Source organism: Pongo abelii, chromosome 2 (assembly GCF_028885655.2).
Source record: "Pongo abelii isolate AG06213 chromosome 2, NHGRI_mPonAbe1-v2.0_pri, whole genome shotgun sequence".
In the NCBI taxonomy this organism is placed as follows: Eukaryota; Metazoa; Chordata; class Mammalia; order Primates; family Hominidae; genus Pongo; species Pongo abelii.
The window spans coordinates 22,959,275-24,022,710 of NC_085928.1; the positions used below are offsets into that span (position 1 = coordinate 22,959,275).

General features: G+C 37.0%; 4 protein-coding genes and 2 pseudogenes across 38 annotated transcripts; 4 read left to right on the top strand and 2 right to left on the bottom strand.

The window, feature by feature from the left end:
• Nucleotides 1-19,644: 19,644 nt before the first annotated feature.
• Nucleotides 19,645-861,475, top strand: ZBTB20 (zinc finger and BTB domain containing 20). Of its 33 annotated transcripts, XM_063721762.1 has the most exons (14): nt 19,771-19,843; nt 22,136-22,230; nt 141,464-141,582; nt 167,837-167,904; nt 193,824-193,874; nt 275,901-275,939; nt 374,948-375,021; nt 481,642-481,689; nt 674,351-674,390; nt 786,491-786,591; nt 794,681-794,844; nt 795,220-795,407; nt 823,813-825,417; nt 836,252-861,475. In XM_063721762.1, the coding sequence occupies exons 11-14, from the start codon at nt 794,834-794,836 to the stop codon at nt 836,671-836,673; spliced, it is 2,226 nt and encodes a 741-aa protein (XP_063577832.1). In that variant the 5' UTR covers nt 19,771-19,843; nt 22,136-22,230; nt 141,464-141,582; nt 167,837-167,904; nt 193,824-193,874; nt 275,901-275,939; nt 374,948-375,021; nt 481,642-481,689; nt 674,351-674,390; nt 786,491-786,591; nt 794,681-794,833; the 3' UTR covers nt 836,674-861,475. The 33 variants fall into 33 exon arrangements, 31 of the variants coding, with proteins under 31 accessions (XP_024100040.1, XP_054407456.1, XP_054407460.1 ...); XM_054551487.2 differs by lacking the exon at nt 22,136-22,230 and having other exon boundaries at nt 19,822-19,843; XM_054551481.2 differs by lacking the exons at nt 22,136-22,230; nt 141,464-141,582; nt 167,837-167,904 and adding an exon at nt 591,985-592,137 and having other exon boundaries at nt 19,739-19,843.
• Nucleotides 237,100-241,563, bottom strand: LOC100450674 (Y-box-binding protein 1-like; annotated as a pseudogene).
• A 6,184-nt stretch (nt 861,476-867,659) lies between the features above and the next one.
• On the bottom strand, nt 867,660-881,907 carry TIGIT (T cell immunoreceptor with Ig and ITIM domains). Its single transcript, XM_009238512.4, has 4 exons — nt 881,546-881,907; nt 879,791-880,120; nt 875,999-876,105; nt 867,660-868,057 (listed from the first exon to the last, which is right to left on the bottom strand). The coding sequence occupies exons 1-4, from the start codon at nt 881,805-881,807 to the stop codon at nt 867,821-867,823; spliced, it is 936 nt and encodes a 311-aa protein (XP_009236787.3). The 5' UTR covers nt 881,808-881,907; the 3' UTR covers nt 867,660-867,820.
• Nucleotides 881,908-929,648: 47,741 nt separating this feature from the next.
• Nucleotides 929,649-930,585, top strand: ZNF80 (zinc finger protein 80). Its single transcript, XM_009238513.4, is given in 2 exon segments — nt 929,649-930,023; nt 930,026-930,585. Coding segments are annotated over 2 exon segments (819 nt in total). The 5' UTR covers nt 929,649-929,764.
• A 3,146-nt stretch (nt 930,586-933,731) lies between these two features.
• LOC100454026 (atos homolog protein B-like) lies at nt 933,732-935,428 on the top strand (annotated as a pseudogene).
• Nucleotides 935,429-987,637: 52,209 nt separating this feature from the next.
• On the top strand, nt 987,638-1,038,589 carry DRD3 (dopamine receptor D3). Of its 3 annotated transcripts, none has more exons than XM_009238514.3 (8): nt 987,638-988,086; nt 994,395-994,699; nt 1,006,576-1,006,688; nt 1,018,938-1,019,080; nt 1,026,776-1,026,972; nt 1,034,555-1,034,690; nt 1,034,790-1,034,837; nt 1,037,248-1,038,589. In XM_009238514.3, the coding sequence occupies exons 2-8, from the start codon at nt 994,430-994,432 to the stop codon at nt 1,037,442-1,037,444; spliced, it is 1,104 nt and encodes a 367-aa protein (XP_009236789.1). In that variant the 5' UTR covers nt 987,638-988,086; nt 994,395-994,429; the 3' UTR covers nt 1,037,445-1,038,589. The 3 variants fall into 3 exon arrangements, with proteins under 3 accessions (XP_009236789.1, XP_054407099.1, XP_063578713.1); XM_063722643.1 differs by adding an exon at nt 990,695-990,962 and having other exon boundaries at nt 987,967-988,086; nt 1,034,555-1,034,837; nt 1,037,248-1,037,508; XM_054551124.2 differs by having other exon boundaries at nt 1,034,555-1,034,837.
• Nucleotides 1,038,590-1,063,436: the final 24,847 nt, after the last annotated feature.

Here is a 1,063,436-nt window from a genome sequence, read left to right on the forward strand (position 1 = left end):
AGTTGTCCTGTTGGTGGAGATAATTTTGCATCATGTGTTTTAGTTGGTAGTAAAAGGAAGCCCAAATAGTTGATCCATAAGCTCTCTATGGTCACATCCTCACCAGATTGACCAAATTTATAGGCAGAATAGCAGCAGACCCAAGTTTCTGTATTTATATTTCTTACTTGAACTTCATGATGAAAAACATAAAACTGTTCTGAGTTATTTTAACATTAAACACATTCATCCTTGGAATTGGAAAATGCTAATGCTTTCCTACGCCCATATGCTGAATAAAATTGAAAGTAAACAGAGCTAGCATATTTTGGGAATTGCTACTATAGTCATCAAAGCAATTAAAAACTCATTTCAAGGTGGTTATTATAGTAGTATTTGTTGTTATTTATATGTCTCAAGTAGGGACACTTCTGTAGTTGTATTTTATACCACATATATTATCAGTATAAAAACCAAGAAAACTTATCCATTTCATAAATACCAGGATTAGTCCTTAAGGCCTAAAATTTTCAGCTCCAACATCTTAAGGATGAAGTCCTTCCTATACTATCACAAGTTTAATATTTTGAAATAAAATTGCATTTATGGTCATAAAAGTATAATAGAGTAAGAATAATAATGTTTGATTATTTGACTCATACCTACATGAATTTCCATTTATGTGATTAGATTGCCATAACCTTCTCATAAATTAAAAGTCTTTTAAAGAATTAATAGTATAATTTGTCCCGGACTATAACATTGCTTACTCTATCTGATATATTTGTTTACCAATGTACAAAGAGGAAAAAAATAAACTCTGTTGTAAGAACCTTATTTCCATTATGCTAAATATTATCTTAAAATTCTTAATAGAATAAGACTTTGCAATAAAGTTCCTCAGTAGGTCAATATTTTTCCCATACTTATATAATTGTTTTTATATGAGAATTTATCTCTTCAACCACAGGGTAAACACATGGAGGACAGAGAAAAAATGTTGTACAGTGTTATTTATACCTCTAGGTATCATACACTTTTGTAGGTCTGAGCTATACTTTATGCCTGGGAAAATCTCATTCTATATCTCAAGGAGCTTTATGTGTACTCCTCTCTTTTCCTTGCAAACATGTGATCCATAGAGTGCCAAAAGAAAGTGCTATTTACATAAAATTAAGCCAAAATTGAACAGCTTGTGATAGGCAAATCACAAAAGTGGCTGTCATCCTCACAAATGCCCTAAGCATCTTCGTGGTGACCATTCATTTCCTGTGAAAGAATGAAAGTCTCTGTGTAGTCTAAACCTACTCCAGGAAACTATAACAGCTACACTGACATTTCCAACCAACCTCATAAGGCCAAGATTCTTCCCCAAAAGGAGTCCTGATCTTGGATTCTGGGTTTTGACCTAGGTCATACCTTATAGTCTGTGTGTATTTCCTGATTCTGTCAAATAGATGTTTTGTCCTACATTTCCCACAGCTTTCCATGAGTGCTGCCTGATATTATGGAAACACATTAGGAGGTCTCGGCTACCAGTAAATAGACTTGCCCTTCTAATAGATGCTTGGGCTCCTTTCCTTGTGGTTTTAACCCCTGGTTTTCTATTTCATTGGATTTATCAGCTAAACTCAGAGTCTAGAGCAACAGGGATTGAAATTTCTGTATGTGTACTTACGTAAGAAGATACCATCTTCATCAGAGGTTTTGGTTTGATGAGTCTTGTGGGTTGTTTACAGTCTGTCTTGGGCTTTAAAGAAGTCACCTGTTTGCTGGAGTGAAGTCTGTGGCAGCTTGGGGGCTTGTTATGTCCACATCCCCATTCTGGTTAAAGTTAACAAATCTACAGAGTCATTTTGAGCAAATCTGCCTATGTCAGTTAACTCCTGCTATGTGACAAAGGACCCCTAAATCTCAGTGGTATTTATTGAGCCCATACATCAGTTGGTTCACTAGAGGTTAGCTGATCTATGGTGGGCCCATAGGGGTGATCCAGCTGAAACACTTACGTATACCCTACATGTCTTTCATTCTTTTCTGGCCCAGAAAGCTGGTATAGGCCTGTTTTTCCCTTGAAAATGGCAGAAATGCACAAAGATAAGAAGAAACACACAAGTCCTCTTCACTGAGACTCTGGCATGTGTCATTCTTTTGGCCAAAATAAGTCACATGACCAAGCACAAAATTTAATCAAATAATGAGAAAATATATTCTGCCTCTTCAGCAGGAGGAATGCAAAGTCCCATGGCAAATGGCACAGATACAGAATGAGTAAATAACTCCATTAATGCAAATTACCACACTGCCACAGCTTTTCCTTGCTGTGAACCACAGAATCACACTCCTTCATACCATTGACTGAGTCAGGAATCAGCATCTGATCCAAGAGCAACCTTCTACAGTGGCTATCAACTTATGAGGTAGCCCAATACAAGAGTTCTGTCCAATAAGAGAACTTGGTTTCCACCTAGGTGCTTAGAATAACCATACTATGGAAGTGCAAAGCTGTTGGTGAATATGGCTTCTACCAGTGGACGGAGAAGCAAAGGAAATTAATATGTACCTTTCCTGGAGTGGTAAGAAACTATATTTCTTAACTCTGTCTCTTTGCTAGGGAGCTTCCTGTCTAATTTCTGTGAGGCAGGAAGTGGCCAAAAGTCAGCTTATATTAATCTCTACCCTGAGACATATCTTTGTGTAAAGACCCACTCAGTGGTGAGAAAAAAACTGCTCTTGGCCTCACCTCCAGAACCAGAAAATTAGTCCTAATCAGACTAATTAAATGCTATGAGTGTTTTTGGGCTCCCAGTCAAATTTTTTAAAGTTATATTAAAAAATGGGTAAAGATAAGGCCTGCTTATAGTTATTATCCAGGCCAATACTTTTATATTAGATTCTCTCCTCCCTACTCTTTTAAATTAGATTATTGTTGATCATTCAGGACATGGTGCCAATCCTTCCTTGACATGGAGTCTCATTAGGTTATCAATTGCACATCAAATACTTTCTTCTTTGATCTCCCAGAGAATTTACTAGCTACATGCTTACTCCAGTTTTTGTGTTGGTTATGGGGCTTCTGTCACACACTAACACACAGTACTGTGGAAGGGGCATCCCAAGGGAGCTGTGTCCTTCATCAGAGATCACACTCCCCATCCCCAACTCTGAGAAACACCCCTGGCCACAGATAAGGAAGTCAGGAACGGCCACCTGACACAACACCAGCTAATCCACCCATTAGCCAATGGCTGGGTGAGAAAGCTCAGCCTAAATGAGATTTGAATAATTAGCTATGTCAAACAGATTTAGTCTCAGAAATTTGAACCTGAACTCTAGAACGGGAGTAGGGGGTAGAAGACAGAGAGAAAAATAACCTCAGAGAGTAGCCACAGTATGTCAATGGTAGACCACTGGTGCAGGGATCCTTCAAGCTCCCTTGAATCTAGAACAAGCCTCCAGCTCCTATCTTCCTATTCATGTGTGGCATGAACTTTTACCCTGGAGCTCCATGACATCCCATCTCTCTTATCACTAAATGAATTCTAATAAAAACCCCCAGTAAGTCCATGACTAGAAATTAAAATAACTAACAAAACAGCCATTGATTACATGCTCTATTTTGTCTTTTGTTGCATGTTGTATGCCTGTCTTCCTATCTAGTGAGACTATTAGCTCCTTAACAGCAGAAATATATATCTTCTCCAGGAAGCTAACACAGATATCTAACATATTGAGATCCTCAGAAAGAACATAAATTGGATTGACAGCAGTCCCAAAATTCTCTCTAAAATCAATTTTAAAATTATACCAAAATGTATTTGTTATGTGCTATTTTCAAAAATTACAGCTGAATTCTTTCTTTCAGGTGTGGGATGTCCTACAAGATGGCTTCCTTGACAGCAGAAAGAACAGAATAATTTAACTAATCTATTATTTTCTCCAGCATTTGACTTACCTCCACTAGAGCAGAGACTAGGCCAGTAACTTCCTTAGACCACTTCTATGTGTTCACAACACCAAATATCTGCTGGCAAAACTTTTCATCCCTCAGTTCTTTGCACAAATAAAAATCATACCTGGAGGTGAAATGAACAACAACAACAAAAACACCTACAAAGAGTCATTGTGAGAAATGAGGGTGAGCCAGAAAATATGGGGCAAGCATATTGTCAGCTGTATGAACTCCCCTCCACTAACCACACGCACTCTGGGAAGCTGAAGCAGAGGAGGTGGGATATTATCCCTCAGCTTTCTTCTGCACACTGCATTCTGCCAGCACACTAGAGGCTTATTATAGGTAAGTATACAGAGTAACTCTACAAGGCTTAAATTTTTCTCAAGTCTATGCTATTTTGACATTTCAAGCTATAAATCTTTAATAGAAAAGATAAATCAAAGGCAGGTTACCTTGGAAGTATTTTATTTAGCAATATTCTTAAATTACATCTTATAACTTTGATCCTTCTCTTTGTCTATACTTGAATCTGAAACATTTACAAACTTTTAAAATTCAACTTTAACTTAAAAAATATTCAATGCAGAAACAAGAAAGGCAACAATATGTTTTAAAAATGTATTCAGGATCAAAATAATTGCTATTTTTTCTAATTAAAAATTTTGCCTAATTATTCTTCCTAATCTCAGAGACTTTCCTGCGTGTCCTTTCTTATTAGATTGAAGTCCATATATCAGTCACCACTGCATTTCTGTCCTTTGAAAGCCATGCTAAATCTTACATCTTATGAAACAATTGAGAGAAACTTTTTCTACCAATTTCTTTCAAAACATGATTAATTCTCTTGTACCTTTCATTTCCAGAAAAACATACTGTTTCATTCTAAGAAATGCTACTTCTAGAAATATCCAATTTTCCCTTCCATTAGAAAATATTATCTAATCATTTCATATTCTAAATAAAAATTCAGCTGTTACTGTTCAAGAATTCTGAAATGTAATTTTTCTAGTCTCTGTGTCCATGGCAGTAGACAAGATTTATTTTCACCAAGGATATAACATAGGGCAAGTGGAGATGTGGTCTACAAGCATATTATCACACACAAATATTGTTTGGCTTGATCCCAATACTACTTTCTGCCTATGGAGACTCACTCACCCTACTTTTAGTTCAATTGGACCTAGATGAGCTTGAGGCTTGAATCAACCAGTGGGAACTTCCCCAATGGGAAGCGCCTCCAGGACTTTTGCTGAAACAATAGAGAAATATGCATTCTATCTTTCTGGGATCATGAATATTACATTATCCAGTATCCACCTCACTTGTCACTCATCATATGGCAGCCATTTGACTTTAGTAGAACAGACACAACCCTCAAGTCCAGAGGTGGCTTATCCTGTTTAGTATAAGCCAATTAGTCAAGAGAGCTCTTATCCCTCTTTCCCTAGATATTGAGTCCAGGATGGGCAATGACCTAAATTGGTCCCCACAGAATGAAATACAGGACTTCTGTCAATAAACTGAGAGGAAAGATTTGTTTCTTGGTCTGATTGATGTAGTGTGCATCTGTGAGGACTAGAACCATTACAGCTACAGCTGACACATAAAGAAGAGCTAAGAGAATCCCAGAGAGTTTGATCAAACCATATCCAAAGCTTCACTACATCTGGATTTTTAGCTGTTATGTGAACCAATACATTTATTATTTAAAGCAGTTTGTGATGAAGATCATGTAATATATGCCTAAAGTTTTCATTAACATCTTTGCCATTACATGGCGAGCACTCACTGGAGAATAAAGTCGAAGTGAAGCAAAGCAGCACTGGGAAAGAACGCAGGATAGATTGATTGCTGGTGACATCACTGGAGGTCCCTTCTTCATTGTAAATTAATGCAGTATCCTTTCTTATTTAAATTAATCTGAGTTGGGTTTCTTCTACTTGCAAATGTGGAGTCCTGACTAATTCAGTAGTGTTTCTGGTTTGTACAATTTAGTGGCTCTGAAATGATTATCTGATTATTTTCTCAGTAAAAGGGGACCACCATGGGAACTAGATTTGAAAATAAAACAAAGAAATAAATATAATGGTCTTTCAGAACTAAATTGCGTATAATATAGCCACTGGTCAGAAAAACTAAATTTAAGTTATTATTCAGCCCAAATCACCAATTCACTACTTTAAATGTAGTACTGACTAAAAAAATACAGAGAAAGTTTGAAAACGGCTTAAATAAATTAATTCTGTCACCCTTAATACCTGGTTAATGCCTATTCTATATGCTCCCATAGGATGATTATTATTTGTACTACATTGCAGGCTTCAAAGGAGGCTTGAGGCTTCCTCTTTCACCAAAACCATGAAATGAAGAAAGAGTATGTAGATCAAGATTAAAAGCATTGCTGGGTTCCAATGTTAAGGGCTAAAACTTCCAATATGGCAAAGGGGTTTGGCATCCCTGTGGCTTCATTTTTTACCTTGTAGTTATTGTTTTAAGAAATCTCCTCTCTTTGCTTTCTTCATGGGAGGATCCTACTTTAGGCTTTTCTTTTCTTCCATGCATCTATTATTGTTACAGGAACTTTAGCTCCTGTTTTCTTAGAGTTTTCTTACCCTCTCCACACCTCGCTTGGCCTCTGCTGCTGCCACTCTCAGGCCCTAACGAATGGGCAGCACATTGTATCAAGGGAGTCAGACAAGCAGACCACAGTGTGATGATTAAAACTGAAATTGAAACAGAGATTAGCTATATTAGGTGATATTTCAACCAGCCTATGGAAACCAATCTCATGAGTTAATTCCATCCCACAATAAAGGATACCTCTACCATAATCTAAATGTCAGTCATAGTAAATTATTTGACATTACTCAAATTCTCTATGCTTTTAATCTCTCTAAGCCTCAGTTTCTCATTTGCATTAATGGAGACAGTAATTGTATCTAACTCATAAAGTAATTGTAAGAATTACTTGTATATGTAGAACCTAGGCACTGAGTAAGCATTCAATAAATGTTAGGTATTAAAACATACCTCCATCATGGCCCTTATTAGACTATAATAGAATTATCACATTTCTTTCAGTAGACCATGTGATCCATAAGGGCGAGCACCCTGACTAATTTGTCATTATACACTAAATATTTAGTGAAATTAAGAAATTCCCAGTCAGGCACGGTGGCTCATGCCTGTAATCCCAGCACTTTGGGAGGCCAAGGTGGGCAGATCACGGGGTCAGGAGATCGAGACCATCCTGGCCAACATGGTGAAACCCTGTCTCTACTAAAAATACAAAAATTAGCTGGGTGTGGTGATGCATACTTGTAATCCGAGCTACTCCGGAGGCTTAGGCAGGAGAATCACTTGAACCCAGGAGGCGGAGGTTGCAATGAGCTGAGATAGTGCCACTGCACTCCAGCCTGGCGACATAGCAAGACTCCATCTCAAAAAAAAAAAAGAAGAAAAAGAAATTCCCAGTAAATATTTGTTCAATACATAAATAACTTAAGGTTACAGTTCAGACTTCTATTGGCCATAAGGTGGAATAGAAAAAAGACTTTTTTGAAAAAATATTTATACCATATAAAAATCATACTTAAGTCATCTTATATAAATGCAAAAAATAATATATTGAAGTGAAAATTTTAAGATATGTGCTCTGCATTCTCACCAAATCAAAATGTTATATTACATTATAGTATAAACAAAAAAGCAAGCACCCATCCACTATGTATACATCAAAGTAAATCAAGGTGCTGATAATGAGAATCAGGAATTGGGTCTCCGGTCTTTCATCACTTTCCTTTGGTCTTCTATCTCTAAGGAGGAAATCAAATTTACTTCTGGCATATGTATGTTCTAGATCTCTTAAACCAGTAGTCCCCAACATTTTCGGCACCAGGGACCAGTTTTGTGGAAGACAGTTTTTTCATGGACAGGGAGAGGGGTGGGAGGATGGTTCCAGGATGAAGCTGTTCCACCTCAGATCATCAGGCATTAGATTTTCATAAGGAGCAGGCAAACTTGATCTCTTGCATGTGCAGTTCACAATAGGGTTCATGCTTCTATGAGAATCTAAGGTTGCTGCTAATCTGAAAGAAGGTGGAGCTCAGAGGTAATGTGCAATCACCCACTGTTCACCTCCTGCTTGTGCAGCCCAGTTCCTAACAGGTCATGGACCAGTACCAGTCCTCAGCCCAGGGGTTGGGGACCCTTTCACACTGCAATGAAGAAATATCCAAGACTAGGTAATTTATAAAGAAGACAGGTTTAATTGACTCACAGTTCCACATGGCTGGGAAGGCCTCAAGAAACTTACAATCGTGGTGGAAGGCACCTCTTCACAGGGCAGCAAGAGAGAGAAGTGCCAAGTGAAGGGGGAAGAGCCTATTATAAAACCATCAGATCTCGTGAAAACTCATTCAGTATCATGAGAACAGCATGGGAGTAACCGCACCCCCCCCCCTCATGATTCAATTACCTCCCACTGGATCACTCCCATGACACGTGGGGATTACGGGAACTATAATTCTAGATGAGATTTGGGTGGGGACGCATCCAAACCATATCATTCCACCCCTGGCTCCTCCCAAATCTGATATCCTCACATTTCAAAATACAGTCATGCTTTTCCAACAGTCCCCACAAAGTCTTAGCTTATTCCGGTATTAACCAAAAAATTCAAGTCCAAAGTCTCATCTGAGACAAGGTAAGTCCCTTCCGCCTATGAGCCTGGAAAATTGAAAGCAAGTTAGTTACTTCCTACATAGAATGAGGGTATAGGCACTGAGTAAATACACCTGTTCCAAATGGGAGAAATTGGCCAAAACAAAGCAGCTACAGGCCCTATGCAAGTCAGAAATCCAATAGGGCAGTCATTAAACCTTAAAGTTTTAAAATGATCTCCTTTCACTCCATGTCTCACATCCAGATGATGCTGATGCAAGAGGTGGTCTCCCATGGCCTGGCCTTGGGCAGCTCTGCCCCTGTGGCTTTGCAGGGTACAGCCCCGCTCCTGGCTGCTTTTACAGGCTGGCATTGAGTGTCTGTGGCTTTTCCAGGCACATGGTGAAATCTGTCAGTGGATCTACTACTCTGGGGTCTGAAGGATAGTGGCCCTCTTCTCACAGCTCCACTAGGCAGTGCCTCAGTGGGGACTCTGTGTGGTGGCTCCCACCCTACATTTCCCTTCTGCACTGCCCTAGCAGAGGTTCTCCATGAAGGCTCCACCCCTGCAGCATACCTCTGCCTGGACATCCAGTTATTTCCATGCATCCTCTGAAATCTAGGTGGAGGTTCCCCAACCTAATTCTTGACTTCTGTGCACCTGTGGGCCCAACACCATGTGTAAGCTGCCAAGGCTTGAGGCTTGTACCCTCTGAAGCAATGGCCTGAGGTATACCTTGGTCCCTTATAGCCACAGATGGAGCCGAAGCAGCTGGGATGCAGGGCACCATGTCTGGAGGCTGCACAGAGCAGGGGGACTCTGGGCCTGGCCCAGGAAGCCACATTTCTCTCCTAGGCTTCCAGGCCTGTCATGGAAGGGGCTACCACAAAGGTCTCTGACTTGACCTGGAGACATTTTCCCCATTATCTTGGTGATTAACATTCAGATCCTCATTACTTATGGAAATTTATGCAGCCAGCTTGAATTTCTCACCAGAAAGTGAGTTTTTCTTTTCTATCACATCATCAGCTGCAAATTTTCCAAACTTTTATGGTCTGCTTCCTCTTGAACACTTTGCCACTTAGAAATTTCTTCTGCCAGATACCCTAAATCATCTCTCTCAAGTTCAAAGTTCCACAGATCTCTAGGGTGAGGGCAAAAGGCCACCAGTCTCTTTGCTAAAGCATAGCAAGAGTCACCTTCCTCCAGTTCCCAACAAGTTCCTCATCTCCATCTGAGACCACCTCAGCCTGGACTTCATTGTCTGTATCACTATCAGCATTTTGGTTAAAGCCATTTAACAAGTCTCTAGGAAATTCCAAACTTTCCCACATCTTCTTGTCTTCTGAACCCTCTAAGTCTCTAGGAAGTTCCAAACTTTCCCACATTTTCCTGTCTTCTGAGCCCTCCAAACTGTTCCAACCTCTGCCTGTTACCCAGTTTCAAAGTCACTTCCACATTTTTGGGTATCTATATAGCAGCGCCCCATTACCTTGGTACAAATTTACTGTATTCATTCATTCTCATGCTGCTCATAAAGACATACCATGACTGGGGAATTTATAAAGGAAAGAGGTTGACACACAGTTCCATGTGGCTAGGGAGGCCTGAGGTAACTCAGAATCATGGCAAAAGGCACCTCTTCACAGGGCAGCAGAGGCGTGAAGTGCCAACCAAAGGGGGAAGAGCCCCTTATAAAACCAACAGATCTCATGAGAACTCACTATCACAAGAACAGCATGGGGATAACCAGCCCAATGATTCAGTTACCTCCCACTGGGTCCCTCCCATGACATAAGGGGTTTATGGGAACTAAAATTCAAGATGAGATTTAGGAGGGGACACAGCCAAACCATATCACCTGTCTTACGCTACTGATGGGGGGGACACTAAAATGTCTGAGGATTGAAAAGAAGTAGAAGAGGCAGGAAGGGCTCTGATTATTTATATACTCCTGAATCTGTTTTTTGTAAGGAACCACTCCTTTGCTTGTCCCTCAGATCAAAATCATCACAATTTTCTAAAAATATAACTCTCAGAAGCTTTTGAACCAGAGCAGCTCCATCTTGAATCGGGGCTGGGTACAATGAAGCTGAGACGGGCTGGGCTGCATTTCCAGCAGGTTAGGCATTCTTAGTCACAGGATGAGATAGGAGGCCGGCACATGATACAGGTCACAAAGACCGCACTGATAAAACGGGATGCGGTAAAGAAGCCAGCCAAAACCTGCCAAATCCCAGATGATAATGAAAGTGACCTCCGGTCATCCTCACTGCTCATTATGTTAATTATAATGTATTAGCATGCTAAAAGACACTCTGGCCAGCACCATGACACTTTACAAATGTCATGGTAATGTCTGAAAGATATCATATATGTTCTAACCCTCAGTTCCAGGAAATCCCTGCCCCTTTCCTGTGAAACTCATAAATAATCCACCCCTTGTTTAGCATATAATAAAGAAATAACCATAAAAATGGCCACCAGTAGCCCCTGGGGGATATTCTATGAAGCAGCAGCCCTTCTTTTATTCCTTTATTTTCTTAATACACTTGCTTTCACTTTATTCTGTGAACTCACCTGAATTCTTTCTTGCATAAAATCCCATAACCCTCTCTTGGGTCTGGATCAGGACACCTTTCTAGTAAAGTAACCAGTACAAGTGCTTACTTCTCACATACTTTCTTACTTACTTACATACTTATTACTTCTTATATACTTTCAATAATATTAGTTTTTCAATAAAATCCTTGGACATTTTTAAAACTCTGGGCTCCAAAACCAGTCTTCCGACTTATAATTTATCAGTACTGGCCAAAATAACAAACGTGTATGGATCCAGTGAATATTTTCCATTCAAAATGACAGCGCTGCAGCCTCACAATTTTGAATATTATTTGCAAAGAGTATAACCTATGAAGGCTTGGAGGAAATAGTAAAATTAGAAGGCAAGGAAAATATTTTTCATGGTGACCTTGTTTTAAAACTGGAAGGATACCTTTTTTCAATTTTTGGGGGTTTATGATCTCTCTAAATATGCCAATAAAACCAAGTTAAACATAATATATTTGTATATTCTTAAACCAACAAATTTATTGTATACCTGCAAAAGGTGTTATAAATAGTCATCATATATATTTTCTCAAAATGTCCAATCCTCAAACTTAAAAGTTTATTACTATTTTCCTTTGTAGCTTCAGTATTTTCCAAAGATTTTTATGAGGATTGTTATTTAAATTTGGATCTCAGGAAGGCAACCTGTTTTGAAACTTTCAGTGTCCTTGGCATTTAGAATATCATTCACTCAGGTGCATTTCACAAACCTGGAAACATTGAAATTCTAAGATGTTGAAAAAACATTGGAGTTACTAAAAGAGATTTTAAACAAATCTTCTCTGGAGGTTTAACACAGAGCAGATTAATTTTCTGCACACATCATCTTGGGTATACAATTTGCAAAAAGGAACTAGTCTCTTAAATTTCCTTTATGTTTTCCCCTACCAGGTGGTGATGTTTAGTATTTCTTTAACTAGAGGCATGATCTGCTTTTGACATGGCTTGGAAAGTTAGTGACCTCTGTCATAATGTAGATCCACATTCTTAAAAACAAAACAAGTTAGCAAAGGGCTTTTTGCTCCTTTCTGTCAATTACAAATAGACAAAAATAAATAAATCAATAAAATAGCTCTTTGTTAGAGAAAGGGCTTACTGCAGGGAGACAAAGAAGGACCTTGGTGGAGTTCATTGCTTTTCCTCTAACCCTAGCTTCCTGGCTGAAATTTTTGACCAGAATTTTCCATTCATGTGTGAGAAATATGTAATAAATCTTTGATAAATGGAGCTCTTTCCACACTGAAACTTGTAGCATGACTTTGAAAAATTGTGGCCTGCTTTCTTAAAAGCATATAGTAATGTACAAATACTATTTGCCATCCCTGCTTCATCCACACCAACCCTCAAAGACGTACACATTAAGAAAAAGTCCAGAAATCCTTCAGTTACAGAAATTCAGTAGTTCAGTCCTTGGGTTATAGAATTGCAATATAAGAAAGATACACCCAAGGATTGTTGTTAAGACGTAGGGACTTGTGTCTAGAAAATTAAGTCCAATTTAAAAAATGATGGCCCGGTATTCCTTGGGCTTTTTGAGAGTGTAATAATAAGAGTGGTAACAGGCCTTCTGTGGTATGCCGAATAATTGCCCTCTCCGTCAAAAGATGTCAACATTTGAATCCTTGGAACCTGTGAATGTGTTACATGCTAAAAGGAACTGTGCAGATGTGAATAAGTTAAGGATCTTGAAATGGGAAAAATATCCTGGATTATCCAGGTGGGCCTAATGTAATCACAAGGATCTTCATAACAGGGAAGCAGGAAGATTAGAGTCAAAGAAATTGATGAACTAACACACCAGACAGAGAAGCGCTTTTCCTGGGTAAGCTGAATTTTTCAACTACTTTTTTCCCTGCGGGAGTATCTGTTGAGTCTGTGCAGGGACTGAGGGTAAGGCTTGCCATAAACAGAGGGACTCCAATAGCATAAAGAGGAACAAGTGAAACTTTTGATGCTTGTGTGATCTGGAACAAAGGCTCAAATTCATAAGTGGCAAGAGTAGAAGCACCACTCAGCTGAACCTAGCCCAAACTACTAACTTAGATAATCAGGAACATATAACATGGCTGTTGTTTTGGAGTGGTTTGCAGTGCAGCAATAGGTAAGGTACAAAATTTGAAAATTCCCCAAACGTAGGAAGAGGATTCAGATGCATGTAGCTAAAACATCAAAAGCCGAACAACACAAAATTGTTGCAAATACAATTATATAAACAAGTACAAAAATAAAATAATCTGCTCACAAGGAAATATAGTACTGTTATAGACATCAATTATGGTCACTTTTAAAAAGTGATTTAAAACTAAAATAATACTATGCAAATTTTATATAAATAAATTTGACAATCTAGAAAAAAAGGAATATGTTTTTAAGAAAAATTAAATGATTAAAAGGACTCAGAAAGAGACTGAAAATTACGGTGACCAAAAACTATAGAATTGAGAAGACAAGATGTATCTTAAAAAAAAAAAAAGAAAAGAAAGCCCATTGGCCAAGATGGTTTTACAGATGAACTTTATCATCTCGAGAGCACTGTACATGACAAAATTCTCCTGACTAATTCTATGAAGCTAGCCTAATACAAATCCCAAAACTGGATGAAGATTGCACAGGTCCATCCCACTTAGGAATCTCAATCTCACTTATAAAGTCAGCAAATTCCAAAATAAAAATATTAGTAAATTAAACACATACTCATTAAAATAGTAATAAAACTAAAACTAAAGAGTTTTATCTAGGAATGGAAGGATGGTTCATCAGTAAATCTATCATTATAATTCAGTTTATTAACAGAATAAATAATAATTATGTTTATTTTATACATTTAGAAAAAGTATTTGATAAAATTTAATATTTATTGGTAATTTTTAAAATACAATGCAAGCTGTGAATATACAGAAACTTTTAATCAAATTTTCAGCAAAAAACTACTTAGAGATGTGATATCAAAAATTCAGAAATAAGACAAAGATGCATACTCCCATAAGTACTAGTCAATACTCTGCAGTTCTGTGCAACTGTATTAGTCCGTTTCCGTGCTGCTGATAAAGACATACCCAAGACTGTGCAATTTACAAAAGAAAAAGGTTTAATGAGACTTACAGTTCCACATGGCTGGGGAGGCCTCACAATCATGGTGGAAGGCAAGGAGGAGTAAGTAACATCTTACATGGATGGCAGTAGGCAAAGAGAGAGCTTGTGCAGAGAAACTCCCATTTTTGAAACCATCGGATCTCGTGAGACCCATTCACTATCATGAGAACAGCAGGGAAAAGACCCGCCCCAATGATTCAATCATTTCCCACTGGGTACCTCCCATAACAAGTGGGAAGTATGGGAGTTACCAGATGAGATTCGAGTGGGGACAGACAGCCAAACAATATCACCAACAAAATAAGAAAAAAAACAATAGGTAACAAACACTGAAAAGAGAGAAAAAAACTATCACTATTAGGAGACAAAATGGATGTCAACAACCAAGAGAATCAACTAACAAATGATAAGTAATAAAAGTTCATAAAGATGTATGGATACAAAATTTTTATGTAAAAATAAGTAGTTTTCTCATACAGGAGCAGTAAGAGAAAATGTAATGGAAAAAATCTCCTTTTTACAATTGTGTAAAAAAACTGTAAAACATTTATAATGATTTTGAAACACTGTACATCTATGTAAATAAAACTGTACAATTATTTATAGACATCAACTAAGACTTATAAATGTCAAATTCCAAGTGATACAAACCCAATTCAAACAATCCTAACCAACTGAAAGAAATGTCATTGGCTTGTGGTAATAGGAATGACAGGGGTTACAGCTGGTCTTAGGCACAGCTGGGTCTTAAGAAAGTCCCTGGGCCTTTGTTACGCTGGACATTTGTTTTATTTATCCTGTGCTCCTTTCACGGACTGCTCCTCCCCAAATCCACTTATGTAATTCCAGTAGAACTAGTAATTACAGTTCCTACCTTCTATTTACAGATTGAACACATAATCTAGTTCCTAAAGTACCTAAAATTGATTTGTGTGTGCTGTATAAACTAAAGATCCAAGTTCTTTGTTCTTCCATTTCCCCAATACCACGTATTGAATAGTCTCTTTTCTCCCGGTAATCTGTGTTGCCAATCTGTAACATAATCAAATTGACATTTATGCATGAACTGATTTCTGGGTTCTGTTCTGTTTCCATGTTCAGTTCATCTAATCGGTATACTCCACTATTAATAAATTTCATCTTTTCTTTTTCCTTTTCTCCTATTCTCCTTTCTATAACATCCCATTCTTCAGTTAATTCCATTATATTCTCATTATGTGAGTGAGGGTTTGTTTGAAACTGATCTTGGTTCTAAAGTGAATTTCCCATATAAATCAATGGCTTGGTGTAGAAGAGAAAACTGAATGGAAATGAAAATGTGGGTGTACAGAAAACCAGGAAAACATAAGCCCCTGCAAATCCAGTGAAATAAGGAACTCAGATTTCTACCATAATGTGGATTTGGAGGTTAAAGGCAAATTTTATATGAGTTTCCAGGTGCAGAATAACTTGTCTCACATCTGAATTACACAAGGATTTATAGAAACCTCTTTTAAGTTTCTTTGGATGTAAACTGTCTAATCTTAATTTTTTGCACATTTTTCTGACAAATTTTGAGGTCTAATTCAATTTTCTTTCATTACGAAGAAAGACTCTTTCCTTTAATATTGTTTTATTGGCTGTTATCTGCTCAGGTTATTAATGAGCTCATGTACAGAAAAGTAGTACCTGTCTTTAGGCAAATGGCAAAAAATATGAAGTGACATGTATTTCATACGTGGTTGTGTGTGTGTATGGATGGAAAATTGTCTAACAGATACTGAAAAAAAATCTCAAAAGTTACTGCTTCCCTGATTTTGTACTTCCACTCCTCAAGGTGTACTGTTTATTCTATTATTCTTTCCATTTGGCTAGTGTATATATATGTGTGTGTATATATGTCTAATTAGTGCCCTTATTAAAATCTAAGTCCCTGGGGAGCAAGACCTGATTTGATTAACTTTTGAATTCAGTATAGTGATCAGTTCAGGGTGTTACAAATATTTTCAGCTGCTTAAGAGTTAGGCATTCTTTGCTATGTATTCCTGTGCTGTATATGCCATATGTATATACAGCATAATTCATCCCTTTATTACTCTCTTCCAAGACACAGTCAAGTCTTTGGAGAAAAATGCCAATTCTTATGCTTAGTTTCTAACTTCCTGGCATCTTAAATGTCCAATAATTATAGTTAGTATGAAGATACACACTTAGCACTTGTTGAATGAGTAAATAGTATAGTGGAAAGAGGCAGACAGACTTGAGTTTGAAAACAAGCTCTGCTACTTGTGACGCTGGATAAAGTATTCGAAGTCTGTGTCCTCATTAGTAACATAAGTAGATTACATTTGCTACTAGTTTGGCCTCTTTTGAAGCCTTGGGAACTGTAAACCATAATCTGTGAAGGCAATAGATAGACTAATGGACTAAAAGAAGTATAAAAGTCTTAAAATTCTTCTCTAAGCAGTCACTTGTATTTTCATTTTATATCAATCTTGCCTTCTTCATCATCTTCCCTTCCTGTGTTTTTGAGACGGAGTCTCGCTCTGTTGACAGGCTGGAGGCAGTGGCACAATCTGGGCTCACTGCAACCTCCAGTTCCCGGGTTCAAGAGATCCTCCTGCTTCAGCCTACCAAGTAGCTTGGACTACAGGCGCGCGCCACCACACCTAGCTATTTTTTTTGTATTATCTTCCCTTCCTTTCTTACCACATCTTGCTTATTTTATTCTTTTTCTCAATTCTGCTATTTGCTAACCAAGAAAACATCTCTCTTGACCCTTGACATAATTATGGAATTCTTGGTACATCTTTTGGGGTGTTTGTATCTGTGAGTGTGATCAAGGTATGTAGATGTGTAATGTAAATATGAAAATTGAGGGATTTCTTAGAGGCAGAAAGATTCTAATTCCAGTTTCTAATATCACAAGAACAGGACATAACTACTACCTTAAATAGGGGCAGTAATACCTAGGGCTTCACCTTATCATTATTATTTGAATTAGAATATTTTGCACTGCTTTCCTAGTGTGCCCTATCATAATCTTAACTCTCATGCCAATAGGTTGAATAATACCTTTAAAATTTTGTTGAAAACAACAAGTTTTAAGAATGACTTGGAAGGAGTGGTCATTGCTCCTTGGAGAAGTTATAGGAGTAACTGAGTGAACGCCAATGTTAAATTTTACTGATTTTTCTCATGTGCTGCTGATTGTTCTGTATGGAATACTTATTATTCTTACTAAATCACTTTTTTTCTTTTTTTTTTTTTTTTTTTGAGACAGGGTCTTGCTCTGTCACCAGGCTGGAGTACAGCGGCGCGATCTCGGCTCACTGCAAGCTCTGCCTCGAGTTCCAGCGATTTTTCCTGCCTCAGTCTCCCTAGTGGCTAGGATTACAGGTGTGCACCACCACATCCGGCTAATTTTTGTATTTTTTAGTAGAGACGGGGTTTCACCAGGTTGGCCACGCTACTCTCAAATTCCTGACCTCAAGTGATCCGCCTGTCTTGGCCTCCTAAAGTGTTGGGATTACAGGTGTGAGCCGCTGCACCCAGTCAATATCACTTTTTAGCTAAAATTTATATGTAAGTTTAAAAGTGTTTTGGCTTCCAAACTCACTAGCAATTCCCAGACTTCAAATTTGACACCACACACAATAATTTTCTGGATTCTCAAAGCCTCATATATATAATCCTCACAAGATAGCTTTAATATTATTAATGAGGTCAAGGCCCTTACATTTTTTTTTCACCAGGGCCAATTTATTTTGCTTAGTTTCTGTCAAAGACCTCTAACCAGGCATCTTATGTGAAAGCATGCTGTACGTTCCAAAGAAGCCTGGGTCAAAATCCAGATGACTTAAGTCTATTGGAAACTATACATCAAATCCATGTCCTAGAAACAATGTAATTTTCAAATCCCAAGTACAGTATATTCTTTGCATGCATGGTATTTTTGATAAAGTTCCTTATCTTGTGACAAACTATTGCTATATCAGCTGCCTAAAACAGTGCAACTTAGTTTGGCAGTATTTTTTTTTCTTTGTATAGTGAAAAGCGATTTCCCCAATCCTCCCATCTTGGCCCTTGTAAGAAATCCTTTTTAGGAATCTATCCTGGGCTTCCTGCTGGACTTCAGCCTCATTTTTTTCTCCAATGCCTGAGTACTGGACCAATATTTGGTAAGAATTTGGCTCTGGGGAGTGCTATGTTGAGTGACAAATGGTTGAGGACGAAGATTTTATTGAAGCATTTGAACCACACTTAATTTTCTGTGTTGCTTTATTTGTTCCTTCTACCACCCAGGATATTGAATTCTCTGGGCTCTGGTTGGGTCGTTGGTACTTCAGGCGTTCAGTAATAAGAAACATAATCTGCTTTTTCTGGCATGATAATAAATCTCATTTACATTAAGGGAGGCTTACTCCAAACTGTTTTACATAGTATTTTTCTAAATCTTCTGCATGAACAAATTCTTCCTTGAGCCCTAGCACTGGGGACCCAGTCTGGCAACCTGCGCCCCATTCCGCGGGAATCAAGCGTGACCCGGTGCGGCCCTGCGCGCTGCCGCCAGCCAAACCCTCCCTCCGGCTTTCCCACCCACCGCCCGGGATCTAGCCTCCATCCCGCTGCCTCAGCTGTCCACGACAGCGACACCCCCCTCTCCGCTCCCGCGGCTCCCCCGGCGCAGCTCGCCGCGCCAGACAGCGGGTAACCGCCGCCTCCGCTGGGGCATCCCGGCTCCATAGGCCCGGCGCGCTCCAGACACCTGCCTCTCACTGGCCACCGCCGCTGCCCCTCACCCCGCAGCCCTCTCGGCAATTGGCCCCAGGCCGCCGCTCGTCATCCTCAGCCTTCTCCTAGAGTACCGCCTCCGTCGCCGGGTCATTTAAGTTTATCACAAATAAATAAATAAAGGAGGAAATAGAAATGCGTAGAAAGTAAAAGCAGTAGGGGGTGGGAGAGAGGGGGCGTGGAGGAAAAGGAGGGAGGAGCGGAGGAGTAAGCAACCTAACTTGATTGCGCCTGTGTCGACCAATCACGGCTCACTCCAGTCCGGTCTGACGGGCTCCCTGAACCAATAGCCTTCCACCTCCCGGATCACTGAACAACGAGATACGATTGACCTCTTCAGAGTGGGTGAAGGTGCGGCGGGGGGGAGGGGGTTGTGGGGGTGGGCGAAGTGGAAGGACCGTCCACCAATCGCCTGTTAATACTTCTCTGAGCGAAGTTTCCGCGTCCCAATGGATGTTTGAGATAGCGGATTGGGCCTCTTTTAGCCCAATCGAAGGTGACGGAGATGAGGGAAGAGGAAGAAAGGGGCGGGGACGGGGGGGCGGAGGGGAGAAGGAAGAGTGCATTTTGTTTATGGGCGGCAACCTCACGAGGGGCGTCCCATTCTCATTGGCTCACTGAAGCCAAGAGTGGCGTGCGAGCAATCCTATAGCGGGGAGAGATAGAGGGTTCGCGGAGTGAAGCGTCCAATGTGGGCCTTCTGCCGAAGAAGTAGGGGCGGGGGGAAGTTTAGGAGTTGAGGAAAGAAGATTAAAGAGCGCGAGGAGGTAATGCCAAAAACTCTAATTTGTTGTGGGACGGGCGGGAGAGAGGGAGTGTGTGCGTGCCGAGGGGGATGAGGCGTCTGCGAGGCGCCTGGAGTTGGGGGGCGGCGGGACTGGGAAGGAGGGGAGCGGGGTGGGGTTAGGGGAGCGAGTTACAGAGCGGCGAGCCAGCGGGCCCTGAGCTGGATGAGCGCGCGCGCCCCCGCGCCCCGCCCCGCCCGCGCACCCTCCCCCGGCGCCCTTCTTAGCGCCCGGCGGCTGCGTCGCCCGACCCGGCGGGGAGGCGGGAGGGAGGAGCGGGAGGGTCGGCGGGTGGCGGGGCGGGTGGGACGTCCCGCAGCTGGAAACGTGTCTTCTGCCTTCTTCTCTCTACTCCCTGCGCCTGGAGCCGCTGCTTCCAAGAAGAGGAGCTGAGGGGGCTAGCCGGGGCTCAGGAGCTGCTAGAGGCGCCCGCTTGTCTTCTGCCCCCTCCCTCCTGGCCCTCCCCCGCTTGCCGTGGCTCTCGCGGTCTCTGGAGCGTCTTCAGAGAACTGGGGGGCAGGAGGTGTCCTGGCCCCACAGCCGCTGGATGCCTTTCCAGACGCCGGAGCTCCCGGCCCGCGCCTGCTTCGCTTCTACGACTAGAGAGGAGGGGGCTTGGGAAGGGAAGACACACCTTTCCTTCTTTCTCTTCTCCTTTGGGCCACTTTGGAAACATTAAAACATGTTAACACTTTTTGATTCCTCATATAAAAATGGTTGGAAGGTTCTTGAAAGTTTAAAACAAATGCCGTCTCTCGTACATTGTTTAATGCATTCGTGTCTGTGTGGCTTTTGGGTCCTCCCCCCAGCCCCCGCCCCCAGCTGTTATCCTTTTTAAGGATGCTGAAGAGGCAGGAGGCAGGGATTTTCTAAAAGTTCTATTGATAAACACACTTGCACAAACATATGCTAGGCACACACACAAACTAAACATTAGCGAAAAACACAATATGGCGTACAGCTACGGTACCTAGCGCGGTAATCCGCTGATCTGTCACTCCGAACCGGGTTGGATGAGGTCAGTAGCAGGATGACAGCTCTCCAGTAAAAATCTGAATGAATCAGGAAGTAGTTTGGAAGCTTGCGGGTGTAGTAATGTCCTCAGAATCAGCATTGGCCAAACCTAAGTTGAACATGTTACCTTTCTAGACATGTGAAAATCTTCTCCACTGTTTTTTCTATTAAAAATACCAAAATGGTGCTAAAGTCAAGTTTCCTCGCTGCGTGGCGGTGTATACATTTCAGATAAAAAAAATTATACAGGCCATTCACCCAGTGTTTTCAAGTGAACGCTATTCTGAAGTTACTGTTGTAACTTGTTGCCATTGAAAGTTTTAAAACACAATTACCATTTTATAAATAAATAGCTGTAGACACTAAATTTAAGTGATAACCAGTCATCCTTAAATTTATAATGGTTTGTTTTCATTTCTGTTCATGCTCCCAATCCCAAGTACGTTTTGCTATCTTGTGAAAATATTTATATAGATCCCCCTCCACTCCCAGTCACATACAGTCAGCCCTTCCTGTGCCTGGGTTCTGCATCTGTGGATTTAACCAACTGCAGATCAAAAATATTTTGGGTGTGGGGGAATAGATGGAATAGAATATATATAGTTTTTTTCTTGCCACAGTTCCCTAAACAATACAGTATAACAACGATTTGTTAATATATAGCGTTTACTTGTATTAGGTATTATAAATAACCTAGAGACGATTTAAAGTATATGGGAGAATGTGCTTAGGTTAAATGCAAATACTACACTATTTTATGTAAGGGACTTGAGCATCTGTGGATTTTGGTTTCCTAGAGAGGTCCCAGAACCGATCTCCCATGGATACTGAGGGTCAACTGTAAGTTTGTCCAGTCAAGATGTGGCTACTTTTTGCGTTTTTGCTTTAAAATGAAGAATCTGTATTTTTCTAGTGAAAGAAAAAAATTACATTGATTTTCATGCCTTTGTTCTTTGTGATTCTTAGAATATATCAAAGTTGTTGCACACATAGTGCATGGTGATATCCCTGTGCCATCTTTCCAGTAGTCTCCCAGGAAAGCTTTTGAAATTGCCCTTGGGGAATTGCTGATGTAACTGTTCAGTACTCAAGGCTTAATTTTCAAGATTGGGGTTGTGATTTTTATGGAGCTCAATTCTTAGGTTTGGGCACACATGGTGTTGAAGTAAACAGGTGAGAAGAAGAAAAGTGAGATTTCTAGAACTATATTAGCTGCTCAGTGAGTTGGGCAATTGGATATTTTTGGTTTTATGATTTCAGATTTTATAGACCAGTGGAATACAGGCCTTGTGCATATGAAGATCAGGTGACAAGTTTGCTGGCTACCAGCCTCCACAGCAATATGCCCTTTCACGGTGAGGTCCTAATTTTAACAAGCTAAAGAAAGTATCAGATTAAAAATTGTCAAATTTTATCCATTTCCAGGAAGAAGTCTTCATGCTTACCCATCTAGGCCCGTGTTTTAAGATTACTACAAAACCAAGAAAATGCACATATAGGTCATGTGTACATTGACTAGCTACTAAAAGAAAATATGAGATTAAATGGAATACTAGAGGAAAGAGAAACTTTCATGTGAGGGCTATAATTGGGGAAGGGGGTGTTTAGTACTACCAGTTGATGTGATGCCAGTTTCTTATATAATTGGATCAGAAAGTTTTTGAGACCCGCAAATATCTAATTCCTCTTGTTGTCCTGTTAATAAGAGTTTGACTACTTGGTACAGGAAGAAAATCTAAGGAAAAAATATTCTAAGCGAATTATTTTTGTTGCATTAGTGAAAGTTTTCAGAAGACTTTTTAGACAAATTGGACTTTCTAGTAAAAAGGCTAGTCTGAATAATTAGGTAAATTGGACTTTCTAGAAAAAAAGGCCAGTCTGAATAATTAGGTCGTTTTAGAAGGGCAATAAAAGCTACAGCTAAGTTCCTGCGATCTATAATTTATAAAATAATTACATATTATTTTGAATAACTTCACAGAATCAGTGGCAAGCAGAGACTTCTTCGAAACATTTGGAATACGGAAGTAGAGATTGATGGGCTTTGCTTTAGTCTCTGAAATAATCATATTTTTCTGAAATGGATGGTTAAATTTATCATATTGTTCTAGACACTTGGATTGTAATAATGAACAAGAGAGAAAATTGCCTGTGCTTGTGGAGCTTACATTCTAATGTCACACACATTTTGTGCATTTTAGATTGTTAGGGGAGGAGATTTTTTAATGAAACTTTGAAACCTAGCTGCTTTCTTGTTTTAGGAACTACAGTTTGAAAGAGCTTACAGAAGTTTGAGAAGGAGGAAGGTGTTTACCAGTTGGCAGTGATAGGAAAGGAAGATCTTAGTTTATTTCTTATTTGTACCTTTTGTTATTGTCATGAAACTTTCTCCATATATTTCAGTTGGTAATTTTAACAGATAGGGATTTTTTTCATGATTTTAATAATGTCTTTGAAATAAATAAAATGTTGCTTTATATTAAAAAAATCTTGTGTCTTGAAATTTACTATAAAATTCCTACATAGTATTATCTTGTTAGCAAAGTATGGTAAAACAAAAGCTAGAATATCTGTTAATTTTTGGTTAGGATTTGTTTTTAGGAACATATCTGAAAAATCAAGTACCTAAATCTTTTTCAGTTCTGGGTTTCTTTTTTGTTTTTTGAAATGGGAATCTCCTTTTATTGCCCAGGCTGTACTTTAACTCCTGAGCTCAAGTGATCCGCCCTCCTGCCTCAGCCTCCTAGTAGCTGGGACTACAGGTGCATGCCACCATGCCTAGTTTCAGTTGTGATTTTATCAAGAGAAGGTGAAAATTTATTGTAATTAGTTTATAGGTGACATTAAAGAGGAGAGACCTGCAAAAAATGCTTTGTTATTTAAACCATTTTTTCAAAAGCATTTGATTGACACTTTTCTGCTTTAATAGACTTATTTGTAATGCAAGAGGAACATTACAGAAGATTTTAGCAATACTTCAATCATTTAGTCTGTAGGTGTAAAAATCCTGGGTTTCTAACAGAAGGAAAGTTGGTACCTGGTTAAATGAGTATATGATTTAATGCTGAGTTTGTGACTTCAAGTAGTGGGTGTCTCACCTTTCCAAAACCTAGTTCATAGTTCTCAAATAACAGTTTTTCCTTTCTAATTTTTTTTCCCATCTGTCATGGTGAGTCTTACTTTGTTAGCAAAATACAAGTTTAGTTCTTAAGTGGAATAACTTTTTTAAATACAATCCTCCCTCCCCCAGTCCTCCCATCCTGTGCTGTGGAGGGTTTGTCACGCTTATACCTACATTAGATCTCTATTTATGCTAATTTGGAACATAATCAGCCTCTTCCAGGAAGGGTACATATTAATGCACTTTAGAGCAGTTTGTGATTGCCTCTGGCTATTTGTATACGGACTTGCCAGCATCTGAAAGCTATAAATAGGAAGATTTAGGAGGAAACAGACTTTATAACTAATGAATACATTGTTTCAGTTGAATTTTTATTTATTTTTTTATTTTTTTATTTTTTTGATGGAGTCTTGCTCTGTCGCCAGGCTGGAGTGTAGTGGCACAATCTTGGCTCACTGCAGCCTCGCCTCGCGATTCAAGCAATTCTCCTGCCTCAGTCTCCTGAGTAGCTGGGACTACAGGCGCGCACAGCCACGTCCTGCTAATTTTTTTGTTATTTTTAATAGAGACAGGGTTTCACCATGTTGGCCAGGATGGTCTTGATCTCCTGACCTCGTGATCTGCCTGCCTCGGCCTCCCAAAGAGCTGGGATTACAGGTGTGAGCCACCGCGCCCAGCCTGAGTTGAATTTTTTTTAAAGAGCAAAATGGAAGAATGGCTAATAGAATGTTAAAAAGTAAGATCATTTCCTGTTTTCTGGTAAGGATGGTTGATCGATGTGTGTTTGCATGTGTGTGTGAGTATATATTTATAAATGAGCAATTTTTGAATAAAGACATACCAATACTGGATAAATAATTCCAGTCCTGCCTGTGGTCCTTGACATGGAGTGTATTCAGGGTTCCCTGGTGATTTTGTTTAAGCCACTTTGTTACCACAACTTTCCTATGGATAGCATAGAAACACAAGCTAATTAAATTTCTGTAAATTTTTAAATATTTTTGGGATGAAATGTTATTTTGGAAGTATTTTTTTAAGCATGATTACCAGCCAACCTGTGAAATGAATGAAATCTGAAGTGCAGAGTTCATAGAACCTTATATCCACCTAAGATAGTTGAGTTTCAAGAAGGTATTTTTAATGGCAGAAGATGAAATCTTGACATCTGTCAAATTTTTATAGTAATAAAGTAAGCATGACTAAGTTTATTAATATTCATATTTGTAAGGTAAGTCTAAGCATGTGTACAGTGCATTTTAAGTCAAAATTTGGGGTGTTATTGGCGAGACACAGTCATTTCTTTGCCAGAGATACTAGGCTGTGTGAAGGCTAACCATCTGTCAAGTGATAGAGACAAAGAAAGGTTTTAATATACTAGTCTAAAATTTCCACAAACTTGTTTTGAATTGTATTGTCATTTTCTTTTGGCCTTCATACTCTGTGTTGAATATGCACTGGGTCAGTCACCCTACTTTGTTTTATGAACAAACTATTCAAGGTCCAGATAAGGTTATTGTCACAGCTGATGTGATCTAGAGGCAAGATAAAATATGTTTTGATTTTGCTTTCATATAGTCAAAAACTCACAGTGGGCCACCCACTAGTAGTTACACAAATGGTTTCAAGTGTACTTGTTTTCACCCACCCATTCTGAATTTTGGGTGTCTTAATTATTTTGCTTTATGTATTCAAGCCTTGTATTTCAAACCCATTCCTGAGCTGTTTGGGGGAAGAAAAAGTAGCAACAGGAATCCAGATTGCCTGTTTTAGGTACAATATGGTGTGATGTGAAATTGAAACAGCAGATTGGTGAGAAACTTTAGTTTCAAACAAATATAAACTAGTTTGTTTAGTGAAGTCATACACAAAACAGTAGTCTCTATTGACAGGGCAATGTTTTTTTCAGTGATTCCCATATCATGAGGTCACTTTTGTTCTTTGGGCCAACAGTCTGTTTTCAAGGTGTCATATAAGAAAAAGAAGCACTAAATACTGCTCATTGTAATGATATACTTACATATGGCAGCACAAGAAATTATTTATAGCAGTGCTAATTATATCAATAAAAATAGCAATATTAATACTGTGTCAAAATCCATTCTTGACAGTATGAGGTAAACAGAACTATAGTCAAACAAAGCAGCCAGCCTTTCTTTACTGTCAGCTCATGGATATGCACTTTAAGAAAAATATACACACAGTTTAGAGAGTTGAGTGTACCAATTTAATCTCTTTTCAATTACTTTTGGCTTTTAAAAAGATGTTCTAATTCAACATAATATTAAAAAGATTTTGATTTTTAATTTTGAAACTCTTGGTACCCATTTTCTTACTGTCAGTAAGTTTCTAGAAATTTATTTGTATTTCACTGCTTTATAAATTATCAGAAATTCATTTTAGTGTGCCCTCATTTTGGAGCACAGATTACCATTACAAAAGGAAACTATTAATAGAACAATCTCTAACAATTTACAAAACAAAACAAAACAAAGACCCCTACCACCACCACACACACATACACACTCTGTCTCACTCACACACATTTTCAGTAAATCTCTGGCTTCCTTTAGAAAATGGCCTTTTCCATGGTTTTGATTTAAGATAAAGCATACATTTTGTTTGTAGTTTTCATTACTTCTAACCAGTTTTTACAATTTTATGATATTTTGAATGTGTTGTCTTAGGAATATAAAATTAAGTAAGTAGAAGTAATTACATCCAAAGATTTTTAACTTGGCGGCAATATCTACCTTTTCAATCTCTCATATATTAAATTTAACTCTTACTTTATTATACATTGTCAAAAATCTCAGATGTGGAGTTAGTAGAGGTTGTTCTAGGTCTACTGCTGCCACTAATTAGTTATATGATCTATGGCATGTTGCATAATCTATGCAGATCTCCACCTTAGCACCTTAGATTTTTCATTTTTAGGGTCATTTTCAGTTCTAATCATCTGAGTTTGTTTCCTTCAACAATTGAATTGTTATTTTAGCTTCTGGTAGTGTTACTGAAACTGATGCTTAGGACACCTAGAAACAGTATATATATAAAATACTTGACTTTGCTTTCCACTTTTAGTCTTTCATAAAAGTTTAATTTTAATGATACTTGCTTTCTAACATAGCACACTAGTAAAGTATAGATATATGATATTAAGTACTTATAATCTTTCATAGTGGGCAAGTATAATAAATCTACTAGTTTACATAAATACTTTGCCAACTCATCTTAACTCAGGAAGGTGTATTGGTAATAGAATTTGTAAACTTAACTCTGCATTTCATGCAACATAAAGTTGTTAAATTGAGGATGCCGGTAACAACAGAATGAATCAACTCACATTTTTCTATTTCTATAAAATCTATAGATAGATACATTTATTCAGAGATAAAAGATAAATTTGGTTTTGTGATTCTCTTCTCTAAGCAAAACATAGGTATACATTGAGTAATCAGGAACCACCTCCATGCATATCTTATAAAATTGGTAATTTTTAACTACTGCATTTAGTTTTTGATCTTATATTATATCCATGCACAGATAGATTTACATAGGAAGGAAAATAAGGTAGGCAAAGAAATCTGACTATTTTGATGTTTCACAGAGGAAAGAATCTATTAGAAAAGACTTTGCAAATATTGTCCTGTTGTATATTGAAAGAAACAACTATATACAATTTGTATATACCTACTTGATAGATCTTTAATGATAATCTCAAAGTTCTAATTTAAAATTTTACTCTCAGTTTCTGTTTAATTGACTCATCCTTTTTGCTAGTATGAATGGTAGTGAAAGGCCTAAAGCTATCTAACATTATCTTAGATGGAAACAGCAATCTGCAGGAAGCTATGCTATCCTGAATCCTCTCATTTCCTCACATCCACCCACAGCTCCAGATGTTCCTGGTACTGATCATATAATATTTTATAAATCACCTCATAGCCAAAATATACTGTCTGTTAGATGACGCTAAGCTATTTTAGCTTACCAAACATCTAGCTAATCAGGAGAAATTGTAAGAATAATTTTAGATCAATTGTTGGACCCAAAATGTGGTATGAATGCTTCAATGCATGCAAATAATGGAAAAGATATTCTAAATGTGCTTAAGGGAAGCTGGTTTTAGTGTTAACTGAAACCCAGTATATGTATTGAAGAATCACTAACTCGTCTAAAGCCGTGAGTACCAAAAAGACTAGCAAAATTATTAGTGGGAAGCACAGTGAAAAGTAAATGCATTCTATCCTTGTTTTAAACAGTAATACTAATCACACCACCACCACCAATAGTAGCCAACATTTACTGAGATCTTACTTTGTTGCAGTCATTGGTTATATCTGCATTTTTTCAGTTAATTCCACAATCCTGTGAGACAAGTACCTTTATTATCCCAATTTTAAAGATATGTGAAGGCTCAGAAAGGGTACGTATCTTGTTCAGAGTCACACAGCTAAGTATAAAACACATGGGAAATTAAACTCAAGTACAGCTCTGGAGAACCTAAGCTCTTAATCACCACCCCATCAGACCTCTATTCTGGGACAGTTTTAACTCAGTGCTTGCCCAGATTAATAATGGCAATTTTATTTCAGAAAGGCATAGATTTGGAGAAGGTTCTAGAGAAGGGTACAAGGTGAAAGAGTTGTAAGTAGGAACAATGGTTGCTGTGATAGAATCTTTTAAAAATGTAACTCTTCAGTCTAGAATTAAAAATGATCATAGAGAATTTGTCTAAAGGTTGTACAGTGAATGGACTCTAACTGCTGCCTGATTTAGTTCTATTTGCAACAGTGGAGCTGGGTACCATGTTAAAGCAGGCCTTGGAAATCATGGGTAGGAGCAGGACAAAGGAAGTATTACTGGAAGTTCTGGGAAGGTAGAGGTCAAAAAGGAAAACTAAATCAAACCCGACTGAATAACCAAGAACCAGGTATCATACAGAAATAGGGGTGAGGGAGACTAGAAACAATGTATTCAAAGGGTAGCAAATCCTATGAGTTTGGCAGGCTTTTGTGTTTGTTTGTTCTTTGTGCCCTTAACATTTGTTTCAGAAACCAATAGCTGGCTTAAATATGGGTCACCGAGAGTTTCGAAAACAAAGACTGCTATGCTTTTGGCACAAAAACATGATCATCAGTCCTAACCTAGAGTTAGGCAGTAAGTTTAAGTGCATGACAAAGATATGCAATGTAGCACAATCTGTGTGGTAAGCCATTTATTGAATGCCTACTGTGTGCCACCCAATTTGGAAATCACTGTTCTAGGAACATTTATAATTTACATTGTTGTTTGCTGTCCAATTTTCAAAAACAAGAAAACATCTGTTAACTTTCTTGAGGATGTGATGGATATGAGGAGTAAAATATTATATACCTTAATTTTGTTTTATTTATTATGGAATTTAGCTTTTGTCTCCTCCTTCCCATATTCATGGAATTTTAAAACAGCCTCTACTATGCTTTGAGTGGAATACAGTCTAGACTTTTATTATGTACTTTAACTTTTCCTTGATTTGTCACTATACTGAAAGAAAGATTTAATTTTATCTGATAGTATAAATGCATTTCTATCAGAGTAGTAGTCTCAAATCAGTTCAGGTAAAGTCAGTGTACATGACTTTGGATTATATTTAGTATAGTCAGCATACATGAATTAAAAGGAATTATAGTAACCTTTAAAGTGAATTTTTATTTCAGATAATTTAAATGACCTCCAACCAAGTACGTGTGTCATGTATACATACGTACTCATATACCCTTTGTATACAAGGTACTAAAAAAAAGTTTTCAAAAGATAATGTTCACTGTTAAGCTATATTACAAATATAAGCTGTATCATCTGAATGCAGTCAAAGAATAATGAAATTGCTATACCATCCCTTATGTGTCTTCACTGTTCCTTATGAGAATATCTGATATTTTCTTCATTCTTTTATTTTTAGTGCATTAAGAAGTATAGTATAATAATTATTTTATATAATTCAAATGATACATCACTGAAAAATGTATTTTAAAGTTAGAAAAATTATCAACATTCAGTTTGTGCATGGCACCTTTCTCCTCACGTTCATCATTGGTGGTACTCTATTGTTCTTGTAATTTTGATAGCCTATGGGACCTAGTGTTCTTAACAGCTATGTTGTTTGTATCTCACTGTCCTTTATACATCTGACCCTCAGAGAAATACCTTGAACACTCATGCTTTTAATAATCTTTCTTGTTTTAGAAAGGGGTTGAGAGCAAGGCAATACTGTGTTAAAGGGGTCATTTGAGCTGAAAAGCAGTATGGGAAAAATGAACAAAATTCTAGGTTCTTCTGATTCAAATATTCTGCATTACAGTCTCAACATTTGTTGTTAAGTGAATTACCAAAGTGTATAAGAGCCAAAAATAAATGGTGGTTTCTGTCATTTGGGGTATGCATTACTCTGTTTCTGTCTTATATGTGTAATGATGAGTTTTATAATGCACAAATGCGTGCATCTGGTGTAAAGTGAATTTGATTCAGTGTGATGTTTTATATGCAGTTTAGCTTATAACTTAAATTCTTTGACATTCATCACTTAGGAAAGGTAACATTTAGAATTATAGTACACTTAACTGCAGTTCCTTAACAACAGGTACCATGCTTTATTTATCTTTATAGCTTTAGTGCTTAGCCTAATATCTGGCACACAGGAGGGATTCAATGTTGATCAGGCTTTTTTGTACTTATCCTAGGAAAATTATTTTTCCTTACTAGACTATCCATTTACTTATTGGAGTTCAAATTTAGCATTGTTAAAATTATTACCTATTATAGACTTTCCCTGTACTTTTCCAAGACCCAACGTGTTTGTACATGCTCACAGTTTTCTATCCTTTTAGGTACTTAATGAAATTCTATCATGGCAGAAATTCCAATAAAATTACATTTACCGTGATTCAGAAAAGAAATATGTCAGGTATCTCCCATCAGTGGTAAAGCAAATCTACTACAATCAATTCAGGATATTGTGTTGAATAGAGTACACAGAATTATATTATCTGCTGATTTAAGGATGAAACCCATATTTCATATCCTATATGATTCCTATCTGGATAGAGGGACAAACAAAGCACACTATGCTTTGTAATTCATAGATTGCAATTGAGATTTTGAACTTTTTATATGAGCTTTCTAATTCTTAAGGAATGTTCATAAAATTTCACACAATTAAAAAATAGGTTTAATTATTTTACCTAATTATCTGAGTTATTTAGAAGTCTTATCCAGTTAAACACTGTAATATTAGTGATAATATAATATAATTACTTAGCTCTTCTAGAAAGCAAAAAAGGTAATTGAGTTGTGAACAATATAGAGGGTAACATCGTGTAAACCACATGTGGGACACATGTAATTCCTATATAAATAGCTGACATACTTTTTCATATTTATAAAACTTGTTAGACATTGGCAAACTTGATTGGCTAAAGTCATAATTTGTCTTTTTAACTGAAACTACAGCAAATTGATTTGAAGTTGTTTTCAAAACAAAAGATAATTAAGTCCTGGAATAATTAAAACTGGGATTGCATTAAAGCTTACTTAAAGTGATTAATAGCTGGAGTGTATTTCACGATCTCTATCTAAGAGCATGCAGAAGAACATATTGTCATTTTATATATTCAGGAATATGCTTTCTGAGGAAACTATTGATTCTTAGGAATAGGTGTAATGAAGTCCAGACATACCTCACACCCACATACTCCACTCCACCCCAGGCTTTTTTAAAATTAAAGACTTTGAAAACAAAGTAGCTATATATAGTTATCTTCTTCACTTCCAATTCCAAGCTGCCTGCCTTTCTGAAGCAAATGGCTGCTGTGACCTATAAACAACTGTCATGACACCTTGGGCAGAGAAACACTGCTTTGAAACTTCTGCCTTCAGTTGGGCAAGCAACTGGAGAATGGTGCTGGAGTCCGTGGGTAAATATGGGAAAGCAACAGACATTGGGAGGAAGAGCTTGGGCTTTAGAGGTTTGTGAACTCCTGTAGGAGAAGATCAGTATTTATCCATTTTAAGTACCAAAGTGTTGCCAGCTGCTAAAAAGCTAAAGTAGCTGAATGTCCTGGTGGAGTCCTCTCTGTCTTTGGAGGCTAAAAAGAAATAGAGATAGGACAACAGAGCTCTTTCTCCATGTGCCTTTGCAGGGAACTGACAGGCTGTTTACCTTTGCTTTTCACCACCTGTGATATTTCTGCCATTTAGGATAATCTGGCAACCAGACCTGAGCTCCAGTGAGTTAGCGAAAAATAGCAATTCATTAAAGGAGACCCATAGCAAGTGAGAGAGGAAAATCAGAGTACACACTCCAGGTAACTAGGACTACTGGCAAAAACATGAAAACTGAATTTGAAAACAAAAATTGGGAGCACTTAAGGAAATTCAAAGAACAGAAAATAATTTCAGATATTAAATATATCTCATTTGAACAACTCAGGATTTGTGGGAGAGCATAGTCACTGTTGAAACATGAATTAGTGAATGAAAAGACCAAATGCAAGAAATGTATCCAAGCATATAAAAAAACCCATGATGAAATATTGAATCAAAAAGATGAGATTTAGAGGATAGATCTAGAAATCAAAACGTGAATAATAGGAATTACAGTGGGAAAAATTAGTATAGATAATGAAGAGGTAAAATTTTATTTATTTATTTTTGAGACGGAGTCTCACTTTGTCGCCCAGGCTGGAGTGCAGTGGCACGATCTCTGTTCACTGTAACCTCCGCCTTCCAGCTTCAAGCTATTCTCCTGCTTCAGCCTCCCGAGTAGCTGGGACTACAAGTGCATGCCACCATGCCCAGCTTTTTGTATTTTCAGTAGAGATGGGATTTCACCATGTTAGCCAGGATGATCTCGATATCCTGACCTTGTGATCCACCCACCTTGGCCTCACAAAGTAAAAATTTTAAAAAACTAGCAAAATTGATCAGATACTAAGAAAGACTGGAGTCTGTGGATTAAAAGGGTTTACTGATTTATTGTCTTGATTGAAAGAAAAGACACATTTAAGTATATCCTAATAAAAGTTCTGAAATCAATTAATTGAGACATAAACTCTCAAGTAGAAAAAAACAAATTCCTATAAAGGGGAAAATATCAAAGTATCATAGGACTTATTTGCATATCTGTAACACTGGAAGTTACAAGATAGTGGAATGATATTTGCAGACTGCTGAAAGAAAATGACTATAATTCAGGAATCTCCATGCCCAGAAAGTTATTTGCAAGCCAAGGTGAGAAAGAAATACATTTAAGAATATGCAAGAATTCTTTGTATGTAGTGATTATATCCCCTCTGAGAAAATGCCAGAATCTAGATTATAAGCAAACAACAAATGAACTAGAATAAAGACTTTAAGATGAGGAAGATGAAGAGGAAAGAAAATGGTAGGAATAACGAGCATTCATATATAACTCCGTGTGTGTGTGTGTATAATTTTATCTAACAGAGATAACTGGCTAGCAATATGAAATACAATAGGTAATTTGAGGCTCTTGAAATAAAAGGATAGTTCTTTAGGAAATTTTAAAATGTACTAAGCTGTCTCTTTGGAACATGGGAGATAGAGAAGGTGGGCAGCTGGCAAGTAAAAGAGGAGGAAAATCGGTGGTGGGAGATGAGAGGAAAGGAGGAAGAGAAGAGGGACGGAAGTGAATATATTCTAAAGATCTCATTTATTTAGGAAAAGAGGAAAGGGGGAATAGAATTTCTTGATGGTGGGGGGAAGTGTCTTTTACATATATTAATCTGTTTATTAGAGTATAGAAAGGGAAGATAATCTTTAATGCAATGAAATAGCACTTAGAACTTACATATTAACAAGGAGACAATAGACTGCATAGCCACTTGATGAAGCAAAATAGAGAAGGGAATAAGGAAACAATAATATAAAATAAGAATATAAAGTAACTGAAAAATATACCATTAAGCACATCAATTACTACATTTAGTGTATATGGACTAAATTCTCCCATTAAAAGACAGTTAATATCAGACTACACTAAAAAACATAAGCCACCTAAATTATATTACAAGAAAAATAAGACCGAGTTATGAAGAAGAGTTATTTGTAAAATGAGGGGCATAAAGATATCAGGCAAATGCAAACAAAAGAAAAATAGCAAAATATGAATGACAACATTGATATTAAATAAGATAGAATTCAAGGTTAAAAGTATTAAAAGAGAAAGAAGGGGTACTATAATAAAAGGCACAGTTTATGAAGAAAATAACCACATAAAATCTGTATACGGCAGGTTTGTTTATAGTAATTACATAGAGTACAAATTATTGGAAAGGTCTAGACAGTTCTGTAAACACAAACGATGACTAAGATAAATGGGGTAATTCATAAACTTGATCTGATATACATGTAGAATCTGACATTCTTTAAATATTTTTGAACGTCTTTGCACTTGGCTGCTAAGAAAACTGAGTTTTAGAGAGCAGAGATTTTGCAGGCACTTTCTCTGACTATAAGCTAACATATATCAAATTTTAAGTTTTTCTAAAAAGTTAAAAAAATCTACATAGAAATTAAAACATTCCCAGATATCTTTTGGATAAAGAGGAAATCACCTAGAAAGCAATGAAAAGGAAAATATTTTCTGTAAAAGCCAATGAAAATTAGCTAAAACAGTTGTCAGAGGAAAACTGATGGCCTTAAAGGCCTTTGTTATTAAGGAAGATGGAAGATAAAGATAACCTAATGTTAAGAAGTTAGTATAAAGAATAATACAAGACAGAAGATGAGGGGATTGTTAGAAAGATGAAAGTAATGAAACAGAAAAACCATATAGTAAAACCCAAAATAAATCTAAAGGCTGGTTCTTTGGAAAGATCAATGTGGTACATAAACTCCTTGTGAAGATGATAAAGCAAAAAAGAAAATGAGCCTATCAATTCCACTCTGAGGTATATACTCAAGAGAAGTGATAGCATATGTTCACATAAAATTTATACTCATATATTCATGGCAGCATTATTCATAGTAGCCAAAAAGCAGAAGCAACTCATATCCATCAACTGCTGAATGAAGGAATAAAAATTATTCATCTATGATATATCTATACAATATAATATTAGCCATAAAAAATAATGAAGTATTGATACATACTATAACATGGATGAACCTTGAAAACATGCTAAGTGAAAGAGGCCACACTCAAAAGGCTACATATTGTGTGATTTCATTTATATGAAGTGTCCAGAGTAGGCATATAGGTGGAAACAGAAAGGAGATTAGTGGTTGCCAGGGTCTGGGAGAAGGAAAAATGGGGAATGACTGCTTAATGAGTATAGGGTGTCCTTTTGGAGTGATGAGAATGTTCTGGAGGTAGTTGGTGATATTTATACAACCTTGCGAATGTCACTGAATTATATACTTCAATACAGTTAAAATGGTGAGTTTATGTTATATGAATTTTAATTCACTAATAAAGCTTTAGGAAAAAGAATGACAAAAGTACACAATTAGAAATGAAAAAGAAGAAAAAACTGGAAGATGAAAAGAATGTTAAATAAGAATGTAGCTATGTGACAAATTTAAAACCCTTGAGAAATAAAAGGACTTTTAGTCAAATACAGATGATAAAAATTGACCTAAGAAGAAGTAGAAAGCAGATACTACTTAGCATAGAAAAGATTAGAAATTTGACCAGATGTTGTCACTTAAACATAAGGAATAGATAATTTTGATGTAATTTAAATCATTCTAGGCCATGGAAAAATATTAAAATATTCCATAATTTAATATCTAATTCTGTTAAAGATTATATAGTAAAAAATGTATAATTTCACTTATGAAGTAAATTTAAAAATTCTAAGGAAAATATTATAAAATATTAACAGTGAATCAAAATAATAACTCACTAGTAGCTTTTTAAAATATGTTTTTAAGTAGGAATGTAAGCATGATTCAATAATAGGAAATATACCAATTTAATTTATTACATCATCAAATTAAAGGAGAAAAATCATGTTTATCTCAATAAATGGCAAAAAGTATTCTAAATTTTGGGGTTTTTTTTTGTCTTTTATTTTGAGACAGGGTCTCACTTTGTCACCCAGGCTGGAGTGCAGTGGCACGATCAGGGATCACTGCAGCCTCGACCTCCTGGGTTCAACTGATCATGCCACCTCAGCCTCCACCCAAAGTGCTGGGATTACAGGCGTGAGCCACTGCACATGGCCTAAATTGTTAAATCCTAAAAACATTTTAATTGACAACAGAAACTAGACAAGGAACCATCACAATTATTTAACATTATTTTACAGGTTTTATCATATACGGTTGGTAAATGATATAACATTAACATTTGTAGAGAAGAATGTCAGGTGTCTCTTGCTGATGATATGTGATCTAAAAATTATAGAAACTTGAATTTTAAAATCTAGAAAAATGAGTAAGAAAAATTGATAAGGTAGTTGGATAAAAGATAAAATGAAAACAACTCTACTCTGGAGGAATTTGGGCATCTACAAGACTTTTTTTCCCAATGGGAAAATATTATTCCATTTTCCATAGAAACACAAATTACAAAATGCCTATTAATAAGTTTTTCAAGAAAGGTACAGGAACTATATGAAAACAAAGCTATTAAAATGCATAAAACAGGATCTGATTAAGAGAAGGACAAACTGGTTTAGGATGGGAAAACAATAAAAATATTATTTCAAAGTTAATTATATAATGCAATTCCAATTAGAATCTTGGGGGATTTTTTTTTCTTTTTTGAAGTCAACAGTGTTATTTTATAACTACTTGGAAAATTAAATGATAACGAAAGGCAAGCAAATATGAAAAAGCAATGAGGAGGGACTTGTATTACACATACTAGAACATATTACAAAGTCAGCTAATTAAAACAACATGGTGATGGCCTAGGCATACATAATAGATCAGTGGAAATGATTGGCAAATTCTGAAAAAGATGACAACTTAGTTGGAAAATGATCGATTTTTTAAATTAATGGGACTGGCATAACTGATGATCTCCATGTAAAAAAATGAAAGTATATTCCCATTTTGCACCTTAACAGTATTTGTTACTGGTGGAAATGTGATATATTCTACCTGTTATAAAATGCAGTCTTGTAAGACTAACAAAAACCTATTAAAATTATAATTTGCATATAATTTGCAAATACTTTAACCTGGCAGTCTCATTTTTGGGAATGTATTCCATAGAAATATAGGTAGCAATATTTAAGAACATGTGTATTTTTTGGTTTCCAGGTTGTTGTAACTTTATTGTAGTGGTAAAACTGCAGAAAATAGTAACCCCATTAACAAGGTAATGCTAGTAAATAATGGAAACTCAACCATGGGATATTATGCTGTCATTAAATGATGTGAAATAAAGCTATCTCAGATCTTCTGAAAGAATTTCCAGGAGTTTCTTATGAGTGAGAAGAGCAAGGTATAGAAAAGTGTGTATAATATTCAACCTTTAAAAAATAATGACAAAAATCCTTGAATATGTATATTTATAGGTAATATCTGCATATGTATATATCTACCTTATAGTAGGGTTATTTTTAAAGGAAGAAGAATGTAGCAGTATGCATACTAAGTTATAAAAATGGATAACTATTTATGAGAGGAAATATGAAAGGAGAGGAGCAGATAGCCAAGAAATAAAGGAAAAGAAAAATTGTGCTAAAAATATGTTCAAAACCCCACTTATGTATTTTATTAAAATTAGGTATATTTGAATACAAATGCATAAATAAAAATAATTGGCTGGGCACGGTGTCTCACTCCTGTAATCCCAGAAATTTGGAAGGCCGAGTCAGGTGTATCACCTGAGGTCGGGAGTTCAAGACCAGCCTGACTAACATGGAGAAACCCCGTCTCTACTAAAAATTCAAAATTAGCCGGGCATGGTGGTGCATGCCTGTAATCCCAGCTACTTGGGAGGCTGAGGCAGTAGAATCACTTGAACCTGGGAGGCGCAGGTTGTGGTGAGCCGAGATGGTGCCATTGCACTCCAGCCTGGGCAACAAGAGCGAAACTCCGTCTCAAAAAACAAACAAAAAAAAAATTAAAATAATTTAAAATATTATGGCTAGTTTTGGTAGTAATGAGTTCATATTTCTGAATCTTGGCACCCAAGGAGATTGTTTTTTTTCCTTTATATTTGCATTTTCTTTAAGTTAATTTTGGACCATGTGCTACCAGAATTTTCTACATGTTCTCTTAAATCTTTAGATGTTCTTCTAGCATTTCAGGCCAAATAAACATCTGCAAATGATTTGTAGTTTGTGATTAAATCAGACTCTATTGGTCATGCCCACATCATAGCTGACATGCAGTTGATATCCCTTGATAAAACTTAGAGGGTATGTTTCACTTTGTTCAGTGTTCAGTTTCTTTAGTTGGTACCTTTTGTGTCAGTTGTTAAATAATTTTAATATTACCCCTGTTGATGTCACAAATAAGTTAATAATGCCAATTACACATGAATTGAGTCCTTGCACATAGAAGTTGATTGATAAATATTTGCTGATTTGACCTAATAGATCACAGGTACAATAATGATTTCAACAAAGTAACAGAATGCAGAAATGAAAGAATTTAAAGATATTAGATGAAAAAAATCCCTAGAAGTCAGCACAGAATATGATTGTAGGCAGATCACTTGACTTTTGTATCTCAGGATCTTTATCTTTAAAATAGATATATTTTCCTCAGTTACACAATCTTTGTGAGAGTCAAGTAAAATAATAAATGTTGAAGTGCTTTAAAAAGCATGATGTGTTGTGGATACAGTGATGATAATGAAAATCTGAAGGCATTTTTTACACTTAGTGGACATTTATATATATATATTTGAAGCTGCATGTGTGATATTAAGCCTTTTGATATGTCAGCAATAGAACATATTACTGGTGAAGCTATATAAACCTCCAGCAGATAAAAGAGTGGAATGCATGGAAGGTGTGACTACATTTAATTGTTGAAAGTCTAAGATAGGTCTCTAAAATTTCTTCGTTTATTTTTCTGGTCATTGAGGGGAGATTTTATTCAGGTACTTCTGATGATGTCTTATTCTAATATAGAGATAGGAATATTTTGTGGGAAGTCTGGGCCTTTGTCACATCTGGACGTAATGATAATGCTGCATTATGTTTTGACTTACTAAATGGCCACAGACAACTTAATACAGCTTTGTAATCTGTTGTTATATTTCATTGGAAATTATCTCCTTGTAATTTATAGCTGTAGTTAAAAGTGACTCTAGCATAAATGCTTTGAAATAGTAAAATCTTTATGATCTTTCAGTTACCAGACACCTAATTTGCCATTGGCCATTTTTTTGGTTGTGAGAGTATTAGGAAATACGTACATTAGTTGGTTGATAACACCACTATAAAAGGCTAAAAACTTAGACGTTCTTTTATAATAAGAAATGTAAGTATCATCTTAATACACTAGAGTCTGTACCGTATGGTACTATTAAAGATACCTAGTTTCTGGTTTGGAGAAAATTGAATGGACGAATGTGTCTAAGTCTAAATATATTATACCAGACTCTTTTTCCAAAGTATGTCTCCATTTTAAAATTTTCTTTCCCTAATCATTTGACTTACTTTTTTCATAAATATTCTTAAAAAATATGTTTAACTACTTTAATCTTCTTCAGTTTCTCTATTCTTCCAGTAGTAGACATGATGTTATGAGAAAGCTGAAAAGAGAGATCTTTTTTTTTTTTTTTTGAGACGGAGTCTCGCTTTGTCGCCCAGGCTGCAGTGCAGTGGTGCAATCTCGGCTCACTGCAAGCTCTGCCTCCCGGGTTCACGCCATTCTCCTGCCTCAGCCTCCCGAATAGCTGGAACTACAGGCGCCCGCCACCACGCCAGGCTAATTTTTTGTATTTTTAGTAGAGACGGGGTTTCACCGTATTAGCCAGGATGGTCTCAATCTCCTGACCTCGTGATCTGCCTGCCTGGGCCTCCCAAAGTGCTGGGATTACAGGCGTGAGCCACCGCGCCCTGCCAAAGGTAGATCTTAAAAGGAACAACAGTCTTTGCTCTTTCTCCCTTCCCACCCCTTCCCTCCCCTCTCCTCCCCTCCCCTTCCCTTCCCTTTTCTTTCTTTTTTTTTTTTTTTTTTTGAGACAGAATCTTGCATGTTGCCCAGGCTGGAGTGCAGTGGTGTGATCTTGGTTCACTGCAACCTCCGCCTCCTGGGTTCAAGCGATTCTCATGCTTCAGCCTCCCGAGTAGCTAGGATTACAGGCATGTGCCACCACGCCCAGCTAATTTTTGTGTTTTTAGTAGAGACGAGCTTTCACCATGTTGGCCAGGCTGATCTTGAACTCCTGACCTCAGAAGATCCACCTGCTTCAGCCTCCCAAAGTGTTAGGATTACAGGCATGAGTCACTACATGCAGGCAATCTTTGCTTTTCATTTCTGTAAATGGACTTTAGGCAAGGCTAGTAGAAACAACTACCTCAATTGATTCTCTTTGATAATATATCTTTCACATAATGAAACCATTGTAATAAATCAAACCCATTTTCACCTTCTACTTGTGTATTGATTATCTTTATTAAATGTGAAATTAATAGCAATTGAGATAGACATTTTTAAATATATTTCTTCACTGTTTCTCAATAATACTAATGTTACTCGAGTAGTAGGACCTATTAATATATGTTGTGTGCATTCTTGGATGCATATGTCATCGCCAGTCATCTCTTAATTTTGTTTTTTTCTTTCTCTGTTCAAGAAAATTTCTAACCACCAGTGATCACTGTCCCAATTGCTAGTTGCAGTTTTGTAGAGAACACCAAGGAAATGGGAAATTAAAGTGATCTGTTTATTTTAATCCTCAAGAAACCAAAGCGATCGTCTCTTAATTCTTATTATTTCAGTTTCTTATAATTTAGGAAAGAAGTGTCTTTCATTTCAACATAAACTCCGAATTCTGGTGTCTTCTATCAAGACCTGCTTCTCTTTGGAATAGACAGAAATCAAATAATTATTTCTTAGCATTGTAATAAACATTCCAAAATATGACACCTGTTATCTTATTCAGCCGTCAGTTCAGTTTATTTGATTTCTCCTTCAAGTCTCTGAATTTCTTGAATCACTGATGCTCAGTCTTAAAACAATGGAGGTGATTTTGCTTTTTTCTTTTCCTTTTTAAAATTTATTTATTTTTATTTTCTTATTTTTTGAGACAGAGTTTTGCTTTATTGCCCAGGCTGGAGTGCAGTGGCATGATCTCAGCTTACTGCAATCCCCGCCTTCCAGGTTCAAGTGATTTTTGTGCAGCCTCCCCAGTAGCTGGGATTATAGGCGTATGCCATCGTGCCTGGCTAATTTGTGTATTTTTAGTACAGACATGGTTTCGTCATGTTGGCCAGGATGTTCTCGAATTCTTAACCTAAAGTGATCTGCCTGCCTTAGCCTCCCAAAGTGCTGAGATTACAAATGTGAGCTACCACACCTGAACTGTTCCTTTTCTTAAAGACTAAGATTTAAGTTGACTGAATAAAAATGCTTACTTGTTTAAACTTTTGCATTAACAAGGCTTGACGTTTATTGTTGCCTTGAATGTCTCAGTCAATCTTTTTAGCTTCCCCAGCACCTCATATTTGGAAATGACTAGATAGATAACATAGATTCTTTTGGACTGGCAGCATTTATGCCACCTACAAGCTTAAAATGCAGAATCTCAAACTCCACTTCAGACCTAAAGAATCATTATATTCATTTTAACAAGACTCCAAGTCATTCATATGTACAGAAAGTGTGAGAAGTACTACTAAATCATTTGTCATTTAAGAGAATTGGACTTTAAGCACACAGAATTGGTGAATCATAACATAGTTCATAGTCATTTTTCCATGCGTTCTCCTTTTTTCTTTCATTCATTCATTCGTTATTTTAAATCAAAAGAAATACCTATGAGTCCAAGACCTAACCAAAGTATTAGAACATCAAAACTCACATTTCCTACTTACACCTATATTCCCTTAACCAGAAGTAACCACTATCCTAAAATTTGTGCTTATTGTTCCATTTTTTCATAAATAATATATATAGCTTTACTACTTATAAACTTTTAATATTACTCCTGCAGATGGTCACAAATAATACCAATTATTAACTTATTAGCTGTAGCTCAATAACTCATTAATAGCCTGCTGTACTTATCTCCTAGAATTTGCTTTTTTTTCAACATTAAGTTATTAAGATTCACCCATGTTGTGTGTAATTGTAACTTATAGAGTTCCTTTTCACTTCTATATAGTATTTGTGACTATACCACAGTATAATTTATCCTTTCTTCTAATGGACATTTGAGTTGTTTCCCTTTTATTGTGGCTGTGAATGGTGCTAGAATAAACATTCTTGCACATGTTTCTTGGTGACATTTGGAAGACACTCTTTTAGGTATATTCTGAGATTGGAATCGCTATGTCATAGATGTATAAATGGTCTACTTTGCAGGAGATTGTCAAATTGTTTTCCTAAAATGATATTAGCCATTTACACTCCCACCAGCATTGTATAAAATATCCCTGTTGACCCATATTCTCTTTAACATATGGTATTGTCAGACTTCTTAATTTTTGCCACCTGAGTAAATAAAAAATATCTTACAGTAGTCTTGATGTAAACTTTCTTGCTTCTCAAGAAACAAGGCTGTGAACATGTATATGTGTCTTTTCCTACATGTGTCTTTTCCTTCTGTGAAATGGTGGTTCTTTTACCTATTTTTCTTCTTTTAAAAAATTTGTATGATTCTTTTTCTATTGTTTGCCTGAGTTCTTTATATTATAGATACTAATTCTCTCTCTTCTGCCTTGTAGCTTGTCTTTTCACTTCTTTTAGGGCATTCTTTTTGTATGTATGTGTGTATTATTTTAAAAAATGATTATTAGCTTTATTTTCTACATGTAAAAATTTAACTTATTTTTAATTGACAACAATTATGTACATTAACGTACAACATTATTTTAGAATACATTTACATTATGAAATGGCTAAATCAAGTTTATTAACATGCATTACCTTACATTTTTGTGATGAAAACACTTAAAATCTATTCTCTTAGCAATTTTCAAGCAAACAATACATTGTTATTAACTATAGTCACCATACTGTACATCTCTTGAACTTATTCATTCTGTATAACTGAAATTTTATATCCTTAAACCAACATCTCTCCCATCTCCCCACCCACCATCTCCTGGTAGTCACTATTCTCTCTGCTTCTATGAGTTTCATTGTTTTAGCTCCCACATGAGTGAGAACATGTGTTTGTCTTTCCGTGCCTGGATTATTTCACTTGGTATAGTGTCTTTCAGGTTCATTGATGTCACAATGACAGAATTTTCTTCTTTTTAATGCAGAATAGTATTCCATTGTGTATGTATGTCACATTTTCTTTCTTTCTTTTTTTTTTTATTTGAGGCAGGGTCTTGCTCTGTTGCCCAGGCTGCAGTGCAGTGACACAATCATGGTTCACTCCTGTCTTGACCTCCTGGGCTCAGGGGATCATCCTGTCTCAACCTCCTGAGTAGCTGGGAATACAGGCGCATGCCACCATGCTCAGTTAATTTTTTAATTTTTTTGGAGAGGTGGGGTCTTACTGTGTTGCCCAGGCTGGTCTCAGACTCTTACCTCAAGCAGTCCTTCTGCCTTGGTCTTCCAAAGTGCTGGGATTAGAGGCATGAGCCAGCATGGCTGGCCTGTATATCACATTTTCCTTTTTTTTTTTTAAAAAAACTTTAAGTTCGGGGTACATGTGCAGGTTTGTTTATAGGTAAACTTGTGTCACAGAGTTTGTTTATAGGTAAACTCGTGTCACAGGGTTTGTTGTGCAGATTATTTTGTCATCTTTAGGGTATTCTAATAAACATAAAAATCTTAATTTTTATGTGCTCATACAGATTTTCTTTAATGGTTCATGCTTTTTAATTTTCTTAAATCATTCACTTGAGTTGATTTTTGTATATTATTTATACATAAAAGTTTAAATTATTTTCTATAGAGAAACACGATTTTCCAGTTATGTTTACTGTATGTTCTTGTGTTTCCTCAGTGATTTGCCATGCCAGCTCTTGTCTGTCAGGGGTCTGTATCTGCAAGGGCCTGTTTATAGGCTCTGTTTTGTGTCTCTTGGTTGATTGGACTATCTCTATACCAGTAACACATTTTACTAATTAGTACAGCTTTACAGTAAGTCCTTATATGTGGTTGGGCAAGTATCCCACAATTTATTTCTTGAGTTTTATCTTTTTCTTAAAGGTCAGACACTCCTCCCCAAGCTAAATTTTAATTTAGAAAAAACATGCTTCATTTTTTATATATACAACCTAGTTATCAATGCATATGTATTTTTTAAAATGTCTTTAGGTTTATTTAAAGCATTTCTTACAGTAACTACTTTGCTTGGCTTACATTTGTTGATGATGTCAACCTGTGGGATAAAAAGGAAAAAAGCACCAACAAAATGTAATGGCAACCTTATAATATTCAAACTAATTCAATTGGAATACTACTACAAGTTCAGTATATTTAAGACTCTAAGTTGATATCATAATTTCTTAATTTAACAAAGTATAAAACATATACTATTCACTTACATTACTTTTTAGCAACTTTGTATAAATCTAAATTACTCAATGAAATAACATCCATTCAGGTATTATTAATACCATTTTTAGCTCTTTAATATCGCTACATGCCAGACAACATTTAAGAGCTTAACATATTTTAACTCATTTGTTCCTTTCAACACTATGAGGTAGTTAACATTATTATCCTCATTTTATTGATGAGGAAACAAAGGCCAAGAGTAGTCAGGTGGCTTGGTAGCTTGTTTATATGGGGTTTATTTGTGTAGTGCTAAGGAATGCTGCTTTGTGAAATCTTTACTGAGTTATCCTTAAACAGAACTAACATTTTGATTGTTTAGAAACCCCAGCCTCTCCTCAGTCCTGTACTAGTGCCACGTATTTTTATTGAGGAGAATGAAGTCAAACATTAGCATCAAAGCCAGTCTTGGAATAAAGAATATAAGGTACATAACCACTGAGAAATATGTACAGGTGCCTTGGAAATGATGGATTGGATGTGTGTTTACTGGTTTTGAGCAGTAAGTTGATTGTGTATGTGACATATGTCAGGTCTTAGGTCATATTTAGCTTTGGCTGGAGGAACTTCCCTCAGTCATTGCCATTTTCTCTTCTCAGGTGTCCAGAGCTTATAAAGTGGTATATTTGTCAGAGAATTGACAAGCATTCTACTTAGTGTTTCTAGTAAAGCAACACTTTTTGACAGTTTAATCTGCCTCCATTCTTAATTCTTTTGTGTTTCTAGAATGCTTACTTCTTTTGTTTTCTATTCTCTGTGTCTATTTTGATTTCTAAAATAAATTATATGATCAGATAGGTAAATAATTGTTTTAGTAATAATTCATACATTAGAACATCTTCAACTATTAATGTGCTATTCTAGATATTGTTAAATTATGTGAAGGGAAAATGGCATAGGGAAAGAAGTTTTTCTGGGATGGAATGAAAATAGGTGCCCACAAAAATATTAAGAGATAATGGCAAAGTGCTAATGTTTAATGAGAGTCCTAATATTTCTCACCTTTGCTGACCAAATATCTTAGGGGAATGTAAATTTGAGAAAATAGAAGAATCTTCACTGACCTCGAGTGGATGCCATAGAAAGAAGTGTATTGTAGCACGGCACACAGAACTAGCCTATGACAGATCATTTGAAAAAAAGAGCAATAATTAGACCTTTATGAAAAATCATGCGTGTTTTTCACAGTGATTGGAGTTTCCAGGTAATTTACTGGGTTCTGACCTTTTGATTAATACGTGTTTGCCTCAAGAATGGGTGTTTGACCCTGAAAATTAGTCTGTAGACAAGGCAGAACTTGGAGGAGTGAGCAGTAGTTGGTAAATGATCTAGCTATGTCAATGTAGGCTTGTGGAAAGTTGATTGTCAGTAGGTGATGAAGATAGGTGGACACTGAGGTACTTAAAATGGGTAATCTATAATGCATAGAAATGTATTAATCAGAATGTATAGCCATTTTAGGAATGTATGGTCAGAAAGATGAAGAATAGGATTAATATATAGAAAGTCTTCATAGACAAATGTTCAATGGAAAGGCAGAGCTTAGATTTTATGGAGAGGCAGGACAAATAAAGGCACTGAGGGACTGTGACACATTTTGACTGAATTAAAATCCATGGAGAACCAAGGATCTCCTCAGAGATATAGGATTGTATGGAGACATAATTTGACTTGATTTATATGAAATGTAGGAAGTAATATTTTTGGTTGAGGAACTTTTTTACATTTAAGGGAGAATGGGAAGCAAGAGACAGCTATATGCTAACATTTTGCTAAGGAAGATAAGAGAAGAGAATTAGACAGTCGCTGTCCATTGGTCTTGCAATCAAAAGTCAATAGGGAGGAACCAAATATGAAAAAAAAATCTTGGTATTTAGATTCATGCTTTAAAACCTTAGTTGGGCCTCACTAGTTATTTCAGTTTTAACTCCTCTTCCCCCATTAGAAATTCATCTCTCATCTTTACTTGCCAAGTTTTGCCCTTTGTTTCATGACAAAAATTAAGACGGTTCAGCATGACATTATCCACATTTTCTTTTCGATCAAGATGGTTTTGATATGCTTGTATTTGCCGCATTGCCCGCTTCTCATAGTCTCTGGCTAAAGTGTTTAGTCTGGAAACTGCAGTATGATTCTAAATGCTCAGAAGAATCCTTCAAGGTCCAGAAATATGTAATTTTATTAATATTACTTAAAAAAGACCACTGAACTTGACCAAAGTCACTTTAAATTCTAATTTAAAATTTCCAAATTTAAAAATGGGGAGATCTTTCTCAAGTACATAAAAACACAGACTTCAAGGGAAATAAAAATGAACTTTGAGCTTTAAGAATAAACTAAGACTTGATTATGTTGAAATTTTATGAATAGTGCAAACTTTTCTTCCTATAGGTGCTTAGTGGAATATGGTAAGTTAGTGATTATATGAATTTAAACATGATGTGATTAATCATTATGTTCCTTGAAGATAAGCCCATCTCTATAAACTATAATATCAATAAAGCTTTACAACATTCTCTGCCATTCTTCTTTGGTCAAACTTAAATTATTGGAAAATAATTTGTTAAAATCTCCTCCCCCATAGACAATAGTTCCATTTATTTTGAAGTAATGCATCTAGACCATCTCACTAATAGACTTTAACTTCATTATTCTTGACTTCTTGACTCTTGTCTTTTTTTTCTTTTTGCCTCATAATTTGGAATCTTTTTGGCTAGAGTCTCAATGAATAACAGATTGAAAATATTCCTTTCATCGTTTATTTTTCCTTCTTCATCTTAAATTAGTTCAGCTACTCCAGAAAAAAAAAAAAGATGGTAGTGGCAATAGGTAAAATTTGAAAGGCAAAATGTGACTTACTGAAATTGAATGATGGGTACAAGAGAATCATTTATTATGTACTCTTTTTGTATGTTTGAAAGTTTCCACAATAAAAAAAGATTTTAAATGCACCCAGAAAATAAAGTAAAATAAATCAGCCCAATGAACAGATGAATTTATTGCCCATTTATAATCAGATTTGAACTCAGGAAATTTTAGGCACAGTTTATAAAACTGACCGTAGCTCAACGGGTTATAATTTTGTTATTTAGTGTGGTGGTCAGTCCAGGCATTAAAGCACTTTGAATTATTACCTTAATGACAAAAGTTCAGGCCTGAAACTACCAAATAGGGAAGTCTGTCATCACTTCCTGTTGATTCTTGAAATTTAATTCCTTTTCAAATCTCATCTCTTTCTTTTTTCCTGGTTAAAGTCATTTAGAAATTGTGGCTATTTTTTTTGCCATACCAGCTGTAATACTTGGGTCTGAATCAAAGACTTTACATTTTATCACTTTTTTCTTATCTTTTTCTTCAGTGTACTTAATTTACTGCCTTGAGTCAAACATGTTCTATGGTGCCAATCTGTTATAGTGGAAAGAACACTGGATTGAGAGGCATGAGTTTCTAGTTCCAGCTTTCTCGTGAACTAGTTTGGTGACTTTGGACAATTATTTCACTTTTTAAAACCTTCTAACCTGAAATTCTCTTCAATTTCTTATTTAGTGAATTATTAACCATTTGGTATCATTTTTAGAAATTTACCTTTCCTAGGTTAAGGCACATTGACATTCTGTAATTTGCCCCCGTCTGGCTTACATTCATCCTGATGGTTTCAATCCCCTCAAGTCTTTACTTTGTGTTTTATTCCCAAAATAACTCCTACTGACTCAAAAAATTTTTCTCTGTCGATTTTTAACTTAAGTTGCTTGTGCTTAGAGAGTTAGTATGATGTTAATTCTTTGATATTTGTTGAGACTTTATACAAGATCTACTACATGATAAATTTTTTAATAGACTTGATTTTTTTTTTAGAGCAATTGTAGGTTCACAGCAAATTCGAGCATAAGATACGGAGATTTTCTAAACACATCTTAACACCACATACATAGCCTCCACCATTAGTAACGTTTTCCAGCATAGCGGTACATTTGTTACAATTGATGAACTACGTTTCTACATCTTTGTCACCCAGAGTCATAGTTTATGTTAGGATTCACTTTTGGCGTTATAATTTTATGGGTTTGAATAAACGCATAATAATATGTACCCACCATTATAAGAATCATACAGAGTAATTTCTCTGCCTTAAAAATTATCTGTCCACCACCTATTCATCCCTCTCTCCCCCAGCCCCTGGCAACCACTGATTTTTTTTTAAACTGTCTCCATAGTTTTACCTTTTCCAGAATATCATATAGTTGTAATCATACAGTATGTAGCCTTTTAGATTGGCTTCTTTCATTTAGTAATATGCATTAAAGACTCCTCCATCTATTGACTTTTATTAGCTAAGTGTCATATAAGTAATTCACAGTATTACACTCTTGCTTGTGTGCTTGCTTTCTCTATCTCTGTTTTAGAACAATGGGGTTGGATAGGGTAAAAGCAAGGAATCGGAATCGTGAAATTGAATATTTGAGAACTACTTTATTCAATTTAGAACTTTCTTTTTTTTTCTTTTTATTATTATTATTATTATACTTTAGGCTCTATGGTACATGTGTGCAACGTGCAGGTAAGTTACATATGTATACATGTGCCATGCTGGTGCAGTGCACCCACCAACTCGTCATCTAGCATTAGGTATATCTCCCAATGCTATCCCTCCCCCCCTCCCCCCACCCTACAACAGTCCCCGAAGTGTGATGTTCCCCTTCCTGTGTCCATGTGTTCTCATTGTTCAATTCCCACCTATGAGTGAGAATATGCGGTGTTTGGTTTTTTGTTCTTGCGATAGTTTACTGAGAATGATGATTTCCAATTTCATCCATGTCCCTACAAAGGACGTGAACTCATCATTTTTTATGGCTGCATAGTATTCCATGGTGTATATGTGCCACATTTTCTTAATCCAGAACTTTCAAATAAATGGGCATTTAGATAAAATAGAAATAAACACAAGCTAAAATTTATTGAATGCTTTCTATGTGCCAGGCATTGAGCTTGCCATATACCTAGCATCTAAGTGTTTGTACTGTAGGATTAGTGTGCTGTATTTAAATCATGGTTCTGGTGTATGAGTTGTGGCACCTTGGATCTCACATTTCTCATCTATAAGATATATTATACAGGGTTTTGTGAATATTAGATGAAATAATATGTCTAAAATATTTAGCATAGTGTCTGAATATGGTAAAATGCCTGATAAATTTTAGCAACTTTTATTACCAGTACTTGAATTATCTTATTTAATCATCACAAAAACTCTATAATATAGGTCCTTTTATTTCCCTCATTTTAGTGATGAGTACAAAAGGGTTAATAATGTTAAGGAATTCATTTAAAAGTAAAGCCAAGATTTGAACTTAAGCAATATGAATCCAGAACCCACATACCTTTAACTTTTATACTCTGTTTCCTTCTAATTAGTAAGAAACATATTCAAGAGAAGGTAAGGGATCAATAAATGATTTTTAAATTGTGGTCTTGAGAGGTGGCCCTAGGATAATCTAAGTGATTAACCAGCTATTCTCTCAGAGGTGGTTAGGTTAAGTGGGGATCTTGTTTTGATGGACCACCCAATATTTTAGACATTATCTATTTTTTCAATATCGTTTTCAAAGAAATTATACTGAGGAAATTTAATGTGTTACTAAAGAATAGAAAATATACTAAATTTTATTTGAGGGTCATTCCCTTTCTAAAATAATCATAATAGCTATTAAAAGTTTTCATGTGAGCATATTTTCTTAAATTTGTTTCATAAGCTATTTTGTAGGAAAGTGTTACAAAAACGTTTGTACTTGGCGTGAGCCCAGAAGGCGGAGCTTGCAGTGAGTGGAGATCGCGCTACTGCACTCCATCCAGCCCGGGCGACAGAGCGAGACTCCGTCTCAAAAAAAAAAAAAAAAAAAAAAAAATTTTGTACCAGGTAAAGTTTTAGGTCCTAGAACCACTAGTGATATTTATGTGAATATGTCCTTATTTGGACCTAGCCAAATAGTTTAATAATATTTATTATCATTAGATGTCACTTTCTTAGTGTAAAACGGTTAGTTGTGGTGAGGACTTTTTTTTAAAATAGGGGAGCAGGCTTGATGGAATGTTGAGTGCGCTGGTTGACCTAGGTTAAAGTCTGATTACAGAGTGACAGTGAGGATTTAATTCAACAGTTTATGTGAAGAAATTTTATAACTTATGTGATAGAGAAGTATCAATTATTGATGTGAATCATTAGTAGTTAGAAGAGATCTATAATAATACAAACCAGGAACAGTAGCACACACATGTAGTTCCAGCCACTCTGCAGAGGCTGAGGTGGGAGGGTTGCTTGAGCACAGGAGTTTGAGTCTGCGGTAAGCTATTACCACACAACTGCACTCTAGCCTGGGCAACAGAGTGAGACTCCATCTCTAAAAAATAAAAATTAAAAAAGAAGAGATCTACAATACAACAAAATTTGAGAATTTCTGGTTTGGGAAGAAAGGTAGGAATTGGATTACTATGTAATGAATATTTCCTAAGGGTTAAACACTTTATATATGTTCTCATTTAATACTTTTGCCTTCTCTTTGCTATGAGGAAACTGAAATTCTGGAAAAATAGTAAGTTGTTTAAGGTCACAAGTAGTGAATGTGGAAGCTTCTTTCAAATCCAGGCTTTGACTTTAAAGCCCACGTTCTTTCTACCGAAGCACTCTGCTTCCCATACACCTAGAGATAGAGTGTATGGCCCATGAATAATTAAGAGTAAGATGAAAAGCTAATCTTTCAGTTTCTCATTGAGACACAGTGATGCCTTGCATTTATTATTCCTCCTTTTACTATATTTAAGCATTTCACAATAATTTATTTATCTTTTAAAAAAATAAGAGCACTATAAATTTGACAGGAAAACTTGTGAGATATCAGATGGATTACATAACTAAATATTGTATATCACAAGCTAGTTTTTCTCTACCTCTGGTTTCTTAACTGAAAAAAAAAAGAGTTGTGGAGGACATTAATGGTTTGTAATACACAAAGGAATAAAATAATTTATTAAAAATAAAAATTCCTAATTTTGAAGCAGATGACATATTTTATATTTCTGTTGATTGTTTTTTAATAATACCTAGGCAAACTTGATTTCAGATTTATTGATGAGAACTCCCTGTTTTATACGGAAAATATTCCTGTAGAAACCAACATTTAGATAATCTGATAAGGTCTGGGAAAAGGTGAGTTCTATGTAGTTGGAGTAATCAAAGTGGTATAGGTTACACAGAAGTGTTAAGGAAAAAGATAAGAGAAACTAATTTGTGTTAAACTTTTTTCTAAGTCAGCTTTTCATACTCTTGTTGTTCAAAGTACATTCATTCTTATAGAATATTAGGTATGCCAATGCTTAGATATAAATATGAAAACACATTTCAAAATCCAAACAAATTATTTTTGGATTATCCATACCTTATGTCCCATCTGTTAGTACAAATAATCAAAGAGTACTGTATTTTCAAAAGCTCTGGAGAGTGTTACCCTTTCTGCAACAGTATAATAGAATTTGGCAAAAACAGTAGCATGTTTTGCAATGGTTGTGCAGTTAATTGAACATCCTGTCACTGCTGGATTTGCTGTAATTTTTACAGATAATAAACAGCAAGCTATGGTGTCACCCTATGTATATTCACTTAACAATATTTATTTAATTGTTGAGCACATAACATATTCAGATCTTTGTGCTTTGAATACAGATACATGATGACTACAGCATGATTAGGAGCCTTGAGGTTTTGTGGAAGAGATAGGCATGTAAACAACCAACTTTATTTGCCCTAATAAATATTGCTTATTTTGAACAGTTAATCTCTCTTTCTCTTGCTCTCTTTTTCTTTCTCTCTGTCTCTGTCTCTCTCTCTCTCTCTTTCCTGGGGAAGAAAACTAATATTTATCAAATGCTCATTGTGTGTAGACACCGTACTCAAGAATTAATAAATTTCGTGTGCTTTGACTAGAGCCTTGCACTTTGTATGTTCACAAAAATGTTATCTCTTATTATCAATCTAATGTAGTTATCAAACAGTTCTGTGATATAGTTATTCTTATTTTATAGATAAGCTATATGAGACTCATGGATAAGTAACCTGCTTAAGTATACATAGCCAATAAATATTTTTAAAATCTGAGTCCAAAGCCCATACTATAGAATAGTGGCCTCAAAAATAAAGTCCGTGCATTCCAAGAAATATGCAAGATGATGCATTAGGGTTTGAGAAGAAATAAAAATTGTTATTTGTGTTTTTTATTTAAAAAATCTAAGAAGTTAAAGTTACCAGCAGTTAATATGCCCAGATAGAGCTGGGCAATATCATAGCATTATTTACATGCATTGCAACTTAAACAGAACATCCTGATGGGAGAGAGTGGAGTTTGTTAAAGAGTTGGAGCTACTAAATGTTGTCTGTGCCTTGTTATGTGGAGTCACAGATTAGTGACAGATTAGTTTAACTAAAACTAACTCTTAAAAAACAGACAACTGACTGAAAAAAAGCATAGAAAAGATGATACTAATAATCCAAGCCCATTTGAACAAGAACATCCCTGAAACATATTATGAACACTTAGAAGACTTTTGGGGATTTAAAAAAACTTGATATTAAAATACAAACATATTTACCATTGGAAACACTGTTCTTCAAGAGCAATAATGGCTGAAATAATGTATGAAAAATAATATGGCAACAAACAATATCACATTTGTCAGCAAATACTGCTAGAATATGTACAGAAAACATTGCTGAAGATTTACAAAAACAAGTATTGAACAAATTATGCAGTGTGGAATGTTTATAGTTAAATGAAAGTACCAATATTTCTAACATTTCATCCAATGATATTTGCTAGGCTCAATTGAAATAATTCGAAGAACTATGTTGTTGTAAATCACCAAAATAATCACTGGAGAAGATTGTGGCTAAACAGCAAAATACTGCCCTACACTAAAACAGTGTGTTCTTGAAAATCTATGTTATCTATAGTTACATAGTTTTAGAATATTGGAGTGGTTGGTTTGAATGGAATAGAAAAAAGCTTGCTGAGGCAGGTTACAGAACTACTTCTACACATGAAATCCCTTCAGTCTTACAGACAAGCTATTTTAACAAATAAATTGAAGTCATAAGTACACACAAGTGCTGTAGGACATCATTGATGTAGTCACTTTGTTTTTGTTTTTTAAGTTAAAGCTTTAAAATGTAGTCAAAAATACGTTACCAAATGTGAAAGAATCTTAAAATTTTAGTGGACTCTTTATGATACTTTGTAATAAGACGGAGAATGGGCCATGAATATCATTTGCACCACTTGAGGTTCACTGGTTATCCAGTGGTAGAGTATTGAGAAGTAATAAGAAATTTATGGCAATTATGCATTTTTCTTTTACAGAATGACAAGGGTTCTAATTTTGCTCACCTTTTCTGTTATGACAGATGACTGTCAATACTATGCTCTCTAATGTATATTTTTGAAAAATAACATATTCGATCTGTCTTTTTAAAGTAGTAGTACTAATAATGAGTGAGAAAGTAACTGCTTTTTGAAGGACCTGTGGTTATGGAGAAAACATTTCATAGTGAATGTTTGTAATTCTTTTCATTACAATGTGATTTTCTTGCCAAAAACCAATGTAATTGTAAAACTAGTTTCTATATACATTGAAAATTGTACAAAAATGTATTGGCATATTTTTTAAAACTTGGAACATAATGTTATAACTTATTTTAAGATCTTTCAAATGTAATCTTTAAATTGATTTTAAAATCCTTTTGTTAAAAAATAAAATGCTACACCTCTTAGTTTATAGGAATGACTTATTACATCTGTGAAGATGGAAATTTACTAGCTAAATTTCAACAAAGTATTTTACATAATTGGCCATTAGTATTAAAAATTGATTATTTTGATGTAGTAATCACAGCCATTGATACTTTTCTTCCATTTGAATTTACTATTTTGTGAGGCTTTCTCCCTCAACTTACCACCACCCCTCCTCTGCACCCATCGCAACCATTATATCTAAGTAACCTGAAAATAGTACTGTATTTTCAGATGACTGTTTTGCAAAGTGTAAAACCAAGCCAAGACATAGAGAAACACATATTTACTCAAATTTTTGTTTTAATGTTTTTCAGTAAGAGCATCAAGAGCAGTTTGCTCTTCGGTAAGAGCAAAATGTTTTAAAATTGTTGATAAATAGAGCCCCAAATTTAGAATGTTTACTTCTTGTTTACCTCAGTCTTTTAAAATATCTATTGCTGCATGTTCTGTAATGTATGTATTGTAGTAATGTATGTATATTATAAATAATTATGCATATATTGGAGTATGGGCTTATATTAATCAATGCCCAGACAAACAGAAATGACTCAGAAAAGAGGAACTTCAATCCAGGGAACTGATTACAAAAGTGTTGGAAAGTCTGGTGGAGCAAATAGAAGGCGGCAATATTATTTAGTAACAAATTCCTTCAGAAAGCAAGGGAAAGTTTTGTTATCCAGAGCTTATAAGTATTATGCTGCCGCTGCTGCTGCTGCTTCCACATTTTGCTGTGGCTGTTGGAATCACCAATCTCACTGCATTGTAGGAAGCCAGGTGTCCGCACTCCTATGGACACTTCAAGAATCCAGGATAATATGTAATTTCTTGAATTCTGTTGTGCTTGTCACAGCTGCTGGAGCTTCCAGTCACTTGTGGTGGCTGCTGTTGTTCTGCACTTGCATTGTTCTGCACTTGCATAACCAGTGTTGCAATCAGCAGTCCAGAGCCTAGATACCAAGAGTTCTGTGCTGCAGAGCCTGTTGGAGCACCATTGCTGAGATTTTCAGTGCCAAAAGCAGGAGGCAGGAAGAAGTCTGTCTTTGCCTTTGATCTTATACCAATGCTTCGTATTCTGGCAAAGCCATCTAAGAATTGTAGTTTTTAACTTCTACCACAGAAAGAGTGCCTAGAAGAGGAATTCACCCATCATTTATATGCAAACTATTTTAGTGAATAAATCGAAGTCAATAGACACATAACTGCTGTAGGATGTCATTGTTGTTGTTGTTTTTTAAAATTAAACCTTTTAAACACAGCAGAAAATATTTGCAAACTATTCTTCTGACAAGGGACTAATAACCAGAATATATAACGAACTCAAACAACTCAACAGTAAAAACAATTAATTGCATTAAAAAGTGGGCAAAGGACATGAATAGACATTTCTCAGAAGAAGACATACAAATGGCCAATAGGTATAGGAAAAATGCTCAACATCACTAATCATCAAAGAAATGCAAATCAAAACCCACAATGAGATAACATCTTACACTGGTCAGAATGGCTATTATTAAAAAGACAGAAAATAACAGATGCTGGTAAGGATGTAGAGAAAAGGGAACTCTTATACACTGTTGATGGGAATGTATATTAGTACAGCCACTATGAAAAACAGTATGGACATTTTTCAAAAAATGAAAAACAGATCATCTTGCAATCTCTCTATTGAGTATCCCCCTCAAAAAGAAATCAGTATATCAAAGGAACACCTGCACTCCCATGTTTATTGCAGCGCTATTCATAGTAGCAAAGATATGAAATTAAACCTAAGTGTCCATCAGTGGACAAATGGATAAAGAAAATGTGGCATATATACACACAATGAAATACTATTTGGCCATAAGACAGAAGGAAATGTCATTTGCAGCAACGTGAATGGAGCTGGAGGTCATTATGTTAAGTGAAATAAGCCAAGCACAGAAATACAAATATCTCGTGTTCTCACTCATGTGGGAGCTAAAATGTTGATCTCAAGGAGGCAGAAAGTAGAATGATAGATAATAGAGGCTGGGAGGATTGAGTGGGTTGGGAGAGGATGAAGAGAGGTTGGTTAATGGGTACAAATGTTCAATTAGATAAAAGAAGTTCTAATGTTCAATAGCAGAGTAGGGTGACTGTAGTTAATAAGAATATTCTATATTGCAAAATAGCTAGAAGAGAGTACTCAAAAAAAAAAAAAAAAAGAAAACCACATAGAAATTATAAATACTCAGGGTGATGGATAACCTAAATACCCCGACTTTGTCATTACACATTTTATGCATGTAACAAAATATCACATGTACCCCATAAATATGTATAAATACTATATGTCAATTAAAAAATAAAAGGTAAATCTAAGCACAAAAAATGTAATAGAACATACACACCCAAATATGGAAGAGCCTTAAAATTTTAGTAATAATCTAAAGTTTAGTTAGGAATGGAGTTGAGAACTAACAGTGATCTGTGCAGAGTTTTAAATATTTTTACTGATGGAGCATACACTTTTTAATAATTGGAGAATCAATTTCTTGAGAGTAGGGGAAGGAACTCAGTGGTAAAACTACATATTACTTCACTTTTCTTGATTTGCTTTAAGAGATGGATTTTGATTTGACACCTAAATTAGGGTTGATATTCAGGGAATACCCACTGTATTTACAGCCAGCATCTGTTTTGATTAGTCATGGTAACATTTCTTCTGTGCCCATTCCTTATGAGCTATAAATATTTTGACTGCCACTCACCACTACCTAAAACTTCTCTAATTTATTATTTATTTCTATACACTTATTAAGGTAACTTAAAATGATAGTAATAGTAAAAATATAGTGCCTGGAAAACTTCAGAATTTAATTATCGAATTATTTTATGTTATCAAATATTCTGTAATATCTATTGTTTTATTGTAAATATGTATTTTTAAACATCTGATTAAACTGCTAAAGTGCAAATTAATTATTGAGTGGGTATTAAGTGCATTTATTGGTGGAAAAATATTAGGGAGAGAATTTTAATTACTTTAGACAAAAGTTACATGAATTTTATTAAGATATTAGCTTACAGTGGTTTGCAGTTTATTTCCGTTTGTGACCTTCAGATAAAACATCATAAGAGGTATGTATTGGGAGTCCCAGACCATTTAATTTTTAAAATAAAATCCATAATAATGATTTATTTCTTTCATAACTCTTTTTGCAATTAATACAGATTTCATTATGGGCAGTGTTCTTTTGTTGATTACTAATAAAATTGTTTTCTCAACTGGTGAGATACTGTTTGATATTCAAATTTCACATAGGTTTAAATGACGTTGGGAGTATTATTTGTGTTATGGAAGATCCAGTTATCACATTTTCAGTGGTAAAGTGCCATCAGTTTGAAATAGAGTAGTACATCATATTTAGTGATAAGTAAATTCAATCCATTCAAATGTGTGGACATTTAACATGAAGGAGGATTTGTTTTATTTATTTTTATTTATTTATTTTTTATTTTTATTTTTTTGAGATAGAGTCTCACTCTGTTGCCCAAGCTCGAGTGTAGTGGCGCAAGCTTGGCTCACTGCAGCCTCTGCTTCCCAGGTTCCAGTGATTTTTCCTGTCTCAGCCTCTTGGGTAGGTGGGATTACGGGCACATGCCACCTAGCCCGGATAATTTTTGTATTTTTAGTAGAGATGGCATTTTACCATGTTGGCCAGGCTGGTCTCAAACTCCCAACCTTAGGTGATTTACCTGCCTTGGCCTGCCAAGGTGCTGGGATTACAGCCGTGAGCCACCACACCCGGCCGGATTTGTTTTATATACAGTTCTCTTCACTGAGATATAAACTGATAAACTAGTCAAAATTAAGTAAATGACAATTTTGAAATACCCAATATAAGTGTAAAATAAAATTTAATGTAATTCATTTCAAATTTTTGTTTTACAAGAATCCTACCAAACATATCGGACATACATTCTGAATGTATATACTGTAAAGTAATTTTTTGTATTTAATACAAATGAAGAAGATAGATATTTTATGTAGATTATGTTATAAAAACTTTTGATCTGACCTTATACATTTTTTAAAAAGTTATGGCTATAAGCCTACAGCTTATTGGGGTTAAGTGATTTTTCTTAAAAATAAAAGATACCATTTCTACCCATTTTGAATCATCCCTATGGCCTGTTGCCTCAGAGGACTTAGCAGGCTGCTATCATGCTGACTCCGTTATTAATAACTGGCTTCAAAATTGCTGGACAGATTGTTATTAATATTTCCAACTCTTTTTTTTTCTTTTTTTCTAAGACAGAGTCCCTCTCTGTCGCCCAGGCTGGAGTGCAGTGGCGTGATCTCTGCTCACTGCAACCTCCGCCTCCTGGATTCAAGTGATTCTCTTGCCTCAGCCTCCCGAGTAGCTGGGATTACAGGCATGTGCCACTATGCCCAGCTAATTTTTTTGTATTTTTAGTAGAGACGGAGTTTCGCCATGTTGGCCAGGCTGGTCGCGAACTCTTGACCTCAGGTGATCTGCCCGCCTCGGCCTCCCAAAGTGCTGGGATTACAGGCGTGAGCCACGGTGCCCCGCCTAATGTTTCCAACTCTTTAATCAAACTGGTTCATGGTATGTTTCTTTCGTCGCTTTTGAAAGTTATTTTTTAATATACTAGTCTTTTCCATTATCCTTTCTTTAAATTTTACTTTAAGATACTTAATATACTTTTCCTCAAACAAATATAAAATTTAAGTTTTGAAATTATCTAGGGAACATATATCCTTTCAAATCTGTTCCCCATCATTAGTCTTCTTTTTCTACCTAATATCACCAGTCTATTATTCTAGATAATTTTTGGAGTAATTTTATAAAGCCCCTCCTTCTATTCCTTACACATTCCATTTGGATAGATGTTAGGCCTGACGTTTGCTACTTATTAGGTCTGTGTCTTTGGGCCTCTTTTTGTTTGTGTATAATCTGAAAATGAGATTTCTTTTCTTTTAATGCTGTTGGGGGATTAAATGAGAAAGTGTATGTTGGGCTGAGTTTCTGACACATGTAGTAGAGATAACTTTTAATAAAGCATTCTTATTAATAGTAGCAACTTTGGTATGTTGGAAAGATATGAAGACTATTGAGTTTTTGAGTATAGCCTCACCAGGTCAGACAGTAAGGATCTCACCAACCTGCTTGACAAACATCTATGGCAATTAAGATGTATCTTTTATATCTTCTCTGTGACTTTTATTTTTCCTATAGAATGCACTCTGTAGTTTCTCTTTCCTTTCCTTTTGTATTAAATATAAACTGTACATATAAGTAAATTATGTAGATGTGGAAACTTCTAAGATAGTTGCTGGCATTGTTGTAGATTGTTTAGTAGAGAGGATTGACCAGGCAGCAGGAAGAGTTCATATAGTATATGTGTCTAATACGTTGTTCTGGAGCCAGGGAGATATTACAAATAACATTTTTATGTTTTGTAATCCATTGATTTAGCATTTATTGATTGTGTCACAAAAGTACCCTCTTCTAAATTTCTAAAGATAATATCATTTAAGATCAGCTTATAGGAGTAGTAACAACAGCTATAATAGCATAATATCATTCAGATACTAAACTCCATGCCACTTTTCCCCATGGTCATATTTCTCCTTTACAATTGTGGAAAATGACTCATATATAGATATGAGTCATTCTGTATTAAAGATACTTTTGATTTTCTACTCTTTGCTATTTACTATTCACTGGCCACTGTTCACTCTACCAATGGTCACTCCGAGGAACTCCGGGAATATTTTCTGTCTTATTAGGAAACTGCCGTGATTATAAAGGCTACAGTATATTTGTGAATGTGAGGCAATAACTTCATTTTTTTCATTATTTGATTCTTCATTCTACTACTATATAAGACTGTAGAATATACATTATCCTTTCCTGAAAGTTTGGAGAGAAGGAGAATATTTGCATCACAAAACATAAACTTCATAGAATTTATTATTAGGCATTACTTAAAAAAATCTGGCCACGTTTACATTGGGAAATTCCCACTACTCCTCTTCTTCCTCCCTCTCATCTCTGTGCTCCCATAACTTCAAATTGTTACTCATTTTTTATGTAGTACAGTTTAACCCCACAAGAATTATTTATGCCTCAGTCTCTGACTCCAGCACCTTATCAAGATGTTTTCCTCAAGGAGGACAATTCCATTCCTATGAAGTACTCTGAAGCCAACTTCAGCCTTTTACAAACACTTATGTTATAGATGTGAAAGAAATAATAGATAAATGAAATGTGAAGGCAAGCTGAATTTTCTTTTCAGAAATGATGTTTATTGAAATTCTGATAGTTGTATGGGAATATCTTTTTTTTTTTTTAAGTTCCAGGATACATGCGCAGAACCTCTACATTTGTTACATAGGTATATGTGTGCCACCGTGGTTTGCTGCACCTATCAACCCGTCATCTAGGTTTTAAGCCCCGCATGCATTAGCTGTTTGTCCTGATGCTCTCCCTCCTCTCACCCCCCACCCTCCGACAGGCCCTGGTGTATGTCGTTCCCCTCCCTGTGTCCATGTGTTCTCATTGTTCAGCTCCCACATATGAGTGAGAACATGCGGTGTTTCCTATTCCTGTGTTAGTTTGCTGAGGATGATGTCTTCCAGATTCATCTATGTCCATGCAAAGGACATGATCTCATTCCTTTTATGGCTGCATAGTATTCCATGGTGTATATGTACAACATTTTCTTTATCCAGTCTGTTATTGATGGGCATTTTGGTTGGTTCCATGTCTGCTATTGTAAATAGTGCTGCAGTAAACATACGTGTGCATGTATCTTTATAGTAGAATGATTTATATTCCTTTGGGTATATACCCAGTAATGGGATTGTGGGGTCAGATGGCATTTCTGGTTCTAGATCCTTGAGGAATCACCACACTGTCTTCCACAATGGTTGAACATTCCCACCAACAGTGTAAAAGCGTTCATATTTCTCTGCAGCCTTGCCAGCATCTATTGTTTCTTGACTTTTTAATAATCCCCATTCTGACTGGTGTGAGATATGAATACTTTTTTTAACAAACTTTTTTTTTTTTTTGACACAGTCTCACTCTGTCACCTAGGTTGGAGTGCAGTGGTGGAACCATAGCTCACTGCTGCTTTGACTTCCTGGGCTCAAGAAATCCTCTCACCTCAGCCTCCCAAGTAGCTAGGACTACAGGTGCATGCCATCACACAAGGCTGATTTTTTTATAGACATGCGGTCTCAGTATTTTGTCCAGGCTGGTCTCTAACTCCTAGATTCAAGTGACCCTCCTACCTTGGCCTCCCAAAGTGCTGAGATTACAGGCATGAGCCACTGCATGCAGCCTTATCCAAATTTTTATTGTGAAATTCTTTCAAACATACAGCAAAGTTGAAGATTACTTTTTCTATTTTTGTTTGTCACAAGATCTTAAGATAAGGATATGTTTAATATGTGACTTAATACATTTTTCGAAATGCTATTTACTTGTTTATATCATCCTTATAGCTCAAATTTATTTAAGTTTTTAATTAACCAAGGTTTATAAACCCTATGTACTGTTGTTTGTTTAGTCATTCATTCTTTCAGGAAAACTTTTTTGAGCTTCAGATATATTACAAGTGTACTGCCAGATGCTAGAACAACAAAGCTTAATAAGTAGGGTCTCTGCTCTGGGGGGCAGAGGGGAAGAAGGTGGCGATGGTGGGGAGGGAGTCTCCTAGTCTTGTAGGGAGGGGAGGCATATAAAATCCTCCGGCCATAATAAATGTACTTCCAATGACTTAGTTTACATGTAATACTTTATTTTAGTTTTAAATTTAAACATTTGTTGATTAGAATTTAAATTAGATATGCAACTCTTCCCATTTAAGGATGGTACTCCTGGCCTACTATTGTCCTTGGGCTCGATGGGATACAATTTTAAAATAGATGACTAGGGTTAGGAATTATTGCCTAATTGGCCAGGCGCAGTGGCTCATGCCTGTAATCCCAGTACTTTGGGAGGCTGAGGCGGGCGGAACACAAGGTCAGGAGATCGAGACCATCCTGGCTAACACGTTGAAACCCTGTTTCTACTAAAAATACAAAAAATTAGCTGGGCATGGTGGCCGGCACCTGTAGTCCCAGCTACTCGGGAGGCTGAGGCAGGAGAATGGTGTGAACCCGGGAGGCAGAGCTTGCAGCGAGCTAAGATGGGGCCACTTCACTACAGCCTGGGCGACAGAGTGAGACTCCGTCTCAAAAAAAAAAAAAAAAAAGAATTATTATCTAATTACGCCACTTACAATTAACTTTATGGTGGTGTCCTCAATGGCAAAGTCATTTACTTAGTGTAGCAATTACTCATTTTGACCCACTAATCCCAGACTTTTCTTGTCCGGGCATGGTGGCTCACGCCTGTAATCCCAGCACTTTGGGAGGCTGAAGCGGGCGGATCATGAGGTCAGGAATTTGAGACCAGCCTGACCAACATGGTGAAATCCTGTCTCTACTAAAAATACAAAAATTAGCCAGGCATGGTGGCACGCGCCTGTAATCCCAGCTAGTCAGGAGGCTGAGGCAGGAGAATCGCTTGAACTGGGGAGGCGAAGGTTGCAGTGAGCCGAGATTGCACCACTGCACTCCAGCCTGGGCGACGGAGCTGTCTCAAAAAACAAACAAACAAACAAACAAAACCCCAAAAATACACAAATCCTTTACAATTGAATTCTTGCTTTTTTATTCCTTTCTCAGGCTATAGAAAATAGGAAATGTTTTATTGTGTTTATTATTTAGTTCTTTAAACAATTATTTGCATTACTATTAGATATTTGAATCTTGAACTATGCAACCTTTAAGAATGCATGATAGAGTATGTACTTTAGATGGAGTTGCTGGGTACCATTAAATCAAACGTATTGAGAGCTATGGGTATTGAACAGCAAATTTTCACTATTCTGTGTTAGTAAGCAAGATAGGGTAAGAAATCATCAGGACTTACTAGATTTGACTCACAACCACAGAATCTTATGGCTGGATGGGGCCTTAACTATCTTTAGGTATTGGGTAAAACAGTATGGTGTAGAGATTAAACACATAAACTTTAAGCTAGACAGGCTGGGTTCAAATCCTATCATTATTATTATGCTATGTGATCTCAGGCAAGTCACTTAATCTCTCTTTTTCTTCATCTGGAAAATGAGACTAAAAATAATTCCTACATCATAGGGTAATTGTTAGGCTTTAAAGAGTTAAGAAATAAAAAGTACTTAGAACAGTTCCTGACACATAGTAAGCACTTAAGCATTGGCTATAATAACTATTATTATGATATGCTGTTCAATTCCGTCCTTTTAAATTTATTATTTTTAGCATAGGAAGAAACTGAAACTCAGGATGGTTGCATGACTTGCCCAGGGTGTGCAAGCTATTTGTGGCAATGCTGGGACCAGAACCAATTTTCTTTTAATTTATTGTTTAATACACTTTTTTTTTTTGAGTAATTTTAGTTTCATAGTAAAATTGATGGGGAGGTACAGAGATTTCTTGTATACCCCCTGCCTTCACACATGCGCAGCCTCCCCTATCATCAGTATCCCCCATCAGAGTCATATATTTGTTACATATGATAAGCCAACTTTGACATATTGTTATTACTCCAGGCCCATAGTTTACATTAAGGTTCACTCTTGGTGTTGTGCCTTCTGTGGGTCTGAACAAATGTATAATGACGTCTATCTGTCACTATTGTATTATACAAAGTAGTTTCACTGCCTTGAAAATCCTGTGTTCTTCCTGTTCATCCCTCTCTCTACCCTAAACTCTTGCAAACAATGAGTTTTTGCTGTCTCCATGGTTTTGCCTTTTCAGAATGTCATATAGTTGGAATCATATAGTGTACAGATACGTACAGTGGATAGAAGGCAATCTTTTCAGATTGGCTTCTTTTGCTTAGTAATATGCATTTAAGTTTCCTACATGTCTTTTCATGGCTTGATATCTCATTTCGTTTTAGCACTAAATAATATTTCACTGCCTGGATGTACCATAATTTATCCATTCATCTACTAATGGGCATATTAATTTCTTCCAAGTATTGGCAATTATGAATAAAGTTACCATAAACATCTGTGTGTAGGTTTTTGTGTGGGCATAAGTTTTCAATTCCTTTGCATAAATACCAACCAGAGAAATTGCTGGATCGTATATGTGTTTAGTTTTGTAAGAAACTGCCAAACTGTCTTCCAAAGTGGCTGTACCATTTTTCATTCCTACCAACAATGAATGAGAGTTCCTGTTGCTCCACATCCTTATCATCATTTGGTGCTGTCAGTGCTGTGAGTTTAGGCCATTCTATTACATGTGTAGTGGTATGTCATTGTTATTTTTAATGTGCATTTCCCCAATGACATATAATATGGAGCCCCTTTCATATGCTTATTTGCCATCTGTATATCTTCTTTGGTGAGGTGCCTGTTAAAGTCTTCCGCCCGTTTTTAATCAGGTTATAATATTTTCTTATTGTTGAGTTTTAAGAATTCTTTGCATGTTTTAGATAACAGTCCTTTATGAGATACATCTTTTGCAAATATTTTCTTCCAGTCTGTGGCTTGTCTTTTCATTACCTTTACACTGTCTTTTGCAGAGTAGAACTTTTTAATTTGAATTAAATCCAGCTTATCAATTATTTCTTTCATGGATTATGTCTTTGGTGTTGTATCTAAAATAGTCATTGTGAAACCCAGAGTTATCCAGATTTTTTCCTATTTAGGAGTCTTAGAGTTTTGCATTTTACATTTAGGTTTATGATCCATCCATTTTGAGTTAATTTATGTGAAGAGTGTAAAGTCTGCGTCTGGATTTATTTTTTTGCATATAGATGTCCAGTCGTTCTGTCACCACTTGTTGGAAATACTGTCTTTGCTCCATTGTATTGCTTTTCCTTTTAAGTCAAAGATAAGTTGACTATACATATGTGGGCCTTCTCCTGGGCTGTCTATTTTGTTCCATTGATCTGCTGTGTCTATTCTTTTGCCAGTATCATGCATTCTTGATTACTGTAGCTTTATAGTAAGTCCTGAAGTCTGGTAGTTTCATTTGTCCAACTTTGTTCTTCTCTTTCAATATTATGTTGGTTATTTTGAGTCTTTTGCCTCTCCATATAAATTTTAGAATCATTTAGTTCATATCCACAAAATAACTTTCTGGGATTTTGATTGGGATTGAATTGAATCTATAGATTAATTTGGGACAGAACCAGCTTTTAACTTCCACTTTAGGGTCTTTCTACAGAACCAAATTGCCCCATGACATATCAACACATGAAGCAAATTAATTAAATAACTTTATAACTTCCATAGTATGGTAGCCAATTACAATGATTTCTTCAGACCTTATTGTCTCCAGTCCCAACTAGGGAAAGTATATGTTGAATTCCAGTAAGTACTAACAATGTACCACTTATTGTGCTTTGAATCTAGTAAAATGTACAGATATGGGAAAAGTTTTGAGATGTTGTACATTCTTCTTCTTCTTCAACTTTTTTTTTTTTTTAATTTGAGATGGAGTCTTGCTCTGTTGCCCAGGCTGGAGTGCAGTGGTGTGATCTTGGCTCACTGCAGCCTCCAACTCCTGGGTTCAAGTGATTCTCCTGCCTCAGCCTCCTGAACAGCTGGGACTAGAGGCATGCACCACCACCCCCAGCTAATTTTTGTATTTTTAGTCGAGACGGGGTTTCACCATGTTGGCCAGTCTGGTCTCGAACTCCTGACCTTGTGATCCTCCTGCCTCGGCCTCCCAAAGTGCTGGGATTATGGTGTGAGCCACTGTGCCCAGTCTCATTTTTCACTAAGCCAAAAGATTTGTTTTCCTTTTAAATTTAGCTCTCAGGTTGTTTTTTAGAAAAGAGCCTTCATGGTCCTTTATATTCCTTTTGATTCCTGCTGGTAGAAACCAAATACTGTCTTCTCCTTGAATAAAAACAAAATGAAACAAAATAAAATACCTAGAACCTTATTTTAAAAATTCAGAAAATACAAATATCTAATTCAAATCCATCTGTCAAACTCTGAGGTTTATGTGTTTTTTTAATTGACATTTTTCTTAATACATTTTAATAAAGCTTCGGAGAAGCAATAGGGCAATAGTAGAAAAGCAGAGCTGCCAGGCCAAATAGTGAGGAGGAGATACATGCTGGTACCTTGGGCACACTAAATATATTTTGGAAAAGTTTCTCTACAGACAAGTGACCTGAAGTAGGAGACTGTTAAATCATTTTTAGTGTGTGTCTGTCTCCTCTTAATCATCCACCCTTGGGAGGGTGATATACTACTGCAGCACTAGAGAGGTTGAATTGGTGGATTACAATGAGACTAGAGTGGTCTGGACTCTTGGTTTCTTACTAGAAATTTTCCCAGGATAGTTTGTATAATGTATAGGTAGATATTACATTGTAATGTCTATGCTGTAGGTTAGCCACCCTGAAAATAGCTAAAGCAATATTGATCTGTATTCTAAACATGACCCAAAATTTATTTGACATTCTTAAGGATTTTTGTGAATAAGGTGAAGATTCAGTTGATCTATAAGTTATATGTTGAAAGTTATTTAATTTTTTAATTGAAAACTGATTTTTTTTAAACAAAAGAATTGAAGCTGTTGTTTCAAGGTAGTTTTGTTTATGCAGAGGGACATATTCTAATTTTTGAAGCATGTTAATACACAAAACCACATAAAAAGGATGATTTTTACAATTAATATACTTAGGATTATTGTTGCCCAAACGCAGGGTTTGAATAAGTCAAATGCACTTATATTTTTTATTTGTGTGTAAATATTTTTTAGAAAATTTTACCTCTATTATAATGTTCTTAAGTCCCATCTAAATGACACATAGCCAAACTGTATAGAAATATATTAAGGAAGGTGGCTGTCTAGATAGATAATAGTGCTAGAAGGAGATATGACTCGTCAAGCAGAGTCTAGTTTTTAAAAATTGGGGGACGAGGAGAGTGGCTTAAAACTATTTCTGTTTTCTGATGTTTGTAATTCTATAGCTGCAAATATATCACTTACAGGAGAAAGGGCACCTAGGAGTGGGGAAAGTGGGTGGGAAGCATGTGATGGGGTGAGGAGTATAATAACATCATAATTTTGGAACTAGAATATAGAAAAAATCTGGTTAGAAGTATCAGACAAAGAAAAACTGTTTTTTTTCTCTTTTAAGGCAAGTTTATTTAGAAGCATTGATTATTTTTATTTTTCCCTCCTAATAAAAGATTAAGGGTAATTGCTGTAGTTTCAGTCCCATATTCTATGAAATCTCATCCTGATTGTGATGGTAGCTTCTTATAGGATTTATTTCTGTCGTTGTACCACTATGTACTATACGCATTGCACCTGTTCACACAGAGTACATTGCATTGTGATGTTTGTACAGCTAGATGCTTTAAATGAGAAGCCAATCTCCCTTCTTCTAGGTTCCTAGCCTATTAGTTACTTAATTAAGCTTAATTCTGTTTTGGTCTGTAATTTTGTAAGTCTGCAATTTTGTATATGGTCTCGATTTATTAACTGAGCAATGATTTCTTCTTTGCAGTTATCAGTTTTGTCTGAGATCAGTTTTCCTATTGTATGGAGTCTGTTTCTTACAGAGCCTCCTTTAAGACTGCTCTGACTTTAAAATCATTACTAGGCTTTTGTCAGAGCTGATTTGTTCACATTCTTCTCACATTAAAAAATACATTTAAAAGATTGCACAAATAAGCTATGCATTTCACTATTTCCTGCTTATATGCAAAAAATGTATTTATGATAATTACATGTACTGCCAGAACTGAAACAATACATTCCTCATAATGGAGCATAAATAAAGAAGGTGGAGCCAGCTGCTCTTAAACTGTTTATTTGCAAGCAATAATGATACAGAGACTATACCTTTTTCACTCTGTTAGTCTGGCAATACTGAACCTGTTGCTGCATTAGACGAGTTGCATTTTGCTGGATAGGGGAAGGAGAGCTGTCTGCTGTCTGGTAGGAGGGCTTTGTCTGTGCCTTTCTCTCTGTTTCTTTCTGTTTTTCTTTCTCTCTCTCTCTCTCCTCTTCTCTCTCTCTTACTCGCTTGCTCTGTCTCTGTCTCTCTCTCCCTCTCTTCCCCCCTCCCTCCTCTCTCTTGCTCTCTCTCTCTCTTCCCGTCTCTGTGGTTTGTAAGGTAGGTTGCAGTGTGTGTATATACACAACATCAAGAGCAGGAAAATGGACTCATTAGGGAGGCAGGCAGTCATTACCACTCACACTGTACTTCCAGGGAGACACCGATTATAAGAAGAGAAACTCAGCGCTGGGGAAGAAGGTAGGGCAGACAACTTTCTTAAAAAAAAAAAAAATCCTGCTTCCTCAATGCCCCCTCTGTCATCTCCTTTAGCCCCCAATGCCTTTATTCTTTCCTGCTTGAATTTTAATTTCCAGATTTAAGTTTGACAGAGCTAGTGCTAGCTTAAAATTTAGAACATCTGTAGGAGGCCTACCCTTTACTAATTTTCTTCCTACTTACTTAGGGGTGTGCCCTTGTGATTCAGTTTTGTTACTTTAAAAATAATTACAAACAAATCTATTTTTCTCACTAAAGTACCAAATAAATCAGAATCTTTCACTCTTTTAAAACAGACCCTTCCGTATGTTTGTCTCTTTGCTTTTCTTGTCTGTTTATGCAATTCCATCTGTCTGTCTATATATCATATTGTCCTTATTTATTGCTAACTCGGTTTTGTTAGTTATTTGCCAATGAGTTTTAGCTGCAGTGCCAGTGTGGGTATTACTAAAGTGAGACTCTTGTTCTTTGTTTTATGTTGAAGTTTAAAGTCCATATTTACAGTTTAAATCCTTGAAGCAGGTTGAATACTTTTTGCCAGCATGTTTATTTAATGCCATTGGACATAAGGTGAGGGGTAGTTGCTGAGGGTGGGTAAGAATCGAGTAATTATTTTTGTCATCACACACATAGAAACATTGCATCTGGGGGATGTATTTTTAAACAAATAAGGTATTCTGTTTTCTAACTTTTATTTTGCAGATGGGCTTTTACATTTATAGGAATATCACTTTGGTTAGTAAGAATGCGAACTTTCTTAACAAGCAGTTTTTATCCTAGGACAGTTTCCTTTTAGTATGTTACTGTTTATGCTTGGGGAGGGTGGAGTGAGGGGCTGGCCATCTTTTTACAAAGTGGAAGCTATGAAGTGTATCAGGCCATCTTGCACAACAACTGTAAGTATTCATTTAACATTTTGGGGAGCATAAATAATACATTTTTTATTTCAAATTCAGTTTTGTGGTGCTTTCTTTTCCTTTATTTCTTTTTTTTCTTTTTTATAGTGGGAAAAGTTACATTTCAAACTAGCAGACATTGTTGAAGAGTTTTCCCAGAATAGTGTTCTTCAAAATTGAAAGGATTATTTTAATAAGGGCCATTTGAAATGGACTTCTTAATGGAATTTTATTTCAGATTTGTCAAAGTAAAACTGCTCTTCATTTGATAAAATTTAAATCACATAGACACGCAAATGTTTCGGCATATACAGAGCAATGTTAGAAAATGGATGCTGATCTGTAGAGATCTTTGATAATAACAGTCATCTTTTTGTAATAAATTATTTATTTAATAGAAGTGGCAGACTTTTTTCCCCCTTAATTCCATTAGGCTTCTCTGACAACACAAAGAAGTCCATAAAGCAATATTCTTAACCCACCTGGGACGCTAGAGCAGATTCCCAAACACATTCTCAAGGTTCAAACCTAGTAAAATGTTTATTAAAAATCCATTATTTCAGGAAGGTGATGAACTTTTGCTGCTAAAAGACTTTTTTACCTCTTCTTTTAAAAAATTAATTCTGAGACTTTCAATTTGCTTGTCTTGCCTGAACAGTTTTTTTTAAACTGGATAGGCTGGCTTTGACCAAGAGTAGTACAAATACTAAGTACGCTCAATCAGGTCCCGTCAGAGATTTTTTTCCCTAAGGTCTAACGGGAACTTTAGGAGAGTATTTTATGTTAATATGGTACACAATAATTTTGTTTTTCAAATACAATTTTATATATACTTTATGCCATTTCTGACGGTGACCCAAAAATTTGTTTCAAAACTAATACTGTATGTCAAAAGTGTGCATGTCTCATGCACCTGTCATTTTCTGTGTTAGCCTTGTGAGGACCATCTAAAATTCTACTGTTTTTATCAATAGAAATCTTTCATCTATGTCTTGATCAGTCATTCTCTTTTTCTGTACACACATATAGTGGTGATATCTGTGCATACATGTGCATATATGATACGAAGTCATACATGTATGGATAAATACATCACAGCTTCTTTTCAGATACAATATTTTTAAAAATTTCACTTTATGTATGTTTATGTTAACCACAAGCAAACAAAAAATGGAGAGAGTTTCAAGAGAAAATGAAAATTTCCTTTAACCTTCTAGCAAGAATAAAAGCAAGTAATAATGTAGTCATTTTTATGTTTGGTTTAATTTTTAGAATGTGTATATGTTTTCTTTTGCATTATAATTCTTAACCTTCAGTAGATCTAAAATATTTTTAGTATGAGAAATAATCTTGGCCTTTTCTGGGAGGGACTGTCACAATCTAAATACAGAAGGACATTATAAAATGTGCATAAATAAACTTAAAACCACTGTACTCTGCTGTATAGGGATTTGGAAAGCTGGAAAGGCTTGCGTCACAGGAGCGCTACAGAATACCAGAAAAATTCATTAATCAGCCTTATTGGTTATAGTGGGCTTTTCCTATCAGCACATGAGATCTGCCTGTTTAGATCCCCAAAGTCTTGGTCAGGTCACAGTGTGTTTCATTTTAATGTTGGAGCAGACAGTTATCTAACACACCCACATGAGGAAGTGCTCTAAGAAGTTACTTCATGCTTTGCCATGCCCTGTAGCTAAAACAATTTGGTACTGAGTGATGTGTGTGTGCTTTTTAACTCCTATCTGATGAAAATCAGCTTTGGCTCTTTGAAAAGGACCAAACACTAGATTTAAAAAAAAAAAAATAGGGCACTTTGGGAGGGCAAGGCGGGCAGATCACGGGGTCGGGAGATCGAGACTATCCTGGCCAACATGGTGAAACCCCATCTCTACTAAAAAAAAAATACAAAAACTACCTGGGCGTGGTGGCACATGCCTGTAGTCTCAGCTACTCGGGAGGCTGAGGTAGGAGAATCCCTTGAACCCGGGAGGTGGAGGTTGTAGTGAGCCGAGATCGTGCCACTGCACTGCAGCCTGGTGACAGAGCGAGACTGCATCTCAAAATAAATAAATAAATAAAATAAAATAAAATGGAATGCCAGACCATATAATTCAAATGCTAAGCATATGCCAGTTTAAACTTTTTCTTCTTTTTTAACTTAAGAGGAGAATCACTATGATTATTTTTAATGTAAAGACTATATAGTGATTTATTGGATTTTACTCATTAGGGTTTCAAAAATTGCAGATACTTTTTATTCTGCACACTTTTATCTCCAGAAGCCTATATTCATCAAAAGGATAGCAGCTGCATACTTTCCCCATGAAATGTTAACAAATAAATGGCATTCCTGTTTATTTATCTATTTTTGAATTTTAATGATTAGTCCTTGTGCTAATTAACAAATTCTCGTATTCATAAAATCTGGCACTACATAAATATCTAATTGTGTGATTATCTACACATGTTCTGGCTTTCTATAAATATAGAAATTATCAGTGGATGTGTTCATGGACTTGCCCAACTCTCAGCAGTGGCCGGTCATGCCGCCACATAGGAAGCCAAATTCAGGCCCTGAGCAAACGTGTTACCCCAACATCTGGCAAGGTATGTTGAAGCAGCAGCACCTGGCTAATATTGCTAACTAGCGATCTTTTCTGGCAAAAGAATAACTGGTGTTGATATTCTTTGAATGCTGCTAGCTCCTGAGTTCTTCAGCCTCAAGGGTGGTCTCTGAAGTCTAAATGTTGAAAATGGACATTAAAGCTGGCTTATCTTGGAGGTCACTTTATAAATATATTTTAGCAAACTACATTTTTGGTGGGAAACATGTTTTACTGTACAACATAAGTAAAATAGTATCCTCATCCCTTACTTTCTTAACCAGTGAAGATCTAAGTTACCATGAGAAGTCACAAAGTACTGAAAAGAACCTCTAAATATTTTCATTTGCACGGCTATGTAACTATTTCAGGGACATTATAGAAATCAGTTATTACCTACATAGAAACAGTTTACCCTCCATCAAGGACAATAAACACTAGCAATCGGACAAGTGTATACCTGCCAGAGTTATCATTAAATTAGAAACCAAATCTTTAAAATAATTTGTTTCATACTGTGTAAGCCATTTTTGTTATTTTATACAATTACTATGAATTATTTATAATGCTAATACAGTCAGCATTTACATTTGATACTTTACACCAAGCTTTCAAGTCATGTATAGGTGTGTAGGTATTTTACAAAACTTGAAACTTGTAATTTTCTTGAAAAACCCATTTCATACATTTCCATTGCTTAAATAAATTCTAGCATTTTGCAAAATCTCCAGGAACTATAGCCAATGTCAAATAAACTAGCAAGATCAACTTTATTCTTTACCAAAAGCCTGAAGGCAGTATACCTATTCTAGATATTCTAGAGAATGCCTGAATTCATGTTTTCCTATTACGTAGATATTATACATTAATCATCGAATAATGTTGATGACAATTATGTTTAATGTATCAAAATATCCTTGAGCTCCCCTAGTTCTAATTCAGCATGGGCAAGCTGATGAGGCTATGGGAAGAAATATGCTATCTATGATTACTATAATGTATGTAGTAACCACTACAGCCGATGTTAGAAACAGCATTCAAGGGCTTATAAGAAAAAGGGCTTTTTTTTTTTTTTTTTTTTTGCCACTGTAGCTGTTCAACTGTAATAATGAATAAGTGGCATGCTATTTCTGTACCAAACTGTGGAAAAATTATGCTTGACTTTGGCTTCATAACCTCTCTTATACTCCAGGATCAAGCCTTTTGGTAATTCTATAGTTCGTTTGAAAGTAATCAGCTTGAGGACATGGAGCTTGCCTTTCTGGAATCTTTTGACACTCAGCTGAAACTCTAGCCTTGGTGTTTTGTAATTCAGTTAACCAGTGCAACCTTTGTAATTGTCTTAACTTGGGGAAAGCTGGCTACTGACTTTCAAGTGAGAATACTGAGACAAGGAACAAGGACTATGAGTTCATTGATTCATCTAGTTTCCAGAGGGAAGAAGAACATATTTTTTATTAATTCTGAATATTCAGTCTTACCTTTGAAACTCTGATAGAAAATGTGGTAATTATAGCATAATATGTTTACCTTCTTGATATTGGAAGTAATTTTGGCACTGAATACTTCTGTGTCTTGAGATATGATGAATTTAATGTTCATATCATGCATTTAAAAGGTCAATCTATTTGAAAGTTTTTATATTACATTACTAATGTAAGGATTTACATTCAACAAATATAAAATTATGGTATTAGGTTGGGGTTTTGGGATATCGAAAAGATGCCCAATTGGTTGTAACTAAAAATGTAGAAATGGCAATAATTATGAATCTTACACATAGTAGTACTATTTTTGTTATTGGGAAAATTCTTAATTTAAACTTTTTAAAATCAAACATTTAAAATTATTTAAATTTTGATTTTCTCTAATTTTTAGAAGGCTTTACATTTTTGTTTTTTACTGAATTAGCTTAGATATTTGCCATTTTTACCTTTTCAAAAATTTTCTGTGAATTACTGTTGTAATTAAATTGTGATTTGTTGTTGCAATTCCTTTTATAGTATGAACTTCTTTCCTGTAAATGGAATGTAATTGAGAGAAAATTAATGTTGTCAGTTTGTTCAGGTAGCAACTTAAAACTTAGTTTAAAAAAAAAAAAAAGCTATTACTAGCAGAAAACTAGAAATGTTCCAGGCTATGTAATTTTTCTAGTTGATATATATGTGTATGTGAAAACTATGTGTCTTCATTTTAAATAAACAAAAATATCTTATTTAGGCACCAAGACATTTAAACAGTGAGAAAATGTTCCTCTCTTTTATTATTTAAATAGACTAGGCAAATACTTTGTAAGGGTGACTTTATAAATTTTTTGTTTTTTTTCTTCTTAAATACTGGACACATTAAAATTCTTCTTGGCCCAATAAATATACTCTGGTTCTGAACATATTTACTAATTTCTCCACTTCTTGGTGACTTGTACCTATTACCTTAGCTTTAGGTAAGGCAAAAATAACTTACTTTTTATATTAGTCCTTACTTTCTCTAGTTCTCCAAATCAACAGTGATCTTTATCCCCTCACCTCATTTCTAGAAGGGAGACGACTAGAGATGATTAAGAAACAAGTAGAGATAAGTTGAGATAATGTAAAGGGATAAAGCTGAGGGTACAGGGGTAAAGCTGAGGGTGGCTGAGGGGTTGGTGCTTTTGAAGCTTCTAAACTTAGAAGTATAATGAAATAAAAAGACTTCTTCCCTAACTCCCGTTAAAAGGCATTTGACTTATCTGTACAGCATTAGTTTTTGCATCTCTCTAAAGCAGATCTATCTAAATTCCCTCTGCACTGCAAGACAGATTCCAGTGGTACCACCAAAGAAGATCATAGAAGAAAAAGTCAAAACATCTCACATTTCTAGAACATCCACTGCCAGGTTTCCTTCATACCTTTTGCCCTTTAATTCTTGGGTTCGGAGTTGTGAGCAGATTTTTATAGTTGGTGGACAGATTTCGTTTGTTTTGATAAGAAGCTTTACCAACAACGCATTCCCAAAACATGCCCCCAAACAGCATCACGTGCTGAATTAAAATAGATGAAGTGATTAGCTGGATAAATGTGTTTCCTTTTTAAAAACAAAATAAAGTCAAATAATTTATATGAAACAAAACAAAAAACAACTTTTCTAACAGTCTGAATGAATTCAGGTTGTTTCACATAATGGCTTTCTGAAACCATTTTTTGTATAGTAATTTTGACCAGCACATCCACCTATTCCCTACCCCACTTGCTTTTTTGCTTTCTAAATGTTGAATGACTGTAATTCCTTAATATAAAAATAATTGTGTTCTTATAACACATTCAAAATATACCTATGGATATGAAGATGTGGTAGGGCCTATACACAATAGTTTCACTCATATCACCTTAGCCTGAAAATATATGAATAAAAAACATTTTTAGAAATTATTTTTCTGGTATGTTGAAAGAAACTTTATGGTGTGGTACAAAAAGCATTTCCTGGGGAATCAGGAGGTATTAATCAATACCAAAAAGGATTTAAAGTGGTTAAACCTGGAGGTCTGGTTTTTGAGTACATCATGATCTCTCTGTCCCTCAGCTTCCTTCCTGTAAAATGAGGGGAAAGCTTTTTAAAATATTTTTTCATTTTAAAGACTGTGTGATTTTAAGTAGCTATATATGTAGATAATCTTGCTTGCATTTTCTATCTAAAAGTCACAAATAAATGGAGAAAAGTTAGGTAATAAGGGAAGAATAACGGACATTTATGTGGCTTGGGAGAGTACAGGCACTTTAATTTTGTGATGATGATTTTTCTTAGCTTAACTACATATCATAATGTATTATTGAGTCTGTTTAATGATTGAACAAATGCCATAAAGCAAAAATTGTCATTTGTCAGACAAACTGACTTAATTGCCTATGGGTGATTTGGTAAAAGGGCTGTTTTTAATGAAATGAAGTGCAACATGGTTACTATGGCTCCAGTCCTCTCCACTGGCCACTAGATGGAGAGGCGATCCGTGTCCACTGCCTTGCCAATAGCAAGCAGTTCACTTCTGACTTCCTAATGGCAAAGCTGCACTCTATGTCTTTGGACATTTCTATGAATACACACATGACATTTTGGAGAAGTCATCAGAGAATATGTCCTATTTCTATATAGGCGTGATATGATATTCATGAAATGCAAAATACTCCTCTTTAGGCCAGTGTTAATGTTGGTAGACCCAGTCGGCCAGTATTACAACTGTGGTGTTAGTTGTCACAATAGGGTCTATTCTGCCTCTTACAAATTTGTCCATTTAGAAAGGACCCTGAAATGAATGTCAGCACGACAGTGCCACCTTGTGTCTCTGTTGCTGTGCAAGTAACTGATGCATGAGTTAGTGAAAAAAACAAACAACAACAAAAAAACAGGACATTTGCAAAAAATTGGCAAATTGTTTCAGGCCCTGATTTCGTAGTAGCCGTACCAAAATTCCATAATATGTTTTAGTCTTTGAAATTTCTTATTACCCAAGAAAAAGTTAGGATGTGTGCACTTTACTACTTTTCTCCTACCAGGGTATATAAAAAATTCTTTAACAATTCTAGGCATAAACAGGGATGTATTTAGTGTAGAATTGGAAATGGAGAAGACAGGGATTGTCAGAGATACTCACTTAAGCTCAGTCATTTCAGGCATTGAGGTGCTCCTTCTTTCACATTCCCACAGCAACTTTTATATGCATAACTTGGCAATATCACCTCTCACATTGTATTGCCATTGTTTGTAAGCACATCTTCCAACTAAACCTTGAGCTTCTTGAGCTTCTTATTCATCTTCCAGAACCTTCTATTGGCATTCAGCACAGAGCTATACAAATATTTGAGGTCTAAACAAATGATTATGTCTAGCTGGTTTATAACATTCTCGTGTATATATATAGAGAGAGAGGTATTATATATATGTGTGTTATATATATATATATATATATAAAAAAAATACACATTTCTTTGTTGTAGATAAGTTTGGAGCCTTTTTACTTTGGAAAAACAGCTTCTGATACCACTTCCTGCCTAAACATCCCTTTATAAATTACCTTCTTCCTTTTATATTAAAATGACCATTTTCTCTTTTTGATTATGAAAACAAGGCATTGCCTATTCACAATTGTAATTGACTTTGATGTAAAGATAATTTTTAATTCTAGCTTTACAACAAATTTGCTATTATTTGGGGTAACATACTTAAGTTTTTTTAGGTCTACTTCCTACGTATCAAATGAGTGGACTGGACTAGTTGATTTGACAGGATTTTTGTAGGGATTGGGCAAATGTTAGTATTATTCTAGCTGTATATTTAGTTGTACTTTTTAAAGTATCATCATAGTTGAAAATGAAATTGCTAGCCTTTGAAAGTGCTATTTGATATTTCATGTTTTAGAAGAGGAAACTGAGGCAAAGGGGCTTATAGGGGAATGAATTGCAAATAGGCAGGGTAAATAGTATTATAATGGATGAATATTCCATTTTTTATTTGTTTTTCACTTTTTTGTTCATTTGTTTTTGGTTAATTGAGCTCCACTCTCCTTCTATTCTTTAACCATATAATAAATAAAGTACAATGAACTTATATAGTAAGATGAACCCACAGGTTGGTAGAGGACTATGGCCTACTTGTAGTTCAGAGACTCTCATGCTATTTTGAGTTTGATTCATAGCACTTAAAAATGATTCCTAAGTTTTAAATTTCACACAGTTTTGCATGAAATTTACATCTAGAGGTTTCAGTCTACATATCACCATAAATACCAGCAAACTTATGACTGGGCAAGTTGCACAAACTTTTTAAGAGTTTTCTTATTGGCAGAAATGTGATAATATATATTACCTTTCCTATCTACCTCACAAGGTTATTGTAAGGATTAATTAAGTTAATATATATGAAGTTTCTTTATAAATAGTAAAGTAGTATACAAATATTATTTATTGGCATTACTGCTCTAATTAAAGAAGGAATGGATAATAAAAAACTAAGTCAAAGCAAAACACACAAATTTAAGAAACACTGAAACGCATGGTGTTTCCTAGGTGATATACTTTTCTGTGCTGGTAGACCCTCTGTAGATGACTTAAAATGTTATCTCTATTTCCTGTTTTGATTTTGACACCTATAATAATAATGATAATACTTACCCTAAAACTAATATTTTCTTTAGACAAAATTTTTACCCATCATTCATAAATTTTGACAGTAATGTTTATTTAAAAATAGAGGGAAAAAAGTTTAAATAACCAAATATGAAAAAAATTCTTTTCAATATTATCTTACTATATTCTAGTCCAGTGGTTCTCAAACTTTAGTTTACATAAGATATTCTTCGGATTTTTGTTAAAATTCAAATTTCTGAGCTCCATTATTAATGGGTATGGAATGGGAACTCAGGCATCCTGAGTTGTAGCTGGCCCACATACTTCAGAAAACTCAACTTTAGTTGATTATTATATGTCGTAATCAGCCAAGGGCTTTTAAAATACACAGATTCCTAGGTTCTACTCCCACATATCTAAAATTGGAGTCTCTAGACTGGTATTTGGGCAACTATGTTTTGCAAAAACTACACCAAAGATCCTAGTAATATTGCAAGGTTTGAGAATCATTACTCTTGTTTCTAGGGTATATTGTTAAAATATATTTACTGCCACACCTGAATTTATCCTCATCTCTCACATTATTCCTTAACTAAACATAATCTTACTTTATGTAGGAGGCCAGAGTTGATACTGCTATATAAGAAAAATTTAGGCTTGAAAACCGATTAGAACTCTTGTCCTATAATGCCAAAATTAAGGAAGCGAGATATTACTAAGCACCTTTCACACAAACTGTTTAATTTAATCTTTGCATACAACAACTTTGTTGCATACACTGGTTTTCTGCCTATGTTTTAGATGAAAAAACTGAAGCTTACAGAAAAAATTGCCAAATTCACACAGCTGCTAAGAGTCAAAGCCAAGATTTAGTCTCTGTTCTTTCTATTACATCCTATTATATTTTTTCCTCATTCAGTAAATCTTTACCAGGTTCCCATTGTGTTAAATGATAATGTCTAACTTTTGGCACCACATTAGCCCCTGACATGCTATCATAATTGTTGCTTAGACCATGTCAATTGAGTTTTGAAAAAATTTTTCTATTGAAAAATGGTTTTTAGCTGGATGTAGAATTCGTGGGTTCTCAATGGTCAGAAGGGGTCTAAATTGTAGTGATAATTATAGTTAATGAATTGTTAAGGAACTTTGCCTATGGGATCTCTTTTAACCACCATGCCTTTGCTATGAAGTATTTCTTAACCCTATTTAAAGATGAGGAAAGAAAGATTTAGAATGGTTAAGTGGTTTACCGAAGATTGCAGATCTAGTAAGTGGCAGAACTGGGATTGAATTCTGGTTCACTCTAATTTTCACAGCAAAGTTAACCAGTAGCATATACAATTTCTGACTCTGCTTTGCAGTTACTCTTCAGAATGAGGCTGTTCCTCCATTTGTTGAGCCACTAAATGCTAATTAAACTTTGTGGGATTTAAGTTTGTTTCCTTTGTAGGGAACAAACCAGTTTGCCACACTTAATCAGTACAGTAATTTCTTAAATCTTGTAAAGTTTGGAATTAATAATGCATAATCCTCTAGGGAAATCAGTTGAAGTGAATAATATTTTGTTTATATTTATGTTTGAGAGTTAAAACTCTTGGATGGGATGGATTACTTGAAGGAAAATTCCAATTTTACCTATTATGACATGCTGTGAAACAACAATTTCATGGCATATCCATTGTTATTGGTCTTAAAATATTTGGTTTGCATTTAAATTTCAATGAAAGTGTTAATAGCATCAATGCCTCAGTGCTTCATAAAATCTAAAAACTGACTCTTGAGCATTCCTGATGTTCTTGTCTGAAAAAAACAATGCCTCATAGTATAAACTGACAGCATGTGTCTGCAAACTTGTACAATTTCTCACTTATCCTGTATGGATAGCTAAAAATGTAATTTTTATATTTTTTTAATATTTAATAATATGCAAATTATTGATATGCAATAAAATGCAGTAAGGGCAGTCACAATTTAAAAGAGCTCTGAAATTGTCCTTTAGGTGTGAAAATAATCATGATTTTATAAATTTAGATATGTGTACACTTTTGGGATATTCTTAACACCTCTCTATGTATTAAAAGGTTCATTTTTTAAAAAAGAAGACCCACAAAATCACTAACTGGGGATATGGTCTTGTCTTTAGCAGACTTTCAAGTTTATTGGAAATTTGGGGTTATATTTCAATTTTCTTCCCTAAGAGTGGTCTTTTCTCAAATGGCATTCTTTTAGAATACTGTCAGAGAAGAGAGAAGAATGAAAACCCAAAGTGCAGAACTTTACCTATACTCCTTTTTCAGATGTAGAAATTAAAACATGATTTTGTAGAAAGTCCCATTTAGCAGCAGAGCATGAATTGGAAAATTTGGTCAGTGATTAATTTAGGCTCCACAGGAAAAATCCTGTAGGGCATTTTTTGAATATCCTAAATTTATTTTGATTTGAGACCAGCTTACAGGGCATGTCTATCTTAAAACAGTTCTCCATTTTCCTGAGAAAAATTCCAGTGGAGCTAGTTGTGGGAGGTAGTATCCCAACAATGAACCTTTTGGGGCCAAATAAGCACTTTAACACAACTTACTCCATCCCTTTCCTTAAACCAAAGTCTGTCTTGCCCACTGGGCATGTTTAACTTTGACTGCTAATTTTACTTCCCTGCAGAGGCAAAGGAGACAGGAAAAAGGAGGGAAAATAACTGATGGCATGTGGGTGAGGTTTTGGCCAGGAAATAATTTTTAAAAGATCCTAGCCAGTAGAGGGATGCAGGAAGCAGTTGGTGCCTGAAACTATATTACCCTTGCATCACAGATTAAGAAGTAGGAGCCAGTTGAAGTTAAATAACTTGCCTACAGTTACACAGCAGTTTTCAGTGTTGGAGTTGGTACTGGGAACTAGGTTATTCATTGCTCCAGTGAGGAAATTGGACAATCCAGCTTTTTTGCTGATAAAGATGCTCTCCTAATATCCCTACTCACGTTTTCTTTCCTTCTCTTCTTTGGCTACTGTCTTTTAACATCTAAAAAGTATTCTGCTGATAATCTCAGGTGTAGAGGCTAGTTATTAAATATACTTAGACTTTTAAAACCATTTAGAATTAGCTGAGCTGTAAGGACAGTGTCCATCATGTTAAGCCTTTTTTCTCTATTTTATTTGGATCGTGTAAGTAATGAAGATATAACTGGAAAAAGGAAATGTCATTGAATAAATAGTTCTGAGCTCATGGCAGAGCTCTAAACGTGAAAAATGTAATGGACACCTATTTAAAGGCAGGCCGTTTTTATTTTTACCTCCTAATTACAGTTAATCTGAGGTATTTGAAATGAACATAAGCTAAACTTTGATACCTTTTCCTCCTAAATTGATATCATTAGATGGATTTAGGTTGGAAAGGAGGTCCATGGTAGAATCACGAGTCAGAATTTTAGATTTCCATAAAGTTTATAACTGTCCCAGTTAGCCTCTGTGCTTGAACCCCAGGGGAAAGTTGCTATTTGGCCCTAGTATCACCCTGTCCAAGTTGTGAATATGTTTTGGATCAACTTCTCACTGATATGATAAATATTTGACTTAAAAATTACGAAAACTTTTTAATGTGGTATCTGTTGAATATTACCATTTACTCCTTAGTGTCCTTAGTAAGGTTCTAGATACCAAACAAGTTCTACTAGAATGTGAGTTTTACTTGGTTACCAGCAGCTAACTAACTGAATATGCAACAGAACTTAGAGGTGATGCCATCACATCGGACGTAGTACAAACACAGACTAGTGCACTACAGATCCTCTAAATTTTGATTTGGAAATATATGAATTATTCAGAGATCCAAAACCCCAGAGAAAATCAGGTAGAGGACCTTCATATAGACACACCCATAGCCTGTATTCCATTCTAAGAATTGCAGTTTGAACCAATAGAAGCCAGAAGCAGCTACACACATTTGATTTACAACTGTGTCCTGTCTACTTGCGAATAGCAGCTAGTTTCCTTTTAGGGTTGGCTGACAAGGCTGTTTTTTTAAAATATATTATTAAGAGTCAATAGCAGCAGCACATGCAGGCTAATTGTTAGAATATAAAGCTTTGTTGGAGGTGGAACATTGGGTTCTAGTAATACTCTTAAATTCACACCAATTGACACAAAATAAATACGGTTCTCTAAGAAATATAGAAGGCTTAAACTAGAAATGACTGAAAAATACCACTTTCACAAGCATTTAGCTATTTCCACCTCCAAAAAAGTAGTTTTTACTTTATCTATATCTTCATAAGCCTTTAAGGTGAAAGATGAATGACAGCAACAAAATGACAGTGACCTAAAAGCATAAAATTGTAGTTAGTTTAGGTAATCCTGGGGACAAATATAATCCAGGGTATTTATTAGTGAGATAAAAGGGGAAAGAAATTCTGTGCTTTCATCATACTGCAAATAAAATGCTTAATTAAAATGCCCTACCAAAGTAAACAACTTATTTCTAAGAAATTACTGCTGAAGAAATTAAGACTAAAAAAAGAGAAAGAAATACAACGCCCGTTTTTGTAAATTTTTCTTATATTTAGGTGCTTTTAAAAATTGTTTTTATGAACTCCTAAATTTGAGTGCAAGGGAGATGGGATTACATTAATTGCCATTTAAATACTCAGCTTCATGTTTGTAGGCATCTTTCTGAACCAGAACAAAAAGACCATAAAAAAATTTCTAGTGTGGAAATCATATTTCATGTGGTGAAATAAAAACTCAAGAAATTTCCTGATATGATAAGCTGAGAGTGATTACCAAAGAAACAAAAGTTTCTTATCACTCGGCCTGAGGCAAATGTGGCATATTAAGCTTAAAATGAATTCTCTTTTCCTGAATGCACACAACTCTTATTAATGTCTTAGAAATTATGCCCAAATAAGATTTTCTGGATACATTTGAAAAAGCATCCACTGGGGCGTAAGGACTATTTTATGTCTATGGACATTTTAGTGTTTAGCCACAACTTAGTTTTTGCTCTTTTACCTCTTTCTTAGGTTTAACTTTAGATGAAATGACTTGTTTTTATCTTAAAAGAGGCCTTTCCTTTAGTGAGAATTAGGTTCCCTGGTGGCCTGAAAGAGTTAATGCAGTTTCCAAGAGTGTCCAACTTACTTCCAGGGAGTAGTGTGTGCATGTGAGAGAGTCTGGCTCCAGGATATTTGTTCACATCCCAAAACCAATTTGGCACAACTTAAAATGTCTGCTGGGCAGAGGATTCAGTGTTGTTAGGCCACGCAATTAGTGCTTTATTTCATGAGCACCAAATTCACCCAGTAGTGTTTTGATTTAAGGAAGAGCTTGAAATTCACAATAACGGGTTTCATTTATCAGAGCCATATGGGACTCAACATCTTTGGATATATTTGTAAGGCTTTCACAAAGAAGACTTTTGAGACATCTCAGATTTCACCGATTGGAGGGCAATCTGGATGAATATCTTTTTTTGGAAAAAATGAACTATCGTTTTCACATGTAGTCTCCAATTTCAGTATTCCTTGAGAAGCTCAAAACAACAACAACAACAACAACAACAAAACAAAACAGGAAAGCGTTAAGTAAGTCTCAGCTTATTAGCTTTTACTGGAAAATAAAGACCATGATTCTTAGATCTGGTTCAAAATGCCAAGTGAATCTTTGATGTTGAAATTTGGCCACCTAATCTTTGCAGTTTGTGATGGGGCATTTATGAAAGAGAAGGTGGGTTCTAAGTCTCGACATATTTGTGCACTTTTTGCTAGTTCTATCTTGGTCATGTGTCAGTGGATTGTTGGGACGCTTTCTGCAGCATAGCTAACTGATTAACATGATGATACTTTTTATATTTACTTAAGATTATTTCTTTGTTCACTCCTGATTTTCCATAATTTTCTGATCATTAGGGATCTATCTTAATGCAATGTATTCTTGAAAATGTTAATATAAATTGAACTTTTTTAAAAAAAATCTCATATTTTTCCACTGATCTGTTAATTTAGATATTTAAAAAAACAGATTGACCTTCATTTAGCAATTGTTGTTAATACTTTAATTTTTGGTTCACAGATTTTCTTTAGTGGGCTATAAATGGCCTATAAACAAATATTTCAGTGTTTACTAATTAAAAATCAGTATTTTTTTTAAGCATAGAGTGCTATTGTGTTACGAGACAGGCAACCACTAATTCTGTTAGGTTTTCAACTTTTTATTTTCTTAGTTCTCTAGGCTTTTTTTTTTTTTTTTTTGGCACTCTTCATGCAGTATGGTAAGCCTGGTTAAGTCAGAATATTTACAAGTAGTAAATAGTACTGTGACAGTTGCTACTTACCTATACAAAGTCTATGTACACATCGTAAGGATGATAATTTTAATTTGTAAGTTGTTATGGTAAACTGGAAATCACTTGAAATAACTCTTGCTCATCTTTAAGTACCATTTTATTGCATCTAACATTATTTTACTATCCTTTATTTAAAAAACTTTTAACACTTTGTTAGCTAATAGTGCTTATATTAGCAAGTTTTAGTTTTCACGGACAATATCCACTAAACTTTGTTCAGTTATAAGCATGTTGAATAATACTAAATTAAAACAAAATACAGAATATTCTTGGTTACCATTTACATTTTATATGAATACCAATATCATATATTTTAATGCTATTTCAAAAATATTTAGAAACCCTCTCTCTGCTCCCTACCATTTCTTCTCCAATATATATCCTACTCTACAGAGAGAGCACTTAGGAATTTGTTATGTAGCCCATCTCTATGATGCATACCTATATTGCTATGGGTCATTGACCCCTATGCTATAGGCCAATGAGCCTGCTGGACAATAGGTAGAAAATTGGAGTTATAGCATGAGCTATTATTATAGCTTAACTGCTTAAATCAACTTAACATGAATTGTGCTGAATGGCTGAATATATCATATTCTTTCTATATTTATTTTGTAGTCAAATGTTCTAAAATAACTTACTATAATAAGTATAATACTCTTAGGTTTAAGTTTTATTATTCACCTTTGTTTACAAACATAGGTATTGTAATCCAATGAGGTTAAGTGTTTTCCTCACTGAAAATTTCATTATGGAATACAGACTTTTTTGGTATTTTCTTTGTGAAACAGTATAGTTTGATGGCAACAAAGAAATTAAAGATGTCAGAAAGACTATATAGATATAGTGGTATCTAATAGGACTTTGGATTTATAAACTCTAGGCTGTGAGGAGAAGATAGGCACATGGATTGAAAAAGAAAATGTGGATGCGATGATCAATAGTTATTCTTTAATAATATTCCTAATGAAGGACATATGATGAGGCAAAGAAGGATACAAACTGATGGAGTATATGTATGAATGATAAAATAGTTGTATGCTGAGAGAAGGAGATTGTGAAGCAAAGAGATAAGAATTATATGTAGCTTTGTGGCTATAATTGCCTTGGTTTTTGCATTTACCTTGAGTTTCCATTGTAGGTATTAATGGCTCCTGTATATAATGTTCTTAGTATAAGTAGAATCCATAAAGCATTTGTTTTGAGCAGGAATGTTTATTTGCTTTTGAGGATAGACCTGTTTGACTTTGAAATGTAGTGTGCTATTACCTTATGGTCAGAGTAAAGTTTATATTGTTTTTATTCAAATTACAATATGAGTATATTTAAGAGGAGCAGATATGTGTGTGTTTGTGCATGTGTGTGCATGTACACACATGTAAGGAAGGACATTTTCATTTCTGTATATTTCTCCTGTGTTTGCTGCTTTTTGCTTGCCAGTTTTTCTTTGTCTCTATCATTTTATCACTGAAACCATCTGTGTAGAAAATAGTATGCTTGGTTTTATCATTTTAAATTATTTTCTATTTTTGTTATTTTGTCCTCCCAACTTGTTTTCACCTTAAGAATTCAGGCTCAAGTATAAGGCATTTTAGTTTTCACATTCAAGAGGTATTTCTGCTTTCTTTCCCGTCCATTTGTCCATATGTTTACTGGTTTCTGATAGGCTGTGCAGTGAGACAGCAGTTTACTATCTGTGTGTGTGTGAAATTAGCTAATTGGTGTTAGCAGAAATATTTTCACATGTTTTATAAGCAAAGTGCAGCAAGGTATATAAATGTAGATATGATCCAGACACGCGCACACTCACGACTGTCACTGCTCATGCATAGGCGCTCAGAAGTAATTAATGTTAATAAGATTTTAATGTGCTTGTGAGATCATAATGAGGAGAAATGAATGCTCTGATTAGGAAAAGGTAACTGTGTGTGTGTTTTGGCTTAGAACAAGATTTCAATTTTTATAAACCGCAATTTTAGAACTTGTTTGTGATTGCATCAATTGGTTTTTATTTTCAAATTAGAGGTCTGTTTAGCCATTTGAATGATTAACCAAATAAATGGGTGAAACCCTGATCATAAGGAATAGTGCAGGTTTTTCATTTGCAAGGCAATGTTAGTATACAGCAAGGCTGTGATGTCTTTTGCCAGTGTGCCATTTTAATGTTGTTTTTTTAAAAGAAGCTTTTCCAGAAGCCACTTGTGAATATAGTATTTATTTTTATAAATGTAGATGCTACCTATATGTTCCAGAGACACCAATCAGACATTGTAACTATTGTGTCTGAGATACATTCCTGCCAGTCAGTGATGGTGTATTCCGTGTCTAAAGAATCTATATCATGCTTCTCAAAATGTTTATTTGGAAATGTAGCACTACCAATATTTTTATTCATAAATATAATCTTTACAAATTTTAGAAGCTTGATATATTTTATGGTGAAGTCAAACATTTCAAGGTAAGTAAAGATCTGTCTGATAATAGACTTGAAGGAAATGCAGTCAACAACTATATTATAGACTGGCTTAAATCCAGCTGGACACCAGGGGTCCTTCTCCACAACAAATTTTCTGAAAATATTGTTTACAGAGCTTTGACGTACATTTGCATTATTATTATTTTTTAATTATAGGATAAATCTAAATATCTATTAAGGGCCCTTGCCCTCTAGCACATAGAAATTACTTATGCATTTTTAAATATAAATTGTGGATTGAGATATTCAAGGATTGTAATCCTTCTTAAAAAGTAAGCATCATCATACTGAAATGCAAGGAAAAGTCTTAGATATGAATTGGATATAGGATAGTGTAGTTTATTTCCAACCAAACCCTACAGATGTGTGTTTTAGGCTCTTTTAGGTTTTGGTTATATTACTATGATCTTTCTGCTGCGGTTTAAAAATGATGACGAAGGAAGAGAAACTGTTAAAGTTTGTTCTACTCAACGATTTTGAGATTTATGTGATTCCCAGGGGTGTTTTAGATATTGCTTTATATAGAATCCAGAGACTGATGATTATTTGATAAAAAGAGGTATTTGCCTTTAATACGCAGTTGTTTAGTTGACTTTCTTGGATATTATCACATTGAAGCATAATTAGAAACAGTTTTCCCAATCTCAGTTTGTGAGGGAATTCATCAATGTTTCTTCTAGTACTTGCATGATATCCTATAGTAAGTTTTTCTATACAGTCAGATGTATTTCTATATTCTTCTATTCTGTGCCATTGACCTGTCTATGCATGTGACATTATCACACTATTTTAATTATAGAAGCTTTATAACTTGTTTTTATATCTGAAATGTTATCTTCCCTCCCTGCTCCTACCATTACTTTTTTTCAGTGTTTTCTGGCTTTTCTTGCATACCTGTTATTCTAAGTGAACTTTATAATCAACTAGCAGATCTTGAGGAAAAAGAAAATCCCTGATGGCATTTTTATTGAAATTATAAGGAATTTATGAATTAACATCACAACAATTAATGTTCTTATGAGGGCAAATCTTTTTATCCAAGAATCTGTTTTTTATTTCCATTCGCTCAGTAACTGTTGTATCTTGCTGAAATGTTCTAATTTTCCTTTTGGCTTTAGGTTTTAACATTTATTATTAAGTCTACCTTTTGGTATTGCATCCACTTATTTATTTACTTGCTTACTTTCTTACAGCCTTGCTATACTAAACAGGCTCTTTTCTTCTATATTTTCTAGCTGGCATTTGTTTCTATGTAGGAAGGCTGTTGATTTTTGTATGTTAACTTTATAGTCTCCTATTTTGCAAAATTTTCTTACTGTTTGTGGTAGCCCAAGGTGGATTTGAGTTCCCGTTCTAGTACAATGTTTGATCTTTGTAAGACCATGGACAGCTTATTCTGAGTGTCTTAGTCAATTTGGGCTGCTGTAACCTCACAGTTCTGGAGGCTGGAAGTCCAAGATCAGAGTGCCAGCACGGTTGAGTTCTGGTGAAGACCCTCTTCTGGGCTGCAGACTGCTAACTCTTCATTGTGTTTCTGGTAGAAAGAGATCAAGCTAGCTCTTGGGGGTCTCTTTTATAAGAGTACTAATCCCATAAACCTCATGACTTTATCTAATCCCCGTTACCTCTCAAAAGCCCCATCTGCTAGTGGCATCACATTGGGGATACAGTTTCAACATATAAATTTGGGCATGAACATTCAGTTTGTAACACTGAGCTATTTTCCTCATCTGTAAAATGCAGTTAAGAAAGCCAAACTAGAATGATGGAGAATAAATAAGATCATATCATAAAAACCTAATATTTTCCCCAGCACATAGTAGGCACTCTATTTCTAGTATCCATTAATAATGTAATGTAATGTAATGTAATGCGATATGTCACTTGAGCAATTATTTTTAAAGTATGGATAATATGCAATTGAATTATTGAAGGTTTAGCATATCAGAGTTTTTACGAAGAATGGAGTGAATTAAATTAATGAACAAAACTTAAACTTCTTGATAAACATTTGTGATTTAAGACTCTAGGGGCAGGGCGCAGTGGCTCACACTTGTAATCCCAGCACTTTGGGAGGCCGAGGTGGGTGGATCACTTGAGGTCAGGAGTTCGAGACCAGCCTGGACTGGACAACATGGTGAAACCCCGTCTCTACCAATAATACAAAAATTAGCTGGGCGTGGTGGCAGGTGACTGCAACTCCAGCTACTCAGGAGGCTGAGGCAGGATAATCGCTTGAACCCACGAGGCGGAGGATGCAGTGAGCTGAGATCGCACCACTGCACTCCAGCCTGGGTGACAGAGGGAGACTCTGTCTCTAAATAAATAAATAAATAAATAAATAAATGAGAAAGACTTGAGGAACTGAAGATTAATTCTGAGATTGTGATATTTTGTAGCTATGCGCACATATTTCCATTACTCCTGTTTTAATTATGATTATTGCATGAAATACTCATTAGCCCTGGAGAGTAGTGGAAACTTCTTGAACACCTAGAGTGATTATTCAAGGCAATTCATACAGTGTGTTGATTCTAGCACTTGTTATTGTGCCCTACCTCAAGAATCTGACAACTTTACCATATTTTCTTAGTGAACAGTGTACTAACTTGTAAATAAGTTTATGTGGAATAAATATTAATCATATGTGAACTCATGATGGTATCAGTATAAACAGAATAATAGTGATTGTCAGCCCTTTATATAACTTTTTTTATAAAGTTGGTGAAAACGCTAATTGAAAAAAATGTAGTTCATGTATTATAGCAGTCCAATAACTTTTAAGCTTCTACTCTAATAAAATGGTTATTCACTTTGCAAATACATTCTTTTAATTCACTTGATACAATCTATTGTTAAAGAAAAGGAATATCAAAATTTCAGGATTCAACTTATTTTTACCTCATGGTTGTTGTGATGACTAGGTGAGATGATTAACTTAAAAGACCTAAGAAGGTGCCTAGCTCTTGGTAGGTGTTTGAGAAAATATTAGTTGTTTTCATTTCTATTATCTTGTTATTACCATTGCTGGTTTCTTCATTCCCAACTACCTCAACCCCCATATTATCTACCCCACTCTCTCTCTCACTCTTCATATATATATATATATATACACACACACACACACACACACATTCTTACTGATAATGTTGTTCTATACTTAGACTAAAATGTATGAACTATGTGCCACAATGGTCATTAAGAATAGATATAAAATAATCGTCTGTAATTTTCCAATATTGAAGTTAGCTAAGAGTGAAGATCCTATCAGTGAAACATGTGAAAACTTTAGTTACTTGTGGATAAAATTTCTGAGGACTTGTGAGGATGAAGAATAATTTCTCCTAAAGAATTTTAGGCACACTTTATATGTAGTTTATGGTTTACCAGAGTTCTGGCTTAGCACTCAGTGTGATTATTCCTCCATAGCTTCATATTGCTCTTTTATTCATTCATTCATATCAAAAACAACATAGAATATCTATTAGCAATAACACATTGTTCTAGATAGTGTGAGATATACAAATAACAAGATTAGTTATACGAATTGTCTCTATATTTAAGAAGTCTATTAGGTGATTCAGATAGGGAAGCAATGAGGTTATGTGCATGGACTTTGGAGCCAGATTTTCTGTTTTGAATTCCTGCTCTGAAACTCACTAGTTATTTCACTTTAGGCAAGTTATTTAGCCTGGGTTTCAGTTTCCTTATCTACAAATTGAGGCTAAAAGTAGTACCTATTGGGTTGTCCTGAGGATTAAATGATTTGGTACAAGTGCAGCATTTAGAGAAATACCGTGGTAAGCTCTTTTCAAGATACTAATTTTAGTTGCTTTTGATAAATACCTAAAAGTGAGAATTCTGAATTGTATAGAAGTTCTATTTTTAATTTTTTGAGGAAACTTCTGACTGTCTTCCATAGTGCTTCACTGTTTTGCATTCCTACCAACAGTGTACAAGGATTCAAATTTCTCTACATCCTCGTCAACACTTGTCTTTTGTTTTATTAATAACAGCCCTGACAGGTGTGAGGCACTGCCTCATTGTGGTTGTAATTTGAATTACTCTGATGATGATAAGTGATGTTAAATATTTTTAAATATCTCTCTTGGCCGTTTGTATGTCTACTTCAAATAAATCTTTATTCAAGTCTCTCTTAGTCTGGGCTGCTTTAAGAAAATACAGGGTAATTTATGAACAACAGAAATTTATTACTCATAGTTCTGGAGGCTGGAAAGTCCAGGGTCAAGGCACTGGCAGTTTCTGTATCTGGTGAGGGCCTCTTCTTCATAGATGGTTGCTTCTGTGCCCACACATTGTGGAAGGGCAAACAGCTCATCATCTCTTTTTAAAATTACTAGTCCCATTCATGAGTGACCTGCCTTCATGATTTAATTACCTCCTAAAAGCCCTGCTTCTTAATACTACCACATTGCAATTAAGTTTCAACATATGAATTTGGGGGAGGGGTAATATTCAGACCTTAGTAAATTCCTTAGCGCATTGTTAAAAGTTGGGTTATTAGTTTTTTTTTTCTTTTTGCTCTTAAATTATAGGAGTTCTTTATGTATTTTGGATATTAACCCCTAATCAGATATATCAGGGTATTTCCCCCTGCTTGCTGCGCCCTGGGCTGCAGACCAATAATGGTCCCCGGCCTGTTAGGAACTGGACTGCCCCGCAGGAGGTGAGTGTCCGGCCAGTGAGCATTACTTCTGAGCTCTGCATCCTGTCAGATCAGCAGTGGCATTAGATTCTCATGGGAGTGTGAACCCTATTGCGAACTGTGCATGCAGTTCTAGATCTAGACTGTGCACTTCTTATAAGGCTGTAACTAATGCTTGAGGATCTGAGATGGAACAGTTTCATCCCAAAACCATCCTCCTGTCCTTGGAAAAATTATCTTCCACAAAACCAGTTCCTGGTGCCAAAAAGGTTGGGAATCACTGAGATATAAGGTTTGTAGATATTTTCTCCTATTCCATAGGTTGCCTTTTCACTATGTTGTTTGCTGTGCCATCAAGATGTATAGTCTTACCTGTTTATTTTTAGTTTTGGTGCCTGTACTTTTGATGTTACAGCCGTGAAATTATTACTATGATGAATGTTACGAAGCTTTTCCTGTATGTTTTATTCTAAAAGTTTTAGTTTCAGGTCTTACATTTAAGTCTTTAATCGATGTTGAGTTTATTTTTGTGTATGTTGTAAGATAAAGGTCCAGTTTTATTATTTTGCTGTTTTTCCCAGAATCATTTGTTGACGAGACTATCCTTTTCTCATTGTGTATTCTTGGCACCCTTGTAAAAAATTAGTTGACCATTTATGTGTAGATTTATTTCTTGGCTCTATATTTTGTTTCATTGGTCTATATATCTGTCTTTATGCCAGCACCATATTGTTTTGATTATTTTTGTTTTGTAATATATTTTGAAGCAATAAAATGTGATGCCTCAGTCTTTGTTTTTCTTTCTCAAGATGGATTTGGCTATTCATGGTATTTGTGGTTCTATGTGAATTACAGAAATGTAGAGTTGACTCTATAGATCACTTTGGGTATGGACATTTTAACAATATTAAAGTCTTCCAATCCATGAACACAGGATATCTTCCATCTTGAATTTCTTTCATCAATGTTTTATAGTTTTCAGTATATAATCTTTAATCTCCTTAATTGTCTTCCTAAGTATTTTATACTTCTTGGTGCTATTTTAGATGGGAATGTTTTTCCAATTTTTTTTCAGATGGTTCCTTGTTAATATATAGAAATGCAGCTGATTTTGTCTGTTGATTTTGTGTCCTACAACTCTATTGAACTCATTTATTAATTCTAACAGTTTTTTAATGGAGTCTTTAGGATTTTCTGTATATAAAAGCATAGACTCTACCAACTAGACAATTTTACTTTTTCCTTTACAATTTGAATGCCTTTTGTTTCTTTTTCTTTCCTAATTGCCCTGGCTAAGACTTCCAGTACTATGTAGAATAGAAGTGCCAAGAGTGAACATCCTTGCTGTGTTGCTGATTTTAGAGAAATAGCTTTCAGTTTTTTCCATTGAAAACTGATATGTAGCCTTTTCATTTATGTGCTTATCATGTTGATGTACTTTACTTCTATTGATACTTTGTTGTTTATCCAAAGGAATTGAAATCGGGATCTCAAAAAGATTAGCAATGACCAAGATGTGGAAACAACCTAAATGTCCTTCTATGGATGAATGGATAAGGAAAATGGTATATACACACAGTGGAATGTTATTCAGTCTTTAAAAACGAGGAAATACTGCAATGAGACAACATGGCTAAAACTTGAGGACACTGTGCTAATTGAAATGAGCCAGTCATAGAAAGACAGATACTACATGATTCCACTTATATGAAGTATCTAAAACAATTAAATTCATAGAATCAAGGAATAGAATGGTGGTGGTTGCCAAGGGCTGAAGGAAAGGGAAAATGGGAAGTTACTAATTAATGGACATAAAGTTTCGGTTAAGCAAGATGAATAAGTTCTAGAGATCTGCTGTATAGCATTGTACCTGTAGTCAACAATACTGCACACTTAAAAATATTGTACTATTAAAATTTGCTAAGAGGGTAGATCTCATTTTAAGTGTTCTTACCAACATAAAATAATGTAGTAAGGCTTCAATAAATGTTAGTTCACATTAAAATTATTATTAAATATAACAGGAAAGTTAATGTATGTAACAGTAAACACAACGTAATACAGTATTTAGAGGATGGTAATATTTTTACTGTGACTGGGGACAGTTGGGATCGGGGAGATTCACTGAATGAATTAGTATTTAAATTTTGAAGTATGATTTCTATAGTGTAAAAGAAAAAATAAAAAGATAGAGGTGAGTAAAAATTAAAACTTCTGGGGACTTTGCAGTCAGAAAGGTTCCTATCAGAGGCCCAGCTCCACTCCCCGCTATTAGTGTGGCCCTAGATAAAGCAGTCTCTGTTAGGATTCTACCTCCCTGAGTCGTGGTCTGATAACTCTCTGAAGATAGCATACTACAGCAATAGCGGGAATAACCTCGTTAATTTCCTTTTCTCAGCAATTGCTGTGCTGTGACTGTTGTGCAAGGTCTGCAAGCAAATATTTTATATATTTTGTTTAGATTTTTAGTTGTTTAAGGCAGGAGGTGTATGCTATTTCTGTTACTTCATCATTTTCAGAAGCAGAAAACCAACATATTTCTATTTTACTTTTCTCCTCAATGAGTTGGGACTTACTATCTAATTCTAGTAGCACAGTGTAGTTAGTTACCTTTTTTGTACTCACTAAATGGCATTACAAGTTTTAGTTTATTTACCTGCTTCCTTACTAAACTGGCTTCTTTGAGAATAGGTACTGTGTTGACCTCATCTTTGTCACCACTACCAACCCACCATCAAGTTTGGAGTCTGGAACCTATCAGGCAGTTAATGAATACCTTTTACATTTATTTAATTACTGTTAATTGTAGTTCTGTGCCACACTGTGAAACACTGAATGCTATGCTTAGAGGTACATTTTATTCTGTAAACAATTTAAGGTTTTTGAGGAGGTGAGGGAAATTCTTTGAGCCTTTCTTTTTTTTTTTGAGCCTTTCTTTTTAATAGAAGGTAATTCTTGAAGCATAAATATGGATGAAAGAGGTAAGAGGCTGAAAATAATTAGATTATTTAGGATTCTAGGCTATAATAGTGGAAATAAATAATTGACAGGATCTAGTGATTGATTGGATGGGCATTGCTGAAAGGAAAGGTGAGAAAAATGACTTAGATTTTCACTAATTATGGACCAATTAATTGTTTTAGAATGAAATAGTAGGGTTTTTTTGGTCTTTAGAACTTAAATGGAAGATTTTAGCATAAAATTTTGGGAGCAAACTTTCATAATGCAAAGAAGTAATTAATGGTAGGGATTTATTTAGTTTATTTACTAGAATTAAGTTTGAATTTAAAATATTTTATAATTCTTAGAGAAAGGTTTATTATGAGTTAAATTTTATTGTATAGGGTTAATTTTTAATTATATTACAAATATCTCTTTATATATAATTTTTTCTCATTGTAATCTCTTATCTTTGTTTATAGTTATAAATATTTTTAATTTCCCTGTGTTTTCTTTAGTCTTTAGAATTCATTGGTAATGAACTTAGGGCTAAAAGTTAATTTTGTGCCATTGAATGGTACAGCACTTGTAGCATGACCTAGGGTGAGAGTCATTTTTTTCTCAAATATATTTTAACGTTGCTTTTGTAGTATGAGTTTTCATTCAAATTATTTTCTCTTTTTGAGAGAGGTTAGAAGAGCTTCTGAGGAAGTGGATGGTAGGAGTCGGGAATAAGAAATATCGGAACAATTAGGGAAACCCTCCAATGCCAAAGATTTATCTATAAAACATCGTATAATAGTAGCCATTTGAAAAGTTAAAACACTTTTAACAAGAACTTGTTTACAGTAGTTTGAAGGAGATTAATTAGAACAAACAAGTTGAATACATGGAAAAGAAATATTTCTCCCAATTAGTTATTTTCACTTTGACATAACCTTTCGAGGAAGCAATGCTTTTCTTAAACTGTGTTCTAACCTGAAATAAATGACAGAATGTTTCAATCAATAATAGCATCCTGACAGGATAGGGGAATATTTTTGATACTGTGTTCCAGTTCTCATTTCAGTTTCTTACATGAACTATTTGTTACTCCTGTTGTAGAAAATGACACTGATAATGACTGACATTTATTGAATCACCCCTTGTGCTTATAACTAAACTGTGAGGTAAATATTATCTTATTATTCTTCACAACAATCTCATAAGACAGATATTATTTTCATTTGACCAATGAGGAATCTAAGGCTAAATGAGATTAAATAACTTCCACAAAGTCACGCATCTGGTTATGCAGAGTTCATATGAGTCAGTGATATAATTGGTAGAAATGATTGCCAAGTCTATTGTGTGTACCGTTAAGGGCAATGAAAAGAGCCTCTCACATTTATCCTGTAAACAGAAGAAGGTGAACTTTTTGGAACAGTAGTGGAGAAGGGCCAGGGAGGGAGAGCCAGTGTTCTTTTTAGACTGCTGTGAATGAGTGAACTTAATCAGAAAAGGCCGATGCCCCAGTGCAGCATTGTCTTTCAAAACTTTAGGTGCTGGTTTTGACCCTCTTTAAACATGGACATCCAAGGCAGCTTAAGAGTTGGATTATGCCTTGCTGTGACCAACTGAGGGGCCAAGAGCAATGGTAGCTGTACGGCAGGTTCTTATGACTCTTAATTCTATTTGGAGCACTTCCTGTGGGCAAACTCTTACCTGACACAGCTATTCGAGATCCTTAGAACCCATGAGACCTGATGCCATGCAATGAGTATCCCGTCAGTTTCATCACTGAGACCTCAAAGTCTGTGATCTTAACCAGCATGCTACTTTGTATAACAAGCATATTTATTATTCATTGTATCCACATCAATTACAGAAAAGCCCAATACCTATTCTTCCATACAGTTTTAAACTCTGGGGTGATATAGAGCTCCAACCCGGAGGAAAAAATAATCAATTTATCATATTATAAATGGGAAACCCTCAAAAATGTATAACCAATTAGAAATTATTCAAGTTTCTTTTACTCGCAAGAATGTTTAAATGTGGGTGAATTGCAGAGATAAAAGAAAATAAACCCTGATATTTCTCAAGTTCTGCCATAAAGAAGTCTAGTTTATTGCCTTAGTTTCAAAAGAATAGTTTTCTAAGTATTTCAAAATGTCCGGCTGGCTGCCCCTTCCATTCTCTTTGGAAGCTTTTTTGTCATCCTCGTGGCACATCCCTCTGGCATGCATGACCAGCTGCAAGCTAAACCCTGTGGAATAAGAATTCTTTCATCCTTTTGTGTGATGTGTTTCATTTTCAGAGTTTGGATGATCCTCTTCGGCAGCAGCAGCAGGCATTGTTAGTTTCAATAGGCGGCCTGGATGCACAAGAACAGTCATCATAGAGAGACAGGCTCTCAGGGTCCGTCCCTTCATGTCATGGTGCTGTGTTAGATCACTTTCCTCTGCTGGATTAATGGCCAGAGAAAAAGGGAAACAAACTGTACCCAAAGGAATCCAATTAAAGCACTTGAACTTCACTGACGTCTATCCTATTGTTTTCTTAACTTCCTAACCTATGGTTAATTATTCTGACCAGTGGAAAGAAACAGCATAAACACGGGAATTATCTTAAATTCCCTATTTTGTTTAGTTTGTAAAGGCATCAAAATTTTGCTGTGCAGGATGGAATACTAATTTGGTATAGTTGAAATTTTTTTTGGCTAATCTTTCTATTTCTTCTTTACTCTCCTCACCAAAGGCACTGCCAGGACTTAGTGTACAACACTCCTTGGCTTCTGGAATTTTATCTCTGCTCACAGTCTACATTACAGCATTAGTTCATTCTGGGCACTTTAGCTTCCTTGAATCTCCAGTTGATCTCACACCCATGCCTGTGATATTCTTTTCCTGGTTAATCAAGAATTCTCTATTTCTGCTCTGTCATCCATGCCACTGTAAGTAGGAAAGTAATTTAGGCTTTTGAATCACAGCCTTGTCATTTGTGAAATGACCTCCCTTGACTCTGAAATTCTCTGTCCAAAATATAAGCTAGGATTTCCAGTAATAACAATTTATATGTATAAGATGTTTGATAGTTTGCAGAGTGTCTTTATATATTTTATTTTATATAATTCTGACTACAGTTTTGTGAGAAGGAGAGAACCATTATTAATATCTTTTTTTTTTTTTTCAGAAAACGATACTATAGCTCAGAGAGGTAAATTTATTTACCCCATCAAATAAGTAGTAACTGCCCGAACCTGAACTTTAAATTCAGAGTTTTCCCCACCAAGAGGTGATGGTTTTCTCTAGTAGGGAGAAAGTTTCTTTCTTAAAACCTTAATTTCTTTATTAATTTTAAAAGTTTTTTTTTCTTTTTGTATGTGAGTATATATATTTATGCTTTGGGTAGGAGTCTTCTTATGCTAAATTGAGTTTGGGGTGGAATTTTGTGCTCTTAGTTTTTGTCAGTGAAGAAGTCTCCTACAATTTCTAATTAAAGAAAGATAAGAAGGAATGTATTACTTTTCTAGTGTAGAATTTTGGTATCATTGTGAACCTCTCTGCTAAATTTGTTTGTATTTTTCCATGGTAAATCCATTCTTCCAGAAAGCTAATATACCTATTAAATAGTATTATTTATAATTAGGAAATGGTAGGTATACAGTAGACTCCCTGTTAGGTTATTCCTGCTTCTGGCCAACAGAATACTCTGAAAAAATGGTGTGTTTCTGTTCATCTGTTTACCTGCTGCTATGCTTATCTACAGTCATTTGTGTTTGTTTTCAAATTTGTATATGCCAAATGAATGTGCAATTGTAATTTAATTATGCAAACTGATGAAATATGAGTTCAAAAATATAAAGAGTTGTTGATTTATTTTTATTATTATTATTATTATTATTATTATTATACTTTAGGCTCTATGGTACATGTGCGCAACGTGCAGGTAAGTTACATATGTATACATGTGCCATACTGGTGCGAAGAGTTGTTGATTTTATGAAATTTAAGTTGGTGCTTTGGAAAGACTTTTTAAAGGTGAGTTGCTATTACAAATTGCAGTTTAAATAGGTGTGGGCTAGACAACTGTGAAAGATTGCCTGAGGTAGGGGTGAAAAAATGTAAAAAGCTGGAAGGATCCCTCATTCAGTTTGCTTTCCAAGTACCTTTAAGCTGTCACTGAGTTTAAATAAACCAAAACAGGAAATCATAAGTGATACATCATGGTGTAGTTTAAGCAAGAAGAAAAACATGAAACTGTATATAGCAGATCAAGAGTCAGGGACAGCCATTGGTCCTACATCAAAGGGTTGGTAAATAATTTCATGTTTTAACTTTAAATAAGTTAAATATGTTAAAATCAATTTATTCAGTTTCTTTCTGTATCTCAATGTCATTTTGTGTAAAATGAAAATGAAAATAACTTTACCCAAGAAGATTTTTTTTTTTTTTTGTATATGAGGATTAAATGAGATGTATAGTACCTACAGCGATGCTTGGTACAAGTAATATACTAAAAAAAGTTAGCCATCATCATTATCAATGACAATCTGAGATCATCTGTTGTAGGGTTTATGTATATTTATATTACAAATATAATATTATGGATCATTGCTGCCAGCTATTGGAATATTTTAGCAGCAACGCATACCCGTTCTGTTTAGGTTAGCAGAGACATTCTGTCCATATTCTACCTCCATCCTACCCTTTTTTCTCAGGATTTATGAGAAGAGCAAGTTTGACGGTAACTACCTATGTCAGTATATGCTGAGACCTGAGATCATATGTGTGACATAAGTAAAAGTACTATGTGTAGTCTCAACTGAATCCTATCAGAAAGCTTGGGATATGGAGAGTTCGTGGCATATTAGTGGAGGTGTGTGGAATGCTTACACAGTACTCACCCACACTGAACCTAGATCTAGCCAATGTGTTTCTGACTTAAACGAACACTCAGCTTCACACAGTTCTCTCCCAGTTGAGAGGAAACAAAGGAAAAAGAAACAAAAGTCTTGACAAAAAAGACTGTTAGCTAAGCTAGAATAGTTGTGTGGTAGTAGAACACTGATTCTAATAGTTGGCATTGTACTGTATGCCTTCCATTCCTAAATGCTTCTGCTGACTGCTAGGTTGTAAGTTTTCATTAATGAATCCACATTTAGAAACGGCTTTTTTTGGAGGAGAATTAAGCTTTTACCTGCTTTCTTTCTGAATGCTGGGGCACGCATTTTTGTATAATTTCATATCCTGTTTTCCTCCCTAAGCATGTGCTCTTCGTAGAAAAGAGACTCACGCTTCAGAGTAGGAGACAGCATCAGTACTGCTGAAAGTTTCCTCTTGGTTTGAATGTTATAGTGGTTGATTCAGTGCTGGAGGCATAAGAATGAATGCACTATCAAACTATCAACTTTTTTTTTTTTCAAACAAGCAATGCAATACTATTTACAGTGATTTACATGACATTTCTCTAATTTTTTTAAAAATAAAGCAAGTAGGTAGCAAAGTGGAATTTGAAACATTTTCCCAAGTTGAAAAAAATTTAAATGGTATAATCTAAAGTTAAGTGCCCATTTGCTTTCTTAAATATTATAAGTATCACTATTGGTCACTTTCTGGGCCTATAATGGAAATTAGGTCTATTTGTTCTTCAGATTATAGTCTATCTTTACCTGTCATGAAGCTTTTGGATAAAAGAAATACAATCATTCTATATCATGCCTTATCATGGCATTGGAATTCCCACAGTTCATTCCTATCTATGATATTATTCAAGTTTCTTCTCTACTCTTTCTTGTGTTTTTATTTCAGTCATTACATATTCTATCAATTTCAACTGTCTTCAGCCTTTTGCCCTCAGATGTGTATTCTTCATATATTTTCTTTATTCTACTGTGTGTCATCATTTTGTTAACATGTATCCTTCTTTTTAACCTATACTGTTTATTCCTTAGTTTGTTGATTTAAATTTCACCCATTTTGTCTCTTTAGGTACACCATTTCCATACAGTTACTTTACATGAAGACAACAGTAAAACATAAAAAGTAGGCAGCAGCCCAGAAAATCACAGCCTTTATATACTATACAATACATACTATTTATATAATGGGTTAGGTATTCAGGCTTCTATCCAGTAGGGATCTACACATCATACTCTTTTGTTAAACCTGGTATTTTTAACGAGGTAAGATTTAAGAGGATTTCCTTCTTTATGTGACATACCTGTCAGTCAGGTACAGAACCCATTGTTAAGTACCTTTCTAGGCAGAGAAAAGAACCAGTTTCAGTTTGGATATGTTTGAAGTGCTGTGTTCTTGACTTGTATGCCTGGATTGGCCCAGCTCCTTACATTTTAAGTTGTGGATTAATGCATATCTATAACTGGTCCAGGATGTATTGCTAAACTTGAGGTGATGGGTTAATCCACCACCATTGTTTTGCTGCAACAATAAAATTGCGGCAGGCTAGCAAGTTAGCTTTAGTGCATATTAATGGCGAGTATATCATGGTACATGAAGTTGATACGATAGAAGAAGTGTACAATTCAAGTGCATGTGCATGTGCAATGTTTCTGTTCTATTTTACTTAGAAGGCAGTTTGAGTATCATTATAGTGGTATAAAAGGCAGTAACTTGATCAAAGTTCTAGGTAAGAAAGTTTTTATTTCTCTGTATCAGAGGGATGTGCTCTGGAGGACAATCTGAAGATAAGAATACCAACAATAGAATCATCTTTTTTTTTTTTTTTCACTGATTTTTCAAATAGCATGTGTCTTTCTGTTATGTTGAAAATTTTCACTGTGTTATCCATTGAGTGATTTATATGTCCAAATAAAGATTAGATTGATGTTCCATATAAAGATCTGCTGAAAAATGTGTGTATATATATAAATTTTTTAATAGGCACTCGTGACATTTGACTAAATCGATCAACTATAATAATAAATATCAATGAATTATTGGCCTCATCAAGTAGGCAAACAATTGCTTCCTGGGTTTGTGGGTGTGATATTATTTCTAATTTTATTTAATCATTTACTAATTCACTGTGTACCTATTATGTTGGGGATAGTATTTGGCATAGTAGGGAATGTAAAGATGATTAAGACACAGTCCTGTCTACTAAAAGTGTGCAGTCTGGTGGTATGGTATAGTACATTTCTTAGATTTGGCCCTTAATATAATAATGTGTTAATTCCTTAATTATTTCACATGATAAAAGTCTAATTATTATTGTTATGGTCACATATTTAATTTACATCTTCAGTGTTCTGAATAATAATTTAATGTACTACCAATATATTTAAACAGACTATAATCCCTAAAAGATAAAGATTAAATATTATAAATATAAATGTAAAATATTATGGTAAAAGCACTTTAATAATTTTAAATGGTTTTAACTTGTTTTTAGTCTTTTCACTCTCTTTTGTTGGATTCCTTTATTTGGGAGAAGATAGGGGAATGGACAGTTGACATTTGGTGTTGAAAATCCGGTGTGAATAGAAACCCGACAGGAGACTTTTGATTTTGTGATTTCTATTTCCATAACATGCAAGGTGAAGAGCCACAGGAGATGAAGATGAAGGGATAAGTAGGTGACTATCATGAAGTGCCTTATATATGCCATACTAAGAAGTCAGAAATGAGGTGGGATCTTCTGAAGGGTTTTAAGTGAGGAAATGACTTCTTAGTTCTATTGAGAAAAAGCACTTCAACAATTGAGTGTGGAAGAAGGGGTATGAAGAAAGCAGACCAGAGTCTGTGAGACTGTTAGAAGACAACTAATGGAAATCAGGGTGAAGTATAGTGAGGGCATGAACTGAAACAGTGACTGTGAAGCTATGAGGAACATAAGAGGAATGGATTCAAGAGATTTTTAGGAAGTAGAATTGATAAGATTTGGGTACTGTATCGGTGAAGGGGTGGAAGTTGGGTGCTGTTAAAGAAAAAGAAGTTTAGGATGACTCTCAAGATGTTTTTCTTGAGTACCTGGGTTGTGCCATTTGCAGAAAAAAAAAGGACTATTTTAGGAGTAGGAGGTTGGTGGCCAGCCAGAGGTCAGGAAGGAATTGAGAGTAGAAACTTCGGAAAGATATAAAAGATTCATTTGAATTTCAAACACAAATTTACCTTGCTTTGAGAAAATATGATGTGATTCTGTAACCTGAAAGAGTAAAAGTTAGGAAAAGTGTGTTATGCTGAAGCTGAATAAGGGGAATGAGTTTCATGGGAGAGTATTAATTAGGGAATTTCTACTAGTAGAAAATAGGATGTCCAGAGTCAAATATTTATTCTTGGAGACATTCCCAGATTTTCTTTAATGACAGCTTTCCTCCGTTTCATATCCAAAAGCTAGACTGGCTTATTCAAATGTGTTAACCTTAGGATGTGTCTGGGAGTCTTCGGTGAGTCACTACTTTAAGGGGATATCTATTTGAGGAGGCACTATGGTAATGAAAGCAAGTCAAATACCAAATGTATGGATTGCTATTTAAATAACCTTGCACAAACCACTTAACCTCTTTGGGTTTCCATTTTCTCACTTTTAAAATAAGAGGGTTGAATCAGATGATCTCTGATAACCTTTTTATTGTAAGAGCCCTATGATTTTATGACCCTGTGAATAGCATGATTATAGCTATAGGATTAACATCTTCAGGAAATTTAACAGCAGACTTCCAGTTAAACTTGGTGATTGAACACATGTTTTTCCATGGTCCTTCCTAGTAAGGGACTAAAAATTTGAGCAAAAGACTAAAAAATATATATATCCACAGGCATAAGGAAGAGGAAGCAACATATTAAAGAGACACAACTTTTGGAAGATGTAAAGGAGGAACTGGCAGATCTGGGAAAGCTGAATACATGTGACTGGAGAGTGTGTGTCAGTGAGAAACAAGACAGTTCATACTCCAGAACCTGTTTAAGAATTAGAGGCAGTATGTCCCGTGGAAAACAGTAGCTGAAGTAGAAATAAAGTATAATTAATATACTCAGAGAGATAGCAGAAGATACTGCTTCTATGAAACATGACAAGATTATATAAAAAGAATAACCAGAGAATAAGCACTCTTATAATAACTGAAATAATAGCTTTTATATGATTGAAATTTTCCTGAAAATAGAGCAAAAAAAAGTCAAATAAATGAAAATAGGAGAGAAAACATAAAATCAAACAAACGATCCAACAAGCTGAACATCTGGTTAATGGGAAGTTCAGAAGGCAGGCGATAGCAAAGAAAATGATAGGGAGGAAACTGTTATAAAAGTATATGGTAAAATTTTTCAGCTCTAAAGGACATGAGGTTCCAGTTTGGAAGGGTCTTCTGAGTGCCCATAAAAAATATGAAAGCAAATCCACACCAAGATACATAATTGGAAAATTTCAAAATAGCAGTAATAAATAGAAGATAATAGAAAGTTCCCGAGAGAAAATATAGGCCCCATACATTGGCTCAAGAACCAGAATGGTATCTGATTTCTTAGTGACAATATTCAAAGCTAGAAGATGTGGCTTTAAAATTCAGAGAGAAGGCTGGGCACGGTGGCTCACGCCTGTAATCCCAACACTTTGGGAGGCTGAGGCAGGTGGATCACCTGAGGTCAGGAGCTCGAGACCAGCCTGACCAACATGGTGAAACCCCATCTCTAAAAAATTTAAAACTAGCTGGGCATGGTGGCACATGCCTGTAATCCTAGCTACTTGGGAGGCTGAGGCAGGAGAATCACTTGAACCTGGGAGGCAGAGGTTGCAGTGAGCCAAGATTTTGCCATTGAACTCCAGCCTGGGAAACGATAGCGAAACTCCATCTCAAAAAAAAAAAAAAAAGAATTATGAGAGAAAATTACTTTTAACTTCGAATTCTACACCAAAACTACCAATTAGGTATAAGGGTAGAAAAAACATTTTTATTTTTAGACACATGGCTCTCCAAATGTACCCCCCACACTTGCTTTCTCAGGAATTGTTTCAAGGATATGCTACGTCCAAATGAGGAAAAACTGAGGAGAAAAGACCAAGATAGAGGGTTCAGGAAACAGGTGATTAAAATGAGATGAGAAAGGTGAAGGGAGGTTACTGGATAACTTCTGTGCATTGATCTTAAAAATAAGCAGTCTTTACTTGAGCTAGAAGATGGAAAACTCCCGAAAGGGATGTCTTCAGGGGAAAGAATTAGAATAGGCTTCTTCATGTGTAAGAGTGTGACATATTATATTTATAGAGGTTTTACATTTCTGTTGCAAACCTTGGGAATGGAGGGGCAAAGTGACAATATTAACAATAGGAAGGAAATATTGTTACTACTCAAGGTACCAAATGTATTCAAAAATATTACTTCACTGATTACTGGAAGGTTGGAAGAAAGGGAAATAAGGTAGTATCAAAGAACTAAGTCTTCTGCCATGATAGGAAGTTAATATATTATGTCTAAAATTTATAAATAAAATAACAATATAAGCATATTATTTAGAAATGAGGCAAACACTAGAATGAGTTTTGGCAGAGGGTCAAAGTTTTGGATACGGGATGCTGTATTTTGTATAAACTTTGTGGTACTATTTAACTGGTAAACTGTGTGTGTGTGTGTGTGTGTGTGTGTGTGTGTGTTGCTTTGACAATAATGAGAAATGATAACTAAAAATTCTTACAGATTTCTAAATACTATGAGCTGAATGTTTGTGTCACCTCAAAATTCATATATTGAAAACCTAATCCTTAATGTGATGGCATTTGTACATGGGGCCTTTGGTAGGTGATTAGGCCATGAAGGTGGGGCCCTCAAGATGGGAATAGTTCCCTTATAGAAGCTTGCTTCGACTCTGTCTCTTGGCCCTCCATCATGTGAAGACACAGTGAGAAGACTACTATATGCAAACCAGGACAAAGGCATTCATCAAAACCTGGTCATGCTGGCATTCTAATCTCAGACTTCTCAGCCTTCAGAACTGTGAGAAATACATTTTCATTGTTAAATTCTGTTGTTTAACCAAGTCTATGGCAATTTATTATTATTGCAGCCTGAACTCAGATACCAAGTATTTTGGACTTTGATTTTTCAGGTAGTAGATTAACTCATGATGAAGTGTATATATTTTTGTTATCTGCAGGAATTACGGTTATACCTTGACGTTATATTTGAAGGGGTTTTCACATGCTGTTTGAATGGTAAAAACTGATGAAGAATCTAAAAGTTGTTGCTAACAATTCTGAGACCGTAAATATATGTTACAAAATTTAAAAAGGCATTAACTATTGATGGCTAAGGAGAAATGGAAAAAGACAGATAAACTTTCATTTGGTTTGGTAGGTATAATCATAAGACAAATTAAACATAGTTGCTTTGTTAAACAAAGAATAGTTTCCCTTCATTCTAAGTAGTTTTTAAATACTTAATATATTTTTCCCTCAAAAACTTTGCATGGCTAGTGCATCTATTCTCACGGAATGTTTTTAACTGTTTGCTGACTCATTAGCTATTGATCTGTAGCTAATATGAGGCACTTTTGTTGTGGTTTACAAAAATATGGAGGTTATGTGATTTGGTGCATGCATTTCAGAATTTAGATTGTCTTTTAATAATCAAAAACATGCTTTGCCAAAAATCTAGTATGAGTGTGCTCAAAATATCAAGTGCCTTTTGAATTTTTAAAATAAAAACATTCCAACAATAAAAACCCAACAGCAAACAAACAAAAAACCCCAGAACTTGTCTTGTAAACAAAAGTGTTTAGCAGACATCCTTAAACCTCCTTGAGAGAATTTTTAGACATAAGAGAGGCAGAGGCAGAGACCAAGATAGAAAGGGGGGAAATTTCTCCTTGAATTTTTCTTTTAACCAAGGACATTTGGTTTTGGGAGGAAAAGAAGGAGAGAAGAAATGAAGAAAGAACATGATTTGTCTCAAAGATTTATTTTGTAATTGATTGTAGCTTATAAAGGTTTTCATTGATAGTGTATGGGAGAGAGAATTGTAAGTTTCAATGCTGACACTTTGAAGAGTTGCCCTGTTATTGCAGCTGCTTGGGCAGCCTTGCTCAAACATCAATGGTGCATTGTGGCAGTTTGCTCTGCTTCCCTGTTTCTGATGGACGTTCTCCAGGCAGTGAAGGGCAAAGGGGTTGGCAATGCTGGTAACTGGCATAATAGGAGTTGTTGGATCAGTTTTGAGTGTATGTGTGTGAACTGAACATTTAATGACAAATTCTGTGTTATGGTTAGTCTAAGCTGAGTATCAGAATGTACTTTATGTTCAATTAATGTAGATTGGATTATATTTTTATATTGTCATTTTATAGCATAGAGTGCATAATGTTTAGGGTGCATAATTTGTAGTGGTTGGTAAAAAGGACCAATGCTTGCAGCCTGAACAAAAAAAATTCAAGATATACTCAGATATAATCACACTGAAATATTTCTGTCATAAAATAAATAATTGACTTTTACTGTTCATAACATTTTATTGTTTTTAAGGATACCCATATTAAATAGTTTCAGCTGTTTGTGAAAATGTGTTCTGATTTTTTTTGGTCTCTTGTGTGTGTGTACAAGAACACTCTAATTTACTCTTTTAAAATCGTAAACTTTTAGAAGAGATTTGAAAAGTCACCTCAGACTGAATAGATAGAGGCATTACTTGGGAGAATATGACATAATGTTCAGAGATGACACAGAGAAGGCAGAGATGATGAACAAATATATTGCCTATGTTTTTCTTTGCCAAGAAGAATAATCTTCAAATTAGAAGAAATGAATGGAAATCAATACATTGGTTAATAGGAGACTATTTTGGCAAATTTACAATCAAAGTCCACAGAGTTTGGTAACTTTTATTCAAGAATGATAATGACCATAATTTTTAAAAAAAACTTGCATATTTATATAATGTGTGTTTTTCAAAGTATCACAATGTATGTATTCACTGAATCCTTAAGGGAATCCTGAAAAGTAAACAGGGATGACTATTTGCGTTTTACAGGTGAGGAAACCGAAAGGAAGCAACTAAAAAGTTTTAAGCAGTAGGCAGTGGGTCATACCTTTACACTTATTCTCATTTAATAATCACCATGCTCCAAGAAAATTGTATTATCTCCATTTATAGATGTGTTAACTGAAAGTAAATATATGTTTTTCAAGCGACATTGCTGTCTATCAGAGCAACTGGAATCCAAACCTAAGGATTTTTGCTCCAAAGTCTAAACATTTTTTTACTGAACATCATAACTTCCAGAAATGATCATATTTGGAGAATTGGAAGATATAAAATAATGGATACAAGCAAACGTATAAAATATTAAAGATAAAATAAAGATGAATTCTCTAACCTACAGAGTTAACTTTATCTCCTGCAAAATTCTGAAATATTGAATAGATTATTTGTGATCATGTAGAAACCAAGGTGTTATTTTACCGAGAACAAGTCATGTCATACTAATCTCATTTCTCCTTTTCTGATAAAATTAACTGGGTTGTTAGCTAAGAAAATTTGCAAACATATGTATCTTGGTGTAAACAAGGGATTTGATAAAATGATGGCAGTAGATGTAGGGAGATTCATAAGTTATTTGAAAAACTTCCCCCATATAGTCATGTTTAATTTTCTTTTCTGAGGCAAATATTTGTGAATAGCCTACTAAATACAAAGCAATTTACTATCCACTGTGGGATATCTTTTTGAAAAAATAGAGAGTAAAACATGGAAGCTCCTTTCAAGAACTTAATTGCTTAGTATAGAAGCTAAGAAGAAAAATATAAATCACATAAATGCCCTGTGATGAGTATCTAAAGAAAGAATCCTCTCAGCATGGATCCCGGGAAAGCCTTCCTGTAGAGGTGGCATTTTAACTGAAATGGAATTATGGATAGGGTTTGCATATAAAGAAATAGGGAAAAGGTTTGCAAGTGATAACATTAGCTCACATTCATTGACTGTATATTGTTTCTTTTATTCTTCATAATCATTTTGAGGTAGATTCTATATTATTATTTCTACATGGACATAATAATATGAAGTCAAAGATGCTTTAAGTATAACTTGCTTTATAAACTAGTTGGGTCAGGATTTGAACTTAGACAGTTTACCATAGATCTCATTCTCTTAAAAATAGAATCAAGAAAATGGGTGTTAAAAGAGGTTATTTGAGTAACGATACAAAGTTCAGCATGGCCAGAATATAGGTATGCCCAAAGGAAGATAGTAAGTGACCTTGTTTGATCTTGTTATCTTAAATAGTATTTTATATATCAGTGGTTTGGGTGAGAAGATAAGGAATTACTATACAATTTTCAGATTATTCAAAGATGAAACACTGAATAAATATAATTCCTGTATTTTATTTCAAAATATTAACAACATAACCAGATATCATATAAAAGACATGGTTCTTGAAAATAAACCCTGAAATTTGTATGACACAATAGGGAGAGGTATACACTTAAAAATAATATCTTCTTCTGTTGCATAGGAAAAATTTTATGCTTGGATGTACTTTCCTGATCATAATGTACAGAAGGGAAACCTCAACGGAGCACAGTGATCACACTGAGATCAGGAGATAGAAATTGAAATTCAGGGAGATGAGGCAGTAGAATTTGTAGGTAGAATACTGGAGGAAGGGAGATATGCAGACAAGGAACTTCAGAAATCTGCAAAAGGATTGCCTTGGGCCTGTTGAATGCTGAATATTAAACTGTGCACACGTTGGGTAAACCTCCAGAAGGCCGGCAAAGAACAACCAGAGAGCTGAAAAGGTGAACCACTCCTAGAGCTTTCGGGGATTAGAAGTGTTTGAGTTTTGTTCAGCCAAAGTGGAGACACTTTGTTAATAGCCAGGGAAATGAGATCCCAAAAAGGATAATTCTTTTTCAGTAGGGCCTAACAAGCCTGCCCTAATAGAGCTTAAGAATACGACTCAAAAGAACCAAACTGATCTGCAAGCTATTAACCAGCCTGCCAGAAAAATGTCTAATACTTTGTAAAGGAATTCAACAAAATTCAGCCGTCAAGAACAAAAAGTTTATGATGAATGACATCAAAATAAAATTTACGTTACATGAAAAAGCTGGAAAATGTGACATGTAACCGGGAAAAAAATTACCAATGAAAAAACATTCAGAAATGGCAGAGATGATGGAATTAGAAGAAAAATATTTTGTAACTGCTATTATAAATATGATCAAGGATTTAAAGGAAAACTTGACTATGATGAGGAGAGAAATGAGTGGCATAAAAGGGAACTAAATGGAACTTTTAGAGATGAAAAGTATATTTGGAATGAAAAAATTTACTACATTGGTATAACAGGATATTAGATACTACAGAAAAAGGATTAGTGAATGTGAAGACATAGCAATAGAAACTATCCAGTCTGAAGCACACACACAATCTGAGAAAAAAGATTGAAACAGACACACAAGTATAACCTCAGAGATTTATGGGTCACTATGAAGCAGTTTAACATGTATGTTAGTCCTAAAAAGGAGGTGGGGAAGGAAGGAAGAAAAATTACTTGGACAATGAAAGGCTGAAATAAATACATGTATATGGAGTCTTGCTCTGTTGCCCAGACTGGACTGCAGTGGCGCATTGCGGCTTACTGCAGCCTCTGCCTCCTGGGTTCAAGTGATTCTCCTGCCTCAGCCTCCTGAGTAGCTGGGACTACAAGCAACCCCCACCTTGCCTGGCTAATTTTTGTATTTTTAGTAGAGATGGGGTTTTGCCATGCTGGCCAGGCTAGTCTCAAACTCCTGACCTCAAGTGATCTGCCTGCCTCAGCCTCCCAAAATGCTGGGATTAGAGGCATGACCCACCATGCCTGGCCACTGAAAATATTTCAAATTTGACTAAAACTGTATTTACAAAGATCTAGAGATTTCAACTGTAAGTAAGAGGAGAAAAATGAAGGAAATGGCATCAAGACACATGATACTAAAATTGTTGAAAACAATTGATAACAAGAAAATCCCAAAAAGAGACAGGAAATGGAGGCATTACGTATAGGAGGAAGACACAAATATTAAATACTTCTTGTCAGAAACAATATAAACTAGAAGACTTAGAATTTCATTGATATGGTTTGGCTATGTCCCCACCCAAATCTCATCGGGAATTGTAGTTCCCATAATCCTCGTGTTGTGGGAGGGACCTGGTGGGAGGTAATTTAATCATGGGAGTGGTTACCTCATGCTGTTCTCATGATAATGAGTGAGTTCTCACAAGATCTGATGGTTTTATAAGGGGCTTTTCCCCCTTTTGCTCAGCACTTCTTGCTGCTGCCATGTGAAGAAGGATGTGTTTGCCTCCTCTTCCATCATGATTGTAAGTTTCCTGAGGCCACCCCAGCTGTGCTGAACTGTGAGTCAATTAAACTTCTTTCTTTTATAAATTACCCAGTCTTGAGTATGTCTTTATTAGCAGCGTGAGAACGGACAAATATAGACATCTTTAAAATGCTGAAAGATAAAAAGAGTCAATCTAGAATTCTATAAAATAAAGACTTTTGGGGACATAAAAGTTGAAAGAGAAATCATCATCCACAGACAAGCACTACAAGATGTGTTAATGGAGGTTCTTCAGGAAGAAGGAAAATGATACCAAATAAGATGGAAATTTATAATAACACAAAGTAAAGAGGAGTACCAGAAATGGTAAATATATGAGTAAATATAACACACTTTTTTCTTTTAAAATTTTATTTAAAAGGTAACACTTTGCAGCAAAATAATTAACAATGTATTGTGGGTTATATAGTAGTAAGATGTTTAACATAAATTACATAAATAATTGGAGCAGGGAAATAGAAGTGTGTTGTTGAAATGGTCTGATATTATATATGAAGTGGTATATTATTATTTCAAGGTAGCCTTGGTAAGTTAAAGTTACATATTGTAAACCCTACAATAATCATTACAAAATAAAGAGATATAACAATAAGGCCAAAATAGAGATAAAATGGAACATTGAATACTCAACTAATTCAAAAAAAGGCAGACAAAGAGAAAAAAATAAAGAACACATGGGACAGAAAAGAAGTACGAAGTTAAAGTTAATGGATTTAAACTTATATCAATAAATGCAATGACAAAAATTGCGGTCAATAATTGCAATGGCAGTTGCAATAGCAGCTCATCCACCAGAGGTGTTAGAGAAGACAGAAGGATGATGAAATGGTGTTAACTGTTTTGACTCTATAATAAATTTGAAAATTATGTTTAAGTAATTAGAGTATGTAGATTATTTTTATTCTCAACAGAGAATTTATACAAGCACATATATTCTGGAATAGATATGTGCTACAACAGAATGACTCCAACTCCTTGAGGCTCTCATTAGACACATACTTGTTATTGTTAAGTAACTACATCTCAATCCATATTTTCTGGTTAAATAAAAGAGAATACATTATTTCTTATTCTACTTCTTTGCTCTTCCTTTTATCATATTAAGCCCAAACACCCTATAATGAAATATGGATAACCACTTACGTAAATGGTATACCGTAAAATTGAGATGGTAAGATTTGACTATTAAAGAACTAGGTAGCTTTATGATTTATTATTTTCTGGATATAAATAGAAGATCCTCCTGATGCTATCCACATACCCTCAGGCAACCATTAATATAGTTCGGTATTTTTAAAATAACTTTTGAAGAGAAGACACTTTTTAAAACACAAAAATGGCAACATATAATACATATTATTCTGTAAGCTAATTTTTAAAATGCAAAAATATGAAACATGCTTGTTTTTCAAGTATTTATGTGTATCAGTGTCCATGACTCTTTGCAAATCATGTGTGACTTGTATGATTATTTATTTAGGATAAAATCATTGCCAGGTTGCAGGGGCATGAGGAAGCACATATAAGGTTATGATACATATTGCCAGAATACTCTTCAGGAATTCTTTACCTCTCACAGGGTTGTGCTAGTTTCTGTACCCTCTCATTGATACTAAACATTTTCAGTCTAAGCCAAGGTAAAAAGTGATACCCATGACTTTTTCATTTTGTATTTCCTTTATTTTTTGAGCATCTCTTTATATGTTTACTAGTCATTTGAACTACTGTGAAATTTCTATTCACTTACTTGCATGTTTTTGTTTTATTCTGCTGGAAAAGATGTTTTACACACTCCCATACATGCTTATATGTATCTCTCATTATTTTGTAAGACTGTATTTTAAAGATACTCACTTTTTGACAGATATAAAATATTTTCACCTTTTTGGCATTTGACTTCTAACTTTTATATGGAATTATTTACTCTAAAGATGTTTTCAATTTTTATGTAGTCATATCTCTCAACTTTTTGAGGGTCTTTACCTTGGATTATGCCAAGGAACATTTTTCTACCCCAAAGCTATGAAAATATTCTTAGTGTTTTCTTATAATATGTTTATTGTATTGTTTTCTATAATTGATTTCAATTCTCTGTATTTATTTTAGTGTATGAATTTCACTTGCTCAGCTAATGAACTAAACATGAGCCAGCAAAAGATTATGAAACATGGTAAACTTCTGAGACTGATAATGATAGAGTTATAATATTAATAGAAAAATAAAAAATGACATTCATTGAGCTTTTACTGTCTTCTAGGGACAGTGTTTTTTATGTTCCTTATCTTTACAACAATGCGATATGTTAGATATTCGTATCTCTATTATCTCATTGTAACGGTGAAGAAACAGATTCAGTAGCTAACCCGGATTTCTCATACTGGGTGTTTGCTATCTGTTGTCATATAACAAATTACCACAGACTTAGCAGCTTAAAACAACAAACATTTATCTCACTATTTCTGTGGATCAGGAATTTGGGACCTGCTTTACTGGGTGCTTCTAGCTCAGAGCCTCTTATAGTTTGCAGTGAAGATATTGGCCAGGTCAGTGGTCATCTAAGGAATAGAGAATCTGTTTCCAAAATGGATTAATCCTATGGTTCTTGGTAGGAAGTCTCAGTTTCTGACCACAAAGTCCTGTCTGTAGGGCTGCTTGAGTGTCCTTATGACATGACAGTAGGTTTCTTCCAAGGCTAGTGGTCAGTGAGAGAGAGAGAGAGAGAGAGAGAGAGAGAGAGATTACCAGGAGGGAGCAAAACATTGTAAGTTGGAGGGAGCAAAAGTTTGTAAGTTAAAATTACTCTATGGCTATATATATTAGTGATAATAGAAAGAAGTCCAACAAACTGGGACCTGCATCGTGTACATGGCTTTGTCTCAAGGAACCCCTGGAATGTTTGTCTGTTGTCAGGAACACATGGACTCCTATAAAAGTTTTGATTTCTATAAGAACTCAGACCTGAGGTTGAAGACCTTCTACATGGATTAGCAGGAGAATTGAGGCAAGTCCTAACACTTCTTATAATTAATTTCTGCATTTTCCTGATGCCTGTAAGTCACTATAAGAGTAAAATATTGAGTGTGAAAAGCATAAAGAGCTAAGAAAAATCAAAATTATTGCATTACTTTTATGAATACATGTAGGGATATTAATAATCCCTCTATGGGCCAACCTGGGAGCCATTCCTAGTTTTTTATTTGTTTTGTGATTTATAATAATAGAGTGTCAAATCAGTTGATTTTGTATTATCTAAGTAATTGTTGCTTGCATGATAATGGTTAACCTTAAATATTCCTCCTGTTTGGCAAATAATTAATTATGCATTATTAATTTTCACTTGAACTATGTAGTCTTAGCCTAGAGAGACTCAAAATAGAACATGCTGTAGTGTTCTAATGGAATACTTGACTGGGAAAAGATTTGAGTTTGGGTTCCAATGCTGCTACTGAGTAAGTGCAAAAATGTGAGATAATTCATACAATCTGTCTAAGCCTAAGTTCTTCATTTTTAATATTAAGACGTTGGTTGAGAAACTTACAAACTTGCTATGATTCAAATAGTTGAGCTTAAATTAAAAAAGTTTAAAGAATAATTAAACTGGATGACTATTGGTTATTTCAGCGCTTTCCTGGAAATACAAATGAAAAAGAACAACCTATGCTGAAAGTTGACAGGGTGCCTTTTATTGCTCCCTATAAACAGATCATTTGATGTTTTTATCACAATAAGAAGTATTTTTTCACAGCTGTTTCTCTATAGTTTGTTTCTTCATAAGTTTAGTCATAGGCTTTCTGTCTTGGGTATGTGAAAAGCATTGTATATTTCAATACCTCACATGTTAAAATTCAGAATATTTAATTTTACAAAGCAGAAATTGACTAATGGGAGACAATGGGCTACGATTATGCTTACAGAGTAAAGAACTAATTTAAACAATTTAATATGAAAGCCCAATTTAATTGGAATTACAATCAGTAGTAGTTTATGGAAGAGTTTTTTGCAGTGTAGTGATAAACCAACCACAAACAAAACCCAGTAAAACTTTGCAACATATCCTTATACCAATACATTCTGTTGTTTTCATCCTTTTTCCTCTTTATTTTTCTGGATATTATCATCTTAAGTCTCTTAGAAGTTTCATTCAGAATTTAAGTATCAGACAGGTTAATAGGGCATTCGGATAATATAAGCAGAGAACAAATTATTTGCAGGTTTCAATATGGAAATTCTTAAATTATAGAAATAATATGTATTCTAATGAAAGTTGGGATGAAATACAGTAAAATCTCATCAGTAAATGTGAGTTAATATACACATATTTAATTTACACAAATTTAACCAGATGCATTCATTTAAAAAAGAAATTTATATCAAATTATTGAGCAAGTACTCTCACTATTCCACTTAAATAAGCTCTTGCTGATTAGTGAACTCACCACCCTGAGTGAGATTGGAGTTATGGTTGGCTTCCATCCCTGTTTACTTCTCAGGATGTGAGCATCTTGCCATTCTGAATGATTCTAATATTTGATGACACCAAAAAATACATAGCTTTGACCTAAAACCAATTCAGTTACTTTATATGGTTCTGAACTGAAATAAAAACAAAACAAAGCAAAACAAACAGGAAACATTTCCAACGATGAAGGAAAAGAAAAGCTGTGTTGGATTTATAGGGAGGAGATTTATAGTCTCCAATGTGTTACATCTTTTAAAGGGATAGATCAAATGTTTTAAAGTTGTTATTTCTCATTTGGATTTCACAGGAAAACAACATAGGCTTTGTTCTGTACTTCTTTATCTGTGGTTAACAATATTTAGTTCAGGGTGAATTACTGTTCTTGAAAGGGGAGCTAAAATGGCTAAACCACAACAGAGATAGTTATAGGCAGTGATGTCAGCGTTCAGATTACCTTTACTGTGGATTTTACTGAAGAGTACAAAAAACTGAATGACCAGAGAGATTGATTAGCTATAAAGATTTTTTGAAATTAATTAAAAATTCAATTAAAGAATGAAAATTATTATTAATAAAAACAATTCAAACATCAAAATTTTTACAGTGCTCATTTTGCAGTGATGGGATTCTGAATAATTTTATCTTCTGAAATTTCTAGCTTTTTGCATTTTCTGAGTTTCCTATAATAGCATTTATAGTTTATAGTTAAAATTAGATATACCTCAAACATTGTAACAAAACTCTCAGTAATTTAAATTTATGACTTCTTAAATTAGCTCACTTTTGTGTGTGTGTGTGTGTTTGTAGGATAATCAGTGATAGGAATGAAAACTTGACAGGCTTCTTCCTGAACAAGATATTTGTCTTTTAGTTAAACTTTGCAGGAGGAAAGATGACGAATTTCCATTTATTAGTGCAATATAATTATAATCTCATCTCTTTAACTCTGTATTTCTTTAGTATACAAGATAGTACTGTGGTCTAGTCACTTTTTTTTTTTTTTTGTGAGAAAGCGTCTCACTCCGTTACCTAGGTTGGAGTGCACCGGTGCAATTTCGGCGCACTGCAACCTCTGACTCCCTGGTTCTAGCGATTCTCCTGCCTCAGCCTCCCGAGTAGCTGGGATTACAGGCATGCACCACCATGCCCAGCTAATTTTTGTATTTTTAGTAGAGACAGGGTTTCACCATGTTGGCCAGGATTGTCTGGATCTCCTGACCTCGTGATCTGCCCGCCTCTGCCTCCTAAAGTGTTGGGATTACAGGTGTGAGCCACCGTGCCTAACCGCACTTTTATCTTTAGAAAGTTTTATTATATCATTAAATTGTGGCTAAAGTCTTATCAATTAGGATTTCACTGATATGGTTTGGCTCTGTGTCCCCACCTAAATCTCATGTTGTATTTTAATCCCCAGTGTTGGGGGAGGGACTTGGTGGGAGGTGATCAGATCATGGGTGCAAATTTCCCCCTTGCTGTTCTCATGATAGTGAGTGAGTTCTCACTGAGATCTGGTTGGTTAAAAGTGTGTAGCACTTCCCTCTTCACTTTCTCTCTCCTGCTCCTCCATAGTAAGCCATGCTTGCTTCCCCTTCACCTTTAAGTTTTCTGAGGCCCCCCAGCCAAGCTTCCTGTACAGCCTGTGGAACTGTTAAGTCAATTAATCCTCTTTTCTTCATAAACTACCCAATCGGAGGTAGTTCTTTAGAGCAGTGTGAAACTGGATGAAGACAGAAAATATAATTCTAAATTTATGATAATTGGAAAAAGAACTTGCTGAAATTTGTCTTACAAAACATGGGTTTGTTAAACACAAAGATACTATGGCCAGCATTTCTAGAATGATTTCTCGCCAATTTCGGAAAACAAACTATTTTGAAGGTATTACTATAACAAAGTTAATTCCTGTCCCAACAATTTACTAATCAACAGCTCTTACCACCTATGAATACCTATGTATTCATTTAAAAAAGAACCTCTTAATATTAATCCTGGTCCCTATTAGCTTTAATTTGCTAGTCTCTAAAACTCCTACCCATCTATCATATCAGCTTAAACATCACTTTCTCAGTGAAATCTTCTTAAGCATGTCAATTTTTTTTCCTCAGATGCTATCATGGAATCTCATTTTTCTCTCCAAAATCTATTTATAGTTATATAATAATTTTATGATTATTGATTAATGTCTGGTTCCCACAAGGCATTAGTAATATGAAAACGGAATTATGTCTGCTTTTTTCTTCTCATTGTCACCATAGGAATTAACATACTACCCAAAATATAATAGGACTTTAATAGTCATTTAATTATTATCTAAATGTCTGAATGAATTATTGAATGAATGTACCTAGCAAAAAAATTTAGCCAAGATACCTTAAGCCTTAAGTTTTAGTATTATAAAATTTCTGTTAAATCATTAATAATTTAAATAACAGCATTTTGGAATTTCTGAGTATTGGAATTGAAGCTTATACCTGAAATTGAAGATTGTGCTAAAAAATGATAGATCATTATTTTAAAAACAATAGTTTGTAATTTTGTCCTCCTATGATTTTGGATTGACTTTGTTTTTCTATTTTTTTCTAATAGAGTTGTAAAGTAGCTTTCATCTTATTACCGTCCTTTTATTGTTACCCTTTTCTGTAGGGAAAACTACACAGTGATATTTTAACCATATGTCCATATCAGAGGACATATTGATCATAGCCTTTAATCAGAACTGTCATCTGCACATAAAAGTTTCGGTGAAAAGTTCCCTAAGTTTACATGCCAGTTATGCCTGTATGTGTGAGATGGTATGTGACTGAATATTTATGGTAGGGATTATAGAAAGTGAAATAAAAGTTAAGAAATCATTGAGGGATTCAGAGGACCCATAGGAATGCATATATTCTTAAAGTATCATAATTTGTAAAATGTATTAAAATTGTTTTTATATAAACAAACATAAAAGTGTTTGATAATATAATTCTAGTTTTGATTTCTAAGATGAAGAGAGCTTAATTCATTCACTTAATCATATATTTATCAAATGTCGTACATGCCCCCAAATAACTCTAAGTTAATGAATTTTATATTTTATCATTAAAAAAACCCTTTTGAAGGGAGCTTTAGATATGAGAGACAAATATTTACTTATAATTTCATAACATATACATAAGTATAACTAAAGTCATATAAAATAATATTTTAATTTAATAATGTTAATTTTCAATCCTAACTTTATGAACGTTTTATTCATATTCTTCACATACATTTATAAAATTAGTACCTTTTCAATGTTTTCTGAACCACATCATTTTTGGTTTTATCTAAGTTATTTTAGTTATAACATGTTTTAAATTCATCTTTGATACTGTCACTTAAAATTTCATCAGAAGACACAAATGCCATTTCCATAACACTAGGGGAATTTTTTTCAACACTTGTTCCTTAAGCATATATTTATGATCTGTACTATGTAATGATATAATCTTTTGGCTGTTTTATATGATGTTTGAAAGGCATATTTAAATCAGCATCTAACATTTGCAATTGTGAAAAAAATTCCAGAAATAAAAACTAAACTTGTATTACATTTTATTTTGCCTCTATTTTTAACTATTCTAGCAGATTGACCTCTAAAGCCATGACAAACCAATATCAATTGAGGTAATTTCTTGCTAATAAATCTTTCCTAAATACTGCTTTGTTGTTTATAAGAAAGTAATTGGAAGTGTGGCCCATAGTATGAGAGTCTTTCTTCTGAGAAATAACATTGACTAAACAGTTTGCCTTATACCAGTTGAGCATCCATAATCTGAAAATCTGAAATAAAATATTCCAAAGTCCAAAACTTTTTGAGCACTGCCGTGATGCCAGAAGTGGAAAATTTCACACCTAACTTCACTTGAGAGGTGCACAAAATTATTATAAAATATTGTACAAAATTACCTTAAGGCTACGTATATAAGGTATATGTGAAACATAAATTTTGTGTTTAGACTTGGGTTCTATTGTAAGAATATTTCATTATGTGTATGCAAATATTCTAAAATCTGAAAAAATCTGAAATATGAAACACTTTGGATAAGGAATACCCAACTTGTATTCTGAAATATGCTTTATTTAATCAATACTTGTTATTTCTCTAGATGCTAGAAATACAAAAGTAGCCACCAGATACTCCTTTTCTTTGAGAATGTATGGTATAGTGGGAGAGACAGGTTGGGCATTGGACATTTTCAATATCCTATAATAATTGCTGTTGAGTGATAATTCCTCTCTCTATATACCAGAGAGGTACAGAGTCACAAGAAGGGGTACTTAACCCAAGTCAGGGAAGACTTCCTACAGGACATGATGGCTAAGAGAGCACTGAAAAGGTGAGTAGGAATTAGCCAGAGTTACAAGTATTAAGGGTTTTATAAGAAGAGAAGCAGCTTATTAAAAAGTTTAGCATTTAAAAAAAGTATATGACAGGTTCACGGGTTTGCATATAGTTCACATAGTTCAGTATGAATGGAGTAAGTTTGGAGGTTCAAGTATGTGTACCTGTGAAAGGGTGAGGTTGTAGAAGTAAGCTAATACGTGCATGGATTGGTATAAATCCTTTTTTAGATAGAAGTCTTTAATAAGTACTCTTTTATATATCATCCAAAAATTACTGTTTTAAGACAAGTGCTAAATAAATGCTCAATTTAAATGTAAATAACAATTTAAAAATAGTCACATCTTTATAAACAAAGGGCAAATCGTTGGTTTCACTTCCTATTTGTGTGAGAAAAGACTAATGGATGACCTTTCACAATAGTCCTTAATACATAAACTCCGTGAGAGTAGCGATTGTGAATTTGATTCATTTTGTGAAGCTTATGGTTGCTTTCAAATGTACATAGTAATAATCACCTCAACATTTGTTTTAATTTAGTCAAGATTATTTATCTTACCTGAAATGACAGACATTTCTGTTGGGATATTATTATGATTATCATTATGATTTATCAATATAAATCATATAAACCCAAGGCCCTGACTTTGACATAGGATTTAAACTACATTAAATAGGCAGATCTTGAAATGGTCTCAAAATGAGTTGTTGTGGGAACTTTTCTGAGTCAAACCAATTCAGGAATATAAAGCTAACTGAACTGAGATAGAAATAGTAGATTTGTGTGTGTGTGAAGATGTGATACAATTAAGAAAAGATTTAGGATTTAATTTAGAAAATTTTGCTAGCTCTTTTTTTTTTTTTTTTTGAGACAGAATCTTGCTCTGTCGCCCAGGCTGGAGTGCAGTGGTGCGATTTCAGCTCACTGCAAGCTCTGCCTCCCGGGTTCACGCCATTCTCCTGCCTCAGCCTCCCAAGTAGCCGGGACCACAGGCGCCCGCCACCATGCCCGGCCAATTTTTTTTTATATTTTTAGTGGAGACGGTGTTTCACTGTGTTGGCCAGGATGGTCTCGATCTCCTGACCTCGTGTTCTGCCTGCCTCAGCCTCCCAAAGTGCTGGGATTACAGACGTGAGCCACCGCGCCTGGCCAGAAAATTTTCTTAGCTCTTAATAATTATTAGTTTTGTTTATTACCAAATCATGAATATAGCATCTCTGGGACTGAGGAACTGTCACAATTCCAGGTCATTGTGTGGAATGCAGGCCTTGTAAACAATTTCGTTATACATAAAGTTAACTTTACTACAGTGAAAGCTGTTCACCACCAATTAGATCCTGAAACTGATTTGCTTGTGTTTATCTCAACCAACAGGCATTTAACAGGATACAGTATATAATATGTCCGGGTTAATATGTTTTACATAACTTGCAGATTGTTTACATTTATTAAATTTTGCATTATTCATTGTTACTTTTCTATTATATTTCCAATTCACAGAAATACATCAGTAGTTTAAAGTAGATTCATTAAAATATAAAAATATGAAAATTCTAACAATAATGTATAATAATGATTATAAGTATAAATAGTGAATAGTTTTCTGGAGCAATAAAATGTACATTTAATAAGTGCTGGGAAAAGTGAACATGCAGGTGTGAGGATTTCGTACAATCAGCTTAAGAAGCACAAATAGCCCAGTGACAAATACCAGCAGTCCATTTTCTTCCTGGTTCCTCTGGTTCCAAGTATGTTGTCTTTTCTCAAACTTTGTCAAATAATCAAAGGGAGCTATTGAAACTTTTTGTTTTTGCCATTTTACTGTTTTCTGGTACAAAATAAATGACTTTTATTACTAAAGGTGAAAAGATCAAAACTACAAAGACTTCATTCAGAATTGTACTCCTCATAGCAAAAACAGTTACAAGTAATGCACAGGATTGCTTCAAAACCGGTAAATCAGCCTCAAAGATGATGACAAATATGTTCAGAGAGAAAGCAGAAGAAAGTATTGATAAAATTCCTTTATCATACCAAATTGTTGGATTTTGTATTATATCAACATATTACTATACTGTGGAAAAACAGATACCATCTAATGTATGTGGTAGCAGATAATTAAATTTTAAGTTGGAAGGTCTAAATCAGCTCTTGGCATTTGTTCTGTGAAATGTGAAGAAATGCTTGATGACTTTTGTTTTTCTTATCACTAAAAACCCATACTCTATAATAGATATTTGTGTTTCTTTTTAATGATTATTTCCTGAGCTGTGATGTTGACTGCGAAAGTGTCATTGTGACAGTATGGAGAACGAGACTTGCCCATAGCAAGGAGAGGGAGGTTTTTACATGAATGGAAATGTTGTTTTTTAAAGTTATTTCATAACCTACATTTTGCAACTATGAATGAAAAAATGAAAAACTATTTCTTCATACTTGTAAATCCTATAAAAACTATTCCTATAATTTCAAGTAGTCTTATTAAGTCATACATATCAATTCTTAAGTAGCCTTGACCTATTAATTTAAGGTCAACAAGATTTTTAGTTAAGGACAAGATAGCAGAATTTCTTTAGAATATTAATTTTGGTACATATGGCTCAACGATCACTGAGAACATCACTTTTACCCAACATTTGATGTGTTTACTCATTTTGGGGGAAAGGAATTGATGCCACATTATTAAGCCCATTTAAAAATAATTTCCAGGTGCAAAACATGAAGACTTTTTTTTTGTAACAACTTTATAGGACTGAGTGCTGTTAAAAGATGGATTAAGAATCCTTTTTTCTCCATCTTCCAGGTTAAAACCTTCAGCGTTTTAGGTTTGTGTGTAATATAATTTTTGACTTAGCATCTGTTACATATTGAAGGTAGTCTTCAGTGAGAAACCTTTTCGTAACCTCGGGTTGATGCTTATTGCAGATTATCTAGAACTACCTGACAGAGCCATCTCGAATTCAGTATTAATCCCAGTGACCTCTAAGTGTGTCATGATTTTTTGGTTCAGTACAAACAAAGAGGTTTTAAAATTATTTTTCTGGATAAAAATTTCACCTGATCTATGGCTCACACAATTTATCATTGAGCCAGTTAGAGATACCTTGATGAAAGATTGTAAACAATGGCATTCTTCCAGCTAAAACTGGTGGTCCACATGCTTGTTGAACCCTCATCAAGTGATCTAGCAGATGCCAACAGTTTGAGAACAATCTTAGAATCTTAAAATATGAGGAGAAAAAAGAAGTAGAGAAAAAGATTAGGATCAGAATCAGAATTTAGGGAAAGAATATGTCAGTAGTATAATGAAAGAAATAATCTATTCTGAAAATATTTTCTTTACTTTTTGAAAGGGAGGGCTAAATAATTTATTTATATTCTGTTTCTCTCTTATTTGATTTTTCCTTTCCTATTATAAAACTCTTCCATGTTAGTGCTGTTTTGAAGAACTTTATAACACCATGAATTTGACTGGATTGATTGCATTTTAGTTGTTTGCCATTTTTTTTTCTTTAAGGAGGCTTAAGGTCAGTGCAGACAATAACAATGCCAGTAAACAAACTTCTAATAAATTAATTGTAGAAAGGTGTAGTTTCTTTGTATTTTTAAATATATATGACTTTTTATTTGTTTAATTAAAATGGAATCAGCTATGTAATCTTACTTATAAAAATGATGTATGCTTATTGTAGGAAATTCGGCCACTACAGGAAAATTATATAGACAAAAAAATTACCTCTGTTTTTTAATGTTTCATATGTATGTAAAAATATGTATTTATGTTTACATGCAGATATAACTAGGAACATTTACTACTTTTTTTAGTTTATTGGCATTAGATATAGAGAAATTGAATAAGAATGTTCAATATGACTAACTTAATGAATGGGATTCACGAGTTATTATAGGAAATTGTATGTTGGGTCCCACAGAGGCTTTTGTGGTCCTGTGTATGGCATGAAGATACTTCATTAAGGTTAACATCTATCACAGGAATGCTAAGTATGATTTGCTGCTGTATTTCCTATGTCTCATGGGTATAGCACATTGCTGGCTGCGATTGATGTTTAAAGAGTGTTCTTCCTTTTCCTTACTCATAGGCATACCATTTCCTTTCTGTAACACCTATAGGTTTTACCAGTGCAGATCAACAGGAGCTCTAATAGCAATACCACCTACAAATGAGTGCATAGTGTGAGCCAGTCATTGTTCCGGATCCTTCTTAAGCATTATTTCATTTAATTCTCACAATATCCACATAGTGTAGTTATTCTGCCCATTTTGGGGATGAGGAAAATGAAGTTCAGATTGAAAGTAGCTTGTGTTCTCGATAACTTTGTTAAACAGTCTTAACAAAATGCTACCTCAGGTATGTTTTAAACTTGGCACTGCCAAATACGATTTAATTGGTGTAAGGCAGGGCTCTGGCATTGGTATGTTTTAAAAGGTTCCCAAGCAATTCTTCTGGTAGCCGCCATTGGAAATCACTGATATAGATAATAACCAATTTCATTTTTTGCAAAATTTTAATAAGTAGTCATTAAAGTTTACAAACCAACATCATCTGGTTTAGCTGTCTTTTATTTCTTCACTGTCATTTATTTTGCCTTTCAAATTAGCCAGGTAATAAGACTGAGCCACATTAGGCTTTGCCTTCTCATTGGAGGTCTGAAGCTTGGAAAAAAGTAAGCCTGATACCTATAAATAAAATGAATGTATCTGTAAATCAAAATCAGCTCTATGGATTTAGTTTTTTTTTTTTTTTTTTTCTCGCTGCAAAATAAAAGAGGGTGAACCTATGCTGGTTGGCTGGCAGTAAGAATACCAACATTTAGTCTTACGTGATTTGAAACTTCTTGGAGAGTGTATTAGGTCATTCTTGTATTGCCATAAAGAAATACCTGAAGCAGGTTAATTTATAAAGAAAAGAGGTTTAATTGGCTCATAGTTCTGCAGGCTGTACAGGAAGCATGGTGCTGGAATCTGCTTGGTTTCTGGGGAGGCCTAAGGAATCTTACAGTAATGGCAGAAGGCAAAGGAGGAGCAGGTACTTCACATGGCAAAAGCAGGAGCAAGGAGGTGAGGAGGTGCCACATGCATTTAAGCAACCAGATCTCATGTGTACTTAGAGTGAGAGCTCACTTATTACCAAGGAGATGGTGCCAAGCCATTCATGAGGTATCTACCCCCATGATCCAAACACCTCCCACTAGGCCCTCCTCCAACACTGGAGACCACATTTCAACATGAGATTTGGAGGGGACACATATTAAAACCATAATAGACAACAAATTCTGAAAATAAGGGCTTATGAATGCAAGGAATAGTGGGGAAATATTAGTGACAAAGAAAAAGTGGAGTAAAACTTTATATCTCAAAATTCTACTCCTATGTGTTAGATGATCTCTTTTTTTCTGGTTTCAACTACTTTTATTTATTTTATTATTTTATTTTATTTCTTTTTGAGAGCAGAGTCTTGTTGAGTGTCGCCTAGGCTGGAGTGTAGTGGTACAATCTCGGCTCAGTGCAACCTCTGCCTCCTCGGTTCAAGCGAGTCTCTTGCCTCAGCCTCCCGAGTAGCTGGGATTACAGGCGGCTACCACCACACCTGGCTAATTTTTTTTTTTTTTTAATTTTTATTAGAGATGGGGTTTCACCATGTTGGCCAGGCTGGTTTCAAACTCCTGACCTCAGGTGATCTGCCCACGTTGGCCTCCCAGAGTGCTGGGATTACAGGTGTGAGCCACCATGCCTGGCCTTCAACTACTTTTTAAACAAATTATTAAAGAAGTTGTAAACTCTTAGAATATATTTTCAGTGTTAAAACATGAAATAGACTCATTAATTCTGATATAGAAATTTTATAATTCAATATTTAAAGCATTATCAACATGACATTTTATGGGTAGAAGCAGTATTTTCAGAGCTAAGGCTAGGAAAAGGACATGCATTTCTAGAAAGATGCAACCGAAAACTGGAAAGGACAGACATTACAGAGATAGAAGTTAATGAAAATTTTTACTAATGACATCTTCAGTTAATTATTTTCTCCCTTTGTATTAATAAGGCCCCAAATCTTAGATTTAATTTAGGATCTCAACACTTAGATGATCAAAGATATTAGTCCCCTTTCTTCTTTGCATACAAAAAATGGGGTATGATCTTAAAGCATGGAAAAGATGTAGCTTATTGGTGAAGATCTCATGGACAATTTTCAAATTTGGAAGAAGTAAGTAAGTTTAGATTTATCTTTCTTGGTTTAATTGTGTCTTACCTAACAAATTAGCTCTCACTGTAAAATAAAATTTTAGTTTTTAATCCAAAAAGGGAAACCTGAAATGCATTTTGTGTGAGTGTGGGTATATATGCTGAATTTGACCAGTTTGTAAATCAGTGAGTGGTAATTCAAGGTCAAACGAAAACTATTCAGTTGGTGAAAAGGGTGGGGTAAGAGAATATTTAATTGTTTTGGAATGTACTCAATAAAAATATTTCTTTTTTTAACTCTAGGAAAATATACTGGATACTTTGTTTCTAAACTCATTGTTGCACAAATAAATAAAGATGTTTTAAAATGAGCTCTATTCTTTTTCAAGACCTAAATGGAAGTTTCCTCTGCGTTTGAGCAGACTTCAGCTACTAATTTGCAGATGAACTGATGTGTTGGAAAGATTTTACGTATGGACCTTAACATGTTTTACCTTTTATAAAAAAGTGAAAATAATGTTTTAAAATTGGCATTTTTCTTCACTGAGGGCATAGAGTATATTGTGATAGGGTTTTAAGTAGTTGGAACACTAAATTGAGCTTTGAAAGAGAATGCTTCTATCAGCTCCTCTTTTTTCAATTCCTCTGTACATCTCAAATTCCTGTATTGCTCTGCTGGTGACTTTTGCTTTCTTTCTTGTTTCATAATGCTAAAATGGCATGGTCTCAGTCTGGTTTAGTTTGTCTTGGTGGAGAGTATCAACAACAACAACAAAAACGATGACAGCTCTTAAGGGATTGGATTCTTAGCTGGGGATGGAGTGGCAAGAGAGGAAGGCAGAAATAAAAGTTACCTCCTATCTGTTAGAATAAACTCTTTAAAAAAGGAAAACCTTATTCTCATAATTCAAGCAGGCTCATTATAGCCTCTTTCCCTCAGGAAATAGACAGAGGGAGACCTTCCACACTACTAAATAAACAATTCTACTGTTGAGTATTCAAACTTTTGCGTCTAATTTTAAAGGCATGATGACATGGGGCAAACAGAGCTGGCTTCTCCATAGGGAATTTATAGTTATTTGGAATCTTTTACATCTTAAGTTACAAACTATTTTTGTGTTTCTTACTAATCATCTTGTTAACATATTATCAACCAAACATTAAAAATATATAGAGCTTCTCCAATGTAAATTCCTTGGTATAACTAAATATTGGTCATAATTTTCTTTGACATGTAAATTCTTCCAAAATAATTGTCAGAAACCATGGGCTTAATGAATATACAATCCAATTTACAATATTTGCTCTCTGTTTATCACAGAATGGCATTAGAATCATTTGGTTCTATCATTTCCTTGTCTTAATCTTGTCCTAGTTCTCAATTGTTTTTCAGTTGTGAAACATGACAAAGTGAACCAAAGACTAGATTTGTAATAAAAAAAACTAGAGTTTTGGTTTTGGTACTATTATTTATTAACTGTACCATATAAACTGGGAAAATAATTTACATGAGCCTCAGTTTTGTTCCTTGTAAAATGTGAATTGTAATGTTTGTCCATATGATAATGGTGGTAATTGAAGAAGAGGAGAGATGGTGAATATAAAATGACTTTATGAATTTTAAGTGTTTTACACATATATGTATTATTATTATTTAAAGACAAATGGAAACTTCTGCAAGAGAAATTTAAGATTCCATTGAACTCAAAGTTGTATTTTTAATTTTATCCAAATATTTTTATAATCCTCAACTTCCTTTTCCATCATGCACCAACATGGGCTTTACCTCTTTTAAAAAATGCATGTTTCCCTTACAGTAGTCTATTACTTCATGCCAATCAGTCTAAATAGTGCATATTCATTTAATGGGATTTTTGAATAAAGGAATTATTTAAGTCAAAAATACAGGCTTGGAAATAGTAACTGATATTATGAAGAATTGGGCACTCTATGCCGCCATCTAGTGCCCATTAATTTACCCTTGCTGGTGCCAGTAACTCGAGGATTCCACTCCCCCTGAAATGTTTCAAGGCAAAAACTAGTATTTATAGAAATGAGTTTCTCACACATGATGCACATATATTGTCTAAAATGCAAATGTGACCATATTACCTTTCTACTTGAAAACATTTCTTTTTGCCCAAGGTTAAACCCAAACACCTTATCATGGCTTATATTGACCCCAAATATTTGGTCATGATCTACTTTGTCAGTCTTATTTTCACTCTTTCCATACTTTATACCTCACATTTCAGCTTTAGTGAATTTCTTGCCTTTTTCACTAACCACACCATGTACTTTCATGCCTCTGAGTACATAATGCTTCTTCTGCCTGAAATATCATTCCATTCCCTTACTATCTAGTTAAATCCTATTAATCTTTTAAAGCCGAGCTCAAATATCACCTCCTCGGTGAAGTCTTCCTTGATTCTTCTGGAAAGGTAAATGCCATTCCAGTGTGCTTCCAGAGCACAGGCTTCTAGAATAAGATCTTAAACTTTGAAAATGATTATTTTTGGGTGTCTACTTACCCTGACATACTATAAGCATAGGCTTTGTCTTATTCTTTCTTTTTGTATGCCACTTTGCAGTCTTTGGCACATACCAGGCTCTGAATAAATGTCTGTTGAATGAATGACAATGATTCAATCAGTCACTGAGTCATTCAGCATTATATAAAGCCATACCACTTGAAATAAAAAAATTTATATATAACTTTATTATTATTTTTAATTGACAAATGAAATTGTATATATTTATGGTGAGCGAAGTGATGTTTTAACATATATACTCTGTGAAATAATAAATCAAGCTACTTAACATATCTATCATCTCACATACTTATCATTTGTGTGTGTGTGTGTATATGTGTGTGTATGGTGATAACATTTAAAATGTATTCTCAGCAATTTTCAGGTGTGTAGTGCATTATTTATTACCAACTATATGTTATCATGCTGTAAAATAGATCGCCATAATTTATATCTCCTGTCTAACCGAAATTTTGTACCCTTTGACCAACATGTCCCCATTCTCCCCACCACCCAAGCCCCAACCTTTGGTTACCACTATTCAAAAAATAACTTTTGAAAAGCAATGTCCAGTGCATAAACTTCTTAAATTGGGAAAATAAACAACTTTTTAATACTTTGCTAATAAAAATCAGACAATTGTAGGTTGATAACTGCAGATTCCAGGCCACACTGGAAAAACATCCACCACTCAGCATTATTAAATATTTTAATTCTGAGCTTTGAGAAGACTAATAGAATAATATTGTAAAACTGCTTTAAACACCTCCAGTCTCTGCTTGAAATATGTTCACTAATATTTCAAGCAACACATCATCTGTGAGCAATTCTGATGTTAAGAGGTTCTTATTTACTTTGAGTTGAAACCTATATCTAGTATTCTCAACCCATCATTTTGTTAATAGTATATCCCTTGGGAACATACAGAGTAATCTCATTTGAACTTTTCAAACATTTGAAACGTTTGCTATCCCGATTGTTTTCCTAATCGCATAGTCAACATGTAATACCCTTGATTCTTTCTACCATTCCAAATATGTTATGATTCTAGTCTTTCACCCTTCCTTTTCCCCCTTCTTAGAATATTATTGTGCTTCTGGGTCATGTATCACAGTATTGATCATGCCATCTGACCATTGCTGATGAGAGTGGGAATGTCATCTCCCTCATTCTAGATACTGTTATTCTGTCAAGTCAGTTTAAGATTTAATTGGATTTTTTCAGTACCCATATCACATGGTTGACTCATATTTGACCTTACTGGAGATGCTATCTCCTCTTATCCAAGGATACAGTAACAGGTCATTGAGATATTATCTAGTTATGATGTCAGAGAAGAAGGCAATAATCTCCGGTAAAGGGAGAGAGTGCAAAAAATAATAATAAAAGGGTAAAAAATTGTATAACTTTGATATAATGCAATGGCTAAAAGGTGAAAATATTATTTTAAAATGTTAAATCTTTAGACATTACCACTTTCATATTGCAGATGTGTAAAGCAAATGATAGTAGTAGAGTTTTTAGAATTAAAATATTAAAATTTTAATAATGTTAACATTTCCTTTGAATATAATGATGTTAATAGTTTACCAACAACAGATTTTTAAAAATTGATGATTTCTATAATGTTGGATGCATTGTTTATATTTAGGGACAAACTTGTTTAGGCAAAATTTAGCTTCGGTTTTATAATAAAAATTCAAGGAAAATTTATTCAGGAAACGTCACTGGGATGAGTTTAGTCTGTTCAACAAGTATTCTATATTATTTTCATTGCTTATTTTTTTGAGTATTTACTGCATAAGAGTATGAAGTATGTTTATCAATGTACTAATTGTATTTACATCTATTTATTGTGATATTTACGCTTTCTAGTTAGATTGTAAAACTGTATGGCCAAGTCAGTTTTCACCTTGTTTTGTATGTGCTTGTATAGAGTTCTATGATGTTATACATACAAAGGGACAAGCTTTGTCATTGAAAATTGTTAATTGGGTTTATGAGTATCTTCAAAATGAAGGGTGTGTAGTACTTGCCTTGTTCCTAACAAATGGATTTTGGATTAACCAGTATGTACTGGTTAACCCACCTTAGAGCTAACGTAGATTTTCCCTGTAGGTCTTTGACCCTGTGACATTTATCATCATGAATAGGCTTGAGATTGGAAGTTTAACCCAGAAAAGCTGTTATTTCTTTAAAAACCTGTGACTATAACTTTGTAATGTGTGACAATGTAGGAGGTGGCATCACCCATGTGAAACTTCATTGTTTGAATAGCTAAGTTTTCTATCGTAAGGATAATGGAGTTAATTATTTAATCATGTTTTAGACTTCATTTGTGGTATTTGGAAATTAAAATATTATTCTATGTACTAAAACCACAAAGAATAAATGTTTTCTAGCATATTTATTTATTTAAAAATAACAAGGCAAGATTTAAAGGAATAGCAACTTACAGGTACAGTTATGTGTTTTCTGATTTTTGTGCTCATCTTCACCTGTCAATTACTGCTTAAACCACATTCCTCCCCCTAGATTAATTCTTCCAATGTATTTATACTTCTCCTTATAGACTACTAACTTGTTTACAGCTCCAGTTGTGCTTTGGAACATTTTAGCTTTAGATATTCTTGCAAGAGGATTTTTATTTTAAATTACCAACTATGTCCCAGTTTTGAAAGTCCAAATTACCTAGTTAAAAATTCTTTACTTGGGGCCCACCATGGTGGCCACGCCTGTAATCCCAGCACTTTGGGAGGTTGAGGCTGGTGGATCATTTGAGGTCAGGAGTTTGAGACCAGCCTGGCCAATGTGTTGAAACCCTGCCTCTATTAAAAATCCAAAAATTCAGCTGGTCATGGTGACACAAGCCTGTAATCCCAGCTGCTCAGGAGGCTGAGGCAGGCGAATCACTTGAACCTGGGAGACGGAGGTTGGAGTGAGCTGAGATTGCACCACTGCACTCCAGCTTGGGTGACTTGAGTGAGACTCTGTTTCCACCTCCTCCCTCCGCCCCCCCAAAAAATTTCTTTACTTTGGATTCAGATAGATGTGGGTTTAACACCTTACTGTGCTTGTTACTTTGGTCAGTTTTCTTAATCTCATGATCTTTGTTTCTGAAATAGGTGGACCTTATCAGATTGTTAAGCAAAATGATTATGATAGTTAATGAAGAATGCTGAAGATTATCCTCACTATTAGTAAAAGCTTAATAAACAGTAGTGATCATAAATATATTATTATTTAATCAGATTTCTCTGTTATCCATTTGAATCAGCAAATCATTCTCCTGAACCTTAAAGACTGTCCTGAATGTAGCTCCAGTTTCATTGTCTCTATGATGAAACTAAATTATATTTTAGAATGCTTTCTGCTAATGCTAGGGGGAATGTTCTTGGTTTACTTTGTGGACATTCATCATAAGTTCTATATGGGTTCCTATGGATATATATATTTTTCAGTCTCAGGGCCAAATTAGAAAAAAGGTTAATGCTATCTCTTCAAGCCCAGTGATTACCATGAAGGGTTCCCTATCTATGTATTTTTTGGGTGAGGCAGGTCACATAAAAAAAAATCACAAAGTGGCCGGGCGCTGTGGTGTACACCTGTAATCCCAGCACTTTGGGAGGCCGAGGCGGGCAGATCACAAGGCCAAGAGATCGAGACCATCCTGGCCAACATGGTGAAACGCCGTCTCTACTAAAAATACCAAAACTAGCTGGGAGTGATGGCACGCGCCTGTAGTCCCAGCTACTCGGGAAGCTGAGGCAGGAGAATCGCTCGAACCTGGGAGGCGGAGGTTGCAGTGAGCCGAGATCGCACCACTGCACTCCAGCGTGGCGACAGAGCAAGACTGTAGTCCCAGCTAGTTGGGAGGCTGAGGCAGGAGAATCACTTGAACCCGGGAAGCGGAGGTCACAGTGAGCCGAGATCGCGACACTACACTTCAGCCTGGCGACAGAGCGAGACTCCGTCTGGGGAAAAAAAAAAAAGAAAGAAAAAAAATCACAAAGCTTTTCTCTCATTTTTTTTTCAACTTTTTTGTTGTAGTAAAATACACATAACATAAAATACACCACCTTATTCAATTTTAACTGTACAGTTTGGTGGCATTAAGTACATTCGTATTATTGTGAACCCATTACCACCAAGTATCTCCAGAATTATTTTCACCTTGCAAACTTAAAGCCTATACACATAAAAGAATAACTCCTCATTTTTCCTCCCCACCAGGAACCTGGCAACCACCGTTGTACTTTCTGTCTCTATGATTTAATTTCCCTAAGTACCTCATATGAATTGGATCATACAGTATTTGTCTTTTTGTGTTTGGCTTTATTTCATTTAGCATAATGTCCTCAAAGTTCACTGATGTTGTAGCATATGTCACAATTTCCTTACTTTTTAAGACTGAATAATATTCCATTGTGTATATATATCACAATTTGTGTATCCATTTATCCATCCAATAGACACTTGAATTGCTTCTATATTTTAGTAATTGTGAATATGGGTGTTGTGAATACGGCTGCTGTGAACATATGAACAAATATCTCTTCAAGACCCTGCTGTCAATTCTTTTGAATATATACCCAGAGGTGGAATTGCTCTGTCATATGGTAGTTCTATTTTTTACTTTTTGAGAAACTGCCATGCTGTTTTTTACATTTCTATCAAAGGTATAAAATGGTTCCAACTTCTCCATATCCTCACTAAAACTTGTTTTGTGTGTGTGTGTGTGTGTGTGTGTGTGTTTGATAGTAGCAATTCTAATTGGTGTGAGATTCCATTTCATTGTAGCTTTGATTTACATTTCCCAAATGATTAGTCATGTTGAACTTTTCATGTGCTTGTTTGCCATCTGTATATCTTTCTTGGAAATGTGTCTATTCAAGTTCTTTGCACAGTTTTGATTCAGATTTTTGTTGTTGTTGTGTTTTTAGGAGTTCTCTGTATATTTTCGATGTTAACCCCTTATCCAATATGAGACTTGCAAATATGTTCCCTCATTCAGTGGTTTGGCTTTTTACTCTGTTGATGGTGACTTTTGATGTGCATTTAATTTTTAATTTTTATGAAGCTCAATTTGTCTTTTTTGTTGTCATTGCCTATGACCTGTTGTCATACTCAAATAATTGCCAAATCCAGTATCATGAAGCTTTTGCCTCATGTTTTCTTCCAAGAGTTTTATAGTTTTAGATCTTATATTTAAAGCTTATATTTAGAATCTATTTTGAATTAATTTTATATATGGTGTTAGGTAAGGATTGAAGTTTATTCTTTTGCATGTGGATACCCACTTTTCCCAATCACTATGTATTGAAAAGACTGTCTATTCCCCATTGAATAATTTTAGCACCCTTTTCAAGGATCATTTAACCACACTGGTGAGGGTTTATTTCTGGACTCTATTTTATTTCTTAGTTTGTCTTTACTCCAGTACCATGCTGTTTTGATTACTGTAGCTTTGTAGTACGTTTTGAAACCAGGAAGTTTGAGTGCTTTGGCTTTGTTCTTCATTTTTAGTTTTGTTTTGGCTGTTTGGGGGTCCTCGGATATTTTGTGTGAATTTTGGGATGAGTTTTTCTATTTCTGCAAAAACATAATTTGGATTTTTATAGGGAATACATTATATCTTACTTTGGGCAGAACTGATATCTTGACAATGTTAAGCCTTCCAATTCGTGAACACAATTCTTTTCATTTATGTCTTCTTTAATTTCTTTCAGAAATGTTTTATAGATTTTATTGGTAAAAATTTTGTTTCTTTGGTTAATTTCTAAATAGTATTATTCTTCATGATACTACTGTATATGGAATTGTTTTCTTAGTTTTCTTTTTAGATTGTTCAGTGTTAGTGTAGCAATATGACTGATTTTTGCATGATGATTTTTTTATCCTGCTGCTTTGTTGGATTTATTTATTCTAACAGGGTTTTTTTTGGTGGAAATTGTGGAATATGTTTTTTACATATGAGATCATATGATATGTGAACAGAGATAATTTTACTTATTTCTTTCTGATTTGGGTGCCTTTCATTTCTTTTTTTCCTAATTAACTGCTCTGACTAGGACTTTCAGTATTATGTGGAATAGTACTTGCCTTGTTGCTGATCTCAGAGGAAGAGCTTTCAGTATTTTACCCTTGAGTGTTATTTTAGCTGTGAGTTTTTAATACATGGATTTTATCATGTTGAGGTTTTTTACTTTTATTCTTAGTTTTTGAGGATTTTTATTATAAAAGGATGTCAGATTTTGTCAAGTAGTTTTTCTGCATTAATCAAGATTATTGTTTTTTCCCTTTATTTTGTTAATGTGGTGTATTATGTTGATGGGTTTACATCTGTTAAAAATCGTTGCATTTCAACAACAAATCCTGCTTGGTCATAGGGTAAAATCCTTTTAATATGCTACTGAATTTGGTTTGCTATAATTTGTTAAGGATTTTCAATCCTTGTCAATGCTCATAAGAGTTATTGGTCTGTTGTTTTTATTTATTGTGTTTTTGTCTGGTTTTGGCATCAGGGTAATACAGGCCTCATAGAATCAATCAGGGAGTGTTTCCTTCTCTGATTTTTTTGGAAAAGTTTGAGAGAGATTCTTTTTTATTGCTGAATCGTACTTCATTATGTATATATGCCACATCTTCTTTATCTATTCATCTGTTGATGGACACTTCCAAATCTTAGCTATTGTAAACAGTGCTGCAACAAATATAAGAGTGCAGATATCTCTTTGATATACTGATTTCCTTTCTTTTGGGTATATACATACCCAGCAGTGGGATTGCTGGATCATGTAGTAGCTCAATTTTTTGTTTTTTGAGGAAACTCTAGTTGATATTATTCCTTTTAAAAATAATTGGTAGAACTCACCAGTGAAGTCATCAGGTCCAGGACTTTTCTTTACTGGGAGATTTTTGAATATTGATTCAATCTCCTTACAAGTTATAGGTCTATTCAGATTTTCTATTTCTTTGTGGTTCAGTTATGGTAGGTTTTGTTTTTCTATGAATTTCTACATTTCAACTAGGTTATCCAATTTGTTGGCCTAGCAATTGCTCATCGTACTCTTTTATAATCATTTTTATTTCTGTAGAATAGTAGTAGTGTTTCCTCTCTCACTTCTGATTTTTGTAATTTGAGTCTTCTCTTTTTTTCTTAGTATATATATCCAAAGGTTTGTCAATCTTATTAATATTTTTGAAGAACCAACTTTTGGTTTTATTGGTTTTATCTTATTTTTCTATTCTGTATTTTCCATCTGCTCTAATATGTATTTCTTTCCTTCTGCTAGCTGTGGGTTTAGTTTTTTTTTGTTTTTTGTTTTTTTTTTAGTTCCTTAGGTTGTAAAGTTAGGTTCTGATTTCAGGTCTTTTTTGTTGTTTAATGTAAGCATTTATAATTATAAACTTTCCCCTTAGCACTTCTTTTGCTGTGTTTCTTAAGTTTTGATATGGGATAATACTTTTTCATTCATCTCTAGGTGTTTTCTAATTTCTCTTGTGATTTCTTTTTTGATCCTTTGTTTAAGAGTATGTTGCCTAACTTTTCATTTTGTTACTGATTTCTAACTTTATCCCTTTGTGGTCAGAAAGGATACTTTGTATGATATTTGTCTATTTAAATTTATGGGAACTTAATTTGTGGCCTAATATGTGGTCTGTCCTGGACACTGGTAATTGCCTTATGTACACTTGAGAAGATTGCGTATTCTGTTGTTGTTGGGTGGAGTGTTCCCAGTATGTCTGTTTTATTGTTATTGTTTCTTGTATTACTAAGTAACAAATGAGTTTTACAATTTTCTGTACCTCGCAAACCCCCATTTCTGTTCCCAGAAAATATCTATAATATTTTATTCAATTTGTTCTTGTAGTGACTGTGTAATGTAACTTTTCCTGTCTCTTCTCCTTCCTGGTGTCTCCTGCAGCCACACACTTCTCTTTCCTCATTACTCAGGTTTAAAAACATAGGTTTCTTAAAAGATCAATAAAGTGGTTACTTCATTATATATAATCATATCACTCCCTAACACAATATAATTTATTGTGTGCTTACTGTCAAAGCCATTTTATAGAGAAAGCTCAATCTGGACCATATTACGTAAAATATGTGCTGTTATGTTGCCTTTCATTTCATGCCAAAAATTCTAGAAAAAAATATATTTTTAAAGGATTAGGACCACCAGATAAATCTAAGAAGTCATGGTTCTTACCACTGGCTAATTTAGCTCATTTAAACAATTTGAATTTTCCCACTTCCCTTGAAAGCCCAAAGGAAGACAGTTTTGTCATGATAGGATGACACTAACTTATCTTTTGATGAGGGTATTAAGAGCAAGCAGTCTGATGTACTCAGGGTTGAATAGCATGCCCCAATTTTTGTTGACTAGTGACCTCTAAAACTTATTACATTTGAGCCCACTTAATATCAAGTCACCTAATGGAAGCACATTTTTTTTCCACCAAATCATTTTGTACTAATTCAGTACAATTTTACCCATTTAATATCAATTGACACTAAACGATTTCCTGTGCAATGTCAATTGAAAATCACTGATTTCCTTCTAATACAGCACTTAGTGTCAATTTCTGTGTGTAGCAAAAGCATTTTTTCAATTAACTACACCATATAATTTTTTGTTTTTAGTTGTTTGCATGGACTGTCTGATAATAGTTTTATGAAACAAAGACATAAGAAGGAGAAAAAGATGACTTTCCTTTTTGGCATTAAATAATTTAAATCTCATGATTTTATTTTCAGTCTATAGGAGGTCAAATAGCTCCTTGGAAAACTTTGAATTATATCAAGCAATGTGGTGGTAAATTGCCATTAGCAGTAAATAGAATTCTGTATTTTGGCACGTTGCATATACTAAGCTATATATAGAAAATGTTTTGACTAATAAAAAACATCATAAGTTCCTCCTCTCATGATTTAGTTCAAGAAGATGTACTGTTGAATAATGATTAATGAAAATTATTCTTTCCTTTGTTAGAGGGATGAGCTCACTTAAATATCCTTATGCACTCTTACTAGAAAAGTGGTTTAACATTACCTCCACTAATTCATGAAAACTGGGAAAGCTGTGTGGACTAGCACAGCTAGGAGCAGCACAGCCGAAGCTGTTATTTTGATTAGATAATATCAGGTTTACTCAGCAAACACAAATATTTTCTTAATAATCTATACATCTCTTCATCATTCTGGATGATGATGGGTAATGAGGAAATTGGAGTAGATCCTGATTTTCTTAGAAAATTATGAAGGGATGTATGTAAATAAAAACAGAAAATTACTTAAAGCTGTATAGAAAATTTGTGCATATTGAATTTTTATTAAAGTACTAGGGTACTTAGCCAAACACTTTGTAGGATATCTGCCTAGATAAGGGCATGACCTCCTCACATAACAGATCAACATCTAATGAGAGAAGACTCATAAATGAGAAATCATTTAAAAACAATAAACTTTAAGTGATAAATTGTGGGACACGGTTTGTATATGGTACATATGTTTAGATTTTTAGGAATATCAATATATACCTAGAATACTCTAGTGTGACTCATTGAGCTGTACCCTGAAGGGAGCTTCTGGTTTAACGTGGAAATGAGGACAGAATGATCTCTCATTACGTTATATCTTTTTTTTCTTTCAGACTTCTTATACAGTTTGATGCCTCTTGTGTTGTTTGTCTCCCTATTGACGTTAGCTTCATTTTGGAATAATCTTAATTAGAAGATATTTTAGCAATAATTCAAACCAATATTTTCGAATGTGTACTAATTGACAGATATAATACTAGAAAATGAGCATGCAGAAAGAGGTAAAATATTACCCTTTCTCTTGAGGAACTTTAATCATAGGGGTGGAGTAATACATGTAAACAGATAATATTAAATAGCATTAATTTGATGGTGTGCAACAATGTACTATGGGCAAACAAAGGAAGGGCACATATTCCAGCCTGATAATTCAAAGAAGACTTCTTGTTGTCTAAAGGGATGTCGGAAATGATCCTTGAAAGATGAATAGGAGATGTATAGACAGGGAAGGAAGGAGGATCTCTTCAGTCAAAGGGGACTATATGTATAAAAGCATGGAAATTATAAACATGGTATATGTGGGAAGCCATTATACCCAAATGTAAGTGTATTTTACAAAGTTCCTATGATAATGTATGTACTGTTTTATAACAATTTCTCCGTTTAACACTATATGCTAGTTGTTTTTCTCAGGTCCTTAATTATTTTTCATAGGACATTATTTTCAGCTGCTATATGATACTCTGTCATATGTTGCAAATAGTTTTTTCTAAATTTATTGTTTGCCTTTTAGTTTTGTTTGTTTTTGCTGTACAGACCTTTCATTTTTATGTGTTCCAATATTCTATTTTAAAAACCATATTACATTTTTTATGGCTTCTGCCTTTGCTTTTATGCTTAGGAAGACCTTCTCCAACCCAAGATAAGATTAAAAATTCTTCTATATTTGCTTCTAGTTCTTTTATGGTTTTATTGTTTACATATAACTCTTCAAACCATCTGGAATTTTATTTTTGATATACAGTGTGAGATAGGCTCTAAATTTACTCTGTTCTAAATATTTAACCAGTTGTCTCAGCACCATCAATTGAAAAAAATCTATGTTTTTCCCACTGATTTAAAATGCATTATTTATCATATGCTAAATACTTAATTTGCAAATAGGCTTGTTTCTTGCCTTTCTGTTTGATTTCCAGCCTATTTTTTCTCTTAAGTTCTATCAGTTTCTATATGGTTTACTAGAACTATGCTATTTATTGTGGCTTTTACAATACAGTTTAAACCTGCTAATGAAAGTTTCTTTTTAGTATTTTTCATTTTAAAAGGTTAGTGGCTATTCTTAACCAATTTTTTATAAGAGATTTAGAATTATTTAATCAAGGCCTCTCTACCACTGCCCCCCCCCTTCAATTTTATTGGACTTCTGAGAGTGGTTGCATTAAATTTATGAACTGTTTTAGGGAGAATTGACATAGAGGTTTCTCATCTGGAAGATGTCTTAATTTATTCAAAATTTTTTAACATTACTTAGAAAAACATTTTTTCCATATAAGTCTGACATTTTTCTTGTAGTGTTAGTTTCTATGTAGTTTTTATTTTTTATCATTGGTAATAAGAGATTGTTCTTTCCTTTGCATTTTTAAATGGCTGTTTTTGGTGTGTGTGTGTGTGTGTGTGTGTATAGTAAACAAGCAGCTTACTGATTTATAAGTTCTAATTATTTCTTAATTTTTTTATTCTACTCCTTTCTCATATTTATAGTTCATGTTAGGTGGTATTGCTGGAGCTTCCAAATTATAATAATAAGTGCTAGCAAGAGTTTGTTTTTCTCTTGGCTTCACTGGGAATACCACTAATGTCTTCACCGTTAGTTAGGTGTAGTGTCAAACATTTTATAGGTAGATATTCTTCATTATATTAAAGAGTTTCATCATAGTTTATTAAGAGTTTTAAAATTAAGAATTGTGGTTGATTTTTATTACATGCATTTTCAGCACTATCAAAATTATTGTTTTTTAAATCATACTTATATTTATTATATAAATTTATCATGTGATATATTAGTAGATATTCTAATGGAAAACTATTTCAACTTTCTTGGTCATCACAAATTATTTTTAATATATTGTTATATTTAACTTGCTGAGAAGTTTTGTATCCTTATAAGCAAAATTATCTATATTAATACTAATAGGAATACAATGTGAGCCATATATGCAATTTAAAATTTTCTTGTGACTACATTTTTGAAAAGTAAAAAGAAACAGATGAAATTAATTTTAATAATGTATTTTATTTAAAATGATATAGCCAAGATATTACCATTTTAATATATAATATGAAAATGTTAGGTATTTTAGAGTTTTTTATAGTAAGTTCTATAAATCTGATGCTTTAGACTTGCATCCAATCCTAATTCAATGGAGTCAAATAACAGTGCTCAGTAGCCTCCTTTGCTGTACTGTGAAGTCACATTTTTAGGCTTTTGCTAGCTTCAGAAAATGAATTTGGAAATATTTTGTTTTTGTTACTATGTTATGGGTTTATTTTGATCCTTGAAAACTTAATGAAATTCAATTTTCTAATTAAAACTGGAGTTTAAGGAGATATTGGTCAAATGATATGACATTTCAATTAGGTGGAATAAGTTTAAGAGATCTATTGTACAACATGATGACTATAGTTAATAATACATGTATTCTTGAAAAATAATGAATGGATGTTTACTCAGAAATAACTATGTGAGGTAATACATGTGTTAATTAGCTAAATTTAATTGTTCTACAAGGTATATATGCTTAAAAACATCATGTTATACATGGAAAATACATAGAATTTTATCTATCAATTTTTGAAAAAGGAAATTAAATAGAATTTGCTCTTGAACCACCTGTTTCTGAAACCTTTCTTAATTAATTTTTAAATTTATTGGCCTGTTAAAATTTTCCATTTATAGAGTCAATTTTGAAAATATATATCTTCTTAGAAGGTTATGTCCTGAGATTTTCAATTTTATTAGTATATATCTGTAACAGTATTTTGACATATTTTAATGCTTTCTGAATATTTGTAGTACATTTCTTATTCTTTATTTTGTGTATTTATGCATTGTCTTCCATATGACTTGATTAACAAAATTGGGTAATTATTTACAGAATATTTTGTGAAGTAAGAATACTTTACTTTTATTAATGCAGAATCCAAAGGACTGCATGACACACCATAGGATATAGTCAAGAAGCCTTTGGACATGGGAGTTTCAAGCTCAAAGGAGAATTCATACCTGAAGAGAAATTTGGAAGCCATCAATACATTGGTAGTTGATAAGCTCATGAAAAGAGATTGCCAAAGGAAAATGTGTTGAATAGGAAGAGACAGAATATCCATCAGAGTGCCTGATTCAGTAGCATTGATTTCTTTTCTCTACTTGCCTTGTCAATAACACAATATTTTTAGTATAAATTTAAATGGACAAATTTCCCTTAATGAAAGAACAAAGACTTTAAGCTTGTGTCAGAAAGATAAAAGCTATTCACATTGTTTATTTTACTTTAGTCAATAATTTCCAATCTTGGAGATTATTTTGTAGAAATATTCAGAGATGTATGCAAAGATTTATCTGCAAGCATGTTTATCAGAACCATTTATAGTAGCAAAAATTTTTGACAATACCTAAATGTCTAAATGTAGGAATGAATAAATGAATTATATTTCATTCTTACTATAGGATATTATGCAGTCATTAAAATACTATTTTAACACTTTTTTTAGAAAAGGTAATGCTATATAAAATTTAATATTAAGCAAAAATACTGAGATTCAAAACTTCTGATGACAAGTTTATTGTATATAACTATATTACACCTGGGAAGAAATGCCTGTGGTTGACAACAGGTGATTTTTTTTATATTGTTACTGTTGCTTTTTATTCTATTTTCCTCCCGCAATGTTTTTCATATAAAATTACTTTGAATTGTTTTTTGTTTATTTAATCAATATACACAGGTGATGAAAGGAGGGAGAATTGTTGGTAAAAAGAGGCACAGAGTCAAGGTAATGTTAGAATACAAATGATTTACATGTTTTGAAAAATAAAGAGCCAGCAGAGAAGACATTGAAGTCAAGGAGAGAAAAATAATTGTATAGAAAAGTCCCAGAGACTTCAAGGATTACAAAACTTAGTACTTAGGTAAAGGGGTTGGTCTCAAGCAGAAGGCTAATGATAGTGGGTTGGTAGATACGTAAGTGAAGCTATGACATGCTTTGAGTCCATCTGATTGTCACAATAACTCTGTAATGTAGGTCTTACTGTTTTACAGACCAATAAATTGAGTTTTAAAGATGTTAGGTGAAGAACAATTAAATTCTAGAAAACTTTGTTGAGATGGGGTCCAGCATTTGTACAGTTGAAGCAAATAAGGTATTTATATGTTGTAGATGAAATGATTTCAAACTGCCAGGAGTAATTTGGAACAGATTGTCAGTAAGCGCAGTACAGTGAACATGCATGAATTTGCAGAAAGTAGATGAGGGGAAATTGCCAGAAATAATCCTAGTCAAAATGGACCTTACCTAACTTACTTCAGTTTTCTCTATTTCTTGTTTTGACCCCCAAATTGAACATTGGTTATTTATAAGCCTGTAAAAATACTCATTTCTGGGTCTTCAGTGTCTCTCATTAAATGTTTTTAGATATGTAGACATATACCTGACTTCACATTTGCATCAGTGTGTTTTTCTATTAATCCAATCTTTAATCCATCCAATCAGCCAGCTAAATTATGCTAAGGCAGTTACTTTGTGTTAGGCATTATTTTAGTACTATATTTTAGTATATTTAGTATTTTTTAATGTTTTATATATTTAGTATTTTAGTATATTTTATATATTTCTCTTGTATTTAGAAATATAAGAGAAATCCTTTATTTATGCAGACTGCTTAATTGTGATATTGTAGCAACTAAAATTTCATGTAGTAGGAAAATTGAGAAATATTTATGCAAATGATTCACATGTGTATTAAGCCTGGAAGCAAGAAAGTGGAGTTTATTCTTATTTAAACCCTTCATTTTACAGGGGAGGAATCCCAGGTCCACAGATATTAATTTTTTTCCTAAAGACATTATATTAAATAAGGCTTTCCTCAATTTGTATAATTTTTATTTTGTGATCCCATGAATCATTTTTTCTTGATATATGTAAATATTTATTATATTTTATTACTTTTATTGTGGGAATCATACTTTTCCAACTAGAAAACCATTCCTTGCTATTTCATGTGTCTGAAGTGAATCTTCATAATAATATCAAATAATATACCTAAAGGAATATAAATCATTCTATTATAAAAACACATGCATGTGTATGTTCATTGCAGCACTATTCACAATAGCAAAGACATGGATTCAACCTAAATGCCCATCAATGACAGACTGGTTAAAGAAAATGTAGTACATATACACCATGGAATACTATGCAGCCATAAAAAGAATGCGATCGTGTTCTTCTCAGGGACATGGATGGATAGGGCTGTAAGCCGTTATCCTTAGCAAACTAACAAAGGAACAGAAAACCAAATACCATATGTTCTCACTTATAAGTGGGAGCTAAATGATGAGAACACATGGACACATGGAGGGGAACAACACACACTGGGGCACATCAGAGGATGGAAGGTGGGAGGAGGGAGAGGATCAGGAAAAATAACTAATGGATACTTGGCTTAATACCTGGTTGATGAAATAATCTGTACAACAGACCCCCATGACACAAATGTACCTATGTAACAAACATGTACTTGTACCCCGGAACTTAAAATAAAAGTTAAAGAATAAGGCAAATTTTATAATTTTAAATCGATATATAATTTCTATTTTAGTAACAGTAGTTACTAGCAGTAACTACTACTACTAACAATAATTAAATTCAATGGTATTTTCTTAGTGAATATGTAGCTGCTATGTTGTTTAAATAGTAATAGTGTTAGGGCATCTAAAAGGAAGTTTTATGTGGTACAGTCAACTCCTGTCTGTTGTGATTGATGTGTATGAGGAAAGTCTTACTTTTCTAATGGCCTACTGTACAGTTCTTGAAATTCCCATCACTAGCAACCAGTTCTTTTCAAATGGAGTGACTTGTTAAAATGCAAGAGGGATGTGAGGTATATGCTTTACTCTTTTAATATCCAGTGTGAGTTAATTTGTGAGATTGTTTTCCCAAAGCACCTATCCAAAAGGGGTGCCTTAAGGGAAAATGGGATTCAATAACAGGTAAGTTTTAATGAGGAGGATAAAAAGGTAGGTTGCAAGTATGGGGAAAATCCAAGGAATAAAGTAGAGGTCTCTGAGTGCCAGATGTATAATGAGGATAGTAGCCTGTTCTTCGTCCCATTATGGGCCTTATCAATTTATATTGCAGTTATGTTTATCCCTCTCCACCTAGGTTGTAAGCTCTTCCATGTCAAAGAAGGCCTAATTCATCTATCAATAGCACTTACCATACTTCCTGGAAAATAGTTAGGATTCAGTAAATATTTATTGGATAAATAAAGGAAAAACTTGAATCTAGGAGTTCAAGGTTATTACAAGGAAGAAAAAGGGTGGGTCTAAAGAAAACAGTCAGTCCTATTTTTGGCCTTGACCAACTTTGCTTTCAGTCTTGCAAGAAGAGGTAAGCTACAAAAACTTTCCGTATGCTATACATTAGACCATGTAGTATAGTTATGAAATGAGATATAGATATCAAATATAAATGATCAGTCTCCAAAATTATACAGTAAAATACATTTAACTTTGAAGTACTAGTCATTTAATACTTGACTCAAAAAGAGATAAAGAGATATAAGTTGGAATAATTAAAATCTTAAATGAACTTTTGTGATTCAACTAGTTATGCTTGGAAGTACTGGTTAATAATATTCTGATTGTAAAGAACATTTTCTTTATTTTAGCATCATTTTTTCCTCTGAGTACACCAGTAGTGTAGTGTAAGAATCAAAAAGGAGAGAAAGAAAAGGGAAAAAAGTAGGGGAGGAGAATATAAAATTTGGACAGATTACAAGGAATTAAGTGAAAGGAAGGAAAAATTTGAAAAAGGAAAGAAGTACAAAGAGTAAGGATTTGTCGAAAACTCCATAGTGTAAGAGTTTACTCAAGTTTGGATTTGTCAGAGAGAAGTACAGTATATTTCAGTTCCCTATGACAATCAAGATGGAAAGATGACTATGAGAGGGGATAGCAGAGACAGGGAAAGGTGAGAAACAGATGTAGAAGAAAAGAAGGTGATGCAGAACTGAAAAAGACACAGACATGAGAGCTGAGAAAGAACACGTGGGGCACAGGCATAGAAAGATGGAATGAAAAACAAAACAAAAAAAGAGAGTTTATGGGATTCAACAGAATTGAATCTAGGCATATTGTGTAGTGCTGGCAAAGTTCAAACAAGCACAGTTTTACTGTGTAAGCTATGAATAGAAAGTAAACTGTCCATTTTTTAAAAAAAGATAGAAACCCTATTCTACATTGGACAACTTACTTCCTCCTCCTAGTTCTTTCTTCCATTTCTACCTGTTAAGGTTTCAATCTCTGTCCTTCTAGGCACAATTTAACTGTCATGCTTCAGTTAGGATGAATTCTTCCCTCTCTATTTATATAGTGCTTTCTAACTCCAAGAGAACACTTGAATCTGTCTCACAGTAGAGTCATTGAAGGTTGTCTCCTGACCTCACTATTTGTTCGTGAGTCAGGGCTGGTCTCATTGTTTCTTCATCTTCATATTTTGCCTCAGTATCTCGCACAGTGTTTTGCATAATATAGGTGCTCAATAAATACTGCACTGAATGGAAAATACATATCAGATATCCAAAAGTTAAACATCCAGATATCCTTATGATAGTGAAGGTAATATATTTATTCCAATGATTCTACCACTATCAAAGTTACTTACCTCTTTTGAAACTGCCTTTAGAAACTGCACAAAACCACCCAAGATAAATGGCTTTTATCATTTCCATAATATTTTTTAAATGATTGCCCATTTGGTGACTGAAAACAGATAGTTACAGCCTTAGAAAGATTAGTTTGAATGGAGTAGAGGAGGCAAAGGACAACAAATTGGAGTAGATTGTAGAGTTGGAGGTGAGGAAATGAAGATAAGGGATTTCTATAACTATACAGGCCAGGTTTTGCTATGGCAATAAACTTGGTTCTGTCGGGTAAACATGGCTTTAAGTTACTCTTGACTATTTCTAAAAAGCAACGAAAATTAAAGATCAGTTGTCAGTGAAAATATTCAAAAGGATATGTTGTTGGCACTGAAGGTCAACATTGTTTGCACATTGTGCAATATTTAGAGCAATAGCTATACTGTTTAAATAAAGAACTATCTTCCAAGGCAACTACTTTGCAAAGAATAATAATACTCATTTTGGTTGCATAAATTTTCATTATGTAATAGTTCCTTTTGTTTAAAAATATGTTTTAGAATATCAAGTTGAGTCTTTTTATATATATTAAATAACTAAATTTTGTAAAGAAATTATACTTTTAAAATTTTTATAAATAATACTTTTTCCATGTGGTAAACCATCGTTCCTTAATTTATCTGTTTTTACGAATCCTAAATTTTCAAAACTTAGAAATTTAAAAATGGAGATTGTCTGAACTATTATGTGAATAGATTCAAATCTTTTGAACAAATGTCGCAACTTTTTCTTCAAAATTGTTAATAAAGTGTCTTAAAGGCCAAAATATTGCTAGTATTCAGAATAATTTTTCAAAATGAAGTGATTCCTAAAATTATTATGCTACGGAGTAAATTAAATATTTATCCTACCTGGAATAGCCACTTTCAAAATGTCTCCATTCAAGTTTTTATTTTATTTTATTTATTTTTAACTAAGAAGAGCATTCTCAGTGGAAATGTATAAAATATTTTAACATAATATTTAGTTTGACAAATATACAAACATTTCCATTGTTAGACTACACATATTTTAAGTAATGATGACTTATTTTGAGTGTGGAAGAGAGTAGATTGTTTGAATTATAGAAGTAGAATTTCTTGGTAGCAGAAGAAAAAGGATCCTTTTTACAGAACTCAGTTTATATAGCATAACACATGCAAATATGTTCATTTGAGAAAATATTCATGTTTGAACAGTGACTCAAGTTTCATTCATTATATAAAAATTTTTAAATAAAACCTTTACAATGTAGGACATCATTGAAAAGAACAGCTTCATTACACATAAATGTTTAACAATATTTCTAATGTTGCATATGTGTAGTTTTTTTTACAAACTTTCTTAACTTTATGTGTATATGTGTACACACAGATACTATATATATGTATCTATGGAAATATACATACTACCCCAATCTTTACAGTAAGCTTGTTATAGAAAGACAATGCGTTTTCAGTAAGTAAGCTTGCTTTTGTTTTTGCTGCTGAACTTCATATGTTTAGGCCTGATTTCAGTGAAAAATCAAGTTGACTAAATCCAAAATTCAAACATAAAGTTCTTTGTATTCATGCAAGCTATTATTCAGGAAAAGAACAATTAAGACTTTTACTTAGAAAACACTCTAAATTAAAAATGGCATTCCAAAAATATGAGGAAAGACTCAAGTAATACATAAAATTAGACTAGATGAAACTTGTCCATTAATGTAAATTAAAAGTTAAAGAAGTAACTAAAGGACAAAAAACCTACAGTCCGTGGCTGTATCCTGCCTTTTACTCCATCTAACAGCCTGTAAAAATTTAAATTAACTTACACATCTAACCAGTAGGACATTCGATCATACAAAGTTATACCATAGCGATAATGTTCTGCCTCATAGTGGTATTAAAAGAAAATTCTGTTTAATAGAAGGGAAGTCTTTCATTTATAATAAAGCTATTCAATGTAAAGTCAATCCAACAAAAATATTTCCATAAATGTTTAAAAGACATACAATGTAAGCATAAATGGAAGAGAATAGGTATTATATGTGTGTGTATAGAGAGAGTATATGTACAATATGTTTATTTAAAGTAGAGATGAATAAACATGAAGAAGCAAACTAGATTTACATATGAGGCAGGGGAGAGAATATAATGAGTACAGTACAATAAAGTCTCTAGCTTTTATCTTTTATCATCCTCAAAAAAGACAATTAAATGTTTTAAAAAGGAAAAGAAAGAAAATGTTTCTTCCTTGAACTGCTTTAAGATTCCTTTACGTGAAGTTAAAAACTGTAGCTGCCATAACTAGTTGGGCCATTAGTTTATCTAAACCTGTCTAGACCTGACTCTAGTGTTTCCCACTATATGCCTCTGAATTAATTATCATTTGCAAAGATCTGAAACCTTTGTCACTGAAGCTACTTTCATGGGATTTAACAAAACATTTTGAACTGTTGTGAAAATACTGAGGCTAAACTGTTGGTTGGCTGCTATTGGTATTACATTTGGTAATTTATAGATGTAGCATAACCATGCTTACACATATATCAATTTTAAAATATGATTTGTCTTTTTGAATAAGCAATATAACACTAAAGCCTGTATTACATAAGAGCCTGGGTACTTCTAGTGGCTCAAGACATTTGGGTTTCAGCTTTTTGCTTGAAAATACATTTGAGGAAGTGCAACTAATCCTACACAGAGTTGTACTGCCCAGGAATGTCTTGTCCTTCCACTCTTAGAGGAAAGAGCAAATACTTCATTTCCAATCATGCTGTCTGCTTCTTGCATACACAGTTCAAAAATCCTTTTCTGTTAGCTGGACTCTTCTGCATTTATCTCCTGAATTTTTGTTGTTCTTATTTTTGTGGAAGCATTTTATTTCTTCTCTAATTATTTCTAACTCTTCTCTGCATTTGTCTTCCCTAGTTTGCTCAGTTTTTCCTTTTACTACCTCTTCGGAGTTCTCTGTCCAACCAAGATTTTCTTTGCAGTTTTATGTAACCACATTGGCTCTTAGTTTGGTTTTGGATGTCTGTACCTTAGGAAGAGACTTCTCTTTATTGTCATTAATGTTCCTCAGACATCTTCCACCTGCATTCAGTATATATCCAGACTTTATTTCACATTCTTTGAAATTCTCTTTCCACCCTCAGTCCATTAATTTTGTAATATAACTTTTATATGAAACAAATGTTCCTAGGTACAGCAAAGACTAAAAGAACGAATAAAGTACTCAGATGTCCGCTAATTTTTCATGAGTCTAATGTTAACATTGAGACCATTTCAGTATGTAGTAAGTCTGCAACTTCCTTTTTTATTGTATATACATAATATTTGCTGCTTGAAGCAGTAAAACATAGGACATGCACTAAATTCTTCAGGGAGCCCTGTATTACATAATTTTGTTCACTAAATCCCAGGTAATTATAAACCTCATTTTGTTTAAAATACCAAGATTTCACTTGGTATAATTCGTTCAATGCAGTTTTCCTTTTACCTCAAAACAACCCCTGAATATGGTCATAAATTATTTGTCAACAAATTATTTAGGTTCAAAATTAATCCATCTAAAATTTTTTCTCTGTCAAGATGAAGGGCAGATTTAAACTGCTATATAAATAGAGAGGGGTAACAACAACATCGGGAAAAATTAGATTTTTCTTTTCTTGTGGCAGCACTTACAAAATATTTAGTCAAGGTAGGTAAAGTATAACTGAGCAAATTGCTGAATTTCAAACTATAATTTCATGTCGGGTACAAAGGACAAAAAATCACACAATCTGGAGGGGAGAAAAGTTAACGCTGTATTAAAATTGTCAAGCAACTTCTAAAGTAGATGAACTGCCTTCATAATATTCTCAGAACAAAATGTTCTCCAAGAGCAGATCTGATATGAAGAGCCAAAAAAATGAAAAACATTCACTACTAATTTACTGCAGTCACCCATAAACTATTACAAGAACATTATGTATTAGGGTTCAAGCCAGCAAGCTATTAAAGCAGACTGCCCTGGTGTCTTTTCATTTTACTTTAATGCTACCGAAGCATTAATAACTCTTCAAGGAATTGTAGTTATGTTGAAATTATCTTATCATATAATCAATTTTTCAAATATTCCAAGTCTTTTAAGGTGAGCTCTGCTTTGTTTCTTGTTGGTCAGTGTTGTTCCACTTTCACAAATGCGATCATCATTTTTTGTTTGTCTAGTCCAATTCTTCCTTTCATCTTGGAAACATATCAGTCTAAATGGTGCTAATTGCCATAGTTAATGAATGTCAAGACTTCTAGCACCCTTGGCCCCATTGCCACTTTATGTGTCTCTGCTCATGTGGTGATCAAAGAACAAAAGATGGAAATAATCATATTTAAAAAATTAAGTAGATGTCACATATACACCTTTTTTGGTTTGTTGTTTTTTCAACTTTGGGAGAATAAATAATCCTGCTGAAATTACTTTCCTTTATAGTCTGTGGTTAATTTTATCTTGTTAAAAAATTTTCTAACTAAACCTTTTTTTTTTTTAATTTAAAGGATAGCAATGATACTATGGCAGAGCATGATTAACCCAATGATCTAACTCTTTAAACACACTAATCACTGTGTTTCCTTGGTAGCATAGATTCCAGGGAACTGAAGCATCTTTCAGTTTTCTTTACTAATGGAAAATATCAGCACATATAAACTTTGTACAAAATTAGAAGTCCTGGTAACTTCATGCATACAAATCAGCAGTGATTCAATGTGAAACTTTAAGAGATTAAAAAAACAACAACAAAAATCCTTAGGCATCAACAGGATTAAATTTGGAAGAAGTCATTGAAATGTAAATTTCAAGAAACTGGGTATTTCTTGCCAGCACAGAAATAACCACAATTTAGTAACATTATCTGAAAGTAAATATTCATATATTTGTGTGATTATTTAGTATGTGCATATGTGTTGTATATATGTATGTGTATTTGTATTTCTACCTCAATTAGACTGTAAGATCCATGAGTCATCCTTCATTTCATTACCATTATATCTCCAATTCCAGCACAGTGTTTGAAACATAGCATTTACTCAACACATATTTGATGAAGAAATTATAGCGATGATACAAATGAAATTGTACATAATTTAACTTTTTAAAATCCTTAATATGAAAGAAATTGTGAGAAAGCATTAATGATAACAGACTTCCTCAATAGGTAGTTCAATTCACATCTCTCTGTGACAGCATTTTTTTCTTGATCTATCTAAATAAAAATTGCCGTCTTTATTAATTTATACTATAAATTTTTCTTAAGAAGATTCACCAATGATGGTTTAATGGAAATAGCATTGAATCTATAAATTACTTGGGGCACTATGGTCATTTTTGTGATACGAATTCTTCCTATCCATGAACATGGAATGTTTTTCCTTTCGTTTGTGTCCTTTCTAGTTTCCATGAGGAGTGGTTTGTAGTTCTCCTTGAAGAGGTCCTTCACTTCACTTGTCAGCTGTATTGCTAGGTATCTCATTGTTTTTGTAGCAGTTGTGAATGGGAGTTCATTCATGATTTGGCTTTCTGCTTGCCTGTTGTTGGTGTATGGGAATGCTGGCAACTTTTGCACATTGATTATGTATCCTGAGACTGCTGAAGTTGCTTATCAGCTTAAGAAGGTTTTGGGCTGAGATGATGGGCTTTTCTAGACATAGGATCCTGTTATCTGCAAACAAAGATAATTTAACTTCCTCTCTCCCTATTTGAATATGTTTATTTCTTTCTCTTGCTTGATTGCCCTGGCCAGAACTTCCAATATTATATTGAGTAGGAGTGGTGAGAGAGGGCATCCTTGTCTTGTGCCAGTTTTAAAGGGGAATGCTCCCAGCTTTTGTCCATTCTATATGATATTGGCTGTGGGTTTGTCATATATAGCTCTTACTATTTTGAGGTATGTTCTTTCAATACCTAGTTTATTGAGAGTTTTTAACGTGAAGGGATGTTGAATTTTGAAATTCATACGGAACCCAAAAAGCACCCAAAAAGCAAAGACAGTCCTAAGCAAAAATAACAAAGCTGCAGGCATCATACTACTGGACTTCAAACTACACTACAAGGCTACAGTAACCAAAACAGCATGGTACTGGTACACAAACAGACACATAGACCCATGGAACAGAATAGAGAACTCAGAAATGAGACCACACGCCTACAACCATCTGATCTTCGACAAACCTGACAAAAACAAGCAATGGGGAAAGGATTCCCTCTAATAAATGGTACTGGGAGAACTGGATAGCCATATGGAGAAAATTGAAACTGAACTCCTTCTTTACACCTTATACAAAAATTAACCCAAGATGGATTAAGGAATTAAATGTAAAACCCCAAACTATAAAAACCCTAGAAGAAAATCTACACAATACCAGTCAAGATGTAGGCATGGGGAAGGATTTCATGACAAAAATGCTAAAAGCAATTGCAACAAAAGCAAAATGACAAATGGGATCTAATTAAACTAAAGAGCTTCTGCTCAGCAAAAGAAACTATCATCAGAGTGAACAGACAACCTACAGAATGAGAGAAAATTTTTGCATTCTACCCATCTGACAAAGGTCTAATATCCAGAGTCTACAAGGAACTTAAACAAATTTACAAGAAAAACCAAACAACCCCATTAAAAAGTGGGCAGAGCACATGAACAGACACTTCTGAAGGAAGACATTTATGCAGCCAACAAACGTGAAAAAAAGCTCAACATCAGTGATCCTTAGAGAATTGCAAATCAGAACCACAGTGAGATACCATCTCATGCCAGTCAGAATGGCAATTATTAAACAGTCCAGAAACAACAGATGCTGGTGAGGTTGCGGAGAAAAAGGAATGCTTTTGCACTGTTGGTGGGAGTGTAAATTAGTTCAACCATTGTGGAAGACAGTGTGGTGATTCTTCAGAGATCTAGAGGCAGAAATACCATTTGACCCAGCAATCCCATTAGTGGGTATATACCCAAAGGAATATAAATCATTTTATTATAAAGATACATGCACGTTTATGCCCATTGCAGCAGTATTCACAATAACAGAGACGTGGAATCAACCCAAAAGCCCATCAGTGATAAACTGGATAAAGAAAATGTGGTAAATATATATCATGGAATACTATGCAGCCATAAAAAGAAATGAGATCATGTCCTTTTCAGGGACATGGATGGAGCTGGAAGCCATTATCCTCAGCAAACTAATAGAGGAACAGAGAACCAAACACCACATATTCTCACTTATAAGTGGGAGCTGAACAATGAGAACACATGGACACATGGGGAGGGGGGACAACACATACTGGGGCCTCTCGGGGGTTTGGGTTGGGGGAAGTGAGAGCATCAGGAAGATTAGTTAATGGATGCTGGGTTTAATACCTAGGTGCTGGGCTGATCTGTGCAGCAAACCACCATGGCACACATTTACCCACGTAACAAACTTGCACATCCTGCACATGTACCCTGGAACTTTTGAAAGTTGAAAAAAATATTTATCAGTCCAAAATAACTTTATTTACGTATCTTATAGTAATGAAATAATATGTTTCTTTATTTGTGCACAAACATATTTTATATCATATTGCTTAATTAGCTGATCTAGAATATGTTTTTTGTATAACTATTACGTAGTAAGTCACATTCCAATCAAACTTACATTAAAATGATAAGCAATGATTTCTACTTGCATAGCATATAGGGCATCTGAGACCCATCACACAGCAGGTAAGACATCACAACTATTGCTAAACTTCTCACTCCTTCCATGATTGATTACCTCATAACAGAACTACAAATGTGATGTCATTAAAACAGCCAATAAGGTTTTCAACGAAATAGCTTTTCTTAGCCTTTTATAAAGTGACAGCCACTTTATAATTTTATGGGTGAGGCAATGCAGTGAAGAGCTTGTTTTGTTGTCTTTTGTATTGTCTTGCCGTACTCCTTGACATGTTGCTTAAGCTAGTGTTTTAATGAGAAAAGTACTCAAATGAAAAACAAACAATAAGGAAACAAAAAACAAAAAAGACACCGAGGATCATAGATGCTTCGATAAACAGACACTTTGAAATTTAGAGCAACCCTTCTACATTAACTAGTATACCCTAAGATCCATAAGAGCACTTTTTGGTTCATTGCTACATCTCTTAGCAGACTAAGAGCCTAGGAGATCATATAATTCACAGAAAAAAACTCAATAAAAAATATTTATTTATTATTTTTATTTTTTAATTTTTGTGGGTACTTAGTAGGTATATATATTTATGGGGTACATGAGATATTTTGATAGAGGCATGCAATGAGTAATAATCACATGAGCGTAAATGGAGTATTGAGTATCCACCACTTCAAGCATTTATCCTTTGTATTACAAACAATCCAATTGTACACTTTTAGTTTTTTTAAAATGTACAATTAAATTATTTTTGACTATAGCCATCCCATTGTGCTAGCAAATAGTAGGTATTATTTAATCTTTCTAACTATTTTTAACCCATTAACCATCCCCACTTCTCCCCCTACCCCAAACACCTATCTTTCCCAACCTCTGATAGCCATCCTTCTACTCTTTATCTCTATGGTTCAATTATTTTAATTTTTAGCTTCCACAAATAAGTTCAAACATGTCAAGTTTGTCTTTCTGTGCCTAGCTTATTTCACTTAACCTAATAATTTCCAGTTTATTGATGTTGTTTTAAATGACAGGATCTCATTCTGTTTTATGGCTGAATAGTACTGCATTCTGTTTAAGTACCGCATTTTCTTTATCTATCCATCTGTTGATGGATACTTAGGGTAAATATCACTGCAATAAACATGGGAGTGCAGATATATCTTCAATATACTGATTTCCTTTCTTTTTAGTGTACACACACACACATATATATTAGGGATTGCTGGATCTTATGGTAGATGTTTTTAGTTTTTTTGAGGAACTTCCAAACTGTTGTCCGTAGTGGTTGTACTAATATACATTTCCACCAGTAGTGTACAAGGGTTCCCTTTTCTCCATGTCCTCGCCAGCATTTGTTACTGTCTTTTGGATCAAAGCCATTTTGATCCAAAATGTGTCTTTGTTGTGCCTTTTTCTGATTGGAATATTAGGGTAATACTGTCAAACATAGAATGAGTTTGAGTGTATTTCCTCCTCCTCTGTTTTTCAGAGTATTTGAGTAGGATTGGTGTTCTTTAAAGGTTTGGTAAAATTCAGCAGTGAAGCCATCAGGTAGTGGGCTTTTATTTGCTAAGAGACTTCCTATTATGGTTTTGATGTCATTACTTGTTATTGGTCTGCTCAGGTTTTGGATATGTTCCTGGTTCAATTTTAGTAGCTTGCATGTGTCTAGCAATTTATCCATTTCTTCCAAATTTTTCTATTTCTTTCTATATAGCTATTTATAGTAGCCACTAATGATCCTTTAAATTCTGCAGTGTCAGTTGTGATGTCTCCTTTTACATCTGTGATTTTACTTATTTGGGTCTAAAAGTTTGTCAATTTTGTTTACCTTTTTTAAAAAATAACTTTTTGTTTAGCGATCTTTTGTATTATTTTCTTCATTTTATACTCATTTTTCTCTAATCTTTATTATTTATTTTCTTCCACTAATTTTGTGTTTGATTTGCTCTTGCTTTTGAAGTTCTTTAATATGCATCACTGGGTTGTTTATTTGAAGTTTTTCTGTTTTTTCATGTAAGTACTTAAAACTATAAACTTCACTCTTAGTACTGCTTTTGCCATGTCCCATAGATTTTGGTATGTTGTGTTTTTACTATCATTTGTTTCAATAAATCTTTAAATTTCCTTCTTAATTTACTCATTTACCACTTGTCATTCTGGAACATATTGTTTAATTTCCATGTGTTTGTATAGTTTCCAAAATTCCTCTTGGTATTCATTTCTGGCTTTATTCCACTCTGGTCAGAAAATGTGCTTGATAATATTTCAATTTTTTGAGTGTCTTAAGACTTGTTTTGTGACCCGACATATGGTCTATCCTTGAGTATGAACTATGTGCTGAGGAAAAGAATGTTTATTCTGCAGGTGTTGGATGAAATGTTCTGTAAATATCTATTAGATCCATTTGGTCTATAGCACAGATTAAATCTGATGTTTCTTTATTGATTTTCTGTCTGGAAGATCTGTCCAATGCTGAAAGTGGGGTGTTAAAGTCTCCAACTATTATAGTATTGGGGTCTATCTCTCTCTTTAGCTATAAAAATATTTGCTTTATAAATCTGGATACTCTAGTGTTGGGTACCTATATTACAATTGTTATATCCTTGTGCTCAATCAACCCCTTTATCATTATGTGGTGACCTTCTTTGTCTCTTCTTATAGTTTTCATCTTGGAATCTATTTTGCCTGGTGTAAGTTTAGCAACTTCTGCTTTTTTTTAGTTTCCATTGGCATGGAATATCTTTTCCCATCCTTTTATTTTCAGTCTGTGTGTGTCTTTATAGGTATTCTGTGTTCTTATAGGCAACAGATCATTGGATCTTTTTTGTTTGTTTGTTCATTCATCCACTTTGTGTCTTTTGATTGGAGAGTTTAGTTGATTTACATTCAATGTATTATTGATAAGTAAGAACTTACTCCCGCCATTTTGTTTTTTGTTTCCTGGTTGTTTTGTGGTCTTCTCTTCCTTCTTTCCTTTCTTCCTCTTTTCTTTTAGTGAAGATGATTTTTTCTGGTGATATGATTAATTTCTTGCTTTTTACTTTTTGTGTATCCATTGTATTTTTTTAAATTTTAAGTTACCACAAAGCTTGCAACTACTATCTTATAACCAATTATTTTAAGGTGACAACAACTTAACACTGTTTGCATGAACAAACAAACAAACAGGCAAATAGAAAACTAAGAAAAACTCTACACATTAACCTTGCCCACTAGCTTTTAAACTTTTTATTGTTTGTACTTATATCTTACTGTACTATGTCTCAAAAAGTTGTATTTATTGTTTTTTATCAGTTCATCATTTACTCTTTGTACTTAAGAGACAGCAGTTTATACACTACAGTTACAGTATTATAATGTTCTGTGTTGTTCTGTGTATTTACTATTACCAGTGAGTTTTGTACTGTTAGATGATTTTTTATTGCTCATTAACATCCTTTTTTATTTGATTGAAGTACTCCCTTTAGCATTTCTTGTAGAACAAGTCTGGTGTTGATGAAATCCCTCAGCTTTTGTTTGTCTGGGAAAGTCTTCATTTCTCCTTCATGTTTGAAGGATATTTTCACCAGATATGCTATTCTACGGTAAAAGATTTTTCCTTCAGTACTTTAAATATTACCTGCCACTTTCTCCTGGCCTATAAAGTTTCCAATGAAAAGTCTGCTGTCAGATGTGTTGGAGATCCATTGTATGTTATTTGTTACATTTCTTTTGGTGCTTTTAGGATCTTTTTTTATCCTTGATCTTTGGGAGTTTGATTATTAAATGCCCTGAGGTAGTCTTCTTTGGGTTAAATCTGCTTAGCATTCTATAACCTTCTCGTACTTGGAATATTGATATATTTCTCTAGGGTTGGGAAGTTCTCTGTTATTATTCCTTCGGATAAACTTTCTACCCCTGTCTCTTTCTCTACCTCCTCTTTAAGGCCAATAATCAGGTTTCCTGTTTGAAGCTATTTTTTAGATCCTGTAGGTGTGCTTCATTGTTTTTTATTCTTTTCTCTTTTGTCCCATCTGATTGTATATTTTCAAATAGCCTGTCTTCAGGCTTACTGATTCTTTCTTCTGCTTGATCCATTCTGCTGTTAAAGGACTCTGAGACATTCTTTACTAGGCCAATTGTATGTTAAAGCTCCAGAATTTCTGCTTGCCACTTTTTAGTTACTTTAATCTCTTTGTTAAATTTATCTGATAAAATTCTGAATTCCTTCTCTGTGTTATCTTGAAATTAATTGAGTTTCCTCAACACAGATATTTTGAATTCTCTGTCTGAAAGGTCACATATCTCTGCTTCTCCAGCATTGGTCCCTGGTGCCTTATTTAGTTCATTTGGGGATGTCATGTCGTTTTCCTGAGTGGTGTTGATGCTTATAGATGTTTGTCCAGGCATTGAAGAGTTATGTGTTTATTGTAGTCTTCACCTTCTGGGTTTATTTGTAGCCACCCTTCTTGGAAAGATGTTCCAGATATTTGAAAAGACCTGAGTGTTGTGATCTAAGAAATATCTACTTTAGGGGCATCCCAAGCCTAATAACACTGGTTCTTGCTGATTTATAGAGGTATCAGCTTTATGGTCTTGGCTAAGATCTGGGAGAATTCTCTTGATTACCAGACAGAGACTCTTGTTCTCTTTCCTTGTTTTCTTCCAAGAATACAGAGTCCTTCTTTCTCTGCTCTAAGCTACACAAAGCTCAGAGTGACCCAAGCTCCCTTGCAGGGTAGAGTGACCGAAGCTCCCTTGTGGCCATCACCACTATGACTGTGTTGGGTCAGACCTGAAGCCAGCACAGCAGTGGGTTTCACCTAAGGCCTGATGTAACCGCTCCCTGGCTACTGCCCATATTTGCTCAATGCCTGAGATTCTACAGTCAGTAAGTGGAAAAGCCAGGCAGGCCTGTGTACTTCTCTTCAGGACAGCAAGGACCCCCAGGTTCCACATGGGTCCAGAAGTACCATCTGTAGCAGTATTTTTACAAAGTAGTAGAAAACCTTCCATACTCCCTTACCAGAGAAAGGTAAAGGTCAATGCTAATTGTTTTGTTTTTTGCTTAGTGGGAGAAAAGTAGGAAAGGAAAGACAAAATTTTGATAATTAACCGAAGGTAATTACCTTTTCGAATAAGTCGGCACTTAGTAAAATGTAAAACAAAAGAAAAAATACATAATACTGTCTTAGTTTATTTTGTGTTGCCATAACAGAATACCACACACTGGGTAATGTATAAAGAAAAATTTATTGCTCACTGTTCTCGAGGCTGTGAAGTCCTATAAAAGGATGTTGGGCATCTGGTGAGGGCCTTTTTTTCTGTATCCCAACGTTCTAGAAGGCATCATATGGTGAAAGAGCTCATTAAATGAGGAGGAAGAAAGAGCCAAACTTGCTTTTATAGCAAAGCTACTGCTGTGATAACAACATTAATCCATTCAAGAAGGTGGAGCCCTCATGACCTAATCATCTCTCAAAAGTCCCACCTTTCAACACTGTTGCATTGGAGATTGAGTTTCCAACACATGAACTTTGAGGGATACATTCAAATCATAGTAAATACCCGGTCCTCTCAGGAAGAGGAAGCTGGTGTAGAGGCACATGAACATGCACATATGTAACCTCTAATTGCCAGCTCTGGACTAATATTGTGATAGAACCTAATTATTTTACTGGATTTATTCTCATTGCCTGAAAGGGGATGAGAAAGCATTGTTGGGAGAATAGGTATGTAGGAGAAACTGAGCACCTGGGCTTATTGGCTTTGTTAAAGCCAAATTTTAGTCCTAGAATAAAAGCTTAGAGGATAAGTCAATCTGAATTCAGATGGGGTGGGGAGAGTGGCAAAGAGTTTTTACTCACACAATTTTTAACCATGTAGATTAAGGGCTATATAGTGATTGTACATTTCAAATGAGATGACATAACTGTAAAAATAACACAGAACAAAAATATATAGCATTAAAAAAATCTGAAGAATACATTCCAGAAGAAAGCGTTATCCAAGAAACAGAAGAAAATTCAAGAACAAGAAATATAAATAACCCAATGGAAAATGTTCAAAGGATATAAAAACATAATTCATAAAAATATGTGTCCAATAACATATAAAAATATTTAATCTTACATACACACATACTAAGTTTCCTTATCAGATTGACAAGGTTTTACAAATTAGATAATATTCATGGTTTGTGAGCATATAGGAAATATACAGGATTGGTGGGAGCATAAATAGTGTAAGTTATTTAGAAAGAAGCTGAGAAATAACTCTCACTTTTTAAAATGTAGCTACATTCTACTAGCAGAAATTTGTATTACAGATATACTTCGTTTAAATCTTGCTTTCTATGCTTGTATGACCTGATTTATCTCCTACCAAGAAAAAATGTTTGCCATTACATAGATCAGGGACAGGGAGGAGTAAGTTACTTCTAATACCAAGGAAATACAAAAATTACAGAAGTGGATCTAGATTTTAGTCCACACTTTTTCATTAACTTACTTTTATATTGGACATTTATCTTTCCTCTCTAGGTCTGTTTTTTCATATGTAAAATTATGTTTAGAATTTTTAGATTGTTGAATGATCCTTCTACCTCTCAAACATTGTTCACGATTACTTACAAAAAGATGTTCTTTATGTTTTAGCTGCTTATTATCAGGAGCATTTTTATGGTTATTTTTCTAATACCAGTTGAATATTCATGATACATCTCATCTAATAGAAACATATTTTCTCCTAGCCCTGCCTTTAACCCTCAGCATACAGATTACAGGGCAACTGTAGGGAAACAAAGGAAAGGGCTTGAACTCAAGGTTCTTCCAAATCCCCTTGGTGGATGACAGTGCCATTAAAACAGACGGGAAGAACAGAAAAATACCACTTTGGAGTGAAGAATTTAAAACTGCAGTTTGATATGTCATAAGCTGAAGTATCTGTGGGGCATTCAGCTAAAGATACTCCATGGTCAGCAGTATGTATCCAACTGGAGAGATATAGAAGAGCTGTGATAAGGGCAGGAGCTACAGACCTAAGAGTCATCAAAATAAAGATGATGTTTGAAGTTGAAGATGTGAATATAATCACTCAAGGAAAAGGATGATGTGAGAGCAAGAGACCATTGGAAAGCAGAAGAAGAACTCATATATTGGGTCAAGAAGAAGCAGAAGAGCCTGCAAAGGAAGAGAGAAGGGCAGGAGAAAAGCCAAAAAGTATGAAGCCAGTGAGAGGACAGTGTTTTTGAAAGAAAGGAGTTGTCAAGAATGTCAAAACATCTGAGATATAAAGTAAAGTCAAGTCAAAATGTATTCGATTGGATTTGACCGTCTTTTGATTTGTGATCTTGGTGGGAATAATTAAATTATGTTTTAAGGGCAGAAGTCAGTTTTCAGTGGACTGTAAACAGGATGAGGGGTAAAGAAGTAAAAACTCTCTTCAAAGATTTGACTAGAAATAAGAGAGAAGAAAGTGGTAACAGAGCAAATCTTCAAAAAAGGATTTTCTTTCATTTCTATTGTATGCTTATTTTTGTGTATATTTGATGGGAGATAATCATGCATGTTTATATGCTAAGAAGAAAGAACTTATAAAGAAGAAAAAGTTGAGCATATAAGTGAGAAAAAGGGATAAGTAATAGAACACAGAGGAATTGTTAAATAAGTATTAATTGAACAGCTTATTATGAGTTAGTGAAGTCCTGAAGAATGAGTTTGATGACATTTAAAAAACACACAAAACACATTGTTTAAAATATTCTCTAATTTCCTTTTTTTTCTCTTTCTCTTTCTTTATTTCAGAAAATGGTATTTCCTCCTTATTCAAAAGGAGTAGATGTAATTGGCAAATTAAGTGATAAAATATATAGAGGACAAGTATTTCTAGAAGAAGTTGAAGTCATAAAGGATATTTCACTTGATTTTATCAAAACATATTTTTTAGAAGACTCAAGAAAAAGTAAACGAATCTCAGAATTTTACTTAAAACATACTGACTATAATGTAGTATACAGTGGCTTAATGAAAGAACAGACTTTGCACAATGAGAAGTAGAAAGAAATATAGATGCAACTATTTTGCAGAAAAATAACAAATACTCCTATTCTCATCATTAAGTTTACTAACAATCTGAAAGACCAAACTCAAAAGGGATTTTCTGGTACTGCTACATTAAATCAGAAAAGAAGTTACCTCGAGTTTTTTTTTAATAAAAATAAACAGCTAAATCAGGTTAAACTAAAAAGATTTCAAATGAATATCTAAGGGAACAAATAGTGAAAAGTCAGTAGACAGCAGAAACTTGAAATGTATTAGTACCAAAACGCTAAACATAAATATTAGGCTATTAAAACACACTAAGAATTAGATGTGTTGCCTTAAAAGGTACTTAGTTCCTCCAGCCTGGTATGTCTCAGTGGCCACTTGATGCTGTAGAAGAGGCTCAGGTGCCAGGTGCATGATAGGGGTAGGTGGGCTCTAAGGTGCCCTTCAGCTCCATTATGCTACGGTTATATGATTCTTTGAGATACTTTGATAAAACATAAAGGCACAATATATTTTTGCCAAGGAGGAAGATAATGTTCTGACCAAGAAATAATATTCAGGGGAAAAAAAAGAAGTGCCATCATTTCACATATTTCAAGCTTTACTAAAGACAAATGGTTATATATATATGTGTGTGTCTATATATATGTGTGTGTATATATATGTATGTGTATATATATGTATATATATATTTATTTTTATATAGCCAAGTGGATAAATTTTATGACTATATTTAATTAATATGAGCACATTTTAGAGTGGAGAAAACAAAGACTTCATTCATCTAGCAAATATTTATTCAGTACACGAAGTGCTAGAAACTATATGAAGGTAGTAAATAAAATAGTCCTACTATGGAGAGGGAATGGAGAGGGAGTGGAGGAATAGATGATAAACAAACAAACAAGCAAACTAGTTCATTGTACATAAAGAAGTTATTTTTCTCTGATAGTAACTAACAAAGGTCTGGGCAAGAATCAGAGGGTGATCGTTTTAAGAGGTGGTGTTTCTGTTGAGACTCAAATTATAAGAAGGATCCAGTGATGCAGAAATCCAGGGCAAGGAATAGGATGTTTGAAGCCTCCACAGAAGAAAAGCATTTTGTAGTAAATCAGGAAGCAATAACAAAAAAGAAAAAAGAAAAAAAAAATTGGCAATGTCTAGGAACAAAAAGGACATTAATGTGGGTAGAATGCTGTGAGCTAAAAAGAGAGTAGATTGAAATGAAGTTAAAGAGAAATGGAGAGAGACCTCGTAGAATTTTGCCCTAAATGAAATGGGAAGCCAGGGAAGTATGACACAGTACCATAATAAACCTGCTTCTGGTGCAGAATGGATTGGAATTATCAAGGCAGTTAGTGAGGAATCCAGTTAGAAGGTGAGTACAGTGGTCCAGTGGTCCAGGATGGAAATCACAGTGACCTCAACTAAGAAGGCAGCAGTAGAGGTAGAGAGAAGTTGATAATTTGTCAGTTAAGTCCTGAATCACCTTGATTGTTACCTACTCTCTCTCTTTGGTTCTTAATTTTGTCTTCTGTAAACTGGGGTTAATTATATTAATGCAAAGAGATGTTCAGAACATGATTTGAGACAAGACATGAGTTCCTGACATAAGGTAGGATGCAGTAAATCTCAGTTCTTTACAAATAACTTATTTAAAAATAAAGTCCATTCCAAGTTCAAAATAGTAATAGCAACTAAACATCTAGTCAGATACAAACTGTTTGGTTTTCAAATGTGTGTATAATTTCCTAGATAAAGGAAAACATTTAAATGTTTTCATGATATATTTGGGGTCATTAAAAATTTATACAGATAAATTTATACAAATAAATACAAATACAGATACAATAAATACAAATACAGATAAAATGTATACAGATAAACCCAATGACCAATTAATTACAACAAAAAAATAAAATCAAGAGGTAGGAATTTTTATTTAAATTAGGTTCAGCCACATTCTATTAAACCTTTTCTAAATGTATTAATTTAAAAGTGAAGAATTGAAAACAAATTTTCAGGGTAAAAATCCCTCTCCTTTGAAATGGGGTTGTTGGCTTGAATACAATGACTACCCACTTTCCCTCTGTCTCTGCTTCTCCTTCATAAACAGGCCCACACACACACATACACACACATAACTTTTAGCAACTCTGTTTAACATTTGGAAAGAAATGGCTGACATGTAGAAGAGGGATAAGTAAATAAGTTGCATGAACTGTATATAAATGAACTTACTTAAAATTCTTTAAACAGAAATTTCAGTACCATAGAGATCCTTGAAATGAAGACAGATAAATCTGACTAATTATAGCCAAATATCTCTTGCTAAAAATTTAGAGAAACTTTCTATGAAATGATTTGTAAATACAAATCTTAATCCAAAATTATATTATAAATATGTCTTCCTCAGCTAAAGAAATATTATGCCCTTTAAAATAGAGCAAAAGAAAAACTGGCTGAGCGTTCTGTGTGAGAATACGCTGAATATTCATCTATGAACAATGAGAGGAATGGCACCCAAGAAAGAGAACTGTGGAAAAATGAAAGACCCTCTTGTTTTTTGTCTTTCCTTTATACATGTATAAAACTGAACAAAGAAAAGAGGCACAAACCCTAGTGTGTGTTCTACTGAAGAAAAACTTGTTTCTGAGAGTTGTCCAGTTTTGCTAAGTCCCCAAATAGCTTATCCTCTAAGGAAAAAAAAATATTTTGTTTTAAAGGCAAAGACTCTTGGTTACAGAATACTTCTATGTAATGTAATGTTCAGTCTTGCATATACAGAGATTATAGGCAAGGCATCTTTTTGGTCATTTTAGACCGTAGCAGTGCAGATTTTATAGGTACCTTTCTGTACTCTTTTGAGGACAAAATGTGCATGTTTTCAAGGCAGGAAACCTTGAAAGCTGGGGGATAGTTTTGGGCAGTAGCACAGAGTTAATTTCTTTGCAGACCAACTAGAGATTGAAACCACGAGCAGATCTATTGAAATCCCAAGTTCTCATGACAATAGAGGCCCAAATTCTGCAGAGATCTCAAGTGCTAGAATAGTTGTTTGAAAAGTATCAGGGTTCCCTGCCTTCATCCTGACAGTAGCATTAATTTTAAAATGACTATATTCCTAGATAAAAACACACATTTTAAAAATTTTATAAATAACCTTAATCCTTTTGTTCTGACAATATAATAATGAAGACATAATATTAATAAATACAAGTTAATGTTTTTTGGAGTTTTTAAAAATCCATATTGATTTCCAAAACGTTTGTTTCTACTGTTGAAAAGAGAAATTCAAACCACCTGATTGTTCACAGTAAGTAAAATTCAGCTACATATTTATCTTTGATTTCACTAGACAGGTAATATTGAAAAAAATGAAACATGCCTGTCACCTGACACTTGAAAACATAATACTTGTTAAACTTAGTGTTTTTGTTGTTGTTGTTTTGTTTTGTTTTTTGTTTTTTAGTAGGGGCATGCTCACTATGTTTCCCAGGCTAACCTTAAACTTCTGAGCTCAAGCAGTTTTCCCACCTCAGCATCCCAAGTTGCTGGGATTATAGGCTCATATCAACACACTCAGCTTCTTAAACTTAGTTGTTTTATGTTTCCTGTTTTAAATTTTAGAAATAAATGGATTTAACTGAAACAATAGCCTTTAATTATTGTAGCAGTTTTAGGCTTACAAAAAACAAACAAACAAACAAACAAAAAAAGACCTGGGGAGAAAGTAGAGTTCCTATATGCCCATTCACCCTTCTCCTCCCCACTTTGCCCCATTATTAACTATGGTGGTACCTTTGCTACAACTAATGAACAAATATTGATACATTATTATAACTATAGTACATTAGGGTTCACTGGGTGTACATTTAATGGATTTTGACAAATGCATGATGTTATGTGCCCATCATCATAATATCATACAAATTACTTTCACTGCCATGAAAATCTTCTGTACTCTACCTGTTTATCTCTCCCCATTTCCAATCCCTGGCATCTTTTTTACTGTATCTATAGTTTTGCCTTTTCCAGAATGTCATATAGTTGGAATCATACAGGATATAGCTGTTTAGACTGGTTTATTTCATTTAGCAGTATGCACTTAAGGTTTCCCTGTATAGTTTCATGATTAATAGCTCACTTCTCTTTAGTGCTGAATAATCTTCCATTGTATGGATGTACAAGTTTGTTTATGCATTCACCTACTTAAAGACATCTTCGTTGCCTCCATTTTTTTTGCAATTATAAATTGGGCTGCTATAAACGTTTATGTGTAGGATTTTGTGGAACATAATTTTCAACAAAATACCAATGAGTATGATTGCTAGATCATATGGTGAGTGTATGTTTAATTTTTTAAGAAACTGACAAATAGCATTTTGCATTCCCACCAGCAATGAGTGAGAGTTTGTATTTCTCCACATCCTTGACAGCATTTGTTGTTGCCAGTGTTTTGAGTTTTAGCCATTCTAATAGGTGTTTAGTGATATCTCATTGTTTTAATTTGCAGTTCTCTAATGGCATATTATGTTGATCGTTTTCTATGCAGGTTTTTCATCTGCATTTCTTTGGTGAGATGTCTGTTCAGATCTTTTGCTCACATTTTAATCAAGTTGTTTTTCTTGTTGAGTTTTAAGACTTTTTGGTGTATTTTGGATAATGGTCGATTATCAGAAATGTGTTTAGCAAATATTTTCTCCTAGTCTGTGATTTGTCTTTCACAAAAATGGAAGTTTTAATTTTAATAAACTCTAACATCAGTTATTTCTTTCATAAATCTGGCTTGTGGTGTTATATCTGAGACCTTATTGCCAAACCCAAGATCAACTAGATGTTCTCCTATTTATCTTCTAAAAGTTTTACAGTTTTGCATTGTACATTTAGTTCTATGATTTATTTTGAGTTAAATTTTGTGAATTTAATGTCAGTGTCTAGATTTTTTTTCATGTGGATGTTCAGTTATTGGACTATTTGTTTAAAAGACTTTTGCTCCTTTGTATTGCCTTTACTTCTTTGTCAAAGAACAGTTGACTGTACTTATGTGGGTCAATTTCCAGCTTCTCTCTTCTGTTCCATTGATCTAGTTGTATGTTTGCAAATACCACACTACCTTGACTCATGTAGCTATATAGTAAGCCTTGGGGTTGGGTAGTGTCAGCATTCTGACTCTTTCTTCAATATTGTGTCTCCTATTCTAGATGTTTTGCCTCTCCATATAAACTTTAGAATCAGTTTGTGAATATCCACAAAATAACTTCGTGGAATTTTTATTGGGATTATGTTGAATCTAAAAATTAAATTGGGAAGAAGTAATATTTTGATAGTATTGAGTCTTACTATCCATGAACATGGAATATCTCTCAGTTTATTTAGTTCTTTTTTGATATCTTTGATCAGAGTTTTGTAGTTTTCTTCATATAGATCTTACACATTTTTTTGTTAGATTTTATGTGAAGAATTTATTTAATTTTTTGGTCTTAGTGTAGGTGTTGTGCTTTCAATTTTAAATTTCAATATTTAATTGGTAATATATTGAAACACAAATTTTGTATACCTTTAATGCCTGACTCCCAATTTCTCTTTAAAAAAAAAATCCCTAAACTTGTGTATGTATATTAAATTGCTCTTTGCTTCCACATGGTTCCCAATTCTTCTTTTTTAATATGTGATTTAAAAAAACTCCCCATTTTAAATTTATAATACTGCTATTGGTCAACAGCTCATATTTTTATTTGAAGTTTATTCTGGAATGTGTATTAAATGTGGTGTGATGTGTTTCCAACCATCTTATAAGTCTAATTCATGTATTCCATTGGATATAAAAGAGTAATCTGACTTTTTTATCTTGTAAGAGTATAGTGCTAGAATTTATCTTTTAATACTTATTTTTTCCTGTTTTTAAAGTGCTTATTTTAACAAACCTGGAAAACACTGAAGAGTATAATAAAATTGTTCAGAAGCCTACAATACAGGTAATAGTTTGAAATATAGACTCCTTTTTTTAACTTGTGAGAAATTTGTTTTTTTTTTTTGATTTGTGGGAAATTCATCAGGTTTAGAATATGCCACTTCAGATATAATTTTTTTCCTCATAATGATCAAGAATTTAGTACATATCAGATGAAAGATTTTGCTAGTTCACCTAAATGTAGACATAAGCATGTCCCTGCTAGTATTGATGGTATTCTGTTGTTGCAAGAAGTTGATAGTGTTTTCCTGTGCCAGAGCTTTTGGGACTGAAGTCACAGGACTTGTTATATATTCTCAGAATTCTCTGCTGACCTAGTAGTGGGGGCCACATTTTTCTTTAAAAATATGTAATGAGGTTTTTTGTTTGTTTGCTTTTGAAGAACAATTTATCCAGGGATATAGCATTTGGAACCTGCTAAATTACTTTTGGCAACGCGTTACTGAATAATACTGAGTTAAATTTTTTTGAGTCGCACGTAAGGTAAAGTAGCTATTTTCAAAGTGTTAAGTTCTCTTTGATCTTGTCCACAACATCAATACTGTGAGGTCCTGACAGGCCAATGTTTCTTTTGAATACAGCCAACCTATGGAGAGAAAAATCTGTTAAGTGTTTCTAGGGTTTGGGAAACGTGAAAGGATATTGGTGAGTTATGGTGAGCTGGACTCAAAATATTACTGGAAAAGAAAACAGGCCACAAAACTAATAGGAAAATGTTACTTTAAATCCTTTATTTTAAAATTATAATATTCCCCTTAAAGTTTATGTTTTAGGACTTCTAGCGGTGGGGTGGGAGAATACAAAATATTTAATTTTATAAAAGAAATAGTCTGCTAATTTACAAATAATTCAAAAATGAATTAGTCAATATTTAAAATATTAAATAATGTGCTGTAATCAACATTTAAAATCATCTACATTCAGATCTGTTATCCTAAAATTATCAGTAATATAATATGCCTTAGAAGAAAAACCAGAAGAATTTGCCTCTTATAAGCACTTTAGAGCAACTATTTGATAACTGTGCCTGCAAAGTTAAATATTAGATGGTATTGCCAGATGGATCTCATATGGTAAATAGCACTGTACGAGACGGCATTTTATTTTGCTATTTTTTTAAAAAAATGAAAGTCCAACACAAAATAGTCTAGGTCATTAAATGAATTCAGAGTTATGCCTTAAACAAATATAAGATTGCAACATAAATTAACAAAGGCCAATGAATTCAAAGTTAATGCTGACTTTTTCCGTTTTATTTAAATTATGCAATAGCTTCAGTTATCATTGAGAACTGTTTTATTATTTGTATTGTTGTTGCTAACATATCTTTTGACCAAAATATCTCCAAATATTTAGCTGAATATTGTATATTATAGAGGCAGTTAAAAAACAATGATAGCCGAAACGCTTGGAGAGGTGGTAGTATAAAGAAAACTTAAATGTAGCTTGGAGCTCTTTTTTCTTTATGGAAAAGAGAACACTTCATTCAACTATATTTTTCCTGACATAACAAATATATAGCACTGTTTTCAAGCTAGTTACCACAGTTCTTGGGCCAAGAAAGTAGAGATGTTTCATTTTAGAAAAAATATTGGGATCGAATATAAATATTTGAGGAAATTCCTTCTAAGAACAAAGAACTTTTCGAGGGAAAAACAGTAAGTAAAAAAAAAATGTAGGTTTAAAGAAAGAAAAGCTGATAAGTTTGCATTAAGTTTTATATAGTGCAAATTATATGTAATGAGTACATGATATTTGAAGTTTTTACATGTGCCCTCAATTTGTGCAAGTTCCTTCCTTCCTCTCTTCCATCCTTCTGTCCTTCCATTCTTTCTGTTTTGCCCTGAAAATTTCCCTCCCCCTTTCATTTCCCTCCCGTTCCTTTCCTTTCATTTCCCTCCTCCTTTCCTTTCCTTTCCTTCCTCCTTTCATTTCCCTCTCCCTTTCCCTCTCCCTCTCCCTCTCCCCCTTCCCCTTCCCCTTCCCCTTCCCTTCCCTTTCCCTCCTCCTTTCATTTCCCTGCTCCTCTCCCTTCCTCTGCTCTCCTATGCTCTCCTTTCCCCTCCTTTCCCCTCCTCTCCCCTCCCCTAACCTCCCCTCCTTTCCCCTCCTTTTCCCTCCACTATCATTCTTTTCTCTTGACTTCGATGATACCATATTCTGATTGATCTTACCCAATTTTCTGGCTTCAGTTACTATATATCGATTGATTACAGCCACATCTTTATCTTAAACAAGATCCTCTTCCTGAACCTCAGACTCCAATACCAAATTACCTTCTAGACATCTTCATTTGAATAACCCATAAGTAACTTAACATATAAAGAAATAAACTTAGCACATCCAAGCCACTTCCCTCATGTTTCACATCTCTGTGAGTGATATTACCACCAACCCAGATACCCAAGTCAGGTAAGCTCAACTTGATCCCTTCCTGACTACCACATTTAGTTAACTACCACATTCTTTTGAATCTACGTCTTTGAAATTATCCACTCTTCTGCATATCTAGAGTCACTATTCTATTCTACATCATCATGCTTTACCTTAGTTATTGAAATAATATTCTAATGCCTCTTCTTTCTTCAGTTATGCACCCCTGTTTTTCTTTGAGATAAAGGGAGACATGAAACAGTCTGCCATGTGACTTTATCACTTAATACTCTTCAGTAGTTTCCCATTACTCTCATGATTAAGTCTAGTTATTTTCGGAGGTTTCAGAAGGTCAGGCATATAAAGAGGTCACAAATTCTTTTGTGATGGCACAACAGCTCTGTATCTTGATTTTGTTGGTGGTTATATCAATATATATGATACAAAGACGTACAAAAAATGAGTGCATGCACAAACTGATGAAATCCAAATAAAATTTGTTGTTTATTTTATTGTGCTAGGTCAACTTCCTCATTTTCGTAATGTACATGGTTATGTAAGATGATACCAATGTGAAAAGCTGGGTAACGGGTAAATTTGACCTATCTATACCAATCTGCAACTTCATGTGTGTATATAATCACTTCAAAATAAAAAGATGTTAATTTGCTTGACTGTAGTAATCATTTCACTATTTATAGTTATATCAAACCATGCTGAACACCTTAAATATATCCTAAAAAAATAAATGATTTCAAAAATGAAATCTGTCCGTTTCTAGCTGGCTAATGTTGAACAGATTATTTACCCTTTCTACCTTTGCTCCTTTTTCTCCCCAGCAGACTACATTATCATCTAGTCAAAAAAAAAGTAGACACATCCATCTAAATACACGCTTAACATCCCAAGATAAAATCTGTAAATATCCTGGGTCAGCTGGGTGGGACTAGCTAGTGGTATCCTCTTTTCATGAAGTTTTATAAAAAGAAATTAACCTACCACTTAAAAAGACTAATCTGTTTACCTATGTTCTGAACACTAATTCTACTTTTTTAGAAATTTTGCACTAGTGATTAATTTTATCTTTCATATGTCTTCATGCTTTGTCTCTTTGTAAACTCCTTTGTTATCAACATTCAAACTTGTTCAAGCCCTTCACTATTTTTTTTTAAAGAAAATAAAAAGAAAACTCTTTCCTAACATTTCAATCTGTCTTGAAAAATTACTTTATTTCTTTGGAAACCATTGTTTTTATTGTTTGCTTTTTGACTTTTCATTTATTATTTGGATTATACTAGTCATGTTACTGAATCTGATGGACACTTAAAAATTTGTTTTACCCATACCATAAAATTTCACACATTTCAAGAATAGAGTTTAGCATATTCGCAAGGTTGTACAAACATCACCACTATCTAATTCCAGAACGTTTTAATCACCCTAAAGATTCTACACTGTGGATCTAGCAGTAATTCCTGGAGATCCATGCTCTTGTCTTCCAGTGATTTGTAACTACCTGATTGTCTCTCTGCATAATACTCTACCAAAAACATGGTGATACTGGAGATTTCTCTCTTTTTCTTCTGTTTTCCAAGTTAACCCTCTCTAGTTGCCTCAACTGCCCCTACTGTTTAAGATTTCTCACCATTCTTGAGGAATCGCCACACTGTCTTCCACAATGGTTGAACTAATTTACACTCCCACCAACAGGGTAAAAGCGTTCCTATTTCTCCACATCCTCTTCAGCATCTGTTATTTCCTGACTTTTTAATGATCACCATTCTAACTGGCATGAGATGGTATCTTATTGTGGTTTTAATTTGCATTTCTCTAATGACCAGTGATGACGAGCTTTTTTTTGCATGTTTGTTGGCTGCATAAATGTCTTCTTTTGAGAAGTGTCTGTTCATTTCCTTCACCCACTTTTTGATGGGGTTGTTTGTTTTTATCTTGTATCTAGAACTAGAAGTACCACTTGATCTAGGAATCCCATTACTGGGTATATACCCAAAGGATTATAAATCATTCTACTATAAAGACATATGTGTATGTTATAAAAAAAATACGTATGTTTATTGTGGCACTGTTCACAATAACAAGACTTGGAACCAACCCAAATGCCCATCAATGATAGACTGGATAAAGAAAATGTGGCACATATACACCATGGAATACTATGCAGCCATAAAAAGGGATAAGTTCATGTTCTTTGTAGGGACGTGGATGAAGCTGGAAACCATCATTCTTAGCAAACTAACACAAGAACAGAAAACCAGACACCACATGTTCTCACTCATAAGTGGGATTTGAACAATGAGAACACATGGACACAGGGAGGGGAACATCACACACCAGGGCCTTTTGGGGGGTGGGAGGCTAGGGGAGGGATAGCATTAGGAGAAATACCTCATGTAGATGACAGGTTGATGGGTGCAGCAAGCCACCATGGCATATGTATACCTATGTAACAAACCTGCATGTTCTACACATGTACCCCGGAGCTTAAAGCATAATGATAAAAAAAAGAAAAGAAAAAAAAAGATTTCTCACCATTCTACATGTTTTTCTCTTTAGGCTTTTTGATAAGGCAATGTCCTCATAATATAAGACACGTGCCATGATCTGGCCAGTTCAGAGTGAAGTGGGATAATTGCTATCTTCTTTACTTTATTATTGTAGCTCATGTTATTGTCGTGGAACTTCTTTGATCCTTGATTGATACATGGCACTTCTGACATTTGCTGACATCCCCTCTATAGTTTCCTGCTTCTAATGAATAATATTAATTTTATTTTAAAAAGTTGGGGTTGGGAGAAGGTAAAGGGGAGATGGATGTGAGGAACTGGGATACGTGACTAACACAAACTTAATGTACATCTGGCATAATCATCAGTTAATTCAATGTAGTTTCATTTTTGACTTGGTTAGTATCCTACAAAATAAATAGATTAATACTAAGTTTGAAAATGAGTATATTTCTTGCAATGGACCAGAGATTTGTGGGGTTTGTGATAGCACTAAATGAATACATGTTATGTTCTATCATACTATGGTATTATTTTCAATAACTGAAATGAGAAAATAAGTATATTTTGAAGAAGTGAATAGAAAGCACTTATATCTGATTTCTGCTGAGATTTTTTTCAAAGTTACTAAATAAAAGCGGCATTTGTGACTTAGGGTGAAGCTTAGGAAATAGGGGTCTTTATATGATTTTTGTTCTTTAAATGTTAAGACTACTCTGAATGGATAGTTTAATGATTCTAAATGGAAACTAGAAAGCAGGTCTAACAGTAACCAGATGTCCTGGGATTTAGAATGGCATGCTAAAAGTAGCAACCTATATGAAGCTTTTGAAAACTCACAATGCTTGTCATTTCTTATTTTCTTTTATGAACTATTTCTAAAGTATAATAAGGCACAAAATTAATGTAATAAATGCCAAATACCCATCACCCATATTTTAAAAAAATTAGCATTTGCCATATTTGCTTGAATTTTGTTTTTACAGAAATTAGTCATTGCAGAAATAGTTGAAGTTCCCTTGTGTTTACAGTTCCACCTTTTGTCCCTAGAGGTAACCACTCTTCTGAAGTTAATGCATATGCTTTCAGTTCATATTTTTACTATTTTTATATTTTCATTTCATTTCATGCATGCACATGTGTACACACTTATCCATGAACATTCGGTGCAGTTTTGTGTACTTAAAAATTTACATAAATAATTTCTCACCATAATGCCATGGTTTGCAATCTATGTTCCAAGGCATTCCTGTAGGGCCACAGTGAACTCACAGGTGGGCCATGAGCTATTTAAAATTTTTAAGAGAAACGTAGCAATATTCAACATCTGTCAGACACCAGGTCAGACACTACCCTGAATAGTTCAGTTTTAGCGTGGGATTTCAGTAAATTCATCCTGATGGTGTCACGTCTTTGTGAAACTTGGTTTTTGGTGGTTGCTGTCATAGAAAGCAAGTACTGCATGAAAATCAATATAGAACAGGAAATAAGTGTGGCAGTGTCCAATCAGATTTCAAGGTTTGAAAAGTTGTGCAGTGCCTGACAGGCACACACATACCAATAATAATAAACTTAAAGATGGCTATATAAGAATGAAGTAAAAATAATTTTTAAAAATTTGTGTTTATTATTTCTATATGGCTGTATTGCTGGGACAAAAACACTTATTGAGTTGTTTAGACCTAACTACTAAATTAATGGATCTGTTACATACTTTTAAGCTAAGTTTGTTGTGAAAATATTACTAAGACACTAAGTGCTCTGAGAAAAAAGTAAGAAGACAGTGAAGTTTGGATATTTATTTTTCTTTCTGTAATAGTTTATATCAGGCTACGATTATCCATTCCTTAAAGGCTTGGCAGGATTCAACTGCTAAACCATGTGAGATGTAACTTGTCAGGAGATTATTTTTTCTCTCAGTTACTGATCATAAATTTATTCAGGTTTTCTATTTCTAATTACATAGTTTTCTTATGTTTCGTGTTTCTAGGAAACTGCCTATTTCATTTGAGTTTGTAAATTGATTGCCATTTAGTTGTTTAGTATATTCTCAGGTTATTTTAAATCTTTCCTATATTGTTCGAGATACATTCTCTTTACTCCTAAAGTTTCTAATCAGTGCCTCTATTTTCTTTCTTAAATATTTAATGATTAATATTTTTTGATCAGCATAAGTTTTACTATGGGTTGAATACTGAAAAAATAATATGGTTTAGCCTAATATATTACACCTCTTCTTAAAGAACAAATTTTGGTTTTGCTGATGCTCTCTATTGTACATTTGTTTCATGTTATTAATTTTTGTTCTAATCATTATTGTTTCTTTCCTTCTCTTTTACATGGATTATTCTGCTATTATTTTTTAACTTGCTAAGTGAGATCCTTAACTAATTAATTTTACTTATTTAAAAAATCTAATATATGCATTTAAAGCCATACATTTTCCACTAAGAACCACTTTAGCTGCATCCCACAGGTTTTGATATGTAGTGCCTTTATTGTGTTCATTTTAAATAATTAATATTTCAATTATGATTTCTTCTTTGACTCATGGAATATTTATGAATTTTTCTTTAGTTTCTAAATATATACGGCTTTTTAATCTATCTTTTCATCTTAATTTCTTATTTTATTCCATTGTGGTCAGATACCTTATTTTGTAATACCAATTCTTTGGTATTTGTTAACACCTCTTTTTAGATCATAATGGTTGAATTTTATAAATATTACACATTAGTTGGAAAGAATGTACAATCTTCAAAAGGTGAAGTTTTTACACATCAGTTAGTTCAAAATGATGTAATTTAAATCTTCTATATCTTTACTAATTTTATTCTTTCCTGTTGATGTATCTTCTGCCTCATGACTCACTCCTTTACTTTGTTCAGGGTTCTGCTCAAATATCACCTTCTTAGAGTCTTTCTATAAATATTTTTTCTACATATCTGTTTCTCCATCTCTTCTTCTATTTTCTTTTGTACTGCTTTTCTCTTGTGGCATTTGTTAGTACTGAACATTATATTTTATATTTCTGCATTCATTGTCTTCCTCATGAGAGTATAAACAGGAATTATGTTTTATTCACTAATATATCTTCAGGGTCTAAAATAATATCTGCCTAAAAAAGCATTTAATAGATAGATGTTGAATTGAACAAAAGAGTATCAGTTTTTGATCCTATGGCTAGCTCATTCTCAGTTGAAGAAGGCTGTTTTCTCTGTGAGTTCTTTGGGTCCTTCCAAAGTAATTTAGTATTTCCTTCTATTCTGTGACCCATGATCTGTGCCTGTACTGGTCTACAGAAAACCTAATTGGTTTTGTGTTAATTTTTAGCTTTGAGTTTTCTGTCCCAAATAGTGCAATGCTGATTCCTAAGGCACCCGTGGCACGTATCTGGGTTTCGTTTTCTATGGTTTTGTTTTCCCCAGAACCCTAAGAAGATTTGTAGCTTTATTACTCTGTCTCTAGGCTAGTCTATAGACTTTTCTAGTCTAAATCTTACAGATGCATGAGGGGACATCCATTAATAAGCGGGAGTCTCAGTTTCTGTTCCACTCCTCTCACTGGCTTCAGGCTTTGTCTGTTTCCCCACACTGTGGACAAATATATGGATATATGTGGCTATGGTGCTCCAGGGGGACACCAAGAGTTCAGCCCCACCTTCTGCTCTGGCTTTGAGTTCTTTCTTTTTGGCTGACACCCAGAGATTTCCCTTTATAGCTTTCATTCTAACTTGTTTCACTTCTTAATTAGCAACATCATACTGAATATCTCTTTATATGAAAAGAAAGAGAGATACAACTATGTCAGCTGAATCTGCCTGTCTTGACTTTTAATAGTTTTTTTAGGATATTTATGCTAATCTTTATGATTGCTTATAGCCTAATAATTTTTCTATAGAAGTGCGTAGTATGTATATGATTAATATATTTAGCACTTGATTTGGATCATGTTGCCCTAATTTTTCAGTTGCTGACATATTTACTATTGTACTCTCACATCGATAATCATATGTGATTGATAAAATTACATCTCCTTTAAGTTAGCAGTTAGCATCATACAGTGAGTATTTATTTGTGAGAGAGAGTGTGTATGTCTAGTGGAGGGAGTAAAAAAGACAGAAAGAGAGAGAAGTTGAAAAGTTTAGGTGGAGAGAGAGATTATTACAAAAAAAAAAGATAGTTTAGGAGAGAAAGAGAGATAAGAACGTGCATAGACACACATAGGCTCAAAATAAAGGGATGGAGGAAGATCTACCAAGCAAATGGAAAACAAAAAAAGGCAGTGGTTGCAATCCTAGTCTCTGATAAAACAGACTTTACACCAACAAAGATCAAAAGAGACAAAGAAGGCCATTATATAATGGTAAAGGGATCAATTCAACAAGAAGAGCTAACTATCCTAAATATATATGCACCCAATACAGGAGCACTCAGATTCATAAAGCAAGTCCTTAGAGACCTACAGACTTAGATTCCCATTTAATAATAATGGGAAACTTTAACACCCCACTGTTAACATTAGACAGATCAACGAGACAAAGTTAAAAAGGATATCCAGGATTTGAACTCAGCTCTGCACCAAGCAGACCTAATAGACATCTACAGAACTCTCCACCCCAAATCAACAGAATATACTTTCTTCTCAGCACCACATCGCACTTATTCCAAAATTGACCACACAGTTGGAAGTAAAACACTCCTCAGCAAATGTAAAAGAACAGAAATTATAACAAACTGTCTCTCAGACCACAGTGCAATCAAACTAGAACTCGAGATTAAGAAACTCACTCAAAACCGCTCAGCTACATGGAAACTGAACAACCTGCTTCTGAATGACTACTGGGTACATAACGAAATGAATGCAGAAATAAAGATGTTCTGAAACCAATGAGAACAAAGACACAGCATACCAGAATCTCTGGGACACATTCAAAGCAGTGTGTAGAGGGAAATTTATAGCACTAAATGCCCACAAGAGAAAGCAGGAAAGATCTAAAATTGACACCCGAACATCACAATTAAAAGAACTAGAGAAGCAAGAGCAAAAGCATTCAAAAGCTAGCAGAAGGCAAGAAATCACTAAGATCAGAGCAGAACTGAATGAGATGGAGATACAAAAAACCCTTCAAAAATCAATGAATCCAGGAGCTGGTTTCTTGAAAAGATCAACAAAATTGGTAGACTGCTAGCAAGACTAATGAAGAAGAAAAGAGAAAAGAATCAAATAGACACAATAAAAAATGATAAAGGGGATATCACCACCAATTCCACAGAAATATAAACTACCATCAGGGAATACTATAAACACCTCTATGCAAATAAACTAGAAAATCTAGCAGAAATGGGTAAATTCCTGGACACACCCACCCTCCCAAGACTAAACTAGGAAGAAGTTGAATCCGTGAATAAACCGATAAGAGGCTCTGAATTGAGGCAATAATTAATAGCCTACTAACCAAAAAAAGTCCAGGACCAGATGGATCCACAGCCGAATTCTACCAGAGGTACAAGCAGGAGCTGGTAGCATTCCTTCTGGAACTATTCCAATCAATAGAAAAAGAGGGAATCCTCCCTAACTCATTTTATGAGGCCAGCAGCATCCTGATACCAAAGCCTGACAGAGACACAACAAAAAAAGAGAATTTTAGACCAATATCCCTGATGAAAACATCGACGCAAAAATCCTCAATAAAATACTGGCAAACCAAATCCAGCAGCACATCAAAAAGCTTATCCACCATGATCAAGTGGGCTTCATCCCTGAGATGCAAGGCTGGTTCAACATACACAAATCAATAAACGTAATCCAGCATATAAACAGAACCAAAGACAAAAACCACATGATTATCTCAATAGATGCAGAAAAGGCCTTTGACAAAATTCAACAACCTTCATGCTAAAAGCTCTCAATACATTAGGTATTGATGGGACGTATCTCAAAATAATGAGAGCTATTTATGACAAACCCACAGCCAATATCATATTGAATGGGCAAAAACTGGAAGCATTCCCTTTGAAAACTGGCACAAGACAGGGATGTCCTCTCTTACCACTCCTATTCAACATAGTGTTGGAAGTTCTGGCCAGGGCAGTCAGGCAGGAGAAAGAAATACAGGGTATTCAATTAGGAAAAGAGGAAGTCAAATTGTCCCTGTTTGCAGATGACATGATCGTATATTTAGAAAACCCCATTGTCTCAGCCCAAAATCTCCTTAAGCTGATTAGCAAATTCAGCAAAGTCTCAGGATACAAAATCAATGTGCAAAAATCGCAAACATTCTTATACACCAATAACAGACAAACAGAGAGCCAGATCATGAGTGAACTCCCATTCACAATTGCTTCAAAGAGAGTAAAATACCTAGGAATCCAACTTACAAGGGATGTGAAGGACCTCTTCAAGGAGAACTACAAACCACTGCTCAATGAAATAAAAGAGGATACAAACAAATGGAAGAACATTCTATGCTCATGGGTAGGAAGAATCAATATCATGAAAATGGCCATACTGCCCAAGGTAATTTATAGATTCAATGCCATCCCCATCAAGCTACCAATGACTTTCTTCACAGAATTGGAAAAAACTACTTTAAAGTTCATATGGAACCAAAAAAGGGCCCGCATTGCCAAGACAATCCTAAGCCAAAAGAACAAAGCTGGAGGCATCATGCTACCTGACTTCAAACTATACTACAAGGCTACAGTAACCAAAACAGTATGGTACTGGTACCAAAACAGAGATATAGACCAATGGAACAGAACAGAGCCCTCAGAAATAATACCACACATCTACAACCATCTGATCTTTGACAAACCTGACAAAAACAAGAAATGGGGAAAGGATTCCCTATTTAATAAATGGTGCTGGGAAAACTGGCTAGCCATATGTAGAAAGCTGAAACTGGATCCCTTCCTTACACCTTATACAAAAATCAATTCAAAATGGATTAAAGACTTAAATGTTAGACCTAAAACCATAAAAACCCTAGAAGAAAACCTAGGCAATACCATTCAGGGCATAGGCATGGGCAAGGACTTCATGTCTAAAACACCAAAAGCAATGATAACAAAAGCCAAAATTGACAAATGGGATCTAATTAAACTAAAGAGCTTCTGCACAGCAAAAGAAACTACCATCAGAGTGAACAGGCAACCTACAGAATGGGAGAAAATTTTTGCCATCTACTCTTCTGACAAAGGGCTAATATGCAGAATCTACAAAGAACTCAAACAAATTTACAAGAAAAAAAACAAACAACTCCATCAAAAAGTGGGCGAAGGATTTGAATAGACACTTCTTAAAAGAAGACATTTATGGAGCCAACAGACACATGAAAAAATGCTCATCATCACTGGCCATCACAGAAATGCAAATCAAAACCGCAATGAGATACCATCTCACACCAGTTAGAATGGCGATCATTAAAAAGTCAGGAAACAACAGGTGCTGGAGAGGATGTGGAGAAATAGGAACACTTTTACACTGTTGTTGGGACTGTAAACTAGTTCAACCATTGTGGAAGACAGTGTGGCGATTCCTCAAGGATCTAGAAGTAGAAATACCATTTGACCCAGCTATCACATTACTGGGTATATACCCAAAGGATTATAAATCATGCTGCTATAAAGACACATGCACATGTATGCTTATTGTGTCACTATTCACAATAGCAAAGACTTGGAATCAACCCAAATGTCCATCAATGATAGACTGGATTAAGAAAATGTGGCACATATACACCATGGAATACTATGCAGCCATAAAAAAGGATGAGTTCATGTCCTTTGTAGGAACATGGGTGAAGCTGGAAATGATCATTCTTCGCAAACTATCCCAAGGACAAAAAACCAAACACCGCATGTTCTCACTCATAGGTGGGAACTGAACAATGAGAACACTTGGACACTGGAAGGGGAACATCACACCCCAGGGCCTGTCATGGGGTTGGGGGAGGGGGGGGGAGGGATAGCATTAGGAGATATACCTAATATAAATGATGAGTTAATGGGTGCAGCACACCAACATGGTACATGTGTACATAAGTAACAAACCTGCACGTTGTGCACATGTACCCTGGAACTTAAAGCATAATAAAAAAAAAAAAAAGAAAATGGATACCATGACTTGCAATGTGAAAATAAATAAATAAATAAAAAGTTTCTTTCAAAAAAAAAAAGAAGATACGGAGTAGATGAGATGGCATTGATAAGACAGTTTGTACCTAGGCAAGACTTATCTTTGGCAAGGTTGGTTTAATTCTTTTCAGTGATGCAGATGAACCAGCAGAGGCAGATAAATTATTTCAATTCTAATCTTCCCTCCCTTTCAACATGTTGTACCTGACTTCTTTTACATGTAGCTAAACAGGTGCTTTTTGCTGATACCTGAGTGATGTTGAAGGTTTTGCACTTACACTCGACTTTTGGCACTTTATTATTTTTGCTGTATTCATGTCTACAGGGAGAAATTGGTCCCTCTGAGTACAGAGCAAGTGACTGTCAGCTTGATTGTGTTTGAAAGCTCCTATCCTATCATGTGATATTATCAGGAACCAAGGATTAGCAAACCTATGTTATTTTGGAAATACTTTTCTTCAGCATGCTGAACAAATAGCAAGAGCATAGGTAATAAAGCTATAGAAACCTCACAAGTGAGATGTGAGCACTTCATCCTCTTTTGAAAATATTGCAGTGTTTTGTGATTTCTCCTTCATATGAGGAAAGAGAAAGAATCTTTCCAATTATTTCTTTAATGAATCAGTTACTTTGTGGAGCTTTTGAAAATGTAATTTTTCAGATAGATTCAACAATCTTACCCCTATTGTGTAACTTAGTAGTAAGCTTTCTGCATTCATTGTACCTGGGAAGGTCAAGCATTTTATGACCTCAGAAGCCTGATTCTTGTTTCATACAGACAATTACCTAAAAGTTCCCATTATTTAAAATGGATATTTCAACCATCTCAAGGTTTACTTTTACTGGGATTCTCAAGTGGTTTTATTTATTGAATACTGAATCAAACTGAAGCAGACTTTATCATGTTATCTAAAATCTTACTTTATGTATTTTCTCATTTTATTTTAAAAATCATGGTTGTGTGACATGCTGATATAATTTAATGGTAAACTTTACATTTAGATTTTATAGTTTTAGCATTTTTGTCAAACCCTAGTTGAAGCTACAAAAATATTTTGACACTATAGACTTTAGAGATTTATGTAGCCAGAATAGATAAAGCAGAATTGGATGTCAGAAGCATAGAGTACAATTTATCGGTTATCATGATTAGAAGGGCTGATATCTTAATGAAAGCTGATTGGCAGTAGAATTTATTACAGAAACTATAAGATGGAGAGTAGAAAATGATAAAATTACTAATTAATATGTAATGTATCTTGTGACAGTGTGTTATCATTTAGAATCTTTACTAAATTTTAGTTTAATTGTGTGGCTGTTTTGGTGTTAAAACACAATTTTGAAAAACATATAATGCGTTTAAAATACCTTTTGAAAATAGCTATCAACCAGAAACAGGTAAAGGTGTATTTATTATACTTTGGATAAAGGTATATTACAATTGGGAAATTTAGAAGACCTAAAAGATTTTGAAGGAGAAAGAATTGTTATAATAGATGTAAATGTAATGTTAAATGGCTTACAGGGTATCTGACAACATTCTCATAAAACATTGTAAGAGAAATCAGTAAACATCTTGAAGACAAAGGAATCATGAGCGATGAAAAAAATGAGTTTATTATAAACAAATCTTGCCTGACAAAATTAATAGAATGCAGAATTAGCATGGTTAAAGGGAATGTATATTTTGAACTTCAACCAAGTGTTTCTTGTAGCTTTTCAAAAATAATTGTAAAATTACGATATAAATAATCTGATGGATAAAATATGCAGAGAAAGCTGATGAATCTATAGAAAGCCAAAATGTAATGCCAAGAACACCCTCAAATGGATTGCAGGATTAGGTGGCGGTGACAAGAGTGACCTGAGGGGTTCAGGTTTCCCGTAATCTTTTCCAACACCCCCATACACATATATTTCATATAAAAGCAAAATGTGTATCACAGAAAAGCAGATTCTAACACAAGTCCTCCTAACACACTTTCTGATCAAATTTTCTTGCTAAATCTCCCCATATATAAATTTTGGAGGCTTCACTGATGGGTCAGATCAGGGTTTGCCAAATGCATCCCACCCCGTTCTGTAAACGAAGTTTTATTGGAGTACAGCCATGGTCATTTGTTTATATGTTTATTGCTTATGACTGCTTTCAGACTATAGTAGCAGAGTTGAGTAGTTGAAACAGAAACTATATGACCTGCAAAGGCTAAAATATTTATTATTTGGCACTTTATAGATAAAGGTCCTGGTTTAAATGAATGAATGTTTTCACCTGTAGAGGCATTAGAACTGTTGTCAAGGCTAGGTATAGTCAGAATATTTGTACATTGCATGAATGTGGGAGGGAGTCAACATGTAAAGATTCAGGGTTTGGTCTCACCCTGAATCTTCCCATGTTTCGTCATTTTGACCCATCTATTTTGGCAGTAAAGGTCCCAAATTGTGTATGTGTCATTGTAACTACTTTCATTCAGTTCCATTCAATTGTTCTTGACGTCATAAAAGGACATAATGACATATCGAAAGTTTAATGAGGAAGTGTGAAGGAAACAATAGCTGAGAAGAACAATGTTGTTAGTCTTATCTATTAATACATTTTAGGTCTAATGTGGTAGGAATATATTTTGTTTAGAACTTTTTCAAAATAAGCTTCATCCACTTGATGTTGGACCCATCTCTCAAATGGACTTACTGTGCCTCATTAATGCTGAGAGACAGAGCATTTTTCAACCTAGGATTCAACTGAAAAAACTATCGCAAGGACAAAAAACCAAACACCGCATGTTCTCACTCATAGGTGGGAATTGAACAATGAGAACACATGGACACAGGAAGGGGAACATCACACTCCTGGGACTGTTGTGGGGTGGGGGGAGGGGGGAGGGATAGCATTCGGAGATATACCTAATGCTAAATGACGAGTTAATGGATGCAGCACACCAACCTGACACATGTATACGTATGTAACTAAACTGCGCATTGTGCACATGTACCCTAAAACTTAAAGTATAATAAAAAATATATATATAATCGATTTTTAACAAGAAAAAGAATAGGACTGGGAATGGGCCAGGCTCAATAACTGAAAAGAGACATCCTAAACACTATGATCCATCATCAATGCCAGCCTCACAGAAGAAAAAGAAGTTGTTGGTAGATGGACTGGACTATGATGTGGGAGGATGGCATGTTCCAATTAAACCAGGAACTGGAAGGAGTATGTATCATATCAATACACCTTTGGGGAGAAGAAAGAAAAAAGTAAATTCAGAGAGCAAAACTGGCTTTGGATAAGAAAGTCAACTGGGCAATAACATAGCAAAGGAAATAGTTTCATTTTAAAAAGCATTACTGTAATGCTTATTGAAGCAGTTGTGAAAAACCTGAAAACCACGAGTTTATGCAAAGAGACATTTTTGAAACTAGAAAATAACAAGAGGTCTATAACAAACGTATGGAAAATTTCTAAGCATTTAAAACCTATAATTGAAAATTCAGTTAATTTAGTTTAACAAATTACTTAAAATTTAAACTCTGCTGGCTGTATTTTGGCTTAAATGTAAAAATTCCTAGTGTATAGCTGCTAATATATTTTATATCACAGATAGGCAAAAATCTATGCCTTAATTGAAAGGATGAAGCCTTTCATATCAGTCTGAAGCCAAAAGTTATACACAAATTTCTTTTCATTTTTGACTTGCTTGGATCAGATACTGATCAGGTGCTTTGCCTGGGTACAGACTTGAGAGTTTTACTATTAGCTTTCATCAGCTTTTTCAACATTGACCTTTGACTATGAAATATGAAGACAAGAACGGCCTTGAGAAACAATGCTGCTCCGGTTCTAAATCTGGTTCCTCGGTGTAACTATATATCATACTTTAATTTCTCTAACTGGCGTTTCTCGAGTTAAAATTAATTTGAGTTCACTATGAATTTAACAGAAATTGACAGAGTAGACACGAGTACCTCATGCTGAACTATATAGGAAGGACATCGTGAAGGACAAGTTGAGGGCATAGGAAAAACCTGATATATACGTGAAAATATTTCAGCTACATGAACATTGCATGACACATTGTAGACCCAATAATTGTTTGCTGAAACAATGTATATTTATTTAAAATCTTATTTCGTTGGGTGAGACAGTATAATTTCTGCATTATTTGGAAGTGAGGATATATAATGGAACTAGATTATGGAGGAATTTGAAAACCAAGTATATAGGACTTGATACTGTAAATCATTAGGAATTATTATAGGAAATAACTAGATGATTTCCAAATATTTGTTTTATTATGGTGTGTAGGATGATACAGAGATAGATAGAGGCAAAGGATGATATTTTATTCCAGGCATACTTTTATATTAACCAGGTTCTCATTCCCAGCCTAGCTTGGCTGCATTGAAATGAATTTCTTCATAAAAGTCTATAGGTCTAATGTAAAAAAAAAAACTGCCTTAATTATCAAGCTTCTTCCTTATGTTATCTTGTATTTGTATTTCCATTTGCCTTGAGTTGTAGCTTCTTTTCTGTATATCTGACATTTAACCATATTTTAGGACTTTGAACATTCTGCTTTATTGTGCCCTTTTATACTTGGGTCTCACTGATACCTGCCTGTTTGCATTTATTTTAAGGAGTAATTCAATAAAAATTAAATGGAATGAATTTATAACTAAAACCTGTTCTGTGCAAACCATAAGGATGGGATTTATTTATTTTATTTATTTTTTAAGTCAGCCTTTGCTCTTCATGAAATTACTCAATGTATAAAGATTGGTACACTGAAAGCAAATCCTGCATTACAAATTGGTTGCTGTCTTTGGTAGCAATCTGCCAAGAGGATATTTCAAGAAAATAGTCATACTGCAAATTTGGCCCCTTGCTGGCCCTCACTAAGTATGCATTTTACTTTGACATGTTATGTCATAGAAATGATTTAGGACTAGAAATTAAAAGTTGTATCGACTGCTGTACCTCTCATCAGACGAATTAGGAATAGCAGACAATCCTGCCTTTGAGAAGTTATTATGATAATATTGCCCATTTATACTGTTGTCCTGGTTGCCTTTGGAATATAATCATTCACATATTTATCCCATGAAAACTATTTCCAAAAAGGAAATGAGAGGTCAGCTTTTATTGTATAATTCCACATTTACTAGCTGGTGGTACCTTATTTTTTCAATTTTTGGCATTGACTGGGAAATTTACTATGGTATAAAACTGCCAGCTGCACAGAGATGGGGCCAGTTTTGTCAGCATCTTATGAACAATTCACCAAATGAATTTTTCTGGGAAAACCAGTATGAAAGTTCCTTGCATGGTAGTGAAGAGGTAGACTTGTGTTAAATATAATAACACACAAGAAAAACCATCAACTCACGAAAGATTGAAGAACTCATGAAAGATTAAAGCTGGAAATGGAACATGGTCTGTAGGAATCCGAACTCTGCAACCAGATTGACGGGGGCATAAATCCTGGTTCTGCCACTCAGTAAAAGGGTGTCCTTTGGCAAATTACTTACTCCCTCTGTTCCTTAGTTTGCACATCGATAAAGTGGGTATAATGATATTATCTACCTCCTAGAGTTTTTGTTAGGTTTAAATAAGTAAATACAAATAAAAGCGCTTTGAATAGAACCTGAATATGGGGACTGCTCACGTATTTGCTATTATCTGTTAATCTTTAGAAGTAAAGATGAAAATTAAATAGCTTTCTCTTTGACTCTGCCTTCTATTGTTACAAAAATATAAGAAGAAAATTGTTGTCACTTCTAAAATGTGGAATGATTTTTAAAGCAGCACTATTTTGTTTCAAAGCTCAAATACCTTGTAATGCAATTGTCCTTAAAGGAAACATATTTAACCTTTAACCAAGACTAAATTAACCAGAATTGTTTTTACACAACCCTTTTAGAAGAAAGGATACAAATCATAACAAAATAGCTCATTATTAGGCCTGTCTTCAGAAGGAACTTCAAACATTCTCCTTTTGTCCTGGGGGTTACTGTATGAGTGCAATCTCCTATGTCTAATTATTTAGAATTCTGTAAAATTAGAAAGCAAGGAGTTTTTATGTGGGTCTCTGGACCCCTGGAAATTTCCTACAAAATTTTGTGATCATATGCACTTTTCTAGAGAAAAAAGATTCTTGGTTTTTTATCATCGTCCCAGAGGCCCTTCTGACTTCCCAAAAGTTCAAGAGCCATCCTCTAAGGCAACATAATTTTTCATTTTAAGTGAAAGATAAAATTATAATTCCCTATTTACTAAGGCAGAGAAATCTACTAAACATCTTATATTTTTAGTTAAAATGATCTAAAAACAAAAACACTTTTCCCCCTAGAACCCTTAGCTAACCAGAACATTTAACTAACCAACATTTCGGGTAATCAATGGTTACTTGCATCAAGCAGCAATTTTTCTTCAGTGATTAGCTATGCTGGTGAAAATAGTCCAGTCTTATCTGGATAAAATAGTGATTTTTGAATTTATTCACTTTTTTTCTTGAAGTTTCAAAATTATTAATATTTTATAGTTTCATAGTTATACATTTCTTATGGTATACTCAGGAATAAGAGTATTCTATAAATGCTTACTTCAAAACTATTATATCAATCTAATATAATTTAGTACTGAATATTTCTGCTCATGGTGGAGTGAAATATGTGACAGAAGACTAGGGAAAGCCGGAAGAAAAATAATTTTACTGACCTGTGAAATTTAAAAAAAGTCTTCTATTTTTTATGAACTTATGTAAATGTTTAAGTGCATATTTACTTTGGTATTTTAAAATTGCTTTTACTAAAATGGCTAAATAGAAGATTTTTAAATAATTCTTTTATGGATCCTTAGAAAGGATATACATTTTAAGCCCAAAAACTTTAAAGTTTTTAGTTGAAGGGGATTAAGTAAATAATTTAGAAGTGCATTGTGTTTACCTGTTAATAATTAAGCAGGTTAGATTGTGTACTTTTTATAGTCATTGAGTTTTAATTTATTTATTTGTTGGTGTGTTGGTTTTTAAGAATTTATTTAAGGCATTTTGCTCTTGGGAAATAAAAATAAACAGAGTGAAGCTTCACATAATAAAAGGAAGGGCTCGGGTTACTTTTAAACAGACAAGTAAAGAAAAAAATTGATTGTATTTTAGAGTTAAAAACAGTATTTAGTACCTAATCTTTCTGTACTTTTTCCCTCTATTTAGAAGCAAACCTGAAATACCTAAGAGCAAGTATAACTGACTCAGTGAATGGTCTTTTGTTGTTGCTCTCGAGCTCCAGCTCCATGGAATTTGACTTTATTTCAGATGGCTTTAGTATGGGGTTTAGCCAGACCAATCTTATGAAGGGTTCTTTGAGAATATACCATAGAACTTACCAGATTTCCCTGGTGTTTTAAAAATCTAATAATATATCCAAATCCAAAATGAATACCTCCACCTTAGGATGCATGATTACGGATGAACTGAAATTAAGGCTTTTCCAGTCTTTGAAGGAATGTATCCTTGTCTTCTTGACAATGGAACTGTACAGGTTCTTTATGATCTTTCAGGATGATCAGTTGGCTTTCATTTGCCTTTTAAAATAAAATACAACTAAACCTTATGTTTAAATTTTTATTTAATGAAGACTTGTTTGCTATAATTATTAATAGAGAATGGTCTTTAACAGTTTCTATTCATTTTGTACTCATTGGGAAGGCCTTATACAAAATAATGTCCATTGAAACAATTAGCCAGAAGTCATAGTTCATATGTTGTAGGGTCATATGTTTTGAATGACATGTTAAGGACTATGGATTGAAAAACATTTCTTATATGGGAATGAACAGCATGATTTTATAGCTACTTAAAATTTGCTTACTTTAAACTTTTACTTAATTGAAATTTATACTACTCCTACTTCCAAAACTGATTTGGAGCATCTTATGTTCTCATGGCATATTTTGTCTCTATACAGTAGTCCTATCATTGAAATCGATGAACATTTTATCTATTTTCTCTTGTAAAAGTATGTTCACCGTATAAATGTAACCTCCAACTTAAGTTTTATACATTCCAGGCTGTGCTTTTCTTTGAAAATTTAATTAGAGATGTTACCAGTTAAAATTTGGTTGCTAGGAACCTAATAGATACCATTATGAGTAGTTGCTGTTATCTTTATAAATCCTATTTTTCTTTCTTTGTTGTTCTCTTCGCTTCCTCACGACACCTGCCCTTTCTCCTTTCCTTCCTTACATTTTTTTTCTTTAAAAAAATCTATGCAGTTAAAAAGATTTCACCAAAAATGACAGATAGACATTTTCAAATGTCTTTCTTAACATTCAGGAATTCTAATAATATAACATTAAATTCTTCTTTCCTGGAACATAAACTAGGTGCCTTCTTTAGTGCTTTTTACGTTTATAAAAAGTAATTTGTTTTATTACAGAAAATTTGGAAATAAATTCTAAGAAGAAAAAAAACCTGTCATAATCTTAAGATAAATTCAAAGAATAATGTAGTTTAAGTTTTTTACAGTCACATACATACTTTTTCTAATACACACACAAGCACACACACACAAACACACACACACCTAGTACATACAGATCTATACTTACATATGCATATAACCAAAAGTTGTGCATAGTCTGTATTTATATTATATAGAGAAAAATTATTAAATATTGGTATATTATCATTATTACCATTTTATAACCTGTTTTCTAAGCTTAATGATGTATTATATATTTTCACTTGCCATGTCTAATGAACACTTAATATCCTATTACATATAATTTATCTAACCAGTTCACTATTCTAGAATATTTTAGTTTATTTAATTTGCATTTCTTTCATTGCTATTGCAGATTAATATTATTTCATGTGTATTTTAGCTTCTTATTTCACCTTATTACTTATAGGTATTATTTAGAATTAATAATATTATTTAATATTAATAAATAGTAATAAGTATTACTATTTTATATATAGTTTAAAATATATTTTATATATGTTTAAATATATTTATAAATGCATTCCATATTTTAGAAGAGAACTCACAGTTCTATTGTGAATTGCCTATTCATGTATTTTGCTCATTTTAAAAAGTAGAAAAATATGTTTATTTATTTATAAAGGCTCTTAATCCAATGAACATTATGCACTTTAAAAATATTTATTTTTTGTTGGCCTGTTAATTTTGAAATTTGTTAAAGATGTTTTTTGCCTTACACTATTTTTTTTTTTTTTTTGAGACTGGGTCTTGTTCTCTTGCCCGAACTGGAGTACAGTGGCAGGATCATGGCTCACTGTAGCCTTGACCTCTCCAGGCTCAGGTGATCCTCCCACCTCAGCCTCCTGAGTAGCTGGGACTACAGTTGTGCACCACCATGCCCAACTAATTTTTGTATTTTTTGTGGAGACAGGGTTTCCCCATGTTGCCCAGGCTAAAATTTTTAATTTTAAGTACTAAACATCATAAATCTTTATGCTTATATTATATACCACTGTGTATGTACTTTAAAAGTTCTTCCCACGTTGGAGTTCAGAAAATTATACATATGTATTTTTGTAGAGGTCCTTGATTGTTTTATATATTATACTGGGTTTTATTGACCTGATTTATATTTTAGTACTGATAAGAATTAGAGAACAGAATTTATTTTTCCACATGTAATCAGTCAGCTATCTTAACACTGTTCATGGAAATGTTACTTGTAACATTTACCCCATACCTGAGTTCCCCTGGCCTCTTCTACTGATCTATCTCTTCCAATGCCAATATCACACTGTCACTTATATTTCACTCTTTGGAAAGAACCTACCTTCTTCTCTGCTTCTTTGCTACAGGACTCAAACCTAATGCTTGATATTTTCTCTGTTTAAATTTGTTTTTTAAGTTTGTCAGTCCCCTGGTTTGTTGTTATTGTTTTGAGCTAGCTTTAAAGCATCAAAACTACTAAAAATCATTTTAGTTCATTTCAGTACGACAAAGATTTTTTTGATATTTGTTATATAACAAGGCTTGTGCTTGCATTAGGAATACATAAATGAATCAGGTATCTGTGTAGCAGTGTCCCTGCACTGGAAAAATGTGTTAATTTGATGGAGTCAGACAGCATGTAAATAGTAAAGAGAGTGGCCTAATGTTAATAACTTAATTTTCTTCTGATTCTTTCTCATTCTTTTGTTATCTATGACTTCTTGGCCCTAGCCATTTAATATATTTTCCCCTTTTTCTTTTTTTTTTTAATTTAGGAAAGGTGAAATATTATGTGAAATTGATTTAACAGAGTTAGATTGATTCAGGCATATGAAAGATGGTGACTTTTTCATATTCATGTAGTCTGTTTATTTTCTAATTAATGAACTGAAAATTGTGTCTTTCTATTTTTGTTCTCTAAATGTTTATTGAGCTCTTGCTAGGCACTATTTAAGGAACTTTAAGGAAAATAACAGTAAATGCCTTTGACAATGTAATCTAGTGGGGAAACTTACAATTTATAAAAATACTAGCAATATAATAAAAAGTATTGAGTGCATCTTTTGGCATATCCTGGCCATTATACTAGGCAAGGAAATATATATTATTTAATCCTAAAACAATTCAGATGGTCCTTCAGATTTTTTTTTTTTTTTTTTTTTTTGAGACGGAGTTTTGCTCTTGTCGCCCAGGCTGAAGTGCAGTGGCGCGATCTTGGCTCACTGCAACCTCCACCTCTTGGGGTCAAGCAATTTTCCTGCCTCAGCCTCCTGAGTAGCTGGGATTACAGGTGCCCGCCATCATGCCCGGCTAATTTTTTGTATTTTAATAGAGACGGGGTTTCGCCATGTCGAGCAGGCTGGTCTTGAACTCCTGACCTCAGGTGATCTGCCTGCCTCGGCCTCCCGAAGTGCTGGGATTACAGGCGTGAGCCACCTCACCCAGCCAGTCCTTCAGATTTTTTTTGTTTTGACTGTCTTCTTTACTTGATTCAGGTTTCTTCTTATTCTTACCTCCTTTGATTGATTCAGGTTTCTTATTATTCTTACCTCCTTTGAGAAGTTTCCCTGTCCAAATTTATCTAAAATATCAGGCCATGTAACTCTCAGTGCCATTATCTTGTTTTGTCTGACTTCATAGTACTAATTATATGACATTATAAGTCTAACAATTTATTTGTTTATTGCCTGTTTCTCCTGTTGCTAGAATGAATATTGAATGGAAGAATAAACAATGCATTGTAGGAGTTTGTAGTTGCAGAATGACAATTTAATTTGGTATACATGATGTAATTTCTTTAAGCCTAAATTTCTCATCTGTAAATAGATACAGATTTAGTGCCTATTTTATTGGTTAGGCTGTTCATTCATTCATTGAGTACATATTCATTGATATCCTAGTATATGGCAGGCACTATTCAAGAAAGTGGGGTTACAGTGAAAAAAACAAAGTGCCTGCCCTTATGTTACTTCCATTCTAGAGGAAGAGACAGATAATAAATTAATAAAAATAACTTTTGTAATATATCATGTAGTTGCCAAATTAATTTTCTCAAAGGTGTCCTCCACCTTATCTCTATGATTAGAACATTTTTTCTTTTCTGTTCCTAATCATCCTGTTTCTTCATCATTAATTGTTCTGGTCTCACTCCTCCTAGCAGTTACTAACTTTTAGCATCTCTCCTAGTTTGCAGATGCAGAATAACTGTAATAATGCTGATGCACCCCAAATATAACAGGACTGTCAGATTCCTTTTCTGGACCCTATTTGTCTATTAGTGCAACCAAACCTAATGTTTGTTTTGGTTTACTAGTGTGGTTTGTTGTTTGCAAAAATATTGTGCATGCATATTAATGATATAGTCAATTAAAATCCTCAGATTTTTAAAATTTTAATGGGCATTTTACTGTAGATGTACTAGATTATAGAATCAAGCATATGTTTATGTATTGCATTTCCATTATTAAAACTGGTTTTGAAACTTTGAATGGCTAAATCTCTGTGGAGATTATTAGTAAATGTGGCATCAAGGTCATCATTGAGATTTCGTAGCAAATTTAGAGAGATCATTTTCTAATGGGAACACAACATCAAATTCAATTTTTAATAGGAGAGCTGTTTTTAGTTAAATCTTTCTATAGTCAAAATCACCAAATTAGCTTTAAAGTAACCTCAACATCCTGCCTGTTCCCATCCAGCTTCAATTCTATACTAAAGAAATTTAGAAGCAACCCATCCATTTGTTTGGCATCCTTGCATCTAAATATGGGTAGGACCCTACTATTAGCCTTTCTGCTAAAACAGGAAATATTAAGCCATGTTTTAATGTCAATGCCTTAGGTACTAAGCTGTACTGAACATGTTACCCTTTGTATCTTTATTTCTTTCCACCCATTTTCTTTTTATTTTCTTTGGGTTTTCTGTGTTTATGCAAATATCTCTAACCTTACCTACTGTTTTGAGAATAGGGCTTGTGTTTTATCTTTGCATACTTTTGAACTCACCAGTGATGACCAGTACATTATACATCATAGAACTTTGCGAACTCTCTGTTAATAAGAATGAGCAAGTAAATAGGCTAAAAGCAATTTGGGATTTGATTTTCTTAAAAGAAAACATGAAAATAAAAATGCAAATATCCCTATGAGTTAAGATAACTTTTTATGATACTATAGCAAACACTGTGCTATGCCTCCTCAAAAATGTATATGCAGTGGTTTAGATTGTATATTTGGGCCACATTTTACTGAGTACTTGTACACACATGAATGTGTTAGCTTTCAGTTTTCTTTTTAAAACTATAGATGTTAGTTGGCATACACAAACTCAGCTACCTGGGTCATAAAGATATTATAGAAATGCAAATGTTTTCCTCGGCAGATTTCTAATTTTAAGTATTCCTTTTTTTACAGACAAATAAAAAGAAGTGTTAAGAATTGCCTTTGGGACTCTGAAGGCTGAAGGTAATGTCCAGTGATATTTTCCTGAATGGGCTTTATCTTCTTGAATTGTCTTATGATATTTAAGGTCTTGGATTTGCTACCTCAACTTTTCTTTTCTTTTATGGTTTTTCTTTTATTGTCCTTAAACACATTAAATATCTTTTTCTATGTATACCTAAAAATAATATGAAATTGTAAGTTAAAAAAGTAGAAATTTTATACTCTTTCTGAATATTTCAGCCTAATTAGGTGTTGCTATAACTCTTCTTCCTTCTATTTCTATTTCGTTATGTATTATGTCCCTCTGTCCTCCTTTTTTTTTTTTTTTTACTGGTTTGGAACTCATGATTTTAAACTGTGTTCTTTCGTTAAACAGAGATATTGGCTTAAAGTCAAAATGTCGGTAAAAATTTCTCCTGAGGAAGAGCTTTACAACTAACTATAAGAAATAAAATTGTATTTGTTGGGGACACTGAAACTCTTCAAATGAGATTTAGTGGCTACTGATAGTCAGAAGTCCAGAATTTCAGGCAAGAAGTTTACAATAGACTCATGTGGCTGCATTGTGTATAAAGAGTTCATAGGGATTGAAGGAGGCTTCTTAGACAAGAGGGGGCTGTAATTACTTTGCTTCTTACATGCATGGTTAGATTTTCCAGCGAGACTAACATGGTAGGGTAATTTATTATAGAAGAGTAAATCACAGATTACATTGGAGGGGGATGGGGTGGTACGATCCAACCATCAGTTTTGTGAATACATACACTTAAGCATGTGTGATAGCTTGTTTTTAATTTCTTTACACCAGTGCACACCTCAAACATTCTGTTTAGCAGTGGGATATGCAAATTGTTCCAAATGCAGCAGCAGTACTTTCACCTGAATGTCAAAACTGTCAGAGAGGTTTAAATCAAATCTTTATAACATTTTTTAAAAACCAGCCAGCCCCAAGATCGAGGCACCAAACTCACTGAAAAAAACTTCATTCTCATACTTCCAGAAAGCTCCTGTATGTCAACAGGGTAATGTCAAAGTTCTAATTCACCTGCTTTCTAATTTTAACCTTTTAAGGATTTTATTTTATTTGGCTTAATTACGATATTTTCTACAAATTAATGATAAATGCCTTGATTAATAAAACCAAATGTCAGAGAAAATGACAACTTGATGAAAAATTAATACTCGGCAATATTTTAAGGTACAGAAGTACTAAAGATGTACTCTTAAACCTCATATTTCATTAGCTCTTTCTGAAGGTAGTTAACTAGAATTCTCTTTGCACCTAAGTTTTCACAGCCACATGTACAGATACATTTTAGCAATATAATTTTCAGTAATTTTCTGCTGTTTTTTTATTATTAGCTATTATAGTTAGAGATATACTTCTAATTTTTATCCCTGCCTTGCCCCATAAGATTATTTATTTTTATTTACAAAATCAAGGTAAAGTATATTTTGGGATGGTTATGAGATTAAGTTACCATACTAAGAATCAAGTTAGCAACCTATCTGTGTGAATGTGTGTGTGTGTGTGTGTGTGTGTGTGTATGTGTCTGTGAGAGAGACAGAGAGAGAGAGAAAAATTAAAGAAACCTCATGGTGTAAAATTAATGTTTGGTGATTGGATATCTGCTAGACGATTTATTTGGTTATGAACATTTCAGCTTTTATATTTAAAATTATCTGAGAGGGAGAAAGAATATAGCTTTTCAAAGTGGAATAGATTTTAACATGATAATTTCCATTTTTGTTAAATATGTTTTTTTCCTGAGATTACATTAAAAGACCTGAAGACAAGTAAAGAGTGGTAACTTCCTTTTTTCTTGTATACTAATAATTTTTTGGCTAGCTCAAAAAACCAAATAATATGAAGTATGATTATTTTTCTACTTTTACTGGAGATCGTGAAGTTGAAAGTTAAAAATATCCCATGTATTTTTCCATCTTCACAAATATCAGGATTTCTGAATATGAATAAAATATTTGATTAAATCTTATGCAGAAATGGTACTATGCAGGTACCAATGGTACATGCAGGATTATAGTCCATGTTAGTTTTTTATTTTCATATTTTACAGATAAAGCTGCCAACCAAATGAGGGAAGTCACAATGACCTCTTGTGTATTTGTTTTGTTTTGTTGTTCAGAATAAAAAGACCCACAATATATACTGTCAATGAAATGGACTCACTTTAACCATCTGTTCATGTAATGACATGATGTTCATGCCTATCAACAAAAATTTCTGCCAACTAATGTTAGAATCTCCTTTTTCTGTAATATAATGAGAATTTCTAAGTAGGTATTTTAGGCATATTGCTCTGCATAGTAAGATAAATAAAGGTAAGTGTTGGTCAACATTCTATAACCACAGTGTATGCCAATCCCAAGGGAAAACATTCTTCAGTGTAGATTTCCAGTAATATTTAAAATTTGGAGATGGATTGCATTGACTCTCCCTTAGCTGGCTCTAGGTTTTATTGTTTTTGTGTCTTTCCTGGTTCCAGGAATCCAGTCTGTACTGGCAAAGCTGCTTGATGAGGAGGGGCCTCCAACATTGCTGCCCCAATTGTTTACATACCTGCCATAAATAAAAGCTTTGTCCACTAGTTAATCATTGCATTGTAACTGTCTCTGTTCCATCTTAGCTGATCACTGCCCAGAGGAGTTTAACTTCCATTGTAACACAAAGCTCCTATTGCCTTTCTGTACCTGCATTTATGTGCCTGTAAAAGCATCCATTCTTCTCATACACCAGTTAAATAAGACATGTCCCACTTTTTTTGACAGTTTCTAAATTACATATCTAAAAATGTGTCTTTTCCTCCTTGTTTATTCTGTTCATCCTTTCATCAGTTTACTTCTGCATATGAACTAGTGTTTTTTCATTAGTTACAAGATTCGATTAAGGAATTATTAACACCTATTTTACAATCCCCACTTTTATCTATTTTTTGTTGACATTTTAGTTATTTGGGGTAAGTGCCATAAGAAAATGTCATCCTTTCCCTAACATGTCTATGGACAAAGGAGAAGGACTGGAACCCCCAAAAATCTCTAAGAGACGTTTGTCTGGTCTTACATGGTTTGATCCTAGGAATGAGGGCATTGGCCCAACCTTACACAGAATCTTTAGTTTTAGGGAGTTGAGTTATGCTTATTTAAACTCAATGCTTGAATTAACACACATAACAATCAGCTGATACACTTTGAATAATCTGAATCTTCTGGAAAAATAAACAGCATTAGAATATCTCTCACCCAACAAAAGAAAAAAAGTAAATATGTTTTATGGTAGGCTTAAAATATATAAATTCCCAGTTTTGATACTCATAATTGTACCATATCTACTCTCTAAATGACTTGGTAGCACCTTTGGAAATTGCATTTTTTTTTTTTTTTTTGTGTGTGTGTGTGTGTGTGACAGAGTCTTGCTCTGTCGCCCAGGTTGGAGTGCAGTGGCATGATCTGGGCTCACTGCAAGCTCCGCCTCCCGGGTTCATGCTATTCTCCTGCCTTAGCCTCCTGAGTAGCTGGGACTACAGGCGCCTGCCACCACGCCCGGCTAATTTTTTGTATTTTTAGTAGACACGGGGTTTCACCACATTAGCCAGGATGGTCTCGATCTCCTGACCTTGTGATCTGCCCGCCTCAGCCTCCCAAAGTGCTGGGATTACAGGTGTGAGCCACTGTGCCGGGCTGCATTATTTCTTTTAAGCCTGTATTTTATTCTGCTATCTCAAGTAATTGACTGAGACCTTATTGGCTTGAAAAGATTAATGCAGCTTCCAGAGTTGACTAATGCATAACTTCCGTACCAGTAGAATGACAAGTTTTTGAAAATAGGAATCATTTACCTTATTTGCTTTTTTTGGAAACCTGTTTATTAATTGAATAAAATGTTTTCATAAAACACACTAATAAATGAAGCAATCAGAAGGTATTAAGAAAAAGCATGAACATTGTCCAAGATTTATAGGTGATTTGTGTTTCTTGCGTCAATGCTGCATTCATGCTTTCTCCCTGTCTACCGTTCCCTAAAATACCCAGGTCTCTTTCTGTATCCTTTAGTGATGATAAGATGTTTTTTATTCCTCTAATGAAGTGGGAAGTAAATTAACACACTTCTTTTTGGGAACTACATTACTCATTGTAGTACCACTCAACATACCTTTGTAATACTAACCCGTACCCACAACTAATTAGTGAATTTCAGAATTAAGGAAAATCTTAGTTGTGTGGTGGCTGTATATTTACCAGTGATCAAGGAAGTGTTACTAATACACTCGTCAGTATTAAAAAAGAATTAAGTACACAAAGGGCCAGATGGTCGAGCCCAGGACCTATCAAGAGCCCAGTATGTGTGGGCTGGCCCAACGGAATGACAGAAACACTTACCAGGCTAAGTGGAATCAGAGTTAAGGATTCACTTACAAGAAAGATAATGCTTTTCAAATGTGTTTTCTTATCATATTGTGATTTACATGTGCAAGTCTCATTTGTACTGATAACATTTGAGACCACTTATTTCCCTGTGTATCAAGAACTATGCATATTTACATGTATCAGAAAAATCTCTTGGTACATGAAGTATTGGGTTCATAGTTCAGCAGTTACCATGTAAGCATTTTTGCTGGTTCAGAGAATCCTACTTTTCTCTCCTACAAAAATCTATAATTTTACTGTTATAACATACATATTATACTTTCTTATAACTGAATATTTGTCTCATCCAATAGGTAGCCTGGCTCATGATATAAGGTACCTGGTTATAGAGTATTTGCCATAGTAATGGTTAGACAAGGATCCAGTAAATATTTGCTTAGTGTTTATAACACCATTATAATAGTAGTTATAATAAGGTTAAATTGGAGAAATTAAAAAGCAAATTCCTTCTCTTTCCTGTGATTTAACTGACTTTACCAGTATACATATAGAAATATCCTGTTCCCCACTATACTTTGTATCCGTTTAATTTTTCATCTGTTTTAATTTATTTTATTATATAATTGTGTACTTTTGGAAGCCATTTTAAATCTTTTTGGTTTCAAGGATCAATGTATCAGTGAATTGTTGGATGGGTAGATTGATTAAATACAGTGTACATTTTTAGGGATTTTTCTCTCCACAATTGCACAAATAATACTAAAGGAGATTAGCTAACTCAGGCCTCCCTCCTTTCTTCTGTCAACCCCTTCTTTCCATTTTCCAGCGAATATTTATGGAATGTCAGCTCTGTACCAGAAACTTTGTAGATATTATAGATAACTGTTGAACAACAGAGACTTAGTCTTTATTTATAGTCTAATAGGGAGATACAATAAGCACATAAATAAATATTAGAGACATAGATGTATTAATAAACGACTATTTTGCTAACCTTCTCAATTCTAGCTTGGGTTAGGGAATTGAGTCTACAGTGGAGAAAATTATCTTCAATGATCTGCCTTCTAATGGTGGATTACTTGTAGATTAAAAATTGTGGAGAGGCCAAAGTATTTCAGATTATGTTTTAAGGAGCAGGTGGCTTTGAGATGAAGCTAGGTGTGGTAATATTTGCATCCAAGATGAGTCGTAAACAGTTTTGTAAACCTGGCTTACTTTATTTGATATAGAAGATCTCCATAGACATTTGAAAATCTCAGATTGGAATATTATAGGAATTTCTAGTATTTTTAAATTATAAAAATCATTTCTTTTGATGATTATTTATCAATAGCCCAGAGTTCATTCGTGAATTGGGGTATAGTAATGATGAAAAAAGAGGAGGTGACGGAAGTGTGTTTTTTTTTCTCATTAGGCGTATATGTGGAGTATTTTTGTCTTCTGATCAGATAGTTCATTATGCTCCCTTTTGGATGTGTATACTGTTTCTCCTTCCAGCCTGCATGCTCATTCAAAGGCATTCCAAGTCATTATGCTGGACTTCAGCCTTGTTCAGTAAAAGGCCATTTCCTCCATCAGCTGTCCACTTGGACATACATTCTTCTTACTCTCAAAAATATTTTATATGCATTCAGTTATATTAGATGCATTTGTCAAATTACTCACAAATAATCAGTTTTTTAAAGTTATAATTTGAGCTATGACCTCTCAAACTATAAATTATAAGGTTTGACCTTTTTGGTTTACAGTTTGACCTAACAGCCATTAATTACAGTTTTTAAAGAACATTTTATTTCATTTAGAATTTGTATTTTGAAAACAGTTTAAGTATTTTCTCTCCAAGTTTTTGGAATACATGTGGAAATGTAAATGCATATGTATCTATAGATAATATATACATTCAAATATACTAAATAGATTGCATATATACGCATGCTATATTCAAATGTGTTTATGCATAGTACATTGGTATACATACATATAAAGATTTTTATATAATATCTTGTGAGTTAACACTAAGATCTTACTTATTTTATACAACTCTAGCATCAGGATGAGATCAACTTTTTTTTTTTTTTGAGACAGAGTCTCGCTGTGTCACCTAGGTTGGAGTGCAATGGCGTGATCTTGGCTCACTGCAACCTCCGCCTCCTGGGTTCAAGCAATTCTCGTGCCTCAGCCTCCTGAGTAGCTGGGATTATAGGTGCCCGCCACCACGCCTGGCTAATTTTTGTATTTTTAGTAGAGATGGGGTTTCACCACATTGGCCAGGCTGGTCTTGAACTCCTGACCTCGGGTGATCCACCCGCTTCGGCCTCCCAAAGTGTTGAGATTACAGGCGTGAGCCACTGCGACCAGCCGAGATCAACTTTTTAAATGTATTTATCAGGGTGAAAGAGACTTTATTACCATTGGAATCTAGGCTTTTCCTCTTTTTTTTTTTCCCTTGAGGAGGAATGCAAAAGTATGTGCCTACAAAATGCCCAGTGTCTGACAGTAATTTGAAAGTCTTGAAGACCATTTGAAGTAGCATGGTGTGGGAGAATGTAAACTGTTCAAATAGTTTTTGCAAATGTACACTGAAGATACTGAGATAGAAAGTACAGTACATACCAGAAAGGTCAGTTTAGGTAAACACAGAAAGATATCCAGATGTGTGAACACTTTGCTGATATCATCAGTATTTGAAATGGAGGAATTTAGTATGTTTTTTATTGGATAAAAATAAGATATTTATATAGCTGAAAATAACACCAAGTATATCGTTTTCTGCTGCTATTTAATAAAATCTATTAATATTTAGATGATTTCTTCACTTCTGAACAGGTTTCCTCATTTTGTGCTAAACTGTGTTCTTTGTTGCTAAATTCACAAAATTACATCTAAAATACTATGGAGAGATGAATACTTAAAAACATCTGAATAATTATCTTCAAGGTTACGCAACCACCTCTTTGTATTTTAAGTATTTTAGAAATGGTTAACTTGGTTTTGTTCAAATTATTCTGTAGGTTAAAACTAGCGTGATGTGTTTCATAACAGAAAGTTAATTTAGGCAACAGCACTGAAAGCAAAGAACTCTTCAGGAAAGTGACTCTTTTCTTATGGAATAGATAGTATTATCCTAAAATGTTTCCCATGAAAAATATTTTCCCAGTATGTTTGAGTGTACTTTTTAAAGATTTTTTAAAAAAATATTTAACTTTATGTAAATATTTTCATTTTAATTTCAGAATTATGTTACTACCTTAGTTAACTCTAGAGCTTTGAGTGGCTTATGTTTTTAACAGACTGATGTAATTTTGGAGTTCCTTATTGATGGGTATATGTGAACTTCTGTTTATTTAACCTGTATGTTTTGTACTTCCTATACTGGAAATACCATTTTATTTTCCATTGGATTTGAGATTCAGTCTTGGCTGAACTATTCATTAAAAGTTGGGCAAATTACTTTAGTTCTCTGGGTTTAAGCCTACACACCGATAAAAGAAAATGGAAAAAATAAGATCTGTCTCTTGGGGTTATAATTAGGATTGGAGATATTATTAATAAATTGATGAATTCAATGCCTAGCACATAGAAAGTGTTAAATAACTGATGATTATTTAAATTGGAGAAATGTTCACCATATTTAGAAAATATTAAAACTTTTTTAAACAATTTCCATCTTTCTGATAAATTTGCTACATTTTTCTTCATTCACCTCGTGTGCTTCTTTATTTTTTTGCATGTTCTCTGTTTTTATCTACCTAATTTCCCCAAGTTTATCTTTGAACCTGGAGTTACCATCTCACCAACACTATACTGGAAGGGAAAGAGATTATTCCTTAAAAGGAAATCAGTATACCGTTACAAAGAAGTACTTGATGTTCCAAAAAGAGGCAAGTATTTGTCATAGGCCATGTGTTTAGACATTTCTAAAATACTGTAAAAACAGGATCTAAGCTGTAGAAAGTCTTTTTCTGATTATGTAGTTTGGATGGCATTCTTTTCTTTTAAAACTCATTAGTTTATGGATTTTAAGGAAATGTTTGCCTCTTTTTTTTTATTTTTCTAAAAGCAAAAGTAAAAGCAAACACTTAACAGAGTAAAGACACAACCTAAGGAATGGAAGAATATGTTTTCAAAATGTACACCTGATAAGGGGTTAATATCCAAAATATATAAGGAATTCAAACAACTCAATAGTAAGAAAACAAATAACCTAATTGAAAAATAGGCAAGGGACCTGAATAGACATATCCCAAAGAAGACATACAAATGGTTAATGGGTATATGAAAAAATGCTCAACATCACTAATCATCAGAGAAATGCAAATTAAAACCACAGTGAGTATCACCTCACACCTGTCAGAATGGATATTATCATGTGACCATCAATGGAGGAATAGATAATAATATACATAAACATGATGCAATGTAAGTCATCTTTAAAAAAGAAAATGCTGTTATTTGTGACAACATGGATAGACCTGGAGGACGTTAAGTGAAATAAGCCAGGTACAGAAAGACAAATGCTGCATGATCTCACTTATATGTGGAATCTAAAAAAGTCAAGCTCATAGAAACAGAGAGTAGAATGTTGGTTACCAGAGGCTGGGATGGGAGACTGGGGAGCTGCTGGTCAAGGGGTACAAAATTTCACTTAGACAGGAGGAATAAGTTGAAAGATATGTTGTACATCATGTAAATAAAAATATACTCTACACTTAAAAATTGCTATGAGAGTATACCTTAAGTCTTCTCACTACAAAAATATGTGGAGTAACGCATGTGTTAAAATAGCATGTTGTATATCATAAATATATACAACTTTTAGTTGCCAATTAAAATTTAAAAAACAAAAACAATGTCATGACATATTAACTAAGGGAGAATTTTCAAAAGGCAGAAAATTTCTGAAATTAATTATAAGCAGATTTTTATATCACAAAGTACATTTAATTATTTGCAGATTTTTCAGGATTCCCTGGGGTATAAACCTAACAGCTTCTCTTTCTACTAGCTTCCATTAGTATGTTATCCCATCTTTCAGATAGACATATTTTAGGAATTTTTTCCACATGGCACAAACTAATTCTTTGATCTAAATGCAAGGGCTTCCAAATTACATTATGGGAGGTTTGAAATTTGAAAATGTTTTTCAAAGATCAGTAGGCTTAGAAGAATTCAGTTTAGTTTGAAAGAATTTTTTCAGACCTTATCCTTGTTTAGTAGTGTTATCTCTTTACCTTTTCCTATCCTTCATATTACATAAAAGCTAACACAAGATGACATTGAAAATTCTTAATTCGGTCTCAGTCCACTCTTTGAGCCCCTAACTTCCAAACTCCCATCTCTCTTCCCATCACCCCCTGCCTCCTCCACCCAGGCACATAGTTCTTTCCACACACACTTCACTGTTTGCTGTCTTTTAAATACACTGTGGATGTCATGCTTTCTGCCTTTACTCTTACTGTTCATTTAGCCTGCTATAGTCTGCACATGACCCAGAAAAAACTGCTATTTCACCAGCAGAGGCCTTATTTATCCTCTACAGGTCAACTGATCTTTTCTGTATCTCCTTAATACATGAGTATGATTTACCATATTGTAGCATAGTGTTTTTGGGTTTTGTTTGTTTGTTTGCTTTTTGAGACAAACTCGCACTCTGTTGCCCAGGCTGGAGTGCAGTGGCCCAATCTTGGCTCACTGCAACATCTGCCTCCCGGGTTCAAGCATTTCTCCTGCCTCATATTCCCAAGTAGCTGGAATTACAGGCATGCGCCACCACACCTGGCTAATTTTTGTATTTTTGGTAGAGACGGGGTTTCACCATGTTGATCAGGCTGGTTTTGAACTCCCGACCTCAGGTGATCCACCCACCTTGGCCTCCCAAAGTGCTGAGATTACAGGTGTAAGCCACTGCACCCAGCCTATTAAAGTTTTTAACTCATGCCTGGCTCATTTCTAGATGGTAAGCTTCTTGAGAGAAGGGAGTATGTCATGTTCAGTTTTGTGCTTAGCTCAAAGTATTTACTCAATAAATGTTTACTAAATTGATTAGACTATGAATGGACTTAAAGAAACTACATTGTCAGTTGTATACATAATTTATCCATAACAAAAATATAGGAAAAAGGGGTTCTTTAAAAATTTGTTTACCAAATTTCCCTCGGCTTACTATCTGATTTCCTTGAGGCCAAGGTGTTTGTTTTGATGCTTATTTTTATAGTTTCAGTAAGGAAACAAAAGTTTTGTCTTACACACAGCAACAAAGTTGAATATAATTTTAAGACAAAAGACATTTTCAAGGCAAAAAAACTACCTGTCAAAGTAGTTTTCAATTATAGTACTTGGAATGAAAACATTGAAAGATTAATACAGAAAGTCTTAGAAGTGTTTAATACTCCATAGTTTTAAAATACTCACCATTGATTATTGTACTTAGTTTGAAACATTTTTTAATATATATAGACTTAACCTAGGATCTTGAATTTAGGCAGCAATTAGCCTTTTACATGGACCTGTTTGGAAAGCATTATAAAATAACAGCACCCTTCCCAAAGAAAGATGTGGTTGCGGTAAAACTGCACTCATTTGTTTAATAATGTTTCAACTGAAACAGGTGCCTTACTTGCTTTGTTCTCCAGAAGCAGCTTTATAGATTTAAGCACTGAGTATACAGTACACAGTGGCACTATTAACAAATCAGAATGAGGCCAAGGGAAAATTCATCTAGGATCCACACACCTAAATGCAGTTAGTAAACAGAGACACCAACTCTCATTAAGCATAATTAAACCTAATATTGACTGTAAACTGTTACTTACCTTAAACTTCTCTATAGAGAGTGTGGAAAGGGATTAACCCAGCAGATTGGGACGTTAATTACTACCTCTTTCACATTAGAGTTACCATCAAGAAGGGCTATATTCATAAATAAAACATAGGAGGGATTGAGAGACTGAAAATATGTAAATTTATTTTATAAAAAGGAACGAAAAGTCTAAATTGAAAAAAAAAAGTGAGCTGTGAGTGATGCCAGCTCCAGCAAAATGGAGCTCTGGCTAATTACTACAAAAAAAATAGGCTTAAATAATTACAGAAATGTACCCTTGCCTTCTGACTGACAGAACCTGTTTCACAAGAGACTCCAGCTCAACTAAGTACACTCTTTTTCATGCATAGCTTCCTCCACTTTCTTAAACTAATAAGGAGTTTAAGAGAGGATGAAGGGACTTGGGAGAAATATAATTTTTCCCTTTTTTTCTCAGTCATTAATAGCCTTTTATTTATGAAATTGATTATAATGACTATATAAATGTTTTTTGGTTTGTCAACAAGAAGGCACAGTGCTGTTTTTTGTTCAGTTAAAATGGTCCACTAACTGGTCTCCTGCTACTATTTAATAATCTCCTTCTTGGGTGCAATCTAAAAAGTATGTTTTGAAGGATATAAAAATGTCAGCTAAATTTAAGATCGACTGTTAAGCTTTTATATTATACTGCTGCCCCAAGGGGGAATACCAGGGTCTAGGAGATAAGAATTTAAAGAGAAAAGCAAAATAATGACAATACAAACTTATCTACCAGCCTTAGAATTTCCTTCAAAATCTATCAGGCTGTCTGTCTGCAGTGAGTGTAGACTGTTATCTTATTACTTGTTTTCTATTTCCTTTCCAATAAGGGACCAGATACTCACATCTGGGTGGGGTTACTTATTACTCACCAGGGTGGGGTTCTAATTTTTGGAACCAAATCCTATATACAATTTTGTGTATGGTTGTTGTATTAAACCACAGTTTAGGTATAATATACTGGGCTCTTACCTAGATTTTAGTGCTATCATGCTAAATTTTATCTTTCATGTGCTCATGAGCACCAGAGGAATGTAGCAATTGTGCATGTGGAAAAGGGAGCTTAGAAAGTAAGCCTGGAGCATGTATTCATTTTTGTAGTGGAAGTGGAGTTCAATTTTAAAATAAAACCCCTAATTTTTCTCTGAATTTAATGCTCATTTCACAATTTATGAGATTAACGTACGCAATAGAAGTAATTAATAGACAAAAATCTATCCTTCATTTTTCCCATTGAACAGAAATTGGCAAACTGGTTGGATGACAGAGGATGAACGAAAACAGTAGGAGTAAGAGTACTTCTATCCTCTGTTCTTGTAACAATCGTGACATTACGAAATAACCATAACAATAGCATTCTTATTAATCAGACATATTTATACAGAATTAGTGTTGGCTTCTGCTCTATATTACCTTTAGTTTTATATGAACTTTTATTATCTGTGCATATCAAAAGAGACATGGTGAATGAACAAAGAAGCCCTGTTATGAGACAAGTATTATTTGACATTTTGGGAAGCTCTTATTATAGGGTTTCCTCTTAGGCAAGAACAACGGGAAGGTTGTCATTAGTTGCACTATTACAGATACTCTGGATTTTTAAAAACAGAAATGGAGCCCACTTTTTTCCTTGAAGAAGATTCATCAATTAGAACAATTAGAGTGATCTGAGACTTCCAACCACGACGTGTCCTCCTAATGTTCTTGTTTTATCATATGGAACAATGACCTCATAAGGCATCTTTTAAGATAATTGATTTTTCCTTGGATTACAGAGCTAGATAGCTGTATGGTACCCTTATTTTTCAAAGATGAATAATTATTTTTAGACTTCTGGAAAATCTCTGATTAAACCAAAATGCAGAAGTCTTGCAAGGTCTACAACTCTACTGCAAACCAGATGTCTTTTATTTTTTGTATTAAAGGAGGATTGTTCTAAGTTCTTTTGAGATCCTTTTCCTGGGCTTATGACATATTTGACTAGGAATTATGGTTAAAAAAAAAACAAGTATGATGGTGGGTAATACTGAATCTCCTCTTAAAACCATTGGGCCCACACTTTCAGAGATTGACCAGTTATGTATTTTTTTTTTTTTTACCTGTAGAAGGACACTCACATTTCTTCAAAGAAATGTTTCTACTCTCTATTTACGTTTCTTCACCAATCCATTCAGCAATTCACCTTGTCTGCTGCAGGGACCTCCATCACTTCTCCAAATTAGCTCTCACTGGGACCTCACTGAGCATTTGACCTTGCTGACCACTCCTTCCTTATTGCAATGCTTTCTTCCCTTATTTTTCATGGCGTCATGCTTTCTTGATTTTCTTCCTATGCTCCTTGTCATTTCCTCACTGTGTCCTTTGCAGGCATTTTTTTCCTGATATCCTCACTATGTCCTTTGCAGGCATGTTTTTCTGATAGCTATTAAATGTTGGATCTCCCTAAGACTGGATCCAAAGCACTTCTGATGATGTCTAGAATTTTGAATATCTTTGTAACCAGAACACATTGAAATGTTTTCAGGGAATGTATTATAATTCTTTTAAGGTTGTTGTTTAGGGACCATATTTTAAAGGCCATATTTATGTGAACAGTTTTGTATTCTTTATGACTAGTGAAATATAATACTCAACACATCCCCATAGGGGAGGTCATGTGGTACTTTTTGTTCAAGTTTGTAAATGTTATAAAATCTTCCTGATGTCTATATGTTTTAACCTTGGGCAATTATTAATCCTCTATGTCTCAGTTTCTTAATCTGTAGTACGTAGGGAGTCATCCCAGCTCTTTAGGATTCAGTGATGCTGTGGTTTGATATTTTACTATTTGAAAAGGATAGTGAAATATAAATACGTGCAGTTGACACTTTGAATTCCACAGTCAAAATTTATAAAAGCGTTCTCTCATCATTTCCACTTCACATTTTCTTCCTATATCTAACATAGTTTTGTGCTTGTGAAAATATGTATTTCTAATTCCATGTTTACCCAAAATTTATTTGCACAGTTTTTGCTATGAAACTTTCTCAAAAGCCTTTTGAAAATCTGAATAGATTATATATTCTAGTTACTGCATTTGCAGATGCTTATTTAATGCCACAAGAAACCTAGATAGAGAGGCTCAATTCACCAAGTGGGCAAAAGCTTTTTGTGTATCTTCCTGTTTTATACATATTCCCACTGTTTGCCTTTGGTTACAAAGGCTACTTCTAAACCCTTTTTTGGGGGGAATTTGGCCACATTGCCAATCTTTCAGTACTTTGTGAAAATGGCCATTTTAAGAACAAGTTAGTTTTTCTGAGCACAGTTTTACTTTTGATTGGTACCTATTTGATGCTAGTGACTTATCTGCAGCTAGCTTTTTAATTAAGAAAGACTTTTGTATTTGCCACTGTTTTAAATCTAGACTCTCTAAATTTGTATGCTTCAAAATATATTTGAGGCATGAGAGTCTCCAAGTGTGTGTGTGTGTGTGTGTGTATGTATGTATATAAATATAGATATGTGTGTGTGTGTGGTGTGTGTGTACATATATATCTTTTGTTTTTGACCTAGAACAACTACTGTTTGAATTTCCTTACTTGTTACTAGCTGACTGATTCTCTTTGGCATACAAACAAAACAACAAAAAACAAAAACCGCATTTGGTGTTGGTGTCCCTTGCAAATTTGTCATCATTTTTCTTATTTATTTATTTACTTACTTACCTTTCCAAATATCTAATGTCTTTTCTTTCTTCCTTTGGATATTTTTTAACTGAATACTCCAGTGGGCAATCCACCTGGATTTCCCCTTAGATATTCCACTATGTGATCTGCCTTCTCTCATTTGAGCAATCTTTTCATTTTAAAAATGGTGTTTTCTCTCATGTTTGTTCATTTTGTCATTTAAAAGTAAAGAAGGATATTCTTCATTTCAATTCTCTTTTCCCTTATGTCAATTTTTTTTGTTTATTAACATTTTATTGAGGAAAATGTTTGAAGATAAGCCTTAAACAACCTGTGTGGTATTTGGTTTTAAAAACACTCTTTTAAGTGTGTTTGAGGTTAGCTGTTCATCTCTAATTGTCATTAGTGCTCATTAGGGGAAGTGAGAAATCACTTCAGTTTTTCTTGGGTTTCTGGAAGGAAAGTAGTTGAGACATTCAGAGTATTTGTGAATTTTAATTTTTGGTCACCTTAAAACTTGGTTATATATAGTTTGGTCCCACGCTATCCAGGAATAGGAAAATTTATGTGTGAAATTCTAAGTACAGTGTTATCACTTCTGGGTAATTTATGAATTCTAGCTATTTCTCCTGAAGTCTTCAAAATGCCTATTATTACTTTCTTTTTCTTTTTCTTTCTTTCTTTTTTTTTTTTTTTTTTTTTTGAGACAGACTCTCACTCTATTGGCCAGGCTGGAGTGCAGTGGTGCAATCTCGGCTCATGGAAACTTCTTCCACTTCCTAGTTTCAAGTGATTCTCCTGCCTCAGCCTCCTGAGTAACTAGGATTACAGGTGTGTGCCACCACCCTGGCTAATTTTTTGTGTTTTTATTTTAGTAGAAATGGGGTTTCACCATGTTGGCCAGGCTGGTCTCAAACTCCGGACCTCAAGTGATCTGCCCGCCTTGGCCTCCCAAAGTGCTGGGATTACAGGCATGAGCCACTGCGCCCAGCCCAAAATGCCTATTATTTCAAGCTAGGGAAAGGTAACTAAGATTTTTAAATCCATAAGATAAAGACTGTATTCTGCTCTGAATAAGAAAAACTCACCCACTCCAGTGCAATTGTTAATTTTGTGCTCCAGTAGGAAGTCACCAGCTGATTTTTGTCTTCATTAAAAATTTTTTAAATGTTGAACTGTTACTAGATTTTATGGATGAGGATAGTAGATGGAGCATTATGAACTGTTTATTACTGTCACAGAAAGTAAGTTACAGGAATTAAGAAAAAATATTACAAAATAAATTGTTTAGACAGAAATCATGATTTCTCCTTATTGGATTTTGCCTGGAGAATAGCAGATCCACAAAAGAGTCAATAATCAACATAAATTGATAGTGAAAATTCCTGAAGTTTTTCCCTGAAAAGGGAGCTTGACAAAGCAAATGGCTTTACAGCTTTAAGGTAAATCTCACTTCTGAAATGCTATGTATTAATAAACACAGATATTTGTGTAGAGACACTCAAATGGAGATGAGTTCATTTTTAGTACAATGTGTGGGGAGTGACATGCATGGAATTCCATTAATAGCAATGTATGTTGTATTCTTTTCATTTCATTTTGCTAATGAATTTAGTATTAGATTGATGGGTGCTAGGAAAGGAAGACTTAATTTGCAGAATAAGTAGCTGAAACAGTGTACACATCCCAGATAAGAGCTATCAAAGCTGACCTCCATTCATCTTGGAGGACAAACTCTAGATACAAAAGCATACTTAGAAACACTTGCTTCTCATCAGATATGAGTTGAGCTAGCAACCTTTTGTCTGTGGATTCATATTTCTCTCTAGATGGTGATAACTCCTCCTAGGTAGCATTTAAAATGTGTGGTTGTCATGATGAAAAGGAAGCACTACTGGAATTCAGTGGATAGAGGAAAGATACGATGTTAAATCCTGCCATGAATAGCTGAAGTTACTTAGAAAAGAGATTTGCCCAGTCACAAAGCCAACAGTATTTCTGCAGAGAAATGCTATTAGGGCAATAAGATAGATGTTCGTTACGGGAGTGGTTTTCATACATTTTCCTAATAATCCACAGAGATAAATGCATTTAAATCATGACACAGTCTACATGCAGTCATATAATTAAAACAAAATTTCATAAGACAGTGTTTACCCTTCCTATGTGTTGCATTTTCCATTCTATCCTCTAGTATCTCATCCCATCCCATCCTATCCTACCTTATCCTATCCTATTTTATCTTATCCTAACTTTCCTTTAAAGTCTACAGCCCACTATCGTAATTTCAAGAGCACTGACAGTGTGACCTACAGTCTGAGAAACACTGTTTTAGAGCTCTTTAAATTTTCTGGTGAAGATAGGATAAAAGAGAAAATAACTAAAGAGTTGCCTGCAGTATGATTTGGTTTCCTTATAACCTAAGCAGAACACAACATTTTCATGTGTAACTATTGTCCAAATTTTGTTTTGGAAGAGGTGTGGACCTGTATGCCAGCAGTCCAGGCATAAAGCCTAACTGCCACCTTTGCCCTCTGTTGCCATGATAATGAGGGAAGTGAAACAGAAAACTCTAGCCCAGCTCACTCACAGAATTTGGATCCAAAGGCTCAAAGCTGCCTCTATGCTGCTGGAACAGTGTACATTGTTGCGTATTAAGAACCGTGTGGCATTATGTCAGTATGAACAGGGTTCACTGAGATGAGAGTGAAACACTTTGCTCTTCCTGCCAAAGTGAGTCATCCCTATGCTGTTCGATGATGATTTGGTATATTAGGCCTCTCCCTTACATGTTGTTGATTGAGGAAAATGCAGAGTCAAGTAGCCTGCATGTTTTGGTGTAGTGCCCAATTTATCATAGTTGTATAAAGTTAACCAAGATTCTTGGATCCTCAGGATATTTCCAGATATAGCTTGTCAAAATGTTTGTAAACGCATACTTGCTGATGGCAGGCCTGTCATTATACCTTAATTTTCTTCAGGTCATCCACCTACTTCAAACTGAAGTGATTATACAAATTAAATCTAATCTATGATTCCCAGCTGAGGGAAGGAAAGGTTATGTTGAAAAAAGCTTCCCTAGTGATTTCAGTATGTCTTCCTAGTTGAAGATTATTATTGGCCTATTTCCAGGATGTCTACCTTGCTGTCTTAAAGTCTGAGTCATCAGAAGACCAGCAGAACAGGGTTTGGTCACAAAGGGGTGAACTGAATGTGGGGGATTTTCTGCTGTCATCTTCCTTGTTTGTGGGTTATTGTCTTGAGTATTTGTCCACTTGTTTGACTGAAAAGGCCAGGGTTTAACTTTGTCCCCTGCTTTTGTTGTGTTGTCCCAGTGACAATTGGAAAATAACCTTGAGTAGTGAATTGGAAGTTTATTTTGGGGGAGCAAGATCATTCAATTCAGCTCCTGCTCCTATGAGCTGAGTTTGATTAGCATTTTTTGCATACTTTTGTCAATAGAGCATGTGTTTATCTTGTTGTTAGAGACCTTCGTATTATTTTCCGTAGTAGAACACATTTAGTACTAAATCTTTAGCATGATATATGGGTGTTTCAGATCTATCTATTAATTAAAACCAACACTATTTGGCACCAAACTTTAGATTAAACAATTATTAGACCTAGTATGTCACAAAATTTGCCTTTTCCTTGTCCATTTTCACTAAAACCTCCTGGTTATTTTCCACTTATATGGTCTATCTATGAAAAGAGGCAATTTCTTTAAAAACAAAACAGAATAAAGTACACCCCCCACCTCCATTTTTTTGTTTGTTGGTTGGTTGATTTAACTTTACCAGGAAGAACTGATTCCCTAGAAAGCCAAAGTCAGAGAGTGACAGTTGTTTTTCCTTTTCCTCTTTGGAGCTATCATTTCTATTTGAAGATGATGACTTACCAGTGCCCTAACTTTCCCTTACAATGAGAAATAGCTTGCATGGAAGACATCTCTGTGAATGATTTCAAGGTTGAGTACTAGAGCTAAGATGATGAGAACTTGGCCCACTTCAGTTGGGCAGTGTGAAAAGAAACTGATTTTTGTCAGTCTTTAGAGAGTGGTTGTCATTAAGTCGGTAAAGCAAGATCAGAAGACTTGTACAATAGTGCAACTAACAAGTGAATTCAATTCAGGGGTTAGGAATGATGCAAAACAATGTGGAGAGAAAAAGAAAGACAATTTTGTATGTGCTCTGTAAACAGAACTCAGACAACTGTATTTTGTTTATATTGATCCTCAACCACTTAGTGCATGGATAGATATATCTGACTTTTAGCTAGAATGTTCAGGTGTACAGCAGAAGGTGCAGCTATGCTGTCTCTGTCTACTGCCATTTAGTCACTTGTCTAAGAGTCTCTGGAGCTGGAGTTATCAGAATTATTTCATATTTATAGGAGGGATAATTGTGCTGGTTTACCCTGAGTTGGTGAAGGGCTCAAAGCTTGATCTCCAACTTTCGGGGAACCATAGTGGCAGTAGTGCCCTTCACCTCAGGATTCACCTGCTCTTTGTGGGGTAGTTGCTTGGGATGACACAGAACTTCAGACTTCTACTTGGCAGACAAGAAGTTTCCTTTAGAATTACTATTCACCACTCTGTGGGTAGATAAGCTTTGTCAGCAGCAACGGCAGCTGCAAGTGAAGACACCTTTGTTTACCTTTGTTTCTTGGTATCAGCAAGAGAAACATGGAATCTTTGTGGGGTAGTTGCATGGGATGACACAGAACTTCAGACTTCTACTTGGCAGACAAGAAATTTCCTTTAGAATTACTATTCACCACTCTGTGGGTAGATGAGCTTTGTCAGCAGCAATGGCAGCTGCAAGTGAAGACACCTTTGTTTACCTTTGTTCCAGCAAGAGAAACATGGAATCTACCTAGCTTCATAAGATGTTGTTCTAGCCAGAACTCAATGAAGTTTTATGTTCCTCTGATACTTCCCTTGGAAGACGAGTGGCCTCTAACAGTATTTGCAGTTGAGTGCACTTTAGGTGCCCCAAACCTTATCTTAGCTTAGAAGAAATCAGTGACAATTCAACTTTCACTTATTCTCAGTGTTCTCATTGAAGCATGCTGGCACTGGCCCTGACACTTAAACTCACACTGCTTAGTCAAATCCTTCTTAAAGTCAAAAACACTTCCTCAGATAATGCTATCTAAGGTAGGACTTTCTTACTAATCCATACCACAGTACCATGTTTACTTCCTATTTAGCATATTTTGCTATCTGTAAGAGTGTGTGTGTATGTGTGTGTGTGTGTGTGTGTGTGTGTGTGTGTAATTAAAATAGAAACAAGACGGACACATTAAACTTATTTCAGACTCATTACCTGATTTCTTTTAAGGATTAATATGTAATAAAAATCTGCATATTTTTATAGCTACCTACCTACCACCTTACTGATTTTACAAGAAAATATTGGTTTTCTGTTTGTTAAATCATTTCACATTATTAAAATGGCCTCTTTCTGATTTTTGATTATTTTCCTAAGCAAGAACCACCTACCTTTTATATAAGATTCTAAAGAATTGATAAATGGGGTTTAAAAACAAATATTTAAAGCAAATATTCAGCTTAATTGAAGTCAAAACTATTTGGATTACACAAATATTTAAACAAAGTAGCAAGCCTGTTTCATAAAAGTATGAAAACTGTTTGCACTTTCACAGTGAGATTAGCAGAAATTCATTTCTGTAAAACTTTATTTTCAGTTTACATCTTACAAAGATTTGACCTCTCCCATTCTCAGCCTTCTGCCTCTGCTGATATGACTTATCTCTGAAGAACTAACCATTACTCTTACCAAAACTGTAGTTGGCTATATCAAAAAACCTTACTCATGTTAACCTAAAAATTTGGTAAGGAATATAATCTCTTAAATGCTGTTAAGTTTTTGAATGATCATATGCTCTTTCTTATGAAGCTAATTTTTTCAGTTCTGTGTTTTTACTAATTATCTACTAGTCTGTTACTGAGAGAAGGGTGTTGATATCTCCAAATATAATTGTAGATTTTTCCATTTCACCTTTCAGTTCTGTCAGTTTTTATGTCTTCATGTATTTTGAAGCTCTGTTGTTAGGGCATACAGATTTAGAATTATTATATATTACTGGCTAATTAACTCTTTAACATTATATGATGTCCTTCGTATCACTGGCAGTTTTCTTCACTTTGAGATCTACTTTGTCCAATATTAATATAGCCATTCCAGCTTTATTATAATTGGAGTTTGCAGCACATATACTTTTCTTCAAACCTACCTTTTTCATTATATTTGAAGTAAATTTGTTGAAAACAGTGTATAATTGGGTCATTTAAAAAAATCCGTTCTGATAATCTCTGTCTTTAATTGGTATATTTATGCCATTTACATTTAATGTAATTATTGTTACATTTGAATTAATGTCTTTCATTTTATATTTTGTTTTCTGTTTGTTTCTTCTGTTTTCCTTTGTTTTTCATTTTCTGTTTTGTTTTGGGTTATTTGAACATTTTTTAGCATTCAATTCAAATTTATTGTTCTTCTGATGATATTTCTTTGTATAGTTGTTTTTAGAGGTTGTTCTAAAGTTGTTCAATATACATATCTTTTTATACTCTTCTTAGAATCAATATTTTAGAGATTTAAATAGAATGTAGAAATCTTACAGCCATATAAGTCCTTTTACTCTCCCAGTTTTACATTATTGTTTTGTCATATATTATATCTACATACATTGGAAGCCCCATCAGATAATGTTGTAATTTTGCATTAAATTGTCAAACATGTTTTAAAGAACCCAAGAGAATAATTATTTCTTATATTTACTCATAGGTTTATCACTTTTTTTCCTCTTCCTTCATTCCTAATGTTCAGTGTTTATATCAATGGCAATGTTGTATCATTTGCCTTCTGTCTGGAGAGCTTCCTTTTAGCAAATGTTTTAGAGCAGGTCTCTTTTATATGGGATATAGAATTCTCTGTGCTCTCTCAGTCCGTTAAAAAAAGGGTGCCATTTCCTTCAGGTTTTCATGGTTTCTGATGAGAATTCCACAGTCATTTGAATGGTGTTTCCCTACAGATAATGTGTGATTTTCTCTGGATGCCTTCAAGACAATTTTCCCTGTCTTCAGTTTCCAGCAGTTCTATTTTAATGTATCCAGAGATTGTTTTTGTTTTTGTTTTTTTCTGTTGGGGGTTTGCTGTACTTCTTGACTCTGTGGGTTTATGTGTTTCACAGAATTTGAGAATTTTCTAGCCATTATTTTGTCAAATGCCTTTTCAGAATTATAATCTTAGTCAATTTTCTGCTGCTATAAAAGAATACCACAAATTGGATAATTAATACAGAACAGACGTATTTGGCTCATAGTTCTAAAAGCTGAGAAGTCTAAGATCATCACACTAGCATCTGACAAGGGTGATCTCATGATAGAAGGCATCATGTGGCAAGAAAGCACGTGACAGAGAGGACACTGGACCAAACTATTCTTTTTATCAACAACACACTCCTGGGATAACTAATAAACTCCCACATTAATGACATTAGTCTATCTTACTTACCTCTTAAAGGTCCTGATACTCAACACTGTTACAATGGCAATTAAATTTCAACATGAGATTTGGAGGGGGCATTCAACACATAGCACACTCTTTCTTCGCTGCTTCTGTTAATATAATGACATGAATGCTAGACTTCTTGTTATTGTCCCACAGGTTTCTGAGCCACTTTTTTTCTTTATTGCTCATATTGGATAATTTCAGTTGATCTATCTTAAAGTTTATTGACTGTTTTCTGTATTATCTTTATTTTGTTGGAAACCATCCAGTGATATTTTGTTGTATTTTTTTTTAATTTTATTTTTGAGTTTTAAGCCTGTTTCTCATTGCTTGTTTCAGCATTTTTAGAATAGTAAATTTAAAGTTTTTGTCAAACAATTCCAACATCTGTGTCATTTTAGGTTTTATGTCCATTGATTATGTTTTCTCATGTGAGTTGACATGTTCCTAGTTCTTCTTGTGCCTGGTGATTTTGGATTATTTCTTAGATATTCTTAATATCATGTTATGAGATTCTGAGTCACATTGAAATTCTATGGGGAATGTTGACATTTTTGTTTTAACAGGCAATTGACCTGGTTAGGTTCAGGTTGTAAGATACAAGATTCCTTCTGTGGTTTCAATATCAGTTTTGTTTACAGTGCTTTTCAGGTCTGTCCTGTGTGTATACCAGTGAACAATCTTGGATGTAGGCATTGGTCTATCTGTTAATTTCATTCTCAATTTTATTCATATGCTGATTAAAATCAGATCCATGCATGTACACTAAAGATGAGCCCAGAATTTTGTAACCCTATAAGGTCACTTTCTGCAGCCCCTTTTCCTCTGTGCTCTCATTACTATTTTTTAGTTTTCCTGGAGCTCCCCTTTATGTCCTCCAGCCAGCAAGCTGGGGCTTTATTTACCTCATATGCACATTTCTGTGACTATGCCCATATTTAAGGCTAAGTAGCAGGAAAACAGAGGAAAAAAAATAAAAGCAATGGAAATTCTTATGGCCGCAACTGTTTTTAAAGATAATTTTTAAATGAAATATTTTAGTGCAGGAAAACTTAGTTACAAATTAAGAAATTATAAAAATATAGGTAACTGAATTTTCACAAAGTGAACATATCCATATAAGCAGCACCAGACCAATAAAAAAGCATTAGCAGACCACAAAGATCCCTTTATCTATCTTTCCAGTCTCTACTTCCTCAGGATAACCACTATCATGACTTCTAATATTAGTTTATTTTTGAAAAATATAGAAATAGAATCATGTGATTATATATTCTTCTGTATGTGGCTTCTTGTGCTCACATGTTTCTGAGATTCATTTATATTATGTTGCATTTACATGTGCTTGCAGATTTTAAAACTATTTTATTGCTTTATAATATTTCCATGTATTAATATAATCACAATTCTATTATTATTATTTTCAGCTCTTCTACTATAGATGGACATTTGGCTTATTTCCAGTTTGAAGCCATTATGAATTGTGGTGGCCACATGCATATTCTACTACATGTCTTGTTTTACATATTTAAGCATTCTTATTGGATATATGCTGAGAAGTGATATTGCTGGTATGCTTATGTTCAGCTTTAGTAGATAGTGCCAAATAACGTTCAATGTTATTATACCAATTTACATTATCAGTAGCAGCACAGTAATGCCCCTCCCACTTGATTCATGATTTCAGTTTCCACAGTTTCACTTATCCAGAGTCAACTGCAGCCCAAATTTTATCATCTCATATCATCACAAGAAGGGCTCACCCTTAAGTACAAAAAGATGTTTTGAGAGGGAAATAGTGAAGAGGTGGGAGGGAGACCACATTCTTATAACCAGTATAGTGCTAGAATTGTTCTGTTTTATGATTATGTTGTTAATCTCATACTGTTCCTAATTTATACATTAATGTTAAATAAATTATATCTTAAATAGGTATAAATACATTAAATCTTAAATAGGTATTTATGTATAGGAAAAAAACATAGTATATGTAGGATTGGGTACTATTTGCAGTTTCAAGCATTCACTAAGGGACTTGGAGTGTATTCCCCATGGATAAAGGGGGACTGCTGTATAAGAGAGATCCTATTGTTCTACTCGTTGAAAACACTTGGTCTTTTTTCATTTTAGTTTTTCAGGCATGTGTGACATGGTAGCCCGTGATGTGATGGCTTTGGTTTGCATTTCTCTAATGATTAGTGAAATTAAGCATCTTTTCATATGTTTATTTTCCACTTGGGTATCCTCTTTTGTGATGTGCATGTTGAAAGGTATTGTCCATTTTCCAATTGGGTTTGTTACTGTTTTTATTATTAAGTTACTGGGATTTCATTTTATATTCGGATATATACTTCTTTGTCAGATATACTTATTACAGATATCTACTTTTATTCTGAAGCTTATGTTTTTACTCTCTTATAATTGTCTTTTTTTTTTCTTTTTTGAGACAGAGTCTTACTCTGTCACCCAGGCTGGAGTGCAGTGGTGCAATCTTGGCTCACTGAAACTTTGCCTCCTGAGTTCAAGCGATTCTCCTGCCTCAGCTTCCCGAGTAGCTGGGATTACAGGCTCACGCCACCATGCCCAGTTAATTTTTGTATTTTTAGTAGAGATGGGGTTTCACCATGTTAGCCAGGCTGGTCTCAAACTCCTGACCTCAGGTGATCTGGCCGCCTTGGCCTCCCAAAGTGTTGGGATTACAGGCATGAGCCACCACGCCTGACCTTATAGTTGTCTTTTGGTTACAAAAGTTTTTTATTTTAATGCACTTCAGTGATCAATTTCTTCTTTTAGTGTTAGTATTTTCTATCCTGTTTAAAACAAAAAAATGGAAAAGCTTTTGCCTACCTCAATGTCATAAAGACATTTTCCTTTGTTATCTTCTAGAATCTTTATTGTTTGCCATTAAAATGTAGGTCTGCATTTTACCTGAAATTCATTTTTTTGTGTTAGGTGTGAGATGGGGGCAAGGATGGACAGGATTCATTTTTTCGCCATTTGTTGAAAAGGTTGTCCTTTCCCTCAGTACGTCAGCAATAACTTTATTATAAATGTACTGCCTACATATTCATGGATATATTTCTGGACTCTTATTCCATGAATCTGTTTATTTACCCTTGCATCAATGATGCATGACTAAATAGTGAACATTTAGAAGAAATCTTAATATCTGGTAGTGTAAATCTTTTAGCTATGCTCATCTTTTAGATTCTTTTAGTTAGTCTTGTTCCTTTTTATTTCCATAAAAATGTTAGAATCTGCTTGTTAATCTCTACAAAATGTAATTTGCTGGGATTTTGATTGAGATGGTATTTTGGGAATACTGATATCTAATCTATAAATGCATTATAATTCCTACTCATTTTATTCTTCTTTAATTTCTTCAGTAATATTTTATAGTTTTCTGCACAGTGGACTTACATACTTTTGTTAGATTCATTTCTACAATTAGATTTTGTAATTGGTATCATTTTAAGTTTTATTTTCTAAATGTGTATTGTTACTATATAAGAAAACAATTCATATCTATCTATCTATCTGTCTATCTATGACACAGAGAGAGAGAGAGCGAGAGACAGAAAGAGAGAGAGAGACAGAGAGAGAGAGAGAGAGAGAGATTCACCTTGGCCAGGAACCTTGCTAAATTTACTTATTAATTCTATTAGACTTTGTGGGTTCTCTTAAATTTTTTATAACACAGTGATGTTTTCTGTGAATAACTACAGTTTTATTTCTATCTTTTCATTCCATATAACTTTAATTTATAAGTATTTTTGACTTGTTGCACTAGCTAGGAACACTTGTGTGCACTAGCTAGGACCACTAGTATAACATTTGTTCTAGGTTTGGTTTTTGCTTTTTTGAAAATTGTAAATTTCCTTTATCCACTAGAGAATTTCTCTTCAACTCGTGAGTTTGCTGAGTTGGTGTTGTTGTTTTATATGTGTTTCTGTGTTGTCTGTTTTGTTTTTTTTAGAATCATAAGGAATATTCACATACATTTCTAGATCTATTGAGATCATAGGATTTTTGTTATTTAATTAATTTATTTTTGAATGTTAATCCACCCTTGCATTCTTAGAATAAACCCTACTTGATGTTATATTATCCTTTTCATAGAGAATTTGATTTTCTTAATATTTTCTTTAAGATATTTCTATTTGCATTCAAAAGAGAGATTAGCCTGTAATTTTACCTTCTCTTAATGTTCTTGTCAGGTTTTCTTTGCATAGTTATATTATTCTCATAAAATGAGTTGGGAGATATTCCCTCTATTTCTACCCTTGGAAGAGTTGTATATGATTGGTGCTATTTTTTTCATTAAATTTTTGAAATAATTTACCTGTGAAACTATTTGAGTCAGAAGGTTTTGTGGAAAGACTTTTGTATTTTATCTTTTATGTGTGTAAAATTATGGTGTGCAATTGTAATTTTGTTACATAGATATATTGCATAGTGGTGAATTCAGAGCTTTCAGTGTATTCATAACCTGAATAACACACATAGTACCCATTAAATAATTTCTCATATCCACCCGCTTCCTCCTCACCCTTCCCAGTCTCCATTGTTTATCATTCCACCCTCTATGTCAATGTGTACACATTAGGTAGCTCCCACTTATAAGTGAGAACATAGGACATTTGTCTCTGTTTCTGAGTTATTTCACTTACAATAGTTGCCTCCACTTCCATTCTTATTGCTGCAAAAGATGTGATTCCATTCTTTTTTATGGCTGGATAGTATCCTATTACATATATATTTCACATTTTTAATCCAATCATCCATTGATGGACGTTTAAGTTGGTTGCATATCTTTGCTATTGTGACTAGAGCTGTGATAAACATATGAGTGTAGGTATATTTTTGGTATAATAATTTCTTTTTGGGGGTATATACCCAATGGTGGGATTGTTGGGTTGAATAGTAGATCTGTTTTTGGTTCTTTGAGAAATCTCCATATTGTTTTCCATAGTGATTGTAGTAATTTATTTACTTTCCCACCAACAGTGTATAAGCGTTTCCATTTCTGCAGTTGCTTGCCAAGATCTGCTGTTTTTGGTCTTTTTAAGTAATAGCTGTTCTGACTAGTCTGAGATGATCTCTCATCATAATTTTAATTTACATTTCTTTGATTAGGGATGTTGAGCTTTTTTTTATATGTTTCTTAGCCATTTGTATGTCTTCTTTTGAAAAATGGCTATTCATGTCTTTTGCCCACATTTTGATAGGATTATTTGTTTTGTTGTTGTTGTTGAGTTAGTTTGAGTTCCTTGTAAGTTCTAGATATTAGTCCTCTGTCTGATTGATAGTTTGTACATATTTTCTCCCATTCTGCAGGTCATCTGATCACTCTTGATTATTTCTATTTCTGGGCAGAAGCTTTTTAGTTTAATTAAGTACCATTTGTCTGTTTTTGTTTCGGTTTCTTGTGCTTTTGGTGTCTTATTAATGAATTCTTTCTCTAGACCAGTGTCCAGAAGAGTTTTCCAAATCAAATATTCATGTCTTTTAAAAGACGTAGTACTATGAAGGATTTCCATTTCTTCTTGTGTCCATTTTGGTAATATGTGTTTTTCAAGGGATTTATACGTTTCATCAATTTTTTCAAGTTTATTGATGTAAACTTGTTCACCAGATCTTATTACCTTTGTACTATGTCTGTAGCATCTGTAAGAATACTCCATTTTTTCATTCCTGTTAAGGTTATTTGTCCTTTTCCATCTTTAAAATTTGTGTTTCTAGAGGACTACTGCTTATATTTGTCTTTCTTTACCAAAAGACACCAATTTTTGACTTTTATCAAGTTTATCTATTGCTTTATTTGAAAGTATTTGATGTATTTTATAATAACTATTTGTTATTAATTTTGAGCTTAATTCAATTATGGTCAGAGAAGATATTCTATATGATATAAATACTTTGAAAATTTATTGAGGCTTGCTATGTGACTCAGTTTAAGGATACTTTTGGTGCATGCTCTATGTGCACCTGTAAATATGTGTATTTTGTTGCTGTTGGCTGCAGGATTCTGTACATATAAATTAGATCAAATTTGCTAAATCTTGGTGTTCAAAACTTTTATTTACCTACCAACTTTTTACCAAGTTCTATCATTTACTGAGAGAAATATGTCAAAATTTTCTAACATGATTGTGTATTTGTTTATTTCACCTTTTAGTTTGGTCAATTTTTACATTTTAAGCTTATGTTATTGGTTTGTAGAAATTTGGAACTGTGATGTCTTCGTAGTAGATTAGCATTATTTAATGCTCTTCTTGTACTATTTCTTTTCATTCTACTTAGACTGATATTATAATGTATAGTGATATTAGCCTTCTTTTCGTTGGTGTTTGGTAAATTTTTTTTAGTACTTTTCCTTTCACATTTTCTGTATACTTACTTTTAAGGTATGTGTCTTGCAAATAGCATATTATTAATGGTGATTTTTAATTCAAAGTCTGACATTGTATTTCAATGCAACTTTTAAAATTTACATTGACTGCACTTACTAATATTTGTTGATTTAATTCTATCATCTTACTGTACTTTTCTATTTTTTCTACCACTTTTATGTTTCCCATTTCTTCTCTCTTAACTTTTTTTATTAATCAACCTTTTTATTTCATTTCCCCCTCTTTTAACTTGCTAATTACGTATTTTTAATTTTTCTTAGTGGTTACCCTAATGAGCTCTACCGTAACTTACACCTTTTGTCTCTTTTCAATGAATAATTATGTTTGTCCCTCTCTCATTTTTTGTCTTATCATTGTCCTGAATTATAATTCTTCAAGTGCTCTAATTCCTAAAACATTATTTTTATTATTTTTCTATATTTATACACATACTATCTTGTCTGTGTACTTTATTTTTTGCATTTCTATATCATTGTCTGAGATGCTTTTCCTTTTACTTGAAAGATGCCTATTAGTATTCTTTATAGTATGAATCTTTCGGTGAAATATTTCCACAGTTTTGTTTTTCTGAAAATATTTTTATTTTGACTTTTTAAAAGAATACTTTCATTGGTTAGAGAATTCTAGGTTGGTATTTACATTTTTGTGTATATATGTGTTTTGCTTTATTTTTATTTTACTTTTGATTGACAATTATATATATTTATGAGGTACAATGTGATGTTCAATATATGCTTACATTGTAGAATTAATAAATCAAGCTAATTAGCATCCATCACCTCAAATAATTATCATGTTTTTATGGTAAGAACATTTAAAGTATACTTTCAGCAGTTTCAAAATATATAATACACTATTATAGTGATCATGCTGTGCAATATATCTCTAAAACTTATTCCTCTTGTCTAGCTGAAACTTTGCACTTTTTGAATAACATCTCCTCTTTCTTCATCACCATCCAACACTCAGCCTCTAGTAACCACCATTTTACTCCCTGTATCTATGGCCCTTTTGGATTTCACACTTAAGTGAGATCATGCAGTATTTGTCTTTCTGTGTCTGGCTTATTTCACATAACATAATATCTTCCAGGTCCACGTATGTTGTTGTAAATGACAGGATTTCTTTATTTTCTAAGGCTGAATATTATTCTGTTGTGTGTATTTAACACATTTTCTTTATCTATTTTTATGCTGATGCCACTTAGGTTGCTTCCATATCTTAGCTATTGTGAATAATGCTATGATGAATGTGGGAGAGCAGATATCTCTTCAACATACTAATGTCAGTTCCTTAGGATATATATCCTGAAGTCAAATTACTGGATCATATGGTAATTATATTTGTAGTTTTTGAAGAATCTTCATATTGTTTTTCATAATGGCTGTACCAAATTTGCATTCCTACCAACAGTGTATGAGAGTTTCATTTTCTCCAAATTCTTGCCAACCCTTGCTGTCTTTTAACTTTTTGAAGGTAGCCTTTCTAACAGGTGCGAGGTGATCTCATTGTGGTTCTAATTTGCTTTTCCTTAATGATTAGTAACATTGAGCATTTTTCATATATCTGTTGGCCATTTTTATGTCTTCTTCTGAGAAATGTCTGTTCAGATCTTTTACTCATTTTTTAATCAGGTTATTTAGTTTTTTGCTGTTGTTTGGGTTTCTTAGGTTGGTAGTTACTTTTTAAAAGCATTTTAAAGATATCATGGTTTTGTTCTCTGGCTTCAATTGTTTTTCATTAGCAATCAGTTATCGGACTTACTAATCCTTACTAAGTAATGCATTTTTATTTTTCTGGCTATTTTGAGATTGCCTTTTTGATTATTGTTTATTTTTAAATAGTTTTACAAACAGGCTTTTTTTTTTTTTTTTTTTTTTTGTAGTTGGTTTCTTTGTGTTTATCCTGCTTGGGGTTCTTAGACATTCTTGAATTTGTGGCTTGATGCTTTTGCCAATTTTGGAAAATTCTTGGCCATTATTGCTTTGAATTTTGCTTCTGCCTATTCTCCTTACCCTTTCCTTCTGGGACTAGAGATATTTGAATGTTAAACATTTTTTAACCATCTTCTATATATCTCTAATGCTTCTTCTTTTATTATCATCCTTATTTCTCTCTTTGTTTTATTCTGGATATTTTCTATTAACCTATTTTCAAGTTCACAACTCGGATCTTCTGTTGTGTCTAACTGGCTGCGATTGAGTTATTAATTTTGTTTTATTTTTAGTTCTAGAATAATGTTTGGGTTTTTAATATAAATCTCAGTTCTCTGATTATTCTCAGTCTTTTCCTCTACCTCTGAAACCATATTTATCGTGGTTTTTAAAAGACTATATCTGATAATTCTTTAATCTGTATCAGTTTTGAATTCATGTTTTTGTCTATTATTTTTTCTCTTTGTTTTTGGTTCTTTGATCCTACTTCCTAGCATGCTTGATGATTTTTACATATTAAAAATTTAGAGTGTTTTGTATGGTATTATATTTTTCCATGGGGATTTAATTTTCTCCTCACAGATTATTAGAATAAAGGTAATTTACTTAATCTTATCAGGGAGTAAGACAATTTGAAGTTGGGTTTCCATCTTTGTGATGGCTACTCTAGTTATGGTTTTCCCTTAGTTTTATAAATAGTCATTTAGAGGTTCAAATAAAATTCTGGAGTGCTTTTCAAGTAGTCACTAAACTCCAGTTTTTGCTTCGTTGGTATAAGATCACTGAATATTCTTTTTAATATCCTAGTATTCAGGTTGCTGTTTTCTGCTTGTTTCTCTTTTGATTTTCTCACTCCAAGAAAGAGGAACTGGAAATGTTTTAGGGGTTAAAAGTGGAAAAAGAATACAGGCCTCACCTCCTTGCATTTACGTTTTATCCAGGATCTTGATTCTTTATGTCTTGGCTGTGTTGACAGCTCCAAAGTGTTATTTGTGCCTTCCTCTCTTTACAAGACTTCTTAATGTTCTAATCTGGAGCTATGTGCTCAGTCTCGCATTCTGTTCTACTTAGGATAACAGCAAATGCCTTGAATTTGAAAAGTAGTAAACAACATAGGGCTTACTTTAATGTGTTTACTTCCTTTATAGACTATTGAGTTTTAAATTGAAATTACTTTGGTTGGTGCCTGGTGCCTTCAAACAGTTTTTAAAATAAATTCATTTTATTCATCTTTAATAGTTTTTCTCAACGAGAGGGGTGATTTGATATGAGCTACTCTATCGTAGTAGAACTGGAGTTCTTCTTATGATGCTAATTTGATTGACATGATATTTGAGGGAGGGTGGTAGTTAACCACTATGTTTCTTTACAAAGTAACTTCTGCAGACATACCTCTTTTTCCATATGTATTTTATACTCTCCTCTATATGAATTTCTTACAAATTTTTGAATGTATATATTATTCTTTAAGTATTTAAGAGTACAAAAAGAAGTTTATTTGCCTTGTATAAATTGATTAATCTCTATTTGAATGCTTATAGTAATTTCCCTAGCCAAAACTATACTGTTCTGATATTGAAAAATCACCAAAAATAACATTATTTATAAAAGAAAGTTGGTTATCCCTGGTACAAAGGAAATTTTCTAATTTACATAATTTCATGCATTCTGAGAATCCAAATAATACTGATAGACTAGGAGGCTATAACTAAATTATTTATTAAACTGTGACTAATGCTTAACTGTGTCATAATGGTGCTACGTTCCTTTCACAATGGGTAAAGGAATTTATAAGGGGAAGTGAGTATTATTTAAAAACTCCGATTTACGTATATCTTGTGATAGTAGTGAATAACTAGGCATAGACAGTACTTTTGTACATGGGTATAAACAGTTTTCAAAGTTATTTTGATTTGTTAATTTTTTTCATGAAATATTGTCACCTCCCTGGGTAATGTGATAAAGCATGTGTTATGTAATATTTGGTTAGTAAAACAAGCATCAGCAGATAAATATCAGTGTTTGTCTTAGGAGATGCAATACTGGGAACCAGATAAAATGAAACAGTTTTAATAAAACTTGAACAGTGTGGACCTGGATAAACACACCTATTTGGACAATGTGGAGATTTATTTATTGTTACTAACAATCTATTCTATTTTACAGTGGTGGTAGTATCAAAAGTTAAACACTTTCTGAAACAACAAATGAAAAATAAAGAAAACTACCAATTTATTATTCCAGAAGCTATAGAGTCTTTAGATATCTTTTGACTTACATTCCCTTTTGCCCTGCTCATCAGAGGCATATCTTTTTTTCTAACATCTCAATTGTTTATCACATGCCCGCTTACCAGTTGTCTGTTATGGTTGGTGAAAATTTACGGTTCTAAGTGTGTTGTAACAGAATTTAGGAAAACATTGCAAATCATGAATTCTATTGATTTGAAAGCATTTTAAAAACCTGAAGTAGGAGTCTAGCTCCAGTTAAATGTTATTGTCAGGTCAGTCTCTTCTTTGTACTCTAATTTTCTCTTTCACAAAATGGAACTTGTAAAACATTTATGTTAGTTTCTCAAAGTCATTATAATAACTAAATGAAGAGAAGTATGTGAAAGTCTTTTCCCAAAGTAAAAACTGTTATGTAAATGTAGCAGATTATTATTGTTATCCCCATCATTATTAGTGCTGATGATAGCAGATGACTTTAGCCCTGCACAGATGCATAAAACAGTTTTGATGAGACTTTTCTCTAGTTTGCCAGGTGATAAATATGAGCTATGCCCTCCTGTCTGTAACTTACTGACATCCTTTGTATTTTTATTTTTTTATTTTATTTCTTTTTAAAAATGACACCAAATTGGCTCTATGGATTTTAGGAGATTAATCTGGTAACAGGCTTGGATTAATTCCTTCATGAGTAACAATGAGTTATAAATTCAGTGAATTTAACAAACTGGGAAAGGATTCCATCTTATTAAGAATAGGCCCCCTAAGGTCCCTGAATGCATTTCTTTCATTGTTGAGTAGAGGAGCAATAGGCTCCTTTGGAACAAACTTACTGAATTACAAAGAGGAAATGGTTTATCCTTGAACCATTATGAAATTCAGGCAATGGATGATATTTACCCAAGGCCAATATTGTAACATAAACAGAAAATACTAACTCCTTTAAAGCAATGTGCATTATTTTAATTCATGTAATCATTAAATTAATTACTTACAGATCACAGATTATTTATTGATGGATTTTAAAGGAAAAGAAATATGCATAAGCTGAATAAGAAGATTAAGAAGATAGGTATGCATTACATCAGAATGTCCTTCAAATAGACCTGGAAAACACATTTGTCTAATTAGGGTGCATGACAGCAATCTATGAAACTAGCTCTTTTAAGTAAATAGAGGTCTACCCCGAGGGGGTTTGGCAGACTATAGAAGGAATCAGGATACTTTCCATGGTCCAAAAAAAAAAAATCAGAAATGAATGAATAATTCCTCCTTTCTTAATTTCTATGAATTAATCAAATTGCAATTACATTGTCACTTATGTGCATAGTGAAGAGAGTCTGAAAAGGCAATGAAGTGCTCTGTATTTAATGGACAGGTATCTTTAGGACATGGGACATATGGGCTTAAATTATGCACTTTCTATAAACAGTTCTAGAATAGAGGGCCAAAACATACCCTTTCTCGTTTTACACTGTGACCTTTGATTTGCTTGCACAGTACGTGGCATATGGTGACTCTCAAACTGTTCAATCACATGTTGAAAAATGAATGCACTAATGAACACATACTTACATATACAGAAGATACTCCTTACAATGATGGTGAAACACCTATACTGAATAGTCATAGAAGAGCATATGAAACATCAATTTTCATTTAAAAACCCAATGCTACAATTAAAATAAAAACATTCCCTTTTCCTTTCCCATCTTTGGCTTTGTTCAGTGTTATGTTGGAGCCATGAAGCTGTTTTCCAGAATTTGTTTTTAGAGACTCGGTCTTGGTGTGTCACCCAGCCTGGAGTGCAGCAGCATGATAATCACTCACTACAGCCTTGAACTCTGGGCTCATCAAGTAATCCTCCTGCCTGGGCCTCCCAAAGTGCTGGTATTGTAGAAGTGAGCCACTACACCTAGTCCCAGAATTATTAAGCCAGTATTCTTCAGATATTTTTATTGTCTTCTTTGTTGTCTCTTCTATAGCTTCATATTTCCCCTGCTTACTTCAACTCTAAATCATTTTAACTATTTCGCTTTTTCGCCTTTTTATTTTGAATGCTTCCTTCCCTCAGCTAAAGGTCATAAATTTTAATAAAGAAAATTTGGAAAATTCAAAAATGCAAAAAAACTTCCTATTACTACCATTTTGGTTTACTTTCTGCCAGTCTTAAAATATGTATCTTTTCAAAGCTTTTAATTTTAAAAGTTATACCATATTTTATCTCTATTTTCAATTTTACTTAAAATATAAGTTTTCCATTGTAATAACCACAGCATTCTCGGTAAAGTAGACATACTATAGCTACTTAATCAATCCATATGCTTGGACATTTAAATTGTTTCTACCTTTCAATTATTTTTTAAAAGACTGCGATGAGCATCTTTGTTCACAAAGCTCTTTATCATTATTATTTTGGTATTTAGATTGCTTCCTTGAGATAGATTCCTAGAATGGGAATAAAGTCATATGTATGCAAGTGTCTTTCTCAGCTCTGTTTTCAAGAGGAGCTTTTGTAGAGAGCATAGATAATTGACAGCCTCCAGCTGCTATACCTGTGGATCCACCACAACATTTACACTGAAACCATCCTTCTTTGGGGCTGATTCCACCCAGTAACTGAACATGTCAGGAATACCAGAACCAGGACATTTCTGTCCAACACTAGATTCTTCTAATGGGTAACTCTGGTTCAGGGACTCCCTACCAACATGGCTGAGACTTTCTTTTTTGTATGGTTTAAGGAATAATGAGAAGGAAAAAAGTCTGTACATGTTCAGTACAGATGCAACTTCTTTTTCTAGAATATATTTTTTTATTATACTTTAAGTTCTGGGATACGTGTGCAGAATTTGCAAGTTTGTTACATAGGTATACACGTGCCATGGTGGTTTGCTGCACCCATCAACCTGTCATCTACATTAGGTATTTCTCCTAATGTTATCCCTCCCCTACCTCCTCACCACCCAACAGGCCCCAATGTGTGATGTTCCCCTCCCTGTGCCCATGTGTTCTTGTTGTTCAACTCCCACTTATGAGTGAGAACATGCGGTGTTTGGTTTTCTGTTCCTGTGTTAGTTCACTGAGAATGATGGTTTCCAGCTTCATCCATGTCCCTGCAAAGGAGATGAACTCATCCTTTTTATGGCTGCATAGTATTCCATGGTGTATATGTGCCACATTTTCTTTATCCAATCTATCATTGATGGGCATTAAAGACTTAACGTAAGACCTAAAACCATAAAAAACCCTAGAAGAAAACCTAGGTGATACCATTCAGGACATAGGCGTGGGCAAAGACTTCATGACTAAAACACCAAAAGCAATGGCAACAAAAGCCAAAATGACAAATGGGATCTAATTAAACTAAAGAGTTTCTGCACAGCAAAAGAAATTATCATCAGAGTGAACAGGCAACTTACAGAATGGGAGAAAATTTTTGCCATCTATCCATCTGACAAAGGGCTAATATCCAGAATCTATAAGGAACTTAAATATTTTATTTTATTTTTATTTTATTTTATTTTTTTTTGAGATGGAGTCTCGCTCTGTTGCCCAGGCTGGAGTATAGTGGCACGTTCTCGGCTCACTGCAAGCTCCGCCTCCTGGGTTCACGCCATTCTCCTGCCTCCACGCCATTCTCCTGCCTCCACGCCATTCTCCTGCCTCAGCCTCCAGAGTAGTCCGAGACTACAGGTGCCCACCACCACGGCCGGCCAATTTTTTTGTATTTTTAGTAGAGATGGGATTTCACTGTGTTAGCCAGGCTGGTCTTGATCTCCTGACCTTGTGATCCACCCGCCTCAGCCTCCCAAAGTGCTGAGATTATAGGCATGAGCCACCGTGCCCGGCCAGGAACTTAAACACGTTTACAAGAAGAAAACAACCCTATGAAAGCATGGCTGAAGGATATGAACAGACACTGCTCAAAGGAAGACATTTATAGCTGGCCGCAGTGGCTCACTCCTGTAATCCCAGCACTTTGGGAGGCCAACGCAGGCTGATCACGAGGTCAGGTGGTCCAGACCATCCTGGCTAACATGGTGAAACCCTGTCTTTACTAAAAATACAAAAAATTAACAGGGTGTGGTAGCATGCGCCTGTAGTCCCAGCTACTTGGGAAGCTGAGGGAGGAGAATCACTTGAACCCGGGAGCCGGAGGTTGCAGTTAGCCGAGATGGCGCCACTGCACTCCAGCATGGGCAACAGAGCGAGACTCCATCTAAAAAAAAAAAGAAGAAGACATTTATGTCACCAACAAACATATGAAAAAAAGCTCGTCATCACTGGTTATTAAAGAAATGCAAACCAAAACCACAGTGAGATACCATCTCAAGCCAGTTAGAATGACAACCATTAAAAAGTCAGAAAACAACAGATGCTGGAGAGGATGTGGAGAAATAGGAACGCTTTTACACTGTTAGTGGAGTGTAAATTAGTTCAACCATTGTGGAAGACAGTGTGGCGATTCCTCAAGGATCTAGAACCAGAACTACCATTTGACCCAGCAATCCCATTACTGGTTATATACCCAAGGGATTATAAATCCTTCTACTATAAAGACACATGCACACATATGTTTATTGCAGTGCTATTCACAATAGCAAAGACTTGGAACCAACCCTGGCTGAGACTTTCTCAGGACTTTCCTGCATGCAGATCTCTTCCTACCAAATGCTTCCTTGCCTTTCTCCTTTCAGAGATGTCAGAATTGCATCATAGTCTGAGTGCTCTCCTTACCTACACCTCTTCCCCTTTATCATGTATAGATTCTACCCCCAAATAGTTATCTCACATACCCAATTCACCTTGGCACAAGAGGACCCAAACTGGCACAGTACATAATCATGATTCAGGCCCTTGATACCTAGTGCTTAATGGTACTAATGTACACTCCCACGGCAGTGCCTCTTCCAACACTGAATTTTTCTTTTATTGACTTTAACTGATTTGATAGGTGAAAGACTAGTATCTCACTTTTAAGATTTCTGTTACCTTCATCACCAGTGAGATTGCACATGCTTTGTTTTCCATTTATATCTATTAAAATTTATTTGTTTTTACTAATTTATTCATTCATTAAAAAACTTTACTTATAATTAATAGTTATAATACTTCTTTTTGTGGCATTTTTGACAGTGTATTTGAATGAAGGTCTCATTCAATACTTACCTACCAGTGTTTATAGTAAAGTATGTATGTGGAACAAATGTAATGATTACTCATTTACTCAGGCTAAACTAAAACCATGGATGGTATTTATGATTTGCCAGCAGCAGTAGTGGTAGAATCCACATCTCCTGACTCTCAGGAAAGACAGATAAGTTTTAACATTTCTGTAATTATATTGCATATGTGTGTGTGCGCATGCATGTGTGCATGCATCAGTGTGTGTATGAGTTTGTAGTGTTTTTCCAATGAGAGGTAAAGCTTAAAATTCCTTAAGTTGTATTTTATTAATTTCTTTTAACAATCTTGTTTTTTTTCTTTTGTTTTTCCTCCACTATTGTTTTTCCACCTTTATTTCTAATGTGTCCTGATCATCTGATTCCTATCAGGTAGTTAAATTATGCAGGTGCCAGTCTCTGTGTCCTCAAACACACATAGCTAATCAAGAATAAAGCCATTTATTGTAAATTTACCTCTAGAATGAGCCCCCCTTTCTCTGATTTTGAGGATGGATAGATGCTCATTATGATCTGGTAGACGATTATAACATGCACATTTAGAGCGTAGGTGGATAGAAGAGTACTCTGTGTTAGGTGTTAAGACTTTTACTCATTTAAAGACAAAGATTTAAATGTGCTTGTTTAAATTCAACAAGCCCTTAGAGCCATGAGGCCTTGGGGGTAAGAGGTGCTTAAAACCAAATAGCACAGGAGCTGAAGAAGTAATTATATGCCAGATTGAAGATGGAGCTGAACAAAGACTGAGCTGATCTGGGAACAGGGGATGGCAAACTGAATTATGTCCCAGGTATCCACAGGCCGAGAAAGCAGACTGGAAAACATGCTTCTTCATACCAAAGTTTACAAAATGCAATGATTTTCAGATGGTTTACTAATCTTATTTACCCTTATTTTCTGCATTTTTGCTTTAATCTAATTTTTTTTTAAAAAAGAAAATCTTAATTGGAAGGATGTTTTGAGTCAAGAATACAACACTTCATAATGTAACATGTATTCTGGATTCAAGGTGGCAGGTAATAAAAAATAATTGGAGTGGAATTTCAATGTATTTATTTCCCTGAAGACCAGCCTTGAAGAGCTTCCTCAAGTGTGTCTCCTCTTCCTAAAGGTAACATGGTGGGGAAGGGAGAAGGTAGGAATTACTCTGACAAGATTTTAGTTATTCTAAATCAGTGTGATTAATTTTATCTTAAAGACTTAAAATGTCCCACATTCCCTAGTTGCCAAGAACATGGTAGGGAGGAGGCAAAGTACGCATTCTTTGTTTCAAAGTATTTTGCAGACAGTCTGGTCTATTAAGAACAAATTCTAGGACTGGGTAGTAGGGCTTAGAAATTACCATGACCCAAATTGATTTTCTCATTTCTCTTAAAGTTGATGGTTCATTTTTTGATGAAAGTAGAAATCATATCTATAAAAACCAATTTTGATAGGCCTATCAAATCTGACCATAAAACAGAAAGCTATTTTACATTCTACAAACATATTATTAAATAAGCTCACTGTGAGCATACAAGTACTGTATGCATTTTTACCTATGAAAATCTTTTTAAAACTGAAGAAATTTTGAAACTTTTGTGATGATAATTAACAATTATATGTTAAAAGCCAGTATGGAAGCCTATTTTGTCATAACATTATAACAAGGTAACAAGTTTTAACTGAACAATGGATTCCTGAGCTTCTAAGCAAATGCATTTTGACCTGTTATTTTTCACTATATGCAAATTTAGAAGAGACTCAGTTTATCATGACCTGTATGATACCTCTTAGAATGTTAAAAAGAAAAAAAAGGATAGAAAGAGGAAGGGCCACAGTACACATAAATCTTGCCTGCAGCTTCCACTAAAGTTACTCTGGAAAGTAACTTAAGGAAAAGAGATGATTAATTTATTTATTTAAATTTGGTGCTATTTGTTATTCCACAGCTGTGTTCTAGGCACAGATACTATGGTTCAAAAATATATAAGGCAAATACCTGATTTAGAGGAGCTTATTTTCAGTGGGAGGTAAAGAAGGAGGAAAAGGATATCAGAAAAAGGAATGAGCAATTTCAGAAAAGAGCAAAGTGCTGTGGCAGAGGTAAGCATAGATTTGAGGAATGGTGGGCAGCAAAGAAGCCTTTCCTGAAGAGGTTTCAGCTAAGTTGAGGTCTAAAAGATTAAGAGGACTCTGCCAGGGCAGAGTCTAGAAATGGGGAAAGTTGGGGAAGGTACATTTTAGGCAGTAGGAACAATGCTTGATGCAAAGATCCATAGGTGTAGGGTTTCAACAGATCAGTAACTCAATGAGATTCATGCATTAGGGACCTAAGAGAGACAGAAAAGGGCAAGTACATAAGGGGTTCTTGTATTCTAAGGTGGGGTATTCCAGGGATGGAGAGGTGCTGGATTAATGCTGCATTTACCTTGACCCTTTCCTGTGGTATTAGTAGGGAAGGAAGGAAGGATGGTTCTGAATGCAGTGCAACGGAGGTAGCAAAAAATTGATCTGATGACCTTTATTTTCTCATTGGGATAGAGAGCAGATTGCTTTGCTGATACTGAAGGGGGAGGGGTAGGTGGAATAGAAGATTTAATAAAAGTGGGAAATTTTGAAATAGATGTAAAATATACTAAACACATGATTAGGGAAGCTTGGAAGGATTATTAATTAACATTTGGGGCCCAGCTAAGTTTGGGAGCTGTAGATGTGTAGTGGTTATAATCCTGTAAGTGTATGTGACCCACTTTAGCTGTTGCAGTTCTGGGAGTGGAGAAAGCAGATAGCTGGACTGCTCTAGGCCTGGGTTTTCACCTATGTTGATGTTCTTCCTGTTTCCTTCCACCACTAACCTCTTGTCACAGAAGAGTGCTTATTCCTGATACTGTGACTGTCTGCCTGAAGGCATTTTTTGTGTGTGGCTGCTGAGCAGATTTGGCTCACAGTGTTGGGCAGGCTTAAAGTACCAAATAGTTACTGTCACTAGAAAAAGACTTAAGCAAATAACTGTTAGCAAGTGGGTAGATTACACTATCATACTTACCCTTCACATGGGATAACTGTGAAGCATGTTCTATACTGTTTTCCAGAGTATCCCAGAAGGACTAAACTCATTTCCCATAGCAGTAACTTGCTTAGTAATTGTACCCTTTTTTGGCTTTCTCCCTGTTTCATTTATGGCTGTTAACAAACTACCCCCAAATACAGGGACTTAAAACAACAAAGATTTGTTATTTTTTACAAATCTTTGGGGTGCCCAGGCTTAGATTAGTAATAGCTTGGGTCACTCATGTAGTTGCACTTGACTGGAAGCCTGTCTGGGTCAGGAATGACTATGATGGCTTTACTTACGGGTTTTAGGCCTCAGTGCAATGTATAGAATGGCTGGGGTCTGTCTGGGCCTGTCTCTCCCCATTGCTTCTCATCATTCACTAATCTAGTCTGAGCTTCTTTACATGGTATCTGCATCTAAGGAAAGCAAAAGAAGAGGCTGCCAGGACTCTTATAGCCTTGGCTTAGAACTAGCATAGCATCTCTTCTGCTGCAATCTATTGTTCAAAAAAGGGTGCAAGGTCAGTGCAGATTCTAGAGTGGGGGAAACAAACTCTGCCTCTTGTTGGGAAGAGCAGCATGCTAGAGCAAGGCTTTGAGGAACTATTGATGGTTATCTTTGCAAACATTCTATCTTATTTCCCTTTTCCACCTTCCATCCTTTCTCCCTTACCAGTGTTTCATGGGGTTGTTTCCCAAACAAATTATTTGTACTAAAATTCTCATCTTAGATCTGTACTGAGAGAGCTTGGTAAGTGAGATAGGAAAACCAAGAAGTGAACTGAAAGACTGAAAGTATTTCTAAGAAAATAGGGTGATGACTTACGTATGGGCTCTGTGCTGGGTGACAAAGACAATGTAAAAGGAGTTGCAAGAGCAGAAAGCTAGAGTCCTAGGGATTGATAATATCTGTGATATCAAACAATTGGATATGATAAGTTTGGCAGAGTGAGAAGGCTGGCAGGAAAGGAGACTATGATTCTAGGTCCAGCAGTGGCAGAATGTACCTTGGGAGACTCCAAGGAGCAGAAACCATGGATCAAAGACAAGATTTTGTTGATCACCTGTGGACAGGCTACTGCTATCACCTTAGTGAGGCTCACCATTTTTGAAATAAATTCTGTGGATTGGATATTAGGCAAACACTCCTTCAGCTTGTTGTACAGGTTACAGGTGATCCATAACCCTACATCTGAAGAGGAGGTGGCCATTAACACATTCAGTGCAAAGGTCCTGGCAAAGTCAAGTTGCTCAGAAACAGCTTCAGCAGAATTTCCTGCCTACCAGAGCTTTATTCCTAAAAAAATTATACTTTTAAAATCTAGGACTTCAACAAAAATAGGATGTCTGGGAATGAAGAAAAGCTTCAGAGTCAGATTGCAATCAAGTTGTGCTACCCGTTAGGTGACATGTGGCATCATAAAAGCATTGGGATTTTCGAACCTCACTTCTTTTTCATACTATATGGTGTTAACACTCCATTTGATTTAATTTAAAGCTTTCATATTATTTAAGACTTTTAATGGGTGCTTGCAGTTGGTTGACATTTTTGAAAAAATCAAGTTGTAAACTTTTATTACAAATTAATAATGAAGTGCTTAAAAATCTCAACTTGACATCTGAACCAATTTAAAAGCTTTTAAAGGCATGTTGAGAAAAGCCAAACTAAAAAAACACACACACAAAAACAACAACAAAAACCTTTGTTATTACCAAAAAGACATGTCTTTAGGTAAAAATAATTTTAAAAACCCCATGCTTCGTAGATAATGCAGGTAGTTCTGGTTATCTGATCAATGGGCAAAAAGCAAGCACTTAAGGTCTTCAGCATTTCTTTCCTGCATTTCTTATTGCTGTAATTTCATATTCATTTCTTATTCTTGGATGACTAAACTGGATGATGGTGGAGATGGTAAACCGGCATTTACTCAACCTTCTTCTGCCTCGGGTGCAGAATTCTTGACTGATGGACTGGCTGCTGTTGTCTCTTTGCCATGTTGTGGTTTAGGGTATTCTGGGCGTCTACATAGACAATTGGGGTTTTAGCAGCACCGATGTTGAGGTGGCTGCTGATATTGGATCTCATCTTGATTTTCTTTACTCTCTTCACTGCCGTCCTCTCTAGGCTGACTTTGGCGATGAGGTTCCCTGAGGAATCGTGGTCTATAAACCATACACATATCTTGCCTCACTGGCCTACCTTGTGCTCCTGCACCCCAGTTGTTAGCACCCTCCGTCGCTGCTCCCTGCAAGGGAGGTTAGAATATGGTGGTCAATTTCCGTAGGGTCTCTGCCTGTAGTAAGGCAGGAACCTTCGCCTGCAGCAGGGCCGGCATTGTTGGGCCGAGCCTAAGGGAGCACTCTCCCGTCCTTCGTTCTTTTCTCCACTCTTACTGTTCTGGTAATTCTGCTGGTAATTGCCTGAGGACCACATAGATAGCGTCAATGATGGTTAAGGTCAGCTGCATACTTGCTGCTATGAACTGGACTCCACAGGGGCCTATAACATTTGCTGCCTCCGCACCCTTTTCTGCTGCGACATCATCAAACTCCAGTCTCTCCGTGTCCTACACTGCTAAGGTACTTCCTGGGGTTACTCTTCTGTATAGCATTCTGCTGTACAACTGCATCTTCCTTGGTGCCATTCCCATAGATGAAACCATTTATTTCTTACATTGAACCATTTTACTGTTCCCAAAATCTTCCTTGCGGTGATCTTATCCGCACCAGCAGGTGCCGCCTGTGAGGTCGCCCTTGCCACTGCTCCCTGCGCCGCTGCAGGTGGTGCCGGCTTGGGGTTGGCTGCCTTGGTGTCTTTGCTCAGGGTTGTGGTTGCTGTAATAGTGATCTGCTGGCTGCAGGGTTGTGGCTCCTTCTGGGGTGACGGTAACTAGGCCGGGGGCGGTGGTGGGGCTGCTCAGGGCTCTCTGGGTTCCTCTCTCCGCTCCTGCTACCGATTGAACTCAAGTTTCAATTAAATAATAAAACATTGTCTAAGTGCCTAGCACAAAATAGGATATAACGGAATATTATTTCCCTTTCTTCCATTTTTTTCTCCTTTATAAAGTAAGATTTATAAACAAGATATTAGGTACATCGTCTTTCTGCTGTTGTAGCTTGTTTCTGAAGAAGCGCAGCACATGTTTTTCAGTGTACCGTGCCCTGGTGACCTAAAGTTCGCTCCGTTTCCCTTAGCTCTTACTCACTACTTAGTAGTCACTTAGTAGTGATTGCCCAATCTTAGGCAATGTGGTGTTTTGTTTGTTGTTTGTTTGTTTGTTTGTTTAAATGGAAGGCAGGATTTATTTGTGCTTGGAAGGTATTTGGCATTCATACGGATTTTGGCAAGAAACGAGCTTCATCTGAACTCTGTTGTACTCTTATTCATTTTGTTAAAACTGATATTCAAATGATTAGAGTTATATTCAAGTAAGAATAAGGGAAACTTCTACTATATAATTTATGTTTGTAGACTTTTGTGAATCGTAAATTAAACTTGGAAGCTCTTGGCTAAAGAATGTGTCTTTTCATTTCAAAGGAAGGAGTTAAAATTCTTATTCTTGTTATTAGCGTGATGATAGATTAATTCACTCATATTGCCTTTTCAAAACAAAATGAAGACCAGTGATACCCAATTCCAAACATTTCACATTTAAATAGAACGATTTAGAAAGCATGCAATTCAGTTTGCACATATGAACTATGTAAGTACCTCTTTATGTGATAGAAGTTGTAAGTAGGAACTGGAATATAATTTTGTCCTTATCTTCAGGTTTAATTTAGCCTGCCAGAATCTGTAGACTGGTAGAAATTATTACACTTTATAGTAATTTCCTTTTATATTGACATGATCATGAGATGGGAAACTAGAAGAAATTCAGAATTCCTTCATCTATAGTTATGCTCTTGCTGTGTTGTCATCTTGGAATTCCCTTCTTCCCACAACAGAATACTCACTTCCTTTCTCTCCTTTCTCACCTCCCCCGGTTGCACAGAATCATCCTTGGGTCCTGGCCTTCTGCCCAGTAGTTGGACCCTATTTTCCAGGTAGGCACATATTGACCTTCAACTGACTGCTAGTTTTCTAGGTCCACCTCTGCTTCTGTTTTTTCAGGCTCTCTTAACTATGTAGTAGTCTTTTCTTCCCTGGATAGCACTGATGCACTGCATGCTGTGTATTTGGCCACCTCCTGCAGTGTGATTCAAAATAGCTTCGTGCCCTGCACGGAGCAAAGCCTGAGGCACAGGACTTTCTGTGTCCCTCTATCATAGTACTTACCTCTTACTGCAAAGCATTATATTATTTATGTATATATGCCACTTAGTATGTATTTATTCTGGCATATTATAAACTCCCTAAAGCAGATACAAAATTCTTTTCTACGTGTGTGTGTTTCACAGAGGACAGTACACCTTGTACCAACTAAGTGCTTAATAAATGTTTATCTGAGTGAATGTAATTCCAGCAAGTTGGAAAGAGCATTGTATTGTTTATCCTGGTTTTTGTTTATTTCTTTGTTTCTAAGCGGAAGTTTTTATAAGAAGATAGATCTAAAGTTCTCAGAATCCTAAGCAATATTGCAGCATCTTTTTCTTGAAATTTACAGCACATTTCTTATTGCTTAATTCTCAAATTTGAAATTACTTTTAACATACCATTCACAAAATTATCTCACTCACCTGAAGTACAGATGTAAACAAGCTTCTTAACTCTGTAGGTAAGACAACATCAGATGTCAGTTGATGATTTGCTTGAGATTGTGTGTGGGAGTCTACATTTTTAATTTTTTTGCACTTGTGTGAAAGGCATAATGTATCTCTCCTGAAATATTTTCTTTGGGCCTGAGATCTGAGGAATTTGCCAAATCTATTTTTTAGAAATTATACAAGAATCTTTCCATCATTGAAAAACCTAGAAATAAAGTTATGTAGTTATAGAATTTTACACCTGGAAAGCAGAAACCATATGTTCTAGCCTTACATTTCACATGAGTAAACTGAAGCCTAGATAGGTGAAGGGACCTGTCCAAAGTCTCATAGTTGCTTAATGGTGGAACCATACTTTTTGAGAGTTAATTGAGGGCATTTTTCACTATAACCTAATAGTGTTACATCCAGGGGTATATCACAAGGAGAAAACAGTTTAATGAAATTATTTAAAATGATAGATTTCTTTACAGAGATTATATTCTTGCTGAGTTTTAAATAAGATTTTTTTCCTTGCTGTTTGAGGTCACCATGTCCTATAATGCATCAAGTCTGAAAATGCATTTATAAAATAGAGAGGTATGGACTCTATTTTTATCTATAAGGTGAATGTGCTTTAGCTTCAGGTTTTTAAAAAATTTTACATTTGGATGTGTGCTTATTTTTAATTTAGAAAATATAATTTGGTTGGAAACTTACTTATTGCCAGTTCTTGAGAGAGTTCTTCAATCTTGGAGATGTGGTATGCATTAGTGTAAATCTTGGTGTAACTGTGGACATAAATTCTTCAATTGTTTTTTCCTTCTTTGGTTCTGGGATCTGATGAAGAGTGTTGGTTTTGGAACTTTTGAGGCCAGGTATGGTGGCTCATGCCTGTTGTGAAACTAAAAAATCTGAGAGAGGTCTCAGTCAATATAGGAAGTTTATTTTGTCCAAGTGAAGGACGCATGCCCATGACACAGTATCAGGAGGTCTTGATAACATGTGCCCAAGATGGTCAGAGCATAACTTGGTTTTATACATTTTAGGGAGGCGTGAGACATCAATCAACATATATAAGATGAACATTGGTTCGGTTCGTAAAGGCAGGACAACTTGAAGCAAAAGCAGGACAACTCAAAGTGGGAGGGGGCTTCCAGGCCATTGGTAGATTAGAGGCAAATGGTTGCATTCTTGAGTTTCCGATTAACCTTGCCAAAGAGGCAATGAGATATGCATTTATCTTAGTGAGCAGAGGGATGACTTTGAATAGAATGGGAGGCAGGTTTGCCCTACGCAGTTCCCAGCTTGACTTTTCCCTTTAGCTTAGTGATTTTGGGCCCCAAGATTTATTTTCCTTTCACACTATAATCCCAGCACTTTGGGAGGCCAAGCAGGGAGGATTGATTGAGCTCCCAGAAGTTCAAGACCAGTCTGGGCAACATAGTGAGACTGTGTGTCTACAAAAAATAAAATAGAAAATTAGCCAGGTATAATGGTGTATGCCTGTAGTCCCAGATACTCGGGAGGGTAGCGTTTGAAATTGCAGTGAGCTATGATCATGTCACTGCATTCCAGCCTGGGTGAAAAAGCCTGGGTGACAGATTGATTGTTAGACGATATGAACTATTGACTAACATTTTTTCTACTTCCAAAACTTTTGGGTATTTGTTATATATAAATTTTACTTGCATTCTTACCTGTTTGATGGCACATATTTCTGTAAATGTACTTGTTACCTACTTTATTGCCTCTTCGTCTGCCTTTGTTCAGCCCTCTCCCAGAAGCAGGGGACATGTTTCTAGTTTTTTTTTGTTTTTTATTCAATTTTTATTTGTATCTCTTGGTACTTTTTTAAAGACTTCTGTTTTCTGTTTCTCTGTAACCTTCTGTTCTCAGGATTAGTAATAATACAAGAGTTTTGCTTCTTGTGTGGAGAAATAAACTTCCAATCAAACAACCAGCCTGCAGATAGTAGCTATAAACTCTGGACAAAAACAAAAAATAAAAGCAAAGCATAAGAAAACACAATTCAACTACATAAAGGTTTTGGAGAATGGATAAGACTAGAGAAATATTAGAGGAGGTTCAAACTTTGTATTAAGCAAATGTCATGAGATGAAGTGAGTTTCACATTTCTGAGGCTTTTTCTGAGGGCATCTCCAATTGCAGTGGCAACATGGGACAATTAAACTCCAAGAGAAAGCCCTTGCTTTCTCTGTAGGCTGTAGGAACTCTGGGAAGGAACAGGGATGTCAGAGAATGAGGAAAAACATACCAAAGTAAAGAGACAGAGATGGGAAATTGTGTGTATAAATTCTGTCTTAAGTCTTTGGCTGACCCCTGAACTTCACATGCACAGGGCAGACTGAAATCAATCCACACTGAGATCAAAAAAGCACAGATTTTTCAATGTGAGATTAGCCAAATTAATGTCCCATGAGAACAAAGATATTAGCACTCTTTGGCTCAATGTGACACAATCTGGAGTATCCACAATTAACATTGACGATGTCTAAGTTAAAACCCATAATTGGCCAGGCGCAGTGGCTCACGCCTGTAATCCCAGTACTTTGGGAGGCCAAGGCCGGCGGATCACAAGGTCAGGAGATTGAGACCACCCTGGTAAACATGGTGAAACCCCATCTCTACTAAAAATACAAAAATTTAGCCAGGTGTGGTGGCGGGCGCCTGTAGTCCCAGCTACCCGGGAGGCTGAGGCAGAAGAATTGCTTGAACCCAGGAGGCAGAGGTTGCAGTGAGCCGAGATTGCACCATTGCACTCCATCCTGGTGACAGAGCAAGACTTCATCTAAACAAAAAAAAAAAAAAAAAAAAAAAACACCAAATGGGAATTTTAAAACAGAGAAATGTATTATACTAAATAAATAAATTAGTAGGATTAACAGTATAATGGAGGAGGTGTTGAAGGAAAAGTCATTGAACTTAAAGATAGATCAATAGAAATTATCCAATCTAAAAAGGAGTAAGAAAAAAGAGTGGATAAAAAATAAGCAGAATCTCAAAAACCAGAAGTACAATTTTATTAATTTTTTATTTAAAAATATTTAATTGACAAAGATTGTATATAGTGAAAGTGTGCATTGTGATTGTTTTATGCATACATTTCTCAGTGATTATCACAATCAAGTTAATTCACACATTCTTCACCACCCATTCTGTACATTAGATCCCTGGAACTTGTTCAACTTATAACTGAAATGTTGTACCCTTTAATCAACATCTCCTTATTTTCTCCACCACCATCCCCTGGCAATCATCACTCTTTCTGTTGCAATGAGATTCACCTTTTTATATGATTTCATAGAAGTGAGATCACAGACTATTTGTCTTTCTATATCTTGCTTATTTTACTTAGTATAATGTCTTACAGGTTCATTCATGTTGTTCAAAATGACAGGTTTGATTACTTTTTATGGCAAAATAATATTTCATTGTGTATATGTACCACACTTTCTTTATTCATTTATCCAGTTTACCCATTGATGCATACTTAGGTAGTTTCCATCTTTTGGGTATTATGAATAATGCTGCAATAAGTATGAGGGTACAGATATCTCTTAAAGATACTGATTTCATTTCCTTTGGATATAAACCCAGAAGTGGGCTTGCTGGATCATATGATTACTCTATTTTGAATTTTTTTAGGAAACTCCATACTATTTTCCATAATGGCTATACCAATTTACATTCCCACCTACAGTGGACAAGTGTTTTCTTTTCTCCACATTCTTGCAGATATTTATCTCTTAGCCCTTCTGACAGGCATGAGGTGATATCTCACCATAGTTTTGATGTGCATTTCCCTGATGATTATTCATGTTGAGCACTTTTTAATATACTTCTCGCCCATTTGTATGCCTTTTTTGGAAAAATGTCTATTCAGGCCTTTTTCCCATTTTTAAATTGAGTTATTGTTATTATTAATTTTTTGCCATTGAGTTGTGTGAGTTCTACATACATTTTGAATATCAACCCTTCATCAGATGTATAGTTGCAAATGTTTTCTCCCATTCAGTAGGTTGCCTTCTCAGTTTTTGTTTCCTTTGCTATGCAAAAGGTTTTTAGTTTGTTGTAGTTCTACTTTTTTTTATTTTTGCTTTTGTTACCTGTGCTTTTCATGTCAATATCCAAAAACTCTTTGCCAAGACCAATGTCAAAGAGCTTTGTTTTACAGTTTTGGATCTTACATTTAAATCTTTAATTCATTTTGAGTTAATTTTTGTGTAAAGTACGAGACAAGGATCCAGTTTTATTCTTTTGTATTTGAGTATCCAGTTTCCCCAAAACCACTTATTGAAGATAATTTCCTTTCCTTATTGTGTATAGTTGGTGCCCTTGCCAAAGATTAGTTAACCATAGAAGTGTGCATTTATTTCTGGGCTCTCAATTCTATTCCATTGACCTAGGTGTCTGTTTTTCTGCTGGTACCAAACTATTTTGATTACTGTAGCTTCGTAAGACAAATTGAAATCATGGAGTGTGATGCCTCCAGCTTTGTTCCTTTTCAAGATTGCTACGGCTATCTGTGATCTTTTGTGGTTCCAAACAAATTTCAGTATGGTTCTGTCTATTTCTGTAAAAAATATCATTATAATATTGATAGATTGCATTGAATCTGAAAATGCTTTAGGTAGCATGGGCATTTTAAAAATAGCAATTCTTTCAATACATGAACGTACAATATTTTTACACTTGTTTTTGTTTTCAGTTTCTTTCATCAGTGTCTTAGAGTTTTCAGTGTACAAATTCTTCATCAACTTGGTTAAATTTATTTCTTAGTATTTTATTGTATTTGATAATATTGTAAGTGGAATCGTTTTATAATTTGGATATCTGTCCCCACAAACCTCATGTTGAAATTTGATCCCAATGTTAGCGGTCAGGCCTAATGGGAGGTGTTTGATCGTGGGGGTAGTTTCCTCATAAGTGATTTAATGTCCTTCTTGATGTATTGAGTGATTTCTTTCTCTATTGGTTCCCATGAGAGCCGATTATTAAAAAGAGCCTGGCAGCTCCCTCTTCTTTCTCTCTTGCCTTGTAATCTCCACACACTGGCTTCACTTTAACTTCTGCCATGAGTGGAAGCAGCTTGAGCTCTCACCAGGAGCTGGTGCCATGCTTCTTGTACATCTGGAAAAGCCATGAGCCAAATAAACTTTTCCTCTTTATAAATTACCCAGCCTTAGGTAATAAGCAATGCCCACAGACTAAGATGGATCGTTTTCTTAATTTCTTAGAGAGTTCTTTATTAATGTATGGAACTGCAACTAATTTTTATATGTTACATTGTATCCTGAAACTATTGGGTTCATATATCATTTCAACAGGTTTTTTTTTTCTTTTTTTGCTGGAGTCTTAGGGTTTTTCTACATATAAGATTAGGTCATCTATAAACAGAGACCATTGAACTTCTTCCTTTCCAATTTTTTTCTTGCCTAATTGCTCTGGCTAAGAATTCCAATACTATGTTTAATAGAAATAGTGAGAGTGAGTATACTTTTTCATTCCTAATCTTAGAGGAAATGCTTTCAGCTTTTCACCACTGAGTATGATGTTTTCTATGGGATTGCCATATATGATCTTTATTATGTTGAGGTACATTCCTTCTGTACCAAATTTGTTGAGGCTTTTTATCAAGAAAGCATTGATTTTTGTCAGGTGTTTTTCCCGCACTGTTGAAATGATCATCATATGATTTTTATCCTTCGTTTTGTTAATGTGGTGTATCACATTTATTGATTTGTGTATGTTGAACCATCCTTGCATCCCAGAGATAAATCCCACCTGATCATGGTGTATGATCCTTTTAATGTGCTGTTGAATTTGGTTTGGTGGTACTTTGTTGAAGACTTTTGTATCTATATTCATCTAAGATATTGCTCTGTAATTTTCTTTTCTTGTGGCACTCTTTATATATATATATGTATATATATATAAAATACTTTAAGTTCTAGGGTACATGTGCACAACATGCAGGTTTGTTACATATGTATACATGTGCCATGTTGGTGTGCTGCACCCATTAACTCATCATTTACATTAGGTATATCTCCTAATGCTATCCCTCCCCCCCTCCCCCCACCCCAAAACAGGCCCTGGTGTGTGATGTTCCCCTTCCTGTGTCCAAGTGTTCTCATTGTTCAATTCCCACCTATGAGTGAGGACATGCAATGTTTGGTTTTTTGTCCTTGCGATAGCTTGCTGATGGTATATATCCATAAAGCACTCTTATCCAGCTTTGGTATGAGGGCAATGCTGGCCTTGAAATGAGTTAGGAAGTGTGTCATTCTTGTAAACATTTTGGAACTGTTTGAGAGGGATGAGCATTAATTTTTTAAAGCTTGGTAGAATCCGCTCATCAAGACATCTGGTTCTTTTGCCAGGTACGGTGGCTCACGCCTGTAATCCCAGCAATTTGGGAGGCTGAGACACACAGATCACTTGAATTCTGGAGGTTGAGACCAGCGTGGCCAACACAGTGAAACCCCATCTCTACTAAAAATACAAAAACTAGCTGGGTGTAGTGGTGGGCGCCTGTAATCCCAGCTACTTGGGAAGCTGAAGCAGGAGAATCACTTGAACTCAGGAGATGGAGGTTGCAGTAAGCCAAGGTCACACCATTGCACTGCAGCCTGGGTGACAGAGCAAGACTTTGTTTCAAAAAATAAAAGACATCTAGTCCTGGGCTTTTCTTTGATGGGAGAATTTTTTATTACTGATTCAATCTCCTTACTTGTGATTGATCTGTTCAGAATTTTATTATTTGTGATGCAGTCTTTGCATCTTATATGTTTCTAGGAACTTATTTTTTACTAAGTTATCTAATCTGTTGGAATATAATTGTTTAATGTAGTCTTTTTATAATCCTGTGTGTTTCTTTTCTATCATTTTAATTGTCCATTTTCCATTATAAAATTTTAAATTCGAGTCTTCTTTCTTTTTTCTCTTGGGTAATCTAGCTAAAGATTTATCTGTCTTCAAAAAACGAACTCTTAGGTTTACTGATCTTTTCTATTATTTTTCTATTTTCTATTGCATTTATTTCTGGTCTAATTTTTAATATATCCTCATTACTGCTGACTTTGTGCACTTAGTTTGTTCTTTTTTTAATTTTTTGGGGTGTGGAGTTAAGTTGTTTGAGATTTTTCTTCTTTTATTAATGTAGGCATTCATTGTTATGTCCTTCCCTCTTGTTGTGTGCCCATTTTCATTTGTTTAGAGATATTCAAGATTTTGGTTTTGATTTCTTCTTTTACACATTGGCTGTTAAGAAGTGTATTATTTAATTGCCATGTTTGTGATTTTTTCACTTTTATTTTTTCATTTTTAATTTCTCCTTTTATTGATTTCTAATTTTATAATGTAGTCAGAAAAGATACTTGAGATAATTTTAGTTTTTTCTAAATTTGTTAAGATTTGTTCTGTGGCCCAACATCTGATCTATTTGGAGACAGTTCCATGTGCACTTGAGAAAAATGTATATTCTACTGCTGTTGGATGGAATGTTCTATATATGTCTGTAGGTCTATTTGGTCTGTAGTACTTTTAAAGACCACTGTTTCCCTAGTGATTTTCTGTCTATATGATCTATCCATTTTTGAAAGTGGGATATTGAAGTCTTTTACTATTATTGTACTGCTGTCTATTTTTCCCTTCTGTTCTGTTAACATTTAATTTATATATTTAGATTCTCTAATGTTGAGTGCCTGTATATGTGCAATTTTTTATATCCTCTTAATGAAATGACCACTTTATCATCATTTAATGACCTTCTTTGTGTCTTCTGATAGATTTTGACTGAAAGTCTATTTTGTCTGATATAACTATAACCACTCCTGTTCTCTTTTGGTTATCATTTGAATGGAATATCTTTTCTCATGTCTTCACTTTTTGGCTCTGTATCCTTTCGGCTAAAGTGAGCCTCTTATAGGCAGCATATTGTTGGATTTTACATATTTGTTTTCTGTTGAGCCACTTTTTGTATTTTGATTGGAGAATTTAATCCATTTACATTTACAGTAATTATTGACAAATAAGGACTTAGTATTGCCATTTGTTAATTGTTTACTGACTGTTTTGTAGTTTTGTTTTTTTTTTTTGAGATGGAGTCTTGCTTTGTCACCCAGGCTAGAGTGCAGTGATGCAATCTCGGCTCACTGCAAACTCTGCCTCCCGGGTTCAAGTGATTCTCCTGCCTCAGACTCCCGAGTAGCTGAGATTACAGGTACCTGCCACTGCACCCGGCTAATTTTGTATTTGTAGTAGAGACGGGGTTTCACCATCTTGGCCAGGATGGCCTCGAACTCCTGACCTCATGATCTACTCCCCTTGGGCTCCCAAAGTGCTGGGATTACAGGCATGAGCCACCATGCCTGGCCTGTTTTGTAGTTCTTTTGTTTCTTTCTTCCAATCTTGCTGTCTTCTTTTATATTTTATTCAATTTTTGCTTTGATTCATGTCTGTATTTTTTCTGTCTACTATAGGTTTTTTCCTTGTGGTTACCTTGAGGCATATATAACACATCTTGTAGTGACAACCATCAAATTTAAACTGATAACAACTTAATTTCCATTGCATACAAAAACTCTATACCTTGCTTTTCCCCCAGCCCCCCACTTTATTGATATAACAATACCTTTTTATATTGTGTATCCATTAACAAATATTCTAGCTATAGTTGTTTTTGATACTTTTTGTCTTTTATCTTTTATACTAGGCTTAAAAGTGATTTACAAGACAGAAATTGTCCATCCCAGTGGTTGGAACTCAGGTATCGACAAACTTCACCACTATGGGCTAAAATTCTCTGGGGTCCTAAATAAACTTTAAGGCAGTCTGAGCCACAAGGACTGCAACTCCTAGGCAAGTCCTAGTGCTCTGCTAGGCTTGGAGCCAGTGGATGCAGGGGTCATGTGAGCTAGTGAGACACCAGACAGGGTGGCCAAGGGAGGGCTTCTGCCACCCCTCCTCTGACGCCAAGCAATGCAATCGGTAGCTCTGAAAGAGACTCCTTTCTTCCACTTGAGGAGAGGAGTGAAGAGTAAACAGGACTTTGTCTTGCAACTTGGATCCCACTCAGCCACAAGTAGAGTAGGATAGGGCACCAAGTAGAGTCTTGAAGCACCCATTTTAGGCACTAGCTCCCAGATAACATTTCTAGATATACTCTGGGCTAGAAGGGAATGTGCTGCCTTGAAGAGAAGTACCCAGCCCTGGCAGGATTCATCACCTGCTGACTAAAGAGCCTTTGGGCCTTTCCTAATCAGCAGCAATATCCAGGCAGTACATGTCATGGCCATTGAGTGAGACTTTGAAACATGCTGGCTTCAGGTGTGATCCAGAACATTCCCAGCTGTGGTGGCTACAGGGAGAGACTACTTCTGCTTGAGAAAAACAGATGGGAAAGAAAAGGGGACTTTGTCTTGCAACTTAGATGCTAGCTTGGCCATAGTGTTGTAGAGCAGGAATTGGGCTCTTGGGGTTCTTGAAGCCAGGACTTGGTTCTTGAATGGCATTTGGGGAGTTTCCCTAGGCTAGAGGGGAGCTCACCACATGGAAGGATGAGTCCCAGGCCTGGCAGCATTCACCACAAGCTGACTGAAGAACCTTTGGGTCTTGAATGAACATTGACAGTAGCCTGTTAGTACTCCCTATGGGCCTGTGGCAGTGGTGTCCAAGGGAAGAGACTTCTGTGCTTGTGGAAAAGACTTGTCTTGTGGCTTGCATGCCAGCTCAGCTGCAGTAGAATGGAGTACCAGGTAGATTATTAAGGTTTCTTACTCCAGGCCCTGGATCTTAGAGGGCCTCTCTGGAACTGTCTGGGGCCGGGGGAATTCGGTGCCATGAAAAAAAGGACACAGGCGTGGCTGTTGTTGGTAACTGATAATTGTAGAACCCCAGGGCCTTGAGTGAATGTAGGTAGCAGCCAAATAGTGGTTATAGTGGGCCTTCTGCAAGACCCAGTGCTGTGCTGGCCTCAGGTCAGACCCAGCACAGTCTCAGTGGTGATGGCCACAGGAGAACTTGTATTATGTCTCCCCCAGCCCAGCACCAGGCAGCTAAGCACACACACAGAGAGAGACTATGTTTGGGAGAAAGTAATGGAAGAGAACAAAAGTCTCTGCCTAGTAATCCAGATAATTCTTCCAGATCTTGTACAAGACCACCAATACGGTAATTCTATGAGTCTGTAAGAGCCTCAGTGTAACTGACCCTGGAGTGCCCCCAATGTAGACACAGCTGCGTTGACCAAAAATTTAGTCACAATAAACAAGTCCCTTTGAATACCTAGAATGCTTCCCCAAGAAGGATGGGTACAAACAAGTCCAGACCGCCAAGACTACAATAAATACCTACTGCTTCAATGTCTACACATTAACAGACATCCACAAGCATCAAGACCATCCAGGAAGACATGGCCTCATCAAGCAATCTAAATAAGGCACCAAGGATCAATCTCAGAGACACAGAGATAATGTGATCTTTTAGACAGAATTATTGAGGAAACTCAATAAAATCCAAGATAACATAGAGAAGGAATTCAGAATCCTATCAGACAAATTTAACAAATAGATTGACACAAGTTTTAAGAATCAAACAGAAATTCTGGAGGTGAAAAATGCAGTTGACACCCTGAAGAATGCAGCAGCCTTTTAACAGGAGAATTGATCAAACAGAAGAAAGAATTAGTGAGCTCGAAGAAGGGCTGTTTGAAAACATATTTAGGAGACAAAAGGACAGAATAAAAAAGAATGAAGCATGCCTACAAGATACTCAAAAGGGCAACAGTTATTGGTCTTAAAATTGAGGTAAAGAGAGAGATAGAGGTAGAAAGTTTGTTCTGAGGACAATATTAGAGAACTTCACAAACCTAGAGAAAGATACAATTATTCAAGCACAAGAAAGTTAAAGAACACCAAGCAGATTTAACCTAAAGAAGACTATCTCAAAGCATTTAATAGTCAAATTCCCAAAAGGTCAAATATAAGGAAAAGGATTCTAAAAGTAGAAAGAGAAAAGAAACAAATAACATACAACAGAGCATCTGGCATCAGACTTTTCAGTGGAAACCTTACAGCCCAGGAAAAAGTAGCATGACATATTTAAAGTGCTGAAGGAATAAACTCTTACCCTATAATAGTATACCTGGTGAAAATATCCTTCAAACATGAGGGAGAAATAAATACTTTCCCAGACAAATAAAAGCTGAGGGATTTCATCAATATCAGACCTGTTCTACAAGAAATGCTAAAGGGAGTACTTCAATTAGAAAGAAAGGGATGTTAATGAGCAATAAGAAATCATCTGAAGGTACAAAACTTGCAGTAACAGTAATAATATTATTACTATTACATAGTACATAATAGTACTAGTACTAGGTACATAATATGTACATAGAAAAACAGAACATTATAATACTATAATCATATTTGTAAGTATACTTGGAATATACTGATATCATACAATACAGATTTCAAGACAAAAACTATAATAAGAGATAAAGAAGGTCACTATATAATTATAAAGGGGTCAGATTAGCAAGTGGATATAACAACTGTAAGTAAATATACACCCAACACTGGAGCACCCAGATATATAAAGCACATATTATCAGAGCTAAACAGAGAGATAGACCCCAGTACAGTAATAGCTGAAGACATCAACATCCCACTTTCAGCAATGAACAGATCATCCATACAGAAAATCAGCAAAGAAACATTGGACTTAATCTGCACTATAAACTGAATGAACCTAATAGATATTTACATAACATTTCATCCAACGGCTGCAAAATACGCATTTTTGTCATCAGCACATGGATCGTTCTCAAGGATACTTAAGACTACAAAACAAGCTTTAAAATACTCAAAAATTTGAAATAATATCAAATATCTTCTCTGATCACCATGGAATAAAACTAGAAATTAATAATGAAGAATTGTGGAAACTATACAGACACATGGAAATTAAACAGTGTACTCCTGAATGATCAGTTGGTCAATGAAGAAATTATGAAGGAAATTTTAAAAGTTTTTTGAAATAAATGATAATGGAAACAGAACATATCAAAACTAAGAGGGAAGTTTGTAGTGATAAGTGCCTACATCAAGAAAGTAGAAACACTTTCAATAAAAAACCCAACAATGCATCTTAGAGAACTAGAGAAGCAAGAGTAAACCAAACCCAAAATCAGCAGAATTAAAGAAATAATAAAGATCAGTACAGAAATAAATGCAATTGAAATGAAGAAAATAATACAAAAGATCAATGAAATGAAAAGTTGGTTTTTTGAAAAGATAAACAAAATTGACAGACATTTAGCAAGACTAAGAAAAAAAGATAGAAGACCCAAATAAATAAAATCAAAATTGAAAAAGGTTACCTTACAATTGATACTGCAGAAATTCAAAAGACCATTAGAAGCTACTATAAGCAACTATTAATACATGTAAATAAATTGGAAAACCTAGAAGAAATGAGTAAATTCCTAGACATATACAACCTACCAGGATTGAACCATGAATTCCAATACCTGAACAGACCAGTAATAAGTAATGAGATGGTAGCTGTAATAAAAAGTCCTTCAGCAAAGGAAACCCTGGGACCTGATGGCTTTACTGATGAATTTTACCAAACATTTAAAGAACTAATGCCAATTCTACTCAAACTATTCTGAAAAATAGAAGAGGAGGGAATGTGTCCACCGTCTGTGAGGCCACTATCATCCTAATACCAAAACCAAAGACACATTAAAAAAGAAAAGAAAAGAAAACAAAGAAAACCACAGGCCAATATCCCTGATGAACATTGATGTAAAAATCCACAAGAAAATACTAGTAACCCAAATTCAGCAACACATTAAAAAGATCTTCATGACCAAGTGGAATTTATCCCAGGCCTCAATGATTATTCAACACATGCAAATCAATCAATATAATACCACATATCAACAGAATGAAGGATAAGAACCATATGATTATTTCAGTTGATGCTGGAAAAAACATTTGTTAAGATTCAGTATCCCCTCATGATAAAAAAAAAAAAAAAACCCTCAAAAAACTGGATGTCGAAGTAACATATCTCAACATAATAAAAGCCACATACAACAGACCCACAGCTAGTATCATGCTGAGTGGGGAAAAACTGAAAGCCTTTACCCTAAAATCTGGAACATGACAAGGATGCTCACTTTCATCACTGTTATTCAGCATAAAACTAGAAGTCATAGTAGTGCAATTAGAGAAGAGAAAGAAATAATGCTCATCCAAATTGGAAAGCAATAAGTCAAATTTTCCTTGTTGGGAGATGAGATGATCTTATATTTGAAGACTTCACCAGAAAACTATTGGAACTGATCAATAAATTCAGTAAATTTGCAGGATACAAATTCAACATACAAAAATCAGTAACATTTTTATGTGCCAATGGTGAACAATCTGAAAAAGAAATTTAAAAAGTAATTCAATTTATAATAGCTACAGATAAAATTAAATACCTAGGAAATTACTTAACTGAAGAAGAGAAAGATCTCTACAATAAAAACTATAAAAGACTGTTGCAAGATATTGAAAGGGACACACAAAAAAATGGAAAGATATTCCATGTTCATGGATTGGAAGGATCAATATTGTTAAAATGCCCATACTACCCAAAGCAGTCTACAGATTCAATGTAATCTCTATCAAAATACCAATTACATTCTTCACAGAAATAGAAAACACAATTATAAAATTTATAGGAAACCACAAAAGACCCACAATAGCCAAAGCTATCCTGAGCAAAAAGAACAAAACTAGGAATATCACCTGAGTTCAAATTATACTACAGGGCTATAGTAACCAAAAGAGCATAGTACTGGCATATAAACAGTGTATATAGCAATGGAACAGAACAGAGAACCCAGAAGCAAATCATTCATTTACAGTGAACTCATTTTCAACACAGGTGGCAAGAACATACACTGGGGAAAGGGCAGTCTCTTCAATAAGTGGTGGTGGGAAAACTGAATACCCACATGCAGAAGACTGAAACTAGACCCTTCTCTCTCATTATATACAAAAATCAAATCAACATGAATTAAAGACTTAAGTCTAATACCTCAAACTGTGAAACTACTGAAAAAAAAAACACTGAGGAAACTTTCCAGTACATTTGACTGGGCAAATATTTCTTTTTTTTTTTTTTTCTTTTATTATTATTATTATTATTATTATACTTTAGGTTTTATGGTACATGTGCGCAATGTGCAGGTAAGTTACATATGTATACATGTGCCATGCTGGTGCGCTGCACCCACCAACTCGTCATCTAGCATTAGGTATATCTCTCAATGCTATCCCTCCCCCCTCCCCCCACCCCACAACAGTCCCCGAAGTGTGATGTTCCCTTTCCTGTGTCCATGTGTTCTCATTGTTCAATTCCCACCTATGAGTGAGAATATGCGGTGTTTGGTTTTTTGTTCTTGCGATAGTTTACTGAGAATGATGATTTCCAATTTCATCCATGTCCCTACAAAGGACATGAACTCATCATTTTTTATGGCTGCATAGTATTCCATGGTGTATATGTGCCACATTTTCTTAATCCAGTCTATCATTGTTGGACATTTGGATTGGTTCCAAGTCTTTGCTATTGTGAATAATGCGGCAATAAACATACGTGTGCATGTGTCTTTATAGCAGCATGATTTATAGTCCTTTGGGTATATACCCAGTAATGGGATGGCTGGGTCGAATGGAATTTCTAGTTCTAGATCCCTGAGGAATCGCCACACTGACTTCCACAAGGGTTGAACTAGTTTACAATCCCACCAACAGTGTAAAAGTGTTCCTATTTCTCCACATCCTCTCCAGCACCTGTTGTTTCCTGACTTTTTAATGATTGCCATTCTAACTGGTGTGAGAGGGTATCTCATTGTGGTTTTGATTTGCATTTCTCTGATGGCCAGTGATGGTGAGCATTTTTTCAAGTGTTTTTTGGCTGCATAAATGTCTTCTTTTGAGAAGTGTCTGTTCACGTCCTTCGCCCACTTTTTGATGGGGTTGTTTGTTTTTTTCTTGTAAATTTGTTGGAGTTCATTGTAGATTCTGGATATTAGCCCTTTGTCAGATGAGTAGGTTGCGAAAATTTTCTCCCATTTTGTAGGTTGCCTTTTCACTCTGATGGTAGTTTCTTTTGCTGTGCAGAAGCTCTTGAGTTTAATTAGATCCCATTTGTCAATTTTGGCTTTTGTTGCCATTGCTTTTGGTGTTGTAGACATGAAGTCCTTGCCCATGCCTATGTCCTGAATGGTAATGCCTAGGTTTTCTTCTAGGGTTTTTATGGTTTTAGGTCTAACATTTAAGTCTTTAATCCATCTTGAATTGATTTTTGTATAATGTGTAAGGAAGGGATCCAGTTTCAGCTTTCTACATATGGCTAGCCAGTTTTCCCAGCACCATTTATTAAATAGGGAATCCTTTCCCTATTTCTTGTTTTTGTCAGGTTTGTCAAAGATCAGATACTTGTAGATATGTGGCATTATTTCTGACGGCTCTGTTCTGTTCCATTGATCTATATCTCTGTTTTGGTACCAGTACCATGCTGTTTTGGTTACTGTAGCCTTGTAGTATAGTTTGAAGTCAGGTAGTGTGATGCCTCCAGCTTTGTTCTTTTGGCTTAGGATTGACTTGGCGATGCGGGCTCTTTTTTGGTTCCATATGAACTTTAAAGTAGTTTTTTCCAATTCTGTGAAGAAAGTCATTGGTAGCTTGATGGGGATGGCATTGAATCTGTAAATTACCTTGGGAAGGATGGCCATTTTCATGATATTGATTCTTCCTACCCATGAGCATGGAATGTTCTTCCATTTATTTGTATCCTCTTTTATTTCCTTGAGCAGTGGTTTGTAGTTCTCCTTGAAGAGGTCTTTCACATCCCTTGTAAGTTGGATTCCTAGGTATTTTATTCTCTTTGAAGCAATTGTGAATGGGAGTTCACTCATGATTTGGCTCTCTGTCTGTCTGTTATTGATGTATAAGAATGCTTGTGATTTTTGCACATTGATTTTGTATCCTGAGACTTTGCTGAAGTTGCTTATCAGCTTAAGGAGATTTTGGGCTGAGACAATGGGGTTTTCTAGATATACTGTCATGTCATCTGCAAACAGGGACAATTTGACTTCCTCTTTTCCTAATTGAATACCCTTGATTTCCTTCTCCTGCCTAATTGCCCTGGCCAGAACTTCCAACACTACGTTGAATAGAACTGGTGAGAGAGGGCATCCCTGTCTTGTGCCAGTTTTCAAAGGGAATGCTTCCAGTTTTTGCCCATTCAGTATGATATTGGCTGTGGGTTTGTCATAAATAGCTCTTATTATTTTGAGATACGTCCCATCAATTCCTAATTTATTGAGAGTTTTTAGCATGAAGGGTTGTTGAATTTTGTCAAAGGCCTTTTCTGCATCTATTGAGATAATCATGTGGTTTTTGTCTTTGGTTCTGTTTATATGCTGGATTACATTTATTGATTTGCGTATATTGAACCAGCCTTGCATCCCAGGGATGAAGCCCACTTGATCATGGTGGATAAGCTTTTTGATGTGCTGCTGGATTCTGTTTGCCAGTATTTTATTGAGGATTTTTGCATCAATGTTCATCAAGGATATTGGTCTAAAATTCTCTTTTTTTGTTGTGTCTCTGCCAGGCTTTGGTATCAGGATGATGCTGGCCTCATAAAATGAGTTAGGGAGGATTCCCTCTTTTTCTATTGATTGGAGTAGTTTCAGAAGGAATGGTACCAGCTCATCCTTGTACCTCTGGTAGAATTCGGCTGTGAACCCATCTGGTCCTGGACTTTTTTTGGTTGGTAAGCTATTGATTATTGCCACAATTTCAGCTCCTGTTATTGGTCTATTCAGAGATTCAACTTCTTCCTGGTTTAGTCTTGGGAGGGTGTATGTGTTGAGGAATTTATACATTTCTTCTAGATTTTCTTGTTTATTTGCATAGAGGTGTTTGTAATATTCTCTGATGGTAGTTTGTATTTCTGTGGGATCGGTGGTGATATCCCCTTTATCATTTTTTATTGCATCTATTTGATTCTTCTCTCTTTTTTTCTTTATTAATCTTGCTAGCGGTCTATCAATTTTGTTGATCCTTTCAAAAAACCAGCTCCTGGATTCATTTATTTTTTGAAGGGTTTTTTGTGTCTCTATTTCCTTCAGTTCTGCTCTGATTTTAGTTATTTCTTGCCTTCTGCTAGCTTTTGAATGTATTTGCTCTTGCTTTTCTAGTTCTTTTAATTGTGATGTTAGGGTGTCAGTTTTGGATCTTTCCTGCTTTCTCTTGTGGGCATTTAGTGCTATAAATTTCCCTCTACACACTGCTTTGAATGCATCCCAGAGATTCTGGTATGTTGTGTCTTTGTTCTCGTTGGTTTCAAAGAACATCTTTATTTCTGCCTTCATTTCGTTATGTACCCAGTAGTCATTCAGGAGCAGGTTGTTCAGTTTCCACGTAGTTGAGCGGTTTTGAGTGAGATTCTTAATCCTGAGTTCTAGCTTGATTGCACTGTGATCTGAGAGACAGTTTGTTACAATTTCTGTTCTTTTACATTTGTTGAGGAGAGCTTTACTTCCAAGTATATGGTCAATTTTGGAATAGGTGTGGTGTGGTGCTGAAAAAAATGTATATTCTGTTGATTTGGGGTGGAGAGTTCTGTAGATGTCTATTAGGTCCGCTTGGTGCAGAGCTGAGTTCAATTCCTGGGTATCCTTGTTGACTTTCTGTCTCGTCGATCTGTCTAATGTTGACAGTGGGGTGTTAAAGTCTCCCATTATTAATGTGTGGGAGTCTAAGTCTCTTTGTAGGTCACTCAGGACTTGCTTTATGAATCTGGGTGCTCCTGTAGTGGGTGCATATATATTTAGGATAGTTAGCTCTTCTTGTTGAATTAATCCCTTTACCATTATGTAATGGCCTTCTTTGTCTCTTTTGATCTTTGTTGGTTTAAAGTCTGTTTTATCAGAGACTAGGATTGCAACCCCTGCCTTTTTTTGTTTTTCATTTGCTTGGTAGATCTTCCTCCATCCTTTTATTTTGAGCCTATGTGTGTCTCTGCACGTGAGATGGGTTTCCTGAATACAGCACACTGATGGGTCTTGAGTCTTTATCCAGTTTGCCAGTCTGCGTCTTTTAATTGGAGCATTTAGTCCATTTACATTTAAAGTTAATATTGTTATGTGTGAATGTGATCCTGTCATTATGATGTTAGCTGGATATTTTGCTCGTTAGTTGATGCAGTCTCTTCCTAGTCTCGATGGTCTTTACATTTCAGTATGATTTTGCAGTGGCTGGTACCGGTTGTGCCTTTCCATGTTTAGCGCTTCTTTCAGGAGCTCTTTTAGGGCAGGCCTGGTGGTGACAAAATCTCTCAGCATTTGCTTGTCTGTAAAGTATTTTATTTCTCCTTCACTTATGAAGCTTAGTTTGGCAGGATATGAAATTCTGGGTTGAAAATTCTTTTCTTTAAGAATGTTGAATATTGGCCCCCACTCTCTTCTGGCTTGTAGGGTTTCTGCTGAGAGATCCGCTGTTAGTCTGATGGGTTTCCCTTTGATGGTAACCCGACCTTTCTCTCTGGCTGCCCTTAACATTTTTTCCTTCATTTCAACTTTGGTGAATCTGACAATTATGTGTCTTGGAGTTGCTCTTCTCGAGGAGTATCTTTGTGGCGTTCTCTGTATTTCCTGAATCTGAATGTTGGCCTGCCTTGCTAGATTGGGGAAGTTCTCCTGGATAATATCCTGCAGAGTGTTTTCCAACTTGTTTCCATTCTCCCCATCACTTTCAGGTACACCAATCAGACGTAGATTTGGTCTTTTCACATAGTCCCACATTTCTTGGAGGCTTTGCTCATTTCTTTTTATTCTTTTTTCTCTAAACTTCCCTTCTCGCTTCATTTCATTGATTTCATCTTCCAGGGCTGATACCCTTTCTTCCATTTGATCGCATCGGCTCCTGAGGCTTCTGCATTCTTCACGTAGTTCTCGAGCCTTGGTTTTCAGCTCCATCAGCTCCTTCAAGCACTTCTCTGTATTGGTTATTCTAGTTATACATTCTTCTAAATTTTTTTCAAAGTTTTCAACTTCTTTGCCTTTGGTTTGAATATCCTCCCGTAGCTCGGAGTAATTTGATCGTCTGAAGCCTTCTTCTCTCAGCTCGTCAAAGTCCTTCTCCGTCCAGCTTTGTTCCGTTGCTGGTGAGGAACTGCATTCCTTTGGAGGAGAAGAGGTACTCTGGTTTTTAGAGTTTCCAGTTTTTCTGCTCTGTTTTTTCCCCATCTTTGTGGTTTTATCTACTTTTGGTCTTTGATGATGGTGATGTACAGATGGGTTTTTGGTGTGGATGTCCTTTCTGTTAGTTTTCCTTCTAACAGACAGAACCCTCAGCTGCAGGTCTGTTGGAGTACCTGGCCGGCCGTGTGAGGTGTCAGTCTGCCCCTGCTGGGGGGTGCCTCCCAGTTAGGCTGCTCGGGGTTCAGGGGTCAGGGACCCACTTGAGGAGGCAGTCAGCCCGTTCTCAGATCTCCAGCTGCGTGCTGGGAGAACCACTGCTCTCCTCACAGCTGTCAGACAGGGACATTTAAGTCTGCAGAGGTTACTGCTGTCTTTTTGTTTGTCTGTGCCCTGCCCCCAGAGGTGGAGCCTACAGAGGCAGGCAGGCCTCCTTGAGCTGTGGTGGGCTCCACCCAGTTCAAGCTTCCAGGCTGCTTTGTTTACCTAAGCGAGCCTGGGCAATGGCGGGCGCCCCTCCCCCAGCCTTGCTGCCGACTTGCTGTTTGATCTCAGACTGCTGTGCTAGCAATCAGCGAGACTCCGTGGGCATAGGACCCTCTGAGCCAGGTGCAGGCTATACTCTCCTGGGGCACCGTTTCCTAAGCCCGTCGGAAAAGCACAGTATTCGGGTGGGAGTGGCCCGATTTTCCAGGTGCCGTCTGTCACCCCTGGAAGGGGAACTCCCTGACCCCTTGCGCTTCCCGAGTGAGGCAATGCCTCGCCCCTGCTTCGGCTGGCGCACGGTGCGCTCACCCACTGACCTGCGCCCACTGTCTGGCACTCCCTAGTGAGATGAACACGGTACCTCAGATGGAAATGCAGAAATCACCCGTCTTCTGCGTCGCTCGCGCTGGGAGCTGTAGACCGGAGCTGTTCCTATTCGGCCATCTTGGCTCCTCCTCGCAAATATTTCTTAATTAATACCCCATAAGCACAAGCAACCAAAGTAGAAATGGACATATGGGATCACATCAAACTAAAAAGCTTCTGCACAGCAAAGGAAACCATCAACAAAGTGAAGAGACAACCCACAGAATGAGAGAAAGTGTTTGCAAACTGTCCATCTGACAATGATTAACAACCAGAATATATAAGGAGTTCAGACAACTATATACAAAATAATCCAATAATCCAAATAAAAAATGGGGAAAATATTTGAATAGACTTTTCTCACAAGAAGACATACAAATCGCAAACTGGCATATGAAAAAGTGCTCAACATCATTGATCATCAGAGAAATGCAAATCAAAACTACAATGAGACATCATCTAACTTCCGTTAAAATGACTTACATCCAAAAGACAAGCAATAATGGGTGGTGGTGAGGATATGGAGAAAAGAGAATCTTTGTACACTGTTGGTGGAAATGTAAATGAGTATAAGTACTATGGAGAACAGCCTGGAGGTTCTTCAGAAAACTAAAAACAGATCTACCATATGGTCCAGCAGTCTGACTGCTAGGTATATACCCAAAACAAAGGAAATCAGTATATTGAAGATATATATGCATTTTCATGTTTATTGCAGCACTAGTTACAATAGCTAAGATTTGGTAGCAACCTAAGTGTCCATTAACAGAAGAATGGATAAGGAAAACATGGCCCATATATGCAATGGAGTATTATTCAGCCTTAAAAAAGAATGAGGTTCTGTCATTCTTTTTTGTGTGTCAGTGAGGCACAGAAAGACAAACTTAACATGTTGTCACATATTTCTGGGAGCTAAAAATTAAAACAATTGAGCTCACAGAGATAGAGAGTAGAATGACAGTTACCAGAGGTTGGGAAGGGTAACTGGGGAGTAGGAGCAGGGGAAGTGGGGATGGTTAATGAGTACAACACGATAGCTAGAAAGAATGAATAAGATCTAGTATTTGATCACCCAACAGTCTGACTAGTCAAAAATAATTTAATTGTATATTTTAAAATAACTAAAAGAGTGAGTGTAGTTGGATTCTTTGTAACACAAAGCATAAATGCTCGAGGTGATGGATACTCCATTTGCCTTTATGTGATTATTAGGCATTATGTGCCTATATCAAAATATCTCATGTACCCCATAAATATATATACTTACTATGTTCCAAAAATATTAAAATAAAAAGTTTGAAAGTATACCTAATAACAAATAATAAGGAGATGTATAACCCTATTAAAAAGTGATGTGCGTATTACCATTTCAGTATTAGAGTATTCTGAATTTGACTATATATTTATTTTTACCAGTAAGTTTTATTCTTTCATATAATTTTATTTTATCATCTAGTATCCTTTTATTTCCACTCCAAGAGTTTTTTTTAGCATTTCTTCTAAGTCTTGTGATGACCTCCCTCAGTTTTCCTTTGTCTGGTTATGTTATTATCCCTCCTTCATTTTTGAAGGACAGCTTTTGTGGATATACTGTTTTATTTGGCAGGTTTTTTTTTTTTTTCTTTTAGCACTTTGAATCTATTATTCCATTCCCTCCTGGCTTACAAGGTTTTTCTTGAGAAATCCACTGATTGTCTTTTGGATGTTCACTTATATGGAACAAGGCTCTTTTCTTTCACTACTTTCAAGATCTCTCTTTGTCTTTCACTTGTGACAATTTGGTTATAATATGTCTTAGAGCATTTCTGTTTGGGATCTCTCTTGGAAGCCTTTATGCTGCTTGAATCTGAATGTCCATATGCCTCCCAGGATTTGGGAACTTTTCTGCTAGTATTTCTTTATATTAGTTTTTGTCCTCTTACTCTGTCTCTCTTCTCTGGGAATTCCTAATTCATATGTTTGTACACTTGGTATTGTCCCATAGGTTCCTCATACTTTCATCACAATTCTACAGTCTTTTTCTTGTTGTTCCTCTAGGTGGGTAATTTCAAATTACCTGTCATCATGTTCACTAATTCTTTTTCTGTATGATTGAGTCTGCTGTTGAAGCCCTGTATTGAATTTTTCACTTCTGTCTTCATACTTTTCAGCTATAGGATATCTGTTTGGTCCTTTTTTTATGGAATATAATATTTAAACTAAACTAATTTTTAATGAATTGTTTTCCTAATTATGTTTTGTGGTTTATTTGTGTTTTCTACATCTCATTGGACTTATTGAAAATGATTATTTTGAATTCTTTTTCCCCGCGCTGGCAGGACTGCTCTGAGAGAGCAGCCAAGAGGAACTGGAACTAAGTGGGAGCTCCCTTTTAGGATCCTCAGCCAAGACAAATGACTGTCACCTGAGGCATTAGTGTGCATGACTTCTTCCAGGCCCCTTTGTCGATGTTTTTGATACAGGATGATGGAGCTACTTCCATGTCTGGAGCTGGGACCATCATTGGCAAGTCTGTCATGTGGGCTTGATGCTACCCTCTCAAAATGGCCTTCTTAGGTCTTGGGTGTCACTAGTGTTCACAACCCCCTACTTGAGTCCCGAAGTTTCAACTAGGGCACTTTTTTTTTTTGATAACTACAAAATTATTATTGCTGTGGGGGTATATGTCTGAGGGACCTCCTGTTCTCTCATGTAGGGTATTGAAGAACAAGAATAGGACAGAGAAAATATTTAAAGACTTTTGGAAGAAAGGTTAAAAATCCCCAAATTTTGTGAAAGACATGAAGCTTAGTGAACTCTAAACACAATAAATTTGAAGAAAACAATACTTGGGAACATCATAGTAAAGCTGCTAAAAACCAAAAATTATACTTTATTTAAAAGTGGGTGAAGTGTTAGGGAGACAGCCTAATGTCCTATATGAACATAATTAAGAAAGATGAGTAAATAGTACAAGGTAGTGTTTAAGTACATGGTCTTTAGAGTCTGCCTCTATCAACTGCTGCTACTTATTAATTTTGTGACTTTGAGCCCATTTATTTTTTGAACATCATTTTATTTCTTTATACAATTGTGATAATAATGAAAATAAAACTACTTATATGACTGATATACAGATTAAATAACCTATGCAAAACTCTTATCAAACACTCAGTAGTAGCTAAATAAATAATAGCTATTGTTACTTTTCTTTTTCTGAGTGTCTTTTGGCTAGCTTGTACCTCTTCTAAATCCTCACCATTGTAAATAATTTTTCTTTCTCATAATACCTTTATCTGGGTTTGATATCAGTGTTCAAGGGCCTTATACAAGAGTTGAGGTGCTTTCCTGTTTTCTGTGGTCCAATGTTTATAACATAGACCTCAACAGATTTTTAAAGGTTTATTAAATTTTATATTTAAATATATTTGGGCCTGGTAATGTGTGTGTGTGTGTGTGCGTGCATGTGTGTGTGTATGTTTATATAAATTTCTAACCACATATGTGATATCTTTATTTATAATTGTCAAATCAGAGTTTCTAGTTCTTCTCAGGCAAGTTATATTTTTCTACAAGATTGTTCATATTATTTCACTTGTAAAATAACTTGAACATTTAAGTCAAATTAGCATAAAGTATTTCATAGTATTCAGTAATCACTTTAAATGTCCAAATAGATTTTTCTTTTTAATTTTATTTATTTCTATCTTCTTTTTTATAACAAAAATTCCCAGAGATTTTTCTACTTTATTAGTCATTTAAAAAAAACAACACTTAATTTTGCTGACTGTCTTTACATTTTTGTTTTTCATTTCCCTTATGCTCAGTATTATTGTTACATTTCAGCTTTTACATTTTTTGATTTTACTTTTTTGTAACTTTTCTAACGTCTTGATAATTTTAGTCTTGTCTTTTCTTTTTAGCATATTAACTTAAAGTTGTACTTTGCTCCCTAAGACTGTTTAGCTGCATTGCATGAGTTTTGATATATAGTCATGCATCTCATAATGACAGGGATACATTCTGAGAAATGCATTGTTAGGTGATTTCATCATTGTGTGAGCATCACAGAGTGTACTTAGATAAACGTAGATTGTATGGCCTATTATACACCTATGCTGTATGGTATAGTCTTTTGCTCATAAGTTATAATTAATGCAGTGAATGGAGCTTGCAAGACTGGAAGTTGCTCTGAGAAAGTGAGTGAGTGAGTGGTTAATGAATGTGAAGGCCTAGGACATTACTGTATGCTACTGTAGACTTTATAAACATTGTACACTTAGGCTACACTAAATTTATAAAAGTTTCATATTTCTTCAATAATAAATTAACCCTAGCTTACTGTTAAGTGTTTTACTTTATAAACATATTTTTTAACTTTTTGAATTTTTTGTAATAACACTTAGCTTAAAGCTCACATAAATTGTATAGCTGTACAAAATATTTTTTCTTTACATCTTTATTCTATATTTTTTCCATTTAATTTTTTTTAACTTTTTAAACTTTGCTAAAAACTAACAAAAATGCGCACATTAGCCAAGGTCTACACAGGGTCAGGATCATCCGTATCACTGTCCTCCACCTCTACATCTTGTCCCATTGGAAGGTCTTCTGGCATAATAACATGCATGGAGCTGTCATCTCCTGTGATAAAAATTCCTTCTTCTGAAATATTCCCTGAAGGACCTACCTGATGCTGTTTTACAGTTATCTGAGGTTTTATCAGTTTTGGAAAAGATTCATCATCATTTCAGATATTGCGTTTTTGTCTTTATTTTTTTCATTCTCAAATACTTATTAGATGTGTTAGAGTTTTTTATTTTGTCATTTATATCTCCTAATCTTTTTAAAAAATATTTTCTATCTCTGTTTTATGGTAGGTAAATTCCTTGGAATTATTTTTCAGTTCAGTAATCCGCCCTTTAGCCCCATTTAATATGATACATTCTCACTTCAGATATTAATTTTAATGACAATTATATTTCTATAAATCTCTGTATATTTATCAAATCTGCCTTTTTCATAGTTTCTTTCTTTTTTTATTTTGGCCCTTAGATTAGTTCCCTAAGATTGTGCCGTATTTTGAACTTAATGCTTACATTTCATTTAAAATTTTTCATCTGCTGACTCATTTATGGATGAACCTTTCTTCGGGTTTGATATTTTTGATATATGAGCTCTTTTTCATTGGTGTTTGCTTTTTCTGTGAGACTCCCACGTGACCTGAGTTGTTGAAGGTATCCTGCTAAAGTGGATTTGTTTCTTCTACGTATTCCAGATCTAGTAGGAGGTTGCCATTCTCAGTGATTACAGTTATTGCAAACTTTATTTGTACCCCTAAATTTCTCAGGTTATTACTGAGCTGGATAATTCCCCTGGGAGGGTTGTGGTAGAATCATAGTAATGCCAAATACCCTAGCTCTGTCTTCTTGATTTCTAAATTCCTTTCTTATGAAACATTTTAAAACTTTTATGTATATGATGTTTATGTATTCATACAGAAATGTTTCTATAGGACCTTTATATTTTAATAGAAACATTTCTGTGTGAATATAGCCTGCCATTTTAAAGAAAACCCTTTCCTATTTCTTTGGCTTGAATGCCTTTCGTATACCTTTATATTTTAATAGAAACATTTCTATCTGAATATAGCCTGACATTTTAAAGGAAACTCTTTCCTATTCCTTTGCCTTTTCTCCAAGGCATTTCTGGCTAACTCCCTCCTTCATTTCTTTTGGGTCTTCACTTGAATGCGATCTTTCCATAATTTCTTTGCTGGTCCCCTATCTAAAATTTCAACCCCAACTCCCAATCCCATCATTTACTTTTCCCTTTCCCTGCTTTATTTTAATTCCTTAGCGCAGATAATTGTCTGTCATTCTATATATTTATTATCAGACATCCACAACAAATATATATAATCTCCATGAGATCAGAAATTTCCATCTATTTTGTTCACTCCTAAATTACCACCACTTGGAACAATGCCTGTCACATAGTAAGTACTCAATAAACATTTTAGAATAAATGAATGAAATATCCAATGGTTGTATATTGTGTGCCTTGTCCCGAACTAGGTGGTGATGACGAAAAAGAAAGAAAATAAACCAGATTCTAGCCCTCATGAAGACGATGGTCTTGTAGGGAACATAGACTATTGAAATCACAGTTTATCACCTGTGATTGACAAAGGCTATGAATTCAAATGAACTCTTGATGAGCTTATTGGTAACAGGTAGATATTCCCTGAGAAGTATGGGGATGGGGTGATTACTTTTGTTATGCAGTGCATCTCAGACTTGTTCTGTCTGAATATTGACCAAATAATACACATACACACATATATGTACACAGAAAAGATAATGATTTAGACAGAAAACAATTTTAATGAGGGAGCCGACATAAGTTTGACCAAATTAGTAAGAATACTGAAAGCAACTAAGTATGAAAATAGAATTTCCAATGAAGTATTTTTGGTACCAGTTTTTTCTTCCAGGGTTGGTAGCCACTGTCTGATGAGCACAAAATGCAAAAAATTGGCCTAACTCTACATTCTGCTGCCTTGTAGTTGTACCTAAAGAGCAAGAACACATTTGCCTTTTATACTTCTGCAAGTAGTACATAGAAAAGGATATGCTGTTACTTTATTATAGTAAATAATAAAGTTCATGGCTATATTTACAAAGGTTGAGTTTTCAGCTTGTGAAATGATGTGAAGAATGTTAAATCTCTAATATGTGTTTAATGTACATTTCAGTTGATTTTTCTCCAACTATAATAGTAGCAATTATTTTATTTATACGAGGGGAAGACTACGTCACCTAAGGGAAAAGCTAATAGATTTCTTGGCAGTTTTTGTATCATGCTGAAATCTTTTTCCATTTCTAACGGCTGTGAAATTCTCGCTACTCTGTCTTACACATTTTTTTTATTTATTAACCCTAACACCTACTTACTTTTTTCTGCATTTAAGCCCTTATTTCATCTATGTTTTCCTACCTAAAATGTATTATCCTGGTTACTTGATGAAGTTATAACTCGATCTTGGTGCAGGCACTGGCTGGCCAAGGTAAAGGAACTAACTGATAGTGAGCCCCTTCTCCTAAATGCTGTAGATAATGCTAATAGCTACTTGTATACATATAAGCTCATTAAGTCATCATAAAAACGTAAAATTTTATATAATATAAAGATTTTATATTATCTAAAATCCCCTCATTTTAAATATGATTAATCTGAATATTGGAGATGGTATGTAAGTTTACCTAGGACACATACCTAGTAAGCTTTAATTCAAACCCAAAACTTCTAATTGAAAGTGGTTGCTGTTGTTGTGATTCCATTGCTTTTTCTAGATACTATACCTTCATCCTACCTAGAATTGCTTTGAAGTTTTTCTACCTTGCCTTTGATTGAATGGAATTTACAATAAAAGATTTTCTACATCGTCAAGTCTTCCACAGAGTTCAAATGAAAACACCTTTTAGGGGTAGCTATTAGCTGCCTACTTTTATAGTCTCTTGATTGAAAGCTACTGCTCTAAATTTACTGCTCATATTTTTGAACTGATATTTGTCTTATACATCTGACAAATACTTATTAAGTGTTGACTGTGTGTCAGGCACTAAACTAGACCCTGGGTATAGAGTAGTGAATAAAGTAGTGTGGCCTCTGTGGAGTATACAATCTAGTGGGAAAGAAAGAGATAATAAACACATAAGCCAATAATCACACCAATAATTTAAACTGTCATATATGCCACAAAAGAATAAAATAGTGGAGGTATCTGTCTCAGGAACTATAGCTAGAAGAAGTTTTTTAGAGAAAGTATAAGAACCACATAATTGGTTAGGAACTGCAGAACTCTTTCAGTGAACTCTGTGTAACAGCTTCTTCCATACCGAGTATCTGTTAACAGGTAGGATTTGGATGACTCACTCTTGTCCAATGTGAGGCCAAACTAACGAGGCTTTCTAACCTGGTGTTAACATTTGAGACTCAAATTCTCATATTTTAAGTTTGTACTGATTAAGAGGAAAAATAGGTAGAAAAAGCACAAGAAAATAGATTGGAAGATTAGTCCTTAAAGACTGGAAATAACTTGTTTACGAATGTGATTCCTTAATTTTTTATGCAGTATGAATTTTCTTAATCATCAAGAATACAAGCTAACACAATTCATGCAACATTCCTTTAGCCAATATTTAAGGCCTACCTACCACACATTATGTACTGTGCTAAGTAAAAACTACAGATGTAATGGTGAATAAGATACAAATGCTTGTCCCCAAGTTTGCAGTCTTATGTAAAAGACAATTCCAGTGCAATAAAATGATTATTATGACAGGATTAGACACAGGATATCAGATTCTGGAGGAGATAATATCTAAACTAAGACCCCAGGGATGTATACAAGCAGGCCAGTAAAATTTTCACATTTTCTGAGAATAAATCATTGATTTCAATAGCCATAACTTCAAGTTAAGAATATTTTGAAAATATAATTTTTAATATTTTCTAAATTTTAGGTTCTTAAATACATTTTTAAATTAGCTCTTAAACTTTTATTTTAAAAGTTGTGAAGTTTAAGTTAAGTCATAAAAACCCAACAGCTATTTTCTCTAGAATATGCTGTGAAGTGTGGATTATAGGACAATTAGAATTATTAACACTTAGTGTATTGTAGATGAGGTTTCTACTTGAGAATTCAAATTCATCATGTTTATACATGAAATTTAGTATTAAATTCTTTCATTTTAAGTGGTAGCCATTAATACTAGACAATTCAAATTTTGCAGTTTTTGTAAATAAGGTTTAGTTTTTCATGGATTTTGTAGCTTTATTACAGCTTATCCAACCTAAGGTCTAGACAGATCAACTGTGCCCTTGGGTTAACGGTGTCTATCATATGATTTCCTTTTCCTTCCTTATTGCACTTTATCTGTTTCCAGTTCACAGTGTTGATTAATAGATAACTGTGCTCCTCATACTTCCTCTTTCTTATAGGCAGATAGCTTTTCAAAATGAAAGGCCAGACCTAGCTCAGTAATTTACAAAATAAGCATAAGTTTTTCAAGTCTACTTGACAATTTATAGTTCTTACTCTTCATAGGACTTTCTGTTCAGAGAAACCACAGAAGCCAGGCACCTCAATTTTCAAAAGTAAAATTGGCTTTATTGATGAGTAAAGTGTACATTTTATAATAACCATATAATAATGATACAACATCCAGCTCTGTAGTGGGTCTAGAAGGACTAAATACATATTAAATAAAATAAAATTATTTTGGATTACATAGTCTTCTCTCAAAATATCAAATTTAAATGTAAAGCATGTAAAATAGTCCTGTGGATGCTTCCTCAGTCATGGGTGAAATTCTTTTTGTTTAAATTTAGGTGTAGAGCTCTTTTATGGAGTCACTGTACCCACAGGCCCAGGTGAGATCCTTGTTAGTACTCTAAGTGAATTAGCAAGTAGATTTATTAATGGCTTAAGGGGCATCTCTAGCCAGGCCCAACTAGTATGAAGGGAAGATGAACTATTTCTGTATTCTGTAACATAGAATTGGACCTATCCCACTGGAGAACACAGCTGTGCCAACCTAGAAGTAAAAAGAACTTCAAACAAACAAACAAACAAACACTCTATAGTATATCTGCATCTGGAATGGTGCTAATAGTAACTTCACCCAATGCGAGTGAAACAACTCTAGCAATTACATGATCTTTGTGGGAATCTGAAGACACACCACTTAACAACTCAGGATCTGTGCTGTCCTTTAAATCAAAACACAAATAAGGACTAGAACAACATCAGTATGCATCCATTTCTGTCTACCCAGGCATAAGTAAAAAACTGACTCTAACGTTTTTTTTTACTTAGAGTTGCAAACCTCATATATAAGGCTCTGGTCATCCGCAGGATCTCCTTAGAATACATAAAAAGGTGATAAGTGCCTACGTGTAATTGCTAAGACCATTACATGGCACCTTGGTCCAATTCCAGTTGAGCAATTATATTCATTTTGTCGTTATTTTCCTTTTCCTGATTGTTTCAGTTAAATGTGGAAAGTGATCCTTCATTTTTCACCCAGAGAAGTTCAGCAGTATTGCTGCACGTATTATTTAGACTCTACTGCCTTTCTTTTCAGTCATAGGAATGGGGCCTAAAAGTGCTAGTTAGAATTGTTATTGTGGCTATTACTATCGTTGCAGTGTTTCCTGATTCAGAAGTGTTCTGTGAACATCAAGCACATGACTGGCTTTTGGATGAGCTGCTGGACTAGAGGGTGATGTCTTGAACAAGCCTTCTTTATCTCCTTACTCCTTGCCTAGCTTAGTCCCTTAGCTTAAAGGGACAGACATGCTTTCCCTTTTCATACAACTATGATAGTACTAATAGTTCCCTTTTATCAAATGCTTACTTCATGGCTGGCACTGTGCTAGTTCCTTTATATGGCTATAACATATAACCTGCATAGACAACCTCATAGGGTGAGTAACATGATCACCATTTTACAGACAGAAAATTTTTTTTTCTATTGTTTATTTTTATTTTTATTTTTATTTATTTATTTATTATTATTATTATACTTTAAGTTTTAGGGTACATGTGCACAATGTGCAGGTTAGTTACATATGTATACATGTGCCATGCTGGTGTGCTGCACTCATTAACTCATCATTTAGCATTAAGTATATCTCCTAATGCTACCCCTCCCTCCTCCCCCCACCCCACAACTGTCCCCAGAGTGTGATGTTCCCCTTCCTGTGTCCATGTGTTCTCATTGTTCAATTCCCATCTGTGAGTGAGAACATGCGGTGTTTGGTTTTTTGTCTTTGCGTTAGTCTACTAGAATGATGATTTCCAATTTCATCCATGTCCTTACAAAGGACATGAACTCATCATTTTTTATGGCTGCATAGTATTTCATGGTGTATATATGCCACATTTTCTTAATCCAGTCTATCATTGTTGGACATTTGGGTTGGTTCCAAGTCTTTGCTATTGTGAATAGTGCCACAATAAACATACATGTGCATGTGTCTTTATAACAGCATGATTTATAGTCCTTTGGGTATATACCCAGTAATGGGATGGCTGGGTCAAATGGTGTTTCTAGTTCTAGATCCTTGAGGAATCGCCACACTGACTTCCACATGGTTGAACTAGTTTACAGTCCCAACAACAGTGTAAAAGTGTTCCTATTTCTCCACATCCTCTCCAGCACCTGTTGTTTCCTGACTTTTTAATGATTGCCATTCTAACTGGTGTGAGAGGGTATCTCATTGTGGTTTTGATTTGCATTTCTGTGATGGCCAGTGATGATGAGCATTTTTTCATGTGTCTTTTGGCTACATAAATGTCTTCTTTTGAGAAGTGTCTGTTCATATCCTTTGCCCACTTTTTGATGGGATTGTTTGTTTTTTTCTTGTAAATTTGTTGGAGTTCATTGTAGATTCTGGATATTAGCCCTTTGTCAGATGAGTAGGTTGCGAAAATTTTCTCCCATTCTGTAGGTTGCCTGTTCACTCTGATGGTAGTTTCTTTTGCTGTGCAGAAGCTCTTGAGTTTAATTAGATCCCATTTGTCAATTTTGGCTTTTGTTGCCATTGCTTTTGGTGTTTTAGACTTGAAGTCCTTGCCCATGCCTATGTCCTGAATGGTAATGCCTAGGTTTCCTTCTAGGGTTTTTATGGTTTTAGGTCTAACATGTAAGTCTTTAATCCATCTTGAATTAATTTTTGTATAAGGTGTAAGGAAGAGATCCAGTTTCAGCTTTCTACATATGGCTAGCCAGTTTTCCCAGCACCGTTTATGAAATAGGGAATCCTTTCCCCATTTCTTGTTTTTGTCAGGTTTGTCAAAGATCAGATAGTTGTAGATATGCGGCGTTATTTCTGAGGGCTCTGTTCTGTTCCATTGATCTATATCTCTGTTTTGGTACCAGTACCATGCTGTTTTGGTTACTGTAGCCTTGTAGTATAGTTTGAAGTCAGGTAGCGTGATGCCTCCAGCTTTGTTCTTTTGGCTTAGGATTGACTTGGCGATGTGGGCTCTTTTTTGGTTCCATATGAACTTTAAGGTACTTTTTGCAATTCTGTGAAGAAAGTCATTGGTACCTTGATGGGGATGGCATTGAATCTATAAATTACCTTGGGCAGTATGGCCATTTTCACGATATTGATTCTTCCTACCCATGAGCATGGAATGTTCTTGCATTTGTTTGTATCCTCTTTTATTTCATTGAGCAGTGGTTTGTAGTTCTCCTTGAAGAGGTCCTTCACGTCCCTTGTAAGTTGGATTCCTAAGTATTTTATTCTCTTTGAAGCAATTGTGAATGGGAGTTCACTCATGATTTGGCTCTCTGTTTGTCTGTTGTTGGTGTATAAGAATGCTTGTGATTTTTGTACATTGGTTTTGTATCCTGAGACTTTGCTGAAGTTGCTTATCAGCTTAAGGAGATTTTGGGCTGTATCAGCTTAAGGAGATTTTGGGCTGAGACAATGGGGTTTTCTAGATATACAATCATGCATCATCCTGATACCAAAGCCGGGCAGAGACACAACCAAAAAAGAGAATTTTAGACCAATATCCTTGATGAACATTGATGCAAAAATCCTCAATAAACTACTGGCAAACTGAATCCAGCAGCACATCAAAAAGCTTATCCACCATGATCAAGTGGGCTTCATCCCTGGGATGCAAGGCTGGTTCAATATACACAAATCAATAAATGTAATCCAGCATATAAACAGAACCAAAGACAAAAACCACATGATTATCTCAATAGATGCAGAAAAGGCCTTTGACAAAATTCAACAACCCTTCATGCTAAAAACTGTCAATAAATTAGGTATTGATGGGACGTATCTCAAAATAATAAGAGCTATCTATGACAAACCCACAGCCAATATCCTACTGAATGGGCAAAAACTGGAAGCATTCCCTTTGAAAACTGGCACAAGACAGGAATGCCCTCTCTCACCACTCCTATTCAACATAGTGTTGGAAGTTGTGGCCAGGGCAATCAGGCAGGAGAAGGAAATAAAGGGTATTCAATTAGGAAAAGAGGAAGTCAAATTGTCCCTGTTTACAGACAGAAAATTTAAATTGCTTAGGATCACAAAACTAAAGACGGGGAGCCAGAATTTGATTCCAGGTTTGTCTGATGGCAAAAGCTAAGTGCTTAACTACCACCCTACCTCATAACTCTACTGCTTCCCAGAACTCTGAGCCCCAGTCTATGGAACATTGATCACACAAATAGCTTCTTACTTTCTCTTAGTGTTTGTCACCACTTCACACAGGTTGACCCTATTGACCTCACATTGGAATCATCCTGCAGCACTGGCCTCAGAAGGGCATTGCTGATTATGTTTACAGGCCAGCAGGAAACAGAACTGCTATTGAGAGAATCTCTATGCTGAATCATTTTATCTGCATAACAAAAGTGGTTTGCTCTATCTTCTTTTCTTTCCCTGGTGGTGTTGTCATAACAATGTCTTTTAGCAGGATTAACCAGTAACTAACTTATTTGCTTTGGTTTCCAATAAATAACTGCAGCCTGTTAATAATTGTGCATGTGTTTTATGTGGCCTCAGAAAAACTGAGGCCATCTTACACATCTGCATTCCAGATTGGGTCACTATTCCTTCATACTTAATCTCCTATTATGTAACTGTCCATTAACAAAAAATAGATCACATAAGGAAAAAGTTAAATACTTAATTTGCTAGTGCATTAATACGTGATACTAATACACATGACTTTTTATTGTTACCTAAAGATAGGTGTTTGCTCAGAAATATAAAAAATAAACCTAGTGTATGTTTTCTTGCTTTAAAATGTACCAAATCTGTCACAAATGCTTTGAACTGTATTGTGTTTACATCTTTATGTGAGCTGTGTCTAAACATTTTTTAGTGTTTTTAAATTGTTAGCTCAGTGAGGGTAAGGTGTGTCCTAATTTATCTGTTAGTACGTTGCAATAGCAAACACAGCACCATGCAGGCAGTAGATGCTCACTGAATGTGATTGAATTAGTGAATAAGTTAGGCTCTACTAGGTTGAAGAGATTTGCAGTCCTAAATTATTCTTGCCATCATTTCACTCTGCATAATAAGTAAAGAAGTTTTACTAAGATGATTAAAAATGTGTTATTGAATTACTTGTGTAGATTCCAAAGCATTGGGCTAAAAAAGACCCTGGCTATGCCCCTTTGAGGAAGCAGTGAAGGTGTTTCTCACTGTAGGCACAGTTACTGGGTTTTATTTGTGACTGAATTAATTTATTTCTCTTAGGAAGGTTACATTTATGAATTCCATATAGCATTTTATAACTTTTTCCTTTTACCCCTACCCTGCCTACTATTATTTTTTCCTATTATAAAAGTCATGCTTATTGTAGAGAATTAACTATATATGAAAGTAAAAAGAAAAAATTAAAATCATCCAGTCTTATTATCCAGATATAATCACTCTTAATTCTTTGTTTTGTTCTTTGTTTTTTCTTATTCACATAATTTCATACTGTCCATGTAATTGGTACTCTACATGTTTATATAATATTTTAGCATCATAATACTATAAATTTGCATTTTTCCATAAAATTTAAAATATTCTTTAAAGTACCTTGTTAAATTTTGCCAAATATTCCTTTATATAGATGTGCTATGCTTTATTTAATCATTTTTCTATTAGATATTTAGGTTGCTTATAGTTTTTTACTATCATAAAAATTATCTTTTTTACATAAATTTCTGTTGGTTTTCTGTTATGTTTGATTCCTGGGACTAAAATTACTGAGTAAAAATATTGAACTTTGAGTTCTTGATACGTAGTACTCAGTAGGTTTCTAGAAAGTCTTTTGTAATCCACATTCCCATCAGAAGTATATGAAGATGCTGCTTTATTGAGCCATCATCAAAATTATTACCTCTATATACTTTTAAGCACTATTATAAAGTAGACTTACTGACTATAATGTGTTGCTGTCATCAACTGTGCTCAGAAGAACTATATAAATTAAACATGTCAGTTTGCTTTCAAAAAGAATTGTTTTTTTTTTTTTGAGATGGAGCCTCTCTCTCGTCACCCAGGCTGGAGTGCAATAGCGTAATCTCGGGCTAGTCTGGAACTCCTGACCTCAGGTGATCAGCTGACCTCAGCCTCCCATAGTGCTGGGATTACAGGCATGAGCCACCACTCCTGACTAGAACTAGGAAATATTTTTAAGAGTACCAGTAGTTCCCAGGCTGTATGTACAATACAGTTTCCACCTAAATCCAAATGTTTTTCAGGTCTAATTGTAAACTGCTACTTTTGTTTAATGTGGACTTACATAGTCTTCTGTATCAATACCTACTTCGCTGGCAGTTTTGTCAAAGTGTGTTGGGTTGAGGCATTTTGCATTATATCCGATGTGGTGTTAGCATTCCTTCTTGTAGCAATCAATTTCATTTCTATTTGCTGTTGTAACTCAAAGTTAACGAACATTCAAAGTTTACTTTCATTTATTCATGCATTTTTTTGTGGACTGCTCCACAAAAGCACCTTTCTTCCTCAACAACATTCTATCCAAACTGAGTGCAGATGAATCTGAGTAGTTTCATTTTAGAGAGCAGCAGTCATATTTGTATTAGGAAGGCAATAGTCTTGGAAGAATACCAAAAAAAAAATCATTTTAAAGTGTTTGCCTCGTCCTCTAGTGAAAGCATTTTCGTTTCAGAGGCCATTGTGAGTCAGAGTCCCTTGCTAGTGCTTATGATACACTGCTAAGGGACTCTGTGTGTGTGTGTGTATGTATATGCATGTGTGTATATATATATATATATATATTCAGATATATGAAATATCCTATAGGGAAAATATTGATAAAAAATAATTTGCCTCTTTATGCACTGAAACTTTTCCTGCTTCTCTGCAGGAATTGTTGCAACATAAATACTGGTTCCAACTTAGTAAATTAATTTTACTTTTATGATATATTTCTTTTACATTTCAGAATTGATAAATTGCAAGTTTGTGCCCCATAGCTGCACAGGTATGTATATGAATTACCTATAACTATGTAAATCTATTTATTAACTAACAAGTTATAATATTTTTATGTATTAAAATTGCTTATAGATTTCATAATGTAAAAATGTTAATTATTGATTACTTACAGATATTGACAGCTTCAAAGGATAGTACATTTTATACATACATTTTATTTTATTCTATTGTAAGAATCAGGTAAACATTTCTAAGATTTGATAAGGCAAATAATTTTAATTATAAAGCATTCATCTGGTGAAGAGATTATTTTATGGAATTGTACTATTAAAGTGAATGGTGATGTCGAGTCAGACCATTGCAAAACCACAGTTTTGACATTATTGTTTTATTTAAACTTTTTTTTTTTTTTTTTTTTTTTTTGCTGCTTTTGAGTTTATTTTCTGTGATGGTTGCTTTAGGTATGGAGTGGTTGCAGATGTACTGTCTGCTCCACTGTCTCAAGCACTAGACGAATGGGAAAAAAAAAAAATGTTTGCACCTGTTTAAAATCTCAACCATGCAGTGTTGTGGTTCCTGGGCAACAGGCAGGAATTCTCAAAAGCTTGGTTGCACCTGCTCAATTGTTGCTTGCAGCTGTGCCATATGAGTGAGAGCACAGAGAAGCTTGTTAGCAGTGTGCTTGTGCTCTTACGTATTTTGTGTACTCTGACTCTGAAAGATTCTTACTTGATGTAGACCTTGAACTGTTACATTGGTTTATTCTAAAACTCACTGGTTTTAGCTTCTAAATATTTTCTTTAAATCCTCTGTTATGACTCAAATATTTTTTTTTAGTAGCTGTTGACTGCCCTAGATAATGTGTATGCCAACTTCTCAAAAGAATACCTGGGAGGGTAGATCTCTTCAGATAACTGGGTTGATAATAATTTTTGTCCTGGTAGAGACATTTTGTGTTTGGCTCAATTTCACCGTGTTGGCAGCCCCACTGTGTGAGGCTGGATGTAGTTATTGATCCATTTAGCTGAACAGATTTGAAAGCATTTGGCTATTAGTGGACACATGGGGCATATTCAGAAAATTTAAGTGTATATTGTAAGATAATTTCTTAATTTGTGCATGTGTTTCTGTTGCTGTTGGGGTAGAAGTGAGAGAGAAAAAAAGTGAAGATTAAATAGTAATTCTAAAAGAGGGGCTAAAATCCAGATGTAGATTTTATGGAATATTATTTTTTAATTTAACAAATGCTAGATGCTTGGTGTTTTTTCACAAATGTTACTGGTAATGATATTAAATTTATTTTGGTTATGGCTTTGTATGTTTTCTGAAAGATATCTATAGTTTTGATATAGACAAGCTATTATAGATTGCATATTTTACTAATAGGTAAAGTTCTATAAATGCAATAAAAAGCTGCAACTCAATATTAAAGATAACTAATTTATTCAGTAGGCTGAAATTTCTAATATTGAAAACATTCAAATGACTTGCATTACTCTCCTTAATGTATTTTAAATGCTGAGGAGTTTCCGTCGGTATTTAGTAACATAAATCTGAAGTCTTAGAGTTGGTGTATCTTTTCCTTTTATTGGCCCATTTGGAATCCTTTTTTGTATTTTTAACAAATAACTTTGGTATGAATTTAACCTCCTTGGAAGTAGGAAACACAGTACAAAGGTAAGTAGAGGATTGCCACAGCCTCTTATACAATGCCTTGTACATAGTAGTTGATCAGTAAATGTTGAATGAATGCATTTATGAATAAAACATTTTTGGAGTTGTATTAGAAATAGAGGGATTGTGTCCTAAAATCTTATTACTTGTTATACAGTTTAGGTGAGTCTTGATGAACTTACTTTAGTTCTCATACTGCCAGTTACATAGATATGAGAATACTGATAAATTCTGTCCTTAAAATGAGAAATTAATGTATAAGAATTGATCCTCTTTGACTATTTTAATGAAGAATTGAAATAACACTATTTGCAATATGCTTTAAACTAACTTTTACTTACTACAAGAAGTCTGTATGTTATTCCCATTATACACATAAGGCTGAGGCATTAATGGCTAAGTTACTTGTCACCTTGGAAATACTTTGCAGCATATAAATAAACAAATCTTCTATGTTATATGGTTAATGCCTCATCTTTCCTGAGCACTGACTTATGCTCTCTCCCTCCCTATCTCTATCTCACTAAAACACAAAAATAAAATGTGTGTTTAATTCCTTTGGGTCAGTTAAGATCAGAATATTAAAAAATCTGTAATTATTTTTCTAAGCAAAAGTAATGGGCCCTGTGTTTACTGTATACATATTTATAATTATGGTCTCTATGACTCACTAAATTTTAACTATAAATAGAGGTAAAGCCAAGCAAGAGTAGAGTCAAAATAGAGCAATTAAGACTTGCTTTAGATAGATCATTCTAATGTTCCGTTTTGTGTGGCATAAGCCTGTCACGTAAGATTGGCACAGTTTACATCATAAGCCAGTATCTATTGCATTAAAACCTTTTGTTTAGGCTTCTCAAATTTTAGTACCACTGGTTTATGACACATGTACTTTTAGGCATGGAACTACCTTTCCTCTGGGAACAGTTTTTCTTTTACCTCAGTTCACACCAGTGTGCAAGAGGCCAGTATCAAGGACATCAGTTTTTTCCAGTGAACCTTAGTGTGGTAGATTGAACTCTCTCTGTTAGTCTCAATATTAGAAATGAAGAGATGAGCCAAGAATATATATTTGCTAGAATATTAATCATTAAACTAGACAGATATTAGCAGCTTTTTGAGGGTTCTGTGTCAGGAATTAGCCTGGAATCTCCAAGAGGGAGGAATTCCTATGCCCTAGGATTCCTGAGCATTATTGCAGGTTCCCCTGCGATTTCAGGGTTAAGGAAATAAAGAAAGAAATTTTTGAGAACATAGCATGACTAGATATAATTTCTTTTTTCCCCCTTCTTTCCCTCTCTCCTTTCCTCATTTCCTTTTATTCTGCATGGTGAATGTATGTCTGCTGTTTGCTAGAAATTGTGCTAGGCTAGATGAATACAACAAAATCTTTGTTCTCAAGAGGATACAGGCTAGTGAGAGACAAAGATATATCAATAGAGTTCTTTTTGACTTCACCACTTATTATTAGTATGGTCTTAATCAAGTTACCTAATCTTTCTGTTCCCTTGTTTACTCATTTGTAAAACTGGGAAAATAATAGTATCTGTTGTCTGAGAGTTAATAACACACTACATGTAAGATTCTTAGTCCACTGGTAGGCACATAGCAAGTACTGAAGAAATCTTAGCTGTACTACTGTCATTTCTATCACTACCAGTTCCACCACCATCACCACTACTGCAGTTTAGACTCTGAAAAAAGAACATGTAATTGCCTGGGAGCAGGGATCCTGGTTGGGCATTATCACATAGATTGTACTCAAAGGTTCTATACAAAGTTACCTCTGCCTCCCTGGCCTTAGAAGATATTATAAAAATCATGAGGCAATGTACTGAATCTAAAAGACCTTCATGTGATATTTTTATTATTTTCCCCCAATTTTTGTATTCGGGAAAAATACACATAACATGAAGTTTACTATCTTAACTATTTTTTGGTATACAGTTCAATGGTATTAAATACATTTATAATGCTTGCACAGCCGTCACCACAATACATCTGTATATAACACTTTCATATTGTAAAACTAAAATACTATACCCATTAAAATATAACTTCCCATTTCCCTCTGCACTCCCACCCCCAGCCTCTGGCAGCCACCATTCTAGTGTCTGTCTCTGTCATTTTGACTTCTCTGTGTAGTCATATAAGTGGAATCATATAGTATTTCTTTTCTCATGTTTGGCTTATTTCACTTAGTGTAATGTCCTCAGCATTCATCCATGTGGTAGTACATGTCAGCATTTCGTTGTTTTTATGGCTGAATAATAATTAATTGCATGTATATACCACATTTTGCCTGTCCATTCATTCATCAGTGGACACTTGGATTGCTTCCATGTTTTAATTATTATGAACAATTTGGCTATGAATATAGGTGTACAACTATCTCTTTGAGAACCTGCTTTGAATGCTTTTGAGTATATACCCAGAAGTGGAATTGCTAGATTGTATGGTAATTCCATTTTCATGTGTTCTTATAATAAAGATTAATTTCATTTAAATTGAATAAAGCCTTTTAGGTTGTGTTTGTGAATAGCATTGATTTTCTCATAAGGAGAATAAGTTGAGTTAGGTTTAGCAAGAACACATCTACTGCTTATGTGAGTTCAAATGCTTTCAACACGCCTGTGAATACCTTAAATAAATCAGCATTTTGGAACCCAGTGATGCACTTAGGATATCTGGATTGTAAATCTCATGCTTGAGTTTGAATTTAGGAGCTTTGGATTCCCTCCCACTGACCTTTACCAAAAGTCTAGCTCCATTATTCAGTAGCTGTACTAAGCCTCAAGCTTTCCTATGTATAGTATGGTGGTAACAACACCTACCTTTTTAATGGTGGATATGTGGATTAAAGTAAATTAGGTATACAAAATACTTTATTTTGTGCACCACTACCACCTATGTATTATTGCATAGTAGTCTCTATGTATTATTTTTTCCTCTCTTCTCTTGACAAAATATAAAAATTTTTATAATGAGTAGTATAGGAATTTCAAGGAAGTGTGGGACACATACATTAAGAAAGTTAACTTTGGTCCAATTATGGCTCTTGTGATATCTGTTGCTTATCTCAGTTCAACATAATTAGACTCATAATTTCTAACTACACATGCTACATTTCTATAGAAGGCTAGGGCTGTTTAAAGAAAAACTTAAGATGGGGATGCTCACATTCACTTCAATGTCTGTTGATTATGGAGGTGTGTCTTGCAATAGAAAGCCTGTTGACACAACCCAGAGAACTCTCATCCCTCTTCTTGAGTCAGATACCCTTAAAAGCAGTCCCTTGCAAACGACGAAGAACGCATGCTTGATGAGTTACTTTCACATGCATCAAAATGACTTAAAAGTGGTCCTGTTGGTAATCTAAACCGCCTCAGGTTTAGTGAGCATAGTTGTCAGTGCATAAATCGCTATGTAAGGTTTTATTTTTTCTTGAGAAGGAAATTAGTGTGGTAAGATTTTCTGATTTCCTTCTATGCAAACTCAACAGTAGAAAAGTGGATTTATGAATTTATATGTATGATTTTCTCTTAATTATCTTTAATAATAACTAGATGATCTTAATTATAGTAAACCATTTTCCTCTGCCAGGCTGTTTATATTGCAGCAGTATCTTCTTGAACAGCAATTAGAAAAGGATTCTTTTAAAATAATGAAAACATCACTAGATAATATATATAGAATTGATTATTACTCACCAGAGGTAATACAGACCTGCCTAATATCAAATGTATAGTTTCGACCATGATGAATCAAGGTAAATATTGATGATTAATGGAATTTTTATTTAGTTGGGAATATTACAAAGGACCACAAACTTGGTGGCTTAAACAGAAATTTGTTTTCTCACAGTTCAGAAGTCTGAAATCAAGGTTTATTAGCCAGGTTGGTTCTTCTGAAGGCTGTGAGGGAAGGATCTGTTCCAGCCTTTCTCCTTGACATATAGATGGCCATCTCCTTCCTATGTCTGTCCATGTTGTCTTCCCTCTATAAGTATCTGTCTCTCCCAGGTTTCTCTCCTTTCATAAGGACATCAGTCATATTGAATTCAGGCCCACCCTAATTGTGCTATTTTAACTCGATTACCTCTTTAGAGACCTATGTCCAAGTAAGATCACATCTGGAAGTACTTGGGGTTAGAACTCCAACACATGTTTTTTTTTGGAGGGGTTGGGGAACAAAATTTAGTTCATCGTAACTGGGTTAATGATAGTTAACATTTATTGGTGACTTTCATGTTCCAGATGCTATATATATACATATGCACATTTATGTGAGTGTATATATATATATATGCATGCATGTATATATAGATATGTAATATCCAATATATGTGTGCATATATGTTTTATGATCCTTGCAACAGCGCTATGAGGAAGATGTTATTTCCCCCATTTTGCAGGTGAGAAAACAAAATGTCGGAGAGGATAAGCAATTTGTCCAAAGTCATATAGCTTGTAAATATTCAATGCTGGTATTTGAACCTAGCATCCCATGCTGCATTTTAAATGGATAAACCTGGTAACAACTCAGTCAAAAGCCCAAAGATACTTTGAACATTTAAGGTTTTTGTGTTTTGTTGTTGTTGTTGTCATTAGGACTTGTGTCAAGGGACATTTCATCTATCAAAAATGGCACATAAATGCCTAATCACTGACTGCCGACGTGTTTACTCCTGAATTTTTCCTGACAATTGTCTTTGAAGGCTTAGTGTTTTAGCGCTCCTGAACCTGATAAAGCTTTTGGACAGGATGGAATCTGAACATAGACTGCAAGGGCTGATTCTGGCCCCCATTTGTATGGATGGCACTGAGAGACAAGTCATGCCCAGAGTCTGCTACTCAGCACATGTGCTTTCTACTCTCCTTTTCTCTCACTCCCTCCCCTTCCTCATCTTTATTTTTTCACTATTTACCGGGTAGCTTGTGATTTTTTTCTTTTATCCAATCTTTGCCATAAGTGATAAACATCGAAAGGAGATGGAGTGAAGAGTCACAAAATTGGGAACATTTCTGCTTACATGAAAGCCAGTTCACTTGTAGGTATGTTCTATATCCTGGCCACAGGCTTATTGTTATTCACACTAAAGAGCAAGGCACATCGTGTACCTTACATAAGTTTCCCAACTTACCAATGAAAACAGTTTGTTTCTCACTTTGAAGTTTTAAAGCAGAACTTGTTCATGACCCACTTTCACTAATAATTCTCTTAAGTAACCCTTGTACTCATTTAAAGATTTTTTTTCCACCCACTGTCTGTCTAGCCTGGTTTAAAATTTTTATATATGTACTTTTAAAAAATTGATTAGCTGGAGCGCTGCCCATTCCTCTGTGCTGTATAATAAGGATTTTAAAACTGCACACTGAATTCTGTATAGTGTAATTAAAACTGACCCACATTTGGACCTGAGTACACCAGGACTTAGCCAAACTTGCCATGAGCTGAGTTCTGGTGGCAGATGGGAACTAATGAGGACACACTCCACTCCAGAATTTCCCAGCTGCTTGGCCCCTTTTTGTACAAACAAGGTTTGGAGCGAAGTCCGGATCCCAAGAGCATGTTCTGTAAATGTGCTGTACCCAATGATTTGAGAAATGTTCTCACAAAATTGGGCTGTTTCAAGGTATCCATAAGGCCTCAGTGACTTTCAGATTTAAATTCAAAGAGGCCTTTTGTGCTTTCTACAACCAATTTTTAATTTTAAAGTGAATAAAACATCGCATTCCCCCATCTTTTCTCTTATGCCTGGTGATGGAATGATCACTTTATATCACAACCTGGAAATTTGCAGGTCATTATCTCAGAGACAGTTGTACATCAGGATAGACAAAGTCTCCTTGCAACCTATAGATCTCTTCAACTAGTTTGATGTCCTGGGACTATTCAGGCAGATGTAATTGAATCAGTTTGAAGCAGCTGTAGCTGGCATGTGGTCTCTCAGATTGCTAGCACCTGCTTGTTTTTTTGCAACTCACTAGAGTGAGAGAAGTGCCAAAACCAGCATTGGTCTTGGAGCAGATAAAGCACTCCAGATCTTATAACCCATTCCCTTTCCAACCTAGCCACATCATCACTGGTGCCAAAATTAATAAAATCCCTTTTCATGATTAGGTCTGAGGTATACTTTTACTTCTCATTCTTCTCCGTATTCAGATCCTGACAGTACTGACCATGCAAATCCAAAGAATTAAGGGAGTATAATGGTGATCAGGTGGCTTTGGGGCTCTCTTATCATTAGACAACTGGGTAGCCTGTGGTTTGCAGAATCATTTAAATGAATGCACCAAATTCATTTGCTGTTCCAGCACAGTCTTATTGGCACAGAGAATAAGCAGTTAATGTATAAGAAACTGTGAGCTGTTATGGAATATGATGAATACACTTCCTTAGCAAGAGGGAATGTAAAATGGAGCTATCTCTCTAACGTAAGGTCTAAACTAACCGCCGTGGATTTCTTCAACACTTGCTATATGCAGGAAAATGAAGTAAACTAAAAGAGAGGTACAAATTTTAGGACATAATAAGTATGTAAAATATATTTTGAAATACACAGATTTGGATATTTTTTTTTTTTGGAGACAGAGTCTCGCTCTGTCGCCCAAGCTGGAGTGCAGTGACGCAATCTCGGCTCACTGCAACCTCCACTTCCTGGGTTCAAACAATTCTCCTGCCTCAGCCTTCTGAGTAGCTGGGACTACAGGCGCCTGCCACCACACCCGGCTAATTTTTTGTATTTTAGTAGAGACGAGGTTTCACTGTGTTGCCCAGGCTCATCTCAAACTCCTGAGCTCAGGCAATCCACCCTCCTGGGCCTCCCAAAGTGTTAGGATTACAGGCGTGAGCCCCCACGCCTGGCTGGATTTTTTAAAAATGTTTAAACTCATTTAAAAAGTAGTTATCTTCTCTTTGTTTCATTTTATTATTTGGCAGGTATGTATTTATCATTAAGTGTTATCAATATCCTAATGCTGAATTTGTATCTGGTCATGATAAAGACAACATATTTACTTACATTTTATAGCTTATGTTACAAAGTTTTTCTAAAATGGGTTTAATATTGATAACATTTTGAGAGAAGCTATGATATAAATGGAATTCACAAATAATAGTAATAAGAGTGAATTCTAAAATGGTAATTTATTGTCATCAGCAGATGCCTGTGTTGCAAGGCATGACTACATGCTGTGAGCATAGAGAAGTATTACATGCAAGAATCTTATGATACTTGAGGAGACATGATACGGGTTTTTTAAAAAATAAAATAAGGCACTCTCAGTGTCAAATTGCATGCTTAGACCTGGATTTGTTGTAAAATAAATGCTGTGTGTTTTTTTTTAAGTTAGGCAGTCTAGTTATGAAGTCAATGTTCTGAATTCAGCATCCCCTGTCTCCCCTTCACTGTCCATGAAACAACACTAATCCATTATGGCTGTCTCTGTCACTACACCAAAACTTGACCTCAGAGTCCCTCTGAAGACAATACTTTAGACAACCATTACCAATTGCTGGAAGTTTCATGTAATAGGAAACCCATTTGCCATTGTTGAAAAAAAATCATTAAGTGCTAAAGATATTTAGTGGAGGCAGAGATCTCTGTGAACTGCTGGGAAGAGGCTGAACTTAAGCTGGGCCTTGAAAAAAACATGAAGCATAGGACATAAGGAAATAGAAAGGAGAACATCAAGCATTGCCAAGCTAAGTAATGGGTACAAGTGAGTTAAGATTGGAATTATATGGCATAGTCAAAGATAACGAATAGACCTCAGGTGTAAATAAATAAGTGGTTATGTAATTATTAGTTTAATGTTTTTCTCCTCTGCCAGACTGTAAACTCTGTGAAATGTGATAATATTATTTTTCTTCTTTTTTATTATACTTTAAGTTCTAGGGTACATGTGCACAATGTGCAGCATATGCCATGTTGGTGTGCTGCATCCCTTAACTTGTCATTTACATTAAGTATATCTCCTAATGCAATCCCTCCCCCCTCTCCCCACCCCACGACAGGCCCGGTGTATGATGTTCCCCACCCTGTGTCCAAGTGTTCTCATTGTTCAATTCCCACCTATGAGTGAGGACATGCGGTGTTTTGTTTTCTGTCCTTGTGACAGTTTGCTCAGAATGATGGTTTCTAGCTTCATCCATGTCCCTACACTACTCAGACCATCCTATCCGAATTAGATCTCCCATGTGTCTCTGTAGGTTCTTATTGTTTTTATTCATATACTCAATTTACTTCACAGTTTTGAGTGCAGATTATCACTGCCAAGATTCTGTATGAGGAATATAGGGGAACTCAAAAAAGATTTTGTTCTTTTTAAATTTATTGAAGAACAATAATTTTTTAAGAAGCTGATTTTTATTTTTATAAATACTGTGGTGCTTTCAACACTGGCTTGGAGGAATTTCTATTTTAACTGCAGTATTTAAGAATTTTACTGTTAATACATATCTGTGGTTTCAGGGAATAAAGAGACAATATAATAGAGTAGAAAGAGTACAGGGTTTAGAAATAGAAGAGAGGGATTTAAGTTTCTCTGTTATCACTTATTGGCTATGAGATATAGGCAGCCCTTCGTGTGCTTTTATGCTCAGTTTCCTCATCTGTAAATTAGAGATGACAACATACCAAAGCACTTGAAAATTAAAAACATCTCTTCTTCTTCCTCCTCTCATTAATCATCATAATCATAATGCTGTTCTGAAACCATGTAATAAAATATGGTCTTCTGTATAGATCCTTTTTTTTCTACCACTTATTATTTGCTCTAGCTATTGCAGATTTACTCTACACCTTGAGTAGAGCATTGTACTAATCTAAAAAGAAGCAAGAATTCCAGAAACACCCTATAACCTAGTCATGGCTAATATTTACTGTTGGGTTATTTGCACCTCAATCATTGCACCTCTGTCATTTGTAATATAACTGCTTAATATTAATAATTTATATATTAAAAGTAAATGTTTTATACCAATCCCAAACAGTGCCTTTTTATGATTTATTTTTTATTCACTCATTCATTTAATGCAAATTAGTGTAGCTACTGACACAAATGTATTCACTTTCTACCTGATTATATAGGAATACCCTAATTATCTATATTCACATCTTATTGAACTTATAAAGTGTTAGGAGACCAGTGTCTGAGAAAAAAGTCAAATGTAAATAGATTCATCTCTGAGTTGTAAGAACCTTTTGTTCCCACCTTTAGAAAATTTGGTGACTAATTAATTACTAATAGTAATTAGTGCACACCTCTTAAATTAAAAAACCAAAAGAAAAAGAATTTAATATTGCAGTTTCCTAGGACGTTAATGTTTTCATTCTTTCCTGCTTTAAACATGTAATATCTAATAGTTAATATCTGCATGTATCATCCTTATGGTTTTGAGAGTCTTTAAGGGAAATTATGAATACAACTTCTATTTTCCTAAATGAAAGTATTTCTGTGCATTAGGGTAAAAATGTGTGAATAGATATTTCACACGTTCATATTTGTGTAAAATATATTTTCAAAATATATTTCTTAAGCTATTTAAAAATATAGTTTTAAAAGTATTTGAACTTTTTACACTATATTTCATTCTTATATTTTGTTAAGCATACCAAAAGAAGATTATACCACAGGTTATGACTTTTTAAAAGTAAAAAAATTAAATAAGGTAGGACTATCTGAAATTTAAGATTTAAGTGTAAGTACATAACAATATGCACAGAAAATAGAGATATTGAAAATTAACTAAAATGTTGCTTTTACAATGGCTTAAATTTGTGTAGCAAATAGGATAGCTGAGTTTAGTATTACTTAAGAAATGGTTAATTTTGTATATCAGGGGACAATTTAAACATAATCTTTAATCATGCTTGTCTGATGCCTCAAGCCATGATCTGTATACTTATCAGGGTCTTTGCCAAGTCTCATGATAGTATATAGTCTAGACCAAAATCAAATTGATTTTCCTCTGTGTAAATTTGTTACTGATATTATATTTAAATTTCCATTGATGAAAAATAGGTATATTTACTTTCTGAATCAAGTTCTTCAGGAACATAAATAATTTTTTATTTGAGAACTGATTTATGTCCAGTTAAGTAATTTCCAGAATACTTTTGCTATTGATCATATATCATAGTAAGATATTAATTATTTACATCAATATACCACTTGGATTTTTAAAAATATAAAGGCCTCACTTTGTCACCCAGGCTGGAGTGCAGTGGCGTGATCATGGCTCACTGCAGTCTCAACCTCCCAGGCAATCCTCCCATCTCAGCTTCCCAGTAGCTGGGACTACAGGTGTGCACCACCATGCTCAGCAGATGTTTAAATTTTGTTTTTTGTAGAAATGGGGGTCTCACTGTGTTGCCCATGCTGGTCTCAAACTCCTGGGCTCCAGCAGTCCTCCTGCCTCAGCCTCCCAAAGTGCTGGATTTACAGGCATGAGCCACTGCACCCAGCCTATTAATTTTCTTTTCTTTTCTTTTTTTTTAATGACAAATTCCGCTTTAAGATCAGTTTCTGGCTTGCTTGAAAGGATTGGATCAGAAGATGTTGTATCACTTTTGGAGGGCATCTGCATTTGATTTAAGAGGGAACAACTCCAAATAGAGGGCAGTACATTTCGTTTGAGGCTTACTACTACCAGAAACCATCACTGCAATCTCTAAGTTTTCTCACTGATTTTTATTTGTCCTTATGTGCTCCTATCAGTTGGGGGCTTTGAGATCACTATTTACACTTATAAAACTGCTGTGTTTCTTCCTCTGTTTTAGTCCTAGAGAGTACAGGGAAAGTGTACTAGTTACCTATGGCTGCTGTAGTAAATTATGATAAACGGGGTGACTTAAAAATGACAGAAATTTATTCTCTCACAGTTCTGGAGGCTAGAAATCAGAAATCAAAATGCAGCAGGGCCACATTCCCTCTGAAGGCTCACAGCGAAAATCTTTCCCTGGCTCTTCCACCTTCTGATGGTCCCATTTATTCTTTGGCTTTTGGCACTATCACGTCAAACTCTGCCTTCATCTTTACAGGACCTTCCCCTCTGTATGTGTCTCTCTATGTCCTCTCCTCCTATTAAAAGCATATCAGTTATTGGATTTAGGGCCCACCTTAAATCCAGGATGATTTTATCTCATGATTCTTAATTAGTTGCATCTGCAAGGACCTTATCTCCCAGGAATGTTACAGTCTGAGGTTCCAGATGAACATGAAATTTTGGGGACTCTAGTCAACATTCAACCTACTATAGAGAGTAATTTTATTTTTCAGTAGTAAATATCTATGGAAGGCTTATTTACACACTGCTATGGTTTGAATTTTTGTCCCCTCTAAAACTCATGTTGAAAGTTAAGCCCCAATGTGGCAGTATTGAGAGCTGGGGCCTTTAAGAGGTGGGTCATGAGGGCCCATGAATGGATGAGTCTTTCCTTGGGTTAATGAATTACTGGGTTATCATGGGAGTGGGACTGGTAGCTTTATAGAAAGATAAAGAGAGACCTGCGCTAGCGCGGTCTGCCCCCTTGCCATGTGATGTCCTACGTTGTCTCAGGACTCTAGAGAGTTGTCACAGCAAGAAGGCTTTCACCAGTTTTGCTCCCTCAACCTTGGACTTCCCAGCCTCCAACTATAAGAGATAAATTTCCTTTCTTATAAATTGCTGAGTTTCAAGTATTCTGTTATAAGCGACAGAAAACAGACTAAGACATATGCTAACATGTTAATTATTTTTTCCCTCGGTATTTGACAAAGTTTATCCTGTCCTCTGTTTTTAGAATACTTGTAGCCTTAGCACCTTGGTACTTTTTATGAATTTCATGGAATTATGAATCATTTTCTGTCATACTTTTTTAAACTACTGAAACTTCTCATTATAGATGACAAAGTTGAGGCATAGAATAGGTAACCAACAGTCACTAACTCTGCAGATGGACTGCAGAACTAAAAACTGACATTGGTATCATCCAACTTTTCTGTGAATCTATGTGTGTTGAGATGCCAAATATACTATTATAGTCCATGGTACTTTCACATAACTTTACTTGTGACCTAAATAAATCAAGAGTTACAGAAAATTTTCGTAATGATCTCCAGATAATATAAGCCAAGTATACAATTGAAATTTAGTGTCGTAGATGGACAAAAGCATTGTGCTGGATGACTGCATGTTGAGAGCACAATCCATCTAAATTCTCTCCGTAGCATCGGCCAGGTCTTTATTAGAGAACTATGGATATGGCCACACATACAAATACACATCCATTAAATGAACACTGGAATCATGAATATCCAGGTCTAGATTAAAAGAGCAAGCCCAAGGCTCAGAAGGTTAATTTCTAACTTTAAATAGCTAGTAAATGGCTGAGACAGGACTAAACTCAGCTCTGCTCAACTCAGACACCTGTTTTTCTATTTCTCCCAAGTTGATTCTCAAACTGCAGGAAATCTTTGTGTTTTTCCCCTTTTAAGTAAGGAGCAGACCACTATTAGGGTGAGTGGGTAGAGGGAGCAGAAGGTGAAGTAAACCATTCCTAAAATAATTGGGATATAATTGGAAGCATTTGTTGACCCTTTCCACCTCGTGGTTGCAGGATATTACAAGTATGTTTTCTTTAAGAATGCTCAATAAGCCAACATAGATAAATTTGAATTTTAAACATAGATAATTAATAGAGTGATTATATTAATTAATCAGAACCAGTATTATAGGTCTCATCTACTGAACATTTCCTTTAACTTTCAGCTCTTTTGGTGCACTTCTGTTCTGGATAAAATATAATTGTATGCCCATAGGACAGAAAAATTTTACAAATGAGCTTAGGCTTCCCTGCCAGAAAAGAAAGGATGAAATAGAAATGAAAATGAAAATTAAGTAATCCCTGAAATGATAATATAGTTAAATGTGAAAATATGCCTTTGATAATACCAAACTGGGATTTGCACCCAAAACACATTAATTGAATTAACCTATTTTAGTTTGTCTTGTATCTGTTGCTGAAAAAAACAAAGAGAAGAAACTATTCTTTTGTTAGTTAGCAGATTTCTTTCTGGTGTTGATTACTCTTCTGTCATGAGTAAACGATTACAATTCAGTTGATCCCAGGCACTAGAGACAGAGCTCTGAACTAGAAGACCTAGAGAGAGACACTAAACAAATTAACAAATGCATACAACTACAACAAAAAGGATGAAGAATGGCTGGTAATCCGGAGGCAGGGTGTAGGTGTCCTTTCTGAGGAAATAAAGTTTGAATTCTAAGACTTGAATGACGTGAAGGAGCCATTCAAGGGAAGATCTTGTGTACAAGAAATGCAATCTCTTAAATCATTACAGGTTACGCAGGGTTGTGCATCCAAGGTTTGTGTGTATTAGAGTAGCTGTGACAAGGGAGGAGTGTTCTGTCAACTATTAACAATGTACAATTGGGAAGTCTGCTTCTTCAGGGGCAACCAGTTGATCCTCCTCTTTATCCTGGTACTAAATATAGCCATAGTAAGCATTTGGGAATGGATTAAAAATGCTTAACCAAATCTCCTTAAACTTTGCCATATCCCATAAATTTTAACCATATCTCCTAAAATTTTGTTATTTCTGAAAGCAGAACTAAGTTTGGCCACAAAGGGAGGGATTGAATTCATTGCTACTCTTAGCTCTCCCTAGCAATTTCATTGTCTACTCTGGTACCAGGGTTTGTTAGAGGAGCTACAGGGATTTTTGAGCCATCATTTCTCCCTTTGGTAAATCACTTCTTCAAGTAGTAGTATCAGCCCTTTTCCTCCTTTTCTGTATATCAAGACTGAAACTGAAAATGAAGTGTTAAACTGATTTTTTTTTTGTTAGTCTCATAGGAGCCCAAGATTTAACATAGAACTTTTTCGGAATTTATAGTTATCTCTCCATTTGAGGTGAGCACAGGATGTCTATTTTTCTCATTTCTACTTTCATCTTGAAACAGAAATTTCACCAAAAGCTTCATTCAAATTTTTTTATTCATAACTAAGCAAAGATGTATGGTAGTAAATCATTGAAACTGATGATCTTTGATTGAATTTTCCTGAGTTTAATGTGTCTAATCAACTGTTCATTCACCACATTATTTTCCTATTGATTGATGTTATATCAGATAATAGTATTACCATGACCCAGGCTGATACTATGTGAAAAAATGCACAAGGAAGTAGGCTGTCTACTGTGAACATTTGAAAAACACAGTCAGATGACAGTTTCAGAAATTGTGAGGTTTTTAGATGCCAGAGTCTAACTTTTTTCACTACAGATACTAAAAATCTATCAATATACTTTTTAGTAGGCTTTAGCCACATCCTAATTTACAAATGAACCTATGGTGTGTGATTAAGAACACACCATTCTTACCAGTTATACCCTTGAATCTTACCAAGGAAATTCCCATGGTTCTGTCCTTATCACAATGGAACCCAGAAATGAAAGAATGAACTACTTGCTTTCTTAGAAATACCACAGTGCAGACTTTCCTATATCTAACAGATATGACCATATAATTTGTCATCTGAATAACGATTGAGAGATTTTTGCTTTAAAAATATATAACCAAATGATAGGAATATTAAGTCACAATGGAAGAAGGCCATTATTATACTGAAGCCTCAAGTACCACAAATTAAAGACAAGATAGATATTACTATTTTAACTTGTGAGCATGCGCTATCAGGTTATCCAATATCAAAAACATATTAAGAGTACTTGTGGCAATATATACCTGAATTACAAATGAATGTTGATATTTTGACATTATTTTGTGTATATGAGAGCATATATCAAGGATAGATTCAACAAGTCAGCTTGGTGGTTGTGGCTTTAAGTTGGCAGTGAAGTATGTAAGTGATACATTTCTGATCAGTCTTGTTTGATAGTCTTGTTTCAACACCTTGGCAGAACTAAACCATTGAGACCCAGAGGTAGTTGTGCATGGGGATAAGTCTTTAAGATAATATTTAGTTTATTCAATGAGCCAAAATTTTCAGTATATATAGTGTTTGCTTTTGTTATAAAGACATGGCTACAGTCTACATACAAAATACCAAGTAGAGATTTGTTTATTGTAGTACGTACAGGTGCTCAAAATTGATATTTAAGTCTCAAACATATTTTTCCACCATTCTGTATTGGATTATTAACACATGAAAATATGTACTGTTAGAACTATAAGGTAACTTACAGATTGTTCTTTGAGCTAATTTAATTATTATTTTACAAATGAGGAAATGGAAACCCAGTGAAGTTGAATGATTTACTGTGGGACTAGACAAGTCTAGAATGAGAAATTTAACAGTGCAGTACTCTTTACTTCCATGTATATACCTTTCACCATTTACCATTACACTGAACAATCTTTCTGCTATTTGTATTTTTAAAATGTACTCACAGGGTTAAAAAAATTTGAATGGTACACAAGGATATAAAATGAAAAGTATGTCTTTACCGACTGATAGTACTATTCACCAGAGATAAAAAGTTCCAACTGTACTTGTGTAGAGAAATGTATCTATATACCTTTAATTTAAAAACAGAAAGGGAATCATACTGTTCAAATACATTTGTACTTTTTTCTTAATGCTATGTCTTAGAGATTTTATATATTCTAGAGATTTTATAGTGTTTATATTTTGGTATATTGTATTTTATCTTTTCCTCTTTTTAAACAGCTACTTAATATTTCCATTTTATGGATGTCGCAAAATGTATTTAACCACTGCCTATTTATGGAAATTTGGTTATTTACAGTTTCTTTGCTGTTTAAAAATATTACAAAACAGCTTTCTAAATATATCCTTGTTTTTATTTTAATATCCACATAGCATACTTTCTTAGATATGTTTATATAATTAAAATTTTGATGCCTGTTAAAAATTTGCCTTCAAAAACATTTTTCTGACACACACATGTAACAACGTTATATGAGAATTCCTGCTTTCTCACAGCCTCATCAGTACTGGGCTTTAGCAAATTTTTCCTAATCAGAAAAGTGAAAATGATATTTCACCATTGTTTTGATTTACAGTTCTTATGAGTTAGATTAAACAACATATTAAAATTTCACTGGCCATTTACATTTTTTGTTTACTTTTTTGTGAATTCGCTATAATACTTTTCTATATTTTTCTATTGAGTTTTTAAAAATATTTTATTTGTTTGTATAGCCTCTTTGTATATTATGGAAAATAAATTTTCTGTAGTATGTGTTAAACATATTTCTTAGTTATTAATTTGCTTTTTGAGTTTTGTATATGTAGAAAATTGTTTTATGTAGTTTCATTTTTCAATCATTTCCTTTATGGCTTAGAAAAATTCTTACACCAAAAAAATTACTCAGATTTTCTTCTAGCACATTTATGATTTAGTCTCTTAATATTTACATCTTTGATTCAACCAAAACTTATTTTTGAGAATGAAAATAAAGTTTAATTTTACCACTTGAAATAAAAGCATCAATTTTTAAAATTCTTTGAAGTCTCATGAATTTTAGATTTTTCTGAAGCTTTATGAACTTTTTAGGAAGGCAGCGATCATCACTAAGGTAAAAAGAAAGCATATTAGACCGAGAAATATAATTTAAAAATTGATATTTTTTATTACTTATCAATCCCTGATGTCTATTCTTGGTGACATAGGAAAATCCCAAGAAAACATCTTGTTTATAAAAGTGTATAATTATATTTTGCTAATTTAAGCAATGATTAAACCAGTGAAACCATCATAGAATAAATCAAACCCCTAGTGAGATACTTTTAACAGCAAATCCAGTTCATATGGTAATACTAATTTTACTTACTTAACAAAAGCACTTACTTATCAGTAAGACCCTATATCTGTACAAATGAAATCAAAATGTGAAAACTGTAATTTAAGCGGGACACAATAGCTTGGTGATAAATAGATTTATTTGTATCTTGAAAAGTTCACTTCAAGTAATCATTGTTATTAAAAGGCAATTATTTCACATGGTTTTTGTAAGCATAAAAAGCAGATTGGAGACTCTTTCTAAGAGTTGTGCTGACTGACATCTTTGTAAGATTTGTAAATAAGTGAAAGATCCATTCAGCTAGAAAAGTTGAATATTCAGTAATAAAAGAATATTGTCCAGTTTAACATCTATTATATTTATATCTATAGTTGACAAGGACAGAAGTAAATATAGGTGAAATGTGAAATCTAAGTAGGAGAGAGAGATTAGGAAATGTCATTTAACTTTTTTCCTACTCTTCATTTTATTTTTAATATCATATTTATATTTCCCTTCTAAAAGTAATACGCTATCAGTGTAAAACTATTTGGAAAACACAAAAAGACAGAAAGAAGACAAGAAAATCGCCATTGATATTACTATTACCACTTAAAGAAAAAGTTATTATTAATATTTTGGTGTGTATATGTATGTGTGCATGCAACAACATAGGATTATGCAAGGTTATGATTCTGATTTTTCAACTAGCAATATATTATGAATATTTGTTTCTGTCAATATTTTTTGTGACATGATTTTTTTAATTGATTATATAGTATTCCATACAATGGATGTGTTATAATTTACCTAGCTGATCTCTAATTTTTGGACATGTAAGTTGCTTCCAATTTTTCTCCAGTAAACATAAATTACGATGAATATTATTGTGACAATCATTTTTATAAACATCCCTGATTATGTCATCAGGTAAATACTTAAGTGTAATAATTGAGTCAAAGATATATGTATTTTAAGGGTTTTGATACATTTAGCTATACCATTTACACATTGCTGTGTCTGTCCCAGCGGTCTCTGAAAATATCTATTTGTTCATACCCTCATCAGTTCTTGGCATAAAACTTAATATGGTTCAAAGAAAAACTCTCAGTGGTCTGAGAAGAATGAACACAAAGAGGTGGGAAGAGGTCAAGCAGAGGTAAGTGATGTTTTTGTCTAAGAGATGTTGCAGGCCGCCTCGGGCTATGGAGAACAGCTTTCTCCATAGCAAACTTGCATTTTCAAAGGCGGCCCAGACTCTGCGTGCTTACTTGGCACAGTTGAGATGTCCCTGTTTGCTTTAAGGCAGTGGCCTGACCCTTTAAGCACACCCCATGTATTTAGTGATTGAGACCACTTACTCATACTAATCATTGTACACAGAAAATACATAAAAGATTTGTATTCATCACTCAATATATTTTGCTCCTCAAGTGTCATGAAACATTCAGGGTACATTAACTGGCAAATGCACACCTGGAGTATGTTACTTAGCTTTAGAAACTGCTAATTTTTAAAAAATCAAATATTTAATTTTGAGGAAAAAAATCAGTTTTGGATTTTGAGCATATATATCATCTTTCATTTTGGCCCAATTAACCCAGCAGGTGTGTGTAAATTAGGTCACTACTTTGTCACCGTGGTAACATGCATTGGGGAGATGGATCTTAACCACCTCCAGCACAGGTGATGTTGGCTGAGTTGGTATTAAGAGGTGCTTTAGAAACAAACAAGGCAAAATTTAATGTGTTAGAGTGTAGAAAATAGGTCTGACGTCGGATACCAACAGATAATTCTGTCACACAAAAACAAGTACTGCCTCAAATCTATATAAATAAGAAAGATCTAATGAGCCTTAGAAACAGGAATTGTATTGTAAAACTTACTGACAATCTCTGAAAGAACAGACACTACAGCACTCAGGAGGCGGTAGTCTCATTTCCTCATGGAGCAAGGGATTTGAAGGTCAGGGTCAGGTTCTCTGCAATTTAAGGCTGTTTTTAGAACTAAGCCGTGGTTTTCGGAGGATCAACAACTTCCTGACTACTCATTCTAGTGACTAGATTTTAGTCACTACTGACGTTTTTTTTTAAAAGTGCAGTGTCTAATTATTTCTTTTAAATGCTGTTTGGATCATTATTCATAATTGTTTATGGGTTAAGAAGTTGGCAGAGTTGGTTTATGCCAGCACTCCAGCACTCATACAGTCCCGATAACTCAGGCTTCTTCTCACCAGGTGGAAAATCAGACATGCTTCAAGATCGCTAGTTGAGATTGTGCAATCTGTTTGGCTGCTAAAGGTTCCAAATTATGTGGGCATTCTGCAGCCCCACACAGTGGTAGAATTTCTTCACTTATCACTGACAAGTTCACACTTCTTTGGGTCACTAAAATTGTAAATCTGCATTATCAGATGCAGAAAACAGGCCAAATTAATAATGTTAAATATATGTCCAAGGAAATGCATCTCCCACGACCATTTGCAGCACCCAGATACGGATGATAATTCCATCGAGCCTTTGGTGCCAATTTGTACCTGGCTTTATAATTTTCAGTTTGCCCTTATGTCCTGCTGTACATTTGTATAGGTTGTTATAATCTTGAAGCATTTTTGTATACCATATTTCTTTTTTGTGTGTTATTTTAGACATGGCATTTCAGAAACTTGAATGAGCCTAGTGTTTATTTTCAGTTGGTTGTGACCGCAGCTTTATTAGTTATTTTGTGTGTTTTCAATAATTGTTAATATTTACAAAACACTGAACAAACCTCTTCAAGATTGCTTTCCATAATCTCCTTTTCCATGTGTCAAGGATGAGAGCTACAGAGAGAAGAGTCATAGTGACTCACCCTGTGTCACAGAGTATGTGAATTTACTTTCAAAGGAGAGTCAAGGGTCCGTGGTTTTCAGTTCTTTTTTTTTTTTTAATTCTCCAAGAGTCATGCAGGTTTGGAGACTTACAAAGGGATAGCATTGCTGAGTGGAGAAACATTGGACTCAAGTACTCTTTTACCCCTAACATCTCTTTTACCATTTCCCTCCCTATATTCAAGTCTTCTTTTCCATCATCTCTCCAGTAGATGCTGAAAACCATTTCTTTTTGAAGAGCTGGTTCATATGATAAAGACCCAAAGTCTCAATAAAATCTATTAACCTGTTAAGGGTAAGTGTATGCGTTGTTCACTGGAGAGCATGATGCCATATTCTACCCTGTCTGCTTGGGAACAGGGCCGATGGCAGCACAAATTAGCATCAGAACAGAGCTTTATTGCAGTGGAATCCCAGGTTGTTTTAGGAATGAGACACGAAACAAAAATAGATAAAGGGATTAAATCTATCAAATATAATAGAGGAAATTGTAGTAGATTCAGGGAACTTGGACCCCTGAATTGTAGTAACCAAGCTGGAGAGGAAATGGACAGTTAAACAAAGTAGAGCTGTTTCTTTTTTTCATTGTTTGATGAAATAATTTTTGCCCCTTTTAAATGGTATGTTAAAAGAGAGAGAGGGAGCCTGGTATATCTGAAACAAAGAGCTTACACAGTCACCAAGCTGGTTGGTTTTTATACCTTCCTTTACTGAGTATTGTCCTTCAGTACAATACAGAGCCATTTCTTTGTTCTCACAAGCTAGCAGTTAAATTGTATGTAAATGTATGCAAATTAGATGCTGTCTAATAAAGAGAGTCATTAGATGGAAGAAATATTTAGTTTAGAAAAAAAAGCAGGTGTATTGTGTAAAAGAAAATGTAAGGCTACAAAAAAGCCCAAACTTTTGTGGACAGTTACAGAAAAAATTATTAAAATAGATTTTTAAAAGACTTACATCTTCCTGACCTTTCTTTTGTGCTTATATATATGTGTGTGTTTTAAAAATATTTACATATAAAACTAAGGGATTGGCTTCTTTCCCAGAATTACTGGAAGCACCTTCACCAGGAACATTTGGACTTGAATAATCTCCACAGCAGCATTTTCCTTCTTGAATTAAATGAATTGTAAAATGAATGATTTGCCCAAGAACACTGACTGCTTATTTGGGTTCCTTTCCCGTAGGTTGATAAAGGCTTAGTGGCTCCATGGTGTGTATCTTGCTATTTTAAGGTTTCCTTTCCACACTACTCCACTCCACCCTCTCTAATATGAACTTCTTAAAAGAGACCTACCTAGACTATAAGCTCCTTGAGAGGAACCAACAGTTCCTTTTAAACTTTATCAATGCTGTATTCAGTGTTTAGCACAATGCCTAGTATTTACTAGCACTCATATCTATTTTTAATAAGTGAATGGTTGGTTTTAATGGTTGATTAAGTAGTTATGGGTATGTCAAACACCTTTGTATTCTCTAGCATATAGTTATTGAAACAATTTCTCATGCTTGCATTTAGCAATTGTATAGTAAATGCCTAGTGAAAAAAATAGTTTACCATCCAGTTTCCTTAAGCCAACTGTAACAAAGGTGTTGAGCGTTCACCACCACATTATTTATTGTGGCAGCTGTTTCTGGGGCAAAGATGAATAGGCAGCATAGTTTCTCTTTAGGAGCAGCTAATCTACTGAAGGTATCAGATAGATATACACATATTTAATAAATAGTACACTGTACTATGGAAGCATGAGATAAAATATTATGGAAGCATTAGAGAGAAAGAGAGCATTTCCAGCCTATGGGTATCATAGATGGTTTCTTGAAGGAAAGTGGAACTGAACTAAGCCTCGAAGTTGGTAAGGAACAGATGGTTGGCTATGGTGGGGTGCAGAAAAGCAGAGTTGCAGAATTCTCTTATGTTGTAGTCCCAAATTAATAGTAATGTACTAGATTTTCTTCTCCTCTCTTGTGAATTTCCAGCAACAGCTTGATTTTAACCTCCGCAGAAACACGAATGAGAGCTGTGATGGAAACAACAATTACTAGAGTCCAGTTTTAACTCCAAGTCAAAATTTTAGTCACATTCAGCCCTGAATAAGAAATAAGGCAAAGCATGCAACAGGACTTTATATCTTTTTAATTTTAAGGCATTATAAATATAAATTTTTATTATATCTTATTTTTTTAGAGATGGAGTCTTGCTCTGTTGCCCAGACAGGAGTGTGGTGGCACCTACTTAGCTTACTACAGCCTTGAACTGTTGGGCTCAAGCGATCCTTCTGCCTCAGCCTGCTGAGTATGAGGATGCAAAGGCATAAGAATGACACAATGGACTTTGGGGACTCAGGGGGAAAGGGTGTGAGGGATAAAAGACTACAAATTGTGTGCGGTGTATACTGCTCAAGTGATGAGTGCACCAAAATCTCACAAATCACCACTAAAGAACTTACTCATGTACCCAAACACCACCTGTTCCCCAATAACCTATGATAATAAAAAATAAAAAATAAAAAAAACAAACTACAGGTGCATGCCACCATACCCCGCTAATTTTTTAAAAATTTTTGTAGAGATGGGGATCTTGCTGTTTTGCCCAGGCTGGTCTTGAACTCCTGGCCTCAAGTGATCTTCCTGCCTTGGCCTCCCAAAGTGCTGGGGTTACAGGTGTGAGCCACTGCACTGAGCCTAAAATTTATTATTCATAATGTATAATATTGTCCACGGTGTGAAATAAAATTTGGGGGATAGGAGATTTAGGGACCTGGAGTTGAATACCTCATGTATGTAAAGTGTCTTACAGTTCACAAAGCACCTTCCTAAATTATTATTTTAATTACAACTATTGAGGTAGCAGAACTGGTGTTATTATTTTAATTTTGCAGATGAGGGAACTGAGGTTCCAAAAGGTTAAATCACTTAGCCAGGAAATGTCATAGCCAGGTTTTTCTGATAGGTTGTCCAGTTCTTTCCACGTGCCTCATTGTCACCCAGAAGCAACACAAGGGAGAGTTATATAGTTCTATATAACTCTCTATATGCTTCTATAAGCATCATATATCTTGTTTTCTAATTTTATTCTAAATATTTTTCATTGACTTGGTTTTATATCCGCATTTTCTCCATTTTAACATGGGTAAAATATGTGAGACCCAAACTGAGGGAGATGTGTATGGGTAAGAAACTGATTATTTTGGTAACTGGTATGGATATGAAAACCATAATGAGTCTGTGGATTGCAAGCATTTTAATTTATTTTCTTGACTTTTGAGTTAAAGAAAAGATTTCAATGTGAAGGTGCAAAATATGCTGCACTGAACTAATCTTGGAGGTAACCAAAGGGCTGTGGGACTAACAGCTTTTGATATTACTTAGTGCTTATTATTGTTATTATTATTATTTCTTTTTAATTATGCAAAGTGCTAATCAGTTTGATTATGCACAGTGCTAATCAGGTTAATTATGCAAAGTGCTAATCAGTTCTTCTTGAAGCACACGAGGAGAGCAGAGGTGCTGGCGGTGAATGGCATAGCTAGATGGGGGTAGTCACGGCAGTCATTCCTTATTAAGATAGGAGTAGACAAGATAGCAAGGGAGATTTATCCATAAAAATAAATAGGAAAAGAAAGAGGACCATGAGCACATGAAAGATTGTAGTTTGGGCAGGACATTGCTTACACATAGAAAGCTCTTCCCCTCTGTAGCATAGTTTGGTTGGATAGTCTCTGCTATATTTTGAAGGCACTCATTTGAAGCCAAAAAGACTGTAGAGGGAAAGAAACAGAGTATTGTATAGCTAGACAAGTTGTCAAAACAACTTATTGTAGTTGGCAAGCACCAATTCCTGGGAGGACAGTAAAGGAAGTAGAATCTAATAGACCTGTACATGAAAAAGGACATCAATAAAGAGAACTGAAAAATTAAGGGAGTGCCATTCTGATAAAATAAACAGGGCCATCTCACTGCTGCATTGTTACTGGGACGGCCGTCTGTGTAGCCTGTTTCCTGAGGTGAACTGAGGGCTGGCTTCTTGGTGCTGGCAGTGGTCTCTATTGAGAGTGGTGAAGACGAGTATGACAATAAGGGTTTTATGTAATAGCTCCTAGCTGGATCAGCTTTGCTGTTGCTGAAATCAAAGTGAATTTTAATATTAACTTGCAGGTCTGTGCTTATTAAGCTGTGTGACTCCCTGTGAAGATGAGTTTATAGCAATATGTTCATATGTTTTTACAGAACAATCATGATGGTGCTCCCTTAAGAATGCCCTTTGTATTCTGTCCTCCTGTTCTATTCTGTGGTTTGATAAGCTATCAATGAAATGCTGTGATACCTACTTGTTTGAATGTATTCAGAGAGCAAAAAGCATTTCAGGATTGTTTAGTGAATATTCATTTTTTAAAAAAAAGTTTTCAGTCCATGAGATTTTTCCTTTACTCTGGAGTTTAAGCAAATGTATACGTTATTTATAAAAGGGAGGGTCTGCTTCCCCCTATATAACCTGACAGAATATTTATTTACCTTTTCTTTTTAAGCCTATGTCTAAGCACAGCTCATCTTCACAAACTGAAGTGATCTTGATTTCTGGAAATGTCCAAATAATGGCAAGAGTGCTACAGAGGCAAAGTCATCGATGATACCTCCAGAATAGGATGTATTCATAAGTTATTTGTCCAGGCAGTGTTGGTTCTTGGATAAAGACAGGCTTTTAGTTTTCATAATTTCTTTAACCTGGAACAATTTCATTTTAAAACATGAAGAGAATGACATAAATCTTTGGTTTCCAAGGAGAGTCTGGAAAGAAATAGATTGTTAGAGGACAGCGCCCACAAATTGAGAAAGCCTGTTGGGGGCCCTTTGGGAATTTGGCTGGAAAATTATGTTGTAAGCAGTCCTTCTGCTCAGCTTCATGGGAACATGGTTTTAGAAATGAAATATTGCTTCTGTGTTCCCTACCCCCCAAAACTAAGACAAAGATGAAATATTCGTATTATCCTTTATTTTCAGAACCTTTTATGTTATTTCTCAATATGTTAAAAAACTTTCCTTAGTTCCTTAATGATTCTGCCCAAAGGGTACTTTGTAAATTCTATCCATTGATGGTATACTAAACTCTTAATTCCTGGTGAAGGCATTGAAGCCAAAGACCTTGCTACATAAAACATTTATAATGTCACTGGATGTTTAAAGGAGAAAATCATGTCATCCAAATGGCAAATAAAAATAAACTTAGTAACATCTAACTAAATATGACCAGTTTTCCATTTAATTACATGCTTGCACCCACTTTACACACATTCACATATATGAACCCGTTAATTCCTTCACTAAACCATGTTATTTGAGCACCTGATTTTTTTTAAGTGCTCACTATGTGCTAGTTATAGTACCATAAACTCTCCTAGATACTGGAGATACAGTTGACCAAAAAAGAGACCAGATACCTGGCCTTGTGGAGCTCACTCACACAGGATAACATGATAGTTTCTCATGATATTCAGCCTTAGAAACCAATCTTTCATATTTCATTTCTTCTCAGAACTTCTTTTAGCAATCTATATGATTCAACTGCTGGGCCTCAGTGTCTTCAATTAGTCTCAAAATAAGAGGTAGGACTCGATAGTTCTCAAGGCACCTTCATGTCATTCATATTTGCTGTCCTAAAGTCTATCAGTTGATTAGACTCTGAAGTGAAATTTATCCATTATTACCATATGAGCAGCCTTGAAATCATACAGAGTTCTTTGGGACTTTGATCTTTTAGGAAATAAGTAATTTCTAGCTAATTCTGTGGATACTACCTCCTTGGATTTAGGCCAAAATTGAATTTAGAAAAGGCGGACTTTGAAATATTCCACAGTTTGGATTTTGGCACTTGCAGTTACTAGCTGAGCAAGTCATAACCAACCGCTTTGATCCTCTGATTCCTCTTAGTTTCTACTTCAAACAGTGAGTGTGAGTATTTAATAAATACTCCATAGTCAGTCCTTTTTTTTTTTTTATTTCTGGCAACTGTAGCCTTCATGACTCTTGTTACCAAAAATGTCTTCAACTAATTCAACTTCCTTTCCCCAAACGTCTTATTTCTGCATTAAGCCATTACTTCAGTTAACTCAGTATTTTCTCTCCCATTACACCTTTACAGTTTTATTTCTTCCTGTTCTCTTTCTTATGTGCTTTTACTTCTTTACTCAACCTGAGTCAACTTTTGGCTACTTAAATTATCATATGTAACATAATCTTGGTTACAACACAAAATGTGTGCAACTATAATTCAAGTCAATTAAATAGAAATATGTTTTCTACATCAGACCTGTGCCGTAGTTGTTTATATTTTTGACTTACTAGTGTACTGGAAACCTCTTGAGTACAAGGGTTGTGGTTTTAATCCTTGTGTTCCCAGTATCTAGCATGGATTCTGCCAGTAAGCATCTCTAGTCTAGCAAGAAGAAAGAATTTGAAAGCAGTAGGATATATGATCTCTTAGTGGAATTTTAAAGCAACAGGATATATGATCTGTTAGTAGGAAAGTGGAGATGTTGGGAAAGGCTCATGGAATAGATATTGGAAAGGCTTTATGGAGCAAATAATATTTCAGTTTGCTTATTTAAAAAGGGTACTTATTTTTTTCTTCCTGGCAGGAAGTGAAAGTAGACTCTAGGCAGAGAGAAGATCATTAAAAGACTCATGCATACATAAAGTTGGGAGGAACTGGGACCAGGAGACAGAAACGAAGACAAGAAGGAAGATTAAGAGCATATTTTGAAGGTCCTATGTGTTGTTTAGTCTTACTTGAATAATCTTAGCTTTCCAAAATAAGTATATATAGTTGTAGTATAGAGAGTATGGTGTTGCAATAATATGATCATTAGCTTTTTTTATGAAGAAGAAATAATAAGATTTAGCAACTGATGAATACAAGAAAAAAGACAATGAGAGATCATGTCAGAAAGAACATCTGGATCTGGGTTGCAGCTCCACTCCACACTCAATTTGTGACCTTAAATAGTTAACTTCATCTTCCTAAACCACATATCTTTTAAGATCACTCACTCACTGATAATTATTGAAGAGGGCCCCTATTCCGGATGCTTTGGATCCCAGAGGTTGAGAATAATTGGTGTTTTTTAAGGAGAAAGATACATTTTATGCCAGTAGCACATTTAGCCTGAGCTGGTATTAGGGCATTTGGGAAGACGAAAAGGAAGACATATAAGAACAATATTGTTCTGGCCAGAAAAAGGCAAGAAGGACCTCTAAAAGTAAAAGTAGAGTTATAGCTTAGAGTATCTAAGAAGGCAGAGACACTGAAAGATGTATTTAGCAGAGCTCTGCATTTGGGGGTGAACATCTATCCATGGACCTAAAGAGATCATAGATTGCCCTGATCTGTCTACCCTCTATGTAGGAAGTTAACTCCTATGATTGGTAACTAAGCAAAAAATTAAATGAAAGGGGAGATGGGGCAGGGGAGATAATAAGAGGGTATTTGCCAGTGGTTTACAAAGCTTTGAGATGTACGTGTATGTGGTTGGGACAAGGTTAATTTCATGTCAATAATCATGGCCTTCTCCTTTCTTTTATCACAGAAGAGACTTCTTCTCATTCTCTTCCATTTCTTCTAAGAACTCTCTTCATGCCAGCTAGGTGTCAAAACTTGGGTAGTATGGAATCAGGGGAATGAAAAATAGAACTGGAAAAGTGATCATAGGGGAGGGGGACTCAAAAGTGACAAAATTTTACTTGGGTAAAAGGAAGGGACTAGAGATAGGAAAAATTAGGAGGGAGGAAAGAAAAGTACCCATAAGGGATAGATGGGATGGAGAAAAGACTTAGAGGTGAAAGTAAGGGTAGAGAGAGATTTTTGATGCAAAGTGGTTGTCCATGTGGAGAATAAAGTGGCCAAGACTAAGAACAGAGATTTTCTCTCTTATTCTTCTTGATATTTTCTTGAGAAACTGAATGGAAATTTGAATTTTTAATATATATTGAAGGGTGTGTGTGTGTGTGTGTCTGTCTGCCTGTTTCTGCTTGGCTGCTATTTCTTTGGATCAAAACTAGGGATTACCTGTGCAGCAACTTTGTTCCCACATTCCCACCACTATCACCACTGAAGCAAGGCTCAGAATTTTCAGTTCTTTTTAGTCAGTAGACTTCTGTGATTAATGCTCCATTAATCACTTGTTCTTCGTATTAAGTATAACCCCATAAAAATACGGGATTGGAGGGAGAATGGTCAACCAGTATGTGATTCATACTAGATGACAGTCCTCTCAAGATGGCCCTAATTTCTTGTGCATTTCACCTACATGGTGATCTTAATTCATGTGTTTTTACTTGTTAGGGGTCAGATGAACAAAGTAATTTCATATTAACTATGACAAATTTGTGCATAGGTGAAAGAAAAGACCTCTACTTTTCAGGCATTATTATTTTCTGGAATAATCTTTGGGGATTAGGTAGCCAATTAATCAAGATCCCCATAAGAAATGTTAGCAAGTGAGACAATATCCAGTAAAACACTATTAGCCAACGTTGTTATTCAGGAATTAAAATTCAGGTAGGATAGCTTTGGCATCATGAGATTATTCTCTGTGAGACTGACCTATCGCCAATGACATATATGTACATGCCTTAATTGATGTGTGGGAACTTGGTGCCACCCTACTGCTGAGATTTCAAGGATTGTGTGAAGATTTTGTGACAGTGATTACACACTTTTTATCAGATAGATTTTATGTATTATCACATGTCCAATTTAGAAATTTTCCTTTGTTTTTATTTTTGGCATTAAAAAAGGAATGCATACTTCATAAACTTACATTTTTGCTATTTGTTTGTAAGAAAGGAATTACGAGTGGGTTATGTAACATTAAGCATATGGCTACACAAAGATTAGAAAAGCTGTGGCCATCAGGAATAAATATTGGTGATAACACTGATGGGATTTCACACATATAGTTTATTGTGAGAAAATAAGAAAGACTTGCACAGAACTTAGATAAGGAAATAGGCTTGTTTTTTGGTGAAAATATAAAAGGAAGCATTTGTTATTAACATGGTAGGCTTTGAAATTTGGCTTTCTACTTCTACTTAAGAGGAAACACCTTAAGTCTGATGAATTTTTTCCTATGGTAGACAGTACTTAATCTAGTATTACTAGATTAAACCCCTTAGTAATCAAACATTTTAAATCATTAAAATATCTCTGAATAGCAAAATGTTCCACTGCTCCAGATTCTTCCATGATGTCAAAAACATAGAAGCAACAAATGTGGACCTGATTTAGTAGTCAAGGAAAAATATGATGTGATGGAGAATTAATAAAAGACTATTTTAATATTGGGAATGAAAAACTACCACAAATCTTAAGGGTTTACATTAGCAGAACTTGGTTTGGTTTGAGTAGACTTAAAACAAGATTTTGAGCTAGCTTCTAAGGAGTTTTGAGGATCATTTTTTTTCTGTCATGAATTTATGCTACATAACAAATGCAGAAATTGGAGAAGTGTAAATCTATCATTTCTTTTGACATTTATGTAGCTTCAGTAACCTCCTAAGGTGAGATCATTTGAGATTTTTAGAACATGGATACCTCTAGAAAAAATGAGGAGGTGCCAGTAGCTCCTTAGAAACAGCTTAGCTTCACATTGAAGGAAGATTCATAAGGCCTTTATGGAGCAAAGATATTTGATCAGAACAAACATTCTTATCATATGGAACCTTTTTCCTGCAAAAAACATGACTGTTAGGGTAATTAAATTGGTTATTTGCAGCTTCTCTCCTTTCCCCTCTTCCCTCTTCCACCTGCACAGTATTGTTATATCGAGTTGCCATGATAAGAGTAAAAAATAATCAAACCAACCTATACACAGTTTATTATGAACAAAAAATACTTTGAAGGATTCTATTGATACAAGCTAATGCAAGACAATAATTTGTTTATTCAAAAGTGTTCTGAATGTCCTTTTCCATTGATCATGTGCAACTGGTATAAACAAAGATCCTGTGTATGGTAGAGAGCTTATATTTGCATTTCTTTGTATATTTAAGCATTTTTAGCAGACTTATATTTCTGTTTATTGACAGTACTCTTTAGAATTTGTGCAATCATATGTATACATCAGCAGCAGACATTTGGGTAGGTAGTGAAGGTAAGTTCTATAGTCAGTGTAACTAGAAGATTATATAAATTAATTATATTAGTTTTGATGCTTTGGGTAAAATCAGTGTGCTACATGAACCTCCAATTACACAGGACAATATACTGTGCTCAAAAGACATGAAGGCAGACTAAGAGTACAGAAAAGCTGTTGGTTTTGTTTGGGGAGTTCCTGGCTTTTTATCTGCTTGGTGAAGGAGCAGGTCTTATTGTCAGTTGCCAAGTGCTCTGATGCTGAGAAGTTTGTCAGCTGTGGTTACTTTGGGGATTTTGGCAATGATAAGCACTTTTCCTTGAGAAAAATCAGCATAGATACCACACATTGGAATTGGACAAATTGCTTTTATTTTCTATTTTCTTTAAAAATCAAATTGGCTTTTCCTTCTTGTCCCAGCTGTTGCAGCTTCCTTGTTTTTTAGCTTAGATGATGGGAGAAACACATGTTCCCTGAGAGCCAGAGTAAAGCTTACTTATTTTCTTCCTGTACAGACTACGTGAAGTTACGATGCTGGCTCCAAATCTAACTAAACAAAGTTATTCAGAAGAGATTTGACAGAGAGGGTGTCTAACAGGTGAAGAGCTGGGGTCATTGAATGGGTATTTCAAAGATATTAATGTAACTCGCATATATTAGAAAGCTTTAATTGCCATCTCCAGCATGTTTAGACCTGAAAACTTCAGGGACCTATCCTGTTTCATAGAGAAGTCTTTTTATCCCCCTATGGTTTATAGCTGGAAACAAAGTATGTATGTAAGAGTTGGACTGGGGCCAGGTGCGGTGGCTCACACCTGTAATCCTAGCACTTTGAGAGGCTAAGAGGCGGAGGCAGGTGTATCACTTGAGGCCAGGAGTTTGAGACCAGCCTGGCCAACATGGTGAGACCCCATCTCTACTAAAAATACCAAGTTAGCCGGGCATGGTGGCGTGCGTCTGTAACCCTGGCTACTCAGGAGGCTGAGTCATGAGAATCACTTGAATCTGGGAGGTGGAAGTTGCAGTGAGACGAGATTGTGCCAGTGTACTCCAACCTGGGTGATAGAGTTGAATTGGTTGAAGTAGTATACAGTAAGGCACTAAACAAACTTGACCTTTTCTATAAATTCCTTCTCTTTCCCTGTAACCTGTTACTTTTCAAAGGGAAAGATCACATCTATATTTCTAGTCAGCTTGCTATCATGGTAAGGAACCAAGATTCCCTTCCAGTTAGGGTAGTGGAAGATGAAAGTGGCTTTTCTTTTTGATATCTGGATCAACCTGGTTTTCCTGCCGTCTCTTATTTCACATAAACAAGCTTATCATCTGACCTAGCTGCAGATCGTGTTTTAAAATTTGCTCCTACCCCTGCTCCTCTCTTAAGAGCCGAGTGCCCACAGAACATTATCTTCCTCACCTGGACCTATCTTTGCTCTTACTGAAGGGGGCTTTTTCATCCTATAATTCCTTTTCTGTTGGCTTTTCTTGGGAAAGCAGTTTAAGAAACATTCATTAACTATTTCTGGGTGTCAGAAACTGTGTACTATGTTTCCAGAGAATTGGAACTAATAAAATGTATACCTGTATAGAAGAGATGTTTTATAAGGAATTGACTCACATGACTGTGGAAGCTCACAAGTCCCAAGATCTATAGTCAGCAAGCTAGAGGCCCCAGAGAGCCAATTGCATTAGTCCAAAGTATTAGTCCAAAGGCTTGAGACCTGGGAAAGCTAATGGTATAGTCCTAGTCTGAACTTCCTTAGGCCAGAGACCTGCAGAGAGCTGATGTTTCAGTTTGAATCTGAAGACAGGAAAAAAAAAGTAATGTTCCAGCTCAAAGGCTGTCAAGCAGGAGAAATTCCCTATTACCTGCGAGAGAGTCAGCCTTTTTGTTCTGTTCCAGCCTCCAACTGTTTGGAGGTGAGGGAGGCCAATCTGCTTTACTCAGTTACTGATTCAAATGTTAATCTCATCCAGAAACATTCTCACTGAAGTACACCAAATAATGTTTGACCAAATGTCTGAGCACCCTGTGGCTCAGTCAAGTTGACCTATAAAATTAGCCATTACAACTGTATTACCTAATTTAATCCTGACTGAAACACAACCCCAAACCCCGTGAAGTAGACACTATTGGTTATTATCACCAAATTTAATGACTAAGAGTATAGTGTCTAGAGTGAGATTGCCCTTATTAGAATTCTGTCTTCACCCCTTACTATATAACAATAGGCAAATTACTCAACCTTAGTTTCTTCATCTCTAAATCTGGGATGATGACACTACATACTTTGTTGAGTTATTATGATAATTAAATGGAATAATGCATGTAAAACACTTAGCATCAATAACTGGAACATAGCTTAGTACTCAGTGAAGGATAGCTATTATTTAAATACATGAGGAAATAAAGTTTCATAGTGGTTAAGATCTTTGCCCAAGGTCATGTAGCTAGTAACTGGTGAAATTGGGATTTGAACTTAAGCTGTTTGCCTCCAAAATTATGCATTTAATTCCTCTCTATTAATCTCAACACAGAAGTAGAATAATGTAATGGTTAAGCCTCTGATGTTGGACTCCATGGTTCAAATCTTGGCTATCTCATTCACCAGAAGGCTTTAGGCAAGTTAGTTAACTTATCTGTACTTTAGTTTCTTAATCTCTAAAACAGAAATGAAATAGTATCTTTCCTGGAGTCACATAGAATCAGATCATTTCTAGGGATACTACCTTCATCCATGAATTTTAAATGATATAATTTAAGACACAAGATTTCTCCTTTTTCCTTCAAATTATACTGGTTGTTATTGATATGGGTAAGTAAGATTTATGAAATCTAGTGAAGTACTAAAAATATGCTAACATATTCGTAATGTTACAGATAGCATGGCTTTGCAACAAATTTCTTCAGAAACTTTTTTGAGAGGGAGAATGAAAATGATAGTTTTCATTCAGAATAATTGTAAGTGTCTTCAAAATGAAGTTCAAATCCATGGATAGGAGGTGGAAGGAAGCCAAGAAGGAATCCATTATAAGGTGAAAATCATAAGTCCTCTTTTTGTGACTCCATCTTGCCCGTTTAATAGAAGTGATATAAGTAAGATCTGCCACCTAGGACCAAATATTTCTTTCTCTAGTACTTAAGACAAGAAGACTCAGAATTTCAGAATACTATATGTGGGTTCTCATCTGTCAACCAAAAGCAGCTGAAAAGGCGAGAGCCCTGGAGAAATGTTTCCTACATATGTATTTGTTTTTAGACAAATGTGTTTGTTTAAAAGTCTAAAAACCATGGAAATGGGTACCATGGAAATGCATAGTTGAGGGGTAGAAGCCCTAGAAGTGTTGACTCAATTCTTGATCCTTCTGTGTGATGGATTAAATGCCACATGCTTCAGTTTGCTGTGTGTGGGGTCTTTCAGCACTATTTATAATAGATGGCAATCCTGTGTGAAGGACATAAGAAACTTTCTGATTCGTTTTTCAAGAGACTAATGAGAAGTTGGTTGTCATCTGGCTGTTGCTTATGGGAGGAAAACTCCAGAGAAAATTATAATGTATATATTACTCTTCCTTCCAAAAAAATTTTATGTGAGGTTAAAATTAATATTAAGGGCAGCCGTAAAGGGGAAACATAAAATCCATATGCAGACTGAAGAAGTGTGGCAATGAAGGGGCAAAAGTTGGAGTTACCCTGTTGCCTCAGGTGGTTGGAGAAATTGTAAGCCAATTGCATATATTTCAGTCTTAACACTTCCGTATACTTCTCAATTTCTTTTAAAATTTAACTCCTGAAGTCATAGTTAGAAATTTGTCTTCTTTACCAACTTCCTCCATGCATTTACCTATTGCCCATCTACCTCCTACAATATGGAGTCTTCTCAAAGCAGGCAATATTTGTAGATAGTATTATATGAAAATGTTGGAATCCAGTGAAAATTTTTATGGTAAACATAGATGGAAATGTCCTCTTTGCTATAAGATAGTAGCTACTTTAAGTATTTTTTTCCTTTGAATAATGTTGTTCATGTCAATTGCCAAAAAAAATCCTTATAATTATATGAAAATAAAAAGGAAAAAATACTTAAGAAATAGGAGACCAGGAGGGAAATTATAATTGAGTCTGGAAACCATTTTTTTTTAACCTTGGCTAAATAAATGAGAAATGATAAGAGGTACAATATAATAAGAAATGAGAGATACTGAGGTTCAAGCAGACTGCTTTATTTAACTCCATTTAATTTTATTAGATTGAATTTGATGGAGACAATGTCAGTGGACATATACATGAAGATTGGTAGCAGAACGCCTGGGGCTGTTTTATCATTGTCATGAACATGTACAAACAGAAAGGGAATGCTAAGTAATTCTGAATGTACTAGTGATTTTTAGATAACAGATTTCAGTTTTACAAATTCACTGAGCCAGCAGGTGGAAGCAGATCTGTCACCTGTATCTAGTTCTTGATTTCAATATACTAGAAAAGCAAATACATCAATATCACATTTTTTTCTTTTCTTCCTTTGTCAAGATGTATTTAGGATGTTTTCTCAGCATTACTGAACTCTCAGCTAAAAGATACGTTTTAGTTTCATTTTTAGAGGAAGAAGAAAATGTAAGTGGGCTGCTAGCAATTTTCAATTGCTGATAGCAATTAAACACCAAACTTAATGTCCCTTGGCCTCTTTGGTTTTCTTATAGAGTGAAGTTTATATACTATATCTGAAGAATTAGTTTACAAGCAGAAATACTTGCAAAAGCTGCATTTTGTGTCCTGCAAGTGAAGCCAAAAGAAGTGATATTGTCTTCAAGTAACAGAACCTCTCAGGCAGATTATCAGAGTAAAATAAATTCAGATATGTATACCCCTCAACAAGCTATACTTTGGTAAGTTAGGTTTTGACAGAATTTGTTTAGTGGACAGAGGTAGGCCGTGTTATTGTCCCACAGGGTAACCTCAAATGAGGTCATTAGCCCTGGAAGCAATGATTTCCAATTAGCCCATATGTGATAAGAGTTGCAAACTCTTACCAAAGAGTTTATTAATCTCTAGATAATTTATCTTCTAATACTTTGTACCCTTCTTTATTTCTTTTTTATTGTAGTGGCATTATTCTTGAACTTATCCATTAAGAGTTGTAACTAGGTTCCAATTTGAAGAAGCCCAGATGAAGCTTCAGATTGTGTTTGTATAGAACAAGTTAAGAATTGGCAATATGAATAGCTAATATAGATAACTCAGACATTTCAGAACTAATCATTTGACCTAAATTAATTTCTTAGATATTGGTCAGATTCTCTAGGTGATTTTCAGATATCCCCTCCACTTTATGGATATATGTTGTAATTAATCGGTATACTTACTTTTTGCTATAATGTCCTCCTGGCTACTCAGAAGAAAACCAAGTAGTTGAAGCCTTAGTAAATTAGGAGGGTAACATGGTAAAAACAACAAAAGTCACTGGTTCATAGAAAAATCTTGCCTAATAATTGCATTGTATATGAAGATATTTTCCTCTTATACCCATAAACAGTAATTTAAGTTCTGAAATAAGGACCTTGTCTTTATTCCTAGAACCTCTTCCAATACCTGGCATATAGTATGTATTCAATAAATAATTGTTGAATAAATGAACTTTATTGTAAAGAGGATCACTATTAGCCTAGATTTGGTTATATATTGGGTCAAATAAAATCTCTTCCCTTCTCCTCTGCTTCCAAAAGAAAATGTTTAATACGATGCCCCCAACTTACAAACAGGTTGTGTTTCAAAATTCAGACAGTTTAGTTTTCTGGAACCAAGAAAGCTTCCCTTATTTATACATTTATTGCAACAAATACCAACTGAACCCTCACTACCGTCCAGGTATGTTCTAGGCTCGGAGCATACAGTAGTGAATAAGACACCAAGTCCTTGTTCACATGGACTCATATACTTTCCCTCCTAGAACTAGATCTCTTAGAACTGTGCCCGGCACAAGGTGCACACTCGATAATTGATAACTACTATTTTTAAAGAATAGCCCTACTATTTTCAAGGATGTTTATTCAGAGTTTTGAACTGAGCTATCAGCTGACTTCATATCCCAAAACAAAATTTGAATGGAAGCACTAGGTTAAAAAAAAAAGCATATGCCATTTTAGATATGTTCTTATCCTATTTTATTAATCTTCCCTGGGCATCCACTTTCAAAACAGAGGCATCTTACCACTTTAAAAAAAATTATTTGCTGTGTGGCCCTGGCAAGTCATAGCCATGTGACTCTCACCTAAAAATAATGAAGATATGATAATATTCTAATTCACAAAGAGAACACAGCAGAACTTAGTAAATTAATGTTTGCACAGTGCTTAGAAATCTGAGGTTGTAATTGCTAAAAGAAATGTACAGAACTATTATTGCTACTAAAATTATGATAGACACTTTTTTTCTACCAAAAAAATACCTCAGTGAATTGGTGTTTATATTTTTAAAGTTGTATGCCACATTAAAGAAAATGTTCTGTGTGTATCTAAAGGAAAAACAAATAAGAATCATGTCCCTTTGTTATTATGTGATATAAAATTGCAAGGGATTCACTATTTTGGGGAAAGTAAATAGTATTTAAGACCTTATGATTCACCAGTTTGGACAGATGGATGATTGCATCTTCTTACGTAAGTGACAGGTGGCAGCTCTAGTGAAATGGCTTCCAAAGTTCTTCTGATTTTTGCTTCTCTTTCTTATCTGTTCTTTGGCTTGGAGCAAAGTAGCAATGCACTCCAATTACAAGAGTAAGGAGAGTTTTGGAGGGCTGAGGTTTCGTTTTTGGTGTGTGTGTGTGTGTGTGTGTGTGTGTGTGTGTGTGGTGTGTGTCTTGTCAGCATTTTGGTTAACTCCATCTATTCAGTAATCTAGCTAAATGGTGGGTAATAAATGCCCCATAGCAACAGGCTGTGATTTCAAACCAGGTCTGAACACATTCTTCCTGGAATAGTTCTTCTTCCATATAGACTTCATTAATTGTCTAGAATGTGAAGGGTCACTGTAGGTGATACCTTCTCTTATCAGCAGAAAATAAGGTGAGGCTTAAACTGTACAACTTAAAGGAGAATAACTTTTTAAATTTTAAGTTTTATTTATTTGACAAATATATAGTGAGCACCTACCATATATTAGGCACAGTACTGGACACTAGCAATAAACTAAGGAATAAGACAAAGTATTTGGTTCAGAGAAGTTAAATTTTATTAGGGGAGACAGATAATAAGCAGTACATAATTTCAGGAAAAAATAAATACTATGAAAAATAATAAAGTGAGATAGGTAGAGTAAAGTTGGCAAGCTATTTCAGATGTGATGGTCAGTGTAAGTCTCCTGAAGAGGTGACATTTGAGGAGAAACCAGAATAAAGAGAGAAGCATGCTAAACCCTAGAGGAAGAGCATTCCAGTTATGGGTAACAAAAGGTCTTAAGGCCCTGAGGTGGGACTTAGCTTGGTGTGTATCAGCAAATAAGTACTTAATGAGCTTTGAAAGTCTTTACAATAATGAAAAACCAGACAGAGAGGGTTCCATTCAATCAACACATACTTGCCTTATACAACCTGTAGGGTTGGAAGACATGCCTCCAACCTGGCGATTCCCAGTTTCAGATCTTAAGATGTTTTTGTGATACTCTTGATTTTAGTGAAACCATAAAAAAGAGTAAAATGCCTTCTGTCAAGTAGCACAGGACTATGTCTATTCTGATGAAACCTGAACTTTAGTCCCTGAAGATGCTTTTGAAAGAGAATGCCACAAGACAGTTAAAGCACACCAGTAAGATCTCTTGGATGACTGTGAGGGCAGGAAGTAAAATGAAAGCACAGCACTGCAGGTGCTTTATTTTCACCTTTCTTCCACTTAGAAAGCAACTGTTCTCACAATTATCCTGTAGTGCCTCCTACCCTTTGGTTTAACTGACCATGTAAGATGCATTGAGTATGAGGGCTATCTGTTGTAATGACGTAATCTCTAATGTTATTCTGCCTATGGAAATCTCTGATTGTTCTGGTAATGCTGACACTTCTTACGTTATGACAACCATTCTTGAAGAGTTTTATGAAGATTAAAAGAAATTAAACCACAGTGTTTGATATACTAGGGATTGCCATCTCCCCCATGAAGGCCTGTAGCAAATCATTTTGTAAAACACATATTCAGATCCTAATTTTGTTGTAATTTCAGAATTCTTTTTTTTTTGAGACAAAGTCTTGCACTGTTGTCAGGCTGGAGTGCAGTGGCATGATCTCGGCTCACTGCAACCTCCACCTCCCAGGTTCAAGCGATTCTCCTGCCTCAGCCTCCCGAGTAGCTGGGACTACAGGCACACGCCAACAAGCCCGGCTAATTTTTTGTATTTTAGTAGAGATGGGGTTTCACCCTGTTGGCCAGGATGGTCTTGATCTCCTGACTTCGTGATCCGCCCACGTTGGCCTCCCAAAGTGCTGGGATTACAGGTGTGAGCCACCGCGTCCGGCCATAATTTCAGAGTTATATATATTGAATGTCCATAGTGACAAACACCTATAAAAATAGAAAACTCTCCAGTACCATTTTTGGAACCTGAAAGATTGGGTTAGTCCTTTATTCTGTTTTGTTGTTAAAACATTGTTTTAAGCCTCAGATTTCAACCTAGATATATAGAATAGCAGAGAGGGGATGAGTTCTATTAGTGACATTGTAGTTGTAAAAGTGCAGTTTGAACCTTTGCTTTATTTATGCACATATTGTACTGTCGTTTGCTCTGTGCCTTTATAAAAGTAATCAAAAAAAAGTATTTCTTCACTAGCTATTGCAGTCTTTTATAAAAGACTACCTTTGCTTAGGGCCTGCTATATATTGCAGTGTGGAGTATTGGAGGCCATTATAAGAATGTTTGGCAATAGCTTGACCCCTGAAAGATATCTATAGACTCAAAAAAAAAAAAGCCATAAGAAGTTATCTAAATTTCCCCCTAAGTCAGCATGATGAATAGTAAAAGCATGTGGATTCTGAAACAAAAATATTATTTTCTTACTCAAATTTTTGCAACTCCTCCACCAAATTGAAGGAAGGAAGGAAAGAAGAGAGAAACTAAGGGAGAGAAACATGAGAAAAGAAAAGGAAGAAGGAAGGAAGGAAAGAAGGAAGGAAGGAAGGAGGGAGAAGAGAGGGAGAGAGAGGAAAAAGGAAAGAAGAAAGGAAGGAAGACAAGAAGGAAGGAAGAAAGGAAGGAAGACAAGAAGGAAGGAAGAAAGGAAGGAAGGAAGAATGGAAGGAAGGAAGGAGGAAAAGAAAGAAGAAAGGAAGGAAAGAAGGAAGGAAGGAGGAAAGGAAGGAACGAAGGAAGGAAGGAAGAAAGGTGGGCAGGCAGGCAGGCAGCAGAAGGGAGAGAGGAAGAATTCTCTTGTCATGTGAAATGCTCCTGTGAAATTTTTCAGGCATTTTCTGTTTTTTTAAAAAATATTTTTTTCTCATCATGCAACCTGGAAAGTTGACTGGTTTACTCTCAGATGCATTAACTAAATGCAATTTCTATTTTTAATAATGATAGCTCAAACTTCATGTGAGATCATACCAGCCATACCATGTAATTCAGTTTATGGTTTTCTTATGTACTTCAAATACCTGCGATATGTAGTTAATAGTACTTTGTTTAGATAAGTAGTAGGACATCACAGCAGTGATGTTACGGTGGGCTGGTGTATGTCAGTAAAGTAGATTCCACTAAAAAATGGAAAATACAAGATATTTTGGTATAATTTGTCTAAAAATATTCATGACAAAGAAGTCTGTTTTACTTTAATGTCCGAAGTGATAAGATGTTGATGTGTCTGAATGAAGGAAAAGGGTGTGAAGCAAAGACTGCACTTTCTAAGCTGAAGAATGTTTCTGCACTGCACGGGGCTCAAATACAACTTTATGGTAGTGAATGTGCACTTAAGATTAGACTAGTAGCTCCTAAAGCAAATATGATGTCCATGATTTCTTTCAACATCACACACACACACACACACACACACACACACACGAATACACGCACAAGTAGAAACTGCAGGTGCTTCCTTTTTATTGCACTATGTAAAGAGAAAATGTAAAATGGACAAGCTTTCGACAATCATGTTCTCTTCATCAAGCTGTTATTGTTATTTTAGTGAGTCCACTAAAAAGAATTATCTAGAGCTTCTTGTTTTTACTTCTTTGTGTAGTTGATGAATATGATTACCATTTTTACCTCCTGTATTTAAACCCCTCTGCCATAATCCCATATTCTGCCTAAAAGCCCTGTCTGTGAGAGCTTGTTCCCTGCAATCGTTTTTAGGGATATAACTGCATTTAAGCAGGTGCAGTAAATGCAGTTTTGGCCATTTTTACTGTTGTATGCAAGTGAAAAATGCCTAATATAATTAAGCTGAGATATATAGAGATTATTAGTAAAAATAAGCTTGTTTTATGAATGAAGACCTCACACTAATTCAACATGGCCTTTCTTTGACAAATGCACTATATTCACTTATGTAGCACAACATTGTATGCCTGAAAAGTGAATAAACATTTACAAGGCTACCTTCCAGAATTTTCCATTAATTGTCTTCTAATTCTTTTCCTGTGGCCAGCAAGAGGAATCCGATTTTATTTTTAAGTGGAACAAAGGGATTGGCCTAGCACCACAAGGGACACTGATTGTCAGAAGCACAAGATATCTTTAGTTAATTTTGTTCCTGAATTGTTCTTGGTTCTTTTTCTCACTTCTAGAATATAAAGCATCCTATTCAAAATGGCCACCATACAGGGGAGGTGGGAGAGAAGGAAAATAATAAAGAACAGTGGCAACTGAGTTGATTCTGTATAAATAAGCACATTTGCTGCATCTCTGTTCTGCAGTTTTTATGTCCCACTGATGAGAGAACTGGTTTGAGATGTAAATTGCTTTCCTTTGATTGAACCAGGGAGGAGATGTCATGTAACTCATCTCATCAGCATAGAGCATTGTGTGCCTTTGGTGAATTATAGGATAACGGCGCTAGTAAGAATTCCTTAACCTCTCTCCGCAGCCCTGTTCCAGTGCTTAATAACGACCAAGGGGAAGTACTTCCCTACAGTTCACCTGACTACCTTCTGTGGTTTTAGCTTATTTATTCATATCCTGTCCTTAAATATTTTGTAAAGGATCACTGGAAAGTGCCAGTGTTTTATTGTGCCAGATACACCCTGCACATTAAAATATAAAATTGCGAGGAGGTTTAATGTTTGTTTGTTTTAGGTAGAGAGCACTTAGAAGGTGGCTTTGGAAAGATGAGAAAGGTGATGAAGACGTGATCTCAAAGCAATATTTACCATAGTTTATCTCACTTGTCAAGATTTAGGATAAACCTGTAGAAGCAGCTATGCATGAAAATGGAGGATGGGGTAGGAGTAGAGGTAGAAGTGGGGGTAAGAACTCCCTGTGATATCCATGAGATTATGTGCTGTATAAGAAAAGAATCAGGAAGTGGAATGTGAAACAAAAGAACTGGAAATAGGCCTGCAATCAATCTAGCTTGGTATCTCAACAAACCAGTGACTTTTTTTTTTAATATGTAAGAAATTCAGGGCAGATATTACAGCCCAATCATGACAGCACGGCCTTTTCTTCCTCCTCTTCTATTAAATCTACATTTTGAAGGTGGATGGTGCTGACTCATAAATTAAATTGGAGTAATACATACAGTGTATATATATTTCTGTCACTTTGTCTCAAATTAAACACGAACCTTCTCCCCTGACAAGATGATAGAAAAGTTAATTGCTCGCCCTGGCTTTAAATTGGAATTTGAATTTGCAAAATGCTAAAGGTTTATGAGATCTAAATCATGAGGAGCTTAAATTACATTCCTGTGATAAAATATTAATAAATCAATTAAAACATAAGCCGAGTATAATATTACTTTTTTTTGTAAGAACCTTGAACACAATAATTCATTAGGGTGTAGTGCAGTAACAATTATTGTATCTTTTTTTAATTTTCTTTTTATTAGTTTTTTTTGATAAATACATCATCAGATAACATTCCACATGGTGGATTATCATTACCCCAATGCAGCTTCCAGAAATTCTGTTGTACCCCTAAACAAGAGCTCATGGGCTGAATTGTCTGCTCTTATTTATCCTTGTTAGCATCAGCTGCTTCTTTTACTGAAGGGGTATTTGCCTCTTGGGAACATCTGTTCAATGCCAACTCTGCCATTTTGTGGTTTCTGAATCCCTCTTCTAAAAATGGGCATAATCATAATAATACTACCTCAGAACTGGCATGAAGATCAAATTCGATAATGTATGTGGAAATCATTTGTAGGTGGTAAAGGACCATCAAATGTTAATTATTATTATCATAGATTGGGGAATTTTTTATCTCTAGAAGGGCTCTTAGACATCACTTAGTAATCAACCCCCTCATTTTAAATCTGAAGGATCAGAGAGGTCCAGAGAGGTTAAGCCACTTGTCTAATACCACACAGCCGGAAAGTGAAACTGCTGAAACTGAAATTAAGACTTGTAAATCCCACCTCAGGGTGTTTTTCACTCTCTATACCCTATCACCTCCCTAAAATAATGCTAGGAAGGTCACGTTAAGTTTGGGTTATTTACTCTCTCCACATAACTTTCGCTTTGAAGCTGGTATTTTTCTATTGTTGTTGTTGTTTTGGCTGACTAAACATTAGTTATTTTAGGGATAATTTTCTAAGGGGCCTGGTGGCACAAACACATATCCCCACAGCTGTCAGGAAGGGTTCATTTGGCTAAGGAGGCACTGCCTTCTCCTGCTGCTCCCCAAATGAAGACTCAGCAGTGTATCTTCCTCTCCTACAGGGTTCTGGAGGAAGCCTCAGATGAGGATAGTAGCTTTCCTTTTTAAATACTTCTGTCATGTAATGATGGATGAGGATTCACCCACCACGAATTTTATCTCCTTTACCTCCTTCTTGCTCTCTGGCCCTAGTCTTTGGTTTACCTTCCCCTTTCTCCCAAGTTCCAGGAATCACTTGGACATTTTATTTATTTTGAACTTAAAGAGAAACATCTCCATAATACCTTTTCCAGAAAATAATAATTGGAAATGAATAGATGTTTCTTCCTTTCATGCTAGGAAAATACTAGCTCAACAGAATATCAGCAGATCAGAGAATAAGAGACTGTGTGCTAATCCTGTTTTTCCTGGTAACATGGGGTATATCTGACAAGTTTTCATCATTCTATCTTTGTTTTCCCTTCCCAACAATAGAAATAACAAAATCAATCTATACTAGTAGTTTGAAGACCTCCATTAAATAATTATGAAAGGTTCACAAATGATAAAGAGTTATACAACTGCTATATGATAGTAATCTGTGATCTTCTAGGAATAAGCTAAGGCAGAGTGGATAAGTTCTATGAGATCTATAACATTCACATACTTATAACACACACATAGTTATTGCTTGATAGTGATGTGGTTTTTACAGAATATTCGATGCATTATGACCAAAGAAGATATGGTCTCTGTTGTAAAGATTTAAGATTAGGATAAATTATTTTACAAGAGAAAACAGAAGAAATTTAGACAAAAGGAAGCTGATTGAAGCAGAGAACCTATTGGAACTATAAGATTAGTCAAGGAAATTAACAAAAAGTAGATTTTAAGGAAACTAGATTCTTTGGTGACATTTAGAAAAAAAGTAAAATGATTCATTGAATAAAATAATTATTGATCAGAGTGCAGCAATATATCCATTGTCAAATGTCATAAAGCTTCAATTAAAAACACAGAAATAAGCAAAATATACTTTTAAGAAGGCCAAAGAGATTTGATGAAATCCAAGAACTTCACATATTTGATGGCCCTGCAGGATATCAGTGATTAAATTCATTTTGTGGATAAGGAAACAGATTCAGGGACGTTAAATGTTGAGCACAAAGACACAGTCAGGATTCAAACCAGGTCTGTCTGACTCCAAAGCTGCTTTCTCTTTTCATTACTCTATGCAATCTTTTGCAGCAAATTTAAAGCCACAGAAAACATACCAAAGAAACAAAGACAAAAACTATATAAATGTACTGGAGAAGAGGAGGCGGGAAAACAGAAAGTGTTTTTTCTAGAGGCAGACTCACTGATGGCAATAAGAACTGAAATAGAAGTCAGTACCTTGGCTAAACAACTAGGAAAAAACACACAAAAGAATCATGAAAGTATTTATATAACTGCCCTGTTAGCCTCTATTATCTTTGATAGTAGTGTAATATCTTGTTTGGATTATTTTATTATTAAGGCTCTTATCATTTTCTAGTTGTTAGTATACAAAGTATTTTGACACATATTATGTCATTTTCCACTCACAGAAAACTTATATTGCAAGAAAGGAAGTATTGCTATTCCTGTTTTACAGATGGGAGAACTGAGGCTTGGGTGGGCTAAATGATGTGTCAAAACTTTATTAATAATAAGTAACAGAAAGAACTTAAGAATCCGGAACTACTCAGTCCAGTACATTTTTACCATATCAAGTCACTTATTTGTTTCAGAAAATAGGAACTCATTGTAAAGATTTTCATCTAAAAGTTTAAAAGAAATCTGCTTAAACAGGTAACTAGAAAGTTTACTTACAACAAATGCCTCATTTTCCTATTACTCTTCTATTATAGAAAACAATGAAGCATTGCAGAAGCTAATTTTAAAGATTAAAGCAACTCAAACATAACTTTGTTACTCACATGAGGTCATTTTATAGATACTAATTGGGGTCCTCTAACTTCTTTTCCATGTATGCCATGTTATTTGTCATTCCACAATCAAAGTTTTAATTTATAACTTCATCTGGTAGTCTAAAATTTAGTTTAGATTTTTAAAATCTCCTATTTAAATGCAAATATGTTTATGAGGGGAAATATAAATGGTCAATGAATGTGAATGCTGTAGTTGACACCTTACAACAGGACACCTTACAAGGGATTAGTCCAGGTTTAAGGACAAGGATGGGCAAGCACTTGATTGAGAGAAGGATTGGAGAGGAGCTAATAAGTGAAGTTTTGTTTTTGCCATTTAGGAGGCCATAGATGAAAAACTAAATGTAACACTGTCGCATATGTTCCTGTGCAACAAACAATTAAATAAAAAATGAGATGCATATAAAAAAAGCCTTTTACAGAAGGCAGGCACAATCTCAAATCAGAAACCATGGGATATTTTGAAATTTAGAACAGGGACAATGTCGAGAGTATTTTAAATATAGACAGCAGGCAGAACATCCAAAAGTTGATGGACACATGCTCCAGTTACTTACATGCAACAGGAAAGTGTGAGGCTATAGGTGGTCTGCAGAAGGGTTGCTAAGGCTTGTTCTACAACAGAGGGTAACAGAGGAGGTGGCAGTGAATGAGGAATGACACCAGCCTGCCACATGTGCCAAAAGCAGGATGCTTGGGTGGCAAGGTGGAGATGATAAACTACACCAGCCTTTGCCGCTGTTGATCACCTTCAGGAGAAGACAAATAAGGAAATATTAGATCATGACTTGGAAAATGTATCAGGCAGGACTTTATGCAAGACTTTTGGAACTCCCACTAATCTAAATGGGGAAGACAGGACACTGAGAACACTAAGCAGATCCATATCTCTTGAACAATGTGCACAGTTGAGTTGGTGAGAAAGGTAAAACATAACAGGAAATATGGCACCAAAATGAAACTCCCTGAAGTCCTCAGTTTACTGTGCCAGCCTCTTTCCTGCAGCAAACAGCTGATAGAATTAACTCAGTGAAAAATGAAAAATAATCAGAAAGGAACCTGAATTGGACCCAGATTTAGCTATCAGCTAAGCAAAGCTAATAGCTTTAAACAAAAACAAAAGTAATACAAAGAAACCAGATCAAAACATATACCAGAAGAAGAATTCTACAAGAAAATAATATCTATTTTCCATACTAGATATGGAAAATAATATCTATTCCATACTAAATAAATAGAAGACATTGTGGCCTCTTTAAAATAAAAGGTCAAGGCCAGGTACGGTGGCTCACACCTGTAATCCCAGCAGTTTGGGAGGCTGCGGCGGGTGGATCACCTGAGGTCAGAAGTTCGAGACCAGCCTGGCCAGCATGGTGAAACCCCCTCTCTACTAAAAATACAAAAATTAGCTGGGCATGGTGGTGGGCACCTGTAATCCCAGCCACTCAGGAGGCTGAGGCAGGAGAATCACTTGAAGCTGGGAGGTGGAGGTTGCAGTGAGCCAAGGTCGCGCCACTGCACTCCAGCTAGGGCGACAGAGCAAGACTCTGTCTCAAAAAATAAAATAAAATAAAATAAAATAAAAGGTCAAAAACTAGATAAACAGGATCGAATAAGTGATAAGACAAATAAGGAGAAATAAAATAGTCTGTGAGAGAACAAGAAGGAAGTAGAAGAAGAAAATAAAACTATAATGGGACCAAAAGCCATATAGGAAGCAAAAAGCTGGGAGAGGAAGGAGAAGAACTTCTACTGATATTACCAGAATTGTGAATAAGAAAAATCAAGCAAATAAAAATTTAAAAAACAGTTTTTACATGATATGAAAAAGTGATCATTTTGATTGGCAACTCATATCTCAGACAAAAATAGTATCTCCAAATAAGAGCTCCTGCGAATTGATAAGAAAAAAGACCAATAACTTTTTTAAATTAATTTTTTGCTTAAGAGGCATTACAGAATAGATATAGATAAAACAGTGTTCAGAGGAATATCCATATCTTTAAACATGACTATTACAGGAAAGAAAATAATTATAAATGTATTACCATTCATCTCATGAAGTTGGTTAAAAGAACAAAAAACAAATCTGCAAAGTAGAAACAAGGAATTGATAAAAAAAAAAGTCAGAAGTTAAGGAATTAGAAAATAAAAAAGAGACACACGAATAAATCAAAGAGTTGGTTTTTTCAAAGAGAATATCAGAACAATAAACAAACCAATATCACATGATTTAATTACTAAATGAGAAATCCCACAAATGCACAAAATTAGAAATACAATGGGGAAATAACCAGAGAAATGGAGGAAATTAAAATGATTATAATGAATATATCTATATGTGAAAAATTTGAACATAAGGGATAAATTTTAAGTAAGTATAAATTACAAGAAAAGACTCAAGAGAAATACAAAAGAAATTCAGAAAGTTTCTGGGCTACCTCTAAAATAAATAAGTTGTGTGTATGTGTGTGTGTGTGTATACCTGTGTGTGTATCTGCTAAGTGAATAAATCAGTCAACTTTGTAAAGAGACAATTTTATTTCTTCTTACCTCTTAAATGTGTTCCCAACTTTTTTCCATTAGCATTGAATAGTCAAGAAAATATCACACTAGAGTTTCTGTTCTTTCTTCCATGAGTAGATATCTTGTCTCATTGATTTGCTTTACTGAGTCATGTGGAGCCAAGTAGAGAAACAGGCTGACTGGGCATCCCTCACACTGGCATCCCTCACACAGATTTCTTCTGCCTTTAAGGGAGCCACCTAAGAGAGTTTGGGTAGACAGGATAATGAAAACAGCCCTGGTTTCTGGGCTTGGTTCTTCTTATATTGCTTCCTTAAGATATTCAGCATTTACAGCCATTGCTTTGTGGCTTTATTTTTTTTAATCTCTCAACTGAGACATTTGGACTAGATGAGTGGCTCATTTCTTTTCCCAGAAAAGTGTGCCTATCCACAAAATTTTGAGGCTACACAGTCTTCCCAAACATCCTGTCTCCACCTGGAGCTTTAGGTCATGGGTTAGATCATTTTAAATTACTTCAGCTCTAACATTCTACAGCCTCAGGGAATATACAGTTTTAAATTGAACACAAGCCTCAGAAAGAATGATCATTATTATTAGAAGCAGAACACAGTGATTACACTTTGACTCTGGAGCCAGACCACCTTAGTTCAAATTTTAGCTCCTTTATTTACATAATGCAGGGCCTTGGGCAAGTTACTTAACCACTCTGTGCTTTAGTTTCCTCATCTGTAAAATGGAGAAAATAATAGTAATCACTGTAAATAGTAGTCACTAAAAAATAAAGGTTGTTATGAAGGTTAAATTGGTGTATACATATTAAGCTCTTACAGCATACCTCTTAATGAATGTGATCGATTACTATGTTTCTTACTAGTTATGATGAGGTATCTCAGCACAGAGATGAACACACCACCTATCTCGCTATGAACACACCATCTACTCCCTATGAAAAATCCTGTTTATATTTTGGTCATGGCTGAAATATCAACTTTTTCCATGTGAACCTATAATCGGGTCCATTATTCTGCCATAAAGTAGTAGTTATGAGTGTTGCTATATACAGGATGTTTTGGGAAAGATTTCCTGATTTTGGCCGGTCGCAGTGGCTCACACCTGTAATCCCAGCACTTTGGGAGGCTGAGGCAGGCGGATCACTTGAGGTCAGGAGTTCAACACCAGCCTGGCCAACATGATGAAACCTCATCTCTACTAAAAATACAAAAAATTAGCCAGGCTTGGTGGTGGGCACCTGTAGTCCCAGCTACTCAGGAGGCTGAGGCAGGAAAACAGCTTGAATCCAGGAGGTGGAGGTTGCAGTGAGCCGAGATCGTGCCATTGCACTCCAACCTGGGCAGCAGAGCAAGACTCTGTCTAAAAAACAAAAAAAAAAGATTTCCTGCTTCTATTGCCTTAATTTGGGGCTGTTATTAAGAATCTCTTATCAGATCCTCAGTAGAGGAGATGATTAAATTAAACTAGGGGTTAACTTGATCCAAGCTAGGCAATTATTTTTTCATGTTTTCCTTGTTTTTGTAAAGTTTTTTTGCTATGCATGTGTATATAATCTTTGACCTAGGGACAACTACTTTCTTTGAAAACCATAATAACATGGAAAGTATAAAATTATGTATTTACTTATCAATACAAAGCAAATATCATTTTCCTTAAGTGGCAAAGTTGAGGAATTAATTAAAAACAAATAGTATTTTGATAATTTAGTGTATAAATATCAACTGTCAATTAGAAAACAAAACACAAAACAATCACTGCATACAATTTCAGGTAAGACTTATAGTTTGCTATGCCTTTCTTCTCATTGGTAGAAAGCATTTTAATGATTTACTCGTGGTCACAGAGGAAGTGTATCCAAGGTACAATTAAATTTCAAAATATTGAACTAGCTTATATAGAGCCAATTTTATCTTGAATTTATAAACAGTTGTATAGAATAGAGTCACATAAAGTATCAAAGATTGCCTTGGTTGTACATGGAAGATAAAAGCCGGGTTCTTACACTTAAAAGAAATGTTGATTTATGTTGAATTTCAAAAGAAATGATTAGATTATCCTTGTTGCCTAGTTAGCACAATTGTCTTAGTGCTCTGACCTTGGTTTGTTAAAAAAAAGAAAAAAGAAAAGAAAACAGTGCTTTCCTAGGGAACCAGGGACTCTCTCAATACTTATCATGTTTATATTTTTACATGAAATCTAATATTTTGAAAATGTATGAACCCAACATGACTACTTTGTCTACAGGTTTTATGTTGGACTGTTGCCATCTGTGGTTGTGAAGCCAAGTGTTCTGCTGGGGCAGAATAATCAAATCAAAGTTAATGGGGTGACCATCTAAGCAGGGCTCTTTGTCATTAAGGTCCACTCTTGTGATAGTAGCACATTATCCTGCTGATTGGATTTGTAGGAAGGCATCCACCTGTGGCCCACATTGGCAGAGAGGAGACTTACTGCAGAGGCAGCCCTGGCGAAGGAGAAGCAGGAGGTAGCCGCCCTGGGCAGCAGATTCTTTTGCTGAAAAGCCAAAGCGTGCAGGACAGCATAAGCAATATTAGTAGATGGGTGATTGACATAGTATTTGGTTGATTTAGGTCCCAAAGTAAAGTAACCAAAGGCAGAGGATTAGAAACTGTATCATTAGAGAGGAATGACTTGTCTTGAGCAGGGAAAAAGCAACTACATGTAGAAACACTGAGCCAGCTGCTCAGACAAAATTTAAGCACATGGGGCCCTTTACCTCCATCTCAGGAGTGATTTTTCTCTGTTTGGGCGAGAGCTATTGTAAGAATTTCCATGTCTGTTGGGGGCACAGAGGTTCTCACAGACTATGGTAAACACGATTTGGCTCACATGCTCTCATAATCAGGCTGACTTGCACTGAAACAGAGAGTGCTCTATAGCGGTGCCAGGCCTCTAGCAGTACCAACTGTTAAATAATAAACAGGCCCTGTTTGTTGGCAGCCTCTTCCCCTCCTGCCAACATGGAGTGCCCATTTTCTGGGTTTACCTGCCCGCATGTGTTCAGACACTCAGAACACTGTGTGTGTTGTGTGAGTTGGTGGTGGCATGGAGGCATCAGTCTACATCTAATCTGCTTAGTTTATTATTCTCCCAGGACCTCGGGTGAGCTAGCAAACACGCAGGGCTCTGGCAGCACGAACAATGGCTATGCTGTCATTCTAGATAATATTACAGGCTTTGCAGAGTGCATCAGCTAATTGTTTTTCTTATGTTCATTTTCGCTTCTTCATATTCTCTCTCTTCCTTTGAACTGGTTTGTAGGAAGTGGGGATTAGGAAGCATAAGAGTGGTTCTGTCAATTAGATGCATTACTTCCTGAAAGCTAGAAAGTATTTGGGTTGTTTGATTTTAATGCAGTATGTATATAGTTAATTCACATTGATAGTGAGCCACACATTCAGTCAATCAACAAGTACTTACTGAAGGCCCACAGGGTGCAAAGAACCCTGGACTAAGTGCTTAAACTTGACTCCATGTGCCTTACTGCGTTATTGCACAAGTGCTGGAGTAAGGTTGGAGTTTTCTCAGATTCCAGGTACCGAATGACTACAGTAGATTATGAAAGAGCAGTTCAGGTGAGAGCCAAGCTAGAAACACACACACGCAAACCTCAGAAGAAAAAAGGATTCCCAAAAGTCCTCTATTTTGTCATGGAGACTTTTTTCTCCATTTCACTGGTCCCACGAAAAGGCCCTTGATAATCTCAGTTTTATATTGCATTTTTGGCCAAAGGAATTTCATGTTTCACAGATGAAATAATTAAAAATAGACTCTCTTAATTCCTATAAACTGTCTTCATCCCCCACCCTCCCAGCAAAGCCCAGGATAAATAGGCCATGATACCATTTCCAGGAGGAGGCTTTTGGTTGATCAGTGTAAATGAGGCATATTCAAAGTTGGTAATCAGGGATATGTAGTGTTAGGTGGGGAGGGTAACTATGAAGCATGTGGGTTTTTTTTTTTTTTCTCATGAACCAGTTCTAAAGGTAAGGTCCCAACTCTGAAGTAGTGACAGTATCCCTGGAGTGACTTTCTTGCAAGGTGACCATTGTGAAAAATAGCCCTTGTTAGAAGCCTATAGATTTGTTTAAAAAATTAGTCCCATTCCTTTATAATCATGGCTATTAATTGGTTGGGGTACTAAACCATTTGCTTGAGTGAAATGAAACTTCTCTCTCAGATCACTAAATATACTTTAACTGTGGAGTAATCATTCCGTTTCTTGGACTAAGATATTTTTAGATCAAGAGTAAATATTTGAATTAAGAACTCTGGTGACAGCGCCGGGAGTGTTTCAGAAAGTTAGGATGGTAATCTCATATTCAGTCTAATTTTCCCTGAATTCATGCCTCAACAGTGTGTAATGAATACACTTATGGTGGAGTCATTTTCCTTTTATGAGAAATGCAGGGCCCCATCTTCTTATTATCTTTTAAGAAAGATTTGTCTGGTTTATAGTGTCAGAAGTGGTTTTAAAAATCCAGGCAGTATTGAATTCACACAGAATGGTTCAGAAAAGCCTGGTAGTAAAATTCATAGAGAAACAATTGTTTAAAATGCAACTAGCATTGTATAGCAAAATAATGAATTTGTATTCTCTACCAGTCTCCTGTTGGATCCATATCCCCTTGTCATTGAGTTCTTAAAGGTTTCTTCCAAAAGAACTAGGCTCAGATTGATTACCCTTCATCCAAGCAATTTTGCCTATTTGCGCTAGGCCTCCTGCTAACTAGCAGGTCTCAGTGCCCTCACCAGGACACTCCCCAGATTGGCTCTAGGAGAGCTCTCATTTCTCCCTGTGTCAGGCTGCTTGCAGCTAGCATCAAACACAAGCTCACCTGTGCTCTGGAGTTTTCAGCATTTAGTCTGTTGTGGATGGAAAAGTAGATATCCAAACTCTTTAGAATTGTATCTAAAAAGAATAAAGAGCCTTTGAGTGAGGGCCTGAGGAACAAGCTCTCTGAGGAGGAAAGCTCATCAGTATGGTGAATTCTCTCAGCTGCTTGACCGCTTTGTCTTCAGTGTTCCAGTGAATTGCATTTTGATTTCATACACACGCATACAAACACACACACACACATTATATAGGTATATGTAGGTGTGTATACAACCCTATTATACTCTCTATAATATGTATGTCTCTAACATACATATCTCTTGTGTGTTTATCTAACCGCCTATCTATATCTCTGGTAATTGTCATTGTTCCCAGTGATTTAGAGGTTAAAATCTATGAAAATAAGCAGCATCTTTTGAGTACCTATTTAAGCACCCACATACCTGGAAGTCCTCAAGGTGCTTATAAATTTCCACTAGACTCTTAATTCATATGGTCAAGACAAGTGCAGTTGAGCACCAATGTAGCATATTACCTTATTACTAATTAGAAAATCACTGCCCAATTTTGTGTTTGGCATAATATAAGAATGTATTTGTTGTATATAATAGAAAATATGTATATAGTTACAATTGACATTGGTTGTTGGTAAAATGGGATTACTGGAATAGCGCTTAAACAAAACAAATAGTACTGACCTATTAGAAAAACTAATGGATTATAGTTGCAGATAATAAAGAAAAGTAATGGATTATAGTTGCAGATAATCGTTTTGGGGACACTGCTGGTTGAAATTCATCCTGAGGCTTATTTACAGTTGACACAATTAGAGCTTTTGAGAATTCAGCAGCTTTGATTTATTTGCAGGGGTTCATATAGCACTTGAGTCGGGGCGAGGTGAGGCACAGAGGTGGGTAGGGGACTTACTGCTTTACATTTAAGTTCTATGGAATTTCACATTTCTATTTTGGGGAAGAAAGAATTGTCTCTAGAGAGAGAGCATCAGGTTCTTTAACAAGATTTAATAAATTTGGGTCCCTGTATCGATCAAACTTCATACTAGATCAGATAACAAAAAATTGAATATGGCTTTGCACTACAGGCTATTTTATTTTCTATGCTGCCAATGAACTAAGTTTCTATAATTTTGCTTTCACTACTTGAAATTTTAATTTATCCATCAGATGTTTATTGATACCTACTGTGTATTCAGTACTTTACTGGCCACTTGGGATCCATCAGTGAAAAGATAAGTAACTCATGTAGTATGTTAGGAGATGATTAGTGCACAATTCATTTATGAATGACCCATAAAAGAATAAGTTGATAAATTAGATTTCATGAAAATTAAAAACTTCTGCACTTTGAAAACATTATTAAGAAAATGAAAAGGTAAGTCACAGACTGTAAGAAAATATTTGCAAAGAATATATCTGATAAAGAACTTATATCCAGAAAATACAAAGAACTTCGAAAACTCAATAATATACACCATATTATTTAAATGGGTAAAGATTTGATCAGGCACTTCACTAAAAAAAAAAAAAAAAAAGAAAAAGATGGTATATGAGCACGTGAAATGATGCTCAATATCAATAGTTGTTAGAGGAAGGCAAATTAAAACCATGAGACACTATTACACATCCTTTAGAATGACTGACATTTAAAAGACTGAGCATAGCAAGATTTTTGAGGATATGGAGAAACTGGAAGCCTCATAAGTTGCTGGCAGTAAAGTAAAATGGTACAGCCACTTTGGAGACAGTCTGACAGTTTTTAAAAAGTTAAATGTATATTTACCATGTTATCCAGCCATTTCATGCCTACATGTTTACACAAGAGAAATGAAAGTTTTTGTTTTTGTTTTTGTTTTTGTTTTTGTTTTTTTTGAGACAGGGGCTTGCTCTGTCAACCAGCCTGGAGTGCAGTGGCATGATCATAGCTCACTGTAACCTGAAACTCCTGGGCTCAAGTGATCCTCCTGCCTCAGCCTTCCCAGTTGCTGGGACTGTAGGTATGCACCACCACTCTCAGCTAATATATATATATATATATTTACTCCAGTAATTTTCTTATGCAACCATAGATCTATTTTCTGTCATGACACAGTAGCTTACATTTCCTAGAATTTTGTAAAAATTTGAATTCTATTATAAAAATAGAATCTTCTGTACTTGTTTTGTCCTTCTTTGACTCAGTATATTGATTTTGAGATCCATTTATGTCATAGCATGTATCAATAATTCACCATTTTTATTGCTGTGTAGTATTCCACTGTATAGATATACTGTAATTTGTTTATTCATTCACTTAAGGATGGGCATTTAGACCGTTTATAATTTTTAGCAATACAAATAAAGTAGCGATGAGCATTTGTGCACAAGTCTTTATAAAAATGTGGCCACACGCGGTGGCTCACGCCTGTCATCCCAGCACTTTGGGAGGCCGAGGGGGTGGATCACCTGAGGTTAGGAGTTCAAGACTAGCCTGGCTAACATGGTGAAACCCTGTCTCTACTCAAAATACAAAAAAAAATTAGCCGGGTGTGATGGCAGGCACCTGTAGTCCCAGCTACTCAGGAGGCTTAGGCAGGAGAATCACTTGAACCTGGGAGGCAGAGGTTGCAGTGAGCCAAGATTGTGCCACTGCACTCCAGCCTGGGTGACAGAGTGAGACTCCATCTCAAAAAAAATATATATATATATGCTTGGCTGGCCATGGGGCTTATGCCTGTAATCCCAGTGCTTTAGGAGGCTGAGGTGGGAGGATCACTTGAGGCCAGGAATTCGAGGCCAACCTGGGCAACACAGTGAAACACCATGTGTAAAATATATGTATACGTGTATATATATTCAAGGTAGAATAAATAGATGCTTTGGAGCCAACTGACCAGAATGAAGACCTAGCTCGCCATTTACTGGCTTGAAATCTTGGGCAGATTTGCATAATTTTGCAGATGATTTTTCTCTACTGTATAATGGAGATAATATAACTTAGAGTCCTGAAAAATAAATAAGACAAGGTACTTAGAGTTCTTCCCTTGCCTTCAAATCTGGACTCAGGGGGAGATAGATTAAGGGCCTGCCTACATGGTATGAGTTGAGATAGGTGAGAGTAATGTTCTCTCTTATACTTGGATAGTACTTGTATTAGTCTGTTTTGACACTGCTATAAAGAACTACCTGAGACTGGGCAATTTATAAAGAAAAGAGGCTTAATTTACTCACAGTTCTGCACAGCTGGGGAGGCCTCAGGAAACATACAATCACGGCAGAAGGTGAAGGGGAAGCAAGGCACGTCTCACATGGTGGCAGGAGGACAGAAAAAGAGAGAGAGAGAAGAGAGAGACTGCCAAATACTTTTAAAGCATCAGATCTTATGAGAACTCACTCACTATCACAGAAAAGCATGGGGAAAATCGCCCCCCCTGCTCCAATCACCTTCTACCAGGTCCCTGGGATTACAATTCAAGGTAAGATTTGGTTGGGGACGCAGAGCCAAACCATATCAGTACTAGTACAGGAATTCCACAGTTTGAGGAGATTCATTCTTTTTGGATCAAATGTTGCAAATTCTGGGATTTATTTTTCGAAAAATACAAGAGGATGGCACACTAACCTATATGTTTCCATTACAATTTTCTAAATTCGTTGATTGAATCAGTTTTTCTCCTTGCAACAGTGGCCAAGACAGTCAACTTCAACCATTTTTTAGATCTTATTTGAAATATTACTTATTCTAAGAAGTGTTCCTTAACCTCTTCAGTGTAGGTTAGGTATGCCTTTGGTGTCTCCTGGTTCTACACTCCTCTTTCTTAACTCTTAGTGCATTGGTTCTTATGTCTGCCATTTTACTACTGTGTAAGCTCCGTGAAGGTAGAGACTTGGTGTGGCTTGTTAATTTCCATATCCACAAATTATCTTAATAACCAATTATTGAGTAAATGAACAAAAGTTTTTAAAGAAGGGGTAAGGTAGAGATGAGGGAGGTTGGAAGCTCTAAGAAACAGTTCTCCCACTCTCGAGTTTTGCCTCAGGTTAGCCCTTCTGTCCTTTCATCAGTTCCAGATGGAGAAAATTTTTAATATAATACGATGCAAAAAAAACTTCACCCCTCTAAAATGACACCTAGGCAACAGTCCAGGCTAACAACAAAGAAGAAGCTATAAGGAGCTAATCTTTGGGAGCAGAGTAATGGTATGGAAAGAAAACTAATCTGGAAATAAAGAGATCCATGACCTCAAGCCTAACCTCTTGAAACTTAGATTATTTTTATCTTCAAGAAGTCCTGTTGCCCACCCTGCTTATCTTATAATTTTGTTTGAGAGTCAAAAGAGAGAAGAGTAGTGTGAGCCCTGAATTGCTGTAGAAAGTAAGAACTTATTATGAAGGGGGTTGTATAAAGTCTCATTAGAGGCAGCCTTGCTAGTCTTACTTAACCTTTGCAGTACTAAAGTTGATGTTCTCTGAATTCTCTCTTACGCTCTCTCCTCACTTTGGGCAGTCCTCCCAGGCAATCTCATTTTCTCCCATAGGTTTCATTAGCATCTGCATCTGAATGACCGCCACATATTTCTCCAGCTCAGGCTTCTCTCTGAGCACCGCCTTCCCTTCTAGACCTCTTCTCTTGGATGACTCACAGACATCTCATACTCAACATGTTCTAAACTCACCTCTTTGCCCCAAACATGCTCTCACCTCCAGTATTGCTACGTAATTGCCGACATTAGAAACTTGACATTACCTTTTCCACATCCTGTACTGTTCCACATGCAGTCAATCACCTGGTACTTTTGACCTTCCTCCTAAGAATGTCCTTAATCTGTTCAATCTTCTTCATATCAGAACTACTACTCTAATCCAGGTTACCATCTTATCTCACCTAAATTATTGCAATAGTATTCTGACTTCCTTAATATTACTCTTCCAACCTGGCTCCTGTCTCATTTTCTAGACTGATTCATGCCGCTTTCCCCCTAGCATTCTATGCTCCAATCATACTAAACGTGTTTTCATGCGTTCGGTGCACCATGCTCACTCTCATTTCTGGTCTTTGCATATGTTCTACTCTTTGTTTTGAATACTCTTCATTACTCTTTTCTTCCCCCATCTGCTCACCTCCACTGACATAAAACCAATCTTGCAAGTCTCAATTTAAAGCTTATTTTCTATGGAATGCCTTCCCTGATTCCCTAATTATAATTGCCTTACATTGCATTCCTGTAATGTGCACTTTATTATCATTGATTGTTTTGCCTAAATCATCCTTAAGGTAGGGAGTAGTATGTCTTATTCAAGGCTGCATCTTTAGTGCCTAACACAATGCCTGACATTGACTAGGCATTTAATGCTTGTTGAGTGAGTGAATAAAAAATAAATTACAATAGCTACAAATGATATTATAGCTAATTTATTACATATTTTACTTTTTAAAATTTTTAATTTTTTTTTCAAAAGTTTGTCCCTAGAAAAGTAAGAAAGATCAGTTCTTGAAAATTTATTTTACTTTTGTTTATGCATTGTGAATAGCTCTCACTAGAGCCTCAATTTAGTATTAAGGAGTTATTCCAGAATAAGAAATACCTAAACTGCATGATTCCTATATTCTTCCTCTGTAAAATTATTGTGAGAACTACTTTTTTTGTCTGTTTTAATGTCAGGGATAGGAAGGTATCAATGGTGGGTATGAATTTGACTACTCTGTCCTAGAAATTATTATGCCCTTGTCAATTTTCTGAGACTAACATTTAGGAGAATTCTGTGATCACAATTTTGACTCTATATCTGACTTAAGCTCAAGCTAGACACAAACATTTTCTACTTATACTCTGGCTTTTTCATTAGTTCTCTATTAGAAACTATGGGAGATATTACAGATGAGACAGTAAAAGAACAGACTGAATATGGTTCCACTGACAACCAGGAAAGTTATTTGAAATGACATGAATAGTCAGGTTGTAATAAAGGTTTGTTGAAACATTTGGCATTGTACAACTAGTTTCCACATTAATCAATCCCATATGCTCTAATTAATACCTTGCTAAAACGTATGTTGATTTTCAAGAAAAACAACAGTTTTTAATGTCTGTAGACATGTTGCACATGCGTGAATTTATCATTAACAGGTTAATTGAGTACTGAATTGAGCAGAAATAACATATCACACAGCGACTCTACAAGGGAGACTTACCATCATTTTACTAAAGAAGAACCTGAAGATAGAGGTATAAAGTAACTTGTTCAAAGACACACAATTAGTATAGAGAAACCCCAGGTCTAAACCTAAATCTGTCTCACTCAAAATATTCTTTTTACTACATTGCATTACCTCTCTGGAAAACATAGTTACTTGTTCTGGGTGTATTAATTTACTAGGGTTTCCATTAGAAATTAGCACAAATTTGATGGCCTAAAACAGCTTAAATTTAGTCTTTCCCAGAATTGGAAGCCAGAAGTCTGAAATCAAGGTGTTGGCAGGGCTATACTTTCTCAGAAGACTCTAAGTAAGGGGGAATCATTCCTTGCTTTTCCAGCTTCTGGTGGCTCCAGAGGTTCCTTGGCTTGTGGCTATGTAACTCCAGTTTGTGCCTCTGTCTTCACATGGCCTTCTGCTCTCTCTGTCTTCTCCTCTGTCTCTTATAAGAAAATGTTATTGGATTTACGGCTCCCCTGGGCAATCCAGGATTACCTCATCTAGAAATCCTTAACCTCATTACATCTGCACAGATCCTTTTTCCAAATAAGGTCACATTCTCAGGTTTCAGGGGTTGGAATGTGGGCATTTCTTTTGGAAGGTCACCATTAGATCCACCACACTGGATATTGCAGAAATTGTTTTGAGAGATTCCTCTGTTATAGATATATCTGAGATTTCCTTTCTTTCTCTCTCTCTCTCTTTCTTTCTTTCTCTTTCTTTCTTTCTTTCTTTCTTTCTTTCTTTCTTTCTTTCTTTCTTTCTTTCTTTCTTTCTTTCTTTCTTTCTTTTCTCTCTTTCTTTCTCTCTTTCTCTCTTTCTTTCTTTCTTTCAGACAGGCTCTCACTCTGTCACCCAGGCTGCAGGCTGGAGTGCAGTGGTGTGATCTCAGCTCACTGCAGCCTTGACCTCCTGCACGCAAGTGATCCTCCCACTTCAGCCTCCCAAGTAGCTGGGACCATAGGCGCACACCAACACACCAAGCACAGTTTTGTATTTTTTGTTGAAATGGGATTTTGGCACATTGCCAAAGCTTGTCTCGAACTCTTGAGCTCAAACAATCTGCCCACTTTGGCCTCCCAAAGTGCTGGGATTATAGGCATGAGCTATCGAGGCAAGCCTATCTTTGAACTATTTAATGGTCAAAGTTTTGCTAATGTATATACAGGGAGGAAAATGGCTGGTTCATGCTGATTCTCCATCAGGGCTATCAGTAAAAGAGTGAGTGACACTGTAATTAATAGAACAGGAATGATAACATCTTATAGGGGTGCTATTCATGCTTTTGGAATGGCTTCTTTAAATCTGGGATGCATCTACCCCATTTGGTTGTAAATGGAAACATCAGTAAATAAGTTTAAAGACATCCTTGTTTGCCTCTCTGATGGCAAACTCCAATCCATACATCCACTACAGTCTATTTTGGTATATCTTCTATGAATTTCTCCAACTTCTTACTTAAGTTTTGCTACCTTCCAAGGCAGGCATTAAAAAAAAAATGGAATAGTGCTTTATTACCTGACCCTATTTGTACTTTTCTGAATATGAAGTTTGACCTCTAGTATTACTATTCTAGGATTTCATGAATAATTCTATGATTATCCTCTGCCTAAATTTCATAACCCCATTACATATTAGATCAGGGTTCAGTGCCCTGTCTTTTTTTAACTTTTCAGAGACCTTCTCCCCCAGTCACACCATGGATCTTCCAATTCCAGAGCTCTACACATCTCTCTCCATTTAGGCCCTCATGATTGTGGAGATTGCAAATGCATCATTATGTCCATTCGAAGATGTCAAAACTTTATATAAATATATGGAAAGCTTTCTAGCCTATTTTCAGTACACTTGATGAGTTCCAAAATTTTGTTAGTCTTTTTGGTTACAGGCTCATATTTAAGCTAATATAATTAGGAAAAAATTGAAAGTGGTTCATACATTCTTTTTTGAGTTATACCTGATACATCAAATACCATCATCATAAAAAAGTGATTTGTGTTATTTTCCCCAAAATTGCTCCCCTTGCATTTGTACTTACTAAGAATAAATAATAGCTAACATCTATTCACTGTCTTTGATTCACGAGGCCCTCACGAATTGCCTCATTAGGTCTCCGACAGTATGGTACAACTATTGTTTATATTTTACAGATGAAGAAACTGAGGCTATACTGCTACTTTCTGCTTATACATCCTAATGAAACCTTCCTACTGGGGTGATCTCTTTTGGTTTGAATTCACTACTTGAGTGAGATTTTATTCACTACTATTTCTTGAGCATTGGCAAAATGTCCAATGGAACTAATTCATGAGAGAGTCATTTTTTAAATTGATTTGTTTACTGAAAGCCAGAAATTATTCTGAACACTAAGAATGTACTGGTAAGCAATTGTAGTAGGCAGCTTCTAAGATGGCCCCACATGATCTCCACATCCTCTATTTTCACCTGCTTGTCTAATTTCTTCTCCTTTAGTATTGGCTGGACTTAGTGACTCATTTCTAGTAAAGGACAGAAGTGATAGGATGTCACTTCCAAGGTTAAGTTTTTAAAAAGCTTGTGGTTTTTCTCTTGAGTCCCTCTGTCACTCTCTCCTGGATTGCTCTCTCTGAGAAAAAGCAAAATCCAAGTCATGAAGTAGCCCTGTGTGAAGACCCCTGTGTGAAGACCTTCATGTGTGAAGACCCCCACATGGCAAGTCTCCTCCTCTTCAGTCGAGAGTTCAGATGAAACCACAGCTCTAGCTGACAGTTTGATCACAACCTCATGAGAAACTTTGACCCAGAGGCACCTACCTATACTGAGCCCAGATTCTTGACCCACAGAAACTGTGGAATCGTGTTCGCTTTTTTAAGTTACTAAGTTTGGGAGTAAGTTGTTATGCTGTAATAGATAACGAACACATCCAAGAACCTCATCCTCATGGAATTTATACTGTAATAGAGATTATGAACATACACGTACATGTGCATACTCACATACATACAGGATGTACATAAGGAAGATACTAGTAATTAGTTCTAAGAGAAAAGTAAAGCAGGGTAAAATGAATTGGGGATGCTTTGGCTATCTTGACCACACAAGGAAAGACCTTTCTGTGGAGATAATATTTGAGCTACGAGTGAAGAAATCAGCCACGCAGAGATGTAGGAACAGAGAAGTCTGGGCAGAGGCAATATAGCTAGACCAGGGCTAATAGGAATAAGATTGGCTTGTTTGAGAGACAGAATAGGCAAAGAAGCACTGTGAACAAAGGAAAAACCTTAGAAGATGAGGACAGAAAGGTGGTCATGAACAGATAATGGAGAGACTTACTGGTCATGGTTTTGAATTTTAATTTCTTCTTATTGCACTGTACGTAACTTGTAGAATTTTAGCACAGGAATGATATCATCTTTCCTGCGTTTCAAGAATTCTAGCTTCTGTTTATGTAATGGATTATAAGGTGCAACAGTGGAAGCAGAGAAATCAATTAGGAGACCAGATAAGAGATAATTGTGATTTTTGTTGGTGATAGCAGAGATAGTGAGAAATGGTTGGGTTTCAGATGTACTTTTATGTTTAGGTTAATGCGGCTTATTGATGGATTAGATGTGGTGGGTGAGGCAAAAAGAGTTGCTGATGTTTGGCCTGATCAACTGGCAGGGTAGATGGTGGCACCTTTCACTGAGACAAGAGAAGTACAGTTAGATTAGAGGAGGAAGTGGCAACATGGATAATATGGAATCCAGAGTTTTGTTTGGGGCATAAGTTAGTTTACAGTATGTAGAACTAACAAGAAAGGTGCTCATTATTGCTATTCTATGTTTAAGCCAGTTCTTGCTTTGGAAAACCATTTCCAACATCTTGTAGGATCTTGTTTCCATATACTTCCATTTTTTTAAATCTTTGTGGTGGAATTTTTTCAGAGGCTATTTGAGAATTTGTAAGTAATATATACTGACTCCCACTTTTCAATATAGCAAGTTAATCAGACAAAATGTCTCTTATAAAATGCTAGAAAATCCACTGAGGAAAATAATCAGTGTAGTATTTTGATTATAATTTATTAAAACACAAATATCAAATACAAGGTAACCTTTGGCCTTTCCTTGAGTCAGACTTTGTTATAGCTTCTAATCATGTCTTGCCCTATTCATTAGTAGCTCATTCATTTCCCTTGTGCCAACTCACTCACCTTAAAATTTAAGTTTTAGCAGCTTTGCTGTAAGTCCTATAAGTGCAGTGGGGCATTTGAGTGGATCATTGTTTCCCTTCTTCTAGAAACTCTGTAGTGAGAATAAGTAGTAAGAATAATTGTGGCTACATAGGTGCATTTGTTCCCTAAGACAAAGTGATCAGAGAACTCCAGGGGAAATGCTATTAATACCAATATTGTTTTGTAATGAAAGGGTTAACAGCTGTCAAACTCAATGTCTTAAAGATTAAAAAAAAAAGAAAAAAAATGTCATCTAGGCTGGGCAAACATCAGTGCCTGGCATGAGGAATTAGCAAAAAGGTCTTTAGGTATCTATGGACTACCAAATATGCATGATTCTCTAGTCCACTAGAAAATTTAGAACTGATTCTCAGATACTAAAATATGAAACCGAGGGGCTTATACTTGATCTGCTAATTCTGAACCAATGTATTGCAACTACTGTGCATTTTGAGATACTAGTATGAACTGGCATATTATAAAATTAAATTGTATTGTATAGTTCATTGTATTGTTCCATCACATTTTGATATCCTCACTTTAAATAATTCATGGGAAGAAATGATCACTTCATAATGCCACAAACTCACAGCAGGCAAAACTAATTTTACACAATATGAAAACAGATTTTATTTATTTAAAAGGAATATTAAAAAAAACACAACAACTTTTTTGACACCAGCTGCTGGGAAATAAATAGAATACTTTATGACCAAAAAAAATCCAAATCTATAAAAGCTCTTCCTGGGAGATCAGGTTGAGAATTGTAAAGATACATTTAAATGCCCTGGTCAATGCTATAAGCCTTATTTTGAGGGAAAAAGAACTCTCCCGTCTGCTTACTCTCTGTGAGGATAAAGCGATACTGGGAGAAAACTGACTTTACAAAAGCCCTCCTGAAACCTACAACATAATGCCAACGAAGTGGCAAGCTTTAGGTGTCACTTCAGAGACCCCCTATTAGTATAAATAACATCAGTGGGTAAACAGTAGCTGGTGTCCTTAAATACAAAGTAGAAATTATTGTTTAGCTTTGTCCAAACCAGACCTTGATAAGAAGTGGAAAAGGGTATTTTGGGGTGACCACAACAACTTTCCTTTCACTGTGGCTTTAAGAATGGAATAAGAAAATACGATGAAAATATAATGAAACTATTTTCTTTGGGAGAGTTTATTAGATGAACATTTTAATACAAATATAACATATTTTTAATACCAAAGATAAAAAAAATCCGGGCTTTCTTTTCAATGTGATAACAACTCCATATCTAACTCAATCAGACACTTGCTTCAGACAAAGAACGGGACTCCTGCCATGGGCGGGTCTGGGTTTAATCTCAGGAGCGTGAGGGTCCAGGCATCCAGATAGTTTGCAGCCCTCTTCCCTGAGGCTTCAGGGAGAGAGAGAACAAGGGTGGAAAGGGGCAAGGATTGGAGCGAAGGAGCTAAGAGATGGATGGAAAAGAGAAAAAAGAACAGTCTAAAATAAAATATTTTAGCACCAAAGCAATGAAAATACATTCTGTGGATAATATAAATGCTATTTATTGAATTTTTACTTTTCAAAAATGTTTAACTTAAAAATTCTTGCTGACAGTGGGAATGTAAGTCTAAGACTAAGAGACTAACTTACCAGATGAAGTTTATTATTGTCTGATAACAGCTGAATTCCGGTCTTCTTTGTGTACTGTAAAATGAGGCAGATTTGTGTATCTGTAATGTCATAGGCACTGTTGGAAGGGCTTGTCTCTGGTTTTGTCATAAGTTTCCTACTTGAGCAGTTATAAGTCATGAATTAGAAATTCATTTTAGATTTTGAATAGTTACAAATTTGGAAGGATCTAAATTAGGCTCTATTATTCTTTAACTTTTTAAGATATAAAATATCAATACAGTGTAGCAGAGATTTAAAATTTTTAATAGGTATTACCAAACTTTTTCATAGCATTGGTCTTTTCAGTAGCTATTTGTATTTTCTAAGGCAAGAGCAATATACACAGAAAATGGGTTTTCTTTGTCCTTACTATATCAGTGCAATCTAATACGTACATTAGTTAGTGAGATTGCTTTGGGAAAAATAGAAAGAACATCGAGATTCTAAAACAGGATGTCTATGTTCAAAGTCTGGCTGAATTTCACTTACTACTTGTTGAACTTGTACAACTTATTTTAACCTTTCCTTGCCTTATTTTTAAAATTTTGCAAAATGGTGTTGATATTACCTATCTATAAGACCCTCGGCCAGGTACAGTGGCTCATGCCTGTAATCACAGTACTTGGGAGACCAAGGAGAGGATTGCTTGAGCTCAGAAGTTTAAGACCAGTCTGGCAACATAGTGAGAACCTGTATCTCAAAAAAAAAAAAAATTAGCTAGGTGTAGTGGTATGCATCTGTGGTCCCAGCTACTCAGAAGGCTGGGGCAGGAGGATTACTTGAGTCCAGGAGGTAGAGATTGTAGTGTACCAAGATCACACCATTGCACTCCAGCCTAGGTAATAGAGTGAAACCATATCTAAAAAAAAAAAAAACAATAAAAAAAATTCTCTTGTTACTCAGTGAAATAATGGAAAAGTTTCTGGGATAAGCTTAGAGAGCCATAAAAATGTTGATTTAATCCTATTAATAAATAGTATATAAGTTATGTTCTTCAAAGGCATTTGTATTTTAAAGTATTTAAAGTATTGCAGTTGTATTGTTGCATTTTAAGGGATGACTGTACAGATGCTATGTAATATGTTTAAAAGTTACTCTCTTTCTTCTGAGTGGTTTGCTGTAATACAACCAGAGTTATAATGCAAACATTTACCAAAACAACGCTGGTATGGCAATGATAGTATTGGGCAACCTGAGTTGTACTGTAATAACTTTTCAATAAATCAATATATGTGAACCAGACTATTTTCTTATGTATAGAAGAGATATGTTATTTTAGAATGCTATTTAAAATATAAGAAATGAATCAAAAACTTCCAAAATTTTAATTTCTTTGATTTTTCTAGGATTTCTACCTTCTAGAATATAAAGCTCTTATTCTTTTTACTGAAATCTTAGCTTTACTTCAGTATCAAGCTGCTTCATAATGCAAGGGCTAACAGTTAAAATGAGAGTTAAATATCATTTAAACAGAATTATTTAACGGCCATGTTACTGTTATGAAATTGTACATGTTCCAAAATAAGTCTAGTCACCTTCACACCTACTTAGACTGATTCCATAAGTCAATCATCAAACACAAAATTTTGGCCTAAAATACTCGTTAATTTTTATGTACTAACAGGAATGTTCACGTCTAAGCAGGAGAAGCCAGGTTCATTCAATTCACAAATTTAGTATCTAAGATTTGAAATATCATAGCTTTTTGTGCATTTAAAAAAATTAGACTTACATATTGACTTTGAGCCTAGAGAATTTTAGAAATAGAAAATATAACGTTTCATAGCTTTTAGATTTACAAGGACATCATTTTTATTTATAGAATAATGCATTGTGCTTAATTACAAAATATCAAAGTTTTTGTCATTAGTGAATTTAGAATGGCTGTTCCCTTGTTCCCTTGTGGAATTTACTTTGTTAGAATAGATTGCCACATTCTTTGAAGACAATTGCCTTGATATTGATACCAGTCACCATGCCTTCACTAGATCTGGGGATGGACACTAAAGTATACGAGGAGTACTGGCATACTAAGTCATAATAGAATTAGCTAAATGTTATATATATCAAAGAATGAGGTGATTTTGGTAGGTAAAAGGTAGTCCAACCTGCACTCTTGTTGAAAAAAAATGACTGTTGTATCAACCTGGCATTCCATCCAAACCTGAATTTGAGTTTATCCAAAGAGCTGCACTGAAATTCAGCAAGATAGCATGGACTGGGCCAGGTGTTGCAGACAGAGGACAGGATTTTACTGGCTTGGCAGAGTAGGACTTTAGGTTATTTCCTCCAAAGTGACATTAAATTCCTCTCTGTGCTATCACAACACTTTTTGTTTTTTCAGACCTGTCTATAGACTCTCAGAGGCTTATTCTGTTTCGTGAAAACAATGCAGATAAGCTGATTGAAATGTCAACAGATATAAACATGCAGATAAAATGTTAGTATGTAATGGTAGTTTTCAGACATAATGAGTAATGAAATTTAAGCAGGGTCCAGGTGGAATAGGATCCTAGAGTCCTAGAATAAAAACATATCATTTTAGAGGCAGAGGTACAGTCTCATTCCTCTGTTTAAAAAGATGAGGTAGATAAAGTCCAAGATCTTTCAGTTGGAGTGTTCGAAAGAGTTGGGACTAGAAGCACATCTCTGCTCTCCAGTCAAGTGCCTTTTCTAGTTGAGCTTGACTTCTTTATATCTGGATAATAAAATCAATCTCATACAATGATATAGGTCATATTTTTCCAAGGCAGCTAAGTATTCATTCACTCCTATACCATCAATAATAATGGCAAACATTTATATAAAGCTTACAACCTAGGCAGTACCCTAATTGCTGCCTAGCAGGCTGTAAGCACTATATGAATATTGCTGTATGAATGTTGCCTGACGTGAAGTTAGACACTGTAGAGTAATTTTCCTTATATTGCCTTTTGCTTAATATTGCCCCTCTTTTAAATCTTCATAAGAGCCACATAGGTGCTGTTGTCCTCATTTCATAGTTGAAGGAGGAAACTGAAGCGCAGAGACCTTAAATATATTCACCAAGGAAATCGAGCCATTAATTGGTAAAGCCTGGATTTGAACCCAGGCAGTCTGGGTTTCTGAGCTTGTGCCCTTATCCGCTATGCTGTGTATTGTTCCAATAATTTTTAGTTGCATAAAATGCTTAGAAATACCATTTATAAGTTCTCTGTGCTCCAGAAGAACCAGTTTCAAGAAAGAATAAAATATATGTAAATGGCAGACAAACCCATTATATTTAAAATATATATATTTATATAAAAAAATACTAAAAAAAGAGAAAGAAACCATAAGAGAAATATGATAGGTATGGGGAGAAGGGATTTTAATTGTTCTCAATGAGTATAGAGCAAAGTTAGATCCAATAATTAGGAATTACAGGAGATAAATCCAGGCTTAATATGGCAGTGCAGTGACCAGAATAGGCAACCTTGTTAGTGAGCCCCCTATCTTTGTGTATTCAGGCTGTGTGACTGGTCCCTATTGCTATAGACAGGATTGCTGTACTGGAATAGTACATTTGGAGCGCAATTATGCTCAGTTAGGTCAGAGGTAAGAGACGTCATTAAATTTCATCTGAAATTATATTGTAAAATATGTAAGGGCAAGAGCTCCAGACAGATCTGACTTTGAATCCTGGCACAATCACTTATTTGCTGCAAGAATTTAGTCAAGTTACTCAACTCTAACTTCTCTGAGTCCCAGTTTCCTCATCCATGATTGGGATAATTGTACTAATCTCCTAGAGTTGTGGTGAGGGGGAGTAAATGAGATCATTATCTAAAATGCCTAGCACTGTGCCAGGCACATAATAAGTGCTCAGGGTATATTAAATTTTTCAGGAGTGAGAGACTCATTAATTTTTCAAAAATGAACTACAGTGCTAATTATTCTCTTATTTGGGAAAGGAAGCTTGGCTTAGCAGGTAATAGGACTTTATGCTCACCAAGCTCTCATTGCCTTTGGATAAGGAACCATGAACCCTGGATAATGAAAAGTCCTTGTAAAGGAAGCTTTGTAAATCACCTTATTTAAAATGCAATAGAGCAGCTTATGATTTAAAAGCATCCTGTGGTGAATCCTTTTAAAATGTGAATAATCACCCCCTAATTTGTCTGTTTGGTAAGTTCAGAATTTGGCTTATTGTGTCTTCTTAAAGCAAAGAGTACACCTGCACTCTTATTTCAGTATTTTCATGCTGGGCTGACTTTCAGAGAAATACAGGGTGCCTCTTGGATTCAGGATGGCATAGCTTAGGTAACTGATGAAACATACAAGGTCCCTAAAGTCAGTGAGAACATTAATTGTACTTTGTGATGCATACATTTTAATGAGTATGAAAACTCATAGAGATCAGTTGACCTAGACTATATCGAGGATCATTGCACATAGGAATGCTGTGTGACTTGAAGAGTTAGACAATGAAGAGTAATTTTTCTTATACTGCCTTCTTTTTCTCTGAAATTTCAAGGAAAGTCAACATGAAATTTTGACATGATACACAGATCCTTTATGAAAAACCAAACAGCACTGGAAGCCTGTGCAGTGAAAGAACACTAGATTAGGAACTGGGGACTCTGAGTAAGACCTGCCATATACTAACTGCATGGCATGGGATAGCATGCCACTTTTATTCTTTCTTTGTCTTAGTGTTCTAATTGTAAAATAATCAAGTTATACTTGCATCTCCCGTGTAACTTCTACCTAGAATCTTTAGTGAGCTGATTCATAAAACCAGGTGTGAAATTACTTTGTTTCATTCTCTCCAACAGAAAAGTTAGAACAGGAAATAGTAGAAACAGTACTTAAGAGGTTATTTTCTATTGGCAATACTTGTTACTCTGCCTTAGCTTGAACTCTCTTTTGCCTATATGAAGATTTATGAAACATTTTATTTAGCTATGATATAGAGATTAATATAAACGTGGGAAACTCAGACTAAATGTTTTCTTTTTTCCTATCAGCTGGCAAACATTGACCTGTGTTTGAAGAAACTTGAATATATTTGAGAGAAAATGACCTCTCCCACAAATTAATTAAATCTGAGACTAAAATAATTACATCTCTTCATTGATTCCCTTTATTTTCACAGTATCCATGGGAATTTTGCCAGTTCTTCATAGAGTGATTTAAGCTTATTGACAACCCACTTGGATGAAATACAGTTTGAATATATGCTGGTGACTCTGTCCTTTGCAAGTTGAATTGGGGAATAACATGCATCAGATGGGATACTTAAGGAGCCCTTTTTGAGAAGCACCATACAGTTTAAGAGCTCAGGTGACTGCTTTATAAGAGATCTGAGACCACTTTAAAGATCCCCAACTTTTCACACTGGTTGCAATCCATGCAGGATGTTGAAAGGAGCTAGAATTCATAAGTGACCAGGCTTATCTTTTTATCAAATATGCATTTAAAACACATCTTTATGCAGATTCATATATTGTAAAGGGCTACTATTCAGGACCCAAATTTCTAATTTGTCAAAAGCCTCAAGCTGATTTTAAGAGAAACTTAAACTTAATTCAATTAAGGAATAATGAAGCTGTAAGTTTAGCCAAATTGGAAGTGCCGTCAAAGACTTAGCATTCCATAGTCAACCTCAGAATTTTACTGTCTACCCTAAAGATGCTAAAACTATGGAGTTTTCAATTATGTGTGATAAGAACATCACCATGCATAATGGCTAGTAGCCATAATTCTTTACATCCTGAAAGTGAAGAAGAATTTTACTGAGTCACTCATTGCAATTCTTAAGAAAATCACTATGCATTGATATATGCCATTGCCAATATTTTAATGTAGAAATAAATAACCTTCTTAATCTTCTAATAAACAAATAGAAACATTAAAATGTTAATCACATAACAAAACAGTTTCCATGCTTCATTTTCTCTTAAAAACATAGCAAAAATCGGAAGTATATAAAAAGCGGTTATCATTAGAAATAAACAGAATAAGTCATTAAATGTGAATTCCAGAAAGGTGAAACTGCATTTACAGAAAAAATTTCAAACATATGGTGTAGAGGTTAAAATTTAACTATATGTCATCCTGTTGGAACATGGTATAAAAATATGTATGTGCAATAAAGGGTCAAGAAATATTTATTAAGTACTTATTCGGTGCTCAATATTTGATGTCATGAGACATATGAATAATACATATATAAATAATTGAAATTTATTCTATTTGACAATCAGACTTTCTGTACAGATCTTATGGAATAATAAAAATTCTTCCAATAGATATATAAATTATGAACCTATTATAAGATTAAAATATGTTTGTAAAATATATATTTGCAAAAATAGCTTTATCAGTTAATCCCCATTTAATCTTACTTTGATGTATTAGGAAGTTTCTGTGGTTGTTTAATAGAATGTAGACTTTTGGAGACCTCTTAAGATCTCTTACCTGTCTTAAATTTGTGAAACTCACAAGTGTACTATCAGTAGAAACAAGGAAATTACACAGGAAAATAAAAAACCAGGCCCAGGGCCTGCTGGAGATATCTTTTAACTCTATATTGAAGTATTGGATATGGGATCCATGATGGAGTCCAAGTTATACTAGGCAGAATGTATTATCTAAGCAATACTTGGTTCTTATTGAAGAATTGAGAAGTCATGAAAGCCCAAGAGCACCCTCTAGTGAAATTTCTGGAGTAGGCTTAAGGGGCTTGCTCTTGACCTTAGCTCTCCCCCTCACATGACCTTTGATCTCCCAAAAGATAGCAGTTATATTTCTAGTATTTGGCTTTATCATCAAATCATTTCCAGATCACAATGAAGGTGGGCTGCTTGTCAAGTATTACTACTAGTAGATCTGCTTAAACTCTAAGACCTACTATTTCATTGTTCTCATGATTTTTGTTTTTGCTTGCAGTATCAGCCTACTGTGTTAAAATAGTTTCTGGAACTAATATAACTAACGAGCTAATGGGAAGCATTACAAGTGTGTAGCTGAATTGTAGTACTTTTGTCCCGGCCTTTACCTTTCTCATGCCTCTGACTCTTGGCTTTAGTACACTATATACAGAAACTGTATTAATACCTGCAATATTCGAGGTCAGGGGTAGCAGGTGAGATTTCCAGTAGAGGTCAAAAATTACAGGAGGAGTAAAGAAGTCTTAGTATTCATGAACTTCTGAGTTTTTAGACAGATGTTTACAAAGCAAGCCTGATCTTAGCTATAAGTTAGTTAAAGCTGTGAGTATAATACTATTCATTTTGATTAGCAACTGTTACGTAATACATGAAGCAAGGCAAATTATTAATTGACTTTATAGATAGTTTGCTCTAAAATTATATGATTGGTAAGGAATTTAGAGATCTAAATCCTCCTACTTTAGGGAAAAAAAACCCTTACGCACCTAAATGTTAAGTAGCTTGCTCAATGTGACACAAATACAGCATCAGGGCTACAACATACATACCTTGTTCAATATCCTACAAGAACCTGCTTATTAAGGAGGTTTCAATATTGTTTCACAATTTTGTTCTTATTAGTTTTTTTTTATGGTTCTAATAACTTATAGACTTGTCTTCATACTTACAGGAAAAGAAAGTGTGTAACTTCCAAGGTCATCTTTTTTCTATCTCTGCTTTCATGTACCGAGGAATAAATCACTCTTGTGATTACTATTAAGATGAAGTAAAAAACATAATGCTTTGATATAAATCAAACATTAATTCTTGAAACACTGTGCCACACAGTGTTCACGTTGTGCACTGAAAAAAAGTGGAGGGACCCGTATGTCAGACTGATATTCTAGAATTACTGATAACCGCCTCTGAGATTCTGTACTTCAGAATTGTTTCTGTTTTTATTAGTACCTACTTCCTAGTGTTCATGGAAGGATTAGGTGAATGAATGCTAATAAAGCATATGGAACATTGTTGGCATTGATTAATTGTTATACTGAATGCTGATGTCTAATTTGAAAAAGGAACAAGACATTTTGGGGATTATCCCGTAGGGGTGTGAGCTATGAACTGTATTAAATTTTGTGGGGGGAGATTACAGCCTGATGATGTCTTTCTTGGGGGAAAAAAACCTCTAAGATATTCAAGTTGTTGTTTTCAATTGAAAATGAATGTATAAAAATGACAATTTGGGAAGGCATATTACATATTAGGTCAGAAGTGTATGATTCTTTCATTTCTCAATTCATTACTATACTCTCAGTCTTGGCTTTAACCTCAACCATACCACCTATGACCTTAGTATACAACCTTTCCTTCATTCATATTATTGTTGATATTCAGAAGGTGAGGTGGTTCTTTATGGCAATAAATATTGTTGATATTCAGAAGGTTAGGTGGTTGTTTATGGCAACTAAAGGCAAAATTACATAATTTTGATTTTGTTGGAAAGTTAATAATTCAGTGATAGTTTTATTCCCAGTTCTTTTCCTACTTTGCGATGCCTCAACATACAGTGTTGGTATTTAGAATCTTAAAACTAGAAAACATTAATGCTAGAAGTGATCATAGATACTGACAAATCTGATTCATTTATCTTACAGATGAAAAAATTAAGACCCCAGCAAGGAAGAAAACTGGCCAAGTTTAATTCTACATACTGACTCTCAGTGATAGGTCACGTTTCCTTATTTTTCTAAAAATAATTGACTCTGGAGAAACAATTGATTCCTTAATATTGCACTGATATGCTGAACCAATAGATTTACCAATGTAAATCAGTGTTATCTATGAATGGACAGTACACAGTATTTTAAACCTATCTATTCAGTAGTACAGTACACTGCCTTTTAATTCCTGTCGCTTTGCAATGATGCTAAAGCTCACACTGAAACTCTTAAGTGATTATCTTTAAGGATTTTCTTCTCCAGCTATGAGTCTAAACAGTCTGAGTAAAGAGGCTGCATGGTCTCCCCATGGCCCTACTAAATGTTTTTAGGAAGTGGAACCCCCTTCTGGAGTTATGAGAGAAACATCACTTCTAAAATGCCTTTAAAAGTACTCCAGCATAAACATTACACTGGAGCATTTCATTAGCTTTTTGAGAACAATAAAGAAATGTGGAGCATAATAGGCTAATATGTTTAAGTGGCCTTGGTAGAACCCTACTTAACTCAGTGGGATTTTCTGCAGCATGCAGAGGTGGAAAACCATTCCTTACATATTTATTGTGTAGGACTGCCTCCTTCTTTATTGCATGCAATTTATATCAAAGAGAAGTGACTTTCCACCTGTAATTCTAAAATCAAGCAAGTCTCAAAATACACATTTTAGAAGAATCAATATTTAGATATGATGATCAGCAACCAGCAGTGCTGACTTTTGGCACTCTGGATTTCTGTCAGTAGAGATGGTAGAGGAGCCAACTTGAATCTCAGTATTTCCTGGCCTTTTAGGACTTCAGTTTTCATCAGGGTATTAAGATCTATGAAGTATCTGAGTTCCTAAAGAAAACACGTGATGTGAATCAAACCTCATTGGTCACAAATTACAAAAATTAATTCAATTAATAAAAGTTATTCTGTTACTAGCAATAAAGCTAGCAAGAAAACTTTTCTGCAAACTATTTTGAATTAAGTAAAAATATAAGCTAATGAAAAATATAAAGTGGTAGTTTTTATGGTTTTATTAGGATTTCAAGTGAGTATACTTAGTATATTGCTATTCTTGCAATATAATATTCTGCCAGTACTCTTTAGCTCTCTGAGCTTCTATTTTCTCTGGTATAAATTGGGACTCATTAGTCTTAGGGACACTGTGATCATTGTGATTCGTTTGAGCTTTTAGGAAAAAAGGTGTAAATTAGGCCCACAATTACAATATTTTAAGCAAGTTCAAACAAACATACATGATGACAAAATGTTTCCACGTATATATTAGTTTCCTTTCTGCCGACAAGTTGTCACCAAAATTTATTGAAAAGACCGAATTCCTATTTGTGTGGCATTGAATTAATGATATTAAAAAAAGCCTCTTGAGTGACAGCTGGAGTGGCTGAAGTGGCATATTTAAAACATTATGTTTGTTTGTTTCACTTACTGTCAAACTCTGTCTTAGAAATACTATCAACTGGTTATATTGATAGATAGAAGCTGACTTTTAGTTTCAGGATATGTTTTGTATCAAAGTTTCTCTTCATTGGTTTTTGGGATCTATATGCAAAATAACATATAAACACAAATGTAAAACCCAGCTGTAATTGTTTCTTAGCATTTGGTGACATCATAAATTCCTTAAGATTTATGCTCATGTTGTATTGTAAATATCACCAGAACCACTTAGTATGAGGGTGAAAATGCTAAACAAAACTTATTGAAAATAATGCATATACTTATTTTTCACTTTGAGGAGCGTTTCCTAGCTACCCTATTTACCCCAGTGGAATTTCACAAAAATGTCCCTGGCACTCAAAGTTTGTCTAACAATGAATCAAGTGGGCTTATTTTAAAATTCACCCCTAAATATGTTTGCTGGTTTTGAAATTCTGATTTTGTGCTTATGTAATTCAAAAACAGCTTTGGTTTAAAAACAAAATTTGGCAAAAATACTAGTGCATTATGTGTTTTAATCACGTATGGTGTTTTGAAAAAAATAGACTCAAAATTGACAAAATTGTTTTATTGGCACTACAGTTCAAATGCATGGATTTTCTTCCTCACAAGTTGCATAAAATAAAAATAAAATCAGCAGATATTTCTTAAGTGAGTAGTATGTGAACTTAATTGATTTTTATAATATATAGTACAACAACTGCACTACAGGCATAAATTTTCACGCTATGTTTTTGCATCCTTTATTTTACAGATTTCGTTATGTTTTATTTTATGGTCAAGTCTATAGTGTGCTTTAGCGTAAATTTTAAAATGCATGGAGCGCTCAAAAAAGTTTCTTCTAGTGATATGGATAGTACATAAAATCTAGTATCAATGGCCCAGTGTTTCTCTTTCATAGAGTTGTTTGATTTTTTCTTATATTCTTATAAGTCCTTTCTTTGGAAAATATATGAACTTAGAAACAGAAGTTTCCCTGGCTCATATTATGCCCATGAGACAGTGATAATGCTGAAGTCCTTTTCATAATCAGGACCTTTATAGAGATTGTCCAGGTATTCTTAGCCAAAATATCCCTCTCATTGTACACTACTCCAGGGCAACATGTGGTGTGCCAGCTGGATGCCCTCCCTACATGCCTCAGGTGGCCACATTTCAATGGTGCCTATAGAACACAGGCCAAATTCTCATTCTCTGTGTTAATCAGTGGGAGAATTCCCATAGAAAATGGGATGTGAGCATATTTCAGGAAAACTCAAAGAGATTAGGCAGATGATTAGGCCAGGACATTGTAAGTTCAAGTTTTATGTAGGATTTCTATAGCATTATCTTAGTTGACCAAAGAATGCCATAAAATTTGGAGATATTTAGAAATTAAAAATAATCATGCTTTTCATTTTACTGTGATTTCTCCAAAGAGAAATTCAACAATATTTTTTCTTTTGATATAATAGGATCTCATCTTGATTCATAACATCAAAGACAACAGATGTACCTAGTCATATAATTTGACTGAAACTTTTTCCCATGGTATTAAAATGATCTGATTCTACTTGTAGAAGTCTCATTATACTTCTCTTTTCAATTAAATTCTAGTCAATTCTACAAACATTTAATAAATGCTTGCTATGTACAAAGCACTTTAATAGATTCTCTGAATAATTCTGTGTATGGTGCTTTATAGTATATAACATATTTTCACATTCATTTTCTCATTTGGTGAAGATTCACTTTCTTATTATTACTTAAATTGTCTAGAGTTTCAGATGATGTTGTTTCCTTGGTAGAATGTCTGTTTTGTTCTTGCTTGTTCTATTTTTGGTGTGTCCAGATACCATTCTAGAAATACATTTAGCTTTCCTTGAAGGAAAAATAAGGTCTTATCATTGTATCATCCTATTAAATTGAGTTGGATTGGAACTAGCGGCATTTCCTGAAATTTCTGTTTGTTTTGTATGCCCTCAGGCTCCGTCTTAAGTGTTTTTTTAATGACCTAATTGAAATGGTTTGTCAACATGTTCAAAAAACAAAATAATTTTATTTACTACTTTTATGACAATACTGATTTATCATATTTCATGTAATATCTTTTTAAGGCAAAAACAATTAGATTTTTCCAGAAACTATTTATATCTCATACTTAAGATTATATTAAATTTTACTACTCTACCTTGAAATCTGCAAGTGCCATACAACTTCTGTAGAATAGTTATGAAATATATTGTTCTCCATTTAGCATGTGCAATATGCTCTAATATTGTTGCAACTAACGCAGAATGAAATAATCTGCTTCTATATTAATGTTACACTATCAAGTCTTATTTCTACATATTTCTGAGATTTTTTTCAAGTCTTTCTCTCAAACCTACTTTGTAAATACGTTAGAATAGCCCCAGTTTTACTTTTATTCATTCATTTTATTTCCCTTACCCATAGTGTTGAAATGGAATTTATCAATGCTTTAGCATTATAAGATTTTCAAATAATTTAAAAGGAAAATTATCTTCACTTTAAGCATTGAATGCATCACTTTTTTCCATAAACCCGAAACTCAAAACCTGTAGGAACACCTTCATTTGCTGTATTTTTGACATTAAATTTGCAGAAAGGCACTTTCCAGGTAACCCATCAGCTATGTCACCCTGGGTATTTGGCCAGAGGGCAGTCATGTTGACCCCATCTGCAAAGGCTGGCTAAACTAGAGTCTTGGACTATTAGAATCTCATTCATCAAGGTCCACATAAAGTACAGTAGGTGGGAAGCAGGAGGACAGATGGTAGGGTCGGGCGCAAGGAACTTGTTTGTTGACATTGATATAGACGCTTCTTCTTGCCAGAGTGACTCCATGCATTTATTTTGGCATGGAAGACTAGGCCAAAGCTATCATCTTAATAAAAGGTGAGCTGCAGGCAAACTAGAGAGATCCATGCACAGTAGGTATTTAGAGTTGGCTTAGATTTTATCTATCAGCTTGACTGTCATACATACTTGATTGATGTGCAGCAGGGTTTGAAAATGCTGCATTGATGTTGAGGACTGTGTCATAAGGTTCCTGATATGGTGCACATGTCTGAATGGAGTTGGACATTGGCTGTCTTTGCCCATGCCAAACAACACCAGACTTCAGTGCATTATTCTGCAGTTGAGTAGCAGATGGTGACTGCAGACGTTTGGAGGGGGTGTGCCTTCAAACACAATATGGAGCCAGCAAACTTACTTAGAAGGTTATTACATGTCTTGACATTGGCAGCTATTTTTTAAGCACTGTTGAAAATCCAAGTTCTATCCATTGTTATTCACAAAATACTAGGCAAGGTTGGTATTCCATGGAAAAGAAATGTGAAAACGCAAATACACTGTTCACTATGCTGGTTACAGTTACTTGGGGGTGTTTTCCTTGGTATTGTCTAAATGGGCCAAGTAAACATTCTCAGATTGATTATTCCTGAAGTTGGTACCAAAACAATTATTAATATTAGCAATGTAGGTAAATTTTATCAATAAGTCAACAAGGGGAAAGGCCATCAGAGCATTGGGTGAATGCTGTAGTCAAATATGGTATTTATGAGTGACTTTATTTTCCTTGGGTTTTAATTCAGGAAAATTATTGTGTTCTTCAGCACTAAAAAAAAGTCAAGTATCTCAATATCTCAATAGATGTTCTTTATGCACAAAAGTATGGAGATTCACAGATTAAAGAGCACAGTAATTCTACATGTATATGAAAGTGATTTTTATTGGTATCTGATTTTTTTCCCTTAAGTGAATTTCTAATCCATATAAATTCATTTTAGGCTTAAAATAACTTCTTTTTTTCCAGATTAAAAGGTAGTGTACACTTATTGAAAGGATGTGTCAAAATAGAAAATATATATAGCGAATAAATTTAAATCACTTGACACCACCAGTCATGGATAAACAATTCTAAGTATTTGCTCTGCCTCTTTCCAAGTGTATGGGCGTTTCTAAAGTGTACAGGTGTTTATATATATGTGTTTGTATATTTCTAAATAACATTTTGGATTGTATAGTCTATATAGTGATCTCTTCACTTAGCATTAATTTTATTAGTTCTGAGTCATAAAATACTCATTTTCATTAGCTGTGTAATATTATATCTTAATTATGTACCAAAAAATTTTAATTAACTCCTTCATGTTTGACATTTAGGTCATTTTCCACTATTATTTCTCCTACTCTGAGGATCATTTTTATATATAAATTTTTATCTGCATCTTGGATTATGTTTTTAGCATACATCCTTAGAAAGTTGATTTCTGGGCTAGAGGATGTAAAATTCTCAAGGTTCCTTTGAGAATTCTTCTCCAATTGTATGTAAAAGTGCTTTTCTAACTACATTCTTAACTGTTTTGAATAGCAGCATTATATAAATATATGACAAATTGCACGCAAAATAACTAGTTTACATAGTTTTAATTTGCAGTGATTTGATTAATAAGGAACTAGAATGTTTTTTACATGTTTGTCATTGTTTTCTTATTTTTATAAATTGTTTGCTTATGGTCTTTACTCATGCAGTTTTACTGATTTGTAAGATTTTATGTGAGAAAATGTTAAATATTTGTATGGTCAATTTCATGTATTTTTTTTCTCTGTGACTATGTCCATTACTTTTATCTTCTTTTCTAAATAGCTTGAAATTTAGTAAATATTCACCATTTTTTTCTAGTGTGATCATGGTTCTGTTTTATATTTTTAATTGTGTTTCTCCCAGAATTTATTTTAGCATGTTATGATGTAAACATCTTACTTACTTTTGTTCTTAATGGTTAATCAATTGTTCCAGAATCATTTCCCCACTGATTTTGATACCATCTTGATTGCCTGCTAATTTTTATCAACATTAGGATCTATTTCTGGACTATCTGCTTTTTCAGTTCTTTCACCGGTTCTATATTGCTTCCATTAGAGCTTCAAAATAAGTTTGTGTATCTTTTAGGTCAAATCCTTCCTTATCTTTCTTTTTTCAAAAATGCTTTGGCTTTTGTCACCTACTCATTAGTCAGGATTTGTTTAGTTTGTTGAGTTCATAAAAATGTTTCATTGGAATATTTGTTGGAATTGTATTAAACCTATAAATTAGTATTAGTATCTTTGCAATATTCAGTCTTCCCATTCAGAAGCATAGTGTGTTTTCATACATAAATAGATTGTGTCTTTTTATTCATATAGATCCCCAAATTCCTTCGTATATTTAGGTATAGGCATGCTATGTTCTTGTTAGTGTCCTTAATTGCCTATATTTCATTTATAATTTTTTAGTAGAAAAGCCACTTCCTATTTATAATCCATATGATCCTCAACTTACGTGGGGTTCCATTCTGATAAACCCATTGTAAAACTGGAAAATCTTAAGCTGAACCACTGTAAGTTGAGGACTATCTGTATTTATTATCTAGCTATTTTATTCAACTCTCTTAATAGTTTTAATAATTTCTTTTAAGTTCTTTTGGGGTTTCAAAGTTATTAAATTATCTCCTAACAAAGATGACTGTCTATTTCCTTTCTTATTTCTGTTTAATATCCTATTTTATTGACTATAATTTCCAAAACAGTTAAGTAATCATTGTGATAGAGGGCATATTTCTTGTTCTTTATTATGTGGTATTATCTCTAGTTTTTTTTTTCATATTTAAGGCAGATATTGGTTGTTGATTTAAGACAGATATTATTTGATATATTGGTAAAGTGTATTAAAATACTATTTTCTGAATCCTTATTTGATTATTAGAAATGGATGTTGACTTTTATTAATCTTTTTTTTCTGGTAAATATTGTCCAATTGTAACTCATGGACATAGACTTTTCTTGAGATGTATTTTTCAACTCAAATTAATTCATCATACATTTTATTCAGCACTTACTATATGCCAGAAATTGTTCACTAGGCATTGGGATTAAGATGCATAGCCCTTTCCCTTTAAAACATTATAGGATAATTTGAAACGTGACAGTTCAGCAAAGGACTTAGCATAATTGATTTTCCACTATCAAATTGCTCTTGCATAACTAGAAAAAACTTTATGATCTTATTAAGAAAACTTTCAGGGTTTTTTAAAAATAACCTAATGGTATATAACATGTCACAATGTGAATTTTTAAAATTGTTTAAATGTAAAATGGTGATTCACAATTGAAATTATGAGTTTTTATATTGAAACATCATCGTGTTCAGATTCTAATCAAAAATGTCCATAAAAGTTTATAATGCCTCAGAAAATTCATAGACTTATGTAATATAGATTGTTTATATTCTGTATGATTAGGATATTGGAATTTCTAATCACACCTGACCACTTCTTGTAGAGTATGACAAAAACGATATGTGATATTGGGGCAACTCATTTTCATGATGCTGTCATTGGGGTTTCATTTTTCTGGAGTCTGAATCATCTGTAGGATTTCAGCATGTATTTACATAGATTTATTTTCAGTTGAAGGGTTTTTTTGGTATTAATTTTATTGGCTCAGTGTAGTGTAGCATAATCTAACTTGCTTTCCCCATATAATGATATCATTTGTCTTATTTTTGGGAATTCTTTAATTTTGTTCTCTTACATACTGTGCATCAATGAAATTAGATTTTTTATATTTCACACAAATATTTATTGAGAACCAATTTTCTGCTTCAGTATCATGCTAGTTATTATGAATTACAACACAGAAAACATAAGTCATACTTCCAAGGAACTTACTTTCCAGTTCATGGATAGATACAAATAAGGAAATTGCAAAACTTCTAATGAAATATTTATTTTTATAGAGGCATATGTGTATGCCTCTGTGTGTGTATATATATAGAGAGAGATATTTATTTATTTATTCATTTATTTATTTATTTATTTATTTAATTTATTTTTGAGACAGAGTTTCGCTCTTTTTGCCCAGGCTAGAGTGCAATAGCATGATCTCAGCTCACCTCAACCTCTGCCTCCCAGGTTCAAGTGATTCTCCTGCCTCAGCCTCCTGAGTAGCTGGGATTACAGGCATGTGCTACCATGCCCAGATAATTTTGTATTTTTTAGTAGAGACGGGGTTTCTCCATGTTGGTCAGGCTGGTCTCGAACTCCTGACCTCAGGTCATCCACCCACCTCAGCCTCCCAAAGTGCTGGGATTACAGGCGTAAGCCACCACGCCTGATTTATTATGTGTGTGTGTGTGTTTGTGTGTGTGTGTGTGTGTATATATAGTATAAATGTATTTCATATAGACTTAATATAGAGAGAGATTTATACACACACACACACAGAGTCATATTCTTGTTCTTTTAGCAAATGTGTCAGTTCTTACAAGATTCCTTTTGTATATTTACCTTACCCTGTCCTCTTCATGCTTTTCCTATCATTATTGTACTTTTACAATTGTTTCTTCATTTGCAGCTTAAATAATATATTTACTTTTGCAAGATTTTTTTTATTGTCTTGGGAACTACACTGGATAGACAAATGCCATGCACATTAATCTGTAAGATATTACCAGTGATAATTTGTCTCAAACAAAGGTGACCCTGCTCAGAGTTTGGAAATAGGAATAGTGCAGGCTACTATAATTGTAGACTGAAATCATTGCTTTCTGAATCTCCTATTTGATTAAAGTACATACTTGTCTTGATTTTTAGAACTATTCACAAAGAGTTGACATGCATAGTAGGAGAAACCCAAAATGTGAACAGCGAAGTTATCATCTCTATTAAATGGGGATTTTAGCAGTAAGCTTTGGTATATTAAGGAAGAAAACTCCCATACTTTGGGCTTTCATGAGATTTTTATTTCATAGGCCCATTCATTTTAAACTTTAGCATTTGGAATATATTCTAAGGTTTAGTCTTAAAAATTTATCAAATTTTGAAAATTTATATCTCCCCTAAATTTTTAATGTCTGCATTGAATAATGTTTGTCACAGACCACAATACCTATCCCTGTGGAATGGTTATTCTATCTTAATTCAAAAGTAATCCTATTGATTAGATAATACTTACAGCTTCCAAACTTCAAGGCATTTTTTAGCCACCATTTCTCCTTAACCTAACTCTGAGCTTCCTGTGTGGTATCATTTGTTTGAGGTCTTATTAAAATGTAAATAAATTGCACCCAGCACACTTCCTCTATTTGCCCAGCTTGTTACTATATCGAAACAATTGTCTTAATGAAACACATATTGATGTATTGTGTATTTCCGTATTAACCAAAGTGAAGAGGAAGTTATATGAATATATAACAGAGCCCACTTCATAACAGTTTTTGTTAAAGCATTTTATAAATTGGAGATAATCTGAGCCATGGGAGATGATGTAATTCTACATGACAGAGTTCACAGAAAGAGGATAGCTCCTCAGATAGAATAAGATTAGACTCTTGAGAGAGATGCATTGGGGCTTTTATGGCACTTTACCTTTATAGGCGTAGCTGACTCTCAGTTCTTCATATTAATATTGTAGTGTTGTAGCAAAGATAGTAAAAATAAAAATAAAAAGGAGTGTTATCTAAAATAATGTATCTTTGGCATTGATATGAAATTTTTGACTTTTAAGCATCAAATTTGCCATTTTATTTTGTTCATCTAGAAGCTACTTCTAACCTCCCTATTATTTCAGAGAAATGGTTTAATATTTATGTAGTAGCAGGTCGTGTGTGTGTGTGTGTGTGTTTTGTGTGTGTGTGTGTATAAAATCTCCATATGACATGGTTGAATAAAACCAAATTCATGAAGTAATAAGCAATAATAATGAGTAGTATCATGAATAATGATCAACAGCAGGGCTATTAAATATGATAGTACTTGATCAATTACTAAATTAATTTTATAGAAAACAATTGCTATAGAAATACTTGAAATATTTCCGTTGCTTAAGCACAATACCAAATAGTAAAAATAGGAGGCTACTCATTGTGTGCAGGGGAAAATGGGTAAGCCAAATTGGGATTAAAATGCGTCACATTGGAATGAAATCCTGAAGGTCCAGTAGTGGTTTATTGTCTCTGTGTCATCAGACTATTGATGCTCATAATTTTTCCTCATATTTTCTGTATTTTCAGTGTACTGTTTTGTTTTATTTTGTTTTTGCTATGGGCATGTATTAATGTCATAATCATGAAAAGTCAATGTAAAAATGTGTTATGTGTAGCCTACCTGTAGATAATTCATTAAGACTTAACTACTAATATATAAAATCTGCCTGAAGGAGTGGGAGCCAGAAGCTAAATTTAAAGGAAAAGCATTTTATTGTACAAATAATCCATTGTCTCAGAACTTGTTAACATTCTATTTTCAAAGCATTCTTTAGTGCAAGTCATGGAGACCTAAGCTCATGAGGTTAGTCATTACTAGGAGGTTACCTGAATATTTATGTTACATGTAACAGCTAGAGAGCCAGCTAATATTAATACAATTAATTATATTCTGTTAGAAGTATTATAGAAACATGTTATAGAGGGCCTCTCTTATCTTATATGGAGGTTCAATACAACTTAGAAAAAAGCTGCCTGTTCGGACACCTTTGTGCAAATTATTAAACCCTTTGCTCAAGCAGATGCAGCTTGGGCTAGGGACCGTAGCTTATTGAGTGGAACACACTCCTGGACTAGGAGTGTGCCTTGGGCAGGGTACAAACTATATAATAAGTTGTGTCTGCTCTATGTTATATGCCTTATTAGTTATTTGAAAATGGCTGGTGTTGTTCCATAGGTCCCAAATTATTTTATTCTTGCACAGAAAGGCAAGAGTCATCTTCAGGTGACTTAGCAAAGAGGTGGTTAGTCAAGCTTTAAGTTAATATTGAGCTCTGATGATACAAATCTGTTACTTTGTCTCAGACAAATTTAAGGCAGATTTGAGGCTATTCTGATTTGAATAGCTTCGAAGGTAGAAGAAAACTAAAGTCACCACAAAAACATAGATGAGTTTATAGAGGATCCAAGGTTGATATTTTCAAATTGCATCTGAAATGTTGGGGTATCATATAGTAAATTTAGATGAATTGTTACATGGAAGGGTAGATAGACAAATATACAGTAGAGACAGATATCTCTTTGTTACAAAAAGAAATTGAGATAGCTTAAATGATAGATACATGTACAACATAAATATATTTATGTATAAATATATTTATATAAATATAAATGAGAGTAAATGAAATATATAATATAAATTAAGTAAATAAAAAATAAAATGGGTAAACAGTGGAAAAACATGAGAAGGAGGCAAGAATTTGACCTACATTTAAAAAGCATCCTATAAAGGATCTTAGTACATTTACAGATTGGGCTCTGATTATATATTTTAAAGAAATACAATGCTGATACTAAGAAAAATAAATCTTCTAGGATGCTCTTCAGTATGTATAGGGATCACTGTATTATAATGTAAATATCAAGATAAACATTAACTTTCATTAGTGGCAAAGGATATTTTATAGAAATGCTTCTTTGTAGTCCTCAATGTAGACTGACAACATCTTATTACTGTGAACTTTAGTATTCCCATTCTTAAAAGATTTGGACTAAATAGAGAACACTTCACACAGATATAATTCATTGAATGACAGTGAATTCTAGATTATCTAGATTATATTATATTAGATTATCTAGATTATATTACTTGAAATACAACTATTTTTTGTTATTGTTATTATTTGAGATGGGGTTTCACTCTGTCACCCAGGCTGGAGTGCAGTGGTGCCATCTTGACTCACTGCAACCTCTGCCTCCCAGGCTCAAGCGATCCTCCTGCCTCAGCCTCCCAAGTAGCTGGGACTACAGGTATGTGCCACTATGCGCAGCTAATTTTTGCATTTTTTGTACAGACAGGATTTTGCTGTGTTGCCCAGGCTGGTCTCAAACTCCTGGACTCAAGTGATCTACCAATCTCAGCCTCCCAAAATGCTAGGATTACAGACGTGAGCCACCATGCCTAGCCTATTTTTTTTTTATTGTTAATTAATAGCAGAAATAGTAATCAAGTCGGGACAGGGTTGATATCCTTTTATAGAAATTGCAAAGCCTAATAAAAACAATCGCTGGAGAGGTTTGCTGGAAAAATACCATTCCACAGGAACAGAAATCTGTTTAAATATTTATTTTGAATCCACTCTAATGTATACACAATAGGTGTTCGAGACTTCAAGTTTCTTTTTCATTGTAGCCTGGATATTGCCCTATTGATGACCTTACGAGAGGTGACAGCGTGCTGGCAGTCCTCACAGCCCTCGCTGCTCTGGGCGCCTCCTCTGCCTGGGTTCCCACTTACGCGGCACTTCAGGATCCCTTCCTCCCGCCGCTGCACTGTGAGAGCCCCTGTCTGGGCTGGCCAGGGCCGGAGCCGGTTCCCTCACCTTGCGGGGAGGTGTGGAGGGAGAGGTGCGGGCGGGAACCGGGGCTGCGCCCGGTGCTTGCGGGCAAGCGCGAGTTCCGGGTGGGCGTGGGCTAGGCGGACCCCGCACTCCGAGCAGCCGGCCTGCCCGCCTGCCCCGGGCAGTGAGGGGCTTAGCACCTGGGCCAGCAGCTGCTGTGCTCAATTTCTCGCCGGGCCTTAGCTGCCTTCCCGCGGGGCAGGCCTGGAGACCTGCAGCCCGCCATGCCTGAGCCTCCCCCAACGTCCGTGGGCTCCTGCGCAGCCCGAGCCCTCCCCTACGAGCGCCGCCCTCTGCTCCACGGCGCCCACTCCCATGGACCACCCAAGGGCTGAGGAGTGCGGGGCCCACGGTGAGGGACTGGCAGACAGCTCCACCTGCAGCCCTGGTGCGGGATCCACTGGGTGAAGCCAGCTGGGCTCCTGAGTCTGGTGGAGACTTGGAGAACCTTTATGTCTAGCTCAGGGATTGTAAATACACCAATTGGCACTCTGTATCTAGCTCAAGGTTTGTAAACACACCAATCAGCACCCTGTGTCTAGCTCAGGGTTTGTGAATGCACCAATGGACATTCTGTATCTAGCTACTCTGGTGGGGCCTTGGAGAACCTTCATGTCTAGCTCAGGGATTGTAAATACACCAATGGGCACACTGTATCTAGCTCAAGATTTGTAAACACACCAATCAGCACCCTGTGTCTAGCTCAGGGTTTGTGAATGCACCAATCGACACTCTGTATCTAGCTACTGGGGTGGGGACTTGGAGAACCTTTGTGTGGACACTGTATCTTGCTAATCTGGTGGGGATGTGGAGAACCTTTGTGTCTAGCTCAGGGATTGTAAACGCACCAATCAGTGCCCTGTCAAAACAGACCACTGGGCTCTACCAATCAGCAGGATGTGGGTGGGGCCAGATAAGAGAATAAAAGCAGGCTGCCCGAGCCAGCAGTGGCAACCAGCTCAGGTCCCATTCCACACTGTGGAAACTTTGTTCTCTCACTCTTTGCAATAAATCTTGCTACTGCTCACTCTTTGGGTACACATTGCCTTTATGAACTGTAACACTCACCGCGAAGGTCTGCAGCTTCACTCCTGAGCCAGCGAGACCACAAACCCACCAGAAGGCAGAAACACCGAACACATCCCAACATCAGAAGGAACAAACTGCGGACACGCCGCCTTTAAGAGCTATAACACTCACCGCGAGCCTCCGCGGCTTCATTCTTCAAGTCAGTGAGACAAAGAACCCACCAATTCCGGACACACTTATACAACAAGGTGATGGAGTTTCATCACATTCTCCATCCTCAGACTTACATCTTTAAGCAATGTATGTGATATTTCAGGGTTTTGTTTCATGGATTAGATTTCTTGTTTTCCAGACAGAAACAGTAATCTTTACTATTACGGGTTCCTAGATTAAAGGTTATGACACTTTAATGAGATGAAGTTTGGTGAATACTTTGATTTCCTCAACATTTTGTAAAAGTGAAATATTATGTTGATCCAAAAATATCAGTAAGATATTCATAATTAATGCTTTATACATTCTGAATTTCTCCTAAACAAAGTTTGCTGATTTTTTTCATCTATTTAAGTCTCTGAAGGAAAATGAGTTTAGATAATTCCTAGAAGCAGATACTATATGTTTATCTCTTTTCATGTGATAGGAGTTATTTTGTAAATCCGTTCGTAATTTAAATGCTCTAGGGAAGTGTATTCTCAAGGGAACTTTATTGTGGATCATCATGTAAAGGAAAAATTATTATATAGTAAATATTATTCTCTATATCCATATGGGAACTTTCTGATTTGCAAGTTATTTGAGTTCCAAAAGGAGCTTATTCCCTTTGTGTGTTCCCAAGGAAGTATAACCTGAGTGAGCACAGGAATCTGTGAGAAAATAAGCTGGCAAATACTAACCTGATCCAAGTAAGTATTTGGACCTGCTTAGATCTCTGAGCTATTATTGTTTTGTATAAGATTAAGTCTAAATGACATATTCTTTACAATTGCTTAGAATAGGTTTATTCCAACTCAGTCCAGCTCCAAAGTTCATAGCAACTCATTATTAACCAAAGTAATTCTAGTCCTTCTCGCTGAGTGGTTTCTCCAAACTCTATAGAGTGAGGCAAAACTATTTTTTTATCTCCCATGGGAGAATTTTGATAACCTTATCCCTATATCCCATACACTTCCCTAGAAATTCTTAATCCCCCCCAAACCTTTAAACTTTCTAGAGATGTAGTAGGAGGGGCAGTTGAAGATTTTCTATACACATGTAACCATTATGAAAATGTTCATTCAATGGCAGTTAGACTCCCCCCACCCCCACCCCACATGCATTCATACCTGCAGCTAGGCCCCTGATTCCTGCATTACTAAGAAAAGAATTAGGCAGTGGTCATTCGCTGAAGAAATGGCATAAGTCGTTTATGCCCTATAGATTAAAAGGTCATAAATCATATTACAGAAGCTGGATACTTTTGGGAGCGAAAGCGGCCAAATTAGAAGTTATGTTGGGACAACTAGCAGAGTTAGGAGCCCACAGTGTTTTAGCCGGGACTGCTTCCTCCTATTACCCCTCCCCACAGTTCCATTGGATCAATAGTTCTTCCAGGGCAGGACAAGTCATGAAAACCCACAACTTCACTGCTGAAAGGGGGTGATTTGGTAATTTGATGGAGCAGAACATAGAAAAACCCCATGCCCTTAGGTGTGGTCGAAACAGTGACAATCTCAGGGGCAAACAAGCAGGGAGAATAAACATCATATGTAGCCTGAAGTTACAATTCAGAGTAGAAAAGAACTGGCAGATTGGCCAGAAATTTAGCAGGGAGAATTGGAAAAGGATGCTATCATAGTGAACTTTGATAAGCTACCACATATTCCTAGAGGTCTGAAAGGCTGCACGCATACTCTGGGGAAGACCAGAGAAGGACCAAGATGTCCACTTATCCTTAGCTGAACCTAAGGCTTTGGACACACAGAGAGAAGATAAGAGAGAACAAATGGAAAGTAAAAATCAAAAAAAGACTTGTAAACTGCCTGAACTTTGAGTGCATTCTCCAACCCACACACACACATATATATCAGAGGCATTAGCATAGTGGCCCTAGGTGTTTAAGTACAACCTGTGACTGATCGTTGGCTGACCACTAAACTGTGTTAACGCAGGGGAAAGTCCCAGCTTAAAAACGAAAATGGAAATTACACAAACTGAACAGGAACATCAGCAGCGGCACAGCATGGAGAAGAGAGGCTGCACAGAGTTATGTTAGGCAAGTCCTAAATAAACAAACACAGCAATAACAGCAACAACCCTCAACAGGGAAAAGTCAGAAGCCAGAGCTGCTGTAATATACTATATAAAATGTCAATTTTCAAGAAAAAAATGAGACACGTAATAAACAGGAGTGTGACTCATACCCAATTTAAAAAGTGGTTAAAAGAAAGTGAAGAAAAAAAAAGAAATTATATTTGGGTTGAAGTGGAGATAGCAGATGTTAAAGTTAGCAAACAAAGAGTTGAAAGCACTATTATAAATATGTTCAAAAATAGGAAATCATGTTAAATAATTAAAGTATTACTATAATTACTCTTTAAATAGAGAGTATCAATATAAAGATAAGTGTTATTTTAAAATGAACAAAAATTCTGGAGTTAAAAAATATTATAATGGAAATAAAAAATTTGCGAGAGAGTCTCAACAGAATATTTAAGATGGCAGAATAAAGAAACAATGAGATTGAAGATCAATTAATAGAAATGATCTGATTTGAAGAGAAAAAAACAATGCGAAAATGAGCAGAGCTTCAGAGACCTGTGAGAGACCATCAAGCATACTAACATATGTGTAATGGTAGAGAAGAGGAGGAAAGAAAGAAACGGCTCAAAAATCTTTGAAGAAATAATAGCCAAAAACTTCCCAAATGTGATGAATAACATTAACCTACACATTTGAGAAGCACAAAAACTCCATGTTGGATAAACACAAAAAAGATCTGTACATAGACACATTATAGTCAAACTTTTGAATGAAAAAGAGAAAATTTTGACAGTAACAAGAAAAAAAAAAGACTGTTACATACAGGAAAACACCACCACGATTAACAGCTTACTTCTCATTAGAAGCAAAGCTAGGAGGTAGAGGGATGATGTATTCAGTGTGCTGAAGGAAAAAAAAAGAGAAAATGTCATTTAGGAATTTTATATTTAGCAAAATTGTTCTTCAAAAATAAATATAAAATAAAGATATCCCAAATAAACAAAGACTGAGACAATTTGTTGCTAGTAGACTTGCCTTACAAGAAATACTGAAGGAAATCCTTTAAGTGGAAATGAAATGATAAAAATGTATCTAAAATTCACCTAAAAAAAAGACCTCATCACATCATTATTTAGGTGAGTATAGACATAATATAAACATAAAACTAAATTCTGTTTAAACAGAAGGAAGGATATAACAAAGATAAGAACAGAAATCAGTGAAATAGATAATGAAAATAATAGAGAAAATTAATGAAACCAAAACTTAGTTTTTTGAAAAGATCAACCAAAACTTAGTTTTTCTTTTGCTAGACTGATCAAGGAAAAAGGAGGAAAGATGACAGATTACCAAAATGAGGAATCAGAGAGAAGGTATCACCACCGACCCCATAGAAATTAAAAGGATTATGAGGTATAGTTATAGTTTATACTATGTTATAAACAAATAGTATAACCTCATAATCATTCTCATTTCTATGGGGTTGGTGGTGATATCTTCTCTCTCATTCCTGATCTCATACTATACTATGAACAAATATTATAACCTCCATCCTTTTCATTGCTTGATAGTTAGAAATACAACCTGTGACTGATCGTTGGTTGACCTCAATTGTCATTGCTTGACAATTAGACAATTGTTAGCAACTGGACAATTGTTAGCAATTAGCTGGATAAAATGGACTATCTTAGAAATGCACAAATTACCAAAACTGACTTAAGAGGAAATAGAAAATATGAACAGATTCGTAATAATAAAGAGATACAATTTATACAATTTATAGTTAGGAGAAAATCCTAGATGTAGATGGCTCCACTGGTGAATTCTATCCAATACCAATATTTCACAAACTTTTCTAGAAATAGAGCAAGAAAGGTCATTTTTCAATTATTACTACAATATTACACTGAGAGCAAAGCCAGACAAAGACATCACAATGAAAGAAAACTGCAGACCAGATTCCCTCATGAATCTAGACACCAAAACTCAACAAAATATTCACAAACCAAATGTGGCAAAGTAGAAAAGCATTATACAGTCTGACCACAGAGGATTTATCCCAGGAATGCGAGTTTCACTTAACATCCAATAATTAATTAATGCAATATACCATATTAATAGAATAAAAGAAAAAACACATGACCATTTCAATAGATGTACAGAAACATTTGAGAAAATCCAGTATCCATTTGCGATATAATCTTTCAACAAAAGGAATAGAAGAGAACTTCTGTAACCTGACAAAGGGAATCTATGAAGAACTTATAATGTATGTAATGATGAAAACCTGACCAATACACTCCTAGGATTTGAAAAGAGACAAGGTTGTCAGTTCTTATGTCTTCTATTCAACATTGTACAGGAGATTCAATCCAGTCCAGAATGATAAATACACGAAAGAAAGAGAGAGAGAAACAAATTAGAGAAAAAAAAAAAAGAAGCAGCAGCAGCAGCAGGGGAGGGGGAGGGGAAGGGAAAGAGAAGGGTAGACAGACCAGCAGGAAGAAACAATCAATGGCATACAGACTGGAAAGTAAAAAGTAAAACTATTTATTTGCCGACAATATAATCTTGTACATAGAAAATTCTAAGCAATGTACATACACCTCCCCCACCACACACACATGAACTAATGAAGGAATTGAACAAGTTAACTGAATATAAGAAGAGATATTGTACAGAAATCAATTATGTTTCTGTATACTAGCAACAAACAATGAAATTAAGAAAACAGTTCAATTCACAATCCTGTCAAAAAGAATAAAGGCGTTTTTACAGAAATTGACAAGCTAATCCTAAAATTTACATGAATATGCAAAAGATCCAAAATAGTGAAAATACTTTTGAAAAAGGAAAACAAAATTAGATAATGTACAATTTCTGGTTTTAAAACTTACTTTATATAGTATGATATTGGCATACAGATCAATGGAATGGAATTGAAAGTTCAGAAAATTAATCATATTTTTGATCAATTAAATTTGACAAAGGTGCCAAGGCAATTTGTCAGGGGAAGGGATAGTCTTTTCAATAAGCAGTGCTCTGTAATTGATGCTAGGATTATATGCAATATAAATGAGTATTCATGAACCTAGGACTGTAAAAAACATATTTTGGATTCTTATTTCATATCATGCATAAAAATTTAATCATGAGCCTAAATGTGAGAGCTAAAATTATAAAATTTCTAGAAGAAAACAGGAGAAAATCTTCATGACTTTGGGTTAGAAAAAGTTCTTAGCTATCACACCAAAAGCTTGATTCAATAAAATACTTGGTAATTAGGATGTCAACAAAATTTAAAACTTTTGCACTTCAAAAGACCCATTAAAGAAATGAAACGACAAACCAAAGACGGGAAAATATTTGCAAGATTGTGATTTGCAAATCATAATCTGATAAGAATTTTTATGCATAATATATAAATAATTCTTCAATAATAAAAAGACAAGCAACCCAGCTAAAAACTGGGCAAAATATTTGACAATTCACCAAAGTGATTCACCAAAGATGAAGTCATGCCTAATAAGCACTTGAAAACATGGTCAACATTATTATTTCCAGGGAAAAGTAAATTAAAACCGTAAGATACTACTTCACACCCACTAGAGTGGCTATAATAAAGACAGATAGTAACAAGTGTTGGAAGATAAAGACAAATTAGAAGCCTCCTATATTACCAGGGGAGATGTAAGAGTATAGTCACTTTGGAAAGTGGTTTGGAAGTTTCTTAAAAGTTAAAATAAACTTACCTTTATGATCCAGCAATACCACTTTAAGGTATCTAAGAGGAAAAAAAAATATGTCCACACAGAGACGTATTTTATGTGAATGTTCATGGCAGCATTATTCATAACAGTAAAAAACTGGAAACAATTCAGATGTCCATTGGCTGATGAATGGATAAATAAAATGTGATGTTATATCCATGCAGTGGAATAGTATTCATCAGTAAAAGGGAATAGAGTACTGCTACATGCCACAACATAAATGAATCTTAAAAATGAATTATGATAAGTGAAAAAGCTACATGAAAGAGATCACATATTATTTGATTGCATTAATAAAAATATCCAAAAAGGGCAAATTTATAGAGACAGAAAATATTTGTTGTCGGGGTCTAGGGATTGACTGCCTGAGGATATGAAGGATCTTTGTAGGGTGACAAAAATATTCTAAAAATGAATTGTGATGGTTATACAACTCTAAACTTACTTAATGTCATTGAGTTATACATGTAACAAGAGTGGATTGTATGTTATATAAGTTATATCTCAATAAACTGTTGACAAATGAAATTATGCTGATTAAAACTAAGTATAGAGAAACCTGGCAGACATTCTCTTAAGCAAGCGACCAAGGTTAACATACCCAGAGATATCATATACCTTTAATGTTATGTTATAAGAAGGGCACATCACCTCTTTTGTATTCTTCTCTAAAACCTATAATCCTAATCTAGTTACAGGATTGGACAAATCAAAGTTGTAAAAGGTTTCACAAAATATCTGACCACTCGTCTTCACAATTATCAGTCATGAAAAACATGGAATGACTAAGAAATTATCACAGATCAGAGGAGACTGAGGAGACATGGCAATTAAAATGCAGTATGGTATCCTGGATTGGATTTTTGGAACAGAAAAAACATATTAATGGAAAAATTGGTGACATCTGAATAAAGTCTGTAGTTTAGTTAATAGTATTGTATCAATATTAATTTCTTAATTTTGTCAAATTTACCATGGTTATGTAAGATAGTAACATTAGGAAAAACTAGTGAAGGAAATATGGGTACTCTCTGTACTATCATTGCAACTTTTCTGTAATTCTAAAATTGTTCCAAAATACAAAGTTAAAATTTTTAAAAGCAAATGGAGAATTTATAGATTAAAGGATAATTATCATTTGAATATAATGGGTAGATCTTATTTAGATCCTGATTCAAACTAACCAGCTATAAAAAGAAAAGACCATTTAAAAGTCAATCATTTAACATGGACAGGATATTTAATGACATTAAAGAATTACTATTATTTTTGGTGTGGAATGATATTAGTTATGATTGTCATCTTTCAGTAACACATAGTAAAGTATTCATGCATAAAATAATAAGCTGTCTGGGATTGTCTTTCAGATGCTCTGGTGGAAGAAAAAGTAGGTGAGAGTATAATTGGAAAAACAATTGACTATGGGTGATGGGTACTAGAGAGTTCATTTTGCTATATTCTGCCGTCTCTCATGTATTTGAAATATTTTATAATAAAAAGTTTTTAAATAGTGAAAAGAAAAAAATACTAAAATAAATAATTAAAGTATTATAATTAGCCTTCTATGCTGACCACAAACAGGGCTGTCTCTTAAAAATCAAATCTGCACAATGTCTGAATAAATAAATCATAGAGAGATGAGTGAACTCTCAAAAGCAATCTGAGCAAGATACAATCAGTACTGAATAGTTGGAAGAGCAATAAGAGAAGTGCCTGAATTAACATAGACCTCCTAAGCTGGAATGCTTTGTTGTTCTTTCCTTGAAGTTCTGTGACCTGGTGATATCTAAAACTCCTTCTGTGTGAGGATTTTAAAAAGTAGAATGTGGTCAGAAGCAGCCCTTTGTTTGTAGTCAATGGTAAGATCTGTAGTTCTCACCCCCCTTCAGTTTTTTTTTTTTTTTTTTTTTTTTTTTATTGACTAGAGGCTTTGTTTGTGGCATTGTGACTTACAAGATAGGTTACTGTAATATAATGCATTTGCTACTTCTCTGGAAAGCCATTCAGAATCTTTAAGGAGTGCAGAATGTACAACTCTTGCTAAAGGGTCTCTGCCAGAGAAGCATTCTTCCAGATTTTGTAATTTGCATTGATTACTGAGCTGTTACTCAGTGCATCATTGGATGTTGACTGTAATCTACAAAGCCTTACATAGTTTTGTTCCGATTAAAGAAGTCTGACACTGGTTGTCAATTTTAATAATGACTGAGATTGATCTATGTGACTTAAAATTTTAACAGATTTTGGAACCTGAAATGTGAGAAGCAAGTTTTCTTATTGATGACACATACTCTGTAAATCTATTTTAAAGGTGGGTGTGTACAGTAGTGAATTTGAATTAAAAAAAAAAAAGCAGAAAGTTGAAAGTAGACAAAAGTGCCAAAAATAAGGTATTTGTCCTGACTTCCTGTTCCTTCATCTCACCTGACATTCCCTCAGAATATTTTACATCCTTGATGACCAGTCTTTTAAGCAATTCTACCTGATAACCCCACTATATAGTGACAGAATTACTGATTTGTTCCATGAGGAGATAAGAAGAGGAGCACTATTCATATCAAAGACAACTGGTCCCACTTCCAGGTCCATCTTTGGGCCAAGATATGTAGTCGCCAACAGTGAGTTGGCGACTATATTTTTTGAGTCCTGGCGCAAAGTAAGATCCATCTGTTTTGCCCAGCCGTTTGCCTGAGTGCCACAAAATGGTCCTGTTATTAGTCTTATTTGTGGTCCTATTTGAGGTTAGGTATAATGTAAATAAATTTCAGTTCTCCTCGTGATGAGTACAGCATGGGAATTAAGAGGGGTGGTGTTGGTAGTTGTAAGTGATGTTGAGTCTCTATTTTTTCAATTGCTCTGTTTTCTTTGGATTGGGAAACAGACATTTAAGAATGAGTTTGTCATCTGGAAGGATAGTTGTGACCAAGTTTCCCTCAACAGGATACAAGATGTTATTTTTGAGCCTCATTACCCTCACCAAGAGAAAAAAAAAAGAAGGAAAAAGGAATAAGAAAGAAAGTGAAAGTAGAGAAGAAACAAGCAGAAATAGAAGAAAAAGATCAAAGAGGAGAAGGAGAAATGGCATGGGGGGGGGAATGAAAATTGGTACACTGACCATCTATTCATGTAATTGATTTAATTATTTTGAGCTGATAGTTCAATTCATTCAACATCTGGCAAACTGAGGAAAAGGAAACCTGACTGAGTGAATTGAATTACTAGTTGTCAGTTATATGTTTATATGTAAATATTCAGCCTAGTTTCTATCACCTTTTCACGTCTAAACTAGAGAATGAATTCGTTTCGCTAACCATATTTTGTTGGTGAGTAGAACAATGCCAGTTGGTGAATTAGATTTATCCAGAGGTGGGCAGTTTTTACATTTCTGAATCATTCTTCAGAGATTATTGTTATTCAACATATTTATATTATATCTCATATAATTTCTGAGCACAAGTTATTTTTGTCGGTTTCTTTTATGAATGTTTTGCTGCCTTAAAAGGAAATATGTGCACTCCCCTCCTCTCATTCAGTTGTCCCTGGTGACGCCTCCATAATTTCTGCCTTTACGCTGGTTCATTTTTAGCCTAATTCAGGCATGTGAGAGGAGGGGGAAAAGTTTAGTTAGTCAATGTCAGTGATTTTTTTTAAATCTAATCTCATTCATGAGTGAATTTAATGTGAACCTGAGCATGTTTACACTTAAAATCTATGTACATCAAATAGACCAATTACCCAAAATATTCCTCTATACATTTCAAGAGAAAAAGAAAACAGGAATCACAAGTAAGAACTACATATGCTTTCTAATAATAGTACAATTTCAGGGGTGATTTGTGATTATGCTCTCATATGGGGAAATATTAAAATATTACCTTGCACTAATGTGAAATTGGATTTAAACATATGACATTTAGTGTTATAAATATATAGAAGTATTCTGCCATGCTGTAAAGTGAATGAAAGCAAATTATATTACTTCATTTTGTATTTTAAAAACTAAATTTTTCTAAATCCCATTGTATCAGTTTTTCAAAACTAAAAGTAAGGATGATTTAATTCTAGTGTGTGATGTGATTTTTTTTAATTTAAAAAATACTATTATCTTATTTATAGATGGTGTTGTTTGAAGAAAGAAATGATTCAAAAAATAGTATAATATTTTAAGCCTAATATTTATTATATACTTGAAGCTCTTAATGCCTGGACTGTTACTTAATTTAGAATTAAAAGTACATATTTAAAAAATAAGCAACATGCTTACAGTTATTTAAACCAGGGAGTTTTGTTCAGACTCTCTTGGTCTTCCTGTGCTGCTTCAAACAGCAGTGGCTGCATGTGACAAGATGTACAATATGATGTGAAATGGGGCACGCTAAACCATAATACAGTACATTTCAATGGCCATTTTGTGTTGTTAAATATGTTCATTTAGCCCTTCTTCACCATCTACCTCACCAGCAATTCAGTCACTGGAAAGTAGCAGATCTAGCATTTTTTACAATTCTATTTGAAGTCATAATTTCCCTTTAATATGTATATTCAGACCCATAGATTTTCTTCTTTATTCCCTGAACTAAATATTTTCTGTAATCTTTAGGCTGTACAAATTGTTTAGGAGTTTTTTTTAATCAGAATACAGCTAAAATTCAGAAACATTGAGTTTCTAGTCATATCATTATGAAGTCCTTAACATGGAGGCATATTTTGTTTTTCAGAATTGCTTTTTTTTCTCCTCTTTAGATCCTTTTCTTTTCATTAAAAAACTACTCTGGGAAGAGGGTTTTTTCTTTTGCTTTTTTTTTCCTTAACAGAAAAAAAAAAAAAAGAAAAAAAGAAAAGCCACGCTTGACTGATAATGCATTGCTTTGGATGGTGAAACATTATGAAAGTTTAATTTTTAATTAAATCTGAAATACCAATTATAACTGAAAGAGATTTTAACCTGTTTCTTTTCAGACTGCCTGAAGTTACATTTAGAGACTGAAATCACTGCACCTTAAAAACAAAAGATTGAGCTGCACTGTATTCCTGTAAGTCAAAGCTTCCTGTACCTTCTTCTGTGTTTCTGTGACCAACCCAAAAAAGGACAAAAACATTGGTAACATAGTAACCAGACATGAGTAAAAATTTGAATGTCCCTGAAGAAATATATGTTTAAATGATTTTCTTCTTAAAAAAAAAAGTTGTTGTCTCAATATTCAGTGTGTCTTTTTTATCCAACCTAAATTGTGAATCCATTCTTTTGGCTGGTTTGAATTTCATTAGGGAGGGTGTCACCCACTGTGCATGAGCACAGTGACACACACCCTGTCTGGAAAGATTCTTGCTTTTTTATTTTATTTTATTTTATTTTTACTAGTCTCACTGAAGGTAAAAGATTTCTTTTGGAATCAAAGTAGATTTCATTTTCCTTTGTGATGTCATTAGAAATTTTTAGCCTTTGTGTCAATGGAAATGGAGAGAAAGAAAGTTCATGATGACATCACAAGATTCTGTTGCCTTGAGGACTTTGGGCAAAACTAAGTAAAATGCATAATTCCCTTGTGTGCGTGTGTTCCCCATTCTGCTACGAAGCAGTCAAAATAGCACATCTTATGTCTTCCCGTGAGCTACAAGGCTGTCTCTCAGAGCCCCATTGTTCCATAAATGCATGTCAGAGTCTACCACAGTCTGGTCTACCCTTATTTAGCTGCTGTTTTGTCAATGTACTTGGAAGAACAATTAACATTTGGGATTTCAACGTCTGAATAACAGGCAGTGAATAGAACCCAAGCATATAAAAGATTCAGACGCCCAGGGTAAGAAAACAGAAGCTTATAGTTGGTGAAGAAAAAAAGAAAAGCATTTTTAATGCTGCACTCAAAGGTTGTGAAATACTACAAGGAAAGTCAATCTGTTTTTATTTTTAATTTTAGCTCAAAATGTACATTTTGGTAATAAAATCCAGAAGCTTATGATGTCTTCCTCAGTTTTACAGTTTAATGTATTGCAAGTTGTTTCGCTAAGAGTCTTAAAACACTTACCCTTCCATTGTTGGAATGCCAGATGTGGAGTCTACTGTATTGTGGTTTTTAGAGTGGCACAGCCCCCAGTAACAGAGTACACTAAAGGTGATTCAGACAATTGCTTCCATTTTCACTGTAGTTCACTGCACTCTTTATTGACTGTAGTTCTTGTGTGTTGACAGTAGACAGTTCTGGAGTTGCTTATATGTCTCTGCCTATGGTCTGAATTCCTGCTAAGTTCATTTTTGTTAAGAGATGATGCACGGACAGAGCAAGGTCACCTTACTGTCATTGCATCTGGTGAAATGAAGGAGACTTTGGCAGTTTGTGTATGTTGCCCACTGAGCATGGTGCCTGGCTGGTATGAGTGAATAAATGATAGTTATTGTTATTGTTGTCATAACTACAACAGTTCAGACCCACAGACAGTAAGGTCTCTAAGAGCAGGGGCTCTTTCTTACTCATTTTTGTAATTTCTAACCCTTGGCACAATAATAGGTAATCATGAAATAGCTGTTATTAGTTTAATTTCAAAACTTTTTAAAAGTCAGAAATCCAGGGTTCATTCTGTCAGAGAATATTTATTGTAAACACAGGTTGAATACAGTTTTTGACAGTCAGGAAGAAGATGATAAAGGAATTTGCCAAACACAACCTTTCTGCTTCTCATATCATACGAGGTATCCGTCTCCCAGCCCCTTACCTCACTGACTTTACACTTCTTTTTCCTGACCAAAGTGAGAATTGCGCATTCATACCACATCCTTTTCACCTATGAAATGGTCTTCAGCAGTTTTCCACTTAAGTTGTGTGTTTTATATCCCACACACTAGAATCAACTCCACAAATAAATATGCCCACTTCCAGGGTAGATGATCCTCTGATACCTCAGTTCGTCTTATTGCCATATGATAGATTTTGTTTCGTGGAAATGGGACAAGTGGTACAATAAGTATTGGGTCAAGAGGCCAGGGATTTTGGAAGGAACCATTAGCAGAATGTACTTTTAGTGCATGAAAAGCTAGGACCAACTTTTCAACACTAATATGACCACAATATTCTTTAGAACTCACAACCATTTGACACCTTCTAAGTTCAGTTTCCTTTTTTTTTCTTTTTTACATACATTTCTCTGCCCCCTTCCCCTCCATCACTTTTTAAAATTTATTTCCAAAAGGAATTCTTTCATTTTTATTAAATGAGCTTCTGGTGATGCAAATTAAGGCTCTCATAAAACTTGACCTCTGAGGCAATACTAAAATGATGAAATTTAGGCTTAGTGAATTCTACTGTTATCATGTTCAATAACATTTAAGGATATAAAATAATTTTATAAAAACATTTTATATATTTTAAGATTAAAAAGTTTAGGCAAATGTAAGGGCAGAGCATCGCCAAACATTATAGTGGGAAAGGATGTAAGAAACAAAGTCTAGTGACTTCATTTTTAAATAAGTAAATTGAGGCACAGGGTAGGGCACAAAGGTTACACAAACCGTACTGACCACCATCGCAGATCATCCTTAGAGACCTAGACGTGATAGTCTATCTGGATTTACAATCTGAGGCTTCAATCTTTCCCCTACAATCAGGGTCTAAGCAATGTTTCCTGAGGAGCAAATTGCCTTGGGCTCATTTTTTGAGACTTGTTGAATTGTAGTCCCCTTCATCAGAATCTCAAATTCGTATATAAAGGAGTATCCTGAAAACATTGGTTGTTATCAAAAGAGGTTTTTTTTTGTGTGTGTGTTTTTTTTAATTTTATTCATGGTATCATGCCTTTGGTTGAGCAACAAGTCCTGTAGAGGCAAATTTATTTGGTTGACTTAATATTCTTTATGATGATGTACAAAGTGGACATAAGACCATTAGAACTTCAGTAGTTTAATTGGGCTTACAGACATGATGAAATCAGTAATCTGAACAGAACCATTGTGATGTGGAATTCAAACTTCCCAAGGGTGTGTACCACGCATGGTGTCAGAATGTCACTGTTGCCGGGGGTCATTTCCATCAGAGAAAAGTTTTCCAGAGTCAGAAAAAAAAAATAAGCTTTAATATTTTAAAATGAATTACTTGCTCTGGTCATTTGTTTCACATTGCTTTCATTGGATTCTGTCATTTACCAATCCAAAGAGGCTACGGTAAAAACCTTTCTGTTATTTTACCCAAAGCTAAATTCTGGACATTTTCTAGTTTCTTCCTTTATTTTAACCCAACCAGGCCTTCCCTCTCTCCATCATGTACTGAAAGTTAGTGGCCTAAGTCTTTGTGCCTCAAAGACAAAGAGACAATAGTTCTGCCCTTTAAAAATTCCATGGAAGCTTTGGCATATAGAGAAGGAGGAATTCAGACGTGGTGATACCAGAGCACGGTCCTAGATGTAGATGTTCAACAAAGTTCTCTCTTCAAACCTCTTCTCCCTTTTCTTTATAATAATGAATTAATGTTCTGTGCCTCCTATGAACAAAATATTTTACCACGATACACAAATAAATAACACGTATTTTCTGTTATTAAGGAATTCATAATTTATCTGGGAAAACCACATCTTTCTTATAGATGAAACATTATATGGAATAGCAGAGGAGGTAAATGGTTATCATTTCTTTCTGGGCCATGAAGGAGTGATGTGATACTAGCACGAAGCCTATGAAGAGGGAGTAATAAATGAAAGTCAGGAGAACATTGAATAGTGTTGGTGTGATTTCAACATAGAGTGCTTGTTGGGGCCAGTGACTAGAGGAGGAATTGGATGAGAACCATAATGTATGGGAGGATCAGTTTTCCAAAGTGTGGGTTGCAACGCATTAATAGGTCATGAAAGTTTAAAAGATCACATGTACTAGAATCACAGGAAAATAAATATTTTTTAAAGCACATCACGTATTTTTAAGATACTAGATGGCAAAATAAGTGTATTTCTTATGAGAATTATGCACCAAAATATAAAAGCAGCTTAAACGTGACAGAGCTTTTAAATATTTAACTCACGTAATCCTAATTAAGGGATAAAATTATTTTCTTCCTTATATATGAGAAAATGAAGGAGTTAAGCAATTTGCCCCAGGTTATACAACAGGTAAATAGTAGACACAGGATGTGATCACATCTGTCATACTCCACATTCATACTCTTCTCGTGACTTGACACAGCTTCTCAGAGTTACATGACTTCAATTATTTCACTATGGATAACTCAGAAATTTATATCTCCAGTCCTGATATGTCTTCAAAACTTTAGTCCTATATTTCCAACATCCTTATTTAAATCTTTAACTAGAAATCACACTAGTTTCTCTGAGTCAGCATATCAAAACTAAATTTATTCTTCTACTTAAAAACCATCCTGCTTTTGACTATCGTAGCTTTTCTAACTCCAATTCTCTAGGACATCTTTACTCAAAATATATCATTCTTTCCTCCTCTTCCTCCTAGATGTCCAGTAAGTGGCCAAGTCTCATTTATTCTCTTTCTTTGATATTTGTTCCAGTCAGGATTTTATCTTCTCCTGCTTACAAAAATCTCCTAATTGGAAGAGATGGAGCAGGGAGATCAGTTTGTCCTAAACACTGCTGCCCCATTAACTTTCCTAATATAGGAGTACTAAGATTATGTCGCCTTTGTTCAGATAAAACTTTCAATAATTCTGTGTATAACAATCCCTAATCAATATACATGACATCCTAAAATCTAACTCTAATCCCATTTCTTAGTTAATTGTCACCTACCGGGTTGTATGTACTATAGACTCAGGCCAAGTTCTCTTACTCGTCTTTAATCATATTGTTCCAGCATCTGGAATGTCCATCATTCAATTTTTTCATATGCAAATCCAACCCATCCTACCAAGTTCATTTCCAATATTATTAATTTCATGAATCCTTCTTTCCTTGACCTGGACAGAAACAATCCACTCTCCCCTAACTATCAAATTTACTTACCACCTGTAGTGACCCTGCTGACAACTTGATTTTGGACTTGTAGCCTCCGAAACTGTGAGATAATAAATATTGGGTATTATTTATAAGCCAACAAGCTTGTGGTAACTTGTCACAACAGCTCTAAGAAACTAATATGATACTCATCTACACTTTTATTGAGACACGAATTACTTTCTATATTTTATAGCACTTTGTGTGTATGCCTTATTCCCTTACTAGAAAACAAAATTTTAAGGGAATAGTCCATATTTAATTAACATTTCTTAGCCCTACTGAGTCTACCACAATAGAATCATTAATTCATTATTCAACTATACTTAATACTAGAAATACAGAAATGATCCCTTAGACCTTCATCATGAGATTGATAGTCTCCTAAGGAAATTAGACATGTAATAAATGCAGACATAATTACAACATTACAAGCTGTGGTCCACGTAAAGAGTTATGTATGCAAGACAACATTGAGTAGGGGAAGTCTCTTATACTGTCCTTTGGGTGTTCAGGACAGAATTCTCAGGGAGAGTGTCCTTTGATTTGAGCATTGAAGGACAGAAAATAATATCAGCCAGGTGAAGAATTTGGGGTAGGGGACGGAGTATGGGAGGGGCGAAAGCTCCAGATAGAAACTGCATATACAAAATTCTGTATTCAAATGCAAAGCTTTGAATACAGACTTTCTGTATTCAAAGAACTAAAAGGACTTCAGAGTGGCCAGAGCAAAGTGAGCAAAGCAGAATGGCTGAAGGTATGGTCAGAGAAATACCAGAGTGAGGAATTTGAATTTTATTCTGAATGCAGTGGGAAAGCACATAGTAAATACATACAAAAATACCAATTGAAGGATAGCTCAAGAATAGGACAAGATCAAAATTAATTCAAAGGTAAATAATATACATATGCTAATAAAATCCATACATTTATTTTAAATCCTTCCTGAAGGTTTACCTCTGAGTTTGAGGAGAGCTTGGACTTCTGAAATTGAGGTCTTATAATTCAAAACATATTTCTCACTTGCATAAACAGGGTAGATCTCTGACAACCTTCTAAGATAAGGTCAAGTTAATTTTATTTTCTTTCTAGTTAATAATTATTAAAATTCTGTTGTTGGTTAACAGATTTCTTATTTTTGTTTATTTTTAAGTGGCTGTTGTGTAATATAGAGATGCATACCAAAAATGTGTTTTGTTCCTAGAATGTATTTTTTATCTGTTAAACCTTAATCTCATTTTTAATTTTGGTGTATTTTATCATGTGCAATGACCGGGCACCTGGAGGCATAGAAAACCTTGAAAATAAATCATCATTATTCTCATTATTACTACCTACAACATTACTGGATTTCTGGATTGAAGAACAATCCAGGCTTTTTTTAAGTATGATGCATTAATAACCTGGTATGCCACTAAGCCAGAATAGAGATATTGGTTTGTTTGCAAAGTGATGGAAGTTATCCCTTTTTGCAATTAAAGAAGAAATAGAGTAGAGGGAATGTGGAAATTAAACCATAGGGAAGTAGCTTAAGCTCTAAAGATGAGGATTTATCTGCTATAGCTCAGTAAAAAGACCCTGGAACCAGAAAATTTTATAGCGACAGGGAATCTTAGGAATTATTTATTCTAACCTCTTCATTTTGGAGACGAACAAAATTCAGGCCTAGAATTCCTATCCAAGTCATAGTTAAATAGTTAACGGCAGGGCTGGTACTGTAATCCCAATACTCAGGAGCTAAATTACCACAGCCAAACCAGCTAATATGTGATCAAAGCCCCTATCATAACCCTTTCAAGGTCTTGGGTAGAAAAAGAAATATTAAGTGCAGGAGATGAGTCTATGTACAGACCTTAATTAATAAAAAATCTGAACAATATATATTACAATCCATTTACCTAATATGCCAGATACTGTATAAAGAGCTGTCTGTAATCCTTGCTACCATACTCAGCAACTACCCAGCAAAGTAGGAACCATTCCCATTTTATAATGAAAAAACTGAGCCCCAGAACGATTAAGTAGCATCTAAAATTGCAAAGCCAGTAAGTGAGGTTTGTATTACTATTAGACCTAACTGATCCAAACTCTGTGCTAGCTCCTGCTTGGTGTTTTTAAATCTGTTGCATTTAGTTATGGCCTGAGCTAGTGTGGTCACAGAGGTCATTAGTTCTCTAATAGCCCAAATGTCTAAAAGACTGAAAAAATTTAGGAGGGTAAGAAAAATAGTTACATTTAGCAGATGCCCTCTCCATAAAACTCTTCACATTTAATTTTCGCAGCATTGACTGTAGATTGATGTCATAATCCTTAGTTCACAGTATCAGAAACTGAGGCTCAGTGAGATTACATTGCTCTGTACATTTTAGTGGAAAAAAGCCTGAGCCTGCATTCATACTCTGATCTATCTGACTGTAAGTGTTCTTCCTGTTATTCTACCCACATCCAAGTCTGTTCTTCTCTTGGATGCTAGTTAGTTTTCTATGGTTTACACACCTCATCTGGCAAAGTAGAATTGTAATACCTGCTGTCATAGACTTCCCAAAAAGAGAGAGTGTGTTGAGAGGTTGGCTTTATAATTATATCATAATGACTGGAAATAAATATAATGTCCTCTATATGTTTCCTCCTTTGAAAAATGGGGATCTGGGAAGATTGGTAAAATCTTTAGCATTAGACTTTCATTTCTGCATCATCTTGATTTACTGTGTGTCTGTGCCCAACACCCCATCATATCGCATATAATAGTTCCAATCACCTAGATCTACTGAAAAAAACCTTTGAAAAATGAATGAGAAGTAAAAAATTGTAATTAGTAGACCAAAAAGAAGGAATAATTCCAATGTTTAATAATTGGGGTTTGGTTTACATTTTTCTTCTTACGACTAACTTAATTAAAACCTTATAGTGTGGTAAGAGGTAAAGGCCTATGAAGGTACTCAGTCTTATTGCCGCTATCAAAATGCAAAACTTTGGGGCCAGGCACGGTGGCTCATGCCTGTAATCCCGTCACTTTGGGAGGCCGAGGCATATGGATCACTTGAAGTTAGGAATTCGAGACCAGCCTGACCAACATGGTGAAACTCTGTCTCTACTAAAAAATACAAAAAAAAATTAGCCGGGGATGGTGGTGGGTTCCTGAAATCCCAGCTACTTGGGAGGCTGAGGCGGGGGAATCACTTAAACCCAGGAGTCGGAGGTTGCTGTGAGCCGAGATCGCACCATTGCACTCCAGCCTGGGCAACAAAGCAAGACTCCATCTCAAAAAAAAAAAAGAAAAAGAAAAAGAAAAACTTTGAAAATTCAAACATACTTATGAATTGCTAGCACTGTTTTCTAAAGAACAGTGAGGACTACATTGAAGTGAATCCCTTGGTAAAACCAGGACAGAGAGATGGACGGGGGTTGAAACGTTGCTGATGATGGGTGCCACTGCAAACATAACCCTGAATTACCTTCCATGTGTGCCAACTTTAGGAGCTCTGCATGTAAACACCCCCATTTCTGAAGAGGTCATTTTCTATTACTGACACACTCAAGTATTCTAAAGCCAACTCTCACTGTAGAATAATTATCTGAGTCTGGGAATGGGATGTGGGGCATCAGTATACATAACAATTTTACAGTAATTAGAAGCAATGCTACCTCTTAGGGTCCTCCAGTAGTTGTTTCTTCCCCCTACTTCTTGAGCTTTGACTTCTGAGATTATCTGTGTAAGCCCTTAGCAGTCCATTCAAATCTTCTAAAGTAAGGCAGTTAAAAAATATCTTTCCTGCTTAGCAGAAGGGACTTTGTTCTTTGGCACCACCTTGCTCTTTGCAATATGTTGCTAATAGCCCTAAATCAGAGTGTGCATTAATATATCTTTTGAATTGTTTGGTCTCCTCAGGAGAAAAAAAAATGTTTTCAACAATCTTATAATATTTTGTTAAAAATCCAATTCTGGTTCAACGTTTTGTTCTCAAAGGAATTTTGAATGAAGAAAAAGCTTTTGTAAGAGGGAGGAAGCTTATCTAATCTCTTCAAGACTGATGAGAAGCAATCAGGAGCTTGTGACTCTTTGAAACAGTAAATTTCTAGGGAATTGGGCACACGTTTCTCAGGAACAATAAAGAGTGTTACACTTCAGGTTGGCTCTAAATGCACCCCTTCATGTATCCCAAAAGGCAATTTGAAAGCACCGTTCTCTGAGTCAACTGGAAAAGGGAGGAGGCCATGCTGAGCTAAGATTCTTTCAGGGGGTCATGAGACACTGAATACAGAATGAAGATCACTTTTCTGATTACTGTCTAATTCTCAGTTATAACCTTTTATAATAAAATGTCTTCAAAGATGTAGGAAAATAAATTGGCTCAGACAAGAGAGTTACTGGATGTTAGAAGATTTCGATTTTTGACAAGGTCTTCTACTTGTTTGCAAATGTACTATCTTGACCATAAAAAATTTGCCTAACCTTTGCTAAAATTTCACTGAATTGTTCTTTGCTTACATTACTTGATATTTTAAGACTTTGTTAGATAATCAATAAGTGATAGATGTGTAGCATTGTTACTGTTGCCATTGTTACCATCGGTGTTCTCTTCCCTTCTCTAGGTTAGGGTTGGCAGGTACAGCTATGAACCTGGGTTAGACATCTAATCCCACATCTGCTCATCTTCTTTTAGCACTGGAAAGTGTGAGGGGCCTGACTAGACTCTGGCTGCTTAGTAGTTAACTTACACTCATCTCTCCTGAAAAACTTGTCAGTGAAGTTTTAGTCACAAGCCTTTTAGAAGATAGAAAAACAGTTTGCATGGAAAGCTCTCATTTTTAAATAAAAACTGATTATAGCAAGCTAAGTGAGACTCTCTAATTGATGACATAATACTGTCTACATTATCATTGCACTTACCACTAGCGAGGCAGCAAGTATAATTGAAAGGAAAGAGTATGGGGCTAGCTGGAGGCTTGATTCAGGTGTTGTCAGTTTTGTCTTAACATCATTTTCCTTATCTGTAGGGAACACTTTCTCCTATCCTAATGACATATGCAAAAAAGTCAAATGATATATGTGAAGTATTAAATATTTAGAGTTCCATGGAATAAGGCTAGTTTATAAATATCGTATACTACAATAGAAGTACTAGCGGAAATGTAAATCACTTTGAGGTCTCAAGAGTAAGGTCCTTTATCTGAGCTCTTAGTGGTTGGAAATTTGTTTTTGAGTCATCATATAGGGAAGTCTTCTGTTGCTACTAAATACTGATCATACATTGGAAACAATGAAGAATGAATTGCTAGTGATATATTACTTCTTTTAAATAGTTGCTTTAAAAGCATTTGTTACTATAAATTCTCTGAGAAGTTTCTCTCAAATTAAAAAAAAAAAAAACTTACTGTTATGTCTCCCCTATTATAGTCAGTGACTTTCTGAAGGGCAAAAAACCAGGAGTACCTCACTAATTTTCTTTCTCGGTCACCAAAGCTGGTACCAGATAGGTCTTCAGTGTTTGTTGAGCATCCTGTGTAAAAATTTAGTAATACTTTTAGTAAAATTTGTAAAAAAAAAAAAAAAAGTATACTGATTTCATGAATTGGACTACATGCATATCATATGATATGGACAGATGATACATCCATGTTATTGAAGATAATGCAGCCATTAGGAAAAGAATGAATTATATCTATAGCTGTTAACCTGGAAGAATGACCATGATTGTCAGGGTAATGAGCATTTATGAATAAATATGTTGCGTATGTTTATATGAACATGAAGAAAGCTATAGAAAATAATCATACCATATTCTTCACATTGGTTATTTCACAGAGTTGGGAACAAAAAAAAGGAATAAGTAAAGATTATTAATTTTTTCTTTAAATAGCTTTTATTGTTTCACTAGTTACGACCAACATCTATTATTAAAGAAGTTTGCAAATTAATACATAAAATTATTTTTAAAATTCTTTAATTCTCGGATAAGCAGACTGAGAAAAGTAATCAGCACACAGAAGTTGTATTGCAACTTCTGTAGCACAAAAGAAAATGCATACTCTAAGTAGACTGATTCATTTAATCAACAAATATTTCCTGAGCTCTAGTTGGTACTAGTTCTTGTTAATGAAAATTTCTGTGTGTATGAGTGTGTGTGTGTGTTTGTGTGTGTGTATTCACCATGCTTTTGTATATAAGATAAATGTTTACTTAGATGATAAATTACATCATGTTTCACTTATAAACCTCAGGACAAGTGTTTAAATGGAACAAAAAACATACACAATCAAGAGACTTGATGACATTTCCAGAACTCTATAATCTGCTTAAATATTTACCTGTTTATCTTCTTCTCCCCTCATGACTTCCGCAGACCATTTTCATGACTTTTGTTCTAGTATAAGTTTTATAATAGCAGATCCTTATAATCTGGATATTAATTATCCTTGTAACTGATGCTTGTTCTACTACTAACTCTAAAAGGATACTTAATCTTTTCTAGCTTGAGTGGATCTTTTGCTATTTATAATTCTAAATTTCTCTTCCCTTCATCTCAGTATGCTCCAGGCCCTAACCAGCTTTTAAAATTACCTTCACTTGTTTACTCTTAGCTCCCCCAACTCAGGATCATTTTATCTCAGAGGTTCCTAATTCTAGCTGCATATTAAAACTTATAAAGTTTTTAAAAAATGTTAATGCATTGGACTCACCCAGATGTTCTGCTTTGGTTGGTAAAAGATGGAGTCTAGTTGCATGCTAACCGCTTATAGGAACCCAACTCCTGTTTCATCCTAAAATTTTCAATTCAGTGAAGTCAAATTTAACATGCTTCTTCACATTGGAAACCATTTTTCTGGATAATGACTGCTTCTCTAACCAGACAATAATAAAGCTTTAACATTATGCATAATACAGCTCTATGTATCATCACACAGACATGCATGTGACATGCATACAAACACATATGTTAAGCTAATGACCAAATTTGAACACATAAGTTGATAAATATACAATTGCTCTTTAGATCCTATGCATGAAAATAATTAATTAGACCTTGTGACCAAACTTGAAAAGTCCCCTGATATGGTTTGGCTCTGTCCCTACCCAAATCTCATCTTGAAGTGTAGCTCCCATAATCTTCGTGTGTTGTGTGAGACACCCATTGGGAGGTACTTGAATCACAGGGGCGGTTTTTCCTGTGCTGTTCTCATGATAGTGAATAAGTCTCATGAGATCTGATGGTTTTATAAAGGGTAGTTCCCCTACACACACACTCTCTTGCCTGCCTCCATATAAGACATGCCTTTTCTCCTCCTTCACCTTCTGCCATGATTGTGAGGCCTCACCAGCCATGTGGAACTGTGAGTCCATTAAACCTCTTTTTTAAATAATTACCCAGTCTTGGTTACATCTTTATTAGTAGTGTGAGAGCAAACTAATACATCCTGTTTAACCCTAACTGTTGTAAATGAAATGTCCTATATTCCTAAAGAGTGTCAGAATATGGCTTGAGTCTGACTAGTGAGGAAAAAACTGGTGGCTGACAATAATGTCAAAAGGAATGCACAGTTGATAGCCAAAAGGTGAAAACAATCCAAATGTCCATGAATGGACAAATGGATTAACAAAATGTGGTCCATTCCTTCTTAAAAAGAAATCAAATTCTGACATATGCTATAGCATGGATAAAACTTTAATGCATTATGCCAAGTAAGTGCCTAGTATAGTCAAATTCCTAGAGACAGAAAGTAGAATAGAGGTTACCAGGGGCTAGGAGGAAGGGGAAATGGGATTATTATTTAATGGTTACAGAGTTTGAATATGGAAAAGTTAAAATGTTCTAGAGATGGAGGTGGTTGTGATACTTGCATAACAGTGTGAGTATACATAATGCCAATGAACTGTACACTTAAAAATGGTTAAAATGGTCAATTTTTAATATATATTTTACCACAATAAAAAAATGTACCTTTGAAAACTCTTTAAAAATATCAGTGAAAATACAGTGCAGTTACAGGGTTTAGAAGAAAAATTGAACTACATAGTCTGTTCACAGAATCATTAGAGTTTTATGAAATATGGTAATTTATTGGCTTAAGTAACAGTCTTTACCTTGCTGTCATACTTACAAAATTCAAATACTGGTATTATCCTTGATTCACAGGCAGTAATGACTGTAATAAACTATTAGAGACTATGTTTTAAACAAGCAGAGAATTATTTAAATTTGTAGCTATGTTAGACATTCTCATTTTGGTCAAGTAATGGCAGAGAGGTAGAACTGCAGGTTTTTCATCAACAATGTTATCTCTTACCAAATTTTCTTATTGGTAGGAGGAACCATGGCTTTATTTGAGCCTGTATTTTCCAGTAATTCAATATGTAATCAGTTACTCCCTTTTTTCCTCTGAAAATGTTGAATATTTTTACTGATATTAATGAACTTCTTGGTATATAGTTCTATGAATTTTAACATATATATAGATTTATGTAACAAGCACCACCACCACTATCAGAATATGAAAGAGTTCCATCACACTGAAGAACTTCTTCCTTTATCCATCCTCTCACCACTAACTCATGGCAACCACAGATGTTTTTATCATTATAGTTTTGTCTTTCTGAGAGTTGTCATATAAATGGATGTATATACGTGTGTATATATGTATATATACGTGTGTATATATATGTATATATACGTGTGTGTATATATGTATATATACGTGTGTGTATATATGTATATATACGTGTGTGTATATATGTGTGTATACATATATACATGTATATACACATATGTATATATACATGTATATACACATATGTATATATACATGTATATACACATATGTGTATATACATGTATATATATACATATGTGTATATACATGTATATATACACACGTATATATATGTGTGTATATATATGTGTGTGTGTATGTATATATATATATAACCTTTTAAGACTGGCTTCTTTCACTCAGCTTGATGCATTAAGACTCATTCATGGCTGGGTATGGTTAGCTCATGCCTGGAGTTCCAGCACTTTGGGAGGCCAAGGGAGGAGGAATGCTTGAGCCTAGGAATTCGAAACCAGCCTGGACAACACAGGGAGACCCTATCTCTAAGGAAAAAAAAATTTTTAATTGGCTAGGCATGGTGATGTGCACCTGTGATTCCAGCTACTTGGGAGGCTGAGGCAGGAGGATCACTTCAGCCTGGGAGGTTGAGACTGCAGTGAATCATGATCATGCCACTGCACTTTAGTCTGGGCAATAGAGTGAGACCCTATCTTTAAAAAAATAAAATAAAATATTCTTTCATATCATTGCATGTTTCACGATTTGTTTCTTTTTTATTGCTAAGTAGTGTTCCTTTGTATGGATATACAGAAGATCATTTACCATTAATTCACTGAAAGACATTTGGGTAATTTCCAGTTTTGCATTCCCACTGGCAATGTATAAGAGTTTCAGTAGCTCCATATCCTTGTCAATACTTGATATTAGTATTTTTTTATTCTAGTCATTGTGAAAGGTGTGTAATGGAAATACTTTTTTTCTTTTAGCCACATTTTTTTTTCTTCAAGCTGTAGAAGATAATGTGATTCTGGAGCCATAATCTTTTCTGATTCTCCTTTTTAGTACTTTCTATTTCTATGTACTATTTTCCACAGGAAAAAGATCTATTATTATTATATTTCTGATACTATTATTTTCCTCCACTCCTCTTGGAAATTCTGTTTTTTCCTATGACAGTATATTAATTCAATTTTTTAGTTTTTCTGAAATTCCTTTTTTTTGTGTGATTTCACTTTTATGTGGAATCTTTTTAAAAAGAAGCTGAAAACCGTCATTCTCAGCAAACTAACACAAGAACAGAAGACCAAACACCGCACGTTCTCACTTACAAGTGGGAGTTGAACAATGAGAACACATGGACACAGGGAGGGGAACATCACACACCGGGGCCTGTCGGGGAGTGGGGGTCTGGGGAAGAGATAGCATTAGGAGAAATACCTAATGTAGATGACAGGTTGATGGGTGCAGCAAACCACCATGGCACATGTATACCTATGTAACAAACCTGAAAGTTCTGCACATGTATCCCAGAACTTAAAGTATAATAATAATTAAAAAAGAAAAAAATAAGAAATGGTGGTTCTCACTACTATGGTTCGTGATGTATTGAAAACATGGCTATTCACTACCATGGCACATGTTTGCCTATGTAACAAACCTGCACATCCTGTACATGTATCCCGGAACTTAAAATTAAGTTAAGAAAAAAAAAAGTAGATTTCAAAAGTGTAGAGAATAAAATGGTGATTGCCAGGAGCTGGGGACAGGGATATCAGGAGAAGTTTGTCAAAGGGTACACACTTTCAATTATAAGATGAATAACTTATGGTGATCAAATATACAGCCTAGTGACTATAGTTAATAATACTGAATTGCATCCATTAAATTTACGCAGAGAGTAAGATCTTAAGTATTCTCAACACACACACACACTCACACACACACACAATGGTAACTATATGTGGTGATGGATATGTTAATAATCTTGACTGTGGTAATGTGTGTTTGATGACCATCACACTGTACATACTAAATATGTAAAATTGTTGTCAGTTTTACCTCAATAAAACCAGGAAAAAATACTGAAAACTACCCCAAAACACAAAGTAAAATATAATAATAATAAATCACAATCAATTCCACCACTTAAAAAATAAATTTTAACTAGAAGTGAAAAAACTTCCCTCTGTCCCTAAAATCTTCTTCTGTCACCCCCTAAGATAACCACTGATAACATTCAACACCAGATGTGCTAATCTCAAATAATTTTATTTCAGCTACCACATTCTTAATATAATTTGTCTCCACATTAGAAGTACAAAGAGAATATAATTTAATAGTTTGAAGATTATCCTTTCCTGTTGTATTATGTATTTTTCATCTAACTGGCTGAGATACAGCAAGTTTTCTCTCCAATTATATAATTACCTAAATAGCATGACATCTCTGATTTTGCCTCTTGACCCACAAAGCCTAAAATATTTAAGATTTTGCCCTTTATGGAAAAGGTTTGTCAACTCCTATTTCAGCTGAAGGATCTAAAGCCCAGAAAAATTAGATGATGTTCCCAAGGTATTGGTTAGATCCATTTTTTGTGTGTGTGTCTTTTGGGGTCAGACTATTCTAATATTGTGTGGATTCTGGAGTATGTCTGGTTTGAATCCTACATCCACCTGTTACTACCCTGTTGATCTCGAGCAAATGACTTCCCTTTGTCTCAGTTTCCTTATTTATAATATAGTATTGTTGTTAGCATTAAATGAGATAATATATGTGAAATAATTACAGTGTGCTTTGCACATGGTTAGTACTCCAGTTAACTGTTAGCTGTTGTTATAATTAGTGTCAATGTGTTGAACTCATAGGCTATCCTAAAGAGAAGGGATAAATATTCACATCTGATCCAGTCTCATTTTCTTAAAATAGCAGCGATGTTATATCATCTGTAATCTGAGGAAAAACTGGCATTTATTCACATTCTCATTTTTGTAGTATGGTTTATTCATCCTTCTTTACAATAGCTTTACAAGTTAATAGAAATTATGAACTTCTAAAATACATGCATAATTTATAATATTGATTAACTTAAACACATAGCACTCAAATGATAGCCACATAGCACACCTTCCCTGAGTCCAGCAGATGATAGTGAAAACTCTTTGTTCTCTCTCATGCTGTGTATCTTGGGGACATTTTCACTATATTTAAGACTACTTGAACTGATTACACTTCTTTTATGACTGGCCAGTGGATCAGTGGCTGGGTTTTTAAAAATCATATTTAATTGTATTTTGTGCAATGGTGAAGTGTTAAATTTCTGTTCACTCTTTTCTGTTATTCACACAAAACATTACTTGCTCAGTTTATTGTTTCTGTTCATCTACTGCTTAGACTACGAAGCCATGATATTGAGCTAGATGAAATCCAGTTAGATAAATGCAGTATATATTGGATCATTTAGTATTTTACTCTGTTAGTCCTCTTGCCTGTGGCAACTCTAGTTAACTACATTTTTTATAGAAAGAAGGAAAAAGTTCTATTCCTCCAAAAGAATTAAAATGAAGGAAGAGAGCGTATTTTCTGCTTTAAAAAATCTAGAATTGTGGTTTCTAAAGAAAACCCACTGTCTGGTTGATAATTTCTAAAGAAAAATTTGTTATGGACTATAGGTTTTACCTTGCATTTAAGAACCACAACGAAAAGACCAACTTTAACTTTTCCTCATTAAAATGATAAGAATTGGTATTGCCTATAATTGTTTCCACTGTGACTCCTATGTGGTTTTTGTTCAATATACTAGTCCAAACAAGATTTTACTCTTCTCAGCCCTGTAGATCTAATCTCACAAAAGTAAGCATATTTTTTTCTGTTTCGTACATCATCACCATCGTCTTCCTGAGGTTGCTGTCATTTATAATAAAAGATGTATCTTAACAGAACAGAAACACTGGAGTAGGAAAAATGCTGCCATGTTTAGTCTTAAGGAATTTAAGAAAATAAATTGATTTGTGCTTCATGAATCCATAATTAAATAGGTAGTTCAAGAGGCAAGATTTTGAATAGCAAACAGTATAAGTAAGATCCAGATGTGGCAGTCTACTCTGTAGGTAAACAAGACCAAATCAGAAGAAATTCAGGGTCAATAAAAACCACCAGCACTTTATATTTATCCAAATATAGCTCTGCCATATTTATGTAATGAGTTTAAGTATAAATTGCTTATAATTACATAGTTCCATAACATTTAGTACTTTACCTAACATAATATGTATCGCATTGTAGTTATTAATTTAATTGTCTGAAACTACTTCTTATGCAGAGACTTTATTCTGTCTTGACCACCGTGGTTTCCAATGTACTCAGCACAGTTCGGAATTTGATATTCAGTAGATTATCACATTAGGTTGAAAGAGTGAATGGATGAATGAATATTCATGAATAAATTAATTTTTTAAGGGACATTATTATTATTTTATTTACTGGGCTGATTGCCATACAGGGATATATGCATCAAATAATAGCCAATTTTTCAAGTATATTGGGAATTAGGAATACCTTTGATGTTTATGTCACCTATTCACAGAACTTTCCACTTATCTCTGCATATCAGCCAATTTCTACATTAAGGATATAAGCTCTATTTTCACAGATTTAGATTTAGTATTTGCATCAAGATCCTGCTCAGATATTACCTTCTCTACTAAAATTACCTTAATTCCACCATCTATAATTAATTGCTTATTCTCTCATCTCCCACAACACATTATCTAGGACTCTATTTATTGAATTTATTTTCAGGCTTTTTCCATGGTTTATTAGGCAGATTATATTTGCACCCAACATTGCACTTAGTTACTCAAATATTCATGCATTTTTAAAAAAGAAAGTTATGGTTAAGGGGGAAAAAAAACTTACACATGTATAAACTTCAAAAATATTTCATGCTCACTTAGAGCATTTATCCCCAGCACAGAGATCAGAGATCCATTGTCAGTACCATAATAGCTAGTTACTTCTACCTCAACACGCCCCTCCATTGGATAGAACCTGTGAGTCTTAGCTCTCGCTTTAAAATCAATAGCCTCCCCCATTGTAGTAGCTGTTATTAACTAACTAAGTCATTCAATCCACAAATATGCCACTGAGCAACTACTGAGCAAAAGTGAATGGGACAGTTTTTGTCTTCAAGTAGAAGACCATATAATAACAAAAAAAGTATATGTAAACAAATCATTACAAAGCAGCAGGTTAAAGGCTTTGAGACATGTATAAGATACCATGGGAGCATATAGGTGGAGCATTTGCTTGCTGAAGAGTCAGCACCTCCACTTTCCTCAGTGAGTGCTTTCATGTTCTCCACATCAGAGGATTTATGCATCCTGCTAAGCCTCTTCTGCTCCCCCATTTTCTCCTTTGCCTTGTGTATTAATCTGTTCTCACAATAAAGACATATGCAAGACTGGGTAATTTATAAAGAAAAAAAGTTTAATGGACTCACAGTTTCACGTGGCTGGGGAAAGAGCCAAGCAAAAGGGGAAACCCCTTATAAAATCACCAGATCTCATGAGACTTATTCACTACCACGAGAACAGTATGGGGGAAACCACCCCCATGATTCAGTTATCTCCCACTGGGTTCCTCCCACAACACATGGGAATTATGGGAGCTACAATTCAAGATGAGATCTGGATGGGGTCACAGCTAAACCGTGTCATCTTGTGAGAGTCACTTCTCAGTTACTTTAAGCCAGAAATGGGTGTAGCATTTTAGATTACTCCCTTTAAAAGGATGAGGATATCTGTCTCAAACCTGTCTAAACAAACCACACTAAGGCTTTTCCTCATACTATTTCATTAATCCTACTGAAATAAAATATTGGTATGAATTAAGTTAGGCAGCCATTTGAAAGACGAAATGCCTTAACAAGTCCCATTAATGAGAAACACCTTATCTCCCCCCTGCAAAATGTTAAACAGGCTTGTACATATTAGAAGTAACAGCTAACATTTATTAATTACTATGTACTATGTGCCAGTCCCTGTTCTAAAAGATTTATATGTAAATGTATGGCATTCCATCCTCACAACAACTCTTGTAAATAGTCACTGTTGTTATCCTAATTTTACTGGTGTGGAAACTGAGGCACAGAGAGAAAAAATTTGCCCAAGGTCAAGGATGGGGCAAAATCAAGATTCAGTCCCAGGGAGTCTGATTCCACAGCCTACATTAAAAAAATTAGTTTTTAACTTTTATGAATACATATTAGGTATATATATTTATTCCTTAGTATCAAGTCTTCAAATTAAAATTTGCCTTTATATGACTCTTAAAAATGTTTGTTTTTTCTTTATAGAATAATATTTATTTTAAAATAGAGTTTAACAATGGTTGTTATGTTTCCTTCAACTTGCATATGCTGGGGAAGTGAGAGGTAATATACAGTGTAAATGAATGAACAGTTAGCATGTTGGTAATACAGAATATGTTTGTTTATTTATGGTAAATCATGTGATTCCCTAGAGGTAAACCTGTCTAAATTGTTTATATGTTTATAATCTAAGTGATTATTTTAAAAATGGATGCTACGGGCCAGGCGTGGTGGCTCACACTTGTAATCGCAGCACTTTGAGAGGCTGATCATGAGATCAAGAGATCGAGACCATCCTGGCCAACATGGTGAAACCCCGTCTATACTAAAAATACAAAAATTAGCTGGGCATGGTGGCACATGTCTGTAGTTCCAGCTACTCAGGAGGCTGAGGCAGGAGAATCGCTTGAACCCGGGAGGTGGAGGTTGTAGTGAGCCGAGATCATGCCACTGCACTCCAGCCTGGCAACAGAGCGAGACTCCGTCTCAAAAAAAAAAAAAAGAAAGGATGTTACCAACTTTGTACTATTTAAGCTAGTCTCCAGCAATGACATGGATATATATTAGAGAATGCATCTCTGCTTAGTGCTCTGCACCAATGAAAAAGCCTTTCTGTTTTTCCTCCCTCTTCACTTCCAACTTTCTGCTGTTAATTCTTTTTCTCCTTTTCTCTTCATGTAACAACCATTTTTGTCTCAATGAAAAACTTAAAGTAGGCTTTATTAAAACACTCACATATTGTTTCTTCATCTGTAAAATGAAGGATTGGATTACATGATCTTAAAATTCCCTATGGGAAGACTCCATGATCTACATGTTTGATGGAGATACCATTTTATTAAGAAAAAAAATTATACAATAATCTATTACCAAGACACATATCATGACAATCATTGATACAGAACATTTTTATTCAGGATTTAAAGTCTGGTTTTATTCATTACAGATTTTTAAAAATTCACTAAACTACTTCAAAGAAACAAATAACTTCATAATTTTTGTGTATGTAATTTGCCTGTGTAGAGGCGAACTGTATAAATCTACCCACTTTGAAGACCTAAGTGTGTAATCAAGTCGTGTTTATTGGAAAATTTATATTAAGTAACTGATAACCTAGGATTTTGATTAATTTGTGTCTTAGAAACATTATGACTAAGAAACTAGAGACAAGTCCTTGTTCATTTGTAAGATTCCTAAGTACATCTTATATCTTTCCAAATGTCCTTGACTCTTGATTTTAAAGTCCCATTTATCTCAACCATTTCTCCATCACGGCAAACTATCATACTAAAGTCATCCTCCTATATTTGTTATAGCACAGTACAGATTATTAGCTTTCAGGATCATAATCTGTGCTAAAAGGGTTAAGGTAGTTTTGTAGTAGGATTTTTAAAAATTGTTTTATATTTTATCTCTATAACACTCAATAATTTATCACAAAGGTTACAAACCCAAATGAACCAATCTGCACTGATCCTGGCCACCCATTCTTCTGTGCCGTGAGTTCTATGTCACTAGTTACTACTTAACTTCTTACCAGGTGTGATAGAACTAAGAGAAGATAGTAACAGGAAAAGAATGTTCCCAACCCTCTAGGAACTCAGAAATAGGTGAGATAGTGATAAATTGGAATGTTAACAATTGCCTCTTGGGTTGTTGGAAGGGTTCATAAACAAATAAAGAGTACCTGTAATTATATGGCACTATGAAAATCTGCATAGTTTTTTTTATAGAAAGGATATGCATCCTGTCCTTCTAAAGATGAGTTAGGTGTACATAGTGTTAAAACAAATAGAATAAGGAGACAAGGAGAGTATGAAGTTGGAATTCATATCGACTGCTCAGCACCTCAGATAGTGGAACTCAGTGGACTCTGATGTCCTGAGATTTGAACTGCCTTGGGTCCCCCTGGCATTATTAGGAAATTGAAAAGACAACACATTGAGATTCCCATTTTTCATGTTTATTGAAATGAAGGTGTATGGGGATAACTATTAGAATTTCTTTAGCCTCCTGGTACTTTGAATGACTTATGATATCTTTCTTTTGGTACAGTAGTTATGTTAATCATCAGTTACTTTTTTAAATTTTATTTAAAAATAGACTGTTCTTCCTGTTTTTAAACCTACTGCCAAATGAATACTCTGTGTTAATATGAAAGTAGCAAAGAATAAGTGACTCTGTCCATCTTTTACATGTTCTGTCATTGGACTATTTTCTCCAAAAGAAGGATTCTATCTCTAGTAGCTTTTCAAAGGTACTAGAGAATGCAGCCAGCATTTCTACTTGATTTTCTCAGTTCTTCTCATTTGCTGATTGATCTAGAATCTCTTTAAGCTTTCCATAATCTTATTTCTTCATCTTTATCTGTAGTCTACATCTATTAGTTTCATGGTGATTATGAAGATTAATGGTTTGGTTGTTGAAAAGCCATATAGCTAAGAAGAATCATGGAGTTCAGGTGTATTTTTAATTCGTTATTAATAATGTCACTACCAAGTGTTTTTGATGATGAACTAGAGAAAGGGATAAACTGGGTGGTTTGGTCACAATAATTTTGCTATTGGACTTTTCCAGATTTAAGTTATTGGGTTTTTGTTGTTGTTGTTGTTGTTGTTGTTTTGTTTTGAGATGGAGTTTCGCTCTTGTTACCGAGGCTGGAGTGCAATAGTGTGATCTTTTTTTTTTTTTTGATGTGTATTATTATTATTATTTTTTATTATTAATATACTTTAAGTTTTAGGGTAGATGTGCACAATGTGCAGGTTTGTTACATATGTATATATGTGCCATGTTGGTGTGCTGCACCCATTAACTCATCATTTAGCATTAGGTATGTCTCCTAATGCTATCCCTCCCCCTTACCCCCACCCTACAATAGTCCCCAGTGTGTGATGTTCCCCTTCCTGTGTCCATGTGTTCTCTTTGTTCAGTTCCCACCTATGAGTGAGAACATGCGGTGTTTGGTTTTTTGTCCTTGCGATAGTTTGCTGAGAATGATGGTTTCCAGCTTCATCCGTGTCCCTACAAAGGACATGAACTCATCATTTTTTATGGCTGCATAGTATTTCATGGTGTATATGTGCCACATTTTCTTAATCCAGTCTATCATTGTTGGACATGTGGGTTGGTTCCAAGTCTTTGCTATTGTGAATAGTGCCGCAATAAATATATGTGTGAATGTGTCTTTATAGCAACATGATTTATAATCCTTTGGGTATATACCCAGTAATGGGATGGCTGGGTCAAATGGTATTTCTAGTTCTAGATCCCTGAGGAGTCGCCACACCGACTTCCACAATGGTTGAAGTAGTTTACAGTCCCACCAACAGTGTAAAAGTGTTCCTATTTCTCCACATCCTCTCCAGCACCTGTTGTTTCCTGACTTTTTAATGATCGCCATTCTAACTGGTATGAGATGGTATCTCATTGTGGTTTTGATTTGCATTTCTGTGATGGCCAGTGATGATGAGCATTTTTTCATGTGTCTTTTGGCTGCATGCAATGGTGTGATCTTGGCTCACTGCAACCTCTGCCTCTTGGGTTCAAGAGATTCTCCTGCCTCAGCCTCCCAAGTAGCTGGGATTACAGGCATGCACCACCATACCCGGCTAATTTTGTATTTTTAGTAGAGACAGCATTTCTCCATGTTGGCCAGGCTGGTCTCAAAGTCCTGACCTCCCTCGGCCTCCCAAAGTGCTGGGATTACAGGCGTGAGCCACCATGCCCGGCCAAGTTATTGTTTTAATATACCTATTTAAGAATTCTTGGGTTTAGGTACCATATTATCTTTGGGTTAAACCTTAAAAATAGATTTTTCTTTGAATAGCTAAAGGAAAGTTACCTCAAGTGCAGATAGAGGATCTTTATTTTTATAATACAGTATATATGTGCCAAATATAGTTTATATTTGCCAAATCAAATGTCACTAAAGTTAATGATACTGATAATTGATTTAGGGGAAAAATGGCTGGTAATACGCTATATGTAAACATTAACTTAAATGGAAAATATGATAGATTTGTCCTACTTCATAAAAAATGCAAACCAGCATTAGAAAATTAGAACATTTACATTCATAATCTGTATAAGCTTCTGTTGAATGCCCTTGTGCACTCTCTTTGCCCTGTTTTAGTTCCCTACTTGCTGTAGATTATAAGTGCCCTTAATATCTCCAGTATCTCCACAGAGAATTTTGTCTTCAAGCCTTGGCATACTGTTTTCTACTGTGCCTTCAACCTGAGACTTCAGTGATTTCACAAATACTCTGAACAATGGAGTTTTGAAATGGTTACCATTTGTATTAGTTTCCTGTGGCTGTTATAACAAACTAAAACTACCACAAGCCTGGTGACTTAAAACATCAGAAATCTATTCTCTCACAGTTCTGGAAGCCAAAAGTGCAAAATCGGTATCACTGGGCCAGAAGCAAGATGTCAGCAGGGCTGCATTCCTTCTGGATGCTCTAGGGGAGAATACTTTTCTTTGCCTTTCCCAGCTTCTGCTGACCACCACCGTTTTTTGGCTTGTGGCCACATCACTGCAATCTCAGCTTCTCTGGTCACATTAAGTTGGCCTCTTCTGTCCATGTGGAATCTTCCTGTTACAAGGATACATAGAATTGTAGTTAGGGCCCATCTAGATAATCCAGGATAAGCTCCATGTGTCAAAATCCTTAATTTAATTATACCTGCAAAGTCTTTTTTTTTTCATTTAAATTAATATTCAGACTCCAAGAGTTAGAACGTGGACACATTTCGAGCTGTCATTATTCAGCCCACCACACCATGTTTACCTTTGTACCTGCTCTGCATTCTTCCCTTGTTCTCCCTTCTCCTTTCCACTAGCATTGTCAGCCAGGCCAAGAAAAAACAAGAGATGTCCAAAGGCTTAACTTTCCTGTCTGCACTTTGTATTTTAGGTAAAATAAATAAATAAATAAATAAATAAATTGGAAGAGTAACAACATGGCAGATCCAGGCATCAAGATTTTACAGGGTTGAAGAAAACTAGGTCCATGATCAATGGTCTGCAGATTTGTAGATTTTATATAATTTCTTTGGCCTGGTTCACATAATTTGCATCCTAATCCTAAAGACACTGTACCTGAACAGACCCAGTTCTGCCTTCCCTCCGTGTTAACCTTCCTCCATCATTGTGCCTAAGGCAAGAAGAATCCAACAGCTCAATCAAATGTCAACTCCCTGTCACACTCCATTCAGGAAAACTGTGTACCATAGCAGTGGGTCTTAAGTATTTATTCTTATGCTACATAATGAAGAGGGACACTGCAGAAAGGTGGCTATGGGGAAACATCTGGAAGAAATAGATTTCCTAGGATCAAAGGGCTCCGTGTGCAGCCCAGAGGGTCCTCAGGGTGCTCCTCAGAGCAAACAAACAGTTTTCTTGATGAGTCACTGCAATTTTTTTTTTTTTTTTTTTGCCAAAAGCCCACATGTATTGCAAGATCTCAAGGAAAAGTGGTGGAGTAAGGAGAAAGAAAAAAAATTAAATAAGGCAACAGAAGTCATTTTTAAGAATTTTAACCACATGAATAAAAGAAATCTCAACATGATTACAATCTTTTAATATATCCACCATCCTCAACATTCTGTCACAGAATGTTGCCCCAGAGTAAAGTTAAGTATAAGATAAAATATGTTTAAAAACACAAAAAACAAGTGGGGCAAAGGAAGGATCTTGGGGAAGAGTACAACACTCTGATACAACATATTTTTTTGTTCTAACATATGAAAACTGGCAAAGGATGGTGAAGCCCAGGACTGTGTCCCAAACCCTAGCCAGTGGCATTTTACTGAGGGAAAGAAAAAAAGTTACTTATGAATCAGTACAGCCATGCTTTGTTCTGCATGAGTGTTTTAATAGAGCGAGTGTAATATAAGGATCAGGTGGGCTCATGGGAATGGAACAAAAGGTTTTGTAAAATTAAAGCAAAATAATTATAGCTCTAGGTGCAAAGCAAGCATACTCCAGCAGTTGATAGCAAGGACCTGCTCAGAATAGAGAAGGAAGGGAGCATGCTGGAAGTTTTTTCTTTTCTTTTCTTTTTTTTTATTCACTAACAAAGGCTTTTAATAGGTAACAGTTGTAAAGCATCTTTGAGAGTAATTAATGCACCCACACAAAAATTTATTAAAATGAAAATTTAAGGAATTGTCTAAAATGAATTAATTAACAAAAAAAGAACATCATGCCTTTCTTATTTTTTAAAGAAGGAGAGAAGGTTAAGCAAAGCAGATTTTTGTGAGATTGTATTTTTAAATGTTCCTGGTTTATTTAGTATCTGAATAGCCCTTAAAAAGAGAACTGGTGGGATTTGTTATCCACCCCCTTTAGAAATACTAAATGAGGACAGACATAAAATGGGGATTAATTTGCTATAAATGAGCCTCAAAGCCCCTTGAAATTATGGTATCTCCTTACAAAATGACTGAAGTTTTTAATAAGTTTACAGGGACCTCTAGGAAGCAGAATGTGGTATTCAAAAGAAAGGAATGTGTGTACATTTTCTCACGTGGCCATTTCTATCCCACATTGCCCTTACCCAGGTCATTGGAGCTATCCTTCCATGTGTGGCCTCCATGGAAGACAAAAGGGAAGATTCAAAGTGTGGTATTAGTAATTTTTAGCTCAGTATATTTTCTATCTCAACAGAAAAATAAAATTAACTTCATGTATCCTGTTTCTATAAGAATTTTAAATCATTACATTGGTTTGTTCCCCTTATTTTCTTTCGTATTATTTCATACTGTGATATAAAGTAAAATATGTGCAGCCTGCTGAGAATTTACCTTTTACTGTGAAAATTATTTCTAGTTGATTGCAAAAGTATTTGTTTTCAGCATGTTGTTGGTAGTTATACCTCAAAAAGTTTTAAGTTCTGAAGTTGAGTAAATTTTCAAAGGTTATGTTTTCTAAACCTTCCATGCCGAAAATCACTGGAAATAACTGCCTTTCTTCCAATATTCCTTCATTCAGTTAAGACCAGAAGCTAGCTGTGTAAAGAATATGAATAAGAAAGAAAATTCATTTTGGAAGATAAATTTTAAAAACTAGCTTTGGTGATGACATACAAAAATAATCATAGTTTTTGAAGATAATTTCCTTTAAATGTATGATTATAAGACAACTTGTATAGCAGGAAAAACATACCCCAGTAGGCATATGATCTGTGAATTTTGGGTACATTTGCCTGGACTTTCTTTCTCTTCTTTTCATTGTTTCTTAAATGTTCATTATCTTCATGCCTTTGTAATCTTTCAAGCTCTTTTCAGATTTTTCCTGTTGAAGAGAGTGGATTTAGTTGGTTTGAGTAATGTTGCACTATTAATATAGTATTCTTGCCTGTGAGGAAGAACACATTTGTGAAGTTACTTGGTGAGGACAATTTGCACTTGAGTAGATGTACACTCCCTGTGTTCTTTTTCCTTTAGTCCCGAGGTATTTCACTTTCTCTGAGGATATGACTAAAAGAAGGAATATTGGGGAAAATGTATTTATAGTGTTAAGAACTTTCTTTTTTCATAGTAGTGGTTCCTGTCCCAATTCTTTACTCTATGATTTTAAACTAATGTGTCTGTTGACCTTTGGACTGGGATAGTATGTTGGGTAATATATTCGTTTTCTGTTGCTGTTGTACCAACCACAAACTTAGCAGCTTATGACAATACAAATTTATTATTTGACAGTTCTGCAGATCAGAAGATCTGCAGATTAGATCTGCAGGTTAGATTGGCTCTACCAGTTTCTCTGCTGTAGGCTTTACAAGGCCAAAACCAAGGTGTCGGCTGGATTCTTAACTGGAGGAAACTCTGAAAAAAATCCACTTTCATGCTTATTCAGTTCCTCATGGTTGTGGGACGAAGATCTCCATTTCCTTGCTATCAGCTGGGAACCATCTTTAGATCTTTGCATGTTTGCTGTCCCTATATGTCAGAGCCAGCAGCAGCACCTTGAATCATTATCACACTTGACATCTTTCAAATTTCCCCTTCTACCACACCTCTTTTCCAAATTCCAGCCAAAAAAGTTCTCTGCTTTTAAGGTGATTAGACTGGGCCAGCTTGGATAATCTAGGATACTCTCCCTGTTTTAGTGTTAACAACCTTCATTACATTTACAGAGTCCCTTTTCCATGTAACATAACATTTTGCCATGTACCACAGGTTCTGGGCTTTAGGCAGTGGGCATTTTCGGGTGCAATTATTTTGCCTCCACAGATGAACTCTAAAAGAATGAGTCACCTACCTCCATTATACATTTCTAGAGTACTCTGAGTATTCTAGTGCTTTTGATCTAGAAGATTCAGTATGAATTCTCACCTTCTAAATGCTATTAGTAGATTTTTTTAACGTATATCTTATCAAACTTGGTAAAGAGTATTTATTTTCTGTTTGATAAACAGAATAACTAGGGGTGAGGGAAAACCAAGTTGACCATTAGGGCCTGAGGTAGACCAGAAATTTTTTGGTTTATGGCACTGGTTTTATTTATTCTAATCCTTTTAATCACTATAAAGCATACTAGAACCTTAGAGAGAGCCCAGCTGGGAAAAGGAAGTAAGCCCAGATCAAGTGAATCAGAAATGAGATTACTAATTTATTTTTTATTTTTTATTTTATTTTATTTTTTTGAGATGGAGCCTCACTCTGTCACCCAGGCTGGGGTGCAGTGGTCTGATCTCGGCTCACTGCACCTCCACCTCCCAGGTTCAAGCGATTCTCCTGCCTCAGCCTCCCAGGTAGCTGGGACTACAGGTGTGTGCCACCATGCCCGGTTACTTTTTTGTATTTTTAGTAGAGACGGGGTTTCACCATGTTGGCCAGGCTGGTCACGAACTCCTGACCTCAGGCGATCTGCCCGCCTCAGCCTCCGAAACTGGGGATTACTAAAATTTTAATACAGGTGATTCACATGGAAGGCTGAGATAAATGCAGGAAACAGAAAAATCTCAAGTCTTTCACTAGTATCTAAGAGAGTGTGACCTATTAAGTGACAGCAGGATGCAAGACATTGTTAAGTTGGTCAGATAGATGGCAACATTTCAATTCATGGGTTGGTAATATGGGCTAAGGATGCAATAGTTAGGAATCCAAGTTAAATGAAGACTTCAGTTTAAGCTGAAATTGAAGAGGAAAGTTCTAACACTTTCTAACAGCAGAAATACATCTTTAGATAAGGCCAAAGGAAGGGCCAAAAGGTCAAAAGGAAACATGGACAAAGAGGGGGTAAGGAAGAGGAACTGGAGGTAAAGTTCATCCACACTTTGGAATTCTGTTCAAGGTTGGTTCTGGTATTTGGGATGGAAGGGTTGCTTTGAATATTAAGAGAGAAATATAGTACAGGTAAGTCCACTAGATTATAATTTCTGTTATATCATTTCCTTAAGGAAGAAATGAGCTCACCCCTGCAATCTTCCATCTTGTACATTTTCATATTAGACTATATATTTCATAGATAAAAACAGGAAGTAAAATTTTTAAGTAAGAGGATAATTTCCCAAGTAAAAACAGGAAAGATAAGGGCAATAAGATTGTAAATCTTTAACTATTTTTTTTTACTCTAATTACAACAGAAACCTGAATATATGCTTATAAGTTTGTAAGTCAGTTTTTAGTTATTTAATATATCTAATTAAGTAATCACAAATCAACTAACAAAAAAGATAGTTGAAGTCAGATATATGTGTGTTTATTTTTTTTCTCAAAGTATGTTCTACTATGTTATTCATGAAGCATTTGGGGTTTTTTGAGTACTTAAATCAACTAATTTTTTATTTAAGTTTGTTTTGTCATTTATTTGTACTTTAACAAAAAAACAAATCTTCTATTTCCCAGTTAAGTAAACATTTAAGTAATACAAATGAAGAAAATAGAGTTCTGAGAAATATGTAATTGCGTAACAGAAGTCATATATGGGCTGACTCATAATTGCAAAGTAAAATTTCTGCAAAAGTCCTTAACAAGTGCATGTCTTTCATATTTAAAATACAGGCTGAGCATCCCTAATCCGAAAATCTGAAATCTGAAATGCTCCAAAATCCGAAATGTTTTGAACATGGACATGACAAGCAAAGGAAATGCTCATTGGAGTATTTCAGATTTCAGACTCTCGGATTAGGGGTACTCAACTGGTAAGTATATAATGCAAATATTCCAAAATCTGAAAAAAAGTCTAAACTCCTAAATACTTCTGCTCCCAGATATTGTAGATAAAGGATATTCAAACTATAATTAAAATGTTATGCATAATTTCCAAAATTCATCACTGTATGATACAATACACTTTACTGCTTACCTTTTATGAAAATGAAGGTAACATACAGATAAGAAGGAATTACAGATTTCTAAAAGATGGCGCTTTTTTCTACTCAGTTGACAACCAAAAGTTGCCCAGGCAAGAACATAACAATTGGCATTTACTAAGTGCTTATCATATATTACTACATGAAGTGGATTCTTTTTTTTTCCGTAAGTTATTGGGGTACAGGTGGTATTTGGTTACATGAGTAAGTTCCTTTTTTCTTTTAAGATGGAGTTTTGCTCTTGTTGCCCAGGCTGGAGTGCAATGGCATAATCTCAGCTCACTGAGCTCACTGCAACCACCACCTCCTGGGTTCAAGCGATTCTCCTGCCTCACCCTCCTGAGTAGGTGGGATTACAGGTGCCCACCACCAAACCCAGCTAATTTTTATATTTTTACTACAGACAGTGTTTCACCATGTTGGCCAGGCTGGTCTTGAACTCCTGACCTCAGGTGATCTACGTGAGTAAGTTCTCTAGTGGTGATATGTGAGATTTTGGTGTACCCATCACCCGAGCAGCATACACTGCACCATATTTGTAGTCTTCTATCCCTCGCCCCCTTCCCACTCTTTCCTCCAAGACCCCAAAGTCCATTGCATCATTCTTGTTTTTTTGAGATGGAGTCTTGCTCTGTTGCCCAGGCTGGAGTGCAGTGTCATGATCTCAGCTCACTGCAGCCTCCACCTCCCAGGTTAAAGTGATTCTCCTGCCTCAGCCTCCAGAGCACCTAGGATTACAGGTGCACACCACCATGCTCAGCTAATTTTTGTATTTTTATTAGAGACAGGGTTTCACCATGTTGGCCAGGCTGGTCTCAAACTCCTGACCTCAAGTGATCCTCCCACCTCGTCCTCCCAAAGTTCTGGGATTACAGGTCTGAGCCACCATGCCTAGCCCATTGCATCATTCCTATGCCTTTGCACCCTCATAGCTTAGCTCCCACGTATCAGTGAGAACATATGATGTTTGGTTTTCCGTTCTGGAGTCACTTCATTTAGAATAATAGTCTCCGATCTCATCCAGGATTTAACAGCAAATGCTGTTAATTCATTCCTTTTTATGGCTGTGTAGTATTCCATTATATATATATTATATATATTATATATATATATTTTATATATATATGCATTATATATATGTGCATTTTGGCACACAGTAAAGCAGAAAGTATATTAGCTATTTAACAGGTGCAAATAGATATATTTGAAAGTATATTAGCTATTTAACAGGTGCAAATAGATATATATGCATCAGATATATGCATATATATATGATGGAATAGTATGTATATAGTATATATATATATGATAGTGTGTGTATATAATATATATATGCACACCACAGTTTCTTTATCCACTCATTGATTGATGGGCATTTGGGTTGGTTCCATGATTTTGCAATTGTGAATTGTGCTGCTATAATATGTAACAATTATAAGTGATTTGTCAACTTGTGCTGTTACTAAATGCATAACAATAAAACACAGGCTTAACTCAACAGTATTATTTTTCTAACAAAATGATTAAACATACACTAGTCCCCACACATGGACACATACTACATGCAAACATCATCCATAACATATGCAGTACACGTTCAAATATACCTATTTGCACCAGTTAAATAGCTAATATACTTTCTGTTTTACTGTGTGCCAAAATAAAATTTTATCGTGAAAGAGTAAATGCTATGGGTATAAACTCATTTGAGGGTGTATTCTATTGTCCTCATTTCCAAAGTAAGACAACACATGTGCCTAAACAAGCTATGTGTAATGAATACTTTTTGAATACTGTGTAGCATGGTAGCAAAATTACTGAGTACCAGAACCTGTGAGTTCTAGCCTTTGCTCTGCCACATGTTAGATTTGTGATATTAATAATGTCATTTAATCGTTTGTAGCCTCTGTTCCCTCGCTTATGAAAAAAGGATAATGATATCTCTCCTATTTACTTTCCAGAGTTGATAGTCACATCAGATGAGCTAAATATACTTTAAGGCATTTGAAGATTATGAATTACTATGCGAAACATTATTATGTTTTAAGCAAATATAAACAATTCCCATTAGTACAGTTAAGGCAAGTTCTGTTTCCTCTTATATATAGTCATTAAAACGTTGAAATTAGTTTATTATTGTTTATTTGCTTTGTTGTATCTGTTACAGAGTCTCTTTGCAATTTCCTATATGTCTGATGAGTTGCTAATCACAATATTAAGTGGTGTTGGTTTTCAATGTTATTGTAAGTATTAGAGCTAATGTTCAAAATCAGGGCAGTATTATATATTAGTGCACTATCAAAGACAGTTAACAGGGAGTAAGGTAGAATTAATGATTAAAACATGAAGAATTGCTACAATATTATATATATTGCTATATAATTTTATCCATTTTTATTAATTAAATAGTTATTGGTCAAGTCATTTTTTTATTGATCTAAATTCCAGGAGCAAGGAAGAGCCAGATCCTTAAGAGTTGACTTGGAGAGAAGGAACACCTTTTTATTTTTAATGTGTGTGTGTTTTTGCTTGGTTTGTTTTGTATCTCATTTCCATTTCTCCAAATCCCTATCCCCAACCATTTATTATGGCTTGGTCCAGATTCTAGAGCCAATGGTTTTTCATATTAAGCTAATGGATAATTAGATGGTGCAGGGATTAATTTCAGAGTTTATATAAGCCCTTTGAAAATGTATGCAAATATACTTTATATTTTATCTAAATGTATACTTTATATGTATTTGTAAATATGCTTTTTCTTTCTCCCCACCCCTTCCTTGGAGAGAAGGTTGATAAGTTTCATTTATTCTCAAAGGACCACATGAGATTAAAAACACTTGGAACTGTTGAGTTAGAGCTATTGGTACCAAAGTGAGCATCAGCTGGAGAAAGAAATTTTCCTTTTTTCCCCTTTTTCCCAACTATCCCACTTGTGTCCTAGACATTTGGATTGGGGTGGGAAGCAGAGAAGGAAGATTAGAGGGCCAGCCAGTGGGGAAAGGATGAGAAAATACCTCTATAATGGCTTTGCCTTTTTTTTTCCTTTCCTTCTTTCTTGCTTTTTAACTCACTTTTTTCTCCTTTCTCCCTCCCTCCTCCCTTTCTGCTTCCTTCCTCCCTTCCTTCCTTTCTCCCTCACTTCCTTTCCTCTGTCCTTCCATCTTTCCTCCCTTCATCTCTCCTTCTTCCTTTTTCTTTTCAATATTTCTCTTCATAAGGTAAAATTTAAGCAAGGATTCTTTTAATTAAGGGCCCATTTTATTTTAGTACTGTGGCATATTCCTTTACTCATCTGCTTCTCATCACTTGATGCTGATTTTATTCATTTTATCACCATCCCAGTTTTGAGAATATCCTACTCTGTTCTGCAGAAGTACTAGTGCTCTGCAGAAGTTATTTCTGTAATAGAAAATCCATAGAACTCAGTGGGAAAAAAGGTAGTATCTATGCAAAACCTATTCCTTATCTTCATTTTTAACATTTTGTGTCCCTACTTGAATATCATCATCTAAGCCAATATTTTTCCAATAAATAAAATAAAGTGACTAATTTATGAATTATTTAAGATAGAAAATGGGTGAAATTAAGCTGTAATTCTTATATTTACTGATATAATTCAGTTACTTTAGATATGTGGACAAGACCATCTCCAACTTCTATAGAGAATCGAAAAAGAACTCAGGTTACATTTTTAGCCATCTTGAACATCCTCTCACCATAAAGAGGGAATAGCTCTCTTCACTTTTTCATTTCATCCAAGTATCTTTGTACCATTATTTATTTTCTTTAGAGAGAATGAGTTTGGGAAAGAAAGAAAAAGGTGATTATGTTATCATGGGTTTCCGTTGTCAGTTAAAAATGTTGCAAAGCAGTTTTCTTGTAGGGTTTGAATTTTCTGGTTGGATTGACTTGGCTGTCAAAAAGTCAAGTAGATCTTTCTTCTCCCAGATTGAATTGATAATTGGCTGAAATAAAATGTTAAGAACAATTAGTAGGGGTAGAATTTTAAAGCTATTTAACACAGCAAACAAACTTCATAGGGCTATTTTGTGTGTGTTTTTTTAAACTTCTCCAGGGAACACATTGTATAACGCTATAACTTCCTGTTCGATGAAGTATTACTTCGTTGACCCACCTGCAGTAACAGCTTAGCTTATACACACACACACACACACACACACACACACACACACATTTCCATCCCACTACTGAATCCTTTTGAAGAAAAATCAAGGTACAGTCTCTTATTCACGCAAAAGCATTTAAGAGCACCCGTTTTAAAGATTAGAGATTAATTCTTGCACTAGACGTTTTCAACTTCTTGTTTAAATATGGGAATGCTACTCTTTCTTGTCTTTCTTACCGGTCTACAGGCTTTTTTATCCGTTTCTGTGCCCATTTCAGATTGATAACACTCTCAATACCAGCTAGCCTTCTCATATTCCCTCTGCTGTTGTTTCTGCCCCTACCTTCTCTTACTCTTGCTTTGTTCAGTCCTCTCATGTTTCTCCACTCTTCATACTTAGAATTCTCTTTAACTTCTCATCTGGATGAATGCCTTTTAATTTTTATGTAGACTCAAACCCCATTTATTAGTAGTTTTCTTCTAAGTAGACAACCTCTTCTTTACCAAGAACTTCTCTTTGTAACGGTTTCATCCGTATTAGGCTGTGTATTTTAAACAAACAAATAAAAATAAGTTGATATTTATCTTCCTTCTTAGTCAAAATGCTTCTTGGAAGTTGAGGACTCTTTCTTTGACTTGTTCTGTAGAGTATATATCAGTTTGTCTTCTTAGTAAAGATGACAACATCTCGTTGGATTAGGAAAAATTGAAAACCATATGTTCCATGTAAAGAAATCATTTATTGTTTCGATGTTTGTGCCACTCAAACATTGAATGCTTTATTTCTACAAAAGAATATTGATTCGTTTTCTGCAGTGCATCTTATATTTTTCAACCTTCTTAAACAATATATTCTGAAACTGATTTAGTCTTTACATGATGATTTCCTGATAGTCATTATTGTATTCGTTTCCTAGGGCTGCCATAATAGAATATCATAAATTGGGTGGTTTAAACAACAGAGATTTATTGGATCACAGTTCTGGAGGCAAGAAGTCTGAGATCAAGCTATTAGAAGGGATGGTTCCTTATGAGGGCTGTGGGAGGGAATCTGTTTCATGCCTCTTGCTTAGTTTCTGGAGTTTATGGCAATCATTGGAATTCCTTGACCTGTAAGGCATCTCCCTGATTTCTACCTTCACCTTTAATATAGCATTCTCCCAGTGTATGTGTGCCCATGTCCAAATTTCCCCTTTCTTTACAGGCATAAGTCGTAGTAGGGACCCACCTTACTCCATTATGACTGCATCTTAATTAGGGACCCTATTTCCAAATAAGGTCACTTTCTGAGATACTTGGGGTTAAACTTTAACATATGAATTTTGGGAGGACACAATTAAACCCATAATAATTATGAACACTATTTTTTGTGCAGAGCTTTACCACAATGATTTCTACAGGACTTAATAATAGAGATGTTTGCAAGCTGTACATAGTTCTTAGCTTTGCATACTTTTATTTCTCCCTCACCTCCTCTGTCTCCTCTTCATTCTGAGATAAAGTCGTCATTTCTTACAGATATCATTGTACTTTCTTCTGAAAGTGTTTTCTTCCCATGTAATATGAATGGAGGGTCCAGATTACTGATGTTACTGTGTATTAAAGAAGAATAAATTAGTTCCAAGTTAAAGTCTCCTTGGTAAGTAATGATGTATTTGGGCAACAGCATGTACGTTATGGCATTTCTTTTCATTTCCCAAGGGCTCTATTTTCCCTCTTCTGGGTTTTTGACCATGTTAACTTGAGATAACCCTATAAATGAATATAAGATTGCTGGATACTAAGGTACTAGTATATTATTTTCTCCTTACAGAAAACTAAAGAAATATATCTCATAGAAATACTAGAAATTGGTGATCTTGTTTACTAATTGCTCAAGATTTTACTCACTGATATAGGAAAATCACAGTTCCCTTTTAGGTACTAAAAGATGTGAAATTGAAGTAGACAGTACTTACGTTTTTGTGTGATTTTTACAGGGTCTGTTAGACTTCCATCATTCAATAAACATAATACTAGAGCAGAATTGAGTTGAAATCAAATGTTGTGAGTGGGTAAGGTAATGTGCACATCCACTTCTCAGCAGGTGGTTCTAAGCAGGATGCGGGGCCTGCACCCCCAGCTGCTAACCTATCAAGGGTAGCCCATGTGGTTCTCAGGGCACCGTGCTGATGAGCACCCACTGTGGTTCTGATTTTGGCAGCCACGGCTGAATCGGGTCTTTGATCTTTGGAATGGCTTCTGCCACAGTGAGCATATCTGTTTGTTTTGCCCCTCCCTTTGGTCATTATTCCAACCTGGCAGTATAGGACAACAAAAAAAAAAAAAAAAAAAAGAGAGAGAGAGAGGTAGAAGGGGGTTGTGAGAGGATACTTCAGGAACACGGCTGTACAAAGTATGAAAAAGCTGCTTAAAAATTCTGGCTCTGAAAGCTCATGCGTAACATTTTTGCTGACTCATTAATGAATACATTTTATTTTATGTGTCATTCAACAGCCTGCTAAAAATCACTTTTTCTGATTGTATTTTCTCATTACTGGGGTTTTGAATCCATCATAAAATGCAGCCAGCCACACAAAGAAAAGGCTCCCTGTCTTTTAATAGTCTTCCTTCATAAGTGTCTGAATATGCTTGAAAACATTTACTTCTTATGCTTTGATATTTTAAAATCAATTCCTCTAATATATTTGAAAATCAGCTTCAGAGGTTTGATTACATTTTAATTTTATTTGTTTATTTATTTTTAATTGAAAAATAATTATGTATTTTTATGGGGTACAATGTGCTATTTTGATCTGTGTATGCATTGTAGAAATATTTAATCAAGCCAATTAATATACTCATAACCTCACTTGCATGTATGACATTTTGTTGAAATCTTTCAACAGATTTTGTAATAATCTCTATTTATTCCAATATACTATTTGATGAAAAACGTAAAGATGACTATTCCCATTTTATAGCTGAAAAAAATGGAGATACTGAGGTACTATATATGCTGTTTAAGGTTGTAGAAGAGTTAGTGTCATTCTAACAATTTAAGTTTTCATTCTGATATTTGGGGATTTCTATGTTCTGTGTTCTATGCATATGTTCTATGCAATGATCAAAACACTTGATCCACATTATCTTAATAATATCATTGAGGTATCATAGATAAAAAGTAAACTGAGACATAGAAAGGCATTAAATTACTTGTAGCAAATCTCATAGCAAGGTCACAGGGAAGCTGATACAATCTTGGACTTCTTCATATGGGCTAGCCATGACTAGTTTTCTGACAAGAAACATTTTTCTCCTTTTGAGAATGTGAAGGTCGAAGATTTCCACTGAGAAAGCAATGCCTTAAAGAACTCTGAGAAGATTTTAGATTTTTAACTATCAACCAAATATACAGCCCATTATATTGATCACCACTTAACAAGTTTAAAATACGTGAGTTCTAAAATTCTTGTTTAGAAAAACTGGGATTAAGTCACCTTTTCATTCCTTCATTATCTAGGTCTCACTAAGTAAAACATTTTAAAGTGTCAGGTATTTATATAATGTATGTGAAAATATATAAGTTTAGGAATTGGAATGTATATGGAATTTATTTGGGAAAAATAGCATCTACTTTGAAATGTGTCTGTCATAACTTCTGTTTGTCATCATTTTCAATTAGAAGACAAGGTTTTCGTATATAAGGCTAGAGCCTCAGACAGCTAGTAAGGAAGGAGAGACCAAACAGGCTAAAATTTTACCAAGTTGTAACCAATCCAGGTATCATGAAGAAAGAGTACGTGAAGTTATCTTCTATACTTTTAACTTCTATGAATTAGGATTTTCAATTGAGAAATAAACAGATTCTGGAAAGCCCTGGCTTCCCAGGAGGTGCCACTAGGTTAGTATGGCTCAGACGGATGCTCATTAACTCATCTGCTGGTTTTCCCATACAAAACATCTCAGACAATATCCATAGAATAAAGACCAATAATGGCGGGTCCAGGCAGTCCTTTATCCCAAAGGAGAAACTTTACTTACACACGCAAGCAAATGAAAAGAGCCTCCTTGTAGCCCCTCCATAAAGAAATACCACCATTTCATCTAGAACCAGCTTTATCACCATAAATAAATGTTCTGTTCCATGGATATTTGCACCATAGTTTAGGTCAAGAATTAGAGGTGGCTGGACTTAGTCAATGTCAAGAGAGGAGAAAGAATGTGGAGAGGGCATCAGAGTGCCCAGAGTTGGCAAATGCTGGCAGTTAGCTGTAAAGTTAGCAGCATGGGATTATCTGAAAAGAGCATATGATTATACTGAGTGGTGGCTTCCCCAGTGAGTCCCAAATAAGCTTTTTCATCTACATTGAATACAATGTAATATTGTATTAATCACTTGGAAAAACAAGAATTTTTTCTATTATTAACTGGTGAGTTCATGTGTCATCTATCTCTATTTTGTCTGTCAGCTCTGTTTTTTTTATTTTTTATTATTATTATACTTTAGGTTTTATGGTACATGTGTGCAATGTGCAGGTTAGTTACATATGTGTACCAGTTCAACTATATTATTAACATCTTCAGAGGAAAACCTCCCAGACTACCAAGGCTAATTTGCTTTAGCTAAGATTTATTTACATTTATTGTCTAAGATAGGCTTCAATAATATATGGTCATTTGGTCCAGAAACAGTAAGTCTTAGTTGTATGTGGTAATCTTTAACTCTGAATACTTCAAATGCCATATATTTTACACCTATTCTGGGCTAGATTTTGTGCTATGCACATTAAGCATATCATTTTCTTTTTTTTTTTTTTTTGAGATGGAGTCTTAGCTCTGTCACCCAGGCCAGAGTGCAGTGGCATGATCTCGTCTCACTGGAACCTCCATCTCCCAGGTTCAGGCGATTCTCCTGCCTCAGCTCCCCAGGTAGATGGGATTACAGGTTTCTGCCACCACCCCAGCTAGTTTTTGTATTTTTATTAGAGACAGGATTTCACCATGTTGGCCAGGCTGGTCTCGAATTCCTGACTTCAGGTGATCCACCCAACTCAGCCTCCCAAAGTGCTGAGAATACAGTCGTGAGCCACCACGCCTGGACTTATTTTCTTTAATTTTCACAACATAAACGTTACTTGTGACTATAACTATAAAGTAATAAATCTGATTTTTGGTGGACATTAGTTGCCCTGGTCTCATTGTGTAGAATGAATTCACATAGTGTATATCTAGCTTCTCTACTTGTGAGTTTCATAATATACTAGATGGAGATGGTAATAGTACCTAACGCATAATGTTACTGTGGGAATTAAATGAGATACTATATGTAAAGTCCTTAGATTAGTCCCTAGCATATAGTCAGCACTCAATGAATGTTAACTATTATTATGTGTAAGCATTGTGGAAATAAAAATCAAACATTTACTGATAAGTGCTCAGTATATAGTAGGAGCTCAATATGTACATATTTAATGAATTAATAAACTATGTAAGTTCTTTAAATGACTAGATATTACTGATCTATGGTAAATAGTATTCTGGCTGTTGCCTTACACTGTTAAATATAATATAAAGCAAAATGTTAAATAACACCAAGAATTCTGTATAGTTTTTAGGAGTATTTACTAGCTATGAAAGAGCTTTTTGGGGGTTTAGGAGTATTGTTTCCTTTCTCATTTAACATTTGCACTCTTAGTCCCATAAAGCATGTGCTATCTGACTAGAGGTAGATGTGTGACAACAAAATGGACATAGATTTTTCCTCTTCCTTTAACAGTCATGCAGATATGATTTATCTTATGGTACAATGAAAACAGAAGCAGTACAAGCCTGCCCATTGTAAAAGAAGATAAATGGGCAAGAAAACACAGAAAGGCAGTGTGTGTCAAGCATGCTTCATGTTTGCCTCAGAGAACTGAAACACACAAAGTGAGAAAGACATGTATGTTACTATGTGCCAGTGCTAGAGATGCTGCATGCTTTTTTGATGATATCAAGACATTATAGTTTTGGGGAACATTTGTTTCTTAATAAATTTATTTTTAAATCCTGCAATATTTACCATCTGAAACATTTATCTGAAATTGTCATGTATTAAATCCCATCTTTTCTAGAACTGGTGCTCTGCTTCTAGTAACAGTTTGAGAAAGGGTTCAAAGGTTTGCCTCTCCCTAGAATGTTCTTCTTACCACTGGTACTTCTACTCAACCTTTACAAATAGTTGATGCATCACTTCTAGGAGGCCCATCCTATATGTTTATTTATATTTGTGTCATTGCTCTGGCTATATTGTATTACAGTTTTTAGTTGAGATGTGTGTTTTGTCTTTTAGAGTCTGGTGAATAAATTGTGAGCTTCTTGAATAACGAGGCTGTGCTTTACTTATCTCCAATATTATTCAGTTCCTGAAATAGAGTAGATGCTCAATAAATATGTATCCAATAAATTAATAGATTTGCAGTCTCAAACACAGGCGTATATTCTTATATAACATTAAGGACATTAATAAAATTTTTTTCTCTGCATGTTCCTAAAGTGATCGTGAGTCTTTAGAAATTGTTTATGAACATATTAATATGTTTCTTAGTGCTCTAGTCACTTTGAGGGAAATTTTTTAATCTTTGAAAAAAAAATTCTTTAATATCTGTATATTCTTTTTTACCCCGAGCATTACTTTTGCATAATGAACTCAAGTGTGTTGACAGTTACTGATTATTTGGTTGAGCCACACAGAAACTGTTAGGAATCCTTATTTTTATTTGCACACTATCTGTTTGATGGCTTTGTTCAAGCCCATGGATTATGTCAGTCAACTGGAAAAGTCTTACTTTAAAGCAAAATTCTCAGCATTTAATACAGTGTGTAGCATATATTTGGGAGTCAATAAATGTTCATAGAATGCATGAACAAATCAGTCATTGTTGCAAACTGTTTTGAGGATGAAGTATGAGATTTTTTGTTAAGGCTAAATGAAATGCCCAGTATTACATAGCAGGATAAGAGAAACTCTGACACTCATAACTCATACTTCTGTGTTTCTAGACTGTTACCCAAGCTCACTGAGAAGTGCAGTATATGTCTGATTTCTCAACTTCACCCTGCAGTAAACTTTTGCAATCCAGAGGCTAGAGACCTCTTTTGTGAATGTTGTCTGCCCAATGACTGTGTTGGCACCAGGGAGGACCTAGCAGATAAAGTGGAGGAACATATGGTTTCCATCTGAATACAAATTGGTGGACATAACGTGGTAATTCAACTGAGATGTCCTCTATATTGTAAACTGAAAGAGTATGATTAGAGGTGTTTATAAACGGCATCTGAATTCCCCCACACCCCTCCCCATCCCCTTTCCACTGTAGTTTTATCTGTCTGAATCATAGCAATCTAGTGTCCCAGCCTCACTGCATTATTTGTGAAAATGGCCAGTGTGAGGAATTATTAATTAAAGCTAACAAATCACCCTGACGAGCTGCGCCCTGGCATGGCTGAAGGTTGATTGGCGAAAGTGTTCTCCTTTGGAGAAAAGACTTTTTGTGCTTGTGACGCAGTCAGGGACGGATTATTGAATATGCAAGTTAGAAGAAAAATCACAGGACAAGCAAATTGAGTATTTACTGGCAAATAATTGCTCTCTTAAGCTGTGGCTCTCTTCCTAAATTCTTAACATTCCCGAGGGTTAGAAAGAAACACAGAAAAATGCATCGGTACAGAGTACATTTCAAAAAAAATACATAGACTGATGTTTCAGACTTGTGCAGGTAAGTGTGATTGTGTGTGCATGGAAAGTGAAAGAACAAGGGAAAGCAAAGGAAAGATAGGGGAAAAAGCATAACTGTTAGTCTGGTGAGTTTTTAAAATCAACTTGTTTATTGGAGCTCAGCGTATTTCTAAGTTGGAAATTTAGTTTCAGTGCTGCATTTATTGTGAAAGTTAGAGACGTGAGAATGAGAGGATTTTCTCAAAGTTGTTTGTCTTTATTAGCAGAAGAATATGTTAATGTTTTGTCCCAATAGTAATTATAAATTTTGTTCATATATTTGTGGATATATGTGTAAAATTATCACTTGATTTAAAGATCTTTAGTTATTTTCAACATTGTTGATTATGACACGTCATACAGTGTTTCGAACATATTTGGGTACAACTATTGCATTTATTTTTAAAAGTAAACACTGTTTTCATTAGGACCAAGCTAATCCTTATTGAGAATTTCTAAAGGGACATTATAGTTTTGGAATACTTAAACTTCAGACTTCTATAATAACTAAAGTGTCCTTATTGGCAATTGTGTGGTCTTTTTATCTGTAATGTTAATCAGACTGCTAAGTTTTGTGGACCTCGTAAGACAGGAGAGACTAGTTTAGAGGTCTTTCAGGAATAAATTTAAATACATAGAAATATAAGTGTGCAAATGAAGGTTAATTCCATGTATAAAATATAGACATTAAGAAACAGAGATACTCTTACAAGTACAGCTAGGTTATGTGAGCAACATTACCAGAATATATATATCCATTGCAGATGAATTGCATATTCTGTGATAACCTGGAAAATGCACTTTCATCGACAGCAAACTGATTTTGAAATGAAAATAAGTGACTGGAAAAATAGTGCTTTTGGCTTTTATTAACTATGAAAAACATTGATTTAAAACAAAGGCATAATCATAATTTAAACTAAATTAACTAATTAATAATTGCAAGATGTTTTAACAATATAACATCTACATGATACTAGTAATAGGAATAATAATACAAATGGAAAATCTGGTAATCACACAGAAATTAATCAGATGACTTTCATGTTTTAGAAAATCAGAATTTTAAAATATAAATAAATAAAACATATGTTACCTTAGTCTAATCTATTCCTTGAACCAAGTAATATTGTATTGGTTAGGATTTTTCTCTTACTATATCCTATTTTATTAAAAAATGTAATTTGTCTTAGTGTAGGGAATAGAGCTCATAAGAAAGTTTAGAAAATGTATTTCTTAAAGGTTTAATTCCCACTGGATCACATTCTGTCCTCAGATTTCAAGAGGCAGCCTCCTTAAAGTTTCTTGTGACTATTTGAGGGCAAAATTTGGTCCATTCTTTAGAAATAGCAAAGGGGGCACTTAAAGCATATGTTCAGAGACTTAACCATCTGCCTGCTTTATTATGAATACCACAGAGTTATGAGAAATTGGAAAGACTTAAAAATTGAACCAGAGTTCTATGCAAGATTTTAAAAATACAGCACTCTGATTTTTTTAAAAAATGTTTTGCAACCACCTACTTTTGCTAAGTATATCTTATTAGTCCTCTATGTAAGAATAGTATTATTCCACCTTTTTGACGTATGGGAAATGAATGGCAAAGTACAGTTGAGTGACATGAACCTATAGAAAGTTAAGCATAATCCTTTCTCTCTGATTTAACCCACTAAATATGAATACCTGTGGAGTTTTATACTTGTCATCAGTGAAACTCACAGTGACTTAGAGAAACATTATAAAATGGTGACTGCTGGAACAAAAATGAAGTCCAGCTGCTAGTTTCTGGACTGTCTACAAATGAGCTGTAAGAGACATGCGGAGGCCAGACTAAAGAGCACTTCTGTAATCCAACTGTGATGTAATGAAAGTATGAATCAGCTATTGGTTGCCCATGCTGAGGGGGAAAAGCAACAAAATATTTTTTTAAAGTGCAAATTGGCATTATTGCCAGGTGGTACTGTATTCCTTTGGTATCTGGTAGGATATGAAATTCAGAAATTAATAAAAGAACAAAAATCATATTTAAGTCCTAAGCATAGTAATATTTCACCTAGAGTGGTCGTATAAGGACATATCAGTATGAATATAATTGTTAAAATGTCTAATGCTCAATTAGAGGTCTTCCACATTACCTGAGTTTTACTAGAATCAGACTGAGACTGGCTGGATCATTCTCAGAGGAAAATATACAAAGTAGACTAAACTTAGCCTGAATATAAGTTTTTGGTGTTGAGAGGACTATCATTCTTTGTTGCTTAATGAAAAGCATTTACTTAAAAGAAAATAATACTGGAAGCAAAGGACTGAAATACTTGGTTTGAAGACTCTAAGTAAAAAATGTATGTGTATGTATCATGTATACTTCTGTATTTGTTTACATAAAAATGTTTTCAGAAATATACACTTTATTAGGCTGATTAAGCCAAAACTTTTTTGTGTGTGTAATCAAAAGACTGAACACAAAAATTTTAAAACAGAACTGAAAGATGTCAGTCAGAACTGAATTAATGACCTGGGGCTGAAAATACCTATGTCAAATTTCATATGAATTTTTTCATGGTGGTATTTTAATTTTATATCTCCCTAAATGGAAGTGCTGCAGTCAAGTGAATCTATAGCCCAAAGAATAATGAAATATGTCAATTATTTTAGGAGGTTAGTTTTTATTTTTTATTTTGAGTACATGTGATGTAAATACCAAATACGTATACATACATATGTTTTTGTTTTGTTTATTTGTCTTATTTACTATTTATTGCACCAATAAGGGAATTAAAATGGCTGACAATGAAAAAATAAACATAAATACATGATTGCAGCAAAATACGTGAATTAGAAATAGGTAAGAAAAATAAAACAATAAAGGAAAGGATATAAAGATGGAGTTAGAAGTGAGGTCAGCATAAAACTATATTCAGTGAAGTGCTATACATTTGCCTTTAAACTTTCTTGCAGCAAAGTTAAAGAGAAAAGCTTGTTACATAGTTTGTAACATCCATAAGCATAAGAAAATAATTCTCATTATTTGTCTTGAAAATGGCTCTTGAAAACAGCTCTTAGTTTTCCAAGAAGTCAATGCTAAGCAACTCCCACTGTAAAGAATTGAAGGCTGCAGATACCTAAAGGTCAGGTCGGAAGCAGAAGCAGTACCTTCCCTGGACATGGATGTGGAAGTAGACCAAAGTAATCCCTTTTAATCCCAGGGCATGCGTTCCTAGAGAAAGAGAAAAAAAAGACACCATTAATGCAGTAATGTTGGCAAGCTAAAAATGTGTGGAAAGTAGGGAGTTAAAGGGGGAATTTTAAAAAATTATTTCATGTAAATAAATACATATATATTTTTAGCAGCAAACCAAAGATTTAGAAGGCATTCACTTTTATAATAACCGTTAAAACATGTTATCAAATAAACCTCTTGAATCAACGTTGCTTTCCTAAATTGTTCATAAAACTGCTGTACTGCTGCCATTCTTCTTCCACTTTTACTTTAAGCAGATTGTCAGTCTCTTTGAAGTTTTAAAAAGAGTCATTTCTGGCTTGAAATTTAATATTTCTTGCCCTTATGTCCTCCCTTGGTTCATTTTGAGAAGTCTTAGCAAATTGCCTATTCTTTTCACAGGTAATTTTGGTAGTTAAGTCACATTTAATAGGCTAATCTTCTCTTCATATTGAAAAGGTGAACTGTATAGATTTATTATTATATTACCTTGTAGCCTAGTCCATGGTAAGTAGTCCAAGGACCAACTGTATCAGGATTACCTAGGGATTACCTATATCAGGATTATCTAGAGCACCTGTTAAAATGGAGATTGCTGAACCCCATTCCAGAATTTCTAAATCAGAAGCTCTGAGAATGTAGCCTGGATCTGCAGTTTAGGAAACTGCCCAGATTAGTTGTACATAATAAAGTTTGAAGTCCACTGTTTTAAAATTGTGACTTTAAACATTTCTAGTATATGAGCATAAAATGGTAGGATTTCTCTACAACAATCAATGAGGGTTTATTATACTGTGTTAACACTAACTAGAACACTAATACATACTCAATAATATGTGATTGCCTGCTCATAAATCTAGAAACACCTAGATTACACAAAACTCTGAATTTTTTTGAACCCCCTTAAGCCATATCTCACCATTTTAAAAAGTTATTTAATTTTTAAGCTGTCATTTATTAAGAACTACTATATACAAAGTCATATGTTGAGTCTGGGCACTAGAGATAAAAAGATGAATAAAAGAGTTTCTTGTCTAAAAAAACTCATAACTAGGATAATTATGTTATTACTAGGATATTTTCTTATCCATACTAGGATAACTATGAATTGCCACATAATCTACTCTTTAAGTAAAACTCAAGGTTCCATATGGTATTATATCACTAAGTATACAGTTGTTGGTAGCAATTTTATAGAATAGGACCCTACTACAATTTGGAAGCTGCAAAACATAAGAAAACCCTATAGGGTCTTCCTCCTCCCCACAGTGGGAGATTTTATCTCCCAAAGCTAGGATGGGAGGGTATCATGGGGTCCTCCTGATTCCATTTCTCTCATCATTAATCAGTGATTTGTTACCAGGATCCTTTTTGAGAAGAGAAGAGAAATGTGTGTGAGTGAGTATACTAGGCATTCTGAGAACTTGCATGTCTCTTTCTCCCCTTCCCTTCTGGTGGCTCAGCTGGCCTGTAAAAGATGCTAGAGCCTAAATGGCAGCGGCCTCCCCAGTTCGCAGGTGAGGCACAGTATGAAGGGGCCCAAGCGCCTCTCACGTGGCACTCTTTGCTCCACAAGTTACAGCAGTGCCAGAAATTGAGTATCAACAGGCTAGAAAGGATGTAGTGCACATAAAGGAATTAATTAGGTAGTGATCTGAGGAACATGATAAGAGCTTGCAGTTTCATTGGTGATTGAAGTTTTCCTGGAAATTTTGGGAACACCTTTCCCCTTTGTTTCCAGAAAAATATAAGAAATACAGTGGGAATATCTATACCTTTTTCCTTCTTTTCGACATATATTTATTGAGGATGTAATGCCATGCCTTCTTTTAGGGACTAGGGGTACTGTAGTGAATAAAATAAAGTTTCCACTTTCATGAAGTTTATATTATAATGGGGTAGGAAAGGAATAAAATTACTAAATATAAAATATAAATTTGGCTGGGTGCGGTAGCTCATGCCTGTAATCTCAGCACTTTGGAAGGCCAAGGCGGGCAGATCACCTGAGGTCAGGAGTTTGAGACCAGCCTGGCCAACGTGGCAAAACCCCATCTCTATTAAAAATGCAAAATTAGCTGGGCATGGTAGCACATGCCTGTAATCAAAGCTACTTGGGTGGCTGAAGCAGGAGAATCGCTTGAACTCGGGAGGTGGAGGTTGCCGTGAGCTGAGATCGCACCATTGCACTCCAGCCTGGGGAACAAAGCGAAACTCCGTCTCAAAAAAAAAAAGTGTATGTATGCATGTATACATGTATGTATACATACATACATACATACATAACTACATGTATACATATATACATTATATATACATACATGTATACATATATACATTATATATACATACATGTATACATATATACATTATATATACATGTATACATATATATTATATATATAAAATATGCTTCATTTTTGAGAAATTGCCTCCTGTGTTCCCCATTACTTCTAATTATCCTCATATTATTTCATAATGTGTATGTGTGTGTGTGCGTGTATTCCTTGATGCATTTGTAAAATCCTCCAGAGAATAGACCAGTAAATTCAAGACACTTCTTGTAGGAAACTTCTTTCCATGGGGACCTGCACATAATGTAAGGGGAGAAACAAGTCGTCTGCAAATACCAAGAGTGTGCATTGTCAACCCTAAAATAATAATTCTTCATCTTTTGTGCTTGTTCTAGTGTATGTGTGTTCTGGGTTTTTTCACTGAACTGAGTGGTAGACACTCAAGATGCTTAGAGCTCTAAGAGGTAGATAAGTAATGGGGTCAATCTTCAAGGGACTTCACATAAAGCAGAGAAGACTGATAATTAACAATAGTGTGTGGCCTTCATAAGGTTCTGAGGCAGACAGAGTAAGGAGTACTGTCCTTCAAAAGGTCAGAGAGTAGAGCAACAGGAAAGGCTTCCCAGCAGGAGTTATGTTTTAACTGAGACTAACAACCTAATTGTAAAACAAAACAAAAACATTTTTTAAGTAAAGTCCTGAATTTCCCCTTGATCACCTAAGTAATGTGCCCATGTTGAAAATATTTCAGACAATAAGAAAAAGTATTTTTTAAAGAAAGTAAAATCACCACTTAGAGAAACCATTGTTAACATTCATCAGATACTTTTTTGAGCATGTATTATGTCCTAAGGTTATGCCAACCGGCTACAGCTTCTCAGAAGGGAGTATTTTAATTGGCAGATAGTGTGAATAGCACTAACTCAAACCCTAACTCATTTCAGTTGTCTTCAGATTTGGCTTACAGACCAAATGGGCCCCAACCCTAATAAGGTAGATAAAACAACACAAATGCAGTATTCTCTTGAACAAACACCATAGCACCTGCTATATCCCCCACCTAGAGTAGATAAGAGAGTCAGATTCCTTGGGTTCCAATCTGACTTGTACCTCTTTTCTATCTGTGTGATCTTGACCAAATTATTGGATTTCTATATGTCAGTGTGCTTTTCTGTTAAATTGGATTTACGGTACTTACCTCATGTAATATTTTGAGAGATTAATAAGATAATACATGTAAAGTGCTAATCACAGTACTTGGCACATAGTAGAGTTCAATAAATGCTATCTATTATTTATTGGTGATTACTATTATTACTACTATTACAGTTATTTTTATTACCAGAGAAACTTGCTGAAAATATATTTTGTCCAGTACAACTCCATTATTATTACTGACAAAACAATTCAAAACACATTTCTTACTGAGAGTGGGTCAGAGATATTATCTTTCCAACACACATTAAGAATCTGGATTTTATAGATGAAAATTATAACATGATTTAGCTCAGTAGATAAATGACATTATGTGGACTAAATTTCTGTTTCTAGATAGAAATAATGTCTAAATGTGCCTTAAATGCCCTTCATGTCACATATTTTGTTTCAACAATTTGTGATTAACTTGGTTTGTTTTATTAAAAAAAAACTTGTAAATCCAACACTCTAATGTTTTCCAGATAGTGCCACCTTTCTTTATTCAATCAGTGATGGAAAATGATAAGAAATACAGTTTTACCTAAAGAGGGTATCTTCAGGAAGGAAGAGATTCTAATGGTCAGATCTGTGATTTAGCATAATAGCAAACAAAGATAACTGTCCTAGCAGGTGCCACATAGTAGGTGACTAAAGAATCTTTATTGAATTGAAGTATATTTTATAAGAAAAAGCATATGTCAATCCAGGTGTTATGTGGAAGTGTAAGTGATTTTAAGAGAATGCACAAATTATATGCTCATGGACAAGTTACTTTTTGTGACTAAATCTTCAAATGGAAAATAAACCAATAATATCTTCATTACATGGTGAGTGTGTATAGTCCTTGGTAGAGTTCTTGGAACATAATAGATATTTGATAACTGATACCTGCTAACAACAGAAATAACCACAACAATAATAACACGTAAAAGTCCTGTGTATAATGGCTATAAGCTCATTAATATATAATACATATGATTTTTGTGTATTGATATATAAATAATAACATTTTAAATTGCTTTGTTAATGTTTGACACACAGTAGGAACTTGGTGTAAATTTGATCTATTTAAATACCCTCATAAAAAGATTGCTTTAGTTATTTTAGTTAAATGAAAATACAGTTCAAAAATCTAAAACTAACTTAATCCTTTGGAAAATGACAATAAAAGCAAAAGCTACCTAAGGATTTGTTACTGAAATGGTCAAATAATTTGGGCTTAATGCAAATGAATAGCAGGAATACCACTCTACTTCAAAGAGTAGACAAAGGGAATTAACTTGGAAAACTCTTAGGTGACCCCTATTTTGAATCTTATTAATTGGAAACATTTTAAAGCTCAAAAGGCTGTTATTGCTAGTTACAGTGGTAGCTACATATGGAAAATGGCTGCAGAGATTCACAATACAAAAATAGTCCATTGCTAAATTCAAAATTCTGTTAATGTCACAAACAGTGGGACGTGAAACACAAATGAATTGTGATGACAGTTGAGTACCAAGCTGCCTATTTTTTCCCCCTCAGAGCTGCCCATATTTGGATTTATATTTTCCTCAGTCCTGATTTAACCCACAAATATTTGTATTTTCTGCAGCTAGCCTCACCTTGGATCATACTACTTAAGCATTTTATTCCTAAGTGTTTCTCAATTCCTAGGAATTCTGCTTTACTGCTTTTCTTCCTACAGATAAGCATTTTTAAATATTTCTTTGCCTTTTGCTTTAGAGTCATATTTTGAATCTTTTTTCACCTACAGTCCGATGAGGCTCAATGTTGCTCTTTACTCTCCCATTTCTCCTCAGTGTTTAAAGTGTAACCTGCAGGCTAGGGCCTATTTCTTCTCCATGTTGCTTTGACTTGGGGTACTTGCTGTCATCCTGATCATCTGCATTTATTTGCTACCATCGTTTTTTAAAAACTGGTTTTTTAAATGTCACTCTTATCCTTTATGATAGAAGGTCTTTATGATCCTGGATTTGGGGAGCAAGACTTATTTTATGAACCTACTAAAGCTCTCTTATAAATGCAGCAGTTCCACATAACCATAAGCTAGCTTGACCTTTGGGAAATGTCATTAAAAAATCTCTAAAGAGTATTGCTAAAATGACCAAATTATTTAGGCTTAATGGATTTTGTAGCATGGATACCAGACCTACTCACAGAGCAACAGTCCTGGCTGAATATATTTTATCTGGGTTTTACTGCATGTGGTGATTTGGCTGCCATTTATTGAGTGACCTCTCTGTGCCAACCATTTTACATTTAATTCTTGAAACAATTTTGTGAGATGGGTACCATTATCTTCATTTAATAGGTAAGAAAATCTTGACCTAGAGAGGCTAAATGACTTGTTAAAAGGTGGAAATGGGATACAAACCAAAGTTTCTAAGACTAACGTTCATCCTTTCTCCATTTGCACATGCTTGTGCCTGGTTATATATTTACATTATTGGTAATGGGAAAGAAGTTTATAGTATAATTCAGTTGGAGGCATAGCAAATTCCTTCCTTCCTTCCTTCCTTCTTTTCTTTCTTTCTTTCTTTCTTTGACGGAGTCATGGACTGTCACCTGGGTTGGAGTGCAGTGGTGCGGTCTCGGCTCACTGCAAGCTCCGCCTCCTGGGTTCAAGTGATTCTCTTGCCTCTGCCTCCCAAGTAGCCGGGATTACAGGTATCTGTGGCCACACTCAGCTAATTTTTTGTGTTTTTAGTAGTGACGGGGTTTCACTATGTTGGCCAGGCTGGTCTCAAATTCCTGACCTCGTGATCCGCCCACCTTGGCCTCCCAAAGTGCTTGAATTACAGGCTTGAGCCACCGCGCCTGGCTGCCAATTTCTTTAAAACAAAGTGATGGTGAGATTTTGCTATGTTGTCATGTTATAGAAATATGAATCCAAGGCTATAGATTCACTAGATCTCCAGTAGCAAAAGGTACATAAGTATAGGCAACATCCTTTGATTTTCCCTTTGGTTTTGGAGGACGTTATTGTCAATTTTGAGGAAACTACAACTTAATATGTGTGGCTGATGTACTAGGCATTTCTGACTTCTCATCGAGTGCCTCCTGTGACTTGTCCTACCTTTTCCTCCAAAACTAAAATCTAATTATTCTTAGCAAACATATCCTGTAGACCTTTTTCCCACCAAGTTTTCTGAAGAATTGTTTTTATTATAATTATTTAGCGCTTTATTAAAGTGGGCAATTAAAGCATTTTAAATGCATCCATCATCAATCTATATGTTTATCTTATGAGGCATTAACACCACTTTACTTTTATACAGCACTTTGCAGTTTACAGCTTGGAACATGTATACCCCAAAAATAGCACATTGCCTTTTCATCAGAATAGGGATATCTAATTTAACAATAGTCGCCACATACAGTGAAGCAGTAAGAAGACTGGCTTTCAAACCAGTAATCTTCATTTTCTAGGGAAGTGCCCAGGCCTGGCTTTCCTCTTTACCTTTATGTAATTGGACCATTGAGTTCACCAGATTGCACCCCAAACTCCATTATTTTGCTTTGAACAAAGACTGAGAGTTAGTGTAGACTAGTTAGTAACTTTGCCACAACAGGTTTACTTTATTTGTGTCAGAACCTCTAAAAGGAGCTCCTGAAAATTTCCTGGAATTTAGAGTGAAATTTTAGCTAGGAAGAAAGAGAAAGAGAGAGAGAGAGAAAGAGGAAGCTACAACAAAAACCAAAGAAAGAAAGAAAAGAAAGAGAAAGAAAGAAAGAAAGAGGAAGCTACAACAAAAACCCCAGAACCATCTTTTTTCAAATATTCCCTTGAAAGGAAAACTATAAAAAAATTATGTTAATATTCTGGGTCTTTGAGAGTGCTTTTCCTGGGCAGTATCTCCCATGTTCACCCTTCCTCTGGTCACATTGAATGTTCAATTTCCTTTTCTCACTCTGGACAGTTACCAAGGTTGATATGTCTTCATTATTATTTATTACTTTAAATTTAAAGCAGCGTAGTTTTTTTCTCACTTTTTGAAAATTCAATAAGTTTCATTGTGTATGTATCAAAAGTCACTATATAACTCTGCTCCCAATCTTGTTTTTTAAACAAATGAATATTGCTGTATTTTAAAAATATGAATGTCATTTTATTTTATTTTATTGAGACAGAATTTTGCTCTGTCACCCAGGCTGGAGTGCAGTGGCTCAGTCTTTGCTCACTGCAACCTCCATCTCCTGGGTTCAAGCGATTCTCCTGCCTCGGCCTCCTGAACTGAGATTACCGGTGTGTGCCACCATGCCTGGCTAATTTTTTATATTTTTAGTAGAGACAGGTTTTCACCATGTTGGCCAGGCTGGTCTCGAGCTCCTGACCTTAGGTGATCTGCCTGCCTCAGCTCTTAAAGTGCTGGGACTACAGGCATAAGCCACTGCGCCTGGCCAAAAATATGAATACATTTGGCTATTTCCACCCTTTCTCTTAATCCCAAGGATCTTCAACCTTTATTCTTCTCTTTAAGATAGTGAGTCCTGGAAATATAAGTGAAAATGAACCGTTCTAAAAGATTAGTATTTTAAAAATTATAGTTTGCCGTTCTCAGGTTTATTCAAAATTGACTTTCTGACGTAACTATATTGTTTTCACAAATATAAGCATTACCTAGGTAGTAAAACATGTTCACAGAGAGTTATTATCAAAAATATAGAGAAAAATTTCACATGTATATGTCCCATTCCCTCCCCACTCCTTCCTGAGTTGTTGACATGAGAAAATATCTTTCCAACAGTGGGGTATCATTTGCTTGGTGAATTTTAACGTTTGCATGAGATGGTGTTCATGTTTGTGAAAAATATTGAAGACTTCTGACCTCTTTCTTTTTAACTGCACTGGCTCAATCTAATAAATTTTCAATATAGATTCCGATATGGTTATAATCCCAATCATACCGCATTTAAAAGCTATGTTCCTGACTGTGTTTCTCTGCTAGCATGACGCCACAAAGAAAATGAAACCAACCCAAACGAAACCCTCCTTATAACAGAAAGTAAAATGAAGCTTGTAACAACTGTTTTGAAAAATGGTTTGAACAGTGAGGAACAACCAATTTTTCAAACACTGTTGTAGCCATTTCAAGCTGTAGTGTGGATAGTGTATGCAAGAAATCAATAAAGGGAAAAGATCTCTCTCTGACACAGATGAAACCTAAAAATACTGTTAAGACCAGTTCTCCCTCCATGCATCTGTAACTGCATTCCACTAAAAGGTGTTGGGGAAAAAATCAGCCCAATTCTACTAGAACGAAGTATCCAGACAAGTGACTCTTCAAAAATTAAAAAAAAAAAAAAAAAAAAAAAAACTACAGTAGAAAAAGGGGAATGGGGGAAAAAAGATTAAGCACTTAACATGTTGAGTATATACCCAAAGCAGAAAACTCAGTGAGTGAAAAACTTGTCCTTCAAAAGAAGATACTTTCTATCCTTCACCAGTAACAGAATTGATAGTCTGATAATAGAAGCCTTTTAAGTAGGGGTGGTGGGAAGAACACTGTCTTCCCAAAGGCTTCGGTAGGTATTCAGTTGCCCAGGGCAATCTGATCAGCACGTCCTTGTTTCTAGAATTGAGTAAACCAAATCAGGATGAACCGCACATGGTTTAATAGTTAACTTTTAGAACAAGGGGCAGGGAGATGCTTTTATGCCATAGGCCCAGTGTTCATTCCAATCTCATTACTAAAGTCTGTTCTGAGAGCATTTACAGCTTTCCGGAGAGTCTGAGTTTGGCTGAATCCTGAAGATGGAAATGTAGCTTAATGACCTCCTTGTCCTGGAGTCTCCCTTAATACAGGTGAATTTTGTGATAAATCGTTCTCTAGAATCCAAAGTATTGATTAATATCATCATTATTACTATTATTATTATTAGCCCTTTCTTATGTGGTTAGTTCTCTCTCCATTTTCCTATTCTAGGAATAAGTGAAAGTTTTGTGAATATGCAGTTGCTTTCTCTGAGTTTCTTTGAAACAGTTTATGTCTTCTTTCAAGTTGGAAATGTGAGATATTTTGAATTATAGTTGGATGTGCAAGTCCATTCCTGCTTTTTAGAGATCAGGAACAGAAAAGGTTCTACAAACAATCCTTTATTTGACTAAGAGACAGAACAAAGGAAGGGAGAGAATTGTATCTTTGGGTGATTCAGTCGTCGGTGCTTAGTATTGATTGACTAGTGGTCCCTTTATCCTGGCCTCTGCTTTCTCAGATTCCTAAACAGACTCTTCCCTTATGTGTAAGAGAAACTCCCTCTTAGCATCTTCTCAGTCTCTTCCAAAGGAGAGTAACCATGGACGAAGATTTAGCATATCTAATGAATGGGCATTGGGTTATCAATAAGTATTAGGGGAAAATAACAACAAGAAAATTAAGGGCAGATTCATGGTAAGCATTGTTTGTGGAACTGTTGGAAGGGTCTGGTGTGTAGTTGATGTTGTTGTTCTAAACTGAACAGCAACAGTAACAACAAACAACGAAATCATACTTCCCACTCTCTTCTTCCTTTCTATTCAAAAACAACTATCACTATCACAATAGCCCAGTAGACAAAATAAAAGCATGTCTATGTTTTTGGTATATTACTGTATGTCTTAATTGTAGTTTCTCTGCCACCCATTAACAGAGTTATTTATCCCTGATGTTTTTCAAAGATCACCTTTGTGCATGTCTGCATAGCTGTTCTAATAGTGTTACTATTGTCTCTTCTTCATTATCTCCTTTTATTTGAGTTCTTTTTTTTCATGTATGCAAAGAGGCTCTTTTTCTAGGCTCTTTGCACACATTCACCATTGCACTAGGACAGATGGGTGTTTTTCTATATAATGCCTTTTAAAGTGAGAAGACAGCAAGAATAGATTTTGAACAATATTTTACCAGTATTATTGAAAAATTAGCTACTGTATATTCTATATACACACACAGCAGCTGCATAAAATGCAAATTCTATTCATGTCTGATCTCTTCTGCATTTATGTGGTGACTATCGCTGTAGCACCTAAGCACTTCATGTTATTTCCTCTTATTATTATTTACCACCTGATCATTCCAGAGTGCTTTTTACAATCAGAGAATTTCATTAACAACCCATTCCCTCGCTCTTTGTTTTTCAGCACCCTTGCATGTAAAAGTATCAAGCATCTTGGTAGCTATATCAGATAAATTACAGTAAAAAGATAGAGTGCTTCTGACAGGAGGGCGGGGGAAAAAACACCCTAAAACATCTCCTAAAATTTGGTTTGTGTTTTATGGTGTCCAAATAATGTTACAGAAGTCTGTAAATTTAGTGAAAACCAAACCACTAGATAAGCGCTTTTATTTATCATGGTTTCCACCATTGCAATAATCGAAAGTGTGAGGTAAGGAAGAGGAATTCTGTCTGCACTTCATAGATAGAAAGGACTGGACAATTGCACTTTCTTCTCACTGTGGAAAGCTTGTGATTCTTATTGACTCTTGAGCTGCCTTTAGCCCAGAAGTATAGAAGTCAATCTGTTTTAAAATCCAAAAAGCTACTGTTATATTTTTTAAGCTAAGAGGATAGAAACATGTTTATTAAAATGTTCATTGTGATTATAGATGAAAGTGCGTGGTTGGTACCTTAACAGTTTGATTGAATAAAAATCAAGTTCACACTGGGGTTTCCTTCTCAGCTCTACTCCTTGCTTTCTCTTTGACTCCAAGCTAATTGCATAACCTCTGGTTGACTTGTGCCTCGTCTACACATTCAAAGTGAAATTCAGAAATGAGGTTATTATCTAACTAATGTAGGCTGTAACATTATTTCTCTAAAATATCTCTGTGAGAGAATTTTGAAATTTCTGATTTAAGTAGATAGTAATAAAAACTAACAATTTTATGGACCATCTCCTTTTATCCTTAGACAACAACCCCCTGGAGGTGGCTACATCAGAGTCAGCTGGAGGTGGTCAGAATCATTTACAATGTTTGTTAAGACACAGATTACTGCCCCTTCACCAAGTTTCTGATTCAGAGTCTAGGGTAGGGACTGATCATTTCATTTCTGATATGTTTCCAGATGATGCTGATGGGGACCACACTTTTTGGATCACTGTCCTAAGGATGATATGGCTTAAGTACATATAGAAAAGGAAATCAAGGCTCAAGTCATGGCAGTAAATTTGTGTCTATACTCTGTCACTTTACTTTTGGCCTCAAGTCATTGCAGTAAAGTGGCAGAGTATAGACACAAATTTAGGCCTTCTTCCTACTACAGACATTTTCTTTTCACTTCTACTAGAGACATTTTCACTTTACTTTTATGTTTTGAATGACTGTCAGTCGTCTTGAGATCCTAAGTGAAAAAGCATTGTAAAGAGTGGTAATTGGATCTTTTCCCCTTAGATCCAGTAGCTACCCTATTGCATTTATGAAAGGAGAGGAGGAAGCCACTCCAAATTTTAGTGATTAGCTTTGGTATGAACAGCTTTTAAGGCCAGCTTTATACTTCCCTTTTGGGGATGAGAGTAATAAATGTAAGTCTTCTTTGTATTCATTCATCATAGCCTGTACATAGATATGAACAGGTTTCTCTTTGATGGACTTATGACCATATTCTGCTATGACAATGCTTTGTAAAAAAATTGTCACTTGTATATTACTTCTCCAAAAATCATAATAAAAAAAGGTGTCAAAGTGAACATGATGGGGCAAGGGAAAAACCACTGCAGAGAGACTGAGGACACTTGAGTCTTATGCTACCTCACATATTGGCACAGGTCTACTGATCTCCATGGGAGACACCCAACAATTCTTCTTTACCCAAGCTATATGTTACAGTCACCCAGAAAAACTTTGAAACAAACGCCCACATTGGGGCCCAGGTACAAGAAATTCTGATTTAATTGTTCTGGGGTAGGGTCTGAGTATCAGTAGGTTTTAAAAGCTTGCCAGGTGATTCCAATGTGCAATCAGGGTTAAAAAACCACTGGCCTAGTGTTTAAGGGCCTGGGTTTTGAAATCAGACAGATCTGAGTTCATATCTTGGCTCTTTCACTTAGTTACTGTGCAACCTTGGACAAGTTATTTAATCTCTGTCAGCTTTAGTTTTCTCATATGTAAAATGAAAATAATAGCACTTGTCTTGTAGGAGATCTGTGAAAATTAAATTATATGATACATTTAAATGTTTGACATAGTACCTGGCTTGTGGTATGGATCTACTACACAACAGCTGCTGTTGCTATTATAATGCACCTCAGTTTCCTTATCTGTAAAGCAAAAGGGGGGGCACTTTATGAAATGGAGGACAAATATCTCAGGATTTCGTATAGATACTTGTCTGTCACCATATTCACAGTATCCTACCCGGCTTCATTTTTGCCTTTCTTACTTCCTACACATATTTATTATTGTTAGGTACAATCATTGACAGGCTTAACCTTTATTATTGTATTTTACCAATAAATACTTCTCTGCACTCCCCCTTCCCACCAAGACTAAAAACTTGAAACATACAACAAATCCACTTCTCGTATGGGATAATGTAGGTATGATGGGTGGTTGGCCTATGGGTTTAAGAAATACAAGGCAGAGCTTTGTAAACATGTCTAAAAACTAACATGCCCCTATTCTTGATTGCTGTTTTTTCTGCCATCACTCACTCTAAGAGTTCGGTTGTTGGTAGCTTTCATCCTAGAAAAGGAAAATTGTTCATACTCTACTTCTTAAAGATTATTGCAATTTGTTAATTCCCTTCATTTTCCCATTTTCCCTGATTTCCTTCTGTATGTCTTTTTTTTTTTTTTTTTTTTTTTTTTTTTTTGGCAGAGTCTTGCTCTGTCACCCAGGCTGGAGTGCAGTGGGGTAACCTTGACTCACTGCAACCTCCGCCTCCAAGGTTCAAGCAATTCTCTGCCTCAGCCTCCAGAGTAGCTGGGATTACAGGTGCCCACTACCACGCCCAGCTAATTTTTTTTTTTTTTTTTTTTGTATTTTCAGTAGAGACGGGGCTTCCCCATCTTGGCTAGGCTGGTCTTGAACTCCTGACCTCATGATCCATCTGCCTCAGCCTCCTGAAATGCTGGGATTACATGTGTAAGCCACCGCACCTGGCCTCTTCTGTATGTCTTAAAGAAGCCTTAGTACACAATGAGTAGGTAACAAATTTTTAAAGCAATAATGATTTCATAAGCCTTTTTGCTTATCTCCACCAGTGTTTAATAGGCTGTATTTTTCATATCTTTTTATATCTCTGATTTTAAAAATTAGACTTTCTAAAAGTCTCCTTGTATCACTCTTAATGTAGAAATTATGTTTTTGGGTGGACAGAAAGAAATTATTTGACTGTCCAATAAAAGTACAGATGGTTCCATTTTTCTTGACTGATCTCATAGCACACATTAGTCAGGTCACATGCCTATTTGGGAATTTTTGTAGTACTAGGTCACTTGCCCAGCTTTGGGGCACATAAAAGAATATTTTCCTGGCTTTTAAGTTTGTGGATCTTACACTGTGCCTGGCATGGAGATAGGAAGGACATTTTTTTCCATTAAGCTTTTTCACTGTGTTTTGACAGGAAAAGTTGAAACTGAGTCCCTACTGAGATTTTAACATGTTCCATGGTGGTAACCGTAGGAAATAGGGAAACAGGAAATTTTTGGACAGAAGGAAGCCAAGGAGTCCATCTCAGCCTGTCCTCACCTCAAAGATACCAGTTGGACTCTATAATATTATTTTTATCTACATGTTTATCTAAAGTTTTGTATTTCTATAGTTTTCTTTCTGATATCAGGGAAACATTGCTGCCAATTATCATGAAAAAGATTGCTCTCTAAACAGTACTCAGTTCCTTCTTCTGGCCAAATCAATGAAAATATTCATTCAGATATTAATAAAGCAGAATTATGGGAGTTTTCATTTGGAAAAATGCATTTTAGTGTTTAAAGAGATTCTCGAAAGATATCATGGTAAAATCCATGTAAACTCCAGTGATAGAGAAAGGTACTTGTTTCACACAAAAATACGTAAACACAGAATAATGACATTTTTGTTCATTAAATTCAAGGTGCTTAAAGTTGCCCATATGCACACACATACATGTATATCCTCCATTTACTCTACTTTTCCTCTACCACCCACTGTCCCAACCTTTGGGAACCAAAATACTGAAATATAAATCAACTCTTATTTCTGAAAGATCTATAATGCCATTTAAGTGAAAGTCCTTAACCAACATATATTGGTATTTTTTCCCTAAAAACTTAATTATGGACATTTTGATGCATGTGTTTGTTTGTGTGCATTTTTTGTACCCACAGGAAACATTTTTCAAACAATCCGGTCGATGGATCTCTATTGAAAATTTACCATTCATTAGCATCATACCTATGCTAATAGTTTCTATTGTCTTTCATTATTATGAATGAGATCCTAGACACATCATTTTCCATTATTTTATTTAAATAGTGAAATACAGTTAACCAAATAGTAGTCATGGCTATTAGCAACTTTTTAATATACATTTGGCATGGCAACAGTTATATTTTATTTCTCATGTCTATATTAATACCAAACCTTAAAATGGATTATGAAAATACAAAATAAGCTGTTAAAAAAAAAACTGCTCTTTCCAGATCAGAAACAGTACCTCACAGGACTGGAATTAACATCATTATCATTGCCATTTTAAACATAATCATCTCAGATTACATAATCTTTTACTAACATGTTTGTAAAATTAGGCTTTTCCGTAGTCGAGCTTTGAAAGATAAACACCATGTGTACATAAGCATAGGTAAAATATCTCATAGATACAGAGCCCATAAAATGGGCGTATTCTCATAAAGGCAGGGACAGGTTTGCTCAAGGAGAAAGCTGATAAGCACAGTGGTGGAATGTCAGAATGCCTAGGCTCTGTAGTTCAGTCTCTACCACTGAATGAGTTTACCCTAGTTAAAGGATTTAACTTCACTGTGTATCAGTTCCTACATCTGACTCAATGTCAACTTAAACCCCCCCAACATTTTAATAACAAAATAATTAAGATCTAAAATTGTTTTGAAGTGTTCAGTATTATATACAGATAGAGCCTTCATAATGCTCAAGCTTAAAATAGGAATTGGGATCAAATTGTTTGAAAAAGTTCTCTTGTTCCAAATGTTGGAGACTGACTAAGCGATGTCACAGCCTCAAAGATTTGCACAGGTTGACCACAAAGGCAGAGCCACAGAGGAGGAGCTGGCTTAATCAGGGCCCTGTGATGGTGGACTATGTTTTTTAAACTAATAGAAGAAATGGGAGACACTGAAATCTGTGAGGAAGCATGTAACATGATCACGTTTGTTATGTCTCTTGAATTATCTAGGGTTTGACACAAAGGGTGGATTCAAAGGGCCTGACAATTGGAAGCTCTGGTGAGATAGAAAGGTTTTGCCTTAAGACTGTGTTCTCAAATTGAATTGCACCTCAGGAACTGGCTTAAAATGCAGATTCGGGGCCATATCCCTACAGGTTCTGATTCCACAATAGTTCTTGGGTGAGCCTGTGATTTTTCATTATAGCAGCACCTCTTAAAACCACCCAGGTATGGTCCATTGTCTGCTCAGCATTAGTTCTTTCCACTTCAATAAGTTGGCACCATGGCCAGGCATGATGGCTCACACCTGTAATCCCAACACTTTGAGAGGCCAAGGCGGGAGGATCACCTGAGCCCAGGATCACTGATGCCCTTGAGATCAAACTGTGAATTTTTTGTCATAACTAGTCAATACTCTAGCATCCAGCTTATGTGGTTTCTGGTTATGGACAGTACTGAAAAGATTATTTAATGTTCTATAAAGTCCTACAGACAGACCATTTGATTTTTTCAATGGAAATTCTGTATCTTTGAAACGTTCTCTGTTTATTCCTATTACATTTGCCCGTTTTAGTTTTTAAGAACGAATACAAATACATCTGTTTGGTCAGAATTTTTACTTAATTGACACTATAGGATTTATCAGAATAGGGAGTCTTTTACAAATTTTGATATTCTTTTGTCCTGTTTTTTATGCATGTGCCCAGATGTCTTCACAAAACTAAAATGAATTTTTAAAAAATGAACAATCTATTTAATGCACTTACCACATGTTGTTATATGAGAAGTGTGACATTTGATCTAACCTCTCTAAAACCCTTGAATCTATACGGGTAAGCAAGAAGCATCCCCATTACTAAGAAATTTTTGTCATATGAAAGAAAATCTATCTTATTTCACATATTCAATTCCCTTGTCATTTTACATTATAAATAAATAACAAACCAATTTGGCACATGCCCACCGATTAAAAATAAAAGTTGTCAGAGAGGAGAAAGACAAAAATATGAATTATTAATTATAATATTAAGCAGCACAAAAAGCCTAACATGAAATGATATCACTTAAAAAGATTTTATCAAAATAAAAACTGGGCAATGATATAGTGTTTATTGTACAATTCAATTGTTATTTTAAGTGATAAATATATTTACCATATCTAGTATATTTATATCAAATTTGATGAAAATATATTTTAATCATAGCAAATAAAGAAGTTATTTTTAGAATAGTAGCATAAAAGGAAATCTCAATTTTAAAGTCTCACATTAAATTATCATATTGACCTAGTGGCTATATTCACTGTAAGATCATACTCTTGCATATTGTTATTTTTCAAATGCCCATTAATAGAAAAAAGCAAGAACACTTAATTAGCAGAAAGGGTGATGTTTTTCTTTTCATGATGATTTTAGAAGTTTATACAGTTCGTAGTAAAATGGGAATGAATGTGGGATATTTTTCCTACATAGAGATTTGAAACAATATACATTTAATACTGGTTTATGAATAACTAAATGTAGGTTTCCAGCAGAGTAGAGTGATTTCACCTCAGAAAGGGAAGATGATCAGGGCTTTGATGAAAATATTTCTACCTATGTTTTCCTAAAACAGAGTTGCCCAACATTTGTGACTAACTTCTTTTCCTAAGGAGGCTAGCCTTTTGGTAATTTAAATGTTTTATTTCTGATAAAATTTCATTTGTTTCATGAAATGTATTAAATTCCATTTGGAAACAAAGAAAAATTCTGAAAAAAAATTCCACATTTTGAATAATCTCATAGAAGTTATCCATGTAGATTCTGAAGAAAATTCTTCATTTGCTATTCCCATGAATAGCAGTTTTCGTTCTGTTTAGTCGTATTTTCATTTTAACACTATAGAGAGCTTCTTTGACTTGTGTTAAGCTTGCTTGTTCCATTTCAGCTGGGCTTGTTCATGCTGTCTTGATAGTTTATTCTATCAGGCATGATGTTACTTTACCATCTCAATTTCCTTGGCAGTATTTTTGTTTTTAGTTTTTAACTGAATTTAATGCTCATGAAAGTGGAGAGGTGGGTCCATATCTAGAAAAAAAAGGCAAAAAGTTAGACATCTGCATTCATCTTTACAGTAAACCAAATTTTCAAAAAAATGTTTCTCTACATTAAATATATTCAAAACAACTAAGTCTTTAGAGTTCTATTTAAATAAAAACACAAACTTTCATGTCACAGACTACTTGGGCCCTATATATCTCAACACGGGTTCTAATTTTAATTCATCTTGTCCATAGATTTCTAACTTTGGCTCTTAAAATATATTCTCTTCTAACTATTGCAATAATCACTAAGCATTTGGTAAGTTTATCTATAGTGATATACCCAGAGATAGTGTCCCCTCAGTGCAGGTTATACAATAAAGAAATCAAACTCAGTAAAGATTTTCATTTTATTTCTCATTCTTTTCTTATCTGTAGCTCCCATTTGATCAGGGAACATACCTCCTTTCAGTATTGCTGTCTTATCCAAATTTTCATCCAGAATTGACTTGCTTGGCCTCTGTAGTCTTCAGAGGCTGTTCATAAAGCTTGGGCTTCCCTTGTAAATCATGTAAGTTTCATGGCCCTCCAGTGTTTTTTGTTTGTTTCTTTGGGGCTCACTGATTCCCACCATGTACATCCATTTCACAGCTGCTGTCATCAGCTGTTCTCCCTCTGTGTGATTTATTTTTAATAACATCCCTTTATGCCCAGTTTTGATAACCATTAGTCCAAGTAAATTCTCTTATGTTTAGTCCTTACTTGAATTTTACTTTTTAAACCACTGAGTTAGAACAAGAAAACAGCATAAGCAGTGACAGAAAACCAAATGCAGAACTACCAAAATGAACGCCTTCAATCCTATCTGATGAATGAGGCAGAAATGAAGAGACTGCTCAGAGAACATTCTGGAATAAAAGGAAAAGAAACCTCAATAGAACATCATTCCAGAAGGGAAGAAAATATAGTCAGTAAGTTATGAATAAAATCAAGCCATATTAAAAAAATAACCAAAAGAAAGCAACTGGCTTTTAGATATTTTTTAATTACAGTTAATATTTACTGAGAGCTTTTTATGGGCCAGGCAACATGCTAAGCAACATTCATTAATCATTTCATTTATTCATTGATTTCTTGCTAGAAATTCATGACAATAGAACCTCTACTATTTCCTTCATTTTACAGAAGTGAAAACTGAAGTTTGGTTTAATTATCCAAGGTCACACAGCCAGGAATGTGGAGCCAGAATGGAAACTCAGGTGCATCCTTTACCTTTATACTGTGATAACTTTCAAATGACAGCCTTTAAAAATAAACAAATACATAAATAATTCTGGTTTGACTACTCTACATAAACATCATGAAAGGCCTCATTCAATCAAGTCTTGACTTATACTTAAGTGTTATAAATACTTGAAACGTTACCATCATAGAGTGTAGTTCAGATTTTGGAAAATGGATCTTTCCCCAGGTTTGCTAGTTTTATTCTCTGTAGTGGTGAGAATCCTTTTTGGCTCACTCTGTTCCTAACTATAAGTAATGTTGATTAATATTAGAAAAAAATCTTCTGAATTATTTTAATATAATATATTTTGAGTGAAAAATAAATGAGTATGTATCTGTAAGTTATACAATTATTATAAACAAGATGAGCTGCTTAGATAATTAAAGAGGTTTCCATTGACTTATTTCTTGGTTATCAACTGGTTATATTTTAAACTAATATATTAAATTCTGATAATCTAGAACTTTGAGGGTGATAAATTTCATGTACTGGATAAGTTTAAGGCAACGTGACTTCTTTTGATGTATGATGGTTTCATGATAAATAAGCTATTCCTCAGTATAAAAATACTGCTCTTAAGCCTGAAGGAATAGTGGCCCATATATAAAATCTAGTTTGGGCCCAATACATCTGCTGTATACAGTGGTCTAAGCCAGCAAGTTGATAAATTCAGAAACTGAGCAGCCTGGAGCCATATGAGATTCATACTGCCTTGAGTTGCAGGATACATATATATTATTTGATCCAGACATTTTTCATATTTCTTTTAAACAAGCAGAATCCTCTTTTCAAACTAAATCTTATTAGAAACTTAACATATGGAATAATGAGTAATATTTTATTGAGATAAACTCATTTTTAAATTCAGATTATTTATCATATTGAATATTATAAAGTCATCCAATAAGAATATAATGGCAAATATACAAAGGAATAAAAATTCAGCATTGGATTATTGTATTGGCTCAAAAATCAATGTATTTTTGTATGGGGAATGTAGCAGATACTAAAATAACATGGTGTCATAACGCTGATGGGAAAAAAAAAAAAAAAGAACTATTCCCAGTGAACCACTGCGTGTGTGGAGTTGGCACTTTCTCCCCATATCTGCATAAGTTTTCTCTGGGTACTGGGTTTTCTCCCACACCCCAAAGATGTGCGTGTTAGGCTTATTGGTGTGTCTGAGTGAATGTGGCTGGGTGTGAGTGCCCCCTAAGATAGAATGGCATCCCGTCTAGGCTTGGTTCTCACCTTACCAATCCCTGAGCTGCTGAGACAGACTCCATCCACTCATGACCCTGAACTGGAATTACTGAGTAAATAATTATCTTACTTGCTTTTATTAATCTTTCTTAAATGTATGTACAGCTCACATTTATTTCTTGCTTTTATTAATCTTTCTTAAATGCATGTACAGCTTACATTTATTTCAATGTTTAATATCAAAAGTGTTTTGGTCTTTATTTAGAAGCTTGATGATGTTTCTGTGACCCAAAATATGCCTTAAGAACTTAACTCTTATTTATATCAATTAGTCTATGGTAAAATTGCTTTCATTATTTGTTGTTTCACTTAAAATCATAGTTTCCAAGAACCTATGGATGGCAATAAGTGAAGACTTTCTGTACCGTACTATATGGTATCGAAAAAATCATGAGACTGATAGGTAGCTGCATATTGTAACAGTTTTTTTTTTAACAGCTTGTATTCCAATCTGAGAGCCTTAATTGGAGGCCTGCATGAAAGCTGCTTATTCTTATTGTACATAATTAACTTGTAATAACACATTGGTCTCCAGTGTTTTTTAAATTTATATAATACATTTAAATTTGCATGTCATTTTTATCACAATTGCAAATTGATATATATATATAACTACATATTATATATGTATTTATTTTTATTTATTTATATCTATTTGATAATCTTTTTGTAATCATCTCTTTGTAAGTCTGGAGACCATGAAGCATAGTTTGAAAACCACAAATTTGGTTCAAACAATTTTTAGGAAATAACTTTCTTTTCTTTTTCTGATCCTCTGTTAGGTAAGAGACAATTTAACTTTTGGGGGATACCATATCTTGTGGGTTTTGGTATATGTGAATCATTTATTCTACTAAAGCTAAAGCTCCTGAAGGAAAAGGACTTTGTTTTTATTTTTGTTTTGATTTGTTTTCTCCAGAAGCCTAAAATTCCGTATTGTACGTAGACAGTCCAGGCCATCTAGTTACTCTATGTGTACATCAGAAAATTTGAAAGAGGGGTCCAAATCTCAGTCTCAGTCCTTTCTTCTACCCTTCCATGCTTCTACTGCTGCCTCTACATGATGCCGTTGATAGCAAAAGCAATCCAATGTATATCAAAATGTCATGTTTACCCTACATATATACAATTTTTATAAAGCAACCTAGTTAATTCTCTTGGCTTCTAGTTTTTGAAGCTCCCAAGATGAAGGAGGGTGAGAGGGCATAGAGGTAGAAAAGTGTAATTAAATGCTAGTGTAGACAGGACAGAAGGAAGCAAGATAGTCCTGGCACCACTAGTGCCTTCTCTAGAAAACTTTCAAGTCTATAAAAGAATGTTCAAAAATCTGAATCAACTGTCTGGGCCAAAGATGAAAAATCAGATCAAATAGAGAATGTGGTATTAGCTGTGACACCAACCAAATCACATTAGAACAACCAGAACTAGAAAAACTTGTGCAGAAGCAGGAACACTCTGCAGCTTTTCAGCCTTCTGTCAGCCGTTGGGTATCCAGGTAGGCTTAGGCATTGGAAAACTACCTGTTATGAAAGTCAAGCCTTATTGAGACTCCTGCATGATAAGCCAATGAGGAAATGAGAGCAAATATAGTATGCTGTGAATTCATAGAACCCATAAGTCTGTTTCTATAAATGGGTAACATTTCCTACTAACTTATGTGGAAATCATTTTTATAATATATGTGTTTATGTAAAACCAATAAAATGTCTTGTGTATGTTGGAACATTTTGCTTTTATGTCTGGTAGACCATTTACCTCCTCTTCAGTGTCTGTTGGAACATTTATTTTATATTCTCTATTTCATTCCTCTTGGAGCATTTATGTATGATTTGTTTGTTACTTTTATCTGTTGATCTTGCCCTCCCCATATGCTCATGTCTGACTGGCCTAGTTTCCCACATTCAGTATGTGATCTCTAGCCCTTCTTAAATATTAATTAGTGTAATTGAATTCCCTCCAGTATTTCTAACCTCAGGCACCTGAATCTCAGTGTTTTTATTAGAACTGATTTGTGCATTTAAAGTCCAACCTGCATCCCCATCCCCCACTGCCCAAACAACTTTTCTTGATTAGGTAAAGGTTGTGGCTGTGTGCTTGCCTCAGAGAAAGTCTTCATGGGAAAATAAAGGCATTATATATCACAACCTTTCTCAGTTAAAGACTGAAAAATACAAAGCTGTCTTGAATCTTTGGCAAAGGAAGTCACCCAGAGTGAATAGGAAAAGGATGTAGCCTTCCCCAGGAGTACTGCCAGAAGTGAAATAGAAAAGCCATGCAGAGCCCTGTGCGGAGATGAGAGCAAAGCCTTACCTAATCGTAGAACATTTTCCTCTACCGGCACAGTCAGGGACTCTAGGACAACATTTTATTTAAATCTTCTCAATTGTTCCAGTTTGCAGGTCTATCTCTGACCAACATACCATTCATCATTAAACATGAGTGACTCTTTCCTTGGAAGATAACAGAAAAAAAGGAAAAGGAGAAGAGCCTAAAAATAGGAATAGAGAACTGTATACTCACCAGAGGATTTGTCAATGAGATCGTCAATTACTGCCATCCATGTTTGAGGAGAAAAGAAACAATGTTAGATAACTAGAGATGTGGAAATCTTCTGATTTACAGAAAGTACAAAAAGGCAGTTTATGATGATGAAACTACTTGCTGTTAGTCCTGAGCAAGAGTCTAGAATGGATTATTAAAGCAATAAAGCATAAAACAATGTATCATGATCCGCTGAAAGAAGTGGTGCTTGCTAGACAATAGAATGGCTTCAGTAAAAGGATGTCTACAATATGTGATCTGATCTCTCCTGGGTTAGATATATAGACAGATTAGTAACTAATCCAGGTACAGCTAGATTAGTAACTAATCCAGGTACAGCTAGATTAGTAACCAATCCAGGTACAGCTAGATTAGTAACCAATCCAGGTACAGCTAGATTAGTAACCAATCCAGGTACAGCTAGATTAGTAACTAATCCAGGTACAGCTAGATTAGTAACTGGTTGATTGACCACACTATTAGGTACAAACAAATGGCTCAATATCATAATATAGGGGATTCCTGTGGCATATTGCAAGGATATTTTTGGCCTTATCTTGGTCACAAGTTTTTTTCAATGACTGCAATGAAAACATATTCATTAGATTTGCAGATTACATAAGTCCAGATACATAGAAAAGTTGTTGAATGAAGTAATCGAATTCCAAAGACATTGAAAGACTGGAATTATGGGCTACATCTAACAGATGAGATTTTCTAAATGAATAAATGCAAGATATTACCTTTATATTTTAAAAAGACTAGTCAATAATGGCATAGCAGAGATATGACTTTCCAACCCAGTACAAGAAATTTAAATAGATAGGAACATCTTCAGGTATAAGTGGCCAGAATGGTAGGGAACTGAAACATGTGATATGAGCAATGGTTAAGGGAACTGGGATTAACTGGAAATTCAGGAGGAAGGAATGTAATAACTGTCTTCAAGTATATGAATGACGGTCATCTAAAAGATAAATTATGTTGCTTTCTGTGACTCCAACAAGTAGACCATCAGCCAGTGATGAAACCTACAAGAATGAAATGCTTAGGTCAATATGAAACACTAACTTTGTAGCAGCCTTCTGTGCTCAAAGGTAAAAAATAGGAGGGTAAAAAATAATATGGAGGATAGACCTAGATTAAATCTCAGTTATGCCACTTATTGAATCCTTGTCTCTTGGGACATTTCTTGAATGTTCCATATTCTGTTTCTGTACCTATAAACTGGCTTTAAGTAATTCTTGCCTTACAGGTTGTGATGAGATAGGCACCATATAGGCACTGATATAGGCACCATATCAGTCTGTAGGCCTACCATAACAAAATACCACAAGGTGGGTGGGCTAACAAACAGAAATTGGTTTCTCCCAACTCTGGAGGCTAGAAGTCCAATAATGAGGTGTCATCAGGTTTGGTTTTTCCTGAGGCCTCTGTCTTAGCTGCACATAGCCTTCTGCTGCTGTGTCCTTGCACAGCCTTTTCTTTGTGAGCTCAAGAGAACCTCTGATGTCTCTTCCTGTCCTTATAAGGACGCCAGTCCTAGTAGATTAAAGTGCCAACCTTATGACCTCATTAAACCTTAATTACTTCTTCAAAGGCCTTATCTCCAAATACAGTTGGTAGGAGCTTAGGGCTTCACCCTGTGTATTTCAGGGGACACAATCAGCCCATAACATTGCCTAATATCCACAAATCTTAGTTTCCTAAGACCAAGGTGTTTAAGCATAGACAACTACCTTACAAGGATATTTTCCAGAATATTGAAGCCATAACCCATTTATGCCTAGTGTTCCACTATTGGAATGCTAAGCTTGTGGCAGTTATGTATATCCTATTGCTCAAGGTCATCACTAAGGTCTGATTTTTCACACACACACACACACACACAAAATTGCAACGTTTGGCATAAATGGGTTAAACAGATGATTGTCATATATAATTTTAATGGACTCTGCTAACACTTATATTCTGTCATTATAAAAATAAAATCTTTGGGGCCAGACACAGTAGCTCACACCTGTAATCCCAGCACTTTGGGAGGCCAAGGAGGGAGGATCACTTGAAGACAGGAGTTTGGGACCAGCCTGGGCCACCAAGCAAAACCCTGTCTGTACAAAAAAAAAAAATTTAGCCGGGTGTGTGATCCCAGCTACTCATGAGGCTGAGATGGGGGGATTGTTTGAGCCCAGGAGTTCGAGGCTGTAGTGAACTATGGTCATGCCACTGCACTGCAGCCTGTGTGACAAAGTGAGACCCTGTCTCTAAAAAAAAATTTAAAAGAAAAGAAAATCCTCTATATAGCATCAACTCTGAAATTCTGCAATTCTCTGAAAATCCTCGATAGCAAGGTAGTTGTTAAGGATATAAAGAAATTTTCTTTCAATAAATGTTTTCCTTTAGTATTCAAAAATTTAATATTATTGCACTAATATTTACTTATGTACTAGACCTCCCTTGATTTCTGCAGCCCAAATTCCCAAGATGGCTTCTAAGTGAAACCTCTGTCTCTTGTGGGAAGACACTGCTTTGTCAAACCTTTAAATGCCTCAGAAGATATATGTATAAAAGTAGAGGGAGAATATATTTATCTTAAAAACAAATTTAAGAAAACATAGCAACACCAACTACACAAGTAAATGCATGCATAAAGTAAAAATGAAAAGAGATATGTTAATTTGTTCAAGAAGTTTCAAAGTCTCGATCTATAGCTTCGAGAATTTTTAATTCATAACAATTAATGGAAAATGTATTTTGTTAATACATCCATTGCTGTTATTCTCTATTTTACTATGCATATGTATTGCCACTTATTTAGAAACTAATAGTTTAAGCTGAGACTATGCCAGAATCTAGCCATTGATGTTGGATAGTCTTTTAGTTTATCTTTCTTGCAAAGAGTATGTTAGTGAAAAATGGGACTGTGTTGTCTATTTTGGTGAAAAATGGGACCGTGTTGTCTCTTGTGTCCATGGGTAGCTGGAGTCAGTTTTTTTTTTTATTTTTTTAATTTTAAGTTCTGGGGCACATGTGCAGGATGTGCAGGTTTGTTACAGAGGTAAACATGTGCCATGGTGGTTTGCTGCACCTATCAACCTATCACCTAGGTATTAAGCTCCGCATGCATTATCTATTTTTCTTGATTCTCTCTGCCCCCACACCACCCTCCCCTGAGGACATGAAAAGACACTTCTCAAAAGAAGACATACATGCAGCCAACAAACCTAAGAGAAAAAGCTCAACATCACTGATCATTAGAGAAATTGAGTGACTTTTAAAAGTCAGTATTCTACATGAATGAAATAACACATTCTCTCTCTTATTCTCTTGACAGACTAAGTCATGTTAAAAAGATGCACATCTTCTCAAGGAGTATGTGATTTTTTTCAGGCTAACTAAAAACAGAAAACCTGACCACTATTCACAGTTTCATTTCTTGGCAATGAAATAGCCTCCTCTTGAGAGGGGCAGTTACTGTAACTAGATGATGTTTACAACCGAGAGTTTAGTCTGTGGTCTGATGGAAAGACCATGACATCTTGAGCTGTATTATCTGCATTCAAGTTCTAGCTCTTCCATTTTTTTACTTTGGGCAGTTAAGAAATTCTCCAAGCCTATCCATGTTATGTAAAACTCTATTTGGGCTTCTTTCCAGGTCTGCACAGTTTGACCCAATGTAGATATTTAATAAAGATTAATTTATGTCTTTTTTCTCTGATCCTTAATTCTTTCACCTTCTAATGGGTATACTATTAATACTTTCTCTACTTACCTACCCCACAGGATTTTTGAGACAATCAAATAATATGTTTGTGAGAATAATTTATAAACTGTAAAACACCATACAAATGCATTTCTCCTTCTTATGAGTGTTATGAGTGGATGGGGATGCTTAACTAGAAATTGAATCGGGACCTCCTAGGAATTTATGTTGAAACTGTTTCCTAAGAGACATTAGAGGCCTCATGTTGTTGTCTATTTAAATCGCCTGACCTAATCTGTACAATGAAGATATTTAACAACAGGTATTAAATTTGATTGTCTGTTTTTCTGTGGTATTTTCCAGGGAGCACAAGAAAGATTATTTCCTTTCCATTTTTTTTTTCCGGTATTACTGGGCTGCTGTCTGTTCTCAAATATACTGAGACAAATTCTTATCCTTTGTTAACTATGGGGATCTGGGCCCATGGTGCTTACTATCATTATTTCTGTTGTATTTGTGGTAATTATTGTTATTATTATTAATTATACTTTGTAATTATATAGCTTCTTATTTTAAGGAAAGATAAATTGCTAGGAAATAAACAAGCTCCTGTTCATTAGAGATTTTTGGAGTTTTGAACATTTTAAATGCAGTTTTGACCTTTTTTCACAAAGATTTCTACATGAATCTTCAAACACAACATTTTTTGTGTCTGCCATCAAAAATACTGACTTGTGAGATACTGCCTTGAAGTTATGCATGAGAAAATAGTCTCTCAGAGCATTTCATTTCCTCTTTCTGCCTTTTAAATGATTTCTTACAATATAGTTACTACATGGTGGAAGTTTGTTTTGGAGAAAGATTTTGAAGCAGGAGGTGGAGATGCTTAAACAGTGGCGCACGCCTAGGTAGAAAGGTTTCATTGCCCCTGCTCGCTTCTGACTGCCTTTTGAAGAAAAGAAAAAGGTGAACCAAGGTGAGATGATAATAGTTTGTGGATTAAGGGGCAGGCAGTTAAGTGTAGCCCAAGTACAAAATGTTCAACATGAATCGATAGAGGCTTTTTGGAATAAAAATTCCACCTTCTTTCTTTAGTCTCTTGGGTCTGTTATTTTGAATTCCTGAGTATCCTTAATAGTAATTAAGTTGTCTTCAAGTTTCCAGGCTGCTGGGCCTGGGCTCCTTTTGATCATGGGCCTCCTCATTCCCACAGTTAAGGATGTGAACCCAATAGAGGGATTAGAAAGCCAAAGAAGAATTTTGATCCCTAGGTAATCTTTATGTAGATTCCTCTATGAGTTGGTATGAAAAGGAGGGTGAAATTTTATAGGAAATAAAGAGGGCTATTCCATTATATGGTGGCTTTAGGAAATAATCATCCAACTCTTTCTTATCCATGAAACTCTTCATCCAACTCTTCTCTTATCTCACTGACTTTTTTTTTTTTTTTTTTTTTTTTTTTGTGATGGAGTCTGTCTCTGTTGCCCAGGCTGGAGTGCAGTGGCACAATCTCGGCTCACTATAACCTCCGCCTCCCAGGTTCAAGCAATTCTCCTGCCTCAGCCTCCTGAGTAGCTGGGACTACAGGTGCCTGCCACCATGCCTGCCTAATTTTTTGTATTTTTGGTAGAGACGGGGTTTCACCATGTTAGCCAGGATGATCATGATTTCCTGACCTCGTGATCCACCCACCTTGGCCTCCCAAAGTGCTGGGATTACAGGCATGAGCCACTACGCCCGGCCTATCTCACTGTCTTCTAAAGCAGTGGTTCTCCAAGTGACCAGCAGCATTAGCATTCCCCAGGAATATGTTAGAAATACAGATTCTTAGGCCTCACTTCCCCCCACTGAATAAGAAACTTTGAGGTGGAACACAGCAATTTGTATTTGAACAAGCCCTTCAGGTAATTCTGATGCATACTAAAATTTGAGAACCACTGATCTAAAGAGATATTGAATTCCACTGAGAAAATATTTTGACAATTAAAAATTCTATCAGAAACTGCAAGTGATTTTTGGAATCCAGAACCCTCTGTTGTTCTAATTCAAATTTATCTTTATGGCTTCATCCTAAACTGTTTTTTTTAACAGTCGTTAAACACTTTTTAACTTTGATCTGCGATTCATATCAAAACACTCCACCCTGTCTAAAATGATCTTTGTTCCTCTGTCTAGCCAAATCCTCTCTCTCCTGTATTATCCATTCAAATGCCTCTTCCTCACAAAACCCTTACCAGTCATGCCAGCATTCTCTCAATTTTGGCTTCCTGTAACTCTCAGTGCCTGTGCCATTCAAGTCTTACCGGTTACATAGTCTTATCTGTGATATATCTTGTGTTACTAAAATAAACTGTCAACTATTATAATAAATAATAGGTTACATTTATTCAGTACCCACTGTGGTCACCACAACCCCCTCAGTGAGTTACTGTGCCTGACTTTTGCAGATCTTCGGTAGCTTACCCTGCCTCACACAGTATGTACTAAAAAGAAGATTCTCCTTCAGACTTACACTTGGCCACTAGCCTATATTGTTTTATAATGCTGAAAAACTTTTCTCATGTTGACGCCTTATTTTCTCCCCGGCTCAATTTTATGTTCAACTGCAATTAGAGACCATAATTCTGTTATTTGTTACACAATAACTTTTAGAATATAGAGAGTTAATGCACATTTGTTGGCATATTGTATTAGAAACTCTAAACACATTTCTGGGATTTCACTGATTGAGAATGAAAATGTTTAAATTTCTCCTTAGATCCAGAACAGTCTCCATTTGTAAGTTGAGTATATTCATTTTAGTGAAGTAATCAATTGCATTTAAAATATTCAACTCACAATAATATATTGACTTTCATTATCAATTTTGATTAATGCGTTTTGAAAATATTCTACAATGCATTTAAAGAAGAAAATAGCTGCTTTTGTTTATTCAAGGAATTTGCCAATTTTTATAAAACCTGTTTATTATTTTGTAAGAAGAAAATGGATGAGTCGATAGCAAATCTGACCCTTGCCTGTATACTTACATGTACCCAGTAGTGATGAAAAGAGATGAAGATAATGTTAGTGGCTAAATGATAATTGTTGAGAAGGCATATTTAATTAAAGAGAAATAGATTTTTTTAACTCCGTGTGCATAAATATACTCTATAAACATTTTGTATTTGCACATGGTTTAAATTCATCTAACTGAATTCTGACTTAAGGAATAGAAAGCATGGTCTCTTCCAAGTCAAGCTACACTGTAGTTATTTGGGGGATAAATGCTTGGCTAATTTCTATTCCTTTATAACTGTCTTTATTAAAGTGAAGACCCTTGACCCTGAGTCAGAATCACCTGGATGGTTCCTAGATTCCACTCCTACAAACTGAATCAGAATCTCTGGGATTGGAGCCCAGAAATTTGCATTTTTAATGGTCATTTCCAGGTGATCATTAAAATAAAATTGTATTTTATAAAATTTATTTAATAAAATGTATTTTATTTTATGGCTCAATTAAATGTGAAAGCCATTCCTATTTGGACTCACTCTCTTTTTCTTTGGCGAATCAAATCCTCCAGAAAACTGATCTGTGAGTCACCAAACTGATAGTTGTTAAGCATAGAGTCTCAGTGACAACCTTAAAAGTGACTATTGCAATCTCCTTCGATAGACTTAATTTATTGAGTTCTGATACTTTTGTGTGCCAGGCGTTCTAGTTAATTATCTAAATTAATTAATATAAAACCTAAATAGCTCTTTGAGATACATATTCTGGGCCGCATTTTAAAGAAGGGATAATTAAGGCTTAGAGAAGTAAATATCTAAGGCCACCCAAATAGTAGTTGAATTCAGTTTGACTCTAGAACGTGTATTCTTAAACTCTGAAACAGAACTGAAAACAGAATTGGAAATAAAGTCTTCTAAATTCTACCTCTCTTTCTAAAAAGGCAGCTGAATAGAGAAGGGGTTAAAATAGATGACAGCTAATTCCAAGTTTGTGTCCAAACTCTGAGATTCTATGATGTTAGTCAACCGTCATCTTAAATTATATGGTTGGTAGCTATAGTGTTACCATGTGATGAGCTCAATCAGTAAACCATCACCTTCAATGTTATCAGAGAGAACAGTGGAAGCCCTGTCATCACTTACCTGTCTGTTTTTACAGTCTTCCTTTTCTTCTACTCCCCCTTAAGAAACCCAAGTATAGGCCGGTGCAGTGGTTCACACCTGTAATCCCAGCACTTTGGGAGGCCGAGGCGGGCGGATCATGAGGTCAGGAGATTGAGACCATCCTGGCTAACACGGTGAAACCCCGTCTCTACTAAAAATACAAAAAAAAAATTAGCCAGGCTCGGTGGTGGGCGCCTGCAGTCCCAGCTACTTGGGAGGCTGAGGCAGGAGAATGGCATGAACCCGGGAGGCAGAGCTTGCAGTGAGCCGAGATAGCACCACTGCAGTCCAGCCTGGGCAAAAGAGTGAGACTCCGTCTAAAAAAAAAAAAAGAAAGAAAGAACCCCAAGTATATCTTTTTCTATGCAAAGGCTACTGGAATAAGATTTTTATTATTTTATTGAGAGATCTCCCAAAATAATGTGAGGCCTAATTTCCCTGAACAATGGCTTGTTTTAATAAATATTTTGACAATACAGCTAATACACTGTGTGGCTGACTCAGTGGTTCTCAACTCTAGCTGCACGCTCAGATCACTTATGGAGGTCAAAAATATATAAAATCTTGTGTCTAAATCCTAGAGATTCTGATCTGTGAGTGTGACCTGGAGTGGAGGCTGGAGGCTGATTGTTTCCAAAGCTTCACAGGTGCTTCTATGGACACCCAGGATTGAGAATCAGTGATCCAACTCATACTTGTTAAAGAATTTGGTGATATCATATGCATTACAAGAGTGATTGAATGAAGCAAAATCTCTATATAAGTCCCAGAATGAGTCCTTTAAAATAAAAGTAGAACCTTTGAGCCTCTGAAAAGCTGTCGCTTGGGCCATCCAAATATTCATATTGAGTCTCAGATAATGAGAAGTCACAAAATTAGAAGCCATTAGAGCATGGTGTTAAGTGGAATTATGGAAAACCATTTGTAAAATGCTGTGGGGTTTGGAAGGACCTGATTTTTTTCACAGAGATTTTTGTAATAGAAAACAAGGTAGTGGAAATGGCAGCATATTTGAATCTATTTGCATTTCCTTATCAAAAAAAAGTAAAATAAAAGGGAAGGGTATAACCTTGCAAATGTATCTTGATCTGAAATTATTTTTGCAAGTTAGACAGATTTGGGGATACCAGTCAGCCAGACTCAGGGCTAGCCATCAAATCAGAGCTCACTCGTCAAATCCCAGCATTAATCGGAATGATAAAGAGCTACGTTTCGATTAATCCTGCCCTGGACTTTAGACGAAAGAAACTGCAGTTTAATTATTGAGTGAAATTCACTTCATCTGATCTGCGTCTTTGCTATAATGTCGTAATATAATCAGCATCACCCCCACCTGAAACAGAGCTGTGAAGTCCAAGGACCTGTTTGATTGGAAGAAATAAAATGATGCCCAAACAACAACCAGCCACAGTGCAGTAATTACTCAAACCTTGTTTTCATCTGTATGTCATTCTCCCATTGGCTTGTCATGACAGCAACTGAGAAAAGGATGGAAGAGAGTGTGATTGAAAAGGAGGCTGACCTGATGGAAGCAGACTAGTTGTGGGAGGGAAGAGCCAAGCTGTATAAAATCTTAAGGCTAATTAAACTTGTTTTTTTCTTTAATATGTATCCCACTGGCTGCTACTGATTTCTCAAGTCCAAGTTAAACCATTCAACTGATCTATCTCCCTGCAATTAAAATCTCTTCTTCATTTGAGATTATAGTTTTTACTTTCAAAATAATTTATTTTCCTTTTGTAACTGGAATTTATTTGGCAGATTTTTTTTCTTAGGTCTTCATGTGGTTTTGTAAGTTAAACAAAGAGAAAGGGGTTGCAGATTTTCTTCCGTCAGAGATAACAGCCTTTGGGAGCATTCCTTTCTAGGTTTGCATACACCCATTGCCTGTATATAAAAACACTGAATCCAGTAAGGTAGCTAGCCTTCCTATGAATTATTACCCCATATTACACAAAATGTTTAAAGTAACTTTCTGTATGTCATGTAGTTAGAAAGGGCCCTGAGCCAGAATTTGAACCAATATTTGTCTGACTCTGGGTCATACTCTTTTGACTTTTCCACCCTCCACTCCCTTATTCTCACTTATTTACAATTAATACTTCTCCAGTTGACTCATTCATCATGTTATTGTTTGACATCCCCTATATGCGAAGAACTGTGCTATACTCCAGATATACATTAGTGAAACTAGAAAGAAGAATCATTTTCAAAGAGCTTTCAGGTTTGGTGGTTCAGTTGCTTCTGTGGCTTTTATTGTAAATTGATACTTTAAGTCCAAAAAGCAATTGGACCATTAGGAACAAATGTACAATATGAAGTCAAGAAGATCTTCTTTATTTCCTTCTTTTTATTCATAATATCACCCAAAAATCTCAGAATCGAGAATCCCAAGAATCTCACGAATTTATTGCTCATATGTAGTCAGTCATCAAATTATATCAAATCTTGTCATATATAATCCACCAAAAAGATCCCTTGTACCTAGGAAAAACAGTAAGTTTAGGGGTTAGGAGAACAGGCTCTGGAGTTAGATTACCTGGGTTTGAATCCAGGCTTCACCACTTACTAACTGCATAACCTTGAAAAAGTTGCTTAATCCTTATCTGTAAAATGGAAACAATAAAGTTACTTACCTCTTAGGGTTAGCATGGAGATTAATGGGTTAATCTACATAAAGCACATAGTTCAATGCCTGGCACAGAGTAGAACTTTAGTAAATATTGTTATTTTTTCCTCCACAATGTCTCTAGAACATGTTATTTCCTGTACATTTCTGCTGACACTACCGAAGTCAGATATTTATCACATAGTACCTGGGTTGTTGCAGTGGATCACTTCTCATTCTCTTGCTCTCACAAGCTCGCACTCTCTCTCTTTCTCTCTCATTACCTTTATGCTCTCCCTGTTTCAATTTTTTCTGCCCACCATTCCCAGTTATTTATACGAGAATATCACTGTGACCATGCCAGTGTCCTACTTTACAAGCCTTTAATAGACCTCTTGTGTTCACAGAATAAAGTGGACTACTCAGCCCATTATTCAAGGACCCCCTTTCACATTCCACACTCAACCCATCTTTCCAGCATTGTTTCCTATTACAGTTCCAACTAACTTGTTTATTTGCTGCTCCCAAATACATATCTCAATTTTCTGCTTCCATGCTTTCTCTCATGCCCTTCACACAACTTGAAATGTCTTATCACCTCCCAAATCTTACATGTTTTTCAAAGTATAACTAGATTTGTTCATCATACTGAAGCTTTCCTTTGTCAGCCTACATATAAGTGATGATTTTCTCTCTAAACCCCTATTCTGAATATCTGAATTTTATTGCATAATAATTCCTTCTGGACATTATCCCAACAAATAGATATTAAATATGTCAGGCACAGGTCAGTGTCTCCATACACATCATTATTTACCCAATAGCATCTATCAGAGAAAATCAAACATAGATATACAATTAGTATATGCCAAATGAATACATGGCCTGAATTGGGAGTTTTTTTCCTTGCTCTAAACACTTTTTTTCCAAAAAAGTTACTCCAAATTTAGCCCTTTATTTCTACTGATTTTCTAAACTTCCTTTTGAATTATTTTGATGTCTCCCTCCTTGATCCTCCCCAAAAATCACTCTTATAATGCCTTTACATTTCCACAGTCATCATGCTGCTTTCTTACTTGGCATGTGGATATGGATAACCAGGCTGCTAATGGATTTTATTTCCTCTGTTCAGGTTTATTCTGCACCAGTTACGACAATGGTAGAGTAATACTTGCATGTCTATAGAACAGAAATTATAGAACCCACCCTTTTTACTTTCTGTGGTTGTCAGGAAATCAAAAGATATTTTATGCAAAAATATTTTATAAACTGCAAAAAGCTTTACAAGTACAAGGTGTCGTCTATATTTAGATAATATATTTAGATATATATTTAAATAATATATTTAGATAATATAGACTACACCTTGTACTTGTACTTTTCCAATAAGCATGTATTCATGTACTAGATGTATAAGAAAAATATCAAAAGTAATATATGATAAGCTATATCATATTTCTTGAATATAAACAATATATACATATTATACATAATATATACATATATACATTATATATATTATATATGTAAGAATTATTTCTCCTACATTTCTATTTCTTCCCTTTTTTCATTCAATCCTACACCTCTCTTGAGAAACTTGCATTATTTGGCCTCATTATTTCTTTAGATCTGCAGGGCAAATGGGAGTCTTCCTTGAAAGCTACTCACTGGGAAGATTTTTTTAATGACGTCTTTAAAAATCAGCAAGCAGGACTGATCTGATATTTGACATACTGACAGGAAGAATCTTAACAGTTTCTAACCTTCCTAAAACAGCATTAAAATAAATCAACTTTACCCTGCACTTCAGATATCAAGATTGTGCAAATTCTCTGGCCATGTGGATTTTCTTGACATTTTTTAGTCAAAATCCTAACCAGAGAACAATATTTATAGTTCAGCAATTCCGGTACAGAAAAGCCTTCTGACTTAGTCTACTGCCTGGTTCCAACTTTTTCTTACGTGATATGGTTCTGTTAATCAGGGAGAGAATTGATGGACAGTTAGATAAAGGCTTAGAACTTGCAATCGGTGCCCCTAATAACCCAGTACTGGAGGGAGACACTTCAGTTTTGTTTTATTGTTAGGAAACAGAAACAGGACAGGCAGAGCAACCTTCATCCCATTATTTCTAGTGGAAGAGAGACCCCAGAATGTTCCTCATGATATTCAGTGGCAGGCAAGCAGTCCGCTTCAGCCAGCCTTGTGTTGGATCTTTTAGCTATGTCCATATTATTGAGGCTCAAACCTTTATTGCACCTGAATTCCTATGGCCATTATCAATGGATTCATATCTCCATGAATTTTCTTTTCCATGAGGTCTCACCTCATTGTTTTACGTTTTGATATTATGATAAGCAGCAGGTGTCCTCCAGGCTCCCTTCTTGCTTCTATTTCCCCCCTGCACAACCCCCTGGACTTCCTACACATTATCCAGCTACCAAAATGCTCACTTTCCTGGCTGTGTTCCTCCTAAAGCAGCTAATCTTTACTTCTTCTTCCTCGCCTTTTGGCTCCTTCTGCTTGTGTGGAGTTTTGAGTTAAATTTTTCGAGTTAATATTTAACCTGTGAGATAACTGTTTACAAAATTTTTAGTTGATAATCAGGGATTTTTTTCCTGGATTAATATGGTTAAAGTTTAACTTAGTGGAACAGCTCACACACATACAAAATAATAAATACATATGTATATAATTAAAGTATTAACTCTGGGAATTTTGCTGCTATGTTCTCATGACCCAAAATGGAATATTTGTTATAGTCTAGATAAAAGAAAAACCTTGGTTAAGAGTCTGGCAAGCTGACTCTGTGGAAGAATTTAAGCGGAAAAGGGAGCCAGAGTCTACTCCTAAGTGGCAAATGGCAGGCAAGTGATAGAAACGTTCCTTTTTTTCTTAAGAAAATTGATCTTTATTCATATTATTTTTATTATCACATTCAAAAGAAGTTATTGGAATTCTCTCCAAAACTGGGTTTGGATATTTTTTGTCTTTGATTATCCTTGTAATATCTTGTGATATTTTCTCGTGTCAGTGACCTTTTTATATGTTACAGCATGGTTGTATCTTAGAGCCAGATGTGAGGAAAGCAATCCCTGTGTTCAGGTACTTCCCTCCACTCATGTTTGTAAGTCAGGAATGACTGTTTTTTCTCTTGAGATGAAAGCGAACTTTAGCTCCATCTGACATCAGAAGACAGAGTACTGGTAGACCTAGAATATGTCTTGTATTCTTAAAGGAAGTCTTCATGCTTTTGCTGTGGGTAGGGGGAACAACCTAACACAGAAAACATATTCAGGTTACTTTAGTTCACTTGGAAATGGTTTTCGTATTTACTTCTTGCCATGTAGACCTCAAAGAACAAGTGTTTGAAGAAACTGGGTGGAGCAATTAAGTGGATCTAGGTAAATGATCACTTATGAATTTTCAAAAGTAGTTAATAAATTTTGCCATGAGATATGTGGAATAAAAAAGCTTCAAGCCAAACCAAGAATAAGATTTTCTACTCTTTTTTGTATATCAAAGTCATAAAATCAGACCATCAAAACATCTGACAGTCCATTGTTTTTCCAAATATACTGTGTTTATCCCAATTCAGAAATAAGAATGAATTACTAGTAACAGATTTCAAATTTGATGAGACTTAAATAGGCTTAAGTGCCCTGTAAGATAGTAGAGAAAGTTGAAAAGAGGGGTATCCCAAAAGATATTACAGTTTCAAGGAGGAAAAGAAGTGGTTATTTGTGTTAAATTGTTGCCAAGAAGTTGAGTCAGATGAAAATTAAAATGTGACCATTGCATTTGGCAACAGTAGATATGGTAGAGTGGAACGGATAAAAGCCTGATTGGAATAGATTAAGAAAAGAATAGAAAGTGAAGATATGGTAATAACTAATATGGACAATTTTTCTAATACATTTTGTTATGAAAGGAAGAATCAAAATGGGGAGTGAACTGGAGAGAGTCTTGGGATCAAAAGAATAGCATGTAAATATATACAAACATGGTAGGTTTTGTTTCTGTTTTTGTTTTCTTATTTGGCATTTTGTTTATCTGCCTCCCCAGTGGAAAAGCAACATGGACAAGAATCAAAGCCTCAGATCTCTAGTAGAAAGAGACATGGAAAAGGTAAAATCCATCTGGTAAAATGTAAAAGGGACTGGCTCAGATTCAACAGATCTTGGTCTACTTAAAGTTCTACTAGCTACTGGTAATGTGAACCTCAGTAACCTTTCTGTGGCTATCACTTTGCTTATTTATTGATAACGTCTAAAGTTCCTTTATGGTATTCTATATCTATGAAAAAGGAAAAAAGCAGACACGTTTCATAAACCTCTCTCTAGTAGAAATAAGTTTATATCATTCACAATTTTATTATTTAGAAAACACACACATCTTGTTAGTTAACCCTCACAAGAATGCTATGAGGTAGGTGGTTAGATTGTTCTGTTTTAATGGAAAAGGAAACCAAGGCTCTGCAAGGGTAAGTAACTGGCAAAACCACACAGCGTGCAGGCAGCAGAGGCAGAGGTCAGCTTCAAGTTTTCGGAATCTAAGTAGAATATTCTTCCTACCATGTTCTGCTCTACATACACCTCCCCTGTAGCCTTTTGTTTTGTTTTGTTTATTCTCCTGGATCTTCAATGAATACCCCCCACTTTTTTTCATTTCTGGGCCAGGTTTCCATTATTTTCCCTTCTGTGCATTCCACTTTCCTCAGAACTTTCAGGTATGGCCACCCCTTTAAATATTTGCATTTCTTCATAATACAGAACCAAGTGCATAAGGGTTGAAGGTCTATATTAAGTTCATAGGAAAAACAATCCCATGCCAAAACATTTTGCCAGACTAGTAAAATTGCATTTCAAACAACCCATGAAAAATCAACGCTGTAACCACAATGGCCAGTGTTAGCAGTGGAAACCTTCTCATAATATCTTGTCATTTGGACTTACAAGCTTTTAAAACCAGAGAATGAAAAGGGAAGAGCAAAAAGGCAGGAGGCAAATATGGCAAAGGGGAAATGGGAGAAGAGATGGCACAGGAGGGGTACGAGTGTTGCTTAGTGTAGGCCCTGCAGACCAAAAATTATTGTGTTTCTAACACTATTGATTTTTTTCAGCAGCTGATATTTCAATCTGGGTGCAGTGTGTCTGTGAGTCTACGCACACTGTCAAGAAGAAATATGATAGTGTCTTAAAAGATTAATAATATCGCTGGTCCTCTGGAGGCCTGTCTTAATTCACTGGCCTGTTCCCTGGCATGTACTGTAATTTATCTAGTCTGATTTGAATAGCAAATGGCAATCGGCTGCCATTAGGGAAATGGGCATCATTCTTATTGATCCAGCATGGGCTGGATTTTATTTAAGGAGAACTGCAAAATGTTATTACCTTCAGGAGGAGAAACTGAAAAGGGAGCTTTTCCCGTGTGTATTTCGGAAATGTTCTACCTTAAAAAGGGGGGAATGGATTGTGGATTTAGGAGAACAGAGAGAGATTATCATCCTGTTGTGTGAAAAGGGACATGTACAGGCTGTTTACAGCATAATTGTTTATCAGCAGGAAAGAATGCTCATGATTATGAGAAAGAGGCCACAGGCCTCAGAGGTTAGAACATTGGAAAGATAGTCTGACCTGTTCCAGTCCAACTTTGTGTAAAGCCTCTAGTTGCTCAGAATCCATTTGTCAGTCTGTAAAACGGGCTAAAAGAATCTGTTGACAATGTGTAAGGTTTGTTTAGCATTTGTTTCACATCCTGGGAGTCTTGGATAAAGGATGTTATAGAATTAAAAACACACACACACAAAAATCTTATTTAATATTGTTCATGTTGGGGGGTAGTGTCCAATATTTATTATTGCTCTTCGTTCAGCATTCTGGAAGGGACAAGTTATGTGCTGAGTGAAGCAAGACGAACTAACCTCATAATTCTCATTAACCATTACTATATCTCTCAGGTCAACATTGTGTATATTGACTTTAATGTTCACCTGTTAGGGACAGGTCGAAGCCTGCACTTTTACCTTGTTTTACTGAATAAAGGAAAGCTGTCAGTGTTATTGTAGCAAATGTGGGAGACAGACTTGGGTCTTTCTGCCTACCCCACACTCTCTTTGCTGCAAGAATAGGAGCTGAATGTACCATTTCTCTGAGCTTGATGCACATTTCCTGTGAAGGAGCATGCACATACCTTATCCCTAACCTTCCTTAAAAGCCCCCCGGAGGGGAAAAAGGTATGACAAAGGTGGCTAGAGGAAGGGGGTCATTGCTACTGAAATACTTCTTCATTTCACTTCGGGTTGTTATGGAAAGAAACGATAATGTGCTACAGGAAATGGCCAAGTATAAAAGCAATAAAATAAATTGAAAATGACTTTTTTTTTTGAGCGGCAGTAATTGCTATATGTTGTGATGTTTGCATAAGGAATTAGTTAATGTGTAGCAGAATGGCATGTGATACTTTTTATTTGCTTGATGACTATAGTCTCTGAGTGAATGACTTATTAAGGTTAATAAAGAAAAATTTGCTTGTGACTTGTAATGATCCAATTGCTAGAATTTAGCATCCCCTTATGCATTGTTGCCTAAAGGGGAGAAGGAAAAAGACCTACACACATTAATGGCCGACTGGCTATGATTTTTTATAGTGGTGTGAGAACAAACAATGTCTTCTAAATTGTTGGTCTGTCTATCTTTCTGCCTGCCTGGGCAGGAACGTTATGGCTTTCTTAATTCTCTTGTGTGATTTATCATCCTAAATTCATTGTTTTGCATAACTCTGCTCAAAATGAAGAAATGTCATTATTTTGCAGCGAAAAAGTTGTCATTTGCATAATGCCTGCCATTAATTATTGTGAGACTAATGCAGTTGTTGATATTTTTAGGGCACAGTGGTACAGCCTGCACCTTGTATAATGTCATTCTGAAAACATTGGTAGTTAATAGGTGCCACAACATTGCACAAATGGAAAAGATGATGAAGAAGAAGGGGACACAATGGAACAGGCTATGATCTTTATTTAGCTTTTTTTTTTTTTTTTCCTGAAATGCTTGGTGAGAGAAGACTATAAAAGGAAGCGAATAGAGCAGGAAGCTGTGACATCTAAGAGAACAAAGGGATTGAAAAGCAGAGGTTTTCTATTTAGGCTGAATTAGTGTAACCTGGCCTCCAGCCAGTTTAATGGAGGAAGTCATGTCTCCTGTGTTTTGGCTTACCTATGTAACCAAAGCCTTGAGCAGAATGTAGAGTTGGGCTTTTTAAAACCATCAGTTAGAATAAGGTTTTGCCCTGAAACGTGTTCATCTCATGGAAGAATTCTCTTAGCTGGGCACTTGGCCAAAGTTAAGAGGACACACCATGGTTTCATGGAAGAGAAAGCTGAAGACTATGATTTTCAGATTTTGATTAATCACTCGTCTGTACTTCACTTATTTCAGTATTTCTGTCTAGGATGATAGCTTTCCTTTCTTGCAAAAAGCAGAGGGATATAGTAGTAGTATATTAGAGTGACATTTTTTTTCCTCTCTATTCTTTGCAGTAGGCCTAACTTTTGCATCTGATTCTTTAGGGAAAGCACCTACCAAGGCTTCCTATTACCTATTTCACAGGTAAGTGAAAGTCAGTTATAAAAATTCGATCAGAGATGAAACTCATTACACTGAGTCTGGGAGGCATAAATATTACAAATGTAGGTAACTGTTGATCTTTTTAGTCATGGGAGCTTAAAAAATAGACACACATCAAATAGAATTTTTTCTCCTAATTTCACTGTTTCGTGTATATTATAAATTTAGATATTTCTTTTTTATCATTAAATTGAAAAGACATAAAAGAAATGGAGCCTCAAAAGTAGGTCTAGTTACTAAGACTGACCAGAGATACTTAGAAAGAAGATATTACCCTTCAATGTTCAAAGCCTGGCATTTGTAATCTCTTTGGAAAATGCAGTGTTTTTCAGACTTTAATCCAGATTCCAATGGCTATTCTGTGTCCAAAGACCAATTACTATTTTGGAGTTCTCCTAAAGCCAGATGATGCTTTGAGGGGGCCATCAGGACCTTAAGGAGACCACAGGGGATTGTCTCAGTTTGTCTTATAATAAATATCTAGGCAGAATTAGGGCTGAGATAGTTCTGTAAATCTCGCCTTACTTTTGGAGTTTAATCTTCATGTGTTCAGTTTTGGGATATGTAAAAAGCCGGCATTTTCAGCTAGGAAAATTTTAATTTCTATGTTAGGAAATTTTAATTCTACGGGGAATTACCACACTTGGAGTTGTAAAAAACAGATGAGCTCATGCGTCAATTGAGACCCATCTGCATTGCTGCTACTCACTTTTCCTTTTCTTCTGAAGAAAAGGAAATTGTCCTAACACCCCGAATTAATGTATTTGACTATAATAAAATCAATATAAGCATACAATTTAAAAACATAAGAGGTCCAACATCGGGGGGAAATGAAGAGAAAATGAAACAAGGGATTTGCACTTCATGTGGTATACTAGTACAGACTGATTAATTCTTAATCATCTCATAATCTAGTAATGCTTAGGTATCTATCATATATTCTACATGTACCTATAGATCCTAGATATAAATAAATCGGAATAGCTGATAATCAACTTAGCAAGTTATACCATTATTAGGGTGACCAACTTGTCCTGACTAGCCTGGAGCTTTCTCTGAACACGGAAAAGCTCACATCCCTCCTCAGTCTTGGACAAACCAAGGCAATTAGTACTATAACCATGATGGATGCTTGTAAGGCATATTGATTTAATAGTTACATTATGTATTTTGTCATCTCTTCTGTTGCTTCTTATATTTGAAAAGGCTTTGATTTCGTGAACAAACTGCTATATCCTTCTATTTAGTGAACAAATTGAGCCCTTTAGTGAACAAACTGAACTCTTTTTTTTTTTCGAGATGGAGTTTCACTCTTGTTGCTCAGGCTGGAGTGCAATGGCACGATCTCGGTTCACCACAACCTCCACCTCCCGGATTCAAGGGATTCTCCTGCCTCAGCTTCCTGAGTAGCTGGGATTACAGGCATGTGCCACCACACCCGGCTAATTTTTTTGAATTTTTAGTAGAGATGAGGTTTCTCTATGTTGGTCAGACTGTTCTCGAACTCCCAACCTCAGGTGATCAGCCCGCCTCAGCCTCCCAAAGTGCTGGGATTACAGGTGTGAGCCACCGTGCCCGGCCTGAACTCTTTTTTATAACATTAATTTTCTAAAGAATTTTATATAACTATACGAGAGGTTGAGTAAAGAAGTGTAGATTTTCATGCATTAAGTTTCTAGCACTTTGATCATGTATACTCTGGAAAGTAGCAGTTTCGTAGTAAATAATCACTTTCAACTCTGATCCCCTGTGTTCAGGAACTAATTTTAGAGCTCAAGTCTTACACAGAAACAGGGTAGAAATCCGTATGTTAGCTGGCATGATTTTCATCACCTAACATCTGATAATCACGTCAGACTGGCATTCTTTAATACTCACTGATTGCTACCAGGACTTCTAACTTCTCTATCCTTTGCTTTGGAGTTTTTCTTCCTTTTACATCCAGCACTGTACTAAGAACTTGGGATACAAGATGGATAAGACGTGGTCCTTCACAATGAGTTTTTCAATCTAATCTATGAAGGAAAATTGCAAGAATGAATTTTATATAGCGTGTCGTCAAAGCTTAGACATAGAAGAATAGCACTTAGAATGTTGTTTGCTTCATGGATTAGTTTGTTCATCTGTTTAATAAACATTTATTGAAGCTCTACTGTCTGCTCAGCAATGTTCTTGACATTGTGGATACAAAGATGAACTATACTTGGAACTTTCACAAAATAAATAGTATAAAAGTATAGTGCAGTCTTCTCCAGCTTGAGGGTTCATCAAGCACAAGATTGCCATGTCAGCATTTGATGCCAGTCTAACTTACCAGGACCAGTTGGGCTGGGAAAACGTCTCCTTTATAAACTCAGAGATACTATTTTTAGTTAACTATCTAATTTGACTTACTCCTCCCAAGAAGTTTATTATAAGAGATGTGAGCTATTGCATGTAGGTGGTTTCCCAGACTGGCCTGTGCAGTCAGATGGAAAGAATAGAGGCCTCTGGGACAATCCAGAGAAGCCGCTGCACCATGCAGAATAAAGATTTTCTATTTAAAGTTTAGTGACTGGGATGAGATTTATAAGTACTGGAACACTTTATTCATCTACTTATTCATTCAGTCATTTAATAGCTATCAAGCACCTATAATGTTTCAGACATTGTTGTAATTACTGGGAATATAGTGAGAAATTAAAGTTTGCTATGAAACTTATTTTATAATAGAAGGAGAGACAGCCAATAATTATGTAAACAAAAAAAATCACTTTAAATAATGATCAGATCTAGGAAGAAAATAATGCATAATAAGGAGGTAGAAAATAGGGATATATAATTTAGAAAGTGCTATTTGAAATAGGGTAAGTAGGAAAGGTCTCACCAAATGGACGATATTTGAGCAAATATTTAAATTATTAGAAGAACCTAAGCATGTGGTGAACAGCAGGAAGAACATTTTAGGGAGAGGGGATGGATATTGTAAAGACTTTGGAGTAGGAACAACTTGAAATTTTCCAGGAAGAGCAAGAAGAAATGTGTGGCTCAAGTGGACCAGAGTGAGAATGATCATGTAGATAAGTAGGGACCAGCTCACATAGGCCATGGTAAAGATTGACAGAAAGCTATAGAGGATTTTTTTGAGCATGTATGATCTCATTTACATATTAAAAGAGTTCCAGGCAGGGCTACACTGTGGAGAACAGTCTAAGAGGGTCAGGGTGATACAGGAAGAGCATGTAGTAGTTATTGTAGTAGCCCAGTTGTGCAAAGGGCAATGGCAGTGGGGAGGGGATGAAAAGTGGTTCAACTCTGCATAACTTGAAGGTAGGGCTGACAAAAGTTGCTGAGGGTCTCAATGTGGTTTTACATGAGAGAGACATCAGGTGTGATGAATTTCAGGCATTTCACCTCAGCCACTGGATAAATGGCAATATCCCATGGAGTTGGGAGCTATAGAGGATATGGAGAAATGAGCAGATTTGGGAAAGAGATAATTATGAGTTAGTATTGGAGCATGTTGAATTTGAAATTCTTTTCCAAATAAAGAGATGTAGTAGGCAGTTGGATACATGAGACAGGAGTTCAGAGGAAAGATTAGGACTGGAGATTCAAACTCTGTTTTTATTTCTGCGTATGTATTTTCTTTACAGCATAAGCCTACAGGGTACGAAGAATGAACTCTGAGAATGTTTGGAGGTAAATGTACATGTCCCATATTATTTGATGATGAACATGCAAGTACTGCTCTCAATTCAGTCTGCTATTTTTTAAAATTCCCTGATAATACATTGCAAAGAGGTACCAACAAAACCATATGAACACTTTCTAAGGACACATATGGTTTATGATCGTATTGAGATGTAAGACAAATTATTGTTTCATAATGATATAAGAGTAGAAATAGGGGAAGACACAGATTCTGTAGTTTAATGTGTGGGAAAAATCAGTGTGAATTAGTAGGGAGGTGAAACTCTAACCCATTGTTGGAATTAGTGAAGATTTGAACAGGTAGTAAGGAGCAGTCAGGGCATTCAAGATATAAAGTCATAAGTAGATTGTACAAAGACATAAACTAGCTTTCTCTTTATGATGGAGCAAGGATGGAGAACAACGACACCGGTCTAGCATCAGCAGAGTGTATGTGTTTGTGAAGTTAAGGGAGATGAATTTATAAAAGTTGGCTAGAGCTAAGGGATTTGAACTTCCCCAGTAGCCCATTGGTTCTCACCTCTATAATTCAGAATCACATTTGGAGCTTACAATGAAGATGCCTGGATATTACTTCTGGAAGCCCTGATTATAGGTTATGGAAAGGCTCTAGCACTTGTGTTTTCAACAGGGAGCCTGTTTCAGAACATTTGCCTCTCCTAAAGCTGTGGTTATTTACTAGAATTAATAGTCCTGGGTGAGTAGCAGGTACTGGATTGATAGGTAGAGTTGTCTCTCCCTGCACCAGGTGCTCATGGATCTTTACTCCAGTTCATTCTTCAGTGTCATGGCTCGGATTTTCTCCACATCTCTGCCTACATTTTCAGCCTTTCTCTGTTTTATAACTTGGAACTACCTTGGCCTTTTAAGGCTTCCTTCATTTTCTTTCTACTTTGTGGTCTCTTGCACAATTACCTGTGGTCAAGTGTGGGTGTAGGGATGAGTAAGAACCTTGAGAGGGGTGGTGTCTCTTACAAAGAACTGTGAGAATGAAAAGTACCATGAAACTGTTATGCTGCAGGCCTAAATAATATAACTAATTAATACTGTGGAGGCTGAATTGAAAGCAAAATATAGGACTTAAAGAGAAATTGGTATTTTTTCTAAGGAGGAACATAAGATTAAAACCACAGAGCTAATAAGATTTTTAATTTGTTTAATTAGTAGGGTATCTTTTATAACTACATAGTCCCAAATACTTAAGATTTTAGAACGCAACACATACATGTATGAAAACAGGAGAAGGAAGACTTCTAGAGACAAAAGAGTGCCTACAGAGGGTCACTTTTAGGCCTTTAGAGAAGGAATGTTGGTATAGATGAATATTTTAAGTAATATTTTACTATGAAATGTGCTTTTTTTATGGAAAAGTTCAAATAAACAAAAATTATTTATAATTTCTCTACCCAGAAACAAGCACTTCTAGTGTGTTCTGGTCTTTTTCCACCTTGTGTGTACACAACTATCACTTCTTAAACAATATTTAAGTTAACAATATTTAACTTAGCAATATTTACTTAAACAATATATTTTCCTGTACATATATTGTTGGTTATATGCCTTTTCACTTAACAGTATTCCAAAAACATTTCTTCATGTAATTAAGTGGTATCTAAAATATGATTTCTTAAACTGCATAGTATTTAAGTCTAGGAATGTACTGTCATTTATTTAATCAACTTTCTATTGTCAGACAAGGTTACCAGTCTTTCACAATTATAAATAATGCCATGGTAAACATTCTTGCTTCTAAATCTTTGTGTAGATCTTTGAGTATTTCCTTTAGATACATTCCTAGAGGTGAGATTTCTGCGTTAACAGTCTTCATATATTTTTAAGTTTTTGATGCATATTGCTAAGATGCCCTCCAGAGCATTTTGCCAGTTTTATTTTTTTGGTGGTAACATCTTAAAGTTTTCTTCCAAAAGTGATTTGATTCAAAGCCATGCTGTTGCTTTCCTCTGAGTCCTTTCTGGTCCACCAGTTATAGCAGACTCAATTTAACTCTTAACTTAAGGTTAACACTTAGAGTAACCAAAACATTTTTGTAGTCATTTATGCTGCAAATGAGACAGTTTACAGAATATAAATTGACAGTGAGATTAGATTGCGTTTCTTTCTTATGCATGTTCTGTGCAAGCATTCTGCTTATCCTGGATAACAAACAAATAGAAAGAAAGAAAAAACCTTACCTCTCTTTCTTGTCCTAACTGAAGACTCACAATGCATTAGGCATTGAACTGAACATGGAGGAGATATGATTCCTGCTTTCTGAGACTTTACAGTTCCAAGTACCATAATTGATAAGGTACAATATAAATAGTGGGCTTATAGGACAATGCCCTGTGGTTAAAAGTAATTAAGTTATATGATGCAGGCAGACTACAGGATACTTGTGATGCACACATGCAGGTGGATTGTGTGCATCAGTCATGATATCTGTGGAATCTGAGAGACGGGAAAGGCATACTTGTTTTAACTCCAGAATAATACAGAAAACTCAAATTCCTGCCCAGGCAAATAGGGATAAGTTGTAGACTGCAAATAGGGGATGGATTGTGGGGAGGAAAAAAAAATCTACTAGTTCCCACTTCTTCCACTGTGTCCCCTCCAGGGAACATTCATAGGTCAGGGTCCTTCATGTGGTAGCTTTGAGTTCCCGACATTTTCAAAACTGTTCTAGGGAAAGGGTCTGGCATGTATATGAAGACTATTTTCTTGTGAGGACAATGGGAGAATATTTGAAACTGGGACTCTTGTGAAAAATCAGAAAGGTTGCCAGTGTACCTGGGCCTTCCTATTGTCTTGAAGTACTGTGGTGGACTTTGTCGTGCTTAAAGGAGGTGTGATTGGGGGTAGGGAATTGCTTGACTGAGAATTAAAGAGTCAGAGCTCCTGTCCAGTTGCTTAAACTGAAAAGGATTTCTGACACGTATTTGGTTAGCAAAAATGGTTGTGAGTTAGTGGGACAATTGTAGCACTGATATAAAAATTCCAAATAGTCTTTCCAAATAGATATACACACATTTAGAAAATGCATTATAAATGACATATAGCAAAAATGTAAACAAGCCATTTAATAACATTTTAATGCTTGATTCTGATCTCTTAATTAAAATGTGCATAAAAGAAAACAATGGTGGAACATCTGTGTGTGTTATTGGGATAGCAGGATTTGTGCTGCACCCTGGGCTTTTTGTTCGCTTTTCAATGTGTATGAATGTGGGTGGGTTTCCTCTCTGAGCCACAGTTACCCATTTGACCCCCACAGGGTCTATATTCCCACCCACTTTCTCTTGGCTGTAGTTGCACCCCCTTTTTTTTCCCTCTTACTTAAAATACTGTATGGCTTGTTCTTTGCTTAAATTAAACTACTCTCATCATTTGATCTGAAAGCCACTCTTCACCCCACCCCTCTAACCTGAAACTGTGACCTAACCCTGACTCACCCTTGTTATCTCAGCAGATGTACACAGCATTACCTAATGTTTTGACCTCAGTGAATAATCTCAAAGAGCTTTGGGGAAACTGTGGCCCTTTGTATCTGTGACCTTGCAGCAGTTATTCCTTAGCTGGACACTGTGGGATTTAGATGTTAAAAACAGACTTTCTACTAACCCCTGCTGGTGATTTCTTTATTATTATTACTGATTTGGAGGATGTATCTCTGAACCCCATTTTGCCCAACTGTTAAATGAGAGTGCCAGCAATCACAAAAAGTCAAGGGTTATTAAGTGCTTTAAAATGGTCCACTGAAAATGTTACACTGTAATATTCTTTTATTTCCACTTTTACATGGAACACATGTGATCACCAAAAAGTTTGTCTTTGATTAAAAAAGCATAAAAAGTACCTCACATCTTCTGTTACTCCCAGAAGATTTATGTATCATTTATACAAGAGAAAGTCACACACAAATAGCCTTCTTAAACATCCAATAATTAATATTTAATGCCCCCTTTTATGAGGGGGACTTTGTGCTGGAATGTCTCTAATCTTCACAGTGTTCCTGCAAAATAGGTGGTTTTATTCTTTATTCCACAGGTGATGAAAATGAGGTTTCAGAACCATTTAAGTGATGTGCCTAAAGCTTTATTGTTAATAAATGGAAAACCTGGGATTCAAACTCAAATCTGTCTCTCTCTCTCTTTCTCTACATCATATTCTTCCTATAATATCACGACCTATATGGGAGTATGGTAGCTCCCATTTCCTATAGACCATGGCTAGATGGTGTTATGAAAGAGTTAAGTAAAATGTGCCATTTGTGACAAATGTCTGAAAGTTGTTTTTATAACTAGGATTTAATTCACAAATGAAGAGTAATTATCAATATGTCACAGATGAAGAGCTGCATGTATGGATCAGTATAATTTCTGTTCTTTGGCTTATGGATGCAGTATGCCCCAGGGAGTGTCACAAATCCACATGACATCTCCCATTGCTGGGTTCTGGGTTAGCTGGCCAAAGTGTAAAATTCCTCCGTGTTCGGACGGTTCACAACTGGTTACTATCTGAAGAGATTTGTATAAAACTACCTACCATACGTAGACTTAGTTTCTTTTCTGAGTTTGTCTCTAACACTTGAGTGGGGAAAAAAATACCAAATTTTGATACTGGCTTTGTTGTTTTTAATGGGTGTTTGTTTTTGGAAGTGTTGTGCCAAGAGAGGAAGAAGAAGTGGCTGTGGGTCTTTCTTCCTTTTGCTATTTTCCCTTTGCCTTCTTGTGGTCCTGTTTCCAATCTGGTTCTATATTATCAGTTTGCCATAATCCTTTGCAAAAGACATAAAATGTTCATAGACTGGAAGTTATTAAGGCTTTAAATCACATCACACTATCATTGGAGTAATTTTGGGGGGGAATTTTGCATATTTCAGTTCTCTAGTATAGGGCATGTGCTGCATACTAGGGATGTAACTTATACCTGCTCTACTTCCCTTTATTTTTTTTCCTCAGGCTGAGAGAACCTTTAAACTTGTTATGTGTTCTGAAACAGATCAAATATTAGATTTCTAAGACTATCGGGCTGTGGTAGTGAGGGAAGGGTTAGTATTATATACAAATATGTATTCAGGAAGGCATCATAGTTAAGTGGGAAAAACATGGGTCTTGAGTATTATGGGAGCTCAGCCCTTTTCCTTACTAGCTGTGTAGCTTTGAGTGAGTTATTTAATTCGCTAAACTAAGATTTTGAATAATAATACCTACTACATAGAGATATTATACAGATTAAATGGTATAGTACATATAGAATATTTAGAACAGTGCCTGACCCTGAGTGAATGTTGTTTGTTTACATTTCACACAGCAAGAAAAGGGAAAAATGGGAAAGAGTGGCAATTAGAAAATAATGATATTGGGTTTGAAAAAATTGTTTTCATCCTTTCAATTCAGCATAGTAGTAGAAAGAGCATTTGTCTAGCAGGCAGAGACTTGGGTAAAACTTCCAGCTCTGCCTCCAGAAAGCTGTAAAATCTTTGCTATTCACCTTAGTATCTCAGACTCCTCATTGTGAAAATGAGAGAGTTAGAATACATTATCTTGATTTAGTTATATACTTTTGCCTTCAGAAGATTTTTCTCCTTCTCAGAGTAATCTATGACATATCATTCAACAGTGTGTAAGTCTCAAAGGCCAACAGCCAAGTATGGCAGACAGGGCTGTTGTTAAGATATTCTTTTTCCTGTGTAACTATGTTTACGTGTGCATTTATGTTCTTTGTATATTTGTCATGTGCCTGAATATTTATGCACCTGCATGGCTGTTGAAGTAAGCTCACTAGCATACATTCATACATTTTTGTGGGTATGTGTGTTTATATATAACCTATATATATATACAGTATGTGTGTATATATATAAATATATGTCTGTGTGTATGAGAAACAGATGCACTGTAGGCAGATAAAGCAGATAAATATAGATCCAAATAGAAGCATAAGCATATAAATATAGACGTTATATAGAGTGAAAGCAAGCAGATCAGCACCATTTCATTATTGCTTGAAGTCTTTGTAATAAAAGAGTTAGAAATCAGTAACTGACATTGAAATTATTGACTGAATGACACTGTCATATCAGAAGGCACAGTGTGAGGTAAGAAAATAACCTTTCTTTAAACTTTGAGGAGAAATTAGCAGGAAGATTTATTACTGTTAATTATTTGATTTAGGAAAGTTTTTAGGTGCTGTGTAGTGTTGTGTTTTTAAAAGTACAGAAATGTCACCTCTTCTAAAAATACTGCCGTACAACAAAAAGTAAATTAGAAAAGAAAATCTATTCCAGTCTTGCAAAAAGATTTGGCAAATGTGACACCTGGATCCGTTTTGTCCACAGGCTGTGATTTGCAACTCTTGCCTATTTCTACGTATAGACAGATGAGTTGGTTTCGTTCTACAGTATTTTCTACAAGCCCCTCTGAAGTCTTTAAGGAAACTCACCTAAAGGAGATATCTCAGGCTAAAGTGACCATTGTTAGGTTATTGTCATGGGGACGCTTGCAATTGTCTTTAGTGAGTGTGTTGTGTGAGTAAAACTGGGCTTCCATCTGTTACTTTCATATCACTGTCTGTTTTTACCAGTCAAAATAATTGGTTGTGAGTTTTTGCTTTATTTTATTTTGTTTTAGTGAGAAGAGTATTGTGAGTTATTTTTAGCTAGCTAATTTACTTTTTAATGTTGCAAGTTATATCTTGCTCATGTGTTTGAATGCTATTTGAAGAAAAAAAAAAGTAGTGCCTCCTTTTTCCCTCTCTAAACCTCATCTATTTCCCTAGCAGATCTTATCTCCTCTTCAGCTTTGTTGTAGGAACATTCAAAGGAGCTAAAATTTGAAGAAATTCCTTGAAATGTACAAATACAAAGCCTGCTTTTTCCCAGTACCACAAAACTGCCAAAGTTGTTGCAATTGCTTTTTCTGTCATTAGTCTACCATTGCTTTTCCTTACAGGGATGAGAGAAGAGGGTCCAGAATATGTGTTCCTCCTAACTTCTGCTCCAAATCAGAGTTTAGACTGGAGGAAAAAAGGAGGGAAGGGCAAAGCAATAAAGACTTATTGAATGTTAAGGAATGAATTGGTGCTTCCTGAAGAACTGTTCATTCTTCTCTCAAATCTGGCTTCAGTTACATTGTTGTTAAGTTCTTCACCAAATTATGATTTTAAAATATTTTTAAAGAGTGACTCAGTGGTCTTGAGGATCACACACACACTCTCTCTCTCTAACACACACACACACAAATTTGTGTAAGATTCATTAAAAAACTTGCATTGTTTGAATACAATGGAGTATACTTTTCAATTTATAAATTATTTTGAATGAATACTTAATGTAATGTGTAAAGTTGGCATACTCTACAGTGTTTCAGACTACAGATTCTTTTTTAAATTCTGTTATTTACCTGATGAGCTCTAATGTTAACTTGAACAAGTATTTATTTATTCAAGAGTATTATATCTACATGAAATGATTCAGCAAAGATTTTAGAAAAATAATCATTTGCCAAAATAACATAGTAAAAGTCCTTTGTCTTTACACACACACACACACACACACACACACACACACAATTTAGACTAAAGCACTGTGTCCCATTTAGCTTAAAAAATGTTTTAGGGTTAGATTTCTGAGGGAAGTATGTACATACACATACTCCTCTTTTCTTGTTCTCTGTTTCCTTTTCTCCTGGTGTAACATATTTACTGTTTAGCTTTTGTCAAATACTTTATAATAATTACCAGAAATTTTGGCAAAGACAAAAAAATTTGTCTGTGTATGTGTATATTTATGTTTATATGCACATAGACACACACACACAAACACACACATCCAGATTGAAATGTTAATGTTGTATTAATCATCTGATTTTTGGGGGTGGAGGGTTTGAGACAGGGCCTCGTTCTCTCGCTCAGACTGGAGTGCAGTAGCACGATCATGGCTCACTGCAGCCTCAGTCTCCTGGGCTCAATCAATCCTCAGCCTCAGCCTCAGCCTCCAGAGTAGCTGGGACTATAGGCACGTGCCACCATGCCTGCTAATTTTTTTTTTTCGCTGTGTTTTGTAGAGATGGGGTTCCACCATGTTGTCTAGGCTGGTCTCGAACTCCTGGGCTCAAGCCATGCACCCACCTCAGCCTCCCAAAGCGACTCCCATGGTGACTATAGTCACCATGCCTAATTTTTTTTTATGCATTATGTTTTAAAACTTTCTCCTAATATAAATCTTCAAAGGAATTTTTGTAAACATTCAAATGTCTGGTCTCATTTAAAGGTTTCTAGGAGATTGTGCATTTTCTTATCTAAGACAAAACATTTTCCAAATATGCATTTGGATATTTGCATATGAATAAACAGGGATTTATCAGAGCCAAGAGCAAAGCAAGAATCTCTTTTTAGGAGTCATTTACCCTTTCTACCTCCTACTTGGAGCATGAGGTAGCTCTCATCATTGGCATGGAGACTTTTTTTTTTTCAGTTAGATGGTTTCGTATTCTGTTCCTGGTGTTGCATTGCATTGCAGTGCATATGGACCTGGGAGTCAAACAGATCTTGATTCAAACCTCACTTCGCAACTTTTTTAATTAGCTCTGTTTCCTTACGCAGGTTAGCTAACAGCTCTTTAACTATGTTGCTAATCTATAAAACATGGGCCACAGCTACTTCACCGCAGGTTTATATTAAATGAAATAATATTAATGGAATATATGTCATGTAGTATATACTCAATAAATACCAGTTTCCTCTGGCCTGTTAATTTTAATATATAGCTATGATTTCCTCCCCAATCCCTCCACACCATGGCGGCACATAGCATTACACTGTAGGTATCAGATATTGTAAACAATGCTAAAGAAATAGGAGCAAGGAATTTTAGAAATTATTGATTATCTAATACTGACCCTGGGAACGAGCTTATGAGGAAAGAAATCTAAGGAAACCATCAGAAATTCCTGTCTCCTGTAATTGTAATGTTTCCTACAATAATGAGTTAACAAACAGAAGTGGGGGATTTTTCAACACGGTGTTGCTGAAAGCCTGTTCACATCAATACAGTGGAATGGAGTGATGTACATTAAGCCTTATGAAATAATAGGAAATCCTTTTATTGCCCATTCATATGCCAGGTTAATGTGCTTCGTTCCACAGTGGATGTTGCTCACCTTGGCTCACTCTAGATTAAGCTCATTGATTAACTACCCTTTATAGGGGAAGGATCAGAATACAACTCTCATTGAAATTATTAAATAGTTGCTATGTGTTTTCTTTTTTAAGGAATAGGAGGGGAGAAACACCTCCCACTCTAAAATACTTGGAGCTGCATTTCAGCCTACAGCTGATCATTTTAACTGAATTACAAACCCCATAAGCATAAGGTTTATAATGGAAACAATGACCCAGTCTTAATTACAATGATTTTGGCAGCAATGTTCCTGCTATCCAGAGACTACTTTCTCATGTCAGAGGACTCTTTTAACCTCCTCAGAGTTTGTTTTCTGTGTAACTACAATTTTAGCGTGCAGGTCTTTCTGACTTTTTTTTGGAATTGAGAGAGTTTGAACCACATTAAGCCACGGAGATTTCTCTGGATCTCCTCCTGCTGTACCGTAATCAGTCTCAAATATCTGTAATGTAGAATGGAAAGAAAGAAAAGGGAAACGAAAGGTGTCCTGGTGTAGTGGAAAATGAGTGGTCTGGAGATCATGAGCCTTTGCTCTCTGTCTTTGATGAGATACTTTGAAATGCTAGCCCCCAGTTTTCATATTGATAATATGGAGGTCTAGACAGCTGTAACTTTCTATAGGGAAGCCTATAGCTGTAGTTTACTCTGTTTGTCAATATCTTATTGCAGTTTTGTTTTAAATATAAACCAAATGCCTATTTATTATAATAATACTAAATTTACACTTTTTCTTCCTTTGTAGTTTCTGAGGATATCACATTAACAAGGAAATTATTTGTGTGAGGAACAAGAATAAATAAAAGTTTGATAATAAGATGAAAAGAGAGAGAGAAGGAAGAATATGAAGTCAGGAAGGGCCATATATGAACTAGACACAGAGTAGAAGTGAGAGGACAGGAGGCAAAGACTCTAACGAGTCAAAAATTAAGACAAGGAAAAGGAGAAGCAACAATTTGAACAGTAGGCTCACATTTAAGATAAAAAAAAGTATAAGATAGCTTTGAGGTGAACATTTTACATAATGTAAGAATTCCTTGTCTTATAAGAGAATCCTTTGAAATCTTCCCCTATGGCATTTAAAATAAGATTGAATTTATACAACTTTGATTTAGTCTGTGCTGTGAAAAAAATGAACTGTGAGCTTTAGATACTAGTCCCAGCTCTGCCTCAAAATATATGCTTTTGAGAAAATTAATTCTGAGCCTCAGAATCTTCATATATAAAATGAAGAAGCACAGATAAGTTCTCATCCACTTTTAAGAATCATGAAATGAAAGAGCACATGGAATGATCTTGTTGACATATTGCCAGAATGCTTATTGAAGGAAGTTGCTGAATCCGATTACATTAAATAGATGACCAAAGTTAGAGAGAGAAAAAAAAAAAAAACTTTTTGAGGGTTTTGACTAATATCTACATGCTCAGTCCTACAGAATTAACAAGATGGTAGCCCCATTTTTTAAAAGAATATGGCTACTATTGCTAAACATGCTTTAAGTTGAATCTTCACTGGAATTTTTGAGAAATTGTAGTTGCAATTCTTTTTCTAAAGGTCTTATTCTCCAATTAACTGAAAGATGGCATTTCTGACTTTCTAAGCCAGAATTTATTTTTTTTCTAAAAAAAAAAAAACTGTTTAACCAAGAAAATGGAAATCAGTACATTCTTGGTTGTCCTTCTAGTAATTTAAATTTGTGTAACCTAATCAAAACTCAACCTGCCTTGCCCTTCAACAAAAAGCCATATTCTCTTCCATTACTAAATGGCTACACTTGTCCCAGTATTTTTTAAAAGATGAATTACGTTGATATCCCATGACTTTTTCTTTAGAATGTGTCCATGGAAATTAAAATGGACTTTTCTGCCCCCAAGACTGAAATGAAAGACAGCCCAAAAGGGCTGGTGGAAATGAACACAAAACTTTGCTGATGTTATCAGTATTATAATTTTTGTTAAGCTTTTTCCTAATAAAATGGAACTGAAGTCAACTGACCACTAAATAACTGCCTGATATTTCTCTTACAGTATTATTTTGTGTGCAGATTAATGATAGAGCAATATAGCCTAAGATTTCTTGTAAAACATCAGAATATATTTTTTCAGGCCTTTCTAGTGCTCTCTTTCTACAGAGATATTTCTCCCATCATCATTTTTCAGTTTCAATAAATATTTGCTGAGTATAGAAAATGTGCCAAGCACCATGGTAAGTGCTAGGTATACAACTGTGTGCATACCACCATGGGTCATTAAAGCATCTTTGACAAGTGGACAGAGTATGCATCTGTTTAATATTTTCTAAGCTCAGATGGCTGAAAAGAGAAGACAACTGGATGACTAGAAACCCCAACTCTTGTTCTTTCCTTTGGATAACCTCCTGTGATTTTTCCCCGTCATCATTTGCAAACACACATTGAGGGAGAAATCAAGTTCCCTGCCCAGCTTTTCAGCTGATTACTAAAGAGAACTTCTCTTTCTCTTTCTCACCTTAGTGGTTGTTCTTAGCCATAGGAGGGCACTCAGGTACAGGAAGGCCCTGTACCTAGCAGCAGAAACAACTTCATCCTTTCTTTCTGGCCCAAGCTTTGGGAATTCATTATATGGCATGGGAAGCACTGAGCAGCATTCAAAGACTGAGAATGCTACAGGCATTCCACCCAAACAAAAGTTAAAGGCTCTCCATAGACATAAGAAATTATTTAAATTTCTTTATGAATATTGTTCCTCAGTTTAGCGTTCTTCCTCATTTTGCCTATTTCTCTTTTATTATCCTATATTGGGCTGTTTTGTTCAGCCAAACAATTTGTAGCATGTCTGTTTTCAAAGTAAAATAGTGATCTATTTAAAGTTCTAAATGTGTTCTTTATGTATTTTTAAAGGAGATGGGTAAAATAGAATGTATTTCTCTTCACCCTGATGATATTCCCGTGGTATATTTCAAAAAATATTTTTGATTGGGTAAGCCAGTAGGACCAAAGCCACGGTGATCACAGATACAGATTCACAAATGCATAGAGAGAATCATAAATAGATGCATATGGAGGAGTCTGACAGTTTAGTGAAATTGGTTTCAAGTAATTTGACACATTAGAACTTGCAGACATTCACCTACCAGTAATCCTTATTAGAAATAGGATTGGAATACTGGGGTCACCAGCTCAAGACCATTTTTTTGTGAGAGCTGAACAATAACCAAAAGTCAGAGCTATAGGAAATAAAAATGAACCTATTCCAGTCATTAGAACTGTTTCTCTGAATAAGCTCTTTCTTCTTCTCCTTCGTTCCTATTTTTTCCTCTCCCTATTTCTCCCTTTCTCTTTTTCCTCCCTCCCTCTCCTGCTCCTTTCTTTTTAGTGTTCTGAATTCATTAGATGGCATAGTGTAAATCAATAGTAAACGCTAACCGCCTACTCTGTACTCAGTTACGCAACATCACTTAACCGGTACACAGAGACAAAAAGGGAAAAAGCACACACAGCCTTTACATTCAAAAGCTCTTGCATAATTTTACTTTTCCACAGCCAAAAAGAAAAAAAAAAGGAAATAACAGATGGGGAAACTTACAGTTTTTTTTTCCCTTTTCTCAGACTGTTTAGAAGGGAGTTAGTTAACATCCATGGCCCTTTCTAGTTGCCCTAGGCTGCAGCAAAGTGTCCCATAATTGTCAGCACCTTAACTGGCTTTAAATGAGACATCGTGACCTGTATGATGGGTTAATTTTCCAGGTAATATAAGGCAACTTATTTTGAGATGTTTTGACTTCGTTTTTACTTATTTTGTGAAAAACCAACAACATTTAAAGTATGAAATGAATTTTAAAATAGAGTATAAGGAAGACGGGTGTGTGTGTGTTTGTGTATTTTCACTTGAAATGTATCCTGATGTAATATTTATGTAAAAAAGCCAGTTATATAAACCCATCTTTCTCTTGCTTTTTACTTTGGGAGCTATATAAAGCTCTAATGCTTTTTTTTTCTTTTTTTCTCTTTTTTCTTCTTTTTTTTTTTTTTTTACCAAAGTACATTCAAACTCCAAAGTCTTAATGAAAGAGAAAACATCTAGATGCTACAACAGAGACAGTTAATTCAGACTTCCTATAGAATTCATCATCTAAACAACAGTTTTATTTAAGAAGGAATAGTTTCTGTAATTCTCATTTAGAACCTTCTGTCACATTTCTCCCTGGAACACCTTTGGTTTCACTGTACTGCCTTCTTAATGTCTCAAATGTACAGTAAATCTCTCTCTTTCTCTCTCTCTTTTTCTCTCGCTCTTTCTGTAGCCCTTCACTCCTTCCCACAACCCCCTCCCCCTTTTCTTTCATTGGAATAACTCCCTTTCCACCTTAAGTGGGAGCACAGTGAGATTTGTATGCAATTTATCAGTCCTTCTTCCCTGTTATAATATTTGGTTTCGCTTAACTAACTGATGTCCTCTGGGAACCAGGCATTTGTCTGATAAGGGAGGTTGGAGGGATTTTTTGTTTTGTTTTGGTCTTCCTTTTTAGTTTCTGCCTCTCAAGCGGTCATAAAATGGATATAAAGTGATAGCACAGCCCTAGGCACTGTTAGGCATCTCTTAGAAGAAATTAAGTTCAGGTGTGTGAAGGGTAGCAGCAGTGGTGGTAGTTTTGATTGTTTTTAATACAACCAGAAAAGGTGGGAGGTGGGTGGAAGAGAGGATGGATGCGATCATTAGTGTGTGAGGAGGAACTATTGAAGCGCTTGATCTCCTTGTATCTCAGATCAGCATCATTCTTTAAGATCATACTTTACTTCTGGATATTAAAGCCATAAGAAATTGGTTCATTTAATTTTACTAAAGTTATGAATTTGTTTAACACTGTCTTATGTGTTAACTATTGCAATTTAGAATTCCTTGTATGGAAAAATCTGGTGCACAAGATAAAAATCAAAACTATTATTGCCCAAATGTGTGGTTCTCTGTTTTAACAACTGTGTGATCGAGATTGGTATTATCCCATCTTTGTATTTGTGATGACTTGCGGAAATCTTTTCTGATCTTAATATGAATAATGACTAAGCTATTATATATATATTTAATGTATTTTATCAATGCTTTTCCATTTAGCTTTATTTTCTTAAGAGGATCTATAGCTCAGATAAATTTATTACAGAGAAATAATGAAAATTGGTCAGAATATTCTGGTCTCTAACTGGGATATCATATTGCCACATGCATTTTTCTAAGGGTTCCTCTACATGTATTATAGTTGAGTTTGAATTCCAATATGCAGTTTTGCATGTAGGTGCCTGATTGTCAAAAGAAAAAAACATAAAACATTTGCACCATGTAAAGTGCATTGTTTATGATATAATTTTAATATGATTAACAATCTGCACAAAGCTTTTTAAATGTGTAGTTCTGTATACAAGAAGTTATTCTGAGTACCCTAATTTTCAAATGGGTTGCTTAGATTAAAAAAAAAAAAAAACTTAGAACACAAAAGTGAGGGAGATTTGCATTTTATTGGTTGTCAAAAATAGTTGAAAGTATCTTGTTATGAAAGAAGCAGAGGAAAATTCTTCGAACTTTTTCCCTGCCTCCTGTTGTCAGAATAGCTTCCATTTTCATCTTGGTGGGTTTTCACGCTCTCTGAACCATACTAGGGCAGGACTGACCTTTCACATCTCGATGTGTGCCAATGTAGACTTCTCGGCTCTCATTTTCTGTTGTAACCAAGGCCTTGGGAAGACATTAGCTGTTTCTCATTTTTCTGTTTTTTTATTTTTTTAATATGGGATCCAGGCTTAGGACAGGTGGCAGGCCTAAGCTTTCTGTTACTTGGACATGCAAGAAAAGAAGCTAGGGAGAATTTTAAACAGTTTCGAATTTTTCATAAGTCTTTAACAACTCTTTCACCCTAGCTTCTCTTCTTATTGCTGTTGGCAGTAGGGATAGATTTTTTCTTTTAATGTGGCAACAAGAACCTCAGTTACTGACTTACCTTTTCAAGCAGAATCCGTCCAGTTGTGTCTGGCACATAATAGTACCATCATAAATATTTTCCGTGTTTCAGTGAACTGGTAAGGGACCTGCTATGGCCAACCCTGCAGACTGCTGATGCAGGTAAGCAGTAAGCCATGCAAGTAATAAAGGGTAAGAAGAAATCTGATACAGAACTAACTCTTCAGGCTCTAGTAGTGGACCGATCACTTCATTTTATGAGAAAGTCCTTTTTATCCTTTCTGCCTTTATAAAAGAAGCAAACATCAGAAGACAATTTTACATCTTTCCTAGAGGTTCTTTTTAGGGGTCGGTGCTGTATAGACTGTTGGCCGATTTAACAAACATAATTTTTAGCAAGCTACTTTGGTGATCCTCATTAAGTTTCATATGCAAATGTGTTAGATACTTATGATTCTAGCTATCGAGTATGCTCCTCATGCACTCTGCCACAGAGTCCTTTGAATCTTGGTTTTTCTCATTTTCTCTGGACAATTGTTTTTGGACTTCTTTTGTTTGTATAGGTCCTAGGATGGTAACTATAAAAAAATTCTATAGGGTTCTTCTTTTATATAGTGTTTCATTACTTTTAGCTACACGAATTCCTGATTTTTCTAAATCAATTTTGGCTTAAAGTAGTCATGCTGGCCATTTTCAAGGTTTTCATTGTGGTAGTGGTATTGGGGGTGCTTGGTGATCTGTAGGAAAACCACCTGTAGCTTCTAAATGTTAAAGGCATTGAAAAGCTTGTAGAATGATTGATAGACTGCTGCCTGTTAGATGAGCAATTTTTTAAATGCAGATTATATAATATTTAAAGACTTTGTTGCTCCACAGTAGAAGCTTTTTAAATGTTAATTTGGGTTTTGTTTTGTTGTTCTATGACTTCGCATAAAAGATTTTGGATCTAAAAGGTTTCAGTTCACTCGTTTCATGTGTCTTACAGGACTTGGAATATAATACTATACATTTATTTATACTTATAAAGGAGGATAAGGCCAATAACTCACAACTCATGAAACCGAGGGTAAATAATCCATAGCTTATTCTCCCACCATTGCCGCAATATTTATAACACAAATAACAAACAACTAAAAACAAAGAGAAACCAGTTTGTTTTTATGTACAAAATGTTTGATCAAAATTACAGTAAAGTTCAAATGGAGCTGCAAATCCTAGTGGTTTACAATGGTTTGATTTATTTTTTTAAACAGACCATGGATAATTAACCATAAAACATAACCTTCTCAACACAAGTTACAGTGAATTGCAGAAATGGGCAGCAAGTCATTCATAACTGGTTGCAACTGGTTAGAGACCTTAAAGTTAAACATGCAGGCAGTTACGAAAGCTACTTTCTAAGTGCACAATTCTATTTCCATTCCCAAAGGGAAACATCCTTTACTTTTTATATACTACCACTTAGTCAGTATCCCAAAGTGAGGAATAAATGGGTTATTTTCTATGATTACCATGTTGTCATACATTTATTAAAATAAATACCTAGCACTTACCCATACTCTTTTTATTTCAGAATGTTTCATCATTACTAACAGGATATCCCTCATGACATTGCTGTCTGGTAAGTAACTCTCATTATCTCTAAATGGCAGTCCAAAATATTGAGGTGCAAAGAAGTCAAATATCTTTCCATGAACCTCAGAAAATATGAGATCCAAAGGCTGTGGTGAGTCTTTGGGTCTAAACTTTAGCAATACTAAATTTTGACAGAACATATTTTGACATTGGTAAAGGACGGATCTTTAATATCCTATTTGTTCATTTGAAATACCAGCATTTAGAAGAATAAGAAACATGATCTCCAGAACCTATTATCACAGATTTTGACAAATATTTTAGAATGACTCTGCTAAACAAGATGGAAGTATTCAAAGGATTTGTTTGGAAGACCCTCCAGAAAGATGTATTTCCAGAGGAGACTCCTGAATGGACAGAAAGAGTGATAGGGTGAAGTTGGGCACTGATGTTTCCTATGTGGAACACTGTATGTTTTGAAAAAACTCAAAACCCTCCAAACACATTTAGTGATACTTTGAACTACCCATTAGTATTCTGTGGTATTCTGTAAATTTGAAATGCATTTGCTTCATTTGGATCAATCTTAAAATCAGACATGGTTGCTCTTGTACTTACCAACAAGCAAAAAAGGAAAATACCCTTCAAAGACATAAATAAGGCTATCCTCTTTTACCAGTTAAGTAAGAGGACCAAAACCAGGGCTACAGGTAAGCATAGGCTTGAAGATTTTTCTAGGTGTCTTGTAGTGAAAATTGGTAGAGTTTGTAAAGTTTCAAAAAGATTGGTATTGTGGCCTTCTAGAATTCTTGATATTTCCATGACTGGGAGAAAAGTGCAGGTCAAGACTGAGGGTGTATAGATAAAGTATTATCCAATCAGAGCTTGAAACAGCTGACTTTGCTAGAGGCTGACCTGCACTGAAATGCACTGGCAAATATACTGGAGAGGGAGGGGGAGGAAAAGGGTGACTTGCCTGGCTTCTAACTGTGTTCTGCCTGGCTCCATCTAGGCCTGTTTAGTCATGAACATCATATTCATCCAAACCTTTAAAAGTTACTCTCTTGACTTCACTTTATATGAATGTGCATAAACTGAGGAAAATAATCTCTTGGGGTAATAAAGATAGTTGTCTAACAGAGACTTTCCATATCCATTGTGCATAATCCATAGTTGTCACTGTGTTGTTGTTTCTGATTCTGTTGTACATCTATCTCTGTCTCTCTGAGCATATCCGTCTCACCAGTGAAGGCCAGGAGCCTTCGGGATTGTAGCTCCGCCTCCCTCCCCACTCCCATGCTTTACTTGCTATGCTACCCCAAAAGAAACTCATATTAGTGTAAGCCTCAGGACCTCAAGGGAAAGGCTTATTTAGTAACTTTAATTTGTCGCTCCTTTTGCATGTATCACAAAATGATCTCATCACAAAAAGAACTGAATTTCACGCTTTTGCTGGCTTGCAAACAAGCCAGTTTCTTCCCTCTTGCTATCCAACACAGAGAAAGCTCTTTATGTTTCTGTGATCAGATAAAATCTGTATTGAGGTTTCTTTTCCTGCGGGTGTATTTCCCTTCTAGGTATGGAGATTTAAACTATCTGGGCAATGCTGTGTGTTTGCAGTTTCTCTGTTTCAGTAAATGAAAAGCTCCTTGGGAAAGGAGAGCATATCTTTTCCACTAATGAATAAATATTTATTTTCATTTTAAAATGATACATGCTCATTAAAAATAATTTAGAAAAACACATAGGAGTAAAATGAAGAAAAATTAAAGTAATTATTTCTATAATTTAAATCCAATCATTAATAACCATTTGATATATTTCCTTACTCTCATTTTCCCCTGAGGATATATTTTTAAAACATGATGTTATCATACTTTCCATATAATTTTGTGTCCTGCTTTCAAAATTTAACCTAAGAAATATGTAATTACATAGACCTTATAAACATTTAAAATAAATATATAATATTCCTGAAGAGGAATAGCTTATTTAACCTAAATGCCCAACAAGAGCATTATTATTATTATTATTATTTATATCTCAATAATACCTTGCATAAACAGTAAATGAATCAGTCAACAAATAATAAATGAATAAAAGTTCAAATCAGTATATGTTTTTAAATTTTTTATGATAAAAAATCTTAAATTCATGAATATAGACAAATTACTATAATGAACTCCCATGTACCCATCACCAGCTTGCACAATGACTGACTAATGGCCTATTATTTTCTCACTATATCGCCATGTTATGTTGAAGCAAACACCAGACATTGTAGCATTTAGTACATCATTATTTCAGATCCATCAGGATATTTTTTACATGTTAATGTTAAAAACTATTCAGATAAATAGTTCTTATTATTGTATATAGTAGTATTTTTCTTCATAGTATCCTGACATCATATTTTCTAACATGTAACAATTGATTGTAAAATCTCATCAGTGAGTTTCCTAATATTCTTAGACACATCTGTAAGCCACAGGGCAATTTGGTTGCCTAGAGAAATATTTCACAGATTTGGCTAGGTTTCTTGGAGGAACTATTTTCTTTTGGTACTTTTTTTACCTGACTCAAATTTAGGATGCTAATTTGCATGCCAGATCTATACAGCATTAATTATACTTATTATTGGGTTTACGCATGTGTTGAATACAATTTCTTACCTGAGGTGAAAGGAAAGCATAGTCCCCTGATTACTTAGAACTCCAGTCTGGCTGCAGCCAACCAATACCAGATAAATATGGCAAATCTACTTAAATCAAATGTAACACTGGCTTTAAAAGTTTATAGTTTTTAATTAAGGTTATTGGCAGACATGGAAAACATGTGATGGGTATGTGAGGCATTTAGAAATATGTAAAAGGGGGAATTATATAATAAAAATCTGATTCATATTTTTAAACACCATGTTTGGGGGGGAAGAAATTATGCATTGTATAACAAAGGGTGCTCTTTTTGCTTGTATTATTGCTCTAGTTTATTCTAAAAATATTTTAGAGGACCCTCTATGAGCCAGCTTTCCATGGCTAGCCTAGATCCTTTACACACAGAGTTCCACAGATGAGGAATGCTCTGTACAAATCAGGCTGTCTGTAGAGAACCTGTATCTGTAGTCTTGTGCTGTCTCACTGTCTTTGAATTGTAGGTCAGTGACTATTCAGTAGTGATGTGTTGTCCAACAGGTGTATTACACTCATCAGAAATTCAGGATGTAACTATGCAACATACTGCATCAGTATAAACTGAATTTATGTGTTACTCAGGTCTATTTAATCTTAGGAGCACATTTTCCATTGGCCTCGAAAGTGAGTAGCTAGAATATTGATGTGCCTAACCCTTGGGGAAGAAAAAAATGTTTTCCCACCACACTAAATCTCTAGAAAAATACGAGGGTTTACAGTATGGACATATACAAAATATTTTCAGCCAAAACTGGTAGAGCAAAGCACATGGAAAAAAAAGAGAAAGTCATAACATTAGCAATAAACTATCCCAAGCAAACAGAGAGCATATATAAAATTTGTCAGATTAGATGGTATAAACAATACAAACTCTTTTTTTTTTCTTTCCATTTCTTTTTCCCCTCTGGATCTTCTGATTATTTCGTCTGCTTTACTCTGGGCCTGTCATCATCATTAAAATATCAGAAAAGGTTGGAACTATATTGGTTGGCTTGGCTAAGGCAGGTGTCACGAGAAAAGACCAGTAGGAACTAGCCATTATACTATTTTAAAGCTGCAAGTCTTCTTCACTTCTTTCAGCATCCTATTCTTACATGTGGTGTTAAATTATGTGTCTCATATCACATAAACCTAGAATATAAACTGCCTTTTAAAAAAAGCCATAAGTTTACCCACGGTTCTTTCTAGCTTATGTATTATATATTTCACCCAAGTGAACCATCAATGCCTCATCATTCTAATAGCTGTAATAACAATAATTATTATTAATGATAGCATTTGCTTCCTGGTGTATGTACACGTACACCTTTTTCTCTTGCTTCAGGTTTCCTTATCCTTGGCCTCTTTGGCTCTTGGTGTTAGTTCAATTGTTGTTACATTTGTGACCTCACGTATCCTCAAGCTGTAAGACATTTCTTAGAACAAACTAGTACAATACACCTTCCACCTCCTTTCCCCCAGTTAAGCTCAGAATTGTGGTTAGATGATTCTGCTTACATAAGGCAGGGAATCCTTGGCAGATACCCCCACCAACCAAGATTTTCATTTTAGACCTAAGGATACCAATACATGTCACAAAAGCAAAATAAGTGGTTTGTCCAGATCATCAGATCCCTGTTTAATGAAGCTGACATATTTTCTGAATAAACTTTATTGGATGCATAACACAGGATCATGCACAACTGCCATAGGATGGGATTTATGACATTACCGTAATGAGAGAACTTTGGTGGTTCTGCTCTACCTAGGGTGGTGAAGGAAGGATAAAAACCCCACTCAAGACAAAAATATTGAAGAAAATGGTTCTGTAGTCAGCTCATTCCTTTCATGGTGGAAGTGTTAACGAAAGAAATCTTCACTTGTTTTTCTCCTCTTACCTAGAGAATACTTTCTTCTTACCTAGAGTCTGTGATATGAAGAATACGCTCTGTAGATGGTCTTATCTTATGTGGATTGGTCCATGGGACACTGTGCTAGGCTCCATAGAGAACTGGTTATGTATGTTCTGTCCTCCTCTGTGAAAACATTCCTAACTGTACTGTTGATGTATACATTTTGGTCAAAAGTAATTTGCTTTCTGGGTATTTGATGGCCACTCTGTGAATCAACCTAATGTATTTGTGGTATGGAAATCTGTAACCTCTGAATACTAAGTTTAAAGACTCTTATAATTAATTATTGAAAGGCACTTTAGCCCTTAACTATTTCTCTCTTTGGAGAAACAAGTTGATTGGTTAATCATGTCTTTGTTTATTTTTATTGTTGTTGCTGTACACATTGCACATAAAACAGGAAAGAGGAAAGGCTGTTTGTAAGAGGTAATTACAATGGCAAAATTGTATTTTCTCTAACTGTTCTCATTTTCTCATGTCTGATTATATCAAGACCTGCACTCTAGAAGTGTGTTTCAGTTTTGCTGAGAAAATGATAGAGGAGAAGAATAAATCCATTTCTATAAAGTGATGTCAAACACAACTTGACACAATTACAAATTTCTTTTTTTTTTCCAACTTTTATTTTAGATTCAGAGGATGTATGTACAGGCTTTTTACCTGGGTATATTGTGTGATGCTGAGGTTTGGAGTATGAATGATCCCATCACCCAAGTACTGAGCATGTACTGAACAGTTAGTTTGGTTTTTTGTTGTTGTTGTTTTGTTGTTTTTTTGAGATGGAGTCTCATTTTGTCACCCAGGCTGGATTGCAGTGGTGCAATCTTGGCTCACTGCAACCTCCGTCCCCCCAGTTCAAGTGATTCTCGTGCCTTAGCCTCCCAAGTAGCTGGGATTACAGATGTGCGCCATCATACCCAGCTAATTTTTGTATTTTTAGTAGAGACAGGGTTTCACCATGTTGTCCAGGCTGGTCTCAAACTCCTGGCCTCAAGTGATCCACCTGCCTTGGCCTCCCAAAGTACTGGGATTACAGGTGTGAGCCACCGCGCCTGGCCACTGGGAAGACTTTGATTTCTGGTCACATCTTTTGATAATAAGGATCTGGAGCCAAAGAAGAAACAGAAACTACTTTTAAGACCTTTGGAGATCCGAGTTTAGTGGACTCTTAAGAGCCTGTATTATTTCTTGGATGACTTATCCAGCCCTTTGTAGAATCAGAACTCTCACAATTTTCTTTAAATCAAATAAAACCCAAGGGGTTAAGTGGATCTTTAAAATTATTTCCAGGTCATTCTTTCAATAAACACTTATTGGTTTATTTGTTATTATTTCAACAAACTATGTGACAGGCAAACATGAACTCATTTCTTTCTTTTTTTTTTTTTTTTTTTTTACCTTTCAACTCCTTTTATTTATTTACCTATTTATTTTCCTTAAGCAAGTAAATCTCCTTATGGATTGTTAAGGGCCCTGTATGTATTTGCATGTAGCCAAAGATTCAGTCTCTTGCAGGAACTCTGGTTGTCAACTGGTGATCTTGCCTTTGTCTTTTCTCATAGTTCTGCCTGTGGCGCCTGTCACTAGCAGTCAAATAAGGACAATTTTACCATTCTCTCCTGCTGCTCTAATTTTTTTTTAGTGCCAGTACATGAATTTGTTATTCTTTATAATTCCCTTTGAAGTTGGAAATCCAAGGGGAATCTAAAACCGACCAGATGTTTCTGCTGCTGGAAAGGAAAGAGAGTAAGGATTAAGTTTAACAAAAACTTGGTCTCCAGAAAAAAAAAAAAAAAATCATTTCAGCTGGAAATCATCTTTAAATGCATTCGTTTGCTACATATCTGTTAGTTAATTTACATTTACTGGTCCTTTGTAGGCAATATCCTCTATCAATGTACTCTGGGGAAAAATCATACATTTTGTTAACAAATAGACCCATGTTGTGGTTTGCTCAGGCCCATTTCCCTTATGGAGTTTTAGTTCTATTACTCTGCGTATTTTTCTCACATGCCTTACACTGAAGTTATTCTGTTGCTCTTGTTGTTGTTGTTGTTATTGCTGTTGTTGTTGTTGAAGGTTCACTATCATATTACATAAAGTTTGGAGGCCATTTTAGCAAACTGATCCAAGAGGGTGAGGTCAATACAGCCTGCGGTTAGGGAGGGAAGGAAGGAAGTTCTGCCAAACTGCTTAGCCTTTATGGAGAACTTCATTCTCGTTAGAGATACGTAGATCAAAACAAGAACAAGAGTGATGAAGGCCTTCAGGGGGGAATAAAGAGAAAGTCTTGTGGTTTTTCAAGGATTCAGATGACGTTGCCGACAGTGTGAATAAACAGGTTGGGAAATGAAAAATGATAGAGAAAGGTATATTAGAAAACAAAAGAGAAACGGGCATATGTGAGACACATTTACAGGACCTCTCAGAATGGGTGCCCAAGGCTTCAGACCCCAATACACAAAGGGAAGAGTAATTAAAAAATAAAATTAGAGAAGAGTCTTAAAAATCAATCAGAATGTTTTGGTGGTTTGCTTAATACTTCACAAAACCATTGGATTGAAGAAATGGATATTTTATTTGCTTGTTTCCTGCACAGCATCTCTCATACTATCCTCCTCAGTTGTTCTCTGGACTTCCTAGGCTTCCCTAGGTTTTCAGAAGGACACCAAATTCTGTGAGTAACTGCTTCTCACTCCTTACCTTGCTCAGTGGATTAAACATTTGGAAACATTTCCCACACCTCACCATCACAAGGGATGAATACTCACCACTCAGAGTTTCTATTACCCTACCCTATCTTATTTTTAAATAGAAAGTCTGAGTCCTCAGTAATTATATTAAGCTCCTTAAGCTGCACATATCAATCGCATATACCATTTTAAGCATTTTCCAGTCTTTTTAAAGAGAGAGTAGAGGAAAAGACAGAGAGAAATCACTTAGCAGCTGATTCACTTATTTTAAGCAGCTTTCTTCATTTTAAAATATAAAAAATTCAGGTCCTGGAACACTGGGTGATTTGAATGTTCTATAAAGATTTGAAAAAAGATTTTTTTTTAAATTCTATGTTCTACATTCAGGGACCTGGATTTTCAGTTTAGTCCTTAAAAAAACAGGTTGGTGAAGTAAAGGAGTTTTCAATCTAAACACTTTTTCTTCTTCCTTTTCATTTATTTATTATTATTATTACTATTCTCTTTTGTCAAAGCATATGGTATGAAAAGCATTTATGTTGGTCTCACTACTGACAGAGCTTAACCTAATAATCCAAGACTTGGAACTTGGTGTTTCAATAAAGGAAACACTGTTTGAGGTATTTTCCATTCAAACCAGCATCAAAAGTTTTTAATTAACACCATCAGAAATTAATGGACTGAATGAATGCAAGACAGCGTTCCTACATACCCCTTTACTAGGAACAAGACAGCAAGTGGGATCCATTGTGTATGTTTGTATTTTATAATGTATTTTTATTTACTTATTGAAGCAGAGTCCCAGCTGCACATTGCGTAGCAGAGCTACAAGAGTGAAACCTGCCGAGGGCTGCTTCACTCCAGCAGTTTCATTTTGCTCACTGATTGTTGTCCTGAGTTCTTTGTGATTGTAATTGGTTAGAAAGTTTGAAATTAGCAAGTCCTTGTCAGCTCATGAAAGCTTTGAAATCATGAGGCTTGATACAGCTATCAAGCCTGCTGATGCCTAATCACTTTTCGGGCTAAGAACCTCCAGAGCGGTGAACATTCTCAGTCCCCAGGCTTTACCTCAATCACCAATTCACCACCCTCTGGAGCTCCTTGTCCTGGATGGTGGCTTTGTTTGGGGCCCTTTCTTTTCCATCACTGAAGCCTATAGCGGGATGAACAGATTTTGGACTGACTAATGGGGATGGGGGTTGTTAGGAAATGAGAGCAAATGGGAAAACAGAATGATGTAGGGGATCAAGGGAATAGGGAGGAAGGAAAAGGAGTAGAAAGAGCATAAAAGAAAAAGGAAGCGGGATATAAGATGGAAAGAGCTTTGTAAATATTGACATTTAGATTCTGTGCAACTGGATTTGATATCTCAGGATAGAACTCACTGATAGAGCCTAAATGGTCCCCAGGGCTCTTTATTTTTTCAGACCTTTTTTTAAAGGCTTGCCCACTCATTGTCGAAGGGAAGACATGTGTGTTCATATAACCTGCTTACCCTGCCACCACCCCATTTGTGAGGACCAGGAATACAATATTTTCCTTTATACATTACATTAGAGGAATGAGGGGTTTATCAGCTCCTCTCCTGTAACCATAAAAGTATCCATTGTTTATCTTTATGCTCTGAGTCCCCAAACCAATTTTCTCCAGAAAACTCTTTCACAGCTTGGCAAATTTTTAAATGACCCCACCTTTATCTTTGTAGCAATGCAGGAGCTGCTCAGGCAGGGTTAACTAAAGTAAATAGATATTGTCAGCAATGATGAAATGTTTACAAATGCTTAAAGGTCTTAATAACTTTCTGTATATCTAACTCATTTATGTTCAAAGACCTCAAGCTTCATACATTTAGGTGCAACTCTTAACCTGTCCCAATTTCTCCTATATTTTAATAAAAACAAAAATAAATACAAACCAGATGCAAAAACACCACCACAAATCTTAATGCCACAAATTCAGAACGTCAGAAAAATTTTCAATAGGTCCCATTACGGCAAAATGCTGCAAAAATGCGTCAGCATTTTGGGAAAAGCTCCCTAAAGTCGTTCAACCATTTCTTCCCTGAAATATGGGAAGATGAATACATATTAGACTCCTAGAAGAAAATAATTGGTGAATGAGTGTCAGGATTTTCATAAGCACTGCTAAAAATCTGATCTTGCCATCATAGCAAGAGAATCAGTTAAGCCTATTAACAACACGTCATTTTTCTTAGCTGGACAGTGTAGGATTTACTGTCCCAAAGTTTGACTTCATGCAGGAGTCAGAGGAGACACCTTGTTTGGAATATAATTTAATAAAGAAGATGCAGCCTAACCTTCCCCAGACAATAAAGGATGCAATATCAGACTACACAGTATATTATACACCACCACCCCCCACCCCAAGTCTTTACAGGCTTCTGTGGCAGATATGGCTGTCAAAATCCTGTCACTGTCCCTCAGAGATGTCAGGCAGTACTGTCATGGTCCCTTCAGCTGCACCTGAAGCCGTTCTCTACTAACCCAGACTCCCACCTCAAATATGCTCCCACCTCAAATATGCTTTTCCTTCTGCCCCAGGACCTTTTCCAATGCTGGGAGATCTCAAAAAATCTAGGATGGGGAGAGTGGGGCTTACAGAAGTGGAACTTAATGCTCTGGGGAAACTCTCAACTAAAGGAGGAATAGAGCTGGAAATAGAGATGTTCCAGCCTCTATTTCTTTCTAATGTCTACCTCTGGAGCCATTTTGTATAAATCTCAGAGATCCTGGCCAATCCTTATTACTGTCAATGCTTATTATTGTCTTACCCTTTGAGATTACCTTCTAAGTTACTGCCTGTACTGAAGCCTTTGGAGAGAACCTAAAATGAGCCAGGTACTCAGGTTGGTTTGTTTGTATTAATCAATTTGCAGCAACTTCTTCTCTACTGTTGACTGCCCCCCATGGATTATTGTCCATTCATAGCCTGATTCCCACCTTCCAAGAGACAGATTAATAAGGCTCCACAACACAAATGACAATGGAATGGAAAGTTCAGAACTCTCTTTCTGTACCTCAATGTCTAAGACATGGATATGTAAAGATTTTTTCTGGGGTATGGTGACCAAGATGATCACCTTAACATCATAAGCCTACTCCTTTTTAACCAAAATGTCCCAGTCTGGACTGAAGAAACTAAAGGATGAGGAATAGTCCAGGAAAAGGTACCCTAATTTTCCAAGTAGTTTACTTTGGCTCCAGGTAAATACAAAAAGACATGATATTCCATGTTATCTATATTTATCTCTGAAAAAAAATTCCTTCTTTTAGAAAAGTTTATCAAACGTTTAATCTAGGAAGATAAACTATTGACAACTACAGAATTTGTTCCCACAGAAAATACCTAAAGTCTCTGCTCATTTCATGTTTACTAATATTTCATTAGTCAAAGCAAGTCACTTAACCAAGCTCAAAGCCAAGAGACAGAAATATATATCCCATCTCCCACATTAACACATACTCTACTGAGAGTTACATTAAAGTCATATGGTAAAGTTTATGGATGTAAAGTTCTATTATAGAGAGGGAGTGAAGAATTAGAGAAAGTAATCCAGTCTATCACATATATTATTAGTTTGGACTCAGAAACAAATGGCTTGAATAAACAACTTAAGAAGCCTGATGAGGTATAAGGGACTTTTGTGTTAGTGATTGATACCACATTTACAATCACAGTCTCTCTAATCACCTTCAGGGGTTTTCATCATAGATTACTTTTGAATTCATCAATTATGGTAAGCACTGAATAGAAAACAAGGGTCAGATAAAACACAGTAGGTTAGAGATGAAGAGTGCGAATTCTATTCCAGCTCTATCACTGAGGGTGAAATCTCACACATTTCTACTGATTTTTCCCCCCTCAGTATTATGATCTCAAAAAAGGAGTACTACTCTTCTTTTTTATTTTTTCTTAGTATAGAAAGCATACAAAAGGCAGTGTAGAATTCTGTGTGTAGCATAAATTACAAGAGGACAATTAAAATCCCCACAGTCGTCTAGAAGTAATTTGTTGTCAAACTTTGGGGATATACTTTTCTAATCATTTTTTTTTCCTGTGCATATATGCCCTTTTTGTTTTTGGTAAAACACTGTGAACACTGTTTCTACTTTTGTCTCTTAAATCTGTGTTGTGAGTAACATTCTATGCCTTTAAATAATCTTCAGTGTCATTTTAGTGAAGATTTATTCCACATTCACCATCCTTTTTTTGTGAAATTTAAATCAGATGTCATAAAGTCTTTAAAAAGCAGAATTACTTTGAAAATAAAGCTATTATTATTATAGAATTTTAGAGATTGAAGAAAAAAAAGAAACTGACTAACATTTAATGAAGACCTATCTGTGCCATGCCATGTGCTTAGAACTTTGTTTAAGCCATTTCATTTAATAACCTTTCAACCTAATGAAGCAACATAGCATGATGGTTAAACTCTGTGGGCTATAGGCTGTCAAGTTCAGCTGCACAGCAGCTACCTAGCTTTATGACTTTTCAAACGTTTATCTTCTTTTTGGCTTAGTTTCTCTGTTACAAAGTGGCAATAATAATAATAGCACTCACCTCCAAAAGATTGTTGTAGGATTACATGATTGGATAGGTTCAAAATGTTAGGAACAGTAGTATTCAATAAACATAGTTATTATTTGCTATCTTTCCCACTACTCCATAAACCCTTCTATTAAAATACAAATCCACATTGATTTTAACTGCTTTGGTGTAGAAGTGGATTCTAAGAAGAGGCAATGTAAAATAAATGGAAAAGCCAAGGGTTTTATGTTTTTTAATCCTGGCTCCCAGCCTTCTAATAATTTTGCCTCTGGGAATTTAGTTAAGATTTACAGGCTGGGCATGGTGGCTCACGCCTGTAATCCCAGCACTTTGGGAGGCCGAGGCAGGTGAATCACCTGAAGTCAGGAGTTTGAGACCAGCCTGGCCAACATGGCAAAACCCCGACTCTACTAACAATACAAAAATTAACGGGGCATGGTGGCACACACCTAATAGTTCCAGCTACTTTGGAGGCTAAGGCAGAAGGATCGCATAAACCCAGGAGATGGAGGTTGCAGTGAGCCAAGATCGCACCACTGCACTGCAGTCTGGGTTATGGAGTGAGACTCCGTCTCAAAAAAAAAAAAAAAAAATTATACGCTCAGTTATGTTTTCATTTAAAATGGGTAAATACTAACAATCTAAGGGTTTTTAAATGATAATTTAAATGAGATAATATATGTTTAGAGTCTACTATCTTGCCTAAACAAGAAATGGCTTTGTAAATGTTAGTCTGTCTTCTCTTGTATTGCCATTAAATTGTTGTATTTGTTTTAACAATTAGTATCTCTGGGCAAGTAAATTTATATACTTTTACCATTACCACAGGCACTCATGCATTAGTGTGAGACAGTCAATAAATACCTAAAGACTGTGTGGAGGCAGTGCTGCTAAGTTGTAAGCTGGTATATTTCTTGGCTTTCTGCAGTTTATCACCAGTTTTCCCTGACTCTAGCATGATCTGTACCCTGCAGATGTCCCCACTGTTTTTTGATTCAGTAACAATAATTGTCAAACAATAGATTTCTCTTTTGTGTCTAGTTGATGTGTAAAGGTTTTTATTCAAATTAACAGAAAACATTTTCATAAAGCAGCTTTTAATTTCTTCAATGAGCATACAAGATTACTAAATGAAACAGCCAGGAGAGAATGATTGAGTGAATGACTCTATCTTATTTATCTAATAGTTACTGAGCACTGGTTATGACATTGTAGCATTTGGACATAATTACTTGGCCAAGTATATCAATGCAGTGTGCTTCTTTTTTTTGTCTGTAAAACTTAGACAAGAGTCAAGGTCAATGCCCTCAGGCTGTTAACTGTTTAGATTCTAGAAAGAAACTTGGAGATAAATAGCTTCAATATAAAATAGAGCGAAATAGATACTGTTATAGAAGAATAGGCACGGCACTGTGGTTAATTCTTTTTTTTATTTTATCACATCTTTTTAAAAAAATTTTTTTAAGTTGTACTTTAAGTTCTGGGGTACATGTGCCGAACATACAGGTTTATTACATAGGTATACACATGCCATGGTGGTTTGCTGCACCCATCAACCCATCATCTACATTAGGTATTTGTCCTCATGCTATCCCTCCCCTAGCCCTAGACCCCCAGATAGGCCCCGGTGTGTAATGTTCCCCTCGCTGTGTTCATGTATTCTCATTGTTCAGCTCCCATTTATGAGTGAAAACATGCGGTGTTTGGTCTTCTGTTCCTGTGTTAGTTTGCTGAGAATGATGGTTTCCAGCGTCATCCACGTCCCTGCAAAGGACATGATGCCATCCTTTTTTATGGCTGCATAGTATTCCATGGTGTATGTGTGCCACATTTTCTTTATCCAGTCTATCATTGATGGGCATTTGGGTCGGTTCCAAGTTTTTGCCATTGTGAATAGTGCTGCAATAAACATACGTGTGCTTGTGTCTTTATAGTAGAATGATTTATAATTCTTTTGGGTATATACCCAGTAATGGGATTGCTGGATCAAATGGTATTTCTGATTCTAGACCCTTGAGGAATCACCACACTATCTTCCACAATCGTTGAACTATATTTACACTTCCACAAACAGTGTAAAAGCATTCCGATTTCTCCCCATCCTTTCCAGCATCTGTTGTTTCCTGACTTTTTAATGATCACCATTCTAACTGGCGTGAGATGGTATCTCGTTGTGATTTTGATTTGCATTTCTCTATTGACCAGTGATGATGAGGTTTTTTTATATGTTTTTTGGCCACATAAATATCTTCTTTTGAGAAGTGTCTGTTCATATCTTTGCCCACTTTTTGATAGGGTTATTTGTTTTATTCTTGTAAATTTGTTTAAGTTCCTTGTAGATTCTAGGTATTAGCCCTTTGTCAAATGGATAGATTGCAAAAATTTTCTCCCATTTTGTAGGTTGCCTGTTTACTCTGATGATAGTTTATTTTGCTGTGCAGGAGCTCTTTAGTTTAATCAGATCCCATTTGTCAATTTTGGGTTTTTGTTGCCATTGCCTTTGGTGTTTTAGTCATGAAGTCTTTGCCCATGCCTGTGTCCTGAATGGTATTGCCTAGGTTTTCTTCTAGGGTTTTTATGGTTTTAGGTCTTACGTTTAGGTCTTTAATCCATCTTGAGTTAATTTTTGTATAAGGTGTAAGGAAGGGGTCCAGTTTCAGTTTTCTGCATATGACTAGCCAGTTTTCCCAACACCACCTGTGAGACAAAGATTATGATACCTGTCTTGCAGGGCTTGTTCATATTAAGCACCTAGGACCTTGCCTCAATGCATGATATGCCCTCAGCTCATGGCAGTTACAATTATAATCACTTTATTTTCTCACCTCTGTTCTCTCTTACTAGTCCCATCTTCCCTAAACTTTACTACTTTTCAGATCGCATTTGTTGTTCTTTGCATTTTTGTTGTCTATTATAAGGCCTAGCACATAATAGATGGACTAGAAAAGTATCTTTAATGAAATAATAAATTATACTAACTTTCTGAGGTCATTCTTATGCTCATGCTTTCTAGATAAATACAATATACCTTTCTTTGGCATTACATTTTAAGTAATTCTACATACTTGAACCATTTAATGACCAAATTTCAGGAATTTTCTTTCATTGAAAGTCTCCTTTTTGAAATTATCAGCTTAATACAACTTAAAGTCATACGTAAGATGCAATGATTCTGCGACGTATACATGAAAACTACTGACTTTGAAGTTACTCACTTCAAATCTTTAGATATATATTGTTCAAAAGCACAGTCAAAATGGTACCTATATCTTCAGTGTGGAGGTGAAGGCAGTATTAACAATATCCTGCAGTTGACTGAAGAGTTGGTTACAGCAAAACTCTCCATTGCCCTTAAATTTTCTCTCTCCTTAATACAGTAGAATCAATTTTAAGTGCATTTTATGTGTGCATTTTAAAACTCTTTTTTTTAAAAAAAAAGAATAGAAATGGTTTTCAGAGTGATGCTGATATTGGTTGATGATGCCAAGGCACCAATGGAGAGAGTATTTTTTAAATTGAATATGTTTTTATTTTCTTGTTTGTTGATTTTTAAAGTGAATCCAAATGTGAAGAGGAAAAAAATCAAATTCTGCCAATTTGAAAAGAACAAAACCAGCTAAAACCTGCTTTTAAAATTTCTAAGCTATTATCAGAATACTACAGACAAAAGATTGCATATGAAAGTTTTTTTTATAAAGAATCAGATTGCTTTGCTTTTCTTTAGTCATTTCAAAAGTCTTTGTCAGGTATGAAAAAGAAATATACTCAAAATGAAGAGTAAATATAATTAAAATGGTTCCTTGCCTTAACATATAAGCTTCTTATGGGCAAAAATCTGTGTAAGGTTAATACTGTAAAACTTTGATTTAAAAGAAGAAATAAGAAAGAGTAGTCAGAGAGAGGAAGGGGAGAGGAAGAAGTTTGATTTTTATAAGAGTAAACATAGAAAATGATAGTAAATGAAATGACATGAAATCATTAACTGCTTTTAATGAGACAGTTTTAGACCCACAATGTGTATATATATATATATATATATATATATATATATATTTTTTTTTTTTTTTTTTTTTCAAATTTCCAGTATTTGGCATGTACCTGACACACAGTCATTTCTTTTCAATAGTTAACAGAAGGAATGATATTGTCTGGGCCAGCAGCCCCCAGCGTTTTTGCCACCAGGGACCGGTTTCATGGAAGACAATGTTTCCATGAACTAGAGGGGCAGGGATGTTTTCAGGATGAAACTGTTCCACCTCAGATCATCAGGCATTAGATTCTTGTAAGGAGTGTGCAGACTCAATCCCTCACATACACAGTTCACAGTAGGGTTTGTGCTCCGATGAGAATCTAATGCTACTGCTGATCTGACAGGAGGCAGAGCTCAGGCAGTAATGCTTGCTCGTCCACTGTTCATCTCCTCCTATACAGCTAAGTTCCTAACAGGTACCAGTGTCTGAAGCCTGGGGACTGGCGGCGGCTGGTCAAGGCCACATTAGTTTGTTGTAAGTGCAAGGTTTCTGGTAACAGAAATAAATAATTCAATTGATTCATCATCAAGACCAAATATATATACTAAAGATCTACCTTAAATTCATTCTTTAGCAGGTAGTATGGCATTGTGGTTAAGAATTTACATTTGTGAACATTTACCAGCTGATGACCGAGGTGAGCTTCTGTTTCCTCCTGTATAAACTTGAGATTATAAAAATCCCCTAGTTGGCTGGGCACAGTGGCTCACGCCTGTAATCCCAGCACTTTGGGAGACCGAGGCAGGCATCAGGTCGGGAGATCAAGACCATCCTGGCCAACAGGGTGAAACCCCGTCTCTACTAAAGATACAAAAATTAGCTGGGCATGGTGTCACACACCTGTAATCCCAGCTACTCAGGAGGCTGAGGCAGGAGAATCACTTGAACCAGGGAGTCGGACATTGCAGTGAGCCAAGATCATGCCACTGCATTCCAGCCTGGCAACAGAGTGACACTCCAGCTCCAAAAAAGAAAAAAAAAGAAAATCCCCTAGTTCAGAGGCTTAGAGGGAGAATGAGATAATGCCATAATGCACTTGTCCACTGAGTGAGTTCTCACTAAATTTTAGACATTAGTATATTATATCATTTATAATATTATGGGTAAATATAAGTATTACCTGACAGAGTTGTTATGAACATTAATACACGTGATTTCAGTGGTACCTGGGACATCTAAGAGTTCAACATGTTGAACATTTGGGAACCCCTACACAAGACAAAAAAGATTCATATTCACAATTTTTATGAAAAACAATCTAATTGGAAAAAGGGATTCTATTTCTTAAGAGATAAAAATCAATAATAATGAACTTAATGTTTATAGAACATTGACCTTCCATTGAGCTCTAACATACATTATCTCGTTTAACCCTCACAACAAATACATGAAATTGCTTTTATTATTACTACTTTACACAGAAGGAAACTGAGGCACAGAAAAGTTAAACACTACTGATATGTGGCAGTAAACCCTCATATTAGACTCCAGAGCCTGAGTTTATAACTACTGTGTTATTCTAAACGGACGGTGTGCAAATGAATATGTAATTTGTTGAGAAGAGCAAATGAATGCTGCAAGCTGATCAATTGGGGAAGAGGATCAGGAGAAGTAAGGAAGATGGGGCCTTTAGCAACCAAAATATTCATCCTGTAACAGAGTCTTGCTTCCTAGGTTTGAATGCTGACTCCTCTACTTACTGACTGTGTGATCTTGGGCAAGTTTCTAATCTCTCTGTGCCTCTATTTCCTCACCAATAAAATTGGAGTAATAACAGTACTCTCTGGTAGAGTTGTTGTGAAGATTTAGCGAGTTAATACACATGATTACAATGGCACCTAGTATATCTAAGAGTTAAATAAATGTTAGCTGATATTAATATTATCGTTATTGTTACTGCTGTTGTTATTGGTGACTGAAATACTCTGAATTTGTTTCTTTCTTATTGAGTTAGCATCTAGAATTTTAAGCAAAGTGAATATGTGAAAGGTGTGGGTCATTAGAACACTAAAGTGCAGTTTTTCTACTGTCAGCCCAAGAACTTTGCTGTAGTTTAATATGATGGGAAAAGAAAATATACAATTCAGAGCGTTCCATTGTATATTTAGGTGAAAGAAATTCAGTAACAGAATATGTGTAGTAGCCTCATATGATTTCTTTCTCTTTATGCCCACCCATTGATTTTTCTGTTAGCCTCCTTAAGAAAACAGTAATGTCAAGTAAAATATAATTGTGATTTTACTTCTTCTGAATACATAAAGAAATATTGTTTTTAAAGATATACACACAAAAACTTTAAAACAGAATATTGGAATGCTAACCCTACAGCTCGCATTGTCACATTTAGTCCATTCCACAAATGGAATGGTAATGTGCTTAGTAGCTAAGTATGTAGAAGCCCCCCCACCCCCTGCCCAGCAAAAAACAGTACAGTAACCTTATCCATGAGAAAAATATGATAATATTCATTGACAGGGGAACTACAAGGAGCAATTTTCCCAAGCTGTGTCTTTCAGACAATGCTGTCAGTTTTTCCACTTTGATGAGTACAGCTGGGGTTGTGATGCAAGGACAAGAAATTACAGTGTGGCTAGAAGACCAGGGCATTGGCTATGCTGTTAGCTATACAGCAAATAAAATAAAACTAAAAATTAAAAATATTGTGTATATAGGAAAGATAGATTTTTAAAATGTTTGTAATAGAGATTATTTTGGGCAGCACTTGCCTCGATTTGCTCTCTACTAGTGACCTCAGCAAAAGCAGTTTATAGGATACCTTTTCTTCTGTTTTTTTCCAGAGACCCTTTGAAGGCAGAAAGCTATACCAGAACACCCATATTTTTGACTTGTGTGTGTTTGTGTGTGTTTATGTATATATATATTTAAACAAATACCACATTTAAATGTTTTTCAGTGTTGTGTGTTATGTACCCAAGGCCAGTTTTATCTGAATCAAAAGATATTTCTAATATTAATATTTACTACTTCATGCAAAGAAAATCAGTTACAACTCGGTATCTTTGATTTTTTACTTCATTCATTCATTTATTCATCACCCTCCCACATAGACAGGTTAAAGCTTAATTTCACATTTTACAAAATAATTTGAGTTGTACTGATTGACTTTATTTTCTAGTACTCATTCATCGTAGTTTACATGTGTTCTTACTAAATGGAAATCTTTGAGGCTACAAGTTAATAATTAAAAATAGAGCAAGGTACCACATGCTCATTCCTCCCCTTGTTTTCTTTTCTTTGATTTTCAAAATACTCATCTGCAAACTTTATTGCATGTAAGTACAGTACCTCTTTACATATGCACCACAACTATTTTGTATGAGCTATAAAACAACTAGAATTAAAACTTGTCCAAGGCCCCAAAGCCTGTTCTTCACAAAGGAACCTTTCTTGCCCGATTGTTAGAAAGTGTTTTGAATGATGCATAACTAAGTAGAGTAACTAAACAATTGCTTTTGAGCATCTGGAGCTTGCCCATTAAGATTTCTATAGCCCTTTATTTTCCTTTCTGTGGTTTAAGAAGTGATTCACATTCAATATATGAAAGTTCTGGGTTCAGCCCCTTGAGCTTTTGGTAGAAGAATCTTCATGAATCTAATAAATAAATAAAACAAATAATGTAAGAGCTGAAGACAGTTGAGCTCAAGTGAGTTTGTGTACCAGAGCATTTTCTTCCTGGGAAGAAAAGATATCTTCTATATATTTTGGTTTCCTAAATTTAGATCTAGAAATACACCATTGTTTTCTTAGAGTGTATTCTTAGGGTGTGTATATGGGGAGTCAGATTGTAAACAACCGATTCAAAATTTACCTGGAACTTCATAGAATAATATCAATACTTTTTAGGTAGAAAAACCATTACCTACAAATAGGGGATACATTATGAACGTATTTCAACTAAGCAAAAGCATAGTCAAGTGCCTTCATAATGCTAAATTTTAGATGTTGCACTGATGAGATATTTTCCCTACAAATAAAAGACCAAAGTGTACAAAACCTCAGGACATGTGGCTGAGTTAGAATTACAATGCAGCTGTCATTTTTGCATTTTCTGGCTTTCATGAATCATTACTAGTGATCCTCTGTCATTTAAATCAGTTGAGAACATGGATTTATCTTAATTTTCACCCTTTGTTTCCCTTTTTTGTGATAACAGTTATGAGATATGATGATGTAAAGTGTTTCTACTTATAATGGTTTCAGCCTCGTCCCGTGGCAGCCTAAATCTTCTGGCTAATTCACTGATCAGTTAAATAGTCGAGGTTATTATTATTATAATAATTATTTTACATTTATATAGCACTTTCCTCCAAGGGGCTCAGGGCATTTTACACACAGTAAATTACCAAATAGGAATTAATCCTTATATCACCCTGTGGGGTAGGTACAGTCACATAAATGAAATTCTACAGTACTGCCTGTGTCACAGCGCTGAGCTCTACCCCAACCCCCAGTGAACCTGCCCTGCCTACCTGAAGATAAAGAAGAATGCTGTTGGCATGGCAGAGAAAAGCTGGAAGAAAGATCTTGGGAAAATGGCCCTAGTCCTTACTTTGGTGCTTTGGGCTATCTGGAAAATGATACTATTGAGAGCAGCTAAGCATGTCTTGATATGCAATCTACAGAAAAGTTTTTCACCTATATGGTTTTATTTAATCCTGACACAAGACAAGGTGGGATGTGGTTCTCAAACTTTTGTGTGTATAGAAATCACTTGGGAGTGAGTTTAAAATTCAGATTCCAAGACTTTCTAGCTCATGTAGATTCTAATGTAATAAGTCAAGAAGGGGCCATTGACATCTGAATTTTTACCTCAGTTGATTTTGAGTCACGTGATGCTTACCCATATTTTTGTGAAACTTGAGATGATTAAGGAAGAATTATTAGTCCCAATCTACATATCAGAAAATGATGGCTCAAGCAGGTAACGTGTCACAGTATTTGGCAGAGGCTGGACTATAAAACCAAGTTTTGAAATTCCAAAACTCATACTCTTTTAATTATGCTAGAATGCTTCCAGGAAAGGGAAAGCAGAGAAGCCAATACAACAGGATTTAAATGGAAAGGAGAGAACAGTTAGATATGCATGTGAGACACTTTACAGTAAGGTAGGCTGGCGTCTACTGGCCCTCTTGGAACCTCGAGTTGATTTGTGCTGCCTGGATGGAGAAGACCATCATCTTTTGGGCAGGGCTGGACTGTTCCTTGGCAGCTTGTTCCTTGGTTTCAGAACTACCTTGTTCCCTGTAGCCAACAAGTCAGTCAACTAACTCTAATCCAGCAAGTACCTGATGGATTTGCAATGTTTAATTTTTCATCCTGCCCACAAAATGAGTCTCCTCCTTAATAGATGCTGCCACCAAAATAAAAGCTGGATTTTGCCAGGAAACCAAGAAAAGCTCTTTTAATAAGCTTCCTGTTTACGTGAGTGGGCCCTTTATGGGATGGGATGGGTTTTACGTTTTTTATTTGAAACATTCTTACTCCATTTCTAAAAGAGAAAAAAAATTAACAGGAAGTGGTTATGAACAATTTGACTATTATTTTTCAATTTCATATTCCATTTGGGGTAATTTCATTCGTTTCTTTCTTGAATTAATTTTTATTCAGTTTTCTTCAAAAACTGGGACAAGGCATTATAGGAAAAAGTGTAGACAGACATACTGCATCCAAAGTTTTTATTCTGTTCTGAACTTCTTACTCAGAAGTGTGAGAATTCCATGGTGGAGTTTAGAGGCGCTTGTGGGATTTATTTGGGGTTTTCAGAAACCAGAGAAACAGACACGTGGTGTTACTGGTGGTAAAAATTCCCACACTCTGTGTAAACTCACCACACTTTTCAGTAGGTACTACTGTAAATGGTATTGAGAGACTTTGCATGCCTTTCCTTTTCTCAAATGCATGGACTCCTTAGGTATGGAGAATAATTATTGCTGTTTTAGTGAAACATTTTGTGAGTCTCTCTAAGATATCTTTTCATTCTTGGAAATTATCTTCTGCCTCTGAATTTTTCATCTTTTCTTTAACACTCTGGTTATTCCCAGTCACTGAACAGACCGATCTTATTTAAAAGGGTCTAATGACCTTTTAACAGTGAGGTAAAAAAAAAAATGGCATTTATTTATGGGCAGGGAAGGGGGGGGCAACAACAATAAGAGAGATACATTTGGAAAATATAATTGATACGATGTCCTTGTAAAAGCACATTTTGTATCTTTCTCAGCATCAGCCTTTTAGAACTATCAGTTTGGATCCCTTCAAGATTATTTTATACCTAGGCTAGATCAAGATTTTACCAGAAGCTTAAACTATTTGGGGGGTCCTCTTGAAGAAAAAGAATACAAAATTATGATTACAAAGTTAAGTACAGGACCTTGGAAGGGGGGCTGCACAAGTGAAGGTCCCTAAGGTTTAAGCTCCATTAAATATGCAGTAAATCTGCCTCTGCCGATCCCCTTTTTGGGCTTTACAAAAGCACTGTTAATAAATATTACCATTTCATATAACAACAAGATTACTTACAGATAATACCCTACTTTAAATGTCTAGTCTTTAGGTTAAAAATAATAAAACATGGTAAAAGTAATGCACCGCCTACTTACAAACAATCTAACTAACTGATTCCATGTAGCGTTCCTCTCCATTTATTCAGGCTAACCCTAACATAATGTAGGTCAACAAATACCATTAGAGCAGACATCTCTGCATGTAGCCTGGTATTTCAAGCAATACTTGAGACAATAAACTCCAGGGCAGCAAAAAATGTCAACAGTTCCCTCAAGTTCTTTGTAATGGGATTATAGCTGTGTAATGAAACTAATATCAGAGACTAGAGTAGGCTGCATTTGACCCATTGTCTCTTTTCTCTGTGTTGGAAAGATGTAAGACACATGGCTGCCCCACAGCATTTTGCTTCTGCCACCCATTTTTACACTTACTTATACTGTTTCTTATTGTTCTTCAGTTATTTTAAGAGGGTTTATGTTTTTCTCTAGAGCAAGATAGTAAGCATTTTGAGAACAGAAATTAGATTTTTTTCCCCAAATATTTTACAGTACCAGAACATTCCTGCTTTCTACCTTTTATTTTTCTCCTTTTTAAAAACTTCTCCCTGCACCTTGTTCTAGAAATAAATTTTAGTGGTGGTCTCTTGGTAGGAGGCACTTGGCAGTTTTTAACTGAACTTCTGTGAAAACCTAAAACTATCTCTACCTTCTCTATCTCCATCTCCCTGATCCTAGAACTTCCCTTAAGGTAGAAACAGGCAAGTGTTTTGAAGCTAAATCTAGAAATTTAAATGGAGAAAAGGAGGGTGAAAGATATTGCCAACTCAGAAATTACTGAGCTTTCATTCTTTGTGAGGCTAACCCAGTTATTCCACCTGTTATTTCCTCCTCAGTAAGATGTGATTCCCTAGTATCTGCCTAGGAAGCAAATTTTTGGGGTTCTAAGTGTAAAGAAATAAAGCCAACTTTTGTGAAGCCCTGAGTACAGTTTAGTGCTTGCTACCACTAACCAAAGTAGAATTCAAACACAAGAAGGTAATTGCAGAGATGAGTAAATCTGTACAACTTCACTTTGGTAGTATCCAAATGCTCTTATGAATGTCAACTTCAGGCATCCTCTTTCATTAGAAAAATACGTGTTGTCTTTGACAGGGAAAACCTTTAAAAAAAAAAAGTCACATATTTGAATTTTAGCTATATTCATAATAATTCTCACAAACTTTTCTCAGAAAAAATTTTCTTGATTTTCAAATTTCCTTTATATTTGTTCTTCCTTTCATATATAATTGACATTCTTTAACAGTTGAGAAGTGCTAGGTTAAATGTTTGCAGAATAATTGTGGCTTATTTAGAAAATAAATTTTACTCTACCTTAGGGCTTATGTTGTGCTAAAAATGACTCATACAGAAATGGTTCTGCAACTCTTAGCTTTAGCCTGATTTGTCTTCAGAGAGGAGTTGTATTAGAAATGTGGTGCTATGTTCCGCACAAATAAATGTTTGCGGTACATATGGAAAATACTATGCACAGAAAAAAAACTGGTCCTAGAAAAAATAACTTTGCAGAACTCATTTGGGCTAGTTTTTTTTTAAATGTGTTCACTGCTTTTATAAACCATTTCAGAATGTCTCTGTAACAGGATAATGTTGCATAGTCGATGACTTCATATTTTTATACCTCCTGGAATTCAAAGGGAATATTAGTCTGGTTGGTTTAGTAATCTAAAATTATTGGTTTATAATAATGGGCATAAGAAGCTTTCAAACAACTACCTGTTTTACCAGTTTTTTCCTTAGTATCGTATCCAGATTTGTCAGTTTATATATTTTTGAAGTAGTTCCCTCTAAGGTGTCTTCTTTAACTGTTAGACTATCCCATAGGCTGAGTGTCTTACGTGTTGATGTGGCTGATGGTTTAAGGCCAGTGGCTCTCAGATGTTAGTTTAGCACAGGGTTTTTCAACAGCGGCACTATGATACTTTGGAGTAGATAATTCTTTGCCGGGATGCAGGGTAGATGTCTGTTCTGTGCACTGTAGGATGTTTAGTGGTATTTCTGACCTCTCCTCGTTGGAGCACCCCTCAGTTGGGATTATCAAAATTGTCTCCAGATGTTGCCAGTTCTCCCATGGTGGGGAAGGGGGTGGCAAAATTGTCCCCCAGTTAAGAACCACTGAATTGGTAGTACATATTACTGGAGTGAACCACAACTACAGTTTTGTTGTTGTTCACTTGTTTGCTTTTGTTGTTGTTGTTTATAATGGAGTATAGAAAAATCTGATCTGATCTGAAGAAAGCTGGTAGCTCTCAGCTGAGAATTTCTTCCATAGAACTATGATGTGTGTAAATGTTGAATCACATAGGCAGACCTCAGAGCTTCCTTTAATGACTTATGTGTTAGAGAAAGCGTTCCAAGATTCTGCATAGATGTATATTTTATACTTTTTATTTATTTATTGGTCTCGTTATTACTATGGTGATCTTTCTGAAAGGCAGACTAAGCTGGCACTCTGCTATTGACTTAACAATTAAATTCCCCTTTCAACATCTCCTGCCTCAAATAGTTTAATAGTTGATATTTTACCCTTAGAAGCACCTAGCTAAAGAGAGACCTAGTGAAAACTAAAACCAACAGGTAAATTAATCTTGGCTTTGGGGCAGGAAGATGGCAGTTACACAAACAAGGTTTTATTCCACTGATTTTAGGGGATCAGAACCTGGAAATGAAAATTGGAGATTACTTGTCAAACAAAGGGACCAACGCTCTGCTTAATTTAATTAACCTGATTTAAAGTACTTCAAAGACCCAGAAAGGCAACTTATTATTGACAGTATGAAACCCACTAATCCTCATAGTAACCATAGGAGCTAGGTACTATTATTGTGCTGTTCTGACTGATGATGAAACTGAAGTACTGAGAAGTTAAGTAGCTTGCCCAATGTCATACAGTCTGTAAGAGACAGAGGCAAGTTCCAAATCAGGCAGTACTCCACAGTCATCTTTTAAGGTCCTTTAAAATATGCTAGAATTTAAAGGGAAACTGACGGGCTGGATTTCAGGCATCTATGAACAGGATATTTATCCAAAAGAATAAATCAAGAAAATAATATACCCTTTAGATTTAAGGAAGAAGAAGAATCTGAAAGGATTACATATTTAATAATCAACTGTGTTATAGTCATAGTACACAATTTTTAAAATATGTAACACAAAATTTTCATGGAATTTATCAGAAATGTTGACAGAGTCTTATAGCATTTTATAATCCCCATTTCCATTTGAGGATTGAGAGAATATTATTTTGCTTGTGAGCATGTGGGCGTGTAACAGATGATTTCCACTCTCAGTTAACTATCAAATAATGCTACCTCTCATTAATATGTTTTTTCCCAGAAAACACAAGAACTTAGATAATAAATAAATCAGACTTTATTATTTTCTTTTCAAAAAAGTATACATTTCTTAACACTCTTATGCTATATCCCCTACAAAATTCCTACATCTGGAATATAGTTGTTGAAAGAGCATCTTGATGTTTATAATTTTCTAAGCATCATTATTACCTAACACATAAATGCCTTTAGTTATTAGTTTATACCCTGATAATAGCCACTAAATCTTTTGTGTCATGTTTTTTGATTATCCATAATTTTCTTAAAAAGCCAAAATGATGTCTTACCCAATTCTCTAACTTGTTGGCTGGAGGTTAGGCTGCCATAAATCTGTAGCATGAGAAGAACAGAAGGGTGGGCAGTTGGAAAGTACAGTATGGACCCATTTCTTCTAAAATGTGTTAATCATTGCAGCCTGCAATCAGATCACATTGAGGTTCATATCAGAATAAGTTGATTCAATTCACTGGCTATCTTTAAGTGTAAGAACACTTGTGTTTCTGGAAGTAATAAAATTATATATGTAGACATATTTTTTAAAAGTTATTTTGTTTACAGTTGTGCTCTGTTTATCATGAACCTAGCAATTTATGTTTTATCCTATTTATGCCTAGTGTTCCATTATTGGAACGCTAAGCATGTAGGAGTTATTTATATCCTACTGCTCAAGGTCATTGCCATGGTCTGATTGCAGAAATTCAAAAAAATTGCAACCTCAGGCGTAGATGGGTTAAGGGGCACGATTACAGTGTAGGAAGGAAATTTTGATGCAGCTTTTAAAAAGTAGAGAACTTTTCATTTTACCCTTTTACACATTTCATATGTAATCTAGAATATCACCAAAGCTTTTATTGCCTTCTATCTATTTTTAAAATAATCTTGTCCAGCCCATATCTGTTTTTAGTATTTGCATCTCACAGGAAAAGGAACTGGTGGTATGACTCTTTGCAAAGCATTGTTCTGTGGAATTTCTACCCATAGAAATGAGACACCACATTCTCTGTAGTCTGTCCTATCTCTAAAGGCAACCTCATGGACAGTTTTAAAACAGAAAGTGAACAGTTTATCACACATTCTAGTTACTCTAAAACCTCTTTTAATGTACCTCCTGGTTCTTTGCAAATGAAGAGAACAATGCTTCCTCTCTTATTTAAGAAGTCTTCAGCAATTTACCAATCCCTGGCATGTGCAAAATCACAAGACTATATAGGATCACTGTTCTTAGATTCTGAATTTGGAATTCCTGATAACTGAACCATGATTTTCAAATAAAAAGAAGGGTTTTGAAGTCTATCACCACTTACTAGAAGTTTTTATTGGCAAAGAAAGATCACACTTCTTTCTGTCTGCATACAAAAAGAAATAGCTAATCTCTTTTGTTGCCAGGTGAATTAACTGTATTCAGAGGAAATAGGCAAACTTGTAGAAGAAAGTCTAACAGATTTTTTAGAATTCTTTCATGATATGATAGAAATATTATGGTTTATATCAGGCGAACCACTGTTAACTTGTAAAATTTCTACTGAGGCAAGGAAATCAAATCATTTCTTGATTGTAGAAAGGGTGTTATAACACTGGTGCTGTTGGATGCCAACTCTAGATAGCACTACTACCGCTACTAAGAACTATACAGCCTCTTGGCTCCTCACAGGGAAATAGACAAAGGGAAAAGGGAAATAAGTCAGGAAAAACAGATGAGAAAGGAGATAGGATTAGAGACTTGGATGTACAGCCATGATAGATAACCCCCAGTGAAAATCAGAGAATGTAAGGGACAAAGGAAGCATGCGGTCCATTTAGGATAGTGATAATAGCTAAAGGATTCCATTTGATCTTACCAGACTGGCACAGCTGGAGGAGGCACTCAATAAAACTTCGCCCAATAAATAAATAAAGGTAAACACCCAAAGCTACAATATTGCTAGCTTATAAACTCAGAACGTGGAAAAAATTAGACTTATTAGAAAGCTTCCATGGCAGTCAGTCACTAAGAAATGTCAGTGTGATGTCTGTTAAGTAGCATTTATTAACAAGCGTGTTTGTTTGCTTTTTCTCATGTTCAATGAATTGTTATAATACCACAAAATAATTTTTTATCTACTAATGCAGATTATTTTAATCTACCTTAAATTCTTTAATGACTGTCCTGTGTAAGACGCCCTGAGTTGTTATGTTATAGGAACATGGCATTTGAAGTACAGATAGTTTCGCATAATTACAGAGAGTTTAATATAAGGGAATTATAAACCTTATTTTCATTACTTTACTTAATGAGTGCCAAAATTTTGAAGGCCTTTTTGCCTGAAAGAGCTCATGGCCTTCAAGTCCCTTTCCTAGGTAAGACTTATAATTAAACTAGTCATGCATCACTTGATGATGGGGATACAATCTGAGAAATGCATCCTTAGGCAATTTCATCATTGTGGAATCATCATAGAGTGTACTTAAACAAACCTAGATGGTATATACTACTAACACATAGGCTATATAGTATAACTTATTGCTCCTAGGCTATAAACCTTATAAACCTGTACAGTATGTTACTGAACTGAATACTGTAGGCAATTGTAACAGAGTAGATGGTAAGTATTTACATATATAAACATATCTAAACATAGAAAAGGTACAGCAAAAATACAGTATTATAATCTATGAGACCACCATGGTATAGATATATGTGGTTCATTGTTGACCAAAATGTCATTACATGGCAAACGACTGTATTTGAATATTTTGTTTTTCTCTATTTGCACTGGCACCTTTCTGCACACCTGGACAAATATTGTGTTCCATCAGTTTAGCTTTTCCTTGCTTAGAAAAGTTTCATTCCATCAACATTTTTGGATAATTTATTTTACATTCCTTGTTCCAGATTATTCATTCAGCAAAAATTAATTGAGCTTCTGCTATGTATATGCAAGACCCTGGAGTAAGTAAATCATTTTGATAGATGTTAAGCAAGTTTAGTCCTATTACCAGTTCCTAGGGAATCCTAACTTCTTCTGTATATGTACCACTGCCCATTTACCTTTAACTTTCTCTAAGCCTTTTTTTGTTTCCTTTTCTTTGTGATATTACACAAAAACCATGAGTACCCCAGTTTTCTCAATTTCATCCTATGCTGCATATATAAAGCAGCTGCTCAGTGGCTCACAGATGCAAACTTACCACAGTAGATATAGGCCTAGGCTAGTACGTGTGTGTGTGTGTGTGTGTGTGTGTGTGTGTGTGTGTGTGTGTGTGTGTGTGTGTGTGTGTGTGTGTGTGTGTGTGTGTGTGTGTGTGTGTGTGTGTGTGTGTGTGTGTGTGTGTGTGTGTGTGTGTGTGTGTGTGTGTGTGTGTGTGTGTGTGTTGGGGAGGTGGGCGAATAATAGACCTATGAGACCTGCTCCCTAAAGATGCAATTCAAGTAGTCCTTCAAGAAGAATTGTACACAAAAATACCTTTATTTCTTTCTGCCGCCATCCTTTGGTTAGTTTTATTGTAATGACTGGCTGCATAGTGACAGGTTGATACAGTACTACTTTTATTTCTAAACTCCAATATTGTTTAATCCTGTTCTCCTTCTTAAGCCAGTTATATTTACAGGCTCTTAGTTCCTTGGTTACCAGCATTAATCCTAATGTTCTGTCTAAAGTATAGTAGTGATTTTCTTATACTCCAGTTCACTACAATGTTTGTGTGGTAGTTGCCATAAGTAATGATTTTGCTTTACTCCTTACCAGGGCAACCACAAACTTGACAGTGGTTCAAAATCTCGGTTTTGCAAGGGGTTGTGAGAGATTATATGTAGCCTCAGGGAAGTGTTAAAATGCTCAGATTAATTTTCTAGATACAAGTTCATGAGTCTCATGAACATTTACTTTAGATTTAGAAGGAATTCTGAAATCACTAAATTACTATTAAATGTCAGGGTAAACCACTTGGTTTTACTGGAGAAAAATGACATCTACTTAAGAAGCAAAATCCTAATATCAGAGATAAAGTTAATGTAGAATGGCACATACAAGGGCTGAATCCATGAAACTCGTGAAAATAATTTTGGCCTCTGTAGAATTTGTTTCATATAGTTGCTCTTTCCTTTCACAAATTCACATTATAGGCAAGTTTTTATTTATTCACATGAGTAGACAAACTCATGAAATGGTTTCAAGCAGCAAATGGTTTTGGAAGCCAGGCAGAGTAAACTAATTTTTGGTTTATAAATGTGCTGTGATGCTAAAGAATGGCTGCATTAACAATCAACTTTAATAAGGAATCAGGGATTTGAGGATAAGAAGCCGAAATGGGTGAAGGAGAACAACAGTGCTAAGAGCAAATGACATGTTTGAAAAGTAAACTTCTTCATTTGAAGGAAGATTATGCAAAATCCAGCTTGAAAATAATGAATGAGAAATCCAACTTGATATGTTTAACAGAGGTGGTTGATAGAAGGTCTTGAACTGGCTCTGAAAAGGCTATTACTAAATGTGGGGAGAACGGGATTCACATCCCCAAAAATCACATCTTTCAATTTTTATTTATGCCCAGCAAAGATAGCAAGAAGGTATGTTTTTCTCCCTCATTACCAAAGCTTTTTTTCTTTCTTACCCCTTTTTTGTGTGCCCAGACTATGAATCTGTTAACTAGGCAGGGTCATTTTCGTGAGCTTTCCTAATGCCAAGAGACACCAAATGTTGAGGTAGATCAAAGGGACAAAGAATTACAGAGACACTGAGCCACTTTTCTTAGGACCCTGAGTACAATGTGAACAGTCTACTTAGCTCCAGGCCCCAAACCAAGTATTCTGCAGCAGACCCAGTCTGGATTTCTTGGGAAGTGCTCCCTGTTGCTTTTCATAGTTTAGATAATCCACATGAACAATCCTGATTAAATCAGTTGCCCCTAGGCAATGGGGAAAAGCATAAATGGCTTTTTGGAGAGAGAGGTCCAAAAGCTTCTCTCTCTCACTTGCTCTGTCTCTCCACCCCCCACCCACCCGCCCCATCTATTTATCTAGTTCCTTGTGTTTTCATTTATTCATTTTCTTCTCCAAAATTATCTCCATCCAATGCAATTAGGTAAGAAGAGGGTACTATTGAAAAAAATGCTGATCCCTATTCATTAAATGATTCAGGTTTTAATTTTGAATTACATGACCTGTCTTGTTGTGCTGATTATGAACAGTTTTTGAAAGGCTGTTATCCAGGGGGTGGTTATCCAGCAATATTATGGAAGGCCACTAGGCATTTGTTTTTTATGTCTGATTCTTTTTTAACCAGGCAATTACTCTATCATTTAATAATCCTTACCTCAAAGTTCACTTGAAAGAAAGCTCATAAGATTTAAAGGGGAAAAAAATCCCTAAAAATAAAAGTTAGGCTCGGCAAGGCCAGGGTGGGAAATTCCATTGTGGCTAGAAGCCCATGGCAGGTAGAGTGGAATTTAATGAAGGAAACTGCTGTGTTTTTGTGTCTTTCTGTATGTTTTTCCTTTAAAACCAAGAGCTGGGCAGGCATCCCATTCGACCTGACGTGACCCAAGCAAATTGCTTCTTATATAAAAACAACTGCAGACTTTGAGAATGTGAAAATGCACTGTATCCTTCTCCAACCGAGGGAAACGAAAGCCTGAGAAACAGGACAGCCCTGTCAATACTCGTTGAGCAGAACTATCACTCAAACTTGATAAAGGGAGATTAGAACAGGCTCCCTAATGCCAGAGGTATTCATTATAAGTTGGACTTCTTTATTTATTTTTTATTTTCTTAAACAAGCACAAGTGGTCAGTGGAAAATACATTTTTTAAAGGCAGGTTTTCCTGCAGAAACAAAAGTAGGCACAATTTTTCAAAGTCTTTTCATGGAACTAGAATTTTAAAAAAAATTTTAATAATAATATTAAATAAGAAAAGACAAAGAGAATCATTTCTCTTTTCTACCACAGTCTTGGACAAGCAAAGAAGAAGAGATTCAGGGTGTGTCCACTGATATTGCATTCAGATGTGTTGTCTTGGCTTGTGTACTGACAGATTTATTTAAAAAACAAAGTTTTAAAAATGCATTGTGTGCTAGTGAAGTCACTTCATAAATCTTTTCCTTTATGAATTATTTTGATCACAAGGCTCGTTGTTTAAATCACCGAAAGACTATTCTCCCTAAAAGAAAAATGCCTTCGTTTTCAAACCGCCAGTTCAAAAGCCAGTAACTTCCCCTGAACAGCATGCAGGGATCCAGAGGGCAAAGAACAAGGGACCACATAAGTTCTGACTCCAGCATAAGGCATAATCCAGTTTAGATTTGCCGTGGTTCACAGAAGAGGCATGTTTTAAAAATTTGGACCCAGAGTTCTTACTTTTCTCATAGATTACTTAGTTTGAAATGGTGACTCTGCTTCAGGAAAAAAACAAACAGGGGAACACAGCCTTTGATGCAGCTGGTCTGTCAGAGGGCGGAAAGTTAGAATTAGAATATTCTTCAAGCTGTTGCTGAATAATGAAGGGTAGGGCTTCCTAGTTGGGCAGTTACCACAGCCCCTCTGGGAGTTCAGAGAACAAATATTACCTAATGTGTACAAAGACTTTAAAAGTTAAGTTGATTACAAGCTGATTGAGGAAGGTTAGATAAGGCAGTGAGAACTGAGTTCCACCAGAGGGACCTGATCTTCAGGAACACTGCCAGGAGCCACAGGGCTCCATTCGACCCTCCAGAGTTAAAGGATTGGGTACCAACAGGAAGTTAGTTAGGTTCTTGAAGCGAATAGTCTGTGTGAAATTACTACAAGGAAAAAAGAAAAGCAAAACAACATATTGGAATATATGCATACATAGAGGTTGACGAGATAACTTGGATGAAGATTATAACTGTGAGATGGGTCAAAATCTCCCCAACCGAAATGTGATGTGCTTGTAACCAGAAGACCTTGTGTTGCTATTCATTTGTTTTTGGCACAGCACCTAGAATGTTGTTAAGACATACAAGCAAATAATTAATACTGGTCTATTACATTAATTTGCCAGGATAATTGGTCTGGTGGAAGGGTAGGTGGTTCCAGATTGAACATGGGAAGAGATGAATGTCTGGAAGAAATGAATTTGAAACTGACATCTAAAGGACAAGAATGATGGACAGAAGTGAACAGGCTGTCTCAGGTTCATTGATTGAGAGATGCTTCTTGGCTATTCACTGCTTCAATTGTTATTCTCCATTTTATGGCTGCTCCATGAAAATGAACAAGAAAGGCACGGAGATGATAGAGAGCAAGTTTACATGACAGAGGAAGAAAGTTGTTAACATGGGAGATGGGAAAGAACATTAATAGGTGATGTATATTCTTAGAAAAAATGATGACTGCTGTGGATGAGTTTTATCTCAATTCTGAGCAGGTAGTTAGAGGGAATGGTTGGAATTTAACTCTGGAGTCTGATGGCCTGGGATACTTTGTAGTTTTGTGATCTACAAAATAATGTTACAATACTATCTATTTTTAAAAATAGTTATGAAAATTATATAAGTTCATATATATAAACTACTTAGCAAATGCTTCTCTTAGAATAAGACTTAAAAAATAATAAAGATAAGAGTTATCCATTTTCCCTACACAACTGTACCACATGTTCAACTTCTCTCATAATTAGAAATATCACATACCACTAATCTCCCAAGCAAGTTCCTTAAGGTAGTTTTCTTTATATATAGGTCTGTTTCATTTTATTCACAGATTATTCTGCTAAATTTAATTATAGAAATATTCATTGGCCATATTTAGCGATTGAGTGGAATATATAGCACTTTCCTAGGACACTGTGAGTGATTTTTTAGGGTTAAAAAATAGTCTTGTCTCAATTTGAAAAATACTGAATATTGAGAGAGGAAGTCCTATAGACACTTTGATTCTAATGCAGTTTTCCATATCAGTTCAAGTGCTATCTAACATAAAACCACAATTTTGGTAGTTGTGATTTTGGTAATAGAGGAGTAACTTGTACTGTTTCAGGACAAATATTTCCACAGATAACAGTTCCAAACCGTGGTATGGGTTAAAAATAAAACTAAACTCCAATTAAAAAAAAAATCACCACAATTATTTGAAGGCACTGGAGAGTGACCAAAAGCAGTCAGAATCTGGAGTGAACTGTCCTGGGTAAAATTCACATTTGTTACAGCTTCTTCCCTCAAGGAACTTCCCAGTCTGTACGGTATAGAGAAGTTAGAATTCAGGCAGAAAACCACAATCTTATTGGTTTGTGATGTTAGAGAATGGAGCTGGCATTGGCAGAGTAGCTGAAATTGAGGAATGAAGTGTTAGAAAGGATGGAGCCATTGAGGGAAGGCTCCCATAAATCTACATATAAGTTACTTTAACATTTTGGCTGATATAAACTGTGCATGTATGTGGGAGCCTATAAGTGCCTGGAGAAAAGCAACAACTAAAAAGCTAAAAGAGCTGAACAGATACATTAGATGAAGAGGAGACAAAGTTAGGAGTTTGAGTTTACAAAGTTAGAAGGGTTTGGTAAATGTCTCAGGCTTTATGAATCCCAGAAGGATCCAACCTTAGAAATATAGATGATAGCTAAGAACTAAGAAATTAATTATAGAAAGAGAGACAAAACTGAAGCATTGAAAGTTTCTGTCAAATCATAAAACCAGTCCTCTTCAAATCAAAGTGGTCAACCAGTAATTTAATAACCTGCTAGAATAAAAATGCATTGCATTAGAGAAAGATAACCAAACCCAGAGTTTGTATAAATATCATACACAATGTTCAACTGTAATTCAAAAATTACCAGTGATGGATACAGAAAAATGTGACATGTAATTTTTTTTAAAGTCCATGGAAATAGATTCCTCGATGATTCAGAAGTTGTAGACAAGGACTTTAAAGCAGAAATTATAAATATATTCAGGATTTAAAAAAAATATTTTCAGGCCCAGTGTGGTAGCTCACGCCTATAATCCACCAGATGTGGTGGCGTATGCTTGTAATCCCAGCTACCCAGAAGGCTGAGGCATGAGAATAGATAGCTTGAACCCAGGAGGTGGAGGTTGGAGTGAGCCGAGATTGCTCCACTGCACTCTAGCCTGGGCAACAGAGCGAGACCCTGTCTCTAAAAATATATGTATATATATTGTCATAATGAGGGAACAGATGAGAAAATAAGCAGAGAAATGAAAATTATTAAAAATAAGTAAAAAGTTAAGGTATAATACCTGAAATTTTGTTAAAGAGTCATTGAAGTGGCTTAACAATAGATTGTAGATGGCAGAAGAAAGTGTCAGTAAACTTGAATACATGTCAATAGAAATTATTAATATAAAGAACAGAGAGAAAAAGGATTAAAAAATGTGCAGAGTGATCTCTACAACAGTATCAACCAGTCCACTATACTTTGCATGTCTCAGAAGAAGAAAAAAGAAATGAAATTACTAAAAAGAACCAAAGGTTAAAGTACAGAATCTGAAATAAAAAGTGATTTGTTGGAGAATCTTAACAGCAGATTGTGGGTGGCAGATGAGAAAATGGGACAGAAATGATATTTGAGGAAATCATAGCTGAAAATGTCCAAAATTTGCTGCGAAAAACACAAAAATATGCAAAGAAAATCACATGTAGGCACTGTATTCAAACTTCTGTACACCAAAGATACAAAGAAAAAATTCAAAGGCAGCCCTAAGGGTGGAGACAATAGATCACCTATAGGGGAATAATCAAACATCAACTCATTCCTCATACTAAATGTAATGCCATTTCTTAATGATTGGAAAGAAAAACAAATGCAAAACCAGAATTCTATATAGAGCAATGTGATCTTGCAATAATGAAGAAATAAAGAATTTTCTGTTGTCAGTAGAACTCCTAAAAGTAGTGTGAAAGGCAGTGAGTGCTTCAGGGTGAAGGGAAATGACACTGTGAACCAAGATAGAAACTTGGTTTTACAGAAAATTTTCACTAAATATTTTAAAGTATCTATTTACATGTAAAAGAATATCCTCTTATTCTTTTAATTCCTTTAAAAGAAAAACTGACTAATGCATAAATTATAGTATTTTCTCATGAGTCTATAGTACTTGCAGATATAAAGTATGTAAAAATACTGCAAAGTACTGGGTGGCAGTAAATGAAATTATAAGATTCTCACATTTGCATAAAGCGGTAAAATATTAACTCTGTGTAAACAGTGATAATTAAAGAGGCATATTGTAATCCTTAGAACAACTGCTAAAAAATAACAAAAAAGGTACAGCTAAAAAGCCAGTTGTGCAATTGAATGAAAAAATAATTGATCAGTTTAACCCATTAAAAAAGGAAAGGAAAACAGAAGAATAACAATGACAAAAACCCAAAGGAAAAAAATCAAAAGCATATAATGAAATAAATGGTAGACCTAAACTTAATTGTAGCAATAATTCCATTCACTGTAAATGGTATAAATACTACAATTAAGAGAGAGAGTATTAGGCTGAATAAAAAGGCAAGAGTCAACTATATGCTGTCTACAGGAATATACTTTAAATATAATAACATGGATATCTTGAGAGTGAAAAGATAGAAAGATATATACAATGCAAAAAATAAGCATGAGAAAGCTAGGTTGAAATATTAATATCACACAGAATAGACTTTATGCCAAGGAGTACTACTAGAGGTAAAGAGGGATATTTCCTAATCATATGTGTGAAATGAACGCATAAGTCATAAACATGTAGACACAAACTGACAGAAAACTAGAGAGAAATAGTAAAATCTACAATAACAGTTGGAGATTTTAACATTCTTGTTCTAGAACTTGATAGAACAAATAGGCAGAAAATGAGTAAGAATACACAAGAAATTAAAAACACCATCAACTGCCTTGACTTATTTGACGTTTACAGAACACTGTTCCCACTTGGAAAATGTGTTCTATTCCCACCTGGAGAATATGTGTTCTTTAAAACATACAGGAATAGAGTCCTGTATGTATGTTCTACTTTATTTATTAAAGTAGACCCTAATCTGGTTCATCAAATGAGTTTCAAACATTTTCAAAATATTGAGATACTACAAAATATGCTTCTTGTTTGTAATTAATTAAATTAGAAATAAAGAAAACAATAAAATATCTAGAAAAGACCAGTTGGAAACTACACAACAAACTTAATACCTCATGGTTGAAAAGTCATGAATTTTTAAAATAGTTACACTAAGTTATGCAATATATTGAAATTTATGAAATTGATTAAATGAAAATACAATATACTGACATTTATAATATGAGCCAGAGAGGAGCTTAGCAGAAATTTTGAGCTTTTAATCCTAAATTAGAAGGAAGAAGAAAGGTTTAAGATCAATAGCATAGGTTTCCACTTTAAGAAAGTGGGAAAGTATAATCATTTTAAACCCAAAAGTAGTAAAAAAAGAAAACAAATAACCAAGGCAGAAAACTGTGAAATAAAAACAAACTACAAAGAAGATTAATGAAAGCAAAACATGAATATTTGAAAAGATTAACAAAATTTATGAACCTATAACAGAAAAGTTCAAGAAAAAAGAGATGATACAAATTATGAATATCAGTAATGAGAGATAATCATTACATATCATAACAATATTAAAGGATAACAAGGGAATATTATGAAAACTTCATGTCAATAATTTCAACAACTTTGATAAAATAGGTAAATTTATTTAAAAACATATTAACAAAACTGGCATAGTAAACCAAAGAAATCAAAATATTCCTTTATTGATTAAAGAAATTGAATTTGTTGTCAAAAGCATTCCTAAAAAAAGAACTTCAGGTTTAGATAGTTTCCCTAGAGAATTCTATAAAACATTTAAGGAGGAAATAATATTAATCCTACACGCACTCTTTCAGAAAACATAAGAGGTAAAAACAAAACACTTCCTGATTTATGAGACAGGCATAATCCCAATAGCAAAACCTGACAGATATTACAGGAAAATAAAAGTATAGGCCAATATTCCTCATGGTTCTAGGTACAATAATCTTTAACTAAATATTAGCAAACAAACTTCAACAATAAAAAGTAAAAAGTGTAATACCTCATGATCAAGTAGGATTTATCTCAGAAAAGCAACTTTAGTTTAACGTTTGAAAATAAATCACTGTAAATGCATCATAATAAAGAAGAAAAATATGATCTCAATAGACGCAGAAAAAGCAATTGAAAAAATTTGACAGGCATTCATAGTAAAAACTCTCAGAAAATTAGAATAGATTGAAGCTTCCTCAATCTGATAAAGGACCTCTATGAAAACATATAATTAATACCATCCTTAATGATAAAATCTGAATGCTTTCCTCCTAGGATATAGTAGAAGGCAAAGATATATATTCTTACTACTTCTGTTCAGCATTGTTCTAAAGATCCTAGCCAGAGCAATAAGACGAGTAAAATAAATTAAAGGTATAAGCATAGGAAAGGAAGAAGTAACATTGTGTTTATTCACAAATACCATGATTGTTTACATTAGAAACTCTTAGGGGATATACAAAACAACTAATAGAGCTAACAGTGCATTTAGGAAGGTCACGAGATCAATATACAAAAATTGATTGCATTTTTACGTAGTACTGGCAAATAATTTGAAAATGAAGTTTTAAAATCAATTTACAGTACCCTATAAATATAAAATATTTAGATAAAAGTTTAACAAAGGAATGTAAGATTCCCCACTCACAATTTTAAAAGGGCTTAAAGAAAAATCCATTATTTATAGATGAATACTCAGTATTTCTAAAGTGTCATTTTTCCCCAAATTATCTGTAGATTCAATGCAATCACCATCAAAATATCAACATCTTGTTTTTCTAATATTAAGATAAATTGTCAAATTTATTTTAAAATGTATATGAGATTGCAGAAAATTTAGAAAAAGAATAAAGTTGAAAGACTCACATCACCTAATTTCAAGACTTTCTGTGAATATATAGTTCTACTTCAGAACATTGGATCAGTATCTTCTAAGGTTAAGCATATGCCTACCATATTGTTTGGTAATTACATTCCTAGTTATTTACCAAAAAACAATGAAAATGATGCCCTCAAAAAGATTTGTACAGGCAAGTTTATACTGACTTTATTTGTAATTGCCTAAAACTGGAAGCACCCAAATGTGGAAAGTGGATATACAAATTGTGGTATATTCATATAATGAAATACTAATAAGCAAATAAAACAAAACAAAACAGTATGATACAACAATGTAGATGAATTCCAGAAACATGGTATGCAAAAAAGCCAGGACACAAGAGTATACATAAGTTATGTGAAGGCGAAACTATTCTATCGTGATAAAAATCAGAATGTTGATTGTTTATGGGAGATAGAAATTAACTAGAAGAGGGCACAAAGTAACTTTCTATGTCTCTGTTATGGTGGTAAATATATACATATTTTATATATACATATTTATACATAGGTGTATAAATTTATCAAATTTATCAAAACTCAAAACTCATTCTGTGTACATTTTGAAGTCCATGAATTTTGCTGAATATAAATTATACCTCAACTCTGAAAAATTTCATGTTGACCCTAATCAACTCTCACCTGAAGTGCTTTATCTATTTTCCTAATGGCTGCCCTGGTCCTTGTCCTAATTAACCTTCAAAGCTGTTTTAAAACTTTTCTCTTCTGCCTATTGCTCTGATTCCAAGAGATGTGGTAGAACGTAAATTGTCACGATTTGGAAATCTGGAGAATGTTCAAGGTTAAAGAAAGAAATATCTAATTAACAAGCCCAGATACAGCCTTGGACAGTCGAACGCTTGGGCAAGAGTTCACTGCTCGTGTTCACTTTTCTCTTTTGTGAATGATACTGCTTTCTAAATATATTTTATTCTTGAGCAAGAGGGAGAAAAGAGGAGTCCTTCAAATTTACTTTTTGTTTTGTTTCATATTGCAAAGTTAATATCAAACTCTAGCTTTAAAACTTCAAAGAATGTCAGGACTTTTTCGTTTTTCCTTTTTTTTTTTTTTACTATCCAACCAATGGTTTTACTTATTCCCTGGATTTCTCTATACTTTTAAATTGTCAAAGCCAAAGAAAAGAATAATTAAAATATTCAAAGCTGAAAATAAGCAAGATTTCAGTTTATTTTCAAGTATAAGCTTACCACTTCCCTGCATTTAACTGTGATGCTAGTGTTCTGGCAATATTACATATGATTGAGAATTCTGTTTACCTAAACCACTTTTTTATTGTTGTTTTTAGCTTTCTTAAGTGCCATCAGGTCTTGCCTTCTTTCATTTCTTTCTAGCTGTCCCCAACAAATACTGCCCAAGTCTGACTGTAATGCAGCCTTTCTTTCATAGTGAATATTTATTAAAGCACTTAATACCTGAATTATGAAATGTAGACAAGTGCACATTAACCTGGCTGAGTTATTTCCTTTCTTGTTCTTTTTAAACACATATTCTAGCCCAGTCTATCAATGCCAGATGGCAACTACATTTTGATACACTGAATATTTACCAAGTCATGTGGTATGCTTTTGAAGTATTTTTTAAACCCTTTCCATCAAACGAGCTGACTCATCTCTCATTCATTTATTCCTGCTTTTAACAAGTTGTATTTTTAGAAACTTGACCTCAGTTTTATCAAAATGATAAATGATATTTTAAAATGATGCATCCGAAGTTCTACAGGCCTGACTACACTTTACATCCTACAGCTATCACGTTTATTTTTCAGTGTTTAAAATGTTTATAATGTACCAATTTTCTTATTTTCATGAAACTTGACTCCAACTAGATTATTGTGTTAGCACAGAGGAATATAATGGGAGAATATTTATACTTAGACATACTTAGACAGCTTTAAGATATTCAGGAAATTAAAAGCATTTATGGTTGAAATAATTTTACATGACCATGAAAATAGCAACTTAACAACTGATATTTATGTCCAAGATCTTTAAAAAGCCTACTGGTAATAGGCAGTAGGTCTAATGATAATAGTAGGAAGAAGACGAAGAAGACTAAAAGGCTCTCAGAATACTGACTCTCTGTTATGTTTTTTGTTTTCTTGGTCTTCATGGGAATATGCTTTTGTAGGGGCAACTGTTAGGATATTTTTTGTAAATAGATGTTAATATTTCTTAATCTAGGGATATGAAAAATAACAGGAGAAAGTATTGACAGACGACAAAAGTGCATGGCATTGAAAATGGTTAGTAAAGGCCAATGCATATTCTAAGAACTCTTCCTGGCCTGTTGATCTCTAAAGATTATTTTCAATTTTTTAAGTTTTTATGGCTACTTTTCAATGATCTTTCAGAAATAGACGATATTATGCATGTTATGAAGTTAATAATGAATGCTTTATATAAACGAGTGGAAGTTTTCTTTGTGAATAATTTTTTCAGAATTTTTACAGTGTTTTTTCTTTTAAAAAGCAGACAATAGGGATATTTGGAGAGGTTAAAACTGAGAAATATGAAAGGATCTATTCAGTTTTACAAAAAATCTTTCATGATACTCTTATCCATTTTATTTTCTAGCTCTCTTTGTAATTAAAATTGTTTCTCTCTTGTGTGTGTGGCAGAGTTTGTGTAGTGCCTAGTCTGGAGTAGCTTCTCAAAAGCACAGATTGCCTTAATAATACTAGTGTATATAAACTCGAAGCATGGTGCCCAAAACATAGTGTATATTGTTGTTATATTATTATTGCTGTTGTTCTTATGACTGCTTTTAAAAAGAAATCTCCAATCAGCCTTTTAATGTTATCTCATTTAGCTTATGCTTTTATAAAAGATTTGGGAAATATATAATTTACCTAGTGTAAATTTAAAGGAATGTGACTTGGTGAAAAGAGACATTCTAGAGGCAAACCAACAACAACAATACTGAATTCATTAAAGTTTGGATTAGAATTTGTTTTTTTTTTCTATATATAGAAAGCTTGAGATCAAATAAATTCTATTCCTATGACACATGTGGAATTTCTGTCTCTGAAAATGTTGTCATCTTATTCACCTATATGACCCCCTAAAAGAGGAAGTACATCCTGATGAAGTACACCCATGAGTCACAAAGCAGAGACTTGAGTTCATTATGCACTCTTTTAGGATTTGTAGATCTGCAACATTGTTAGTGGTTTCTTTAGAAAAGAATCCCATGGAACTCTACATTCTTTTATTAAATGAGCCCAGAAGATTTTCTACTTACCCTTTCACTTTTAATAGCCCTTTTGTGTGTAATCAGCTTCTCAAGAACTGGAATTTTTAGAGTATACTTCTTTATTTTATGAGTTTCACTTGAATGTTTCTAACTTCATGGAGACTCATCTGATTAAATGGTAACATTTTGTATTCAGGCAGCAAGGGATTTTATAGTGGAAACATTGTGTTGGACACCCAAAAAATAAGATTTCTGATATAGTTTATAGTGTATTTTTCTCCTTAAAGTTAACAATGAAGGAATAGTGTATCTTTTTGGCTCCTCTGTCAAATTAAACTGTGGGGTAATTAAATCATTGTATTATTTGGGAAGAAAGAAAATGGATGGGCATAGATTAAATTTTTAAATGGTGAGCTACTTCAAATACAACGAGGATCATTTTATTTAGTAAAGTATAGGTCAACTTCTTAAAATTATATTATTTTTAAGCCTTTAAATATTTAATTTCTGGGTCAGCTGATTAGTCAAAAGAGTAGAAGCTAGAATAAATAATATTTGCCTTAGTTTCATTTTAGGAAACACTACTTTCCACATCTGCATAGTTTGAGTTAGTTGCCTTTGGGTTGAAATTTAATGATAATCCTCTGACAATGTCAGTGATCTTCCTCTGCTATATTTTGAACCTTGAAATACATTGAGACAAATTCCAGTAGGGCTAACGTGTTTTGTTTTTCTTAATTTTCTCTGTATTTCAGATCAAATTTCACTCCTCTGTTATACTCTTATTCTTCTAGATTTTTATGTACAATTTATCAAATGCTATCTTTTAGGGGGTAGCCTTTCCATCTTGTGTAATATAATATTATTGCAGATAGCACAAATTAGTAGTTAACAGTACACTTTTATGAATGACACTTTCTAAATTTAAGATACCATCATTCTGTTCTATCAGTGCTTTGGAAGATTGTGTGGATATGGCAAGTTTTCCTTTAATAAATAAAGATTATTATGTCTTCTCATTTATCTGGTGACACTTAGCTCATTAAATCGTTGAAATTATTAACTTTAAGAATGTATATAAAATGCTTAGCAAAATGTATTACACAGTAAGCACTCCACAAATGGTTTCTATTATTATTATGTATAACATGTTTATAGCTATTAATGATATTTAAAATACCAATAATAGTGTAATTACTACAATGCCTACTAGTAATGAATAATAAATATTAGTTATAATTAATTGTTTTCTCAGTAAATTTTTTATTAATGAGTAATAAGAGGATAATGGAAGGAATGTCAATACATTCTATACTACAGTAAAATCAACTAGTCAAAACATAGCACAAAATACATTTAATGTAAAATAATTTAGTTAAAATTTACATACCATATGATTGTGGAAAATGTCTAAAAGGTTAACTTTAATAATCTAGAAAAGTTTTATGTTTCTTATAGTTCTGATCTTTAGTTATTTTCCAATGACAGAAGTTGGAGATTAATCATTTTTCTTCTACTCCTAATGTTTTCTCAATTGGAAGATTAAAGAGATGTCAACGAAGTATCATCTGATTATTTATCAAATCATTGTTACAGAGACTGAGTGCCCGCAGGATTACATATCTTTTTTTTCTCTCCCACAATTGTCATGATTACTAGCCAAATCCAATTAGAGAGATACTAGAGAAGTACTGAGTATTTACTGAGTACTTACACATTGTGTATGTAATACAGGTTTCATAGATAATCACCCTTTAGAAATAACTGGAATATAAAGAGGTTGGCTAATGTATTCAAGATCACACCAATAATAAGTAGTGGAGTTTAATTTTAAATTGATGGCTGACTGACTCTAAACTCATGCTTTTTCACATTGCTTCTTCCACTCAACCTAAGGAAATTGCCAAAAGTTTTGGTCAGAAGCTTAACCTCACTTTGGACTTTTGAGAACTCCAAGCTGCCATCCATGGCTTCATATTTTTAGTTATTTGAATCTTTGAGGAAGAGCTCTAGAGATAGAGAGAGGAAAGAAAGGAAGAATGTAAGGAAGGAAATGGTGAACATTTCTCTCTAATTTCCTCTCCATGATAATTTTACCTTTATTCCCAAGAGGAAAAATGTGAAAGTTCTACTTTCTTGAGAAGTACAAAACTGCCTTGCCTTGGCTCACGCCTGTAATCCCAGCATTTTGGGAGGCCAAGGCGGGTGGATTACGAGGTCAGGAGTACGAGACCATCCTGGTTAACACGGTGAAACCCAGTCTCTACTAAAAATACAAAAAATTAGCCGGGCGTGGTGGCAGGCGCCTGTGGTCCCAGCTACTCAGGAGGCTGAGGCAGGAGAATGGCATGAACCCGGGAGGCAGAGCTTGCAGTGAGCTGAGATCACACCACTGCACTCCAGCCTGGGCGACAGAGCAAGACTCTGTCTAAAAATAAATAAATAAATAAAATAAAATGAAATAAAACTGCCTTGATTAAGTACCTTCACATCAGTGATTAACTAGCAACTCTAGCCCTGAATTCTGAATCTTTTATTTTTCCTTCAAAAGGTAACTCTTAAACCATCCCTTCTACTTAATCTGCATATTGTACTGAGGTTATTTATCTTCCAACGTTTGCAAGTTCCCTTAGGAATACCCTTAGCAACTGCCTTTCCATACAAACTGCCTGGGAAAGTTTAAGGGGATCAAATCCCTTGTAACTAAACAAAATAGGGCTTTTGAATAGAAATTTAATAGCAAATGAGATTGGCATCATTACAGGAGGATGAATGAAACTTTTGTTTTCTTTACATTTACAGTAGAAAAGTCAACTAACTCTCCAATATACAATGGGCTGGAAGAAAGAGATTTTTTTTGGCTTATTTTATGATGTATCTTGCTTTCACCACATTCTGTCAACTTCCAGAACAAATTTAACCTCCAAAACAAATCTTAAACCTGGTCTCTCTCACTCACTGCTGCTCCATTTTTCCTAATGGAGTTTTCTCTTGGAAGAAGGAGTTTTCATCAGAAGAAAGGAGTCTCCTCCTTCTCCAAATACAAACTAGATTACACAGGAGAAAAATGTGTCTTTCGTTCTCTGTAAACTAGGGCTTCTACTTTTCTTCATCTCTACATAAAAGTTTTTTGAACTTCTTCCATCCACCAGTCCTACTGAGTGAGGGCATCAAGGATAGGGTTTGCAATGGTAACTTCCTGTTTCACCCACAGACCCCTACTTTCCTCCCATTTAGCTGCTTTTCACGTAACGCTTCTTTTTTTCTGTAGAGGTTTTATAAAAACCTCTACAGAAAAAAAATTTAGAAAAAATTATTTCTAAAATGTTTATGCTCTATTTTTAATAAAGGGACTCAGTCAATGACTAAGGACAAAAAGTTGACTCTTCTTTATCAGTACTTCCTATCACAATAATTCTGCGAAACTGCTGCATTCTTTTCTGACCTTCTCTGTGCTTTGGACTTTATGCCATAGTTGAGGGCTGTATTTCATCAATTTTTCTTTTCCCTCTATTCCTCGAAGCTACATAATTTGTTTGGCAAAAAACTAAGAATGAAATATCTCCTGCTTTATAGATAATTTTTATACAACATTCTTTGTAGTTGTGTAAAGTCTGAGAATGGTGTTGTGTCTAATGAAATATCTGGTAAAGGCAAATGATAAATAAATTCTCATTTAATTGAAAAAATTAATTTGGTTTCTCCATAATAAAAGTATACTTGTATTAGAAGTCTACTTAGTTTAAGGAGTCACATTACATCTCCATGACTCAACATTCCCTTTGAGGCACTGGGGGGAAAATCCAATAATAATATCAAAATAAAATAACTTTGACCCTCAACAATGCTATCCATTGTAAACTGATGCCACCCAGAAAGATATAAGGAAACAGCTGGCTGAAACTACAGTTGAAGCATCTCTGGAATTAACAAATAAAGCCAATTTCTGGATAACAAGACAAATTGATGTAGTCAGTCTTTGAGTGATTGGGAAGAAGGTGAGAGGTGAGGTTGAGAGATCCTCACCATTTGCCTATATAATTAATTTGCCAGTAATGCTTTCAGTGATATTCATAAAGGTTTGAGGTAAATATTAAGTAATCAGATATGGTAATTATTTATTAGTGCATGGGTTTGAGAACAGTTGGTAGTAAAGAAAATTTCTGTAAATAGGTATAATTTACACAAAAATATATGAACTCTTAAACAAAAGATGTTCTCTTGTATTAACTCACCAATATAGTCTCCTACAATTGGTCCTTCCAAACACTAACATTTTATTTTTATATGGATGGCTCTTACTGTAATTTCATAGGTCTTTAAACTTTGTAATATTCAGTTCAACAAACATCATGGAGCTCATAGTGTGTATGTGTGTGCAATAAACTATATTATATTAATAATAAATGTATATGATTTATTACAATATGCTCTTGAATATTCATTGTCCTTAGGGACTATACATTATCCTTAGAGAAAGAAAAAAAATTTAATTTCTAGGTTAGTTTTCTGTTTATTCTTTCATTTCCAGAGCTAGTGAACTCATTTGAATTATACCCTAAATATTCTTTATCCTGACTACCCACAACTACATAATTCTGTGATATAAGGGATTAGTTCCATCTTTATTAAAATTTCAACTTTTATTTCAGATACACAGGGTACATATGCAGATTTAGTCCATAGGAATATTGTGTGATGCTGAGGTTTGGAATAGGAATCCCACCCTAATTCCTATGGTAATGAGCACAGTACCTAATAGGTAGGACTAATTTACATTCCCACCAACAGTGTGTAAGCATTCGCTCTCCTCCACAACCACGCAGCACCTGTTGTTCTTTGATTTTTTAACAACAGCCATTCTGACTGGTATGAGATGGTATTTCATTGTGGTTTTGACTTGCGTTTCTCTGATTAGTAATGCTGAGCGTTTATTGACAACCGTGGCAACATCAATAATTAGACACAAAATGAATGAACTGCAGTGATGGCAATGATATAAATGAACCATAACATAACCTGTAACTCTTAAATTCCAAACATCTCTCTCTATTCTGCCCTTGGTGGCATTGGCAAATTTGTTCTTCTCTCTAAAGTTGGACCAGAAAGAAAGAACTTCCTGCTTTTGATGTAATAATACCAATAGATTTCTAATTTCTTTCCGTTTATTTTTTTACAATAATATATTAGCTTCTTTCTGCATACATGTGCTTTCAGTTGTATTGAGCTATTTGATTTCGTTTTGTTTTTTATGATTCTAAAATTTCTCATTTTTAATCTTCTAGGCTTTATCCTTCCTAAATATCCTTGGAATTGTTACTCATTTTGTTACTGTCATGGCTTTTTTCCCAAAGGTATAGACTTATTAATTTGCAAAATTAAGGTTTTTTATTGTTCACTTTATAATATTTGTCCAAATGGTCATTTGTGCACTCAAAAAATAAAGAGAACCTATAATGTGCCAGAACAGTAGAATCTCACTGTTAAGAAGCAGTTGAAAGGATTACTGGTAAAAATATGTAGGGAAAAAGGGAAGAATGTTACAAGGAGAGGTACGGGCAAAATGTAAAGTTAGAAATTAAATTAAAGAGTTAGAATTCTCATTTATTCTAAAATACTCTTCTACTTGAAAAAACTGTACTTCAGTCATGCCAATTTAATAGTTGACTGTTACACTCAAAGATCAACTGAGAATCATACACCAAAACTCCAAGAAGAGGTTTAGTGAAATTTCAATACCTCTGGGGAAGTTTTCACTCTTCCTTATGGGTTAGATACCTTAAAGTGTTGATTCACCAATCAAACTGTGTAGGAAATCAATCAAACATGCAGGAAAACATGTCTAGTACTTTCTGAGTAACCAAAGATTGGCCACACAAACAATCCTTTTCCCACTATTGCTTCACTCTTTGCCAAAATGCATTCAGGTGAATAAACTGCAAAGGGATCATTTGTTTGAAGAATGTGCAACACAGCATTTGCTGTTCCCCTGTGTCCTATATCAGTTCCCAGTCCATTCTACAAGAAAGGGATTTTCATCAGAGGGTTTCTTTGTTCCTTATTAGAACTCATTTCATTAACAATGGAAAATGAGGAAAATTATTTAGAACAAGAAGTCATCAGCACAGCAAAGTAGCACATGGAGCAACTAAGGAAAATTTTGCAGCCTCAAAAGAGGAACACTCATGAAGGAGTAAGCATGTTCCAACCATATGTTTTCATGTAATAGTTTACAAATGTATCCAACTACATAAAAACTAAAATTAGCCATTTTGGCAGGAAAAATGACCCCTTTTCTGAACAGTGAAGAATTTAGCATATTTATTTTTTATATAAAAGGAGGGGTGATTAATAATGTTACAAGAGGCCATAAAATATTTTTTACCTTGAATTTCTGCCAAGCTAAGATGTGTAGCTTAAGTCAACTGAAGTCTAATTCAAATTTTGCAACCTTTTGATATATCAAGTCAAGTGACATTTACTAAGACACATAGAGAAGTACTGCATCCTGTGTATTCTTCTGAAATTGCTTACAGTATGTTCTAGGATTGCATTCCAAAATCTCTGAAGTGAATGACTAGGGAGTCAGTAAAAAAGGACTGGGCCATATTCACTTTTTTTCCTTGGAATTCATTTATCAGTTGAATTTTAAACCTGGAAGGTTGAACCAAATGAGTCTTAGAACCCAAGGTCACCAAGTTGTAGAGCTATTATGAATTAACTTAAAAGGTTTTCAGAAAATAGCAAGCTTGATTAGCTTGTTATGGCTAAATATTTAAAACTTAGGTTTGCAGGCTTCCAGACTTTTTCTGATCTCAACTAGACATTGGCAATCAGGAAAAGTGCTCGTTTTGTGGTACCGTAACTACTGCCATTCTCCTAGACAAAACTTCAGAATATCAGTATGCTCTATTTCTCACAAATGAAATTCTCACACTACCACCTACAGCCCCACTCCAACGAAATTTTCCTTTTTTCACCCTGAACAATTTGTTCATTCCTAGATTGCCAATACCAGTTAAGTGTTGATCATATTCTAGAACATCAAAGTAATTAACAATAAGGTGTGAATGAGGTTTACAGGTTCACAAGGCAAATTTGCGTTTTAAAAGAGGGGCTTGTTAAACACAAATGAAGTTCTAATAGACAGAATGTGTGAAAGATATTTTTTTCTCCAAGAGATTGGAGAAGATTTCTAATGCTCTTTTTCAGCCCTGAGATATTCAGGATGTTGGGAATCCTTTCCCCTCTTTAGTCTCTTGCCAGGCACTCCTCTTTTTACCCTACCACCTTTGCAAGTAGAGTATATTTAAAATAAAGGATCATCAGTGAGACAAAGAATTAGTTGATAGAACCTTGTGCATACCTGAAAACCTTGAGGCCTCAAACTAGGTACTACAGACTTAATTCTCAGAGTAGTCAATTTAAACAAACAAAAATGGCATGCATAACAGGATTAGCTCTTTCTCCCTGGTTAATTTGGAGGGATAATTTATGAGAACATTTTCTGTAATTACTTCAAAGTTTTAAAGAAATGTCTTTTGAACAATGAAAAACAGTGAGAGTCTTTTTTAAAAAAATAAAATTATTTGATTACATTCATAAAAATAAAAAACTAAAGACACCCTCCATATACTTTTTGATGTCAGGTAGACTAAGAGAATTAAATCGGAACACCATTTTTTTCCTAGTCAAATTCAGATTTCAGAAAAGAAATAGGAAAATATCAGCAAAAAGAAAGAGGAACATGTTTATAGAGATCTAGGAATCTCTTTTTTAAAATTTAGCTAGTAAAAATAAGTAAAATAAAATAAAATCTACCTAGTAATTAGAAAATCTTTCTGCCTTACAAACTAGTCTTTCTACTCCAGCCACTTTTCCCCTCAAGTTTCCCCTTCCTTCCATGGAAAAATTATCTATATAAGAAACCCTATTTTATATCTACGTAAGAAAAACTATTCTTATATCTATATAAGAAAAATTATCTATATAAGAAACCCTATTTTATATCTACGTAAGAAAAACTATTCTTATATCTATATAAGAAAAATTATCTATATGAGAAACCCTATTTTATATCTACGTAAGAAAAACTATTCTTATATCTATATAAGAAAAATTATCTATATAAGAAACCCTATTTTATATCTACGTAAGAAAAACTATTCTTATATCTATTTAAGAAAAATTATCTATATAAGAAACCCTATTTTATATCTACGTAAGAAAAACTATTCTTATATCTATTTAAGAAAAATTATCTATATAAGTGGTATATATGATACTACTAACAAAACTGTTCACAAGAATTTTGTACTTTAAATTTCAGCCTTTTAGTCTTTGGCCTTGGCGTACAGATCTATAGTCTTTCTTTTCCAGATCTTTGCAGGCCATCAATGTCCATGTAGAGACGTCACCCAGAAATATCGTGGATCTGTGTCAAAGGTGATTATAGTGAAGGACCCTTGCTACGACATGCTTGGCCAAATTTTTCTTTTTTTTTTTTTTTTTCTTTTATTATTATTATTATTATTATTATTATTATTATTATACTTTAGGTTTTATGGTACATGTGCGCAATGTGCAGGTAAGTTACATATGTATACATGTGCCCTGCTGGTGCGCTGCACCCACCAACTCGTCATCTAGCATTAGGTATATCTCCCAATGCTATCCCTCCCCCCTCCCCCCACCCCACAACAGTCCCCAGAGTGTGATGTTCCCCTTCCTGTGTCCGTGTGTTCTCATTGTTCAATTCCCACCTATGAGTGAGAATATGCGGTGTTTGGTTTTTTGTTCTTGCGATAGTTTACTGAGAATGATGATTTCCAATTTCATCCATGTCCCTACAAAGGACGTGAACTCATCATTTTTTATGGCTGCATAGTATTCCACGGTGTATATGTGCCACATTTTCTTAATCCAGTCTATCATTGTTGGACATTTGGGTTGGTTCCAAGTCTTTGCTATTGTGAATAATGCCGCAATAAACATACGTGTGCATGTGTCTTTATAGCAGCATGATTTATAGTCCTTTGGGTATATACCCAGTAATGGGATGGCTGGGTCGAATGGAATTTCTAGTTCTAGATCCCTGAGGAATCGCCACACTGACTGTCATAGAAGTTGAAAAGGGAAAAGCTATCGTTATTTATAAAGAGAAATAATAGTAACTGTTAATAACTTACAGCTTTTCACAGCATATGTAGTTCTTTCCCTTTTGGTTTTTAAAATGTTTTTAAACATACTTTAGAAAGGTTTAATAATAATGTTCACAGAAATTATTTAAATTTGCACACTGAGTAAATAGTAGAATTAGAATTCAAACCTAAGATTTGAAGAACTTTATTTCAGATATTGTACTTCTTTCTCCACCACAAATCTTAAGGGCATACATGCTTGCTTGTATAAAATAAGGCTAAAAAAATGACCTAAAATTAGAAATCCTAAATAATTCATAGAAATTTTGTTGTCATCTTAAAATAAACTTTTTAGATAGCAAGGACTTTCTGATTAAAGCTCTGAGATTAAATTAATAATGTTTTAGTTTATCTCTTTCTCTTTATAGAAGTTGGCCAATAGAGTCTATTTTAATTTGTCCTAAATAGAATGATTATCACTGTAAATGGTTGTTATGAATAACTTTTTTAAAGCTTATATACAGCGTAACCCCATAATTTATCATCCAAATTAGGACACTTTTGAAACTGAAAGTGAACACTACTAATAATTGTGCCTGGGCCATTGGAACTGAAACTGGAAACTCTCCTGAGTAGACTGAGAGGCATGGTTATCCATAATTCTGAGTCTGAGAATGATGCTGTTTTGAATGAAAAAGTCCAGCAGAATAAAAATCCATGTATGTTACCTATAACTTGCCTTCATTCCACAGTTCCCTTGAATTTGGTTCTTAAGTGCTATAAGCATTATTGAATGATTCAGTCTCACACTCCACCCAAGAGATAGCAGAATGCTGGTGCATTCATTCAAGACCAAATTAGAAGGAAGAGTGCCACCTACTGAGAATCATTCACCCCACCCTGTCCCTATAGTTTTTGGATAGCTTGGTAGTTGGGAGCTTCCATGCAAATTTAGACTATTCACAGCCCAGACTGTTGCACCAAAAGACATGATCTATGCAATATCCCCCAGTAAACCTGAGTCAGCCTTCGTAGAGTTCTAAGTGATAAGTATTAAACCAACATTTGAAATGTCAAATGGGAAAATCCATTTGGCAGTTAAATTATTTTTATAACTGACCAAAATAATATTGTAAAATGAAAGCCTCTTAAGTTAGTAATTGATAAAAAAAATTAAACTACTAAAAAATAGATTTTTGTATATCAAAGCTAAATTTGACAGTATTAGGACTGTAATTAATCTTAGAATATCTTCATAATGGGCAAAAAAATAAATATTCTTTTGAAAACAGATACGATTTATGAGAACATATTGCTATGTGCCATCCATGTGTCATGCTGTCTTCCAATTCTGCCTATGAAATGCTCCATTGAAAGGTGACCCAGAAGTGTTACATGTCTAAACAGACTATCAGAAAATGATAGAGACAGAGAGGGAGAGAGATATGAACTAGTATTGCTAACTATTGCCAAATTATTGCTAACTATTGCTAAATTATTTGGAAATTCTTCATATAAGATTACTTATCATCCACCTAACTTAAAAAACATTTTCCCAGTTATTATAAAGTTCAAATTAATTTGATTTGTTCCTAAAAAAAAGTCAGTTTGCTTACGATTTAAACTTTTATTTAAGGTAGAAAATTTCCCTTCTGAGCAACAAGTTGCGGGCTGGAAGTGGTAAAAAAAAATCTCTAGGAGAGAAAAAAAAAAAAAAAAGAAAAAAAAAACTAATGAAACTTTGTTGTGGAATAGTTCACAAAGAAATACAAGATGCGTTACATAATGCAGCCCTTTGTTTGTGGAGCCTCTGACAGAATCCTGCAGTTTTAGCTCGAGCTGAAAGCTGCCACCAAAGTCCTCCCTAACTCTAGACGGCTCTGAGTCTTTTTCCCCACCTCCTGCCATAATTACTCTGGCTTCTGATTAAATCACACCTTATGTTTAAGGTCACTAACCTAAAATGACCCAAAGCTACTCATTTCTCTTCTCAACAGTTCCCCACTACTTACTTGTAATATTTGGACGGCTTGAAAATAGCTTCTGTCAAAACTTACGTAGCCTTTTCTCTAAAAGCAAATGCGATAATAGTTTCCTAAGTCATGGGTTCAAACCTCAGGTGAAAGATTTTAGAAATAATGAGCATGCTAAGGAGCCTGTAGCATTGGGGTGAATCACAGTCATACAACCTAAAGGACAGAGAAAAAGTCTTATTGCTAGTGGTATTTGACAAACGCTGGTTCCTCACTTAGGTTTCAGTAGAACTGCATAGTATTGTCTTCACATTTAATAGAAGACTTGTTTATATCATCTCTCCTTTAAAACATTTATCATTTGGGGGCTTATTCTACTGTCTTAATTCTTAAAATATGTTGCTATTAATTTTGGAAAATACTTTAAAATTTGCTTTTATTGTATATAATAATTGAGCTACATTGTAACAAATTCTTATCATTTAATTTTTTATTATAGAATCAAATTTTCCTTTTTTAACCTGGTTTAATCCTCTTTTCTGATACTAATCCAAATTCCCCCCTTCCTTTCTGTGTGAGAATTTCATTACATATAAAAGTCTAGCATATTTAATCAATATGTGAAGCAAATGAATGTTTATTAAGTGCCAAGAATGTGACCAATGTCTGTTAGCTAGTTAGGAAGAACAGTTTGGTGAATTCAAATTATGAATGTTACTATTATTACTTTGGTTGGAAATGTGTTCAGCAGCAGGTAGCAAATCCTGACTTAAGTGGCTTAAACAAATAGAGATTCAGTTTTCTCACCTAACAGGAAGTCCAGAAGTTGAGAGGTAGGAAATTCCTGGTATGTGATAAAGTCTGTGCTGACATCTCTGGGATTCTTTTTGTCTTTCTTTCATGCTTGTCACTTTATGATCACAAAATAGCTGCCACAACTCCAAGCATCATGTCTATGTTCAAAGAGGGAAGGAGGAGGAAACAAAAGAATTGCCTTTTACCTTCCTCTTTGTAACGGAAAAAAAGAAAGCTTTCTCAGAAACTTGCCTCTCAAGTGGATTGCCATGTAGATCTTATTGGCTATAATTGAATACCTAGGCCACCCTTCTTTGCTAGAGAAGCAAGCAAATTAGAGAATACACTTGTCATAATTGGCTTATAAATTTCAAAACTCATCATCCAGCACTGAGCACATTGCCACTCTGCACATATTAGAGGTCTGTGGCTAGGAAGAATGAGGGAATGGAGTTTGGGTAGGGAATAGTGTCCACTTCCACTGTAATAGTGGGGGGAAAAGGAAACTTAGTGTGGGCTATAAAAAGTAAACATTAATTTATGGAAGAAGCAGAACATAAGCTGGACTATAAGATAATTAAAGGAATTCAATCAATAAAATAATGATAGGATACTCTAATTATAGAAAGAATAAAAGCTTAAAAGCAGGAACGCATGTTATATATTGTAAGTGGCCACTGTATTGTGAATTCCTTTATTCTTTGAAGATAAGAAATAAGTCTTATTTGTATTTAATTCCTACTGTCTCACACATAGAAGATGTTTATTGAATCATAGTAAGTACATGAATAATATTCTAATCCAGAAGTCTAGACATAATTTAAGAAATCATGGAGATGATAGAACAGAAAATTTAAAATTAGGTCTCCTGTGGAAATACCAAAATAAAGAGAAACACTAACATAGTCTGCATACACCACAGAACACTTGTTGGGAAGCACTGGAACCTAAGATGCCTAAGCAAGATAGAGCAACTAATGGAGGCTGAAATACTAAGTTAATAATTTGAATTTGATCTGTGAAACCCCAATTATGTTTCTAGAGTCATTTTTTTTAATACACAAACAATAATCTTTAACAAGCTATACAGCCATTTAAAGCATAAAGCCTACTGCTGTCTCTTGCTCACTTTTTCTCCATGTTCAGTTCTCTGTGATCTCCAGGAAAGCTTTGGAAAAATAAAAAGTAGTGTATTGGAGATCTCTACTTTATAATAATAGTTTACAATTATTCAGTTTTTGTTCTACTCCAGTCAAGAGGATTCCAATCAAAAGGATCCTAATCAAGGGGATTATTATATCATTTTAATGAATTAATCACTTTCTTGTTATATAATGACCTTCTCTCTGTCTCTTGTGACAGTTTTTGGCTGAAAGTCTATTTTGTATGATATAAGAATAGCCACTCTTACTAGCTTTTGGTTATCATTTGCTTGGAATATATTTTTCCCACCTTTTACTTTGAGTCTATGTTTGTCCCTAAAGCTAAAGTGTGTTGTTGTTGTTTTTTGTTGTTGTTGTTGTTGTTGCTGTTTTAGCAGCATATGGTTAGTCTTCTTCTTAATCTATTCAGCCAGTTTGTATCTTTTGATTGGGGAAGCTAATCCATTTACACTTAATTATTAATAGGTGAGAACTTATTACTGCCATTTTTAAATTATTGTCTGGTTGTTTTGTAGTTCCTTTGTCCCTCTGTTGCTGTCTTTTTTTGTGATTTGATTATCTTTTGTAGCAATATGCTTTGATTCCTTTCTCTTTATGTTTTATATATCTACTACAGGTGTTTTGCTTGTATTTACCATGAGGCTTCCATAAAACAACTTATAATCATCTATTTTAAGCTGATAGCAACTTAAATTTGATCACATACAAAATCTCTACTCTTTTACTTCTCCTGTATACACACTTCATGTTATTGGTGTCACAATTTGCATCTTTTTATACTGTGTATCCATTAACAAATCATGTTATTACTTTCATAGTTTTGTCTTTTAATGTTTATACCAGAGTTGAAAGTGATTTACACACTATCATTAGAGTACAGAGGTCTCTAGTATTTGATGATATACTTGACTTTATTGGCAAGTTTTATACTTTCATCTTCTCATGCTGCTAATCAACATCCTTTCGTTTCAGCTTAAAGAACTTTCTGTAGCATTTCATGCAAAGCAGGTACAGTGATGGTGAACACCCCTCAACATGTTTGTCTAGGAAAGTCTTTACCTCTTCTTTATTACTGAAGGATAGCTTTTGTGAGTATAGCGTTCTTGGTTGACAGGTTGTTGTTTTTTGATCTTCAGTACTTTGAATATGTCATCTTACTCTCTCTTTGCCTGTGAGGATTCTGCTGATAAATTTGCTGACAGTCTTACGGGGACTCCTTTGAATGTGATGAGTTGCTTTGCTCTTGTTTCTCTCAAAATTCTGTTTTTGACTTTTGACAATTGGATTATAATGGGTCTTGGTGTAGATCTTTGGAGTTCTTAGGACTTCATGAATCTGGATGTTGATTTCTCTCCCCTGATTTGGGAAGTTCCTTGCCATTATTTCTTTAAATAGGCTTTCTACCCCTTTCCCTCTCTTCTCCCCAGAATTCCCTAATGTGTTTATTGATTCACTTGTTGGAGTCCGATAAGTCACTTAGGCTTTCCTCACTTTTTGTCCTTGTTTTTTCTTTGTGCTCCTGACTGCATAATTTCAAATGATCTGTCTTTATGTTCACTGTTTCTTTCTTCTGCTTGATTAGGTCTGCTTTTGAACTCCTCTAGTGAATCTTTCAGTTCAATTTTTGTATTCTCCAGCTTCAGTAATTCTATTGGGTTCCTTTTTATAGTCTCTATCTCTTTATTTAGCTTCTCATTTTGTTCTTGTATCTTTTTCCTAATTTTATTTAGCTATCTCTCAGTGTTCTCTTGTAACTCACTGGGCTTCTTTAAGACATTTATTTTGCATTCGTTGTCAGTTAATTCAGGGATCTCTGTTTCTTTCAGGATGGTTATTGGAGATGACTCTTTGTGCTCCTTGTAGATTTTCTTTGTGATCTGTACATTTGAAGTAGCAGCTACCTTTCCCAGTCTTTATAGACTAGTTTTGATGAGTAGAGACCTTTACCAGTTTATGGTGCTTAATATGAGACAAGATAGAGAAAAACACCTTGGAGATCACAATCTAAGGCTGGGGGCAAGGCCCTTTACACTTCTTTCCTTGCCTTCTCAAGGAAAAGGCTCGGTTCCATGTTTTTTTCTTATTATACAGAGCAGTGCCAGCTGCAAAGGGATGGCTTCTCCTTTTATTTTTTGCTAACTATCCCTCAGAACCAAGTTCTAATGGTCGTACAAGGCACAGTACAAGGTGAAATGGAAACTGGCTTCACAGAGGGAACTCTGAAATGCTGAGAATAAGGCCCCCTTCATTCCCTTTCCTCCCTCATCTAAGAATAACCTCAGTTCTGCCCCTATTCCTAATCTTGCAAGGCAGCTCTAACTGTAAGGAGTTGCCCTCCTCATTTCTTTGCTCCTACCCATCCCTGGGAACGAAGTTCTACAGGTGTGTCAGTACACAGTATGAGGCAATATAGGAACTGACCCAACAGAGGGTTCTCTGAGAGGCCAGAGGCCAGGAAGCCAGATGCACACTCCAATCTCACTTTCTGTGGCACAGGAGAAATCATGAGCTGAAGCAGTCCTCTCAGTGTTGAGCTAAGCCAGTCTGGGGGAAGTACTGATATGACATTCTAACGTGAAATTGCACTTTTTACCCATGCAAATGCAACTGCTTTTAGTTTGGGATCCTCTAGGGTGCCTCTACTTCTTAGCTACAATCTGAATATATTTTCAACGTATTTTGGTTCCAACACTGTTTTATCAGTATTTCTGTGGAAGAATGAGAGGAAGAGTTTTCCACTCTGCCATCTTGCTGACTTCACCCCTACTATTTGTTAAGACATTAATTTTACTTGAAAAAAAACTATGCCATTTGGACTGGCTGATAGACAAAGTATTAAGATATGCACCCCTCAGTAACTTGGCATTTCTAACATGCCTATGGGTCTATAGCTATTTAATTACGTATACTTGTTACTTTAGGCTTCAGCCTTCTTGATTAGGTTAGGATACATCAGATTATTTGAGCTGAATAGTGCTTCTTATTTTGACAGAAGAATATCTATTTTGTTTTAATTCAGTGATATATTTTCAGTGGCAGATCTTTAAAATAACTCTTCTAAAACTTGTACTATTTTTAGTATTGGACTTAGATAAGTTACTTATCTGGGCCTCAGTTGTATCATCTGCAAAATGAGGCAACAGGATTTAACATGGTCTCTAGTTAATTTGAGCTCTAAAATTGTGCGATCTCATTTTTCATTTCAATTCAACATATGTTAATGAATGGAATACTTACATAATGTAAATCAGTGAGGTAGAACCTGGGTGGATACAGAGATGAATGTGATTCCTACATGCAAATAGCTCATAATTTGATGCCTTCAAAATTGAGATGTGTATTCCCCAACACATCCTAGTTCCTTATATTTGACGTGTCATTTATAAATAAGGGTATATTATTTATTTTTGAAGTGGAAGAAATTTATTTCTTTGTTACTATTTTTCATCTCTAGATTTGGAGAAATAAAAATGTTGTCTAAACTATCATTTTAATAATATTGTGCATTTGTATTTCACCTTCATTGCAAAGCATTTAGAAGATTCTGGAATCATTTTCTTATCCATCCCTAAAGTAGCCCAGTGCAAGTAGAAAAGGACAGTTATTCACCTCTTAGTGATTAGAAAACTGGACTCTGATTTTTCTGCAGTTATATAATATGCCACTGAATAACAACAGGTAAAAATCCAGGAACTCTTCTTTCAAGACTACCCAGCCAGGTTCCTTTGTATGTTACAGTTTCTTTTAGTAAGTTCTGCAGAGCCTGATTCCTAAATCATCTTTCAAACCAAATTCTTTCTTATTCCCTATCCAAACAGCAGCATAACCATTGATGATTTCAGATATATCAACAGGAAAAAAAAATTGTAGTGAAAGAATGGAATGTATGCAACAAGAAATGTGCTGTGCAAGCTGTGATACAGTGTACAATGTTTCAGTCTTTAGTTGGAATTAAAATTAGAAGTTGAAAAAACTTGGGGACTCCTCCATCAATCTAATCTAGAAACATTTGACTGTAAGCCCAGCAGCCCATAATGAAACCTGCCCTTTTGCTAGGTGAGAACATCATTCTGAACATGCCACCTTGGAAACTTTGTATCAGTTCTTGGTATCACTAGAATTTTCCTATCCTGCTTTTGAGAAGTCAGTATGAGAACAAATATACTTCTTTTTACAAATCTTGAAAGTAGATCTTTAGAAATAGGTGATTACATTTCCTTCATAACCTAAATCTTTCTATGTAGTAAAAAAGTCATATTCATGTTTGGTCTCATAGTTTCCTTAGTCAAAAAATTTGCATCTAAAAGCCTAGGAAAATGTTTGGCCTGCATAGTTGAATGTTTAAACAGGTGCGCACTGCACTGGTCTGGCTGAAGAAAGGTAGTCCCCTCCACTTGGAAACCCTGACATTAAGAGAATGATTCTTGTGCCAGCTTTCAGGAAAGCTTGTGAAGGAAAAGTTCAGGTAATTCTTAAGTCCTATTACCTGATTATCAGCCCACGTGCCTCCCTTCCATTCTGTATTCTCATGAAGAAATTGATTTAATAGATTCAAGATATTATTAAATACATTCTGCATTAATATTATATGTCCTCTTTGAATCCAAGTGGCAATACAATAGAATTTCATTTTATAAATAACACCTTTCAAGCTAACACCACAGGGCACAGTACAAAAGAATCAAAATAGAACACAAATGCTGTAATCAAATGCAGACCCCAGGAAGGCTGATTAAAAAGGCATGTTGCTACTAAGAACAGCCGACAGGGTAAGTATAGTGGGTCATAGCAGATAAAGCCAGCAGAACAGAAGGGCAAACTAAAATAAAATGGACTTGCCTGCCTGAATCACACGGACTTATGACACTCCTTTGTCTTCATCTCTTTTTGAACTCAGGAATTGCAGGGGAGGGGGGTGTGTATGTGTGTTGGTGGAGAGAACTAAACATAGGGTCATTAAGTTTATCCTCAGTACTCATGCGTAGCACAAACAAAAGGAAATCATAAGGATAACCACCTGCAGCTGGCAGAGATGCCTACGGTGTGATTGTGAGACAACCCAACGTGGCTTGCTTTGCTGGATACCACTGGCTTTCAGAAAACACAAGTGTGAGGTAACAAGTAGACCCCTTCCATAATAGTGAGAAGAGATAGTGCTGATGGCCAGGCATAGGTAAAAACAGATGAATGGTGAGAAAGGTGTTCTGTGGTCCTGACCTCAGTATAGTCTACTCTCCACAGGACTCTCCTCACCCAATTAGCTTTTCTGCTCTCAGCCTCTCACAACCACACTCCTTGCTAATGTCAGGTGTTTGTGGTTTTAAACCCTACCTCTAATTATAGAGCAAAAGCACCTGTCCCCTCTTAAGGGAATTAGGCAAAAGTAGGAGAGGTATTTTGGAATATACCCTCTCCCTATATGTAAAACTAGTTCTAACAATGATCGCAATATCATAGTTTACCAAATTGGTCATTTATTGATGCTTCTGTATTTAATATTAAGAGTAGAACAATATAGGACCAGAATCATAAGAAAAAATTCCTAAATATGTATTTTTCTGAAAAACAGTAACCTATATTTGGCCGGGCACGTGGCTCATGCCTGTAATCCCAGCACTTTGGGAGGCCGAGGCAGGTGGATCATGAGGTCAGGAGTTCAAGACCAGCCTGACCAATATGGTGAAACCCCGTCTCTACTAAAAATACAAAAATTAGCTGGGCGTGGTGGCACGTGCCTGTAATCCCAGCTACTCGAGAGGCTGAGGCAGGAGAATTGCTTGAACCCGAAAGGCGGAAGTTGCAGTGAGCCAAGATTGCACCACTGCACTCCAGCCTGGGCAACAGAGCAAGACGCCATCTCAAAAAAAATAAAAATAAAAAAAAAAAACCTATTTAAGAGCCACCCCACCCCTCCACAAAGATGTCATAGAAGAAGCAAATATGAGTTCTAGAGTTAATTAAAAGAAAAGGAAAGAGAAAGGAAAAATGATAATCGAGGCAATTTTTACGTCTCTCAAAGCTGTTGGTTGTTTGTAATGACTCTCCTGAATGCCCACTTAGTTGAGATTCTGGTGTGAGATCACTGATGCATACATTTAGGTTAATAGCTTAGTACTTCTGTATATTTTTTTCTTAAGTAAATTATAAACATTTAATTATAATGTATGTGGGCAGCACTTGGGGGACTATACTAGTACTGTCACTTTAAAATATTCTATTATAGGTATTTATTTACTGGCCTCTTATTTTTCTTAATTCTGACAGTATTTGCTTAACTATGCAAAGGGAGTTGGTTTATTAGTAAATGTGAACAGTAGTGCAATCAGTTGAAAATACTGGATTATAATCTCTAATGTGAGTTATTTCATGAAGTGTGTGAGCAAATAATAATATCTGTGCCAGTTACCAATGTATTACCTCCCATTGCCTCCTTCCAAATGTAGTCCTCCTTGCCTGCTCTGCAAAAATGTATCTGGATTGTTTAAATATTTTTTCTTCGCTAGCTGGTATGAGGGTGCTTTGTCAGTAGAGAAGGTAGGGAGATGTTGCAGAAAGAAGAAATTTTCCTTCCTGGTTGTCATGCACTACTTTGGCAGCCTCCTGCAATGTGCACGGTTTCTCCAGAGCCTGGCTTCTACAACATAAGCAACTTTTACAGCATCTAGCTCCCGCAGCAAATGCAGCTAACCCGGTACCCAGCAGCTGAAGCACAGGTAGCTTCTCCAGTACGTGGCAGGTAGCAGCTACCCCTAGCACCCACCATACGCACACACGTACACACACATGTGTACAGACACATTGGGCAATTTATAGCAGAGTGCCTCAGATGAGATACATCCCTGTAAATAGCTTTCATTAGCATCCTAGAGTGCAGGTTCTACTGATGCAGCTCCCCAGCAACTTCTCTGCCATTCAGTGAGTTATGGCTGTGTGTTGTCCAACAAGGTCTGGATCCTGGTCCAGGGGTCCAGGAGATTTTTGTCTTGAGTCCTGCAACATCTAGATCTCAGTCCCGGGATGGAGGAGACTCTTCCTTGGATATGCTATCTTAGCCCTGCAAATAATGGCTGTTCCTTACATTTGTTATTCTTCTATTCTTTTTTATTTTTTAAGACAAGGTCTCGCTTTGTCACCCAGGCTGGAATGCAGTGGCATGAACACAGCTCACTGCAGCCTCAACCTCCTGGAATCACGCGATCCTCTCACCTCAGCCTCACAAGTAGCTGGGACTGCAGGCACACACCATCATGCTCGACTAATATTTTGTAGAAACAGCATTTCACCATTTTGCCCAAACTAGTCTTCAGCTCGTAGGCTGAAGACCCACCTCGTCCCTAAGTGCTGGGATTACAGGCATGAGCCCCTGCGCCTGGCCCATGTTATTCTTATATTCTTTAAAGTATTCTTTACTTCTTACTAGCTACTCTTATTACTTTAATCCCCTGTTATTATTAATAATTTAAACTAACTTTCTATTCAAATTGCTATATGGTCTCTCTCTCCAAACAGGCCCTGACTGACACATACCCAAAGAATATTAAAATAATCTATATTCTTTGGGAGTAGGAGAAGGTAAATATGATGTCATCTTTTTATAGAACAGATTAGTATTGGTACAGTGTGCCTTATCTAGGGCTGGCCATTAGATGGACAAAAAGTTTTGAGAACTTGCTGCTACACTGAAAAGTGCTACAATAATAATAATATGGTGCTATATATTAGTCTAACTGTACATACAGTTTAAATATCAAATTTTTAAATATTTTACATGATTTTGCTGAGAGTTTTTAAAAATGTAAGGTATAGTGAAGCAAACAACAAAGGCTGGACTAAAAAATAATTTGTTGACCCTGAAAAGATGTTGCAAAATAATAATTCTATAATGTGAATTTGTAGATTATTAATGCTAGGATAATGATAGCCATCATTTATTGAGAACTCAAAGTGCTCAGCACTTTATATTTATTGGATCCTCATATTAATTAATAGAATTGGATATTATTATTATCCCTATTTTACAAATGGGAAAAGAAAGACTTGGTAAGGTTAAGGAACTGGCCTGAGGTGATATATATGATAAATTTCAGAGCCAAAATTTGAACCTAGATCTGCCTGTGAGCCCTGAATCTTAACCACTGCACCCTGCTTCCAGAATACTGACACTGAAGCAAATGGCAAATCATTTGTGAAAACAAACCCAGGATGCTTGTTTTTGTTGGTTTTCATCAAAGATCCAGAAAAAGAAACTCTGAAGTATCCCTAGAATGTATAGCACACCCTGAGATATTTCTGAGATAGCTAACCTATTACTTTTTTTTAACAAAATATGGACAAACTGGATGAACATGGTGATCAAATCCCCAGAACCAAAGTGTTAACAGTGTATCAAAACCTAGCAGCCTTTATTCAGAGCTGAATTGAAGGCAGATGAAATATTAACAGCAATTCTAGCAGCATAAAATGAAATATGAGATCCTGTATCAGAAGTTATTAGTAACCTGTTAAAAGAAATGCTGAAAAATGGCAGTTACCAAATTAAAACTGGGAAACAGAGCCCAAATGGGAAATTTCAAAAAGTTTGGAGGAAAATAAATGACAGATTGTCCTCTTGGCTCTTATTAGTATGCGATCCTAAATCCTACTTGGCAATGGATGGTGGAGGTGAAATAAGAACTGCATTGCTGCCAGTGCTGGTCCTCAGATTTGTAGTCCTAAGTGTCTGTGATGGTGTCTGGGATTGATTGGAAAAGTAGTTGGAAGTTGGTAGCATTTTAGCTTTATCTAAGTTAAAGAGTCTGGAGACTCTTATTATGAAAGGCTTTCTCTCATTTGTGAATTGGCCCCTTTGCTCCACTTTTGGATGGCTGGCTTCCTCCATGCCCTGCTACACTAAATATTCTACATGGGAAAGCTATTTTCCTTAAACGCCTTCAAATTTAACGCATCTGTTTGGATATGTTGGTGTTTATGACTCAAAGTATCTAGCATCAAATAAAAAAAGAGAGAGATTACAAATACAAAATACCAAGTAGTAAATGAAGGACATATTTTTCCATTAGTAACTGAGAGCATAGAGAATTACTATAAGCGGAGTTGTTGAGCAGTCGATGCCAAAGGGAGAAAAAAAAGGAAATGAGCTATAGAACCATAGAATCTTAGTGTTGGCAGAGACTATGGAGTTTATGCAGTCCTACCCTATCATTTTTCAATGAAGAGACTGAGACATGGGGAGTTAAGGGACTTGACTTGCCCAAGACACATAGTTGTTTACTGACAGTCAGGCCAAAAACATTTCCCAACTCCCAGCCCGGAACTCTACAGTTCAGCATGCTACTGCCGTCCTCTACTGAAAATTAACACTAACTCAGCCTGGAACATAGAAGAATTCAGCATCTGTGGGGAGTGAAAGAAAAGATGAATTTAGAGCTGGAAACCAATCTGGGAAAAGAAAAGAGGAAACGGATGATTTGTCATTATGACTTGTTGGTCAAGGTTGTATAAGATATTTTGTGTCAGTTACTCCCCTGTGCATTCCTACAAAATACAATGAAATTATTTTGTTATAATTCCCCAGGGTTTATATTTATATGTACAGGTTTTATTTGCTTGGTGAATTCTCCATGTACAAGTCATCTCCAGGTGTAGATTGGTTTGTGGGATGGCATTGCTATTGAACCTTGTCATTTACATGGGTCTGACTTTCTTTCTCTAGCAGTAAAGTATGCTCCAGGGGAATCTTCTTCATGGGATACTCCTAACTGAGGGTCAGAAGTAGGCTTAAGATGTAAAAATTATCTTCTGTTAACCCTTGTATTCTGATAACCTCATGGAAAACTTAGGCCATATGTGGGACTTTTAATCAGGCTAATGAATTAGGTAAAATAATTGTCTTTATTTGGAAGCACAGAGTAATTTGAAGTAAACCAGTAGCAAATAAGATACAATAAAGATGTCCCAATAGGATCCCCTGTGAAATAGCATTCTAGCAGTATAGATTTCTAGTTTAGTCAAATATTTTTCAGAATAGAGCAACGAGAAATGAGAATCAGATAATATGATGAAAACTACAGATGGAATGCTTTGCATGAAAAGTGATTATATACAAGAGAGGGCTTAGGAGTGGGTAGGAGTAGAGTTGGAAAAGAGTGGGTAACTGAAATAAGAGAAGATAATGCTTGACCAGGTCTAGTAAAATATTCCCTGCCACAACCACTATTCCATGAAGAGATTGAGCCAAGAGGCCTGAATAAACTAACCTTAAGTTCAGAGTTGCCATTATTGTGGGAGGCATCAGGGAGAGCACATCCGGATTTGTGTTACACAGTAATCACTGCTGGGTGTCAGCATTCATCAGCCAGATGGTCAGACCCACAATTAATCAATTAGGCTGCGATGATCAACTGGACTACGTTTTCCCCTTTGGTAAAAAGCCCTCATCATGCGGTTAAGGCCAATAACACTTTTATCCTGTTGCTTTTGGAGAAGCTTCTAAAAATTCTTCTTTTCTTTTTTGGGCCTCTAGTTACTGGACAACTGTTAGGCTCCAAGTTGCTTTGACAACATAGATACCCAAATTCAAGGATTTCACATAATAGATTTTCAACATCCTGTGTCTTCAAGTATAATGTTTAACATACCCAGACAGAAATAATCTTTTTAAAGCAGCAGTGTAAGCAGTGTTACTCAACTGATTTTACTAGAGTCTTCATATCGATTCCTCTCAATCCAGTGGAACAACACTGGAGGGGATTCTTTCACTGGGTACTTATAAAGATGATATGATATGATAATCAAATAATATGAATAATAAGCAATTTACTGAATGTTCACCATGTGACAGGTACTGCTGAGATAAGGGTTAATGAACATTGATTCAGTGCTTACAATGATTCCATGAGGATGATGATATTATTTCCATTTCAAAGAGAGAGAAACTGAGGCTAGAAAGCTCATTTGCCCAAGATTAAACAGTTAGTAAATATGTGTTGAGATGACTTAATACCCTCTAAAATGAAAGCTGAAAGTTTATTTTACATTTTCTTACCCATATACATCTGTGCATCTCTGAGGGACAACAGTTAGGAATATGTGGTGGGTCCTCATTATCCCTCTTAAAAGGACTTTAAAGAAATATTTTACTAGCGTTCCCCAAGTCTGTTGCTCTCCTTCTGTTTTCCATGCTGTTTTATTCTACATCATGTGACTTGAGATTGCTTTCTTCCTTCTTTATGGCCATTACTACCATTCCCTGATAATTATCAGTCTCCACCTGGCATCTTCATCTAGATATGATTTCTCTAAGCCTGTTCAGATACCAAGACTTTTTTTTATCAGTTGCCTCCTCTGAAACAAAATGTCTATCACTAATTTTTTTTATGTTGAACCTTGTTTTTCTATCTATTTTATTTTCCCTCTCCCCTTGCTATATTACAATACTACTGCAGAGGGAGAAGTGTTTGAAGTCCTATTAGTGGGAGCATCACTTCTTGATGGAGGTCTAATGGAGGTCTGTGTTGGCCCCATTGAGTAGAAATATGGTCACAGTGTCATAGTTCCCTTGTTTTATCATTAACTGGTATCTCTCTTTTCTCTAAGCTCTTCTCTACCCCCACCCAAGCTCAATTTAAAGAGTACTCCTCTTTAACCATTTCATACAGGCTATATACAGATACTATTAACCCAAATGTATACCTTTGAGATATCAGACTCATATTATTTTATGAAATATGAGACTTTTGTTGCTATTTAACTGCAGTGCTTTGCATTTTTTTTTGTTTTGCTACTTACTGAATTGGGAAAACAGTACCAAAATACTAGGATAGTATATAGGAAATCACCATTTCTTAATTCAAGTTTGGGAGCATGTGGAAGAAAAGATATTTCAGAAACCTTAATGAGCATCTTTAATCCTCCAGGGCTCTACCAGTGCCCTCTTTTTCTGACTGTGGTACTCTGTTTTGTCCTTGCTATGTTTGGTAGGCAGCTTTTTTTTCTCTTGATGCTTCTTTTTTTACAGTCCTACAATCTTCACCCCAGAGCTGATGAGGCGCTTTCATTTTGACCTGCAGTATTTCTGTGTATTGCAGAACAGAGCCCTGCCATCTAGACTGCCTTTCTGCTTCATTTTGCTCCGGACCTAAACCCCCCTGCTATTCCAGGCCTGGCCTCTCATGACCAGAGACTGCTGACTCATCCTGGCCTGTGCCAAGCTGTGCAGTCGCTTAGTGATGTGGACAGGAGTCGAAGGACTAGAATGAGATCACTGAACTCATTTCACTTGTTGCTTACGGTACAGTCCAGCATGAGCTGGAAATGTAGGAACCTCAGCCTCCCGAGCAGAAAGAGTAAGTAGATAAAACACACCGCATCACCAAGTCCTCAACAAGCAGTAGTCGGGTGGTGGGTGGGGGCTCGCTCTATCATGGCCGTGGCTAGGGCATTCTGGTTCATCAGGAGTTTTCCTTTGTCCTCTCTTCTTCCTCTTCTCCACAGTCGTACCCTTCCCCCCTTCCCTGAACTTCCCTTCTGAAAATGTCTAGATGGTACAGCAGTGATCTGGGCAGAAATGAAATTTGGCTAATAAGCAGCCTCTGCACAAAATTCTGGAACAGTGACACTGTTGAAATTGCTTAGTTTAGTTTGTCTACTGGGAACTCACATGAACTTCCCAACAGAATTCAAGGGGATGAAATCTTTTTTGTTCTGTTTTGTTCTCCTTTCCTTTTTGGTTCTCTTTTTCTTTCTGTTTTGAGGGAGGTAGTTTCAGGAGACATGGCTGCATTCTGGTGTGGTGTAAAGTTTTCCGTCGGGAGACAATAATGTACATTCCTCTGGCAGGACGGGATGGGTTTTTTTTTTTTTTGTTTCTCTTACTGTTGTTTATTTATAAGACATTTCCTCCCAGTTAGTGGAAGTTAGATCGTAAGAGGCTCCAGTGATTTTCCTTCCACCTCCCCTCCCTAATTTCTGTGCTTCAGCACTCTGGAACACTGTGAACTCGACAAACTAATCAGAGCAGGGAGCTTAACAGCCAGGCCTGGACACCCTCAAGAGACTGTGTGCTGATTCTCAGTCGTCACTCCTTGGATCAGGAACCACAGTCCTGGTGAGTGGTGAGGTTCCAGAATTTGATGTGTCAAGGATTTTATTCTTGGTGTCTCTAAGGCAAGCAGGAAATAAAGGGTGTTTTTAAAACAAACAAACAAAAAATACAATTAAAGAAATACTACCAAACAGTCAAATGGAATGATGAAGATTTTTAGCGGGCACAACTGAGAGCACTCTATGGACAATGGCAGAGCCTTGAGGCTATGCTCAGGAGCAGCCTGCAGGCATAGGTTTCATATTGCCACCGATGGATGTCAGCCTTGACATGCCTAGCAAACATGCTTGTTGGGAGAGGAAGATAGGTGAGTGGGGGCAGGGAGGTAGTATTCAGGGAGGTAGATGGGAGAAGTGAAAGTGGAATTAATTGTTCATTGGGAGTTTCACTCCACCAGCTTTCCATGCATTTCTGTTCTGAGTATTTACATTATGCTCACAGTACTTACATGCCTAGCTAAGCAGGAGAGAGTATCTATAGTGGATGTAGAGCAAACATTCTTGCTAATACTGTTCTAAAGATCACTTTGCTAACAACTGGTTGCTTTTAAATGTTAGGGAACTTCCCCACACCCGACCTTTGGAAAATATGATTTGTCACACCCTCTTGTTTATTCTTCTGCATTCATAGTATCAAGCAGAAGAATGCAATGAGAATCCTTATTTGGTTCCCGGGAAATTTATCATCCTGCCACAGGAAAACTAAATGACTGTCCTCACAGTATTAAACCCAAATATAGTATTGTCCTCAATATAAGGGACACTGATTGAGTGTGCTCTGGGAAGTTGTCGAAGGAATGGAGTGGGGATGGTTGCATCCTGTCTGATGTGAGACTAGCAGAGGAGTTCACGGACCAGCTTTCGTAGCCAAAATGTGCCTTCCACATCCTTCTTAATAACTCATACTCTCCCTAAAAGTAGAATTCCTGTTGGAATGTGTTTTTATCCTTTACCATCAGGTCCCTGCCTAGTTTCTTTTCTAGAGGTATTCCATCTTACTGGGTTTTCTCATCGTCTTTCTATTTCAAGAATCTGGCATGTTCATTAAGCGTGGAAAAAACAAAAGACGAAACAAAAACCAAAAAAAACATGGTGGCCATAAAAGCATTCGATTGTGTGGCAGCATCTGAAGTGAATTGCTATTTGGAAAGAGGGGGAGTCTTTGATGTCGCCAATATGGTTCTTATAGGCTGAAACTTCCAGGAATCACAACCCAGCCTAAGGGGCACTTATTCGATGTTCTTAAATTTTAGGAAAGAGATGTTATTTTATTGTTTTGGTTGTCCTTGCTGTTAACACATTGCCAATAGATTTCTCCTAGAAGTTTAAAATGCTTTAGCAATGGATGATTTTACATTTAACCAGATGTGTATTGTATGTGCCTGTTGCATGTACTCTTGTCCAAGTAAGTACAGCGATCCAGCATATTACATTGGTACTCAGCTTTGGAATTTTTTTAGCTATACTGAGTGATTCAGATTCTTAACCACAGAACTCATACATGCTCATATATCCCAAGTTTCCTATAGAGACTGACCCCTGCTACAGCCTTATCAGGTTTGTCAGTGGCCTCTAGGACAGAGTCAGTTTCCTATCACAATTCCTATAGTTTGTGAGTCATATTAAATTCCAGCTGTCATTGTGATAGGAAATAGTCTCAGAGTTTTATTAGGGCTAGTATGGTAAAAGTTTAATGTTATATTCATAGTAAAGTTTGCCTATTGTAGTTAGCTCATGTTAGGACTATACTATTTATATGTATAATATTTCTTGGGTAATTTTCATTAGTTATCTTGTTTTCTAAAGAAAAAAAGTTGGAAATGGTGTTTACAATACATTATAAAAAATGTAACTAGCTCTTAGGCCATTACCACCAAGACCTACATAGGAGGTTAACATTCCTCAGTTAATATTCAAACTGCCCAGACTCCCGGGAAAACTGTCTCGTAGTCTCTGGTGGGGATGTCTATTACAACTGCATTGAAGGCAAGCTAGATCTCTTAACACTTTGAAAACATGTTATTATTGACTACATATGAAATTATATAAGCACCTTTAAGCAGAGAATAGGTGAAAACAAATATTTAAGAGTATTCCCAAGACATGACATTTAAAAAAATATAATCTGCCAGAGAGGTTTTTCTTATAGTTGCTAAGACCTGGAGTTCCAAGTGGCCGTGGAAGAATTTCATGACTCAATTGAAATATATAAGAAGTCAGAATTTGATTAGTGTACCTCTGATACAAAGGCAAGACAATGATGTATTTCTTTGTGCTTCAATGGCTATATTAATATTACCTATTTTTTCAATACCTTGATTATAAGCCTTCACAATGTACTATCAATAACTCAATTTCCTAGTGCTCACCTGAAAATTCTAATTTCATTAAATTAATGAGGATGCATGTTGTGAAATGTATATTTTCTTGCATGCATATTTTAGCTGTAAGTACTTCCTATATGCTATATTCATTTAATTAGGCAGTCGCAAATATACACAAATGAAATTGCTAAATAACAGAATTGTCATTACCCCAATAAGAAATTGTTCTCTCTTATTTGTTTAGAAATGGTTTTTAGTATTTATGTGATTCCCCTAAGAAAGACATATATTTTAAAAACTTAAAAAGGAGTTGATTGCTTGTATCATATGATTATATAGGTATGTTAGCTTATAAATGCCTACATATACTCACAACCATGTATCTATATTCAACTATTAAAAATATGACCAAATTCTAGCCAAGCTTACTTGCCTTTGATTTCAGTCAAATGTTTTGGTCATAATGACCATAAATGAAATGTAGCTGACTTTTTATCACACTGACAACACCGAAAGTTTACACAAATATTTATGAACAGTATTTGCAAAAAGAAAGATGTAGTTAGCTGATAAGTTTGGTAATTATCCTTCAGCAAATATACATGTTAGCTTATCAACCTAAATTCTATTATGTACAACTTCAAAATATTAATTGCTATATATATATAAAAGTTTAAAATTAAGTAGAAATTAATTGATATTATCTTAAAATTGAGCCTGTTTAATGAATTCATTTTATTTTATAAGACTGAGTACATATACAAATGATCCCATTTATTCTAGTTTCTCAGCTATTTTACTGTATGTTAAATATTTTGATGCTGTATTTACATATTAGCATCTGCAACCATAATTTTTCTGATACCTTTTCAAGATCAGCCAAATCATATCCTTGACAAGTCACACTTTTTCTCTGAAGTTTTCCATAAAACCCAAATTAAAAGTGATCTGACATTGGTAGCATTTTACAAATCTATCTTCATTTAGCATTTATATATGTTTTTAAGTTGAAGTTTTTTCTATATATGAAACTGCAAGTGGTTAGACGGCAAGTTTTGTGTTTTAGGTTTGTTAATTTCTCTCCCAACCAGTGTCAGATTGGCTCAGTCTGAGTGGAGGATCAATGAATAGGTGATGAATGGATGGATATCTACATGTCAGTGCATTGACAGTGAATACATCTTGCTTATCATAGTGAAAGAAACAGCCGGACACAGTGGCTCATGCCTGTAATCCCAGCACTTTGGGAGTCCGAGGCAGGCGGATCACCTGAGGTCGGGAGTTCGAGACCAGCCTGACAAACATGAAGAAACCCCCTCTCTACTAAAAATACAACATTAGCCGGGCATGGTGGCGCATGCCTGTAATCCCAGCTGCTCGGGAGGCTGAGGCAGGAGAATCACTAGAACCTAGGAGGTGGAGATTGCAGTGAGCCAAAGTCGCGCCATTGCACTCCAGCCTGGGCAACAAGAGCGAAACTCCGCCTCAAAAAAAAAAAAAAAAAAGAAAGAAAAAAAAAAAAGAAACATGTCCATGTCTAGAACACAAATTGGTAGAGTCTTCTATATCTGAGCCTCCTTAACTCCCACGTTAGATCTTCCAACTATCTGACAGCATTTCCAACCATTTACTAAGATTGCTAAGGTTCCCCACAATGCTTGGGTAATTTCTGATGGACCATGGGATCTTCAATTTGCAGTAGTTCCATTCATTTTCCTGGACTTATGAGGGTGACCGAATATCCAGCTTGGTCAGCTCATGTAGTCAGAAAGTACCAGACTTACCTATAATGCATCATATTAACCAACAGTCTCTCCAGCTTGTCAATACTTGTTCTTCCTTTCCTCAAACTTCCACATCTGTGGAGGTCAGGCTGATGTCAGTTATGGAAAGGCATGAAGACTGGCTATGGATGCCCTGTGAACTAGACAGGAGAGAGGCGGGGCAGACATACAGCACAATAAAGAGCAGGGGCAAGAAGACTGGCAGCCAAATCATTTGCACTGTCTTAACAAGCACTAATTAAATGCCCTGTTTGAGGTAAATAATAGCTGAAAATAGCCTAGTGCAGTTGTTTCTCATCAATGAGTAGAGAAATTGGTGGAATCACTTAGTGCTGTTTCATTCATTAAGCTGCAGCACACTAAGCCTTCCTCAGAGGAGAGGGGCATCAAGTCGAGCTAGCCTCTAAAGTACCATTTGCTAAATTCCCATTCTAGCACCCTAGATGGTATTCTGCTGACAAGAATCACATCTAGAGAGTAACTGCATATACTACAAACTGACCCTAATAAACAATTTTTAAAAAACCCCAAAATATAGTGTAGAATAAAACATGCTTTAATCTTACCCATTTTCAATTGTCAATCAACTTAGCAATCCCCAAACTATATCTAATTCTGTCCCCTAAACCAATTTTTTTCCTGGAGTTTATATATATAGAATATTCCTTTCATCTCTTTATTTTCCCTGCTCACTCTCTAGTAAACTGAATTCCTAGATGTAAGCATCCACAGAAAGAAAACTGATTCACATAATGGATAATTAACCCTTGAACAATGGAAAGTTAACTCTCCCTAGAAATGCCAAAAACTAAAACGTTTTGTTACTGAATTTATTCTCCTTTGGGAGTTAACACTAATGGAGAACATCTCCATTAGTACAAACCTGGCACCAAACAACCTGTTCATCCTTAAGCTATGAATGCTGCACTCACCTTCCAGTTCATTCTGGCAGGATTTGTAACACGATGTCCTCTTGGGTAGTCATGTACAAACCATTCCGAAGGGCAAAATTATATGAGTGCCTAATCCACTTGTGAAAATGAAAGAAAGGGGATCTTTTTTATGAAAAACACCTAATATGGAAAGACATAAATTGTAATAAAAAGTGTTAGCACCTTGCACCTCCTGCTAATTGCATTCCTAGTCAAGAGGAAGCAAAATTGTATAACAAATGTTAGAGGTACATCATGAACAAAGTGCAAAGAATTGTCTGTTCCTTTCAATAGTGAATTGAAAAAGAGTAGCAAACCTGTTTAAGCTATGTATCGTAGCTTTAATTTTGGCTCCTAACCTTTCTGGGACTCATCTATTTCATTTGTCTAATGAGGATAATAGTAACCCATTCAACTTACTGTACACAGACTGTACTGTACACACTGTTTCTTCATTATATTCATTAAACATGGATTTAACATTAATTCATTCATTCACCCATGTATTTTTTAGTTTAAGAAATATTTTTGGGCCAGATGCAGTGGCTCACACCTATAATCCCAGCAGTTTGAAATGCCGAGGCAGGAGGATCCCTTGAGCCCAGGAGTTTGAGACCAGTCTGGGTAACATAGCAAGATCTCATCTCTACTAAAATTTTTAAAAAGTAGCCAGGCATGATGGCACATGCCTGTAGTCCCAGCTACTGAGGAGGCTGAGATGGGAGGATCCCTTATCCCTTGAGCCCAGGAGTTTGAGCTTGCATTGAGCTATGATTGCACCACTATACTCCAGCCTGGGCAACAGAGCAAGACTGTGTCTCAAAAAACAAACAAAAAAAAAAAAAAGAAAGAAACATTTTTGAATCCCTACTGTGTCAGTTATTATTCTAGAAGCTAAAGATTGATTCATTTATTAATAAATATTTATTGAGGCATTCATATTATGTACCCAACACTATTCCAGGGGTTGGGGATACTGCAGTAGATTTAAAAAAAAAAAAAAAAAAAAAAAAAAAACAGAAATCTTTGTTCTCCTTGTAGTTACTTTCTAGATAGGAGAGACAGAAGATAAAATATATATATGTAAAATATGTGGCATTTTATGATAAGTGCTATGGAGAAAAATTTAAAGAAGAGAAAGAGTGTGTACATGGGTGTTTGTGTCAGGGATAAGTTTGCAGTTTTAAATAGGGTGGAGAGGTAGAGAGGAAAGTCTTCATTGACAGCATTTGAGAAAAGACCTCAATGAAAGTGAAGAAGCAAGTTTTGTGGATTTCTAAGCAAAAGCATTTTCAACAGTGGAACCATCAAGTGCAAAGGCCTTGGACATGAATGTATCTGGAAAGTTTGAGTGATAACAAGGAAGTCTGTGTGGCAGAATCCGAGTGGGTAAGCATGAAACTAGTAGGAGATGAAGTAAGGGAGACAAGGGTGTCTGATCACATGGGCCCTAATATGCTGTTGTGAAGGCATTGGCTTTGTCATTTACAATACAAAGATGAATACAACATGGTCTCAAGTTGCTCACTAGAGGAGAGGCAGATAGGGAAACAAGTTGGGGTAATACCATTATGCTATGTGCCATACCTGAAGGATGTTCAAGGAACCACGGAGGCACAAAATAGTGACTGTTCAGCTGAACGTATCTTGGAGTGGGGGATCAGAGGAAGTTTCACAGAAGAGCTGATAAATCCATGCTGGGACTTAAAGGATTTTCCCAGATGGTCAGAGGGAGGAAGAACATTCAGTAAGGGGGCCAGCAGGGGCAAAGGCAGTTAACTAGAAATAGCATGGCAGAGCTGGGGAACACTATCGCTGATGTGTAGTAGGGGAGTACAGAGAAACGATGCTGTAGATGCAGGCAGGGAACAATCATGTTGGACCCTGATTGCCATGCAAAGAAGTTTTAACTTCATCTTGCGGCATTCGGGGAGCTATTGAAAGGTTTTAAGTAGAGAAGGTTAATGATGAAATTGTGTGATACAAGATCACCCTGTCAGCAGGGTAGAGGATACATTATAGGAATGGGAGAATAGAGGCAAGAAAATGAGTTAGGAGGCAACTGAAATTGTTCAGACAGGAAACAATGAAGCCCTGAACTAGGACAATAACTGTGGGAATAGACAGAGAGGAGGAGATATGTTCAAGAGATACGCAAAATTGATACAATTTAATAACCTTCGGGCTGGGCATGGAGAGAAGGAATTTTGGATTGCTCCCAGGTTTCTGCCTTATACAACTAAGCAAGAAAAGCTATGAGGAGGAAGAGTAGATTTTGGAGGATTGGGGAAGATTACAAATTTACTTTTGAAGGTGTTAATTTGGGGGTGTTAGGGGAGCATCCAGACTGGCAGTTGGATTTAGTCAGGAATGCTGGAGATGTTAGGGACAGACTTTGGCAGTCATCTGAATCATCCGAATCATGTTAATAGTTAAAATTATGGAGTGGACATTTCTCAGGAAAAATATATTGAAAGATGACAAAAGGGAGAAGGTCCTTTATATACAGTGCATTTCTGGAATGGAGAGAGGAAGAGGAGCCTGTGGAGAAGATTATCATGAGCAACTATTGTGTGCCAGTCATTGTGCTAGATAGCGGGAGAACCAAGATGACTGGCACCCAGATCCTGCTGCAGAAGTGTCCATAGCTTGTCCAAATATAAGAGGTTCTTATTACCATCATCACCAACCAAAGGACAATGCTAACAGAGGGAATGCCCAAACTTAACTAGGAAAATCGTGCAAAATATTTAATCGGCATCAAGGGAGATGATTATAAAGGCAAAATCCTGGAAAGTTTGCTGCATGCATTTTTGCTATACAGCTCATTTCTGATCTTTCTAAAGCTTGTATGTGTATGTTCCAGTGTTAGCATGGGTTCAAGCTATTGGCAAAACAAGCCAGGTGTAAATTATGGTAGAATTGAAATCGATAGTGCTTTGAAGTACTGGAGTGCCCAGTTCATATCAGGGCATGCGTCTGTGTTCACTGAAACATGGCTATCAAGTGCACCTCGAGTCATTAGATGTGTTATCCAGTGAATAACAGCATAATGATATTTTAGCAGAGCAGCCTTATGATAAATTCTGCTTTAGTGAAACTCCATATACAGAGCAATTTCTCCTGGCCATGTACATTGCATGGCAAAGAAAGGATATCCTGCTGCGTATCAGAAGGCTGTAATTTCATTTAGGGGTTCTATTGACATCGTAAACTGCAGGAGCAGAGCTCAAGTGGCTATTTAAGTCATAGGAACTTCAAGCTAAAATTACTGCCTAGTCCTAATCGCCACCTCCAGGGGACTCCTGCCTATACATATGTGCTTTATGTTTCTATCTTTGTGTCTATAAGTACTCAATCACTCCAGAGGCTGAGGTGATAAGCTGTTCTAAAATATGACAGGTATCTGTCATGTTTGCAGCTGGTACAGGCTTAAGGGCTAAACGCAGTTACATTATTCATTGACGGTCAAATGATAAAAGGGGCCAGAACTCCCCAACAAAGTTCAGAGTACAGGAGTTCTTGTTTCTTTGCTTTAAGACATTCTCTACTCAGTTTAAGGTCAGGATCTTCCAGCATGTTGAGGCTAGAAAATGCAGCAAGGTTAACAGCCTATATATCCTTACCCCACCTTGCCCTTCTTTGTTTGCCTTGACCCATGCTCACTTGTGAAAATAATAGTACTGTAGTCTTGGCATTTAGTAAGGTATTATACAGTGTCCCCTAAAAGTGATTCCCTAGATATCTAACAGGGACATTCTATTTTGATATATACTCAAACTGAAAATAGGAAACCATCATATTGGAGTTGAATGCTTATAATCTAAGGAAAATACATTTATATAAATTTGCAAATTGTCAAATAGTATTTATTAAGTGATACTTTAAAATTGACTCCAGGAAACCAATAGGAAAGATTCAAAGTTAAGTATGTTTCTCCTTAGTTTGTAATTAAATTTTCATGTTCATGCTCCCACATGAACAATCAACTTCGTCAAAAGTGGGCACTACAGGCCGGGCACGGTGGCTCATGCCTGTAATCCCAAGCACTTTGGGCACTTTGGGAGGCCGAGGCAGGCAGGTCACCTGAGGTCTGGAGTTCAAGACCAGCCTAGCCAACATGATGAAACCTCGTCTCTACTAAAAATACAAAAATTAGCTGGATATGGTGGCACACACCTGTAATCCCAGCTACTCGGGAGGCTGAGGCAGGAGAATCGCTTGAAACTGGGAGGTGGAGGTTGCAGTGAGCTGAGATCACACCACCGCACACTCCAGCCTGGGCGACAGAGCAAGACTCCGTCTCAAAACAAACAAACAAACAAACAAACAAAAAAAGTGGCCACTATGAGATTGGACACTATAATCTAACTTTCTTCAGTCATTATGCTACTTATGTTTTATTTGTTCACTCTTTTCTGGGCTTGGGATTAATCTGTCTACATGCTGTTTAATACCAGATCCCAGCAGAATTATCATGGTTCAGAAAATCCCAGCAGAATTATCAGGGTTTGGAAGATCTCAGTAATAATGGAATTTTTCGTTCTTCATAAGGTAACTGTATTTTACAGTCATCCTATTAACCCTTATGTCACCCTGTTGAGAAAGGAAGCTTGAAGAGATAGACAGCCACACTTACCAGGCTGAGACTACACTTTTTACTTTCCATATTACCTTTTCCATTGTTCCAGTGCTTCCTCACAATACTTAATTTTTCCCTTAAATAGTACAATTAAGAATTAAAATCTGTAAGAGCCAAATCTCTGATATCTGTTACCCCAATACTCTCATTTTGTATCTAAACAATATAATATACCATTGTGATAATTTTTAGAATGGCTACTGCTCTGGTAAGAATATCCTTAAATCATTTCTCATATATATTTCTCAATATATTCTGTAGACATCTGTAAGCTCCAAGATGAGGCAGGGCAACTCTTGTTGGTTACCTGAATTTAGGCAGTAGAGCACTGTGGTTAAGAGTGAAGACTACGTAGATTCTACAATACTGTAACCTTAGGAAAACTAATTCTCATGACTCAGTTTCTTCATCTGTAAATTAAGGATGAGGAGAAGGAGGCGGGGAACCATAAAATTATTTTTATTATAAAATTACTGTGGGGAGTAAGTAATCTAATAAATGTAAAATATTTAAACCAATACCTAGTATATAATAAGCACTCAATAAACAGCTGCTGTTATCATCATTACCATTATCATCCTCTTCATCATCACTTACTCTTATGCTATAGGATCATGGTTAATACTTGTTAGGAAAAAAACCTACAGGCACAGACACCATCGCACGTGAACACACTCCCCCGACCTACGAATCCTTGCTTGTCCTAGCTGTGTAAGCTTTATATACAGGTTGATCTTGATATTATCCACCCAAGCAGAGAACATATAAGGAATCCATGCTTTGGATGAAGTGAGCTTGGTACTGAGTTTACTTTTACCACTGGTTTCAAATAGCTGATATAAGATCACTTCTTTGGTGGGCCTCACTCCTATTACCTACTCATTGTCTCTGGCTGCTCTCATCTTATTACTTAAGTCTTTCATGTCTATTTTCCCTCCAAACTGTAAATTCTGTTAAGCATGGTCTAGTCTAGGTCTGTTGATCCACTGATTTAGGTCTATAGATGAGTCTACTACTATTATTCAATAAATAAATGTAAGGTCAAATAATAAATGAATGAGTTTCCTTCTATTTCCAGCTTCTTGGTTAGGTCCTAGTCCTGGCTACCTGATGTCCTAAATGCTGACCTCATTGTACACCTAGGCCACCCTATTCACTATCCCCAGTTATCATTCCCAGTCTTTCAGTCCAAACTCTTTTAATTATTTTTGTCTTCTTGGCTAATACAAAACCCTTAATACCAGTACCTAGTCCATAAAGTAGGCCCACCCTCCTATCTGCTTCATCTTTTCCTTCATGGAACTGTGAACACCACACTAGAACCATGTTTTTATGCCTTTGCTAGTGCTTTCTTTCTATTTGGAATTAGAACTTTAATCTTACAGGTGATTCATTATTCATCTACATTCTAATCTGATGCCCTTGGCTCTAATCTTGATTCTGATCTTCATATTATGTTATTCACAAACCCTTTTCTATATTTATTATATTTTAAGAAAATACACATATATCAATAACAAATGAGTAAAAGCTGATACCAAGTTCTATCTACAAAGAGCAGCATTAAAAATATTCGGCATACTATATGGTGTACCGTTTGTTTTGCCTTTCATTATGCTTCTTATCTTAACTGCTTGATGAATATCAGAGATCTTATACCCTGAACTTGGTCTCAGTGGCGCTAAACCTACCCTATCCCTAGGCTAGTGCTGACAACATCCAAAGCTTAATTAACGTCAATTTTTACTGGAAAATGTTGGCATTAGTGCAGTAGTATGTCTCATAGTGAATATCATGTAAAAAAGAAAGGAGCTAATAGCAAAATGCAACATTATTGTCACTGGAAGAGACCACTGACCATTACATGTGGATATATATTTATTGTGTTCCTGTTATTGTCATCCTCTTTTGGACTTTTTTTTAATAAAATGATGGAGAAAATTTTGTTAGAAGTGGTACAATTTAAATTTAGAAACAAGTATGATGCTAAACTTAATTCGCGGTTATCACAACAGTTAATAATGTGACTATCAGAAACACGATACCTGGTCACAGAGAGCTTATGGTTTTTATACTCTTACTGCAGAGACTAGTAATTAGATCCTAAAACTAACTGGAAATTACCAGTCTGCCATTATGCACCAACATGAGCAATAACGAAAGGTAGTGAGTACTACAAGAATCTGCATTATGGTGGCCTAGAAAGGAGTATAGAAGGCTTTATTAATAGTAGAGGGAGAACTTTAGCTGTAGATGTAAACGCTGGACATTGAAAGATGATGGAATGAAAGGTCTTTTGGAAAGAAGCAAAGATGGTGGCCAATGGTTTAGTATGGGAAAACAGAGAAGTAGGGAGGATGAAGAAAAATATCAACCAATGGAAATAAAGTTGGTGTATATAGGAAGTAGTGAAACTAGAAATCAGAGCCATGTTATTGAAGACTAGGATGTGAATTCCAAAAGGCAGGCAGAGTCCAGATTTATTTTTTGTGGGTGATGAGAACAACAGCTATCATACAGTTAGAATGCAATAAGGATTTGCTGAATAACTGAAACACTTACAGAGAGAAGCAAAAATAATGAAAGACGTGTTTTAGAAGTTAACCTGGCTATAGTGTGCAGAGTAGATTGAGAGGTTTGAGATTAGTCAGAGATGCCAACTGAGGGGCAATGACAGTAATTTAAGTAAAGAGCAATCAAGACTCAAATACACTCATGACTGTGGGGATCAAAAAGGGACATTTCAAACAACATTTAACAGCACTTTCCATGTCTCCTTCCCCACCAACCCTAATCCTAGTCCCAACTAGGATTGGGTAGTTGTAACTGTAAAATACCTCCTAAATGCCTGATTTCCTTTGCCTTTTGATTTGATGTTAGCAAAGTCCATTACTCCTTATGGGGTAAGTCCAGGTTGGGAAATGAGCCCTCAGGCTCACTGAAGCCTCCAACCTGTGAGAGCTTTGTTATAGTATGTTCCTGAACTACATAAATTACTCTTGATGTTTGCCAGCTTGAGCATAAACTCAGGGACACACAGACTCTTCTGTGTTCCCATTTGCGAGTTTCTGATATGCAAGACTCTGTGAGATTTCATATACCATAGAGTGTTGATCTGCACAAGGGGATTCTGGAGGAGCATTCATTCTAGGTTCTTAACTGTACCACCGGTATAGTTAGGACTGCCTCCTGAAAATACAGAGAACTCTTCTATGTGTCCTCCCTTCCTTCTTCAGTTCAACCAAATCAGCACCAAAAAGAAACCTCAGGGCAGAGCATATGCTAGCAGAGATTTCAAAACCATCCCAGACTCATGTTATATGCTTGAGATAGTCCCAGAGATCCCAAGGATATTCTGGGACTTGGTTGTTAGAAACAGCGCTCATTAACTTGCTTTCGTTGTATGCCTAATCCACCCATCATTACCTAGCATGTATCCTGTTGGCCTTTCTTTGGACAATTGCAAATTTTTTTGAAGGATAAAAATTTGGCTAATATATTACTTATATATTCAACTTCCTGGTTAACCAAGAATTGTGTGTACACATTGCTATGTTCCTCTCTTACGGCAAGTGCCCCATTTTATATTATGGTATTTGAGTGTCTTTCACTACTTACGTACCCAGAGCTCCTTCTAGATAGGACTAAGCTTTACTTTTTTCTTCATCTTCTCATTTCAGCAAAATGTATATGCCCCACAGTAGACCACCAGTACACATCTTTGGACTCTCCTGATTTCATGGATTTTGAATAAAGAGACAACCCTTTATGAGTTTTCTATCTTGAGTTCTGAGTTTCTAATGTGGAAAATACCTCTTAAATGCCAACCTCTCCTGCCTTCCCAACCAGTCAACCCCAGTTACATACAAGGCGTAATTTTGCCCTACAGTTGGGATAAAAAATGTGAACTTGACAGCTCTGCTTGTCAAACCTGTCTGTCTGCACTACACAGCTCAGAGTAGCACCATTTAGAGAAAGGGTGTTTGGAAAATTAAACAAGGACTGGGTGAATAGGAGACCTATCGGCCTGCAATGGAATGACAAGTTTCTGCCCACAAACTGGGGTTAAGACCTGCATATTGATGCTTCTTTTCACCCATTTGTGAGTAATGGGTCTCACCCCATTAGTGGGTGCATTTGTTATACCACTAGAAGCTGTTATGCATTCTCTGTAAGTCTGTGTGAGGGAGCTGTAGATATACATAAATATGTACTTGCCAACAGATCTCTGTATTTATCTGCCTGTCAGTGGGAGCAGACAGGGCACAGCTCTTTGATGGGCAAGAACTGCGGGTCAAAACCATGTTCTTCCTGCTGCTGTTGCTGCTTCGGCTGCTGCTGTTGCTGCTTCTGCTGCTGCTGCTGTGATTGCCATAGCTTTATCATTTACGTCCTGAAGGAGGCTAGGGGCAGCTTGTTAGTTCTCATTCTCACTTAACCTGGGAGGCTAGCTCTGGTCACTGACATAATTAAACAGACCTTGCAAATGTTGACTGCTAATATTCTTGTGGCCAGCAGAGATGGACTCTCAAAACCATGCTCACCTACAATCTGTAATCTTTCAGTGTTCCTTGAGAGTCCACATATCTCTGCTATCTTCCAACACTGTGTTTAATGCTGTCCTGATGCTGTCTGATCCTGGTGGATTCTGCCATCAGGTGTATTTCCTGCTGTATTTCACTGTCTTTCAGGCCCTACCCCATTCAGGATATATGTTGTCTCCCAGCAGGAAAAAATTATTGTGCTCCAAGCGTCTAAGGGAAAAAGTCTACTAAACCAAGTGCTTATTTTAGCAGCAGTTATATCCCTACAACTCTCTACAGCATTGACTTTGGTCTTCATCATCTCAATATGCAATATGCCTTATGAGGAAAAAGAGTTTTTTTCCCCCAAAGTGAAACCATACTAATGATAATAAACTGAATTTAAGATTACTTTGTGTATAACAGAGCAAAACAAGCAGAGAAGGCTTGTGTTTTTAATCTAGGCCTGTTTACCAGTTTAATTTGATAGTGGGAATTAATTGTGCAATTTGTAATATAACTACAGTACAACCACAGTTAACGAATATTCTTTATAGTCATTGCTCCTCCGTCTCATGCTTGTAAGATGGCATAGACCCTTCTTTTCTTCAAAATTCAACTTTCCTCAAGATTGTGGAATTGTTGCAAAAGAAGTGACAGGAATATTTTTGTTTCTTGGTTAGCTTTCTTGGTATCCATTTAATAGAAGTCTAACTGAAAGACACCCAGAAGTGAGCTCATCTTAGATGGTGTTTCTACTGTGCCTTTCTAAATGGTAAGTGGAAGAGCAGAAGAGTTTTGTCTCAGACCAAATTTGTAAGGAAATAGACTGATTTATCAGAGAGATGAGATGATGTGAAAGGTCTTATTTCTACCTGTCAAAAAGGTATAAGACAGATGTTTCACTAGGCAGGACAAAGACTGGACTCAAATATGGTGGTTTCTTTTCCTGTTTATTTATGTTTGGTTTACTTTTTAAAAATCATTATTATTGTTAATATCTCTGTAATGCAAACATGGCAGACCTGTTTTTCTAAAGATCACTTCCAGTAGAGTAGAAATTTGTAATCTGATCAACCAGATTGACAGACAATGAAATAAAAGTAAAAAAAGAAACCCTCTGTTACATGACTGAGCATATGCTTTTATTTTTTAACACATTAGAATTGATACTTGGGAATTACAGGTTGGTGCTTCTGTGGGAATGGGCTAGTTAACAGCCCTATTTGACTTTTTGCTAATCCTGAAAACTCAGTAAATGTATCTTAGGCTATTTTAAAGGAACATAGGAGTTTATGGTTTGCTATGAGAGTCTGCACCTGCTTAAGACACACCACAGAAACATTAAAATGTGATGATTCATTAGGAATGAAGAAATGTTTAGCTATTGTACAAAGTTTTCTCCAGAACAGTGTTTCCCAAACATCCCTGAATTAAGAATCATCAGGGTCACCCTTGAAATATGCACATTCCTGAGTCTACCATAAACCTAGAGAATAAGAAATTTTCAGGAAGGGGCCTTGGCATTTGGATCTGAAACAAGAAACTAGTCAATTGGTATGATTAGGGAAGTTTGGGAAATATTGTTCTAAAAGATTTCTTAGAGAACATAGGGGAAATGATTTATTAATTTACTCATATAAAAGTGATCCTATAGTTACATTTCTTCCTATGCTTTTCCCAGGAATTCAGAGCCATTTCAAGTGAGTAAAGAAGAGTCTTCTTTTAGACCAGTGTTTTTGTTTTTTTAAAGCATCCTTGTTTCTCTATATCAATTGCCTTATGCTTTTTACTCCCAACCCTTCCTAGTAAATGGTCATCACATAAAAGTTCCTAGATTAAAAATAATGGATCCTGAGTTCTAGTTTTGGCTAGAACACAGAGCTGTGTTACCTTATATCAGTATGTACCTTCTCATCACTTCAGTTGTACTGTTAAAGAATTATGAGGTTGCACAAAAAGTAATTATACTAGCTGTACATTGTTACGAATGCCAAATTCTTCTGCAGCCTTGTTTGGGGACTGTAACCATATATCATGATTTTTGTGCTTAATGAGAATGTATGTTCAGATTTAGATATGTCCATGAGTATTTACAGAGAGTTCCCTATTTGTAAAACCAACTTGAGTCATAGTTTAGTCTAAGATAATCAACTCTTTGGAAAAATTATTTTCGGGTTCTGGGTTGCCAGAAGCATCTTCCAGGAGAATTATTGACAAGGGTTTGTCATATTGGCAGATACAGGTTTGTCACATGATGCATACTGATTTATTAAAAGAGTAAGAGAATGAGGCTGGGCGTGATGGCTCACACCTGTAATCCCAGCACTCTGGGAGGCCAAGGCAGGTGGATCACCTGAGGTCGGGAGTTTGAGACCAGCCTGACAAACATGGAGAAACGCTGTCTCTACTAAAAATACAAAATTAGCCCAGCGTGGGGGGTGCATGCCTATAATCCCAGCTACTTGGGAGCCTGAGGCAGGAGAATCGCTTGAACCCAGGAGGCGGAGGTTGCAGTGGGCCGAGATCATGCCATTGCACCCCAACCTGGGCAACAAGAGCGAAACTCTGTCTCACAGAAAAAAAAAAAAAAAAAAAAAAGATTGAACAATCTTATGCTTTTTCTAGTTATTAACACTTTTAAGTCCATAGAAATGATAACTTCATATTGCATATTGAGATTATTATAACCTCATATTGCATATTGTGAATTATAACCTCATATTGCATATTGAGAATTATAAACTTCAACTAAATGTTGGGGCAAAATTATTTATTTATTTATTTATTTATTTATTTGAGATTGAGTCTCACTGTGTCACCGAGGCTGGAGTGCAGTGGCGTGATCTCGGCTCACTGCAACCCGTGCCTCCTGAGTTCAAGCTATTCTCCTGCCTCAGCCTCCCAAGTAGCTGGGACTGCAGGTGCCCACCACCATGCCCAGTTAATTTTTGTATTTTTTTAGTAAAGACGGGGTTTCACCATGTTAGCAAGGCTGGCCTCAAACTCCTGACCTCAAGTGATCCACCCGCCTCAACCTCCTAAAGTGCTGGGATTACAAGAGCGAGGCGCAGTGCCTGGCTGCAAAAATGTTTTTTAAAAATATTCAAAAATAGCCATGGCTTGCAGTTGCTATAAAGCTATATGGTAACTCCTTCACTGAGCACAACAGAAGAAATAGGAAAGAGAGAAAGTGCTGCTCCAGAGGTTCAAAGGTGAAGATAGAGCAGTGTAGTGGTGGGGATTTATGTTTCCTAATCTCGCTTGTCAGCCCAGCATGTCTTCAGTGTAAATACACACGTGGCAGTGGCCTATGCACTCATTCACACTTCAGGGAAGCCCATGGTTTCCTTTTCTCCTCCATTTTAGCAGTGGGCAGCCTGCAACCTTTTGATCAAGCTGACTTTGTATGTTACATGACTGAACTCAGCTATGCCAGACATCCTTAAGGAAGTTGACATTTGTGTACTTTGAAAGAAAAAAAAAGAAAAGTGAATCCCAACTGCTTCCTCCTGCCCTTTTGATTAAAAGAACGGTAAGTCAGCAGGAGAGGTGCTGCTTTTAACAAGCAGGGGTGTGCAGCAACTGATTGGTATCTTTCTTTGAAAAAAAGTAGAAAAGATTGATGTTAAACAACACTAATCAGAGTTGATTACAGGGACTGAATGAATTCATTGATGGGAAAGAACCATGCTTCCAGAGACAACAAAAGAGATTAGATAATTGTCAGGGGAAGAGTATTTGGAATAGTGCTGCTCATCTCTGACAACCAGGAATCAGTTCCCCTAGCTCTTTAACCATTCCTTAAAATAGGCATATATGTGCAATAGGTGCAGTTCTCTGCTGGGAACATTGTTCTCACCAAGCTCTTCATGGCTGTCTCTTTCTGTTCATTCAGCTCTCCGCCTTCCCTTATCACCTTATCTAAAGTAGTGCTTCCATCACAATCTGGATGGGCCTGAAAACTCATTTCTTGGCATTCCCAACCATCACTCTGTCCTCTGTCTGGAACCACCTGCAGTTCATGAATGGATCATATTCTGTCTTGCTCTGTACTTTTTTTTTTTTTCTGTTACCTATACCTAGAATCCCTTTCTATCCTGTCAAATCTTTGCCTTCTTAACTTCTTCCATCCTTTAAGTTTCAGCTAAGGCACCCACTCCTCAAAACTTGTTATTGAGCCTCCTCATTAAAAGTCAGAGTCCCACGCCTCTGTTCTCTCACAGCTATTTATGCTTAACTCAATTACAGCAGGTTATTCACCCTGTGTTATAATTAGTTGGGTATTTCCTTTCCTTTCTCCCCACTAGATTGAAATATTTGGGGGCAAAAATTATGTCTTTTGTCTCTGCATTTCCAATGTTAACAAAATACATAGAACATACTTGGTGTTTAATTAATACAAATGAATGTTTGAATGAATACTCCCTACCTACCTACCTCCATGTTTTAAAATCGTTGCCTAAAATAAGAACAGAACCCAGAGGAAGAACTTCTTACACAAAATGGGTAATTCACTGATTATCTTTTTACCGAAAAGTCATGGGACAAAGGAAATAGGAAATTTAGGAGCTTTCACGCCTGCTCTTGTCTGTGGCTTCTAGATTGTTCTAGATGGCATTTCAATACAAATATGAGAAAGCAGCTTATTGAATTGAAGCTATAATTTCTGACTAGTGGATAAATGTGTTGCTTATTTTACAAAAAAATTATACTATTGCATTTAGTATTAATTATAATGCACTGTCTTTATAGGCTTCTCCTTTAGGAACTTCTAAGTACTCAACATACATCATCTGCCTAGTGATGTATTCTGCCTCCTGTTAAGAATTTTATGCATACTGAATACATCGCCTAAGTATTATAGAAGATTGATAAATATTATATAATTAAGAAATAGATTTTACTTATTTTTAAAAACAATTTTACACATTAAAATTCCTCAAGAAATGTGTTTTGTTCTTATTACATAGCAACAAGCAAACATCCAGGTCTTCTCCACTCAACACATGGAAATCATCCTAGGCTTTTAAAGGGATTCATCCCAACTAGTTCACAGCTGCAACACTGTAATGTCATTTTACATTTTACTGGTAACTCGATTGAGCTTAGAAAGGAATAACTGCTTAATAACATCTGAAGAATGCTACAAAGTCAAAGGGAAGAACCTGAATCATTTTATGCTCCAAAGACGCCATTTGGACTAAACTGCCAAGTTTTTTTTACCACATTTACCCAAATATTGGCTGCACCGGTAGCTAAAAGTTGGGAGAAATTTATGGAGCTCAGGAACCATTTTTATCATTGCTATGCTGTTCTCATTTTTACTTTAATACGAGATTATCTTTTATTTAGTTTTTAAATATATTTGAACAAATATATTTTAAATATATTTTATTTTATATTTATTTTATTTTTATTTTTTATAAATAAAAAATAAATTTATTACTTATTATATTTATTTTATTTTATATTTATGAAATATTTTAAATATATATTTAAATATATTTTAAATATATTTGTTCAAATATATATATTTTAAATATATTTGTTCAAATATATATATTTTAAATATATTTGTTCAAATATATATATTTTAAATATATTTGTTCAAATATATATATTTTAAATATATTTGTTCAAATATATATTTTTAAATATATTTGTTCAAATATATATATTTTAAATATTTTTGTTCAAATATATATATTTTAAATATCTTTGTTCAAATATATATATTTTAAATATCTTTGTTCAAATATATATATTTTAAATATTTTTGTTCAAATATATATATTTTAAATATATTTGAAGAGGCAGGCTATGTATTTCCAGGGTTCAAAAATCAAAACTGTGTAAAAATGTCTTCACTTCTTCTCCTCATCCACCTTTTTCTCTTTCTATTCCCATTAGTAGCCACTTTTATTCATTATTTTTTTGTGTAACTTTCCAGTGGTCTTTTTATGCAAAAAAAAGCTAATATATATTCCCTCCTTCCACCTTCTTACATAAAAGTTAAACCACTTTATACACTGTTCTCAATCTTGTGTTCTCCAGTATCTCTTAGAGGTCTTTTGCTATTGATACATAGAGAACTGCCTTAATCTCTTTTATAGTTTTGCAGTATTCCATTATATAAATGCATCATGGTTTATTCAGTCCTGATTGATAAACAATGTTTTTCATTTCAAACAATATTACAGTGAACAACCTTGTATACAAATCATTTCATAGATGTGCAAGTTTATCTGCAGGATAAATTCTCAGAAATAAAATTATTGATCAAAGGGTTATATGCATCTTGAATTTTAAAAAGTTTTGCCAAATTGATCTCGACAGGAGTTGGATCAATTGGCAGCCCCATTGGCATATATAAAAGTACCTTTTACCCAAGCCTCAACTATAAAATAGTGCTTGGTTAAGCTTTTGGATTTTTGCCAATTGTATTGGTAAAAGATGGTATCTCGGTATAGTTTTAGTTTGCATTTTTAAAATTATAAGTGATGTCAACCATCTTTTTTAATGTGTTTAATGGCATTAGCGTTTATTTTTCTATAAGGTGTCTGTTCATCTCCTTAGCCTTTTCTTTCTATTGGGTTGTTAGTCTTTCTCTTATGTATTTCTTGCTATTTATACATTAAGATGATAATCCTTTTATCTATGTGAGCTGCATACATTTTTCCCACTTTTTAAAATTACTTTTCATATGGATTTTTTGGCCATACTGAAGTTTGTTTTTAAATATAATCAGATTTACTAATCTTTTCTATGTAGCTTCTAGATAATGAGTTATAGGTAAAAAGTCCTTTCTTATGCCAAGATTATAAAGAAATTTACCAATGTTTTCTTTTAGTACTTTTATAATTTCATTTTTTATATTGAAAGATGTGATTCCTTGAATGAGAATTTTAATCCAGAAGATATTTTAAGGGTAAAAGAGGATCTGAGGAAAAAGAAACCATACTGTTCTCAGAACTTGATAAGCTGTGGTGGATCTACTATAATTTGCATAGTACAATAAATCTCATCTCTCTCTGCTAGTAGAATACAATACAATTACAATGAAAATGAACAATCTGGATTTAAAAAATAAGAACAACCATGTTCACCCCTTTAAGTTATTCACCTTTCCTCTTTCGGTGTTGCTCTTTATTTATTTGTTTGCTTATTTCTGTGAGAAGGCCATGTGCTAGCAGAAAGAGCATAAGTTAATAACATTATTCATTGGTACAAATTCTAGGACTCTATTCAATTGAGCACTTAAATCTCACTGGTAGTAAAATACAAACTAACATTAAATAGTGCATAGAATATAGATGGCCCTTAGAATCAGAAGCTCTGAATTCATCTGCTATACTCTAGAGTATCTCTCTCTCTGCCATGATTTCCCTTTGTATAAAATGGAGAGAATGAGATTGTTACTTCAGTAACAGGAAGAAAAAAAATCGATACTTTTAATTTAAAAGTGCTTTGAACTTTATAGAAAATTTGTCCATGACATAATTAGCTGATGATATTTTCAAATTATATAGCATATGAGTTTTTGAGGGGAGTTTTATACAGAAGCCTTTTTTCCCCCATATACCAGTTAATATGTGCTTACCTTCCTCTATATTTTGTCTTCAGTTTCAAAAGCAGTCTTTCAATAGGTATCTGTTCTAGGTGCTGGAGATACAACAGTGAGCAAAACAGGCACATTCAAATAATCCTTGCTTTCAAAGACCTAACATTTGGAGAGGAGAGGCAGAAAGTAAACAAATACATACATAAAAACAAAGCATATCAGAAGTCAGTAAGTCCAATAGAGAACAATAAAGAGGGAACATAACAGAAGGTGCTGGGAAAGCACCTTCTATCAAAGAATCCTAAACAGTTAGGAGTGAGCCTTAAAAGATGTGTAAGGAGATCTCAGAGTTCCACGTATACTATAATGACTTTCTGTATCATAGGGAGAACCTGAACTAGACATATGTAAGTAATCAATCACTTTTGAACATGTTGGCTTTATTCAAAATCAAATGACAGCTTATGTCAAACTTTTCTACAGACATCTCACATGTGCTTGGGATACTCACCTCTCTCATCTCAGCCAGCCTTAGTGTCAGCCTTTAGGTAACTCTATAGAACTTGTTATTGAGAATGAAGGGTCAATGCTAGTGTGATTAGGAGCTAGTGAGATTCTTGTTCAAATCATGTGAGATGATTAACTTCAATAGATGCAGCATGATAATCTCAGCTGGAGGAGGACTCATTAAATATGAGGACCTTTTCTCTACCACTGATCTAACGTATCCCCTGTGGAGCCTAAAGACCAGAGGTTTGGTGGATTATAATACTCATTACTGAAATTATGAAAGCTAGAGAGTTGTTGACTGTGCTTTCTTCAAACCTAGATTATTGACAGAGTAATATTCCTTGATTGGCACTCGAACTCTCCTGTGATCGAACCCTAATTTACCTTCCCAGTTTTATTTTTACTACTCTCTTTCACAAACCAAATGATCTGCTTTTCCCAACGTGTGATGACCTTTTTGTTCATGCAGTTTATTGTGCTCGAAATGATTTCTCCTTGCTCTCTATACTTTGAAATCCCAAGTATCCTTCAATACCTAGTTTAAAACATCCTCAATATGGAATCTTCTTCCTTAGCCATTTCTTTAGGCCATAACTTATCTCTGTTTTATCTAGCTATTTATCTATTATCTGTCTATATATTTAGCTATCTATTAATCATCTATCATCTATTTATTTGCCCTTTTCTGAGATACTTAATATTTATTGTATAATGAATACATGAATAAATTAGATTTCTTATCTTTAGAAATTCAAGAAAGATATAAGCTGAGAAATAGAGGACAGATATGGGAATATGGGCAAACAGTAAAATAGAAATAGTTTTGAGTAGATTCTATTGTTTGCTTACAGCAAAATATTAAATATAATGTAAATGCACCTTGTTTGAATTGTTCTAGAACTAGAGGGTTTTGTCTTAAGGCTTCCCAGGCTGCTGCCATGTGTGAGATAATCTGGAAGAAGGTCTCTTTTTAGAATTTATGAAGAATACTTCTGAGCTGATGTGTTCAAGCTACATCATAAGGGTGTAGACTGTGCTGACCTCTCTCACTTGATACCTGTTGGCATGCTGAGGTCGGCTCTTACTTCCTACCTGAGCTCTAAAGGTAAGAAAGCTAATACAGTTAATAAGGCTTTTGTGCCCCTCATTAGTTGAATCTGGTATTTTCAAACATAACTGTTTTTCCTGAGGTCTGCGCAGCAGATGGCTTATTTTAAAAATTCCATTCTTTCTGAATATTTTCCATAAGTAAAAGGATGTCCCTAGAGAAAAAAAAATAACTAAGGCATTAATTTAAGAATAAGTCCCAGTACCTCAAGAAAAGGCAAGCAACAAAATGCAGCAGGTTGTTAGTATGAAGTGAATTGTGTAAATATATAGCTTGGCCTCAGTTAGTAACATGATATACTTATATCTGATGAGACTGGAGGGAGAAAATAGCACTTTAAGCCCAGAGTCGGGTTTAGTTATGAGTTGAAGGTGAAGTTTGTACTATTTAAAGTTTCATTTTATTTATAGGCCTCACTAGTGAGTGTAGGGTTTCCAAGAAAGTAGAATACATATTTTCTAACTCAGAGCTTTTCAATGTAATGAATACGATGAAGTTAATGCAAGTATTATTAATAATATGATGGAAACCTGTAACCAAACATCCAGAGTAAATAGAGCACAATGAATTTACCTGATTGAGAATCTCACATTAAAGGAATTTCTATTATATATCATAATGTGTGGGATAGGGCCTGCAAGCGAAGTATTGTCATTGCAAATAAATTCCACTAGACTTTGTAACCAGATAAAAGAAAAAGAAAGCAATCATCTCTGGAAACTGCTGTAGTACACTCAGGAATTTTCAGACCAATGAGCCTAAGGAGAGAGAGGTAAGAGGATCTAGAATGTGTTACCAACCCACAGATTGCTCCCAGTAAATCTCCTGTAGACCCAGCCTCCACCTGAACCCCTGCCTTACATCAGGTCTTCATCTCAATCTGTTGGGAATCCTTGTCTGAGATTTTATAATGTAATTGCTCTTTGATTTGATAACGGAAGTTAAGCCTATACCTTTTCATAATCACCTTATCCAGAACATATGCATTATGCAAAGGAAGGAAACTTGTAGAGCAATAATGGTGTTTTATTTTAGTTGTACTAGATGCTTTCACTTATATTATCTCAACTGGTCCTCAAGATAAACCTCTGTGACGGGTGCTGTCCATTTTAGAGGTGAGGAAAATGAAGTCTTAGATAAATTTTATAACATTTTATTTGGAATCTTATGTGCTCACTCTCTCTCTTTCTCTTCCCACTCCCCTTCACCCCCCATAGTATTAGAAAAATAAGAAAGCTCTGGACATGGTTTGGACTTCTTAGTACAGTCATGTAACTCTAATCTAGATAATAATCTGAAGGAAGATTTGGAATGAGTCTGATGTAGATTTCTTCGTCTACTTCTTAGTAGATTTGTGACATTGGGCAAGTTTTTCAACATTTCTATGCCTAGGTTTTCTCATCTATAAAATGGGAATAACAGCAACAATAATAATAATAGAGGTATTTTTGGAATTAAATGCAAATAATGTAAGTAAACTGCCCAACCTATAGAAAGCAACCAATAAGAGTTAGCTATAAAAATTATGATTGTCATTATTATCTTCTTTTCAATAACAGCAACAACAAAAGTAGGAAAATTCTTTAATTTGCCAAAAGGCAAATAAGATACTTAAAAGATGAACAGTTATAACAAGGTATTTTGCATGAAAGAGGAGGTTCATAGAACCCTTCTTCAGAAAATGATCCTCAGCAAAGAAAATATTAAAAGGTATTATAATTAATAGGTCAATTGCTTAAAATATCATACCAAGTATATCACCTTTCTGTGTTTTTCCTTCAACTTTATTAGCCTTTGAAGAAGTTCTAAGGCAGAGCTCCTTACAGGGAAGCATCTCTGTGCATTCAGAAGAGAAGAACATTTCTGAGTCCTCCAGAAACTATTTCAGTATGTATACTATAACAATTGTGGAGCATGAGGCCACTGTTGCCTTCAACTCCATGACTTCCATCATGAAATGCCATGTACTATTATGAAATAGCACAGAGATCATGTTTTTCAGGGGGCAATAGCAGATGAATAAAGAACCTGTGTAATTTAGGGAAGTGTCACATATAGCCCATGCTATTTCAACAATGTCCTGGCAACTAAAAACAGTGTGGTGGTGAAGGTGTCTAAGAAGGTATATAGCAGAACAAATGACACATAAAGCTGTTTTGGGTCCCCCCCGTTAAGGGAATGTAAAGGATCTTTCTTACTTACAATGTACAAAGCAGAAGAGACTTTGCAAACTGGACACAACCCAGCAAAAATTCGACAGTGGTTATTGTTGGGTCAGAGAATTACAAGGCTTTTTGTTGATATACTTCATGCTTTTTTAGTGTTTTCAAGTTTCTTGTAACTAACATAAATTACCATTACATAATTATTTTGAAGATGCTTCCATTTTGAAATATCATATATTAAATTTTCCAATATAGAGAAAAATGAAGAGAAAAAAATGCCTCATAATCTTGCCACTCAGATATCCCTATTGGCATTATATTTTAAACATATGTTTGAAGAATTCAAACAGAATAGAAAAGTATATAATTAGAAATAAAATTCTCCATCTTATTTTCCCCAAATACATCAAAAGTATCTTACATATACTTCCAGAAGAAAATGTTTGTGTATATGCCTATCTATCTATCATAAATATGTGTATATATGTATACTAATTTTCTTTATACAAGAGGGATTGAGCATATATAATGTCATATCCTGTCATATAGCACATTTAAGTCTATTGTTTTTTAGCAACTTTACAGTATTCTCTGTAGGGTGTGTAACACAGTTTGTGTTAACCAATCACTGAATATTTGGTGAACACTATTACTTATATAATGAAGGAAATTTTAGTAATCTTTATTAAGTGTCTTCTATACCTATGTCTAAAGTAAGCCAAAACCTCTCTGCTTATTATATGGTTACAGGGAAAAATCATTATATTTATGTGTATGTATGTGAAAGTTAGAGAAGATTTCCTTGAACCTTAATTTTATAGTATAAAAATTTTACAGTCTAAAATGACAGAATGGCCACAGGCAAAATGGATAATGTCTCTTTGTGATCCTGGCTGAATTGTGGCCTCACATGGAAGTTGGCTTACTTCTTGAGAGTTTTAATGCAGTCACTGATTACAGTGTCTGAGATTTTACTGCAATTTCCATTTGAGTTAAAACTGATTTTGTCTTCAAAATAAAAGCCTTTAAAGACAGGGAAAATAATTATTTTTCCCATGGCAGGAAATCTAAATCCTTTCATTTTATCTCCTAACATAAAAAAGAAAAGTACTAAGAAATTACTGAAAAGTTGATGCAAAAACAAAACCTGTATTGAATATTGGAGCTATGGAACTTTATTCTCCAAGTATATACCTGCTAATGTCCCATGTATCCAAAACAGAGAGAGCCAGATGTAGAAAAATAACTTACACCAAGGCTTTTTGTGATGCTAGTAAAAAGGCAGCTAGGGCCTTGTGAAACCATGTTGCCGCAGGTTAAAAACCAAAAAAAAAACTTACCCATGTGCTTTTGAATTGGAAGAAGAATTTTGTTTGTGGGCCTTGGCATGATCGCTTTATGTAAAACGTGGAGATTGTACAACTCTAGTATAGAACAGTAAATGCACAAACAAGCCATATTCTAACCTTGAAAGTGTGACTGCTTTCAATGGCACAGTGTATCAAGGTCAAGAGAAGCTGCCCTCAGCAGATGGAAAACTTTCAAAGTAAAAAAGCTTCCTTTGCATTTAAAATATATTGAGTTACACATGATTTCTAAGGAATACTTGGTCGTTCTAGTTATAACCATGGCTCACTTTTGTTATCATGTGTCAAGTAACTGACTCGTATATTTTCCTGGCAGATGTTTTCTGAGGAAAGGCAGGAAAAGAGAGGTGAAGGAACAAGGCATCCCTCAATATCGTGCAATAAACCCACTAGGGGTCACTACTTTCAGTAGGACTGTGGAGAAGAAAATGTCAGAGGACACATTTGTGTCTTGGCATAAAATAGATTTCATGACACCTTGACTTTTCACCTTTTATGCATATGGAGAACTGCTTAGGAGGCTCCAATGCTTATCTGTGCCTGTGGGCCTTTATATATATAATTTTTTTTATTTTGAATTTGCTTTAGGATTGGGTCGGGCAGTATTTATATTTGAACTGTATTTTGCTCAGAAATAGTTTGTTGAAGCTATTCTGTAACATGTATCTCCCTTAACTTTTAAAATACCATGCAATGAAATGATTAAAAGTGTTCGAGTGCTTTGGTAATGCAATGCATTCAGAAGGCTTGATCTCACATCCTGTGTAAGGAGTTATGATTGAGCTTTAGAGATGAGATGCCACATGCTTTCATGTCAGTGTTATGGAAGTGATTTTCTTCTTTCTTGTTTCTTTCCTGCCTCTCATTCTGTGTTCTTTCTCTCCTCTTGCTCTTCCTCTCTCTCAGTTTCATGAAAATTCATTTATCTGTGACATTTAAAGACTCTGTCTGAGAGGTGTCTGGAGCTGTGGCCGGCTGTGTACATCAATAGTTTCTTAGAATCTGGCACTCTGTCAATATTTGGGGGCCTCGATAACCGCACTTAAATGCAGAGCCTGCCAGCCATCATGCTCTTAGTGTCTCAGTAATGTCTCTGAATGAATGGATATTAGCATGTCAAATCCTTTCACAACTGGCAACACTTGGTAGACAATATATAGGCATCTTGCATTTGCCTTCTACACCTTTCTGTTTTTCTGCCTCATTTATATGATGTCATGTTTCCCATTACTTATAAAAATAGGAATCTTCAAAAAGCAGTATTATAAAAATTGAAGTAAATGGCATCATTGTGCATTCTAAGTTTGGTGGGTTTTATAGTATACATGGTGATGGCATATAGGCAGTACTTTTTAAGATTATATTCTAGGTCATTTTCATTTGTTTGATTTTGTTTGTATTTTTGCTTAGGTTATGATATTTGGGCCAAAATTGTTGTTGCTGTTTTATAGTAGAAATATGTATGGCTCTAAGGCCATTGAGACCTTCTAGGTGAAATCTCCATAGCTTCTGTGTGAGCCTAGTGTTAGAGAAATTTGGCTACATAAAGAAAAAATATTACTGTGTTGGAGAGATAAGGTTGTTCTCTGAAACAAAAACTATTTACATTTTCAAACGTTTCTCAGTTGTCCTCCCTACACTATCAGTTAAATGTCCCATTTATAAATTGAATAATTGAAGCATTATTATGTCAACTTTCCCATGAACTGCCCTAGATGATAGCATATTGGACTTTCAAGGTCTACAAGAGAGACCAGTGTTACGGCAACATGTTTGTTATTGAACTGCTGTGAGCTCTTAACCCATGTGTAACCTTGACCGTATCTTGTGACAAGAATACATCAGGAATATGAACTCTAAAGGAAGGAATGGGAAAGATGAGAGCTTACCAAATACCAGTCCTATCTTAGAGATCTGTGTCCAACCTAGGATAAGCATGCAAGACTTTGCCCAGTTTTTAGTCATGCTCAGATCAAGTAACCCAGGTTTCCAGATATCCAAGGGAATACCCTGGAACTCTTAATGCTCCTTGGAGGAATCATTAATGGCCTCTTCCCTGGACTCACTGAACCAGCAGTAACTCCTAAGTTGGATGGATCTCAATCTTGATTTCAATTCAGGTCTCTAACATTTGAGTACTTGCTTTTCATGTAGGTGCTCAGGATCTGCTATATACCATAGATTTTAAGGTGACTTGTTGAGACTGAGAAAAGAAATGTCTAACGAACAGTATTAATGCAGTCTTAATACAACTCAGGACCTATATGACCTTTAGTTTCTCATCAGAAAGGGAAATTTACATGTTATTGCCTCATAATTATGAGCCTTTTGTAGGGCTAACAGTGCATTTGACCAGCTATAAATGTGGCCTCCAGATATTATGTCATATTTATAGAAGTTATTTTTTAAGTCCAATCAGTCATTGCCTTTGGTAGAAGGAAGTTCCCTTTGGAGTGTTGTACTAAACTAGGCAGCATGGATGGACAAATGAATTTCCCAAGGGCTTCAACTACCAGAAATCATCTGGTAACATAAGGGCTGACCCCAAAGTTTTTTAAATGAAAAAAGAAGCATGAAGGTTGAAAGAATAAGAAAAAGGAAAATATTATATAAGTATACATGGATTTATGACACGGCCTGCATCAAGAGATTTGGTATTGTTTTCCTAATTCTTATACATTAGACTAACATGCACAGCTTCTAATGAAGAAACACAAATGCTCTGCTGCCCCTATCTATAGTTAGATCTCTTTTTGTGGTCCCAGAATGAAGGCAAATAAAACATAACATACACAGCATTAACCATAATTTTTTATACTGCCAAAACTTCACCTCAAGATATAATAGAGAACATTTTTGGTATTTTCCGTGGGTGGCTTAGAAACATGCCTTTATTATTGTCAATAAGACTTACTTGCTAGACTAAGACCTTACCCTCTTTTTGCTGTGGATTCAGAATTTTATGAGTATACATTATCTGTTCTTTATTATATACTGTTTGTTTTATGCTAGACACTAATCCTTTCTGGAGCAGAGGAAGAAACAGGGATGAGATGAGAACATAGAATTAGCCTGCAGAATATATTTTAATAATATATTGGGAGGCCGAGGCGGGCGGATCACAACATCAGGAGATCGAGACCATCTTGGCCAACATAGTGAAACCCCGTCTCTACTAAAATACAAAAAATTAGCCGGGTGTAGTGACACGTGCCTGTAATCCCAGCTACTTGGGAGGCTGAGGCAGGGGAATCGCTTGAACCCGGGCGGCGGAGGTTGCAATGAGCTGAGATCGCACCACTGCACTCCAGCCAGGTGACAGAGCAAGACTCTGTCTCAAAAAAAAAAACGAATATGAGAAATTATGTTTGCTTGTAGATCACTATAGACACACTTTGGAACTACATTTTAATTTATGGGTTGCAATTTAACCATCTCTTTTCAATTAATACTAAAATGTTTTTTGCCTAAAGTAGGCAAGATTTGGATTCTTCTTCTTTAGAAATCCTGGCAACTTCCTCAGCTCTTTCTTCTTTAGTATATACTTTGTCTACTGATCACATAGTAAAGTGAGAGAAATGAGAACAGTGGGACATATGTGTTGATGGAATATGCCTGATTCTACCTCAGCAAGGTAGGCACATGTATTGACTTTAGCCTTGACTTCTCCTGCTAAAAAAGAAGTAGCTGTCTGACTGTCTGGCTGGAAATCAACAGAACACTTGAAGGAGTTGTCTAAAAGGTCTACCTTAACACAATGTAAAATCTACTATATTACGGAGATGAGTTTTGTTGATGTTGCTGTCATGCCTAATGATAGGCACCACTCAACAGAGAGACCCACACCCTTGCTCCAAAAGACACTGAGGTAAACAGACTATCTATGACCAGTTATATGTTTTTAGTCACAGAGACACCTTTATTCCCAAATCTCCTAGGCCAGGCGCAGTGGCTCACGCCTGTAATCCCAGCACTTTGGGAGGCCAAGGTGGGTGGATCACCGGAGGTCGAGAGATCAAGACCAGCCTCACCAACATGGACAAACCCTGTCTCTACTAAAAATACAAAATTAGCCATGTGTGGTGGCGCTTGCCCGTAATCCCAGCTACTCAGGAGGCTGAGGCAGGAGAATCACTTAAACCCCAGAGGCAGAGATTGCGGTGAGCCGAGATCACGCCATTGCACTCCAGCCTGGACAACAAGAGCGAAACAATGTCTCAAAAAAAAAAAAAAAAAAAATCTCTCCCTCTCCCCTATTTTTGGGCCAATAAATTGTCATTCTTCTTTTTAGTTTATGAATTTATAGTGATTCCCACCCCGCCTTATTGAAAAATCTACTTGCCAACTTTCATCTCAAAACGACCCCAAGTAAGAGGTGTTATCACTAATAAAAGAATGCTTTTTAATACCTCAAAATATCTACTTTTTTAGAAGAGGTCGATACTGAATTTTCAATTCACATATCCCAGGGGACAGTGTCATTGTTCCTTTTGGAAAAATAAGCCTTTGAGATAGCTGTACATGTCTCCATAATGAAAATCCTCTTTTCCTCAACAATTATAAAACATACACTTTTCAGTTTTTGCTTATGTCATAGTGGCCTGGAAGCTAACTATTTAAACAGCAGTCATGGACCCAGCAACCATTTATATGCCCAGAAGTAATGAATGTTGATTTATGTATGTGAATCTGTTCAAATTATATACTAAGAGTAGAATAGATTGTGAATATATAAGAATAGATAAGGCAGGTAGAAAATGTATAATATAGATTTTTATAGAATAAAATATTATAAAAACAAAACACTGGGCAAAAATGGAGAAAAGATTGGACAAAAGAATAGATTAGAATAAGTAATCTCTTTAGTGGAAGGTTCTCTATAAACTTAATAGATAAGCCGCTTATTAAAAACATTGTTATGTTTATATTCAATGAAATTTAAAAATAAGTTAGTATAGAAATTCAGACTCTTGCACAAATGGTGCTCTATGGCTGATCACCCAGGAAGGTTGCCATTATACTTGAGTTCAGGTTACTAGTTTGTGGTTGATGATACTTTCACGTTTACCTTCATTGTCTCTTTTCTGCCAAAAGGGAACTCAGTATTTGGGAAAATGCACTTAAATACAACCATTTTTAATAATTCTATCCTGCAAGTTATAGACGTGGAACTCTAAATTTTATTCCACGAAATATCCTAGGAGAGACCTAGTGAAATTGATTTGCTCATCGTTTGATGATACCAGGACACAACGCCTTGATAATATATTATCTTCTTTCTTAGCCCAATGTAAGTTTTGCTGAACTAAGGCAAAGCTAGTATTATGATATAACTCCACGTAACCAGCAGAGCCTTTAATTCTGTCTCAAATGACCAAAAAATAAAAAATTCTAACCTATTTATTTTGTGACCAGCACTTCAGAATTCTCAGGAAATGATTAGTAGGAGATGAGACTCAGTATTGAGAGATATAGAAGTGACATGCTATTGAGGTCAGTCCTGGATTCTGGCTTGATAATCTAGACTAGATACATGTTTTCCAATATTGGCAAATTCAGTGTATTCTAAATTATTGTTAGAGGCATTTCAAAACCTCAAAATGAAATTAATTTTCATTTAAAATTATATTTTAAGGAATAGGCAAGGAAGAGTGATGCAAAAATCACATTAACAACAGGATAGCAGAACTTCTAAATGGTTGCAAATCATTATTTTAGATGTTGAGGACAAGAAATGCATGCTTTCAAAGTGCAATGCTTTTATGTGCAGTGTCCAAATAACAACAATTTGAGAGATAAGTATAACTAACCACTTCAGAGGGAGGACTGAAATGAACACTCAGTAAAACTGGGAATAAACAAAATGTTGTTAAATAAAAGTTATTGTTAGCTTTCTTCAGGAGAGAAAGCAGACCTCAAAAGTGGCATTTCATCCACTACTTCTTCATTACTTGTATAGAGAATTCCATATAGCTGTATTAGTTCACCTGTACTAATAGCTGGTGAGCTAGCACCAAACACCTGAGCATGCTTATCTGTGTTTCTTCTTTTGTGTGGGATTGTCTTCTTTTTTCCACATATTTAAGACTCTGAAATGATAGACATGTAACTTTGTTTCTTTTGAATCTTATAAGTCTTATATTTTTCATTATCCATGATGGTTTGGTAAATGTCATTGATGGACTGAAAATAAAGAATGACTTCCTCTGTGGGAAAAATAGCATCCAGAAGTAGATTATAGAAAGTTAATCAAGAGTGTGAAATGTCAAACTGAAATTTTAAAATAGCTGTAATAGTGGAATGTATAAGAAGCATGCCAAATATAGATATTTCTCTTATTTCTTATGAGCATAGATTAGATACTTAATCATGCTTATTCTGATTTCAGATAATACTGAATACAAACATCTTAGAGAGACAGAATTATCAAACCCCTCCAAACAAATTTAAATTTAACATTTTGGAAAAAAATTCTCAAGGAAGAGTCAAAAACATTGACTTTTTTTAATCTTCGGTAAAGGAATGTTAAGGTAGAGCGCTAGTAGTAGCTGTTAAGCAAGTAATGAGAAGTGGGAAACAAGGCTTTCTCTCTTTTCTTCACTGAGGTCTGATAATGACAAAATATGCTGCAACAGAAAATCTTAAGGTTTGATAATGAGATAGGTTCTTAATAGTGAGTGCTAAACACTGAAAGGGAAGTTGTGAGATTACCTTCTACGAAGCTCTTTAACCAGTATACAGTCATATCTTTCTGGAATGGTCTGCATGTGTCAGCGAGAAGGGAAGAAATGACTTCTCTAAGTGGTTCACATTTTCCAGGCACTTTCTCCTTACCTTTCTTTTTCTTAAAACCACTGTTACTCAGAAGCAAAAAAACTGCCAAAAGTTACCAGGACTTCCAAATGTGCTTGACCAGGGTGAAAGCAATAGAAATGCCACCAACATTTTAATGGAGATTAAAGGATCACTCTTAAGTTACCATCATTTCCTATAATAACTGATTTACTACAAACTTGAAATTGTGGATACAGCTGCTGAAATTTTTATTTATTTATTTATTTTTATTTTATTTATCTTATTTATTTTTATTAATTTTTATTAAATAAATTCATAAATAAATAAATTTATTTATTTGTTTATTTATTTTTATTTTTGAGATGGGGTCTCAGTCTGTCGCCCAGGCTACAGGCTGGAGTGCAGTGGTACCATCTCGGCTTCACTGCAACCTCCGCCTCCCAAGTTCAAGCGATTCACGTGCCTCAGCTTCCTGCTGGGATAACAGGTGCCCACCATCATGCCCGGCTAATTTTTGTATTTTTAGTAGAGTCAGGGTTTCACCATGTTGGCCGTTCTTGGTCTCAAACTCCTGATCTCAGGTGATCCACCCACCTCGGCCTCCCAAAATGCTGGGATTACAAGCGTGAGCCATCGCACATAGCCTGAAACAATTTATAATACTTGTGAAGAAAGGGATTGGAGCTTATTGTTCAGTGCTTTGTTAAAAAAAATATGCAGTAGACTTTTAGTGGAAAATTTATCACATTTCACTTTCTGTTTGCTGCTGTCAATATTAAAAGCAAACCCATTACCAATATACTCAAACCATTTCCTTCCTATGGCATTAAGTGAAATATTTTTGATTCATCTCCAAAAATATGAAGTTAACATGTGCTGGTGGTATTTGCTATGAAATAAGGGGAAAGGTCCACAGAATGTAATTATGGAAAAATACACCATCAATTCAAACACATACACATGCATATATGCATATGCATGTGCATCAGTACATATTTACCCCCAGGTCTTTATACTTACAAGCACTTTTCTAGGAACTGAAGCTATATAGGTGAAAATATGTTTTTGTTGCTAAAGAGTGTTCACAGGTTGGTGGGAAAAATAGACATGAAAATTTTTATGCAAAAAGGTGGGTATTGAAGTAAAAGTATATGCAAGGTGTTATGTAAGTTTGCCTGGGACAGTTCTGGTTTAAGCCTGTAGTCTTGGTATAATTATTTATAAGGCCCTTTCACCATCAAAAATGTCCCTGTTTGGACAATAAGTTAAATGGTCAATCTATAAATAGCCATATCAATCAAAGACACCTGAGGTTGTCAGGGAAGATTTTTCCACAGAATAGGACAGAAAATCAAAGAGATTAAGAATGCTTTGCCACAAGTACTACCTGCATCCAAATGGAAATGAGAAATGGGTGTGACTGGCTTTTATTTCTCCCTGGTTTGTCGGAGGGATAGAGTGGGAATTTAAATCATGTTGGGTGAGGAGAAACGGACAAGGCAGGACAATCTAAACCCAGTTGTTGGTATGTGATACACACAAGGGTTGTCATTAAATGAGTCATTAAACTAATAATTTTCTGAAGCTCTGAACTGAAATTTACAGTGAGAAAGAACTAGACGCACTAGGGGGGATTTTAGAAAGATAGATTACTATATGGTTTGGCTGTGTCCTCACCCAAATCTCATCTTGAATTGTAGTTCCCTAATCTTCATGTGTCGTGGGAGGGAACTGGTGAGAAGTAATTGAATCGTGGAAGCGGTTACCCCATGATTTTCTCGTGATAGTGAGTGAGTTCTCATGAGATCCGATGGTTTTATAAGGGGCTTTTCCCCCTTTGCTCAGCACTCATTCTCTCTCCTGTTGCCCAGTGAGGAGGTGCCTTCCGCCATGATTCTAAGTTTCCTGAGGCTTCCCCAGCCATGCGAAACTGAGTCATATAAACTTCTTTTCTTTATAAATTACCCAGTCTTGGGTATTTCTTCATAGCAGCATGAGAACAGACTAATACAGATTAAGATTCAGCATAAGGAAGAACAGAACAGACAGAAGTATCCTACAGTGGAGAGTTCCGTGCCCTGGTGGTAGGCAGCAGAGACTGAATGATCACTGTGGGCACCAGATTAAGACCCAGATCATGGGTTATTTAATGTTCTTTACCATATTTTTGCCCTGGGATCTTAGGATTCTTCAGACATGGGGATTTTTCAGTAGCTATTAAGAATTCTGTGTTTGGGAGACCTCAAGAAGTTAAAAAAAAAAATGTGGAAATACTATAAGAAAAAATTTTACATAAGCTAAAACCACTCTTGTGACCCACTCTGAACATACACTAAAAGAGACCAGGGAACATAACGGAGATCTCACTGAATTTATTCTTTGCCACCCATCAAGGAAAGGAGCCATTCCACACATAATGTTCAGGAGACATTCCTCACTCAGGTTTCCACTGGTTGGACACATATTCATTTTGAGATTGAGTAACTGCAAATTCTTGCTTACCAGCTTGATTTGCATAGCTCTGAGTTACATACGAATGGGACTCACGGCAAAGCTATCATTAAAGAGAAACAAAGCAGAAGACCGAACAAAGGATACATTCTGTGCAAAGTTTGAAGTTGAGACTGTTTCAGTGATCCTTGTCATGGTAAGAAAGCTGTCCGCCCCTTCCCCCACCTAAAAAAGAATAGCAGACAAGTGACAAAAGAAGGCCCCCTGGAAGTAATATGGGAGCAAAGAGTAGGATGAACTAAAGGCTATATACACCTGAAGAGAGAGAAAGGAATTGTCATGGACACAAGGAGATGCCGCCAAACACCCTCCATTCATAGCACAGAGATACGTGATTAGGTTAGAATCACTTACCTCTTCCCCAGTGCATTAAAGTAGGAATAGGTCAGGCCTGGAGAAAGGAATGACATCTTGATGAAACTCAGCTTTCTCAGAGGCCTAACAAGGATGGCAATACAGATAGAGCTAGAATCTTCTCACTGGCCCTTTTGTATCAAATTAGTGAATTCCTACATTTCCAGACTGAAATGTTTTCCAGTAAGCAAGGGAGAAAAGGCTTCTGAAGGCAGTGGACATGACTTTCGTTCTTTTGTGGGTAAGAGTATATGGGCTTTGGAATATGGGAAAACTAGTTTCAAATCTCTGCAGCTTACGTATTTATGGTGTCAAGTACTTAAATCCCTACATTTTAGTTCTCACATCTGAAAAAATATTGAGCTTGCATATGCCATAGAATTGCTGTAATGATTAAATTACACATGTAAATTGTATAATACACATAGTGTCTGGCACAGGATCATTCACAATAAAATTTTTATTCAATGAGTACTATTATCGCTTTCTGTAACATTCTCTAGTAGCCCTTTCTAAGCTCTGCTTCACTTTACATCATTACTTTTGTCTAGTCCTTGACATTCCACCTGTTCCGGCTTTGACTTGCTTCCCCAGATAGCGTACATCTGTGTCTGCTTCAAAGCCTCATTCTGTTATGTTCTTTAAGAGTTATACCTAGAGTTGGAAGAGGCACAGTGGCTTATGCATGTAATCCCAGCACTTTGAGAGGCCAAGATGGGCAGATCGCCTGTGGTCAGGAGTTCAAGACCAGCCTGTCCAACATGGTGAAACCCCGTCTCTACTAAAAATACAAAAATTAGCTGGGTGTGGTGGTGGGCGCCTGTAGTCCCAGCTGCTCAGGAGGCTGAGGCAGGAGAATCGCTTGAACCCGGGAGATGGAGGTTGCCATGAGCCAAGATCACACCATTGCGCTCCAGCCTGGGCAACAAGGGTGAGACTTCATCTCAAAAAAAAAAAAAAAAAAAAGGGAGTTGTACCTAGAGTTATGTATAAATTCAGTACCAACAATGGGCAAAAATGTAAAATTGTAGAAAGAATAAATGATGTTTAGAGAGTATCAGTCTTGTTCTTAAGTTCTGAAGGTACTCTTCATCTTTTGTAATATTGACCCTGAGACCATTTATGTCAGATGGAAAAGGAACATGTGCTGTTATTTTCTACCTTCCTCCCAGGAGGTTAAAATGACTTGAAGAAACTCAGCAACTTGAGGTGAAGAATCTAATGAGAGGATCTTGAATTCTTGATCTCAAATCTGCCAGGTCTCCATTCACTATTAAAAAGTCAGCCTAGTGAGGATGGCCCTAGTTATTAATTTGATATTATATTACTTTATTTTACCACAGTTAAAATGTTCTCTGGATTAGTATTGACCCTATAGTTACCCACAAGGTATAGAGAGAAGTCAGTGTAAATTCTCTTCTCAACAGCTAAAGTGATCCTTGTCACCAAAACAATCATATGCTAGATCACATGTCAGTGTGACATCGCCAGGCCTTAGCTTCTCAGGATCTACTTGTTACAAGTGAGTTTATGTGGCTTGAAGCATATGGCCTTGATATATGATCCCAGAGCAAAAGGGCAAGGTATTTCAAGCTGGCCATAATTTTATTGACTCTCACAGGCTTGCTTTGTAGTCATTCCAATAAACTAGATGGGAAATTTTTGATGCTCCAAGCTATCCAGTCTTCAAGACTTCATTTCATGATTCAGAATCCAACTAAACAACTCAAGAGTGCTTTTGTGTGACACTGACCACAGGAACAAATAATTGCTTAGTAATTCTCTTTGAGGTAGAAAATTCTAAACATGGAGGAACCATTTCCCCTTAATGGGAGCCAGAAATCCTCTAAGTGCTTGAAATGGCATTCACAAGTCTGAATGGTAAACAGATAAAAACAGGAGCGCACCAGTTGCACAAATGACTTGCTTGTCACAAACTTGTCATTGCAGTAATCTAACATTTCTTTCACAGAGCCCGATGGAAAGTATGGAACAAACAGGCCCTGCTGACGTTTTGGCTCTGCTAAGCCTTCCTCCGAGCTAAAGCATCTGCAGCATCTTCCTGTTCTAGACCCTTTATCTGCTGAAGTTAGCTGATACTGTACATGTCAGAGAAATGTTTGACTATTGCATTAACAAGTTGATGACAAGCAAGTTATTCCTGCAGCTGAAATACTGCTGCTTTTAGCAGGCTGCCATTTTGACCTTCATTTTATTATGCAGAAGAACCCTAACAGAGCAGAGCACTGGGGAGAAACCAGTGTGGTTGCCCCAGGCCCATACAAAGACCACCTGCCTAGGGCTTAGGTATAGTGGTACAGGGGGCATACCAGGCAGGTCCATCAGAAGTATGGATGGGATTCCTTGTAAAACATAAATGTCGTGAATACATTAGACTGTTTCAAAGATTGTTCTTGCAGGGGTAAAATGAACTGCACAGAAATAGATTTCTTCCTGCATCCTCTGTACCCCACACACATGTGCACATACGGCTGTGTATGCTTTATAGAATGATACAAGATGGGAAACTTAAATGAAAATTGTATATACCAGCTCTACACATAGTTTTTGTCAATTGTTGGAGTTCCTGTCATCAGTAGCTTCTGTTAACCTCCTCCTCACTCAGCATAATATCTGGAGTTATCTAAACCTAATCAGACCCATGCTCTTGTCCCCTCAAAAGCACTGTATTTCCATTAGCCTCCTCACAGAAAATTTAGGCAGCCCTTTCTAGGACATCACCAGTTCATTTCCAACCTCAGCTGCCAGCAGGGAGTACTCCTACACTGTGTAACTTCAGCCTCTCGCCATTCTGTTTGAGGAAACTTCCTCCCCTCAGGGACCCATCCTTGGGGTTCCTCGAGTGTGTAGTCCAGAGGGTCCCAGCCTTTAATAGGAGCCTTGCCTGTAAGAGAAGACTTGCCTATTGCCCCCTACAGTGTTTCACCTTTGTTGATGCCGTAGGTGTATCAGCACTTGGAACAATAGAGAGTTTGCCCTAAGACTTTGGCCTTTTCATAAAACTGAGCTGCTCTTACTCACCGAGGTGTCAGCTGCCTTGTATTCTTTCTAGACGCTTCAGGTCTGTTAAGGGTACACTGATAGTGTTTTGTCTGATTTAAATATTGACGTGAAAAACTTGCATTCTCGTACTTATTTTCTGGCTAGTGCCCCAGGTACTTTCATTTTCAAAAGTTCTGTGTAAAAATGATAATCATTGTCCATCCATGAGAACCAGATTTCTTGCCAAAGTGGTGATGAGGCTTAACTTTCTTTTAGACTTGGCAAATTGCACACATTACTGTCTCCAGGGTGAAATGTTTTACTCACATCCCAAATATCTCTTGCTGTAATCTATACCTTAGCTTTGTGGAACAACTACCTCAGAGGACAGATGGGAAGGGTGTGAGAAGACAGCCTTGTTTTTTTCTACAGAGTTAGGGATATTGTCCCTGGAAAAAGAGGTGAAGATAATTTGAGGCAGCATTTAAAGTTTCTGCAAAAGGAAATACGTGAACGAACAATTTGAATTGTAAATGGAATTTCATCAGCCTTTTCTTTCTAAAGTTCCTAATAGGATTTCCATAATGATTTTGTGTTTTCCTTCTTAATAGAACTTAAATGGCAAATAAATGATACGCTATTTTTGATTTAGAAAAAAATAAAAATCTTTTTTATGGGAGCTCTCTTTTTAAATACACATTAGGGGATAGATAATGGCAAACAAAAAAAAGTCTTTCTTCCTATTCAGAGAGATAGCTATCAGTGTGTGTATGTGTTTTTAATATTTATTTATTTGCTTATTTGATCACTTATTTGTCTATTTATTGTAAGGAAATTAACAAAGGAAAGAAGAAAAACCCCTCATGATAAATTAATCTCATTAGATACATAGAATTTTAGGGCTAGAAAGGAGTTTGATGATCAAGCTATGACTTTATATCACACTCACTTTAGAAATGTGAATGTAGATGAATGTTGAGACCCAAAGATGTTTAATCAGATGAACCAAGATGCGCAGTAGGATTGTGGCAGAGCTAGGCCTAAAACTTTCATTTCAGGCAATACTCCCTCAGAGATTACATTACATTTTTTAAAGCTTTCTTTTAAACAAAGACAGTCTCATTTAATAATTTGCACTGATGTGCTTAAATCTAATAGGACATTTGCTATTATAGTAACTGAGACCTCACATTGGTTACACCAACTAAGGAATATACATTTCAACAGTTTGAAGACATTTCTTTCTAAGCCGTTTCTTATTTGCATAGGGTAAGGAACCTTAGTTAGTTCAATTAATTTTTATCTTTTGTAAGATTTCAAAGAAACACTTGCACCATTCCTGTTTACCTAAAAACATGTTTTTTAAATGAATCTGTTTCTTTAATAAGTATTCACTTAAGTAGGTCATACTGTAACGTTCTTGGCAATCAAAAATCTTTTATCAGGTTAAAAGAAATCTTATTTTTATTCCCACTTTTAGCCATGTTTGAGTTGGTCCTTGTAATTGTTGGTTTCAACAAAACACTAAGTCAAAAAATCAATGTTTGTGTTTATTTTTGTTTAACACAAGAGAAAAAAGTCCATTGATCTTTTTGCAGTTATGATAGATACATACTGTATTTTTCACTTATGCAAAACTTAATTTTTGAGGGTTTCCTTTTTGTTTCATTTCTCTGTTTTGCATTTTTCAAACATCTGTACCATGGTTAGTGGCTAGAGTAGCAGTGGCTGGCACTTTTCTTCCACATTGTGAGAGAAAGAAAAGTGACTAGAATAAAACCTTGCTTTTCATATGATTGACTTGAAAAGCAGCATTGAAAAGGTATCATCCCTTTCTTTTCTGAAACCAGAAGTGAAACCCACCAGCCAATAGCAGTACTGATACCAAATCACCTGTTGATTCTGTTAATTCATGTAAGTAAAGTCTTTGGCAATGCATGCCTCACTTCATCAACTAAAAATCCTAAATGGCTGATCTTTGTGCATTGGCAACATCTGTCTATATCAACAATATATCCCTCTGGTCACTCAAGGAAGCCTAAGATTCTATAGTCAATCAAGAAATGAATGAAAACTTTTGCTTTTCATTCAACAAAATAATCACTTTGTAGGCATGTTTGGCTGTGAAGTGCTTATTAATATTGGGCTCTATTATCAGAGATAGTGAAGAGAAGATGACACTAGTGCTTTCCTTTACCTCGATTAATTCTAGTTAGGAAAATCTATGGTGTTTGCCTTATACATTTTCTAATGTAAAATATTTAAAACACAGGCTGGGCATGGTGGCTCACACCTATAATCCCGGCACTTTAGGAGGCCAAGGTGGGTGGATCACTTGAGGTTAGGAGTTCGAGACCAGCCTGGCCAACATGGCAAAACCCTGTCTCTACTAAAAATACAAAAATTAGCTAGGCGTGGTGGCACATGCCTGCAAGCTACTCGGGAGGCTGAGGCAGGAGAATCGCTTGTACCCAGGAGGCGGAGGTTGTAGTGGGCTGAGATGGCACCACTGCACTCCAGCCTGGTGGACAGAGTGAGACTCTGTCTTAAAAAAAAAAAAAAAAAAAATTAAAACACGTGGAAGTATAAAGGATAATATGAAATACAAGAATCCAGAACCCAGGTTAAATGAAGTTTAATAATTTGGAACATTTGTTTCTGAACCTATTTTTTATTATTTTATTATAGGTTACATACAGTGAACTAAACAAATTAAGTGTATACCTTGATGAGTATACATGTGACAACACCCAACCCAAGATACAGAATATTTATAATACCTAAGAAGAGTCCTTTGTATGTGCCCCTTGAAGGTGAAATTTTCCAAAGTTTTAACAAAAGGTAAAAAACAAGCAAAACCACTGTAACCTCTATCATCATGAATTAGTTTTACATAAGCCATATATTTTGGTTTATATGAAATGTATTCTTCTGTATGTATTACTAAAATTTATTTATCAATTCTCTCATTGTTGGACATTATTTTCATTGTTTCCCAATCACAAACAAGACCACAGTTAACATTTTTATAGACGTATATACATAGAAGTAGAATTGCTAAACTTTAAGAAATATGCATTTTGAACTTTACTAAGTATTGTAAAATCTCTCTCCAATGTATTTGTACCAATTTATATTCTCAGTAACAATCTATGAGAGCTTCTCCACATGCTTCACAACATTTGTGATGGTCAGACTTTTTAAAATTTTTGTCAGTCTGATCAGAATTAAATAATATCTCACTAACTTTTTTTTTTTAGTTGTAAGCCATTGGGATTTTCTCTTCTGTGTTGCCTAATTTGTATCTTTTGTCCATCTTTCTGTTGGGTTATTTGTTGTGCTGCTGTTATTTTGGAAGAGTTTTGTTTGGTTTGGCTTGATTTGGTTTTTGGTATTAGTCGTTGCAGTTGTAACATTCTGGATTTTCATATTTTGGGCCATAGAGATTACAAAGATTTTTTTTTCCCAATTTGGAGGTGCCCTTTTAACTGTGGCTTTAGCAGTATTTGTTTTTATAAAGCTTTTAATATTAACTCAGTTAGGCTTATTGATATTTTCCTTCATAATTTGTGCTTTTATGTCATTTAAGAAATCCTTTCACATGCCAAGGTCATTTACCTTTCTGTATTTTCTTCTAACAGTTTTAAAGGTTTCCCATTTACATTTAGATCTCTAATCCTTCTGGAATTATTTTTGGTTATGGTACCCTACATGCACCCTATTTTATTCTTTTTCCATATGGATAACCCAATTATGCCAGCATTATTTAAAAAATTAGTCATTCTTTACTAACTAATTTGTAATGCCATCTTTTGCCTATATCAAATCTGTTTATATGATCTTTATTTGATCTGATGGACTGTTTTTCTATCCTTGTGCTAACACCATAACCCTTAATTAATTACCATAGCTTTATAATATTCTTTTTACTTGGTAAGATAAGTCCCTCTACCTTGTTCCTTTTTAAGATTCTTTTAGCTCCCTTGGTCTTTTGCTATTCAATATGAGTTTTAGGGCTAGTTGGTCAAGTTTGGCAAAAGTCTTGCTGAATTTTATTTGTAATTACATTAACATTAGAAAATAATCTGGGGAGAATTGACATTTTTATAATGTGTCTTGCTGCCCAGTGACATACTATGTCCCTCTATTTGTGATCATCTTCATATCCTTTAATAATGTTTTAAAATTTCCATCATAACTTTCTTGAACCTATTTTGTAAAATTTTTCCTCATATAACTTAGATTCTTACACTATTATATTCATATCTGTTTTCCGTTTCATTGTTTATAGTTATTATTGTTATATATTCAGCAACTTTGCTGAGCTCTCTTACTACTTTGAATAACTAAACTGGTAAATTCTCTTAAGTTTTCTACAGCAACTTATATGTCAGCGGTAAATAATGACAGTCATTCTCTTAAATTCTAATTCTTAAATGTTCAATTTTTTCCTGTCATATTGCGTTACTAAACCTCAGTACAGTGTGAATAGGATAGTCATATTAAGAATATCTATTCTGTTTCTTATTTTAATGGAAATGCTTTAGAAACATAACATTTGCTTGGGATTTTGAGAAATTGAAATTATTGTATTAAGGAAGTTCTTAATATGTTCCTAAACTATTTATAGTTTGCTAAGTGTTTTTAATCAGAAATACTAGTTAAATTTTATCTAATGCATTTTGTGCATCAATAATATGATAAAATTTTCCACTCCTATGTTAATATTTTATAAGATATTAATACATTTCCTGATATTAAACAGTTCTTATATTCTTGGAAAAAATATTCTTGCTCTTGGTGTATTTTTTAATCTACTATTGAGTTTAATTTACTGACATGTAGTATGTTTACATGGGGAGATCAATCTTTAAATTTTATTTTTTTAACTGTTACTGTAGAGTTTTGCTGTGACAATGATATTAGCCTCACAAAATAAGTTAAGTAACATTTCATTTTTTCTATATCTTAAACAGTTTTCATATTATTGGGATTATTTATTCTGAGTATTTGTCATCTGAACTTGGTAATTTTCATCAGTAGGTTGTAGGTAGGCAGACTTGAATATCAGAATATCTGAATAACCAATAACCATAGAGGAAATTTCTGATTCTTCTCTAGTCAATTTTGGGAAGTTATTTTTTTTAAATACAGTTCACAGTTTATACTTCAATTTATTTGTATAAAGTTATTTATATATTCTTATGATTTTTAATTTTTTGTCCTTATGTTCCCCTCTTATTCCTAATATTTATTTGACCCTTCTGCCTTTTCTTTTATTAGACACTAGACATTTTTCTGTTTCATATACTTTTTTACAAAAACTGGCTTTTGATTCTGCTTATCTACTTTATTATTTATTTGTAGTCTAAGTCATTACTTTCTGCTTTTATCAGCATTAGCGTTATTTCCTTCCTTCTATTTTTTTTTCTATATTTTTAGGCCATTTTTCTTTTTCTAGATTCTTGAATTGAATTATTACCCTTTTACTTTCGATAATTTTTATTATCTTTAAAAATGAATTTCAGACTCCAAATTTTTCTCCTGGTTTCTCATTAGCTGCATATCATGTTTTGATATATAGTTTTGTTCAATTTTAAATATTTCATAATATAATATCTGTTTTATTTTTAACCATTGAGGTATTTAGAAGGGTATGCTTTTACTTTGTAAACATATTTGCTCTATTTTTATTATTTATTTCTGAATTTAAATGCATTAAAATAAAATAATGTGTTTTATATGGTTTTAATTGAAAAACTTTTTTTAGTTTATTTTGTGATTTTATCTGGTACATGGATTTTACTTCTGGCTTGAAATCTGTAGGTGGTTTATCTGTTTCTTTAGCACTAATTCTAAAATTCTTTTGTGTATACTGAACTATGTATTTTTCTAAGAAAATATAAAATCGACCTTTTAGTATTTCTGACCTTCTTAGTATAAAAATGGTGGTTAGCATAGCATCTTTTAATTACCTATTAAGTATCAGTCTTGTTACTATAATTGTGTATGAAGTTTTAGTTTTACCTATTTGTTTTTAACCATATTCAAAAGTGGTGATCACTGTTTTCTATAATCAATGCTCAATTATATTTACTAATATTTTTAGATATTAGTATGCCTACCGTTATTCTTAGATCCTGTGGCTTCCTTTCTGGGTGCACTTTTCTTACTACATTTTTTTAGTAATTATTTAATGAGGACCTTGGGTAATACATATATTTTATATAACTAAAAATGTACTTATTTTGTTTTTTATCTTAAATAGCAATTTATCTGGGTTTTTTTGTTGAATATTTTAAAGACATTACTCAGTTATATCTTAGACTATATTGTTCTGTCAACTGTTCTTAATTAAGAGAAATCTATCAATCTGTTTTTATCTCTTTATAAGTAATCTGCTTTTTCTCCTGGTAGCTTTTAAAAGTTATTCTGTATCCTTAATGTCTTGTAGTTTCTCTGAAATGTGTCTGGACATGGATTTATTTTGAATTATTAGTCATGAACTCAGGATATACCTATTAATCTCAGGACTCCAATTTTGGAAAATTCTCAGCTATTATCCTTTTCTTTATTGTTCCTTTGTCATTATCTCCATTTTGTTTTTCTGGAATTCTTGTAAGATAAACATTGGTATTTTCTAATCAGCTTACTGATTAGTATCTCAATTGCTATTTCATTTTCAAAAAATTAATTATTCTTGCGACAATTTTTTTCTGAGTGAATTCCTTAACATTACCTTCCAATTCACTCAGTTCTTTCCTTGAAATTCCCTTATTTCATTTATTGTACTTTTATATTAATGAACATTTTTAATTTTTTAAGATTTCTGATTAATTTTTACTCATTCACCTATTCTTATTTTATTTCTATCTGTCTTTAATCATTTCTTGTTCTTTTTTAGGTATGAGTACTTTATCACTAAGCATCTCAAGCATATTCATTGCTGAGGTCATTGTCAGATAATTTCATAAAACCAAATTTATCTGGAGTGAATGTTACAATTATTGATTGATTTTCTTACCATTACTTGGTTATGCTTTAGAATTTTGTTTTACAGGTTTTGTTTTGTTCACATGTCCCTAACTAGTGGTTTTACAGTTGCCTTTATCTGGGTCTTCTCAGTCCCAATCCAGATCTTACAATGGTAGCTTTCAGCTTCATTCTTATATGAATATTTTATCATAATGCTGTATCTTTATTCTTCCACCTCTCAGGTCCTGCAGCTCTATATAAGCTGTTTCCCCAGGCAGCAGTTGGCCAGATTTTTGCAGCCTCGTGATAAAGTAGTAAGCCAGGTTCAGGTCCACCATTTCAAATGGAGCCTTTTTGACCTCATTACTCTAAAGAGCTAGAATTCGAGGTATCTCGATGTGATTCTAGATCCAGATTTCAGCAGGCCTATGGCTTCAGCACCATGGGCTGCTTTTAGTAGCTTTCTGTAACTAATCTTCTTTTTAAGTCTGACTGTGTTTCTGTGACTTTCACATTTTATATTTCATGGAATTTTTAAGGTAACAATACATCTTGGACAATACTCCCTTGATTCTTATCTCTCTTTATTATGTTTTTTATATTATTTTTATTGTGCTTTGCTTTATTGCACTTCGCAGATATTGAGTTTTTCACAAATCGAAGGCTTGTGGCAGTTCTGCATTGCGAAAATCTATCAGCACCATTTTTCTATTTTTTCTTTTTTTTAATTTATATGGGTACATAGTTAGATACATCATTTAAAACACATAATATTACAAATTACAGTTACTGAATGTTTAGTTGTGCTGGTCACTAAGCATTACATATTATTTTTTCCCATTCTTTTTTCCCATTCCCAATCCTTTCTACATTCAGTTATTCTTATTTCCATTTTTTAGAGCAGAAAGTTGAGGTAAATAGACTAAATAAATACAACAGTAGGAAAGAGATTATAAGAAGTAAATGGCAGAAATAATATTTGAATCCTGTTTTTGCTACCAAAACTAGTGTCCTTAAACTGCTATCCTATGGTTAAATTATGTTTTGTTATCTTTTAAAATTATTATGGTTATTATTTTTAATTTTAATTAAATTAATGAATATTCCTTTTGTAAAAAATATATCTAGTCCAATCTCAGAAATCTTTTTTATATTTTCTATGTTTTTATGCTTGCTTGGTCTATTCTCACTCACTTTCTCACTCTCTCTCTCTGTCTCTTTTGATGTATGATTACCTTTTTAGCTTTTATCAATCTAGCAATTTGAAGTTTTAAAGTATAGTTTATTCTTTTAATAATAATCACTGTTATTTTTCTGAAAAACATTCAAGACTGTTTAATTATTGTCATTAATGAAGTAGTATACTACATGAAATGAGAAATTTAGGATGCTGTTTCGTCTGTCTCCTCTTATCACTCAATTTATTATTTTTGTTATAACACCTTATATCAGGTATAATTTTTTTTGTTTGTTTTTTTTTTTTTTTTGAGACGGAGTCTTGCTCTGTCGCCCAGGCTGGAGTGCAGCAGCGCAATCTCGACTCACTGCAAGCTCCGCCTCCCGGATTCACGCCATTCTCCTGCCTCAGCCTCCCGAGTAGCTGGGACTACAGGCGCCCGCCACCACGCCTGGCTAATTTCTTTTTGTATTTTTAGTAGAGACGGGGTTTCACCGTGTTAGCCAGGATGGTCTCGATCTCCTGACCTCATGATCTGCCTGCCTTGGCCTCCCAAAGTGCTGGGATTACAGGCGTGAGCCACTGCGCCTGGCTAAATTATTATTAATTTTTATTTTACAGTAGTCCAGAGTAGTCGAGTGTTCTGTAACAGAATAACAGGGTTACTTATTTTGGATAGTAGAGGGCTTCTAGCACAAAGTAGGTGCTTAATAAATATTGGTTGAGTGTTAAGTGAATGGTGGACCTGTTTGGTTACACACGTGCACACACGGAGAAAGAAAACATAGCTGAGCTCTCATTCCTGCTGATGAACTACCATTTTGTTTAAACCTTGTATTTTATAAACAGTTGAATCACCTTATGATTTAATAAATACCTTTTCTGTCAATTATTTTCTTAGGCAAACACATGCTTTGTTAATCAGCCCTTTGAAATCAGTGAGCTTCTATCAAAGTTAGGTCCATTCATGGCTATTTCCACGTTTACCTCTTATGCCCTACCCCTCTTCCACAAATAATAAATATATTTGGTAACTCTTGTTTCTAAACCAGTGACTACCGTTAAGTTTTCATTTGGCAAATACAGTGGGATCCTTGAATATATATAGCAATCATCATATCATATTAAATGGATGACAGCCCACATTCTTCCACAATAGTTCGTGTTGTTTACTATTTAAATAGAGGCATTTTGAAGTAGTTCCTATTTTTTTTTTAAGGGTGGTTCTTCAAATCCCTAACTATAGTCAAAAGAAATCTTTTATATGAATTTGCTGGGAAAATTGGATTTTTTATTAATATTATTAAGAAACAGTGAAAATCTGCAATACGCTAGGATAAAAAATACTGTGCTTTTATTGTGGCAAAGCAGATTAAATAAAACAATATAGATTAGCAAGGGAAAAAGCAAAGTATAAATAAACTAGGTCATTTGCAGATGTGCAAATTCTATGGAAATTCTAATGATACCTTTGATCGATTTATAAGTACATATTATTCATGTTAAAAGAACACTGAAGCCTTCTATGTGGCATGATTTTAACAATCTTTTATACGTAACAACAGATTGAAATTAAACTGCCTTCCTAGCTGTTTCTATTTTTTAAATTGTAAAAATGACTTTTATTATTCTCTATCTAAAAGTATATAAAAGAATAATGCAACTTAGTTTCTAGTCCTAGTTCTGTCATTTAATTGGCTCCATGACCATGGGTAGTTCATTAAACTCTGTAGGCCACTTTTTCTTATTTATAAATGTAGACAATTGGTTTTGAGGTACTTTAAAGCCCCTTCCAGTTCTTGTGTTCTAGTACTCTGCATTGTGTCTCTCTGTCTTTATATAGAAATACCCACTTATAAAAACATAAGTGCATATAGGGTCCATATAGCAACAACCTAAATTATTCAACAGAACTCATAAGGGAATATCCAAGAATGGGATGAATTTTCCCCTGAACGAGGCAGTTGAATGTAGCTGATAGATAAATAACCAGGAGCTATCATAGGTTCTTGATCAGGACTGACATGATGAAAGCATATTTTCAAAATAACTGTTGGGCATCAGTGTGCAGAATAAATCAGAATGGAAGAAACCTGGAATACAGACCAGGCAGACATGATGCCATCATTCAGAGCAACGTAAGGAGAGCTCAGACTATGGTGTTACAATCAGAAATGAAGTTGAAGCAACAGATATGAAGATATTGAGATATATGTTCAGTCAAATAGAATGGCTAAAAAGAATATAAAGAGAAAAATTATGAAAGGAAATACAAATATCTAATAAACATGAAAAAGTATAATTCACTAGGATTCATAGTCATGATTTATGAAAAATAGTAATTCTCAGTGCTGGTAATGGTACATAGTGATAGTGGAGATCTATATATTGACACAAAATTCTGCAAAGTAATATAGCATTATATTATCAAGAACCTTGCTTTAAAAATACGTCCTCTGACCCATTAATTTTACTTCTAGGCATCTGTCTAGAGGAAATAGAATCTCAGACAAATAAGATTTAGGTACAGAGATGTTTATCACAATGTCATTTATAAAAGAGAAAAAAGATTTTAAAATCTTAAATTACAAAATTTGAGAAATTATTGAATTATTGAATATCCATATGTATCACCGCATATCATATATGCAAATTAGATAGTTCTTAAAGTTATTTTAAACAATATTTTATTAGGAAAAGTTTATAAAATAACACAACTAAAAATTCCTGGTCCAAAAGATACAAATAAATGTATATACCTAAAACAATCCCAAATATAAAAATGAAAGTATTTGATAATGATGTAAGAGAATACATTCAAATGTAAAGAGGAGTTATCTCTGTATGGTGGAATTACTTGATATTTCTATTGCCTTTTTCTTGAACTTTCTTAATGCTTGAAAAATACTCTGATAATTTGAAAACTAAAAGTTTTAAGCAAGCAGTAAATAATCTAAACACTGAATCTCAAATTTGGTAATAATTCAACTTAGAAAAGAATACATGTATAATTCCAGTTTATTCAGTTACTAAAATATGGGATACATAGATAGATTTTCAGTTTCCCCAAACTGAATCATATCATATTTCATAATTTCTTTTTCTTTTTTGGATCCTTGTACCTTTGCCTTAAGTGATTAGCCTGAACTTCGACGTTCCAGAACCTCATTTTTTCTTTTCTTTTCTTTTCTTTTGTTTTCTTTTCTTTTCTCTTTTTTCTTTTCTTTCTTTTTTTCCTCTTTCTTTTCCCTTTCTCTCTTTCTCTCTCTCTCTGTTTCTTTCTTTTCTTTCTTTCATCTTTCTTTCTGTCTTTCTCCCTTTTTCTTTTTCTTCTTTGACGGAGTCTCACTCTGTAGCCCAAACTGGAATGCAGTGTCATGATCTTGGCTCACTGCAACCTACACCTCCCAGGCTCAAGCAATTCTTGTGCCGCAGCCTCCCGAGTAGCTGGGACTACAGGGGCGTGCCACCAAGCCCAGCTACTTTTTTGTATTTTAGTAGAGACGGGGTTTCACCATGTTGCCCAGGGTGGTCGCAAACTCCTGAGCTCAGGGGATCCACCTGCCTCAACCTCCCAAAGTGCTGGAATTACAGGCGTGAGCCACTATGCCTGGCCCTCATTTTTTTTAGAATCTCATTTTCTTCAGTCATTTCTAAGATTAACATACTCAAACCACATTTACATGTGTATGGGATCATCCTCTCTTATCACAAAGGAAAGAATCTAGATTGATCTTTGTTTTCAATCATTTTTAATTTCTAAATTTCTCTTATAAAAATATGCCAATCTAATAATAGCATTCTGAGTAATTGAAACAAATGAAAATAAAGGACACAGTCAGTATGTCACGAAAGAACCACTTTTATTGGGTGGAATAAAGTACTACTGATAAAATTTATTAGGCACTCATTTCAAGAATAGAATCTCGGTTGCTCTGTGTAAGAATGAATAAACATAACAACTTACTTGGCCCTGTACCCAGAAATTTACCCAAAAAAGAAAACCAGTTTGATGCCAGAGAGAATGAACCAGATAAAGTTCTATTGGCTCGAAATATACAAGTAACTTAGTCTGCCCCTTTAGTAACAAAACTGTACAAGTAAAAATATAATCTTTAAAATCTAAGTTCCTTACATTAGCCAGTGGCATAGTGCTGTAGTAACTAAAACTTTACAGACCTCACCCTCTTTTCCTTCTGCCAGGAGAATGAACTACTCTCTCTCCCTCAGGCCTCCACTGACTGTATAAGTTAACCCAGAACCATTTGTACACAAGCTTGTCTCTTTTTCAGAACTGTAAGTCTAGTGAAGGCAGAGACTGTGTCCTGTTTATCTTTGTATACCTCAGGTTCTGGCAAAGTACATAATTGTTGAATGAACTAATGAAGGATTCTTAGCCTAGTTTTTGAGAGTTTAAGTCTCTGTGAAATATCTAAGGAAAAGTTCCTTGGATAGAAATGCTTACACTTTGTGTGTTATTCCATAATCTACTTACTAGCATCTAGGCAAGTTTCTTTGGAATGATGATATCACCAAGTTATGAACACCTTTAGAAGTAAACATCTTTCAAGATATTTTTCTGCAGGGCTGAGTTAAAGTACAGTAGTATAGTTCTTCAGAGCTCTTTCAGTTATTATTGTGGCACCCAGAACAAGTTACTAAGTCTCTCTGAATTTCAGTTTTCTCATCTAAAAGATAAGAATAGTAATCGTCTTTGTCTCGTAGTTTGCTGTGGGGATTGGATGAGATACGCATGTCAAATAGCATCATGCCTAGCTAAGCCCTTGGGCCATTATTATTAGCATTAATGCCTCCCAGGACAAGTAGTTGGACTTGCACATACATCTTGACGACTGGGACAGTGTGTACAGGTATAGCAGCAGGGCTGTCGCTGGATATAGAATTAGAGAGCTTAAGTGCATATGCCAGTGCTTTCAGGCTTAAGTAGCATAAGAATTACTTGGGGAGCCTGTTTAAAATGGAGATCTGAGTTCCACCTCAAGAGATACTAATTCAGTTGGTTTGCTCTGGAGTGAGACCCTGAAATGTGTCTTTTTAACATGCTCAGCAGGTGGTTCTGATGCAGCTGGTCCTAGACCAAGTACTAAGTAACCCTGACATCATGACTCCATCTCGGAGTCACAAACCACTCTAACCCCATGGCATCATTCCTTAAGATTGGCCCTGCTTCATGCTGTGTGGCTTGACTACCAAAAGCCTTGCTGCTTCCACTCTGTGGCTTTGCTAACATAAGCTTTCCTTCCTCCACGTCCTCACCCCACCCCACTGAAGGCAGAAAAAAAGAATAGGGAAGGCACAGTCAATTGGGAAAACCTGAGTAGTTTACAGTAAATTATGTTATTTTGAGTTATTTGACCTAATGATCTGCGTTAGTCCAAAAGTGGGCTGACTTGAGAGGTAAGCTTGAATTTTAGAACAATAGTTTTCCCCCAATAACTATGGAATGACTGGCTATATCTCTTGTTTTTTATAGAATTGCTATCTGTAGAACTTAGATGAATAAGCACAATTGAAGTGCAAAGTGTTAAACGCATGCCTTGATTTAGTCAATGCATTTGCACGTTGAAGTAATTAAGATTATTTAAAAGCATTCTGCTTCTAATACTTTGTTCTCCATTTCCTACAAATCGAATTAGTGAGGGGTAGATTTGATTTTGACATCATTTTGAAAATATTTTCTTTCTTTTTTTAATTTCCTTAGTATTACATTTTTACAAAGTTCAAAACACAACCGTGACTAAATTGATAAAAACAGAACAGAAAGTCCAAAGTGCAAGAAAATGAAAAACAGCACAGAGTAATATGCAGTAGAACAACATAAATCATACCTTACAAATATAGTTGTAATAACACACCTTATCCATGTCTGATCAATTAATAACAAATACTTATTCAGATAGCAAATAGCTTATTCTTTCACTTTGATTGAGAGCCCAAATTTAATTATCTCAGTCCAAATCAATATGAAAAGGCAACCAGATCTACATTATAAAAATCTTAACCATCTCCTGTTTTCATTGTACTATATGTAATGCAATGAGTGAATGTGAAGAAAGAGTAAAAAGCGTGCTTTCCTTATTTGCTAACAAAGCATTCAAGCAAGATTATTCATTTTTAAAATAAAGTTAGATTCAGCAGAACCAAGAAATGGTTATGGAGCCATATTGCGTAGACAAATACAGACCTGAGTTTAAATTCTAACTCTACACACTGTCTGAATTATCTTTGACAAGTTACTCCAGCCTCTGACCCACAGTTTTCATGTCTGTTAGAGTAATGATATCTATGTAGCAGAGTTGCTTTAATAATATATTGAATTTAATATTTACAATGTATTATAATATATCATATTGTATTATACAATTTATTAATATATTGTATTTCATACTGTATTTATAAAAATAATGTATTTGAAGTGCATGGAATTGAATATTTACTCAATAAGCGGCAGTTATTATTTTTAAGTCAGGAAATAAAATTTGGAGGGATATGAACCCGAAATCCTTAGAGGAAAAAAAAAAACTAAAAAAAAAAATTCTATGATCTCACTTTCCCAGAGGTTATTTATGCAAGTCACAGATTTTATCCTAGGACTTTATCAGGATTCTACAGAAGGGAATGTTTTACCTTTATAGTCTTCTTGCCCCCAAATTGTTACCCTTATTGCAAATTACTGACCTCAAAATACATGTTGAGAAATACCCTTTATACTATTGAAGTGCATAATTGAATGCATATATTTTGCCAACACAAATTATTATCATATTCTTTTGTTTAAAATAAACAGTATTTCAGACTGGCTCAGATAAGTCTAATTCCTCTTATTTTTTCTATACTACTTTTATAGTTCTAGAAGTATGTGTTTGTGCATAAAAGTGAAGGTGGGGAGAGAGAGAGAGAGAGAATGGACAAGAATAATAAAATCATGTGTGCAACAGAGATGGTGCCCTGTTCAATCCTGTCCTTAGTGATTGATTCTATGTTTCATGTATAGAAAGTGCTCATTAAATGTTTGCTGAATTAAGTAAATGAGGGAAAACAAAATGCTAAGAAATATCTGTATAGCATAAAGGAACCAACTGAAAAGTAGTGTATGCAGGTTGTAGGCAGACAGGTAAAACTCACCTATGGACATCAACACCTCTTTAGTTAGGTTGACTCAGTGTGGAATGACTGCCATCTTTATTCAGAACCATTAGTTCTTAACTGGAGGTGGTAGCTAATCCAGGAGACCTGACTGACCTGCGGTCAGAGAGTCATAGCATGTAAGAGCCAGAAAGGATCATGGAGAGTTTCTGATCCCAGGGCCTGCCTCATTTCTCAGGTTAAGAAACTGAATGTCTGCCAAACACTTCGTGGCAAAGTTTGTTGGTCCTAAAACTTGAGTTTCCTGATTCTGTTCAAATTCATTTTGTATTGTGTCATGCTGCCTTTGTGTCCCCAAACTTCCTGTCCACCTGGGAATTCCCATATATCCACTGGCTCCTATGCCCAAAAAATGTGCAGTGGAGCATCCATCAATGCTTCCGATTAGAATCATCTCACCTATTATGGCATTTTCCATAGAGCCTAAAAGACCACAATAAAGAGGTTCTTCATTTGACTCTTAAAATCAATGTTTTCATCAAGAAATAAACTTTATTAAATTATTTTAACCATTAACAGCTCATCCTAATCAGCTTCTTTTTCAAGTGATGTAGCTGGAACTAAAGGGAATGGAGAACAAACACCTGTTATAACCTGATTGGGGGAAAATGTAAAGGAAGAGCTCTGTCTTCAGGGTGTTACCCAGGGGAAGGCAAGGCCAGGTCGGCTACGGCAGGGGAGTCCAGAGTACCCAGGAACTCACCCAAGGATTTGAATCTTAGAGAAATGAAGAGAGATAAGAATATGTGAAGATATAGCAAAAAGCGGAGGTTAAAAAGGGAAGGTACAAGTAGATTTAATGATTTGGTCTTTTGGTTCATTTCTTACTACTATCATTGTAACTTCTTCACTCAGTGGAAAAGCCTTGCATTCAGGTCATTCACGTCCTGTTAACAGCCTACATTTCTACTCTCTAAGTAATAACTCAAATTCCTTGAATCAAGTATTGATAACATCCATGAGAGAAGAAATAAAGCATTTGGTAGGTAATTATCTTCCCTATCCACTTAAAGAATGAAGTGTTGATAGGCTGTTGATGGTGAGTTAAACTGGCATACCAGGAATTTTTATAAATGGTTTTCCCATGCTCCATTGAATATGTGGCTGAGACTCTAGTTGTATACCAGCTGTGCATGCAAAATCTCATAATTACTCTTACTGTATTAAGCATTTTATAGCAATTTTAGCTCTAAAATGCTATGCGATAGTTTTTATGCAAGTGTACCAGACATGTAAGCTGTTCCAATGAAAACATTTTCTTTCTTTTAGACACATGGTTTTAGGTTTCCAAACTTAGCTCTTTGCATTGATGGAAGACTCTTTAGGACAAACATCAGGTTTTTCGTGGGGGGAGAGGGACAGTGGATTTTCTTGCACATACTTCAAGCAGCCTTATCAGTAGAGGGAAATTTTACTAATTAGTTGTATAATATTCATACTAGCAAGTACTGCTGCAGAGCACTAGTTCCTCCTCAGCCTGTTCTATTGAGAAAGGCAGCGAAGAGAAAGCTAGGGTTATCTCTCCGTCTCTCTGGGGTATAATGACAAACAGGCAGAAGGACTTGGACTTAACCTCTCTGCAGAAGGCTGACACCTTTAACACTGCTGCACATGCTGCTGCACCCTGCAGTAGCAAGTCTTGGGCCTGAGCCCAAAGCTGGTGTGGAATTTGAACCCTTGGCATTCTGGCCCAGAGCCAAGTGCTATCAATGGAACCCCACTGACACCTTTAGTTAGTCTTCCTAGATTAGGATAGTAATTTACTTGTCTCTTTGATCTCAAGTGTCTGGTTTTGTTTCCAGATGCCTCCCAGCTCATCTGTATTCCAGGGGTTTCAAAAGATTTTAACCTCATTGGATGTTTCCTTTGTCAGTTCCATTTGGTGAACATAGGAGGGATATGGAGAAACTAGAGAGAGGGAGGCAAGCGAGAGGGTTTTGTATGTGTGATGTAGGGGGTATAGGGGAGGGCTTGGTGAGACTGAAGGAATAAATGAAAGGCATATTCACTTTTAGAATATCAGCTATTATGCCAGGATAAGTCAGAATGGAGTATAAGAGATGATGTGTAGTACAATGTAACAAAAAGTATTATTACATAGATTGATGTGTAAAAGCCCTCCAACCAGTGGTAATCTCAACTTCCCCCAAAAGACTGCAATACATGAAGGAGATGGAGAGACCATAGAAATTTTATCCCAATGCCAATAATGTAACAGAATTTGGATTTTAACATGCTATAGTAGGAAACGGCATTTATGCATGGTGTCATTTCATATTTACGAGGGCCTGTCTAGCACTGTTTATTGATTTTACTGCAATTTTTTTCCCGAGGACCTTGTAGATAGATAATTGCTAGAAATGTCCATCATTAGCACAGCATTGAGTGCAACCATCACACTAAGAAAAAGATACACATAGGACCCTGCGAGCAAGCATCAAATAGAGAGAAAAGTCATACAATAACATGTACAGCTATAACTCCAGGCAAACACACACATAACACCCTGTGTGGCCATTGCACTGAGAAAATACACACAGCCCCCTGTGCAGCCATCACACATCAGGAAAATACACACATGACACCCCTATGCAACCATCACACCAGGCAAAAGCACAGACATAAAATGCTAAGTCAGTAGGAATGAACAGCTCATAAAAGCCTACTGGAATAGATCACATCACAGCCAGGTACATCTGTTCTCAGCACTAACCATTATCATTAGCTTAAAATGCTTAAAATCACTGTGCATCCTCAGGTCTAGGGACAGATTATTCCAAGAAGATTCTGCTAAATAGATTTGGCAATGCAGTGAAGGGGACCTCTACTACATTAAAGTGATGCATTTTGCATCTCAAAGGCTGTCAACTGTATTTAGAGGAACTGTGTGATTGAAGAACAATGTGCTAGGATAGGATAGCAATTTTTCTGGCCCTTCTAAATCTGGAGGTGATTTTTACCCCGACATGAGTTAAGTGTACAATTGAATGGGCAGTTCTTAGATTGGGGGGTGACTAATAAAAGCAGAATTGGAAATAGCTTTCAACTTGTGCTGCAAAGGAAGCTGCTACATCCTGTTTTAAACTGGAACTCTCAGGTGGTATGTCACATCTAAAGGTCTTAGTGAGGTCAGACTTCAAGCCATCAACTTGAGATAAATAAGTAGCAACTACAGTCCTTGCTTCATAGGGTTGACTGCCCAACTGGGGGGAATAAAGGAACCACCCACCTCTTCTTTAGCCAGTGCCTTCTCTTTATCCTCTTGCCTTGGTCTGTGATGTTATCCTCGCTGTGTGACACAGGGGTTACCGCACTGTGAGGGAAACTCGGCATGCCCTTCTGAAGAGTGGCCCAAAAGAACTGGTTAGAAAGAGTTTCAAGCTTCCGTGTTTCAATTACAGTGGCATTTTGTGTTTCTACTGAGTGAGAGAAGTTTCAAGTTAGCTTGTTAAGAATGATTTACACCATAATTCTAGGAAAAACAAATGTGAGTGACTGAAATTTGAAAGGAAAGAGTATGGGGGGAAGTGCCAGACTAAACGAATCCTAAGTAAATAGGGTGTTTCTTTCGGGGGTCGGTGGGGGGATTGGTTTCTTTTTTTAAAAAAACAAAAGAAAAAATGTATGTATTGTTGGTAATTACTTCTCTTACCTGGAAAGAGTGAAGCAGGAAAAAAATAATAATAATAACATAATTGCTCCATTTGCTCCCTGTAAAAGCAAATTTTCAGGAGAGGGCAGGTGTTTCCCTTACATTTGCATGACAACATCTTACTGGGAATGAGCAGTACTGGAAATGAGAACTAAGAATTTCACTTCTTTTTTTTTTTTCTCTAAATGTGGCAGAAAAGGTTTTGTTGGGGTGAGATAAGCATTTTCCATGAAACAATGCAGTCGTGACATTAGGTAATTACATGGTGACTGGGACACACCGCATGGTATACTGGAGAAATTGCATGATACCTACATGATAACTGTAGTAACTTTAGTTATCGCTACCTTATTATCTCCTGATAACTATATAATTAGTTTGTGTCATCAAAACACCTTAAACGTATGCCTGTTCCAGCTACTCTGATAGAAAAAAAAAATAAACTTTTTGCAAGGGGGGAAAAAAAGCTAATGAAGAAAGTTGCCAAGAACAGATATTTTGTAATCTGTGCTAAATCTCTGCTGGAAAACATGAACAGTAACGAAGCTGAGAAGACAGTAAAAGAAATTCGGGGCAAGGTGCCAGACGCCCAGACGGAAGGAGAATGTGGACCAAAAGATTGCGACAATCGGGTAATTATGGTTTATGAATTTCAGCTTTAATCTGTAGTTCAGTGAGTCCTGATTAAATATCTGTTAAACACAATTAAAGTTTGTTTTTGTATTTCACCGTCTTGATCAGAATAATTAGAGACTGCGTGTTTCATGTCAAAAGTAGCAAGAGGAATTTTAGTGAATGAACATCGTTTTTAAAAGCCATTTGTAGCACCAGCTGTTGGCATTATTTTATATTTTAGTGTTATCAGCATAAAGATGGTCCTCTGGATGCTGAATAGTTTCCAGCAGGACAAGGATGTTATGCTGTTATGATGGGCATGTGCTGATGAGGCTTAAATGTTTAAGGGTTAGTGTTCATTGGAAACAATGGACAAGGGAGATGTAGGTCAGGCAAGCAGATATTTTAGGTAAGAGAAGGAAGACATCTGAGTTAACTTTACCCATGCAAGGAGTGACATAAGGGAATTTCTCATGGTATAGTCATTGGTGTTAACACCTGCAGTGCTAGTGTTATTTTCTTATTGAGATGTCAATATAGTGCCTGAAGGAAGGGCACAAGAAAGATGTAATAAGTGCTAGAATTCTGTCCTGGTTGGTTCTCAGCTAAACACGTGTGCCTTTTATTCCTAGACTTAGGAGAAGGAAGTGCAGAAAGCACTTACTGTACTAATAATTCTTTGGCTAAGGATAGCAGTATGAATGCTCAAAAAGGACAAATTTAAATATAAATGGGATTGACTAAAACTGGGTAAAGGAGTAAAATCTGGTTCTACAAACCAAAGCTAAGACCATGATTTCCACACACTTGTGCCAGAAGAGAAACTGGAGAGTTGTACATCACAATCTCCTTAAAAATTATGAGGGTATATGTAAAAATGTCTGTGCAGCTTACCATGCTATGAGGTTTAAAGAAATAAGATACCATCTTGCTTGCTATTTGAAATTTGGGTACCTAGAATATTTCAGTCTCTGTGACAGACAGATTAATGCCCCCCTCCCCGCCCCACCAAAGATGTTCACGTCCTAATCCTCAGAACCTGTGAATATGTTGCCTTAGACAGCAAAGAGACTTTACAGATGTGACTAAATTAAGGATTTTTGAGATGGGAAGATTATACCAGATTATCTGGATAGGCCTAATATGATTATAAGGGCCGTTTAAAGGAAAGAGGCAGGCAGGAGGATCACAGAGGAGATGTGGTGATGGAAGCAAAGGTCAGAGAGAGAGAGATTGAAAGATGATGCATTGCTGGTTTTGAAGAGGGAGGAATAGACCATGAGCCAATGAGCCAATGAATACAGGTGGCCTCTAATAACTGGAAAACTCAAGGAAAGGGATTTTCTCTTAAAGACTCCAGAAAAAGCATAACGCTGCTGATGCCATGATTTTAGGACTTTCTGACCTCCAGAACTATAAGTTTGTGCCAATTTGTTACAGCAGCGATAGGAAACTAATACAGTTCCTATGAACCTGCTTCATGAACTTGATTTCTATTGAAAAGTTATCTAGTTAAGAGTACATCCAGGTATAGGAAAAATAATAAGCCTTTATTAACTTAATCTTCTAAGGCCCATTTTCTAGGCTGTCTTTGTGGCATCATTTGGAGGTATATCTGCTATGATATGAATTTTAAAAGCCTATGTATTACAAATTAAAATCATGGGCAAGTTCAGCCCTATCTCCCTAGCACTAGTTATCAGCAGTACATTCCAGACTAGAAAAGTTTTCAGGGAGGGAGGATTGTTGAGTGAGAATAATTTCTCTTACAACAATAGTGGTTAACATTTGAGTACTTACCTTAGGTTTAATCGCTTGACTCTGGCAACAATTGACCATTTTTAAGCTACAGAAATGGCAATTTCATAATGTTTAATATACCCAGTGTTATCTCATTTCAACATTCTAAGAACTTCATGAGGATTCTAAAACTAAGATTAAAATTTTTACTGAAGATTAATACATTTTAGAGTTATGCAAAGTTCAGGCTAATAATGTACTTTATTTTCATCATGTTCAGTTAAAAATAGGATTCAGTTCCAACTGGCCAAAAGTGTCTTTGCAGATTTGAGGATGCAAGTATGTGTCTCATCTGCTATTCAAAAAAGTTAACAGTATAAAAGATATGGGAAAGTTTTGTCAAATAGACAAAGACAGTAGTAGAAATTGGCTACCTAGCATCTTTGTATTGAAAATGGGATATAGAAGCATACCTCTTTGTATTGCACTTTACTTTATTGCACTTCCCAGACATTACATTTTTTTGCAAATTGAAAGTTTGTGGCAACCCTGTATTGAGTCTGTTGGCACCATTTTTTCCAACAGCATGTGCTCACTTCATATCTCTGTGTCACATTTTGGTGGTTCTTGGCAATATTTTAAACTTTTTAATCATTATTATATTTATTTGAGTGATTTGTGATTAGTGATCTTTGATGTTTCTATTCTGATTGTTTTGAGGTGCCACAAACCACACCCATATAAGATGACAAATTTAATCAATAAATGTTTTATACGTTCTGACTTCCTTACCATCTAGCTGTTCCCTCATCTCTCTCCCTCTCCTGGGACTTCCCTGTTCCCTGAGACACAATTTTGAAATAAGGCCAGTTAATAACCCTGCAATGACCTCTAAGTGTTCAAGTGAAAGGAACAGTCACGTTATCTCTCACTTTAAATCAAAAGCTAAAAATGATTAAGCTTAGTGAGGAGGGCCCAGATAGGCTGAAAGCTAAGCCCCTTGCACTAAACAGTAATGAAGTTGTAAATGCAAAGAAAATGTTCTTTAAGGAAATTAAAAGTGCTACTCTAGTGAAAATACTAATGATAAGAAGGCAAAACAACCTTATTGTTGATATGGAGAAAGTTTTAGTGGTGCAGATAAAAAATCAAACCAGGCCAGGCGTGGTGGCTCACACCTGTGATCCCAGCACTTTGGGAGGCCGAGGCAGGTGGATCATGAGGTCAAGAGATCGAGACCATCCTGGCCAACATGGTGAAACCCCATCTCTACTAAAAATACAAAAATTAACTGAGTGTGGTGGCACGCGTCTGTATTTCCAGCTACTCAGGAGGCTGAGGCAGGAGAATCGCATGAACCTGGGAGGCAGAGGTTGCAGTGAGCCAAGATGGCACCACTGCGCTCCAGCCTAGTGACAGAGCAAGACTCCATCTCAAAAAAAAATAAAAATAAAAAAATAAATCAAACCAGCCACAACATTCGCTTAAGACAAAGCCTAATCCAGAGCAAGGCACTGACTCTTCAATTCTATGAAGACCGAGAGAGGTGAGGAAGCTTTAGAAGAAAAGTTTGAAGCCAGTGGAGATTGATTCATGAAGATGAATTAAAGAAACCATCTCTATAATATAAAAGTGCAAAGTGAAGTATCAAGTGCTGATAGAGAAGCAAGTTATCTGGATGATCTAGCTAAGATAATTGATGAGGGTGGCTGACCTAAACAACAGATTCTCAATATAGATGAAATAGCCTTCTACTTGGAAGGAAATGCCATTTAGGGCTTTTATAGCTATTGAGGAGAAGTCAATGCCTGGTTTCAAAGCATCAAAGGATAGGCTGACTGTCTTGTTAGGAGCTGATGCAGCAGGTAACTTTAACTGGAAGCCAATGTTTATTTACCATTTAGAAAATCCTAGGGCTCTTAGGAATTATGTTAAATCTACCCTGCCTGAGCTCTATAAATGGAATAATAAATCCCAGACAAGAGCATATCTGTTTATAGTATGGTTTACTGAATATTTTAAGCCCACTCTTGAGGCCTACCACTCAGAAAAAGAGATTTCTTTCAAAATACTACTGCTCATTGACAATACCTGGTCACCAAAAAACTCTGATGGAGATGTACAAAGAGGTTAATGTTGTTTTCATGCCTGCTAACGTGACATCTATTAGCAGCCCATGGATCAAGGGGTAATTTTGATGTACAAGTCTTATATTTAAGAAATAAATTTCATAAGGCTATAGCTACCATAGATAGTGATTTCTGTCATCGATGTAGGCAAAGTAAATTGAAAACCTTCTGGAAAGTATCCACCATTCTAAATGTCATAAAGAACATTTGTGATTCATGGGACAAGGTCAAAATATAAATATTAACAGGCATTTGGAAGAAGTTGATTCCAACCCTCATGGATGACTTTCAGGCACTTAAGACTTTAGTAGAAGAAGTAACTGTACATAATGTGATGAAAATAACAAGAGAACTAGAATTAGAAGTGAAGCCTGAAGACGTAACTGAATTGTTGTACTTTCATACTTTCATTATCAAACTTGAACAGGTAAAGGGTAGTTTCTTATGGATGAGCAAAGCAGTGAGTTTCTTGAGATGGAATCTACTCCTGGTAAAAATTCTGTGAACATTTTTTGAAATGACAACCAAAATATTTAGAATGTTTTATAAACTCATTTGATAATGCAATGGCAGAGTTTGAGAGGACTGGCTCCAATTTTGAAAGAAGTTCTACTGTGGGTAAAATGCTATCAAACAGCATCACATGCTGCAGAGAAATCGTTTGTGAAAAGAAGAGTCAATCATGTGGCAAACTTCATTGTTGTCTTATTTTAAGAAATTACCACAGCCACCCCAAGCTTCAGAAACCACCACCCTGATCAGTCAGCAGCCATCAACATCAAAGCAAGACCCTACACCTGCAAAAAGATTACCTGTAATCTTCAAAGCTCAGAGGGTGGTGAGCACTTTTCAGCAATAAAGTATTTTTAATTAAGATGTGTTACATCTCCAAAGTATCCCTGCACTACCACAGAGGGAGACAGGAAAGCATAGGGGTGAAAGGCTTGGACATGGCATCAGACAGGTGGGATATGAATCTTGGTTTTACCCCTCATTACCAAGTTACATAACCCTTCATCTTACTTTCCTGATCTCTAAGAATAGATAACAATAATATCTAATTCATGGACATAGTCGCTGGGAGGATTAAGTGAAGTAATAAATGTAAAGCACTTAGAGCAGGACCTGGTACATAATAAGCAACAAATGTTAGCTGCTGTTGCTGTCATCATCATCATCTACTGAAAAGTAACAGACTCAAGAGAAACCTTACAGGGAAGATGTGCCTTATTTATTGTTAAGTCTTCAGTCTAGAAAAACTTGGTAAACTTAATATTCTTACTTACTATAGCAATATAGTATTTCCCATGGCAAAATTCATTCTTTACTCTGCTTTGATAGTATGTGGAAAAATATACACTGTTTCTTAATTGATGTATTAGAAGATTATTGCATTCATTGTTTTTCATAAAACGAAAATTTAAGAACAGACCAAAACAACACTACATCAATGCTGATAAATATAAAATTTGACCTACATTTAGAATTATATATTTTTTTCATATTGTCTGCCTGGTGCCTAAGAATTAGTTTTTTTATTATTATCTAATCTTCACAGCTACAATAACATCCCTGAAATTAAGCTAAGAATGCTACAAACACAAACTAAAAGCACAGTGGACTTTCCACATGGTTAGAATGATACCTCCCTTCTCATCTTCTTTGAACTAGACATCTTTTTCCCATGAACTCCAAGAAGGGTTAGCCAGCCTGTGAGGCCCACCGTTCCCCAGAGTTGGTGCTGGAAAGGAAAATATGTCTACTCAGCCAGTGATAGGATTTTCGTAGGTGTTCCTTCTCTACAGAAAATGTTGAAGCCAGCAGCCTTCCAATCTACCTAGGGAGGTTAAGAATAATTTGTTTTAGAATGGTATTGCTTAAAGAGATTCCCAGCCTCTTTTAGTTTATGGCTTCCATTGATAATATGATGAAAGCTAGGGACCCTCTTCCCAAAAGAGGGTGCAATACCTTTTCAAAGGATTCACAAACCCCCTCAAGCCTATCGGTGGACCTCAGATTAATTATCCCTGGTTCACAATTGTGTTCTAAGAAAATCACTGTAGGACTGACTGGGCTGACAAGATATGAGACCAGAATTATGCAATACATATTTACCATATGATCTTGGACCAGTCATTAATGTAAATTGAGGTCCTGGCTTTTAATTAGTAAAATGAGTACTTTTAATCCTAATGTGCAGGGAAAGCACATATTTATTTTTAGAGCATTTTGAGGTACATTTAAGTAACTACTGTAATAAAGAGCATTGATATTGGCCTTGTTTACTATTTATTTATTTACTGTTTGGTCATTAATTTATTCATTCACTCAGCAAGTATTTGTTGAGCACCTACTATTCCAGACACTGGAAATACAGTAGTCATCAGAACTCACAAAGTCTTCCTTCCTTCTGGAACATTCTAGTTAGGGGAGATAATTAATAAATATGTAAACTTACTAACACACAATGAAGAATTAAATGAAGAAAATAAGAGTAAAATCTCATACAGATGGCATGTAAGGAGATGGCATTTGGTTGAGACCTGAATGATGTTAGAAACTAGCCATATGAAGATGTGAAGGAAAATCATTTCAGGCAAATTGGAATAGTAACTTCAAAGGCCTTGAGGCTCAAGTGAGCTAGGCGTGTGAATTATGACAGGTCAGTGAATAAGGAAAAGTATATTGGTGATGTGTTCAGAGAAGGAATCAGGAACCAGACTATATAGGCTGTAGAGTGAGAAGTTTGAATTTTATTCTAGTTACAGTAAGCAGCCATTGGTGATTTATGTAGTAGAATCTAATGTCACATTGAAAGAAATCACTATAGTTTCTGTATAGAGAATGGGTTGTAGAGGAGCAAAAAGGAAGTAATCCCAGTTAATAGTTAAGAAATGTCCAAAGCTGAAGACAGAAATTAATCTCATGGCAGTGTAGTACATTGCCTCATGGAGAATTTGAAATGTCTTTTGTTGAACAGCCAAGAGAACAGAAACTGATTCATGAGATGAATCATGTAGCATGTCCTATGTCTTTGGCCATTTATAGGACTATTTAGGGGCCTAAAAGTGTTCTTTCTGAAAGGAAGGGGAAAAGGAATTGTGAGTACAGTCCAGTATTGTTCGCAAATGAGGTACTGTTATTAGCAGGGAGGGAGGATTGTTGAAGTAACTGATAAAGTCCTTAGCAACCAGGAATCTCAATAGGTAAGGGAATTATTGGGAATATGGGCCAATTTTATGAAGATTCATCACAAATGTGCTTCCTCTGCTTCCTGAAAGCTGCCTAAGATCACAGGTGACCTAAAGTCTTCTTCTGTCCCTTTTTAATATAAGTTTAAATGTCCTGATTCTTTACCACCATCCACCCCTCAAGGTAGTTCCCAGAAATTGCTACACTGAATGGTGGAAATAGGTGATGTAATTTGAATGAACATCAGAAAAGGAAAAAATTCTGTTGTGTTTATAGGTGTTTCCCAATAGAATTAAAAGATTAAGTCTGAGGGAATGTATTAATATTAGGGCTGTAGTGAGTCACCAGTATTGCTTGGAGGAAGTTTAGTGCTATTATTCCTTGTCAACCAATTGAAATACTTTAGTAAATGGTAAATCATAATAAATACAACTAGGAGTAATGCCATGTGTAAAAATAATAATTTATTTTAGCTTATATACCACTTATTTTCACTAATAAACTAAATAACTATCTTAATCATTTCTCAATCACATTCATATATAATGCAAATTTGGTGTAGTATGCAATTACAGGTGAAAATATATCTAGACAGTCATTCAGAAGGCAAGGAATGGGAGCCTTTTTGAAAAGGGCATTTCTATAAGACTATAGGTTATAGCTCCAGGGTAAGTATGAAGAGACAAGAAACTGCATTAGAGTTCAGGGTAACTGACTTAAAGTGATGTTGAATTTCATAATCAGAGTTCCTAGAATGACCTTGCAAATTATATTTCCAGGGAAACATGAACATAATAATATAGTATCATGGAATAGCCTTATTCTGTGAACCAAAAACAATTAGGTACTATATATGAAAAACATACTGCAAATACTAAATGTACTGAGCTTATTCAAATAAAGGCTTAACAACTGGTTATTGTTGGTTGTATTTTTTTAAATGGGAGTTGAAAAATTCTATAATAGAATTTCTGACCCTTCTGTTACCCCAGGTTCTTGTGCTGGTTTAAACACTTCCCCTCCCTTTCATTCCCAAACTGTCTTTTCTCTGGGGAAAAGAATATAAATTATCCTATCTAAATTTCAAAGATGACTATTCCCACATGAGAGCATATCAAAGCTGAAAAGAGAATACAGAACTCGTAACAACCAGTACCATTCACACCAGCTCATCTGCTACTTCCTAATAAAACTGGTTGTTAATCTTCTCTAATTTGTCTACATCTTTCAGGTAATAAAAGTGTCTAAACCATAATGCATTCTTCCAGAGAAGATAATCAGGTAACGTAATACCTCTCAGCTCAAAGACACAATGTCCCTTTGTATGCAGTCTTGAATTGGATTGACATTTCTGGCTGACACTTCACATCAAAGGTTGTTTTGCTCAGTTCACAATCTGATCTTTTTTATTGTCTTCTAGAACATTCCTAATTCTCAAAAAGATTTCTTCATCCTCAGCAGTATACTGAGAGCTTCTGATATCATTATCTCATTAATTTTATTAATTATTAAGATGTATCTAATTGTAAGTTTCTCTTCTCAGGAAAGTGTCTAAGTCCCATCTTTGGAGATACTAATAATCAGAATATTGTGAATACCAAAAGTATAGTTAAGTTGGGCATAACTCAACTGCAAGGGGAACAGAGATCTCTCAAGTAGAAAAGATGCTCATAACTGTAATGATTTCACAGGGGCCATTCATTACTTAGTATATTTTCTTAATATGGAATGAATCACTGTGAGCAAAATATTTCATTTTCTTCATTTATTTAGTTTAACCATTCATTTCATACAGATTGGAAAACAATTTCCACAGGAAGATCAACTGGTATTTTGTGACTTCATATGGATGCTGCATCCTGAAGGGTATCTTCAGGATGTCTGAGCACTGAGGAACAGATATGTTTTAGATGAAACTTTCATAGTGATAGAGGATTTACTGAGATGTAAACAGTCTGTAGAGTGCAAGTGATCCTATTATCTAAGGTGACTTGATAGAAAATGTAGATAAGATTGGGAAGGTAGGGAGGACTTCAAGGAAATCATCAATGAGGAAATGGACCCATTGGGAGGGACCTGAAAATCATGAGTTCATACCACATAACTCCTCACCTTTGTTCTGCTTTGTAGAAACAATATATGAACAGATCCAGATCCAGATTTTCTTCTGGATGAAGGGAAGCTTACAAGAAGGAAACAAATAGTTAACTTTTCACTGGCATACTTACCCTGTTTAGTTTTTAATTGCTAATAGTGGATAGTGAGATGTTATCTTCCATTGATAGAGAGGATTTTTTAAAAAGGCAAAAAAGTGGAAGGCAACGACACCTATGTTATCTCCCAATGTATTTTTGAATGACTCTGATCCAACTTCCCGTTTCAAGCTGCTTAAGTCCATTTCAAAGGCAGGTCCAAATCTAGTACTCACATGTTTGGGACAATTGAAGTCAGCAGGGTCTGTGGCTTCCTAACCTAGACTTTATTGTATAAGGGGTAAACAGCCACTTGTAATTTAGTAAGTGCGGGTCTTTCTTGATGCACATACCAGCCCAACTGAAAACTGGTCAATTTCTGTGCTTCACAGTGGCATTCATAAGGCCCCTATGGAGCATTATCCCATGCCTGAGGGTCATTACTCTTCCACAGGGGCACTGACAGTTGTGATAAATGGTGGTACCTTGGAAGAGGAGTGTTTGGATGTTTAAACAGATTACATTTTCCATTAGATCACATCTTAGGATGTCTACTCATGTGAACAGTGAGGATGGAATCAGGACAAATCATATGTGAACTAGTGAGATTCAGGTGTACCAACCATCGTTTCTATGGGGGAAATATTGTGTGTACTGTCACAATATTATATGTGCTTCAAAGCAATGGATGATAACCATATATAGCTGCTGAGATGCTGGGATGTCGACAGGCATGAGATTCTGTCCATCACTATTATCTACAACAAGACTCATTACCTGCCAGCCAGTAAACATCCCATTTACACCATCTGCAATAAATTAAAAAGTGACGAAAAGAATCAAGATCAGTTTGAGTTGCAACGTGATTGTCAAGTTCATTTTCATCTCTAGAAGCCCTTTACTTCTTTGAGAGACTTTAGGGAAAAATATATGATGAAGAAATTGAGGAATAGCCTTGCAGTGGCAGATCTGATAATTGTCAGGTTTTTAACCAGAAATTTACAAATACAATTAGCTTCTTCAGGTATAAGAAAAGTCCAGGCCTTTGTCAATACCCTTTGTCTGCACTTCTCTGTCTCTAGTTTTCTGGTATGCTGGAGCTGGGAATCAGTGTTTGATACTCCTAAATTGATGCTGACTACAGTGAGAAATATTTCATAAAAATGTATATTTCAACATAAACTATGAGGCAAAACTGCCACTGTAACCAGAGAGGAAGTGATGATTAGTTTCTAATTTACACGTGCAGTGATTTCTTTGGCAAGTGTGAATTCCATGTCCTTTGGTAAGGTTCTTTGCAGCTGTTCCTACTTGAAGCAGTTTGGGGGATATTAAAAAGATACAGAGGTCTGCTGACACTTGAGGCTATTTAATTTATATGTAAGCAAACTAACTGCCTATCCAGATTAGACATGTGGGTCATCTAGTGGTAGAAACTGCAGAGCCAAAGATCAAATAGAAGTCTTGTGTACAAGCCACATGAGAAATAGTAGAAGGATTTGACATTTATTCATATGCATCACCTTTTATGAGAATAATTTATTGTTTTTTGTCTTCCTTTTTCTTCGTCAGATATTCCATCAATGAGGAAATAACTTTTATTCTTACCTTAGAGATGGGAGTTCTCAGTGTTGCCCAAGGTATTGCTCTGAGCAAAGAGACCAATTCTGAAATGAGGATATTGAAGATAAGCCCTTCTGAAAATAGCCCTTGCTATGCAGTTGGATTTCACTCCCAGAAATCCATCTCTCTCTCCCACAAATTGCCCTTGTGGTAGTAACATGGGAAGATTATATATTACCTCATCTCCTTACAAAGAAAAGGACACGTGCTATGGGAAAGCTTTGTTTCTTTTAATCATTTCGGGCCTCCCCTGCCTTCAATATTTCACTGAAGTGGTCCTTGGTTTCCTTTAGAAAGACACTCTAGTGAGAGAGGAAGAAACAGAGTAATGAAAATGATGACCTCATCTGGAAAGACTTTCTAACCATAAAGAATAAAGGGATAAGCTGTGACCCCATCCATGAATACGTGAGGCTGACAAGGATAGATAGGTATATGAAGTTTTGACTGCTTCTTCAATACTTTGCCTGGTAACTGGTCTATATGATATTACAATTTGGCAGGAGACATCATCTCTTTATCACAAGCTCATCTGTACATTTTTAAGGGGAAAGATGCAAACCTTTATGTAGGAGATTTTTAGGGTTACTGACTTTAAATGTGCTATAATAAGGAAGATAAATATCACATTATGGGAATATGGAAGCTATTTTGCAGAACCTAGCATGGGAGTGAATGAGTTTTATTGTTCCTTCCTCTTCTCATCTACTCAATCCTGAACTTGAACACTATATTAATTCTACTGGGACAAAGTTAATTGCTGATGGGTTCACAGAATTATAGAAGTGTAGACTTTACTTCTCTAGAAATAAAATCTGATTATGTTTGAGTCATTTCAGTCCTGAGTGGCACATTTTCAAACTACAATAGAGGGAATGTACCAGATAAGTTATACTGTAAATTTATGATGTTCATTTTAACTAATACAAACTGGATGTGGCTAATAATAAGATTGAGTTAGAAAAGCTGTAGTTCATCTCTATAGCATCAGAAAAGGAAAGCCCAGTATACTTGTAGTAAATATACATATAATCAAACATAAAATCCCAATTTTTCAGATTTTTCACTGATTTTCCAAGGACAAAAGAAATGCTTGGAGGAGGATGGTATGAAAAGGCTAAGTGTTCGCGGAGTGGAAGTTAAATTATACTTTCAATTATTATATTTTTTCTACAAAATTGCTTAATGTACATTGCTAGAAATTGGTATAAACAGAGCTACTATGCTCATGAAGTATTGATTAATACTTTATGTACCACATCATACATTTATATAGAGTATAAAATGGTGGAGGTCTTAATGGTGGAGTTCTTAAGGTCCTTATATGTCACTAATATCCAATTGCTGTGGAAGTCTTATCGTGAAGTCTTGGATTGGATTGCTTCTCAAATCTAAAAGCCCAGTTAAACATAAGGCATTGCTCCCAGTTGCTTTCTTGGCAAAACATCATATAACTGTCTCAAGAAATAAACGTGGATTTGGAGAGAAAAGGGTAAATTTGTGAAGCTATATTGAGGATACTTCTTGGAGTGACCCAGCATCACTTGTTTAGCTTGGACTTATTTTTTGTGCATTTATATAAAATAGAATGATTGAAAACAATTCTGAAGGCAAAAATGTAACACGAAGTAACAGACACATTCTTCACATGTATCACAAATTTGAAGCTTCCACCTTTGTCATGAATGAGCAAAGAGAGAGAGACCTGGCCTTTATGTCTAGCTTCCTCTTAAAAGCCTCTTAATCCAACATAAGAGAGTTTTATGTATTTTTTTAACAACAACAAACATGAATCAAATTGCCTGGTATAGCAGCCAGTGGCCACATCTGCAGCAAAGACTTTTTTGTGGGAGCCCCCAAAGCTCATAACCATGGAGTGAACCATAATTATATTGTTTAGAAATCCATGTCAGAGAAAAAGCTTTTTTGACTTTAACCATTTCCCATTAATTTTGGGCGGTTTGGAAATAGGCCAGAGAAGCATTTTACCAAGTTTCTGTAACTTTTCTATTATTTTAATGGTTCTAAAGCAGAACTGATTAGTGAATGACTAAAGGAAGTGAAAAAAAAAAAACAGGAAGAGTCAAGTAAAAAGCTCAAAAAGATGTCACTGTCCTTGATTTAGTGATTTTTTTTGGGATAGATTTCCTAATCTTTGATGTCTTCTCTCTTCATAACCATTCCGGAGAACTTCAGCTAGAGACAAAATAATGAGGAAATACAGTTAAGCTATGTGGTAGTGAATAAATACCTGGATATCTAGAATTTCCAAGTTTTGTTTTGTTTTGTTTAGAGACAAGGTCTCGCTCCATCACCCAGGCTGAAGTGCAATGACAAATCATGACTCACTGCAGCCTCCACCTTCTGGGCTAAATGATCCTCCCACCTCACCCCCTGAGTAGCTGAGATTATAGACATGAGCAACCATGCCCAAATAATTTTTTAAAATAATATTTTGTAGAGAAGGAGTCTTATTACTATGCTGTACAGGCTGGCCTCACACTCCTGGCCTCAAGTGATCCCCCAACATTGGCTTCCCAGAGTGCTGGGATTATAGATGTGAGTCGCCACTATATTTTTAGCTGAAGATGAGTTTCCATTTATTTATAGAAATATAAGTGTTCTTAATAAAAGTTATGTGAGCTTTATTTCTTTGGAAACCATACCTAGAAGTTTACAAACACATCTGGGGCACAATTGGGACACGTCTACTCTATGTTTCACCTCTACTCACATCCTTGTAGTGTTTCTTCTAGGCAAGGAAAATACTTCATATTGAACATATGATAAGTGGCAACTTTGCCGAGACTAATTTATAAGAATAGAAGCTGGAATATTATCCATGGTTTCCAAAGAAAAGCATTTTTTCCTGAATAGCCCACTTCCAATCTATCATTCTTTTCTTCACTTTGTTGCTTATGTATATCTCTATCTTCATTTCCATATGTCAAATATTATCTATCCTCAAAGGCTCATCCCAAATGCCTCTACCTTTATGAGGCCCTTCTTGCTTACTTCTCTTTACGTCTCCCATGCAAGGAAAGTCATTGACTTCTCCTATATACCACCCACCCACAATAAATTTTTGTGCACTTCTTTTATAAAGCTTATTACTTAATTTGCATAATTGTCTATAAATTTGTCTAATCCCTCTGCTAGGTATGAACTCTTTAAGTGAAAGAACTTTAATACTGTGTCTTAGGACAGGACACAGTAGGCACACAGTAAATATCATTGCGCAAATTGAATCTCTTTTATTGTGAACAGGAATTTTTTTTCCTGAATTTTCCATACTATGTACAGAATGATAGACTGATAAATGCATCACTATATTCAAAATGAGAAAGAAATCGAAATAATTTTTAATCCTTGTGAGTCTACAAACTCCCCTTGTTTCAGATGCTCAGTATCCTCTTTAAAAAAATTTATTTTGGCCAGTTGTGGTGGCTCATGTGTATAATTCCAGCACTTTGGGAGGCTGAGCTGGGCCGATCCCTTGTGGCCAGGAGTTCGACACCAGCCTGGCCAACATGGCGAAACCCCGTCTCTGCTAAGAATACAAAAATTAGATGGGCATGGTGGCACATACCTGTAATCACAGCTACTCAGGAGGCTGAGGCACGAGAATCGCTTGAACCCAGGAGGCAGAGGTTGCAGTGAGCAGAGACCATGCCACTGCACTCCAGCGTGGGTGACAGAGTGAGACCTTGTCTCAAAAAACAAACAAACTATATCTTGGGATCTGTAAAATTACTCATAAGTTATGAGTTTTTAAAAGTAGAGCAAATCCACAAACTGAAAGAAAATAAAGAGATCAAGAATGGAACCAGAAAATAAGAAATTATAACTTTCTTTATAAAAAGTAAATGAGAATCTTTAAAGACAACCCCCCAAAAAGCATTATTTGCAGAGTTAAAACAATTTACTTATTAACTTGCCATCTTCAAGGCTTCCTTCATAAGTGAAGAGGAAATATCACTGAAGAATTAAAATATTGTCTGGCATCAGGCTTACTCAAAGCTGTTGACAAATCAACTTGCAATTTGGACTTCAGCCCATCCACAGTGAATGTGGATCAGTTTGGCTAGTGCATATACTCTATGCACATCATCAACCAAACTATGGGAAAAGTGATGTAAATATGACTGACCGCTGACCCAAAATGTACTGAGGAAATATTTTAATTGCATAAGAAAAATGAGATGGAATTTGATAAGGGAAGAAAAAATGAATGAAGTTATAGGCTGGGCACAGTGGCTCATGCCTGTAATTCCAGCACTTTGGGAGGCCAAGGCAGGCGGATCACAAGATCAGGAGATTGAGACCATCCTGGCTAACACGGTGAAACCCCATCTCTACTAAATTACAAAAAAATTAGCTAGGCGTGGTGGCGGGCGCCTGTAGTCCTAGCTGCTCGGGAGGCTGAGGCAGGAGAATGGTGTGAACCCAGGAGGTGGAGCTTGCAGTGAGCCGAGATCGCGCCACTGCACTCCAACCCGGGCGACAGAACAAGACTCCATCTCAAAAAAATAAAAAAAAAGTTATAGTTATATAGAAGTAGAAAAAATATTTTATGGAAGGAAAATTGAGGAAACAGAGAAGCAAAATATTAAAAATGAGTTAGTTGGGGCCAGTTGCTCAAGCAAGAAAAATGTCAGATACAAGGTATACCTCTTAACTGATAGAGTCACCAAAAGTCTATTAACAGCATCAGTTTAAAAAAAAAAAAAAAAAAAAAAAAAAAAAGGTCAACTTGTAACCCATTGTGAAATCAACTCTGCCCATAGCTTTCCAGAAAAAAAAATCCTTAGTGTGATGATTAGAGAAATGAAAAGAGAGAGAGGCTCAAAGAAGGACAGTAGTAAACTGTTTATGTCCAAAATTGGTCATCATTAGCACTTATATAGTTTGGTGGAAATTGCTGTGTTAAAGCCAAATTTCTGTTTACAAAAAGAAAATGATGCTAGTAGAGAATGAATTGTACTGCATAGATTCAAGATATGAGGAGTCACTGTGGTACCAGTAATATTACCATGCTGAAAAAAAATTAGCAGTAAAGATATACATTGAACATTTAACAGGATTTTACTATTACTTTGATAATATCTTAGTAAAGAACATAGAAACATAGGGCTGATAGAAGAAGTGTTATATGTATTTGTCCCACTCTACTAAGTCATATAGTACAAAATTAACACTGAATCCATCTTAATGAAAGTATTTTATCATAAATAATATACAAGGTGGCCTGCTTAAGAAAAGAACTCATTTAAAGTTATAAGGGCAAGTGAATGAGACTATCTGAAATGAGCACATAAAATACTCTTTGATTAGATATTTAGTGAAATGTCATAAAAGGATTTTGTTTCCTGGAATAAGAGGAGCATCTGCCATTATATAAAAAAGCTATAGAATTGTCATCTTTCACATTTTCTCAGTGGCCAAAGGTCAGAAATATATAAGTAATACCTTAGTATATTAAGAGGCTTTCATATGTTTGTTTACTTCTTTCAGTACCTTTTTTCTTTAACCACTGTGAAGAAGTTATTTTCTTATTCATGGCTAGTTTTCTTCAATGTACCTTTTCAGTTCTTAATAATTATGAAGGAATGAGCTTCCTACATCCATTGTTGATGCAACCTTTGCTTTATAATAATGTTAAGAAACAGTCCAGTCAATACTATGCAGCCATAAAAAATGATGAGTTCATGTCCTTTGTAGGGACATGGATGAAACTGGAAGTCATCATTCTCAGTAAACTATCGCAAGAACAAAAAACCAAACACCGCATATTCTCACTCATAGGTGGGAATTGAACAATGAGAACACATGGACACAGGAAGGGGAACATCACACTTCGGGGACTGTTGTGGGGTGGGGGTAGGGGGGAGGGATAGCATTGAGAGATATACCTAATGCTAGATGATGAGTTAGTGGGTGCAGCGCACCAGCATGGCACATGTATACATATGTAACTTACCTGCACATTGCGCACATGTACCATAAAACCTAAAGTATAATAATAATAAAAATAAATAAATAAATTAAATAAATAAATAAATAAATAAAAAAGTAAAACGAAAAAAAAAAAAAAGAAACAGTCCAGTCATAGGCCAAGTGTGGTGGCTCACACATGTAATCCCAGCACTTTAGGAGGCTGAGGCAGGTGGATGACTTGAGGCCAGGCATTTGAGACCAGCCTGGCCAATATGGCGAAACCCCGTCTCTACTAAAAATACAAAAATTACCTGGTCATGGTGATGCACACCTGTAATCACAGCTACTTGGGAGGCTGAGGCAGAAGAATCACTTGAACCCAAGAGGCAGAGGTTGCAGTGAGCTGAGATCATGCCACTTCATTCCAGCCTGAGCGACACAGTGAGACTCTGTCTCAAAAAGAAAAAAAAAAGAAAAAGAAAAACAAACAAAAGAAATAGTGCAGTCATGTTTTTAAAACTTGATATCCTTTTTGGCGCACCTGTAGATGAACGTAATTCTGAGACTAACAGATCTCTTAGGTCTCTTCCTATCCTTAGACAGAAGTTACATGAGAGAAATGAGATAATGTAAAAGGTCAGTACTGAAGGTCAACTCCCTTCAGGTTTTCATCACACCTGAATTGAGGATGAACAGAGCCCACTTCAGTTGGATATCTACATGGTGCTTTGTTCAAAAAAAGTGTGAGTTTTCCTTTCTCCTGTCACCCACAAACAAGAAAGAATCCACAATATAACTATTTGCAGTTCTGATACCACAGCCATAAGGCTAATCTGAGTGAGGCAGAGAATATGCACATGCACATGTGTCCCTTACAGAGAAACACATGGCCTTCTATCAGGACTGATCTGAGTGCAAATTTAAACCAAAAGCCGTCTTATTCACTGGCTTCATCCAAATGCATAACCACTATTTAGGAAAAAGAAGATATCCAAGTACACTAAGAAAAATTATTGATTTTTAAATTGTGTCAAGGTGGCATATCTAGCACTAATGAAAGCACTGTTATGTCAGTGGCCTAAGAATTACAAATAATAGAAAATTAATATAAAAATGAAAATACACTCTTTAAAAAAAATGTTGCAGTAAAGTTTAAACTAGTTTCTGTTCAGTAATAGAACTTTTTTATGTTTCCTTATTGTAAACCTTGCACAAGTCTTATTGTAAACTTTATACCTGGTAGGCATTTAATAAATACTTGGAATAAAGATTTCAATTGAAAGAAAATTGTAAGCTGTTATGTAACATTAGGGCAAAGGAGGTATTACTCCTAAATCTGTGTGCCTATAGTAACACACATGCATTCACATGCATACACCCCCTAATCATTTGGATGCTCTACCACTGACCAGAGCATCTTCTGCTCTAGCCACCAGTTTTCTTTTTCAATTACTCTCCATAGGACCCTTTCCTGAGGCCCCAGCACTAGGATCATTTTTAAATCTTTTCTTCTTTTGCCCTTCATTACCATTCAGTCAGTCACTAAATTCTGCCAGTTCTCACCCAATAATATCTCTTCATTCAGCCTGTTTCTTTTATTTATTTTCAAGGGCTGACACTGGACCAAGTGGCCCCTTATCTCCTTTCTGAACCACTGGAATAGGCCACCCTTCCTTCAGACTATCTTCACAAAATAATTTTTTTTAAGCATCTAGGATACCTGCTCCCACACATAATTTTCTATGTCTCATTTCTTGGCCTTGGATTTTATACTGCTGCTTTTCTACCTGAAGACTAGAATCCAAATTCCTCATCTGGCTGTAAAGCCACTCTACTACCAGTTATCCTTCTTGGCCTCCTTTTCTTTCCCAACTCCAAGGTCTCCATCAACTTCTGTTTCCCTGGAATGGAATGAACAAGAGCTTTGGCTTAGCATTGGTAATCTTTACGAACTGGTTCCTCATGCAGCCCCACGCCCCTGTAGTTACCCCCACTCTTTACTGCTCTGCTTTCTCTATGTTAGCCAAGTCGGTGGGCTTTCCAGTTCCCATTTCCATGCCTTTGTTTATGCTTTCTCCACTCTATGGTATTCTTCTCTCTCACCTTGGAAAATGTATATCCATTACTTTCTTCCAAATTCTTTTTTTAACCCTATTTGTTATGCTTAAGTCTTTGTATACTGTGTGTATGCACTTTTGTGTTGGTCTATAAGTGCTCTGCAGTTTTGCCTGTATAGGTTTTGTTTTTCCCTCATTCCCAGCAAGAATTATAAACATCTTCAGGGAGTGGAGGGCATCTCCTTAATTATGATACAGAATTCTCCACATACAACTTTTTCAGTAAATGTTTGCTGACTTCTTCATGCCATAGGTGACCACTAGATATTAACAAGGCATTTGGATTCTCCAGTCTGGATTAAAAAAAAAAACAAAAAAAAACAAAAAAAAACAGGTGTATGTTGCAAAAGGAAGGACTCACTGCATATCCATATATCCATAACCCACTAGTCCAGACTAGAAGCTTCAGAATGCTTGAGGAACAGGTAAAGCACTCAGGACTCCTCCTGGGTGTTTGATTGGAAGGTCTCAGATGTGTTCTACCATGTAAAGAAAGTCGAAGGACCTATGTTGCCTGGCCAGGCAATAGTTCTCAGAGGCAGTGGGCCAGGTCCACCATTCGGTAGAGGAAGTTTGCCAAATGTTGTTATAATATTCAAATGGGTTTATCCTTAAATGAGCACATTTGATAAGCATGCCCACCCAGGCTGCTTTCTGAAGATGTAAATGGGCAACAAAGCACAAGTGTGACTCAATCCGCTGCCAGAGACTGACTGGCTCCAAAAACATCTACACCCACCGCTTTCCGCTGTGTAAGATGTACCGATTTACTCTAGTTGTGCCAGCCCAATGTTTGAGAATTATCAATGAATCAGTAAGGGAGAAAGACCATCAAAATTTTTCCTGTACTTATGGAGCTCAAAAATTCTTCATTAAAAATAATTTTTAAGCTGACTGTCTCAAGTTTCTGTAGGGACAGCTATTATGTAAAGAAATCTCCTTCTGACTCTATTTTAGCCCACCTAATAAAATCTGATGGCAGCACATGGATTGCTTCAGGGAAAATAGTTTTGGGGTTAAAAAAAGACTTAGAATTAAACTTTATATCTTGCTCCAAAAGGACTCTGTCTCTGAGAGTATATGGAAACGATGTTTTTGGCCATGAATTAAAGAACTGTTTTATGAAGATGGTTCAGATCTAAGATTTGAAGAGGCCATTACTTTAACTAGAAGCTTGTAATATGTACTCATAACTAACTGTAAAGACCCCCTCCTCCAGCCTGATGAAGAGAAACAGACTATTGAGAAGTCCTTAGTGTCCCTACTATGGGTTATTAATCATAATAACATTTTAACTGCCCTATTGCTAATCTCTACCTTATATTGCAAGGTGGATATTGTTATCCCTAATTTACAAATGAGAAAATTGTTGCTTAAAGTGATCAAGTGGCTCACACAATGGTGTACCACTAGTAAGTATCTTTGGTAAACACTGATGTCTCTGGTACCAAAGCCAGTGTTCTTGATCCTCGCACCCTGATGCCTTTTAACTAAATTACACAATACATATGAAAGCATTTTGCAGCCTAAAAAGTGGTATACAAATGGTAGTTTATATGAGAGACAGAAAGTCCTGGGAAGGGCAATTTCCAGATCACCCTGAAGAAGGAATAAAGAAAGAATGAATACTCTAAAAGTACTAGCAGCTCTTTTAGTCATATACAAAACTCCATAAATTATTCTTCTCTGATATTTGGAAGCATTCAGAGATAAAAGAGTTCATATTCCTTTTTGACTAGACTACCCAGAAGCATACCTATCCAAAGCAGGTTTTCCCTCCTTCATATACAGAGATGATGCTCATGGATAATGCCCCCAGGAAGAAAGAAGAGGTGTGAGCAGAATTCTTATATTTTCATACATATGTCAACTTCATGAGCCATTTCATTTTAGTTTTCTGACAGTTTCTTCATGATAACCACACGAAATAGGTACTCATTCTTCTAGATTTATTGTTGGAGTAAAATTAGTTCCTAGATATACTATCTTCCATGTTTTGGTATTAAATAAAGACTGAATGAATGACTCATAGGATTTTTGACATAGCTGAGAGATACCCCCACATATTTGAAAACCTAGTTTTGGGGCCATTTGTTGTGGTGCACACCTGTAATTCCAGCACTTCGGGAGGCCAAGGCATGTGGATTGCTCGAGCTCAGGAGTTTGAGACCACCCTGGGCAACATGGCAAAACCCCATCTCTACAAAAAAATACAAAAATTAGGCAGGAGTGATGGCATGTGCCTGTAGTTCCAGCTACTTGAGAGGCTGATGTAGAAGGATCACTTGGGTCCAGGAGGCAGAGGCTGCAGTGACCCAAGATGATGCCACTGCACTCCAGCCTGGGCAACAGAGTGAGACCCTGTCTCAAAAAGAAAAAAAAGAAAGAAAGAAAGAAAAAAGAAATCTAGTTTTTAAGAGTACTACAGGTAATTTTATTGGTGTTAGGTTATGTGCCTTTTTATATTAAATAGATTTGTTCTTCAAATCATTGTATTTTTATTGATTTGTTTTCATAATTTCGTGGTTGGCAATTCTTGGCATTTTAGAAAGAAGGTAAAATTTGTAAACAAATACTTAAATGATTTAAATAAGCTATTGTTTCAAAATTTCTTTAACATAATTAAACTTAAATGGTCACTGTTTTATATTTAATTTATCTTTATGACCAAATCCAGTAAGTCTAACTACAACTAGTCTTTCCTTAAGGGTCACAGGAGATAAGAATGTTGTTCTCACTGTTAAAGCAGAGTTGTTCACTGCCTACCACAGTGCCAGAGAATAGTAGGTGCTCAATGAATAGTTGTGGAATAAATCATCTGTACTTTGTTATTTGATTTTATGTTTCCTGGAGTGAAAAGGGAGGCATTTAAATTAACAATACTTACCTACTTCCTGAGATTTTTTCATGCTTACTCTCAAAGGTAATTTTCGTATGAAAAATCCTTGAAGAAAAAGACTTCAAAAGTTCTTGAGTTAAGCTATTATAAAAGAGAACTTGTTCACTACTCAGAAAATAGCCAATGCGTTCTTCATTTTTATGACCATTAAAATCTTAACTGTTTGCTTGATTTTAAAAGTATAAACTGTATTGTAATAAAGATATGCTGGTGTTGTTAAGAAACTTGAGAAATATAAATCTTTGAGTATAGAAAGCTAGAGTCCTTGACCCATGCTGGAAACAGCCAATTTTCTAATAGAGTTTATATTAGCCAAGGGTTTTATAGTCAATTTACTAGTTGTTGTTAAGAAACGAAAGTACCAAGAAGAAAGGCAACTTGGTACATATCACAGGAAGTCAAGAGATGGGGGCTAAGGCCTGAATCAGTTGATATAGTCCTGATAACTCTAAGTGATAACGCAGCTTATTGGTCCAGCTGCTCCCCTCTATTCGGAGAAATCTCATCTACACCATTGATTTAACATACGGAGAGACAAAAGGACTCAGAAATTATTGGTTATACAGTCAGTCCTCAGTATTTATGGGTTCTACATTTGTAGATTTAATCAACCACAAATCAAAAATATTTGGAAAAACAAAACAATAAAAAATAACAATATACCAAAAAAAGACAAATTAAAAATACCCTATAACAACTACTTACCTAGTGTTTATTGTATTAGATATTATAGGTAACCTAAAGATGGTGAGAAGTATAAGGGAAGGATGAGCGTAAGTTATATGTAAATTCTGTGCCACTTTATATGAGGGACTTGAGCATCTGCAAGTCTTAGTATCTGCAGTGGGGTCCTGGAACCAGTCCCTCGAGGATACCAAGGGACAGTTGTATGTTTTTCTGGATACTATATGTGTATGAGATTTTTTTGCTTTCAGTAATTGTGATTCATAGTTTCAGTATAGATCTTTCCAGCTTTCGTTTAAACCCATTTGTTGCATTGTATTGTAGTACTCCCAGGAACAAATTTTGGTTGTGAATGTGCCAGGAACAGTGCAGTAAGTTATCAGTCTTTTGAAGAAAGCTATTAAAGAATAGGTATTTAAACCTTTGGAAAGGAATTTGACTATGTTATTCTGAATGGTTCTGATTCACCTGAACCCTTCCTGTGTACCTCACTGCCAGAGGAGAAAAACCAAGTAGGTAGAACACATGTATCTTTTGTGTACCAGTCTGCTAGACCTCAAATGAGATTACTGTTGAAAGGAAAAAAACAAATTTCCTTTTCATTTACACAAGATAACTTAGCTGCTTTCAAATGCAAAAACGCTTTCTCCCACAACCTCCATTCTCCCTTCCCCAGCCCCTCCTCTTTAATTCCTGTCTGGAATGGATTCCTCCCAAATGAGGATAATCCTGCCTTAGCTGTTTACTCACTTGGTTACCTTCCTGGGCTCTGCACCCGTCCACAACAGGCTTTGCCATTTTTTATTTATTCCTGCCAGAATGCACTTAGGAGTTTTTATTATAGTTATGGTTGAGGTGGCACTTTAGCTCTAAGCTCTTATATTTATGATTTATAACTTTCTCTCTAAATTGCATGTTGGGCTAGAATTTCTCAAGCACATTTTCTATTTAGACACAAATGTTTCATAAAATTTGAAGAAAATGTTGGGCATGGCAGCCCAATATCCAAGAATTCATTTAACTCACCTGCCTTCAGAGTTAGCTGATGCAGCTCAGTGCATCATGTGCTAAATGTTATCTGGGCATTCCATAGCAGGCTATAACAAATACCTAACTTAAGGAAACTATTGTGAAAAAAATAATTCTAGGTATCTTTCAATAAAATGAATTTTAAATTATCATTGTTTCATGTTTCCAAAATACCTGTAGACATCCAGATGATCATTAAATTATGATTACTCATTCTTTAATAGTAATAGTTGATCTATTACTATAAACTCCAAGAGAGTTTTAAAGAGCATATGTTACATATATTACTTCACTCATTCTTCCTAATAATCCTACAAGCAGGTATTCTTACTCTGATAATAAGATTCAGAGAGGTTTAATAATTTGATGACAGTTTCCTCAGCTAGTCTTATTAATAGTATTAACAGAATTCCAGTCCCTATTCACCTTTGCTTGTTCTGCTAGATGCACCCATAAACCTAAATATTCTGAGTTACTCTTTCAACATTAATCCCACATGAATATGCTTTGTCATATGTTGAAGAAAAGGTCTGTAGGTACTATCATAGTCCACAGGTTGTTTGGTTTGTTTGTTACATAAATGCTCTTTCCTTCTCCAGGAGATGGCTAGTGTGTAATCAGAAGTGAAGATTCAAGGATTTATAGAGGAAATGGGCAAATTTGTAAACAGGAATATGGTTATCACTCAAATAGGGCATTGTAGTTTAAAAAAGAATCACACTTTTCCAGCAATATTGATTATGTAAAACTAGGTATCCACAAGTTGAATCCTGATCTATTGTGCTTTATGTTCTTTCCTGGGACGTCTACAACACACACATTTAAATGAAACATATATTGTAGAAAACCATTGGAGGAATGTTGTAGAAATGACAGACAGTAGTGCTAGAAACCTTAATTTTAAATTTCATGACTTTTGTGCAATTAGAAGCTCAACCTTAACATTGCATTAACTTAGATTTTTCCATTTAATTATAGATACTGGGTTAAAGCTATGGGAGTTAACATTTTAAGCCTCCATTAATGGTTGTAATCAATTTTTTGTATTATTTTTGCTAAAATAATCAAAAGGGCATTTAACCTGGACAAGAAGTAAATCTGGGATTCTAGAGATTAATATTAAATCTGCTAATGTATGGTCTTACCGTTCCCTGGAAGCCTAGGTAATCTGATCCTATATTCAAGAGTTTATAGGTAACAGGAATCTCAGGAAAAAGTCCTAAGGTTCAGTATTTCTCTTTAAATTGTCATAGTAGCATTGTTTTTTTAGCTTCTCAGTGGGATGAATTTTAAGCAAATGGAGGGTGGGGATACAAGGATAAAAGGAATTGACATAAAAACTAAAGGAATTGCTTAATTTGTAAATTTAACCCTGTACCATGATTCTTCATTAGGGATATTTGCTATACTGATTCAGTGCCAAGCACAGGGGGCAAATGGGACAGAAAGGGCACTAACTATATTGAAGATGACACTAGAAATTTGGAGGGCTCTTAATAATTAGGTACTTAAGCTCACCTAGAGAAGTGATTAGCGTTTAGAAGTGGAGACATGGCTACAGGAACACAGATAAATTAGAATGGAACAAAATGTCCGGTTTGCCATAGTTCTTTTAAGCAATTGTAGCCTGCACTGGGGATAAGGGAATACTGTCCATGCTGCTTACACAGCCTCCCACAAGAGTCAGTCTGTTTGGTTCCAGTACATTGGACTTTGGTGTTGCAGATGTAGCCTAGGTATGAGGAGCCCTGGGTTTGTTTCATATCCCTTTCACTAACAAACCAGATACTCTCAAATAAATCATTCACTCTCCTGATTTTTCCACCCTTCTGCTTATGGATGTAATGCCTTCCTCTCAGATAATACTAATATTTATAGCATAAACTTAAAAATTATGGGTTGATTTTCTAGTTTATATGCACAGAGGTGTTGATAATATTCTCTGATGGTTGTTTGTATTTCTCTGGGGTCAGTGGCAATATTATCCTTTGCAAACTAACACAGCAACCAAAGAAAACCACAGAAAACCAAATACCGCATGTTCTCACTTATAAGTGGGAGCTAAATGATGAGAATACGTGGACACACAGAGGGGAACAATACAAACTGGGGCCTTTCGGAGCATGGAGGATGGGAGGAGGGAGAGAATCAGGAAAAAATAACTAATAGGTACTAAGCTTAGTACTTCATTGATAAAATAATCTGTACAACCCCCATGACACAAGTTTACCTATATAACAAACCTGCACTTATACCCCTGAACTTAAAATAAAAGTTAAAAAAAAAACAAAACACCATGGGTTGAAAGCAATTTACAACTAAGAGAAGATGAACATTTATAGTACAAGAGAGACTTGGCAAAAATGTGGTGTGATCTTACTTGGGTCTAGAGATACAAAGATGGATGAATCATTTTTCTCGAGCAGCTCAGAGTCTAGTGAGGGCAGTGGGGAACTGGAAGGGTGGGTATAGCCTTACTAAAGAGATAAAAACAGAAGATGACATGAGTGATAATAGAGTGGTACAGTAGAGGGGATGACGTCTGGATATTTGAAAAGCAGTAAGTATATAGGTGTAAGTAAACATTACTAATGATACGATGCAATGGAAAGAACACTAGTACAGGAGCTCATTCTGTCCTCAAGGCTTACCATGTGTGATCCAAAGGAATACTCTGCTCCTGTGTTTCTTTATCTGTAAAATGGGTATAACACCTCATTGCTTATGTCCTAAGGTATACCAAGAAGCAAATAAGAGCTGTGTATGTGGAAGCACTTTGAAAACTTTACACTGCTATACAAATGTCTAACGTTGTTACTATTGTATTGCCAAAAATAGTGGAGAATCAACATAACAAAATGGGTGATTCAGAACTAAACTCATTTCACCAAAAATGTCAAATAATTATGAAAGAAGTAAACTGTGAGACTTAAAATGTATGAATGATGCATCTGACTAAAATTTTGTTATATGCAATTGATATGTTCTGGCCACCAACTAGCAGAATAATTGTGACTTTCCAAAATTATAATCTTCTAAAGCTAGGAAGGAGAAACTTAAAATTGGAAGGAGCCTGGACACTTATACATTAAAAATGACAGGATGAAAAAGAAGGAGGATTGTGCTTTTCCAAATGTCAAAATTTAAAATGCTAATAAAATCCAATAAACAGGATATTTACCATGGCTACAACAACTAGCAAAGGTTAACTTGGACGAGGACTAGAAACCATTGAAGGTACAGAGGGACAACAATCAATGAGAATGCCAACCCCGGATGAGTTCTAATCTCATTGGCATGTGCTCAAGTCATGGAGCTACTCCTTTCACAGACTGAGTGTGACTCTAATCATTATTTATGAGATTTTTAAATATACATATTATTTCATAACTGTGCTTTTTTTGCATAGCAGAAGTTACTTTTGAATCAACGTGAGAAAACAGTTCTTAGGTGATTTAACTCCAACAGTTTGAATAAGATGACAGAATGCTCAGACACAAACAGGACCTGTCTCTACACATCTTAGACAGAGAGCAGAATATTCAAACATGTGTATCTTGCACTTAATTTAAACTGCGTGATTGGTTACCTATCTCTTTGGCAATTCAGTATAAAGTTTTATTACTGTGAAATAGAATAGGGTAGGGATTTATGTCACACAAAAATGAATTTCCATGGATGGGAACACACATGAAATAATTTAGTTAAGCAGTATGTCAAATGAAAATTTAAGACGTTAGAGCTGGTGGTGCAAAGGAAGGAAGCAAAAGAGGAGGTTTGTGTAATAGATGATAAATATATCACACTGGGGAAAGAAAAAGGACCACAGATACTATATAGGAAGTTATTACTAATGTTGAAGAATTGTGGAAAACGTTGGAGAATGATTTTTAGGGCAAAGAAATCAAAGCAGCTGATTAGACGAGAAGGGAGTCTCATTTCAATGTCAATGAAAAATGTAACACTTAAAATAAATGTGAGCCTTTATAATTATACCCAGGAAAGAATAGAAACCACAGGTCTAGCTAGAGTTTCTATAGGTTTAGCCATTAGGTCATTTTTTTTATTATTATTATACTTTAAGCTCTGGGATATATGTGCAGAACATGCAGGTTTGTTACATAGGTCATAGGTATACACATGCCATGGTGGTTTGCTGCACATATCAACCTGTCATCTACATTAGGCATTTCTCCTAATGCTATCCCTCCCCTAGCCCCCCAGCCTCCGACAGGCCCCAGTGTGTGACATTCCCCTCCCTATGTCCATGTGTTCTTATTGTTCAACTCTCACTTATGAGTGAGAACATGCGGTGTTTGGTTTCCTGTTTCTGTGTTAGTTTACTGAGAATGATGGTTTCCAGCTTCATCTCCTGCAAAGGAAATGAACTCATCCTTTTTTAATGGCTGCATAGTATTCCATGGTGTGTATATGCCACATTTTCTTTATCCAGTCTATAATTGATGGGCATTTGGGTTGGTTCCAAGTCTTTACCACTGTGAATAGTGCTGCAATAAACATACATGTGCATGTCTCTTTATAGTAGAATGATTTCTAATACTTTGGGTATATACTCAGTAATGGGATCACTGGGTCAAATGGTATTTTTGGTTGTAGATCCTTGAGGAATTGCCACGCTGTCTTCCAGAATGGTTGAACTAATTTACACTCCCACCAACAGTGTAAAAGCATTCCTATTTCTCCACATCCTCTCCAGCATCTGTTGTTTCCTGACTTTTTAATGATAGCCATTCTAACTGGCATGAGATGGTATCTCATTGTGATTTTGATTTGCATTTCTCTAATGACCAGTGATGATGAGCTTTTTTTCATATGTTCGTTGGCCACATAAATGTCTTCTTTTGAGAAGCATCTGTTCGTATCCTTCACCCACTTTTTGATGGGGTTGTTTGTTTTTTCTTGTAAATTTGGTTAAATTCCTTGTAGATTCTGGATGTTAGCCCTTTGTTAGATGAATAGATTGCAAAAATTTTCTCCCATTCTGTAGGTTGCCTGTTCACTCTGATGATAGTTTCTTTTGCTGTGCAGAAGCTCTTTAGTTTAATTAGATCCCATTTGTCAATTTTGGGTTTTTGTTGCCATTGCTTTTGGTGTTTTAGTCATGAAGTCTTTGCCCATGCCTATGTCCTGAATGGTATCACCTACGTTTTCTTCTAGGGTTTTTATGGTTTTAGATCTTACATTTAGGTCTTTAATCCATCTTGAGTTAATTTTTGTATAAGGTGTAAGGAAGGGGTCCAGTTTCGGTTTTCTGCATATGGCTAGCCAGTTTTCCCAACACCATTTATTAAATAAGGAATCTTTTCCCCATTTCTTGTTTTTGTCAGGTTTGTCAAAGCTCAGATGGTTGTAGATATGTGGTGTTATTTCAGAGGCTTCTTTCTGTTCCATTGGTCTATGTATCTGTTTTGGTAGCAGTACCATGCTGTTTTGGTAACAGTAGCCTTCTAGCATAGTTTGAAGTCAGGTAGCGTGATGCCTCCAGCTTTGTTCTTTTGGCTTAGGATTGTCTTGGCTGTGTGGGCTCTTTTTTGATTCCATGTGAAATTTAAAATTGTTTTTTTCTAATTCTGTGAAGAAAATCAATGGTAGCTTGATGGGGATAGCATTGAATCTATAAATTACTTTGGGCAGTATGGCCATTTTCACAATATTGATTCTTCCTATCCATGAGCGTGGAATGTTTTTCCATTTGTTTGTGCCCTCTCTTATTTTCTTGAGCAGTGGTTTGTAGTTCTCCTTGAAGAGGTCCTTCACATCCCATGTAAGTTGTATTCCTAGGTATTTTATTCTCTTTGTAGCAATTGTGAATGGGAGTTCACTCATGATTTGGCTCTCTGTTTGTCTATTATTGGTGTATAGGAATGCTTGTGATTTTTGCACATGGATTTTGTATCCTGAGACTTTGTTGAAGTTGCTTATCAGCTTAAGGAGATTTTGAGCTGAGATGATGGAGTTTTCTAAATACACATTCGTGTCATCTGCAAACAGACAATTTGACTTCCTCTCTTCCTATTTGAATACCTTTATTTATTTCTCTTGTCTGATTGCCCTGGCCAGAACTTCCAATACTATGTTGAATAAGAGTGGTGAGAGAAGGCATCCTTGTCTTGTGCTGATTTTCAGAGGGAATGCTTCCAGCATTTGCCCATTCAGTATGATATTGGCTGTGGATTTGTCATAAATAGCTCTTGTTATTTTGAGATACGTTCCATCAATACCTAGTTTATTGAGAGTTTTTAGCATAAAGGGGTGTTGAATTTTATTGAAGGCCTTTTCTGCATCTATTGAGATAATCATGTGGCTTTTCTCATTGGCTCTAAGCTGCTTATCTGATGGATTACATTTATTGATTTGTGTATGTTGAACCATCATTGAGTCCCAGGGATGAAGCCAACTTGATCGTGGTGGATAAGCTTTCTGCTGTGCTGCTGGATTCAGTTTGCCAGTATTTTATCGAGGATTTTCACATCGATGTTCATCAGGGATATTGGCCTGAAATTCTCCTTTTTTTTGTTGTGACTCTGCCAGGTTTTGGTACCAGGATGATGCTGGCCTCATAAAATGAGTTAGGGAGGAGTCCCTCTTTTTCTATGGTCTGGAATAGTTTCAGAAGGAATGGTACCAGCTCCTCTTTGTATCTCTGATAGAATTCAGCTGTGAATTCGTCTGGTCCTGGGCTTTTTTTGGTTGGTAGGCTATTAACTACTGCCTCAATTTCAGAACTTGTTATTGGTCTATTCAGGGATTTGACTTTTTCCTGGTTTAGTCTTGGGAGATGTATGTGTCCAGGCATTTATCCATTTCTTCTAGATTTTCTAGTTTATTTGCATAGAGGTGTTTATAGTATTCTCTGATGGTAGTTTGTATTTCTGTGGGATCAGTGGTGATATCCCCTTTATCATTTTTTATTGTGTCTATTTGATTCTTCTCTCTTTTCTTCTTGATTAGTCTGGCTAGCGGTCTATCTGTTTCATTAATCTTTTCAAAAAATCAGCTCCTAGATTCATCAATTTTTTTGAAGGGTTTTTCATGTCTCTGTCTCCTTCAGTTCTGCTCTGATCTTAGTTATGTCTTCTCTTCTGCTAGCTTTTGAATTTGTTTGCTCTTGCTTCTCTAGCTCTTTTAATTGTGATGTTAGAGTGTCAATTTTAGATCTTTCCTGTTTTCTCCTGTGGGCATTTAGTGCTATAAATTTCCCTCTAAACATTAGTTTAGCTGTGTCCCAGAGATTCTGGTACATTGTGTCTTTGTTCTCATTGGTTTCAAAGAACTTATTTATTTCTGCCTTAATTTCGTTATTTACCCAGTAGTCATTCAGGAGCAGGTTGTTCAGTTTCCATGTAGTTGTGTGGTTTTGAGTGAGTTTCTTAATCTTGAGTTCTAATTTGATTGCACTGTGGTCTGAGAGGCTGTTTGTTATGATTTCCATTCTTTTACATTTGCTGAGGAGTGATTTGCTTCCAATTATGTGGTCAATTTTAGAGTAAGTGTGATATGGTGCTGAGAAGAAAGTATATTCTATTGGTTGGGGGTGGAGAGTTCTGTAGATGTCTATTTGGTCTGCTTGGTCCCAGGGCTGAGTTCAAGTCCTGAATATCCTTGTCAATTTTCTGTCTCATTGATCTGTCTAATATTGACAGTGGGCTGTTAAAGTCTCCCACTATTATTGTGTGGGACTCTAAGTCTCTTTGTAGGTCTCTAAGAACTTGCTTTATGAATCTGGGTGCTCCTGTATTGGGTGCATATATATTTAGGATAGTTAGCTCTTCTTGTTTCATTGATCCCTTTACCATTATGCAATGCCCTTCATTGTCTTTTTTGATCTTTATTGGTTTAAAGTCTGTTTTATCAGAGACTAGGATTGCAACCCCTGCATTTTTTTGCTTTCCATTTGCTTGGTAAATATTCCTCCATTCCTTTATCTTGAGCCTGTGTGTGTCTTTGTACGTGAGATAGGTCTCCTAAATACAACACACTGATGGGTCTTGACTCTTTATCCAATTTGCCAGTCTGTGTCTTTTAATTGGGGCATTTAGCCCATTTACATTTAAGATTGACACTGTTATGTGTGAATTTGATCCTGTCATTATGATGCTAGCTGGTAATGTTGCCCATTAGTTGGTGCAGTTTCTTCGTAGTGTCAATGGTCTTTACAATTTGGTATGTTTTTGCAGTAGCTGGTACCGGTTTTTCCTTTCCATATTTAGTGTTTCCTTCAGGAGCTGTTGTAAGGCAGGCCTAGTGGTGACAAAATCTCTCAGCATTTTCTTGTCCGTCGAGGATTTTAATTCTCCTTTGCTTTTGAAGCTTAGTTTGGCTGGATATGAAATTCTGGGTTGAAAATTCTTTTCTTTAAGAATGTTGAATATTGGCCCCCACTTTCTTCTGGCTTGTAGGGTTTCTGCAGAGAGATCTGTTGTTAGTCTGATGGGCTTCCCTTTGTGGGTAACCTGACCTTTCTCTCTGGCTGCCCTTAACATTTTTTCCTTCATTTCAATCTTGGTGAATCTGACAATTATGTGTCTTGGGGTTGCTCTTCTCGAGGAATATCTTTGTGTTGTTCTCTGTATTTCCTGAATTTGAATGTTGGCCTGTCTTGCTAGGCTGGGGAAGCTCTCCTGGATAATATCCTGAAGAATTTTCCAACTTGGTTCCATTCTCCCCATCACTTTCAGGTACACCAATGAAACGTAGGTTTGGTCTTTTCACATAGTCCCATATTTCTTGGAGGTTTGTTCATTCCTTTTCATTCTTTTTTCTCTAACCTTGTCTTCATGCTTTATTGCATTAAGTTGATCTTCATCTCTGATATCCTTTCTTCTGCTTGATTCATTCAGCTTTTGGTACTTGCGTATGCTTCACAAACTTCTCATGCTATGTTTTTCAGTTCCATCAGGTGATTTATGTTCTTCTCTAAACTGGTTATTCTAGTTAGCAATTCTTCTAACCTTTTTTCAAGCTTCTTAGCTTCCTTGCATTGGTTTAGAACATGCTCCTTTAGCTCACAGGAGTTTGTTATTACCCACCTTCTGAAGCCTACTTCTGTCAATTCGTCAAACTCATTCTCCATCCAGTTTTTTTCCCTTGCTGGTGAGGAGTTGTGATTTTTTGGAGGAGAAACGACATTTGGGTTTTTGGAATTTTCAGCCTTTTTAAGCTGGTTTTTCCTCGTCTTTGTGGATTTATCTACCTTTGGTCTTTGATGCTGGTGATCTTCAGATGGGGTTTTTGTGTGGACATCCTTTTTGTTGATGTTGATGCTATTCCTTTCTGTTTGTTAGTTTTCCTTCTAACAGTCAGGCGTCTCTGCTGCAGGTCTGCTGGAGTTTGCTGGACGTCCACTCCATACCCTGTTTGCCTGGGTACCACCAGCAGAGGCTGCAGAACAGCAAACAGTGCTACCTGTTCCTTCCTCTGGAAGCTTCATCCCAGAGGGGCACCCACCAGATGCCACCCAGAGCTCTCCTGTATGAGCTGTCTGTTGACCCCTGCTGGGAGGTGTCTCCCAGTGAGGAGGCACGGGGGTCAGGGACCCACTTGAGGAGGCAATCTGTCCCTTAGGAGAGCTCGAGCTCTATGATGGGAGATCTGCTGCTCTCTTCAGAGCTGGCAGGCAGGAACATTTAAGTCTGCTGAAACTGCGCCCACAGCCACTCCTTCCCCCAGGTGCTCTGTCCCAGGGAGATGGGAGTTTTATCTATAAGCACCTGACTGGGGCTGCTGAATTTCTTTCAGAGATGCCCTGCTCAGAGAGGGGAAATCTAGAGAGGCAGTCTTTCTACAGTGGCTTTGCCGCACTGCGGTGGGCTCCACCCAGTTTGAACTTCCTGGAGGCTTTGTTTTCACTGTGAGGGGAAAACCGCCTACTCAAGCCTCAGTAATGGTGGACGCCCCTCCCTCCACCAAGCTTGAGCGTCCCAGGTCAACTTCAGACTGCCGTGCTGGCAGCGAGAATTTCAAGCCAGTGGATCTTAGCTTGCTTGGCTCCATGGGGGTGGGATACGCTGAGTTAGACCACTTGGCTCCCTGGCTTCAGCCCACTTTCCAGGGGAGTGAGCGGTTCTGTCTCACTGGCATTCCAGGTGCCACTGGGGTATGAAAAATAATTCCTGCAGCTAGCTCAGTGTCTGCCCAAACAGCCGCCCAATTTTGTCTTGAAACCCAGGGCCCTGGTGGTGTAGGCACCCAAGGGAATCTCCTGGTCTGCGGGTTGTGAAGACCATGAGAAAGCCATGGTATCTGGGCTGGAATACACTGAACCTCATGGCACAGTCCCTCGCAGCTTTCCTCGGCTAAGGGAGGGAATTCCCCAACCCCATGCGCTTCCTGGGTGAAGCGATGCCCCACCCTGCTTTGGCTTGCCCTCTGTGGGCTGCACCCACTGTCTAACCAGTCCCAGTGAGATGAGCCAGATACCTCTGTTGGAAATGCAGAAATCACCCGCCTTCTGGATTGATCTTGCTGGGAGCTGCAGACGGGAACTGTTCCTATTCGGCCATCTTGCCAGCCAGGGTCATTTTTTAAACTTTTCTTTCGCAGAGGTTACCAAAGGACCAGCAGCAAGCAAAGCTTCTCTCCCCTCCCCAAAAATCTTTCTTTCCATTGATTCTATTTTGTTTCAAACCAGTCCTGATTGTGAGAAAGCTCCCTCTCAGGACAGCTCTCCTGGTTCTCCTCAGGCTGATAATGGAACTCTGGTATGATGGAAGGGTATGAAAGTCTTTTTCTAAATGCTGTATGTCTTGCCTTTTTTGTATATTTGCGTAAAGAAATTCCTAGTAGTAATTCTCTGACACTGAGTTAAAAAAAAGTCTTATTTTTAATCTGTCTTCACTTATCTAGTCCTCAAACTTAGGCTAAAATCTCAAATGGACTATAAAAACACTACAGGATTTAGAACTTAATTCGATAATTTAGATAAGGGACAAGAAAGAAAGAAAAGGAGAGTTTAATGTTTCTAAATTGATGTCATCTACCAAGAGCTGGAACACAGGAGGAAGAAGGTTTGACTTGAAAGGGCAAGGAGTGCTTTTGGTTTGGGACTTGAATTTAAGGTGGCACAAAATATTTAGATTTTCTTAAAATGCCCAGGATACTATAGGCAATACAGGTTTTGAAGCTCCAAAGAAAGGTCTGGGCTAAAGATCAAGAGTCAGGAGTTATTTGTGAGGAAATAACTCACAAATAAACTACTAGGTAAAGCCATAAGACTAGATAAGATGACTCAAGGAAAAATTATGAGAGAAAGAAAAACTCAGAGCAGAACACTAGGAAATTCTAATACTTAAAGAATAGATGAGAAAGAGGAGCCAAACAAAAGAGGAGAGAAAACTAGAGATAGAGAATAGGGAAATTAGGCCAGTATTATTAAGGAAACCAGGGATGAAGTATTTCAGGGAGGGGCAGTGATGAGGAGAATTAAAAAATAAAACTGAAAATGTCCAATAAACTTGACTCAAAAGAGGTCAGCCATGACACTGAGAGTAAAGTATCAAAAGGGCGGTGATCATTTTGAGATAGTAGTTAATACCTGTAATTCATAGGTGGTAATGATGTTAAAAACCCTATGTAACTAAACGCACTTTTTAAAAATTACCTAGTTCTTAGATTTCTCAAGTTACCTCTTCACTTGTCCCTCCCTTTAGTATTATTTTAACTTTTCAAAATGTAGTCACACATTGCTCAACAAAGGGAATACATTCTGAGAAATGCATCATTAGGCAATTTCATCATTGTGTGAACAATATAGAGTGTACTTACACAAACCTAGATGATAGAGCTTACTACACACCTAGGCTATATGATGTAGCCTATTGCTTTTAGGCTTCAAACCTGTACAGCATGTTACTGTACTGGATACTGTAAGTAATTATAAGAGAATGGTAAGTCTTCATGTATCTAAACATATCTAAACATAGAAAAGGTACAGTACAAACGCAGCATAAAAGATCAAAAGTGTATGCCTTTATAGGGCACTTACAATGAATGGATCTTGCAGAACTAGAAGTTACTCTGGGTGAGTGAATGAGTGAGTGATGAGTGAATGAGTGAGTGATGAGTGAATGTGAACACCTAGGACATTACTGTATACTACTGTAGACTTTATAAGCACTGTACATTTAGGCTACACTAAATTTATGTTTTAAAAAGTAATTGTGCTATGATGTTATGATCGCTATGACATCACTAGGCATTAGGAATTTTTCAGTTATCTTATAATCTTACAAGACCACAGTCAGATATGTGGTCCATTGTAGACTAAAATGTCATTATACAGCACATAATTGTGTTTTCACATAATTGTGAAAAAAAAATAGGACTTCCTTTAACTCAGTGTCAGAGAATTACTACTACAAATTTCTTTACACAAATATATAAAAAAGGCAAGCCATACAGCATTTAGAAAAAGACTTTACACTTTATTTGGAAAACATGTTTATTGGGGATGCCGTACACAAAATATATTAAAAGGCTATGTTTGTCACAATACATTTCCACACCAACAAAACCCCAACCCATCATCCCTACCTTCTACCTAAATATTATAGGAGAAAACACAAAGCTAGAATTTTTAAAAATCAAACTGTTTTTACTACCTTCTGTACCTTCTATACTTTCCAAACCAGCTATGTTCTATTCTGAATTCATTCAACTAACTAGAGTTCTGTGGGGACACTAGTGAAACAAATGTACTATCCTCAAGGAGCTTACATATCAGTAAATAAATTATTAAAGGTGGAAAATGTGGTAAAAGAGCCATAATGTCTTGGAGGGAGAACAAATTTCTGCTTTAGGAGCGTTCTTAGTTAAGGTAACATTAGCTTCTATAATACGCACACTCCCAAATCTCAGCGTTTCAACATGAGTTTCTCTCTTGCTCATGTAAAGACTGGTCAGGGACCCAGGTTGACAGAGGCTCTTCAGTACATAGCTCCCAATATTGCTGTGGGTGTGACATCCAGCCAGAAATCTGGTGAAGAGAGAGCAATGATTACACAGGAACTTTTAATGGACCAGGCCTGGGGCAGCGTATGTCACTTCCACCAACATCCCACTCACCAGAATTTGGTCACAGGGCCATAGCTGTCTGCACAGAAGGCTGGGAAATGGAGCTTAGCTATGTGCTCAAGAGGAAAAGTAAAACAGTTATTGAATAATTAGTAATAATTAGCAAGTAACTACCTAGGGGTCACAGAGGACCTCTCAGGTAGAATTTAGACTTAAAGACAATGGGGGAGTGTGTGGAAGAGTGGTGCAGAATAGGGAAAGGGGGGATTGAAGGAAGAACAAGTTCTAGCTTCACCTGAATGGGTAGAGCCCACAATGTTGATAGGGAGATGTTAGCTTTCAACATCAGCTTCTTAACAGTATTATTCTTTCATCTGAGGAAATTAGTCTATTTCTGAGGAAAAAGAAATCTGCAATACGTAACAATTTACTTACTTGGATATTGAATGTTAAAGCAGAGAGAGACTTTGTCCTCAAAACCCTCCCATTTCAGAAGTGAGGAGCCTGGGGAGGTCACGCTCTCTGGATCTCACACAGTGAGTCACTGTCAAAGCCAGAATAGGACCCAGACCTCTCAGTTTCCCATTCCAGTGCCCTTTCTATGAGGAAAGTATAAGTTTGAGCATTTTTAAACCTTAAATATGTAGAAATAACCATGATATTTTATCGTAAATTATTTCAGTCATCTCATTTTAAATTTTACTTCAAACTAAAGGAAAACAGTACTGATTTAAAACATCTTCTATCATAATTCAATATAGCCCATATTTCTTCCTTAGGAAAAATTTTTTTTTTGTTTTTTATCCTGAAGACCAGTGTCCTCTTCTTCCTGTGTCTCATGTAGACATTTCACAGTCCAAATATACAGAGCAAGAATAGATGAAAACAACATGTTTACCATTATTCTATCTAAATTTTCAAAGAAAAAGGGAACAAAAGGTGAGTGATGACTGAGTTGCGTGGCTATAATTGAGTTTTTGTTGCTTTTATTGTTATATATTTTAATTGGCATAGATGCTTAAATGTATATCAAAATGCATGTCACAGCTCTTGTACAAAAACAAATTTGACTAGAGCACATTTTCTTTAGTGAGAATGATAAATTATCTCAGAGCTTGTGATTCTCTACTTTTAAAAATCATAAGGTCAGTTCTTTAATTAAAAGATAAAGAAAAGTAGGCAGTGTCCATGTAGTGAAATCACTTTTATCAGGATAATCTAGTAACCAAAAAAAAAAAAAATTATGAAGGGAAAGACACAATCTATCTTCAGAATAATTGGTCCAAGAATGACTTCTTTATAGTCTCATAAGACCCACATCTAGAAGTCTGCCATCATAGTAAAAGAAAATGAAAACTCTACTGTGTACAACAAGTAATTTGTTCTAAATTTACTCATTTCATTTTTAATCATAGGCCTTAGTTATTTTATCCTATTAAATAATAAGTCTCTTATATATCAACATTCTCTCTTTCAAAACAATTAACATGAATATAAGGTCAGCCTCCAGTATAGGAAATACACATATTTAACATGAAGTTGCAATTACTGGTAACTATATGTTGTTAAATACAGTACAGCTATATGTACCCTTACCCTACCCTGACAGCCTCCTTCATTTGTTTCCATGGAGGCAGATTAGACAACTACCTTTTACACTCCTGAGATTATGGCTCAGTATTGCACAGACCATTAGATAATGGAATACAGCTGAACATATATAAAAACCAGCTCCTAGAATGTCTGTGGACAGAAGTCCAAAGGTGTAGCAGTATCTGGATGTGTGAGTATGTGATGACAATACTCTACAAACCTAGATACCAAAGGGCTTCCTGCCCCCTTCAGCCCTGTGAAATAACATGGATATTGTCTTACCCACCTGATATTTTAGCAAACTGCCAAGGCTTATTGATGAACCAACACTGGATTGAGTGCCAGAAACCTTCTGCTTCCTAAGATTTGCCCTCCTGTGAGGCTCGAATCAGATTTTTGGACCTGCCATCTAGTGGCCACTGCAGTAACAAGACAATCATTACATTTTGGCCTTCTTTTATTTTTTAAATTTTTATTTTTTTTTTAAGTTAAATGTGGCTCATCTGCAGCTAAATATGGAGATGCTCCACCCATTAAACTATAGTTCCCACCCCCCTCGTTAGATACGCTGCCGTTTTCATAGAGCAGCTTCAATCAGACCATTTGTTATGTTCAAAGAAAAACAGATTTTTCACGCAAAATGATACACTTCCCACCTGGATTTGAAAAAAGAAAGTGAGTCTTCTTCCATTATTGAAAAAAGATCTAGAGGGGGGAGAAGGGGGAGCTGGAGAGCAGGCATATATTCTGTCAAGTAGTTCTACTTGTGAGACTAATTCTTCCAAACTGTGCACCCAACAGAGTAAACCTCTTATTTTGCTGCTTTTGCACTGATCCCCCACATAGCTGTAATGTTCTAGTTGTTTTCCCTGTCCTATAAACCACGTAGGCATTTGCTATTATACGTAATGTTGGCAAAGGAATAATTTACAAATGACTTAAATAGGTAATTATTTGTTAGAATATAGGTCTATGGAAGTGTATGTTACTGTAGTAAAACCTGGTAAGAGGTTAGTTTTGTTTCTGTGTTTCTATTATAATCCCTGGTTGTTAGTTTTTCTTTTTCCAGGGATTTATGAGTGGAATGTAAAAATGCACAGTGGGCTATTATTATTATTTATTATTTGTCAAAGGAACATGAATATACAGAGCAAAGGCCAGTTTGTGAACTATGCCAGACAGTTCCCCGTCCAAAAGACCTCAAAATACAATTCTGAAGCAGGTCCTAAAAAATGCAGGACAGAATGAAAGCAGATGGGTGAATGATACTTATTCAATATCTTAAATATAGAACTCACTAGTGCAGGTGCATCTTCAGATGTTATTTGAAAGAAGAGACAGAATATCTTGGCATTGTGTCATTTATTCATAAATATTATAAATTTTATATTATTTGAGAAAATATTCTAAATATGCAAGGTAGTTTAAAAGAAGGTGTGAAAGCTGATTCCCTCAAATGAGACAAAGGGCAAATCGAGTGACCGAACATAAGAAAGTGGAGAAGAACCAGGCCAAGGATGGAGCCAAAGAAAAACAAATCCCACAGGAACACTTAAAGTTTGATGGAAAAAATGCAGGGATTTAAAAAAATAAAGAATCCAAACAATCAAGGAAGATGATGATCTTAGCAGCTATGCCTTGAATATACTAAAATTGCCAAGAGAATCCAGGAACAATAATGGCAATGACAACGATTTAGCTATGGGAATTGCAGTGCAAGGGTGTAGAATTCTGTGTAGTGGACATAGGAGTTGGTTCTGGTCTCGAAGACAGTATCATAGAGCAGGAAGAATAGTTAGATTTAGCTAACAGCAGGATAAAAGGTAGAAAATGTTTGTTGAGGAAGATGGAAGTCTATGAGGCTATCCAAGGAGGCCATAGTATTTTTTGAATACCCGTTATCTGCCCTACACTATGTTAGTTTTTACTGAGTATACTGTAGATGTAAGTCAGGATCCTCAGGCCAAAAATAAACCTATTTTAAAGTGAAAAGGTAAGAATAACCCACATGAAACAATTAGAAAATATAAAGCAGCTGATGTTATTAGGGATAGCAGGATTTTAGAGGCGGGAGGAATCAGCAGGCCTCATGGTAATCATGGAAAAACCATCCGAGAAGTAAGACCTAAACTGGGACTCAAAGAATTGGTATGTGGAGAATAGACATAAACAAGGGAGAAATATGATGAAATCATCTGGATAGAAATGAACATGGTGTTTTGGGGGAGTAGTGAAATGACTTTACTTGGTGAAATGGATGGTTTGAGCAGGAAAGGAGGGAGAAGCTGGTAGGATAGTAAAGCAAAGCTGTTGTGTGAACCCAAGAATATAAGCGTTCATCAGCATGTTATGGGGGGCATTTATTAATTCATCCTGAAAGTATTTATTGAGGGCATATTATGTTCCAGGCACAAATTAAACAAAACTTTTCCCCTTATGAAATTTATATTTAATGAGGGAAAATAGACACCCCCCCCAACAAAAAAAAAGCAAACAAATAAATGAACAAGTTAAGTTTAGAGAGCGGTTAGTGCCATGAAGAACATTAATCTGAGTGATAAAATAGAGAGTGACAGGCTAGAGTAGTGATGGCCCCAAAGCGGGAGAGTGGAGAGTATTCAAAATTGAAGGCCAGGCACAGTGGCTCATGCCTGTAATCCCAACATTTTGGAAGGCCAAGGCAGGTGGATTGTTTGAGGTCAGGAGTTCGAGACCAGCCTGGCCAACATAGTGAAACCTCGTCTCTACTAAAATACAAAAATTAGCCGGGTGTGGTGGTGCGTGCCTGTAATCTCAGCTACTCGGGAGATTGTGGCAGGAGAATCGCTTGAACCCGAGAGGCGGAAGTTGTAGTAAGCCGAGATGGCATGACTGCACTCCAGCCTGGGCAACAGAGTGAGACTCCATCTCGGAAAAAAAAAATTGGAAATTCTTAAGACTTGGAGATAATTTGGATAGGGAGGAGAAAGGGAAGACACAGGTGATATGTAGCTATCTAGTCTAGGAAATTAAAGTTTGCAATGCCAGTATATAAGCTGGAAAGATGGAAAGTGAGAGAAAGGAAACATTGAGGAGGTAGTAGAAAAGCTCAGTGTTCCCATAACTCCCCCTTGATGCAGTTGTCTACCAGGCAAGTTTCCTAATTCCTTGAAAACGTTGGCCTCTAACTCACTAACACTCTTTCCATTTCTACCCCATTACAATTATTGGTTATTCACTGTGTAAATACACACTCCCTCTAATACCTCCTCTCAATTTCTTGAACTTCTCATGATCGATTCTCCACTCTGCCATAGCTACTCATTCCCGTGGCTACATTTTTGATGTTTTAATTACTAATAATTACAATATTCCACAATCTCAATTTCAAGCATTGCATTTTCCAACCACAGCCTAATGTCTTGGTAGTTCAATCCCTTTGTTACCCCTAATACACCAATTCCTTAAGCCCACTAGGACCCCTAATTCATTGATGTTACCCATAGCTTCTCATATGCTCACTTCGTTACATAGCGTAGATTCCATGGACAATGATTTTAATCATTTCCTTGCATGTGCCTTTAACACCGTTGACCTTCTCTGGCTTCACTCTGCTCTCTTGACAAATCTCAACTATGCTGATCATATGCAACTCCCCATCTATTTCATGCCTGTGTGCCAGCTGAATGTGGCTGGAGAAAAACACACAAGCAAATGTATGACTCTCAATTTAAATTCATGATCCTTCAAGGAGGCCCTTAATGCTGCCCAGCAAATATAATGTTTCCTTGTCATTTACTCTTCCATATCTGTACAAGAATATTTCATATTTTTCCCTCTCTCAAATTTCTAACACCTCCTCCCCCATCCTTACGCTCAACTTAGAACCTTTCTTTCTACTTCACTGAAAAAATAGAAACCATCAAAAGAGAACTTCACAAATACTTGCTGTCCAGCACACCTACCCTCCCATCTTTATCTGTACCCATGTATTTTGCCTTCTGTCCTGCAACTGTGGATAAACTCTGTGTACCCTTGGCTCAGCCCATCCCTCATTGTGCCTTAGAATCTGTCTTAAACAGTGCTCCTGAAAAAGCTCACATCTTTCTTCTGTTTTATCAAATTTTCTCTTTCTATCAAAACTTTCCTATCAGTATACAAACACGTTGTAATTTATCTCATCCTAAAAATATCCTTATAAACCATACTCCCTAGCAGCTCTTGTCCCATTTCTTTGATTTCCATTACAGCAAAACTTCTCAAGAAATGCCTGTAATCACTATAGACACTCTCCAATCCTATGCTCTGGTTCTCTTTTGCCCCTCTAGTTAGCTTTTGCACCTACCAGTCTAGTAAAACTGTTGATGCTAAGGTCACCAATGATTCCATGTTGCTAAATCCATTAACCAATCGGCAGTCTTTGTCTTTCCTGATGTCTCAGAATCGTTTTACATGGTCCATTATTCATTCTCCATTAAAACACTTTCTTCAGTTGGCGTTCAGTCCACCACACTCTCCTGATTTTTTCCTACTTCACAGTCTACTCCTCCTCAGTCTCTTTTGCTAGCATATTCTCATTTCGCAAGCAGGTAAACATTAGAGGGCCCTAGAGCTCAATCTTTGAAGCTCTTCTCTTCAGCTCCATTCACTCTTAATATTTGCACCCAAGCTTATGGTGCAAGCTTGTATCTCTAGTCCAGGCCTTTACCCAGAATTCTAGGCTCACATATTCAGCTGCCTATTCAACATCTCCACTGTCTGTCTGATGAGCATCTCAAACTTGACATATCAGAAATTGAATTCCTTATTTTACCAAGCAAATACATAGCCTCCCCAATATTGGTAAATAACACTCCACCCTTAGGGTTGCTCAAATCAAAAATTTATTTCTCTCCCAGACCTGTATTTCTCTCACAAACCCAAACATTGAACAAATCCTGCAGCTCTACCTTCAGAATAAATCCAGAATCTTACCACTCCTCGTCCTCATCACCACTACTACCCTAATCCAAGCAACTATCATTTCTTACCCGGATTATTGCAATAGCCTCCTAATTATCTTCCCTGCTTCTGGCCTTACCACTTAGAGTCTATTCTCAAAATGATAGCCAGAGTGATGCTTTGCAATATATGTAATGTAATTTCAGTCAGACCACATCACTTCTCTGCTCAGAACTCTCTAATGGCTCAACATCTCACTTGGAAGAAAAGCCTTTGCAGTAGTTCACAAGACCCTCCATATTCAATTTCCCCATTATCTCTCTGTCTTCATTTAGCACTCCACCCTAGCTCACTCCCCTCAACCTTCATTGACCCCTTCCTAACCTCCAACCTACCATTCATGATTTCACCTTTGCACTTGCTTTTCTGACCGCCTTAAATGTTTTCCCCAGATAAGGCTTGTTTGCTTATCATCTTCAGGTCTTTGCTCAATTTTCACTTCTAAGTAAGGCCTTTCATAACCACTGTACTTAACATTTAACCTTCCACCCCTTTTGGTTCATAGCACCTACTGCCTTCAGACAAAATATATATTTTATTTACACATTTATTTCCTCTTGCCATGGAATATAAGCCCCATGATTGTAAGGTTTTTTTGGTTTTGTTTGTTTGTTTTTTGCCTGTTCTATGCTCTAAGAAATCCTCAGTGCCTAGTACAGAGCCTGGCACTTAGAGAGTGTTCAGTAAATATTTGTTGTATGAATTGAAAGAAATAATAACTGATTCCTTCCCTGGGTTTGGAGATGTTTTATTAAATGCAAAACATAATATTGTGGCATAGGCTCCATGATTCTCCATGGCAAAATTTTCTTATTCTTCAAAATTAATTTTGAAAGTAAGAGTGCTTTATGCAGGCTTATCCAGAATATTAGATAGGCCACTATTTCTGTTCAGCACCCAAAGCAGCAACATCCAAAGCATTTATTAACTTTTTTTTCATTCAGTAAATATTTTTCAGGGAATATGGGTGTTCTAGACACAGGTGGTGACATGTGCAAAGACTCAGAAACTTAAGAAAATATAGTACAATGTACTGTTGCAATATTACAAGTGACAGATAATGATGCTCTGAGCTAATGTGGTGCAATGGGGATGAGAGAGGTAGAAATATGAAAAACGTTATGAAGTGAAAGGGCACTAGATTCAAGAAACTTGGTTAGTGGAGACACAAAATACTGTCTCCCTTTATCAGGCTATATAGTGGAAAGTGATTATAAAAGAGTTAGATAAGAATGAAACTTAAACATAGAGGACATGGATTGTAAAATTTCCTTTATAGGGTATGGGCTTAAAATTTCTCATTGTCAGAGTGACTATAAAAATATTCAATGTGTCTACTGGTGACCTTGGCAGAATCATTTGAAAGGTGTTCCCAGATCAGACCCTAACTCTCATTCTTTTAACATTCTGACTGAGAGTTGAAATAGTTTGAGGTCCCAAATTTTTTGTCTAGTAATCTCACCCTTTCTGAAAGTAATTTTTCTTATTTTATGCAAAAATTGCTATATTAAGACATAGAAAAATATTTGTGTGTTTTTAACAGGTAAAGGTATAAAGAAAACTAGGCTTTTAAAATGTGTAAGTTTAATAAATTAATATTAGTTCAAAACCCAATTAACTGTAAATATTGCTTTCTATTCAAAAGAGGCCTCCTTTGGTTATTAGAATTGCACATCTATATGCACGGGTGATTATCTGAAAGTGAGATAAAAGCAACCATGATTCCTAGGTATGGAACTTTGGCAGATGGGTGAATGGTAATACTATTAATATTTACTCACATAGGGAACATAGGAGGAAGAGAAAGTTTGAAGGAAAAGATGAGTTCAGCTTTGACATGTTGAATTTAAGATGCTTTTGGAATATCTAATTGTAATTGTCTAGTAATTCATTTGATATAAAGGGTTAGAGGTCAAGAGAGAAGTAATGGCTCAAGATACAGATTTGAAAGGTATTTAAAAACAGGGAGATATGAATGTCCAGTAGGCAATGGACATATTAGTCTGAAATATGTTTAATAAGGCATTACAAAATACAGACCTGAATATCAAGGAACTTACAAACACTTATGTGACATTTTCCTAGACTGATTTTCTCTTAAATCCACTCCCACTCATCCCTCAAACCAACACACATCCTATCCCCAGCTTTCCTTTAAAATGCCTACAATTTACCCTTTACATTGCAGGTATACCTTGATTTCTGTAGTAATTGTGTACCTCAAAATTGCATGCCGAACAAAATTATGTACATGAGATCACGTAGTCAGTTGACTCATTACTCTAAGAAACTATGGAATGAGTCAATTTGCATTGTTAATGATGTCCCCCTATTTATCACCCCCTTTAAGTGTTTTTGTCTGATTTTTGTGGGGGGCGTACATCATATTCAACTGATATAATGTCAAATGATTGAGATATAAAGAGACTCTGTTAAACAGTGAGAGAGAAGTCATCTTTATTCTTTCTATTTCCATCTTTATTCTTTTTTCTTTTTCTTTTTCATAGGGAAGGAAGCAGAGGTACTCAGAATTTAAATAATTCCCCAAAGGTCAGCCTCTCTGTAAGTCAGCCATCCTACAGAAATGTAACTTTAAATTTTATTGCTCTCTGAGATTCTTTTTTTTTCTAGCGTTGAATCATTTTTAAATGTTTTCTTGCCATTTCCCTTTTGTCGCCCCTATAACCTCAGTAGGTTTACTTGTTTACCTTTTTATTCTAGAATATCTTGTGTCTGTTCTGTCTGACTATACTTGAAATTTTCCTGACAGGCAGCCATTGAGTGAACAGTTTATGTAGTTTTATAGTAGTAGTTATAATCTCTGCTGTCCCAGTTTTCTAGAATGTATGGTTGTTTGGGACTTCTCTGTGCTCTGCCCCTTTATTGGCAGTCTCACTTTCTTTCTTGTGTCTTACCTTTATCTCTCCAGAAAAGCTTCTGCAAAATGTATCTTTCCCACCAATCACAATGCTGCACTCTTAGTGTATGCAGTCTCTATGGTAACTGGGAAACATGCCACAACACCAAGATGACTGGAGCAACCATCAGAGTGGGGAAATCAGCGCATGCCCTCCTCTGGCACGACAGAAGTTTCCCCATTGAAACTGGAATCAGATACCTGTATTTTAATATGCAGGGCAGAGGAAATGCTATAAGCCCAGTCTCTCTAAAGGCACATTATTGGGGTTTGATGGAATTCTTGAAGTTGATCTTATTTATCATGAATAAAGCTAGATTCATGTACTGATCCTGAGCAGACATGGATAAACTGGTTGAACTTGAGGAGATTTTTTTTTTCCTGCAGATACATGACTAGTTTGTAAACAAGAGGATTTTACTAAATTAGTATATATGCTTAGGTAAGCTCAGGGAAATTACCAATGTACTGTAAAAATTATTCACTTGCATTGTAGAGACAGACTTTTTCAGATGATTTCTGCAGCAATTGCATTGTTGACCCAGGGAGGACAAAAGGCAAAATTGGCTCTCTCTGAGCCTGCCTTAGAGTGGGGGCAGTTCTATTAGGTCTTGAAGGGAATGAGGATGAAGCAATGAGGCTTTTCTGGGGTGCTTCCTTTAGGACTGAACTTCATTCCAAATATGCAGAGGATCTGACCCCCAGGTACAGCCCAATAGAAACAAAGGGCGTAAATCAGAGTTCATAACTTTGGCCCTGTTAACCTTTGGGGCCAGATAAATCTTTGTGGAACAGGGCTGTCCTATGCACTGTAAGATGTTTAGCAGCATCCCTGGCATCTACCCTCTAAATGCCAGTAGGAACTTCTCTGTGACAACAAAAAATACAGATATCCCCTGATTGGGGGCAAAAAGTAGCCCCAGGTTGAGAACCACTGGCCTAAAGAAAGATGCAGCTTGGGTAAGAAAAGAGGAGTTGGAGAATCCCTTAAAGGGCCCAGAATATTCACTAGTTGATCATTCAGCAGGTATTTATTGAGCCCCTGTTATCTTTCAGGCACTCTTCTACTTATCAGAGATACCACTGTGAAGAGTCATGATCTTGTGGAGCTTACCTTCTAGTACATGTATGCCACATGTTCCTAACTAGCAGGTTCCCCTTCCCTCCACACAGCATAACAGCAAATGCTTCAAGCCAACTGAGGGCCAAGAAAAGAAAAACACAAGTTCAAATTTGAAGATTCTTTTTTCAGTTTATGAACCTCAAAACGGCTTTGATTTAAAAATGAAACTTGGCAAGTGATTAGTTCATATGTTTTAGTTTATAATATGTTTTAATCATTTTGGGTGTTTTCAAAACAAATGGTGAGATTAGGGGTTTTTTTTCTCTTCTATTTTTGGCCCCTTTCCTCTGGAGAGTCCTTCTCTTGTGTTTAGTTCTTGGTGTTCTTAGTATATTTGAAGAATGCTTTTAAGTATTTGAAATGTGTGTACATGGTTGAAAGGGGATGAGGAAGAAGAAACCGAAGACTTCATGACCCTGCCCAAACCAATACCATACCCCAGCCCTAAAGCAGTGTCCGGGCACCACATCTTCAAGGAAGGCCCCTTGGAAACCCGTCATGGGCCAGTCCTCTGACCCAGGTGATCTCCTAACCCCCTTTATGTATTCTTATGAGGATATATGATAAAGAATGGACTGTGAGATTTGTTGTTCAGATTTTTCCCCTTAGAATGTGAGCTCAGTGGGTATTAGTACCATGTTGGCTCTGTCCACAGTTCTACTATCTTCAGCATAGGGCCTGGTATACAGTAAGCGCTTAAGAAATACGTGTCGAATGGCTGGGTGCAGTGGCTCACACCTGTAATCCCAGCACTTTGGGAGGCCGAGGCGGGTGGATCACAAGGTCAGGAATTCAAGACCAACCTGGCCAAGATGGTGAAATCCCATCTCTGCTAAAAATACAAAAATTAGCCGGGCGTGGTAGCGGGTGCCTGTAATCCCAGCTACTAGGGAGGCTGAGGCAGAGAATTGCTTGAACCCGGGAGGCAGAGGTTGCAGTGAGCCGAGATCATGTCACAGCACTCCAGCCTGGGCAACAGAGAGAAATTTGGTCAAAAAAAAAAAAAGAAAGAAATATGTGTTGAATGACCAACGAACTGACTAAGAAACCTAGCTTTTGGGATGTCCTTCCCAAACACTTTAAGCCTGTGCACTGCCTGTGGATTAACGTGCCTCTAGTATGAGACCTCATTGTCTTCCTCATTACTTTGTAAACTGTGAAGTAACATGTTCGCTGTCTAGTTCCAAGCTTTGTTCAGTGATTTAGAGGATAAATGCCTATGACTCTCAGTATCGGAAACAGAGTAAAATTACATATCTTATTTACTTGTTTTCTTGTTTAATGTATGTTCCCTCTACTGGAATTTAAACACTATAATGTGGAGAACTTGATCTGCCAATAATGTCATGCTCTGTGCCTAGAATGATGTCTGACACATAGTAGATACTCAACAAATATTTGCTGAAAAAATAAATGATAGGCATTTCATCTATTAATATATTGATTGATAGATTGATTACTCATTAGTGAACAAAAAATGCAGTAACGTGATGAAGTTCTTAGTCATTCATTCAATATCCTAGAGCAGTGCCTAGCATATAGTAGGCACTCAGTCAGTACCTGATGAGTGAAAGAACTGATTCCAATATACTGAAGATTTTTTTTTTACTGAGTATATTAGTTTTCTGGGGCTTCATAACAAAATACCACAAACCAAGTGGCTTAAACAACAGAAATTGTTTGTCTCACAGTTATAGAAGCTAGATGTTCAAGATTAAAGTAACGGCAGGGTTGGCTCCTTCTAAGGCTGTGAGAATCTGTTCCATGACTCTCACCCAGCTTCTGGTGGTTTCCTGGCAATCTTTGGTGTTCCTTGGCTTATAGAAGCATCAGCCCCAATCTCTGCCATCATCGTTACATGATGTTCTCCCTGTGTGCATGTCTGTGTTTAAGTTTCTTCTTTTTATAAGTACACTAGTCATATTGGATTACAGGCCCACTCTACAGCATGACCTCATCTTAATCACATCTTCAATGACCCTATTCACACATATATTCATATTCTAAAGAATCGGGGGCCAGAATGTCAACATACGAATTTTAAGGGAACATAATCAACCCATAATACTAAAATAATAGAGATCTTCAGGTAGTAACATTTTGATCGATGACTTCTATTTGGAAAACATCAGCCTCTCAAAATAACATCTAGATTTATGATTCTATATGGAAATTGATGTGGTAATATTAAATAGCATTTACTATGTTATACCAAGACATATATGTTTATAGAGAGGAAACATAAAGAAAGTCCAAGGGGCATGAATGTACATGGCATATATCCTTGAATGCTGAGTAGTGTGGTGTCACCAGACAATGGGTTATGTGGGGAAGACTGCTGAGAGGTGCCAAAGGGATTTGTATATGAAGCAAAGGGGCTTGGGGGTTGGGCTTCATTTTACAGGCCTCCAACATATAAGGCAAAACTTATTGAATGGTAAATGAGTATAGCAAGGATGAATTTTATTGTATGTAAATTATACCTCAGTGAACCTGACCTTTAAAAGAAGGAACACAATGAGGTTGAAGAATGGATTTTGGAAGCTAGCAATTCAGAAGTGTTTGGTGACTTTGGCAAAAAAAAAAAAAAAAAAAATTGTTCAATTAGAAACACAGCTAGAGAAACCAGATTGTAATGGATTGAGGAATAAACGGGAGCTTAGGAAGCTTGAAGGTGGCACAAAAGAGGGAAAGATAAGGTCTGCAAAAGATGGTTTGTTGTTTGTTAGTTTATTATCATTGTTATTGTTGTTACTTTAAATGAAGACAGCTAAAGCATGTTGGCAGGCAGTAGGAAAATTGAAAATACAAAAGAAAGGAAAAGTAACTGATATAATAAGATCCTGGATGAGGTTATCAGTGCTAGGCAGAAAGATCTCTGAAATGTTACAGGTGGATTCACTGGTGGCAAAGGTGGAGTGATAGGAAGTGCCATTTTATGGCCTCTGTTTTCTCTATGTAAAAGGAGGCAAGATTACTAGCTGAGAGTGAAGGGTAGGGGATGGGTTATAACCAGTTAAATAGAGTAATGAATGAAACTGTGGAGTGAAAAAGGAAACTGACTAGGAGCAAATTTCAAAATTGCAAACTAATTCTGAAATTCGAACTTATGCTGGAAACCATAATTCTGCAGGAGCATCAAGCTGTACAGTTTTGTGCTTTTTCTCCAGCAAGGATCAGCAGCCTGGAAGCTGAGGAGAACACACATGTGGGTTCATCTGAGCTCCAGAACTAGGTAAATACAGTTGAGAACTGTAGATGAGGGAACTGATGGAGCTGGTGGGTATCTCTAAAGTTAACAACCATGGGCGTCCAGATTGGTAGAGAAGAAACTGGAAAATAATAGTCTGGGAGAAAAGAGGAAAAAACAAGAAAACCAAAAAGTCAGGGTGAGAAAGTAGAGTACTTGTTTTCTGGAGCCATATGTGTCCCCGTAAGGAGCCCGGCCTTACAAAAACAAGTCTTAATGCCACAGGTCTCAGAGAAACTGCAGAAAGTAGAATGAACACGTTACAGGGCATCATAGACTGGATTCAAGAACATAGCCTGGTGGTCAGTGTTTCATTCCTAACTTGCCACTAATTTAAGGCAGCTGTCATTACCACCATTATCACAGAATGCTAATCCTTAGGAGAAGAATGTAAGAGTAGAAGAAATACCTGTGCATGTAAGAGCAGAATAAATAGGAACCTCCCATGGGGCAATGGCAATAAACTTGACAAGAGGCAAATTGTTTTATTTTTTGCCTTGGATTCCAAAAGTGTACTGAGGTTTCCCTCTAGGCATGCTCTTTTACTTTTCTTAAGATTATCGATTTATTCTGTTAGAGAGTCTACAGGGGTGACACTCTTCTTTTTTGGCCCTCGCTCTCCCTTTCTTTGTTTTCTCTTTCTCCTCATTTCCTCCTATCTTAATGGATTGAATGTTGTCATGTGTCTCAGCAACCCTCCCCAACCCAGTGACCAAATAAAGTATTCCCATTACTTACTATTGGATTTTGTTTAATCCCCAAGAAGACTGGACTAAGAAGTTAGTGCTTGTTTAGAAAACACTTTTAGGTACTTTGCAGATAACACTGTACCACTAATCCCTCATGCCCTATACATTTAGATGAACCTGGGTGTCTCTCTCTGGTATTCATAAGAAAAGCCCTGCTCCTATGGGCCCTGTCTCCATATGTCAGCCTAGCAAAGTAACCAACCATGTTATGCACTGTGAGATACCATGCTCTAGTTATCCTTTACTTGCTTGAGTGGACTGAGATGAACATAATATACAAGGTTTAGTAGTTCCTAAACCCTATGAGAATTCCTAAGCTCCTTCTCTTGATGTTGTCAATATATAAGTTCAAAAAATAGCTTTGGGGGAATTTCAATAAACAACTCTAATAAAGTCCTCTTTCCTTTGCAAGTATAAATCCTATGTAAAATTTTATTTTTTTCCTTTTGTCTTCTACTCCTGATTCTATTATAGCTCTAGCAATGCTAAAAACCAGCTGGTTTGGAGATTAATATGACTAGACATACCATGAATTTTTTAAATCTCAAAAGTCCCAGTTTATCCTTCTTGGTAAATCGAATATCTGTTATATATACACATATACACACATACATAAACACATACATACATACATACATATTTATGCAGTATGTTATTATGTCTTCTTTAAATTCTTTTTTTTTTTGTCTCCCTGTCTCCTAGAATTCTTCCTAAATGCTTTTTTTGTTATAATAAAGAGGTAGGAGAAAGAAAACCTGAAGAAATGGAGGAGAAAAGAGTATGAAGTGCTAGAAGATGGAAGGAGAAGGCACACTATGGAATAAGGGAAACCAGTGAGGAGATTGAAAAAGTAGTAATTTTCTTTTCCCTAGTTCCCTTAGACTGCTTTTAGGTTTGGTTTTGATATTTCTCTCACCTAATGCCCCAAAATGACCCCTCCCTAGCAATTTGTTCTATAAAAAGTATTCCTTTTACTGCCAGAAAATATCTCTTACCTGTCAAGCAGGTTGAAATATCCTGCCCCAGCACCTAAACATCCTCTCCAGCCTGCCAAGCCCCTCACCACCTGACCCAGGGGACTTGGACCCATTGCCATTAGTTCTACACACCCCCTACCCCATGCTAGCATGGAGAGTGTTAATGGCTGATATAAGTGTGAAAGAACATAAGCGATAATTTGGTTTTACTTTATTAAAATTCAAAATATAAATAGGTAAACTACATGTTGAATTCATTAAATTCTTCCTCCACTGTGTAGAAATACAAAAACTGCATTTTTAGAAAAGGGATTGATTGGTGTCATGTACGTATTTGTTCACGTCTGTTGATGCAAGATAATAAGAGTATTAACATAGAGGTGGAATAATGGTATTTATAATTTCATCACCACTGTTTATATAAGATAAAAATATCTGAAAGAAACAGAGAGAACATTTGCTGCTCTATACATACATTAAATTCTCCCATTTTTGTTTATAAAGCATATGAGGAGGAAAAACAAGTTTAACAAATTGAGGAAGAGTTAGTGTTCTTTTTACCATGTCCACTGACATTTACCTAAGGTAGCCAGGTTCAGAAAATACCAAAATATAGTGGAGAGAGTAACTCCTTATAAGAAAATATAGGGACCAGAAATATGCACTTGGTTAACTGTTCTCTGAGATTGAGATTACTTGAGCTAGTTTATGGTCCTCTGCTCAATGCAGAAATGGTTCTACCCGAGAGAGTAGTGAGTACTAAGTCTGAGAGACCAGTAACTTGTGTGTAATTTGCCTGTAACTTGAGATATGTATCTTAGGGGCTGAGGCTCCATTCCCTCTTTCAAAAAAGAAAAGAAAAAAAATGGTGCTTCAGATCAGATTGTAAGGACTCATTTCAAAAACTTAATTCTGGGTAGACTTTTATATTTTCATGGCTGTTTGAGAAAGAAAAGGTAGTTGGGAGTGGAGAAGGGGTTTCTTATCTATATAAAAATTAGCTGTGTTGATAATATAGCTCACAAAGGGTCAAGTCATTCATGAAAGGTTAATGGATGTTACAGGGCAAATGAATAAAAACAAATAAAGAATGAGAAGAGGAATCATCAGGCAGGTGGTTATATTTATAACTTGTCTAAAGTGGGCTAATAACCTGTCAGTGATACTAGAGACAGAAACTCTCCAAAACATACATTAGAGTGGAAGGTCCTTGAGGGCAGGAGTAGAATGCAGTTGGCAGAGTAATCAATAATAGACTTGGAAAAACTATTTGTTGAATTAATGAATGAATGCATGGTGTTGGAAATACTTTGTATATTCTCCCCTATCTTAACCAACTCTCAAGATAAGTTCAGAAACTTTATTAGGCTGTCATGAAAGAGTTGATATTTAACAAGGACATAAAGCAACTAATTTTTATTCATTAGTTCCTTTTAATCCCCATTCACATTCCTATTCCTGTCTACACCCATAGGTAAGCATATTTTATTGTCTGTTGGACCAATTTTGCATGAAAATGTTAGGAGATGAAGTCAGAGAAGTAGTAAGGGACATACTGTATTGGTCTAACAGACCATAGTAAAGGCTTTAGAATCCTAAGCATCAGCGAGCCTGAAAAAGTCTAATGGGCAGGAGAGTCTTTGAAATCACAACAACAACCGTATTTTTTTCAGAATTACCAGATGAGACACTTCAGCCAAAGGCTGGAGCCCTAGATATAAGAGCTTGATTTAGGCTATTTGTTAACTGTGATATTTCTGACCAGTATAAATAAAAATAAACTGTGCTTCACTGGACCTTTGTTTTTTGCCTATTGAGCCAGTTTTATCCATCAATTTACCCCAGTTGGCAGCCTTACCTAAGAGAAGCTTAGGGAGCTGTAGCAAGTGAGTTTTTCAGCACACTGAAGACCTTATAGAACCTATCTATAAGGTCTCCAGTTCCAAAGTGTAAGATTTAAGACACTAAACAAAAATTTAAAATATTAGATAGATTTTCCCTTGTACTAACTGTTCACTGAACTAAGAATTATAGAATTCCTGTGTATTTAATAGTGTATGCATAAATCACTTTGCAAAGGAAAGAGAGGTTCAAAGTTCACATAAGACATATATGATCTCTAACCAAGTCCTTCCAAGGTGAACCAATTTGCTACACTTACTTGTAAGAATGAGAGAAATCCGATAGTTTGCCTATTCAGAAGAAGTCATTTTCTTGTCCATTTATGTCTAAATCTTTAAAACTCTGAAGCCATGTTACTAGTAGAACCGAGGGAAATAGCCTAGAATTTTTCTTGTCACTTACAGAGATGACAGACTTACAATATGATGATTCTTTTGAAAGCTTCTTACAAGACCTAGAACTTGTCTGGCTCCATTTATCTGGCCAGGATGTATTTCTATGATTTATCCAATGAGATTCTTAGCAGAGCCTTACATTTACTGCATAAGATAATTATATTTCTTTTCTTTGCCATGACAAAAACCACTGTATACTGTACACATAACTTTAAAGGTTGCTTTTTTTTTAGCGTGTGGACAGAGTCTATAAAAGCTTTTTTCAGTTTCATCATGTTGACAAGCTGATTCCATTAAATCACCCACCATCATCATGTTCACTTTTTTTTTTTCTTTTTTGAAAAGTTAGAAAACAGTGATCATCTTAGAGTTTTCAAGGCATTCCCTTTGGAAAAAATAAATCTGGAAAAACATGAGTCTGTTCCTTCAAATGGAAAAAAGGCCCTTCTCTTGAAGCTATTCAGGATAGGGAAGGAGCTCTCGGTCTTTTACCCCCTGTAAGATCGGATGTTTTTTAAACATTCTGAGTATAGATCAAACTTCTCTACCTCAGTGTTTATTATGTATTATTTGCTACTTCAAATGGACACTTCAAGAAGTTAAATGAATGACATGAAAGAGATTCGTTCAGGGATTTTTTGGTATTTTGCACCCTTGGATGCAATGCAATTAGATAATGTTTTAGGATCACACTTCTGTTTTGAATTAGGGCAGATATATCCCTGCTCCTCCCAACACCATGCTTTCCTCACTGAGGGGGAAAAAATCATATGATCATGCTGCTGCTGGGTCATTTAAAGCATTGAGTGGATGTGTGAAATGAGAAAAAAACAAACAAAAAAAAGCTCAGTGTGGGGTTAATTAGCTCTGTGGCGTTGTGGGTGGGTCACTTCCTCCGGACCAAATCATGCAGGAGGAACCATGCATGGGCAGACTGACAAAATTAAAAGAAAGCCCATGAACCTTCAGACTCTAGGACAAAAATTGATTGCCTTTGGAAACAAGAAAGGAACCGTTTCATGCAGTGAGTACTTTGGGCTTCATTGGTCAGAGACGAATGAACTTCCCTGGAAGTGTCGGCTCAGGCCACTGTCATATACTGAAAATGAATCTATGGTTTGAGAAGGACCTGGCAAATCTGGTACTTTTAAAAATTTACCTCTGCTGACACTTTTTAAAATCATGTCTTTCTCAATTAGGATACTAGCCTTATTTTTGAGGTCTCATCTTGGAAACAACATAATTTCTTCCCCAAAGTATGGGTGAATCCTTTATATTTTCGTAATTGTGTTTCACGGTATTTCACAGACTGCTGCAGGTTCCCTGCCTGCTGAGATTCGTTCAGCTGTGGTTTGGCCTGAAGGGTTCCCACTAGGTTGTTTACAATCTAATCCTTGAAGTGGGAGGTTAAGGAGCAGATAGAAAACGTCCTGGATCCCTGGATCATTAATAAGTGAATACAAGAATTCAGATATTTACAAGGAAATCTCACAGTCCAGGATTTCTAGGGCAGAAAGATATTGTGAGAGGCTCCTGGAGCATATGCTGACAAGGAGCCAGGAACCAATGGAGATTATCCATGAGGAAAACACTGACAAATATGTTAATAAAATTTCAGTGCAAACCATTTGGGGTTTCTTATGTTTCTGCCCAAATTACTCTGACTTTAGTAGTAACAGCACATCATGGAGTATACAGAGAGTCACCAAATGTTTATGACTTTTGAGAAGAAGAATATGTGTGTGTGCGTGTATGATGTGTGCATTTATAGGTATATATCTTTATTTGAAGTAAAACTATAAGCACAATTGGCTTCTTGAGGTGGGGAAGCAAATGACCCCTTTTAGCAGTATGCTTGGAAAACTCGAAGCATCTAGGACAGAATTTGCTACCACCACCACCACCACCACCACACACACACACACACACACACACACACACACACACTCCCCAAATAACTTTGCTTATTACCTGTGAAAAAAACTGAATTTAGATCTTGTATCAACAGTTAAGAAAATGCAAATTCCCCTAAGTAGAGGCATTAAAACAATTAAATGAATATATTTTTAGCAAACTGAGAGCAAGTTGTGGTTGGGGAGATGGAGAGCTCACTAAGAGTATCCCCAAAGAAGCACTCTCAGCCGCATTTGTTTCTGTTTCTTTAACTGCCTGGTGATAGGAATGTGGATGTGGAAATAAGTAGGACTAGAAGGTGGGAGAAGCAGAGAGTAAATTTTGCTAATTCTAACAACCTATGTTATCAGCTTATTGTGCTACAGCTTTTCAAAATTCAAGTTGCTGGTTAACTTGACACCTTTGCTGTTCCATTCATTCCGTTCATTTTGAAGCAGCATAAGCAATGGCTACATGCACCAACCATTATCCTAGTTAGGTTGTCAAAGTTAGCTTAATGCTGACTTTATTTTCTGTAGTGATAATAAACAAAACGTTTCTTTTGAAAGGTCTTAGACCTCTATCCTCCCAACTCCTGATCACAGTAATAACCAACCTCAAGAATTCATTAGTGAAGACTAGAACAATATCCTATAACAAGTCAGCTATGAAGAAATTGGCATAGTTTGTCTCTTTGATTCATGTTCTTATGGAAATAATGGGTTGCAAAATAAAACTACATTTCTTTCTCTCTCTTTCTTGAATTCATTTTTTTTACTGGATCTTCTCTACAAGTTACATTGGAATGAAGATTTTGCTTTTGTTTTTGTTTTTGTTAACAAGATTCGAATAACACTCAAAGGCTTTAAAAGCCAAAGTCCATCTTTATATATAGCTTTCTTCTATAATGTACTGCCAGTTTCTTATGTATGTGTATTTTTACCTTCCTGATGCCTTTGCCTGTTGATTGGTACATGTTAGTGCTTTGCTTATAAGAGTTGGGCAATAGTTCAGTGATCCAGTCCAAATCTGGGCCATAGATAGAATGGACTCATCTTCTATTTAAGAAAAGTGGCAAACTGCTTTAAATGAATTTGGTTCAGACAAGGTCATTGGAGCTGTTCATCTAACCCTGTGCTGTATGTAATGGACACTTCTGCTGAGCTCCAAAGCTACAAGGTAAATAGACAAAGAAAGCCAGTAACTTGCCACCCCTGTTAGACCTTATCTGTGAGTCAGTTATTAGATTTACATTCTTAATCATATGAGGCACATTTTGGTCATTTAAAGGAATTGTTTATTGGTTCTCCTGTTGTCTTTGAAGATAGTCCAGGAAATAATAATAGTGAGTTCATATATTACTTTCTGGACCTTCAAAAAACTTTTTCTTTAATTGGAAATTGAGTTTATATGCATATTCAATATGAGGTTTATGAAATATTCAGCAAATTTCTTGGACATAAAAGAATTAATTGTTAGACTGTTTTACTCTAGGTAATCACTATGTTAAAGCTTTAGTAGATTCAAGTACATTTTTCCCAATTTTATTTGTGTTATACGCACTTGGCAAATTGAATAAAAAACGTAAGCACCATATATTACTATTTTGAATTTAATAACTTACCAACTATCTGTATTGCTTATTTCTTTTTAAACTGTAGAATGTATTTTACTCAACTGTATTGTGATTCTGTATAATTTTTAGGGTTAACATTTTATGGAATTTTATAGAATCATACAGAGTTAAACAAGACTAGAAAAGTTATTGAATTCATTCTCCTGACTGGAGGCAGAGCTGCATTTATTTTATCCAAAATAGATGAAGATTTTTCCTATTTTAAGAGAGTCAGGAAGAAAGAAATTTCAGAACTGCTCTTAGCAATCTATTTGATTATTTACCACTTGCATATTTAGAATGTTCATCTTTAAGTCTTAAATTCTGCACTGGACGGTTTAATGTCATTTTGGCCTAGGACAAAAATGCTGATCATTATCCTCTTTGTAACAACTTTTCCTATAGTCAAAAAACTATAAAGACACACCTCAGCTCTTTCTTCCCTAAGCTAAATTACCTCAGTTTTTTAAACATTTGCTTTTGTTTGTATAGCTCTTTCTATACCTGAGTGGTAAAGGGGACTATTTTTAAAAGCTCTGTCATATATGATGCCTCTTAGAGAGGCACTGCATATTTTAATTTCACTGTGCTGATGTGGAAATAGCCACAACTTTTTCATTATATGCTGATGGACAGGGCATTTGTGTTCATTTAACCTTGAGGTTTAAACTTGTTCCCGAAAAAGTAACTGACTCATAGCATTGGCTAGACCCAAGAATAAAGAGCATCAGTTTTCCTAATCTTCAAGCTCATCTTGCCCCCACTCCTAAAATGCACTAAAATTAACTTTTCCTTGACCTCTCTCTGGTGCTATTTGTTTACTGATTTAACAACTTTCTTCTGTCATCTCTGTCTCCTAAAATAGATGGACAGCGTTTATTCCACAAACATTGGAGTGTCGTGCTGTCTTTCACACACTATGCTAGGCTTGGGAGATTCAAGTGTGAACTGTTAGCTGACTCAGGGACATAGATGTCCCAGGCCATGTTCAGGGAAGAGCAAATAGTCTGTCACCATATATAAAGAAGCAGCAGTGGGAAAATTTTTCTTAAAATTAGAGAGGTGGGCCAGGGCCAGATTGTGAAAGGTCTTGGAGGCTCTTAAGCAAATAGTTGGTAGTGACAAGTCTAAATGATTAGACCACATGATAGCAGTGCCAAACCTTTTCAGCATCCCTAAGATCAGTTTACTATAAGTCAAAGGTCCTGGTACATCAATCCCTTTGGAATTTATGAGCTACAATTTCAGTAGTTTAAGATATAGAAGAGAAAGTTCTTTGGAATCAGATTGTAAAGGGTTCCTGAATGTCATCATGCTAAGGAATTGCGTCTAGTTTAGCAGCAATAAAAAACCATCCTAAATGTATTAAACAAATTCGGTCCTTACCACCCCTCCCAGCACTACTGCTTTCATTTCATTCTAGTCTGTCAGACCCTATCCCCATAAGAATCAAGAAGGAACAGGGAGATTCACATGGGGTGGGATGGAGTGTTGCATTGTATCTTGGCAATGTCTCAAGCGCAGAAGCAGTCCCAGACCTAATTGCTGAACTTTAAAATCATCTCTCTTTATTGATTATAACCTTATTTCATCATCAAAATTTTGAAGGCAGGCCATCTTTTAGGATTGTTGTCATAGCATCTTAAGAAAAAAAGATCTCAGTATCATTCTCTTATTGTTATTCTTGAGATGGATCCAAAATAATATGCGTTTTGGAAAGCAGACCCCAAGATATGTATGACCATTTATGGCATTTATAGTCTTCTTCTTCCTGACCAAAAGGAATGAAAATACATCAAGAATCTGTCCTGCAGGAAACCCCAAAGTACCTAGAGAGCGATGGCACAGGTTCTGTATGCACATATAAATACCCTTGCATCTGGCTTTCTCCTGTAAACCTTTTGCCAAATAGAAAATAGAGAATTAAAAACTCCCAAATTCAGTATGCATGAAATGTCATTAAATCTAGTACAAATTTTTTGAATCTGTCAGATAAAGGAAATCATGTATCCAGAGTAAAGATGGAATATCAGTTGACAGGCACTTAATTTTGAGAGACATATAAATCTAAAAATCTAATAGTGCCTCATCCTTTGAAAACACTGGAAACCAGAAAGGTATTAGGAAAATCAATAAGGTAAAAATCATCATCCTACTATTTGGAATGACTCCCACATAAGAATTAATTAACGCAATACTTCTAGAACGTTAAAGGGATGTTAAAACATTATCTCTACCCATAGAAAACAAACATATAAACCCATCTAACTTTTAGACAGAGTAGTTAAAGAAAAAAGATTGGAAATATTAATTAAGATTGGAAATAAGAGGTCATTTCTGTCCTGTTGTCACACCATTTACCCTCTTCAGCTAGAAGGATAAGTGTCGAACTTCAGTTCATCCAAATTCCTCAGCTCTATCATCAGAGCAGTGACACATTCTAATTTTCTGACTCATTTGTGATGAATAATCTCTCCCTTTTCTATTCACAATGCTGAAAGTAACCAATTTTTGTGTGAGTTATGATTACTTATTTTCCCTTTTTTTAAATTGCACTATTATTGTTTTCTCTTAGCAGAATTTGTCTCCCTCTTTATCACCCAGTGTGAATCTCATGTTCAGAAAAGCCCATGGACAGTAATAGTGCCTAGGCTTGGAGTTAGTCAAGAGGAATGAGAGTCTGACGACCCAGATTCTGTTTTTAACCCAGCCAGATACCTCAGTTGGCAAGTGGTTCAGCTTCCTCACCATAAAATGGGTATAATAATAGCTTTCCCTTACCACTGTGAAATATTTAGAATGCAAATCAAGCCAAACCTGTCTCCTTCCAAAGAGAAGCTTAAACTAGCCTGCGTAATCCTGAATGAGCCCAGATTCAAGGGGAAACATAAAGTGGGAAACTCCTAAAGGTAGTGTAATTTAGTGGTTAAAAATATGTAGATTTTAGAATGGCACACACTTATTCAGATGCCAGCAGCGGTATGATCTGAGCTAAGTTTCCTAATTTCTCAAATTTCCCTTTTTTCTCTAGTAAATTGGAAGTAACAGTATTTTCTCTTGTAGTGGGGATTAAATGATACACTGTTAACCATGCTTCTCAAACTCTTCCACTTGGGTGATCCTCAAGTTAGAGTGAGTGATCCAATACTAAGGGTGCCTGCCAGGACATTGCTTGAAGTAGTCTGCCACAAACAAGACTTTTCAGTGAAGTCTCAGGTTTCACCCAAAAAATATATACACAGATTTTCCTTTCAGCTCCTCAATATATTCTTGTTTGTTTCACTCAACCGGAAGTTCCATGAGGACAAGAACAGTATCTGTTTTCTTTTTGGTATAACATCGAAGAAATAGTGATTGGGTAAATGAACACGTGCGCAAATAAGACTTTAAATTACTTGCCCACAAGGAATACTGACCCTCCAGGAAGACAGCCATGTATTTATCATTTATTTTGTGGCTTTTTCTACTCCCGTTACACTGCTCACATTCCTGGGTATACTCATATCCAAATTTGAGAAGGATTTATTTCTCAAGGTACCTGAAGGACTCAGTAAATAGTGATTCTTAGTATCATTATCATCTCTCTGCTCAGTACTCCTCTACTCCATTGTTGCTAAGGCTTTGTAGACTTTTTTTAAAAAGAAATTGTAAAGGACTGGGAAGGTGGGATTCTGGCAGGCCTTCAAAGAAGCCTGTGTGGCTCTAACCACATACGCTTACCCACTTAGAACTCTCTTTTATACATTTTCTTTGCTGCTGGCTTTAGTTTATAGCATTTCATGAAAACTCTGTAGAGGTGAGTAGCTGTGGAATTGAAAGAGGGTTTTCTCCCATCTCTGCCTAGGCCAGGGGTTCCTAACCTGGGATTCATGAATGGCCTTCATGGAGTCTAGGAGTTCCTTGAAACTTGGTGTTTTTTGAGAAGTTTTCTGGAGAAAGAGATTCTCATAGGGATCGGTATCACTTCAAACTGTTGAAAACCACTGCTGTAGAACTTTATGTAAACTACACTAGAATTGACTTTAAAGTTACAATTAATAACATTTTTGATTCTTGGAGATTGACACTATATAATAATTTCCACTCAGAAATTATAATACGAAGATTAAACTTCACCCCTCGTCATCCCCCTCTCTCTGCTCATCCCCCACCTTCCACCCTGATATTTTAACGTCCTGAATTACTTGGGGTTTACAGTTTTATACTCTTTGCTAGATATATTTCTGCTTTGAACCAAGTGTGCTTAATGCAAATATTTTTAATCCTTTGTGAAACTATTATAGATAATTATTTGCATTTCGGATAAAAACAACTTATAGACATATAAGGTGAACATCACTTAGGTGGAAAGAGCATGTATCAATGAAATAACAATTTGAATTGAGCAAATATAAATCTATGTAGATTAATACATATTCTCAGAATTACATAGCAGATTATAATTCAGTCAAGAAGTAGGTGTCTTTTGATGCCTATGAACATTTATGAATTGTGTAAGAACTCTGAGATTAAATTTTTAGCCATAGTATTCAGTTTGGGATCATATTATCATTTTATATTAACATATAAGTACAACAATTATATCCAATAAAACTTCCATTTAACTTGGCTTTAATTTGTTTTAGACTGTGACATACACACTGTAATTTTTCTCTCCATTTTGGATTCCTATCATTGACAGCCAGCCTGTGTGTCATTTGACATCCAGGAAAGATAATTTTTCATTCCAGACATTGGATGTGTTAGTCAATTTGGGTACAACTTACATTGATCTCTTTTGATCACATCAAAAATTTAATTTTAACTAATTTTATGAATAAATGCACCTTGAAATTTAGAAAAGTTATGTGCTTAGATATAAGAACATAAACACTAGGTATAGTTTTAAAAGAGCATAGTATTGTTGAGAGTTATCGGGTTTATAACATGCAACAGAAAAATGATCATTGAACATATTTCATAGAAAATTGCTAATAATATTTTCTTCTTCTCCCCAAAGGTTAGAAAAGACAGCAAGTTCAAAAAAGGGAGAGGGAAAGAAAGAAAGAGAGATAGAGAGAGAGGAATGTAGGAAAGGAGGGAGGGAGGAAGGGAAGGAAGAAAGGAGGGAGGGAGGAAGGGAAGGAAGAAAGGAGAGAGGGAGGGAGGAAAATGGTAAGAAAATATGCCCCTGTGCCATAGTCTAATATTCTGGCTTGCAGAGAAGACTAGAATATAGCAAAACTTAGAGCTTTAAAATCTTTACAGACTAGTCAGTCTTTTATATTTATATGTATATATATATTTTTTTCAAATTTGTATGTGCTTTCAATGAATCATACATAACCTAATTATCTTGCTTAAAATTTTCATTAAACTCATCAATTTTGTGAAACAATTTGAAAGCATTGGAGATCTCCAACCTCTCTTGTGTTAGCATGTATAATAATCCAGGCTGGAGATTTTCATCTTAACTCGTCTTGTCACCATCCTGCATCAAGTACACCTGCATGTACTTGAGCGAGGTTTCACATTGACCACAAAGGGAAATCATTTCTTTGAAGAAATCTCTACAATAGCGCAATTGTCCCAAAAACTTTCCAGGAAGGGCGATGTCTTTAACTGCTGGTTTTCTGCTTTAGCCTTTTCAGTGCAAAGATACTTAATAAGGTCCTTCTACTTGATCTCCTTTAGTGAAGTTTGTTTTGCGTATTTCTGGAGGCCTTATGTGAAGTTGTTAAAATCATGGTGTCAGAGAGGCAAGATTGAATCAGCCTGCATTAAATTCTTGATATATTTTAGTGGGCTGGAGGTAGGGGGACCTGCTTTGTTTTCTCAGTATCTTTTTTTGGTTTATTAATTTCTCATGGCTCTTCTCCTACTTCAGTTTTATCCTTCTAAGAGCAGCTATCAAAACACTGATGGGTCCGGGCACGGTGGCTCACGCTTGTAATTCCAGCACTTTGGGAGGCCAAGGTGGGTGGATCACCTGAGTTCAGGAGTTCAAGACCAGCCTGGCCAATATGGCAAACCCCGTTTCTACTAAAAATACAAAAAGTAGCTGGGTGTGGTGGTGCACGCCTGTAGTCCCAGCTACTCGGGAGGCTGAAGCAGGAGAATCGCTTAAACTCAGGAGGCGGAGGTTGCAGTGAGCCAAGATCATGCCACTGCACTCCAGCCTGGGTGACAGAGGGAGAGTCCATCTCAAAAAAAAAAAGAAAAAAGAAAAAAAAACAAAGCACAATGATGGGCAGACCAGTCCTATAATAGTTTTTTTTTGGCCTGTGATTTTTTTTTTTCTTTTTTTTTTTTGGTGGAGTCTTGCTCTTGTCACCCAGGCTGGAGTGCAGTCATGTGATCTGGGCTCACTGCAACCTCCACCTCCCGGGTTCAAGCAATTCTCCTGCCTTGACCTCCCAAGTAGCTGGGATTACAGGTGCCCGCCACCACACCTGGCTAATTTTTGTAGTTTTAGTAGAAACAGCGTTCCACCATGTTGGCCAGGCTGGTCTTGAACTCCTGACCTCAAGTGATCCACCTGCCTTGGCCTCCCAAAGTGCTGGAATTTACAGAAATGAGCCACTGTGCCCAGCCTGGCTTGTAATTTAAAGAGTGAAATATCAGATTTTAAACATAGAACAAGAACACTGTAAGGGTCAGCTCCTCCAAAATCTGAAATTTTCATCATTTCATCTGAAATTTTCATCACCAAACAGAGATGTGTTTGGTGGGAGAGAAGCTTTGTTTAAAATCACTTTATCAGATTATTTTCCACCATAGAGGGGACATTCTAGGCTGGTGAGAAGGGGTAGAGGCAGTTTTAGAAGGCAAGTCCAGGGCAAACTTAGGACTGAGTTCTTAGCAACACACGAATGTATTGAATTTGTTCAGAGGAACTTCTGGACATTAAACATACTAAATATACCTTAAAAGAGACAAAGTTTATCAGGGTTTGACTCATCTTTGTCAAAATTAGCTAAAATTGGTCATGTACTATACAGTAAAGCTTTTACCTATTCTAGTCAGTGCTGCCCAATAGAAGTTTCTGCAATAATAGAAACATTTTCTATCTGTGCTATCCAGTAAGGCAGTCACCAGCCACATGTGGGTATTGAGCACTTGAAATGCAGCTGGCAAGACCGAGGAACTAAATGTTTAGCTTTTTATTCAATGTTAAATAGACTAGTGGCTATTGTGTTAAATGGTAACATAGCTCTACCAAATCCTATATGATACAGATTAGAAAGAAATTAACAAAGAAAGGTTTTTGCACTCCTTGTGCTGGGAAGTACTGTCTTGGTCATCATAGCAGGGGGTCATACCTTTAGAAAGTTTTTATGAAGCTGGGTCTCCTTTGTTTTGAAGCTAGAAGTGACAAAATGGGCTCCTTTAGGAACAACCAGTCCCATCTATGCCTAGATTTTCTTTCTTTCTTCCCACTATATCATTTTGCATTTATATATCGGTTTTGCATCATATATCTGTTTGCTTTTAATTCCTTATTTTTTCTTTGATTTTCAGATCTTTGACCGTCAGTCTGTAACCTGCCCCTTCTCTTTATGTAAGTAAAAGTGATTTCTTTACCTTTAAAAAAAAAAAGTGTCGGATTTAGGAAATTGTGGTCTTCATTGGCATATTTCGTAGTTGACTTTGTTGTGGTTTCTAGTGCTTCTGTAGTGCGTATTAGTTTCTTTTGCGTTTGGAGTCTATGCTGTTGGTGGTAATACTAAGTTGCTTTCCATGAGGGTGCAGAAAATACCAGTGGCCCAGATACTGTACTTCTATTAAGGCTGCCCTTTACTTGGCTGCAGCTGCTGTTTGCAAAAGTCACTGCTCTTTTAAAGTATAGCTTACATTATTCAGCCAAATACCAGCAACAGTTGGGCTTTTACTCCCCTGTCAATCATTGGGCAATTATGTATTCTTCAGTTATGTACCCATCCCTAGGTCCAATAGTTTTTAATTTTAACTTCTAGATCAGAGCTTTCATTTATTGACAAAATTTCTAATATCCCTTTACTAAGAAGTACAAGACTGTAAAGTAAATAGGCTAAACTTTTGTGCAAAATTATGAAGTCTACAGGGGAAAAAAAAGAAATCCCAGATTCACGTGTGCCAGAAGGTTTATAAAGGTACCACTCTTTTTTAGAAAAGATGGAAAGGCATTTGGGGGGAAAAAAAAAAAACACTTGATTTTATATGAAAAAAAGAGAACATTAATTATTTAAAATTCAAACCAGGCTGCACTGAATGGGTTTAAATAAATTTTATTTTGAACTGCTTGAAAGAGATTCTAGGCCAATGAACCCAAATAATCAAAGTCACTTATAAGAGACACCACCCAAAAGATCCTACAGGTAGTGATAGTCACCTAATGTGATAAATAATTATCGGTATCATCTGGCTGCTTCTCACTCTCTGGTGAGCTCTGTTGCTTATTCACAACATTATATCTTGCTTCACTGACTCCTCACTCCAAGGTATTTCTTGTATTATAATCATTTGCACAGAATGGAGGTTCCCATGGCTATTTTGTTTATGCATGCCTTCCACTAACATTCCTAGAAGATAGTGGCAAATATATTTAGGGAGGCAGAGTCCTCCAAAGGATGCTAAGGCTAAAGTGTAACGTGACAGTTTATTTGACAGAGAAAGGAGACTGATTAAACTCCCCCAAAGACTGGAGCTGTGTGTAATGCATTTATACAACAGGGGTGGGTCCTACCTGTCCCTGACAAGTCTTGTTATTCTCTATTTCAGTGTTGATAGAGTGGGTCTGTAAATGCTTTGGAGGATGTCAATATGCATGCTTATGGTTACCGCTTTATATCTGCACAGCCCTCTCCTCAGTTACCTAGCACTGCATATTTGTAGTCCTCTGACTGGCAAATCATTTTTATTACAGTTCTTTTGTGTAAAAACAGTTCACATAATAGCTCTGTGTTAGACAAGGCACTAATCCTCACATCACCGGGATGAGTCAGCACAGTGCACTCCTGCCCGCACGGCTCAGCTATTGTGACGTCAGTGCTATAGGGCGAGCCTCAGACACAAGCAGTACAGGGGACCTGTGTCACCAATTAGGAATCAAGGGGGAGACTTTTGAGATAGAAAGTGTAGTTGAAAGGCTGTCTCTGGCTCATAGGAAAATGCAAATCTGATTCTATGCTACATCAACCATCAGTTGCATAGCTTCTAGAGATATCCTATTTTTTAACGACACATAAGGCTGGGGGAGTGACCTATAATGAGCAGATAATCCATTCATATACCCATGACCTTGTGCCATCCCTGGGCCAGGCTTCATGTTTGCTTGGCTTGTTCCAAATCTTGAAGCTGCCCTCATATCAGCAGGGTGACCGGGCTTATGACAGTCCTACTGTCCTCAAGTACCCCATAGACACAGTTGATGGTTGATGGCTCCAGGGTGGTGCCCCAGAGGCCCAACAAAAGGAAAAGAAATGTCCAAAGTCCCTTGAGAACAGATCAGAACATTATCTCCCCAGTGCTTTGACTCCAAGTGCCTCTTCAATGGCCTTCTCTAAACAGGTACAGAATTCTGCTTGTTCGATCTTCTCTTAGCAGTGCATTTAGTCCAGTATCACAATCTGTATTTGACCTGGATTTCAATAGGAACTGAGGAGCTCTCAGATGTTCCCCCAAGAATTTTCCATTCCATTACTGTTTAGCAGAAACAAAGAGGAACACTCCATAATCTGCCATGCTACCTTGAAGCAGGTAGCACAGACTTACCTTATTTGGGAAACCTGGTTCTTATAAGTTAGGTCTCGCTACAACTCAGATTCAGATTTATTCTCAGGACAATGTCTTTCAGTACTGAATATTAAGTCTTGAAAAGGGTGTTAATTTACAGCCTTAGTGGCATTCTCTGTTAAAAAGACCTTCCTCCCTCACAGAATTTATCCCTTCACTCTTACTGTCACCCCAGCCAGTCACCAGCCCCTGCCATACCCATCAGAAAGTGCCTTACTGCTGGGATCTTCCGCCTTCATTAGATTGCTAATGGGCTCCTACTATGCTTATAAAAGCTAACACTACTACTTGGCTTCGTTTTGATTAATTATCATGTACAGCTCTTTATTTAGTTTTCATTCAACAAACATTTATGGAAAGCTAGTCACTATGCTTGGTTCTGGAAACTCCGGGATAAATAAGAAATGCTTTCTTTTGTTAGAAATCTCAGTCTGATAGGGGAGATAAATAAGTGAATAAAGACTATAGCATATGATAGGCACTGAAATGCAGGTATATACAAGACGTAGTAAGAGGAATGAAGAAGGAGTGGCCACTTGCATGTGGTAAGGTGACCAGACTGGGTCTTAAAGTCAGAAGAGTAAATTGCAGTTTACCAGGTAGATATGAAAGAGCAGAAAGAAAAGGGGATCATAATCAAGAAAAACGTAAGAGCATTTACAAAATCAGGAGGCGTTAAGTAGCAACGAGATTCAGACGAGTGAATAGTTCAGTGTGGTTGAAACATGGTGGTTGAAAAAGTAGTATGAGATTGGGCTGGAAAGCAGGCAGGGGACCTTGCCTGCCATACGGAGGACCTTGTATGCCATGCAGAGGAGTTTGGACTTGATCCTGCAGGCTCAAGGAGGCTTTGAAGAATTGTAAGCAGATGTATGTTTTAGAAAGAGCACTTGGTGAAAGTGGAGAGGCTGGCTCAGAATAGGGAGACCAGGTCAAAGGTAAAAGCCAAAGGCCTGAACTGTGCAGTAGGGGTAGGATGGAGGGAGAGGCTATTTGGTAGTGTTGAAATAGACATTAACCTTTGTGTAATTCCAGCATATCTTGGCCTACTGCATAATCTTTGCCTTCTAGGAGAAAGGCTGAAACATTGTGTGGAGTCAAATTTCAGACCAAAATACATCCTTATGGGATCTTCAGCAAAGACGACCTCAATTTGAATATGACCTCACTTTGAGCTACTGCCCCCTGGTCACCAGGCTCACGTGCCTCCTACTGCCCATAGTGGGTGTGAGGGAGGAGCAGGCAGATAAGGAGAAGACATTCCCAGTGTCCTGCTTGTCTCTTCTTTCACCTGAAAATGAAACAGTTTCTAAATAATGCCCCCCTAAAGTCAATCAATGCCCCAATTTCCTATCATTTTCTCATTGCTCCCTTTTTCTAAGCAAAATTTCCAAACCATTGAACTGAATTGCAACTTATGCACAGCCGGGTGTTGAAACAATTCAGTGTATTCATTCCTTCTCTCTGAATTAGAGTTCACCATAAGTGTGCTTTTCTCTTGTTCACTTTGGGCTGCCAGGACAATTTAAAGGAAATTTTCAACAGCTTATGTTTCATGTACTATGTTCTCTTTTGCAAATGGGAGGATATGCGTGGGTGTGTTTAAGCCTTCTCTATATTGCTTTCTGGAGAAAGGTTTGGGAAGATGAACAAGACGAGGAGTAGGGACCTATTGAAAGCCCAGGTCCCCCAGTGACCTGAGTGCAGAACGTAGGCTGGTGATCAGATGGTCAATTATGTGTTTGTCAAAACACAGTGGGCTGCATTCCAGGCTGCCAGCTTTGGAAGCCCAGCTTCTGCCAACCAAATGTCATCTGGGAACATGCAACACTGGGCACTGTGAAGGAGTTTGAAATAGACCATGCCACAGCCAACCTACTGCCAGTCTTATAGCACCAATATGGCATGCACAGCCGGGCCCCATGTTTCAGAGCTCAGGAATTCACTGTACTAAATTCAAGAGGTCAGATGGGTTCATGTTTTCAAAGCCTATGTTCTCTGCTTTGAACACTGTGACTTGCTCCTCAGCAATTTCCAAGGGATTTTTCCAGTCACATCTCTGTGGAAACCACTCTTTTTGTGATGGTTATAAGATCCTTGTAAATGTCCCAGAGGATAGGAAAAAAAAAATAAACTTTCTGACAATGACTATGATTTCAACAGAGGGATTCCAACTCTTAGGAAATTACATTAAAGGTGCATAGCTTTTAAAATATCAGGAACCACCTTGGCAACTTATAAAAAGCAGAAGGGCTTTGCCTATTTTATAAAGTGATTTGCATATACCTGCATAAATAATGTCCCCACCTGTACTTTTATGCATTTAGGTTGAATAAATTAAATTTTGTGATCTTTAAAATATTCACTGTCTTTCATTGCTCAGACACCATTTTCAGGACCCTTCCTCCTCATTTCTTTTCCTAGTGATAAGAGTGGCTATTTTTTTTCAATCTTTTGACTCATTCAGAGAATCAAAACACTCTGAACACCAATCGACTATAGCCAGGAATATTACCTCCCTCTGGTTGCATTTCTCTTAGCCTTTCTACCTATCAGATGGTGAGTTCCATGTATTTTTAATAAGAGAAATAAAGTAAAATATTACTAAGGTGAAAACACAGCACAAGACAGAATTAAGTTCTATTTACATATATATGTAAGAGAGAGAGAGACTCTGTGTGTGTGTGTGTATGTGTATACACAGACTTGCACTGATACACACCTCAGGGACATGCCCATAGTAACCTTTTCTTTCTTTCACCACTGCACTGCGACAACCTCTTCAGGAACTATCCAGCTACTAAGGCATTTCCATTGTACCTTGGGCCTTCAAATCAAAGCCTGGTCAGTAGGCCACCCTCCCCCACATTCACGCTGTAAGATATTATTAAAAACATACTATGTACAAAGAATAAGGTTTATTGGATAGTTAAAGCATAAATACAGCATAAGTACATGACCCTTTCTTGCTCTTAAGGAATTTAAAATTCAGTTAGGAAAAGCAGTTATATTGTTGAGCGTTGTGTATGCACATAAGATAATAAATGACTAAGTTCCAAAAGGAATGATACAGTCCAGGAAGTACCATAGGGTTTCATTCATGAAAGAGCCTTGCAGGCTAGAAAGTTTCATGTAAAACTGATTCAGCTGAGTCTTGAAAACTGGCTAAAATGTAAAAAAGATGAAGAGAAACAGAATCATATTCCAAGCAAAATCATATACCAAAGTGTTGGAATCTTCCAGGGGGCCCATAAATAGCATCACTTTTCCCCACTCGAATTCTAAACCTATTGAAAAATAAGACAAAAGGACTGATAGCTAGGGAACCAAAATTTTTATAAAGGTTGGTTGAAGAGCATAGCTTAGTGTAAAGAGGAAATGGGTTTGCTGACTCTCTTCCCTTCAGTCAAACCTTTCAAAAGCTCTCTCACAGGAAAATGTGGATCTGCATATGAGCAACACTTTCCAGGTCATTGCCTCCCGATAGTCTCAGTAGAAAAGGAAGGACAAAGAGGCTAAACTCCTGTGCTTACAAATTTGGATAGATCAGTTCTACCTACCTGAGAAATATAGACCAAGGGCTGTCCCACCAATGGGATACTTTGCCTCCATGGGGAAGTATAAGGAATGAGACAAGAGGAAAGCAGTGTTTAGAAAACATCTGGAAACTAGGAGTAGGGAAGAGGCATTCTTACCCACACTGACATCCATAGACTGGAAAACAAGAGGAGGAAGTACTGAGTGAGATGAAAATGGGAACCAGAGCCATGAGGCTAAACAAGGCTCTCATCTGGTCTGAGAGCATATACCTGGGGTAAGAACCAGTAGTCCCACTGGTTATCCAAGATCTAAACTAAGCACCCCTTTTCAGAGTCTCAAAAGTTACAAGAATCAGAACCTGGGGGAACAGGCAAGAAATGAAGATAATGGACAAAAGCCTAGTTAGGAAAAAAAATACAAAAACTCTAGTTTCTTGTTCAACTAATAATAACAATAAGAAATAACTATTGAGTGCTTGCCTTGCTTTAGATACTGGACTAAATACTTTTAATGGCTATCTGATTTAACCTTCAAAACTACCCTATTAAGTAGATGCTACTATAATCCTAATTGTGCAGATCAGAAAACTGAGATTTAACATGTTTGATTTATTTTATAAGAACATGTAATAAATGGTAGAGATAGAATTTGACTCCAGGACTATGTCTTAAAAGCCTCAGCCAAATTTTACTAGACACAAAGTTGAGTGTCTACTAAATGCTAAAGGTATATATAATAAAGGAATATTCACATAGTCTCTCTCCTTCTGGAGCTTATAATCTGGGGAATGTAAGACAGATACTAAGCAAATGGTCTCACAATATAACTTGTAATTACAAATTGTGCTTACCACTATACAACAAAAGTACCATGTGCTCTAAGAGCAAACAAAAGAAGAAGATTTAAGTGAGTCTGGAAATTCAGGAGAAGCTTCTCTGAAATAGTAACATTTGAGATGACACCTGAAGGTTAAAAACAAAAAGTAAGGATGGATGGTGGAAGAGGATTCCAGGCAGAGGGAACAGCATGGATGAAGTCCCTGAAGAGAGCTGCACAGAGAGAAAAAGGTGACTAGCAGCCCAGGTTGAGGTTGAAGAGATATGTAGGGCCTGATGATAACAGGTCCTTGGTAGGCCATGTTAAGGATTTTTGTGTTTATCCTAAGGACAGTAGAGGAGCAAACTTAAGGAGTGTGGCATGATCACTGTTGTTTTTTAAAAGGGTAAACTTTGGGGCATTTATCCCAGAGAGATGGAAACGTAACTGTACAACACCTGTACATTATGTTACACCAATGTACATAGCAGCTTTATTTGTAATAGCCCAAAACTGGAAACAACCCAAATTTTCTTCAGTGGGTCAGTGGTTAAGCAAACTGTTATATCTATACCATGGAATACCTCTCAGCACTAAGCAGAATAAATTATTGATACATACAGTAACTAGTTTTAATCACAAGGGTATTACATTGAGTGAAAAAGCTAATCTCAAGATGATGTACTGTTATGATTCTTATTTATATAGCACTCTTGAAATGAAAAAAAATATGTAAGGATTGAGAACATACTTGTGGATGACAAAGTTAGGGAGTTGGGGTAGAAATGGAGGTAAGTGTTGCTATAAAAGGATAACACAAGGGATCTTTTCTGATGGAACTGTCCTGTAGCTTGACTGTGGTAGTATTCATGAGTGTATGCATGTAATAAAATTGCACAGAACTAAATATACACCCACATACTCATGTTCATGTAAAACTGGTGAAACCTGAGTAAGGCAGATGGATTGCACCAATGTTAATTTCCTGATTGTGATATTGTACTATAGTCATATAAGATGTTACCATTTGGGCAAAACTGGGTAAAAAGAATAACAAATCTCTCTGTATTATCTCTTACAACTGCATGTTAATCTAAAATTATCTTCAAATTAAAAATTTAAAAATATATATCAAGGTAGCTTAGCTTTGGTAAATAATTTGGAAGGATCAAAAATGGATATGAGGAAACCAGTGAGGGAGCTATTCCAGTAGACCACATAAGAAGCAGACTAGAGTATTGACAGTGGAAATGGGAGGAAATTGATGGCACTGAGAGATAATTCAGAAGTAAAATATTCCTGGACTTTTTCATGGTTGGTTATGTGAAATAAAAGAGAGAAGTGGCAATAATGACTCCTGGTTTGGGGCTTATCAAACTGTATGAAGGATAATACCATTCACAGTTACATGAAACACCAAACGAGGACTGGAGTGGAGAGAAGTTTGTAAGTTCTGTTTTTGAGATGTTGAGTGTGAGGTACTTTTGATAGATACATAGTGAGCATATTGTACAGGTATTTATATACATAAAACTGGAATTCTGAAGTAACATAAAGGCTGGAGATATGAATTCAGGGTAATCGACATATGGTGGTAAATGAATCTGTTGGCATGAATAACATTGCCTAGGGACGGGTTAGATTGAGAAGAAGGCCTAAACTGAGACTTGAAGAGCTCTTAATATTTAACCCGCTGGTAGAAAAAAATGAGGCCTTAAAATACCCTCAGAAGGAGCCACCAAGAAGGTGGCGGGAAAATCAGAAAACATAGGCACAGAAGCCAAGAGAGTGCCTCAAAGGTAGTGGTCAGTGATGTGACGTGTTACTGAGCAATCAAGTAGGTTAAAGACTAACAAATATATATTGCTTATATTAATTTTGAGCTTATTGTTGACCTCAGCAAAAGCTGTTTTGTTGACGTGGTCAAAACAATAACGTGTTTGTAATGGAATGAGGAGAGAGTGAGAAGTGAAGAAACAGCAAATGTGGGCCACTCAGAAGTTTTGCTATGAAGGAAAGGAAAATGAGCTAGTGCAATATCTTGAGCGGGGAAGTGAGGTCAAAAGAAGGTTTGAAAAGTATGGAAACACTAGTATTTTTTGTATTTTAATGGGAAGAATACAGTAGAGAGGAGAGATCCAATGTGCAGAAGAGAGAAGAGCATAGGATGACTGGCAGTATAAGATTACTGATAAGGCTAGAGAGATGGAATCCTGAGTACAAGTGGAGAGATGGAAGGAGGGACACCTCTTCTATTTTTGTAAGAAAGGAGGAGTAAAGGAAAGGAGCAGATGCAAGCCCAGGTGTAGATTTGGTACTGAAAGGTTAAGAGGTTTCCCAAGTGATGGGCGCTGAGGGGCAAGGTCCTGCTAAGAATAAGCAGGGAAGAGATTTAAGGCAAGTAGAGATTTGAAATCGTTCTTGAGACAAATGGGACAGCAAGTTGACCAGAGAAATACAGTAGGACTCTCCTTGGCAGTGTGGAAGGTGCAGGTGAGTCTGGTGGGTTGATGTTGATACCTGTCTGCCCTGTCATGAGATTTTCTCCAGCAGTTTGGGGACCAAGGTGCAAAATCAGAAGAAATGAGTTTGAATTAGGATAGGGTTTCACCTACCATTTGTGGCATTAGGAGTTTTAGCTTCTTGTTTTGGTTCTAGCTGAGGCCAGTAAGAATGGGCAGTGAAAGGGCTTAGTTAAATTCTCCAAGCATCTGTTGAGTATATTGTATCAGGCACTGTGTTTGGTACAGAAAATACAGAGGTGAGTAAGACACCATCTATGCCTTCAAATAGCTCACAGACCAGGGTGGTTTGTAGGCTGACATCTGGTCCAAAACACCAGGAACAGGCAATTGAATAACCTTTGCAAGGACCAGGAGACCCATGTCATTCCTTTTCTTTCTTGTGCCTGCTCCTTCCCTCTGCCCTGTCCTCACAATACCCAGTTTGTTTTTGTGTTTTGTTTTTTTGTTTTGTTTTTTTACTTTCTCAAAAAATATCTACTCTCTGCCTTATTGCCAAGCCTCTAGTATGCATCATACATATGTGAGAGACAACTTTGATTTCTCCCATTATCTTTTTGCAAAAATATGATGATTTAGAAACAATTAGATCATCTACTTGAAGTGTGGTATTGGTATAGTGTGAATTGTCTCTAAATGTTAAGAGATGGCATCTAACGCTGCAGAAAAGCTATTTATTTAAGAGGGAGGGAGACAGGAAGTGTAGACAGGTGAGAGAGGGAACAAGGGACGAAAGAAGGGAGGGATGGAAAGAAGAGGAAGGAAGCGGGCTGAGCACGGGGGCTCACGCCTGTAATCCCAACACTTTGGGAGGCTGAGGCAGGCAGATCACGAGGTCAAGAGTTCAAGACCAGCCTGGCCAACACAGTGAAACCCCATCTCTACTAAAAATACAAAAAATTAGCCGGGCATGGTGGCAGGTGCCTGTAATCCTAGCTACTTGGGAGGGTGAGGCAGGAGAATCTCTTGAACCCAGAAGGCAGAGTTTGCAGCAAGCCGAGATCGCGCCACTGCACACCAGCTCAGGCGACAGTGTGAGACTCCATCTCAAAAAATCAAAAAATAAGTAAATATAAATATAAGAAGGGGAAGAAAGCATATTAACTACACAAGATCTTATGTAGCAGCTCATCCTTGTTTGTTATTCAAGGGAACTCTCATTTAAAATGAATAAATAATCCTCCATCCCTAATGGTGATCTACACCATCAGCCTCCAAAAACAGCTTCCAGACCTAGAAACGTACCGGGGTACTATAGATTAATTATAAATTCCAGGTGCTGGTAATGCAAGAGAAGATATGGAGAGGGTTCTGAAGGAGGTGGAAGTTTCTAACTTCCAACAGAAGAAAGATCCCTTACTCAGATTTATTTTAAGCATTATAAAATGATAGCTTAGAAAGAGGTGGTGGCTATGATGGCTTATCTTTATTTGGGCACATTCCATTCTGTGATATTCCCTTTAGGAAATGATGTTAGGGTCATTTGACTAAAAGCTAAATTGCTGATACATCTGGGGTAAAATTCGGCAGCTGTCGAGCAAAACAGCTTTTTAAAAATATTTACTTTTTTCATGATTCTATAATTCACACTTATTGTGAAATATTTAGAAAGTATAGAGTAAGGGGAAAACATCCATAATTCCACTACACAGAAACAACTATTATTAATAATTTTTTAGATCACCTTCTAGTGTCTTCTCTAGATTTTAACATACCTGAGCATACATTGCATGTATACAGTTGTATCCCATTTTAATTCAATATTACATAATAAATACTTCCTGGTATAATTAAAAACTCTTTATAAATATCACTATAACATCTGAATAATATCACATAAAGCCCCCAGAATTTACCTAACCATGCCCTAGATAAAAATATTTGGGTTATATTCACTACTTGAAATTTTATATTTTAAAATTCTTTAAGGGAAGAACTATGATGTACATCTCAAATTGTCAAACTTGGAGGAAACTTGAGGCAGACATTGATGTCACCCTACTAAGAGAGCTAGTTAGTAATTGCTAATGACTGAAAATCATATTGGAATTTTTAAGTATTGCAGGTTTTAGGTAAGTTCTTTTTCCCCCAAAAGTAAAAGTTCTAATTTTTAATTCTTAAAAGTATACATTTAGTTTTGCTTGAATTTGTTTCATTGATAGTATTTATAAAGAGCAAGGTTAAATTCCTTTGAAATCTCACAGCCCAGAGGTAATCACTATTAATAACTTAGGAAATACTATATTTCCATACAGTCCTGTTTATCTTTCTCTTTTTCTTTCTCTTTGTCTTTCTTTTTCCAAAATGAAAGGAAAAGTTACTTGCTGTTTTGTATTCTACTCTTTTCACTTAACATTGTAATAGTCGTTTACCATGTTAATAAATATAGATCTACATTATCTTTTGACAACAACATTGCACTTCAGTATATACATAATTTATTGACTCAATCACTTATTGATGGACAGTTGGGAATTTGGAACTTTCTTCTTACTAAGCAATGCCACAGTAACTATCTTTATATGCACATACATATGTACACATGTCTGTACACTTACATGATTATTTCCTTAGGATCAATTAATTATAGTGGAACTGCAAAAGTAAAATGCATTACTAAACTTTCCTCTAACATTGGTTAATATCTTCACCAACAAAAAAAGAGACTGCCCATTTCTCTGCATCCTCACTAATTCTGTAATTTTCAGTGATAATTTTTGCCATATACATGAATATTTTCATACTGGAGGTATGAGATGCACTTTCCAAGCATAAAACCAAAGCCTGAAAACTTTTTAAAAAATACATATATTTTAAATTTTATTACATGAAAATAAAAATTACTATGGTAGAAAATCATTTTTTAAACTAGGAAAAATATTTGTGATATATCCCTAATATTTTAAGAATAGCTATAAATCAATGATGAAAGGATGAATAACACAATGAAAAATTGGAAAAGACAAATGAGCCGTCTAACAAGTTTGTTTGCTTAGTCTCATTCTTTACTGCAAAGGCAGTGCTCCCTGAAGTCCTCCAAGGCCACCTCAAGCTCTGCTTCTTATGCTCTGATGGCAACACCTATCCTCACCGCCCTTGAGGGGAGTGTTGTGGGAAGCACAGCACCACCAGAGACCTGTGACATTTCTGGGTTGGGGGGTGGTAAGTATTCACCTGGTTACATACATTTATGTTTATTTGGCATCACCAGCCCTCAAAGGGCCAGGGTCACTCACATGAATGTAAAAATTATCATCAGCGGTCTGCCTTAGACTCCAGAATCAGTAAATTATTGGGAAGGGAAAAATACACACTGGCAACATTGCCTGATCCATGTCTCCAGGGCAGGATTGACGTTATTCTTCTACCAGATGTAGATAGAGATTTCTGGATGTTCTCATAAATAAAGTGCTAGAGGCCATGTCATCAACGTCCTCCATCTTTCCCTTGTCTCTGATTCCCATATGTATTACTACATACTTAATGAAATGGAATATTTTTCAGCAACTTCAGGGAAAGTGAAAGACACTAGAGAATTGGAAATGCCACACTAACAGTGTCACCTCCGCCTCTGCTGTGCAAACTGTGATGACAGGGCATCTTCCCTGTGTTCTGGGACAGAGAGCATCTGGGTTCTGGGAGTGAGTTCCTCGAGTCTTCCTGAGGGTCAGGATGTACAAAGCTGTTCTGGGTGGTAATTGGAGCATTCCTTGACCACAGAAGTTCATTTGCAGATGGTAAGGGATGACATGCTCTGGGGCATTTTTCCCCCTCTTTGGCGGAAAATTGTGGACATGAAAGTCATGTGTGTTGTAAATCCTTAGACAGGGTCCAGAAAGGAAGCAAAAGAGAGGCAAACATGTTAGAGTCTAGGAAGTCCCTTCAGGCCAACTACAAGCTAAGCAGAATGGTAGGAACCAGGCCTAGGAAATGGCTTATTCTCTACCTGAACAGTCAAACACCTCTTGAGGTGTGCACATATGGTTATGAGCCAGGCTTTAGTGCTGCCAGCAGTGCCCTTGGAGACCATGCCACTGACTCAGTGTACCTAGGGCTCAGAGTGCCAAATGTCTCATTTTCTTAATGATGCTCCTAGAAAATTTCACATATTATCCACATGCTTCTGTAACATAGTTTATGCTCAGAAGCTGAGGTTCGAAGGAGATTTAAAATGTTATATATACATATATATATCTTCCACATACACACATCCTACTTGTTTAAGGAGTCATTCTACTAGGACACTTGCAAAGGCATCTTGTACAAGAAGTCTTTGCAGTGATAAAATTAAGAGTTTTTTTCTTTTATCAGGGTTCTTCTTTTACATGGTCTCTTTCTGTAGTCTCTATATTATTCTTCATTTCTTCTAATGTGTGGGTATTTAGAACAGATCAGGCATGCTCCAGAGAATCATTTCAAGATATTCATCTAAACAGGTCACTTTACCTCTCACACTTCGATAGGCTAAAATGGGTTCTACCTGTAATCCCTCGTAAATTTCTAGGCTTTTTGATACATAAAGAATAATTCTCACCTCTAATTTAAAATTAACCTTGTACTTTGAGTGAGAGAACCGTGTGTCTCATGAAAGAACATGAGTGAAAGGTACACCTAAATCTTTTAATAGTAGCCTTCAGCCTAGTCCTTATAAGCTACTCAAGGACACATAAGAAAAGTAATGAAAAGTCTTCAGTCAAAATAATTTTCTGGGATTTTTTTCTATGCTTTTATCCATCACCACCATGCTTGAATAATCTTCACTGCATTGGTTCTTCACCAGTAGCTTTCACATACTCCTCTACCAGTTTTATAACAGTACCTTTCAGTAAAGGTTAGGAAGAATCATAACACTGTTAACTTCCTCAGTAAGCATGCACTATCTGTTGACAGGGTGTCTGTACACTATCTATTTACTTAAAAAGAACCAATTTCTTCATCATTATATTATCATCAGTCATTAACATTACTCATTTAGAATGGGTGCAGAGGCAAGCCACCTCCTAGTAACCTATGTGTTTACCACTCCATCCCAAATCTCTGACACACTTAGAAAAATAGTTTTAGACATGTAGGATAACATTCTGGAAAACAGTTTCAAAGATCTGAATCTTAGCGCAGGACTTCATACACCCACACACACACACACTCTCTCTCTTATTGACCACCATTATTTGGATTTTTTTTTTTATTTAATCAACAAAGAACTACAGCTGAAACACTTTGAAGTATTCCTTTTGAAACATTTTGATGTTGGATTCTGGCTTATTCCTTCTTAGAAAATGAGGGATTACATTTAAATGTCAAATAAATGCTTGTACCTAATGTGTTAGTCCATTTTTGCTGCTATAACAAAATACTTGAGACTGGGTAATTTATAAACAACAGAAACTTATTTTTCATAGTTATGGAGACTAGGAAATTCAAGATTGAGGCACCTGCAAATTTGGTATCTGGTGAAGGCCTCTCTGCTTCCAAGATGGCACCTCTTGCTGTATCTTCATATGGCAAAGGGTGGAAGAGGAAAAGGGAGAGAGACAGCTCTTTCACACCTTTTATATAAGGGCACAAATCCATTCATGAGCGCTCTGCTCTCATGATTTAATCACCTCCTAAAGACTCCACCTCTTAATACTATCACATGGGCAATTAAGTTTCAACATATGAATTGGGGGGTGGTGAACATTCAGAGTATATCATCTAATAAGAAATGAATGCATAATTTTTGACTGTTGTAATAAAATAATATTTCATTAAGCATCACTCATCTCTACCCAAGTAGTGACCAAAAGATGGAGATGTTCTTCAGAGAGGAGACAGCAGCTCTCTGTGGGTAACCCCCAATATGGATGCAGATTTGGAAACAGGAAAGCACGCAAGTAAAAGCACCAGAAAAACAACCAAGAGATGTCTGCACCTTAACTGCACTAGCCACCCTAAAATGAGTTAGGCTTTATAAGATGGAATAAAAAACATGCACTCTAGACAGTAATCCATTTCTATGATTGTGCAGGGTTTTAGTTTCCTCTCGTTTCTTCACAAAAGTATTTTTGAAAAATAACTTGGTCTAAGAAAAAAAGATTTCTCCATACCACAGTTGGATTATTTCATGGGAACAGTATACCCCTTTGGCAGACTGCATTGACTTTCAGACCAGCATGTGGATCCAGGGAAAATAGACTGAGTGACCCAGGAGGGGCAGAGTCAGGACCGGCTGTATGCAAGAGTCCTTACCATCTTCCAAAAGCTACCAAATCAGTCCTTTATTTCCTGTCTCAACAATCGGCATTGGCAAATTTAAAAGATCAAAGTTCCTTTTAAGGCCTGAGCTATTATATTATTATATAGGGATTACTTCTAGATCAGCTACAGTTACCTTTGTCTGTGGTCCAGGGCCTGAAAGCACTTCCATACACGCGCGTGCATGTACTCACGCACACACACACACGCGCACACACACACACACTCTATTGATATGAGCTTTTCTCCTGCCTATTAGATGCATTACAAATCTGCCTATAATGGGGCCTCTCTGCATTCCAACAGAAATATTTCTGGAGCTCTCCTGGCTCCCACAACATTTGCTGGGTGCACATTTAATATGTTTTAGCTTTACTGCCTGAAGATGGAATCAGGGACATCTACCTGCACATGACAGTGCTTTGGCTCTTGCAGTTGCAGAACTTAATGTATGTATCAGTAATGAAAATCTTAATTAAGAAAGCTGCATCATTGTCCATGAACACTCATTTTTCTCCCCCTGCAAAGCCCTTTGTGTATTGCAGTATATACCTGGTCCAGACAGACAGAGCCCTCGAAGAGCTTGTCTGGCAGATCTTCTCTTGATTATTAACAGCTAGCGAATGGCAAAGTCTCACTCTCCTTTTGTCTTGAAGCTGAGGCTTGGAACAGCAGAGCACACAATGTACTGTAGGGTTTGTTTGTGTTTTTTTAAACTTGCTTTTATTACGTTGGTGGGTTTAAAAATCCGACAGTGTTGATCAAAACTAATTTAGGTAACTTAGAGTTGCCAAAACACTAGCAGATGCATATTTACACATATACTCTCAGAAAAATGTAATTTTCCATATAGAAACAATGCACAAACATAAGAAGGGACAATTTTAATCTGTCTGCCCATGTTTCTGGTACCTTTGGCCTCCAGTACTTAAAGGCTGCAACGTCCTCACATACGTGACCTTAGCAGTTACTTCTTTTCCTGTGCCATTGTGCGTGTGCCAATTTGTCATTTGTGCAGAGAGTAAGCAGCTTTGGAAAATGGAATGACTTTATGCAGGCAGCTAACTGTACCCATAAAAATTACAAGAGTTACTAAGAAGGTCCTTTGAACCTTAGTTCAAAGGACCTTCTTAGTACTACTCTTGCAATTTTTGAAAAGGTGGCCTATAATTATGTTTATGAAACAATGCCGAATTGTGATATTTTAATAAAGCTCACATCATAATTCCCCCAAATAAAAAGTTAATCAACTTAAAATTCTCTTAAAAGCCTCAAAGCATTTCACTCTTCGAAAGTAGCAACTCCTACCAATTAAGTCTATGACCTCGACCCATGTCCTACATGATGAGGAGAGAGACTCATGTTCTCAGTCACTTACATATCGTTCAGTCTTCTGCATTTTCTGAATTTCTAGTCTACAGTGTTAACCATTTACTGGTAGAGCCATGTAAATAATTGGATTGGATTCGGGCCATATGCTTATATGATACTTTCTACTGGAATGGGACATATTCACTTAAAGAAGGTCTGGTAGTAAATACTTATGATCTGTCTTCTGCTTGCTGTACCTATACTGCCCTCACCAAGAGGGGAGCAGCCATGCTGTCTCAGATGGTAATGGTGTGCTGCTTATTTACTCTCCTTCTAAGTTCGCATGCTTTCACTCATTTATTTTCAAAATCACTGTAAATAATGGTCAGTTTTATGCATATTTGAAGCAAGAAAATATTTGTACAAATATTCTTTTTGTGTATCATGAAAGATATGAGGAAGACATCATTATATGAAAATTATTTTCAAACAGTCTAATTTATTAAAATCTCATGATTGCACTCATAGCATGTTTAATTAAAGTTAAATATGAAAAGTAAAAATAGACTTGTGTTATTAAACTAGAACCACAATGAGAAAGTAAAAGAGATGCTATCAAGGCTCTTCACTGCTAGATAGGAATTATTGTGAACAGGTTGTTTCACTCTGAAAACTTTTCCTTTTTAAGAACCATCTGACCAGTACTGCCATAAATCCTAAAGCAACTGTGAAGCAATAGGCCTATATTTGTGCTGCAGGTCTATAGTATAAAGCATAGAGTAAGCTCTCAATAAATATTTGGAGAATGAATAAATAATTATGAGTGAATAAGGCAAAGAATGAATTGCACTAGTGTTTCAAAGATTAAATCAGAAAATCAGGTACTGTTCTTAATTTTTAAAAGTCCTTGATTAGAGGTTAGAGGTCTGCTGAATTTCTAGACCTTGGTCTATAACTTTCCAAATAATAAACTACTTAAAGAATTATGAATAATCTTAATATTTAAAATTTGAGCAGATTGGTTACTTTCTACCTCCAGAACACACACATACATCCATGTATGTGTGTAAACAGTGACTGGATCACAATATAAAATGTAGTTTCTACTGTGAGTCATGAATAAAAATATTTTAAACCCTGCCAAAAAAACAACAACAAAATTGTGTAGATTAAGATAATATCTTCTCCTATTCAGAAAATCTACAGTTTGCTTAAAATTTAAGAGTGACTGACCCATTAAAAATGACAGGCCTTCTTTCCTTATCTATGAGGTAACTCAGATTTGGCCTCCATTCTGCTAGGTGGTCTCCTCTCCCCTTCCTTGGAGTGCCATCCAAATGCAATATGAAAGTGAGGGTGGAGAGCAGTTAGATACAGTCTACTCACTATGGTGTCTGGTCTTCTCAATGTTGTCTTCTGAGCTCAAATTCCCTGAGATGTCTGAGAGCCCACCTCATCTTTAGTTTCCTGTCCATGTAGATCCCTGATGTGTCTTCCTTGTCCCAGCTCCAAGGCCTCCTCAAGTCTTCAGGCTCCTTTGTCATGTCTTCCTTGCTCTGGGCCCTTCTGGGTCATGCTGGGGCATGGTGACCCTGTGAGGCTATCTTAAGTCCATAGACCTAGACACCCCCCTGCAAAGACATCTTCCTGCTCCCACATCGTGGATGTGTTTACCCTCAGACCCAAGCCTCACCCTTCCCTTGCTCTACAACAGTGGCTGACCCATGTCAGCTAGATTCCAAGTTGGATTTGGTGCTTGTGAGACACTTGTGAGTGGCAAGAGGGTCAGTAGAAGGCATAGGCCAGAGATTTCCCCCACTGTTCTTTGCGTCATCATCATCACCAGCCACATTTCCTTTGTGGTTTACTCCCTCTGAACAAGCCTGCTGTGACTCCAGCTTCTCTGGTGACCCAGGCCTCTGGGCATCAATAGCACCATCTCTTCCCATTGTCCTTTCAGCAGGACATAGAGACATAGTCCTTCATCTAAAAGAATACACTGACTGTTAGGGAAGGATGGATGTATAACACAGATGTCTGTAATGCAGCAAGAAACAGAGAGGAAACAGATTATTTAAAGGATGCATTGGGACTGGAGATGCGCATAGAGTTGTTCCAATACTTGCCTGCAAAATACAGTTTCTCAGAGAAGGCCTAACAGTCGGGTGGTATTTGATCTGAATCTTCAGGAATGAATACGCATTTAGCAAGCAAATCGGGGAGGGATTCTCACCTCTGTTATTTCTCTATATCCCTCCCAATGCACTGATTTTCAAGAGAAGCTTGTACATTCCTTATGTAGAAACGTAACGGATGTCTCAGGGTTTATCCTCGTTTGGATTAGTAAATGGGGTAGCACTAGAGTAGTAGGATGCGTGTGACCTGAGTTTCAACTCTGTTGAGTAGCATCAGCAGCTTACAGGAAGTGAGGGTTTGTTTTTTATTTTAATGTATCCTTTTGTAGATTCGATGGGGCCATTTCTAGAGTTCAGTCTTGACCTAAAGACTTGGATCTCAAGGCACTCAAACCGTCTTACAGAATGTGCAATCTACAAAGAATATATACTTAAGCCATTTAAAATATATTATCTCTATATTGGCCAAACTTCTATAATGAAACAGATTTCAGATTATCCTGTAACACTCCAATCTGTCAGAACTTTCCTCAGAATACTGTATTTTGCTATTTTTTTAAAATAGAGAAATAAGACTATTGATTTACAAATAACTTCATCTATTAGTATGCTAGAAACAATATTCCTAAACTTGTCCTTTATGATCTAATAATTTTAAAAATGAAACTGATTGTTGTTCTTTCCATTGTTTGCAAAATGGAAAATGATAATATTATGGAAAACAGTAAAGACATTGAACTGTTAAACAAAAATGACCAGCCTTCGGATGACTTACCATCCTCTTTGCCTCTTTGCTGACATCCCTATGTGTTCCTCATCATTTTTGTGCTTGAAATATGTATTGTGTCAGCTTTAGTCCAGCCAACAAGTTGAGTAATCCAGCAGGTTTAGGACAAAGAAGTGTGTTGCAACTGAGGTAAAAGGTCTTTAAAAAGTGTATTAGCTGACTATATGGATGTTCTTCAGCTCAAACCTGACCACCCTTTGCTCTCACATGGAAATACATCCACTAGCAGTGTTATAAGTGATCCTATCAGCAAACGTGTGCATCAGGGCTCCTCCAGAACATCATATTTACATTAGGGCTTAATAGGGCATTCATAAAGCAACATGCAGTTTGTTATATTTAAATGCATGTGACTTCCTTATTTCAAAAGCAAGTATCTTTAAACATAGTAATAGCATTTCTCTATACGCAAACCTCTGTACATGAAAAGGTTTACATTTTAAAACAAACATGTTTTTGAGTTTTATCCAAATTCAAAAAAAGCATCTGAAAAATTTAACAGCTGAAAAACACTTTCTCCTTGCTGGGAAAACTTAAACCTTGCTAGGCTTTATGCAACTTAAAAAAAATATCACTTCTGTGCTGAAAACTAGCATGAGAAATCTCAGCATGAAAGGTTGGTGGATTTTTTTTTTTCATAAAACTAAGCCCAATTGTTGCTTTTAAGAGTGATGCCACAATATACGTATGCTTTGTTAGGAACAAATATAATCTAATTTCAAGGGCATCTTCAACAAAAATTAGGGGGAAAAGATAAAGGCTACTTAAGCAGTGATCCAGTGTCTGAAAGCAAAGGTTGAGAACATCATTGTACCATCAAGGTCTAGAAACGCTGCTAACCCTGAGCGGGTTGTTACTGTTTGAAAAGCCTATGGGTATTTGTTTTATTATTGTCTCACTCAGTTCTTACTTAGCTGAGAGTATCTCACAAGGGAAGTACTGCTCTGTGATGGTGTCCTGGACTTTGTTTTCTATTTGTTTCAGCACTTCAATAAATGGTCTGTTACCTGCCATTATGACCTGCATGCATTTGCTGAGCAGTTTTTCAAAACAAAACAAATCATGTGGCTGTATTTCTAGAACGCTGAGCCATTTTCAAGATAGTATGGAATTAGAAACACACATAGACACGTCCACACAATTGTATGTTTATACTGAACACATATGTTCAGACATATTCAGGAAAATAAGAAAAAAGAAAATAGGTTGGACAATACAAATATGGAAATACAGCTTGTTCAATCATTTAGAGCCCATACTCCTAACAGTGTACATATGTAGACGTGACTTTGTAAAGAAGACCCACGTGTGTGTCTACACTCAAGCATCTTCCTCTTAATACTCTACTGGGGATAAAGGACACAAAGTAATTTTTGAAATATCATGCTGGCTACTTTTAGAGTATATTAGTGTGAGTAGTGACTTAAGAGGTCAGGTTTAAGAGAAGTAGCAATATACTTCTATTATTTACATGGTGATTTTTTTTTTATAAGTCCTTCCTTGAAGACAGACTTAGATATTTCAAGACCTCCTTAGAAAAATTTTTCAGCACCTTCTGTGCTCCAAATTGAGTCAGTTTGCATCATGTTTCAGTGTAACTGAGTAACAGGCTAGCAAATTCTCTGCTTTCTTATTCACCAAAATCCAAAATAGAACTCACAAAAACTCCTTCCTTCTTCCCCCCATCCTGAAAAAACACCCTACTGTGGCCCCCCCATAGAGGAACAGACCAGAAAAAAAAAGAGTAAACAGAGCCAGCTGTAACTATAGCACTTTGCTCAGTACTGTGAGCTTGCTAGAGCTGGCACATTTTTTATAATACAGATGCATAAATGTACTATCTGAGGCAGAGGAATTACAGCATCCCCTTTAGTATTTCTTGACTGCCTTGGTCTAAAGTATGTTGCACAGGAGAAGCCTCCCTAAACCCAGAATAAAATACTTAATTTGGTATCTATTTTTTTAAAATTATGACCTTCCATGACTTAATTTTTCATAAGGTTTGTAGAAAACCACCTTTTTCAGACTTTCACGGGGTTTTTCCAAATTCAGACTTCCGGGGTCTGTGTCTTACTCTCACACATACACATATGCATACACATTTCAGATTACATATTTAAAGTAAAATATGTAAATATGGACTGTTTTAAAGTTATTAAATGTGTATATGTGTTTGTGTGTTTGATAATGAATTGTTTAATAATGAACTGTTGTTTCACAGTGGACATAAGATAATCAAACCAATGGAAAATTATTGTTTAAAACCATGATAGCTATTAGTTTTTTCAGAATGAGATATGCATTTTTAAGGGCAGCTTGTTATGGAGTACTACTTTTTCTTCTCTAAAATTATTTGCTAGAATAAAATTTGTTAAATAAATAATACTGTTTAAAGTGAATGGGAAGGAGAAAGGTACTTTACCCAAAGGTCCAGTTAAACATCCAAAATTGGACCAAAACTTTGTCCAAAATTCATATCTGCCTCTGAGGAATAAAGATTAGAAACACTGAAGTCTAGGCCGGGTGTGGTGGCTCACGCCTGTAATCCCAGCACTTTGGGAAGCCGAGGCAGGCGGATCACCTGAGGTCAGGAGTTCTAGACCAGCCTGACCAACATGGAGAAACCCTGTCTCTACTAAGAATACAAAATTAGCCAGCCGTGGTGGCACATGCCTGTAATCCCAGCTACTCAGGAGAATCGCATGAACCCAGGAGGCAGGGGTTGCGGTGAGCCAAGATCGCGCCATTGCACTGCAGCCTGGGCAACAAGAATGAAACTCTGCCTCTAAAAAAAGAAAGAGAGAGAGAGAGAGAGGGAGGGAGGGAGAGAGAGAGAGACAGACAGAGAAAGAGAGAAAGAAGGAAGGAAGGAAGGAAGGAAGGAGAGAGAAAAGAAAAGAAAAGAAAGAAAGACTGAAGTCTATGCAAAAGAGTGCAGGGTAAGGACCGGGCACGGTGGCTCACCCCTGTAATCCCAGCACTTTGGAAGGCTGAGGTGGGCGGATCACCTGAGGTCAGGAGTTCAAGACCAGCATGACCAACATGGAAAAACCCCGTCTCTACTAAAAATACAAAATTAGCCGGACGTGGTGGTGGGCGCCTGTAATCCCAGATACTCGGGAGGCTGAGGCAGGAGAATCACTTGAACCCAGGAGGTGGAGGTTGCGGTGAGCTGAGGTCGTGCCATTGCACTACAGCCTGGGCAACAAGAGCGAAACTCCATCTCAAAAAAAAAAGAGTGCAGGGAACAAAGGTCATCTTCAGTAGCTTAGAGATGAATTCCAGAGGTTCAGTCCTGTGTTCAAAAACAGACCCTATGTCCTTTTGGGCACATTAATTCACCTTTAAGCATCAGTTTCTTTATCTATAAAGTAATCAGAAAACTCTTGTGATGATTAAATGAGATAATACACATCAAACATGTAGCCCAGTAAGGCCAATATCAACCACATAGAAAATGCTTCATAATGGTAATTATGGATCTAAATTATTTTAGCAGTGGTCGTATCTTTGAAATAAGCATTTAGCCTGGAGATAGAAATGGTGCACACTTAAGCATGTTATTTCAGGTATGTTTTTCAGTTTATATGTGATGTTTCTTTATAAGCACAACACATAATTATGCAACCAGTATTTTGCTTTTTCAAGGTGACATTTATTGCACACTAACAGTGTTCTAGGTACTGTGGAAGGGATTAGACGCACATCTTCTCTTATGATCCTTAGAACAGCCCCTATAAGTTACCATTATACCCATTTTTCAGATGAGAAAACTGAAGCTGAGAAAGCATCAGCAGCTTGCCCACAGTTAGATAACTAGGTAATGATGGGGTAAGACTTTGATCCAGGCAGTCTAGCCCTAAACTGTAACCTAAGAAAATAATTACAAGTAAACAAAAGCCATTATGCACAAGATATTTATCATATGGCTGTGGCTTGACTGTGTCTCCAAAAGTTCTTGTGTTGGACACTTAATCTCTGATGCAACAGTGTTGGAAGGTGGGGCCTAATAAGAGGTGATTCGGTCATGAGGGCTCTGCCTTCATGAATGAATTAATGCTACCACTGCAGGAGTGTGTGCGTTAGTTATCATGAGAGTGGGTTCATTATAAAAGTGAGTTTGGCTCCTTCTTGCTCTCTGGCTCTTGTGCTCTCTTGCCTTCTGCCTTCCACCATGGGATGATCTAGCAAGAAGGCCCTCACCAGATGCCAGTACCTTCATACTAGACTTCCCAACCTCCAGAACTGTGAGAAATATATTTTTTCTTTTTAAATTAGCCAGTTTATAATATTCTGTTACAGCAACACAAATGAATTAGGACATAAATATGCTTTTTTACCTTTTTGTTCTAGATATTTCAAACATATACAAAAGTAGGAAGAATATCATAGTGAACTCTCATGAGTTCCTCACTCTGCTTCAACAGTTATCAGCCCATGGTAAATCTTGTTAGACATATTTGTATTATAAAAGAGGAAATAAGCTAAATGTTCAACTCTAGGGTGCTGTGTTAAGTATAGTATGACATATCTATTAGATCGAATTTTGAGCCAGTAAATGGTTATGAAGAACCTAAAATAGTATGAACTATTTATACTATATATTAAGTTAAAAGGCAGCATACATAGTAATACATATGGTATAATCACACCTTTTTTAATAATAGATTGTGAATCTTGGAAATCTAGGATTTTTAAGATTTTTTATTACTTTCCTATATTTTCTAAATTGTATATCATGAACATAATTGGGAAAAATTAATATTTATCTAATATTCAGAAAAATATGAATCTCTTCATTAATAAAGACAGCTTATTTACCTGGCCTCACAGAGTGAGACTCCATCTCAAAAAAAAAGAATATACTTACCATAATTCAAACTTTTCTAAATGATTCAGAGTTGTTATCTTGAACTACAATTCAAATTTGTTTCTATTGATGAGGGTGTGGAAGTATAAAAATAATGCTACATATTTGAATGTTATTTTATGGTTTCCAAACTTCTCAATTAACCATTTGGTCCTTATTCTATAAGTTATTTGCTTCTGTGTTTCTTTACCCTCTGACTGCTATATCTTTAGTTCTCAAGCCTTCTTTTCATAGTTTTTATTTTTCTTCTTTAGCTATTAAGTTACTTTTTGTTAAAGTACTTCTTTAGCTATTAAGTTACTAAGATCCTCATTCCTTCTCTGATGCATTATTTCTAATCTTCTTTAGACAATAAAACAAAAAACCATGTTTTGATTGTGTGTAAAGTACATGCATGAACTCATTCACTTGACAAATATTGTGAGTCGTGCACTTGTATACTTGGCACTGGAGAGGATACACAGATAAGACATGTCTTGCCCTAGAAGTTTTAATTTAGCAACAGAGCTGAGACGTGTCTACTTTGCTAGAATTAATAGTGAAAAGTGAAATGCTCCATAAAAGTAGTACAGATAAGGTATTCTTGGAGCTCAGAGAAGGGCTAACTGAGGGCTTCATCAGAAGAGATGACACTGGATTTGGGCTTTGAAAAACAAGGAGGATTTGAGCATACAGAGATAGAAGGAAAGAACATTACTCTATCATGAGAAAAGCATGGAAGAATCAAAGGGTAAAGATTCTGCAAAGAAGTAATTGAGCTTAACTTGAGCATGGAATGTGTGAAGGTGAGTAGTGGGAAATAAAGTGGTAAAAGTATATTGGGACCAGAAAGTGAAAGGACTTGATTATTAGGGCAAGGAATTTGGACTTTATTCAGGAGACAGTGGGGAGCTATTGAAAGCTTTTAGTAGGAGAGTAACATAATCAGAGCTGTGCCTCAGGAAGATTAATCTGGCAACCGTGAATAAAATGGATTGGAGTAGGGAGAGACCAAAGGACACAAGATCAGGTAGGAGACTATTACAATAGTCCAGGTGAAAGGCAATGAAGGCACTAACTAGGGCGGGGGCAGAGGGAATGAACAGAGATGGCAAACTGATTTATGAGATGTGGCAGGAGAATTAATCCATTATATTTGGGGAGCAAGGGAGAGGAAGACACCAAACACATCTCTATGATTTTGAACCTTGGTAGAGTCATAAACAGAGCAGCAAAACAGGAGCTGGGTTGGGAGGGGAAAGCACACGTTTAATTTTGAACACACTGAGTGAAGGTGCCAACTGGGTATCTGTGAGCGGTCCACTAGGCTTTTGGAGACACGACACTACAGTGCAGCAGAAGGGCCGGGCTTGGAGATAAAGATTTTGAGCCACCTATGCCTCACTGGATAGAGAAGCAAGAGAAGAGGCTTTTAAAAAGACTTGGAGGATTTATGTGTGGTTTATTTAATATCAATTTTGGCTGCTTGCAGGTCTTTTTCACTTTCTGTTTGTTCTTAACCATATTTGGAATGCCACATAAGTGGTGTGCAGATATGTGAAGCATTGCTGTATGCATGCAAACACACAAAATAGATTCTAAAATAATGAACTAGTTTGGAATATAGCTAATGGGGTCAATTTTACAGTGTCCATAGACTATCTTCACTTGTAACATATTCCTGTGTGATATGGTTTGGCTGTGTCCGCATCCAAACCTCATCTTGAATTGTATCTCCCACAATTCCCACATGTGGGAGGGACCCAGTGGGAGGTAATTGAATCAGGGGGGCCTGTCTTTCCTGTGCTATTCTCATGATAGTGAATAAGTCTCAAGAGATCTGATGGTTTTAAAAAGGGGAGTTTCCCTGCATAAGCTCTCTCTTCTCTGCCACCATGTAAGATGTGACTTGCTGCTCCTTGCCTTCTGCCATGATTGTGAGGCCTCTCCAGCCACATGGAACTGTGAGTCCATTAAACCTCTTTTTCTTCCCAATCTTAGGTATGTCTTTGTCAGCAGTGTGAAAACGGACTCATACACTGTGGAACCTTAGAGAAATCACTGTACCTCTTACTTCTCTGGGTCTCAGATTCCTCATCAGATAGATGAAGAGATTGATCAAGATCCCTGGTCTCCATAACTGGCTGCAAGCAGCCAAAACTGACATAGAATTAGAATCACTGGGGGAAGGCAGGGGAAGGAAAAGGCCCAGGAATCTGTGATTTGTATTTTTTACTTATTTTTTATTTTTTAGAGACAGGGGTCTCACCATGTTGCCCCAGGCTGGCCTCAAACTCTGGGGGTCCAGTGATCCTCCTGCCTCAGCCTTCCCAGTCACCAGGACTACAGCCACATTCCACTGTGCCTGGCTGGGAATCTGAAACCTCTCTATGTGATTCTGAGACATACCCTTGGTTGGAAATCGCTGGGCTACAAAACCTCTTAGGTTCACTCCAGCTCTTATATTCTAAAGCTTTATCAATATTTAGACAAAATATATATTTTTCACGACTCACTCATAAGGGAGGAAATATATCAAAAATGCAAACTTACTTTCAAATTCAGTTCATCAGCTAAATACTCCACCTCTCTCCTTTATATTAGGAGGACAATATATTTTTAAAGTATTTGAAAGGCACAATAATTTGGAAATCTCCTGTGATTTTATAAAATGTGAAAGATACGTAGTGTGTGCCAAAGGGGTAGGACGGAAGGGAAGAAAGCCAGGAAGTCTGGGACATAGCACACATAAAGCGTGCTGTTCACCAGCCATACCTGGGGACTGTCTGCATACCCACAGTTGAAGTATGTCTGTGCTCTGCAATTGATTTCAGTGCTCTGGCTATTCTTGTTGAGGCACGCAGTCCTTGTACTGTTTCTGATTGTACCTGTCAGGTTGTATATATAAGCATTTCAGAAGTCCTTCTGTGCAGACTCAGCACAGGTTTAGCGTGGAATAAAAGAGCCAGTTGAGATTCCAGTCCAACAGGTGAGCTATTTCCTTAATGGGCTTATCTTTAACATACCCTCTTTGGTTTGGTTTCCATCATACATTTCATACTTTACCTTTCACATAGCTCTTGTTATTACAGCATTACCTCAGCTTTCCTAGAACATACATTCTGAAGCTTCCCCAGGGTCAACAGCATGCTGTATTGGGCCACACAGAAGGGAAGGAGAGCACTGAGGTATCAATTTTTTTTTTCTTTTGAGACGGAGTTTCGCTCTTGTTGTCCAGGCTGGAGTGCAATGGCACGATCTCGGCTCACTGCAACCTCCGCCTCCCAGGTTCAAGCGATTCTCCTGCCTCAGCCTCCAAAGTAGCTGGGATTACAGGCCTGCACCACCACGCCCGGCTAATTTTTTATATTTAGTAAAGTCGGGGTTTCACCAAGTTGGTCAGGCTGATCTTGAACACCTGACCTCAGGTGATGCGCCCGCCTTGGCCTCCCAAAGTGCTGAGATTAAAGGCAGGAGCCACTGCACGCCCAGCCGAAGTATCAATTCTTTATTCACTTCCTATGTCCTCTTTCTTCCCTTTTCCCAGGGAGGACCCAGTTAGATGAACTTGATAGGTTAGACTGGATTAACCTAGACTGTAAAAACAGGTTGGAATTTGGAAAATCTGAAAGTTTCCAACTTCCAGGCAAAATTTTGATGTCCCATTTTGTTCAACAAGTATGTTTTGAGGAGTTACTCTAAGTAGGGAATTCTGCTCAGCTTGTAAATCAGAAATTAGCAACCAATTTTAGTGATTTTGTTTGTGCACTGGCTACTACCAAAATTCTAGACATAAGTGCAGAGTAGAACTAGTGAGAATGATGGTGTTAGTACTTTACATTTATTTAGCCCTGAACTGTCTTTTCGTAAAATTATCTTTGGTGCCCTTCTATTCCCCTAAGGAAATCCTTTTTATCCTTGCTTGTATCACTGTCATCCCCTTCTCCCACCCTTCAGTTCCACAGTTATCCATTTCCTTTCCCCATTCAAACTGCAGCTTCTTGACTTTAGTTACATTCAGTTAGGTGATCTAGTAACCTTATTAAAGTAATTTACTCCAAGGTGTGAATGAGATTTAAACCTCTTGGAGAAATAAATATTTTTAAAAATATCTCATTAGACAACTGAGTTTCTTTCCCCTATTCAGTTAGTGACATGTGAAGCGAGATGTTTTTTTGAGTAGAGCCCTCAGTTATATCCCCTTTGCCCTCTGACCTCCAACACACAATGTTTTATTTACATTTGTAAAAGAAAAACATGAAATCAGCCAAGCAGTCCTATATCTGTCACCCTCTACATATTCTCTCTCTCAGACAGCTCTGCCTCCCTGACGTAGCTGTACTTTCAATGTGACATGACATCCCCATATATCAGACATTTGCTGACTTCAACCATGCAACCCTGCTGGACCCACCACCTTGTTTCCTAATCTGTTCCCACTCCAATCCCTGATTCCTGGCTGCATCTTGTATTTATCATCTTAATATTGATCTTTGAATTTACCTCTTTAGATTTTGTTCCCATATTCTGGGAGAGAGTTTAGCAAAGTAGACAAAGCAGAAGCTCTGGAGTAAAATGCCACTAGTCATGTGACCTTGAACTAGTTATTTACCATCTCTAAGCCTCTGTTTTCTCACATGCAAAATGGGAGTAGTGTAAAAATTAAATATGATCTATAGATAGGATGAAGAATATTAAGAGTTCAATGCATGGAGTTATTATTGTTAATCTTATTTATTATCTTTACTCCCCTCAGCAACTTCAATTGGGATTCTCCCTTGGTTCTACCTTGGAGAACCTTTCTTGAGTGTTGTATGCTGGTCAGGACTAGTTTCCCGGATGTGATCTTTTCAGCATTTTATACACAAAATAATGTCAGACACTACATATTTTCTGAACAAAGACTTAGGACATAATTTTATAAATACATGCATATTTATGGGGATAATAAAAGACAAGATTTGAAACCAGGTCTGCTCCAGGAAATCAGAGACTTACATCTCCTATATCTAACCTTAGGATGTGAATTCTATACACTGGACAAAGATGAATTTTAGAGTTGTAAGGTAATACTGATAATTAAGAATATGATAGCTCTGATAACCAATTGTATTAAGAAAGGATGGTCAATTACACAAGGAAAAGATGTTAGTATTTCAGGAAGGTGTTTTTTTCTTCTAAAGGAGAAAGCAGAGCCTTTGGAGTCATATTTGGCTTTGCATGCAAATTCTACCACTTAAAATCCATGGACAAAAAGACACTAACTGAATCACCTTGGTCAAATTATTAAATTGATCTGAGTTTCAATTTCCTTATCAGTAACACATTAATGACACCCAACTTGTACACTTATTATGAAGATTAGAAGTAATGTATAAAAGTCTGGCATATTGTTAGGTCTAAATAAATATATTTCCTGGAAATTGAGAGCCAGGTTTCTCTTCAAGATGAAAAAGGAGCGGAAATTATGCCTGTCTTCCACATATAACCAAGATCTATATTTAAAAGCAAATAAAAAACTAACTACTATAGAACATGGAAATAAACATTTTCCACATTTACATTTTTAACCCTAATTTTTCCACTAAGTATATTCAGATAGGCAGGTTAAATATAAATTAAGTACTTTTTCAACATCAGTTTCTAAAACAGAAACTTTCAAAGGATTCCTAATGTACTTTAGTAGTATAGAAGTATCTTTTGTTATTATATAAGGGAAACATAGGGTAATCTGAGACTGTGTCATTTTTAAAAAGCTGTTAAGAAATGATCACCTAACATTTGATGGAGAGATACCAGAGGTATTTAGTGAAATCTCACTAAAAAGAGACTCCCTATTTCTATATCTTTAATGCTTAATTTCCAAGTAGAAATATTGTTTTTAATCTAAATCTTGAGCATTTTAGATAAGTTGAGAAATGGTGTGGTGAGTGGTTTTTGTTTTTTATTTCTAATGAATCAGTAATTTTGACCTTCGTTCCATATGCCTCTTTAATTTATGGTGAATAAGTAATACTGATTTTTCAAAAATTAATACACAATCTCAAGCCCCCAAGTTTTTAAATTATGATATTTCCAATGGCAAATGAAATAACATGCTGTCCATGCAGTTAGTGATTTGAGGCAATTTGAACATCATGATAAGAGAGGGAGGGAATTACAAGCAGTGTTATAATTAAAGGTCTGTTGATTCTTCAGTTTAAATGCCATTGTTGAAAGATTTTTCACTCAGATGTCAAAGTCTGTGGCCAGCCAAAACTTGGCATGCTAGAACTCAGCCCAGGGAAACATTGTGTTCTACAGATTTAAAAACCAAAATCTGTTAAGAACAGAAATGTTGGGCTTGGGCTGATTTCTCATGAATCAGAACCAGAACATAGCCAAATACCACCTCCTCTTTATGAAAGGAAGTAGTGCAGGTGGATGTTAATGGGAAATGTTTGTTCAGATGGGAAATGAAGGGAAATTATCATTAGATATCATCATACAGTGCACTGGGTTAGAGTTTTATATCATTAAAGCATGTTTCTTTGGGAAATTAAAAACATTTTAGAAGCCTCTTCTATTAAATTCTTCATGGGTGTTAAGTGGGGAGCAGTATTTACTTGTCTTTCAAGATTTGCACATTGAGGTTCAGTTTCTCCACATTACATTCCTTGTGACTAGGAAAACTTGAAGTAAAACTTTATTTGCTTAACTCTCTACCTAGAAATATATTTCCAAACACCATCTTGCCCTTTCTTTAATTAGAAAGTTACAAATCAGTGGCCTATGAGCTGCGTCTAGCTAGCAGATAGAATTTTTTTAAATGTATGTTTGGTCCATAGAATATTGAAAATAATTTGAGCCAACCTTTAAGGTTAAAGAGATTTCTCACCAAAAAAAAAATAGATTTTTTTTTTTTTTTTTTTTGCTTCTCTTGAAAAATTGGAGATCTGACAACATTAGATCTGCATCCACACGTGGCACCAATATCTGGAACTGAGTAGCAGCTGCTCGCTTCAGACAAACCATGTTCTCTCCAGTTTGACAAAGTCCCTATCACCCCATATTTTATGCGCCACCTACTTCACTCATTTGCTTTCCACCCTGGCTCCTTGAGGCATTTGACTTTTCATTCATTGCTTGTGGTCATTGTATTAAGTTTCCTCGCTTGTGGTATTACCTGTTAAACTTTCCAAAATTTTCTTTTCATTAAATAATAGCATTGCAAAGACTATGCCCAATGATACTGGACAAAGAATTATTGAAAAGAATAAAAGTCAGAATACAACCAAAATGTCTAAAAATAGGTGATTGTTTAAACTGTATTTTATGCTGATATATCCTTAGAATAGAATACCATGTAGGATTAAAAATGTTTATCTTGAAAGAATGAATGCAGATTACTAAACAATGTATACATCAAGATTCTTATGTTGTAGGAGAAGAATATTCATACATATAGAAAAAGAGCTAAAGTGATGTGTCACAGCAGTATCAGAAAAATATATACATATACAAAAAATATAAACAAATAAGTGAATAAGTAAGTCCCAAGGGCAGCTTTTGTGGGTCCCCTTCTACAGGGCTTTGTTAGTCCATTTTGACCTAATGGTTCGAACATATGCTAAAGCTATTTTCTAATTCTCTATCAAAAGCTGATTTTCCTTCTTACCTTTATTCTTTAGAGAATACAATGAAGAATAAGATTTCTGTAGTTGTTTTAAATACTTGAGAAAAGTATTCTTACTTGCCCACATGCTACATTGCCACTTTGGCAAAGCAAGAGAACCAGTTTCTGTGTTGGCTTTGAGTTAGTTTGTGAGTTAGTTTGTTCTTCTAAAGCACCTTTTGATGACATAAAAAAAATTCGAAACTTTAAAAAAAAATCTTGGAACAGAAAAAATACACATAAACATTGCACTTAATAACATGATCACAAAAACTCTTAGAGGCTAGGACTGAAACTCATCATCACAAAGGCGTCAGCTTTTTGCCAACCATAGGAAGGAGTGCTCCCAGATAAAAGCCATCCAAGCATTTATGGAAATTTTTCTGATCCCAGCATTTAGCACAATACCTTGCAGTTAGGAAATGCTCAAAAATACTTCCTGAATAAAATACAAATAAATTCACATTCCCACCAAGGAATAATTAACCTGCATATAAAAATTCAGTTATCTTTTGAATTAAAATCAAACCATAAAGTTTGGATCTTGCTAACTACTCTAAAAACTTCCAGATATAGTTTGCTTCAGAGTTAATAATGCCAACATTTTTCCTAGAAAACAATAATGTTTGTTTATGTGTGCGATTGTATGCATGGCTTGAGTTTAGGGAAAGGGTAGAAAGCAATAAGAGGTAGTCCTTTCAAAGTTGAGTACAGTGATGAAGACTCTAGCTCTTAAATATACCTCTTCCTCACAGGAATCCTAGGTATCCTGTTTATGATTTGATTGTTTTGACTATCTATCTCTAATTCTTGAAGCGTTTGAAGCATTGTTCACCTTTACACTCCATAGCGTCTGTTTTTATGGTTCTCCTTGTTCATCTGAATGATCTTTCATCCATCCTCCCTTTATCTGCCCACAAAATATAAGTTTGCCTTTCTTTCTCCCCTCACTGCATTCTTGAAATCTGTGGACAGTTTCATGAAATCCACATAGCTGCAACTAGATGTTTGGATCACTTCCCTAGAGATCTAAGTATCTAGTCCTGGCCTGTAGACTCTGGTACTGCAGATGTGGGTTTCCTGCTGTTCAATGGACATTTCCACATGTTTCACCCACAGCATCTCAAACTCCTACTGCTATCCTTTGAGTAGTCTAGAAGCTCATAAAATTGACCCCAAACACACTTTGTGCTTTCCTATCCCTTGCTTTGACTCTTTCTGTTTCCCTTGCCTAAAACCTATATCTCCAATTTCTAATTGTTGGAATTTTCCCACATTCCAAAGTCCATCTCAAACACTGCCTGCTTCAGGTAACTTTGTCAGTGTCCACCACTGAATAGCAAATGATATTCCTCAAGTCACTGAAACCTACAGAATTTTGTTAGCAACCCTTTATGGTATTAACTTATTTGCATCGTGTTTTAGTTATGTGGTATTTCTTTTCTCCCATGTTCTAAATACTAGGATTATTTCTTCTAATCTTTGTAGCTACTTTCTAGAGCTTAGGTCCTAGCAGAGTCCCTTGCTCACAGCAGGTGCTTATTAAATATATATTGAATTAAATTGGATTTATGTATTGATGGTTGTGCATTGCACATGTGTTGTGATTTGGGAGACCCAAAACATCCACCTGCCCAAACTATCTCTTCCATTTTCCAGGCCATAGTATCTTGCTTTGGGACTTTCTCTTGTACAAATGTGAGGAACTTCCACAAATTTAGTCTTTTGTTCCCAAGCTAAGTACACTATTGGCTGGGTAACATATGAGTTCTGCTACTTGTTATCTCCTAAGAGGGAGCAAAGTCTTAAAAAAGAATAGGCCAAAGTTCAGATATGTTCTCATGGAGGCAACAGATAGGAAAAGGTCCATGAAAAAGACAGGATCACAGACAGGAACTTGGACTGCGCCACTTATTAGTTGTGTGCCTTGCTTGTCTCATCTGTAAAACTAGATGATAATAATAATGATGCCTACCTTAGATGTTATGAGAACAAAGTAAGGGGGTGTGAAGTGCTTACAATAATATTAGGCACATTGAGTTAGTGAGTTACATACATAACTATTATTAGTTACATATGTTATACATATATGGGATATATATAGTGTATATATACTTATATATTAAGTATACTCTTTCTCCCCTCACTGCATTCTTGAAATCTTTACATAGCTGCAACTAGATATTTGGATCACTTCCCTAGAGATCTAAGTATCTAGTCCTGGCCTGTAGACTCTGGTACTCCAGATGTGAGTTTCTTGTACATATATATATATATGCTTAAATATATATATATATTTATATATATATGCTTAAAACATAATGCACACACACAAATGTACATATATGTATTTGTTAATTATTGTCACAAAGGAAATCCTGGATAGTCAGAGACCTTAAATGTCTGAAGATTGAGGATGTATAAGAGAAGAGATGAGACTTTATCACACAGACCTGAGGTAAAGCTCAGCTCCGCCACAGGGAATACCTGTCTTTTATATTTGTTTTAAAGAGTAAATGGCCTTGTCATGAGCATAATCATCCTAACATTGGACATTGGACCTCCTTCTTTTGGCGATACTTATCCCTTTCTTTTCTTTCTTTCTTTCTTTTTTTTTTTTTTATTTAAGACAGAATCTCACTCTGTCACTCAGGCTGGAGTGCAGTGGTGCGATCTTGGCTCACTGCAACCTCCGGCTTCTGGGTTCAAGTGATTCTCCTGCCTCAGACTCCTGAGTAGCTGGGATTACAGGCGTGTGCCAGCATGCCTGGCTAATTTTTGTATTTTTAGTAGAAACGGGGTTTCATCATGTCGGCCAGGCTGGTCTCGAATTCCTGACCTCAGGTGATCCACCCGCCTTGGCCTCCCAAAGTGCTGGGATTACAAGCATGAGCCACTGCACCTGGCCCCTATCCTTTTCCTGAACTACACATTTGTTTTCTTGACAAATTAGATTTCAGACTTTTGTTCTGGACCAAACTTAGAAGAAACAGGTGGTACTGTTTCAGAAAAATGGTGTCAGTACAAGCTAATTATTTCAAATTATTAATAATTTAATACAGTAGTGAAATGTTAAAATATGTACCAATTAATATGCACCAAGCCTAACAGAGAACAAACACTCACCAAACTGTAGCTAAATCCTTAATCTAGAACAAACTTACCAGTCAGACCAGGTTTTATAAAAAGTAAAATATCTCCTACCTATGGAAATAATTAATTATATTACAGATTTTACAACTGGCTTTTTTTTTTTTTAAGTACAAGAATTTAGGTTTTTACCTAAAGACAAAACAGTCCTTTCCACTTAGTTCTATTTGAAGGGAGTGTGTGGGGGTTGGGGGAGAAGGAAAAACGAAGGGGAAAAAACAGTCTTGAGAACATCTACAAACTCCTGAATATTCAGAGCTGAAAGAAAAAGAATCTTGTAATGTACCTTCTCGCATTTAGTCCTGTTATTGTAGTGCTGTGATGTGGCACTCAATGCTCTAGGGGACCTAGAGCAAGTGTTACAAATGCAACCAAAAGTCTCATGAAAATGAGCCTCTTAACAGTGTGTGAGCTGGTCTGCAATGGCCTCAGGAAATCCCCCCAGCTATTCACGTCCTTTTTATCCACTACGTTCTCTGACTCAAAGGGAAACCTCCCTTCACCTCCTTGACCAGAATTGAACAGACATTGATTTGGTTACCTAGAGCTTTATTTATTCATTTATTAGTCTTTATCATTTGTATTCCACTAGAACAAAAGAATATATCTTTTCTTTGCATTCATCTAAGTTTAAAGATGTGCAAATGTGTTTGTGGGAGAGTGCATATTTATGTTTATGTAATTTTATGGGTAGCTTGCTTTAATTTAAAATATTTTCTGTCAAAACCGTAGTACATAGAGCCTCCCCATCACCATCACTGTGCAGAATGACTGTACTTGACACATAAGCTGAATTCCTAAAATTGTTTCACGTAAAGTGTGCCTTTTAAAAGAGAATCATGATTTTCTATTCACTTCTATAATTAGGTTAAGTGTCACATAGGAAAAATAAGTGGCCCAATGCATATGTTTTTTAAAAAAAATTAAGAATCACAACTTTCACCTCAGTGATAATGATGCGTTTATCTATGGACACTTTATGTGCATAAATTGCCCCCCCAAGAAAAGCCGATAAAAAGTGAATATAATTAAACAGCAGATAGTTTGAAAGCAAACGCTACTTGTAAACCACTGTACTGAAGGCAGCGGGAAATTTGGAGATGTGTAAATCAGGAATTGTCCTCAGGGAGCTTATAGTCTAGTTAAGGATGCATAGCAGAAAAGGTAGAATTCTATACACAAAGATTCAAATAGCAGTTCAATATATTCAGAGAGATTCTTTGCACAATTATATTAATGACTTATGTTGAAATTATACCACATAGTTAATTTCCCTTCCATTTTAGAGGACCTACTGAGTACCACATACTATGACAACTATCTAAATAGCAACAATGCATTATGAGCTCTTCACATGAATTCAACTTAGGCGAAATTCAATTTTGTTTAAACAAAGTTTGGGCAATTCAAGCAATAATAATTTGTTTTGAGGTAGACTACATGTTCCTATTCTTTTAAATGTTGATGCACAGTAGCTTTGTTACGGATTTCCTTCAGGAATGCTTGTTGAACTAGTGGACATTTCTAAGCAGATTTTTTATATTAAGCAATCAAGAAATAGCCTTTGAAGATATTTTCATTCCCTCAATACCAGCTTTGGATGCTATGTATTCTTCAGTGTTATAGTAATGAATTTGTTCTTACTTACGGAATATGTTCAAAGTTGAGTTGGCCAGAATGGAAACATTGTAAATTCTGCAGCAGTGTCTATTTCATGGATAAACTAATCATGATCAAAATAGAGATCCTATAGGGACCTAAAGGAAATTAACATCCTTAGTTACCACCTTAGCTGTAACCTGACAAAGGGATTAATGTAAGTTCAGGGGGAAACCTTGGAGGCATATACAACTTAGATGTCTAAGAATATTCAAGCTACCATACCCAATATATCTGTATATATCTTTACTCTCCTGCTAAAGAGTAAATACTAACAACATCAGTAACACCAACCAAATGAGATTCTTAGTTTACAAAGCATTTTGGATACATCATCCATTTTGATCTTCAGAACAATTTGTAAGATTGGTAAGGCACATATTATTCATATTTTACAAATGAAAAATCTATGAAATGGAAAAGGACAGATGACTTGCTTAAGGACACAGAGCTCTTAAAAGGTGCAGCTGCATCTCCTGATGCACCAGTGTGACTGGCTCAGAGGAAACAGCAACCCAAACAGGATATTTGCTACACAACTGTCCTGCAAGGCACAGAGGGGTTGCCAAAAGGTGATGTGCAGACATTAGTCTTCAGAGGAAGGACGAGTCCTCAGGCCAAAAGGCATACGTCACTATTATTTCATGAAAGAAGGAAAAGACATGGTTAGCTCTCTTATGAGGTGGTTTTCTCCACATATATAGAGCTGTTAAGAGATACTGCAAATTTTCATTACTCAGAGATTGGATAAAATTCTGATGATTTTCCGTGAAAATCATAGTTGTATCTAATCTGGTTGCATCTGAGTTCCTTTCAACCTACTAAGAATTTGGACTTGAACCTTTAAAAAGATCTCAGTCCTGATCAGGACCATCCTTCCCACCTACCAGGATATATATATTTTCTATTGAAAAAATATGTGACCATAATCAATTGTTGAGCGAGCTCCCTGGAGCTTCTTACTTATTTGAGAATATGGTATGGAAATGAAAGAGATCATGGGCCACTTTACTAAAACTGAGTGTCAGTTTTAGTAAATTGATAAAGAAGTGTGGTTCTGAATCCCACAAGCCATAGACTTTCACTGGCATACAGAATTCAAAGCTGTCACTAAATTCTGCTACCTGATAAATAGAAAGGTAGACTTTCAAATCAAGAAATTTAGCACTTGTTTCTAGAGACTAATAATGCCAGCAGATCCTCCATTCAGCATCACATCCTTTAAACATCTACAGACTTCCAGCCTTTATTTTGGCCTGGAGAATTGGACATCTGGAGCTTCTTGAACTTTTTTTCAGTATTACTACCTGGGAGCCCTAGTTAATATGAAATATCAAGGCAATATCACCAACAATGTGGTCCTACAATACTTGCAATCCAAATTGATGTTTCTTCTATAATAATAACCCTGAGGTTGTAAAGTGTTTTCATATGCATGATCTTGTTAACTCCTACATTAACTTTTCACATAAAGCAATTTATTATTATTATTAATTATTATTATTTCCATCTTACAGATGAGGAGACAAATAGACTAAGAACATAATCTAAAGTCACACAGCTGGCAAGTGACAGAGTCACCATGACACCTAGATCAGCAGGTGATCTCACTCTGAGTCCAACGTGTTTTTTCATTAGGCTTGATGAGCCTCACAGATTTGTCCTATGACAATTGTTCTCGGCTAGGCTTTAGAATTACCTAAAGGGCTTGTTAAAATATACACACTCAGGCATCCACCTCTGAGCATCTGATTCAGTAGGTCTAGAATAAGACACAAGAAGTTACGTGTCTGACAAGTTTCTAGGCAATGCTGATCCTGCTGGCCCAAGGACTACTCTTTTAGGAGCACTATCCTATAGAATGTATGCAGTAACTGAATGGCAATGACACACTAAGGCAAAAGAGTCTTATTAGAATAAAGTTTGAACAGGGGCTGGGCGCAGTGGCTCACACTTGTAATCCAGCACTTTAGGAGGCCCAAGTGGAAGGATCATTTGAGGCCAGGAGTTTGAGACCAGCCTGAGCAACATAGCAAAACCTCATCACTACAAAAATTTAAAAATTAGCCTGGCATGGTGGCACACACCTGTGGTCACACCGAGCTACTCGGGATGCTGAGGCTGGAGGATCCCTTGAGCCCAAGTAGTTGAGGTTGCAGTGAGCTGTGATCACAACACCAGTGCACTCCAGCCTCGGTGACAGAGCAAGACCCTGAATCAAAAAAAAAAGATGGGGAGAGGAGATTGTTTTGTTTTGTTTTGTTTTGTTTGCCTAAGCTGCCTCATGCTTCCTTTTTGTGACCTCTGTTAAGAAAGCCTAGAAAAAAATGTGGGGTGGGGGTCTAGCAAGAGAGCACTCACTTCTGAATGAGTTCAGGTCTCTGGCACTCAAGAAATGGACACTGAAACCCTTCTCTTTGCTTCTAACTAGAACTACTGTTGTAGATTAACTTGGAGATACAATTGCCAAACCACCAGTGAAGAGTTACTATAAGACAGGACGTGGGCAAATGTGATTAGATGGATCTGCAGCCAAATGATCAATTAACCAACAATCATTAGATTGATTGCTTTATGTCAACTTAGAAGGAAGCTCTTAGTGTCAGGAGAAAAGACCCTCCTTGACTTATCCTAGTCAATATTTTTCTGAAGACTGGTAAGGGTTCTTGTATCACAAGCTCAGTTTGAACCAGTAAGGTAATATATCTGCTAAAATAATTTTTTAAAGAGCTAAGAAATATTTCAACTGTGTTGAAAGATTATGTCCAGATCAAGGTAGCTGATGGTCCCTGTGTTAATTTTCTATGGCTGTTATAACAAATTACCACAAGCTTGGTGGTTTAAAACAATGCAAATGTATTCTCTTACAGTTCTGAAACCAGAAGTCTCAAATCAGTTTCACTGTACTAAAGTAAAGGTGTTGGGAGGGCTGGTTCCTTTTAGCGGCTATAAAGGAGAATCCATTTATTTGCCTTTTCTATCTTTTGGAGGACCCTGCACTCCTTGGTGCATGACCCCTTCTTCAAATAACTCCAACCTCTTGTTTCGGTCATCACATCTCCTGCTACTAACTCTGATCCTCCTGCCTCTCTCTTATAAGAACCTTTGTGATTACAGTTAGAGTCCACCTAGAAAATCCAGGATAATCTCCTCATTTTAATAGCCTTAATTTAATCATATTTGCAAGACCCCTTTGCCACGTAAGGTAACATTCAAAGGTTCTGGGGATTAGGACATGGATATCTTTTGGGGGGGCCATTCTTCAGTCTACTATAGTTCCTTTGTGGTATGTTTATCAGACTACATTAGGAATATTGTACCCCTTTATCAGCACCAGAATTTAAGAGTTCCTTCACTAAAATATGTCCAAAAAAGAGGGGATCTAGAGTCAAGAGTATAAAAGCCATCTTTCAAAGTATGAGTGAGAAGAGTGTGGAACCAGGGACAGACAGACTGGGTTCCAGCACTAGTTCACTTCTACCAAGTTTTTTTACCTTAAGCTTGTCAGATAAAATGTCTCTGCCACTCAGCTCTTCTCTGTAAACTGAGAGAACCAGAGAATTTCCTAAATACCTTCTGCTTGTATAAAATCTGTCAGGCTGTTCCTAAATGGCATTTAAAAACCAAGTGCTTACTATCTCTAATATTCAGGATAAATCTTGTCCACTTTTCTTTTGAATTCAAAATTCACTTAAATTTTGAATTTAGAACGTGTCTTCTAAGTACTTCTTGCTATAAAAATAGTGGCGATACTATGAAAATAACCAAAACAAGTGCTTTTCACTAGCTAATTCTTAAATACTATACCCTCCAATATTATTTTCTGAACATCAAATCACTAATCTTAGGATAAAGTATGCCCCTTTTACATGTTGAAAACTTGACACACAGAGAGAAAAATTTGTATTTACTCATGAAGAACGAAGAGAATTAAAATTTGTTGCTTCCAGCTTTTCTGGGAGATCATCTACCACCATGGCAGGTGTGATGCTGGACAATACATTAAATATACAAGGTAGAATGGAAAGACCTTGTCCTGGAAGAGCTCAGTCTTAAGGAATGAGTAACTAACCAGAGGGCAGTCACTGAGAGACTGCTATCATTATTACCGGGGTCAAACAGGTGGGAAAGGGCTGTTATATATTTATTGTGGCTTGTTCTCAGATAAGAGCATGGGACTTGACCACTGATTCTCAAAAGGAAATGTGGACTAGTTTGATACAAATCTCTCTATAGCATGAGGGTTATCTTATGAACACCAACTTTAAATGATATTTTACAGAGCACTACAAAAAATAATTTGGAGGAAGTTTATAAGAAGGAAGGCTTTAAGAGCTGAACCAGAAAAAGGGTGCTTGAAAGTAAATCAAATTATGAGATACGTTGAATTATGGCATTTATTATCATGTGCAGAATATGCATGGAATTTTGAACTAAAAGCTGAAGAAGCAAAGATCTAGAAACCTTCATGCATAGTAAATAAATTAACCCTTTATTCTCTTATTTTCCGTACTCCCTATATTTGATGACTTATTCATACAAATGTACACTAAAAAGGCCTAATAAACTATGATCTACCATGGATGCATTTACCTATTTGTGTACATGTTGTAAGCGTATTTTTCTGGGAGTGTTTCTTTAGTATCATGTAGACACAGTATTTCAAAGGCCAAGAATTCTTTGGAAAAAGGAGAAGGAATTGTGTCTGTTTATAACTGTCAAACTTTCCTAAGCTTATTAAATTAGGATATGTTGTCCTTTTCTTCTATAATGTGAAGATTATTCTAGTGATATGTTTGGAGATTAAAAAAAATCTGCCAAATAAGTCAGAGCTAATAAATGGATTAATAACTCATTGAAAACCCATACGTTCAGTATGCTCTACCACTCAGGACTTAGTCTCATTTTCTACTCCAAAATACCGGAGTTTTCATTGGTATTTTTTTATACTGGAAACTACATAGTGTAAGAAAATCAGCTTATCATGAGTGGGTCATCAGCTCTGGAAATATCTGCCCATGAGAAAAAAATGTGATTGGAATTCTGTCACCAAGGAAATGTTTTAAAAATCTGTTTATTTCATTGCCAAACAACAAGCTTCAACTAGTTATCTTTATTTTACAATGACTTTAATTCTTTTGTCCATTCATTTATTACATAGCTGCTATACACTGATCATTTAGAAAAAAAAAACACCCTAAATGATTATGCAAACCTTAAATGTAACTATATGTTTGTGTGTATTCATATGCTTTTTTAAAGAGCACATTTGTGACAGGAAGTGAAGAATGGCATAGTCGGGGGAAAATTAAAGAGACACGATGTAATTATCCGAACTGGAATTAAGCCAATTAATAACCCTTGTGCTAACACTACCCTCAAAGTGCTGAAAATGCCGTCAGATATTTAAATGCCCTGGGTGGCCATGGTCAGCAATCTTCCCTTCATCCATTTTCAGCACCGTGCAGGGACATGGCTCACCCTGGTTTCTGACAAAGGACTACACCTGAAGTGAGCTACAGAAGAAGGACAGATTCTATAATTCGAAAACAAGATTCTCTCAAGTGGTTGTGCACAGATTATTACTGATCTCCAATGAAATAAAAATTCTAGTGTTTTTTTGATTTGCTCATTCATTCAACACACATTGACTGAATACCTACTGTGTGCCAGTTTAGTACCATGGCTGAGAATGCAGGCTTTAAAGTCAGATTGGCTGGATTTAATTCCCAGCTCCTCACTTACTAGGCGTGTGATCTTGAGCAAGTTATACAATCTTTCTATACCTCAGTTTTCTTTTCTATGAAATGCAGATATTGGTACTACCTCATTCATAGGATTCTTGTGATGCTAAAGTACGATTTTAAAATGTAAAGCGCTTAGCAGACTGCTTAGGGCAAACCAATTAGTAATATGTTGGCCATTATTATTATTATGAGCGAGGAAATATAGTAAAATCTGGGAACAAAGAAATAATACAACCCCAGATGACCTAACATCCTTGAAGTTTAGATTTTAGGAATTTAGTTCTAAACTTTATAATCTCTACTGCCAATCCTTTCTAGTAGAGATCCTTGCTTTGCTATATGCTTCCATGTCTTGAACCTACATGCTTTGAATATAACACACTCAGCACATCCATAATATACACTTTTGTTTACACACCTTCCTCCATAATAACTACTGTGTAATGACTAGCTGTGTACTTTATATATGTTTGCTCATGTCATCCTTCAGACAACCCTATGGGACCAATATCATCACCTTTTACAGAAAGGAAAACTGAGGCTTTCAGAGTAGCTGTGACTTTTGCAGTGTTATATATAAATATGTGTTTGCTCCAAAGCTCTTGTTCTTTTTTCTCAGTTCACCAACAGACATTTACTAAGCACTCCACTGCTTTCTTCTGGGCTCTTGCCTATCAGGTATTTTGGGGCTTGCCAAAGGATCTGCCATTATCAAAATCACTGATTCCTTCCCCCTTTCCAAATCAATCAACTGTAGGCCGTGTGTTTTAGGCATGGCATAGCAGCCATTGTTAAAGAGGTTGTTGTGCAAATAAACTAAATTACTCTGGCTATGACTTCTCTCAGATTACTTGTCTTTGAGTGGGCTCCCAGGTGCCTGACATTTCTTTCGGTTTTCTTCTTTCTCCCTAAGTAGCAACGTTGTTACTGAAGCATGACTGAGAGATAGTTTTCGCTTTCATACACACCGAGTCTTGTTTTAGGGCAAGAAACTTAATCTCTTCAGTAACATCTGATGGCACTGTTCTCTTCATAAGCACCTCTTTCACCATTTAAAAACTAGACCTTCAATTACCCATTGTCAAAAGGGAATCCTTACTGAACATGATCATATGTGTCCCCAAAAAGATACCATCACTTTCGTGGATGGAAAATATAGTTTCCCCTTTTTAGTAGCTCATTTTCAATTGAAATATATTGGAAAAGTTGTGCATACCTAATTCTCCAGGTGGAAAAATCTCATCAGTGCTTTAAAACTACATAGTATGCTGAAAGACTCAATCTCTTTCACCCACAATGTGCCTATATTTTAGAAATGAGGTGTATGAGAAAAACCACATCTCACATGGTGACATATAGCAGATGATGTTCATAGAGCGAATTGTAAATTCAGGGTGAGGTCTTTGTAGATCAATCCACTAGCCTTCATTAGCTTGAAAATGTGACACAAGTTATATCTTGCTGAGACGAGGCCTCTACAATATTATATTTTTCTGGTTTTCTCCAAGAATGAATTAAAGACTTAAATCCCTTATTCCTAGCATTCAAAATGGTCTCTCTCTCTCCGTCTCTCTCTCTCTCTCTCTGTATATATATATATATATACATAAACACATACATATATAAAGTGGAAATGTATTTATATATGTAACTATATTTCCATTTGGCTATTTAAACATTTTGAAAAATTGGAGGTTTGTGCACTGACTATATAGGTGGAGTAATCTTCTTATTTGGGAGGCAAGGGTGATTTTCATACCTGTTGGGCCAGGTCTTCAAAGAATACTCTAGGTTAGCTGGTGTGGTGGAAAGAGCACTGGCCTGGTGGGCTCCTGGAGTCCTAGTGTCTAGTGTCGACTCTGGGCCTCAGTTTCCTCTCTGCCAAATTTGGAGGGGGAGAGATTGATCTCTGGGGCTTTTTCTAGCTCTGTATTCTCTGGGTCTGCAAATCGCCTTCAGTGTCTGCCATAGTCTGCCTTGCCAGCTCTGTTTGTCACAAAGATTAATCCATTTTAACTGTACCTTGGAGTGCACCCGGGAGAGGAGGATGGATGGATTGTTTTGTACCTAATATTGCATCAGAACTTTTGCCTTTTTAGATGAGATCGTGCCGTGCCTAAAATCTGTCTGCCTATCTGCCCACTGACTTTGTCTGTGCTGATCTCTTGCCACGGTGCCTCTTCTTCCAGCATCCATCTCCCTCCAAGATCTAGATTCAACATCTGACTGTACCTGTCTTGTTCTCTGCAGCATCTGTCTGCTACACTCCTAGACCATCATTAATAAACTTTCACACATTACACGAAAACCCCTAATATGATGACACCTGCACATAAATATCTATGGTTCATAAAACTAGGGGAGAAAACTCCATTTTTTAAAGACCTCTATCTAGTGCCATTTGTATTTGCACTTTTTGTTTAGTTGTAAGTTTTAATAGTTCCCCCTTTGAGGATTTGTCAGTACGAGCAGTATTGCTTATCAGAACACACCAACAGTCTTTTTGTAATATTCGCTTTTCCCCTTTGGTTCAGCCGAGCCTGCTGACAGATCATTCAAATTCAATTGTTTTATGTCTAAGCCGAACAGCTAATTAAAGTAGGGATGATTAACCTGACTGGCAGTGCCGCTCTCCCTCTCGCGCTCTCTCTCCTTCTCCTTTTCTCTCTCTCTCCCTCCTGTTCCAATCAGTCTTTTTCTCACACACTCTCTCTCTCCGTCTCTCCTCTCTCTCTCTCTCTCTCTCTCTCTTCCCCCTCTCTCTTCCTCTCTCTCAGTCTCTCTCTCCCTCCCTCGGTTGGTGTCTCTCTCTCTCTCTCTCTCTCTCTGTCTCTTGCTCTACTGTTTTTTTTTTTCCTCTCTCTCCTAAACGTGGTCTGCTTGCTGATGGCAGAATGGCACTCGGAGATTTGTGCATTGTGTCTGGTTTCCTACGGGCAGGCTGACCCAGTGCCTCCAGGGACTTATCAATAGACCACTCAGAAGAGACACAGACAGGAGAGAGGAGGAGGGGTGGGGGGAGAGAGAGAGAATCAATATCAAGAATAGAAGGAGCTCCGAAGCCATTTTTTTTTTAAAGAAGTATCGGGACTTGGGAGAGGGTGACAAAGAAGGTTTTTCAAAGAGGCAGTGGAGGAGGTTCTAATAAATTTGGAAGGAAACAGTTCCCTGTCTTGGGAAAAGGAGAACTCCTGACTGATTAGCATTCACACCAGGTATGAGATGTTCGCTACCCCTTATCACTGTGTCGCAACCGAGATGGAAAAGCCTTTTTTTTTTTTAGGAGACCGAGGGAGCATGTATTTTGCTGTGTTTGTTGTTGGGGGGTAAGAGGGGCGGCGTGAGAAGCTGTGGGCATTTGTGTATGAGAGCAGAAAGAATGGAAGCAGTACAACGGGGGGTGGGAAAGAGTATGGAGTATGTTACTGTCTTCCCTGTCTTTGTGCACCCCTGGGGGGTTACCCAAGTTCATTTCTAGCAGGTGGATTTAGACGGGAGTTACTTAACGCTTGACCGCCAGTTTTGAAAAAAAAGAAAGAAAAAAACGCTGCTTCCTATGTCTATTAAAGGAAGCTCCAATTTCTCTCTCTCTCTCTCTCTCTCTCTCTCTCTCTCTCTCTCTCCCTTCTCTTTTCCTCTCTCTTCCTCTCTCTCTTCCTCTCTCTCTGCCCCCCCCATCCCTCTTCCCCTCTCTCCCTCTCCCTCTCTCTTCTTTTTTTCCTCTTCTAACCAGACAGCGGGAGGGTTTCTGGCTCCCAGCCAGCCCAAAAGCCTCTAAGTGTTTTGCACTTGTTTCAGGGAGTAGCTGCCCGGGGATTTTTCAGCATTTTCACTAGAGAACAAAGAGTTCTTTACAAAGGGAAGGGTGGGGGGGGGGGGGGGAGTGAGCTTAATGTCTGATATATGTTTTTCTATTTTTATTAGTTTTTCGCCTAAAAAGAAAGAGACAGGAACAGAACATTCACTCTATAAAGACACAAAGACATTCAAAAGAAATCCAGTTATCTTTTCTCCCCATCATCCCTATATATATATATATGTACATGAAAAAATTAAAAAGAAAAAGACTAATTAAGTTGCATATGTTGCTCTTTTCTCCTCTTTTAATCTTTCCAAATCCAACTGTTCTTATGCTCACTTTATGCTATTTTTTTTCTACTCACAATAAAAGTTGTTCAGGATGCATCTTCTCTTATCATCTCTTTACCCTTTCTGGGTCGCCAAAATCTTGTGGAAGAAAGAACAAAAGTCCATCAAATAATCAATTTGGTGACTAGAACATCTTCTACTTTTGCCACTTGGGTAAAAAGTTAATTATGGAATTTGGGTTCCCAAAATACCAATGGGGTACATCAGTTCATTCGATCTCACAAGTTTTTGCATCCATCTGTTTAAAAGGTACCACTTGTGTCACTTGTCAGTTATTAAGAAAAGGTAGTGAGGGAGCAGATATTTGTATTTTATTTTTGTTTCTAATTATGTAAATGACAAAACCTCCAGAGAGATTTCTTGCCCCATGTATGATACACTAGTTCAAGCAAAATATAGTCTAGATGGAGATTTTGTCAACGATTCTGATTGCCACGTAGCTTTGTGTTCTCCATTTCAATTTTTGCCTATGCATGTATATTTTTACCATGAATTTGTGTTGTAGCAAACATTTCAGAATGCTTATCATTTTCAAATTAATGCTCCAACAAAAGAAAAAAGAAATCAGATGTGAGCTGTATGTGTAAAATGTAGTAAACAATTTTATCTTTTATATATGCTGTACATTTATATCTTTATGCTAATATCCTGGATTTGTAAACCCAAGATAATGTTTTCTTTCTAAAAGTTCTCCTCTTAATGCATTTATATGTTGATTGTCACTTAGAAATCTTTTTAAGGTACATTATAGACACAAAACTAAACAAGGGGAACAATTCTCAAGCTCTACAAAAATCCTTAAATATATATTATGTACCGTTCCTAACTACAGATAACTGTTTTGCTAAGTAGAAAACAGCTACAACAGTTGTTTCAAGAATCAGAAACTCTTTTCTTTTTTTTTTTCTATTAACTGAAAATAAAATCTATTCATATCCCTGGGGAGGGAAAATGTAGGGGAAAATATAGATGTATACATTTTCCATAATTATAGAATGCATTTATGTAACTGCTTCTTAAGGGTGTAATACGTATCAGGGCAGAGTGTGATGCTTCATCAAAAAACCCTCCTGGCTGGGAGGTGTGAGTGCCTTATGTTTGAAGTAACTTGATAACAAGGAGTCTTTTCGGGAAACCTTACTATGTATGTGTTGCCTCAGTAATGATCCTCAGATAAAAAACAAGTACTAGGTGGCCAGTGTTAGCACTTGAACTCACTGAAAGATATTAGAAGTAGGGGAACTTTTGGCAAATCGAGAATTTTCCAGGGTAACTCACTTCTTACACTTACATGTTTTCTTTAGGAATATTCTTGAATTGCTTTCAGACTTTTCTGTATTTTTGTAGAATTTTTTAATGCTTTTAATAGTGCTTAAGGAGAAAAATACTTTTAAAAAGAATGTCATCCAAATAAGAGAAACTCAGTCTTTAAAAAGTTTTATATTGAAGGCAAGAGTTGTTTTGGTTTTGCTTTTTTCCTTTTTGCTTGTGTTTTATTTTTTCCTCCTGAATTCTTTTGTTGCTGTGGGCTGTTGTCCCTGCATTTTTAATTTTTCATTTGGTACCCCCCCCTCCCTTTTTTTTCTTTTTTCTTTTTCTTTTTGGTCTGTTTTTGATGTGACCAAGGGGGTCTTTGAAAGGGGCAGAGGGACTGGGATAACAGGCTGTTACTGAAAGCTGCACTAGCTCTTCTTGATCCCAACTCAGGCAGCTCCTATCAGCTAGTTGTGCCGCCAAGAGTACAGTGACAGGTGATAGCTGTCATTCTGGGATTCTTCGTGGATCTGACCTGAGAGTAACACATTCACAGTCGAGGAGAAAAGGGAAAAAAAATAGAGGAGGAGGAAAGAAAAGCTCTTTGAGCTGGAATACACTGGCCCTTTCTTCCTGTAGGCAATCCGCTCCAGTTCTTGGCGACGTGTCCTGCACTATCAGATATCATATGACTTTTTATTTAGATTCCTTTTCGGAGAATGGCCTGTTAGGACTCTGTTTGTTTTCTTTTATTTAATTTCCTTCTCCCCTCACCCACTAGTTTTGCGTATCTGTGTGTGTCAGAGCGTGTGTGCGCGCATGCATATGTGTGTGCAATTTTTATCTTTGTTTTTGTTCTGTTGATCTGATGCTTTATTTAAAGACAAAGCTTTAATTATTTCAGTATACTGGTTTAATTATTTGCCAAAAAGAAACCTCATTCTAGGCTTTTTGGGGGGTCCATTTTTAAACACATCCATTAACACATGAGGCTGGAGATCCTACATGCTTGTTGGTCTGCCCTTGGCCCACTCCCTCACCTTAATTTAACCCTCCCCTTCATCAGCATGCACAGCAGTATAAGTTAGGAAACACCTGTGCTGAGTTGAGAGAGAAATAAAAGTAGAAGCAACTTCTTCAAATTTGCACTCCTAGTTTCACTTTAATAAACTTTTTTTAATCGTTGATTTTTTTTTTTTTTTTGGCACCCTCTGTTAAGCTTGAAAGCATCAGAGATAGTGAACGATGTGTCTGTGGAGCTTTTGTGAGGCCAGCTGAGCACCCTTGGAAAGTAGAGCAGGAGCTGAAATTCATTCAGAGACTTAAGAATTAAGTAAGAGATTTAAATAAGATCTGTGAGATCTGCGAGCTGTTCAGGGTTTGGTGATAGATGGTAAAATGGAATGCTTAGGGATATTCAAGGAAGAGAAAAATTTTCAACCAGGAACGAAACAGGCATTTCTACTGCAATTCATACTTTAAAAACCTTCTTTTATCAAATTTTTATTTTATGTATCTCAAAATTTAATCAATTGGTATGATTGCCTTCTTTTCCATGCTTGCTATGAAAAGCAGATGAATTGTGCTGATATTATTACTGGGTTTCTCCTAAATTTTTGTTGTATTTCTTTTTCAGCTTTAAAGAGTTCTGATTTTAGTTAGCAAAAGAAAAATAAAACTTGTCTAGGTATGCATATGGTTGTATACACATTATTCTTATCTATATATAATATATCCTGTTTGTATCAGGATATAATTTTTGTATAGTTACATGCAAGACTGCCTTGAAAGTTCAGATGACCATTACATTCTTTAAACCCATAGTTTTTAGTTTCTTGTTAGTTTCTCTAAAATTATATTTTACAGACCTTAAATTTGTAATGCCTTATCATAGCCAGAGGTGAATTTTGTTGAAACTTGGAGAAAAATTTATTCCACCCCTTTAAGCGTACCCAAAAGGGAAGAGAGAACTATTTTTCGTTCAACAAAAAATTTTAAAAGCCTTTTTTCCTTCAGCGGAAAACTCCAAAACAGCTTTGTCTCAGAACGTTAAACTTGGCATGGATAAAAAAATGTGAGTTTTGCTTTGTTTGAGGAAATTTGTTTTTGAAACAACAACGTTATAAATATTTTTAAATTGCCTGCTGAGCATGCGCTGTATCTGACTTTATTCATAGTTTTAAACACACACCAAAGTGCAGTCTTCTGAATGGCCACAGGTAAGGCTGTTGATTTGTATGATCTTTCGCAGAGGCACCTTCTGTGAGTCTACTCAGTTTTCCAGAAGGGAAAAAGGCGAGAGCTGAGTTTAGACCTGGACGCCTTTCTAAATATCATAGAGCAAAAGTAAATTGCCCCATTAAGGCTTGCACATTACACTTAGGGTAAGTACTATTCAACTTTCCTTTTTTATAGGAGTTGCCAGCCTTAACTTTTCGGCTCAATACGAGCAGCGTAAATTAAGAAAAAAAAATTAACTCAATCAGATATTTCACTGAAATAGAAAATTTGCAGATTTTAAAGGGTATCTATTGTGCATAAATTTGGGGATACGAGAATTTGCCAGTGAAATGATAGCAGCTCTGTGCTTACAGAGCAAAGATGTGCTAGTCTGAACATGCCTGATCTCATCTAGAATCGAAAGCTAAATCTAGGTGGGCCTGTAATAATACCAGAAAAGGAACACATGTATCTTTTGTGCAACCTTTTTTTTTTTTTTTTTTTAAAGCTAGGCTTCCAAAGGGAATGACAAAGAAGCAGGTTCTCCTCTTGCTTAATAAGTAGTCATACTTTGCCTCTGGAGATATGTATTTCCAGTTGTTTTAGTTGTTTTGTTTTGTTTTGTTGTTGTCATTGCTATCGAAGAATATTCTTTCCTGTCAGTGATTATTAACACTTTCCGTTTTTCAGACTGCTTTAACTCTGTTTGATGTTTCCTCACTTGGTTACCTTTCTCAAGTCTGCGATGACCCTCTCAGGCTTTGCCATTCTTAACGATTCTTACCAGAATATACTTACTCATTAGCTGTTTTGTTATAGTTATGGTGGAGATAATCTTGTTTTTCAGACCTTTATAACTACGCAAACAAATTACCTTTTGAGGTGAAATTTCTCATAGTTATCCTTGACACAGAACTGAACTTGTCTTGAAAAGGCTTGAAGAAAATCCAATTAGCCGTTTTTTGAGAACTGAATATTCTAATAAATGCAAATGAATTATTTTACAAAATACTTATTGATGTGCAATGCTTTTCTAATCTGTTTTTCTTTTCGTGCTTTAAAACAGAACCTGAAAATTAAATGTGTTAAAAAGAAAGAAAGAAAAAGAAAGAAACCTGCCAGGTTAATGCTGATATTTTAAATACCCAATTTAAAATAATTCTCAAAGTTTGAATTTCTTTGCAACATATCACCTTTCAGTGTCAGTCAGTAATACCTGTGCAGGTATATATATACATTCACACCCACAGGGAAACATGAACCCACTTTACACTTACATTAATTCTATTTTAACCTATAAGAGAAAAGGTTAGCATTACTGTAAAACTTTTGTTAATTCATTGTATTTTATTTTTCTGTAATAAAAAATTCACTGAACTATTGCTTTCATCCAATTATAGATATACTTAACACCTATTTATATTCAAATATTTTATCTTAATTTATAAAGTATTTTTATAAGTCTCATACGCTGCTGAATTTTATGCAGCTATGTGAACGTTTAAGTTTTTTCTGATACAATTCGCTTTGTTCCGAATCTGTTACTGTGTTAGAAGTTTTTTTCTTTCCCAATCTAGAGAAAGTATGGCCATCTTTTCCTATATGTGATATCTATATGTCTTCAGTATTCTGAAGAAGAGATTTTTTAACCTGCAATCTCTTGGAAAGCTTTCAAACAAGTGGGAGAAGTAATCTTTACTTTGCTTCTCCTTGATCCATCTGTTTGCCCTCACTGTACCACCCGTCACCACCAGCAACCCTGAAAAAAACAACAATAATAAATATGATATGATAATTTTTCTGATCACAGAACCAGGAAATACCAAAGAAAATTGTGGCATATGTAGGAAAATGCCAAGAGCTTCTCCAGTAAGATCAGCTGTTTTTATACTTTTTTTTTCCTCTTGAATTTTGTTTGTGACTTTTTTGGCTTGCTGAAGCACATCCCCATAATCTTACAAAGCCACAGCAAATTCCCAATGCCACAACAATACTGTGCAGCCGGGGAGAGGCCAGAAGAGCTGATCCTGGGTGGCTGCAGGCTTCCCCAGCAATGGTGCAAGGCAGGAGGAGTAAGTAGGCTACTCTTCTTTTCGCTTCTTACCTAGGCTGCCCAACCTGCCACCTAGAGATTTTCTTTCTGTAGCTTTCTCTTCAACTGTCTGAGGCATTTCCTTCAACAACCAATGACTTTCTACTTCCAAGGGATGGTTCATATAGCAAAACATCCATTTTTATTTTATATTGCAACATGGAAAGCTTTGAAAATTGGAGGGGCAAAGGAAAGGGGCTCAGGGTATCTGAGAAATATCCCAAATGGCATTAGATTCAAAGCTGTTTTTCATGGTTGCTCAGGTCTATAACTTTTCTGTTCTCTCCAGAGCCTCTAAGTGGTTGAAAGTAGTGAATGGGATAACTATAGGGTACACACTATGATCTAACTGATTCAGTAGATGGAGCTCTTCTCCTTAAGTCTGTATTTAAATTAACGTCCCACTCTAGTTTGTGGGGCTCTCTCTTTTAAGGTGTGTCATACTACACACATAAAATTGAGGCCTGCATAGCTAGAGAAGAGATTTCCTGGCGCTTTTCGAGAGACATGAAGCATTTGTTCTGAAATGCAAACAGTGCAGGGGAGCACTAGGGTGGGGTGGGAAGGGAAATGGAGTTTACCTATCTAAATTTCTCTCTGTGTTTGTTGATATTCATAAGTGTGAAATTAAATCCTAGCAGTTATTGTGGAATACACTTATTCATTAGCTAATTTGTAAATGTAGAAAAATATATTGCACATGCAGGATTTTGGTGATATTCATTGCAAATCTTCCAAGCTATCTGAACTGTGCAGATCTCCTTTCATTTGATTCTGCAAAAGCATCTTAATACTGTAATGCAGTTGTTTCATCTAATTAGTCTAGAGAACCTGAATAAAATGTTACAAGTTCTGAATTGTGACAGCCCAGTGGAAGGCAAAGTAGGTGTGTTAGTAAGGTGCCTTTGTGGAAGCCAAAATATTTTCAGCAATAACTGAAAATAGATTTCCAGTATCTGTTTTAATGGGGGAAGAGCTACTTGTTTATTTCTTTTTAAATTAATTGAAATGAATAATTGCCACAAAATTTTTGTCAGTATTACATTGTTTTCAGTACCAATAGAATAAGTTTGATCATGTCTCTTCCTGGTACCAAGTGGAGAAATATATGTACACTGTATGTAATAAATTATCTTCCTTAGTGGAATGTCTTCTCACAGATTGGAGATATTACTGAATATCTCTTGTTAAATCTTGATAAGATCATTTGGCCAAAGTAGAACTGGTCTTGGCTTTGGTACCAAAAGAAATAGCATTTTTAAAAGACTTGGATTTCCTTTGCATACCACGTGTCTGAGTTTGATACAGTCCAGGGAAATAGAGAGGATGAGACGAAATTATTCCTAAGCAGCCGCCGTAGGCCAAACACTGAAACGGTGCCAACCTGGACCAATCAGGCCGGCTTCTCAGAAGATACATGCTTTTGTCAAACACTTACATGAAGAAAGAGAGAGAGGAAGTTCGTGAAACTGTATTTGTGTGGATATTCTTCACTGATTTCAATAAAGTGCAGGGTAATAAATTCGATGATTTTTATTCTTTTGTAAAGCAGAAAATCTGAGTTTTTCTGGGCAGCTAAGGTTCTCTAAATGTTGTACTGTGACATCTTTTAAACAAAACTATCCTTTCGAATTTAAGCAGTGAAAAACTTCTCACAAAGAGCAAAGAGTAAAATTGATGGAAACTCAGAATCAATTCCAAACCCATTTCTGGCATGATGAGAATAACATTTGTGCTGTGTTTAAAGTAGTTTAAAACAAGAAAATGATAAAATGATCAATATACTTAAAGCCAAAAATAACCAGGAGAGAACAATCTGTAATCCATTCTCAGTCTGAAACCCCACACTACTTATTGAACATGAAAATAAACAACTATATATTTTATAAGGTGGCACTGCAAACCTTATAACATATAAACAGTAATGGTGAGATGCCAGGCTTTCAGCCCTTTATTTAAGCTATGTGTTTAGAATTTAGTCAGGCAAAAATTCCTGGACTTAAACTATTATACATTTATTTGTTTCTACATACCATGACCATAAAAAGAACAAACATTAAGGAATATATAGATTGTCGCAGTGAACTACATTGCCACCTTACAGTTTATGTACTCTGTTTATTTTGAAAAGAAAAAAGGTTTTAACTACAGCAAAAGAATATTTTAGGTTAGAAAGTCAGTTAATTGCTCAATGTGGAACAGATTTAATATTTCTTTAAAAATACCTTGACTCCTGACTAATGTATTAAATTCAACACATACATAAATATAAACCATACATATTTTATACTTATTGCTTTAATGGATTGCTTTAAAAGACTAACTTGACACTAATGAATTTTGAACCTGTGGATTCAAGGTCAGTGAAATGCTGCTGTCCAAGTTTACAAAAATCTCTCTAGACTTAAGATTTTGCTCTAATAAATAATGTTCTTACCAATTTTTCAGAGGCACTTGACTGGGTATATATTTATTGATCAGATAAAATAAAATTGTCCATCTAGATTTTTAAAATTCCAGCTGAAGAACTTAAAATAACAACAAATTGCATAGGCACACAATTTCATTGAACTGAGGTGCTGTAGGAATGATGATAATTCTAATGAGCACTGTGACGAATGCAACTACAATGAAGCATGTTTGATTACATCAGTAAGAGTGAACTCAATGGGCAAGGTCAGAAGGGTGAGACATAGAAGTCATGACAGAGTGGGGGCTAATGATTAAAGTTATGGGAGCTATTTAAAGCCTATAGCTGGGTGCAAAATTAACAGATATGGAAAATAAGAGTCAATCAATTCTAAATATGGACAGTACTTTTTCCTATAGGATATAATTAATTGTAGAATTTACTATTGCAAGGATTTATAACAACATCATAAGCTTTGGTTGTCCAGTGTGATAGTAGATGTAAAGAGCTGTTATGCACATCTGCTTAAAGATTTATATAAGTGTAATTGTTATAGCAACTTGTTATGCTATTGTTTGAAGTTGAAAAGCTCTGCTTTAAGCGTCGACAAAGCAAATGTCAGCATCAGAGAATCATAATCACTATATCTTGGAGCTTGAAGGAGCTTTAGATATCTCAATATGGGTGAGTGGGTTAACCAACTCTTCAGAATGGAATATTGGAATATCTGAACGAGGACCATGTAGAATTTGAAAATGCATATATATTACAATGTTTTATATTTGGAAAACAAAATTTACAAGAAAAACTTAACAAAATAGAGAAAGTAAAGCTCTACAAAATTATTTGGACTAATGGTACTATATATTGCATTCTGTGAACCAGGAATTTCAAATAGGGAAGAGTAGAAGGATCTACATTAAAACAAGGTTTTATTTTTATCAAAAAAAATTTGGTGAGGGGGTTGTCCAACAGATTAAGAAATGATATTCAGGCTTAAACTACTCATTTTGCCAATAAGAAAACTTAAACACAGAGAAGAGATAAAATGTTTTCAAGATGAGCAAGGCAAAACTGGGACCAGAACTCAAGTTTTCTAACTCACGTTTTCTTGACGTACTCCTATGCCAAAAGGCTGACCACTAAAACTAATTTATAAAAATAAAAAGTAAGTGATATCCCACTTTGAAGAAGTGGAAGAAACCAGACCCTCAGGGTTTCTATTTCTATGCCAGTAACCTCACCTCGGATGTGGCAGGGACAAATATGTGTGATCAGGATAAGGCATTCTGAGGAATGAAGGAAAACACACCCAAATGCATTGTACTCCCTAGAGACTCTGGAGTTAACACTGCTGCCCAGACCTCCATAGCCTTGTATCTCACTTTTTTTTCTCCCTCTATCCCCACCAAAAAATAAATAACAAGAAAAGAAAACTTTTGAGAAATTATAGTCAGAAGATCTTTTGGAAAGAAGTATTTCTTTGTAGAAATATTCCTGTACAGATTGGTATATTTTACTATCTTATCAAAGTATGAGTTCTAATGAGACATTGATGATTCAACAGGTTTATGAACATTACAAACTGGAACAATCCTTGTTTCCTAAGTGCACACCACATTTTCCCATCCTTGTTCCTTTTCTCCTAGTATTCCCAAATAGAAACACATTCTGCCTCCTTTATTTCTACAACACTTTGTATCTTTTAATGACCCTTGTCATATTTCATTTTATATGCAAGCCATTTATGTATTTATTTGTAATGTAAAGAACAGGTCTACATAATTTTAGGCAATGTACTTAATTTTACTGGGCCTCACTTTCCATGTCTGTAAAGAGAAAAACGGCATCTGCCTTCCTGGGATACTATAAGAATTCCATGAAATGTAGTATATAAAGTGCTTAGCAGAATGACTAGCACAAGGTTATCACTCATCATTGTTGTTATTGTTATTGCTACTATTACTTATTAATATTCCCCTGCCTCTGATTCTTTCCCATGTATATACTTCTCGAGGTCATAGATTGACTTAATTCATTATCTCCTCATGCAATGAACACAATGATTTTTGCGTAACGGGAACCTAATAAAAATATATTGAATCTTTTTATAAAAGTCCATATTGGACCTATTATTTCCCTACAAAGATCCTTAAATCCTGTCCTGGAAGTTTAAAATAGTGGTGGTCATGGCCAGTGCCTGACCCATGTACATTGTAAAATGCAATAGTGTTGCTTGCTGTGGACTGTCGGAGCCACATGATTTTTCAGGTTCCCCACAGACCCCCAACTGCTTAAGATTGCTCTTTGCAGCATCCCCAGAAGTGTCAGCTTATATTTCTGGTACATGTGATTAATGAGCTTGTTACACCTCTGTCTGTAGCCTAAACTAGAAACTTTCACTTTGGAGAGCAGGTCAAGATATCGAATTTAATTTTGGTTGCATCTGTTATAAGCCAATTGTGTATTCATTACATTTATAGATTCCCTCTTCAGCCATATATTTTCATGGCTGTTGAGAGCACCTGAATCTGTGTTGAATGTCCTTAGATTTTACTTTGGAGACCTGAAAATGAGACAGTGAGATCTTTTTGATAGCTAGCTGTCATCTTTGGCATTTTATTCCCTTTAGTGTGTAATCTGGTCTAAATTTGAAGAAGGGGGCAAGTATAGCATTTTTATCTAGCTTGAATATGGCATGGTAATTCTGTATTAATGAGGTCAATGGTAAATGCAGTTCAGCTACACATTTCTGTTTTTCCAGACATACAAACACATTCTGTGGAAATAGAAAATGTCTAAAAAATGGAAATGATAAAATAACTTGAGACCTGTAAGGGTAGAGATATAACATTAAATGTATGGGTTTAGCTGTTAGCAGAGCAACATACAAAGTGGACTCTGAGTATGTATGGATCTTACCAGTCCTTCAAGGTTTCAGTGGATAGCAAGAAAATGAAAAAGAGGTAGATCACATGAACATGGCAGAGGAGAGACTGACAGCAGGGTGTGCTCAAGTCAGAAGGAATGTTGCATTTTAATCAGCCAGAAGTTCCATTTATTTGAGAATGAGCTGGTATTTGTGAGGGGAACAAGGTCACATTTATTAGAACTGGTAATTCAATAAAGGATTTTGACTTTGCCAGAGTAATGGTGTTGGCATCAAGAGAAGAAAGTTTTGCAGATTTCTGTGTGTGCACTTGCTGTTACTGGTGTTCCTGGTGGGTGGCTGAATCATCCTGATGGCATTCAACAGGAACCAGCTGCTGAGAATATTAAAATGCAAGCATTTATTCCTCTAGAGAGACAGTAGCATCTGCAAAGTTTTCCTATCTTGATAGTACAGATAATCCCAGGGAGCATTCTCTAGTAGTTTTCACTCTCTATTCATTTATACATTTTATTTTTATCATTAGCATTAATATCTCAAGTTCTAAATGAAGAGAAGAGTGCCTGAGTCCTGAGTCCACAACAGGCTGTAGAGATGGATAGTTAACACTTGGCCAAGAACTTGATATTGCCTCTTGGGCTTTACCTTGAATTGTTATCTAAAAGGGGGAAACTGACATTTCCCTCCCTTGGCCTGTCTTCAAAGCAAACAGTCATCCATACTCCTAGTCTTCAGCGAGCTCCATCAGTGTAAATCCTGCCCCCAGCAACTCCCACCAAACACGGGCTTTGGAGCTTTTCACTTTACTTATAAAATTTGTAAATTTGTTGCTTTCCTTGTGTGTTTGTATTTTATTTGTTTGTTTGGTTTATTTTGTTTTGTTGGTGGTTTTTTTTGTTTTGGTTTTGGTTTGGATTTTTTGAGCTACCATCAACAGTTAGGGGAAAGGGAGTTACAAAAAGGAGGTTTGGACTCAGTAATCTTCCAGGTCTTTCTGTCTCTAATATTTATGAATAATGTATTGAACTGATGGAAAAAATGTTGAATATGTTCATTATGAATTATATTCACCAGTGTCTTGCCTAGAATATAAAAGAGCAAAGCAGTTGCCGCGTAAGTAGTTCCTTACAATAAATGTAGTGGTACAACAGAGCTCTGTATCCCTTCCCATTCCACCGCGCGTCGTCCCCAAACACACGCTTTACATGTCTGAGTGGCAACTGCAGATGAGGTGCTTGATGGGATGACAGCCAGCCAAGGTTCTGACGGGTACAGGGACATTCATAGTGCAGTGGGTCTTAAACAGAAGCAGCCTTGATGAAGGTTTTGATAGTGCAGTTTCCTTTAGGAGAAATCACCGAAGCCAGTTTGACATAGCAAACATTACTCAAGTGCTTTCATGCTGCAGGGGTTATAACTCCTATCAGGAGAATTGAAACTTACAATTTTGCCCCTGATTTTTAAAAAACAGTATGAATAACTAATTTGTCAGCAGTGTTACATTCTAAGTGAGCCAGAGTGGCAGAAAATTCAGAACTATTTATTATATTTAGCTTCAAAATTCATTATATACTTGTCTCTGTTGGTTTTTCTTCATAATTATGTTTTGTTTAGAATTTATCAAAATAAAATTGTATTTTCTAAGCATTTACCAGATGACATTGAGAAACAGTAACCAGAAGCATGACAAGAGGCAAGAAATCTTTTTAGTCACACAAATAATCGACAAAAGAGATAATAAAGAGTAAAAATAATAGCAAAATAGTTTTTCCCTGGCCAAAAAACAGTGAGGCCCATTATTTATCAAATATGTCACCGTAAGTGATATGCAAATATGTGCCAAAATAGAGAAAGACCATCTAAGGTCAGGGACTCAGAGAGGACAGCCCTAATGTAGAGAATAGTTCCAAGTTAAAGCAGTTCAACAGGAAGGTGCACAGAAAGCTCTGGCTTTTGTCTGATATCCCAGGAGAATAGCAGAGTGTTGATGAGCAGGTTCTGCCTCCAAAAAGCTCTTCCTTCCCGTGGTATCACTTCAGAGCCTTTGGACTAGCTCTTGCGAGAGAAGGGTCCAAGACAGCACTCGTACCAGTATCAACTTTATAGTGACATTAATTCAAATAAACTGTCCCAGCGTTATCTATCCTTTTACCTTTCAGAAATAAGCTTTTTTTCTCCCCTATGCTCTCTTTAGGAGCTGAAACCCATCAAAGCCTGTGAAGAGCAAGTGTAAATTTAGAGCAACCACATTTATCAATAGTTTATAATAATCTCAGAGGAGAAGCAGAGAGAAGAAGAAAGTAAGAGGGAATGAGAGAAATAGTGAAATTTTTTTCAGGAATATTACATTACCCATTATTTAGATCAAGTCACTCAAAAACAATAAAGGATACCCAATTCCATAGTGGTATAATATAAGAGCAGATGTGGGAGGATTTTTTTTCCCCCAGCTCCACCCTTTCTTACAGGACAAATAGCTTAACCTATCTGTGTAATAGTGTATTTGTCAAATAAATAGAAAACCATCTGTCCTCATCTACTTCACAGCAGTATTGCTAAGGCTGATTGTGCACATATATATTAATGTATATATTGTAGCTATCTATTTACAGCAGGGGAGAATGATTTTAAAATAAATGAATCAGAGTTTTATGTGTGTATCCATTGTGAAGGTCAGTCACTTTAAAAAAAAAAAAAAAGTAAGACCTTCTCTGCTAATCACCATTTGTTAAAACACTTGAAAATGATGACTGAGCCTATATCACCTCTGTGAAATGGAAGACTTTTGAAATCTAAGCATGATTATAGGGATTCAAACACATTTCCATCTACTTATGGACCCTAATGGCCTTATGCAGAGCAGCAATACAAACCTATTAAGCCAAATAAAAGATTAGCTTTGCCAATAGATATCTTTTAAAAAATCCTAAATCAAGGATATAGCAATTGATCTAGTGTCAAAGTATAATTCTGGCTGTAGGAGTGAACTGGTTCTCTATATTAGATATTTTTCTTTAATGGGACAAAGATATATAGAAAGGACAGAATTAAGTTTCAACCTGTACAAACATCCTAGGCATCTGCTACTGGTCTATCCACTCAAGAAGTAGGCTAAGTATATATAAAGTCCCTAAGATCATTGGAAAAGAGGCCACATTCATTTCACTTTGGACTGCTGTTATTCTTTTGATGTTGGTCTAAGATCTTTAAATCTCTCCTTTCTTCATACATACATACATTTTTTAGACATGATGTTACCCTCCAATAGCTTTTCACCAGGCCCATTCCAAGCATCCAGGAAAGAGAAACTTAGCTTCCATGGAGAGTGAAGTCATCGCTTCAACTTAGCATAATAAGAAAGGGAGCAAGCATACTGTTGGTGAAATGAGGGAGTTTCTGCTAGGCTATGACCAGATTCTTCTGTTTCTGCTATTTTTTCTCTAACTGAAAAGAGTTATTGTGGTAATTCACCTGTACTTCTGAACCTGTGTGCATATACCCAAGACCTACTCAAGGTAAAGCCAGAAAGAGATTAAGAGCAGACTTCCATCCAGGGGACTCAGCTTCTTTTTAGTGACTTCTGCTTGTTTTGTTGTTGTTTTTAAATAAATTTGTGTTTTTAGAAAATATGTTTGAATTCCCAGACATTGATATCCTGGGCATCCTTAGGTTGTGACAGAAGCACGGATTAGTGACTGTGACAAATGTCGCAGAAGCCAGTACAGTTGCAATCTATCAAATATGTTGGCAGACCCCAGGATTTTCTGATCCTTGTTGCAGAATTCAGTTGTGTCCTCACCATAGGAAGACAGGGTTAACTGAGAGTTTTGAGACTTGTGGTGCGTGCTTTTCCATTTGGGTCTTGGTAGCTCAGGGACTGGAATACCTTGGTAAAAACAATAACTAAAACTAGGGCCAGCTTCATGGGGTATACAACCTGTGCAGTTGCACAAGGTCCCATGTTTGGACGGGCCCTATGCCTGGCTTAATGTGCTTCTGTTGCTGTCCTGAAATTCCTAATAATTATTTAATAAAGAGCCCTACTTTTTTATTTTTCCTTGAGCCCCACAAATTATAGAGCTGGTCTTGCCTAGAATTTATCTTTCCCTAGCATACCAATTGAAGATATCAGTCATTTTTTCTCTTACTGAAAATAATCCCTTTTTCAATTCCTCAAAAGTTAATTCCTCCATTAAACACTTCGAAGATTTCTGTCCACATAATGTGGTTCAGAAGAACTCATCTCTCCTTCTTCCCTCCAAGCACCTTGAGATGATTATGATCAAGGTGATCTTGTTTTGTAATCAGAAACTCTACAGCTATCTCAGCCAAGTTTGTTTTTTTCTTTTTTTTTTTTGGCAAGGAGTGAATACTAGGGAGAAATAGTTGTATCATAGTAGTGAGGGCTTTGGCCTTTATTGGATCATTAAAATAGGCTTCAGTCATTAAATTGAGGTTTTAAAATGAGCACCTAACATTAAGATTATCTTAGCCGAGGTACCTCCCAACCGTCATGTGATCAAACACATGCATGTATGCTAAAAACAAGCCCATCTCTCAGCTCTGGCCCTGGGCTTCTGCCTCTCTCAGACCCCCACCAGTGCCACTGCTAGCTATGTGTTCTGTGGCCTTCCCCTCATCTTCCCTTCTGCTTTCAGCTCAGATCAATCCTTTTATTCTTCTTACTCAAAACACAACTGGCATTAGCAGGCGGCAGTTCCTCACTTCAGTCTACATGTAACATCTAAAGAGACTACTTCTTGCTGAGTTTTGTACATACACACTAATGCCTGCCACCATATTGATGAGTGTGAATTACAGAATTGTAAGGCCTGGAGCAGATCCCAGAGATGTATGGGCCTGTCCACACTGACAGTTTGTTAGGACCAAGCCTTAATCCAGAAAATGTAGGCCTCCTGACTCCTAGTCAGGTATGCTTTGGATAACTCAAGGGGTGTTCCACATTCCTGAAAGATAAATTCCACATGACTGGCTCCTAAACCTGTTTTCAAGCACCCATGAGTGAAAGGAGGAGGAGAAGAAAAAGAAATACCTACATATAAATAAATATTTTATAGGAGCTGAGAAAAGAGTGCTGTGTAACAAGGAGCCTTACTGGCCACCATGAGCTCTAGTTAGCCGCTTCAAGCCTATAAAATACTTCCTATTACTAATAATATCTTCAGGGCTGTTGGAAGGATCTGGAGAGATGCTTACCTAACACAAAGCCTAACTCACTTGGAAGCTGAGGAAGGGTTAATTTCTTCTACCTCTTCCTCCTCCTTCTTCTTTGCCCTTACTTTCACACATTTTTTCCTCCCTCCTCTAGGAAAGGAAGGAAAACAGAAGGGATCTGATGGAGAGATAGTCTTTGTGAGTTTAAATTATAGGAGATTAAGCTACTCTCACCTCAACCAAGTAGGCTGTAGTTTGCTGACCTCCTGTTGAGGAACAGCACAACCATGGAGCAACAGAAGAGCCAAAGGCATTTTTGATAAACCATGGCATCTCTCAAGGGATTTTTTTAGTGGTTCACCAGCTCCAGACATGGCCCTGGGCAAAAACTGCAATAAAGACTGGGTTCTTTTCAGTCCTTGTCACCCACTTCATCTTCTCCTCTGCCAGCAGAGCCTAGGGTCCTTGTGTTAGTTAATCTGATTCCTTCCTTCAGCTTCCCCTGTTCCAGAATTATCCCTATCCCTCCCTCCAGCTCCACTTCAAAACTGCTTTACACTGAGATAACTCTCTTGGAGTTGAAGTGGTTACAGCATCAAGGCGTAAATGGCTTAACCCCTCCGTGGTATGTTTGCATCTCAGAAGAAGTGCTGGAAAACCTTTTTTAACAAGGGGACTTTTCTTCTTGCAGGCTCAGAATCAGCTATGTTCCCAATGTGGCTATACCCACCTCACCCCTTTCTTTTTTGTTTTTTAAGGGTTGAAGTCTGGCTCAATCACCCAGGCTGGAGTATAGTGCCACAATCATGGCTCGCTACAGCCTCAAACTTCTGTCTTTGCTGTAATCACACATGTGATGTGAACTCAGAAAAACAAACTTTGTTCCTGGGGGAAAGAGAGGGAGGGAATATAGGTTTACATAGTGAATAAAACCCAGTATGATAGCAAAGAGTCTCTCTTACGAAAATATAACACAATATTACTTTTTTTGTATGAAAATAAGTTTCTATCTTGGATAGCCAAGGCCCTAACAGGTAACATTATAAGAGTACTATAAACAAATTTAAAACCCAGATGTTTTGTGATAAGTCAGGACTTCTACCTCCTGTGAACTCTGGGCATTTTGCAAATTTGAATAATCAGTCATCTCGAGTCTCCTCTTTTTACAGATGAGAGTATTGAGGCTCAGATGGGACACAGGTTTTCTTCTAGGTCACCAAACTCAACAGCAGAGCTGAGTTTGGGGCCTTTGGGCCTCTAGGGAGATCTAGCTTTTCTGTCTGATAGGGGAACTCCTAAGAGCACCTCCATCCACCCCAGCCAGCTTTCCTTTCTTCTGGTCATTTTGCTTTAACAGTTGTTGCTCCTGCGATCATCAAAAAAAAATGTTAGCACAAGAACCAAAGGGAGGCTATGGAGCATTAGAGAAATATTAGCAACTATTGAAAAGACATTTTGACCTATTTCTGTAGTTATCAATTTAATAGTATATGTTGCCAGGAAATGCACCGATGGCGGGTGGGAAGGTGGATCGCACCAGCAGCCTGTTCTCAGAGGCCCTCCAGTTACAGGAGGTGGTAATTCCAGTTAATAAAAGGGTGAACTTCAAACACATTTTAACCAAATCAAATTGTAGCGGGAAATATCATATTACTGATGTTCAAGCTGACTCACAGCTGGTAACATTAGTCAGTATATAGGCCCCAAATTCTGACTTTTCAGCATTTTCAGATGAGTTTCTGGCAGTGAGAGAGTTCCCCAGGCACATTGTTATGTAGGAATAGGAGATTTTTAGCTAACATAGGAGCTCGCATAAATGAAGAATTTTTTTATTCTCGTTAGACTTTTTATAAGATTGTCAGATATTCAAATAATATGTAACCAAGCCAAACTTCAGGTTGATAGGAAATCTAGAGCCAGGAGTTTTAATTTTTTTGTTGTTTTGTTTTTTTCTGTGACATGTTGGCAAATGATAAAAGCAATTCACTCTGCTAACCAGAGATGCTGGGCAGAATTCCCCCAACACTGATTTCATGCCATGAAAAGCACATGAAGTCTGGCCTGGCAAGGCATGGTGAGGAGCACAGGCTTTGTGTCCTACTGCTCCAATTTGAATTCCAGCTTAGTCCCTACTAGCTGTGTGACCAAAGGATATTCACGTAACATCTCTGAACCTTAGGATTCTTATACAAAAAAAATGGGCAAAATATCAATCATTCATAGTTGCTGTGAAGATCAAATGAGATAACACATGTAAAGAAATCCATGCATAAAGAAAAACAGTGCCAAACGTGTACCAGGTACTCAGAAGTGATCACTGTTATCTTCCTCCCTTTTGCTGCTATGGTGTGCAAGGTTTTTTTTTAAGGAGTTAATTATTTTCCAATTAAATGCACAGCTTTTAATATGATAATAAAAGGAAACACTGCTGGATACTCCACAGATTAATCTGGTCAGTCTTGTTTGAGTGAATGGCTGTTTGCCACCTCATTTTAGTCCCAGTTAAGCTTAGACTTCCCTTTATTAATCTCTTTCCGGATCATACACACAATAGGATACATGGGCTACATGATAAATCAAATGGCCCCCTGATAACACAGTCCCAAGTTGTGTGAGCATTGGTGAGACAAAGGACCATATGAATAGCTAGAACCCTTCATCCCTCTTCCGTACGTGTCCTACTCCACCTCACTTTGAATCAGGAAAGATGCAAGACACCTTTCTATGAGATTGCCTCCCACCTGGATTTTTTTCCTAAACTTTTTCCATGCACCTGAGTCTCCGTTTTCACAGAGATTAATTCTGATTTGGTTCGCCTACACTTTTGATGCTCTAAAACCTTTTTATTGTGGGCAGATTGTCTCAAATACTGTATTTGAGAACGGAAAAAGAAAACGCTGCCCAAATGTAAGCACCGTTGAATCAAAGAAACCGTATTTTTTCAATTGCATTATTTGAGGATCCAGACAACCTTGAATCCTTTACAAAGCACATTGGTAAGGCTATCCTCTCTCTTAGAAAGATACACACACACACACACACACACACACACACACACCCCAACTGCAGAAGGCTACTCGTCATGAGGTAAAGGACTAGAGTGTCCAAGAGGAATACAAAATGAAAAAGATGTTTCTGTAGGAAGAACCCAGACCTAGAAGCCAGGACATTCAAATTATATTTCCCACTACCATGGGAACCTTTCTTCTTATATGGATCCTAGCATACCTGCCTCTCCCGAACTCCATCGTCACATCTAGAGAACATGGATTCCAACTCATACTCCTTAAGGGCTATCAGGAAACGTATTTTTTGCTGTTTTGAAAGACATTTTGATACCCGTACCGAGAGCATTTTGCACAGGCCAAGTATTTCCCTCATTTGGAAGGATGAAGCCCTGAATTTTACTTCCCATCACTCTGGAATGGGTAAAAAACTGAACTTTTTACACTAGTATGGAAAGAAAATGGTGTTCTTATAATGCCACCTTCTAGCAGGGTGTTAATAATCATCTAAAATATCTAGAACTAACGCCGACCCATTGACCTGGTCTATCATTCAATTGACTTCCACTTTTATCCATGCACGTTTTTGATAAACATTAATTATGGGGTGACCCAGTGTGAGAGGAGCTGTGGACACAGTGAGCACATCCCTCCCCTCACAGCCTAGATAACCCTCCAATCCCCTAATGCACATCAATTGTAAGTTGACTTAAAGTTGTACAGATCCTTCCTTTCTGTGCATTGAGTCATTTCAGTGTGTCTATGGACTGGTGGTTCTATAGCCAGGAGGACTTGCTTCTTCCGAACTGCTAAAGCACTTATTTGTATGTCTCCTGTGGCACTGATTACATACTGTCTTATACTAGAGCATGTTTATATGTCTCATTCCTCCTGCCACTGCACAGTAAGCTTAATAAATACAGAGACTGTACTTACACACAGTTGTATCCCCCTCAACACCTAGAATGTGCCATCAGAAATAAAAGGTATAGTACTAAATGTTGTGATTTGAATGAGTGAAATTAACAATGGCATGTGAGTGTTTGGAAAGAAATTACCTTTTCTGAATCCATAAATTTCTACTCAGAAGCAGAGAACATCACTCAGTTACATCAGAAAAGCTTAAGGATGTTTTTTTCTCCAGTTTATTGCTTATAGGTTTCATTCTTCCCCATTCTTGACATTTGCACATAGTAGGTTCTTAATAAATTATTATTGGTGTATTTATTAAAAGTATAGAATAAAGTAGAGGTGTCCCATTTCTGTCTTCTAAAATAGTAATTTTGATTCTCATCTACTTCTTTATCTTCAGACCTTGTCTATTCCTACAGCACAGATATCCTGGGATTTCATTCCAAGTGGTTCCTGACTTGAGCTTTGACGTGGTCATGACTTTTAACTTGGCCTCTTTATCAGGCTTCTTACAGGGCAGAAGGAAAATCTTTTTTTTTTTCTGTTTCCTCGTCTCCCTCATAGGACTGTTGTGTAGTTGAAAAGGACCTATATCTATGTAAAACTATTTTAATTCCTAGAACAACATGATATCAGATTCATAATGTCAGACTGAAGAAGTTTTGGCATCCCAGCACACCAAATAGTTTTGTACACCCTGTTTCAAGCTTATCCATGGACCTGAGGGGTGAGGAGTTTATGACTCTAAGCTTTTAGGTTAGGTTCGTATGATCTGTACCAGCTACATTAACCGTGACCTCAGTCCAAATGAGGTAGCTGATTTAATATGTCCTCTCCAGTCACACAAAAGCTTCACCATTACTCTCTGACCTGATTAGATGCTAAATTTCATCCACACAAAATGATCTGGAACCAGTCACCTTGGTGTTAGGTCACAGGAAGTGATAGCAAAGAATTCCAAAATAAATACATTATTCCAGTTTTCCTTTGGTTCTTCCTCAAAAAGTCTGTCTCACAGCAGGCTCAGAGAGCCAGTCCCTCCTCAGCTAGACATTCTGTTGAGTCATGTTTACTGTCCCCCTCAGAAAGGTTCCAAAAGCAAATGCAAGAGGTTGCTGAATGCAGGGACATGTGGCATGCATGCTACTGAAGTGAGAGGCATAGCACACACCTGCTTTTTGGCTGTGGCAGGCCATCTTGACTGTGCCATGCCACAAGTTAGCATTTTGGATGAGCAATTGCCATTCTGTTGTTTTCTTCTCAACACATGGTGTTCAAAAACAGTTAAAAGAAAACTGTACCCATTTGCTCATCCCAGAAATCTAAAATTTCAAAGAAGCATGCCAAATTAATTTTCACATAATATTTTCCAAGCTTTTTCTTCGCACTGAGAAATGATATTTCACTTTTTGAACTCTTGGTGTCCTGGCCTGAGGTAAATGGGTACAGTTTCTCTTTAAATGGCATTAAACATATCAAAGCAGGATTATATCTGTCACTGTCTTTTTTTTTTTTCTAATGGAATCAAAATCCTTCAAGGAGTGTCCCAAATCCACATTAATGTCTTTGAGTGCTAATGTTTCCACTGGGACTTTTACATTAGCAAAATATAAGTGTGTAGTTTTCCCCCCTCTCTCTGCTGTCTGTATAAGAAAGAGACAACTGCACATCCGTTATTCTCCATGGTCTTCAGCTAACCCATGTCAAGGTGGTAAAAGATGACTAGAGATTTTTGGTGCTAATGTTTCCTTTTCTACCCTTTCACTTCTTTGTGTCACTTGACCGAAAAGCTACTGTGAATGCTGTTTCCAACATGGACAAATCTTTGGAATCCCAGCCATGAATCTTTGAAATCCCAGCATTTGGTCTGTTAAACAGACCAAACTGCAGTAGCTGTCAATGCTGTTTTTACCTTTGGTTCTGATTGTGGAAAAATTAGACAAATACCCAGAACTTTAGGATCTCACTATAGATATTTTTGTCATTAATATTGGGATATGAGTCATGTGTCCTTTTTATTGCTGGTGGATACACTTCCTGTCTACCTTAATCCCTCTTTATTTTTTTGTTCTTTAGCAAAGCAGTTCAAATGGTATTTTGTCAACTCTTGATTATCAAGTGTCAGTGAAAGACTACAATGTCATAGATAGAAAATAATAGTAAATAATAAATAACTTTAACATAATGAATCATTAGCCGTCATAGTACATTTAATCTTAGAATGCACCTTTTTCTTGCATTCGAACATGCTCTGGAAAATTACATTATTTCTTGAATAATCGTTCTTATACGTAATGTAGAAGGGGCTAGAAAGCTCTGCAATATCCGTCTCTGACCCCCTTCCAGAGTTTTTCTTCTTTTAGCACCATCCTGCCTACTGAGGGTTTTAGTTCTGGAGCTGATAGAGACTCTCCATCCATGGAGAGCTGGGAGGTGCCTTGCTCTTGAGGCTCACCCTTTTCATTGTTTCACTTTCTGGAGCACTCTGGAGGACTACACTACTTCCTTAGACCCCCTTCCTATCCTTCCTCCTTCTTCTTCTTCTGTACTTTTTCCTACTTTTTCTGTTTTTCGTTTTCTTTTCCTATCCCGTGTGAAACTAGAACGTGAACTGGGGTGTATGTTTGTGTGGATGGAGGGGCATAGGGAGGAGGGGACTCTCCAAATGCCCCAGCTTAGCACGAGGAGAAACTCCATATTTTCATTTAAACAACCTTTCCCTACGTCTAGGCCTTCATATATGAGAGAAAAATTCACTTGTTTTCCTTTCCACACTTTACAGAAAACAAGGTAAGTAGAGGCAGTGAGAATGCCAACCTTGGAGTAAAAATAAAGCAGACTATGTGCTCATCTTTAAATATTTTTAAGGATAAAACCCTATCTACTGGCAATTAACAGGGAATTCACTGTGCCAGGTTTTTGTAGGAGTAGTGCATGATGTTTTCCTGGCACTGAAAGAGTTTAGGGGGTATTTTTTATGTTTTTAGCATTAATTTTTGCATGATAACTTTGCAACATCAGGTAAATTGTCTTCTAAAATTAAAAAAATACATGAGTGATTTGAATTTTCTACATTAATATTCTATTTGGTGGATCCAAATGTTAGTTTGCTCATGCTCGTATATTTAAACATCAAGGTGGCAGAAAATGTGTGTTTATATTTGAATTAATTCTGCACATAACTTAGCATCATATAGTAGATATTCATTAAAAAGACTGCCAGTTGCATTCATTGTTGTTTCATTTTTGGGTTTCTCCCTTAGCAGGCTTATAGGCTTTGTAGATGGACAAACTTGGATCCAAATATGAGTGCCATAAATTACTTTCTAGCTTTGTATGTCTGGTCAAAACACAATCTTGCTGTGCCTCAGTTTCTTTAACAGAAGAAATGGAAACAATCTCTGCTCTGGAAGATGTTTATGAGAATTAAATGGGATAATTTGTGTAAAGAACCTAGCATAGTACTGAAATGTAGTAGGCACTCACATGTAATCTTTCTCCTTTCTTCTTTTTAAGAGAAATGCTTGGGTAATATGATCACTTCCTTACTACTAGTGATTTTTCTCCATAACCAGATTACTTAAACTAATTGTATTCATTAGGTTTTAGCTACTCAATTTTTGTTCATCTCAAAGGAAATCATTGTGCTTTGCCATATACTAAAATATAACTGTAAGGGAAATGACTTGGAGATTAAGTATAGTCATCCCTTGATATCCAATCAGCAGGGCACTGGTTCCAGGACACCCCATCCCACCCCAACCCACCACACAGATACTAAAATCAACAAATGCTCAAGTCCCTAATATAAAATGGGATAGTATTTGCATATAACCCATGCACATCCTTCCATGTACTTTAAATCATCTCTAAATTACTTATAATACCTAATGCAATGTAAGGTCTATGTAAATAGCTGTTATACTGCACTGTTTCTTTGTTTGTGTTATTTTTCATTGTTGTATCATTATTTTTTATTGGAGGGTATTTTTTTTCCAAATATTTTCCATTTTCGGATATAGAACCCATGGATACGGAGGGCCAGGGGGCTGACTACAAATGTGTTAGATCTGAAAGAAGCATGACTTAGCAACGTTCTCTGCCTTATTCCTAATTTCATCCCCATCCTCGACCTCAATACCCTCTCAGAGACTGGGCAGAAGGAGAGCAGCAATGCCTAGAGAGCTCTGTTTCTGAGCTACCAAGTTAGGGCATTGAATTTAGAATGGATTCTAAAGGGAAAAAAACATCCAAATGCACAGAATAGCTGAAATCCAATCTTTAGATGCGGGGTACCAGAAACATTCCAGATTATTTCCAGTCTAACTAAAATATAATGCAGAGTTTATGCCTTCTCTCAAGATTCAAAATTAATGATTATGATCTCTATTAATCCAATAGGAATTAGTTTGACTACTTGATTATTTAAGAGGTTGTATGGTAGATGTAAAACAACTATATTGTTAACTCTTTTTGAAACAGCACAAACTATGTCTAATCGTACTTTTTTACCTTTATAATACTTGCACACAGAGTTCAGTAAATGTTTGTTCACTGAACAAATGAATCTAGCCAGTGGCTTCTTGACCGTGGTAGTGAAAATGCTACAACACCGGTCCTATTTTTACTACCCAGCAATATATTTTATACAGACTTATCTATATCTATAGATCTCTCCCCCCGTATCTTTTTTTTTGTATATATATATATATAGTTGTTTAAATAAAAGGCCTTGAAGGACCCAATTCCACTGGATTCCTCATAGCCCCAAATCTATCTGTAAATTCATTACCGCTAGAATTGCCAACTACAGAATTAACTTCTGTGACCATTGGCAAGTCCTCAGTTTCCTCATTTACAAAATGACTAAAAGATCACTAAGGTAAAAAACAGTTCCCACTCCAGAATTTGATTCTTTCTCTCTAGTGAGAAGCCATATCTTTTTGAGAGGTATCCTATTGTTTGAACTTAGCACAAGTTTTTTCCCTGATGCAAGAATCACAAATGAAATTATTTGTATTCTACTAGGGGCTGGGGACTTGCACTTGCTTTTAAAACTCTTTCAGGACAGCCATTGAGATAGGTGTCTTTTCATTTCTGTTACTTACTTAGACACTGGGACTCAATATGGTGGGGCCAGCCAGACCTCCACAGGAGCCTGCCAGGTTTCTGTCATTCCCCCCACCTACCAAAAAAAGAAAAAGACTAAAATCTACCCAGATCCCCACTTCTGGGCCCCTTCAGGGCACTTCTTCTTTGGTGCAAATGAGGCCTGTCCCTCCCAGTCTAGCCCCATAGATGCTTTTCTGGTGTGCTTGATATTAATGACATAGTCTGCTTTCGTCAGCCTTACCATTTCCGGAGTGAGGTGTTTCTTGGTAGTTTGCATTTTTTTCTTTTAATACCTATGTATTTAATGTTGTGTCTGATAGAGTCTGATTGTCCCCATTGTGAACGTGGTTTTTAAGTCATTAATATATTGATTTGGTTCATAAAAGTTAAACTGCCAATATGGTACAGTACTTTGTTGGGGGGTATGGGGGATTCTCTCTATTTTCTCTTCTTTTTATGAGAAGAAAAAGGCCCCAAATTGTGCCCTTTGGATTATCTTGTTCTCTTTTTACATTTGAATTTCAAAATCCCCTTTAAATGAACAAGTCTCAAGGTTTCTATTACGACAGATGCCTTTGGACGTGCCCCCCAGTCCCCATGACTTTATGGCTGTGGGCACTTCTTCCTTTCAGCTCTTTGTGAATATTCTGTGTCCCTGGCCCTCTCTCAGAGTCACATTGACATTCAAACAATAACCTCTCCCTTAGCTGGTGCTCCTTGATTGCCAAAACGGGTGCTCTGCCTCTATTGCTTTTCTTCTGTTAACAATCATTCTCCACGTTTCTGAAGAAAAAGAAAGTCTTAACATTTAATTTCTTATTACACGATACATTTTGATTAACACCCAAGTATTAGATGTTGGTGAGTGCTAAGGGGAAGACCCAGACAGCAGTCACCAAATCTTATTTTTGGAGACTATTTACAGTATAACTGTGTAGTACTTGGGGGTGGGCAAGTCTTGCACATTTGAATAAAAGAGGAACAGAGTTGTTGTCTCATCTGTGTCAGGACCTTCTCCTCTTCGGTCTGCATTGCAGTGCTGCTTTGGCTTAATTAATCCATTAAGCTCTATCTTAACCCTAGTCAGTAATGATCAAGGGGCTCACCGGAGCCATCTAGAATGGGAGAAATTAGATGGATAATGATTTTTGTGCTGATGATGTGTTCTGTCTTTTTATATAGTTGATCCCGTGAGGGACATATTTCTTTGGTGTATTCCTGCTGATGTTCTCAAGACAGATATATTACAGAGAAATAAATCAGACTATGAGACTTTGCTAGTGTCTACTTCTTGGTGTGTAAATTTAATGTTTTAAAATCAAAGCTGTTTTTAAAAATATAGTTTTATGAATATAATATTAAACAATCAAGAGGGTGAGAGAAATTTGGGAAACTCTCATTTTGGTATTATTTCTTGTTACACTCAGATGCTGCTATAGAATATTTATGTTCATAGTCTTCTGATTCCTTCCTCCTCTGTGAGTAAACTGTTTAAGATGATTCCTCCTCAATTCAATTCGACAAGTGTGTGTTTAGTGATACCTATCATGTGCATAGTGGTTGACAGTTCTCAAAAAGCATGAGACTTAAATGGCTTTATATATATTAAAGTAACAAAACAGGACTTTTTTCATTTTTGTTTTTTATACCAATTTGAAATCAAGACTTAAAAGTTGCAAGGCAATAATAATCAAACTGTATGAAATACCACATTTTGCTGCCATCAAAATAATTTATAAACAACTACAATACACAATTGAAAATACCAATGATAGACTGGATTAAGAAAATGTGGCACATATACACCATGGAATACTATGCAGCCATAAAAAATGATGAGTTCATGTCCTTTGTAGGGACATGGATGAAATTGGAAATCATCATTCTCAGTAAACTATCGCAAGAACAAAAAACCAAACACCGCATATTCTCACTCATAGGTGGGAATTGAACAATGAGAACACATGGACACAGGAAGGGGAACATCACACGCTGGGGACTGTTGTGGGGTGGGGGGAGGGGGGAGGGATAGTATTGGGAGATATACCTAATGCTAGATGATGAGTTAGTGGGTGCAGCGCACCAGCATGGCACATGTACACATATGTAACTAACCTGCACATTGCGCACATGTACCATAAAACCTAAAGTATAATAACAATAAGTAAAAAAACAAACAAAAAAAACAACAAAAAAAAAGAAATTGAGACATAGCGTCTTATAGGATGGAATATTAGAATTGACATAACCATTCTTTTATCGATTGCATTTTTCCTCTATTTTAAACAATGCTACAAAAAATATATTTCCATGTGTGAGTTGGAAAAATAAAATAAAATAAAATAAAAAAAGAAAATACAATTTTTTTCTGAAATGTGTGGGAAGGTGGGTGGAGTGGTTCTTACCTTGTTTTAGAGGGTTAACAGTTAGCTGGTAATCATCTTGGAAATCTCTCTGGCATAAGTGAGGTTTAAGTTATCATTTGAATGAAGGAAAGATGTTCTTCAGTGCATGAGGGATTATTCCATAGATGCAGGCTTATGTGGAAAAAGTTCAGAGATGGAGAGGATGTATTCTCAGTGGAAAGAAGCCAGAAGACAAAAGCGACTTGCCGTGTGGATTAAGGTGGGCCTTAGTGGCACCGGATGCTGACAGGTTAAACAAACAAACCTACAGGGGGCTTTCAGTGCTGGGAGTCTAGAATTCACAGTTGATCTGAAGTAGGGTAGAAAGCCACTGGAGGACTAAAGAGGTAACTGTGACAGTCAAACTATTGAGAATATGTTTGGAGTGAGGAGGCAATTTTTTTTGTTTTTTTTTTTTTTGTTTTTTTTTTTTTGTTTTGAGACGGAGTCTTGCTCTGTCTCTCAGGCAGGAGTGCAGTGGCGCGATCTCGGCTCACTACAAGCTCCGCCTCCAGGTTCATGCCATTCTCCTGCCTCAGCCTCCCAAGTAGCTGGGACTACAGGCGCCTGCCACCACGCCGGGCTAATTTTTTGTATTTTTACTAGAGACGGGGTTTCACCATGTTAGCCAGGATGGTCTGGATCTCCTGACCTCATGATCCACCCACCTCGGCCTCCCAAAGTGCTGGGATTACAGGCGTGAGCCACCGCACCCGGCTGAGGAGGCAATTTTCATATCCTAGGTACAATGTGATTAGGAGCTGGCCAAGAATATTAGTTAAAAATGGTATATTTGAGTTAACATCATCATAAGAAAATTTCTAGATTTGATAAGAGGCTCTATATGAGAAGCAATATATTAAAATATGAACGTTTAGCAGAAGATTGAGGCATTGGATATGTTAGACTGGTTATATAGAATTTGTATAGCAGAATGATTTAAAAGGAAAGAGAGAATGCTTTTTATTATTTGGGTTTTGAGGGGCTAGCAGCCATCTAATTAGAGATATTCTGAAGAGAAAGTGTTATCTAAGTTAACTAACTTAGTTAACCCTAACTAAAAGAGGTAGATTATGAGAAAAGATGGATGAGTGCATCAACCCTTCAGATGCATGAGTACAAGAAGAAAAAACTATGGCCTTAAGATGGTTCTTTGAGGGACAGCATATTTAAGAGTCACAGAAGGAAATACTGAGGAAATATATGAAGGGAGAAGATTGAGCCAAGATTATAAATTATAGAAGCGAAGCCAAAGACAGAGAAAAAAGTCGTTTTGAGCTTTTTAGGGTAAAAAAGTAAAAAGTAAAAAGCAAAAAAGGGCTAGAAGGAACCCTGCAGGATCGTCTCAGCCAGTATTCAAATTTTGTGTATTGGGAAAAGGAGACCTAGAAGACAGACGTGGTCAAAGTAAGCAGAGACAACGTGTAGAAGAAATAGGACTTTAAGTGCCCCTTCGCATCTGCTATGCTGCCTCAGTGGGGGACTTGTCCAGTTATCTCTTGTAAATGTCATGAGTTAAGCAAAGAACAGCTAAATTTGTAGAGGGCCAGGCTGACACAAACTGGCTTTTGTAAATTCATTGCCAAGAGTAAGGGAGAAGGTGATATTAAAATCTCTATCACTGCTTCAGCTGTAAACAGGGTGGTCAGCTGAAGAATTAATGGTTTTGCGAATTTCAGAGTGACACCTTATTGCCTGCTAAGTATCAGAATCACGTGCATAAGAGGGCATTCAGATACACAGCTACACAATTATGTAATGGTTTTCAACTTGGTCCTTAATATGGAGGGAAAATTCTAGGGATGTGTGCCAAATTAAAATAATTAAAATTGAACCTAGACTTAATTGATTTAAAAAAAAAAAAGAAAGAAAGAAAGAAAGAAACTGAAGAATCCTTCACTCTGTCCTAAACTAAGAGGCCAGTTTGCTTTGCACCTTGACCAGCTTTCTTCAGAATGACAGTAAAAGGACTTGGTCAATGCCATGGTACAAAGGATGTGCCATGCCTTGCTTACTAGATGTTTTTAAATTGCTTCTTTTCTTTAGGAAGACCTCCTAACTTTCACCTAAGTAAAGACCATAAACTTGAGCCCATGCTAACTACAACTGTAAGATCGTGCAGGGGATGGAGGTTCTGTGCAATTGTGACATGTTGAACGGGGCTCCCCTGCATAATGTGATCCCTGTCTTTAGGAATAGCGCTTTGCTCCCATGTTAATACATTCTGGAAATTGCTCAAGAGGCAGCTTTGGCATTAGAATAGCAACTTTCAAAGCAGTGAACGTCAGCACTTCTATTTCTCCTTCTTTTTGGCGTGAATTACATGAAGCTGGAAGGACTAATTGGCTAAATGAAGGGACTCAGTGTCGCAGAGTTGAAATCCTGGCATGTAAATGGAGAGGTGGGGAGAGACTTTGCATGCATATCTATATGGCCTCCCTTTGTGAATTATCATAATAGAAATGGTTCTGCCCCTTCTCTAGTTTCCCTGCGAGATGAGTTGGGGTGTGAAGTGCATGGCACAGAAATTCACCATGCTTTGTATCTATGATTACTTGTCTCTGTGTGCATCTTTTCCACTCCTAAATTGCATGTTTACCCAAAGTTGCTGAATAATACATTGTTTCAAAAGATGTGTCCCTGAATTAAGGTTGTTATGTGACAATTATAATATGACCGTGTACAGCTGCTAACAACTGTAAAGAAAAATAAAATCAGTAAATGGCATTTTCAAAAGCAAACAAGGAAATCACTTATTTGTTTTATAGGTGTTAGATTACTTCCTTGACCTCTGCCAAGCGTTGATAAAGACTGGTCAATAATGGGATCAGACAGTTCACATGAGGTTGGTTCCCTATGACAGTAGTCAACTTAGCATGTGGGATGTCTCAGTCATTGTATCATACATATACATTTTATGAAAGAGTATTTCAAGACAAGCTCTACAGTTCATTTTTAACTTTTATGAGAAGCCAAAGCCTAGAACTCTTCTGGTTCACCTGTCCTGCCCTCTAGTAGCATGTTAACTAAATTGTCACATATAAATAGGGATCAAATGTATTTCATAAAACTTACACTGGGGCATCAGAATATTTCATATGAGGATTTAACATCTCCTGAAGTATGTAAGAATTTTATAATTAAACTCAATCCCTCGTACTTCATAAACCCCCTTTTTAAATGCTTAATCTGAGTTATAGGTAAGGAACATCTATTAACACATCATCTTACTAATGACCATTATCAAATTATCTCTTTACTATTTTGAGTAAACAAGGAAGGAAGGTTCTTTGGCCTTTGCTCTGAACCCTCGCTAAGCTTTCCCCATTTCCATTAAGTATGGAACTTTGAATTCCAAGGTTGATATAAAACACAGGGTGAATGTAAGTCATCCACTTCTTTGTTAACTTTTGTAAGCATTTTATTTGTAAAGCACATTTTATGCTTAGTTAAGTCTATGAGAGCTGAGCCTGACACACCAGAGTGATGTTCTGTAGTATAAACTCCTTACAGACTAATAATTGTTGATCAGTGAGAAAGTCATTTGAGCTCACTAGGTACCATTGTACAAAATTCTGTGGTTAAAGAGTGTTCCATGGAAGCTTGACAGTGAAAGAGGGAGTTAGTGGCTCAACTGAAAGCTCAGTGAAGTTTAGACATTGGTTAAATCAAATTTCAGAATGCCATATTTGATTTAAAGATTAAATATTAAAATGTTACCCTTTGATTATGAGAGAAAAGGGCTTGCCTGGGGAAGAACATGGGTAGAGCTAGGCCCTTACTGCCAAATGATGGAAAATACCCTTTCCACGTTGCCTTCTACCCAGGAGGGGTGAGGTAGACTTTGACTAGTTTGCCAATCATTGGTCATGCTGCTGTAAAGGTAAAGGTAACTGACCCAAAATATATATAACACCATTTTTTTTCAGTAGCTTTTGATATAATTTCGTCTCATCAATCAATAAATAAGAACACACAGGTGTCATTCTCCCCAAATGAGAAATGGAAAAATTGAGGCTCTGTAAGGTTCAGCACCTTGCTTAGTGTTACCTAAATAATCAGTGGTCACATCAAAACCAGAACTCAGTTTGATGTCTAGAAGCTACAGAATGTAATTTTCAGGACCAAGTGGAACAAGTTATGTTCAGTTTGATTTCAGTGCATTTCAGAATCTGGACAACATCTTACAAAATGTCTGATTATATCCTATTTTGTCTGTAGATTTCTAGAAAGGGAATTACAATTGGGGGTGCAGGGTAAATCTATTTTCTGACAGTGGTATGCCTTTACTCTTACAATCTTATCAGCTGAATTGAGGGAAAATTCATATTCCATGTCAAATTCATGTAAGGTGGGTAATGTCCGATTGCAGTATATTCACAAAATATACTTTCTTGCTGTGTGTTCATAAAGTCCTACTTCACAGCCACAAGGTTTGTAGATCTTTGACACAAGAGAAGTGGCAGCAACAACTCCAAAGGGGACTGTGTCCTTTGTTGTCTAAGAGTGGCTTCTAGGTGAGCTTTGAATCCCATTGTGAGAATTCCAGGAGTGTGGAACAAAATAGGAAAGCCATAGACTGAGCAGATGATGTAGTGGTCTAAGTAAAATGTAGTTCGTCTTTCATTTCTCTTCATTTTACCCTCTATAATGCCTTAGTGAGACAGAAGAGCTGATTTAAATAGTGAAAGAATTCTTCTAAACTTCGTCTACTTGTGTGTTCAACAGGGCTGGAGGGAGGCTATAAAAGCAAGTCGTGGAACAGAGCTATACTTGTGCTTGGTTCATGCCTTGTAGCAGATTAGTCTTTGGGGCCATTCCATGGGAGATTGCACTAAGATACAGCCAGAAACAAAGTGATGTTGAGGGAGAGGGAGAGACAGGGTGATGTCAACCAGATGAGGGACACTGGAGGAGAGGGAATATTTTCCCTGAAAGGCTCACCACCCACGGAGAGTTAAAAAAAAAAAACAAAAAACTGTAGTCTTAAAATGACTTTAATGTCTTATTTCTTCCTTCACCAGGAAATTAACATTCAGAAAGTTATGTTTTTGAATGTGTCCTGATGTATGTCTAAATCAGGAGTACATTTTTATGACTAGGTTATAAACCCATCATAATAGTGAGGGGTTAAAATGGAATGCCTTCAAAAGATAACCTATACCTACTGCAGGCTTGAAACTCGATTAGCCCAGCTATTAAAACCAGGAGGACAAACTGTTTCTTCCCTGGATTCAAAAGCTGTTAGGCTACGGCATGACCCAGTACAAAAGTTTTCTGAATCTCTCTCCACTTTACAAAACGTCGGCTCATTGCTGCCGTCTGCAGTGAAGCTGTTTACAGCTCTGTGCTAAGTGGAAAGTTCAAATCAATTATTGTCCATTAGAGTTTAGGTATAACTGATGAAATATCCCCAGAGGAGTATTGTAAATGTATCAAGACGTCCTTCCCCATTATAGAAATGGGGACGCATAGTGAATTACTTACCTTCTCTCTTACCCTTAATGCCTCTGAAAGGCTGCTGGGCAGACAGAGCTCATCTTGTCTTGCTGGGCTTTAAAGTGAGAACTTTACCATTTGGTGAACATGCGTAGTGAGCTGGCAAAAAGTAAATTTCAACTCTCTAGACTATCCTGTGGACATAAAGGTCTAAGAAACAAAAGATAGGAAAAGCCCTAAGAATTGATTAAAGCCAAAACCCACAAGTTCCCTGGTAATCAAGTTATTTTAGAAATATAAGCTTCTTATTAACAATCAAATGAGAAAGGCTTTGACTCCAAGTCTTCAGCAAATGATGGTGTGGTTTAATGCGAAATAATTTGTGCTAGGGTGCTTTCTTTCATAAAACTGGTTCTCTGCAGTTGTCTGTATCTGGCTTCAGCAGGACAGAAAAGGAGACCCACTCGTTTCTCAAGTGCAAGAGAGATAGTTCTAATTTTCCAGAATCTGTTATTCAGTTATAGAATCTAATAGTGACTTCTACCCCATAAAGGCCAGAACTGAGAGGAAGAAGAGGGTCTTATTTGCAATCTTCTATAACATGAGATGGAATAGAAGGCATTTTACTTCCTTTTAGAGTTGTCTTTACTTATTCCCTTTCCCTAGTTGTGCCCCAGAGAAATCCCTGTGCCCTAGAGACCCTAAGGCTGAAATGCACAGGGATTTGTCCTGACATGGGAAAGACTGAATAGTATTCTTCAGAGTGCTATGATTTTTCAAAAACCAGAGAAGTGTCAGACAAAGGTCAAGGAGACATCATTCTCCTGTATCAACCTTTCCTTCGTGTATGTGCACAGGTGGGCAAGACACCTTTTTATTCGTTCAGCTCCAATGGGTGCCCTACAGGGAAGCACTGGAACATAATTCCAACCCAGACTGCCAGTCACAATGGGGATAAGAAGCATCTTTAAAATGCAACACTGATTTCTTTGTGTTTCTTTAACACCAAGGATAACTCCAAGGATGTTTCTTTCTGCTGACAGCTCTGTCCGTGGTGCTAAGTAGGAAATTGGCTGTATTTCCTCCTTGTGGCCCATACTGCTTACCCCCAGCGATCCCGGGCTTCCCCATATCTATCTATAGAGATGCTAATTGCTATACAGTAAATCTAGTTGAGATGAAAACAATGCTTCCAGGATATTTATCAAGTTAGATTTTCTTCTAGATCACTCAGGTAATGAGAGTTTTCATGTTGCTTTGTAGCTCTATTTAGATAAGTCTGTTGCTCTTTTTAAGTTTACAAGGAGAAGTCCATTGGGACCTACCTTTCATTACTAAACCAATACTTTTTTACCAAATTATGTACTGTAAAAACTGTCGCTAACTCAAAGAGAGCGATCTGGGCCATGCCCACCCAGTTCCCCTCCCCTCAAGTGTACATCTACTCACATATCACCAGCTTCTAACAATATGTGATATTTAAAGATTTAGCCAATTTATTTCCCACATTCATAGTAAGGGTCATTGCCCTGGTGCACTCAGCATGCACACGGTATGTTTCTCTTCTTTCGGATTTCATTTATTCTCTTTGGTATGTCAGTTGTTTTGGCAACGTAGATTGTATAATTGTTTCCTCTTGGTGTTTTAGGAGAATTATTTTATATGCTAAGTGTGAGACTAAAACTTAGTGATTAAAGTCTAAATCCTGTAAAATAATTAAAATTATACAAAGAGAATGGCCTTCAGATTTGTCCTGTGTCTTAATGACAAAATGTCAAAGAACTGTACAGGTCCCTATCTTTCTTCATTGAGAGTACAGCATCTGGGTGCTACACTTGAAAAGCAGCCTCAATGTGATAGCATTAAATATATACCCACAGTACCAAATGTGTGTTTAGAGTTATTTTCCTGCCCTATTACTATGTGTTTAGTCAGTCCTTTCTCAAATCAGCTTCCCTGTTCTGAAACCCATTTTGCTTGCCCTGTTCTGACTACCAGCCAGCACACCCATAGACTGCTAATATGCTTGCTCAAATTTAAGGAGCAGTCCTGGTTTTCAAGTTTCTTGTAGCCATTATTTGTGTTCCAAATTATGTTACTGTGTCTGTATTAATTTTCTGTTTCTGAAAGTAAACTCCATGTATTTCAAGGCAGCACGGTTTCTTTTTTATATTTTCCAGGGAACTGGTGTTTTTAATGTCATGTGAGGACAACATTACACAATGGATCTTTGGCAGGGATACACAGAAATGAATACCGTGTGCGAACAAACATTAAATGGCAGTCTTAATTACAGACTTTGATTCTGTTGTTTTTAATGCCCTTCAATTTTATAATTTGATGGAAAATGCATCAACACAGCTATTTTCTTTCTACCCTAAATGATTAAAGATTGATATACCCCCAAACCAGTAGCTTGTTAGATCTGGTTAATCAGGTAGGTCTTACATTTCATCCACTAGAGGGCAGTAGGGATACACATCCACACCAACCAATATGTGCAACATATGGTCGATGTGGAAACATAGTAGCCATAGCTTTCCTGTGTATGAAAAATTCCCATTACAGTGTTGCTTCACTTATAATTATATTGAAAGTAAACACTAATTCACAGACGGACTACGCATATTTTATTTCAACATACCCCACTAGTGTTTTGTCTATTCTACTTTAAAATGCCCTGAGTAATGAAACTTCTACTACTTCCCTTGGGAAACTGTATCAAAACCCAACTGTTCTCACTGCTTGATTTTTTTTTTTTTAATATACTCAAGATCTATTAGTCTTTCTTCTAGTTCATTTAGAACTCTATTGAAATCTATTCCATTTTTTTCTTATGATAAGGTTAGTTTCATTCTGGAAAGCAAATGTTTATTGAGAGCCTATTGTGTGTAAGATATCACTAAGTGAATGTATGGCCACAACTGACAAGGGTTGCAATACAGAATTTGAATAAATTTGCATGACTCAGAAAGCTAAAGGAGAAACTCTCCCAGGTCAAATGTCAGAAGAAAAGTTGGTCTCAGTTCTAAAATGAATAATAACCATAAGGCTGTCACAGCTTGGGGAAATGTTTAGTTGTACTTAGATTTCTGTATTGAAATTCAAAGAGTATCAGGAATGCTTGGTAACATCAGATAACACCTAAAGAATTGTGAGGTATGCAGCTAACACATCAGTGGGTTCATGCCAAGCAAATGACCTGGAAGTTTACTAATCAAGGTTGATCCTTCTTCCTTTCACAGCTGATGGTCAGATTAGCCTAGAAGTTTCAGAATCTATACTGAGAATCACTATATGCATTTATGAAGGATAGGAAATGGGTTTGTGAATTTATCCAAGGTGGGCGTACCTTGATTATGTTGCATTGTCTATTTTCTATCATCGACTTTTTGAGTCCAATCTTGGTCACTACACACACTACACAATGGGAAAGTGATCCAAGTTCATGTGCAATACTCTGGTTTGCATCATTAGTTTCTTGGCATATACTTTGATTATTAAGTATCTGAAGGGGAGGGTAGAAGAAATCCAAGCCAAGAAAGTTCCTTTAAGGCTAGAACTCACAATTACACAGTTGTTTAAAAGTCCTTTTTTCCTTTACATTAAAGACAGAGCAAGATTTTTTGCTCTATTGAGTATATTCATCTGGAAGGATTTCCATAAGGCTGTCCTGATCACTAAGAGCAATTCCCAGATAGACGTGTATGCAAACAAGAACTGTTCAGACTCCAAGAGCAAAAATTGAACACTGCAGAAATTCCAAAAATGATACTACCTTTTATATTAACATCCTTTGAGCCTCTGTAGGAAGTAACCTATTCTCCAGAGTTTTTGAAATAAAGCACTTTCTTTTGCCAATTAAGAATGCAAGAATGTGGTTTCGTAGACTGTGGTTTCATTTTCTTGAGGAAAATAGTAGGGACGGTTACAGAATCTTCATGGAAGTCTACAAAATACCATAACCCAGGCTTTCTATCACAAATAAAGCTTAGATTTGAAATTTATGTCACCTGTAATAAAGTCCACACGAGTATTTTCTGTGGAAGTAATTAAGTGCAAATGTGCAACAGCCATTTTTGTGTTTTTGTTTGTTTCAAAATACCAGAGGTGATTAGGCCATATTATGAACTAATTACTTACTTAATTTATTTAAGTTGAAACGAGTTTTTGAGTTATACAAGGGCCAGAAACAAGAACTCATTAATCCATTCTGCACATCACTGAAAAGAACAAAACAAAGAAGTTAACGCCTTTATTTTATTATGTTACAACACACTAATATTTTGAACACTGACGAGGATCCAAGTGGTCAAAATATCTGTATTTGGTAGGAAAATAAAACAAACTCTTTTTTTCCACCACCATTTGGTTCTTTCAGTGGTGTGCTGAAATTCAGAATGAATCACCAAAGGTATTAAAATGGTGTGTCCTTTTTAGTACATTTTCCTATGGAGTTTAAAAGATTCTTCAAACATATTTGAAAATAGTAAATAAATAACCTACAAAACTCAATATTTTCTTAAGTTTGGAAGTAAACCACATTCATTCCTGGGCTTGGGACTCTATACACCAAGTTTCAAACCAGAGCATATTTTGGTATTTTGATGGTTGAGTTATAACCCCCTGAAAAGAGGGACTGATTATGTGCAGTAAGGACAGCTGCCCATGGAGCTACAACTGAGCTGCTAAAATAAAGCTAGTGTTTACCTGTCGCTGCTGACCAAGACTCGGTGATGTGATGTGAGACTCAGTAGATCTGTTCTGTAGGCCCTAAGAGAAGCTCTGTCAGCACTCTGCGATTGAGTTTCACCGTCTGAGTCTATACTTAGCCAGCTTCTAGAAGAGGAGAAAGTGGGGGATACAATACACTCATGGAAGCAAAACCAAAACAAAAGAGAACCCTGTATGTTGCAAGCAAATTGAAAATGTCAGAGAATATTTATGATCCAAGGTTACTTGTTCTAATGTTTGATTCTTTATCTTCCAGGTTCTAATCCCTCTATTTAGTTTTTTTTTTTAATATTGCTAAGGAATTGAAATTATCATATATCTGACCACAATGATCAGGTGGTTGATATTATTAAGTGTCTCAATTTTTATTTTCACAAGTTCTTTTATGACTTGATTCTCATTATCTAAAGCAAAATTCTGGCATGTGATTGCCACCTAAATCACTGGGTGCACCATACGTGGGCAAATTCTATGCTCAACTATAGTATTTACAAAGAGGTAGTGGCTCAATCTGTAATACTGGTTAAGTCATTTCCCACCCCTGTAGGAGATGGGGTGACTGCAATGGAAGCAGACTTCTGTTTCTCCGTGTGAAAAGTGGAGAGGAAAAAATATCTGTGATTTTCATATCCCAACTGAATGTTGTAAGGATTTGATGAACTATTTATGCAATCTTAAAATCAGGGAATTCTCTCAGGATTGGTTATCTCTTTTGGGAAGAGGCTACTGGCAAGAACACTCTCAGGTGATTCAGAGTCTGAATAGTAAGATTGTTCTTGTAGCACAACTACTATATGGTGACACCACTGTCTCAATTTCAGTGAGACCCATGTTTTAAGTTATTTTGCCCAGGAGTTCAGATGCATTGGTATCAAGCCCTATGCTCTCTCTTGGCCCCACTCCATTTAAACCTAAATTAGAATTCTTGACTGTGAAATAGAGTTTTTCTCTATTCCAAGACATTTATTCATTGAAGAAATATTTATTAAGTACTATGTGCAAAGTATTATAAAAGGCCATCTGATTTATATGAAAACTGAATCTCTAATGTTAACCCTATTAAACCTATGTTCTAACCGAGTAAGCCAGCCAAACAAGACACAAAATCAGAACTTTAGATTTGAAAGGAGTCCCACACTTTACAGGTGAAGGCATTTAGGCCTAGACAGTGTAGTGATTTTGTACCACTCAACACAGCAAATTTGTATCAAGAGCCAGAACCAGAGTTCAAAGCTGCTGGTCATCAGTCGAAGATGTCTTCCATCCCTATATGCCCCTTCATCAAGTTTTTCTCTGAATCTAGACAGTCATTTCTGACATTTTTCTCTTATTCTCTTTCTTCTTTGGCACTGATAGTTCCTTTAGTTCAGTTAACAATGACATAGCTTTACCAGGTTCAGCAGTGCCACATCCCTATGCCTTGTTTGCAGCGAGATTGTCACATTGGTGTTGAGGGAATGTAAGGAAATTCTGCTTAGAGGATTATTTTGACCTTGTCCTAATGATATCAAACCACATTGATTTTTCATTAGCCAGTGAGAGTCACTGTTTGGTCACTATTTGGGTGGTCCCTAGCCAAGGGAACATTTGTGAAAGCTATGAGTTGCCAGTGTTACAGAAACCCATTACATCTGTGGTTAAAATCCTGGGCGGGTGCCGGGAGGCGGCAGAGAGAGGGGAGCAAAAATATACAAAAGGAAAGGGAAGAGAACCCCAGAGAAAGGATTATAGATGACTTTACTTTTACCTAGACTTTTAATAAAACTCATAAATAGCTCCTATTCACATGTAAACATATATAATAATTTTATATAAAACATATAGTATTTTATATACTATCATATAGCATTTTATATTTTATATATTTTATAATTATATTTTATATATTTTAATATAATTTTTATGTAAATATATAGTATTTTATGTATTCGTTGTTTCATATAAAAATAACTTTTCCCATTTTACTAGGATAGAAATTAAGATACAGGTATTTTATATTATATTTCAAGGCCACAAATAATTCTGAAAGGTTTGTTACTTTTGTTATGAGGGACACAGAGCTCCTAAGATATGTTATCACAGCCTTTAAGCTAGCAACACTTTTGCATTACACAATGTCCTGTTACTAAACTTAAATTTTCTTCAAAATGTGGAGAAACAAAGCTCATTCAGATTAAATTAGAGTCTGGGAAAGTAAACTCTGGATTCTTCTCTAATGTTTCTTCTCCTCATCGTGCTTCTCCCCCAACCCAGCCATTTCTTGTGTTTCTCATCTTCCATTTTGATATCCCATTCACCATTACAGTTACCAAAGCAAGGAGGTTGTTGGAATTCATCGTATTCATTCACTTCTTAGATATTACTTCTATTGTAGTACATGAGTTTAGATTAGGAAAACTAAGAATTAGTCTTTAGATTAGTTGATAGAGAAGAGTTTCTGTTAATATACATTATAGTCTGAGGTACTCTATAATAATCCATAGCAGCATGCCTTTTGCCTTCTCGTGATCTGTTTGCTTTTGTTCCCTCTTAATGAGAGCTGGAGACATCTTTAATGTAAAGCCATAGATGTGCACATGATTTGATGACAAGAAGCTACTGCACACACAGTTTAGATATCAAGGGAAATGAAGAGCAAGACTTCATATCGCTTTAACAGGTTAAATTAGTCATCTTAAGCTGTTAATACATCAGGCTACTGGGCAGAAAACAGCAGCAGTGTGGTAGCAGAGCTTCAGAAGTAGATAATCCTAAATTCAAATCCCACATCTGCCATTTACCAGCTGTGTGACCTTTGTTAATTTACTTTTCGTCTCTGAACTTCCCTGATCCTTACTTCTCTCATCCGTAATATGGAGATGATAATAGTTGCTGCAGAGAAGGAGTGGCATAATACAACTTAGGTAATATGACATATGTGACTGCAGGTTCAATAATTTGTGCACCTTCTGGCCCCAGCAGGCTTAATATCAGCACTATAGTTAGTCCCTACTTTCTTACAAGCACGTGATTATAAGAAAAGCCCCTCTGGTTCAGGCTTATGGTCCTTTCAGTTCAGCATTCATTTTCTGATCACAGGGACAGGAAACTGTTATATAAGACACAATTGTCCTTGTTGCTAACTTCAAGAATTAGAGTTATTTTCCTCCAGATAGCCTAGTTTCTCTGAATAACCCACTATGGACTTATTATCCATGAATTTAGCTAAACCTTTGTGATACTATTTATGTCATCGACCTTTAATGAATTTTATAAGTTGATTGCCTACTGTGTAAAGTAGCTCTTTAGTTTGTCACAAATTGTTTCTTTTGAAAAGTAGTAAGATGACTTCCAGTTCACATATACTAGAATTTGAAAAAGAAATCCATAGTCAGTTTCCCGGGCCTTTTGTTTCTTTATAGACATTTACCATATCCTTGCCTGGATTTTATCATTATAAATAGAAATCTTCATCTTATGTCATGATTATTTCAATTAATACTGAACATTCTCCTATTCTTTTTATTTATTTATTTTTTGAAGTACTTCATCCAGAAAGTATCCCACACATGGGTTGCCGTTATCTTTTACTAGAGCTGATCATAATTTAACTCTCCCGTTCCTCTATCAAAATTACACTCTATGCTCTGGGCTCAAAACAGAATGATCTTAATGTGACTGCAATTGTATTTAAGCCAAAGTTCAGCTTAGAAACAGCTGGCAAAATGTTCAACAAACTGGACCATAGAGGAAGAATCATAACAAAAAGATGTGATTCCGTTTGTAGCAAAGGGAGAAACTTGTCTTAAGGAAAAACTAGAGACTGAAGTTTTTGCTCATTTTGGAGATCCTAAAGAAGAAGTAGAAGGCGATGTTTTCCGAGCCAATTTGTTCCACTAAAAGTGACCAGAACCAAGTCTAGGTTGGGCTGGCTGCCCTAGGTTGCAGTTAGAGGTTGGGGCTACTATTTTGACAATGGGAGCAGAAATCTGTGACCAAAAAAAGCCCAAAACTGCTTGCTTCTATGTTAGCATCACTAGCATGAAGTAAGATTTGAACTTTAAATGACTCATTATGAGTGGGTGGCAACCTACTGTGGAGGCAGTCTGTGAACCCAAGGTCAGCATCCCGGTGAGAAATCCCTTCAGGTATGAGTGAGCGATACACCCAGTCACACTGAGACGGGAGATCCTTGTCCTCTTCAGCTTTGTCAGAGCATTCCCTGCTTTGTTTCCAATCCTATTTCTAAGGATATTTGGCACACTGCTTGGCCTGCACTTGACACCACTGTCTTCAGAAAATAAATGTCTTACATTTCTACAGTGCTTTATAGAACACTTTCACATAGATTATCTCAATTGATCCTCACAACTCTATGGTAACTGTTCATGTTCCCGTTTTATGGATGAGGAAAACTGATTGAATTACTTGTGCAAATGGTGTTAGTAAGTTGTAGAGCAGGGACTGGCCTTATGATACTAAGTTTATGTCCTTTCCATGTCACCACCACAAAGATAGCCAGGTCATTTCTGGACATCTTCCTAAAAATATACCTTCTTTCATTTTCCCCTGAATGTATTGCATTATACTTGCTTGTACTGAAGTTGCTCTGACCTCTTGTGGATGACAGCAAGCCTCATGAGATCATCCTGCAGACTTCGCCTTTTAATACCCCGAATGCTAATAACACAATGTTCTACAACTTCCATATCATGTGGAGATGTTCCGTAAGCCTAGCACCAACCTTGCATCTGGACATTCCGTCTCAGAAGAGGTCATTTATCCCAAACTTTTCTTCTTTTTATAAACTTTCCATATTAAAATCATCCTTCCACTCCTTAATTTAAATGTGCTTCAATATTATTTTAACAAATTCAGTAGCGTCTGTACGTTACATCTTTCTGTACCCTTCCCTCCCTCCTGAGGGAAGAATCCCTGAATGATCCTAGTAAGTTCTGAAAAGCCTTAGCAGGGTAGATAATGGGTAAAGATCATTGTATTTCAGCTCCCTGATCCATTACACTCCTGCCTTTCACCAGCATGCAGAGCGTTGTGTTTTTTTCTAACAGAATAAATTAAATATGAAAGAGAAGGACTAATGTAATTCAAATAAACATGTTAATGACCCTATTTTTCCATTTGGTAACTAGACCGGATGTGGTGGAATGCCAGTTTTTTACTGAGCCTGTAATTTAAAACTTTCAACAAGGACACTTTTTTTCCCTTTTATTTCCATCCTCCATTCCCACCCGCTTTTATTCTTACAGACACTCCTTACTGTCCAATTAGTTTTGGAACATGAAAACTGTCCTCACTGATGCCTGGAGCCATGGGGGACCTGGGATGGTTTCTCTCTGTGGGATGGCTTGTAAGACTCCAGTTTTACTGGTGATGACCCTGCCAGAGCTCTGTGCTGTTGAAGAGTGTGGGGAAGGAGGTGACTGGTGCATCCTGCACCTCCTCTGCACCCCCACTTTGTGTAGTTGAAGGGTGTGGGGAAGGAGGTGACTGGTGCCTCCTGCACCTCCTCTGCACCCCCACTTTGTGTATTTTTGATGTTTTGCATGTACATGTTTGCTGTTCTAGGCAGCACTTCAGCATTCATATTTGGGAATAGAAGAGCTCTCAGTTTGCTTTTAACCCTGTAAGTAGCCATCCATCCCAGCTACGTTTTTTATGAGTCAAAGCCATGTTTTAGGAGCTTGTTATCATCCAAACTAGAACCCTCACTAACTCGATGTGTCCCTGGATGACTCCCTAGTTTATTTCTTCCCTTCCCTCCACTAAGTCCGTTGTCTCCCTATGCACCCCGGGAGTAGCCATTTTCCACAGCAGCCCTCACCCCTCCTCCAGAAAATGGGCGGCTCAAAATGGAGCCCTTCCTCTCCTCCAGACCTCAAATCTGCCACCTGTCTGCTCCATTCATCATTAGTTAGCTATAGAGCCTGATTTTTCTCCAAACTGTATGTATTTAATCCCTGATTTCTGCCTCACCCCCACGATGTGACATCCTTTCAGCATTTTACCTGCTGGAACCAGTGCTCTCTTGTTTCTTTTACTGTGGTCACTTGCTAGAGTTTGAAGGAAAACTTTTTGATGTGAACACATTTCAGTTTTTTTCCAATTTACACTGGAGAGAGAAATGAAGGGGAGAGGGGGCTCTGGCCCTGTTACTTCCTGTTTGTTTTTGTTCTGGAGAATGCAGACCATCTGTGTCTCTCAGAAGCTATTCTTCTACAGCCACCGTGCTGAGGCTGATATTTAATTTCTTAGTTTTTCCCTCGTTTCTCTCTAATTTCCTTTTCCTCCTCCAAAAACTCCTAAGCCCCTCATTAAATCTTTCTTCCTGAATTTTCTTATCTCAATAGTACCTCTGGATACGGTTCTGTCCCCATTAAGGCCAGAATTTCAAATTAAGTAAATGATAATTGGAGAGAGAAAACAGGAGAGAAGGGAACAAGGAATCAGTAAGCAAACAGAAAAAAAAAGTGGGTTGACTTTTTAAACATGGAGTTCGCTGATTCTCAGAGCCACTTCCCATGTCCTGGCATCCATTGTTCCTCTGATGTCTCACCTGTTAGATGGACCTTGTCTTTCTCAGAAGAAACATCTGCTGGATGTTGGATCTCTCTCTGAGTTGCCTGAGAAAGTCCCTCCCTAATTTATTTTTCCTGCCACACAGACTTCGATAAAGGTTATACTTTCTCATAATAATCAAGGTGGTTATTTTCTAGAACTAGTAGAGATATTCTCTCTCCTCTGAGAGCTGCCTGATGAATCCCAACATATAGTCACCCTATATAAAAGTCTTACATTCTTTCTGTTTCTTTTACATGCAATTTCACTAAACAAAGTCTCTAAACAACTAGATCCTCTTTCAGTAGATAACTCTCTATAACTTATGAAATTTCAAGTGTTTCATAAGAAGCATCTTTCTGAGTCACATCTTCATTTCAGATGTCATTGCAGTTTAGGACACAATATTTCCCTCATTTGTGTTTTTTAAAAAACATAGCTTTGATTTTTTTTTTTTTTATTCTTAAGGTCAGAATTAAAAAGCTAAATGAATTCCAGGCTTCAGACTCCCAGAATTATATTTCAGCTGGTTCAAGCCTAAAATGTGCTATATCAACTGTCTACGGGGGAAGTGCCGAGTAGTTGTGGCCTTCGTGGAGTGTTTTTTGGAGCTCTCGCCTGTCCCCCACCCCCTTCCTTCAGCTGCTTCTGTTTGTTCCTGCTGTAGTGCCTTCAGCCATGAACATGCCGTTTAATCAGTGGTGTATTAAAATGGACCTGGTACAGTCAGCAATAGCTAGGCCAAAATCGATTGGCTATTTTTAAAAGGAAAAAAAGAAGATAGAAAATTGCTCTTTTAATCTAGGTAAATCAAATCGTGCCTGCTTGCTTTCCACCTGTAGCTAAGTGTAGGCAAGAGCATTCTGATTGATGACAGTGTTTCTTTGTGCTTCTTTATTCATGCTTATCCACTTGGGGTAAAAGCACCAGGGTATCTTCAGAACTGAGTTTTCACATTCACGTGAGAAAGCTTGTGCTCTTTTTCTCTCAGAAAAAAAAAAAAAAAAGTCTTCCCTTTTTCCCCCTCTTAGAAGATTTGAATAAAAGCAGAGTACGTTCAACCTTTTCTGCCTTTTTGGTTTTTTCCTGCCATGAAATCATATCTGACTGTGACATCACAGTGTGGTGCTTTGGGCAGCTTTGTGATGTATGAAGGCGAGGGCCTTAATTGGGTTAACAGAGCACACCAGGAGCGGACGGCGGACGAGCGCTGCTCTCCCACTAGGCAGTTCTCTGCTGCAGGCAGTGTGAGAGAATCAGAGACCAGCTAGAGAGGAGCTCCTTCTCCCGGGGATTTTTAACTCTGAGGCTTTGTCTTCTTTTAGTGTATTACTAACCAATGAAAGTAATTTTTAAAAGAAAAAGTATATAAATGTGCTTTGTTTTTAAACTGCAAAAAATTGGGGGTGGGGGTGGAATGTGCTGGCAGGGTTGTTCTATAGCATTGATTTGTGACCAACAAAGGAAATGTCTACTTGTGAGACACAAATCAATGCAACCAGACTGCGAAAGTGCAAACAGAGATGTGAGAAAATTATTCAATCGTTAGTCTTCTATGGAATTTAAAAACATTGAATCTTTCGATTGTTCCAATACAAAAAAAAAAAATCACTAGAAGAAAGGAAGGGAGGGTATGAGGACTTGTTCTAATTTCGTCAAAGGTTTTCTCTCGTGATTGTGGAAAGGTCCGGCAAAGCTGTAAGATTCCTAAAACATTGCAATGTTGTGAATGATTTTCAGAACTCATTAACCATGTCCTCAGATGCTGTCAATAGCAAAGTTGTGGAAAACTGGTAGAAGACAAGTTTATGCCTGAACTTCTGCTTTAGTCTGCAGTAACCTTGGCTGCTGTAAAACTGAAGTTTCTTGCAAACTCTCTGTATCCAGAAATAATCCATAACAAGCAAACTCAGTACTTACATAGTATTTTTTATCATATAAGCGTGCTACAAAAATTAACAAACAGATTACATGGGTAAAAATGTAACTCTAGAAAGCTAAATATGTTTATTTTGTAAAATTTCATCAGTTCAAATAAACTGGGAGATAGACGACTAGAATGAGCTGAAAACGTGATCATGGAATGTTTCCACGTAGTTTGAACTGAGATTTCTAAGTTTTAACAGTAGAGTTTCTTCAGCACTAACTTCAAAATAAGTAAGAATTTTCAGTAACTTATCAGATGTGTATATGTTAAAGTAGTTAAAGATGTTTCCCCCCACCCATATAGGTTACATTTGGTTTCCACCATCCTTCCTCCCAACAGTTTTAAGGTTATTAGTTTGTTTAGAAATCCTATCTTCAGAGACAATAAAAAGGTAAATTTCAGTACAATCCCTATCCTATCACAGATTGTGAATTATTCTGACTTCTCCTTTTGGAGAAAAGGAGAAAAGATGATCCGATGTTACTTCTCTGAACACTGAAAATTAATGTAAATAGCTTCACAGTTTTTAATGTTTTCCCAGTGTCTAGTCAGGCCAGAGTTCCCATTAGCAGTCCAGGGAAATTTTCTAACTTGACTGTATATTTTTGCCTCCATCACTATGATGAAGTCAGTTACCAAGACTCTCTCACCTTATCCTAAAAATGTGCTGTTTCTTTACTTCCCAATTGTCTTTATGTTAGTTACATTGCCAGAGGAAATCAAGAGAGTGAAATATAATGGATCAGAGACCTATCAAGTAAAGTAATCAAGAATGGATTTCTGGACAACCCGGTTTAAAATAAGAACCCTTGCCATAAAAGTGCATAAATGTCTCACTCTGTGTTACACAATAATACCTCAAAATCCAATTTCTGGTAGTTCAGATCTCTGAGTTACAACCCTGAGCAAAGAAGTAACTGAAGACCTTCAAGTGTCCAAATGAGTTTCCCCCAAATCTCCTACCAAACCCTGCATTCAAGCAGTATTGTCTCCATAGCTCTTATTTATATGATTTTCTAATCCAAAGCACATTAGAAAATACATTTAGCAGAGAGGATTTAGAGGAGATGGGTCTGAAAAACTGGGACAGTGACGCCAGTCGGCTATGGCAGTGGATAGTGGGCTATAGCTCAGTCTGTGGCCATTAGGCTGAGCCAAGGGACAAGGCCAGTTCTCACCACAAGTAAGAAAAGTGTGTTACTGAAAAACGGGAACAATGAATAGTCACAAGGATGACCCTGTATCATAGAAAAAAATTAAATTACATCAACATACTGTGTTTAAGAAAACAAAGATATGTAAAAGTTTTCTTTGAAAAACATGTTTAGAATATATTTTATTGCTTAAAAAGGCAAGTTTATGTCATTAAAAAACATTTTAAAATATACAGAACATTTTATTCCTCAATGTAGCTTGCTTTCTTTATATCCTTTTTCAATTTGAAAAAATACAGGGATTGTTTTGTAGTAGTGACTCTGAAAACCTGTCTAGCCAAAACTACTCAGTACGAACACCTTAGAAGGAAGGATGTTTATTCTTGAATATTTCAAGTCCAGGTCTCTTAAAATAAAGATGTTCTTTTTCATTGATCTTAGTTATATAATGTATGTTGTCATCTCGAGTAAGGCGCAGTTGCTCATATTTAGCTGGTTTACTTTGTAATGCGTCATTATAAGTGACCAAAAACATGGTACAGGAAGTTGTTTGTGTGTTTTTTCATTGCTTATGCAACTTCCAAGCAGAAAATGTTCTTGAGACCAGATGGTAAAGAACAGTCAATTGCAAGTTCTATTCTCCAGATGTATTGATGTTTCATGTCTTCCTGAAGCCAGTTCAAATACACTTGTAAATTCAAGTCTTAATTTTAGTAACTCTTTCACTTCTGCTAGATCCGATTTCAAATGATAAAGAAATAGGCTAGAATATTTAATAACAGGATCTCTAAAGCCTGCTGTACTATAGAGTGGCAATGCCATGGTCATATAATTCAGTCGGATAAAAGTTCATTACATGTGCTTTTGGACGTATTTGGTCACTGTGCTACAATGACAGCTAAGTGTTTACAGTACCAAACGTCTTTTCAACTTTATCCTTTCCAAAAGTGCACTTTGTTAAGACAATTTTAAAAAATAACATTTACCCAGTGTTTCTACTTGGCATGTAGGGTTTTTTTTTTAATCTGCTCAGCAATTTGGAAGTTTGCTTGGAACACAGATGAGTTAAGATAAAAAGCTGTTTTTTAAAAAAAATGCCTCTAGTAAGTAAAAATGAAGATACTATATCTGAATGAATGTGAAAAGTTGTCCCTTTGTATATTTTTAAAGCTTCCTAAACTATCCCCAGTTCTCAGCCAAATGCAGCCTACCCAGATTGTCTTTAGGAAAGTAGCAATTCACAGAGATTTGCAGTTAGCCATGTATCAAACTACACTCTCTTTAGTCCCTGCTTACAGCTCCACCATTTTAGAATATGGTGAGATATGCCAGAGCCCTACCATCTGTTTAATGGGCTAATTATGTTTACCACATGCCTACTTCACAGGAATACCATGAGTGAGGTTGCCAAACATCATACAAATATATATGTTTGTATATATTGATATATAAATATACACGTAAATAAAATTGTATACATATATAAAAGCATTCAGCATTTCTGAGTTTCATTCCATCTTTTACTCTCAAGATATATCATGGCCCATCCCTTAAACCAAGCCAGGTGTTGTCAGTTTGTGAAGCTGTTGATGATAAGACCGTCAGACTGAAAGGGATCCTCTAACTGAGAGATTTGGAGGAAGTGAAACTCAAATTGTATACACATTCCTATGTCTTTGCCATTTAGCTATGCCCCATGTTCTCTCTACTAAAATGTAGACATTTTAGCTTCATAATTAATGCAATTAAACTTTATGACACTGTATGTTGCTATATCCAATGACTAAACTTCTTTTAAGAAACAGAGGATCTCTTCTCCTTTATTGGGAAAAAAAAAAAAAGTCAGACTGTTTTAACACAATTCCTCCTGTACATGGCTACAACTTTTCTCTTACATACCACAGCTTCTATATTGGGCTTGTTCTTAAAGCTAGGACTTTTTTTCCTCCTATGAGGACACTGCAACCCTTGACAGTTTTTCTCTGGTATTCTCTGAGTGCTTCCTAGATACGTGGTCTCAGTGACTCCAGTTATCACAAGGACTAATTTTCACTTGCTATCCATGAAAATTTTCGCTGGGTCAAACTAAGTTGGGTCAAACTAAGCTGCTTCTTGGAAATGGGGCTTATGCTAGTTGTGAGTTGTGTCCAGAGGGAATTCTGAGCAGTAAAGGGAGGCAAACTGAGGGCATTCTAGGTGAAGGGAATTAAACCAGCAGAGAATCAGGGCACAGATGGAAAAGAGCGAGTCATGGGTAACCAGAGTGCCTAGTCAGGATATGATATAAGCTCTGGGTATTGGGTTTTCTGTGTAGCTCCTTTGTTTATGTAAAGCTAGCTCGGCAGGCTCTGGGCCTTCTTGGCTTTGAGGATGCACTGACCTGAGAGCTATGGGGAAAAATAGCCACGTCTGTACACCAGACTATAAAGCCAATATGTACCATTCTCTCTGAAAATGAAAGACAATAACATATGAAACTATCATTGATATAAGATTTTATTTAGTCTTTTCTAAGATACCAGAGTATTTTTAAAACCTGTTTTCTTCCCCTCGGCGTTAGGATGTTTTCTTATACTGCTTCAACTGAAGTAAATTATTCAAACAGAGCTGTTTTGTTTTATTTGTTTGTTTTTGTTTTTGCAGCTTTATGCTTACCAGGGACTTCATAAACAAGTTGAAAGAGAAAAAATAGCCAGGACATAAATATAGAAATAACCCAATCACATAAGCTTTCATGAGCATGGGTGAGGGCCTTGTGGGAAGGATGAAGAAAAATCTTTATTAGTACCAGAATGATCGTGATTACCTTAGGCATAAGTCTGATTTGAGAAGAGACATTGATATACAAAGAAAGGAAGGATTATTCCCCTATGATTTGTCCATGTGTACAAGGAAAAATAGCTTCAGTATTTACTATTTGACTTCTTGAGTCCAGAAACCTAATACTCACTGCAAACTGCATAGGCACGGAGCAGAAGAAAGCAAGTATTTACCAAAACAAGAGGAAAGAGGAATTACTCTTTCATCTCTTCTTACTTTAGAATCATCAAATGTTATTACTGGAAAGAATCTTAAAAACCATCTAATCTAACACTCTCACATTATAGATGAGAGAAATGAGACTCGGGAGAAGTTTCATGACTTGCCCAAGGTCACACAACAGATTACAAACGTGGCTGGGGACCCCATATGATAGATAGGTGCCCTTAATTTCTTCAGTTTCTCCACAATCATTTTAGAGAATTATTTGACTTATCCCACCAATGTTGCTTTGTATATCTTGATTATCATCTGGCTTCTCAATTAATTTTTTTGAAGTGAAGTTTACTTTATAATAACTGCCAGATTCTATAACTGATTCTAAAAATTAAAATGTGTTCTCAGACATATCCTGAGTGTTGTACAAATATGGAGAAGCTCACTAGATCAACATGTATGCCTCCTTATTTTATATGAATCCTATAATACCTATAAACGTGGCCTGATCGTATTAGACTCTTGAAGTTTCTAGAGTTCCAGATATTTGTTGGAGCATATAAATAGGTGAGAGCAGATTTACTCATTTACTCACTCTGAGTCCCTGAGACGTTCCTAAACTGCTGTGCCTTTGTAAGTCAGTTATTCCTACTGCCATCGATATCACCAGTTCCAATTATTACCAATATGGCCCATTACTACAGACTGATTTCTTACTAGGTTCAAAAGCAGCTGTACTTGGTGTTTTACTGATATTTTGTTCCGTGTTAGAGGAGAAAGAACATGGTGAGAGTCTGACATAGCCCAGCTCCCTTCTGTGAAGAAAGAGTCCATCACTGACAATAGACATTCAATAAGTGGTTATTTAAAGAGGTCGAAAAAAGCATCCACCATTTCTCTATTTCAAAAAAATCAGTCATTTGAAAATATTAACTACAAGCTTCTGATGCAATGTTGTGTGGTTTGTTGTGCCACATATGGTTATGATGATCTACATGTCAGCTACAATCCAGAAATACTCTCATCGTTACAATGCAAAATAATATAATCATCCACTTTTACATTTTAAATGTGTCTGGCCCACCAAGTCCTTGCTTAGGTGCCAGACACACCACTGTGAAGGAACTGTCTGACATAGTACCCTGAAATTTCAGGTAAGTATAATCATCTCCCAGATGCATAAAATAAGCCTGCTTTTTGAGGCAAAGAGAAGAGGCAAACCTCCTGCCCTTCCAGAAGTCAGAACCATTCAGCAATATATTCACAGTAGCTAGGGGGAAAAGCCTTTGTGAAGAAAACTGTTGTGTCTCATGGCTGTTTTTATTAAAACATTTAGTCCACCAGCTTTCCCACTCTAAGAACAATTTAATTCACAAAGCACATGAAATAAGCAGAGGAATCTAGTCCCAACAGCCATGTTCCACCTCTGTGATCCTTGTCGTGAGTTAGGATGATTTAGTCGTCAAGATCCCTGCTGTTCTGTGTTTGGATATTTGTGAGGAAAACCTAGAATTCATCCCCTTTAGAAGCCATGTCCATATGGCATGCAGCAAAGACCATTAGAGAACAGTAGTAGGAGTTTTGTTATCAAACCCAGCCAGATTTGCAGATAGGAATAATGAGAAATTAGTATTTTTCCTTCCTCTTCCTCTCTCTTTTCCTTTTTAGCCTTTTTCTTTCTCCTGTTTGCTTCTTCAATTCAGTACTCCTTTGTTTATGGATTTGGAGAGTACTCCAAAAGCAAATAAGCCAAGCAAATCCTGTTTGGAGGGAGAACAGCCATTTTGACATATAACCATCTCATCACTCCTTTTTATATGCCTAAACAATTGAAGAGCATGTAGAATAGCCAGGTGCTGGTCCTCAAAGTGGGTGTGCCCTAAGACATTCTTTGGTTTGAACTAGTCTAGTCCACTGTTTCGTGTTACTGAACAATCAAAACAGAAAAGAAAGTTTTTCTTCTCTGGTTCTAGACCAAATGACTGGCAGGATGTGATTGCCATCTGTAATTTTCTGTGAAGTCCTTCCCCAGTCCAATTTACATGATATGTACAGCTACTTCACTCTGAGAATGCACACTCAAAAAATACAGCCTTTAAGTGATTTTTCCTAGCATGGGCAAGGCGAAGCAGTGAGGAAATGGACGTATATATGTTATACATTTATATTATTTTTCCCCATAAACTTTGAAACTTACTATCCAGCATTTGTATTTTTTTCTCAAACAAATTGGTAGTTTAAAGAAAAACCTACCTTTGTGATTTTTCAAAAGTCATTTTTCAGCCTCTCCTATTATTTTTTTTATTTCAGTAGCCACCTTAATGGGTAGCTGAGTGGGGATCAAGTATAAAAAGACCTCATCATGTCTTACAAGCCAGAGAGTGTACTCATGGGAAAAATGTAAGTCCTCAGATGGAAAGTCATCTCCATCAAAGAAAGTGGCTCGGGCAACAGTGCCTGACATTACATAGTCTGCATGGTGGAACACTGCAGCCATGTTTTCAGTTGCTTTTCACTCTCTGGAATTTTATGAAATGATCGCGGCCAAGAACCTTTGGAATATCACTCTCTGGTCAAGCAAAAAAGAAGAGAAAAAAAAATCCTTTGAAAATTAAAGCTAGTTGGTACAAGCTAGCAGACAATCCAGTGAAATTTTCACCCCACTCTGTTTTGGGGGTTTGGGGTTTTTATGCAGTATAAGAGTGTTAGAGAAGGTGTCTGTCTGGTATGGATTGGGATACTTTGCTCTTTCAGATACTTTAAAGAAGAATTCTTGTTTTCTGCGGTTTATTAAACTAGCTCAGTTAAATATATTGGTTATCAGATCCCATGATGCATGATTATTCAATATATTTTAAAAAACAAAAAATTCAACTGTGCTGTCCCCTTTCTCCTTCTGTCTCCTCCCTGTCTGTCTCACTCTGCTGTGAAGCATTGGGAGTAGTGTGTGTGTGTGTGTGTGTGTCTGGGAGGTAGACAGATCGTGTGTGTGTGTGTGTGTGTGTGTGTGTGTGTGTGTGTGTGTGTGTGTGTGTCTGGGAGGTAGACAGATTCCCTACCTGGAAATGGCTTGCTATTATTAGACGTTCAGTTACCAGGGGTTATGTAAGACAATTGAAGCTCTGTTTTTTAACAGAGACATGATTCATGCTGCTTGTAGTAACAGTAACCACCTCCAAACGAGACAGAAACCAGACACAGACAAAGGCTGGAGAAATCAATGCCGACTCGGTACAGCCATTCTCCTGATACCCTCTGCCTTTCAATCAGAGCACTTAGGTTATCAGGAGAGGAGGCTCCTGCTAATTCTGGATCTTTTTTGTCTCTTGGGGCTGCCAGGTGAAATCATGTGGGCTGGAGCTGTGTACAGGAGAAAACAGGTCCTCAGGAGCAGTGACGTCTGACCTCCTTCCCTAGGGTCCCCCAGTGTTTCAGACACATCTGGAGGAACAGTGATTGTCACCTGTGTTGTGGCTCAGGATTCACTGTGGCTTCTACTCAGAAAGGTTGCAACTTGAGCATTTGGCTCACCCACTCAAGTAACTTTCCTCAAGTGATTCTCTGCAGCGTGCTGGGAGAGGAGAGGATGGAGTGGGATTTGAGCTGCTGCCAGTGCTTTATTATAGCTTCTCCTAAAACCTGAATGGAAGTGGACTGGCTGTCAGTTCCCACACACATTCGGGACCCTTTCCTAAATCTTCCAGACGACATTGATTCAGTACTCCACACTATACAAAGCACTTCCACATGGATCAGCTTATTTTAGCCTCACAACTTTATAAGATAGGCAAAGCATACATTATTGTCAATATCATTTTACAGGAGAGAGATTTCACAGCTTACAAGTATTATGCCATTCATTGATTCCTTGCTCATGACTTTATAAGTGAGAACAATAAGACTCACAAAAGTTAGTGACTTGACCATGGTCACACGGCTAGTTCTTACCAGATCCAGGAAGACAAGGCAGATCTTCTGATTCTCCATCTAGTGCTCTGCCCCAGATTTGATAAAAAGCTTGTTGGCAACCATGGCATTTTTGGGGAAAAAAGCATTTTCTGCTGAAAACCTTGGTTTTAGATTAAGTTCTACTACTCATTAGCTAGCCCGCTTAAACTGCCCTTTCCTTCCTCTTCACCCCATCCACCTCAATCTCCTCATCTATGCAACTCATGATAGGGAGAACTCATTTTTAGAGTGTTCATGAAAGTACCACATAATCTTTAACATGTCTAAGTCAATATATATAAAGCATTGCCAATAGTATCTCCCTGCCCCCACCAAGAGTGAAATTCAGCAAAGAGATCCAGAGATCTCAGGCTTCACTCAGAACATAAAAATAAACTATTTATTTTTACTACAAGAAGTAGAAACTCAGATACTTTATTGCAGAAACTGCCCATGGCTCTCAGAAAACAGCAGTCTTGCCCCAGTGGCCTGTTACACACCCAATAGGCAGGCCACCCTTCATTTTCACTCTCAAATGTGTAAATTGCCCGGAAAGACAATTCTTAAGTATTGACATGACAGGAAAACATCTAGGCCATTTGGCTTCACCTACCCAATAATCTCCTGCAATAAAAATTCCAATTTAAAAAATACTTATTATTGATTACTACTAATAACCAACACTCTGATACACTGTTATGAATTTTAACTGAAGACTGACACAGAATTTTCTATTTATGAAATTTTACCATTATCCTCCTATTTCACATGTTACATAATACAATCTATACCTATTTTAAGGTAAACACAAGTAAACATTCTTATTTATAAAATAGCTTTTTATTAAATTTTTTGTTTGTATACCACTTTATATCCAGGAAGGTAGCAAAATACTCCACAGGTTATACTCTAATAAAATGCATTTTCTCTTCTGCTAAAATATGAAAGTCATTTGTTCCTGCAGTTTTAAGAAAGAAAGCTATACTTTTTTCTCTCACATAATAGAAGTCCCTGACTAAGCATCAAGAGACCAAACTTCTAGTCCTAGGCCCACTAAAAATTCACTATTAGGGAACCTGCTAAGTCCCAACTTCAGATAACATCTAATCTGAAAAACTCAGAGCCCCTTAACATCTAGTTATTACACACCAGCCTGAGACAACCTGCTCCGCGCTGTTGTATGTTGTGTCAATAAAAGAGCTTTATGGGAAAGATGGAATTCATTGTTTGGGGTTTTATGTTGTGCCAGTCGTTGCCAAGCTGCCTTGAATTCACCAATGTAATGTGTCTGCAGACTGATTCAAAGAGATAGAATTTGGAATGTGACTAGAAGGCAGTAGCACATTCTGTAAATAGTTGCTACACATTCTGTATACCAGGCACAATAGTACACAGTGGAACCTTAGATAATACTTACCCTGACTTCCTTAAGTAGGAAAATATACTTTTTCTTTTCATCAAGTTACCATGATTTAATGATTATGAATGACAGTTTTACCATTGGTATGTTCCAGTGATTCCTTTCATGGATAACTTGATGTTCCTAGATTATTTTACTCTTATCGCCATTTGGTGTTAACTAATGCAAATTCTTATTTTCACCTAAGAACGGAGTTGCCTTTGCTTTTCTATATCTAGCCTTTATCCAAATCCTTAGACACACATGGTACCATTTGCAGGGCAATGGCAGTGATGGCGGGTAGTGTTTCTTCCCAATATTGTGATGGAACATTTCACCTGGGCTGTTAGCATCTTAAACTATCCCAATAGCTACAGAAATTGGCTTTTAAACCATCATGTCTTAATGCCATCCATTTCTGTTTATGTTAACCGATGACATGGTTATAACATCCTACTATGCTCAAAAGGCTACACTATATGCTGGGGTCTCTGTAGTGTATAAAACAAGGTTCCTACCCAAGAGGATTTACACCCTTGCTAATAATATAGCAAACAGGCAGTAAACCATAACCATATATTGAAGTACTTAAAAAGTGGCAGAAAACATTATGAGCTGAGGCAGTCTTCACAAGGGAAAATTTCATAAAGGATACATTTTCATGTATGGACCCTGAAGGAGAAGAAAGTACTGTATGACTTTTTGAAAGGTGATAAAGGTATTCCAAGCAGCCAAACTGGTATATACAGTAGCTCAGAGATAGAAATGTGCTTAGTCTTTCTGACACCCTATAAGTTAACTAGTTTAGACCATGTGAAGTATTGATGGAAAGGAAATCTGAGAGGACTCATTTGATAGGGAGTCAGTGAATTTCGGAGCCCAGGCTTAAGAGTTTGGAACCAGGGGAAATTCCTTAAAGCATCTTTTCCCTAAGCATATTCTGAGGTTAAATAAGTGTTCCATTAAAAAGGGGGATGGGGGAGTCTGTAATCCAGTATGCCTGGACAAAGATTAGGCTTCCAGCACCTTAATATCCTGTGTGCACTTGCAAGTTTGAAAATAGAATATATAGTTTTCAGTGTTTCCTAAACTTACTTGACCAAGGAACTGTTTTTGAGATGCATCTTGAAGTTCCAGTATGAAACACACTTTAAGATACACCATCTGAAAAGATTTTTGAAGGGCAGGAGTTGAATGCAGGACAAAAAAAAAAGGTATGTTGTGATGATTAATCTAGTACTATTAGAAATGGATATGCTATCAGCTACAGAGAAAGTATCCCTCATGAAACCAAAGGAAGATAAAGAGAAGTAGAGAGAATAACCTTCAAGATACAAAGGGAACATGGGAAAAGATAAATCCTGAGGAAATAAATTAATGAAAATTCAGAGATATTAGAGGAGATGAGAGCTAATAAGCTTACCACACTGCATGGTGTAGATTCTTTTATTAAAGTAGGATGCTAGCTCATCAACTGAAAAAGAGAATGGAGAATGGGACTTCATCAAAGTAGAACAAACTAAGAAAAACTGCCATAGGTTGTACCTGGAAACAGTGAGCAGGAGCATAGGTCCAGGTAGCATGCATGTGTAGCCTTTTGTTCTGAGAGTGGGAGCAAATGGAGAATGGTGATATGAATTCACGGTTGATGAATGTAAAAGGAGGCACTGCACATAGAAAGTTAGAAAAGAAAGGAAATCTGCATGGTTACTGAGGACAGTGTTGAAATGGTTGATCATGGGGCAAGATCAAACTGGACAAATACATCTGGTAAGGCCAGCTGGGGTCTACTAATGAACCAGCTGAAAACAATAGGTTCCTTGGGCTTCTGGGAAAGTGAGTTCAATAGCTGGGTGTAGAAGATTTGATGTCAAATGTGAGGCCTCAAAAGAATAATTTAGAAGGAGTATGAGAGCTAAGAAAAGGGGTGGTAAAGTCCGTTGAAAAGAAGTGTTAATGAGTTTTTGGATTAAATTATTAATACAGGGAGGGGAAACATAAATCAAGTGTAGAAGGTTTTCAGAAATTTCAAGAAACATTCAAGAAGACATGAGAGGGCCATGAAGAAGAATCTAGCCTAAGCCAATGGTGGGGACCACAAATGAAGAGGAGTGGAACGAAGGCAGATCAGTGGTTTGGTGATTGTGAGCCTGGTGTAGGTTAAGCCCTAGAACATGTGGTTAGAACCTGGCCCTTAACTCTGCTTTGCTACCCTCTGCCTTCATGACTGATGGCCAATAACTATACCTTTCCTGAGTATCAGTTTCACCTCCTTTGTCTATAAAATGGGAATATAATCCCCAACTTCAAAGAGTAATTGCAAGAAAATAAAGTTATCTGTGAAAAGGCTCAATGCTTGCCACACAGTAAGCATTTAGTCAATAATAGCCAAAGTTACTATTGAAGTGATGGGAGCAGGAAGAGGGAAATGATGTTCACTTTGGGAACAGTGACAGAGTGTGTTATCTGGAGTAATGCCACTGTGATGTTTCTCTGTACCTTTTTTCCATTTACCATAAACTATAATGGTTAATTCAGAACACATACTCACTGCAAGAGGTAAGGTATAGGAAACTCTGATAATACCAAATAAAATGCTGTGTCATAAATCATGCTCATGTTAGAATTCTCATTACAGAGTTTAAAACGATCTTATTAACATGACCTGTGGCAGGCTTTCTGGACAAGAAGGTTCCAGTATCCAGTGACATAATAGAGAGGTTCCCGTCACCAGGCCAGATTCATTGAAACCAGAAATTCATGACTCATGACTGTGTGTGTGTGTGTGTGTGTGTGTGTGTGTGTGTGTGTGTGTGTGTGTGTATACGTGTACTCTGATCCAAAAGATCTCTTATTTTAAACAAGAATCAACTGTATCTGATAATGCTAAGGCTCATGGCATTGGATGTGCAACTTATATTAACAGAGTTTATGAACTGTCAAAGAGGAATCAAGAGGTCTCTATGGAGAAAATTAACATAGATTTAATGTGACAAACAGTGGGATTGTGATTCCACCTTGTGTTGGCAGGGCCATCCCAGGGGTCTTCAAGCCATCAGAGGTGTTTCTTATGGACATGGGTATTAACTAGTGGTTAATTAAGGAACTAAAACCTAAAAAGTAAAATAGTTATCACAGCATCAGTAAGCTGACGATGGTGTTCCTGATTAGTTTATCTGGCCATGATGTCTTTGGTGCCTTATTCATTAAATGGTTTTCTCACCAGTTTCCAGAGAGGTGGGGCTGGTGATGTAGACTTGGGAATTTGTTTCAGGTAATTAGTTAAAAAGTTAAAAGTCAAATAGACTTCCTTAACATGTTTAATGGTTTAACAGGTTGATGAGCTACTTAATTCCCATATCTTCCTTCTCGGGGGACTATTAGACTTTTAAGCGACCTTAAAAATCATAAAACCAACCTCCTCTTTTTACAGACAGAAAAGCTGAGCCACCTAGGGGTTAAATGTCTCATCTGAGGTCATCAGCTAGTCCTGATTTTGCTTTCTCTTTTCTTATCTTACACTTTATAACTCTTTCTTTTTTTTCTAACATTGTATTCCCCACAATGACCTCTCTGCTAATTATTTCTTAGATGTATCCTTTTTATGAAATTTGCTGTGCCTCAAATTATGATAGTGGGCCTTTGCCAATTAGTAACCCGTCCCCACTAACTCACCACTACATTTGGGGCAAAGAAACGAGGGAAGTGGAACAATTTTAAATTTACTATGATCTTTGAGACAGCTTTATCTTCACCTGGGAATTGCTGTTAGACAATTAAGGTTGGTAAAGCTCATTGAATTTCTCAGAGGGAAGGTGTTATTTGAATTATTACCAGATAATTATTGTTAAAAATAACAATAATGTAAAATAATAGGAACTTTACATGTTGGAGACATTATCATTTTCAATTTCCAGAGAGAGGGGAAAACCCTTGGGGATCTAAAAACAATTTTTTGACAGTGTGCTCTATGCTAAGAACTCCTTGAATTCTGTGTAATGCCTGATGACCTGACAAACTGGCCTAGAATCAGAAGCCAGTCAGCTGGCTGTGTGAACTGTTAGCCAAGTTATTTGGCTTGAACTGCTCCTTCAAAAACAACCCTAGTAGAAAGGAGAGTGTCAGAAATAAGACCTGTGGTCCCAGACCAGTAGCATCAGCATCACCTGGGAGCTTGTCAGAAATGCAGGATCACAAGCTCCACCCCAGACATGCTGAATCAGAAGCCCTGGGTGATTCGTTTGTTCATTAGAGTTTGAGAAGACTGATAGAAGACATTCTCATCTGCAATTAGAAAGGAGGAGGGAAGGGACTATACTTATTGATAGTTTCTGAAATAGTTCCTTCTCCTGGAGTCTGTGCTCCCAGATCTTTCCAGTGGCTCTGAACCATCATGGAAATAAGCATCTTCCTTGTGCTGTGATCACAGTGGGAACTAGAAATGTGTCCCGTGTCCATGCTGCGTTGGAACAGTTGTTATATAGTGAAAAGAGTACAGATTTAGACTCAGAGAGATCTGGGTTTGGATTCTGGCCTCACTATCCAGTAGCTTTCTAAACTTCGACCTGTTACATAAGCCCATTAAGTCTCACTTTTCCTTATCTGTAAAATGGGTATACTAAAACTTACACCATGGCAATTGCTATGAGGGTTAAACAAGAACATACTCATTTATAAAAATGCCTGGTGCAGTCCTTGATAAAATTTAGACATCCAATAAATGCTAGCTGTTATTGTTACTATTACCTTTCTTGTAAACTTTAATCATGAACTCCCCATCTATAATTTTAGAGTGATTTGATGTGATTTCCTAGGAATGGGACAGGCCATACTTAGGACACCTGCAGAAAGTTCCTTACAGTGATATGTGGCAGTGTATTTCATAACAGCTCTTCTCTGTAAGGGCTTCCAAGACAGATCTGCAGAAACGCCAACAATGAAATGGGCTGAAGAGAAGTGACCTACTGTCTGTTCGCCTCTGACACCATCAAGAAACTTGCCAGCTGGGTTCCAAGAGCAGATTCTTTATTACAGTGATGATGTAAGAAACAGAGACAACAGCTGGATTTTCAGGTTCTAGGGAGAATTTGTGGCATCAGCAGCCCCTCAAAATTATCTTTTGACTTAAAAACCGAGTACACTGGATATGAAAGTCATTAAAAGAGAATAAATGTGAAACCCCATGAAGTCATTCTCACCGACTCTTTTTTAGAGTGTAACCACCCTTTAAGCAATAAAACATGACACACCATGCAGTGGTTCTGATTAATAGACGCTTGGGTGTGTACTAAGGCAAAAGGGGAAAGAAGATGGAGCTAGGTGACAATTTGCCAAAAATGAAAGTAAGATTATAGCAGCAGGATGTGGGACTGAGAAAGAAGGATTTAATTAAAGGGCAGACATATTATGGTTGTATTAATTATACAATGCACAATGTAAATCAAATGTTAGATATATTTAAAATGTACATTTATATAGTTACACAAAGGATTTGTAAATTTGCCAGATAATTTTTCACTGCAATGTACTATTGATGAGTGATTTCCTTTATGATTTTAATGTAGTTGCCAGGGGGCAAAAGGAGAAGGAATTTCTATCTGGTGAAGTGTCAATAATCTGTCCAGCCTTATGATGGGTTAGAAAGAACAATGAAGAGCTCTTGAGCCCATTTTGCTGTTTGTGTGGCTGCTGGGGTGATGCCATTTAATGGATATCTCAATGCATAGCATGGCTTCACCATACTGGCCAAAAAGAGTTTGATTAATACTACCTACCAAGGTTTTCCTCTGGTGAGTAACAGTGAGTCAAGGACTCACCTGGGAGATGCAGATGAAGTCTTGTAGTATTGGAGCTAACATTTAAGAGCTGAGCTTTTCTGGCCAAGTAATAATTACTGAGATTCCCTGGAAAAGTCTGTTTTCCTCACCTAGGTAAACACTATTATCCCCACAGCATGTTTTGTTGGGCTTTTCATCTTTGGGTGAGAGAAAATGATTCTGTTTGAGGATAAGGATAGAGAAGAGAAACAACTAATGTTTCCTCTACTACAAGAAAAGAACAAGGCAAGAAAATTTGAGCAGACTCGGAGGCAATTGTCTATGCATTTCTACAAGTAAATTAGTAATATAAGGAAAGAAAAACAAGTAAACATTTAAACAAACCTAGAGAATGAGTACTAGGCTAAGCTAGGTGGAAAAAGAAGTGTTAATGTGGCATAATAGCAGATTGCCAATAGTTTGTTTCTGTAAAGTAATGAATTTAACCATGGAATTACTGCATGTTTTCACCAAGAACTCCAGCTGAACACACAGCTTTTCCAAAGCATGAGAAATTTCTTTATTCTTATTTTCAGCCTGAGTTTATCACCCCAGTGGTATTTTTAACATCTCATTTGTTTTTAATTTTTGTGGGTACATAGTAGGTGTATATATTTCTGGGGTACATGAGATGTTTTGATATAGGCATGCCATGTGAAATAATCACACCATGGAGAATGGGGTATACTTAAGCATTTATCTTTTGTGTTACAAACAATCCAATTACCCTCTTTTAGTTATTTTAAAATGTACGATTAAGTTATTATTGGCTATAGTCACTCTGTTGTGCTATGAAATAGTAGGTCGTATTCATTCTTTCTATTTTTTGTACCCGTTAACCATCCGCACCTCCTCCCCAGTGGTGTTGACAATATTGTCATAATTATTTCTGCTGGTAATGTTAGAAAAGTTTGCTTCCTTGTTTTTAAATCCACCCTCATTTTTTAGACAATATTTAACTATAAAAAATATTTATTAGTTCGGTTTGTTGAAGCAAATAAATGAAGCAAGTTTGTTATATTTTGGAACACAATATATTTTTGCAGGTTACACACCCCAACCTCCCTCTCTCTGGTCTTGTCATTATTGATGATCTGTTGGGCCTATTGGTGCCAAGTAAGCACTGATAAATATTAGTCTGTGGCCTTTTATGTCTGTTATCCTTGCCCAGCCACTAACAAGGATGTGACCTTGAGCAAGTCAGTTCTCTTAATCTCTTCATCTGAAAAATGAGGGGTTTGAAGTAGATGAGCTTTTAGGTCTTTTCAATTTAGTCCCCGTTTCTATGACTCAAGGCAAGAGTGTTTATTCTTTTTCAATTCAGTTCAGCAGATTATCAGCCTAGTGCAAACTTAACATGCAAGAAGTCATGGCCCACTATAGGGTACTCAGAGTAAAAATTGTCTCAGCTTTCAAAGGGCTTATGAAGAGGGAAGACAAATTACAAAAATAACTGTTCGAATTGGTAGAATATGCAAAGGGAGTAGTACAGAACATGCTCATAAAATTTAAGAAGGGCACTCTCCTTTGTGAAATGCTTCATAAATGAGGTGGCATTTGGATGGCCCTTGAAGAAGCTACATGTAGACATTGAAAGAAGGGAAGAAATACCATGAACATGGCAGGAAAGAGTAGGACTTTGCTGGAGTGTAGAATGGAGTGTAGAGATAAGAGTGAGAAACTAGATTGGGCTACATTGTAGCAGCTTTGAATACCAAACTGAGAAGTTTGAATTTAATCCAATAAGCAAGGAGGACTGTTAGCAAAGAAGTGATATGTTTAGAGGGACACTTTAGAAAAATTAATGTAATGTTTGTGTGAAGGATGGACAAGAGGTAAAGAAAAACTGGAAAAGTGAAACCAGTCAGGAGCCTTTCATAGATGTCCTCACGGTAGGTAGCAAAGGGAGAAACAGGGGTTAGTATAGAAAACAGGTATTGATTCAGGAATCACAATCAGAGTAAAATCTACAGGATCGGGTAGCTAATTGGATATAGGAAGAAAAAAAAAACAGAAGAATTAAAGATGACTCCCCAGCTGTAGGCCCACATAACTGGATGAAGAGAATACCAATGGCAGGAAATGGGACGTCTAGAGAAGGAACAGATTTTAAAGGAAAGACAATGAATTAAGTTCTAAACTTTCTGAATTAGAAAAGCCTGTGTAGTATTTCATGGAGATGTGAACTTCTCAAAGTTAGAGACCCTGTTTTATTCATCCAAGTGCCTCGTAGATGCTATATAAACACTGAATGAATGGGCAAAGGAACGAGTGAACCAATAACCAGCTGTTATTTAGAATGTGGGTGTGCAGCTCTGTAGAAAAGCTAGAACTAAAGATAGCAGTGTGGATGCTCTCCATGGAGAAGTGATTGTTGAGGTCAGGGAGGGCTGGGGTAGACAAAGCGTGAGGAGAGAATCTAGAGGAATGTCTACATTTAGAGAACAGGAGAAAGAAAATAAGCCAGTGAAGAAGGCAGAATAGCAGACTGAGGTATAGGGGGAAAAATTGGGTAATTCAGTGTCCTCAGGGTTAGAGCCTATGGAAGAAAACGGAGCCTTTGCAGTGAAGGACAGAGGGAATGCTCAGAACATGCCCAGATCAATGGGTGTCACTAGAATACATTAAGAACTAAGCAATAGAGAGAGAGAGACTGAAATGGAATCAAGAATATCAGAAATGTGGTAAAAGTACACAATGGAACACTATTCAGCCTTCAAAAGGAAGGAAATCTTGTCATTTGCAAGAACATGGATGAATCTAGAGGTCATCCATGCTATATGGGGAAAAAATATGCTTTTTTTGTACTAGAAAAGCCAGGCACAGAAAAACAAATACCACATGACCTCACTTATATGGGTAATCTATAAAAGCTTAATTTATAGAAGCAAAAATTATAATGGTGGCTGCCAGAGGCTGAGGAGACATCAGTCAAAGGACACAAAATTTCAGTTAGGAGGAATAACTCCAGAGATGTACTGTACATCCTTGTGACTATCATTAATAAGAATGTAGTATATATTGAAAATTACTGAGAGTAGATTTTAAGTGTTCTCACCGTGAAAAAGTGATAAATACATGAGGTAATCCTTTTTTTTTCTTTTTCTTTTTTTTTTTTTTTTTTTGAGATGGACTCTTGCTCTGTTGCCAGGCTGGAATGCAGTGGTGCAATCCCAGCTCACTGCAACCTCCGCCTCCCAGGTTCAAGCGATTCCCCTGCCTCAGCCTCCCGAGTAGCTGCGACTACAGGCTTGCGCCATCACACCTGGCTAATTTTTTGTATCTTAGTAGAGACGGGGTTTCACTGTGCTGGCTGGGATGGTCTCGATCTCCTGACCTCATGATCTGCCCACCTCGGCCTCCCGAAGTGCTGGGATTACAGGCATGAGCCAGCACACCTAGCCGGTAATGCATATTTTAATTAGTTTGATTTAGCCATCCCACAATGTATACATGTATCAAAACATCATGTTTTATACCATAAATATATGCAATTTTTATGTGTGAATAAAAAATAAATAAATATAATAAATGAAAAAAAAAGAAAAGGATACTAGAAGAGTCAACTGTGGCAAGGTTGAAGGACACTGTTTCTACTTCCTTCCCCAACTTTCACCCACAACTCAGCTTCTAAGTCAGAACCACAAAATCAGCTCTGCCCGCACTGACAGGGTACTGTTGATGTCCCAGGCTGCACAGGCAGTTAGGTGAAAGCACTGAAAATGGAGCCTGGACAACATCCTCTCCATTCTCCCTTCCATACCTCGCCATTCTCTGGTGCAAAGATGCAGAACCAACCAACCAACCTCTCACTTGAGTCCCAAAGTTCTTTCCTATCAAAATAAATAATTGCCATCACCTTCACCTGTTCATTTAACAACCTTATTTTTGTTTTTTGTCTGATCTAGATGCAGCCGCTCTCTGCTCCCTGCCCCAATGAACATCTGCACTAGGCCCAAGCCTTGGAGTAATTTACCTGAAGAGTGACACCATTGATTTTGAAACTACTGTGAGTACATTATGTCTCCAATAAAAGGCTTCTTAGTTCACTTTGTTTAATACACACACGCGCGCACACACACACACACACACACACACAGAAAACTGTAAAAGCAGGCAAAATTTTAGATGGCTTCATTTCTTGGATCAGCAGGGTAACCAGACTTGGTCCTGAGGTGCCCACGGCGGTTCTCAACTTCCCAGCTGCAATGCACGCCATGTGCAGTATCATTCCCTCCTGGCCAGATGGCTGTGCCGAGCTGTATCTGAGCACACCTTGCAGGGACTGGTGCTGTTCTGCTTGGTCATCTGTGCCTCTGCCTACGGTGGTGGCAGCTCCTCCTAATCTGTTTGCTTCTCATCATCCTTCTGTGCCACTGTTGAATCTCACCGTAGCTTGTCATTTCTTGCCACCCTGGTCAAATCTGTGACCAGCAGCTTTGCTTGGTTTTATTTACCTGTTGTCTGAGCTGCAACCCATGCTGTTGTCTCCTTGCTGCCCTTCCCTTGGAGCTCTGGGCTCCTTCCACCACATCTCTAAGCCACTGTATCCAGCTCACCTCTGCTCTCTGGATGTATGGGTCTGTGTAGTTGATTTAGTTCCCGCCATGCAAGGCATTTATGTAGGAGAAGTACAGACCTTGCAAGGAAAGGTACAGAAATAATTTGGGGTAGGAGATATGATACGTATGGGAAAATACTGATGAAAGATTGATATCAAGTATTCATCAATCATTGCTAAAGTAAGAGATGAATATATGCTATTTTCCAATAGAAAAGCCAGTCATTTGAATTATTTAGAAGTTCTGCATGCAAAATAACTTAATTACACATTTTAAAACAATAACTAGTTGTTATATTCACAAGTTTTCCTATATATTATGAGGCAGGTAATGGGATGGTGTTTTACAGACTTCTATGTTACTGGAAAATGCTAAACCTGGGAGATTAACATCCCTCTTAGGCTTCAGGTAGGATATTTACATTCATATTTCTATGTCTTTAGCTATTCTGGTATAAATCAAACCCAAAAGGATGAAGCCAGAGTTTTGTTTTATTTTGTGTTGCTTTTTTACCTTTAATGCTTCCAGTCAACTGAATTATAGTTGATGGGGGCTGATGTGTAGGTGATAGACAGGCCTGCCTTTCCCGGAGGGGAATGTGTTCTATAGTACTAGTAGGACTAAGGTACTGGGGACTAAAGACATGACAGAAGATCAAACATAGTTTCTTCAGTCCACACCCACACAAGGAACTTACTTGTCTATACCTTCATTCATCCTTAAGTTCAAGTGCAAGGAATACCCGAGAAATTCCCACATCTGGATAGTTTTCTGAGTTTTTCTTCATCACAGAGTAACTATGCTGATACAGATAACACAGCCTTACTATGATGCAGATGGGTTTAAAAGTTTCTATATCCTTTAAGAGGGAAAAGAGTTTTTATCGCTCTTACCTTCCTGTGCTACAGAGAACCCAGATCCAGACGTAGAAATCAGGACCTGATGTTGCCTACAAACTACAGAGAAGTCCACAAGTGAGCATGTATTTCTGTCGTAGGAAGTATTTCATCTGTGCAGAATGCCAGTGCTTGCTTTTCCTTCTCATGGGCCCTAGAGAATGGACAGATTGGGTTATAATCTTTGCAGTCTTTGCTATTCAGAAACTTGGCTTTCTAATGCATAAAAGAGAAATAATAATAATAAAACAGAAACTTGCTAGGTGCAAAAATCAATAAAGAGGATAAAAAATTAAAATGTGAACCATTTGCAGAAGTATGTCTCTTCTGATGGGTTGACAATGCTTTGGGCCTAGTCACAAGGCTTGGAAGTGGGTTGGGGAGGCACATATTAAATTTTAATACCTACCCACCCCCCATACCACCTGCACAATAATGCTCAGTGGTCCTGCCTGCTTAACCAGATTATTGTGATAATTCAATGAGATGATATATATATAAAGTCTGTCATGGCAGAGGTGAGTATATTTACTCAGTCATTTAAAATTTGCTGAGCATTTACTATGTGCCAGACACTGTTCTAGGAACTAGGGATATGGCAGCAAGCAAAACAAACAAAAATCCCTGCTCGGCTGAGCTTACATTCTCTTTTCTTGCTCTGTGAATGGCAATTCGACATAATAGGTACATGGAAGCTAAGAGAGAACTTATTTTATTTTGTTCTGTCTTTCCTTCCAGAAAGTATAATTGAAAGTATAAGAGAGAAGAACACATATGTTGATTAGTCTTGCCACCCCATTCTACCCCCAAAAAAACCCCAGAACCATTCTTTGCCCTGATGTGTGACCCAGAAGACTGGCCTTCTGGACTACATTACCCAGGCTCTCTTGTCCTTGGGCTTCCCTTTGAATTTGGCCAAAAGGAAACATCAGCAGGAGATGTGAAAGTGGGAGAAGAGGGAGGTCAAGAAATGTATTAGTTCAGCCCTCCTTCCCAACTCCAATTCTGACTGGACTCAGAATTCATCACCATTTTACTTGCCTCTTCAGTTTAAATGGTTTAAAGCTTTCCACTACTGCTAGTACCTGGCAGTCTCTACTATTGCTAGTACCTGGTGCTATCTCTCTTGAGGTCCCTTAACCTCATCTGCAGCTCCAAATACAGTTTTTTCATTAAACCCTCTTTAGCTAAAAACTTTGCATGTGCCATCTATTTTTGCCAGGATCCTGACTGATACAGTTAAGAGGAAATTATACTGAAAAAAAAATTATAAATCAGCCCTGCCAAGGTTAAAAAAAATAAGATTGAGAAAATAAAATGTGTTTAATCACTGAAATACCTTAAATTGATGTGAGGACATCAGACCAGGTAGAGAAATGATAAATTGTAAGAAAACACAATAAGCCAGAGTCCCATAGGTTGGTCTCAATGAATAGACCATAGTGTCCAGGCTTGATGGGCTTCTATAGGCTAAGTGCAGCTTGCTCAACCCTCAGCTTCAAGGAGCTCATGGTGTAGTGTAGCCACAGCAATGACAAACATGTGAGCAGAAAGGAGATGTCAGGAGGTATACAGCAAGATCAAAGTGTTGAGGAAGAGATTGCTGGTCCTAACATTGTTTCTGCCTTTGCTACAATAACAATCCATTTGCCCCTCCCCAAAATCTAGATTTCTAAACAGATTACTGAAATGAAGGGAAATGTCTTCTTTTTCTTTTTCTTTTCTTGCTCCAGGCTGCAGTGCAGTGGCGCCATCTCGGCTCACTGCAACGCTGCACTCCCGGGTTCAAGCAATTCTCGTGCCTCAGCCTCCTGAGTAGCTGGGACTACAGGCATGCACCACCATGCCCAGCTAATTTTTGAATTTTTGGTAGAGACAGGGTTTCACCATGTTGGCCAGGATTGTCTCGATCACTTGACCTCTTGATCCGCCCGCCTTGACTTCCTAAAGTGCTGGGATTACAGGCATGAGCTACTACCCCTGGGCTGGAAATGTCTTCTTAAAGCTAACATGATGAAAGTCACAGAACGCACAATCCCTATGAGAGGAACTACCATTATTGAGCCCTTACCATGTGCCAGCGCAAGGCAAATCACTTTACATGGCTTATCTCATTTGTTCCTCACAATAACCCTAAGTGGTAGATATTATTATTCCCATTTTACAGATAAGGAAAATGAGGCTCAGAGATGTGGAGTAATCTACCTAGGACATACAGCTAAAATAGGTAGTGGAGCGCAGTTCCGCTACCACCCTTATTGGGGTGGTTTGTTACCACCTACCCTTCCTCTCCTGCCCGGATACTAAGCCTGTTTAATGTCTTGTTGGGGAAAAGAGTAGGGAAATGGTTACGACTCCAGTAAGATTGGGGGAGGCATCACTGGTCTAAATTATCATGAGCCAATAGGAGGTTCCAACTAATTTTTTCCTATCTGATAAGTAACGGGCACATTACTTACCAGATAGGAAAGGACCAAGCTGATAAGTAAAAGGCACATTAACGTGCAAGAGAGGGTGGGAGCCCAGTGAAGAGAGAAAATTGGGATAGGGTGAAAGAAGAGAGCACTCTCCTCTCAACACCCCGGAGACTGCTAAGAGCTCACACAGATAAAATATTTATTTTTCCATATGTTGCAGAAAGCATTGCCATCACTGTATGTGTGCAATATGTGCAAAAGAGTGTGAAATATATACATCAAATGCCGCCGATCTGGTTAATTTCCATGCATTTAACATGCTTAATACCTACCATATCATCAATATGTTTTAATGCATATTTCTTTCCACATACAATATGGTCTAGTTAGGAAAGAGCCAACATCCTCCGCAGCCTTACTCACTGCTATGTTTCAGCCTAAAACTTCTTGCTGGGGCCAGCACAATGAGAGTTAAAAACCAGAAGGCTCTGCTGGCTAACTCGGCCGCCAGTCTCCTTAAAACACACTCCCAATTCTTGAAGCAGCCTTTTCTCATAACAGAAATGTTTGCAGTGAGGAGATGAAAATGTTTTTGTTCTCCTCGGACAATTGAGAGATGTTCAGTCAGAATGTCAGAACTGACCGTTGAAAGGCGGGTGCCTGCGGCCACGCTTTTTTGCTTTTTTTTTTTTTTTTTTCTTTTTTTGAATGCAGAGCTCCACCAGTGTGGCGGGAGGAAGTGCACAATGATTGGTCTGTTTCTCTGTGGAAGTGTTCAGGGTACACCCAGTTTTGCTTTGCATATATTTGCGAAACATCTGCCCTTTTCTTATTCTTAAGTCCTTCCCTGTCACCAGCCCCCTTTTCCTTTTTCCCTGGTTTCTTTCTTTGTTGTTGTTGGCTTGTCTAACTTTTTCATTGGAGCTTTCATTTTCCGGTTGAGGGGCGACTTCATCAGAGTGTATAATTTTAACAGAGAGAGAGAGGAGGAAGGGGGTGGAGAGAGAGAGAGAGAAGAAAATGAGAGAGAGAGAGAGAGAGAGAGAATGAGAGAGAGAGAGAGAGAATGAGAACTGAAAAGAAAGAGACTGAGAGGCCAGAGCCTGGCAAATCAACCTTTGGCATGGTGACCAGGAGGAAGGTTCTGGTCGGCAGTTTGCCTCTCTGAAATCCGCTGGAGTCAGCCAGTGTGCTGCTGCCCTCTAAAGGCTCCAGGGAATAGTGCATCACCACAGAGGCTTGAAACGACTTGCCCTCAGATGTGCCATGTTTATAATTCTTTTTATACAGCCTCAAAATGTATTTTCAACTAATTATGACAGGGCTTATTCTTTCCTCCCTAATAAACTATGAACTGCAAAAATGGGGTCAATTCACAGCACCTGTGCATGTCTAGACATAAACGGGTGCTATGTTTTAGGGTTTCTCAGCTCCGGAAAAAGGAGTCCGAAGAACCATTAGAGAGGGTGAGATAGGACATGAATTGCTTCTGAGGATGGTGAGCAGTTCTCTATTATCTGGACAGTTGGGAAACAGCCCAGTGGTATAAGGGTAAGTAAAGTGATATAAGACAAATAAGGGGGTGAGCCAAAAAGGTTGAGTTGTTAACATTTCCTGTTTATAGAGGTAGCTCCAATGCCTCTGTGCTATGAATATTCTCCCAAAGTGATCACTGAGGCAACAGGAGGGTGTGATACAAGATGTCAGGTAGGAAACGAGCGAATCTAGGGAAGGAAACAAGGGCATTGATATGAAGAACAATATAATTTTTGCAGTGTTAAAAATAAAAGAGTAATATATTGGTGGTTTTGCTATGCCCTTATGTTTGAAAGAAAGCTTTCTTAATTTTCTGAAGCACACATCTGAAAGTATCCTAGGCCTTGTCTATGAATATCAAAAATAAACATTTTTTTCTGCTAGGTGACATATGTCATTACTGTTTTGTCCCTGTATTTAAATGAATCGTGAGGGCCAGCCTAGCCTTACTGAGCAAAATAGTCCTGCTCTTACTAAATACCCCTCATGGACTTAAAGCAAAAGCAGCCAGTCGGGTAGTTTTGCTACCTTGCTGCATAAAAAGTAGGAGACTTAATTGGGATTCAGACTATGACCATTCTTAAAATACACTTTAATTTCAGCTTCATTTCATTCTGTCCACAATCAATTATTGAATGACAGCTTTGTCTAAGCTACACTGCTTAATAGTATAGACAAGGCAGTAAACTCTGGGAGGGAAGGAACCAGTCCTGTTTTATTCTTTAGCCCATGTTGGCACATCATGGGTACATCATAAATATTTGTAAAATGAATATGTAAATGAATGAATGACAGGAGAGAAGGAAGAAGAAAAGAATAGGTGAACACTAGGAATACTAAAATAACTAAGACATTTCCTTACCTTCAGAGAGCTTACAGTCTCACAAGAGGGATATGCACATAAATAGCCATTATTGAAATAAAATTGAGTGAGTGAAATAAGATTAAGAAAAAAAAGAGCTTAGGCATTTCGGAGAAAGACCTAGGGAGGAATTCACTGTGGGGAGTGAAGTCCTATCTGGCAGAGAGGAATCAAGACAGTTACACGATGAAGACACCATTTAATAAGTATGAAGGATAATAAGTATGATTTCAACAGGGCAGAGATGAAATAATGGGATATTCAAAGCAAGACAAAACTTGAGCAAAGATGTAGAGCCCAGAATGTAGATTCCCAGGATGTTCTGGAGGATATTCAAGAAATCAGAGGGTACAGTATGGCCAATATATAGGACACATGAGAAAAGTTAGAAGAGATACGGAACTGACGTTGAGTGTCAGGCTAATGTGGTCATCTTAGATTTAGTGAATGCAAAGAAACAGGAATAGAGGAGTGAAGGAGGATGGAGAGCCAGTTAGTAAGCAATCAGCTAGATAAAAAGCGGTAAGGTGATTGCAGTGAAATTGGAATGGAAACACAGATGTGAGAAAAAATATGAAGGAAGCAGAACTGTAAGAACTTACTGATGAATTGGCTTTAAGGCAGAGGAAGGTGTATAGTGACCCTGAGGTTTCCAACCTGGTGGTAGACAACAGTGATAGAGATATGGACCTTAGAGAAAGCATTGGTTTTAATAAAGGAGTTGGGCTTTAGCAACTTTGATCTTGGCTACATCTTTAAACTGAAAATCAGAATACCAGCTCCTTCAGGGTCCATGTAGACACAAGATTTGGGGGTTACTCCCATAGTCACCTTCAAAAATCAATTGATAAGGTCTTATAATTTGTTGCTTCTCTTGTATTGGCTTCCTCCATACTGAAAAAGATGTCTGAAAGCCTCCCCTCTATTCTAATCTTTACCATGCCATCTCTGCCTCCTGCCCTCTGAAGAAACAGATTTTATTTCACAACCTGTTGGACTGAAAACACAGCATACTAATCATAACACCATATTCTGCGAGGGCAGATTTAACTACCCAGCACAACAAATTTAAATACAAAATATTCTGCATAACAAGTCCATTACCATGCTCATAGAAACAAGGGAAACATGGAAACAAATCTACTTACAACAAATTCTGTACCACACATAGTCTTCTACAAATAAAATAAATGCTTTTTCTGGTCATGTCCATATAATGATAGAAAAAGACACAAATCCAAGGGAATTGGAGAAATGTTCAGGAACTATTACTAATAAACCAGTTTGGCTGTGGTCTAGGGTCTGTGTAGTATAAGCTAAGTATTTGTTAATTTCATATCAGTTGCATTGTCCTGGGGACAGGAGACCTGAGCTGACTGATAGCTGTGCTGTTTTACTTCCTGTTCCTGACCCTATATAACAATTAGTAACAATTACTTTCTAATTCCCTTCACCCTTCTCTTCCTCATGTCCCAAACACAGAATCACACCCTAAACTCCAGGATGATGCACCAAATCAAAAATCTTAGGCGTAGGATGAGTAAAGAGTTGGAGCAGAAAAATCTCTGCATGACACCTTCCCTCTTTAGCTACTAGAATCTAAGCTCTTCTTTTCACTTTTCACTTGCTACTCTAACAGAAACCTCTCATCACTACCCCCTCATCTGTACAGGCTGCAAATTTAAATTGTGATTTGAAATTTTATGTAGAATAAAATCTAAATAAGAGCAAGAAAGTTGAATGTTCCTCAATGTATTCCATGAGTAGAAATTTAAAGTGGGAAGGAACCTTTAAGGCCTTCTAATCCAAGCCCTTTATTTTACAGATGAGGAAACTGAAGCCCAGAGAGGTGAAGTGAGGTGCCCAAGGCCACACAGCAAGTTAGAGGCACAGCTAGTACGGTAGCTCAAGTCTCCTGACTCCCAGTCCAGTGCTCCTCCCATTACTCCACGAGTCCTGTCTCTAAGCTTCCTGACAAATGCTAGAACGGTAAAACTTCCACTAGTATTTTTCCAGACCGTGTTAAAACTCCTAAGGGGGGAAGAGGGATGCTTTCTTGGATAATGTCAGCCATACGTAGCTCAAGCTGTCTAAAGTTCTGGGACAGGGTCTTTTTATGCAGCCAACAGAGTCCAAATGTGGTGCTGTTTGCTTGGCCCATATGCTTTCATGTGTTCCCAGTTAGGCCATTACTGGATGGAAAAAAAACAAGAATCAGCTTGTTTTAAAACAAGGGACATACTGGACTCCCTCCCATCCCCCTTCAGAAAAAAAAAAAAATCAAGTTATCTTTAACAGATTCTAAAAATGCCTTTTCCCAAATATGCAGTCAGTTCCTTCAAAGGGCCCTTTGTTTATTTTCAGGAAGAAACCCAAGACAGCTGAAAACCAGAAGGCATCTGAGGAGAATGAGATTACTCAGCCGGGTGGATCCAGCGCCAAGCCGGGCCTTCCCTGCCTGAACTTTGAAGCTGTTTTGTCTCCAGACCCAGCCCTCATCCACTCAACACATTCACTGACAAACTCTCACGCTCACACCGGGTCATCTGATTGTGAGTACACCACTAAGGTGATGGTGTCTTTGCAGTGCTTGGAGTAGTGCTTCTCCCCTGGGTTCTGGCTTTTCTACTTTCAGAGCAAGCCCTTTGCATTTGGTCTTCTAAAGCAGCCAAAAGTAATGTGCCACCATTTTCATTCAGCCAACATCTATAAGTTTTCAAAGCTAGAGTGTATTTAAAAGCCAGGTGACATGCCATTTGGCCTTAAAAGGCTGATTAATTACATAAAACACGTTCTTTTCATAACACTAACTCAGAAAAAGAAGTTTGGTTGCTGGTATCCGTTTATTCTTGATCTGGATAACGGCACTTCCACAATTACTCAGTTGAACAACCAAATGTGGACCTCAGAAGGCCAGTTAGACACAAGGAAACATCCATTTTGAAATTACATAACACAAGTCAGATTTGCATTAGTTATTGGAGTCTCATGTAGCTTGGCTGAATTTCTGTCTTTCCAGTTTTTAATTTATTTTGAAGTGGTTAAAGGATAGCATAAATTTACAGAAGAAAAGAGAATGGCTTCCAAGAATTCAGAAGCCACCCAGACTTCACACAGCCAATGAGAATCCAGGTTAAAAATATTTTTTAATTAAAAAAACTGCCTAAGGGCTAAATTTGGAAATGGGCAGCTTAATGAGATCGTCGCTATTGAAATCACTTCTTTGCTGTTTATTTTTGCCATCTTCCCACTAATCTGGGAGTCACTTCTTCTAATTCTATTTTAAGCAAGTTGATAAATCACGTTTAGGAGATTTTATTCTTTTTCTGAAATGTAACCCAATACTTCAGAGAAAAAGAAACATGTGTGTTGACAATGGAAAGGAATGAAATAACTTTGGAGTCGAATCCAAAAGAATATTCCTTTTAGTCTTAACATACCCAACAACTCTTCTGAACTGATCTCCATAAAGGATGTCTGGTAACATGCAAATAACTGGCATATTCTTTAAAATGAGTAACATAAGACCTGCAAAGTTTTATTTCAAAAATAAAATTTTGTCCACAAAGACAAAAATTATTAGGAAATGAGATTCTAAATCTTTTATTGTTATTTTTCTGACAGAACAAATGTAAAATTCTGCAAAGAAGGCAAGAGACAGAATGGTCCAGGAGATTCCATTCTCTACTTGCTTCATCATGATAGTCTCTAAAGAGAGGGAATGAGCTGGGGGCAGGATTGGGGTGAAGAGAACTTGTTCTATTTAAGGTTGGGCTAAGACCATATTCTAGCCATCACTAGAAAATGAAAAGGGAAGTAACGTGAGACAAATCTCTGTAGCCTATGTGATTTGAACAGTCGAAGTTGAGGCTTCTATAGAGAAACCAGGGGGCAGAAGCAGGGACTGTGTCCTGAGGACCATCCTAATAGTTACATCCTTGGACCTTCTTGCCTGGCAGTCTTCAGTGTAATAGTAATGACAGAAGGAATTGGAAAGTAGAGTGGGTGGCATAGTGCCCATAGGCATGTGCACACTGTCCCTTCCCACCAGGAAAATAGCCTGTTCCTGTGGTGAAGGGCCTGGAGTTTCTACATGCAGGTCTTCATTACCCAGCTTTCTGCCACACCTTATGGATATGGATTACATAGAATTGCCTTAGCCCAGAAATCTTCTGTTACAGCAAAAATGAATGTTTTGTGAATAGAAAAAGCATTGGGCTTCACTTATTGTGCTTTATCATAAGCATCCTCTGGCCAGGCCTTAGCATTGGCATGAAGTAAGTTTCAGGAACAGCGCGAGTATGGTGTCACCATACATCTCCTTGGTGGCCCTGGGGAAGCCAGTGGTTGTGAGCTCAGTTGGAAAAACAAACCAGGAGAAACCTGATCTCCAGCTGTTTTTAGACAGTCACTTTGATTTTGCCATTAAGATGTGTAAGTCTTCTCTGTTCCAACCTGTTGTTTAAATTGATTATACTTTTCTCCAAATATATTTGGATTGTAGTTTGTCCTGATTTGAGCCTACACTTAGAAGAAAATTGTTTTTAGGAAAGATTCACAGAAATCTGTCCATTTGGAGATTGCTTGAGAGAAGACAGGAAAAAGGTTTATTTTAAGCTGTTAAAATTTTTGGATGCTCTTCTTGCATTCAAGAGGATTTTTTTTTTTTTTACTTTCAAATGTCATTCTTACCATAGATTAATTTAAAAGCCTAATTTCTTTAAGGTAAAATATTCAGTTCCTATTTAGAACTAACAGATTTGGGGCATTTAAAAATAGTGCCCTTGACTTGTTAGTCTCTTTAACTTCAGAAACATTCCACCAGTGTGTGGTGTTCCAAGCTTTCACAAGTGCCTGAATTTTTATAGCACCTTTTTATTTGTCATGTGTTTAGCAAAATTATTCTTAGTCATGATTTAATGCCCATTTCCTGTCAGTATGATCCTTCCCAATTTGCAGATGAGAAAACTGAGAAAATAGACACCCAGGTAGTTGAAAGACTCGCTTGTGGTTAACTCATTTGGGTACTGAGGGGTGTTTATGGATTTGCTCTCACTGTGAGAGCATTTCTTATTGGAATTCTCTGTTCTGAGCCCAAAGATGGCATTCCTGGCTCTGAACAGGCATCTTGAAAATGTGCAACTACTCATATTGGTGACTGGGTTGTAAAACATGATGGATAAAGCATCGCCACAAAAGAAAAGTCAGCTCTGCATATGAACTAACATGGGTGGGTAAGCCACCGTCTTTTTTGCATATGAAGGACACAGGCTGTGTTTTACAGCAAAGATGACAAGTCTGACCCCCTAAATTCTCAGCTGGCTATTTAACCTCCTGAGCCTCTTCAAATTCGGCAAAAGATCCCAGTGGTATTCAAAACAAGAAGAAATATAATTGAGATATGCTTTCTTTTGTGAGATGATGAGGTTAATATTGCTGCTAAAATGTATGTTGCTTTGCAGTGCACCTACTAACACAGTTTCCTTTTAGCAGTATTCCCCCATTACCTCCTAGCTTATCGCCTCTTCACCATTGCTAAAAATCTAATGGTAAGCAAATTCACATGGTGATAATGGAAGGCATTAAGATGAGTTATAGAATCTGAAGGGTAAAAAACACCCAGGTGTTTGATAGAGCAGTTACCCACTAAGCAAGCTGAGTATGAGCTGAGCCAAGTGCTCCCTTTAAATGCTTAAGCAGGACTAAACCAAGTCAGTAAAGCAGACGAAGCTCTCCATATGAAAAACCTTTCTTGACAGCTATCAAGCTGTAGCACATCACAGTCATATACATGTGATAGACGCGACCAGAACTTTTACTTGCATATTTCTTCCATTTTGTTTTCCCCCAAATAAGGCTCCCATTGAAAGAAGTGATTTTCCTCCCTATGGCCGTCCTCCCTACTTTTGCTGTAGATCCACCTATTCTGATGTCTTTCTTTTGTTGGAAGCTGATATCCGTGGTGACTTACCTTCCCATGTTTTACACCAGCCTCATCAGACTGTCTCATTTTTTGTGTCCTTGCCAAGATGCACTTACGCATGAACAGTTTTTATTTATTTTTCATTGAACCTTTACACATTTCCAAACTGTTGTGTGGGTGGGTTTAACTTTAGCTCTGTAGGTAGCATCACTCTGCTGGGGCTGGACACTCACAGAGCCCAGTGGGCTCTTCCTTTTCCAACTCTTGCCATCCACCTTCCTTGGCCTCCCCCACCCAACCATTTGCTTCACCCGCCCAAGTCTCTGTGATTAAAATTTTTAGTACACTTGGCTCATTTTGAACTTTTAAGCAATTTTTTAGACAACAAAACAGAGGATTTTTATGGCAAACTCCATTAATGCCACATTAAGGCTGACATTTTAATTACCCCAAAGTCAGGAAATGCAAACTTCAGGTTCCCACAGCAACAGAAACTGTCCCCTTGAGTGCTGGCATCACAGCAGATTCTTTCATTCCCTGATTACACAACACTGGGTGTGGGGACATTGTTTTTATCCACGTATGTGGAAAGGAGCACAGCTTTCATCCTTTGATTTTTTTTCCTGTAACTACAGTTGAGGATATGGGTCTTTAGCTTCCCTCCCAAAACCATCTATACGTATTATCCTGGAACGGAAGACTATTATAGCTCTACATGTGCACACGGACAGAATTAAAGTTGCTGTGGGAACATTAACTCTGATTTCCGGACTTCCGTGCCAGTCACATTTAAACCATAATGTTGTAATTTTTGGCATGTAATAAATGTGCATTTCATGTACACAGACAGAAAGAAGCATAAAATGTATTTTAAAGAGCAATTAATTACTAACTTTGTGATTAAAAAACATTTGGTGCATGTTCCTCCCCATTTAGCATCAGCTGCTGGTCTTAGCCAGGCCTAATAGATGACATACTGTGTCTCATCCTGTAACTCAGATGTACTTACTGTATGTTCCTGTTCTTCCAGATAATTAATTCCCTTAGTAAAGCTGTAGGGGGAAAACAAAATGGAAGGAATATGCAGGCATGTAAATAGGGTAAGGGATATTTCGAAGGAAATTATTCATTTCTGTGAATAAACCTTTTAATCCCTGATAACGAGCCAGAAATCTGCTAAGTGGGTGTAGACAAAGGTTTCTGGCCACCTTAGAGCATCTGGTTCGGGGCCATAAGAACAACTTGAAAGCAGGTTTCCCCTTGAATTGCAGGCATGCCCACTGGGGGAGTGATTTTACTCTGTAAAAACTTATAGGCTTAAGGCTTAAAAAGTTCTTTTACTCTATAACAACTTTTTAGTCTGTGCTGTATTCAAACTGGAAAGTAAAATTTATAGGGAATCAGGTAAGACGAGGGCTTTGCTAAAGAACCCCTGACTTAAAGAGTAATTTTTTTTCTTCCTTTACATTTAAATCTGGTTTACCCATTTATGTTAGAGAAGGCAGTGTTTCAAAATAACTGTTTGAACGGGTTTGTGAGTGAAAGGAGTTAGTAGCAATACTCTATGGTGCCATGTTTAAAAATGCGAATGCTTGAGTATATATTTGAAACCAGATGAAATAAAAAACTTTACTGAAAGGATGTATAGCTTCAACTCTAGGTAAGGCTTTAAGGGAGACACACTCAATGAAGAACCTCGTGCTATCTGTTCATTCTGTCTCCTGTTGTGTATCTCTTTTTGTTCAGTTTGGTTGCATATGATATTTAACCTTTAAGAAAGATACTTCAGTTTTACAGGGCTCTGATATGCTTGTACTTGGGCTGTCTCTATGTGTGAATGTATGTCTGTATGAGTGAAAACTGCTCAAGCAAGTTTGAAGGTCTCTTTGGCAAATTTGACTACATGTTCAGAAAGTTTCCAATCGGAAAGCTGATTCAGTGTAAAACCTTCCAAAAACTTCCTGAGGCACCTGTTCACATGAAAAGATTGGATTTCTGTTGGAGGTGCTCAGAAGGCAGTGTTTATAACTGAAGATCTCTGTTTGGTGTGCCAAAAAATGAAAAACATTTTGGCCCCAGAAAACCTCCATAAATGTTCAAAATGTATAATCAAACAAAAGCTTCATTTGGATTCAAATGCATGTATCTCAGCAGATGTGTCTAAACTAACTGGAATCCCACAGGAGCAGCTGAACTGGATTTTGGTATGTCTTGATAACTGAAAGAGTTATTCTTAGACTTTGGAAGGACAAAAATGGTCCATCTGTGAAGAACCGTAATAGAGACATGGCAAAAAACAGCATCCTCTGAAAGAGTTTATTTATGGAATTTAGGACAAGTTGGACAATCCTGAAAACATTTTAGGGTCACACTAATTTGCAGAGAAAATATAGCCAAAATGGAATGGAATAACAACCACAGACAGTTACTATCCAATGGCTTGTTATTAATTTTCTAATAAATTCCATATCAGTTAAGCAGTAATAGAGTGTCTTTGGTACAGCTAAGTGCTCTCGTTGCCCCCAGTGTTCTGCATTCTGCTTTATTCTGTGTCCTGTAAGGAATTATATATTTATCTTTTCATTTAAACTGTTTTTCTGTCATTTCATTGCCAAGTAAGCCCCTCATCTGTTAAGTGTGGATTTCATGTCATTAAAGATAGTCTTTCCCTTTTTAAAAAGTCACCTTTCTGCCTCTTAGTTAATTGATATATAATCTCTTTGGAATTTTGTCATTACCTTTTATACCCTTTATTTAGAGATTTTAGTGCTTAGTCCAGCACTTATACATTGGAAGGCCAGTTCGTTTTTTTTATTTGCTCTAATTTCCTAGAGTTTCCACTTTGTACATTTGGGGACACACTTATTTTTAAAAAGCACAGTTCTTGAAACTTTGTATCTTAATCTACCTCTATTTTTTAAATTGGCCCTCTTTTTATAAAACTTATTATTTCCCTACAATACCAATTTAATTGGGTTTCTTCCATAGTCACTTAATGCAGTAATTTCTGGTAGTCGTTCTTATTCATTCGTTCATTTAGTCATTAATTCAGTCATTGATCAAATGTTAACAGATCCCTCATTCTGCACCAAGTCCTCAGCTAAGATGAGAGATGAAGATAGGAATAAGACCCCGTCTCCACACTTTGGAACATAACAGGGTAAATATAAATGCAGAATTAAAGTGTTCCAGTATGCACAAAATGCTACAGAGCCCCCAAGGAAAGAGCCTCTTGCAGTGGAAAGAGCTCCACACCAAAAATGACATTAAACTGGATCATAAAGGAGTGGGCATTTGTAAAGTCGAAGGCAGAAGTAATGGCATTCCAGGCAGAAGGAACAGAAAGAAGCAAAACCATAGAGGCACAAACAGAGTGCAGAGTTTTCAGAAAACAGAACAGTTCAGTTAAGACACTGAGGCCTTCTTATACTTTGCCTCATTTTAATCATGGGAAGATTTGTATTTGGGTAACATTGTCTGTTGTTATAATTCATCTGAGCTGAATCCTATATCCATTTTAGAGACATTTGCTTTCCAAATATATAATAAAGCAAGACATCTACTTATTTTCTAATAGGCAAAAGAGCCCTTCCTTCCACACAGCCAGTCAAAGTAAGAAAGTATTCTGAGGGGGCCAGGCACAGTGGCTCACGCCTGTAATCCCCACACTTTGGGAGACCAAGGCGGGCAGATCATGAGGTCAAGAAATAGAGACCATCCTGGCCAAATGGCGAAACTCTGTCTCTACTAAAAACAGAAAAATTAGCTGGGCATGGTGGCACGTGCCTCTAGTCCCAGCTACTTGGGAGGCTGAGATAGGAGAATCGCTTGAACCCAGGAGGCGGAGGTTGCAGTGAGCCGAGATCGTACCACTGCACTCTAGCCTAGTGACAGAGCAAGACTGCATCTCAGGAAAAAAAAAAAAAAAAAAAACAAAGTATTCTGAAGGACCTAGTGATGATTTTGATCAGTAAATCACAAAATAAATTTTCTTTTTATTTTTCTTTTTTGTTTAAACAGGGTCTGGCTCTGTTGCCCAGGCTGGAGTACAGCGGTGCAATCTCAGCTCACTGCCATCTCTGCCTCCCGGGCTCAAGCAATCCTCCCACCCAGCCTCCTAAGTAGCTGGGAACATAGACTTGTGCCACCACATCCAGCTAGTTTTTTGGGGTTTTGTTTGTTTGTTTGTTTTTTAGAGACGAGATTTCATCATGTTGCCCAGGCTGGTCTCGAATCCTGAGCTCAAGCAATCCGTCTGCCTCGGCCTCCCAAAGTGCTGGGATTACAGGCATGAGCCACCACACCTGGATCGGAATAACTAATTGTTGAGAAAAGTTCATTCATGGAGCCAGAGTCACCTACAGGTGTCATGCTGGAACTTTGTCATTGATTTGTGGCCCTTCCAGACTCTAACAGTCTGTCCTCTTATGAAATCCTCCCAGGTCCCTTGGCAAGTCTGGTCTCAATGCCCATTGGCTCAAGTTACACTGTGTCATACTGCTCTCCCAAACAGTGCATAGATATGATTATCCACATGTAATTGTTAGGGCCCAATGCTGATTTTCAGGGTTCTGTTCTTCATCTTGCCATCTCATCCCATGCAGGAATACGTCTTTAATTCTTATCTACAGCTGCTAATGACAGTTTCATGTGTGCTTCCTCTATTCATGGCAGATTTCATTATATAAAATTAGTGCTTCTCCATATCTGTCAAGACTTCTCACATCCTTACTTAAAATAAAAGAGGCCACATGCACTACTGCCCTTAGAGTTGGATCATTTAGGATTGATTGAGAGCAGGCATGAGGATTCTTTAAGGACTTCTTGCTTTAAGGAAATTTCAAGTCAGATCTTTCCACCAGTCACCTCACACTAGGTACCATAATCACATACCTTATTACTTCATCAGCAGAATCCTTTTTTTTTTTTTTTTTGCTTTCTTTTTTGCTTTTCTTCTGCCTCTGAATCGTTTGTTCTCTGAGGAATGTGTACCAGTTGTAACTTTTTATCAGCGCTGCAAGATTAAAGGTTACCTGGTCTATACCCATTATTGTACACATGAGAAAACTGAGGCCCAAATAACACAAGTGTCATAACAAAAGTTTCCCAGCATAATGAGTGACGGAGTCAGAAACAGAACCCTGCCCTTTCTCCCACCATTTATGCTGCCTGTTACTAAGTCTGCTTCTGGACAAACTTAATGTTCTCTGAACAGAAAGGAGTCAGGACTATTCATCCATCAATATAGTGAATGCTTTCAGTGTGGAGGACCACAGGCTAAGTATTGTGCAGGATGCAGTTTTATAAACTGGAGCCCTAGGCTCAGAGACTTAGAGTCTTGTAGAGAAGATCAAATAACATTCACAAACAACTTTCATGCAGCGTGGTTAAAGATATCTCCCCATACACAGAGACCCACTGGAGCATTGATTCACTCACTCAGCAAGTATGTATAGAATATATCTTTTGTGTCTGTCACTACAGTGAGTTCCGTGAGGACACAAAGGTGGAGAAAAACAGACCCCACCACCAAGAATCTTAAAACAATATGTATCCTCACATCACCAGTATCTGAGAATTTAGAAAGTTTGTAAAGAATATTTTAATCCAGTTAACAGTAATATCTAGTTAGGTTTATTAGACATGGCTCCATTTGAGCTCTTTTGAAAGACTGGAAATGAGGCATTAGGACTAGGTATGAGGGGTTTGCACTCTGTTGCCGAGCTGTGGAAGGGTGTTAAGTAGGGCCTACCATGAGCAACACTTTGGGAAGATCTAATTTGGCAGCCTGGATGTGAGAAGGAGCAACTGGAGGAAGGAGAGGGTCCAGACAGCACTGTCAGTATTTCACACTATTGGTGACGTGAAGAGGGAGGTAATAGGAGGAATGGGGAGGATCCAGGTGCAACAGATTTTGTGGATGAGGGTAGACAGCTCTGGGAGCTGAGTGTTAGTTGCAACAAAGGCAGTTATCAAAGATAACTCCAAGGTATCAAGTAAAGATGAAAAACATTTAAAGGAATCGAATGGAATTCTATTTTATATAGTGCTGAGTATGAGCTACCACAGGTGCTCCCAGTGGAGACAACTAACACTGAGTTACAAACAGGGTCCTGGGGCACAGCAGGAGTGCTTGAGATTAGGACTAGCAAACACTTTGGCCAAGAGGCCACACTATAAGCCATAAATATGGGAGTAAACTTCAAAGAAGTCTTTGTTGAGAGAAAAAAGGAAAGCAAAACCTTGGGAAATATTTACATGAGTGATAAGAAAGAGAATGAAGAATGAATACATAGAGGAAAAGAAAAGAGGGGTCTAAGGGATAGGAGAAAAACCAGGGTAGTGCAGAGAGACCATGAGGGAGAGGAAGGATCAGCAGTCAGTATCAGGTGCCACAGACACCAACGAGGGAGAGACCTAGGAAAAGATTACCTTAGGTTTTGGGATTACTAGCCTCCTGATTGTTATCAAGAAAACAGAATCAGATGTGTCACAAAAAAGACCATAAAGAGGGGTTCAGGAGCAAACATAGGATAAATGGGAAAGCAACTATTACAAAGTACAAGTTTAATGTTTTAAAAAGAAATAATGAATGGGTAACTCAAAAGTGGAGTAATGAATATTTTTATGATACAAGAGTTCCTAGCCCATTATAGACTGAGAAAAATCAGTGTTAAGGGAGACTCTGCAATTAAATAGGCAAAGTGAGAAGGAATTAGATCTTCCATTTCACAGGGCAGTTGGAATGGTAAATATATGCGAAAGGAATTTGAAGGCATTACCCAAGCCCAGTGAGGCAGTAATTATATTATACTGGTTCTTTCTCTACTTCTTCTCAACATTGCTTTCTATTCTTTTTTATGAGAAATAATGTTTTACAAGAATTATTACTTCACAAATATTAACTCAGTTCCTTACCCTCAGTAATCTCTGAACACTAAGCAGAGGATAGGTGTCATACACTTTGAACATTTAAATTATCTTAACAATTTTTAAAACAATTTTTAAAAACAATTGTTGTTTTTGAAATGACAATTAAGGCATAATTCTTTAAAAGCCACGTTCTGTGTACTTCTTTCATGATATGCCCAATTCAGGTAGCTCTGTAATTACTAATAACAAACCTATGTGTTGCTCTCAAGGCCTCCTTCATTGTCATGGGACATCCTCAAATTCATTATTTGTAGGGAGGGTTTCAATTTGCTTACTTAAAGTATGCTGCTTTCTGTGATGGTCCAAGACATTCCAAAGGCCAATCCCACCTGTACTCAAAGTTATCTGATATACTTCTACTTAGGATGGTGATCTGGAACCAACTGAATCAAAAGATACTTTGTTCTACTATTAAATTACCTGTAAAACTAAATAAGGAGATTATTTTGTCACTACTGAAAATTATATAAACAACCACATGGAACAATGTTGAACATGAGTCTTTATAATTTCACAAGGCCAAATGAATTTATAGTTGATGTCAAAATTGACCTTGAGGAGTTTTTTCCTTTCCAAAATGAGTTTCCTCCTACTTATTTATCCTCACTAGTTTTAGCTTGGTTATGTTATCAGTTTTATACCAAGATATTAGACCAAAGAGTACAGAATTTTTTAAAAAGCCTGGTGTGGCATGTAGAATACTACAAAGAATTTCAAGAAGCAATAACTGAATTAACTTTGTCATTCAATTTTTTACTGTAATCACGTTCTTTCCTATATAATCACTGATTATCTCTTTGCCTCATATCTTAACCAGGTATTTAGATGTAAAGGGGACAACGAAAGAAAGGTGCATATAAGTTTGAACTACAAAAGATAACTCTGTGTCTAATGGAAAAGACACATGCAAATTCTAAACTAAAACTTTTAGAAGTTAACCCCAGGGGAAAGGATTCATGTCATTTTCTCAGGGAAATACTGTAGGTCTTTATATGTACACTTGACTGGATTTTTTCCAATTTTTAGAAAACCCTCAGAAATCTAGCCCACTCCATTTTCTTCCTGACCTAAAGGTCCCAGATGGGTGATTAGATCCTGGGCTTCCTGAAGTGGCCTAAGTAATCCTGGGTTGACATGCTAACAGGCACTGCAAAGCAGGCCTGGTTTTATTGGGCAGTGAAACAGGCAAAGCGTGCCCCCACTTCCAGCCCTGCTCCAGAGCAGGAGTTCTGGACCTGGAGGCCTTGGACTCTACTGGTGCCATGACTGGGCCTTTCTTTTAGAGGTTCATATTCTTTCCTGCATGTTGTTCTGGGACACAGGTTTAAAGATTTTGTTACATTAGGGTCAGAGAACTAAAAGAAGGAAAAAGCCACTTCCCCAGGACATATCCTAATCAGAATCTGCACCCTCAAACCTGGCACCCAAGAGTGAACTTAGAAGCAATGAGGAGAGGTCCCTGTGAACATCCCAATGCAGAATGGCTCCTGATGCCCTCTCGGGTCCCTCCGATATGCCTTCAGGGCAGGGGCAGGTATGATAACAGACTGCTAAAACTATTTCTTGAACATGTTGATAATGGACTAAGACTGGGGCTATGTGTTGTTTTCTAATATTCAGAAAATATTTTCTCACCCCCACGGTCTAGTTATTTGCTCTTTTTAACGTGAACTTCAGCCTATGAATGCATTTTATGTGCCTTTAATTAACCTCCCTATGTTTCCATTTCCTCACGTGCATAATTGCATAATGAGAATAAAAATAGTATCCATCTCATAGGGTTATTAGAAGGATTCGATGGAACACTATATGTAAAGCCCTTAAAGCAGCACCAGAAAAACAGCCAGCACTCCATGAATTTGAGTGTCGGCTACAGTTTTAAGTGTTCGAGAATTATTAATATGAACTAAAATTGATGCAGCCTAAGTGAAAGTTGTTGCAGGTCCCCATCCTTTCCCCCTGAGAATGACTGAGGCTGAAAAGCCCTAGATCTATGGGAGGAGATTGTGTGTAGGACAGTTACCTCCTTCACTTGGAGGAAAAGCCAGTGCCCTTCTTCTTGTCCTTTCTTGGATTCAGGCCTGAATAGACTGGGAAGTTTCTCCGCTATCTCTTTGCCTTCTTTTATACCCCCATTTGTATGTTTTGTTTTGTTTTGTTTTGTAAAAATCAAAGAGGACTAATATGCATAATATTATTACAAAACACCCCATTTACAGATAAGGAAACTGGGGCTGAAAGAAGTTTCAAATCTCTCTGAATGTTGTCTTCTTGGTATAGGGAAGGGTTAGAATGTTATTAATATTATAGCATTACATTCTAGTGTTAACCTATTAAGTTCCTTTTTGTCTTCAAGTGCATTCTAGTCAATAAGAGATTTTCACGCTGGGCATGGTGGCTCATGCCTGTAATCCCAACACTTTGGGAGGCCAGTGTGGATTTATCACTTGAGCCCAGGAGTTTGAGACCAGCCTCAGCAACATAGTGAAACCCCCTTCTCTACAAAACAGTTAGCAGGGCATAGTGGTGTGCACTTGTAGTCCAGCTACTTGGGAATTTGAGGTGGGAGGATCACCTGAGCCCAGGAAGTCAAGGCTGCAGTGAGCCATGATCATCCCACTGCATTCTACCCTGGGTGACAGAGTGAGATCCTGTCTCTAAAAAATAAAAAAAGAAGAGAGATTTTCAAATTGTAGGGAATGGATTTGTGTGCTCTCTTACCTCAGAATACATTGTAGGAGCTGTACATTTTCCTATGTGCACCCATCTACAATCTGTCCATTCACCTTAGGTGCCCTTTCACCATAGCTCCTTCCAGCCGGGATACCCGAAGAGGGCAAAACATCAGATCCTTAGAATGTGCAAACTTCTGTGCTACCATATCAGAGAGCCCTTTGCAAAGACAAATACTTACAAGTAAAGAAATGCATCTTTTATTTTTTTGAAAGTCAGTCGGCTTGATGGCTTGAGAGTTGTCTGAAATAATTTAAAATACAGGTAAAGTTAGAAGAGTAAATGAGTTTCACTTCCGAGGAGAATTGCTTGTAATCACCCTGCTTACTTACCTTCTTCTATTCTGAAGCAGTCTGCAGTAGTTGGGAAAAGTGTAATCTTAAGAAATTCAGTAACAGTCACTGGCTCATTGTACCTGGTAAGTTTTCCCCGTGCCGTGGTGCCCACAGTTTTTAGTAATGCATGGAGATAATTTCGGACGTTTGCTTCTCTTAACTCCTGAGCACTTTTGCTTCTCACTGTAGAATTCCGGAGACACATGGGTATGGAACTTGATCTACAAGCCTCCTAGTAAAAGTTGCAGATTAGATTGAAAGCCAAACTAGACTGTACACAAGTCTGTATAAATCCCAAAATAGAGCTTTAAAATAATAACTTACTGAGTCATGATTTCTGCATCTCATATGCAGTATTCCTTAAATCACATGTTGATGGCTAATCAACAAAATCCAAAGACGCAAATTAGATGGTACAATATTTACAGAAAAAATATATGTGTAGTTTGAAAAGCAAGGATTCTCAGGGTTACATTCCCACCCCCATTCCCCCCAGAAATGATAGCAGTTGCAGTCTGAACTCTCCACATCGTAGCCAAGAAAGGAATGAATATAACAATGGAAAGAGAGAGATTTAAGATAGAACTTCTTAGTTAAAGGAGTCTGGACCTTCAAGAAATATGTTTAAGAAAGATTCAGAAGAAATACTAGGTAAGATGAATTATTCCTTTTCCCCAAGTAAAATTCTAGCAGCGTACTTGTTAAATGTTTATTTTGGCCAGGTGACAGAATTCAGCAGGGCAGAATCTTGTTTACCTTGTCCACTGCTGAATCCCTAGCACCCAGCAAAGTGCTTACACAAATTAGGAGTAGGTGCTCAGCAAATGTTTGTTGAATGAATAAATTAATGTTGTGGGGAGAATGAAGCTAAAATAATGGTGTACTGCCTTTGTAAGCATTTTGCCCATTTGTGAAAATATAGGTACTAATTTTTTACCTGACTATTTTTTTCATTCAGCAGACCTACAAAACAAAGTGTATCACAAATACCCTCTGCTTTTTATGCTGGGGAAATAGAAAAGCTTTCTTTTGAATGTAAGCTGCTACATGTTTTAATTCTAATAGCAATATGGCAGGTCAACTTTGTAGTATAATCTGGTGCCTGTTTTTGATAGATACCATGGAAATAGATACTTATTTTCAAGATGCTCAAACAGATGATTAGGCAAAAGCTCTAGCAAACCTTGAAACAACAAAAAGGAAAGGTTTTCCCACTCCCACCTCGCGTTACTGTAACATCCTGCACAGTTTTCTGCAACCCCACATCCTCCTCCTTGTTTCATCCTTTTCCTGGGTCTAATCTTTGTCTAGGGAATACAGCATGTGACTGTCAGTCTAGCAAGGAGACAGTTCTTGAGAAATCCACCCCCTACACACTGTGTTCCCAAGCTCCTCTTACGGGAATGGCATGATTTGATCAGCAGCAGGCAGAGCTGGCCCACGGAAACAAGAGCTTGGCATAGAAATCTTAGTGCCCTCCTGCTGGAAGGGCCCTCAAGAGAGTTGCTTCATGCCCACCCTCCCTCAGCTGGCTGGACAGTAGAAGGATGTGTAGGAAAACAAACTCCTGGCTGAATGAATAGAGGATTAAATGAATGAGAGATGAGTTCACTCCTCCAGAAGTCCCCGCCATCCCACTTGAATAGAAAGGCTAACTTTGAAGCCACTCTGTTCTCCATGGCACTATTTTATGTATACTCAGCTTTGGAATATGGTTGCCATCTGCTGCCAGTGCTTAGGACTAAGGAAGTATTGGGGTGGGTAGGAGGAGGCTGGGAGGGAAGAAAAGAGACACTTAAAATGAGCTAATGATCTCCTTTGTGTTAGAGCCTAGGTTTCAGAACATCAGTCCTGTACTTCAAGAACAAAACACCAGTGTGTCTTAGACCACACCAGGCGCCGGCACATCAGATAAAGCCTCTGCTGTGTGGTGTTCAGCCACCGAGCCTAGAGAAGTTCTAAAAGTGAAATTACAGGTGCAAACTGAGGAAACTAAAAAGAGAAAAGGCCAAGGGTAAAATACAATCAGGAGGGCTCTGCAGATATGTATCTTCGGGGTTACAGTAGTTGAAAAATGAATCTACTAATTAATGAGTTGGATAATACTATAAAGGCAAGGAATTTAAGGATCTTTAGAAGAATTGAGACACTTTTCCATACACTCTGAGTATATTGTGAGCCTTTAGTATAATCTCAGGGTGAAAGTGACCTGGCTATTGTGTGTTGCTGTAGATTTAACTGTTGATTAAGTGTTAGAGATTGCTGTACTAGAGGCATGCATGGTGGTCCTTTAAAAACAGAAAAGGCTGTTAAGCTCAGCTAGTAAGACAATTGAACATCTCTGAAAGGCAGAGAATAGCTCATAGAGCTTCCTAGCTTCCCTGATGTTGTTTGTATCAATTGTTGGGGTTTTTTTGTTTATTTGTTTGTTTGTTTGTTTGAGACAGAGTCTCACTCTGTTGCCTAGGCTGGAGTGCAGTGGCGTGATCTCAGCTCACTGCAACCTCCGCCTCCAGGGTTCAAATGATTCTCCTGCCTCAGCCTCCTGAGTCGCTCGAATTATAGGCATGCGCCACCATGCCCAGCTAATTTTGTATTTTTAGAAGAGACGAGGTTTCACCATGTTGGCTAGGCTGGTCTCAAACTCCTAAACTCAAGTGATCCACCTACCTCAGCCTCCCAAAGTGCTGGGATTACAGGTGTGAGCCACCATGCCTGGTCAAATTGTTGGTTTTGACACAAAATCATATTGATAATTTATGTACTGAAATAACATGCCAGAGAGTAATAATTAAGCTGGGGATGTATGCTAGTGAAAAAAAAATATTACAGTGAAGTTTATTTTGGGAAAGGATTAGCTAATTGGCTAGGCATGACATTTGAAGGCCATGTACTGTTATGTATTCAATAGTAGGCCTGTATCTTGAATTGGAGGAAGGCTGAAATTCTTTTGGCCATGCAAGGGAAGAACCTCATCAGCGATGTATATAAGTATAAATTTAGAGACAATGACAATCCTAGAAATGCAAAATACCACTTTAGGGAGCACTAAGTGATTGCTGAGCAGTATGTCAGACTCAGTGTCGGGGAGCAGCAAATCAGTACACATTTGTTGGCTGTGTGAGCTCTGGCCTTGACTCCTGTCTTCCAGCAGGAACAAGTCATACACAACTGTGACTCAGCCACAATTAGAATATTAGTAATGCCCTAAATCTATCTCATGTACAGTTTCTCTTCCTAGGAACCTTATGTGCCTCATATTCTATTTGTCCCTACGACATCCCTGTGAAGTATACACACCTTTGTTTTACAGGTGGGATAACAGGTCCACAAAGGAATAATTTAATTCTTTGTCTTCAAATGTGAAATGATTGATAATCAGTATACTGACCCAGCTCATTGTAATGTTTTTCACATTATTTCAGGTTTCCTAGGCAAAGGACATATTTTATCTTCTCATTATTATTTTTAATTAGTTTTCAGAAAAGGTGAGATAAAAACAGAATCTAACAAATATCCCATGGAGATATTTGGTGTTCTCTTTTCTTTCAAGAATAAATTAAGACCTTCTCTGCTCCTCTCTGCTGGCTCTCTCGGCAGATAGTCAAAATCCCATGCCAATTTTCAGATGAATAAGGGCTCATTCTAATAGCTGATCACAGTCCCTTCTGTTGAGGAAACAGCCTTTTAAATTCATGTCTGGACCCTGAATAAGTTACTCTTGGTTATAAACTTTAACAGTTTGACCTGAAGGTTTTTAAACTGTACTAGTATATAACCTGGTTGTGAGTTCAGCAATAAATTTATCCCCAGTATGTGAAGGGCCAAAGAGAAAACTAGTGTCTTTTATTCTCTCCAGTGACCTTCACTAAATATTGCATATTTACTTTGTAAATGAGGACACCCAGTGGCCACCAAGAGAAAATATTCTAAACAGTCCTTGACACTACTGTTAATGTACATATAAATACCCTGTTATCAATGCTGATTGATAGATATTTCTGTAACATCTGTTAACAAGCAGGTTAGCTTCCCTAACTTAGGCAAAAGTGATCGGAGTTTGGCCTGATCATTTTTCTATCACATCATAGATTGGTCATCTCTTCTTATTTTTTATTACAAAATATGGCTTAGCTTTGGGTTCCACCGAATCCTCTGTTGACAGGGGGACCCAGTGAGCTGTCTCTCTGGGGAAATGGAATCAGGGAGATAGAGACGACATGGCATGTGTCAGAAATCATAAATAAATGAGCAGAGTTTGTGGGCAACTCAGTGAACACATAAAACAATTGTTTGGACTTTAAATTCATATTGAAAATAGAACCGTGGGTAGGTAGGGAAATAAAGGACAAGAAGAAGAGCATTACACAGAACTTCAGGGGCAAGAAAGCCCTCTCAGGACCATACCACATAGACATATCTCAGAGTAAATGTGTGCCCTGAGGTTCCCACTTGTTTGTGAAGTGTAGTGAAGAGTTGACCAAACAAGCACTCACATAGAACCCACACATTATAAAGAAACATGCTGGGCACAATGAGGGATCCAGTTACATATTTGCAGTTGTCATTGTAGTTGTGGTTATAACAAGACAAGATACTAGCCTTTGGGAGGCTTGGAGTCTTAGAGAGATAAGACAGACACAAATGAAAAAAGAAACAATAAGATACTGGTAAGAACTAACTTAGGTGCTACATGTATAGGAAGTTCAGGTGAACTTCCCCAACACTCCTCAACATTCAGGTACAAAAAAATTCCCTTATTTTTCTAAAGAAAATTAAACTTGAGGCCCCGTCACCAAATTAGCAAGAAATACAGACAAGTTTTGGGGCTCCCTTCTCATCCCTAGATTGGTACAAGATTCATTAAATCTAAGTCCTTAGTCCGTGATGGTCTCCATCATTGACATTGCTTGACTACCCCACAAAGATGCCATTGAGCCTCGTCCTTCTGACTGCCAGCACTACTGCACTAGCTGGGTTTACAGATGCCCTCCACAGTGGTCCTTGCTGTTGACCATTGGCCCAGCCCCCAGATGATCACTGTTCCTCTCAAAGTGGTGCCTTTTTATGTCCAGCCTCCAGAAGTGTGCCAAGCAATTACCCCAACTGGAGCTGTAAGCAAGTAGAGACCTTGCTACCTTCCCCATTTGAGGGAAAGTTGATTGTTTTTCTCTCCAGTAATGCTATCCAATTCTCTAACTCCAAAGCATCCATCAGCCTCACTCTCCTTACCCCTTCTGGGTTAATAATTCATTTTAGAGAACAGAGATTAGGAAAGAAAACTCTTTGTTTTATGGTTTATTCTTTAGGGCTTAATGGGCTCTGAAACCACAACTCCCTGAGGCAAAGGAGCCTATAAAGTATACAAAAACCTGGCCGTTCTTTCCTACAGGTGGAGGAAGGGGGAGATACCTTCTCATTAAGAAAGTTTTCTAATTCAGTGAGAACAAGCCAAAAATGAATGTCTCAGTTTATTACCTCACCAACCAGTGGAAACCAAGAGAAGAGAACTCTAGTAATCACAGAAGGCTTCACAGAAAAGGAAAAAGTTTGAGTAAGGTTCATGGGGATGATAAGACTTGGTGAGGAGAGAAACCACAATAACTTCAGAACTGCGGAAAATTCAGCAGAAGAGAAGTAAAAGTGAATGTAATCCACACACAGGAAAGCAAAATGGCCAACCTTTTGGATTAGCACAGAGATTTTATTTTAGAGAAAATCAAATCCAACCAAATCAGTGAAGTGAAATCAGATAATTTGAATGTTAGCTATAGCTATAGGAGACTTCCATAGCTCAATGTCTTTGTTGACAATATGTAAATAATATAATAAATATTATACAAAAGAATATATAAAGAATATCAGAAAGATAAAATGCCTACTTGTGATTAAAATAATTATAAAGTGTGCCTTCTACTTTACTTATTTACTGGAACCTCCCAAGGTTTTGTGTTCTATTTGACAGCACTTATTCTTCATCTCAGTATAAGCTAAAAAGGAACATAGGTCCTATTCTTTTTTTTTAAGGATTTCCTGTACCTGGCCCTACACCCTAGGTGCGCAGATGAATTTCAGCTACTCTCTTAACCCAGCCCACACAAATCACCTCAGTGTTTCCATTTTAACCAGTCATCCAACAAAACAGATTTACCTTTTTCCTTGGCTTTTCCCTGTTGCTTTGGGATAGAAGGTCTTTACTCCTCAGTAAAATTATCTATCATGGCTCAAGTCCATAGAGAAATCGGCCGGGCACAGTGGCTCACGCCTGTAATCCCAGCACTTTGGGAGGCCGAGGCAGGCAGATCACAAGGTAAAGAGTTCGAGACCAGCCTGACCAACATAGTGAAACCCATCTCTACTAAAAATACAAAAAAAAAAAAATTAGCCGGGCTTGGTAGCACGCTTGTAATCCCAGCTACTTAAGAGGCTGAGGCAGGAGAATCGCTTGAACCCAGAAGGCAGAGGTTGCAGTGAGCCGGAGATCACGCCACTGCACTCCAGCCTGGGGGACAGAGCAAGACTGTCTCAAAAAAAAAAAAAAAAATCTTGCATTCCCCTCCTACCAACAAACAGAGATACTCTTGAAAAACAGCGGTCTCATTGGAAGCAACTTTTTTTTATTTTTCAGAAAGACCCAAGGAAAGAGAACATTTGAGCATGAATTTGAAGACCTGCTTCAAAAGCAGTTTCAGACACAGCAACAGAGGACTAAAGGAAGTTCTATGAATTGGGAACTCGATGATATTTTTTGCCAGAAAGCTTTTTTTTTTTAATGACACTATTGAGTTCTGTTTTCTCACTCATTTAAGTCCAGATAAAAGTTTTCCCAAAGTCAAAAAATCAGTTTCTTACCTAACTATAATTCATCGGTGTGTGATGATATTCTTTAAAGAAATGCCATACCTGGGAGTTATACTGAATCTTTGAACTCACTGAATTTATAAATCTGTTTTTTCTATAAAATAAGTATATGATTATGTAGAGACCACAAGAACAGATTATCAAGTAAGAAGATGCTGGTTTTCATATACTCAATTTTTAAATTTGTAATTGCTTCTTAAGCAAAACAAAAGACCTAACTTATTAACTGTACAATTGAATATACAGATCCTTCTTCAAGGTCTATTCAAAGCCAAGTTCAAACAGCACAAATTTGTGAATCTAAGTAGATCCTTTGGTTCATTTTTGTATACCACCCATGGATGTAGCATCTCTGTATTTTTGTTCCCCAGATTTAGTGAACAAAGGAAAAGGTTACAATAGGGCAGTAGCTAAATTTGTAAGGAAAGCGCTTTAGAGAGAGAAAAAGTGAAACTCCTAAAAGGTGTCTCAAAAGGTTTACAATATAAGAGGATTTAAAGGCATCAACCTCAGATTTCATTGACTTTTTTCCTTAGTCCCAGCAGGTCTTCTCCCCCTCATTTCATTTCAACTTTGGAATGAGGGCGTAAGTGTCTTTCAGAATGTTGTCTGGAATTATCTATCCAATTCTTTATTCACAGAGTGAAACTTAATTTTCACAAACTGTACTGTAAAGTAAATTTCAACAGTTTACCTCATTGGAATCAGATGCTCAAAGTATAAAAAATTCATAAAGCATATAGTGTAATAATACTCAAGACTGAAGTTTTAACTTATGGTTGGAATTGGTTTCATAAAGTGGATGCTCAATTACTTGTTGATTGATTGATTATGCCCTCACCTCATAAGGGATTTGAGGTGGCTTAAAATAATATTCAATTGTGGATAAATATGTAGGAAATATATTTCTATATAACTACAAAAAAAAAGAAATCAGAGTAGAGGTAAAATAAAGAATGGATAATATAATGAGGCTGGTGAAAATTTTACATAGAAAAGCATACCATGAGGTCCTACATAGTTGCTAAAAGGGGGCCTAAATTTTTATTCTGAGCTCCCTAGTGAACAGAGCCAAGAGGGAAACATGATCAGTTATGATATTCAAAGGCTCCACAAAGAACAGCAAAACACAGCTTTTCCTGAGCACCGAGGTCTGGGAGAAGTTGACTAATTAATATATGTTTCCAATATCAAAGATCCTTATGGATAAATTTCTTCTATTGATTTAGATTCAAGATCCTTTGTATCCTTATGGTTCCATTTATACTGGGATATTCTCAGTAAATGTTTCACTAATGAATTGGTGAAAATTCAAGTGACCCCAAAAGCAGCTTCATTCATAAGTCAGTTGTATTTACAGTTTTGCAATATGGGCAGGCATGCCCTCATCCTTTCTTAGAGATAACAGCAGACTTAACATAAAATCAGGCAAGCCAAAGACCTGGGCTAACCAAGGGAAACTGTGAGTCCTCTGAGGCCAAGTAAAAAGACTTTTCTGGAATTACTTTCTCCTTTGGACCTGTAAAATCCCACTAGTAATGTAAATCTATTCTCAGCCTTAGATAAAGTACAAAGCTCTTATTTTTTGGTGGAGTGAAGAGAGGAAAAAGAAGTCAGGAATGGAAGATAAGTCAAGATTTGGGGACGGGCCTGAAAATCACAGAGCAAATGTTTTTCTAGTTCTCAATTTTGCCTCCTTGTTCCCCATACTTCAAACTTAGTAAAACTTCGTGGTATAACAGCAAAAAGGAAGAAAGGGAAGGAGGAAAATAGAAAGAAAGGCAGGCTCCCCATTAGAAGTGCTATAGATCTTGCAAGTAAACTCTATTTTTTTGGCTGATTAGATGTGTATATTGAGTTTATATTTATTTTTTATTCAAATTATACCACAATATCTAATTTTTAACAGTCAAAAAATGTTAAAGGGTGTTTTCTAATTCTTCTATGGATTTGTCTTAACTGTCAAAAGGACTTACTCTGAGTAAAACAAAGTTTGCTAAATGATGGTTAGCTTCAACAGTTGTAAACTATATGTCTGTCATAATCCAGATTTCTGGTATTATTAGTAGTTACCTACATTTCTCTCTTCCCTTTCAATCTTTTTAAAAAATATTTCTCTTCTGAAAAGTAACTTTTCTCATTTTGGCTAAGATTGTTTGCTTTCTCATACAAAATAGTATCAGCTCAACTTAAGTAAATGGAAAATATTAGTTCAACAGACCTTATGCATTAGAGAGTAATGCAATCACAAAGTTTGCATCAGTTTTAGAAGCTTTGATTATGGAAAGTAGTTACAAGCATTTTAAAGAGGGATGCCTGAATCTCAATCCATAGCTCTCAATTTGGGGAAAACACAGACCCCTTTGAGATTTTGATGAAAGCCACTGACCTTATTCCTATAAAAGTATAAACATGTCCATTTATAAAAACTATGCATACCCCCCAAAACCCAAACATAAAACCAAGGACCTTTAAATACTTTTAAGTATTCTCTAGAAATGTTCTATGAATGAATAATAATTCAGGTAATATTAAAGACATACCCAATTACAGTATTGGGATCATAAATAGAATGGTGTTGTAAATACTGTAAACAAGTTAGTAATTTTTAATCTTGGTCTAGATAAAACAATAAGTAGTGACTGAAAAAGCACATCCAGCTAGTCCCCAACTTATGAAAGTAGCCCCAACCTATGAAGGTAGCCATTCCTGCAAACATGTTTGAAAGTCAAATTTCTGCAAGTTCAAAGTCAAATTTCTGCAAATTTCAACAATTGATGTATGTTTTATGTGAAGAATTCTGTTACCAATGGCTAAAAAAACATGCTGAAATCCTTGATGGTTCCTCCACCCTGGGCTTAGACAATCTGGAAGATAGAGGAGAACCCTCATTAGGAGATGGCCCAAAACATCCCCCTTTTCACCCAAGAATGGGTAAATAAAACTGTACAGCTCTCCCTCCCGTAGGCTGATGACCCTCCCCAGTCTCACTACCGAGGTAATAGCAGCTGGGATATGCTAGGTATATAGAGCCAGGGTAGAAGAAAGAGATCTTGTCTGCTTGCCACCTTCCACTTGCATGTGTGATTTCTCCAGTGCTCCCAGCCACCCTCCCGAGACTGTGATGATACTAATGAGATAGAAAGAGAGAGTGGGGTGGTGCAGAATCATTTGCTGTGGATGGAACCTGTTAGCAAGAAACTACTATACCTCCTTTAGTGCAGGGATTCAGCAGGACTCCCTTGGCATATATGAGGAGGTAAAGTAGATGTAACTGAAGTCTTACCCCAGGCAGGGGGTTTGGAGAATAAGGGGGCTCAGTCACCAAATACATCCCCCCTTTCTCCAGAGATGACTGGCTCTTTCCTAGTGTGACTAACTTGGCAAGCTGCACCCTGTTTCATGTGCGGACCCACTAACCTCATCTGGTGCCCCAAATTGAAAGCTCAAGGGCTTTCTGGCCCTGCCACTTGACTTAGGCTTATTAACTGGACCGAAATTTATATTGGTTTTCATTTGAGAGCTGGTGTTTCCTTCCAAGTCCAGAGACTTCAAATCCCCATCCCCCTCTATAGCATCTTACCCTTGCACTAGTCTCATTTTATATATCCTTTTGCTCTCCTGATTGAGAAAGAACTGGATTTCACACCTAATTAAAAGAGATTGTATTGCCTGCTGTTTCCTTTCTTGCTCATTTTCTCTTGTGAGCCGGCAGCTTTTTATTCTCATGCTAAGTCCTATCCCTGGACCCCTGCAGCTTAAGGGACAGGCAAGAGCAACGTTCCTGCAAAACAGAGAGTCAGGCCCTCTATCCCGAATTCCCCACAGGCAGATTTTCCCTTCGGTACTCACCCCTGCTTTAGCCCCATCTGTGTTGTGCTCTCGCAGAACAGTCACTTAGAATACATGATGACTTTCATTACTGCAGTTCCTTCCATGTTTCGAGGGAATGCCATCACAGGCTGACTCTATATTTTTACTCTAGTGAAAAGGAGGTAAGTTATTATTTTAAAACACAGAGAACTATTTTTATCACTATTTCATTTTGCCATCAGTTTTGTGTTCATAACACTGTGCCTTTTTTATTTTGGGTGGGGAAGAATCCCCAAATACACATGATCACATAATCTATGTAAAGTTTTGTGGTTTTGTACAGTTGATAGGGTTGGGGTTTGGGTGTGTGTGTGTGTGTGTGTGTGTGTGTGTGTGTGTGTGTGTGTGTTTTCTTGAATAGCCCAAATGCCTATTCAGTGCCAATCTAAGAAAGAATAGAGTTAGCATTTTCACACCATTCCTTCCTATACACTCCCTGAATAACCATCTAATCAAGATTTGTTTTCAATGGGGGACAAATCTTCTACAGTAGAGTATTTCAGATTTATTCCATTGGAATCTATACATTAATGCCCATTGGATGAAAAGGACATGCTCACAAAAGCCTGGACTTTGCCTTGCTGTGGCAGAAACTTTTTCCCACTGTATTAGTGTTAAAAATAAAAGAAAGCCTGGGAAAGGAATTGCCTCAGCATTGTGTGCTGGAGGAATGAGGCATGCTTGAATGGGGAGGCAGGGTCCCCCTTCGCATCTGTACTCATATCAGCAAAAACGATTAAGCTTTTCACGGCTGTTCACTGCAGCGTGGGGCCAGTGTACTCAGGGAGATATTTAAGAATTGTGTCTATAAAATTCAACCAGGCATGTCAGATCAGGTTGTGTACGTGTGCCGGTTTAGGTTTGTCTCTGTGGTTTTTAATGAAGTTAGTGGCAATATTATCGCAAGAGTCTTAACCAGACTATTTAGTAGATAACTTGATTGTTTAGGTGAACTAAATTTGCAATCCAGTTTGGTCAGTTTATACTTTTCTCATGAAATTGTGTGTGTGTGTGATTATGTTTGTTCATTTCTCATCTCTAAAGCAAACTTCGTCATTACTTTCAGTGTCTTTCTTTTTTTTCTGCTGAGAATTAAGATAACTCTCGATCTTTGGGCACTTCAAGTTTCATTCCTCAGTGATCCACTGTTATGTAGTGGAAAAAGCATTAAGAGGCATAGGTTCTAATCCCAACACTGTCTCATGCTACTGTGCAAAACTTTGGGCAAGTCATTTAGACATTTTGAGAGCCTCAACTTTCTCTTATGTGAAATAGTAATAATAAGACTTGTCCTGAAGGGCTGGGCACAGTGGCTCATGCCTGTAATCCCAGCACTTTGGGAGGCTGAGGCGGGCAGATCACCTGAGGTCAGGAGTTTGAGGCCAGCCTGGCCAATATGGTGAAAACCCATCTACTAAAAATACAAAAATTAGGCGGGTGTGGTGGCGGGTGTGGTGATTACGCCTGTAATCCCAGCTACTCAAGAGGCTGAGGCACAAGAATTGCTTAAACCCGGGAGTTGAAGGTTGCAGTGAACTGAGATTGTGCCACTGCACTCCAGCCTGGGCAACAGAGCAAGACTCTGTCAAAACAAAAAACAAAAAAAAAAAAACCCTGTCCAAAACACATATAGGATTGTTGTAAGGAATAAATGAGATGTTACATGTAAAAAAGTTGTATACACTGTCAAACACTACATGGATACTAATTATTGTGATAATTGTGATAGAGCTACTTCCCAGAATTATCTGAAAGAAAACCGTCATATATGACATCTCTAATGTTATTGTTGTAACATTGCTATGAGCAAATGTGTGTTTAAAGAGTGTTTTCACTTGTGTAGAAAAAAAATGTTGTAATAGGTCCATCCTATACAGAGATGATCACAGACACAACCAGTTTTACTGCTTATTGTTTTACTTAAATGAAAGAGACCTTAGTTATAGTAAAATTGTATATAGAAAATTCTAAACCATAGTGCCAGTTAGTTAGTTGTCTTACTTCTTGCACTGTGACATCTAAAAAAATAAGTTCTTTAAGTTAGACAACTGAGGCTATGTCAAAGCATCACAGCCTAAAAACATGAAAGCCATGCTAAATCACGGATAGGTATAAAAGTAGCTGGAGGTAGTAGTGGACAAAGCCTTTCACACAGCTTTACAACAGAGCCATGGATCCCTAAGGGCCAGACCTCAGTAAAGGGCAAACTATGCAATATAATGAAGCAGTTAAGAGGGTGAACTCTAGAGCCAGACTGCCTGGGTTTAAATGCCAGTGTACCAGCAATTGCCTGTGTGTACTTGAGCAAGTTTCTTAGTTTCTCTCACCTCAGTTTCCTCACCTGTAAAATGGGAATAATATCATCTGCTCCCCATGGTTGCTGTAAGATTAAATGAAATCATATACATAAAGCAGGTGAATAGTAACCCCTAAAAAATGTTCTCTTGTGATTACTATTATGGTATGTATGTATGGTGAACTCAGCAAGAACTTGAAATTTGGTCTGCTGCTGATTGAGTTCCTGAACAGCCCTTCCTGGGTTATTTATGCCTTCCTTTGGGCCATATTTTGTGTTAACATGGTTACAGGGGATTCACCTTAATTATTTAATCTGGCAAAGAGAACTTGTCTTATATAAGTAAAAACGATGGAATCTGTAGCCTAATACAATATTTTAGGCACATAACAGACCTGATAGAGTCAGAACAAGAAAGAATGCTCTTACACAAATTAGTGCAAATTGTATTATTGAACATTTATTAAGTGAAGCTCATACCACCTGAGGGTGACTGAGTGAAGCAAGGTAGAAATGCTCATTGAACTCAGAGTTTCCTGAACAAGTCTTCTATCACGAGGTAGAGCAGAAAGAGTTTGAGGAGGTAGGACTTCTTCCTATCTGCAGGCTATTACCTCTCAGGTGGCTTCTCACAAGACGGAGAGATTTGGGTCCAGGCCAACAATCAGTGCTTGGGCCATTTGGTTTTAAAAGCCCACTTATTTCACTTTCCCAAGCTGATTGTTCAGTTGTAAAGGCAAGAATGGAGAATCTGATTGAAGAATTATTTGGAGGGGGATTCTCTAGAGCCATCTGAGAGGTGAGCTAGAAAAATAGAAAAGCCCTAAGATCTACTGCTGTAGCCACCTGTTTTCTTTCTCATTCTGAATCCAAATCTTATCAATAGTATCCCTTGTCATAACAGCCTACGTTATAGGGTGGCGCTGAGTCAGACTATCTGCAGCCTCCACATAGCTGTTGCCTTCCTCCTGGGAGCTGTTTAATACTTCCCTGTGGCAAGTACATAAAGCACCCTGTTACCCAAGGAGATCATATATCCCACTTCTGGTTTACTCCTGCTATCCTGGCCTAATTATTAACAATGCTCTCTTTCACTCTTGAAAGTGCCCTGTTTGCATAATAAATATGATCACCAATGTACTCTAGTCTCCTGGGTCAGAACTGCCATCTCTGACCTTTTTAACATTCCTCCTTCATTAAGCCTCAGAAAATTCAGAAAACCTTCCATATCACATGCAACCATCCTAGAAACTGCTCAAACAGGTTGTCAGAGATGACAAGAAGAATGAGTAGATACAGAAAGCAGCCATGGAGTGCCCCTTTAGCTAGCAGATTGCTTTCTGTAGCCCATCCATCATCCGGAAAGCATGATCATGACTGTTTGGTAGACATCTTAGTCTGGGTTGAATTTTCCAAGAATTTTTGCATACATGGTGTGGGTTTTGATAATATGCCATATGACTTAATAGGAAGGGGGTTTATTTGTTAACTATGAATATGGTCACTGTGTATGAATAAAATAAGGGACTTTGATAAGTTGGGGGAAATGTAAACTTTCCCAAAGAATCTGGGCTTAGGCCTGTCTAAAGTGAAGGCAAAGTAAATAAATACATAAATAAAAATAAAGTGGAGGTATAGTGTTCCATAAGAACAAGTCTTCCATTTGCCTTTCAGTTCTTTGCTGAAGCTGTAGGAATAGCAGGCAAACAAACCATCTGGTTATTAGGCCACTCGACCTCAGCCGAAGCTCTGGGGAGTTAATATGGATACCCAAAATGGCTGCTGCACTAAGGCCGGAATTGGAGCAAAATTCAAGGTCCTTTTCCCTCAGGCCATCGTACCTACAGCTTGTATGCCGCAGCCTATCCATCTCCCCGCTTGCGTATGTAAGGGCAGTGCTTCTAGGAGCCATGAGCATTACTCACCTGAAACCTAGGTGTTAGGAATGCAGCCAGCTAGATCTGACCCATGCCCTGTTTTGTGTCTGCGTTGACATGCTGCAGGTGACATCAGTTGCAAGGGGATGACCGAGCGCATTCACAGCATCAACCTTCACAACTTCAGCAATTCCGTGCTCGAGACCCTCAACGAGCAGCGCAACCGTGGCCACTTCTGTGACGTAACGGTGCGCATCCACGGGAGCATGCTGCGCGCACACCGCTGCGTGCTGGCAGCCGGCAGCCCCTTCTTCCAGGACAAACTGCTGCTTGGCTACAGCGACATCGAGATCCCGTCGGTGGTGTCAGTGCAGTCAGTGCAAAAGCTCATTGACTTCATGTACAGCGGCGTGCTACGGGTCTCGCAGTCGGAAGCTCTGCAGATCCTCACGGCCGCCAGCATCCTGCAGATCAAAACAGTCATCGACGAGTGCACGCGCATCGTGTCACAGAACGTGGGCGATGTGTTCCCGGGGATCCAGGACTCGGGCCAGGACACGCCGCGAGGCACTCCCGAGTCAGGCACATCAGGCCAGAGCAGCGACACGGAGTCGGGCTACCTGCAGAGCCACCCACAGCACAGCGTGGACAGGATCTACTCGGCACTCTACGCGTGCTCCATGCAGAATGGCAGCGGCGAGCGCTCTTTTTACAGCGGCGCAGTGGTCAGCCACCACGAGACTGCGCTCGGCCTGCCCCGCGACCACCACATGGAAGATCCCAGCTGGATCACACGCATCCATGAGCGCTCGCAGCAGATGGAGCGCTACCTGTCCACCACCCCCGAGACCACGCACTGCCGCAAGCAGCCCCGGCCTGTGCGTATCCAGACCCTAGTGGGCAACATCCACATCAAGCAGGAGATGGAGGACGATTACGACTACTACGGACAACAAAGGGTGCAGATCCTAGAACGCAACGAATCCGAGGAGTGCACGGAAGACACAGACCAGGCCGAGGGCACCGAGAGTGAGCCCAAAGGTGAAAGCTTCGACTCGGGCGTCAGCTCCTCCATAGGCACCGAGCCTGACTCGGTGGAGCAGCAGTTTGGGCCTGGGGCGGCGCGGGACAGCCAGGCTGAACCCGCCCAACCCGAGCAGGCTGCAGAAGCCCCCGCCGAGGGTGGTCCGCAGACAAACCAGCTAGAAACAGGTGCTTCCTCTCCGGAGAGAAGCAATGAAGTGGAGATGGACAACACTGTTATCACTGTCAGCAACAGCTCCGACAAGAGCGTCCTACAACAGCCTTCGGTCAACACGTCCATCGGGCAGCCATTGCCAAGTACCCAGCTCTACTTACGCCAGACAGAAACCCTCACCAGCAACCTGAGGATGCCTCTGACCTTGACCAGCAACACACAGGTCATTGGCACAGCTGGCAACACCTACCTGCCAGCCCTCTTCACTACCCAGCCCGCGGGCAGTGGCCCCAAGCCTTTCCTCTTCAGCCTGCCACAGCCCCTGGCAGGCCAGCAGACCCAGTTTGTGACAGTGTCCCAGCCCGGCCTGTCGACCTTTACTGCACAGCTGCCAGCGCCACAGCCCCTGGCCTCATCCGCAGGCCACAGCACAGCCAGTGGGCAAGGCGAAAAAAAGCCTTATGAGTGCACTCTCTGCAACAAGACTTTCACCGCCAAACAGAACTACGTCAAGCACATGTTCGTACACACAGGTGAGTGTCGCCCCACCTGGAGGCCTGGCAGCAGGGGCTGAGGGGGCTGTGGGAAGGCAAGGTAAGAGAGCAGGTAGAAAGGAAGGTTTGGGATCATCTTTCAGATTTTAAACAGACCCCACCACAAGCCTCTTCTAGAAACCCCAACTATGTTCCTCCCATCATAAGAACAAAGCACCCTGCCACCAAGAGACACCATCACAGGAACCCTTTATGGAGAAGGGATGTCCTAGGGATGTCCAGACTGCAGAAGAGAAGACTCGGGTCATTATATAAGCCATATTCAAGTATTTGTATTTCAGAGACAGCATATTGTAGTCAGGAAGAGCTTGAGCTCTAGAGCCAGATGGCCTGGGTGTAAATTCAGGCTTAGCCACTACTAAACCTTGTCGCCTTGGAAAAATTACTTAACTTGTCTGTACTTCAGTTTCTTTGTGTATAAAATGAGAATAATCGTGATACGCCTACCTTATAGTGCTGTTTTGAGAATAAATTAATACATGTGAAGTCTTTAGAGTACTTCCTAGCACATAATAAGTGCTCTATAAGTGGTAGCTATTATTAAGATCATTAAGAGGAGGAGACATTCAGTTTGTATAGTTCGGCTTCAAAAGGTAGAACTAGACCAATGATTGGATGCTATCAGGAGATTCTTTCCACAAAATAAAAGAAAAATTTTGTTAACAATCAGATCTGTTCTAATATCAGATAGACTGCTTTTAAATGGAGTGAGTTTATGTAATTAGACACATTCAAGTAGAGAATGGATGAACATTTTTAGGGATTTTGTACACAGGATTCAGTCATCGAGATGGGCAAGATCGTGTTTCATCCCTGGATTCTATGATTCCAGAGCTAAGATCTTCTGACCTCTCAGCCAGTCCTTTTTCGTAGTCCCATAGTGGGACAGAGATATGGAATTCCCATAGAATTGGGCATTCCATGGATGTGCCTCCATATAAGTGAGCATGTAAGCAATTGTGATTTCACCTAGATTCTCTTGGACCTAAGAATACCTACAACAGTGATGATCATTATATTTGAAATTTTTTTTTTTTTTTTGAGGCAGGGTCTCACTCTGTCACCCAGACTGGAGTGCAGTAGCATGATCTCGGCTCACTGCAGCCTCAACCTCCCAGACTGAAGCAATTCTCCCACTTCAGCCTCCCAAGTAGCTGGGTCTACAGGCACATGCCAACACGCTCATTTAACTTTTTTATTTTTTGTAGAGACAGGGTTTTACCATGTTGCCTAAGCTGGTCTCAAACTCCTGAGCTCAAGCCATCTGCCTGCCTCAGCCTCCCAAAGTTCTGAGATTATAGGCATGAGCCACTGTGCCTGGCCTCAGAATACCCTTATTAAATGACAATTTACCAGGGAAAAGTTACATACTCGAATTCTGATACATGAAAACAAATTAGTTTCTCAAAACAACCTTGTTTCTCAGATCAGCTAGTAGGAATCCAAGAGAGAAGACATAAAACAGCAAAGTTTAGATTGGGGACTGAAGGGAAGGAAAGCAACAGAGATAGAGGCAAGGCATCAAACATGGAATTGTACAACTGAAATAGAACGTTGCTTAAGATAAACTTTGCCTTCTTTGCAGGGTGATGTAAGTCAGGACATTATGTAAATTAATGTGTGTACTTTTATGAGAATCAGTTTTTAAAGATCACAGTATTCACACTTGCAAATAAACAGAGTGACTCACTACTGAATTTATGAAGAAACTTGGGTAGTTGTAAGTCACTTTGTTTATTTGGGATAAATGTGAATGTACTAATAACCAGAGGTAAATCACAAGAAATTTTCCATATGGTATGGATATCACCATCATTAGGTGAATTAGTCAAATAGTAATGTTTTTGTTTTGTAGCATCTTATGATTTATAGAGTGCTGTCACATAGTTTATATCCTTTCCTCCCCCGGATAGCTGATTTATAAGCCATTAAATTAAGGAACATGGGGGAGGGGTGCAGGAAGGACCATTTGTGAAAGTATCTCCTTAGCCAAAGTTGACTTTGCTGGTCTTGGATCCATAAACATATCTGCTCTCCCCTCTGTACATCTCTTCAAGTACACCTATCAGATATAAAATTCACACATTCTGTTAGATCACATAATAAAATAAGTCTTTAAATTTGCAACATAAAATTTTCAGTGTACTACCAAAAAGTATCTTCATGATGTATAAATACATTTCTCCAGTGGATTCACTGAAGGATTTTGTGGTTAACTGAGAGAACTAGATTTGGATATAAGAAAACCAAGAAAGGATTTGTGCACTCAGACATAGATGCAAAAGCTATAGATAGAGTCATTTTATAAATCTGAGTTATGCTTAAAATGTGGACTTCAGTTTTCTAGTAAATTGTGAACATCCTCAGTAAATTATGAATGTTATTGTAATGGTGTGTATAATATAGCCCCATCTGAAAATAATAATGTGCCTATATCAATCAGGCACCTAATTTAAAAGAAGTAATGCTCTTCCCTTTCATTCCAGAATTATTTGGCAGTGGCAGTTTGGAAATCCTATCAGTCTTTCAAGGCTATTGTCTAACTGAAGGATCCCCTAACCTAACAAAGTTTTAGAACAATTGGTCTAGATTTTCAAAAAACAAGACAGCCGGAACATGTGGAAATAATTCAAGACCTGAGTTCATTGTAGCTCGCATTTCCAAACAAAGTTCTTTTCAATTTCTGGAGAAAACATAAAAAAATGGAGCCTCAAAACTTTCCAAGAGCCCAGTGGAAGTCATAAAAATTCAAAGCAAAAAGTCCAAATGTTAGTATAAAAAGATTCTAGAGAGCACGGGGATACTTGTAAGAGTAGAGTTGGACTCTGTGTTCCCACCCATACTCTAACCAAAAAGAATCCTAAAAAAAAAGAATAGCTTGACAAAGTTAAAAAGAAATTTGAGTTCTGTCCATCACGGCTACTATGCAAACCAGTAGACCTGCAGAGTAACTGTCTTAGCAATTCAGTAACTCCAAAGTTTAATATAGATGGTAGTTGCTTTCAACAACTGCAGAGATAAATTGTGTGTGATGGTACACACCAATAGTCCCAGATACTCAGGAGGCTGAGGCGGAAAGATCACTTGAGCCCAGGAGTTTCGAGGTCAACCTGGGTACCTATCTCTTAAAAAAAAAAAAAAAAAAAAAAAAACTGAAGAGAATCAATTCTAAGATTCAGATTCCAATTAAAATTTGTACTGCTCTATGTTAATGATCCACATGCATGAAAGAAAGTGTTTGGAGCCAGGCATGGTGGCTCATGCCTGTAATCCCAGCACTTTGGGAGGTAAAGGTGGGAGGATCACTTGAGCCCAGGAGTATGAGACCAGCCTGGACAATTTGGCAAGACCCCAGCTCTACAAAAACTATAAAAATTAACCAGGCATGGTGCTGCATGCCTATAGTTCCAGCTACTTGGGAGGCTGAAGTGGTCACTTGAGCCCAGGCGGCAGAGGCTGCAGTGAGCGGAGATCACACCACTGCCCTCCACCCTGGGCAACATAGCAGGACTCTGTATCAAAAAAGAAAAAAAATCTGTTTGAGACAAAGACGTAGTCCGTCATATTGGCTTTGGAGCTAAGCTCTGCCTTTAAGAATCAAGGAAGCTTTAGTTGTAAAGCATATTTCATAGTGATTATAACCCAAAAATTTAAAGTAGAGGCATAAATGAAAGACGATTGTACTGTAATTAGATGATTTGGATCCAGTTTTGTTTCCTCTAAATGGCTGTGTGTCCTTCAACAAGTCAGTTAATTTCACAACCCTCTATTTCTTTGAGTTTAAAATAAAAATGATTTTTTTCTGCCTTTTGATGTAAACGTATGATGCATGTGAGAGCTTTTCAGAAGAGGCAAAGTGTTACTTAATTAGAAAAATAAAAAATCCTCATCATTATTACTTTTCGCCCCTACTACCCAGGAGACACTTAGTTTCTTTGCTCTATTTCCTGTCTCTGAATAATACACGCTTGACATATGTCCTTCCTCTTTGGAATTTAAACACTGAAACTATTTTATACTCCTTAGATTGCTCTTGAATATTCTTCATAACAAGAATTTTTTTATTCCTTAACAATTTTTATAACAGTAAAAGAAAATTCCTCACCTAACCACTCTTTATCCACTGCTAAACAAACCACGGAGGACTTCCTTATCTCTAGGAGTTTCTTTCATTCACTTACTGCAGCTTCATAAAAGTTGTGAGAAAGGAAACTAAGAGTTAAGGGCATGTTTGAAAGCAACAGAATTAGAGAGAAAAAAACAAAGATAATACAAACCGTCCTGTCACGGAAGAAAGCAGCGCTCCCCTCTACCCCCTTCCATCAAGAGAAAAAAGCAGAAGTCAAATAAAGGAATGGAAATGAAAGGGAAAGACAGAGAATACAAGAAGGATAAGCCTTGGTGTCAACGTGGATATGGAAGGCAAGCAATAGGGCAAATTCAAAGATAACCCTGGAGCAGTGTGATCCCCACAATAGCAGCATGCAAATTATGTTCCCCCACGCTTCACCCCCACCCCAGACATCCTAAATCAGAAACTCAGGCGATGGAGCCCAGCAATCTGTGTAACAAGCCCTGGTTCATGCTGAAGTTGAGAATCAATCCCCTAAAGAGGTGAGCCTGGGTAATTAGAAGAATGGCATCAGGTTGCTTTTGTTACATAACATTTTTTAAAATTCCACTAATAAGAATCTGTTTAGAAAAAGTAAATCAAAATTATGGATCAAAGCTTGATTTTGTAGTGGATAAATTATATCACAGAAACTAATCACTCACATATAAGAGGTAAGTTGAGTCTTCCAAATTACATAGGTCACATGGCAAATGTATCCCTTCTGGTATTTAGCAGTACTGACTTGTATTATTCATATCATCATGTATTATCTTTACACCGTCCCTTTAGAATGTAAACTCTGTGAGAGCAGAAACACACACACACAGAGACATACATTTCACACACATATATATACATGTATATCACACTTTCATATGCCCATTCATTTGGTCAATGCGCACATTCGCCGAAAACCACCTGATCTCCAAAAACTATTGAAATAAAATAAATAAAAGAAAATTTTAAAATGTGAACACGCTTTCCAGGAGAATTTAATTCAAGGGACTTATACACAGATACATTCTTTTCACAGCAAGAGTTTTAAATTTCTTTGTTTTTTCTCTTTTTTTATTCGCTAGAGAATATATTGTACACATATCTGTGTTCACACTTTTGTGTTTTTTTTTACCCACAAGAGATAAATGTTTTGGCGTTTTCTGAATCATATTATCAACAGCCCGTTCATTGGCGACTGTTTTTAGCCCATTGGTATCTTCTGCACATGTGGTAATTTTGCTTATTACTTTGAGAAGGTCAGCTATTTCAGCCGTGAATTCAATGTAAATAGACATAGTAACAATAGTAGCATAACAATGTTGGTGATTGGGCCATAATAGTCATATGAAGATAATGTGTTAATCCTCATATGGAGCTTGGACTATTAATTATATCAAGTCAGTGGGTGTAAAGTAACAAGTATAAGGCTTGGAGTGAGAAGGCCATGATATTACCACTTTCTAACTGAGTGACTTCGGCTAAGTTCTATAACTGACCTAAGCCTCAGTTTTTCAGATCTGTAGTACTTACTTTACGTGATTGCTCTGTGAATTGAATAACGTAATTTATGTGAAAACACTTAATTATGAATGCTGTAAAACTATCAAAACCATTAATATGTGTTATAGTAGCATCATACATTTTGCAGCATAATCCAGAGAACAAGGAATTGTTAACAAGAGAGAGGAAGATAATCTGGTTGGGCTAGTATTACACTCTCAGGTGTTACTGACTTCTTAGATGACCTTCAAGATGTCAGTCAGTACAACTCCCTACTTGGAGATACTATTTTCTGGGGATGTTAATATCCACTCTATTCACAAAATTTTAAGGAAAGTCAAGTAGCATGGATGAAACTGTCCAAAGTTCTGCTTAAAACTAAAATATCTTAGTTGTCACTGAAGCCACAGATATTTTGTGAGTGCAGCATGTTCCCAATAGGCAGTCCCTCTTAGCCTCACAGTCCAAACTAGCAACAGGATCACATCCCAGGGAATGAACAGAAAGGCTGGCAGGCAATCACACCACTGATATCTCAGGTGTGTGGGCCCCCCATTTTTTTTTTGAGATGGAGTCTCACTCTGTCACCCAGGCTGGAGTGCAGTGGTGCCATCTCTGCTCACTTCAACCTCCACCTCCTGGGTTCAAGTGATTCTCCTGCCTCAGCCTCCTGAGTACCTGGGATTACAGGTACCCACCACCACGCCCAGCTAATTTTTTGTATTTTTAGTAAAGATGTGGTTTCACCATGTTAGTCAGGCCAGTCTCGGCCTCCTGACCTCAGGTGATCCACCTGCCTCAGCCTCCCAAGGTACGGGGATCACAGGCGTGAGCCACGGCGCCCGGCCGTGTGGGCCTCCTTTTAAACAGATGTCTCTTGATGGAGACTAGACTCTGCAGCCAGTAAAAGCTGCGTATGATTCCATCTGAATGTACTTCCATTGTTAATATGGAACCTTCCCCATTTTCTGGTTGTGTCTTGATGTTCCCCATTCAGAGGACCTGCACTTTCAAGTATTCCTTCTGCTTTCCTCACCAGTGGCCACCTTCCGCTACCCACCTTCTCCTCTTTCTCCTCCTTCCTTGCTGCCTGCTGTCTCATCAAGCACCCTGTCTTGGTTTTTTGACCTGTCACTGTACTCACGAATGAGGAGGGCATTGTACTAGGGCAGATGATGGGGAGGCAGAGAGGACAGGAGAGTCAGGTAGGAACAGTGCTTCTGAAAAATCTCCTGATAACAGCATTCATTGTCCTTTTCACAGCTCAGGAGAAACCTTGGTTAAAATGAGGGGAAAAAAATCAGTAGAATAAGTGGGTTCTTGCTGAGCCCCCAGTGCAAGAGGTTCCTATTCAAAATTGGAGTGTCTTTACCCATTAGGATGGCTTTTACTTGAACTTTGTGAGCTTCAGGCGGAACCCTCTGCATCTTCTAACCTAAGCAGGATCTTTCTTCCTTTTTTTTTTTTTCACTTTTCAGTCATGGTAGAGTTAAGTGTCAGAGCTGGTCCATGAGAAGAAGGTGATGAGCAGGCATTGAAAAATTGAGAAAAACGTATACTTTTACCACGCCCAACACCCTTGGCAAGGCAGTAAAGGGCACTGCCTCCCCCTCAGTTTCTTCCCTTGCTGTTTTGTTTCTGTGCCTCCACTGCTCAGTCACAGGTTTCCTAGGAAATCCTCTGTCCGTGCTCTGTGCTGACATTTTATCCATATACCACTTCTTGCCATTCGCATGTGTAACTGAGAGAGTAGACTATACCCTTAACTCTGAATTACATACTATATGCAATATAATCACTTGTTTTACTGATTATCTGAAATAATTTTTTAAAAATTCAGGATTGACTTCCATATGCCATGCAAGTCATTTCGCAGTTGGTTTCATTTATCCTTGGTTCCTTTGTGATGAATGGAACAGTTTAATTTTTCTTAAAATTACCACATGCTCTGTACTAAGTGCTTTATCTCTTCAATTTTCAAAACACCTTTTCGAGACAGGTACTTACTATATTATTCTCAAGTTATAGATAAGGAAACTGAGGCTTATAGAGGTTAAATGACATGCCCAAGTCACTCAGCCAAGGAAATGGAATTCATATCTGACTCCTACATCTGTATAGGCCCAAAATGGATCATTTAAAGTGAAGGAACTTATATGACCTTCCCCTTGATGTTATAATTCAATTATCCACTTTTTACTTTGTGTCTCCTTCTGACAAATCAGACTTGCCATTCCTGACCATAGGCTTAAACCTGGAAAACCATCTCTGACCATTTATCTTCACTTTTTATTTCTTTACTTGGAGAGCAACAATCGACAGGCCTCATCCATTTTATGTATAATGTCTAAAGCCATTTTGGGATTGCTGTAAGTAATATGCAAGAAAATAGTGGGAAAAAAATTTTTCTTAAAACACAATCATTCATTCCTGCTGAGTGACTGCGTTTCAAATTCATACAGAGGTGAAAATTGTGAGCACCTCACTAATCTGAAAATATGCCCCATTTAGTAAGACAGTTTCTGAAATACCTACACTCCACCATCACAGCACCTTAATAATTATAGAGAGCACCTTCCTTTAAGGAGCTCCCAAGTGCTTTGCAAACATTTCTCTTTATTAAGTAACATACCATTGTTCTGTGGCAGGGAAGGGAACAGGATACTTTGTCTTATTTAAAATGTGAGACTGTTAATGCATTCAGTGACTAAGTAGCTTGCCCTTGGGTCATTCATTGACAAGGCCAGGACTAGAGTCCTCAGGGATTGCAGTCCACCATGGACTCAGGACCACTAAATCCACAAAGGACCATGTGCAAGTGCCTGGTCCAACTCTTCACATACAGAAAATGAAATAAACCCAGAGAAATGAAAACACTTAAAAAGCCCAGGGTCACATGGATAATTAATGGTAGAACCAATACTACATGCACACAAACAACATACCTATGTATGCTATGGAGAGAAACATGACAACTGTGAAGAATCAATTTATAGACAGATTAGAAGAGTGTGAAAATAAAAAGGCTTCATCAGTGACCTTGCCTTGAGGAAAAACACACAGAAGGTGAAAGTTTCAAACAGCAGAGCATTTTAACATAGGTGAAGTTTCAACTTCTTAGCAGCCAGAATACCATCTGGAATTTAAGGCACGCTTCCCATAAAAGGTGACAGGTGGACACGTTTTAAATGATAGTTGGCCAGCCTATCATAGCCTCTATAAATTGTCTGAAAGCATGGGGATAGCAAAGACCAGCTGACTTCCAGGCATGTTTACAGCTGACAGAAATGTTTCAGCTAAAAACATGCATGACTGTCTCTCTTAGGGAATCTCTCACTTCAAAAAAAAAAGGTACCAATGTAAGCACTATGCATAGACTGAAGTCTTCAGCAAATCGAGATTATTAGCAATGAGGCTTCCCTAACCTTTCGTGTTTTAATCTAAAAGTAAAATTATCTTCTAACCCTGTGATCTTATGCATCATACTGTCTGGTCAGTGTGCTTCAAAACATATCTGTTTATGTTTGAAAACACAACAACAACAAATTCCTGATGAGAGAAAGTTTAATAAAATGGATCATGAACATACAGCACTTAATACCAACCCTGCTACATAGTCAGCACTTAATACCAACCTTGCTTCATAGTAAGCACTCAATACGTGGTGATTGTTTTCGTTGCTGCTCTTACCATAATACATCAAAGCTCTCCTATTTCATAATGGGAAAAAAGGAAAAACAGTCAAGGCATATATTTTAAGTGGAAGTTAACTCAAGTTTTAAAAGACTTCTTACCTTGTTGCATAGTCCAAATGTTGAAATATTACCCTAAAGAGTTTCAGAGGCTTTGGGTTTTAGTTTGGATCCTAAAAGAGTATGTGGAAGAAGGACTTTTTTCTCTGAGGTGAGGGCCTACACTGGGCAGTCAGGAATGAGGCGGTAGAGATGGACCAAACACGCAGTTCATCTCACCTGTCAGGAGCAGAGCTGAGAACAAACAGCACAAAGAAAACAAGTCTTTAAGTAATTATCTTAAAGAGATGCCACGGACCCATGGACTTTAAGAATACTCATGCACTGAGTATTACTACTTACCTTACTGTTTGTAACAAACTTGATCATTTGGTTTCTAAGCCAAACCAAAGCAGTAAACTGAGGAGAAACAAGGGTTTCTGCCAACAGGCTGAGAGCAAAGGAGGACGCAGGAGAACTATTTTAAAAATTGACCCAAGAGTTCAAAAAGCATATGGAAGCATTTAATGGGGATGGGAGGTATCCTTGTAATAAGAATACCATGCATGTATTCCCACACTGCTCTTGGTGGTCTGCAAAGTGATTTCATATGTATTTTATGTCAACACCAGCACAATGAGGTAAGTAGGATTGTATACCTCAGAGGCATTTGGTGATTTGTCAGAGTGGAGTGGAGTGTGTTGGTGCCCGGATTTGAATAGGACCATTTGAGTCTGATATCATCATGTTGCCCACCGCCTACTCAGCCTCTACACCCAATGAGGCCAATCTGCAGCTCACTACAGTCAATAGAGAACAGGCAATTAACCCTTAAATTATATTTTAGAAAGATTTCTGTCTAAAGTAGATAACCTTGAAAGTATAGCTCTTCAAAATAATGTATTCCTATGTTGGGAAATATTTTCCAAACTCACAGTCAACACACAGGTGTATTTCTTAGACTACTAGAAGTGGGGACTTTCCCCAAGGAACCAAGCTATCGTGACGAATATCCTTAGTTCTCAAGGATTCTAGAGCACCCCATGTCTCCAAAGATCTTTCTTCTCTCTTACTTCTTCTATTTGTTTGATAATGTTAATGGGAAACACTAAATCCCCTAATCAGGACACTGAAAGTGACCCCCTTCAAAAATAGCCCTCCCTTTTCCACGGAGTGACCTTGAAGACTTTTAGTGGGGAATATCTGGTAGCTTTCCAAGAAAGCCGTTTTATGGCATAGGGAAATGGAAAACAAAACTGTCCTGGCATCACCATAAAGCAAAATTTCTCTGCACATGAGAGGCTAGGAGGGCCTGGATTTTTCCAATCAAGGATGATCCATTAAGCAATCAGATTTTATTTTTTTAATTGTTTTGTTTTTCTTTTTTGTTGTCTTGTTTTTCTGTCCTTCATTCTCCATCCCTTGCTATGTCTCGCTCTGTCCTGCTTGCTGTCTCTTCCTACATCAACAGGTGAGAAGCCCCACCAATGCAGCATCTGTTGGCGCTCCTTCTCCTTAAAGGATTACCTTATCAAGCACATGGTGACACACACAGGGGTGAGGGCATACCAGTGTAGTATCTGCAACAAGCGCTTCACCCAGAAGAGCTCCCTCAATGTGCACATGCGCCTCCACCGGGGAGAGAAGTCCTACGAGTGCTACATCTGCAAAAAGAAGTTCTCTCACAAGACCCTCCTGGAGCGACACGTGGCCCTGCACAGTGCCAGCAATGGGACCCCCCCTGCAGGCACACCCCCAGGTGCCCGCGCTGGCCCCCCAGGCGTGGTGGCCTGCACGGAGGGGACCACTTATGTCTGCTCCGTCTGCCCAGCAAAGTTTGACCAAATCGAGCAGTTCAACGACCACATGAGGATGCATGTGTCTGACGGATAAGTAGTATCTTTCTCTCTTTCTTATGAACAAAACAAAACAACAAAAAACAAACAAACAAAAAAGCTATGGCACTAGAATTTAAGAAATGTTTTGGTTTCATTTTTACTTTCTGTTTTTGTTTTTGTTTCGTTTCATTTTGTACTACATGAAGAACTGTTTTTTGCCTGCTGGTACATTACATTTCCGGAGGCTTGGGTGAATAATAGTTTTCCCAGTCTCCCTCGGATGGTGGCCTTAAGGCCTGGTAGTGCTTCAAGAGGTCCACTGGTTGGATCTCTAGCTACTGGCCTCTAAATACAACCCTTCTTTACAAAAAAATCTTTTAAAAAAAAAGTAAAAAAAAAAAAAAAATTTCCACTTGTGAAGAGCACTACAAAAAATATATAACAAAATCTAAAAGGCCTACTGTCTTTAAGTACACCGCTTGCAGTGTTTCAGTGGACATTTTCACAATTCTGGCCGCTTGGACTTCACAGTAACCAGTTAAAACTGTGGAATATCACTTCTGGTTGAAAACCCAGAGGAAAGGCCCTGCTGTTTTCCACCTACCACGTTGTCTGATTTCATAAAAGGGCTGTGGGGGTGGGAAGGGCAGTGGGTTCGGTGGTGTGGGAAAGAAAGACGAATGGCAGGCTTCTTCCCCAGATTCTGCCCGGGTCCACACACCCTGGCCCACCTTCTCCATATCCCCCTCTTGCAGCAGAAGCCAGGAAGACTTGGACAAGCAACAAGCAACAGTGGCTATCGTATTTATTCAGTGTCTTCGCTGAGCCACAGCCTCAGCACAATCAAGAGGGACTTTCATGAAAGGCAGGAATGCAGATAAAACAAAGATATCAGAAATTTGCACCTATGTTTCTAGGTACAAGAGAAGGATTATTTCCAACAATCTTTGCAAAAAAAAAAGTGTCAGGATATATTCTTGTGGAAGAGAAAAAGAAAGAGAAATGGAGGGTGGGGGGAACAATAAAAAGTTCTTGAGGCTTTTTTAATTCAAAATTTTATAGAGGGGCAAAAGTGACGTTTACCAGATAGAATGCTGATTTTTTTAATATATTTACAACAGTATTTGTGTAAAAAAAAAACAAAAAAAGTGAAATTGTTAAAAGTAATTTTTTTCATTTTGGTTTTGCATACACTGCCACCAATTTCTTCTCTTTTATTTTATTTCACACACATATATATATTTTTTGGTAAGTCAAGACTGTTAAGGTTAGCGATACTGCTTCCAGATAGAAAGAATAAAAGGCAACTAAAGTTATATTTGAAAGAGAGGAAGGATATTTTCTTCATATTTTTTTTAATTTTTCTTAATTTTTATTATTTTAAGTATTGCCTGGGTTGATGAGGGCCTCTGTGGCCAGCCCATCCCTGCTGTAATTTGAATTGCTGCTTTGTATTTTGATATGTAGTTCTTTGACTTTAGCAAGCTTAAGTTGCCCCACTGAATAATTTTTTCAACTGATTCATCTAGAATTCTGTTCTTTTTCATGGAAGAGACTTTATCTTTCAGAAAGAGATTGCTTGCTTCTCCAAAATTTCACTGAGATCTTACAATTCTAGAATTTCTATTGACTTTACTTTTTTTCTTGGTGAAACACTAGTAGTCTAGAAGTCTTGATAAACGGGGTCTTTTCTTTTGTGATCAGCCAGGAAGAGGAGTTCACAAAACTCTGCCATAGCTCCTCACCCTTCCCAGCTACAAAGAGCATCATTATGAGAAGCCTGTTACAGATCAAGATGCATTGATGCCAAAATTACTTTTTTCCTTTCAAATATCACCTTCTGACTGTTTCCACCATGGTTAAGAGGGCTAAATAAGATGATCATTCTTTAGATGACGAATTAACCCTTGCTTCTTGGAAAGGGTTTAGGGAAATTAACAAAAAAATTCCCAGATGCCAACAGCCACCATTCAAAAGACCACCAATCTATTGCATCATACCAGATGCCACTCTCTCTTCCTAGTAGGGATTTCTCTCCTCGGTCCTGATCAAGGTATTATAATAGAGACATTTTCATTATAGACAGTGTCCTGAAGGGATTCCAGCTCAAATATAGGAATTCTTAAACCTAGCTGAAACTCCCAAAGTGATTTCATTGCTGGGCATATTTTAACATACTTAGGGGAAAGCAAATCTTTAAACAAAGCAAAACACCAAACTACAGTTTTAAAAAGAAGAAAGGAGAGAGTATTTTAGTTTCAAAATTACATTACATTTTAATTTAATTTTCCTTTTAATTTTCCTGTCAGCATTTTATTTACAAAAACTGTGCAGCAAACGAGGGAAAATCTTCCAACACAAACAACTCTGTAATGACTAAATTGGTTTTATTCATATATTTTAGACATTTGGTTAACTTGGATCTTTTTCATAAGTTCTTTGTGATGCTTTGTAAGGTTAGTGTAACTGAAGTGTTTGTGAGTTTGATTTGGTCCCACAGTGCTTAATTCAGTGGATATTTTGCTAGAAGTTTTAATGTAAACTTGGGTGGTTAACTGACTATTGAGTATAACCTACTGTGATTTCTAAGAGGAGTCCTACCAAGAACTGTGTGTCCAAAACTGATCTGTTTTAACAGTTAGTGAGGAACAGCTTCCGAGATAAAGTAAGTTCATTTTTCTATTGCTAATTTTGCTTTTTAAAATAGCAGTGTTGTAAGACTAATATTTCCACTTACCACCAATAGGGGGAGCATTAATGAACTATGTCATGGAATTGTTTTGATATTTTGGAAAACAAGTGATTCCACCTATAAAATGAAAAGAGAAGATTGACCTTAAGAAAAAAGCTCTTAAAGCTAGAAGACAATGACATGAAATCACTCAATACATGTTATAAATGAAAGAAGGCCAAAAGCCACTTCAAAATATTTTTAACTGTTTCACAGTAGATTTGAAAGTGTCTTTGTTCAAATTTAGCAAAGTCGGAAGAATTTTCACTAATACCTCCTGAAAAGTTGATCTTAGGTGCCACTATGGGCCACATGTAGCTTTCTGTTTCTCAAATCTGAGAGAGACCCATTTGCCTTAATGCTGATTTGCCATGTAAAATGCTAAGCAATTGGGTTAGAATCCACCTTTTCTTTTGGTAGAACATGTAGAGAAAAAGCTGCAGGTGACTTGAAACCCTGAGGAGTCTATCATCCTTTCCCTGTAAAGGAAGTGTCTCTTAAAAAAAAAAGGGAGTGGGAGAGGAGGTGGAGGATCCCTAAAGAATTCTTAATGAGGTGATATAATCATTGTAGTCCACGACAAAATGGACCAGCCAGGTTTGCATAGTAGTAGACATATTCCTACTGTATGTTTATCCTTCCCAAACATGTCACATTCTAAAATAGTTGACACATTATTTTGTGGAAAGAGGAAGAAGCTGGATTGGAGTGGGAGATCTAATCTGGAGGAGCAAAGAGGTAGTTGTTTATTGCTATGTTCCTGGCCCATCAAATGGCCACTTTCCAAACTGATCCACATTTTAGGAAATAAACCAATCTGGACCTGTTTCAAAAGGATAGAGATGCTTTTAGATTGTCAATTCTCACTTTTAAGTTAAACAATCACAAATATCGTTAGAAATAGGGAAAGACATTTGCTTCAAAATCAGAGAATGAGTGTGGATCTTTTTAATTTTTTTTTGTTTCAAGTCCTACAGTCATCTTACATTTAGACGATCATGGTAGGGTGATATGAGTGCTAAAAAAATTTCTTTCTAGTAGCCAGGAAACAGATAGATAAGATAAAAGCAAATGTTCCAGATTTAAGACTTCTTAGGATAAGTACAAGGAAGAGAGAAATAGTACGGAAAGGACATTTTTTAGCAATTTATAATTTTAAAATGGAATTTGCCAAACAGGGGAAAGGAAAAAAAGTCAAAGGGGAATTTTTATCTCAAGATATTTAGATATGGTTTATAAAAAAATAATATTTTCTAACACTAAAAACATTGGTATTATCTCAGCATCATGGGCAATTTTTCCTTATTACATGCCAATATTTGTACAAAAAAGGCCCCCAAATGTGTGAAATATAATCCTAAAAAAGAAAATAATGGGAACACATGGATCTGATACAGCTGTACACAGGGGGAACAACTGAGAAACAAGCTAAGCAAAAAAAAAAAAAATCTGAAATGAAAATCTCTGTATCAAAATGGTTTCCTGTATCTTTTAATTGAGAGGTAAACTGTAGCTCCTAATAACAGTTTTATAGACCGTTCTCTTCCCAAATTCCTAATGCTTTGAATCTATTTGTGCCATGATTAAGTGTGCTGGATAATTTCCTGCTCATACTCTAGCCGCAGTTCATTCCTAGTCATCTGAGAGATCATAGTAGCTCTTGGCCTTAGAAAGACTTGGGTTTGCTGTGTTTAAAAGTCATAAGGGTTTTATTTTGTATCACCAAAATATTCTATAAGGTCCCAAAATACTCTTTTTCAACCCATGAACAGTAAGAATTTGTGAATTCTGATAATGAAAAGAGAAAAGTTTTCCTCCAGGTATGTTTGTTTCACATTCAATCCTAAAGCCTTGAGCTGTGTACTTCCCTCACACAAGCACACCAGCTGTCTGTGCTCTGCCCGTGCCCAAAACTCAATGTTTTCTCTCAGCACAGAAGTCAAAAATGAGGTATGCCCCTTATAAAACCCTTTCGATTCCTGAGAAAACATAATAAAGCCTTATGTCGCTTCCTCGTTGAGGCTCCTCCACAATGCTCCCAACACCTGTGACCCCTAGGAAAACAGGGAGCAAGGTAGATCTGACCAGGAGTCACGGGATATACACCCATTCTGGAGCTTTCCTCTGTTGTTCTAGAAGATGTTATTTGATTAGTTGGGGCTGGGAGCAGGGGATATATGATTTTGCAGAAAAGGTATCAGATAATCAAATCAGGTCTGCCTCTGCTATAGCCAGTGTGCTGCTGCATCAAAAGGGAACAAAAGGAAGGTGCAACGTAAGAGCAGACACAACCTGAGATGCCCTTGAGATTTAGGAGAACAGGAGGGTGCCCTTTCTGTTGTGACCTGACTCTTAAAAGAAATCTTCTAAAAGAATTTTTTAATTTGGTAATGAGTTGAAGTCCAGGGTAATGGAAGCTCTAGGGCAGAGAACAAAAGAATTGCAAAATGTATTCAGCACCCAACAATGCTAAACCAAGAAACATCCAATCACAAAACTAGGAAGTTTGGCAAGAAGTGGTTAGAGAAATCTCTGGGCTTTTCCATGGGTAGGATCGACAGACTCTCTTTTCAGTGATTTCTGGCTCTGAGAAACCTCTTTACTCACTAGAAAAGAACTTTATTTAAATGGCCAATTTTGTTCCTCAGAAAAAGAAATTTAAAAAAAAGAAAAATAGGATACTGAAGGCAGAACCATGTGACTTGGTGACAAACAAAAGGAAGGGTGCACTAGAATTTCAATAGGCTCCCTAATTCCATAGAAAAAGCAAAGCAACCCAATGCCTCCTGAGCCTGCAGTGCATGAAGAGAGTGCTTGAGCTGACCCAGCCACCAGGCCTTCTGGGGCTAGACATAACTTCCCACTGGAACAGCAGCAGCCTCTTTCCCCTCTTTGTGTTTTCATGAAGAAAACGGCTGTTCTTTTAAGTACCCAGGAAATAGATTACATGGGGCAAACTTTCAAAAGCAATCTCTACCCTGGTGCTCAGGCTACATATAGAGGCAGAAAAGGGGCATGGAAGAGCCCTTGCTCTTGAGAGAGTATTTTCATATTCCCAAGGGCTTTCTGTGTAGAGTTGCTATTTCTGACATCACTTAAACCTTTACAAGAAAAAAGGCTGTGGTGACTCAGTGTTCCTATAAATTCAGAATGTGGAAACTACTAATCCAAAGCGTCATTTCTGGCACTGAGTATCAGGACGATCAGCCTGACCAAAATATTCCAAAGACTTTTCTAAGTCTCTGAAGATTTTTTTTTCTCCTTGAACACTGAGTCTATAGTAGTCAGCAATGTACCTTAGCAGATCCCCGGGAATGGTTATGGAACAGTAGGGCTTGTTTCCATCCTTTTTAGAGTGAAGAGATAGAAAATTAGGGCTACATAGTGTGGATTCTTTTTCAGAACTATGTATTTTCTCCTCACAGCATGGTGGGTAAAAATGCCCTGGGTTGAAACAAGAAACATGATCTTTCCATACCACTGACTAAAACACCTGCCATTCTAGTGGTTTCTTTAGGCTCCACCTTTTGCTCCATAAACTGTAGACTTTCAGACTGAAATCTAATCTTAAGTGACCTCAATTAAGGTATTTTCACAAAAGGCTACTTATAGTATAGCATTATTGCCTTAAATCAGAAAGCCCTGGGAAGAGGATAAAAGATATAGAAATGAGAAGGCTCTGAAGTTATAGGCATTTCTTGCTGTTTAATAGTTACATTATCACAAAAACAAGCCCTATTCGTGATTGAGGACTATGGAAACAGTGACTTCTTGGGGAGGTACCAAACTTTCCTAGAACTGGCTACTCTCAGATAGTGGCTGCTATTTCCTATTCTATTTCAGTGACGTAGGTTGGGGCTGAATGTAAAACAGACATCATATTACTAAATAGAATCCTATAAAATGTAATCACAGGTGCCTGGGAGTACTAGTTTTAAACATTTCCTTAACAAGGAGAATAATCCCAGCAAAAAGCTTTTTCTCTATACAGTGTATATCTCTAAACTTTTTTTTCCTCAGTTTTAGAGAACATCTCTTTTATCTGGTGGTTCTTTGCTTGAATGCAAACTCATAACTTTGAAGTCTCCAGTGCAAGAGCATAATCTACAGATCACAGGCAAAATCTAGGCACAGTCCTGAGAGTCCAGGCTTCTGGGATGCCCAATGAGGGTATAAAAGTCCCTACTAACCCTCTTTCAAATTCAGAGGTTTCTTTGGTTTAGAATGCCTCAATGAGATTTTGATACATCCAACAGAGAAAAAAAAAAAAAGACCTTGGGGGCATCTGTTTCTACTAGTGTTGCAACAGTTGTTATTACCCAGCAAAATCATTGCAATTTATATGTAGATTCTAATAATGAAAGAGTCTTAACCCATCCAGTATGTCACCGCTGCTATCCAAAATGTCTATAAATGAGTATACATTATTTATACCTGTGCACACACAGTGTGAGCTTCCCTCAGCACAAAACTGTTTCACATTCATATTGCCCAGTGACAACAAGATACATTTTTGAACTTCTGGTTAGGAGTCGAAGGTCTGACATATCTCACATATCTGCTTATGCTTTGTTGCCTTAGTTGGGTGCATCAGTATCTGTGATGAGACTTTAGGGCATTCTGAAGGAGCCCAACCATCAGTAATTTCTATGTATCCCTTTCATGAGAAACTTGAATATGCTTATGTGGAGTAGAGTGCATTTAACAAACTCTACAGTTCTATTGGATTCATTGACATGTGTGTGCATGTGTGTGTTTGTGTATATACTTATTGTCATCTGGAAGTGTGTGTGCCCCCCAAATGAAGCACACACAGGCAGAGGTCCTTGTGCATAGATACAGTTGCCTCTTCCCACCATTGTGTTTAAGACTTGTGGCTCCCTTCCCAGGAAGCAGTCACCTGCCCACTCTGTTGCTTTTTGTAGTGTTTCAGAATTGGGAGAAACAAATGCAGCTTGTTGAATCCACAGCAAACCCACAGGGACAGGCTGTTTTCCTCCATAATAAGGTATAACAGAAGTCTTCAACTGGTGAGCAGACAAGAGGGAGCAGCAGTCCAGGGCATCTCCCCAGGTCTCCTGGAGGTGGTGGGGGTGGGGACCAATGCCAGGCAGGCAAAGCCCACACAAACTTTGGCCTGAGCCATCCCATAGCTCAAAGGTCTTCACTCCTTTCCTCTATGCAATGCAGTGTGCTCACACACACACACATAAATTTTATTCTCAAACTAAAGCTTCCTAATTCTGCCTGTACTCACAAGATATCATCGTAATTCACAAACTGTGTCTCCTGAAACCAACGTGGCCTTTGCCAAAGTCTTTCCAGGAGTGGGTTGTTTACCATGTCTAGCAAACCAATAGACTATTTGGGGGGAATATTTTTTGGTAATCTCTAGGAATTGATTGCTCTTGCCCATCTCAAACATTGAAGTAGAATGCTACTCTAGTATAATATGCTGAATGAATGGACTCTGAAGGCTTGGTGGCCTGGAATTCAGGATTCAGTTTTCTCACTCCCATGCCCTTCTTTTACTAGATGGTTTGTTATTTTTTATGACTTGTAGATTATTTCTGCTTTACAGAAGTCAAAGGACATTTTCTTTCCTCTTCTATTCTGGTGACTTTTCCCTTTCCCCTGTTAAGTAAGGATACTTACAGTTGCAACTTTTTTGTCGTTATTACTTTTTAAAATGTATATTGTCTTTCTATATCCAAAAGAAGTCTGTGACTGTAACCATAGGTATTTCTTTTTACTGGAAAAACAGTTAGTTGTTTTGGTTTTATTTTTTCTTTTAATTAACAGTACTAGTGACTTTGTGAAAGAATATGAGTTACTATTTAGGTATGCTTACTTAAGTACAATACACTACATTGCAGTATTTCTGAAACCTAGGACATACACATTATATATAACAACTCTATATTGAAATATATATTACATTATATTCATTTTAACTTTTGAATCTGCCTATGATCATGAGTTGATTGAAATATTATGTCTTTGCATATATCACCCATCACCAACCTGCTGCAGTTAATCTGGTGCATTTAGTAATAATCATCAGTGCTCTAATTTGCTTTTTATATTATCAGCTTCAGTATTGTCTTTAGAGGATTTTAGAATTTTTTAAAGCTCAGACTTAGCAAATGTAGGAAAGTGAAAACTTTTTTTGAAACTTTTTTGTTGGTGTGACTAATACAAAGAGGTTCATATTCAAAGTGATCTTGTTTAGCTGACCCACTCAATATCTGAAGAACAAAAGAGGTGCATATGAATGTATCTGTGATTTTCCCCTGTAGGACTGTCACTGTCTATATTTGCTTTTAAAAATATGATCAAGGGGCTACTTAAGTGCCACATGATCTGACCAACAATAACAGGCTGCGTTTCAAAAAGGGCCAGTCTTCTGAAAAGCGTAAGACAGTGAATTACCTAGTTGTCCCCACTGTATTCTCAAACATTCATTTTAATACTGGTTCTTTACACTTTCTTTTTTCAATGCGCTTAGAATTATTTTAACTAGTCTTCAACCTTTCCCTGGAGGCAGCTTGGCAGCTGGGAGTTTTTTTTTCAAAAAACTAAAACCAGAGTTTCAGGAACTCTTTATCCACAGAGGCTAATAGAAATAGAATTTGGAAATATCCATCTGAGACATTTTTAAATCTGAGGAATCCATAAAATTGTGGCTCTTGGGTATCCAGCCCTGAGGATCTCCATTTACCTGTTAAAGTGAGGATTTGGTGCCTTTCTTCTTTAGTTGGGCCATCAAGAAAACTTCAGAAATCAGGCATCCTGTCTTCCTATACAATAAATATTTTCAGATCATATTTTCAGATAAAAGAGTTTCTTCAGCTTCCCTCAGCTATTCAACCCAACGCATGGAAAGCCTCAGTTGAATAAACTTTTCCACCATCCTGGGTGCCTGAAACTAGTGTCCTTCTGCACTTCTACATTCAGGACAAAATGAAGTCAGCTTTTTAAAACCTCAGTATAAAAGACCCCCTCACACTGGTCCAATATGAAGACTTCTCAGCGTGAACACGGTGGAATTCCTTTCTTTCATCTTTCCTAATAGATTGTTGTTTTCTAATCCCATCCCATTCTGCTGTGCCTCTCCAGCAAGTCCCTTTTCACCTTAGCCAAGCTCCCTGCAATGCTCTCCAGTTGTGAAGCCTTGTATTCACTAAGGAACTACGTACTCTTAGTCTGCTTTGAAAGGGCTAATGTCTAGTGTAATGGCAAAATTACCAATCTGTTCTCCAAAGTGTTCCAGCAGATATATTTCTACTAGACAAACATAATTGTGAATTGGCTGTTAGTGAGGCTGTTTCTTCTCTAATGATCACATAATATCCAAATTATATCAACTTCATTATTTCTCTCTTTCCTTTTCCTAACCCTTTCCCTTTATTTCTTGTTTCTCTTGAAGACTACTTCAAATTACCTATTCGTCTTCATTACTGCCCCCAAAACTCTAATAATTGTGACCCCCAACTGTTCGTTTCTCTTCCTTTCTCCACCCCATTCTGAACATCCTTAAGTTTTATTTAATGAAAGAACACTAAAGTGAGTGAGTTCATAAACTTGAGACTCGTAGGCAGAGTGAAGCATGTCTTCATTTTAGCTTCAGAGTTTAAAAGTTATCAATATTCTTTTGAGAGTGGGAGGACCTGAGTCACAGTTTTAAATGTCAACTGTACTAGCTGAGGTCATTAATTCCCCTTACCTTCACGTTTGGCCAAAAATGAAGAGAAAAATATTTTCTGTTTTTTTTTTAAATACCACAGTGTTCAGGTTCTTGATATGAGTAAACCACTTTTGACGGAGAAAAAAAAATCATTAATGTTGACTGTTTCCACTAGTCAAATTACTTGTTTATCAGACTTTAGATTATAGGAATCTAAAGAAAAGAGTAACATTTTGAAATAATTTTGATAACTGTTCAAGCCTTAGTGAGCTCTTCTCAAACAAGAAAAGCCACATCCACTTGAACACATTGTAGGAAAAATTAGGAAGAATTTTTTTATTTATTGCCTTTTGGAAAAAAAAATCATTGATTGGTTTAGAACCTTGAGCAGTAACTTACTAATGGATGAAAAGATCCATAAAGTTTTGAAAGTGTCTGTTTTTGCAACCAGAGATTGCCTGAACATAAACTTAATATATGCTTAAATAAAATAATAACAGAGCTAAATGGATACCTAAAGAGCCATGCAGTGCACTCCCCAGCACCTAAATACTCCCCATATAATTTGGTTGTCATGCTAGATCTCACTGCAGTGGATTACAACTGTCTGGTCACCAGAGCATTGCCCAAAAGACTGACTGATACCATTCTGGGTGTATCCCTTTCAGGATGCTTATAATGTCACATTCACAACAACTTTGTAACACAATCTTTCCTGACTTCTGGTCCAATATTCTTGTCATGATACCACATCGCCTCTCAGCTTTAATGAAGACAAGTCCTGTGACATTTAGAGTACTATGTGGTTTTGAGTGCATAGGCGGTATGCTTTCAGTTCTTGCTTTACCCTTTGACAAAAAGAATCAACATTTAATATCAGAAATGTATTTTTATTTGACTTGAGATTTGACCCAGCTTTTATCTTAATCAAACCAGTTTATAACATCAACTCACACCGTAGAGAACAATGAAATAAATAGCAGTTTTGAAAACCTTTATGAGGCATGCATCTAGTAGGAAAACAACATCTCTTAAAGGCAATATTTACGTTGCTTAGGACTGTGATCTTCACTTGGAATGTTCTTCCAATCAATCCTATATCCTTCTTTTTCTTTGTCCATTCTAACTCCTGGTAATTTTTTTTCTTGAAGTACTCTTTATCTAAAGTAATCCTCTCCTTAGGCACTGGCTTCCAAAGGAAGAAAGACTTTTAAATCCTAAAATGCTATCATTTAAAGTATAATATGGAGAAGGAGAGGCTCTGGTTCTGATAGATCTTACTTGGTCCTCAATCTGGGATGACTTCTTGACGCTGTTCTTTCTAGTTCCCCAAGAAGTATTCCAACCCCAAGACCCAGAATTTCTCACCACAACCTCTGTGTTAGTCTCAGATTAATGTGTAAATCCTGTTTGATATTCTAGAGACTCCAGGGTGTGAATTTATTATTGCTTATGAGCCTCCTGTCTTTCCAGGCTGACACCTGTCAGGAGCATCAATAGCCCTAACAGTAACTAATGCATCAAAATAATAGACAGAAACACTATAGTATATATTTGTGAGGACAGGAAGATTTTTTTTTCTTCTTTTCTCCATGAAAAAGCTTGCTTCACTCCCCTCTCCCTCTGCAACACACACACACACACACAATGCATTTCAGAAAGTCTGCATCTTATTTTACAGATATGTAGCTCTAGAATTTACAAATATAGCTTAGGAAATGTTCTGAGATTGAGGCTGGTAGCAAACAAGTTTATTTTCTGCACTGGACTTCAGGATAAGTGTGCATAGATGCAATTCCTTCAAAGAAAGTGAAACATGGTAGAGCAAAGGGATAATACTTTCACACATTCAAACAGTTGTTTGCTATCTATAAACCTTGATTTAAGCATAATTATTACTTTTTGGAAATCTGAAACTGGAGGAATGTGTATTTTAGTAAGGTTTGTTTGTTGATTTATTTGTTTCCCTTTCTCTCTTTCTTCTCAAGATAGTAAAGGATTTTTATTTCTTAATTTGATACTGTTCATGGACAGTCAAATAACTGCTCACCCTTACTCTATTATTTTCCCCTTAGAAAGAAAAGCCTTCCATCCTACCATGAAGGAATTTTTCCTCCACAAAAGTCTTATCTTCCATTTCAAATAGCACTCATGAGCTTTTAAGAGAGAAATTCTCTCTTTACTTTGAGGATAGAACAGTTAAAACAAAAACCTGTTCCTTGAGAAACAAACCCTATTTACCTAAACTAACAGGTCTGGGGCCAAAGAATAGATTTTTTTATTGATTACAGATGAAGACCATGCATTTTGTACTACAAATCCTTACTGCCTCCTCAAATCCTTTTTGGAATAAGGCTGGGAATAAATTAGTTTAATTAAATTATTTGGGTATTTCTAATTAATATCTACTGCAAGATACCCAGGAAAGAAAAGGAAGGGGTGCTGCTAAAATGCCAAAATCAATTGATCTGTTGATTTTTATCCTTGTAGTTGTTGCTTTTCTAGCCATTTCGAGGCTGTATGTGTTCATGAAGTCTTAAGTAGAGAAACATCTGTTTGCCCATTTCTTCTCTCTCCTTCCCCACACCCCTGCACCTGCCCCAGCCCCAGGCACTAGAGGGAACAGTAACAGAGGGAGATTGGCACTGCATTGCCAGTACTTCACCCATCTATACCCCTCCACCACAAAAGAAGGAAAAAACAAATTAGAAACTATTTTTTTAAAAAAGGAAATTGTAGTACTTCATTTGAAAGCATACTGTTTTCAACTCAACTCAATTAACAGATAGCCTGACAACGTTTTTGTAACCTGTCTTTTGTGCTATAACTGACATTCTTGGCTCAATCTTTAAAATAATTGCAATTTCAATTAAGTGAACAGAGAAAAACAAAGAGAGGGAACAGGACAATGTGATGGGACCAAATTTGATACAGGTCTGGATTCCTAAAGCCAGTTGTCAAGGTTACTGGAGAAAGTTAGCACTACTCACCCCTTGTTGTTCTTGCCTGTCTCTCATTATTACAATTTGAAGAACTAGTAAGGTAACTATACTTCTTTGTGATTAAAGGTTTCTCTTCATGCTGCCAAACACATCTAGAGAAATGGTAGAAACTCCTGACTTCTATACCTAATGTGCCGTCCGGGCACAAGAGGAGCGTACAGAGAGATCACTGAAAACAAAATAATAGTTCAAATTTGAGATAAGATTTTCCTGTAGTTCAAAGTGCTTTATGCATGTTCACAACTAGGGGAATCTTTGAAAACAAAGGCTAGTTACTCTGCTCTTGCTCTCCTTGGGACAAACTTTAATTTGGAACCAGCTGTAGATTTATAGGAGAAAATTCTCAAAGTTATTTTCAGCTGCTAAACTTCTTCTTTAGGCCCATTGATTTGAACCTCAGTTTTCCTGAGGAGCCTATTGAGATATAAATTAAGGGTAATTTGCATATATCTAATTAAAATTGTTCCTACACTATTGTTGAAAGAATTATGGTTTTCAGAGTAGATGAAAGCGGGGTGTCTTAGTAATCTTCATCATGGCAAACAAAGGTGAGAAGCTGATATGATAGAGAAAATCTATGGTAACTTGATATTTTAAGGTAATTTGAGTGTGCTGACCCCACTATGCTTTATTCCTTTGTTCCCACAACCTATTTTTTCTTATGGTTTTTTTTTTATTATTATTATACTTTAAGTTTTAGGGTACGTGTGCACAATGTGCAGGTTAGTTACATATGTATACATGTGCCATGCTGGTGTGCTGCACCCATTAACTCATCATTTAGCATTAGGTATATCTCCTAAAGCTGTCCCTCCCGTCTCCCCCAACCCCACAACCATCCCCAGAGTGTGATGTTCCCCTTCCTGTGTCCATGTGTTCTCATTGTTCAATTCCCACCTATGAGTGAGAATATGCGGTGTTTGGTTTTTTGTTCTTGCGATAGTTTACTGAGAATGATGATTTCCAATTTCATCCATGTCCCTACAAAGGACATGAACTCGTCATTTTTTTTAAACTACACTTTGATTCTCTTGAGACTTACAGCATGCATGTGTGGGTATGAGCAGACAAGCAGACTTACCTTTGGAGGGTGAAGACCCAGACAAACTGAAGAGACAGATTCCTGAGGATGATCAAATACAAATAATTTTTCCAAATTCACTCAATATTGCCATATCCCAAACTAATTCTAGACTAATCTTTAGAAAGAAGTAAGCTCCTTAAGAAATCCTACTATGAATGTTTTTTCTTCTTATGGAATAACACAAGAAGAGGTACAATGCAGACTCTTAATTTTGCTGTAATAATTCACTTTTATATTTAATAATTGTACTTCAGTGTGAGTGTGTCACTGAGCTATTTGTACCAATTTTCAATTGATCATTCTGAGAGGGGCCTTGAGAATTTCTGTGTATGTGTATGTATATCTGTATTTATGTGTAGTCAGAAAAAAAAAAGAATAGGAGACTAATGAGGTGAGGGAAAAAGTGATCAATGTAGAAAAGTGAGTGCTCCTAGTGTACCTATTTATGTTATGTTAGGTGGCTGCTGCCTGTAGCCCTTGAGGAATAGCTGATTGCACTATTCAAAAATAAAAGCCCAGCACTGTTAAATTTAGGACCGTGTTTCAAGAAACAGGAAAGCTTTATCTTTTTCTGAACCCATTCCCCTTAGCATCAGAGCCATCTGACATGATGAAAACTATTAAGTAAAAACCACTACTGACCTTTACATTAAATAGCTGTTTTCCTCTTCTAAATAATACCCTTGACTTTAACTCGACTACTTTTTATTTTCTGCCTATTGGCTTAATGTTTTACAGAAAATACATAGGTGCATGCTAGTTTCTCTACTTTGAGCTGAAACAAACAGGAGCAACAAAAGAGATGACTCACATTAAGTGTGAGATAGACTGAATTTCCCACTTTTGTAGCACTGGTAACCTTTGTAAGAGCTGTTTAGAGTTGAGCTTTGGGTTATAATAGGGCTTTTTTTTGCACTAAATATGACTGCACTGCATTGCACTACTGAAATGTACTTACTTGTGCTGGGAGAGAGTGTGTTATGTATGGGAAAGAAAAAGGCAAATTGTGGAAGTAGGAGCATCACTAAAATGCAGAGTTATTTTCATCATGCTTGATCTTAGCAGGGTTGGTGAGAATCTGTGGAATCTCTGTCAACTCTTGATCAGGCCTAGGAACCGCCATGCTGATAGGATCTGTTTTCTTATTGTAAAGAAGCTGAGTTAGTACAGCAACTTAACAACCTTTAAGAAAAAGTTTACCCAATCTTGTTTCCGACTGAGCTCTCAGTAAGAGTTTTAACAGTGAAGAAGCCAATTGATATGATGTAGAAGTCTTTGCCTTGGCCTACTCCACAAAGCCCCTTGCTTGTGCACATTTTAGTGTGGCAGAGGGCAGTAGGATGTGCTCTTTTCAAAAACACATAGCCTTGTCCATATTGGAATTACCCTTTCAGCCTGATTATGCTTCTCCATCCCTGGGTGAAACCTAGATCAGGCTAACCAAAGAGGAAGGCCATGCATGTGGTAAAGTCCTTTAAGATGACAGATAGGGAACAGTGCAATAAACACTGAAAACCAGTGAAGTGAAAGGTTTATTTTGAAACAGCTAGGCCAACTTGGACATTGGAGGAAGGATTGGAGGATGGATTAGAACATACTAGCTGCTCCATCATAGACTATCCTTACTAAGCAGAAGACCTTAATAGTGCCTAAACGTTTAGTTTTGAAATTGGTTTTTTCCCCAACTTTTCTTTGTTAAATTTATTTTTATTATTTTTTAATCTTAGAAGTAATCAGAGTTTGACAGCTCTTTAGTAACTGTTAATAAAGAATCTTTCATCACAGGATAAGCAATAGGTTGTGTGGGAAATAATAACACAAGAGTAAAGATGCTGAAGGACTTTTCCAGAATTCAAAGTGGCAGTTTTGAAGGTTCTGGCACAGTAGGAAAGGATCATAACCCATATAAATGGCTAATGTTGAATTTCTCTGAACACTATCACATGTGGGGCATCAATTTGGAAAACTCTCAATTGAGGCCCCTTCCCTAAGATTACAACCTTGATAACCTGTCTTTTTCTCTCTCTTCTTTACTATCCGTCCAAGTCTACTATTCCAAGTTTAAATATTGTTCAGAAAGTTGTCAGCCTTGTTAGTCAGAAAAACTCCATTTAGAGCCATCCAAACTAGCATAAGAAATTCCTTAAGCACTCAAAGCATTATCTGTTTTAAGTAAGAAACTAAATCCAGATCTTTTAACAGGTACTTAGAAATAGGTATTGGGTAATCACTAAGAGGACATTGACTGCACCAAACCAAAGCTATAGAAAGAAATGATTGACTTTTTAAAATATATTCACATTAACTGTCCTAGGATACTTCTCTTGAGGCTTTGGGAAACTTCTTCCTTGAAATTTGCATATCCACTCCAGTTCTGTCACCAAAGATTTTAATCTTCAGAGCCCAATTTCCTTGCTCCCAGAAAAAAGTACTACGACGGGCTCAAGGGATATGCTTAGGTGGTCAAGGGATTACACTTTGGTTTTCCTTCTGTTCACAATGGTATTTACAGGAGACCTTGTCATCAGAGGACGTACTGAACTATCTTTATGACTTTGGATTTGATCAGAGGTTTAAAAAATAGAAAAAAAAATAAACAACACTACTTGACACTGTAAATGATCTTTAATAGAGTCATGACCTGGAGACTGATGGAGAGAAAGAAACTTCCATGGAAGAGAGTGAGCTAAATCATTTAGAACCAAACAAAGGTCACTGGTGAAACATAGGGCAGCATGTACACAGTGCAGATCAGGGTTCTGTACGGCCAGAGCCAAGAGCAGTGACCGGTGGGAGAGTCAGACAACTGGCCAATGAATTCAAGTATTGAAAAAGCCACAGTCTGGATTTTGTTGTGATTGCTGGAGTGGTTGAAACGCCCATGCCCATGGCAAGGAAAATGCTTGGAGGCTGATCTGTTGTGATAGTGCCTTTTTTGTCGTAGTGAGTACTAGATTAATAATTTATTCAGTTACACTTTTCTGTACCATTGCCTCCAGTCTTCTGAGGAGGTTTGAAGGGATAGTATCCACTTAGGATGAAGGGACAGGATATTGCTCTGGAATGCTGTGATTTGATGATATTTGCACTAGATTCTAAACTCTCCTTTAAACTGGAGCAACTGACTGAGAGAAAAACCAAGGACAGCTCAAAGTTAAAAGAAACCAAAAGCAGTATTTTCTGACAGATACCATTTCTTTTTCTTCTTTTTTTTTTTTTTTCCTGGAAGAAAACTTCACACTAGTTGGCTACTGAGCTCAACTCTTACCAGTTCTTTTTCTTTATTTTTTGTTTCCATATGGAACCATCTGTGTGAATTAGTCATCAGTTAGGTATAGTTAATGTAAAGAGCCCCTGCCATTGAAACTTTGCACACCTTCTCTGCCTTACTGAAGGCAAGGGCCAGTGGGCAGTGGTAGCAGGGGAGGGACCCTCCAGAACCACCCAGCCCTGCAGGAGGCCAATAAGCATGGATATCATGTCAGGAGCTGAGCTGACATATATTTACTCAGAGGACATTGGGGTCTGTAGCTAATCCTAAAGAATGCTCTGCAACAGAAGGAAACCAATGCATTGTAGAAAACAAAGGGAGATGGTGCCCGAAGTCTGCCTGTTTCTCTTCTCTTTTCTTTCCCATCTCACCACCATGTCCTCTCTAACAGAATTATATTTCATCTCATATATTATATGTTACTAGAAAAGTCACTTGGTTCCTTGGTTTCTCTCTTTATCAGTGGGCTGGAAATTCCTCCAAATTAAATACAAATACCAGTAGCAGCTCCCCTGTGTCCAGCCAATTTCTCAAATGCTGTCCACCTGGTCTTACTGTCCACCTAACATAACTTGGAGGCTTTGGCTGGCTCAACCACCTGTTCACTTTATTTTGTTTTCATTTCCATTTGAACTTGAAGTGAGGCTATGGAAAGGTGGAAATCATGGGCAAGGTTTGGAGGCTGCATTTCTAGGGCATAGCTTGTCAGGAGTTTCTATTATCTCAAATATATCTTTCTATACCCCTTTTCATTTTAATCTGTTGCCCTGATTATAATTTCTTTATATTTGTGGTTATTTTTATAAGAATAGAGTCCATTTGCTATGTCTATTTGAGTACTTTTTTTCTATTGTCCCCACATGGATGCAGTACCAACCTGTTAATGAAATATCTTTTTATTATATTATTAATATGTAATTCTACTGTAGACCAAAAATATAAAAACAAATTTGTTCATTTTAAAGATATAAAGAACTAGGGAGTAAAAGATTAAAAGTTGAAGGAAAAGACAGAAGAGCAGTGGTTAACTATGTTGAGTTAGAAATCTAAGAGTAGCCTTACCTGTTTTTTAACCAGTGCTTGCCAATCATACCATAGTTGGAATTACGTAATCTTGGCTCCTTCATGCTTGTGTTCTATAATTCTTGTTTGTCTATTTGTTTTCTTTGATGTAATTGAGGTTGCACATCATGCTATTCTTGGCAATGCCTGATTCTATTGTATTGTACTTTTGTTAGTCATTTCCTTTAGAAAGATGGGGGGAAACGTTTATTTCTTCTTTTAATTTAAAATTTGTTTAATGCACTGGAAATAAAATTGGACACATTTCACTGTTTAAAAAATCAGAAACAAAACAAAGCAAAACCATGAGGGAAAAAACCAGCAAATAAGCAACAGGGAAAAAAAGCTATGAAAAAAATATATTTGTACTGAATACACATACAAATTACATCCCACATGAAAGATTAATATCATCAAGTAAGAAAAATACATAGTTTAAACTACAACGCTGAAAATATAAAAGGAACCTGGTAGTTCAGTGGGGGTGGAGAAAACAGAGCATTCCTCTGAGAGCAGAGATCTTGTCATTATTGCAATTAATGCCCAAACAGGTTAAATGTGGAAGAAAGTATGGAGGAAACAATCCCAGCCTTCGCATACCACTGGATTTCCACATTACCTTTTAACTTATGCTTGAGCTCCCTTTTGAGAAAAAATATTTAAAAACAAATTTGCTGTGTAACAAATTTGTGTGTGTGTATATATATATGTATATGCTTATATGTATATGCATATATATATGTATATGCTTATATATATATGTATATGCTTGAGAAAGTGGTTTGTCGAGATGTATGTGTACAGTACACACATGGACACGCTTCAGTCCTCTGACTTCCCATGTGCTACCTCATGTGTTTCTCTTCTCATGAGGATTTGCAATGGATAGTTGTACAACCTGGGGACTGTCAGTGACTCATTGGTATCAGCATATGCTAAAGAAGCTCTTGAATCCAATCTTGAAACCTGATCTCCCTTCTTCAACATTCCCCAATACCAAACTGGCCCGTTTACCCATACAAATGCACAGTAAAGGGAAGAACAGCGGTATTTTTCCTAGCCAACTGACTCTATCATTTGTTTAATGTTTGCTGGTTTTTTTCTGGTTTTGTTTTGTTTTAGAGCAGGGGTGGGAGTGGATGTAACTTCACAATCCTAATACAGTAAATGTTTTGCATCTTCCATGTTTTATGCAAAAACAGACATTTAAATCAATAAATAATTGTGCCCTAGACTGAAAGTTAATGTTTAGGAGAGGAAAAAAATTGTTGGAATTTTTTCTACATTTTTTTGTGAAGAATCTTTTTTGGAAAGGAAGGATACATATTTTTGTTGTGTAATATTTTCTATTTTTGAATGCATTTTATTGGTACAAGACTGTTTTTTTGGTGAAGACATTATTTAAAAAAAAAAAAAGAAAAAAACTAATCGAAAAGTTTGCCCTTAAGGATATGCTGCAGTTTTGAGGTTAAAAAAAAAAATAACTGATTCAAGATGCGTGTTAAAAGTTGGGATTATATTGTTGTTTTTTGTAATTGTTACAAGAAGAAGTTTGTACCCACTGCTGTTTATTTTGTTTCAGATGAGTAAGTAAAGGGATTGTTCTTGTTTTATTCTTTTTTTAGAGAAAAAAAGCTATTTATGAAATGTCAAAAACACTGGACTGTGAGTTTAAGTGTGGAAGCATTTTACCACCCTGTGTCTTCAACCAATTATGGGAAACCCCTTTTCTCTTCCCCCTACCCCCCGCCTTAGCCTTGCCAAATGAGAAAAATATTAACAGCTGTCAGATGATCAAAGCCACCGAAGCCCTGCTTTAATTTTTATGGTTTGAAAAAGTTGGAAAACCAAAGTTAAATTTGTTTCTGAAATCCTGCTGTGCATTGCCCTTTTTTGTATGACACAGCCGGGCTCTGCCTCTCTATCTCAAATCATTGCCTTCTTAGGGACTGGGGGCCAACCTGATGCAAAGAGAGGCATAAAGGTGGTGAGCCTGAGAGTTGAGGTCTCACGAAGTAAAATGTGAGTGGGACTTCACCCTCTCAGTGGGCAACCACACTTTCCCATCCTGAGATGAGGCTGCCAAGAGAGCACACTGCTAACACTGCCTGAGGAGAGCACGCCTCCCGTCTCCTTCACCCTCTGCTTCTGAGACCCTCCTGTTACTGTTATCATCGTTCTCTAGCATGGCTCTGCCTTTCTCAGCAGCCCACATTCCATGGATGGGAGCAGGGGGGCAGGGACCCAAAGGAGGGAAATGGCTGTGGGTGGCGTGAAGGCCCCCCAGCCCTCAGGAAGGTGGGGCAAGGGACCACTGAGCACAAGGGATCTTGCCCACCTCCTCTTTGACTCTGTGGATTGTCCATCCATCTGCTCACTGTGAAGATGGAGAGGCAGTGCCCTAAGGCTGTTCAATAGCTTTTCCATATTTTTTCAACATTGAAAAAATAATTTTTAAAAACTGTGATTTTTTAAAAAAATCATTTGGCTGGAGGGAAGGGAAAAGGGAAACACCAAAAGCTGTACCATGATGAACTGGAGATATTTAACTGGGGCACTTTCCAGACCAAGACAAACAAATTCCTTTCTGGACTCCAAAGCAGCCGAATCTTGAGACTGTCAATGATAGAAAGCTGAAGAGAGGCCTCTGTTTCTTCCTTTCTCCTTTCTTCTGTCTAAAAACTCTCTCTTGTTCCCCTTTTCCAGCTTCCCTTGGACTACTGCCCCAATGGCCTCTTGGACTCGCATTTCATGTATGCGAGCACACACACACACAAACTTGCAAAATACCGTTTTTCTTAAGGATTGTGGGACCGAATAATATCACGTGCCTTCATCTTTTCCTTTTATAGTTAGATGAACCTCTTCCTCTTTACAATTTTTTTAAAAAGTGATAAGGGAGGTTTATGTGTTAGTGGAAGATTTGGGCATCGTTTGAAAAGTACTTTTGTTTAACACATTCACCCTAAACATTGAACACAAACATTTCAACCCCTTCATGACACTCTTTGGACATTTAAAGCATTGAGTAACCATGTACATAACAGCCTAAATCCATTTGATTTCAGAGCATTTCCTGAACATTCTATTTCATAGACTTCTTTGATTTTTTCAAAAATGAGGTGAGCAATGGCAAGCAGCCTTGTTCTCCCAATTTGGTGCTTTTGCTTTGGGTGTGGGGTGGGCATGGGGGGTTGGGGGGGTGTGGGTGTGTTTAGAAAAAAGGTGCATTCCTGAAGATCTCTGGTGCTGAAGGGCCTCGAGTTCCTTTCAGAGACTGTATTTGACACACTTTAGGTACACACAAACGAATGGTATCACATGCAATATTTTAATGGAGCAATGGGAGAGGCTCTTTGAAATGGGGTTTGCATCTTTTTGTAACATTTTGATTTATCTGGTGCCTTATTCCTACTTGATGCTGGCACTCACATACCCACAAGAAGCTGACACAGAAGTCAGCCTTAGACGTGGGGACATATGGGTGATGTTTGAGCATGCAGGGGCCATGGGGAGTTTGGTGTCAGTTGGTGGAGACGGGACTAGATGGCATCTCTTAGCCGAGGCCAACAGGAACTGCACAAGTCCATTATAGTCAAAGTTAGCAATTTTGATACGTAAACACAATACTTCATTCTTCCTCATCTGAGCTTTCCTTCCTTCTTCCTTTTCTATCTCTACCTTCTCATAAAGGTGCTGCTGCTGCTGCTAAGGTGCCCGGAGTCCAGAATGTCCATTAATCACTCAGGCACAAGCCTGGCACTGCCACGTCAGCCCCCAGCACGACCAAACCCAGGTTTCTCTTGCTTGGGGCTGAGAACTGTCAGATTTTTCTCATCAAAAGTGTTTTCCAAGGAATCAGTGGATTACAGTTTTTCTGCATTGAAAATGCACTTTAAAAAATAAATTAAAGCTCCAGACTGTTTAAAATATACAGAGGGAGCAGGGGAAAGTTAAGCATGTGCTAGTGTCTGAACCCAGTTCAGTTTATCTCCAGTTGAAACGATATACACTATATTATGTATAAATGTATACACACTTCCTATATGTATCCACATATATATAGTGTATATATTATACATGTATAGGTGTGTATATGTGCATATATACACACATGCACATAACAAAATCAGATGCTCATTACAAATCCAGATGCTCATTACAAAACCAGATGCTACACAAACAGCAGCAGAGGAAACAAGGTTGGACTCTTGCAACAGATCACAAAAAATAAAAACAGCTACTTGCAGTGACTTTGGTCATTTCTGTATGTTCATAAAGAATGGATTGTAACAAGGAAAAAAAGGAACAGTGTTAGTGAAAAAGGAAAAATGGGCGAAACCATCTTGATCCGATGCAAATGCAGTAATGTTCTATACCATTTCATCAGTTATTTCTTTTAGTCATGTTGATTTGATTTCAGTTTCTGGCTATGAAAAACATTTCTAAACTCAAGTGACCCACAACAAACTGAACAAAACTACTACAGTGAAAGCCCTTTTCAGTGAAAGATGTCAGAAACCTCAAAACCCTTGGCCTGACTCAGAACTACCATGTGAAAATCAGTACTCTCTTAATGTTTGAAATAAAAACTGAAAAAAAAAAAAAAAAAAAAAAAAAACTTTTTTGAAGCACCTTAACGTGGCCATCCATTTGAGAAGTGGGTGCCACTTTTTTCTTTGAGCACCTTATTGATGTGTTTGCTATCTGCTGTCTTTCTGTTACCTGTTGGCTGAATGGCTAGCTGTTAACATACACATGTGCACAGAAGAGATATCTGGGCATGTATGTTCTCAATGAAGTTTACTGGGGTGACTGCTGAAAGGTGAACCCATTTCCTGATTTTCCCGCCGCAGTGTTGTGATAAGATTCGAAGAAACCTTTTTCCCTGCACAGAAATGTTTCTTATCACATTGTATCTTAGTATGGAAAGGAATATGGTCCCTTTTTTGCAATTGCTACTGTGTACACACACACACACACACACACACACACACTGTATATTTAGACCTAAAATACACACACGCACACACACATACATATCCATTCATTCATTCATTCAAGTGGTGTTTTCAGTGTCTGTGTGTCACTGTTTATGCAGTTTCCATTTCCCAGTGAATTATGAGTGGAGGGCAACTTTTCTAACCAGATTGTCTTTTCAGAACAAAGACCTGGGAATTGAGGAAGAGTTTGGAAAGAGGGAGAGGCAAGGAAAGAGAGCTTTAAATTGAAAGGTTAATTTCCTAAGAGGAACCTGGGCTGAATGACTACAGTGTTATACCCTCCAATCTTTGCAGGTGGGCATGGAACACTGCTTGTATCACTCTGTGCACGGTATAAATCCATAGATCCACAAAAACACACATCCATCCATCAACATATACATGGTTTGGGATGAGCAGGTCAATAGTTTTGAGAGGGAGTTTGTTCCTTTTTTTTTCTCATTATACTCTTACATTTTTGTCAGTTATCAAACAAACAAACAGAAAAATTGTTTGGAAAAACCTTGCATACGCCTTTTCTATCAAGTGCTTTAAAATATAGACTAAATACACACATCCTGCCAGTTTTTTCTTACAGTGACAGTATCCTTACCTGCCATTTAATATTAGCCTCGTATTTTTCTCACGTATATTTACCTGTGACTTGTATTTGTTATTTAAACAGGAAAAAAACATTCAAAAAAAGAAAAATTAACTGTAGCGCTTCATTATACTATTATATTATTATTATTATTGTGACATTTTGGAATACTGTGAAGTTTTATCTCTTGCATATACTTTATACGGAAGTATTACGCCTTAAAAATACGAAAATAAATTTTACAAGGTTTCTGTTTTGTGTGGAAGAGTAATTGATGTTGCTAAGAATGATGTTTGTTTTTTGGGGTTTTTGTTGTTTTTTTTTTTTAAATGTTACCAGCACTTTTTTTGTAAGTTTCACTTTCCGAGGTATTGTACAAGTTCACACTGTTTGTGAAGTTTGAATATGAAGGAATAATTAAAAAAAAAAAACTCTTCTCTTGGTTTCCTTTTGTGTCTTCTTTATACTGTAGTTTCTGTTTTAGGCAGTTTTCCACATTCTTTCACACATTGTATTCTGTGTCTAATCTGAGATTATTTATCCAAACTGAGGACTCTACCTACAAGGCCAGAAAAGTTCTGAGTATATTAGTCCTCTCAATACAAAAAGTAGGAACTACAGACAGGATTGGTGATGTTGAAGTCACTTTGAGGAAATGTAAAGCAAATTGGTGTATTGTCCTATACATATTCAAACCTCAAAAATGACAAGGATCACTTATTGCTCTATAAATTGATTCACATTTTTTCCTTTTCCACATGCAAATCACAGTCTGCCTGCTGTGGATATAATCAATCCCATATTATAACATTATGCCCACCTATTCTTGTTTCCGCCCATCTCTGTTATCCATGAATCTATCACTGAGTCTCCTTTTTAACTTTTGGGTTTCTCAGCTCCATATGCAAAAAAGGAAAGCTCATGGCACAAAACATGCCCCTCTTTAATGACTTTGGAGACTCATAAAGGACTCCTATTTGGCCCATAGATTCTTTCTTATAGTGACCCTGGCCGTAAAGAGCTCTCTGATCTCATCATTCTTACAGAAAGTGCTAATATGGTGAAGAAAACTTATATCTTGTTTGTCCTTGGTGAAGTCAACACAAATGAAATTCACAATGTCTTCTGTATTTCAGTCAGCACTGTGCAATGTATGAATAAAAGAGAGGAAATTATTTCAGCCATGAGAAGGCTTAAAATCGAACAACTAGACATGAAGAGAGGTTTGTATAAAATCAAGAGCTAGATTGTGCCATTCAGACTCTCAAGGCCAAGGGAGTTTCTAAACTAACAGGAAGTTGATAATGGCTAGAGTGAGTCAAGAAAGGGTCCAAAGAATAAGCGGTCTAGTTTGGGGACTCACAAAAACACTAAGCTTTGAGTTGGAGAAGCTGAGTGTGGATAGACATTTCCACCAGTGTGAGGAGCACAAAAATATCCAGGTGTGAGCTTGGGATGGGGAGAGTCATCAAGAGACCTCTAGACTGAAAGGATGTCAATAAATTCCTGAGATTTCAACATTACCTCTATGAATTTAAATATTTACTTCTTGCAACTCAATTGCTGAACTTCTAAGTCAACCTGATTGATATTCTAGAGGTATAAAGAGGAAGAAAATATTTTCATGATGCATAATATGTCCCTATATCATTTCTGTGAACCAACATCTTAACAATGCCAGCCAGCTTCACCCAAAGTCTTGGATCTCTCTTTGCACTATCCACACAAAGTTTTCTTCTGTACCTGTTAAAAACATTGTGGTGCAATTTATATACAGGCTGTAATAATTGTAAATGACACATACACTATTCATATGGTACTTCACAGTTTACAAAGTTTCTCCTTAATATCCTTCATCTTCACAGTTATACTGTAAATACTGTGATGTAGCTATGATTGCACTAATTTATAAAAACAGAGGTTCAGAAATATGTGTTTTTCCAATAAAAAACAATAAACTAGTGCCCGAGGTCAGGTTTTCTGAAATCCAATAATATTTATACCATACCATTATTCTCAAACTTGAGAATGTATATGCTGATATGAAGGGAAAAAAAATACTTTCACAGACCTCCTCAATGGGAGAGGATAATAATAAAATAATTATTCTTATTATAATATCTAGTAATAAATTTGTAATATGCATAATTATTTTATTATAGACATTCTTAATAGGCTCAAACATAACAACAAGTGAACTTACTATGCTTATATCCCTTGTAGAATTATAAAAATAAAGTTACTAATTAAGTACAAGTAAAACTATAAAATTAGTAATGTCTACAATAACAAGCAGTGCGTAGAATGATGCTTTGCTGAATCTAAGTCATGGCTCACAAAGTTAAGTGTACTGCACACATCCTTCTGAATACAACATCCCTACACTACAGTGTGCAAAGTAAAGCAATTATCGCTTCACTTTCCTATTAGTTCAACTACTGCAAAGTCTTCCACTGCTCCACCCATCTGGGAGTAAATGAATCATTTATAAATTAAGCTTCTGTGCCTTTAAACAAACTTGATTATAATCAAGTTTATATGTATAAACACAAACAGAGGCTAAAACCAATGACAACACTCTGTTATAAGAAGGCTATCAATATCCAGATACAGATGACTTCTTTAAAGATTATCATTTCACTTAAAACACACAATGTTTAAATGCTTGCAGAGAACTTGTGGACCCCAAGGCTGTATCTGCAACTCTTAGCTTTCCTTATATCTCAGTGTTTAAGAACATTGATAGATAATTTCAGATACCTCAGTTGCTCCCAGCCAGTTTTGTTGCCTCCATGAAAACTTCCGTGGTATCATTAGCATTACCTGGTGCACATGCTCCTGGAGCAGAACACAATAATATTAACCCAGCATCTTGCAGCTCACAAAGCAGTCAGCCACATTCCTGCCTCATCTTCTTAAGAATCTTAGAAAGATAGTAATATTACCATTTTATAAATGAGGAAATATTTATGAGTCTTTGATAGGTTAAGTGGCTTATCCAAAGTCATGAAACTAATTGCAGAGCTCAGCACTTGGACCAAGATTCTCAATTCCCTGTCCACTACACTCCATAATTACTTCTTTTTTGATCTCTGTGAAGTCCATCAGAGTTTTAGACCCAGAGAAGGTGCTCTTCACAGCCTACATGAAGTCAGAATGAATATAGTCCATGGTAAGTCCTGTGATGAAAGTCTGTTTCTGCATAACCCCTATGAGTTGCAAATTTCTTGACAATTTTGGCCCTATTTACGTGAACTGGACCACTTAGCTACCTCAGATTTCTTTTTGGAAAAAACCTGAAATAAATAAATGTACAGCCTGCTTTGACCTCATGGTTTGTCTCGATCAGAGGATGGATACAGGATAATAGAGGAGAACCTTCAAGTTTCTTCCTGGTGGTAGCCATTTCAAATGCATAACAACTGGTGAGCCATCCAATGTCCTATAAATACAGCTGTCTGTGTTTTCTCTATATGCAAGGCAATTACTAGAATTGGGATGTCCAATATACTAGCCACCAGTCACATGTTGCTATTTACATTTAAATTTGTTAATTACAATGAAATAAAATTTAAAATTCAGTTTCTTTGTCACATTAGCCAAATTTCAAGCGCTCAACAGCCACATGCAGCTAGTGGCTACCATACTGGATGGGACAGACATAGAGGATTCCCATAATTGCAGAAAGTTCTATTGGATAGCATTGTCTTACACTACCTTATGCAAATAAATTACCTCAAACATTGAGTATATCGTTGTGACTTCCAGAAAGCTCAGGCTCTTGCCACACAAAAAGCTCCCCTGTACCTCTTGACAGGTGTAACTTGGAGTAGGTGTGGGAAACTACCAGTTACAGCCATGAAGCAGCACCTGAAAGAATCAGGAGACTAAAAAAAACTCACACCCCACAAATGACAGCCACACTGCCCATTGCCCCCTCTCTGCGGGGTGGGGTGTGCCCACCAGAATGCTGTCATTGGTGGACCTCACACCCAGCCAGCCTCCCTGCCTGTCCAGCTCAGCACTGATGGAATCTGAATGAACCTGAGTGTATGACGACTCATTTCTGGGGCTCACAGGGGTGAGAAGGGAAAAGGCATGAAATAAAATTGCATAGTGAGGTCCTGTTCACTCATGAAGACCATCTATCTCAAAGCTCCATGACTCAAAGTTTCTCACATTTGTCTAGTGTAATTCTCAGGATTATAGATCAGACTTGTACACCCAGGCTTAGAATGTGGTCAGGGAATCAGTAATGTATTCCTCCTTGAATGCTCATTCATAGATTTGTCTATTCGCTCCTCCTGTTAGGGAATCCACGAGGGGACCCAGAAAAGCCTGGCATCGCTTCCTGTCAGCACTGAGTGTTCCCCTTCCTCACTCTTCTCTGTGATACTTCCCTACATATTTCCCAAAAGACCTCATAAGCGGGAAAGTCTTCCTCAAACACTATTTTGAAAGAAAAAGAAATGGAGACCAATAGACATAGATAGACACCCTCCCTGGGTATCAGCTTGGCTTGGGTTTAGCTACTAGAGCAGCACAGTCGCATAGAAATATGAGAGCCACATATGCAATTTTAGGCTTTCCAGTAGCCACGTTAAAAAGATAACAAGAAACATGAAACTAATGTTAATATTTTATTTCACCCAATACATCCAAAATATTATCATTTTTGACACACACTATACCAAAACTACTGAAATAGTATTCTTATTACTCATATGAAATCTCCAGAATCTAGTGTGATTTTATACTTATACCAATTATAACAGCACATCTTGATTTAAACTAACCCCATCTTAAGTGGTTGATGGCCACATGTGGAAAGTGGCTACGTGGTGGATAGTGCATGTCTCCAGGAATCCAGCTATGATATGGTCTTCTCTGGTTCTCAGAGGAGAATCTAGTTCAGTGAGTTCTATTTAAAAAAATTTTTTTTCAAATTGAATCCCATTTCAGTAACCTGACCCATTTCTAACATCTATAGGCCCTTTTGTATTTTATCACCATCCCAATAGTGTTTATAAATGTTTCCCAATTACCATAATTACATTAAATAACACCCAACCCTCAGTCCAACCTCTGCCGAATATACACCTCCTCCAAATCAAAACACTACTCCCTTTTCGTCATTACATTTTAGTTCACTTCCAATTTGTGAATTGTGTTCTATTTCCAACAGATTTGCACTAATTTTGCAAGAAAAATGCTGTAAACAGCCACAGCAAACAACAACATTTTTACATTCATCTATCTTTCTTCCAAAGGACTTGGAGTTCTGGACAGATTTCAGTTCCTTCTTCCTAACTATGTAACCCATTTGGTAGAAAAGTGAAAAAATAATAATAATAAAAATCCTAGGAGAAATAGTTGAATTGTCTTGTTGCTAAAACAATTGTCAACCCCAGTCTAAGTCTTAGGAAGCGGGGCAATGCTTTATTTTTAACCATGGGCAAGACACAGCCTTGCTTCACATTCTCTTTCAGTTCCTTGGCCCATGAAAGAAAATCAGTCACCAGTAAATCCAACCTCCCCGCTCATTCCTCTGAAAGAGATGGTGGAGGGATAAAAGTCTTCTAAGATCCAGCCTGAATGCAATTAAACAGAAATAAGCAGTTCAGTTACCCCAACCCCAGCACAAAGATGTCAGGGAGTGAATAAAAGGGTTCGAAGAAGTTAGTTTGAAGGTGTTTATTTTTTAAACCCTCTATCACCCCCTTTTTCCCCTAGGAAGAGTCCCTATTTTAAAAATGCACATTTTCTTTTTAGTGGGAAACGTTCTTTTTTCAAAGGCTCAAGAGTGTATTGATGCAGAAAAGGTAGATCAAGGCCCAAATGCTAAGACTTGGCTCCCTGTGTGGGCATGTGCGTTTCCTGGGGCTTCCCCAGCACACATGGCCGGAAAAGCCTAGAGGCCTGTATCAGGCTGTCTAATGGATGAGTACGTCACAGCAAAAGGAAACTTGAAATGCCTGCCCAGAGAATAAAATCTGAAGTTGGTTGATTCCCTTGGTGCCAGGGCCTTCTTTGTGGGACTTTCAGTTCCAAGAAGTTCCTACAAGTTCCCTAGACAAAACTCCTGCTCCTCCCAGACTAGCCTCAACATCCCCTTGGTGCTCCCAGGCCACTTCATCACAGATAAGCCTATGCCAACTACCTCACCCCAAACTGTAGTCTCTTCCTGAAGGCCTGTGTGTGTCTCCTTCTCTCCTTACTATAATGCCTTTTCATGACAACATTGTCTCCCCAGTTAACTGTAGGTTCTTGAGGGCAGATACCAAGATTTAGTCACTCTCAAATCTCCCCATAGAGGCTGATACCAGGACTTATTTATAACCTGCCTTTGAATGAGTGAATGTTACTGAAAATGACGTGAAAAAATGAGATGAGGATGGCTCTGCAGTCATGCCGTCCTCATCATCAACCACAAAACCTTGTAGCCCAAAATGCTGGCCATTATGAGGAATGTGTCTCTCAGAGACATAGGATCTGCTTAAACTGCCAGATTTAACACCAGGTCAAGATATTTTTTAATTTTGCATTTATGATCAAGATCCACGTTACTCACCCTAGGCCTGCCATAATGCAAAATGGAATAGAACGAAAAGGCCAAAGAAATGAAGATGGAGAAGAGGATGACATTTATTCACTCAGCTGAGCACACACAAACACACACACACACACACACACACGCAGCACTGATGGAGAGTACAGTTGCTTATATATTCATCTATAATAGCAAAGACAAAAGTATATCTTCCAGAAGATGCCTCTAGTTGCTAACCAGTCTCTGTGAAGAAGCTGCAGTTACCCAGGCTTCTGTAACTCAGGACATTGAAGTAGTCATGCAGCTCGGCACAGTCCTCTCCCCGCTGCTCTCCACAGAGCCCAGCAGGTGCAGCTTCTGCCTGGACACAGCTTCCTGGGGGTGAGGGAGCAGTGGGGCTCCATTCCTCCTGTCCAGCTGATTTTCTCCTGAGGTCGCCTTCCACAGAATGGATTCTGAGGGCTTTCTTCTAAAAACAAACAAAATACAAAGTGAGTATGTGGGGATGTTATTCAACAGTTACTCCCCAATATGACATATATTGAGAGTTATCGTGATCTCTGTCTTCCTTTCTTACACACATGCACACCGGCAAACTTGTGTTCTTACCAACACCAGTTCCTTAGCCCTTAATTTCTCAACCGCGTTACAGCTAGATTGAAATGCTAACTAGTCCACGGAAACTGCACTTACTACAGAGACCACGTGCCACACACCTTGTTACTTCCTGTTCACTAAGCTTAGTGAGGCAGCTTTCCATTCTCTATTTTCTTGTACTCTTTACTGCACTTGACTCTGTTGACCTCTTCCTTTCTGAAATGTTCTCTTTCTCTGGCTCCTTTGGCATCACTCTCTCCTGATTCTCTTCTCCTCCTTTGAACCCCTACCTTCGTCTTCAGCCAGGCCTGCCCCTTTTCTCTTTGCACATCAGCTCCCCAAACTGTAGGGTTCCCCAGGGTTCTGCTCTCTGCTTTCTCTCACGCTAAACATGTTCTCTGAGTGATTTCATGAGCATCTACTTTCTTATATCTACAACCACCATCTGTCCTCTGAAGATGCCCAAATCTCTATCTAAACTAGCACAGGCTTCTGCCCTGAGCTCCAGATGCAGGTGTCCACCTGTCCACTGGGCATCATCACCTGATGACCCACGGCAAGCTCAGACTCAACTTGTCTCAAAACAAACCATCACATTCCCGCCCCAACAAACCACTCCTGCCCCTATATTCACTGCCCTGGTTTATGGCACCAGCTGATCAGAAATCTGGAGGCTAATGTTCAACTCGATTTATCTGCAAAACTTCATCCAATTTTAATTCTAGGCAATTCTGAAATCTACTCCCTCTTTTCCATCTCTATATCCATGTCTTCTCTCACACCTGGGCTTCATCCTCACTGTCTCTGGACTCCCTCTTACTTCTAGTCCAACTCCACATAGTCACCAGCACAGTGATTTTCAAAAACAAAAGTTGTGTCAGTCCATATTTCCGCCTAAAACTCTTCAATGGCTCCACTGTATATAGGAGGGTGCTTAACCTGAGATGCACAGCTGGATTTCAGGGGATTTGTAAATTGTATAGAAAATTTTGCCCAAGAAGAAAATCCATAATTTCACTACATTCCTCACAAGAAACTGTGATGATCCCCAAAACATCCCTTGTGATGATCTCAAAAACATCTCTTGTGATGGTCCCACTCACCTTTCCAGCTTACATGCTAGGAAAAATGCTAAGTACCTTACATTAATTATTATTTGACTGAAGTTTTCTCATGACCTTATGAAGGCAATGCCATAATTATCGGCATTTTACAGATGAGAAAACTGAGGTTCATCAAAGTTAGGTGGTACAGCTACTCAAGTGGTTGAGTTGGGACCCAAACCTAGGACTGTCTGATTCCAAAGAACATGCTCCTAAATAACAGTCTATGGGCTCTCAAGGTCTGTAGTGAATGCTGTTGCGCCTGTCATAGCTAATTTTAGGTATCAGCTTAACTGGATTAAGGGACCTGAGAGAGCTAGGAAAGCCCATTTTGGGTGTGTCTGTGAGGGTGTTTCCAAAGGAGATTGGCATGTCAGTCCGAGTGAAGTGAGTGGGTAAGATACACTCTAAATGTAGCCAGGCACTATCCAGTCACCTGGAGGCCTGCCTTTCCTGAAACAGAAGAGAGGCAAAATTATACTTTCTCTCTTTGGAGTTGGGACACACTCTTCTCCTGTCCTTGGACATCAGGACACCAAGCTCCCTGGCTTTCGGACTCCAGGACTTAAACCAGTGCTCCTGACCCTAGGTTTTCAGGCCCTTAGCCTTGGACTGAGAATTACACCAACAGCCTCAGTGGTTCTGAGGCTGTTGGACTTGAACTGAGCCATGCTACCAGCATCCCAAGGTCTCCAGCTTGCAGACAGCCTGTGGTGCGACTTCTCAGCCTTTACAATCACATGAACAAATTCCCCTAACAAATCCCTCCTCATCTATCTATCTATCTATCTATCTATCTATCTATCTATCTATCAATCCATCCATCCATCCATCCGTCTATATCTCCTATTGGTTCTGTCCCTCCGGAGATCCATATGTACAGCTCCTGCTCAGATCTCTCTACCTGACCAGCATTCCCATTTTCCAGAAGCTGGGAGTGTACACTGTGAGCTCACAGCAGCCCCTTCTCTGGAGAATTGCTCTTGGGCCCTCCCTGGTGAGCAGCCAGAAGTAATGACTGACCTAGGTGGATTTCCAAAACGCCAGCTCCCTGCCTAAAGGTTCAACCAACTCTGTACAATTCTTGCTTCAGCCAAGTCTCCAGCTGAGACCATATCCATGCTGAGCTTTCTTCCCTTAGCCCTCCCTATACTGCTTCCTTCACCACTTTTCATCTGAGAGCTGTCCCAATAAGTCACTCTCACCAAAATTTGCATGTCAGGCTCTATTTCCGGGGACCTGATCTAAAACAGTTGCTGCTGGGAATAGTCCTAGAAGGCAGCCTGTAAGAACAGGATTGTGGAATGGGATCACTCACCTGCTAGATGGCAACACAAACCCCATGACTGGTGGTGAAATGAGATGGGACACAGATGGATGGGAGCTATGAGCTGGTGCACTGACTGTAACATTTGAGATGTATAGGGTAAATAGTGTTAGAACTCTGGAATTGGGTCAATAGTATAGGGTAAATAGTTACTATTAGGACTCAAAATTGACTTTTGCTAAATTGCACCGATGGACTGAAGTGAGAAAATGACAGCCTCAGATCTATCAGCAACTCAAAGTGTGAGAGTTAAAGCTCCTCCTTGGCAGCACTTAAAAGACACTCATCTATCCACAGCTGAAGACCAGGTACATAAGCTAATTATAAGAGGGACAGGACTTTAAAGAAGGCAGATTCTAAGCCTAGGTAAATTTTCTATGCCAAAGCTAGCATCTTGATAGTAGAGGAGGAGTCTCCTGAAACTTGGAATGAGGATCTCTGGAAAGATGCATTTGAGAGCCAATCAGCCCATGCTAATGGAGGAAGTGCTGGGTCTGCTAAGAGAATAGAAAGGTTATATAATAAAGGACCTGGCTAACATCTACTGGCAGGGACTGGGAGAAGATGCCTAGGCATGAATTCTGAAGGTGATGGATTGTGGTGGGGGGTAGAACATGAGATTGGATGAGGGATAATGTGTCAATATTGGAACACTCAATATTTAACACCCTCACAAGGGCCCCAGGGGATGATTCTGTTATACTGCTGTCAATAGAGATGACAACACTGCTTAGGCAAACTATGGAAAAGGGAAACAAAATGCTCAGAGAAGCAAGAATGCTGGAATAAACCTACTAAATCAGAAATGGCAAACTGAGTTTTGTGGGTCAAATATGACCCACTGCTGGTTTTTTACAGCCCTTGAACTAAAGATGGCTTTTATATTTTAAGTGTTTTTTTAAAAACAAAAAGAGTTTTAAAAAGTAATGTCTTCTGCACAGCAAAAGAAATAATCAGCAGAGTAAACAGCCCACAGAGTGGGAAAAAATATTTGTAAACTATATATCCAATAAAGGACTAATATCCAGAATCTACAAGGAACTCAAACAAATCAGCTGAAAAAAAAATCCCATCAAAAAGTGGGCTAAGGACATAAACAGACAATTCTCAGAAAAGGATATACAAATGGCCAACAAACATATGAAAAAATGCTCAACATCACTAATTATCAGAGAAATGAAAATCAAAACGCAATACCACCTTACTCTTGTAAGAATGGCCTTAATCAAAAAATAAAAAAAAACAGATGTTGGCATGGATGTACTGAAAGGGGAACACTTTTACACTGCTTGTGGTAATGTAAACTAGTACGACTATGGAAAACAGTGTGGAGATTCCTTAAAGAACTAAAAGTAGAACTACCATTTAATCCAGTAATCCCACTACTGGTTATCTATCCAGAGGAAAAGAAGTCATTATACAAAAAGCAGCACAATTTGCAATTGCAAAAATATGGAACCAGCCCAAATGCCCATCAATCAATGAGTGGATAAAGAAATTGTAGTGTGTGTGTGTGTGTGTGTGTGTATGTATGTGTGTATGTGTATATATGTATGTATGTATGTGTATATATATATATATATATATATATACACCATGAAATACTACTCAGCCATAAAAAGGAACAAAATAATGGCATTTGCAGCAGCCTGGTTGGAATTGGAAACCACTACTATAAGTGAAGTAACTTGGGAATGAAAAACCAAACATTGTATGTTCTCACTCAGAAGTGGGAGCTAAGCTATGAGGACGCAAAGGCGTAAGAATGATACAAGGGACTAATGGACTTTGGGGACTCAGGGGAAAGAGTGGGAGAGGGGTGAGGGATAAAGGACTACACACTGGGTACAGTGTACACTGTTCGGGTGATGGGTGCACCAAAATCTCAGAAATCACCACTAAAGGACTTATTCCCCAAAAACCTATTGAAATAAAAAATATATAAAAAATTAAAAAATAAAAATTTATAGAATGAAAAACAAATATTTTATTACACATAAAAATTATATGAAATTAACATTTTAGTGTTTATAAATATAGGTTTGTTGGAACAGAGTCATTCATAGTCATTCATTTATATATAATCTATAGCACTTTCACACTACAATGGCAGAGTTGAATTCTTGCAACAGAGACCATATGACCTACAAACCCAAAAAGATATACTATCTGTCTCTTTACAGAGAAATTTTGCCAATCCCTGTACTGAATAATTTCCAAAATCCAATAGCTGATTATATTGGCTCTTCTAGGGAAGATCCAGAGAACATCCCTTAAGATAATAGCAACAATAAAGGGGAAAAAGGAAAAAGAAAAAGAATATCCCTTTTACTAAGCTGGAAAAGAATGTGCTAGGGGAGCTCCAGCATCATTGAGAAGTTTGGTGGTATCTCTCCTCTATAGGCTAGGGCTAAAATAGGAGATGCTTTTACAGAACTGGATCCCTAGTAGCAATGAGGCTGAGGAGATCCCAAAATAGTGCAGAACAGATAGCAGCACTTGAGAAACAAAATGGATGTAATTACTTCAATGGGAGCCAAGAAAGCCTGATCTGTGGGGATATTAAAATGGTTAATAGAGCACGGTGTGCCCAGGAGAAATATAGCTGGGCAGCCAAGAAGGGTATTGCTTACATACATAATCAAAAGAGGTCAAGACTACAAGAGAGAAGGCTGAAGCCAGCCAACCCCATGGAAAGTCAAGATCATTTGTCCAGTGTTCATGTCTATGAGCACTACTTGTATGGATACCAGCCATTTGCCTCTTGGCTCTACTCTCTAACCTTCTCCACCCTATTTTGTGCCCTATGAAGACTGTACTAAATGTACTACATCAATAAGTCCCCTTATCCTCCAACCTAAGTTTGAGGTCAGCCAGTGCAAAGCAACAGTAAGGGAATGGAGAGAGGAATGAGATGAGGGTATGTAGTTCCCTTTGTTCTTTCTGCAGGGTGGCCTTGGACTGGTTGTGACCCTCCAGCAAAGACTACAGCACTTCTGAAGGAGACCCCTCCACATAACTCTCTCCTTCCAGGCTCCAATAATTAGCCCCTCCCCTACCCTTTGAAGAACTAGGAATGGTTACAACACCTTGCTACTCCTCCTTGTGGTGTCCTTACATCCTACTAGACTTCTGGAAATCCTATTATTAAACTGTCTTCAAACAACCCAGTTTGAGTACTACATGTTCCCTGCTGGAACCCTGAATAATGCAAGTATAAAATGCTTTGAGCAAGGAGAGAGAGACAGAAGACTGACAACTATAGCCAAAGCACAGGAAAGATGCAGAGAGGACCTGCACTACACAGGAAGCAGTGGAAATGTCAGAGAGGGCTGAGGAATCAAACACTGTAGAAAGGGAGCAATAGGACTCAATAGGTCTCTTCACCTTTTTCTCTTTCTCTACCCTCCAGATGACCAAAGTTAGTCCAGGTGCCCAGAATGAAAATTAACCAGTCTTGAATCCTTAACAGGAAAAGTTGTTCAGCTCCTTCTAAAGAGCCTTTGATTCTTTTATTCCAGACCATCAGGACACTGCTAACAGCAGAGAACCTGTTCACCAACGACCATAACAGCTCCCTTCCCAGCTAAGAGATCAACTTTCATCTTCTTCACCTCCCCCCTCTATTCAATCATTTCTCCTGTCCTCACCTTCCCATAGAGGGTTCATTTCCTCATTATGTCTATTGTGATAGCCAACACATAAATGAAAATATTATAGATCATTGACTTTCCCAACAGCACCAGCCATATCTCAGCCACTGCAGTTCAACCAGGCTGCAGAATTGAGTTGTTAATTGAATGGAATTAGAGTTGGAGGAAAAGTGGGTTAGGATGTCAGGCGGAGGGTCTGGGGTAAAGGTAGAAATTACAAACTTGTGTTTCCCAAAATATTTATGTGGTGACTTGAATTAAGGTGACCTGGGCTGAGCTGACTTAAAGGGCCCAAGAGATCAGACAAAACAAGGAGTGGAAATTCTTTCACTCCTCCCAATCAATACCGGTAGCTGATGACATAAATTTCACTGATATAATTCCTCATTATTTATAAAGATTTTACATGAAATATGCCACTTGTTCATCACAACTCTATGATATAGAGCAAGCCGAATTATAATATGGCTATGGTTTTAATGTGTCCCCCAAAAGGCCATGTGTTGGAAACTTAATTACCATTGTAATAGTATTAAGTGGTAATGCTTTTAAGAGGTGATTAGGCCATGAAGATCTGCCCTCATGAAGGGATTAACGCCATTATCTCAGGAGTGGGTTAGGTATCATGGGAGTAAGTTCCTAATTAAAAGGATGAGTTTGGCCTCATTTCTCTCTCTCGCTCACATGCACGCACTCATCACATGATGCCTTCTGCCGCGGGATGAACCTTGCCAAATGCACCATGCTCCTGGACTTCCCAGCCTCCAGAACCATGAGCCAAATAAACTTCTTTTCTTTATAAATTTCCCAATAATTGTATTGTTACAGCAGCAGAAACTAGACTAAGACAAATCCCCATTTTATATATAAGGAAATGAAGACCTTGAAAGATTAAGTAACTTTCCTAAAAGCATACACTCAGTGCCAAAACTAGAAACTAGATCTTTCAATTCCCCATTCATGACTCTTTCAGCCACATAAGCTCTTAAGCTGAACAGAGGATTTACAACCTGCTGATCTTGCCATGTCCACTTTACCATCAATTTTTTTTTTTTTTTTTTAGACGTAGAGTCTTGCTCTGTTGCCCACGCTGGAGTGCAGTCATATCTCACTGCAGCCTTGAACTCCTAGAGTCAAGTGATCCTCCTGCCACAGTCTCCCGAGTGGGTGGAATTATGTCTATTGTGATAGCCAACACATAAATGAAAATATTACAGATCACTGACCTTCCCAATAGCACCAGCCATATCTGTAGCTCCTGAGGTGTAAGCCACAGCTCCTGGCCTAACCCTACATTTTTGGAGTGTTTATTTATCATTCTACAGACATGCTGGGTAGCCTAGCACTACCAGCGAGTTGTAATAATCAAAAGAGCTAATGTGCAGAAAGCTCTAGCATATATAGATGCCCACGAGGCATCAAAATCATCATAGATAAATTAAACTCTCAGAGCAGTGGCTTAAGGGATAAGCAGAAACCAGGAGTTACAAATGACAGCGAGATGGGTAGGAAACAGGTCCAGCTGTCCAGGGGTCCCTCCCTACCAGAGAGACAAGGGAAGAGCATAAATAACTGCACTAATAGGCAGAAAAAAATGCCAGGAAAAAGGCACAAAGAGCACTCGGAAAGATCACATCTGGGTCTCTCTCTGGGTGGAAAGAGAACCTGAAAGGACCAGGGTGGCAGAGGTGGGGGTGCCCATGACTGCGATGTGCAGCCAGAGCCATTACCTTTCTAGCCAACACGACCACCACGATGACTGCTATGCAGATGACCACCAGCGTCGTGGCCGTGGCTCCAAGCAATGGAATCTGGAACCTGGCACTGTGCTCAGCCACTAGAGGGAGGACAAAACAGAGATGAGAGGCAGAAGGCAGAAGTGAAGCTGATTTCCCCAGGGCAGAGAGGGGAGGATTGGCCAAGCCCTTTGTGTAACCATGGGACTGGAGCCTTTAAGCCCAACACTTTGAACAGCAGAGTATCCATCTGGCCCATCATGAAATCGATGACTGATTTTTTGAGCAGTGGTGTACCTTGTATATTTGACACCAGAGCAGGTCATTTTAACATTCCTTTCTTCTGTTTGACAAAATCATTTTTGGTAATCACGAAATGAAACAAATAGTAGTTCCAGAAAAAAACTCAGAAAGTGAATATTTTCTTTTATTGAACTTCAAATATGAAATCATATCAATAAAAATATTTAATTCAAAATTAAAATAAAGTTAACATTAAATTACAAAAATGAAAAAAAGCATGTAACCTTTTCTCTTAAGCCTATAACACTTATTTCCAGCTAGGCTGTGAAACCCTGGAGGGCATGAGGCTCTGGACTCTTATCCTTTGCTGTTTTCTCAGCATCTGACATACAGTGAATGCTCAGTAAATATTTGTGACATAAGTGAAATCATGAACTAGTGAATTTCATTAAGAGATAACATGTAAGTGGAAGCAAGAAGATGCAAAAGGGGAGTTTTGAAGAGATGAGTAAGATCTGACCCAAGAAGAATGTGAGAAAAAGAACACCATCACCCCCATGCATGCTGCGCTGTAGGTGGGTTTCCAGGCTCCCCAGGAGCTCGGGCAGGGCTCAGGTATCCAGGGGAGTCTTCAAAGGATGTGGCAGAAGCCTCACATCTCATCCCTCTAACTAAGGGTCTGGGTTGCTAAAAGGTGGCTTAGGAATCCAATCCATAATAAGACAAGGGTGGTGCCTGCACAATTCAAATTCCCCAGAACATGTTCCTCTTGCCTTGATGGACTCAGTCACAGTTGGCCAGGACGGCTCCTGGTTAGCCATAGCCATACAGTTAGCTCTGGAGGAAAGAGGGCAGATGGAAAGCAAAGGGGTCATAGAGAACACACTGCAGCAGGTAAGAGGGGCTGCAGAGGACTATCCATAAAACCAGGAAAGGATATATGATCAGTTTGGGGACAGAGCCAGATTGGAGACAAGGTTAGGCCTGGGTTCTCTTACACCTTGGGGACAGATGAAGATAGATGGAGTGAAAAGCATGTTGAGGTTTGGGGAAGATTATGATAATGAGTTTGGTTAGGTTTAAGGATAAGTTCCAGATACAACTGGGACCAGAGTGGAACTTGGGATATTAGATATATCAATTTCATTCGGAATTTTTGGTTTGAAATAAAAGCATCAATGTCTCCATTCACAGTTATGGTCATAGAACAAAGATATCAAGGTCTTTGCAACAGAAACAGCCCTGAGTAAGCACGACATCACTACATGCAGGGTGGGGAAGGGGCGGACTCTGTATAAGGGTTACTTAAAACTTCTGCCTATTAACCAGGTTAACTTTGGGGTTAAGTACAATTTTAGCATTAAGGTTAGGAATAGCTTAAATATTACAGATAGTATTAGGATAGGGACTTGGACTAAGGTTTGAGATTATGTTCAAAAAGAAGCCAGGGTTGGCGCTAATGCAAGTAATCAAGGAGAGTTAGCATTCCACGTAAGCAACTGACCGCTTGGGAAACAAGAGGGAAAAGCCAAGTGACCAATGGTGTTCCCTGGAGTCTGCAATGGCAAAAGGGTGGAAACATACAGGCTTTGTGAGGAGGCTGCACAGGGGTCCAATAGAACATCTTCTGATCTCTCTCCCCAAGGGTCCATGAGCCACAGAGAAGAAACTTGCACCTTCATTTTCCCAGGTTCAGGCTGGGAAATAGCCATGCCACTGTGGCCTTGGGGAGGAGCATGCATGTCAGGACCACCGATCCATGAATGGCCTGGCCTGGAGATTAGCAACCAGACATAGCTCCCATGTGGTCTTCACTTGCTGGGACCACCACTCCACAGGGGCCTTCTGCCTGATGAACTCCCTCCCTGTTCCCGGTCCTGCCGTCTGGCGATGGGTCCTCTGGCATATGACAGTGGGGTAAAGAGCCCAGAATGGTCAAGGCCATCACTTGGTTACTTTGCCAGAATCTAGGTCCCCTGCCCTGCTTATTGTCCCAGGCCTCCTCTAACCATGAACCAATAAATAGCATAAAAACTAGCCCTTATTAAGTTAAGCTTATTACCTGTCTAGCACTGTTGTAAGACCTTACTTGTATCAACTCATGAAATTATTTGCTACATTTTATCGACAAGAAAACTGAGAAAAAAAGTACATAATTTAGCCAGATTTCGTGGGGTCAACTCCAATAGTCAACCCCAGACAGTGCAATTCCAGAGCCTCGGCTCTTAACCGGTCTTTGGCCTATGTGAAATCAGTTAAGAAGTAACACTTTGGGAGGCCAAGGCGGGCAGATCACTGGAGGTTGGGAGTTTGAGACCAGCCTGACCAACGTGAAGAAACCCCATCTCTACTAAAAATACAAAATTAGCCGGGTGTGACGGCACATGCCTGTAATCCCAGCTACTCGGGAGGCTGAGGCAGGAGAGAATCGCTTGAACTCAGGAGGCGGAAGTTGCAGTGAGCTGAGATTGCGCCATTGCACTCCAGCCTGGGCGACAAGAGCGAAACGCCGTCTCAAAAAGAAAAAAGAAGTAACATTTGAAAGGAAACTTTAAGGTAACCTTTTATCTTCTCAGTTTACACACATTTTGCGACCATATAACTTAATCTCCAACATAACTGATAGCAGTAATAGGAGTTCTGAGGATGCAGTTTAGTAGAACAAAAACATCTGTGTTAAAATCAGCTCTATCACTCTGAGCAACTCCAAGCCCCAGTTTCCGCCTCCATCAAACAAATGGGAATCATACTAATAGTTAACACTTATACAGCACTTACCATGTTCCAGGCATTGTTCTAAGGACATTTTCTTGTAGTAGGGAATTTAATCCTACATTAGCATCGCATAAGGTCTTATATTCACCCTCCTTTCACAGATGAGAAAACTGATACACAGAGAAGCTAAGAAATCCTGTCTGAGGGCAACAGCAGAGCCAGGATTTGCACCCAGACTGTCCGGTGTCAGAATCTGAGCTTTTAACCATGCTGCTATACTGTCTCTCAGATAAGATAAGAATTCTTTTCTAACCTCTGGGAATTGGTTTAAATGTGCAGGTGGATAATGAATATGAGGGCATTTTGGAAACTTGGAAGTACCACACAAATGTAAATTATTGTACAATTAAACTTAGCACAGGCTGTGCTTTGTTTTTAACCAGATCTAATCTTTATACACTTAGGGGTTAATTCTAATTTGCACAATTATACTAAACCAATAAATGGGAACTTTTACATATGACCTCATCAACTGGTCTTCTAGGAAATATAGGTAAGATGTGCTTCTTGCATAAGAACAGTGGTTCTCAGTATTGGCTGCCCATTAGAATCACCTGGAAATGCTTTTGGATCCTACCCGTTTAGCTCTGCTATTAGGGATTCTGATTGAATTGGTCTGGGTGAGGCCTCGGCATCAGTATGATTTAAAATCTCCTCAGGTGATTCAAATATGATCCCAAATTGAGAAGCCCTGCTGTGCAGTTTCGGGATTGTATTTTCTAAGCTAGAGGGAGAGGTTTATCCACCAACTTGCTCCAGCAGGAATACCTGAGCTTTCTAGGACCTCCAGGAAGATTCTCCCTGTGTAAGTCCCATCAGGGTAGGTGTGATAGATGCAGAAGTACTCCCCTGTATCGTTCATGGTCAGTGACTGGAGGGTGAGGCCCAGGCCAGGGCCTGGGGCCACTCGATCCTTGAAGGATGGGGAGATGTGCCACCCCAAGTCAGCATTACAAATGGCCAGAAGCTGGTCCTGCTGCTCCCAGTTGACCTGGGTCACTTGTGCCGTGGTGGAGGAGAGGTGACATTGTAAGATGATAGAGCCACCTTTCTCTGCAGAAATGTTCCCCGTTGTTTCTATTGTGCCTGTCATCATTCCTAGGGAAGAGGACAAAGCACATGTGAGTCCTGGATCAGCAGCTGGCCTTCAATCTTCCTAGAAAAATTCTAAGGGGCTTTGAGGCCCCAACTGGGTTTTGGAATGATAGTTTCTCCAGTCCATCCTGTTGCTCCTCCATAGAGGCTGTAATTATTTCCTGTTTCTTCCATTTCAAGAGATGCTCCTCTCCATGCCTGTTATTCAAGGCTCCCAGTCCCCCACTCAGGTTGTCTTTCCAGTCTTCTCACCCTTCTCCACACATCTCTACTCCAGCCCAGCCCAGCCCAGCCCATCTCCTCCCCGCCCACTGCCCTGTGCTTCCAGAGCTAACTTCTGCCCCTCTTTACACCCCACCCACAGGGAGGCTTGTCAAGGCTGCACTCCCTCCCCACCTCCTAGAAGACCCCAGCCCATCTCAATCTCCCTTTTCCTTTCACATTCACTGCCTGTATTATATAATTAGCACCTTACTAAAAGCCTGGCTTATGACTACACAACTTAGCACGTTGCCCCCTCACATATTCTGCTGTATAGCTTCATGGCCAGCTTGTTATTTTCGTAGGCCTATTTTGTCTACCCACTTAGAATATAAGCCCTTGTCAGCTGACACCACCTCTTCTGTTTTTATTTTGTTTTGTTTTTATGTTTCTTCCTGTGGCCTAGTTCTGTGCTGGATGCATTATCCTTTGAAACAAAACCTTGCTGTTTGGTTGACTGTCATTTGCAGTGCCTGAAAAAACCTTCAAGAAAGCCAAGAAATCCAATAGGAAAGGAAGCTTAGCAGGAAACCCTGCTTCTCCCAGGCATAACCACCCTCTCAGCACTTAACCTGTCCCCAGCAACCCTGGGCACATCTCCATCCTCAGATAGTTCAGAAAGCAACATAAAAACTAATTTATACCACGGTTTCTAAATATTTGTGTTCCCCTCCCTCAGAAATATTTGACTCCGATTTTTACTATAGAAGAAATAAATACAACAAAAAAATCAGTCTCTAGTGGTAGAATCTCTGGAATCTGTAAAAAAGACATTTTCAATTCACAGAGAACTTATAATGTTTTCCTGGAAAGTTCCTGAAAGGCAACAGAAAAGAAGCTGGAGCAGGAATGAGCTTCTAAAAGCAAACTGGCAGTGCCTCCTGCCCAGCCCTTATTCTTCTCCTGCTCCTTCTTGTGCCGGCCAGTCAGGCTCCTCCAACCCCGAAAGTCTGCAAAGCACTTCATCTGCCACCAAAAACAGAACCACACCTCATTCTCAGAGATTGTCCTTTCTTACATAACAGTACACAGGACTCTAAAAGTTGCAATTTCTCTCCAGCAGCTGTGGCATGCTCTTGGAGTCTTCCCTACACAAGCACCCAAGTCTCCACACCAAGCTTAGCCTTGTTTTTCCTCCCTGCTGCTCTGCTGGGTTTCAGGCCTTACCTGAGGCGAAGGGAGCCTGCCTCAGCCCCTGGGCCCAGATCAGGAGGAGACACCACCGCATGCTTCTGCCCAGAGGGCCTACAGGAAGCAGATGTGGCCTCTTCTGCCACCGAAAGTAGCCGACTGCAGATAGGACGGTAAAACCGAGCCTCTGAGAAAAGACGGTCTCGGAAAAACCAAGTTTGGCAAAAACCATGTTAAAAACACATAAAGTCGTCAACAAATACACAAACTGCATAGGGCGAGTCACAGGAAAGGCCATGAAGGAAACACTTAAAAATAAATGAAAATTGTGGTTAGAGGCACACTCGTCTTTGGATTATAATTAGTCAATCTATTGCTTTTAAGTTCTGTCTTAATGTATTTTCTAAAAATCAGCCTTTATTCAAAGAGCTCAAGGGCATCTGTGCAGTGCCCAAGATTCTGAAGAATCTGCTACTGATGAGGAACAACAGTTCCTGAGCTCTTCTGGCATCCTCGTGATGAAGAATGTGCAATAAGAGAAACTTATCATTGTAGGGACTTACAGGCCAGAGACTGCACTTGAAATCTAATGAACAGGTGAACAAGAAGTGTTTACTTGGGGGATGATACATGGATGGGACAAAGGTCTTGGACAAACACAGCAACTTTCCCTTGAAGGAGATCTTCTCCTGAATCTTATTTCTTTTGTCTTGTTTATCTGGACTGAGACTTTGTTGAATTCTGGCTTAATTTCTCTGGTGCAGTAAGATCAGAGGAGATTAGAGGAGAGAGCTTTCCTGTGCACAATGACCTCATGAGAGCTGGAAATGCAAAGAAGGGTGAGCCCCTGGGAGCTGACCCAGGAGAGGGATTGGTTGACATTTGCCTGGAGCTCCCAGCCCATCACCAGGTCCTACTATGGACCCATCCTTCTTTCCTCCTTCCCTCCCTTCATTCATTTGAAAGTCCCTGAGTGCCTACAACGCACCAACCTCAACACCAGGCTCTGAAGATATGAGGGTAAATAATCACAGCCCCTACCCTCAAATAGTTTACAAAGCTTGTTCCTTGGTGAACTCAGTCAGGAGAGGGGGTAGAGGATCCACATTCACCTGCCTCGCAGGCTCTCGACACAGTTACCTTGGGGATGCTCCATGTTGTACATCCTGAAAATCTGCATCTGCACCCAGAAGCATCTGAAGCCTGGTGCCCCGCCCCCTCCATTCCAGCCATGCACCTCTAGCATTTCACACCACCCAGGCTCCTACCCTCCTTCTCCCTTGTAAGGTCTTCCATCTCAGGCCAGTCTTCTCCCCTCCTCTCTGGGTTCTTCCTATTCCCAACTCTATGACTTGTATACCCCTTACACCCCACCTCCAGACCCTTAGACAATATAAGCCTTACCAGCTTCTCTCTGCCTACCCAATGCAACCTGTCCTTCAAGGCTCACATCAAGAGATGCCTTGCCTTTGAATAGCTACAAAGCCTTCAGCTGAAGGAGAAATAATACCTAATGTGTGTCCAAGGGAAGGTGCCGAGGTTGAACTGGAGGGATGTTTCCCAAACTCACTAAGGCCGGGGAGCCAGGAGTGGCAGGGCCAAGAGCAGCTAGTGGGACTAGAGCACAGAAAGTGGTGGATACTAGGATTTGGGCTATAAAAATTTACAGCCTGTGTTTCCATAGTGGGGCTGGGTGGGAGCCAAAGAGGTGAGACCTGTCTTATATAATGAGATATCCAAAGAAACTTAGAGTTGGTTTTAAACAATTGTTAAATAATTTGTCTGTTTTTTGCTGAGTAACCAGTCCAAAGAGGAACATGGTCAAGTCCATTTTGATCAATGGTGCTCTCGAGGGGGATGATTAACAGACTGGGTCCAAAGTCAACCTGTTTGGTGACCTTGGAAAACTTTCTCAACCTCCTGAAGGCTCAGTTTCCCCATGTGCTTATAGGAATAAGAGTACCTCTTTCATAGGGTTGTGAGGATTTAATGCACTGGTGTTGGTGAAGTGTTCAGCACAGTGCCTGGAAGATGGCAGGGGTTCAATACATCAGTAATAGCATTGATAACAATATTAATTAAGGAAGTGAAAGGAAAATTGGAGGACAATATCCCTATCTATATAATGTGCTTTGTCAAGAGTAAAATCCTAGTCTCCAGACTCCAAGGCCAGGGTTCCACCCAACCTCTTCATTCTGCCCTCCTTATCTGATAGAACAGGAGGATAGCATGTTTCCGCAGGAAAGTGACCACTTGCCAGCTAGATCCTGAGGCTGCCTTGGAGGAAAGCAAATGACAGAAGTCTCTCCCCAGGGAATCTACCCCAGACCCTCCAGAGCCTCCTGCACAGACTCCACGGGGAACCTGGCTGTTCCCACCCACTCAACACCAGCCCCCAGCACTGAGCGGCTCAGCTGTGAGAAGCAGGCCTGCTCTGAGAGCTCCCTGGGCCACCCTGAGCTTTTAAGGCCAGTCAGCAGCCCCCGTGGCATAGCAGGGATCTGTGAGGCCCATCAGGTGCTGACTCACATTTCTATTTTAAAAATGCTAAAATCAGCCACTGTGCTTTATTCTCCCCTGACTTTTGGGGCTGTGAGTTGGACAAGTCTGGTCCGCCTTGATGCAGCTGGGTGAGTACAGGTGCTGAAAAAGAATGCCACGTTTGCCTGTGAAAGGGGAAGAAGTGCTGGCCTAGACTGTAAAACCCCCTTATCAGTTCACAGCTGGGCCTTCCCCTAGCCCGCCCTGCACCCTGTGAAAGTCCCGGGCCCGCCGCACTTGAGTCCACAGCCTCCAACCACAGGCATGGTCCTGAAAACCTGTGGCCCGCAGCCCTCAGCCAAGCGGGGCTGGGAGTGGTGGTACCTTCCACAAGACCGGTGGCCTGTACATGGGAAACACAACCTAGGGTTCTCCCAGAGCACAGACCAATCTCCCAGCAGTGTCTTTGGGCTTCTGCTTCTCCAAAGTCTTCCCTCTGGCTCAGAAGTGGTAGGGGAGCTCCATGGCTGTCACAGCTGTCTGATGCCTCCTGTCTCTGCCTCGAATCAAGGGCAACATCCTGCAGCAGCAGGGGGTCGTGCGCTCTCCGCCAAGGTCCCCACTCTCCGCCCTGTAGAACAGCGCCTCCTGGTGGCAGATTGTATTATGGCGGGGAGAGAGAAGGCCCTGCCTCCTGCCTTAGACTTAAGGAGAGAAGGGCGAGGAAGCACCAGAGCCCTGAAACAGGGGAGACAAGGGGACCTGGCCGCCCCAGCCACCAGGAAAGGCCCGCCCTTTGTCCCATCACCCCCAGCTGTCTCACAGCCTTAGCCAAGCTTCCTCACAGTGGGGCGGCCTGAGTAATGGAGTTCCAAAGCCACTTGTGGAGAGAGCTGCCTCAGAAAACCAGACTCCATGCGAAAGGACTGCCCATGATCTGAGGCTTATGAACAAGCCATGGGACTTGGCTGACACTGGCAAATACAAATGAGGAGAACTTGGGGGTGGGACCGCTGACTTCTGTTTGTCAAAGCTCCCTCCCGTGAGGTGGCTCTGAGGATCTATCTCCTCTATCCTCCAAGGCTGCCAAGAAGTTCAACAGACTATGGGAAATTTCTTTCTTCTTTCCAGCTGTGAAAATAGGACACAGACCCCTAGGATAGGTTGGAATGCAGAGTCAGAAGAAAAATCTTTGGGAAGAGGCAGCTGATCCTCTCAGCTTAGGCCTCTCCTGCCGCCTCTCTTCACAGCCCTCCTACCCACCCACATTGCTTCCCTCCTTCCCCTCCTCTGTCCTAGATGGGATTAAACTATTGTATAATTAGAAAAATTAGGCATGACACTTGTTAAAGCAATGATACTTGTTAAGTGTCATTGACACTTCTTGTTAAAGGTAAGGCAGCCTTTATTCAGGACCATCACAATAGGTATAGAGACCAAGGCAATGGGATTTTGCAGTGGGGAAGAGACTGGGCTCAACTGTGAATACAGCATGGGCAATGGGACTTTATCACCAAGAAGCAGAGTGGGGGTCAGTGGATGGAAAAGTGCTAAGAGGGAACATCACGGGTAAGGAAGATTCTGGCTAAACTGACCTAATAGGATTCTTGCTAAAGACAGGCCAGGGTAGATCAGACATGAACCGAGAAATGGTGGAGGATGAGAAACCTGATAAGATATCAAGGGTGATCAGATATAGGGGGATAGGGGTTCTTGCGAAACTGATTTATCCTTGTTCTTGGCTAAAAAATGGATTTTACAAGGAAGTGCATGGATGGGCCTAGGAGAAGGTTCAGGACAAACTTTGCTGACAAAGTTTGGTCAAGCAAAGAATCATTGTTACTCCCAATCCTTTATACTATCAATCCATCCCAGCCCCATCTGCCTTGGGAAAGGTAGCCTCTACCCCTGGACACTTCCTTCCTTCTTCCTCCTACCTAGAGCCTTCAGTCATCCAAGACAACTAGGACTGGGATAGAAGTATACGTGAACATATCATTTCAAGACTCCCTCAAGCATCAAGAGCTCCTCCTGCCCCCAGCAAAAAGAATGCCATACCTAGAAGATTTCACAAAGAGACTACAACAAACTTCTGAAGAGCAGATAATTTCAATGTTACTTAAAATATACAGACATAGAACACAAAGAAAGCCTTCTTAATTAGTTTTATGATATGATTCAAAACTGATATAAAAGTGATTAAGATTGCACACAATTAAAGAACACCAGATTTGAATCTCACTTCCATATACTGAGGAAAAAATTCTAAATATTGTTACGCAGAGTCCAATAATATATTAAACAAAATACATAATCACCAGGTAGGGTTTATTCCAGGGTAGCAAGAATGATTCAATATTGCAAAATCCACTAATAATAAATATAAGGTCTATATTTTTCAAAGCCTATAATCATTTCCTTTGATTCTGATAAGCAATCTGACAAAATCAATCCCCGTGACCTATTTTTTTTTTTTTTTGATGGAGTTTCTCTCTTGTTGCCCAGGCTGGAATACAATGGCACAGTCTTGGCTCACTGCATCTCCCACCTCCCGGGTTCAAGCGATTCTCCTGCCTCAACCTCCCAAGTACAGGCATGCACCACCACACCCAGCTAATTTTTTGTATTTAGTAGAGATGGGGTTTCACCATATTGGTCAGGCTGGTCTCAAACTCCACCCGCCTCAGCCTCCCAAAGTGCTGGGATTACAGGCGTGAGCCACAGTGCCTGGCCTGACCGATTTTTAAATTCAGTAAAAGAAGAATCTGTAAATTATTTTTTCACACAATTGTACACACACACATGTAAAATTAGCCCCAAACTAGCATCTGTTTTGATGGAGAAATGCTAGAGGTATTCCTACTAAAGTCAGGAAACGGTACCCATTATTACTGTGACTGGTTAACAACTTACTGGAAATATTAGCCAATTTTATTAAGTAAGAGAAGCATTTAGAGGTATAAGAATTGTAAATAAAGAGATAAAATTATTTCTAGCTATAGATGATTATATATGTGTGGAAAACCCAAAGGAATCAATGGGGAAAATATCATAAACAATAAAAGAATTCTGAAAATTAACAAGATACAAAATTCATACACATGAACAGTCTTTCTATATTCACAGCAATAATTAATCAGAAAGTGTTTTGAAAGACAACCTCCATCTATAATCACAGCAAAAAAAAAAAAGACAGAATACTTAGGAATAAGTTTAATAAGAAATGCACAAAAACCATAAGAAGAAAATTTGAGTCAGCTGTCCTTTATGTGTTTAAGTGAAATTCTACAAATACTAAAAGAAAATATGACACAAGTGAATTCCTTTAAAATCTGAAACTAGAGAGTCTTTTAACTTCACTAAAAATCTGGAATCAATAGATAAAATTTTGTGATGAATTTGATTACATGAAGTTTTTTAAAAAGGCTTTTGCGTTCATATAACGTTGTAAATGTCAAAAGACAAGTGACAAACTAAAAAGATTATTTGGAACTTATTTCACAGCCAAATGATTAAGCTCTTTAACATAAATAGTTCCTAGAAATCAAGAAGAAAAAGACCAACAATTCTGAACATATCCAAAAACCTGAACTGAGAGTTCATAGAAAACGAAATACAAATATTCCTTAAACAAATGGAAAACTCATCAGCTTCAGTCATAGAGAGACGAGCATCAAGACTACACCGTGATACCTCCCCACCAAACAGGCAAAAATCAAAATTTTAACAATATATTCTATTGGTAAGGCTGCAGATAAACAAGTACTGCCATATATTGTTGTTAGGAATGCAAAATGATACAACCCCCTTGGAGGAGAGTATGTCAATATCTATCAAGATCGCAGCTGTGTTTATTATTTGGCCAGAAATCCCACTTCTAGAAATCTAAAGATATAACTGTACCAATGCAACATGACACATGCACAAAGTTATTCATGAGGCATATTTGTACTAGAAAAAAAAAAGGAAACTGCTCAAATGTTCGCCAATAGAGGAATGTTCAATAAACTGTGGTACGGCCACATGATGGAGAATTAGGTATCCTTAAAAATAATGAGGATGATCTCAATGCATTTGTATGAAATGATCCCTAGAGGATATTGTTAGGTGAAATAGCAAGATGCTGAAACATGTGTATAGTATGCTACCTTTGTGGGAAAGAGTAAAGGAGTGTAAGACTATGACTACAAATTTACCTATATTTGTAATAAGAAAAACTGTATGAATTAACCAGAAATTAATTCTAATAATTGGTTACATTTAGGTAAAAGGCAAGCAGGTGAGGAGAGAGATGACTGGGAAGGAACAAAAACTTCTTAATTATAGCTTTTAACTTCTAAAACATGTGATGCTTTTACATATTTTAAAAAAATACATAGTGGTATGGTCTGAATGACTTCCTCCAAAATTCATATGTTGAAATCTAATTCCCAATGTGCCAATATTAAGAGTTGTGGCCTTTGGGAAAATGATTTAACAATGAGGGTAGAGCCCTCATGAATAGAATTAGTGCCCTTATTAAAGAAACCTCAAGGATCTTGTTAGCCCCTTCCACCATGTGAAAACACAGCTAAAAGACACAATCCATGAGGAACCAGCTCTCATCAGGCACTGAATCTGCTGGTGGCTTGATCTTGGACTTGACAACCTCCAAAACCATGAGCAATAGAATTCTGTTGTTTATAAATTACCCAACCTAAGATATTTTGTTATAGCAGTCAAAATGGACAGAGGCATATGTGAGTGTGTATGTGTAGTATAAAAAAGGAAAAGCCATTCCTAAAATTAAAGGAAAAAAGAAATTAATCATCTATAAAATTAATAACAATCATACAGGAAAAAATAATTATGTCAACTGAGTTTGAAACTTAGCACTGTGTACTTCTTTGGTGGGCTATAATCTAGGATAAAAAATAAAAATATATATAATCAATTCATTCAGTTGTATTGTTATTTTGAAATAATACAACAAATAAATAATTATATTGTTAGAAATCAAGATTTTCAGCTTGAAAGAAAATAGATATTTAGAAATATAAACTCAAATAATTAAGTAAAACTCTCTGTAATGTTAAATTTGAATTTGAACTATCATTACAAAGTCATGATTTTAAAGAATACATAGACAAGCATATCTCATTTTATTGCTCTTCACTTTATTGCACTTTGTAGATACTGCGTTTTTTACAAATGGAAAGTTTGTGGCCACCCTGCATAGAGGAAGTTAATCAGCACCATTTTTCCAACAGCGTGTGCTCACTTCATGTCTCTGTGTCAAATTTTGGTAATTTTCACAATATTTCAAACTTTTCCATTATTATTGTATCTGTTAAGGTTATCTGTAATTGGTGATCTTTGACATTACTATTCTGATTGTTTTGGGGTGCCACAAACCAGGCCCATATAAGATAGCAAAATTAATAAAATTGTGTGTTCTGACTGCTTCACCAACTGGCCATTTCCCCATCTCTCTCCCTCTCCTCAAGCCTCCCTATTCCCTGAGGCACAACAATATTGAGATTAGGTCAATTAATAACCCTACAGTGGCCTCTAAATGTTCAAGTGAAAAGAAGGGCCACGCATCTCTCACGTTAAATCGAAAGTTAGATATGATTAAGCTTAGTGAAGAAGGCACATTGAAAGTTAAGATAAGCCGAAAGCCTGGCCTCTTGTACCAGTTAGCCAAGTTGTGAATGCAAAGGAAAATTTCTTGAAGGAAATTAAAAGTGTTATTCTAGTGAATTAACATACAAATGATAACAAAGTGAAACAGTCTTATAGTTACTATGGAGAAAGTTTTAGTGATCTGAATAGCTAGCTGATCAAACAAGCCACAACACTCCCTTAAGCCAAAGCCTAATCTAGAGTAAGGTGCTTACTCTCTTCAATTCTATCAAGGCTGAGAGAGGTAGGAAACTTCAGAAGAAATATTTGAAGCCAGCAGAGATTGGGTTCATAAGGCTTAAGGAAAAAAGCTGTCCCATAACATAAAAGTACAAGGTAAAGCTGCAAGTGCTGATGTAGAAACTGCAGCAAGTTATCTGGAAGATTTAGCTAAGAACATTGAAGGTGGGTACACAAAATAACAGATTTTCAATGTAGACACAATAGCCTTATGTTGGAAGAAGTTGCCATCTAGGACTTTCAGAGCTAAAGAGAAGTCAATACTTGGCTTCAACTTCAAAGGACAGGCTGACTCTCTTATTAGGGGCTAATGCAGCTGATGACTTTAAGTGGAAGCTAATGTTCATTTAACATTCTGAAAATCCTAGGACCCTTAAGAATTATGCTAAATCTACTCTGCCTGAGCTCTATAAATGGAAAACAAAGCCTGGATGACAGCACATCTGTTTACAGCGTGGTTTACTGTATATTTTAAACTCAGTGTTGAGATCTACTGCTCAGAAAAAGAGATTCCTTTCAAAATGTTATTGTTCATTGACAATGCACCTGGTCACTCAAAAGAACTAATAGAGATATACAAGGAAATTAATGTTGTTTTCATGCCTGCTAACACACCATCCATTCTGCAGCCCTAGATCAAGGAGCAATTTTCAAGTCTTATTATTTAGGAAATATATTTCATAAGGCTATAGCTACCGTAGATCATGATTCCTCTCATAGACCTGGACAAAGTAAATTGAAAACCTTATGGAAAGGACTCATCATTATTTTTAGACATAATGCTATTGCACACTTAATACATTATGGTATAGTGTAAAAATAACTCTTATGTACACTAGGAAACCAAAAAATTGTATAACTCCCTTTATTGCCATTAGGAATGTTGTATGTTCCTAATGGCAATTGTATACAATAGGAAATTGCATAACTCCCTTTATTGCCATTAGGAACATTCATGATTTATAAGAGGAGGTCAAAATATCAACATTAACAGGATTTTGGAAGAAGTTGATTTCAACACTCATGGATGACTTTAAGGAATACAGGCCTTCAGTGGAAGAAGTAACTGAAGATATTGTGAAAATAAGAAGAGAACTAGAATTAGAAGTGGACTCCACAGGTGTGACTAATTTTTGGCAATCTCATGATCAAACTTGAATGGATGAGGAGTTGCTTCATATGAATGATCAAGGAAAGTGGTTTCTTGAGATGACATCTACTCCTGGTGAAGATCCTGTGAACATTGTTCAGATGACAACAAAGATTTAGAACCTTACATAAACTTGATAAAGCAGTAGCAGCATTTGAGAGGATTGACTCCAATTTTGAAAGAAGTAGTACTGTGGATAAAATGCTATCAAATAGCATCACATGCTACAGAGAAATCTCTTGTGAAAGGAGAAGTCAATTGATGTGGCAAACTTCATTGCTATCTTATTTTAAGAAATTGTAATAGCCACCCAAACTTCAGCAACTACCACCTTGATCAGTTAGCAGCTATAAACATGGAGGCAAAGCCCTCCACCAGCAAAAAGATAACTACTCGCTGAAGGCTCAGATAATCATTAGTATTTTTTAGCAATGAAGTATTTTCAATTAAGGTATGTTTATTGTTTTCTAGAAATAATGCTATTGCACACTTAATACACTACAGTATAGTGTACATAACTTTTATATACACTATGAAACAAAAAAATTGTGTAACTCCCTTTATTGCAATATTCACTTTATTGCAGTGGTCTGGAACCACACTTGCAATATCTCCAAGGTATGCCTGTACTGTCTAACTCTGCCCATTGAAAGAGCCAAAAATAAAAGTAATATTCGAGTAGCAGTGGGTATCCCTAGAGCTAGATTATGGTTTCTAAATATTCCACATTTAAGAAACTAAGGCTTCTTAGAGAAATAACTCACCCCAGGTGTGGGGCAAAGAATATACAAAGCCAGCCTGGAATACTCACTCTTGTAGGAAATAGGAGAACTTGTAAAGATCGATGGGATTATGTTAAAAAGACAAATCAATTTGAAGGGATCACAACTGGCCAACCACTGGGCCAATTTGAGTATGAAAAAAATGGCAATAAGAATATATTAAAGGCCATAAATATCTAAATGACACAAAAAAATAGAAACTACAAACAAAACAAATTTCATATGTCATCATTGGAAGTGATATTTTGCCAACTTTATTTTCTGAAAATTGGAAATTGAAGGTAAAAATAATTTATCCTGTCTTTCCAGTTGGAATTCTATTTAAAGGTAACTAAATAGCCCAGTCGATGAGGGAAAGTGCTTCTCTGCAGAATAATTTCAGATAATAAATGTAAAATAAATTTGTAAACCGTAATGAAATAGTTGATTTAGTTAAGGATCATAAACCATTAGGTAAAACCTGATGGCAAAGCAGATGTTCCAAGGGCTAAAGCAGCCCCCACAGATTGCCTGCTGGTCACAAGAGAAAAAATGGAATTGCTCAAGGGGAAAACAAGCTGTCACCACTTTATACCAGGGACCAATCTAAACACTTAAATGGGGACAACTAGACACACTATGCCATCAAATGGGACCCAAGGGGAAATGTACAGTATCATCTATGAAACGTTCTTGCCTAAAATGTTTAACCAGAATCTAATCAGGCCTTCAGGCATAACTTCTAGTTTATAGAAAACTCAGTACAGCGGATAGATCCTGTTAAATTACCCTCCATTAAGCAAAAAGAAAAATGCAAAATGTGGAGCAATCGCTTTAATAAAACAATTCATGAGAAAAAAGAAGGGAGGGGGATTATTCTATATTTAAATAAATTTAGAAGACATGACGGCCAAATGCAATTTATGGTTCTTGTTTGGCTCTTAGTTTGAACAAAGAGATTTGGTGGACAATTGTAAAAAAGCAACTAGAGATTCAGTATTAAATTATATTAGTAAACTACTGTTAGTTTTATTAAGTGTGTGTGTTATGGACTGAGTTTTATCTCTCCAAAATTCAAATGTTGAAATCTTAACTTCCAGTACATCAGAATGTGACTATATTTCAAGATACAGCCTCCAAGAAGGTGATTACAGTAAAATGAAGTCTTTAGGGTGAGTCCTAAACCACACTGACTAGAGTCTTTATAGTAGAGAAAACTTGGACACAGAGACACAAAGATGGAGGGGAAACCACATAAGGACAAAGCAAAAAGTTGATCCTCTGAAGCCAAAGAGAAAGGCCTCCTTGAAGAAACCAAACCTGCCAACACCTTGATCTTGAACTTCCAGTCTCCAGAGCTGTGAGAAAATAAATTTTTGTTGTTTAAGCAACCCAGTCTGTGGTATTTTGTTATGGCAACCCCTAGCAAACTAATACAGTGTGATAATAATATTGTGGTTATGTAGGACAATTTTTTTAGAGATTTCTACTGAAGTGTTTTGGTGTGAAATGTCTATAATTTTTAAACTCTTAAAAATGGAGAAAATATGGCAAAAAATTGTTAAGTTTAGGTGATAGTAATATGGGTATAATTCTCTATCTTCTACTTTTCAAAACTTGTAGTAAAAAGTCAAAATGAAAAGAAAGGAGATGTTGAAGTGCAGCTGAAAGAGAAAGAGTACCAGGAGGAGGGGGCAGAGCAAGATGGCTGAACAGAAGCCTCCACCAGTGTCCTTCCTACAGGAACACCAAATTCAACAACTATCCATACAAACACCACTTTCATAGAACCAAAAATCAGATAAGCAGTCGAAGTACTTTGTTTTAACTTCATATTTCTAAAGACGCACTAAAGAGGATAGGAAAGAAGTCTTGAATTGCCAATGGCACCCCTTCACCATCCCCCAACAGCCATCGCATGATGCAGAGAGAATCTTGGTGCTTTGTGGAAGGAGTGCAGAGATTGTGAGACTTTGCATTGGAATTCAGTGCTGCCTGTCACAGTGGAAAGCAACACAGGGGAAAACTCAACTGGTGCCCATAGAGGGAGCATTTAGACCAATTCTAGCCAGAGGGGAATCGTCCATCCCAATGGTTTGAAACTGAGTTCTGGCATGCCTCGCCACTGTGGGCAAAAGTCCTCTGGGGTCTTAAATGAACTAGAAAGGCAGTCTAGGCCACAAGTACTAAAATTCCTGAGCAGCTATTTGTGCTGTGCTGGACTCAGAGTCAGTGGATTTGGTGGGGGCACATGACCTAGTAAGATACCAGCTGAAGTGGCCAAGGGAGTGCTTGTGCCATTCCTCCCACAACCCCAGGCAGCGCAGCTCACAGCTGCAGTAGAGACTTCTTCCCCTCTACTTGAGGACAGGAGAGGGAAGAGTAAAGGGGACTTTGGCTTGCAACTTGGATGCCAACTCAACCACAGTAGGATAGGGCACTGTGCTTCCAGGCCCCAGCTTCTGGATGACATTTCTAGACACATCCTGTGCCAGAAGAGAACCTGCTGCCTTGAAAGGAAGAGCCCAGTCCTGACAAGATTCATCACCTGCTGAATAAAGAGCCCTTGGGCCCTGAATAATCAGTAACAGTACCCAGGCAGTACTCACTGTGGGCCTTGGGTGAGACTCTGTGTCATGCTGGCTTCAGGTGTGACTCAGCAAATTTGCAGCTGTGGTGCCTAAGGGAAGAGAATCTTTCTGCTTGAGAAAAGAAGAGGAAAGAGTAAAAGGGACTTTGTCTTGCAGCTTAGGTACAAACTCAGCCACAGTCAGGTAGAGCAACAAGCAGGCTCTTAGAGTCCCCAATTCCAGGCCTTGGCTCTTGGAAAGCATTTCTAGACCAGGCTTGAGCCAGAAGGGAGCCCACTGCCCCGAAGGGGGAGTCTCAGGGCTGGCAACATTCACCGCAAACTGACTGAAGGATCCTTGGGCCTTGAATGAACATCAGTGCTAGTACTTGCTGTGGGCCTAGGGCCATGGGGGCCATGGGAACAGAATCCTCTGCTTGCAGAAAGGGGAGGGAAGACTGGGAAGGAATTTGGCTTGCAGCTTGGATGCCAGCTCAGCTGAAGTAGAATAGAGCACTAGATAGATTCCTAAGGTTTCCGACTCCAGGCCCTAGATCCCAAACGGCATCTCTGAATCTGGGACCAGGAGAAACTTGCTGCTTTGAAAGGAAAAACACAAGCCTAGCTGGATTCACTGCCTGCTGACTGTAGAGCCTTGAGTGAACACAGGCAGTAGCCAGACAGTAGTTAACATGGGCCTTGAGCAAGATGCAGTGCTGTGCTGGCTTTAGGTCTGACACAGAGCAGTACCAGTGGAGGTGTCCAGAGGGGCACTTGTGTCACCCCACCCCCAGCTCCAGGAAGCTCAGCACAGAGAGAGAGAGATTTCATTTGTTCAGGAGAAAGTAAGGGAAAAGAACAAGAGTCTCTGCCTGATAATCCAGATAATTCTTCTGGATCTTATCCAAGACCACCAAGGCAATACCTCTGAGTCTGCAAGAGCCACAGCATTACTGGGCTTGGGGTGCCTCCTAATGCAGATACAGCTGCAGTGACCAAAATGTAGATCACAATACCCAAGTCCCTTTGAATACCTGGAAAGCCTTCCCAAGAAACAAAGGTGCAAACAAACCTAGACTGCAAAGACTACAATAAATACCTGACTTTCAATGCCCAGGCACTACTGAACATCCACAAGCATCAAGACCATCCAGGAAAATGACCTCACCAAGTGAACTAAATAAGACACCAGTGACCAATTATGGAGAGGCAGAGATATGTCACAGAGAACTTAAAATAGCTGTTTTGAGGAAACTCAATGGAATTTAAGATAACACAGAGAAAGAATGCAGAATACTATCAGATAAATTTAACAAAGAGATTGAAATAATTAAAAAGAATCAAACAGCAATTCCTAAGTTGAAAAATGCAATTGACATACTGAAGGATGCATCAGAGTCTCTTATGAACAGAATGAATCAAGCAGAAGAAAGAATTAGTGAGCTTGAAGACAGGCTATTTGAAAATACACAGAGGAGATGAAAGAAAAAAGAATAAAAAAGGATGAAGCATGCCTACAAGATCTAGAAGATAGCCTCAGAAGGGCAAATCTAAGAGTGATTGGCCTTAAAGAGTAGGTAGAGAGAGAGATAGGGATAGAAAGTTTATTCAAAGGGATAATAACAGAGAACTTCCCAAACCTAGAGAAACATATCAATATTAAAGTACAAAAAGGTTCTAGAACACCAAGCAGATTTAACTCAAATGATATGGTTTGGCTGTGTCCCCCGCCAAATCTCATCTTGAATTCCCACATGTTGTAAGAGGGAACAAGTAAGAGGTAATTGAATCATGGGGCATTGTCTTTCTTGTGCTGTGCTGTCTTTCTTGTGTGTATCACATTTTTCTTGTGATAGTGAATAAGTCTCACGAGATCTGATTTTTGTTTTGTTTTGTTTTGGTTTTGGTTTTTTTTGAGACGGAGTCTTGCTCTGTCACCCAGGCTCGAGTGCAGTGGCACGATCTTGGCTCACTGCGAACTCCACCTCCCAGGTTCAGACCATTCTCCTGCCTCAGCCTCCTGAGTAGCTGGGACTACAGGTGCCTGCCACCACACCTGGCTAATTTTTTGTATTTTTTAGTTGAGACGGGGTTTCACCGTGTTACCCAGGATGGTCTCAATCTCCTGACCTCGTAATCCGCCCATCCCAAGCAAAAGCTGAAAAATTTTATTAACACTAGACCTGTTCTACAAGAAATGCTAAAGAGAGTTCTTCAATCTGAAAGAAAAGGATGTTAATGAGGAATAAGAAATCATCTGAAGATACAAAACTCACTGCTAATAGTAAATACACAGAAAAATATATAATATTATAACACTGTAATTGTGGTATATAAATTACTCATATCTTGAGTAGTAAAATGAAAAGTCAATCAAAAATAATAACTACAACTTTTTAAGACGTAGTACAATAAGATATAAATAGAAACAATAAAAAATTAAAAAGTGAGAGGATGAAATTGAAGTGTAGAGGTTTTATTAGTTTTTTCTTGCTTGTTTATGCAATGTCATAAATAAACATAAACAAAGTGTTATCATCAGTTTAAAATAATAGGTTAGAGCAGTAAAAGTGAAACTCTCAGAAAAAAAATGGCAGATAGGAGACAGGACTAACTTGCAGCTCCCACTCAGATGGACAGAACAGCATGTGAAAACTCATACTGTGAACTTTTGCTCCAAGAACCACTGCAGGAACATACCAGGAAAACCAAAAGAATTCATAGACCCTTTGAAAGAAGTGGTTTTCCACTGCAAACTCCATGAGACAGCCAAAAGTCTGTCAGTTCCAAAAGTGTGAAGGAGGAAATCCTGCCTCTGAACACACATCCTCACTGGGGAACCTGAAAATCCAGATCATAGGAGAAGGATTTAACCTTACCTAGAGCTTAAACAAATTTAGAGAGCCAAGCGAAATATAAAAGTAGAAGTAGCAGCAGGAACAGCCCTGTAGGCACTCCCAGTCCTCAGGGAAGCCATTTCTGATTTTATCTCATAGGGGTCCTCGGGGAGGGCAGCCAGTGGAATTGGGGAAGGATCACAGGGAAAAGGAGGCTTCCAAAGGAACTTTGTAATAATTTTGACCGAGCATGAATTTTCCTGGGCAAAAAAGTTGAGCAAGAGAGTGAAAAAGAAGTACAGATGTAAGCACAGAAGCTGCAGCAGGCAGGGAAGGGCAAGACCTGAAAGCCCTGCTTGCTTTCTCAGTGGGGAGGCTTGTAGACTGAGGTGGGACCTCAACCCTATGCACCAGAAGCCTGGATATAAATTCAGCTCTGTTGGCTGTTGGGAGAGCTGGCAGAAGTCAGACTGACCTTGCTGGCTGCGTGGGAGCTGGGTGAGGCTGGTTGTATTAGCCTGTTTTCACACTGCTGATAAAGATATACCCAACACTGGGAAGAAAAAGAGGTTTAATTGGACTTACAGTTCCACATGGCTGGGGAGGCCTCAGCATCATGGTGGGAGGCAAAAGGCACTTCTTACATGGCAGCAGCAAGAGTAAAAAATTAAGAAGATGCAAAAGTGGAAACCCCTGATAAAACTGTCAGATCACGTGAGACTTATTCACTACCATGAGAACTATATGGGGGAACTACTCCCATGATCCTAATTATCTCCCAATGGGTCCCTCCCACTACATGAGAGAATTATGGGAGTACAATTCAGGATGAGATATGGGTGGAGACACAGAGCCAAACCATATCACCTGTCACAGCTGGCTTTCCCTGATTTCCCTGGCAACGTGTATGAAGCAGCAGAGGCAGCCATAATCACCATTGGATCATAGCTCCATTGGCCTGAGAACTTCTCCCCTATCCCCCACAGTGCCCACAGCAAGCCCCACCCAAGGAAAGCCTGAGCTCAGACATGTCTAATCCTGCCCCTACCTGATAGGTTTTCTCTACCTGCCCTGGTAGCCAAAGACGAAAGACATAAGCTATAGGAGCTCTATGGTCCAACCCATTGCCTGAGAAATCTGAATACTTATCCAGGTGACCTTAGGGCAATCTTGTATACTACTATTATATTACTTGTATACTACTACTAGTATACTACTGCAGTTGATGCTGTCTTGAAAATGCTGCTTCCTGGTTGGAGGTCAATCAACTTAAGCCATTACAGCAACTCATAACAGAACAACCCTGTTCCAAGGAAGCAGAAAACAACAGCTAATTCCACTATTGTAATATCCTGACTAATCAGAGGTCTTGAGTCTGTCCACATGACAACTTCATTGCTAGTGTAATCAACATTTGAGAAAACAAGTGCACTAAACAAAACTATAGCCATGGACTCTCACAGAGTCCACTTCACTCCCCAGGTGCCTCCACCAAAGCAGGTACTGGTATCCATGGCTGAGAGACCTGAAGATGAATAACATCACAGGACTCTTTACAGACACTCCCCAGTACCAACCTAGAGCCTGGTAGCTCCACTGGATGGCTAGACCCAGAAAAGCAATAACAATCACTGCAGTAAAGCTCTCAGGAAGCCCTATCCCTAGGGCAAGGGGGAGAACACCACATCAAGGAATCACCCCATGGGAAAAAAGAATCTGAACAGCAGCCCTGGAGTCCCAGATCTTCCCTGTGATACAGTCTGCCCAACTGAGAAGAAACCAGAAAAAACACTTTTGGTAATATGACAAAACAAGGTTCTATAACACCCCCAGAAGATCACACTAGCTAACCAGCAATGGAGCCAAACCACGAAAACATCTCTGAATTCCCAGAAAAAAAAAAAAATTCAGAAGGTTGATTATTAAGCTACTCAAGAAGGCACCAAAGAAAGGTGAAAAGCAATTTCAAGAAATTTAAAAAATAATGCAGGATATGGATGAAAAAATCTCCAGATAAATAGATATGATCATAAAAAACAATCACAACTTCTGGAAAGGAAAGACACACTTAGAGAAATGCAAAATACACTGGAAAGTTTCAGCAATAGAATTGAGCAAGTAGAAGAAAGAACTTTGGAGCTTGAAAATGAAGCCTTCAAATTAACCCAATCTGACAAAGACCAAATAAGTAAATAAATAAATAAATAATGCTTCCAAGAAGTTTGGGAGTATGTTAAATGACCAAACCTAAGAATAATTGCTGTTCCTGAGGAAGAAGATAAATCTAAAAGTTTGGAAAAGTTATTTGAGGGAATAATCAAAGAAAACTTCCCTGGCCTTGCTAGAGATCTAGACATCCAAATACTAGAAGCTCAAAGAACACCTGGGAAATTCATTGCAAAAAGATAATCACCTAGGCAAATAGCCATCAGGTTATCTAAAGTCAAGCCAAAGGAAAGAATCTTAAGAGCTGTAAGGCAAAACTGTCAGGTAACTTATAAAGGAAAACCTATCAGATTAACAGCAGATTTCTCAGTAGAAACCCTACAGGCTAGTAGGGATTGGGGTCCCATCTTTAGCCTCCTTAAGCAAACAAATTATCAGCCAAGAATTTTGTATCCAGCAAAACTAAGCTCTATAAATGAAGGAAAGATAAAGTCTTTTTAAGACAAACAAATGCTGACAGTTCACCACTACTGTGCCAGCACTATAAGAATTGCTAAAAGGCGTTCTAAATCTTGAAACAAAACCTCAAACTACACCAAAATAGAACCTCCTTAAAACATAAATGTTATAGGCCCTATAACCCAATAATACAATTTTAAAAACCTAAGGTATTCAGACAACTAGCATGATGAATAGAATAGCATTAATATCTCACATGTCAATACTAATGTTGAATGTAAATGGCCTAAATGCTCCACTTAAAAGATACACAATTGCAGAATGGGCAAGAATTCACCAACCAAGTATCTGCTGTCTTTAAGAGACTCACCTAACACATAAGGACTCACATAAACTTAAGGTAAAGGGGTGGAAAAAGATATTTCATGCAAATGGACACCAAACTGAGCAGGAGTGCCTATTCTTATATTAGACAAAACAGACTTTAAAGCAATAACAGTTAAAAAAGACATTATTATCATATTATATATTATTATATTATATAATGATAAAAGGACTCATCTGACAGGAAAATATCACAATCCTAAATATATATGCACCTAACACTGGAGCTCCCAAATTTATAAAACAATTACTACTAGACCTGAGAAACGAGATAGATGGCAGCACAATAATAGTGGAGGACTTCAGTATTCCATAGACAGCACTAGACAGGTCATCAAGATAGAAAGTCAACAAAGAAACAATGGACTTAAACTATACCCTAGAACAAATGGACTTAACAGATACTTACAGAACATTCTATACAACAACTGCAGAATATACATTCTGTTTATCAGCACATGGAACATTCTCCAAAATAGACCATATGATAGGCCACAAAACAAGTCTCAATGAATTTAAAAAAATGAAATGATATTAAGTACTCTCTCAGACCACAGTGGACTAAAATTGGAAATTGACTCAAAAAGGAACCCTCAAGACCATGCAAATACATGGAAATTAAATAAGCTGCTCCTGAATGATCTCTGGGTCAACAATGAAATCAAAATGAAAACTAAAAAATTCTTTGAACTGAATGATAATAGTGATGCATCCTATCAAAACCTCTGGGATACAGCAAAAGCAGTGCTAAGAGGAAAGTTTATAGCATTAAATGCCCACGTCAAAAAGTCTGAAAGAACACAAATAGACAACCTACAGTCACACCTCAAGGATCTAGAGAAACAAGAACAAACCAAACCCAAACCCAGCAGAAGAAAAGAAATAACTAAGATCAGAGCAGAACTAAATGAAATTGAAACAACAACAAAAATACAAAAGATAAATGAAACAAAAAGTTGATTCTTTGAAAAGATAAACAAAATTTATAGCTCATTAGTGAGATTAACCAAGAAAAGAAGATAGAAGATCCAAATAAGCTCACTTAGAAATGAAATGGGAGATATTACAACTAATGGCACAGAAATCCAAAGATCATGGCCAGGCACAGTGGCTCATGCTTGTAATCCCAGCACTTTGGGAGGCTGAGGCGGGCGGATCACGAGGTCAGATGATTGAGACAATTGGGCTAACATGGTGAAACCCCATCTCTACTAAAAAATACAAAAACAAATTAGCCAGGCGTGGTGGTGGGTGCCTGTAGTCCCAGCTACTCAGGAGGCTGAGGCAGGATAATGGCGTGAACCTGGGAGGTGGAGCTTGCAGTGAGCTAAGATCATGCCACTGCACTCCAGCCTGGGTGACAGAGCGAGACTCCATCTCAAAAAAAAAAAAAAAAAAAATCCAAACATCATTCAAGGCTACCATGAACACCTTTAGGTGTGCAAACTAGAATACCTAGAGGAGATGGATAAATTGCTGGAAATATACAATCTTCTTAGATTAAACCAGGAAAAAAATAGAAACTCCAAACAGACTAATAATAATGAGCAGCAAGACTGAAATGGTAATTTAAAAATTCCCACCAAAAAAAGTCTAGGACTGGATGGATTCACAGCTGAATACTATCAGACTTTCAAAAAAGAAGTGGTACCAATCCTACTGGAACTATTCCAAAAGATAAAGAGGGAATCCTCCCTAAATCATTCTGTGATTTAATCATAGAATAGGGACATAACAAAAAAAGAAAACTACAGAAACATATCCCTGATGAACATAGATGCAAAAATCCCCAACAGAATACTAGCTAACCAAATCCAACAGCATTATCAAAAAGAAAATCCACCATGATGAAGTTGATTTCATACAAGGGATGCAGAGATTGTTTAACATATGCAAATCAGTAAATGTGATATGCCACATAAACAGAATTAAAAACAAAAATCATATGATCATTTCAACTGATGCAGAAAAACCAATTGCCAAAATCCAGCATTCCTTTATGATTATCAACCTCGGCAAAATTGGCATAAAAGGGACATACCTTAAAATAATAAAAGCTGTCTATGACAAATGGAAAACCAACATTATACTGATCAGGGAAAAGTTGAAAGCATTCCCCCTGAGAACTGGAACAAGACAAGGATGCCCCCTTTCAGCACTTCTATTCAACATAGTACTGGAAGTCCTAACCAGAGCAATCAGATAAGACAAAGAAATAAAGGGCATCCAGATTGGTAAAGGGGAAGTCAAACTGTTGCTGTTTGCCAATGATGTAATCATATACCTAGAAAATCTTAAAGACTTCTCCAAAAAGCTCCTGGATCTGATAAGTGAATTCAGTAAAGTTTCACAATATAAAATCAATGTACACAAATCAGTAGCACTGCTATACACCAACAGCAACGAAGCTAAGAATCAAATCAAGAACTCAACCCCTTTTACAATAGCTGCCAGAAAAAATTAAATACTTAGGAATATACCTAACCAAGGAGTTGAAAGACCTCTACAAGGAAAACTACAAAACATTGCTCAAAGAAATCATAGATGACACAAACAAATGGAAACACATCCCATGCTCATAAATGGGTGGAATAGATATTGTAAAAATGACCATACTGCCAAAAGCAATCTGCAAAAATCAATGCAATTCTCATCAAAATACTACCATCATTCTTCAAAGAACTAGAAAAAAATCCTAAAATATATACGGAACCAAAAAAGGTCCACATAGCCAAAGCAAGACAAAGCAAAAAGAACAAATCTGGAGGCATCACGTTAGCTGACTTCAAACTATACTACAACGCTATAATCACCAAAATAGTGTGGTACTGGTATAAAAATAGGCACATAGACCAACGGAACAAAAGAGAGAATCCAGAAATAAAGCCAAATGCTTACAGCAACTGATCTTCAACAAAGCAAACAAAAACATGAAGTGGGGAAAGAACGTCCTATTCAGCAAATGGTGCCAGGATAATTGGTAAGACACATGTAGAAGAATGAAACTGGATCCCTATCTCTCACCTTATACAAAAATCAATTCAAGATGGATCAAAGACTTAAATTTAAGACCCGAAATTTAAAAACTATAGAAGATAACATCAGAAAAACTCTTCTAGACGTTGGTTTAGGCAAAGAGTTCATGACCAAGAACCCAAAAGCAAATGCAACAGAAACGAAGATAAATAATTGTGACTTAATTAAACTAAAAAGCTTCTGCACAGCAAAAGAAATAATCAGCAAACAGACAACCACAGAGTGGGAGAAAATATTTGCAAATTATGCATCCAACAAAGGACAAATATCCAGAGTCTACAAGGAGCTCAAACAAATCAGCAAGGAAAAAACAAATAATCCTATCAAAAAGGGAGCTAAGGACACGAATAGACAATTCTCAAAAGAAGATATACAAATGGCCAACAAACATAAGAAATGCTCCACATCACTAGTTAACAGGGAAATGCAAATCAAAACCACAATGTGATACCACCTTACTCCTGCAAGAATGGCCATAATTTTAAAAAATCAAAAGATAATTGATGTTGGCATGGATGTGGTGAAAAGGGAACATGTTTACACTGCTGGTGGGAATGTAAACTAGTACAACCACTATGGAAAATGACATGGAGATTCCTTAAAGAACTACAAGTAGATTTACCATTTGATCCAGGAATTCCACTCCTGGGTATCTACCCAGAGGAAAAGAAGTCATTATACGAAAAAGACACTTGCACACATATGTTTACAGTGGCATAATTCACAATTGCAAAAATATGGAACCAGCCCAAATACCCCTCAGGTAATGAGTAGTAGGTAATGAAATACTACTCATCCATAAAAGGGAATAAAATAATGACATTTGCAGCAACCTGGATATGGAGTTGGAGATCATTATTCTAAGTGAAGTAACTCAGGAACTGAAAACCAAACATCATATGTTCTCACTTGTAAGTGGGAGCTAAGCTATGAGGACACAAAGGCATAAGAATGATACAATGAACTTTGGGGACTTGGGAGGAATCCAGGTGGGAGAGGGTAAGGGATAAAAGGCTACACATTGGGTGCAGTGTACACTGCTTGGGTGATGGGTGCACCAAAATCTCAGCAATCACCACTAAAGAATTCATCAATGTAACCAGACTCCACCACCTGTTCCCCAAAATCTATTGAAATAAAAAAATAAAATAATGAGTTATAAGATATTATTTGCAAGCCTCATGGTAACCTCAAATCAAAAAAAACATACAACAGATACACAAAAAATATAAAGGAAAAAATGAAAACATACAACCAGATAAAATCATTTTCACTAAGAGGAGGACAGGAAGGAAGGAAAAAAGGGAAGAGAAGACCATAAAACAAATAACAAAATGTCAGGAGTAAGTTCTTACTTATCAATAATAACATTGAATGTAAATGGACTAAACTCTCCAATCAAAAGACAGAGTGGCTAAACAGATTTTTTTTAAAAAAAAGACCCAATAGGCTGGGCGTGGTGGCTCACGCCTGTAATCCTAGCACTTTGGGAGGCCGAGACAGGCGGATCACGAGGTCAGGTGATCAAGACCATCCTGGCTAACACAGTAAAACCCCGTCTCTACTAAAAGTACAAAAAAATTAGCCAGGCATGGTGGCAGGCACCTGTAGTCCCAGCTACATGGGAGGCTGAGGCAGGAGAATGGCATGAACCCAGGAGGTGGAGCTTGCAGTGAGCCGAGATCGCACCACTGCACTCCAGCCTGGGCAACATAGCGAGACTCCATCTCAAAAAAAAAAACTAAAAAAAAAAATAAAAATTAAAAAAAAAATTTAAAAGACCCAATAATCTGTTGCCTACAAGAAATGCACTTCACCTATAAAGATACACATAGACTGAAAATAAAGGGATAGGAAGATATTCAATGTTAATGGAAACTAAAAAAAGAGCAGGAGTAGCTGTCTTTATATCAGACAAAATAGATTTCAAGACAAAAACTATGAAAGGGGACAAAGAAAGTCATTAAATAATAATAAAGGAGTCAATTCAGCAAGAAGATAACAATTGTAAATATATATGCACCTAACATCTGGAGCACCCAGATATATAAAGCAAATATTATTAGAGCTAAAAAGAGAGATAAACCCCAATAAAAAGAAAAAGAATAGCTAGTTGGGTGTGGTGGCTCATGCTTGTAATCCCAGCACTTTGGGAGGCCAAGGCAGGTGGGTCACCTGAGGCCAGGACTTTGAGACCAGACTGGCCAACATGGTGAAACCCCTTCTCTACTAAAAATACAAAAAATTAGCTGGGTGTGGTGGCACACGCCTGTAATCCCAGCTACTCAGCAGGCTGAGGCAAGAGAATCTCTTGAACCTAGGAGGCAGAGGTTGCAGTGAGCCAAGATTGTGCCATTGCACTCCAGTCTGGACAACAAGAGCAAAACTCCGTCTCAAAAAAAAAAAAAAAGAATGGCTGGAGATTTCAACATTCCAATTTTAGAATTGGACAGATTATCCAGACAGAAAATTAACAAATAAACAGATAACTTAATCTGAAGTGCAGACCAAATGGACCTAGTAAATATCCACAGAACACTTCATCCAATGGCTGCAGAATACACATTCTTCTCCTCAGCACATGGATCATTCTCAAGGAAAGACCACATATTAGACCACAAAACAAGTCTTAAAAATTTCAAAACAATTGAAGTAATATCAAGCATTCTTCTCTGACCGCAGTGTAAAAAAAGTAGAAATCAATTACAAAAGAAATTTTGGAAACTATAAAAACACATGGAAATTAAACAGTATGTTCTTGAATGACCAGCGGGTCAATGAAGAAATTAAGAAGAAAATTGGAAAATTTATTGAAACAAATGAAAATGGAAACACAACACACCAAAACCTATTAGACATAGTGAAAGCAGTACTAAGAGCAAAGTTGATAGCAAGAAGTGCCTACATAGAAAAAGCAGAAAAGCTTCAAAGTGAGCCAAACCCAAAATTAGCAGAAGAAAAGAAATAATAAAGATCAGGCTTCTCTGCCTATGGAGTAGCCATTCTTTTGGTCTTTTTTTGAGATGAAGTCTCCATCTGTGGCCCAGGCTAGAGGTACAGTGGCACTATCTCTGCTCACTGCAACCTCCACCTCCCAGGTTCAAGTGATTCTCCTGGCTTAGCCTCCCAATTAGCGGGATTACAGGTGTGTGCCACCATGCCCAGCTAATTTCTGTATTTTTAGTAGAGACAGGGTTTCACTATGTTGGCCAGGCTGGTCTCAAACTCCTGGCCTCGAGCGATCCACCCTCCTTGGACTCCCAAAGTGCTGGGATTACAGGTGTGAGCCACTGTGCCCAGACCCTTTACTTTCTTCATAAACTTGCTCTCACTTTACTCTGTGGGCTTGCCCTGAATTATTTCTTGCACAAGATCCAAGAACCTTCTCTCAGGGTCTGGATCAGGACCCCTTTCCAGTAACATCTTTTTGTCGATGTTACTGAGGGATGATACTGAGGAGACCTCTGACCCAAAGGAAATAGACTGCAGCACTGGTTGGCTGACTTTGAGTAGTAAATGGGGTGCATTCACCCAGGTAAAATATGGGATTGGATTTCTCTTCTAAGACAGAGAGGGTTAAAGGTCCTTAATAAAAGGCAAGAACACTTGATTAAACTAGGGTTCAAGGACCAACTTAGGAAGGTTAGGGTCCTTCCTAAGATTTAGGGGGTTAGAGGTCTCTCTCAGTAAAGTCCCTCTCTGCCAAGAATGGCTTTGACACCACAGGATGTTAACTGTTATTCTCTTTGGATTAATCTGCCTTGTATTCTTTGCTGACAGCTATGGGTGACAGGATTAGGCATGTACAGCACTGAGGGACATGGGGAGCTTCTTCCTCCCTAAAGGGGGAAACTTGAGAGCTGATCAGACTGCCAGAAAAGATCCATTCGCAACCGACAAGTGGCTGCCTGAACTTTGAATACAATGTCACTGCAATGGGTGGGTCTTTCTCTGGCCTCCCTGAGCTCTTCACCTTCCCCATCCTGCCTCAGGCAATGCTTTCTCTCTCTCTCTCTCTCTCTCTCTCTCTCTCTCCCCCCCCTCCCGCCCCGTGCATGTGTGCGCGCGCGCACGTGCAAACTGGTTGTGGAAATGGTAAACATCACTATATTTTGCAAAGTTTTAATTAATGGGGACAAGAATTCATGAGGCTAGTCTTAAGTTGTAGCCAATTTGGTGTGCTTTGTGTGTCTTTCTGTGTTCTATAATGGGCAGGGGTACTTCAGGATAGAATGTGGGCTTAGGACCCCATAAGCCTGCTCTTCAAGATGGCCCAGCAAACTGTTCAGTTATAAACTTTGCTGCAGGTTCTCAAAAAAAAAAAAACTGGATAAAGTTTCCCTCTCATCTTATTTCATGTCGTTGGGAGCTTGACCTTGTAACCACCTGGCAGTACTTTCTCTTGGTCTCCACCATCCAATGGCAGCCTGGGCTCAGGGTTTAGTTCCTGACTTAGGGAATGAGTCTTTTATCTGTCTGTGTATTTATATGTTTTGTGTATGTGATATGAAAGAGCTTTGATTAATTGCTTTAAAAATGATAAGAGCTTAAATCAAATATTTTGTCAGAAAAGTAAAAAGTGTAATGCCTTTTAGTTCACATGACTTAAGTAATCTTTGGGAAATAAAACTAGTTTTTCATGCAAAGTGTGTAATAAAAATGAAATATGTTTTGGGTAAAATCCTATAAAAAGTCATAGGAGGGTGGACTTTTTTGCCTAGATTAAAGGGTTAAAGGATTGTTTTAAGTGAGATAGGGAAAATCTAAAGGTTTGAACAAGTTGTGGAAGGTTTATTAAAAAAATTAATTGCAAAAGAAATTATATGTGTGAACATATTGGCTAAAGTTAAAGGGGTAATATGCAGTTTTTCTGTAAATTGAACATTGGAATAAAAGCACAATGGGTTTTGCTTAGAACACTGATCTGCTCTTTAACAAAAATTTGTAAAGGACTATAAAATGTTCATAAGAATCTTACCTTATGGTCAAACTGATAAAGATTGGATAGATTTGTCTACAAAATTTTATTATGAATTGGGTTTAACAGTAATGATACACTAACGTAAAGATGAAATTTGGCTTATTTGGTATAAAAATCATACAGAAAGCATTGTCAAATATAAAATGCTGTTTTGCTTTCTTTGGGCCATATTCATATAAATATGTTATTGGTATGTGTTCCAAAATTATGGGAAACTCCTATAATTCTGATATGATTTAGTGTATATTATTAATAATTATAATTGTATGTAAAATTGTTGTATGCCACAGAAGGAACCAAAATTTCCTAGTCAATTGTGGCTTTAATAGTGGCTGTCCTAACTAAAACATTTTGTCATCCACAGACAATTGTTGTCTTGTTGGAATCCTCTTTGAAAGGTGGCTTTTAATAAGATATAGGACTTTGACAGGTGCTCTTGAATGCAGATTTCTGATAACTTTGGAGATTATGATGTTAGAATAGAGGAAAAACTTTCAAAACTCTCATAGAGAGCTGGAATGTTCATAAACATCAAGCAGAACAGGAGTTAACTGCATGGACTGAACTAATAGAAGACTGAAGTAATTTTTTTTAACTTTTTGCTTAAAATGTTGCTGATCCTTTGTTTTTCATAGTCAAGGAAACATTTCAGCTATTTACAGCTTTTAACAATTGAGTAAAGTATACTCTCATGGACAAAATTTGGAGGATATTTTTTTCTCTCTACCTGATTTCTCCAGGATTTGGAGACTATTTGTGAGTATTGCATAAGTGCAATAAGAATCTGTTTTGATTTTTAACAGGACACAATTGAAGAAACTGGTTATTTTACCAAGGCTTTGACTGGAATGATGTGCTTTCTTTTAAGGAATCAAACTTGACTTATAGATCCAATAAAAGCCCCTTGAGAAAACTGGCCTCATACCTTGTCTACACAGTCCCTGTACAGGGTTCCTGACCATGGTAAGTAAAGAATATCACTTTCTGACAGCCCAGGAGCCCCAAGTTATATTGGTACCTCAGGAGGAGAGGAATTTACCCAACTCATATGTATTTGATGGCACAAACCCATGATTGGGCTCAGCTTTAAAAAAAAGTCTTATCTAAGATTCCTTTTATGGAGCAAAGTTCCATCAAAGCCAATTTAAAAGCCTATATCAATAATAAATAAATAATAAAATACATAAAAAATAAAATGAAAAATAATTATTCTTGAGGCACTTTATACAAATAATCAGGCCAAGTATAAGACTAAAACTTATTTTTACAAATAAATCGGTCCTATTATGATTGTCTTTAGTACAAATGGGAAACTGGAGAGACAAAAAATATGTATTTCAAACACTGCACTTGTTATTCGATTCTAGTCTCATTAGTTGTTTTTAAGGGTTTTTTTTCTGCAATTTATACTAACCCTGCTTATTTCTATGAACCAACCAGTGATCTCTGGCTGCTGCTCAGAAGAAACAAGAGGAATGGGTAATGTAAAAACTCTGGATCAATATTTAATTCTTGGCACATGTTGGAATCAGCTAGCAACCCCATATCACCTTGGTTCCAACAGTTGCCTAGTTCATGGAAAACCTTCTTATTTAGTTTACTTGAAATAATTTTGCTTTATGGTTGTGGAATATATTGCTGTTGTACTCTTTGTGTAGGCATACAGAATAAGTTTACTCAACATTTTCTTAAATACTTATTAATCTTTCAATATCACATTTTGTTGGAACTCAAGAGTTATGAATGGCCCTTGCCATATCAACACTTTCTGACTGAGCTACTCTGAACCCTGAATGCAAGATACCCAATAGTTAGGCAGGAATATCATCACCCCTAATTAGCCTGAAGAAGTTATAGAAGCTGGGTCTTCAACTACCTACAACCCTTAGGATTATAGTTCTCTTATATAAGGGAGGAGAGAAATGTAAGAGACATTTGAACCAGAGCAACTCCATCTTCCTGAGGCAGAAGAATTGCTTGAACCTGGGATGTGGAGGTTGCAGCGAGCCAAGATCACATCACTGCACTCCAACCTGGGTGACAGAGTAAGACCGTCTCAAAAAAAAGAAAAGAAAAGAAAAGAAAAATCAGTAGTATTTCTATGTCCCAACTGCAAACAATATGAAAAAGAAATCAAGAAAGTAATCCCATTTACAATAGCTACAAATAAAATGAAATACCCAGGAATTAACTTTATCAAATAAGTGAAAGATCTCTTCAATGAATGTTATAAAACATTGATGAAAAAATTGAAGAAGACACAAAGAAAGGAAATATATTCTATGTTCATGGAATGGAAGAATCAATATTGTTAAAATGTTCATATTATCCAAAGCAATCTACAGATACAAAATACCAATCTCTATCAAAATACCAATGACATTCTTTGCAGAAATAGAAAAAAATCATAAAATTTATATGGAACCACAAAAGACCCAGAATAACCAGAGCCATCCTGAGCAAAAGGAACGAAACTGGAGGAATCTCATTACCTGACATCAAATTATACTACAGAGCTATAGTAACCAAAACAGCATGGCAATGGCATAAAAACAGACACATAAACCAATGGAAGAGAAAAGATAACCCAAAAACAAATCCATACACCTACAATGAACTCATTTTCTTTTTTTTTTTTTTTTTTGATTATTATACTTTAAGTTCTAGGGTACATGTGCACAACATGCAGGTTTGTTACATATGTATACATGTGCCATGTTGGTGTGCTGCACCTGTCAACTTGTCATTTATATTAAGTATATCTCCCAATGCTATCCCTCCCCCATCCCCCCACCTCACGACAGGCCCCAGTGTGTGATGTTCCCCTCCCTGTGTCCAAGTGTTCTCATTGTTCAATTCCCATCTATGAGTGAGAACATGTGGTGTTTGGTTTTCTGTCCTTGCAATACTTTGCTTGGAATGATGGTTTCCAGCTTCATCCATGTCCCTACAAAGGACATGAACTCATCACTTTTATGGCCGCATAGTATTCCATGATGTATATATGCCACATTTTTTTAATCCAGTCTATCATTGATGGACATCTGGGTTGGTTCTAAGTCTTTGCTATTGTGAATAGTGCTGCAATAAACATATGTGTGTGTGTCTTTATAGCAGCATGATTTATAATCCTTTGGGTATATGCCCAGTAATGGGATGGCTGGGTCAAATGGTATTTCTAGTTCTACATCCTTGAGGAATCACCACACTGTCTTCCACAATGGTTGAACTAGTTTATAGTCCCACCAACGGTGTAAAAGCAAATGAACTCATTTTCAACAAAGGTGCCAAGAACATATATTGCGGAAAGAACAGTCTCTTCAATAAATGGGATGGGAAAACTGGATATCCATATGCAAAAGAATGAATCTAGACCCCTATCTCTTGCCATACACAATAATAAAATCAAAATGGATGAAAGACTTAAACCTAAGACCTAAAACTATGAAACTACTAAAAGAAAACATTGGGGAGGCCATCAGCCATGAGTCAGGGTTGGCATGGTCTGTGCAGTAGCTGGTCAAAAAAAAAGAGAGAGAGAGAGAAGAAGATATTGGAGAAACTCTCCAGGAAATTGGTGTGGGCAAAGATTTCTTGAGTAATAACCCACAAGCACACGCAACCCAAGCAAAAATGGACAAATGGGATCACATCAAGTTAAAAAGCTGCTGCACAGAAAAGGAAACAATCAACAAAGTGAAGAGACAATCCACAGAATGAGAGAAAATATTTGCAAACTATCCATCTGACAAAGGATTAATAACCAGAATTCATAAGGAGCTCAAACCACTCTATAGGGGAAAAAAATCTAATAATCTAATTTAAAAATTCAATTTTATAAAAAATCTAATAATCTCAGGGCAAGAGTTCTGAATAGACATTTCCCAAAATAAGACATACAAATGGCAAACAAGTATATGAAAAGTGCTCAACATCACTGAGCATCAAAGAAATGCAATTCAAAACTGCAATGAGATATCATCTCACCCCATTTAAAATGGCTTTCATTCAAAAGTTAGACAATAATAAATCCCAGGGAGGATGTGGAGAAAAGGAAACCCTCATACACTGTTGGCAGGAAACCCTCATACACTGTTCTCCCAACTATGGAGAACAGTTTGGCGGTTCCTCAAAAAATTAAAAATAGAGCTACCATACAATACAGCAATCCCACTGCTAGTTATATACCCAACAAAAAGGAAATTAGTGTATCAAAAAGATATCTGCACTTCCATGTTTAGTGCAGCACTATTCATCATAGCCAAGATTTAGAAGTAACCTAAGTATCCATCAACAGATGAGTGGATAAATAAAATATGGTACATATACACAATGGAGTAATATTCGGCCACAAAAAAGGATGATATCTTGTCATTTGCAAGAACATGGATGGAACAACATGGATGGATCATTATGTTAAGTGAAATAAGCCAGGCACAGAAAGACAAACATCGCATGTTCTGACTTATTTGTGAGAGCTAAAAATTAAAACAATTGAACTCATGGAAATAGCACAAAGATGGTTACCAGAGGCTGGGAAGAGTAGTGAGGGTGTGAGAGGGAAGTGGGAATGGTTAATGGGTACCAAAAAAATAGAAAGAATGAATAAAACCTAGTATTTGCTAGCACAACAGGGTAACTATAGTCAAAAATAATTTAATTGTACATTTTAAAATAACCGAAAGAATATAATTGGATTGTTGGTAATACAAAAAATAATCGTTGAAGTGATGGATACCCATTTACCCTGATGTGATTATCATGCACTGCATGCCTGTATCAAATATCTTATATAACCCACAAATATATACACCTACTATGTACCCACAATATTTTTTAAAATTTTTTAATTAGGCCGGGTGCAGTGGCTCACGCCTGTAATCCCAGCACTTTGGGAGGCAGAGGTGGGCGGATCACAAGGTCAGGAGATCGAGACCATCGTGGCTAACACAGTGAAACCCCGTCTCTACTAAAAATACAAAAAATTAGCCGGGCGTGGTGGCGGGCGCCTGTAGTCCCAGCTACTTGGGAGGCTGAGGCAGGAGAATGGCCTGAACCCGGGAGGCGGGGCTTGCAGTGAGCCGAGATTGTGCCACTGCACTCCAGCCTGGGCAACAGCACGAGACTCCGTCTCAAAAAAAAAAAAAAAAAAAAAAAAAAATTTTAATTAGTATAACCACTATGGAGAATGGTTTGGAGATTTTTAAAAACCGAAAATAGAACTTTTATATGATCCAGCAATCCCACTGCTAGGTTATACTGAAAAGAAAGGAGATCAGGATGTCAAAGAGATATTTGCACTCCCATGTTTATTGCAGCACTATTCACAATAGCCAAGATTTGGAAGCAACCTTAGTGTCTATCAACAGACAGATGGATAAAACAAACGTGGGGCTAAGGCTAGGGGATCACTTGAGCCCAGGAGTTCAAGACTAGCCCTGGCAACATAGCACGACCCTGTCTCTTCAAATTAGCTGGCCATGGTCGTATGCACCTCTAGTCCCATCTACTCAAGAGGCTGAGGTGGAGGAACACCTGAGCCCAGGAGGTCAAGGCTGCAGTAGTCCTTTATCACACCACTGCACTCCAGCCTGGGTGAGAGAGAAACACCCTGCCAAAAAATAAAAATAAAAAAAAAGGAAAGAAAATGTGGTACATATATAATGGGTACAATTCAGCCATTAAAAAATATAATAATGAGATTCTGTCATTTGCAACAACATGGATGTAACTGAAAGTCATTACATTAAATGAAACAAGCCAGGCACAGAAAGACAAACTTTCCATGTTCTCACTTATTTGTGGGAGCTAAAAATTAAAACAGTTGAATTTATGAAGACAGAGAGTAGAATGATGGTTACCAGAGGCTGGGAAGGGTAGCTGCAGATCAGGGGAGGAAATGGGCATGGTTAATGGGTACAAAAATATAATTAGATAGAATGAATAAGATCTAATATTTGATAGCACAACAGAGTGACTATAGTCAACAATTTATTGTACATTTAAAAATAACAAAGAGTATAACTGAATTGTTTGTAACACAAAGAAAGGATAAATGCTCAAGGTGATGCACACCTCATTTACCCTGATGTGATTATTATACATTGTATGCCTGTATCAAAATATCTCATGTACCCTGTAAATATATACACCCACTATGTACCCGTAAAAATTAAAAATTAAAAAGAGGGAGAGAGAACACCAGGTGGGATGCACAGCCATGGTGGTAGAGCACAAGGACTCAGGGCTCAGGAGGAAGAGCCCCTGAAAAGGAAATTCCTGCCTGTTTCAGGGTTAAATTCAAGGCCTCTGCCATTTAATGCATCTCACATGATATAGGGTGATTATAATTAAACTGCACATTGCATCAAAGGAATTGCCAATGGTAAGGTTGTGAGAAGACAACAATTAAAGATGAATTTGATTTGGCTGTAAAACACTACTAATTTCAGTCACTTACATAAACCACTAAACATTTAAGTATAAATACTGTAGCATAACAATAATTATACGCACAACTGGAAAATACAGTTGGAAATATGTAATTAATTTAAAATGTCATAATAGTTAAAGGAGCTTTTCAGTATTTAGCCAAATTCCTTATACTGGATAGACAGTTACTAGTCTGAGCTAAGTCTGCTTGATTCTCTGTCATAACAAATTTAACAGCCCTAACACATTTCTTCGTGTCAATCAATCAACAAACACTGAGAACTTCCTTTGCACAACTGCTATGCTAGGCATTATGGTTGATATAAAGAAGAAAGTTTACTTATGGAGTTTATGATCTAGCTAGCTGTTATATACTTAAACAAAAATAATATAAAATAGAAAGAAATCTGTAAGAGTGAATGACAGGTACAGAAAAGCAAAGGCATATTTATAGGATAGTCATTTGTATCAGGTAAACAGAGAAAGAGGTAGTTTTGTGGATGAAGCAAGGATGTCTAATCTCAGAGCAAGCAGATATATCTAAATAATATAAAAGTAAATGTTGAGGTAGTAACAACCATTGGCATGCAGCCAATCCCTGTGTAGAGTCGTGATGGCAGTGTTAATCCACATATTCAGACTCACGTGCTCCTAGACAACACCTCAGAAACATGATAGGACATTCAGTCATGCCTAGACTGAATGTTTGAAAACATATTACAAAAAAAAAGTGGATGTAAATGGTGTTGTGGCTCAAGGGAAGCCATGACAAAATTTCAGTAAAAGACTTGTAACTTTCTCCCTAGTCCAGAAGGAGATCATGTCCACAGCTTGCAATCTTGGTCAGGCAGAGACAAGTGGTAAGCACAAATATTTGATCCTCCTATCAAAGTGGTTAAGGAGACCATGACTCTTATGGGGCAGCTAGAGGGCAAGGGGAAGCGTCAGGATCTGGTTCCACAATTACCCTGTCTGAAAACAGAAACTTTGCCTTACAGAATTGAAGTTACCCTTCCAGAGAATCTGGGAAAAGTCTTCAGAAAGGAAAGTGAGGCATGATGTGAGGTATGAGTAACTGAGAGCTTGTAGAATTCTACAAGGGGGAAAGAGGAGTCAAAATACAGATGTGACCTCCAGGGCTCTGTTTGGCTCTTAATAAGACATTACCCGCTCCCTTCTACTAACCCAAACCACCTCCTGCCTCACCACTACAATCTGCAGGGCTAAGCCCAGCATAGCCTCTATTTCTTTGTGTTTATGTGAACCAGCACCAAAAGTACAAGCCCCTTCGGTCAATGCTCAACACCTAGACCCCTCTTCTTTTATGGCTCTAATCTGACCCAATTTCTCACCCTCCCAGCTCTCTACTACTCCAAATTCTCTCTGTTCCAGCCTCTGAGTCTCAAGGCTTGCCATCAGCAAAGTCTCTTTTATCTTTAAACTTTTCTTTGAATCACTGGTTTTCAAAGTTTGGGCTGGAATCAGCAGCGTCACATCACTTGAGAATTTGTTAGTTCTCCCTTCACTACCATCTGGAGTTATTTTATGTCAATTTGTTTAGAAATAAAAAACAATATAGACAAAAATCATAGAGACATCCAGAGAAGTGAGTGATTACTTATCTAAGGAACACCACATCATTGTCATCTGTGAACTTTACACCATTTCTACTCCAAGTGGAGTCATGAACCAGTGCCAGTACCCAAGCTGTCTGTTACTAGTCTACAGGAAGACAAGTACGGAAATTGGAAATAAACGTTTAGCAACATATAGCAAATTGACTGTGATTTTAAGTCTTATTAATACAATAATAATTTTTAATGGAGCCTGAAAAAAAATGGGGGGCAAATTCTTAGGCCCCATCTCGGACCTACTTACTGAATGTGAATCTCTGTGAAGAGGGGCCCAGTGATCAACATTGTAACAAGCCCTCCAGGAGATTATTAGTTGCTAACCCGCATCTGCAAGGATTCTCCTTCCAAGATCTTCAAGCAACAGCCTGTGCTCCTGGCTTGATCACTACACTGACCCACCTCCCTTCTTGCATAGCAAGTAAAATACCACCCCCGCCGATAAAAAACAATAAAATAAAATATCCCAGCCTAAAATAGCAAAACAACCACCTTTTCTACCTCTTATCTTCACCTCTCACTTCCAATACCCACCCCCTTCTCTCTCTCTCTCTCTCTCTCACACACACACAACCCCTGAATTATCCAGTCTGAATTTCTTAGAACTAATTCTCTTTTCTTTTACCCTAAAACAATGATCTCCATATCTTTTTTTAGTTCACATTTCATAAGTTAAAAAAATTAAACAGACTTGTCAAATATGTATATTTATATGAGATATGTACATATATGGCTGTAATATACTCTATATATTATAAAACAAAAACTAAGACTAGAAAAAATAAAATATTTGGTTAAAAAATTGTTAAATAAAAAATGAGGAATCATCTTTATGCATCCCAATGATTCATATCGTGCAAATTACTTTGGGGACGTTAGCTCTGAAGGAATCAAGAAATTGCAGGGTCAGGCCAGGCGCGGTGGCTCACGCCTATAATCCCAGCACTTTAGGAGGCTGAGGCAGGTGGATCACCTGAGGTCAGGAGTTCAAGACCAGTCTGGCCAACATGGTGAAACCCCTCTACTAAAAACACAAAAATTAGCCAGGCACAGTGGCGAGTGCCTGTAATCCCAGCTACTTGGAAGGCTGAGGCAGGAGAATCACTTGAACCCGGGCAGCAGAGGTTGCAGTGAGCCGAGACCACACCATTGCACTCCAGCCTGGGCAACAACAGTGAAATTCCATCTTAAAAAAAAAAAGAAAAGAAAGTGCAGGGTCGAGTTTCCACTACAAGTTTCTAGACCTACTACGTAGGCAGCACCAGAGATACAGGGGTCCTCTGACTAGGTGTCCAAGAAATATTTAAAGACCGAATCACTGAGAAAAATTCCTGGCTTGAAACATTAGTGAATGTTAGTGGTGTAAACACTCCCACTGTGGCCGCTTTCAAGCTGCCAACCTGATGCTGCTGAGCTTGGGAAGAGCTGTGCACGACTGTCTCTCACACGCCAGCGCAAGTCAGTTCCAGCACTGGATTCTTGTGCCCACACTTTCCTGATTACGGCCTATTTTTCAGTTAATTCCCTTTTTTCTAGGGAACTGGTTTTCTAATTAAGCATTTTCTAATTAACTTGCTCTTTTTTAATTTCTCAAAGTCCCTGCTATGGTGGAGTGGATCCTTAGTCTCTCTGGCTTCAGCAGGGGTCTCCAGGTCTGACAGAACAGCTGGACAGGTCTGGGAGCCAGTTGTTCCCCTGGGATTTGTCCACCTGTCAGGGGAGAGGAGAGAGATGGAGAGAGAAGGAGTGACAGCAATACCTTGAAAATCCTCATCACCTGGCCCTGTGTCAACGGCAGGGGCTAATGCAAACGCACCCAACCTATACAAAGAGGAGCTGGGATTTAGGTCCCTCCAAAGCCCAGGTTCTTTAACTCCAGCAGCATCTGCCTACCCGCCTCCCTGTCCCCCTCCCCACATGCAAATCCCAAACCTGACAGTAGTGAGTATGTAGGAGCCCTTTAACTTTTAGAGCTAAGTCAACCTAAAAAAAATTAGTTAACATGACCAGTTACTAATGTGAATTGAGCAATTGCTAGGTAACAGGCACAGTTCCAAGTGCTTTGTAAAGCACATACTATGAATATTCCCATTTTGCAGATGAGGAAATGGGTTTGGAAAGGTTAGACAACTTGTTCTAGGTGACAGAGCTAGTGAGAGGCAAAATTTGGATTTGAACCCACTTAGGCTGACTCCAGAACCCATTTTCCTCGTGTCTCATGTTCTACTGCCTGTCTGTACTATCTGATGTCTTCAGGGTGTCTTATACTGAGGTGGGCTCTGTCTGGAGTAGAAAACCTCAGAGAAGTGTGTCCCTATCCTCAAGATGCTTCCAGAAAGCTTATAGGCTCCTTAGGAAAATAAGACTAATGCAAATGAAGTAATTAGGAAAATCTTAGCAGACAGCCTGTAATTAGCTGTAATGTAATATCCCCCACGGCTAAGAAAAGTGCTTCCTAGTGAAGGCCATGAGACCTAACCCCTGCCTCCAGAGCTATAATCACTCTTCTAGAAAATCAGAATCTAGGTCAGACAGGGCCCTCGGCCTGCAATCTGGTACCACAATTCTCTCTCCCAAGGAATCCCCTCTGACCAAATGGCATATCCACAAAATAGCTATATAAAATGCATCATATGCACAGTTTTTTTCCAGTGTTTTTTTCAAACTAATGAGAAAATATTTTAAAACCTGTTTAAAAAATTCTGGTTCTCAAGTACCACAAAAACCCTAAGTGTGGGCTCTGGTTTTTCACCCCATCTTCTCTGTTGAGTGGTATCAATTATTCGAGTTTGCCCACTGCAGTCCATTCTAAACCAACAAGGTGATGGAAAACTAGATCCATAGAGCAAGAGAAACTTCAGAGTTCCAAACTTGTTCCCACTCCTATCTCTGGAACAAACTACCCAAAAATATAGTGACTTAACACAGTAAACATTTTATTTTTTATTATCTTTCAGAATTCCTGTGAGTGACAAGTTCTCAGCTGGGTGAGTGTGTTAGTTTGCTAGGGCTGCATAACAAAGTACTACAGATTACAAAGTAAAGTAACATAAACAACAGAAATATTTTTTCTTATAGTTCTGGAGGCCAGAAGTCCAAGACCAAGTTGGCAGCAGGGTTGATGTCTTCTGAGGCCTCTCTCCTTGGCTTGTAGGTGCCACTTTTCCATGTGTCTCCACATGCCCTCTGTGTGTGTCTGTGTCCTAACCTCCTCTTCTTACAAGGACACCAGTCATATTGGATTTGGGCCCACCCATATGACCTAATTTTACCTTAATGACCTCTTTAAAGCTCTGTCTCCAAATAGTCACATTATGAAGTGATAGGGGCTAGGATTTTGACATATGAATTTTGGGGAGGATATAATTTGGGTCATAATAGTGAGTTTTTTGCTCCTTGTGGCATCCACTGATGCCATTCAGTGGGACTCAGTGGGCTAGTCTGGAGGGTCCAAAATGGCTTCAGTCACATCTGTACCTTGGTGGGGATGGCTGGAAGGCTGAACTCAGCTACAACTGTTGACTAGAGAGTCTTCACATGGACTCTTCATCCTGGGTATCTCAAAGTAGTCAGATAGTTTACATGGCAGTTCATGTCCCAAGAAAACTGGGCATGACCTTTTATGACCTAGCCTCAGAAAGCACATAGCACCACTTCACATAGCACCATGCTTGATTGGTCTAGCTAGTCATGGATCTTCTCAGATTCAAGGTGAGGAAACATGGACCACATCTCTCAATGGAAGGAGTCTCAAAAAATTTTCAGTCATATTTTAGATTGACACAGCTGTTTACAGTTTAGCCATATCATCCATGAATTTCCTGCCACTCGGTCAACTCAACTCAGATGAAAGGAGCTCAATGAACACTATACTTATTCTCAACCCTCTGGGTTCCTCTCTGCTTCTTGAGGGCTGGTGGTGGAAGTGGCTCACGTTTATAAGAATCAAATGGTCCTTTTCAGGCCTCAACTGCAGTCTGACCTCATGAATCCTTCAGATTCTTTCCTAGTGGTCCAAACACTCCTACTTTGTCATTGTGGATTCTTCCTCACTAACTTGGCTGCTACAAGTCATTCTGAACTCTTTGTTTTATCTCTACCACTATCTCCAACATGCAATTACCAAGCCCTTAAATTTCTGAAGTCTTTCCTTTCTCCCACAAGTCCAATGTTCTAGGCCAAATGGAAGATTTCACAATCTCTCGGAACTGCAATTGCCTCCCTATAACACTTGGGGTGATCCACCTAAAAATCAAATCTGAACCTGTTGTTTGTCACTTAAGCCATGTCTGTAGTTTCCCTAAATCCAAAACGTGGAGTCCAAATAGTCTTGGTGCTCTATCTAGTACTCAAGTTCCTGCAAACACATAGACTCTACCCATACCTTCAGTCTCATCTCTTTTCATTCACTCTTGCACTTTATACATCTGTCACCACAAATTGGTCATTTTTTTTCTTTTGATATTTGGTTGAAGCAAGCCAGGTGTTATCAAAAAGTTTTCTGTTCTATTAAGTTGCTGTTTTCCCAGTCCTTGGCTAAAGATGTCATTTTCTTGGCGCTTCTTTTGTCTCTGCCTATTGGTGATCCCACGTTACAGGTTTCTCCAACACCCTGAAGTTCAGGAAAGATTAGAGGCAAAAAGAAAACCTAAGGAGCTCCCCACTATGTTGTTCCTCAAGCCCTGAGGTTCTAGGGCAGCTCACTTTTTTCCATCCGCCTCTGACAGTCTTCTTCTGTTTATTGTGTTATGTCTGAAATTTTTTATTTGTAAGAGGCAGAACTAGTAAGAAATGCAGCTACTTAATCTTGGCCAGAACTGGAATCTATCAATTAAGCTTTAATGAATAAATGAAAGAACTGTTTGAGAAATACAGGACCAAACCAGTTGGGTATTTTTGAAGAATGTATACTCTTCTGTTATGGACAATGTTAAAGAGGGAGTTTCTTAGGGAAGCCCTGCTCTGGAGTTTTGGGATAGACTCTGAATGTCAGAGTGATGAAGAGTTATTCTCTATCAGCTCTGGGGCAGGAGTTTCAAATTGTGAAGCACAATAAAAACCTATAGAATTGGGCACTGTTTTATGAAGAGTCTGTGGAGAGAGAGTGGGCTGGTGTATTAGTCCATTCTCACACTTCTGTAAAGAAATTCCTGAGACTGGGTAATTTATTTTATTTATTTATATATTTATTTATTTATTTTGAGATGAGTCTCACTCTGTCATCCAGGCTGGAGTGTAATGGTGTGATCTTGGCTCACTGAAACCTCCACCTCCTGGGTTCAAGCAATCCTCCCACCTCAGCCTCCCAAGTAGCTAGAATTACAAACATGCACCACCATGCCCAGCTAAGCTTTTTGGTATTTTTAGTAGAGACAGGGTTTCACGATGGTGGCCTGGCTGGTCTCAAACTCCTGACCTCAAGTGATCTGCCTCGGCCTCCCAAAGTGCTGAGATTACAGACATAAGTCACTAAACCTGGCCATGGGTAATTTATTTTTAAAAAGAGGTTTGATTGGCTTATGTTTCCACAAGCTGTACAGGAAGCATGGCAGCATCTTCTTCTGGGGGGTTATCAGGGAGCTTTTACTCATGGCAGAAGGCAAAGCTGGAGCAGGCATCTTCACGTGACCAAAACAGGAGAGACAGAGAGTGAGAAGGGAGGTGCCACACACTTTTAAATAACCAGATCTTGTGAAAACTCTATCATGAGAATAGCACCAAAGGGATGGTGCTAAACCATTAATGAAGGATCTATCCCCATGATCCAATCACCTCCCCCCAGACCCCTCCTCCAACATTGGGGATTACAATTGAACATGAGATATGGGTGCACAGATCCAAACCATATCATTCTACCCCCTGGCTCCTCCCAATCTTATGTCCTTACATTGTAAAATACAACCATCGTTTCTCAACAGTCTCCAAAGTCTTAACTCATTTCAGCATTAATGCAAAAGTCCAAAGTCCAAAGTCTTATCTGAGACAAGGCTAGTCCCTTCTGCCTAGGAACCTGTAGAATTAAAAACAAGTTAGTTACTTCTAAGATACAAGCATTGGGTAAGTATTCCCATTACAAAAGGGAGAAATTGGTCAAAAGAAATGGCATATAAGCTCCATGCAAGTCTGAAACCCAGCAGGACAGTCATTAAGTCTTAAAGCTCCAAAATAATCTTCATTGACTCCACGTCTCACTTCCAGGGCACACTGATGCAAAGGTGGATTCCCAAGGACTTGGGCAGCTCTGCCCCTTAGGCTTTGCAGGGTACAGCACCCTGGCTGCTTTCACGGGCTGGTGTTGAGTGCCTGCAGCTTTTCTAGGCACACAGTGCAAGCTGTCATTGTATCTACCATTCCAGGGTCTGGAGGACAGTGGTGCTCTTCTCATACCTACATTAGGCAGTCCCCAGTGTGGATTCTGTGTGGAGGCTCCAACCCCACACTTCCTCTACACATTGCCCTAGTAGAGGTCCTCCATGAGGTCTTCACCCTTGCAACAGGTTTCTGCCTGGACAGCTTTTCCATACATCCTCTGAAATCTAGACAGAAGATCCCAAGCCTCAACTCTTGCACTCTGTGCACCTGCAAGCTTAACACTACATGGAAGCCACCAAGGCTTGTGGCTTGTGCCCTCTGAAGCAGCAGCCCAAGCTGCACCTGGGCACCTTTGAGTCACAGCTGGAGCTAGAGTAGCTGGGATGCAAGGAGCAGTGTCTGAAGGCTGCACAGGGAAGCACGGCCCTGGGCCTGGCTCATGAAACCATTTTTCCCTCCTATGCCTCTGGGCCTATGATGGGAGAGGCTGCCACAAAGGTCTCTGTAATGCCTTGGAGGCCTCTTTCCCATTGACTTGGCTATTAACATTTGGCTCTTCTTTACTTATGCAAATTTCTGCAGCCAGCTTGAATTCCTCCCCCAGAAAATGCGTTTTTCTTTTGTACCACATTGCCAGGCTGCAAATTTTCCAAACTTTTATGCTCTGCATCCCTTTTAAATATAAGCTCCAATTTCAAGTCATTTCTTTGCTCACGTGTATGAGTTTAAGCTGTTAGAAGCAGCCAGGTTATTTATTGCACACTTTGCTGCATAGAAATTTCTTTGTTAAATACCCTAAATCATCACTCTCAAGTTCAAAGTTCCACAGATCCCTAGAACAGGGGCACAATGCTGCCAGGTTCCTTGCTAATGCATAACAAATGTGACTTTTGTTCAAGTTCCCAATAAGTTCCTCATTTCCATCTGAGACTTTCTCAGCCTGGATATCATTGTCCATATCACTATCAGCATTTTGGTCACAACAACTTAACAGGTCTCTAGAAACTTCCAAATTTTTTCTTATCTTCCTGTCTTCTGAGCCCTCCACACTCCTCCAACCTCTGCCCATTACCCAGATCCAAAGTCGCTTCCAAATTTTCAGGTATCTTTATAGCAATGCCCCACTCCTCAATACCAATTTTCTATATCAGTCCATTCTTATCCTGCTATACAGAAATACCTGAGACTGGGTAATTTATAAACAAAAGAGGTTAAATTGGCTCATGGTTCCACTGGCTGTACAGGAAGCATGGCAGCATCTGCTTCTGGGGGAGGTATCAAGGAGCTTTTACTCATGGTGGAAGGCAAAGCTGGAGCATACATCTTCACGTGGCCAGAGCAGGGGAAAGAAAGAGCAAGAGGGGAGGTGCTACACACTTCTAAACAAGTAGATCTCATTAGAACTCTATCAGGAGAAGAGCACTAAAAGGAGAGGGCTAAGCCATTCATGAAGGATCTACCCCCATGATCAAATCATCTCCTACTAGGCCCCATCTCCAACACTGGGGATTACAAATGAACATGAGATTTGAGAGGGGACACAAATCCAAACCATATCAGCTGGGATAAATCAAGCTGTCTTATATAAGGCAAATTCCAGAAAGCAGCACCACAGTAATCAGTCTTAACTCTACCCAAGATGAAAAGATATTAGGATATCCCCCAGATGAGCTCCGTTTACTCCCCTTGTGGAAGAAAGGCCAAAAAGTCTTCAGAGAGACAGCTGAAGTTCTCAAATAGTAACAGCCACACCTGTCTAGACATTAATAGAATAATCTTCAAATTGACCACTTTGAACAGCATCATGGAGGAGATGTTAATTGGATAAGAAAACAAGAAGCTATGGAAAAGGCTAGGACACCCAGAATGGGAAGGCATGGCTTGGGAGATATCCTGCTTAGACTTTCATGTGGACTATATTTATTGTTCCTTATTCCACATCTTAATCCATGCTCTATGGCTGGAGTGGCTTATTAGGAAGGATGGAAATGAGAGGAGTTAGTTAATGAGCTCTTAGAGACAGCATGATCATCCATTTCTAGATAATCAAAGACTGATAAGACTGGACCTGACATTTTAGCAAAGGACCTAAGAGTTTTGAGGTGGGAAATTCTAAGATATATTGAATTAAAATGGAACATGGTGGTTCATCTGAAATTTGCCCTTTAAATCTCAAATTGAAGTTATAAATGTAACTGCTCTGTGAATTCACAAATTCTGCTTCTGACAACATGTTCTCTTTACTATGGGGTCGTCTACCTTGAGATTTATTAATTTATCATACCTGGGCCTACACAGCCTCTCTCCTATAGTCTTACTGCAGACTAATTGAGACCTAAATGTGGCAAGGAGAAAATCCCCAGATGTGGAGAATCTGGTCTTATCCCTCATTTTCCAGGTGAAGAAACTCAATGATGAAGTAATTTTCCCAAGGTTATTCAACAAGTAAGTCCCATCTTAAGCCTAAGCTTCTCCACTTTGAATTTACCAACCCTTCTAGATCAAGAAACAATAAATATTTCTGTTTCCTATTTCTGAAACTTTTCAGTGGGATATTACAGCATGAGATGGTGACATCTCATAACAACATTTGAAGGATTTGCTATTAGTCTGGTAATGGAAAACATGCTAATGAATATATATGTATATATACATATGTAATTGAGAACTCAGCAACTTGGTAGACAAGTAGAACAGACAAGAAGCACATGGGAAACCTCCAGTCATAAAGAGTATTTTCTGAGCAAAACAGAAACTCGTTCTTCCCCACAGCAACCACCATGTAGAGAGAACTTCAGAATCCACCTGGGCATCCAAGAGGCAGTTGTTGAGTTTATCTACAGTGTCTCTAGGACCCTAGGGCATCTCACACAAGCAGAAAAGGGGGAGAAGCAGGTCCTAAAACTGTGGCTGCAGGAACAATTTGCTTTTGCATTTGAAGTGGACTGCTCCCTTACCAGGCAGAAACAGAGCTGTCTCACACAAAGAAGGAGTTGGTTCACAAAAGAGATAATTAATAAATGAGCTGTGCTGGGTTTTGTGTTTTGATTGTTGTTTCTTGGGCTTAATACTCTTTGAAGCAATAAGCAATGGTGAAAGAATTCTATGTGGACAGGTCATTCTCATCTTTGGCCCCACTCCTCTTCATTGGTTGAAGGGTATAAAACACCTTTATCTGAGGGTTATAAAAGGAATCAAATTAGACAAAATATGGATTTGCTCATTGGCCACATGCAAGGCACAGTATTTCTTACTTTGAGAGATGTAAAGATGAGTTCAATGGGAATTCTGCTCTTGAGAACTTACTGTTTGATGACAGAGTCAGGTTGCACAAATAGTTAGCTGTATCACCAGGAAAAAAGTGATGGCATGAGATAAAGGATAAAGGACTAGGGAGATACAAGGGAGAATGTATTTCTAACATGAAGAATCATGGCCAGGCACGGTGGCTCATGCCTGTAATCCCAGCACTTTAGAAGGCCAAGGCGGGTGGATCACCTGAGGTCAGGAGTTCAAGACCAGCCTGACCAACATGGTGAAACCCCGTCTCTACTAAAAATACAAAAACTAGACAGGCATGGTGGCATGCACCTGTAGTCCCAGCCACTCAGGAGGCTGAGAGAGGAGAATCACTTGAACCCAGGAGGCAGAGGTTGCAGTGAACCGAGATCATACCACTGTACTCCAGCCTGGGTGACAGAGAGAGACTTTATCTCAAAAAAAAAAAAAAAAAAAAAACAAAGAATCAAGGAGAATCCATGGTTTTAGAGACAAGAACATTTTAGTTGGGCCTATCCTAATGACCTCATTTTAACTTAATCGTGTGCAAAGATTCTGTTTCCGAATAAGGTCACATGCTCGTGTACTGGAGGTTAGGACTTCATCCTTTTGGGGGGATCAATTCAACCCAAAGTGGTAAGTATGTATATCTTGTAGAAATGTGACACTATGTTCTAAAGGGATATACTATTGGAGTCATAGGGTAAGGCCACAATTGTGTGAATGAAGGTGGATTCTCCACTGAAGGAAGAAGATAGTGTACTGATTAGGCATCTTTGTAAAATATGGAAACAGAAAATGGGGAATACAGGCCTGGATTGGGGTTAGTTCCTCTGTCTGGACTTTGACTTGGGCCTAGACACTGTGGAATTGAGACATGTGTGAGGTGTTTCTGGGTGGTAGAGAAAACCTGGCCTCTTCCTAAAATGGAGGTGAAGAGAATGGGCTCTGAGCAGAAGGCAGCTGTATGGAGGCCAGCTGAATGGACTGGGAACTGAGGACTCCAAGAACAGCCCTACCTAGTAGCCAGTTGTTATTCTTTATATGAAAGTCCCTCTGTGATCCCCAGCCCTAAGAAAAGTCTTGTTAAAGCCACAGTTTGGTCTAACACTATAGAGAGTTTATGTTCATGCCTGGATTACAGTGGTAAGGGGAGGTCCATGGGTGTGTCCAAGGACCAAGAATTGCAGGTGACAGTCTATAGTCACATTGGTTAAGTCATCCACAGGATCCTTTGTGAGAAACCCCCTGAGAATTTCCAGAGAGCAGACTCTGGGCATTGTTACTGATATGACCTAATTTGTACCAACTTTTTGCTGAGATAGTCACATTACTTACAAGCTTTGCTACTGACAGCTCAAATGAGAGAAATTTCTTTATCATTTTTAGGAGCTGTTTTATATCATTAAAACCATAGGCTGAAAGACAAATCATTAAAGAAAAAAATAGACATTTCCAAGAAACAAAACTAACCCATTTTGTAACCGCCCACATGATCATGTTTAGATCACATGTATTTAGTGATCAGCTTTCTTTAACTCTTTTTTTTTTTCTCAAGACAGAGTCTTGCTCTGTTGCCCAGGCTGGAGTGCAGTGGCACCATCTTGGCTCACTGCAACCTCCGACTCCCTGATTCAAGTAATTCTCCTGCCTCACCCTCCTGAATAGCTGGGATTACAGGCACGTACCACCACGCCCAGCTAATTTTTGTATTTTTAGGAGAGATTGGGTTTCGCCATGTTGGCCAGGCTGGCCTCAAACTTCTGACCTCGTGAACCGCCTGCCTTGGCCTCCCAAAGCGCTAGAATTACAGGCGTGAGCCACCGCGCCCAGCTCTTTAACTCTTAAAAATGAGTACAAGAGAGACGAGGAATGACACTTTGAGAACCACTGCTGCACCATCAAATGTGCATCAAATGACCAGGAATGACACTTTGAGAACCACGCTGCACCATCGAATGTGCAGCGTCCTGAGAATGATGAAGGCACTGTCCCTGGCAAGATAGTTCAGAACCGATTCAGAAGAGCTCATGCATAGCAGCCTAAGTCATTGCCATCCACTATTGCCTCCCATCTTGGGGAGAGTCTTGCTGTCTGGATAACACAGCTGAGCCTTCTGCCTTGTATTGTGACTGTACTGACTTGTTCCAAATACTTTGGGTGAGAAAACTCTGTTGGATTTTTCAGTTACATGTCTGCCTGCTCTTTTATTTCTCTGACCCCAATATTTATATTTCATAAAAGTAATTAAGCTGGTGATACCAGTAAAATTTCACACTACACACATTCTTAGTTATGAAACATTAGAAGAATTTTTTTAATCAGCAAAATGAAAATGGCATTTGATAGCACCTCTTCTGTTCAATATAGTAGATAGAGGTTCTGGCCAGCACAGAAGAGAGAAAAATAAAACAAAGTATAAGTATTTGCTAAAAGTCAACCTGCCAGGCCAACTCACTGGGAGAACTGCAATATCAGCATCTTTGGGTCTCTCTTCTTGAGCTGATTAGATTCTGAGAGAGGAACATTCCAAACAGCTGCTACGAAGAGCAAAGAGGGTTGGAGTGGGGTCCATATGTCAGTGACCATCAGTTCTCTTCTTCAGTATTTGCCAGAACTTTCCAATTTGCCTCTCATTCCCTGGTTCCACGATCCTCTCTTCACTTTAAAAACCAGCTGCATTTTGGGAAGGGGAGGGCAGTGGATCAGGGTCTTGCTCAAAGCTCAAGCCACTGCCACCAATCTCCATATGATGGCTTCCACTCCTCACCAGCTCCGGAGCGATTTGGTACTGTTGCACCCTTCATTTTTGAGGATTCTGCAACATAAACTGTGATGCTTCCCTGGCTCCCCTGGGAGAAGTACTGGACGGCAGCAGTCCCGGGCAGCTGAACAATGTTGTATTCTGTGTAGCGGCCGTCCTCTTTCCTGAATTCTCTCCAGGTGTTTGCTAATGCGAGCATTCTGGAACACATTTCCTGGTACATGTGGGAAAGCTTTGTTTTGGGAAGACCTTTAGACATAGGACCAAACTTTTCCAAAGTGATTTTACTAATTACAGAACCATCCACAACATAAAAGAGATGCTGAATTTCCATGTCTTCTCCACACTGAGTATTTTGACTGGATTGACTTTAATGCCCAGCACCTTGGTACAGTTTATCGTGGGGTCAGCGGGTAAAATTAAGTGATAAGTGGGACACACTCTCTCCACACCCTGCATGAACAAGTTCCTTACATGCATGTTCTCATGTGCATGTTTGTGTGCAAGCTTGCAGGTCCCCCCGACCCAACCGGCATCAACTTCCATTTAGAATAATTGAGGGTTAAATTCCCAGGAATTAAAAAATGAAACTGAGGCCTCTGAGACTTGTAGTTCGGCTGGCGGAGGCTGCACGCGGCTCTCTCGTATCTGTAGTCGGAAATACTCTCTGCGCATGCAGATGCGGGTGTCACGTGGCTTTTGTCTTGCTCCATTGCAGCGACATCCGAGGCAGTGGTGCAGGACATGTCCATGATCTTAACCTGGAAGAAGTGGGAGCAGCTGGACCAGCCCCAGAGGACCCTGTACTGGGAGGTGATACCAGAGATCTGCAGACCCCTCGTCACTGGGGCATGCAAACCAGAGTTGACCTACCAGCTGAAGCAGTGATAAAAGAGCAGAAGAGACCTTTGCCAAATCTGCTGTCCAGGTGACAAAGTAAAAGCCAAGGCCAGCCAGCCTTGTCCTAGGGAGCCTTGCTCCTAGAAAGACTAACTCAGGGAGCCAGAAGTTCCTCCAGGTTGAGGTGAGTGAGGGAAAGAGTGGTTGGAAATGCAGAAGGGCAATTGAGTCTGGCTACCGTCTCCCACACGGAGACCTTCTGGAGGAAGATGAGCCCTAAACGCGATGGGCTGGGGACAGGTGATGGTCTTCACTCACAGGTTTTACAGGAGCAGGTCTCCACCGGAGACAATCTCCATGAATGTGACTCCCAGGGACCAAGTAAACACACTTTGGTTCGTGAGGGGAAGACCTACAAATGCAAGGAATGTGGGAACGTGTTTAACAAGAACAGCCTCCTTGTTCGACATCAGCAGATTCACACTGGGGTGAAGACTTATGAATGCCAGGAGTGTGGAAAAGCCTTTCGTGAAAGGTCGACTTCGTTCGACACGTGAGGATTCACACAGGGGAGAAGCCCTGTAAGTGCGTGGAGTGCGGGAAGGTCTTCAGCCGCAGGTCGTACCTCCTGTGCCACCACCAGATTCACACTGGAGAGAAGCCCTATGAGTGCAGCGAGTGTGGAAGGACCTTCAGCTATCACTCTGTCTTCATCCAGCATCGTATGACCCACACTGGAGAAAAACTCTTTGGGTGCAAAGAATGTGGAAAAACCTTTTACTACAACTCTTCCTTAACCCGGCACATGAAGATTCACACCAGAGAGAAGCCCTACAAGTGCAGTGAGTGTGGGAAGACCTTCACCTACCACTCTGTTTTCTTCCGACATAGTATGACCCACACTGCAGGAAAGCCCCACGAGTGTAAAGAATGTGGGAAAGGTTTTTACTACAGCTATTCCCTCACTCGACACACAAGGAATCACACTGGAGAGAAACCTTATGAGTGCTTTGAACGTAGAAAGGCCTTTGGCTACCACTCTGCTTTTGCTCAACAGAGTAAGATCCACTCTGGAGGAAAAAACCTTTGAGTGCAAATGATGTGGGAATTTGTGGGTTTTCTTTCTTTTTTTTTTTTCTTTGATACATAAGGAGCCACACTGAAGAGAAGCTCTCTGAATTCAGTGACAGTAGGAAAGCTGTGACCTGCAGCTCATCCTCACTTGGCGTTGAAGAATTCCTTCCAGAGATAAACTCCATGAGATATATGGGAAGGCATTTTGCAAGTGGGCCCACATCAGTCAATGTCACAGAACTTAAACTGGGAAAAGACATTTTGACAAAAACTAGTGAAGAAAGTCTTTTGGCCACAGGAAATATCTTCCTCAGCATCTGAGAATTTTTCCAAGAGGGAGATTTGTTGGTTATTGTGCACTTAAAAGAACCACCCACACCTCTCTCCATAGTTTATATCACTAAGCCACCCCAGGATTTTTTTTTTTTTAAGTAAGGAGGGAACTGTAAAAGAGAAAAAAAGAAATTCACGCATAGCTTCTGTCAGACTTCTCTGAAAGCCATGCCTATCAAAATTTTAATTCAGTTCTTTATTTAGATGCCTGAAAGGTACAAAGGCCTTGCCTCGTTATTTGTCCTTTATATGTATTCACTCCTGTCTACAGGAGAATTGTCCTCTGTAAAGATTGACTCCGTAAAGATTTATTGAATGCATTCTTTGTTCTAAAACATTGTACTCCTGAGGAATGTAAGTCTTTGTGAGAAATATGAACGCTTAAGTTATGGAATATGTGAAACTTGTAAGAATGTAGAATATAAAAATACTGCCATATAAAATCATTTCATATCTGAAGAGGTAAGTATCCACATTGAATGGGCATATTTTACATCATTTAAGACTACTTAAGGCTTTAATTTAACAAAAAAAATTCTTCATGTGGTTTTGAACACCCAGTGCTCGATATACTTGTTTGGTTTGATTTATTTTCTCAGGGACGAGAGAATGATGGTGAAGCTGTGTTGCTTTCCCAAGTGAGCCTTGATTATTTCCTCTGTGCTGTCTCAGCTTCTTTGGCCTACTGTAAGAGGGGCTTCTCCAAGAGCATGTCACTAGTTTTCTAGAGGTTAAACAAGGGCTAAGACAAACAAAACAAAACACAGCTTATCTAATCTAATGAGAAACTCAGAAAAAAAGTTTTGATGAATACAATGTATTAAAATATAAAATATGTAGACGCTTTGACATGTTAATTCAATTCTAGAAATCTTCAGAAATGTTCTTATATTATGCAGAGATGTGCGTGCAAAGAATAATCGCTGCAGTTTTGTTTTTATCTGTGAAATGTTGAGAACAATCTAAATGTTTACCAGTAGGAAGTAAGTTATGGTACATCTGTTCTATGAAATACTGTGAAACAATAAGGTATCTCTGTACGTACTGATATCAAAACATCTCTAAGATACAGTATTTAGTAAAAGAGAAAGTTTCAGGAAATAAAACTACATCTAGAAGTATAAGCCTAAAACTGTTAATAGTGGTTTTCTGCAGGAAATGGGATGGACCAGGGTTATATGCAATGTTCAGTTTTTACTTTTATACTGAAGTATTGTTTATGTTTGAAAAATAAAAAGCATTTATTGTTTTTGCAATAAATGTTTAAAATATTTCAATAAAGATAGCATGTTGGAATAAAAGTGACTTCTATTATTTCTTAAAAAGCGTACATTTTACAGGGTTTTTTTTTTTAAGTCCTGGTCTTATTATGCCTTAAAAAAAATAACAGACCAAGGATCCAGAGCTACCTAATCACATTTAACAAATGATAATATAGTTTTTTTGTTTGCTTGTTTGTTTGTTTTTGAGATGGAGTCTCACTCTGTCACCCAGGCTGGAGTGCAGTGGCGCATCTCGGCTCACTGCAACCTCTGCCTCCTGGGTTCAAGTGATTCTCTTGCCTCAGCCTCCCAAGTAGCTGGGACTACAGGCGCTTGCCACCATGCCCAGCTAATTTTTTGTATTTTTAGTAGAAACAGGGTTTCACCGTGTTAGCCAGGATGGTCTCAATCTCCTGACCTCGTGATCCGCCCACCTCAGCCTCTCAAAATGCTTACAGGCGTGAGCCACTGCACCTGGCCGATAATAGTTTTAAAATGATGAGCCAGCATATATATAGTTGAATACATGTAAAAATGAGAGTTCAGCATAGGCTACTCTTCAGTGAACATTCATTTCCTTTAAACTGCTGGTAACATAAATGCTCTTTTGCAAGTGGTTAGGTTTTAGATGGCTGGTTTCTATTTCCCTGGATTTGATCACAAGAAAGCACCAAACTGGTGTTGATGACAATGTATTTTGTACACACATTTGCTAGCCACAGTTGATTTGTGTTTGCTACTGAATGAATGTGATCTGGTTAGCTTTGTGATATACGTTCGTGTTCCAAATGAAGAGAACTATAGCTGCATTTTTCACAACATAATCGTGCCAGGCAGTCAGACCTGTTTTCCAGTAAAGAAAATGAGTTTGATATCTGCAGATCATATCTTACAGTTTGCTGTGTTCTCCCTCACAAAATATGTGAACATTTGTTAGCATCATTTCATTTAGGAATCATATACCATCAGAAATATTTTCCTTATTAGAAATAAACAGGGAGTGCAATTTTCATATAAATAAACCTGTAACCCACTGGTAAAACTCTGTTCACGCTTTTCAGTTGTCGTACTTGGCCCAAAAAGGTTGCACCACCATCTGGGGCAATTTTGTGAGCGTTATTCTCTTCTTTAGCAAGAGAAGTTGACAGCTGTGCCATGATATAAGTAGATTCTGTCCATTTGGGGTCAGTTCCTGGAAGTGGACTGTGAGTAAGATGACCTTATTGGCTTAGGAGGAGAAAATGTCACCTTGGGAAGATCTCTTTTCTGTGAGAGTCATTGAGTAGTCTCTCGTGTAAGTCTAGACTGAGCAGGCTTCACTGCCCTGGGAGAGATGAATGCAAGACCTTTGTTGTTTGCTGTGGTTTTGAAACTCTGCCTCTACTACCACCTCCTCAAGTGCAATGAGACTCACAGAACTACAGGGTCCTGCTGAGCCCAGGAGCTGCATGGAATGGTGGCAGTCACATTGCCAGTGCAGTGGGCATGAATCAGACTGCAAGCTAGGGGAACAAGGCATTAGTCAGGAAGAGGGGATGCACGGCTAGGCTTGAGCCCTCTTCATCCGGATGTCCCCAGACTCCCCAGCACAGGTCCAGCATAAAGGCAGTGTGGGGGTGACCCCCCTGACCCAAGGGGGGCTTCATGTGCCACATGCAGGCAGAGCTGTCTCCATCCTCAGAGCCAGAGGCTGGCCCTTCACAGCCTCCAGTCAGGCAGGGGGCCCTCCAGGGTGGCCTGCTCATGGGCTACAGCCCAGAAAGTGGGGAGGCGGGGGGCAGCGACATCCCCCAGGCTCTACCAGGCATCTATCTTTTCCCCTCCAGCTGGTGCCTCTGAGCCTCACAGGGCCCAGAAGGGACCAGCCCCACCCACTGAGGGTCCTCAGGAGCTGGAGAGAGGCCCTGGGCTGGGGGCCAGAGAGGGACTACCCCCTGAAGAACCATCTCCTGTAGGGCTATTGGGCCCAGGGGGACTGGAGCTGGGAGTAGGTGTGGCCAGCCACCGTTTCTCCCACCGTGGCCTCTGTGTTGCGGAACGGGGAAGTAGTGCCACCTCTTCTTGGACTTCAGGGGCCTGGAGTCCCCCCTGGCCCCAATCATATGCTTCCTGAAATACTTTGCAAACCAGAGACTGGGCTTCCCCAGATCCAGGGGGACAGGGGTCCCTGGGGGAGTCCCCAGGGCCAGCCCTCTGGGCCAGCTACACACGCTCGACACTGATTTGCAGTCTTGCACAAATAAGGGGTAAGAGCCCAGTGGCTGGGGTGGGCAATGGGGGGAGCCTCTGGCCTAGGAAGCCCCCTGACATTGACAGTGGGCACAGTCCCAAGCACACACGCCCAGCCCTGGACCTCCAGGCCCCTGCCCCACCAAGCAAAGGCTGCTTCTGCTGGAGAAGCCCCAAATGTCAGTTCTAAGGAAGAGGGGTCGGCCCTTTGGAGGTGCCAGGGAACCCTGGGCCACCCTACCGCTGCCAACAGTTCTGATGCTCAAACCACTCCCTTCTGGAGCCACCTGCTGCCTGGGCCCAAGGAGCCTGTTTTGGACCCAACAGACTGCAGTCCCATGGGGCGGAGGCTGACAGGTGCCCATCACCTGAAGCTGAGCCCACTTTGAAGCCTCTGGAAGGGGCCAGGCCTGCTGAGCCCCCTTAGTGCCTCCCCTGTTCCTACCTCTGCTGTCAGCTGTACCCTGCTGGGCAGCTTTGAGGAATCATTGCTGCAAGGATGCTTTGCACCATCTGGCCACATTGAGGGCTTCACAGCAGAGACTGGAGCTAGTGGGTCCTACTGCCCCCACCATGTCATACTGCCTGTCACTGTCACCTTCTTTGAGGTTTCTGAGCAAAATGCCCCCACCCACTTCCTGGGCTTTGTGGATCTGAACCCCCTGGGGAGGAAGAGTTACAGCGTGCCTAAAGTGGGCACCACGCAAGTAACATTTAACCCCAACCAAACTGTGGTGAAGATGTTCCTGGTGACTTTTGACTTCTTGGACATGGCTGCTGCCACATGCCCTTCCTGTGCCATTGCCTCTTTTTGGTGTCTGTGGGTGAGGAGAAAAATGCTAACCCCACCCACTGCCTCCTCTGCTACTCGCTGCACCTTGGGTTCCGGAGCTCCCGCTCAGGCCTCTTAAGCCTGAATGGAGATCTCTGCCGGCTTTTTTCCTGCTAGAGCCTGGAGCTGGACGCAGGGCTCCCCTACAAACTTCAGGCTGTGACTGGGGTCCCCTTAACCCACATTATTCACCTTTGCCCTGATTGCCAGCCCTCTGAACCAATGCGGATCAATGAACTGCCCATCTTGCCCATCCCATAGATGGAGAGATGGCAAGAGACTCTTCAGGCTCGAGTTAAAGCTCTCACCATGCTAATGCCCAGATTGATTATTAGGGTATTTAAAGCTTCTGATCCTTACTACACCCTGCCCTACTTCGGGTCCTCCATGTGCCTGTCCCCTCCCTTGGGTCTCCCAGTCCATCTTAGGTAGTGGGGAGGAACCAGAGCCACCCTGAGGTTATCCCAAGTTCCCAGGCAAGTCATGCCAGCGTTGCCTCCTTGTCCTGAAAAAGAACCACTTATTATTTTATTTATTTTTAATTTATAATTTATTCAAATTGGATTGACTTAGTAACCTCCCACACCTGATCATTGGCATCACCCCTTTTCCTTTCCCACTCTCAGATATTGCTCCAACCTCAGGAGTTGAAGAGGCTTATGCAGGGGGCAGGAGGAGAACTGCTGTCCCTCAGCTGAGGGAAGAGGGGTTATTCCAGAGGGACTGAGTCAGTAGCCAAAGCCTCAGCTTGCCTTGTCCTTCCCCTAGTCCCTTCACTTCCCCTACCCTCTGACCTAGCTCTAAAAGCCAAATTATACATATGCCTGTGTGCGCAAGCTTGTCTTTGTGTGGTATGTGTGAGAAAGAGAGCGTGCATGTATGCACACACACAGAGGTTAACCACCCCTCACCTACAGTTCCAGACTCCAGTTGTCCCTTTCCTCCTACCTGTGTCTCCTTGCTTTGGGATGTGACTGAGGAAGGTGTCCAGGAAGCAGAGTCAGGTCCAAGGACTGGGGTGCCTCCTCTCACGTGGCCAGACTCTGACCCACCTACCTCACCTGGGGTAAGGGGCAACTCTCAGACTCAGTCATGTGGTTCCCAACTATCCCATCCCCCACTCCAGACTCTGACCCAGCCTCAGTCCTGACTCCTGGGGCTGGGCTGAGGGGAACAAGCATTTGCTGAAACTTGAAAAAACAAAAAACAGGAAAAAATTGTACGTGGTACTTTTTTTTAGAAAAAAAAAATTTTTTAAGAAAGAATAAATTCTTGTTTGGAAATTTGAAAAACAAACAAACAAAAAAGACAAAACTACAAAAAAAAACCTGCCTCTACTCTTTGAAAGCAGGTGGCCACCCTAAGACATTGGGACAGTAATTCTGCATCTGGGGGTAGTGGAGGTAGTTGATGTGACCCACTGCTTCCTGGGAGGTTATAATTGTGACTCAAGAAGGTTATAAATTAAGAGACTCCAAATGGGGTCTCACTGTGATTATGCAATGATTTGGATTTGTTGGAGTGCCCTTGTAGTAAACAAATATCCATGGAATTTTTCAAGGCAAAATTCAACTGCAATACACATGGCAGTGAAAAAAGTAACTGCACCGGGTGGTGTAAACTGACTAAATTTCATCTCCCTCTACATCTCACATTGGAAGGAGATCAACCTACTTTGGAGTAAGAGTTCTTGGACAATTCAATTAAAGAGTATGGGAACTCTCGTAAGAAGATGCTGAATTTCAGGATAAGGAGGCATAGGAGAGCGATTATATGGTTAACTGGAAAAATAGGGAAAATGTCCACATTTAAATTCCAAGTTTGTGGGGCAATTCATTCCAGTTACAGGTGAAAAGGTATTTTCTTAAAGCTAATAAAACATAGGTATTTGGGGCATGTAATTCTTTAGCTATGACATTTGGCTTGTTAAATATTTTCCAGTGAAGGATTTTGAATGTATATCTCTCCTTTAATTTTCATGAATGATGTTGAGAAGTAAGCTATCAGTTTATTGTCATTTCTTTATAGGTAATTTTTCTTTTCTCTAGCTTCTTTTACAATCTATTTATCTTTCATATTCTATAATTTCAATATGGTGTGTCTAAGTGTGATTTTCTAATTTATCCTGCTTGGTGCTCATAAGGATTTCTGAATCTCAAGATTTCTTTATTTCTCCAATTCTGAAAAATTTTCATACACAATAATTTTAATATAAGTCTCTCCCATTATCTCCATTATTACTCTCTATAGATATATATTACACCCTCTCACTTTATCTTCCCTTTCTCTTACCTTCCATATTTTCAATCTCTTTGTTCCTCTATGCATTCAGAGTAATTACTTCATATCTACCTTCTAGTTCATTAACTCTCTTTTCACCTGTGTAACTGAAATTTTTAAATTCCAGTAGTTGTATTTTTTATTTCTACAGGTTCTAATTGGTTCTTTTTAAAAAATCAGCTTGATAGTTTCTTATACTTTCAATACCTCTTTTATATTTTATACTCAACATCACTAATACCTGAAGTTTCTACAGGCCTGATTCTTGATGTTTCTTTTGATTACCACCCCCCCATGACATCTTATTTCCTCCTTTATTTTGTGATTTTTATTTTTGAGCATATATTAATTGAAATTATATCTTAGGAATTTTTTGAGGTTTGGAATCAAGGTGCATGCCTTCAGGAGAGTTTGTGTTTGCCCTTACTATGCACCTGGAGACACAATGTAACCCAGAATATTTTGAATTATCAGCTTAGGATTTCTCAGCTCATATAAGCAATGGGAATTCTAGACTTAAATCCAGTGGGAGTGACTCACTGTTACGAATCTTTCAGGAGAAATTTATCCTTCCCAGCATCCCAAGGGTAATTGTATTTACTGGACTCCTCTTGAGGGGCACTTTAGTTATTTCCTTTTTTCACAGAAGATGTCACCTTTTAGGAAAGCCAGCTTTCAGTCTTTAATCCTATTTCCCACCTTGCTTAGAACCTGAGATTTGTCTCCTCTCTCCCAAATATGGCTTTCTCTGTATTTGTGCTTTCTTGTCATTTTTGGCCTCTAAAAATTTTCCTTTCTTGCCAATAAAACTATGCATTTTTTAAAATATATAATTTTTTCCAACTTTACTTTCTTTTTTAGGTGCTTTGCACCAGAAGGATTTTTTTAATATCTAGTATTCATATTGCCAGAAACAGAACTTCTATTTTTCATTTAGTTAGCTATATCAAGTTTCCCTAGCCTTTTGAATTAAACCAAATGGGAAACTTTAACAGGAAAGGATTGACAGACAGGTTTGCCAACTTTTTATTTCATAAAATAACAATAACCCAAAAAAAAACAACAAAAAAAAAACCCTCCTACTTTTACCATCGTTCCATAATGGAATGTTGAGGAGACATAAGAGAAGTGGCCTTTAATTTAAATTTACTTTATTCCACACGTTGCTAAAATTGGTGACAACTTTGTCATAGACTATCATTGGTCCAGGAACTGGCATTTGGGAACCACTGAGCTATGTCACATGCCATGAAGGTCAGTCTATCTGACAGTATACTCAGTATAGGATCTATTAACTAGAGATTCTAACCACCTCCATCACACCAATGGCCAGACGAGCTAATGCCATTAAATTTACTTGTTTGCAATTGAACAAATAACTTCCAATTTACAAAAGAAACAAATAAAGCATGGGAGCTAAAGTCGAAATCTTGAATCTCACCTCTATTTGGGAAAATCATTCAACCTCTTACCCTCAGTTTCTTCATCTGGGACAGCAATACATTACCCATATGGATATTTTGAGGACTAATAGGAAAGTTCGTTGGGATTAATAACGTCTCTATTATTCCCCTCCCTGATTTCCCCCAAAAGGAACTAACTAAATTTCCCCCAAAACTAAATTTCCCCCAAAAGGAATAAGCTCCAAACCATATACAGTAGGGCTTTCTTTTCGATATGACTCCAGAACAGGCAATGTGCCCAATTGGTTCCTTTCTTTCCTACCATGGAGGAAGAAGTTTTGGCCAGCTAAGAATTGTAGGAGAATAAATTTTGCTGGCAAGAGACATAACCTCACCAATATTTAAACTCCATGGAAGCTGGAAATTTGTTCAGAGCTGAATCCTCAGTACCTATTACAGTGCTTGGCACATTTAAATGTTCCATAGATGAGTGAGGAATAAGAAAATAAATCAGATCCCTACAACAAAATGAGTCACAATAAAACTGCTATCAAAATTACCCAATAGGAGTGGGAACCCTGTGTTCCACTTCACAGTGTTCACCCTCTTCAACCCTCTTCTCCCTGCCTCCCAATTTCCTCTGCCATGCAATGCTTCTCCAACAAGTTCTGCACAGTCCCAGAGGCAGAACCTGGTTTTGGGAGAAAACAGGCAGAATTAAATTCAGTATGCAGAACCATCTTTTCAGGGTCCTTGCAATCTGTGCACAAGTCTGTCACGCTATAACTGCTTGTATGGTGCTCACTGGTGGCTCTGAAGACCTTCAGGAGCATCAATCAACTGTACAGAGGATGGTCAGCTACAAGCTATGAATAACAAGACTAATTAACATTAATTGAGCATTTTCATTATGCCAGGCTCTATGCCTGTTTTATATGTATTATCTCACTTCATTCTCAGTGAAACCCAAGGTAGTTACTATTTTCATCCCCATTTTCTAGATGGTGAATCTGTGGCATAGAAAGGTGAAATAGTTTGTCCAAGGTCACAAAGCTGATTCTCTGCAAAATCCATGCTCTTAACTATGGCGCTATATAAAATACAGATTTTATAGCACTTCCAAGTCTTTGGCATGGGTTGTATGTAAGCATATTCATATTGTGATGTGAATTTTCCTAAATAAATCTCATTCCTTTTGATTTTCTTATACTGGGATATAAGTTGAAAAGATAAATATGAAAAAAGAAAACCAAGTCTAAAAGTGAAAGTAGAGTTTGAAGTGACTAGAGTGAAAAGAACAACACTGCTCTTCCTCTTTCAATTGTCTTCTTCCTCCTCTCTGTATCTCAGTCCTGTCTCTTTTCTTTACCACCATCACCCCTATCTGATATAATATCACTTCTTACCTTCACTACTACTGCAAAGGCTTCCTAACTGATCTGCCTCCACCCACTTTCATCCACCTCCACTGCCCCCCACACCTGCCACCCCATCCTATCAATACTTCAAGAAAGCAAGCAAGCATAGGATGTTCTAAAAATCACCAGAGCAGTTTTTAAACACTGCCCTCATTTTGGCCATCCTCCTGCCTAACACCTTTTTCAATTGCTTTCTCTTATATTCAGGAGAAAAGCGAAAGTCCTTAGCAGGGCCAACAAGGCCTTTCCTGTCCAGGCCCTGCCCCAAGCCTCCAGCCACATGGCCTCTGCCCCTTGTTACTTCTACTTCAGCTCCAGGGCTTGTGTACATCCTGTTGTCTCTGCCTGACCAGCTCTGCCATCACTTCTCCACCCAAGGGAGTCTTTCCTATCTTCCAGGATGCTTATCATGACCTTACCTATGCAGAGCACCCATGTGCCTGCTGCATGACAGGGGCTCAGTAGATGTGGTTAAGTGAATGAATAAAGGAATGAATTTCTGGTGGTCCACATATCAGGTCTGTGGACACCTAGTTTTAATATTATATCCTCCTGAATGATGAGGCTGGAATTCTTTCACTTTTGGCCTCTGCCATGATTGGCTTAGGATATAGGTCCAACCTGGGCCTGCAGGTGGGTCTCATGACCCAATCCCATCAGGGAAGACAAAAGCTAGGCCTATTCACAAGGAAAGCTGCTCAGTGAGGTAATCAAATGGAGTGATCTGTGTCTCAGTTAAAATCAACCAGTGACCAGGAAGCCAGGAAGACAGTGGGTGATGTGCATGTGTCCTCCTGATTAATGCAGCAACAGGCCAACATCATGACTTCTAGCAGAATTAATTGGAACAACCAGGTGGCCATTCCTGAGTTCCTGCTCTTGAAATGTCAATTGCTTTCTCTGGACACTGAAACTCAGCTGCTTGTCTGAACTCATCTCCCACTGTACTCCTCATACTCTCTGCCTGACCCTTCCCATCACATCCTCATGTACACCATGGTTGTCCTTCTCCAGCTTCCACAACCTTTGAAAAAGTACCCAAGTTCCCCCAAGTCACCAACCCTCAGGGGCCAGCAGGATCCAATATTCCATCCCCAAGCCTCTCAGCATATTAACTAAAAGAGTGGCATTAAGCATGTTTTTTGGGCTTCAAATCTAGTTAGAATCTAGAAAGGATATGGTCCTGTAGCAGATACTATGACTGGCTTGCTTTGAATTTATTATAACCTCATTCTCATGTTTTCCTGTGCTGAAGAGGCCAGGAAATCCAAAACTATGTTTCCCAGACTCCCTTGCAGCTAGGATTCCAGAAAGACTCTCCAGTATGCTCAAAAGAGACTTGAATTCAAAACTGAATTAAGAGGAAGGGAACATAGAGCCCATATCTGGCGTGAACTGAGGCAGAGGCAGCATGTTCTGCAGTCAGCAGCTTCTAATTCAGTGATCTCCTGCAGCAGAAATGTAACTTTTCTGATTATGGATGAGGCTGTATATCTCTGAAGGCTAGGAGTTCCTGGATGCTCATCCTAGAGCCAGCTCTTCCAGCCCCTCAGATAATTCTGTAGCCACTTAATGTTTGCTAATAAATCCTGTTCTGCTTAAATTAGCTAGAGTGGTTTCTGTTGTATGAAGTTGAATCCATCAGTACAAGCCCCAAAGAGTGACCTGTAAGCCTTTGGGACACTAGGCATAGACTTGCTCAGTCTTCTTGGAGACCTTGTCCCAGGGCCAGGTCATTTCTCATCTATGACAATTAGACCCTGGGCAGCACCCTTAAGATATTACTACTTAGCAAACTGATGTCCAGCTTTCAGCGACACCAGGCTAAAAGAATCATTCCCAGGAAGAGTGAGTCAATTCACCCAGGAGCCAGTCCCTATGTTGTTGCCTCTAATTGCCTCTCTTGCTTTCCTTATTTACTGGCTTTGCACTTCCTTTCTTATTTGTCCATGATCAGCAAATGGACTCTTCCGAGGAACTCCTCATCCCTGCTTCTAGGGCTGTGAACCAAAGTTGTAGGCTGCTTTTACCAATCACAAAAAATGTAAATAGTTACGCCTCCATATGCTCCATTGCACTCTGTATACACTCCAATGTAAAGCTTGTCACATTATATTATCATGATGTGCTTGCTTCCACTAGGCTATGTCTACATGAGGGTCAGGTCAGGGCCTATTTTATGGAGTATTGACTTCCTAGTGCTTAGTACTATGTTTTGCATGCAGTAGGTACTCAACAAATAGTTCTAGAGTTTTTTAATGAATACATAAATTCATGATAAATGTAGTGTTTCTTACAAAATTTGAGAGACTTTTTCTAACTCCTCTAATCAACGAAACCCTACTACAGAGAGAAAGAGAACTGCCAAAAGACTATCAGTTGAATAAATAGACTATTCTGAAATTGATAACTCACATAAAAAGTTGCATAATCTCATGCTTCCTCTGGGGAATGTTAAAATTCTACAAAGTTATTGTATAACTCTATGAAGCTCTTTCCCCATGTTATGATTTTCTTGGGCTTAGAATTGAATATATCTCAATATTGTATATTAAGGTATAATTATAATGAGATATTTGAAATCCAAAATAAAATTCTTTGACCATATCAAAGTCCTCCTTGGCAGTTCCTTCTCTTGAAGATTGGCATTCACAGATCTCCAGTTATACCCATGTTCCTGCTCACAGTTAGCAACACACAAATGAATAGCAAATGGTGTCAGAAAAACAATCCTGAACACCTGTGTATGTTTGTTTGCTTTTGGCATTTCATTCAACTGCTGGCTGTAAATTAATTATCGTAGTCAAAATTAATTTATTTCCCCTTCCTCTATTTCCCAGTAGTACTTTCTTTATTCTGCAATTACGGCACCTAGCACATTTTCCCATGTATTGCAAAACTAATGTCTGCTCAGAACTCTACATATATTTAAGTCATCTTATTCTCACTACAGTCCTGTGACTTAGACAGAGCCAGTATTAATAAGAAATGAGAAACAGAAACCTGAAACTCAGAAAGGAAAATCCTGGCCTAAGTAGGTAGCTAACAAATACCAAAGTCGGTTTGAGCTCAGGCCTTTTGGTTCAGAGCCTATATGCTTCACACACACACTTCACGGAACAGGAAATGACTATTATAGGTTCCTCATGGAAAGTCACAATGTGCATAGCTTTTTGTAAGCTCTGACAAATGCTACATTAAGAAAACATATTTAGCTTTAACTTTGTCTGTGGCTCACCTATTAACATCCTGTAGCATTGAGTTGCCCCACATACTGGTTTAGGAACTGCTACACCATTTATTCAAACATTGTTAAAGAGCCACAACTATTATTGAAATGAGGGTCCTAGGTGATTAATTAGCTTAACTCATTAGCTAGCTGACTAGTTCTCATACAGTAGGCTCAAAGCACTTGGATTCAAATTTATACCACAGCATTTTATAAATGATATTTATTATATTAATAAAAGCTGTGAATCTACTACACCATTACCCAAAGAATGTGTCTGTAACCACCTGAATCAGAATCATGCAGGGTTATTATTAATAATTCATGAAGATTCCCAGCCTCCGTGGTAGAGATACCAGATCAGAGGTCTCATCTTGGGGAGGAGACACAATAACATAAGATGCTGAGACCCAGTCTACTTAGTAGCCCACTGTTTTCCCAATCCTAGGTGGAATAGTAGCCCACTATTTTTCCAATTCTAGGTGGAATTGTAGTCTACTATTTTCCCAAGCCTAGGTGGAATAGTATTCCACTATTTTCCCAATCCTAGGTGGAATAGTAGTCCACTATTTTCTCAATCCTGGGCCTGCATATCATAGGTGTTTAACAGATTCTTATTGATTCTGCTGCTTTTAAATTCTTACTATGCCCACTAAAGTTTGAGGACTACTGGTCACCTATATAACAAACTACAGTAAGAGAAATAAGTATAGACAATAAATAAATGGTAAAAGAAAATAAGAGAGATAAGTATGAACAGTGTTAGGAGGGACCAAGGTAAAGGTAATCAATTCTGCATAGAAGGCTCTAGAAAGGCATTACAGAGCACATTATAGTTGAATTGGGTCATGCAGAATGTTTTGGAATTAGCCAATCAGAAAAGCAACATAAAAGCACCGTCCATGGGAGAGCAGGCACTGGCTTGGAAAGGCAAACATATCTTAGGTATCAGATATAAGCAAGTCTCCCATGAGAACTTAGGGGCAGGCAGCAGAGCGCAAAGGTGAGGGGAACAGAAATATGTGGGAGGTGAAGCTATCTGCCATGACTGAGGCCACAGCATCTTAGATGTGGCCAAGATGCTCTGAAGCATCTTGGATAGTGACAATGCATGTGTGTCTGCACCTGAATTCTTAGAGCTGTGATTGATCTCAAGAGCAAACTGGCATAGCTGCCATCTAAGCTAACATGAGGGAAGGCTGCTGTCAGACATGAAGCTCCCATAATGCTCAGTTGTTTTTCAGTGTATAGTTGTCTTTATATGACCAACAGCTGACCCTTTTTACCTACTTCAGGCCTTTCCTGGTACATTAACCAGTCAAGTCATAGGGCCTAAACATGCTGAAACCCTGAATCGGCCACTGTGGCTTTCAAATACACTGGATTGTCTGGCCTGTGATTTATCTGAAAAGGAATCACAAATGGAGCCATGAGTCATTTTCAGCAACCGAGGCTTTAGAGTCAAACAGTAAATTCTGAGAAACCAATTTCCGCTGTGGGCAGAACCCAACTCCTGGTGTCTAATCATTTGTCCAAGCCTCAGAATGGAGGAAGCTGATGAAATACTGTGATGGGTCCAGCCTGGACAGGATTTGCTTAGGGGATTTCAAAACTTGGAAGGAAAAGTGGAATCCTTTGTCCCTGCTTCTCAGTGGAAAGGGGTGAGGACAGGCCCTCTGCGCACACATTCATTCTCCATTCCCAGAGAACTAGGCAAGAATAAGGCCTGCAGAAGAAAGGAAAAGGCTGCTGGACCACAAGAAAGGTGGGCAGGAGCTGAAACAAAAGGTCATTCCAGACCTTCTCCCTGTGGCTCTCTCTCCTGCTCTCTATCGAGAGAAGAAAAGCAACCTGAGCAAGTCCAGCCTCTACTCTCCTCTTTGCATCAGCTTGTTTCTGCCTCCAGTTGGGCTCTTTCTCTCCAGTCTCAGAGGAAGACAAGGAAAGCATAGCCCTTTGCTCACATCAACCTGTCTACCTGTGCCCCTGAGCTTGATCTTTCCACACCCAATAATAATGGCCAACACTTCCTACACCCTGACCACACCCTTTACACAAAGGGTCTCACGCAATACTCCCAACAGTCTCATGGACTGGAATACTGTTAGTACCTCCGTGTTACAGAAGAGGAAATTATGGCACACAGAGGCGAAGTCATTCATCCACAATCACCATCCCCTGCATAGATGTAGAGCTGGAATGTAAACCCAGGTATTCTGACTTCAGAACCCATAGGCTTAGCCTCTACACTGCACTGCTTTCCAGGCAGAAATGAAGCTTAATCATAAAAGCTTCATTTACAGAACACAAGTTCTCTATAGGAAATTTGGGAAAACATAAAGAAGGCACAAAAAAAAAATACGTAAAAATCACCCACAATCCCACCACTTCTACCTTTTTGGGAAGGGTATAAATTAAAAAGTGAGAATCCTTTCTTATTTCTGAATTCAGCTCTCAAAGGTATCCACTGTCCTCTCAGACTGTTTTCCTCTGTTTATACAATTACATATAGGCACATGCACACATGTACAGTGTTTCTTAATAAGACTGCACACTGCACAATTTTTTTTGCACATTCCTTTTTTCACTTAATATAACACATCTATTCAAACCTTGTGAAATGATTGGTAGTAAACCACTGCTGCCGAACCATAATTTATTCAACAAGTGCTATAATAAATTTGTTTGTCCCTATATCTTTATATACCCATGCTAGTAGTTCTGTAAGATACATTCCAACAAGTGACTGGTAAGATGTGCATTTTCATTTTACTAATTGTCAAATTACACAGGGAATCCTTAACTCTTTATGATGGCAAAAAAAGAGTCGTTGGTAATATGAATCTATATTGTGATGAATGCTACACATAGTTTATTTAAGCATTATTTTACACAAGACTGAATCAGTGATATAAAAGGGGTTTCTCATGTACATTTCGAGACCTTCTTCACTGACAAACTGGAGAAACACTTTCGCTTCTTATGGGTAAGAAAATGTGTTTCCTTCTGACCCTTCTGGAGTTCTCCTACTGTGACATCCTTTTTCTCTCTGCCACATGGGTGCCGTTCTTGCCCACATTAGTTCACATTGTCTCTTTCTTGTAAGGTGATTTTATTTGCTATTTTTTTGAAAATATACATTCTCAGCACCTGCACTTGTTCAAAAATACTTCAAATGCCAAATCCTTACCAACAACTCTCCTCAGATGGCTGCTCCCTCTAGTACAGTCTGCCAGGGAAATACTTGCTGCTGATTTTTCTGTCCGCTTACCTGACCCTGCACCTCTGCTCTCTAACTTGCAAATCTGAGGGCTCTGTGTTATGTAGTCAGCAAAGAGGAGGGGAACATCACTCCTTTTTCAGGAACAGAACATTCCAGATTGAGCTGAGATTCAAAACAGACCACTTGACTCTTCCTGATCAACGTCTTCAACTTTCCACCTGTGTTTGTCTGCCATCCCTCCCAGAGGGATTTCCCCCTTAGCCTGCTAGCACACTCTCTGCCTTGTCAGCCAAACACACATCTCCTCAGGGACCCTGCACTTGTCCTTCACCAACTGTGGTCAGATAAGCCCAGGAGTCCCACTCTTCACACCTTTACTTGAACCAGCATCTCTGTGCATTAATTATGACCCCTGCCTGAGAGGCAGTGTAACCTAATCCAGAGCATGTGGGGCTTTGGAATCAGAAAATTTGAAGTTCAAATCCTGATGCTTAGCCCTGTTGGCTGTGCGATCTTAGGCAAGGCATTTGACTTCCCTCTTCTTCAATTTCCTCAATTATTAAATAAGGATAATAAAAAATGAACTCACAGGAAGGTTGAAAGCACCTGGTATATATTGTCTGACACACGCAGACTTGTAACACTTTGTAGCTATTCTTAATATCATTCCACAGCCAAATTTTTCAGATGAGGCATTATTGGTAATGTCATATAAAATTTTAGGATTGTTTCAAATTTGGGAATTCTATCAAGTTTCTTTCATACACTAGCTTTGAAAGAGGCTCCAAATCTTAAAGCTTCATTAGCTTCAGAGTAAACACACCCCCTGCAGGTGGTATGTGATGAACTGGGACACTTATGCATGACTGGAGGTAGTGTGACTAATACAGCCCTTGCACAGAGGGTCGCATCTCCACGAAGGGGACAGCCAGGATCTACAATCTTTAAATACTTGTTCAGTCTCAGGAGACTGCTCTGCCAGCCTCCCCCATTCTCAAACTGTGATGAGGGAGTGACTCAGATGAGGCCAGATAGCTGGCCAGCCAGCTGGTGTGCAGTCACATTTGCAGAGAAGTCTATTTGCACCAAGGACATGCCAGGCGTGTTGTCACTCATACTAAGGTTTTCAACCTGGGCAAGTTATGAAATGTGTAGAGACTTTTGGTTATCGCAGTGCCTGTGGATGGGAGACACTATCAACATGTAATGGGCAGAGGCAACAGGTGTTCTATAACCCTGCACTGCCAGGGGCAGTCCCACCCAATAAACAATCGTTCCTCCCAAAATACCAATAACGCTCTTTTGGGAAACCATCTGTAGGACTTAGACTTCAACAGGCCTTAAGTATTGTTTCCCATCTTGGTGAGCTGGGCTAGAGCATGGGATAAGCTGTTGGGACTCTTTTCATCTCTCAGCTTGGAAGCTAGGTTACAATCATAGATGCCCCCTCCTGTCTCCTTCCCTGGACCCTATCTCCATTCCCATTTGACTTCCAATGCAGAAGGAATGGAAGGCAAATTGATACTGTTCAATCTATAAAGCTTTGACTTCAAACCCCTACGTAATACCCTTGTAGGTGAGCTGTAATTTGGCATCTTGCCTCCAAGCTTATACACAAAGAGAAGACAACTCAAGGAAAAACCCAAGCCACCGAACCTTGGGATTCCTCAGGGGAACACTGCTCACCAGCACCATTGTCCAAATGCCACTGATTCTCCCCTAACCCTGATCCCTTCCCCAGGGCTTGAAGTATGCCAAATATGGGAGGCCCCCTAGGTCTTATCAGAAGAACCCAAGAAAACAATAATTCTTGGGTCAACACTTCCTGAGTGCTCACTATGAGCCAGGCTCTGTGCTATTTTATATACACTATGTTACTTAGTCCCAAGTGACATAAAATAAAGCTCACATTAGAAAAAGACAAGACAATTTGCACTAGTCCGGTCCCTTGGCATTAGTGGTTGAGGATTTCTTGAACTGGGGTGAGGCTATGCCCTGGGGCTTCCACACTCTCAGAATCCCTTGGGTATCTAAGAGGCTTGAGAAGGCAAAGCTGTCGCATTCATGATTTGGAGGCCCACACAACGAGGATTTATCTTTCACATGTCTTCTGCCATTAACAGAGATAAATCCAGGTATTGTCATTACAGTAATGGCCTCTGTGACTAAGAGGAGCTAAATAGAAAGTCAATGAATGTCAAATATCTTGAAAAATCTATTCACCATGAAGTCACCTTGTAATGTGCTCTCGGGAAACAATAACATCCATTTTCACCTCAGACACTACTCTCTGTGGTAAATAATATCACTAGGTGATTGTACCCTGTAAGTCCCCAGAAATTGTTTCTAATTATTGTCAGAGGAACATCAATTACCAATAGAGCCTCCAGGCAACCCTCCTCATAGCTCTGATTAGAAACATGTTTTACTTCCACTTCTTCTGTCAAGCCTCTCAGCTCCCTACATATTTAATTGTTCTGTCTTGGCTGTGGGCCTGTTTTCCTTACCCTCCTCTCTGAACTATGCCTCTCATGGCTAAGTCAGCATCTGTGCTCACCCTCCTTGAGAAGCTCCTCAGCACCTGCCAAGAGCTCATTCTGTCCCTTCAGAAATACTGGGGCTCTGGTGACCTAGATAGCTGATAAAACTGCTTCAATTAAAAATCTGTCTGTACTCACTCTGCACCAGGTACTGTGATAAATGCATTTCAGACATTGCCTCATTGAATCTTCAGAACAACCCTGTGAGGGAGGTACAATTATTATCTCCATTTTGCATTTGGGAAAACTGAGGTATAGAGAGATTAAATAATTTTCTGAGTCACATAATTAACAAATGGAGTCTCTGCAACCATTCAAATGTCTTTTCCTCATTCCTTTAGAGCCCTAGGTTGGAGGGTAAGTTGAGTGTCTTCCTTTCTGTTCATCACCACTTCTAAGCCATTGTCCTCCCTGGGTCCTTAGTGCAGTCATCTCCTGACCTCGCTTTCCTCTGACCCATTGCTTGAAGATGTCAGTTTGGTTGAACCCCTTCCAAAGCTACTTATATTGTAATTCTTGATGCTTTCAACATCCTTTTAGACTTCATGGAGCTGGGCTCCAGCAGGGCATTACTCACATAAAATACAACAAGAAAACTGCCCCCAGAGATGTACCGGACCTGCAGGGAGATGCTCCTCCCAGAGTGCTGGCCCCCAACTATCTCACCTCCTCTCCCCCAGTGATTCTGGTTCTACTCTACCTTTGCTAGCATCACAAGTTCATGCCCCTACCTAGTCATCATCAACAACTACAACTGCAGCTGCACCATGTTTCACCATCTCCCTCTCGGACCTCCGCCTCCTCTTACCAGCTCACCTTCTCTAGTCTGCCAACTCCAACAATTCGTGGACCACACAGAGACCTACAAACCATTGTTCCTGGAACCTTTTTATTGTCTTTCACTCCCTTCGTTCCCTACTTCTCTTCCCACCTAGTTTAGATTTCATGGACCATGATGTGTTACTCACTGCACACTCCTTCAACTGCCTCAACCCTCTCTTCCTTTGTCATACTCAGCTGACAAAACCCTTGGCCAGCTCTGCACTTCTCCATGCCTGTACCAAACCAGCCAAACATACCCAAAGAAAACAACCATGCTGACTGGTCTCACTTTAAAGTTATCATCACAAACCACAAGTGAGCCCTTAGCGTAGCGTGGCAGCCTACTGTATTTCCCTAGTCAACTCACTTTTCCAGGACTATTTCACATCTTCCTCTCTCTCTTCAAATCTCCAACACATTCTTTTCCTCCACACTCTCAGCTGATAACTTTGCTTCCTACTTCACTGAGAAAATTGGAGCAATTAGAAAAAGAACTTGCATAAGTTTCTACCCTCACATCTTTCTACACTATGTCCATGCGTTTACCTTCACTCCTGCTGCTCTGGATGAACAGTGTATTTTCTACCTAAAACCAACCCCTCCACTTTGCACCAGATCCCAACCCCTCATGCCACCCAAGGACATTGCTTTAGCATCATCTATTTTCCTTCTCTACTGAATCAGAACTAGAATAATGTAAGAATAATTAATAACATGGATCAGAATAACATGATGCTATTTCTCCAATCAAAACCACAAACAACAACAGCAACAAGAAATTTCCCTGGATTCCACTCCTAAGTCAAACGACTTCATTTCTTTCTCCCTTGCAGCAAACTTCTTAAAATGGTTGTTCTTACTCTCTCTCTCATTCTTCTTGTCTTCTGTTGAAGACATCTCAAGTAGGCTTTTGTTCCCTCCACAGCATCTCTATAATATTCTATCTGAAATATTATACATTTACTTGTTTATTTATTTGCATTTCTACACCTTCACTAGAACCAAAATTACAGGAAAATTTGGAATGGCTCTTTCCTCAGCATCTAGAACAATGTCAAGTTCACAGTGGGCACTCCCTTAAATACATTTTGAGTGGAGGAATGACTTTGGGATTTGAACCCATGCAGTGTGGCTCCAGTGTCATTAAGTCAGAATGGTGGAAGAGGGGCATCCTTCTCACCAGGGATTCCAAGAACTATTTGAGAATTGGTAAGGTTGGAAGTCTCCCCTAGTAAGGGCAGAGCCAAAAAAACAAAAGCTGTTTATTATAACCCTATCTTGCCCCATCTCTGATAGGCTGAGAAACCCACGTTACACATCTGTGTTAATGTGAGAGTTGCAAAACACCCCTGTATCCTGAGAAGATGTGGTTTAACTTGACATGTAACGGCATCCGCAGATACTATAGGGTACTTATGAGTCTTGTGTTGGTTTGCTGGGTGTTTTTTTAGCTCACTAAATTCTATTTTAACGACCATGTGCTCACCCCACCCCCTGACCTAAGGTATTTTCCTTATCTGAGCACACCTGTGCTTGTTCCCAGGTAAATCTGGGCCAATGCAGAGTACTGTCTTGCACTGCTTAGTTGGTAAATGTGTCTGTAGCAAGAGTATCATCACAACTGCCATCTGAGCAGCAGAGCCAGATGGAATCAGACTACTCATTGGTCTACTGAGGTAAGGATGGGCTTTTTAGCTCTGCTCTCTCTTAGAAACAAAAACAAACAAATCAAGAGACTAACTTTTTTGGTTTTTTTTTTTTGCATTCACCTAGACTATTATGCCAGAACTTGCATAAGAAAAACACTTCTTTCTGACCCCTGTAGTGATCAACTGATGCCTTCAAGCAGGAAACCTGATTGCCCTCATCTCAGGCTGAGTCTGTTTTATCAATCACAAAATGACTCAACCCTTTTTTAAAAGCCAGCTGTGACCACTGACTCTGTGACCTCCTGTGGTGGTGAATTCAGTTTAAAAAATAATAATGTTAAAATAACAAAGCTTATTGAAGCTATTATGCTTCAATGCTCCACCCTTTGGGGGCTAAAGGAAATAAAACAAGTTGGCCAGACCTGAGGAGTTGATGATACACATTTCCTCCCCCAGAAGCATCTTGTAACTTGTCCCACACCAGCAGTGACTTCCCAGTGTGGCGTTTCTCCCCGCTGCTCCCATCAGCAAGAGCGTGCTGACACATGGGCTGATGAGCAGTGCCGAGACTTATGGAGTGTGTCCTTCCTGCCTCGAACCTCACAGCCTGTCATCCTCTGTTGTCACACGCTCTTGCTCATTTGCTCGCTGCTCACACTAATCTAGAAGATGATCAAAGAAAAACTCCACTGACTCACCCCTGCCTGGACAAGCGCAGGGATTGGTCAAGCGTGCGCATTAAATATTACCAGATTCTAATCTATTATTTTCACCCGCTTGCTTGCTCACTCACTCGTACTCTCTCACTTCCTCTCTCTCATTTTTTTTCAAAAAATAAATAAATGAATTCTGGGTTGGCTGAAGATTTCAGCAATGTGACTGCTGTGCAGATGGATCCTGCTGAAGCTGGTGCTGGCTCTCTAGGGAGTAGCATGAAATGCTGGTTTTCAAAACCTGAGCAGCGTGTAAATGGCAGCTAAAAAGGAAATGCAGATTGGTGCTGAGTGTTAATTGTCTCTTCCTCTCTTCTTCACACACTTCAGAGACTGTGTGGTGGCAGGAGACAGGAAAGCAGGCCTGCCCCCTCTTTGGGTGGGCTTTTTTTTTTTTTTTTTTCCTCAAGCTGGACTGAGAGAATAACAACACCTAGAGTCCAAGTCAAAACATGGAATGGGTTTTTTTTTTCTTTCAAGTTTTCATCTGATGAAAGTCAGGGAGGTGGCACCGAGCTTGTAATGAAAGTAAGAGTCTGCTGAGAATGAGTTGATGAGATGTGACACAGAAAGGGGAAGCAGGATGTCTTTGTTTTGAAATGACAGGCGATAAGCTATGGGGGTGCCTGGTGAGATTTTAGTCCATAACTAGGTAGCAACCTGTCAAATGTAGGCCCCTTAAATGCATCACAAGAATTCTCACTTGAGATGATTTCAATTCTAGCTCTGTGTGTGTGAGTGTGTGAGTGTCTGCATGCACGCATAGCAAAACATAATTGAATGCCAAAAAACATTGCCATGTCCTGTTAAGGGTACAATTGTAATCACACTGGAACGAGAGCTCTAATTCCCTCCATTGCTTTCCTCACTTAGTCAGTGACAAGGTCAGGTTTATGACCACATCCCAGGCTCAGAGCCATTTATTTTCATCCCTGAAGACTCATGTTAGCCTTCTCCCAAGATGTTAATCAAGCAGAATCTTGACTAACTGTCTCTTCTTTTTACGTTTTTGTCTAGATGAAGTGGGGTCATTTGAATTTGTGCAGTTTTGAATAAGATGGGGGCAATAGAGAAGCAACCGAGAAAATTGACTAGCCGTTGGCAAGGAGAACAGAAGAATCTTGAACCCTTTTTTAAAATCATGAAATTCCTGTGCCCCACCTGAGTCATTGTAACCTGTACCTGCTGATGCCTCATTTCTCCATGCATTTATGAAAAGGCTGTGACTCCCTGCTGTTGTCGCGTGGTGCCAACATCATTCTAGCTTGCCAGTTGGAGACAAAAGATAAGCAACCACAAATGAAAACACATTATTGTCTGGATCCATTCTCACCTTCATGGCCAGGAATGTGAAGGTGAGCTGGTCCCCATCCCTGCACTTCACTGGCAAGACCAAGGAGAGTGCAGTGGACGCTCTCCAAAAACATTGCTTCCTACTACTGCTGCTTGTAATGGAAGTAAGAGTCTGCTGAGAATGCTCATCTCAGGCTGAGCCATGTGTTTCCCATAGCAACCTCTCTTGGCCCCTGTTCCTAACCAGGACAGAAAGAGATCTCAGCCTGGGATGGGCTGGATCTTGCTCCTAGCACAAAGTGTACTCACTCAAGCCGTGTGAGAAGAAGACAAGGAATGTCCTTTCAAGGAATTGCCCAGAAAACCAATTGGGGGAGGAGGCAAGTAGGCTGGACCATCCTGGCTGGCCCCACCCCATGAAAGACCTTTCCTGACTAGAAATGGGGCTCAGATACGGGGCACAGTAGTGGGCAGCCCGGTCTCTCTCCTCAGAACCATCTCCTGACTCTGACTCGTCACTTGCCCAGCCACCTTCTATCGATAATCCAATTCCTCAAATCTAATTCCTTCCACAAAGGGCAGTGGCCCCCACATGCACATCATCTCCACAGAGCTACCATAGAGTAACTACTAATAAAAGGGAGTAGTGGTGATTGCTATTGAAGAAGATGTTGGCTAATGAGCTCTAAAGCATGACTCAGTCTTCCCAAGCCTGTGTGCAGGGGAGGGTCTCTCTCCCAAAGGGAGCCCCCAGAATAGATGTTTATGGGATTATACCTGCTCTTCACAGAGGCAGAATGGGATGGAGCTGACACGTTTTTTATGTCAACATTAACTTGATTCCATTGGTATGCTATGTGCAAGTGAACAAGAACCTCAGGCAAGGTCTTGAAGCTGCTTAAATGACACTCACTTCCGTTAGAATGCATAAGGGCGCTGTTGTCACAGAGACTCTGCCTCTGTTCAGTGACAGCTGGCAGACCCATCCAACTGGCTCACATGTAGACTGGCTCCAGCCTGACCATGGTAACCAAAAGGAATGACAAAGTCACTGCTGTCCGCTTGGCCCTTACCACAGGTGACTGAAACAGAACTCTCTTAAATAAGTTCTCCAAATCTATGGGACAGAAATCAGAACAGAGGTTGCTAGCAGAACAGAGGGGGAGGGGTAGTTGATTGAGAAGGGATATGAAGTGATGGAAATGTTTCCAGAGTGATGGCAATATTCTACATCTTGATCAGATGTAGGTTGTACGAGTGTCTGCATTTATCAAAACTGATCAGCCTGTGCACTTAGTGTCTGCATTTTACTGTAGGTCAATTATACTTTCATTATAAAAAAGCTATTCTATTTCTCATACAGGAGGCCAAGAGAGGGGCAATTCTGACACTCTTCATCTCCAACCTACCTTTCTGGTACCAAGTAAAAATGGGCAGCCCGGAAGTTCCATTCCTGGCTCTGTGTGCAGTGTCTGATCACACTCAGAACTCAAAATCCAAATGTCTGCATCTGAAGCCCTGCCTGAGGCCCACCAAGCCTGTGACTTTCAGAAAGTTCCCTGATCTCTCTGAGACTGTAAAATGGAGGGTAATGATCCTTGCCTGCCCTAAAAGACCACCACAGGAAACAAAAAAAAATAATGTTTTTGTAAACAGGGAAGAGCTGCAGGAATACAGATTGTACACCATCTCACAAAGATCGTCACTGTTTAGACACACACACATACTGAAACTGACAAGTTCCTTGGTGTAGTGTTAAAATTCCAATTGGAAAATTTGCTATGAAAGCCTCCATAAACAAGATATTACTAAATAATCATAAGTAGTGGTATGAATTTTACTCCACAGCACCCAGGTGTGAAATAATGTTATATATTTTTATTTCTTTAATCATATGATCTATTCTTTTTTTATTATTATTATACTTTAGGTTCTGGGGTACATATGCATAATGTGCAGGTTTGTTACATAGGTATACATGTGCCGTGTTGGTTTGCTGCACCCATCAACTCGTCACTTACATTAGGTATTTCTATTAATGCTATCCCTCCCCCAGCCCTCCACCCCTCAACAGGCCCCAGTGTGTGATGTTCCCCTCCCTGTGTCCATGTGTTCTCATTGTTCAACTCCCACTTATGAGTGAGAACGTGCGGTGTTTGGTTTTCTCTTCTTGTGTTACTTTGCTGAGAATGATGGTTTCCAGTTTCATCCATGTCCCTACAAAGGACATGAACTCATCCTTTTTTATGGCTGCATAGTATTCCATGGTGTATATGTGCCACATTTTCTTTAGCCAGTCTATAATTGATGGGCATTTGGGTTGGTTCCAAGTCATTGCCATTGTGAATAATGCTGCAATAAACATACATGTGCATGTGTCTTTATAGTAGAAAGATTTCTAATCCTTTGGGTATACACCCAGTAATGGGATTGCTGGGTCAAATGATATTTCTAGTTCTAGATCCTTGAGGAATCGCCACACTGTCTTCCATTCAATGCTGTCCCTATCAAGCTACCACTGACTTTCTTCACAGAACTGGAAAAATCATATGATCTATTCTAAGCCTCCATTGGCCTGAAAGGGAAACAGTTCATACTCAATCAGTTTGAGGGTCCCCCAATCAACTTCAAGCATAGACATTGCCATCTGATACTCTCAGATTAATTATGCTCTGCAGGACTAGAAAATACACATTCATTATTCTTCTCACCACCATCCCTGTGATGAGGATGGTAGAGTAAAGACAATTAATGGGAAAGACATTTATGGGTGTGTGGGTGTAAACATAACATATACACATACATATATAAACATAATATGTAAGCATAACATTAGCAACATCTCCTTCAGCATCTAGAACCCCCAACCTATAGGTTACAATACAACTGATGGGGAGAGGTAGACTTAATGGATGGGACTACTTTCAAGAACCTTGTGAGGGAGGAGAAAAACCCTCTCCATTATTGTAGACAAACAGATGCTCTCAAGTTGAGCGAGATGAGGGGGCTCAAAAACATGACATGAACAACTCTTTTTCTTTTTCTCAGACAGAGTCCTGCTCTTAACGCCCAGGCTGGAGTGCAGTGATGCCATCCCAGCTCACTGAAACCTGGGCCACCTGGGTTTAAGTGATCCTCATGCCTCAGCTTACTGAGTAGCTGGGATTACAGGTGTCCACCACCATGCCCAGCTAATTTTTGTATTTTTAGTACAGATGGGGTTTTACCATGTTGGTTAGGCTGGTCTCAAACTCCTGACCTCAGGTGATCCACCCACCTCGGCCTCCCAAAGTGCTGGGATTACAGACATAAGCCACCACACCCAGCCAAACAACTCTTAAAGTAACTTGAATTGAGAGCTGTTTTCAGTCATTGGAACAGCTGCCAATGTGAAGAAAGAAGCAGAGCAACACTAGGGTTTGTTGGAAGATATTTCCAACAAAATTGACCAGCAATGGAATGGGTTCTTTGCAAGGATGATAGAAGCTCTTCAACACTGGAGAGAAGACTGTGATAAGATAATATAATTTAGACTAGAGTTCTTCTACCTTCAATGCTCATTGTTTATCATTTTGACACTAAAGAAGAGATTTATTTGCCAAAAAGTCTCTTCTTGGCATTACCAGGTATGTATAAGAGTAAAATGCCCTGAGGTAGAAAAACAAAAGCACAGAGGAGCCTCACAATGGGCCAGCAGATAGGAGTTAGACTGTACGGGATGGACCAGTGCTCCCATTGGGAGGTTGCCTGGCCAACTCAGGCACAGTATCTTAAGAGGCTGTAGTTACCTGGGCCCAAGCTGAGCTGCTGTCAGTATCCAAAAGGTCCAGTCTGGTGATCTGAAGAACAACAACAGGAGACTCTGGACAGCAGAAAAGGTCCATCCCTGATCTGAGATTCAAAATAAGGGCACAGTTATAGCCAGAAGTAAGCGTGCTAATAAGAAAACCAAGCAATGGTCTTTAACTGTTTTAGATTCCATACCCCTCTGAGAGTCTATGAAAGTTACGGCCCCTCTCTGCAGGAAAAAGTGCACATTTGCACAAACATACATCATTGTGCCTATAATTGCAAAGGCTTCTTTGAACCCCATGTAGTCCATTCAAGAAGTACAGCTTCAGAACACAACGCACCATCAATACTTGTTACTGATGTTGATGATGATAGATTGGCTTTCTTGTATGAATGAGTGCCCAAAGCCTGATAAATGAACATTGTGGTTTTAATCCAGAAAAATTCTAAAGTAGGAAGAAGTCATAACCTATTTGTCCCTCTCCCTAGCACCTTTCTGTCCAATGGAAGAACTTAGGGATTCCAGAGGAGAGGTAAGGATATCTCAAAATAGCTTTTCTGTGCTCCTAAGGGAGACTAGAGTATAGGCTCAACCCCATGACTCACAAGAACAATCCAAAAGGTCAATACGCAAAACTATTTTCAATAAACTTCTCATAACCATAGTCAGGTTGACTAGTCCCATCCCAAATTTAATTCCTTCTTTAGATTTGCCCATGTCTGCTGTGCCCAAACAGGCCCAGAGAGAGTACTTGCCCCATTATCTTCTGTTAAAATGTCTTTGCTTGGCATCTAAAGCAATTTAATGTTCTTACTTAAAAAGCAGTAGACATGAAGCGTTAATTATCTGTTGCTGCATAACAAATTACCTCAAAACTTAGCAGTTTAAAACAGCAAATATTAATTATTTATTAGTATTTTTATAGGTCAAGAATCTGGGCACAGCTTAGCCAGATAGCTGTACTGTAAAGTCTCTCACAAAGCTATAATCAAGGTGCTGACCACAGCTGTGGTCTGATGTGATGGTTTAACTAAGGGAGGATTGATTTCTAAGCTCCTCACATAGTTGGTAAAATTCAGTTCCTCACAGTCTTCTGGACTGAACACCTCACGTCTTCACTGGCTGTTGGCTGGCCAGAGGACTCCTTCAGTTGATTGACACATGGGTCTTTGTATCATGTTGCTCTCAACGTGCCAACTAGCTTCCCTCAGAGCTAACAAGCAAGAGAATGAAAAAGAGCAAGCAAGATGCAAGCCACAATCTTTCACTTCCGAATCTCAGAAGCGGCATCCCATCTCTTTTGATGTATTATATCTATTAGAAATGAGTCATTAACATTCACCTCACACCCCAGGGGAAGGGATTACATGAGGGCATGAGTATCAGGAGGGGAGAATCATGGAGAGCCCTCTTAGAGATGGCCTATCATATATGGATTCAAATTCTGGCTCTGCCACTTATTGTAGGACCTCAGACAAGTAACAGTCTCTCAGCCTTGATTTTCTCCTCTGTGAAGTTAAAGCAATAATGCCTAATTTGCAGAGTTGTAATGAAAATTAAAGATAATAAATATAACTCCTACAACTCAACAACAAAAAGATGACAACTCAATTTAAAAATGGTCAAAGCACTTGAATAAGCATTTCTCCAAAGAAGATACACAAATGGCCAATAAGCATATGAAAAGATGCTCAACATCATTAGTCATTAGGGAAAAGCAGATCAAAGCCACAATGAGATACCACTTCATAACTATTAGGATGACTATTTTTTAAAAAAAGGAAATAATAAGGAATAACAAATGTTTGTGAGGATGTGGAAAAAATGGAAATTTGTGCATTGCTGGTGAAGATATAAACTGTATAGCCCTGTGGAAAACAGTTTGGCTAGTCCTCAAAACATTAAACATAGAATTACCTTATGACCCCGCAACTGCACTGCTAGGTATATACCAAAAAGAATTGAAAACAAAGACTTAAACAGATACTTATAAGCCAATGTTGATAGCAGCATTATTCACAACAGCCAAAGGTGGTGTTCTATGGTTTGAATGTGTCCCCCAAAGTTCATGTGTTAGAAACTTAATCCCCAGTGCAACAACGTTGAGAGGTGGGATCTTTGAGAGATGATTAGGTCATGGGGCTCGGACTTTATGAATGAATTAATGCTGTTTTGCAGAGTGAATTATCTAGAGAGTGGGTTACTGAAGAAAGAGTTAAGCCCCCCTTTCTCTCTCTAAGTGAAATAAATCAGACACAAAAGGACAAATATTGCATGATTTCAATTTTATGAAATATCTAGAATAGACAAATTCAACAGATTGCAAGTATATTAGAGGTTACCATGGACTGGGAGAAGGGAATAACGGGGAGTTATTGTTTAATGGACACAGAATTTCTCTTTGAGATGATGAAATGATTTTTGGAAATTGTGATGGTTATATAAGATGATGAATGTAATTAATGCCATTGAATTGTACACTTTAAAATGATGAAAATGGCAAATTTTAAATTATATATGTTTTACTACAATTTTAAAAAATTACGAATATGGCAGGTGCTTGACAAACAATCATACCATCCACAGAAACCCATGAAGGCAATTGTTTGAATGCCTTGAACTGTGTGGCCTTGCCAGATATGAGATGTTAAAGAGATTGTGGAGAGGATGAGGGAGGTCAAATTTTCTCCCACCAATAGCTTCTTCCTTGGTTGACATTTCTAGGATACCACATTTTCCATAAATACCCAGCTCTAATCTGAGAAGGAACAGGGGAGAGATTACTATATTCCCTATGATAGTTTGGGGGATATACACTCATAGTTTCAGGTAAAACTTACACAAAAGCAAATTTTGCCCTTTTAGATCATCTCCTTTTCACCTTAGTTGCCCTCAAGATTTGATGTGATTTCACCACATGTTTTAAAATTGCTCAGCTGTTCTTCTATAATGGCTACTTACCTATGGCACTCTAGACCAGTGGCTCTGGCCTTGAAGCCAAGTACCCCGGAGTTTGGATCTCAGCTCTGAAGCTTCCTGAGACAGTGATCGTGAGCTGGTTAACCAACTTCTCTATACGTCCATTTCTTCTCTGTAAAAGAAAGATAACAATGCCTGGCTCATATGATATTGTAAGGTATAAATGAAATAATGCATATAAAGGATTTAGAAGTGACCTGGTACATATCAAAGTGAGCAATAAATGGCAGCTAATATGATTTCAGAGCACTATTAATCACTTACCAAAGCTTTTAAATATCTGTCTGTGGAACTTTAAATGAGGGAAGAATTATTTAACTTTAGTTTCCAAGTATCTGATGAATAAAATAGATCATTTCCCATTTCTTTATTCAAACATGTAATGAATGCTTCCTGTGTGAATGCCATTCTACTTATGCAGTCTTGTTTCATTCGTATGATAAAGTGAGGGCAGGATTGGGAGGTGTAAACTGGATAATAGCCGTGATTGAAGTCACTGTGAGAACTAGATGAAATTCCTAGAGCAATTAAAATCTTCCAGATTCATTCTAGTGTCCAGTTCACCTTATATTACAAATAGTTTTGAAAAGCCAATATGACTGTGCCAATATCTTTAAATAGAGCCCACTGATTCCTGAGAATAAATAAAGAAGCACTGTCATGACTAAGGACTTACAAAGACCAAGACTGTTCTATCACTCCTGGGTACGAAATAAGACACATTTGTATGCTGTTTAGGACAATCTGTTTGTGCTGTTTCGGATAAGCTAGACTAGAAGGCAAGGAACACCTGTTAAAATTTTGTGACAAATGAACGGGTAGACTTTTCTTTTTTTTTATTTTACTATTATTATACTTTAAGTTTTAGGGTACATGTGCACAATGTGCGGGTTAGTTACATATGTATACATGTGCCATGCTGGTGTGCCACACCCATTAACTCGTCATTTAGCCTTAGGTATATCTCCTAATGCTATCGACTTTTCTTTAAGATTATAAAGAAATAGCAAAAGAAAGTTGCGAAGATGAACATATGAACTCACCTAGGTTCTGAGGGCCTGCCGTGATCCTTTCCATCTTAGTTCAAATTTCTCCCACAGGGATAATTTGAAATTATTTTAAAACAGCTTTTGTGGTAGCCAGTTTCATGTGCTGATTATTTCATGTTAACTGATTGTAATCAAATCATTGCTTTTCTTTTAAAATATTCTAATACGCTATCCATGATTCCTCCCACCAAAATATTCTGAATTAAAGACATTTGACAATATTTACCCTAACTTTTTAATTTCTTCTCCTCAGAATGCAAAATATGCCTTCTCATACCATAGAGAAAACTCTCTTCTAATTCATTCATGCAATGAATTCAATAAATATTTGTTTATACAACCTATAGCTATTGAGTGCCGAGGAGAAAGCAGTGATATATTCTCTCGCCACCCCTCTTAATAAGTATAGAGGTAATAATAATAAAGGAGGAATGATCATCAAGCTCCCACTTGAATGATTCCAGTGATAGGCAACTCACTATTTATAAGAGTTCAAACTCAGTATTGACAGGTTTTATTACCAAGTTATTTCTAGTAACTTCACTGAGCTGAGTATAGAACAGGCTTAGTTCTAATATAACATCTGGTATAGGTCTCCTTGTCAGGCAAAAATCAGGGACATTGCCAGGGTTATCCCAATTCCTATATAGAAGAGACATTCTTTGGCACGGAGGCAGAATTCTCTACAGTTCTCTCCTGGCTCCAGCTGCTTTTCCACTCCCTTGAGACTTAAGCATCTCTACACTAGTAACATGGATTTCCAATATAACTAAACAGTTTATACTTCTTTGTTTTGGACTGAAGTATTGAGAAAGGGACAACCACAGTATGTCAAAGAACCCATTCCAACTCATATTTTACAGTAAGTTAATAATTGTCAAGCATATGTTGACAACCTAAAGATGAGTAAGCAGAGAAAAATTACTGGACCTTTATAAAATTTCTGCAATTAAAAAGAAAGGAATTTGCTTCCAATTTTGGTATGCCAAAGCAAGGTCCAACCAGACTGATTCTCCTACAGATAACAGCTACAAACTTCGCACAAAATATAAGAAGTAAACTATCTGAAAGCCTTGGAGAGTGAATAAAAGCAGGTAGATTCTGGAGGAGTGTTAAAACCTGTAAAAAAGGAATAGGCACCTGATGAATTTCCCGTTTTTCAAATGGTGTTGAGCAAGCTGCAGTCGGCAACTGAAGGCAAGCTGCAGTCAGCAGCTGCTCAAAGCAGCTAAAACTACTAGAAAATCATAATCCATCTAGTCTGAAGAATGAGAGGACAGTCCTGGGGAAACCACAGCCATTGAAAATTAAGGAATGAATCTCAGAAAAGCAGTCAGAAAGGAGAAGCTCTACATGCTGTGTATAAATTCTGCCTAAATCTCTGGTTGACTCCTGAACCATATCTCTGTGGAGCAAATTCCAACTAAAGACAAAAGAAATGAACTGAAATTTGAGTTGCTACCTAAAAAGCAAAGTTTGCATGTTGGGGGTGCAATCAGGTCAACTGCCTAATAAAACAATGCCAGCAAAATAAATATTTAGAAGAATGCAGCAGAATCCACACCTACCATTCACAATGTCCAGAATAAAATGCAAAATTACTCAACATACAAAGAATGAGAAAAGTTGACTTGTTCTCAAGAGAAAAAGAAATCAATGGAGACCAACTCCAGAATGATCCAAATATTGGATTAGCAACTGTTATAACTATACTTGATGAGGTAAAGAAAAACAATCGCAATGAATAAAATGATAGGATATCTCAGCAGAGAAGTAGAAACTATATTTTAAAAACTAAATGTAAACTCAAGAACTAAAAAAAAAAATTTTTTTAATTTGCTGAATGGACTTAATGGAATTGAGATGACAAATGAAACAATCCTTTAACTTGAGATAGGTTAATAGAAATTTTCCAATCTGAAAAAATAAAAATAAGAAAAAAATTGAAAAAAAGAATAGATTTTCAGAAACCCATGGGACAATATCAAATGGCCTAACATACATGCAACTGAAATCTTTAAAGGAGAAAAGTGTGAAAATGAGGCATTAAAATTTTGAAAAAGTAATGGCCAAAATTTTCCCAATTTTGGTGAAAAACATAAATTCACATATTCCACCTTAGGCAATTCAGTTATAAGCAGAATAAATACAAACAAAGCCATACCTAGCAGCATCATAGTCAAACTGCTAAATACCAAAGATGAAGAGAAAATAATTTTAAAGTTCCAAAAGAAAAATATAAACTCAGGATTCTATATTCAGCAAAAATATCCTTCAAGAAAGAAAGAAAAAGAAAATTAAAATAATTCATTGCCAGCAGATGTGCACTCTAAGAAAGTATAAAGGGAGTTCTTCCTGTTGAAGGAAAATGAAACCAATTTTTTTTTTTTTTTAGCCATATGAAACGCATTTTTTTTCTTTTTTTCCAACTTTTATTTTAGGTTGGAACATGTGCAGGTATGTTAACATGGGTAAATTGTATGTCACAGGAGTTTGATGTACAGATAATTGTCACTTCAGTAATTAGCATAATATCCAATAGGTAGTTTTTTTCATCCTCACCCTCCTCCCGTCCTCCACCCTTAAGAAGGTCCTGGTGTTTACTGTTTCCTTCTTTGTGTCCATGTGTAATCAGTGTTTATCTCCCACCTATAAGTAGGAACATGCAGCATTTGGTTTTCTGTTCCTGCATTAATTCACTTAGGATAATGGCCTCCAGCTCCATCCATGTTTCTGCAAAGAACATAATCTCATTCTTTTTTATGGCTGCATATCATTCCATGGTGTATACATACCACATTTCCTTTATCCAGTCAACAATTGACGGGCATCTAGGTGAATTCCATGTGTTTGCTATTGTGAATAGGGCTGCAATTAACATACTCATACATATGTCTTTACAGTAGAGCAATTTCTATTCCTTTGGATATATACCCAGTAATAAGATTACTGAACTAATTTACATTCCCTCCAGCAGTATATAAGCATTCTCTTTTCTCTGCAACCTGTCCAGCATCTGTTACTCTTTGAATTTTTAGTAACAGCCATTCTGACTGGTATGAAATGGTATCTCACCATGGTTTTGATTTGCATTTTCCTAATGATTAGTGATATTGAGCATTTTTTCATATGCTTTTTGGCCACTTGTGTGTCTTCTTTCGAGAAGTGTCTGTTCATGTCCTTTGCCCATTTTTCAATGGGATTGTTTTTTGCTTGTTGATTTGTGAAGCAAAATCTTAAGGAAGGAATGAAGCACATCAGAAATGGCAAATATCTAATAAATATATTGGACTATGTATTCCTCTGAATTTCTTTAGACTACATATAACTGCTTAAAGCAAAAACAATAATAATATTTTGTTAGGGTTTATGATGTGTATAGATGTAATACATATAATAACTAAAATATAAAGGATAGAGATGGGAATAAATGAACCTACATAGTTAAAAGAGTTCTACATTTCATGTGACAATATTAATTCTAAATAGACAATGAAAAATTACAGATGTATATTATAAACCCCATAGCATCCACTAAAATGTAATACAAATAGATACAACTAAAAACCTAATTTATCAACTTAAATGTAATTCTAAAAAAAATGTAAATAATCAAAAAAAGAGATCAGTCTAACAGAGAAAATATTGTCCTCTTTGAAGGAGAAATTTCCCCAAAATGTTCTAGTTTGTTTTGTAATTCTCAAGAAAGAACACTGTATCTCTGAAACTAAAACCAATAATACAGAGAAAGCAATATAAAAGAAGACTTCAGGAGGAATTAAAAGAAACAAATCATTATTGTGATAATTAAAAACAGTCATAAAACAAATAACAATAGATTAACTGAAAGACAAAACTGAAAACACTGAAATTAGAGAAAACAGAAAGGGCAGTGACATCTGTAGGGGGCCTAGGGACAGTACTAGAGGACAATCATGAGAAATCTTACCTAGAAATAATAAGGATCCTGGAAAGCAGGATTGAGCAGGGGAACAAGTTGAGCTATGATGTTTCTCACTGTCTGCTTCACAGGGAGTACTACCTACAATACCTTAAAATAAAAAATAATTGCTATTCACCTTTTTTAAAAGTAAAAGTAATGCCACAGGTAACTCTTAAGTCAGAAAGATGGTAAATAATCTGAAAGGTAATAACAAAAGTAATCTGCCTATAAAATCTCAGATTTTATTAATGAAATCCAGAACTTGGGAAATATGAAGGAAGTAAATGAATGATAAATTTCTCATCCAACACAGTGAATACATATTTATTTATTTCTAAATAAAGCTATAAAATATAATCTTATTTGAATCTGACAGTAAAAATAAACTAAAAGGAAACTTTAGGTGTCACTGAACTTCAGAAAATTATTTATTTAAAAAAAAACTACTTCATCCAAAAATTTGTCTTTGAAGTTAAGGAAAACAATTTAAGAAAAAACATGGGCCGGGCGTGGTGGCTCACGCCCGTAATCCCAGCACTTTGGGAGGCCAAGGCGTGCAGATCACCTGAGGTAGGGACTTTGAGACCACCCTGACCAACGTGGAGAAACCCCGTTTCTACTAAAAATACAAAAAATTAGCTGGGTGTGGTGGCACGCGCCTGTAATCCCAGCTACTCGGGAGGCTGAGGTAGGAGAATTGCTTGAACCCGGGAGGCAGAGGTTGCGGTGAGCCGAGATCGCGCCATTGCACTCCAACCTGGGCAACAAGAGCGAAACTCAGTTTCAAAAAAAAAGAAGAAGAAAAAGAAAGAAAAAGAAAAAACATGAAGGGGTTTAAGTGATTGTGTGAAGAGTCTTTCAACATGTGCTTAATGGGCATAAGTTTACGTTTCCAAAAGGCAATACTTAATTAACTGTCTTTAAGCATCTGAAGATACGACTAGGCCTAAACAACAACAGAAAAGTTTTTATTTTTAAAAACGTTGAACTCATGGAGGAGATAAATAGGGACAAGCTCCTATGAAAAAGAAAATAACCTATAAAAACGACAAATTAGTTTCAAACAGGAAAACTAAATACAACACAGGAATGTGATTAAATTTAGTAATTATGACAAGCCTAAAGAAAGTATACACGAATACCAAGCATTAGTTGTTCCTCTTCATCTTTCTGAATTATCTGAAATTTTGCTTTATTATTTCAGAAAATACTGCTTTTTCATTTCCATCAATTGCTCATATCACGCAGTATAATTTACTTCATTTTCATAACATAAATTTCTTATATGCACTTTCGGTTTTCTCTGAGTTTCTAATTGTATTTCTTTGTTGTTGCTGCTGGTGATACTTTTCATTTATAGAGATTTGTTGTTGTTGTTTTAATCTTCCTCTCACCGATCGTGTACCTTGTACTTGCAGGTTCTTAACAATTCATAATACATCTATCTGCCTTCTCTTTGAAGACAATTTTCATGACTTTTCTTGTTTTATGTTATAATCTGAACTGTTTAATTTTAGGCCTTCTAATGAATTGTTACAGTAGAATTTCTTTTTATCTCATTCAGAGATTAGTTCCAATAGTTATTAACTCTCATAATGAGGGAAAGAATAAGTCAGTCAAAACTGACTTAGAACTGACACAGATATTAAATAGGCAGGTAAGGACATTGACATCATTATTGTTACTGTATTCTTTATATTTAAAAAGTTATGTAGAGGCATGCAAAAGAAAAAAAACACATTGAATTTTTAGACATAAAAATCATGATATATGCTATGGTTTGAATGTGTCCCCCAAAGTTTGTGTGTTGGAAATTTAATCCCCAATGCAACAGTGTTGAGAGGTGGGACTTTAAGGGCTGATTAGGTCATAAGGGCTCTGTCCTCATGAATGGATTAATGTTTCTATCACCATAGTGGGTTAGCTATTTTGAAAGTGGCTTCATTATAAAAGCAAGTTCAGCCTCCTCTTGCTCTCACCCTCTCTTGCCCTTCCGCCTTCCGCCACGAGATGACACAGCACAAAGGTCTTTGCCAGATGTTTGTGCCACACTCTTGGACTTCCCGGACTCCAGAACTGTGAGCCAAATAAATTTCTGTTCATTATAAATTATCCAGTCTCAGGTATTCTGTCATAGCAGCACAGAACGGACCAAGACAATATGGGAGATGAAAATGTTGTTGGAGGGAATTAATGGCATGTCAGACATCATGGAAGAAAAAATTAGTGAATTTCACATGAAAACAAAAACTATCTAAAATGAAACAGTAAGAATTTTTAAATTCTATATAACAGATATAATTTTTTGCTGGGCATGGTGGTTCACACCGATAATCCCCATGCTTTGGGAGGTTGAAGTGAGGGTATCCCTTGAGGCCAGGAGCTCAAGCCAGCTTAGGCAACATAATGAGACACTGTCTTTATAAAAATATGTATTTTTAAAATTAGCTTGGCATTGTGGTATGCACGTATATAGTCCTAGCTGCTTGAGAGGCTGAGGTGGGAGGATCATTTGAGCCCAGGAGTTCAAGGCTGCAATGAGGTATGATCGTGCCACTATATTCCAACCTGGGCAACAGAGCAAGACCTTGCCTCTAAAAAAACAAAAACATATTTATATGTTTTGTAAATTAAGTGTAGAAGTGTGTGTGTATTTATTTCTCTATCTATAGATATCTATCTATCTATAGATATAGAGAGATTGGGAAATAAAAGCTAGCCAATTAGAAAGAAATAAAACTGTCATAATTTTCAGATGATATGGTAATCTATGTATATAATCTACACCAAAAAATCTACCCAAAAAAAATCCTACTAGAACTAAATAAGTAAGTAAGGTACAGAATACGAAATCAATCTATAAAAAGCGATTGTATTTCTATATAATAGCAACAAGCAATTGGAAATTGAAATTATAAACCAGACTGAGTGTAGTGGCTCACACCTGTAATCCCAGCACTTTGGGAGGCTGAGGTGGGCAGATAGCTTGACCTCAGGACTTCGAGACCAGCTGAGGCGGGAGGATTACTTGAACCCAGGAGGCTGAGGCTGCAGTGCCCCATGATTGCACCACTGCACTCCAGCCTGGGTGACAGAGTGAGGCTCCATCTCCAAAAAAAGAAAAAAAAAACAGAAATTATGAAACAATATCATTTATTAAGCATTAAGAATATGAAATTTTCTTAAAGATACATCTGACAAAAGATAGAAAAGACCTGTACCCCAAAAACCTAAAAAATATTGCTGAGAAAAACTGAGACCTAAATAAATAGATATACTTTTGTTTATGTGTTAAAAGATTCAATATAGATTTCTACAGAAGATCTTTATAACTTGATTTGTAGAATAAATGCAATCCCAATCAAAATCTCTGCAGACTTTTTGGTAGAAAATAAGGAGCTGGCTTTAAAGTTCATATGGAAATATTAAGGAATGAGAATAGCCTAACAAATTTGAAAAACAAGAACAAAGTTAGGGAGGTCTAACATCACCTGACTTGAAGACATATATAGCCACAGTAAACAAGACTGTTTGGTATTGGTGTCAAGATAGACAAATATATTAATGGAACAAAAGAGGAGTCCAGAAATATACCTAGATAGATATGGACACTCATTTTCAATGAAGTTGCAAAGGCAATTCAATGGTGAAAGAATAACTTTGCCAACAAAAGGTGGTAGAAAACATGAAAATTCTTATGCAAAAATATGAAATTCAATCCATGTCTTGTACCATAAACAAAAACAAACTCAAAAGAAATAATAGATTTAAGCGTAAAACCTGATAATACTAAACTTTTAGAAGAAAATCTTTGTGACCTTGGGTTAGGCAAAGATTTCTTATATGAGACATCAAAACACAATCCATTAAAAGGAAAGTATTAGTAAATTGTACTCTATCAAAATTTAATACTTTTGCCCTTTAAAAGACACTTTTGGCCAGATGCAGTGGCTTATGCTTGTAATCCTAGCATTTTGGGAGTCTGAGGTGGGGAGATTGCTTGAGGCCAGGAGTTCAAGACCAGCCTGGGCAACATGGCGAGACCTCTTCTCTACAAAAAAAAAAAAAAACACTTTTTTAAATTAGCCAAGTGCATCTATAGTCCTAGGCACTCAGGATGCTTAGGCCAGGGGATCGCTGAAACCAAGGAGTTTGAAGTTACAGTGAGTTATGATCATGCCACTGCACTCCACCTGGACAACAGAGCAAGATCTTGACTAAAAAAAAAAGGAAAAAGTAAATAAAAGACTATTAGGTGCATAAAAAGACAGACATAGACTGGAAAAAAATATATTTACAAAGCATATATTAGATAAAAGACTTGTATTTAGAATGTATAATGGACTCTCAAAACTCAATAATAAGAAAACAAACATCCAGTATAAAATGGGGGAAGGATCTGAATAGATACTACGCTAACACAAAGATATGGAGATGGTAACCAAGCACAAGAAAAGATGCCCAGCATTGTTATTCATTAGAGAAATGCAAGTTAAAACCACTAGACATCAGGTCATATCTATTAGTATGACTAAAATTTAAAAGACTGGCTATACAAGTGTCAACCATACAAAGTTCAGTAAGGATGTAGAGCTGGAAATTTTATGCATTGTTGGTGGAAATGTAAAATAGTACAGCCGCTTTAGAAAACTGTGTGGTACTGGTTTACCACACAGGATCCAGTCATTCCATGCCTCAGTATTTATTCACAGGAAAAGAAGCATATATCCAACCAGGCATGGTGATGTGAGCATGTGGTCTCAGCTACTAGGTAGGCTGAGGCAAGAGGATTGTTTGAGCCCAGGAACTGCAGGCTTCAGTGAGCCATGATCATGCCATTGCACTCCAGCCTGGGTGACAGTGTGAGACCCCGTCTCAAAAAAAACTAAAAATGAAAAAGTAGAAATAAAGTAAAATAAAAAGAAGCATATATCCATACAAAGATTTGTGTATGTATGTTCATAGCTGCTTATTTGTAATAACCAAAAACTGGAAATTGATAAATAATGGGATACTACTTAGCATTAAAAAGAAGTGACTACTGATACAAACAACGTGAATAGGAAATAACTAGGCCAAGTGAACAACAAAAACAGTTCCTATGTTACGGACAGCAGTCCCTCTGCCAACATGGCCATCCTGCTCAAAATGTGCCCTTGTTGCACAAAGATATTCCAAAGGTTACCTAGAGAGTCTAGAGTACAACAGGTATATTCCTTCCCTGGTTCTGTATACTTTTGTTTATACAGCCTAAAGTTGCACAGCTTTGAAGTTTTGTGGATGTCTCCTTTATTTTAACCAGATTGCTCGTTTTAAGCTTGTGATCCAATCAACCATTCTCTGCCTAAGTCTTAGTCCCACAGTATTGTCAAGCCAGATCTCCCCAACTTCTTCTTATGTAAATGGATGTTTTATATGTGAATAAGACATTTTATAATTTTAAAGTGTCTTATAATATTATAAATATAAATGCTTTATATTTAACCCTTTGGAATCCTAATTGCACTATTCAAAATGGCAATATACTGGCTACCCCTCCCCACTTTGAATGAACTTTAAACCTGAAAATAAAACTATATAGATGTTCAATCACAAGGCCAATAACGTTTCAGAGTCAATTTATGTCTTATTGTCTCTATTTGCCATCTTCTGTTATTACATAAATAATAAAGAGTACTATGGAATTTAGTTGCTTTGCTTAGCTAAATTGTGAATAATGGAAATATTTTCATAATTTTTACATTTTACTATGTGATTTCAGACATTTAACATTTTCTCATTTTGATATTCACACTTTTGCCAGGGTATGTCAATCATCCTTGGCTACGCATAGTGAATCAGGACAATATCAGCCAGACATCCCTTACCTAGACTAGGGCTGAATGCACCTAGTCTTCATTTTATGGAGATTTTTTTAAGTATCTCCCAGTTGTTGAAAATGAGACAAAAAGTAAACAAAAGTAACTTACAGGAAGTCACACTCTTCTCCTTAGAATTCAGGTACGCCACCTCAAGAAAATGTTTTACTGGTATTTAGTAGCAGATTTATAAGCTCCTCCAAGGCTCCCATCTTCATCCGCCTTTATTCTATTCCTCCCTGTTCCCCAAAAGGCCTAAAGTACTTGACAAGCCTCTGGCTCAGCCTCAAGTGGTTCCTTTTGAAATAAAATCACTGATGAGTAGATTAGAGCTGATTGGAGATACCTGCCTGGGGGAATTTCCTATGAATTGAGAGCAGACAAGCTTCCCCTAAGTCTGGAGAAAGTTGTTTCTCCTTCACTGTTGATGACTAAGAAAAGCAGAATTTTCTCTGAACGTTAGTAACAAATGACTTCACAGCAGGAGACTTTGTTTTACTTAAGTGGTTTAAAAAAAAAAAAAAAAAAAATCTTTGCAAGATGCCCAAGACCATGTCAGTCTTTCCCATGGAAGGAAGCAATGGTAGGAAGGGATGCAAGACAATACAGCGCACTTGCCTTCAAAGTAACAGAAAAAGGTGGGTAGCAAGTCCAAGTTCATCACATGAAAAACTAATAACAGAACGTACCACATTTGTGTAAGATCAGAAAAGTTGGCATGCTCAACACATCTTAGAGACGTTGAGGACAGAAATCTTAATGGATTCAGGATTCAGGGCACCTGCAGTGGCTCACACTTGTAATCCTAGCCTTTGGGAGGCTGAGGTGGGTGGACTACTTGAGGTCAGGAGTTCAAGACCAGCCTGGCCAACATGGTGAAACCCTGTCTCTACTAAAAATACAAAAATTAGCCAGGCATGATGGTACATGCTTGTAATTCCAGCTATTGGGGGGCTGAGGCAGCAGGATCACCTGAACCTAGGAGGCCAAGGTTGCTGTCAGTGGAGATCATGCCACTGCACTCCAGCCTGGGTGACGGACTGAGACTCCGTCTCAAAAAACAAAAACAAACAAAAAATGGATTCAGGATTCAGAGGGTCCTGCTATGGTGTACCTTCTGAAACACAGCTAGACAAAACCACCAGTTGGATGGAAACAGAATGAGGAAACTGAGTCTAAAACACTGACTTACAGGACTACAAAAATCACATTGGCTATGTTATTTGGGGATATCATTTAGGGTATGCCATCAAAGTCCTAGAGGTAAGCAGGGATAGAAACTGATTGACACCTTGACCATATTTTACGAATTAAAAATCAGAGCACATGATCAGACAGATGTGAATTTATTTAGAGGATAGAATATTTTAAATTAGAACTGACCAAGAGTGCAGAATGTATAATGACAAAGGAATAGGGAAACAAGAAAATCTAAGTTATATCTACTCAGTGAATGAACGTCATCAAAAAAAGCCAAATAAAACTATGTTTTATATTTGCAAACTATACGTGTGTGCTCATGTATACTCAAAAACTTCAATAAATAAAAATTAAGATGTTTATTTTAATATTTCCTTTTCTGGAATTTGATATTCCATTCCTCTATGTCTTTAATGTAGGAAGGAATCTAAGTCCCATTATTAAATGCACAAAATCCCTAAGAAGAAGAGATAGCATTTGGGGAAAAAAATGTGATTGGGATGCAAGGAAGGTATGTTATCTCCTCCTCTTCCTCCCTTACTTTCCATTCATAGGAGGTGGCCATATGCAATAGGGATGCTCTGTCTGCATAGTAGGTGAAATAGAAGTCCAGTATGGCCCCAGTTGACTCAGGAACTGCTCTGAGAAGCAGGGAGAGGGAACCTTCCAGGCTGGAAGAGCAGCCCTTATTTATTCAGGTCAGACGCTGTCTCTGACCCCATGTATAAGCATTAAACTGTTGGCTTGCCTCCATTTCTCATCTCATTCCAGTTGTTTTAGAGCTGGCAACTGTGAGAAATCTAGCACAGTATTTTTCAAACTATATGTTATGAAAGTTCTGTTGTTGTTGTTGTTGTTTTGAGACGGAGTCTCACTCTGTCACCCAGGCTGGAGTGCAGTGGCACGATCTTGGCTCACTACAAGCTCCGCCTCCTGGATTCAGGCCATTCTCCTGCCTCAGCCTCCCAAGTAGCTGGGACTACAGGCGCCCGCCACCACGCCCGGCTAATTTTTTGTATTTTTAGTAGAGACGGGATTTCACCGTGTTAGCCAGGATGGTCTCGATCTCCTGACCTCGTGATCTACCCGCCTCGGCCTCCCAAAGTGCTGAGATTACAGGCATGAGCCACCACGCCCGGCCTTCTTTTTTAGTTTGTTTTGTTTTGTTGCTTTTTTTAAAATTTCCAATCTACCTATAGGAAAGACGAAGTAGGGTAAAAGGGGGCATATAAGCCTAAAATTTAAATATTAAGTTCAACAGAAATAAAAGTATTTTGTCAAATTGCTATAAGTGTTTCTGATACTTACTCTCAATTTTTGTATCTACCTTATCTCAGACCCAGTTACAAAGTTTGCTTATCAGCATCAATTGATAAACCACACTTTGATCTCTGGAGACTGTTCCATTGACAATTGGAATAAGTAGACATAAAATTTCATTAGTCAACCTCAAGCTTTAGGATTGGAAGCTCGATGAACATCCGTCATAAGATAGTCATCTGGGAGAGGTAATTCTTGTATGAACTATTGAAGGCAAGTGTAATCACCAACAGAACTGCGGTTGAAGCAAAGAAAAAGACAGAGAACAATAAGGAGATGAAGAGAAATGGATTTGGAGGAGCACAGAGAAAAAATGTATCAAAATGTATGACCTACTTCAGAAATAAAAACAAGCATTATCAAGGCATTGAGAAATTGACTATACAGACCCTAGCCAGACCATACATAAATACAGAACTTTGGCCCACAACCTACAGCAACCTACCCAGGAAACCAACCCCTTATCTACAATAAGCAACCAGGGAGCCAGCCTGCTATAAATCAGACTTGCAGGGAGCCAGATTGCTATCTTCAGTGACAATCCAAGAAGCAAAACAATAATTTTCATAGCAATTGGTCCCAAGTGGCCAAGACTTGATCAATAACTGACAGCTTCCCTAATTTTTGTCCTCACTTCCAACTTAGGACCAGTCAGAGAAAGCAAAATATGCACCTCTAACCAGTCACAGAGTATAGTCTGCTTCTATAATAGTTAATCTACAGCTTCCCCATGCCACCAGCCTCCAATCAGGGCATATCTGAAGCCTTCCCTTTTTTTCCATTATAAAGCTTCCCCCTCCTCCCTCTGCCATTGAGCCTTTGCCAAAACATAAGTGATGATAGCTGACTCCCTTACTATAGCAAACTCCAAATAAATAGCCTTTGCTGTCTTATTTTGTTGGTCTTCATCTATTTCTACAGCATGCTTCCTCTAATTGATTGATCCTCAATGCTCTTATAGAACTTCCTTAAGCATTTCAGAGAAATCAGCACACTCCTAATAACTGGCTCCAATTCAATCACTATTTTGGCAGCTTCCTTTCCCTCATGTCCCACAATTTATCCATTGATAAGTCCTCATATATAACCCAATGTATTCACTCTTTCCCATCTCTAGTACTACCAGTGGAGTCCAGGGAGCCGCCAACTTGCTTCTGAGTTACCATAACAGCCTCCCCACACCCTGGCTTGCTCCTGCTGTAATCCACTCTCACACAGAAGAAAGAGGGATCTGCATATCAAATACATCATTTCTCTGCTTAAACCTTCAAAGGGCTTCCATCCCACTTAGAATAAAATGCAAACTCCTACACCATCTGGCAGCTTCTCTCCCCAGCCTCACCTTGTTCCACCTCTCTTGTCATCCACTACACCCAGCAACACTGGCCTTTTCAAATGTGCCAATCGTGTTCCCATCTCAGGGCCTCTGCACAGCTGGGAATGCTCTTCCCACTGACCTTTGCATGGTTGGCTGCCCCTTGTCTTTCAGATGTGAGCTTATCTGTCACCTCTTCAGAGAAGCAAAGAAAGCACCAAGTCTACCATAGTCACCCATTCACTGTCACCCAATTCTACCTCTCTGCGTAATGTTCACCATTATCCGAGACTTTCTCCTTTTACTTGGTTTTATTCTCCACCTCCCTACACCAGAGCAGAGATCTATCGGTCATGTTTATTCACTGTATTCTCTAGGCCCAAAACAGGCCTTTCATAGAATTAATTCTCAATAAGTATTTGTCGAACAAATGAGCAAAGGAGTTCGTGAATAAATGACTCATTGAACTGCCAGAGACTTTGGACTCTGGTAGGTAAAACTGTTCTCTTTTATCATGCCCTAGCTTGAACGTAACTCCCATACCCTATAAGGCCCAAATCAATCCTCAGCTTCTCTGGAGAGTCTTCCTTTTCTACTCGGATGATCTGCCTTTTCCTTTTCTATACACACAGCTCTGACTGTTGAAAAGATTCATTTGGATTTGATCATATCCTACTTTGGGGTCTCTCTTCTAGTCCTGTTAAACTCTTTCCTTGCTTCTTAACTTAGGCAGATGTGCATGTTCTACCCTCCCAAACACATTGATTTGTACTTCCTACAAAACAGTACCATGAACATAGTGGAAACTCAATAACTAGTTGTGTTGAGTACATTTTTAAATGCATATCAGGTAAAATTAGTATAACTATTGCTAAGCTGTTAAGGGCAGAGCCAACAACAGAATAAAGTCAAAAGAGATCTCAGAGCACTTCCTCAGGTCCACATGGATTCCCTGTTGGGACAAGCCCATGTTTCCCATTTTCTGTTTATTGGTTTGCTCTGTTTAAAAAAAAAAAAAATATATATATATATATATATATATATATATATAGTCCTTTTTCCTCTCTAGGATGCATTCTGTGCTCCAAAGGCAATAGTTATGCATGGATTGGGATAACATTCACTGAGGACATGCTTATAGGCCCAGTGGGCAGCCAGCCAGCAATTGCAGCTTGAATGACATATTTTTGCTTGGCAAAGAAAGAGCTGCTTCACCACCCCTGTGCTCAAATACCAGTTCACCTGGTTGGTGAAGGCTTCTTGCTATTTTATTGAAATTATACTCCTGCAAACTCATATATTAGTTGCTCTCCTAGAGTTTGGTTTGTGATACTGGCTCTATCTAAAGTATGTAAAAGAGCTAAAATTATGTTTTTATGAGTGAATTTTCAAAAAGAATCAGCAATTCCACAGGTTACTCCGGCTTTTTTCCCCATCTGCTGTGACAGCAGGTGTGATTTCACAAGCCCACTCCCATCAATCATCCTTTCCAACCTGTCTCTGATGCCTGACAAGGTGTTTATGTGCATAACATGGAAACCATCACTAGATCTTGCGAACAAATAAGGCTGCCTTTCAACAATACTTTGAAGGAAGACTTCCATGGAAACCTAGGTGCTAGGTTCAGGGGTTCAGGCTGGGAAGTCATTCAATTGCCACAGTGTCACCTTCTTCCAGGGGTTGCAAACTCAAAGCCCTTCGGGGCAAGACAGGTACTAGAAAGGTATGAAGCATCCTAGTGTCAAACAACAAGAAGTGGAGAAAACTGTGACCAAACTGAATGGTGCATGCTCTATCTAAAAAGTATTTGCATTCACTTTCCATAAAAATAGGCTGGCTAAACATAAGTTTTCTACAGGCATAATGTGGCCACCAATTTTCCATCTTTATGCCATTATTAAGTCAGTTTCCTAGTCTGCGGCCCAAATACTTAAGCTTTTCAAAGGATCTTAGAATTCATAAAATCATGGATAATTGGAGCTGGAAATGACCATAGAATTTATTTATTCCAACTTCATCTTTTCCAAATAAGGGAACTAAGGCTCAAAAGACTGATAAACCAGCCAAAGCAAATGCAACAAGGATATAGCAAGGATATAGACAAAACTCTAGTCTTCAACTCCAAGTCTGATGATCTTTCAGCTACTTGCCATTGCTTTTCCTAATGTGTTGGTAATATCTTACTCTTGATGTGTGCTTAATATAATATCCCCTTTAAAGATATATTGCACTGATATTAATAGTAGTAAAAGGATCAAATGATATAGGCTGGATTAAAATGTTAAATCAACTGAATAAAAGAGAATTTAGTCATTAAAGATGATAACCATAATATAAAATGTGTACAAATATTATTTATGATTACTTTACACGGTAAAGATAGACTATAAAATTAAGATTTCAACTATGTAAAATATATGTACAAGTGGACAAAGACTAGAATAAAATTTGCAAAATGAAACTGGCATGATTATGTTGTTATTCTTTTTAAAATCATTGTAATGCTGCTATATTATTCTTTGGAGTATTTCAGGTAATTCCCTTTGACAACATTACTTAGGGTTCATTTTAATCTTAAGGGTAGCCATTTGTCACTTCCTACACTCTTCCTTGCTAGCAAAAATTCCACATTTTATTCAGGTGTCCCCTGTTTTCCTTTGTGACTCAGGAATGTCCTAGTACATCCGTCAGCAGCAGTGCTCCTATTTCCTTTGCCGCTAATTGATTCAAGTGTGGACATGTGATGTAAATCTGGCAAATGAAACGTAAAGAGAATTTGCCAAGGGACTTCTGGGAAAGAGCTCCCTCAATGTTAAAAACAGGTCTCGTTCTCCACCTCTGGATGTTGCACTGAGAATATGAATACATGTAGCTGGTGCAGCCATATTGTGAACATGAGGCAAGTCAGCCCCAGGATAAGATCTATAAGAGCAGAAGTGTTGAAAGGGGGCTGGGTGTGGTGGCTCACGCCTGTAATCCCAGCACTTTAGGAGGCCCAGGCGGGCGGATTACTTGAGGTCAGGAGTTCAAGGCCAACTTAGGAAACATGGTGAAACCCCATCTCTACTAAAAATACAAAAATTAGCTGGGTGTTGTGGCACACGCCTGTAGTCCCAGCCACTTGAGGGGCTAAGGCATGAGAATCGCTTGAACCTGAGCCGGAGGTTGCAGTGAGCTGAGATCTCACCATTGCACTCTAGCATGGGTGACAGAGAGAGACTCCATCTTAAAAAAAAAAAAAAAAAGGAAAACAAGAAATGTTGATCCCTAATGAATTCGTGTGAAGCCATCTACCTCTGGATTTTTTATGTGAGATAATCAACTCTTTATCATTTCATTCAATTGAGAAGGGGTTTTCTGTTATTTGCCAAAGCCCCAGCCAAAATAATAAACTTGATTCTCCAAGTGCACTTGGATACCTATATGGAGAGGGGAGATGCTCAGGTATTTGCTTCTCTTTTTCTCTTCCTAGGGCACAGGGAGCATGATTATGTTGAATTATCTAGTGTCTCATTTCATGAGTTTGGTCATAATGACTATGAGGCACAATCCATTTGCCTGAGTTACCTGCTATGGTTCTATTAAGTACCCTAATATGACTAGAACCTTATGAACATCAACACTTTTATATGGCATTGTTAAAACATAAGTAACAGTTTGAGCCAATTTGAGAGAGACTTAGGGAAAATAAGATAGACATGAGGAGAAAATGGGCATTTCCAGGGATAGTGAAGCCATTCCAGTGAAGCCGAGATTTTGAACTCCCAAGAGTTCTAGTGATATCAAATGCCCTTCTTGGATAATAATATTTGTCCCTTTTCAAACCAACTACTTTGTAATAGTCTGTCATTTTGCTTTACTCTGGGAATGACCATATTTCAATCATGGCAATGCAGTAGGATATCTGAACATCAATGACAAGATTGCAAAGGAGTTGTGGAAGCAACAAAGGCTTTATTGAATTCAAGATTATTGTCATTAACATAGGAAGTCCTACAAGTCCTGTCTGCTGGGGAGAACTGAACTTTTGAGGATTAGACAATGTAACCCACAGAAAATGGATTGCAGATGTACTTTACACATGCTGAGTATCTTGAAAAACAAGATATGAAGATAAAGCTGCTCCTTTGTGCTCTAGGGCAGAGATCAAACCATTATAAAGGCACTTACCCAAGAGAAGTACAGTGTGTGAACACACAAAACCCAACTTATGACAAAAATAATGATAGTTTATTTCTAATCTTAGAGAACATTTTTTAGACATTTGCAAAAAAAGAAAAGGAAGAAAACACACGATCTGTTCTTTGATGGAATGTTGTCAACTATGAAAAAGTTAAAGTGCCTCTACTACTCCTCCATCTTATTCCCCGTGATACATGTCCCTAAATGCCTAGAATAAAACAGTTGAAACATGTCTCATCCAGTCTAGAGTCTCCAGGCAACTTTTGAGCCTCTAGATCTTCACTTTCTCAGACATTTCTACTTCCATCATAATAACACTTCCACATCTCTCTCATCTTCCATCTTCTATACACACAGTTCTCTGATTTCCAGGGGGAGAAATAAAAGCCAATGGAAAAAAGGTGATGATTTCAGAAATAAGGTGGAGTAGGAAGCACCAGGAATCTGTTTCCCCAGCTAGACATAATTGCACTGGCAGAGTCTGCCTGACGTAATTATTTTGGAACTCTGGAATCTATTGAAAGCTTGCAACTTCCAGGAGAAGGCTTGGATGGTAAATTCAGTTTATTTTGGTCATATCAGCTCTTAGCATAATAGCAATTACCCATTCTCCACTTCCAGCAATGTGGCATACAGCTATGTCTGAATTCTTGGAGCAGCTTGCAGGAGCCAGAGTGGGCAAAAAGAACCTTGTCCTCCAAATAGAGGGGAACTATGGTCTGATTATTGATAGCTCCTTCTGATCACAGAGATTCAGACAAAGGAGTATGCTACCACGGTTTTTGCACCTCCCCAACTGTTATAAGCCCCTCCCTGTCTGGCTGTAGTAACTTCAAGAAGATTTAGAGCCAGGTGCAGTGGCTCATGCTTGTAATCCCAACACTTTGGGAGGCCAAGGTGGGCAGATCACCTGAGGTCAGGAGTTCAAGACCAGCCTCACCAACATGGAGAAACCCTGTCTCTACTAAAAATACAAAATTAATTGGGCATGGTGGCACATGCCTGTAATCCCAGCTGAGATTGGGAAGCTGAGACAGGAGAATTGCTTCCATTTTTTAAAAATCTACCTTTATTTTTCTATTTCCCCCTTTTGGAAGTCGGACATTAAAGACTAGGACATTAAAAAACAACACATATACAGGGAAAATTAGAAAGTGACTGCACTTACCTAGGGAAAGGTACAGGTTTAGAAAAGAAACCTTAAATTTGCACATCAGGCTGATCCTTGACACAGAAACAGCACATAACATTTTTTAAAAGTAGTAAACAAAACACTAACAAAAAAATATGCAAGCCCTGGAGAAGAAGGAGAATCTGATTTACAGAGTTACCACATTATTAACTTCAAATGTCTGTTTTTCAACAAAAAATTACAAGACACCAGCCTGGGCAACATTGTGAGACTCCACCTCTATAAATAAATAAATAAAATAACATTTTCCAGCATGGTAGCTTGTAGTCCTGGCTACTCAGGAGGCTGAGGGAGGAAGATTGCTTGAGCCCAGGAGTTTGAGGTTACATTGAGCTATGATCATGCCACTGCACACTAGCCTGGGTGACAGACCAAGCCCTTGTCTTTAAAAACAAAATAAAGTTACAAGGCACATGAAGAAACAGAAAAGTATGGCACATTCAAATTTTTTTTAATTAATCAACCAAAACTATTCCTGAAAGAGTCTCAGTGGCAGATCTACTAGACAAAGACTTTAAAACACCTAACTTAAAGTCTCAAAGAACTAAAAGAAGATGTGGGAAAAGTCAAGAAAACAACCTATGAATAAAATGGAAATATTAGTGAAGAGATAGAAACACTAAAAAGAACCAAAAAGATATTCTGAAGCTGAAAATATAATAACTAAAATTTTAAACTTCACTAGACAGATTTAAAGGCAGATTTAAGCAGACAAGAAAGAATCAGCAAACTTGCACATACAATGAAAATTATCAGTCTGAGGAATAAAAAGAAAAGCGATTGAAGAAAAGTGAACAGAGCCTAAAAGACATATGGGACACCATCAAGTGAACCAACTAATACACTGTAACAGCACCAGAAAGAGAAGGGCTAGATAAAGGGTAAGAATATTTGATGAAATAATGGCTGAAAAGTTTCTAAATCTGATGAAAGACATAAATATAAACATCCAAGAAGCACAATGAACTTCAAGATGAACCCACACCAAGACTCATTATAATCAAACTTCTGAAACATAAGGACAGAGAATTATGAAAGCAGCAAAAAAAGAAGTGATTCATCATACACGAGGGATCTTTGGTAAGAACATTAACAAATTTCTCATGAGAAACTTTGGCCCATCAGGCAGTGGGACAATGTATTCAAAATGCTAAAAGAAAAAAATACCTGTCAACCAAGAATTTTATATCAGTACAATTGTCCTTCAAAAGTGAAGGAGTTCAGGTGCAGTGGCTCACACATATAATCCCAACATTTTGGGAGGCCAGGGTGGGCAGATCACTTGAATTCAGGAGTTCGAGACCAGCCTGGCCAACATGGCGATACACTGTCTTTACTAAAAATGCAAAAAATTAGCCAGATATGGTGGCACGCACCTGTAGTCCCAGCTACTTGGGGGACTGAAGCAGGAAAAGAAGGAGAACATAAGACGTTGCCAGATAAACAAAACTGAGGAGCTCATTACCACATTACCACTAGACCTTCCCTGCAATAAATATTCAAGGGAGTCCTGCAAGGCGAAATGAAAGGACATTAGACAGTAACTTGAAGCTGTATGAAGAAACAAAGAGCTCAATAAATGCAAGGATCTTTATAAAAGCTAGCAGTATTTTGCTATCTACATAATTTAAGAGACTAATACATTTAAAAGAAAACAATCATTAGTCTAAAAGCTAACATTGTTGTAACTTTGGTTTGTGGCTCCATGTTTTGTTTTTTATATAATTTAAGAGATTAATGCATTTAAAATAATTATTAGTTTATTTTTGGGGTCACACAATATACAAAGGTATAATTTTATGACATCAACAACCAAAAAGATGAAGAAAGAATAGTAGAGGACCAGATATTTTATGTTATTGAAGTTAGACTGGTATAAACTCCAGTTAGAGTATTATAACTTTAGGATGTTAAATGTAATCTCCATTGCAACCAAAAAGAAATAGTTAAGGAATATAAACAAAAGGAAATAAGAAAGGAGTTTAAACATTTCACCACAAAACATCAACTAAACACACACAAAAAAGAGTCACGCAGAGTGAGATGTGGGAAAGCTATAAGGCATATAGAAAACAAATAGCAAACAACAGAAGCAAGTCCTTATTTATCAGTAATTTCTTTAAATGTAAATGGATTAAACTACCCAATCAAAAAACAGAGATCAGCAGAATGGATAAAAAATACATGATTGCTGGATATACTGTCTACAAGAAACTAACTTTAGATCCAAAGACACACAAAAAATAATAAAAATAAAAATAATAAAAAAGAAAAAAGAAAACAAAGGTACAATAGGTTGAAAGTGAAAAGATGGAGAAGGATATTTCATGCAAATAGTAACCAAAAGAGAGCAGGAATGGCTAGACAAATATCAAACAAAAATGAATTTAAGTCAAAAAATTATTAAATAAAAAACGGTATTATATATTAATAAAATATTTAATACAACAATAAAATAGAGCAATTTTAAACATTAACATGCCTCATAACAGACGATCAAAATACATGAAGCAAAAACTTGTAGAATTAAAGAGAAAAATACACAATTCTACATTAATAGTTGGAAACTTTAACATTCCACCTTCAATCACAGATAGAACCACCACACAGAAAATAAGTAAGAAAATAGAGGATATAAACAACACAATAAACCCGCTAGACCTAAAAGACATATACAGAACACTCTACCCAACAACAATAATATGCACATTCTTTTCAAGTGCACATGGGACATTTTCCAGGATGGGCCATATGTTAGGCCACAAATTGTGTCTCAATAGATTTTAAAAGACAAATATCATACAAAGTCTTCCCTGATCACAATGGGAGGAAATTAGAAATCAATAACAGAGTAAAACTGGAAAATTCACATATTTGTAGAAATTAAACAACACACTTTTAAACAATCAGTGGATCAAAGAATAAATTACAATGGAGACATAATGCTCTCGAGGATGTGGAGAAATTGGAACACTCATGCACTATTGATGGGAATGTAAAATGATACAGCTGCTGTGGAAAGCAATATGGTAGTACCTCAAAAAATTAGAAACAGAATTACCATATGAACCAGCAATTCCATTTCTGGATATATATCCAAAAGAGCTGAAAACAGGATCTCAAAGAGATATCTGAACACCTATGTTCATAGCAGTGTTATGCACAAGAGCTAAAATGTGAAAGTAATTTAAGTGTCATCCATAGATGAACAGAAAAGCAAAATGTGGTACAATTGAATATTATTCAACCTTGAAAAGAAAGAAAATTCTGACATATACTTCAATATCAATGAACTTTGAGAACATTATGCTAAGTGAAATAAGCCAGTGTGAACCAGTCTGAAAAAGACAAATGCAGTAGGATTCCACTTATATGAGGTACTTAGAGAATCGCTTGAACCTGGTAGGCTGAGGTTGCAGGGAGCCGAGATCGCACCACTGCACTCCGGCCTGGGCGACAGAGGGAGACTCTGTCTCAAAAAAGAAAAAGAAAAAATTAGACGATGATGGAGGGTAGTAAAAAACACGAAGAAAATAGGTTGAAAAGTTAAAATAGAAGTAGAAAAGGGAGGTAAAATGCAAGTACACAGAAGGGTAGATGCAGATATAAAAAACCAATGTCATTTACTTATTTCCTTCCCCACTATTACTCTGCTACCTATAATGAGTGATTTGGTACAAATCTGATTAATTGAGAAGCCTCCTTCTGTTATTTCCTGCCATTCTCTTGTAGAAAGGAAGAAAGTGGTGCTCAGTATTAGATAACAAATGAGTTGAACTATTTTTCTTTCAAGAACGTATTACAGCAGCAGAATGAATTCAAACATAAAACCTAAGACTTGCTCAGATGGTTCTCATCTATCACCAGATCTCATTGGAGAGGAACAGGGGCTAAGGTTGAGAAGAAATAACCATACTACTGGACCACTCACTGCATTTGCCAACTTTCATTTACACTTTTACAACTTGAGGTCTGATTCCAGTGAAAAACATACTGAGAGGCTCTTTTTCAGACCAGATCAGTATCCACGCAGTTTAAGATCATCATGATAATCAAATCTTCCAGTTCACAGTAAGGAATGCTAGTTATAATAAGACATGGAAACAAAATGTTCCTCTATTCATATAGGTCCTGCAAATTGCCTCCCCATAATGTTTCATTTAGTCTCCATACTGTCCTAGTGAGTGGGAACTCAGTGGGGGTTTAAAGTGGTATACTCAATGGTTGGTGCTCAAGGCAAGGTTTCTTCTATCATCCCCTGGAACAGCATTTCAAAGACAAGAAGAGAATATTCCCACCACAAATTTCACATCAATTTCCTTTCAAACAAAATCACTGAGTAACCTTATGTATCAGAAGCCCACTGTCTCTCTTCTCTTGCTCTAAACTTCCCACTTCAAGTTCAAAACATAAAGACTTTCCCTGATGAAGGGCCATTGGCTAGTACATGAGAATGTTCCAGCCATGCTATTGAGATGGAGTTTCTGGAAGGAAGATGAAAAAAATGATCTATATTTTTCTTGATTTCTGCCCAGGCATATGTGTTCTGTAGGCATCCTGGAGTTCTTCCCAGAAGGCATATCTCAATGCCAATCATGAATAAGGGTTCCATTTACTTAAAAGAATAAAATTGTTTGGTGTTGCATGAATGGGAAGTGCCAGATAAAAGGAGCAATTGCTAATCTTCACCTATAGTAAAGTCCAGAGAGAAAGGATCACCTCATTTACCCTGCTTCTCTTCTATTTCCACACCAATCCCTCCCCATTCACCATGGGGGTCAAGGAGTCTACCAGAGAGAGCTAAGTCGGAACAGAGTTGACTGCCTAGATGTGCGATTTTAGGCATGTCAGTTAATTTTCCTGTCTCTTGTTCCTACATAGAATTAGAGTCTATATCCCTCTTTATCTTCCTTTTAATTTTGCCAGAGAAAGGCACTAAAAACATACTGAGGGATATCTTGCCAGCATTTACAACTGCCCTTGAAGAGAGGATATGTGTTCTCAACACAGAAAGTCTAGAAATAGGATTCTTCCTACTACATTCACGCATTATCAAGATAGCATTATCATTAGGCACAATATCTTCAAATGTTAAAGAAAATAAACATAGGATACTGAAACTTGAAAACCATGTTGCTGAAAATGAGTGATATGAGGTTCTTAACTCCTTAGAAGGCCTTTGCTTCATTCTGCTCACACACCAGCCTGACATTACTCCCTGCTTTTATATGTCAGACAAGCCAAGTTTTAGCAGTGCATATTCTCTTGATCCCCTTATCCAAGGGAAGAAAAGCCTTGGAGTTCACATTCAACCCAGGAGTTCTAGTCTTAGGGCATGTTCAATATAGTTATGTCATATAACTAATACATTTATGCTCAATAAGTTATGGGCAACCTTGGATATGGAACCTAACCTCTCTAAGCCTCTGTATTAGTTTGCTAGGGATGCCATAACAAAATTCCACAGGCTAGGTGAATTAAACAAGAGAAATTTATTTTTGCACAGTTTTGAAGGGTAGAAGTCCAAAATCAACAGGGTGGCAGATTTGGTTTCTCCTGCAAGACCACCTCTCCTTGGCTTGCAGACAGATGCCATCTTCCTGTGTCCTTTCCTCTGTGTGCACATTTCTGGTGTCTCTTCTTTTTCTTATAAGGAAACCAGTCATATTGGATTAGGGCATACCCTCCAGGCCCCATTTTAACTTAATTCACACTTCAAAGAACTTACATCCAAATACAGTCATGTTCTAAGGTTAGGGCTTCAACACATGAATTTTGGAATGACATAATTTAGTCCATAACAGCCTCTATAAAAGTGGCATCATGAAGATTGATGTAACACACAAACAAGAATATAATTTACAGAATGATTTCTAAATCATCTAAATGATTTCTAAATATAATTATATACAAATGTATTATTAATATTATTATTATTGTCATAATTATTATTATTCTCTCTGACATATTATCAGTCTTCTGGGAAGTTTAAATTTTCTACCTTTGGAAGACTATACCATAGTGGTTAAGAGAATTAGGATGTTTAGATCCAAATCCTGGGTCAGCCACTTGTTAGCTGTGTGACTTTCAGACATTATACTAACCTCTGTAAGCTTTGATTTTCCTATCCATAAATTAAGGATGGTAAAAAGTAGTACCTGCCTTGTAGGGTTGCTGAAAGGATTAAAAGGAGCAATGCATTAAAATGACTGGCTAAAAGTACATGCTCAATAAATAATGATTGTTATCAATAGCAGTATTTAGACCTTGTTGATGCTGCTGCCTTCTTTCTCAGCCAGCAGAGGTCTCCATCATAGTCAAACAAGAACTAGCTTCCCCATGACTGCACTGCAGTTGCCAAGCACACCCACTGTTGGCAGAGAAAACAGCCGAAGAATTACCGCACTGCCTAAACAGAGGAGAAAAAAAAGAGAGAGAGAACAGGAAATGGTTAGGATTCCACAGTAAAATGTAAGATGAACAGGTGACCATAAGTTAGGATTGTTTATGTTCTACTACTGACTTTCACTGATATTGTCCTTGGTTCCATCTCACTTTAGCTTGTTCTAAACCAGTTTTTAAAAAGATATATATGTATATATCACAGAGAAGCAGTAAGAATGAATTGGCAAATATTTGTGAAGTCCTCTGAAAACAAGAAGTGCTGCTAAGAAAACATTTAACATTTCTTACAGTATTAAGCTTATTTCATCTTTATTGCCAGTTATATGCCATGCCTCAGTTTTGCTACCTTTGTAATACGTTTCCTTTAACCTTCTTTTCCCAGACAGGCTTACACCTCCAAGTTCAATTATCCTGTCAATTGTGTTTTAAATTGTACTGATTTCCATTAACCAATTGTGGTATCAATTTGATGATCTGTTCCTTCTTCTGAACTAATCATCTTTACACCCACCAAAATCTGGAAAGGCAATTAAACTGAGGAAGGTGAGAGTTATTCAAGAGAAATTAAAGCATAAAGGTAAAAGCAGTGGAAAAACTAAGATTAAAAAGAGCACTGAGGAGAAAATATACATGTACTAAAAAGCACAGTACCCGAGCAGATAGAGACAAAGAGGAAAAGAGGAGAGCGAGGTAGAAAACGGATCCTGCTTATGCCTACTCCATCTCTCTTTCAGCACCAAGGACAGAACCTCTGAGCAGCTGACCCAAGCAATGCTCAGTTTAGGGTCCCTCCCAAATCCTCTACAGAAAATGGATACATTCGAAAGCAGCTATGAAACATGCACTAAGGTCTAATAGGGAAGCTGGAAAAGCAGCACTCAAGTAATTTCACCTTAGAGGCAAAAATGGGTGATTTCTTTCTGTTCATTTCATAGTTTCTGAGTCCTGAGACAGGCAAAGTTTGCTTTGCTTGGGTATGTCTGCTGTCAGTAAATGGCTGCAGGAGCCGAAGTGGTAAACTCCTCAGTCTCCAGAAATCAGAAGAAAATTTTAGGGTAAGTAATTTTTCTTTTCGTTTCTAATTTAGTACATAGTATTTTCCTCAAGGTTATTTAATCAGCTTGGGGTTCTGTGGATCTCTAAAATTATGCATTAAAACTCAATACCCACTCTTATTTAAAAACCAAAGCCCTGAAGAAATGGTTTTCTTTTTCTTCTAAGTGGTTGGACAGCAGAAACCTTTTATATTCCTTTTTCTTTTATTTTTTTTCCCCAAAATTGTATCCTTGTGGTCTCTAGAAGCTGTATCAAGGAAAAATTAAAAGACAGAAAACAAAAAGCTGTTATTATTTCTAGGATTTGTATGGAAGTTGACTGTATTCCTCTTAAGGATTTTACTTCATTGTAAGGGTCTGTTATTTTAAACTCCTCAATTCAGCACCCTGGCAATTCAGAGCTGAAGGTTTGGAGAGGCACTATTTTCAATGGTCTATTTAAAGTCAGGCTGTTTCTAAGTCAGAATCCAATTATTCCCAGCAGAGATACGTAGTACTTGAGATGATGATTGTGTATGTTTCCTTTGATGATGGTATATGATTTTTAGGGTATTGTTGTTATTTAATTGTGAGACTTCCATTACTTGCTGTAGCTTACTGGGGCAACAGAAGTCATTGCAATTAGGTATTTGTTCCAGTTCATGCATTTAGTTTAATTGAATACCATCAAAATGCATGCATGAATAATAACGCAACAGCAAAGTGAAACTTGGATTCTAAACTCATTGTGCATGACTATTTCGCTTTATAGGTGAAGCCTTTTGCTTACTGATACTAAAAGGTCTGTAAAATATCTGTCCTTAGGTAAGAGTGAAGAACCACCGCTTGACATGGCATTGGGATCTCTTATAGTCAAGGAGAAGTAGAGACAATGTGAGAAAGATTCTTACTCGGGCACTCATTTATTTGTAGTTGAATATTTTCAAGGGTCTGTATGGCTAGCAGTGAGCAAGGGTATTGAGTCAGGAAAATACTGACAGTATCCAAATGTGTGCCTAATATTAAAGCATCCATACAGAAGCCTGTTTATTATGGAATATACATTAAAGCAAATACTGAACAGTTTCTACTCAATATCAGATTCAATTTCTAATGCATTGAAGTTTGTCATCAATTAATATTTGCTTATTGATTGATTTATTTGCTGAGTTCCCCATTTTATCCTGATTAGAATGGTAGGATGCTCAGTCTTTAGAGGTTGTGATGGAAAGTGAGTATGCTCTGCTTTACTAGTCAGGTTTAATGAGGGGAAAAAACTGTTATCTTAGCTATTCAGTAACCAGCAATAGTTTTTCTCTGTACATTTATACATAAATATGCTATGTATTGCAATCCATTTGTGAATCTTTTTTAGGAAAATAGGCAGCAATTTGCAAGAAGAAAGTAGCATAGAAATGCTAAAGACTATCTCTAATAATAATAACAATGTAACTCCCACTGGCTCTGTGAGCAGTGTGCACCTGCATTACTCCACCAAGCCTAGTCAGATGATGTGCATAAGATACTCTGAACAAGTGAGATTTTAAAATTAGTACCCATTTCACATTTGTCTGCCTCACCCCAAAAAGTGGCATAGTTAAGTGGCATAGTTAAGAACATGAGCTCTGGAATCAGACAAATCTTGGGTTGAATCAACTCCATCATTTACTGGTTTGTGATCTCAGCAAGATATTTAACCTCTCTGTGACTCACCTTTTTTATCTAGAAAACTTGATATGATAATAGTGCTTACCTTCTTCATCAGGTTGTTGTGAGGTTGAATGATGATAATGCTTATAAATTTTAGCTATAATTATTAATTTTATCAGGCAATATAGCAAGTCCGAATTATAGCCCAGACCAGAAAAGCTCTGGCGACTGGTGGTCAGGAGTTGTCTGAGTAAAAGATTAGATGTAGCAACAGCCAGAGATCTGTGAAATGAGTGAAGATGTGGTCATGGAACCCTGTTACTGAAGTGTTTTGTTCTGGGTTGAGTAAAATCCATCTCAACTCGGGAATGACAGTTTTGTGGGGTGTTTTTTTTTTCTTTGAGACAGGATCTTGCTCTGTCATCCAGGCTGGAGTGCAGTGGCACAATTATAGCTCACTGCAGCCTCTAACTCCTGGACTCAAGCAATCTTCCTGCCTCAGCCTTTCGAGTAGCTGGGAATACAGGCACATGGCATCACACGCAGCTAATTTTTCTTTTATTTTATTTTTGCAAAGATGGAGTCTCACTATGTTACCCAGGCTGGTCTCAAACTCCTGGCCTCAAGTGATCCTTCCATCTCAGCCTCCCAAAGTGCTGGGATTACAGGAACGAGCCCCCAAGCAGGGCTGGGAATGACTAACATCAACTTCCATGCCCAGCATAGACACATTAGATAATTGTGAGTTTGGGATTTAAGAATGCCTGAGATAAAGCTTGATTCAAATCAGCCCCTTACACATTGTGTAATCTTGAGAGAGTAATTGAATCTCTCACAGTTTCTTAAATCCATAAAAGAAATCGGTCATTATCCACCTTTAGGGGTGCTATAAGTATTAAAATGCATGTAAAGTACTCATACCTGCCACACAGTAGTAGCCCAGATGTAGTTGTCTTCATCTTCATTTGTTTTCTTACAGAAAGAGAACAAATAATTAAAACTCTGCAAGTCTTAATGAGGTGCTAAGGAGGAACCCCACGAATGTTTCAGGCAGACTGTTATTCAGCACTGAGGGACTGAACATCAGCAAAGCAGGACAAATGTCATAACTGATGGGGACCTGACCACTCTTTGTTCCCCTACCTTTTTAAATAGGTTATGCACTCACTCAAAGAGATGCCAGAACAAACTATAAAGACCAAGATAAATCAATACTTTGTAAGGCATTTAAAAGCTCATTGAAATGTGTAAGTAGTGTTATATGTAATGAATCTTAAAAGACTGAAGCCAAGAGTAATCTTCTATTTCTCTGCCTTCTCTATTCTTTTACCTCCTATCCACTTTTAACTCCTAACACTGTTTGTTGAGGTCACCATGAATGTCATCATTTCCAAGTTCACTAGATACTTTACAATTGTAGCTTATTTAACTCTTCACCTATTCCCACTTTCCTCTTAACAATAAAAGCAACTATATTTCTAGTGCTATGTGCCAGACATTATGCTAGAGTGATGATTCTTCATGGGGAGAGCAATTTGCACCCCCGCTTCAGGATATCTGTCAACAGCTAGAAGCATTTTTTATTGTCCCAACTTGTGGGGAGGGGTATGCTACTGGCATCTAGTGGGTATATGTAAAGGATGCTGTTAAACACCCCAAAATGCACAGGACAACCTCCTCAACAAAGAATTATTCAGCCCATATTGTCAGTAGTGCCAAACTTCATTTATATAATCTCATTTAGTCTTCATAATAACCTTATGGAGTGGATATGACTATCTCTATTTTGCTGTTGAGGAAACCAGCCTATCATTGTAAATTACTTAGAGAGTGATTGAGTTAATGAATTCTCTAGGCTCTTTGCTTCTTCCTACCTGAGACCCGTTTCCTATCTCTTAGCATGTCTAACAGAGGGGAAAAGAAAGAAGAAAGCCCAGCTCAGTTCTGTGTTATATAAGCAACTCTGGTTTGAAAAAAAAAAAATCTAAGCAGGGAGGAAGTTGAAACAATTAGCTGAGAGATAGAGAGTAATCTAGCATCTCACTCATCTTTGCTTTCATCTCCCACATCCACAACTCATCAGAAACTACCTGAACAATCACGGTTTAACCCACCTGCTGCTATAAAGGATCTAAGATCAGATGTGGAAAAAATAAATAAGAAATCAGAAATCCATGCAACTGTGATTCCAACATCAGGCTCAGAATTGATTTTCAGAGTTGAGGGTTTCCCTTCGTATAATTAGCCACTGGCATTCAGCTATACTATTTTTAGGTAGCTGTCAAACCTCTTGGCAGAGTAAAAAGTCCGGCAAAAGGGTAACAAGTATCTTAAGGTTTTATGCCTCCCTCTTACGTGGCAGGTGAGAGGAGGCTAAGACATTATTCACCAATTGCAGACCCCAGAAAAGAGGGATTCTGGCCACTGTGTTCCAAAGTGGCCCAGTTGTGAAAGGGAAGACATTTGGGCCTGAGCCTGCCTTAAAAGTGGAAATATCCTTGAACAATCAGAAAGCATTGTATTTTTCCAAAAGCTCTTGGCAGCAGCGGTGCTATCTCCAGGGTAGCGGCTGCCCTCCTCTGAATAATGAGAAAATTATAATTATTATCAAGAATTATTATTATGTTTTAAAATACATTGAGTGCAAACAGTGTGCCAAGATAAAGGACAATTTTTTTAAACAATTCTCTAAATTTATGCCAAGTTTGTCACCCTTTCCCAATTATTTGTTCATTTTAACTCTTCACATTTCAGGCTGAAACACTTCAAAGTGAGGTACAAAATGACCGCCATGATTAGGCCAGTCTCCTAATCAAGGGAGAGCTACAGATACCTGGCTTGAGGGCAAATTCTGGCCACCAAACCAGCCTCTTCTTTTGCCAGGGCCTGAAGAGAGAGTTCCCATAAAGGTCCATATGTACCATGTTTAAATATTTTAAAGTTGTAACCAACAAACCATTGAGTAAAATGTTTCATCTTCCCACCTTGACAAATGCACCTTCGTAAAAACATGGAAGGCCAAGTTTGAATTTAAGATTCCTGGACCCTTCAAAATTCCATACAAAATGTGACCATACAGGAGAAGCTGGGCCCCCACTCCTAATCTGCCTCAGGGACCCTGGCCTCTTCTCTCCCAACCTCAGGCTACATAGAATCTATTTGTCTGAGCTCTAACTGAAAGCCACCACTTGGCCCCAGGAACCCTACACATTTATGGCATAGTCTCCCCTCAGAGTGACAGATTTAGAATTAGGCCCATGATGTCTTGGAAACAGGCTCTGAGCAGTTGGGTAGAGAATTCTCTGAGTGTGGTCTTAATAGAGCTTCTCCTTGGCACTGTGGGAGGTTACAACATCATCCTGTAGGGGCCAGAGGCATAACCAGTAGAGGGTGCCTTAGTCCTTTTGGGCTGCTATCACAAAATACCATAAACTGAGTAGCTTATAAACAACAGATATTTATTTTTCATAGTTCTGAAGTCTGGGAAGTCCAAGATCAAGGCACCAGAAGATTCAGCGTCTGGTGAGGGCCTGCTTTCTGGTTCATAGATGGCTGTATTTTCACTATGTCCTCCCAGAGTGAAAGAGATTAGCTAGCTCTCTAGGTCTCTTTTATAAAAGCACTAATCTTATTCATGAGGGCTCTGTCCTCATAACCCAATCACCTCTTAAAGACCCCCACCTCCTAATACCATCATATTGGGAATTAGGATTTCTACATATTAATTTAAGGAGATACAAACACTTAGACCATAGCAGAAGACCAGAGTGGGCTCCTCTATAGCACAGAGCTTGGGGCAACAGTCACTTTTGCTTGGGTTTCAGGGTTACACCCTAAGTCTCAGGCCTTATGTCTTTCCCTAGCCTTCCAGAACTGTGAGAGAATAAATTTCTGCTCTTTATAAATTAACCAGAATCAGGTGTTCTGTTATAGCAACCCAAAATGGACTAAGATAGATGGGTTTCATTATTCCCACGTGTTACCTGGGAAGAATCTGGAGCTCAGAGAGGTAAAGTAATATGCATAAGGTCCCAGAGTTAGGAAGCAGCAGAGCTGGGATTGTAATCCTGCAACAGCTTCCCGTCTCACTCAGAGTCCAAGCATGGTACTTTCAATAGCCCTGCACAATCTCTCTATCTCACACCCTCCTATCCTACTCCTGCCTCACTTGGCTCCAGCCTCACCAGACTCCCTCCTATGACTTCTATGTGCTAGCCCTTCCTGCTGGCACCTGCTGTTCTCACTGCTCAGACTGCTATCCCATCTGATAACTGCATGGTCTGCTTCCTGATCTCCTCCAGATCTCGACTCAGTTGCTGATTTCTCCATGAGGAGTTCCTGGTTATACTCAGATACTCACTCACATACACACAATCTTCACCCATTACTTACCTGCCTCTCTGATTTGTCTCCAATATACATATCATTATTGAACACACCACATCTTTTATTTATCTTGTTTATTATCTGTCTTCTCCTCTAGAATGGGAGCTTCAAAGGGGAGGAATCAAGATTTTATCTGTTTTGTCCATTGCTGTATCTCCAACTCTCACAATAGTGCCTACTATATAGAAAATGCTCAATAAATATTTGTTGATGCAATAAATAAAAAAATGTAACTAAGCAACCAAGCCCCAACAAGTCTGATTTTATTAATATTGTTTTCTGTCTTCTCACAGGAAGCCCCTTGGCATCACGCACCTCCCTCTGGGCTATGGCACCTCTGAGCCAGCTGAGTGGCCACCTGAACTACACCTGTGGGGCGGAGAACTCCACAGGTGCCAACCAGGCCCGCCCACATGCCTACTATGCCCTCTCCTACTGCGCGCTCATCCTGGCCATCGTCTTCGGCAATGGCCTGGTGTGCATGGCTGTGCTGAAAGAGCGGACTCTGCAGACTACCACCAACTACTTAGTAGTGAGCCTGGCTGTGGCAGACTTGCTGGTGGCCACCTTGGTGATGCCCTGGGTGGTATACCTAGAGGTGAGTAGACTTCAGGCGCATGTTCTCTCTATGACTGTGCTAGTATTTGTCTTCCCTGAGTTCTGGCCTTCGGGACTCAAAAGACTCCCCAAACAGTCAGGAACTGAGGAAGGAAGGAGAGCTCTCATTCTCCCTGTAATGAGAGAGTTAAAGCTCTGGAAAACAGCCACCATCCTGTCCCTCATCCACATCAGAACCAAGGAGCTGAGAATGATTCTGTTCATGGGTCTCCAGTGTTCAGGTGACTGGATTTGAGTGATTGGACTCTTCCTAATATGGCCTAGAGTTTATTCTCTGTGCCAGACATGTCTCAATGACATGGTGGGCTGGGTGAGGCAGTCCAGAAGGCCTCTTCACCAGTGCTCAATGTATATGAGGGTGAGGGTGTCCAGGAGGGACGTGAGGCCAGGAGGAAAAAAGGAATTATAGAAAAAAAAATTAGTGAATGTAGGGAAAGATAGAAAGAATGACCAGCAAACAGATCAGACTTCTTTCGATGGCTCAGTCCCTCTTTGCTCTTTCCTCCTGGGTACCAGCTCTCCATAGACTCTGCTACCAAAGGAACAGACAAAACCCTCAAGTGTATATTTTCCATGTGTCCATGAATAGTACAGAGCCTTTGCCAGACAGATAGTGCAGCAGATCCTGGTGAATTCTTTTGGGGAGAAACATTTATTAAATTTGAAAGTATTTTCAATTGGGAGTGCAAAACAGAGCCAAGGGGTAGTCAAGACAAAACACTCATTTGCTAACAAGGAAATCAGGGTGATCATATCTGTTCAAGAAACAGATGTTCTTACCAGGAAAACATGCAATTACTTAAGATATGTTTTTTTTAAAAAACCTGAGTATACTATTAATATTTCTCCTCTGCACTGTGTGTCATTTTAAAGAGGTATCCAATGAAGGATCAAAATGATGCTATGATTAAGAGAAATTAAGATTCATCAAATTAATATCTCAGTTAATATTGATAGTAAAAGTGACAGTTAATTAAGTATGACATATCACGGGAGAGTAAAAACCTTGTACATAGACTGCCTGTGCTAATACCTTTGTTAAAGAATGGCTGGGAACTAAAATTAGACTTATGATCTCAAGGGGGAGACATAAAGAGAGAAAAAAAGAAAATAGAGAAATAAAAGGAAAAGAAGAAAAACAACTAGGCTGGGTAGATCTAAAGGCTAAGGGAATACTTGAGGAAAAAATATGTATTTATTCTTCCCAGTTAGGATAATCCTAGTTGGGAGGGTGAAGGGTCTTATAATTATCTTGATTTTTCTGTCAACCCAATTAGTCTGAGTCAACCTTGAAGTCAGAGACCAGATCTTTACTCTTCATCTCCTGTAGCCTAAACGTACTACCTGGCACACAATACATGCTAACTGCTATAATATTTGATATATGAATGATGAAATGAATCTTCTCTGTAATGTATGCATTATATGGGCTATTCCTGCTAATACCATCTGCCTCTCTATCTATTGTTACAGTCAGACTTTTTGGGGAGAGGACTTTTGGGGATGAGATATTTGTTATTTTACATCCAACAATAATGAGCCTGAAAAAATTTTGAAGCATGTGATATTTCTGTTCAAGAATGAGGCACTTTAGGTGCAACCAGCCAATATGAATTGGTCAATAACTCATAGCACTGTCATCATCCTCCTAAAATGTTTTTGTCCATTTCTATGTGTTCCAAGGATTCTTAGGTCCTCCAGAAGGATGAATGTCAGAAAGAAATGTAGGCAGTGGACCTTCACTCTAATGAGCATTTTTATTCCCTCTAAGATAAAACCAGGCTTTTGGTGTCTGTAACAAAGCCACTCAGGGGCATTTGTTGGCTATGTATTTGTGATTATTTCTAGGACTCTGGTTGGACCATAATGGAAAAATCTGTATATACTGGTTTAGGAGATAGACATTGTGACTTTTCGACACTAGAAACCCATGGCACCCCTTCTAGCCACGACTTCTGATTTAGTGGTGCTCCTATTCTACTACTGAGCATAGAAGGGCAGCTGAGACTACAGAAAACGACAGGAAATCTTGCCAAAGGCTTAAAGAAATCACTGTAGTAGTACCTATAGGTTTTCTTCCATGAGAACAGCTCTGATGAAGTTCTTGTTTTCTCCCCATAAAAACCATAATACTATGCTCTCTGTCCAACAGGTTATTTCGTGTAGGTATTCAGTGATCAAGATCATAATTTTTACATTTGATCTTAACCAAAAGGCTGAGAAGCAATAAGAGCATGATTTTTAAAATCTATATTCACATAAGGAAGATTCAGGGGAGCAGAGATGTCTCCTCACTGGCTTTAGGGCCTCTTTTTGGTCTTACCAACTTGCTTCAAGACCCAGTCAGTGTCTTGAAGCAAGTTGGTAAGACCAAAAAGAGGCCCTAAAGCCAGTGAAGAATACAGAGGACCAAGTCTCTCTACCTTACATCAGTCTATACTTTTCTTAATCTCAAATGTTTTCCTATCTTTCCTTAGAGGCAGATGAGGCACCTTAATGAAAGAAAAGAGCACTTTGAGCCCTTAAAATATGGGCTATGAATACATAAATCCATGTGCCTCAAGAAGAAGCAAAGTATTATTCTCACTAACTTGTCCTAATGATAGTACAGTTTGAGTAGCTACTCTAGTAATTACTTAATTATACCTAAGAGCTCCCTTTGGAAAAGAAAAGGGTGCAATGTTGATCACCAAGACTGCTGTAGGCTTGAGGGCCCCCAGGAAGATAAGATACATGAGAAGAACACCATTTTGGGATCCAAAAGATTCACCAAACTCACAGCCGCATGTGCTTTGATTTGAACACATCCACCTTCTTCGAAGGAAAATTAGCTCATTTTGCCAGACACCAGTATTTATGAGGTTGGAATGTTTTGGCTGTAAATATTGGAAACCTTGATTAGTTGTGGTTTAATTACATTTAATGTTTTTCAAATAACCAGAATTCTGGAGGAAAAGAATTATTGTGTTGGTTCAGCTGCCCCATGGTGTCATCACAGACCAGACTTTTCCATCCTTCCTCTTCACCATCCTTGGCAAGCTGGCTTGGTTCTTTATCTTGCCATAGTCCCCTAGCACCATGGCAGTATTCAAAAATAGGATGGGTAGGGACAGCAGGAAAAGAGAGAGAGAGAGAGAAAGAGAGAGAGAGAGAGCATGCACTTTCCCTGTAGTAGCTTAAAGCATGTTTCTAAGAGATTTCACATAAGCTTAATTGGCCAGAACTTAGTCATGAGGCCACCTTTAGCTGCAAAGGAAGCTAAAAAAAGAAAAAATGAAAATGTGTGTTTTATTTATAAAAGATGTAGGGGTGGGGAATTGCTGTGACGTAGGCAATAAAGTATCACATTGCCTTTATTGGAATTCACTGGGATGAATGTCATTTCAACACAGTGTCATGCTGTGAGAAAAAGACTCAGAACTTGGAGTAAGAAGACATGGATTTAAGTGCATAAAATGGAGGTGACAACAACATTTTCCATCCTGAGCTGATGTTAGACTCAGCTGTCATCAACTGATAGAGTATTTTGTTAACCAAAACTTTTGATCTATAAATATCTCACTTAAGACACTTTTAATTATAAGTTTGAAAAAGCTTAACTCCAGTTGGCTTAAATGAAAAAACAGAATGCATTGGCTGTCATACTAGGAACTTTATAAAGTCCTCTGGTAGCGTGGGCTGCAGGCACAGTTCCATCAGGGCACCAGCTCCATTTCCCTGCAATTCTCTCAGCTCTGCCTTTTTTCATATACTGACCTTACCTGCAGGCAACAGGCTAAGCTATAGGTCTCACATGTCCGCACCACACCATTCACAGCAAGAGAGAAAATCCTTTTCTTAGAATTTCTAGTAGAAGTATCAAGATGTGCTCTGATTGGACTGGCTTGTGGCACGAGTTCCAGCTTGAAAAATTGATTTAACATAGGTTATATGTTTCTTCCTTGGATACTGCCCAGTGATCTCATAGATTCCCAGTGGAATCTAGGGACTATTTATTGAAAAGATAGAAGAGGATAGTCAGTAAGTGGGAACCACAGTCAGCTTTCATTGGTATCATTCTCATCTTTAAGACACACAGGAGCCTTCACTTGGGCGTACATAAGAGGGCCCACAGGGACCAGTCACTGACGTGCTTCAGTATTCTCTGTCCTCAAGCCTGGCAGAGAAGTTCAGGACAAAAACCAAGCAGGTGACCTCACAGAAGATTATATTTCAGAGGGCTTCTGGCTTGGCTATCTGTTTAATTCAGTTTGCAGCATTTTCTCAACTTTTCTGTACCATCCCAATTAGTTCTATCTCAAATTTCCTCTCAAGATTTTAATTTCCTGCTTTACCGTCTGCACTCCAGAGCTTCCTCTCCAAGCACAAACATCTCATTTTGTTCCACTCAGTGAAGCACCTTTTGTGATGTTTAAAACACTTTTATCAGGATAGAAAGGCAGTATAAGCAGCCAGGGGAACATTTGGAATACTAAACTCAGACTACTTGGGTCCCAGTGTAGACAGGAGGAAAAACTTGAGGATTAAGAAAGGTAGTCAAGCAAGATAGAATAGGATGAGTTCAGGCAAGGAAACGCACCACAGAAAAAGTAATCGAGGTCGGATGGTGATGAAGGAAAAGAATAGCAAAATTTTGGGAAGGGAAGAATCTTTGAGTTTTGTAATGATATTGATTATTAAAAATAAAGAAGTGGGTTTTTTTTTAAAGGAAAGTTTTACCACAGCTCAAAAAACCCCAAATGATAATTTAAGACCTCCCTACTGGAAAACAAAAACAGGAGATTCTCACGATCTCTTCACCAAACTCTGGATTTTGATAAAAGTCATAGAATATTAAAGCTGGAAGGGCTTGGAGATTATTTTTGCAATCATTTCCACAGTGTGATCCAACCACAGGAAATTCCTGGCCATATTCTAATGAATGGTTTCTCTGAGGATGAGTCTTGGAGTCTCATATCCAAATGAACTACTCCATACTTCTTATGCACCTAAACTTTCAGCAGCTCTGAGCTAAACTTTCATTAGGGGGTGTGTTAATCCATCTTGTGCAGCTACAAAAGAATACATAAGGCTGTATAATTTACAAAGAACGGATTTATTTCTTACAGTTCTGGAGGCTTGGAAATCTAAGATCAAGAGGCCTGCATCTGGGAAGGGCCTTCATGCTGTCATCCCATGGTGGAAAGTGGGAGGGCAGGAGACAGGCAAAAGGGGACCAAACTTGTCCTTTTATAAGGAACCCACTCCCACAAGAACAACATTAATCCACTCATGAGGGCAGAGTCCTCAAGGCTAATCACCTCTCATTAGGCCCCATCTCCCAACACTGTTGCACTGGGGATTGAGTTTCCAACACATGCCTTTTGGGGGACACACTTAATTTATAGCATAAGGGAAGGAGAGACTGCTTGTTAAAAACACAAACTGTTGGCCAGGTACGGTGGCTCACGCCTGTAATCCCCACACTTTGGGAGGCCGAGGTGGGTGGACCACTTGAGGTCAGGAGTTCGAGACCAGCCTGGCCAACATGGTAAAACCCTGTCTCTACTGAAAATACAAAAATTAGCCAGGCATAGTGTCGGGTACCTGTAATCCCAGCTACTTGGGAGGCTAAGGCAGAAGAATTGCTTGAACCCGGGAGGCGGAGGTTGCAGTGAGCCGAGATCGTGCCACTGCACTCCAGCCAGGGCAACAGAGCAAGACTCTGTCTCAAAAAAAAAAAAAAAAAAAAAAATACAAACTGTTGAGTCTACCTCGGGTCTACCAAACCGACATTTCCAGGGCAGCCCTGGAAGTCTAGAGTAAGCCCCAGGCCCCACTCCCACCTTATGTGACTTGTGCAACCAGCTAGTCATCTGCTATGACATTTGGGAACCAATAAGCTACAAACCCCCTATTTCATAGATGGAGAAATGAAGATGCAGAGAAGTGAAAAATCCTTATTTATTATTCTGTTTTGCCCCACAGCAACCCTCCCACCAAGAAATACTCCAAATGTGGCAAACAAAAATGGACTAAAGAGGCTAATTAGAGAAGTACTTCTATCTTTGCCTCTTAGATATTTCCAAATAACTAAAAATTCATCCCTTTAGAGTTGGAGTTCTTAATCTGGGGAGTTCATCAACTTGGATGTAAATAAAACTACTCCTTTATTTTCCCTGAGATGAAATTTAGAATTTCCTTTAATTCCAAATGTAGGTATCAACCTACAGCAGAAGAAATCTTTAGTGTCACTGGTAGAAATCACATATTTTTTTTCTTAATTTTTTTAACTTTCTTTTTTTTTTTCTTTTGAGATGGAGTCTCACTCTGTTGCCCAGGCTGGAGTGCAGTGGTGCAATCTCAGCTCACTGCAACCTCCACCTTCCGAGTTCAAGCAATTCTCCTGCCTCAGCCTCCCAAATTTTGTTTAACTTTGTAACACTCCTTCCTGCGTGCTGATGATATTTATATTTTCCAACCACATTATGATTGTTGCAGACATCTTGAAACATCACTTATACTCATCATTACTTTGAAATTATAGGAATTTTGGACCTGCCACTAGATCTTGTTATTTAATGAATTATTAAAGAAACACATATAGTTTAAATACTTTGATAACTATATTTCAATAAAATTGATATCCTTTATGAACCACTGTATTTATTTCATGCTTTAAAAACATTCTTCTGGCCAGGCGCAGTGGCTCACGCCTGTAATCTCAGCACTTTGGGAAACCGAGGTGGGTGGATCACCTGAGGTCAGGAGTTCGATACCAGCCTGGCCAATGTGGTGAAACCCTGTCTCTACTAAAAATACAAAAATTATCTGGGCCTGGTGGCATGAGCCTATAATCCAGCTACTTGGGAGGCTGAGGCAGGAGAATCGCTTGAACCCGGGAGGCGGAGATTGCAGTGAGCCGAGATTGTGCCACTGCACTCCAGCCAGGCGACAGAGCGAGATTCCATCTCAAAAACGAAAAAAGAAAAAAAAAAAAAAAAAGAAGAAAAGCATTCTTCTGAGAAGGGGATCATGAAGCTAATGAAATCCACAGGATAAAGAATGCTTAAGAAACCCTGCTTTAGGAACAACTATTTCTGAGGATCATTTTAAGCTCCCCTTAACCCCAGACCAGTGTTTCCCAAACCAAGACAATAAGAATCACTTGAGGGACTTATTACTCTGAGCGGGACCTAAGAATCATTTTGTTTAACAAGAGCGTCTGGAGATTTGGGAAATGCTGCCTTATAATCAGTAAATTTGGGGAATGCTGCCCTAGGCTGTGTCTATTGAAAATCAATAGACAAGTTCAGTACCTGAAGACACTTTCCTGCTTACTCAACTTCTGTATTGCCACAGGGAGTTAGTTACATTCATTAACAAGTAAGAGTAACACCACCTGGTTGCTGTATAATTCTGAAGTGAGTTATTCATTAGAATGCAGGAGAAAGAATCGTGTCTCTAAAAAGCCTCAAGTCAATTTGATTTTTTTCACTTTTTTTTTTTTTTTTTTTTTTTTTTGAGGCTGAGTCTCGCTGTATCGCCCAGGCTGGAGTGCAGTGGCGCGATCTCGGCTCACTGCAACTTCTGCCTCCCGAGTTCAAGCAATTCTCGTGGCTCAGCTTCCCAAGTAGGTAGGATAACAGGCGCCCACAACCACACCCAGCTAATTTTTGTATTTTTAGTAGAGACGGGGTTTCACCATGTTGGCCAGGCTGGTCTCGAACTCCTGACCTCAAGTGATCCACCCACCTCCCAAAGTGCTGGGATTACAGGCATGAGCCACTGCGCCAGGCCTTTTTTCACTTTTATCTGTTTTAATTTCAAAAATCATTTTGCATTTCATAATCTTCCAACGCTTTGTACCTATCTCACCTTCGGTGCCTATCACATTGCCTCATAGCTGTTTTTTAAGTACTTATCTCCTGGGCCCTCAGTTCACCCACACCCATTCACACATTACTTCTGGTAATAGGCACACATTGTATTCTGAGATCCTGGGAACAAAAACAGGTTTGTTTCAATACACCCGCCCAAGCAAACTATCAGACACATCATGGGCATTCATTAGACCATGGCTATAGGGGTAATGGATGGACACACACCAACTCTTCTACCTCCTATGATATTAGAATAGAGTTACATTGTACACATCTCAGAAGAGGCAAGCCACTGAACTTTGAGAGGCAGGAAGAGTAATGGTAATATAAAGGGGTCAAAATTCTAGCTCCTTTTACAAGCTATGTGTCCTTAGGCAAATTACTCAACCCTTCCAGGTCTCCATTTCTTTATCTATAAGTTAGAAATCACATTTACCTCTTCAGGTTGTGATGAGAAAATGCGTGAGAGTTACCAGCATATTCTTGGCACCTAGATGCATTTTACTGATCCCTTACTATTAGTTGCTTGATATGGAGGATGCCAATAGAAAAAAAAAAAAATTTCATTACAAGTCCCACCAATTAGAGACTTATTTTAATGAGTAAGCTCCAGGGAAGGCTAAGTGATGGCACCTTAGTGGGAATTATTTTAATCAGCTAATCAGATTGTTTTCTTCTTGACTCTTAGCTCAAATCAAGGAGGGAATGAGAATTTTGATGGCAGAATCAGGAGACGGGAAAAGAGGACAGCCAGAATGGGATGACAGGCCAGTGGGGGCCTGGAAGCCAGAGAACAGCTTGAGGGCTTTGTCCTTTGGGGGCTAAGCAGGAGGGGTATTAAATAAAACTGTGTACTTTCACCAGCCCCAGAGGCAGCACTTACCACTGTCTCTTGCACCATTCTTTGAACCCTGGGATAGAGGCAATCAGGAGGGTGTCTCTTTCCCTAGAAAGGAGATGATATGGTCTGTCACACAAAAATCCCTGAGGAGCACCTGGTTTTCTTCTTTCCCCTAGTATCTACCCACTTCCATCCCTTTTCCAACAACTACCCCTCCTCACCTAACACTTCCCTATAGCAGGGTGTGTAACAACCTACATTCCAATGCTCTGTCTGCCTGTACTAGCCCTGTGACCTTGGACAAAGTGCTTATTCTTTCTAAGATTTTAGATTCTTCCTCTGCAATGAAGATAATAATCCTCTGTTGTAGAATTATAATTGGCAATAGAGGCCATGTATGTAAAGGGCTTTGCAGAATACCAGGCACTTAGTAAGCATTCAATAAATGTTAGCTGTTATTATGACAGATTATGTCAGAGGCCATTTATTGTTTCAGAATATATTTTCATGGTTAGGCCCTGCTCTGGGAGTTGGGGATGCAGCAGCAAACAAGTAAATCTTCCTGCTCCTGTTGGTGTTGGTTAAGTAACAATAACTCCATCTCCTATCATGTAAATGTATAACTTGTCTTCAAAAGCTCTTAGAACCCATACAATAAAAACAAATTCAGTTTTCAAAGTCTGAAGTTTCAAAGTTATAGAAATTCCTCAAATGGGTCATGTGGGTTGGTAACACATGTACAGTGAATTCTCAATAAATGTTAATTCCTATTAACAATATTAGGATATCATGATGATCTCTAGTATTTTATTGATGAATGCCTTACTTCTCCAGTTATCTTGTAAATTCTTTAAGGATAGGCCCTGTAGTACATTTTGTAAAACCTCTCAACACACATGACATACACTCCTACAAACCAAGTACTAAGAGCTTCACAAGTATTTGCTTTATAAGTGCATGAATGAATGAATGAATGAATATCCAGCAAACACTGAAGTTTGCTGTTATCCTAACTATCATTTCTCACCTACCCTAGCCCAAAACACACATAAACAAACATGTGCTCACAATTATGCCAAAAAGTGTTTTCTTACCCAATTTAAAGCATTAACCGCAGAGTAGAAATAATGTTGAAATAAAATTTAGTATGCAAATTCAGCTTTTGCAAGAAGCTTTTTGAGTATGCAACTGTCCTATGTAATGAACAAAACCATCTTTTATTCTCCTGGTTCCCCTAAATCATTGTGTTATTATCACTCTTTAGATCAGAATTCTTACGTCTCAATCTTTTAAAAGCTTTTTATTCTCAGGATTCCTATAAATTCATATTCAGCCTTTATTTATATAGAGCCAATTGGTCAAACTAAAAGAGAGACAGTAAATCCAAAACCAAATAAAAAATATGACGACTTCTTCACTAGTTTTAACTTTTCATTGTTGCTTTTAAACAAAAAATCATTGGTCAGGGTTTCTCAAAACAGTCTGGAGATGACCAAACATAGGAATAAAATGAGATGCAAAAAAAGAAATAAATCCAAGGGGAAGAAGTTGTTAGGGATGAGGAAGGATAGATGGCCTTTTAGGACCTTGTTTTACTGGGATAAAACAGAAATGAACAGTAAACTGACCTGGTCATATAAGAAGATCCTTGGATGAGAAAATCCAGATGAAGGAATAGCACTATCTTTATGCACAGTCATTTGGTCAGTATCTGTTTTCTTGTTGAGAAGCTACTTCAGAGGCTACTGTACCATTTTTCACTCTTTCTTCCTCTTAAATGGCCACTGGGCCTGATCAGGAGGGGTATTGTGAATACTCAGCTACAGCCAGAGGCACAAAGCCTGGCAGGTTTCTCCCCGAGAACTAGAGTCCCCCAAGAATGACAGCCCACCTCCCAGGCAAGAAGCTGGTAACTGCACAAAGCCTCACCGTCCATGAGTGTGGCCTTTGGTGGACATTTTAAAAATGACAATCTCCCTGACACATCTTCCTGATTCAATTAGGCTATGTAAAAGTTTTAAAAATAAATAGAAATATACTAGAATATAAATGATATTACCTAAATTTCCGACTGTAAGCGTTACTCAGAGGATGTTATGGAACTTGAAACACATGTATAGATAGACGCATGAGGTTGAAACCATCCTCCTGAATTCTAAGTAGTGGAGAGAATCCAGCCCTTTTCCCCACCTTTTGTTTTTTGGGATGTGGGTGGGGAGGGAGAGTGTTGAAGGCAGTCACATTGGCACAGATTTATTTTACATAGACTCCCATAAATGTTGTTTCAGAATGTTTCCAAGCTTTACAAGCTGAAGCCAGATAGATTTTTACTTCGGAGGTAAATTTTATGAAAAATATGTTCTTAGCTTATTTCTTGAGTACATGATGAGCTCTCTACTGGGTGAAGGACTTGAGAGAGACAGTTTTGGCACAATGTACACATCGGGCAGTCACCGAAGTTCTTATACCACTAGCTGAGCATCTATGAGTAAGTTATCACTTAACCACAAGGAGTGTTAGTTGCCTCCTGAGTTTGAACTTCAACAGTGATTCTCAAACCTTGGTATGTATAGGAGTGTTTATTTAAAAATGAAGACTTTAGCCGGGCTTGGTGGCACATGCCTGTATTCCCAGCTATTTGGGAGGCTGAGGCAGGAGAATCACTTGAACCAGGGAGGCGGAGGTTGCGGTGAGCCGAGATCGCACCATTGCACCCCAGCCTGGGCAACAAGAGCAAAACTCCACCTCAAAAAATAAAATAAATTTAAAAAAATAAAAATGAAGATTTACAGACCAAAGAGCCAAAGATTCTGACTCAGTAGATATAGGAAGGATTCAGAAATCTACATCTTTAATAAACACCCCACTGTGGACCACACTTTGAGAATCACTGGACTAATTGACTTGGAAGATCACTTCCAGCATTAGCATTCTAACATTCTGTGAATCTGTCCTTTCTTTAGGCAACCAGTCTTGGATAGCCTGGCACTCCCTCGATGTCCATCTGCCCTGTGGGAACAACGGTACACAGGGAGCAGGAGTGCCAACAAGTGCCAACATCTACACTAGGCAGCAAAGGAAAGAAAATAGGGCCAGCTGGGTTGTTGTTCCTTCACTGGGGTAAACACTAACATCCTTGTCTCTGATACGCAGGTGACAGGTGGAGTCTGGAATTTCAGCCGCGTTTGCTGCGATGTTTTTGTCACCATGGATGTCATGATGTGTACAGCCAGCATCCTTAACCTCTGTGCCATCAGCATAGACAGGTAGGGCTGCAATTCCCCTTCCAGGTGGCCCAAAAGCTGGGGAAATGGGGAGAGACACATTTTGCATTTGAGGGTACTGGGGTCACCTCCAAGTAGAACTTGAAACTGGAACATTTTCTTTCCTCTCTTTTTCTTTTAAAGTATGGTTTGCAGGTGAGAAGAAACCGCTGTGACAGGTGGGAAATAATGACCCTATAAGATTTCCTAGCCTTTCTTCTCCTCCAGCTCCCTGAAGAGGATTCTGGTTTTGCTTTTCCACCATCCTTTGGGGTTTTTTTTTCTTCCTAATAGGAAGGAAAGCAGGAGGGGGAGAAGGAGGAAAGGTGAGCTGACGGGTTGGTAGGAAATTCTGTTGTTGTTTTGTTTGTTTTTGTTGAAGGGAGAGATGGAGAGAAGGTGGGAGAGAGAGAAAGAAAGAGGGGCAGGCGTAGGGATAATTTTTGAGGGGGAGAGAGGAGAGAAGTGAGGGAGAAAGGCAATTTTAGAAAGCATGGCTGTGATCTATATGTTTCTCTCATAGAGCTTAGAGAGGCAAGTAAAGAAGAGTATGTTTTTTAAAATTACATTTTGGTTGCTGGGGTGAATTGCTGTGATTTTGACTCCTCTCTCTGTGTGTTCTGCCTGAGTAACATTGCTTTCTATCCCTGAGAGCACCTGGACTCACCACCCTTGCTCTGGGTCCCTCTGTTTCTACCTTCCCCTCTCCTTTTGTCTTCCTCTCTTCTTTCCCCTTTCCTCTGCCTGAGCCTTAGATTTGCCTGGCTCCCCTGGGACATCACCAGCCTCACTGAGAGCCCTGGGGGGAAGGAGGTTGCTTTCAAGCCTATGGCCCTTGATGCCAGTCAAAAGCCTCCTCCCTTTCCTGCTCTGAGTTCTCTCCCTCCCACTTCCCATTCTGCTTCTTCTCCTTCTCCCAGTAATATCATCCATCCACCTCATAGCTCCAACAGGTGACCCAAATAAGATCTGCCATTTATTGAGAATTTATCACATTGTGCTAAGCTTTGACACACATTGACTCATTTCATCTTCACAATTCTTAGGTGCTGTTATTATCTTATGTATTATTCTAGGTACTGTTATTTTATGGTATAAACATTGGCTTCCTTCAAACAGGGACCACTGAATTCAGCTGAATACTCTTTGTTCAAGACTCTGTAATGGGCACAGCAGGGAAGGTCACAGGTGATCAGGAGCTAGGTCTTGTAGAAGAGTTTGGGGTGACAATAATGAAGCAAACGAACTGTAGTCCTCCACTTCTGCAAATAATGCATTCCTGAAAATGTGTACTAAATATCTAGAAATTACACAAAAGACTTAGATATCAGAGCTAAAAATATTGCAAAATCCCCATCTCTTCACTTTTTAAAACAGCTTTATGAAAATATAACTCACATACCACACAATTCATCCACTCAAAGTGTGTAATTCAATGTTACGTTGGTATGTTTACAGACTTATGCAATTACATTCCTTTTTTTTGTTTTTTTTTTTTTTTTTTTTGCAGAGATGAGGTCTTGCTATGTTGTCCAGGCTGGTCTCAAACTCCTGGACTCAAGCGACCCTCCCACCTTAGCCTCCCAAGTAGCTGGGATTACTGGCACATACTACTGTATCTGGACCCCTCTTTTTTTTTTTTTTTTTTTTGAGATGGAGTTTCACTTTTGTTGTCCAGGTTGGAGTGCAATGGCGTGATCTCGGCTCACTGTAACCTCCACCTCCCAGGTTCAAGTGATTCTTCTGCCTCAGCCTCCCGAATAGCTGGGATTACAGGCATGCGCCACCACACCTGGCTAATTTTGTATTTTTAGTAGAGACGAGGTTTCTCCATGTTGGTCAGGCTAGTCTCAAACTCCCAACCTCAGGTGATCCACCCACCTCAAACTCCCAAAGTGCTGGGATTACAGGTGTGAGCCACCACGCCTGGCCTACCCCTCTATTTTTAAACACACTCTTTAATGGTATTATTTTCAGCATTGTGGACATGTTCTTTAGCTTTCTTCTCAGTTGGCTAGCCAACCAATTGATATAAATAAAAAAATCATCCAATTAGCTGATTGGTTTGCAGGATCACTAGAGGAAAGTGTGTTCATATTCATTTTTTGGTTATTGTTCAAAATTCCCATTTCAGCACGTAAAAGGAAATGTGAGGCTGTTGCTATAGAGGGCACAACACTGAGCCAATTGAGGGGGCCTGTGCTATGACCTCTAGAAAAAGCAGGCTGGAGATACCACAACATAGTGACAGAGAAAGCATTGTGAAGTTCAAGGGTGACTGAATCAGACTGTGGGAATGTGAAAGGGCTTTATGGAAAAGAGGATCATTGTGATAGACTTTGGAGCATTAGAAGGATATGGGGCAACCTGGGAAGAGATGAAATTGAAAAGGGGGATTGAGGCCAGGCACGGTGGCTTACTCCTGTAATCTCAGCAATTTGGGAGGCCGAGGCAAGAGGATCGTTTGAGGTCAGGAGTTCAAGACCAGCCTGGCCAATATGGTGAAAACCCATCTCTACTAAAAATGCAAAAATTAGCTGGACATGGTGGTGGGTGCCTGTAATTCCAGCTACTCAGGAGGCAGAGGCTGGAGAATCGCTTGAACCCGGGAGGTGGAGTCTGCAGTGAGCTGAGACTGCACCATTGCACTCCAGCCTGGGCAACAGAGCAAGACTCTGACTCAAAACAAGAAAGAAAAAAAAAAGAAGAGAAAGGAAAAAAAGAAAGAAAGAAAGAGGAAAGAAAGGAAGGAAGGAAGGAAAGAAAAGAAAGAGAGAAAGAAAAAGAAAGAAAGAAAGAAGAAAGGAAGGAAGAAAGGAAGAAAAGAAAAAAGAAAGAAAGAAAGAAGAAAGGAAGAAAGGAAGAAAAGAAAAAAGAAAGAAAGAAAGAAGAAAGGAAGGAAGGAAGAAAAGAAAAAAGAAAAGAAAAGAAATGAAAGAAAGAAAGAAAGAAAGAAAGAAAGAAAGAAAGAAAGAAAGAAAGAAAGAAAGAGAAAGACAGGCAAGCCATATTGTGGAAAACATTGAATGCCAGGCAGTGGAGGTAATTCTAACTTTTATTCAATAGGCCAAGGAGGCACTGATGGATTTTGAGTGGGGGAATGGCCACTGGGGCTTTACTTCTGGGGGAATAATTTTGATAGTACTATGAAGGACCAGTTAGAAAGTGCAGCAGAATTTCAGGTAAGGGATCATAGGATCCTAAAATAAGTAGGAGGCAACAAGAAAGGAAAAGTAGGGGAAATTTTGGGGAAAAAAAAAAAAAGGCAAAAAGTCTATAAACACCAACCTCTTGAGTATGAAAGATTAGGAAGAGAAATGAGTCAAACAAAACACAAGATTCCAGGATAAAGATGCTGTCAAGAAGAGATCACCATGTCAAGACTGTTTGGTGCTTTAATGGTTTGGTTTTTAACATCTGGCATAATAGGAACAAGTGGACTATCCAGGAAGTAATGTGATCTGGAACTCAGGGGAGAAGGCAGGGATGTAGTTGGAGATTTAGGGAGGTTAGCACAAAGCTTAAGATTATTAACTTGAAGTCAAATAGACATGAATTCTAATCCTGGCACCGCCCAGTACTAGTGGTGTGGCTTTGGCAAATTTCTTAAATACTCTAAGAAGTTGGAAATTGAAGATAACAACAGTACCTAAGAATTGTGAAGATGAAATGAGTTAATGTGTGTCAAAGCTTAGCACAATGTGATAAATTCTCAATAAATGGCAGATCTTATTTGGGTCACCTGTTGGAGCTATGAGATGGATGGATGATGATATTGGGAGAAGGAGAAGAGGCGGAAGGGGAAGTGGGAGGGAGAGAACTCTGAGGAGGAAAAGGAGGAGGCTTTTGACTTTTGGGAGGAGGCTTTCGGAAAGGACGTGACAGAATAGGAGAGGGTTCGCTTTGTGAGGAGGGAGAACTGTGCAAAGAGAGCCCCCTCAGCCCTCGTAGTTCCTGAGCCTCCTCTCTTCCCTCTTGAGAGTGTGCCTATACACTCCACCCACCTATATTCACATGCACTTAGGGCTGTGGGTGAGGTTGTGCAGGTTGTTCCCTGCGCAAGGGTGTGGGAATGAAATTCAGCTATCACTCCCTTTTCCAAGCCTAGAGTGGGCCAGAAGAGGGTGCCTTTCTACGATCTGCCAGCCAGGAGAAGATGCCTTTCTTTAATTTGCACAAGAGCACCATTTTGCTGCCAGCCGCCATGCTTAACACACACCTCTAGTTTTTACCACTTAAAACGCAACCAACAAGAGTAACTTTGAATTGGCTTCTGTCCCATATAGGAAAACTCTGAGAATATACAGCACTTATCTACGGGAAGGGACCAGCCATGCCTTAGATCCCAAGCAAAAAGGAAGCTCCCTTCTTGGCTCATAGTTCTATATGGGCCAATGAATTCTCACCAAACCTCAAAATGGAGCCCCCTCCTATTCTAGAAATGAAAACAGGCCTTGGAAAAGCTGGGTTCGTTATTCTTCACAGCAGTTTGCAGTACATAGCATTACACTCTGTTCATGTGATGACAAGTAGCTGGTCAGTTCATTAAAAATGCAGTCAATCACGCAGACCTTTGGTCTTCACACAATGCCAGTCACCAATCTGACAAACTTAACCGAATGGATTCAGTATTTTTTGGTCATGAAGCCCTGGTCTATAATAATGCTGTGGAAAGAGATATGAAAGAAAAGGAAATGATAAAAGGGTTTTTGAAAGCAAGTAATACTATTGTCATTAGATTCTTAGGCATAGCTCTGATGCTTGGATTAATGCTGCCTTTTCTTTTTTAAAACGCAGAGTGGGAAGTCCTCTGAGCACAAGCCCCCACTCCTTTAGCTCCTTGCCTCCCCAGGGAGCCAGCCCTCCTCCCATCACATCCTGGGTCCAAACTAACTCAGGGAGAGGGCTGAGAATGTGTCAGAAGAGGAGGACACGACCAAGCGGTGAGAATTAGAGTCCTCCGAGAGGAGCCCAGGAATAATGCAGCCAAATTCATTCACCAGGGAGTTCTTTAAGTGGCTCTCAAATGGCACCCATCACACAGGCAAGCCTCCGCGTCTTTGCAACGAGCACAATAGGTACCAGATGAGTCACAGGCACCTTGGATTTTTAGTTTGCATCTAAATAAGCACTTTATATTTGCAAAAGGCTTTCCAGTCATTTGCAAAAAGCTTTCTCCTTCAACAACTCCAGGAGGGGAGTCCACAGAACTAAAGATTTATTGAGACCCCTGTCTGACCAAATAAAAGGTGGTGAAAAGCAGCCCTCACAGAACTCTGGGGCTCATTAAACCCAGGCGGGGAGTTAGAGTCAGGCCTTCCCACCCAGGCTGGCCTCTTTCCTCCTGGACTGCTAGCTTCCTAAAGAGCAACCCTTGTCGGTACACACACACACACACACACACACACACACACACACACATCTCCCACCCTGGGACAGGGCTCTGAGATAGAAATCAAATTCTGCAAGGTACTGAGACCTTCAGTAAGTGACCAACCATATAGATCCTGCTCATAGAACCGGAAGTCAGAAGGGGCAACATCCTGCTCATAGAACCGGAAGTCAGAAGGGGCATCACAGTTATCTCATTTGAGCGGAAATTCTAAATGCTTGCATGAAGTGCTGCAGCCTCTTAGCACAGGTGTGGGACTAGAAATGGAATCTCCTGCCTTTCCACCAGCACTCTATTACAACAAGTGACACCTTCATTGGTGAAGGTGAGGATGGGGCACCAAGGCAAGGGCCTCTGGCGACGCTGGCAGCTCACCTCCATAGGTGCAATTTTCTTGGACTAAATGAGGCGCATTTCCTATGTCTTCAATGCCCTGGCTACCTCTGTGCTAATGCTAAGTTACATAAGTCTGGAAGCAACAACAATAAAAATAGTTAACATTTATTTAGCATGTACTACGCGCCAGACACTAAGAGCTCTTCTCATGATTCCTAACCTTCATGACAACCCAGAGAGAGAGATGTATTACCCTCACTATATAAATAAAGGTGCTGAGACTAGAATGGGTAGGTGAGCTTGCCAAGATCACACAACTGGGTGGTGCAAGAGTAAGGATTCAGGCAGCCTCTGTCTATTACAGCACACTCCCTTAGTCAGAGATGCTGAGCTGTGAGTCTGGCTCTGGGCTCCCTAGCCATAGAGTCACACTGCCTGGCTAAAAATCCAGGCTCTACAGTTTAATAGCAATGTGACCTTGAGCAAGTCAATTAACCTGTCAGAGCCTCAGTTCTCTTATCTGTTTAGTGGAGATAATAACAACTACCTCAAAGGGTTGTTAGGAGGATTAAATGAATTAATATTTGTAAAGCACTTCAAATAGTGCCTGTCACATAGAAAGTGTCACGTACTTTTTTGGTGGATAAATAAACAAATTTAATATTCCCTGATATCAGGAGGAAGGGGAAGACAACCATAAACTCACTGATATGAAAAATCACTGATCCCTTGAGCTAGCACGATAATAGTGACAACAATAACAATAATAATACCGTCTTTTGAATGTTTAGTATTAATCATTAGGCACTGTGACTTAAAAAAAAAAGGTTTACAGAGAAAATATCATTCAATATTCATTACAGCCTTTTCGGGCAGAAATTATTATCCCCATTGTACAGATGAGAAAACTGAGTCTTAGAAAAAACAAACCACTGGCCCATAGCCACACAGTTCAGTGGTAGAGCCGGGATTCAGAGTTGATCAGTCCGTTTCTCATGCCCGCGGACTTAATCACCAAGCACACTGCCACTGTTGGGGTCAGCGGAGTCATCCACACCAGAAACGGCCCAGGGAGCTAAGAGCTCAGACACAAGGGGAGGGTCCCTGGCTCAGGGTCTGCAGAGGAGGCGCGCACAGTGCGAAGCTGGCAGGTCCGGGCCCGGGAATACCGCCGCGAGCGCAGCGGCCAGATGTTCAGAGGTGGCCCTGGGCCAAGCCTCTCTCTCCCGGCCAAGCCCAGCCCAGCCCTCCGGGTGCTTTGGCGCTGCCCTCGCCCGCAGTCGGTCACGTGCAATCGCTCCGAGAGGAAGTCAGAGGCTAAGCGGTCGGCCTGGGTGGGAATGCAGGGTCCCTGCAGGGCTCCAGGAAGCAGGGCGCCGGGCTTTCCCTCTCTGCCTCCCCGCAGAGCCTGGTCCCCAGGTGAGCAGTGAACTTCTCACCCCAGCCGTGCTGGCAGAGTTCTTGCTGCATTATAGTGCCCTCCGATGGCCAATTCCAGTACAGCCTCGTTGTCGCAGTCGGCTTATGACAAGCGGGGGCCTCATTTATTCTAACAGTTTAATCATGTTTAAAAAAGAGCAAAAAAAAATTAATGTAACAGTGTTAAATTGTAGTCTTGTCTCTTACTTCTTATCCAAGTGAACAAAAATCTTTGTCACAGAAGTTTTCCGTAATGCAGACTTTCTCAAAATCTGTCTAATCATAAGATGCACTTGCTTGTTAAAAATACACATTTCTGTTCTCAGCAGTATGTGGGAGCTAAGCTATGAGGATGCAAAGGCATAAGAATGATACAATGGACTTTTGGGACTTGGGGGAAGAATCCCCAGAGGACTTGCATCAGATGAAGGGGAGCTGGGTGAGGGATAAAAGACTACAAATATGGTACAGTGTATACTGCTTGGGTGATGGGTGCACCAGGATCTCACGAATCACCATAAAGAACTTATGTAACCAAATACTACCTGTACCCCAATAACTTATCGAAAAATAAAATAAAATAATTTCAAAAAAGAAGAAACAAAAATGCACATTTCTGGGTTCCACTTCAGAAGTACTAAATCAAAATCTCCAGAAACTAAGCCTGATATTCTGCATTTTAACAGGACCCCCAGACAATTAACAGAATCGAGCTAATTGAGGAAACTCAGTTGTGGGTGGGCAAACGCAGTGCTCTGCAAGCACTAACCACCCTTGCCATGCTGACTTCACTGAGGAAGCCCTTGTCCCCCACAAGAACTCAGAGAGCTGTCGATGCCCTCGAGAGGGAGGAGGGCACTCAGGAGAAACACACCTCAGAGGTGGAAGACCTGGCTCTGCCACAATTTGCTGCAGAATCTTGGGTTCGTAACTGACATCCTTGCGTCTCTGCTTCCTCCTTTATGGGATAGAGCCAGGGTTCCCTACACTTGCTGGCTCACTTCATTAATGGAGCCTCCAGGGAGCTGCTGAACATTATAGCATATTTAGGAAAGTATATGACTCTCAGTGGTCTGCTGAAGCCAGCTTATAATGGCTAGCGAGAGCTGACTGGCAAAATTTTAGAAACTTTTTGAGTCAGTTATTAAAGCTTTGGAGGTAGCTTAAAATTGGCCACTGTGGGAGTATTGACGTCACAGAAATTGGCAAATATTACAAATTAGGGCTTTTTGTAAACTACAGAGCCTATCGTTAGCCATTTACCAGAACACCACTGAATACACAGAAGGGTCAGGCTCTTTTACATCAAAGGACGTTATGCCTGGAGAAAGCGAGTTACAGCTTTCCTTCCCCTCACTGTTCGGTCATGGCAGCAGCAGGACTCAAGGCTCAGCCCCTCCTCCAAGGTGCCTCATAGTTACCACTAACAGCGAGGCCCTTGTAGACATACTGGACTGGAAGCCCCCAGCAGAGTCTAAAGCCCTGAGGAGAGTCAGAGGCCTAGAGAAGCACCAGCTGCTACTTGACCTGCTCTTGTATAAACCAAGGAGGGGATTTAAGAGAGGACTTGCATCAGATGAAGGGAACTAGATTGTTGTAGCCTCCCAAGAAGTGGGTAGCAGGATCTTAATTTGAGCTTATCAAATTTTTCCCTTTTGAGAAAGAAGCCACCTTTGTCATACAGCATGGTGTCAAGGCCAAGTCCTGCACAGTTTACCTTCATCTCAGAACTCACAGCTAACTGTAATCTGCCCTTTTGGGAATGCAAATGTTACCACTCTACAACAAGATGCACAAGAGGCAAGATTCGGGCAGTGCTGGCGCATGGGAGCAGGGGAAACACACAGGAGGAGCCTCAGGAAGCCTTGCCCAATCCCTTCGAGCCCAGCATCTGTCCTTCGTTTCCTTAATCCCAGGCCTTGAGGTGCACAACAAGGGTTAAGGAGGCTCCAGTTTCCTTGGAAACTGACAAGACAAAAAATGTTGAGCCATAGGTAGATCCAGCTTATACCTTAGATCTCTGAGCCTGGCCAGGATTAGAAGGGAAGGAACCCTTCCCCTCTCACAAGAAAGGAGGACTTCGTGACCCATGAGGCAGACAGTTAACAGTTTCTTATTACTTTCTTTGTACAAGGACCTATGGAGAATATCAAGGTTGTAAGAAGATTTGATCCTGAAGTAACTAAAATTATATGGGGCTCTCTCTCTCCAGCCACGAGGCAAATTCAGTCATGAGGCAAGAGAGCTGCATGCAGGAGGGCATTGTAATTGATTTGCATAGAAGTGCCAAGAGTTCATAGTTAGAAGTTTCTGTACATGATGGAAAGAACTGGGAAGGTTGCTGGAAAGTTCATCTGAGATTAATGGAGGGCAAGACTGAGTTGCCCAGGGAGGGAGAAGGAATGATTAATTGAACAAAGACAACAGTCTCTGACTATTGAAGAGTACTCATCACCAGACCAGTTTGGCTGGAGCTCTGAGTGAGTGTCAGGATCAGTGGGAGGTCAGATAGGCAACGTAAGTTGAGGTCATGTTGGAAAAGGCTGATGAGCTTGGTTTATGGGTGAAAGAGGAGCCATCAACAGTGTATTCATTTTCTATTGCTGTGGAACAAATTATCACATATTTAGAGGCTTGAACTGTACCCATTTTTATCTTGCAGAGTCTGTAAGTCAGAATCCTGTACACAGTGCAGGTAGGTTCTCTTCTCAGGATCTCGCAGGGCTGAAATCAAGGTGTAGACTGGGTTGTGTTCTCATCTGGAGCCTGAGGTCCTCATCCACACTCATTCAGGTTGTTAGGAGTATTCAGTTCCTTGCAGTTGCAGGACTGAGGTCCCTACTTTCTAGCTGACTGTCAACCAGTGCTGTTCTCAGCTCCTGTAAGCCTTTTGCCATCTCCTAAAAAATGACCCTCTCCAAAACATAGCAGTTTGCTCCTTCAAGGCCAAGAGGATAATTTCTCAGTCCCCTTTAAGGGCTCACCTAATTAGGTCAGGCCCACTCAAGATAATCTCCCTTTTGATTAACTCAACCTCAACTGATCAGTAATCTAATCACAGGAGTGATATTACATTATAGTCACAGGTTCAGCTTACACTCAACGGAGGAGATTATACACGGCAGAAATCTTGGGGCCATCCTAGAGTCCTGCCTATCTCAGATAATTTTCAGCTGGTGAGATGGGGAGACATGATGAAATTTATTTTTGGAACCTGGCAGCAGGAGACCAATGAGGAGGCTGTAGCCATCATAGAAATCAGGTAGCAGGAAAGGGATAGGTGGATAAATAAATGGGGAAGACATCGCAATGGATAAATTTACAGGACCTGGAATGATCCTCCCCCCATCTGACCTCATGGCTGGCTCCCTCTCGTACCACTCACTTCCCTGCTCACTCTGTGTTAGTTTTACCTCCTCCCTGGTTCTCTAACACATCACCCAGCGTATTTCTTTCATGGTACTCTTCATTTTATATTAACCTATTTGTTTCCTTTTTCATTGTTCATTCACTCCACTTAACTCTAAGCTCAAAGAGAACAGGGACAATGAGCCTTTTGCATACCTCTGAATACCTGGAATGAGGCCTGGCATACAGTTGGGACTCAATAAATATTGAATAAAGATTAAACAAATAGATGACCAAGGCTGAGCATGGTGCCTCATGCCTATAATCCTAGCACTTTGGGAGGCCGAGGCAGGTGGACTGCCTGAGTTCAGGAGTTCGAGACCAGCCTGGGTAACACGGTGAAACCCCATCTCTGCTAAAATACAAAAAATTAGCCAGGCATGTTGGCAGGCACCTGTAGTCCCAGCTACTCGGGAGGCTGAAGCAGGAGAATTGCTTGAACCCGGGAGACAGAGGTTGCAGTGAGTTGAGATCGTGCCACTGCACTCCAGCCTGGGCGACAGAATGAGATTCCATCTCAAAATAAATAAATAAATAAGCAAGCAAGCAAGCAAATTATATGAAAGGGTCCAGGGACAGTCAAAAGGTATGAGTATTGGGTCTGGATGTCTTGAAGAAAGGCAGAAAGTGAAACCAGATTAAGAGGTTTGGGGAGTTGGGGAGATCTGTTTTAGACATCTTGAGTTTGAGATGACTGTGGAACAGTTATCCAGCTAAGTCCTACGGGCAGCTGGAAATGCTGGTGAAGAATTGTCACAAAAAAAACAACGATGTCCAATAATAGTAAGGAACTGGGCTTTGGTTATGTAAAAGAATGAAAACTGGATTTTAAAATAAGCCTTCATTGGACATTCCTCATTTCTATTTTTAAAACATCTACTACTTAGAGGAGCTGTCACAATGAAGGTTATAATTTATATTAGGATACAAGCAGGAGGTAAACATCCTCTCTAGGTACGTTCTATCATTGTCTGAAAACCTGCAGGAGACAGTAAAGGCACACAGACCAGCACCCAGAGTGTTCAGAGTGAAGGGTGTGTGACAGTAAGGCCGGTTATGCTGGGCAATCAGGTAGAACCGATAAAGAAGCTCTCCAGCAATCCAGTGATCCTGTATTAACTTTTTTATTCTTCCCTTTCTGTGTTCATCTCCCTCAGTAAGTTCTTCATTTATCTTATCACAACCTTTCTGCTGTTTTCGACCTTTCTGCTTTTCTCTCTTCCTCTCATTAAATTATATTTATCATGCCATATGTATCAACCTGATTATTTCTCTACTAACTTCTTTCATCCTGTCTTTTGAAAAGTTCCCCTCACTGGACTTGGTGGCTGACACCTGTAATCCCAACACTTCGGGAGGCTGAGGCCAGAGAGTTGCTTGAAGCCAGAGAGTTGCTTGAGCCCAAGAGTTTGAGACTAGCCTGGGCAACGAAGTAAGACCCCATCTCTACAAAAAAATAAAATAATTAGGCAGGCATGGTGGCGGCACAGGCGTATAATCCTAGATACTCGGGAAGCTGAGGTAGGAGGATCTGATCCCAGGAGTCGAACTGCAGTGAACAGTAATCATGCCACTGCACTTCAGCCTGGGTGACAGAGTGAGACCCTGTCTCCAAAAACAACAACAACAACAACAAAGAAAGAAAAGTACTCCATTCCATCTCACCATGCCTATCCCTTCTCCCCTTGCTTTTTCAGGTACACCGCAGTGGTCATGCCCGTTCACTACCAGCATGGCACGGGACAGAGCTCCTGTCGGCGCGTGGCCCTCATGATCACGGCCGTCTGGGTACTGGCCTTTGCCGTGTCCTGCCCTCTTCTGTTTGGCTTTAATACCACAGGTAACGGTGATGGCTTCACTTCTAGCATCCATGTGATTCACAGCACAGCTGAATGACTGGCTGTGAGTTGTGCTCAGCCCTGAAATTTCTGACCCCCGGTCAGTGTACTTTGCAATTAAATGAGAATGCCACAGAATGTAAAGCTTTGGCCTTTGTGGGTTATAAATAAAATATAAAGCAAAACCTCATCAATTATTGGCACGGGGGTAAAGTTCTGCCCCAATTAATGAAAAGTCTGGCTCATCTTTATTTTGAAAGAAATGTCATTGTATTCATTTGCAGAAATGTACCAGTTAAAAAAACCAAGATATATATTAATAATTCAGGCAAGGTTTGCTAATAAAAAGATAACAATTCGTAACAGACCTACAATGCAAAATAACACATTACAAAAGTCTTATAATAAGGTATATACTTCTAACTTTTACTCAATAAGAATAATTTCCAATTCTTCAGAACTAACCAGTATAGATTCCCAAATTGCTGGAGAGTATATTTTCTATTTTTAATATAAAAATTCTGGGTATGATGGTTGGCACATGGTACATCTACTGGGTGGATGGATGGATGGACAATGTTTATATCTGAAATGCTCGGGATTTTAAGCATAACACCAACACCTCAGATGAATCAATGCCTTCTGTGTTTGTACCATGTCCATCTTTTAGCCTCACTAATTTTTTTTCTTTTTCTTTTTCTTTTCTTTTTTTTTTTTTTTTTGAGACCAAGTCTCGTTCTGTCGCCCAGGCTGGAGTGCAATGGCATGATCTCGGCTCACTGCAACTTCCGCCTCCTGGGTTCAAGCAATTCTCCTGCCTCAGCCTGCCAAGTAGCTGGGATTACAGGCATCCACCACCACACCCCACTAATTTTGTATTTTACCCTGTTGGCCAGGCTGGTCTCAAACTCCTGACCTCAAGTGATCAGCCCGCCTCGGCCTCCCAAAATGCTGGGATTACAAGCGTGAGCCACCATGATTGGCCAGCCTCAGTAAAGTAATGTGTCGAATGAAAGGTATTAACCCACATAGTAACATGATGGGTATTGACAATATACACTGAGTGCTAAGGAAAAACTGCTTGATTAGTGTTCCAGTGGTCATCTGGATTTCTTATTTTGTCCATTTGAATTGATTCATTCAATGCCTATATTCCAGGTTTATAAATTTCTAGTACATACGTACTAGTCACATAGCCATGTGCTTGTGTGTATGCAGATATTATATGAAACGAATTACATATAAATACAGGCAAATTCTAACTGTAAGTAATCTTTCAAGTGTCATTTGCTGGACAATGATTTAGAAGTCAAAATATATTTTGGAAGATAGGTATAGGCTCTGGAGTAAGTAAAATCTAAGTCCAAACTCCAAATCAAACTCCAGACTTACTAGCTGTCTCTCCTTAAACAAGTTACTTAACTTCTCTGAGTTCTTCATTGGTAAATGTGGGATAAAATTACAGTGGAGCATACACTTGAGTGAATTAAAATATGTAAACTTGATCTACATATTTAGTTAAGACATTTTTAATATTTATTTTTATATATGACTCCCTACAAATGAGCCCAGCAATTTTATCTCTAAAATTATATGTTCCATAGGAACTCTACAGTATATGATATATTACTATTTGTATCATACAACTTATTACTCTGCAGGGTTATAATAAAACCATGTATATCTTTATATGTGATTCAGATTTTCAAGGCAAATTTGGAGTCTATATAATTTTCACTTTATTTATTGACTTTAGAATCTAAGCCTACATATAACTCCACTCTACCTTCTTCATAGAGATTTTTGCCATTAAATGAGGATTAAATTGGGATAACATATGTAAATATGCCAAGCATGTACGGCCTACTCAAGGCTGGCTTGTTTCTCTGCCACAGTAAAGGGTAACTAGCCAACTTATCAACAAATATTTGCCTGTTCAACCCAGGCTATTCTCAAAATATGGTGTTGTTATCTTTGCGTTACTGTTTACCATTCATTACTTTGTTATTTTAACTGAATGACATTTTATACACACAAACATGCACATTGCCCAGTACAAAGCAACATCCCTTAACACAGCTATAGAGGCTGACTCTGTGGCACTAAAATATCATTTTTGGTGAATGCTAAATGTGCTTTATGAGTTAGTCTGATAACTAAGTCACCTTCTGTAACCTTGTTTCTATACGAAAATGCATTCTTAGTTGGAATTCCTAGTGTGGGAAACTCACCACTGCTAGACCAAGGCACTGCTTACCCGCTAGCCAACAGCAAATCCCTGCCAACATCTGCTGGGCTGACTGTGGTTCCCCTGACTCATTCTTGGTGGAGGCGGGCTTATTCATTCTCACAGACACACCACACTGGAAACAGTTGAAACAGTCTCAAAATCTAACATTAGACTGAGTTCTCGGTTAATATCGACATCCAGAGTGAAGAAGAATGATGAATTGCAATGTTGTTGCCCCCAGTGAGATCATTATTGTTCCAGAAACAAAATACAGGAAATTTTTTTCCAAAAGGATTTTCAACTATAGAATTGAGAAGGCAGAAAACGCCTGTGACTTAGTATGTGCGCTCTTACTTCTCTCTCGTCTCTCACAATCACTCTTTTACATTTAAGTTTATTAATAGCATTCTAGCAAGCCTTCCAATTATTCATATATTGTGTCAAAGTGTCAGGTTCCATTGTAAGAGCTCAGTAGTTATTAGCTGGTGTTATGGTTGTTATTATTTATTGGAAAAGTTTATACATCAAAATGTAACTATACATCTGCAGCTGTAAGAGTTCTGCTGATGGTTTTAGAGATCAGTCGCCCCTTCCTAGAACACAGTTAGGAGACTTAGTAAGCGAAGCTCAGGCCCAGCTGTCCTCCTCTGCCTCATGCTGACCTTCACTGTACAGCTTCATTATCTTGATAGATGTGGGTTCCTGCAGCAATTCTCTCATCTATAAGGAAGTTCCCAAGTTCATTTGAAAGCCCAATATAAAGGACTCTTCTCAGTCATTTTTTCTACTCCTTCGTGGAAAATCAAGGGGGAGAGGGCAGGATCCTGCCAATAACACCTGATATTGGAAGCAGCTGGACTTTCACTAATAAGCGCAACACAGAAAAAGAACCTTCTGGCAGAGCTCTTCTTGTAATGCCATGGGCTGCCACGTGCAATTGTGAATTATTAGAGAACATAAGATACAGAAAAGTTGAACTTCAGTCTCTTCCAACTTGGAGTTGCTCCTGTTCTCAGATAAAAGGTCAATATGAGGCACGGTTTTGGGTGAGAGAGTTCCGAGGCGGGGGCCTGGCTGGCCAGGGTTGCCTTAACTCCCAGCAGAGGCCCAGCAGTCTAGGCGAATATCACATCATCAACAGACCCTGATACAGCAGAGCGTGGTGTGCTGGTGCTAAAGGAAACTCTGAAGATCCCTGAATGAGCAGCCCAACCCTTTCATTGCATAGATAAGAAAAATAACTAGTATTTAAATTCCTGCTAAATCAGAAAGCTATTGTGTTATTTTTAAAAATCTAGAATGAATAAGCAAAGACTGAATAAGCTGATGATAAGGGTTTAAGAAATCTTTAAGGGAGGAGAAACTTAAAGTTAAGAAAACTCTATCAGCTGGCTTGATTTTCCTTTGAAAGAAGGAAATGGAGGAGTGCTATTTATTTGATTTCATCAATAGAACATCTCACCTAGTTTTCAGAGCACTGGAGCGGGGTTGGGGGAGGGGGAGCTTAGTTGCACAAAAAGTTGAGAGAATAGTAGAAGCACAAAATTAAAAGAATAATAGGCTCATCCTAAAATCAGATTCATTGGCACCGCATGTCTTTGGAATCAAGTTGGGGTCAAATCCATCAATGAATTTGAAGTTCATGAATCTTTCAAGTAAACCTGCTCTGAGACAAGCTGTTCACATCATGGTGGGGCTCAGTTTCCCAAGACAGCCTGCAAATAGATGCCTTTGTCTTTTTCACCCAGCACAATGCTTTAAACATAGTACGTACTCCACAAAATTTGTTGAATGAGTAAATAGATGACTCTTCATCATCATCCTTACTTCCTGAAATGTTGAAATTAGTTGGGATAAGCATCTCTAATCTCAGACGAGGAGTAACCTCCCCTCCCCAAGGACAGGCCTTCTCCATTATCCTCTGGTCAGTGAGTGCTCATGTGTTTATATAAAATGCTCATGTGTACATTTTGCTCATTTATTTATTATTTATGCATTTGCTGAATAACTATTGTGCTAACAAAACAACACTCTTGCAGTTAAATCATCAAAACAAGGCACCTCATCTCCTGGGGAAGTGTCAGCTTCTGGGGGGCCTTACTGCCTTCCTCACCTCTTTGGTACACAGCAGAGAAGGTTTCAGAACTGCTGCTGTGTGGCGCATCACTCTGCCCTGCCAACAGGACACACACCCAGGGCCAGGCCTGCTGGGGGCTGGGGCAGGCCCTACTCATTGGCCACCCACTTCCAGTGTCACTCTGCCTGCAATGGGGACATTCTTGAAGAGGCTGCAATGCTTGGTCTAAGGAAGGGAAGCAGTTTGCTTAGATAGGGGAGGAAGGAAGGGATGGCAATGCAGGTTCTGTGATTATATGTGACAGCCTTCATTGACTAGGGACCCTGAAATAGCTACATGCCCTCTCAACTCTCTCTTTAAATATTTTTAATGGAGAAATAAATGCTTGCACGTAAAACATTCATAAGGTGTCATGAGATACATACATAGTTATATGTAGGTCTCCCTTCTACCCCAGATTGCTACATTCTCCCATCTCCCTCCCTAGAAACAAATATTAATATTCTTGCAAGATAATGCTTGCAACAGTGTGCATATGCATACACATATGTTTATGTACGTGTATGTGTATTCACTGTTACACAAATAGAAGCATATCATACCCCCATCTGACCCTGACTTTTTAAAAGAAGTAGCTCATATATAAAATTTAGAGGTCAGCCTCCCAGAACCCAGAGTGGGTAGGAAAAGGTAGAAAGTTAGGTGGAGGGACCAACAGGGAATATCCGGGACACCAAGGATGGCAACAAGATGGGCAGTGCCACCCCACTGGCCTCTTCTCACACGTGAGACGTGTGAAACGCCTCCTCATCACAGGCAGGATTTAAAACCGTAGTCAGATGCCGACAACAGAAAAGCTGACTTCAGAGAAGGAGCAGATCAACACCAACATGGTTCCCTAGAGATTCTGAAAGACCACGTGCTGCCACCCCATCCCTCTCCCCAACTCCATCACCCCCGAATACCACGAGATGCCAATTTGGTGAACTACGCAGAGCCTATGAGCCATTTTCTTTTCTTTTTTTTTTTTTTGAGACAGAGACTCGCTCTGTCGCCCAGGCTGGAGTGCAATGGCGCGATCTCAGCTCACTGCAACCTCCGCCTCCTGGGTTCAAGCAATTCTCCTGCCTCAGCCTCCTGAGTAGCTGGGATTACAGGTGTGTGCTACCACACCGGCTAACTTTTGTATTTTTAGTAGAGACGTGGTTTCACCATGTTGGTCAGGCTGGTCTCGAACTCCTGACCTTGTGATCCACCTGCCTCGGCCTCTCAAAGCGCTGGGATTACGGGCGTGAGCCATCACGCCCGGCCCCTATGAGCCATCTTCTAAAGGATGATGACATGGGCTTTGGGGAAACAACATGAAATTTACCTGAATTTTACCTCCTCTTCAGAGAACCAGAGAGTTCAGGAGTAGCTTGTAAAGATTCTAGTGGCAAAGATGTCAGTAAAATGCATCACTGATCACTGAGCACACCCTTTTCATTTTAGTTCTTAGCTGTTATTCCCTTCCTTCTCCCACAAATATTGTTCCCTATAAGTCTGTCTCCAAATTTCCATTCGAGATGATAACTTCCCTTTCAGTTCAAAAAGCTCAGGGGAGAGAAATAATAAATAAATAAATGTTAATAATAGCTACCATTTATTCTCATTAATTCTCACAACTACTATACAATATTTCTAGCCTTTTTTTTTTTTTTTACAGGTAATAAAACTGAAGCTTTACATATTTAAGAAATGTGTCAGCTGGGCGCGGTGGCTCACACCTGTAATCCCAGCACTTTGGGAGGCCAAGGCGGGTGGATCACCTGAGGTGGGGAGTTCAAGACCAGCCTGACCAACATGGAGAAACCCCGTCTCTACTAAAAATACAAAAAAATTAGCTGGGCATGGTGCCCCACGCCTGTAATCCCAGCTACTTGGGAGGCTGAGGCAGGAGAATCGCTTGAACCCGAGAGGTGGAGGTTGCGGTGAGCCGAGATCGAGCCATTGCATTCCAGCCTGGGCAACAAGGGCAAAATTCCGTCTCAAAAAATAAATAAATAAATAAATAAAAGAAACATGTCCAAGATCACACAATTAATAAATAGCAGACCTGAATCTCACACTGAGGGCTCTCTGGCTTCCACCTACCTCAGAAGACTAAGAAGCAGAATAAGGGGCCTACATGGCCACTGCCCTTTCCCCACCAGCCCACACCTGAGGCTTCATCTTCCAAGACCAACTTTGAGGTTGCAGAATCCCCAACCCTTTATGAAGACTGGCCGGGTGTACCAACAGTTGCTCACAGTGCTGGACAAAGCACAGATGTTCCATGTCACAATGGTAAAGGGGGATGGGGAGTTAAAATTACAGAAAGAACATTGGCTTGGGCATAAAACTGGCTGCAAGAACATATTTTTCAGGTGTAGCCTTGGGCTACTTACTGAACCTCTCTGAGCTTTAATCTGCTCATCTGAAAAGAGAGACAGTAATGGCACCTGTCTCATATAATGTTGCCATAATTACTAGGTAGGATAAGGGGTACAAAGCTCTTGGCTCATCGCCTGGCAGATATTAGTTTGCTTTTCTTTTCTTTTTCAAGATGGGGCACGTTTCAGGACCATCTTGGGCCTTGGAGGAATCTCAGCATCTGCTGAGATTCTTCTTCAAGCATTTGCTTGAAAAAGGCAAAGCTAGAGGGACCTCCCAAGGAGAAATGGCAGGAACGTTTCAGGATATAAAGCAGGGACAAGGACCCTTCTAAATGCACATTCCCCATGTCACAATATCATTACCTGCCTTTTTCCCATCCCACCTCTGACAAGTGCTGGGATTCCCTGAAAAATCAAATCTCTGTCTTGTATTCAGCCGCCATCTGCCCTCCATCCCAGATTCAAAATTGGAGAATTGGCATTCTCAGCAAATAAGGCTTCTTCCTTTCATTGCATTCCAACAATTCTCCAATGCCTCCGCACCAGCAGACCCTTTTCTGGGGGCTGCATCCCTCCTGGGAGCCTCTGCCCTGTTGCCCTGTAATGCTCTCTCCAGCCTCCCAGGCTGCATGTCTCTGTGTGACACTTATGACATCCTATGAAAGGGATCATCTGTCTATCTAGACTGTTTGCTCCCTTGAGAGAAGACATGGTGTCTCATTCATCTTTGTAGCCCCAATGTCTGGCATATGATTGTTGGTAACTTTTCATTTTAAGCAAGCTGTGTGAAACTCACAGCTGAATTAGACCTTCTACCCTCAAGGACCTGACAGTATATGTATCTGAGACTGCATCTTCCCCACCCCCTGTGTATCAGAAGGTGCAGGCACCACGCGTGACATGGGGCCGTGTTTTTTGCTCCTTACTGAGTTCTGATACTTGCTAACTGCTTTACCTTCCCCCTTCTTATCCACAGGGGACCCCACTGTCTGCTCCATCTCCAACCCTGATTTTGTCATCTACTCTTCAGTGGTGTCCTTCTACCTGCCCTTTGGAGTGACCGTCCTTGTCTATGCCAGAATCTATGTGGTGTTGAAACAAAGGAGAAGGAAAAGGATCCTCACTCGACAGAACAGTCAGTGCAACAGTGTCAGGCCTGGCTTCCCCCAACAAGTAAGTACCCTGGAGGGGGTAGAGGGAAGACAACACCCAATCTCCTGACTTCCCAGCCTGTATCCAGCAGCGCACGATTTTGCCATTTAGCTACATTGGAGACACAAATCTGACACCCACTTTGGAATCTGCTAATATTGGCTGTGCTTTGAAGGTAGGAAATCCAATCTCAAGAAAACATTGATAGTCGCCTCTAGAGCCTACCTTACCTGGCAAAGTGATTGGATAGCTCCTGGGCTTGTTCTGCTCCCTTCAAAGTCTTTCATTTTCCTCAAATGGGCAACAGCTCAGATGTCCCACAGGTTTTGAAGTTTAAGTGCAGCAGCTGTACCTTGCACTGCTGGTGGGTTCCCAGAACTTTTTGTCTAAACCACTCATCCCAAGAATCACTGGGGTCCATCAAAACCTTTTTTCCTTACTGGATCTGTCCGTGTGTCAAGGAACTGACAAGCTGGTGGGATAGGGTGCTGATAAAGCATTTTATTGGATCTTTTTAGGCTCTGAAAAGAAATGTCATTGCCTCTGCAATGATCTTCTAATTGCTAGGGCTTTAATTTCTCCTTACCCCATTGCCTGTCACTTAGTAGTTTTCCCACGATGTACTTGAAGCATGAATGGATATACAACGATCACTTGAAATCTACTAGGGAAGGGACAGTGGTGACATTAAACAGCATCTGCCTTCATGGAGCTTAGAATCTAGACAAGCAAAGCACCCCTCCACTCAACGTTAATGAAGAGCCCAGAGCTGAATAGGATGTTTGCCAAATGTGAGATGAAGACAATTAAGCACTCAATTATGAAGTGCTCTGGAGGTTATAGAAGAGAAAACCCAGTATGCTCAGTGATATGGTTTGGCTGTGTCCCCACCCAAATCTCATCTTGAATTGTAGCTCCCACAATTCCCACGTGTCATGGGAGGGACCCAGTGGGAGGTAATTGAATGATGGGGGTGGGTATTTCCCCTGCTGTTCTCATGATAGTGAATAAGTCTCACGAGATCTGATGGTTTTATGAGGGGGAGTTTCCCTGCACAAATTTTCTCTTGTCTGCGGCCATGTAAGACGTGCCTTTCGCCTTCCACCATGATTGTGAGGCCTCCCCAGCCACATGGAACTGTGAATCCATTAAACTTCTTTTTCTTTATAAATTATCCAGTCTCAGGTATGTCTTTATTAGTAGCATGAAAACAGACTAATACACTCAGGAAAGGGCTCCATAGACAGGGTAAGAATTGAGTTTGATCTTGAAGGCAGATCCAATTTGGGTGTCTAGATTAATCTTTGATGACCGAGATAGTCTTTTTTTTTTTTTTTTTTTTTTTTTTGAGACAGGGTCTCGCTCTGTCACCCAGACTGGAGTGCAGTGACATGATCTCAGCTCACTGCAGCCTGTACCTCCTGGGTTCGAGTGATTCTCATGCCTCCGCCTCCTGAAGAGCTGGGATTACAGGTGCCCACCAACACATCTGGCTAATTTTTGTATTTTTAGTAGAGACAGGGTTTTTCCTTGTTGGCTAGGCTGGTCTATAATGCCTGGCCTCAAATGATCTGCCTACCTCAACCTCCCCAAGTGCTGGGATTACAGGCATAAGTGCCCGGCCTGATGACCTAGATTATCTTTGATGACCTCTTAAGGTCTTTGATGATGTCAAAAGTATGAATGAAGGCCAGACTCTTAAGTTGAAGTCCCAAGGCTTGAGTGAAACAAGACTATTAATCCCCATGAAAGAGGAGATCAAGACCGAAGGCTGAGGATATGAAAGTATTGCATTCAAGATATTATTTTGTCCCGTGGCTACCTATGACATGGCTAGACCCACAACTGACTGTTCCTCCTTCAACCCCCCTCTCCCCACCGAGTCTTTTTGTCTGCAGCCACACCCCATTTGGCAGTTTTCAGTAAGGGCCCTATTTCCATCAGATGCCACAGGAAAAATGGTAAGTGGGCCATGTCTTTGATCATAGAGAAAGAATAAGAGAAAGAATAAGAGACCTTTTCCCACAATACTGGCTTATCTTGATTCTACTCTCACCCCAGAATGAAACCTTGCCCTGATTCCCACACATTTATCTATAAGACAAGATCTGAAATTCTTCCTAATTTAAGCTTCAGAATAGAATTCATCAGATGATATTGAGAAAGCATATGACTATTGGGCTTGACCTTAGTGACTGGAGCCAATGACTCTTGCACACGGTGTGACAATGCCATCCAAGGCCACCTGCATTAGAGGAAACAGACGTTAAGGGAACACACATGGGCAGAGCAAAAACCAGGCAGAGAAAGGAAAATTTCAAGTGCCATATTTACCACTGAATGTGGGAAAAACCAAGACAACTTCGTGGTCACCATTAGCCTTGTTCTTCCAATTCAAGCCAGGCCTGCCTCGCCCAGCTAGCAGAGTGCAGAATGGAGTCTGGAGGTGTTAGATATGAGAAGAGTATTCCTCTCTGAATTCCACATTAGAAATAAAACTTCAAAAATTTGTAATAAGGTCTGAGCTTTGTTCAATCTCGATATAGTTAATGACTTTTTACACAGGCCTGGTGTGGTAATTGGAGATAATCACTTTAAACGATAATAGCTATGCAGCTCAAAGTTGCCTATGGCTGATCCAAGGTCTAAGGAGGCTTCAAGGCCAAAAGGAGGAAAAATATTGAATACAAAAGAGAGATCGGGCAGCCAAGAGACTGGCATTTCCAAGAGTGTGGAGAATTAGGTTCTGTCCTGCCATCTGGGAGTGGAGGGCTCTGCCAGCCAGACCCAGAGCAAGCCAGTGTTTCCTCCTGTCAGTCATGGAAGTAGTGATCAGGTTTTGCAGACAGAGCTGAAAAATACACTCACCAATATATAATCTTGGAAGAATCATTTTCCTACTATAGGACTGAATTTCCATATCTGTAACATGGAAACAGGGTGTACTAGATCAATGTTTTCAAATACGAGGTTTTTTTGTTTTTGTTTTTGTTTTTGTTTTTGAGACAGAGTCTCACTCTGTTCCCCAGGCTGGAGTGCAGTGGTGTGATCACAGCTCACTGCAGCCTTGAACTCTTGGGCTCAAGTAATCCTCTCAACTCATCCACTACACCCAGCTAAATATGAGATTTCTTAGGCAATCCCAAGAATTTGTTTCCCATCCCCTAGTTTTAGAAATAATGCATTAGAAGTCAAATATTGTCACTTTAAGAAGATCAGTAGGTGCCAGTTTAATTGTAAACATAATCTTGGGGCCGCGTGTGGTGGCTCACGCCTGTAATCCCAGCACTTTGGGAGGCCAAGGTGGGCGGATCACGAGGTCAGGAGTTCGAGACCAGCCTGACCAACATAGTGAAACCCCATCTCTACTTAAAAAAATACAAAAATTTGCCGGGCATGGTGGCATGCACCTATAATCCCAGCTACTCAGGAGGCTGAGGCGCAAGAATCACTCGAACCCGGGAAGCAGAGGTTGCAGTGAGCCGAGATTGCACCACTACACTCCAGCCTGGGCGACAGAGGGGAGCCTCCATCTCAAAAACAAACAAACAAAAAAAACAAACCAAAAATACACACTATAATCACTGTTGTAAATAGGCATTCAGATAAAATGAAATATGCTTATTTTAATTATTAGAAAATGCCATCAAAATAAAAACCAAAAGATGTTAAATATGTATTCTCTTAACTTGAAGTCATGTTAAGTGAAATAAGCCAGACATAGAAAGACAAATATCACATGTTCTCAATCACATATGGAAGCTAAAAAAGCGATTATCATGAAAATAGAGAGTAGATTCATGGTTACCAGAGGCTAGGAAGGAGATGGGGGAGGGGGCAAGGAAGACAGGTGGATTCATGGGTACAAATATACAATTAAATAGAAGGAACAAGTTCTAGTGTCTAATAGCACAGTAGGGTGACTACGCTTAACAGCAGTTTTTGTATATTTCAGAATACCTAAAAGAAAAGATTTGAAATGCTCCCAACACAAAGAAATGATAATTGTTTGAAGTGATGACTAGCCTGATTTGATCATTACACATTGTATGCATGTATCAAAATATTGCATTTGCCCCACAAATATGTAAAATTATTATATATGAATTTTTAAAATCTTCAAGAAAAAAATGTATATTATTCTAGAATCCCTAAGAATAACTCTGTGGAGCACCATTTTAAAAAAAAACTCTAGGCTAGGTGCAGTGGCTCATGCTTGTAATCCCAGCACTTTGGGAGGCTGAGGCGGGTGGATCACTTGGGGTCAGGAGTTCGAGAAAAGCCTGGCCAAAATAGTGAAACCCCATCACTACTAAAAATACAAAAATTAGCCAGGTGTGGTGGTGGGCGCCTGTAATCCTAGCCACTTAGGAGGCTGAGGCAGGAAAATCGCTTGAACCCGGGACGCAGAGGTTGCAATGAGCCAAGATCATGCCACTTCACTCCAGCCTGGTGACAGAGTGAGACTTTGTCTTAAAGAATAAATAAATAAATAAAAATTTAAAAAACTTAAATTGGCTGGGCATGTTGGCTCACACTTGTAATCCCAACACTTTTGGAGACCAAGACAGGAGGATCACTTGAGCCCAGGAATTCGAGACCACTTGAGCCCAGGAATTCGAGACCAGCCTGGCCAACATAGCAAGACCTCATTTCTACTAAAAATAATAAATAAATAAATGACACTAAATCGTCTTGAAAACCCCTTCCATTCATTCATTCATTTTGAGTATATACAATGTGCCAGTTCTGTGTATCTAGAAGACTGCTTCCTTGAACTAAGGAAACCAAAGTGAGGGTTTTTTGTTGCTGACACTGACTAACTTACGTAGAAAACAAATTTACTGGAAAGCTGTCAGGTGGCTCACAGGCCCAATGAAAAGGCTGAAGAACAGCTTCAGAAAGATGCTATTCATGCCTAAGAAATAATCTGGTTAGAAAACCTAAGATACCGGACATTGAATGCCACCACTACTAGAGGAGTTCTGAAGTCTTCCTGCTTCACAAGTTCCAGTTCAAAGTCTCAGGTGTGAATCTGCAATTGACTTGGCTTGGTGCATGTGCCTGAGCTCTAGCTGCATGGGAGTGGAGGTATGAAGTGACTATCTGGCTTTTATGGCATCAGTAATGGGAGTTGAAGAGTTGAGTTCTGCCTCCTGTTCAAGACTGACACAATAGTCTGATTCTTCAAACATGAAAAGAATTTCAAGTTGGGCACACACACATCTCCCCCACCATACCAGAAAAGTTGACATATTTCTGTTTTCCATTCTCAGAGGCTACTCATCCCAAACTCATTTTTCCCTATTTCTTTTCAGTTTTCCATTCTCAGAGGCTACTCATCCCAAACCCATTTTTCCCTATTTCTTTTCTGTTTTACAAATGAAGCTCAGAGATATTAAATTAACTTGCCTAAAGATACATCTACTAAATAAGAAAGCTGAGAAGAAAATCCTGGGTTTTCTTTTTTTTTTTTTTTAATTTCTATTATGGAAGTTTTCAAAAATAAAAAAGTAGACAAATATAACAACCCCCCAGTAGCCATCAGGCAGCCTCATTCGTGATCAATTCGTGGTCAATCTTATTTCATCTACAATCCCACCTATGTTCACACATCCCCACTGGATTGCTATGAAGCAAATCCTAAACACCATATTATTTCAGCCCAAAATATTTCTGCGAGATCCTCTGAAGAATACAGACTGTTGGCCGGGCACGGTGGCTCATGCCTGTAATCCCAGCACTTTGGGAGGCCAAGGCGGGCGATCACATGAGGTCAGGAGTTTGCGACCAGCCTGACCAACATGGAGAAACCCATCTCTACTAAAACTACAAAATTAGCCGGGCGTGGTGGCACATGCCTGTAATCCCAGCTACTTGGGAGGCTGAGACAGGAGAATCTCTTGAACCTGGGAGGCAGAGGTTGCAGTGAACCGAGATCACAACACTGCACTCCAGCCTGGGCAACAAGAGCGAAAGTCTGTCTCAAAAAAAAAAAAAATACAGACTGTTTTATAAGACACATAACCACAATACCACATCACACTAAAAAATTAATAATAGTTTTCTAATATCATTAAATGTCCAATTGATGTTCAAATTTCCCCAATTGTCTTGTAAATTATTTTACAGTTGGTTTGTTTGAATCAAAGTTCAAATAAGGCACATATTTTGCAACTGGTAAGTATTGTCATTGTTGTTGTTAAAATTTATTTGTTGAAGAAACTGAGTCATTTTTCTTGTGGAGTTTCCCACACTCCACATTTCGGGGCTTATGTCATAGTGGTGTCACTTAATGTGTTTGTCTGTATCACCAGGTCATTCTAACTCAAAAAGGCCAGACTACAATTCTATGCTACCCTGCTCAAGGGGTTGTTGTGATTATCAGATGTTCTATATGTGGTGGGTGCTGCTTTTTTTTTTTTTACTTTAAGTTCTGGGGTACGTGTGCTGAACGTGCAGGTTTGTTACACAGGTATACATGTGCCATTGTGGTTTGCTGAATCTATCAACCTATCATCTAGGTTTTAAGCTCTGCATGGATTAGGTATTTGTCCTAATGCTCTTCCTCCCCTTGCCCCCTATCCCTTGACAGGCCCTGGTGTGTGATGTTCCCCTCCCTTTGTCCATGTGTTCTCACCGTTCAGCTCCTACTTATGAGTGAGAACATGTGGTGTTTGGTTTTCTCTTCCTGTGTTAGTTTGCTGAGGATGATGGTTTCCAGCTTCATCCATGTCCCTGCAAAGGACATGAACTCATTCTTTTTTATGGCTGCATAATATTCTATAGTGTATATGTGCTACATTTTCTTTATACAGTCTATCATTGATGGGCATTTCGGTTGGTTCCAAGTCTTTGCTATTGTAAATATTGCTGCAATAAACATACATGGGCATGTGTCTTTACAGTAGAATGATTTATAATCTTTTGGATATATACCCAGTAATGGGATTGCTGGGTCAAATGGTATTTCTGGTTCTAGATCCGTCAGGAATCACCACACTGTCTTCCACAATGGTTGAACTAATTTACACTCCCACCAACAGTGTAAAAGCGTGCCTGTTCTCCTCATCCTCACCAACATCTGTTGTTTTCCAGACTTTTTAATGATTGCCATTCTAACTGGCCTGAGATGGTATCTCATTGTTGTTTTGATTGCATTTCTCTAATGACCAGTGATGACAAGCTTTTTTTCATATGTTTGTTGGCTGCATAAATGTCTTCTTTTGAGAAGTGTCTATTCATATCCTTTGCCCACTTTTTAATGGGGTTGTTTATTTTCTGGTAAATTTGTTTAAGTTTCTTGTAGATTCTGGATATTAGACCTTTGTCAGATGGATAGATTGCAAAACTTTTCTCCCATTCTGTAGGCTGCCTGTTCACTCTGATGATATGGTGGGTGCTTTTTAGTTGAAAAGTCTAAAGCAAATTTCATTTCTCTTAACTTCTCATGGTCCCACCACTCCCTCAGATGTTCCCTTTGTAGGTTTCCCACAACTGTGTTGCCATCTTCCTTCTTTGAATTCTCTGGCCCTTTCAGGAACATTCAGAAGATAAACAATACCCCCAGAAATGTCAAGATTCCCTCTTGTCACACCTGCAGACCCTCTCTCCTGACCGGGCACATCTGGAGCTGAAGCGTTACTACAGCATCTGCCAAGACACTGCCTTGGGTGGACCAGGCTTCCAAGAAAGAGGAGGAGAATTGAAAAGAGAGGAGAAGACTCGGAATTCCCTGAGTCCCACCATAGCACCCAAGCTCAGCTTAGAAGTTCGAAAACTCAGCAATGGCAGATTATCGACATCTTTGAAGCTGGGCCCCCTGCAACCTCGGGGAGTGCCACTTCGAGAGAAGAAGGCAACCCAGATGGTGGCCATTGTGCTTGGTAAGTTTGGCTTGAGCTGGGTTGGGTTGGGTTAGGTTGTGTTAAGTTAAGTGGAGCTGGTAGAAGATGCTAAGATAGCCACATTTGACAGAAATCAGAAATCCGATGACAGTAATAGTTATCAAATGTTCACAATATAATTGAAAAGTATTTGTGTATAAATACTAACTCTGGTGGAAATTCAAAAGACCTAGGCTGAAATTTATGAAGCTGAACAAGCCACTCAACTGAGCTGTATTTTGCTGTCCATTATATGGAGCTATAACACATAAATCAAACAATAAGTAAGATAATGATTCAATAAAACTGCCTGGTACATATTGGATATTTAATAAATAGTTATTTAAAAGTATTAAGTGATAAAAATAAGAATGCAAAACACTATTGTGATATGGTATGATAAAATCTGAATTACTATAGGCTGGGCACGATGGCTCACGCCTGTAATTCCAGCACTTTGGGAGGCCGAGGCAGGCGGATCACGAGGTCAGGAGATCGAGACCATCCTGGCTAACACAGTGAAACCCCATCTGTACTAAAAATACAAAAAATTAGCTGGGCGTGGTGGTGGGCACCTGTAGTCCCAGCTACTCGGGAGGCTGAGGCAGGAGAATGGCCTGAACCTGGGAGGCGGAGCTTGCAGTGAGCCGAGATCGTGCCACTGCACTCCAGCCTGGGTGACAGAGCAAGACTCCGTCTCAAAAAAAAAAAAAAAAAAAAAAAAAAAAAAAAAAACTAGATTATTTTAAATACAGAGTAAAAAAGACTGGAAAGAAATTCACCAAGATATCAGAAGTGATTGTCTTTGAGTGGTGGGTGCTTATTCCTTTTTTCCTACTTCTCTGTATTTACCAAGCTTTCCATAATGCATACAATCAAGATTTTTTGTTTTTTGTTTTTTTGAGACATGGTCTGACTCTGTTGCCTAGGCTGGAGTGCAGTGGCACAGTCATAGCTCACTGCAGCCTTGAACTCCTGGGCTCAAGCAATCCTCCTGCCCGAGCCTCCCAAGTAGCTAGAACTATAGGCATATGCCCCCATGACCAGCTAATTTTTTAATTTTTATTTGTTTTTTTGTAGTGACAGGGTCTCATTACGTTGCCCAGGCTGGTCTCAAACTCATGGCATCAAGCAATCCTCCCATCTCCGCCTCCCAAAGCACTGGCATTATAGACGTGAGCCACCACACCCCGCCAGAATCAGGGGTAATTTTCATAATCACAAAATATGAAATTTATTTATTTATTTATTTATTTATTTTGAGACAGAGTCTTACTCTGTCACCCAGGCTGGAGTGCAATGGCACGATCTTGGCTCACTACAACCTCTGCCTCCCGGGTTCAAGCGATTCTCCTGCCTCAGCCTCCCAAGTAGCTGGGATTACAGGCATGCGCTACCACACCCAGCTAATTTTTGTATTTTTAGTAAAGACAGGGTTTCACCATGTTGGTCAGGCTGGTCTTGAACTCCTGACCTCAGGTGATTCACCCACCTTGGCCTCCCAAAGTGCTGGGATTACAGGTGTGAGCCACTGTGCCCAGCCTGAACTTTATTTAAATAAAGAAATTAAAAATGAATAAATCACAGGTACACTATAGAGTTAGTGAAGGCAGCTCATCCTGTTCAGTGTCACTGACAAACCCCAACTCTCTCCTGTATCAGGGAGTTTACTAGAACTCCTAGATGTAATCTCCTCAACAGCAGGAACTATGTCAGTCGCATCTTTAAGGTCTTCATACCTATCAGTGCCTGGGATCATGTTTTGCATAGGTAGGCATTAAATAAACGTCTGAATTGAATTGAAAAAGAAAAAGAAAAGATTAGTAAAGAACTACCTAGAGACCAAACTAGAAAACTGATTTAGTAACAAAGGCCAAAGTGAACGAAAGACATTAGCATGCAGTTTTCTCACCTAAAAAAATTTGGCTAATCACACCTATTTCATAGGGTTGGGTTTTTTTTGTTTTGTTTTGTTTTTTTGAGATGGAGTCTTACTCTGTCACCCAGGCCGGAGTGCAATGGCACAATCTTGGCTCACCGCAACCTCTGCCTCCCGGGCTCAAGCAATTCTCCTGCCTCAGCTTCCTGAGTAGCTGGGATTACAGGCACGCACCACCACGCCCGGCTAATTTTTGTATTTTTAGTAGACACGGGGTTTCACCGTGTTGCCCAGACTGGCCTTGGACTCCTGACCTCAGGTGATCCACCCGTCTCGGCCTCCCAAAGTGCTGAGATTACAAGCGTGAGCCACCACACCTGGCCTAGGGTTGTTACAAAAAAAAGTAAGTGGGTATGCAAAACTTCCAGCTTAGTGGCTGGCATAAAGTAGACAACCGTGAGTCATTCTCATGTTATAACAAAAGGAGTAAGCAAATCCCTTACCTAGTTTCTCTCTTCTTTGGCAACTTAGGGGCCTTCATTGTCTGCTGGCTGCCCTTCTTCTTGACCCATGTTCTCAATACCCACTGCCAGACATGCCACGTGTCCCCAGAGCTTTACAGTGCCACGACATGGCTGGGCTACGTGAATAGCGCCCTCAACCCCGTGATCTATACCACCTTCAATATCGAGTTCCGGAAAGCCTTCCTCAAGATCCTGTCTTGCTGAGGGAGCAGAAGAGGGAACACTCTTTGTACCCATTTCTAGCTGCCAGGCTGTTGGCCCACTCAGAAAGACCGTGCAGTGTCCTCTGGCATGCGGTAGGAAGAAGATTCCTGGAGCCAGGTTGTCCCTGCTTGTCAGGTATAACCAAATGTGTCCTCCAAAACAGAATATTCTACCTCCCCAGCTAAAATCTGACTTCATTCTGACAATCTTCAAATGACTGGGGAGCTCCCGAGTGATAAGCAATAATTCAGAAAGAAGCTGATAAAACATGACTCACACAAAATTGTCATCGGAGGCATGATTCATTACACTGAAGGAAAAATGAACAGATCTCATCATTCTCAACTTGCAGGAGTCCTTGAAATCAGCCAGTAAACCACCTTCTAGAACAGCCAGTCTGTCTTCCTTCAAACCTCTAATTAACTGTCAGGTTAACCTTGTACTTTTACGGGCCCATTTCTCTTGGTCATTTCTTTCCTTCACTGTATCTGGAAATATGAATGGCAAGGCCAGTGCTTCTACCTCTCTGTAGAATCTGATGGGCTACATTTGGTGAGGTGAATTTCTCACACCAAGAGAAACACTGTCCCACATTGGGACGGGGGCTTCATTTCAAACTTTGCTACCTTTGTATTTTAGCTTTAGCTAAGAAGGCGTTTTGATTCCATTCCTTTACTCTCTAGAGGAAATCTCAGAGTCTCAACTTACAGAATCATTCAAGATGGGGATATTTTCTGAAGATGGAATGACACATCCCATTGTAGTTTCACTGTTGAAACTTATGGTTCAGAACATGCCTCAGATATGCTTTTCATAACACTACCAAATTTTCCTACCCAGGGCATCTCCATTTCTGCTTAACAGGTTTTCCTCGACCCAATATAGTGGACCACATCATGACATTTTGGGCAACAGTGGACCACATTTACAACGGTGGTCTCATAAGATAATAATGGAGCTGAAGAATTTCTATCACTTAATGATGTCATAGCTGTTGCAACATCATAGCTCAACGCATTATTTACATTTTTGTGGTGATGTTGGTGTAAACAAAATGATGCTGCCAGTCGTGTAAAAGTATAAAATTGTGTACAATACATAATACTTAATATTGATAATAAATGACTATGTTACTGGTTTATGTATTTACTATACTAAACTTTTCACCATTATTTTAGAGTATACTTCTACTTATTTCAAAAAAGTTAATCATAAAATGGCGTCAGGCAGGTCCTTCAGGAGGTATTTCAGAAGAACGCACTGTTACAGGAGATGACAGCTCCCTGTGTGTTATTGCCCTTGAAGACCTTCTAATGCGACAAAGTGTGGAGGTGGGAGACAGTGATATTGATGATCCTGACCCGGTTTAGGCCTAGGCTAATGTGTGTGATTATGTCTTAATTTTTAACAAAGCAGTTTGAAAAGCAAAAAATAATTTTAAAAATAGAAAAAAATATAGAGAGTAAGTATATAAAGAAAGAAAATATTCTTGTCCAGCTATCCAGTGTGTTTGTGTTTTAAGCTAAGTGTTATTACAAAAGAGTCAAAAAAGTCAAAAAAATTTTAAGTTTATAAGGTAAAAAAGGGACTGTAAGCCAAGATTAATTTATTATTGAAGAAAGAAAAACTTTTTAAATAAATTTAGTGTAGTCTGGGTGTACAGTGTTGATAAAGTCTATAGTAGCATACAGTAATATCCCAGGCCTGCCCATCCACTCACTGCTCACTCACTAACTAACCCAGTCTTAACAGCTGAACTCAGCTTCCAGTCTGCAAGCTCCATTTATGGTAAGAGTCCTATATAGGTGCACCGTTTTTTGTCTTTTATATCATATTTTTACTGTATCTTTTCTATGTGAGTTATACAAATACTCCCCATTGTGTTACAATTGCCCACAATATTCAGTACAGTTACATGCTGTCTGGATTTATATCCTAGAAGCAATAGACTACACCGTACAGCCTAAATTGTGTAGTAGGCCATATGATCTGGGTTTGTGTGAGTATACTATATGATGTTTGCACAACAATGAGATCACCTAATGATGCATTTCTCAGAACATATCCCTGTAGTTAAACAATGTGTGACTGTACTCTCAGACCCTGAGACTCACTAAGTAGTGTCTGCAAAGTGCCAGCCACTTCCCCAGGTTCTAGATACATAACAATGAATAACACAGCCCCTGCCCTCAAGGAGCTCACTTCCTGCTTTTATATTTGCCCATTTACTTGTCTAAGGGTGGTAGGAACTCACTGGACTGCCAGAGGACCTCAGGACTAAGGGCACCAGGCAGGGTGGCTGTCCAAAGCCATCACATGGACAGTCTTTGCAAAGTCCTGTTGCCTAAACATCACCCCTCCAACAACTGAGATTAAAGGCATAGCAGAAATAATTTGTAAATGTTATTCAAAACTGCATTTAGAAGGAACTGGAATATTCTCACCATTTAACTTCTCACCTACAGGAGCTATTTTTATTGATTGCAGAATCAAGATACAATTTATAGATAATTTATGAAATATCCTGAACTTCGGTAAATTACTTTTAAGAGCTGTTAGTGTGTAGCCATGACAGATACCTGCTGCAATGCTGTTAAAACTTTATTTATTTATTTATTTATTTTGAGATGGAGTCTCCCTCTGTCACCCAGGCCAGAGTGCGGTGGCACAATCTCAGCTCACTGCAACCCCCGCCTCCCGGGTTCTAGCGACTCTCCTTCCTCAGCCTCCCGAGTAGCTGGGATTAGAGGTGCGTGCCACCAAACCTGGCTAATTTTTTATATTTTTGGTAGAGACAGAGTTTCACCATGTTGGCCAGACTGGCCTTGAATTCCTGACCTCAAGTGATCCTCTCGCCTCGGCCTCCCAAAGTGCTGGGATTACAGGCGTGAGCCACCGCGCCCAGCCTGCTGTTAAAACTTTAAAGTGCACTAGGACTTCACAAGGAATCCAAGGCCTCTCTTGCCCTGTCTTTATTCCTCTTGCCCTTAAATATATAAGGAAATACATACACTCTCAGTGAGTTGCTTACTTGTTACTCGTGAATGCTTTTAACGCCAGTATTTTTTTTTTTTTTCGAGACAGAGTTTCGCTCTTATTGCTCAGGCTGGAGTGCAATGGCATGATCTCGTCTTACTGCAACTTCTGCCTCCTGAGTTCAAGCGATTCTCCTGCCTCAGCCTCCCGAGGAGCTGGGATTACAGGCGCCCACCATCACGTCCAGCTAATTTTTTGTATTTTCAGTGGAGACGGGGTTTCATCATGTTGGCCAGGCTGGTCTTGAACTCCTGACCTCAGGTGAACCACCAGCCTTGGCCTCCCAAAGTGCTGGGATTACAGGTGTGAGCCACCATGCCCAGCCAATGCCAGCATTTTTTAAATGCCTATAATAATGTTTATATTGTAACTTGGTGGGAAAATTCTGTCTGCCCATTAGTTCTTGTAGCTTGTGCCACCCAGCTCATCCAGGTTTATGGTGTGAGCTAAGCTGAGCCTTGAGACGATTAAAATCTGCAAAAGTAAAAATAGATGATTTCCAGGTTTTTCCATGCAAAATAAACAGAAAATGGATGAGATGGTGGAGTAAAAGATCATAGAATTCCATGTCAAAACCAGAGTTCTAAAGGCATAAACAAACAATGGGCTGGGCACAGTGGTTTATGCCTGTAATCCGAGCACTTTGGGAGGCCAAGGCAGGAGGATTGCTCGAGCCTAGGAGTTTGAGACCAGCATGGACAAGATGGCAAGATGCTGTCTCTACAAAAAAATATAAAGTTAGCTGGTCATGGTGGCATGCACCAGTGGTCCCAGCTACTTGGGAGGCTGAGGCAGGAGTATTGCTTGAACCCAGTAGATCAAGGCTACGGTGATCCATGATTGCACAACGCACTCCAGCCTGGGCAATAGAGTGAGACCTGTCTCAAAAAACAAAAACAAAAACAACAAAAAAACATAAACAACATCAGTATTAGTATATTTGTGAGGAAGAATAATAACAAACCTCCTGTGTCCTTTTTTCACATCAAATATTCAACCTTTATGATAGCTTTCAGGAAGACAAATTCCATTCTATAGATGAGGAAACTGAAGCAGAGGAGGTTAAGAAATTTGCCCCAGGTCACACACAGTCAGTAAGTGGCAGAGCATGGATTAAAATGTATCTCTGTTTGATTTCCAAGTCCAGGCGATTTGCCACTACAGCACATTACCTCCCACCAGAGAGGTAAAGGGGAAGGGAGAAAGAGCCGGGAAGAAAAAGATGGAACAAAGATCCCTGGTGTAGCCTCATCCTACCCCATCCACTTGCACCCCAAACTTTCCTAAGAACCCAACCCAAGACATTAATTTACTTTCCTGCCGCATCCAGTTTCTAAAATGGTAGCATGGGAAACTCATCTATTTTTACAGAATCATGGAACACTTTTTAGAGCATATTTGGGTCTGCCCTCTCCTTCATTTACAGAAAAGGGAACTGAGGCCCAGAAGTGTTGTCCCCTAGCTGGTTAATGACAGCCTGGCACTCAAATGTGCTGAATCCTAGTTCTGTACTCTTTCTATTTTGCTGCATTCCTAAGGGCCCTATAAAAACGGTAAACTTCATGCAGATACAAAGTAAAAGTTATATTGTCACCTCCACCATTAAACTGCGAGCCACCCCTTTTCTAGGTAGTGTCTATTATCCCTAATTCTAGACAACATCTTTTTCTCAGCATTTTCTTCTGATCCAGGAAGAGCTTCCTACAGGAATCCCAAACAAATCTCCAAGCTAACACTTCAGCCTCTTCATCCTGAGACTCCTCATTCTACCTCCTCCGCCTCTACAGTCCCCACATGAACCCACACACTTACTTTCAGAGCTCACTACCTTCAGAGCCCGCATGGCCAAAAATCCCAGGAGAGAGGTTGGCCTGAATGAAGCAGAGCGGAATTCTTGGGGCAGACCTATTCTGGATCCCAAAGAAGTCTCATAGTTGCTCACACTATTTGGGTAAAATGCAAATAGCATGGAAATCCACGTAGATTACAACCAACATTGAACCCTAGACCTTACATAAATATGTTCTTCTTCCAGGACACAATCCTCTAATACTCCATCCATTACTCATTTTCTAAATCAATCACTTATTCAATAAATATTGATTGATCACCTTCTATGTGTCAGGCACTGTGCTTAGTACTGGGAAACATCATCAAAAAAGACATGGCTGGTGGGGTGCAGTGGCTCACTCCTGTAATCCCAGCACTTTGGGAGCCCGAGGAGGGTGGATCACCTGAGGCCAGGTGTTCAAGACCAGCCTAGCCAACATGGTGAAACCTCTTATCTACTAAAATTACAAAAATTAGCCAAGTGTGGTGGCAAGCACCTGTAATCCCAGCTACTCGGGAGGCTGACAGAGGAGAATCACTTGAGCCCAGGAGGCGGAGGTTGCAGTGAGCCATGGTTGCACCATTATACTCCAGCCTGGGCAACAACAGTGAAACTCCATCTCAAAAAAAAAAAGAAGACATGGTTCCTGCCCCCAGAAGCTTCTAGCCCACAGTAGAATTTAGGTGTACAGTGATGAACTCCTTGTTGTCTATAAAAAAGAGAATTCATGGTGTTTGGAAATCCATGAATTCTTGAAATTCATGAACTTGGATGCCCCATATTCAGCCTTGAAAAGGCTTCTTGGACAAGTATTGTCAGGGTTGAGATGTAATAAAAAAGTAGGAAAGGCATTCTAGACAGAGCAGACCTCTGAAGAGCTAAAAATAAGTAGAAGCAAGGACCATGAAAGGAATTTCAAATAATTCCATCTTGCTGTAGAGAAGAGACCCTAGGGAAAGGACAGGGAAGGAAAGGGTGTGATCTTGGCAGATCTTTTCCTGCTCTGCTCAAGTGGTAGCTGAGCCTATGGGGACCTTACTCACAAATGACCTCTAGGTCTTGCCTCCTCTACCATCCATGCGGACAATACACACCACAAAACATCCATCACCGATTTATTTAACTACATCTCTCTGAGTTACATTGGATTTCCACAAATGTAGAATTTAATTTGAATTCCTCCCTTTTTCTCTAAAAGAAGAGGAATGACTAGCTGAATGGATGTGAAGCCAGAGATGGTTAAAATTAAGTCAGTTCAGAGACTTTCGGTCAGAAGCCAAGGGAGGTCAGGCAAAGAGATTTGTTTTCCTGAATGCTTGGGTCAGGACTAAACAAAGAGGCAGGAAGGGCAAGTGATTCGTGCAGCACTGGCTGTTTCCTGGAGGTCCTGGCTCCCAGGCCTGTGCTCTGATCATTGGTATCTGCTGACACTGGAAAACTGAAAAAGCTTAATTTGAATAAATACACAGAGAGCAGAGAGGGGATGACAAGCAATTAACTCGATTTCTCCTTTCTACCTAATTGTCTCCTCATTACCTTAGGAAGGAGTGAGTTTCCATGACTACCTCATGACACAGAGACTCAGTGCAGGTGATGCCAGTGTCAGCTTAGCTGTCTGCAGCACACATTGGCAGAGGCAGAACCAGAGAGTTCATGCCAAGCACAAGACCTGGGACCTCTTTTTCCACCCACCCTCACCTCAATTAATCACCCCATCTCCATTATTGTGCATTGACTCCCTACTTCGTGTATAGTCTGCAGGGCACTGAGAGGAGTGAGTGGTGGCTATAGGCCTCCGAGGATACATGTGTCCCAGAGAGGGAGCTGGGCTGAACCCAGGGTGGTTCTGACCACCCTGTGGGAAAGAAAATGAACAGAAATGAGTCAAAGACTGGCATTCAAGTGCAAGCACAGACAAGTTACTTTGGGTAAGTGGTTTAACCTCCATGAGCTTCAGTTTCCTCGTGAGTAAAATAGTGACCTGAAGGCCCGATCTTTCTTTTTTTTTTTTTTTTTTTTGTATTTTTAGTAGAGATGGGGTTTCACCTTGTTGGTCAGATTGGTCTTGAACTCCTGTCCTCAGGTGATCCACCCACCTCATCCTCCCAAAGTGGTGGGATTACAGGCCTGAGCCACCACGCCCGGCCACGGCCCGATCTTCCTTACTAGTACATTTGAAGATTAGACAAAAATCACATGTTAAAAGCTGTCTTAGTCTATTCTTGCTGCTGTAACAAAATACTACAGACTGGGAAATTTATAAATAATGGAAGTTTATTTTCTCACAGTTCTGGAGGCTGGGAAGTCTAAGATCAAGGTGCTGGCAGATTCAGTGTCTACTGAGGGCCTGGTCTCTGCTTTTAAGATGGCACCTTGTTACTGAGTCCTCCTGAGGTGGTAAACACTGTGTCCTCGTGTGGTAAAAGGGCAGAGGGCAAAAGGCACAGGTAGATCCCTGTAGCCCTTTTATAAGAAGCTAATCCCACCCATGAGGGCAAAGCCCTCATGGCCTAATCACTTCCTGAAGGTCCCACCTCTTAATACTGTTGCATTGGAGATTAAGTTTCAACATGAATTTTGGAGGCGACACAAACATTCAAACCATAGCAGAAGTGTTTTGTCAACTGTAAATCCCTAACAAATGTTAAGAGATTATTATTATCATTGGTACTCTTGTTATTATTATTTTCACCCTAAGCAACTACTCCTATCATATCTATCTAGTTCACAGCCCACCCAGAGCCTATTTACTTGGCATAGTGTTTTCAATCTCTCACATAAAATCTGATTTTTCTCTTGTCTTTTATTCCCTATACGTGCCCAGGATACTTGGCTGACTTTGTAGTCTGATTGTTAGAAAAATGGATGGTACCTAACAGGGCACCTTCTCCTGCTTACACAGTGCAGTGCACAAGTATGTTATGCTCTAATACCCAGGCTGATGATGGCAGATACTTGCTTGCTAAAGGCTAACTTGGGTACTCTGTTCCTCTTCTGGCCAGAAAATGAGGAGCAGAACACATCTATTCTTCAAGACTTTCTGTCTTTGACCCTTGTGAAATCTGAGCCTGACATCCCTTCCTCTTACTCCATCTCTTCCTGCCTGGGTGTAATGCCTTAGATATGGTGTATTAGTTTCCCAGGGTTGCCATAACAAAGTGCCACAAACTGGGTGTCTTAAAACAACAGAAATTTATTCTCTCACCGTTCTGGAGGCTAATCACAAGGGCCTACCCTAATGCAATATTACATTATCTTAACTTGATTATATCTGCAAAGTCCCTATTTCAACACAGGATCAAAGACCAGGCATTTGGACCTCAGCAAATCTTTTTGCCAGATACAATTCAATCCATAAAATATAGTGAGAGTGGTATGGCAGGCAAGAGAACTTGGAATTTGGATGACTAGGGGAAATGTGCAAAGGCTGTTTCATTCAGAATACAAGATGTCAGCTTCCAGCATTGGCGTGTAGTCTCTTTGATGGCCTGGGTCAAGTCTGTAAACTTACTAAAGCTCAACTTTGTTATCGGTAAATATGGTAAGTCTGGATTCCTAAGGCTATGATAAGACACGCTAAAAATAATTCTAGAAGGACATGAATTATCTTCTGAGCCCTAAAAACCTGTAAATATGTTTACTAATAAAAAGTAAACCTGTACAAAGACAATCTGTTGCTTCTGTGTCTTAAAAAAGGAATTTAATAGCAAACTCATCAGAGTTGGGGAAAGTGAAAAAGGAAAATCCTGTATTTATCCTATTTCATGCAGCACCAGTCCAGACTGACTAATGGTGATGGGGGAATTTTTTCTCTTTAAGAAAAACTGATATAATTGAGTCTTGTATTATGCTTGGACAGATTCCGTAAGACTCCATATGAAAGACTTTCAAGAAGCCTGTAATTTATCACAACCTGCAATCATTGGATTTGAGAGTTGGAATAGACGAGCCCGGTCTGCTAGTAATTGCAGAAATTCTCTGTAGAACATCTCTGACCCATGATCATCTAGCTGTATTAAGAAGCTGGCTCACTTCTTCCTAAGACACATGACAGGTCACCCTTTAGAAAATTCCTCTCTTCATTAAACCAAAATCTGCTGCCTTATAAAATCCACCTTTTGGTTCCTATTCTCTCCTCTAGCACAGAAATCTCTATTCTTTCCTCCCCATCGCAGTCTTTGTGGGATTAAAACAGTTCTCTAAAGCTTCCGTTGCTTTACCTCTGCTTCACGTAATATTTTCTTACACTATCCATCTTGGTTGCTTTTCTTTGGATGTAGCCATGTTATTAGCATGTCTTAAAATACTAGACCCCAGGCCAGGCACGGTGGCTCATGCCTGTAATCCCAGCACTTTGGGAGGCTGAGGCGGGCGGATCATGAGGTCAGGAGATCGAGACCACCCTGGCTAACATGGTGAAACCCCATCTCTACTAAAAATACAAAAAATTAGCCAGGCGTGGTGGTGGGTGCCTGTAGTCCCAGCTACTTGGGAGGCTGAGGCAGGAGAATGGCATGAACTCAGGAGGCGGAGCTGGTAGTGAGCCAAGATAGTGCCACTGCACTCCAGCCGGGGTGACAGAGCAAGACTCCATCTAAAATAAAAAATAAAAATAAAAATACTAGACCCCAAATAGGACACAATCCTCTAAATGTTGTGTAACCAGTTCAGAGTGCCATGAACTCATTATTTCCCATGATTAGAATATTCAATTTTTAATGACCCAACTCAAATTGCATTGACTTTTTAGGGCTCATTGAAACTCTGAGAAGGAGATTTGCATGGAGAATGAATAAGTTTAATGAAGTATGCCTTAGGGATCAACACCTATAGGAGAGTGAAGGAAGTAGATTTCAGCACAGGAAAGAGTTGTACTATAATGCAGTCACACAGAGAACTCAGACAATCCCACAGGGAGCTCTGTAGAGGGCAGGATATTTATGGCCCCAGACAGTTATTAAATGGGGGCTGCCTCTGGCAGAAGGCATGCTTAGACAAAGAAGCTCTCTTCAATTGAAAGCGTTTGGCTGTCAACACTCCCAACAACTGGGAGAACAAATTCTTCAGTAAGATCTTGGTAGCACATCACAGCATCCACTGTAGTCTACACTATATGCCACTCGGCTCTAGTTTCTTCAAATAATAAATGCTAGAAACAGCTTTATCAGGAATCTAGCTGGTATCTCTTCCTGGGGAAGGTTAGTGGGACAAACTGTAGTTTCTGTCACAGCAGCTGGTCTCAGAGCAAAAGTAATTCTCATCATCACCCTTTTCTATGATCTATTCCAGATTCTCCTCACTATTGAGTAGCGCTCCACTGGTCTAGGTGGTTGTATTAGTCAGGGTTTTCCAGAGAAACAGAACCAATAGGATATGTGTAGATATAGATACATGAGAGGGGATTTATAATGGAAATTGGTTCACACAATTATGGAGGCTAAGAAGTCCCACAATACACCATCTGTAAACTGTAAATCCAGAGAAGCTGGTAGCTTAGCTCAGTCCAAGTTCAAAGGCCTGAGAACCAAGAGAGCTGATGGTATAACTCTGGGCCTAAGGCCCAAGGCCTGAGAACCTAGGAAACCACGGCTGCAATCCCATAGTTCGAAGGCAAGAGAACCTGGAGTCCTGATGTCCAAGGACAGGAGAATATGAGTGTCCCAGCTCCAGAAGAGAAAGCAAGAAAATTTACCTTTCTTCTGCCTTTTTGTTCTATCTGGATCCCCAGTTGATTGGCTGGTTCCTGCCCACATTGAGTAAAAAGGAATATTCCTTACTACTGATTCAAATGCCAATCTCTTCCAGAAATACCTTCACAGACATACCAGAAATAATACTTTATCAGCTATCTGGGTATCCCTTAATTCAGTCTAGTTGATAACTAAAATTAGCTATCCCAGTGGTGGAGTGACTCTGAGAGACATGGTGACTTTCTCAAGTTATGGTTGCTGCATTTTATCCAGTTACCATCAAAATTAGGCAAAAAGATGTAAAGAGACACCTCAGTGAATCACCCAAGTACAAAATGCATTCTTCCATTTTCCCACTGTACAACATTCCTACCTTCTCCTGAAGATCAAGATTTAACTATCCTTTCCATGATGCTCCATCACTTGGTTGTTTGTCTCCTGGCATGAGGATCTCCAAATGACTAGGTGGAAACCATAACTTAGAGCTTAACGGGATTTTTATGCCCTAGAGGACATATGGGAACAAGGACCTTTACCTCAAAAGGTTAAACATAGAATTATTATATGACCCAGCAATTCCATTTCTAGTTATATACCACAAATAATTAAAAACATGTATTCAAATGAGTACTTGTACACAAATATTCATAGAAGCACTATTCACAATAGCCAAAAGGTAGAAAGAATTCAAATATTCATCAACGAATAAACAAACTGTGGTATATACATATAATGGGATATCATTTGGTCATCAAAAGGAATGAAGTTGATACATGCTACAATGTGAATGAACCTTGAAGACACTCACTGTGCTAATGAAAGAAGTCAGACACAAAGGTCACATGTTGTATGACTTCATTTATATGAAATATTCAGAGTAACAGGTAAATCCATAGAGACAGAAAGAAGACTGTGGTGTCCGAGGATGGGAGAAAAAGGAAAGAGGAGTAACTGTTTGATGGGTACACAGTTTTCTTTTGTGGTGATGAAAATATTTTGGAACTAGATAGAGGTAGTCGTTGTACGATATTGTGAATGTAATAAATCCCACTTAATTGTTCACTTTAAAATGGTTAATTTTATGTATGTGAATTTTACCTCAATAGAAAAAATGTTTAAATTATGAAACGAAATTTAAAATAAAAAAGAACAGGGACCTCTAACATTCTATGTTCTGAGATTTGAAAACTCAATATATTAAGATGGCAACTTTCTACAAATTGATATATAGACAACACAATCCCTCTCAAAATTCCACCAGCCTTTTTTATCACGAACTGACAAGCAGATTGTAAAATTTACGTAGAAGTACAAAAGACCTAGAATAGCCAAAAGACACTGTTTAAAAAGAAAAGTATCTAGAATAGGTAAATCTGCAGAGACAGAAAAGAGATCAGTGGTTTTCCATGCGTGGGAAGAAAGGAGTTGGAGAATGTTTAATCCTTGATTTCAAAACTAACTATAAAGCAGCAGTTATCAACAGTGTGGTATTTGCAGTAAGAAGACATATAGAACAATGGAACAGAATTGACAGTCCGGAAACAAATCCTTATATTTATGGCCAATTGATTTTCAGCAAAGACAATTCTGGGAAAAGAAGAGCCTTCCAAAATTCATATGTTGAATCCATAACCCCCAATGTGACTGTATTTGGAGTTAAGGCCTATAAGGAAGTAATTAAGGTTAAATGAGGTCATCATAAGAATCATAAGAGTAGGGCCCTTATATGATAGGATTAGTGTCTTTATAAGAAAAGACATAAGAAAGCTTATTTCCCAGATCCATGTATTCTATTGATTGGGTCAGCATATACAATGATCATTGATTTAGAGTGTATACTGTTGTCTGAAAGCTGGTATCTCATCATCAGAAAGTATCATCTCCAAGCTGATGCCTCAGTTATGCATTTAAAAAGCTGTTCTGACAGTTCTCAAAAGAAGACATTTATGCAGCCAACAGACACATGAAAAAATGCTCATCACTGGCCATCAGAGAAATGCAAATCAAAACGACAATGAGATACAATTTCACACCAGTCAAAATGGCGATCATTAAAAAGTCAGGAAACAACAGGTGCTGGAGAGGATGTGGAGAAATAGGAACACTTTTACACTGTTGGTGGGACTGTAAACTAGTTCAACCATTGTGGAAGACAGTGTGGCAATTCCTCAAGGATCTAGAACTAAAAATATCATTTGACCCAGCCATCCCATTACTGGGTATATACCCAAAGGATTACAAATCATGCTGCTATAAAGACACATGCACACGTATGTTTATTGCAGCACTATTCACAATAGCAAAGACTTGGAACCAACCCAGATGTCCATCAACGATAACCTGGATTAAGAAAATGTGGCACATATACACCATGGAATACCATGCAGCCATAAAAAAGGATGAGTTCATGTCCTTTGTAGGGACATGGAAGAAGCTGGAAACCATCATTCTCACCAACTATCGCAAGGACAGAAAACCAAACACCACATGTTCTCACTCATAGGTGGGAATTGAACAATGAGAACATTTGGACACAGGAAGGGGAACATCACACACCGGGGCCTGTCATGGGGTGAGGGGGAGGGGAGAGGGATAGTATTAGCAGATATACTTAATGTAAATGACGAGTTAATGGGTGCAGCACACCAGCATGTCACACGTGTACATAAGTAACAAACCTGCACATTGTGCACATGTACCCTAGAACTTAAAGTATAATAAAAAATAAATAAATAAAAAATAAAAAAATAAAAAGTTGTTCTACATTCCATTAGGCTGGAAACTTCAGAGAGGTGTGGTGTGTAATAGGAGCAGTGGATCACATTGTCATGTCCACACAGCCATACTTCCATTAACATAAGCAGTTACTTTAGTCCAATGCAATGTTTGGCAGGATCCTGTTTCAGTGGATCAAATGCTACATAGGCACTGTCTAGCTGAAGTTGTATGAATAGGATAAGTGTCCATTCGTATCAAAATCACAGGGTGGAATCACATGGTGGAAAGGATACATTTTGCCATTAAGAATAATAATTTGCCATTAAGAAGCTGGTTGGTCTTCTTGAGGGATGGAGCCATACTGGGGACTCCATGATGGTATCTGTTGCTGTCAGGCTGGATCTTCAGCAGTGGCAGTAATTAGATCAGCCTTAGCAAGTGAGAGCCCGTGTTGTTGGGCCTATAAATAGCTTCCATCACCACCACTGTTTCTCAGTCATGGTTGTTGTACTTATCCATTTACCGTCAAAATTAGGCAAGGGAGTATTCTTTTCTGTCGCCATCATGTAAGAGAAGAGCTATCTTCTCCTGATTAAGAAAGTCAATTAGGCCAGTCACTGCGGCTCACATCTGTAATCCCAGCACTTTGGGAGGCCGAGGCCGGCAGATCACCTGAGGTCAGGAGTTAGAGACCAGCCTGGCCAACATGGTGAAACCCCATCTCTACTAAAAATACAAAAATTAGCAGGGCTTGGTGGCAGGCACCTGTAATCCCAGCTACTTGGGAGGCTGACAGAGGAGAATCACTTGAACCCGGGAGGCAGAGGTTGCAGTGAGCCGAGATGGTGCCGTTGCACTCCAGCCTGGGTGACAAGAGTGAAACTCCGTCTCAAAAAAATAAAAATAAAAATAAAGTCAATTAGTCTTGTTAGGATGGTGTCTCCATTCCTTACCCATGGTCCATTAATGTGCCTATTGTGCCGGCACCGATAGGAGCTGGCTGACATCAACTGGCTAAGACATTCTACTTCCCAGGTTGTATAGAGTCAACTGTCCAAATCATTCACTACTGCCTATAAGTGATACATATCTTATCTCAGAGTATTTCTCTTGACAAAGGCACTGTCTGATGCTTTATCCATTAGGAAGAATTTCTCTCATCCCTATTTTTCTGGGACACGCTGAGGATGTAGTCCTGTTATACAGCAATAGTCTATTTTTAGCTTGCTACTACATTCCAATCTTACCCATCCATAAATCAAACTCAGCTTTTGCCCTCACCCCATGCTGCCGTAAGTGGAGCTAAGGGTGAGGCATCAGGGCAAATGTGGTGGATGACCTAGTAGTCTGGGCCACATATGTGTGCAACTTATTTGTGCTCTCTGGCTCTGCTAATGCCTGATCCCAAACATATCATTTCCTTCCTTACAATTGTTGGTAGGCCTGCCTGCCTTCATGATTTGGGGGTCTGTCAGAGCTCGCAATGGGCAGTCCTTGCTGTGTGGACCCTTGGCATCCCATAGTTGGGTGCTGTGTTCCTACTAGGAACCAGTAGGGCACCAGGAATATTTATCTAAACGTATAGTTCTCTGCTGCAAATAGCTTGTCTTGCTTCTGAATCCTAGGGGTCTATTTGTGTTTGCCTATTGAAGCCTGTCATAAAATGTACACAGCCTTTTTCTATCAATGATACCTCCTATACTGTAGGCTCTACCACATCATGTGACCAAAATCATCATATGACGGAGCAGCTTGCACTACTGCCTGGTCCTGCTGCAGAGCCCTTTCCTGCTCTGGGCTCTCTCCAAATCTGGTAGACTCATGTTTCAGCTGGTATATGTGCTAGAGTAGTGTCTCTGAGTGTGAAATGTGCTGCTTTCAGAACCAGAAGACACCTATTGGTGCTGGGTTTCCTTCTTAGTTATGGGAAATATAAGTTACAATAATTTGTCCTTTACTTTGAAGTGCATGTCTCAGCATACCCCAGCCTACTGGACCTCTAAAAATTTTACTAATGTGGAAAGTCTCTGAATCTTTATAGTATTTTTTAAAATCTCCCACCCTTTGGAGTATATGTGTCTAGCCAAGGCTTCCAAAGCACTTGCCACTTGTTGTTCACTTGGTCTGATTAATATGATGTTACAGATGTAGCAAACTAATGAGAAGTTCTGCAAAATGTCCATGTGGTCCAGCTTCGTTTGGACTGTATTATGTCCGCAGATGGGAGAATCTGTACAGTCCTGAGGCAAGACGGTAAATGTAAACTTTTGTTCTTCCCAAGTGAATATATTTCTGATCTTCCTTACTGATAGGGATGGAAATGAACACATAAACAGACCAGATTGATGGCCTCATAGTACATACTTGAGGCCATGTTAAAGACATCACATCTGGCACCACAGCTGCAATTAGGGGCTACCACTTAGTTGACTGTGTGGCAGTCTACTGTCATCCTCCAGGGTTTGGAGGCGACAGACTGATGCATTAGTGGAGACCATCAGCCCTGAATTCTTTAGATCTTCAAGGGTCACTCTAATTTCTGTCATGCCACCTACGATCACTTTTAAAATTTATTATCTTGCCTTGAGGGGAAGTTTCAGAAGCTCCCACTTGGCCTTCCCCGTTACACTAGTTCTCCAGGGTCAATCACACAACAATGGTTCAACCAACTGCCACATATGTCCATCCCAATTATAAATTGGAATTTACACATTTGGGAACTAAGAAAACGACCCACCATGAGTCACACTTAGGCCAATGTTACATGTACTACCTGGCTCCCATATGTTCTCATTCCAACAGGAGGTCCATGATAACATGGGTCCCTAGCAAACACAAACTCTGAGTTGGAGATTCACATGCAGAAAGTTTATTGGAACTTGAGGATTAACACTCATGTAGGATAAAGGAAGACTGGGCAGAAGAGGAGTGGGACTCTGAGTCAGTTGTAACAAGGACTTTGGCAGATCCCATAGGGGTCTCTGGATCTGGGATAGCCCTTCAAACTTGTCCTGCCTTTAGGCATACAAAACAGGCTTTTATATGCCCATATTACGGAGTTATAAGAAGTATCTGTCTCCAGGGAGGAGGCACAACCTAAGAGTGATGGTTCTCTTCAGCTGAAAACCAGTCCTGAACAGGGACTTAGCTGAGAGCCACTGGTCATAAGCCACCAACACTCCCCTCAGCTGGGGGAATAACTGCCTTAATTTTGATGTAAGACTATAGGCAGAGACTATAACATCTGCTACATGTGCTCAGCTAAAATTCTCAGATATTTTCCACTAAAGTTCTATTAAACCAAGTCTTGACTTTTGTATTTTTGTTTGTTTGTTTGTTTTGAGACGGAGTCTCGCTCTGTCACCCAGACTGAAGTGCAGTGGCGTGATCTCGGCTCACTGCAACCTCCTCCACCCAGGTTCAAGTGATTCTCCTGCCTCAGCCTCCTGAGTAGCTGGGATTACAGGTGGGTGCCACCATGCCTGGTTAATTTTTGTATTCTTTAGCAGAGACAGGGTTTCACTATGTTAGCCAGGCTGGTCTCAAACTCCTGGCCTCAAGATGATCCCCCCCGGCCTCGGCCTCCTAAAGTGCTGAGATTACAGGCGTAAGCCACCATGCCTGGTCTTGAACTTTGGATGTAGATTTTTGGAACCAATGCTGGATCTTGTATTCATCATCTATTCGACTTGTTGGTTTTATCCTAGCATTCCAGCCTGCTTAGTCACTGAATTTTAATTACAATAGCTACTGTCTTAGACTTCCCTTGAGATTTGAGTTATCTTCAAATGGAAGAATATATTAAAGGGAATGTTGTCATGTTATTGAAAAAACACTGAGGCCTAAATCCTAAGGGTCAGAGTCAGTGTCATACGCTATTTGTAGGACTTGCACAGAATATCACATACTCTTTCAGCCAAATATATCGTTGTATCAGTTAGAATGTGTCTTTGCCCCAAATATCAGAAAACCCTGACTCAGATTTTCTTCAACAATGAGGTTTATTTTACTCACTCATGAAGAAGTCTATATGAAGTATGAGCTTCAGACTGGCAGATTCAGTGGTTTAGCAGAGTCATCATGGATTCAAGCTCTTTCCGTCTCCCGTCTGCTAACTCCAGAGGTTTGCTTTGCTCTCGAGCTGGCTCCCCACCCTTCACCTCCATAAGTAATGATGGAGCCATTCTAGGAATCATATCTGACACAACAATGCTCAGTAACTGCAGAACCACTCTTCTCCTCATGTCATTTCTTTGCCCAATACTCCCAGAACTCCCCCTTTTATCTTATTAACCAGGTTTAAATCACAGCCGCAGTCCATCCTAGCAAGGTGAATGGAATACCATGATTGGCTTAGTCTTGAATTAATCATTTGCAGTGGAATAGATGTCAATGCTTGTTTATTGCTCTCTAGTTGATAGAATCTATTCTGTTCCCCTTTGTGAAAAGTTTTCAGCCTTCAGGCACCTCTCCCATTCGCTGTAATTCCCAACAGATTATTGCTTTTCTTTGGATGTAGCCATGTTGTTAGTTTGTCTTAAAATACTAGACCCCAGGCCAGGCGCAGTGGCTCACACCTGTAATCCCAACAATTTGGGAGGCTGAGACGGGTGGATCGCTTGAGGTCAGGAGTTCGAGACCAGCCTGGCCAACATGGTGAAACCCCATCTTTACTAAAAATTCAAAAATTAGCCAGGCGCAGTGGTATGTGCGTATAGTCCCAGCTACTCAGGAGGCTGAGGCAGGAGAATCACTTGAACCCAGGAGGCAGAGGTTGCAGTAAGCCAGGATTGCACCCTGCACTCCAGTCTGGGTGACAGAGCAAGACTGTCTCAAAATAAAGAAACAAACAAACAAAAAGTTGAAGGTTGTATATCCTTACGTCTCTTTCCTTTGGCTCCTTAATCTGAAAGTTGGCTTTCATTTTCACCATGTGCCCTAGGGAGCCAAGCTGAGTTTCATCTTCTGTTTCCATGGTTATCACACCAAGCAATTAACAAGTTTTAGAAGAATTACACAAGATTTGAGCAGAGCAGGGAAGAGGGGGTGTGGTAGATCACTGTCTTCCTGGGTTTGTCGCTCCTATACTTGCTTTTCACCATCTTTCTCTCACATGTGGCCAGGGGGCTCCTAAGTCTTCTCCTATCTTTGAGGCTGAGACTCTGGGGATCCCTGTCCCTTTCCCTAGTGGGATAATATCAGTGTGCTCCTTCTGCACAAACACAGTCTCTCTCTCTAAGAGAAATGTCAGTTACAACTACTTTTTACACCTGGGAGAAGACAGAAGCAAAATGAACACTAGAAAAAAGTAAGCACTGCTGAACTTCTGTTAACATTACACTACATTACTTCCCTCAAAGAGCAGGTTGCTCCATGTTTGTGCTTCTCTTTACTCTAAGTAATGCAGCCTTTAGCGCTTTTTTGTAAAGCTCAGCTTTAGCCTCCTTTGCTCTGTTCTTGAAGGTTCATGATAGTCTTTTGTGTTCAAGCTTATCTATAATTCCCTCCCTTTGCCTTCTGTTCATGTCCTTTTCAAAGCCTGAGCTCTGCAGAGAGCTCCCTGTATAACCACCTACTTCTTTAGCTGTCTCCCCCTTTATCACTGGAATTATTTCCTATTATATTATAATCAGGATTTTATTGTTTAAATCTCCCACCTCTCCCAAGTCATGTTCTTTTCTAAAGTCTCACATTGCAGAATCACACCTGTGGTAACTACTCTTTTGAAGTGAAGAGTTAATTTGTGATGCAAATAATTACTTCTTTATCTCATTTTCAAAGAGGAATTTTCATAAAGATAAACTAGGAGCAAATTGTTTCACACATTTTCCTCCTTTGTCACTTACTCTCCTTCCCCCCTCGCTTTCCTTCTGTCCTTTTCCCCTCTACTTGTTTCCTGCCTCCTTCCAGAATTGGTGTAAACCCCCTGGGTTTCTCTCCCAGGCTCTGCTTTTGTTGAACCGAAATACTTTCTGTTCATGTATTGGAGTGAACCTTTATCATACCAGGCATACTCACCCACCCCCTGCCTCAAGGAAATCTGGTGAGTGAAGCCAAGTGAAGAAAGCACTTTCATAGGGAATTGCCTGTGTCTGTAAACCCTGGCAGCCGGGCCTTTCCGTTTCCTAACTGTCCTGCTTCTATCAACTTCAATTAAAGTCTACCTTTTTCAGCTGACAAACTCTAAAGAGTAAATGTCTCTATGCCTCTGCTTCCTCAGGAGTAGAATGAGGGCAATTCTCTCTGTCCTGTCTACTTCACAGAGCTATTGGGGAAAAAATTAATGTCCAAAGAAATATACATTGCAAAGCATGATTCATATGTAAAAGGATATTCACTGTTTATGCTTAATCATAGGTATGCTGCCTAAAAAAACAAGGACAGGATTTTTGAACATAAAACTGGGCAGGAATGAATTAACTTTAGGGAGGATTTTGAGCTGGAAACTCTGAGTTTTTTAAATAAAAAATTGTCCTATTCCCACCCAAACAAGGAGAAAGGAAAGGCCAAGGAAATGGGTTTTCAAAAGATAAAAATATTACTGTCCTCTTAACTGATTTGTTTCACTTTTGAAAATATTATGAAGACAAAGACATCTGGGAGACCAAGATGGAGGGAGTGGACATAAGGGCGGGGCTTGCTCAAGAGTTGCAAAGGAAGGTAAAATGAGGACGCAAAGGTTCTGTGAGATGAGTAAAGTTGTTCTATGTGGAGTAGACATAGAAAGGAAGTTTAAAAAATGCTTTATCAGATAAAAATAAATTAAATTGTGCTTTAGAAAAAGAGAGAGAAAAGCTGTGAGATAGTTGTTAGAAAGAAACGATTCAATGAGAAGCTAAAAAGAGAAGTAAATCCTTTCAATCAAGAAGAAAACAAAAGCTTGCCTGGTAATCCCATCTCAGTGTCTTTCCACTCACAATTATCACCACACCCTGAGGAAATGTAAGAGAAATTTCAAAGTTCTTGCAGTATTTGCTTAATGATGTCAATTGATGAGCAACGTCATGGGGATAGAAACCAGAACATGAGTTTTAATTCATGTTAGCGGGGAAAAAAAAGCCATAGGGAGAACAAATAAATAGCTGGCTTTTGTTGTGCTTCCCTGGTGATTACACAGATTTGACCTCAAACTAAGTCCCAAAGGGGAGATGGAGAACTAAGAGAGAATTGGAGTACTCACTGGGCAGAAACTCTAAGTTCTGCAGCACTGGATGTGGTCCATGAGATAAAAAATGTTAGCTTCCTGGAAGATCATCTCACTTTTGGAAATATTATAAAATATATCAAACACTCAGAATACTTAAAAGAATACCTGTATCTAATAGCTTTATCAAACATTAATATTTGGTCATTTCAGATCTTTTAAAAGAAGGGATACTTTACAAATATAAGTAAACTCCTATAACGTTTTCCTCCTCCCGTGCCCATAAGAAGTCCCTTTCTGGCATTAAATGTTTACCTCCTTTGTTTTTTTTAAGATGGAGTCTCACTCTGTTGCCCAGGCTGGAGTGCAGTGGCATGATCTTGGCTCACAGCAACCTCTGCCACCAGGGTTCAAGCGATTCTCCTGCCTCAGCCTCCTGAGTAGCTGGAATTACAGGCACCTGCCACCACGCCCAGCCAATTTTTGTAGTGTTTTTTTTTTTTTTTTTTTTTAGTAGAGATGGGGTTTCACCATGTTGGTCAGGCTGGTCTCAAACTCCTGACTTCATGATCCACCTGCCTGGGCCTCCCAAAGTGCTGGGATTACAGGTGTGAGCCACTGCGCCCAGCCAAATATTTACCCCTTTTCATCGTACTTTATGTTTTGTTACATACACGTGTATCTCTATAATATTGGATTTCATGCTTTTAAACTTTATATTAAGCACTATTCTTTTTTATTTGAAACTTGCTTTTATCACATAAATTGATACACATAAGTGTAGTTCATTTATTTATTTTATTTGCTACACAACCATAGTATTTTCCTGTGGATAATCATTTACATTGTTATCAAATCTTTATTGTTTTGAAAAGCTACAAGGAATATTTTTGCATATGTATCCTTGAGCATGTGTGCTGAACATTCTGTAGAACAGGGGTCCCCAATCCCTGGGCCACGGACCCCTACTGGTCCATGGCCTGTTAGGAATGGGTCTGCACAGCAGGAGGTGAGCAGCAGGCTAGTGAGCATTACTGCCTATCAGATCAGCAAAGGTATTAGATTCTCATAGGAGCACCAACCCTATTGTGAACTGTGCACATGGGGGTGGATCCCTCATGAATGGTTTAGTGCCATACCCTTGGTGATCAGTGAGTTCCCCCCTCTGAGTTCTGGTTGTTTAAAAGAGTGTGGCACTTCCCCCCATCTCTCTTTGGAGAGGGAGAATCGCTCTGTCACCCAGGTTGCAGTGCCGTGGCACGATCTTGGCTCACTGCAACCTCTGCCTCCTACTCAAGCGATTCTCCCGCTTCAGCCACCCAAGCAGGTGGGATTACAGGCATACGCCATCACACCTGGCTAATTTTTGTATCTTTAGTAGAGACCAGGTTTCACCATGTTGGACAGGCTGGTCTGGAACTCCAGGCCTCAAGTGATCCGCCCGCCTTGGCCTCCCAAAGTGTTGGGATTACAGGCGTGACCCACCGTACTGGGCTGTCCCCCATCTCTCTTGCTCCCTCTCTCACCATATGATGCACTGGCTCTGCCTTTAGCTTCTTCCATGATTGAAAGCTTCCTGAGGCTGTCACCAGAAGCAGATGCTGGCACCACACTTCTTGTACAGCCTGCAGAAACATGAGCCAAATAAAATCTCTTTCATAAAAAAAAAAATTACCCAATCTCAGGTATTTTATAGCAACACGAAAATGGACTAACACATTCTCCAAAGCAGTTGCATTAATTTACTTTCCCATTCCCAGTATATGAAAGTTCCCATTTATCCACATCGTATTCAATCTTTTAAATTAACTACTTAATTTGCTAATCTAAAGGGTATGATTTGTTCCTAAACACTTTACAGTTTTATTGCCATTGTTGATGATATACCATTATCTATTACAATTGCAATTTTCTTATTACTGGTATATAGAAATACAATTTTTTTTATATTGATCTTGGATCTAGCAGCATTCAATGACTTTCTGATTAACTCGTGTAGATTCTCTTAGATTTCCTATGTAGTCAAGTATGTTGACTGCAAATAAGGTCTGCTTTGGAATGTCTTTGTAAGTTTTATACCTTCCATTATTTCTCATCTTACTGCACTGTCTTGTAGGTCCAATAGAATGTAGAATGGTTGTGACAATATAGTGTAATAAAGTTTCATCATTAATGTTTGTAAGATTTTGATAGATACTTTTTGTGCAGTTAAGAGTATTGTCTTCTATCCATAGGTGCTAAGAGTTTGGTTGTCTGTTCCTACATAAATTGAAAAGCCTTACCCATGCTTCCATCTTAAAGTCTATATTCCCAACATTCTTCCCCCAGATATCAGCATGACTGGCTCTCTCACTTCCTTCACCTCGTCTACTCAAATGTCATCTATAAAAGGAACACTTTGTATAGAGCAACTTGCTACTCCTAACACTAATTCTGCTATTTTTTCCCCTTAAATGAGTAAATATGAGAATGCATAAGGTTTATCAAACGTGCTTTCTATTTTCTGTATCTATTACATTGACCATATTTTTTCCTCTTAATTGATTGTATGTTATTCTTGGGATCAATTAATCTTGGCCATGGGGTGAGGGGGAAATATATATATAAATAATGTATGTATATATATATATATAATGTACATATATATACACACACACACAACATTTTATTTAGAATGTTTAAATCTGTATTTATGAGAAATACTGGTCTTTTTTTATGGCTTTGTTACAGAAGTATAATAACCTCATAAAATGAATTGAGTGCTTTTCCTCACTATTTTTCTTTTTCTTTTTTTTTAAATTATACTTTAAGTTCTAGGGTACATGTGCACAACATGCAGGTTTGTTACGTATGTATACGTGTGCCATGTTGGTGTGCTGCACCCATTAACTCATCATTTACATTACGTATATCTCCTAATCCTATCCCTTCCCCCTCCCCTCACCCCACAACAGGCCCCGGTGTGTGATGTTCTCCTTTCTGTGTCCAAGTGTTCTCATCGTTCAATTCCCACCTATGAGTGAGAACACCGTCACTATTTTTTGAAAGGTAGAGATTATCTGTTTGTTGAAGATTTGTTAAATTATTCTATAAAAATCAACTGGGACTTCTGTCTTAAGGTCGGGGCAGTGGGCAAACCGCTATGGGGTGAAGCACTTTCTCCTAATGGGACTTTGACTTTGTACTAAGAAAATAATGGTCAGCCTAGGAACTTCTGCTGCTACCTCACTGTCCAGAACTGGTTATGTGACTATCTTTGTTGCAAGAAAGGCTGAGAAATTAAGTATTTTTAGTTAGGCACATTGTCTTCCTGAAAAGAAAAATCAAGATTCTGCTATTAAGGATGAAGAAAAAGCAATGGCAACGGGGTAGGCAGCCACCAATGCCTTCTACAATAAAACTATTAGATATGCTGGAATGTTGGGACCTTTCAATCTATCCTTCATGTATCTTAACTGAAGTAAACAGATAAATAAACAAATACACATCTATGTATTCAGAATAAATACACACAAACACACACACACATCTTTGTCTCTCTGGGGTATATTTTGGGTGAATTTCTCAACACTCTCTTCATCTTTCTAATTCAGTCTTCAATTTTATATAGATTAGAGTTTGTTTCATCATTATGAGTTAAATTCTATCCCCTCTCCTAAAAGAAATCTTGAAGCCCTAACCCCCAATATACAGCATTATTTGGAGATAGAGGTAATCAAGTTAAAATGAGGTCATTAGAGTAGGCATTAATATAATCTGACTGGTGTCCTTATAAAAAGGGGAAGTTTGCACACATGCACACACAGAGACAGAGAAAGAGAGAAGAGAGAGAATGCCACAAGAAGATGAGGGCAGAGATCAGTGTGAAATGTGCATGGTGGTGCACCCCTGTAGTCCCAGCTACTAGGGAGGCTGAGGCAGGAGAATGGCATGAACCCAGGAGGCAGAGGTTGCAGTGAGCCAAGATCGCGCCACTGCACTCCAACCTGGTGACAGAGCGAGACTCTGTCTCAAAAAAAAAAAAAAAAAAATCGTTATATTAGTGTCCTAAAAACCTTTTATACTATATTTTTACTGTACCTTTTAAAATGGTACACCTGTTTAGGGCACTTACTATGAATGGAGTTTGCAGGACTGGCAGTTGCTGCAAGTCAATGAGTGAATGATAAATGAATATGAAGGCCTAGGACATTACTGTATACTACTGTAGACTGTAGGCTGTGGACTTTATAAACACTGCATATTTAGGCTACACTAAATTTATAAAAACATTTTTATGTTTATTTCTTCAACGATAAGTTAACCTTAGCTTACTGATACTTTTTAACACATTGGACAGCTGGACAAAAATATTTTCTTTCTTTATATACTTATTCTATAAGCTTTTTTCTATTTTAATTTTTTTTAGTTTAGTTATTACTTGTTAAATCTTTTTTGTTAAAAACTAAGACACAAACACATACATTAGCCTTGGCTGGCCTACACAGGGTCAGGATCATCCATATCACTGTCTCCCCCCTCCACAGCTTGTCCCACTGGAAAGTCTTCAGGGGCAATAACATGCATGGAGCTGTCATCTCCTGTGATAACAATGCCTTCTTCGGAAATACCTCTTGAAGGACTTGCCTGAGGCTGTTTTGCAGTTAACATTTTTTTTATCAGTAAAATTAGCACACTCTAAAATAACAAAAAGTATAGTATAGTCAATACATAAATCAGTAACAGTCATTTATAATCGTTATCAAGTATTATGTACTGTTCATATTGCGTGTGCTATACTTTTATATGACTAGCAGTGCAGTAGGTTTGTTTACACTAGCATCACCACAAACACGTGAGTAATGTGTTGCACTAGAATGTTATGATAGCTATGACATAACTAGGCAATAGGAATTTTTCAGCTCCATTATAATCTTATGAGACCACTGCCATATACGCAGTCTGTCATTGACTGAAACATTGTTATGCAGTGCATGCGTGTACTAAAACTCTGCTGTTGTAGTGCAAAAGCAGCCATAGACAATATGCAAAAGAATGAAAGTAGCTGTGTTCTGGCCAGATGTGGAGGCTCATGTCTGCAATCTCAGCACTTTGGAAGGCCAAGGTGGGTGGATCACCTGAAGTTGGGAGTTCGAGATCAGCCTAGCCAACATTGTGAAACCCCGTCTCTATTAAAAATACAAAAATTATCCCGGTGTGGTGGCACACACCTGTAATCCCAGCTACTCGAGAGGCTGAGGCACAAGAATCACTTGAACTGGGAAGGCAGAGGTTGCAGTGAGCCGAGATCGTGCCATTGCACTCTAGCCTGGGCAACAGAGAGAAACTCTGTCTCAAAAAAAAAAAAAAAAAAAAAAAAGAATGTATGTAACTGTGTTCCAATAAAACTTTATTTACCAAAACAGGCAGAGGGCTGGATTTGGGCTGGGGTGCATAGTTTGCCCGCCTCTGCCTAGGAAGATAGTCAAGGCCATTTTTCCCAACCTCCTCTACAAGTCAGGGAGTCACACTCTAGTCCCTGGCTCTGGTTCCCTATCTGTCATAGAATACATTTTGTCTTCTTGAAGGGATAT

What these genes read in the sequence shown, in the direction of transcription:
- ZBTB20 (XM_024244272.3), top strand. An exon ending in TCACACCGGGTCATCTGATT is followed by an intron (nt 795,408 to 823,812) that starts GTGAGTACACCA and finishes GACATGCTGCAG; the next exon opens with GTGACATCAGTTGCAAGGGG. An exon ending in GCACATGTTCGTACACACAG is followed by an intron (nt 825,418 to 836,251) that starts GTGAGTGTCGCC and finishes CTACATCAACAG; the next exon opens with GTGAGAAGCCCCACCAATGC.
- TIGIT (XM_009238512.4), bottom strand. Translation starts at nt 881,807, where the DNA reads ATGGCCTTTCCTGTGACTCGCCCTATGCAGTTTGTGTATTTGTTGACG. An exon ending in GCAGGCTCCCTTCGCCTCAG is followed by an intron (nt 880,121 to 881,545) that starts GTAAGGCCTGAA and finishes CCTCTTCCCTAG; the next exon opens with GAATGATGACAGGCACAATA. An exon ending in GGAGGTCCTAGAAAGCTCAG is followed by an intron (nt 876,106 to 879,790) that starts GTATTCCTGCTG and finishes TCCTCCCTCTAG; the next exon opens with TGGCTGAGCACAGTGCCAGG.
- DRD3 (XM_054551124.2), top strand. Translation starts at nt 994,430, where the DNA reads ATGGCACCTCTGAGCCAGCTGAGTGGCCACCTGAACTACACCTGTGGG. An exon ending in GGCCTGGCTTCCCCCAACAA is followed by an intron (nt 1,026,973 to 1,034,554) that starts GTAAGTACCCTG and finishes TCACACCTGCAG; the next exon opens with ACCCTCTCTCCTGACCGGGC. An exon ending in GATGGTGGCCATTGTGCTTG is followed by an intron (nt 1,034,838 to 1,037,247) that starts GTAAGTTTGGCT and finishes TTGGCAACTTAG; the next exon opens with GGGCCTTCATTGTCTGCTGG.